Source organism: Streptopelia decaocto (assembly GCF_964273445.1).
Source record: "Streptopelia decaocto genome assembly, chromosome: 3".
NCBI lineage: Eukaryota > Metazoa > Chordata > Aves > Columbiformes > Columbidae > Streptopelia > Streptopelia decaocto.
In genome coordinates this window covers 49,241,519-50,394,951 of record NC_138656.1, presented here as the reverse complement: position 1 = coordinate 50,394,951, position 1,153,433 = coordinate 49,241,519, and the positions used below count along the sequence as shown (strand labels likewise).

Here is a 1,153,433-nt window from a genome sequence, read left to right as displayed (position 1 = left end):
GTCGTGGTTCAGACAGTCAGCTTTGTATTGCTTTCAATTCTGACCCATGTTATTTGAACCTATCCTTAGGAGAGGTCAAAATGTAGAGTACTTGAAGGTAGGTTTCAGAAAGGCAATGAGCACATATATATTTGATACAGCATCTTATTTTACTCACAAATGCACAAAGGCCATGCTGAATAAATCCTAAAACTCTTAGAGAGAGCCTGCATATATTATGGATCTTACAGATAACACGGTTGAGATGACTGGGATTATTAATTTACTTTTTTTTAATCCACCCTCTTATGCTTCTGGGATAATAGGAGTTGTTAGATCACCAAACTTTACCTGCTCACTTAGTCTGCTCAGTACTAAACAGACATAAGCCTCCCTAAACTACCTTAGAGAGACTCGTGGCTAATGAGATGAGCAGGTTGCTGCTTAACATGGCAGGAGAAAAAGTCAGAGGAAAAGGGCTCAGAAACTTGTCTCAAACAAGCAAACCAACAGGCATAATACATTGCCTTACAATTTATCACCTGGGCAACAACCAGTATGTATTTATAATGCACCTGAAGATCCTGGGCATCTCTCATCTCAGTGAAAAGTACTAAGTAGGGCAGCCAAATGCTGTGTGATACCTGAGGATCTGTGGTGCTCTGATTCTTTGCAGAAGAATGTGTGGAACCACATCATACAAAATGGGTAGGGAAAAAAGGCTCTTTAATGTCCTATAGAATATGCAAGTTTTGCTTGGTTAAAGATCTCTAGGGAAGGAAAAGAAAATAAAGAAAAATGAAGGAAGGAGCTGCTAAGCTTTGCTGTCCAGCTTTTCGTAGCTCTTCCAGAGATTCCAGCACTGTACTTTGTGGTTCTCCATTATTTTTGTCTAGGAAGGTTTCAGAAGCAGTGTCATTCATAACTAACATCCATGACTCCTCTTGAACTGCCTCACAGAGGTGCTAAATGCATGGAGGCTACCTCTTCTGTAGTTGCTCAGCAGAGAATGTCACACGGATCTCAGCTCCCTAACATAAGCATCATAAACTGGATTCCTCAGCTGGCTGTAGCAGGAGAGACTGCTGCTGCCGGGAAAGCAGATCAGCTCACATCATTCAACAGCTATTTCAAGTGCTGTGTGCTATGTTTCCTAGCAGGGATGTGTCTTAAAATAAGCATTCATACCTGTGAAGAAGAGAAATCCAAAACAATTAAAGAAATAATGATAGGGGCCAATAAGACTAAAATGAGAACAAAAAACTCTGAATGCATTGAAATACTGTCATGTCACAGGCAATTGTCTATTTAGAGTGTTTTAAACTGTGTAAGAATTTAGAAGGATGAAAATAGTTATGTTCACAATGAGGTAACAGCTTTTTATAAGTAATGAAGTGGACAGAAATGAAGGTGTAAGCTAAAACCTGAAACATTGCAGACTTGGAGACAACTGGGAGTTGTAGAATGAGTTACAATCCTGCTGTCCTCTAGTTAGGAGGGCATTGCGACAAGTGGAGAATATCCTACTTCCTATTGCTGTTCACCAGAACCGAGCCATCAGCAGGATTAGACCACAAAACTCACCTTGCGAAGTTGTGGGTGATAAATTATTCCAGATGATTCAGAGCAGAAGGAGGAAATGGATCCTATAAACATTTTTATAGATGAGTAACTGTTCTCCCAGGGTTGTCCCATTGATGTCAGCATGTCTGTTACATAAGTGAACTGATGTGTAGATAAATGTTTGCAGGAATCAATATTAAATGAAGATAAAAATTTTCTCATGGCTGCTTATACCTCCATACAGCTGATGCAACAGCCAGGAAGCACTGGGGTAAAGGAATACACCAGATACACTGCTTTTCTGTGACTATTCTCACTTCATAGGAAGAGCTGTTGAAAGGAGAAGGGATGGACAGGAGCTGTAGAAGATATCCCTAGGCAGGGAAGTTTGATATAGATCTCACAGCTGTTTTCTGCTGGGATAATGCAGCTGATATAAGGAGAAAGAATCTCAGATGCACAACTAGACATATTAAAATATCTAGTCTGGAATATGTGTTTTGTTTTGTTTTTTTTTTCTTTCTGGGTTGATGGAAATAATTAGTATCACTTTAAAACTTTTAATATGAACAAGCATTGAAACTCGCAAGATGCTTGAGAACAGGCAGAGCTGCATGCAATGGTGCACTAAATTGCACTGTCAGGCACACACAGAAAACAGATGGGTATGCTCTGGCTCTACAAACATGGTTTCAGAGGATGAGCCCAAATACTTCAGTGGAGCTTCTCTGAACATGAAAATATTATATTGAACATAAAGGCAAACAAGTGCTGCAATGATCTTGGTCTTTATAAGTGTCCCACAGCTGGTCACCAAGGATGTCTGTTATACAGTTGAGGAAAGACTTAGCCACCTTCAAGCAAGCTTAATCTGTGTTGATAATCAAGTTCAAGTAACACTAAATTCAGTGCAGCTTATTTTCACTGGTCCAAAGTCAGTTCTTGGGAAGATACAAGCTACTGTGGCCAGACTGTTACAATACATGCGTTGCCTCAGAAACATTTTCAGTCTCTTTATATGTAAGGAGAATCATCACTACATCCAGTGTCCAGGTACCTTTGAGTACCAGCCAGTGATTTTAGCTATACCCAGATTTACAGACGCTAAGCCCAAAGGCCAGCTTTACACAGCAGAAGCATACTGCTTTAAGCACAACTGAGGTTCACACTTCTCTTATGTGGGTCATGCCGTTTTAATAATGCCAAAGGCAGTGTTACATACGGTTGCTTTTTAGGACAGGAAGTACCAAAAAAAAAAAAACCCAGTTGAAGTGACAAGACAATAATACCAGGAATGTTTCTGACCTCATGCTACTCTTGCTAACAAAATACTCTTTTAATAGTGATGAGTTAATGATATCAAGCCGTGTGTGATCTGACATGCAGCATGTGAGATGACAGTGTTCAGACAGAAATACTCTACCTCCATCAAGCTAGCTGGTTCCTATTACAGCACGGGTGTTAAACCATGCTGCTGAACAAGCTTTGGCAGCCAGCATGCCAGCTTCTGAAGTGAATGAATCACAGTGGTAACGGATGGTTGAACACGGGTATATACAGCATGGCTCCTTAATTTCTTTCAGAGGTTCACACTTCAAAGCAGTTGCAGCGAAGCTCAAATCACACGACACTGAAAATTGAGTTCCATTTCAATAAAAAAAAAAACCCAGCCTGATCTTCTGTGAAAGCAACAAAACTGTAGATGGAAGAATCTACACGTTTCCAGGTAGAAATGCATCTTGGTATTCTATTTTTATTATGGAGTAGCTACATAAGAAAGAAATGGTGTCAGATTGTCTTGTAGATATTAACTGCAGGTGTTTTTCATGTTTTATTCTTCATTGCATGGCAGAAGAGCATTTCTAATCTGTGACCAAGAACAAAATGAAAATTCTATCTTCAGCACACCTAAGCAGATCTAGACTAACTATACCTAACAGGCTGCTTTCTAATGTCGACTGTTGAAAGGGGGATTATGTCCAAATTAACTTTGCTTCCACTTTTAAACAGCTTTTAGTGGAATTAAATAATTTATTGGAAGAAAAAACTAAATCTACAAAGCTGTTTTCATCAAGAACTGTCTGATTACTATGTTTCATTAACTGTTGTTAATGCTGTGCTTTTGTCTGCATAACATTCATAAACTGAAATAAAAGTTTGGCCTTGTGACAGGTATTGGGTGAAAAAAAATTGAAAGAGATTCTTGTAACGTATTTAATTACCTACATAGACCCAATCTTTCTTTTTCTTCATTAGCATTTTTTGTATATAGAAAAGAGATGTAGAACTCAGAGATGACAAAAGCACGGCTGCACTTACAATCCTGTCTGATAGTTGTGATAACATGAGGAAAAAGGAATAATAGAATCTATGCACCAGGAATATATGGAAATTTAAGGAGTAGTTGCAGTAGAAATTTTAAAAAGCTGTTTTAAAGACCTATTTTGGTTATAAGGATGCTATTGTCATATCTTCATTTTTTATTGCAAGTTCTAGAACTGCTGGTGTAATAAAAGGCATGCTGCTGGAATAAAAAGCAATTCCTAAGCAATAGCAGTATCTGCTAAAATTATAAACACACATGGTTGCTGAAAAAAGAAAAAAGAAAAAAAATAAAATTAATCCTAAAACTTCAGAAAATAGAAGTTAAACTGAAAGAAGTTTGTCTATTTTGACAGTTGCCTGGTTTTGGTTTTCTTTTTTTAAACCTAGAATTTTGGGAACACGATTTTGTCACATCAGGCAATGAAAACCACTAACATTACTAATATTCTTAATCAATTTTCTGACAGATTAAGACATCATTTATTGTGACATCTGTTTTAATTTTGTGCCTTCTTCTGTTCCAGTAGTGGAACCAGAGGTAACAACTTCATTTATCAATTTCCATGCACTTGTGCAATGTTGCTATGTTTAGACTCACAAACTCGCAGTCAGGGAGTCTTTGAGATAAAAAGACATTACTCAAAGAAGACAAAAATAGTTAAAATAATTTTGTGCATGTCGATTTTTGTAAGACCTCTGTAACTTCTTTAAATTTTGTCTTTGCTAAATATTATCTCTATAAAGGCTCTGACAGTCTTACGTTGTCTGCTGTTTACTGTACTATCAGCTCCATATAGTATCTCTTCTTTCCTTCCAATCCCTCTTTAGGCTATTCACAAACCTCTCACAATTTTTGCCTTGATGCCAGGAGCTATATTGCTTATTATGGCCTATTGCAGACAAAGAAGTGCCATTGTAGCAAACTTACAGCCATGATTTGCTTGGCCAGTTATCTGTAGTTTTAGCATATTCTCTATGGTATGCCACAAGAATGTGTTGCAACCCAGGGTGCTGGGTTGCCCTACAGGGAAAGAGCCATGCAAAGAAGTCTGTTCTGGACCTCCTTGTTTGGGAGGCTGCAGTGAAGCCAAATCTGCAGTGAACCCAAATTTGCTTCAGCATATCATCTTAATATTTACAGAAAGTTAAAGCAGTGGGCAGTCCCCAGTTCCACCTTTTGCTCAGGGCCCTTGGGGTGTCTGTACATCTATATAATCATGCCGTCACTTCTGTGGCAAAAGGCAATATCAGATCTTTTTTTCCTAGTTAATGAAAACTCTGTGCCTCTACCATATCACTACACTGATTGTTTTGATGGAAGAAACAGTGAAGCTGAAAATTTTTGCCATGATTGCTAAAGGCTTTGCTGCCCTGCGAATAGCTGAAGAGATGGTGTCAGATGACGACCTGTAACATAGCTGAAAAGAATGCTAAAAGCCATTGCTATGCAATTATTTCATCAATGACATTGGACCTTTGATATTTGCAACCATACTAAAAAGGTACATACTGTGAAAAGAGCAGCTTTACTTTAGATTTAGAGAATTTATGCTTTTATGGAGATGACAAGTAATTTATTAGGTTAGCACTTCAGAATTTCTCGTGTTGACTTTCTTCATCGATGGTTTCTAACTTTTGTTCACAGTGACAGATTAGTAAGAAAGTATTGTGTATATCTGTCTTTAGAACTGCTTTTTGGGTTTGAGCTCAACTATTTGACCAAAAATCATTAACATGTTAAATACTGTTGTGTTTGGTTTTTTTTTCCATTTTATGAGGTAATCTTAAGTAATAATTCTGCACATAAACACCAAATGTATTGATGTTTAAATGTCATGACTATCAGGGTCATGATGATTCAGGTGTTTTTCTTGACCTATAGAAAACATGAAACTGGCCTCCTGCAAAATGTAATTCATCTGGTCCCACATTTTAATGCACGTATTTATTAAGATGATAAACATATAGTAGAAGTATCTTCTGCATTCTAGCTTTTAAAAAATATCTTATTTCAAAGGGCTTGTTAAAACCAATTTGTAGAAACTTCTTAAACTTGGGTAGCTACATGGACAACTTTATATCATGAACAGCGACATTACAACTCGACCTCAGTGTGAGGCTAGAAATTTGTGTTAATTTCTTGGACAATTAAGTTAATGAAGGAACTGTGCATAAAGCAGAATCCAGCACTGATTCCAGTACTCTTCAGAAATAACATATATTGTTTGTATACCCATTACTGATGCCAGGGTTTGCTGCTGTGCTGCCAGCCCTATAAAACAAAAGATGAGGCTCTCTCTCACCAAATGCAACAATTAAATAACTCATGGCACTTTTCTGCCTTGGAAGGGCGTTAACATTGGTAACCCAGCCAAACTATGGTTCAGGAAATCACATTTTTCCTCCCTGTAGTTCCAAATGGACAACGTGGCTCCGTGTCTCTGTTTGAGGCTGATAACCAGTGCTGCTGGAGGCTTTAGAAAGACCATGTTTATAAAATGAAACAAGTTAGTTCGTAAGCAACAAAATAAATGATGCCCTTTTTTTTTTTTGTTCTCTTTTCTGCAAAGCTATGCACACCCCAATCATTCTGCCATGTAGCCCCTCAAGGGACCTCGAGGGCTTTCCATGCCTTTGAGCTCTCTGGAGAAGGCTGCGGCGGCTCCAGCCCCAGCACGGTGCGCATCTCGCAGTCAGGCTGCAAGGAGCAAGTGCCTGCTGGGGTAAAAACCTCTCGGTAATCGGATTTTTCTTCAACCCCTGGCTGCTAAAGTTGTGGAAAGTTGCAGCTTCTGGGACCCCCGGCACCCCTGAGTGGCAGCCGCCAGCGGCCGCCAGCTGCTGCCCGGGGCGGGGAGGGAGCCAGGCGCCAGCTGGCGGGGCGGCAGCTCCCGCCGCGCTCCAGCACCGCCCGGCGCCGGACCGAACGCGGCTCCTCCCGCAGCACCGCGGGCAGATCCCCTCGCGTTCCCGGGAGGGAAGCGCCGCAGTTCCCCAGCGCGCCCCGTCCCCACCGCCAGCCAGGCGGGGGCAGCGGGCGGGGGGAGCCGTCGCCCGGCCCCCACCGAGCGAGCGCCTCTGGCTCGGCCGGTCCCTCCTCGCGCGCCGTAGCGATGCTCCCGGCTTCGCTGCCCGGGGAGGCTGTTCCCAAGATGGCGGCCGCGCGGGCGGCTCTGCGCGGCCGGGTGTCTGCAGCTGGGTAGAGATTCCACCCCCCCCTTCCCCTCCTCCTCCCCGCTGCACCCCCGGCTCCGCAGCGGGCCGGGCTGGGCCGTGCACTGCGATCCGCCGCCATGCCGCCCTCGGTGCATGCATGAGAGACGTCGCCGTGCTGGTCTCTGTCGCCGCCGCCATGGAGGAGCCGCCGCCGCCGGAGAGGTCAGTACCCAGCGCTGCAAACAGGGAGCTGCGTGCAGAGAGCGGCGCGGGGCGGCCGCTGCCAGCCTGTGCTGTGCAGCCGAGCTGGGGCTGCGAGTGCCGGCCGCCCCTGCTGCACCGCCCGGGGCCGCCGGGGCACGGCGTCGGGAGCGCGGGGGTGCCGGGGGTGCCTGCCGAACCCTCCTGCCCCCCGGCCCCTGCGCCGTGCAAAAGCTCCGGCTGCTGCTGCTACTTCCGCGCTTTTATGAAGCGCCCCCCGAGTGCGAAACTGCTTCGATAATAGATCTCTAGTGGCTGCGGTGGGTAAGGCGATGTTTTGTGGGCGCTTCGCAATTAAAGACAGATCGTTTCCTTCCCCCCTGTTTGAGCAGCCGGAGCAAACGGGGCGGTGTTCAGGGGCACTTTTGCCGGCGGTGGGGGCCAGAGTGCGTGGTTACGAGGGGTGCGGAGAGAGGGGGAGCGGCAGTCAAAGCCCCCGGCAGCGCTGACAAAATGTGACCTATGCTCGTGGACTTGTGAACTGCAGCGATAAAAACACCGCCTTCTAGGAGGGTGTCCCGTGTTTATAGCAGCCGTGATTACGACCGGGTACTTGGGTGCGCACCGATAAAACAGCAGGATCTTGGAGTATCATTCCTGGCAACGTTGCAATCGGTATTTGTCAGAAGGTATAGTTTAAAAAAACAAAATATCTTCCACAAAGAGGACTGGCGCTATAGTGCCTCAAGCTTTTTGCAACTGCTGTTACCTCCTGAATGTGCTGACCTGCAGATTGGCTTTTTGCAAGTCTCCATCTGTGCCCTGTGCCCTGCTGAGAGATGGGGATGCAAATTACTTCATGGTTTAGTGTTTCCAACTGGCTGTAGAAGTGTTGCATAAGTCCAAGTTATTAATTCCCTGGCAATTATTTCTCCTTTTAAAATAACATCCTGTTGATGCACTTTACTTCTCCCTAGGAGACATTCAGGAAACGTTTTTTTTAAGATGCTTGTGTGATCAATTAGTACTGTAAGGCAGTAGTCCGGCACGTTGTATTCCAGGTGTGCTGTGCAAAAAACCTTGATGGTGTCGTGTTCCTGAAATCACTCTTGGAGATTGCAAGCTACTGTTTCATGCTTATGTAATAAAAGGGAAGTGGTGATGCACTCCAGTTTGGATCAGGACTGTGGAGTTGAACAATGTCTCGTTTGAGATTTCATCAATGTATTTTAATGATTTGTTTTTGTTACGTCATGAGAATGCCAAAACCAGACGGTATATCACAGTTAATTAGATTTAACATAAATATTATGAAATACAAATGCTAGTGGGGCAGCTGAATAAATAAACTTCCCAGTTCCTTTTTACAGTATCTTCAAAGAGTAATAGTGCAGGTTAAGCAGAAATTGACTTGAAATACGGTTTGTACAACAGCATGACCCTAGACTTAGGCTGTCCTCATGTAGGAGAGTTATCTGCTGTGCCTGGATGGAAAACACCCAGGCATTTCCTGTCTAGGGCCATTTCTGACCTCTGCTGGATTCTGCTTATTAAAAGACAGTTTATATGAGTCGGATGTGGGTGTGGATAGTGTGGTGGCAACTTTACCCGGCAAATGAAAATTGAATTAGTTACTTCAGAGTGAGCTGGTGGGTGGGAAGGAGATGTCGCAAAACAATTAGGTAGCCCTAATTTGTGTCGGGTAATGCATGTACTCCACTGTGATTCACTTCTGTGTGTACATTGTGTATCTACTTCACATCTGATTTAGAACAGAACTGCTTCTCTGGCTTTACATAGTACTTGCTTTTTCTGAAAAGTAATACAAGGGCAAAGTGTCTGAAGCTTTTTCAACATGATTAAAGCTGATTTAAATTCTGGAGTTATTAGGTGTTCAGTCTTGCGGCTGTGAGGTCAGAATCTTGTTGAAATCAGTAGGACTGTGCAGGCTTGAGAATTTGAAATCCATTTCAAGGCAGAGAGTTTTTAATGCTGTTTGGAGAATATGAATGTGTTCTTATTGATAAAGAGTTCTGGGTAGCTGTGAAGTGCAGTGGTATAATGCATTCTTTTTAAGTTAAATTCAATTACGCTAGAGAAGTACTTGGTCATTCTCATCAGCAGTACACCTACATTAGTTTTAAAAAGAAAGTTTATTGATTTATTGTTGTGAGACTGTGTTATGTGTTGGAAAAATGTGTTTGTGTAAGGATTCTATGTCTTGTCAGAATATAAATACAAGGGTACATTTTGTAAATCTAAGGCAAGCATACAGTATATTCATGGCCTTTTTTGATTTATGCAATCCTTAGTCCAAAGCATTTGATTGAGAATCCCTCTCCAAAAGCAAACTGTTTTTCCCACATCCTCCTTTCTTTCTTGAAACATAAACTTTGTAGTCGGAAGAGAGGGGAGGCAGCTCTAAACTGAAAAATTCTCTGGGAACCTCTGAGCAGATGTTGATTTTGAGATAGGTTTGCACTTGGACATTGGACAGCCTGCAGTGTTTATGGATAAATGAAAAGATAGTACTAAAAAGTCTGGGAAAGAATTCACATTTAAGTATCAATCCTTGTAAAAAAGTATCGGGAAGTCTTCAAGATGAGATATTTCCACTTAGAGAATTTAGAATGCTAATTAAAATGGATACATATTTGGTGCTTCTTCGTTATGGCCTAATGGCTTTAAATTTTCCAACCCCAGTTTTAGGCTTTCCCAAGACTTTTCTGGCACAAAATCCACTATAGAGAAAAATGACTCCTTAAGTTGGGGTGCCAATTTTGGTGGCACTGCAAAGGCATAAAGAGACATAGGGCTACTATGACTTGTGCCTTGGTTGCCTGTAGCCCTCCTTTCTCCTGGCATGCATCCAGTGCAAAGGGTGAAGGAAGGAGCAAGGCTCTGAATAAAGCGGGACGGAATTGTGAATAATGTGGTGGCTTCCTCTGTGCCTGGGAATTTTTCAGTGGTCTGTCTTTCAGATTGGTTGGCTCTGTGATGCCAATGAAGTGGGCTGTCAGTCTACAGCATCTGTTTGGGAAAGCCTGAGGTCACATGCCAAGTTGTGCTCAAACTATTTTTCTGTTTGCCAATCTATCTGTATGACTGATAGTGTATCAGCAGTGGAAGACTTTAAAATTATTTTATTAACTTAGCATCTTAACTTCAGTTGGAAAAATTATCTGAGTGTATAGAGTTTGCCATCCTTTTTTCCCCCCGTGCATTTAAATGAGGTAAAATGTAATCTCTGTTCTTCATGTATTGCATTTTCTTGTTTACATCTGCAAGATTGGGATGAATGATTGCTTCACCTACATGCAAACACACATGAAGTGCTAGTTGAGATGTCTTTGGCATTTGTAGCAGCAAGGATTAGTCTGCCTTGTGTGGCTGCTTGAGTTGTTTTTATATCTGTTAATTAGTGCTGTCTGTGTCAAGGTTGGTTTTACTATTATGTAAGCTGGTGATATTGGCCCTTGTGGAATTTGAATGCAAACTGTGCTGTGATGAAAAACAGATCTACTGAATTTAAAGGAAAGGATAAGAGGGATATGCAGTAATTTTTATTTTAGGGAGCGAACTGGGATTTTTAGAGGCTTATAAAGATTTGGCTTCCATGACAACCACATTTCTTAAATTATATACAAACCATTCTTTTAAACTGCATCTAAAATAGATTTAGAAGACATTTTTTATAGTACCCACTGCTAGTCAAGTATTACAGCATGTTTACCTCTGTCAGCACAGAAGGATACAGGTATCTCAGTTCTTATTTCTTCAGCTGTGTGATTGGATTTGCTGTTGTATATGCAGGGCTATTACTTTCCTTAAGTTTTCCGCTGCTCTCAAGTGATAACTGCATTGATGCTATGTTTGGCCTGAAAACTATTAGCCAAAAAATTTTTCAGTTTTAAAAAATAACTTAGAAACTTGTTCATTTAAAGAGCTGATAATTATCCTGTGCTCATCCGTGGCTGATCACCAACATAGAGCCAAACCAGAGTGTTTGCTTTTAACTCCTGAGTTTGAGTGCTGCTCAAATGTTCACTCATGTCTAGTCCAAGAACCTGGGATGTGAAATCATGTCAGGAACCTTGATCAGGTTTATTCTGGATCCAGACAAGATGGGATATAACTTTATTGCCCTGATGAATATCTCCGGCTCTCAAGGAGTGGAAGGAGGAAATTCATTCTCATCCTTCTGTGTCCTGCTAATGTTTAATGGTATTGACTGTTCTGTGTTGCTTTCTAATGTGATATACAAGTATGATTTATTCTGCCCTTGGCTTACATGTGCTGCTGGTTTACTTGCTGATAGCTTCTCTCAGAGCACTATTTGTAAAAGTTTTTACTACTTTAGCTATGAAACATCCATTCAGTAAGTGATAAGAAGGTCACAGTTCAATACGCCCCTGTGACTCCTCGGCTGTCCCGTAGAACTCCCCTTGGGCATGTCCAGTGAGCATTTGGCCTGCTCCAAGTAGTGCAGAGACTGCAGCTCCATTGCATTGCCTGGCTTTTCCAAAGGTTGCAGACTCGTAGTCCAGCATCCAGTGCTTAGGCACCAGCTTCCACTAAAAACATACTGAACTTCTAATGCTTCACATTCAGGGTTCTTGTAGACTTTGACTTTATCTAAAAGATGAACTGAAACTCTGGGATCAAACCCAATTGGTAGCTTTTTCTTGTCTAGGAATGGAATTTTCTGCCAGAACAGTAAAGTTTGTGCATGGGAGAGTGGAGGAAGAATGGCTGTAACAGATTTTGTTATATTTTGTCCTAGGTCTGTGTCTTTCCCAATTTAGCACTGTTATATATGATATAGTTGAGCCTAGCAGCTTAACGCTTTTTGTCATAGTATCTCTTTTCCCAGTAGTGTGTAACTTTTCCGGATGTGGCTTGAATTTTCCTGAAAATCCATCCAGATTTGTTAGTGTAGATTTTTCATTAGTTCTTAATTAAATATACGTTATTTTTTGAGTGTGTAGCTTGGGTACTTTGAGACATTGGGATTTGATTTGTGCAGGTGCTGAGAACTCAACTGCAGCGCTTACCCTTTGGATTTATACTGTGCTATATAATGCTCAACTGTCTTTAGCGCTGAAAACATGTTTCAGGGCTTCTCATTAAAAAAAATATAAATATAAATATATATAGCTATTATTGGAAATGTCAGTTAATTATTTTTTTTTTCCCCAAAGATGAGTTAGGGTATAGTTAAGTTGAAAAAGTAGCACTAAGGATGAAGCATGGTGACTGAAACCAATTGTTCTGAGGCATTGACAGAAGAGAGCTGGATACTAGCTGAGCTGGGCGAAGCTCTCTTAGCTCCTGCTTCTGTTTGCAGCCTTACCTGGTAGGCTTAAATGTGGATGTGGAAACCTCATAAACCCATCAACATTTACACACTTTTTACACATTATAGAGCAATGTCAGAATTAAATAGGTCTGTTGTTCTTTCTTATTGAAATAACATATGGCATGGTTTTAATCAAATAATCTATTTGTGAATAGGGAAAAAAGCTCCGAGATGAATGTATATGTATATTCTGTAAATGCTGTTATGTCATAATCCAAATTTACGTGAAAACTTAAAATAATCCAAGATGGGATTCCAGAGCACTGGAACAGGCTGCCCAGGGAGGTTGTGGAGTCTCCTTCTCTGGAGACATTAAAAACCCGCCTGGACATGTTCCTGTGCGACCTCACCTAGGCGTTCCTGCTCCAGCAGGGGGATTGGACTAGATGATCTTTTAAGGTCCCTTCCAATCCCAAACATACTGTGATACTGTGATGGGAAAAAATAGTTAACCTGTTTCCAAATTTACTAGTAAAAAAGAACAGGAAGTTGTGATAATTATTTTTTCTGAGATGAAAACATGAAAAACTGCCAAAACTGTTAAAAGAGCTTCATTTAATTTATTTTTTTGTACTTATTTCCAGTTGGTGTAACTTGCAGAAGAAAAATTACTTCCTTAGATCATATAAATAGGTCTCAGTAGCTCTTATCTCTGCTTGCAATAGAAAAATACGATGAATACTAATTTGCATTTTGCTTAATTTATTTTTAACTAATTGTTTGACAATTTCTGTCTTTTTGAAGTTTACCATATTTTTGTACTGAGTCGAAAGGTGCTTCAGGAGTTCTCTGCTGGTTCGATAGCCTTTGGTACATTTTTTTGGTGACTCTTTGTCTGTCTGTCATAAAGATAATAATCAAGCACCCGGAAGCTTCTGCCCATGAATACAAGAGAATTTTGGGAAAAGTGGAAGAGTATTAGTGGTTTACAAAACTGACTGTGGTAGTTCCGAGATACTGAGAAGCAGAAGATTTTGTTTTAATGTCTCTCTTAAAATAAATGTTGCTAGTCAGTGTAGCAGAGCTGTAAGGGACTTTATAATGGGGGGAACTGGCTACAGTCAGGCATGTGCTTGAGGCCTACTGTAGAAGTTAAGTGTGTTCACACTGGCTGGGTCCTGTTGTAATTAAACAGCTTAAATGAGAGTTACAGAGGGGAAAATGTGTTATTGGGAATCAGTTAAAGATTAACGGTTTAGCTCTTAGCTTTACATTAGTGTTTTCCCCAATGAGGTTTTCTTTTTCCTTGTAGGTTTCTGCAGAAATAGTGGTTGTTCTATCACAGTGAAATCTGCTACAAACCATTGCTGATCTTGCAGCAGAAATACTTGCTTTGTACTTCTCTCAGGCCTCAGCTGGTGTGGGATTTACTGCACTCGGTGCTAAACTGTGAGCAGGGCTGTTGTAGCATAAACCCAGAGTTATCAAGCAGGTGGCAAGATGTGGGTCAGGGCTTCATTGCAGCATTGGGTGTTTGCATTGGTGCAGCCATGCTACGAGTTAGCCTTCAAACATGAACAAGTTGTAGACAGTGAGTGAAGCATGGCTATTACAGGGCTACTATTACATCCTGACTATTAACTAATGAAGTTTTAATGTTTCTGTAGTTACTTCTGTGTTGAAGAGCCCTTGTTTGTAGGTTATTTTATAAATGAGCTACTGGAATTACATAATTGAATCAGTGCTTGGTAGCGATACAGGTGTTACCTAAAGCATCTTCCTGCCCAAGTGTTTTGCTTTTATCATTGCTGGAAATAAGTAATTGCCTAAGTTTTACAGTTGACCCAGACTAAAAATTGCTAGTCTCATCTCCTGACATCCTTTCTTCTCCCCCTCAACTTGGAATATCTGCCATATGAAACTTGCTAGCATAACATTAAGTACATTTGGTTGTCTAATCAAAATTGAAGTGGTTTAAGTTGGAAAATGCTGCTAACAAGGACATTCCAGCTAAGCTGGATTGTTTTGGCAGCACTAGTGAACAACCAGAGTTGGTGCTTTCAGTTATACCTGTGCATCTTGGGGGCTGGTCGCTTGTGGCAAAGTGTCAGTGCAAAGCAGAAAAGACAGTAACATTATAAATTGCTCCAGCTGCTGCCAGAATAGAGTGACTGAGGGTGTGATTTCACATGACACACAATGTGTTGGAGCAGCAGGTTGGTTTCTTCCCCTTGGTCTCTGCCCAAGAGGAAGCCAAGCTCCCCCACTGCATTCTTTCTGGATCTAGCAGTCATGTGTCTGTGGAGTTTTCACTTCAGTTTATTGATCTGATGGGTAACTGATGAGCCCCCCAAATAACATGTTTTTTCCCCATCAAATTGGTGACTGAGTTCACATGATTGTTGGCTTCCATGCAGAGGTGCACTGAACAGGTTCTCCTTTTTGTGTCAAATTACTGTGATAATAGTCTTGGTAATTTCTGAGGCTCTTTACTTCATCCTTGTAGAAAATTGTGTTAATAAGCTTCATCACATTTTGTACTTAAGTTTAAAAGTTTTTCGGTATCACATCATGTTTTTTGTGCTTTTGCAAGCTTCTTTGCTGTAAGCTGTTCTAATGAAAACTTAGATCCTGTAAAATCTGCATCTGCAGACTTACTTGCTGAAGGATGCCATTGCTTTTTTTCCGGTTAGTGTCAGCAGTAAACGGTAAAATTACTCTCTCAGTAGTATGTAAATTCTTCCTCACTGCCCAAGTGCTGCCTTTTTTTCCCTAGCACACTGGTTCTTCATTCCTGCACTACAGAGACAACTGATCACATATCCTGCCTTCCCCTGATACCTCTGGGAGGAAAAATGTAGCTATGTACATCTGATGTTGAATTTGAATATTTCTTAAAACTGAAACTATTGTGCTGGTACTGTTTCTTCTTTAAAACCTTATTTTGAAATATTTAGTGAATACAGAAGAGCCCTAGATTTCTGCCTTGGGATGTTGTTTTAAGACAACAACATGACAAAATGTTTTTTCGTTTCCTCAGATTACTTCGAGGTATTATCTGTAGCACCTCTATCTCCTTCAGACTTTCTTCTGATTTTAAGATAAGGTAGTTCTTTGTTTTTTTTTTTCCTCATTAATTTTAGCCTTGACATTGGTGTGCCTTACATAATATCTGCTTTAATGGTTAGAGAGAAATCAATGAGAGGCTGAATGTGACCCTCATAAATATTTATGTCTTAGCTTTCAGAAGAGATGTGAAATGGATGCATTTAACTAGATAAGATGGGTCACCTCCTGTAGAAAGGAAGAATAGCGCAGGTGTAAGGGTGATCACAGGGACAGAGAGATAGAGGTGTGCTTGAAGAACTGGTCCTGAGAAATGAAAGGAGTTAGTTATCTTGTTTTTGCTTACCAACTGAAGGAAGAGTTGCAAGGGCAACAAATGCTTTTGGAGAACAATGTTTTTATTTTGTGCTTCCTCCCTGCCTTTTTTTATACAGGCTCACGCCAGAAGAGATGGTAGTTTGATTTTCCCCTTTTGCACTATGAGATTGCTGTTAGGTGTTTTTTCTGCCAGGCTTTATTGTCAAGTTAAGTTATCCAGATGCCTCTTTTCTAGAGTAAAATAGTATCTACAAGATCCTTGTAAGCTGGAAACTTGGAACACCAAAGCTCTTGTTACTGCTCTCCCATCCAGCTCACAGTTGCTTTCAGTGATTTTTGTTCTACTGATGGGATGGTTCTGTGTGCTCTTGTTCTCTATAAAGTTTGTGAGGGCAGCAGGTAGCAGATATTCCTTCCAATTCCTTACTCAAAAACATGGGCCTACATCTGCCAAGCAGTGATACGTTCCAAAAGTAAAAAAGCTTTTTTTCTCGGGAGGAAGTTGATCCAGACCTTAATAGAGATGTGGTCCTTTTTACAAGTCTAATTGTGTTCATCCTTCATAATTTGAAGATTTTTCTATTCCGATAAGTTTTTTACACTAGAAGAACTTTAAGAAGGACTGTATCTGCAGTTTATCTTCGTGGTAGTGATTCTTATTCAGAAAAACCCTCAAAACTTGTTGTTTCCCTATAGCTTAGCCAAATTCTCTTGAACATAGCAAATTAAAAAGTCAAATTTAATTATATTGTTAAAAATCTTATCAAATTCATTACTAAGTTTGTAACATTAAGTCCTATTAATATGTTGGCAGCAATCACAAGATATTGGTGACTAAGATTTAACATTGAATGCTCAGAAATACTGAGCTCAGGCAGACAAGATTCAAATGTGAGCACAAGGTCAAATATGGTCATTACTGTATGTCAGTATTAGGTTTAAATGTGAACTTTTTTTTTTTTTTTCACAGTCCCTGAAGGTATATTCACAACAGGAATACGTGACATGTACATCATTTAAATGTCCATGCTAGTCACAGAATTTTTGTATCTTGCTAACCAGGCTAGTTTTTTCACCCTCTAAGCACTGTACCAGATTTACACAGGATGTATTTAACAAAATATAAACTTCTATTTTTATAAACTCTGAGCAAATTCCTGCTGCTCTGTAATATAAAATAATGAAAAAACCCAGATTTTTTTTCTTGCTTTTTACTGAAGGCTTCCTTGGAATTGCACTTATAGTGTTTTTTCAAGGTTTTTCATTACTGTTTATTTTGCTGCCCTTAGAGCAGTTTGTAATAACTGTTTTGAATGCAATAGCTGCAAGAACTTACTTTTAGTGTTCACAAATATAGAAGACCTTTAAAAGAAGACCGTGTGCAAAATTAGATTTATAGTCCTTTCTGCTTTCAGCTCAGGAACTTTTCAGGAAGTCCATTTATTTAAGCTAATAGCATCCTTCAGAACAGGGAATTTTTTTAAAGGTGATTCAAAAAATAGGAGTGTGTGATGCTTTCATAATGTTGGAACATAACACTAAGAGTTTACACTGAATAGCAGTCCTGTACTTCAGAAGAACGTCAGTTCATTTAATCTTAACTTTCTTCCCTGATTAGGTTGTCTAATTCTCAGTTTCCCAAAGTGCTACTGGCTGATTAATGAAGCTCTTTCCTTTTACTGTTGGTCTGGGAGTACTGTTACATTCTCTTGTGCTACACAGATAAAATGAAACCCCATACTGCCCCATAGAAGTCAGAGCTGCTGATTCCAGAGTTGTTTTGTGTGCAGTGTTCAGCAGCTCTCACTGCATACCCTTTGGTTTTTCAGCTTGAACAGATGCAGAGATGGTTACCTAAAAATCCTGTTTGCTCTTTGCATCATCAGCAGATGTGGGATGATGACAATTTGCAATTATGTTCTTGTAAGGATATTGTTTATCTTTGATCTGGAGTACTGTGTCCAGTTCTGGGCTCCCCACTTTAAGAAGGACAAGGAAATACTAGAGCGAGCCCAGTGGAGAGCTACAAAGATCATCAGGGGTCTGGTGCATCTTTCTTAGGAGGAGAGACTGATAGAGATATGAGGAAAATATGAGGAGAAACTTTCTACTTTGAGGGTGACAGACACTGGAACAGGCTGCCCAGAGAGTCTGTGGAATCTCCTTCTCTGGAGACATTCAGAACCCGCCTGGACACATTCCTGTGTGATCTGCTCTAGGTGAACCTGCTTTAGCAGGCAATTTGGACTAGATGATCTCCAGAGGTCCCTTCCAACCCCAGCCATTCTGGGCTTCTGGGATTGCAGCTACATTTAGGGAGAGCTACCTTAGCTTTAAAAAGATTTGATTTGCAATGTGTAGTGCCTGTGTGTATTCTCCTGCCTTAGCTAATAGGCAATGCACATTACTAAGAACAGCTTTGTCTTCCTACATACTTAAATTACCAAGCTGAATCCCTGTTAAGGAGTATACATTTGATAAATAGACGCTTTGTTTTTTAAACAAAGACAATGAGTGTCAAGAACTAGCACTTGGTAATTGGCGGTGGACCTTGTACAGATCTTGCAGTTCTGTGTATGGAAGCAGGTGGTGCTGAGACAGAGCTGTACTGACGCGTGCAGGTGCAATGCCTGTGAGGCTGCGAGCAGCAGCAGCCTTGGAGCCTGCAGCTTGGGAGCTGTTGTGGTGGGTGATTATCCTGGCTACAGTGTTGTAATTGCCTCAGTTGAGGTTATCACTATGTGCTTGTAGTGCAGTCAGTTGACCTCTACTGCTCTGATTCTCAAGAAGCTTTTAAGCTGCGTGTGGGATGATAAGTGGTGGCTGAACCTCAGTTATGTAGGTGCCTAATACCTTCAAACTCCTGCTTATGAGGATCAAGGGTAGCTGATATAAAGGGAAGATTAAAAAGAAAAGTTCCCCCCTGTGTAGCTGTCACAGCTTTTAGCATGACCTCTTATTATTGGTTGTTACAAACTTTGGAAGTTTGAGTGATGCTTCAGTAAAGTGCAGAAAGCTTATACTGGTTAAAAATCATACTCTTCAGTGTGACTTTAGCCTACGTAACTTTAACATGTTCTCATGTGATCTTCAGTGTTTTTTTCATTTGTTCATTTATTTTTAATGATAAATTACTGTATTTTTCCAAAGGCTCATGGCATTTATCAACAGCAACGGTTACCAGACATTTTGCTCCTTCTCCTGCTGCTTCAAAATTTATACCTCAGTTTTCCTCCTCTCTTATTTTTGTTTGCAGACCTTTGAAAATCTGGAAGATTTATCTCAGTTTTCAGGATCGAGCTGGAATTGTAAAGACATTGCCAATGCTTTGACTTAGTTAAAAAAAAAAAAAAAAGAGAGAAAAAAAAATCCCATTGTTATCTACCAATGCAAATTGAAGAAATACTGTATTTTGTCTTTTCAGATTCTTGTTGAAATGCACCCCAGTGTAACATACAGTAGTTACTTGTTGGAAGGATTCTTGATTATTGAATCAAGACAAGCTCTTGACATTTCAGAGCTGTCAAGGTGTTTTGTTTGTAGGTTTTTGGTATGTGTGTGTTTGTGGTTTGTGTTGGTTGGGTTTTTTTAACCATACTGCTCTTGCAGCTTTCCCAACATTCCTGATTTATGCATCCAAGATACAGCCTTTTCTATATTCTTAAAGTGATGAGAAGCATTTTGCTCATTAAAATTGAGGCTAGGAGGAGCCCGTAAATAGTCTGATGTGAGAACTATGCACTTCCGATTTTCCTTATAAGCATCGGGTTTAAACTGTCCTTGGCAAAAAGTATCTGCAGTTGTCACACTTCTAGCTTTTCCTTTTTGGGTGTATGCCTAATTAAGATTATGATGGATTTCACTGGCTGTGGGGGAGAAAACCTGTAGTTCTTGGTAGCAAACAAGAAATTATCTGTGATTAATGTTTTCCAACTGTGGTTGCAGCAGTATTTAGGAACCAACAATTCTGTGTAATAACTAATACTATAATCTGATTTAGGTTTCCCAGCAGTGCGTTTTATAGGTTTGCAGATTTTAATTAGTCGTTGGTTAGTTCATAAAAGTAAGTGGCACAGGAACATTACAAATGCTATGTCAGTAATCTGTTAAAATTTTAACAGATTTTAACAGAGGGCTCCTACTGATGATCATGTATGTCTGGTGTTGTCTGGATGAGAAAAATTGATACCAGCATGACTAAGCTGATGTAATTGCTTTAGTTCAGACCCTGTATATTTAGTGCATCGTAGTACAGTAACGCTTTCACTGGTGAAACTGAATCTTTATGTTCACCAGCATTAATTTGTGGTCTGAGCTGAGCTACAGTCTTTGCACACAAACCTTGAACTGAGCATGCTGAATTAAACCTGAGTTGCACCATGTGCCTTCCTCTAAGCAGACCAGCCAGCTCCAGTTAGATAATTTTGTAAGCTGCTGACAGGAGTGGTTCTGTAGGGCATAATTGCTGTTCCGTGATCTGACTTCTAGTGTTTTGTGATAAACCTGCTATGTTTTTTAAGAAATTAAAGAACAGATTACTAAATTACCCAGAAAACAAAATGGCTGAATGTTAAGTAAACCGTACTGGATCCTACTGTATAGGTGTGTATGTAATTCAGGTGTGAGATTGGAGGGTGCTTTGAATACTTTTGGACTTCATGCCCTCTCATCAGACATAGTGAGAAACAAACCAAGGCAGTGACTGGTAAGGAACGAACCAGCTTATGGTTGTTAAAGATCATTTTGTTCATCCTGCTCTTTTATAGCAAGGTAACTAGTTTAGAACTGCCCTGGAGCTGAGACCCAACGCGAGTGCCCTGGGATCTGCTCTGCCAGGCCCTGCAAGAGCCTCAGCACCCCGCCCTGTGCCTTGCCAGGCCAGTGAGATCACTGCAAAAATAAATGATTCCATAAGCCCTGGAACCAATCACTTCTTGTTTCATGTGGTTTTAGTCTCTTGTGGTTGAGTTGTCTTTGGCAAAATCAGAGGGCTGTGCTCTGCCTGCAGTGTTTTCTGCAGTAGGGCTATTTGCAGGAGTTCTCAGGAGTAAAATTTATCTGGCGTCCAAAAAGATGCACACTTGAGTTCTACTTTCCCAGTTCAGCACTTACAAGGTCCTTTTCTGTTACTCATTCATCTGTTTTCACAAGATCTGTAGGAACAAATTAAGACTTTTTTCTTATATTTGGGCTATAGTGGTTAATTGAATTGGGTTGTTGGAAGACACATAAACAGCATGATTTCCCAAGGCAAGAAAACTGGGCTAAAAGCATTCGTGATTGTGTGGTTGTCATTGTAGCCAAATTCACTGTAGAGCTCTCCTTAGACTACAGGTGGTGCTACCGTACCACCTGAGTAATTTTCTTAGGTAACTTCTAAAGTTTGTCTCTAGTAGTTGGTGAACTTGCCTTCTCAAAGTTGTCATGTGAGAAGAGTATTTTACACACTAACTCTTTCAATGGCTTTGTGGAGAACATAACTGTTCTGCATGTTAAGGTATTTATTTCTGTTTATAGCGAAGGGCAAAGAAAAAGTACAGTATCTGATTTCTGATTTATTGCCTCCCTCTCCCCCTCAGTTAGCCTTACTGCTATTCCACTGACTTGCAATATTCTGGCATATTTCTTCCTGCAGAAACTCAGACTTGCTCCACCAGAGCACGAGTAACATTCCTCATCTGCTTCAAAAATAGTAGCAAGTAAAATGTTTGTGATTCAAGTGAAATTGAAGTTACAAGGTACTCACCTTAGTCTTGCACTGTCTGGTTTAGGTCAAATGTTTCTTTACCTCCCTGTCTTTTACCAGAGTCAAGATGGTGTTATTTGCATGCCTGCTTCAGAAATAAAATACGTGAGGCAATAGAGGCAAACTCTCTGTTTTTTTTCCTCCTCGTAGCTAGTCGTGCATGTTCTTCTCTGAGATGTATGTTAAAGCAAGAGAGTTCCACGTGTGATGCCAGTGGGGAGCGGTGGTGATGAGAGGACTGTGAGGGCGTCATGTCACACATATTCCGGGTGAAGGCAGAGGTCTTGGTGTCCATTTGAGCTCCAGCCTATCCATGGGATTCAATAGTTAGGGATTTGTTTTGGCCTTTCCTCCTCCTGCCCTTTTTGTCTCTTCTCTATATTTACCCTGGGTAGGTAAGCATCAGATGGGTATAAAGGATTAGTGAGGTTAAGACCTTGTCCTGCTGCCATCTACTTTCCCCTGAAACCTGAACAGACCAGAGGATTCTCATTATTTTGTGGGGCTCTTTTAACATTGTGAAGAATTCAAATGATATTTTGTTGGTAAGGCAATGATACAGGTCACAGATTGTCCTAAAATAGTTTGTTTCCTTGTTTCTGTGTATGAATTTGAAATTTCCTAACATGTCAGTGAACAGTATAAAATGTACTTAAGTTCAGTTGTTCACAGTCTGAGAGTAATTTTGTTGCTGTGTGTCACTTGATCATGCAGAGGAGATACAGCCATTACTGGTATTGTGCCCAGCTGCCACTGTACGGGAGTGATCTTGTTTGGTGGGACAGAACAAGTGTTCGGGAGGAAGGAAAGAGTACCTGACATGATTATTTATTTTATTTGTAATATTTTATTGTTAAAGCAAGTCCTAATATAAGAGTGCATGTATGCCCCCTATCGTGGTTGGTTTACATCTGACCTCTCCATGTGAGAGAAAGCTGGCACTAGAAGTTGTCTTCGAGCTTGCCTGGAGTTTACATACAAAAACTGATGGCTTTTCTTTTTATTTTTGCCATGTGAGTTTACAAATAGATCAACTCCTAGTATTGGCTTAGTGGGCGATTGTCTGAGTGCCAGAATTGACTCAAAGGAAAGGCTATAGGAGTTTTTTTTTGGCTAGGGAGAAGGGGAGATGAAAATTGTAGCAGTCTGGACTTTGTCTTATTCTGCAATGGAACTGTGCCATTGCTAAGATTAATTGCATGATACCGTGCAGTTGTTTTGTTGTTGTTTTCTTTTTTTCTTTTTCTGAAAAGGCCTGTTCATCACAGAAGGAAAAGAATCTTACTCTACAGTTTTATCTTTAAACTACTTTGATTTAAATTGTTCAGAGTTTCAGAAAATTACAAAGATAAGTCAGCATTTTAAAAATAATGAAATGTTTCGTAATATTGTATGTAATGCTACTCTGCAATATTTGCCAATACTACTAGATGTAAATGCAATGAAAGGTCCTACTTGGGGATGGAAGGCTATGTTGCTGGGCTCTGTACTGACATAGGTACTAATCCTGCAAAGATACACACTTTCTGTTGAATTCAGTGATACAGCGTCCAATTACTAAGCTAACCCTCTGGATTTGGGGTTTGGAGAACGTATATACGTTATCTTAATTTTGTGTTTGCAAGAGCTCTGACTTCTTTTTAAGTATTACCAGTATTTTTTTCCAAAGTGATCGAGGCTAATTACAAATGTTCTATGGAGACCCTGTTATTTTTTGGTTACCAAAAAAAAGTTCTGAGGTTAAACCTACTTAATATTAAAGTCAGTGGAAAATACGTAAAATACTTTAAGGTCTTCTATGGTATATAAAAGTTCTGTGAAGTGTGGAGAGCCTTTTCAGTGAACTTAGAAGTTGCCTTCATGGTATGCACAAGTTAGGGAGTGGAGGATGGAAGGGAAGACCTATGCTGTTGTCTCTGCTGCTGGTTAGATTGGCTGTCCTGCATTATGTTTGTCTATTGGAATCTTTGTTTCATGTACCTCTTTCTTAGGCTTGCCACAAGTTTTCTCAGAAACAAATATATGTATATATATGTTTACACCATATTCTCCTGGTGACACTGGCTATACATCTTCTTTGTTGTATTTTGCCTATACTTTGTTTGATTAGAAAGTTGTCTTTATGGGTGTGAAAAAACTTGGGATAAATATACATGGCTGTGGCAGAAGAATATAGAAGGTTGACTGTGGTTGGGATTTATCGATAGATTAGCTTTCTAAACAGGTATCACAACAGATAACATTGTGGTTTAACTTGTTCTCTACAGGAAAGAGTGCAAATCAGAAGATGCTACTTACAAAATCTCTGAATCTGACCCTGAGGAATTATCAGATGAAGCCAGTGCAGACACCTTCTATGGAACTTCTCCTCCTAGTACACCCCGCCAGATGAAACGTATGTCAACAAAGCATCAGAAAAATAACGTTGGGAGACCTTCTAGCCGCTCCACTTTGAAAGGTAGGTGTGGTGTTTGGTTGTTGGGTTTTTGGTTTGTTTTTTTCCTAAAATAATGACCATAAAGTCATAGTAGTAGCCCTTTATTACCTGATGGAAGAGATGTGCAGAAGGTGGAGCCAGATACTGAGGTGCAGTGAAAGAATAGGAGGCAACTGTCAGATGTTGCAACAAGGGAAAACTCTTCTGGACGGTAAAAGAAAAAATTTTACCATGGAGTGGTCAAACAGTGAACAGTTTGCCAGAGAGGTTGTTGAATCTCCTTCTTTGAAGATTTCCAAAACACAACTGGATAAGATCATGAGCAGCCTTAATTAGTTTTGAAATAAACCCTCCTTTGAGCAGGAGGTTGCAAAAAATGACTGTCAGAGGTACTTTCCAATCAAATTTTTTATGCTATTCTATGGTCTCTAGTAACAGTGTTGTTGCTTCTCTGCCACAATTTCATGTTCTGAAGAACTTCAGGGTCTATTTTATGGAAAAATAGAGTTATCATTGATTATTCTTTAGTGTCACTGAAGCAATTAAAATATAGTTACCATTGGTTACTTCTGTTGACACTCCAGTCATAAAGTCATAACTGGGAAAAAAAAGAAAAGATACTAGATATTTGTCTTTTCCTAATGTTACTAAGTAACATTGTCTAATACAAAATAAGACATTTTTAGGTCAAAATATGAATTCAAAGCTTTTCTTTATTTAATTTTGAGCAGATACAGAATGTGGTAATTGCTGGTTGAAAATATAATTTTAAAAAACATGCAGTAGCTACATCTTTTCAAGCTGCCTTTCTAAGAAGAAAAGAAAAAATGTGACATTTTAGTGGTTTTGCTGAGCTTGTGATGGGTGCAAAAAAATCCAACAAAACCCAGACAACCTATGTCAGACAAGATTATTTGTCAGAGTTGTTACGGCAGCTTGACTGTTGCCAGTTAATATTTTGGAAGCGATCTTTTTAAATTGATTCACATGAAACAGGGAATGTTACCACAGACTGCATTTACATGCAAGGATTACATTTTCAAGGTAAAATGTAGGGGAGAAAGTGGTAAATGGTTTAGTGTGAATAAGGGAATACAGTCGGTTCTTCAATTACATAGAGTTATGGCATGCAAGTTCGTAATAGAAAAAGGGCCAATGCAAACATCTTCCAAAGCTTTCGATTCCATTTCATACAACCTCTGGATAATGTCGCTGTGAAGAGAGCATTCACCAAAAGACCTCTTAACTAAATTGAAGAGAAATTTAGTTATATTTGCCAGTTAGCTGTGCCAGTATTGGAATTACTAAGCTGCTTCTGCTGGCTTTTAATTGTGCCTTTTGTCTAAGTTAAACTCTTCCAATGCAACATTAAGCTAAGGATAGTTTCTAAACATAGAAAATGTGATACTAAAGCATAGTATTTCATAGCAACCCTTTGGTACTTAGCACATATTGAGGACCAATACTTTTGTGAGAAATAGTGAGCTTTTGAGGTTTTGGAGCAAGGCGTCTTGCTTTCTGCTTGTGAGGGTTGTGGTTCTTGCTCCTGGAATAATAATATCCTCTTCTTGGTTACTGTGAATCTATCTTAAAATATGTGTGTTTTTCTTTGTTTCTTTGTTTGGGGGTTTTGTGTGTGTGTGTGTGTGTGTGTGTGTGTTTGTTTTTTTGTTTTGCTTTTATGAATTGGATAGTGTTTTATTGTGTAAATTTTCTGGAAAGTTCATAGTTTATTTTGTTTGTCTATGTGTACCATCTCAGAAAATTTATTCCATATTGAAAAACAAACAAAAACCACAAAGAACCCCCCCCAAACACCCATGGAATTAATGTTTTCTAAGTTAAACACATTTCAGAGTTGCTCCTCAGACATACATGTGTCTCTTGACAGTTTTTTCTGACTTGGAGCGTGTGCAATATCAGTCCAGCGATGCTTGCTTGCCTACTGAAGTGTTAGCTCTTGGGCTATGTAAAAAACAGTGCCCCTGCCTGCTTTTTAGTATGAAACTTAAGCAACTTCATACTTGAAGGGGAACCTCTGTCCACCCCACTTTCTTAACCCCATCAAGTTCCTCAAGCTCATTTTCTCATTTTTGTTTAATGAGCCGTTTAAGATCTCAGACTCTACTGTGTGCCCACTCTCACCTATCGATTGTTGCTTAGTCATGAAACCTACCTGCCCTATGTGGCACTAAAGGTAATTGTCACTCAAAATTTGTTAGTACAGCTGAACTTGTTTTACAAATTTAAGCCTATATTACAAAACTGCAATAAAATTGGAAGTAGGAGCTCATATAGTTACAACATTGATACTCATTTATTGCAGAATTGTCAGGTATATTTGAATGATGGATATTGAAGTATTAGGGCGTTTTGAATGTCTAATAATATTTTTAACTTACCTTTCTTTCATGTGTTTTGGTGGGGTGGGGAGTATTGAAGGAGATTAACATTAAATATACAAACTGAAGGGATTTAGTGAACCTCCTGATAGCTAGAAGGTAAGTTCAGAAAGTGATCCTTAAATGTTCATTTATTTTGCAAGGTCACCAAAATCTTTAACATCAAAGCGCTGTCAAAATTTGATCTGTACATGTTTCATCTCTGCCAGCCTCCTTCATCTTCCTTCTCCTTCCCTGCCCATGCAGAATGTGTCTTTCCACTGCTGGCCTGTCCTGCTGGTTGGGCAGTTGTTGCCCCACAGTAGTGCCAGCTGTGGCAGGGAATTCAAGCTGATTTGCTCCACAGTGCTTTTAGACTTGTGTCCTGTCTGGTGCTGGTTAACCTCATGAGTTAGTAACCAGTGAGGGTGAGGTACCACTGTCTGACAGTAATGTTTCAGTAGATAAATGTAAAATCAATGATAGTGAATTCCACAGCAGGCTTCTTAGAATCACTGGGAGGTTTCCATTTCCAGGAGGAAACCTGTATTTGAGTTAGGTTTCTGTGTCATCTGCTGTTGTACTTGCTAGCTATTCAGAGAAAGATGTATGGATACCTGAAATAAAAGTAGTATAAGAGGCATTAATAAAGTCCATATTTGCAAGAAACTGTTTCTGTGTTGACTTTGTGATTCTTCTTTCTTCCTCATATACTTCAGAATATAATTTCTTTTTTCTTTCCTCAGTGTTAAGTGCCATCGTACACATTGCGACCTGCCCAAAGTGTACATGTTTATGGCAAGGGTTAAATTATAGTTTTTTAGATATGAGGATTGGAAGGTGGCAGTGTGGCATGTCACAGTCTAATTAACTCACTTATTGCTCATTACCAGCTGAAAACAGGGTTCATAATGGAAACAAGCAAAGGAAGGTGCTCTGACCATGTGCCTCTCTCTGCTTTTGTTTCAGACATCTGTGCAACCTTAATACAATACCTTTGTGCACATACATTTGATGGTCTTTGAGCTACGTTACCACACCAGTTCTTTTCCAGAGAACTGCTGTCTTAAATGAGTAGAGATTGTTTGGAATTTTGCGATGAAGGAAACAGATCTCTATATGACTGTACCTTCTTTTGTTGCAGATGCTGGAGGATATGTAGCGAGTGAAACAATGACGGGCCATGTGATAATTAAGTCAGTGAAGTACATAATACAAGAACAGCATTCTGTCATGAAAACTTGTGTGATGTTAGGCAAATAGCACAAATTAAAATCCTCTGTTTGTTTCTTGTTTTCCTAGAAGCAAACCAGAGATTCTGGGATGTGGTTTGTAAATTTTTGAGAATTTAGGTTGCAAGTGGATTGAGAGAGTTTTGAAGATGAAGTCTTCAGTGTTGAGCAATACCTCTTCCAGTTTATGTCACACAAAAAGCATGCTGGCTTGACAGATCTTTCTCCATCATGATTTTTTCATATAGAGAAAGGGAATAATATTAGTCTTCCACTGAGAGGCCCTGTTTTATACATAAGCTTTTTAGTATTCCTGGTATGAAATCGATGTCGTAGTGAGGAGCACAGTAGCAGAGACTCTAAGGAAATTACTACTTCTAGAATGGAGAACGAGCCTTGTGCAGCAGATAATCCTCAGAATCACAGTGAACAGTGAAAAGAAGACGAAGTATTCAGCCCATTGTCCTGAAAGTCTTTTCTGTTCTTGAATAAGCTGAGGCCCTCTGACCATGTAGCTGCCTGTGTTCCAGCTGCTGATCCCTGGAATGCAGCTAGTCTACGTACAGGTGCTTCTCTCCAGCCTGCCACCAGTTCCTTGAGAGAGAGCCACTGTTTTAATACCAAGTAGTTGACTCCTGTCCTGATCTGTAAAGTCTAGACTGAAGCACTTCTGTTAGTGCTGAAGAAGAGTGATGAGGTCTGCTGGTCCTGAGGAAAGAACAGGAAGAGAAGAGGAGATGGCACATTTGGGCTGGAAAAGGCTCTTGTTATATGCTAAGGGAGAAGGCAAGTGCATGTGTGTTAGGGGAGCTGGGAAGTAGGCTCCTGGTGTTAAGGCAGTGGGGTTTTCCAGAATTAAGATCAAGCCCCCCAAGAGGCAGAATCAGATCATTGAAGCTAAATTCAGAATCTGTACATACTCCAGTTTTTATGAAATTGCATGTGCAATGGAGTCTCTTTAATTCTGTTTCACTTGGAAACCTTAATAATGCTCTGTTGCATTTTGAATTTTTGCTTGGGAGATTGTTTGACAAATGTATGAAAATGAACTTGGAAACCTTTCTTTTCCTTTTGATCGTACTGGGTTCTCAGTAGATGGCATACTCTCAGAATAATGAGAGAATTCTCTAAGGTCCTTTCTACAAAAGAGGTAAAAAGGAGGGAAAAAAAGTTTCCTTTGGTGCTACTGTGGAGTTAGCTATCCTAATGGTAATTTCCAAGACCATGTTTTACTTCTACCTATGCCTGTTTTGTTTTATTGGTATTAATGTTTTATGCTCAACCTAAGAAACGTGATCGGGAGCTGGACTGAACAATGCTTTTTCTTGTTGCTGCAGTCACATTCTTTCTTTTTTTTCTTACAGAAAAGATGAGTGTACCAACTCAGTCTGTGCATAAAGACAATGGGAAACCTGTTGAAAATGTGGAGGAGCACAGCTATAAGCAAGGGAAAAAGATCCGAGACACCCTAAGGACAACAGAACGAGATCACAAGAAAAATGTGCAGTGCTCGTTTATGTTAGACTCAGTTGGTGGGTCTCTGCCAAAAAAACCAATTCCAGACGTTGATCTCAATAAGCCTTACCTCAGCCTTGGCTGTAGCAATGCTAAGCTTCCAGTCTCTGTGCCCATGCCAATACCCAGAACTGCACGCCAGACTTCTAGGACTGACTGCCCGGCAGACCGCTTAAAATTCTTTGAAACCCTGCGGCTTTTGTTAAAACTTACCTCAGTCTCAAAGAAAAAGGACAGGGAGCAAAGAGGACAGGAAAACACTTCTTCTGTCTGGCTGAACCGATCCAATGAACTGATCTGGCTGGAGCTGCAAGCTTGGCATGCTGGCCGGACCATTAATGACCAAGACCTCTATCTTTATGCGGCCCGTCAAGCTATCCCTGATATCATCAATGAAATCCTCACCTTCAAAGTGAACTATGGAAGTTTCTCCTGTGTAAAAAATGGAGCCAGTCTCAATGGTACTTCAGGAGAAAGGGTTTGCAAAGCATCACATGGAACTAGTGCTTTGGGTTACTCAAGTTACCATGAACACCTCCATCGCCAGCGGGTCTCATTTGAGCAAGTAAAGCGGATAATGGAGCTGCTAGAGTATATAGAAGCACTTTATCCATCTCTGCAGGCTCTTCAAAAGGACTATGAAAAGTATGCTGCAAAGGACTTCCAAGACAGAGTGCAGGCACTCTGTCTATGGTTAAATATCACAAAAGACTTAAATCAAAAACTAAGGATTATGGGAACTGTATTGGGCATCAAAAATCTTTCTGACATTGGCTGGCCAGTGTTTGAAATTCCTTCTCCTCGATCATCTAAGGACAATGATCCAGAGGATGAAGAAATTGATAGGGAAACAGAACTGAAGGAATCTTCAGGAACATGCACAGAGGAGAGCGATGGGGAAGAACAAATCTCTGAGGAGAATGTTGAGGAACTTAGACAAGCCATTAAGAACAATTTTACTAATAAGCCAAATTTTGACTTTCAAGACCATTTTTCAAGGAGACTCGATAGGCTTGAATCTGAGGATGACTCTGCCTCTTGGGTTGTTCCAGAATGCAGTGCTGAGGCCAGCTGCAGCCAACACTGTTTGACCTCTATTTACAGGCCATTTGTAGATAAAGCACTGAAGCAAATGGGGTTGAGGAAGCTAATTTTAAGACTGCACAAGCTCATGCATGGTTCATTGCAAAGGGCCCGTATGGCGTTGGTAAGGAGTGATCACGAGCTGGAGGTAGGTTGCTACTAGTGTAAATGCGTAACAAGAGTACCTCCACTGCTGTATTGTTTCTAACTGATAATTGGAGATATTGGGATCTTTTGAAAGTTTTTGCTGCTTTCTTGGTTTTTGAAACACAGTGTACATTATGATTAGGAGTCCAGCTGTAATTCCACTGAAATAAGTCTGTCATTTGACCTGAATCAGAATTTGTGTGAAGCACAAGCTAGTTCTCTGTACTTATTAGTAACTGAAATTACATTTTTATGATAGCGTCTTTGCTCATTACATTTTCTAATGCCTAAAGCCATAAGTCAGAAAAATTACAATGGAAAATTAGGCAAAAAAGCTGAATTGTGAGAAAAAATAGCCATGGAAGTGGTCGTTTTCCTCTTCTTGTCTTTGACACTGGATATCTCTCTGCAAGACATCCTTTATGAAAATGTCACTATTTTTGGGGGGTTTTCCTCATCTAAATGAATGAAGTACTGTGGTGGCATGTTATGCTTGAGGCCAGATGGGATAAGTGAATGGACACTATTAACCTTGAAATCTATGAAAGCAAGTCATGTTAGCATGTTTAATTCTTCAGCTGTCTCTTAGTTTATTTTTTTCCTTTGGGTCATTTTATATTCTCAATTATGAATGATCATAAGTTAATTTAAAAATTATAAAATAAGCAGTAAACAAAGGACAGTAGCTGGAGTTTCATATGGTAAGTTGTGGTTACTAGTTCTTTCAAGGCAGAATATTGTTTCCTAATACAAACTGTTCCTTAACTTGTAGGCGTTTTTGTATTAGGAAGAACTGGTAGTACAGACTACTTTGCCTTTCTTGAAAAGTGGTAGTGTCTGTGGGGCCTGGCCATGGCTTCTGGACAAAGGAATTTCTTAGCCAATGTGCCTGTTCTAATATAGATGTCACGTGTGGTCTTTGACATATTGCTCAAGTGTTGACTGTCACATTTGCAAAAGGACAAGAATTGTTTATCTCCCTGAGAGGTTATTTTTTTTAGGACAAATGAGTTTATAACGTTATTTGATTTTGAAAAAGTTTTAATTAATACTGTTGCTAGTGTAGATATTACTGTAGAAAATGAAGTTATTAGTTGAATTTTTATTCTCTAGTGGGTTTTAGCTTGTGTTCTAGAAGTTTTCATTAAGAAAATCTTTTTGTATTTCTAAAGAGTCATGTGCCTAAGCAAGATGTGCAGGTATCTGTTACGGTAACCAAAAGTACCCCCAAACCTTATGTACTTAGATAGAAAGTTCAACTTAATTAATTGGTAGAAATACCTTTAAATCAACAAAGGAAATAAACGTTATTTGAGCTTGTTGAGAACTACTTTGAATATATTTTTGAAATTGCCAAATGCTTCCAATATTTTGACTTCATAAATGGAGTTCTTACAACAAGTTAATGAAATACTAGTAACTAGTGTCTTTGCAGCTTCACAGAATTATACTTATTGGTACTTTAGTGTTGGATGACTTGTGTAAGATTTAAGGCTAATAATCTCTCTCTCCTTCTCTGTCCTTCTGACTTCTTTGAATGTTAATTTTCAGTAACTGCTAGATTTTTTGGGGAATATTGTCCTCTTTTAAGAAATGACTTTATGACCGAAGGTGAATATTACAAAACTGTGAACCTATTTCCTGCGCTAGAATTAAAAGAGATACTGTTTGTCAGAAGTGTGGTACCTACTGCAGCAAAAGATGACATCAGACCAACTTAGAAGAAACTGTTTTGAATTGTTTGGTCTTTGCATATGACAGTACTTTGAATGCAGTGCATTGGGTTGTTCTAGTGCAGTTCAGTTATTTGTATGCAGCCAGAGCTGTTAGTGTTTTGTTCATCTGTGTTACTTCTGTTATTTTGACTTTGTGTTTATGTGTATACATAGTCTTTATGGTCTCTGGGCATACTTTCATTTCTATTGTTACTTAAACACTGTTTTTCATCTAAAATGTGCTTTCTGGATTCTTCCACTTGTGTGCATTTTACTGCTCATTTCATCTTATATGTAAATGTTTATAGAGATAGCTGTGTTTAATGTTTTTTAAAGTACAAGTGTCATTTGTCATAGGCTCTGTTAATTTAACAAGGCTCTATTTGTACAGAACTTGTATGATTTGATTCTTAAAGAAAATGGATGATATTTCTTATTTTAGTGGACAAATCAGAGATTTTATTTTAGGATAGTTTTTAAGCCCATGTACCCTATTTGTTGTTTATTCACCTGGCACTTTTCAATATGGATTTTGTGTGTAATCTCAATAAATGTCTTGGACTTTGCTTTCTTGGGGTTTTTTAAAGAAGTATTTAGTAGTCACTTGAAACATTTCAGATTGGGCCCACTGAAGATTAAGATTAGTTAAATTGGAAAGTAGAAGTTTTGGTGTCTAACACTAAGCCCTTGTGTCATGTTCTCTTACGTTTAATATTAGAAAATTAAGTAACATATTTTTTCAATTTTGTTGTGTTATTTTTGCTCATAGACTAGTTCTTTAATATTTTTATAAGAACTAAATTTTCTAACACTATACTTGCATCGCAATGAGGATTGTATTTTTTAAATGTTTTGTTGTACTGTAGAAGCGTATTTTCATGACCTATTATTAATGAAAACTTGTATAAAAGCCTTTAGCTCTGATGCTATTCTGGTGCTATAAGTTTCTTTAAAAGAGAGTTAGTAAAAAGAAGACATTAATATATACCATCTAAGAAGATAAGTTCTTATACTGTACATTAACTACTGATTAAACTTCAAGTAAAGTAGGTATAAAGGAAATCCCCACTCATGCATGTTTGCTCTTTCTGCATAACGAGCTAGTGGGTTTATAAACCACTTAAGAATCTACAGCACATCATGTTTTGTGCCAGTTTTAGACAGTAATGAATAGGCTATTCCATCACCCATGACAGCTAAGAAACATCACAATATTAAAAAATAAAAACACTAAGAAAACGGACTTTGTCAGTGGCTGTAATTTTGTGTGGCTCTTCTGAGAAAGCAGAGCTTGTACAACAGATCTCAAAAATGTGTGAGTAGGCGTAAAGTACTAAACTTTTTTTTTTTAATCTTGTGCTAGATAGTAAGCTTAAAAGTAGATTGTTTTTTTTAAACTTTCTAGGTAGCACCTTATTATTTGATCTAATTTCTGGTAATATTTTCCTCTCCTTTGAAGTGATGTTATTTAAATCTGGCACTGAAGAAAAACCTAAAAGTTGCTAGTTTTGTGTAATATATGAATGAAGGAGATTCTGTTGTCATAGTTAGCAGCTGTGAAATGACAATTAGAATGGAACAAACTTGATCTGAAACAAAAGTTCTCTTTAGATAATGTACTGTATGTTGTTATTTTTAAGAGCTGCACACATATTGCAGTCCAAAATTTCTTCCTAAATTAAACCCCAGAGTACCTCCATGCACAGCTTTGCTAAGAATGTTATTACAATATACTTTAGATGTCTGAGATGTCTATTTCAGATAGATTCACTTATTTTTTCTAATTAGAAATGTCATTGCATTTATATTAAAAAAACTATTAATTGAAAAGAACAAGCTTGATCTCTTTATATTTTAATGTTCCTTTTTAATTTCAGTTTCAATTCTTGACATCTACCAAGGTTCATAAGTTTTTTTTTTTCAATAGTTTAGTTCCATTTAGCTGGTGATATTTTCTTTACTTTACAGTGTGAAGTTTTATATAACATATGCGTTATGTATTTGAAAAGGAATTAAGTTACTCACCTGGTGTAATCAAGTACAAACTTGTTTCTCTAGATATAGTTGTTAGTGTAAGACATTTGATTTCTTTAATATATTTTGAAATACTCAAGTATTGTGTTTTATAATAACCCGAATATATGTTCCTATATGTTATGTTAAGCTGAACTTGTATATTCATCATAACCACAAACAGCAATTTCTTCCTGTGTAGTGAGGCTTTAATGGATACTTTAATAATTTTAAAACAGAAACATAAAGTAAGAGATTGTTTTGTTCACTCCCAAGGGTCCATAATTGCTTTCTTCATCCTGGTGATCCTCAAATTAAAAAAAAAAAAAAAACTGAACTGAAAAACAAGCAAACCACAATAATAAAACCAAATACAACCAACCAACCAGAAACAGATACCGAAACCTCTGTGGTAGTAGAATCTTACCTTTTACAAACAGACTTCTGCGCATGATACTTTAAACAAATGCTAAATCCTGAAGAATTCGAGTATTCTTTGAATGATACCTGTTTCTTGTTACAGTTTTCAGAATTTCCAGACACCATGTTGTGTTCAGACTATGTGCAGTTATTAAATTCTCCACCTTGCTGTGAGCAAAAATGCAGCACTGTATCATGGGAGGAGCTGAAATCCATGGATTTGCCATCTTTTGAACCTGCATTCTTGGTCCTCTGCCGAGTTCTGCTCAATGTTATCCATGAATGTCTCAAGCTAAGGTTGGAACAAAGACCTGCTGGGGAACCATCTCTTCTGAGTATTAAACAGGTTTGTGTCAACTGTTAGTTTTGTGTTCTTTTTTTGTTTGTTTTTGTTTGTTTGTTTAATGCTTCCTGTTTGAAATTACTTTGTCATTTTGTTATGATGAGGTTTCCAGTTTAAACAGCATTAGTTTAAGAAATGACAGTGTATAGTTCTGTAATAACTTTTATAAATAGACTTGTATTTCGTATGGAGATGTGGTTTTTGCATAGTCTATAACTAGAAGCACAATATCATATTGTATGTTGGTACAGGTGCTGATTTCTTCATTCCGAATTCTGTTATCCACATACCTGTTAACCAGGTAGTATTTGAATATGTTTTAATGACGACAGAAGCAGACAGCTAAAGCATGTATGTTTGGATGGGGAGACCCATATCTGATGATCAACACTCTGTCTAGGTGATCTTAACAGTATGTGGTACCTCCTGGAATTTTGGGGTTAACAGTCATTGTTGTCATGTGGCATCAACTCTGAGGTAGTCTGACCTAGTTGAAAACTCACACCTGCCTGGTTTCTGATAAGTGACTGACACCACTTGGAGCAGGGCCATGATGTACTGACTAGTTACTGTTTTCTGCTTAATCAGGTTTTGTGTATTGCACATAGTTATAGGTCACTTAGGGTAGGTGTGTTGTATATTTTGGAAGTTACTGGAACAGAAAAAATTGAATGTCTGCTGGCAGATTGTTACTTTATAGATCAAACAAATATTGGGGGGATGGGCAAAAACAAACCACCAAAAATCAGAAAACTTAATATAAACTTTCTTGCTCTAAACTACAGTACCCTGGAGGCTGTGTGACCTGCACACCTGCTTTGCAGAAAATAATTTCTTGTACAAACTCCATAAACATAAAGCAAACCATCAAACAAACCAGCAATAGTGATAATATTTTCACTTTAAGATGCACATTCTTTAGTGGGCTCATTATAGACAATACTTTTGTTTGCCTGTTGCCTCGTGAGTTTCAGTTCCAAAAGCTGACACTTAACATTAGCACTACAGGGCTTTTTATAAATCGTGTATTCTGTTATTCAATAGCACTACGCATCACAGTATGGCAGTGTTATTTAAACAACAAAAAAAACCCCTCTTTTTTTAATGTAGTTTTGAGAGTATTTTATTTTTTAATAGACAAATGCTACTTGTTGCAAGTTTCAGAACTGAACTTTACTTGTATCTGTACGATATGCTATACTATATACTAAAGTTTTATGGATAAGTCATTGCAAAATCCCATCTGTGTCTGTGATGGGTAGTTAATTATTGATGAAGTGTAAATTCTTTGAACAAAAATCCCAAACAGGTTAACTGAATGGGATTGAGTGAGTCAAGAATGCACATTCATTTTTAAATATATGATGTGTTAGGGATATAAATGTGTGATTATTAGATTTCCCCTTTATAAAAAGATACGTTTTTTTTCCACTTTTTTACCTAACCATTGGTAAATTTTAAACTACCTAGTTCAGAATGTTACTCCTGGTTTCCCCCTTCACGCGGGAGAGCACAGCATAACACGTTCTCACCTGTAAAAGATTCCAAAGACACTTGTCATATAAATAACACTATTGTATGGTTTGTTTTGCTTTCATACCATTATAATTTCTCATACATTGAGTCCAGTACATACTGTTTTTGCCAGGATAGACATTATAGAAGACTTTAAGAAGCAGATTAATCAACCAAAAATTCCATTCCCTTTGACTCCGCAAATGAATGATTCTTCCTCTCAGACTCTTCATGTAATGAAGTTGTTGCTCAGAAAAGGTCAGAGATTGTCAGACCTAGAGGCCAATAATAATTTCAGAAGAACACACACTTAGCACTGGAAGGACTTCTGAAAGAAACACATTTTGTAGTGCAGGTTTGAAACAGTTCTTGCTGTTTGTGTGCTCCTGTGTCTGTGGTTGTGCATGTTTCTTCAAATAAATAAAACTGTAAGCTTTCAGGGAAGGGTGACAGCTCTGTGGCCAAAAGTGACCACTTACTTCTTACAGTTAAAAAGATAACTTTCCTCAAGTTAGCCTTGCCCAGGGAACCGACAAAAGAAGTGCTGTTTCTAGGTCTGATATGGGTTTTAGAGTTCTGGACACCTGCCCGATAGGTTGACAATGAATTTCCTGTAGTAAAACATTTCTTGTAGGTCTGTAAGCATCTGTCAAACACATTGCATATCATTCCTGACTTGCTTCCATTTAAACTAGTGATCTGATGATTGTGAGCCCTCTTGCCCACTCCTAAACTTCAGAACTAAGTCGTTTGCTGTGGCCTTGTGCAGGGAATGGTCTGAAACATCTGCCTCGATCTCCATGTACGGTTATGTCACAAATGGCATGATGGCAATTAAATAATCCTGGAAAACTGGTCACGTCTTTCCTTGAGATAGGCAGAGCGACAGTACTCATTTCTAAAAACTGTAGAAATTATGTAGTGATAAACTAACATATTTAGACAAACTGGACTGAAAAATTGAACTTTCACTTCCCAGGGAGAATTTAAGTGTAGTGTCTTGACTGATAGCAGTTTTTTGGTTTTTCTCTTGCAGCTGGTGAGAGAGTGTAAAGAGGTTCTGAAGGGTGGCCTGTTAATGAAGCAATATTACCAGTTTATGTTACGGGAGGTGTTAAATGACTTACAAAAGATTGATTACAACATTGATTCTTTTGAAGAGGACCTGCATAAAATGTTAATGGTAAGCTTCAAAAAGGGGAAGATATTTGGAGTTCTAGTAAGTGTTTTAATCTCAATATTGCTACTTGAAATCTATTGTACCTGCTTGGTATAGGTCTTGCTTTTTTTGTTGTTGTTGTTGTTATGCTACTTTAACATAATTGTTCTGATGAACTTGTAAAAGTTACACAGTAGCCATTGCCATTTTATCAATACAGATTTTTGCTTTACTAGACTGTGGTACAGTATACATGTAAATTGCCTGTATTTATAATAAAATGGTTCATAAATAGAATTGTAAATTCCATACACTTAAACTAAACTTTTAATAACCTTTTAGTATTGAATAAAAAAAAAAATGAATGCTCAAGATTGTCAGAAGTTTGGGACAGCTGAGGTGATCTAGACTGAAAACACGGATAGGGAAAGCTTGTAGGAAATCTGAAGGTTAAGGCAGAATTAATGAGGCCTTGGAGGTGGAACTTATTCGTTGTTTTTACCTGTGGACTCCTTGTGTAGGCAGGCAAGGTAGCGAAGAAGTGCTGGAAGAGGAATGAGGCTGACAGTGCAAGACACATGAAATAAAATCAAGAATGAGGCTACAGCCTGAGACTATCAGAACACAGTACCTACCTAACTCAGAGTAGAATTTTAAGGTTTTCCATATCTACTGGGCTCTTTTGAGATACCACTTTGAGAACTATGTTCAGCTCTGGGGCCCCCAGCATAAGAAAGACTGTTGACCTGCTTGAGCAGGTCCAGAGGAGAGACACGACAGTGACTGGGGGGCCTGGAACACCTCCCCTATGAGGACAGGCTGAGAGACCTGGGGTTGTTCAGCCTGGAGAAGAGAAGGCTCTGGGGAGACCTTGTAGCAGTTATCCATTACCTAAAGGGGACCTACAGGAAAGATGGGAAGCCACTTTTAATCAGGGTGTGTAGTGAAACTGAAAGAGGGTAGATTTAGATTAGATATTAGGAAGAAATAATTTGCTGTGAGGGAGGGTGAGGCACTGGGACAGGCTGCCCAGAAAACTTGCAGATGTCCCCTCTCTGGCATTGTTCCAGGCCAGGCTGGATGAGGCTTTGAGCAGCATGGTCTAGTGGAAGGTGTCCCTGCCCATGGCAGGGAGGTTGGAACTAGATGATCTTTTAGGTCCCTTCTAACACAAACCATTCTATGACCTTGGCATTATTACAGTGTGGTCCAAAAATACCTGAAACCAATGGAGAGTGTCCTAACCATTTCTAAGGAGGGACATGGGTTGATGTTATATATTATTGACCTAAAACATGGTAAAATTGCATCTAATTTTTTGCATACTGTATGATCCTGAAGGGCAGATGTTTGAAGAAGAATTTTACTTACCTGGATTTTTGTTTGTTTAAAACAATAATAATTAAATAAAGGTGAGAGATAAGAGTTGATATAAAGGAACACAAGGTATGATGTAGAATCCGAGAAGCCTGTACACTGCACTTAGTCATATGCAGGAGGATATGTTCAGATAAAACCTTTTGCAGTAATCCAGTTAGTAAAGGATTTAGAAACTGTTTTTCAGTAAGTAGTTCAGCTTTAAAAACTCTGGCCACTGTGGATATCCACTGATACAATGGTGAGTAGCAGCACAGCAAGTGAGGTGATGATAGTGTCAATGTTTTCAGAAAAATATCATGAAGACATAGTATTTAATATTTCAGTAGCACTTTGTACTTCCTGAGCCAGAAATTTCACCTTTTGTATGGAAACATGTAGCTCATTTTCTGTCATAGCAAATGCAAAATGTTGTAGAAATGTTTTCTACAAATTGTATAATACTGAGATTGATGATGTAAGAAGTTTTAATCCTTAGTTACATGTTGCGTAACAATTTCTATTAAAATTATCTCTTCCCATATACAGGTTTACTTTGATTATATGCGAAGCTGGATCCAAATGCTACAGCAGTTACCTCAAGCATCCCATAGTTTAAAAAATCTGTTGGAGGAAGAATGGAATTTCACCAAAGAAATAACTCCTTATATAAGAGGAGGTGAAGCTCAAGCTGGAAAACTATTCTGGTAAGTTTTATTTAATTACTCTGCTTATGGCGTTAATTTATGCCAGATACCTATTCAAGTCAGCACTTGTTCATGGTTCCCAGATTGGGCTTCTTGAGGCCTCAGTAGGCAGTTGATAGTCTTTGTGAATTCATCAATTATTACAATGACTGCAGCTATAAGTTGCAGTAGATTGTGATTGCTCTTACTCCAGCTACAGCAAGAATCGCTGCTTCTGCAGAAGGCCCCTGTTAGCCCTGTGCTTGCAAAGTAACTGAGGGCCCCCTGAGATGCTGCTTGTTTCCACAGGCAGACTTGGAAACACAGCTCTCTTGAGTTGGACAGAGTAGCAAGAAGTTTAAGGTGCCATGCTACCTGAATAAGACTCTGAAGTTCCATCATTTCTGTTGCTACAGTGATATTGCAGGAATGCTGCTGAAATCTACAGGAATATTTTTAGATTCTGGACTACAAGACAGTTGTGATGAATTTTGGGCCAGTGCCGATGACAGTACTGCATCAGATGAAATCAGGTATTAAGCCCTTTGGCTTAATCATAAGTACACTTACTCGTGTTTCTATACCCTCACAGGTACATATTGCATTTTATTTCGAAGATTGCAAACATCATAAATGCAAGATTCCAGAGACCTTATTGCTAATATTTTTCTGTGCGGTAGTAATGAACCATCATTTTGTTCTTTGAAGCCTAGTAACCTTCTTTTTAGTTCAGGGTATGAGAAATTGTTTATGCAACGTCTTCAAATTCAGTTTTTATATCCTTATCAAAAATGTGCCTGCACAAGTTCAATTTATTTCAGTCAGCTGCTTGTAAATATTTATCTTGTCTATGCTCTTTCTATATGTAAATAGTTCTTATTTTCTAATGGCTATAAAAATGCAATATGATTTACTGAAACATTGTCACTTCGTTCTTACCAATGTTTCAGGAGGTCTGTTATAGAGACCAGCCGAGCACTCAAAGAACTGTTTCATGAAGCTAGAGAAAGGGCCTCCAAAGCTCTTGGTTTTGCTAAAATGCTGAGGAAGGTAAGTTAACAGTAGGGTCTCATCTTATTTATATGCTTTTAAGAAATTCAGTCTGAAAGCATATTCTTTTGTCATTACTTGCAGGACCTTGAAATAGCAGCAGAATTTGCATTGTCAGCCCCTGTGCGAGATCTTCTGAATGATCTGAAAACAAAAGAGTATGTGAAGGTAAATTCAGTTTAGAGGCATAAAAATTAAAGTGGAGTTGCTAAGTAAAATGTCAAAGCATATTTATTGACATACTTTCAGTTTTTTGATATGACATCTGTATCTTAGCATTTTAAATATCATGTATTTAAAATTGAATTGTGGCAGTCAAATTATTTTCTCTACCTGTGTTTGTGTGATTGAGAATGCTAGTCTGTGTTTTGGGAAATCAGTGTCTTAATTCCTGGTCCTCCCAAAGATTCTCTTTGTGACTTAGGAAAAGCCATTTTGCTTCAATAGTATTTACTCATTTGTGAGAGTAGAATAATAACAATTAGTAGGGAGTGTTATTAAAAATAAATGCTTTATGAGGTAAACAGATACATCTATAAATGGACATGTTTAAGTAGATAATCTCAGACTATGGACCTGTGTTTTGTGTACTTTTATAAAGCAAAAATATTATAGTGGGAGGTCTGCTCTAGTGAGCTTCCTTGAGAGTGCTAAGGATGTCAGCAATACAGGCACTATGTTCTGTTCCAAAATAACCGTTGCTAGAAAACTGTTGTACAGCAATAGCAGGTTAAACTCTTGGTGCCTTATATTTACTGCGCTACGTGTTCCCACTATTATGGTTTTGCACTTGATTTCTTAAAAATATCATGTCTTTTATCATACTTTGAATTTCAGTAAAATTTCTTTTTTTGTCCTTCCGTATATTTAATATGCATGTCATTCCCATTTGGGAAATAATCTATTAACTTTTGCATGACAAAATTCTAGTTAGATTTATATAAGTGATTGGTAAAAGTAGAAATTGGTTCAAAGGGAGACCAAGAAATTCATAGAGAGAAGTTTGTTAAGAGTTGGTTAAATGCAGGGATGAAGCATCTGGCTCAGAAGTACCCTGGTCTGTGAATTGTTTTAAGAGTGGGGCAGTAGTTAGGGAAAACAGTATATGTTTACTTTTTAAAAAAATTTCCCCAGGTATCCCCTCTTGGCTGTTCTTAAGACAGAGTATTAAATTTCAGGTGAAGATACTATCATTGTTCTTATGCACATTTTGAATCTTGAGTTTGAAAAATCTGTGTAAGCACCCGTGTTAAATAATCTAGATAGATTATTTGGATCTCAGGATTTGTCTCTATGTATTGCCTCTCCACTTTTTTTCATCTTTCAAAATAAAATACATTTTGGTTAACACTTCATAAAATCGCCCTCTAACATTATGTAGGGAATTTAAATTTTTAACTGCCTTTTCAATCAAATGCTCATTAGTTTTGGGAAACTATTTTAGCTTTCAGTAACCACCAAGTTTTTACATTTGCCTATATATTATAATGGTTTTAATTACAAAATATGGCTGCCTAATGGTAAAAATGAGTCCAATGTTTTGTCCTAGCTTGATGACATCACACTCTGAAAACAGAGTATTTAACTTGACTGTAAGTCCAGTTACCTCATGTCAAATCACACGTATCAAGTATTTCACTGTTTCCACAGTCTGATTCAGATGCCTGACTTGGTTGAGGTGTTGTTACCAATGTGACAAATATAGTGCAGAAGTAGTTTTTAAGTAGTGTAAGTAGAGCTTTATTAAAAGAGAACACTCTTATCACATATTAAGCTCTTTGACTTAATAATAAGTACACTTACTCATGTTTCTATACCCTGACAGGTACATATTGCATTTTATTTACAAGAATGCAAACGTCATAAATGCAAGATTCTTATTGGACTTAATTAATCTCTCTTTCATGACTAGTAAAAGAGTAACTGTTACTTTTTTAGCCATATTTTTTTTCTTAATCTTACCTTTTGTAGCCATTGAGAAATGTTATGTGGATTCTTAGAGATCCTGAAGGAATTTCTGTTCTTTTAATATTCCAGTCTTAAAAATGTATGCTTCATAAGTGTTTACTTAGTCTTGGCTAATTTGCTTTTAAAAATATGTGTATATATATTTTATACATGGATATACACACATATGTGAAATCAGGTTTTTTTTAATAACAAGATTCCTTTAGAAGAATATGTAGAAGGATCAATTGTGAAGGTGCAAGGAAGGGTGTCACTGAACACTGGTGATCTACCAGATTTCAAGACAAATCTTTTCTTACAATGCATTTTGACTTTTAGTGTAAAAATGGCTGAATGTATTGTTTTAGTATGTATATTGTACAGCTCTTTAAAATGCAAACTCCCTTTTGCTTAAATGAGATGACGTTTATCTATTCTATGTATCATAGAAGACAGTGAGATTCACTCATTCAATATCTATATTTTTTTCTACAGGTACAAATCCCTGGACTCGAGAATTTACAAGTATTCGTACCAAATAGTATTGCAGGGGAAAAATCTGTGATTTTGCAGCTCCTCAATGCAGCTGCTGGAAAGGATTGCACAAAGGATTCAGATGATGTTGCATACGAGGCCTATTTACTTATGACCAAACACAGTGATAAAGACCATGGCTCAGATGACAGCTGGAGTGCATGGGAGGGTCAGCCAGTCAAAGTTGTGCCACAAGTAGAGACTGTTGATACACTGCGAACCATGCAGGTGGGTTTCTCTCTCTTTTTTTGTTTTTTCCCCTTTTTCCCTTTTTTATGTGATCTCCACACTTGTATGAATGCTTGTCCTTTCAGATTACCCACAGTAATTTAAGAGAGGCATATGTCCTTTTATGGGTAATAAAAAGATTGATTCTTTGTTGTGTTAATCCAAGTATTAAATTCAATGGATTTTAGCATTTCTTGAAAGGATTAATCTCTATAATGTGGATTTTACAGAGTTGGATTATTATAATAAAGAGATACTTTCAATATCTAGTTGGGTGTTCAGTATCAGAAGTGTGGATAGGACTTGGGAACTGCGTTTTACTAAGAAGTCACCAGTCTCAAAGAGTATGTGGCAGTTGTGTACTTTCCACACGCTTGAGGCATGAAACAACGAGTTTCTTTTGATCTTGGATGAATTGTGACATTTCGAGTTAAATTTCTGTGGAAGCTACTGGATGTTCAGCAGTTCTGCAGGAAGGAATCTTTCCAGTCATACTTTCCTTCATCCCAAGCCAACAGAGGTTCCCTGCCAGCAGTTCTGCTGCAGCTCCCTGCCCTGCCTGTTCTCATAGCATCATGTTAAGCTAAGTGAATTTTCCTTTTGGTACGTCATGCATTTCCTTGGATCCCTACCATAAATGGGCTCTACTGTCCACGAACAAAGTGACTTTCTGTGTCACTGTGCCTGGCCTCTAGCATTCAGAAGGCTCTAGGAATTACAGGCAGCTGAAAAAGTCAGTCCTGTACGTACTGCTTTTTGTAACATGCGAGCATCTTACCTCTTGCTCGTGTGTTGTCCAGACTGAATGATAGAAAAATAGCCTTTAAGTTCTTAGAATTTCCTTTGATTTCCGTTGTTAGTTTTTCATTCAGAAAATTCAAACAGCAACAGATGGAGTTTGTTTTGCGAATGATGCTCTATCTGATATATCTAAGTGCACATAAAACACCGCTTGTGTATGTGTTTATATGTGTATGTATATAACCTGTATATTAATTTTTAAAAATCCAATATTGAAAAGTTAGGAAGTCAAAAGATTGCTTCCTGTGTTTTTAAACAACATATTTTGATAGAGAAAATGTATTATTTTTTAAAACATTAATTAAGTACAAGAATCCTGTCAACATTTTAAGAATTTTGAGCATGAAAACATTCTTCATGGATGAGGTATTGAAAATCTGGATGAAGTGGGTTTTGTGAGTAACTTTTTGCAGCTGTAGATTGAAATGAGCAGATTCAATCTGTAGATTGAAATGAGCAGAGCTTAATATGTGACTCATAGTGCCACAGTAAAGGCAACACCATATTTGACTGTGTACTTATAGACTTCCACAATATCAGAGCTCTGGTTTCTAAAACATATTCTTGCATTTTAATGACTTTTCAAAATCTGAGCAAACACTGTGTGGTAAATCTATGCCTTTCCCTGTTCAATAGCAGGTTTTTATCCTCAAGTGTATTACATTACTTGGATAAAATGTGCTTATTTACCTGCTTGCCACCTCCGTCTGCTTTGAGAAAATATAATTATTTTGCTTAGATGCTGCATTTGAAAGATAATTTTTAATACAGTGTTTCCCAAACCTCAAGAAGGTAATCACCTTTCCAGAAGTGAATAGTAGTATATTCCCCTTGAAAACTTACTGTGGTGTTTGCCTTAATAGAGCTCTGCTCATAAGATGAGTGTTTATCAAGTTCAGTTGCCAACATGAAGATTTTCTGTGTGAATTAAGGATTTTAATGAATAGCAACCAGAGAGGTAATTCATACTTTAGAATTAAAAAAATAACAAGTTGTAATTTGCCAGTATGGCACATGTTTTTGTAGAGAGGATTTTGTTTGTAACAACTAGTAGTATCTTGTGTTCCTAGGTTGATAACCTCCTCCTCGTAGTCATTCAATCTGCCCACCTTGTGAGTCAGAGAAAGGCTTTCCAGCAGTCTATTGAAGGGCTTGTATCTCTGCACCAGGAACAGACATCCAGCCAACCAGTCATTGCCAAAGCTCTACAGCAGCTAAAGGTAAGAAATTTTCGAGCTTGTCAGTCAAAACTGATCATAGTTTGCTCACTGATAAGTAAAAGTGTGTAGGGAGATTTGATTGCAGTGCTAGCAACATATTCTGCAATTGTAATTTATGCAACCTCAATGGACTTCACTATTCCAGTACAATTTTCATTCTGTTTTTGCGAGGGATTTGTGAGTGTATTTTTTAGCAATATTTGTGTAATCATTTTTGCACTGGGTAGGTGGGAAACAAGTCCATAGTGCAATAGAAATATTAATAGCAACAGAATAAATATTTATACAAGAGCACTATTGAATTGCAAGTGTTTGATTTCATGAAAATAAATTCTATCAAAATCTGTGATCTGCAAGAAGCAACTTTTTCTCTCCATATTCAGAGAAGGTAGTTGCTCTATGATGTGAGAGTGGGTTGGTCTCTCTCTGATTTTTTGCTCTTGTTTTTTTTTGGGGGGGGGGGGGTGGTTGGTTATTCGTATGTGTGGTGGTTTTTTTTTGGTTGGGTGAGGGTTTTCTTTGGTGGGTTTGTTTGTTTTTTGGAGAACCCAGAAAAGCAAAGATTGGTTACACCAAAGTTACAGTATTAGGTCCCTACATTTCCCTCTGAGTTCAATAAAAGCTGTGTCTGCATACCAGGTTGAAAATACAACCAGAGGCTTGGTCATGTTATAGATAGTAAAACCAATTTTCTCTTTACTTGTCCTACTGGTTTTGACTGGGGCTTTTCCTCTTTTTTTCCTTCACTACCTTTGTTTTTAAAGTTAATCTCATGCAAGCAAACAAACTTAATTATAGTACTTCAGCTAATTATAAGACTTGCTTACTGCAAGTGCTGAAAATCTGTTTTTCCAAGACTCAATTAATTGTGATGACATTAAAGTACATTTCCTTTTAAAACCATGTAATTGCAAGATTCATGTTTGCCTTAATCTGCTGAAATGTAGAATTATAAATAATAATTTGATGCCCCCCGTGCCTTTTTGTTGTTGTTTCTCAGAATGAGGCATTACAGCTATGCAATAAGATAAGCAGTGCCATTGATAGAGTTGATCACATGTTCACATCTGAGTTTGATGCTGAAGTTGATGAATCTGAATCTGCCACTTTGCAGCAATACTACCGGGAAGCCATGATTCAGGGTTATAATTTTGGGTTTGAGGTAAGGAAACAAAAACTTAATGACATGTTTGTTTTCTAGTTTTGGTAGGAACCAATTGAATGTTATGGTTTTACATTGGTGCAAATACAGTAACTCTTAACTCTGTGGAAATATGAAGAATTCTAGCAGAATATTACAAAAATATATATTTTAACAGAGAATCTTATGTGACATGATTGAAAAAGAACTGATAGATCTATTAAATGCAGTCTCCCATTAGCAATGCCTGTATCTCTAAAAAGCTTTAAGAGCTTGATGAATTCTGGTGTAGTTGTGTAGGCTCTGCTACTTGGCAGCATTTTGGATTAAATCAGAAATATCCCTTGATATTGAATGTCATTGTGTAACTTGGCTTCTCCCAGTTTTTCAGCCTGGAGTAGTATAATACTGTAATACGAGCCCTTCTTTCAAAGTTAATGGTGGTTCTTTGATGCAGTGAATATAGCTTTTGAATGCCTTCCTTACAGTGTTGATGAGGAAATGTCATGTTCAGATGCTTTTAGTATAATGCTTCACTATTTGATTCCTGTGAGCTTTGTACATTTTTTTTTGACACTGTAGCATACACTAACATACTTCTAAGGATAGTCTTCTAAAAAAACAGGTGGTATTTCTGTTTATTTTTTTAAATGTACATATAGAACTTCTTTTTTTCCCTAATGTTACCTGCAATATAACTAAAAATAAATACTACTTGGCACTTCAATCCCTGATTACAGAACTGAGCATTTATGTAAACTGTTCCTTAGATGATATGTACATTGTTAAATGTCAGTGTATGCCCCTGTACACACAAGAATGCTGTAGGACTCAAGTGCTGCCTCTCACTAGAACGCATTTTGTGTCATATACTTTTTTGTTATTTTTTTTTCCTTATAAATACATAACTACTTACATATAAACATTTTGTCCAAGAATAGGATGTGACTGTTACTGTACTGTAGAGTTTTATTATCCTGCAGGTACTCCAGTGGATATTACAAATGGTACTTTTGTTCTTTTTATTAATACGTGAAAAGTAATCTTTAGTTTCTTTCAGTACCATAAAGAAGTTGTTCGTCTGATGTCTGGAGAATTCAGGCAGAAAATTGGAGACAAGTATATCAGCTTTGCCAGAAAATGGATGAATTATGTGCTAACGAAATGTGAGAGTGGCCGTGGCACTAGACCCAGGTAACAGCCAACTTGTTACTGCCATAGTAGTTTGTATTTAAATACCGTGCAGGACTTTTCACAGTGTTAATAATGCTTTGTTATTTAGAAGTAGTTCTTCTGAACTATTGATCCTTCTGGCTCTTAAATTTTGAAAGTGATTTGAATAGTAAGTGCATAAAGCCAAATAAACATTCCAACTGCTTAGCAGAAGACTTTGTGGAACACTTTGCCTTGTGTTATCTAACAGAAAATGGGAAGAAAAGGGGGAGATTGTTTGACCCAGACAATGAAAATACTTTAGGTTCTAACAGAAGTGCTATGTGATCAGGAGTCAATAAAGATTGCAGACTATGCAACAGTCACTTTTTGGGTATTCTGCAGAGAGAGGAATATTGTTTTGTGCCAGTTGCAGAAAAGATCTACATATAGAAGCTTTAGCCTCCTGTAAAATTCCTTTCTATTAGTCCCTATTGACAGCATCTAAAGTATGGCTCACAGATGAAGAAGAAGTGTTTCCACTCTGGTGAATATTCTTCAGTTTTTCAAATGCAGTATGGATGCATTTGTTGATGGTTTTTGTTGGTGTCTGAAGTACTTTCTGTCTGTTGACAGTGCTGTTGCACCCAGTGGTCTCTCAACTGCGCTTACACTGCGTCCTGTGAAACTCCACTGCTGGGCACTAATGAAAAAATGTTACAAAGTTATGTTGCTTTGAGGATGTGAGCAGAGAAACTGGGAAACTGGTTCAAGCAGAATGATACAATTACTTGATTTATGGAGGTGGTTTTGCAGCATTTTGCAGCTGGTATATCAGAAATTTAATAGAATTCCTTTGCATTAAAATAGGTGTCTTATATTGATCAATGCTAGCAGATTACACATCAGTGACTGTTTTATTTCCTTAAAGTGTAGGGCTGATCAGTCTGTCCTGGAGGTGATTTGTTGTACTTGCTGTAAAAAGAGGAGGGAAGTGTGGGCAGGCTGAACTGCGTATGGATAGGCTAGTTGGCTCAGCGTGCTAACCTTAAAAAAAAAAGGAAACAACAATAAAAAAACAAAACCACTTAAAAGGCTTTTTAAAGTATGTTAACAACAAAAGGAAGGACCTAAGACCACATTGGTCCATTACTTGATGAGGTTGGTCACCTCACAAACAGGGACAAAGGTGAAGCAGAGACATTTAATGCCTTTTGCCCCTGTCTTTAACACAAATAATGGGTTCTGGGACCCCTGCAGACCTGGTTGGGGGGACCATGACAGGGGTAGCCCTAAGGTCCCAGCTGACTTTGAACTTGTACAATATTTGCTGGTGTCATTGAATGCACACAAGTCTGTGGGGCCGGGTGGGATTCACTCCAAGATACTGAAGAAGTTGGCCTCTCTCAGTTATTTTTCAATAGTCTTACGAATCTGGAGAGGTCTCCCTTGTGTGGATGCTAGTAAACCTTATTCCAGTCTTCAAGAAGGGCAAGAAAGAAGACCTTGGTAATTATAGGCCTGTCAGCCTCACTTCGGTTCCTGGTAAAATTACAGAGGTCATTCTGGGAGTTATTGAAAAACACTTCAGAGACAGAGACAGTGTAGTCATTGTTCAAGGTCAACATGGGTTCGTGGAGCACAAGCCGTGCCTTACAACTCAATATCCTTTTATGACAAGGGAGAAGGCAATGGATGCGGCAGGCAGGACCCTGAATCACTCATCCGCGACACGTGGCCTGCTCACTTTATTTGGCAGTGCCCTTGCTATAATCAGACTTTATCTGAATATGAGTCAGCAAATATTACTACAAATTAAATATTTAACCTATTTTTTAATCCATTTTCTTACAAAGATTTTGTCTCATTTTACAGAGGAAAAATTACTAACTGCCATTTACTGTTCTTGGATGTTGTGGAAACTCTTACGATGGCTTTGGCCAAAGAGCAATTAATTTTATGTCATTTCTTTTTCTTTGAGACAGGTGGGCGACTCAAGGTTTTGATTTTCTTCAAGCCATTGAGCCAGCTTTTATTTCATCTCTCCCAGAAGATGACTTCTTGGTATGCAATAAGTTATTCTGCTTGTTTATCTAAATGCTTGTGAAGCTATCGGTATGTTTTCAACGATATGTTTTATAAAACAATGTCTGAAATACAGATGCTGTTCTGAAACAATTGCTGATGTACATAACTGTTGATATCTCTGTAAGATTCTGAATGGAGTATGTTTGTGACTGTTGGCATTAATGTTTTCAAATTGCTGACAAGCTGCTGGTACTGTCTTGGGAGTCTGTCTCCCTTTGTCTCTTGGGAAATTTGACAGCAGCTTTTCTGGATTGTTACAAATTAGAGTTGTTGTAATAAATTTCTGAATGTAAGCTTCTAGGGCTTAGTTAGCACCCAGATTTCATTTAAGGGTGTGAATACAAAATCACAATTGTTTAAAGGGATATCTTCAAATTGTACCAACGTGAAACAGACTTTAAACCATCTTTCGTTTTTACTATGAAAAAAAAATATCAGACTAGAACTGGACTTTTTGTGTGCTCTACCTTCCTCCTTTTCCTCTGGAAATAAAATTCTGAGAATTTTTTTCTCTGATCTTGGTACAGCACTGCAGAGAAGTGAAAGCATAATTGCCCCAAAATAGCAGAAAATGAGTGTCAGCACCTCTGATTTTTATTAATTTCAAGATGTGTTATGAAATGCCAACCACATTAATCTTGCGTAATACAGAAACTACATACTTTAGTCTTTTTCACATATATTTTTATCAAGAGCTCTTAAGTAAGTGGTGTTTTGGTCTCGTGTGTGATGTTATGAAACAGTTGTCGGACTAAATGACAGAGTTAAGCTTTAGCTTTAGGAAGTAGCCCCTTGGCTACATTTGATTTGACACAGTTTCTAAAACAGACTTTGAACAAGTAGGAGAGAAAGGTGGGAACCATGAACTTTCACTTTCTTAAACTGGATTTCAGTTTTGGAGAGCATCACTTGAAGCCACTTTGGTTAGTCTGACCCCTGTATAAGACAGGTCACAGCATTTTGGCTAGAAATGCCTATGTCAATTATTTTTTGTTAGTCTAGCTTCATGTTGCTGGTCTTCACTAAGTTTTTGAATTTCTGGAAGGAAATACGACTAGTCTGAATGACTGGTATATAGAAGTGGCCTTCGTAGCAACTATGTCAAATACCATAATTTAAATTCTTTATTGTAAAGACATTTTCTGTTTCATGGCGTTCTGACAAATAAATTGAACCAGAGGAAGATTTAGAAACTTGCCCGAGGTTACCTACATAGTGAATAGTACACCTAGTAATTAAGCTCGGATAGCCTGAGACCCAGTTCAGTTGTTTAACTATTAAACACCCTTTCATGAAAATTTTGCTAACTTCATGGGTTGATAAGGAAAGTGGATTTCTTTTAATATGCAGTGCTTCGTACTTGTGGTTTTACAGACTTCTGCCTTGTCGTTCAGGCCACCATAATCAAACCCACACTTTGTGTGCTTCTTCTTGGGATGGGAAAGGTTGTTGCAGTTTTTTCCAGCAAACTTGATTTTTAATTATATTAAAAATGGATATTTTTAAGTTCCACTAGCTTTATATTATAAAATGTTCTTTATGATATATCATTGTTCAGTTCTTATGGTTACGTAATTTTAATGAGAGGTCAAAAGGCAAGACAAGACTAAGACTTCCTAGCTTAAAAAAATTAAAAAAAATCAACAAGTCAAATGGCTAACACGGATCCAAAAGTTTAATATAATTGATAGAATGTAGGGGTGCTTACTTGACAGATTACATATTTAACCAGTGTCATTTTATTACTGTGAGCTTTACCATATGACTGTCTACTTTCTTGTAGCATAAAACATCACAACTTTTTCTGTTTGTCTTTTCTAGAGTTTACAAGCTCTGATGAATGAGTGCATTGGCCATGTTATTGGGAAACCTCACAGTCCTGTTACAGGTTTGTACCTTGGTAAGGCAGAAGTTACTGGCATTTGTTCTGGAGCTTTGCTGCTGTTATAGAATTTTCACTGTAAAGTAATTTTTAAATGCTAGAAATACAATAAAAATATTTTTCAGCCCTCCGTGATTGTTGATGTGGAACTATTATTGCCTGACAAAGTGTAAACAGGTAGTAGTTTTACTCAAAAAATTTACAAACTTTACAGATGCTTTCCTCTGATTTTTATACTTAAATTCCCTGAAGTCTTGCAGATCTTCTGGAAGAGGGTTGTGATTTTTAAAGGTTGGGTAAAGAAGTAATTATAACTTCAAGGAGGCAGTTACAGCTCCCTCTCCCAAAATTTCATTGTCGCACTGCAGATATTTACACTTCTGATGGACTTTATATAAAGTATTGAGGTACAGAGGTGTTACACCTGGGGGCTTGATGATAGAGCTGTGGGAAATAGTTCTCCAATATCACAAAATTTGTCTTAGTGTAAAAAATATCTTTGGCCTTAGAATGAAATCAGCATATTTCATTGTTTATCTGGAGAAAAAAAGATGTTTCCTCAGCTGTGTTTCCTTTTTTACATATTTCTTTCTCAGCACTTCCTCCTCCCAGGTCCCATTGACTAGTTTAACTTTCAAACTGCTATGTCATTTCTTTCCTCTAATGTCCACTTCCTGGACAGGGTCGATGGCAGAAAACGTGGAGGGAAGGTAATTTGACTCAGCCAAGAGGAGGTCTTCCAGTATTTCATAAAATTTTCAGTTTTGATATAGTTTTGATGAGAAGCTCATAGCTGAGAAACCTTTCACAATGAAAGTCAGTCCAGTTGTTTGGAAGGAAGCGTAGTCTAAAATAAATTTTAGTCAAGTTCTGTACTGTAATGTAAAACCTGTACGTTTGATACTGTTGTTCAGAGGAAGTCCCATTTTAGGTAAATCGCTAGCATGATGATCCAGAAGTACTGAAACTCTTATAAATGCTGTTTCAGACATAGCAGATCCTACAGAATAAATTGCTTGACAGCTTTTGGCTCAGAGGCACAGGGAGGGGGTAACATAGATGAATGGCTCAGACTTGAACAGCAGGCCGAAACCTTAATACATGTGAAAGAAATATAACTAAATATAAACTGTACCCTGGCTGCAGATATTGCAGGTACCCTTTTCTATCTCATGTTTGGGGAAGAATAAGAATTCCTAGTGCCCTTTGCGTATTGTGTTGAGGGACTTAAACCCACTGTGATCTTTACTCTTTTTTCCCAAAGCTGAGGATCCAGTTGTGTTCATACTGCTGCCTGTAAGCACATAGCTGGGGGTCTCCTGGTGTTTTATCCTGTCTTTTTGCTTTGTGCAACAGCTAATGTCCACCCCAGTGGGTTAGGTTCTGCCTTCTGGGTCTTCTGCTAGTGTTCTTGTGCATTATAACAGAACAACCAACACCTGGTTCTGGCAGCTTTTACTTGTCTTGGTACTGCCAACAAGGCAGAAACTCAGCTCACTGGGATTAACCTAGCCTGGCAGAAGGAACTACTGCCTTGTGTTTTGATGGGCAATCAGCTGTCTTGTGATGTAACTGCCACAGTATTTGTCTGGCTAATTAAGGAGGGGTTAAGGGAAGGGGAAGACGCTGCAGACTGCTCTTCTGGGCACTGAATGGGTGAGGCATGGGGACAATGATGGCTCATGTTGGTTTGACCCTGTCTCTTTGTACCACTTCCTTGTGTCATGTGTGGGGTTTTCCCCAGCTCATTTTGCTTTCTATTATTTTCTGAGAAAAACTAATTCTGATGCAAAAAGAACATAATACTGTTTGCTTTTTATTTATTATTTGGTTTGTTAATACTTATTTCGCAATAAGATAACAAATAATCTTTAATCTGTGAAGTTGAAATAATGAAGATTTAGTTTTAATGAAGTAAGTGTACATCATCTAATTGCTACGTTTTAATTCTCTGGATAATTTTCATTTTTTAAAAGATGAGCTACATGATACAATAGTACAAATAATATTAGTACATACAATTGATTTATTTAAAATTGGAATAATATGGATTTTTCTTAAAGGATAAGAAAATATGTGCCAATTCACACTTAACTCTGTAACATAAACATATTTTAATTTTGTGTTTTGAAATGGCCCTAACGGAGTTTTTCTGTCATTTGAGTAAATGTGCCACCTTCTTTATGTTTGCAGCTATTCATCGAAACAGTCCCCGTCCTGTAAAAGTGCCTCGGTGCCATAGTGATCCACCAAATCCGCATCTTATCATCCCGACACCTGAAGGCTTCAGGTATTTACCGTCAGTACAGAGTTCTAAACTGGTTTATCCTCTCTTGGCTATGCAGTCAGTAAGTGGAACAACCTTTCTTTCCTGTTGAGGACAAAGCAGCGAGAAAAAAGTAGCATGTTAGTGATCCGAATTTTATCCATATGCTTTTAAGGACATAGGTTCTTCCTCTCCCCTCACTCCTGCTTTATTTTACAGTTTTTATTGGTGCATGCTTTCTCACCTTGAAGTCATTCTTATCCCCTTTGTCTTTCCTGAAAACGATGTTTCAATGTAACAAGGTTCAATTCAATGAAAACCGCTCATTAACAAGACCTTTATTTCCTTCCCAACTTTGAATGTCTGTGCACGTGTCCATGATAGTGCTTTTGGTATTTTAGCATAGATAAGACAAAATTTTAGCATTCTGGAATATGGTGGCATTTCTGCATCATTACCAACCTGCTATGAAGAAGCTTAAAGCAATGGATGGTTTTGCTTCCATTTGAAAGAGTTGACATGAGAATTAATGCAAAAATAATTTTTAAAAATTTGAAAATAAAATTTGCCTTGCATATTTTGACACAAACAGAGGGCTTTACTTTTCAAGAAGATCAGCACAGTGTTAGACTCTACATTTGACTTTTTTTGAAAGGTGCTTAGCTGATAGCAAAAAAACAGTGCTACTCTAAAGATGTGGAGATTTTTATTTTGAAGATTATTAATATTGTACATATTAACAGCCTGTGAAGCTTCTGAGACCCAGAATTATTCCACGTAAGAGCCTTTATGTACTTGAAAAACTTTTGAAATCAGGCCTCAGTATGTATAGTTCAAAATTTTACTCTTAAAATAAAATTTCAGCTCCATACACTTGTTATTTTTTTTTTTAAACTGTTTCCTGAAGTTTTTCTTCTTGCCACAGCACACGGAGTGTCCCTTGTGATGCACGGAACCATTGCAGTGTTGCTGCCAGTCGCCCCGCTCCCATCGGTAGCGACTCAGCCCAACCCAAACCTGTCAGCAGTGCAAATGATACCAGGTAGCTCCGCTCCATCATGTAGCAGCCTCATTCTACTCACATCACCCATATAACTGTTCCCACGTACTTGCATCCCAGTAAATCATTTGCACCGTGCTTTTCTGTCCCACCATGTCTCCCACTGGCTCCTTCATTCATGTTTGACTTGAGCAAAATCTCATGTCTTAGAAATAGATGATAAGACCGCTTTCAAATTAAAAATGTCTGAACAAATGGTAGTTAAAGCATGCAGTTCTGACGTAGATTACAAATTTGCTCAGTAAAAAATATCCATGAAATTAACATGCCAATCAGTTCGTTGGTATAACTTTATTAAATAATTAGTATTGATAACTAACACTTTGCACTAAGATGACTGTGACATGCAAATAAGCCCAAGGAGATTTTGGTGTTTTTTTTACATTACCTAACACTTTTGTTATTGTTTTTGTCTGCCATGAATCTTTTGAAATATGATATAGTGGCAAACACAGAATTAAACACATAAGATTTCAAGAGGTTTTTTGAACTTCTTTCTACACTTTTGCCTCCTTAGACTTGTGTAGAATAAACTTCATATGAAAGAAACCATTCCTGTATCAGGATATGCAATAGGCACCACTCCCGTATCATCTGTTTGCAGATGTCATGAGGGATTTTTTTGGCAGAGCTTCTGGCCTCTGATCTGGCTGTTGTATTTCAGACTGTTGGGGTTCCTTCTTGCCATACCACAGTCAGACCATTAACATACCTCCCAGGTTCTTTACATTTACTCTTTTTTTTTTCTTCCCCCCCCGCCCCGCACCCCTGACTGTGAAAATCCTGCTGTTCACACAATGGTATTATCTTAGGGTTTATAAATACCTTTTTGGATTCTTATTTCTACTACAGAGCACCAAAATCTCTCTTGTACAAGAGATTGATATGAATGGAGACACATCATCTGACTGTATCACACAGCTGTAGAGAAAAGAAAGAACAGGTAGTGAAGGAACACCAGATAGGTAGTGACTGAAGTGAACTTAGATATGACTTGATTATGAAATATTTATTTTTAATAAATAATTTTCAGTTGTTAGCCAGCAAACCATCCTGGTTTGTAGGTTTGTTACCAATTGACAGCAGAAGCATGCATGAAGGTGTTTAGAAGGAATTAAATTGGCACTTCTTACATAAAATCTTTCCTGCAAGTCTTTGCAGTTTATCTTTATGATAAGATGTGGCTTGCACACTATAGTAGTATGTATAGCTTGTGAGTTTGGGCCCTTTTTTTTTGTTGAAAATACATCCTGAATTTTTGACATTCAAAATACATGTATTTATTATATATCATTCGTGCTTCTGTTTAAGCCGTAAGGCAGAGTAGGCAGTAGTCTGCCACACTCTGCACTTGAAAAGCCCTTTTCAAGTAAGAAACATCCTGGAGAATTTTCCCTGAGAGGTTCTGGCAGCTTTATAAGCTGACAGGTTGATGGTTAATTAGTATTCATGATTTTGAAAATGCAGTACTTGTTTATTTGATAATTAGTCTTTACACAACATCTGAAGGGGATTTTTTTTTCTCAAATATGTACAGCACTTGCAGCCAAGGCGTATCTTTGAAGTTAGTTAATTTTTTTAAGAGGGAGATAAGAGGCTAGTTTTTAATACTTGTGGGCTTTGTTGTGATTTTTATACCACTCAATGGAACTGTCAAGTTTATCATTTGACACACTTGAATACAGTGGTATATTCTTTTAATGTTTTCTGTGTGTGTGTCCTACACAAATATTGATCAAAGTGTGAAGGTTAGCGTTTTGACAGTTTCTTCTGTTTCAATAAGATAGTCATTACGAAGAAAAGAAATGAGAATTCTACTTCTTAGTTGCAACCAAATGCATAATAATTTCATGGATTGTAACATGGAAGTTGATGTTAATGCAGCATTTTAGTCTGATTGCCTAAGCCTGTTTTTCAAAGACTTGTGTTTTTCTTAGAGCTCTCAGTTTTTACTTTTGATGCTTGTTAATAAAATATCCCATGATTTTAATTTTTTTATGCACTACCTGGATTTTAGATAGCATTGTTTAACCCCCTGTATTACCTAGGAAGAATTTGAAGAAAAAAAAAGTATTAAAGCAGAGATAGAGTTTTGGAGGCCGTTGGGGTTTATGAGGGGTTTTGTTTATCGAGGAAGGCAAATATTATAACATAATACATTTATAGCGAATTTCTGGGTTTAATGTAGTTAAAGTTGCAAAGTTTAACACGTTGTAGTCTTAATTGTGGATTTCAGTTTATTTGTGCTCCGAAAGAGACATGGAATCTGTTGGATCAAGAAAGTGGTTCTGTATGCAACAAGAGTGGGGTTCAGCTGCTGGAACAGCACAGAAGCAGGAACTTCTTATTCTTTCCAGAAACTCTTCGGACATTTATGACATGATTGTAGGCATTAAGTATCTATAAAAAGTTGACTGTAGGAACTTGATAAATCAGTTGTACTAGGCAGTGCGTAGTGCACAAATGCCACCATAGTTCTCTTCAAGTTTTTCTTTAACAAACAAAAAAATCAGTTTAATGTAACTTGAAAGTAAAATCCACAGCAGCAATACCTGGTTGTTTACACTGAGCTTTCTGATGGTTATACGTTTACACTATGTTCATACTGAGGACCTTTATAAGTGTTTAATTTCTGAGCTAGCTGAGGTTTTTATTCATCAGTTTATATTTATCTAAGACTGGAGCAGAAATTTATCAAGTCGCAGAATCATAGTAGTCTTCTCTTTTACTCAGTTTCTTTGCCCAATAACAGGCACACAGTTTGTCTGGGCACAAACAATAAAAGATCTGGGTGACCGAGAGGGGCTCGAAGTGGATTTTAGACACCTGCATTCAAAGCTACGTCCTGTGTTCAGCTACTGCCTCATTTTAGAGGTGTTTTAGCTCAGCTCGTTTTTAAGATCTTCGTGCATCTGGAGTTGTACTGTATGTGCTGAGAATAACCTCAGCCATCTTGCTGATTTAAACCTCAGTTTCCTGAAGAGTTCTGAAGATTGTCACTAGTTCAGTTTCAGTTCCTCTGTAGTTGATCAGTAGCAGGGAATGCAAAGCAAACCTCATATGGAGAACATTCCCTTGGGAAGAGAGTGTCTTGGGTTTTGGCTTCTGTTTTCAAGATTTTAAGGATAGTGTCTTTTTTTTTTTTTTTGTCTTACTATTAGTAGGTAATAATTGGATTCTGAAACAACTTTAGGGCTGTAGGGGAGTCATGTCACAGGTGTGTGCACTTTGTGACGCCAGGTATCTCTCATCATTTTGTAGTTATTAGCTTTCAGTGCAGGCTTGAAAAACATTCTCTGCTTTCCAGTAATGTTTAGCTCATACCTCTAATGCATTATGTTAAAGGAGGCATCAGTCGCAGCTCTTCCACACTATGCTTTAAAAATTGAAAGGGAACCTTGTACAAAAGGGAGTTATCATTGACAGACTTCCATGAGGAATTTATGGCTCTAAAACATGGATGGATTGATCAATATCATGGGCTGGAGAAAGGTGCCTGAAGATTGAAGTATTTAAGACTCATTTCTCTTTGTATGGTTCCCCTTCCTGTTCCTTATGCCTTTTCATCTGGGTCCTGTTCTGAGGTGTCTAATTCTGCTCTGTTCTGTCTGGAGGCACCCGGGCCCCCCAGCAGCCACGCTGCTGTCATTGAACACTGTCCTTCCTGTCAGTGGCCTTGTGGCTCTTCCCACAAGTTCTGACTTCATGACTATGGACTGTGACTGTGTTTGCAGTGCACCAGGAGCATATGAATTCAGTTACCACCCTTCATCTGATAATGTGGCTCACGTTATCACCTAGCCGAATCACTTCTGAGTGTATATCCAAACCTGGCACCAGCTGTGGCTTGCAGCAGCTGTCTTAGTAGTATGTTACAAGTCATTAACACTGATTCTGTTATTACAGGCAAGTAACAGTTTCAAGTGGCTTATGCTTTTGAAGCTTAGGTTTTTTTCATGGAGTGGGATAACTAAATTTATATAAAAAGCCTTCATTTGGGGGAAAAATAGCATAGTCAGGGCTTTCAGTTTACCTCTTAGCATCAGTTTTTCTTTCATGTTACTTTCATGGTTCATATCCTAGGCTTCAGAGTTCTTTCACTTTAAAACTGCAGTTAAATTGTCACAAATATTTATTTAGTGCAAAGCTAAGTTAATTAGTGCAATGGTTCTTTTTGACAGGGGTTCCAGTGTCCCTGAAAATGATCGACTGGCATCAATAGCAGCTGAGTTGCAGTTCAGATCCCTTAGTCGTCACTCCAGTCCCACTGAAGAGCGAGAAGGTGAGTGTCACAGTAGCAGATTGTGATCTGGATGTGCAGATGATTTATGTCATTAACAGATTTTTCTCTGCTCTCAGTTCTTACACTTTCCGAACATTTTTTCACCTTTCCCCATTCAAAAATCTCAGACTTTTAGGCTTGTATCGTCAGAGTAAGTTTGTCTGTTTTCAGACATATCCGCTATTCTCTTGCTTTTCATATTGTTTCTGAATTGTACCTGAAGGAATTTCCTGGTTTCTTACCAAGTTACAGTGTTCAAAACAAAATGTGGTTGCTGAATTCTATATCCCATTCAATAGTAAATTTCTAAATGCTGTTAATGAACTGGACGTATCAGGACAGCTAAGAGATTTCTGTCCAGTTCTTCAGCTACCACTGCAGTGTTCGTCTTACAAATAACCTGCTGTTATTTGAATCCTGGAAGAAGGGACAGGGTGTGTGACTTGATGGTCCTGATCAGGGCTTCTCCTTCAGGTTTCCCCAGCCCCTCTATACATGGTATTTATCACAACAAATACCTTGACACATTGGTTGATAAGATAGCATGTTCTGTGCAAATTAAGATGGAGTACAAAATGCCAAGTGGAGTTCATATGGTGGTCATCCTGCAAAATGAAGCAGATTTCAAAGAAGGAAATGCCTTAAAAAATGATACTAACAGGTGTGGGGGATTTTTGTCATTTGTTTGTTTGTTTTTAAGCAGATGTTGAAAATATTGTCTGCCTCGTGGTTATTCCCTTTTTTATGTGTATATGTGTGAATGGAAAACTGGCAGAGGTTGGAATTGATACAGGTCTTTTTCTAAGCAGCCCTGGAAAACTCTACAGATTTCCTACATATTTGATTTAGAGTTCCCTGACTTGAAATGCTTCCCTCAATTGTGGAAGGAGATCTGTTTCTGTATAAATTAAATGCTATTTCAGAATGACTTTCGTAACTTGTTTTCTAAAGATAAGTCATTTTTGAATTTGAGAGCATACATTGCTATATGTTTGGCTCATATACTTGTCGGGTGTATTAGTCCTGATACGTTAAGATCTCAGCTTCTGCTGAGTACAGTGGCATAATCCTTAATACGAGATAAAGCCACTTCGATGCTCACAGTATTATTTCTCTAGAACCATTGTATCCAAAAGGAGATTCAAGTGGTTCGTACCGGCGGAGTTGGGAGCTCAGAACTTTAATCAACCAGACCAAAGGTAAGTGTTTAGGAGTCACTGTAATGTAGTGTCTGTTAAACGATATTAAAAGGTTGAATCTTAATGCTGATTGTGAAGAGGTTTTTACAGCTTTGTACATAGGAAGGGGAAAACATAAAATCCTGATTGCAGATAGAAGGTACTCCCAACAAAATCAGAAGGTGTACTCTCTGAGGTGGGAGTGATTAAACTTCATAAAAGTTACTTTTGTTCAGTTTCTGAAAGATACCAGCAGTGTTATACAAAATGAGTACATTTATTACCATAGGAATTGTGGAAATTCTCTGTCCCTGTTCACTGCCCAATTATGAATTGCATTGACCATACGAAGCACTTCCTCACTTCCTAAGATCTCTCGTCAGTGTGGGATTTTCTTATTTTGGGTGTCTAAGAGCATGTGATCCTACAGTGTTTGTCAAATTCAAAACTATTATGGGGCCCTTTCCTCTCTGTCCTGCTGCTTATTTTCATGAAACCTAAAGTAAGCTGATTTATTCTGAGACTCCTGTACTGTACAGATATATACATATAGCTTTCTTGTATATGTTCTGGCAGGGTGGAATCTCATGAGACATTAGAAAAATGTTTCCTGTCACATAAAAACTGATCTTTCATTATGTGGCTCAAACAGAGCACAGGAAGAACAGATTTTTTTTCTGAAATCTAGAAGACGTATTTATTGTTTGGAACATAAACACTGAAGGAATTGAATTTGTTTAAACTAGAAACTAAGAATGAGGAAAAACTTGAACATTTCTAGAAGATTGCTGCAATGGGAGCTGGTTTTACTGTCCACTGTAAAGAAGACAAAGATTTTGGTCTAAAACTACAGCAAGGCAGGCTGAGTGTAGATGACGTTGAATTAATTATAGGTGGGCAGTAGAATATATCATTTGGGAGTATCAGTATCTCCATCTTTTGGAGTCTGTTAGAAAAAGGTTAGACTGCTGTCTATCAACAGTGACAGGTGGGTAATTTTTGTGCTTTATAAAGAGGGGATAAACTAATGCTGCCTTGAGATTTCTTCTGGCCTCAGCCACTGGGATTCTGTTTCAGGATAAGGCTTGAAAGCTGGAATTATCTAATACCTTTAAATCTTTGAAATAACAGATGCTATGACTTTTCCAAGAAACCCATCATGTCTCTGTAGAGCAAAGCCTTACCGGTCCTTTTTTTGGTGCTCTTAATGACCCTAACACATTTCCACTCTCTGTTGGTGGCAAGTTACAGGCCAAATGCAAAAGAAGTGCATTGCATTTCATACATTTAATTTCCTTGAATCAAGTAAGAGATTATTAGAAAATTACCAGTACCCTCCTTTTACTTTAGTTTCATATGTGATTGCTAAAATGTTTTGTTCTTTTCCTACATTTTAAATTAGACTCACGAAATAATTGTTTTCTAACTCAGGTCACTTCATCTGATATCAAAAGGTAACAAAATATAAACACAGCGAATCTTTCTCAATCAAGGAAATTGTCCATCACTCTTTTTAGACACTGGTTCCAAGCAAGCACCGATTGAAGCTGTTCAAAAGTCTGTTCAGTTGTTTGAAGAAAGGAGATACAGAGAGATGAGGAGGAAGAACATCATTGGCCAAGTTTGTGACACACCGAAATCTTATGATAACGTCATGCATGTGGGTTTAAGAAAAGTGACTTTCAAGTGGCAGAGGGGAAACAAAATTGGTACGTTCATTATACCTTCATTTATCAGCCTAAAATACAAGCTTACTATTTTTGAAGGAAATGTAAGACTATCTTTTGAAGTCTTTGGTCTCCATGTAGGTAATAGCACCTTTACTGAAATCAGAATGTTAAAATACAAAATACCGTTGCATCTATGATTTCCATTATGTAGAACTTCAATAAAGTTTTCACAGGTCAAATTGCAAGAAACAAAGGAGGAGAAGGATTTGTTTAGGACAATTACATAGATATGATCCTGCGATTCCTGCACATGTTTACCCTGTAAAATGTTTGAATTCTTCTTTTGGAAGAACCAGGAATATGAAAGGAAATGAGCACAAACTTTGGAATTTTTTTAATTCACTGGCATTGTTGTTGTTTCCCCCATATGACCATTGTTTCCTCTCTGTTTTGGGATTTGTGGGGAAAATCTTCATATTAATGAGAATTTTTCTTTCAGGTCAGCCTGTTAATGTAATGTTTTTATTTTTAATCTGCATGAACTCAGGAGTATGGAAGTATTATTAGGTGTTACAGGTTAAAAGGTCCTTGAAAGTTTACATTAAAATAAAGGTAAATTACCTTGCTAAGCTCAGTTTTCAGTGATGCTTTCTTGTAGCAGCTGATGCACATGTTGCTTATTGAATGTAGTGTTATTGAGCTTTTTTCTTATTTTTATTTTAATTCTGCAGGGGAAGGCCAGTATGGGAAGGTCTATACCTGTATCAGCGTTGACACTGGAGAGCTGATGGCTATGAAGGAGGTGAGTACTCTGTATACAAGAATCACTGCTGCCCTTGTTTTTCCAAACCAAACGTGCATGACTTAGGAGGCATTAAAGATTTCTGAACACTGTTGTTAGCTAACTGGGAAAGGATGGGAAGACAAATTGTTTCTTCATGCAGCCACATCTGCTGTTATCACTTGTTCCTTCTTAAGTTGCTTAAACTTCTCAGTTTACAACTTTCAATTTAAATGTATATAAAATGGACGATGTTTTCTTACTAATCTCATAGGGATGTTGTAAACTTAATGAATGCTTGCTTAATGTGTGTGAACACCCATTATGGGATCTTAATTATTTTAGAAAGAGTTTTCTGATAAGTGAAGACCGAACACGAACTTATATTTTACTTTGCAGTATTTATCTCACATTTGATTCCTTTTTTCTTCATTCCTTAGACAAAAAGATAGGAAGTGTCACATCAGATGTTTTTCAGTTTCTCCTAGTTAAAGTGAGCTAGGCTGAGTCACAAAGCTGTTGACTAACCTGGTGGGTACAGAAAATTTGATTTTCAGGGTAGAAGTGAATAAAGCTGTGTAGGCGTAGAGTTCTGTTTTCCCCACAGCACCTTGTTTTTTAAAATACTTGTATTGTTTAGCTTTATTGCATTTCTACATCTTCAGACAAGTGCGAGCATTAGCTGCTTACAGCAGTTGCCATGCCAGACATTTGATGCTGGAGCAGTTACATGTTATGAGCCAGCTCTTCCACACACACAATACATACGTGATCTCAAAGGTGTGGAAAAACGAGACTGGGCTTGCACTTAAGGTCTTGTACCATACTCATTCACTGACTAACTAATACCAACACTTGAAATTTCATTGTTTTTTGTTTTCTCCCAATGAAAGAACATTTCTTCCTGAACCAGTAGCAGATTTCTTTCTGGAATTCGAGGTTGCTTTCTAGATGCAGGTGCTTTTTACAAACTAGCATGTGTGTGCTCTTTAGCAGAAGTTCAAATACGTTAAATGGACCTTGATTGACAAACACTTCTCTAGTAGGCTAAATATACAGTATGCTGCCTTTTCGTGTAGTATTTTTAACGTCCAGAATTATTTCACCAAGAAACATTCCCCAGTGCCTCCCCACTGTGGGCTTAAATGCAAGCTGTTTGCAACTTGCAAATAAAAGGCTTTTCTGGATTTCCTTAAGAGTAGCTTAGGAGAAGATTGATTTACTTATTTTTAAACTGGTTAAAAACATTGCATTCCCTTCACCCCCAAGATTCCTTCAGACTTTACTGTCTTAGCCACAGTGTTGTTAAAATCTCTACAATTATAGTGGACAAGCTTTACTACAAATACATCATATTGCAACTTAGGAAATACATAAAATACTTAAATGTCATTTGTCACCTTTCTGTAATCTTAATATATTTAATCTTACCACTGCTTGAGTACAAGTTGTATCCTGGAATTCCTATGCTGAACAAAACAGTCATAGCGTCCTAGCAACCAAAGGTAAAATATGTGCATTTCTTCCTCTAGCTCTTGTCCTGAACTCAATTAATGAAGTTTCTGCTTTCTACCAGTATGGTAAAAATAGCATTTTCCATAACTTGCTATATGCATTTCACTGATCTTTGCGTGAATAGAAGCTTTAAATTGTTTTTTCGGAAGACTTGATAATTTTTTTCCTCCATGAAAAATCTATCACGGCATATTGTGGGAGAATGAAGACAAACGTGTTTCTTTCATCAAAACCTTTATGATTGTGTTTGTTCCGTGCCACACCTTTTCCTGCCTCATCCTCAATGAAGAAACCCCTCAGAGAAATAAATCCTGTAGAATCTCTGTTGTCTTTCTTGAAGAATAGCTCTCACTGATAGTACTTCAGATTCTCTTGTACCGTGTCTGTCTACCAGGTTTAAGCTAGAAGGCAAGCTTGGAAGAGATATACAGGTGCATACATGTGTGTATTTATACATTTAAGTAACAGCATTTTACTCTTACAAACCTTATTAATCGTTGTATTTGTGTATAATTTTCCCAGAATAGTTTGGGGAATAGTCTTATGGAGCTGGCTTCAGTTTGGAGATAGAGGGTTGATATTTTAGGGTTTTTTGCATGGTGACAGTGCTTAAGAAAAAGAGGTTTGTACCTGTTTTCTTGGTTGGTGTTGGTTTTGGTTTAGGATAGGTTGGTGGTTTTTGTTTTGTTTGGGTTGGGTTTTTTTGTTCCTTAGTAATTGAAAATAGTGGCAAAATAATGAAAAATCTTTCCTGCAGATAAGATTTCAACCTAATGATCACAAAACCATCAAAGAAACAGCTGATGAACTGAAGATTTTTGAAGGCATCAAACACCCTAATCTGGTTCGTTATTTTGGTGTGGAGCTCCATAGGGTAAGAAATTACAAGTTATTGGGGCTTTTTTATAGGTCAAAGAGAAAATTTTAAGCAGCTGTGGATCACTGGTCATTTTACTTGAGAACATTCTAGTTGAGCTTAATTGCCTGGATATCTCTGTGAATTACAGTGTGTCTTTTTCCTCTGAATGTTGAGGTCTCTGAAACATAATTTGGGGAAAATTTTTGGAACTGGTACATAAACAGAGAAGCTTCACACTAAGTGAATAAAGCAAGTAATGCTGGAGGCTATTCTGTGCTGCTACTCTGCTTAACTGCTCTAAAAGCAAACTGTATCATATACGGTATGGTAACTCTTGCATTTACCTAAAGACTAGACAACCTAAAACCCTTCACTGTTAGCAGCAAAGGTTGTACAGGATCTTGTTGATTCCTGGAAAAATTTTGTGGTGGAGTTTAAATCTTGATGCCAGATGAGTATCTTAAGGCAGCAGATCTTTTGGAATTCAGCTAGTGTCTCTTCAGAAAGAAAAACGAGCTTTCTTGTTTGAGCAGCAGAACAAATGAAGCCTGGTTTTCTTATGGAGCTGGCTTCCAGAGTTGCGTGCTGAGATACCCAACATTTTCTTACTCTGCTTCCCACGTGCCCTCCCCACCTCCCCTGTGAATCTCAGATCCTTCCCGTATCTCTACCCGGTGAGGTGGGCAGGGAACAGGACGCCTGGTGTCTGGCTGGAAAGCGGTGTCTGGTTTGGACTGATTTGCTCAGTATGAATGGGTTGATTTGCTGACCCATTCCTGGTTTAGCAGGGGACAGAGGCTGCTCTCTGTCTGCGTTTCTTTACATGGGGACACGACTTAGGGTGTCTGTGCCACTGAGGCATTGGCTTCTTAGGCTAGTTCTAAGAGCTTAGTGTCTTTGCCATCTTCTTGTATTAAGTCTGGCTTAAATTGGCTGGGCTTGGAGACAGAGAAAGGGAACAAGAACTAAACTTTTCCTTAAAGTGAGTTAGAGTTGCCATGTTTGTTCAAGCAACAGAAAACAACAAAAAACTTGCCATCCCCAAGCAATCAACACATGATATTGCAGGAACTGGGAGGGTGAGGGGGAGAACCAAACCAAAAAAACAAGCCCAAAACATAATTTAACCTTTTTTTCTAAGTACACAAAGCATCTTTTTTGTATTTCTGTGTGATATACCTACAAGATTTCCAAAGTCCTTTTTGGTTGATACGAAAGTAATGTATTTTATACCACCAAATAGTATCAGTTACATAGAAATGATGCAGCTAAACCTGTAGCAGAGATTTTCCATAGATATGCAATAGAACATATTGGGTTGAAGCATGCCCAAGAGTATAGAATTCTGAAGAGACGATTTATTAGATATTCCATGGTAAGAGGTACTTCATTAAAACATTACATGGCACTTCCATTACTCTTCTCACAAACAATAAAGGATAGAAGGAAAACTTCATAAAAAATCAACCAAAAAACCCCACAACAATGAAATTTGGTTTGGTTCCCACAACAGGAAGAAATGTACATCTTCATGGAATACTGTGATGAGGGCACTCTGGAAGAGGTATCAAAACTGGGCCTTCAGGAGCATGTCATTAGGCTCTACACAAAGCAAATCACGATTGCAATCAATGTACTACATGAACATGGTATTGTTCATCGAGACATTAAAGGTAATGTTACCCATCAAAGGTAATGTCATCGTTTCAGTGTTGTAGATGGGGAGGGGAGCGATGGGGGACATATTTACAGATTTAGTGCTTGTTATCTGTACAGCCATTAAGTGTATAAAGCCTTCCACTCATTTTTCAATTTATAAGTTATTGGCTAGTCACGTGCTCCTTTTTAAGTACAGAACATAAAAAATGTTCACAGTTGGCATTGCAAACATGTCATAAGTTCTGCCCATGATTTATATAGTTTCTGCAGAGGTTGTTACTGTTGTTGGGGATTCATTTGGTCCTTCTATTTCTAGTACTAATATACTGAGTTATGTAATGCTGGTTTTCTTCTCATCTACACAAGGAACAGTGGTGTGTTCTGGGCGCTGACAAGCAACGTACAGCGCTAGAGTTGTTCATCAGAACTTTTTCCTGTGATTCCCATTTTCCAGTAGAGATCTAGGATTTCAGAAGAATGGTTGGTTAAGCATAGTAATAAAAGCTTTGTTAAAAGGAAGCTAAAGGGATATTGTAAAATTACTCATCTAGTGTTTTTTTTGCCATACATTTATCTACTCATGCCTGGCTCTCAGCTTTTGCTTGCAAAATGAGCAGACTGGAACTACAATAACTGAAGGGAGGTTGGGTTTGGCATTTACTTAGGGTACCCAGTGTGAGTCCACATTTCACATTCATTTTTCTTTTCCTGCGCCTTCCAAGAACATCCTCCATGTCTAGTTATCTTGTTTTTGTTAGTCTGGCATATTTCGCTCACCTATGGCAGAAACTTAACAGAAGGTAGGGGAAAGGATGCACACAATATACCCTGTGAATGCTCATTTTATGACAAGGCAGTGCAACCCAACGATGCTGGGTTTCTATGTCCCTCTTGCTCACAGGGTTTTGAATCACCGCAGCAGTGTAGGAGATTCCCAGTTGCTCTTGGTCCTTTGGCCTCGTGCTTCTCATTTGGGAAAAGAACTATCTACGATCCAGAGGCCTCCCACCCAGGTAGGCCACTCTTGAGTCAGTTTTGGCTTTTTTTCCTAGGAAACACTTTCCCTCACTCCCATTCCCCAGCAATCTTGCCTTTTCTGGTTTTCCTTCCCGACCAAAGGTTTCTCTCCAGTTGTGGATTTCCCTCCATGCTTCTCACAGTGCCCTCCTTGCCCTTTACTTGATCATTCCATACTCAGGTTCTGCTTAACTGGATTATGCTCTCCTGGAAGCTTGTTATCAAAATCTAAGGCTGGCTGACAGGGGTTTCTTTTTTATGCTGTTCTATGTCATTGCTGATTTCTGGATATATTTCCAAATAGGTCTTCCTCTCATCAGGGAGGCTCAGTGACGTGAGAAGAGCTGTTTAACAGAACTGTAATGCTATGTTATCTGAAGGCATTGCTGTTGCAACAGGTTCTTCTTACCAAATGTTGAGGTGTTGCACGAGAATAACAGCAGTGACAAACAGAGGGTCACTGCGGGCACATCTGTGTATAGGCCTTCCCAAAAGTTAATGACAGAATGTGAAGACAGACTACAGAAGGTATTTTTATAAAGGATGCCTGAAGTTACATTGGAAGGCTTTTACTCTCTGCCTCCTTTTATGCTGATGTTGCATCTCCAAGATTTCAGGCAAACAGCAGTAAAGAAAACTCTGGTTTTACTTTCAGCTCTTAGGTACTCTTTTATTTTTCTGGTAGGGAAAAATGATTATGTCATTCCGCCTGTTAAAACTACTTTGCTATGGAAGTGTCACTGTCAGGTCACACTAGATCTCTCATGGCCAGTTTGCTAAACATCACTGTGGATATGTTTCTTTTAAGCTGCAGATACCCATAAACAATTACTCTAAGAATTGGTTATCCCACAGTTGGTGTCCGCAAGTACCTTGTGATCAAAAATTGAGTCCTTTGGTTAGTAGTGTCCCCTTGTGCCACCGTTGTCTTTCAGATGCTGTTATGGCATCCAGTTCTGTGAGTGGCAACGATGAAGCGAGACACAGCTGCCTTGAGGCCTTTTTCAACCTGCAGTTATGGGAATGAACTGAGGGAAGTGTTGGCTGGTTGTTACACTTGGCTGCACTGGTTTCTATTTTGCATCAATGTGTAAAGTAGTTGGTGCTGGTATGCAGCAGGTGATTAAGTTTTCTGGGATACTTTTATAATCTCTATTCTGGGTATGGGATTTTAAACCCTATGGTTAAGCCCAGATTCCTCAGTTAAAATTTCTTCAGTTTTTCCTCAGTTATTGAGAATGATGGAATATTTAATGCTGAAGGGAACCTCTGAACATCTCTGTTTGTGCTCTCTGTTCAAAACAGGGTCAACCTCGATAGCAGATCCAATGTCAAATTAGATCAGGTTGCTCAAGACCTTGTTTAGTTGAGATGCCAACGTGTCTAGAGATGGATATTCACTTTTCTCTGGGCCCAATCCCAATGACTGGCCTATCCCCATTGTGAAGGACTTTTTCCTGATACCTCCCTGGCATTTGCAGAGGTTGCTGTTTGTATCCATTGCCCCATAGTCTTTCAGAGTTTGAGGAAAAAGCCTCTTTCCATCATCTTGATACCTTCCCATTACACAGCTGAAAGCAGCAATACATTCTCCACACACACTCTTCCCTTTGTCAAGCTAAACAAACCCATCTCTCAGCTGCCCGTTGTGTGGACCAACCCTCTGACTGTCTTGATGCCCCTCTGCTGGGTTTGCTCCAGTATGTCAGTGTCTGTCTTGTACTGGGGAGCCCAAAAACAAAACACAGCACTTCAAGTGTGGTCTCACAAGTGCTGAATTGAGAGGAATTAATCACTGAGGTCATGCCTGGTGCTTTCTCTCTGAGAGAGAAGGGCATATTCCTGAAAAGATTGTGTTTTCAGAATGAATACAGAAAATGAAGGGGTTGTATCTGAAGCTTTGGTAAAGTAGAAACCTGTGAGTGAGATGCTCCAGGCCAGAAGTTTTCATCAAAGTGTTAGTGTCCTCTTGTTAACTTTGTTGTTAGCTCAAAATTTCTGCCATTCCTGCTTTCATGTCTTCATGATGAGCACAAGGGAAGGAAGGTCATTCAACAAGAGGTGGAAGGCTGTTCAACAGGAGACTATGGGCATATGTCACCCTATCTGAGAGACTGAGTGAAAGAGGATTTTCTCATCAAAGGGAACGTTTGGCCTACTTGTTTCTTGAATGAATTTGGTTGCTACACACTTGAGTACTGGCTGAGGTGTGTCTGAGCTGCCCATCTTTGTGGAATTATGCCAAAGTCTTTAGCGGGGCTTTTGGTACCGCTCCTCAGGCTTGCAGTACTTACACCAGCGCCTTTGGAATATCACACTAGTGCAGTTTTCACTGCACTTAAAGTGGGGCTGACTTGGCACAGAGATACAGAGCACGAAACTTCAGTTTAAAAGCTTTGGGTTGTAGGTCCTGTTGTCTCTAGCAAAGGTACGGCTTTTCACGCTTGCTCTTAGTTTGCAGTTTGCCCAGAAGGTCTTGTGGTGTAAATGGCAGTAGGGCTGCGCAGAACTGGGCTGCCTCTTGCCTCTGCTAAGTACTTCAGTGAAGATGCTTTTGATAGTGTATGTGTAGGAGGACAGAAGGAACAGAAGGCTGTGTTGCATCTTTTTGCCTGTTTAACCATGGTCTCCAGTTTTATTTTGCTTATTAACCATGCAGATATGGTAGGAATTTTGTGACATTCCCAGTTACATTAACTGTCAAAGGTAAAAAGGATCAATCATCCTCAAAGTGCTGCCCTTGTGTCTCCTGTTCTCTTAGCCAGGTTCTGCTGGATTCTGTGGAGGTTTCATCTAACAAGACAACCATTTTTCAAGACTTCTTATAGAGCTTGGCCAGCTTGGTCTTATTCTGTGAAACAGAGACTTTAACAGCAACGTTTATGCTAAACTGTCATTACTTTTTTTTTTTAAGGGACAAACTTGGGTATGGAAGGCCTTGTAAGTAGGTTCTGAACTTTATTAAACCAAACTATCACAATTATCCCAATAGCTTTAGATTCAGCCAGAAGAGAGATCGTTGCACTTAAGCTTTGCCAGTTTCCACCCGCTGCTGTAGTCAGAAACCACTTTGTAAGCCTTCCATGAAATGCACATGTTGCTGTCTGGAGGAATGGGAACATAGGTTTCCAAAACATCCTTGTAAAAGCATTTGCTAGTGATGGCCATTTTTCCTAAGCTCTTTGTGTGGGCTAAGTGCCCCTACTTCCTATATGACAAATAATTTCTTGAAAATCATTAGAAAAGCTGTGGGAAGTTGTTCGAAGGAGAAAGTTGCTGGTAGAGTAACTGTCACTCTTCTAATGCAGTGCCCATATTTAGCATCTCATTGAGCTGCCTCCTTGTACTGTTTTGGTGCGTTTCTGGATTCTCTTTCATTCAGGGAGCTGAGGGATGGTCCACCCAGCTCCGTTACAGATGCCTGTGATTGCAGGGTGACTGTGGACACGTATGTCCCTGTGACGGCAAACTGCAGAACCCAACCAAAGAATTCTGATCTTTAGTACGTGCGGGCACCCGGAGGCCAACAGTGGAAAACTTAGACACAATGTGCAGAACAGTTGTATTCACTGAAAGTTAATTCTTCTTCAGAACTTGTGAAAGGCTTACAGTAATTAAAGGCTGGAATTTATTTCTCTTAATGATTTCTCTACCCCTTTTATAGTGCTGTTCTGTGCGATGCCTCTTGGACTAAATAAATCTTGCTTTAGTTATCAAGCATTCTTGTAGCAGTTAGAGAAGCCCTTTGAGAAGTGGGCAGGGTTTTAGCATCATTGACCTGCACTGCCTTTTTTTGACTTGAGCGTTTTGGGGTTTCCTTCTATTTTCCATTAATATCTTGGGGATGTGCAGACAAGCTAACTGGGAAAAGCCAGTAACTAAGAGAACACAACACAAAGAAAGAGTAGACAAGAATTTCTGCACTGACCTATGTTCAAGGTGGAACAAAAGTGAGAAACTTTTGAAGGCTGTATTCAGATGAGCCATTTTTTAAAGAATCTTCTGTGTGACACAGGAAAAGGCTGTGTGAAACGAAACCCCCAATTTTGCCTACTTCTCAAGTAGGCATACACTTTGTTCTGTGCAAACCATTTATCTTTCCTCAAGAGAGACCACACCTCAAGCTGTATTTCTGCCAGGTGACTCTTGCAACCTTCTTGTGGTTTCATTGCAATACTTTGCAGAAGCCAGGACTTGGCCTGAAATGTATAGTGAGCTTGTTCTACTCTTCCTCTTTTCTGTTGGCTGTCAACATGTTTTGGCAGGATGTTGAACTAAAGAAGACCTGGTTATCAAAGCCACTTGGCTTATTTTGCAGTGTCATGTAGAGCAAGTGACTTGAAGCCAACTGCACATTCCCCTCAGAGATTTTCAACTCTGCTAAGGAATTTTTTTCTCCTGTGAGCTGGCAGTGTAGCCAACGATTGTAACAGCAGCCCTCCTCCAGAAATTCTTCTGGAAGTAGAGCACAATAGGAGTGGGCATTTGGTAGGACATGTAATAAAACGCTATAAGCTCTGTTTTGGAAGTCTGCTGTGATGACACAGCTGTGTGATGTTACCTGTCTTGGCTCAGCAGAACCGAAAAGATGGCCAGTGGGAGATACGTAGCAATGGCCTCTGCCAGGACAGGACGTTCCCTAAGGACAGGTGTTTTTTTACAGTGCAACATTGACAAGGATAAGCACTGGAATTCATCAATTCCTGGAGGAGTATTTTCTCATAATGAGCATGTATGGAAAGCTGATGGGTTTGCCCACTGTACTGCTTTGTTTTTCTTGTTGTCAACTTTCAGTACATCTAGTGTAGACACAAACCCACCAAAAATCCCATTGGCTACTGGTAATTTGCCCTTTGGGGAACATTGCTAATATTCCATGCTTAACCCACAGGTAAAGATCTAAGTGCAAATTCAGCTGTTATCTACTGTGTAACTTCCAAGAGTATATCAGGAAATCCTCATTCCTCAATTCAGCACTAGTTTAACAAGTGTTACTGTTTTTCATTGTGTTTTCTAGGAGCCAACATCTTTCTCACCTCATCTGGATTGATTAAACTAGGAGACTTTGGCTGCTCAGTGAAACTGAAGAACAACACGCAGACAATGCCTGGGGAAGTGAACAGTACTTTGGGGACCGCAGGTAAGGAACCATGTGCCAGGCAGATACTTGTCTGGTTACCAGAGAAGAAAATTCCTCTGCCAAAGTTTGTGCTGGAGTAAAATGGTATGTTTCAGGGAAACTTGGATTTTACCGTAGCTAGCCAGATGTGCTTTACATCCAGAAGCCAAAACAATCAGTGAATGATGTAACTGGAAAGATGAAATTTTATTTGCCTGGCAACTTTTATGAAGATGCTGCAGCTTGTGTTTTCTGGGGTTGTATCTTTCTTTGCAGCCTTACTGAAACAGTGCTGTTCTTACTAAACAGCTGCTTAAGCTATTTTTCAAAACCAAAGATAACCGAAAGCATGTACATGTACCAGCATTTTCACTGTCGCTTTTCAAACTGAAAGACAGTTACACTGCAAATGTGTCAAAGAACAAGAAGCAAGCAAATGCCGAAACTTAGCAAAAATAGTGGTGATTCACTACAGATGTATTATAAAGCATTTAGTTTGCCTAGCTAATCACTGAATGTATACTGTTCCTCCTGCTGCATGAACTGATGACATTGTATGTGTTGTTTCAAAGCATACATGGCTCCAGAAGTAATTACCAGAGCAAAAGGAGAAGGGCACGGACGTGCAGCAGACATCTGGAGCCTGGGCTGTGTCGTTATAGAGATGGTCACTGGCAAGGTAGGGATGTTCCACATGCTGATTGAATGCAAACTGTTCTTAGCAGTTTCTCTGCAAATTCTGGTCCCACTCCCAGAAATATGTCACACTTAAATCTGCAAGTACTGGGGTAGGTTTTAATTTTTTTGGAGTAGAGAAATATATGCTCTATGGATAGCAAGTTACTCACTCACTAAACCTTGCAACTTAGCAATGCTGTTACCTGTTGCAGAGGCCTTGGCATGAATACGAGCACAACTTCCAGATCATGTATAGAGTGGGGATGGGCCATAAACCTCCTATTCCTGACAAAGTGAGCCCAGAAGGGAAAGACTTCCTTTGTCACTGCCTGGAGAGTGACCCAAAGATGAGGTGGACGGCCAGCCAGCTCCTCGATCATCCTTTTGTCAAGGTTTGTCCCATGGCTTTGGCCACAAAGACTGTAGACAGGAATCAGAAACAGCTACTAGTTGGCTGCATCATTTGCAGCTGTGCCACAGGGCTTTGTGTCACAGTGGGAGGCTGTCCAGGTATCGAGTTGATGCTGTCCAGAAAACAAGGTTTGGCGACTTTTCAGAAGCACATTATGTTGCTGACAAACATTTGACTAAAAGAACCTGGTGCACACCATGCAATAAACTTCCATTGCTGTTTTGGGATGCATTATCTTTATGTTAAAAAGACTTGTTAAGCTTCAACTGAGTGGAAGTTAATTCAATCTGAAGGGCTCTATGCCTGAAACTTTAGGGAGTATGTATGCAGACTTCTATCATCTAGAGATAAGGGTCCCCTCCATAGAAAGTGAAACAAGCACATTCTTGAGAACTCTACCACCCTTCACTGCAAGGGTCTGCTTTTTTTAAGTTCACAGTTAATGTTAAGTTCATATGGAATGTTTATCTGGCAGTTGGCCTAACAGTCTGCAGTTCTTGCATGAACTATAGTTTGATTCTTTTCTTAAGAATAGGCAAATATTCACAGCTACAAACTTAAGTGTAGTAGTAACTACCTTTTTGAAGAAGTAGGTGCACAGTAGGTTATTGAATTGTCCCATTTTCTAGCATAAAGTTGTTCACTTTGGTATTGTGGTTCAGTAACAGTGTGTTTGGGCTCATCATACCCATCCCTGTCATCAGGGCCCCTGCAGCCCAATCCCATCCATCCCAGAGGCAGAATGCTGCTTTAGGCGTGTCAGAGTGGCACAGTGACAGGGCAGAATAAGCTTTTCACATCTAAACACTTGTAATTTGTTACCTGCGTAACAAGGGAGAAAGAAAAAGCCCTCAAAGGTGTTCAGTGAAGGTGCTGAAAGAATTGATCTGTTGTCATCTTCCTGCTGTAATAGGGAGACAAGTGAATTCATTGCCTTTTGTCCCCTTCACAGGTTTGCACAGATGAAGAATGAAGTTATTCAGTCTTTGGCCTTTTTTATTCTGGCAAGATACCTTTTAATCACTACTGTATGTAATATTTACATAAAGACTGTGCTGAGAAACAGTATAAAAGTTGAACTTACGAAGACTGCACAAGTGACGAGCGTCACTTTCTCTGCTGCTCCTGTATGTTGTACTTGGCACATGTTGCTCACGTGACAGTGTCCGCAAGTTGGAAGAAGCTGCATGTTTCAGTGAAAGTGCCATTACTACTGTATATGGACCATACCTTTTTTTGTTCTTTCTCCTGTTTCTCATTTGACTGAGAACTGTAATGTTAATATGTAGTATTTTTGAACTCTTTAGGTTCAGAAAAATGCTGTAGTGTTATCAGCCGTTACGGACCTTGTTTTTTAATCTGTTTGTTGAGTGCACTGACTGTGAACTTTTACTGTTTTTTTTTGTTTATTTGGTTTTTGGCGAGCTTCAGATTTGTTATGCACAAGGCTGATTAATGAAATTTTAAAAAAAGGTTTTTTTCTCAATAAATGGTTTATTTTAGAAGATGTTGGTGAAGGGTTTTTCTTCAAAAAATAAATATATTGGGTTGTGTCACATTTTAAACTTTTTTTCAATGCTTGTTTAACGCTGCTAAGCTAACCTAACTTCTATTGCAGTAGTCTATGTTTTGTCAAGTTCAAGATGTGTAAGAAGCATCTTAAACTGCACAAGTGGTGACAGAATTGAGGTCCCCCCTTCCATCCTCTCCTGAGGAAACATGGGGGCGTGCAGTTCCTGACACTCCCTGGTACAGAAGGGACAGAGTCGTGGTCTGAAATAACCGTCTCCTTGAATGTGAGTGCTGCGAACAGGGAATGGGCCGCGTGGCATCCCTGGGGCCTGGAGGAGAATCAGTTAAGATTATTCTTGTGTTCTGTTTGGCAAAAACAAGAACTTACTGTTAGCTTTTTAAAACTAATTTCTGACTTTGATTTCCCTACCACTCGCCAATTGTCATGAGTCTCAGAAAATGGAGAGTAGAAGTGGTTAGCAATTAGAAGAAACAGTCTGCATCACTTGATCTATTCGGACTATTTTGTTTGGCTTGCTATTACAAGCAGATGATGACTTAAAATTGTTACTTGTAAGCATTACTGCAAGCTTACATATTCTTGTTACAGCTTGAGACCTTAAAATGGGGAACTTTATGTTTCATTTTATTCTAAAGTCCTGTCTCGATCCACAAACCCTTGGTTACAGGTGTGGGCTTTAGCAGCTGGTTAGGTGAGCTCTTGAGAAGGTATCACAAAACCTACTATTTACATCTAGAAAAGCATAAGCCTCATTGTGCAGTGTATCATCTAGGCTCTCAAAAATACGGTGATGACTTCAAATGACAACTTTCCCTTCTCTTCAGGTCTTGATTTTCAGCTACAATAGGAAGGGAAGTATGTTGTCATCCTTAGCAACTGGCTGTGAAAGTACCTGAGGTTCCCCTGCAAGCCTGGCTATAAAGCAGAAGTACCTGAGCAGTTTGTGTCCTCATTTGCCTTGTTTCGGGTGCCCTTGTGCACAAACGGGAACTGCAGACAGCTTTTAGGAGTCAAGATGAAGGTGAAAAGTAAACTGTTGCTAGTTTGATGTTGCCAACTGAAAGAAAACTCGTTCACTGCACATTAGCTTTTTATACTTTTATTTTTATATAAACAAACATTAAGACTACTTTTCTTAAGGCAGTTGTAGAACATACAGTAGTTGCTTGTGGGGATGAGGGGCAAACACTGCTTCCTAATTACATATGTCATTCTTTTAATACAGTGAACTGGACTAGTTTAACTTTAGCAAGTACCATTACACTTTCTCCATTTGCCAGTGAAGGTGGGAAGGGCCCAGTAGTGCAGTCCTTGTGTGCTGGGACATCTAGAAGTGCTCAGGAGGATGGATCCAGGAGTGGTGTGTTTGGCCCTCAGCCTGGTCTAAAGGTTGGTCTCAGGGAAATGAGTATGAAATAGTCTAAACACTCTTTCAGAAATACGTATGTTTGGTATTTTCCTCTAGAAGAACTGGCACTGCATGCAGTTAGAAAGGACTAAGATTCATAAGGAATGTTAAATGTGCCCCTACAGTATATTAAATCAGTGGGTCTTTAAAAAGGCAAAAAAAGCTCACTACATGAATATGTATTTGCTGCTCAGAACCACTCATCTGTGCGTTTAGGTTTTTACCACCCTGAGAAAAGCCCACTGTATCTGCCAGGTTAGGGTTACAGTGCAATGCCAGCTTGGCCTTTCTCTCTCCCACCCCCTACTCATTTTCTAAGTCCTTGTGTACAGTGTCTTCAGGTCTAGCTCATTAACATGCCTGATGCATTACTGTGGGACAGCTGGACCTTCAGACACTACTGCAAGTTTACTACTCAGTTTTCCACTGTTAAGATTGTTTTAGTAAGTCGAGGTGCTGGGCATGTGCTTCATTAAGAGAATAACTTCATAAGGGTGGCAGTATTCTCTGATCTCAGGCTCTGTTTCATGTGTTGAAAAACTACACTACAGCTCATATTTATGTTCTTGACATCATATAAACTATTCCAGAAAGCTAGAGAGCATAGAGAATACATGTGTACACAAAACAGGTCTGGAAAAAAAACCCCAAAAACCCTCATACTTCACAAGGCCTATTCCTTCCTTCATGTTGTATGTTTTACTGCCGCCACTCAAAGTTTACTTATTGCCCCGTGCTAAAAGTACTACTACAACTGCTCTTTAGGTGTTGCATTTTAAAGCGACTTGTTTCTAGATGATCTGATGATGTACTGAACAGCAAATGCATATTTCATGGACTGATTCATATTCTGTTGTATTAGCCCCTGTTTCTTCTGGCTTCAGCTTTATTATAGGAAAAGAGAAATGTTTTTTATACCAGCTGTTATTAATACAACTAAAACTGCTGCTTTTCTTGTCTAGAGGCACAGAGGCTGTTCATTGCTAGACTATGGCAGTTAAGTCCCGTGTGCCATGAAAATGTACCATAATTGGAAGTGCCAATCATAATCCTCACTGCTCAGTACCAGTATGTTTAGACTTTTAAAGCTTGGGGTTTTTTCAATCGTAACTGCTGCGAGCTGGAAATCCCTTTTCCTTTTTTTTTTTTTTCAAGCTCTTTTTAGTAACTTGCATATTCTTAACTCTTTAAGTTTTAAAAACAATAGGTGTTTTCCCTGGAATCAGTACCAGTAACGTCAGAGGAACCGTTTTCCTAAGGAGCTTGACTCCAGTTTTATCTGATTCAGAAGGGTGTAAAAGCAAGTCCAGACAGACGTAAAAAACTCCAAGCCATACGACTGCCCCAGGTCTCTCTGCTACTTCCCCTCTTCTCCCCAGAATAAAAGTAAAAGATAATTTAAGTATTACCTCAGGCTGACTGTTAAGAGGCACCATGTAAACTAATTTATCTGAAAAGACAGACAAGCAGACTAATTGGGATCACAACAGTAGGGGGCTTACCTTTTAATGCACGCTTTGCATTACTTAGTTACAGCATACCCAGTTTTGTTTCCACCATTGTTAGGAAGGCCTAGAATTAAAATCAGTGTTTAAAGCTGAAAGGAACTTACTACCTCAGTTTTTTCAAACTATAAATGGCATTTACTCTCAAAAAAATTACAGGTTTCAGCTATCCCTCTGGTGTATTGCCTCGGGAGAGATGTGGCAGTGGGTAACACAGCTCTGCTCAGGCCACAAGGCCAAATTCCACTCCCAGTTATGCCACTGCAAGGCTCCGACCTAACAAAGCCGGCCCTTAGCCGGGGTCTGGCTGGAGTTTCAAAGGGCCCACGTGGTGCACACTGTGGGATTCAGTTCTAGATGTAATAAAACTCTACTGCAACTCTGCCAGTTCAGGAGAGCTGCTTCAGTCCAATACTGGTATAACCAAGCAGTGCATCTTTACTGCATTTAAACACTGACAGATTATGGTTGTTAAACTGTTAACGTGTAATCTAGACAACTATCAATTTTAATCATCTTGTAACAATCTTTTGACATTTACCCATTCCTTAGAGCAAGTTAAGATAAAGCCTGTACCTCTGATTAGTTTCCAGGTAGAGTCTCATCATACAAGAACACTGGATTTTTTTTTTTCTTCAAAGCTTAAGACATTTTATAGGAAAACCAACCAAACAAATGCAAACCTGCTGTGGAGAGTATACGAAGGAGTGCATCTTTCAAGTGTGTCATCCAGCTCAAACCCCCAGAGAAAAAATAACAGGAGCACAAAATCAGATATGCATGGCGATTGCTCATCCTACCCTTCCTCTGATCTCGCTTGAAGGACCATGATATGCACTTAAGAGTTTTCAGAAGTTGCATTTGTTCCCTTTGGATTGAAGCAGTCTCTGAAGACGCTACTTTCGTTTCTGCTTGTTGTCATTGTTGCCATAGGTGGAGCCCTTGTTAATTTCTGTGACGCCAATCATCCATCTGACACCAACAGAAGCTGCAAAATGCATCAAAATAAAGTTAGAAGCCGCTTGCAGACAAGGACTGAAGATCTGTACAGGTGTAGTGTTTTGAAAGAGACCAGCAGGGCTCTCAGCCTTACAGCAGCACAGCATTAAAGGTACCTACCCAAACTGCATTTAAATTGCCCACGGTATCTCATTAAGGAAGGTCCTGGGTCGCCAGCCTCAGGCCAGACGTCCTTTCCAACCAGCAGGGAAGATGCTTCGGGAACCAACAGAGGCACAGGCACAATATGCCCAGCCCTGTTAACCCTTAGACAAGGCTGGCTGTGAAATGTGGGTGCTGCTGGTGTTACCCGGCTCCCAGGTGCTGAGTGACAAAATACACTGATACGTCTGCTGGTGGGGTGTGACAGGAGAAGGGAATTCTGCCTGCTCTCAACAGCCCCCTTGTCTAGAAGAGCATGAGCCAGTGCAAAGGCACTTTAAATCTTGATTAAAAAAGTAAATCAGTTGTGGATTTTTTTTTTTTTTTAATCTACAGCTCATGAAACAGTCCATTATAAGAGGGCAGGTTAATTTAAAATACTTCAATAGTGGGTTTAGTGGTAATAATTCACCATGCACATGGATTTTTTTTTTAATATAATTTAGTTCTAGTGCCTGAAGTGACTTTAAGTTAAACACAACAACACAACTTAGCCTAAGCCCTCCCCTTGCAGCTTTTTTTTGTAAAGGGGCTCAGCTGCCTAAAATCTATTATTCCCCAAACTTCTGCTCAGCTACTGTACATACCCAGGACTGCAACACATCTTTCAGATCTAAACCTACCGGGGAGTCCCAAACACATGCCCTCTGTGCAGAATGTGTCTTGCTGACTGAGGGTGAAAAGAGCCAGTCCTGTGATGTGCTCCAGAGGTCTCATTCCCATCAGCCTTTACCTGTTTAAGATGACCTGAACAGTTCCTCACCAGCCAAAGGACTCTTTGTTGTCAAGTCAGAGCCCAAGATCATCAAGAGAATCCAGAGGCTTCATACCATGACCAGGTACCAACCACCAAAAAAGCAGGGCTGATGCGACACCCCGTGTCCCGGCATTTGCTGCTCTTTAGCACTGAACAGGAGCGGGCTGTCAGCTGGTGACCAGTGCTGCACTCTGCTTTACCAGTTGCTCGCTTGTCCAGCTGCAAACCTGACATTACCACACCATGCAAAAACACCCCTTTTTAAATAGCTAGTGCTCTCTTCTGCTTCAAGCAACCTGTTCTGTAGTGGAGCACAGACTACTGAACAAATGTTGTAACTGTAAGTAAGGCAAATTGAAAAAGCCGAGTCTTATTTAAGTAAGAAGATAGGGAAGAAAGCAGCTCTGCTGAGAAGAACCTGGGCTTTCTGGTAGATGCCTTCATGGGAAAGAAGGCCAAGGCTGCCCAGGGCTGCATTAGGAGAAGTTTGACATCCCTGGACTAGATAATACCCAGAGGTGCCTTCCCGCCTCAGCTATTTTCTTCTGTCTTATTTGCTTGTATAAATGGCACTGTGTATTTTGTTCATTTAAAATAGCAGCACTTGAAAACAAGCCAGTCAACGACAGACTGTGTTCTGTAGTGCGACAGTAAATTACGTGACAGTTTTTACAAGTCCAAGTGGTAACAGGATACCAGAGATGAGTCACACATGATGTGCCACGGCAACAGCTGAACAGTGGCGCAGTGGGGAAGCTGGGCTGCCCGTGGGGCTGCCCTCAGGTCTCCGGGATGCAAGGACCAGCCCAGAAAGGGACATGGCTCCTAGGGAGCTCACTGACACTGATACTGTTAGTCTGTGACTGGAAATGCACACAACTCGGACAGGTGAAGGATTTCACTCTCACAAATAGAAAAGAATAAAAACATCTCTGAACATTTAAATGGCCCAGAGAAGACTAGAAGAAGATCTAACATGTAGCTTGCAGTGTGGGATCATAACACAATAGTAAGCATGAAATTATTAAGATTTTAACCAGAAAGGATAGAAACAGCATCTGGAGGCGGACACAGAGCATAAATAAGAGCACCTGTTACAGCAACCACAGAGCACAGTGAGGATTTCATCCTGTTTCAAGAATGCCACTGCCTAGACACCAAAAAATACCTAGTTCAACAGTTCAGTGATTTTTTTCTTATTTCTCCTTTGTTCTCTGGCAGAAGCTGCCACTGCCCTTCTGTCCTCAAGTACCCTGGGGAAGCACCCTGGGGAAGGTGAGGTGCAAGGAGAAGTATAAAGTATAAAGAGGATAAAGTATAAAGAGTATAAATCCTCAGTATAAAGAGGAGAAGGGGCTGGTCACATTTGCCAAGCCTGTGGAAGCAAAGTGGAGGTAAGCAATGGAGTGCCTCTGTGCCTGCCTCCTCTCCACAACTCTCCTGGAGCCTCAGCACCTACCGTAGTGACACCGTTATGTTTAAGGATTTATTCCACTGTTGTTTTAAATATAACTAGAGTAAGGGGAACTTAAGAGTTTTTTACTGCAAGGAAGGGGAGAAAAAGTCAAGCAAGAACTGTGCCTAACTTAACCAGCTGCGAGAGTTAAAGCCCACCCTGAGAAGAGCAGGAAAGAGAAGCTGTCAGCTGAGGCACCCCTGCACTGCAAACCACAGAAGGTAACAGAGCTCCTGTCATCTTTCTGCCCACCATTACCCATCAGCCAAAAGATGCGGGAGGTTGCTGAGGACCTGCTCTGCCTGCCAGGGTGCTGGGAGCTGAGGGAGGGCTGAGCTAACACAAATCAAAAGAGTCAATAATGTAATCTCTTTCTTGGAATATTTTTTAGATCCAAGAAAACCACCACCTCCACAAATAAGTACTACATCTTTCAGCTCAGAGTAGAGGATTTCCACCTTTTCTCTCACATCTCAGGTTTTCTTCTCATGTGTTACCTGGGGTTAGTAGCACACAGCAAGCTCTATAAGCAGCACAGCAGGTAGGGGCATAAAAATTTCCCATATATAGTCTGCTGTACACCTGAGTTATATAGGTTATGGATTGAAATGAAGAATTGTACAACTAAAGTTTACATGAATGGTAGAAATTGCCAATAAGGGCCTGTCTTCATAATATAAAGAAGAAGAAACAAGCAAATAACAAAATACGGGTTCTAGGCACTAGGCTGAAAGGCCAGATTGCCTGGCAGCTCCATCAACAGGCACAATCAACACAGGCAGAATCCTGCACATTGTTTGTATCCCTGCTGGCTTGTGCTCTCCTCACCTCCCACTCATCTCAGCCCATGGGCATCAACAGCCTTGCTGCCCAGATCACATCATGCTCCAGCCCTTCAGTCCACACTCTGCACTTGGACACCGTCAAGCCACCAAGGACTCACTCACAGTTTGTACCGTGACCCATGGAAACAGGTTTTCTAATATAATAGCACTGTGCACATATTCTAGAACAGACATACAACAGCTCCTGCAGAATCAAAGCTGGCTTGTTACTACTTATGCTTGGTTCAAATTAAATACTTCTCTCACCTATAACTGATACTTAACTACCAGACCCACATCATAAGCCCAGATGCCATTACGCCTTCAGCATTAGACATGTAAGAGCTACTTCTCCATTTAAGAGCCAAGAGAAGCTCTCCTTTTGCATACACAACCAACATTCCCGTTTTTACTACTGTTGACAGCTCAATAGAGCACAAAGTTGTGCTCTTCAACACAAGTTACCAAAACTTGAAAGGCAACCTAACACCGGGTTCTTTGAAGCCAAATGAGATTGGGAAAACAGGAGAAGGGGAAAAAAAGAAGCTGCTGTCACATACAAATACTGGCATTTGACGGACTCATTCACTGCTTTAACACCAAAATATTAGCCTCAAGTTTTAAATAGCAGTTGTGAGGTGAGTACGTAAATCTCTTGCCATGTGTCCTATGAAACTAAAAGCCAATTTTCAAAAGAATCTTTTGTCCCTCAAACTACTTGTGCATTTAACCTCCGGAGCAGGGACTGCCTTGTGTTGATTCAAGTAGTTTCACAAAGGGCTCCTAGTCCCAGACCAGTAGTTAGATACTAGCACAATGTGATGATTATTAGGAGTATAAACAGCCAAACTGCTGCACAGCAAAGCAAGAGGGGATGGCTCAGCACTCTCAGTATAAAGAGGAGACATCGTTTATTTAGGACTGAAAGTGTTTGAGCTGAACCAGCAGAGCTATGTATACACTGGTCACTGATTCCTTGGATCCGAGACTTAGGGTCTGAGCGATTACAATGCTTTCACCCCAGCCTGACCGCCATGTGGCATTAATCTTATGGCTCTTTCCACCTGAACAGCCAGTTACATACAAGCTCCTAAGTGCTTTACTGGAGACCACTATTAGCAGAGACTGTCCAAAGACAAACGACATTCTGAAAACAAAGCAGAGCGTACAGGTAAAAGGACCTCCTAGTTTCTCCACTCTCTATTATCACAGAAAGTTTACACATACCTTGTGCTATCTGCACCTATGCTAACAAAGGGAATGTTATCAGGTACTGAAATCGGCCCTTTGCAACAGCCATCTACATACAATGGGCTATCAGGGACTGCAATAAGCTTCCTACTTAAGGAGTATCGGTGAGCTGCCAAATTGCCACATAAAAAAACAATGTCTCAAACACTACCTGTGCTGCTTCAGGTAACAACAGCAGGAAAAGGAGCAGCAGCAGGAGCAATATGAAAAGGTGATTTTATCATCCGATCACAATGGTAAATAAATCCCTCTGATTTACAGAAAAAACTTCCTTTTACATTGTTAAGCCATCAGGTACCAATTACTGGAAAAGACCACGAATACAACCCTCCCTGCTTCTGCTATAAAATGGGTCTGCCAGGCAGACAGTTCCAACTGGCACCAAGAGTCTAGGCCTCCAAGGCACATTTGTGTTCATGTACCACTACCTCCCGGCCATTGCAGAATTCACTTCTGAGACCTTGCCTGCAGCTGGAGACAGAACTGCAAAATAAAATACTGTCGGAAGACAACTGCATCACTCTCAGGACATTCATGACAGGGATACCCCTTAGGATACAAAACACAGTTCGGGGAGAACAGCCTTGGTACAGCAACTCAGATATTGGTTACGAAAGTCAACGTTACAGCTTGGGCTAAATTTTTCAGATGCTTCTGCAGAAAGAGACCAATGATTCCCAACTAGCAATAACATTGCTCTCAAAGGGATATAGTAAAACAGATACAGACTATAACATGCTAAGGGAACTGTTCCTCTTTTGGTGAGTAATGACGCATTCAGTTTTAAGTGACCAGGATAAACCAGTTCTGCCGTTTGTTTTTGCTGAAGGCTGAGCTTCTTTCTACTCCCACAGACTCTCGTCCTTCCACAGCTTCACAGAGGCTGCTATCTGCCAATAAGTGACAATTCTTTTTGCCTGCTCATCAGCAAGAAGTGTCTGGCTGACTCTAATCAGGCGACAGCCACTACTAGAGACAATGCAGTGTCTTCTGCTGTGTGCAAATCCTGACCCATTACAAGTGCTGTGATCACACCAGGTAATTAGAGCGACAAGAGAGCTGTTGCTAAGCACAGCGGGTCTGTTGAAGGTTGCAGAGGACTGCAACCTGCAGCACCCCACAAACATGCCGGATAAACACAGGGCAGCAATGCACCTTGCAGAGGGTCGTTAATCTCACCATTATTAATGCGCTCCTCAACTGTGCTTCTGCAGCCTGGGAGCTCACACGTTCATTCTGGCAGCACACTGCTGCTGTAGCTTTCAGTTAGCTCCAGCGTTACAAATAACCTGAGAACCTTTGGATTATCACTGCATTCAAAAGAGGACTCACAGCAGCCTCCTTATTAATCTTTTCTTGTGGCTAGAAGTAGAAAAAAGCTAAGTGGGGAGTAAGCAAGAAAAAAAAAGGTGCTTTTGCTGTCCATTCTTATTAGCATCATCTTTTTGTTTTTTTTCTTTACAGGTTCTTTCCCTGCCTTCCTGATAGTGAGAAGACATGACCTAGTTGTAAAGGCCACTAATGACTCAATATTGCACTTACAGTGGGGGGTGGAGGGGCTGGTCTCACTCAACTAAATTAATAAGGGCTAAATTCAGTACATCACAGATGCCATAATGCCAAGCATTAAAGCATTCAGCCCTGAAGTTAAAATCCAGAGCCCTGAATTATGCAGTGAGGCTCCCTGTGGAGGGTACACAAGTAAGATGGGTGAAAAAAATGCTTCTAAATTGTAGACGCTGCTCCAAGAATTTCTTACATATCTTACATAAAACATTCCCAGTGTAAAAAGCACCAACGATTTCTCCAGGTGAGGACGAGAGCACGGCATTCCCCTCCCTTTCCCTCTACCTTGCCCATATTAACATACCAACTATTACGCTGGACCTTACTCTTGCTCTTGTTTTCTTTCCTCTAGTCCAAAGCGTCATGAAGAAAATTTCTTTCGTGCGTACACACACACAAACTCTTCCTTCTCCAATCACCTTTGTAAGAAGCTTCCACGTTATGCAAAAATAATACAACTATACAAAAATAAATATACAATATACAAAAATAAAGAAAATAATCTATTTGACCTATTCCAGGCTAAAGTGAATATAGTATCAGATGGTCTGTTGAATTCGCAAGTCATGTTTATATTTAATAAGCCTCAATAGATCATGCCTAACAGTTTTAGAAAACTTACCCATTACAATGACAAATGCAAAACTAGCCAGTGTCAGTGATGATCCACTGTTGATCATGTTGATGAGCAGCTTGAATAAAGGATATAGCAGCAATAATGCCCAGAAAAGCCAGTTCAAAAGTGTCCATGGTCGTCGGGGTGGCACTATAGGGACTCCTGGGTAGGTTCCTGTTCGGTAGTACACTTCCTGGAATGCATCCTAGTAGAACAAAGGAGGGCGACAATTAAATCCCCATCTGCCAACAAAACTGGCTATTTCTGACTTTGATGTTCCTCTTTCTGCATGCCTGTAACCATGGGGGAAGGTCAAAGATCAGGTAATGGCTGGAAAGCTTGTACTTTGAAGTCAATGAAGACACAGTAAAAAAAAAAAAAGCACTTAAATTGATGTGTGCATCTTTTCTTTCTCCTACCCATAAAAGCCTGAAAAATGGCATGCTGAGAGAGTATATAACAAGCCCAGTAAAACAAGAAGAGCGAGGGGATGTTCACTCCTGCAGAAATGTAGACATCACTGTTGAACCTTCTGCAAGGGCCACAGCCACTGGAGAAATACTACTGGTAAGCCCGAGAAGAGTTTGGGCTACATGTTGGGCAGTGGATCCTCTGTTCGGTAATGTTTTCTCCAACCACTGCTTCAAACCAGCATCCACAGCCCTGTCAGAAAAGGTGTCCCATACTCCAAAGAACACCACCCTCTCCTGTCTGCTTCATCCCATAGATGCGGTCTTCTTCATCTTGTTCCCATGAGGCTCGCAGAAGGAAGCTTGGGTGCTGAACCTCTCCACAGACAGCTGAGCATGCAAACAGTTTAGAGTCTCTCACTGGTTTTGACCAGAGGACTCTCCCTTTTAGTATAGTATCAGGAAGATAATGGGGCGGGGCTTGGTTTTTTTTTGTTTTATGGTGAGTGTTTCTTAAAGCACAGAAAACATAGAATTCAGTACCTTCCCCTAGAGCCCGTATGGGTGACTGGCACTGCCCTTTAGCGATGTGATCAACCCATGATATCAAAGTGGGTGGGGAAAAAAACCCTTCCTTCTGGTTCAAAAGCAAATATTATCAATCTGTGCTGTCATGCAAAACTGGTTAATTAAGTCAGAATTAGACTCACATAAAAAGGAACCTTAGTTTTGTTAGAATGAAGTGCTAAATTTCTTCAAAGAAATGAATTCTTCATGACTGTTTCCAAAAATTCTGGCAAAGCCAATACTGTCCTAATCAACCACAAGAAGATTATTTCTACTATGTTATGATTTTACATCTACTTACACTCCAGCTGACACAGACAATTCTTTAATTATTTAATGGTAACTTGAGCAATTACAGGCTGCTACCATTTTATCTATTTCAAAGGGAACATTTAGCTTTAAAGAGATTACATAGTAATTAAAGCATTGCGCTCTCTTTATTGAGATTAGAAAAATCATGACTGTTTGGAACATGCAAACTAGATTGTACTGGGATCATTATGGCCAATTAATTAGATGTCTTGAACAAATTACACAGTGTATGAAGTTTTCTTTACAGTGCCTTGAGGATTTCAGCTTGTGACTGGTTTAACACAAGAGCTACTCATCATCAGTAAATTGAATTCTACTATATACAATTAGGTTTCTAAATACGGGTATTACCCAGAAGGTTAAGAATTTCTGACTACTACTGGTATCGCCATTAGGGGGCCGATCACTACAGACAGCGAGACAGACTCACTTAAAGCAAGCACAGCAGTTTTCTCTTTGTCGGCTCTGCACAGCATTAGGGGCAGCAAAACTGTGCACTGCATCTCATCAAGAGGTCTGAGACAGATGGAAGAAATACACCATGGGCAAAATAATGTTCATGCCATCACCTCCACTCCATGTTTTACAGCATTGTGGGGAACAGCTCTTCAATTCAGTTAGGACTCTGCACCCTTCAAAACGTTCACATTCCCTGCAGAAGAGATCTGTGGGTTTATCTGACTTCTAAGCTTTTGCAAGGGTGTTTATGGTACCCATCAGCATCTCAAGTCAGCATTTAAATCCACCACGTACCTCAAAATTTCCCTCACCCACCTCACCTACACTAAGATCCTTTCATTCTGCATACAGAGCTTGTTTTCAGTTTGTAATAAATCCCAACCACACAAGTACCATATTCGGACACAGAAACATGCTCTGTCTAATGCCCCCACCAAATTTGAGTTACTTTAGACAGTGGGGTGCGTAATGCAGTGGGGGCAATCAGGGAACACCCATCACCTTGTGAGGCTCACTGGGTTCTTCCTCCCTGCTCCCACCAGGGAGGTCTGACTGCAGAGGTACGTACGCCACTGCTCTTCCACGAGGAAGCCCACAAAGAATGAGTATCCAAAAATATATCCTTTGTTCCCAAACACTGCCGTTCTGTACACTTCCCCTCTTCAGTTATGCTTTGCTAATTCCCTGGGGCATTCCAGGATATATTTTCATGCCCTGTTTTCCATGGTCTCTTACAAGTGAGAAGAGTTAGAAGCTTGCTTTCTTTTTAATGGAAATTAAGATTCTCAAAGCAGAACCTCTGTTTCAGGCACTGAGGCTGTAAGGAGATGAAAAAAGAAAACAAACATGCAAGGACTAGCAGAGTTGTGACTATTATACTGTACCTCCTCAGACCAGGCACTAAGATGCTCAGCCCGATCCTTGTTACAGTCAAAGGGAATCTTTCTAGCCATGGCAGTTTTAAAAAAAAAAAAAGGAAAAAAAAAGGCAATATGCAACCCAAATTGTACATTTGTAATAATCTGGCATTAACTGAGACAGTGCTGGTCGTCCAAAATTCACACCAGGTGAGGAAGAAGCACGTGGACATGGTGCTTTCTGTCAGCCTGGGAAGTACAGAAGAACACAGTGCCACTGTGGATCTCACAGGGCCCTGCTCATTGCATTTGCAGCAGCGGATAAATGGAGGAATGAAGTGATAAGTAGCAAGAACATAAACATGCTAGATTCCCAGAGAGCAGTCTCTCAGACTGAGGCACATGTAACTGAGATCAGGCAATAAAGCAAAAAACAATGGGAACAAGCTTTTCTCAAAGAATCTCACTCTTTGCAAAAGTCATCTCCTTCATGCCCACTAACTGCTGTTTTCATTACTCAAACAGCTTTGTGTCCCTGATCATGACGAGTACATGGCACTCCAGCCTTGACCTCAGTACCTGTGGCACACCCCACCTACTAAATCACGCTATTAGAGTGTAATTCAGTGCACAGTATGTAAGTCTTGAGAACGTACCACAAAATTATGAAAATCACTGAGAATAAGCAATGGCACATGCAACTAGTCTGCAAAATAAAATAAGGGCTGTTTTTCAGCAGTGTGCATACCTTGTCTTTGAAACAGAAAGTGGAATGCTAAAACCAAGATAGACGAAGCGGGGGATGAATGCATATCTTGCAATGAATTACTTTCTTTTGTTACATTTTATCATAAATAGTTACTGACTCCAAGGACACTAACCTGAAACAGAACTCATTGCTGGAAAAACCACTGAGGTGGCAATACTGTTTGTTATCTAACCTAAAATCCAATTATCTTTTTAAAGATGCATGGCAGAAAGGTGAAACAGAATCACATTTTCACCCTGCAGGTGGGCTTTCATCATCTCAGAACTCTTGAAGAAGTTGTCCCTGCTCTGTATTCTCCCAGTCTGATTTTACAGACACGGGCTTGTGTAAACCTGGAATGACTGCAATGAAATAACAGTTTCACTAATACAAAACAACTAGAGGAAGTGGAACATGTCACCTTCAGAAAACAAAACAAAACCACCACCAAACCTAATAAAAACCCAACCAATCAAAAAATGCCAGACAACCAAAAAGGTTTTAATGGAAAGGAAAACTCAACACACGTTCCTTCCTCCTGTACTTAAATAGGAAACTATGGATTTAACCAACCAACCAACCAAGTTGTTATGAAGAAAGCAGGATAGATGTGAACTCTCTTTGCACTGGAAATAACTGAGTGAGTGTCAGAGGGAACAACAGAAAATACTTGAAGTGATTTACTGAAAACTATGTAATAAGGGCTTCAGAAAAACAATTACCACATTCTCATTTGATTTATGTTCTTGTCTTGCAGATGTCTAAACATTTCTTAGGAATATGAAACAGGGCTGCAGAGAAAGTCACAGTAGCAGAAAGTGGACTTTTACAACGTTCACCAAAAGGACCATTTGCATTTATGTGCCTGCAGAGAGATCACGGGCCCATGGATAACATAACACCTTTCTGCAGAAAGCTGCTCGGGGTCACGTCTGAATTAAGAGATACTGGCACAATTTACAAGAAGGGAGACCAGAGTGAAAGCAAGTAGATCTACAAGCAAGGCCTCAACATACATTTACTTTTCACATTCTCATAAGCAAACTGCTTAGAGGGGTGTGAACTGCACCAGAAACAGTCATGGATTGAAGCTGAGAAAGGCTGGAACACTGTCAATGCAGAAACACCAGTGTGGTGTTCTGGGTGGAGCAAAACCAACGGCACAGCAGAACTCTGCTCCCCAGCGAGAGGAAACCAGAGTGTAGCTATATTCTATCACTTCTAAATCTGAAGAGCTGCTGTATTCCGGTCTGAATACACAACTTAGATCAATTTACTGAAGCAAACTGGGCTGTCAGGCCCTCATGCCTTGCATACTCATGACTCCCACTGACTGAAATGGGAGTGCTGTGTATCCAAAAAGCACGTCCCCCAACCATTATCTCTAACGTTCATAAGAACAAAACCCATGAGAAACAGATTCTGAAAGTCTGAAGGATGCATATGGAAGTATTTGGGGGGAAAAAATCAGTATGCATCTACAAACACACAGTCATTATTCTGCCTCCGTCCTATGTAATTAGGAATCTTAAATGCACGCCTTCTATGCACACAATGTGAAAGCAATTTCTCAGCCTGTCCTGTTAATGTTGGATCTTAGCCTTGGTAAAAAAGACAGGGTAAAACAAGGGACAAAAATTCTAATACACTAAAGCAAAATATACTTCATTCAGCCCATTAATTACTTCTTGATTTAGGAGGTGCCTTTAAGGGGAAAGAGGTCCTTCTACTAACAAGAAGGTATTTGTGCTTTTTATATCCTTATGCAACTTTCTAAAGAAGAGTTTTAAAACTGTGCCATCAAGGTTTGCTTATAGTTTTCGTCCTGTTGCTCTTCAAGTACCAAATAAAGTCAATGACTGACAGCATAAGACCAGTTTGTATCTGGAGAAACAAGAACACTTATCACGGAAACCGAACAAACCAACCAACCAACCCCAAGCCCCAAAGCAGGATGGCTACACATGCACACTGTAAAGCTCTACTAGCACTATAAATAACCAAGCACTAATTGTTCACAAGTGCTGTCTAGACAACAAACCCACCTTTTCTTGATACAGATTGTAGAGCCAGTTAGAACATTCCTGCTCATCTTCTGGGACTTCCTCTAGCGGAATCCGCCTGCCAGTGGTAAACAAGAGAAATTGAAGAATATTAAATAATTCAAGCTCCCATGAACAGCACTCGTATTATACAGACAGGTTATCCATTTGACCTGAGACTCACTACATTTTCCACCTTTCTTTAATTTGTGGTAACAGCTCCCAGATCAGAAAAGTATAGTTTCCTTCTAGAGCAGGTGTATCAAACTCAATATAGTTACATTTATACAGTCCTAAAATTACATTCGGCCCTTTGAAGGCAACCATGAGGCTGACGCTGCCCTGGTGAAAAGCAGTTTGACACCCCTGTTCTAGAGCCACCATCAGTTTTTAGATATATCAGAAATCCAGGTTTCTGAAATAGTAATGAATTACATTTGAGTTCACTACAGCAACTGTCTAGATAAAGGCTTGCCATTTTTTGTTTCCAAACACAGATTTTGGATTAATTAATTTCCTACCCCAACTATGGAGTTCAAGGCTGCATTTAATCAGGAAGGCGTCAGAGAGAAAAACCAAACAATTCTCCTTCCACCTAGGCTAAAGCACGCTAGTATTTCTCAGGTAGCATTTCCAATTCCTATAATTTTTGTTACCTGGAGCTTGGCTGGATAATTTCCAGAAAAGTGGCTTCTATCACTGAAAAACCCTCTATTGACAAACAAAGTTTTCATTACTTTATATGAATTTTGGTCAATAATGCTGTGACAGAAAAAAAATCCCCATCATCTTCATTTAGATATGCTAATAGCAATATTTAACAATTCTACATTTTTCAACATAGCATATATTTTAATTAATATCCTTTAAGAGCAACACCAAACTAACTTCCTTCAGCACAGGAGAGAGCACTTTTCACAGTCAGGACACTTCTGTTTGCAGTTAATAAATTAAGAAGTCTGACACTACTGGTTTGTTCCATTATCTAAGCAAGTCATAAAATGACTAACATTAGAAGTCAATACAATTTAAGCAGAGACAAACAAGGCCATCCAAATTTTGCAAACTTCTACTGAGTACAACACCTGCAGCAGTGCAGTAAGCAACTATGGAGGATTTTGAAGAACATCTGTGACAGTCCCTAATTAATTGCCAAAATAAATTTCACCATGAGGTTCACCCTGTCTGTAAGAAGTGTTCAGGAAGCTCAAGAGGACCGATGGGCAAACAGGTAGCCCGAGTTACAAGAAACCATTTCCATGCTCTGCCAGACTGACTTGCAGCAGGCTGGAAGGGTGTGGAGGGAGACACAGCACAATGCCTGTGGGAGGAACAGCCCGCACAGACAGGACCAGCTGCTCCTCCATGCACACTGGCCAGCCAGGCAACATCCACCAAACACAAGCCCACTAGGCTGAGCCACCCGTGAGAGCCAAGTGGGAATACAAACTCATGTTGCATCTGTGAGGAATCAGGAGAAAGTTTCTTTTGACCCTTGGGCAAAAAGAGTTCTGATGAAAATATTTTTTTTCAAACAGGCAGAAAAGGGGTGGTAAGAAGAAAAGGTCACCCTATTCCATGTCAGTACCCAAGATAAACCAGCTGGAGCAGGCGCTTATACATATAAAGGGGTTATGATGAACTCCTGATCACTTGTGGGATTGCTCCTATGCTCCAACCCTAAACCATCACATAGCCTAAGTGCCTGCAGCAGGCGTGCTGCTGGTAGAACCTGGTCTGGATACCAGGGCCTTGGAACTGGCCCATTCCCATTAAGATTATGGGAAGCCATTGGGGTATTATTCATCACTTACAGAAACATCAATGGTTCAGAATCCAGGTAATTGTTTTTTCACTAAACAACCCTGTTGTGGACTAACCCCAGCTGCCAACTAAGGATCATGCAGCTGCTTGCTCACTCCTTCCCCCACCTCAGTGGGATGGGGAGGAGAGTCAAAAAAAGTAGAATTCATAGGCTGAGATAATAGGACAGCAAAGGAAAATAAGAATAATTATAATAATGATGATGATAATAATAATGGAATATTTGTTAAAAAGGTGATGCACAGTGCAATTGTTCACTAGCCATTGATCAATGCCCAGTCTATCCTTGAGCAGTGATCCCCCAGCTAACTTTTCCCCAGGTTATACACTGAGCTTGATGTCACATAGTGTAGAATACCCCTTTGGCCAATCTGGACCAGCTGTCTTGGCTGTGCCCCTTTCCAGCTCCTTGTGCATCGCCAGCCTCCTCCTGAAAAGTCCTTGACTTAGTGTAAACATCACTCAGTAACAACCACAACCTAGGTGTATTATCAACATTCATTCTCCTACTAAATCAAAACCACAGCACTATGACAGCTAAAGAAAGAAAATTAATTCTATTCCAGGCAAAACCAGGACAAACCCCCTTCTTGGTAGGAAGAGAATAACAGTCAAATCCATCAACAACTACACCAAACAGAACAGTCCTGAGCCTGGCCTCCACCTGAATGGGAACTATTGTGCCAGAGACAGGTATAAAGCCACCCCATCCGAATACTTAGCAGGTGTTTTGTAGTGGCCAAGTGAGTGAAAAGAGGCCCCACTGTTGCTGCTGAGCTGACAAATAGACACACAAATGAATAAAGAAAATAACAAACAAAAGTTCCTGTAGACCTTTAAAGGGTCCTCACATTTATAGTCACAGAACTTTGCAAGAAGCCCTTCCCATCCCATAGGAGTTTTTATCTGCAGTTCTGTGAAGCCAGGTTGGTAGAGATTTGCTATCCATGATCTATGTTAAAACATTTCCTTATTTGTGCAATTATGATTGCAAGTACATACTCCTCTATGCCAAAAAGGAATAAAAATATGGATTACTTGCCTTACGTATAAATCTGCATGATATTTCTTTCCATTTAGAACTCCCAGCAATGTTGGATTCTCATTATTTCTAAAATTGAGGGTAGAATCATAGACTGCAGAAACTGCAAGAAGATAAACAAGTCATGTGGTTACTGTAGTAATAGAATGGAAATAAGTCATTCTTTCTCAGACAAGAAGCATATTTAAATATGAAGTCATCAACAATAGCACCATAGTCTGAGCTGTCACCAAGGTGAAGGTGACAATGGAATATTCAACATTCAGGTTTTAAGAAGCCAAATAATGAGTGACCCTTTCAGGAACTGCACCAGTAGAATGGAAAGGTTTGCTCTTCAGCCTTGTCTCCCTTCTCATCAGGTGCAGAATGTTGGGCATAGGGAACACCGTTACGGTTTCTGGCAGTTAACATACCTGGGACATCCTAGGAGTCAAATGGTTGAAAAATTATTAGCTTTCTCAACTCACTGTGAATGACATAACTCCCCCCAGCATCTGGGTAAATAACAAGGCAGACCCACACTTCATAAACAATGAGCAATGTACACAGTTTGACTAAGAACAGGTAAAGTGTGTGTGAGACACATCCTACAGCAAGATGGTTTAATGCAACTATGAATCACCAGGGTTCAAAACAACCTCTCCTTCATGTCCATTATTTGATAACTGAGGCACTTGCTACAGCATAAAGGCAGAGACAAAAGAACAGACCACGTCCTGTGTGAGCTGGGCTGCTGCTATGAAGACAGGCAGCTGTGAGAAATAAAACATCCAAGTTCCACTGAACAAACCTGCAACCAAACTTTCAGGCTTGGGAAAACACTGTGTTTGCAGTTCAGAACCGCATGGTAACAGTAAAAGTATTTGCGAAGGTTGTTCAAAGTTAAATTGAGACAGCATTAAGAAGCAGTTTCTACAGGAAAAGTGTTCACAGTTTCAAACCACATAGTATATTAAAAGAGTTTCTTTGAACACATCCTTAGAGGCACTATTTTCCTGATGTCACAAAATTACCAGAGCAATTAATTTTTGTGACACTGAATCGAATTGTGCATAGTCATATGAATGCTAAGACCAATACCAGCAACAAAACTATTTTTTTTTTATCACAAAAGTGACTAACTTGCACTTCACATGTAGCTTACTGCATTTTAGGTTTTCTGCTCTAGCATTGAGCAATAACGAACACCATGAGGAAACTTTATGAGAGCTCTCAACCCACCTAAGAAAGATTTTTATTACACAGAACAGATTTGCTTTTATTTTTGAAATCTCTCTAGCTAGGAGAGAGAAATATTGCTTGGTCACAACACTGAGCCCCAGAAACTCACCGCAAGATTTGTTATTACAAAATGGAATTTGTAGCTCAGAACAGAACAGCCTGGCTTCAGCACTGCAAGGAAATCCTGAAAACAGAGGCCAAAACCCTGTCACTGCACACAGACTGTAACCCTCATTAACAACCCTATTCTCTTCCCACTACAGTTGGGTTTTAGCCCAAACTCAAAACATAAGCCAAAATCTACTTCAAGCACACTACTCTCCATGTACAATATGAGTAGGAAATTACTTTTTTTAAAATAAATTATCTACCTCCATTTTAAAGCTTCTTAGTGTAGGAGGATTTTACTAATCTACTCTAATTTACTAATCCAATGTAACTGAAGAAACACAAGAGCTCAATTTGGTTTATACAGGGTAAGTTTCTTACTTTATTCTTTAATAGCATGAAATTTTTTTAACAACAGGTACACAATAAAGGCAAGTATGATGTACACAGCACTTTCATCTTTTAGAAGATGTTTACATTTGAGTTTTGATGTGAATTGGGTGCTTGTTCAGGCATATTGGAAAATGCTTCTCATGTTCCGAAAAAACTACTGCAGAATTGGTCAGGAACATCTTTATGTGCTGATGGCCACACAGAGAGTTTTCCTTTACTCCAGGGAAAAAAAAATTCCAATTCCAGTTTGTTTGACATTCAGTCCAGTCTTTTTTAATATCGCACTGAAATCTTGTGCAAAGCAGAACCAAATCCAAGAACATGGTAGTGTATGCAGGAGTAAACAGACCTCTGTTATATCCAGATGCAAAATAACTGAACACTTAAGATTTTCCATTTTGAAAGTGCAGGAAAAACACAACAATAGAAGTGTCAAAGAAAATGACTGCACGGAATTAAAATTTGTCAGAAAGTTTCCAAAGCCAAAGCAGCATCAGTGTGCTGTGTGACATACTGGAACTGTTTTCCATTAAATGTGTATTTAGTAATTACATAATTAGGACTGGTCACCTCATGACTTTCTCATCCAACAGCTGAAGAGTACAGAACTATCCTGTTCTAAACCAAGTAAAATAAGTAACACCTCAGTATCTTGAAACCATTGCAACTGTTTCACTCTCAGACTAATTTAGGCAGTATTTGAGAAGCTTTGCTTCAATCATAAAATAATACATTTTCTCAAAGAACTTATCTTAAAACATCTTTTTCATGAAAAACAAACACCGTTTAATATTTGGAAGCTTTTTCAAAGGCTCAGAGCAGATCATAACTGAAAAGAAATTTTTTCTGGTTGAATTGCTATTTTCTGATGAAAAAAGTTAGTTTTTTGTTTTGCTTTCTAATCTCTCCCCAGCTTTTTTATATCTTTAACATTTTGTTCCTTGTACAGCATTCTGACAAAGAACTACGTACTTAACTTAATTTCTCAATTTTGATCTAAGAAATCTTTGGATTACATGGATTACGTATCTAGAGAGAGTTTTTCTTACTTCAGCTGTTCTCTTGAATTTCATGCATTATTTTGCGGATGTGGTAGATTACGCCACAATGATCATCTGACAAATCAACCTAAAGGCAACGAGTATGCCTACATGAAGCTTCGTACTAGAACATGATGATCTGACATGAAGACCAGGAAAGGAAGGGGAAGAGACAGTGGAATTCACTGTACTGCTGGTATGATAACTACCTTGACGCAATCCTTTGATTTAATATTCATTGCTCTGGTCATCTTGGTCAAAAAAACACTCATTCTCTCAAACATGGTAGCTTGCTCAGGAGGATGACCAGGAACCTCACTTAACTTTGAAAAAAATCTAGGACTAAATTGTAGCTCATGGGAAAAAAAGCCATTGTATAACCCCCAAACACTGTTATATTGAACTCCATAAGCACATCACCCTGGAATTTAATGTGTTCCCTCTAGGACAGCAGATCTCAGCATGTACAACTGGAGGAAAAGGTTGACAACCTGAAGTTATCTACAATCCATCATGAGGCACATTTTTAAATACAAGTCTTAACTAAATAAAAACAGCCGAAAGGAACTGTCTGATATACAGCCAGGCAATAAAAGTAACTGTTAAATATATCTTTTGCAATATTTATGACATTTGTTTTTACTGTAAGTAATGGATGAGTGTTTTAGAAACAGATCTGTATTTATATTTGCTTCCATGAACAGGATAGTAGCAACTCTACAACCTAACAGCAATTTATTAAGACAGCAAACAGCTTCTGGAAATGAAGTTCCTGGGGACTGCCTCTGTACTATCCAACTGGGAGAGATGGCCATCACTGAAAGCACTCCTTTACGAATCAAACTGCATGAAGAGATCTAAATTTGTGAAAGTAAGTCACTGAAAAGAAAAGAATGCCATTACCACTTTTGAAGGACACGAGTTAGGAAGCAAGGTTCTTTACTTGTTATTTTGTGTGAAAGGTATTGTCCTGGTTTTGTTAAAAACAGGTTTCTCTTTTAGTGAATTTGCCTGTCAGCTAAAGCCTTCTTATTAGCTGCATTTTCCTGAAAAGCTAGATACATGTTTTGGTAGACATAGCAATGGAATGCGAGGTCACTAATAAGGATGGATGTACATCTTGCAAGAGGGACAATGAGAAACAGGCAATCAAAAACTGACCAACTAAGTATAACATCCCATTCATGTGATACTTCATATAAAAGTGGGAGATCACGAGGATTTCATCCCTTTTCCTTACGGCCGACATTAGGAGAGGACCTTGTGAGTCGTCCCTGCGAACTGAGGCCTAGTGACAGACTGAATCCCGCTCCAGTTGGCTGTAGAGTCCAGTCCAGGACTTTGAGTGTCGGCCTTACATCTGCTGGAGCAGTTGCTGAGACTTTCAAGATTGGTTTTGTATATTTTGTATTATTTTCTCTATTTTTATTAGTAGCATTAGTAAAACATTTTTAATTTTTCCAACCCTCTTCTCTCTGTCCTTCTTTCCCTCCAAATCACCTGTCCTTAGTGGGAAGGGGGGAGAGGGAGGGGCTCAAGGGGGAATGGGTGGTAGAGGGGTTTAACAACACATCTGCCGCGGTTTTGTTGTCACCCCGCAATCAAACCTCGACAGGTATTTTTTCCAAATATATCTGCTTATGCTGACAGATATGGCATCCACTGGTATGAAGGCAGTTTCACATGCATAGATGTTAAACTCCTGAAGCTAAGTTTTTCAAAACAGATGGACTTGTCAGATTGATGTCACCAATTCCTGTTTCAAACAGACACAGAACTACTGCATCAGGTGGAATTAAGAGCTGATACCAAGTTTTGAAAAGGACCAAGGTGTGATGACTGCTGTTGCAGGTGAATTACCTCTACAGCCACAGCAACCAGCATCCATCCATCCTATAGCACTGCAGCCTCAGATAGGCCAAATCACACCCCTGCCAGAAAGGAGGAATGAAAACAGAGGAAAAGGAAACGCTGACCTCTGTCACACACAGCTTAGAATGGGATTGAAACATTTGGCTTGCTATGTCATGCTGCAGCTATCTCCCTTAGCAAGGCACTCCAGCCAGGCTCACCACCCCTTGTGGAAGAGCACAAAGTGCAACAGCCCAAGCTGCAGGCCCAGAGCGGGCTCAGGCAGCTCAGCACCCACCTCCCACTTTCAGAGATGTGCAGGGACACCCCACTGCAGATTTGGCCACTGAAATGGATGTGAATTGTACCATGAGAGAGACAGGTCAGCCTGCAAGAGTCATTCTTGTAGAACATTAGAGATGTCACTGAGCTGGAGTTATGAACACCTGCATGCCACCATTGCTGCTTCTGCAGACAGAGCAGCAATTCAGCAGTCACACTGATGCTGTTCAGAACAATTTGTGGCTGTAATAGAGGGATACAGTCACCTGCTGGGCCATAAGAGCATAAGAATGAGACTCAGGTGGTTTATAGTGAACAACTCAAATAATATTATTTACCAATGTAAATATTCAAGAGGAAAAAAAATGCCCAAATTACTACAGCATATAGCCTCTCCATATATTGACACATGCGGCAACATGTTACTACTTATAAGGTGGATACCAATAGTCAGTGCAGGTTAACAAAGATAAGTGGTCAAATCCTATCAGTATTCATGCAATAAAGGAATACCTTCTAGATAGAACTTATATTTCCAGATTATGCACTGTCAAAACATCATGTCTTCTATTAAAAAAAACATGGACTTCCTTGTTATCTGTACATATTAATGTTACAAGGAGCTCTAAAGTAAGATATTGTTTACAAAGGCCTCTCAAATGCTCTTCACCTGTACCCCTTGTCTCTACAAGAGAGAATCACATAGTAAACCAGACAGTAACTCTCATTATCTCCTTCTCATCACAAAAAGTTACAAGGGAAATAAAACAACATAACCAGAAGAATTTACAACACCGATCTGGGGTGATCAGCTGTTTCCCTCAGAGGTTTGTCCGATGGGTTTCAACAAAAACTAACTATAAGAAGTTCTGACACTCTGTGCTCCTCCTTGAACCCTCACAGGGAAATATGGGTTTCTTATTAGCCTTATCCTGTTTGGACTAGCAAGTCACAGCTTTCGGACTGAGATAGTAACATATGGTTCCCTTATTATGTTAGTATCTAGCTATTTCAGCCTTCTTTTTTTGAAAGTAATTCAAATATTTAGGATCCTAAGAAGTGTTACTGTAATGTATTGCATAAATGCCCAAAACTCTTTTAAAAACTCACTCAGGTTCCCTAAAATTGTTTCCTTTTGAAACATTTTCCCACAAAGCAGCTATTTGTTCACAATAATACCATGTTTTGTTGCTTTCCACAGAGTAATGAAAAGAACAAAATCACCACCAAAATAACCTGTCCCTGATTCCCAGATCAGGGCACTTGAGGTCACACAGTTTTGACTCAGCTCTTCTTCAATGTCTCAAGTCTGCCTGCAGCAAAACAGTCATCCTTATTCAAAACGGAAGGTTAAACTGTGCCCTTAAGCTGGATGCAGCACATAACTCACCTCTTCTTCACGTATCAGAAAAGATCCAAGCTATGCTATCCATTTTGAGGGTGGGAAGTTGTGGATGCCTGACAAGCTCCAACAGTGGTATCATCTAACCTGACTTGCAAGAGGATACATAGAAGAAACACGATAGCAAGACAGTTGACTGCAAAGCTTTTTTACAGCAGCTATCCCAGATATGCCACATGAAAACACGTCTTCAAACACGAAAGAAGTTTTGACATTAACTTCAGTGAAGCTAGAACATTTTCTTCTAAACCACTAACCACTTTGGATTTTTTACAGCCTTCTAACAACATACAAAACTAACAAACCCGAAGATACTGTAGCACTAAGGCTACTTAACACTATCTTTCCTTTGCCCATGAAGTCCACGGCAAAGACTTCGATGGATTTTATTAGTCAAAGCAAAATCACTTCAAAGGCATGTGTGCCATATTCTTACTGATGGCGCTTTAAAGTTGGAAAATGCAAGTAAGCAGAAATAACTGGGGAATGGGGAGTTCAGAACAACATTAACAAAGAAAATCTTATGTTCTATAATGTAGAAATAATTTCTTTATAAATTTTGCCCACACATATCTTCAGTTGAGGCCTAGTCTCCTTTCCCAGCTCCACAAAGAACTCTAAAGAGAACATCTATACAGGAATTTAAAGCAGAATTTTTTTTATTTTAAAATGGTGTTATTTGAAGCAGACATTTACCACAAGAAAATATTTAAGACACGCTGCCTCAGATTCAGTAGTGCTGTGTTTGCTTCATTTGGAATAGAATTGCTTAGCAAAGACCACAAAATATTATCCATTGGCAATAGGTGTGAAACGTGCAACTTAAGATCCCCTGATACAGACTCACAGTAACAGAAAACAAAACAAAATTAAAAAACTATAACCAAGTTGCCCCAGGACTTTGTTAGTAAAACTTAATCTTGAATTTTGCAGGCCAGCGGAAGAAAGGTCAGAAAGGGTCCCAGGGCTTTTCAGTTAGCTCATATGCTACAGGGAAAAGAAGAGCATGGCAATGTGACAGCAGTTAGATGAAATAACCATTTAGCATCGTTCCTTGTGACTTTCCTTACCTACATTTCTCAAACACTGCACAGTGACAGCAAATCCTTTTGTTCGTGGCAGCAGGTGATACTTGAGCTTGGGCAGGCCTTTGGCTTCAGCTACCTGCATGCTAATCTGGTGCTTCTGTTCTGTGAACCTTGTGCCCTCGCAGTGAATGAGGAACTAAAATCAAGAGAGAACTACTGTTAGAAAGCAGCTCAGGTCTTCTACGTGTCTGACCAGAGGCCTCTAATTCCCACCAACACAGCCCAAATGAACACTGCTAGCAGGGACAGGTGTAACCACATACACACATAGGTAATTTAATTGCCTTGGAGTTCAAGAAAAAGAAAAGTCAAAACCAAATCCTTCCAATTGCCCTCACCCATCCAACTTGTTATACATTAGTTGGAACTCTAGCCTTTAGGCTTCAACATTTTCTGCTACTTGCTACCAGAATGACTTGATTTCTCTAAATGAGTCACTCAATCTCTAACGAGATGTTAGAAAATACTCAAAACATACCTCCTGTTGCAAATCTCTCACTGACAGTGAGGTATTTGAGTGTCATGGTATCTAATACTTGCTAAGTGTCTAAACCAAACACATTCCTAGGAAATGCTTCAGTGCTCAGCTTGCTTAACCTCACTCCAACCCCCTTCATTTCAGTGTGGCAAGAGGACCACTGACAACTGCAGACAGTAACTTTGGTGCCAGTGACTGAGCTGGTAACAGATGCAAGGCAGTAGATGGACAACTGAAAGCCTTATTCCCTTATGAACTATACAGCAGAAGTGCTCAGACATGAACGATTACAATTTTGCCACTGGCAGGCAGGGGAGAGCAGACAGATCTTTGGAGATTTACCACTTACTCATCTGCTTTCTGCCAAGCCTGAATGCAAACTAACACATCAGAGAGCATTGTCAAATTGCACAAGATAAGTCCTCATAACCCACAGCAATGATTTAGCCAACAAAGACAGAGAAACTGAAGAAAACTAGCCAGGCAGCTCTAGTTCATCTAAGAGCACTTTTACGTGTCACATGCACAATGTTAAACAGCTAGATGAAACATACAGAAGCTGACGGGAAAATCCTTCGGGCCCACTTAGCGTGTTCTGTCTTTCTACCTTCCAAGGTGCCATTGCTAGGCCTTTTGACATTATGTCACCATACCAAGGCAAACTAAAACTCCACACTTTAATAATCCCAGGTATACATCAAAAACTGTCTCGTTCTTACTATGGGTACAGCTCCTTTATGGTACTCACTCTACAGCAGTATACAAAATATGGTGGCAGTTTGCGCTCATCAGTTAGAACTGAACTGCCTAGGTGTACAGAAAGGTGTTCAATACCATTAAAGACTCACAGAGCACAGGCAAATCCCTGGGAGAGAGACTGGAACTAAAAACCAAGAATTGTCCCTTTGTGAGGTAGCCTGGAAGTCATTTAATTGTTATTCAAGCAGAGAGCTTAGTTCTGATAGCTGAGTGCTGAGTGCTCATTTTATCAATGACAATTTAAAAAAAAAAAAAAAAGTTTTGTTTCAGTGAATGAGAGATACAGCATATACATCTTCACTGGGAAACCACTTCTTCAGCAGTAGCTTCCCTTGTGAGGCCACTTCAGGTATCATTTCCTTAAGTGAATCCCTCTCTTGCCATCATGAGCTCACAAGAGCTAGTATTTTTTTCATTTCTGAGAAAAAACTCCCAGGTTTTTCATTCTCAGACTAAGAAATGCCAGGCAGGCTCAATACTAAAAAATCATGGTGACACAAAAAGTAACACTTCCCTGTTACTGAAAGGTGACAACAATCCTCTAACTGTAACACAGATGATGGCCCCAGGGGCCACTTCTCTGGCCAGGTACTCATCTGTGGCTTCCACTTCTCCTGGGCCATGTCTGACCCAGCTCCTTCACAGGAATGGCAGAACCACAGGGAAATGGAATGAGAAAATACTAGTATGAACTTGGCAATCTAAGGTGAAAGGGGAGCTTAGGTAAAGAATACAGCAAATGTGTTTCAATACGACATCGTCAAATGCATCTGTCACACTTCCATGAACCTCTGCATCTACACTTCTCCAGCTCCTGTATTTAGAGGACCAGAAAGTTGACTGAATGGATCACAGGGAATGGATCGCATCACTTTGCACTCCACTTGATAGTCATCACTTACCCAAAAGTTTTCGGGGTAGTCCCGGAGATTCAGCAACTTCTGCACGACGGTTTTCCGATCTTCATCCCACTTACGCTTGCAGAAGACTATCTCTAGAAAATACCACATCCAGCCAATGACAGGCATGTAGGAGAGCTCCTTCTTTGCAAGCACTTTGGCACTCTGTAAGACAGAGTCAAAGCAAGTAAAAGAGTTACAGCACTTAAGAGTTCTCTGTGAGTATCACACATACACAAATAGACACTGATCTGTTGATTCATATTTACCCGTCCCAGTTTTAACACCGGTGCAAACACAAAACAAACAAAAAGTTTTTCTCATATGACAGAACAGTCAAATCTAATGTCAGATATCTGCATGAAAGAAGGCTTCCAGATTTAAATATATATATATAATGCGTGTGTGCGCATGTGTGTCTATCCTACTCAAACCCTGAAATCCAAAACACACACCAAATTCCTTCAGAGGAATCCATGCAAAAGACCCAAACCACATAACACAAAATTATTAATTCATTCAGACCCCTGGCAGTGGAAACTCCAGTTCCTTTAAGACATCTTGCAGCTATATTTCTCCCCAGAGCTGGGCCATCTAACCATGACAAAAAAAAAAAAAAAAACCAAAACAAAAAAAAAAAAAAAAAACAAAAAAAAAAAAAAAAACAAAACCAAACCTATTCTGAATGAGAAGCGAAGTCCCAAAGACACTGCTGTACAACAACATATTGATGCATACACATGGTTTACTAATGGAAGAAATCTGCAACAACACTAGAAATGACAACAGCAATAAAAATACTTCTTTTCTGTTTGGGTTTGCTTATAGAAGCACAGAAATACTTACACTAGTGAATTTCTGTTCAAAACATTTCTGGAGTTAAAAAAAAAAAAGTAGTGTTCCTGTCTCACATGTGTGAAAGACAAGTGCCCTGCTCAGACCCTCTACAAGGAGTCTATGGTTTATCAAGCATTCAGTAAGTTTCAAATCTCAAATCCCACTCTAAACTTAAGTCTGAGATCACCTCAGACTGACATCCCTTTGGGCAGGAGAACTGATTCCATTTGTTCCTTTCCTGTCTTCCAAGCCAACCTGCCTTGGTGAGCTGTTTACATTTCACTTTGTTATTTAATGAATAAAATAGCACACGTGTGTATGTGTGTGTGTATAGAAATTGTTGGTTCAGCATTTCCTGAAAAATAGTGACATTTTCTTAGAGGATACATGGAGCAATTACAGTCCAGCTTCTATCAATGATATCACTATAAGCTACCCCATCAAAGTGCTCTGCAGATGGGTTCCAGGACATCACATTTGACAAGTAGGGATTATTTACTGGTAGAAATTACCATGAACAGAAATTGTTTGCTTTTATTTTTTGGTCACTGTTGTTCATTTTGTTACTAGGGGAAGAGACTTGACCTAATTCTTTATCTCAGCTTGTTTCTCTCATCTGCTCTTCTTCCTTGAGAAGCAAAATACCTTAAATAATTAATCTATCTAAAATTTCATAAGACTAGAAGGCAAGTGCACATCACATAGCTTCACTCGCAACAGTTACACTGAAGCAAAGCAGAAGACAACATGAGAAAACTCCATTTCTAAGAATGCAGGAACCATCTCCATCAAACGACTTAACACTTTGTAATAAACGGCTCTCTCTTGATCACTGGGTCCAGATCAGGACTCCAAGCCCAGCTCTCCCACCAGAGCAGCCATAGGATTCCACACCCTTTTTGCCAGCGCAAATCATGTAGGACATTAGCTCTGACTGTATGGCAGCTGCAACACTGAGCCCAGTCTCCTCTTCAGCTCCCCAAACTGGCCACCAAAAAACAGTCTCTCCTCCCACCGCTTCCTTCCCTCCCCCCCGCAACTGTTTTTCCTTTTCTCAGTTTTTCTTAACAGAAGTAATTTTCTGATTTCCCAAATAAATGTAAATAGTTCTAGCATATAGCTTTAAAAGCCTCCAAATAGCATTTTTTTGTTGTTGTAGGCCATGTACAGTATAGCTTTCATTCAAAGCACACAGACCAGTTCATATACTCTTTCTTCCATTCTTCTCCCCCACAGCATGCCTGAGGAAGACAACTGATCCAAGGCTTTGCCCCAAGAAACCCCAAGAGATGCAAAGTGATTCTAGCTGAGCAGGGAGGGCTGGAACCTTAGGGAACTGCCGCCCACCTCAGCCACAGCCTCGCACGAGCCTCTGCACAATGACGCAAACAGCAACAGTGTCACCCCCAAAAAACTGAAAAAATCCCATGCTCTTAATTTGCAGTAAGTGTTCAGTATCATAAGATCTACTATAAGGAAATGTACATGTGCTTTGCATGGAATGTACAAGGCCTCCAGAACACAGTCAGAGAAGACAACTTAATAGTTCTCCCTCCTGGACTTTAGAACACAGGAATCCCAGTCTGAAAAGCAAGCTAAAGTAACTATTTCACCACAGCTATTTTCTAACGTTTTGCATCTTTTAAAAAGCATATGAGTTAAACAAGGGAGAGAAGTTCCCACCATTTTTTTTCCACCAGTGAAACAAAGAAATGGTGTTGTGAGCAAAGGTGTCACATAGCGCAGATACAACCACAAAAGCAGAACAGGTGTTTGAATTCTTCCCCAGGGCACGTTCTTATTCACTTTCTGTGCCAATGCATCTTTAAAATTTAAAAGTGCTCTTTTAAGCACGTGAGTGTATGACTCCTTAGACGTACATAAAAAGGAACTGAATCACCTTATGCTATTTTGTGCACCCCATCTACCGTAGAAGGAAGGCTAATGACACAGAACTAATTAGAGAAAGGAAACTCTTCAGTGCATCATCCTGGCAAGACTGCTCTCACGTGGGAGGAATACATCAGGCCTCCCCTCAGAAGCCACCATCTCTCTTACAGTAACTAGAGCTACAATCTGTCCTGTTTCAGTCATCTACCCACACACAGCTCCTGTGTAAATACCCGAGAGGAAAAATGCAGGTCTAGTTGACTTCAGCCACTAACTTTTCCTTTACCAAAGTGATCTGGTAAATACGCAACACCCAGCTCTAACATTTAAATTCAGCTTTTTTCAAACAGATTCCATTTAGAAGTGCGGATTTATTCCACATAAGCTGCCCTCTTGAAGGAAGTAAAACATTTTCAGTGCTCAGAACTGTGCAATCCCAACAGATGTTTCATGAAATTACCACTGGATGGGGACAATTTATATACAGGAACATCATTTTAATCCAGGTTAATTTATTTTGGCCAAGTTTGCTCAGATGGAAATGCCTATGAAGTTCTCCTTTTGTGAATGACTGCACTAACATCACATTAAAAAAAATAGCTTTACAAGCTTACTTTAGATGCATTTACACAGTTATGCTGTCACAGAAAGAAAATTTTGATTTATATATCCAGGCTCAGTTATCCAACACCTCTTGATCACAGAATGCAATAAACAGCATGAAATCAACCTGCAAGCTGAGGATGTCCAGTTTCAAAACAAATTCATTGTAGCTGCAAACCACTAACAGCAGCAATTTGCCTGGTAAGTGATTTGCTCTCCAGGCTGCCCTCAGCATTGACATACTTTTGATGATTCTGTTTGCTCTATTTTTTAAATATAGCACTCCTTCCTGTTATACTCTCTGGGACATCAAGATGGTAAGATATTTTGCTTTAGTCCCTCAAAGCCATGATTCCAGAAATTTAGTTAGGCTCCTAATTTCTAATACTTCATATTGAATAAGACTTTTCCATGTTGTTAAGGTAACACAGCAATATTTTCGAGGATGTAAGCCCAAGTATATGCTAAGATGCCGTGTTAAATACAAATAATAATGTAGTTTTGGCTGCCTACATGAACAATTACATAACTTCTATTAATATATTAAAAAGTACAAATGAACTACTGTGTTCACACACCTATCAGTCCCACACAATAACCTTGCAAAAGTCTCTTCTCACACCCATACTTAAGGCCATGCTCAGTTTTTCCAACAGCAAACTTCAACAGAAACAACTCTTAATAAAATTTGGGTTTCCTGGCATACAGAGCAGATAGTTACGGTTAAAAATTATTACAAGTGCTTAGCAATTTTTAATGAAAAACTTAAAGCAAAATAGTTAACAACTAGTTTTTCATAATGGACTTTTGCCTTGTCTACCCTGCCAAGGAATAAAAACCTATGCCCTCTTTTGGAAATGCACTTCTTTTGGTGCCAATATAATGAGCCATTTTGAATATGTTTATGTTTTGCTAAGGTATAAAGACAACCAGCACTAATAACTTGAAACTCCTGACACAAGAATATTAACAGATAAACCAGCAGGTTTAACTTCAAGCACACACAATTTTTGCTAATATAAATGTCTTCATCTCAGAGAAGCTTTTATGAAAATTACTAAAAATATATTTTATCACTGCTTGGTCAGATCAAACAATGAAGCAGAAGGATGCAGTGAAGCTTGGCAGGGAGCATACTAATGTGCTTTTGATGTAAGTCCTGAATAACACCTCCCTCCTCAGCACATGCCTATGTCCCAATTTCAAACTCTGGTGTCCAGCGTTTCCAAAGGGATGCTTAGCACATACCTTGAAGCAACTAAAGGCTACTAAGGTGTTTAAATGCTGACACAGTAGCTAGCCTGTCCACCACTAAGAACGAGCTAAGTTCTACGACTGGAATGTGACAGGTGAGAAAAGGGACAGGCACAGCAGAGTGCAGGGACCTGTCACCAAGACATCTATTCCCACAGCAGAGCAACACACAGATACTGGAGACAGCATCTCCCCCAGCCACTGCACTTGCAAGGTCTGGAAAAGCAAAGCATCCACAACACAACCATCACATTCACCCTGGCTCATAGTAACAGCCCTGCCTTTTATTAGGAAACACTAGTGTGCACAAAGCTCTGTCCTGATGAGGCTATGCTGGTTTTGACTCCAGAGAAAGCCAAGCTGGCAGCACAGCCACCCCTGTGTGGAGGAGTCAGGGCTCAGTCAGCCACACTGCCCACAGCTGACTTGGCATCAAGCCCCCCTGTTCCCTCCCTCCTGCACACACCACTGAGTACTGGCAGCACAAGGAGGTGGGTACATGCAGCTGACGGGTGTCAAGGACTGAAAACAAAACCGGAAGATCCCTTCACAAAAAAACACAGGTGGAATACACATGTAAGTGATTAATAGTTCAGGCTGAACACGGGTTTGCCCAAAACACCTGTCAACTTCTACTTTTTGTGAAGTTTGCTTCCTTCTTCTAATTTCCAACAGCAACTTCATCTGCATAGAGTCAAACTGCAGCTAGCAAGACAATCTTAGTGGCTACGATAACTTCCAAGAGCAAAAGTGAGCACAGAATTGCTGCTTCATGTGGTTTTCTCCTTCTCCACTATAAATGAACAGATCACTGTCTCTCACTCAGCACTGTCAGCCCAGTGCCTCCTAGCATTTTCAATGGGTGCCTCAAAAGTATCAGGTTAAAGAAAAAAATTTAAAAATAAAATAAATGTTAGAATCGTAATTTATTTTGCCCCTCCTCCACACATATGCTCTTCTCAAATTCTTACATCTTCTTTAGTTATTTTTGCTAGATTTTCTTCCACAGCCACTTAAAAACCTTCCTGAAAGCAGAGAACCTCATGCCATTGAAGTATAAGAACTGAGTAATTAGAAGAGGACTCAGGTTCAAAACCCTAATAACAACATGCGAGAGACTACACCACTCCCACAAGAAGCAAAAACAAACCAAACCAAAACACTAAAATCACATTGGCAAAACAAAATCACATAGATGAAAACAAAACCACATTGACAGAGCATTATAAATCTGTTGGGACTACGGCAACTTTGCTATAAGGAGTAACAAGAAGGTCAGCACAGGAGAACAGAGACAAAATAAGGAGCAGAATAATGCAGAGACTGAATGTTCCAACTAAGACCTGGAGAGGCAATTTTCATATCATAATTGAAAACAAAGAGGAAAAGGGAAACATTTTTTTTTATTTTGGGGCCAGAAGGGGCAAGACAGGCTTAAGGAAGTTTAATTTTGTTTTTAAATGAGCAAAACCAAGCAAAAAATTAGAGCATTTAATGGCTTCCTTTAATAAAAGTTCAAGCTGTAAAATACTGAGAGTCTGGATGTGCTTGTGCCACTGTTCAGAGCACAGCTGTTGTCTGCCAGGGCTGCAGGGCACACCTGGGTCGCACAACAACACCGTTCTGTCTGTCTGTCTGTCTGTCTGCTGCAGCCAAGCACAACCAGTCCCAACTCCTTTGGCCTTAGGCTGTCTTCACTTTCTCCTTCTTCACCCTCCTCAGTTATCTCTCCTTTCTTCATTGGATTAGTTAAGGCAGGAGACAGAGGAGGGGTGTCTGAAACATGCCAAACAGGGTCCACAAGCACCTGAGCAGATGCAAGAGGTGGGAGGGTAGGTGCAAGATTGTCTTTTCAGCAGCAGTGGATATGAGATGAGCTTAAGAAGATGTTGGTAGACACCTAAATTTTGCATAGAAACTTCATGGATTATAAAATTAAACAGCATTAAACCCCATTGGCTCACAAAGTCCCCAAGCCACAAAATGCTGAAGTCTGGGACATGACTTAGAAATCTCTCTTGACGCCTGCCTTTTCCTTGTAACTCCTTTTACCAAACATCAGCCCTCAGCATAATGGTTCTTACATTCCTAATCGCACTGCCACACCAAGCCCTGAAACTTCACACACTGCAAACTCATGTAACGCAGCACAAAGTCAAACCAAGCTGTAGTCCTGATCCCTATGCATTCATCCACTGTTGTGCTGCCCCAAGCCAAGTACCAGTACGCCAACACAGACAATCCAATCAGGGAACTGATTGTGTGTCATTTGCAATTTTTTATTTTAACCTGGCTTAAGATGAACCTTCACAGGTTGCTACAACAGTAAAATGCACTGCTTTGCTGTGTAAAGAGACCTACGCAAATGAGAGCACATGGAACTACTTCCTTGAAAAGTTTCTGGGAAGTAAAACCACAGTACATTACTGAATACGGAAATAGCTTTAAAAAAAAATTAAAAATAAATAAAAACTGTATATCAGTTCCTAAAATAATCCTATGATTTTAAAAAATACAAACTGAATAATAACTGTAAGCATCTAAAAAGGAAAAAGTGTTTCCAGTTAGTGCAGTAATTGTTCAACAATTATGCTTCTACCTAGTGGTTTTCTTATGCATAGGGAACAATATAAAAAAATTAAAATGTAATCCTGATTATCTTGGGAAATGATAAAAAAAAAAAAATTAAAGCTAATGAGATTCAATCCAACCACACAGCACCAATGTAAAATGAGATTTTTGACCTTATAGGCCCCTGTCAGTTTCTACAGAAATAATCCTTTATTTTACTACGATGGTGCTTTCTGAAGAAGCACCTGATCCTTTAAAACACAGCTTTATTTAGAGAACTATAGCCATTAGGCTTACAAAATTAGATAGACTATACTAAAGCACTATTGGATAATGAGCACATAGAAGGGAGAATATTTCTGGCATGCACGTCTGCCTGTGAGGAACAGGCTTCCCTACATCTCCTGCTGTCTCATGCTACCCTCCAGCTCTGTGCTCAGGTCTTAGATATGACGGCAGAATTGTTTCTCAGTGATCAGGAGCCAACAGCCATTTTGGAAAGGTATTTATGCTTATTTTCCTTCAGTTTTAAGGCCCCTTTTTATTTTTTTTTAAGCAGACTTTCATTTTTATAATTTGAAAGTAACTGGAATGGTGTCTAAATGTCCAGAAAATGCAAAGAGTCCAAAGGAAAGGTCACAAAACATCATAGCTTCACACAGTCCAAGGTCAGGACTTTTGACAGTAGGCAGTAGCAAAGTTAGAAGATGATGCTACAGAAGACCACCAAAATCAGGTATTAGTCTGCTTTCTTAGGAGGGAGGAACCCTTTATCTAAATCCTTTGTAGGTGCAGGATGCTGTTACCAGAACAGAATTAAGTCAAGCTAGCTTAGCAGGAGGGCTTGAATCATTCCCATATGCTGATGGGGGAAACAAAAAAAACCAACCCTGAAAACAAATGTACATGTACTCCTAGCCTAACGTAAGGGCGTATTCAACTACAGATAACTCATTCCTCCCTATCTGTTACTAGCTATAACCTGGTTAATGTTTTCACTTGAGATAGCATCTTATTCTGAGAGACAAGGACTACATCATTCAAACTCTTGCTGTGTGTATTTCTAAGACTACACCACAGGAAGCAAACAAATTCTACGATTTACTGGGAAAGAATCACAGAAGAGCTCATCTTTCTGCGGCACAATGAACCATAACAGTCACCTAGCAGGCACAGACAGAAACAACTGTAATGACCTCCACAGGTTAAAAAAATACCTCCTTCAACAGCTTTAACTGCAATGCTTTCAGAATTTCTGTGAATGCCCAAGCAATCCTGTCTCAGTATTCCACATATTTGCACTGCATTGCTTTAGGGTCACTTCCTTAAGCCTGGACAGTGGCTGAGTGAAATTTGAGCACAGATCTGTTAACTTTCAAAACCACAATTTGTTTTGGTTTCTGTTGTTCGGGTGTTGTTGTTGTTGGTTTTCTCCCTCACATCCAAAAAGACAAAGTTTATTTTGACTGCTAAACAAAACTCACCCCCAAGACCCCAAATCTTTCACAAAAGTTCCAACCACAGAGAAAGTCGATTTCAAAGTTGTGGTTAAGGATTACGATGGCATTCTCCTTCCCATACTTGTGGTAATTCTCTGGGTCAGTGTAGAGGGTGCAATGGGTGCCTGACCACCATTCCAGCAACATCACCATCTCTGGAATAAAGAACAAGAAATATATAAATGTATGTAGTATATGCAAAGCCACAAAATTAGTAACATGTTATAAAGCATCAGTCACCTCAACAGTGCATGGCACAGAAGGGGCTGTAATGAAGTTGAAACTATGCAGCCACACATCTTGTTACCAGAAGGTAGGGGGACAGGGAAGAAAAGGGAAATAAGGAGACTGCATGGAGAAGGGGAGCAGAAATTTTCCACAGTGATATTGAGAAAAAGGAGTTTCCTTTTTTTGAAAACTGCAAAATCAATGCTACACAGCACATGTAAAATTAGCATGTAACGGTTTAGAATAACACAACAAAATTAAATGAAGAATGGAACAAGCTTGTAGGAGAAACAAACATACTTACTCCTGACACATACATGTCCTCAAGCTCCCCTAAAAACTGCACAATTACGGACCAGAAAGCAGTTTGGACAAGACACCTGTAACTAGGCCTGTTACACGTACACTTATGCATCAACCTGTCAACTTGCCAGAAGTAACAGTCATATGCCCTGCTACATCTGATGCATTCTACATTTGACAGGTGTGTTATCAATCACCCAAAGTAAAGCGAATAACTAAGACTGTATCAAGAACATCCATCCCCAAATGAAAGACAAGGTGGGTGGCTGACATTTAAGCGTGCAGAGCCAAGAATAGTTATTAATAGTGTAACTATCTGCACATCCCTTAGTTGATGAACGGATGAAACAAATGGGGCAGAAGAAGGGTTAGGTTGGGTGGGGAAACAGGGAAATTACTGTTAGAAACCTCAAAAATCACTCTGGATTGGCACCCAGATTTGTTCCCAAAACCTACATGTAAGAAATGATACCAGGATCAGTAGCACAGTGAGGACCATTCAAAACACAGCCATACTTACCTAGCTGAGAGCAGTTTCTCAGCAGTCTCCTAGTGACTATCATACAGCTTTCAGCTTCCTATTTGCTTATTCCATTATCAAGCATAGGCAAGAAGCAGGCATTTTATTTGTTTCGCTTGTAACTATAAGCCTGACCGCAAGACTTGCTTATCAAACCTTTATTTAGCAAAGTCCCTCCAGTCAGGGGCATGGGAAGTTGAAGTGAGTCAATAAAGCCAACAAGCTTGGAGAGCTGTATCTCCATGGAAATGGAAAAAGAAAATCTAAGAGCAGTGGCTCTTCTCAGGCAACCCATGTCCTGAGCTGGGGGACAATAGGACAAATGAGAGCTGTCTGTCAAGACAGAAAAGGAATTAAGGGACACGTTTTCTTCCTGTCAAAGCTCTTACAAAATTCCTGTACCAAAGCAAAGGTCTAATGTGTGGGGTTATCCTTTCCCAAGTGAAACATATCTCCTGCTCAGAGATGTCTGTGCCATATGAATGTCTCTCCTGGAAGGATGAGACATCCAAGATGCTCTCCTGGGTTCAGGAAAACCCAGAAGCATGGCAAATCCTCATTCACCTCAGGGAAGATGAAAACCACGTCAGTCTCCGAGACGCTTCTGAAATCCTTTCAATTTAGGTCCCCCACTGGCCTCAACTAGTGACTGAAAACAGCTAGGAACAAGTCATCTACGTCTTCAATCTTCATTAGCAAAATTAATTGCCTGAAGCTTTGGGATGACGCTGTACTGTACACCGGAGAACAGGTATTAGTGACAGGAACGAATTTTATCTAAGAGTGTTACAACCAGGCTAATAGACAATCTCTACTCAAATAACGTCACCTTAATATGATAAAGCCATGTTTACAGTACAGATAAAGGACTGACTTGCCAGCCCCCCTGCTTATTTCTAATCAGAGCTGGTAACTACTCACTTAGCAGGAGTACATATTATTCAGTGCATGCTATTATGCATCAAAACAATAGTCAGAGATGCAGAGAGAGACCTAAACTGCCATAGATTAACCAAACAATGTTTTCCCTGATTGGAAATTGACTTCCCAACGAAAGCCAACAACGTTCACATCTCAGTGAGAGAGCTATGGCAATACACAAGTGTTTACATGGCTGCACTTCCAGACTTCCCCTGCTAATCTTTCCATTCGATTTGTCTTGGGAATAAAAGCACTACACTCCTCAAAACACAGAAAAAAATTAATAATACCATAATCAAATAATAACCGGGGGGAAAAAAATGACACTGTAATTTACAAAACTTTACAGAATCTACAGTCCCATCCTGGTGCAAATCACAATCACAGAAAAGAAAGGATGTTACTGATGGGATTAGTTTGTCTTTTGCTTAACTAGGAACCCAAGAAGAAGAGATGACTGCCAGGTGGGATTTTCTCTATCTTAATGATGCTGACATTAAACCTTTTGCCTAAAACAAACAAATAGAGATGATGACTGTAAGGCCCTCTTGAAGAAAAAGCCAAGTTTACCTGAGAAAAAAACAGCTTCAAATCCATCCCACTTTAAGTGTCATGAGTTTTTTTTCTTTTTCTAAGAACTTTGAATAAATCTAATAACACATCACAGATCTCATTATATGGGTGTGCCACATGCATAGAGCTCTTCAGTTACGTATTTTCAATCACAAATACATTTCAAAAAAGCATAGACAAAAATATTTCTATACATTGAAATAACTAACTTATGCTTTTTCTATGGATAAACGTTTAATCCAACTCCTTAATTGTATTCCTTAAACATGTGTTCATTAGAGCATAAGCAAAACAGTGCAGGGTGCGCAGGGGATTCGCTCCGCCCAACACGCACACCTTTTAACAATAAGAAGTGTGCTTAAATACAGTAAGGTATTAAATATTCATAATAACCCCAGGAATGCCTATACATATTCATAACCTTTCCCTGTTTCTTATTAAAATGAGTCTCAGATAACCATTTCCATAGTCTTCTCCTTGACCCTCCCCTGTTGCGCCTGCGCAGTGTCACTTGGCGAGGAGGGGTCTTTGAGGGTCTTTGGATGAAGGCTTCAGCTTCATCACAGTGAACTTTTTACCTTTGGCTCATTATGATGAATTGGCTGGAACCCAAGCTGCCAAGTCAACCGAAATCAGACTGGCGCCCCCTTTTTGCTGTAAATCTTGGCCATCTTGTCTCCTCAAGGTTACAGCTGGTGCTGTAAAACTTCTTATCTTGGCATTCAATGAGGTTCTGTTTTTTTTTCTTAACACAATTGGTTACATACAGCTCTAAACTAGATATTCATTATGTGGCTTAAAGTGTTAGTTCATTAGTAGGCCCTTATTATGTGGTTGGTTAACCCTTAAAATGTTAGTTCCCTCTATCAATATAACTTCATAAACAAGTTTCATAACTTTTTACATAGAACTTAACCACCTTTTCCTTTTTCCAGGTTCAGAGCCAGTGCCTCATTTGGTTACATCTGTAACCATTAAACATCTTAGCATGAATCACAACTGCATTTTTCACAACATGGTTAGATTCTTCAGGTTTCACATGAGCAGGATGTTTGTGTGAATAAATGCTGGAGGTCCCTATTCCTCACCTTGCATGCATTTGTCACTGATGTGCTCACACAGATGCTGCAGAAACACAAAGCAGGCACTGAATACCTCTGTATTACATACAATAAATACCATCTGTCGACCTTTAAGTTCTCATTTCTTCCCTAATCTTTCTTCCCCTTCTTCCCAGCCTCCTTTCTCTTTGTAGTTCTCAAGGAATGATTAGTAGTGTCAGTTTGCACTACCCTTGCATCGTGCCACCAGCTTCCACAACCTGCCACAGAAATTTATTACCCAGAAACTTGCTGTGGTGGCTCAGCAGCACAAGGTCACTCATACACACTCCCCCTCCTCCACAGTGTAGACAATCAGTGCAAATTTCCTCCTCTTTGTACACCAGTCAGACTGGATAAGTAATATAAAATCTATAATCTATACACAGGAGGAAAAAAAAACTATCTTGCTCCCAACCTGGGCTGGTCCAAGATTTCTAAAGCTTCTCCCCAGCTCCTTTCATGAGGTTTTGGAGTTTGAACATCACAGCTAAATTGGGAAATTAACATTCACTCGCATCCAGTGATGCTTCCACACAGCTAATGCAAAGGAAGGGGAAAAAACAGAAGTATTTGAAGTCTCTCATCCCTGCTCTGAAGACAGAGTCCTTGCAGTATGTTACAGCTAGCTTCGGGAGAGGCTGATGGTGTGGAGAAAACATGCCTTCAGATGCCTAATATGGATACTCTATCTGCTTAAGAATGTTGAGGTTTTCTGCCTTTCTGGAACTAAAAACTCCTCACTCTGCTACACAGAACGGCCCCTACCTCCTGGCAGAGTAGCCTGCTTCCTAGCTCTTCACATATCTGAACTGCCTCAATGCCTGCAAGAATAGAACAAAAAGAAAACACCCCCAAGGCTGACTTGAATGATAACTAGTTATACGAAAAACATTGAAGGGAAGAAGGAAACACACACAGAGTTTACTGAGACTTGTTATATTTACCTCAAAGTTTTGCAAGAATGAGTCATTAAAACAGTTAACATTGTTCTTCTATAGAATTTGTTAATAACTCCTTTAGCTAACTGTTCTTGGTAAGCCATCAAACATTTGCTTACAAGATTAACCAAAAATGCCTTTTTTAAAATGCAACTAAAAGCATAGTTATGTATTGATTCAGTAAGTACAATAACTTGAATATCTCAAGTAAGAATGTAACCTTTTTTAAAAAGCAACAGAACTGCTTCCTTCTATGACATTCTTAATTTTCTTTAACCTATAAGGTTATAATTAAGGTAGCACCAAGAAAGAGAACTTATGAAATTCTTATGGGAGTATATGGTAAAAGCATAGTAAACTCTCCAATACAAACAAAAAGCAAGACAAATGAACAAGCTGTGACCACCTTTTCAAGGACCAGACAGGGTGAATGTGTGACAAACAAGTACAATGCAGAGAAGACTGGGGAAAGTATTGTGTTCCCTCCTCCACCCCAAAAAAAGGTAAAAATAAGGCTAAAGACAGACTGACAGCATAGTCCAGTCCATGCCTGTCTGTAGAAGAATGACTTAAATAATAACTTAATGCCTTTCCAGATTTTTGGGGCTACATCTATTAGGCACACCTCCTACATATTTTCCATAGAAATAATTAATTCTACACATAACTAAGAAAAGCACATCTATTTCCTTCTCTGAACTACTCAAAAGCCCTCTCTGTACAAAAGACAGGGTTAAAATCCTGAACGATACCTACTATATTAACTGCAAAGCTACCTAGCAGGTTTTCAAGACACTTCTAAGTATTGATGACCCCACAGCCTCCTTACACAGGCTATGCTAGTGTTCAGCATAATCATGCCATCTAACCTGGCCGGTCACTTATTTCTGGTCTCTATTCCCTTCTCTGCAGGAGCTACAAGTAATTATGAGGAAAACCTGAAGGCAGGAGTTCTGCTGTAAACTTGCACTGATTAGGTACATGAAACAATCGGAGCTTAGAGCTGGAACATTACCACATATCTACAAGGAAAAAAATTAAATATGTTATTATTATTATAGAAAAACATATACGTATTTCCTGTGAGGGCAACATAAAGCAAGTTCTTGGGGAAAAAAACTGCAGCTGGAAAGTCAAGCAATGCCTTTCACTTCTCCCCAAGATGAGAGGGAAGACATGAATGGAGCCAGACAGACAAGGCATCAGCTCTCCAGCTTCAGATTCCCTCCCATTCTTTACTCTGAGCAATACACACAGGTGTGCATCTGAGCACCAGTGAGGTGTAATGGAGAAACCTGGGCCACTCCAAGACAGAGGTCCTGGTCTTCAGCCCACGGGAAAATGCATAAGTCAACTGGTTTAAACAGAAGAGAAACCCAAAATCCAGCCGCCCCTTGCCTCAGCACCACCACCCATCACCTACCCCCCCACCCAATTTACCCCCGTTGTTGATTTAATCACTATTATCTTTGGGCTTTTTTCTGCTCCTTTAAAGCTGTTTTGCAGCAAAAGGGAGGAAGCTAAAGGGGGAAAATCGTGCACTCAAGCCAAAAACCTTTCTCTATTGGCTGCCCCAGTCCCCACAGGAGATCCTGTAGGCAACTCCCTTGAATAACGATTCAATGAATCGTGTGTGCTTTTAGGGACAGAAATCACCAACAGAGAGGAAGGCAGAAATGATGACTCTTAATTCCCCACCCATCAAAACTGGATGTGCTTGCAAGGAAAAAGATAAACACAGCCTGGCCCTTTCATATATTCAGGCTCTGAAACCCATTTACTTCAGCATTTGCTTGCAGGAAATTTTTCTAACATACTTCTGTCTACCAGTCTTCTATTCCAACAAAGACAATGTGCTGCTTTTGCCACAAATGATTGAGGTCAGTATAGCATGTGCTGATCAAAGGAGTCAGTGCCAACAAACAGGGAAAGACAACATGCTGCTTGGCAAGTTCCCATGACACCAACATTTGCTTTGTATGAGCATGAAACGAGGCAGTCGCATCTCTTCTGGATGTAGTTTCTTGTTGCCCAAAACATCATCGGCTTTTTCCTACTGTGCACAGGAGCATCACCACAGAGGAACTGCTTAGCAAAAGAAAAAATGGTTACAGTGCATCCACTGCAAGCCACAAATACTGTTAAACACAGGAGCCACTAGATGGGCACAGCCAGTTAAAGAATTTTACCAGTTTTGACTAGGATTTCAGAGATCAGAAGAAACACCTGATATATTAGTAAACTTTTGCTTGGTGCCTAAAGGCTAGGAGAGAGAGAGTGGAAGTGCAAGTCAAGGCTGCAACTTAAGTTTTAAACAAAGTAGATTTTTGCTTCTTGTTTCTCAATAACTGAGGCCATGATATTTCTTTTTGTGAAAAGACAGTATGAGTAAGTCAGCCCACTTCGGATTTAAGTGAATGGGAGAGGAGAGCAATGGATGGATAACCCATCCCACTGGGATAGACCCAGAAGTCTGTTGATGAACCCCATACTTCATTTCATTATGGAGGGAATATATGACTTGAGAGAAACCTATGTTATGGGATAAAACCAGTCAGCAGCTAACCCAAGGAGCTAGGAAAAGCTGTGCTTCTCTACCTAGTATTTCTGAAGCAGCTCACATCCCCTCCTACGTTGCTAATATACTTTCCATTCAGGGGCTGTGGGCCTCATATTCTTATACCACTAGAGGACTGGGATGTTACAACACCCTTCTTGACATATTATTCCTCAAAACTGGATCTCTCATGAATGTGCTTTGACTGTGCTCTGTTTTATGGCAAAATCAGCTTTCAGAAGAATCCAGATTATTCTCTTCCCTGTTTGAAATACCTCCTCACCTGTGTGGCCCTAAAGTGGGTGTGACAAAGGACCTCTGGTGGGTTAATCCTGATCAGCACTTAAATGCCACACAGCCACTCGGCTCACTCCCCCCAGTGCGCAAATATGAAGATCAGAAGCAAGAAATCTCATGGGTTGACATAAAGACAGTTTAATAAGCAAAGGAAAGAGGAAGAAGAAAGAGAGAAAGAAAGAAAAAACAAACAAACAAACAAACAAAATGAGTGACGCAAAAGCAATCACCTCCCATCAGCAGAAAGATGCCCAGCATGTCTCAAATAATGGCTGTCTTCCAAAAAAACACACTCCTTCTCAGTTTTAATTGCTGAACATGATGTTATACGGTATGGGATATGCCCTTGGTCAGTTTGGGTCAGTTATCATGGTTGCATCCCCTCCCATCTTGTTGCACACCCCCAAACTACTTGCTGGGGAGGCAGAAAGAGTGGGAAAAAGAGAAAGCCTTGATGCTGCACAAGCGCTGCTCAGCAACAGCCAAAACAGCCAAAACACTGGCATGTTAATCAACACTGTTTTAGTTACAAATCCAAAGCACAGCACCATACAGGCTATCAAAACAAAACAAAAATCCGTACCAGCTAGACCCAGTAGCACTATAAAGAGTTCACTCTTCATGATCAAATTCTATCTTTGAATGGTGAGCAGACTAATGTCTACAGCTAATGACTAAGACAGTTGTTCAATTATTTCTAGCCAGGATGAGAAAAATTCCTTTAGATAAGCAAGAGTGTCTCAACAACAAAACTAACATTTGTGCCCCAATGAGAAGCAAGAAGGAAGACTCTTGACAAGGAAGCAGTATGAAAATAAAGGTAATGTAAAACTCATAATCTAACAAAGCCGAGCTCACGGAGACACAGATTAACTCCTAGAATACTAAATCAGAGACAAAATTAAGTCTCATCAAAAAAATAGTTTCAGATTGAGCATGGCACCATGTTTTTAAAAACAGAGAAGAGACATATTACTAATACTTAGACTGGTGAGCAGATATATCATCAGAGTAACTACACACAAGTAACCAGGTCTCAGTACTAGATGGGAATGAAAACAAAAACAACAAAAAACAGTTGTTCAGAAGAGATGTCTGCAAGAGTTGGAATTCAGGGAAAAAACCCTCTATAATTTTTCAGGGGCAGGTCTATATGTCATAATCTGCTAACTCTGATTCTATAGACAAAAGAGAGACTTCAAGTCTAACGCACCCAGGCTACACTAAGTAATTAATATGGTACAATAAAAGAAATTGCTATTAAACCAAAGAGAAACTGAAGATTAGTAAACAGTTGTAAAGGAGAACTAAACTAAGAAATCCAGCTATCTATTTTTGGTTTCTTTTGGTCGACCTGGATAAAGAAAGATCTTCTTGAAGTATTCCTGAGGACTAAAACAGACAGCACAAATTAATAAATTTTGTAGATGATACAAAGAAACATTTTAAGAATCAGATGACCTTGAGAGGCAAGGTAACAGAAATGGAATTAATTTTGATAGGAGAGATAACTGTGTGACGCGCTGCAGGACTAATAAAATAGAGTGTCATAATTTGGAAATGACAGAGGAAAGAGATTTCTGGGAACGTTAGCTTGCCACTAAGAGTTGCTGCTCTGTTCGTATTATGCAGCTCTAAGAAGGAAAAAGATGACATTAGGATGTTTGTTCCTGGAGAGAAAGAGAACAACACATTGCCCTACTGAAATAATCTCTGGGCCAGCACATCAGTACCAGACATCCATGCTCAGAAAGGAAAAGCCGAAATGAAGCAGATACAGACCAGGGCTATCAGGATAACCAAGAACTAGAAAAGCTTGGCTCACTCAAGCTATCAAACAAATGCTGAAAGAGGACTGGGTTGCTGCCCACAAATGTGGCTTAAGGACACAGGAGGTTGACAGTGCAGAAAAAGAACAATTTAAGCTAAATAATGCTGGCACAAGAAATAAAGTGACTGAAAATACAGGTATCTGATATTCTGAAGCTTATTCTAATTGCTTTGGCAGATTAAAAGTATGTAACAGCTTTATAAATTGAACGAGATTCATCTTAAAAAGAGTATACTATACTGCTGATAGAAACAGTGTGAATTTATTTCAGTGATATAGGAACTCCTTTCTAGTCCTATTGCTCATCATTAGAAAAAAATTGAAATTTTCTAACCAGACTGTCTTATAGACCAATGTCTCCCCTCTTCCATCACTGCTTGAGAAACACACTGCAGAGCCAGGGTACCACAGGGAAGAAGCTGGTATCTCACAGCAATATGCAAAGGCTTTTGTTTAAGCAGGGCAGCACCAGCCAGAAACCCTTCCCAAAGGAGTTCTCAGCTGAAAATCACTTTCCAGGGGGCCAGGACCTGAAAATTCAAGCATGCACAAAAGCAAACATGAACCAAGTTAATAGATGTGATAGTCTTAACTTGTATATATTCAATCACAATTGACTTCAACACAAGGGAGCATTAGCATTTCCTTAACTGTAGGACTATCAACACTGTCCATATTGAGAACTCACACCTTCACTCAGCAACAGCCCACACATTCATGTGACTTTTTTTTTTTCCATATTCATTGCTTATATGCACTAATTAGACAATCTAAAGATTAGGAAAGTTATTTGACTCTTAAGTCAATCTTCCATGCTTAACCCATATATTTAGGAAGGAAACCTATTTTCACATAATTTCTCTTATCCTAATATGTATTCTTACAAAAGTCTTAATTTCTACATAAAGCAAGTTTATCCTCTATAGTTTCAATGCAAACAAAAATTCTGATTTTTGAAAGAAAGCATTTCAGAACAAAATGGCATACCAAAAGAGAAACGTTTGTTGCTCTAAATCCATGCCTTCAACATGTTTAACCTGCATTTTCAGTTACTCACAGAAAAATGATTGATGATAAAAGAGACTACCAGGTGCCACAGAAAGTAACCTCTAACAGAAATTGGAAAAGAAGTGCATTTGTTTAGAAAACTGAGCAAAGGTTAATTTAAATCCTAAGAAAAACTGCAGTGCTTTTAAATAAAACCTCTAGTTACTGTTTCATAGAGGTGTAAACATAAAAAGAAGGAATTTCTGTCTCTTCAGAACAGCAGAACAAGAAAACTAGGGGTCATGGCATCTAAGGCCTGTACCTTTCCATTAATATTTGTGGTTTGCTTTTGATTTCAGATAACTAGCGCACTCATAAGAAATATCCACATATTACCAGAAATAATATGGTACAAACAATTTATTTTTAGGAGTTAAGGCAGATGATAACTTCTACTCAGTCTTCTTGTGCACAACATATTCTGTCTGAATTTCAGGATGGGAAACAAAAAGCTGACTGAGTACCTGTATTATATCATCAGAGTTAATGGTGAATAGCAATGGAACCTCTGTCACTTTGAGAACACTGTTCAGAACAAAACCATTACTCATTTTCACTTGCATTCCACGAATTCCCTGTCTCTGCCTGTAATCTTAACAGCACCTCACCACGTGACATCTGAGAGACAAGAACTATGTCCCGGTGCTTATTTTAGCTTCTTAATCCCTAACAGTGACTTTTACAAAATGTTCTTTAAAGGGACAATAAGGCAAGAAACTACAAATCAAACAAATGGCTTTCATGAATTAAAAATAAAGTACTACAGTTCAAATATACCTATGAAGTACACATAAAGCTGTGATTTTTGTACTGAGTGTAGCACGTAACCCCTCAAACTGAAGTTATCCAAATACATAAATAAACAAAAATCCCCACTTTTTCTTACAAAAAATATAATATGAATCAGAAATAGTACATTCTGTTAAGAAAGACATACACCTGAAGTACACAACAATATTACACCACAGGTAAGGCCACGAGTGCCTCTCACATCACATTTAGTTTGATTGTGCTTGCATTAATACTTTCTCAAAACTTAAGTGCAGCAAGGAAGTTAGAAAAAGGATCCACAGGTAGAACACTGTGACCTGCTCAGCCAGCCTGCAGCTCATGTGCTCCAGCAGGTGAGGACATGAAGGCACCACTAGCTGGCCTGTTAGCCTCTCACTGCCCAAACTGAAAGGGTGCCCACAAAAAAAAAAAGCGCATTACTGGCTTCCTCCTTTCTAGTCCCAGCAGCTCAGTGTAACACTGCAAAAAGATTGGGCACAGACGTAACGTAACTACCTTCTTGCTTTCACATGTCTCCCACAACACTGTAGTACTCTTAGAATTATTTGCATTGAATAATTTTCCCAGGAAACACAGTTTTAGCTCACATGGTACATAGCAACCTTGCATAATAATCAGGCTCATAGTCTACGCTCTTTCATTCAGTTTCCAAAAAGGCAGCCTCTGACAGTCACAAAAGGCAGGATGTGCCTGTCTGGTAACCAAGACATTTTCCTACTCAAGGCTTTAAAATTATGAAGAGTAGCAGCCAGACATATCATTTCAAATAGGTACAGAAGTAATAGCTATTGTTTCTTTTAAAAGGCACAATCTGACTTGTCACAGCAGTAGCAAAAAAAAAGACCAACTATGCAAACAAGGCGTGTGCATTTCGGGGGTAGAGAGGTATCACAAAATCAGATGCAAATGCACTATTGATATTTCTTTCAACTTCATCACAAGTATTTCTAGCACAACAGAATCACAGTAAAAAACACAGAAAACTTCAAGATTTAAGCGGGGGATGTAATATTACACGAAGTATATCAGGTACCAGAATCTTTTCCCACTAAAAACTGATTAAAAGCATACAGAAATCCCAGAACAAAGAAGGCAGCCTATTGCAAAAGTGGGTGATTTCCTTGAACTTAGCTAGAGAATTCATTTCTAAATTATCTTTACCAAATTTGTTGCCCCAGTTCACTGAAAATTAAAGATGCACAGGACCCATGTGACTCACTGACTTGGATGCAGTGTTTATCTGCTTGCTAGGTGACGGAGACAAAATTATCCTCTTCCCCCCCTTTAGGCCATAGACAATACTGATTTAAAACCGACTGAAATACTCTGCTTTAACTCCGGCAGGCTGACATTTCGTCTTTGCATTAGGAAGACTTACAGCTTTTTAAGATCAACCCTCCCTGATGGCCATCTGGGCTTCTCACAGGACTTCAGCCACTTGAAATTGAGAGAAGCACCAGTTCTGGTTGCTGTATCAGACCTATCAAGGGCAGCCTGTAGAGCTGTGAGGTTGCCAGCTGGCACTGTGCCTGAGGTCTCTGAGGTTCTGTGCAGGCCATATGGATCTTCTCTAAGTCTTGCCTAAAGAGCTGGAAAGCAGAAAACCAGTGCAAATAAGCACTATTTAGCATCTAAATTTACCGACCTTATGTGAAGGCTTAGACAATAACCTCCTGTGTTATCAATACTGCTACTTCAATGTCTTTGGAACAGCTTGCACCACAACAGAACCAAGAAGGGACAGGAAGGACCTAGGGGTACTCCAGTCCTATCTCACTATGGGCCTGTTATTCGAAAACTGTGTAATTCTTACCAGTTCAGATCTTTCTCCAACTGGAATTGGCATGTAGCCTGACAAAGTGGAAGAAGCAATGTCAGCAAGTTCAACTGAAGGACTGAAATCACTCATGACCTAGGTTGCTGCGAGCATCATTCCTTCCTATTTTTTTCTGACTGCCAAGGGTGTGACTGAGAAGCTTGTGAAAAAACAGCACAGGAGCAGAAGACAACAATCCAGACAGATGCCATTCAAAGGCTCCTCCAACAGCCTGGCTCTGTGGGGTGAAGCTTTCAAGGAGGCTCCCATGAGGAAGAAGTCAACCCAGAGTCCTCCAAATCCAGATGTTGCAGCACACATGATCACTCCTTGACACAGTACAGCAGAGGGGCAAGGAAGTAGACCTTAAAGTTCAGCAAGAAAGACTTTGATGTATGAACTTTGTGAACTTTGTACAAGAGTAAGATGCAGAGTAGGGAGAAGAGCTTCATCTACCAGACGGTCCAGATCAAGGGGCTAGCCCCAAACTCGAAGAGGAAGTCTCTCTCTTTTAACTAAGAAAAAATAGCCAAACAGCGCAGGAAAAATAAATCTAAAACAAGATTCAGACCTCTGTTTTAAAACACACTTTGATTTTCAAACCAGAGCTGGCTATTTACTAAAAAAAAAAAAAATTAAAAAAGCCCACACAACTCAACAAGGAATGTGGCCAGGAAGCAGGGTTTCATGTCACATGCCCAGGTTGGGGACACAGAGGGAGCCCCAGGCTGACCACAGAGCCCACGTGCCATTGCTCACCTTATAGACATAGAGAGCCAAAGCATGGCACACAGCCCACAGACACAGTCCCAGGGAGGAAGGTAAGAGAGCAATTCTTTTACAGAGCACAAGGGCACACACAGGCTGCTGAAAGCAGAGCTCACTGATAATTGTTCAAAGGTGTGCTCTATGCAGAGGTAGCCTATGACTGGCAAAGAATATGCTGAAAAGAACACACCTCATAAATGTGCCATTTGGAATCTTAACATATGAACAGAGAAACCACTTGAAAGTGGTAACAAGCACCTCCTTCCAACACTTTCTTATTTGTCTACATATCTTCAAGATAAAAATCACAGGAGAGAGGATTATATACTACATAGTTGAAAACCAAACCAACCAAACAAAAAAAGCCAATCCTACCCCTCCCCCCCAGCTGATTCTGTAAACTATAAGAATTGAATGCAGCTTTAAACTGGAATGTGATTTTTGCATTAGTCATAATTAAACATTAGTTTCTGAAGACTGATGGTACACAGGTTGGGGTTTTTTTCTCCTCCTCCGCCCTCCCCCCCAAAAAATATACACTAACATTTACTTAAGTTAGCCAGATCCTCAACTAGCATGAAAATAATCCTCGATTCCAGTGTAGTCACTGTTACACCATGCTGAGTTATACAAAATAAAGATTAGACTTGTCACATCGATTAGAAAGCTGAAGTTTTATCTGTGGTTTGATCTTCTTGGCAATTTAACCTCAGTGCTTGCAGAGTCATAGAATTAAAACCTGCATGTACACATGCATGAACATATGTTGCTTTATTGTGAAACATATGTTGTTTTATTGAAACATTATGGCTGTAATTTTGAAGGCCAACATTACAGAACAATAATTCTGGTGCCTGCTGTGCCTTAGCTCCGTGAACACAATCCATTCCATTTTCTTACAGAATTAAGACAACAAACACTTTATTGATAAAAAGCATTTCACCCTTTTTGATGGAGTGTCATCAATGTTTTCTCAGATGAAACATACCAAATGAGACAAACTACAGACCATTTAATACAGCCAAGCTTGCGTTTCTGTAACACAGCCAAGCTGTAATTGCTTTGGGAACCAAGATCAGAATCAGATTTAATGTGAGATCTTAAATGCACACGCCTTCAAGGTATCCTGAAAGTCACAGTATTTCAGATCCTCATAGGGCCTATGATAGGAAATGAGAATTTGTGGTTAAAACCTGTACGTGAAGGCATGTCTCCAGTATTTGAGCCGGCTGCTCTGATCTGGGCATAAGACTTGCACAGGATCCTTCCAGTTACTGCAAGTGTACCGGCACATCACCTGATTTCCCAGCTTCCTCCCAGCTCCATTCCCATATTGACTTCCCTCTCAAAATGCACACTGATCACCCAAGCTTGACCAAATAGATTCTCTCTTTCTAATGTAACACCCACAAAATGTAAAACAATGTTCTTCTTCAGATGCAAAAGAAATTTTAGGTCAGCATATGTATTCTTGAAACAAGAGGTTTCAATGGATGCTGTAGCCCTGGACTAGAGGGGTAGAAGAACACGGAAACAAGTTTTGTTCATTTTTTTAGCCACTGTTCCTTTTAAACTACCTCCACGCTGAAAGTTAAAAGCAACCCTCCCTTCAGAAAAAAGCAGCTGCACACTTCAAACATTTCATTTCAGAGCTTTTTTCTGTCTTTTATCCCTACACAATCTGCCTACAAAATAGCTGCTTCTCTCCAAGTTACAGAGCACGTGGAACAAAGCCAGCCTTCCAAGTACAATGGGTTTAACAAACACAGATCTGCAGTAGTCAGTGTTTTGAAATGCTCTTTTCAAACCCTTCATGGAAATTAATTATTTAACAGCCACGTGTCAGGGATATTTGTCTCACATTTGAAGGCTCCTCTTACCATTCCTCCCCAAGGAATTTAGCAATACTCCTATGTTTCAACATACCCGCAGTTCCTGGTGGCAACAGGACCAGTCAGTGCAGGTGACAATCAATCAGACAGGTCCTCCTGCTCCTCTGTACACCAGGACTGTGCCGAAGAGCCAGCACATGACTCCTTGCTGAAGACCTCATGAGTCACCAAAGGCAGCAGCAGGAATGACATTCCAATTGTAATACCAGAATTCAGTAAAAGTGCCCTTCCAGACAGCCAAGTTGGCCCCATGAATTTCTTCTACTAATATGTATTTTTCACATCTCAAGAAAGACATCCTACAAAAGCACTCACAACAGGGACTGTTCATATATGACAGCAGACAACCTTCCTATCCCTTTTTTGATTTTCCCTGTTTAAAAATGTGATCATGATTACACAACTTTTCTACAGCAACAGAGAAATGTCAGAAGCTAGAAATAAAGGACAGACACCAGCATCCCTACTCTTTGTATGAAGGCTAGAGACAGCATGATCATTCCAACCCCATTTGGGACAAAGTACTCAACAGTATTTTCAACCTTCTCATATTGTTCATGGGAGCCACATTTGAAAAGCTGTCCTGAAGGTTACTATGGCACTCCACTATGCTACATAACACAGAAGAACCTAGCATACCACTGCTCTTAATACAGGTCCAATTCCCATCTTTCCAACATATAGAAAGAGCTTTTCAAGGACTTATTTACATGGCACATACACTGAGCAGTAGCACACATCAGGTCCTGTCTTCGTATCGTCTTGTCTTCCTCATTAAGTCATTAAGTCCAATAGCGTAACCCACACAGCTTGGGATGCTCCTGCAACATTGTTTGCCCTTCTGCGCACCTGCACTTGCATAATGGTCTGTTTCTCAACCATCATTTGCTTTCCACATGAGGAAATCTATCACTTGTTATAAGAATAAAACCTGTACTCATGGATCTGGCATTCCAGCCTTTCTAATTCTCACCAGAGGACTGCATACACCTACAGAAAGCTACAAGCTATCACCACACAACTAAGGAAATTGAAATCACCTTTCGGGAAACCTTGAATTTCAAGCATGAATTAATGCAGATTTCTAGCACTGAGTCAGAGCCTATGAAGGCATTAGGAAGACAGACTTCATGGTGAGCTTCAATCCAATTAGACATTTTCTGAACCCTCAGCATTTAAAAAAATACTGAAAACATAATGTCATACTAAAAGGAAGAGGTATGGTGGTGTCAATTCTAAACTCCCTATAAACTAAGAACGCCTGGAAAATAAAGAGGTATGTCAGCTATTTTGCCTGTGTATTTTCCTCCTTCACAAGCACAAAAGGCAATATATGTTCAAATAATAAAATTTTACTTGATATATTTCACTGGGTAGGACAACTCTTATAAAAATTCAGTTGAGATCAGTTTGCATTCAATTTCTGAAAAGATAACCCAATCCAGCCAATGAAAGCATTCTTCCAAATACTGCAAGGTCAAGATCCCGCTCCCTATCTTTTACAAAAAATAGTATCACAAAAGTCTGTCACAAAGGCCCTACAGAGAAACGGTTCGAGTTTGAAGAAAGTAATATATTCTTTAGTTCTCTTTACCTAGCTCATCAGTATGGAGTCCTCAGCAAACTGCAGAGTATTAGCACACTGCACATCTTCAGATAAGACACGATATGAGCTAGGGGAAAAGCCGGGAATATGTCACGGAATTGTATGCATTTGTTTAAAGGAAAAAAAAAAAAATCCAATAAGAGACTCTCTGCAGCATTTGAGGATAGTACAGGAAATGAGCGCCTTTACCGCAGCAGTAAGAGCCCCTGTCAAAAGACTCAGAGCTGCAGATCTCCCATGCTTTCCTGAAAAACAAGGGTAAGCTGCTTTATAAGTGACAGCAAGGAATTAAATCTGTACATCACTCTATTTCCTTACCTAACACAGGCAGCAGAAACATTCATTCATCAAAATCATTAGCAGTGTATAGTTTCCTGGATACTTTTCTTTTAATGAATCCACATAAGTACAAATGAGCAGTAAGAAATGTATGTACAATGGAAAAACACTCATGTATTAGGAAGCTCACTTGTTTTTTAACTTTCAATGAAAACCCCACACTCAGAGATGCAATATACTGGAGATTCAATTTAGAAACACAGCTAAGTGAACTGAAGAATAATCAGACTGAAGCGTACTTCCCACTTCAACACCATGAGAAAGGAAATGTTAGTTATATCCACTCCAGTGCAATTTACTTGAGTACAGAAAAAGCACACAGAGGTAAAATACTAACAGAAGTGGGATAACAGAAGAGCAAAACAATATACTCACAAACAATTGCACTGTAATCTCTTATACCTCTATCCCATTGTGGCTCCTCATTTTGTTTCAAATATTATTTCAGCAAGGACTGAAATGGGTCTGGCAAAAGCATAGCCGCCTCCCCAAAGCCAAGCAGATGAAAGAATTGTTTTGCACACAGTTCCATTTGGTTTCGTGTCGAGAGTTAAAGGATTCCTACTTCTGAACATGGTGTTGGAAGAAACATGTTTCAGCGTAGGCTACGCTAAGATTGATGTAAAAGAAATTCAGCAACATACACTCCAATTGCCCAACAAGATCCTGCTACCTTGCAACAGTCTCCAAAGTGAGAAAAAACCATAATATTCAAATAAGAAATCTTAACCTGAAAGTTGTGAACAAATCACAGGAAATAACCATTGAGCCATGGAGTACCAAGCATGTGCACTCAAGAACCTCTTTTATCTCAAGTGTCACACTGAAAAAACACAAGTACCTGCTGAAAGGAAATATTGCTATCTACTGGTTTGGAAATCCTTCTGTGAAAAGTTAGTCATCTACCAGATACTTTCACTGGACCAGCTGCTGAAATCCTTGCTGCAGGAGGTAGTGTTCTTCCCCAGATAGGGTTGGGTTACTGCTAGTTTGCATTTATAACTGGTGATGATGATCAATGGGCATCTTTTCTGGAGGGTGACATAGGGTCAAGAGACTACCATTCAGATTTAGTACCATTTTAGTAATTAAAATCAGCCCCATAGCTAAAATGAGGTTACTATAAATATACAATGTCTCTTAAGAATTTGATCCTCTAATCGCTATTTTCACCTTCATGAATAAACAACTGTAGTACCAAACTTGTACAACACGAATGTCTTCATATTCTGTGCTAGGACTTGGATCATTAGATATGATGTTCCTGAGTCATGTCATATGGAAGTACTTTCATACACAGTCCAAAAAAAAAAAAAAAAAGGAGGAAAACAAAAGCAAAACAAAACCAAACCACCTCTACAAAGGTTGTGACAGAGAAGATGTTCTTTTCCTTAAAGAACAGGCTAAGTGCCTCTCTAGCTTTTCACCAGACAGAAAGTATCATTATCAAAAGATGCTTTCGCATCTGTTTTCCCAGAAAGCAATCTCTTTCTCCTAAACTAAGAGATGGTCTTAACAGACCATATCCCTTTTAGCTTGAATTAGGAACTCCGCTAAAGGCCATGCGCAGATGATGTTCAGTCACACACCTTCACGTACAGACCAGCTCTGCACTCACACAGCATGCTTGCAATCAGTGTGTATTTATAGTCTTGGTTGATCCACTAAAGCTCACTGTCAATACCTGAACCACTCTGAAAACTGGGTAACTACACTTGCCAGTGGCATAAAATCAGAGGGACTGGAATGTTATTAGTTGATACAGTCAGTCAATGGTAGCAGACAAAATATGGAGGTATGGACTATACACTGCAGAGGGCTTATTCATAGTGATGAATATAACTTCACTGGAAAAAAGGGAGTTCAAGCTGTGGTGAATGCAGAAAACAAAAACATTACCTTACTCTACCAGCAAAATAATGGAGAACCTACTGCAGTGATTTGCTCCTTCAGTCCTTCCAAATTAAAGTAGAGAAGCAAGATTCGGTCTCAGTGGGGAACTGTACAGTATTGCCACGAGTACACAACAGATATAAAGAGGTATTAAGAAACAGGCTGGAGGAAGCCATTAACAAATCAGAGTATATGATACTTCGGAGGAGACAACTTCTACTCTAACAAAATATCAACATTGTCAAAGCAAAGGAAACTAATACTTCTCTGAGGGCAAAACTCATTTCAGGATGATAGAGATCTACCTGGACTCTCTGGAGGCTTCAAAAGGGAAATCAACCATAAGAGCAAATACGATAGAAAGAAACTGTATATGCTCATATGTGGTCATGCACACACAAGCTTGTAGGACAATAATTCAGACAACTCAACAGTGGGATACTGGGGCACATGCCATTATATGACAAGAGAATACTCAGCAACAAAAAGAAAATATTTCAAAAACACATCTGCAAACAAAAATAGTGTGGTCTCCCCGTTACTGCTATTATAGAATGGATCCTGACTGATTTTATGAATGGCATTACACAGCCTTCCACTTGAAGGGTCAAGAGGTTCGTATTTCAGTATTACAGCTTACATCTCTAAGTCTGCTTTCTGGCCCCCTGCCCCTGAAAGAATACTCAGACCCCAGAATCATAGAATCATTTTGGTTGGAAGAGACCTTCAAGATCATCAAGTCCAACCATAACCTAACTCCAGCACTAAACCATATCCCTAAGAATCTCATCTACACACCTTTTAAACACCTCTAGGGATTGTGACTCCATCACTTCCCTGGGCAGCCTGTTCCAATGCCTGATAACCCTTTCCATGAAGAATTTATTCCTAATATCCAATCTAAACCTCCCCTGGTGCAACTTGATGCCATTTCCCCTTGTCCTATCACTTGCTACTTCGGAGAAGAGACGAACACTCTCCATGCTACAACCTCCTTTCAGGTAGTTGTTGACAGTGTTAAGGTCTCCCCTCAGCCTCCTTTTCTCCAGGCTAAACAGCCCCAGCTCCTTGAATGCATGAAGCAAGCAAGAACTGTAAAACACATCAGTACAGGCTGCAGCATACTTCATAGTTTGAAACATTTAATCTACTGATTTCTCAGCATTATTTTGTAAACAAATAGTGATACATGTTATCTGCCAACAGATGTTTTCAGGAGAGGTACAATCAAGAGAGCTCTTTGCAAAATTGTTGACCTTCATATGTTTTGGGAAAACAAAACCAAAAATTTGAAATGATAAAATTTAGATACACAGACTGTTTAAAACAGGAACATAGTCTCACCCCATATTAACGGAATTATTTTTTCTTAACGTGAAAAGGCAATCTAGCTGTAGAAGCTAACAATAACAAAGTTCATAACTTGTCGTGTATTATCTTTAAATGAGAGGAATACCTCCTGCTGCCCCTACTTTGACAGGTTCAGTAAATCAGATACTGCTTTCTCCCATTCTACTGCCCTTGCAAGCAACAAAAGGTGAGATCACGCCTGTCACTTAGCTCATTTTTCACTAGATCTTTTTTATGATGCAGTTACTACATTACTTATAAGGAAGGGAAGAAAAAACTAGTTAGACAATTAAACATTACCGCATAATGACATATATATACACTTTTCTCAGCTCCAAGAATATTTTATATTTAACAAAATCTGTCATACACAATATACCCCCATAAAATCATTTTTTGAGAGCAAAAGATTCCAAAGAGTCAGTGATATCCATCATTCTAACAAAAGTAGATTTTGGAGAAAGCTAATAATCCACCTTATTGTATACAGCTCAACGATCGACATCAATGACTGGAACTTAGAAGCAGGATACTCCCAGTCTGACATGCAAACCCCTACTTCAGATTTGCAGTGAATATGGGAGGACACCTAAAACTACATTACAGAAAAGAGGTATGGCAATGGTTTGTCTGGAGATAATCAAGGTAGCCCAAGTGCTGAGAACAAAGTTGCCACAGTGTCATGGAGCTCAATGTAGGCTACATCAAACAGCTCACCATCTGCGCAGGTACTTTGGTACCTGCCTACTCAGATCTCTGTGCTACCATAACTATCTTGCCCTCAGTAGCAGAGTTTATCTACATTAAAACTAACATGAGCATTTCCTTAGTACACTCTGTTTCTATAACCATTCCCATGGCGTGGCTTAAAGGAAAACAAGAAGGCTAAAGTGATAGTCTAGCTCTCCAAAGGTTCAAATCAACATTTTTCTCTTTGCATGACTATGAAATCTGGCCTCCAATTTTCTTGCAATATTTGTTGTAAACGTTTAATAGCATTTACTAGTGGCTTCATATGGATGTGGTGTGTGGAACAAAGATAACAAAGGTTTATACGGACAAGTAGCAATTGAGAAAAAGTAATTTTGCACACAATACTCAAAGCAATGTTGCAAACAGGCTAAGAAAGCAAACCTAAGTGCCCTGTGAAAGCTCTTTGCTTGATCTACATTAACAAGCATAACTCAGTTTGCTTTATAAATAAAACACTGCAGGATTATATTAAAGACACTGTGACATACCCTGAACAACAGCAGACTACTTCCTCTGTAGTCTAAGATGGTGGTAGAGGGAAGCGCTTCTTCAGGGCCCTCTTGCTTCCCACCCTTTCCCACCTATTTAACTGCACCAGAGGAGAGAATTCTCCTATCTGCCCCAGCATCACCTCAGACTAACAGCAAACGAAATGGCCAAGGGCTCCTCTGAACTCCAAGCGGACAGTGGGTTGTTTGGGGAAACAAAATAATCTTGAGGATTAATATGGCCCTAATACTGCCACAGAGCCTTAGCTGGATACCCAGTTCTCACATTGCAAAGCTCATAGTTCTACATGGAAGGAATTGGCTTTACTGCCACATAACAGCCAGTCAAGATGATGAACTTAAAGCAGTTCTCAATTTCCTCTGGTTTTGTTTCTAGAAAGCTCAGTCACAAGAAGCATCAGTTTCCATCTTGTTTTTGCTGCAGTCATTGAGCAAGCACCAGGGTACCTCTTTCCATGCAAAGGGTCTTTCCCTCAGAGGGACTTACAAACTGCAGTCTACATAGTGTAACTTTACCCAGTGGTGTAATAACACCCCTTTCATCACACAAGAATAGGCATTAGTACTACGATAATTTATTTATGAAGGCAGATTAGAAGCTAAATCAATTGCTTTCAAAACCCTTATGCACCTGTCTACATGACTCTGCTGTTGTTGGCAGATCTTTTGCCTATGCAAAGTTCACCTCATGCAAAGAGTCAGCAGGAGGCCAGTTTGCCACTCACCCTGGAGCAACAAGGTGGATCTCAGCACAAGGAGAAGCTAATTTTCCCCCCACCACATTGGCAGCAAGAAGACAAGTTATCAACCACTGCCCCACTCGCAGGCAAATCCCTTCCTGAGTAAGTACACCCTGCACCACTACAGAAACCATTTGTCCTGGATGTGCAGGTCCCTTTCTCATGGTCTTGGCCCACGGCAGTGTCATGACGCAAACAGCCCGTGGGAGCCCAGCACACCCTGTTTGCCCCTGGGTAGCCCTGCACCAGTCCACCCAGCACAAACTGGTTCAGCAAGTACAAACCACTGCCCCAGCACACTGTGCAGTCCCTGCACATGGCACTCATAGCCCAGACAACATGTTCCCTTTATGTGTCTGGCCAACTTTACAAGCTAGTGCAGAAAAGCCTCATGTACCTTTTGTGGTGGTTTCATGTCCTCAGATAAGGGGGAAGAGGAAGATGTATTCCCACCTCTTCCAATTCAGGCACAAACAGCATCCATGAGAACTGCAATGTATTCCATATTAAGTGCTTCATTCCTTGGCATGTATCTTGGTGCTCAGTCTTTTGGAAAAAGACACTGAGGACAAGATGTCCCCAAATTATTTAAAAAAAAAAATAAGATTGACTGCTTGCCCAACCTTTGTAATGCCATCTTCCAAGTACATTTATTTTTAAGACTTTTTTTTTATTGTTACCTCCATGTTGAGGTTTGTAGTGTTCAATTTCCTTATTAGGGGTGCACTCTGTGGAATCCAGTATTAGTGAGAGTTTATCAGGATTGTAATTTTAAAACAAGAGGATTAACAAGCAGATGAACCAGTCAGTGAATACACAATTTGGAGCCAGAAAATATTTTCTGAAAGTTAGAAGCTCAAAGGCTTTGTTGTTGGTTTGGTTTTTTTTTTGTTTAGGTTTTGTTCCTATGCTTTTATTTATGTCTTTAAACTAAACACGGTGTGTAACCCTTAATAGACTTTTAGCTCATTTCAAGATGAACACAGACAAAAGTCTGTTCTTTTCAAGATGAATGTCCACTCTCTGCAATTAACACTCTTCAGTAAAGGCTGAGATGTACAAAGGAGCACTAGAACTAACCATTACCTTGCAGATATTTGTCAGATGGGATAATGGGATCAAACAGGAAGAGTTTATTCATAGCAAAACAATAAAAGTATCTTGGAGATAAAAAAGCAACACAAACTGCAATCTGATGAATGGATAACACACCTTGTGGGGAGCAGGAAACTTGAGCTGAACAAGGCTTCTAATCTGCAACTAAAGAACATTTACCCAATTCAAATGTCATAAAAAGCCATGGCAGAAAAAATAGCAGTTTATCTGAACCGATTCTTTCATTTGCAACACTGTCAATTAGAAAGTTTTCCCCAGTGCTAATACATAATAAAGCATGTCAGTAGAGAAGCTGAACTCACCCTCCATGATCAACCCAGGATTCACAATTGGTCTGAAGACAACAACTTCTCAACACCCATTATTGAAAGTAATTTGGTGTGTGCTGTTAGACCTGCTCTGTTCCATTAAAAGCAAGCTGTTGCTCTAGTTAATCCTTTCCACTGTAAATTCAAACCAGAAAGCAGGTTTCTACCTCTTCTCTAACTTGCACTGATAAACAGAAGTTCAAAGTCTATGGCTTTAGCCTGCTGGATTGTCAGTAGCTACAGTGAGCAGCTGTAGTGCTGTTGCCATACAGTAAAGAAGTGGCAGCTCACACAGCTCCATGTCCTCAGCTACCAAACCACAGTTACTCTATACCGTCATTTTAGGGTATGAAGCTGGTGAAGGGTCCGGAGCACAAGTCTTATGAGGAGCAGCTGAGAGAACTGGGGCTGTTCAGCCTGGAGAAAAGGAGGCTGACTTACCACCCTCTACAACTACCTGAAAGGAGGTTATAGGTCTCTTCTCCCAAGTAGCAAGTGATAGGACAAGAGGAAATGACCTTAATTTGCACCAGGGGAGGTTTAGGTTGGGTATTAGGAAAAATTTCTTCATGGAAATAGCTGTTGAGCATTGGAACAAGCTGCCAGGGAAGTGGTTGAATCACCATCCCTGGAGGCATTTAAAAGACGTGTAGATGTGGTGCTTAGGGACATGGTTTAGTGGTGGACTTGGCAGGGTTAGGTTAATGGTTGGACTCGATGATCGTAAGGGTCTTTTCCAACCAAAATGATTCTATGAATACTTTTACTTGAGCTAGTGTAGCTGGATTCATGTAAACAGACAAGCACCCCCAACTCATGTTGGACTACTGAACTATGGACAAATCATTAATCACAATAGCAGTTTAGCTTCCTATATGCAGTATGACAGCAGACATTGCATTTGGAGAAGTGAGACTATTATGCTGTTATATTAGAAAGGAGACAGGAAGACACAGGTTGGAAGAAAATTCCACCACTGCTCGAAATACAAAAAAATAACTTTCCCAAAGACCATAGTGTCAAAGATTAAATGCTCTCCCCTGATTTTATAGAATCACTTATCTCTACCTTTGACATCAAATGGAAACTGACTGAACCTGCAAGATCTACAGGCAGCTGCTGCTTTCCTTCCATTCTTAAGCTAAACGATGCCCACTCTGTTTCACTCTTGGTTGACCTGCTGACTCAGGCTGTTCCAGCCACTTGAAAGCAACATGATGCTTCTCACCATTGCAAAGCACACGTCTCTCTACGTTCTCCAAGGCTAAGCTTCATTGTCTCAAACCCTAACCTGTTCCCATGACTTTCACCAGACCCATACAGACTCAAGTTATTTATCATTCAGCATACCAATGGCCCCCAAAAAGCATTATCTTTCATATACACTGCTACAAAAACACATTCCTTTATTTGGTCTATTTTTTTCTTCAGTTCTTCCAAACACTTTTTTAAATTAACTATCATTTTCCCCTTTTCAGATATCATTCAGATAAGGGCAACTCATATCAAATGCTAGCTCACTCTGTTATAAAGCTAAAATAACTTTCTCCAAGAGATAGACTGTTCTGAGCATGGTTGGGCAAAAATCTCACATCACAACCTTTTCCAGTAACATCAACACTGAAGACCAGTTCAGCAACCCTGACTACAAAGCCATCTACCCAACCAAGGACAAGCATGTAGTATTACTCACTCTTACAGTGACCAGCCCCCGGTATAAATGAGAGTAGATTGAGGGCAGCTAAAGGATTCAGTCTGGACACTCTAGCGTAGCTGATGTCTCTGCACTAATTAGCCATAAGGAAGAATGGAGCAGAAGGTATTGCATGAAAAATAATCATACCAGACCTATATATACCTGTATACAGCTGTATGGTATTTTCTACATTCCACGGCTTCAAGCATATACTAAGCTACCATACAAAAGGTAGAAATCTGGCCATAGTCATGCCACTGTTTGTATATACAAATGAACAGTACTTGCAAATTCAGTACTTCGGGGATATACTCACGGACATCAAAAATGAAAGTTTTCAGCAGTAATATGGTCTGCTTATTACAGAAATAATAAAATAGCACCCCTGATTTATTTGGGCCTATACATGCTGATGCAACTTTGAAATTTGAATCAAAAGTATGCTTATAAAAATGCTTTGAGTAGTTGTACATCAGACTCACTGATGAGAAATAAATAATCCCTAGTGGCCTACAATTTGAGACATGTGGCAGATTTCTCTCTCATGCAGTTCATTACAAATACTAACGATGCTTTCCCTTTTCAGATTCCCAGTGGCAGAACAGGTGAGCTGAAGGAAGCTATTTTGCTGCATTTCTGCAACACAATTCTTCAACACTGTGTTGGAGGGCTTTTTTCCCCTGTGTGAAACCATCAATAAGTCACTTGGCATTGACAGTGACATCACACTTGAATAACCTTTAGGGAGCCTCAAAAGGCATGCACTTTGCAACAATTTCATTTTTAGAAAGGACTTCTGAGTTTCAGAAAGGCCCAGTGAAATCTCTCTGGAAGGTGGACATCCTTAACATCCCGCTCCCAGCTACTGAACACAGGCACATTACCCCAATTTTTAACAACTTCTGTGGGGAATGTTTCCTGCTGTGGGAGCAATTATGTGGAACTCAGGAGCTGCAGTGCAATAAATCAGTGCTGAAACTGCAGTCATAGCTCTTTAAAAACAAATATATAAGCAGACTGATAATATCAAGAAAACTACAAATGTTTTGATAATCTACTGTTGACAGGTGGCAACTCTACCAACCTCAGCTAACAAAGAAGAAACAAATGGATACAGGTTTCATTCATTCCACTGGAATTACCTGTTCAGTCAAGCGTCAGTGAATTGTCACATCTCCCAGCAGTTACAAAGGTCTGATCTTTCTACAAGTAATATACTGAGCTTACGCACCCATCTCCCTCAGAAAACAAAAATGACGGCAACTCCTGCTTCTTTCAATGTTTACAGGCTACCTGCTGTATTCTACACTAAAATTATAGTGTGTACTGAATACATACAGGTGCAACTTAAGGTCTGAAATGCCTATTCAAAGAAACAACAGTTCACAACTGGCTTAAGAAAGACGCACATGGAATCAAACATTTTTCCTTTTTCTGCTGTTACTACCCAGTCCTGAACAGTACTCACACATAAAACACTTAAACCAAGATCAAAACCAAAACCATGCATGATAAAAAGATTGAAACGGTTATTGGAAGTGACTTGTTAACACTGTAAGCCTACAGATAACGCATCTCAGCAAGTTCAGCTGTTGTTTGGTCAATATTTCTCATTTGGCTTAATGGAACATGATGGATAGCTAAACAAGAGGCAGTCTTTCTTCAACATCCTGAGTCAAGCACATATCCCAATATAAAAGAGCAAAACATTTCAGCAGGACAGGACATTTCAACAAAGCATACATCTCTTCACACAAATGCAGCTGCTGTCGGAAGCAGTAATGACCTTTAAATAGGTTACTTTGAAATGTTTCAGAACTTTTCTACCAATTGCCTCAAGAGAAAATATTAAAATACTTCAAAAAAAATCAAAATAAAATCTTACGGCTTGAAATGCAGTAAGCCAGCCTGCAGTTGATCCTCCTGAACAGTTGCTTGTTGATTGGCCAAAGTATAAGTGTAAAGAGTTGAATGAAGTTAATGATCAGTCCTGACACTATAAATATGTAGCAGATCACAAGGTGGCAAATGAACTGAGACTTCAGAAACCCAACGATGTCCATGATTTGCTGGGAAAGCAAGAGGGTACCTTCAGACCCAAAATCCAGAAGACAACCTGCAAAACCAAATAGTATCAGCAGTTACAGAGTGCATTTATTTCTATAAACAGACTGCTAAATACAGACTTCTGTTTTACACTTAAATACAAGTTAATTATACTGTAGAAAAAAAGGCCCGATGACAGTATTTGCAAAAGGAAGCATGGAAAGAAAATAACATATTTTTGAATCACTTTACAGTAGGCTTTGGATACAAATTCTCCCATTTCAGTCCTAATTCTGCAAAACCCATGAGCATATGATGCCATTCCAAGGACCACAATATTCCTCTATCAGGCCTTTATTGATAAAATATGAGCAAAATAATCCACTTATATTTTTATTTGAATTGTCTGTACTTCATAAGACACATACTGTGGCCTCTGCTATCTTCAAGAGCAGTTTTCAAGTAAACACTTCAGAGCTTTGTTTTCAGTTGTGCCTTCCTCTACAGGCCATGCCAGCTATGCTGCTCAACCAAGATGTAGCAGCAGCCTCTTAATTCTAGCTTTATTGGCTTTTTCTCTTGTTACATTCAAATAGCAGTTGATTTTGGCAAAAGAATAAAAGCTTGGCTATGCACAATACACACAATTTGTTCAATTATTCCTTGACACTGTAATTCTGTCAGTTATACTCCCTAAGCCCAGAAAGGAAACATCAATAACAGTACTGACCCGTGACCCAGCAGTGTTTCCAGAAAAATCAACTCTTAGGTTACTTAAGAAATGTTTGTATAATTTTGGAAAGGACTTTAGCAGCTGAGCATTCAGAGGAAGCGTCCTCTGACAAGTATTCTGGCCTACCAAATACCATACTGACCCCCCACCACCATCACTACCACCAATGCTAGGCTTATTTGTTAGGAGAAAAAATATGAAGATATGATCTTTCAGCAGACAACACCCCAATATTTTGAATACAGTTAAGTAAGAGGTCCTGTCACCCTGTTCCATTCTCACACTGTTTCTCCCTCTGATGCGTAGAAGAGTTTGCTCAGGGAAAAAGCCCCGAGACAGTATTTCCAAATGTGCCAGTCATAGGCAATAACAAAACTGCAGCTGTCAGCATCCCAGGGAATTAACTGATGAAAAAAAAAAAATCCTTATGCCTATCCTTCTAGTTTATATGAGACGCCATTATGTGAGGCACTGAGTCTAGATCAGTGTCCTGAAACATTTTACTGTCCTTGCTGACTGTGCTAACCACAGCAAAGAGCACACACAAGAACTGCTGCGAAGCGATAGGAAGTTATTTAGCCAGGTTTTCAACCGCAAGAAAGGTGAAGAAAAATTTAAGAAAGAGAATCTGTATTGTTGTATAATTTACATAAAGAGTTTATGGCAATCCCAAGCCTATTATTAGTAGACAAAATGTGCCCTTTGTGTATCACAGACTTTGTTCCCTTTATCTCAATGTACTATTCAGTACCAAAGCAGACACCATCTGTAGTTCAAATAGCAGAACAGGCCTCTGTTCATTGTAGTAACTACTGTCATGGTACTTGCAAAAAGCTTTTCCAGCTTTAACCAACAATTCCATTAAATCTATGTTTCTGAGGGTGCCAGACAATTTATTAGCATGAGCTTTGACCAAAGGCTTTGTTTCTGCTGAAGGCTAAGTAGAATGAGAAATGTTGTCTAGTGGGAACCATTGCAGTGATTCATGACCCAGCCCCTCCATCATGCACTTTGAAGACAAACACTTTAACATCCAAATAACTAAATACATTAAAAAAAAAAAAAGGCAAACTCAGGTTTTTAATAAGTTTCAATAAGTTTACAGTGACAGATACAGATTGTACTTCACCAAGTAGTGGGATTAGATCACTTCTTTTAGAACACTCAGAATGTGGAAGCAACCGGTTCCTTACTAGTGCATGGTTTAAAAGACTCTGCAGTGCCCGAAACCCTAGTGACAAAAGTTTTTGTGCCAGCTGGCCTGTTTAATTCCATTCCACAGAATCTAATGTAATTGCCAGATACCAGTAAGGAACTGGATTTAAAAAAAATTAATTAAATTATAATATTAAAGCACTGTCTACCTACAGTGGGAACCTAAAAATTCACTATTTAATATAATCAACAGAAATCTCCTGTAGTAAGCAGTTGATCAACTCACCAGAATGCCAGTCCACCAGTTGATTTTTTTTCCATTGTAATAGTAGTCAAACTCCATTAAAAAGTTACGTTTATTTGAATAATTTACTTCATACTGGATCATTAAAGCAAAACGTCACAGAAACAAAATAAACAAAGATGAGATGACCCTGATAAAACATAATTACTGTCTTACAATTTTATGAAGTCACAATGGAACGTTAGGAAGTAATTTATTCTTTGCATTTATACCTCAGTCATCAAATTTCACTTCTGTAAAGCTTCTAAGACATGTTTTAAAGGCAAACTAAATCTACTTAAGCAATACCACTGAAATGCATCTAACCTAACCTGCTTGTAAAAGGAAGAAGAAACTAGAGCCACTGCTTACATTTTGCTTTTCTGAAAAGTTGGTAGATTAGAGAGATTAATTTTATCTTCTGATTAAATGCAAGCTGTTTTCCCTACAAAATTTGCAACCCAAACACTGTTTACAGAGTGCTAGCTATGAATTCTGTTTCTCAGACATAAGCTCATTTTTATAAGATGTTTTTAATATGATACTTTTTTTGGAATGTTTTTATTACCCAAACTCCAAGAAATGCAGTTTCGTCTTGGTACAAGCAATAAAAACATAGAAATTTATTTTCAAGATTCAATTCTAAGCTTACAAAAGATGTCTAGAAGCTTGCTTCTGGAAGTTCATAGGAACTTCTTCCGCTTACTAAAGTTCCTCATGGGTAACATCAACGTAACACCAGTTTAAGTGATAAAAGAATCGGCTCTTTAATTCTTAATCCATGAGGCTAGTTTAATAAATTACACTGATCTCCCTATCGATAATGACTGAAAATTACAGCAATGCTTTGAAAACAAAAGGGCCAATCAATGCATTTTCTCAGAAGCTATTAAGATGGGAGAGCTGCCAAGAAGCTCTCTTCTATCAAACACCCCTTAAAATGAATTAGGAGAAAAAGGCCAGCCAGAGCATCAAAAACGGACAGGGACATTCTTTAATACCAGTTTTCCTTTGGATTTAAAACAAAAGACTCAAACCTCAAATGTCTGTCTAGGGAGCAAGTCAAATGCAAGCATCTACACGTGTGACTGAGAGATTGCAGGGTCACGTTTAAAAGCAAACTCCATTACTATTCATCCTACCCTTTCCCCCCCCAGGTTTCATTCTTCAGCAAGATCCTCTGTTTTCTACTTCAACTATTCTCAGCATTTCGTCTGCTGAGAATAACAGACCAGGAGGACAAAGAAGTGATATGGAAGGTGAACACCTCTCTTCCAGCAGAGGCTGCTGCCAATTAACAATGCTATTTCATACTTAAAAGTCTGTAACAGTTTTGAGACTACAACTAGTGATCCCATAAAAACCACAACTGTTTGCACTTCCACAGAAAGCACAAGAATGAAAAAAAGAACTGTCACGCACCTTATCCAAAGCTTATGTAGTAAATAGAGTCCTTGGAGGGTGGAAAGCAATGTCATACCTATCTGACAGCATCTGGACTAAGCTAATATTGTCTACAATTACAAATAGAGGCAAGACAGCACTATACCCAGTTATTTTCTAAATAGTAATGTTTCAAGCCTATGCAAAGGTTTTTACTTGTGTCTACTCTTTGATAAAGTCCTTAAGTGCTTTGCTGCAAGTTAAGAACAACCAAGCAGATGATGATGACAATGCCAATTTTTGCATTTTCTCATCTAAATCAGTGTTGGATGAGTTACAAAGACCAAGACTATGAAACCATGCTTAGGTCAGATTACAGCACTTTCAGTAGTGCCTCTAAGTAAATTTCAGTTGCCATCAGAACAGCACATATAGCAGCACTGTATTTCATTTCAGAGTCCATTCTAACAACGCTTCTGTATATAAATATATATGCAAGGCCTCTTTCGGTCAGCGAGCATCAAAAGTTAACAAAAGTAAGGTTGTACCCATGTATGTATTCACCTTCAAGGAGAATATATCTGTACATATCACACAAAAAAACCCTCTCAAGTCTGAAAGATGAATTATCCATCTATTTGCTTCATGCTTAATTAGGGTTTGCATCACTTCTCACCCTCCCCAAAGGTAACTACTAGAGCACTACCTCCTGTGTTGGGTTTACATGGCAAGGTTTTGGTACTAGGGGGCTTGCAGGGATGGCATCTGTGAGAAGCCACCAGGAGTTCCCCCCCCACCTCAAGACAGAGCCAGTTCCAGCCAGCTCCAGAAGGGACTTGCTGCCAGCCAAGGCTGAACCCATCAGTGACGTTGGTGGCACCTCTGTGATAACATATTTAAGAAACGGGAAAAATGCTGCACAGCAGCTGTGAGTCAGGAGTGACAAAAACGTGAAAGAAACAGCCCTGCAGACATCAAGGTCAGTGAAGAGGAGGAGGATGTGCTCCAGGCACTGGAGCAAATATTCTCTTGCAGTCTGTGGAGAAGACCATCATGACAGAGATATCCACTTTGCAGCTTGTGGAAGACCCTGTGATGTAGCAGGTGCCCTGAGGGAAGTTGCAGCCCACTGAGAAAGCCCACTCAGGAGCAGGTTTTTCTGGCAGAAACCACAGCCCGTGGGGGACTTGAGCTGGAGCAGTCTATTCCTGAAGGACCATACCCTGTGGGAGGGACCCACACTGGAGCAGGGGAACATCATGAGGACAAAGGAGCAGCAGAGAGGAACTGTTATGGACTGACGGCAACCCCTTTCCCCATCCCCCTGCAGCATTCAGGGTGCAGCAGGGGTGAGAGGTAGAAGAGCCTGGAGTCAAGCCTAGGAAGGAGGGGCTTGGGGGAAGGTGGTTTTAGTTTTGTCTGTTTTTACTGCCCTACTCTGTTATCAATTGGCAATAAATTAAATTAATCTTCCCCAAGTGGAGCCTATTTTGGCCATGAGGGTAACTGTCCTTATCTAAATGCACGAGCTTTTCATCTTATTTTCTTTCCCTGTTGTGCTGAGGAAGGGGAGTGAGGGAGCAGTTTGATGTGCACCTGGCAGCAAAAGGTCAACCCACCACACCTCTTCAGAAACGCCCCAAATCAGGGAAGAATTTGAGCATATCTTAAGTCCCTCCCCCAAAGTTAAGGGAATTTAAGAACGTTTCTGTCTTCCTGAGAGTCATGCATTCCTGACTGCGTATTTTCTAACACACACCACTACAAAAGAGAGGTCAGTCAGTCTGGCTGTTTCAAAGAATGAAGAATGAATATAATCTACCAGCAAGTTTCAGGGTTTCCAATTTACAGACTTGCTATAAAACTGAATTTTTATTTATTTCCCATTGAGCACAGAGATAATTAGCATAACAGAGGATAAACTGAAGAAATGAAAGTAACTCAAGAGTTTTTGAAACAGTTATCGTATAATAATACTTTCACCTTCCCCTTTTTTATTTTCTTCCTGCTCCAATGTAATGTAGATCAGAGCAAGACAGCTATGTGAACTCTGTATGCCTGCCAGGATGCAAGTTCTCTGTGTGTGCATACTCTCGGCTGGTAAAATTCACACCACTGCTGCTGTTAGCCCTGACAGCCTCGGTGCTTGTCCCCTAACCGTGTAGAAAGAGAAGTGTTTATACAGCAAGGCAAGGAGGATGATGGCAGCCTAGGAGAGGCAGGCATAGTCTTGGAAGGAATCACAGAAAGTCCTAAATTGGAAGGGACCCACAAGGATCATCGAGTCCAAACCCTGTCCCTGCATATGACAGCCCTACAGTTCACACCATGTATCTGGAGAGGGAAGGATGGAGAGCTGCTGCCCAAGTTCTGGTGAGAAGCAGTTTAGTCTTGCTCCTGGACTCCAGGAGCACAAAATATTCAGGGAAGAAGGAGCTGACAAGGAAGCCAAAGGGAGCTGGGCTTAAACACCCAGCAATATAGAACTGGAGGTGCAGTATTTAGGACTACAGGGCTTGATGCCACGGGAGGTGTTTATTTGATGAGGGTAAACCCTTTGAAATCAAGCACTCTGTTCCAAGAAGGATCTCCTGCAGAGATCCTCAAAAAAATATGTCAGAGAGAAGTACAGCACTTATCTCGGGTAAAGAACATCAAGGTCACAAAAACAGCTGTGGAAGGCAAGTTGCTTCTTTCCAGTATGCCAAGTGTTGCTCTTCAACTGTTTCCCACCCAAGTTTCTGTATTTTAAGGCATTCTAAGATATATATGTATTTCTCCAAAGCACAATTATCTGCATTTGGCTTGGCAAACTAAAAGAAAGAGCTGCATTAAGATATTTAAGACCTGGAGGAGTCTATCAGAGTTCAGCTCTAGAGTTCAGTTCTGGGGACCACAGAGTCCCTCTGTTTCCTCTTTTACTATATCTGGGCCCATTAATCTAACATGTTATTTGTGCTGCCAACAAGGGCAATATAACAAACATAAGTCAAATCCAGGAACTGAGCAAGAGAGCAGGACTAAAAAACACGCAAAAGTTTAAAAGAAAGAATACCTAAACCTAAGCAGGATGTGGGCTATGCTGTCACACAAATACTAGCAACCTGGATAGTTCCTCAAAAAAAAAAAAAAAGTCTAGGACAAGCAACTATTTCTAATGTGCTTATAGACAATTTAATATTTGCTCTCATAAGCAACATTAATGGCTTCATCAAAGGTAACCAGGCCCAAGCATTAACATAATCTGGCACCCTCCTCTATAAAAAACAACCCCTCTAAATAAGTTTCTACATGTCACTTCAGTGGATGATCTAGATTGCTGCAAAAGTACAGGTGGATTACCAAATAACAGGGTCTCAATGTCTGCAACAAATTAAACCTCAAATATAAATACACATACGGATAGATGGATGCTTTTGTGCTTACAATACAGGATTTTGTGTTCAGAACAGTCATGGACGATTTGAAGCAACTGTACATTTGAGGTAGAGAGATCAGAGTCTGTCTAGTTAGACCATTCATCTGTGAGAAATCTCAATAGTGAGATCCACACCATCGCTCCTGCACACGGGAAATTAGCACATGAAAAACTACAGAGGCAGCAGCGTCAGCGCAGCAGGATGCTGCCACCTGCATCATGGTGTTTACCCAGCATCAAGGGCACACAGCACTATGGTTGATCACCTCTGCACTGGGCAGTTCAGGAACAGATCCAACACAGGAGCAGCTACGGAGTTCTCGGTGGCTATTATAAAAATATTTTTTTAAGAAGAGCCCAATGAAGGCGGGGGGGGGGGAGGGCGCGCAGACAAAGGATCATTCCAGAGCTGCTACAAAACTAGGGTTGCTTTTGCCTTTTTTTTTTTTTTAAATTGTGCTGGGACCCCTAACATTCTCTTGATGTTATATAAGCTTTGGAAAGGAGGTCTCTCCTATAAAGACTCATGGTTTATGCTTGCTAAACACTGATCACTCTTATCTTGTTTAAAAGAACAGTAAATTACATTCACACCAACACAAAGGGTCAGCCCAAGGTACAGGAACTACCTATACTCTCAACAATCAAAATACTTCCCCCACATGCAAACCAGCTTTAGGCATGAGGCAACAAAGACACATGGATCACATGTTTAGTTTAAACCTTTAAATATTTTATTCTCACCCACAATGAGTTAGTTACAAATTTAGACTACCAAAGCATCACCTCCTCACTCCAGTTCTGCAACAAACAGCTTTCCACACCAGTAACACATGTAACCAGACATATCCAGGCAGAGAAGTTTCACAGCCACTCAGCAGACTTGGTAGCATGAGCAAGTTCATTTCCACATACAAGATCCTTTATGGATAGGATTAGAAAACAGTGTGGAATTCTGTCAGTTCTTTCCTGGATTTATCCATCCCCTTTCACATGAAAAGCTCTAGCCATTTAGAAGATGCTACTGAAGTAAGTCTGGGAAGATCTGTCTTGCTGCCCCTGTCTTACACAGAAGGAACTCGAAACACCACTGTTAGAGCTTGAGACAGTCACATTGCAAATCCATGGCAGAGCCAACCCCAGAACCACTTGTCAACTCCCCAGGCTCCAACTTTCAACGTAAAAGGGTACTTTTCATCCTCCTTTATTTGACTTCTGGCTCAGGCTCAAGTTTCCCTTGCAACACCTTCTGACAGGCCACATTTAGAGAGAAGAAAACAGATCAGACACATCCCAAAAGGACATTCAGTGGCAGAAGATGATAAAAGAGGTATAAATGCAGGAGACTGTTCAAACCAGGATGTATGTGCTGATCTCGTGAATTCCAGTTTCCCTTCCTTTCTCCATTCCTCAATAAATGAAAACCAAGTATCCAGCAACTTGGATGGTGCTGCACTATAAACTAGAAGTTACAACTTTAGTATCAGAATCAACAGTATTGTGTGCACATGCACACATCTCTTTCATTATTCCTACCTAAGAAGGAATTAAAGGCATTGCTAGATGCTTCAAGGACAACAATCAGAAGATAAGAGTCACCACACTGGGAAAAGGATAATTTTCTTTCCTCGGTATGCTCCCATAAAATGACCTCTCTATATTTTCTGGAATTGTGATTTACATTTTAGTAATTTTGCAGAGCCTCTTTAAGCCTTTTCCTAGAAGTCTAATTCCTAACTTGAGTGGTTTTGTTGGTTTTTGCACTTGCAGATAGAAAGCCTAGAAAGACCTTGGTCTCCCTGATAACAGCTAAGATATCAGTAAGTTCTCACTTTCTTTTCCTACCAAATCCCAAACACGGCAAAGTTACTAGAAGAAAAACATTATCTCAGGGAAGAAGCAGCGTTATCTCATTATTACTTTACCAAACCCAGCCCCAAAAGCATGTGAACTCCAAAAAATAGAAGTTTCTAACTGTATGAATTAAGTGAACTTGATTTCAAACCATCACATCCCCCAAAGAAACAGTGTAAATACTTTTAACATGGTGTCTCTCCCTGAGCAGCTGTATGGCCTGCTAGAGACAACCATGTGTCCCCCCCACAGCTGCTCTGAGCCCTGTTGATGACACTGCCACAGGCACAGTGGGGACATGGGACAGGCCACGGCCACCACTCTCCCCAATCACAGGGGCATTAGGGAGCAGTGCTGACCTCATCTGTGGGGCGATCCCAAAGCTTTCAGTACAAATCACAAGATGTTGTTACCAGTGCTGGAAACTGAAAGTGCCATCCACCTGATTACAACTCCAAGTGAGCTGTCAGTATTTTTGATTTTCTATGACAGTAGACTGCCTCCTTCAGCTAATCCATTTGCATATTTTTAATTAATATGAAATAGCATTCATTAGTATGCTCCTTGAATACTAAGAAAATGTTAAACAGAAAAAGATTTGCATGACTTTTTTTAACCTCCAAGTATTAATTTAATTTGCTGGTATTCTAGCATCTTACACTGTACAGTACAAAGTAGCTGAATTTCTCCTTTTGAAAATCACATCTCAAATTTGGAAATGACAATGCATACAAAAAACGTAGCCACACTAAGGCAGGGATACGCAGGGTATTAACATTTATTAATTATTTTCTAATGCTTCTTTCTGCAGAAAATAGTTTAATTGAAGAATGAATATGGCAGGTAAGCTTCCAGATTTATTATTCAAAGAAAAAGAACTGCCTTACAGAGGTAACACACAATACTTAGAAAAACATACGTTTTACAGCTGAGATGTGGTTGGCATGGTTCCAACAAATAAGATGCCAGCTTCAGTAAAAGGCTCAGATGCATCCACACACAAAACAATCAGACATCCAGGTGTAAGGTAAAAATCCAAATAAACACAGTGACTGCTTTCCCTGCATTTCAGTGGTCCCATTCCACATCAGTTTTCACTTACCTCTGCCTCTAAGACACGAGCGTTCAGAACTGTTTTACTACACCATAAACTCAGAATACTTTCAGCCTCCTCATTCTTTCCTATCACCAGTCACCTAACAGTCTGATTCGACCACTTCAGAAAATAAAAGCCTTTATCACAGACACTGGATTTTTCATTTTGGACCTGTTTTCAACTTGTTGAAACCAAAAGAAATCTCTCAACAAGTTTCAGTAGCCCTTCTTGTTTGGAAAACATTACCCCTCAAAAACAGCCACATGTGATATAACTAATCAAAGAACTTGTATTCCTAGAGACAGTGCTTGATCCCACAACATTTACCTTACTGGATTGCAAGTGTGCAGATATTACAGTTCCTAAATACGCTGGTAAGAATCCAGCAAGATTTTTTTCATAAATTTTGCACTACATTAAGTATCAACACCTACCTGGATGTTCTACAGCATCTCTGCACAACTTCAGGTGCCTAAATCCTTTTGAAAGTCTGGCTTTGAACATTTGTCCTGCTAACTTCAAACAAATTTGAGACAGTTTTACAAGGCTTAAATTCAGAATAAAGCTTTTCTCCATCTCCAGTGAAATGCAATAGTTCTGTACACTCTCAGAAGTACAGGCATAGGCACATAGAAACTGGACAGTGGCACACTGAAAGCTCAATGAATGTAGGAATACCACTTTCCTAGTTATCTTTCTGCTTAATTATAACCCTATTGCCCCTCTACCACTATTGGGCAATAGGAACAGACAGTTTCTTGCAATTACTTCGATCTTCTAACTACTTGTTTTACATTTTAGGGAAGAAATTCATGCTGCCATAGCTCAATTAGAATTGAAGCCAGCCAATACTGTGAAGGACAATAAAAAAGGCTTTTTAAAATACATTAATGGCAAAAGGCAAGCTAGAAATAACATTGGTCCATTAATTGATGAGCATGTTCACCTTATTAACAGAGACACAGACAAAGCTGAGACATTTAATGCTTTCTTTGCCTCAGTCTTCAACACCGATGATGGACTTGGGGGCGCCCGTAACCCTGGGCAGGAAAAGTGTGGCTGCGAGAATAATAAACTCCCAATCAATCCGGAACTCGTACGGGATCTGCTACTCCAGTTAGATGGGATTCATGCAAGGGTGCTTAAAGAGCTGGCTGACATCATAGTGAGACCTCTCTTCATGATTTCTCAATGCTCCTAGGAATCTGGAGAGGTCTCAGATGATTGGAAGCTGGCAAACGTTGTCCCAATCTATAAGAAGGGCAACAGGGATGACCCTGGCAACTACAGGCCTGTAAGTCTCACTTCTGTGCCTGGCAAAATCATGGAGAAGATTGTTCTGGGAGTTATTCAAAAACATCTGAACAACAACGCAGTCATTGGTCCCAGCCAGCATGGGTTCATGAGGGAAAAGTCTTGCCTGACCAACTTAACTTCGTTCTACAAGGTTACCCACCTACCTGACCAAGGGAAGCCTGTCAATGTGATCATTTTGGATTTCAGTAAAGCCTTTGATACTGTTTTTCACAGTATCCTCCTGGACAAGATGTCCAGCACACAGCTGGGTAAACACACAATGCAGTGTGTGAGCAATTGGCTGACAGGCTGGGCTCAAAGGGTTCTAGTAAATGGAGTTATGTTGGGCTGGTGACGAGTCACTAGCGGGGTTCCACAGGGATCCATCTTAGGGCCAGCACTCTTCAATGTCTTTATAAATGACTTAGACTCAGGACTTGAGGGACTGCTTAGCAAGTTTGCTGATGACACAAAATTAGGAGGAGTTGTTGACACTCTCAAGGGCAGAGAGGCCCTGCACAGGGATCTGGACAAACTGGAGAACTGGGCAATCACCAACCACATGAAGTTCAACAAGAGCAAGTGCTAGATTTTGCACCTTGGACATGGCAACCCTGGCTGTACATACAGATGGGAGTAAGATGCTGGAAAGCAACTTCATGGAGAGGGATCTGGGGGTTCTGGTCAAGGGCAAGTTGAACATGAGCCAACAGTGTCCCTGGCAACCGAGAGGGCCAACCGTGTCCTGGGTGCATCAGGCACAGCATTGCCAGCCGAGCGAGGAAGGTGATTGTCCCGCTCTGCTCTGCACTGGTGCGGCTTCACCTGGAGCACTGTGTGCAGGTCTGGATGCCACAGGATAAAAAAGATATTAAGCTACTGGAGAGTGTCCAGAAGAGGGCTATGAAGTTGGTGAAGGGTTTGGAGAGGAAGCCATATGAGGAACAGCTAAAGTCACTTAGTTTGTTCAGCCTGGAGGAGACTGAGGGGAGACCTCATTGCAGCTACAGCTTCCTCACAAGGGCAGGAGGAAGGGCAGGCACCGAACTCTTTAGTGACCAATGACAGAACCCAAGGGAATGGCAGGAAGATGTGCCAGGGGAGGTTTAGGTTGGACATTAGGAAAACGTTCTTCACCCAGAGGGTGGTGGAGCACTGGAACAGGCTCCCCAGGGAGGCGTCACAGCCCCAAGCCTGACAGCGTTCAAGAAGAGACTGGACAACACCCTCAGACACGTGGTGTGAACTGTGGGGTTGTCATATCCAGGGCCAGGACTTGAACTCTATAATCCTTGTGGGTCTCTTCCAACTCAGGACGTTCTATAATTTGTTAATTGTAGGAAGATAGTGGTATCACTCTACCATCTGTACATTTGGTAACACTGATGTTATGGCATTGTTTTATGGTAACTTTCACTAATACCAGATCAAACATAAAGCCAAATAAAATTTAAACAAACAAACAAACCCCATGTAAATGTCTGTGCAAGTTTCCGCACTGTCTGAGGATATCCTCAGAATCATAAAATAAACTAAAGCCTTGTTATTCCTTGACAAAGCACCTATGACTTGAAGGGGGGAAAACCTCATATATTATTCAAGTGCAGGTGTAGGCTGCTGCAGACAGAATGCTTCCAGACCTTCCAGAAGAGCAAAGCAGCATCTATAGTAATGGTATTTTCCAACGTGCTGGAAAACATGGCAAGAAGCAGCAAACTATGCTGTGTGAAGACAAAGATAACATGGAAACAGGGGAAGAAGCAGGACACTGTTTAACTTTTGCACCGCAGTTGTCACTTGAAATGGATTAAAAATCATGCACCATTTCTACACATAGATTTCCCCAATATATGTTCTTCTCCTGTCTTTATGGCAGGTTTTAAATCAGGTCTTCCCCTTTTTCTGACAGGTGAAAAAACTTGCATTATCTGTCAACTGAATGTGCATATGCAAAACTTTTCATTCACCTGGATCCTGCTGGGAAAATGCCACTGAAATTTAACTTTGTTGATCAAATTAAAAGCAAATCTGGTACACATCAGAAATTTTTCAGATGTTAATAAGCAGCCACACATGCACATAAAAATCTCTGTGCTTGTCTGTCTGCAGCTCCTAACCTTCTGGCAAGTAAACCCTCTCTCAGTGACCTTTACCTCTGACTTCTTTCCAGCCTAAAACTGGTTAATTGTCTCTCTCTGTTCCCATTAGTTATGCTATAGCAGAAACCTCAAGTGAGGTCAGCCCTTCTGCAAGCAGCAAGCAGAAAACTACTTCAGTTTTAAGCTCTTTCTGGCAGAATATAACAAGACAGAAGGGCTGAAGGTGAAAATGGATGCATAGAAGTAAAAAGGCTTCATGTTCAGAATGAAGAGCAGATGACTAGCAGGCCCATGACCCAGCATCCCCCAACTGCAGCCTCACTACCGTTAGTAGACTGCTCTGCCCACTTCCGAACACATGGTTTATGTACCTGTTCAGGAAATCCATTACAGGCCATCATCTTTTCCTCACGTTATCAAAGAGGGGTCTTTACAGCATCTGCATCCCTGCCACAACACACAGTTATTCCCATTCATTTCCATTTCCTCTTTCCCTGACCTTACCTTGACCCTACCACATCTCTACAGCCAGGCACTTGAGGAGGACAGGGGAAAAGAACAAAAACTAAGTGAGTCAGCAGTTTCTGAGCAGCACAGGAGCATTAGTCAGAGGTGATGAGGGTGCTCACCACATAGTCAGATATGAATGAGCTTTAGACCATCAAACAACAGACTGGCAGCAAACTTTCCCAAATGCCTGAAACTGAATCACTGGGGAAAGCCACCCCGCAGATAAAGTACTTGGGGAAAAAATACACTCAGCTGTCGCATACCAGCACCGAAAGGCAACAAAGCATAGACGGTACTGCCCTCAGTCACATGTCCAGTTTCCTCACTAAAAGAGTCATTCCACACAGCTAAATCAAACACACCTGAGGGGACAGTTGACTTGACTCATGTAAGGTTTTCTTTAAGGAGGGAGGCTCACAAATGCAAAAACTTTCATTGACTAAAGCACATGCACTGTGCACTACAATGTATTGTTGCCCTCTTGTTCATCTACTCCCTCATCAAGACATCCACAGCAGTACTAGCGATCCAAATACTCAGGGAAGGGTTCTTCAGTGTCACACAGGGGACATTTGACTTTTTAAAATTTAAGACTAAATTACTAATACAAAGTTTTAAGGGCCACAGATGCATGTTTATGACACAGGAATAGTATCTTGCTAACCTCAGCACAGCTATGACAGTTTCGTCCTGTGCTGAAGAGATTTCAAGGGACGTTATTCCCCATCTTTACCCTCCAGCAATAAAATCAGAGTATACAACAAAAAACAATAAGCCACCTCTTTTTAGCAGGGGAGAGCACACTCACAGAATTCTCATCCACCACCTGCAAGAGAACCCTTTTCCTACAGAGCAGCTCTTCTCTGTTAGGATACGGTAAGTACAACACACTGTAAGTGAAGTACAAGCATCACTCCAGGAAGGCATGCCTTACTCCATAAACAGCGCTTCAGGGCCTCTGGATTTTGGCTGGATCAGTGCCTGTGGATTTTGGCTGGACAGAGCAAGACTTACTGAAAAACCAACCACCCCAATAAATTGACACCTACTGGGTTACAAGAAACAAATACCATGCTCTGGGCATAGCATTCTCTGTTCCATGACTCTGGGCAAGCACTGACCTCTCTGTGCAGCTTTTCCACTCCTAAAATATAATACTTACAGCTTCTTGTGAAGCATGTACTAAAATCTGTTATTTAAATGCTTGCCAACAACATAACCAAACTTTGCTTAAGAGCCGCCTTTATCCATCAGCAGCTTACAATACTTCCTCTGTCCATTGAAGGCTTTCTGATATATTCTTCCACATGAATCCTGGCTCTTTGTTCTCCATAAATCACACTTAAAGTTTCATTTTTAGATACTGCTTATTGAGGTATTTTTATGCAAAACATTAATAGGAAAGAGCAAAGCTTTGCATAATATTTACACAAATTCCTAAAATGAATCACAATATATTTTAAATGACAGTATTTGGGAAAACACAGCACTAGACCAGATATAAAAAGCTAGAGAAAGCTGTTGGTCAGGAAATGGCAGAAAACATTTACAGCACACCAACAATTCTAGCAATCCGTGCAGCCTGCCTTTATACAGAGGTAGTCCTGGCATTCTATCAACAGACCTCTGTATGTTTACAGTAATCTTGTCATTCACATAAGAAGTCAGAGAAGAAAAAAGGCTGCAAATTTTCCATTGAAGCTGTTCCACAATAATTTCTCTACTCCACCAGCTTTTCATTCTTTTGCATCTCACTCTTAGCATGAAGTGATTATCCGCACAAGCAGAGGCTACGATCGCCTAGTACAACTTCCTGGGCTGGACCCATCACTGTTTTTAAATAAATGCTTGGGGCTTTGGGGTGGTTTCTTTGAGAGTTTCTTGCATCCTTTCACCTCTTGCAAAGTATTTTCAGTTTTGATGTAGCAGCGAGGTTGCTCTCTCCCACACAAGCACATGCATAAGGTACATCATTCATAGATGTTTGCACATGGTCTTGAAACACAGCCCTTGGAAATGCACAACAAAGATAAGGACCAGAAGTCTTCGTGTGACATTGTTCAAATAGACTCTTTTCTTGGTTGTCTTTTCAGCCACAGAATGAGTGCTCACTTGTTGAAAGAAATGCTACAAGGGATTACTTATTGGTTAAACAATACACCCCTTGGAGTTTTCCCTGCACCACCCGGTATCAGTCAACACACCTTATGCCAGTCTGCGGCCATTAGTTAATTCGGCTTAAATGTCTTTATGAGGAGACCCTGGCAGATGAAAAGCAGAGCTCCTGCAGCACGTGAACGCATCACCAGGGAGGCAGACTTCCCCCTCACCTCCGCCCAGCCACCGCTCACGGACTCGTAGGTACCACGGTAAAAGCAGCCACCGCCGTGCTCTCGCACGTCCCTCTCCGAACCCCCACCCCCGCGACGAAGACAAGCTACACCCCCTCGACATGCAGAAGCGCCTTCGGGGAGGAGGCAGCAAACAGGCGATCGCACCCGCTCGTTTCCACGGCAACCGCCCTGCCCGCCCCCTCCCCCTGCCTCCACCAGCCCCGCCGTTGCCAGAGGGGAAAACCAAAAGTGGACGCCGCCGCCACGACCGCCGGCCCGGCCGGCAGCGACCCGCGCCCGCCGGGGGAGGGGAGCCCAGCGGGGCAAGGCCGCCACAGCTCTGTCGTTTCCACGGAAACCCCGGCGACGGCCGCGCTCGCCACACAAAGGGGGCCCGCGGGCGGGCAGGAAAATTCTCGGCGGCCGCGGGAAAAACGGCGCGACGGGGCCGGGCGGCGGGGAAGACCCGGCGCGGCGGCGAATAAATCAGGGAACTTGTGTCCGCAGCCCGCCTCCCGCCCCGCCGCGCCTCGCCCGCCTACCCCGCCCCGCCAGCGGCAGCTGCCGGCCCCTCTTCTCGCCGCTATGGCACGCCGGGGGGCGGTTATTTTAAGGAGGGGACTGGGGAATGGGGGGTGTTCGGAGGATTTTTTTTTTTTTTTTTCCCAAATGGGGCACCACGCCGGCTGGAGAAGAGCGGCCCCACACCTGAGGAGCTCGCTGGCCGCCAGGGAAAGAGCACGTACCTGGCGCCGCCGGGCCTTGGCATGCGTGCCGCTCTGAGGCGCCGGGAGCGGGCGGGTGGCGGGGCGGCAGCCGAGCCGCACCAACTGCCACTAGTTTGCACGCGTCGGGAGGCGGCCGGCTCGGGCGGGGCCGCCAGGCTCCACCCGCCGGGCGGCTCCGGGAAGAAAAGGGCGCCCCTCGCCTTCCCTCTCCGCCGCCATGTCACTTCCTCCGGGGTGGTGGGAGGGGGCGACCCCTTCCCCGCAGCGGCCTCGCCTGCCCCTCGGGGCGCGCATGGCGGATGCCGGAGGGGGTGGGCTGCGCTGCGCTACGGCCCCCGGCGCCGCGCCGCTGCTGAGGAGGGAGACGGAGCCGGGGGAAGCGGCGGCCCCGGGGAAAGGGGCGCAGGGCAGCCCCGTCCCGTGAGGGCTGCCGGTGTCTGGGCTGACTGCTCGTCATCCCTTAGCGGGGCAAGCCTGGGGTAAAGATGGAGGGGGCAGGCTGGGCTATGGCCGCACGGATGCCGAAAGCTGCCGCGGGGTGAAGGGCACCTGTGAGTATCTGCCACTTCAAGTAGAAATCGGAGAACAGAATACGGGCTTCTCGGCCTGGGTGCTGTGGAGAAAAGCAAATGAAGATGGCAGTCATCCAAGTACCAAGTACCCTGACAATATTCGCTGTATGTGAAAATGCAAACATTTGCTGTCAAGCTCTGACTGTGGAGTGAAAAGCAGCTTGGATGAATAGAGAATAGCAAGAACTGAGTCTGTTAAACACCAGAAGCATCAGGAGGTGATAATGCCTGGGATGACACATCACTGTGACAGCACTGTCAGCTCTGCATGGCTGGAGGGCTCCTGAGGCCAGGGTCTGGTGGGGGAGGCTGGGATGAGCTGAATCCTGTGACAGTCCTGGTCCATTACACCCACATAGTATCAGTGTTTACACTAAATGTAAGTTTTGGTTATTTTCTTAAAGGTACTTGAAGGAAAAGTTGTACTATGCATTAAATAGGGGTAAAAAGAGGACATAACCAAGACTTCCCAAACTAGTTATTAGAGGACATGCTCTAGGGAGCAAGAGGGGACTGTCCTGACTGCAACATTTGGGAAGGACAAGAAGCTACAACTCCCTCAGGGAGCAGCAAGAACACGGCTGCTGCTCAAGGGAGGACAAGCCTGGAGGTTAGGGTGACCATAGCACAGGCTGTATCCTCACCAGCCAGAGCACAGCCCCACTTTACCTGAACAGAGCAGTTATTGCACAGTGCAGGCTCCATGAACAGTCCTCAACAAGGTGAAGCAATGAATCAGATGTGGAGTTTGTACAGGGAATCTAGTCAGGAGCAGCAGGAGATAGGACAACAGCTCAAAATAGGGGTACAATGAAACTCTATCCAGGAAACAAGGCAGCAGATCAAGCTGAAGGCACATCCATCTACCTAATAGCTCAAGTAGGGGCTGAAGGCCCAGACCTGGGCTTAAATGGAGCCCTGGTCCATTGGCAGAGTGTGTGGGTGGGAGTCCCAGGTGAGGCTGGTCAGGACCATTAAGACCTCATGGTGCCATCATTATTAAAAATAATACAAATCCCCAAATATACACACCATACAAAGTACTTGGCCAACAGAGACATTGTAAACTCAAACAGTTGTGCCTTTATTCTGTTCTGACTCTCAAATGTTTGTACTATGATGACATATATCAACTATTTTTAAGACATGATGTATCAGCTGGAGAGAAACTACTTGATGACACTTGATTTTAGTCTGATTTTTAACTGACAGGTTACTGATGGTGGATTATGTGAGTGTACTGTTCAGGAGGTTGAGATTTGGCAAGCTTCCTTCCATTTGGTAATAGAGAAGTTAAATCCAGCTCACTGACAATTTCAGGACGATGGTCTAACTGCCGAACTGGCACATGGATAGAGATTGGTAAAGGGTATTTCTCCAGCCACACTTTAAAAGACTGACCCTATGGCTGCATTTTAAAAAAGGGACACTTCCAGGCAGAGGGAGAAGACTTGAAATCCCTGAACGAGGTATTTAATTCTGCAGAGTGTCTGGATTTGTAGCACAGCTATGTCCTAAGCATCCCCTACTGTCTACTTTAAGCAGCTTTGTGTACTAGACTTACAGATTTTTGGCATATTATTCCAAGGCATCTTGCTCGTTGTCTAGGTGTTATCCTGAGAGCCAAGGGTCCGAAAGTCAGGCACTCCAATGCTGAGTGTGGTAGTGACTGAATATCTTTTACTTATCTGGCCTTGAGACCAAACACTCTGCAGCTGGTTATTTGTATGTTCCCATTTTCTTGGAAGCCATAATAAAAATCTGGCTTCTTGCTTTCATTAGTGATAAGCTGCAGCTGAATATAATAGGATTTATGGATGCTTTACACTTGAGAAAACTCTCCAGTGGAGAGAGAAATCCTAGTTTTGATGCAGTATATCTATTTCTCAAAAGTTTAACCAGAAAATGTGAATAATAAAACCCTCTTATTTAAATTGGGGGTTAAAAGGTAAATATATTAATTTTATGAAGCTATTAGATAGTGTGGTAAAGACTAAGACTGGAAATCCCGTAGCAAAAAAAAATGCTTCTATAGTAAGAACAAGGCTTTTGAGGTCCCTACTGTGTATTTTTTTAGGTGCTATGAACAAAGAGAATAAAAAGGAATCAGATTATCATTCTCTTTCCTTAAACTATCCTCCAGAGCACTCAATAAAGTATGTTAAGATTTGTACAGCTAATTAAAAAACAAACAAACACACACCATATGGCCAAGGACAGCCAAATTACGTTTCTTCAGGTCTCCATTTTGGCATTTTCTTGTTCTGAGTGCTTGAGTTTGCAGCCTCAATAAAGTTCTTTCCTTGCTGCTTGTGGGTGTGCAAATGCTGTATTTCATTGGGCAAGACTCAGGTTAGGAACTTAGACCAGGCAATGACATCTACCAGGTATCCAAGGGCCATTTGTCACTGTGTGTGAAATGGGTGACTTTCAATGTATTTTCCTATAAGAAAAACAAACTCACAACAGCAACACCATCACCACCAAACCTCAGGCTCCTGCTGGATGCTCCAATCAGTATGGAACCCAGGGGTACCTCTCATGGCTGAAGTGAAATTAACTGCTTGCTGATTCTAACAGCTGGACCCCAACCCTGCTCTCCACATGCACTTTTAAGTGCCTTGTGAATTTGATTTCACAAATTTAATTGCAGACAAAAGTTTATATTTTCTGGCAAGTTCTGTGGATCTAGCAACACTGGCCTAGAGAAGGAGGCAGCACCCTTAATGTTGATGCTGCCAGGCTGATACGGTGGATATTACCTAGGGATACACTATGATATGCTGCCATGAGCAGCTGGCCTCAAGAAGCCCAGTTCGTTTGCTCTTGCTGCACGACTTATGGTTGTATTCTCTAATATCTAATAAGGTGCGGATTATAAAAGATACATTTCTTGCTTTTAAAAGCACTCAAAATGTTGTTCTTCTGTGTAGGTTGTGTGTAATAAAGGCTGAACTGCAGGCTCTCCTTCCATGCAGGCAATAAAAGGAAGTCTGTCCTGTACTTGGCTTATCTGTCTTTATGAAATCTGTGGGAAAGTAATTGTGTCTGAGATCTCTGCTGCTCTTTTGGGCTTGATTAAAATCACCTCACAAGTTCAGGAATTTTTTAAAGGATTGATGTGTATAGCATGACAGCACAATTTGTTTCTTTTAGGAAACCAGATGAAAATACATGTCTACAGGTTAATATATGCTAACCATTTAAATATGGAAAACAAGAATGAAAAGTACTAATACAATGCATTGCTGTAATGACAGAAGTCTTAACATGGATGCAGGTTTAGCGGTTTACATATGCAATTGCGGGGCGGGGGGTGGAATCACACACTCATAGCCTGTGTAACTGGCTTTTCTGAGTAGGTTTTTCTAGTGCAGACTAACGCTAACCTGTGACACCTGTCAGCTTCTCCCGTACCTCAGCTATACAGTGGATCCTCTGTTTTCATATAGAAAACCCCACTTCCCTGCACAGAAGACACACAGTACCCACAAATGGAAACATCCTGTTGAAACTAAACCCTGGGGCCACAGTTAATATTAGAATAGACACATTCTTTAATTGAGTACGCATTATCAAAAGAGCTGTGCAAGATGCATTACAGGAATTTAAGCTCCAGACTGTCCAATTTGACCCTTTACGAAGTCTAGTATATACAGAAAGAATACTGGCTGGGATGCAGGAAAAACATATTTCTTTTAACATGTTTCTTCTTTCATCATTTTCTGCAACAAGTCCATAGCTACTAATCAATTATGTTGCTTTTTCCATTTTTAAAGAATACCATTCCTTTAATAAATACCAAGAATCATACCATATATTGTGTTTTCCAAATTACTCTTTGCAGAATTAGACTAAATATTTTCACATCTACTGGTATCCACAAAATACGCACTCCTTACACACGTGCAAATATTATTTCCACAACTGTTTTAAGTATTCAACTTGAGCCTACCTATGAGGAGAAGAGGGGCCTTTGTTTCTCTCTACACACTATATATATACAAAATGCCATAGATTTGATTTCCTTGTTTTCTTAAAGCTTTTTTAAAATGAAGACTTCTGCATGAAACACTTCAGGCCAAACATGGTGGCTCAAGTGACTGGGTTTAGAGATACTTGTACGTGCAAATGACAGAGCAGACATTTTACGCCCATACACCCACTCACCCCCCGTGGCAGGAGGAAATCTTGCAGCCCAAATCAAACATACTTCAGAGAGTTAGAAAACTATGAGGGCATCAATGGCACCTTGGAAAGACAGAGGTGCTGTGTGAGCCGACACAGGAACAACCACAAAACCACAGATTAAATGCAAAGAATACATTTTTTTTTGTTACCTTAGGTTATCTCTGAAGCGGTACCCGGGCAGAGGCACACAGGTTGGAATGCTGGCACGGCAGAACTCTGTCCTTGCAGGCGAGTTACTGAACCTGCTGTTTTCGCCTGTATTTCAGGGATTCACACGGGTGCAGTTTTCCACTGTGCTTTGATCTTTCCAACAGCAGAGCGGGAATCTCAAGCAGCTTTGATAGGGTGTCTCTGAATTTATCGCAGGCTTATGTTATCTAAACACAGAAGTTCTACTTGTCCAACACACAAGACGAAATAAAAATTAGTACGATATATGTGTTTTTCTACACTGCAGCTGTGAATCACTTGAGCATGTTTACAGTCCTCTTCACCAACCCTCCCTTATTTTCCCACAGATGCCGAAATCTGTTACTATCATGGTGTGCGGGGGTATGTGTGTGGGGGTGAAATTCCTCTAAGATCTTAGAGGAAGGATCATTTTGGAGCTGCAAAGGTAAGTGCTGTTTATAGAGTACTCAGGAAACTGGTACTCTTCCAGAAGCAGAGATAAGAAACCGTAGAAGAAAATCTTGGTCTGAATGACTTGGAAGCTGAAGTAGCTCAGACCTTGTAATAACAACCGCTGCTTATGCATAACTCTGTTTACATCAAGTTTACTGGAGAAGAGGCACATTGGCCGCTCTCCAGGTCTTCAAGGGTAATACCTAATCTACATATATAGTTACACAGACATTAACAGTCAGAAACAAATCCACACAACCATTCTTTTTGCATGTACATGTACATTTGCTCACCTAGAAGAGGAAATAATTATTTCAGTATAATGAAGACAACACTGCTTTATGTTGCAATAATGCGTAGAGATGCGCTGTGTGAGCCTGCCATTGTGAACTTTTACAAACTTACAGAAAATGGCAAGAAGCGGTAGGCAAAATACCCGTTCTTACACATTGTTCACCGAAGAACATGTTGCCTGCTGCAGCTCCTCTCACCAACCCTGCACCATGCTGTCCATACTGGAAATATGAGCCAGAACACAACTCTTGTCTTGATCAGCTGTTGCAGTCTCTATCCAGTGTTCTGTTAGTGCTGCTTTTGTAAAGAGTGCTTTATCCAAAGGGGGCATCAAGGAGCTGTCTATTCCCCAAGAAAATTATGGGGTGAACACTGGTTAGGTGGCAGGAAATATCCACTAACAGCAGACTTCATGTGGATGGTGGATATATTTTTAAAAATTTCTGTGCAGTCTGATGAAGAAGAGAATTGTGTCAGATTTTATTCTATATACTTTAGTAGAGCCCACTAATTATTCATAAAGACCACACACTTTAGAGACATTCTGGGAAGTGTTGTTCTTGAAGACTCAAGGGTAGAAATTTAGTAGTACACCTTACAGACCAAGATACACAGCATGAGGAAATTTGACCCCTCGAACATGGAGATAACTGTCATTCTGTACTGTTGCTTTATTTCTTAAAATGAGCCAGTGGCCGATGAAATAGATTTTTAAATAAAAAGGCATTAGCTAAAAGCTAATTGGGTAAAAGTTGAATTCTTATGGTTCTTGTAAATGTCTATTATGCACATTAAGGAATGAAAAAAATTGGGACAACATCTTTGATACTAAATTGCAGAAACAGATTGCGTAAGACATGATAACAGGGAATACAGAGACAAACAGCATTAGAAGCTCAGGACTTAGACAAAAGGAGTGAGAGTCAGATAAGATTTTGAACTGTTTTTGCCTTGGGCTGCCAAATACCTGTGATACCACTGAAAAAAATACAGTACATTGTAGATTTAGACTGCCTTACGCCATTAAATAGAGCAAATCTGTGTCCTGAGTGAAAAGCATACAGGACGCTACTTTTCTTCTAATTTCTTTCAGTTAATCTTTCTCCCCCACTGAAACTGTGGTCTTGGGAACCTATATATTTCCAGTGTCACAGAATACAGGTCTCCTGCCTTGACCCCTTAATTCTTCACTCTCTAGTATTTGTCCTGGTCTTGCTCCCAGTGGCATTTCATTGATTTCAGTGGATGCAGACACAGCTTCAGAACTGGCTATTGCATAAGGATGCTGTATTAAGAAAAATACTGAGATCCAGAGGAAAGAAAAATAATTCCTCAATATAAAGCATGAAAACCTTAAAACAGGAATGTTTTTACATAAAATAGCTGGAAATCTCATTAAGAAATCTGATCATCACTCAGCAACCATTGGTCAAAAAAAAGAAAAGGATCCAGGAAACGAAAAGCAGACTGGACACCTGTGAGAAAAATGACAGAGTAGTTCTCAGAAGCTCAGGCCTCATAGTGCTTAGGCTATTTCAAACAACATAGTGCTCATAAGACAGGCTGTAAAGAAAATAAAACATTCAAAGAGTGATGTTATACTTTATGAAGTTAAAGTGCCTCAGTGTCAAAGATTTTCTGGGTGCCTTGCTGGCATCTACTAATTATTTACCTTTGGATCCTTAACTGGAGTATTTTATACAGGTTTGGTTCTGGTTCTGTACCATGCCCTGCTGTCCTGCAGCCTGTGTATGGGGCAAAGCTTGAAAGGATTTGCCAGAGATGTAAAAAACCCATGTAATCCAGGGATGCCTTTTGACAGGTGCAAACTAAGAAACAATGCCACACCTTTTGCCTTTCCAAAACAGTGCCAGCCAGTGTACCATGGCAGAACCTCTCCATAGCTGCTTCCAGACACAAAATATCAGGCCTTTTCTGTAAGAGCTTGCTTTTGCCTCCAGCTGCTCCCATGTGTTGTCTGTATTCTTGTCCCTCTCAGCCCTAAGGTCTCCAGCAGGAATCACAGCAACGCCCAGCACTGGTTCAGTATAAGGGCCCTGATTCTATTTGTACACCAGAAGTCAGCCCTTCCAGCTTTGTTTCATGGTACCAGCTGCTCCATTGTACCTTCCTCCCTTCTGTTCTTTGATTCCATGAAAAACTTGGGGCCTAGACAATAGCTAGGGGTGTGACAACACGGTATGGAGCTAGTCAGCAGTCTGAATTCAGCAGAGATGGTGGTGAATCAAAGGCTGTTTATTCAGATGACTCCTTTGTGGCCTATGTGAAACTGAAATTGTGAATTTGCAATTGCAATCCACTTCGGTTGGAAACAAAAATCACAGCAATTGGTAGTAATTAGCAACTTCTTACAAACCATTGGCAGGCCGTCCTGAAATCAATCCTCAAGTTCCTTGGGCATTGCATTGCCTGAGACTGCTGGGTCCCTTGTCACCAATTCAATACTGAGGCAAAGGCCCTGCTCCAAATATCTCTCCAGTAGGAAACTGTGCTAAGTGACCTGATGGCTAAATGCCCAAATGGCTCAGCCAGAAGCTGGATAATTCTCCCACTTGGCCCTGGGGAAACAAACCTCCTGGAGATGGCCACCTAAACCTGGTACTAAGGTACTAAAGCAGTGCCTTAGAACAGTTGCTAGGGCAGACCTCCTCAGAGGGCTACCTATTTCACAAATGGGTCTCAAAACACCCGGGACCATATGTCAGACGAGTGTCAAAACCACAAGCTGAGATAATTCCTCGTGAAAACAGTTTCATACAGTACACAGAATGGACTGCTTTCTGAGAAAGAGTGACTCTATAGCCCAGCGTCCAAATTGCTTTGACCGGACATGCATTTGTATTAGATGAAGGCATAAAAATATCAACAATGCAGTTTCATAGAAAAATGCAGTAGGTAATACAGAAGTACCAAACCTAAGTGTTGTATGTCAGATATTTCTTTGTGTGATGTGTTAAAAGCCAATTTGGTCAAAAGACCTGGATTGCTGTTAAGAGACAGCTCATGCTCTCTAGAGAATCCTCAGAGTCATCCTGCTAACTATCAGTCATCATAGGACTTCAGGTGCTGCTGAGCTCAAGCCATAAATGTTAATAAAAAAAAGGCTTGTTGTACACAAACACAGCCTGGTGGGCCCATGTCCTCACCAGCATCTTGAGCTGTGAGTTCAGCCCCAGCTGTTCGATGTAGCTAAAGATTTAGCACAACAATTCTCAGAGTGATTTGACAGTGTTTTATTTGTATGCTCACTTCCATGTTATCAGTATGCTATTAATCCAACAAACCCCACTGATTCATTTTTTTTTTCAATCTGAATAACAGAGCTAATGTCATTTCCTACTCACCAGTTCTCAGATGACTAACAACTGCTAGACCAGGAAACTCTGAGCTCTGGAATCTGTCAATCAGTCACCTGGAAATTTAGTAACAAGGCAGTCTACATAAGCACTCTGAATCTGCGGCTTTTCACACTTTCTTTGAACCACAGGTGTCTCAAGTATTATCAATACTCCCAACAAAGCCTGTTGCCCCCCACCAGGCATGGTAGCCATAATGAATCAGAATTGGCTACACTGACTGCAGTAAATCCACAGCACTGAGCAATCCCATTTCATTAATAGCAGCATCTCATCACCAGCTGCTCCGTGGAGACAGATGGCTGCAGCTGACTCCCACAGCACTGGTTTCTCTTGCCACCCCCAATGAGTTGTAGCATTTGAGACATCAGTGAGTTTGTCTGAGTTTGTTTATATACTGGAAATGTGTCTTCTGTCCTGCTGTCTTCTTTTGCTGTCCCTTTTTCGTCATAAGGAGAATCACAATTAAAAAAAAAAAAAAAAATCAGTGTTTATTTCAATACAGATAATAGAACTGCAAAACCCATGGCTGAAAATTCTCCACCTCACACTAGCACTGTTACAATACCTATATCAGGCAGCCGGAGGGAAAACTTTCTACTTGGCAGATATGAAATGCTATTTTCTCTCTTAATTCAAATACCTAATTTAGGCAAAGAAATGAACTCTGAAAACAAATCCTATGCATTGGCACTGGTCAGACGATTGCAATCCTAATTGGATGATCACTCTTGCACAAAGTTGTGCCAAGGGGACTTTCCAAAAATTCACTCAATAAAGTTTCTACGGAGTCAAGGGGGTTTGGCAGTGCTCAGTTTAGTGCAAAATGAGGATCTTACAGCCAGTGCTACATTCACTTGGACCTTCGAAAAGCAATGCCCTGTGTGTGCAGAAGTCTTCACCATGTGAGAAGACAAGTGAAGTTTGAATAACCCTTTGGTGAAGACTTCTTCAAGGAGTGGTGTGCTCCAGCCAACAGCCAAAAGAGATTCCTGGGCTTCTGTGCTGGATCACCGTATATCACAGCTGGAAGGGTCCAGCTGCCTTTATAGCATTTTGGGGATTTTATCATAAAGTTTCAGTTCTTAATGGCATAGGGCCTTGTGGGAATACAATGGGTCTAACTTGCCCTCTGTTGCCCTGTTCCTAGAGCTCGCGAGAGGGGGTGGGAGGGAGGGAATATCAGCCACCGGGGTCATGTCACCTTAAGGGCATGAACAGTCATCTTTTGCTGAAATGCTAGACAATATGAAGCACAATAAGGCTTCGTAAGAACTGCTAAAATATTACTAGTAATATTCCACAGCTAAATGGAAGCAAGACAGGCTTGGGCATCAGCAGTTGTTTAAATTTATTGATTAATTATTTTATTATAAATATCTTTAGTAATCTAAAAGCCATTTCTGAATTAGGAGATGAAGGCAAATAGACAGTATGCATCTTCCCATAATAAAGTATTTCTGTAAAAACTTTCCCAAAATTTTTTCACTTAAAAGCAATTAGATTTTGTTCCTTTTTCTCTTTTAGCTTCCTGTATCCTAAAATTGTGCCTAGAAGCTGGTTATTAAGGGTGTATTTTTGGAAGCATGGCCTTCAGTACTTTTAAAGTAATTTAGAGTAACATACTTCATACTGGATTCTAGCAGCAAACAGGAGCCAGCAGAGTAATGGCAGGGGCACTGGTTTAGCAGAGAACAAGTGCTTGTGGGGGAAAACTCAGTAAGGTAAAACTCCCCTTACTTCAAATATCAGCACTAATGATCACCTTGCACTATGGTGTCAGGCACTCAAGCTGATAAAAATAGAGTTATTACGAAGACCCTTAAGTGTTTGTGGACCAGCTGATTGCATCGTCTTAATTAGACAAGAGTTTATTTCCGTAATGCTGCATTTGTCTCACTACCTGAGAGACTGCAAATCACTTTGGAGAAGGCTGTAGCAGCCCTGTTTGGGGTGATGTGGGAGCAAGTGGGAGTGGGATGGACCTGCAGTTCCTTAGAGAGGAAGCTGTGCCCTGACCTGACATGCATCTGGTCAGTGTAGATCATGGGGAAACTTGCCTTCTGCTGGCTGAATATCTATCAGGGCATGAGCTATGAACAGGTATAACTGGTTAACTGGTGTAAACCTGTTGTAGCTCCATGAGTTTCCATTACACTAGGTACATGTATACACTAGAGGGGACTGTGGCCCTTTAACTGCCCTTTACCAACATAGCAAAAGGGTTTTTTAGCAGACAGGCTCTGGCAAATCTTACAAGGGCACTTTCAGATGCTATTGATTTCCTAGCTGTCCTTCCTACCCTCTTGGGTTATTGATCCTGTAGAAAACAAAGGAGCAACATGTGCCTGTGTCTTAACTGCACCAAGGCATAGCTCAAGTTTTGAACAAAATCACCCCTGAAGGTGGACTGCTCAGTGCTGACTGTTCATTGTAATAAGGCAAGTAACAGAAGAAGGGCAGGGCACACAGACGGGCACAGTAGTGTCTTCAACCACTGCAGCAGAATTCTTCAGAGGGCATTTGCCAAGGTCCTCAATGACATAGGATCCATGCAGAAAGTTATGGAAGGTACAGTGACTTCCCACAGTTAGCTCTACTAAGGAGAGAGGAGAGGGAACAGATGTGCAAGAGATATTGAAATGAGTCTGAGTAGCAAATTGTGACTACAGCATGAAATTTCAAACTTCGTAGAGTTATATAGGTGTTTTAATGCACTGTTTCAGTTCAGATTTATATGCTACACACACATAAACAGCCAAAGGTATATTGTGAAGTCGACCACTTAAAGATGGAAACACCAAAATAAAAGTGGCCTGGGCAAATTTACTGCCTTCTCTGTCACTCTTCAGATGTTACATAGGTTTCCGTTTACACGGCTGCCCAGTTCTTTTTCCACAGACCCCTTCCCATATGCAAAGAAAGGACCCAGTAGTCTGCATTTAATGAGAAGTTATTCAAAATCGTTTTATCTTCTTTGTTCAATGTGTGTGGCAGCAATGCAAGCTAATATTTATTGCGTGTTGTTTAAACCCTCATGGGCATTTTTAATGGTACTGGCTGTTATAGTGTCCAAGTCTATTTTCACAACTTGTCTGTGAAGTGAGGCCACGGGCATGAGTCTGATCCTGCCATCTTTACCCTAAGTGGTGAGTAACTTCCTTCATGATTACTGGTGCTTCTCTTCAGAAAAAGGAAAGAAAACTCAAGCCTGATTTATAGTCAGCGTATTTGTGCTTCTTCTAAATGCCACCCTTGCACTAGAAAGGTGTGTGGGAACTTGATAGTCATCACCTGGTATGAGTTAGGTTCTCACCTGACAGATGTAGAATGAACTTGATATCAAGTTCAGAGAGAAGGAATCTGAATTGTCAGAGAGAGAGGCACGTATCGTTAAGTCCAAATTTTGTTCTGCAAATGCAGTTTTTCCATTGCCTTATGTAAAGTTTCTAGTCACATAAATCCTCATGTGCAGCCTTTTTCTGTCATAATGCATGACACTCCTGGCTGGCAGAGACTGAAGTGTGCAGAGGCAGCTTGGAACAGTGGCAGAGGAAAAAGAGTGAAATTGTTTAATCATCCTACATAGCAACTTCCTCTGGACTATAATACGTGACATTTGATAACCCAGTCATTTGTGTGTACAGGGTCAAAACATTGTCCCTTAGATATAATAGCTGCTATTGTAATTAATAAAAAACTACAAAGTCAGGATATAAGAGGTTGTAATAGCAAAAGAGAAAAGCATGCCTAATACTGTCCTTTATAGCAAAGCTCTTCCAATGGCATACAACTCTAGAAAATGTTCAACTTTCAAATTGAAATTTCCTACCACTGCTCATTCGTCAAGACTCAGTTCTTGGTGAAATTACAAGTGCTTGCTTTGTTTAAGATAATAAGAAACTAAAGCTGAAGCAAAAGCACCTATTTGGCTTTGCTTTGTTTATTTAGTTTAGTTTTTTTTGGTGTGTGGTTTTTTTTGTTTTTTTTTTTTTTTGCTATTAAATGAGAAATATTGAATAATATTTGGAGCAATTATTGTTCCTCAACAATTTACTACAGAAGGAGATATTTTGTCATGGAATAATTCTGCCATAGAGTTCTGCATGTACACATCAATGCATTTTGGTCAAGGCCAGACAAGTCATCAGAGGTGGGTCAGGATGCATATGCCAGAGTTCCTGATGTGTTTATAATGAAGTTCATTTGTTCATGCAAAGACTACCTTTTTTTTAATGAATCCTGACCAAAGTGTTGCTCCTGTAATTGTGGTAGCTGAGCAGACGTATGGTACTGCTGTCTATGAAGATTTCAATGCAAGACTTGCAGTGTCTGTAATTAAGAAGTAATGAAAGGACAGGTTGTACTAAAAAGCTTGATTTTTCTTTTCTCACTGAAATAGGGCAGAAACGAACTGCACAGGATCTACAGCTATATGAGAAGATTTTAATATTATTATGTTTGCTCTCAGGGTCTCCAGAAACATTAAACCATATTTTGGAGAAATGGTTTCTGACAAGCCATTGCTCTTTGCAGAGGGGGTGCACTAAGGCCACTTACCCTGTGGTGCTGGCATTTGCTGCTGGGTTTTCCACTAAGCAGTTTGCTAAAATGTTATATGTGGTTTTGAATAATTTTCTGACCAGTGAAGTGTGTAATTTTTGTTTTCTTTCTGAAAAAAAAAAATTCCTGTAAAAGAGTTTAGGAGTTTTTTTATTCCTTCCTATGGAACGAAATGAAAGCTCTATCCATGCTAGAGAGTAGTATATGTTCCAAGAAGCATACATAGGAACTAAAATCATACCTGCTATGTGGTATATCTTTTTAATATTCTACTCAATGTCTGTAGAATGCCATTTATTTAGTCCCTATTAGGTGATATAAGACAAAACTAATTTTGCGGAAAATGTTCAAAAGTATATAAATCGCAGAGAAGGCAAAATCCAATTTTAACTTCAGGTTTCTTAGATACTGCAATAAAGACTGAAACAAGCTCTTCAAAAATGTGTCCCATTTACATTTTTTTAAAAAAAGTTGTTATCTAGCAATATAGTTTGTATTCTGCCAGTCACCATGGTACAATGAGTTCAATAAAAAAAGAAGCAAAATGTTATTTTGAAAATCCCCTCTGAGATGTTAAACTAAGTAGGAAAACATAAGGATGTGATTATGTGGCATTATTTCAAACACTGGCACTTACTGATAAAGAGCCATTATAATCCCCTCTGGAAAACTCTTCCCATTCCCTCCTTGCCGATAAACTGGGCCCAGCCTGGAATCTGGCAGACTGAAGACCAAGATCACTGAAAACCACTTTTATGGCTTTCCTTCTCTCAGCTCTCAGTGCTTTGAAGCTGCATGCAGTGAGAAGGTTGGTTCCACACTCCATGTGTCACTGGGCTGCTGTCTCCACAGAAAAAAGTGTGACTGTAACGAGCTGTGGCTGGAATGTCCTCCCTGGTGATCTGGGAGTTGTGTTGCCTGTGTCCTGGTGATCTTTAAATAGTAGCCAAAAGCAGGCTGGCTGCTGCTGGTGTCATCCACCAATTTGAGATATTTAACTGAGATGATAAATTTATAAAAAATAAGCTGCCAGTCAAATACAGAAAACGCGTTGATACTTGTACTGAGAAAAAAGCTTCATCGTTAGTTCAACACTTGTAAGGCATCAGAGCACTTAGGGATGCCAAGACAGGAGGTAATTCATGCTGCCCTGACCACATATGTAGCAGTATCCTAAACCAGCTAGTTTAAAGCGAGGTCTTTGTACTGGGTCTGGCTGGTACAGACTTAATTTTATTCATAGCAGCTTGTATGGTGCTGTGTTTTGGATTTGTGACTAAAACTGTGTTGATAATTTTATCTGTTTTTGAACAGTGCTTGCGCGGCATCAAGGCTTTCTGTTTTTCCCACTCTGCCCCTGCAGTGAGTAGTTCGGGGCAAGAGGCTGGGAGGAGACACAGCAGCTAACCCGAATTGACCAAGCCAGTATTCCATGCCATATAGCATCATGCCCAGCAATAAAAGCTGGAGGCTGTCTTTATAAAATAGCTGTTGCTTGGAGACATCCGTCTGCTTGTGTGAGGTGGTGAGTGATTGCTTTTTTATCACTATTTTTTTTTCTTCAATTAAACTGTCCTTATCCTGACCCATGAGGTGGTTTTTTTTCTTTTGCTCTTCCTAGTCTCTCCCCACCCTGCCGGGTGTGGGAGTGAGCGAGCGTTTGGCAGTGCATCATTTGGAAACAAAGTGAAGAAGGCTTTGGGAAGGGTAGGCCATCGTAGGACAATTATGAATTAACAGCATGATGTGTCTGTGAACAATGTGTTGTGATCTGGCACATGTCAGAAGGGTTTCCAATAGAGACATGGAGGCATGAATGCCACAGAAGGCAGCGGTGCAACCATGCCTGATATCAAATGCAAAAGTCCATCACTCCTACTTGAAAAAAGGTAAAATTGGAATAACTTGATTCTAGGATGTTTAGAGACACATTGATCCAAGCTTTTAAATTTGGCCTATTAAGCCTAGTAAAACAAATGGAGTGGAAATATGATTGCTGTCTACTGCATCCGATCAGGGAACAAAGGGAATAGGAAACATGAATAGGAAAAAAGAAAACCTTATAAATGATATTGGTATAATGATAAATAATTATAATGTGGCCATTAAGACCCTGGAATGGAAAGGCTTCTCATCACTAGCGGCTGGAATCAGGTTCCAGAAGTGCCTTGACATGAAAGCAAATGGAACTTAAGAACTGCTTGCTGCAGCATTCTCTGAATTTATGGGAAGACTTACATAACAAGGTGCTTATGATGGAAGGCTCGACAGAACAAATGAACAAGACCTTTCTACTCCTGAGATCTTAATATCATGAAAGGGAAAGAAAAGATGTGGCATTAAGTATCAGGAAAACCTGCTGGTATGGAGATCTGTACGGTAATGCCATTACCTAGCAAAGGAAGTTGCTGGATCTGACACAATTGCTGCATTATTAAGAAAGTCTTCTGGATCTCTCTCTCTTCCTGCAAGTGATTAAATAATTAGAATCATAGAATGTCCTGAGTTGGAAGAGACCCACAAGGATCATAGAGTCCAAGTCCTGTCCCTGCATATGACAACCCCACAGTTCACACCACGTGTCTGAGGGCATTGTCCAGTCTCTTCTTGAACGCTGTCAGGCTTGGGGCTGTGACGCCTCCCTGGGGAGCCTGTTCCAGTGCTCCACCACCCTCTGGGTGAAGAACGTTTTCCTAATGTCCAACCTAAACCTCCCCTGGCACATCTTCCTGCCATTCCTTTGGGTTCTGTCCTTGGTCACCAGAGAGAAGAGATCAGCACCTGCCCTTCCTCCACCCCTTGTGAGGAAGCTGCTGGCTGTGATGAGTGAATAGTTCTCAAAGCTGGAGTTTTCATTTAGGAGTCGGCCAACACAATGCTGTAGGAACATATATGAAGTGACTTCATAAGATCCTATTATCTCTCAAGGCCTACTGTTTGTAAAAATAGTGCTCTCTTCCATAGTGGGGTGAAGGAAATAAGAAACATCATTTTTCTTTGAACAAAGCAGTGCTGCATAATAATAAGTATACATGATTTATCTGAGACTTGCTAAAGCTCTGCTAAGACCTTTTACAATCTAATACAAATGTTTAAATAAACAAAACTAGCAAAACAGTCTGATGCATATATTGTTTGCTGGAAATGTATTTACATCTGATGGTGACCTTTGACTACCTGGCCTTTTTTGGGTTCCCAAGTGGGAGCTGAGCACTTACAAATATCGGACGGCAAGTAAGAGAACAATCTTTACCTCAGCTCAGGCAGATGATGATACTGTTTATGTGCAAGCAGTGGGGCTGCCCCAGCCATCACTCACATGAGGGATTTATTGGAGTGGGCCCTTCCTGAGGAGGGCAGGGGCTTCTGAATTTTCTGGACTGGCAAAGGTCTTAAAAAATAGTGCCATATAATGGCATAAATAATATATAAATTTGCTGATCTACACCTTATTTTGTATACCACACTGGTCTGCCAAGCTGGGACCCTGTATTGTGTAGGTCTGTGGTATGCCTGTATTGGAACAGCAAGAAAAGTAGGCTTTCTCTTGTGTAGACTTGGCTTTATATTTTTATTTATTCAATTCTACCCTGAAGCTTAGACAATGAAGAGGACTAAAAATGAAATGCCACTGATTGTTTTTAACTTATGCACAGTAAATGTCACACAAGAAGAGATTACTAGTTCGGGAAAAAAATATCCCACCATGCAGGAACTTATTGCTAGTACTGGTTTGAAGGTTATGTTTGCTTTCTGTAAAATTCAACATCATGAGGCAATAGGAATAGCCTTGATCATTGTACTTCTGAAACGAAATAAGGACCTGAGTGATGGCAACTCAGCTAATAAGTACGTTAATAATTGCTAAGCAAAGCCTGTGTAACATTTTGGCATAGCATTAGTTTCATTTATATCACCCCTAAATCTTACAAGCTCAAATAAGAATTGATTTCACCTTCATTAACTGACTGATTTAATGCAAATATCACAGTCATTTTTGCCTTTGAGAAACAGATTAAAAAAAAAATAAAAAAGGCAAACCTGGCATTTGTTGTATCACTGAGCACCTGAAAAATGTCAGCATAGCTTAGTGAGGTAGTTTGTTTCTTCTGTTTTCTACCTCCATCAACTGTGGAACACATGGACTTCAGCTATGCATTAAAAAAATTCAAAGCCTTTTACCATGTTGTGGTCTCTTTACTTTGGAAAAGAACAGTGCAGGGCTTTCCAGGTTTAGCTTCCAGGCATAAATAAACTCAGTTGGCTGAACCTATTCAGGAGCATTTAGTGTCCATTCCAAGAAAAACATTATATTGGCCCCAACAGAAGTAGTGTCTGAATACTATTTCATTTTATTAATCGCTACTTTTCATTTTAGCGCTATCTTTTGATCATTACTTAAGGTCTTCATCCAGCTAGTTTTTGGCCTGGTAACTGGCAGATGAAGTTGGCAGGCTGTCAGGATTAGTGTTTGTGAGGCAGACAATACAATCATGTACCAAGTAAGAATGAGTATACAGTGTGTTGCTTCAGCTGTGCGTAACTGAAGGTTTTTAAAACAACTCTGATGTCAGTGCTTGATGGATTTTAGTTTGCGCTAAAGCAAGGTGGAGAGAGTGGGCATGAATGTGTTTTATAGATCAAATATTCAGCTAACAAAGAGACAAAGAGGAAACTGGGACATCAAGTTCTCTCAGAGACCTCCTATGTACTGCTAAAAAGTCGAACCAAATGGTGTTTTCAAAGTCTCTAAATTAGCCTTCTCCAAGTGAAGCCAGCAGTAGAATTCCCAGTAGTTACAATGGATGTCAGGTTAGGTCACTGTTCTTTAGGCCACTGGAAGTCCTACCTTCTTCTACTTTTTTTTCTTTCTTTTTTTTAAATTATTTCTGTGTGTCCCTAATGTTATACCAGTGGCCTCTGGACCTTAAACTTCAAACTTGCATCCTGCTTCTCTTGTGGTCATCACCGTGCTGGCATGCAGGTGGCCTCCACTTTGGTGTAGCCACAAATTTCCCCAGTTGTGAGGAAAGGGCTTGTGTGCATTTGAGCTGTTGCCTCCATGTAGTCTTGTTGTGCTCTCTGGACTGAATTCCCTCACTGTAAAATACAGATAATGGCACTTCCCTGCCTACATGGATTATGGGGATTCCTTAAACTTTCTAGGGATAAAAGCCAAAAAGTAATGTAACAGGTGATGTCTTGCTGCATATTTTATCTACTGGCATAGAACCATTACTCCATTATTCAAAAAAATGGAGACACAGACAAGAAAAACAAATTAAAAGCGACGAAAAAAGAGCACTATTAATAATAATGAAGAAAACCAAAATGGCATGTGACCTGATTTCTAAAAAAATAAATCGCTGCAGATACACAAACAACTACATTAAATATGATTCCTCATATGATTAAATGAGCTCTCAACTTGCCTACTTTACTGCTTGCTTAAAGCCATTTACATTTTTTCTGGTCTGCACATACCCAGAATATGAGAAGGGACTATTCAGTACATGTACTCTAGTAGTTCCTGGACAATAAATTTGAAAGCTTCTAGAGCAGGGGTGTCAAACTCATTTTCACCGGGGGCGATGTCAGCCTTTGTGGTTGCCTTCAAAGGGCCAAATGGACAGTCCTAAAATTACATTCAGCCCTTTGAAGGCAATGGCGAGGCTGACGTGCCCCCCGGTGAAAATGAGTTTGACACCCCTGTTCTAGAACTTTATCTGAGGATGAGTCACAGCTGGAAATCAGTAGGTGATATACAAAGCGAACCAGATGGGCAAACACATACACAAATAAACCCAATAGGAATCAGTAGACAAAAGTGCTTGAAAAGAAAGGGAGAGGTGTGTTTCTAAATTTGCCAAATAGAGATAGAAATATTTCCTTACAAACTGTAATGTAAAGTAGTAGATGTTTATCTCTTTTTGCTAAAACACTGTCATTGCTGTGCTGCCAGATACATCTGGGTGAAGTTGCTGAAGGGCCATCAGGAACAGTTAGACATGGGGTTTCCTTCTTCTGCCAGCTTTGGTCCAGTGCTGTCTTCTTCAGGCTTTTTTATTGCTTGAGGGGGAACTGAAGGAAGCATGAGAATTTTGCTGCCTGGGAAGAAAATATAGTTGTTAAGAGCTATACTGCAGCTCTCCATTGCCATGTAGGGTTTCTCTAGATCAGCCATCACCATACTAGTCAAATGCTGAATCAGATAAATTAGGTCAGCATGTGACCAACCAACCTTCAGAGTTGATAATACGCTTTATCCTTCCCATCTTGCTGCAAGTGTTGCTTATTGCATTTACTGCACCCAACGATTTATTATACTTCTGTAGTGGTTTGAGCAGCACAGTGAACATGAGGAACATGGCAGTTGTTGCTGTTACCTCAAAGCGGAAGAAAGTTTAGCACAAAGGGCTAAAACTTCCCAGTCTTCCATGGCACCAGAATCTCTTGGAATCTGACCTCTCACCTCCAAGTGCCTCAGGCTTCCCTCCACAAATACAAACTTTACTTCATTTTACATGATCTGCAAGATATGTAGGTGAAAAGCTTTGCTACCATACCATTTTGCACTACAGATGGCACCTTGCAAAAACCAAACTCTAGTGCTTGATGTCCTTTGAGACCATGACTTTTACTTCCCAAAGGTGGCGTATTGTTTCTTCGGGAGTGCCATTTACTATTTTTTTTAAGTGCACATTTTAAAATGAAATTATTTGTCTTACAATTTGTGATAAGGCAGACATATAAATGACATTTTAGTTAGTCATGGCTCCCAAAGTATTATTCATGCTAAGCTTTGAGATAAACTTTTTCCTGAGGGAGCCAAACTGTTATATATTTTCTTCTTAATCTACTCAGTATTCAGATTTCACTGCCAGCTGGAATTAAATATTAGAGATTTTCATTGTTGTCATAGAACTGAATTTTATAGAGATAATTATTATTGAATATTTCAGCATACATCCTGTACTTAATCCACTTAACATACACTAAAAAGAACCCAGATTGCAGTACCAAGAACAAGTCTGTAATTGTTTTAATCTGAAAGACGAAGAAGGTTCAAGGTAAAGAGAGTTCAATTAACAAAGGCAAACCTAGATGTAAAAATAAACAGACTTATTTGTTTTCTTTATATCACCGTAATAAATAATCTTAGAACATTTAGTTAAATTTTAGTGTTTCCAGAGTGTTTTGCTAGTAGAGAACATAAACCTACAAGCTCTTGAAAACTTTGCATCTGCTTATGCCCTCAGGTTGGTTTCCCTCTTGTTTCATGCTTGTGTCCTGTTTCTCTTCGTTACCCCCATGGCTGCGCAGGACTGCTTCCAGAGACGTGCATGGCGACCCAGAGGAAGCATTTGCCAAGGTTGGCATCATGGCCGCTGGCAAGCAACACTGGTTCATAAGTTTTAAAAAAAGCAAGACTCCCATCTCCATGCCAAGAACAGAGCCAAGAGTGTGTGGGAGCTCTGCAGTCCTGCTTGTCCCATCAGGAACTGCACCCTGTCTCTGGCAGGGACATTGCCATCACGCCTCTAGCCGTGACCAATTAATTGTACTTAAAACTCAGCAGGCCCCACCACACACATGCACAACAGGTCTTTGCATGAGCCTCTGAGGCTACTGAACCAACTGGATAGCTAAAGTTGGGTGAGATTAATTGCACTCTGATGTTTCAGATCTGAAATAAGAGGAACAGTCTGAACAGACACTGAAGACTTGGTTTGTTCTGTTTTGTTTTGAATTACAATATCGATTAGATTTAAGTTTTAGTTTGGTTTTGTTGTTGTTTTTTTTAAAGGCATTTTCCATGAAAAAAAAAAAAAAAAAGATTGGTGTAGGAAATTTTAGGTTTAATACACACATCTCTGTAGGAATTCCAACATTCTAACAGTGTCAGCAGAGCATTAATCTTGATTTTTCATGCCCTTTACATTGTGGAAACTATGAGAATCTCACTGTAGAGAGAAATCAGGTTTACAGCCTTACCAACTTTGTGCATGTATGCATACAGAGGTATATGTATTACCACAGAGAAGATTAGGACATGTGCTATTAAAATCTGCAGGATACACATTTTTTTTGGCAGGGTGTAAACCTGGATTCTGTGAAAAAAACCTATGTGACAAGGGCCTATGAAGTCAGTCTCTAAAAGTGGATAATCTTGAGTCAATGCTAGAACTCCGTTCTTTATTCTCTTTTCCTGCCCTTGCTTATGTCTTAGACGAATACTCATCATCCCATCCACTGACAAGTTCTTCCCAAGAAAGAGATGTTTCTATTCTAGTCTTATGACTCATGCCTGCCATGCTCTGTCCAGGCCAGAAAGAAATACAGGAGCTGATCTATAGTCCATTGACTTCAATGGACCTTGATCCAGGGGCATAAATTACATGTTTCTACATGGCAATTAAAACATCAACTTGTTAAGGCAGGCTCTAATTCAGTGAAACTGCCTTACAGTGAACAAGGTTTTCTTCCTCTAGAAGAAAGACACTTAAAAAAAAAAGGAGATTCAGTTTTCTTTTATTCTGAATATTTATGGGTAAGAAATATAGTGATGAGCTCCTATGTAACACACTATCAAAGTGAAACCAGGCATTGTGTGGGAGCTCTGCAGTCCTGCTTGTCCCATCAGGAACTGCACCCTGTCTCTGGCAGGGACATTGCCATCACGCCTCTAGCCGTGACCAATTAATTGTACTTAAAACTCAGCAGGCCCCACCACACACGTGCACAACAGGTACCCTAGCCTGCTGGCAAAAAGCCATATAAATTATAAAAAAGACCCAGGTATAGGAAATCAAATTGTGAAGTAATCAGTTCACAATAAAATATCTGCACTAAGATAATGTACTTAAGTGGGCTACATTGCAGCATTCTCTTGTATCTGTACACTTTAATGTAGCTACTTCTGTGTATATTTTAGTTCACCAGTGCCAAAAGGAAAATGGCTGTTAGGAAATGGCCATTGTCCTCTCATTGCCACTTCCTTTCTCTCTCATTTTTTTGATGCTACTAGTTCATTCTCTCATTTTTGGTACCTCATGCATTCATCCCTTTGTTTCCTCAGACTTGTAATGTCAATTCCAGCTGAGACAGATGAATACTCCACTGCAGCTGGACATTTTTGTAGTGAGCATGAGATTTCTTTATACCTCAAGCTTCTTGCTTTGCACTGATTGATATGTGGCACCCCCATCTTTTCAGAAACCTGTGGTCATGCCATAAAAAATATTAATTCAAACTTGATAAAAGAAGCCCATGGCCCTAGAATTTATTTTGTGCTAATAGTATGTTTTAATCAAAGGGCTAGCCTCTCAGCTGGGAGTTTGAATCAGTCAAGGAAATGCATGACCCATCTGGCATCTTTATACTCAATTTGTGTTCACATGAAAAAAGAAATAAAGTTTATAGTTTTAAACATTTTATTGTGCGTTGTTTCTTTTTTTTTCCAAAACTGAATTGTGCAAATTGTTACATGGTATGTTGGATGTAGACAGTACCCATCTCATTTCAGAATAAGACAGCAATGTAACACACACCAGACAGTAAGATTGTTCAAGTTTGGAAATGCTAGTAAGCTTTACTTACAGTGTTAACATTGTAAAATGAAAGATGTCCTCTGCCCCACACAGTTTGAACTGTGACTATATTTTCAGAAATATACCCATATTCTAATTCAGTTTAGGAGAACGATGATAGAGAAACCCCCTGAGAAGTCTCCTCCTGTCTCCCTTCGCAATGTCCAATGTATTGCTGTAAGCACATGAAAAATTAAGCCCTGTGAGTCTAGCTTGCTCAACACTTAATCTGATCCAGTCACCACTGCAACAAATCACAATTAGAGCTGAAACTGTACCCTTAGTTAATCTTCAAGTGGTAGCAAAGGCTATAACGAGTGTGTAGGCAGGTTTTGTGTTCTTTGTTACAAAGATACAAACACAAATGTGGCATAAAGCTGGATGTTTCTATGAGAATTTGGTTTGCAAGCAAGACCCTTACAGAAAGCCTGTTAGGAAGGAACCCTGAGAAAATACTGAAGAGCCACAGTCTTCCCTCTGCCAAAAAAGCTGTTAAGAAATACTGCCTCAAAATCAAAAATTGCGCTGAATGAGCAAAGGAGTGGTCAAAAATAAAGACAAAACAGCTGATGCAGGGAACAGCCTCCACCCCACTTGACGCTCACGCGCACACACACAGAAGCAGGCTGCTCTCTCTCTCAAGAGCCACAGCTTTCTGACTATAAGTGTGAAGCAAAGTTCCTCATGGTAAGCCTGTCTGCCCTCCTTGCTGACAGACCGCATAAGTTTAGAAAGTTTAAATTTACCCCTTGTTGTACCACGATGAGCAAGTCTGTCCATTAAAACAATTACTCTTTCTACTTAGTGGATTTAAAATCCTTGGCATACCTTCAATGTGATTTTGGTATGATTGCATATGCAAGAAAGCAAAACCCAACAAACTGGGCCAAATTCTGAACTCCATGTCCCTGAAACCACTGGGAGTTTTGTCTAAGCAAGAAGTTCAGAATTTGGCCCTGATAAAAAACAAGCTTTCGCAGCAACACGGTCTGGCCTCAGCATCACTAGTCAAACCAGTGATCTCCCATGCAGGTTCTGTTCCACTCCAGGCCACAGTTCCAGCACCACTCAAATCTGCACTGGGGACGAGGACATTTCATGTGCATGCAGCCACCTGCAAAACAGCAACACAATGGCTTTGGTACTTGGCAAATGCTTAGAGATATTAATCAACAATTAACAGTGAAAAAAACAACTTTCTTAGGCATTCATTTACTATCCAAGTAGAATATTTAATAAAAGAGAAGTACAAACCTGAAGAATATTTTTTCTTGGGCTTTCTAAAACCTGCTACTCCCTTGCTTATTGGGGTGTAATGTGCTGGTCTCCCTTGAGGGACTGCAGGAATAGGAGGAAATTATACGAGACTGTGCTAGGGATAGGGAAAAGAGATGACAGTCTGTGTCCTCTCAAAGCAGCCAGGGAGGTGTCTGCTCAAGGATACTCTAGCCTAGTCCTGCTGTGAGCCAGAAGATGAACAAAATTCAATTTTTAAAAAAATTTGGATTCAACAACTGAGCGACTTGCAATGACAATAAATCAGGAGATAAAGATTTTGGCTGGCTGGCTGCTGTGTATATCAAAATCACATCAGTAATTTAAGTTGATTTGACCTTCTTAGTATCTGAAACAGCCTTTTGATCGCATTTATTTTTACTGTGTGTTGGGTTTCTTACTTGGCCATACTGAGAGAGCAGCTTTAATCTCTCTGCTCACAACCTTGATAAAATGTTTATTTTGTAATATATAAAACATTAACATTGTCAAAGGTCATTACAGAAATACACTTCAAATGGAGATTATGTTTCTTAGCATACAAAAAGATCTCTTGTATAATTCAAACTGAAAGAAAAGCATGCAATATGAAGAAATGCTGAAATGTCATTTTGGTTTGACTCCAGATGGTGATAGGAGGTACAGGGAGTGTGTGTTCCCTACTGTATGACCTGCTACCCTACACCACCTTTTTTATAAATGCCACTCCAGAGTGATTCTCAGAAGGTAAAAACATCAGGAGACACAAGAACGGGTTTGTTAAAATAGGTTGGTCTGCTTGATCTGACACGAGAGAGAAAACTAGCTGTGATGGCAAGGTCTATTCATCAGTTTATATTTTTGTGTAAGAGATATAATTTGCCAGGCATTTTTATCTTATTTAAATGAAAGCATACCAGTGACCAGCCTCCATGTTACACTTTACTTAACATTTAGATCCAATCCTCTCTCATGATTTTTACTAAGCCATCACTGGGTAAAATTAATCTCAGTCCTGGCGCAGGACCCAAACCCCACCAGGCACCCTCTGTCAAATGTGTGCTCTATCTGCTAAGCTACATAAATCATGTTATTCTCTGCTGCATGGCAGCTGCGATCAGCAGTAAGAGTGGAGAGTGCCTCAGGCAACGTGGCCTACAGCTCTGTGAGTGCAGCAGTCCTCCGAGGGACATGGATGTGTGTTTAAACTAACTTAGACTGGGAACTAAGCTGCGGGAAAGTGTTTTGCTCTTTCACTTTGGCTATTACAGAAAAGTTATTGGTGTACAGAAGTATTCTACAATGCCAATAGCTATACAGAGTGTTGTAGAAAAGTTACTGACATAGAGAAATACAGGCTATTACAGAAAAGTTATCAGCATTGTCACTGTCCGTTGTAAAAGACAGTGTCCACGTAAGCATTTGGGGAGGGAAGGCAGATTTATTCTCTAGTGTGGAGTCAGTGTACTCCTCCCAAATGAGGACTGTTGGCAGACTTGGGTGTAGAGCCATCAGCGTCTTGATACCAGCTGTACTTAGGCAGAAGTGAAATGCTCCTTTCAGTTTGCTGTGCATTACCCCATGACCAGAGAAGAAAGCAAGCACTGCATTTATTACATGTCACACCTTAATTTGCAGATCACAGAATCACTGAGGTGGGAAGGTACCTTTAGAGATCATCCAGTCCAAACTCTACTGCTCAAAGCAGAGTCCACTAAAGTATGGTGCTCAGGGTTGTGTCCAATTGGGTGTTGAATGTATCCTAGAATGGAGACACTTTCTGGGCAATCTGTTCTAGTTTTCAACCACCCACGCAGTAAAAAGCATTTTATGTTTAAGTGGACTTCCCTGTGTTTCAGTTTTTGCCCATTGCCTTCTGTGCTTTCAGTGGGCACCACTGAGAAGAGGTCAGCTCTGTCTTCTTTGCTCTGCCCATCAGGTATTTCTTTATACAGTCCTTTTATCGTTTTTGTAGCCCCTCATTGGACTTGCTCCGGTCCATGCCTCTCATGTACAGGGAAGCCCAGGACTGGACCCTCTACTTGATATGTGTCTCATCAGTGCTGAGCAGAGAGGCAGGATCACCTCCCTTGACCTGCTGGTGATGCCGTTCCTAATGCAGCCCGGGATGCTGTTGGCCACCTTTGCTGCAAGGGCATATTGCTGGCTCATGCCCCATTTGTAATCTACTGGGACACTCAGGTCCTTTTCATCAGGTTGGGCCTGCATTTCTCTTTGACAAACTTCATGAGGTTTCTCTCAGCCCATTTTCCAGCCTAAGTCCCTCTGAATGGCAGCACAATCAGCCAATTCCAGTGTGTTTAAACATTTCTGGCCTGCTGCCATTGTTTTGGCATTTTCCTTTATGAGGCACTGTTCTGACATTGGCCAGACTATAAGCAAGGAAAGGTCTTTTCCTGCATATTATCCATTTTCAGTATTTTCTTTCAAAGGTAAAAAGTATAATAGCCTTTATTTCCTTTTTGACTCATTGGGGATTTCTACAAGGAACTTTCCTAAACATTAGTGGGAGTTGTGTAAATGGTGTCAAATAGAGATATCCTGTTTGTGACTAGTGACAACTGCCTGTAATTAACAGTAAAGATTTTGTAACAGCATCTAAGAGAAAGTAAAGGTCCTAGCACTGTTTCAAGCCTGATCAGAAGGTGTTTTTTTTCTATTTTTTTTTTCATTTGGCTAGGCACAAACTGTTAAGTATGAATAGTTACAATTATTATTTGTCTGTTTATAACCCTGTTCAAACTTCTGCTTTCCAGCCTGCTTTACAAGTCTGTAAATAATTTTTTGACTTACCCCTCTGTTATCTCTCTTCTGCTGCCCAAATTGCTCTCCACACTTTGCCAAATCTCGTCTCACCTTCCCACTCTTAAATTCATGCTTTCTTTCATTCTGTTTATTGTGCTTGAAGAAGTCTCCCACTTTCCATCTGCCAACTGCCTTATTTTCTTTCATTAAACCCCAGATTTCAGGATTTTGTCCTATTTCTTCCTCAGTAATATTTCTGTGGCATCACTTCTTGAAGTGTTCGCTCCTTGCAGTTTTCAGTGTCTTATTTTGAATTTTCAGAGTCCCATTTGAATAAGCGATGCCACAAAACTGAGAAGCATCCTCTGTACTTAATATTTGTATAATATTTAGGCAATAATTTTAATATATTTTGATTAATTAACATAAATACAACTAAATCTTGGAACAGCATGAACCTATAGGGTATAGCCTATCTAATGTTCCTGTTCCTCATTTTAACCGCCTCAGTGACAGCAAACTACTTTTCTTCCTACATGGTAAGCACTGATTAGTGCGACCAGTTTGTCAGAACTCACATTTCTTCCTCTGACTTGCTCTTTTGCTGTGGGCATGTCACTGGGTTGCAATGAATCTCATATAAATTCAGCTATATACTGTGTAAGACATCTACAGCAGGATTAATTCTCCACACCCCTCTTTTAGGTGTGATTCTTCTGGCTTACATTAGGTGCATGTTCTATTTCATCATGAGATGAGTTTTGCTCTACAAATGTCTGTTTTTTCCATTGACAATGGAAAATCTAGACAACTAGCTGGACATTCAGTCATATGAATGCTACATCAAGTGTCTTTCTGTGCCTTATTTTCCATATCTATAAAATACCCAGGCATGTTGTGAGGCTTAATTAGTGACTTTAGAACTCAGTGATTTCAGGATAATTTAGATAAAATGACAGAGGGAAGATTCAAACTCTATGTGCTCTCCCACTCTTGGGATAATAGTGTGCATATGTACACATGCACATTCATACATTTATATCGTAAAACGCATTTTAAAAGACAGTTAAGTATGAGATATCTAATAAATTTACCATTTTTTTCTACTGGAATATTGCAGCTGGGGCATGGCTTGGTTGTCTTCTTGATTGTTTCTTTAGATGCCTCTTCCCATCGAGCTTGCATGGCTGCATGTTCATCAACCACATATCCCTGCAAAGAGAGAGAAAAACTACCTGTGGGCACAATACCGAAAGGCCGTGCTGGGACATGATGCCTACACTGAAGTGGTAACTACTCACGAGCAACAGACAGGAGGGACTGCGAGGCCAAGTAGGCTGGGCTTTGTGAGAGATGGAGAATTTTTGCTTCAAAATGCAAACTTATTTTCTCCCAGCGTGCATGAATCGTATATTGAGTTAGCTCTTGGGCTGCAGGGTGGCAGGAGGAGCTGCAGTACTGGAGCCTGTGCCACCCTGGGGGTGCTTCCTACCCCCAGCTGCAGCGCAGGCTGTGTCCTTCCCATTGCTCCCTGGCCCGGGTGGCCGGCAGAGCCCACGCAGGAGGGCACAGCGGGCAGTAAGCCGTGCTGCATATGCACGGACAGGGAAAGCAAAAAGGTGAGGTGAAGCGGGAGTCAGATGACCCTGGCTGAGATGTGACATGTTGGACACCGTAGGTTTGATTCTGCTTCAGGAATTAAAGCCCTTCTTGCAAGAAAAGCAAAAACACCAAGGCAATGCAACGCTTGATAATGCAGAATGGTGGGGTCCCTGGAAGGAAGCTGTTTTTCATAATAAAGTGCATGTCTTTGTTTTAGAGGTCTAGAATTCATTCAAACATACAGCTATATAAATTCAAGAAGCCTTAAGAGGCACAAAGAATAAACGCAAAAATTGTGGAGAAAAAATTTAAAACACACAGGTGGATGACACAGGTGGAAAAAGTCATCATGAAGAGTGTTCTTTTAAAAGGGACTCCTGTGTTTGTCCTATTTATGACTGGAACAAAATTACATAATCTACACAAGTGTCCTACTTAGCAATTTCCTACCTAAAATGATTGTACAAGGACAAAAGAGATGGCAGTGCCTTGAGTCGTTTCTATCACGTAAGGTTGGCAACTATGTGAATAGTCGCTGTAAACAACATATGTAGGCTCCAGCCTTGAAGCTCTGCTTTCTCCATTCACGATGTGGGTTTTTTCAAGCATGTGGGAAAATTATGAGCTTAAATGAAATTATATGATTTGTAAAAAGACCTATAACTTCTTTGTGTATAGCTTCTAAATACTTGTAGGCTGTTATCTGGATAGATTTAACATTTATTTACATGGATAAATTTTTAGATATTTGTTTCTCATAAGACAGAAAAAGGAAATTGGCCCAACTTTTAAACATGCAACACAAGCATAACTGCTCTTGATTTCTGCTCAGTTACCACTGATAAGACCTGTGAGTTTTTGCAGCATAAAACCTAGATATTATTTCTTGGCTGAAGCCACTTGAGCTAAAATAACAAAGCGCAACATCTGCAGAAAGTCATTTGTAGCTCATCTGGTGGCCATTGCAACAAGCATCTTAAAAACAAAACAAAAACCAATCAAACACAGCAACCCACAAAAATACCCCATTCGCCCCCCGCCCCGGCTTTTTAAATCAAAAAACATAAAAAAATGCGTTAATGGTATTATTTCTTTTATTTTACTATCTATATCAGTCTCCTCAGCCCTCTAATTCCTTTTATTGCTCCTCACTTCATATTTTTGATGTAGAAGTGACAAAGGTGAACGAAGTCTTCTCAGCTCTATGCTAGAAGTGACTTTTACTTTTGGCTCTCGGCTTCTGGTCTCAGCCCTGCACCCTCCTGGATTATTCAGCAATTTGGCAAGATGATGACCTCTGTACAACAGGACATTAGTAAATTCTGGGAAACAGAAAAAGTGTCTCAGGCTAATAGCAAAGAACATAATCTAGTATTGATCTCACAACACCTTGATCTTTAAGGAAGGATGACTTCAGCAAGCAACCCGAGCTAACTCAGAGAGGCCTGAACACAAGATGGGAAGAGTGGGGAACACTTGACCTGGGCCTCAGATTGCTCAGTGACAGAGGGAAGATGACATTAATTTTATCTGGTTGTAATGGGAATTAATGACTTAATATGCTTAAAGCTAATTCAAGATGAACATCATACAGCAGTGACAGCTATTGCTTTCAGAATAATAGCTACATGAGAAGACCAGAAGTATTTTTAATTTTTGTAGTCAACCCAGAAGAGCTTCACAGTGGCTCTGTTTTTCCCAAATAGGCCAAATCCAAGCTGTGTGGTTCAGTACTTGGAAACATACTTCTTCTTCATCTTCATGCCTTTGTTTACCCTAATAGGAAATGCCACTGAGGCAAAATTTCACATGCCCAATTTATAATTCGATTTGTATAAAGATATTTGATCTTAGTTCTGGAAAAAACAAAAAAAACCCCAAACAAACAAACAAACAAAAAACAAACAAAAAAATCAAACCAAACGAAACCAAACCAAAAAAATCAAACCAAAACAAAAAAAACCCAAACAAATCAAACCCAAACAAACTCGGGAGAGCTTGGAATAAGTGAAATAAACAACTTAAAACCACACATATGCAATTCACCAAGAAAGACCAAATTGCTGAAAACAGCAGAGTGAATTATTATATTAGTATTTTGCATTGCAAAAATCCTAGCATGAAACAGATGCAGCAGCATGGTATTTTCAGCCCACTAGAGCTGAAACGTCCCTCCTATACCTAGTCTTGCTGAATGCTAAGTAAAATACTTCCTGCTGCAGGAAGCAAATGCAGAGAAATGGTACAGTGACGGAATTCCTCCGATTCAGTGAAGAAATTATACCGTACTGATCTATGACCCCCCAGTGTTCATGTGCTTTATTTAGTGCTCCACATACAATGACTGCAAGCACACATATATTTATTTGCACTTTTTCCTCAAACAATAAAGGGAAGGTGAATGACAGTTCTCCATTACCAGTGTCTATATAAATCATGTTCTTTCATCCTAAGCCAGCACAGCTGATCTCCTTGGCAGTGGCCTAGGCAATAGAGCTGGTCTATCAGGTGGAGGTGACTCTCACTTTATTTGGCCTGCCTGGTCTTGGATGGGAAGGTCAGAGATGCTCCAGGGGTGCATCACATGTCAGTTTGCCGAGGAAAGCAGACTTGGACCCCTTGTGATGCTGACCCCACACAATATGCTCTGGTTCCCCAGTTATTACAAAGTATTTGCCCCAGCACTAGTGAAATCTACTAGATTCCATCCATGCCACTTTATGAATATTTTTTTTGATTCTCAACTGTGCTGCACATTATGATCAGGAATGAATATCCATAAGTAATAGGAAGCTACAGTAAGAGCTGCTGCAAGCATTTTTCAACATCCCTTCTGCAATATCCCTTAGTGACATAGGTGAAAAAGTCTGTATGGTTATCTCTGGGTGACACTGAAGGACGTAGATTTACTTCTATTCTGTTTCTATGCTGAGTTATTTGGAAAAGCTAACAGGGATAAGGAGACTACAGAGACTGCTGAGCCACATATAGGAATACAAGAACATGTACATGAAAAGCTTTTTATGCTGTTAAGCAATATCAGGCAGTACTGGAAAAAGTCCTACAGAGGCAGAAAGCATTTGGAAATAGAAATAAAGTGTCCTTCGTGAAGCAGCATCTCATTCAGGTAATAGGGCACGCATCGACTGGTCTGTAGCACTATGTAAAGTAAACGACGTTTGTGTTCACAGTCAGCAACTAAGCGATACCCTCCAGATTAAAAACGTTTATGGCAAAACCTCCTCTTCAGATACTGGAAGCACTAGATATATAATGTTGAATTCTGACATGCACTGCATTATATACTGTTTATGTAAGCACACTTCTTTTATGATCATGCTTATTTTGCCTAGCATAGACATCATGTGAAAACCAAAGACCCTTGATTCAGACTAGAATATGAAGCTTGATTCAGAATAGAATATAAAGCTGTTAGCACTATGTGGTGCTTAGCTTTAGTGACTGTAATTTCTGGACTCCTGTTTGTTTGCTTTTGGTGTTTAATTCCTTTCTGATAAGCAAAAAAGCCTGTCATGCATAACTTTAAAAACTGTATCCTAGTGCAGCTTCCTTTAAATCAGAAATACCTTTCCTTTTGATCAGAAATGCTTGGGTTTAAATTAATCTTCCTTGGAAAAATATGATTTTTAAAAATAAACAGAAATATGTTAAATTATGACTTTATGTGAAATATAGCATTCTAAAAAAGGCTTAGATGTCTCAAACCAGAAAGTATTACTCATCTTCCAGCACAAATGCGAGAACTATGGATATTTGAAAGCGCTTGAAAGGAAGACAAATAATAATTTATTGTGCACAAAGCAATGTTCAAACCACCATAACATTTAGATTAACACAGCCCACTAATTATTTTGGGCTAGACCTCTAAGCAAAAGCAGCTTCATCTGTTGAAGCTTGATCTACAAGGGATGGTGACAATCCAACTTCAATTTCTTTTGTTTTCTCAGCTTCTAGTGGGCTGTTTTATGAACATGTTCACATGAATTAACATCCTGTTGTGTTTAGTGGTGCCTTTTACTTTAGTTGGGGGCTGGGGAGTGTGAAAACAGCAGATGTCTAAGGCACTAGATAGGCTGGAGAGGCTTTGGAGAAAATACATTATTTGAGTCATTTAAGAGTCAAAATCTCACAAAGAGAGGTGTACATAGCTATGGAACTAGTGTTCTAGCCTAGAGAAAGATTTGGGCTGATCAAAACACTAAAATATGACTACAGATAAGGAACAAGAAAGATATCCTTCAACGGGAATATGTTTCATGCTCAGGAAAAATAGAGGTGTCAGTACCACGCTGATCCAGTTAAATTCACATGAAGCAGCTTTGTGAGCAAATTTGTCTGTTGTGCCTAGGGAATCCTGCTGTAAAAAAAGAGTTCCTTTGTGGTGACAGCAACTAGCTGAAATCAAAGTGATATACACAGGATATTGTGCCTGGTACAAGATGAGAGTGACTTTCACTAAATAAAATCAGAGCGCTCTGGTTTGGTGACTCTGCACATCAAGGTTCTCATTCTGCATGTTGGGGCTGTTCATATCGGCACAAATTAAATTAAGGTAGCTGGTGAATATTGAATTTACACTGCTCTGAAGTAGCAAATTAATCTAATACAGGTCATTCTTGCATAGCTGTTTTCCACGTGTGAAATAAAGAACATGCCTTCTCCCGTAACACAGCTGCAAATGACTCTCAGCTTAACCTCAAAAACAAAAGCAGCCTGTCACATCTTTTTACTTTATTACTACCCAAAATAGGAAAGCTAAAATTCTCTCTATATAGTTCCTATCCATTTCTCACTAGAAAGTTAAGATCTATTCTCAGATTTCCTCCGGTGTATCTTTATTTATAACATAGAAATAAATTTTACAGAACATTTCCTGGTTATAGTTATTTTTTCTTGCTACTTTAATTAGACATCTGTGGGTTGAAATGTCCTGTGCTTGACATTGTGAATATACCAGCTACTAAACCCCTGACCCTCAGTTTCTATTCCATTTATTTAAGATACTTTAGAAATCAAGTTAGGTGTGCCATTTTTTGTACAGCCATGTTTTATTTAACTTTTTAAATTTATCTGATGGAAAAAAAAAAATCAATGGTCTAATAATAGATGTTCCACATTTCATACTGTGACTCAGGAGTCATTGAAAGATGTTATGTATGATGAACCTCTTCAGTAGCTCTTTCAGTAAAATGAAGTATTTTTTTTTTTTTTTTTTGTGGTCAGCATTCACTATTTATCATTTTGATTAGTTTTCCCCTTTTGAGTAGAGAAATAAGTTTCCATAGAAATGCTGTGTGTTTCTCATCTTAACTCCTGCCGGTAGTACACCATTTCAAATAACTTCACCTTCTGTTTTCCACTGTTCTAAAAGCAGTAAGAAAAGTTTGCTGAAATAGTGAAGAAACAATTCTGAAAGTGACATTTGCAATATTTAGAGCATAAACCCAAAACACTGATAACCAAGAACTGATTCAGAAGGTCACATAACTGTGGAGTCCAATAAAATGTATGTGTTTTCCCTAACAACTCACCCTTCACTAAAGGTTCAAGCAAAAAAAGGAGCTTGCTGCTTCCTTCATACAGTAAGTCTGGAGACATATGCCATCCCATAATTTTGTCAGCATTATGTCTTTCTGTTACAATTTAACATGCACATTGCACAGTTTTTCAATTCCACAGCAATATTGTAAGAAGTACATTGCACTGAGCTTGATTGCAATGAAGCACTTGCCAAATATTTCATACCTTTGCATTAAAATAATTCAGCTAAACTTATTTTGAAAGCACCTTTATTTGGGAATTCCACTTTAAAATCAAATTCTGAAATACCTCTTGATCGCAGTGGGCCCATATGCTCTGCTGCATCATTACAGAAAACCACCAACTACAAAGAGACCAGGCTTCACAACCCTGCATCCCTGCTGAGAATGTACAGGCATAAGGAATTCGACAGATGTTTGGTGAATGGGAAGCCTGGCGAGCAATGTCTGTATATTTTATACCACCTACTGGCAATTTTGAGACCTGCATACATGGGAAGAAAAGATGGGCTCTAGGTGAGTGAGCTGGGAGCTTTTCCAGGAACGACATTACAAATGATGTCAGCAGGTGCCAGGTGATGTGACAGGCTTTCCTGGAAGCGCGTGTACACATGGGCGTGCTTTTATGCCACACCTGTGCAGCAAACAGCATTTCTGGGAAGTGATTAAATGGGTTTGGTTCAGAGCTGATCGTTTGCCTGAGAGCTCCTGACTGAGCTCGTTCGAGCCCAGAAGCTGTGGTTAGAGCTGAAGTCAGGGCCAGGTGTCACATGCTGTCAACTAGTACCAGGTTTGCACTGACTCACCTGAGGCACTGCTCTATATTTGGTCTGGTCTGACAGGTGCCTGGGCTGACAGGGGTTCTGGATAAGTTTTATACTGCCAGTGGCAGAAAAGCAAAGTTAGTATCTGTATCCTGCATCAGCAGCCTGAGTATTCTAAGGACTGGGTCCCAAATAACAAGCAGCTGAGGTTTGATTTGAAGGTGGTAGGTCTGGGGATAGGCTACAGCCAGGATAGGCAGCACCTCACAGGTTTGGAGTGGAACTGAAGTTAAGTTTTACAGCACTAGCTATAAACTTACACCAAAATAGGTTTAGAACATGCAGCTTTATGGCTCAGTAAAAACACTGTTGTGGTTTCTTGTAAGAGGCTACAACCTTTGTGCCAAGCCAGCGCCACAGGCCTCAGAAACCCTCAGGCTTTCCCTGGACTTGTTTTGGCCTGCCCAGAAATTTGGTTTAGCAAGTGACAGCAATTATTTAATGACCAGGTGACTATTACCTGTTTTGCTTTTTTTTCTGTATAAATTTGTATAATTGCATGGTTTAATAATGTTACATGCATTTTTTGTATCTAACAGACAGCAGTGACAAGTGTAGGTATTATGGGCAGAATGAACAGTCTCTGACCCTAAACCAAAATGCTACACAGAGGAGTAAAGGCATGGGATGACAGCAGAGGCCTTGAAATCACAGGTGCAGGATGATGTGGGAGGCCCTGGTGCTATAAACAGCTCTCCAGTGGTCAGCTACCCAAACACAGCCTCGAGAGCTGAGTGAAACCAGCCTTGGGGATAACAAAGACATAACCAACTTCAGAAAAACACACCATAGATAGTAAATTTGAATTCAATATCAACCTGCAGACCAGTGAAGGAGTGTGTTAAAAAACATACAAAAGTGCCCCCAAGCAGACCATATGGCGAGGAAGGAAAAAACCCCATCAGTATCAACATCATACTCGTCCTGGTAAAGGAGTCACTATGCCAGCCCATCCCAGATGGAAACCATTGGAGTCCAGGCCCCAGACAGGCAGTGGAAGGTTAAACGTAACACCGGTTAAGTGGGTGTTACCAGAAAGTTTGCACATCTGTTATTTTAACTATATATAATTTGAACTATAAGTCCTAGTGTTATTGCAAATGGACTAAAGATAGTTCTTTGATTAGCTTTCTAAGATTTTGATCAGACTAACAATAAATTTTTACTTTGCATGTACAATGAACCTGGTCTGAAATGAACATCTTTAGGAGGTAATGAGATTTTCAATGTAATAAATTGACAGAAATTTACATACTATATATTCCATAACCTGTGCGCAAGAAACCTTCTTATAATCATACAATAATTGGCTTGGCAGGATAAGATAATCAGCAGCTAAAACCATCTTGGGGAAAGTTTGTCCATAGAACTATCTCTAAAACATACCTTCTTATAACCCATTTCATCCAGTTTCTGTCATTTTTTCCAAACTTTTCTGTTTCTGTGCCACACATGCCATTAACTTATTTACATATGCACCACTTTTACATCAGTGTCATTGCTATTTCTACTACAGTTTACCTTGCAGGTGTCTTATCAGCATGCCAAGTACCAAACCAGTCCTGGGAACTACTCTGTATGTGTTCAAATCTAATATATGGTCATGTTTTATTGTCCAGCTGCTAGTGAGCAAGAAAGTGCATTACTTAACATGGTAAAAAGCAAACTGTCTAGAAAGGTTTTGTGCTAGGAAAGCTAGGCTGATGTTAAGCTGGGGACTCACAGAGGAAGTTGGTTTATGACTAGGTTCCCTATCAGCATAGGCTGTCTATGGGTGAGGTCAAAAAGGGCCAGGAAGCTTGGTTTTGTGGTGTGCATAGTAGGGACTATGTGGTTATTTCCAAACCTAAGTCTGGCTGGAGTCACCTTTACTGTGTCATTGATTCCGTCATGCACACTGTGCCTTTTCATCCATCAAATATGATTACTTCTCTCATCCCAAAATTCAAACAGCTCCAAGAGGCTATAATGGTTTTAAAAGAAAGCTTCTCAACTGAAATTGCCACAGATATTTTATTTTCCCTGAAATTATGTAACTTACACACTAAGATGGGAAATAATCAGCCCTGCACGAGTAAATGCTGAAGATGAGCTTTCAATGTCCTATGAGGGCTAAAAATGGACATTTTGATAGAAAGAGAACATTTTATCCATCCCAATGGACTATGCAATGTCTGTGCAGAGATCTGAAAGATCATGATGTACCAGTATTTAAAGCTAGGCTACTCTCTGCAAGCCAGCTGCTGAGTTTGCCTTTTTTACCCCAAGCAGCAAGCAATGCCCTCTAGTTTTCCACCATTATGAGGTTCAAATCCCCACATTTCAAATAGCCTTAAGCAGCACATGGCACCTGCTTTGTTCCTGTGCTCTGCAGCCATGGTTGCCCTCTTCCTTTCTCCTGCCCACTGACTCCATTCTCCTTCCCTGCTGCCCTCCCTCCTTTCACAGTCTCACCAGCCCCGCTACCCCTCTTGACCTCACGCTTCCTATTTAGTCCATCTGACTTATGGCCAAGCACAGGCCCCTTTCGCCATCGCCATTTCTGCTTCCTGGACCCTTATGTTTGTCCCATGTCACCCCAAGGCTAATTCCCTTTCTTCACTCGTCCTTCTTTCTGGAGCTTGAACTATATCTCTGACAGGTCACAATCCCTCCCATCAGCCCTTGGCTGTCATAGCCACTTCATGGCCACTGTCATGGGCTCCGTATCAGACTCTACCTTTCTTTCTGAGGGATCTCCTTCTCCAAGGCTTCCCAAATCAGTGTCAGGCTCTGAGGGCACCACCAGACCTTGCATTCCCACCCCAGTCCCCTGGGAATCCCCTCACTCTGCTCATGGCCCAGAACCCCATGTCAGCCTCTGGGGCCATGAGCCCCTGCCTCAGTGACACTGCAGCAGGGCCTGTCTCCAGCTCCCCACAGCCCTGCTCAGCCATGAGCCCACCTGTGGGCCCACTTTCCACAATTTTGGCCTACCCCTGTCCTCAGGGGGTTGCCAGGCCCTGCCCTGACAGACCCATGGAGAAGCCCCAGGGAACCGATAGTCCTTGCAGTGCCCTGGCACACAGGCCATCAAATGGGCTGCTTTGAGTGGTACCACAGCTCTTCCTGCTCTACATGTTGCCATCAACTTCTGTCCACCCAGTTTCTTCACAACAACACACGTTTTTGGCTTTTCTTACAGCTCTTTCACACTCCTCATGCTCTACCATATTCATCTCTATCATGCTGACCTAGGCCTAAACCTGCCTGCAGTGCTTCTTCTCATGCTGGGAACGTCAGAGATGTGCAGGAATTTGCAGAAATGTGAAGACAACAGAAGGTCCTTTCCCTACTGTAGCCACTAGAGGCTACAGTAAAACCTGCATTTTTCCTATAGAAAATATTTTCCTGAGACCATGTGTCTTGCACCAGTTCTGGAGAGAAACAATTTGGTGGCATTGTGTCTGGTTTATGCTGAAGTCCAAGCAGCAGGAGCTGTGACAATAAGATCTGTCTCTAAAATAAGTGATATGGAAAGGATCCAGACAGGAGTCAAACTGCGGGACCTGAAGACAACCCTGGAAGTGTGTTATTCCTACTTTGAAACAGATGATAGTCAAAGATAAAATGATCCTTCTCACTGCCTCAACAGCAGTAAAATAATAGCAAATTAACTCTGACACACAGGGTTGTGCACTTAGCAGGGTAGGGCTAAACAGAACAAAAAGGCTGAAAGCACAGGTGGATAAATTAATCTCAGTGTGAGAGGGATTAAAACAGTCCTCCGCACACTTCTCTCCATAAATGCCCCACGAATGTTTTCTATGCATTGTACAGGAGTTTTGTATGCAGGACAGCTTCGTAGTGATGCTGCTCAGATTAAACCAACATCACACCAGCACCTGGGTTTGCCTTGTTCAAGCTACTTTTCAGTTTTCTCTCCTGGTTACAGGAAGTGAAGGAAAACATTTCTTCAGTGGCACATCTCCACCTAGTGGAGAAGTTTAATTAGTGCGACTCTCTTAGTTTCTTAAGAGGAAAAGGCGGCTGACCTGAAACAATTACCTTCAGCTTGGGTTGGAGTCTAAATGAATTTTTGGTAGTCTGTGGGCTTGTCTGTACTGGGGAACTGATTTTCATAGCTGAAAGAGTTATTCTGGTACTATCGTTTAGCTATTCTGGAACAGCTTTTTGAGAGTACAGGCAATTTTTCAGGAACAGCAAAAATGTTCACATTACACTGGAAAAGTAAAAGTAGTCAACTTCCCTAAGTTAACAGGTCTAATTAAGTGCTGTTCATGTGTTGAGATTCTGGACCAGATGGACAAAGTGCTCCTGTTATCATCAGAAGCTAAGGCAATATGCAAATATATAAAATAAACCACTTCTTACGGTATTCTGATTTTTCCTGGCACACCTTTATCTCTGCCCTAGAGCACGGAAATTATACAAACTCTAACTCCCAGAGAGCCAATATTGTTGAACTCATTTGTAAGGTGCCTTGTTGACTTTCAGTACTCTAGGCAAAACTCCAGGCATAAATGGCTTAATGGATATAGGCCTCACTGTTCATGTTCAAATATATTCAAGTTCTATCTCTACTTAATTCAGGTAAGATATTTGGTCTTGGTCTCTTACTTTAGCAAGCTACTGGTGAGTTCAGCTATCTCTCAGTGTCTTTGTTCAAGTTATTTTGTTTTCACATAACTGTGAATGGGAGCTGGAAGACTGTTCAAAGGCTACTGCAAACAAGAAGAGATTGTTCTTCACAGAGGGTCGTTTAGCTGCAAATCTCCTTGTCATGGAGTAGTGTGAATGCTAGAAGTGCATATACATATTTCTCCAAAAAAGGGGTTGCACAAATTCATGGGATGAAAATTTGCTGAGAAGTGCTAAACACAAAATACCACATCCGAATCACAAACCACTAGAGGATGGGAAAGTAAATGGAGTTTGAATCTCATACAGTACCTATGTTCCAGGAGACTGGAGGTAGATGCCCTCGTTATGAGGACACAGGCTGTTTAATTCTGGCTTAATGAGCTTTAGCTCTTTTTATAAAGCAGAAGAACTTTACTAAGAAAAGTTAAAGAGAAGAATGTCTATACAGGTCATAACCTAGTGCAGTGTCTCCAAAGTACAGCAAATGACCTGCCTCAAGGTAGCAGATGGCAAAGGTTCCCAGTAGGCACCCAGCTCCTTCCTGGTCTCTACATTCAAAGAGTGAGATGCCCCAAAAGCCAGGCTCAGGCAGAGCCTGCCTGCAGGCACAGACAGGAGCTGGGCCTGTCTTGCTGAGAGCTGGCCAGACGCAAGTCCCCATCAGTATCTGCCCACAATCCTGCATCTGCCACGTTGGATTGTGTGGGGCTCAGGGTTTAACTTTCCTTTTAGCTTCAAACATGCCAGACATCTGAATATCAGAATATCAGTTTTCTGCTTTTCAGGAGAGCACCCTGAGCATCAAGCTGTGAGATATTTAGGGGGTACCTCTCATCTTCCTTTCACTCTGTCTTTCTTTTGAAAGACTATGAGCTATTTGCCATGGAGAGCAGGAATGCTTGAATCTCAAACAAAGAGAAATGCCGGGAGAGTAAAGCTATTTCTTGTTCAGGTCTATATCTACAACAGCTACAAAAATATAGAGCAGCCTAGAATAATTATAATCTAAAAGCTTCCAGCCTAGGCAATCTATTTTTTATTTCTCTGAGCTAAAACATAAATAATGAACAGCATTTTCTGCAAAAGCTGTATAAAAACCCTGTTATTCTGTCCAAACCTACATGATTTCCTGATTGGTGCACTGAATATAAACATACAAACTGAAAGGCAGCAAGACTACAGAAAGCCTTTCAAAAGTGTTCATACTGAATAGAGACAACCCCAAAAGCCCATTGGGAAGGCCTTTCCTTTATCAGCTGATGGCAGAGTCCTGTGTGTTCCTGACAGAATTCAGCTACTCTATCAATCAAAGCGACCGAAATCCACTGCAAAGCCAATTCGGCCACTCCAGTGGCTGGAGTAATTCAGCATGAACATAATTGCTTTTACTTAGGATTATAATTAGGACCCATTTGACAAATGTCGCTTTAGCTGGGCCAGGGATAATGATCAGGCTGTAATGAGTTATGGGATCCCTACCTTCTGGGCCATGGCTCCCTGTGTGCTGAGGAGAGAGCTGCATTCCCCTTCATGGTATTCTTCTTTACATTCACGGCAGAACACAAACTGGAAAACAAACCAAAGCACAGAAGTCATAAAAACACATTAGGGATATAGACAGCAGGTTACAATCATGAAGAGTCATACAGCAGATGATCTCTTGCCCTTCTCATCCCATTAAATTCCCATAATCCTCCTAATTGTGCATCTTATTATACACTCTGATCATTAACACAATAATTTTCCTGTTATTATTATGCATTTCATTGGTGAAGTAACATAAATGTCATTATTAAAAATGAGATTCTGCTACATGGTCCATTTAGGGACAGAAAGTCATACTAGATACTTCTGGATTTATTTACCCTCCAGTGAAATCTGAATATACAAGAAGGGTGCTGGATAACACAAGCAGTTCTGTTTTATAGTGTTTACTAATGGAAATAGTCTGTTCATAGTTCTGAATCAAATGCATTGTCTATGGAAAAATATTGCTGACTTTAGTAGGGGATGATAACTTTTTATAGATCATGTGAAATACCATTTTCTAGAAAATGATATCCTTGCCATGGACTTTTATAGGATGGTTTAAAAAAACAACATAGAACAGAATGATAGGTTAGTTAACATAGGGTTTAAGGGACTACCTCTATACTCTTATGGCATTTCCAACAATTGTTTTCATTTTATCTTCCTTAAATTACATTGTTCTTTACGTAAGGCTTCATTCAAAAGTAAAGTCTTTTGCAGATGAGTGAGACAGCTGTCCCTATCTCAGTCTAAGCTACCTCTGCCACCTAAACTGGTTCATAAGTATCAAGTCTGATGCCTTTTTTTAAATTCTAAAATGAAGATATCTGTCTTGACATGCATAAAAATCTTTGACCCATCAATGCTGCATTAAATCCCACGTCCTTGCAGGTAAGGGGGAAAGTCAATAATGTAAAATGGGTGTCTCTCATGCTGTTTTAAAGCTATGCTGTCTTGACACAACTCCAAACTCTGAAAGATCTCTCAGGGGTAAGCCATTCTGACTGGCTTTGTAAGCAAGACTGATAACAGCCATGATTTTTAGATACAGAGCTGCATGCACACATCATGAATAAAGGATATCAGGAGGACATGACACTAAAACATTTGTCTGCTACAAATTCCAGCTTTTGCAATTTCATTTTGAAATCTTTCAAGCTGTATTGTCACTTTTCTAAGAAGCACTGAAAATCATATTTCATTGTCATGCTAAAGGAACTGCACTTCTATGAAAAGAAGCATTGTGCAAGTCCAAAAGGTCTGATCCTGTTATTCAGAGAGTCAGGGAAATGTAGAGCAGACGAGTGGAGTGAGTGTTCTAACTTCCAGAGATATCAGACCTAATCACTTTGTTTGCTTTCTTGTCAGCTCTCTCCGCTATTTTGTCAACGATTTCAAATGTTTTATTTTACTGTAACTAACACTGATCTGTTAATTCACTTGTGCCTGTTAGCAAACAGCTTTACAATGGAGGCACTTTGGAAGATATGTTGCATGAGAGGCTGCATTATTGTAATAGAGCATCATTTCAGCACAACAGTTTGCTCTGCATTAGCCGTCAAATGTTTCAGCCGTGTTGAACACTGCTCAAACACATATAAAGGGGTACTCTCTGTCTGGATACTGAATATCTCAAAGACTTGTTATCCCTTAACAATCAAGGTTATGGCCAGGTTTAACTGCATTTCCTACCGTGTCCCCAGTTCTCTTTTTCCTTTGTGAGTTATTTCCTTAGGAACACATCTGGCTGAAAACACTTGTCTGAAAGGGTTTTGTGTACAGTTCCTTTATCACTGCCTTATCACTCAATGCCCCAGATTGCTTTCCTCACTCCAGTCTCTCTCACTTTTCCCATGCTAGTGCAATCTCAAACCTTTCATAAACACTGAAAAGCGGGAAATAAGAAAGAAAGAAAGAAAGAAAGAAGGAAAGGAAGAGAGAAAGAGAGAAAGAGAGAAAGAGAGAAAGAGAGAAAGAGAGAAAGAGAGAAAGAGAGAAAGAAAGAAAGAAAGAAAGAAAGAAAGAAAGAAAGAAAGAAAGAAAGAAAGAACGAACCAACCCAGGGCATATATTTTGAAGACATTCTGTCTTCCTCACAGTATAGTTTATGTGGCATTACTGTTTATTATAATAATAAAATTAATAAACTCATACTGTATTATTTAAAGATGTGAAATGCATTTTCTCATCATCAGAACCAACATTACCAGTGTTTTCCCCATAGGTTTGCTGTACTGGAAACATGCACGAGTGTATAACTGGGCCTTTCACTAACAATTGTATATCCTGCGAGTGAGTCTGTAAGTGAACCTGCCACATCCTTGCAATGAAACAAAGTCTGATTTTTTTTTTTTTTTTTTTTTTTTTTGTGAGACAGGATACTCTTTTCACATCTTATTAGATAATGGATGAGATGTAAAATCCGTTCTGTGGCAAAAGAACACCCTGGAGGCTGATCGGTTTGTCAGAATAAATAGGCATCTCCCAACAGAAATGCATTAAGCACTCCCTTTTTATGGCAAAGCATGCATCATAAAGAAAAGGCATGTCACTTACAACAAAGAGCAGTTTGTGATAGTTTTATTCATTTTTTACATTCAGGCATGAAAAATATAATAAAGTTTCAGTAATAAAATGCAGCAACTGCAAAAATGCTGTCAGTTAACTTGTATTTTGTGGCTTCATTAATATTAATACAGCTATTTTGCCCTTGGAAAGAAAAGGATTTAAGTTGTTCAGTCAGGATTTAATACTTTTGCATAAATTCAACATTAGTAAGTGTTTAAAATTACTATAAGTAGTGTAATTACTAATAATACTCACACTTTCTTCCTCTTTATTTGCCAAAAAAAGACTGGCAGATCACTGTGATAATATAAACAGCATATAAACTTCATATGTCTTTGTGTATTTAGTGCTTACTGTTGTTACCCTTGAAAGATTCTTCAGTTGGAAAACAACCAACACAAAGAATAAATCCCAAAGGTCCCAAACCTACCCTCTAGGTTTATGCATTAAAAAGAGGATTAACAGGGAAATCCATAAAGCAGTTAAGGGATTTAGGCACTGGAAATTAATATAACCTGTGTGTGTGCTATTACAGGGTTTTGAATATCTGTAAAATGTATGAGATAGGCCTAAGCAGAAGCCCTGAATCCCAGTGACCTCAGAATAGGAGGGATTAAAAACCTCAACAGGAATCTAGTTCCTATTTTTACAATCCTCTTGTATTTACGATCATTCAACAAAAGGTAAAAGCAGACCAAACTCTGGTCAGCTTTATGGAATTCAAACCCCACAGCAGAAAACTGCAGTACCAAGAATGGCACTGAATAAAAACCAGGATGGTGAAACAGAGCTGTAGTCTCATTTATTCCTGACTGGGCCATTTATATTGTTTAAAGTGTTTTAAGTTTGGAGGTGGCAGTAGAATGTAGCTCTTTCTTTGGATGAAAGGAAAAGGAATTTGTTATTTATATGCTATGCTGGTTGTTTTTTTTTGGAAACAAGATTTTGCTCTTTCCTATTTTGCAACATTTCGAAGATCTGCTTTCCTTTGGTTTGAGCACCACAGCTCATTCTCTCTCTCTTACCTACTGCAAATGCCTTTTCTTTGGTCTCTAATATCTTCCTATAGTGCCTATAAAATACTACAGTTAAAATTATCTTTCTTCCAACTTCAATGTAATACTCTCATTCTTGAATTCCTACACAAAGCTTCAAGTCTGAACTCCTTAGTGTTGTTTTAAACTCAGATATTCCTTTTCTTTTTCACCCTTACCTCCTAGCCCATGTCCACATAGCTGAATGAATGTGAAGTTGCAGTGAGGTAGTCACAGTCAAGGTTTAATCTGCAGCACCATAGGTGCACTGCTAGGGACTTATGTGTGAGCTAACAACTCAAGCACATACCCAGATTTCTTACCAGGCTTCTGCAATCCATATTGAAATCTGGACTGCCACATCTTTGCTCCTACAGTTATCACTGCCAGCAAGACTGGAGACGAACTATGTACATGGTTTGGCCAAAGTGTATCTTCCAAAACAGACATTCACATCCAGATTAAAGATAGCAGGTGAAGAAAGACGCACTCGTACCTCTGGTACAGTGTTTTAATGGCCCTTCAAAATCACTGCTAAAAATTGCATCTAATGTCTACTTTGATTCTTTCTGGTTTCAGCTTCCAGCTGCTACTTTCTGCTTTGCATTTCTCTGCTAAAATAAGGAGTCTTTCAGTATCCCACATTTTCTTCCTGTGAAGATATTTATGTGCTATAATCAAGATACCTCTGAATCTTCTTTAACCTAAAAGAGAACCTCTTGCATTTCTCACTGCTTAAGATGTTTCTCTCCTTCTCTCTCCCAGCCTCAAATCATATTCATGGCACTTTTCTGGGGACTGTCTTGTTTTTGTCATTAATTATATTTGACTAATCTTTGTATAATTGCTGTGCTGTATCAGCAGAATCTTTATATTTACTTCTGGATCACTGTCAATTACTGAATCAAGACAGGTTTGCTGTCAGTTCCTGTTGAATGCTGCCAGCAATACCCTGCTGTACATGGATTCTTCACAGAAAACACTACTTTCTATAATTTGCCAGTTCTTAAGCCATACAACCACAGCCCACCTGACAGTGAGAAGACGAGGCTGCTGCAAACACCCAAACCATGTCAGTTGGAACTCAGCACCCTAAAGCCTTTTATTGATATATTATGGTGGTGATTTCCTTATCAGAATATTCTATAGTCTGAAATCTTGCAAAAAATGAAATTGGTTTTGTGCAATTACATTTTCTTATCAAACTTGTGATCTTATCATAGAATTAAATCAGCTTCTTCGTGTATGACCTGTTGTCGTTGAGAATATATTGACTTGCAGTATTATCAAAACTGCTTTGTCTTCTCTTTTTTTCTTTGATATTCCTTCATTCAGTGTTGTCTGGACTCTTCACTACAGGCAGGAATCATGAAAATTAAAGCTACTGAATAAAGACATATGACATATGGTATGAACTGTGTGACTGTCATATGCAGGGACAGGAGTTGGACTCGATGATCCTTGTGGGTCCCTTCAAAGTCAGGACATTCTATGATTTTAAGGCAGGATCAACATCTCCACAAGTACTGGAGCTTTCTGCCAGTAGTGCAAAACTATTATGCAAGAGATGCAAAGTTTCCTCAGAACCATGACTATATGAAGAAAGAAAAATCACGGATCTTCTCACCTTCCATTGAAAATGCAGGGCTTACAGGTTTTATCTTTCCTTCTCAGTAAAACAAGTACTTCAAGAGATCAACTTTCAATGCTTCTGTTCACTCTTTCCTCTAAAACCAAGTCCAAAACCAAACCAAAAGAATGCTATATTATGATCATAATTCATGCTAAGGGTGAAATAAACCACGGCTGACAGGTGTTAATTTTATTATTTAATGAGCTGCCAAAAAATGCGCATTAAGTGCTATTGTAACATGAGAAGGCTATAGAATATTCTAAAGAGCATACAAGGGAAACCGAGTATAATCTAAGATGCATGTGGAACTAGATAAAATCATTTTTCTGTCAAAACCAGATGTATATTACGCATCAAAGCAAAATAATGTAGCATTCTAAGATACTTGCATGGCTTTGATCACTTGAGCATCAGAACATCTTGGAATTGTAAGTGAACCTCTCTTACCATATTCCCATGAAGCAGCAAAGTACTACTATTTCTGTTTTAGTGACTGGAGCCTAATTCATAGAAATCCTCGATCACGGTTCTCTAAAATTTGAGGATTTTAATTAAGTTGATGTGGAAACCCAAGTATCATTGAGGATCCACACCAAAGAGACTTGTCTGAGATCACATAGCAGCACTGTAAAGGAGAAGATTTTAATTTTTTAAACAGTGGGCTTCCAACTAATAATTTCGGATCTTTCCTCAAAACCCATCACACCCTGTTTTCACAATGTCAAAACTCAGCCTAATAAGGGTAATCTGTAAAGTATTTTGATGCCTTTTAATTATTATTTTTTTGGTAAATAAAAATATGACGAGGGATACCAAACTGGGAGGAAGGGCTGACACACCAGAGGGCTGTGCTGCCATTCAGCGAGATCTGGAAAGGCTGGAGGACTGAGCAGAGAAGAACCTGATGAAATTCAACGAAGGCAAGTGTGGGGTCCTGCACCTGGGAAGGAATAACCCCAGGCACCAGTACAGGTTAGGGGTGGACCTGCTGGAAAGCAGCACTGCAGAGAAGGACTGGGAGTTCTGGTAGACAACAGGTTGACCATGAGTCAATAAAACACTGGAAAGGCAAAAAAATCCTTCTCTTCAACTGACAACATGATCATCTGGTCAAAAAGAAATACCTTGAAAATGTAAAATATTAAAAGGCGTCAAGTTTCAATCCTAAATGAGCTTTTGTACTCAAACTATAGGCTGCTGATTGGAGGAAGGATTTATCATGAAAATATGAACATCTTAAGGCAAATCAAAGCTATCAGAGAGTGACATATAGAATGGCACTGCTCATTATACCCAAAATAATCTCTGTATAGTATTTCTGTTTAGAAAAATGTAGCTTCCAATTGCACTTTCCAAAGTATAAATTATAATTATAACGTTATAACGAGTGATATATACCTACTTCTTCTTATTTTTTGTTTGTTTATTTGTTTGTTTTTGTTTTGTTTTAAGAAAAGCCCCCAGATCCCAAATTTCACTGGAGAAGGTTTTACCATATAGCATATCTTCTGAGTAAGAGAGTGGTCTGATTCTTGGCTGGAGTTCAAACCTCCATAAACACAGACTAAGCCTTTTAAACTTCAAAACTCTGTACTTTGTTACTTATTTCCAACCAAAGTCAATTAAACTCCCCCCCCGCAACACACCCCAGATGTCACAGCCCTTGTCATGCCACTGCTGTGAACCGCACATCTTAGGTACTGGACTGACTTTGCCTCTGGCACTTTGTTATATCCAGCACCAAGTGGGAGACCGTCAGCCACACTCCCCATCTTGTGGTATTTCTTGTGCTTACAGAAAAAACCTTTAAAAGCAGAATATTTACCATCTGCAGTAACTATGTTTACTTAGGATTTGTGGCTTTGCCAATTGTCAGTTATAGAAAAACCTGCAGATACTACAATGAAGATAAATGCCACAGTAGAAAAAGCATCCATTTTTAATGACACTGATTTTATCAGATACAATGCAATTGCAAAGCATGGTAGCACTTGCAAAGCAATTTTGTTTTTTTTCCTTATAATAAAGCACACACATTTACTATGCATATTTCATCTAAAATCCAGCTTTTGTGAGAAGCACGGCAATCTGTCAAAACATGATGTCAAGAATATAGCTGCAGCCTCTGTGCAGCTTTTGCAATCTAAAGGCAATTTGCCATCAATACTATAAGAGGCAATTTTCTATAAACATTAAAAGCTTTAAGTGTAGGACTGCACCAAAACATCTTAGAGATATCCATGTTTTTCTTTTGAATCTGAAACAGAAAGTCTCCCTCTTGACTTCTGCAAAACAATCCATGGGTTCCTTCCCTAAGGTCTAGATGATGACATGTACATCCCAAGGCCCTTCAGTGAGCGCTGATAAGTTTGTGTGCCGGGCAAACAGACTCGGATGTATCAGTGAAATGGGCAACATAAGCTCAGAGAACCTGTCCCAGACCTTATCAAATCTCATTTGCTGATTTATGTGCATGGGCAACCTTACTTTTTCTTTGCATCCCCCTTCTGCATTGCCTTGTGGGCCAAGTGCTACAAGGGATAGAACAGAAGAAAGAAGCTGAGCAGAACCCAGGTGCTTCTCTCAGATGAAAGGACTTCGGGCCCCTGCAGGAGAAAGGATAATGCTCTTTCAGATTCCTCTACCCTGTACCTACACATAAGAGTATCGCACAATCTTGTTTGTTAGCTGCTGCCACAACTCCAACCCCTCCTTCAGGACCGTCTGTCACAGTCAGGAATGTTCCTCCACTCTTAATTCCTGCATACTCCTCCTCCCTGCTTTCTCAATTCTATGCAGCAGTAGTTTATTCCCTTTCCTCCTTCTGGTGGCAACACTGAATTTTACTTGCAGCTTACACTGCTGAGAACCTTTTGAGGTGTCCCTGCTGGAAGTCCTAGAGCCATGTCAGTAATCTGGAGCTAATGCAGCTCTAGCGTGTTTGGGACCTTGACTAGTGTCTGCAGGATGCTGTGTTCTCCTGGTAGATGTTTCAGCACTGCTGGGAGCTGGCTTGGGGATGCAGAACTACAGACATCCCTTACTTCACTGTGTAGTACAGACATGACAAAGAAATATAATTCAGTATTAGGTTCTTGCTGGCACCACTGGAGAGAAAAAGCAGTTGTATGTTGGCTTAATTTTGTTCCCATTTAAGTAACTCTAGTAAGTGATACAGACACCTAATCACATCTATCTAGTGTATAATTTTGAGCAATTTTATGCCTGGATGACTAACAAAATGCAAAGTGGATGCATGTAAACTTAAGATTTCTAATTGTAATTTCCATAATAAATTACATAGTATTTATATGAGGAAACATTGAAAAAAATTCAATATTATTGCCACCTTATAATTTAATAGAATCTACTAGAAACTAAATGCACAGGATAAGGGGATTAATCATTTATGAATATGAGGAGAGTTTTTAAAGCAGTCAAAGATGTAAAATGTATCTAAACTGTGATTTTTAAAAAGATTTTTGTAATCTGGTGGATCTTAGTCTCTACATTTCGAGTATCTCACAAAAGAACATAGCATTCCAATTAAAACTGATTAAAAAAAAGGAGAACCAAACCTCTAAATACACAATCTGTATAGGCATATATTAAAATATAAACTCTGTCTCTCTACCACTTACAGTAGTAGAAAACCACTGTAACTCCTGTGGAACAATACAGTATTTAAGCTAGAACAGATGAAGTCAGAGCTTGAGTCACGCTGTAAAGAAAAAAAGCTAGCATGTACGTTGTCACCACTAAAATGGATACAAAAAAGAATAAGAAGTAAAATTTTCTATGGAAGGAAGCATTATTTTTAAGGAACTAGGATGCAAAGAGTGAAAATGATAGTTATTTTGAGATGCCTTTAGAAAGTGCGAGACAAAGCACTTTACAAGTATAACAGTGTATCTTTTGAAAATATTCTTCCTGCAGAAGATGCATCACTACATGTGTGACATTAAAAGTTTTTTTTTTTTTTTTTGCAACAAAGTGGTTGGAAGCTACATTAAAATATCACTTCTCACAAGTTTGAAAAAGATGTTTTGCTGCTGAATGCATATATCAGTTCACAAGGAATGTCATGAGGAATTAATTTTACTGCCTGTGGCTTTAGCTCCTGCTCTAGCAGCTTTGGAGTTCAATTAATATGCCCTTAAACAGTATGACAAACCTATTTCCATATGATAATACTTCTGCTATGCATGCATGCCCTGGGCATTTTAGCATCTAGCTGCACATTTATATGTGCAAACAGACCTGCAAATCTGATGGATTCATTAACGTGGTTCTTGAAATGAACTAGTGAACACTCAGGCTGGCAAGCTGATGAGATTTAAGCAATCACCCAGTACCTAATTCATGCTGAATTGCAACAGAAATCAGGCCACTCCTCTGAATGTTTTTGTAGATATCCCTAACAGAACCAAGGCACCCACCATGGAATTTTTTATTCTATGCCATTTGGACTGTGTTCCTGTAACCATGTACAAGCAGCACGCACTTTGCTCATCTCCTGGTTGCTGGAATTCATCTACATTTAAAAAAGCTCACCCAGCAACACTGAAAACTTCCCAGAAGATGGCAGCAGTGACACAGGAATCCATACAAGCAGGCTTTGCGAAGCTTTTGCAATTGAAACAGATTCCAAAAAAATCATAGTCAACAGCTAAGATCCAGTCCGGGGTTACTAACAGCTGATACAGGCAAAATCAGTCCTGACAAGACAGTATCATAAAGAAGAAACAGCATTCAGATGCACTGAAAGACATAAAAAGGAGCAAGAGGTGCTTCTTGTTTCAAGGGCATGGCATCTTACTTCTTTTGAACCTGGTGACAGCTGAAGCCCTGTGAAAAGTACACCCTTCCAAATATGACCACCTAGCAAATAAAAGAGCCTAAATAATGTACCTTGGATAACTGTGGTGCTGTTTTAAGTGTTTTATTTGGTTCATGCTATCTCCTATGCATAGCACTTGCTTTTTATAACTATCAACACACATCTAGTCTATGTGCTAGGGAGAGCACAAAATAATGAGCAGATTTCTGTAAGTCTCCGTCTTTTAAGGAAATGTCTGGCTTCTGCACAAGGGTCCAGTGAACGTGCCTCTCCTCTTAGTGACCAGATTAAGCAAGGCATTTGGACACTTCTCTGCGAGATTTTTTTTTTTGAGGGAGAGGGGGAAGGAACGATCTTAAGCCTCAATTCTGCTTATAGTTTGTTTGTCTTACAAAGAAATGAATCCTTTAAAATTAAGGAGTAACTAATCTACAATTGGCATATCCAATCCATGTTCCCTTCAAAGACCAGCACCATTCATTTCTATAACTGCTTGGTTCGATTTCTGAATGTGACTAGTAATTTACTGCAAAAAAATCCTGCATTAGATGATTCTAATTAGAGGTGTTTCTAAGCCTGAATATTGACACTGAACAACACTGAGATCAACTTTGGGCAAGTTTCAAAAACAGATGAAAACTTGATGTTAAGCCTCAGCCTAAAATTAGATGTAGCCAGACCTCAGAACTCCATCGGCTCCAAGCTCTGAAGAAAGATGCATTTAGACTCGGGATCTGCAATTCCGAGCCATCTGAAAGGGGAATAAACTAAAATAAAAATTGCTTAGAAGAGAAGTGAGAAAGAAATTGTAAGAATTTTTGAAAACCTTCATATCTAGTTCTCCTGAACGGGGCATTATCTTTGCATAATGTTCTATAAACACTGCTGGAGAAAACACTGGAATAATGATGAAAATATCAAGCTTAATCTTTCAAAGAAGAAAAGCGGATGGTTCCTGAGAAACACAGGTCTGCTCAGATATCAATGATAGCTGGGCTGGTTCATGCCAGGAGTACCCTGTCACAACCCACGGCTTCCATTAGGCATCCCTCACTTTCTATACCTTCTTTTCAGTGCAAAGGCTGGTTGTGTGTTTTCAAGTAATTTTCTTCTAAAACAAGCATGTTTTTTTAAGCTTACACAGTTTGTGCTAATTGTTGCACATGAATGGGTACAGAAGGACCACTCCAAGATGGAACTGCTGCACAACATGGGACTAGATCAGACCTCTGTATAAAAAGAATTGGTGCTTGACTAAACCACATCCACGAATCAGTCTTGGTTCAAAAGATCCACTGCAAAAATACAAATCAAACGTAGTTCATCTGAGTACCAGTGCTGGCAGGAGCAAAGGCTGCTTGACATCTCAGAAAAGAATGATCCAGTCCCTCCAAGTACCACTGGGATATCCCTGTGCCTGCCAACATGTCACATTTTCAGAAGAACTCTGAACTAGCACATTCTTTTTAAAGTTTCTGGAATTACTGATTGCAGTGCAAACGATCTGCTTCTTTAGAATAAGCATGCACGCCTGATGAACACATCTTCTATTTACTGCTTCTAAGAAACCAAAGTGGTGTAGCTTATTGCTTGTTTTTAATAAGAAAGGGAGTTCAATAATTCATCTTACGTGATAATCAGGTTGTGTTTCGATGATCTGATTATATGTGAAATTTCTCACAGAAATGGGCAAGACTCCATTTTCTGCAGTGGAGCTACATTAATTTGCATCTGCTCAGGATCAGGGCCTACCTGCCTGTTTCTGACATCTCGAATATTAATTCATATGGCTGTATGGCATCAAGAGTCACCAGACAAGACTGGTACACACTGAAACGTTTGTTATTTGAGACATTCTGCTGCAGTAATGCACCTCCTCCTGGGCCTCCCCACTCTCATTACTCTTCCTATACATTCCATCTCAATTCATTTTTTCTTTCCATTTCTCTGGCTACATTTACATCTTGACTTTCTTCATTGAATTCCTGAAGCAAAATTCAAGCTCCTCTCTAACCTTTTTTTTAAAATATTTTTTTCCCCATGCCTTTAAAAACCTATTGTCTTTAAAAAAAGTGATCAAAATTTATCTCTTTTTCTTCCTCTCTCTGAATACCGTCACTTTCCTTTTGTTCATACCTTCTGTTCATTACTCTTCTCACATTGCTCCTGAACATCGGAAGAGCCTCACAATCACTGTTTGAAATGAATAAAAGCAATAATATGCTTATAACAATGGTAGCAATATCACTATACCAACACTGGTACAAACAATACTACTGTCAAACACCAGGTATATCTTCTCTTCCTCTCATCCCTTTCCCGGTTCACGAAATGCTCGGCAGCAGCTGCAGCTAGAAACCTTCCAGCTACGAACCCACATGACTTTGGAGTGCTCTTGGGGTAGGAACAAAAAGGTACGTGTTTGGAGACATTCACCTTTTCTGCCTCCCAAGGTATCCTTAAAGCATTCTATGCAAATGAGTCAATGGTAAGTAGGGTACCATGATTTAAATTCTGTATTCAGGACCTGCATAAAAAGCAGATAATTAACCAAGGGGAGGCAGGGGGAAGTAAACTTTGCTTTTTTCTATATATTATTCAGCTGAAACCGAGCCTGAGGAAATTACCAGTGTGTGTCTAATCCCCACTACTTGAGCATACATGCCTGTGGTTCTTTTCTGTTGCTAATCAGGATTTTTTGGGGTTTTCTTTTTGCATAAATCAAGGAAGAAAGAAACATACCAATGGTTCACTGATAAACAAAAATGTATAATTTGCCTTGAAATAATTATAATCTGTTGGAAAATGTTGTCTTTTCCCCTCAAAATTCAAATCTCCTTGCTATTGGGAATTTAATGCAAAGAAAAAAGAAAATAACCACTGTTAATGCATGACCCCACTGTATTTTTGTTCTTTGGCTTCAAAGGCAACCTGCCAGCTCACACAGAAAACAAAGAAAGGTTACTTTTGCAAACTGTATTAAAAGCACTCAACAATAATGACCCAAAACCACTACAGCTCCCAGTTGTCTTACTGCAGTATTTGGGGGCTATTACTGTAGCTTTTTCTTAAATAAGGATCATTAGCAAACCTTGTTTTGAGTCTTATGTTCTGTTACCTTTATGTAGTACATTTACTGCAACTGTGTGCCAGAACTGTGCACCACAAGCTCCTTCTGACTTCAATCTGATTTTTGGGTACACAGGTCAGAATTTTTCTATAAGCAGCAAAACAAAAGAGGCAAAGCACACCTGCTTGCACTGAAGTAGTGAAATCATGTTTGTCAAATAGAGATGGACTTTAATTTGCCCTTGTAAGTTGTGATATACATTATTTTCCCACTGGAGAGTCAAGTGTGCATCACTTTTCTCAGCTGCTATATGAGAAAATCGTAGTTCATGAAAACCTGGTAGGTATTAATAGGAAAAGGATACAATTTGACTTACAGTTCAAGTTATCTCTATTTTCCATTAACAGAACGTGTTAGTTTTCAAATTAAAAATGGTCCTAAGCTGCAAAATTCAAGGTTTGTATCAACATTTTGTTCAATCTCATGTTCCAGGAACAAGTTGGAAATCAATCCCACGCTTAGGCTCAACTCATTTTATATTGCCTCTGCTCATGGACTCTAGCGCTTGAGGATTCAGTGTCCAGTTCCAGGAATTTGGTAAATGCTCATCACTTGTTAAGATAAGATTAGAAAGTCAGAATTAATAACTATTTGCTCTAGCTTGTCCACCATCCTGGATGCTGAAGTAACTACCCAGCCATCTGCTCAATACATACACACACACACAAGCAGAATTACATGACAGCACCTTTTCTAGATGAATCAGATGCAAGCTTCCAAAGGGTAATAACTCTACAAAATGCAAAACCACGATTTTCTATATTTATTATAATGTGTATAAATTCTCAATATGTTGGTTTTTTTACACCTGATAATTGACAAGTCAACCTACAGGAAGTCTTTGTAAATCTTGTTTGATTAATGTCTTCTCTACTGAATTTTTCTCTTAAACTAGAAAATAGTTTGAAATATTGGTGGTGTTCTTGGTGTTGCTACTGAGACATCTCAGCCCACTAGCAGCTCTGCACTCAAAATCTGTCCACAGTTCTACAGACTTTCAAAGGAAACTAGTGTTACGCCTGTCCCTTCCTTGACTGTGGTCTAAGTGCCTTCCCATTATGTGCATCTGATACACGATGGATGTTCATCTTAGCACTGAACTGTAGACAATGGGAGAGCTATAAACATATAAAAGTAGCAGTTCTGTTAAGACCCTGACAGTAAGCTTGTCCATCAGCCACATAAAGTGTGAGGCTTAACAAGACGTGTGGTACTCTGAGATAACGCATGCCTTGTGGGTGTTGAGAAGCATGAGGCAGAGGCAAACGCTTTTAGTGACCTGCCAGTGTTATCTTACAGTAACATACACACCTTGGAATATACCATGAAATTATAAAATAGCCCCAAACTCACAGAAAATTAAATATATATTTTTTAATTTAACAACTAAACAAAAGAAATGAGGTGCATAATAATTAAATGGCCAGCAACGAGCAAGTAGATTATGAAATGTTTCATTTCTGGACTGCTCAGGAGAATAATAGGCAGGGTCACAGGTGAATAAAATAAAATGTCACATACATTCTTCATGCTATTCAAGTACAGCAATTTCCCCAAAAGGTTTTTCATTAAAACAAAAATGAAATAATGGAAGAAATAGTTCGGAAAGATTTTTTCTTTTTTCATGAACCTTAATATTTCTCAAGACACGTTCCTGTTTATAATTCTGACTGGCACTTGGAATGCCATAGTTACGCTACTGGATCGTACCACAGCGCTGTATAGACACACATTTTGCAGCTTGCAATTTAATTCATATAGATATCTGTAACCAGAATAATCTAATGTTTCCAATAAACTGTACATCAAACAAAACAGTGGGCTCAAGTTTTCCAGAAAACATGGAATCCTTTTATAAGGGATTCAAACAAACCAATAATCATCACTATTCAATTCTTAAACAACTGTAAGTAATTTATCAATTAGCTCTGAGATCTTGCAACCCTGCATAATGCTTAGCAAGTATCAGGGACTACTCTGGATTTACAGGTATTTGTCTCTGCATTTTAGAAAAAAAGCCTGTTCACTAATATGGGATTAAATAGTAAGAGATATTAAGCCATCAGGTTGCAGGCTCTCTCTTGTAGCAACCTTTCAAAAATGCTGTTAACAAGATTTTTCAAACATATTCTTTGAAAACACAAAATCCTTCCTAATTTTGATGGACAATAAATTACAGATAACATAGGTGGGAAACTTTAGGCCTCTTTGTCCTATTTGTACATAAATATTGATTTTGGCTGGCATAACTGTCCAAACATTGATTGCATCTCAACTTTTAAAAATATCTCACTGGACAATTTGTCTTAATGTCCTTTTGAAGCCGTAGGTTTCACACTAGTGAAGTACTTCACATTAAAGAGAGAGTTTCTCATGTTTTTTTTTCTGTGAGTAATGGTTGTATAAAAGTGTAACAGCAATACTACACATAGTAAGAATTTCTTAAGATCTTATTTTAGCTCTAAAGATACAGTATAAATCCACCCCTAATATTTATGCAGCTATTTCATACGATATTATTTATTTCCTATTATATTTGCTGAAAAGTAGTATCTTGTTCAAGGACACAGGTATCTTGTTCTCTGGAGACAGGTAATATCTTTTACTGGACCAGCTGGTCAGCTAGAATACTGAGCAGGTCTGTGCGATATACACAGTCTTCTTGTGTTTGATCCAACCCCAAAAACTTCTCCCTTTTAGGAGTTCCCCAGAATGAAATAAATTAAAAAAGCTTTTCTATGAGCATTAGCAATCAAGAAGACAGTTTTGCAGACATTTGTATAATGAGTTTGAGAGATGAAATGGATTTTCTGATGTTTAATCAGGCTTGAGCTCATCATGCAATTCAAGACATTTGAAAGGTTTTTCTCTCTCTTTCTCTTCAGTCCCACTACCTAGGCATGAAATTTGTGGAAAGATATCTGGAAACATACAGTTAAAACTGGCCCCACACGTTACCAAGTTACTGCAGGGGTGTGAAAGATCAGCGAAGACACAGAAATGGTGCTACTGCACGAGACTTATTTCCATACAAAATCAGGATTAAAAAAATGTGAGCTCCTCTCACACTCTCTGACAGGCTACGGCTGCTGATAAAGAGGGAACAGGAACGCGGAGCAGATACATAGTGATGAACACAGGGCAAGGACTTCCAGAGCAGAGAATAGAGTGACATGTCTCATTGTTAAATCTGCTTCTCTTTGTGCTCTCTGTATCATTGTATTTCGTGCTCCTGTAACTCTCTATCCTTTTTTTTCTGCTGTATGTTCTGAAAGGCAGAGAGATATCCTTTTAAGGTCCTCAATAGGTTTTTGGTAACCTATTTTATGTGATCATTAGCCTTCATTATGTTTCCATCATCTGATTTTCACATTACTTTGCTTCATTTTTTGCTCTGTGACTGTGAAAAAAGAAATGTACCTACATCCAGGTTAGCTTTTTGTACGCTAAACCCAAAAACCACTTTCAATTACTCTCAAGGTGCTGCTTTTTTTTTTTTCTTCCCCTGGTAAGAAAACCTCCTATCTTCCAACATTTTAGTGCCTAAATAGTTGTAACTTCCTCTCATTTTGGTGGTTCTGCTTTTTTCCATTTTTTTCCAAGAGCAATTACACCCCGAGGCGCAGGCCACAACAGGGGTTATGGCATTTTTGATGTAGTGTAACCGCTATCTTATGTAAGAAGAGCATCCCCTCCCAGGCTTTGCTTCTCTTTGTTTACCCCAGCAATACAATCCAGCATCTGATTTGCTTTCAGCACTGCAGCTGTATTTCAGTCCAAAGGCTTCAGGGACTTTTCTATAAACAACTCCCAAATCTCTCCACCATTAAATAATCCCCAATCTGTTCTGGGAAGGGTTGTGGGTTTTGTTTTGTTTTGTTTTTTTCCTGTGAGTGCTGATGAGTAAGGTAGCTGAGTAGGAGTTATTTAGTTATTTCCTTTCAACCTTCCTACCGACTCGCGGTACGACCACAACGTGGTGCTTATGACACCACAGCTACTTCCAAGAGAGAGAATCTTGATGTCATAAACAAACACTAGCTCATGGACAAAAGCCATCAAGAAAAATCCAGTTATAAAGAAGAAAGCTAAAAATAAGCTCTTCCTCATGCCATTATTAACTAGTGGTAAACCATGAATCATCTGTGTCCATTTCATACTACGGGAGCTCATAACTTACGTAGACTCTCCCCCGGAGATAACAAAACAATAATGTTTTAAAGGTATATGTTTTTTATGGTTTCTTGTCTGATCAGGCTGTGATGTGATATACTACTACAACACTACAGAAGAGGGCATTGGCAAGTGTACATGATATAAGGGCAAAGAGATTGACACATCAAACAGCCCATTTGCCATGCACATAAAAGACATAGTAAATAAATATCTAAGGACAGAGCTTTTGAACCCTTTCCATATTATGTGTGTAACAGAGGTTACAAACATGTACTTCGTTCATAGTTGACTCCTTAGTCACTATAATATTGTGGTTTTGTTAAAAAAGTTTGGAATGGAGAAAAGGAAAGCTACATTTTGCTTTGTCGTGGCTGCTGCCCTCTGGGTCCTGCTGTGCACCCATCAGAGAGCAGACGCTTGCTTGCCACCCTGGCACCTGTGGATGTGGGGGAAGCTGCAGGAGGATGGAGTGGGACAGGGAGTGGGAGGGACCTGGTGGCTAGGACATGAAAATGGGGTGGGACTCCCCCAGGAGGCACAGGGGACTTGCTTGAAGAAGGGACCAAACCTGCAACTAAGTCCTTGTAGAAAGGACATGAGTTCTTAAAAATCTGGGGGACACTCTGAAGAGTTTGTTGCAGCATATGAAGCCACTAATAGTTGATGGGCTGGAAAGAAATATGAAAATAATGGTGCACTTGTAATGACACACTGAAGGATATATCTTTTCCCAGGCATTTTTATTTAGTGTCTTGGCCACCAGCTTTTCTCTGTTTAAAATTATTAATGCACTCTAGTTCAGCACACAGAATATAAATATGTATATGTATACAATGTATAGTTGTGGGTGTACATGTGTGTATACGTATATATAGAGAGAGTATATGTAGTATCTGGTTTGGTATGTTTTTAATAAAATTTACCTCCAGAGATGGAAAATTCTTTCCTGTTTTTTTTAACAGGCTTATTTTTAAGGAAAAGTGGGGCAGTTCAGCTTTATGGCTCCTAGATATTTGGAGGTCCAGCTGTAATATACAGTAAGAATGTGTTACTGTCCCGTTAGGGTAAATGCATATTGGGTTCAAAAGACAAGTCAATTAGGATTTTTTCCTGTAATCATCATTTTATAATGACTAATCTTCACAATGTTTGTCTTTCAATCTCCTTATGAGAACCATGTTTAAGTAAATACATGACTTCTATTGAGACCAAATCTAATCACTGGGGAGAGGTTTTCATATTCCCTGAACAACATGAAACTATTTATTAAAACTAACTTAACCTCTAGGATGATGCAGTTCCTTCTGGTGTGTGTTTGGGAACAGGTTTGTGAAGGGGATCCTGCAGCTTCAAGTGCAGCAAACAGAGCTGAGATCCACCTGCAAAAAACTGAGCGTAAGACTCCCTGCAGCAGGTCTCACCCTGTGTCCAAAGCGTGTCTAGTTCTGTCTCCCACATAAGCTTTCCCATTTCAGTGATAGAGATCCAAAAACTTACTGATGAGAGAGAAGTATGAGAGGAAGACCTGTGAAAAGAAAGGCTTCAGCCTCCTGACTGTGCAGACAACCTCAGCCCAACATTTATCATTCTTTCAGAAGCATAACTGAGTTTTGCAGTATAAGACTGCAAAAAGGTAGTACCTTCAAATGCTTTTCTATTCTACTGTTTTTATACAAAGGAACAGTGTTGGTGTGTACTTCTGGCTAGATCCAACGAAGGGTGTTCAGTGCACAGAAGTTAAATACTGCAGTATTTCATGTCCTAGTACGAAATACAGAAACTTGTGCATGTACAGCAATTTGATTTAGGTGTTTCAGAGCAGCACAGAGCTGCTGGCAGATATATGTGTAGTTAGCTCACAGCGACTGTACAGCGTCCACAAAGGGACCAGGTAGATTGGTTATTAGAGCTTAGGTCTACACAGAAGTGAATAGGTGGTGTCTGGCAGGCAGACACAAAGCAGAGAGTAAACAGCCAGCTTTTGCACTGCAAGCACGATGAGTGGAGTTCCTCAGGGACACATGCTGGGAGCCACCAATCGTGACCCTCAGCCAGGAGTCAGCAGTGAGCTGAGAAAGTTTGCAAATGACACTATGTTGTTTAGAGAAGCAAGGGTGAAGGTTGATTGTGAAGAACTACAGAAGAACCTTACAAGACTGGATGACAAAGTGGTGGGTTAAATTCAGTGTATATTCCGTGGCTGTTTACCTTGATTCAGTGCAAGATTTAGGGGGTATCAAATGAAGAGAGTAAGAATGAAGTTCAAAGCAAGTGATTGGATGGAAGTGGTTCCTTATGCCACGCACAATATGCCTGTGGATCTTATTGCCAAAGGGTGTTAAGCATGATAAAAATCTACACCTTTTCAAGACAGCCTGGTCAAATACATGGAACCAAAATCCAGTGCAAATAATTACAGACACATTCATCTCAGGGTCTCCTCAGCTAACTGGAGTTTGAGAAGGTGTAAAAGACGGTATCACAGTTGCTTATTCTGCTCCTGCTCTTTCCTAGGGGCTTGCACATGGCTATTCCTGGCAGCACCGTACAGGCTTGGTGCAACATGGCAGTGCCCGCCATGGGGGAGCATGTCCTGCCTCTGCCTGAGTACAATGTCCAGGCACATGTCAGTCCTGAGCCTGGGGCAGGGGCCGGAGATGCTGCAGGCTCAGGCGGGGCTCAGCAAAGCTGGAGTTGTTGCGCAGGGTGGCACAGGCAGGAGCACAGTAATACTGGGTGTAATTCCCTGTCACACAGGTTAGAATTGGATATCATTGTGGCACTGGTACCAGAGCAATGGCACTGGCACTGGTGCCACCCACCACGCTCTGGCAGTAAGAACTTGTTGGGGAGTAGAGCCCAAAATGAGGCTCCAGTGCATGCCCTGACGGCTATACCAGCTGAGAGCAGGAGCCAGGGGAAGCTGATCTACCCTGCAGCTTATGAAACCATGTCAAGGGCCATGTCAATGCCAGAAATAACTCCAAATGGAAAATGTTCCTCACTACTTTACAGCTTCATTTGCACCAAACTGCATCTTCCATGATGCTCCCGCTGGAGGAGCCCCACAGGAACTCATGCTTCATATATGAGATGCTGACTATGTAGAAACAGGTCTGGCACAACATTAAGCAATGAAAAACTATATGTGGAAGGAGAATTTAAAACCAAATTTAAAACTAAGGGCTTCAAAACCAATCATTGTCCCCAGTCTGATACAAATTATACAGACTTCAGTGTCAGCTTGAAGAAACAGCAGTTTCTGACAGCAGTTAACCGCTTTTTTCATTACTGGGGCTCTTCCAGTTCCTCCAGATCAATACCACTCCTATGTATCTTTATAAATCTGAGTATAAGATCCATTCTCATAAAGTTGACCTCATCTTGCTTTTCTGCTGAAAAGTGGAATCACAAAGTATTTTAAGGGATATTTGACACAGAGAGATTAAATTATCTCTTAGTTATAAAATGAACAAAAGTCCAAAAAGAATGCTACATACCTTGGTACCTTTTTAACCTTTGACCTTCCTCAAATCATGACTGTTTTAGTCATTTAGTTTCACATTGCTTTTTGCAATTAATGTGAATTGACCAGGTTAAAAGGTGCCCGTATTTCATCACCTCTTAAAAAATTAAACCCCTTTACTTTGTAAAACTGACATTTTTACATTTTCTAGTTTACTTTTAGAAGCAGCCTGAGTAATTAAATGAGGCAATCCATATCTGTTCTTCTTCACAGTAAGTTTCAAATCAAATTTTTATTGAAGGTCTTTTATACCAGCATAGAAGTGTTCCTTCTATTATGTAAGGACTAATGCTGAAAGTAAAGCAAACAAATTTTTCACTGATCAATGCGTATTTTAAAAGAAAAAAAAGCACAAGGGAATGTGTATATTGATTTTAAGTTTCTTTCCAGCTTGATTTTACAACTTTTATAATCTGAGCAAATGTAATCCGAGAATTTAATTTTAAAATTCAGTTATACTTTATATTAGCATTTTCTATGTAGATACTTCTCAAATGGAGGAAACCAGGCTGCTTATATATGTATGCCCTCCCATCTTTCCAAGGGTTTTGTAGAAACTTTGTTGCAATGGATAGAATAATAAAAAGCCTGTTTCCCATCTAGCTAATGGTTGTAATACATCATTAATTATAAATATAGAGAAATGTAATTCAGCTGAATGTAATTTAACTACTCAGATAGTTAAGTAAAAATGCAAATTGCTAGAGATTAATTTACAACTTGGTTACTTGTTAGATGATGACAAGAAAACAAATACAAAACTTTGGTCTCCTTCTACTAGAAATGTTAAAAAAATACCCAGCATGTCTTTCCAAAGACAACTGGGGAGTTTTTGACAAGATGCTGAAGCAGTCAGATGGCATATATAGATTTGCAACTAAATGTGGTTTACTAGAAGGGCTTCTTTTATGTGCAGAAGGCTTTATGATTGCCATGTCCATTTTTGTGGCTATAGGTTCACTTCTGCAAGTAATGCATCCATGGAATTACTATTATTATTATCATTATCACCATCATCATCAAAAAAAAATCTGTTGAAAAAATAATACTCTAGCATCAGTTGTTGAACTGGTACCCTGATAATAATCTCCATTAATCTCCAGTAATCTAAAACACCCATATCATTGCTATCTAATAAGTGAAAACTAGAGGAACACTGACTTCTGATTCCAGTTCTGCTTTTAAATAGGTATGCTATCTCCAAGTCACAACTCTTCAATCTTATCCCCTCCATTAATGAATGACTGCGGGAAGTAAACTTCTGAAACATGCAAACTGAAATCCCTCATGTGGCTTGTCAGAGGATGGATCCCTTTCAGTTCTACCAAGGGGACTGGCACTCAGTTCCCTTTTTCAAGTAATTTCTACCACTCTATCCATAAAAACTTGAATATTCCAGTGAGGGACCCATGTATTGAAGCATTTCCTAACATTTGTGAGACGGAGAAGAGCCCTGCAGATTTTGGGAAGCGCACCTGAGCACCTGCACTCTGATCAGAGTGGAGAGGGCAGAACTGTCCTCCGTATTGCAGAGCTCAGCCATGCTGGAGTTGTTGGGGGCACCCAGAAAACAGACATGCAGACAGACACGTCCTGGTTGAGGTGATGTGGAGGGTGTGATTGCTTACCAGCTTTTATCAGAAAGCTGTAACTGGTGACAAAACTAAGCCAGCTGTAATCCAGGAAACGGCTGTGAAAGAGCCGCAGAGCAAGTGAGCGCAACCACTGGGTGAGTAACATCCACAACATGCATCAACATCTGGAAATGGCCCTGTAAGCTACTGAAAAACCCCTGGCTTCTCACTAAAGGGCTTTTCAAGGGGCTACATAGTACAACTAGGAGCTTAGCCCACAGCTGCTCAGCAGAGAGCAGGGGGTGCTCTGTGTGCAGCAGAAATCAGGGGCTTCACTGTCTTATGAGAGTGTGGCTCCAGACGAAATGTGACAGCAGCTGTAATTCAGGGCCTTGAACGTATTTTCAGCTTACCTATGAGGTTTACAAGCTGTTGTTCAAAATTTATATTACAAAGTATGCACTCCATAAAATTTTAGAAAAAGCCCTTGACCCAGAAAGAACATGTTAAACAAAATAGCTGTAAGAGAAACTATGGTATACGCAGGCTGCATGCAAAGGAAAAACATGTAATACAGTTTGGACACTTGTAAGCAGATTTCCTCACTTTCGGATAGCTTGGGTTTTTTTTGCAACTGTAATTAAGTCTGAATTTCAGAGCTTTAGGATGTTCACTGGGAGCTCCTCCCACCCCCTCAATTTCTGGGTTTGACAGACTCCCCCACCTACTCATATCAGGAGTCCTGTTAACTTCAATAAAAGCTTCAAAAAATAGGAAAGCATTTCCCAGCACTCAGAAGTACTCAGTACCTTTTCAATACAAATATCTCAAAGCCCACGATCAGGGAACCTGTGAATTCTTCAATGTCATCAAGCGATCGTGAACTTACATACTTTTGTCTTGTGCCATCTCCATTCCACAGTTAATCTTTATTTGCCTCCTACAGTTCCTAATCAGCAAAAGCCTTTTGTAAACACAAAATTCTGGCAACTTCACTTGTTCTGAGCAATGCCCTTCACTGCAAATATTCTCTTTGTTTTCAATGGTGTCACTTTCGAAGTAAGATACTGTTGATTGCGACTATTTCTTCTATTCAGCCACCAGGAACAGATCCTGTGATTGCCTATCACACAGTAATACAGTAGAGAACTAGAACCTGTACTTTTGTTTGAAAAGCCATTCCTTTCATACTTTTATCTGTCTCTTTTCCCTTCTTTCCGAAGTGGAAAATACCAGTGTCCTAACTGTACACACATTTGTTTGAAATATATAAACCACAGAAATTTGGAGTTACAATGACTGCAAACAGAAGATCAGGCATCAAATATTTCCTACCAAAAGAAGCATAGGCTTTTATAAGACTCGAAGTAAAAACAAGATAAATTTAGCAAAGTTTGGATCTGGATTTAAACTTCTTTAGGGTTATCACAAAAGCCCCCTGATTTTAATACTTAGCATTTCACTGCAAAGACCTGTCTTTATGCTGAATATTGTTGGGAATACATAGTACATACGAACGTGACACATAAACATTGCAGGGAATAAATGGCTCCGGGATACACAGTACATTTAATTAGTGTACTTACTGAACTTTTTGAACTGTGGTAGGAAAACAGATCAAACAACAGACAAAAGGAGTTGAGTTGTTTAAGACTATTTCCTTAAACAGCTTTCATACTGTAATACAAGAGAAGAGGGAATTGTCTGAATAAGGATTTTATATACATATATAGATAGCATCATGGTAATTTTTTCAGATGAAGCTCAAGGCTACTTATGTATGAAAGGCAAATTATTCTCTCACCCAACAGAGGCTGGTCTCTGCAGATCAGAATATCAACAGAGAACTGTGGTAAATTTCTTTAGTTGTCAAGAACTACATTATACATGGGCTGTAAATGAATGGATTTTGGTTCTAAATACACTCTTCCCATTCACAGAAAATTAAACTTACTCCAAAACTGAGAAATATCAAGGATCCAATTTCTTTCTAAAATTATCTGACAGCTCCACTGTTTAATCACACACAGTCTATCATTCTTCAGAAAATCTGTGAAAGCCACAGCTGCTGTGTAACCTGAATTTTACTAATGCACTGTTCACATAATTAATAAAACCATATGGATGACCAGGCTTTATCAGAAACAACATCAGCATACACAAAACCTCGCATCCTGCTCAATTATACACTGCTGATGACTATGACTAAGAAGACAAGAGTATATATTAGCTATGCCTGTGCAGCTGAGCCAAGGTTGTATATGCTAATATGACATTTTCTTAACTTTTGACTTCCTAGCTCTTCATCCATAATATTTTTGTAACAGATTTTGAAAAGGAACTTATTTATCTACAGAAAAACTAATGTCATTTTGGGCATAATTACCAGTCTTAATTATTATTTCTTACTCTTCTGAGGCTATATAGTATTAAGAGAGCTTAGCTGTAAGTGTTGAGGACAACAGATAAAATAATAAGAAGAAATACTCTCTAAAATGAATTTTCTTGTACATATAAAGGAAATGGTTGTATTGTTCAGTTTATCAAGCTGTATTTGTGACTAGAAGTACCTCAAGGATTCAACACATGGCTCTATTTAAGCATCAGTGCTATGCACTACTTTTGTCATGGGTGTTTTTCACCTATAGTTTGAACAAAGAATTTAAAGAAATGACGTACAAACATGGTCCTTCTCAAAATGCCCATGTCTTTCCAGGGCTGTAGCCAGCTACTGGTTGTACAAAGATTTCCTGTTTCAATCTGAGATCACTTTCCATCTCAAATCAAAATGCTGCCTATTGGTTCCCATGAAAGAAAGAAGAGTGTATCTCTACTAAGATGGAAATTTCATGCTTTGTGTTATAAAATTCACACATATTGTACAATGGATACTTCAGACTGATTGCAACTAAGACGCAAAACCTGACATGCCAGCCACTGGGCAGCAGGGAATGTTCTCACCTTCCAACACACTAAACTTGGATCAGTTTTCATTGGAAAATTCCATTCTCTTAAATGTCTGATTATGCAAAATGCCGATTGAATAAAAAATAATAGCAGCTTATCTGAATCAAGAGGAAGAGATCCTCCTCCATGACACTGATTTCTATTTCTGCTTATTGATTTTTGCCTCTATTCTGAGCAATGTGTTTGTCCATGTGCTGAACTGGCTCTGCAGCACTTCCCACACCAGCTCTGCCCAGGAGGGACAGATCAAGGTGACCCTGACTGGACAGGACTGTTGGGCAGCAGGGAGCTGCTGTCTTCCCACAAGACTTGGTCAAGCTCCCTTACAAGACATTTAATAAGGGAGGGTGAAAGCAGATCACAAGAATTTTTCTTTTTGCTTCTGGCTTTTCTTGGCCTAGGGCAGCCTTTGAATTTACAAGGGCACCAGCTGCTAGAAAGGCTTAAAGAGAGGCAGAGCTGAAGAAAGAAGCTCGCCAGAAGGTGAACACAACCCTGAGCACAGCTGAGGAACAGACAGACAAGTTGCTGAGCATACGTCTAGGTCACAATTTTGAAATACCAGGATTTCAATTTCCTTTGGAGGAACTCTGGACCCAGAGGGAAGGCCTCAGACTGAAATACCAGCTCCCTCTCCCCCAGCAAAAATAAAAAAAAAAGCAATGCTCCCCCTGCAAAAGGCAAGAAAAAGAAAAGAAAAAGATGAGGTTTTCCCTAGTCACTAAAGACTGAGAGTGTAGTCCAGCCCCCGCTCCCAACTAAAGACAATGTCCCAGTATCCCTCACTGGCAGAAGTTACTGGCAGAATGGCCAAATTCAATGTCCTTCTTCACTTTGTAGTACATCATAACCTTCATACACAGGACAATCCTGTGCCCAACACAGCTCCAAGTATGATGAAAGTAAAGAATTCAGTTCTGAAAAGGTTGTGTTGGCTCACAGGATGTCTGCCGAGGCAGTGTGCAATCTGTGTGTCTCTTTTTATACTCTTGACACCAGAGGAGAATGGAATGAGGAAAATTACATCTGAAATAGCAAATGTAGGGGTTTTGAGTCACCACCCGGAAGCATCTTTTTATAGATGAGAAATGCAATCGTTTTGACAAGCAAAGTGTAGTTGGGTATTTTTTTTGTATAATTTGACTTATCTGGGTTTGCTTTTTATAGATCTCTTTCTTATCCACAATGGCAATTTCCTCTTTACTGTGTTTTCCAAGTAAGCCATCATGTGCTTTCATTTGTAATTGACATTAAAAATTACAGCAGTGTTCAGTCATAAAAGCTGAATACTGTTACAAGCTTATTAGTAGAGTTCTTTGGTTCTTACAGACAATGGCGGAGAGAGAGGGAAACGAAAAAGGTTATGTGTTGCATCACAACAAGTATGTTCTCTAGAAGCAGAATAATCACGAATTTCTAAATTCTGACTTTTGTACTAGACACTACTTTCATTTACAATGGAATGGGGATTGTTATTTGGGACTCTCTATTGCTAGAGAGTTTAATGTGTTCTGCAAGTATTTCTGTGAAATATGACACACAATTTGTTTTTGTAAACATTAGCACAAAAAACCCCTTGATGGAATAATATGTTTGCAATTGGAAAGTGAGAAAGCCCAAAATATAGTTGAGATCAAACCACATTGACTGTAAAGCCCAGTTACTTTTCTGAAGAAAAAGCTTTGTATAATATTACAATTTCAATATGATATATCACCTCTACCATAAAAATTTGCCTTCCAAATTGGGCAATAATTAACAAACTCAGCTGTGGAATATTTGCAATATTTTAAATGCTCTAATTTAAGTCAGCATTCATTCACAGAGAATAAGGTAGAAGAAAAAGTAATCAGACAATGCACTGCTTTGCTAAGCTCAGTATACTATGTCTAACACTATTGGTTATGTAAGTGCAATATTTTTACCAACATTTGTGAAAATATTTGATTCAATAATTATGTAAATATAACAACTATGTTTTTGAAAAGCTATAGTGTGAACAAGGTCTTCCAATCTTAGTCCAACTATTATTTCATCTGGCTTTCAGTCACTGGTTTCTGTTAAACTCTTACATTATTACATTTAAAATTCTCCGATGGATTACAATATCAAGTAGCACCTTCTCCAGGAAGGGATCAATCACCTCTCAGTCTCTTCTGTTTACTTAAATGAATTGAACAGTCTCACTTTTTGAGGCATTTTCTCCAGTTCTAGAATAAATTCTGTGGCTCTTATCTGACCCTCCTCAAATTTTCAACTGTTCCCAGTCATGACATCCTTGTTCTCACCTCTAAGGATCAGCTGGTCCTGCAACATCATCCTCGGAGTGCATGGGTACCTTCATGGCCATTATGACCCACAGATCCTTGTCAAGGTCACCACTTTCTTAAATGTAGTTCTATATTTGGGAGCTTGTGGTACAACTGTGCACGTATATTAAAAGGCATTTTCTTTGTGATGTCAGTTGCTGAGAATGACTGCATCTTTGTTTACAGTTCCCACCAGTCTTTGTGTCATTCACAAGTTGGGTCATTTCCATTCACCTCCAGATCATTGATTAAAATGTGGCTTGGTACCAACATCTATGAAAGTCCAATTAATTCACTCCCATTCAGAATAATTTCTTATTGGCAACAGCTTTTTGACATCTGTTCAGTACATTAGAATGTCCTAAGTTATAAAGTCAAACCCCTTACAATAAATCAGAGTGTTTTGTTTCTACAATATTATTTCTACAACATCTTTCTGTCAAGAAAGACACTGAGGTACCAGATAGAGTGCAGAGGAGGAGACAAAGCTGGTGAGGGGCCTGGAGCACAAGTCTGATGAGGAGCAGCTGAGGGAACTGGGGCTGTTTAGCCTGGAGAAAAGGAGGGTGAGGGTAGACCTTGTCGCTGTCTACAACTACCTGAAAGGAGGTTGTAGCATGAAGGGTGTTGGTCTCTTCTCCCGAGTAGCAAGTGATAGGACAAGAGGAAATGGTGTCAAGTTGCACCAGGGGAGGTTTAGATTGGATATTAGGAAAAAAATTTTCATGGAAAGGGTTGTCAAGCATTGGAACAGGCTGCCCGGGGAAGTGATGGAGTCACCATCCCTGGAGGTGTTTAAAAGGCATTTAGACGAGGTTCTTAGGGACCATGGTTTAGTGTTAGAGTTAGGTTATGGTTAGACTCGATGATCCTGAGGGTCTCTTCCAACCAAAATGATTCTATGATTCTACGCAATTATATTCATCAACTAAATACGTAATTACGTCTGAGATTTAAATCAAGTTTGTTGACAAGATCTTCTCTTTATGAAGTCATGCTGTCTGAAATCGATTACCTTCTTGCCCTTTAAGTATTTATTATTTTGATTTCATTGGTGCTTTCTTGTTTTTGTCAGGAACAGGTGTCAGGCATATAGTTACCTGGGACATCTTGCTTGACATTTTTAATAGGGAAAAGATACTATATACTGCAAGAACAGATAGCATTTCATCACTGTTGCTATTTCATTTTACCAGAACCTCCTCTGTTCCAAGATTTATTAGGAAGAGCAGCAGCACACTTTAGATCTCCTTATCTATCTCTTTCAGGACTTCTGAATACATGTTATCGAATCTTCTTGTTTAGAAATATTTATGTCAAGTACATATTTCTACAGTCTTTCCAAGTTAGTAAAAGGCTGGGAAGTCTGCATGTGCAATGAAATGACTTATGCTACTTCCTTCCAAATACAGAGCTAAAGTACTTACTGTTCACTATCAGTAATTTTGCTTACTGGATCTAAAGATAAGACTACCCAACTTAGGCTTTCTTTAACAATAAATATACTAATCTTTGTTATTCTTATCTTCTTTAATTTTTCACACCTGTAGAAGCCATGAATTTAGCTCAATCTTTATTTTATTGATTTTCTATACTTGACAAATTCTAATTGATATTATCACCTATTTTTCCTTCATGCTATTTGTTATATTCTACCTTTTATCTCTGTTTAATGTCCATTTTAGACAAACTTTAAGCCAAAGCTGGCTTCTACCCTGTATCTACTATGGTCAATAAAGAATTTTGTTTCTTGAATAATATACATTAATCTATACATTAATCTATCTCTAAGACTTTCTCTTTAATCTCAAGAATGCAATTTATGTAATATTTATATTCCTATTTGAAAACATGTAGCACCTGTGCTACCAACTTGGCAACCATGTTTTGTAAAAATATTCCTTTGTTATTGTGCTCAAGAGAACACATGATACATTTTGTACCATTTAATGTTTATGTAAGCAGTCATACTTGCAAAATCTTACAGAATGAAGTACCTCAAAAGGCGGGAACAAGCCTGGCGGTTTTGGCATGTGTAGGCCTGTGCAGGCCTGAGCATTTCAATATTATGATCTCTCTATGACTGTTGGCTGTCATTTTCAAAACACTCGTTAACCATCTTCCTTACCAAATCTCTTACAATTCAATTAAAATGGTTTTCTTCTTTATCTTCCCAATTCAGCCTTGTAACTTCCATGAAGAATTTAAGCTGTATAGCAGTTATTGTCAGAAGAACAGGCTGAGACATCTATTTAATACCTTATTTCCTGTTAATTAAAGTAGGTGGAATTTTTTAAAACTACTGAGCATAGAGAAGAAAATGATTTATAAAGAAATTTAACTGTATATTCGCTGGAGATGGTCACGATTTGAGCTAGACCTGCAGCTGGATTTGAACTGAGAGACCGAGAACACTTGAGTTTGGGCTTCCTGAGATTAGACATTGCACACACATAACTTGGTATCTCCAGAACTGAGTTTAAAGCTGATGCTTAGCATAGGGAAACACGGCTGCCATCACTCCTCTCTGCTGAACCTGATCCTCTAGTGAAGAGGACAACTGCAGCTGCATATTTCCTTACACATATATGACTTCTTACATGGCTACAAAATATGATTTCTGGTAAAACACTTCCATTAATTCCATCGATGACAATACGACCAGATAGTGAAGTATTTCCCAATTTCTGCAGGTGGTTTCTGTTGTTAGTAGCATTTGTTCTCTTTGATCATCTTTCCAGATGTCCATGACCCTAAAGAAGTGACAAGATTGCAACTCCCCACCAAAATCGTTGCAGACCCTCAGTGGCGGAGTCCCATTTTTTGAGACTCTTCTTGAACAGACCACAAACAGCTACAAAATAATGTAAGAGTAGCTTCTGAAGCTATTTGAACTGAGCCTGCACAAAGTACAGGGGTCAGTAAGGAGCAGCCTGCACTGGCAGAGAGGTGAATGGATGGTATTTCCCAACTCCGCCATTTCAGAGGTTTTGCCATTCATAAAACAATCAGTGGTTGAAAAAATAAATCAGTGAGTGTAAGAACTAATGATTGCTTACATATACCTAACAGGACTCATCTACCAAGAAATAAGATTTTTGTTTCTTGATTTTGTAAGGTATTTTGATGTGGAAGGTTTATAGTCACACTGACCCATGATCACAAGCCATGAATCTCATAATCAATGCAGCTCCAGAACAATTTTGCTTGCACTTTTGCTGCTTGAGGTATCATGTACAGTGAGGGTAGTCCGTGACAGCAGATTTCAATAAAGTGTCAAAACTGCTATTAGTCTGGGATGGGGCAGCACAGTATAAAATAAATTGTAATTTTAAAATGAAAAAGTGCTTGCCATGGCTCTACCACAGCCCCACACATGAGGGAAGATGCTGAGAATGGGACCGTGTCACTGTACTTCATTAACCTGTCCCACATCTTAATCCAGACTGAACTAAACCCTGCAGCTGATTGCTTTCTACAATCTATGATAATTTCTGTAGCCAGTAATTTGTGTGACTCTCTAGCACAGCTGCTTTAGAAACAGAATGTGATCCAGCAACTCAGGTTTCCTCCTCCCATTGCTATGCAAGGTCCACATAGCAAGAAGAGAATAAAGCAGGGCAGGTTGTTTCTGTTTTAATCAATTGCAATGACACGCAGGACAGACAATAATCCTTCTGCACATTGTGTTTAAAGGAAATTAAAGCTTTCTGAAGGATGAAAAATATATACACTTACCAACTGAATTTCAAGGATTATAATTATCCACAGTTATATGCAAGTGAGATAAAAAAAGAATCTCCCTTTAGTTTTAACAAGATCTAAAGGTGAAAACAATCTGTGATTGAAATTTACTGCATAAAATATGCTCCATCAGTTTCCTTCTGTTTTTCAATTACAGATTGCTTAATAGTACCCTGTATTTCCTAATCAGAGGAGCATAATCTTCAGGCCAAATATTTTTATTTTCCAAGTTATGCCATTGATATTGAAACAGCAGAATGTGAATGCTGCAGTCCAGCGATTGATCTGCTTGGAACTTTAAAATACATCTGAGACCAATAACAATTTGATCAGCATCAAAACCACTAAACAAATGAAAACAAAATAAAGAACATCATTTTGCTTGTTGTTTCACTTTTGAACAAGTTCAAGCTACATGGAAGGCCCCCAAAGTAAGTTCAATTTACAAGCTACTTTCATGTGTAGTATCTGAGTTTCAAAATTCTCAATTTCCAGGTTTGTTCAGATGAGATCATATCTCCAATTAAACTGAAAACACACAGTTGTCACTTAATGAGTGAAAACAATGAAAGAACTTAAAGGTTCTGACTATTTTCCTTGTGAAACAACATTCTTACATAGCCACTTGCTAAGGCTTGCATGTGAGATCCCCGCACTAATGCAACTAGACTTTTGTGCACTATCAATTTGTTCTCCAGAAAAAATCAAAATTTGGAAGGCACAGAACAGACTAATCCTTCCCCCATCTATTTAAACTACTGGATTTTGCCTATGATGCTATTTAAATTTAGCATCTTATTAAATTAAGTCTCAGAGAGATGAAGTGACAGCTAGAAAGTCCTTGATACATCAGAAATAGTGGCATACCAGGAAAAGAGTTGACAGCACTAATGTTCTTGGGAATATAAGAATCTTTAATTTACAGCCATGTTGCATAGGCTTGGTTTGGTTTGATGCTCTCAGCTGAGAAAATACGCTCCCAAAATTGTAATCTCATTTTATTAAAGTCACAGTTTTCTGAGTTCAGTGTCAAGCTGGGATTTTCTTAAGACATTTGAACACTTGTCTAAAGGTATTATCTTAGTCTTCCTGTGCTGTCCTAGACAATAAAATGTTCATACTAAAACTGATACTATATGGTAAGAAAGCTTCTGCTTACATATGTAATAAAGGTAGTTCTCTGTGTCAATCATGAAGAATGTGCAAATTTCTGCTTCAAAGAAATCACATGTAAGTCCAAGATGTGTTCTTTAAAGTTGGTCTGCAGATCTACACAATATTGGAAACAACTTTGGGAAGAGATATTACACTATGAAAATTAATATCTAATTTTTGGTATTATTGCTAAAGTAATTACAATGTTCTGAATCTGAGTTGCTAGCCAAGGATGCCTTTCGGCTATTCTCAAAAGTGTGGTTTTCCCCAGGTTTATCTTCAATCTAATTTTTGTTTTCTTTTCTAATGAGAAAGATAAACGTGTTGTTTTGCAGTTTGTTCTGTTTCCAGTGCCTACCTTCATACAGTCCTAAAATTACATTAATGTAATGTAATATAATGTAATGTTATGTAACTACTCCTACCTTTGTACAGTCCTAAAATTACATTTGGCCCTTTGAAGGCAACTGCAAGGCTGATGTGGACCCCAGTGAAAATGAGTTTGACACCCCTGGTCTACATGCTCCCATATGGTCAAGCTATTTCGTCACTGTTTCTTAATTATAGTAAAAAAGGGATGCACTGAACAAAACTGAAGAGTTTTGGCATAAGCACTGACCCAAGGTGTTTATTTACATGTTCCCAGGAATATGGATTCACATCTGCCACTTCTTCCATAGGAATGTCATTTTGCAGGCTGACAGATTTGCTGATGACACCACTCTGCTGTACAGAAAAAGTTAAAAAAGGCATCCTGCCAAAACACGTAAAAATTTATCCCTGCTCCTTTTCACTTTGCGCATTTGCATCTGTTGGACTTCAGTGACTTCCATTTGGCAGGCATACTGCAAATTTTAAATCTTATAAATGCTGCAAAGATGGCTTCCTCATTTATATAAAGTTTATGTATCCAAATTATTGATTAACTGAAGTCTCAAAATTTCTTGAAGAATTTTTGAAACACTTTCTCTCTAGGGCACTTCTAAGAGAAGGTGACAAACAAATTACTTTCAACTGAGTTTGGGATTTTTGATAGATTTCCAGTTTCATAGAGGCTTTATGGCTCCCAGTGGGTGGCAAAACCCATCCATCATTCTAAAGGGTCACTGCTGGTAGCTCCAAATTCCTCTCTTTCAAATTCAGTGTTTTGACACAGGCTAAAACCATGAGTGATGCTTTGCAATCTTTGCAGTCTTGCATGGTTGAATTAGGCAGCACTTCCTAAGTGTCATGAACCTTGGTCCCAGCACAATAAAGAACAGACACTTTCTTCTTATTACTCCTTTTGAATCAAATATATTAAAAGCAACTAAGACTTTCTCAAAGCAATCTAGCTGTTTTCTTCCCAAATGGTGAACTAAGTTGTTAGCATCTGACATGTCAAGAATGTGAAAAGCATAAAAGCCTGGCACTTTCACCAGCATATCTAAGAAAAGCAGACAGAAAGTATAGCTGGAGGGTTTAGGTGGAGTAGACAGACCCTGTGTGACTCTGGCTGACTTTAATATCTAACAGATGGGGCTCCATATCATTAGATGTTTCTGTTGATCAGCAACAATTCTGAAAGAATATGTTTCTTACTTCAGTCATGAAGGTCTTTAATTTACTGGGGGATTTTTTTAAGTGTGTTGAACTATAGCTGCATTTGATTGTTTAGGGATACTTTTCCGTAAGTCTGAAGGGCTGTCTTTTAATATCCAACGGCTGCTTTTCTAGACACAAGCTCAGCCTGCACTATCAGAAATAATGCTAACAAGAATAATAACAATAATAATAATGCTCTGAAGATGCACCACAACACCCACCTCTCTTTCAGAGACTAAAGAACATCATGAAATTACCATTCATGCTACATTTAGTCATCCAAGTCACTTACCATTAACACAGCCCTTAAAAGGTGAAATCCAAAAAGGGAGCCATTCTGTGGATCTGGCATTCCTACATCACTTAAAGAGATCTCTTACACAATGTAAGGCTCTTGCTTCCCCATAGGAACAAAAGGTGCTGACTGCAGGTTTGTGGGTATCTATTAATCTGAGGGGCACCAACTAGAAATGCTCCTGTTAACACTGATCCAGAATCTGATAATGAACATATAAGAAGTGATTTATCTCTGATCCACGTGTGTGGCAAGCTGGATTCTCAGATCATTGCAATAGTTACATATTTTGCCTTGAAAAATGTATCAGAATATTTCAATTTAAGAAATATTTGACATATCTGCCTTGTCATATACCTTAATATTGCATCCTGGGCATATAAAAAATAAAATCAATGTTTCATCCTAATCTGTCTGAAAACAACAATGTAGAGTTGGATTCTTCCACAAGATAGAAAACCTCATTTTTTTTACAGCATGATTCTTTACCAATGGACTCACTTATTCTCACCCGCTCTATAGGACTGACAGAAACATTCTTCCAGGACACACAGTTGAAAAACATTCTCTTTCATCTTAGTTACATTGCTCCCAATATTCTTTTTAATTTACCCATCTTTTTCATGCTCGATACCTTACCCTGGATATAATTATTCAGCTATTCAGGTTGGTTCTCTGATGGACTAAAGCAAAGCAACATCATTACTTCTACTAAAAGGAAAAAAACCTGTGATTTTGCTTCAGGTGGTTTATCAGAAGCATTTTCATGCTGCTGTGAGCCTCAAAAAAATCCCTTACTAGTCCATTAGAGCTGAAAGTATTTTCTTCCTTGATCGCTGCCAATTGTATGCAGAATATAGTAACTTTGAAGTCATTGTTAAAATAAGTAATCAACAGGATAATGAACTGAGCTCCTGATTTCTTCCCACCAGAGTCAACCTTCCTGACTGTTTTCTTTTTCTGAGGTATAATTGGTGACACAAAGATATTAGCATTCCTGTAGTCTTCTTTCTCAAAGGAATAAGATATATTTCATCCACCAAAGAACCTTTTCCCCTAGAAAGGCTGATGGAAATGGTTTCACTACAACCCTTTTATGTTAAAAGACCTACTCATAAAGTCATTGTCTGTTTTTCTTACTAAAAAATTGCAAAGACTGCAACTGCTACTAGCAGGAGCTGCAGTTTACCTTAAAGAGAACACTTCCCTCATATAAGAACTGTGTGCCTATATAGTTTCAAAAGTGTATCTATAAATTCCTACATATGTTGAGCTGAAACTTGTAACGAGGAGTAAGAAGCTCCTAACCTGCAAAAAGTCTCAGGTTCTGCAGATCCCTTTTTGGGGTTTCCTTAGTGGGAAAGTCTACAGAAAAACCCTATAGGCTTGGAAATGAGCTTGGGAGATCCATGACTAGTATTGTTGACAGATTGACTGAGAATTAATGAAGTTCTTAAGATGCTTAAAAAAGCATTTGAAGCTTAATCTGACCCAATTAAATATGCTTACTATATATACATTATTCTACTTAACTATTTTAAAGCATCATGTCTGAGTCACACATCTATTTTATTTAGATTGTTTTTGAATCCAACCTCTCTGTGGCACTGCAAGCTCAACATAAAACACCCTGAGTGTTTTCTGAGTTGTTTAGAAAGCCTAAGTAGAAAACTGTTTTCTTTGTCTCTTTATCACAATAACATCTTTAAAAAAAAAAAAAAAAAAAAAAGACATGTCTATATAGCTCAGCAAAAGAAGTATTTGGTGAGGGTAGCAGGGACTCAATTGTTATTTGCAGCAAATGCCTCGTCCTGATACAATCCCACCATTTTGATGCGAACAATGTCATTCTATCTCAAATAACCTATTGTGCCCATTGCATTACAGCTGAGAAATTAAACTTTTGCTGCTACTGAAATCTAAACAGATGTGATCTAACTTGTCTAGGTATTACACATAGAAATAAAACAGTATTGTACAACAGCCTATTACAGAGATAAAATGGTGCAATCCTGATAAAGTTATAGGAAAAGTAAAGAAACGCTATTTCACTGTGAGAGTGGTTTGTGGATAACAAGCACTAAAACAACATTTATTATGTGTGTTATAATTAATGGACGTTGCAGACTGCAGTTCGGTATTTCTTAGGTCTATGACATCTCTGTCTTGTTTTTTTACTGTGCAATCAGCTCCTTCCTTGAAATTGTCTTCCTCTTTTATAATTTCTTTTTTTTTTTTTTTTTTTTTTTAACCAAGTTTTGTTTCTACTATATGGTTGACCTCTCCTTTCTTTGGAAACCTATACTGTGATCAGCTCAAATACCATTTTTATGTGGGTTCTGCAGTAATTCTACAGATGGCTACACTGTACAATTACACATCTAACCTGCATGTCAAACAATCCACACTTATTTAGAAGTACTACAACTTGGAAAGGCACCATTAGATAAGCTACATTTTCAGACAAGCTGTAAAAAAAGAGGGGCAGAGAGGGCTCAGTAGAGAAAGAAAGATCTAGGATATCAAGAACTCTGAGGACATGGAAGAAGACAGAGCTCAAGGCTAAACTCCACCTATATTACTTGCATCGCTGATGAATCACAGGCGTTTCTTTCTTTCTTTTTTTTTTTTTTTTTCCTTCTTAGTGCTTGTTTTTGGGGACAGCACAAGGACATTACCTATGAAAATGTAATACTTGGTGGATTTCTGCTGACTGCAATGCTCTAGACTGATTGAAGGATATAATATAAAAATACATTTTAAAATGTGTATTTTGAAGTATTACCTAATGGATTTAGCAAACAGATGTGACTGTGTATACTTCTCTCTTTTGTTTCACGTGGACCAGCTTGTGAAATAGATTGAGAGAGATTTATATATCCAGGTCTGAGGATAAATTCACTACTGCAGGAAAAATTCCAAGTGTCTGAGATATCTTAGGAGTTTAGGTTTCAGGTAAACACAAACAAGACAATAAGAAGAAAACAAATCACATACAAAGAGCTCTGAATATGCCCCGGGAGTGGAAGCCAAATACTTCAGAGTGTGAGGACTAAATGGGAAGGGTGCTCCTTCTTACACTGTGGCAACACTGGCCGCAGCTGAGGAGCTGCATGATCACAGGGTTTCCAGCTGAAAACTGCACATTCACAAAGAGCAATGACAACCCATGGCATTCCTACCTGAATTTTTTCTTCTATATTGCTTATCTAACAGAAGAAAGTGGAGGTGACAGTTTAAGTACAAAACCTGTTAAACTCACTACATTGGACAAGTAATGAAGAATTATTGATACTGCTTATTTAGCACAGCATTAATAGACACATATTTACATTCCTAACCCAAATTGTTGACTACTTGCTGCTCATCTCAAACATTTAGCACTTGTTGATCGTAGTACCTGCATGGCTTTGCAATCTGAATTCTCATCACACCATGTTTCTTCACTCTTAGCCATCCTGCATTTAACACACAAAACCAGCTTTCCCTACCCATACCACAACTGGAATTTACAGCCCAATTTTGATCTATTAATAATATCAGATGTGCTTATAACAGACCTTTGTCATGGATTTAAGGCAATTAGGAAGACTGTTGATAAGTTTTTTCTTCCAGGACAGATTGTGCCCTAAATTCATCTTAATGATACTTGACCTCAGCAGCACATTTTATAATCAGATTGTACTTTTTGCACTAGTGAAACACTACAGTAGTGATGGGTGAATGCTGAATACTTTCTAAACATTCAGAAGTTATCTAATGCTTATGGCTTTGATTTCTTGAGATATCTTTTTCACAGATCCACACGTACCTTCCAGTAAGATTTTAAGATAAGAGAGCCCTTTCATGACTCATGGCATAAATAAGTAGCATTTAAAATAGGTAGCATTTAAAATAGGTAACACTAAAACATTTGAAAATATTTTTTCCGATATCTTATACATGTATTTAAAAGAGCATAGTATGTAAAGATTATAAGAAAAAAGCTCTTCACAAAGTCAGTAGGCCTTACACATATTTTAATCTCTAAGACAGATGAAATGAGGCATAGGTTATCTAAGGCTAAATTTTTAAATGTGGGCACCTGAAACTGAACACCTGTTTCCACAGGTGAATTAATTTCCACAGGTGAATTAATATTTCCCCAAAGATGTCTCTGCAATTAAGTCACTGTTTGGGACACTAAATATCTGCTTTTAGTTTCCATTTCTCTCAGAGAATCTTTTTGCTACGCTACAGCCCACAGAGGTACCGCTTTACTATACTGGTTGGGGACAAGTCATCTAATGTGAAAAATGTATCTATATGCCAATGTGACAAATACCACCAAGAAGCAATTGACACATAGCAACATATTATAATAGTGAATAATAGTCTGTTATTTTTTTTGCCACCATTTGGATTTTAGTGCCTACTTTAGACAGACTGGTGAAAATATGTCTCTTGGCTACTTGTCAGGTTTATACGTTGACTGTAGTAGTAAGATAACCCAAAACCTTTACACCAGAGTCTTTGTCTTGAAAACTAGACCACATATACTCCTTAATAATATTCCTCTTTTGATCAACAAATTCAAAATTTACAAGTTTATATAGGCAGAGAAGGACTAATATGAACTCCTGATTTTAAAATAATAAATTATTCAATCAGTTGCAGTAAAAATATAAAACTAACAATGGCTTAGATAATGTAGCTTATTATTCGTGCATTCTGAAGGAACACGATGGGTATGCAATTTTATTCTTTCTCTGCTGTAGCTGTCAAAATGGACAAAAAATGTATAGCTTTATTCATTCTATCCCCAGGCAGCTTTAACTGCAGTATGAAAAAGAAATCATGTATGGTAATAAGTATAAAAAAATACTACCGTAAAAACCTATCTATTTATATTAAAATATTTTTTGTGACCTGGGAAGGAAATAATGAAAATCGCAGCAAATACAGTTTAGAATCCTATGTGGGGCTTGAAAATATTTGTCATGTAAGCTCAGACACATCTATCATTAGAGGTCAGCAGTGAAAAAGAAAACAGATTCCCAGAAGCCCCAGAGAAAAATGTTCTTGAAACAGCAAGGTCACGCAGCAGTATGTACTGAAGAAACACTAAGGTTGATCATATCAAACAATGGCAATGTGTGTGCTATTGAAACCTGAAGGAGGGTGGTGGTTAGCCTCAGTATTGGAGTGCTGAACTTTTCCATCTAGATACATCTTGACAGCGTTCTCTTTTGGTCATGCATGCTAAGGCCAAATCTAATTCCATTTGTAGTTTGGCTGGTTCAGCTTTATCCTCACAGGAGGCAGTGTAATTCCAGCAGCAAAACAATTTGCCCAGCAAAGCAAAAAAGCCTGCATTTCGAAATGCCAAAAAAAAAAAAAAATCAACAAAATCTAACATATGCTGCTTATGGCGGGGCCAGCACAAGGCCTATGCACCATTTAAGTCCTGCTTAAATCTTTGTGCTAGACCTTCTACTCAGAGGTGAATTGACAAGGAACATATTAATAAAAGCATGAAAAAGCAACTGCATAATTCAGAAGGAAAGTCCAAGAAATCTGGAAATACATTTATTTATTATTCACATTAGTGTAGCATGACTAAATTTAATGATGGGTTTATCTTTGTGTACTTAATGAAAGGCCTCATTCAACTCCCTTCACTGAGAACTGCTGAGCTGCCGCACAGAGACCCACATGGCCCTTCCTAATAACCTTGCCTCAGGTTACTCCTCCTGTGCTTAAACCTACATGTTCACCCTGACAGGGTGAATTCCTCAGCGTCTCTCTGAAGGACTGAGGCTCCTGGTTTATAGGTCATCTCTGTAACAAATCAACAGAAGCTTTTTGGAAAGTTCTAACTCCATTACTTTCTATTAGACACATGAAATGTAAAAAAAGCCTACAGATATTTGCTAAGAAGAGATACCTTCAGTGCAATGGTACTCACTCTTGCATTGCCTTCCTTTAAAGTGGAATGATTCACCTTTTATTAAATAGTCAGGACTTCCTCAATAGAGTCCTGAAGCAAATCATCTCTGTTTTTAGTGGGAAAATGGTCAGAGACATAGAACTGTCTTGGTGCTTTTCTAACCTTTCACTTTTCTGTGGCACAGACTCCTGATCCACTTTGACAGGTTAATACTCATCACTTATAGGCAACGTCACACCTGCTAAGCTAACTGTCTTACACAGAAGCCAACCTATTGCCCTGAATCAATCCTTTTCAGGGACAAAACAACTGAAACCAAAGGCTTGTTCTTATCAATCTTGTGACTGGGCTTCTTGCGGCTCTCACAATTAAAACAGGGAAAATAGATAACAAGGAAGAATACTCCCAGGTTCACGGGAAAAGAAACAATCCTCGGCATCAATCAGAACTCAGAAACTGACTGTAAACAGATTATCCAAGTCAACACCTTTGCCTCAAGCCATGAATTTATTTATTTATTTATTTATTTATTTTTTTTCTGCATGAATTCCAAAATAAATGTCTCCCATTATTTTTTTTTTTGGTCAGATCTTAGTCATGATCAGCCTCTTAAAGATAATTTACTTTTTCATATTGTAATTAAATATTCCTTTACACCTTTATTCTGTGTTACATATTTCTACTGGTACTCGATTTATAGTTACTTATTACTACCACTTTTGCATGTCAAACTGCTTTATTTTGGTGATTCCTACTTTAAGCAGGATAAGGGGTTTGAATCTCTTAGATAACCATCAATAATATAAAATAACTATGGTGTAGACATATGTGAAACTAGTTCTAAATATATTAACATCTGTATTAGCATGGCAGTGCACAAAGCATGACACAGTTATATTACCAAAAGCAGTAAAGAAGATGAATGTGTTTTATCTCTTTATGTCATCACACAGAAAATCACATCTTAATCCTGCTTTCTATGTGTGACAAGAATATTTTGTCAATTATTAATGCTTCTGTTTCTTACACATTTGTTGGATTACTATTAAGATTTTCTCCCAAAGAAAAGCTGTTCTTTCAACTGTCTCTCTTAGTAAAAAATGTAATGTACCTTCCCCTGACTTTCACCATCATACAACTGCATTCTCTTCCCCTGTCAGTCCAAGGTATTTCTCAGCTGTTGTCCTCTTCTGAGCCTTCATTAAATCCTCATCCTAGTCATACTCCTGATTTCTGTCATACTCATTCTTCTCCCCCTTCTCTCTGGCTTTTTCTAGCCTGTGGTGAAAATCAAAATTTCATTTTCATTCCCTTTGGACTGTTTGGACATCAGATTTTGCTCACTCTTCTCACAACCACTGTCTCACTGTCTTCCTTTCCTTCCACAACTCTGTCCTCTCCATGCTCTCAAGAAAAACTCAAGCGACTCCTTCAGCTTGAACAACCTCTTTAGTAACCACTTTGCCCTTTTTTTTTTTTTTTTTGGTGAGTAACAGTCCTAAGGACTTTGTCTTTAACTCCATCTTCTTCTCTTTGTGCAATATATTTTGTGGTGATTTAATCTGTAGGCATACACTTTAACCTGACAATTCATAGACCTACTTCTCTACTCTGAAATTGCCTAATTGCCTCTGCCATCCACACTAAATTTCTCATCTATCTCCAAAGTCTCCTCATGAATTCCTAGACATACTATAAAGTTCAATATGTTGAAATAATAACTCTTAATTTTTCTCCCTACTGTATCTTTTGATTACTGTGGGCAACTTGGTACTTACCTTTCATTTTTTTTCTTTATGATACTTTGAAGTATTTTTCCTGTTCATACACAAATCTGGAAATGTTTGAGGAAAGCTGTGTTGGCTTGTGTTCTGATTAATAAAATATCCTCTTTTCTTGCACTCATTCAGATTGCCGCTGCAGAGATCATCTACCTAACCAGGACCTTTAGTCATGTCAAATCTTTCTCTGCATCCTCCTTCACTTTATTCTTTACCATATTTAGCAAAAGCTACTTGTCATCTCTTTCAAGACCTTTAAAGGACTATTGCTTCTTTACATACCATTTGTCATTCACAAGCACAAAAATATTGATTCCCATTCTTATCAGCCCACTGTGATAATGTCAGCCTCAATCATCAAATTGTGTTATCGCTTTCTACCTTAATGCCCTTCCTGCTCGGGAAAGCTCTCTATAAATAGCCACACAGAATTTCTTTCTCCAGTCTCACATCCATGACAGTACATCTGTTTGCTTTAACATCTGCCTACAAAAACAGTTGAGAACACTTAGGACACTCATCTGTCGAGACTCCTTCTTGTTGACCTGTCATATTATTTCCTGTGTACCCTCACTTCTCTGTCTCCATTTGTTGTCTTGCATCTTATCCTTTTATTTTGGTTACTGTCTTTTTTGATATGTCTCAGAGTGGGATTTATTTCTTGGCTAGTCCATATGAATTGCAGGGCATGAAATAATTGTCTGTGTCTGAATACAGGCATAAGTTGGTAGCAACATCATACTTAAGGTCAGAAGGGGAACAGACATAGGTTAATGAATTTAATAGAGTTTCAAACTCAGTATTATACTTGTGTTTTTATTGATGTTATTTAACATTCAAAGTTCCTTTCAAAATGGTTTAAAACTAAAACCAGTGCAGAAAGACAGGTTTATAACAAAGTGCATGGAAACAAATATTTGCATTCATATAAACTGCATTCAACAAAGTAAAGTTCAGTTTTTGAGAGAGAAATACTCAGCTGATGGGGTAAAAAACAACCAAAACAATTGTCTGTTCCCTTCCCCATCCATTCTTGCAAAAACCTATTGAGGATACAAAGTAAATATCAGCCATTTCCCAAAAAGGAATTATTCCAGTACTACTGCTTTCGCAACTATCACTATCCTTAGTAAACCTATAGGACACATTGTTTAAAATCTATAGCTCTATACTTAGGAAATCAAAAGCTTTCAAAGCACGTTGACACACACCGTTGCTTTACCCTGAACAACAGTGACAAGATGCCCAGGATACTTTCTGACCAGACAACAGAACAAAAAGCACACAGCTCTATAATTAGGTGTAAAACCTTTGGCTGAATGAAGGGCTGTTATTGAGGCTGAAAATGGAGTTTGGAAATCCAGAGCTCTACATGTGCAATGCTACACATTATAACCAAGAGCATTAGGGAGTCTATTACACAGAGGCAACCACACGCCTACACAATAAAAGCAGTGTGCTCATGTTGTCTTTCCTTTGTAAAGCTTTTTGGAAAAAATGATAATAATAAAAACATATAGAGCAATTTTGAGTCAGGATTTCAAAGACTGCAAAATCACTATCTGACGCAGAGAGAACTATCATATGGAAAATGACTACCCTCAGTATTACCTTGAATGCTTGGAATGCTTTATAGAAAAATGAGAAAACTTTTTTTCTTATTACTAAGCTTTCACAAAAATTTTTATATGCGTAGTATCATTCTACTGGAAAGAGCAGTGCTTAGCTCTATGGTGTGCCAGGCACTTAGATACTCAGGTGACAAACAGTATCAACCATCCACAGAAAGTCCTGGTAGTCTACCTGACTGTTGGAAACTTCTGATAATCAGAATTTAGAAATGTCCTTTCATGTTCATAATCTTTCTGAGAAAAGAGGACTGAAATTTTAATTAGTAAGTAAAAAGAAAATTGAAACAACCTTTCAGCACCAAAACACTAGTCAGTAAGACATTATCTAGCTGTGCTTCCTTCAGTCTTTAAGATCACAGAGTCAGATTCACAGAATGTTAGGGATTGGAAGGGACCTCGAAAGATCATCTAGTCCAATCCCCCTGCTGGAGCAGGAACACCTAGATGAGGTTACACAGGAAGGCATCCAGGCAGGTCTTGAATCCTGGCATGTTACTGGGCCAATATGACTCTCATTTACCCCAAAACAGTAGCCTGCCTACCTACTACCCACAGCACTGTCTTAAAAATGAGTAAGGTGCCCTAGCACTTCACAAAGTCTAAATCAGAAGAAATTATTGAAATTATTCATTTTCTTCTCCTGCACGAGAAAATCAGGGTCTTAGACTAGTTATTTGAGTAGATCTTTCAGTTATGACAATAAGACGTTAGTGCAAAAACAAACAAACAAAAAAGGATGAAAGAGATGAAAGAGTAGATGAGTAGCATTCAGGCTGGAGCTGGCAAATGCTCATGACTTCTGATTGTTGGTTTCACAAACAGTTATTGGTGTAAAGTTAAATAAATTTATGTATCACATTTTTCTTAAAGTGGTGGTGTGCCACTTTTCGGTGAGTGAAAAGAAGATGATCTGAGTAAGTGAGTCTTTGGGACACTGCAGCAAGAGAGTCTATCTTTACTGTAACACCCTCTCCCACCCCTTGGAGATACCTGAAGGGTTCAGCCTTCAGTTGGTATTAAGTGAGTTCTCAGAAGCAAATGGTTTTGAGCTTTTTACCACAGAAACCAAGGCCTTTTCTGTTGTTTTGGGAAAATATTAAATGTTTTAAATATTTTTCAGTATGGAGAGCTGCATGGTGCTCAGCAGGTCTAAAATCTCAATGCTGCCTTGCATTTCTGGAGCCAGATCTTCAGCTGGTGTAAACTGATATAGATATTTTGTTTTCAGCGAAGCAAAGCCAATTTACATCAACTGGGAATTGAAACTACAGCTGGTAAAGCATTCTTGGATCTTGGATACATAATTAATAAAAAATAATATTCATTCAGCAAGTAGTTACTGTAGATAATTAATAACTGAAAAATTTACTAATTTTTCATCTGACAAGTGGAGAAGAATCTATTTCAGTTCTATAATGATTATGCAACTAGTTTCAAACAAAAAAATATTTCTTGAATAAATGTCTTCATTTATTTTTCCTAAGGCTCTTTAAAAAAGTATTTTAAAATGCTCTGCTAAACAAGATCTAGGAGGGTAAATTAAAGCATTAAGTAGTGGATAATTTTTAGTATACCTTTTCTTCTTTCTGTTCAGGTGTACCCTTCTATGACTATATGGTGGTTGACATATTCCATGAGATGTACTGAGGTCAGAGTGAGCGCAGCTTTATGCAAGTAAATAGAAAGACCACACACTATCACTTTCTCATACAGCCCACAGGAAAATCCAAGTTGCATAGCAAGCAATGGTAAAAGACAAAATACTAAACCTGAACAGGTTCACAGGCACCAGCAGAATGGGAAGACTGGTTCTGAACACGTGACCAAGATACAAATGGATAAACACTTAAATTCACAGCATTGAAAGACTAAAAGGGTCAGTCTCTGTGAGTTGGCAATGTGTATGGTACTGTGAATAGTGCATTCTCTCTGAATGGATCAAATCATCAGCAAGACTGAACATCTCCACAATTATGTATATATGAACCAAACGGAGACACATGCATTTTTGCTTTATCATAGGTGCTGCAGCTTCACATTAACAGGACGTACACTTCTTTTAGGACGCTCAGTTTTTTCATTCAATTATTTATTCATTTATTTAGCAGTTGCAATGTTACAGTACTTCTTGTCTGATGGTGCATGCACTGGCATGTGCATGTGCTTTCCTATTACTGAACGGTTAATGACCTTCTAAATGAGTTTGAATGCCTAAGGCAAGGAGTGGATGGTTAGTACATTGGACTGGTCATTAAAGTGTCTCTTGCTGGAAAGAAAATCCTCTGAGCCAAAATGAGGCTTGGGTTTTACATTAGCAGGTTATCCAACCCCGACCCCAAAGTTTTTATGCAATAAGTAACATGTGAATAATTTCTAAAAATTGAAGAAGGACATTGGGAATCCTTCTTTGACCATGTTGCAAGCAGGAGCCACATCCTGAAATCCAAACTGTACTCTAAGGACTGCTGTAGGGATGTTTCCAGTAAAAATAGGGGGTAGTCGTGTTTTCTGTAGAGGTAAACCACAGTCACAAAAAAACAAAAAACACATTTTAATTCAACAGGATAAACTCAAAATCATAATGCTTTTTAATTTTTTCTCTGCTTTCAGAGCAGCCTTCTTTGGTAGTGCAACCTAACAGATTTTAAAATTCCAACAGTTGGTACAGGAGAACCAATGTCCATGCTATTAGTGTTTCAGGGCTTTTATTTCAGACCAGCTTTAGCCTGTCATGTGGACTGAGTGCTCATTAGCAGCAGGAATGCATGACATAAGCTCCTGGACCTCACTGTTCAGTTTAATTTATTCAGGAAAAAAGGCCAGTTGATGTGCCCTGAGATCATGCTACTATGTGAATCAAAGTGCAGTGAGTGGGAACAAACAAGAAATTTGCTTCAGTTGTCCTCTTTTGAGATGAAAACTCTAAGGCCAATACACATTCTGATATTCTGAAATGTTATGAACTTTAAACAACATTATTTCTACTCTGAAGTTATGTAATTTTTTAATAGAGATAAGAATTTCCCCGCTTCCCCTATCCCTTATTCCTTCCCACCATTATTCATCCTATCATTTTGTGGAGAGTTTTGAATTGACCAAGTATTTAACTAAATGAAAGAAACTACGTTTTTGTATCAGTGTAGTATTCTAAACAGTACCTTTTCAAATCTTTTTATTATGAAAAAATAGATGGGGACACAGAAAATCATGAAACTGTTTGCATGAAGCACCCTGAACTCTGAAAGGAAAACAGCCTAGTTCTTCTGATTATGGATTAAATCTGGGTGTTCAAATAGTTTATCATCTACATGAGCCAGGGGACCCACATTATGGTGGTTTGGTTCAGCCTGGCTTTGGGCCACCCAATGCTGCCCAAAACACCTGGAGAGCTATGCAGGACTAGCTGGTAGTACATAAACCAGATGAAATTTAGAATTTGAACCCACTCAGATACGTAACTTGCCCATTACTTAATACACGGTGATCAACGATAAAAAAAGATATTGATGCATATATATTGTAATGAGTTCCAACTCAATTTAATGTCATAACTCAGCTGACTAAACTCTACCTAATTTCTGTGCTTAGAGCTTCCAGTTAGCTAGTTCCAGGTCCATTGATTAAGCCTAGATTTAGAGATTAAGGTCCTAATCTTCACTTAATCCCTATCAGTTACATTCAATTTTTTGTTTACCTTCTGTTTTACAGTTCTTATGGGAGAATGTTATTTCCACTGTTCTTCTAAAATGAGAAAGCTGCAAAGGCACCCATATTGTCGTGCAGACATTGTGCCTAGCAAACGTGCAAGGAGGTGTCCATCAATGGTCAACATCAGTGCTTCACAAGAAAGGAAACTTCTCACAATATGTTTTCCTGTGGCTGTGACCTATCTGTGTTCTGCCTGGTGTATTTTGTGTTTTGGCTTTGATCCCATCTTTTAATCTTCAAAATTTTTTCAAAGAAACTGTAGATCAAACTTTCCTGATGCTTGTGTTCTTCAAAGAAAAAGTGAAAAAAGTGAAATCTTTTTGGCACAGAGGCAGATGCCTTGTCCTAGAGTTTGCCACATTACACGGGTAAGCTTCCTACTTTCTCACAATGTGAATATCTCGTCCTGTGTATCTGTACACCAGTAGTGTTTAACTTTTCTCTGCTAACTTCCACCTTCTCAGAATCAGGCACATGACAACTCCTTAAGTTCAGGACAAAGAGCTAGAGCTCTTGGTTGCAGAGCAAAGGCAAATCACCAGGTGTATTCGAAAGTTTTTAATTCTGAAGGGTAAGTGTGAATGTCATGAGCATGGATTTTACTACTGAAATGTTGATCTACCTCATGGTATACCGGAGATGCCTAAAACATCTTTGGACTTTTAAGGCCCGCAAAAAAAGTTTGCTACTCAAGCCCCTAAACTACTTTACAGATTTCATATTTTTAGTAATGGCTTTTAACAGATAACAATGGGGAAATTTCAGCAGAAATCCTCTAAGTCATTCTAGAAAAGAAGGACAAGGGATGATTCTGCTTCCTCAGCTATCTGAAAATGAAAAGGGACCACAGACTGTAATTTTTTCTCCTGACCCACCAAAGCACCAGTTCTGCACCACAGGGTCAGGGTATCTACAACTTTGGAGGGGCTATACTTTGAAAAATAATTCAAGCAGAAACTAGATTATGAATCACATACCATTATAGCTAAAGATTATGTGATACAGGGACAGACAGCTGTTTGGAAACTTCTTTTTGGCTTGAAACTCTATCTACAGTACCACTTGATGCTCCTAGATGTATGATCTCTTGGCTGACTCTGAGCCTGGGTGGAGCTGTGCCATCTGAACACATGTGCCACCTAAATTACTTGGCCAGTATCGCTACAGGTTCAGTGCCAAGTGACTGTAGGTTTAGACATGCAGCATACATAATATTGTAAATGCTGGCTCCTTTGTAAAAAATCCTATCCTCTCTGACAATGTTGAAAAATTGGCTTTACTTGCCATCCAAAATGCGATTGCACCTGTTGGTGCTTAGAGAAATCCTCCTCCCCCAGCTAAATCCTCACAGCAATAAATGACCATTCAAATGCTGTTAGGCAAGGCAAGTCTTCATCTACCTAGGAAATTAAAAATGCTTTATTTAGAAATTTGAAAAATAAATGGGTGTCTTCAAAACTGAAAGGTCTCCTGGGACTCCTCAACACAATCACAATGTCTCTTTCAGTATATTTGACCTCATTGTGACAAGTTCAATTGAATTAATCAGTTATTTCAAAACACCACAGTGTGGTATCAGCACACCATTTAGGGAGCCACACCTAACATGCTGTCTACCTTTGTTTGTATCCATACTTACCAGTAAAATCTGGACAACTATCCCATTATGTTTCATTTGTAGATAAGCTGTCCAGAAGAGATGCAAAATTGCCAACAATTCAGAAAATGTTTGACTGCACAGAGTGCTAATGGGAAGAAATCCTGGCCAAATTGTTTATGCAAGCACTGTTCTGAGAGTTTTTTGTCTTACAGAATAACTAGCTTATTAACTCACTGGAAAGCAATCAGATACCAAACCCTAGCTTCCAGTGAGGACACAACAAAGGTAACTAGTGTGGTTACTATCACTTTGTTACCTGGGTTGTATCTGTCATAGGTGTGTGTAGGTGCAGGTTTGCAGGAAGAAACTTTATGTATGCATGTGTGAGTGTGAGACTGCGTGTGTTATAGGAATAGGTTAAACGTTATACTGCCACTGGTCAAAGGAGTGCCTAATCTTACAATATAGAAAAGAACTGCACTGCTAGAAATCCTTTCCCTTTACCTCCTCATGAAGTCACAGATGCATCCAGCCTTAGGTGATTTACAAACTCAGTCATCTAAGTTGTAGACAACATGGAGCCTTTGAGTTAGTTCTTCTTGGATATGGAATAAAAGTTACTAATTAATGATAAATAAGATGAATATCTGAGGGACATTTCTGGTAGAGGACAACTCTGTATTCAGCAAACAATAGAAAATGGTAGAAAAATCTCTTCAGATAACAGATTTTTTTTTTTTCTTTTTCCTAGGAAACTTACTGAACAAGAAACCAGGAAAGCTCTACGACTTTAAATCCATGGGAAATGAAATGGCTAAAGAGAAATCCCTCTCCCTTTTCACTTTTGAAGGATGTGTTTAAAATAGCTGCAAAAAAAAGAAATGAAAGCATTGCTGTGTGTGAAACTGCTGTGGTCCCTTGCAGGATGTACTGAACTCTGCCACTGACGTGGCACAGCGATCCATTGTGAGAGGGCTAAAGACAAACCAGAAATACTGCAACTTCACCACACTTCATCCTGACTCTTACCAGGACACAACACAATTACAGCAGAATGAACTCGTCCTTCGTGCCTGAGTATTGCCATCTGTCACACACAGACAAAAATCAGATGTCAGCTTACACACTGACTTGTTGACTTAGCATTGTTTACATCCAGAGACACAAAGGCAGTTAAAGGACTGATCATCAGATATTCCATCATCCACTTAAAGTTCACTGGGAGCTTACTTTCTGCTTATTGGCAGAATTTAAATATTACTGCAATTACAGATACTCTTTTTTCAGTGCACAACAATACAGTTTCAAGCAATTCTCTTCCATTTTGCTCAGTTTTTATTCACTGCTCAACACCACAGGCTTTTAGTACCTTTCAGCAATTCAAGGAACAATGCAGGTAACATTTTGTATGTATTTGTTTTCCTGGGGTGTCTCCACAGGGAACTGGGTACATGGTCTTCCAGGAGGAATTTTTGTTTTGCTGTTGACATTAACAGTAATTCATATATGTGCCAGGGGAAACAAGGTCAGAGCACTGTCCCTTTGGAGGAATGGTAGCTGCTTATTCCTGCTAAAACGAGCAGCAGCAAAGGAAGATTTTTGGAAGCGATGAATGGAAAAATATTGTCATCTGTTTACACACACACAGACACATACACACTTTTATGTATGTATGAAAAAAATGCCATCTTTGAAACAGCCACAGTAAAATGATTTCCCAAGATGAGGATTCTTCAAACATCTTCAGCTCATCACCTCAATACTGTAAATTTCTGTTATGTTCTACAGAAAGAAACCTTAATAGGCAAGTAAAGAACCTGCTTTGTTTCTGCCTGGGCTCTGTCTGTTTTGCTCTGAACCAAATAATAACCACCATAAAGACAGACTGACCACCTAGAAAGAGATAATGCAACATGGGGTGGCAGCTACTTTAGCACCCAAATCGTTTAGGAGCACAAGACACATCCAGACTGAAAATAATTTGTGCTCCTAAATCTCTTTGACGCTTTTAAAAATCTCCTGCAGTTTTGGTTTTATTCTCTCAGAGTTACCCAGGTAATTCCACTAACTGCAATGGAATAATTTGTGATTCACAGTGGAGTACATGAGAGGAATATCATGTGCTTCATCTCTACATGACAAAAGAACTTTCCTTTTTCCAAGGCAGAGTTCGTAATTTACATGTTCAGACTTGGAAATAGGAGTATGGGACCCCTGAGGCTTTGGACAATTTGCAATTCCAGGTTCTCCATCTGTTAAAAATGGGGATAATACTTTCTTGTACTGTAACAAATAGACAATAACGAGAGTGCTTGCTGTCTCCTGCCATGGGACAGGTGTCTTAGAGCCTTGGCCAAGAAAACAAAAGAGATTTCTTAACAGTGGTTTTGCTTATAATGCCTACAACACATGCCATTCTTTAATTCAAATATGCAATTCATTCAGAATGTAGGTTGGTTACAAGTCCTGGTTTTGGAGTGTAAACACACTGCATTAACTGGCACTTGATCTTAGTATTATTTTCTGGTTCTAGTAGTGAGATGGACACAGATCTTCTCATATTCATCTCTTAAGGGTTACTTATATTCATACTGAGTCATACCTGGATTTCACAAGTGGGAAATATATTTACTAGCTCCTAACTCAAAGCAGATTCTTGTGTTCCTTGAGATGCTGCAGTAATATAATTGGTCTCACAGTTGATCTCCTATATGACCTTCAGCAAAAAACTGCCTTCTGTATTGTACCCTGTTGGGCATGTGGTGTTGGCTTTTGACCTGTTTGCGTTGCAGCTGTACTGCTCTGCAGCACTGTCTTGTTGATGCATCCCTGGGACAGATTTCTACTTAGACACCATAAATGAAGTGTAACCTCAGATGCAAAATATCACATAAGTGAAAAGAAAGAGACCCATTAGCTCAGTAGTTATTGCCAAGGAGATGGGTATTTGGATCAGCTCTTCCTCATAGCCCTCTTTCTTTTATTTCCAGTGTGGTAAACACAGCTTGCTGCCTCTGACAACGAAATGACTTTCCTGCATGACCTTTGTAACAACATCACCGGAGCAGAAGCCTTGAGTACACTCTGCCATGTGTCTCCCTCCCAGAGCCAGGAGAAACTGTAGGGCAAATACAGTAGCCTTCTAGTATAAAGGAAATTCAGCATTATACAACAGTATTGAATTAAAATCTATAGCAAAGCTGACTGGTAACTGCTGACTGCCTGCAGTGAAACCTCTGGCATACCGGAAAATCTTTGCTGTCATGAAACACATTCATTGACTTTTGTACTAAATACCAAAATGAATTTAACATGCTAGCATTTATATTATTTTTCCCTGTATTTAAGTTGCCAACAAACTCCCAGTAAGAATGAGGGACCTTGCCAAAATGACTGATTTAATTTGTTCTCTGACTGTGTCACACAAAGCTATGACATAAAATAACCACTATCACTTCAATATTTTTCAGTGACTGAACACTTGACAAATAACACCTTCTTACTAGTGCATGTGCAAAGGCTGCTTAAATCCTGATCTCTATCAATTATCTCACAGAGCTTGCAGAAGTTGAAACATTATATCTCAATTATTCACAAACTTTTGCAGACTTCCTACCAAGGCTCAAGAGGACAGAATGGAAGATATTTTGAATGTCAGATGTTTAAAAATCTCATACTCCTGAATTCAAAATTAAAAAAAAAAAGAAAAAAAGCTTCATGTTGTGGTGCAAACGAAGCCATGAAGTAAGAGAAGACTTATCAGCAGGAAATCATTCTATCAGCAGAAGCTGCTGCCTTTTTTTTGAGAACTCTTCTACTGAATCTTATAATTCAATAACTTTCACTACGTCAGTGAATCATCATTCCACTATTTATTGAATTCTTTTGTAGTCACAAAATCCTATCAAGAGTCTCCTTTCATTTTAAATTTATCTGTCAGGCTTCATTCCTAGTCCCTGCAGAACACTTTTCTTATAATAATGCTAAGAAGCCTATGTTAAGTTGGATATAAAGAAAATGGAGAAATCCTTGAAATCAAGCATAGTTCATTTTTGTTGAACTGCAATAACCTACCGTACACTTCAGCTGAACATTGTTTGTAATATCTTCCCTTGAGTACTACAGTACTGTTGGACACTAATACTTGAGCAAATTGAACAGAAAAAAATGTAATATTTCTTTTGGCTCTACCTTCTACTGATATAAGGCAGTCTTGTTTGTCTTTTCAATTTAGCTTTTTAAAAAGAAACAGCACACAAGGAATCTTTGCTGCACTGCCAAATACAGTATATACCCACAGGATGTGACACAGAAATTGCACCTAATTGCTCCTGCACTAGGATAGAAGACCTGCTCTCCTAGGATAGAAGTTCCTGCTCTCCTAGGTATAAGACCTATGGGGTTTTGGGGAGGAGTTGGTCTCCCCCAGGTCTAGCCATGTGCATGTCGGTATGACTAATAATAATCCACAAATACAGGGAAAATTGACAGAGTAGATAAAATATGAAGATGTGCAAGGACAGTGGCTTTTTGGTTTTCTCAGTAATATGGCTTTCAATACTTTTTTGAAAATAAAAAGTTTAAGCTCTACTTTGTTTAACAAAGAAACTAAAATTAAACTGAATTGATTTGTGACCAAAAGCAGATTTTCCAAGAAAATCCAAATAAATTGCTGAACGAACTCTTTATGGTTCAACTAGCAAAACTAGACTCTACCAAGGAATATTTGTGGCTTCTCGAAGACCACGTAGAAGAAACTAATGCCTGTTCTAATCCCTGCATCACTGTGCGGTAAGTGGTGGTCAAAAACATTTTCCTGTAGGCTGATGTACAGGCAAGGGAGAAAATGCCACACTACATGAATCCTCTGGGGAGCTGCAGTAGGTTCTTGTGGGAAATCAAACCAAAACCAGACAGATGAACTTTGACTAAATATGTGTGACTGTTAAATAATGTAAACAGAATGGGATGGCTCGAATGTCTAACGCTGATGGAAGTATGTTTACTTGATAGACCCAAGAGATTTTTTAAGATCATTTATTCTTTGTGAAATTCTTAACTGTTTATGACTGCTAAAAACTACTGCTTTGACTAGAAGAGCCAGCTTTTCAGAGACAAAGCTACATACTTTGCATTCATGGACCTGAAGCCTCACTCATTCAAGCTGTGTCCCATCACTGTAATCACCGTCTACTTGTTTTGCAGTGTACAAATTATCAATCCTTGTTGCAGGTTTTTCTTTGCATACGACAATTTGGTGCAAATAAGCTGCATAAGCAATACTAAATAATTCAAAAGCAGTGCCCACCATGTTTGCACTGTATTTATAGATCAATGACTCCCTGAGGAAGAGTTCTTTGCACAAAGCTCAACTTTAGTATATGCTACAGTTTGACTATGAATAAACAGAAATGGAAGTGAATTCTTGACACTGAATTCTTGAAGCTCTTGTACAGATGATGTCACAGACAAATCTGAATCTACGGAAGAATATAAACATATGAAATGGAGAAGACAAAAATGACAGGATGCATCTACATGAGCACTGTAGCTTGGAGCAAAAATGCACTTTCAAAGCAGAACTCCTACCCACCTTCACCTGTCAGGCTTTGGTTCACACTGTGATATGGTCTGGAGCACAAACTTGACTCATTTCTCATGAAACTGAACTGAAAAGTGTACTTAATGCCAAATGGCACTTAATGCCATATGCCACTAGTGGGCATTAGGTCTATAGGATGGATTAGAGCTAATCTAAGGCAGAATTCTTAAAATTTTAACAGTGTAGTCCCTGTGCCTCTAGCACCAACTATTTCACTTTTCAGATCCATTATTGCAACTCCATTTGCTAATGCAGATGTGGACTATAAAGAAGACAAGTGGGGAATGATGCTCTGCATGTTTTGAAGAGGTACAGATCTCAAATTAGTATGTGTTGCAGTCTGCAGATTAAATTTAAGTTTTGTGTAGAGACAAAAATCTGATTACAGAACCTGTACATTCAAATTACTTCAGATTGAGAGTCACAATGCTGCCACCTGAAGAAGATTAGAGGTGAGCTGGAAGTCTGGATCCACATTTTTGTCTTGGAGTCAATCTTCTCTCTCAAATACTTTCCAGTCCCACAGGAAATTAAGAATAAAATCTTGAGCCCACACAACCTAATGGGAGTTTTGCCACTGACATAGATGTGTCAGGGGTTTCATAAGTAAAATGCATTTCAGTACAACAAATTTAGACCATTTTACAAAGGTCCTATTTGACTTGAATTGAACTAAGTGAAAAAACAACACACAGTCATCTAAGAACACACCAAACATTATTTTTAGGAAATTCTGCTAAATAATAAACTAGCTACCCACTTCATTATGATTTAAGGTTTAAAGTGTCCTCTGATTCGTGAACACTTGAATGGCTAGTACACTGACATGTTGGAACAGACAAACCCCTTACAGAGCTTGTGCACCTCATGTAAGAATATCAGATATATTCAAGAAAGAGTATCAGGCATATTCAAGTAATACTATCAGGCACAATCATATTAGTTTCACATCTGCAAACTTCTGGTCAGCTGCTGATGGTAAAATACATTCAGAATTCACACTGTCTCCCACCAATATACAACTGGACTTTGTAAGAATCACCTAGGCTGTGAACTCTCATTACTTGCATTCATACATATTACTATTCCCACAAGCAAGAAAGCTGAAAAGAATGTTTTAAAAGACCTTTCTCTTATGCTGTGAGATAACATGGTATAATATAATGCCAAGCTGATAAACTGAATATCAATGATGGATTAACCCCCAAACAGTAATAACTATAAGCAATAATAGAATAAGAAAAACTCTTTCATTTTTAAGGGGCTATTAATAATCCAGCAAAAATGAAAGATATTTTCTATATGCTGCATAAATATGCAAAATGACACAGGCTGCAAACAGAAATTTCTGGGGGGTGGGGAAAGAAAGAAGACTCTCCTTCTGTCCTATACCTTGTAACAAAATATACTCTGAATTACAGAAATCTGTGGCCTAGAGGTGTTGGACCTAGATGGTTCAAGGAACCATCCTGTCACCATGAGGTCACTGGTTCAGTTCTAGTCAAACCATTACCATCTGATTTTTGCTCAGTAGCTTGTCTGACATGAGCTGCTACCCTGGTTTATTTTCCAGAGGACAAGAGTTCATATTGCAAGTAACAACTTAGCACACAGCAGAGAGACAAAAAAAAAGCTTTGTGATTCAGCTAATTTTCTTATCCTAGAGATAGTCTTCAGGTCAAAGCACTAGCCTGCTGACATGGGGCAGCCTACTAGGTTGTGCATGACTCATGCTTTCTGTAGCCATCATTTGACTGTGTTCCCAGCAGTTGCAACTAGCTTCTTAGGAAGAGACAAATTTTAAGGGAGAATAACTCACTACCTTTAAACAAGATATTTTAAAAAGGACTAGGACTCACTTGTAATTTATATTTAAAGAAAGACAAATCCCAGTAATGAATCAGCATTTTTCTACTATGTAAAACAAAAAGCTCACTACTAAAAAAAGTACATTTGATTGAAATTCTACTCCTTATTGACTCGGTTATTTATTATGAAGTTTCTTCTAAGGAGCACAAAATTAACCAGATGAAATCATACATGCTAGCATCCACTTTTGTTCTTCATTGTCAACAACTAAATCATCATGAAAAGCAAAGCATACACTTTAGTAATTAAAACCTTGCCCCTATGCAATTTATCATGATTTCTTAACAATCAGCAGCTCAAATTACCTCATGACTTGCATTCTGCTCTTCATTTTTTCCCTTTCCTGAAAGCACAGAATCCACCAGAACACCACTATCAGTAGACCATTTCATAATAAGGAAGCTGAATATTGCTTTCAAGTATGTAGAAGACTGCATAAATACCATGAGTCTCAAAGGTATATTTTATGTTACCAACAAAAGACATTTTCTTTAAATTCATTAATTCAAACGGGTGTGCCCTGAATTTGTCAACAACATTTAATTTAGGATATCTCTTAAGTGACAAACTAGTGAAAAATATTAGTGAAAAAATATTCCAGCTTCTCTTTCAGTGAGAAAACTGCCTTATGAAAAGGGTACTTGTTTTATGACTTAACTAGCTTTCTTCTTCCTTTATGGTAATTACAATTTCAGTCTTATATGTGTATTTTACTTTCTCCATTTTATGTCTGGTTTACTTGTGCTCTGTATATTTAGAAGCTACCTGAAAGCCGTTTTTATTGCTCTACCATGATTTTGTTGTCTTCAGTGCATTACTATGCATCAGAAACACATATTTATTTTTTTACTTTCTTCAGTCTACCTTTAAGAGGAGAGCAACTTGATTTCTTACTCTTTAGCCATAAAAAAGAAGTAGTTCTTGTTTTAAGGGATCAAAGACGTAAGATCAGATTCCACATTCTTGTATAAAAAGATGCATTTGATGAAATTCCATTTTGCTACTGTTCACCTCACTTCCCTTTCACATGCGCCAATGGTGACAGCAGTATTAATCTCTACACACCATCATGTACATTGAAATTCTGCCTAAGCATATCTAATAATATTTTCCTACAGTATTTTTGGTGAGCAAAGGCTTTAACAAATTAATATATATGCATGCTTCTTCATTTCTTTGTCCCTAGCTGTTTGGTGGTTGGCAGAATTTATTTTTAGCTTGTACTTTTGCTTATCCCACATCTCTTTCCATTTTCCTGAAAAGGGTATGGATAAGTGTACCTTCACCCATAGAAACACACAAACTGAGCAACTTGCAGAATTACTATAATTATGCTACCAGTCATTCCTTTTCTGGGCTATAAATATGTCAGGGAAATGTAGATGTGAAAAAGAACAAGGTGGTATGACAAAGCCCTTTTTTAGTGGAAAAGTCAGTAAATCAACACTCATTTAACACAGAAGTACTTTTAAAGCAACTTTTATACTAACAGAAGGAACATATAACCTGTCTTACTCTTCAAGATCATGGGATGTAAAATACCATTAATAATACTCCCTAGACAACTTACTTTTGATTCTCCCTGTTAAAATGTGACAATCATCAAAAAGATGTCCAGTTAATGCTCCAAAATAATAAGCCATGTTTGGATGTGGGTATAAGTGGGAAGATCAGTAGCTCCCTTTTCTTCCCTGTTAAGATTGAAGTCAACTGGCTGAGAGTTTTAATTTTCTCAAATACACTGAAAACTCCAATAAGTAATACTTTATCCTATCAGCTGCTTGATGTATCGCCATGGCATTTCATGCTAGCTTTCAGCAATGTGTTCTCTTCTATTTTACATATTTTGTCTATTACACTGTATGTTTTGGGTTTGTATATTGGATGAATAATAAATCCTTTAACTCTAATCCTCTGCTTGTATTATTTAAAGTGGCTTTCCAAGACAGAGCCATCTCATTCAACTTGTGGGTATTTTGTCATATAAACTGCCTTCAAAGGGGAAAAAACCCAAAAAGAACAACCAACAAAACCAACTGTTGCTTACTGCTCTCAGAGTTTAGTAGACAACATAGCTACTGGTAATAACAGCTATAATAGGTAATAGTTATGGTGATCCTGGTTCTATTTCTCTTGGCTAACCATAAACAAAATTGTCCACTGAATTCTTACCAACTACATCCATAAATTGCATTTGAGGGAATGGTTTGCATGATGCAGCTGCCTGGTCTTTCCAACAGAAACTTCATCATGAGGAGCTGTCCAAGAGTAGCGTGTTAATGTTGACATTTTGACTCCGGGTTGAGTTAGCAACACACGTAGATTCATCATTTCAAGGTGTTTGCTTCACGGACAAGTATCAGTTGCATGGCAGGGGGATGAGCAGTAGCAGTGAGTGGTCAATCTTGCATTCTTACAGATCTTACAGACATGAAATATAAAGGCAGTTCCTCGCTTCAGAAAGCTTAATGCAGTACCAAGCATGGACTACCACAGTGTCATTTTTGCAAATTATATTTTGGATTGTATCTGCACTGTAAGGAACTTTACAGTTAATTCACCTTTAAAAGAGCAGGACATTATGCATGTGTTGTATACACAGGCCCTAAAATCTTGGTGCAGACAAGAAGCAAATTAATTGAATTTTAGTGCCTAAATAGTCATTGACTACAGAACAGGCCAAAAGGCTTGAATAAACCCAATTGCCAAAGAGCTCAGACTGCTTTGCAAGCACAGGTCTTCAACAGATAACAGAAGAGGGATTGTGTGATTGTAACAAGAAGAAAGTGTTCTACTTGGACATTACTCTTGAATTTCCAAAGGGTTTTGCTTTACACTTTGAATAATTTCTGGGACTTTATTCAGGGCTGTCAAATGTATGACTAATCTAGTAATAGTAAGGTTTATCTAAATACTTTAGCACTGGGAGCCACCTGATTAGTTTTGACTTGAATAAAAATATTTCTTTGAAAAGCATGGAAATGTGATTTAACTGCAGCCTAATGGTCCAAAAAGGAGGTTATTACTAAAAGTACCTGATCACTCATTAATAAAAAGCTATCATCAAAGTGGACCATATTCTTTTAGGCTACACAGCAGTATAATGCTAACTTCCTAATTAAAAATAAATTAATTGCTGAAGACTGTCCTAAGTCATATCCGGAATGATAAAACCTTTTTTCAACAGGCAGGAACTTTTTTCAGGTATCTTTAGAAGCTCCTAAAAGAACTGGTGCATGATGAGTGGACAATTATCACTATCACTAAATCTTGAGGAAGCTACTTGCATAATTTCCCCCAGACTCCTGACACTTCTCGTTGATTGAAGTTAATTACTTACATGACCTCCTGTAAGCCAAAAAGCAATTCTATAAAGGGCATTCAATAAACCTGTTCTTTTCCGGACCACAGAAAATAGGATCCGCTTAAGTTGATAAAACAAAACAAAACAAAACAAAATAGATCCCAGAAAGCTTTGTAAAAGGGTTTCTCACATATAAACAATTAAAGCATTAAGGAGTACAATTTCTCATCACTGAAATTTCCTTTCATTTAGTCTTTTAGGAACAGGGAGTATTTCCTTTACAGAAAAGGTTGTAAAAGCTTTCAAAAAACCCAGAATGAATGTTAACTGCCCCTATCCTGCTCTATGGGACCTGTACTACTGTGTGCCAATGGTGACAACTGGAGTGCTTTCCCCTATTCCATAGACAGTGACAATTGCAAGAACCATATATTCAAGGATGTTTAGTGACCTAGTGATTTTATTATCTTGATTTTACGTACAGGTATTCCATGATACAGTGTGTCCCAGCTGGAAGGAAAGATGCAGATCTAAAAGATGAAGTATAAACCCCATAGAGTTAGTTCAGTGGGTATGTAATGTAGAAATATATACCTTTCTAAATTATAGGGGGTTCTGTACATTATTTTCTGACCTATGGCACTGTCCAGAATATCTGTGGCACTGTAGGCTGTGACAGCATGTTTTAGCAAGCTCCTCCTTTCTTATGAGAGCAAAGGGCTTCTTTACAATAGTCTTACATCTGTTCTCTGTATACCTGTACCAGGCTGCTAGCCCGAAAGAATAATGCTTTATTAGTACACAAAGACAGGTCATCTAACAATGGAAAAATAGCCCAAGGATACTCTCTGCAAGGTTCTGATTGACTTAGATTGCACTGAGGTCAAATACCTGCTTTAACCATTAGCAGTTGGAGTTTCATTAATCTTCTTACCTGAGAAACCACAGGCAACTCCCCTGGAATAGAGTAACATTAGCAATTTACCATTCTTTTATCATGGTATAAAGTATTCTGGCTGTGACAGCCATTCTTTATGGCTGATTTGTTTCTGAGTGATGTTACATTAAAGGCTAAAATATATTACTTCAAATTTTTACCTCTTGTGAGGAGGGAACCAGTATGGACATTTTTTTTCTGGATTCCTTAATTAATATCATTACATTATTTCTGTATATTCTTTTATACTCAGAGGCTTTTGCTATTGCTGCAAACTTTCATTTATTTATCTAATAAACTGAGAGCTGTGATTTTCCAACTTGCAAAGTTCTATATGCAGCATTTCTGCAGCTTGTGTGTATAAGCAGCAGAAAATAGTGATGTAATTTTAAATTTGCACAGTTAAAATAGCAAAATCTCTGAAATTCCAAAGTGAGTATCAAATAGCATTGTTAGCTCAGTCAGCTTGTCAAGTTTGTATATTTTACAATGTATACTGCAGATTCAATTATGATAACTAAATTAAACATTCAAAGAAAGACAGTTATAGATAATGCTTTCTACAGATAGCATCACTTATTATCTTGTGGACAGATAGTATTTATTGATAAAGATAGATAAAGATATCTACTTTCCTCCTCCTTGGGTTCTTCACTGCTTCCCCACTCCAATTACTCATCGAGCAGTTTCTGTGAATCATTTATTGGTCTTTTAATTTAATTTCCTATATTAGAATGATGAAGAGAAAACATTTGTAAACCACTCTCCTGAATCTTCTGAGTATCTTCAAGAACTAAATAGGGTTGACCTGACTCAAAATGAACAATAAAAATCTACCAGGGACCATTATGGGAGCAAGAATCAACCAACATGCAGCAGCATGTCAAAGGTCCTCCTCGGGGCACTTCCCAGTTGTTTTACATTGCCCAAGTACTGCAAAGTAGTGAAAATTGGATGATCTGCTTCTTAACTATTAAAAAAATGATCTCCTAAAATATTTCTGTATCTGGGATGGCAGTTAAAACATTTGCCACAGTAAATCCCCCAGGAAACCTATCCTGCACAGTTTAAGTCTTGAAAGAAAGGAAAAGGAAATAAATAAGCAGAAAGCAAACTAACCCAGATAATTGGAATAAGAGGTTACTGTAGCCCTCTTGCTTCCTTCTCCTCACTCCCTCTCTTCTGCTCACCACTTCTTTTCATCATGCCACTTCCAAAGTTTCGGCTCTAAGGCAAGGATTATAACTTTTCCATGGTACTATTGATGCAGAGGCAGCAGGTAAAATGGTGATGATCCCCATGCAGGAAGTATAGAATTGCACGTTGTATTTATTACTGTGCTACCCCAACACCTGCACTGAGACAGAGACCTGATGTTGCTCAATCATGCTCTAAACCACTCTGTCACTCTGTAAACTCAGTTCAGTGCTCATTATGTGCAATGAAACTGAAGCTTCACTCATGAGACATATTTGTACCTATGTAAACATTGGCCAGATTAGATAATAAACTCTTTAACAATAATCTATCACTCCATTCCTTGTGCTTTTATTCAGACTTTTTTTTTCTTTTTGACTGATAAGTGCCGTATAATTCTATTTTAATGAAAGCAGATAGTCTGATGCTACTTGTGATATGAGACCTCTATTTAGATTACATACATTAATTGAACAACAAATTAGGTGGGTAGAACCTAATGTTCCCTTTATCACGCTGTTTTATCTGAATTAGGAAAAGAATTATCACCATATGACACGAATGAGCATGCATTCAGCTACTTCTTCTAAGTGAGGCTGATTAGAAGTTACTGGCAACAAATGTAAACCAACAGCTTCAAATAGTTAAAAGCTTCCTAAGAGTCCTTGAAGTAAACCCCGGGAAAAGTTGACACAAGTAAGCGCTACTGTATAATTATGGCAGCTGTGCTCCCATCTCATCCCCGTTTCTGCCTTTGATGTACACGTTTTTTCAAATGCGACAGAGTGACTGAGGTAAGCAGAAAATTGAAAGAGCAAGAACCGGGAGCACAAACAGTTAACAATGTATGGCACAAACTGTGCAAAACCAGACAGCATTCTGCAAATAACAAGTAAAAATTGCCAGGTACGTTAGACAGACACTGCTCTGCAATTTGGAAGGCTTAACAATTTTTACTATTATAACTTTTCTCTTTGTGGTGTTAAGACAGACTTCAGAAAAAAATATATTTAACTATTTAGGTCTCACAATAAGTTTTATTTCCTTGGCTACTAAATATAAAGTGTAATATTTTAATATATTAACTCACAAATACGTTGAGAGACCGTTATTTCAACACTAGTAGTACCTCAGGATATAACTGAATTTATTCTCCAATAATGGCGATTCTTGTTCAAGTTGTTGTCCTGCGTGAGATTTAGAAAAGAGTTACCTAACGATTTTGTTGCTGTTTCCTGTCTCTAGATTGGTGAACCGTGATATACACTGCAGCCAGGTTAATCGTTGCTCATGAAACATAAGATATGGTGATGTTCAGTTACCTTCACCATTTGGAGATATCAATGAAGTTTTAGCTCTAAAACCTTCAAGTACTTGTCCATTTTTTAGCAAAAGCAATTTCCTAATGAAATAAATAGGAATAACATCTGATTAAAAATTGAGCAATGATTTCTTTTTTAATTTTTGAAGCGTTTACATTTTTCAGGAGAGGGAGGTTTCTACTCTCAGTCAGATATGTCAGTCCAACTTTATCAAAGATAATTTCAAATTTCAAAAATCTTGGCAGTTCTAGAAAAGAGACAGTTTGGGCCACCTTCACATACTAAATAGCATTCTATAACATAAACAGCTCCTGTTCTTGCATGTTACTGATAACACTGAAAAACTTACTGTGGTTATGTCAAGGCACCCCATTCACAAGCAGGTACATGCTGCACCAGACACTGAACACAAAACCTGCCACACATTTAACAGTCATGAGTAAAAAGATGAATCAAGCTGTCATCACTGTAAATAATGGTACCATATTCCAGCTCTTGGGAATATAATGAATCCTTTGAAAACACTCAGCCCAACCATGTCACGTTAATCTCATGTAAAATCTGTCTTGAAGGCCCCCAGGTAAATTATTAGTATGTAAAAACATCTGGAAAACATGGTGTCTCAAACCTTCGAGGTCACAGGCCACCATCAGCCCTCAAAATGTCCTGTATAACCTCCATTTCTAGGGACAAGCACTAAAATGGCATTTCTCGTGACTCCGCAGACCAGCCACTGTAACTGCCAACATCCTTGTGTACCACAGTCCCTTCACTGAACACCAGTGAACTGATGTATCCTAGCTATTCAGTAATACTGACAGTCTACAAACGATTTTTAATAACTTGAGTGATGCTTTTATACCATAGCAAAATCAAATTAAATCATAGCAACTTTTAACCCCCCCTGCTTATTAAAGGGATGATATGGAATTCTACTGTAGAGCTTTTGGGAATTCTGGAAACTAAATAATTTTCTACATAAGGCTTCCTCCCAAGTCCTCAAAATACATTAAAAAATGACTAGATTTCTTTGTCCTTAATGTCTCAATGCCATTTAATTTATCTTTCCCAAGGTTATGCAATTTTAAAAGGTCTTTTACTCACTTCTTCACCTCCATAATATTTTTTTCCTCTTATAGGTTCTCAGTGAATTCAGAAAAGAAGAAAAAAAGGCTGATGTTAACATCTCTTTGACCCAACAATCTGCTAAAAATCAGTTAGTCAACCCATTACACCACACCATATGCTTCACAAAAGTGGGTGTTTAACACTTGTGCCAAATTTCTCCAGAAATATTTAGTATAGTCCCCAGCCAGTTGACTAATGTGAACCAAACAGCTTTTATTTCCTGATCGATTTCATCCAACAATGTGGTAAATACCTCTTCCAACAAAAAAAGCAGAGGCTGCAGTTCCCAGCCTGTGGAGGGCCTTCAAATAATACCAAGATAATTTTTGTTTATAACTCTGTGCCAGACTGGCTTCGTTGATATGTTCCTAGTTATCTTAAGATCCTATTATCTCTTCTCATGCTTATCCTTTCAACAGAGACACTTGCTGAGAACATTATAGTTGGGGGAGAGAATAAGCTATTTTTCTGTTCAAGCCATCTGTCTGTTTCAACAAATTCAGCATGGTCTCTCTCATTTGCTCCTCTTTTAAGTTTCTTAGACACCTTTGGGATACTTACTGGACAGACAGAACTGTCTGAAAGATTTATTTTTGGGATGGGCTTTTTTGCGGGGGATGTGGAGCCTGCTGCAACTACAGAAGAAATAGTTTTCCATTGGATTCTTTTCTATGACATGACAGACACCAAAATCCTTTTCCACATGCTGAATAAGGAAATCAAATTTAGCAGGTATGAGTTTTATTTACTAGAATATTTGATTCAGCCCCATCAATACTTTTTGTGAATTTGGCATGGGCTAGGCAGATAGGTTTGGTGGATTCTCCTTTTTCTGGCTATATTCACAAAATCAAGAAAGCACAGTGGAGATGACAAGGAGCCTTGGGGAGCCTTCTTCTGCCTGGGGAGCCTTGAACCCTCATTTCTCAGAGAAAATGCTGTGAACGCCACTGCATGTTTGGACAAGTCTCCTTGAAAGTACTTCAAAGATCTTCAGATGAACAGTATTAGACAAGTGTTTCCTACCTCCTGGAGAGAACCTGCAGTTCCTCTTCCTCCTTTGCTGATTTGACTTAAATCTAGCCTAGCATTTCTCTTGCTTTGTTTATAACAGAAATATTTCTTGCTACAGAAGTGAAACATACTGTTTTGGGCCAAAGATATATTTTTTTTATATGATACTATGTTGTTTTCCTTTAGCAACTCAAAGTCTCTTTTTCATTAGATGGCTGCACAGAAAGATTGGTAATTGATGTAGTCCCTTCATTGATCAGAAGAATCATCAGTGGAGAAAGAAGTAAGAAATTAATCCAGACCCAGAACACACTGTAGAAAGATGACCCATTCCTGACCACCCTCTGTGAAGGAAGTACGAAACTCCATTGATTAGATTTCTCTCACGCAAACTGACCACCTAGATTAAAAGAGGAAAAGAGCATCTCGTCTGAATAGCAAAGGTAGCAAAGGCAAATAAAGGATAGAGTCTCTATAACTAAAGCAGTCGATTTGTTCTTTTTGTAAACATAAATACATTTTTTCAGAAAGAACTGAGAGACAGTGAAAATCATTCATTGGTATGCATGTTAGAGTAAGAATTATTATCACAAAAATGGAAAATAATCTCCCCTAAATGGGAAACAATATAAATAATCTCAAAAGCAATCCCAGTAATCTCAATCTTTTTAGTTTCAGAGACCCATATTTCACGGAAAAGTAATGGGCCTTTTTGATAACTACCCTGAAAACCTCTGATGTTTATTAGCGTCACCAGTTGTCATACACCCTGCTCTGAAAATAAATATATACAACTATTAATATTTCCTAGATTATGAACTATTTCCTAGATTGTGTTTGCTTACAATACTCTGATTTTATCGCTTAGCTGCAATATCACTAAATCACAAATACTTTTGATCACAGGTCAAGATGAGAAACAACAGTGCAAGCAGTCACTATGTAGTTCAAGCAGCAGATGGGTTGCTTTCCAAAAAAAAAAGCTGCCAACTGGCAGGAGAAATGTTAGACTGAGGAAACAATATCTCAGTTTTGTGGAGACAGCTCCTGCAGTGGCATTCATTTTTATGGAGAGATGGACACTGTCTCACTGTGAGCTTTCAGCTGCAGCACAGGGAAGGATTTTTTAAATTCCCTCTCCCCCACACACAGACCACACACACACGCACATTCTCAATGTCACTACGGAAATTCTCTAACATTAAATCTCATGTTAATATTAATTAGCTCACATACTTTGAGCTTATTAAATCTCCAGGTACCAAAGCTTCAAATAATGGGTTATCAAAGAAGGTTTAACCCTTTAATGACCTGGACACATGCAGTGTCGTAAGTGTTGTCAGTGATGAGATTCTCTGTTCAAAAGTCGACATTTTCAGGAGAGTACTTTACTGTTATTTCAATAAGAATTTACATACAACAATGAATGAGGACAAAATGTTCATACACTGCTACATTTATCGTGGTGGCAATTATTGACTTTCAACAATAATGGTTTACATAAGGAAGTGTCATACAACTCAGACACTGAAATAGCATGTTTCTGCACATCTGTTTATGTCTGGTCCACAGTTTAGACACAGCCCATGCTACTCATTATTATAAAGGAAATTGGAAAGAAAAAAAAAATCTCAAAAAGAAAGATGGGAGAGGAGGTTCACCTGAGAATACTGAGAATACTATTAATACCATATAATATGTTCATAATGAGTGGACACTTTGAAAAAGAGCAGCACTTGAACTCTGAAAAATCAAATGGCTGAATGAAAACACCTTAACAAAGAACAACAACAACAACAATTTCAAATAAAGTGGGTGAGTCAGCAGAATTACCACCATCAGTAGATCTACTGAAATAACACACTAAGCCAGAAAAGAAGCCTTTTACATCCTTCTGTGGAAGGGTACCATTTGCATGCATGCAGATCATTTATCACAACATAGGCAAATTCCTAAATTATTTCTCAAATTTTTCACTTTCAGACTCTAAAATTAGAACTGTATGATGAATGTCTGTATGCTACTTTTCCTCATGTACATTCTTGCATAATTTTAGTTTGGAACCTCAGTTGTTTTTAGATAAACCAGAATTTCCAACTTTCGTTATTCTATATTTCATCACTTCACAAGCAAAATGTCTTAAAGATGACTTAAAGCTTTTCCTGTGTACAATGAATAGTATGTCTATGCCCAGCTATATATTGCCTTCATCTTAAGGATTTCCAAAGAAAACACCAAGAGCAAGCTCCATTGGAGAAGCAATTTAGCAGGCAACATTTTCTTTGTTCTTATCCAGCTTTTAAGCTGGGTTGACATGGCTGAGAACGAGGGGAAAAGGTGACTGCATGTTCCACCAAATCGTGACCCGGTCACTTTCAGGCCAATCTCAGACATATTTAAAGTTGCAGTGAGGCTGCTTTACCCTAAATTGACTTTCTCTAGCACTAATCTGATTAATCCAGTTTTACTGATGTGGATGGATCCATTAGTACAAAGACATCAGCAGGGGAGTTAAGAAGAGGGCCTGGCATATTTCAGATTTTTCTTCTATTCCATTACTTTGTATATGCAACATAAAATCAAGTCATGAGTAGTTTCCATTAAAAGCTATGGAAGTACTCAAAGTCAAAGCATCCATATGCAGTTTCTGAGTTGATTCTTTCTGTCATTATGATTATTTATGTAAATGCTGCATCACAAGTTTGTTCTAAATACAACAGCAAATGAATAAGCGCACATGTGTAGGAAATATCTATAGCCTCATGCATCCAACCCTCACAAGTTATTATCTCCAAGGATTTCCATTTTAGGTTACTGTCAACATGAAACATTTAAATCAATCTAATTGTATTCCTCCATAATAGATTTTTCAATGCCAAGACATTTTTCTAATATTAATGAAAAATGTAAAAAACAGCATAACTATGCAAGGATAAAAGATACAGGAGAAAGTATTTTTTAAATGATGTTACGCTTTTCTCATGGTCATATAGATCATGTTGCATAGAATCAGACATTAGAAAGTCTTCCGTATTTAATAATTGAATAATCTTTACAGTCACATACAAAAATACAAATCTGCGATGTACTGTTGGTGCAGGAACATAAATTATGTAATACAGTAAACGTCATCTGACATGGAACTGGAAACAGAAACATACTGGGTACATATAGTTCTCAGTTTTGTTTCCTCACTTGTGACTATAATATGCACATATACACCTGCAATTCACTATATACCTTGGTTCATGAAAAAAAAAAGAATCACTCATAATATTTCCACTTAATTATTTCTGGCACGTTTTACTTTGTTCATTGAGCTTATAAGTAAAAGCATCTATGCCCTAGTAGGTATAGGCCCCAAATTCCCTCATATTTTTGTCACATTTAAAAAATAACTTATCATTTGGCTTATTTTTTTCTTTAAAGTTTGCTGTTCTATTACTGCATCTACTGGTAAATCATACATGTAAGGGTGAAGTATATGCTTATATGTATTCAATTAGATATTCACATAGATCTATAATTCTTCTTAATTCATTAGGCACAACTCAATGGGTTAGGAACCATAGTGCGCTAGAGCATTATATGAACAAATGACACAAGAAAACTCCTACCTTGAGTAAACAGAAAAAAAATGGTAATGATGGAATTAATTATGTATTGAACAGTATTACATCACAATATCTACGGTTAGCATTTGGAAAAAAATTCCAAGAGGATACCTGTAAACAATAATTTTTAGTTGTCTGTAACTCACCTAAATCTAAAATCAAGCCCTGCTGAAATATTAATCCTAGATCCAGACTATAAAGATGTCAGGATTCCCTCAAGGGACAGCAGGTATATACATTAATGCCCATATCAATAAGTTTCCAAAACAAAGTGTTTTAAAAATATAGCAACCCATGGATTAAATTATATGTTTGGTAATGTTTAGTATTTTTATAATGACCCTACTATGGAAAATATGAGACAAATTTTTCAAAAAAGATATTGCCATGAAAAATGCCTGTGAAAATGAGCTAACAAATCTTATCGTTATGTGATTGAACATTTAAAAATCAAAAATATCACATTAAAAAACATTTTGCTGTACAGAAAATAAATGCTTCTTTATTGTTTCAGAAATTATCCATCACAGTCTTTCATAAGCAACAAATACATTTTATAGATTAAATACCTTATGAGAGTGAAATAGAGGACTCTATAGAGATTACGAGGTGCTTTTTAAATAGTTTATCAATCTAATAGGAATAAATTGTAAAATTAGCTTTTTATTCTTCCTTGCCAAAAGAAAGATCCTTCCTATCTTGCACCACACAAATTATTTTGCTAAACTACAGGCTGAAAGTTTATGACACTTCCATAGTATGATATCAGCTATAACCTAAGTAAGATCAAGCAAACCTTTGTCACGGATACTGGCAAAAAATGGTCTATACGAGCATTTGAATTTTCAATACAGGACATCAGCTCTGTCAGTGAAAACTTTTTCTTTCTTGAACTTTCAACATCAAAAGTCTGTTATAATGTATATTTCCAGAAAGTAATTGAAAATGAAAATAAGTAGAAAGGAAGCATTTATTAGACTCCGTGGTGTATTTTATAATACAGATAGCGTAAGTGTCTGTTTAAAGTAATAAGAAAAATTTAATTGACATATCATGGTCATGTCCTAGTAGGGTTAACTCAGATTAAAATCTGACAATCCATTTTATGTTAAAAACCAATTTTCTCAGAAGTGACCTGAAAAATGATGTAGCTTTTGCAGTTTTAAGAGACATGTGGAACCACTGACAAACAATTAAGTAACCTAAGGTTAGGGTTGTTTCATTTACTGAATTTCACTACATTAAAAGTTCAAACTATTTTGTTGCATCTTAGAAATAAAATGAGTTTAGCTCTAACTGAATATTTACATACGCCTTAATCCAGAATTTTTAGACAGCACTCCTGATTTATATTCTGATGTAAACATCATGGTCTCTAGGAAGGACATTTGTTTCAGTTTAACCTATATAGACAGTGTAATTAAATATGTGGAGCCCTCACAAATTTTTCAAGCAGACCTAATTAAGAAGTATGCTTTAATATGCATGCTCCTTATTTATTAGCAAGTTGTATCACACACCTTATGTTGTATTTATCTGTACACCCTACTTGTACGTTGCTTCCTCTTAAGATCACCAGAAAATGATTTCTGCCATAACCATAGTCTAGCTTCATAAATGTAGGCTCACCCATAATAATACTCTCAAGCAATAGCTAACATACATTACCATTAATAAGCCATTGAATGAGACTCCAGGAACTTAATCTTTCTCCATCATTAGACTTAAAATCTAACTTAGAATCTAAATGGAAAAAAGGCAAACTGATAAAAGATACTCAAGGGGTTAAAAGTACTTTATGGAATGTGTGCAAAAAAAGGAGAAGAGAGACAAAAACAAAACTCAGTTTGCAAAACAGTCTCTCCAAGTGGAGGTTTAAAACCTGATACTTAGCAAAAATGTTCTGAAATGGTGTCTCTGTAGGGCATTTTTTTTTAAATCCATTAATAACATGTTTGCTGTTGTTGAAGTGTCTATTATGAAGCTCAGGCTGTGTGAAAGCCTGTCTTTCCACAAGAGAGTTATGACAGGCTTGTTGGGAGGGATAGGAGATGGCTGAAGATGGATATGTGCTGCCCTGTTGACAAGTGGTGGGGACAGGCAAGGAGATGGATCAGTAAAAATTTCCATTAAATCAAGAAAAACACAACTTGCCCCTAACATCACCTCTGATAGTTTCTTAGACCAGCTGCTTCCCTGACACCCTACTGAGGAACAAATTGCTTTCCTAGCAGGACATTTGGACACTCCTGCATTAATAGATATGGATCCCAGCATGCCAAGCCAAGCAAGAAGGCAATTTAATATGAGCAACACTGTCATCTCAATTTAGGACAACAGTTAGGATGCCCTACAGGGCATTGCAACAGCTTCTAGAAGTACACAGTGTAAGACATTCTTTCTGTCTTAAGGCTACAGAAAGCTGGTATTTCTAGTAAATAGCCAAGCCAAGGAGAATGGAAAATGTAAATGCATAGATGACAACGGCATTGTACTGTCTAGGAGCATCAATTTCAATTCAAAGGCCTTTCATTTCTGTAGAGAACTGCAACAAACTTTGCAGGGAAAGAAAAGAGACAGGAGTAGACAGGACTAACACTGGGTGGTAGGCATTTCAGTTTCAGGTGGAGGGAAATTTCAGAACAAAAATATAGCCAGTTCAGACAGCTGTCTAGCATTACAGCACAACTGTGCTAAGTAACAGAAAGGACACAGATACTTTTAATATTTACTTCCTGATAGTGAATGTTTTTAAAATCTCTAGCTGTTTTCAGTAAATGTGCTTTCATTTTTGCACAAGTGCACTATTTATTGCAATTTCCAGCTAAGTCTAAACAGGAAAATAAAGTGGACATATCATACTTGGAAGGCAGTGGGTAGCGTGGTGGGGCAAAATCTCCATATATATATATAGAGAGAGAAAGGACTGCTTTTTTTCCTGAGTCACCAGCACCTGCACTCCCGCAAGTCTCGAATAGTTTGGTGAGGAAATGTTGTATGAGGTAATGGAAAAGAAGGATGAAGAGTGGAATCATCTGATGAAAGAAATAACAAGACTTTTTCTGAATCTGACTGTCTTTGGGAAGAAAACCATGTCTCTGTCTCAAGAAGATGTTTCAGGATTAAGTAGTGTGGCATGCAGATTGCCTTGGAAGGCAGCTCCAGAAGGAAGCTGAAAACTTAGGGCTATCAGTGGGCACTTATGGGTGGCTGCGAGAGAACCAGAGTGAGCAAACAGGTTTCTTCACTGGAAAATAGAGGTGTTTCCTTTATGCTGTGCACAAAGATCAGATCTACATGGTAGAGAAAGCAAAGCTATGACCCCTTATCTGGAGGTCTTGATCAAGGATGCTTTACTACCTGAACAACTATCGATCCCAGTCCTGCAGAGGCAAACTCCACCTGACTTGATCGGTTGATGAGGACTGGGTTAGGGAGCAGTTAGGCAATCTGGACATCCATAAATCCATGGGTCTGGATGGGATGCACCCACAGGTGCTGAGGGAGCTGGCTGAGGTCATTGCTGGCCTGCTCTCCATCATCTTTGCCAAGTCTTGGGAAACGGGAGAGGTGCCTGAGGACTGGAGGAAAGCAAATGTTACTCCAGTCTTCAAAAAGGGCAAGGTGGAGGACCCAGTCTATAGACCGGTCAGCCTCACCTCCATCCCCAGGAAACTGATGGAACGAATTATCCTTGGTGCCATCTCAAGGCATATTAGGGATAAGAGGGTCATCAGGGGCAGTCAACATGGCTTCACCAAAGGGAAGTCGTGCTTGACCAACCTCATTGACTTTTATGAGGACATAACAAGATGGATGGATGATGGCAGAGCAGTGGACGTGGTCTACCTTGACTTCAGTAAGGCATTTGACACAGTCTCCCACAGCATCCTCACAGCTAAACTGAGGGAGTGCGGTCTGGATGATCAGGTAGTGAGGTGGACTGCACACTGGCTGAAGGGAAGAAGCCAGAGAGTCATGGTCAATGGGGCGGAGTCTAGTTGGAGGCCTGTATCTAGTGGAGTGCCTCAGGGGTCAGTACTCGGGCCTGTATTATTCAATATATTCATCAATTATTTGGATGAGGAAATAGTATATTATCAGCAAGTTCGCTGATGACACAAAGCTGGGAGGAGTGGCTGATATGCCAGAAGGCTGTGCTGCCATCCAGCGAGACCTGGACAGGCTGGAGAGTTGGGCGGGGAAAAATTTAATGAAATATAACAAGGGAAAGTGTAGAGTCTTACATCTGGGTAGGAACAACCCCAGGTTCCAGTATAAGTTGGGGAATGACCTATTAGAGAGCAGTGTAGGGGAAAGGGGCCTGGGGGTCCTGGTGGACAGCAGGATGACCATGAGCCAGCACTGTGCCCTTGTGGTCAGGAAGGCCAATGGCATCCTGGGGTGTATTAGAAGGGGGGTGGTTAGTAGGTCGAGAGAGGTTCTCCTTCCCCTCTACTCTGCCCTGGTGAGACCACACCTGGAATACTGTGTCCAGTTCTGGGCCCCTCAGATCAAGAAGGACAGGGAACTGCTGGAGAGGGTCCAGCGCAGGGCAACCAAGATGATTAAGGGAGTGGAGCATCTCCCTTATGAGGAAAGGCTGAGGGAGTTGGGTCTCTTTAGTTTGGAGAAGAGGAGACTGAGGGGTGACCTCATTAATGTTTACAGATATGTAAAGGGTGAGTGTCAGGAGGATGGAGCCAGGCTCTTCTCGGTGACAACCAATGATAGGACAAGGGGTAATGGGTTCAAACTGGAACACAAGAGGTTCCACTTCAATTTGAGAAGAAACTTCTTCTCAGTGAGGGTAACAGAGCACTGGCACAGGCTGCCCAGGGGGGTTGTGGAGTCTCCTACTCTGGAGGCATTCAAGACCTGCCTGGATGCCTTCCTGTGTAACCTCACCTAGCTGTGCCTGCTCCGGCAGGGGACTGGACTAGATGATCTTTTGAGGTCCATTCCAATCCCTAACATTCTGTGATTCTGTGATCCAGATCCAAGCATGGTTCAAGTACACCGTTATTCAAAATGTTTCCATCAGCAGTGCAGGCCCATCATCCTGTTCGCAGCTCCTGAAGATGTTCACCTGTGCATGACAGTGTGCACCCCTTGGTACAAGTGTGGAATCACAACGTGTCCAGATGTCAGGAAGACATTACAGGGAGATTCGCTTCCCAAAGACATGGCCAATACTGGATATACTACTTCAAATTGTCTAAGCGAGCATGGGGTTTCACAGAAGTGCTGAGGCTAAGTGTTGCCCTCTGTCTTCAGGGGATCTTCTCAAAGGTTCTTCCCATGACTGGTTCTTCTGCAACCACATAAAACCAGTATGAACAGAAAGAGCAGCATCGGTTCATTCGCATTCGGCCACTTCCAGAAACAACTATATGATGTCTGGATAACTACTACTCTGACAAAATCAGCAGCACATTTCAGGAGTGTAAGTGGACAGGGGCTCCTTTTGTATACAATTCTCTATTGTCCTTGCAATTTTCTCATTCAAAATCACAAGGAACTAGAAGGTTGGACGCTCTGGTGGCTTTACATATTGCACAGGGAGCTGTGGCACCCTTTCAGAAGAAAAAGGATGTAAATAATTGTTGGCTGCAATGCCAAAAATGGTATTCCCTGACTTTATTGGTACCTTGGCTGATGGAAGCTGGTTTTGGTCTTACATGTATCACATCGGTCAGTCAGATGATGTCATTCAGCAATCTATAACTTCAAAGTGATCTCGGGTAAAGAATACAGGCCTGTGGAAGTAGTGATCATTTGGAAGTCCCCCCTGAACTCCCAAACATTACTGAGATTATAAGAGTAATAAAAAAGCCATCCAAATATTAGAAGTCACACAGTTAACCACCTGTGAAATTATGCTGTAAAACTTAACAACTACCCTTCTTAGTGGGGAAATGTCTAGATGTTCAGTGTTTGCTTTATCTTCTCTGAGTTCTGCTCAGTTCTCCTTGAAATTGTCTTTTTGTGTAAGAAAACCAATCAGTTGCTTGTTAAAACATTTTAGGATGAGCACCAACTACCCCTTTCCTCAATTTTGACTAATCTTCACATTCCAAATGACACTATATAAGACAGGCAACAACACACAGTTCTCTATGCTGCAGATACTGTCAGGCTTTTTGCCCATTGCTTCAAAGTACATGGAATGAAACAGCTCTCTGAAAAAACAAAATCAGAGAGATACTCACTTACTCAAGATATGTGGCGGAGCAAGTCAAGTCAAGACATCAGAAAAAATCTTCCAAGTTCTCTCACTGACAAACCCAGATTGAAAAATGTAAAACTAGAAACACGGAAGCAACGTTTTCAGAGTATTTCTAATAATGAAAACTGGGAATTGTAAATTTCAGTGATAATATTTTACTGGAATGATCTTGTGCTGTTCTTATCCCTGTAGCTGTTTGCAGAGCTCATTTTAATCTTATTGACAGCTCAGTTAACTGGTCACTACTTTCAATTCTGTGATGCCCAATCTAGTGCTAAACAATGAAGTACAAGTTCTAATGACAAGACGGCTACAGATAGCTGTGTTATATGATGGTACAACTGACCTAATTAACATACCTGCTCAATCTGACTGTACCTATCATGGTCAGAAAGAGTAGCCTTTTTTACTTTTACTTGCATAGCATGCAAAGACGTCCAATCATTATTAAGATCTTAAAACCACTGTGAATTGCTTAGAAGATCAAGCAATCAAAGCAGAGAAAGTAGCCAATTTCAAAAGTGACATTAAAGCAAAAGGAAACTTGCAGTTAACATTCCCTTTAGCTTTTTCTCTCTGCCTCATGATCAAAGTTTGAAATACCAGGCACAACTACATCATCGGAACTAATCATAATGTGACACAATTTTGTTAAATACTAATATAATATTCTTTTCAGAAGCCAGGTTTATATTTCTAGGGATATTGCTTACAAGGCACACAACAATTCTTTGGGAAACAAACCCAAATATTTTCAGATGCTTGAGAAAAATATATGCTTTAAATATGTGGTTTTAGTCATAGTCAAATGCATGAGTCTACACTTCTAGCTTATAAGTAGAGATCAGATGCACTGGTATCACTACGATAAAGGGGTTTTGCTTCTCTTAATATTTCTGTGCAATCTCCATCAAATATTCATAGGTACCTTATGTGCATATGTGCAAAAACACCTCCTTGGCTTACTGAAGAAGCTTTGGGAAAGTAAGTTGTGCCTCCTGGTTGCTGTCACTCCCTGCCTTTGGCAATGGCAAAAACTCCCATAATTTTAATATGAAAAGATATTAAATAAAGAGTGCGACTGAACTTGTTTTTCAAATTTGTTTTATCTGGTTTGGTTGACTATTTCAAACAAGACCCACATGACAAGGAAACCCAGATATGAACCATATTTCACTCCTAGAAACCTAATACTTTTTCTTATTAATCTTCTCAGCTTATTCAAATAGAAAGATTCCACTAAAGAAGTCTGAAAAGCAGGAATACATGAAAAAATAATGACAAAGTGTAATTGCAACTGTATAATGAATCCTAAAATAAAATGAAGGTCTATGATAGGGATTATGCTATTCACAAAATAAAAACATCAGAAGGTAAATTGCCATAGAAAACACAGTTGTACTCCAGGAGTACCTTTAAATGAATATCACTACTCTGCTGCCTGCAGATGTTCCAAAATCCATCCTTTGCTGCATTGTGTATGTGCTTGTATTGTTCTCTGTGTAAAATCACAGGAAAGTCTTAATAAAGAGATAAAATGGAGAAACTGTGAAAAATGTTTTCAACTAATTCATGCAGCAGGCACTAGGTTATTTAAAAATAGAAATACTATTCAATGTAAGTGCTACATTTGAGAGGATTGTACAAGGGGAGAAAATAAACAATACACAAAGAAAGGTAAAATACATACACACAAGAAATAGAAATGCTACATGAATAGCTAAGTGCTGAAGAATCAATATACTACAAATAAAAGGAGGGAATTAAGTGAAACTAGCTGTACTCAGAAGTTTTAGTATAAACATGAAAATTCACCCCCAAAACTGGAAGTCTTTTTCTGTTTTAAAGCAGAGTTAGTTGAAAATACCCGAGAAAGAAAGACTTAAATACTTCTTCTCTTGCTTGATAACAGCTCTGAAGGCTTTACTTCAAATGTGGTCTTCACAGAATTTGGTAAGGAAGGGGTGAGAAGGTGAAACCACAAGACGAATGATAGGATTGAAGTAGTACATAAAGGCACGGAAAACCCACATGCACCTACATAGACATACAGAGCACAGTTATGCATCATTAATTCTGCAAGGAGTAAGTTGGTCCAAAGGACAGAGAAGAAAACAGCCCTGAAGAACTGCTGTGCATACAAAGGTCTCTGGATCTCAGTGATGGTGACTTGCTTCCCCACTTTAATACACATTCAAGGGCAAAAGCAATAAAATAATTGTGAGGTTTATGGGGCATAAAATGTGAGTGATCTTTGCCAAGAGAGAGAAGACGGGTGAAGGACTCAGTGATCAAAAACCTTTCCCAATTCTCTGTTATTCTAATACTAATGCTGCACATGGAGGCAGCTGCACAGTTTCTTTGCTTTTATGCAGTGCTATGCCTCTAATTCCACAGTTTCCATGAAAACTTTCAACCAAATCAATTGCACAATGGGTCTGATTACAGTGTGGGCTTTTCCTATATCCTTTCCAGACTGTACGAAAAGCTGGGAGATGGTGCAAACATTTGGGAGCTCTGAAACCATGGACTGCAGGAACTAGACAGATTTATTTTTTAAAGGTTAACTTGAATGTGTCTTTCCTCATAAAATGTCCACAGTGATTTTATGACACGGTGGCTAGCTTATTCTGTGTTATCATGAAGTATCAGCAGTGTCATTTCATAAGCATCTGGCTATTCGAAGGAAAAAAGATTATCTAATCAAATTCTGGCAGTGGGAACTCACAAGAGAGGAGAAAGAACTAATGCCACTCTGAGCTAGGACTGGCTTTCTGTAAAGCAGTATTTAGAAAACCACTAGGGATATGAACTCTCCTTAGGTTTATGTATGTTAGTCACTGACAGCATATAAGCATTCTGTTATATTGCACTTATTAGATTTTATCTGTTTCAGCTGGCTTTTATTTAGGACTCAGTATTTCTAGAGCAAAGTCTGCTATAGATTGGAATGAGCAGAGAGTCAAGCAGATATAGGGCGAGTTGTTGATGGCACATCTCACCAATTAATTTTCCTCAAAACCAAGTGGACTAGGAAGAGGGTAAAAAAGGGAGTTTTCTTGGATACAAAGCATTATTAAAATGGACATCTTCCTTCTTTAACTGAGTCACAACATCAGAAAGGAAAATAGGGCTATTGATCAGGTTCAGGTTTCCTCACTGTGTATTTAATCTGTTATTTTGCATGAGGAGAAACAATTACTGTGATTTATACACCTCAGTCCAGCATTTGCCTTTTTTACACTACCATATTGTTGACTCCAGATCAGATTGTGATCTATTGCAGTTCCCAGATAATCTTTTGCCATGTTGCTGTCTATCGAAGCATTTATTCTCTCATAATGTATGGCTGCTGCTTGTACTTGTCTAAGTATAGAAACTTTACATATATCCTTACTGAACTGCTATCATGTTCCAAACTTTGCTGCCTTCCCCAGCTATAGATCCTATGCAAATAACCTTACACTAAAATCATTCGAGACATCAGAGAAAATATTTAAACCTGTCAACCTCAGGACACATTTGAAACATCCCTCTGCTTTGATTGTGAAATGCTGATAAATGGTCTATACAGAGCTTTCTAACTAATTACGTATATACCGAATGAAATTACAATCTAAATCTTATATTTCCTAGTTTGCCTATGGAAATTTCATATGCAACAATGTGAGGAGCTTTATTAGATTCAATATACATGATCATCTACTTCTCTTGTACCCACAAGTCCTGTTACTTCACCATAACTAGGTCAGATTGATGTGATAAACTCTTGCTAAGTCCATGCTTCCTGACTTTCTGGTTTTGTCCTCTGGGGAATTACCAGTAGTTGGATTATTTGTTACAGTTTTCCCTCAGAGATTCAAGTTAAACCTACTGGTCTATAAGTCTCAGGTTCCCTTTTTTCCTCTTTTTAGACATACACTTAATGTTTTTGCTTTTTTAACAACTTCCCTACTCATATTCTTAGAAGTGACCATTAATGTTCTGGATTTTCTTCAGCCATTGTCACAGGAGAAACTTCATCAGACCCAGCTGATTCGAAAATGTGTCTCTATCCTGCCTTTTCCCCAATATAGCTGGTATTTTAAATTATCTTTTACTGGTATTAGCTCTGCTAACCATCTAAGCAGGTCTGAGCTTTTAAATTAAGATTGAAACAAAACAAGTAAACACTTTTGCCTTCTTGGAGCTGTTTAATGGTACATTTTCCTCTCCCACGAGAAGCCGAACAACAGCTTCCTTGATATTTCTATTACTTCTTTATGGAAAGCTTTCTGAATATTTTTTGGTAGACTTTATATTAAAAGTATTTTATTTAATGTCTTGTACTTTCTGACTTTGGTCCCTGTGTGTTTTCTGTTTTTCTATCTGTTCCTAGTGATACAACCTGCTTAATTTTTTTATGCAGTTCTTTCTTACTTTTCAGGTCATAAAAAGATTGTTGTTTAAGCAAGTTGGTCTTTCCTTACCCTTCCTAGCTGTCATGGTTTAACCCCAGGTGGAAACTAAGCAACACGCAGCCACTCGCTGACTCTTCCCCAGTGGGATGAGGAGAGAATCAGAAGGGTAGAAGTGGGAAAGTCACGCGTTGGGATAAAAACAGTTTAACAGGTAAAGCAAAAGCTGCATATACAAGCAGAACAAAACAAGGGATTCATTTACTACTTCCCACGGTCAGGCAGGTGTTCAGCCACCCCCAGAACAGCCGGGCTCCATCATGTCTATTGGTCACTTAGACAAATGCCAAACATCAGGCCAAACATCCCCTCATTCCTCCTTCTTCCCCCACCTTTATGTACTGAGTGTGATGTCATATGGTCTGGAATATCCCTTTGCTCAGTTGGGGTCAGCTGTCCTGGCTGTGTCCCCTCCCAGCTTCTTGCTGAAATGCCCCTGAATTGGTATAAACATTGCTTAGCAACAACCAGAACATCAGTATGTTTTCAACATTCTTCTCCCACTAAATTCAAAACATGGCACTACACAAGCTACCAGGAAGAAAATTAGCTCTATCCCAGTTGAAACCAGGCCACTAGTCTTCCTTTAGATTGAGATAATTTACCATTGTGCCCCTAATATGATTTCTTTAATGAATTGTTGCTCCTTTTTTCTGCTTAGATTGAATGTCTTATCAGTTGCTCAAGTTTGCTTATTTCTACTGTTTTCCTCTTACTTCACTTGCAGAAGCACATTTTATCTGGTTGACTTTTCGTCTGCTTTTGTCTAGGTGATTATTCTAAAAAAATCCATCTCTAAAAGAATTAAACTTTTTTATTTCATGAGTTGACCACCGAACATCCATATGAGAGAATTTAAATACTTTTTTTTTTTTTTTTTCCCCTGAAATGTAATGAAGGAGAACATGTTTGCATTACACAGATAACATTTTTGTGACCGTGAAACATTTGCAAATATTATTAGGGCAATGTATTTCTGCCATGTGTCATCTCTTCAGCAGGAATACTCTGCATGGGTTAAATGTTTTTAATGCAGTTTTGAATAGTTATATGTTGCACTCTGAAAATAAACATTGAACTGTTCGTTCTCTATTGACTGAAATAATGTAAGAGATCTTTTGCTAATAATTAATGTCACATCCCACTGGGACAAACACTATTTGCATGGCTTATAATAAAAACAACACAAAAACACTAATGTGTTTTCCTGAGCAGTAAAAGCTTGTGATGCGTATTATGAAAACAGCACTGGTGAGAACCACAGCAGCATATAAAAGCTATTATTGTATTGTACATTTATTGCTAAGTTTATTTTCTCTTTGATTTATTTAACTCACCAATTACCAGTTGTTTTCACTCCTTTGATAGGAGGATACAGTGAGTTACTAGCTCAGAGCAATGCTACTGTTTGGTAGCCACATTTGTTTCCATCTCCATATCTGAAACATTTTCCTGAATAACTGTATGTAATTACTCCACGCCCAGAAAAATCTTTCTGTCCCTGTAAAGCAGGGCTGACAAAATAATTTTCAGCAGGGGCCACATCAGCCTCACTGTTGCCTTCAAAGGGCTGAATTTAATTTTAAGACTGTATAAATGTAACACTTACATGTAACACTAATAAATTAAATTAACATTTAACATGTGTAAATGTAACATTAACTCTGTAATACATTTACACAGCCCTAAAATTACATTCGGCCCTTTGAAGGCAACAGTGAGGATGATGTGGCCTCTGCTGAAAATGATTTTGACAGCCCCAATGTAAAGGATTTTAAAATATGATAACTGTAGATACTTGAAAACACAAAATTTGTTAGGTTCTAATCAATATACATTCACATAAAAACTCCACAATGACCAGGAACTCATGCAAAATATCACAGTCAGGTGGCTGGGCTGTACTTTGTACATCCAACACTTGCACATTTCAAGCTTTCATCCACTTAATAGCCCACTCTCTCTGTACACACTTGTAGTCCTCCCACTGCTCCTGTCACACCCCCACATACCAGTTTCTATCCACAGCTCATGCTATAAGCATCCAAATTCCATCATCATTTATCCACAGATTTGGCAGGCAGTTTCCCACGATTCTGAATATGCACAGCCACGACACACATACTCTAATCTACACTTTTACTACTTTATGACAGGCCCACCCATCAATTGATTTAATAAATTACAGGTTTTCCTACAGAATATGCATTTTCAGAGTCTGCTAGGGATCTCTGGAGAAACCTCCACTTTACTAGCTATTCTTCTCCATGTGCCCAAGCAAGCAACAGAGGTGTGGTACTGCCTCACACAAAGTCACAGTTCTCAGCAAAGGAGGCAAGTTAATGTTCCTGTTGTCTCATTCCAGGTTGTTCCCACAAAATGCACAAGCAGTTCCTCACTCAACTCAAGAGAGGGAGTGCTTTTCTCAGACCTCACCTTAAGGCTGCTTCCTGTTGCCCTCATTTTGCTACTTACTGCTCCTTCTTCTCCAGGGAGGATCTTGTGGATTTCAGTTCTGATCTTCTGGTGTTTTTTAAGATTTTAGTTTTCTGATTTAGGTCAAATGTCACTGAAAGACTACACTAACAACAGGCATATTCAACCATTTTTTCTTTTTCCCAAATATCTGCTCAGCAAGATTCTGACATAAACATCCTCACCATAAACATGAAGAAATTTCAAAAAGCAAATTTAAGTAACATATGAGAAGTTCCCTAGGCAAAATAAATAAATAAAATTTTCAGTCATTTTAGTTTGAAGGGAAAAGTAAGTAGAAAACAAAGTCTTGTCAAGTTTTCTTTAAATACAATAATGTTGTAGAACATGCCCCATGCTTATTTTTTACATGTAGATTATATTTAATATTAAGCACTGGCTTAGAATGGTGGCCTGAATGTCAGCCTTTTTTACTATAAGCATTTCAGGTGTGCATAAGAGACTTATCTTTGTCATTGGTATTACATATGTGAGCATTTTCACTAGCATAAAAGAGAAAATTACAGACATAAGTACAAAACATACTAGTGCTATTTGACATTTCTTAATGGAAACAAAGCCCAGTCTTAACTAGCCTATTTTATAGCTCACTTTGTCTGAACAAGTGAGCCACCAGTACCTTTAAGCCTTACTCTTTATCTCTTCACTTATGTCTTTTAAGTGTCAGTGGAATAGATTTTCAATCATAGTAATGATTGTCACACAATTTAACATGAGAGCTTTTGGAAAAAAAATAATAATTTAGTGGTATGAATTCTTTAATTTTTGAGAAATACAGGGATAAAATGCAGTTAACTGAGACTTGGTTATCCACCCATGATTTTCTGCCCTTACTCAAGGCCTCCTTATCAGAATTTTCCTTTTTTTTCTCCCTCATGATGGTTTTACAAGTACATACTGCATTCTGGTTTTCTATTATTTCCCACTAAATTACAGTTGGCCATTGTTCTCCAAATATATGTCCCTGCTTTTCATTAGGAATATTATTAGTTTACTAAGGGATGTCTTTTACTTAATTTGGTCATTATGTTTTTATTCTATTTTCATAGCTTACCTTTGACTTTGCAACATTTTCTTTACTCCCTCTATTACACTTAGTAACCTTAATATCATTGTTAAGGTTGAGATGCAATTTCTAAACTTACTTTCACAAGCTTATAACTTTTCCCAGATATTCTCTTTCAGGCTGAAGGTTTTTTATGCTTATGCTTTCTTAGAAGTGGATTTTTGTTTGAAGCTTCATAAGCATCATCTATTTGTTTTGAGTTATCCAACATGAAAAGATAGCATTTTCGCAGCAATCAAGACGTTTTCAGATGCTTTTTTTAGACTCTGATAATTGAAAATCAGCTTTGTTTCAGCACTTCAAAATCAGTTTTGATTGTGGAATTGTGGCTTTGCTATCTCTTTGAAATAGTTTTAAAATAATAAAGTTCTGCACGTGACATCATTGTTAAATAAGTTACTGAAGTAGTAGTGACAAGTAATGTTGATCTCAGAATAACTCTGTTCTACTTAATGTTATTTCTTAAAAGCTTAAAAGCCCTGAAAGAATGAACTAAGAGTACGCCTGACCAATGTATTTCAGAGACTCCAGGTCAAGCTGAGAAAGAAACTCTTCAGGCATCTTTTTGATCAGCAAATGGAGAAATATAAAAACTTGTGAACATTTTTAATTGGGGTACTCCTTTCAGTAAAAAAAAAAAGCGTCATTACTTTTAAGTTCCAAACCGACATGAACTGCTGTTTTCCATATTTGTACTTGCACAGACTAGACTTAACCCCCAAATCTCTATTGCACTTTTTTACTATGACATCCAATGGCGTGAAGATTACAAGTGCTACAAAAGCCGTAGAAACTAATACTTTTTTTTTGGATCTACGTGAGCTGCTCACCTTATGAGTCTTGTGATTTACTTTTGAGCTGGGTTATGGGCCAGAACTATACCAGACACATAATGAGGGCATTTTTTATTTAGAATTGAGAACTTCAAATTTTTTCCCTGGCTAAGCTACAAATGCTAGTCAATAGATTCATTCTAATCTAAGATCCTATTGTTCTGGTCCTATCTTTTTACTCCATCATTTCTCATTGATTAAGCAGCTCTTGCATTTTACAATAATGCAATAATACAATCCAAAGTGCCTCAGGAGGCTCTCATATGAAACTCCATCTGAAAGGCAATAAATAAGCTTACTTTGATTCTTATTTATTTTTTCTTTTCATTTATAAGTGATTTTCTGCATTCAGCCCGTGTTTCTCTTTCCTGTTCAAATACAAAAAGTTTTTAGAAAATTGCTTAAATAAGCTTCTTACACAATTAGAATCCTGCCCTCGGTGGCTGTCATTTTAAGCAGCACATCCTCTGCTGATTGCATTATTGTTCCCCCTCCAGTGACTCAGTGATAGATCTGTTTATTCATATCAAATCTTCCATTAACCCCTAGTTCTGCTAATTTACAAATGTATTTGTATGCCTCTTAATTATAAAACTGCAGTCAGTATATAAACTTTATAAGCAGGAAAGCTCAGGCACTTCTTGTGGTCAAGGACAGACTGTTACAACCAGGATTTTTCAATGCATTAACTGAATGAAATATAGGTTGGTTTAAAATGGCTACACTTTCCCGTCCTGTGCAAAGTGTTTCCCTCTGTCATAAAAGGGAGAATAATCTTACCCTGTGTGTGAGTGGAAGATGAAGTCAGAAGACAGAGCTTGGTTTTCCATACATGTAGAATTAACTGGAGATTCCTATAAACAGTTTATTTCTCCTTCTGTCCTATCGTTGTGCTCCATGCCTTTCCTGACGGGCCACATGATAAAACATTGTCCCCTGAGTGTCAGACATATTTCGAGGCACTTTATTGAAGAGGAGAGGAGTGGTAAGAAAAAAGTAGTTCCACGTCTTCTCCAGTCATAAATGTCCTTCATATTTAGAGGCTTGACAGAATTATGAGTTCATCTAATATAATCTCTAGAGCATCATAAGCCATTAACTATCACCCAGATACTGCTACATAGAGCCCAATTATTTTAATTAGACAAGAGCACTTCAGTCGTCAAGAAACTAAACTGTAGTGTGCCACAGGCAAAGACCAAAATAGACAAAGATGTCATCAAAGCCTCAGGCTCTTGCAATAACAATGAATTTCTAGGTGAGAAATGCCCCCAAAATTCCTGGATATGGTATGTATATCATCCAGCAAGTTTGACAAAGAATGTCAAATCACTGCTGATTTTGACTTCTCCTTCAAATTGGGTGATCAATTTAATTCTGACCTGACCATAAGAGTATGATATACTCAGTGGTTACCTAAGAAAAGGAATCACGGTTGAACAGAGAAGGTACCTCTTTGGAACTGTTTTTCCAAATCTATGTGCTAAAATCAATTTACAGTAAACTGTGGATATTTTAAATTGTGCACATTTTTGCATTTCATCTACTGTAAAATGTTGTTCTTCTCCTTCCACATGTGAAGAAATTTGAAGCCCAGGTAGCTTCAGCTCTGGAATATGAATATTGAATGAGTGACAAAGTTGAGTGTTTGGTACCTCTAGTATGAAAATTCCTAGCACCCTTGCGGGGGACTGTTTGATCTAGCAGTTTACAAGGACTAAGTTTTAGCTGATAAATGCTAAAATCAACTACTAATGTGATTTTAAACCTGACTGATATTTTGTCTCAGACCACAATTTAATTCAATTTAATTGTAATTTTAGCTCATTCCTATTTCACACAAATTGTTAAAATTGGGACCATTTATCTTCTGCAAAACACTGCTTTACAAAACACAGTCTGGGCTGGTTTACATTCATAGAGACTAGTTTTATCCTCTCTAGTTCCTAGGTGCCCAGTTGTGACTTATCTTTACAACAAGAACCTGATTTTATCCTAGTTTTCCCTAATGCAATCTCCCTGACTCAAATACAGCATTATTCTGCTATCTATGTTCTCATGCTACATTACAGAGACCAGCAGGCTCCGTCCCTTTATCAGGTAACTGCCTCTTTTCTCTACCTCCTTGCTCCTTCTTTCTCAGAACATGACAGATTTAAATGGTGAACTACTAGCTAAGCCGCAGAATAATAAATCAAGCCGAAACACTGAAGACACTACACATTAAATATAAAATATGCAATGTGCATGTACAGCAGCCATTTTCCAGATGCCTGTGTGATGCAGAAATCAGGAAAAAGCTATACCCTACATAAAGAATTTGGTCACAGAATATGGAACATCCCATAACATTCTGGACATCTAGCAGACAAAACTAGTGAAGTATCAATTCTAACTCAGAGCTTAAGAGACTTGCATGTTGTTTTCTGACATTATTTTACTAGCTAGCTCTCCATAATTTGGGATGTAAAGGAAAAAGCAGTTATTCTTCTATCAATTGAATCAAGTGCAAGAAATTGATTTGTTCTCCTATAAAAAGTATTTGTTTTGCTTTTGCTAGCCCTAAGAACTAATGTGATCCATATTATTAATAATGGAAACATTCTCTAGATTGCTTTATCCACTCATTACTGACATTGAGTTTCATATCAGTCACAAGATCAACGAATTGCAGCACTGCAAGATATGGGCAATGGAAATAATACACCTCAACAGCAATACATAGCTTGTTAATTGAAGCTGTTCTGGGGTAAACGTTTTATTAAAACATCAACATTCCAGCACATGAAACATCACTAGGAAAAAACCTACAAATCCAAAGAATTCTGGTCAGCCTGAGAAAGCCTGTCATATTTCAGTGATGAAACAACTTGCTTAGCTACTGAAGCATAATGTGTCAATAAGATGGAATTCCTCTTTCTAAAGGCTAGAGTGCCCACTCAATACAAGAAAGCAATACATGATTACTGCTTGTGGCACAATGCTAGCAACTCAGCATTTAGCAATAATAGAAAATGTCTGTCTCATTTTCATTCCCCTTGAAAAAAACTCCCTATACAATATTATGAAACACTCCTGCTGTGAGTTGGTTTCTTTATCTCAGCAATATCTTCAGCTATTACCTTATCCATGGTAATACCGTTCTGGTGAATTTTCTGAAAAGCAAAAATTTAATGACATATGGAACAAGGACAGATACCTGAAATGTAATAACAAAGAATAACTCTTCAATTTTACTACAGGTACTAGACAGCAGCTATCTCCTATTTCCATTTTAATGTTTTGCAAATGATATAAAGGTCTCAAGGTCTTTACTTTGCTGAATTATTCCCCTGTTTTTCAAAACCTTAGGCCTTCTTATTTCTGTTCCTGCTTCAAGTTTTGGTCCCATCTTAAAACCGAGACAAAAATTCAGATCATTGTGCACACAGCCCTTCTTCACCCATGGCCTTTTATTAATCTGATTATAAAATTAAAAAAATTTTTCTCAGTGCAAGTATCTTCAAAGATTGTCTTGAATTACCACGGCTCATCCTGACTGTCTTTGTATCCTGAAGTATTTTAAAAGGTGCCTATTTCCTCTTTACATACATTCAAGATTTTCCTGTTTCTGCTAATGAAAAAGCAAAGCACATGTCTTGAACCGAACATTTATATCTACATCTCTGTTCGAAAATAAAGTCTTCTAGGTTAACCAGACTTTCAAACATTTTGATCAGGCAATATATGTGGAATAACGTGCCAAAACCCAACACAAGAGGGACAGAAATTGCACAAAGAAAGTACACGCTGATCGTGACAATGCATTGCATTAGAGCTGAACTTTACAACAAAAGACTTATAACTGCCAGAGGTGGAAACTGCTTTTCAATTCTAGACTGGGGTACTCTTACAAACTATTATGCACTTTCATATATAGGAAATAGTTCTGAAACAGCATTTGTCAGCTAGTTCAGGTTCCAGAGGGAGTATAGGTACACTCACATAGCACTCCAACTGAGATATAAAAACCTAAAATAAACAACCTCACTTCAGAAGTTTCGAAGGACACACTACCAAAATTAACTGAATAGGAACTTGCTGCTTGGAATTTTTATAAATCAGATTTGTCTCCTCAAAACAAAATATTTTTCCCAATTATTTGGGGTTCGCCTACATGCGTATAATTGTGCTTAACAAAGACCTCACTGAAGACGAAATGTATACTAGGAAATGCATGAACAGGAGATACTAAACCACAAAAACCAGCTTTTGCAAACAACAGGAATGTGGACTGCACTTCTCATGTAACTATTTTAGAGTGCCCTCGATTCTATTAAGCTTTCTGAAAAGGCAGACAATTATTAATTCTACAAATACGCTGCAATTGCTTTTGACATGTGCTTCCTTAGCCATGGAAGAAGAATTGAAAAATAAATCAATGGAAAAAAATTGCTGGGAAGAGTAAAATTGCCTTAGGGATTTTGTTCTATGTAATACAATGGCCTAGGAATTCTATTTGTAAAGAGGACATGGCATTTATATCTATTGATTTTTCAGGGACCACTTGCAGTCTGTAGCCTTAAAATTTCACCTGTCCTAGAAGAGAACACATCTTTAGTGAAATCATGATGTTCTTCAACAACATTACGCTCACAGAACAGTACATATTGTGTAAAAGATGTGAAATAACCCCAAGGTTTGTGCTTCGTTCCCTTTGTAAGGCTATAAAACTTCCTTCGTCATTGCACCTTTAATACTAAGGTTGAGTACCTACTTGTGGACTGGAGTTTCACATTAGGAGACCTGAATAAAGTGCCACAAAAAATCAATTATGACAGCTTGTTTCTAAGACCATTTAAATTGTTTCCCAGACTTTAGGATAGTTTAGAATGGTCTCAGGACCTCCATGAGCCTTCAAGAGTTGGGTCTCCTAGCAAGGGATTATCAAGCAACTGAGGATCTCTAGAAATACATTCTTCTTCCTTATGCAGACTCTGACAGGGAAGAGTACACTTAAGGAGAAGAGACCAACAGAGGCTCTGTGTCTCCACTATGCCCAGTCTCCTGTCTTTCCCCATTTCAAGGGACAGGTCAACTGATATTACATGTTGCAAATTGTTTATACTGTTGTGGAGCAAGGGCTGGGAGGCAGTCACACATTACTCAGTAATCATCCCACTGAAAGATACTGACAGGGGATGTTCTGCAAGACAGATGAGCTGTATGTGTAGAAACCAAGGCATAATTTTAATAAACAAGTAGTATAGGCCCTGTTGAAGCTCTGTTCTAACCTACTTTTAACTCCAAACTTTTCTTTAATATGTAGGAAATAATATGCCAGGGTAATATAAAACACAACAAAAATGTTTTATTCATAGAGCTTTTGTATACCTTGATTACCACAGCTTTTCCTGTACCCAAGCCAGCTGGTACAATATGTACTGTCTCCTATGTTTTGTTACTGTTTTCTTGTATTAAATACGTCAAAATTTTATATTTGAGCAATAAAAGTTAGTAATATAGGCCTGATGCATAGTAATGAAGGTAGAACAACAGTGTATTATATTTATGGGTAAAGGCAAAAAATAAGAAAGATTGGGCAAGAGTGAGGTCAGTCAGTGGTACCACAATGTGGCTTTGGGTGAGAACTATTCATAATCATTAAAAAATATCTGCATGCTACTTTTCAAGTAAAAATAAATCTCTCTGGTTCTATTTATTTGCCTGAAAGCCTGAATAGATAGGAGCGCCTGACTGTAAAGGGTAGGTATGAGAATGCTTAAATTTAAACCTCTCTCCTCACCTTTTTGGTACAGTTCTGTCTAGATATTTACCAGGCTGTTTCTGGGCCCCACATAATGCTGTTTCCAATTTTCCTGTGACAAAGCAAAACCACGATCTTTAACTTTCCCAAAGATGCTTTTAGCAAATTGAGAATACTCTCTTGGAGACTGACAGTTAGCTTTGACACCAACAGCAATGACTGCAAAAAGAAATTCTAGTTTCTCATTTCACAGAGAAAGAAACTGAGGAAGGCAAAATGTCTGTATCCCAGCCCAGTGCAGTTCATTTTCAATGCTCATTCAGAATTGGTTGGAGTCCTTAAATGTTTGGGACCACCTCACAGAGTTTTCTCTCTGAATAATGGAATATTTATTTAGCTTTATTTAGCTTCAGCCCCTGGTCTCCATCTTATTCTCTATTTGGTCTGTTCTGCACCTCCTTTTCTAAAATGGCTGCTGCAACCCCTTTTCATTTACTGTCTCAACTTACTCTTGAAAACCTACTCCTCCTCCCTCCCTTGACCCATCTCATCAGTTAATCAAAATCCTCGTCTACTTGACAGTTGTCAGCTACCCTTACACTGCAGTTCAGACCTGGACAATCAGTTTGTTCTGTGCTATAGACAACTATTTTTCTACAAGGGCTTTTGGGTGAATAACAGACCCCTGATGTCAGATTAGCTTCTGCTGTTAGCAATAAGTTATCAACTCTGAACTTTCCCCAAAGACAGGGGGGTTCAAATAACCCCAAAGAGACACAACGTATCTAAAGTATAGCTTAAAGGATGACACAGATATTCATAGAGAATCTCCAGGTTTACATTGTCTTCCCTATTTCTTTGCTTACCAGCTTCAACAAGGAATACATCTCTAATCCAGGCGCTACCTTTTTCTGGATGAACAAAAGGGATGTTCTTTATCTCAGGCCTTTTTTTGAGCTTGTAAATGATTGTGTGCACTCATGAGGGAGTGTGGAGCTTTGAAGTAGACATTCTTGGATTCCATAAAGAAGACTGAAAGGCCTCCACACTAAAAAAGGCCAGGTTTTGTCTGGGAAAACAACCCCAACACAGCTTAACTTTCCGAATAGAAAATACTCAAAGTGACAACAGAAAACAGAGTAGAAATAAATAGCCTTCCTAACTGCCTTGGTGTTAAAGAAAGATTCAAAGACATGCATTTTCACCCTGTTCCATTACAGATTCTGAGGAAAGGCCTTAATGTTACCGAAATCTAGATTACAAAAAGCCTCTTGCTTTTCATTTCAGTCTCGGTGAACTGTACCCCCTAATGTTCAAGATGCCACATAATCCAAAAGAAAAAGTGAGGTTAAACTCAAGGCTGCAGATCTGGTCACAAGAAAGCACAGCACAGAGTCCATGAAAGGAAACAAAGCAGTTTGCTAAACCAGGCAATACATCACTCCTTTATGCCATGTGCACTTTATTTACAGAGCATTTGCACATTCAGAATGATGATGAATGAAGCTGAAAAACACAGTGTGATTTTCATCACTTCAAGGCAGAGAGCAGAGTAAAAATTATTAGTGATTTTATCTTTTTTGAACGGTCCTTAATAGTTAATCCAGAGGCACTTCTTTTTGTTTATTCATTCGTGTTTCTTATTACTTTCCCACCTTCTGCTTTATTTTATAGACCTATGTCTGCTGACTAAGTCTGGGAAGTACTCTGTTTTACATGCACCACTGCATGGAGAGATAGGAAGCCTTACCGAGGTCGACAGATGCTAACCTACTTATAGAAGACAAGTTAATTCCACTTCCTAGTTCAGCAAACTATTATTCTTCCATGGTATCAGTTTGGGCAACCTAAAAACTGCAGTAAAAAGTGCATTTTCCAAAATAAAGACAACAGCAAGAGCATGATAATATTTATAAATATAGGTATTTTTCCCTTCTCTCATAGCTTGCATAGAATTCATTAATAATACCATCCATGGAAAACATCATTTAGTCACTCTGACATAACATTTAATATGTTCTTCTATACACAGATTTCTCTCTACATATTTCTATTTCCCCCCAAAGCTTGGTTCTTGTAAAGTACTTGTTTTTTCTACTACCAAAACAATTGCTGATCCATATTATCTGACCTCTTAGGCAAAACATTTTCAGTGTTATCTGCTTTGTTTTCCAGAAATCCACCATTAATTTTGCATTCCCCCTCCTTAAAAGCAACTTTTATGAGAAAACAAAAAAAATATTTCTATATTTCTTTTCATCATCTATCTTAAAACACATAAGCAATGTCCCTACAGTATCACAGACTGGTCATTCTCCCTCTCCCATTTTTCTAAGACTTACAAAGTTGTTGTTAATGAAATAACAAATGGTTGGCTCAAGATCCTGTTCAATTTTGCTGAGTGCCAGGAGAAGAAAGTCAAAGTGCATCTGGATTTTCATTTGCACAGTTCAATTTCTTACTGTAACTACTCAGCAACTTCTTAAACCAATAAAGTGAAGAATTCTGGAAATGACATAGTCTATATGACAAAATCATCATTCCTCATCCATAGTGCTGTATTTAAATTTTTTGTTGAACTAAAGTATCCCACTCTGGTATGGAGAACAACTCAGAGTCACTGATGGAAAAGGAAAAAACGATTTCCCCTCTTATTCTAACATTGTACAATATCAATTGTTTCCCCACCACTAGGAGGAAAATGTATGTTCTTACCCCACAGCCTATTCCGTTGCCTGGTTCACATACAATTTTCCTCACTCCTGGTTCAGGAAGCAAACCCGCTCCACAGCCAGGAGTGGGACACAGCACTCCTCCCATCTGCAGCACACACTCCTCGGCCCCATAGCGCTGGTAGCGGTTGTACTGCAATACAAAAGACTGGTGTTAAACTTCTAACAGTACACGCACACACACATAAACAACAAAAAAACACCGCAATCACCACCACCAAAAAAAGCCACCAATTTTGAGCTTGAATCTGTCCCACATAATCAAATCGACCCTTCTAAGGTCTCACATGCTAAGTTTGAGTTATTGGTCAGAAGTCTGAAACTTCGCAGTGTCATTAAATCGGGTGTCACTCTGCTATGACTCACATCATACGCATTGTTTTCCAACTCCCAGCTATCATTTTCACCACCAGAAAATTGTGTTGGATATTAAAATAAAGAAAACAGTAGACTGTTTCTGTAAGTAACCTTAAGAAATATTGTATTGCTATAAGAATTATTATAAACGTCATAAATATAGGCCAACAACAGATACTCATCAATGTTGTATACAGATTGAAAAGAAACCCACAAAAGAACCCCAAGGATCTATAGCTAGAAGTACAGTATAATGTTTTAGAGATAAGGGGTTGTAAAAATTGCCCAGCCAAATTTATTTTCAAAATAAAGTTCATGAAACTGATTGGCACAATAATTCTCCAATATAATTATTTTTCAATGTTAGGTGTATTTTTTTCCAGAGTCTTCCAGGAAATGTTAATTGTTTTTGCTATGGAAATGTTTCCTTTTCCATGATAGAGACACTGACACACAGCAGTATTAAATAACATGTTCACTGTATCCTTACTAACAAAAATGCCTACTCTAAAATGACTGATGCCATTGCAATAACATTCCCTGGTCTAACTTAGCTTGCTTTCAGCCAGAGATAAGCTGAGCAATTTATGTTCTGCGTACATGTAAATCACGTCCACTCTCGGGTTCTGCATCGGTACAGTTCCACACCAGTGGCTATATAACCATGGTAAACCAGGCTTCAGTTTCACCTATAAATCTGGTCTACTGTAGAGTGAAATAAGTGAAAGCATTTCGTCCTAACAGCCCCAATGAAAACAGGAAAATCAAGAAGGCCAAAGGGGAAGGGAGTAGGATGAATTTTCTCTATGACTGGAATGACTTTACGGTGTGCTAAAGGAACAAGACAGAGCTTTATGTTATAGCACTCACAACAGTAGTTAGTGCTTCATAAACTTTTATCCCATTACTGCTCATTAAAACCTTTTTCCCCCTTGTTTTTTTGGTTTGCTTGGCCTTCCTTCCTTCCTTCCTTCCTTCCTTCCTTCCTTCCTTCCTTCCTTCCTTCCTTCCTTCCTTCCTTCCTTCCTTCCTTCCTTCCTTCCTTCCTTCCTTCCTTCCTTCCTTCCTTCCTTCCTTCCTTCCTTCCTTCCTTCCTTCCTTCCTTCCTTCCGAAAAATTATTTCTCCAACCTGTACTGCTCTGCAAAAACTCACACAAGGCAAACTGAAGCATTAGGACCAAAACCTCATACACAAAGTATCCAAAGAAGAATTGTGAACTACAAAGACAGTGGTTCCACTGCATATTTTCTTGGTACATTTAAGAAGATTCTTCTGCAAATGTTGTGATAACATGTCTTGTTACACTGAGTTTTTAAAATGAGTATACAAATTCTTAAAACACTGTAATATATAGACAAAAAAGTGTTGTATCACAGACAAAAAAAATTTACCAAATGGAAGGTATCCACCTTTGTCAATTAACAAATGTCCTGGTTTTGTTAAAAACAAGTTTCTCTTTCAGTGAATTTTGCCTGTCAGCTAAAGCCTTCATATTAACTGCATTTTCCTGGAGAACCAGACACATGTTTTGGTAAACATAGCAATGGAATGCAAACTTATTGATAAGCATGGATGGACATCTCGCGAGAGGGGCGACGAGAAACAAGTGACTAAGAAACTGACCAACTGTGTATAACATTCCATTCACGTGAATACTTCATATAAAAGTGGGAGACCACGAGGATCTCTTCCCTTCTGCTTATGGCCGACCTTAGGAGAGGATCTTACTGGCCATCCCTGAGAACTGAGGCCTAGTGACAGACTGAATCCAGCTCTGCTTGGTTGCAGAGTCTAAGCCAGGACTTTGGGTGCCGGCTCTGCAGTTGCTGAGACTTTCAAGATTGGTTTTGTATATTTTGTATTATTTTCTCTATTCTTATTAGTAGCATTAGTAAAACATCTTTAATTTTTCCAACTCTCTTCTCTCTGTTCTTCTTTCCCTCCCGATCGCCTGTCCTGAGTGGGAAGGGGGGAGAGGGAGGGGCAAAAAGGGGGAAGTGGGGGGGGGGAGAGGAGGTTAACAATACATCTGCCAGGGTTTTATTGTCACCCCGCAATCTTAACCCTCGACAACAAAGAATCCAAATAAACTTCCTTTCAAAAGAAAAGCAAGACCTAAAAAGAGAGAAAGCCTTCAAAACATCACTCAGTGTATTAACAGCCAGAAGTCCTGAATTAAGGATCCTGGATCTGGAAAACATCTGGAAATGCACAAGACATATCTGCAACGTCTCCCTGAAAGCAAGGCCTCAACAAGTCAACTGGTGCTTTTCTATGTTATTATCATGCTCGAACACAGACTACTGGCATAAATATTTAACATTGGACTCTGTCTTTCAGCAAAGTTTGTGATCCTTGCACTAAATACATGCTGAACAGAAATCTGAATAACCACAGCTGCAAAACTCTCTGATGACCTTATTTGTCTTCAGGGCAGAGACTGGACCTGAAGGTCTGGATGGTGATTGTCTTATCGTGTTAAAAGGGAACTTTGTGCTGGATGTGGCATTCTTAGTCGCTCCTCATTACAGAGGCAAACACCATTGACACTGTAGTTGAGATTCTGTTGGCATTTCCGTTTTAAATTCTCAGCTGGTAAAAAGGATGTGCTTTCCAGTCATTAACTGTGAAATGACATGGAGAGATTTCTTCCATCTCCTCTCCTTGTTTTTTCCCCTTTTTTCATACACAAAAATGGAAGACAGTTAAGATGGGAATCAACCTGCCTTCTTAGAGAAAATTACAGAAAGGAAATGTCCAGTCTGCTTACTGGCAAGGTGGACAAAGTCGTCACATTCTGACCAACATATTTGATATTTTATGCTGGTTCAGAACAAGACATGCCAGATCAGTATACCACTCTCATCAGTGATTTTCACACTATAAAAATCAAAAAAATAATCATTTTGAAGACAAGAAAGACCAACTAAATGCATTTGCACATCCCGACATCTAGTTACCAGCCTGTTTTCTAACTTCAAAGTCCAAATACATTTATAAGATGTCATTTTCCAATTTATTTTTCCTTGTGCTTGTACACTAGCTCACTTGAAACCCAGCAACCAACTAAAACATGTGATAGCAGAACGTTTACACCACGGGTGTCAAACTCATTTTCACCAGGGGCTACACCAGCCTCGCAGTTGCCTTCCAAGGGCCGAATGTAATTTTAACTGTTAAAATACCCCCGGTGTAAACATTTGCTGCCATAACACAGTCAAACATTACATACATGGATTTATATTCTTTATTCAGTGGCCTGAAATAAAATTACTCACTTTACATTGAGGGTGCATTTATAAGAGCTTTGTAAAGGACCAAAACACTTATTTATGAATTATTAATTCACTATTTGCATATAGTGACAGATTATATCTATTAAAGGCATTTTCTCCTATATACCACAGCTATACATATCACACAGGACTGATGCAATCAACATGCTTAAAGCAAGTCAATGTCTTTGGAGCTCATGATTTATTTTTGATCGAGTCTGGATGAGATACTTAAGGATATTACAGAAGACAGTCACTACTGGTTTACCTCGACTCTTATTCTTAACTGGAGATTTAAAGTAGGATTCCTTTCATTTAGTTTGGATTTCTGCAGTGATGATGCCTATAGTTGCAATGGTTGCTCAGACTCCTTTTATAATTAACACAAGACATAGGATGAAAGTTGTATTTTCTCTTTTAGATTTGTTCATCACCATGAGGAGAACTGAGCCCTGAAGTGACCTGTTCTATTAGTAGTAAAGAGAGATCAGACAATTTGCTAGATATTGACACCTGAAAATAGGTGACTCCCACAACAGCTGCTTCAGTTCCAATGATTCTGATCCTGAGTCACCTGGCCTAAGCTGTTTTTGAAACTAAGGCTTAGGTACCTAAATAGCTTAGACTGTGAACCACCTCACACAATTTTAGCTGTTTAGAAATTAAACATCTAACCTGAACGAGTCATATAGGCTCTAAATATATAGAATGAGAAGAAACAAGATCCTAAGAAAAGTAATTTATCCTGACTTACATGTGATATCTAAGATAGGTAGGATGAATCATTCTGTGGAAGTGCTATAGCTGAAGCTGAGAAACCTAACTTAGGCTAGATATCTAACACATAAAGAGCTGTCATTAAATGATTAATCCAACTCTCTGTACATTCAGAATATTTCACAATATCTATCACTCTATTATCAAAGTGCCTCCTATTTAGACATACACTTATCATGTGTAAAATGGTTCTGCATGCTACAGGGAGGAAAAATATCTCCAATTATTTTTACGAAAAACCTCTTTGAAAGTTTAATATATGGGTAACTTGACTGAACTGGCATTCATGGCACCTGATTTCAATTCCTGGCAGCAGCACAGCCTTCCTGTGGTTTTCAGGTAAGTCACTTAATCTGTGCTTCTCATCAGTTTCCCGTTTCTAAAGAGGCAGAATGATACTTGCTGATTTCACTGTAGTGTTAAGAGGCAAAGTCCATTAATAGTCATGAGGACATCAAATACTATGGTAATGAGGGGCATAAAATTACACAGAAATCACCAGCTGTCTACTGCTGCTAGAAAGCAGCTTTTGAGCGAAGCCTGTGAGGCATTTATATGGCACTGTAATAAGGTCCTCAGAAACACAGGTAGGTAAATAGTTGTGGGATTCACCATAGAACCATGTGTTTCAATGCTTATTTGAAAAAAAAAGACACTTAAAAAATGTGATTTACTCCAAATCAGTGGTGTAGGATGGCTAAAGATATATGAAGAACACTTTCTTCATTGTTTTTTTTTTTCTCAGAAACATGAATCCTGTTGTGAACTTTCCCTTGTTTGTGAATTGTCCCAGTCAACCCAAATCTATACTTTTGTGGAATAACATTTTGAGTGGAAAACATTCCCAGCTCTACTTACCGTATTTCAACCATATTATCATGAAGTTCTTTTCTGCAATCTTTTCTCATAAAGACTTGTCACAGCCTTTAGAAATTATATTTATAAATGACTAAAAAATAGAGTATCACATAGACACAGAGACTAGATAATCGTAACCATTTATTCCCTGCTCCCCACTTTCCAGACTGGAATGGTTACACTTGAGTCTTAGAATGGTACTGGGCTTTCAACCAGTGGACATTCAATCATTTGATGTTGCAAAACAAGGGTTATATAGATAAAATCATTGGGATAGCACAGGAATAAAACAGGCTTAACTATGGATTGCAGTCTTTACATTGAGATTCAGATACTAAGATAAAAGTGAAATGAACCTGGATGCACAAAACTCTCGCAAAATACACTTTTTGAACACAATGATTCTATGCCATGTTATTTAATTTGCAAGTTATGCTTTAATATCATAGAATAGTTTAGGTTGGAAGGGGCCTTAAAAGATCTTCTATTCCAATCCCCCCTGACTTTTGCTATTTTAATTTTGCATTTACATTTTGGATAGAGTTTTGTGTTTTGTTTTGTTTTTTTTCCCCTCACACCTAAAAGTATCTGCCCAGTAGAGGACAAAAGTTTAACAGTAGATGTAAAGCCAAAATTTCTAATCTCTGAAAGGTAATTCAATTTCTTGTTTCTTTTAACTGCTTGTAACCGTCTCAGAGGAAAGAAAATCTACTTTCTGGAGTCAGATTGTTTTTACTGCTGCTATAAATCAAATAACCATCTGCGTGCTTCAAAATTAGATTGTGGAGGCTATTAGTCTGTAATGTAGACTAAGCACTTTATTTATAATACACATACAAAAACCACAAGAATTAGTTCTGTAATGTAATTAGGCAACTTAAAGTACAAACTCCTTAGTACTCATTGGACTAGTAAAAATACTTATGAAAGTGTCATTTAAAATATAGATTAAACAGAGATGGACTGACATGGCTCTCCATGGAGCATCCTTACTTTATTTTTCCTGAGTTACTAGGTTCATCTTCTGGCCATTGGTAGGATAGGAAGAGCAAGTTCAGAGCATCAGCTCCTTCTTATTTCCACAAGAGCATCACATGGGAGATCAGAAAGAGAATTATATTCTAGAGGGCTACAATTTGCCTGACTTTGGAAAGTCATGTAAAATTGAGTAAGGCAGTCTCAAGAAAATATTTAGGTAAGAAACCCCTGATTGGACCAATACAACACAATTCATGGACAAAATCAAACAGGAGCAGAGAGCGGGAAAGGCTGCAGTTTGCAGAATTATATGGAAGAAAGCACAAGGTGAGGAGTATGAAAATAGAAAATAAAGAATATTAAGAAGAGAGGATACTGGAGCAGTTTATATTGGAAATCAAATGGAATATATGAGAGGCAATATGATGCAATGAAGAAAGTGGACTAAGTACAGTGTATGTCTTGGCACTGTATTTACAAATGAAGATTCCCTGAAGTAGATCCTGGCTCCCAGAAATTCCGCTTCTCAGGTCACAAGAGTGAATACATGGATATTCCATGAAAACAGATCAAAGTCATCCAAGAGACAGAAGCAGTCCCATCTTCTGCATCCACCTGAGACCTTGAACACTGGGGTTCAAATTTTCTCTCTGAATTTAATAAAAGCTGGGCAGAAGAGAATTCCTTTGTTTCAAGAAAAAATCAAGTTTTTTATTGGTAGTTTTTACAGACAAGTAAACAAATGAAAATTTGGGTCCAACAAAAAATACTTTTTTTTTTGTTTTGTTTTTGACAGGAGAAGAATATCCTTTAAATTAGTTTTGATCACAAGTACGTTCTCCTTTCCTACTCCCTATTTTTATTTCAGCTGTGGAAAAACAACAACAAAAAAATTACTTGTATTTGGCTAGTGCACAGACAACAACTTAAAAAAGCAGTAAGAAAGCAGAGATTGTCTGCCTATGGCAAAAACTCAAAGAGAATAAAGTTCTGTTAATCCAGGAGAGATGAATCTGAGGAACTCCAACTACCTCTGAAGTCAGGGAATAAGGTGGTTAGGAGACATTAAAAGCAGATATAGCACAGAAAGAAAAGAGAAGCACATCACTGGCCATAGGAAATTGCAAGTCTGTAAAGTTAGTTGTGTAGTTCTAGCTATAAAAAAGCTGGTGTAAAGAGGATTAGGAGTGAAACGAAGTAGCTCAATTTTAGAGAGAGAGAGAGAGAGAGAGGATCACAGAATCACAGGATGGTGATGACAAATTCAAAAGGTGAGCCAAATGAAATGGACAGAAATTAGACATTAGACAGAAAAGTGGAAGAAACTGGGAGATGTATGTAGGTATCACTGACACTGAGTAGCAGCTGAAGCCAGGGGACTGGGTGGGAAAGCACAGAGCTGTAAGGACGTATATGTGTAAAGATACAGATCTGAGAATACTAACAAAGTCACTCTGGTTTAGTAACTATGAACTGGAGAAATTTAGTGAAAATTTATTCTTTCTTTTTTTAACTGCATGTGAATTATCGAGAAGTAACTTACATTTTTTTCCAAGTGTAGTTATCAAAAAATCTTGACCCACAAATACTTCAGAAGCACCTTGTTTATCATATTTGACAATTTCCTGCACTAAACTCAGCTGATTAATTAGAATTGTCACATGACATTACTTCTGCCTGAATGGGTAAATATGTATTAAATAGTTTAAGACTGACTTTAATATTCTATAGCATATACTTAAAAAATTGCTCCAGCAAGTATTGCAAGCAAAAAAAAAAAAAGAATTTCCCCTTGCCACACACACATATAGTATACAAATTCCTTTAAAACCTCAATTAATATTAAAGGATTTCTGTCCACACTGCATTCTTTTAACACTAGGTTTCCATATCTCCTTGTTTCAGCTCACAGAAAAACTTCACATAAGCCCACACTACCTTTGACTAGCGCGGTGAATGTGCACCTGCAGATTTTGAAAATAGCGTATTATTTTGCATAAATTTTCCCCAACTGGCAAGGAAACGTGGAAAAAACAAAGGAGTACCCCAAAAGGGAGCGCCCCCATTCGTGCTTGTTCAGATTCCAGGGATATAAATGCCCACAACATTTCTAAAGAAAAAGTGAGCAGTGATATGAGTTGCAGTAGCAGCTGATAGGAGAGATCTGTTAAAATTGATCATACTGCTGTCAAAACATCAAGAAACTGGCCAATACATTCTGCAAAGTTGTCAGATCAGATGATATAGCAGGGAAGAGTAGCTATACATTACTTGGCAGCTTCTTTTCTTGCCACCAGCATGTCACTGGCTTCATCTGTGGTGTGACCTGTTGGGGGCACTCAGGTACAGCAGCAGATTGCTTGTTCTTGCGTTATTTGCTTTCCCTTCCAGCCTTCAGATGTAGCTGCTATTTTATTCACGAATCACAATATTCCATTTAAACAATTAAACAAGATATTTTTATTACTTTGGGGAGAAGAAGGAAGTTTCTCAGAGAGTCATTAGGGAGACTCCGTAACAGTTCACTGCAAGTCATTTTGCTATGTTGGTATTGTAGTGTTTAGGTCTGAATTAAAGCATTCTCTCTGCTGTCTCTGGCACTGGCTTGTTGAATTACCTGCCTTCCACTGTATTTGGACAGAGCCCATATTTTGTGCATCTTTAACATATGTTTATAAGCAGCTTGTATTATCACCACTTGTAGAACCGTTTGCATTTACTTGCAGAGACAGCCAGCCCGACAGGGCAAATGGCTACTGCAGGAGACTAACTTTCTTATATTGTGCTACTTTTCAATAAATCTTTCATCCCAATCCTGAGTGCATCTCAGGTACCTGTGAACTGAAGCAGTTAGCCAGCAGGTTGGACTGCATCCATTATGCTAGGGGGAAAAGATGGATTATGAACAGTGAGATCAAATTGCAAGAATAAGCTTGACAGAGCTAAAGACAGTTAGAAAGCTTCAGGTTTTCCCCTTCCTGGGGCTGCACGTCCAGGAGAATCTCCTTGCCTTCTAGAGACCTTTGTGCACCAGAAGAGTCTGTGAAAATGAAGTCCAAAACAAACCAGTCAAAGATGTTTTTAGAGACTTGTCTAGGTCAGACTCCCTGGCAGCATCTCAAAGCATCAACTATCAAGTTGGGTAGCAATCTGTTGCTAGATGCATTTGTGTTGCATATTCTGCCAATTACTCTGGAAGTTGTTTTTTTGTGGTAAGTTAGGTATCCACAATGCATATCATGTACCAAGGACGCTTGTACTCTTCTATTTTAGCACAAAGAATATGAGACCTCTTTCCATGAAGTGTAAAAATGATACGCTCTTTAAAAACTATCTTGTTGTGACCAACTAAACCTTAAAAGATAGACTTGCCAGCTGAAATGGAATTTCCCATAATGTACATTCCTGAGGGAACAGAAAACATGGGAGTTTTCCATGTCCAGGAGACTACTGAGAAGTCTGACTGTTTGAAGAACAGTTTTGTTATTCTACAACTCCTTTTAGGAAATATTACATGAATCAGCATCTCTTCACACTTCAAGTTAAACACAAAGTCTTTTTTTCTCGGCATTAGTTTTCTTTCAACACTTAGGTTTAGATAAAGAAACATTTCACTTGGATAGTCAGATAGACAGGCAGACACACCTCCGAGTGCTTTGATCGTGTAAGCCGCACAAAACCTCTCTGAAAAGACATCAACAAAACTGATATCTGGTCAGTATTTACAGGAAACAAATACTTGATGAACAAAAAGTAGAGGCCAGGGTTTTGTATTAGGAATAGTTGCTTGCCAACCAAAATTTGGTTGATAAAGGTAAGAGAGTCGATGAAGCAGACTTCTTTAAGGCACTTGTCTTGCTGCCACCTGGCATTTTGATTAATTGTCTAAAGTGATACAAAATTAACATGCCATATATTAAGAGGATGAAAACTTAGCTATCTGGCATGACTATAAGTAAAATGTAACTGTAAATAGGCAATCATTATTAAGCAGGTGTTTCCAAAAAAGTCCAGAAGACATTGATTCTTGGCCTTATGCCACCTAAAATTTTTATCAATGACTTAGAAGAAAACGAAGAACATAGAACACCAGTGATACAGCTTGTAACAATTTGAGAAGAGGAACTAATGAACATGTAACATTGATGGTTAAGTTTATGCTACCAGGGTATCTGAACAGTTGGTAAACTGAGTTTAAGCAAACAGCTTTTCAGGACAGTCACATATTAAGTTATTTTTCTAGAAACAAACTATTACCCACAACTACAAAACAGGATTTCTGTCTGGGAAACAGTGTGATGGATCATGAGCTGAATCTGAGTTGTGTCCATCCATGCCAAAAAGCATTAAGGCAACACTTTGATGAATAAACAGAAATCTCTAGAAGAAAAATTCTATTCGTTATTGGCCAGCCACTGGTTTAACTGGAACCCACAAGTTCCAGTGGGAATGTCCACTTCAAACAGAAAGGTTCCTTCATTCTGTCTGAAACATATTTACCTGACAGTCTAACTGACAGACTCCCTTTTGCTGTATAAGCATTTTTTCAGTCCTATTTCAGGGATATGGTGGCTTTCCCTGAGTTGCATTCATAGGTTGAAGCCAATCTTTATGATGATGATAACCTATTGCTTTGTAACAGGACAAAGGGAATCGGAAATGTAAAGAACACTGAGGAATGGGAAATATACAATGTAGGGAACATGCTGGTTCTGCTGGAGTGGTAGAAAGAAAAGAGGCTGGGAATTTTTTATCTTTCGCTACTGAGAGGTATAATAGGATCTAATGTCTGCAAGTGATTTGTAAACAAAGAATGGATGTTTTTTGAAGCAATATATTCCAGTTTAAACAAGAATTAATCCAAGAAAGTCATGTAATGTGTATTCTAAAGGAGATCAGAACAGATTATCACAATAGTCCATTCTGCTTTTATACTCTAGCCTTAAGTACATAAGCATTTTAAAAATAAATCAAGATTGGATATGAAGCAGTAGCATGCCCCTATTATTCTTTGACTGTTGCTTGGAATGGAAGAAAATATATGTTGGTTGATAATACTGCAATTTTAAGCAGTCTGAATAAAACAATGTTACGATTAATTTTTTTTTCCTATCTAGCATGCATGTTGACAGAAAAAGAGATACTTTAGATCTTTGCAAAAAAGAAAATATTTAAATAAATAAATATAAGAAATCATTAGATAGCCACGTGAATAACAATTTTGTCTGAATTACTTCATTTTTATGTATTTGATTTTTTTTTTTTTTACCTTGGTTTTACACCAGCTTCTCCTTAACTATCAAAGTGTGTGCCAACTTCAAGCAACAGCTACTGTGGTCATTAGTAGACTCATGATAACAATGTTTTGTAGGGATAGAACATAATATTCTTTATACTTGTATGAGTTTATGGAATAATTCAAGCCTCATGGCAATGTTCACTAATTCAAAGACATTAGTTAAGACCAAGTGATAACCACTGTATCTGAATAACCTGTTAGTGTAGCCAGTTTTGGAGAAAGGAAAATATTTAGAGGTCAGACCTGTCCTGCAAAACAACTTTCCATCTGTATAGCTTTATGCTCCTAATGCATGATGACAAAAAATTTTCATCTCTTTAAGTGTATTCAATACAGAAAGGAGTAATTTCATTATGAAAATCCAAAATAATACCAAAAATATTTGAAGTGGCAAAATACTGTGTTTATTTGATTAAAGAGGCTTTCCTCATCAAACTTTTCTACTCTCTTCAAGACTTCTGTTATCATATGACAGAAATGAATCATCTTGTCTCTTGTGGTTCCTTGTGGTTTACATCACCCCACTTGTGAAGTTTGCATATCATATAATTTAATACTTAGTGCAAAGGTATAAGGGTGAGTGCAATAAAAAAGTAAGTACTACGATTACATAAACAATATTAAATGTAACATTTTCTAATGTCTGAATTCTTCATTTGCACTCTTAGCTTCTTCAGCCTTAATTTTTATTTTTACCACTTTGTTTTCTAAAAAGCAAGCAAACAAACAAACAAACAAAAAGTAGTCCATCAAATTATGTTGTTCTGTTAACAGTCATTAGCAAGGCTGAGGTCTACAAATCCATCCTCAGAGCTCTGCCAGCAAAGCAATCACAATCTGTCTGGTTCAGCCCTCTTCTTCATACTCACAGTCTCTTGGTTTAGCTATTCTTGACTTTTTCTTCAAGTCTCTTCTTTTGTCCCACTCCTCCCACTCTGCTTCGCTTGACCTCCTTGTGAAGCTCCTTAAGTACAGATCTTCCTTTCTTTACCAGTCTCTTTAGCAAATTTCCTTATTGGGTCATTCCCTTCTAGTCCTTGGTCCCAGCTCCTTGTCAGACCCTTATCCCCACCATTCTGGTTTCTACTCCCTCTTCCTTCACCAGCCAGCACCATCTCCCCAGTTTTCCAAACCTTCATCTCACTCTGCCCTCCATTTGTCAGCTGCCTCTAACCTGTCTCTTGGCCCCATCAGTCCTGGTCATAATTTCTTTTATTTCCTCTCTCTAATTGCACAGTCTCACTAGATTACTGCTTCCAGTATCTCCTTTGGCCCATTCTGTTTTCTGTCTTTGTCTTTTGACTTTCTATAACAACTGAAGCGGGGACCTTGTGGACGAAAACTGAAAGTCTAGAAAATGTACCAGCAGCCTTAACTGCAATAAAAAAATGGACAGTGACAGGGAAAGGAGAAGCAACAGGGTGTTCTTGACAATATAATCTGATCTAAAAACTAAGAAACCAGACTTTTAATTAACTTTCCAGGACCTGTTCCTACCTCTGTCACAGCCTTCATAGAACCTTGTGCAAGTCCCTTGGTGCAAGATTAAAAGACACATTAAAAGACACGGATATTCTCATGTACAACACACTAATGCTGAGCTTTCAGGGCTCTCAGTTCCTAGTACCTGCAACTCTGTCTCAGGCAGATAGCCTTTGTAACCAGTATATTAGGAGAGATAGTTCAGAGACAAAGACAGCTTGAATTTCTGTAGCTTTCAGCATTTGAAAACTCAACTTCTCTCTCAAAATTTAAGGCTATTTTCTCAACATGTCTCTACATTAATTTCATTATTGACAAAATAACAACTATGACCATCTTGTGAGTATTGTAAAGCATACTTCACTTCTGCTTTCCTAACATCCCTCTACAGAAATAGTTTTCTGAGTGCAAAGCACAACTATAAGTATGAATGAGAAACACACCTTTAAAGAGAAAAAAGGCCACAAAAAGAGATGAATATCATGAGTAGCTGTAAGTACCAATCCCTTAGTCAGATTGTTTGTCTATCTGCTGTTTTAGAGAGGCTGTTTACTGCTGTAGTCGAAAGCTGAAAAGCTGTGGCAGATAGCAGATGTACCAATTAATAACCTGTCAAGGCTGATGGATAGAATGAAAAAAAAAATCTCACGTATATCTCCTGTGTGGTTTTTTCCCCCACATTTCAGGTCATTGGGGGTCATGAGATATACTCTGCCTCCCTGGAGAGAGACAAAACTGTCTCATTAGTGTCTATCTTTCATGACATTAGGATGCTGCCTTTGAGATGCTAACTCACCTGTTCTTCTCCCAGAATCCTGAAGTGATGAAGCTCTTTAATCAAGGAGTCTGGACAGCCAGCTGTTGGAATGAAACAAAAATAGGCATTTTAGAGCTTCCTGTCAGCTCAGTTTTATCATAAGATACATGGATGCAGAGAGGATAGAATATACAGATTACTTTAGATAAAGAAGATTAGAAAGATTAGCCATGGTTCTGCAGGCACCAGAATGCTGAAAACCATCTATCAAATAATCCTTCCACATTTCCGAGCATGCTACCAAGAATGCTTAGAAAGGTTATATTCCAAATATTTTAGCCCTTTACCCAAAGGACTACAAACAAAAGCAAGATGAAAAGGGCAGCACTATCTGCCAGATACTGTCAGCCCCTTCGTGTAAGCCAAAAAGCCTGTTAAAAGAGGAGCTCACATTAAAACCTTAGAGCTGGCCAAAGCCGAATTCTGATTCACACACCAGATTTGGACTCATTTCTAAGTGTAATACAGGCTTTCCCTGATTCCCTGGAGGATTTCATAGGCTCCGCAGATCACTTTAATTTTGGCTGTCACAAATATAACCCATTTCAGAAATATGTAGGTGTCACTCACAGGTGTAATACACAAATCAACTCTGCAGGTGGGGGCGCGATTTGCCAGAACTCTGCGTTCAACTGCTATAGACTTTCCCATCTGTACCAGCCAGTAAGAAAGAACTTGTCTTGCTAGATGCTGTGCACTTTACTGAACTTTTCAGACTGTGATTACCTTCCCGGTGATGAAATTGAAGGCTGCTACTCACTTTTGTACACTACTGGACTAATTTCTGGCAAGGAATAGATGTGCAGAATTTGAAAGCAACCTGGGCTTTATTCTTCTTACCATAAACAGAAGTATCTGCTTGCAAACAGAGAAAATTCCTTAAAGTGATTTAAGAGCATGGTTCTCCTCAGAACATGGGAGGAATTATGATTTTTATCAACCTGTTTTTCTGCTGATGCAACTACAAATAGTTACCTCTCACTCTTAATGACTGCCATTTAAAGGATGCAAATGAATTGGAGATAGTTGTCAGGAAAACTCCATCAGCACTGTGGCTTCACTGAAAGCCAGAGAGGCGTGGCCTACACTCACAACTTCTGCTGGCATAGATGTCTTAGGCATACAAAGGCAAAAGCCTTTATACTTGGAAGCAACGTAACTAAAAAAGGCAAAACGCCTACTATAGATGCAATTATACTAGTACAAGTCTTCTGCGGGTATAACTTTTTATGTTTAGGGGACTGATTTAAATGAAATTCAAATCAGCTGGTGAATGCTTTATCTCCATTCAGAGGAGGTACAGGTAGAGAATGCATCATTACTGCTAGAGTTAGGTTATGGTTGGATTTGATGATCCTGAGAGTCTCTTCCAACTGAAATGATTCTATGATTCTATAAATGCAACTTCAACACCAAACCCTTTTAAAGGTAGCCAAGGATTAAGGTGGCCAAGTTTTAAGCATATGGCAAGAATTATCTATTAATGGCCTGTCTCTTATTAATAAATAAATAATAAATATTAAGATTAATATTAATATAATAATATTATATAAAAATAAAATAATAAATAACATTAATATTAATATTAATAAATAAAAATTAATAAATATTAATATTTATCCCCATTTAATAAAACCTATGATATTCTTATATGCTTCTTTCCACCCACCTCTTCCCTCCTCTCGCTCACAAGGATATTAACATATTTGAATGTGTGAGTTTTAGCTTCAATTGATTCTTTCTTAATGAGTTTTTATTCTCCTCAACTTCCATGAACAGAACCCCTGTATCACCTTGAGTTTTTCTCTCCTCATTTCTCCCATGCTTAGACTCTCAACTGTTTATTCTGGTTTTTGTTCTAAATGTACTTTAAATTGACCTTACTGCTTCCACCACAGAACCACTGATATGCAGTATTTTTCTGTCCATTTTCACTGGGATTTACATCTCCATCTTCCAGGTCATCCAAACCCTGAGTGTACCAGCTCTCACTGTCTAACTTCTTGACCTGAGGCCTGACTTGTAGTCCAGAACTGTTGACTTCTCTGTGTTTTGCATCAGAACTCACTGCATAAAACACGGTTCCTCTCTCTTACTCACAAGTCCTCATGTAATTATTAATTTTTCTCCACATGTAATTTCCCTTGAAAATATCTGCATTGTTTGTATATTGCTATAGAAATTTCTAAGTGTAGATAATAATTATGATTTCATGTAATACTGCATGTTAATCTTTAACACATGTTTTTTAGCTTTGTAATACCAACTAAACTGCTTTCTGCTTGTCCCTGCTTTTTGCAGTCTTCCCAGCTGCTTCTTCAATGAACTGTTTCTTTCTTCCTTCTTATCCTTTCAATTTATTATTCACTAAATCCCTTAAGATTGGAAAGTTTACTTTTTCTTGCCTAGTAAGAACTTTTTTCCCTTTCCATTCTCCTTGAAATCATATTTCCTGAATGCCTATTTCTCCCAGAAATCCATCCCACTCTTCCCTCATCCATAATTTATACAATCTCCCTTATAGGAACTGCTTACATGCATCCTCTCTTTCTTCCATGCTAGACACTATAGACACTTTGGAACAAAGGATCTTTGTAAAAAATGTGTAAAAGTATGAAGATATATATATATATAGACATATATACACACGTATATGCTTAAGCATTACTTGTTGTCCACTGCTGCATCCTTTTCCCAATACTATATTTTGTATAATCTATTTTTTAGAGGCTCGCCCAATGTAGTTTTTAACCGTTTCATAGTCCTGAATTTCACTAGATCTTGAAATCTGATTATGCAAGAGATCCTGATGTTACTAGCAAAGAAAGAGAAGAGAGAGCTTAAAAGTCATGTCACGGTTGGCATGATGCTTTCCAGCAACAATGAGTTCGGAGAAGTCAAACATGTGCAACATTAAATTATACTGACACACTTAAACAGTTTGCTGTCTGTAAGAAGTCATTTCAGATCTTCACGTTGCAGAAGCACTAATTTGAGGAAACAACTGAAATTATTCTTGTCAAACAATAATTTGACAAAAAAATGGAAATAAAGAAGAAACTTGGAAAACAACAAAAAAATGGAAACTTCTTCCTGTTTTTGGGATATTTCTGGATGTATTTCTGATACTTGCTATTTCTACTATATTTTCTACTATATATATATATTCTATATATATTTCTATATATTTCTCTCTATATATATATTTCTATATATTTCTACTATAATTTATTCTGTTCTGTAAGCAGACCTTTGCAAAACATGCTCGAGCACTGGGACCCATTTTTACCAAGTATATGGAGTTTTGAAAAAGTCTTGGATGATGTTAAATTCTTGTGCTATGACTAGAGACAAAGGTTATAGACAATTAACTGTTCCATAAATAAAAAGAGATTTAAAAATACCTATTCTGCTGAAAAGCATAAAGAACCATTTGTCACCTGACCCACAAAACTACCCATACATTCATCAACATATTAATGTATATGCAAACACACATGGCAACATGAAAATTATTATGAGTACAGCACCCAAATGGTTCCCTGGTAAACTGTGCACAACAATGATTAAAATAAAAATGTATTTTCTAAGTCTCTGATGTGCAGCTAGTGCATGCGACATGAAGTAAATAATCCACGCTTTACAGATTTCTTCTATTTTTGTGTAGAATGCTTTGAGGATCAGTTTTTATGCTCTCTGTAGTACAGAAACCCTTATAATCAATGGTCTCAACAATTATTGAAACTATCCATTTCCTTTTTCCCAATTATTACTTTGAAAAATACAGGCAGACATGAAATTTCCACAGACACAAACCAAACCATCAGAATATTATATAAATCCATAACAATTACACATAAAAGGAAATGATGCAAAAGCATGGACATTTGCCTTTAATCAGAAGCCAAAACTTGGGACTGAGAACATCAGCAGACTGATAAAATGGCAGCTAAATTTTTTATTATTTCTTTCAACTCTTTCAACCAACATTTAAACATGTTCTTGACTATAATGACTGTTACAGGCTTTTGCTAACTGTGAAGGCAGAGCAAAATGTAAGAAATGTCACATTGATGCAAATCTTTAGTATTTTTATACCAATTTCTTCCTCTGACATAGCTCCACTGATCTCAAAGCAATACAACCCATAAAACTAAAGTGTCTTAGGAACGAGCCTGAACCTAAACAGAAAACTAAGTTACGAAGGGATGATACCCAGTTCAAAGCACCAGCAGCTTTATAAACTCACCATATATAACTTCTTTGCTTACATTTAAGCATTTAGTACTTAAATAAAATTGAAGCATACTACTTGTTTGGATTATTTTGTTGTTCCTTGATTCTCATATTGCTTTATTTTTTAATTCCAAATGCTAGACTTATGAATGAAAGGTACATTCAAAGTCATAGGAATTTGCAACTGTAAATTTATAATTTACATTGTGGTATTCTCTTATAAAGATACAAAGACATTTTTAATCTGTTCATAGAAGTATATTTATCTCCAATAGAAGAATAAAGAAGAAAGATTTAGGAAGGACAGTTTAATGTCTCCTAACATAATAAATCCCCTGATTTCAACTGGTCTGAACAACACATTTTTAGCTACACTTGTAATTAAACTACGCTTCTAACTGCTATAAATTTAATTACCCAAGTCTTCACATTTTTTTTTTCAGACAGAATTGGCTTCTGGTTTTGTTTTTGCTTAAAATTATCACTTTGTATGATTTATGTTCTCCAGTGAGAAGGCAAAGGAAAAATTAAATCAATGCTGTAATATTGCATAAACTGGCAAAACGCAAGCAAAAAATGACTGCTGTTACAAATAGAGTTTACTGAGAGCCTACGCAAGTGCCAGAGCTCTGATGGCACCACCAGCCCTGACGGTCCCTGCCCAGCTCCCCAGGACTCCCTACAGCCCAGAACTCCATGTCAGCCCCTGGGGCCATCAGCCCCTGATCCAGTGATGCTCCAGCAGGGCTGGTCTCTAACTCCACACAGCCCTGCCCAGCCATGGGCCCCTCAGAGCCAGGCCCACCCATGGGCCCCTGTCCCAGCCTTGGCCTGTCCCCATCCCCAGAGGGGTGCCCAGTGCCCCAAGCTGTTCTTGGCTGGGTCTGGGACAGGCCCTGGCTGAATTTTAGCCTCAGAGAATCATAGAAAATCATACAACATCTTCATTGACTGCAGTTACAAGCATAGGTGTCTCTACTGTAGGATTGTGTGCTGCATCTTATCTTCTACCATACGCTTGTAGCACTATTTTCTGCTTTGCATTTTAAATTTCATCATTTCCCAAATGGTAAAGTTGGGTGAGATTCAATTCACTGAATTTAAGCATCTAAATATCAGCTACATGAGTCTAATATATTCATTGCACACTTCTTTTTTAGTCAATAGAAGGAAATACACACCTTCATAGGGTAATTCTTGTTGTTTGAGACAGGCCTCCAAAAGGGTATCACTTATCTCCATTAACTGAGGAGACTAAGGTGACTAGGTAAGATGTACACAAGTAACTTTCAGACTTTTAAGGTTAGATGAGCTCAATTTCACACAACAGCTGCAATCCCCGTCATTTCTACACATGCTTAACTTTTAGCATGTAAATTTTCCCATCACATTTAGCTCCATGCAAACTGAGCATGTACGCTATGAAAACAGTGTAATTTCCATTTCTCTCTCTTAAAATGTATGTCTGCATCAACACTTGTTAATTCTGAAAAGTACATATCCTTTGTGAGCTCTGAGTATAACCGCATAAGAGTATCTGTCAGTGTCCTTCAAAGGGTATCCTTCCACAGTGCTAATTGGAAAACGGAGCTTGCAACAGAAAAATGTTTCAAATACATGAGAATAACCACTTCACACTTAGAAAATTAACAGACATGTGTAGTCTTTTTTTTTCTTCTTTTTTTTCTGACAGCTCTACGTAGAATTGTATTTGACTAGAGTACAGATATGAAAAATGTTCCATCTTAAATAATTCTAAAAGTCTGGAAATGCAGCACTCTAAAGGCAGTACTTGCAATATAGCAAAGATTATATATATGTATAGGCAAGTGTACACTGGCCTGCTGAGCATATACAGCGAGGGAAGGTGGCAAGAGAAGCCTGCAGCTCACAAGTGCTTGTTACGGTGAGTATCCATCCAGAGCACAGCCACCCTTCCATCTACTGTGGGACATGGCAGCTTGGACTCCATACACAAAGTACTTGGTACTGCACAGCCTGCCCCAGAAAACTCTGTTGAGTCAGCAGGAACGACAGAAAGCACTGCAATGTGTGTGAAAACACCAGGAATGGTAATGGGCAGCAAGAAGAGGGAGTTGGGCTAGACTTTCATAGAAAATTTAATGGATTTGAAATCCTACAATTAGCGTGCATTTGTTTTTATGTCATTTTCCCAGTCTCTGCCAACCTGTTTAACTAATTGGAATACTGGTGCAAAAAATACACCTTTCTGCTGTCTGTGTCTCTTCCAGTGAAATGCAATCCTGTGCTTGTGACAATGTGGTCACTCTTTTAGGAACTGACAATGATGTCAAAGTATGAAGTGACTTCACTGTGCTTTCATTAATTAAATGTTTTGATGTTTCAGATGACCTTTTCTCATTTTTGATGTTATGTGAACATAAACAAAGACAAAACTAAGGAGAGTGTCTGGAATGCATAAATATGTTACTGAAAAGAGAAAAAGATACTACGAAGAATATCAAGTATGTCATTTGCAGAATATAAGCACATAAGCTCATCTTTGCAATACTGCTTGTGCTTGGGCATTGTGAAAGATGCAGTAATATTTCTCCAAGATCTCACAGAAGGTTATTATTATTATTATATAACCAAACTTAAAGCTTCATTAATTTTTAGACCTACACTATGCTTACAGATATAATCCTTTGTATAAGAAAGATGGAATTTTTAAAGAAAGAAAGGTGATCAAACTATTCTGTGAATAATTTATCATCTCATGTCCTAAGTCTTACATCTGTAGGTCTTACATCTGCAAGGGATTCACAGGGGCACACAACTTTATCTGAAATATCAATTATTGCTAACCACCATTAATCATAGAATCACACATCAGACTCAAAACCCTCTAATGAAATCAGCTTGTAATCACTAGGTTTAGTTATCAATTTATTATTAATAAAAGGCCTCATTCATTTACCTTCTGCATTTGAAATGTTGATCATGCATTTGAGTCACATTTGAAAACTGAAATTCTCTGATCCATTAACTCATACTTCTGCTTCCAATACCTATTTTGATGATCTGTTGTGTTTGGGTAGGTTCAGTCATGGAACATTTTTCCCCAAGAAAGAAAACTATATGACTTTTTATTCAACAGATGCACAGTGGTTATTCCCCTGCCTCACCTGTAAGTATCAGAACTTTTCTCAGCAAGTATAATATGTCTTAGCTATAGAGATACTTCAAAACGCTACAAGCAGCATCCAGTCTGTTGGACACACTAAAACACCTGATGATTGATTTTTTCTAAATGAATGTTGACTGCAGTCAGCAGTATATTTACAAACTGGGAGACAATCTTTTAGTACCCAAATATCTTGTACTGCCCACCTTACAATTGCTGTAAGAAATAACATATTCAGCAAAACAAAAAAGTGAAGTAAAAAAATTACATGGGGTTCTTTAGTTGTACTCATGCCATTTTAATGACATGAGTTTCCAGGTGATGTTTTTCTGTATAGTAATCTAGGTAAGTGGATAGCAAAGTAAAACAAATACATGTTGGAAAAGAGACGTGTTAGAGTGTTTCAATAATACAGATTGCTTTGCAAAAAAACATAAAAGGAGATACTTTCAAAAGCAAGAAGTATTGAATTCTGTCTTTTCAAAGTCAGCAGGCATGTATTTAGATTGCAAAGCTCAGCTCTGCAGTTGGGCAATGCTAAACCAGAGAAGAGGACAAGGGATACTTTCATGTACCCAGAGGCTGACATAGTGAACGTCTTTCCTGTAAGTCTTTAAAAGTGTCTCTAAAACTACAAACGGTATGGCAGTTCTTCAGCTCAAGCAAACTATCACAGCAACAATTAAGTCAATAGTGCTTACACATGTTCATATGCCCCAAAAAACTGGCTATGTACACAAAATGTAATACTTTGTTAAAAAGACTGTGTGCCAATAAAGAATATATTTAAGTGCCCCTTTTTCAAAGCCTTATCTGCAATAAGAAATCTATTTGCCTTTAAAAAAAATCTGAATTTAAATACAATTTTCTCCTTATTAATACCCCTGCCAAATACTCCTGCCAGTATTATGCCATTTTTTTTCTTGATTGAATTCTGACAGCTGAAGTCAGTAAAATGAACTATACAAATTTTTGCTATCTAAAAGGCTGCTGAAGCTAATATTCAAGAAAGTTGCATGAAAGCTTGATTGTCAGGATGCAATCCTTGTCCTGTTCTGACCAGTTACCAGAGATGTTAGTTGCCCAGCTGAATGGGTTACATTTTTGTTTGTATGCCCTTAATTGAAAAATCACTCAAAGACAGAAAAGGTATTTTTGCTCTTGTGAAGTACTTGTGCAAAAATTCTGCAAAGGGACTGCAACGGACTTGGGAAAGGATCACATAAAGTTTGACTGGCAGCAAATAGAGCATCTCAGATTAGAGAAAATTCTGCTGGTCTGGCTTTCTCTCAATGCACACAACTCTGGTCTTCACTGTGCTGCTTCTCACTGTTATTTTAATGATGCTTTAAAGCCAAATGACTATAAGTAATGAGCCACATTAGCCATTTTCTGCTAGGGTCTTTCTTTTAATCTTTGCAACAGAAAATATCAGCACAAAAACTGACCTGCCATTTTAGTTTAGAACCAGCATCCTTGCTTGCTTTTTGCATATTTAAAACAATATTTAAAATAGACTTGAACAAGTACTGTTTACTCACATCACCATTCAAAGCCCAAGTTGTACAGAGCTGCACAATGCCAGCTTGCCATTCCTTGTTATTTTTGGCAGTTTTCAGTATATGCTGCAGCACTATGTGAGGAACTGTTGAAAGAGTCTGTCAGAGGGGGAAATTTTCTGAAAAATAATCAGTATTGCCTAAGAGACTAAGACTTCAGGGCCACCATGTAATAGTGCAAACATATTTGACTAACAGTCTGTACCATCTGGTAGCTTGATAACCCAGTTTAAATTATCGGTGTAAATTCACCCATGCAACTCCCTATAAAGTCAGTGAATACTAAACTCATGCAGCAAAACAAAATCCATTGTATCTGTAAAGAGAAATTGAACTACAACCTTTACTGCTCAAATACAGCAGCTACCGAAGCAGAAATAAAAAGGAGACTCCTTTTTTTTCCAGTACTGACTTTGCCCAATTAAAGTAAATTTTACAGAGGCAATTTTTTTGTTTTTATAAAATGCTTCTCAATTATCAGGAGTTACTCCTACAGTTTCTTCAGAACATCAAAGAGTCAGAAAATCAGCAAGTCTAAGGCATCTACATAACCAGGTGTGTTTTGTTTGTTTTGTTTTGTTTTTAAAGTTAAGACACAACAGAGCTGCTCTAAACTTCTCTTTGGAAGACTCAGTACTTTCCACCATATAAACCTCGGTAGTGAAAATCTCATCGCAGGTATCTGGGCTAAAAGGAGCTTTTCACTTGCAGTGTATACTAGGTTTTTAGCTCAATCAGCTCAATTCATGAAAGGTTTTTCTCATCTTTTATTCAAAAAGTAGTTGAAATCTCTAAAGCGAACTCTGTTCTCTCAAATTCCCACCTTCATGCTGGCACTGGCCTTTGATGATGATCAGTACCTTTGAGAAGGCAAGTGAGAGGTCAGGAGCTTTCAGCATGTGGTGGAGACTCTATAAGAGAGAAGATTGTCTTCACAAGGAAAATCCAACTATCCCTGAATAAAAGTCAACAGAAGGCAAAAATAACTATAAAAGAATTGCATTTGCTAGTTACTGAAGGGCAAGTCATTACAAGATTTTCATTCCTGAATGCCAAAATTAAACAGGTGCAATATAGAGATGCTAAAAGGTTTCCAAGCTGAAATTAGACTAAAGTTCACACAGTTGTTTTCCAGCTGATGGCTTAATAACAGAAGTATATTGTAAAGCCCAAATGCTGAGAATCAGTTTGGAGACTAAATATTTCTTCTTTCCCCTTAAAAGTCAAATTAAGGAAACTGTCCTATAATTTTGGGGATGACAGACAGAAGGAACAGTTTCAGCAATTCATGTTGCAATAAATTTCCATCTCACTTATATTTTACCACGGCTATAAAATGTAGAATAAGCCATTGTACCATCAAGGAAGATGTGGCCAGGTGCCAGAGAACAAACACAGATTTCCGTCTCTTTAATTACAAAACTAGTGTTCAAGGATATTCAAATGCAATTTTTAAAGGTTATTTTCTGTCCACAATACAGGAAAATCAATATGCCAAGCTCAAAAAACATCTGACAAAAAACCCAAGATGCACACATGTAGGTCTTGCTCTCTTACTCACACATGCATAAGCATGCACAAAATTACTACTGGAAAAAGGAAAATGGCAAATAATATTCAGTGACCCAGAAACTGCAATGCTTTTCTTTCTACTTTTGCGTTTCTTTTTTCTTTCCTGGGATATGACGTAATTCTATATAAACAGTATATAAAAATGACTTTCCTTTAATCTGTGCAGCATTTATAGGACTTCAACATGAGCCTTTCACTGAGAGCTTAAACAAATATTGAAATTGCTACATAAATGACTCAGACTACAAGGCAAGCCCAGGCTGCTCTAAAAATAAATGTTCATGGACAATAAACCCATCCAACCAAAAAAGAATTTTAAAAAGCCATGGAATATATTACATAGCGCAGACATATCTGGATGAATAGCTATGATTTTCTCTTTTTCATAGGGATTTTATGACAGAGAACCACTTCCAGAACACTAAAGATTGAAGCAAGTGTCTAAAAGTGACCTACGCTATCATAATGAGTTGAAATCTTAATTGTTACCTAATTCTAACATTTTTCTTCCTCTTTCACAGCACCGATACATGTATATATATCTTATAGCTCTCCATCAGAGAACATAGTTCCACTTGTGAAATGAGGACAGTTTTGCATTTCACCTTAATCAGATCAAATTAGGGCAGGTGGTAACCCTGCAGGCAACATGATTATGAAAAAGGCCTGTGTTCAATACAAACTGTCCTTCCAGTCTTAAGGTCTAATAGGACATCATAGTACAATCTTTTTATATTTGACTGGCAGCACAGAACACAGAAGCCCACAGAGGGGGGAATACATACTGCTCTCATTTTCTGTCTGTGCAAATCCCAACAAATAATACATATGCTCTTCGATATTTACTCTAGCATAAGAGGCAGAGCGTTCCTGGGAGTGCAAAAGCTGGTGTGGGATGAAAACCAAAGTTAAATACAGAAGAAAAAGAAATTAAATCACTCTCTAGTCAGTCTAGTTCTAATACTGTGTGAGACGGGCTAATCCTGCATTACAAACAGTGATTCGTGTTTCTACTATAAAAAACCTGACAGGCAGGCATAAACACAAGAGTTCCTGCTGTCTGTTCAGCTAACAGAAAGGAATTGGAATGACCTGAGAGGTTCCCCAAAGATAGAGAGTTAGGGATTTTTCTGATTTTATACTGATATACTGGCCCTGTTCTTGAACAGACCACTTGCAATAAATAGCTGGCAAAATACTTTTGAAACAAGCTGAAAATTTAATGCAAAGTTCTATTCTGCATTAAAGGGATAATACAGCCAGGTTCATTTGGAATATTGCTCCTCTGAAGACACCCCGAGCACTACAATAACAAATGTTATATCAAAGATGCACTCAGCAACAAATGCAACATGAGCCTCTGTGAGGCGATTTTTCAGTATGTCAGAATTATAATATCACTCCATGGAAACAAATTAAGCAGCACAAGCTCTGCTGTTGGGATCGCTTTATTAGCAATGCGGTATTTTCTCATAAAGAATGCTTTGCTTTGGATCTGTCAATGAACATCAAAGATGGTTTATCTGTTTTTATGGTGCACGACTTGTTCTTTGCTTATGAAATAAACAAAATACTTTAACATCCGTCTCTTTCTGTCAGACTTCAAAAATAATACTGAGAATAACAAAACAATTCCTGATCATTTCTACTGTGCAGCTGAAATCCAGTCCAGTGTGGGGTGTTTTTTTAGTCAATCAGCATAAACGCTTTAATCAGGAGGGATAAAACTGGTACACTAGTACCAGTGAAGGAATACTGAAAAATTTGTACCTGGTGGAGGAATATCTGTTTTAAATACCCACAGATTTCTGCAAAATATTGAAAAATATTCTGCTCTGGTTAGTCATCATATTGGTACACAAATTGACTAAATTTTGTCCTTTGTGCACAAAAGAACACAGTCCTTGCTAGGTGGACAGGCCCTTTCAATGGGTCAGAGAAGGATGCTGCATTTGCACTGTGGCCATAAATTTCCAAGGCTGTTACAATTTACCCCAAGCTTGGTGGCTGCACTGGACTAGGAACGCAGGGGAAAATGGATTTGCTTTCGTCTGTACAGGGCAGGAGAGAACCCCCACAGCTCAGCATTATGCCATCAGACTCATCGGTAGGCTGAAGTGAATTAGTGCAAGCAATTTCATGAGATTACGCTAGCAATTTAGTACAGAACAGCTGCCGCACTGCACAAGAGGATATTCCTTCTAGTCTTTACTTACATGGCCACAAATAATATCCAAGTTAATCCAGATCAACAGCATACATCTTTTATCTTTACCACCTCACACGGAGATATGCTATGCCTTGTAATTAGCTGGTCTTGTCTAACTCACAATAATTCCATTATCACAAGTCCAATATATCTTCAGTAAATTAGACACTCTATATGACACTATTTCTTCTAATATTTGAATTATTTCCCACATCCAGAGCATGCACTTTTTTTCCATCAGCTACACCTTTTTCTGTATTCTTTCCACGGTGTAGTGTTACTAAATTGTGAGTCTGAAGCCAGAATAGAAAGGTACAGGAGCAAATCTCCAACCTTACTAACTGCACATATGAAACCCCACAAAGGTATAGAGACCAACTGCAGAGGGTTTGTGGGGGCTGCATGTGTTCCCCTCCTGCCTCCCCTGACCTTGGGTATGGGTTATTGCTGTATCAATCATTTCCAATCAGGAACACAAAAGTCTTTATGAAAATTTATACCTAGTGCGATCCTAAAGTCACATAGCTTGGTGCTATGAATGCTGATGCAGACACTAGAAATCAGGGCTGGGATGTCTCTGACCTTGATGCTAACACTTAAGCAGGCTGAAAAGCCAAGTCAGAGCTGGTGTCCCCCCAGGATTCCCATCTCCCTCCCACACACACAGTCTCCCTTTTCCCCCGTAACACAGATCCAGAGATCAGGCAAGAGTCTCCTCTGTTTTTTCCTTCCTTTTGCAAAATGGAAAGTCAAGTTATTGAAAATAACCATAAGGTTCAGGGTTTTTTTTCTCATGTCATTAAAATGCTCACTTGACTTTGCTTCATTTCAGTAGACCCCAGAGTTGCAGTTGTAAAAAATAACAATACTAGGTCTCATCGCGTGTACACTTTTGACACCATGTTAAGTACTTTTTCTGTAGAGTACTTCTGAACAGTCATTTATATGTTAAGTACCAAACTCTGTATCACTTCTGCCTTTCAATATTACATTGCTTGCTATGTATTTTCCACTTGTGTCTGTTATGTCATGGATCAGAAATTCATTCCTTCTACTTCTGTCTGGCTCCAGAATACGATCATGCATGAAATTTTAGAGACACCATTTTTTCTGACTAAGAATTATTGGATATACAGCTATAAAAGCATACATAAAAGCTAAAAGCCCTTAGAATTATTTGGAGGGGAAACAAAACATCCCCTAAGCATCAAATTGGTTGGAAATTCTTCATACTGCTCTTCTGTACCAATTCCTGCAGGATTTGCTTTCTATTGTAGCTTAGCTCCTGTCTGCTTCGAGAAAAAGATCGTCAATTATGATAAATGATTCTGTATGTCAGGATTTAGACTCAGGCTCCAGAAAACTATATCTAATGAGATTATCTCTTTCTTTTTTAAGGATCTATGATTTATTTATAGGCAGGAGCCTCAAAGGTTAATTTCTAGTGCTTTACTCACCAAGCTATCCAGCACTCAAATGACTTGTAGGAGACATACAATCAGAACCGGCTAATCCACATCAGCTTGTTTAAAAAAATTGTCAGATTAACAAATCAATGATACTTACACACTACAGAATTGGTTTCCACTTAAAAGCTGACTGGATTTACACAGTTTACATGCAGCATAAATCCTGTTTTCATGTAGTTTAGCAAGGATTCTGAGCAAAGTGATTCTCTCCTCTCTTGTCAACTTACAAGACACAAACTGGCCAGCAGAAATCCTATTGCAGTCTGATGGATGTCTATTGAGGGAAACAGGGGAGGAGAAAAAAAAAAAAAAGAGCAAAGCGGGATTTTTGATGTTTGGCTACAGATTGCTATCACTGATCATTTTCCTATCTCTGCTTCCACAGCTAACTCTCACTTTCAATTCAGAGAGGTTTTTCTCTGCTTTACTGTTTATGCCAAGAAGTCTGCCTTGCCTAACCTGTGACATGTTGATGCTACATTCATGCAGCAACCCATTGTGGGGGTTGCATGACAGTAGAACCAATAGGTTCTATATTCATGGGTTTTTCATCCATTTCCCCATTTTAATTCTGCTCCCACCTGTTCCAGTCATTATAATAGAGTCAACAGCGTGGCTGCTGTTAAGCAGTCTGTGGCATTGAATGCAAAAGTTAACTTTGCTGCAACGAGTTCTTTGGCATATATATGCACATCTCCTTTCCCCCCTCTCTCTTTTCCCCTCTCTATATATGTATTGTTCACCTTTGAAGGTGGTGGAACATTGTCTAGTTTATTTTTATTTTTTGTTACTTTTGGAATTTGATGGAGTGCAGGTCGCAGGAACACAGCACACTTGAGATCATTAGCACTATATCCTCCTTCACTGAGACAATAACAAATCAAGGTAGCAAATAACTGAAAGGCCTGATGATACTTTTTTTGTGCAATGGCCACTGAATTAGAAGAGCTGTGATATAAAACTGATTCAGGTGACAGGTGCTTAATCAACTGAATCTCCAACAACTCTAATAATAGGTTCCTAACTTCTCTCTGTATCTGGAAAACACGATCTACAGAAAAACATAAATATTTGCAATAAAAAAATACACCGGTGTCATTTTGCATTTTTTCAGTCTTGTATCTACAGATCCAACTTAACTGAAGGTTAATGCTAACATTTAAAGACAGGCTGTGCATAACCTAAGAGGACATGTGACATTTTTATGTTTCAGACTAATGCTTTGTGTTTGTGTTGTTCAGGAGAGTCTCATGTATGAAAGTAAGCTAATGTCAATGACTATCTCAATATTAAACAGACAAATAAATAAATAGAGACAAAGGAAAACATAGTGGAAGTGGCTGAAATAAGTGGCACGTACACAGTACAGTAAACAATTCTGCTGAGCAGCGTTCTAATTTGTCCCATCTACCCCAACCAATTACTCCTACCTCAGAGACTCCTTATCTTAGATTTTCCAAGCCACCCAGCCTCTATTTCTTGATAAAAGACACAGCAGTATTTCAGAAAATTGCACATTAGATAAAGAAGAAACACAGTGTTAGAAATAATTGCCAGCATTTTTTCCCCAGCTGAGCCAATCCTCCATCCAAACAGTTGAGAAGCTAACTACTTTTGAAGTTAGGTCTCAGTAATCCATCTGTATTGGCCACAAAATAATAGGCTTGACAGTATTGTAGCACCACTGCTCTTAGCATTACTGTCTGCTAGAAAAAGCTGGGAAAATAATCTTTGAGAGGTCAGCAAGAGCAAAAAAGCACTGGGTTGAATTGTGCCCTCCACAATACCGGCTGGGCATAATACACACTCGTGACACAGATGCAACACTGAGCTCCACAATGTATGAAATGTAGAAATCATCCAGCCCTGTTTCTTCCTCCTTCTTCTCCCTCCTCAGCCTCCTTCTGGGAAAGAAAAGATATCTTTGGTTTGGGAGAAGCTGGAGCTAACAGTAGGTACTGTAGATAAATGTACTGAACAAAAAATCCATCTCTCTCTCTCAGTATCTTGTCTCTGGCACAGGCCAATGAGAGATACTATGAGAAAAGCATAAGAAACAAGAAAAGAGTTAAATATCTCTGTATATCATCCTTGACTGCAGACTGCTGATTAGGGACATTCGGTGATAGAGAACGCAACCAGATCACCCTCTTCCCTTGCCACTCTTGGGATTACTCTGTTGATGTATCTAGTCACTTTGAGAACACTGAACACCTTTGGTCTCTACAATAACCTTAAGCATTAAGTTCCACAATTTGAATTTGCAGAAGGTGAGCTTCCTTTGTTCGCGTTCTACCTGCTGCCTTGTAGTTGCATGGCTATCTGTAGTTCTCACACAATTAGAAGGGGTAAACTCCTGTTAATCTTTTCCATTCCTCTCATGATTTTAGAAAATTCTATAATTGATCCAGATGTCTCTTGCCAGAACAGAAGAGCAAGCCTCTCATCATACACAAACTATTTCATACCTCAGGACAACTTTGCTGCCCTATGTAAACAATAGTTACTACTTCCTTTTTCAGAGGCAATAACCAAAACTACATTTGGTATAAGCAGAACCAAAACTGCACTTGGTATGTGCAGAGCAGGGTGCACTCTTGATTTACCACAGAGAAATAACATTTTGTCATTTTTAATAGTTCCTAAGATGTTAATTGCCCTTTTGACTTCCGCTTAGTGTTCATATTATATTTTCAGTGAGCCATGCAATGAAGATACCAAAAAAATGAGGCAGTAGAAGACAGATCAGTGACACCCTGCCTGTTTTTGCCCTTGTACACTCCAAACAATGACAGCCCACCTCCTTAAGAAGCCTTACTGGAAAGCATGCTCAAAAACAATTGCAGTGTCATGCTGACACTCAGCTCTGTAAACCCAATCAGGCTGTCATTCCATCCTTTCACCTGAGCATCACTGCAGCAGCATTGTGGTCAACTCTGGCGCACAGCCATGTACACCATTAACCTGACTTGCCTTCATGGCTCCACTTCAGCTTGCCCCAGCACTGGGACTTCCCTGGTGATCACAGGGCCATGGCTAAACTGGCACGGTATGTTCCATTGACACGGCATGGCATGGCACGGCACAGCACGGCTGGCCTCACTGCTGCCCAAAGATCACCCACCACTGTGCTTTGCCACGTCCTGCCAGAAAGCAGTCGCTGGACAAGACTGCAAAATTACCTACCTTGTCCCTAAGGAGTTAAGGATGTGGGAGTCAAGCTGTGGTGTGAGGTATGAGGGAAGAAAACAAAATGGACAAAAATCTGATAATCAGAAACTAACACATGAAAATGAACAACTAAAAGCTTTTATCTGAAAGTTGAAACCAAGGAAGGAATGAAAGATCAGGACAGCAAACAAATAGGAAGAAGAAAGAAAACTATCATCAGCCTCTTCCTTTTAATCTTCTAAAGGACAAATATTGCTCAAAGAGCACTATTTTTACTCTGTAATAAGTAGCTTTGTAATTTTAATTATAAAGATCATGCAATAACAAGAAAATTGCAAGGATCATTTTATTTTCTGACAGATGAAATGGCATAGGATTGGAAATTCAACACTAGGCAATGACTGATGTTCAGTGGAATTTCTCCAACATCCCCAAAGCATGTCATTAGGTAATGCAAGAAAAATGTGGTGTAATTAACCCTTAACTACACAAGAGTTGCAAAGACACTGTATTCTGCTATATATTGTGTAAGTTATTGTCAGCTGCTTCTGTTCATCAAACCAAAGAGAAATGGAAAAAGAAAGAAAAAGCACTTTTGCATATGTGCCTTATAGACCTGAATTTGAAAACTATGAAGAATGATTTCTCTAAACCCCAGATGTGAAACTCTGGACTTGCATAAAGAGTACAACGTTCCTTGCAACCTGACCTGTGCACACAGCATGCTGGAGCACTTGATGTTTATGTAGAACCTGTACTGAACTCATGCAGAAAACTCCTGAGGATGAGACAAATTGTCTGGCACCCTCAGTTTTCTTGTCTGTGCTGGGAGAAATGAGGACCTCAAACCTGGCATCTGACTCATAATAAATGGAAAACAAAATCTCCATTTGTAGCTTAATCTTTCATCTGCAGGTCCCTCTACAGGTTTGGTTTTGGGATTATTTCTTCTTCTCTGGTAGCTGTCAGGACAGGCTCCTATGTGACTGAAAACCCTGGTCATATAAAGTATGCTGCATCTAGCTGTGCAAAGGTGATATGACATTTATTTTTATTTATATTACAGTTGAGCTGTTGTGCTAATAACCCCACTGTGCTAAATAGTGGGTAAACCTGTCAAAGAAATTATATTGTCTTCTGTAAGTCTACCAGAGGGTGCCATGTACAAAGGTGATGCAGAATCTATGGCAGATTCCCCAAGGGAGGGGGCTGATGGAGTACAAGAAAATTGCATGTTCTTCTGTGCTATGCATATAATGACCAATGCAAAACTGGGTTTTTAATTGTAACTCTCAGCATCATAAGCTGTGAGTTTGGCCTAACTTAGTGATCTTACATAGAACATCTTACACTGCCAAGGATAATTCCTCAGATACCCTTTACAAATAGAAAACCATGAATCCCATGTCTTGAATTTACAGAATACAAACCAACAATCTGTAGCAGGCTCAAATCTATGTTTGACAATGACAAGGCAATGCTGCCATGCAATTACCTTGGGAACCTCCACTGAAGGCAATGGCAATTGAAAGTTATAACATGTGGCTCTGAATCCACACATAATGACTTTGTGGAGAAACAAGAACAGTCACAGCTGCATGACAAAACATCAGGTTTGTATTTTTTGACTTTTCTCTCAGAGCCTTAACAATATTTAAGTATGGCTCACGTCACATCAATGCATGTATTCTATAAGATTCAAAAATTCAAGATCTGCCTCCCACAAAGTCTTTTATGGAATATATTAATTTACATTTTACTCAAGAGACTGAAGTCTTCTCATCACAGACATTTCAGCCTTCTGCATAAAAGCTTAGACAGGATTCAAAAAAACCCCAAAATAATAAAAAGCTTTTTAGATGCCCAAGAGACCAGAACAGTTGAGATTAGCAATCTCAGTGTGCTAGGTACAGCCTGTTTCTTTTTCCTTTTCTTTAACCTGGCTTATTTACCTGGCTTGCTGGGAAACAAGCTATTAGAGCCCACCCATTACTGGCCGTGAAGCTTGCACAAAAAGCCAGAGGATGACATTTAAGTAACAGCTCTCATATCATTCTTCTGGTTTAGCAACATAACTGTTTTTAAAACAAACTTCAGGGTTCTATCTTTAAAGTAAATTTTGCTAATGAATTGTTTCATTGGCAGGATGCAGTCCGCAGTTTATTCAGTCTGTAATATTCTCATGTGATAGTTATAGTTTGAGTTCAGTGCTCAGAAATGAACTGTCTCCATTTGGAAGGAAGGAGGGCTTAGCTGGGCAGGTCAGATGGAAAAACCAGCAGCCTAAATAATCAGAAAGGGAAACACGGATAGTTGCACTAGGAAATTTGAAGGTGGGTATACAGGAAGGGATTGCAGCAGACAGAAAAAATACAAAACACTCAAGACATGCAGCACCAGCAGAGCTATTTTTCATGTCAGCTTTTCTTTAACCTGCCAGCTCTCATGGCCAGACCCATTAGCACACTGACCACGATCCCTCAACTCAGACACTGGGCTACATTTGCAGACCGTGGCCTATATTTTCCTGACAAATGAGGCCAGGAAAGGGATGGGTTGCACTGAGGGAGCTGCCAGCTGCCAGCATCTCGCTGATACAAGGAGAGGTGCAGAACAAGGGGCCTATGCTGAGACACATCTGCAATCAGAGAGACCAGAGACCTCACTGAAATGATAACGTCCGTATAGTACGTGGGTGACACCCAAGAACAGAAGAGCTGAATGCACATCTTCCAGGAAAAACCGTCTCCTTTGCAGGGAATAATGTGGCTGGTCACTTTGTATGTAGTATTATGCTCCCTAACAGGAAGAGATATGTAGAAGGAACTAGTAACAAAAATCTAACCACGAGCTGGTGACAAGCATGAGAGTGACAAAAGGAACTCCCTGTCAAATATGCTAGACATGCTAATTGATGTGTTGCTTACCAGAAGCCTAAAGCCCCTGAAAAATTGCTAGAGCACATACAAATGAACTCTGTCCTTGTCCATGTTAATCTATAGGGACATGAGCTGTACTGAAAAATGATCTTGGGAAGATCAAAAGGAGCTGGAGGCTCTGTGAGCAGACCTGAAGAGATAGTAGTTCTAGGGCTATTCCCACTAGTCCTTTTGGAAAACTGTCAAAGATCAGATAAAGACAGATATGATCTAGAGGTAAGTATAGGTGATGTTGACAGGAAGATAATTAGTTTTCTCAACCATGGAATAGCATTCCATGAATGCAACTTCCCAGACTTCATCTCAGCTAAAGAAGCGAGTAAAGCAAACTCACAGCTTCTTGCAGTTTCCTTTGAAAACATAGGGAGAATAGGTTTGCTTTAGTAAAAACAGAGAAAAAAGTCTTCACATCCTTGAGTTATAAGAAGTAATAACAAACTTAAATAGCTGAATTGACAGTGTACTCAATGCTGACAGGATCCTTGCCCCTAGAAGAATTTTGGACCAACCTATCACTCAAGATTCTCTGTGAAATTCAACTGACGGTGATAGCCGTAGGGTCTGTGTTCAGTGTTTTTCATTTCTCCATATTTCACATGCAATTTTTCCAACAGTGACATATATTAACATTTGTGCATCACGCAGTGTATAGGAACTCAGGAGGAATCTGAATGAAGAGAGACATGGCATGGAAGAGGTATTAAGAGGTACAGTCCTTGCCACTTCCATCCCTAACTTATAGAGCCAAACAGAGGCTAATTCTTCTTATGGCATGATTAATAGCAGCCTAAGGAGTATTTTAATTTTTGCCAACTGCAGTATTTTAAAGATGTTTTGACACTGAGAGACTTCCAAGTGTGCCTTAAAGAGGCACCCCTTTTATACTCATCCCTCTCTAGAGTCTCTAATGGCAGCTCCACAGCTCTGTGCCACCAGTCAGGAAATAAAACCTCAGCTGCCTACTTGATGTCACCTCCGTTTTGCAGTTTGTTGAGTGCCTGGATGTCCTCCATGACAGCATGTCAACATTTAAAAAGATAAAAACACTGTTGTTATAGAAGAAGGTAAATGGATTTAATCAACTACAAATGTGAGCAACATGGTATTTTTCCATCTCTTATCTATACAAAGCATTCAAGTTTTCCCACCACTGAGAAAACAACTTTGTCAGTCTGCAGAAAAGGGTGTGCAAACATTTCTTTGTAGGTCTAAATTCCCTTTAATGTGATTCCTATATGACTTTTTAGTTGAATCATCTTTGTATCACTATAAAGCAATGCATTAATAAACTCATCTTCTAAAAAAAAATTCTGCGAGGGCATAGCATTGATCTAGAGGTCAATCAGCAATGATAAACTTATAATGGGTTTAAAGTAAATATGTGGTATGAAAACACATAGAACAAAGAGAAAACTGAAGATTGATCCCCTAAACAAGTAATAAAAACAACTCTTTATATACCACAGGGTGAATGTCCCAAGATGTGGACTAAGTAAACCTTAACCCTTAAATCCAGCAGAGTGATTCTAACTAAAAATCCACAGCATATATGTGTAAAAAAGTCCAGGGGGCTGTGGCTGGCTGACAAGAGCTTTGGATGGAAATAAATCAGAACTTTGCCTTATGTGAACTGGGATTTGATATGACCTTCATGCTGCAGACCTGTCAAGCTGTAGCAATGATGAATGCAATCAGACAGCTATTAGACACTGTTCTAATTTAGACACAGCAAAACCTATTGAGTAATGTCAAATGAAACAAAAAAGCCGAACTGGAGTGTGAAAGGGCTTTAGTTCCCTTTAGGTAAAATTCAAAGGACCTTGTAACATCAAGGACTTGCTGAGCTGGGTATGCAAGCCTGGGAAGTGATGAGGCAAGATTATTGACCGAATATGGCAAAGTCCTGTCACAATCCCCAGAGGAAGCTTAAAATTTCTACAGTGATGCTGAGATTTTGCAAAGTTTTGAGCAAGGCATTTAAAATATTTTTGAAAGTTTGCCATTCTTTTGTTATCTTGTGAACAATACCTAGAAGGTTCTTAATGACAAAACACATGAAGGAAAGTATAATTTATTTCAATACTGTTTTATCATGCCCAAAAGAAGATCCAGAATGGAGGAAACAGGAGTTGCAACCCTGTGAGGATTACCTACTGCTGGTTATGACAGTTCATTGGAGTGTGGAGCAGGGCTGTGCTGAGCTGATACAGCTAGTGGGTACATGCTTGAAAAGCAGTTGGGCACCTTCAGCCCTTCAAAGACATCAGGTAATCTAAACCAGGACAAATCAGTCTCCATGGAAGAGACAGTGTTGTGAGTAGGCAGAGAATCCTTTTCATTTGGGCTTGTAACTGCCTGAATGCTCTTTCAGCAACCTGCTAAACATTGTCAAACTAGCCAGAACCCAGGCTTGAATATAGGAAGCATGAGAACCTGGACACAAAAATTTCCTTGCTTTTCTCAGAAATTATACATTGACAAAGGATTAATCTGCCTGTGGACAAGTCTACCCAAGGGAGCTTTAGCAGGTTGAAGAAACTGTTGATGCTAAATCAATATTTTCAGGACTACTAATACAGATAATTTTGCTGTGCAAAAAAAGCCTCAAACAAATCCCTGGGGATGAATGGGTATATTTAAGACACATTCTAGAAGATCAAGAAACAGAAACTGCTTTTCAGCTGTGAAATGGGCTCAGGCCCTCCTATGGCAAACTGGGTGACACATTGGCTACTTCTGTACTCTTAGATAAGTATGGTGATAATTTGTATAGCTGAACTGTAAGAATGGTCCCTGGTGTACTGCTTGCCCATGTGCTGTCCCAAACCACACCTGAGCATAGTTTCAGAGTAATATTCCAGGGGTCATTTTCCAAAGGCTCTCTGCATGCAGATGTCCTGGTTTGGAGGCTAGAAGAGCTCCCTAGCATAGACGGAGGCTGACTTTGTGCCAGGCAGCCTGCAAGTGCCTGGTTACCTTCCTTTTCGCTTCTAGTTCACTGCTCTAGATAACAAGTCCATGGTAACATTTTCCTGCTTCTGTGCAACACCACATATGAAAAGGTCCTGCATGTTCTACTATTTTATTAACCACTAGTGTCATAACAGACCTGGACTAAAAAAAGGTTAGTTATTCCCTCAAATCAATTTAATGTTAATTTACTATTTATTCAACAAAAGCAAAGTTCTCACTGTCCTAAAATGGAAGCACAGTTAGCCCAGAGCGAAGCGGTTTTGAAAAGCCAATACAAATGTGGTGCTTATGGCAAACGGTAAATTCATTTCAAAGAGGTTTCAGTCCAAGCTAAGAGTGGAAATATAATTTGTTATCTGTCAATTCCTATTAGTGAGATTCGGTACAACCCCACTTGGTGGGGTGACAATTTCTGGAATCTAGGTTTTGATTTATAGTATGTCCTGAGGATTAAAATGTTACTTAAGATTTACAGTAATTGCTGGAGCTGCAGGAAAGAGAAGTAACACAGATCATTTGCTATAATAGAACTTCATGTGTACAAGCTGCTGTATTAGCTTATCACTCAATTGTTTTAATATTCTGACTCAAAGGCTCCTATCCAAGAAATTACTAGTCTTAATAGCAGTGTGAATTACCAGCAGTTTACAGATTATTCCTTTCAGTGGCCATAAGTTCTCTCTCCTTTGAGACCTTATGAACTTCAACTGCAGTAGATTTATAGCTCTACTTTGGAAATCATTACTTAAATTCAGTAAGGACTTATTATCTTCCCTTACAAATTGTTAACATTAAGTTGTCTGTAGTGAAAGTTTTTTATTACAGAGAAGAAATGTATAAGTTTAGATTTAATAATGATTTCCTTTCCACCGAAGAGTAAATATGCAGAAGTATCAAGTGTCAGAAGCAGTGTAAATGACTGCCAATTTACTAAAATAGCCTAAAGTTAAACTTCCATTTTTTTATTTTAGAATTTTCTCTTCTGTTCCAGAATGTTTAAATGTATAAACCACACATAATTATCAGTATAAAAGCAGAGTGTGTATACTTCAACTGGTATTCTAGTACTTAGGCAATGGAGGGCTGCAGAAGCTCCAGCACAAAGCTCCACAACTCTCCCCATTACTAGATACAGTCAAGGGGTTCAGCTGTCATTCCCTTCCTAAACAGAAGAAAAGATTCAAAAGGAAAAATGATAACACAAGGAATTAAAGCAAAGGAAATGAGCATAATATGCATAACTGGAAAGCAACAAGGTACTGCTAGCCAAGGGTGCTGCAGAACTATTCGAAGTTAAGCGAGTATGTGGACACTTGTGTTGATACATTTGTAAGGAAAGAGGCAGATTTGGCCACTTGCCAAATGGAACAAGCAATATCGTATGAGAACTGTTCCGTTTCCCAGCAGGTGAACTCATATACCTTTTCCGAAAAGCAAGAGTTCAAGGGGCTGCATATGAACCTGTTTAAAATGTAAATTTTTAAAAACAATGTTTTAAACCAGTTTCTCAGAGATATGACTTTTTGAGTATAATACTTCTGTATTTTGACAACTTCAGTTTTACATCCACAATGACACAACTTTTCTGTGACTGATGTTTTCTATTAAAATCATAGAATCTGCTCTCTTACTCAAGCCTGTTTCGGGTTTTCTGGGGGAAGGGCTGGTGCTGCTTGAATTTGTAGCGTAATTACATAAGACATAGCCAGAGCTGCATGTTTTCAAGGATTATTTTAAATTTTTGAATGGAATGGCCACTGCACTATGACACTAAACTGCATAAAAGTTGCTTCTAGGTGTCTCAGCTTTGTTTCTTGTGTTTTACTTTAAACATAAATTTACTGCTGATTTTTTCTGGTTTACAATGCTTGATTTTGGAAGAAAACACATCATCTCCATAATTCAGGATACTATGAAATAATGATAACAATCCTACTATGAACTCTACTTACACTTAATTCCCCTCTTGGAACACAAAATTTTGTAAACAATTGTTTATGAATATTTCACAACTCTTTTGGAAAGTGCTCTTAGTAGTAAAGAATCTTGCAGAAACAGTTCTTTTAAAATAAATATTTGAGACATGCAGTGAAAAAATGTATTTTTAAATTGTAAGTGTAATCAATTCCATTCAAAAACCTATTGTCAAATTATTGTTATATAATTACATAAAACTTACGTCATGTAAACAATCAAAACACTTCAAACTTGCAATAATAAATACTTCCATGATAGTGCTTATAAGCCATACAAAGACAAAAAAAATCTGAAATCCCGGGTATTCAAAACAGAAATATTATCTGTAGAATCCCACAGAGAAAGTTATGTTTACCAATTAGCTAATAACCTCCACTACCTTACTATTTTTTCAAGCATTAATAAAGACTCCCACATGTGAAAAGAACACTCACTTCAGTAAAACTACCCAAATATTTCAGTTGATGTTTTTATAGAACACTCATTTGTCTTTCCAAAGCTTCCTAATCAAATGTTGGAATGCTACCAAAATAGTTACAAATGTCAATTTTTTCCCCAAATTTTTACATTTATTTCAAAATGGTACTTGACTCATTTTTAAGCTATTTTTAGAGGGAAAGATTTAATCATGTATCATGACCTTAAATTCTTTTTCAACTACCCACAGAAAAACACCAATTCCCTGCTTTAATCATCATATATTAAGTCATGAGATTAAAACCCAGAAATGAATCTTGGAAGAGGTTGAGTCTTTCCCCAGTAGTCACTCTTGCCCGGCTCCACCCTGTTGACAGGACATGCAGTCACGATATCACATACATTAAATATCCTTTTTGTACAATGCTGGATAATATTGCAATCCACCCCGTAAACCTCAGAAAGAGTTCAGATTAGAAAATTGAAGCAGTTTTGCTAATATTTCCAAAACATAATTACCTGTTACTAACGTGAATACTGTGTACAGCTGAAGAGAGCTTGCTTGGCATAGCACACCCCACCTGCATTGTTTTCACTCCCTATTATGATATCAACACAACAATGAAGTATTCTAAAGGCCATTTCAAATAATCCTTGTTTTCTTTTACCATTTTTAAAGTTAACAGCACTCGAAAACCTGGATTCCTCAAACTGGCCATTGGAAAATTTGAGTTTAATGAAGATGATAACTAATAATGAATTTATAATGCAGTTAGGGTTTGGAGGATGTAATTAAGATTGGGTGCCATTAAGTTTGTCATTATCTTGTCAAAATACACAATAAAATGCAATTAAATTCCCCTCCTTCTGGGTATTTTTCTAAAAGACAGGTTTTTAAAGATCATCCAAGATTTAGCAGAAAATTGAATTCCATCATATCCATAATGGTCTAAAGGAGATTTGAGAGATATTTCCCCTTCTTTCCTCCCCTTTATCTTATCTTCACAATAAAGCAAAATGATTGTAGAAATAACTACTTTTTTTTAAAGAGACATTCAAGAAAAAAAATTTGCTTACTTCTGAGGGAGCAACTGATCCTGTACTGGTTTTCCGCCCAAACAAAAGCACAGGTGAGCATATCAAGCAAAGGCAACTACATAAGTATGTGTCTGTGGTGGAGTTTTCCTGGTTACTATTCTGTGAAGGGTTGAGTGTAGAACACAGACCTAGAAAGAGTGAAAAAGCTACCCCACACAGCATCTTTTCATCTGTAGATCTGACTTGAGGAGCTCCATCACTGAACATCTGGCTGAAGTCTCTTGCTGCACCAAAGCTGTGTGAGCACAACTGTTGGGAATCTACACTGTGAGTTCCATAAGGGCACTGTCCACATTAAAGACATTAAAAACAAGACTGCAAACTTCTCACCACAACCCTGTTGTGGTCAACCCAGCTAATTCCTCTGCTTTACATCTCAATGTAGCCACAAAACCTGCATTGGCCTACTTATACAGATGGTAAGGGGTTGGGAACAGGGATCCAGAGGCAGATAGTTCAGGCATACCTGGAAATGGCACTGCTGTCAAAAAACTGGTACGTGGAAGTGTGATGTAAGAGAGAGGCAGTAAGGTAAGTCTAAAGAAAGCAGAGCTTTGAGAAAAGCCTAGAAAGGAATATTTTGGGATGAGTACTCCCTAAAAGGTGGTAGGCACTAGTAAAAAATGCTTTATGTTCTGCTGTGTTCAAATAAACAGGGCTTGCTTTGTCAATTCACGAGGTGTCTCAATGCAGCACCTCCAGCTGTAAGCATTTTTCTTCTATCCAGAAAACTTACAGGAGTAGGCAAAACAAATGGTCACCAACTGGCTTTTCAGTGAAGGGTGATCAAATATTTCCAAGCATAATCCTGAACTATGTAATATTGCAGGGAAGACTACAAAAGAAAATAGAATGACCATGTTGTACAGATGTATCACAGAAAATAAATTAATTATATAGTTGATCATGATAAATAAAATACAATTGATGTGTACAATGCTGTAGCCATAGACTTCTCTAAGGACTGACTACATAAACAAACTGCAGTAACAAGGATACATGAATAGGTTTTTCTGGTCCATTATCCTCTCAGCCATGTCAATCCAACTGCTTGTAAACCTGATTACTGAAAGATCCAGCTCACATATGTTTTATTGCTTTGCTTTTTAAATAAAATGGTGATTTGCTTTAGTTCCTGGGCTCAGAAAGAATTGCATAAACACAACTGAAGAGGCAGTAAAAAAGGTGAAGGGGTAAAAAGGGGCTGACATGAAGAAAAGGGAGAACCTGTGAATTTCTTAAGATGTTTTTGCTGCTGAACACATCATTCCTTCAAAGTACACCCTTAAATTAAGGGGGTCACAAGAGAGGTAAAAGTTAAGGTCTTATGCAAAGGGACTCTATAAAAGCTATTATGGATGAAGAAATGCAGCAGGAGAGCAGAAGAGTGACAGGCAATAAACTGAACCCAGAATGAAAAGATGACTCTTCCCTGCTAGCAGATCTCACTTTTCCTCCCACAAAAGTCCTTCTCACTCCTGCATCTCAAAAGGCATTTTCATATGCATTTAAAATCTAATCACAGAGCATTCTTCATTCCGGATCCAGTGCATTTGAAAACAAACAAAAAAACAAAAAATACTGAAAGAAAGTTTTGGGAAGAAGTAATTAGCAAGAAGCAGTGAAAAGACTTGTCTCTTAAGACAAAAAGAGAGTATTTGAGATAAGCATGTGCAGTATGGAGACCATAAGCCCAAAACATTAACAACACTAAGTTTAAACAGCATTATTTAGGAATCATAACAGGCACACGACTCGGCATGTGCAGGAAACTTCTGCTTGCCTGTCATTTTCTAGCTCATCATTAGAAACCTCCAGTGATTTGGCGGGTGTCATGTCACAAAGGCAGCTGACAAAGACAAGGTTTGTGGAGTCAGGAGGATAAATTTAAAAAAACAAACCATGAGACTTAAGAGATACATGAGCATTCTGACGGTCCCAGTCCTGCACAGAATGAAAGATGCATTTGAGAGGTTAAGAGCGTTAAAAATTATTGTGCTGTTGTAAGGATATCTGCCTTCTTAGTGGGCATTTGGTTTACTTGAAAAGCTCATCAGAATGAACAAAGAAAGTGAATATTTGCCTTTAAATCTGAATAATGTGCAACATACTGTCACACTTAAGCAGGTCATTGTATTGTCATGTCAGCTGTGAAGGAATATTGCAAAATACTCTGACATGTCAGTGCTGCAAAGAAAGCCTTCCATTTCTGCTGTTGTGTTTGTGTGTTCTGCTTTGTTGAGTGGAAAACTGTTAATAACCATTTTGTAAATTAATACTGCTCATATTGCTGTCCATATTTGAGCAAATTACTAAATGTTGTTTGCTTATTAGAACACAGTGTGCAGCAACAGCATTCTATTTTATGTGTTCAACTCATAAACACCTCAGCTTCAGCTGTTTTCTCAAATAGTATAGTGTGCAAAGGCAAATAGTAGGGGAGAAATTCAAATTTAAGAGATGTCATTAAAGCAGTCACAGGATTTGTCAATACTCATGGTGAACTTCTGTCTGAAATGCTGTACCAGGGGAGGCACTGTAGTGGATTGGTAATTCAGGCTACTGGATTAAAATTAGTAGAATTGTATTATTTTTGCTGGACTCCTAGAAATTTCACTGTCTTCACAACTTGATTTTTTTTCTCTGCTCCCTTCCACCAAACAAAAAGCTGCATTAGAGACTTACACTCAACTTTATAGCTTAAGCCTACCTACAAACTGTACATCAATACAAGACTAATTGTGCATAAAATTTAAAATCTGTTGCACTGCTACATAAAAATACAAAATGCTCCAGTGGTATAATGGCTGGTGCTGAGCTCAATCCAATAAGGGTTGCCTCAAGGCAAGTCATACAGATGCAATTATCTCTCACATACTCAAACTGCTTTCTTTCACAACATTACTTTTATTATGCAAATGTATAAATCTAATTTTAATCCGCAAGACCATCTAGAAGATTAAACCAGTACTCGTGTCTTACCTTCACTAAGTGTAATTAAAGATATTTAAAAATTTAGTCTTAGAGGAATGACTCTAATGCAGGAAAGAGCTCAATATTGCCCTCAACCTAAATTATAAAATACAGATAGCAGAAGAAAGAAAATAAATGCTTTGCTCTCTCTCTTTTTCTTCCCCTTCCCTCCTGGAGCAAGGGGTTTTTATTGTCCAAATTAAGGTAACGTGGAAATGGGACAATGGACCAGAAGTCCCCACTTCAATAAGGCAGGCAGAAGTGCTGAATATTCATTGCTCTGCAACCTGTGTAATCATTTAGATGACTGTAGTGGTTGCATTCTGATTAGGCGGCATTTATACTCACTCTGCACAAGTGTAACTGGCGATGGAAAGTGCTGAAACAATGAGTGAGCCAGATGGGCTGTGTCAGCAAGAAACAAGAGCAGAGTGAAAGCCTGTGCAAAAAGGTGCCAGGAGAAAAGGACAAAAGGGAAAGTGCCACTCACAATCAAGTGGGATGTGGAAAGGAAGAGACTACTGCTTTGATCTGGCACCCCCTCTGCAGGATCCCGTGATTCCTCATGACCTGCCTGAGGTGAGGGTTTATTCTGGTGCCAAATGGACCTGTTCCTTCAGCAGCAACAGGGGTTTCAGATTCTCTTCCATCAAGCACGTTGTGGATAAGAATTGCTATCCTGATAATCCCTGTTGAATATTAACAGTTTTTTATGAACCCACGCCAAATGCACTCTGATTCCCTGGCTGTTATTTTGGGTTCTCTGGTTAGGGACTGTTACATATGTAAAAGGAAATAAGTTGTACAATACAAGTCTCAGGAACATCGACAAATGAAAGGATGGAAATTTCGTTCCACTTGTGTTTGAGCTGAAATGCTGGAGAATCCATATTTCAATCATAAGTAGTAAAAAAACTCAAAATCTTCAGGAAAGGCTGTGATAATTCAAGGAAGAATGCCAACACACAAAGTGCTGTGGTCCTCATCCAAGAAATGATCCTTTTTTTTCAGCATGCTCTGAAATATTTTCTGAATTTTAAAAAGGTGTCCAAATCCTTCTGAAGCCAGAAACACACACAAGAATTGGCAAAAGCATTTAGTTAGGTACTTTCTTTAATGTGATCTTGAAATACTATAGACATAGCTAGTTTTTGTCTGGATTAGAATGGCAGATTGAAAATGTCCTCTCCCTATTATCTTCATTCTCCAACCTTGTTGATTAAACTATTTATAATGACTCAAATTCTCACTTTGTTAATCTACCAAGTGATAACTTGGTGCAAATAATGAGGACCCTCCGCAAATCTCAGTATATATAAGAGAGAGTTTGAAGTTTCAGAACATAAACATGAATACTTACACAAAATATACTGTCATTTACCAGTTCAAATGTGGACATATTTAGACTAACAAACAAACCAACCCAACCATAGATAAAAGAGTGAAATACATAGATGGAGAATACATCTTTATTTTTTTCTGATAATTGTTCTATTACCATTGTGAAAAAAAATTACACCGAATTTTTGAATTCCATATTTTTTCCTATAGTTCTCACCATAAATCAATAAAATTTTGATGTATTTTCTGCCCTATAATACTTTTCAGTGGTATTTTTTATTGCTTCAAACAAGTTCAAAAGGAAATATACCTCTTTAGGCTTATTTCTTTCTACCTTACTTGATAGGAAATGTAATAAAATATCAGTCAAACTATACTGACAAAGAGAAAGGGACAAAACCATTTTATAATATATCCTCTATAACACATAGTCCTTCATCCCTAACTCTAACACGGAGGAGCTAGCAAATAAAAGCTGGTACTCCATTCCCATAGTATGCTTTATGTAGAGATGCTCCTTATTCTCTTCCCAACACACATTCTCATGTAGGAAAGAGTATTTCCCAACATGCTATGAAATTCATTAAAACTAGGATTTTTATCCTATCACTTCCCTACTTACGCAGCCATCTCACTCCCTTCCTCTTCACTTGGTTTTTAAAATCTTCCCAACTGCAAGGGCTGCTGTGCTTCTTAACTTCCCCACCCTTCACTAGTGTTATTTTATACTATGTTTATTATTTTATCGTTTTTAGTTATTAACCTTCTTCAGTCAGAGGTGGAATTGGGTAACTGTAAAACAGAGTAAAATCATAAGGTGTTGTAAATGCTTAGAAAGTGAAGACGAGGTAATTTACCCTGTGCTGTGTCATGGCATATCTAATCTCAGGCATAATCCTATACACATTTAATCGAGTCAACTCCAGATATATCATCCCAGTGTCTTAACTGTGAGTATTTTGGCAAATAAAAGATGCCTCTAAGAGAGGTTTTATAGAAATGCATCTTAGATGTAGATTTGGACAGCAAAAAATAGTATGAGGTGAAAGAAACAAGGGCTTTTTAGGAGTTTGAGGGACACTGTGGAGCTTTAGAGGCAGCATGCGTGCTGAAGTATGTAACAGCAGAGTAATAAAATGTGAAAATTTGTTTTTACTACCAGTCCAATAGAAAACAATTAGATGTTGAGAAGATGGTCTCAGCTGTTACTTAATAGCTACCTAACTCTGGTGGTTTTCGAAGTTAATACGATTAAGAGCTTGATAGCTTGGATCTACAACTGTGAGCATCCCTTCTCGTCCAGTACAAAAATTATGTCAGATCCAGCCTGACCTGCTTCTGGCATTACCATTAAACCCCTAAAGAGCCTTTCTTTTCTGTGCAAGAGTTTTTATTATTATTTTGTTATGCCATGGGTCTGAATATGGGTAGTACAAACCAGGCTGTGCTGAAAACTATAGCTGTATGGGTCCGTGTGAAATTCTTGTTTTGGTGAGGCTCTGTAGCGAACCATAATAAATTCTGTGGGTCATCTAATAACAAATATCTCAGAAGGTTGTTCTTTCCCTTTTCCAGCAATGAAAGGTTGTCTGGGCCCAAAGTCACATGATACGGAAAATGCATGTGAACGTGAGCTCTTAGTTGCAGTAAAATGCGCTTTTACGGGTATTTAAATTAATAGGGATAAGGGTAGTAATCCTGGAAAGATCAGTGGTTTCAGCTTTGTATACAGCAGCTACAAAACTAACACTGAAAACCCACATCTGTGTTAGTGTCCCTAGTTTCAAAGGCATATTGAGAAGCTGAAAAGGGTGGAGAAAAGATCCACAAGAATGATTCTGGGCTGAAGAAAACGTTTTACAGTGATGGACTGAAGAGTTAAATCTGTTACATTTATTGAAAAAGAAGATTGAAATTTGACTTGATTACAAAAGATAAGTATCTTCATGAGAAAAAAACAAAACCAAAATCACTGGATAGTACATGGTACTATAATCTAGTGGAGAAATACCTAATGAAAATTATTGGTGGAAGCTGAGGCCAAGCAAATCCAAATGAGGATGAACCAATGAAGCACAATTTCTTTTGTGAGGAGGCAGATGAAACCTCCCAGAACCCACTAGCAAGAAAACTGGCAGTTCTTTTGTGGCTTTCCAATACAAAACCAGTGCCTTTATGAAAGGTGTGCTCTTGCCAAATATTTATGCTTTGCCAAATTATGGTGTTTTAGGAGTGATACGCATGCAAACAAGCAAAATAAAATATGATGCTCTGTGATATACAGGAGATAAGACTAAATCACATAATTATGCACCCTGAACTTTAAATTTGCAAATTGTTGAAATCAGAATACTGATCTTTGTGGCTATAGTTCAAACATTTTGATTCAGAAGATAATGGAGACAGAGGATACTCTAGCAGTGAAGCTGTTGTGACTCAGCTATGTATTACAGAAGAGAAAAACAAGGCTAGAAGTCCATGAAAGATACCTCTGAGCAGCAGTGTGAACATTCAAGTGGTGTTTCTAAAAGTGCTGCATGACTCATCACTACAAACTTCAGGAAGACAGGGATGATACTAATTGCTTAAAGATTCCATTAATACTTATGATAGACTCAAATTTGCCAACTCAACAGTGAACATTTTTGTCCTTTGCCCATCTTCTGTTTGTAAATCTACTTGGAAATTTATACTTTAAACAACTGATATAGAGCAGATCAGGGAAGCAGACAAGGGACCTAAATTAAACACGTGTTTATAATTTGCTGGAATTCTGACATCAAAACCCAAAGCAAATAAAATATAAAACCATTTGCTGAACCGCGTCTCCCTCACCCTCCTCCCCAATAACTAACAAAAGAAAGCAATTTGTCAGAACAAACCTGCTGGTCTCCCTTTATTCTTAGAGCTGAAAACATACTTCATCATATGCAAGAACATGCTGCTGAAGAATTAATATCAAATGGAACCAGAGTGTTAAATCTCCACCTTCTATATTTTAAAGATTTATAAATCAGTATTTCTGCTTCCATGCTTACACACTAAGAACCACTGACCAAGACAAGGTTCCCTCAGGACCTACAGCCTCAGAACCTATTGGTGCAATGAAATAATTTTTTCTTTCCATGACACCGAGGAATAAAGCAGAGCAATTACCCATCCTTCTCATTGTTGATACTTCAGCCTTCAAATTGGGGAAAAAAAAATCCCCTTCTATGCAAGAATTGCTCTGATAAGCACTGATAAAATGATACAGTTGATTATATAAAGGGGTTTTGTACTACAGTAGTATAAGAAGGAGAAAAATAGGACTGACCTATGTTGCTGTTTGGAAATGTTTTGGCTGGTGTGACAGAAATAGGCACGGTTTCCACTTTAAACAACAGAAAACTAAAAAGGTGATAAAACACATTGCCCCATTATTTGCTAATCTGTCAGACTGAAAAGTATTTAAAGGGCTGCAAAATTGTAGTGAAGATTCTTTAACAAGGTATTTGGAGGCTAGGCTGTTCTTACACTAACGGTTTTGTCAAGATATGTGTACAGTCAATGTAAATACGGAGGATTTCAATAAAATATCGCATGAAATAGGTCATTGTGAAATGAAGTTACAGATACAGAAGGGAAGAAAATGTAAATATGTGGCTCTTTAACCAATGAAATAACGCACCCCAAATGTATTTTGAAACATCTCTTATTGAGACAGCTCTGTTTGAGAAAGGGCATGTTTGAAAAATAGCCCTCTGGAGCTCTTAACAAAATTATATTTTTAACAGCTATTGGTCACCTTGTATGCCAGGCCAAGAAAACTATGAAAGGGATAATAAATTAACTCTAATTCCTTATTTCCCCTTGAGTTTGCTTGTGACTTTCTCTATTAACTTTAGCGTGCCTAAGAGGAGTTGAGTCTTACAAAAGTAATAAGTGTGAATCTCAGGATAATCTGATGCCAAGCAGTCTATCCTGCCAACTGGACAAATATGAGCTTTATGCCAGTGATGCTCCTGAACTCTAGCACAGCCAATCTATAGGGGATATTTTGTAACAACTGCTAATAGAGCACCTCTAAAATCTGACATACAAATAAAATGCCTACACATACACATATATCTATGAAGACTAGCAAACAAAAGAAATGAAAAATAAAGATACACACATAACCTTAAAATTAGAGTTTAAATTGCAAAATATGGTGCAGAACTATTCACATAAAATATTCTGAAAAATACAGCAGAGGCCCAACTTTAGTCTATTAAGCACACTTATTATTTTTCTTCTCTTTTAAGAAATACAATTAAAACTTTAAAAGACTTTTTATGCCCCTTTCTTGTTTTTAGTCAAATTTAGCATTTGGTCTTTTTAACGTATTTGCAGTAAAGCAAGTGGGCCCCATAAGGAGCCATTGTCTTAAAACTTACTTGCCACGCTCCAAAATGTCAGTATGTAAAATGAAAGACAAAGGAAGATAAAAGGCAAGAAATATAAAATGCTAAACAATTGTTTCTATTCAAAAACATCTGGGGAAGTTTGTTTGAAGTATCCATAGGAGCTTTCGTGCATACGCAATATCATCCTTGGTTATTCACAGTCTGTGTTTACTTCTTACTGTTTTAAAATCTGCAGCAATTTCTCCCTTGTTTGCATGGTATGTTAAGTGCTAGCCTTCTGGCTTCTTCTATATTGCAGTCTGTACTGCAGTTATGTGTAGGAATGTGTTTCTAAAAATACTTGTTAAAAATTAACAGGAAACTAGTGGAGACCAAGGTTTTATACTATAGAACCTGCAACAATACAACCTCTCTCTCAGTTAGAAAACAAGGTGCAAGAAATAGGTTTTTAGCTCATCATAGATGACTTTGGGCTAATTATCCATGGTGCTATTGCGCAGCATAATCAGAGCAAGACGAATACATTCACCGAGATTAAAAAAAAGCAAACCAAACCAAATCAAACCAGGCATGGAACATATTAAATGTGGTTGGAGAAAAACAGATTTAAATTGAACATTTGCTGTGTTTATTCTAATTTCTACAATGCTCTTGTGTACAATGCCATGTTGTTCCACTGCTGCATGAACTGGAAAGCCATTTTCTTTCCTCATCAATTAGTGTAACACCTGCATATATACTCAAAGCTGATGGCACAGCCATCCATTATTTCCCTAATACTTCAGTAAGTCTATTTGTGTGGAAAGACAAAAAGTTTCACAAATGAAATTATAGAAGACAGCTTGTTAAACATGAAGAAGTGGCATCATTTCTGTACCCAGACAGTTAGCCCTAAAGTTTTCTAGGCAAAACCCAGACTATTTTAGACACTTGGTTACTGCACTTCTCAACCCACTGGAAGAGTAACGTATGTTCCAAATGGGGCTCTTTTCTGTTGTGCTTTATCCCAGTTTTGCTGCTTAGTATGGGTATTGTAGTGAGGACAATTTCCACAGAGAGAAATTGTGTCAAATCTCAATCTGCTACAGTACATTAAACTTGGTAGGTTTAATGCTGAGTCCTGTAGACATTAGCACAATTTTCTTTGACTTGGTATTTAACAGGACATAAAAGTGTTAATATTTTGACTTGATGAATTTGCTTTTTACTTTCAGCAGTAGACAGTTATGAAAAGTTACAGTGGTACATTAGTTACAGTAATTTGATTTTGGGATACAAGCAGAAACAAATAAAACCCATTAACAGAGCCAATAGCTATAACCAAACCTAATAAAAAGGGCTAAAGGCAATTTATAAAAAGGAGTCTTAAAATGTCTACAAAAGAAAGAAAATTTAAAGTGATCCTAAGAGTAACTGAAACAATATGGTTTTTTCAATACTTTAGCTAATGTTCTTCATTTTAAATCATTTAGCAATATACACAAGCAGGGCAATGCACAAATTCCATTTGTTTTCCTTAGTTCCACACATTTTTTTACTTAAAATGTTTATAAGCCTTTTGTTAATAGTTATCAAACATGACAAATACACCAGTCCAGAAACATTAAAATGTGATCTCTCTGTAGTTCTAAGTCTGTATCCAGCTCCAAATTCTCCTTTTCTTTGAAATGGTGGAATAGCCATCAATATGTTATTTTTAAAAAGCAATTCCATGTTGCTGATATGCATGATTTTCAATACCATTTTCTTTTTCTCTCTCAGTCCTCTCCAGACAGAGCTATAACCTTGATATGTCATAAATCTGACCTTAATAATGTCTTTAAATTTTTCTGATATTAGGTACTTTGAATGACATAGCTACTTTACCCAAGGAAAGATGTTCAGGACACCGGTGAGAAAAAGTGAGAGTGTCTGCATATCTTTATGGAGGAAAAGAGGGACTCAGGAAAGGGTGAGGAGGACTACCCATGGATCAGTAGTTATGGCAGTTTAAAACCAGAATGAGAAAACCTCATATACAAAGGCATGTTACACACAAAAGTATTTTCTTGAATCAGAGAAGCAAAATACTATACTGGTCTCACTAGATCTCATGCAAAAACAGCATGAGAGGTGACTGGGAAATGGACTCAGGGACATTGGATGCATATCATTAATGATAAGACATATGGTTTTCCATTCCACACATTACCTAGAATTGATTCAAGACACTATGGGTTACAGAAAGCCCTCTAATGACATGATGTGTGTAGCCACTGGAACCAATCCCATCAGCAAAACCAGCTACCACACAAATTTATGTGCCACTTAAGCTACTGCTTCTTGGCTGTGCGCAGGGTACAGTAAAGGATTTGCTCTCCTGAGGGAAATGAAGAACAGTAACACTTTATTGCTCTGGAGGACTGCAACCTGGCATATAAAAATCAAAAATGGGTATGGCTAGAAGTAGGCTCTGTCTAGTGCAGGTATTCCTTTCCATTAACCAACAGAAACATCAAGTTCTCACCTCTTCATTGTCAGAAAGTTAAAAAAGTTTCTGTGTGCCTGTCTACACAAAGAGGATAAGGCACAGTAAGCTGCTGCATGAAGCTGCAGCAGATCTGTAAATACTCTCAGTCCATTTGGGCCACTAAGTAGCTTACTTCATTGGAAAACTGCAGTAATGAGCCTCATGCAAATATAGTTTTAGGGTACAGGCCAAAAAGTTTCCACAGGAAAAGCTGACAAGGAACATAAAGAGTGATAGCTGTTAGGGAAGTAAGTACCTACTCTGTCTGCTCTTACCTTATGGTAAAGTTAGCTTAACAATTTTTTCCGTGAATATTCATAACATTTCATCATTACAAGCCCAGACATTCCTCATGCTGTACAGTCAAAAGAGCAGATATTCTGCCCTCCAACACAGCTCTCAAAATTGGCAGCCCTTCATTTACATAGTGAGTATGGTACTGAAAGCACACCTGAGTAGGACTCAAATAATGAGCTTTTCAACTTTTAACGACCCAAGAAGAAACTGAAGAGAAACACAGAATGTCACAGTTGGTACCCATCTTCTCTGTTATTTTCACAGTACAAAACTGACTCTCTGCACCAGTCCGTTTCTCTGAAAGGAACACACATTTCTGCAAGAGCAGGAGCTGAACATGACAGCACCACTTAAGACAATAACAGTATTCCTTTACACATATTGCAATGAGTGAAGGCTGTCAGCTTCAGACACTATCTCATCATTTACAACTCTGCCCTTTATATACAGAGAGATATTTGTACTTTATGTGACCATAGCAAGACACAGGCAAAGAAGAAGGAGGAAATCACAAACTTTTAAAATAACATATTTAAGTTAGTCACTAAACTAAAAAAAGCCCATACTTTTATGACGAAAGTAGATGCCGCAGAAAAAAACTGTCATCAGAAGTATTTAGTGGTTTACAGTTTTAATCTATTACTACATGATACCACATCTTTAGCTTACAGATCTAAAACTCAAAGAACTCTATATCTGTGCTCACACTCAGAATTTCAATCACTAGCTTCCAGACTAGCTAATACTTCTGGAGCACCTTACTTTAAAAAAGGTTAGAATGGAAAAAGAAGAAGAAAAAAGGAAAAAGAAAGAAAAGAAAAAAAAAAAAGGAAAAAAAAAAGGAAAAATAAAAAAGGGAAAAGAGAAAAGGAAAAAGAAGAAAGAAAAGAGGAAAAAGAGAAAAAAGAGAAAAAAGAGAAAAGAAAGAGAAAAGAGAAGAGAAAAAAGAAAAAAAGAAAAAAAAAAAGAAAAACACACCCAGGGGAAATATCTATCTATCTATCTATCTATCTATGCATCCATCTATCTATCAATGTCTCTCTCTCTCTCTCTCTTTCTCTCTCTATCTCAATGGTGGAGGTGAAGTGAAGTGAAGTGAAGTGAATTGAAGTGAAGTGAAGTGAAGTGAAGTGAAGTGAAGTGAAGTGAAGTGAAAGTAGATTCCCTAATCAGAGTGTCCTAAGCTGCAGATGGCTGGAAATCCATCTCCCGTCCATAGCTGGGAAGCTGTACAGGAGGAAGCGCTGCCATAGGCCTGCACTTACACTCTGATAGGCTTTTGTCATACTGTCCTCTGAGGGAAAAATATGCTCACTTGTTTAGCAGAATATCATCAGAGACTAGAACTTTGGTTTGAATCAGTAAGTTTTAAAAAAAAAAAAAAAAAGAAAGAAAAGAGAGAGACTCTAGTAATTTTATAGTTTCCACTGTACAGATTGGAAGAACACAGAAATCTTTCCCTTGTGCTTTCTGTCACTAAAAAGGGAAGTATATTAAGTGAGCCTAGAAGCCATACCACGGTTTTGTAGAAGTGAATCTCAAAAGAACTACTACAAAGAATTAGTTACTCTGCTCCAGCAAAGGGGAATTGCTAGTTGTATAAGATGTGTTTTTCAAGATCGAATTATTCTGAAAATCCTGACTCATACCATTAAATTTTCTGCCTCTCAAGGTGTAAAGAGTCAAGCTAGTTTAAGATCTGGCTCATTTGACTAAATGAGCTCTCCAGCTCAAAGGCTGACACAGATTTTGCCTTGGCACTACTGAGGATGCTAGCATCAAATAAATAGAGGTAAGGTGAAAGGTTTCACACTAAAAAATAGGCACATTTGGCAGCATTGTGGGCTCAGAAGAACTCAGAGAAGAACACTGAGATGAATAGAGCAATTCACAGTCATCAGGGTCTTGTTTCAAATATTATTTATCTCCACTAGGTGTTTTTAGCTAGGAAAACCGAGGCATGATTAAGAGGCCATTTCATCTTCCATGCTGCAAACAACAGGTCCAGTTTTGGGGCAGAAAACCAGGTATCTACTCTCCTTCTCTTTGTCCACAGCTGATGTGTGCACTTACCACAGTTTTGCTTGCCTTTGCAAGCTTATTAGAGATGTGGGATAGCAAGAAACTTGGTGGGCATTTTTTGAGTTTTAAAGCAGATTGAAACCATAGAAAAAAGAGGTGTGGAGTGGGGTCCTTCTCTCAGACCCAACCAGCCTACAGGGCCAGCCATCTTTTCTATTTCCCTTTACTCCATTACAACCTTTCCTCATTGCTTTCTTCTGTTTGCAGATACTCAGCCAGTGGATCTTTGACAACTAACTGACCATTTGGTAGAAAAAGGAAGAGACCTTGCAGGTAAGAATGAATTAACCTGCACAGTTCCTTCATTGTTCTGTTCCAAAGAGCTCAGGGAGAGAATCAGGACAAGCTGGGCTGTAGTAAATGTGAAGAAGCCAGGCAATTAGAAATGAGAATGTCCTTTTATAAGGAAATCAACTACATCCATAAATCCAAATGTGAAGAGTTAAAGATACATCTGCAACACATCCTTTTGGATCTGCTTGTTCAGAGCAGTGAAAAAAGAAAAGATTAATTTAAAAGAAACCAAGCTCCAGTCTGTCAGTAGACTGTCAGAAAAAGAATAGAGAGGAAGGATCCCATCCTCATGTTATTTCTCTGGTATAGAAAAAAATAAAATTAAAGGACTGGTCTCACTAGCCTTTCCAAAACAACAAAACCCAAATGTATCTTGGATAACCAGAGAATCAGATAAATGGTTACCAAATTTGGAAGGAGACAGTGTAATAAAGACAGAAGTCAAAGTAAGTAAATGTAGCAGTGCTAAAAAACAAGACAAAGACCAGAGAAAAGCAGAAATGTTGCTTTTGTTTGTCTGCCTCGCTCTTTTAGCATTCCAGGGTTAAAAAAATCCCATCTTATAGCCTTCCCAATACACAGGTGTAATGTGTCTGTTATTGTAAATGGGTGAAATCACACTGCTTACTCATATATTAACAAAACTGTTGTGCTGTTACACAAAAGCTGAAGTATGACTGTTGAATTCATTTGTTCATATATTGGTACTAAGAAGTAATTCACAAAACAGCAAAAAGCAAAAGGGAAGGCCATGGTTTAAATCTAATGTTCGAGTTTACCAATTTATAGATTGATAATTTGGACTGTATTTGTTAGAGTTTTCTCTTAATCATATTAACACAATAATATTTAACATCTTAGGTAGTCTTACACGTTTTATGTACAATTATGTGCTGTATATGGCATTATCTATCATTAAGTCACTGTGCCCAACTTCTTATGCGATAAAAAAAATCTTTGTTGCTTAAATGGAGCATGTTTAATGCATCTGAATTACTTGAAAGGGAAGAGAACTGACGACTGAACAGGCTGCAGTAATTTAATATAGACAGATGATTAGTGAGCACCTCCAAGAAAGCAAAGCAGTAACTTCACATTCTTTTGCTAAACAAGAACTGCTTTCTAGGTTTTTTAAGAAAGTCTCTAGAGTAAAGTTTTTCAATTACAAACAATTACAAAAATCCCATGCTGACATTGCCCTTCTTTAACTAAAAAGGCACCTGAGTTCCAATTGAAGATGATAATATTAAATACTAGAAAACAAGGAAGAGCTGAGGAACTCCTGGGGTCTACAGTAGCATTTGTGTTGTTGCAAATGGCAAAGATGACCTACTTTTCCACATTAGGAAGGGTTATTGTTTTATTATCAATAAATATTTGAATGCATGGTAAATGTGACTAAGAACTTCTTTCTTTTGGTGGAAAGGAAAATCCACCTCCTGACATGGGCAAAGGAGAAAGTCACTGTAACAGCTATCTGTTGATTTACCTTTGCCCTTAGAAATCATTTTGAGACATAACCTTCACTTACCCCTCACAAAGGCCCATAAACAATAGACATGTTTGCCATCAGACTGCTGGTAAATCCCATCTGTGCACTAGTCCTGAAACACTAACCAAAATTTAGCACTGATGAGATATATTTCGTCCTTGAAGAGGTACACACACTGCTTACTACATCAGAACAATAACTTTACACCAGTCTGCTCCAGTTAATCTCCTTCCTCATCACTGAGAAGCATGGAATACAAAGATAGAATTGGGATGAGGGCATACACCAAGTTTCCTGGTGTTTACAAGTTTAATTTTGAATCTTATAACTCTTACTTTTTTTCTGTATTCTACAAGGTCTTCATTTCTGTTTTGAGTATAGATCACACTTTTGGCAGAATTTCAAGATAGCAGTGGTGACCTAAACTCTGAGCAGCTTATCTTGGCAATACCCAAACCTCTTAGTCTCAGGTACAATTCTGGCAACTGTTGACCGCAACAGCTTAGCTGGTAACAATCTTTACCTTTTCCTTTAGAAACAAAAAGTATTCTCAACAGGCTGTCGCAATGAACATTTGATGAATGCTAAAATAAAGCAGACCATGTCTCTATGCAGAAGCACAAGAACTGCTTTATCAATTAAAAGCAATATATGCACCTTCACAATGCCATGACTTACAAGCTGACAGTGAAGAAAGACTGTAAGAAAAAAAACCCCACAACCCAACAGATTCAGTTTAACGATGCTTCTTTATCTTTACACCTACTATTCATTAATATAGATGAGGCTCAATGTTATGAAAGCTGTGGAAGAAGCAAAACTTAATTATGCCAGGACAATATGTTCTGGAAAAGACTGAATATAAGAAGAAATAAAACTAGCTCTTTAACTTTCAGATAAGCATTAGGTGACCAGAAAAACTCTGTAAGGCCTTGTTATGTAGAATTCCTCTACTTCTAATTACTGGATCAATTTGTCAGCTGCTTAGCCCAGAAGCTATACAGGACTTTAGTTTGTTTGGATGGGCAGGTGAGGGCAGGCACAAGTATATGTGACACCGAGAGTCCTCTACGATTTTCTCCAAGGTTATCCTAATTTTCTTCCTCAATCTCCTCCATTGACAAGTGCTAGAACTTAAACTGGTCAAACAGATTTTTGTTTTAAGGGAGTAAGGCAATTCTCTTGCATGAGGATAAAGTCACAGTATCACAGTATCACAGTATCACAGTATGTTTGGGATTGGAAGGGACGTCAAAAGATCATCTAGTCCAATCCCCCTGCTGGAGCAGGAACGCCTAGGTGAGGTCGCACAGGAACATGTCCAGGTGGGTTTTGAATATCTCCAGAGAAGGAGACTTCACAACCCCCCTGGGCAGCCTGTTCCAGTGCTCTGTCACCCTCACTGAGAAGAAGTTTCTTCTCAAATTTAAGTGGAACCTCTTGTGTTCCAGCTTGATCCCATTACCCCTTGTCCTATCATTGTTTGCCACCGAGAAGAGCCTGGCTCCATCCTCATGGCACTCACCCTTTATATATTTATAAACATTAATAAGGTCCCCCCTTAGTCTACTCTTCTCCAAACTAAAGAGACCCAACTCCCTCAGCCTTTCTTCATAAGGCAGGTGCTCCACTCCTTTAATCATCTTCGTTGCCCTACGCTGGACCCTCTCCAGCAGTTCCCTGTCCTTCTTGAACTGAGGGGCCCAGAACTGGACACAATATTCCAGATGTGATCTCACCAGGGCAGAGTAGAGGGGAAGGAGGACCTCTCTCGATCTACTAACCACCCCCCTTCTAATACACCCCAGGATGCCATTGGCCTTCCTGGCCACAAGGGCACAGTGCTGGCTCATGGTCATCCTGTTGTCCACCAGGACCCCCAGGTCCCTTTCCCCTACACTGCTCTCTAATATGTAATCTCCCAACCTATACTGGAACCTGGGGTTGTTCCTTCCCAGATGCAGGACTCTACACTTGCCCTTGTTAAATTTCATTAGGTTATTCCCCGCCCAACTCTCCAGCCTGTCCAGGTCTCGCTGGATGGCAGCACAGCCTTCTGGCGTGTCAGCCACTCTGCCCAGCTTAGTGTCATCAGCAAACTTGCTGATAGTACACTCTATTCCCTCGTCCAAGTCGTTAATGAATATATTGAATAATATTGGCCCCAGTACTGACCCCTGAGGCACTCCACTAGATACTGGCCTCCAACTAGACTCCGCACCATTGACTACCACTCTCTGGCTTCTCTCCCTAAGCCAGTTTGCAACCCACCTCACTACTCTATTGTCTAGACCACACCTCCTCAACTTAGCTGTGAGGATGCTGTGGGAGACTGTGTCAAAGGCTTTACTGAAGTCAAGGTAGACCACATCCACCGCTCTGCCATCATCCATCCACCTTGTTACATTCTCATAAAAGGCTATGAGGTTGGTCAAGCATGACCTACCCTTGGTAAAGCCATGCTGACTGCCCCTAATAACCCTCTTATCCTTGATATGCCTTGAGATGGCACCAAGGATAAGCTGTTCCATTACTTTCCCAGGGACAGAGGTGAGGCTGACCAGTCTATAATTACCCGGGTCCTCCTTCTTGCCCTTTTTGAAGACTGGAGTGACATTTGCTTTCCTCCAATCCTTGGGCACCTCTCCCGTTTCCCAAGACTTGGCAAAGATGATGGAGAGCGGTCCAGCAATGACTTCAGCCAGCTCCCTCAGCACCCGCGGATGCATCCCATCTGGACCCATGGATTTATGAATGTCCAGACTATTTAATTGCTCCCTAACCCAGTCCTCATCGACTAAAGCAAACATTTTTAAAATTAGAAGCCTATAGATGAGCAACATTATTCATGGATTGGCCTGGGTTTTTCATCCTTCATGGAGAGGTCTAATAGTTCAATAGGCTAATGAAAATTAAAATATTTAAAATAAAATTATTTTTACAAACAAATATTTTGATGCAAGATACACAGAATGCATATTGTTTATATTTTATTATCTGTAATAGTTTTGTGAAGACTAGTCACGTGAAAACAGGATATGTTTTTAAAGAGTTCATCTGCTCTGGCCTATTATTAAATACCTGAAATCACAATGATCTACTTATGATATCATAACTATGTCCACAGCAACCAATTTTTTCTATTAATTGCATCTAGTCAAAGAAGAAGATGGATACTTAAAATTCAAACTGACTTTCATGTTAATAACCCTGTCATTAAAAAAAGGAGAAACAAAATTTCAGAAAGCATGTGTTTGTACAATCAGAAAAGTCAGTAAATATAATGAATGTTTTTCTGTGTCTGCCATGAAATGACAGTACATTAAGAAGTGAATAGTCTTTCTGTGTTATAAATGAATACACAGGCTGGGAGAAAGGGTCCTTCCATTTTAACTCCATTCTTCACTAATCAATTGCTGCACTGTACCTTTTCTGTTTAATGGGAAAGAAAACTACAAACTCTGCACTTTTTTGATGTTTCAAAATGAAAAGGGAAGGAGGATTAAAAAAAAATAGGAAAGACCTGGACAATATTTCTTTCACTCTTTCCCTCACGAAAAATAGCTTCTGCACATGTATTTTACTAAAACGTTCTTTGGAGTACAGTTCACAAGTACCTGAGGGACAGGTCTGCTAGGTTGTATTTCTGTCCCTGTATTGATTTAACATGTTATGTGAGGCATCTGGATTAAATCTCAAGATTGCCTTCTTTTACTGTGCTCTGAAAAATGACAAAGCAGCACCTAACCACAGTACAGCCCTCCACACAGACATGTAAGTATGGCACCGTTGTCCGTTATGGAACTCACTTGATTAATAGATGGCACTGTAAAATACATATTTTTTAAAAATTATAGCCTTGCACAAGAAAAAAATGGCTTTGAAAATGCTCTACATTTAGTTTTAAAGTATATTGCTTTCTGTTCAACCTTTGCCATGTTACACTGTGTTTTGACCCAACTCTCCTGCATTTCTTTAAATCCTTGTCAGTCCATATTTGATCACCCTAACTAGTGTGGTGCAAATTGCTTTCTCCTTGATTGATTTTACTACTTTCCAACCCTTCTCAAATTCTTATGTCTCTTTTAAACAACAATACTCTAATCCTGTATGGATACATATTTTTGGCTGATACATTCTTTACATTGCAACTAGAATTGTGATGTTACAGAATGTGAAATGCTTTAATATTTTGCTTTTTAGGGAGCATTCCTGAACTAATATGCTGCTTTTGATACCATTCTCACATTTTCCCTCCAGGAGCTACCAACAATTTCCCACTTGGCAGACCTTGAAAGGTTTTCACTTGAAGCTCTTTAAGGAGAGGTTCTCTGCCACTATCAAAGTGACATTTTCAGGAAGTGATCTAGGCTTCTTAGACCTCCCTTTGAAAGTGCTAAGACACTAAAAATGCTCACACTACAAAACAAATGAGACCCTCTACATATTACTTAAAAGCAAACTATTATTCTCTTAAATAAACCCACAGTAGATAGTTCTTTACTAGAATACCTATAGAATTAAGTTTTAAAATCATTTAGACTATTGTAACCAAAATTCATCTTCTAAAAGACTATTGCAATTCTTCCAATATTCCCCCTAGCAGCATTTTCTATTTTAAACATCTGTTAAAAATCAGTAGCATTAAGTTGATAGGATAATCTGGCTAGGATCTTTTGAAATTAATAAAACAAATTAGCATTATGGACTTTTAACAGAGACTGAAAAGAGCTGATTAGAATACCACGCATTAAAGCAACATGCACATCTGTACTGGGGCACAGAATTCACAGCAGACACGTTTCCATGGTGCAAAGCACATTTAGGGTCATACAGTTGCCACATGTTCATACAGTGATAAAGGAAGATCCTATTCCATCAACTGAGATATGCTTCAAATAAAATAACTGCCAAAATAAAAGCATTTCCTCTCTTCCTGCACCTTCCTGTGTCAATGAGGAAGTCAAATAATTGCGTAATGATAAATGGCTGAGACACATTGTTCCTAGACATTCATAATGGCTAAGTGCTGTACTGATCATATAACACTGTGATGTGCTGCTATATGATTCAGTCAATGGAACGAAACAGCAGGACAGTGTTAGTTCAATCCAGTTGTAGAGAATATCTACCTCTCGTGTTCATCCTTGATTTGAAATAAAAATAAATATATTACAGTTATATTCAATGACTGCTTAGTAATGCAAGTTCTCAAACCACAAAGCTTCAGTTTTGGTATGTAATATTGATAAGAAAAACAATGTCAAGAAGCTTTAAAATGTATCAGCATTCAAAATTCCAGTTTGCCTGCAAATATCTGCAAAATGTGAAATGCAGAAGGCAAAGCTGCCAGTAAGAAGCTTTGTAAGTCTGCTTACGTATTCTCCCACCTCTTCTCCTCCCTCAATTTGGGTCTGTTTTGCTAATCCTGTGTGCTGGTATGGCAAGTTCCAGTTTTCACTGGCTATTGCATGGTACTGGAATAAACATGAATAATGACAATATTTGAAGGAAGATAAGGTTTCTTTTCATTAAAAAATGTTAGAGACTACAATGCGCCACACAACTGAATACTAATCCCCTCACTGAGTGTGCTGGACAGTGATGGCTAAGTGTTTTATGAACAGTCAATCCCAGATAAGAAAGCTTAAAAAGAGGAGAGAATAGTTTGATGAAGATCTGCTGAAAGAATTTCATAAAAGTCAGAGCTATCACTGCTCTTGGCAGGTGCTTCACAGACAAGGTTTTGTCCAAAGTGTCCCCTGATATCTACTAAGAAAGAATATAAAGGAGAAGAGCTGAACGTATCAGGTCAAGAGGATAAAGTACAAAACTGAGCAGAACTATGCAACTTTGTGCCAAGCATTTATACATTTGAATGCCAGACACCAAACCTGACACTGGCCTGTCAGGTTGTCATTAGCAATGCTACCGCTCACAGTGGTACCTGACACCTTCTGCAGATTCTGAAAATCTGAAATGCACCTCAGTGTTTTTGGCTGCACTGATTTGTATTATTATCAGAAAAGTTCTGGTAATGTTGAACATATACAAGTAAAATTCAACAAACAGAAAAAAATTCAAACCATAGGGACACTTAATCAGTGCACTGAACTCTTTAAATATGAAAGTTTGTTTATGATCTTTCTCTGTGATTTTAGATTAAATCACACAGAGAATTAGCAGCCCTTTACAGTATATGTCATATCATCTCACATAAATGTCTTATCTGAAGTAAATAGCAACTGGTGGAGTATGAGATGTCTCGTAAGAGTTAATAGAGCATGACCAAGAACAGGACTTGAAATTTGATTCTAGAATAAATATGAATTCTTGAACAGAAGTAAGAATGAGTTTTACAAACTTGCAACTTCGTGGTGTGTTTTGCTGGTTGATCATTTCTATTTTGTAACTAAACTTTTCCAAGGTAGATCCACGACATTCTTTTTATCTTACCGATATTACTCCCTGCAGTCATCGACTTAAATTTACTACATATAAAAGCAGAAAGCACATTACCTCCAAGAGCTTTGGGAGGTTACATAATCTGAATCACTTTTATTACCATAAATAAATGTCAAATGGCTGAAATATATTTCCTCTGATTAAACTGTCAAGGGCAATAACAGGCAGGAAGAGAATGTCTTTGTTTCTTCTTCTTGCAGTAAAAAAGGGTAGAAAAGAGTGAAGGAAAAAAATTAATATATTTTCAGTGATATTTAAGTAATAAAAATGTGAGGCAATACTTATCAAAGATAAAAAAAAATTATCTAATAGACCACTGAACACCTGGTATACTGAGTAGTTGTAACTTGAATTATACTGCACTGTCTTCAAACCTTTGTCTCAAGTTTTTCTGCCCTCAGCTTATGAAGAAAGAACACGTATGTTTCCATTTTCTGACTATCCAAAATAAAATACAGAGAACTCCAACACTTTCATATTCTTGCTCAGAGAATTCACTCTCTAGAAGTCGAGAAAGTATTTTTAAGAATTAGTTTCATAAAGCATTCCTATTGCTTTAGTACCTGGAAGCCCTAGAAATATCCGGTTTTCACCTTTGATGATAAGGGAGTTTGAAGTGACAGGCTCAGTTGTCAAAAGCTGCTTTTCTTGGCTGAGGTCTCAACCAAAAGACAATCGTTCCTCTGGAAACAGACATTTAGATCTCCAGGTTTAGTAACAAACAGTACCTTTTAAAAACTTGGATTTCAAAACAGACACTTTCAAGGTACTAACTTTTACATATATTAAATAAAGAACTGTAGATGAATGTTAATATTCGTTTTGAGATTTGTTATAGAAATTCAGAGACATCATTTCCAGTAGCAATATAGCACTTGTGACTTAGAATTTTTTATTCTGTACATGTGTATCTTCCCAACTGTTACTCATTCCTGTGGGTTTAGCTCCTAGAAAATACAAGTATTATGAATACTGTTCATTAATGTCAAAACACAAGTGTACTTCAAATATTCTTCTCATGCATTATGTATAAGAAAGAGTGGACTGACAGAATGTCAGAAGTAAATGGATTGAAAATAACAGTTTAGGGTTACCTAAAGGAGATGCAGCCCTTCAAACTCTAAGTATCACTAACTTGTGTTCTCTTAATAAAAGTTGCCTAAAGACATTAAGCCAAAAATTACAAAAATTGGCATTATTTCCAAACTACTGTCTCTGAGCTAAACCTTAATTAAGGTTGTTTTGGAAAACAAACAAAGAAACAAAAAAAAACCCTCTTGGAACCCCCTCAACCCTGTATGTTATGGAGTTACAATGAGGAAAAGGCTTCAAATGTGCAGATTTGGAAGACCAGTGGCCAGCCTTTGATTACCTCCCAGTAGTATTACACTCCATCAACAAGGAGAGAACCAGCAAGCAGTCCCCAGTACAGACAGCAATGGATGGTATAATGCTACACGGGGAATGAAAGACGCAGTTTCTGAATGACAGGAGTGGTAGCTCTCACTCATGATCTTGGCCCCAGGGCAACCCACTGAAGACAGTGAGGAGATTATCAAAGAAGAAACTCCCCAAAGGCTGCTTTTGCAGTTGTGTCACCCATCATCAGGCACCTTTCCTGTCCCAGTGACACAGCTCTCTGATTGTAAAAATTTGGAGTTGGCTCTACTTGATGAGCAAAGTGGCTTTGTCTGACTTTCAACAGGTTAGAGTTAGCTGTGCACCATTCTTGCATAGACTTTGCTTTCAGCTGAGTTTAAAGCATGTTCAATGTAACTGAAGGTGGACTGGGCTTAGTTATTAGACTAATATAGACACTGAATTACTTATGAGTTAGTTCTGTATGACATAGCTGTATTGACTTACAGATGTGTCTTCTAGGTCATTTCCCAGTTTGGGTTTGCAATCTTTATTTCGCTTCCTGTTTTATTATTCATCCTGTGCCTTGCCCCTGCTGTTCACCTCTATCTCTGTTAACAACTGTGTACAATATAAGGCACAATGAGTTTTTAACTATGGCATGAAAAACTGGCCCCATGGAAACTCTTGAATCACCAGGCTAATCTACTATCTGCCTCCAGCAGTGTTCCACATACAACACGGCAAACAATAATGAAAACCAAAAGAAAATCCTCACTGTACTAGGCCTGTCCTATAACATTGGACAAGAGAGGCAAAAGAAAGCTTCCTTCTCTACTTCAGATTGCTGCAATCTGTAAAATCAGAGTATCAATAAAGCAGTTACTGGAGAGGAGAGGAGGGAAAGGGAAGAGAAAGAAGGGGAGGGGAGGGGAGAGGAAGGGGAAGGGGAAGGGAAGAAAGGAAAAGAGAAACAATCTGTGAACTGACAGAGGCATTTGAAAAGAAGTACACATGAACAGGAAAATGTGCAAAGTAAGAGAAAAATGTTTCTTCTCTTACTTTGTCTTCAGAGAAAACTGCAGCTGGGCATTTGCTTGGTATCACTTGGCTGATCTCACCAACTCAGTCTTGCACAATCTTTGTGAGTGACTATCCCTATAACCATAACCATTCTCCCACACTCCATACTGCTGCCTGGGGATGTATGTGGGGGGTAGACAAGTGAAAATGAAGGAGTGAAGGTGAGCATGAGAAAGTGGGGAGGAAAGGTATTTTAATGTTTGTTTTTCACTACCCTAAGCAATTTTAATTGGCAAGAAATTAAATTATATTGCCCAAAGTTGAGTCTGTTTTACCCACAATGGTAACTGGTAAGCAACCTCCTTACATCAACTCATGAGCGTTTCTCATCATATTTTCTCCTTCTGTTCAATGTCGGGGGGAGCAAGCCGTTGGGTGAGAAGCAGTCAAAGCTAACCCCTCACAACAGTTAACAGCCCACTCAAGTGTGGCATTTAATCCAAATTTGAAAGTCCTGCTGGATATTTATTGACTCTGTGAAGAGAAATGTAGATATCTCTGCTGCAGTCTGCAGCTTGTCTTGCTATATATCCCACATTTGGGACACTCTAATTACCTAGTGCCTCAGTTACTAGGAGGTTAACTATACAATGAAGGAAAAAAAAAGATAAATCTACATGCAATTCCAACAAAATATATTTTCCCATTCTTGTAGTATATCCTGAAAAAACAACAGTGTATAAATTATTACAGATTATAACCCACCTTTGCAAAATTATTACAGAATGGGGAATATTATTAGAAAGATTGTTGTGTTCATTTTACAAATACAAACCAAAATGTTGAATTTTCAATAGCACTAAGGAATCTCCTGAAGAAATAACTGAGAACTCTTCCAAAATCCTGATCAAAGCAATAAAATAGTTAGCCATCCTTTCCCTTACCTAATCAACTAACATTACAGTCACTGTTATTGTCATTGACCATTGCTAATGCCCTATTTTGCTAAAACACTTCCATCAAGGCAAGCCCCAAAATAATCCCAGCAAAAAAAATAAAAATCAGTGGTTTCAGTGGTTAAAACTTTAAGGGGATTAGACAACTGAGTTTCAATTTTTAAGACAGAATAAAAAGCACAAATATGTGCCAACTCCAAGGACTGGGATGGAATTTATATACCACTAGTAAGTGCTGTGAACACTTTTGTCTCATGAAAATTAGTTTAAAAATCCTCAGAGCAAGTTATTACACATTCCCTATAGGTATGACAAGTGAAAAATAAGTAGCAAGAATAGATGCTGCACACATCAGACTGCCTCACTTTTTTGTTATTGTCAAGAAATTAACATATAAGGTTGCTAATACGGCTGAAAATGGTGCAACCTATTTAGTTTCTGAAAGCTAATTTCGTAACGCCATAGATATCTGCATAAGCCATACATCAGAGAACTAGGGAAGAAAGAAAAGTAGGTTAAAAAAAAACCCAACTGATTACAAACTACAATGTTCCTGAAAAGATTGATTAAAAAAAAAGAAAATCGGAAAATATGATTCAAGGATAGTTTTTCCAGCCAAGATTTCTGCTTACAAAATCAGTACAATAATAATTCAGTTTTTAAAGTTTTTGGCAATGGAAATATAACAAAGAAAGTAGGAAAAATCCTTGTACTTTGAAGAAGTTACATTTTAACAGCTTTAGCCCATTTTCTGCTTCTCAAAAATATTCAAGAAAAAATCCTCACAAAATTTGAGACAGAAGTCTAAAGGACTTTATGGGGCATTCTAATTGCATATGATTATGAAGGAATATATTCAAATAGCCACAGAGACATTTGCAGATGATGCACAAGTCATTTTATACTCAGCAACACTGAAAAAACAGATGTGTTTATTAGTGCCAATTAGACAATACTGGTTTGAAATGAAAGAGCAAGTGTTTGCCTGTCTAACAATATCACTTTTTTCAGTTGTTGAATAAAAAATACAGATTCTAATGTCTACGTGAATTAAGATTAAATGTTCACCGGCACTTTCAACGGTCTTTGTTTTAAAGAGTATATAAACCCCTGACCTTTTAGCAATACAGCAGCTCTTTTGTGATAGATTAAAATAACTGTCACAATTGTCCAGATTTCTTATCCCCGAGTTCAAAGGAGCCAAATGTTCAGTATTAAGTGACAACTGTACTTTTTGTTTAATAATCTATATTTTCGCAAAGCTCTTCTGTTGGAATATGATATTGATGTGTTATAGCAAGGTAAGATTGCACAAGACCTAATATTTGTGTCTGAGGAAATAATTTATTGCATAAGTACATGTCTATCCCTTTTTTAAATACATATTTGTATTTTTATACAAAGAATAATATGGACTCTGTTATGCGCAGTTCTGTTCTGTTTCAATATGAAGAATATTTTAGGAGACCATGGGAAATTCGTTTTAGAGGGACACATCTATAAGAATTTCAGCTACTAAGGCAGGCATGTAGTCATGAAGTTGTTCTAAACTATACTAGGCTCTGTTTTGGACAAGACTCTTCCAGCCCCTAGGAAATCAGTTCAACGTGAAACTTTGGCTAAAACATCTGACTGTTGAGTGAATTTCTAAGTAGCTCAGGCATAGAGCCTTGAGGCTGAAGAATACCTGAAATTGTTTCATGGAACACAGCATCTTTCTCTCTGGAGACATTCCCTGCAGTGCCATTGCCCAGTGCAAAGGTTTTATATTCTCATGCAGGACCTGAGAATTCAGCCCATTTTGGATGCAACTCCAAGTGACAAAACAATATTCCATGTTCAGTATATTCTGGCACCTACATCATTGCTGCTGCAAGAGCTTTTTAATTGTGTGGCAAAACTCAAACTTACCAGTGTTTCTATACTAACTGAAAGAGAGCAATGACAAGATGCCACAGAATGGAGCTGTGGAGAACCTATGAATATAAACACAATTATTGGACTTGAGGGAAAAGTATGGCTGTGTGCTGAATATCTACTATGATTAGCCAAGCCATATGTTTGCAAAAGATCTCATTGCTCACCCAACACATTTAATGGTCTCCCCTGACAATGCCCTTGTTAGTACTGTCTAGGATACAGACATAAGAAGAGGGATCATGGAAACATGCACTTTATCAATGCGGTAATTAAAGAGAAAGTTATAACCTCAGAGATTTCAAGAAAGTCTGCATCTCCCAGGACAAATGGAGGAAATTAGCAACAGTTTCTGTAGACAATTTTGTTAGGATTAAAGTTGCATTTTGTGTTACATTTTTAAACAATCATTTATCTGCAAGTCTCTTTGACAACATAGGAAAGGCAAATGACAAGAAAAGATTGGCAACTCACAATTGATAGTATTGGACCATGGATAACTTTGTCAAAAAAACTTACATAGAAGATAAGGAATCCCCTACCAGATATAAAAAGACATGTCTAACAACCACAGTAAACAATGACAAATTTATTCCTTAACAAAAACCCTCTGGGAGTAGTTGACAGAAAAACTTTATCCTTACTGAGAATATAAGAAGACATATGGAGGATGTATGTCCACTCTTAGGGTAGATTTTCTGGTAATCAGTGTGTTTGTTGATCAAGACCTTCCCACACTAAAAAGAACCCTGATCTGGTAACAAACCCACTCTGTTTCCAATATTATATATACTCCAGTGTAACAACTTGATAGCATCTTGCAGGTCAAAAGGTGTGATCCTCTCTTCTGGAGCAATGGAATAACACATTGAGGTCATCTTCTGCATGTTAGTTTTCTATAAAGAGCTAATTTTTCAGTATTTAAGACTTTTCTCCACACTCTGTTCTTTTCTGCAACTGGAAATATTCACTGTGGAGCCCTTTCCCCTGAGAAATGAACTCTTACCCATCCTCTTACACTGCAGATGCAAACATGACTGACACTGAGTGGCTACTGAAGAAGAGAAGAAGGTGCAAGAGGTGGCAATGCAAAAAAACCCCAAACTTTGCATCTGTTTCACAGGATAGATAACCTGATTTGTGCGTATCCAACACGACTTCAGAAGGTGTGTCTTTCACTAAGGGCTACATTACTGCTCTATCCATTCCCAATGAGCAGCAGCATCTGGAACAGTTTGTGAATTTTGCAGACTCTTGGTGCCTCAATTGCAAGAAAAAATAATAAAGCAGAAAATTTGGATCTGAAACAAATGGAAAACTGATAGCTAAATCTCCTTTATTTAGCTGTTTTTAAATAGATAATGATGCCTGGAGTGCTCAAAAATCTCCACGTGAATGGAATGCCTCAACATGCAAGAAATGAATAAGTCTTTGCTGTCCAACTAAAAATCTGGAATCAAAGATGATACCTTCTGGAATCCCTCTACATTTGTTACTAGGAATGTCTTCCAAGAACCACAGCTGTGATGACCAAAGATATTTAGGGATCTTGGAAAACAGCTGCAATTGCAACTGTAGAAAAGAATATTGGAATCCTTCCCTAAATTCCTTCTGTAGAAACCACTGAAAAGACAATAAGTGAGCAAGGACTTTATGGAATCACAGTCTAAGAGCACCTCATAAAGTGCAGCTGAAAATTGCAGCACAGCTGCAGAAAATTTCTCCCCCACCCCCCAAAGGAACAAATATCTATTTTAAGTTTCTTCGTTCTTTTCAGCAAACGCAGCAGCTTCCAAAGAGAAAGGACAACAAGAAATTTAATGTCTTATCCTGGAATCCAGGACCTTCTTCCCTCTCACCCACATATTCTTCCCCTGCCCATCTTTCCTCAAAACTGCATTGCGTCAAATTAAATATGCTGAATCTAAAAGCCCAGCACTAGCAGCCAAGAAAAATTTAGAAGCTGAGTAATGGTAGAAGTTCAAGACAATGTGTTATCCAGAGATTATTCAAGGGGAATAGTAGAAAAGGAAGCTAATCTATTTAAAAGCTCCAGGAATGACTAATAGGTATCATATGCCACTATATGAATTACTGCAGTTCCTACTGATAATTAAAGTAGGCTTTCCCGGAAAAAGCTTTGAGGCTAGTGACAATACAGTCAAGAACTCCCTTTTTAGTATTGCTAAAAGGAGGTGCAATGGAGTATGGGAGCCATGGTGTGACAGAAAAGGACTTTTGATCAGAATGAAAACTCATGGGACAATCTGAATAAAACGGGGTCATGGTTCACAATAAAAAGGCATATTTAGAACTTTGTAGTACTACAAAAGATGGGCCACTTTAATGGTCTTGCTGGTCTATGAGGAATACAGATAGGTCCTCAAGGAAGCTATAATAGGGTTTCAACAGCAATGAAAAGTTGAGGGGACTCTGCCTTAGTCAGGCACAGAAGGACTATTTCCTCTCAGGGTAACACTGGAAAAAAGAGAGAGGAAACAGTCAGCCTCATTCCTTTTAAAACTACTGAGAACATGCAGGGGCAAGGGGTGTGGAGCATGATCCTGGTAACGCTGGCTAAAAGTGCTTGCATATGCGAGTTCTGCAGTGGGAATATGCACATAGATAAACACTCAGAGGAACTCTATTGTATTCTCTTTCTCTGCCTTAGAACAACTTTTCTTGCTATGTTTCTAAAGCCAGTAAGTAAATTTAAATATGCTTGAATGTGCCTGCTTAGATGCATCATCTGAAAAGCACAGCACCTGTTGATGTTTTTCATTATTGCCTAAGAGCTTTTAGAAAAGATGAAAAAAGATAATGGGATTTAAGAAAACAAAATCACAAGAATTGTAGAGAATTGTTAAATTTAACAGCTGAGCCCCCAGATTATACTCACTTTTGGCAGACAGACCACAAAGCATTGCATAAAATCTCATGAGGCATGCAGTACACAGTGGAATATCATAGCATTACTAATGTAAATGACAAATACTTATTGAAAATAAATAAAACTGTACTAACTGCATGAAACAATGCAAATTAAAAATACTTTAATCATAACTAACCATGCATTCCTTGCTCAAATGATGTAGATCATATAACATAGATTCACACAAAACCTAAAACATCATTCAAACATCATCTTAGAAAGTCCACTAGAGGAATAAGATCATAACTTTGAAACTGAAAGTTAAGAAATAATTTCAAGGCAGACTAGAGAGCTCATGCTTACTAATTATTTTGGTACTTTGTTGTTTATTTGGAATTGTTTTGATATAAAAGGAATTTACAGAGGTTTAATACTTTCAACTGGTCCATGACTGGGTCACTTGTTAAAACTTTTCTCAGTATTAGGGCCTACAGAATTATTTTTGTATTAGTGAGCATACTGCAGCTAGCTAATGAGAGGTAACTAATAGCTGTTCTCAATTTCTATTTGTTATTGCAAACACAATTTTATCAATTTGTTCTCCAGAGTTTTGCCAATCATCTGTTAGCAGGGAACAAAATCAACAAGTATGTGGAAAGTAAAGAAAGTGAATAGAGATGACAATGAAAGCCAAAAAGACAATTCAGACAATTAAATCCACCCCTCCCTTGAGAATTAAGCACTTCAGCTTATAACACCAAATATGAGTGTGTGAGTAGCATGATAAAAGAAGTGTCAACAGCAAATAGGTTTTTCCTTAAATTAGTATAAATATTGAAGGTTTTTAAATGTTTGAAATGCTGATGCAGGCATCTTTTTTATTGTTTCCAGGAACAGATATTAACTTCTAGATGAGGGGCTCGCTTAAAGCTTTTAATCTTTCAACCTCAGCAAACAAATTGGTTTTATTTATTTGTTTGAGTCTTAAGCACATTTTATCATGGATATGTCTCCTGCAAATTTTGCATATTTTGAACCTATTTTCTGTCTTGTTTCTTGTGCTTTTAGCCTTTTGATACCTTGATACCCTTTTTTTTTTTTTTTTTTTAAGCAGAACTAGCATGCACAAAACATAATTTACTTGAGCAATGAAGATCCTAATATTTTCATGTATCTAAGAAAATTAATATGCTCTGCAGCTCACTGAAAAAAAAATCAATTCAATAAGGTTTTGTTTTCCTCCCTCATTGTTTACTTAAGCTTGTATTACTAGTATGGTGCTCATGATGGGTGAAGAAATGACAGCACAGAATCCTCCAGTCCTCTATATAGGCACCAGCTAGGAATAGTTCAAGTGGAAGCAATGCAAAGTTATTCCACCACTGCAGATCCACTTCACACCTGACCTAACAGTGCCTTCTCTTCTAAAGCAAAACGGCCAGTCAGGTTTCACGTTCACTGATTTTTTTACCCTCATATGGACTTCCAGCTATGCCAAACTGTGCATGATGGTTCTATAATGCTCTTGCCAACACACCAACAACCCATCTTCAGACATTTCAGTAGGATTTGAACAAGAGCTTCCAAACCTGCGCAGCCAGGTACTGGGAATCAATATTTCCAGTACCTCATCAGGGAACGGAGGATTTGAAAATGACCATGAAGAGATACTAAAGGCTTACACAAATGAACAAACATTGGTCTGCATCTGGCAAAGTATAATTTACATTTAAAGCTTTGATTCAGATGTCTACATTAGTTACAAGGCATAAACCTTTATATTTAATTTCAAATCTCTGCCATAGACTCTTTCATCACAGTTTGTATTGCAACATTATGCCCCGAAGCAAAAATCAAAGCTACTGTGCAATATATGACTCTTCAGCAAATTGTCCATAATAGTCAAGAATGTTGATCAGATTCCAGTAATGTGGAAACACATTTAAGAAATAGATTTTCTCTTTTATTTTCCATGAAAAAACAATATGATATGATTTTGCTTATTGTATGCATAGAATACATCAGTAACAGTAATATTAGTAAAAAGAGAGAATGTAAAACTATTCTATAAAGCTACCATTTCATTTCAAAGAAAGAGGTTCTTTTGCCACTGTCGTGTGATCAGATATAGATGCTACAGATGCTTGTACTGGGATTTTTAAGTGTTTGTACTGGGATGTAGATGTTACTTTAAAGTGTCTGGCTGGTATGGAGTTAATTTTCTTCAGAGCAGCCCATATGGTGCTGGAGTTTGGATTTGTCAGTAAAACACACCCGTCATTTGGCTGTTACTGAGTAGTGCTCACATGGCATCAAGGTTTTCTCTTTTTCCCAGCCTACACCCCAGTGAGTAGACTGGGAGGTGGGCAAGAAGATGGAAGGGAACACAACCAGGAGAGCTGACCGGAAATGACCAAAGGAATAATTAATACCATATGATGCCATGCTCAGCAATAAAAGCTCAGGGGAACGGTGGAGAAAGTGGGGATATTAATGGTGTTTCTGTTTTTAAGTAACTGGTTTGGGTGATGAGGCTCTGCTTTCCAGGAAATGGCTAAAAATCTGCCCACTGATGATAGTGAACAAATTCCTTATTTTGTTTTGCTTAAGTGTCTTTATCTCAACTGATGCATTTTCTTGCTTTGGCTTTTCCTATTCTCCTGTTTTGCTGGGGTGGGTGGAGTGAGTGAGCAGCTGGGTGAGTGTGTAGCTGCTGACTGGGGCCAACCCACCACAGTGTCGGTTTAGTCATGAAGTACAGAACAAGCCATGTTTTGTCATTGCTAGTTAGGCAATCAAGAATGGCTGAGACTTCCTAGCACCACATATGGTAATACTCCTATATGTGATATTTTAAAGTTGACTAGGAAATCAATCAGTGTCTGTACTTCTGTATGTAACTTTTTTTTCTTCGCAATACTCTGAACCCAGTTACATTAGCGTCACATATTAGGATGGGTGGACCATGAACATTAACAAAATCAGAATACTTTGAGAAAAGTGAATGTATTATTCAATCACATGACATAGGCAATATTCCATAGTTTCAGTTCACTTATACATGTTGGTTTTATGACATTAGATCGCACATCAACGGAAAGATAAATATTTATGGAGTTTAACATTAAGGCACACCACTGGGTATCTTGGTAATCTGAACCTTATCTGCCATGTGAGTTTATCCATGACGCTGAATCTTTTCCAGATTTGTGCTGAATCCTTGTCAGAGGTAGTTAAAGGGACAAAATGACCAAAAGTTTCTCATTCCTATGCAATAAAATATTACTTGCCCTACAGAGTTCTCTAGAAGATGAGAATAGCGAGGCACCTACTCAGTTCTGTGTAACTAGCACAAGATGGAGAAGATGGGGCAAAAGATCTCACAGGCAAGACACTGAGGGACCTGCTCCTTCCCCTAGTTCTGACTTGCTGAATGACCTTTCATTTTAGCCTCTTGGGATTACAGTCTCCTTAATTGCAAATTGGTGGTGTCAGTATTTATAAGGCACTTCAAAATCTACAAACAAAATAGCCATCCAAAGCCCAAACACATACTAGTGCTATCAAACATGTCCGGTCAGCTACTGTAGCCATAAAATTAAAAGCTGAATATTTTTTCTCTTTGCCAAACATTGACTTATCCTTGCTAACAATTATTTTCAATATTATTGTTATTCAGGGTATTACTACTACCATCAGCAAAACATCTAGCTACAGACCAAGTGATCCATAAAAAACAAAACCACAACAAAACATAACAAACAAATTAAAAAAAAAACCCAACAACCCAAAACAACCGACCAAAAAAACCAAACTAACCAACCAAACAAAAGCCCACAAAAAAAACCCCAAACCACCAAACCACAACACAACAAGAATAACAAGAGAGTAAGGGAATAAACAGTGTCAGAAAGAGAAATTGACTGGCATGATTGCCAATAATCTTACCTAATTTGCAGAACACTTGTATAGACTAGCTAAATAGTGCTACAAGATGCATTCACTTCAAGGACTTGCACTGGTGACATCTTCAATGACATTTTTCTTGGCATTGAAGCTACAGCTGTTTCCTCCTGTTTCCAATTCTGACTGCTCAGAAAATTAAACTACCTGCTTGCCATAACCTATTTCAACTTGTTAAGGATACACCACGTCAAAGGCTATTGAAATGAAAGCAAGAGTAATATTAAGCATATTAATTTTTTCTACATGTAAAAAGGGCCATATATTGATGAGATGTATATATCAGTAACATTGAGAAATTGGCTATATTTATTTATTAAACAGAAACAGGGGAGTTGATGAAAGAACTGCATAAAGACTTATCACCACGAAAACTGAGTTCTAAAACTTACCAAAACCAGCAGAGTGAATAAATCTGACCAGCACCTTTGGCCCTTACTAACAAGGAAGTCAGCCCAGGGGCAAAACTAACACAGAACTAACTTGAGAGTTACAGAAGGACATACTCGTCAACAAGAATAACCTACTTCCCCTTACGAGTCCCCCAAATGAGACCCCTGCTACAGAGATTTTGTGGGTCTTGCCTCTCTATGGGGTTTCTGAGACATGACACTTTTGCTGGAGGTGAGTGAAATGGCTACAGGACTCCTTTTATTCTGCCTGAAGTCCTCTGCAGATACCTATTGCATCTATTACTAAATGTAATGGAAATACTTCATAAAAACTTTATGTAACATGCTAAAAATGATGTTTTCACCGCACTCTTGGTATTAACTCCTCTTCAGAAAGCACTTGCAACCCTGATTCTCTCTAGTCAGTAGTGCATGGCATTGGAATTTTGACAATTATGTGCACAGAAAAGAAGATGCTTGCTGTGTAACACGACTGTGTGAAATGCAGTTGTGAATTTCCTTGAAGCTATTACGCTACGTATTCTTTTTCTGTCTAGATCAATATATCATCTCTGGACTCAATAGGATATGAAAAATAACAGAAGACATGATTTAAAAGAAACTTTTCATTTTTTGATTCTTTCAAACTCTTCGTTACTGCGCAATCAATTTACAAATATGGTAGGCAATATTTCAACTACCAAAATAAGAGAATTGCACTGAATTTTTTTAAAAAATAATTTTCCTGTCCTAAAAATCTCCTTTGGGAGAAAACTGCTCACAACTTGAAACCAGAGAAATAGTAATTTTAAAATAGACTCTATCTGCTTGCATCCATCATCCTTTCTCCTGTTTGTCAAGACTCTATGGCCTTGAGCTTTGCTTTAATTCATAATGGTAAGTTAAGTTCATCCTTTATTTAATGTCAGTTTAATAAATTACTGCTAAATGGTCCTTCTGGTAATTTATTAACACAAAATAATGGCTTTATAGGAGGTCATTTAGAGCTGTTCTGAGCTAGAACAGCTAGTCCACAGCATTATAAGGTTTCCTCTCAGTCAATATGTACCTACCTCTTCTTGAATTTTGGGGGATTTGTTTAACATTTCTATAGGATGATACTTCTCCAGAAATACAATTTTTGATGGTTTCATGAGTAACTTAAAATTTAAGAACAGATATTTAGTATTACTACTGGTCATGTTGATATTCACACGATTCCTAGTTAGTTGGGGCTCGGTAGAAGTGTAATATTAGACAAGAGTCCTAGAATTTCCCTTTCACCCTCTTTGTGTCCTTAAACTGCTCAGAATAAAAGCAGCATTAAACTGGTCTGCTAAAGAATTCTAGACATAACTGAAATGTCAACCTGCAGCTTAATATAAATCAGTCTTGAAAGACAGAGTGGAAACTTGTATTGTAATGCCCAGAAAAAGGGGCTTGCTTTTTATTCATTCAACTAATGGGTGTTCAGAGCTGTTCAAGTTAATCATGTGCAGTATAATATCAGCTAAAAAACTCTTCTATATCAGATTTTGGTCTGGAGGCAGTTGTGGACTATCTGGAGTAATTAGAGTTAAATTGTATTGATGTGCACTTTCTTCCTTGAAGTCATGGTAAATGACAAATGGATAGTACTGATAACCTATGGCATTAACTTTTTCAGAAGAGAGAAGGGATACAGAGTCATAGTCTCCAATTTTCTGAAAAGTATTTGAGTTTTTTGAAGAACATTAGCTCCAGATAGCAGTACATGGATAACAGCAATATATCTGTACCACGGACAAACGAGTCCTCTATCTCCAATGATATTAGCTGAGCCTTGCTACGAAACAGTAAATTCACTTACAAAAAATGTAATAAGATGTAAAGAAATAAAGAGTTAAATCTAAAGCTGGCTGAAATATCCCTGATTTCAGCTAATCATATTAGATTTTCTTTTCTTCATCAGAAAGTCTTGGTAGTTACTGTAACAAAAAAATTTAAAGATCCCCAGCATTCCAAGATAAGACAAGAAGCTTAAATCATGAGAAACACCTTGCGAGTGTGTCAGAACTCCCTCCTGCCCAAATGAAATGTTTTGTTTGGTCAAATGTCTGATTTAAAATGTTAGCTTACGGTCACACTATTTTCTCCTCCCTTCACCTTGAGTCAGTTGGTCTATCATGAAAAAAACGGTATATGCAGAGCTTAGACATATTAGATGGTACAAATTATATTTCTTAAAAACACCCCTCCCTGCTATAATGGGAAATGAAGAAAAAATGACATCAGAATGAATGATGGCCATTATATTAACTGCCAACTTTGACCAGTTACTGTATATTACAACTTCGTATTTAAATGAAAAAGACCCTGTGTTTCATTTTGTTTTATTTTTAAATCTTTGCTTCAACTGAAATTACTACAAACCCCAACCAAGTGGCTTCCAGCGGTGTAACCAAGATAGTATTTTACAATGGAAATTATACTTGAAATGTTAATTGTGGACATGTCCTCAATAACAGCTGGAGAATTTTCTCTATAAAGGAAATTCTAGGAGTTCATGCAGAATTTAGATAAAGGTCAGATTTTTTATTATATTATTTATGCATTTGTACAAATCACAGATGCCCTTTGTTGTTGGAATTAACAAAGACAATAAGCTATGCTCGGTTTTCTGTGTTGTTCTGGACTTCTAATGTTGCTCAGTTTCTGAAATTTAGTAGCAGAGTAAAATCTGATTGACTGACCCAGTTGGTGTGCAATGCATAGCAATGATCACCTCAAAGCTAATCTTTTTGCCAGAGTGTTCTCAGTGTCAACTCTGCAAATGAAACCTAAAGCTTTACTATCTTCTGTCACATGGGCAAAACTCAGAAAGAAGCAGCAACGACTCAACTACCTCTGAAAGTGAAGTGTTCCTAATGTTACAGTATTTGCCAGACATACTGTCCCCTGGTGATAATAAAAAGATTAAGTGGCTAAAAAGCAGCCATCAGCCAAATAAAAAATGAATGGTATACTTTTTAAAGTGGAAAAGGACACAAAACACTGTGATGAAGGACAAACAAAAAACATCAGAAAGACTTCTCCTGAAAACGGACATACAAGAGATGGCATTCTGGCACCTACTAATATAATAGCTTTTCTGATACACACAAGTATCTTATCTGGATGTCCATAAAGTCAAGTCTTTCCTTTCTGGGTGTCATATAATCATGCACTTCTAACTGTCTTAGTGTTTGTAGGAGGGAATGTTTCTCTTGTTCTGTTTGTTTAATTTCTTCCCCACTCTCGGCTTCCATCACCCCACCATCCTCAAAACAACAAAAAAAAATCAACTTGAAAGGGAGTAAAATGGAAAGCAGTGATACATGGTACTTCCTTCTCAGTACCGAGGAAGTCTCTTGTGTTCGAACTGTAAAAAGCCAAGAAGTAGAACAGAGGACACAATCCAAGAGATAACTGCTTTCCATGACCACCTCTGTTTCAATACTTCATGGCAAGACCAGGAAAAGGTAAGTTCAAACAGTCACATATGGGTTTGAAAACCATATCCAACAACTAAACCCATATTACTGTTTAAGTTCTGTGAATTTTCTTCCGATTCCAGTTCACTCAGCTTTCTGTGAATGTGCAGGCAACACAGGCCAGTACACAACTACGAAATACTTACAGTTCACATCAAAATGTTATCAGATTCTTTATGAAGTCTACACAAGGTTTTTCAGCTGCATGTCTACACTAGATATAGGCAAATATTATTAAAATGCTCTATAAATGTCCATTGTACTTTAAAGATGAACATTTACTAGCAATATTTTCCCAGGACATGCAAGACCAAATCGATATCATCCAACGACTTTTATTATCTGGAGCAGTCCCTGTATCTATTTACACTGAAAGGAAAGTAATACTATAGAATGAAGATTTTGTTTCTGTTTTGGTAGATACCATATTCTGGTGGGATATTTCTTTTCCTCTTTTAGTGAAGCCTTTTATCTAACACTCATCCTTTCTGACTTAGGAATGACGACCAGAAATATCAATGAATGCCTGTGCATGCTGCAGAAGCACCTTCTAAATGCAGAGGAGTGGTTATTACAGCTGATGATGGCCATGTTTTCACAGTACTGTGAGAGCAGTACTGCGTAGGTGTAGATGAGATTGCCACATTGTGAATTACTAGAACAACCTACACCACAAAGAGCACCAACAATCAGAGATCACATACTTGCAAAACTGAAATACGTATTTTCAACCCAGCCATTTCCTGGACGAAAAGAAAGAAAAATCAAGGTATTGGATGAAGGTAAATCTTATAATAATATAGCCTAGTGTTGTGGGTGTGGTGAGAAAATTAAATCTACCCCAGACAAACCCAGTACAGCTGGTAAGTACTGAATAAGCAGATGGAAGGAATTTCACTGAAATTCCTTTTTCTATACCTCTCACATGGAAAAGAAAGTTATTCAAAAGCAGAGGATACATATTATATTATATTATGTTTCATGTATTCAAATGAAAGGGGCCTGAACAAATCTTGCTTGGAAATACTGAAAATAGCAGTATGACAAAAGCATGTATTTAGCAGAATGGCCAAAAAAGCTTACAAAAGCTTCTGTGATCTAGTTATAGTCATAAGGAAACCTCCAACAGCCCCATGCTTGGTCAGCAGTGCTCTTGAAGCCATGCAGAGCAGATAAGGACTAACAAGCAAGCTTATGAACTCTCAGCAGCTCAGTCCTTAATGCTGCTGCCCCTGGTTATGAACACATTTCTTGACTCCTTTGAATATCAGTTTCCCTCACTGGAAAAATGGGAAGAAAAGCAGTAGTTTTCCTTGTCAGAAATTTTCATATTTACAAAGCACTCTACAATAATGAAAAAGACAATGCAGTAAGTTCGTAGTATTATTATGTTGCAGTTCACATCCAAGCATTTCAAAGACTGAACAGATCTTGGTGAGTAGAAAGTCATCCTTTCTATGTTTTGTTACAATAGCTTCTTTGTCATAAACTGAGATAACTGATTAGGCTTCACTTGCAAAACTTCAGAAATATGTAATTTTGTCAAAGGTTAAATACTGAAATGACATAAGAAAGTATCAAGTATTGCAACTCAGTTTACTGAGGATACATGATGGATGAAACTGAGATTTTTGTAACTGTGTTGTCATTCTGAGGATGTCTTATATTAATATCGATCTGGTAAGCAAACTAGTAAAAAATATAATAAAAATACTTGAAAAAATATTTTTTCCAGTTATTGATTCTCCTCTAGTTTAGAAAATCCGCTATATTGAATACATGCGTACATACAGAACAAGCTGAATCTTTTAGCATGAGAAAATCTACTATGCTATCAACATTATAGTTGCAGGCAGGTAGTATTTGCAACTTAGCTTGCACGTACATTGTACCTGCTATCAGCACAAAACAGAAAAGATTTTCTATTACCACCTCCAATCATTTATATAGATCACGTCAGTAGGATTAGACCTTAGTTTGATTTTTCAGGTTCAAATCCTTTCCTAAACCTCGTTCTTTCTGAAATACAACATTTGTCTGACAACAAATCTGACTTATAGATCTATATGTTAGCTTGGCAGAATAAAATAATGAGAATATTTTGAAGAAGCATTTAAAAGACTTGTTTCAACCCTCATTGTTATGTCTCAATTCCTGATGTGTTTCCTGAGAAAACATCCTGTAATGAATCTGCTAGCATTTCTTTCTTCAGAAAAAAATGATGGACATGCCTTTCCAGGATGAGTTTTGTAGCAGGACTATAGCACATCCTCAGCCAGAACAAGGAAAGGACATGAAACTGAGTTGGTGCAACCAATTGATACTATGGCACTCAAAGATTTGTGATCATAAAATCTAAACTTCTTATTCACCTAAATAGGTTTGGAATTCTTAAATGGGAATAAACTGGGTAGATAGACATATATACCTAAGCAAGGTATCACACAGATCCAGTGAAGCTTTAAGATGTCTATCTCTTATTTAGTCTCCTAAATAAGCGGGTTGAGGAGGTGATTCTGCCCCTCTACTCTGCTCTGGTGAGACCCCACCTGGAGTCCTGCATCCAGCTCTGGAGCCCTCAGTACAGGAAAGACATGGACCTGTTGGAGAGGGGCCAGAGGAGGCCACAAAAATGATCAGAGGGCTGGAACATCTCTCCTATAAGGACAGGCTGAGAAAGCTGGGGTTGTTCAGCCTGGAGAAGAGAAGGCTCTGGAAGACCTTATTGTGTCATTTCAGTACTTAAACAGGGCCTATACGAAGGACGGCGACAGACTTTTTAGCAGGGCCTGTTACGGCAGGACAAGGGGTAATGATTTTAAACTAAAGGAAGGGAGATTCAGGCTAGACATGAGGAAGAAATTTTTTACAATGAGGGTGGTAAAACACTGGCCCAGGTTGCCCACAGAGGTGGTAGATGCCCCATCCCTGGAAACATTCCAGGCCAGGCTGATGGGGCTCTGAGCAACCTGATCTAGTTGAAGATGCCCCTGCTCATTGCAGGGGGGTTGGACTAGATGGCTTTTGAAGGTCCCTTCCAACCCACACTATTCTATGACTCCGTGATAACCACTGACTTGAATGCACCATTAGGATCCTCAATATTCCTTTGGTTCATGCCAAAGCACTCTAAAATGCCTGTGAAAATTCCAGTCAAGAACAACAAATCTCTCTTACACTGAGACAGCAAACAAATTTGAGAAAGCTATAATCACATCCCTGATTTTTAACTTAAAACCAAATTTACTGTATCAAAATGCAGTGAACTTTACTTTAATGTGCTTATGCATAATATAGTGCCTTCTAAATAGCTTCAGTATTGAGGATACTGATGCTGTTGCTATTGGTGCAATAAAGATGTTGAGAATACAAAAATGAGCTGCATATATGCACATGTATTCCAGTTTAAAAACTGCCAACATTTGTGTTTCAGGAGACCAAAATTATGCATGCAAAAAATTGAGATTTTCATGTAACATTTGACATCAGTTTACTGTCATAGCTGTCAATTTATAAAGTGTTGCTGTCTTTGTCTCTTAAATGATATGTGAGCTGATAAAAATGGAACCTAGGCCATTTTGCAGAAGACAGAGGAAGAGAAATGGGAGGAATAATTCCTAGGCACAGTGTCAAGCCTATACAATGACAAAAGAAATACAGGAGTTTTCAAGGAAGGGAGGAATGATGTTGGCTACTCCAAATGGTTACGCTCTCCCTGCTCTGCAAAATTCTTCCCCCATGGTGTAACTCCTCCAGCCCTTGGTTAAAATAGAACTTTTTGTTGTTCTTACCACTTTGGGTTCAAAAAGTATTGTTCAGACCATTTGTCGCTTTTCAGAGTACTGAGCCTTCTCACAGAAGGCAACCAGGCTATTTATGTACAGTTACCCAAATTGAAAATCTCAGCTGTTAATTTTCTAACCAGTCTCTCTCCTTCTGTTGATGAAGATGAAACAGCAAAAATAGTCAAATGTCTTTCTCTTGGAGTGATCTTCCTACAAATATAAGATTATTCTTAAAACTTGGGTTACTTTCTATGAAATTCTCTTTAAGGCCAAAAATCCAGTCCTATGAATTTTATTAGATTTCACCATGGTACACTTAATAAATCAGTCAGTTTATCAAGGCCAGGTAAAAAAGCTGATGATTACAGCTTGCAGTTCATGGATTACTAACATGAATATAGTAATAACAACGAACACAAAAGCCATACGTATTACCTGTATATGTATCTTTAAATAAACAAGCTGAGAAATTTGTAAAAACAAAGTAGAATTATAATAGACCTCAGGACCTGCATGTTAATATGATATCTTCTTTGGCAAGATGTGATGGCTGAAGGGCTGAGTAATGAGAAGCAGTACTCTTCACCTCCAAATAAAATGACCAAATACACTCTTTGCTGGGAATAAATTAATTTCATCAAAATCTATAAGACATGGACCAACTCTCAGTCCAAATAAAAGGAGACCATTCCCAATCAAATAGCTACCTGCAAAGTGCCTCACACATGATCTCCCTCTGGCACTTTTGAGGAAGGCCAAGGGTTACAAGGTAGTTGCAAGGCCGGTCCCAATCAGAACAGAGGTATCCTGGCCAATGTGGAAAAATCATACAATATGTTCTACAAAACCTGTATGCATTACAATATCAAAAGAGAATTCCAGTGTGTTGTATTTTCAGTGTGTCACACAGGGCACAGTACCTAAGACACAAAGCAACACCCTGGATTTTATTGCCAATGTTATCAGACTGAAAAGTGTTCTTTGTAATACTAACTAAACAGAAACAGAACTGTGGGTGTCAGCATCACTCTTCCAGCTCAGGCTTATTTGTTACAGCAAACAACCAGCCCTCTCCCATTTGTTTTATGGACTATATTGTGCAGTTACTCCAACCACATCTATAACACAGTAAAAAGACCTAGCAGGACCAGAAGTTTAACTTGTTCCTGTATATTACCTACTATTAATGGCAAAACATTTCTGTAGGAATAGACTCAGTCTCTGTAAAATTTCCACACTGCAGATAGATTTTCCTTGTGTTGCTGGCCTGTCTTTACTCACATTCCTATTTTCCAAGATGATAGTTTCATTTCCAAGAAATGAGGGAGTATGTTATTCTAAAAGTTTTAATGATGTGTGAAGTTAAGTCCGCTTTCCTCTTAATCACAGAACTCCGAGGTGACATAAACAGGGTCTACATGAAAGATGAGGAGGGACACTCTGTCAGGGACTGTACTGATGGGATGAAGGGTGATGGTTTTAAACAGAAAGACAGTAGATTTAGATTACAGATTAGGAAGAAACTATTTACTGTAAGGGTGGTGAGACACTAGAATAGAGAAGTAGTGGATGTCTCCTCACCGGCAGTGTTGAAGGCCAGGTTGGATAAGTCTTTGTGCAACCTGGTCTAGTGGAAGATGTCCTTGCCCAAAGCAGGGCAGTTGGAACTAAATGATATTTGAACCCAAAACATTCCATGATTCCATAATAAAAGGAACTCAGAGGGACGGATTATTTTCAGTAACATGGAACCCTGGATTCAGAGGCAGAGACTATAATTTAGAAGGTGTTTCGCTTGTCACCCCTTCCCTTCCAGTGGCAGCCACAGAACCCTTAATTTCACTGCAGAGACTTCCTGAAATTATTCATTATAAAAGACCCAGTGTCAATGTCCAATGAATTATTGGTGTATAGTCTCAGGAGTGCTAGGAGAGATGCCCAGAGAGGGGAAGCATTTGCAGTAGGACAGGAGCTGTGTCAGTGTGGCAGGGCTCAGCATTCTCTCTCATTTTTGGAGAGATATAGAATGCTCTTTGAAGGAAGAAATTCAAAACATTTTCTTTTTGTGGTATTTTCCCTATTTTTGTTTATAAGTTTCAGCCTTACAGACACTATATTTAATTGCATTTACCATAAACTGGCCAGGGCACTTCACTCATCTAAACCTTTCTCGATCGTTCATTATTTGCTTTATCATCAGCTAACTTGCTATCTCCTCTGAAACATGCACATCTATTATCACTTGAGAAGTTCCACCACTGCCCCTAGGGATATAACCTCTCAGCTAATTTCTGGAACCACAAACTGCTGCTTTCTTATTGCTGAAGAAATTTTCACACTGAATCAGTTTTTTAGCATTGGGATTAACTTTTGATATACAACAAGCACCTGTGTACTAGGAACAAGGAAAATAATTTATAAGTTAAAATCATCAGGATGTAGTAACATTGCTTAATTTTCAAGTGACAGTGGGCACAACATTTTATCTGTCTCAGAACAGGCTATTTTAACTATATCAAAAGTAACTAAATAAGATAAAATAATGTGATAAAATAATGTGATAAAATAATATTCATAACTGCACAACTCAGTGAAACATTAAGGGACAATTACATCAAACATCCAATAATATTGACATTAATTATATTTATACCATAATAATTTTTGCATTATATATCAGTAATAACTTTACAACCAATTAGTTGCAGCTTTTCTAATATTCATCCAAGGGGCTAATCAAGGGTAAATCTAATTAAATTTAGGAAGGAAGGCTAAACAATTCAACCTGTAAGTATTCAATACACTGAAGAAGACCTTAGAAAATGTGATCTAAAGAAATTTGCCCCTTGTGCTATTGCATCTGCAGGCAGGATTAATATATTGTGTTGTACTTTGATGTTTAACAGTGAAGGTCTCTTCAAATCATCATTATTTTGAAGAAGTTCTTTGTATCATAAGAACAAAGCTGAATATAAAGTGACCACTTAATACTTAATATTAAAATGAAAGGGGGCTTTGCAGAAAGTACAAACATCTTAAAAGTTAGGCCACTAACATGCAAAGATTGTTTTTTCTAGTTTCTTCAACTTGGAATTTTTATATTCTGTATGTTTTATCTAATACTTTTGGCATAATAAAAAATGAAAACAGCTATTATGTTCTCTAGAATAACATGCAGTAAACAGATTACATAAATGTGACTAACTTTACAGAAAAAAATCTCATTACATTTACAGAAAAAGTGACCGACTTATGAAGACTGTAGTATAAATCTGCTGAGACTATACACCAATTTTGCAAGGATCTGCTGTTAACACTTCAGCCCCTGCACCAGTACTATGTCTGCTACAAGCAGCAACACTGAGGCACATTAGTAAACAGCACATTTCATTTTAGCATTAAAAATGTAGGTCTGTACAGAGAGGTAATGGAACAGAACCTTCATTGTGGTTGGACTTAAGGACGTTATTGCCCCCCAGATAGAAACTAATTCCAATACATATCTCAGGAGTTATATTAAGTTTTCTTTCAAATACTTCCATAATTATCATTTGGAACTGCATCCTAGTTTACCAATTTGGAGATTATTTGTGTTTTCTGGATTCCCAGGTATTTTTTTCCTTTGTCTGAATACCATTCATTCTCACCATATTGGTTAGTTTCTTCCGACTCTTTTCCTCCAACAAAAATATTTTAAAATAATACACTAAATCTTTATATTTTTCAACTATTGAATATCTGTTGCTTTCTGCTGTAAGAAGAATTCCAGAGAATTCAAACCAATGGAGGTCTTTTGCACATATTACATATATTTCTGATTTCAGGGTAGCTAACTCATCAGCCCAACATATTTAGTTAGTCATCTCTCTACTGCAAAACTTATTCTTTCAGTTGAGAATAATATTTTAGTACAGTGAACTCGCACTTGTCATACCACCATACTATTGTGAAGGAAAGATGTTAAATGATGTTCTTGCCTGTGATTTCTAAAAGAATGCATAGAATACTTCTATATTTAAAATCTGAGTTGAAAAAACAGATGAATCTGATATTTTAAGAGACTGAAAGAAGAAACTAATAAAGCTAAAAGAACCAACAATTAGCAAGCAAGTTTATCTAAATATTTTGTTCTAACACAGCTATATATCAGTTTAAAATATCTATACTTGCTACACATTAAGAGCAATGTTAAACATAAAGCTATTCAGAACCCTGCTACTCGTATGATTCAATCTACTTCCAGTATGTGTAACCTTTTATTTGTCATGATGAATTTAATTTACCTCCACAATGCCTAATCCTCCACTCTTATTAGCAGTCAGCAGATTTCCTCATGAATTTTTTTGTCCTGATTTTTTTCATTTGAAATTTTAAATAAACTGAAGCAATTTTCAGAGTATTTGAGTATCCACAGTGCTTCATGAGTTTAGTCATGGAGTTGTAGATGTTCTGCATTTGTGAAGACCAGTTCTAAAAGATCTAACATGATGTTGCACCCAGAAAAAGTTAATATGGAATAAGTATATGTGAGATGTCATGCACAGAGCATGCAAAGGAGTTATTTCAGTCTACCTGGCCTCAAGTAAGACTGCTACAAATTGGCAATCTTCTGTTTTGTGCAATGCAGTCCAAGACAGCAAACTGGGGTAGTGTAGGAAGCAACAAATGGTTATCTGCTTATTTGGGTTTTGCCTGGTTTTGGTTTTGTCTAGATAAGAGAGATTGAAGAAAAGGAAGGCAGGCGCTATCAAGTACAGATAAAGGAACCACAGGGAGACAAGAAGATAATGTTCTCCATGACCACAGCCAACAGAGAAAGAATGCAAATGAATTTCAGCAAAAGAGATTCAGTTCGTGTTCTGGAAAGCTTGTTGATGTAAAGGACAGATGAGCGCTGGAGAAGAGGTGAAACCTTTATCACTGAAATTTCTTGGAGAACAAACCCAATCACTACCTTCTAGGCACAACAGGGTGTTTGAACAATCAGTAGGAGGCCTTAGGTCTTCAAAAACCTCCATATGGAGAAAATGTTCTTTTTGTACCAGATTTTAATTCTTACAATATCATTACATATTCACCTCTTTAGACCAGAAGCATTTGCACTGTAATAAAGAAATTGCTACAAAGAGGGTAAAACATCAACTTTTGCTACCTTGCAAAAAGTTAATCTCATGACAAGGCAGAAGAACTGGTACAAAAGACTACCGATACAGCTAGAAATCCCCTTAACCTTTCTCCTTTCCCTCATCTCCTACTTTTCCCATCTCTCTCCACTTTTTCCACCTGACGTGAACTGTCTTCACTGTGGAAGTAAAATCCATGTACTTGGGATTTTATAATTAATAAGTGGGAAACCAATTAGTATCTAACTGCTTTGGGTTCTGAACTGGCTACCCTGACACTTGAATTTGCAAGCTCCTAAAAGTTTAAGAAGTAGTTTTAAAATACTTCATGTGTTTGTAAGAATTTATCTCTGTATTCTGATGTTTCCACTGCAGCTCAGACCCACACGAGATTAGAGAGTCATACTATTCATATTTAAGAAACAAACTAGAAGAAAAAAAAATAGTGTAGGTGTATTTTAAATGGAAATAATTTTCAAGTAGGAAAACAGTCTTGTGCTTTCTGCTAAGAAAAGAACGATGGAATTAGAATTTTAAAATTATTTCTTAAATAAGGTGTTTCCATCACTCATTTCTCTTGTCATTACTCTGGAAAATAATATCTGCATTGCAAACGTAAACATGCAATATTTTGGACATATTTTGTCTTCCCCTGGAACACCAGTTTTGCCTAAAGGTACTATAACAAACTATCAGAACAGATATTTTTCTCATTTTTATAATTACGATCATATCTTTGTATCCATTGCATTATGCAAATCTCTATAAAATGAGATATAGCACTTTTCTGCTTTTGTTCTGCCACTCTGTTTCTACAGTCAGTCTGTCTTTGATTATAAAGAAAGGAAGTTACAGTTTGGGCCTCTACGAGACCTCAGTTTTAATAAAATTAAAAATATATTTCTAGATCTACATGCAGAACAGTTTTTTGAAAGGCCTTTGTACTAAAATTTAAAAGACTGTCAGAGTGACAGCAGGCTATGTTTGTATGGTTTTCCATTCTCATTATAATTACCATCGTAGGTAGAGATTCCAACTGCAGCATTTCTCTCTCTTGTTGCAATCCAGGGCACAAAAATGAGCTATCAGAATTTTAATGCTTCATATATTCTATAAGTTAAGTACAGTTCTGTATGGCTTTGACCTTTTCAATATTCCATAATTTGACTGACTGGCTACTCTAATTTGTCCCCTGTTTACAGTCTCAGAAACCTGTGGGGAAGAAGCAAAATGCCCAGCCAATCAAAATACTGAACACTGAAAAGTTCAAAGTAGTAAAACATACTACAGTCTTTCGCAGAATATATTACGTATTAAAATTTTCATATCACACTATAAAAAGATAACATTTTCCTCCGCAACTCTAGATATTATAGAAGTTGGGACACTAGTGCAGCAAAGGGTGATTTCACTAAACCAAATAACTCAATTTATACTACTGATATGCTCTTGGTTTAGACTGTTACACATTTCCCCAAGTAACTGCCTTTTTCCTAGCATTGAAATAAAATAAATTCAACTTTAGTTTGATAACTTTAATACAAACTCATGATTTTCCATTATGCGTCCCAGTTTTGGAAACTGCAGGGATAGACGCTTCCTGATCCTGCTGAACACGTACCACAAAACTTCTGTCAACAACAATCAATCAACATTTCTGACTTGGCACTATGTGGAATTTTTCATTTTCATTTTCTTTGTGGTTCATAGACACTGGATGACTCTAGTAACATAGAGGCAATTTTACATGATTTTTGTTTACATGATTCATTTGCACTCCTCCACTAGTAAATAAATAGTAGTAGGAGCAGGTGACAGAAAAAAAATCCATTGTTTTGCCAATGTGGCATCCTACCAAGAAACAATAGAAGTAAGTCATCTTACTGTATCAGACGTTAATGGTATACAACGAACAAAAGAGATTAAAGATCAAATGTAAACAACATCCAGATGATATCATCCAAATACTTTATGGATTAATTTCCATGTAATCATTGCAGCTTAATTAGGTCATAGAACTATAACGTATTACCCTGTTATCACAATGAATGTTTCTTTATCTAGTTGTTGATGAAAGAGACTTAAACAAGATGAAGAGCACTAATATGATTTGATTTGTAATTCTTTCCTTGAAAACTCCCAAAGAACAGGCCTTCTGATCATTGATATTCTTATCAAACAGGGTGTCCTATTCACTGCCTTTTGAATGTAACTTGCTGTTCTGTATCCTCAACAACTTTCCAAAGTAATACACAGTTAATTAGAAGAGTTTGTCCCTACAATGCAGATTTAACAGAATCTCTGTCTCCTCTTTAGCAGCAGGACACATAGCGAGGAGGTTCAAATATCACACACAAGTTGCTCATCCTGCTGGCAAGTCTGCATTTTGTGGTATGATCAGCCAGCAGGCACAGTCACCAAGGAAACAAAGAAAGAAGCTACTTCAACATCAGCCTTCACACTGGAATGACAAATATGTCCTTAAAAGACAATAAGAAGTTATAACATTTGCAAATAGGATAATAATTTATGTTATAAAATTTATAATTCAATAACTCTAGCTGGCACAAAGCAAAGACAAGAGTACCATCTGATTTGTTGCACTGTGCTGGTGAGCACAGTTTACGGGCAACGGTGCGGAGCAGCAAGCGTGAATCTTCCTCAGCTACTACTGACTCGGTTACATGATCTGACGCTGTGTGCTATGCCATTCTGCCTTTCTCCCTTTGTATGTGTTACAGTTATCATCTACCCTGTCCTGTTTATTTTTTCTGTTCTCTATCTCACGACCTGCTTCATGTCTTACTAAAATGGCTCAATACAATTGCAAATGCATCTTCTAAAGGCAAAATCTCTTGAAATTCCTGAGAAAACTGCTATCCTAAAAGTTGTCCTATGTGTGAATTTAGAAAGAAATATCTGTAACAAGAGGTACATTAGGACTCCACCAAATAAGAATAATAAGTTGGGCAGGGCCAAGGAGAAATGACCAAAGTGCTTGTACACAGAGTCCAGGCAAGTAGATAGAAAGATTGGCAACTTGGCAGGATACATAATACGACAGGACACGGGTAGATACCAGGTAGAAAAAAAACATATAGTCAATGTTCATTTTCCTATAAAAACAGTGGATAAAAGCTGGCTATGAATACACTTAGACTGGAAATTGGATGATGGTTTTTAAAAATCAGAGGAACGTATTTTTGTAAAAAGATCCAAACAGTAGCAGTGCAAGAAAAATACCTTTATCTTGAAATACAAAGGAAAAGTACATTGTCAAATGTTTTTATTGCAAAACATTTTTCTGCATCACTTTTTACAGCCTTGGTGAATAGAGGATTTACTTTTGCTGCTGACTTATCATGAAATTGGATAATTATATTTATTTTGTATGTGCATTTGGTAAAGTGTAAGGACTGATCTAGAGAGATGTCTCATTGAGTTAAACGCTGGAAAATAAAGCTCCTGATATTGCATGAGACAAATCCTCTCCAAAGCAATTGTAGTCATCAAGAGGGATATGGACTATAGGAAAGATTATTTCCGATTAGAAAGCACCTGCAATTGTTCAACCGACAATAAAGGGCATATAATTTCTTCTGTCTCAGATGCTGATCAGAAGAAAGGCTAGACTGACTATTGCCAGTCTGCTTGGCAATACACATCTAAAAACCTTGGGAACATCCTAAAAAACACCATGAGAACATTTATGCTCCCCTTTATAAAAATGTCAATAGGAAATTTAGAGTTACTACATTATATGCGCTGTACTTCAGGGAACAGCAGAGGAAAGAAGATGCCCAGTCTCATGCGTTACTGTCTGGCAGACAGCCTAGCAGAAATCAATCCAGTTCTAAAGGAAATTCTCCTCTAGAACAAGTGGAGATTTAGGAAGAGATGGCAAGCAGAAATCATGTTCAGTTCCAAGTAGAATTGTTACTGCAATCAAAAGATATTACTTTCTGTCACTATGCCATAAAAATACTTGTTTGTTTACTCAGATGATAAAGTATCAATTTAGAAAGTGTGAGGACTCAGGTAAGAGAGACCCTTTAACCACTTGCATAACTCAAGTATCCCTTGCAGTTGGGTGGATGGAAACATGGTGACTTCTCTAACTGATCTTGTCTATCAACCAAGACCTAGAGCTATCCCCACAATAGCAAGCTTACAATCTGCTTTTCACAGAATCACAGAATGGCCGGGGTTGGAAGGGACCTCTGGAGATCACCTAGTCCAGTCCACCTGCTAAAGCAGGTTCACCCAGAGCAGATCATCAGGAATGTCTCCAGGCGGGTTTTGAATGTCTCCAGAGATGAGACTCCACAGCCTCTCTGGGCAGCCTGTTCCAGTGCTCTGGCACCCTGAAAGTAAAAAAGTTTCTTTTCATATTCAGATGGAACCTCCTGTGCTTCAGTCTGTGCCTGTTGATATTCTATCACTGGGCACCACTGAAAGCTGTCTGGTCCCATCCTCTTGACATTCACCCTTGAGATATTTATAAACATTGATGAGATCCCCTCTCAGCCTTCTCTTCTTCAGGCTGAACAGGCCTCTCAGTCTTTCTTCATAAGAAAGATGCTCCATACCCCTCATCACCTTCCTAGCCTGCCACTGGATCCCTTCCAGTAATTCCTTGTCCTTCTCAAATTAGGGAGCTCAGAACTGGACACAATGCTCCAGATGTGACCACACCAGGGCAGAGTAGAGGGGGTGGATAAACCTCCTTTGATCTGCTGGTCACATTCTTCTTAATGCACTCCAGGATACTGCTGGCCTCCCTGGCCACAAGGGCACATTGTTGACTCATGGTCAATCTGTTGTTGACCAGGACTCCCAAGTCCTTCTCTGCAGTGCTGTTTTCCAGCAGGTCCACCCCTAACCTGTACTAGTGCCTGGGGTTATTCCTCCCAGGTGCAGGACCCCACACATGCCCTTGTTGAACTTCATCAGGTTCTTCTCTGCCCAGTTCTCCAGCCTGTGCAGGTCTCGCTGGATGGCGGCACAGCCCTCTGGTGTGTCAGCCCTTCCTCCCAGTTTGGTACCGTCAGAAACTTGCTGAGGGTGCACGCATTCTCTTCATCCAGGTCACTGATGAACAGGTTGAACGGGACTGGACTTAACACTGACCCCTGGGAACTCCACTAACCACAGGCCTTCAACCAGACTTTGCAGCACTGATCACAACCCTCTGAGCTCTGCCATCCAGCCAGTTCATGATCCATCTCACTGTGCATTCATCCAGCCTGCTCTTCCTGAGCTTGCCTATGAGGATGGTGTGAGAGACGGTGTCAAAAGCCTTGCTGAAGCCAAGGCAGGCAATGTCCACTGCTTTTCCCTTATCTACCCAGGCAATCATGCCATCAAAGAAGGCTATCATGTTGGTCAAACATAATTTCCCTTTGGTGAATCCATGCTGACTACTTAAATGAATGTGAGAGGGTGTTAACAAATATGTTTATAATTTAATGTGTGCACAAGTTTTTCTAGAAGATTAGTCTCTTTAGTCTTTATTTGTGGTCAACAGTAAGCGGTTTGCTCCTGCAGAGGATATTTCAAAGTACGAGCCTTATTTTGGTGCTCTGTGTCATTTGCTGCAGGACTTGCTGTCCTTGACTATATGGGAAGATAAGGTCACCTGGTTTCACAAACCCAAAACCACCCTTTGTAGGCATCCACTATATTGCTGTGGGAGAATATTTTCACAAATGAAGACTAGGAAAAAAAAACAATGTCAAAGGTAGAGGAAGAAAATTATTATGTTTTTTGTATTAAGACAGAATGCACTGTAAAGCAAGAGTACTAGATTTTTAGCCCACTTTACTCTTAGATCTTATATACAGGGTGTTTTGAAAAGATGGACCCAATTCGTAATCACTACTGCTTTGAAACTGCGTCCATCTTTTTGAAACACTGTGTATATATAAGTTCATTACGGAAAAGTCTTTGGATGCAGAAAATACTAAGAGTGGGGCAAAAAGCCTATAAGAACTCTCTCTTGCATCCTCTGCTTTTACTAAAGGCTTTTACAAAATTTTATGATCCAGCCCCTTTCCATTTTTGGAATTGAAGCCTTAGTGAGGTTTGAAAATGTTCTGAAACATTTTTCATGTGAGAAAGGCTATTTTCATGCTGCTTTGCTCCAGCAATCTGGAGAATTAATGGCTTTCTCTCAAAAGCCTCTAGTAGAGAGATTTCCAATGCCATTTAATAAACTTAAGAGGTCTGAATTTGTTTGCAACCAACTAAGCAGCTTTGGAGCTGAATGCATATTGATGCCACGGGCATCAGGTAGCATTAAATAACGTTGGTGGATTAGTTGACCTGTGTCTTATTGTTAAATACAAATAAGAAAAGTTTTTATAAAGATAAGTTTAGGCACAGAAGGCAGTTTTCTGAAGCTCCTTCTCTAGTCAGTGGAGACAGAAGGTCCTTATCAGAAGTCCCACTCCTGGGTCCCAGGTCTCCTTGAGAGTTCAGGATGACAACTGTTCTGTTGCTGTTGGCCATCTCCTCTGTTTCTGCCATATCTTCAGCAATATATAAGTGGAAGACATATGTAAGGTAAAACTCAAGAAACAAACCAGCATAATTTCAGAGTAAGAACATCAGAGCCAACGATATATGTATCACTAATAACAAATTCCAAAAAATTTACCCACAGTGCGTTTTCCACGTTATTCCAGTGAGGATTCTTTAAGAGTCCATTCCAACCCCAACTATTCTATGATATGTAGGAGCTTTTCAGATGTTTTATAAAATGATGTATCAAAATGAAAGTATACTTGAAAAAAAGCATATTTGAGCATAAAAATATGAAGAATTCAAGGGCACAATGAGTAGGTGGATACAGGTAAAGGAATAGTGTATGTCGGCACTACCAACTAACAAGTATCAACTATGTATCTGGCAGCTGAATCCGTCACTGAAATACTTTTCTTTTTGTGCCTTTTTTTTTTTTTTCCTCTCTAATTTCCATTAAACTATATTTCCTTTTCCTTTTCTCTGACGCAGTAATACTTCTGTCTAAACTTTTCCCTCACCACCTATACCCCAGGATAATGTCTTCCTCCCCTTATGGGGAAAGGGACAGGAAGAAGAGGTAGAACATGAAGAACTCTGCATGAAAAACATCCTGGAAATATATATTTGCTATCTCATAGGAATATGAGAGGTATTAAGAATTCTGTTATATTGAGACATGCAGTGGTGACCTGGAAGTGTTCTGGTACAGTTTTGTCCTAAGCCTTTTTGTATGATATGACAGAATCCTGTTAAAGAGAAATCTTAGATTTAAATTGCTTAACTGGCTTCCACATTATGGCTGTCCAGATTTCATCTGCAATTCCTAGTGAATTCCCATGTACTTCCTATTCTATTTGTTTCGTGGAAGACCTGGTTTAAACATGGTTAATTTTAATCCTGATAATGAGCATACAGTCATGTGATACCAAGCAGTTTAAAATCTCTCTGTAGGAAGTAAGCAAACTCAGCATGAATTTGACCCCACACCTCCTCCACTCTTTCCCTTTAGTCTAATGCAGCATATGCATAAAATAACATAGGTTCAAGGAAACCAATTAAATTCCAACTGCTGGGCATTATAACTGACAATATTATTTATCAGAATCTTAGCATATAAACCATGTTTTCTTGAGAATGATGGTATTACTAGTTGCTGAGAGAGACCATAAAATACATTCTTACACCGATGAGAGTAATTGTAATAGTCAGCAGAAACAGGTGTAAGAAAGAAAAATATTACTTAACTACTACTGAAAAGCTATACAATTGAGACCAAATCTTCTCATTAATTAAGTAAAGCATAATTATTAATAAATAAAATATGTTGAGCAATCTATGAGTAAATGTAAGGGAGTATTATTATAAGGATTTATTTATGTCTCAATATGACAATCAAAATTCATTATGTCCTCAAATTAAATCAGCATATATAGAGTCCCATTTTTAAATGGTATTCCAAAACAAACAAACAACAAACCCCCAAAAAGAAAACAAACAAAAAAACCCAAGCTGCTTTTATACTTACAAATGCAAATTAAAATATTTATATACTAGCTTTGGTTTGTTTTTTATGCTGTTAAATTCAGAACGGATGCAGAATGAAGCTCTGTGTAGGTGGTCCTATGTAAGAAAATGTCATAGTCACATTAACTGTATCAACAAAGAATAGTTATATGTAGGAGTAGGATATCATTACTGAATTTCACAGTAAAACAGCTGGTAACTTCCAAGAGGAACAGAATTACGGTGTAGGATGAATTATTTTAATTGGCTTTACACTTTTGACCTATGCCTGTAAGCATCACACTCCTTCCTAAATTACCTCTACCTCATTTTGTCCTTTCTTCATTCTCTTCCCTTCTTTCCCACAAGACATGGCTATCCCTCAGGGGCTAGAAGGTGAAGGAATGAGATCACAGGGATGTACAAATGCTCTTATGTTCATATGCCTGGGAAGATAATGCAAACCATTTGCCATCTGTTGACTCTGTCTCGCTAAGCAAGGGACCAACCACACTGCTGTCCAAGGGAGGTGGAACACAGCCCTCTATTTTCTGTTTCATTCTAATGACTAAAACTTGTGAAAGCTTAGAGTGGCCCAGGAAAAAGACAGGATATAGGTCCCCCTTACTCTTACATTTTGAAGTTATAGGAAATGCCAACACACTTTAATAATCAGGAAGATCTTTATGGACCTACAATGAAACCACTCCAGTTTCTCCAAGTGCTGGATAAATCGCATGGCTGTAGCTGTCAGACTGCTGATATGCTTAGGTACTCTCAGCAAGTGGCTGTTCTGAAACCTGCCAAAGGAAGCGAAGCCCCTCTCTGACCAAAGATAAGGTTATACTGTGATTAATACTGTGAACACCCTGCAGAATGCACCAGTGTGTATTACAATGGCAAACATGAATTTAAAATTTCAGATGTGGTCAGACTAGAATGCAAAGGTGAGTTGCGTTGCGTCTCTGAGAAAACTCCATCTTGGGGAAACAAAGAGAAGTCATAGTTTCATATATATGTTTAAGTTGACTGTGATTTGCAGAACGAGCAGGGACAAGAATTAGAAGACATGTTTAAATGACAATAGTTCCTTCCTGGTGAAAAAAACAAACAAACAAACAAACAAAAAACACAAAAAACCCAACCCAAACCAAAAAAATTGTATCACCACGTGTTATCCATAGACAGGAAATCTTAGCAGCTTTGGAAAACAGAGAAACAACAAAAGCAGTAGGGAAAAAGTCTTGATGCTCTGGCAAACGGAAAAAATAAAACTGTCATTAATTCAAAACTAAATAGCAAAAATGTAATATTTCCCTTATACAGGACTTTTTTTTTTCTTCTTCTTCTTAAAAAGTGTAATGACTATTATGAGCATCATCTAAATGCCATGGCAGTCAGTCAGGGTATTCCTACTCATTTTAATGAAGTTCAGAGTAGTTCAGTTCCTGTGCCATGTAGGTTTATGTGCACAGAGTCAGGTTAAATGTACTCTAAAATCAGTGCACAATTTACTCAGCTAAAAAGACGATGGAAAAAGCAATGACATCTGTGCTGGGAGGACAGCAGGAGTAGAGAGCCATATCCAACTCATGTTATTTGCTGCAAAACCAGAAGGATCAGGAAGCTGGTTTTGGTTCTCTTTCCTCTGTTGGTTAGGAAACGTGCAGTTATCTATACGTATCTACTGCTGTGTTTGGAGAAATGATTAATGCCAAAAATAATCTGTTGGTGATTATTCATCAAAGAATTCCATAAATACTAATAAAAAGTAGGACCTACCAGAAATAATGAAAAGCCACTGGACAGAAGAAAATGACCATAAGTCATTAAGAGGTTGTGCATATTAAGAAAAAAGAATTCTCTCATTCTGCTACAACTGTAACTCGTGTTGAAATAAGCTGCATGGGAGTGAAATGGACTAAACACCAGGAGTGCTAAAACAACTAATATTCCTCATAAAACTGGAGAGTCAATGCAAGCTTCAGAATTTAGCAAACAGAAATAAATAAAAAAACCCGTATATTCACTAATTCAGATTTCAAAGCAGAGAAACATAAGACCTTTATTAGATGTCCTTAGATTCATCAACTACCAGTAAAATCAGTGGATAATCTGAGAACATAAATAAACCCCTAACTTAAATAAGTTTCCTAATAGCTAGGCTTTGCAATGTGCCAGATATGTAACCAATATTCACCTGTCTTAAGTGATGGGAATACTGAGGTTCAAATCCGAACAACACAGACTCTAGTGATTTGCAATTAATGCTTTCTTTGTAATTCAGATCACTAAATACTTGTAACCTATTTTCAGGATTTGTTGCATTTTCTTGTTGAAAAACACCACAATCACTGAATATTAGGGTTAAAATATTCTAAATAGGCACACTACCATTTTTAACGATCTATCTATCTATCTACTGCCACAGCATTCTGATGCAGGTATAATGCCATATTCTGGCCATGTATAGCATAAAATTTGTATTCCTGCTCTGTCACACATCACTTACTGAAAACATCGTAACAGCCTGTTAATGGCTCAACAGGAAGTAAAATTATAAATATAGGTTTGGAATATGAACAGCTTGAGTTTGTCCCTACTGACATGGCTTTATATGGCACATATTTTTTTACTCTCTTGTGATTCAGTCTCCTTCTCACCCACAGATTTGAAATATATTTGAATATTTTTTCTTTTTGCTTTATGCACTACTAAAAGAAATTCTTATATCTTATTTTATTCCTTTTTATCAATTGTCTATCATGCATACACATTTGGGTGCTGACGAGCAATGAAACAAGAGTCAGGATACTACCCACAGACTTAGTGACACAGTTAATAGGCAAAAAACTAGGACATGAATTTATATTGCAGCAGTGGATGGCCTCAGCTATAGACATTCTTACTGGTGGTTTTGCTATTTGAAGCTTTTGACTGTTTAACTTAGGGCTTTGTGGGCTACCTGAATGAAACTTAAAACTTTAGTAATGCACTGCAAAAAGGATCAAGCCTAAAGCTGAAACATCTGCAGCTCATTTTCAAGAATTAACTAAAGCAAAGATACACTTAGGCTGATACCAGCATAACAGGGCAAGCACGGGTCAACCAGGTAGTAGAAATACATGTACAGAACAATTGAAAACAATTCTTAGTTATTCAGCAAATTTCCGCTGTTGGAAACACAAAAAAATATGTTTTATGCTGTGCCAGCCACCATTATCTACTGAGAAAGAATAAAACATGGGAAAGAGTTCTTTTTGCTTATAGTAAGTATACTTTTTCACTAATTTTGCTCCTGCTCCCTTTCCCAATAAGTTAATGGTAAAACTTCTGCTGATCAGAATATAATCATCAAAACTTTGATATATGAAACTTTACGAGTTTTTGTTGAAAATTACATCTCAACTAGTTCAACACAAGATCTGCTAGAAAAGCAGTGACTTTAAGAATCTGTTTCATTAACATGGAAAATTTAAGGCAATACACTCAAGCCACTAGGTGATTCTAAGAGAGGAAGAGATTAATGAAGTAATTTATCCAAGACGAGTTGACCCAGGAAGCATGTGATAGTGAGTAACAGAGTAAGAAAAAAGCAGGGATCACCATCTAACTGTATTTGGACTTTTAAAAGATTTGGAAGACTACTATATTATGAAGCTACTACTCAGTTGTGTGCAAGTAATTTGGTTTCTTTGCAATGTATTACCCCAGAGATTCCCTTTATCATTCCATAGTACAGCAAAAAAATTCATATTTTGCAATAATTTACAACCATGATTTTCCAGAAAACGCCATCATTTGAAACTTACAAGAAGATAAGACACCAAAATTCTGCGACCTCCCTTTCCCCCTTAACATTTAATTTAACTAAGCTGCTGACTGAACTTATTGAAATCCTGAAAAACATTTAATCATTATGTAAAGCTGTATTTTTGGCCACAGAAGCAATTTTCTTAGCAATCTAAGCCGCAACTGTACAAAATATAACAGACTTCATACCCCCAAAACACGTAGGTCTTTTACAACTAATAGAGAAAAACATTCTCTCTTTCTGAGCAGAGGGGCCATCTATCACATATATAGTGTCTCCATTCAGATGGTTAACAAGTGAGTTAGAAGCCACCATACAATGTAAAACTCCTCACTAGGAATCAGGGCACTCTAAGAAGAATCATTCATTGTTCCCTAAACTTACAGTAACACAGATTCTGAAACAACTGCCTGGCTGATTTGTTCTGTTTTCAAAACCAATTAGACAGATTCATTAAGGTAAACTTTTGCACAAAGACAATTTTATTTTTTTTTAATGTCATATTTGCCTCCATCCACTCTGAGGCTAATTTTTCTTAGCAATTGTTCTGAATGTAGTACTTAATGAAGATTCCCACTTTGGTCATAAGCAGAGTCCAAGGCGCACAAAACACAGAACAAAATTGCCATTATACCACATGGGAAAAAAACTTACTATAGTAATTATCACCAAGGGTAGGCCAAAAAAGTAGACTAACTGTAGAAGATTTCAAAAAATAAGAATAATTAAGTGGTGATGCACAAAAGGCCCTTGATACCCCCAAATACTGCCCAATTTAAATGTCACAAAATGGTGACATGTGCGAGGAAAAAAGCAACACAACCAAGATGCTTCCACTGCTTTCAGGAACGAGGAAACAAAGGCCTAGGCCTGTTTGTCTGTAACCAAGGTTCGCAGACATCCCAAGATGAATTCCTCATTTCTATAGAAAGTAATTTCTGCTTAGAAACATAATTTACAGCTTAGTCTGCTTAGACACAGTAGTTTACACTGCTTCTGGTGCCTACTTTTCAAGAATAGTGGTTGTCTTTGCTTCTGCCTCACCAGAGAGAAGACAATCTGGGTGTTGGATGAAAAGGAAAACTGCGTTTTCACTAAAGCTGTGATGGATAGAGAAACAGTCTCTCAGAAAGCAGGGTATTTTCCCTAGTTATCCCATGTGTTGCAACTGTACAGAAATATCAGATTACAAACAGGAGAGCAAGCTATGTAAAGTGTGCATAGGAGACACCAGAGCTTCAGATAATCCTGGGAGAAAAGCCAAAATAGTATGAATAGACATGTATTTTCATATAGATCAATGGACTAAGCCCCATGTTTAGCTCTAGTTTTCACTGAATCACTGGCTGTAGCATTACAAGTAACAACACCATAATACTGCAGGGAGGTGATGCCAAAGTTTATGTGTTTCTGTGTTTTCTATAACTAACGGCTGCAAGCATTTGGTTCATGCATTAAAACAAAACAAAATAAAACCAGACCCCAGTTTCTAGAAAATGAAAGTTGCAAAACGTAAACCTTGATTTATAACATAGATAAATTGGAAAAGGTATTTGAAAACAAAGGTGATTACTGGAGGGATTTCTGAGTCATTCTCTGATTGCATACATCTGCCTGAAAAATACTATCACGTGTGACACCAGCTACTCCGCTGCAAGAGATGAGATACTTTAAGAAGGGTCCATCCTGATTTATTATAATACTGGTTGATGAATCACAGAAAAATGAAATATCCTACTCTTTAAATATTTATCATATGGTATAAATATTAAAGATCAAACCTTACTTCTTGATTACCAAATCGGTATTATACAAGTTGGAAATTTGTTTGCCGTCTCTTACAATAGGATCACTACCTGTCAATGTCAGATCATATCATTTTCAAGCCTTTGTCTGGTAACAGCCTTCTTGCTGTGAGATGACAAGTATAATTAAAACTTTGGTTTCAGATACATTTGCATTTTATTCCTGGTGAAAACTATGTCTACTTTATGAATCTTCAGATGGCAGGGCTGAGCAAAATATTGACTTTTCTTGTAACTCTGGCTTAGGTTTTGCAGACTGAAGTGAACAATCATTGTTGAAAGTCCCTCAGTATAATTATATTTCTATTTCTTCAGTGACCAATGCAGAAAGAAGTAGTGACTTTATGCCAGGGTACAAAAAGGATGGGAAAAACTTTGTTTCCTCTGAGTGCAGTCATCATATTTCACAAATACTGGGAAACTGAGGAAATTCTTCAAATATCATTTTTTAAATAATGGTAAACATGAAGATGTGTACAAAAAAAAGGTAAAATTAAGTAGTTCAGCATGACTACTAGTCAAGGCAATGAAAAAATCAGACCTCATCTTACCATCAGATTGCAATAAATGATGGACTTTTAAAGATAAGACAGAGAATCAGAAATAGCCTGACCTAGACCTCTAATGCTAAATAAGTAAATGATTACAAAATTTCGTATCTACATCCAAGCTTCATGGCTGGATCTACTGCCAAAACCTACAGATCTACACATTTCTAAATGATGCAGGTGTTTTATCGTGTATCAGAAATACACAGCTCAGCTTATTGTAATGCACAGTGGTTTAGAAAACTCGACACTTCTGAGTTGCTATTAGCAGGTAGGTAAGAGAGGTGCTCTGTTGCTGAGGAGTGATGAAGTGGAGCAGAGAGGTAACTAAGTTAGTATTTAAAAAAGGTAGATTTGAAGTTGCCATTACTTCAGGTACAAAAAGCAGGATATTTTTAGTTAACAGCTTAGTTGAATTCCTGTGCTAAAGAGCTGAATAAAAGTGGGCCTCTATCTAAACTTCCGTATTCTAATCAAAACCTATCACAGAGTTTTTCTTAGCAAATAACTTGAGCTAAATACAAATACAAAATACAGATGACATTTCTAGAAAAAATGACAGATCTTCCATTCTTCTCCCAACCACAAATATACAGGAGCATATTTCCTGTATTTCTGCAAGAGAAACAGATATTACTGCTTGGTCAAGACAAACAATTGTATATATTCTCATACCCAGCAATGCATTACTTTCTTGTGCTCGGGATTTTGCAGTATTATAAGATTTTATGTGATATTTATAATTTAATCACTGAACAGTTTTGATTATAAACATGCATATATATCATAAACATATACTTGATTCTCTGAAAAACACTCTTTTCTACGTAAAATTTCTCACCTAATGATTCTGCCCATTTTTTGTTTACTTTTATTAATTTCTATTTTACTAATAAAAGTTACTTAGGCAGTTTTGATTTAGGAGATGGTTTAGGATGCTGGTTGTCTTGTTTTGTAAATTCCTAACCTATCTGTAATTAAAATAGCCCATAGTTGTGAGAAAAAATTCTTTAACTCTGTATGAATCCCTGAGAATCAGTACTTAGGACTGTTTCTACCCTTTTTTCTCACAATACCTGCAACTTGGGACTCAGAGTTCCAGGATCTTAGAGGAAGACAGGGACAAATGGGGCCACCTTTTCCAAAGGATATTGGTGCTCAGGAAAGCCCAACACTCTATCCTTTCTAAAATGCAAATAGCTATACCATGATCAGACTCTTTTTTTCTTAATTCTTTCCTGAAGCATCAGTGAATGGTGGCTCTTGGAGAGCCTGGCCTTCCACAGCAGGTGAACTTCATGTCTGCTCCACTGTAATGACTTTGTGATCTGTGATGTAGAGTTTTCAGGCTTTGCAGGTGATTTCTAATTACTTCAAGGGAAAACAATAAAGCATCCTGCAACTATGTCACAGAGTACACTTGTGATTTCTGTTATTTTCAGTCAACATATTTTGTCCCATTTTTTTAATTCACAAGCTAAACCAGACATATATACACATTCAGTACCCTTGTTTTCCACAAATTCTTCTGTAACAAATCAAGAAGAAGCTACAAATGAGGTCTCACATACAAAATCAAGATTATTCCTTAACCTTCTTGTCCAAGGAAATGTATGTGTTAAGACATTCCCTGTTTCATGACAGGGAAGTGAAGATGTGGAGGCACTCAAGAAACAAGGTCAGACAAAACTGAGGGAAAGTTTGGTACCACCTTTTGAAATATCTTGATTCTTAGCAATTCTATGAGCTGCAACACTCATCTGAATTACTTTAGACAATAATTTCTAGTGTTAATGAAAAATGCTAAGGTTAATTTATGTAAATAATTAATTTGGATTTACACTCTAAATTATGGGACCCTATAAATTACAGACTCTCTACAGCATTTTCCTCCTCACGTTCCCTTAAACGTTCTCACGCATCCTTATACTAGGGATGCAGAAGAGTACTCAGAATGAAATATTATCGGTCTTCAACCACTCTGTCACTACAGAATCCTGTTTTGGCAGAAGTTGGAGCCCTTTCCAACACTGAAGCCCTTTAAACTGGTCTAAGGAACCAGAGCAAAGGTGAGTCTCTAATCTTTGTCTCACCTGAGCTACGCCATCGGCAGCACATCATGCCTGACACCAGTACACTTTGCATCCCTGCCTCTAAGACAGTGGCACATGGTGACAGAAGATGCTGGTACCTTGTTTATCAACTTGAGGAGAGAGCTGGGTGGCAGTGAGAAGGAAAGCCTCATACTCCAACACAAAAGAGACTTTCAGTTACAAAAGCACAAGAGCAACCCAAACTATATTTTAAATGCATAAACTGTATTGTGGAGTTAGCGGCAAAGAATAAGCACAGAATCACACTACAGCGTTTTTAAAGAGTTGCTTTGGAAAGCTAAGCTGCACTTTAAACAATAACACAAAGAGTGTCTAGACTGTAAAGAGTATTAAAATCAACTGTGGGAGGATAGATCACTCTATCATACACTATCCAAAGACAGTAATTGCAAGTTAGTATTCCATCTACATCTAAGGCTAACAAGATAAAATTGCAAAAAAATTAAGTTATTGTCTGAGATCACTGTACATAATAAATAACATACGTCCTCCATTCCATAGGGGAATTAAAAGGGCGTACATTTATTGTACATATGCCAATTTTATCTCTGATGTAACTCTATGGAATTAGAGAAGGGGTCATTTGGCCAAATAGCACATACAAAAAAAACAGGTCAGATTTTAAGGCCAGTGTGCAAGCAGATCTCAGAATTCAATGGGATTAATTTTTGCCTTCATTTTCCCAACAGCATTTACAGTTTTAATAGTGGCTCCAGTGAAATCACACTAACTCTACACGAACTGAACAATATTTGAACAAACAAATGCTGTATGGTTTTGCTATGTGCTTTCACAATACAATGCTGTCGCAGTAACTAAAGCTAAACTTTCAAATGCCTTTTTTAATATACAATGCCTTACTTGGAGGAATTACCTGTTGAAAAACTCTTTCAAGCACAAACAAAAGGGAAAAACTTTATCACTCTGCAAGAACTTATGCCATACTGATACAGTTTTGAAACAATGTGAATTTAAGGCACTGAGAGCAGGCCCTGCAACAAACAAATGCACCTAATTGCAGCAAGTAACCTGAAGGCCACATCCCCACAGCTCAAAATATCATTAAATGTATAAATGTTAGTACTCCTATTTATTTGTAATGCTCAGAGACCCATGCACCTTCTAAAATTAATAAGCAAAGTACTCCATCTTTCCCAGATTTAATCACCATTAAACCATTTATGATGGTTCCTCCACTAGGGATTTAATATTCTTTGATATTCTTACGTATAATTACTTCTTATAATCGGTGCATAGCTATTAAGTGACGTACTGCTAAACCTCCAGGTTTCAAATGGATAAATATTAGCCTAATGTGCTCAATCAATGAATAGAAATAGCTTTAAGCACTTTTCCTGCAAGGGAAAATATTTACCATATATCATAGTTAGATTAGCTTCAGGCACTAAGCAGCTGATAGAGGAGGATTGAAAGCCTGGAAATCACTTCAAAAGTCCTTGCATTTCTGTGAAGGACATCAACAGAGAGGGAGAAAAGAAGAAGCGAGCTCCGTTACCTTGAGTTTCCTATAAAACTGAGTAGTTAGGATCAGAACCATGTCAGAATATTTCCTTCATGAGACACAAAATATTCCCTTCTACAGAGAAAAATCACTAGAGGATACAAAGTGCTTCTCATCTCTTTAGTTTACTGAATTTTTCAATCTAAATTACAGTTAGCAGCTCTGGAGTAGGTTGTTAATAAATAAACCTCCTCCACTGAAGTTTATACTGTAGCTGGGGTCACGCTTGACAAGTTATACAATGAATACATTAGACCTAATTGCACAACTCTTAAACAACAGGACTTTTAATAATAATAATCAAAGAGTACCTTCAGTGCTTCTCAGTCTGAAGATTCAGGGCAGAGGGAAGAATTTCTATATAACTTAGAGAAACTGCAATGCTGTATTCAAACTGAGCTGTTTGATCTTCTTCATCCTTATTTAGTACAGCAAAAAAAGAGAAAACAAATTGCATTTTGCAAGTGTGAAGTCAGTGGTTTAGGGTTTCTTTCTGCCCAGAGAAAAATTTACTGGCTTCGAGAGTTGTGCTATAATCAAGATAATAAGTTGAGCTAGAACTGCAGGTATATTTAGATAGAAAGTTAGAAAACTGAACAACACTATTTTTTCCCTCCACTGCAAAGAGGTAGTTTCCCTTAGCAAATATATCACATGTAAATGATCATATTTAAATTTTTTGCTACTTTTTGATTAATTGCCAAATTAGTTCTTACTTCCTCAAATGTATTGAATGTGAACTGATTGCTTGGATATGTTAAGTGGGCTGAAGATATAATTTTCCAAATTGCAGGCTGTTTACCATCTGATTTGATTATTGTTCTTCCTTTTGTCATTTACTGTCAAAGCTGAAGATTTTCTTCCATGTGCAAACAAAAATGTTGTATTAATGAATCTAATAAAAATATTCTTAGTAGCATTGTTAAAATGCTTTTGCCATTGCTATTTCTACTCTAGCAGTCTAAACTTCTTTCACACACTCTTTAGCATTTTGAACACTTCTCCATTTGATTTTTTTCTGGTTACATAGCACATAACTGACCATACACAGGTAACACACTAAAATACAAATGAATTTAAAATAAACCACCTATTTTTTGCCGTCCTTTTTAATTAGTTCACGGCAAAACTGTAAGCAATTGAACTTTATAAACTACTCATCTTTCAGTTGCTTGAAAAGAAATTGTATTTTTTGAGTGCATTACAATTGTTCATGAAAGAAAAGTGTATTTTCTTTGAGGATTGGTTTAATTCCCAACAAATTCAATACTATTTTTTCAATAGCAAATAGATTGTACTGAATAACATTAACAAAAATGAGCAATTATTTGAAAGCAGAGTGCAAGAGGGTAAAGTAAAATGATCTCAACCATGGTTTTGAAAATCCGGTTTTTGTAACTTTTGAAAGGTAGCTACACAATGAGAGGACAGAATTATGTTCCTTTTAACTCGAACTCCTGTTTCGTAAATTATTTCTTATTTCACATACAATGGAATTGCTGTCACCTCTAGTAAATCAGGATATTTCTTCCTTTTCTTTAGCAATTTTTCAGTGCTTTTTGATGGATTTGATGGCAGGCTAAACCCAGCAAGGACAGAAACAACACATTTCTTCCATCACAGCAAAGATTGAGGCCAAACAATAACCATGAGAAAGGCTCCTCATATTATTTTATGCCTCAGTCTTAGAAAGCACTGGAAGGAGTAGGAAAAAATCAGAGTTTGGTGCCTTAGTTGCAAACAAAACCGACAAATGCTAATTTAGCCAGTCATCTTTTGCCAAATTCTAATATGCCTGAGCATTCCCTTATTTTTTCAGAGTAAAATGGAATATTTTAAGCCAGAATTTAAAGCACAGATAACAAAATTTCACATCACTGGATCATGAGTGCTGTGTCCACTGTTTTCTGAAGGCATTCTTCATCTTTCATTAGCCAGAAAAATTGCCTCCAACACTGATGGCTGCCAACTCAGTGAAGAAGCCAGCTACTGACTGTAAATAGACTAATTTCTTTTATTGCAGAAGACAGTTCTCTTTCAGAGCTGAAACACTTTGACTGACTGATGTAAGAAATTATTGGGATTCTATGGTCATTACTTCTCTTTTTTGTTAATGGATACGCATCTTCATCCTCAAAATTTTCTCACCCTGTTTTCTAATGCAAGAATTACAGGAGAATTATCTAACTTCACTAACCTACAGCATTGTTGCAAGGTTTTGAAAAGCAGATGATGCACATGGACTGAGCTAAATTATGTATATCTGTAAAAAATCAATAAAAATTACTTAAAATGAGGGATATTTGCACAATTAAAACTTCATTTAAGAGCAGATCTGGCATACATCTGCAAAAGCAGAACAGCATGGGAAACAGCTTCTGGTGAAATAATCTGTTTTCTTCCATTTTCTATGTTAGGCATACTACAGTTATTTCACCTCCTCCTGCCCCATCTTTCTCCAAACAGAAAAGAACAAGGTTATTTTGAAGCTGTAATACTAGGAACACTGTATTTCTAGGATGAAGAGGTTTTACACAGACAAGAGTATAGATTTTTTTTTTGGCAAATATAGTTTCAAATTAGCTGATATGAACAAGAGCCTAGAGTTTCAAAAATGCTCACTACTCATCGACTCACTGTTCTCAGTGGGAATTGCTGGGTGCTGAGCGCATTTGAAAAAAATCTGTCTGCACCAAATGCACTAAATGACTTGGAGCTGTGGAGTTACAAAGTTATTTTTAATGTCTTGCTCAATAATACTTATTACTGTCTTCTAAGGCAGGATGATAAGATCCTTTGTCTAGGACTGTGCACTATATTTTTTTATGCTAATATAAAGAATTAACACAACATGTAGCAAAGACAAAATGTGCATTTGTGAATGTGGTTAACATAACCAATTAACATTATGCAAGTAAATGAGCTATTTGTTTTTAATAGCATTGTAAAAAATATAATATTTGCATGCTCAGTTTACCTCATACAAAAGGTTCTAATCTGTTGATTCCCAAATACATTGTGAAAAGAAATGTGAAATCAATGGCTAATTGCACATGCAAACCCTACACTGTTTTAATTGTAATAGCTCCTCCTGCCATAAAAGTGCACAAATTCAGTTTATGCATTCAAATAATCTAATTTTACCAGGTGTCTATTAAATTGGATTTGCCATTGCAAGATGCACTTGAGGACATTAAAAAAAAACTTGCAAAATGTGATTCTGTAATCCAAAAGCAACTCCATATGAATTTTATACTGCTTCGCAACCAAGTTATTCAGATTCCACTATCTTTATTAGATTTTAGTTCTTAACTTATTGCTGAAGCACAGTTCAAGGATGAATGAACTACCTTATGTTCATTATTTGTTCTCAGAATTATTTAATAAAACCTTGCTACAGGTCTACAGTTGTGTTAGTCACTGATGGAAACAAAGAGGTTTACAGAGTATCACCATACAACAGTAGCTAAAACCTTGATTTCTTTCGTAAGATTATTTGCTTACCTATCCTTAAAAAAAACACCTTTGCAAAATCGAAGAATGTAATGGAGAAAGAGGGTGTTATTATTGAAAATAAACATCTCTTTCTTCTCAGTCTCACAATTTCAACAGTCTTCCTACACATGCTTCTTGATTAGTCTTCAAATAATACTCACAGAAAAAAAAAAAGAGTTATGTATAAACTATGAATTTAATTTTTCTTGCAGTATGATGTATAAATGTCATGACAATGAATCTTCATAGGCAAAAATATAAGGATCAGAAAAGTCTACAAGAGGATTTGTATGGAAGAGGCAAGGAGAAAATGGCACGAGGAGTTTGTAACAGCAGCAACAATAAGCAAAGAGGCATCCAAGCAACCTTTATTTTCACTTTGTAGGCTAACTACTGAATTTTCAGGGTTGACAGAGAAAACACTGTTTTTAGTTGCAGACAAAATATTTAGTAGCATGCAAAATCACAATAAAAACTGTACTGCAGCACCATTGTGTCATTCATTATTCAGAATTAAATCACAGTATATAGGGTGCTGCAGAAACTCCACATTTTTGGTACCTAGTTCAGTATCACACAGGCTACAAACTCCTTAGTGACTCCATGTGAATAAATCATAATACAAACTTTGGAATGAGGCAACTATATCAGTAATTGTGCACCTGGCTCAACACAAGACCTGCATATTGAGGGAACTGGCAGCTTTGTGATTCTTATGCATTACTTCATTATGCAGTGATGAACTAATAGCTGTGTTAGTTGCCACCACCAGCTCCTTGGACAGATGGAGAGCCAGCAGTGTCATAGAATTCACCTATTAAAATCCTCACTGCTGAAAGCAGAAGAGCAAAGACCGATTTGTTTTTCTGATGACTGTCTAGGACATCACCTAGCATATAAAAAGGCCTTTGAAATATCCCATTACATCTGCCCCTGCTAAAAAATCAAAAACTCAGAAATATGAGCCTCGTTGTACACCTTTTGCCTACATCCCTGAAATCAATGTTCTTCTTTATCACTAGGCCAAAATAAAAATATCAAAAAGTACATTTAGATAATCAGAGAAATAATGCCTTTTTCATTTTCACTGGGCCTCTGGACTACTGCAAGTATCCAGGATTCAACTATTACCTTCTTTCCAACCCACCTAATCAGGACTCAACCCATTTTATTCTTCCATTCCACTCTACTCTAGCAATTTCACTGTGGCTGCAAAGAAAACATAAGACTCTAGAGGACTCAGAAATCCCCATTTCTCTGTAGAACTCTGTAAAATCTAGCGTGCTGAAGTACTGAAGAAATGTTTCCAAGGAAACCTCAACGAAAAGAAAACGACTTGATTTTCTTTTTTATATCTGAGTTCAATGAGAGTTGTCCTAAGGCTTGCAAACCTTTTCATCTGAACTTTGGCCAATTCATGACTGCTGAAAATAAAAGAAAACTAATGTGAGACTCTTGTTTGACTGAATTGCATGTGCATTCTACTATTTTTTAGAGAAGAAATAAACCTAACAAGCATATTTAGGAGTCAGGTATTTATGAATGCTTGTGAATTAAAATTAGGCCCAGATCTGCCCTTTTGTGTGCATGCATTTGAACATATTGTTTAATGATGGTAGTGTCAGTGGAGTTGCTTTTGAGTTACTTTTGGAAGATATAACAAAAATGGATCCAACTTCAAACGAACTAGTCACAAACATCTTTGTAATAGATAAATATAATTTTAGTAGCCAAATTCCATAATGCTCCCTTTTCATTGGTCTGGAGCCTTGATGAGCATTAGCATCTGGGGAACCAGCCACTGACTGAGTTTTCACTTGCTCTGATCATTTTTAGCAGATAACTGCAAGCTTAATTTTAAATGCTTTCCCATCTCTTTTCCTTCCATTACTGGCTAGATATTTCAGAATTAAATATGCATTTGAATAAGGCCTAGAATCTGTAAGTCTATCCTCCTGGTCAGATTTAAATTGCTTTTCTAGAGAAAAGGGATTTCAGTTCCCAGGTTAGAGGTGGAAGCCTCTTCTGAATGGGTTTATGAAGCACTTTAGGGTGCCAGATACACAGTTCCTATTAACACTCAGTGGTGTGGGACAATAACTAAGTGAATGTCTGTAATTTCAAACTGAAATACAGTTTTCCATTGTAGGGTCTGTGTGCTCGCAAAGTTTGCTCTTCCTTTCCCCATTTTTTTTTACTGTTCAAACCATAATGTTGTCTACAAGGATAAGGATAATTACATAAACTCAAACAAAATCCACTAAAACACTTTGGTTAGAAACATGGTTCTGAAACAGCAACTGAAGCAGTTAAACACTTTGGCCAATATGAATGCACAGGTAGCTTCTTTGAGACTCACGGAGATTAATATATAGAAATAAAAAGTGTTATAAAATACATAGTTAAATACAATCTAATGGAAAGTGTAAGTTTATAAAGGCTGGAAGAAGCATTGTATGTAAGTTACCATACCAATGTTTTTGTCTTCTTTGGCAGATAAGTATCTTTGCAGGAATACTGCAGCACAAACCAGGAGAGTATGCCTTTCCCAACTAGGACTACTAAGTACACTCCTCATGAAAAAGAACAGATAAATGAATAGACTGGATCAGAAAAAGAAAACAAACAAACAAAAAGAAACAAAAACCCAAACCACCAAACCAACCAACCCACCCCAACCAAAACAAAAAAACAGTCTATTTGAAAGATATTAAGTGGAGAAGAATATTGCTTATATGCTAATAATAATGATAAAAAGGAGAAATGCTGCGGAAAAAGGTGAGGAAAATAAGAACTTTAGTGACAACGTAAGACTGGCCCAAGCTTTGAGATGGTAGCAGAAAGGGAGAGATTCCACAGAGAACATCTGAAGAGGTAAGAATTATCCTTCTGCTTTAACCAAGAAATGCCAAAGTCTGCCTGTAGAGTGAGACTGTAGCCCAGACCTCAGAATAGTTAAGATTCTAAAGATTATATATTATATAGTTTTTACTTTATCTTCTCAATCATTTCTCCCACATTACTTTGTGTGTATATATATTATGAAAAATGAGAGGGTTTCATAAAAGAAAAAAAATGTTTTATGGCAAATATCTCACCCAAAGTGCCCAGAGAAAATGGAAGGTTGGTGGCTTTTGTACAGCATGAAATAAAATAAAATCCTCTCCAAGAAAATAGTTTCTGCTTGTTTTTCTTCCCAAGCAGTATGAATATATTTATGCATTGGGACATCTCTAAGTATCTTCTAAAACATTACTAGTCAATGTTGGGTACACTTAAAGCCCACTTTAAAATAAGTAACTAGAATAATTAGAAAGGAATGTCTGGATAGGCTAAATTTCTATTTCTTTGAAACAAAGAAAGTTCAGAGAAACTGTGATAAACTTATGCCTGTCTAGTGAGAAATATATTAAGGAGCAAAATGATTAGAGACAGTGCTTTTGCTTTTGTGCAAGTACTACTTTGGGGGTTATAAAGAGTGAGGAAGTGCTTCAGGAGTGCTATTTTAGTCTGCATGATTATGACTTGTGCCAAAGGTAGCAAGCACTGAGTGGGATCAATAAAGAGTCCTTGGCAGGTAAATACCATTTCCACAAAGGGTGCGGTTTGCTTTATGAAAGGGTAGAAGTACAGTGAAAGATTGCCAGCATCTTCCAGAAGTCCTCCATGGAAAGCTGGAGGAATACATGAGCAGTACTGCATAAAACCAGTATTTTGGCAATGACATGAAGAAATCAGAAAGGGTAATAAAGACATAGGTGCAGTACTCATCAAATGAGAAATGTGTGACTACACCTGTGTTGCTAAAATATGATAGAGTGATCACACAATTTTCCTTGTACACAGAAGGAGATTTATTCTTACGAACTAAACTACTTCACCAGTCAGTAGCATGCAAGGATAAATGCTTGACCAATTTTAAAAAGTTTCTTGCTTTGGTTTCTATGAATTATACTAATTTCTTGAAGTGGCCCATATATTTTGCTTCTTTATGTTTCTTTTTTATTTCAATTGAGAAGAAAAGGAAAGGAAAGCAAAGCAGAGTTTAACTTGTTCGTCTTGTCCACTATTTTCTGCCACATATTGCATAAAACAGCATGTCTTTATTCAGCTTAACTCCCAAATATGTATACAACTTCCACACAAAGAACTCCTCTTAAAAGAAATATGCTGTCTGAAAATATGTAAATACCTGACTCCTTTAAGGGATACGACTTTCTATAAAAACAGCATGAACTGTCCTCCTTTGGAATCAGAGTGCTGGGACACAGCTGTGGATAGGAAAGTGGCCTGGGAATAAGGGGAGCAATGGGGCAAGTAATTTCACCTCTCATTGCTTAACTGAAAAGTGAGAATAGAAAACACTATTTCAAGAAGAAACAGAAAAAGCATTTTAGAACATTGTGCATAATCTTTCAAAATTATGGTGTTATAAATACACTTCTTGCAGAAAACCTGTAAAGTAGATCACGATGCTAGAAATGTGCAATATTTGAGATTATTCTGGTTAACCAATTGTTATACCTGAAAATGAGAAGGAACTTCTATGTACATGTGGTTTGTTATACCTTCTGAAAAACTTTCCTCAACAAACTCAATTGAAGTCAAACACAATTTTATCCTTTAGGAAGACATTCAGCTTTTGTTTTAAAGATGCCTTTGATGAAGAACCCATTACAATCCTTGATAAGCTGATCCAATGTTAAACTGCCTTCACTGTTAAAAATATTGTATTTGCTGGTCTTCAACACCATTGCCTGACAGAGTGAAACTTCACTACTATCAAAACTGTGTCTCCCAGAGGTGTAATAGTTCTCATTAAGTCATGCTTTAAGATTTTCACTATCAAACTAAGAAGACTTGGCCACTTATTTCTTTGTACTCCACCCAACTTTTTTCCTGTGATATCCGTTTTCACTTCTGTTGTGATTTATGGGAGTCTTTATTGAACCCTCTACAATATTCAACTTCTTCAACCACTGAATTCACAACTCCAGCAGCCCTCTGCAGAAGCTCTCACCACACTGCCAAAAATAAGAGTAATGGCATTTTTTTTTCTTTATTTGCTATTCACCTGATTATACAGGTTCACTTTAGCTCTATATGCCATGGCATAGCACTGAGATCAGAGTCAGATTGATCACTTACTGTGACACATTGAATCTTTTTCAGAATAAAGGCTTTTAAGGGATGGATTCCTTTTTCCTGAAAATATGATTCATGTTCTTTTTTCCAGATATAGTGCCCTAATGAAATGCCCCCTTTTTCATTTCCCAGTTTGTCACTTAGCCAGATTGTTCTGTATCACTGATGTTTTCTATTATTTATCGTTACTCAATCATTATTAGTTCTGTAACTGCTTGTTTCATAAAAGTTAAATACAACCAAGAATATATTTCTCTTACACCTCATGTTTCTACTATAGCCTAGCAGCTTAGTTATGATTCCTCATTTATGATGACATTTGGGATTTTCCACATAACCAAAAAACATGCCACATACTTTGTGCTCCTCCAGTGCATTAAGATCTGATTCCTTACTAAACTGTGATAAAAGGCTTTCAGAAGCCTGTTATTTCAACTTCATTAATTTTCTAACAAAACTGGTAATCTCATGACAATTATAATTATTAGTTTTAAAACATATATTTTCCACAATTAATTTTAGTTGCCTTTTTTTTTTTTTTAAACATTATACTTCTCTATCACTTCATTACTTGAGTCTGAAAGCAAAATGACAGGCCTTCAGTTATCTGAGTTTCCTGGTTTCTCCTTTCTGAAAGATTTTAGCTTCCTTCTCTCTTCAAAACTGGTCTCTAAAACCTGTTGTGTTTCAATATTAAGAGTCTGTGAAGCTTCTCAGATAGCTCCTTTCAAACAAAGCTGTGCAGCAAGGCACTCTGGCTGTAACACCTGGCTTCATTCCAAAAGAATAATGTCAAAAAAGAAGAAAAATATTTTTCTTATTTCGATAAGTGGAGGATATCAGAAAACTTGCAAGTGAACTTAGCATTAGAAAATGAACTAGAACAAGAGCAGAAATGTATTACAACACTTGTCTAGCAGAGTCTGGTTAATCTTGGGAAACTCTCCCTTCAAAAAATATATTCAAAATGCTTGGACAGGGAGTCTTGGCAGGAGACCCAAATGTGCCAGCAAGTCTTTGTTTGTTTACAGGCTTGTCAAGCCACTTCTGCCAGGATTGTCAGCCTCTGCTATGGAGAAACACTGCCTCCTTTCCCCAAAGTCTTCTTGAGTGTTGAAATTCTAGTGGCTTAAGGCAGAGTAGAAGACAAGCCAGTATTTTTGAAGAAAGGCCAGTTGCCACCCTCTCAAAACATATTTCTTGCTCAAAACGAAGGTGTCCCCCCGGAGCAGGAGGTCCTCGGGGAAGCGCTGCAGAAGCAGGAGCAGCATTGAGGTGCTGGGGCAGGCCTGGCGTGGGCCGGGAGACAGGGGGTGGCCACTGTCCTCCAGGAACAGCTGCTGTGGGGCATCTGCCTCCTCAGCAGCATTTTGGGGTCTAGGTCAGCAACAGGCTCTGATACCCCAGGCTCACATATTTGCTAAGCCACTGTTAAACCATTTCACAGTATCACTGAAGTGATGGTGCACACCAGATTTGCATGTGAGCAAACAGCATTCACATCACTATTAAGGTAGTATATGCTAGGGCTGCTGAATCAGATTTAGCATTTATAAAGCTCATTTATGATAAATTTTAACACCATACTCAACCTGTCTGAAAAAAACTTAGGGTCTGTTTATCTTTTAAAAATATTTCAAAAATCTTCCTACCTGTGCTTTGTAAACTTCACTGCAATTACACTCCTGCAGCTGAAAGCTGCATCTATAACTCTCCTTTTTGTTGTGCAGTATCATTTACTTGTGGTTTCCTCATTGGAAATTCTCAGCATAAATCAATAGCATCTGCTATTTTTTTTTTTTCCCCAGCAAATATACAATGACCACGGTAGTTATCAGGCTTCCTTACCTAAACTTAGAGTCATCTTACTGCTATATGTCTGTTGGATTAACATGCTCTGATGTACAATGAATAATTACAGCTCGACTAAAATCACAAAAGAGGGGATATATTCTACACACTCTACATTTCACAAAAATGCCTTTAACTTGGAAATCAAAAAGAAATACTTTGCAATAATATTAACAATTACAGGTTTATTATTAATATAGTTTAAGATGAATAAACAGATTAGAGATGGCATTTTTAGAAGTTTTTTCTCTACATTTTCAAAAGTAACGAAATAAGAAAAAGGTTCTGAGAAAAGAAGTATAACAGATATGTCAAATCAATAGAAAAGATAAGCCCAGGTAGATGAAAACTAACAACCCACTGAAATAACAGGTAGAGAGTATGCCTAGATCAATGGGAGATGTATTGGTGACAAATATTTTTAGATGAAAAATCTGAGACTGATTTCTTAAAGCATTAATATTTAATAAATTTGCATTTGCACTTAGACCACTACTTAAAAATGAAATTGGCTTACAAGTTTTTTATAAGAATCACTGGTCTGCCAGACGCTTAAGTCTACATTTGCAGCACTGTGCCTAGGAATTAACATTAATAGGATTTATGCAACAAAGTCCCCGAACACAACTCTAAATATTTCTTTGCTTAGTTACTAATTCACTATGGTTGCATAAGTGTAAATGAAAGGAGAATTTTTATCTAATAACTGTATAGTATGAACTAAATATGTGTAATAGTTTGATTCTCCCCAGTATAACATAGCATAGTTGCATTAAAGCAGTGATTTGAGAAAATTTTATTCTCATGTGAAGATTTAAGTTGGAAAGCAAATTTCTTTGCAGAGCAATTGAAAATGGTTAAACTCACCAGAATAATAAGATATTTATCAGTACAAAAAAAAAATTACTTCTGGAGCATAGTAGCTCTTAAGAACTGCTACCTAAAAATGAACTGGAAGCACAAAGTTCAGATCATGGACCAAATTTCTTCTATATTCTGAATAATCAGATTGAAATATTTTGGTTTTGTCCCTGTGAGAGTCGGTCCGAAGATGGAGCAGTATTTTCCTGAACATTGCCATCAAGAGCTTAGAGAACTGAAGCTGAGACCGAAAGAACCCATGGACAATGACTTGGAGAGAGGCCCGAAGAGAAGCATTGTGTTGCACTGTTTCTCTGATACAGGGTGGCTCCCGCTAACAATGGCTGTTGTGTGGACTTTGCCTGCTTCTCCAGCCAAACCAGACCCCGCCTCCTGAAAGCTATTGTTATGAGGGTCTCTTTGACCCAGAAACAATAGCCGCCGTCCAGAGGAATGTTTTCTCACCTACAGCCTCAGTTACACGTGTCCCTCACCTGTTCCCTCAAAAATGGCCAACGAAAAGGAGCATGCCCAGAAGCTCGCCAAGGGTCCTGAGGTCACCCAATGGACCAGAGAAAGACCCCCGAATGCTGGACACGTAAGCGTTGGCAAAAGAAAGCTTGAAACTCTTGAGCCTGTGCAGTACGAGCCTGGGTTGCGAAGTCTAGGCGGAGACTGGCCTAAAACAATGGGAACAAGGCGGGGGTGAAGAAGCATAAAAGGTGACTCCAGAATGGACACCACTGAAGATCTTCCCACCAGAGGATCCCGAACGACAGAGGACCGGCCAGATTCCACGGGACCCAGACACCAGAGGAATGCTTCTGGAACTGGACTGGTGATAAACGCAAGCTCATTTATCATCTTTTCCTTTACTTTTCCCCGTTTCTTTCCCCTTCCTCTTTCTTACTGTCTCTCTCTATTGTGTGCCGCTTTACGGACAAATTAATAAAGTAACACTGCTTGATTGAATCATAACCCCTTGGCATTTTGGTCGCCTTAATTTTGCACTCTGAGATCAAAGTAAAAGAACCATCACGAGTCCATCGCCGAACGGACCGTGACAGTCCCATCTTCACTATTATTTTTAAAAGAGAAAATATCATTATCTCAATAAACTACAGGATATTGAAATGGTAGAAGATTGTGTTTATTTGATACCAGCCTATTAATATTGTACTTATATCACATATTTAATTTATGCTTTGATAATATGTTGATATCCTATTTTATTTAAAGGAGGAACCTTATTTACAAACACAGAAAAAAACACTTTAAAGATAACCTCCAGTGAACCCCAGACTTTCAGGAAAACCTACTGCCATGCCTCTTCTAAAGCAAAATTCACAAATCTCAGGGTTGGCTTCCACACATTCTCATCTCTTTTCCCTAAATGTTTTGACTTCATGGAATAAAACCAGAAACTAGAAAAAATAAATATCAATAAATACAAAAGTGAAACTATGCCACAGAAATGCACTTCCTAAGTCACCAAGTATAGATATTTACGTCTACAGGCAGCTACTTCTTATAATCCCTATCCTAAATTTATTGTGCCCTGTCATGAAAGTGTTAAGGCTGCTAACATCCACAAAACTTGTTCTAGAAAAGCAGCTTCCAATGGTTAGAAAAGTTGTATTTTCCATCCTAAACTGGTCTTCGGATGGTTTATGCCCATTTGGTTTTATGTGAACATAGATCTTCAGTTCTTCTCATGCTCCAGTATTTATAATCTCTGCAACAGTTCTAGGCAGCAGTTATACCCATTCTCAGATCTTCATTTTTCTAGGTTAAAGGGACCAAATTCTTTTGGCTTTTCTCCCATTCTTCTTTCATCCTCACAATATGTTATAGGTCCTTCAGTTCAGATCAGATTTCCTGAACTGGCAACCAGGACAACACACGATACAACACGAGCACCCACGTAGAGTACCATGAATAGAAAGATTACACAAAAACTTTAATCAGCTCTTGTATTTCCATATTTACTTACTATCTGGCACTGAAAATGTCCTTTACTGTACAAGGCTTTATATGTATCACAAAGTTAATACCTCTAGACACGCTGCCATAAGCTGTGAGAGCTGAGCTGTGATAACCATCTGCCCATCCAGCCTCGGCAGAGCTGAGCTGCACACACTCGCAGAGCTTAAGCAAAGTGCTGGCACTGCTCTGGGCTGAGAGCACATACAAGGCACCGATCATAACCCAGGTGACGTGCTGCAACTCATGGAACAAAAAGTAAACCTGAAATTCTTCAAATTTTACTATGTTTTATCCCTGTTGTTAATTTCCACTGAATTATTAAGTCACACACACAATAATGTCTGCTGAAATGGTTGGCAACTATCAGCAAGCTCTACTATCAACCACGCAGCTAAAGGCACTTAGAGCTGGGTAAGTCAGCAGAGTCATCGGGCACACGACCAGAATTGGGTTTGAACAGCTTGCTGCTGTCCCACTTCCTGGTAGGTAACAGCACACTGAGAGAAAGCTGGTGCCTCTAGTCCAGTTCTACAGTGGTAAATGAGAGTGAGCAATCCCACAGAAGTTCATGAAACTTTTTTTCCTTAGGTCAGAAGAGAGGTATATACCTAAATAAAGAATTGCACTTTCATCTGTTGCTACCAAGACACTTCAGTAAAGAGTTTGCAATGTTAGAGTTGAAGGACAGATTTCCCTCGCCATCATGCTTGTTTGGGCTGCTGCTGTTGAAACCTTGTAATACCCCACTCAGACATTTTTTTTCTAAGTCTGGCTATGTTTCATCCCTCTTTGATGAGATTTATGTATTCATTATTTCTTTTTTGCGTGTATACTTCACACACCATACATGGAAATGACAAAGGCCAGTGCATATTCTATACATAAATTTAACACATAAAAAAAGGGTTAGCTGGTTTTAAAGAAAAACTTACATAAGTCTCGTAACAGCAGTACTAAGACATGCTTGTATTCTACCTGGTAGCATTCTTGGAAATGCATAAATTCTCTGTGGTAATTATTTACAATGGGAAATTAATAATTCGGGGGCCATAAAATGGTGATTTCAGATTTGGGAATTACAAAAATATTCCTTGGCACCTCTACTCAGCCGTCAGCTTCCTATGGGACCTCGAGCAAACCAAAACTTGATGTTCTCCATCAGTAAAGCAGGAATATTAATAGTTTCCTTCTTAATAAGTGTATTTGGAGAGCAGTAATAGAAGCCATACAAGTACATGGAACAGGCAGAAAATGCACCCAGAAAGAGATACTATTTCCTGTTACCTATTAATAGGTTGAAATAAGCCTATGCTTGTGGCTTATGTATCTTTCACCATTGGATCACATCTATTAAGTAGATACTTGGAGCTTCCTCATATTTGTTATTCAAGTTATGTTGGAGATAGAAGAACATAGATCTTTATTTCTGTGAAGTGTGAGGCAAAAAAGTAGGCATTTCCCCCACTGTTACTTCAAAATGAAGGAACCATTGCTGTGAAAGAAAGCAGCAACTTGTGCCAGATATGAGTTGCACCAAACCTGACATTTTTGGCAGAATTATTTCTGATGGCTATGGGGAGAGACATTATTAGGAAAAAAATACTTCAAATTATATGGAATTGGAGTCTAGTTTTTGACTTAACTTGCCTAAGCAACTGAACTTAGGTAGTATAATAAAACAATAACAATTCCATTTGTGATGTATCTTAGATAAGGACAGACTCACAAGCATATAAATAAAGTGAAGAACCTAAGAAGGGCAATGTGCTTCTAGCTTCTTTGATAACAAAAAGTGTTACAAAAATCCAACAAATCAAAAAGATAGAATTGCTGTACTGATCCACCAGTTAATCTAACCCTTCCCTTTTGACAAAAGACAGATATTTCCAGTCTCTAATTTTAATGCCAGTCTTATTCTACTTTAGTAAATAGAATGGTATCCACTAATTGATTATAGATAAAGCTATATCAACATATTTATAGCATACATGCAGTATATTTTTACTCATGTCATATCCTATAGATGGGGCTGCTTTCGTAGAGGGAGGTGAAGGTACCTTTACATTAATTTCCTTCCACATAAGGGAATATTAATTCATGGTCAGACATTTTCATTGCATAGAATTTTCCTTTTTGCTCTTTTCCAACAAATGGAGTCACAAAAAACATGTTCAAATATGCAGGTCTGTGTACATTGTGGTAAAGACATAATGGAATGGGTTAAGAATCCCTGGGGGAAAATTACAAGGTAATACTCCTCAAACTTGTCACAGGACAAAAAGGTAACCCTGTATCCTTAATGCAGGCATGACTCCACCTCACTGAATGCCTACAGAACACTGTGAAGTACATACAAGTATCCACACCTCATGCAGAACTCCCCACACTACTCACCCTGTCCCAGGAATAATGAATATAAACCAAGACGTGTTAAGCCTGATAGAAGCATATTGCATCGCAAAATAGTAGCGTCATAGTGCTGCCAAGTCTCTAGTGATCATGTGGGGAATACAAATACAGCAGGAGATAGAATATGCATACATAATACACATACAACCTGCACCTAATAACTTATAAAGTCAAGCAGAAGATCTATCAGCATTGTGAAAAGAAACAAATAAACCTCTACTGCATTGAGTGAATGGCTAGCAGAAACAATATAGTAGCTATGTGTGTAAAAATGGAGAGGTGCAGAGGATCTCAAAGTGTAATGTATCCTCCTGTTCAAGAAAATAAAGGACAGTTCTCACCTTTGTCTAAAATTACTAATTTCACTTAGCCAAGTATTTCTTACTGAAACTAAATAGCATCAGCTATACAGAAAAGGAGGAACCTCTCTTAAAATGTACATTATAACAATGCAATTTATGTCAATTAACATTTTAACTACTTATTCTAGAAAAACTTGGACAGAACAATAGATACAAAACCAGAACAAGAGCTGTCTAATGCTGGCTGAGAATTTCAGCAAGAGCATAGACATCACTTACAACAGCTTTTCATTTCTGGATACAATACAACAGAACATGTGCTCATGTGATAGTGAACTCGCCCAAGGACTTCAGAGCCATGCCAGCTGAACACACCTGGCAACGCTCCTTGAGCTTTTCTCTAATTCCAGATACTAAATTCACAGAATTTGGCTTCCCACAAAACTGAGTCTCTGAATGCCAAGGCTGAAACGTTTACTCCTTAAAAATAGCAACCTCTGTCTCCCAGAGCAATTTCTTTTTTTTCATGAAGCCACCTAATAACTGAATCTAGGCAGAAACTAGTACCGCTCCTATGAGCAGTTCTACATCTGCTCACTTCAATGTCATAGTGTATCAATCACAAACACAAACAAAAATTAGACATTTTTTGGGCTTTAATATAAGCTTACATGATTTCTCATGAATGATGCAAGGCTTTGTGCTATACCTACATTCTACACCTGATTTAATCAGCATGAAAACAGCTGTTTTAACAATATTTGTAGTTAGATGATTTTATGAAACGCTCCCCTTCCTCTTCTCAGAATAACTGCCACAAAGCATTAATTTGTTGGGTTGATACCACCAGTGCAGATACTTGATAGATATTAAAACTGCAGCCAAGGTATCAAGTATTTAGCAATACAGAAATCAGATGCCAGGACAATAGAGTGCCAAAAATGTTGGCAAGCTCAGCTTTGAAATACTGACCTGATTTGGGGAAAGTGACAGCAACAATCCAAAATGCATTGGTAATACATTCTTTCAAACACATACTTCATCTAACACTGAAATTGCAAGCATTAATCATTGGGCATTAGTCTGCTCTGTAAATGAGGGAATTCTGTTAATTTAGTGAAGTTTCTAAAAAATAACTGAAAGGTTTTGGACATAGCAAGCAAATCACAAGGAAACAAATTGCTTAACAGCAGGTTTCACTAAACTAAGAGCTACATGCAATGGCACTTTGATATGCTTGGCAACAAGTGGAGCCTTGGTTCCATCAAGCAAACAAACAGAAAAATTACTGAAGGCATTTGAAGTCATGCCACTATGAAGTCAAACTAAATAGTGTGTCAATACCTGAAATGACAGATACACCTGAAGATAGAAAACTGTAGATCTCCTTTAAAAAAAAATACTGCAAGAACTGAATGCAAGTTAGTTCTCAAGGTAAATTGGCTTCCTTTCTCCTGAATTTAAAACTCTGGGTGCAACTCTTGAAAGTAAATATATGGTGTATCCTCCTTAAGAATGATCTTTCTTGGCATCCCTGCTGAAGATGACAAGTAAGGTGGTCAATTAACCACTAGCAGTCTTGCTCAGAATGCTTTTATCCGAGAGCTATAAAAAAAGGAGCACCAAATACAAATTGCTGGCATTCATGCCAGCATGTAATTTCATGCTAGTAACATGGTACTTCATTACACTGTGGAGAACTTCTGCAACAAACCTGGAATGGGAAGACCATTATGGTCAAGAGGACAGTAAGTATACTATGTTCCTCCACACGCTTTAGCACACTGGATTACTAAAAAATATTTTTGAAGTAGCATAGCTCTTCACACCATTTTCATAGCTTTTGAAAAGGTTTCTTGTCTCACAGAATTTACAATTCTATCTTAATAAGCCAGCATGAAAACAAAGAAAGAAAATGTGAAGGTAAAGCAGAGATCGTGCTAAAATCAAAGAAAAGAAGTGACTTATATCACAAGCAAGCAAGATTTAAATGTTAATAACAAGGAATTTATTACAGCATCAGAAAAGAATGGGCATCATAGGAAAGAAGAGCAGAAGGAATAATGAGTCCACAGGCATCAGATTTGGTGCTGTATTTGACAGTAAGAGGTAGAAACAAAAAGAAAGACAGTGGGTATATAGGGACAAGAGAGGAGGTAAGAAGAAATATGAAGGTTTGTGTGGGAGGACACACAAGTTCACATAAAGCAGAGTTCAATGATGCAGCTTTAGGAAGCTGGGACTCATGAAGTCTAAAAGAGGTCAGGTAGCAAGACCTAATATCTCAGGACACTAGTATGCTGACACCAGACTGATATTGCTTGACTGCAGCTGTATAAATGCAGTAAAATCTAAATGGCACCGTCTTGTGCTATGTGGACTTAAAAAAATCTACAACAGTGTCAGTAAGCCTATCTTGTTGCATTCTAGTGTATTGGCTGGCTCAGATGTCCTGCCCTGTGGACGCAGGAGCATTGTCTGCTATAAGAGTCAAAAGGTTTGTTTTAAAAGAAGATAACAGAGTATCTCGGCAATTTTAATGATGTTCAACTTTGTTAAGGGAAAGGCTTGTTTCCTTTACTGCTGCATTTTAAATTATTACATGGCATCTAGGACAGATGTGCTCCTGAGGATAAATAAATGAGTGAATAAATATGCTTTGCCACAACAGAAAGTTTCGTCACTACCCCTAGGTCCACTGAAGTCACATATTCCAGTATAGGGCCAGCATGTGACAGCCAGTTCAGACCCCCTGGATACAAATGCAGGGTGCTGTGGCCAGGATTCTTCCATGACCCATTTTCTTTCAGGAAAACAGATCATTTCCACCTGGGTACACAGAAGGTAGGATTCTGAGAAATGCCAACAAGCATCCAGTAGAGAAGACAGATGTTGCTCAGATTAAAAGACTCATAGAAAGGGCATACACACAAAGATGGTCTTCATGAAGAAACAGCTTTCAGAACCCTGTGTGCATGCTAAAAGATGAGAGGTGCTCTTTTTTTACTCACTCTTTGAGGGAACTGTTTTTTATTACAGCCCCTCCAATAAAGTGAACCTTTTACCTTCGGGAAAACTGGGATCTGCAAGAACACATCCAGGTCAAGCCCCACTACATTCACTTTGGTGTACTTTGCCTAGTAATTTTAAAATTAATTTTTTATTTTCCGGAGAACACAAATTTTCTCTAAATTAAACAAATTAGACATTTGTGCAATGGATACCTCCTTTCTGCAATTTTAGAGATGGGTTATTCCCTTCCTTTCAACAGTAAATTAATATTTGAATATTACAATCACCCCAATTCTTCAGTCCTCTTGCTCATACTAAAAAAAAAAATCTCAATTTTTGCAGTAAGTCACACACAATGTTTATGGATCCCAAACACTTTCACAGGTCTTGAAAATTCATAAGCAAAAAGCTTATGCTCCTTCCCTCTAGATAAGCAGGTGTTATATGGCAGTTGAGAGAAATAACCTAATCTTTTGTCATCAGAGAATCCTTAAAAAAGATTCATGTTGTAATAGCAGGACATTCTTTCTTCGGTTTCTGGCTGATACTGTTATAAATTTGTAGCTAGAAGAGGAGCTCCAGGCACCTAAGGACATGTGGACAGGGAGAAATGTCCATCTGCTGTTGACACAGCCAATTAACAAACTGAACACACTTTGAGAACCCTTGTTTATTTTTCCTTGATGTACTTGTGCTCCTACCTTAAATCCATCAGAATATTCACAAAAAATTTTAAGGAACACATTGACAATTTTACCTAAAATGGAAAAGTAACAAAAAGCTAGAAAGGATGCCCCTTAATAAACGCAAAAAATTCTTAACACAGCTACAATAAATAATCATGTTCAGCCCTCTGTCAAATTTCAAATGCTTATTTTTGATGCATATGCCACTTGTGAAATTTTTCTCAGAAATAACCATACTATGAGAACTGCTATTGTAGCTACAGTTTAAATCCATTCCAACTCAAGAGGTGATAGAAAATTTTGAAGCCCACATTGTAAACAGAGCAAACACAAAAGTAGTGTTACTTAATCAGTAGCTGATGCTTGAGGGTCTCTGGAGACTGTTCCTAGTGCCTTGTGCATCTGGGAGGTTGCCTTATTATATCTGCTAGAGCTGGTATTTACGATGGTGCTTCCAGTCAGTAGAGATTAATGACATTAAATTTTGGCAGAAAACAGAAATAAAATTCTGTTCCAAATCAGTTTGCAGCAGTTGCTAAAATCATATCAAACCTGATTTGAGAAGGGCTGGCAACGTCTATTCCAACGAAGTTCATTCTGTTTTGCAGAAAGAATAAACAAAATCCTATAGGAGCTTGTGGAGGCAGAAAGCTCTATACCAGTCTGTCTGGCAATAACAATTCTAGGATCCAATAGAATTATTCTCTACCTCAAAACAGGATGCTCTTAGAAATATTTGATTCACCTGCAAAACAAAGCCATGTCTTTCTGTACCAGGGAAAACCTAACTAGACAAGCAGCTAGTACAGATTATTACCAATTTCTTCAAAGAAGCCCACTAGAAGCTTTCATTTAAACTTAAAGCTTTATTATCCTATTTCATTAGATTCCCCGAAGTATTCCTGTGGAATACAACAAAACTGTCTTGCAGCATTTATAATTCCTGGAGAAAGTTATTGAGCAAGTAGTGACCATGACAGTAACAACCACATCTGCCAATAACCTGGGTACCTTGCATGGACATGGTATGGAAACACCCAGTGACAGCAATGTTGATCATCGATAAGGAATGAAAAGTGAGGAGAATGGCCAGGACAAAAATATAGCAAAGAAAGCACAAGAATCTGGGACATATATCTGAAATAAAATTATTTTCTGCTCAGCTTTGGGATTTATACCTGCAGAGCAGTAGCTCACACTCTGGATAGAATCTGTGCTAGGAGACATTTAGCATTCCAAGTCAGTGAAGGATACTCAGCACCAGAGTACTTCACATATCTAGTGGCCTGTCTTTTTATGAGTCTTCAAATTTTGCTGTTAAGCAAAGAAGGTTAGCCCTTGATCTGCAGAGAAAGGCCTGCAGAATGGAGATGGAGTGGGATATCAAATGTGTATGCTTTCATCATGAATCTGTCAAAGTTTTAATAACTAGCCACTGAAGATCACACAGCATCACCTGCCACAAAACGAGGAAGGGGCCTTAATTTGATTCATACCAGCTTTAGATTTTGCTGAAATCTCAACTGGAGGTTAAAGGTCATTGCTTTTAGAATAGGGCATCCTGAATTTCCAGGTTCCCCCTCACTTTCCCCTTCAGCCTTAAATGCATACACAGACACACACTTCCTCAATACGCTTATTTCAGAAACTATTAATTATACATAAACATTGATATTGTGTAGCGTATCTGAACAGAGGGAGACAAAACTACAGGCCAAGAAGAGCTCACATTTTGATGCTCAGTTCACTGAAGTCCATATCGATATGTTAGTAACACTATATTATTAAAATACAGAGTGAAGTACCATCAAAGTAAAATCCTGCAGTGTGATAGTCTGTAACATTTCATGCACAATTTGCGGTATTCTTTTACTTAATATGAACTTATACTTAGTAGCAATAAAGAAAGAGAATAAAGGAGAGCATGCTAGCACATGTAATAGAGGGGATGTAGCAAACAATAATGTGATGCAAACCTAGAGAGAAATAATCCCATATATTCCATGCTACAGTGTTACTAAATGGGACTCTCAAACACAGCCGTAAATAATCCCCATTTCTTTCTAGCCTGAAAAAATAGGCTGGTATTCTGTCCTAAATGGAACATTACAATGCCTGTTCTTTGTTCAGCCCTCTGCAGAACACTGTGGTATGTAAAATCTGTCTAAAAAAGCAGTCCCTCTTTCTCTCTCTCTTTTTGTCTTACTGCTACCATGGATATGACATCATTTTTGCCAACCGTTGCTAAGTCATGAACAGAGAGAACATTTCCTTTTCTCACATAGAGGGCAGGGTATGAGCCAGAGCTTCCAAGAGACACAATGTTCTCTTTATCCAGCCAGGGAAAACAGTGAGAGAAGGCTGCCCGTGGTCTGGGAAATGGCGGGCAGCCACCGAGCACACAAAGCTGACAGCACTGCCCGGCCAGCCTCGGTTCCCACTAAATTGGTGGCCTATTTTCTCATCTCAAAGAAAAGAAAGGGGGGGAGAGAGGGGAGCAAAGTAAAAAGCCCCATTTCTTCACCGCCTCACCCTTGCTGAGGCCAATGTGCTGGCTCCTCACCCTTCCCAAGAAGAGCTGGATCCTCTGTTGGAGAACAAGAGAGGAAGTGATCCCTGTGATGGATCCTTGTATCCCAACGTGCTGCTGCTCCCAACCCTGCTGTGCGTGCTGCACCCACCAACCATGGGTTCTACAGCTGGGGGAAAGGGGAGTTTCCAGAATGGAGAGATGTTCAGTCCAAAAAGGACCCAGAAATCAAATATGGCCAAATTAACAACCACTCTAAGACATACGTTTTCAGGATGCCTGTAGACTTAAATGCAGGTCCTGAAATCCCAATTCAATATTTCCTAGGAGGCAAAACTACAGTGAAGATCAGTGTAAATGTCACATGAGAAAGGATTTTCAATACACAAGCTTTGATCATTTCACGCACTTGCATAGCTATAGCAACATTGTAAACTGTAATACTGTAATCTATGTTCAACAAATTAAGCCTTTTGGCAATTGCAAAAAGTTCTACATATTTACCTCTCAGAAAAAGACATTAATGAAGCAGGTTTTTTGCAACACTTAGACAAATCTTATAACTGAAGCAATGTCTAACTTTCCCCCGGGCCTGAAAACTTTCATAGCTCATATTGTGTGACTGAGAGTGAGGAAAGGCAAATGTTCACATTTTCTTCAACAGAACAGATTATTTTTTTTTCCTTATTGTAGCTATTCATCACTTATTAATTTAACTCACAAAAGACAGACTACAGTTACTTTTGCTTACCTCTGTCCTAAAAGAAAAATAGAATTTCCTATATCTCAGATAATGGTACCAACCAGAAAAATCGATTGCCGTTTGTTTTTTGAAGAATCTGAATGGAAGGTAAAGGGGATGAAATTTCCCAAGGCAGGTGAGGGAGAAAGGAAAGGAAAAAAGAACGATGTTGCTTCCATAAGACAGAGGATATATTCAGATGCAATCTAAATACTACTTTTCCATTCCAGTTCAGCCAAGGTTTCCACAAACTGTCATCTCCTACTAGGATAAAAATTTTCCCTAGCTAAGTTACCTCAGGAATAGCTAAAGATTTGAAATATGTGCTCCTATTTTCTCATAATTCTTAATTTTGCTAGAAAACAAGAAGAGAACATAAATACATGTCGACTCAAACCCTGCTTCAGCTGGCTGTTCCTGTAAAACCACCAGTAGGGGACACTAAATGAGTGAAAGATTTTCATACTTATTTACAGATCTGTGAAGTTGCTCTTAACACGTTTAATGGTAGAGGGCAGACACATTAAGAAGCAAAGCCTCTCTCAAGTGAAGCCTCCCTTCAATACTTATCTTTGGCCTTCCTACAGAAGTAATTTTATGTTAGCAAATTTCATCAACACAGGCATCTTTGTGCCACAGGCACAGGTTTCACTCACACATGACACAGTCGACATGTGGTGCAAGACTGTATGAGTTGAAAGATAAATCCTGTGTGTTTGCATTTTTGAATCCAGATGCATGTTTAACCTGTGAAAAGAAGTTTTTAAGTGTGAACTTTCCCAAACAGTAGTTATCAACTTATTAAAAAATGGACATAAGTAGTTTGACAGGATGAGATTAGCATATAGTAAGTACATAGCCTGTGGCATAAAAGAGACTGAACTTCTAGCTCCTGCTCACAGTTAGATGCAGCATCATGAATAAGCAGTGAGCTTCTGTCCTCAGTCATCAAGGGAGGGCTTGATCCTGCCCTCAAATATGAAGGCAGGTGTCTTGTAAAATCAGCTACTATACCAGCACTGCATCTGATATTACAAGATACCAAGAGATGTGTGCTAGCTTACTAAAAAGAAAACTCAAAGCACAGAAAACAACTCTCATCCGACAATCCCTGCCTGTAAGCAAAAAAAGAGATGAGGACTGAAAAAAGGACTAATGGAAAATAATCCCATGCCCCCATCTTCAGTGTAAGAAGGGAAAAAAATGGCACTAGATATACATATAAATTCCCAGAGTTCAACTGAATCACAGCATCAGAAACAAGGAATTTATATTAAGCCTTTTAGAATGCTTTGGACTCTACTGATGGCATTTGAGTTCACTCACGCCTGAATGCCCAGGAAGGAAGCAAAGTGAATGTGCAATGTTGAGCTTGCAGGACATGTTGCTTGATAGGGTGCTGGCATCAGCAGGGTTCATTTTCTTCTCAGACCCCAGAGCTGCACAAGTGTATTACTGTGTGCTTTTGTGCAACAACAGGGAAGCTGGAACAATTCCACAAACTATATGGATGAAAAGACTGAATGCATCATCCCACAAAAATGCACTTCTATTTCCCTCCTCCCCTCCCAAGAGATCACTTAAAAGGGGGAAAATGTGATCTCTTTTGTAAAGCCCTCACAGTCCCTTATTTCGTGTTTGCACTGAGTTTCCTTTAATCAAACATAAAGTTGGAACTCAAATATTATAGTAACATAAGGAAACTGCTCTTGCTGTGAGAGTTCCCAGCACTGAAGATCTATGCTTTGTTACACGTGCAAACTCCATCAAAAATGCCTTACAACTTTGCACAAGAGTTTTAACCCAATCCAGATTTCCGTTGTTTTGTTGGCACTTGCTCACCTCTCATTTGTTCAAAAACTTACATTTCATGCCCCACTCCTCTCTGCCAGACTAAGGCAAGACCAGATTTACATGAATCAACACAAAAACCTGTGGATTAGCAGGAAAAATATCCTAAAACAAATAATTCATCTTTGAGAGTATCTTCTCATCAAAATTCACTATTATGGAAGTCTATTTGCATTAATTATTTAGGACAGTTTACTAAGGAGAACGTGAATAGCATGCCTGCTTCTTTTTTTAGAAGATTAACAACTTTTTGTTAATTAGATACAGAATAACTAGCATCATCAGGAGAGAAATGTGCCGGTAGGGAAAAGAACACTACCAATGTAATGAAACATTAAAAGAGATAATGAACCTAGTCAATAGAAAATTATGTATTTTTGTCAATGAATAGTACTTTTCATATTTGACAAGGTTGAAGCTCATGGAATCTTTGAGAAATTGCTATAAAGCACTGAACCAAAGTAATGGACATAATGGACATGGGCCAAGCTGGTTTATAATGTATTTAAAATAACACAATCAGAACTGTGCTGCTGCTTCTCAGTTTCAACTGACATACATGGTGGCAGGGTGAAAAATGAACAGAAAGAGTTTGATGCATTTGCAGCATGGTTAGAACATATCAGTGGAATGGAAAATATTAAAGCTATTGAATCTTTCCCATTGAACTAAATGGGCACCACGAAATAGTCAATCATTTTCTAAAGTCAGTATATTGCAATATCTGGAGTATTTAAAAGAGTTAGTGATTTTAAAAAGGAAAGAGAAAAACTGATCAGCTCTGTGCTGAAGAAATCTCTACTTCTGGAAAGCACTAGTTAATTTCTCTAGTACTACTAAGAAGTGAAAAATTATTATTGCGGATAAATGCAGTAAATTTGACGTTTAGACTCCTGAGTGTGGTAAATGATGTTAGACAAATATGTAATCATGCTCACTGATGTACCCATGTTGGACACTTCCAGGCTGTCACTACAAAGAACCATTAACCACTAGTGTTAGGTGTTGGATAATTCAAAGATGAAAAATTACAGCAAATAATAAAACTTCAAGGAGTCTTTGAGGCTGATTCTTTTTCAATAAAGCAGTAATTTTAAGGAGAATAGTATGTAGAAAGTGTTCCAGTATTTATTTAGGGTTTTAAAAAGCATTTGGAGTATAAAAACAGTGAATTGGATCTGCCTTACCAGACTTTTCCAGGACAGTGCCCAATCCTCCAAAATTAAATATTAAAAAAAAAAAAACACCACGGTATAATCTAACCTGATGCAATAAGATTTGTTCTATGTATGTCCTAGTACTATTTTATTCACGGAAAATGCATCCTGCTGAAGTCTGAATATAACACATGCATTGAACATTGCATTGGTTGTTTTTTTTAAAGATATTAGGATACTGAAAGGACTGAACAAGTGTCTCTTTTCAAATATTAAAAAGAATATTGCTCTTTTGAAAGTTTAAAATCCATCTTGATATTTTAATAGTGAAAATCTTATATTTAAAAACCCCTAATCTATTAAAGTTGAGAAGTCTTGAGACATTTTAAACATTCTACATGACAGTTAAAAATATACTTACACATGCAATATATTCAATATAGTATACAAATGTATAGATTCAAATCCTTTTCCAATTAGAAGCAGGGTTGCTAATGATCAAAAAGAAGACTGCAAAATCATATTTGCATAAAAAACTGAAATGAATATTACAGAACCATAGGAATACTTTACTATCATGTACTTCTCTTTTATAAAGCCACATTGGGGCTGCACTGAGTGACTCAATTTATTACCCCAAACAAAGTTTCAGGCATCCACTCATTTCCCCTCCAAACAGCAAGGGCTGTTGTGTAGTAGGCTACTTTGCCTGAAGGCTAAATGAAAGTAAATGGAAATCACCTACAGAATAAAAAATTAAATCTTGTAGTATGGCCCATGTATTAGAAAAGACTGAACATAATGAGACATTTCATCAGTGTAAGAGTAAAAGAAGAAGTCATATTAATCTCAACTCCTCTTGGAAAAGGATCCATTATAGCCTTCTGAAGAATTTTGGGAAGAGGCTGCTCCACTAGAACTTCTCAGACATTTTTCATTACAGTGTGCTGACAGGAAGCCCTGAATGACAGCATTTATGAATTATGATGGTGCAGACTTAGAACTGTGGATGCTACTACATCTTAGTTTCTGGTAAGGTGAGGCTTAGCAAACCATATGGTCCAAATCCATACTGGTCCATATTCTCTGAACCTTAAACCAGCATTTCCATTCAAATCATCAAGTTTCTGTTTCGAAAGAAGCACTCAAACATATATTAATAGGAATTCACCCCACAAAACAGGTAGAATTTCAGGTCTAGAGAAACAGGGGTGTTTTCCAGTAACAAACTGTGCAATAATTAAAGTACAAACTGAGATTCTCATCCAGCATAAATGAAACACTGACCTACAAATGTACTTTACTACTTTTTCCTTTCAAATATCTATTTCCTAGCCTTAAACAGAGATGGATAATCAAGTGTTTAGTAAGTAAACACGACCACACTCCAACTGAGACAACAAAAAAAGAGTTTTGAAATCCAGTTTGCAGGACAGTCCAATTTCATTTTGTGTTCTTCCTGAACTGTTCCAAATGGAACTCATTAGTGAACACATACCACATGCAGTCATTTTCAAACTAGCAGAAAGCAGCGTTATTTGTAACTCAGATATTTGATATATATGAAGTTATACAGACACAACATATATGGTTGAAAACAAATGTGGAAATGTTTCCATATAGAAGCATACAGATACCTGTGTGTATCTTGAATATGTAATCACACAAACAGAAAACATAAACAGTTTCTCATGTGTGAATATTGGCCACCCTTTGACAGCACTTGATCAGGAAATACTAAAAAGTCTGCTGGTTTATTTAGGGATTATGTTTGTAAAAGGTAGGAGACATAGGCTCTGCGAATCTGGAAATATCCGTCCATTTTTCTCAAATACCCACCATTCACCTATGAGCTGGTGCCTGGTCACAGCTTGAGACCTCCAGGCTGTTGGGAGTTGTGTGAGCTCAGCCGCCTGACCACAATGCACCTGATAGGTGACCTAAATAGCTGCAACAGATTAAAGTGCTCACGTGGAAAATTCTGATCATCACTGTTAAAAACAGACTACAACAGGAAAAAACAACAACAACCCCAAACAAAAACCACAACTAAACCTGTATCCGTAACTACATTAAGAAAACATTTTATTCAATATATGTCATTTTCTCTTGGGATTTTAGACAACTGTTCTATGTGCTAATTTTACTGAAAACACGGTCTGATTTGTTTTCAAAGAGAAAGGTCTGATTTGTAGCCAGTAAGTAGTATTTTTTAGCACACCACAGTGCACACGGTTCAATAACTAAACATGACACAGAGTTTAGAGCGAAGTTCCATGCCTTCCTTCGTAAAGGTTTACTTGTGTTCACCCTTTACTGCAACCTGAATCCTCTTCTTGATTTGATATGTGATATAATATATGAACCCACAGGCACAGTACTTTGCCCTTGTGCCCTGAGGATTGTGAGTCTCAGAAAGTACAAGAACTCTTATCAGAGAACCTAATAGGGAATCTAATCCTGCAGATAAGAATAATGTGGACTGGGGATATGGAGGAGGGAAGACATGGTGCAGAATCCATTTAATCACTTGAATGATGCTGTAAGCTCTTCAATTTATTGAATTTATCTACTTTCTGCTGCTGGTTTACATGACTGGATAAACATCTTGTTTTGGCATTTTGATGGGATCATAAAAGAGGAGGAACTTTGAAAAAATAAAAATCCTAAAGATCACAATAGTGTTGTACTGAGATTTCCAGTGTCCTTTCCCTTTAACTAAAACCCATAAATAAAGAAACATACTGTGGCATGGATTTATATGCAGCACTCCAAATTGATTTCAGTGGGGTTTGCTTTGAAAAATCAATGGTGTAACACACCACGAAGATAAAGATTAAATTCTTTCCTACTGTAAAACAACAAAATACATTAACTATGCCATATTACAAATTGTTTTTTAACATTCATTTTAGAAATTTGTTGGATTATGACAAGTACTATTTAGAAGTCAAATAAAAATCAAACCAGAGAAAACAGATCCCATTTTTACTTTGCAAGAGCAAAATGGTGTATAAAATACAAGTAATAGAAGAACAAGATGAAAACAAAAGTAGTGAGGACATCAGAGCATTTAGAAGCCCATAGTAGACACAAGTACCACCAATGCATTAAGCAAATAAGTATGAAACAGGAGTTTATATTGGACTATTACATATGAAAAAACCACCACCACCAGACAAAAGAAAAAACACAAACAAAACAACAAGAAAAAGACAAAACAAAGCAAAAAAGACAAAAACAAAACCAAGAGCAAAACAACAAAACCCAACAGCAATAAAAAACACAAACCAAAAGTGCCCCCCACCCCCCCACCAATAGAGCACAAAACCAAACCAAACCAGAAAAAACTCCAAAACAGTGAAGTTATCTACATGCTTACTGTTAGCTATGACAAAACCTCAAGTAATATATTCATTTTCATGAGGAAATATTGAAGGGGATATTTGAGATGCTATATATACACCTTCTGACAACCAGCTACCAAACTCTCCACTTGGATAGTTATCAGAAGATCAACAATAAGCCTCCAGTGTATTTCATGTTACAGTGCAGAGGCATAATTATTAAGAACTTGGTAAGAAATCCCGAACCATAAACATTCAAAGCTGTGACAACTAAATTCATCCAATGGAGACTGATATGATGTGCCAGAATTCTTAGCTTCACAGCAAAACTAAAATTAAAATTATAACCAAGGTAATAATTATAAAAAACTTAAGATATCCACCCCATCCTTTCCTCTTTTTTGTTCTAACTTTAAGGATATAAGCAAGTGCACATACATTCATAGGACACAGAACAGATAATCTTGCTTCCCAAAAGTGCTTCATTATTTTATTTCAAATCTAAAGCAAAAACATTACACCAAATTCAGTTACAACATATATTTCAACAGCTTACTACTCTGAAGCCCTAGGATACTTTATGGGGTTCTCAGTACCTCAGTACTTGTTACACTTACAGACTGTATGCTGATACAAAAAAGGTACCTAGTTAGTACTAGATGAATTTGTTTAGTGATATTAGAACCTACTCTCTTGGAAATAATTGAGAGCAATAACTTAACTTTGCTCTTCACTATTTTGATTCACTGTAACAAAACATAACATCCAGACCTTTCAAAGACTATGGAGACTTTTTTTATCTTGAATATACGATTGCTTATTTCAACTGTGGTTTGGGGAATACATATTTTTTTAAACACTTTCTTCAGCTTATTTAAGGAAACAAAACACTGCATTCTCTTTTTGAGAAAAGCAAATGAACTGAAGACAAAACACCACTATCTACATAGAAATATTTTTCATTTTGTAGGCAACAAAAGTTCTAAAAATAATGTTCTATATAAGCCACAAGAAACTTACAGTAAGTCGTTATGGCAACTCTTTTTTTTAACAAAAGGAAATAACTCAAGTTTGTACTTGGACAGAACTGACAGAACACTATCCTGTTGAGGATCTCAATAAAACACAACCATTTATGTGAAACTGTTGTTATAATTATTTTGTATTAGTGTTACCTGCCTATTGTTTTAGGAAAAGGTACAAGCTCCCTGGGGAGTGCACCAATACGTTTACTTGTTATTGTGACCTCTTTTAGTTTCCTAGCTTTTATTAGTCATAAAGTGAGCTTGCCAAAAGTACTGTGTATAGACAGCTGTCATATTTTAATTTCACATTATCAGAAGCAAAAATGTATTGAGGAGTCACACACACAACTCATCTCTGATGGTTAATGCTTTGCCGAGAGAAGGATCACTGGTGTAATTTGTAACGGTGTCCTGGAAACACCTCCTCATTAGCATCAATAAGGTTTTAAAATTACAGATTTTATGACAATATCAATGGTGCAATACAAATGATAACATGATAACTTGGGTGTTTCCATATAAAAAGGTTTCTGTAACCTTAATGAAAATCATAGTCTCTGGACATCATGTTCCTTATTCATTCTAGCAAAGAAAATGCATCCATTCATATTTCACAGACTAGGGTGGATGTGGGGGGTATGGTAAATAAAAAGGAAAGGCCTTGGTGCCTGTTGCTGATGATCTCCATTTCGCCCACATACAAACCTGGCAAAATCCTACCTACACTTTTTCCTTTCCTCACATCCTCGTCAGTGTCTTCACAATGTCCATTTATTCTTCAGAAAAACAAAAGTCACATGTGGGTCACTTTGCTCCACTCTATTAGTTATTTTTTGTATAGCTTTTTGCAATATAACAGCCAAGAAGCAGGTTTGTTCTGGTGGCCACATACAATTGTGACCATAACGGCATGCTACAGGCAAGTAAATGTGACATTTTCCTCCTGAGGCACAAAGGAACAAGCCCTGAAGAAAAGTAATGATGGAGCAAAAAAACACTGTGAGCCAACTCTGTTTTGATATAGACAAACAAAGAGGAGGAAGAATAAATCACTCAGAGCCTCCATTCCATTGCTATTTCTAAGATGTATTGAGGACTATTTTGTACAAGATTGTGCCCAACAGACAAAGACCCTAGTTGAGGGCAGTGCAAAGACTAACTGGCCAAAGTGAACTCCAGGAGGTACTTTGCCTCAATGCTTCTGTTTTACAGACTCAGGGACAACCTTTTATTCAAGCTATTCAAAAAGCATTAACTCAGAGTCTCACCATCTCATTTGAAAACTATGACATCTTCTTGGAAGTGCAAATTCACAAAAAAAATCTTCCTTTTGGTGTAAGCTTAACAGTGATTTCATTGAGTAACTGCCAATTTTTCTACTACACATTGTTAAAAGTAACAAAGAAGGATGAGGAGGAAAGGAGAAAAGAAAGGAGTTCATTGAGCTCAGTAAACTGTACAAAACTGGGTCTAGAGAGTAGTTCATTTAGCCCTTGCAAAAACATTGGACTGCCTCCAAAACGGAGACTCTACAGACTTTCTTCATAGCAGTGTCAATACATCCAGAGAGGTTTGCCTTCCCTGGGAAGAAACAGGCATTTGTCTACACATTTTCTGCTCCTATGAAGACTACTGTTTAGGCTTATGACCGAGCTGGCATGGGTCATATGTATGGGCTGCCCGGGCCAATCATAATCAGTATGGAATCATTAAAAGGATCAGTAGCGTGTGTCTATTCACCAGCACACAGCCTCCCCCACCTCACCCCCAATTTTAAGAAACAACATGTCCATAGCTTCTGTTTAATGTTAAAAGAGCTCTGAGAAAAACACAAAACGACCCAATTTAAAAGTTAAATGCTGGAGAAGTGAGAACCCACACAAACAGTCAAAACCCTTCTGTGGGCATATGGCATACACTCGTTTCTGCTATGCCAAAAAGCACTACTTTGTTATTTATTTGAAGATTTTAATTCCATGTCACAGGAGAATAAGCTTACGTGTAGAGAAAAACAGCATATATCTTCCATTAAGATCTGCTGGGCGTTTAGAGAATTCTTAGAAACTTTGCACAGCTAGAATCAGATTTTTGTCTTTAAAAGAACTGCCTGGAAAAAGAAATGAATGTCAAACACTGTCTCAGAACAGTTTATCTATAAAGGCTATAAATGACAAATTTTAAAATAAAAGAAGAAAAAAAAAACACAAAAAAAACACCTGATGCAGAAGAACTTATTCAGCAATACAGCAACAGTGACTGTGCCCTTGCTTTAGGCTGTAAAAATCTACAACAGCTGTGTCTAAATTCTACCCCATGGAAACATGTATATTCTGCTTCCTTTGCTGCTGGTATCACTAAATCTGAATTTTACCCACACTGTGTGGCAGCCAGTAAATTTTTCTTTTGGTTCAATAAGAAAGAGAAGCCACAGCCCATTCATTAAGAATAATGATTTATATGGACATTATTCAAATGTTTGTTCACATAGAGGGATTCTTTTGGTGATATATTTTCTCTCTGAGAACATTTAGTACTATCTTTCTGAGACTGCACTGAGAATTTTACATGGTGACTGTCTATTCTCATAGCGAAACTACATATGGTTCTCCTTTTGCACACACCTACTCACCTAAGTACTTGCTGTTTTACCCTCTTAGATACATCAGAGGGAAAGTATACAACCACCTCAAAGCTGTAGAAAGAATGAGAAGTCACATACAGATAAATCTATTTTTCTTACAGTTTTAAGACTGTTATCACATGTTCTCTTTGGAAGCTTTGCAACATAAATTAAATGAAATTCATAACTTGATAATAGATAGAAGGCCATTAAGGAAAGACTATATTGACTAGGACATTCTAAGAAACAACTTGTTCTATTTTAATCAAGTCTAACTTCCAATCTTGGCTGCAAAACAGCAGAGCTGGCAGAATAGGGGCAATTTAAAATATTTTAGGACAGTATGATGCTCTGATTTTAAAATGCATAGCGGTTCAGTGGACTACATTTTAAATTTAATTAAGGTGACTTCCAGATTAAACTCAGTGATTTAATAATCATCTAAACAAATTATTCCTTATTTTTGCTAAAGTTCTTAATTTCAATAATCTGCTCTGAAGCCAAAAGCCACTCACACTGATATAGCAAAACACTGTTTAATCAAAGGTTGCATATGATGATAAATTAGTATGGCATTTTTTCTTCTGCCCTTTTAATGCAAGAAAAAGAAGTGGACTTCTAATCAACCTCTCCAATGCCTCCTTCCAGACCTCTCCTTATTTTACAGGATATTCCAATTAACCAATAATCACACTTATGCAATACAAAAAGCAGAAAACAACATTGAACAAAAATCTGACACATTTTAAGACTTAAACTGTAAGCCTAGATAACTATAAAATGTGATAATTACCTTATTGATAGCAAAGTAATAAAATGTAGTCATTTTACTTGCAATCAATTGCTAAGTAACGCAACAGACTGGTACCTATGATGAAACACACAGATCTCAAAAGCATTAGGTCTTTGTGTTCAAAAGAGAGCGTATACTTGACAGTGTAGAAAGGGCAGCATGAAATGGGAACCAGTGCTGGGCACAAGGCTGAGTGGGGAGTTAGGCGCGTACCCCCACCATGCCGCTCACATGCCCCCTCTCCCTGTTGGCCTTCCTAGGGATGCAGCTTCTGTCCTGCACTGGAATAAGTGGGAGTTTGGGGCCACTCCAAAGCAGTGGAGGATCCCCTAGGAAGCAGCCAAGTGAAGGTGGAGGAGGGTTGCACAAAGGCTGAGAGGAGCAAGAGGCACAGGGGAGGGATGTGTGCTCTTGGGATCAAAGCTGCTTCGTACATCCCTGTGTACTTCAGAAACAATGGAGTAATTCTCTTTCTTGCACAGATTTACACTGTTATAATTCTACAGAAATACCATTGGCCTGACGCTTACTATAAAGGAGCGAAGAATCAGGATCATTATTAAAAATGCTAAGTAGTATATAAACCCAGGGTTTGAAGGACTTCTGTAACTGCCAGTGTGTGCAGTGTGTACAGTGTATGCAGGGCTTGTATGGCTGCAGTGTGTGGAATCCTTAACTCTCAAAGGAAAAAAAAAAAAAGGAGGTAAAAGTGAAGTTGAAGTGAAATCAAGCTACCCAGAAAGGGTAACATCTCAATATCTCCCCCTACCATTTTCTGTCAAAGACTTGTCTATAGAACAGTACATGAGCATACTGACTATGCTTTTTACTCACTCAGTATTCTTCATCTACAACTAGTTGCTGAAACTTCCAAGGAAATAAAAGAATATTTACCCCAATAATATGTTCTTAAAGGGGGGAAGAGGTAAGCTAGGGCATCTCTCCTAGAAGTAATATAAAAATCTGCTTTTGAAATAGCTTAATGCACTATGAATTTCATTTTTTCTAAAGTGTCCTGTATCTTCAAGAGACCACAACTACAACTTATTTGCCTCAAAATTTTCCTGAGAATTGTCTCAGTTTATGAACCTTTATGAATTTCTTCATTGCTGCCAAATATTAATTGAAACAATTAACTGTGAAGAACACGTGGGTGCAAAAATATTAGTACCACATAATCCTTTCTAGTTAAGAGGTCCTTACCGGATTAGTGCAGAAATGCTCTGGAGTTCTAATTACCTATGGAAGTCCCACAAGGTTACTGCAGAACACGGTAATTAGACGACTGTAATATAAGGTGTTAGCAGGGGATTGAGGATTTGTGCTAAGAAGCATGGTGTTTTCATGGTTATTTACTGTGTAGAGTACCAGATTTTAATGGAATTTGGTGGAAATCTCCAGAGATAAATGTAGTTAAAAGGTAGGAGAAATATCTTAATAGAGATTGAGCAGCTGGTGAAGGGAAACCAGTTATACTACATCATGGTCTTTATGTGAACACAAATGACTCATGTAAAGATTTTTACAGAATTTTTACAAGTCTTGATCAAGCATTTAATGCAAAATTCTTTTTAATTTTGTGGACAATGTATTTCATATAAAGAAAAAGTCCATTTGACCATTGCTTTATCTCTGGTAAAAAAAAAAAGTTAGGTGCCTTTTTGTGGTTGATAGCACACAATAAAGGGATGTGGCTGATATTGTGTCCAGAAACCTTTGATTTCCTAGCTTGAATGACAAAGTCCCAAGTTACAGGGTGGTGATAAAGCAAAAGCTCAAGACAAGGCTCAAGCATGTACCCCTGGCTCTGCAGAAAGACGAAATATTTTGTTTCAACATTCCGTGCAGTAGAAGCAATTCCGTATTTCTGGGTTTTAACTTTATCTAAATATATGCACAAAATACAAAGGCAGAATGCTATTTAATTATACTAAGATAAAGGGTAAATTTGGAGTACCTGAAATTGAATTAAGTAGCACTACTGCAAATTGACACCACTGATAAACGGTAAAGAAAACTGTGGTCCCTAGTGTTCCTCTTCTATATGGCTGAGGCATTCTAAACATGATTTTGCAATACTCAAGCCATTCACACACCACTAATGGGGGAGAAGAGGAGTAGGAGGACTTGGCACAAGGCTCCAGCCTCTTTCCATCTTCAGCCCTTTATGACTCTGTGAAGTGGATATACAACACTACAGATGCAAATTACTAAACAAAGTGGAGAGCAGTGGAGAATCCATCTCTAAACATCTTCTTAACATTTCATCTGACAGTTATTATTACTCATTTGTTTACGATGACTAACATTCAATCTGACGAACCAGTCTTCTGCAATGCTGTAGGAATAGGCTTCCACAGGACTCTTTGTATAAAGGTGAAATTCCTCTGTCATAGCTAAGCATATATCAGGGTTAGATATCCTCCATTATCAGAATGATAATATTGCCATTTAATCTTCCTTGTTCTTACCTATCAGTAAAACACACCTTTCAGTTCTGTATGTCAGCCTGAACAATGACAAGTTTGTATAAATCTGAAGAACACCTAATACTTACATTTTTAATTTAAAAAAGCACATTCCTAATTGTCTAGGTATATGTATTTTAAAAACATGTCTTCTATAGCTATTATTATACTTATGCAAATAACCATGGAGATGCACAAACGACATAAGCTTATTTTAAGACACTCATACGAATACATTGAAAAGAAAAAAACATAAAAGAATGCTCTGAATAAAAATTTCACTAATATCTTTCAGCTCCTTCTTTTAATCACAGCAAATGTTTTTATTGTTCTGATTCTGAATATATGACCTTTTAACATATCATCTTGCCTGCCTCTGTATGTCTTTTGATTTGTGACAACAATGTAACAGTTGCTACTTGCACGAGTTCATGATGGTGACTCATGTCTGTGGAAGTTAAATCCTGGCTTTTATGATCCTGGCCCAATTAGAGCAAGTTTATTTTCACATTTTTCACTCAACATTAATTAAGAGCTTGTTACCTTCTGTAGGTCTTTCTAATGAAGCTGGGATGAATACGGATTGCTGTGGAAGTAGAAGCTGCCAAGATATGAAAATCCATGTGTCTGTTTTTCAATGGTCTGAGGAGACAATTCTCTCCCAGACAAAAAAAAAAAGGTGAAATTCATCCTTCCCTTTCTGAAAAGCAAACAACCTTCCAAACATTAAAGCAAGGAATTAAAAGCAAAGAGAGAAACCTGTTACGTTGCCCTCCCTTGCTAAAGGACTTATCCTGAAAAGCTGATATCTTCTCATTTGATATAAAAATAATGCCAAAAGGATGAAAGGAGGGAATGGGGATGAGAGGAGGAAGAAGCCAGAAGGAAAGATGAAACTGCTTGAAAGCAGGCACCAGGTTGAAAGCATGTGCATCTTCTCTAACATATGAACTGTAACAGGAGGATGAGATAGTCAGAAGGTTAATTGCTAACAACCCAGCCTGGCCTGGTTAGGAATCTCAGTTAAACAGGGTTTTTTCTCCTCTCCAGGGAGTAAATATCTCACTTTAACGAGGCTAGAAAATACTAAAATATTCACTGAAAGTCCCTCCTTTCATCCACTCAATATGTGCAAGTAAAAGTTTCACAGTGTTTTAAGTTATCCATCTGTTAAAGGGAACGACAGCCCAGCATACCTCACAGCTTTCCAAAGGACACTGGGAAGTTTTGTTTATTGACTTATTGCAGTGTGTGAAGTGCAAACTGATTTTCTCATTATTATTTAGATGTATCCAAAGCTTTCACATCCAGGGTACTGACAGGATGTAACTGGCTAGCAATTTCACCAAGTAACACATTTACACCTTAGGGAAATATCTTTTCATGGTATATACTAGAAGTGCTAATTGACTTTTATTTTCTAATAACTGTGGATACTAATAAGTCTGGAAAAGCTGGTGATTTCAAAGAACTGTAAATTAGACATTAAGACATTTTTCAGCCTGTCAAGCCCATATGCCAAAGTCTTAAAAAGTCAATATTTAAACCTCTGTCTTGTGGACTGGATTAATGAATTTATCAATAAGTCAATCATAACTGTTATAATGCAGGATGTTGAGAATCTAATAACATATATGTAATTACTACTACCGTAAGTCATCGGGAAGGTAATGTAATTGCCTTTTCTTGCATCAGCAGGATGGCAGTACAGAAAAAACCTGAGCTTCAGCTGAGACACTTAGGACACATTTGACATTATGCCTCAGGAGTTGGACTTTTGGAAAATAATATTACTGTGTGCATCTGACAGTCTCTTCCCTTACTTACCACTCATCCACCCATTTTTTTAACACATCGGCTGATTTTGCAGAGGAGTAAAAATTAAAATTATCACAAATCCTGCAAAAATTAGCAGACAGACAGAGGAAAGGGACCTTGTAAGTGTCTAAGGGAAAGGTGGATATAAGAGCTCATGATGTATTAGATTGCAGAGAATCCACAAAAAATACAGACCTTAAAATATCTCAGATGTGAGAAACTTTTCAGTCACCGCTTGTGTGTTCCTAGATACCACAGTCAATTGACCAGGAATCACAAATCCAAGGGAAACCACTCCTCATGGTTTCTTGCAGTTGAAAGAAAACACTGCAATGCCAAAACAGACAACCTTCTCCTGCAGCTTCAGGAAAAGAAACCATCTTCAAGCGTTTTTTGCCTTAAAGATAGGCAAAATTAAAAAAACCCCAACAAAACAAACAAACAACCAAACCCAAACAACCAAAGCAAAACAACAACAACAACAAAACCCCCAAAACCCCACAAACAAACAAAAATCCCCAAACCAAACCAAAACAACAACAACAAAAAGGAGGTATTAGAAAGAGAATAATGAAATTTAGGAAGGGGAATGAAATAAAAAAAAGAGAAAAACATAAGACTTTCTCTTTACAACCCCCCATCCCCTTCCAAAGAAACCCCAGCCCAAACCCTGAAATGCACAGATGGCAGCGTCCATGCCAAGAACAGTGTAAGGGGCTTCACTCACCCACTAGGCTACTGGAAATAGTGACACCAGGAATATATGATTGGGACCCATACTCTTATAAAAAGAGACAGCTTGACCAAATTAAACTGGGCTGTGTTTCATTCACTCCATAGGTTCTGACTCATTCGAAGGACATTAGCAGTCACAGAGCTGACTGCCAACTGCTTCCCTATTCAGTCTTTATAACTGGAACGAAGGTGGGAGGTGATAAAAGCAGGGAAGAGGCATAAAAAGGCCAAAGCACAGACTGAAAGGTAAAGCTGGCCAATGAAGCTAAAAAGAGGGGATGGCAAGCAAATTAGATACCTCATGCTGCCAAAGCAATAAAACAGTGAGAATCTGGAAAAGAAGAGAGAAAAGAAAATTGGTGAAGTTCAATCAGGAATGGAGGGCAAATGGCCCAGTAAGAAGAAAATGAGTGGCAGATGATATAAAGGAGGATGGGGTGGGGGTCAATCAAAGAAACAGAGAACAGATAAAGAGAGTTACATAGGAGAGAATTAAACAGTGGAAAGACAGTGTCACTGCACAGAGGACATCAGAAGATCTTAGCTGACTAAAGGTGGGAAGTGAAAACACAAAGGAGTGGGAGAGAGATAATGGGGGGAGCAATGATATGTTAAAACCAAAGAATTGAGACAATACCTGCCACTAAGTATTCCAGTAAATCTGAGAAGAAATACTGCAACAGAGCAAACAGGCAAGATCTGGCCACACACAGAAAGGATGCCAAGTAGTGAGACCAAAGGACTTCAGGATGTGGGTACGCTGGCATGACTTGCGAGATGATCTAATCAGTGCTAGATATAGCAGCACAGGCTCCTTTGAGACTGAATAACTATATTAATTTTTATTTTTTGTCCCACAAGCAGATTCCCTGTTAAGAGTTACAATAGCTTTTGATCCAGGATGCTTCTGGTACAGCAACCAACAATACCATTGCTTCTGGAGCTCTGAGCTATTTGCTGCTTTGCAGTTTGGTTTGGAGCTTCCCGGCACGTGCTGACTTCCAGACCTCAATCCACAAATGCATACCATTTGCTCAATCTGGATACTTGAGTTTTAGTACCATATTTCCACTAAGAAACTCTGAATATAAAATCATATCAAAAACCCAAGAAAGTTGCAATTAATATGAAGTACACCACAAATTCTACAGACTGGCCAGACACAATTAAATTTCTGTGGAAAAAATACATCGTAAAGTAACACGTAATCCTATTTTCAGTTTAGGTCTGATCCCACATTTAACAAGTAAATACAAGTTTTAAAATTATTTCAGAGGAAATCTGAAATACATCTACCAGCCACATGCAGGAGAATGACTCAGTCCTGTCAAAGATGAAGACTACTCCTTTGAACTCATGGATGTGTTTGTTGCTTTGATCATTCAGTGAATGCTTTGCATCTGGAGGCAGAAGGCCTTCTGTGATTTTTGTAAGACTCAGGGGATGGTAGGATGGGATCCAAAGGCAGGCTTGACCTCCTTTTTTGGGAGTGACCAAGTTCACTGGAGGCTTCTGCTTTCCTGGCTTGTGCAGTTCCATGCTGGGAAACTTACTACCCAGTGGGTACTTCAGATTCATATAGCCCTCTATTTCATCTGCCAAATCACACGCTATTATTTTATTAATTATCTACATTGTTGGCCTGAAACACATGGGCACACAAAAACAAAATACTCTGGAATCACTTTTAACAGCACTTCTCAAAATCAATATGTCTTTCCCAATGAAGAATTCTTTCAGGACTACACATTTCATTGATGCTTCCATCCATCACTAAAGTTCTTTCTCTCACTAAGACTGCTATTCAGAAGTGTCCTCCTGTTTCATAACTAAGCTAGACATCCAAATTTCTAGCAGAGTTTTTTGCACATGAAATCCAGTTTTAGAGTATTAATAGTTTTCTAAGCATCAGCTTCATTCTGGTTTATCAGGGACTGTACTGCCATACACAACAAAATCTGTTACATCTGTATGATATTTTCTCCTAGAACTGACATTCGAGGTAACAAAAGTCCTTTCCCAGTCACCAAGGATTTTGTAAGCATTATCAGTAATGTGGTTGATTGCATTATTTGCAGAGAACAGTCAGCCATTTACAGTGAAGAAACAGACAGATGTCATGCTGGTCGCTTCAGAGAGCAGCAAAGGACTATTAGAAATGGGGGTTCTAATAGAGCTATTGTGTTCCATTTCACTTCTAATAACTGTGATCTCTTCGTGTCCTTCAGCAGGGTTTCCAAGATGCTAACCACTCAGAGCTTAATAGCCATATAGATTCTCACTAGCCAGCAAAATTAGATGACAGAATAATTTTCTACCAACTTTTTCATGTGCTTATGTTTATCACAAATGTAATTCCCCCAGTACCTAATGGTATTGCAGTTTTGCTTCTGTTTTTTATCTGTGCTGCATGACTCATCCAGAACATCTTTAAGTCTTGCAACACTACGCATTGTTTGATTCACCTCCCTACGCACATTTTAGTATCCTTCTCACTGAATCTCCTGCTTTTATAATGTTCTCTAGAGTCTTCTAAAATGCATCTTTTTTTTTTCCCCCTTAAAACGTTTGTTTAATTGCCTTTTTCATTTCTTGTGAAGAATCAAGCTTACGATACTAAAGCCCAACAAAACTCCTCTTGAGCTAGAATGGCAAACAAACTGTTGCTTAAAGTAAACTACATAAGTTTAAAGTAAACAAGACACATGTGAAGAAATGTTAAATATCACATGGAGTTAGCATATCCCTAGTGTCAAAAATCATTTATTCCTTAAACGTTGTTTTAGGATGTGGGAAAAGTGTCATTAAGAAGTGATAAGACAGAAAGAAGAAAAGTGAATGGCCAAGTAGCCCAGAAGAAAAGGTGAATAAGCAGATTATGGAAAATGAGTAAATGGGCAACTATGGAGTAAAACTAAGTGGAAGGCTTGAGAAAACAGGCATTCAGCACAGGGAAGAGCAGTCACAGCAAAACAACTTCCTGAAAGTCCCCTTCAGTTCCTCAGAGTAGACGCATTGGCTTCAACATCTCTGTAATTTTAACCCTAAAGACCAAAAGGTGGAGAAAAGGAGGCAGCTTTCCCCAGGGTGTGGAAATAATCTCCCCCACACTGTTGTGACCCTCTGAAGAGTATGGAAGAAGGAGATGTTGCCAATGTTGTGCCTTCTCCCTGCAGCCAACAGTCCCTTTTTCACTTATGTAGCTGTTTCTACTGTCTGGAGTCCACTTTCATCTTTCCTTTATGTTTGCTTATATTTCTCTTAATCTCTATTCCCACCTTCATTCCTCTTCCTACACCTACATTAGTTTTACATTATGCTGTATCACATTATGGTAAAAAATATGGATTTTTTTAAAAAAATGAAATGATGAATGAACAACAAACACGAAAAATAACTGAATATTCCACAGAAGCAAAAGAATATAAGAATGCAACACAAAGAAATGGTGAAAAACAGAGGCAGAAATTCCCACCACAACCAATCCACTTGCAAAGTATGCATGCTTCATGTTATGAAATTAATGTTTATAGTTGTTTAATAGTCAGCAGTCCAATTGTTATAACATAAAGTATCATATCCAAATGGCTTCATTTAGAGTTGCAGACAAGTATCTAGAAGGAAAATCTGACTCGAGTAAATTAAGTAGCCAAAGCAGTATGGTAATTTCTGACATTTCTTAACTTCTAACCTGAAAGTTAAACCTTTCTATAAACCTATGTGCATGTGTGAGTGGATAAAAATATATATTGTGTTTGTATATATATGCATACTAGTCACTCACACTTACAAATATTTATGTTTACATAAAATGCATAACAGGAGTTTGTAATGGATAAAATAAACAGTGGCAAAACCACGAGAGAGCTATGCAAGTCATCCTAACTGAGCAACATTAAGCCATAAACCCCCATCATTCATCCAGTATTCTATACATATTTTACAAATGCATTCCTATAAAAATGCTAAAAAGAGTTTTATAAATTTTATTAGGATTACTTTTCATATCCATCTGCTTGTAAAAGCAGGCTCCCTTAGTACTAAGGTTCCAACTGTAGAGGGCCCTGAGGGACAGGAATAGTATAATTTTTTTAAAAACCTCTCAGATTATGCAAAGTAGAGTTTCAACATATAAAAAGTGTCATAATCTTAAAGTCTGCTGTGAGCTAAAAGCATGTGCCAATGGAAATCAAGGGTTCTTCCCTAAGAGCATGAAGTTTCCAACTTCACTCCTTAGATTTGCAAGATGTCTCTAATCAGTGCAACTCTAACACTGAACTGTGCCCAGACCAGCTCTTCAACAAATCCAACTTTTAGCAGTATTTGTGCACATCCTAAGAAGACAAACACATGAAAAAGAAACAATGTTTCTCTTCCAAGCTGTACTAAAATCTGTGCAATTTGGTATTCCTCAGAGCCGCGGAACTGTAAAGGCACTCCATTCAAATCCTGGTGGGCAAGGGTGGGATAGTTGATTAAAGTGGCTGTAACCGCACATAACCACACAGTTTATAAATGATCGCATGAATACCTAATGCATGTGGCTTTCTACAATGTGACACATGAATAAAATAAGTGACCTTTTCAGAAGTCCCACTGGCCGAGCGGGCACACGTGGGGAACTGCAAGGAGCGGTACTTGGGAGAGGCCGCGTAGGAAGCTGACGGCACAGCTGGAGTTTACAGTTGTCCTTTGACATATGTAACAAAACATAAACAAAAGTTAGAGTTTTCGTTTACACACATGGAAAAGGAAACACGTAGTGAATTGGCAGTAAATTTTTCAACTATGGCTTCAACGAAATGAGCTAAAACAGCCAGAGAAGGACAGTTTCTGAGGGTGATTACCTAAAGAAGCCTGGAAGATCTTATTTCTCTATGGGCAAGAGAACAACTCTTCTAAGCCTAATAGGCAAAGTGATATATTTGCATTGCAAAGTTACATTTCTCTAGCCACTTAGAAAGAATAGAGAAGGACTTTTAAAATAAAGGGAAAGCCTCATGTAAAAGAATTTAAGAACCTACAAAATGTGCTAAAGAGAATTGTCTTTCAAGAATAAGTTTAAAGACAGATAACTAAAGTAATAATCCTTTCCTAAAAGCAGTCGCTTCGATTGTAATAATATTTTGTTTTCAGCTATAACTTTATTATAATATAGAGATATTCAATAGATGGTAGGGTGACTAGATTCGAACTACAGCATAAAGCAATTTACTAGTGAATTGAAAAAATCAGGAAAATTGATTGATTTATAGCAAAAGAATGGTCAGAGCTAGATTTAGCCAATCTAATTAAATTTAGCTGATAAATGTAGATAATGTATGTACTTTGATGTAAAATGTAATGTAGAGCTAAATAAAGATGTACTTGTGCATTCGAATTGCATTATCTTCCCAAAATGAATTTTTTATCATTATGACATTAGATGACATAAAGTGAAAGCAACATAAAGATATGTATACCTATCTGTACACATATGAAACTTGATAAACAGGGATTGGAAATGTAACTAGAGTAACCTTAGCCTTTTTAGTTCATTTTATAAAATACTCAAAGGAGCAGAATAGCAAGATGAATCAGGACTACTCTTTGCAGATGCAAATCATTACATTCTGCTAAGGGTCTCTTCCAACTGAAATGATTCTATGATTCACACAAATTTCTCGGTGTAAGTCTATGTCTATATGCTGCCAAATCAGTAGTTTGTAAGTAGGTGGCTGAAGCAAGCCAAGATTTCAGTGTTATCTCTTTCAGATTTTTCTGGTGCATTAGTATACACTTTTTGGCTGCAAACAATAACATACTGTATGTGTCATATTGTTAGTACTATGCCTTAATTTCAGATGTAAAACTGCCTCTCAAAATAGAGCAAAGAGTGAATTAAAAAAGAATATTATCATACCAGAACTGTGAGAAACTAGAAAAGACAGAGGACCATATTTTCAGGTTCCTTGGATATATCACAACATATGGACTAGAGAACATTTTATATTTACAACCTCCCCAAAATATAGAATTGCCATTCATAAGAAGACTCTTGTGCACTTGTGAATTCTGAGGATTAGAGTTTCATCTCATTTTGTCTCTATTGTTGGCATAAATCCACATTTTCCAAAAGTACCTAAGAAAAGACAATTTATCTAAGAAATAGTCTTTATTTTCTGTTCTCTATTTAAATGGCCAGGAAGTTCGCTACATAAACATGGGCCCACCAAATTTTCAGATTTGGAAGTGTTGTCTTACTGGGCTGAAATAATTATAAAGAATTTCAGTGTTACAATTAAAACCAAAGACTTTTCAATTTCTAGATTGGAATGGCTACCCTTTTAAACTTTAGGGGACAAGGATTTTAAAACATGGATAATTTTAGCTTAAATTCTTAGACACCAAGATCCAGGACCATAAAAGTTTACAGTAAAAAGCAGCTGTGACTCTCAGTTGCAACTAAATTTTGCTTTTAAATATTTAACCTATAAGATATTATGAATTACCCAGTACCTTTAATTACCAAAACTAAAGCAGTAATCATCTTCGAGAAAACATCTTGGTCACACATCAGTGCTGATTCCTGACATACCAGAAGTATGAGTACAAATTTCCTTATGTTGCATGTAATATCACTTCAATTATCTTACTTTCCTGTCAATCTGTACAAACTGATTATCAACAGCTTTTGGCTGCTTTGCAAGAGACAGAGAAAGTGACCATAACAGCCACACAGCATCCACAGGAGGATCCCGCCAGAATTAGAAAACTGTCCCAGTGCAAGCTGAGCAGGGGCTGCCCTGAATTTTGTGGTGACAGTCTGTTGAACAACATCCCTTATGCAATTTGTAAGGTATCTGGAGAACAAACCCATCATAGAGCTGGCCCATGCTAGAGAAATACTGTTCTCTTCTCAAATTTAATAATATTTGTTTTGATAAGGCAGATATTCTAAATGCCAATATTATTTTGCATTTTTAGAAGTAAACCTTAATCTAATTTGTAAGAAAATGCAATGTCAAGAAATTGAGTCTTGACATGATTTTTCTTGACTAGATTTATTATTATGAAAATTCTACTTTTCATCAAATGGCATAAATATACCACTTGTCAATACTTGTGTCGTAAGATATTTTCTGACAAAAATTATTTGTAGCTTTTTTCAAAAATAAAAACTAGTTTCTCAGGTGGACTCCTGTAGCACTTAAAATACACAGCAAACCTGGAGTCACACCAAGTAAATTCAGAATAGCTGTCATGACGGTCCATGGAAACTAGTTATAAATTCTTGAATAAAGGAAAAACCCCAGAGTGAAAAAGAAAAAATCAAACCACAAATTGAGAGAGGGAAGAATATATACTAGTATAATAAATAATTCCCAATGGAATGACAGATACACTGTAAAATATTACTTATTTTAATTCTGACAGATATATCTCAGACATTCAGTTCTCCTGCTGGTAACTAATTATGGTCAAAGTATGCAATTCATTATTCATACTATTGTAAGAGAAAACTGTCATATACAATGCAAAGCCGCTATGCAGTTTCTGACCTTAACTGTGTTCTGGCTTTTGGTAACTGCTAACTAGAGTTCGTCTGATTCATTAGTGGTCTCAAAGCTCCCTATTCAGATGTTGTGACATCTACAAATACAGCTGATAGAACTTCACTGCTCATTTTCCCATTCCAAGCAGCAGACAGCTATGTTAAAGCAGAAGAAAGTTTGATGCCTTTATAGAAATACTGGAGCACTGGATAGAAAACTAGACAAACCACTGCATTTGCTAATAACGTATTTTTGTGTTCTCTTGGTTTGGTATTTTGGGGTGTGTGGAGTGCTTTTTCTAAAATTCTGTCATTCTCAAGCAGAACAGGTCTGTATGGAAAGTCATAAAATTCACACTACTCACCTCAGGGGCTAGAATGACTTTCTTCACAAATAAATAATTAGGCAGATTTGCAAAATACACATTATTTTCCCAAGTGACTGGAACGGCTCCAAGCGATTAAATACATAATTAGGTGGTTTTTCTAAAACGCTCATTATTTACCTGAGAGTCTCATCACGGACTCTCTGGTAAATACCATCTCCCTGCTAGCAGTTATTACCAAAAACGCCTCCATAATTTCCAGCCTTCCTCCAGCAGTGATATAAATGGAGGATATTACTTGGGGCAATGGATCATGAAAAACAAAATCTGACTGTGCCAGGCAGCCTATTTAACTGACAAGCTGAGCTTCCTTTGCACCTGGCATTGCACTCTTTCATAATGGAAACACAATAGAAAGCAAACAAAAGGACTTTTCTTGGCACTATAGTTGTGTTTTAACTGGCCAGAAACCTGCTGAAGGCTGTGCCTATGTGTGCTCATGTCCATGCACGGATATGGAAGAAAAGACAGAGAAATGAATCCCAAACTCTTATTCACTCTTATTCTCTTATTCACTGTTTTTTCTACCTGGTCAGGATAATGAAAGAAACATCACGTGTTAGTGACAGAACAAATCAGCAAGCCCTCCAGCCCCACACTCCGTCTGACACAGGATTTTCTTTCCCATGCATCTGTCTTCAACCAAGTTATCATAGGGCACCAGCCTTAATCTGCAAATCCTCCCGTTGCCTCTCTCTGGGGGACACACAGTCCCAGTGTCATGCATGTAACAAGTGAATGTGAATATTCCTGCTCATGATTCACTGGTTGGTGTCTAGGCTGAGCATAGAGAGACAGGAAAGAAAAAGGTCAGGCATTAAGATCAAGTCGGCTCACCTGTGCAGCCAAGGGACAAAACCAAATGCCCATTTCCTAGTGATTGCAGACAATAAAACTGACCCTCAGAAGTGACCCCGTTACATTGCTCCACCTCCAGAGTCAATTTTTCTTACACCTTTATCTGCCCAGAGGCCTCACTGCTTTGTGGTCCTTACAGAAGAGATCAGCAGTGACTGGAATCTCAATTAGAAAACAGAGGGCAGGAGGAGACAGCAAAGCATGACAAGGTGAGGGAGAGCAAAAAAAAATGAAAGGAGAAATGAAGAGCAAGAGTGAAAGAGATGGAAAAGAATCAGAGAGTGACCCAGTAACATTTGGGGATCAGCAAATAAGGCAACAAAGATGGGTCAACAACAAAGAGAATGGCAGCGAAGGACAGACCAGAAAACATCTTGCTTCTCAGAAAGAAAAAAAAAGGAAAAGTAAAAGAAATTGTGAAAAGAAATAATGTAGAACCAGGATATGGTTATTCTCGCGGCAGGGGTTCAGGAAGAGAAAGAAAGACATCAGAACAACTAAGCAGGAGACTTTTACTGTGCATACGGTCCTCACATCCAGAAAGATGTTTAATTTGTCTGTTCTTTAACACCTTCAACTAAGCTGTTCATATAAAATGAATTCACAGTCACAACAAATACCTTAAACAGCGGTGGGAATTTCTTCGGAATTCTAATTTGATGTTTACACAATAAAATTCTGCCTTGGATATTTTTGCCATTTCAGTGAAAGCCGTAAGAGTAAACATGTTTTTGAAGCATTGGTGAGTGTCTCGTGCAGTGTGAGCCACAAAGCTGCAGGTGGAGTAGCTGAGATGTGCACCACATGGTGACAACTGCACACTTTGCCAGATCATTGCTTTTATAGCAGGTGCCTCAATTTTTATGAGGTTTAAAAAGAGACATCTAGGGCAAAGGGGAACAGAGAAGATTAGAAAACAGGTACTGACAGGCAGCTGGTGGGTGCATCTGCAAGCACACTAGGATGCTACTAGATGCTCTCAGTTTCAAATATAATTGTTCCCACAACTTTCTGACCTCTGTTACAAATAAATAGATTATAGGATGCATCAAGGTGTTTCAGTCTATACCTGATTACGCACATAATGCGTAACATCCCGCATGTTATGTAATCTTATGAATGTTGCTGTATTACAGTTTATTATCATATTTACTGTTGAAATTTATCCACGAGCATTTGCAGTAAGCAAAGTATGCAAAGATATCAACAGGGAATGCTTGAACACTGCTTGAACTAAAACTGTTAGAGAAGGATGCAGCTGGCAAGGGTCTGACAAATGTCACTTCCATAAGCATGTCAGTAATGAGAAAGTCTTATAATAAAAGAGCCTCACTCACCCTCATTTTCAAGCCATTTAAACAATGTGTAAGCAAAAGATAAGTTCTACTATCATCCTCCACTAACTGTATCTCTTTTGCCTTTTATCCTCTACCTTGGCTAGAAATCTTGTTGAATGGTATACTAGGAAAGTTCCTTTTTAGGTGTCTCTGATTCTCCCCAGCCATGCTATTCACCTAAACTCTGCAAATTGCAATGTTAGTGTCCTTACACATATTTAAAGGTCAAAACATACAATATTGCAGTAAATATAGGGATTTTAAATTGTTCTGACAGATTCTATTGTCCTGTTACTTTCATTGAAATAACAAGGCTACACTGCTTTTAAAACTGGAAAATGAAACATAAACATTTCTAAACTAGCCCAAACTAGTTGATCAGGCAGCAAAGTAAAACAAGCTAACTGTAAGTCTCTGAATAATTCCCTTACAAGCCCTTATTAAGACTCACCATCTGCTTAAACACATGTATTTTTATCTTAAAGAATCTACACTTATTTTCAAATAAGACTACTCTGTTATCACAGGGTTGGCAAATCTGTATCAGCAATAGCTTGACCGTTTAGTGTCGTCTAATGGAAATAGGCTGTGACCCTGCATTCCAAACTTACTTGGAGCATTATCTCTTCCCAGAATCCTCTCTTCAGTGCCATTTTTCCATCTTCTCTCTCTGTGCAATGGCAGTTCCAAACCATCCAGCGAAAAAACCCCAAACAAATCTTAAGCAGATAGATTGCAATTGCAATATCCAAGGACCAATTCTTGAAATTGTCATATGGCATCAAATTCCAAAGAAAACAGTGAAGTGGGATACTTCAGTCAATACTCAATTTATCACACCAGCTTGGAGTCTGACACAGTGTGATGTGCAGATGTTCAGATTTCATAAACCTTTTATTTTGTAGTTAGTATGAAAGGACCCTGATAAAAGCACTGCAGATTGCATCTCAGTAGCATTTCATCAGTGCAAATGACACCGTGTTATTCCACCCTTGCTTCTGATTTCTACAAAGTGCTCCAACTACAAAGAGGCAGTTTGATTTCCACACGTACATGATCCTTTCCTGCACTCTTAGGGAAGGAAACAAGGCTACCAACCGACAGTAGGTGACATGATGGCTTTTGTAATGTGAACACAGATTCCCCACAGACCAGCATGAGAACACTAAGTTATTGCATACGGATCCATCACCAATCTCAGTCACCACTACACTGGACTGTATTTGACAGATACAGAAAGAAAATCTTTCTTCTAAATCATCCATCTCATCTCCTTTCCCCCATTTCTTTCTTTTCTTGAAATACGTTTCTAGGAAAATAGAATTTATTGAGATGCAGTTAGAACTAGGCTACTTTTTATAACCCTCACTTGCATGTACATTGTGCAATCACTTGACACATCTGCTATATCAAGAATAAATCTGATTTAAGAGTTCTAATAAGAACTTGCATCAATAAATTATAACAGATTGGTGATTAGTAGTATTATTTATATGCAATATTTTTGTGCCCCTTATAATGCTGATGTCTGCTTCACAGGGATTAATTATTTTCATAATTTTGTCTAAGTAGTAATATAGAAAATGTCAAAAAGAAAATTAGATTTTCACTTTCCAGGCACAGAAGTTTAATTAAAGCCAACTCCTTGGTGAAGGGGAATGTCCTTAGCTGGTTCTGTGATGTGGCAGTGGCCCTGCATGCCGCCATGTGGGAGACCAAGGCTCACAAAGTGACTCAGGGAATATTAATCACCAGGCTTCAGAGACTAAACCCATGCTGAATGTGCCACAGTTGGTCCCAGCAGGTTATTTATGGAGTATATAAGGTAGCAGACAGTAATGATTTCATTAAAAAGCTGCTACTTGTACAGCCCAACTCAGAGATGGCGCTATACTGAAAGGGACTCTTTTCTCAGATAAAAACTGATCCATTAGGAAATCTCTAATTATGCAGGCATGAAAGGTCAGCTTCCCCTCATGCTGCTCTAAAAGTCTAAATAAACACCCCAAGTACATCCCAGCTGTAAAAAATCAGCATCTTCTACAGTCCGTTGGACATTTTTAGGACAAGCACTCAGGTGTCTCCAGTCTGTGGAAGAACAGTCAACATATAAACCACTGAACTACTGTCATTGAAAACTGAATTCCCAGCCTCACCAAAATGTAAGGAAAGCTGGAGGCATTATTTTCTTGTTTAACCCACCCTCCCTCTTTAGATCTTTTTTCTTTCATTCCTTAAACAGTCACGAGGACCTCTCATTAATGCACTGCCTCTTTTGCCTCTCAGTTCCTTCCCTTCATTACTCCTCCCTATTCCCTGTATATCATTCCTTCCTTTTATTTATCTCCATTATCCATATCTTTCACCCAGAATCTTCTTCATTAACATTAACTGCCCACACACTAGAATGGGAGCACTAAGCAAGGCCATTCAGAACTTCAAAGCACATCCAGTAACAACAGAATCTAATCCTGGTTCAAAGGGAATTTTCAGCCATGAATGAACGTAGAAGTTTCTCATTCAGAAGCTGATCCTTCTTTCTTAAAAATATGCTTTTCTGGGGAAGACAGACTTCAAGGAGACACAGTCAAAATCATTGTACTTGCTATAACAGCACTTACATGAGATGAATTAGAAAATAGTTTGAATTAAAAACCTATTCAAGCAGTTGAGGGTAAAGTTGCTGACTAACAAGACTCCATTACTTGATTTTATTGTTCATGTAGGTTATGATTTTCCCCAGTCAGATGGCAGCTTAAGAGTGACTTGCCAACCATACACCCACATCAAGTGACTATTATAAGATAAATCAATATGGGCAGAACCACTTTCCGTCAGAAAAAATACCTTTCCAAAGACAAAGTCAGAGCTCTCACTGGCTCCGGCTGAGACAAAATTCACCTCCCCTTCAGCCAGACACACAAATGATGAAAGATGGATAAAACCCCCACAGACACTTCTGCCACTGCTTCAGTATGTCTATTTTACTGTGACCCTGGACATCTCATTTTATAGGGCAAGAAGTCTGTTTTGAAAGTTCATACCTAGTTGCTCTTAAAGCAAATTAATTTCTAAGCAATGTTTTTTCATTATCTCTTGTCCTTCATTATTTTTAACTAGAGCGAGTCTATGTGCACTGTCATCTCCATGCAATTTAAAAATTACATCTATTGCAACAGAAGAACTAGTAAGAGACAAGGGAGAAAAACACCTATGGTAAAGTATCTTGTGCTGAATTTAATTATGGCAAGTCAGATTTTCGTGAGGATCACATGGTATGATTTCCTCGTAGTGGTTCCCAGAGGAGAATCCAATGCCTGTCTCAAATATACCATGGGATCAAGCTCTGCTTGTTCTACAGATTTTGAGTCTGTTTAGATATGGAGCTGGAAATCTGCTGCAATGGAAACAGAGCACAGACTTGAGGAAAGAAACCTCAGTTGTTGCTGCTTCAACTTCAGTCAACACTGAAAAGGAAATGAAGGAGCTGTTACAACTTCTAACCAATGTCCTTTGAGCTGGTCTCATGTGCTTGTGCTAGTAAAGGAACACAAAATCCCACTTGATACACTGTTGGTTCATGTTTATTTTATGCCCATAGTGAGAGGAGAACACAGAAAACCATAAAAAGTTACTCGGGAAACTTCTGCAAATTGAATTAACTCTTCAGAGTAAAAATTTGTTTATATGCTTTTGGTTCCCTTCACTGTGACAGTCTGGTTGGAACAAACTTGCAATTACTTGACTGGGGTCAGGTTTGCTCCACCTGCTAGACCCGGGTATAAAGCAATCTAGCTGTATTATCTGATAAGCTTCCAACAATTTTAAAAAATAATAGGGGAAGTAGATGATCTTTTGTCAAGGAGGCTCTCTCCTCCAGGGTGCTGCACAGAGTTACGGCACTTGTTCAGTGAACATATAGTCTTGGAGAAAAAATTCATTACTCATCTTAGTGTACTGACCAAGAGTTTGTAGAAAGGAAAAAGAAGGGAAATTAGAGGAATCTACTTTTAAAACACTTTAGCAGTGAAAAAGAAGCAATACGCTCATGGGAAAAGCACTGTAATGAGACTGACTGCACCTGGGTTCCAACACAAACTCAGCCAGTGATCTCTTGTGTAACCTCTACGTGACTTGTTGCTTTTGCTTCTCATCCCATGTTTTACCTACTTAAATGATAAGCCCAAAGGGACTGACATTGCCTCTTACTAAGAAATATATACGACTAAGTCAATGGAATATGTTCAAACTACCATAATATGAATAATAAAATAGCTGTAATAGTATGAATATGAAGAAGGAAAATAATCCCTAGTAAATAGTTATTCTGCCCATAACACACAGGAAAGATACAGTCAGAATTAATGAGTAGGCTGAAAATCTGAATTATTCTTATATAGGAAAATGATCACAGAATCACAGAATGTTAGGGATTGGAAGGGACCTCAAAAGATCATCTAGTTCAATCCCTCTGCCAGAGCAAGAACACCTAGATGAGGTTACACAGGAATGTGTCCAGGTGGGTTTTGAATGTCTCCAGAGTAGAAGACTCCACAACCCCCCTGTTCCAGTCTTCTGTCACCCTCACTGAGAAGAAGTTTCTTCTCAAATTTAAGTGGAACCTCTTGTGTTTCAGTTGGAACTCATTACCCCTTGTCCTATCATTAGTTGTCACTGAGAAGAGCCTGGCTCCATCCTTGTGACACTCACCCTTTGTATATTTATAAACATTAATAAGGTCACCCCTCAGTCTCCTCCAAGCTAAAGAGACCCAGCTCCCTCAGCCTTTCCTCATAAGGGAGATGCTCCACTCCCTTCATCATCTTTGTTGCCCTGCGCTGGACTCTCTCCAGCAGTTCCCTGTCCTCCTTCAACTGAAGGGCCCAGCACTGGACACAATATTCCAGATGTGGTCTCACCAGGGCAAAGTAGAGGGGAAAGGAGAACCTCTCTACCCCTACTAACCATCCCCTGGTAATGTAAGGTGATGTAAGGTTCACTGCTCATGAAACCGATACATGTGTATGGTAGTTTGTATAATCTGCTTTTTATGACAAACTTTTTGGAATTGACAGGAAGAAAAGGGTTTCCTTCTCTGTAATGTTCTTAACCAATGCAGTCCTTGAATTCCCTCTGCAGAAGGACTATCCAGCATCTCCTTGGGGAGAATGAAAAGAAGCAGCTTGGTGGATATACAATCTCTCTTTAGAGTAGATAGCAGCCATGGGAAATTAATGATAGAAAGAGTCCGGGAAGAGGGGGAAAAAAGTGTATTATTGCCAAATGCCCTTTCAAAAGATGCTCATGTACCCCTTTAAGAATATGAATAGAAAACATGGTCTCATATCTGCATTTTCCCTGTCACAGGCAATGCTGGAAAAAGAAAAATACAACTAGAACTGACTCCTCAAATGCTCTGAAAACTGTAATTGCTTGTTTATTAATTCTGCAGAGTGGAAAAAATATCTTCTAAAATGTACAATATATAAAAAATAAAAAGGATTTCTCCAGGGTCCTACGTTTGCTTCTGTACACTCAGATTTCATACCAATGAGAAATTACAAAAAATTTATAGTTGTCAAAAATTTAACATTCCCTACATATTAAACTTTAGGAGCACTTTGAAAAACTTCCTAAAGCTGCAAATGTGTGTGCTTTCAACCCCTTTTATTTTATTCCTCTAATAATCACTGCCATTTCCTACATTCTCTGATTTCCTAAGTTACATCAAATATTTGTAAGCAGGGTTATTGAAGAACACAGATTTCAGAAACTGTTAAAATATCGAGGCTTCATACCAGGTAAATCTTAGTTCTTGTACCAACTGGTGCACTCTTCCATTTTAGGCCCCACTAAACTACGCCTGCTTCCTCATCACATTCTTGAGAAGGCTCTCTTCATAGAACACTGACCTTCACTTTAAAACACCTTCCACACACATGCCTCCCTAAATTTAATAGAGATTTCGTCTATAACAAAAAAGATTCAAACACTCTATTTGGAGTGATCAAATAAAATATAGGCTTTGTCCTCCCATTCACTTGCAAACTTGGCTTAGGCTACCTGTTTATTCTCCCCTTTTCCTTTTGGGTACTACGATTTTGAAAGAAGATTCAGAGATTCACCACCACATTGATATCTCCCACATGAAAAATAACATAATGTTATTATACAAATAGCATGTAATGGGGATAAAAAATTTAATCTTAATACATATACCTCCTTAATCTTCCCCCAGAAGCTTTCTTTCAATGGAACATGGCTCCTAAGGCAATTTATTATATTTAAAGCTTTAGTTCTTTTTTATTAGCATTTCCACACACAAACTGTAATTTCACTTATTTGTTTATATATCTGTTTGGCAAAATCAGATTACTTCCAGATTCAATAGTGTTTTACAGTCATCAGAACTGCATCTTTTATCCGGATTCCTTTAAAACACATCATGCATATGATTACTCGTTAGAAATAAAGTAATGCAAAGACATTTTTGCAAAGTGCCTACAGCAGTGTTAAACCTTGCCTTTCCTTGGCCTCACCGACTTTTCTTCTACGAAAGATCTGTGGAAGCTTATTTTACCCTGGGGACCAAGACCCATTAATGTTGTAATGCTATTTTTAAAATGAAAGGGTGTTCATCAGAACAGTATGTGTTTAAATAGGGTAATACTTTGTATATTTGTATACAATTCCTGCTTTGAGGTAATGCTATGAGATTCTTTGTCCTGCACAGTAACTAAATAACTATAAATGATCTTTCATGCATATGCAAATCTATCCCCCTAAGCACCTTATTAATTATTTCAAAGATACTTGGAGGTCACCACTCATGGAAATTTCTATGCATGAAGCCTCATTAATACAAGACACCATACAGAGAGATGGGATAGATTTTTGTCACCATTTAACAAGGGCAGAGAAAATATAATCTGTAATGTTTATTTTTTTATTTTAATGACCAATGAAAACCAGCCAGCTCCTATCTGTAAGTCCTTGCTCTGAGCCGATACAGCGGGTCTGAATCACGGGGCTGCTGCCACACAACTCTGAACAGCTAATCCTATCAATGCACCAGTTACCGTGCTCAGAGCTCTGGTCCTCAGCGCTGGCTGCTCTCAGCTGGAGTAGCACTGCCTGGCACTAGATTAGCACCGAAGCACTAAGGAATTCACTTTGTTCTTCCAAAAATCACAGCAATGACACATTTTGTGTTGGAACAAAGGGAAGCCATGGCATTATCAAGGTGAGATACCATAGCTCGTCAGCTGAGATGATAGCCTTCTTTTGAACACATATTATCTCTGCTTAATGAGGCCATGAAACAGAAATCAAAGAAAAGCAAGAATATAACCACACAAAATACCAGAATGCAATGACAAAATGCATCTTCTGGTATACCTGTGCCAGTAAACAAGAAATTAAACACACTTGAGAAGCATGGTTTATCTGAAGTCCCTAGACCCTTTCCGGCTCAAGTTATCACACACATGTGATAACACTGATCTTGTCTGTCACAGTGACCCTTTGCTGTAGCATCTGCTGTTTATTTTTATTCTGTTGTGTGTGCAGTGCTTTCATCTCTAGATTGATCCAATAAAAGATATAAAAAACTTGCTATGTTGGTACATTCCCTTGATAAAAATCGGGAACAGTGAGTCAAATGTTAATGGAAACTGCAGGCTGTGTTCATTATGTTATCTCTATTTTTGAAAAACACTAGAATGAACAGAGCTAATTGGAAGTGCAAACAATTTAAATAGGCTTAATTACAAAACCAAACCCTCCTGTACAGTTCTAGGGCACTGTGTGCACATATGCCTTGAAGAAATGAGCTATTTTTTAAGTAAATCCATCCTTACATGAGAATGGAAAAGTAAAATAATCTTTACAAAGTCTGAACTCAGAACATCAGTATTTTCTGTTCATGACACCGTAAATACTACTTCAGCATTAGTCTGTGATGTTTCAAAATACATGTATTGATACAGACTGTTTTGATATATCTGTGCAACCTGGTCATCTACCATAGTGAAAGCTGCTGGATTCACACCTATGAAAGACTAAAATCCTTTGTAGCTGAACAATAAGAGAGAGTGGGTTGGCAACTCAGGCATTCTTTTTCTTCACAGTTAAATGCAACTCAGCCTCATGGCTTTCTAAGAGGACAAAAAATAGTCATCAGTTCCTAACTCAAATATAACCTAATTCTAGAAACAAACTAATTTCTCGCATACCAGAAAGTCAGGTTCAGGTAGCTGCAAAATGAAGCAGCAAAGTTACAACAGGACTGATTAGATTCTTCATGTTGCAAAGCAGTCTGACAGATAACGCTAAGGAATACTTTTATTGATACAGAACTAAGAACAAAGCAAACTGATGGAGGTAGCAATCAGTTTAAGGTTTAAATGGAATATTGTTCAAAATTGCTGAATACTCAGAGATTGTGACTGAGAACCTCTCCAGCACAAAACATGGCAGCACAGTATAATGTCAATACTTCTTAGAGACAATCAGGCTGTCTCAGAGTAAGCATGTTGCCTAAGACAGCACCACACACCACTGTGCAGACCTACTAGCACAGGTCCTGAAGCAGTATTCGTCTGGTCAGTCCTCATCAGCCTACCAGAAGTGTCAATAGCCCAGCCTATGTGCTGTACTGACACAACTATAGTTCCCTTCAGCAACATGATTCAGGTCTAGCTCAAGAATCTTGGTACTGTGCAGCACTGCACTGCAGCACAACTAAACCATGCACTGCCCTAGCACAGGGCAGCACCTCTGCAGAAATTTTTCTGAGAAACACTCTTAATAACTGGAGAACAGAGATAAAAGTATTGCAATTGGATGATTATGATGATGATGAAGATGATGATGATAATGATTGTTATTATTATTATGACTACTACTCTTAGTACCACTTTTATGTATAGTATTTTGAAAACAATTTTCTGATCTGGGGAGTTCTGAAACTTTAGATTAGAAGTATTTTAGCATTTCCATATTTAGCTATTTTAACTTAAAGTTAACACTTAAAGTATAACACAGCTGAGGCTAGATTGGCAGCAATAGCTGCTTTTCTATTCCCACAGCCAAATCCTGTCTCACTCGGAACAGTACAAGTACATCAATCCTTTGTGCAGCCTTTATGGTATCCCTTTTTAGGCCAAGCCTATGTCTTCCTCACCTCTCAAACACTGAAATTGCATCCCTGAACATTTCAGCTCTCTCTTCTTGCATTTTCTCTTCAACACATCCCTACTCTGCTCCTACTGCTCAGTTCCCATAGTGTTTGACACACAGCAGAGAGAAAAAGACTGGCTTGTTACTGCCAGCCAGGGCTAAAAACTTCTGAAAACTTAGTCTCCTCTCTGAGAAAAAAAGGACAGATAAAAGTTCTGAACTGAACAACTGGAGCTGCAAGATATGTGGAGAAATCCTAATGCAAGTTTTGTAAAGCACGACTAGCAATGGGTTTACACACACAAGAGGTGGAAGGGCCTTTACTTTAACATAACAGCCTGAACTGGAAAAAGCTCTGTGGCACTGGCCATGGTTATGAGGAGGCCCACAGGAGAGGAGAAAGAGCAGTTGCCTGCTGCACCACTGGGATACCTGATTAAGCTAAGGAGCTAACAGAAGAACAGGGAAGAGAACTGATAAATGGGGGGGGCGGGGAGGCAGGAAGGATGGATTAATCTTGAGTAGCTGATCAACTTGTATGGGAGCAGAAAATGGATTAACTTTTGCAGCAGCAAGTTGGGAAGCTGAGAGTACAGACTGACCACATAGTACTACAGTAACATCAAGGTCAAGGAAAAAGCACTGGGTAGAAAGTTCCTGTCAGGTTCTTCATGACAAGCTTTCTTACACAACATTAAAAAGTGTTTTGTGCAGCATGACATCAGGGTGCAAATGCAGCAACAGAGCAAATTGTCAGGGGAAGGGACGGAAGTAAATCAAGACCTGGCGAGATAGCACATAAACAGCGTTCTAGTAAAATGTGAACTGATGACCATTGCTAGATAGATCCTGAAGCAACTAAAAATAAAAAATTTTAAATGGTTCCTACTACTATACTTTCAATATCTTCAAGGCACATCCTTACATTAAGGAAATGCTGCTATAAGGTAAGAAATGTTGTCAATTTTTCTACCATCTAGTGATTTGAAACTTATTTGTCAGTTGCTCAGGTAACCAGGCAAATCTATTTTCTATGCAGCTTCTAATATGGTGGAAAATTATTCTTATACCACTATACAGTACTTGTGACAAACACATATGCACATATGCAAATTCAGCAACAGAAAAAAAAAAATCCAATATATTTATTCACATCAAACTTTTTGAGAATTTTGCAGTGCATGCGTCCATGTAATTGAATCAATTCTCAAACACATCTTCCAGATTCAGTGTAAGCCTCTGTTTAGTTCAGTCAAGCTTTGTTTCCTACTCAAGTAAAACAGATAATGTATCCATCTTCTCAGGGTGATCAACATTTCATGCAATGAGATGACAAGTAGTAGCAATAACTTCATCAACAGGAAGTCTACTTGAAATTCCTGTTGCAGTCCTTTTTTATTAGTACTTGAAGACAGGCCAAGAAAGTTGGCAATTTACCTAATTCGAAAGTGGAAATGTGGATGTCAAGGTGGCTTTTTTTTAAAACTAGAGTGTAATGCTATCATCTGTTAGCACTTCATGATTATATAATACTAATGTGAAGAAAGTATGCATTTGCTTTTAAAAGAAAAGCCCTTTGGAATCCAGTTAATTCTCCAGTTCACATGCTCAGCAAGAATCACTTTAATATTCAAATATTTTCTCCATGAAATGAAATGACTCCTATAAAAACACTACAATTCCATAGCTATATTCAAACACAGTAGGTCATAAGAAAAAATCTTGCCCTGAAATCAAAATCACATAAATTTTTAAAAAGAAAATCAGCTAAAACATACCTACACAAGGGAGGGAATAGCCAAGCTCCGGGTCATGGATGAACTGACGGTCATTCAGCATAGTCACACAGTACAAATGGAAACAGTCTAAGCAAATGACATGGCGATGCATGCACTGGAACACAAGCACAGGACTCCTGTTAAAAACAGAACAGTGAAAATTCTGAACAAGGACTGGATCAAACTTCGTTTCAACCTTCTAATTTTATATTTTTTCCTTACTAGTACACAAGTTCATTATGTAGCTTATGAGAGAACTTAGCCTGGCATTTTGCAGCACTTTTTGAAAGAGGAGGTTTCTAACATGAATCAGATTCAGGGAAAAGGAAATAAGTTTTTACAGAAAGTGAAATTTTACTGAAAACTGGAACCTAAAGCAAGAAAATTCTTTAGCAACAGAAATCCTTTGTATGAGGTGAGGTAGGTCATATATGGTAAAACATCAAATGGTGGTAGGTAGGATTAAATAGAAATGTGACCAGCTAGGAAAGCTTTGTGAAGACTACCTTGTGCCTTCACCCTCTCAAGGCAGCCCTTGGAACCCTACATAGAGGGCATTTCCTCAGTAATAATGAGCAAAATAATTCACCTTCTGGTCAGAGGTATGAGATTCAATTTGGGAACAAGATACCTAAACTTTAGTGGGAATTTCTCACTTAGCTTGTGGGTAGGTATTTATATATAGTACTATTGTCAAAACGCTCAGTGGAGACTGGAGCTGATCAGCCTCCAGGTACCTGCATTAGGGTGAGCTGAATCACCCACCTGGCTCCATTGTCTGCATGGACTAAAACTCCACAGACCACTACAGGACCACACATGGGGACACCTACATGGGGACAGCTAAATATGGGTATCCCAAGCTTGACAGGATACTTGTGGAGATGAAGAGAGAAAACACTTGAAATAAGAGAGGACAACGAGTTTGACTCCTGGGCTGGCCTTTTGCTCAGAAACATTCCAGCAGAGACCACAGCAAAGAAGGGCAGCAGCTCCCAAAATCCTGCTCAGGACCAGTACACCAGTGGTGAGAGAAAAAATGAGTAATACAGGAAATACTACATACACATGAAATGTGTCTTCACTGCAGGAACACAGTGATAAACCTAATGGGTTTGCTCTAAGTTAACTTCTGCTAACTCCTGACATACATACCTTAACTGTCAATTCCAAAATAATGATTGTGGCCCATCTGATAGAGTTATGTGCTCCGCAAGTGTTACACAATACTGCTTTCTTATCTCTTCTGCTTGAGGAGTATTACCAACCCCAAGCATAAAAATTGGAAAAATAAAGAGAGAGATAAGCTGGAAAGAACAGTGAGTTTCCCATTTAAACACTGAACTACTTTACTCCTTTATTTGTGTGTGGGAAAACACAACTAGAAATGGGTTAAATGCTACATTTTTTTAGTAACTAGGGAGAAAGACAATTGTTTTAAAAAATAAAAGAAGGAATTCTCATATATTCGCTGTAGTCCAGGAGACAGGTATTAAAATACAACATCAAATGCAGTAGGACTTGTGATAAAATCATTAGAGTTAGCAACACCGCTACAGCTTCTACAAAGCCTGCTAGACAGTGCTTTGAAAATCCACTGAAACAGTAAATCACCAATCCCCAAATGGGGGAATACAACTGCAAAATGTAATCAAGAATAATTTCAGATCCTGTATATAAGTATTTAATCTTCCGTGAAAATATGCTTTAGAGTTGCATATACTATAGAGTTCATGGCAGCATGTTGGTATCCCCCAAAACATATACTCTGTGTTTTAGGGATTTTGTTGAATAAAGCAGCTTAAAAATGGAATTAAATAAAACCTCCCCATTACTAATCCTTATTAGTTGCTCACTTGCTGTTCTGAAGGTAACAAATAATAGTTCAAAAAAGACCACTGTAAGGCAAAATGAGAAGTTGATATGTATCATGTTAGGTCTGGAGGTCCCAAAATCATTAAAGAGAGATGGAGGAGCAGTTATCTTGTCCCTATGGTGCAAAAGTCCCCATGGCACAGCAGCCAAATGTAACCTTAAGAAAAATACCCCAAAGATTTCTTCCTGAAATGCATATATAATCAAATTTCCCTATAGCTTGAATGCAAATCTCTCTTGGATCTCTTCCTGGATCTAAATTCACACCTCTCTGACCTTCATTTCAAAGACATATCTCATGTGTGAGGAGAGATCCACAAAAGAAAGCCATCAAAAGTCAAACTTCTTAAAAAACCTCGGCTAGAAATGATAATGGCATTATTAATACTTTCACCTAAACTTAGATGAAACCAAGACTAACAGCACTTGATTATGAACATGAACTACTACAATCAGTTACTGAGGTAAGTAATTTTGTGATAATCAATTTTGCTTCCTAAGATATTACAACTGTTTGAAAGCAAACTATGCCTCCAGAAGGGGCATAGCCATATATGCACACATTTAAACTGCATCTTTAGGAACAACATTAATGTTAAAATGTGTCATCTTTTAACACTGTCAAACTGGCAAGCAATGCATACAATCTAGATATAAATCTGGGTTCTGTGTCACAGAACACAAGCTTAGCTTTCACAGATATTACACTGTTCGCTAATTTTGCAGCCCACAGTATCTGTGTTGTAAGGCTTTGAGAAACCCAATCTATATGCAATGCAGCTTTATCCAAATTCATTCAGCATTGGAACAGTCACTATGTTCCACCATTTGCAGATTTTGTATCAAAAGAAAGCACTTATAGTTTAAAAGAGATATAAAAGTTTTGTTCCTGAGATCAGTAAAGATGAAGATGAAGAGATTATGTTCATGGTGCCTGAGGGAAGCTAGGAAATACTCCTTTAGGATAACCCCAAGAGTTATTAATAGAAGCCTTGCTTGAACCAAACACAATTTAGTTTAGAAAGGAGTATTATGAAAGTTAAAAAAATTGCCATATAGTGTAACAAGGGCCATTGCTCAATCTAACATAACAGTCTAGTAATGTAAATCTGATATATATTTTAGAAGGTATTTCATAGGTTCCATTTACATAATGTGTTTGGCTGAATTAGAGGCTTCATGAGAATAATATATAAGAAAAATGTTTCTCACAGCAAGGGATAAATTGGTCCTTTTTGTTCACCAATTAGGAATGTAACCACTTTCAAAAATTGAAAATCCAACGTTACAATGCATCACAGAAAATTTCCATAATAAGTCACTCGCTCCTGTGCTCTGATTCCTTTTCATTAGAATTTTATCAGCATGCATTTACTTAAATGAAAAAGAAAGGAGAACCTAAATGTTTCTGCTTCATGTTATTACTATTGGATAACTGTGCAGCACAACAACAGCACGGTTGGAAGTACTATCTGGTCTGTGCACTCTTTCCACCTTCTCGTAACTGAGAAGCCGCAAGACACAGATAATTCTCATACAGACTACAACAGTATACTGGCTAAATAAAGGTATGAAGACTTGATCTTGTTTAGATAAGAAGCCCACTGGGAAATAAATTGTTCTAGTATACCCCAAAATCTTGTGATGGTTATTAATGTACTGAGAGGGAGTCCAATGTCTATGAGCGTGAGGGGCTACTCAGCATAAGGAATTATTTGCACATGTAACCATGGATTAACTGATATATCTTTCAATGCCTACTGAAGAAAAATGTTGGGCAATTTGTCCCTCATTTGGCCTTTATCCTTCATATTTTGAAAAAAGCTTGACTGAGTAAAGGTTAAATAGCATACCACATACATTGGTCCATTATTTTTTAGAAAACGTGAGTAGCCACTGTCTGAAGCAACTTGCAGCAAGAAATGTATCTAAGCCTGTAGAGATCTGTGAAAAAACATGTTGGACAAAACTGTGAAACACCCTTGAGGTCATTTTTAGGTGACAGGTGGATTTTTCTCACCTCAGTCTCAAAATCTTCACCCAGCAACAATAAAAAAACATAGCAGATGTCTAGAAGGCTGCCTTGCTGGGATTACAGTCAGTAAAGCAAAAATAGCCATTTGGGATTCATTTCTGTGCAGTAAATAAACCTGAATGCACATAGCTATATCTCAGTCTTTAACCTCAGCTATGAGTGCTATATTTATCATAACACACTTCCGCATTTCTAATACTTTTTGCCCTTTTTGGCAATCATCCTCTACCTCAAAAAGCTTTCTAAATACATACCATGACACCACTTAATTTACAAATGGATCTCTGTGCTATTCCAAAATGAATCTTTGTTAACTTACAGGTCGGATCGATAAGCACCATTCAAGAAACGATGAATCACTGAATAAAATGTGCAAAAAAAATTATGGAAAATATACACTTAGGTGACACAGACACTACAGGCACTATCCTATTTCATAAAAAAAAAAAGTAATTAAGCAGAAATACTGTCCTTGACTAGCACTTGATCAGTTTTGGCTCTACCCTTGTAGCAGAACAAAATTACAATGCCTAAATAAACTAAATTATTAATCCATCATATGACTTCCTCCTAGAACTGTGTGTAGGAAGAGTAGAGTCTTCTAATTCACACAAAGCTGGTGCCACATCTGGTTTTCCTTCCTATTGCATACAGTCCACAGTCCTATTCAAAACTATTTAAAGACCTGACTGCTTATAATGCTTTAAGTGCATGGTTTTCTTACCATGAAAATTCTTCTAAATACTTCCAGTTAGAGTAGATCATCAAAATCTATAGAAACATGTTACTATTTATATAAAATATAAATATAGAAAATACAGAAAATTACCGCAGTGATTTCTGTTTAAGAACTGAGGCAATTTGAAGGAAAAAATAGAAACAAATCCTGTCTTTAAATGAGCAATGCGTTATTAGAGGTAAACAGAAATAGACCCAGAAATTGCAGACAACCTGTAAGTAACAATGCAAGCCTCTAAATATTTAGACAAGGGTTGGCATTTGAAATGGGTATCAAGACCTCATAAGAGAAGAGAAACAACTGTAAAGTACTAAGAAAGAAATCTCCTTGATATGACTTTGCAGACAAGAAACCATCTTTCATGGACTGTTAAGAACACACAAAAAGTACATCCCTGCTTCCCCCTTCCTATTGTGTGAAAATAAATCTTTACATAGGCTGTGCCAATTAAAAAACCCAGTGTATATATAGACATGGTATTCTCAAAAAACGGACATATTAAATCCACTTGAAAACAAAACAAAACACTCCCCCCCCCAACAAAACAACAAACAAACAAACAAACAAAAAAAAATCCCCCACCTCCCCCCCCCAAAAAAACCCAAAACAAACTGGTTTTGTATCTTTGATCACTTGCCACACAATGTGTCAAAGGCCATAAAGTGAAGGTTAGGAACAGCATGAGACATCACTGTGTGAGCTTAAATTTTCTGGCTGTGCTTCTGTGTAAAAATGTATTCTGACCCACAGCCATTCAAGTGACATTGGCAAGTGAAATTTGACCTACTTTATCGTCTCTTATGTTACATGTTTTCCTTTAAAATGTGCTTTCATGTTTCTTATTTCTGTTGGAAAGCAGCACCAAGGGGCCAGAACCCAGGAACAGCCTGACAGTAATAAACCAGAATATCAGAGGGAGGAACAGGCACAGTTAAAATTAGTGCACATGATGGCAAGTGCTCTTTTCAGCAGGGCTCCTGTTAACTCTGCTGTTTTTTCTCATGCTGTGGAAGTGACACACATTATTGCCTGTTAAATCTGTGATCCCCGTGGCAGGCAACACCATCAGCCTCCTGTGGACACAGGTAAGGGAATTCTATGTTACATGAACTGGTACATTCATATTGGTACCCAGTGTTAAATAGTGCTATGCCTGCTTACTTAGACATGCCTTGTCTGAGCTCCATATTCAAACATGATAACCACCCTTAGCACTAACAGATGCATCTTATGATATCAAGGAACAGACAGTGCTTATGTTGGAGAAGAAACTTTTCCTGTAATCTATCAGACTAGCTGTCCACAGAGCTTTTCTGCACAGCAAATAACTGATAAATCAGCCATGCTTTGAAAGGAGATCAGTAGAACCTGCTCGTTTTCTTCCATCTATGCTTTTAAAACCTCACTAATGCTCCACTGGAGAAAAAAGAAGACGACCTTGGTAATGGAAGCAAAAGATGACAAACGTAAACAAAGGCAGCAGCTCATAAACTGCCCTGACCCGAGCCCTGATGCCAGTTGACGGTGGGAATATAAGAACAATCAAGAGGACAGTGTAAGTGCGCAGTAATGTCTTTGTTTTTCACAGGCCATGGAGGACTTTGCAAAGATGTGGTTCTTCAGAGCTTGGGGACCCTTGGATATTGCCCTGCTCTACTCCTCTCGGCAACCTCCTGGGAGCTCAAGAACTGTCCTAAAGCTCACCATGATTTTTTTTATGGCACGGTGCTCAGTAGCACACCAGAAGTAGCACCATAATCATCAGTAGGAACACAGAAGGAATGAAAGAGCAGCCTCCTTAAATATTAACTCAGAACCTTTGTAGTTTACTGTGCAACAGTTCTTCCATACCATCTCCTTTGCATGCAATGACCTCCTAGAGCCAATGCCACTTGTACACTCAGCTTTTGTCACTGAAGGGCAGCAAATGCTTCTTTCAGCCTCCCCTGGATGTAAGTGGGCTCACAGCTGACTCTCCTCTCTCCCATAGCAGCACCCGGCCTTCAGCAGCACAGGCACTGCTGCACATCTGGGGCACTTCACACCAGCCACACACTCCATTTTGCCCAAAGAGCCTCCCTGTCACAGGCTCCTAACTTTCTGGTTAGAGACACTCAGCTCTCACAGAGTAGAGACATACAGTCAGAAATCAGTCTAGTCTGGTTTTCAGAAAAAATAAAAATTATATCAGTGGGGTAACTGATGATGTTGGGAGAAGAACTTGCCAAGCCGCTCTCCATCATCTTCCAACAGTCCTGGCTCACTGGGGAGGTCCCATATGATTGGAAATTGGCCAATGTTACCCCAGTCCACAAAAAGGGCTGCAAAGCTGACCCTGGCAACTACAGGCCTGTCAGCCTGACCTCAGTGCCTGGCAGGGTTATGGAGCAGATCATCCTGAATGCAATCACACAGCACCTTCAGGATGGACAAGGGATCAGACCCAGCCAGCATGGGTTTAGGAGGGGTAGGTCCTGTCTGACCAACCTGATCTCCTTTTATGATCAGGTAACTCACCTGGTGGATGAGGGGAAAGCTGTGGATGTGGTCTATCTGGACTTCAGCAAGGCCTTTGACACTGTCTCCCATAATATACTCCTGCAAAAGCTGGTAGCCCATGGCTTGGACAAGTGTACTCTACGCTGGGTTAAGAACTGGCTGGAGGGCCGGGCCCAGAGAGTGCTGGTGAATGGGGCTGCATCTAGCTGGCGACCAGTCACTAGTGGTGTTCCCCAGGGGTCAGTGTTGGGTCCAGTCCTGTTTAACATCTTTATTGACGATTTAGATGAGGGGATTGAGACCATCATCAGCAAATTTACTGATGACACCAAGTTGGGAGGGAGTGTCGACCTGCTGGAAGGCAGGAGGGCTCTGCAGAGGGATCTGGACAGACTGGAAAAATGGGCTGATTCCAACGGGATGAAGCTTAACAAGGCCAAGTGCCAGGTGCTGCACTTTGGTCACAACAACCCCCTGCAGCGCTACAGGCTGGGCGCAGAGTGGCTGGAGAGCAGTCAGACAGAAAGGGACCTGGGGGTACTAATTGACAGGAAGCTCAACATGAGCCATCAGTGTGCCCAGGTGGCCAAGAAGGCCAATGGTCTCCTGTCCTGTATCAAAAATAGCGTGGTCAGCAGGACAAGGGAAGTGATCCTTCCCCTGTACTCTGCATTGGTGAGGCCACACCTGGAGTACTGTGTTCAGTTCTGGGCCCCTCAGTTCAGGAAAGACATTGAGGTGCTGGAGCGGGTCCAGAGAAGAGCAACACGACTGGTGAAGGGACTTGAACATAAGACCTATGGGGAGAGGCTGAGGGAGCTGGGGTTGTTTAGTCTAGAGAAGAGGAGGCTTAGAGGTGACCTCATCACTCTCTATAACTACCTGAAGGGACGTTATAGCCAGATGGGGATTAGTCTATTCTCCCAGGCAGTTAGCAATAGGACAAGGGGGCATGGGCTTAAACTCTGCCAGGGGAAATTTAGGCTGGATATTAGAAAGAAATTATTTACAGAGAGAGTGGTCAGGCATTGGAATGGCCTGCCCAGGGAGGTGGTGGACTCGCCGTCTCTGGAGGTTTTTAAACTGAGATTGGACATGGCACTTAGTGCCATGATCTAGTAAATGGACTAGAGTTGGACCAAGGGTTGGACTCGATGATCCCTGAGGTCTTTTCCAACCCCGTCGATTCTGTGATTCTGTAATGATGGGATATCATGGCAAGAGGATGAAGGGCTAACTCCACCTGCACAAGTGGCATCATGTGATCCTTCAGTAATTAAAAAGGAATAAAGAAAAAAAAAAAGTCAAAATGCCTTTGTACCCTACTGGCCTCTTATTTCCCTGACTGGTTTTTGAGGATCTCATTGACTTCTTCCATGGATTTAAACTTCATTTAGTCTCACTACCTACATCAGTGCTGATAAAATTGACATTGTCAGCAAAAGTTCTTGTACCACTGGAATGCAACTGTCTATGCTGTTAAATATTAGAAAGGGCCCTGGCATGGTTTTAAGCTTGCCAAATAGCAATGTCCCAAATAGTTTCTGGCATGGTCGAGGGCATGTGTGGTCTCCAACAGGCAACAGCAAACTGCATGTGGCCACTCTGCCTTAAAAATGAAGAGAGTTTAATAGTACAGATTAGTTTTATTCTAGGACCATGCTTTTAATACTGGGGTTACCGAATTATTCTCTTTTGCCTTATTCTTAGACTCACACCTCCATTCCCCAAACCAAACCTATTCAGATAGCCTGTGAATTATGTTGTCTATAAATACGTAACACAGAAGAAAAGTTTTCCAACATGCAAGACAAGACCAAATCGTGACCTCTTTTTGTCTTCTTGTGGATGCTGAAATCCCTGGAAAGACACGGAAGGAAAAGAATATTGGACATCATCTTAAGGGACACTGTCACATTACCCTCTTCATTCCCTGGGACTCCAGGAGGGACTAGGACTGTTGGATACAGCATGTTTCCAGTGTGGAAAATTTCAATTATTCCCTTCCAGTTAACTTTGAAAATACACTCTGGTGTATTAAGACCATGTCTCTTAACAGGTACAGAAGAAAAGAAGACCGGAAAAGAAGGTAAGGTAGAGAAGGGGTGAAGGGGGAGAGGAAAGAAGGATGTAAGAGAGAACAGGAGATAGAATGACATGTTAAATGCGTTTACTCCTAGAGAATTATCTTTTACCACCTTAACATTTTATTTTATGCTTTTTCTCATCTTTATTTTCAAGTATGAATATTCAAATTATATATTCATCCAAACAATAACTTGAGGGCTTCCCATTAAATGAGTCTTCAGTCTCAACCAAAGATATGATTATCTTATACACAAAAACACCCTCGAGTTATTTGTTATAATAAAGAGATTTCTTTATAGAAACCCACTTTTTTGACCTCCTCAACATCATTACAATTTTGAAACAATATTTCATCCTTTCCTCCTCAAGGCAAATACTTTAGCATAAACATAAAGGTGCAGTTATCTGAGAACACCTCCTACATCAACACCCCCACTCAAAGGGAGAAGAATGAGCCTTGGGCTAGCAAGTCTCACTGAATTCATTCCAACTTGGTAGATTGCAAGGGTACAAAGCAGCTAATTCCCCTTAACAGTCTGAAGAAAATAGTTTGCAATATCCACCAGACAATTGTACTAGCAGTGAGAATGGCTTGTTTATGTCATTTTTCCATATTGCTTACAACCACTATCATAAGATATTCATATGGTGATTTTTTTTTTTTTTCTGATCTTGTTATGGCCCTTATCACAAGTGTGGAATTTAGATGCCTAACATGCACACAGCTTTATGTTGAAATTTCTTAATTTGCCTCCTCCATCTTTTTCCCTACACGTCAACTTCTATTACATAGAAGAGTAAATGGAAACAACTTTCTAATAAATAATAAATAATTTTATGTGCCTCTTTTCTGTTTTGTCTCAGCACACATATTCATTATTTTTATACTGCTTAACTGGAGGCTGCCTGGTCCTCTCTGTACCTGTTCTTTGAAGGAATTACCGTATGTATTAGGACTCAGGTAATCTACTGTACAGGCACCCAGGATCTTCTCCCTTTTGCCCACCTGACCTAATAATCTGTGTAACACTTAGGAAAACTGACATTCACCCCCATATTATAATATAACTTTGTATTTCTCTAGGATCCTTCAGTTCCAAATCTTGATACGCAAATGATGCATGGAGTACAGTGAAAGACAATAATAAATAGGCCTGTGTGAAATTTATCGGACTTTTAAATTTACTGAATATTGTAGGAATGGAAGCAAGAGTATTCGCAATATTGCTTTTGAATATCACCTCTGACAATCCTGTGGAAGCTGTGATTCCAACACAAACTGTCTTCTGAAAGAAGACATATTCAAAGAAAAATATCATGGTGGCCATTTTTTCTGTTCTTCAAGCAGATCAGGTTTTTAGTTAATGAAATAGCAACAAAGTATTCACATAAATGTCACAGAACTTATGTGAAGACACTTATTGGAAAAAGAGTGTGCATGAAAGGGTATGTATCTTGGGAACCCTCATTAATACATGTTTTTTGCCCATCTTTCCCAAATTTTGACAGGGCAGTAGATTTCCTACCTCACACTTAGCTAGTTATGTGGTCTGACACATGGGCAGGGAAGGGTGTATGTCTTTCTGATCTTACTCCCTTCCTTGTCCTGGTTGAAGTGCTTGCTCAAAGAGAAGGATACAGCAAGCAAGCTCTAGAGCTTTCTCAATGGGGAAGTAACAGCCATAATTGTCAGCACTAATGAATACTTTTGACTTCTCATATTTATCTACAGCTTTCCCAGAACACATAGATGATTCCCACTGAGATTATTCATATTCACTCTTCTGTTAAACTCTCTCTCTGCAAAAGGAAGTAATCTGGCCTCGGGAAAGAAGGACAGGTTATAGGTGGAAACTTGATATGTAACTGAGTAATTTCTGAGAAAAACTAAGACAAATAAATTAAGAAATATTAACAGGCATTTAGTAAGTTAAGTTTTCCTCTGCCTTCAATTACCTGTTGACAACTCCCTCAACAAACCATACTTACTGTGTATGAGCTAGGGTTCAGATTATAGTCTAGCTAACAGGAAAAAAAAAAAAAAAAGGAAGAGTAAAAAGAATACGGAACTAGAATGGAAAACAATCAAAACAAAATTTTAATGTAATCAATCAAACTCATTTAACAAGTGAAATAATATAAAGTAGATGTCTTGCAATCATTTGGCTAAAATCATCATTTAGCTTAATGGTCCATCTATATTCATCCACTGGCTGATGAAAATATAAACACCACACAGAATTCTTCCATTAAAAATGGTGAATTTCTTCCATTACAATGGTGAAGAGAGTATATTTGTACAGGTGGGCCCAAGATCTGGCTTATCCCTAAGAAAATATACACCACAAAAATGTGTCCAAGGAATATATTCAGGCTTTGTGACAAAACTGTTCCCTCTCCTTCTTTTGCTCAGGGAACAAAAAGAGATACATTATTTCTCAAACCACATTGACAAAACAAACAAACAAACGAGTCTCAGCTAATTGAAAATGTAGGACAAAATAATTAACGTTTCCCAAAATAAATGTTTCTGAAGCTCCTCCATTTTCTTTGTTGCATATTATAGAGCAGCACCTGAAATAAATGGTAACCTCACCTTATTTAAAATGGTATTTACCAACGTTCATTGGAAATTAGATCACTAATCAACCCCTACCTCTTGCTTTTAAGTGAAAAATTCAAGCTATTGTACTTATTCTTGTCAGTTAAAATATTATATATGAAAACTGTATTCCAAGCTATATCTTTTACCCTTAAAATGTAAAGTTTTAAAGTTTCACTCTACACTGCATCACCTTCAGATACAAAAAACCACTTACAGATGCTTTGGAAAAAGATCCTTTTAAGTTAGGGAGTATCAATTCTTTATTCTGTTTAAAAAAAATAAATCTAAAAGGCCACATGGTATAAGATTCCATTCACAGAATAGATGACAAGAACTTACATGGGATATTAACATCCATATCCTAACATACAACTCCTAATGGCTCATGTAAAACATGATTAAATTACGCTGTTTTCAAGTTTACAGGTAACAATGGAAATGTCAATGGATGTTTGATATTTAATTTTTAAATAATTCTAATTCATCTGTTTTCTAGAATACATATGATTTTTCTGCCAAATTCTGGTCTCAGGAACACAGAAACTTTTCTGGTAATAATGAAGAGAGCCTTGAAATTCAGTGATGAGGAATTAAGGGCACATAGAAAATACAACAATTGTGCAATTTACGTTAACAAGTAGGACTAGTAGGAGTACAAACTTGTCCAAAGCCATATATCCTGCTCTCACTATCATTTAATGTCTTTAAAAGTAGTCAATACAAAGGATTTATGCTTTCTTCAAGACAAAGTGCTTTATTGTGCTCAGGCCCACTCACTTCTATACAGGTGAACACAGCACACTTTGATGAAAGCAATGACTGATTCTGGTAGGAATCTGGTGTTCCTTCTCTGAAGACACTACAGAAATGTGTTCGGTTGCAGTCTGCAAATGGGCAACTAATATCACAGCAATGAAAAACCATAGAGGACACTGGCAGGGAAGTGTCAAAATAACTAACAGAAAAGTTATTGGACATCATGGCATTTTTAAGTGAAGAAAGACATAAAGTTCTGCTCCGAAATAAAATTAACTGATAAAAGTTTTACTGGAATTTCCTTGTCTGGCAAAACAGTACCTTTCCCTCTGCACTCCAAATAATATAATCAACAACCTGCTCGTACCACTTATCCAGAAGTATTGTGGACTGGTAACACCAGTGAATCTCACTGCTGTGCTCTGCCTGACCTGATTTAGAGTTCAGAATCAGAGAGAACAAAAGTTCATCAGCCAAGTTAAAGCTGAAAGTGCAATAAGGCATCATTTTTAGGATGCTCATGCTACTAACTAGACCAAGCTTCCTAGCAGTTACATCTTCAGCTTCACAGGTACTGGAGCTGACTTTGCCCCCTTCCTCCTTTGTGGCAACTTCACAACCTCCTGGCAATGTGCAGAGTGGGAAGGAAAAACAAAGCAAAACAAATTCTTTGACGTGACAGCTACTAGGAATACTAGAAATACTCAGCAATCCAAGTATGTGAATGCAATTCAAAGCTCTTCCAGAAGCTGCCAAACCCTGTGAGCATGATTGATCCTCCAAAGAAGGTTCAGTCCAATTCTTATCAAAACTGGCTCACACACTCCCCATTATACAATGTACCAATTATGTTTCCCACTCTCTCTTACATTAGCTAGCCTGACAGTGATCAGTTCAGTCATGCGTGATTCATCAGGTTTGCCTTCTGTTTCCCAACACAAACTATAGAAGAGAGCAGACCTTGAACCCCAGCCTGTTCTGGCAAAGTGTGACAAGTCAATAACATTTCTTTGGCTTGGGGCATCAGAAACCAGGCAGCCTCCTGGGGCTTTGAATCACCAAAGCACACGTGCTCGGATAGTGCTGGAGCCACCCAGGTTTTATAAATAGTGCCTGCAGAGGGTTTCAGTGTACTTGCGTAAAGGACATTTTTATTTGAGGGTTGGCCTCACTACAGACAGCCTTGTTACAAGGGGTGAGGTTTATCGGATTAGAAGCAGCGCTATTAGTATTCAGGACACATTTCCAAGTGCATATGACATGTCAGCTGCTTACATATCTTCCAATTCTGCCTCACATATTCCTTTTAAAGTTAAACATGAAGTGACAGAAGTGTAGAAATATCTGTGTCCTGCACTCTGTGAACATAACAGCTAAAAAAAACACCTTGACTTGTCATCTGACAACAGAAAAAATATCCCTGACCTCTACTGAAGCATTCTCATTTTCCTAACATCAACTACTTGTAACAGAGAGAACTCAAATACATAATCATGAACTCCACAATTAAACATATAAAGCATGGAGGATTTTGTTTGCATGCCCTCAGACACAGTTTCAGTCTTTGCTACTATTTCTGTGTCTGTGCAATTACCTGTTCTACTTTACATCCCTAAAAATAGGCCTGGCTAGTTGTTAATTTAATGTATTAGCAGCTATTTTATTTTAAAAGATATTTTCATGCATCTTCCATTGACACAAACAATGTTTTCAGCAGCTAGTTCTTCCATCAATTGGTGAAATAAACAGAGCACTCTCTGCAGCAACTTCTTTTCTTCCAAAATTAATTCCCTACTACTTAGTTTTTTCTCTGTCCTCAAGATTCTTCCTTCAACACCTCTCTAGTTTTACCTTCAGCTACCATATCCAAATCAAGGCTAGCTTGGTCACCCTGGGTTCCCGTGGGGCCAGGAATTTAGTTCAAAAGAAGAGAGTGACCCTCCAATCTAAGTGATACTACATTACATTTTTCCTCTTAGTCTGATTATACATTCTGTATTTACTGTTCAAACTCAAATTTCTAGAAATATAGGGGCAACAGGTATAGATTCATTTATGATAAAGACAGCACATTGTATGTTGCCAAAGGATTTTTTCTTAGCATTATTCACATCTTAATTTTATGTTTAATTAAGTACCAAGAAACTTTTGACCTTTTAATCTTTGGTATTTGAGCAGTACCTACTAGTTGAATGGCGGGGTTGGTTATGCTTTAAATGCACACTCTCGGGAGCGGGGGGAGGTGAGGAGTGGGGGGGGGAAGCTGCAGCTCTTTAAAAGCCACATGTGCCCACATGACCTTCAACATCCTGCACATGCTATGAATTGCATGGGAGACATTTGTTATGTACCTTGAAAGGTGAAGAGCTTCAGCAACCTTGTCGAAATTCTTATCTGTGCTCAGAGGATGGGGCCTAATTTTAATCTTGCTTAGTTCTGCATTAATCGGAACTGACTACACACTGAGGACAGTAAAACTGGTCACCTGTAAAACTAGTGGGAGATCAAAATTTTGTGGCAAACCAGGCAATCACAACTCTCTAACAGTATTTTTCAGATAATGGGTCACAATCAGAACAATCGTAAAACTGCTGTAAAAATGTCACCTTGATTATCATGCAAAGAAAATCAAATTAATACAAGAGTCTTAAGGAGACCAAAACCTTCAATGTCAGGTGTTACAGGTTACAGCAGTGCACATTTTAAGGGTAAGATGAAAGGAGACCTATTCAAAAATACGTGTCTTCGAATTGGGCAAATAGGCCACCTAAAAATTATGAGAAACTCATCCCTAGCCATTTATACTCATCCCTAGCCTTTTATTACTTGGTATAGTTATTTGTGTAGCCATCTTATATTCTAAAAGGTCATTATCTCTTATATTTCAGAAAAGTCTAGCTGAGATAAAACTAATGAGCCTGTTTCTGGGAAGAAAGTGCCTTCAAGTGTTTTCTGATGGTACTATTAATGCTCCACAGTAGAGGTGATACTTAATCACCCTGGACACCTACCATGTGTAGTGCAATATATAGTTGATAAGTGAAATGTATGAATGTGTAACTTCCTAACCCAAGTATCTGAGGAGCAACAAGGTGAGGTGCTTTGCTGGACCTCATGCTCATAAACAATGAGGGGCTTGTTGGGCTTTTGAGGGCTGAAGGCAGCCTTGGCTGCAGCACCCATGAGATGACCAAATTCTAGAACCTGAGAGGAGGAAGCCAAGCAAAATGCAAGACTGGGTTGCCTGGACTTCAGGAGAGCAGACTTTGGCCTCTTTAAGGATCTGCTTGGAAGAGCCCTATGGGATAAGGCCCTGGAGGGAAGAGGGGGACCAAGAAAGGTAGTTGATATTCAAAGATCACTTTCCACAAGCTCAAGATTTTGCCAAAACTCAGGCAAAAATGCCAGGAGGCCTGCATGGATGAACACGGAGCTCCTAGGAAAACCCAGACATAAAAAGGGAGTATACAGAGGTTGAAATCAGGGTCAGGTAACCTGCAAAGTATATGGAAGCACGGTCCAAGCATACAGGGGCCCAGTTAGGAAAGCCAAAGACAATCTGTAACTGAATCTGTCGAGAGACGTGAAAGGCAACAAGAAAGGCTTGTATAAGTGGCAAACATACAAAGCCCTGCACCTGGGGAGGAATAACGCCAGGAACCAGTATATGATGGGAGATGACCAGCAGGAAAGCACTTTTGCGGAAAAGGGCATCAAGGTCCTGGTGTCCATGAGGGGTTCGGGACCACATATTTTTTAAACAGAAGAAAGTTATGGGAGAGCATAATTTTATTTTGTTGGGATCATATATACTAACTTTAGAAAGCACAGTATCCTTTCCCTCCCGTGAGAAACAAAACTGCTCACAGGGCTCCTCTGTACCCTTGTTTAATCTGTGACACCGCAATTGGAATTTGTCACTCTAGGAGCTACATCTGATGTTACAGCCTGAAGCAGAGCTAAACCAAAATAAACAATCTGCTCCATTCTGCTTAGACTAATACGACAGTGATGTAAGCCCCAGCACAGCGGAAAATGCATAAAGGGGCTGCCAAACAGCACACGCACACACAAAAACAGCAACACAGCTCAGAAGTTTTATTACTGATACACATTGGGTGAAAGAAGCCTTGCTTGGACTTTCCATTATATTTGTTTGTGTGTGCGTGTGTGTATGTGTAAGGTGGAAAATATGCTTGTTACTTCAAAAGGCCTGAGGATTTTTGTGCTGCACTGAGACAACATATTTTCCTAAAAAAAAAGTAAAGTTTTGCCGAGTATTTGCTTCACTACAACTTCTGCAAAGTTATTAGGGTAAGAGAGCTGAACATGATTATTTTAACATAAACACCCCACAGTTACTGTGCAAATATTTGTCCCACTATCTTGTGTTTGAATACAGTATTCATCCCTCTGTCTCTTTCTATCTCTCTGGTTTTTGATTTAGGGTCTCTGGAGCTTTGCCAACGCTAGGCTGTTCGTTCCAGTTGCAAACAGCCACATTGATGCCCTAATCTGGTTATTTCTTCTACTCAGAATCACTTGATCAGGATGAGGATGGGGATAAAAAATGCTGTACATAATTCTGTTAAATTCATCAGCTGTAATGGCTGACCTTAAATCTAGTCTTAAATGCAGTCATTTTTCCTTTTCTCTCTTCCCAAGCTAAGAAAGTCCTGCAAAGGCAACTGACTGAGCAGGTCACATTTCTATAAAGATACAAAGAGGTTATCTTGTTCAAATAATTTTATTTCAGGAAAAAAAGAGGATGGAGTGAGAGGGAAAGAAACAAGGTCACTTCAATAACATAACAAGATATTTTATCTTCTAACTGCTTTACTATTTATATATTTTCAACTTCAAAGATACATTTTCATTTAGAACATTTTTATATTAAAAAGGAGAAAAAAGAAAAACAAACAAAAAAAGCAACAACCCCCACCCCAAACATTTAATGTGCATAAAGCTTGTGAAAGTTAAGGGCCTAAGAGCAAAAAGCCTCCTCTCTCCATATCAGGCACAATTCATATGGCCCCAGTGCAAGCTTTCTGATATTATCCTGTCAGTGACCTCAGCCCTCATCTGTAAAATCATTTTCTCAAAGGAGATGAGGTTATCTAGCCTGGGTGATAGCTCCGCTCCTGTGTTTCTTCTCATCAGAGGCCCCTACATGAGCCCAGCTAAAGCGTAACAGCTGAAATTTAAAACTGATGCTAGGGAGGACAGTTAAAAAGCAGCGGATACCCGTTTGCATTTTGCACAGAAGCAGCCGGCCCTTTACAGGCACCCTGCTCTGCTTTCTCCCTCCCGACTGCCTGTCACCCAAACTGTGAAGCGCCTGACTTGACCCCCTACCCAGCTCCAGTACCGGGGCTGGCCGGGCAGGACAGGCCTCACCGGCCACTCCTGCTGTGCTGTGGGACCACAGCACTGCAAACTTGGCGAGTTTAGAATTCTACTCAATTTTTCGAATTCTTACTTTAAGCGGCTTCTTCTACCACATCCTGCTAATAAAGGCATCACACTTTGCATGTACTTGTTTCTACGTGGATATGGGTATTTCCCAAAGCCTCCCTTCCCCCATCAAGCAGACTCCAGACAGCAGAAATATTCAGATGTACCCCTAGATGGGGCTACCGTCCACAAATCGCTGCACAGGGATTACAAATTCAATTCGCAGAGCACAAGAAACTGAAATTAAGTACTGTCTACATATTAATCTCTGCTCTATTTATTAACCCCCTCATCCTTCATACATTCTTCTCTGGTCTAGGCTGGCAGATGCCAGTGATCATATTAAAACCTTTCACTCTTTCTCATCCTTTTTCTACCCTATAATAAGAGCTTCTTTCAAATCACATAAAACTAGACAGAAAAAAGGAAGAGCTTACTAGTGCTTGGAGAAATCTATGGGTGCTTCCTAGGTTAGCAGCAGCCAGCAAGTGATGTAGGGACAATTCTGTCATGAGATCCTATACTGAAATATTTCAACAAGATATAATAATGTTGTAAACACCTAGGGGATGAATATATTCATTTTTCTCTTTAACTCATATGGCACATAATATCTTTCACATTTATTGTCAAGCAAGTTATCTCCTTTATATTATTTTCTATTTGCAGCTTCACAGTTTTCCTAGCTGGTTGCAACTAAAGAGAGCTATATCGAAAAGCCAAAGCAAATCCTTAAAGAATATGTTTAATACACCAGTAAAATAATTTCATTAATTCTTCACGATCGTAGCAAGACATCAAGAGTGATTCCACATAGCAGAATGAACAGTGATGATATAAAAAAATCAAGCAAAATGCTTTGCATATTTACAGGTCCCTTTCCACGTGGGAAGAGCTTTGGGAATCTGTTCCATGCTGACCTGCACCTCTTAAGGTCACTTCCACTTATACTGAGCACGCAACTCACTGTCACTTGAGTTGGAAATCTTTGTATCCACTATATACAAGTATAAATGGACAAAGACAGGAAGCAAAGTCTCTGCCAAACTGATTATTACATTATTTCTTTCCACTTCAACTTCAAGACAGAGAGATGTTGCTGTTTGTTTTCTAAAACTGCTTCTAGAAAGCTTGAATGTTCACCTCTATGTAAAAGAAATTTATAGAAGAGTTGTTGGCACTGCTGTATGTGAAGATGAAACAAAAAAACAAACAAACAAAAATAAAGAAACCTGAAAGAAAAAATGAAAAGGAATAAAAAACATACATAGTGGAACAAAGCAGACAATCAAATAGAAGAAGACAGAATAATTATAGATGTCTGAATAACACTCCAGATGGCATTTTGGGCATCGCAGTTAATAAGCAGGCTGTTTCAGGGAACCAGCATGTTAGCACATTATTGCAACAACTGGAAACCAGCAGCTGAAGCATGTCTGTCTGATTATCCAGGGAGCAGGCTACATGCAGCAGCCAAAACCAAGAAAAATACAGCATCTGGATGCTTGCTGGTATGACAGGTTCAGGGACCCATTTTTCTTAACAGTAAGGACATGCTTAAAAGAAGTTGCCACAATCGTAGCTACCAGTCATTTCATAAGGAAGTGGCTTTAGGCCAGTTAATCTGTCCTGAATTTTGGGCATCTAAAAAAGGTATCTTTTTGGCATTAATTACCCCATCTCTGTATTTAAATTAAAATTTCTACACTTGTGGTCAGATGAAAATCAAGGTGGTTCCTGTGTTCTTATCCCTCTGTGCAAATTTACTGTAGTAAAAACAACAATAATAGCTGAAAGGGAGTTTACACTAAGATTTCATTTTATTCCCTTTTTCACCATTACAATCTAAAAACTACTTGTGCAATTGTAACTGTTGGAGTTGAATGTTAAATTGTCTCCCAAAATAAGCTTGATATTTGTCAGTTATCTTTTCAAATGAAATAAATCATCTTCAGTACAGTAAAGAGTCCCATTGCTGATATGCAGCCCTCAGGAAATGTATTTCGGGAATGGAAGGTCTGATATTTCTGTCAAGTAGAAGGACCCCTAGCATAACCCATCTCACAGTAAGCCCTGAATTTATTCTAAAACAGCAATTATGTGAAAACGTAATGTATGATATTCTCCTAAATTTCAAAAATAATGTGCCTTCTTACTTTCAATTTCAAATCAAGGTTACACCATAAAGCTCTTACAGATCTGAAATCGGAGACAAACTCCACAGTTTCAGCTCTGGAATTAGATATTTTGGTACTGCGTATCCTCATTCTTTTTCTTTGATTCCTGTCTTTAGGTTTTTCCATTAATGAATCCTCAGGTGTCCTTGTACCTGAACAGATCTACATATAAAAATCTCAACAAAACAAACAAACAAATCTTTAACACTAATCCCTGAGATATAAGCAGAAACAAAAAGAAAATAAAGATATTTGACATTCTCATTTTAGCTCATGGTATATGTTTTAACTGTTTGCATTACAAAAACAGTTCATTACTTCTCTTTGCTTCACAAAAAATCCCCTTATAAATACAGTAGAATGCATTTGTCAATTAAAGCATTTGCAAAGCCTTCCTACCTGCCCACGGTTATTAGTTGCTTGTTCTAAAAACAGAAAATATATATATTACGGTGTCGGGGGGGGGGGGTGTGTGTTTTGTTTTGGTTTTTTTGCCTTGGATTGTTATGCCACTATGTCATAAAATAATAATAATAAAAAAGTTTGGGTTGGAAAAGATAGTAAAAATATGCAGTAGTTTTCTAGCTCACTGTGATATAAAGCATATTTACCTATGTACACACATTTCACCCTTACTGAAGAATTTCCTGTTGTAATACTGAACAATACCAAGCTTGATGTACCTTAAGGCTGGCACACATACCCATTCCTAATATCTTTTATCCTTTAGGAAGAAAGAAAATATCAAATACATCAGAAAAGAAAGCAATTTATGAATAATTCATAGTGACTTCTTTGGTTCTTGTTTTCTTACTTAGTATCTATTTCAGCTTGTCTACATTTATGTTACAAGAAAAGAACTACAAAAAATATCTAGAAAGACTGTCACGAAAAAAGTACAGGTAGGAGCTTCACTTGGAAAATGATCCTGGATAGGATGTGCATCCTAATTTGGCAGGGTACAGTGGTTTGCAAGGTCTTCCCTTTTTCTTTTTTTCTTTTTTTTTTTTTTTTTTCTCTTCTTGATAATGTTTAATGATGTGGCAAAGAAAAACAAACAAAAAGGTCCAAAGCAAAATGTAAGTTGAAATGCTAAGAAATTAAACATAAGGCAGAAAACAGCAAAGGGTACTCATTCCTAAAACATAAACTTACATTACATACTTTAAACGTAATTAATTAAGATGTAAATTCGACAAGGAAAATCAGGGTACTCAGTATTATTTATGTCTAGCTTGATTAAGTAAACTTTGTGGGAGAGGTTTTAGCATTTCTTGGACTAACTCTGAAAGACTGCATGCCAGATAAGCCACAAGGGAAAGAAAAAGCATAAAAAGAGCTGAAAAATTTAAAGGCTGCCAAGTCCCCTATGGTCAGTTCAAGAGATCCCATCCATCCTGTACATGGAAATCTCCTTGAGCAGCATCTAGACCACTGAAGTAAATTATGGTAACTTTAAAGAAACATAAAAGAAATGTAACAAAAGTTTGGTTTGCCAGCATCAGAGCAACATCTCACATACTTGTCCTGGAGGAGACAGTAATAAGAATGCCCACCTCTGCCAGGAAGGATTTAAATGGAGTTCGGATCCTAATATGCTTTGGTATTCCTCTGACCTCCTTTGCCTTATGTACACTGTGTTGCTATTCTCTGCATCTCCCTTTACATGTTGCTAAAACATTTGAGAAAACTTCCAGAGACTTCTGCCATTCTACTATTAACCTAACCATCAGCCAAAAAGGTTTTTCTGTGAATTAAACTAATTTCCTTTTAAAAGATCACTACAGATACATAAAACTCTTACCAAAGACAAAATTCAAAAAATGCAGTCAGAATTACATACTATATCTTGCTCAGATTACCCTTCTATTTTTTCTTTCTTCTGTTACTTATTTTAAATGTCTTTGAGTCCACAACACAATTTTTTGAATAGTGGTCTGTTCAACGTAAACAACATATAACAAAGAGCAGAAAGGAGAAGAAAGGTTGCCCTCATAGAGGGTATTTTCACCTGGACTGAATCAGCAGTAAATTGCCACAATCCTGAAATGGTACATGAAGCCATATCATGGTGTCTAGTTAGGCACAGTCATACAATGTGTTTGCTGCCTTCAGAGGAAGTCTGAGATTAAACTCAGAAATGTGGCTTTGAATCGATTGAGAGCTCTTCAGTGTTAAGGCCACTGAGGAGCCACTACCAAAGATGGCTACTGAGTTCCAAAGTTTTCCAGGACTTTTCCATTCTAATCATGTAAATCCCCTTCATTAAAATAAGATTAATCAAGCTTCCTGTTTACAACAGAAGGAAGATACTCATGAAGCTTCTCTGAATTCTCAGTTCATGAAGACACCACTGATTTACAAGATGCTCAAAGATAAAGGTGATTAATACTCATTATTTGAATTTTAGTCATACCAGAAGACACAAGGAAGATTGATCCCTTCTTGTGCTTGGAACAACAGAAAACACAGAATGAAAGAAAATTCTTGACATAAGAAAGGTAAGAATCTAAATAAACAAAGGAAGTAAAAGGCATGGGGAAATAAAACAACTTGTCTGGAATAACAGGCACTTTTTTACTAGGTGAACAACAGAGACAGCATGTAGGTGTCTTGAAACAGGATGACTGTCTGATGTCTGTGCTTCAGAGCACCACAGTGGGAAGAGAACCAGTGTCTTCCACAAACAATCTCAATCAAAACATTTAACTCAAAGGGAGAAAAATTACCAGAGCCTACAATTACCATGATTGCCACGGTCACTGTGAAAAATTTACTCATTTCTTGGGAAGTCAGACAAAAGGAAAGCTGATTAGGCAGCCAGCTTTATCTGTAGAGAGATCTGCACCAATACCAGACAGTGATGGTGGATGGAGGAAGGCAATCCTGCAGAAGTGTCCTTTGAATGGTTCTTGGGACCAGCAATGAGAGAGCAGAATATCGCAGACCAAAGGGGAACTCAATTCAGACATGACATTTTGAATAAGAGCGATTCACCGAGAAAAGTTGCATTTACTAAATAAACAATCAGATTAATCATCTGTTAAACTAAAACAACAAAAAGAAAGAAGACAGAAGATGGAGTGAAGCCATGATGTTCAACATAATTTTAAACCTTTAAATGGTTTTCAGACAGCAGCTTAGGTCACTAACAAAAAAAAATTAGTTTATTAATGCCTAACCTGCTTCCTTGTGGGGCACAGAAAAAACCCACAAAGTTCATTATGATAAGAGGCGTTTTCTGTTCGTGTTCCATATCGAAGACCTGGATACTGAATATATGGGAAGTTGATCAGGATAAAAGAGCCTGTCAGAGCGCACATGAAAGCTTTCGAATTGCACAACTGCTTTACATCTCACTTTGGGCTCTTACTCACTCATTTTCAACATATTCATATTCTGTCATCAGGATTTTTAACATAATGCTGAAAAAGAGTAAGCCTGTGAAATACGACTGCTAAATCCCAGCTTTATTCTCTAATGACCGCCTATCAAATATGTTCAGATTACCTGTCAAAGTGAAGATGGTTTTAAATTTCTAGTTCTCCAAGCCATGTAGGAACCCCAAAATCCCAGCACTGCTGCCTTTGACAATCACAACAGTAAAAAAAATAAGCAAACAGAACTTGCACCTTTATAGCTATTATGGTTCCTAGACAGGAAAAACCCCACACTTCTCTGTAAAAAAGGTAAATATAAATATGCTAGGGTTACATAGTTGCTGTTTATATAAAGCCTTCTTTTTCTCAAAGGACTGTAAGAACTCAAGAATTTGTAACATGAATTTTCACGAAAGGATTGATGTCCCTGTACCTATGCAGAAGCTTAAGGTTTGGGAGAGGCCTGCTGAGGTTCTTCTGGGCATACACAGAGAGAAGGTCTCTTCTCCACAGGCAGCTCACTAGAGCAGATATTCAGGAACAATTATCCCACAATAAATATCCTGATACAATTACCATGTTTGAAGTGACTATATTGTGCAGATATCGTGTTCCAGAATAATATATTCTTCTTTAGAAATACAGCAAGACATGCAGAGTGCAAGAGTTATTATGAGAATAGCTTTTCCATTTAAATCCCTTGTTGCAAATAAGCCTTTAACAACACTTACATTTTACAGATGAAGAGCTGAAGCAAATAATATTTCCCTACCTCAAAAAAGAGAGTAAATATGTTAAAGAAAGAAAAATCCCAGTTGTGAATGTGTTATAATTCCCTTAGTAATGAACACAATATAAAGTATTTTGAGCAATAAAGTCAATAGTGAAGTAAAGCATGTAATATGTATAACTTATGCTGCTTCCTTTCAACCAATGGAAAGGATAAACAAAACATCTTTCCACACTCTGAAAATAAATTGCTGCTTTAAAGTGTATAAAATATAGCATATTTCATTATATCACTGCAGTATTTGAGAAGCTAAGGACTGAAAACTCCTAGGAGGGTGGGCATTATATCAAACATTTACCAATGAAATTTGCCATAGTAATACAAAGGTGATACTTATGAAACCTAAAAGAACGTCATTGTGACTTGTTTTGTCGAAACTCTTTTACTACCTACTCTTTATGGCATAGATTTCTGTTTGTCTCTATAGGCATCCTTCCTCAGAGGGCATTTTACTGAATATACTTTCTGCTCAGAGATAGAAGCTTCCAGGGCTCTGACATCCGTAGCTGTAATAAACAGCCTGGTAACACTGCCAGATGCAACAGAAATCTGACAGAAGGAGAGGATGGAAAAGGAAGGATTCATTCTAACCAGATCAGACTTCGAAATTTTTTAATGTAGATTATTTTTCAATATTATTATATTTTTACTACAGCCACACAAAATAGACTATATACTTTTGCCAGCATTTTTCATCTTTCCTCTTATATGCCTCAGTTCCATTTCACTGGTTCCTTTGAATTAGACTCTTTATACATGACATTAAATTACAGTCATACAGGTATTCATGGCTGCATTTCAGGTAGCCAAGAATACTGCATCTTTTCAAAGGAAAAAGAACATTTTTCTCTTTTTTTTTTTTTTCTCTCTGTTTTCTTTCTTAAGGGGATTATTTTTGTTTGTTTGTTTTTGAAGTAAAAGCTTCAATTACTTCCTCTGGAATATTAATATACTGAAGAATAATCCAGATAATTTTCCAACACTTGTGCATTTCCAGATGGAATTACAGAAAATTAAAAGGAAAGCTGATAACTGTATTCATAACATTACTCAGGTAGAGCTGAGAGTCTTCCCCAGAAGACAGAAAAAAGAACAGAGTCCTGGGCACTGAGGGGACTCTCTCTGACCTGCAATGCAATTCTGCTCTAGAGTTGAAGCAGTCAGAATGCTTTGAGGGACAGTCCTTAAGTGTGTATTAACTTAAAAACCACTGTAGGGTACCAAGAGTCACTCAAGGACATACAATAAACTGTCTCCATCATGGCAGGCATGCCTTAGCCAAATATTCTTCTATACATGCAATAAAAATTCAAGGAGCACCAGATCTGCAAACACAATAACGATATCCAGTACAGTGCTGAAAATACACTGGAGACTAATGAACACTCCGATGTTCAAGTACATTATACGTGTTACTGAACAGAATGTGAGAGCAAAACTGTATAAGCAGCAGAGATTTTGTCTATATACAAGGCAATACAGATTTCACCCATGGAGGGAATCTTTATCCCTCTTAGATACACGCTGCAAAACTAATGAATTGGGGTAAAACCACACTCAGTGTGCAAACAATTAAACTGTATTAATTATTATGGCTTTTTTCAGTTCTCAAATTTTCAAAAAGCAAAGGAGTTTGAATATAGTCTAAAAATTCGATTGAAAATTTTAACCAAACAAAAAAGTCTGTATCTTCTTCTTTCTTAATCAATATTTCCAATGAAAAGGTGCAAAATATAAATAAATAAATACTTTAGTAATGCAAACCAAATAGTACCTGTTGAGGAGCAGTGATATCCCTTAAACACTCCTCCTGACTGTATTCATGTTCTGTATAATGATTCTGTAATGGTTGTTTTCTAAAAGATACCATATAATATCATATGAAGAACATGCGGATTATATTTGAGTCTGTTTAAACAAAACAAGAACTGGCTTAAAGTTAACTTTACCGTTGTTACAGCATAAAGACAAGCCAGTGACTTTAAACTGTTCACGGTATTATCTGAAAGCTGCTGCAAAACGCATTTTTATAGCCTCAGCACTTGGTAGGCATTAAATAGCTGTCAGAGGAGATTTCAAGAGTAACCTTGTTAGGTTTTAACACAGGTTTCACAGCACAGCCAACCTAACTCACCAAAATTGCCTCACTCAGGTATAAGCAGCTGAATAGCGCAGTCTTACATAAGTTACTGCGTCCTTCCCTGTCTTTACAGGGCAGTAAAAATCTTCTCCCAACCCAGCCCATGTCCCCAGAGGAACACACCTCACTCTTTGTGCTCCAGCACATTGAACTCCCTTTGCACCTCCGTGCAGTGAAGGTCACTGGGGAACCACCAGACCTTGAGTGGTTTGGTTACCACCCTGGTTACAAACTGTGCAGGTCAACACTCCCAGTGAATGAGAAAATATTCATCTGGCCATGCGAGACTACAAGCTGTATCAACTAAAAGCATGATTTAATGGGCAGATTTCAAACATGGGCATGCTATACCTGGGAAAAAGTGAAGTCTAATTCTTCACTTGAGGCATAGCCTAACACTGAAAAAAGAGGATCTATTACCATTATAACTCAGTACTTCAATAATATAAACAGTAGATATAGATAAATTAGAAAAGAAAAAAAAAAAGAGAGAGAGAGTATATGTGCACTTTCCCCCCCCTCTATCAACACCTTTATCTGTTACTGGCATGGAGGAAAATGGAAAAAAAAAGAGTTTGAATCATGAAAATTCCATGTCTAGAATTCCATGTCTAGAGCTAACTGGTTTGCAGTTCACTAAAACTTACTTTGTCTGCTTTTCATGGCCTGTAATTCACTAGTATGAAGGACTTAATTACAACTATCAATGATGCTTTATATGGTAAAATGAAAATTCATAATGATAAATTTAATCAGAATTAAATGAAAGCAAATGCCAAAATTCATACTATTTGGTCTTAACCATATTTGGAGTTTGTAAACATATGGACAAGGTGACTCTGCAGCATGTGCTCATAATTACATCAGTATATTGAGATCTGAAATGAAAACCATTTCCTTTAATCCCAAAATAATAATGTAAAATACTTGATCAAACTCCTTCAAGAACTGCCTAGGTTTCATTTTGAGACCATAAACACATCGCTCAACAGAATGATAGGAGAGAAAGACTACTTATAAGCAATACTTCGGAATTATTTGCTATGAAGAAAGGAATGAGAAAATCAGAGAGAAAGAAATTACAGTTGCTAGCACTGGAAATATTTTCAACATGTCTCTGATTTAGAGAGTAAACAGAAAGGTGCTGACAGATGTTTTTGCTAATGAGGAAGAATGAGAGACAGGACTGGATCTTAATTAGTGTAGTCATTTTAACAGAGAAAAAATACAAATGTTTGGAATTGAGAAAACACTACAAAATTTCAATTTTTGTGTGCAATAGCATATAGACAAAATCCGCAAACCTGAAGTTTTGCCTTTTGAGAAAAGCAGGTCTGTGTAGGTAGAAAGCTGAGTGAGCTGGCTCCACCTCACAAGACCTGGGAGTCAAGTAGACAATGCTCAGTGGGACTGTTCACTGAAATTAATTGGAAAAATAAAGTCATGTGAAATGCTTCATTTGTCACAGTACTGAATTTGCCCACTATACACTGTTTCCTCAGTGAAACTTTTGACAAAAGTGATTTTTACTCGAATTCTGGGCAACTCTCACAGGCTGACTGACCCAGGCCCAGGGTTGGAGTGGAAGCATTGCCAGCAAGACTGGTGAGTAGATACCAGGTGGACAATCTGGAAAGCAAAAATCTGGATTACTTTGGACCCATGAGAAAACAGAAAATTCCAAGTTGAGACAGGGAGGACACTGTGGGCTTCTCCCATGGGGGACAGATTTAGAATGAAGAAGCAGGTATGGGAGTAATTTGCAAAAACTCTCACGGTTGAAAGTAGAAAATGAGGCAACAAAAGTGCTGAAGAGAAAAATCTTACAGCATGCTAAGAAAGAGGACTTGTATGGGAGAAACTTCAAGAACATCCCCTACAGAAATGGGAGGAGTGAGAGCAGAGCCGAGAGAGGGCTCTCATGAGAGCTAGAGGATAAAGGTGCCAAAGAAGAGGAAAGGGAAGTAGCCCAGAACAACAAAGCCAGCCAAAAGTTTGCATGAAGTTAGGATAGTCTGAAACAATGACACTGAGCCAGAAAAATGTAGTTGATGGCTTCACTGTGAGCAGGTTCTCTACAGTGGAAAGTGTGGCATCTGTTGAAAATACATGGGGCAACATGGTCTAATCTGCTCTGCACAGGTACTTACAACATGCTCACCACCGTAATGCGAATGCCCTCCAGCAGTGCATTAAGCTACATGATTAACATCTGCTAGCAGTTATGCTAATTTCCATCATTCTATCAGGTACTGCAAAACCAGTGAGAGTTAAAGAAGCTCTTAAAAACAGGCCTTTTCAAGGCAGGAAGGTGGTTAATGGATATTCAGGTTAATATACATCCCACTGAGTTCTGTCAAGACTGTAAATCACCAACCTAGGATAAATTTATATTTATCCAGAGACTACACTGTTCATTGCAGGTAGCATCATGACATAGTCCTTGAAAGGCCAAGAGTTACAGGAAACAATTTTCCAAGTAGGCTGCCTACAGTTAACAGCAACATTTTTACACAGACCCATTTTAAAGCGACATCCCTGAGGCGTGATTTTTCTTTCATTTACAACCAGTTGATTCTTATGTGATACCCACCACATTCAGCACTTTTTCCTGATTTAATTCTATATAAGAAGAAAAAGATTTTCAAAATTATGGTCAACTTCTTCCAAATTGTTCAAACTCACAAACCATAAGCAGTGATCCATGTATTTTGAACTATATGAAAGAATATTTCCATGAGATCAAGGAACTGAATAATGCAAACTCAAAGTTGTTTTATCAATGCCATGCAGATTGGACCTCTCTAATATGAAATAAGCCTACACTCTGCACTAACATTAAAAGGAGGCACTATGTGCGTTGAGAGCTCTGAAGATGACAGGAGGCACAGCAGTCATGAAGGCTATGCCTGCTTTTTTCGCTACAGTTCTAAAGGAAATATATCTATCTCACACTTGGATTATATCCCTTTAGAACTGACACAGCAAGATTTATGGAGGTACCTGTGGAGATTGCCTACCACCCATGACGCATCTTCCTGTGGTTCAAAAAACTGATTATACCCATTACATTGGGATGGAGGCTCGTATTCCCCTCAAGTTATCATCACTGAAATGAAGATATACTGTGCTTTGACAAGTTTTATTAATTACTCAGCATTACCATCTAAATCAAAATGTTTTCAACAGGTAAGTACTTTCTAAATGCTTTCACTGTGCGGCTTTATGGATGGAAAGATGCCTGTTTTTAAGTCAGAGCACTGACTTCTAAGCCTTCCGATATTTTCACTATCTGATTCCACGTGATTACATTTCACCTGTTAAACCATTGGGCAACAAGACCCCCCCCTAATATTTAGATTCAGTTTAGAACAATAATCTGAATTTAGTAAACACCTCAAACCCCGGATCCCAAACTGTGCTAATTATGCCACTGCTGGTATGTTTGCCCAATGTTCCACCCTTCGACTTCATGATATCTTTTTAAATGGCACCTGAACCAACCAGAAGTCCGGTGGTTACCAAATTAGACATATTTCTGCTTCCCATTTACTCCTATGGTCAGAAGAAATCCCTGTCTCAATCTCCTTGTAGTACATTAGCACAGAAACATACCAGCAGAGTGACCGTCCAGTATAAAAGACAGCTACATCACATCTTGAACAGTTACTTAAACGGTGACGAGAATGAAAGACACTTTCACCATGCACTTTCAGTCTATCAATTAAGTTTAAGTACTGAAAAGAATTAAAAATAACCACTGTAGTTTTCCTACAAGGTGGCTGCCTACTACATAAGATGTAATTGTTTCTACCTAACATCATGATTTAGCTGGTGTTTGTATGATTCAAGGATCTTGACATAAGGTTTTCCTGAGCAGGATTTTATTTTCCTGATGGGGTGAGTACCATAAAGTCACATTAATAAAAGGCCTCTCTTTACTCCTTTCAAAAGAAGAGAGAACAGCATTATGATTGTCTTTGGGATCAGTAAAACGTGTGGGTGGCTGCATGGAAACGGTATTATACAGTGTGGGTAATTGCTTAGTCGTGCCTTTCAGCTAACTAAGCTTAGGCTTGTTTTTTTGTCTTGATTAGCCACACAAGTCAGCTTGAATGTTTCACTTCTGGGATAAATTTCACAAGCACCTCAGTCTTCATTTTATTGTTTGAACAAAAAACTAATACTGATAAAGAACCTTACCCAGATGAAAGAGATTAACTGATGTATCACTGACGAAGAAGCATAGAATTAGAATATCAATAGGTGGTTACTGAAGGAAAATTGTCAAAGATTTATTAATATGTATCCTCCTACCACTGAAGGAAGTTTGTATCTCTCATTCTGGGTTGATAGCCGTTAAAATATTTTTACAGTACACAACTTCACTATAAAGTGTTTTTCAACTGGGGTTACATCCTGAAGAGAAGGAATGTGAACGAAAACATCAGCAGTGTGCACACTGGTCTTTACAATATTGTTGCAAACTAATGGGAGGCAAAAGTCTTTAGGAAAAAAAATATTCTGAGAAATTTTATATACATAAATAAAAATCAGAAGGTTTGACAGTGTTCTATTCCATGGGATGATTGTAACATTTTTGGCACAATATATCCTAAGGGTAAAAAAACCCCAAAACACAACCACAAGCCCACAAAAAAAAAATCTCCAAACAATTTGGTTTCTAAAATCAAACCTGTTTCCAGCATTAAAACTGAGTGTTATTTCCCTGAGGTGTCACCTGTGATAAGGAAGAGAAAGACAAACTTTTTCTTTTCTTCTGAGAGCTGCTATTCCACAAGCCAGCTCTCCTGCCATGGTTTGATACCTCTTTGTAAAACAGGCTGTTCCTCTGCATAGATGTGCCTGACACACTGCAAAGACCAGATGGAAGACAAGCTGCAATGGCAACACAGCCCCAGGAATGATTATATTACTTTAAAAACAAACAGAATAAATCTACCTTCAAAAAATTCATTATAAGTTTTTCTCTAGCTTATAATGAATGTATGAAGGAACATAGAATAGAAGATAGGGGAATTGTTTTGCAGCTGTGAAATGCAACTGTTTCCTAATTTTTTTTGCACCCTTTTTTAAAAAGGTCTTTGTTTTAGGCAACTCCTTGCCACAGATGGGCTTGTCCCTAAACACTCTAAAAGAAGACTTTTCATTCTGTAGAGCTCATACGAAGACTGACAAATTATTTCAAAAAACCTGGAAGTTTGGATTATGTGTGATGATAGACATATTTCCTTAGAAAATTCTGCCCTTGATTCCCGAGCCCAACCCATACCAAGCACAAGAAATAAAGCTGAGAAAAGGTGACTTGCTTTTACGGCACGAGGGATGGTTCAGGTCCACTCTTATAGGCATAGATTAAAGAAGCTGAAAGCTTTTTCGAAGAATGCCAAAAAGCTGAGCGCCTCAGAATACAGCTGGGAACTTCTGGACAGTTCAGCACTTTAGATGTGTTCTGGCCGTATCTCCTCTGATAGCAGCTTGACAAGGGGAGGCTAAAAAGGATTGTTAGCTCTAGGTTGCCCTTGTGTGAAAGAAGAAACCAAAAAGTCTAACTAAACCACTCAGTCACCTGTTTTATGCTACTGAGACAACAAACGCAAATGGCAGAACATAACACAAACTCAGGATAACCTGCGTAATTTTCCTTGCAGAAAACCTTGAAAATGTTTTCTGTGCTGCTTTGTGTCTTTCTCTGGAATGTCAAATGCACTAGAGAACACAACAAAAGGTCAGAAAGAGTTTGGGGCAAAAGTACTGAAGGTTTAATCCTGCCCTGTTAGCCTAGTTTGGCAACACGAAACACTTAAAAAATATAATACATCCTGTGGTGTTCAACATGCCAGTCTGCATTTCTTGCCTCTGGTTAGCAAACAGTGCAATTTAACCACATCTCAATTTATGGCTGTGTGATAGCCAGCTTCAGTTGCTGTCAGTCATCCGTTCCCTAAGGAAATTAATCATAATCATAATTTTGCACAGTGACTCTGCAAAGACTTTGTCATTAAAGAGCTTGATTATCCTTGAGGTTTTTAAACTTTTAGATACAACAGTTTTTTCTCAAAGCTTGGTATTGGGAAATACTGCTAAAGATAACTAGACAAAGTGCTAACTCTCTTTTTTGTTTCCTCTGCTAGAATAGATTCTTGATTCTAATTAATTAAAGTACACTTCATGTCATGTGAGGAGCCATTGCAGCTGCCACAAGGATATTACATATTTTTGAACAGAGGGAAAAGCTCTGAGTCATCTTGACATGAAGAAAGAGTTTTTCTCTTTAGATGTCAGAGCTACACAATCAGTTTCAAGACCCCCTTTTTTACTGTTTGGCATTTAGGATGAAGCGATCTGGAAAGGATAAAGTGATTTATATCCTAAGGTGGCATTACTAGTAAATAGCTCAGACCACATTGTCAGAAAAGTAAGGTTAAAAGGAAAAAGTAGTCAGAGAGCTGACACACTACCTCAAGAGCAATGGAAGAGCCAACAGGATGGCTCGGCTCCAGTCTCAGGCCAGAGTGAGGATGCTGCGGCCCCAGGGTGCAGACAGACCATGGCAGAGGGGGACCGGGCAAAGCAGCCACCAAAATCAGAGTTGCCCAAATGCCTCCCTGGGGTCCTACAGCCCACAAGTAAGGTACAACAAGGTTTGCTCTTCCTTGTTTCCAATGACTATTGAGCTTATCTTTTGACATCTAGGAGTCAACAAAGAGCAAGTAAAATCAGCCTCAAATTTTTCTGATGATGTAATGCAAATGGGGATGAGGGTCTGGAACACAGATATACTGATCCAAACAAGAAAGACGGGATAGCAAGGCAGTCTTGTCAAGCCCCATAATGGAGAAACATTAAATTCAAATGTCCGTCCTTTGATTGTGCATCCTTGTGGCAACTATATTTCTTAATGTATTAGGGTAAACAGATGGAAAAGTGCCAAAATGATAAAAATGAGGCTGTTGTATAGAAAATATTAAGGAAATACTATCTGTGTGCCTCCTTTAAACTTGCGATCCTGTGCAGAGCCATTTTACACTTAAGTGAAACTGTCCCTGATCAGAATTTCCTGCAATACCTTAGGGGAAAACTTGCATGCAAAACCACTTCAACAAATGTTTCTGAATACAAAGGTCAGAGAAGAACCAAACTGTTTTCAAGATTGCATTATCAGGAAAGAGTCCCAGAGTGAGTGAAACATCAATCAAAATAAAAGAGTCCCGAGAACACAAGCTGAAAATTGTTTGCTTGCAATTATTCCATTTATTTCTGTGATGTGCCTTTCTGTTGACACATTTATCCCAAAAGGATACTCAGTTTCCACAGTAGAAATATCATACAAAGAATATGGAAACCTCTTTCAACTAAATGTATGGAAGCACACACTAAAATACAGAGGATAACTTTCTGATGCTGATAACACTGACTCTTTATTTCTTTGGTTATCTCTGCCATTCAATGACCAAACAGCAGAAGGGCTAAGATCCTGGTATTTTGAATAAATAGTGCAATTAGTAACCTAAGCAAGAAGAAACACAAAGTACAGGAGAAAATTTACCTGGGAGGAGGGAACGCATTACGAATTTATTTCAGTTCAGCATTTATTATTTTAATATGCAGGTCTTTTATTTTGCAGTCTGTGCAACTGTCTTCATTAAAAATTCTGAAATATACAAATATATACTCAGGCCTTAGAGACATTTTCCAGAAAACATATTTGTATGTATTTCATGTAAACACTGGCAAGCATTTAGGTTACTATTTAAACAGCCTAGTCCAAATGTGCACACATGTATTCATTTAGGACATGTATGTACACATGCAGATCTGGTAACTCTGTGACCTTTTTGCATATGTAATTACCAAATTTGCTCACCAAAATATGTTTTTTATTTATTTCTGGTGAAATAGATAATACTCCATAATTTAGTTATTTCAGCCTAAACCAAATAGTGCAAACATGAGAACCCATGAATTATTTCAAGCACAAGAGAAGTGCTTCTGAGACAAGTTACTCACACTGTAATGCTTTGACAGGCAAGTCTTTATGCAAGAAAAAATGTGTCTAATCTAAAAAGGCATAGGGCTCAAACCTTTCTCTCACACAATCACACCCAGAATTTTAAAGAAATAAGCTGCCAAACAGTTTCTGAATACTGCATATTAAGGTGATTATTTTATCACTTGTGCAGATTTTTGGACAAGGATAAGAAATCACAGATGAAGAGAGATGCCTGTACTAATATTGAATCTATTAACTGTTTTGATTGCTGACAATTATGAAAAAACTTTTTCAGAAAGCAACTGATTATCTGAATGTCCTAGTTTTGGTAGGATGCAAACTTTTCAAGGATTTTCAAGGCTGAATTAATGGCATTTCTTGCACAAGATCAGTTTCCACTATTTTCTACGGATGCTCATGTCAGTCCCAAATTAAGGAACCCCTTCACCAGCCCCGCATTTCCAAATATAAACTGCATATTGGGAACAAATAGGGCTGCTCTATAAGAGACTCTGATCCTTCTGTACTTAGCAATGCCAAAGAGAACTATCAGTCCTTCCTATGAACATTATTATAAGAAATGCTACAAGATTTCTTCTTTTTCCTTGCTATTGACAAATATCAATGAGTATCTGGGTGCTGAAAGATTAAGTAAGGATATAAAGCTTTTTGTGCTCTCTGCATACTGCTGAAAAGCAGCTGCGTAGCCGCTTTTTCCATCTAACTCAGAAAATGCTGCCAAATACGTTACAGAGCAGCTGGTCAAGACTGAATCATATCACTAAAGACTAGTTGGTAAAACCGAATGTCAGGGAAACGGATGTGATACCAGCAGAGTGGCAGAAGCTATCAGAGTTAATGTCAAGATTACACATGGCCCTTTTTCTGAGACTGTGCCTACTTATTACTCAAATTTGCAACTTGGGAATACTCTGTCTCCTGTTGCTACTAGAGAATGAAACTGCTATGGTGGTGTGTTTTTCACTGCTGCATGACCAGAAGACTGCAACTATCCTATTGCTTCCATCTATTTGTACTGAATTACCATTCCTTTTCATTGTGCTCTCCCGGCCATGAGTTTATATATTCCTTTAACTAGAACATTGTACCTGCCTTAGGTGTCTTTAAGATGCCATATCATGTAAATCCTGAATGATAAATGACTTCCATTAATGAACACTGGATGGCAATTATGACTTCTTATTTGCTTTACAGTTATGCCTAAGTGTTTGTGCTAATATCAAGGCTGAGTTTTCCTAGGTAGTAAAGAGAAACGCTGCAAGACATAATTTGTCCTCCCAAACCCATATAATATAAGATATGGCTTAAAAAAAAAAAAAAAAAAAAAAAAAAGAGTAATTGAGGAACATGACACAGTTTATCAGATAGCATGCAGAAGGGGAATAGCAAGAAGCATTTTAAACGAGTCTTGTTCTCTTGCCTTGTAGACCAATGCTTCATCCACTGGATTATGTTGCATTGCTGTGAACGATTCCCCTCATGCAGTTTGCAAGATATGATTAATTTTGCATAAGCCATTTACAAATACAACCCTAAATCTTATAAAACAGGGACTGCAAGGTAATTGCTTCAATTTGCTTCTTTGAAAGTATATGGATTCTGTATTTAAGAAGAAATCCTGAACTCCATCTATGATTTGTGGAACATGATTATCATATCTAAAATTTGAAAGCACTAAAAGACAGAAAATGAAAGTAGAATATCAATTATCCAGCATCAGTGCCTCATTACAGGGAGAAAAAAAATATTTGGAAAGGAATGGATGATGCCTGAGATTCACACTGATTTAGCCTTTAACAGGCTGGCATGTTGTATTTTATGGTGTAATGTAATCACAGTGGCATTTTTTTATAGTTCTACTCTTTTGTATCCTGTAAATGGCACTAGATAAGTCTATAAATAATAATGTTTTAGCTAATTAGGTCACAGCTGTACTTTTTTACTTCCTTAATGCATTCTGTGCCATAAGAGCAGTGTGAGGCTGGTAACACCAGCAAAAATAAGCATTATTAGCTTTCCCTATATGCAATTGTACATTTCAAGATCTGGCTAAGTGGGTTGGTATCACACTACCACAGGTTCAGAAAAGTCAGACCATTGAATAAAGTCAAAATCAACTATGGAAAAATCTTCATAACACACTATAGCATTTTGCATGCCATACCTATGAGGAGACTTCCAGATGTTTTAGTGGGACAGTTCTCCTTCATTCTTACTCTCTTCTATATGGACAAATAGCTTATGTGCTCAAATTCAACTACAAATGGAGGATGAGAAAAATCATATCAAAGACAGCTAAGAAAAATTTGCAATATCTTTTTAAAATATAACACTACAGAAATATATATGATAAAAAACATGATCTCTCATAGTCTTCCAGGGCAGAAAGTGCTAGTTATGGACACTGTTAGCTAGCATTCCCCTTTTCTAGCCCTGAGTAAAGAAGAGCACCATTTCAGAAGGCATAAGATTAGGTACTGTGGCAGTAAGACCAAATGGCATGTCCTAATTTTAAGAGACATACTAGTAGCTTGAACATATATGGACTACTCCAGAAGTTTTAGAAGGACTCTCATACTAAATACCCAACATATTATTATTTAACCAAAGTTTCTCTCATGCTCTAGCTACAATTTTCTCAATTAGAATATGTAATAGAAATCTCAACCTATTAATGGGTACAGCCTTATAGGTTTATATGGTCTTAGAAGCAGAAATTGTACGGTGACCTTGAAATCACCCTGGTGATCTTCGCCCTTCCTTGCTGATGATTTGTTTCTTGTACAGTATTTTATTCTAACTATTGCTGATAGTTCAATGGAAACTCAGGCCACAATGGTTTTGATATGTTAAAGTATCTTAAATTTTACACATGGATATATTGCACTCATTAAATGAACTTTGTTGTACAATGGTCTTATTTTTCTGGATTAGTCTACCATTTTATCCTCAGATGGACCAGACTCAGTTTACCTGATGAAAAAGCCAACAGTCTGTCCAAAATTTGATAGGAATTGATATCAACTCGAGAACCTTTTCTAAGAAAAAACAACCTAAACCCCAAGGAACAAATCAAACAAGAAAGATCTTCATTTTTGTTTTGTTTTGTTTTCTTCCTCGGTATTTAATCAATTTGATCTGAAAAAAGAACACATGATTTTATAAGTAAGCTCCAAATCTTTTGGTGGATATCATCAACAGGCTGTCATTATCAAACAAAACAGGTTTTCTACTTCATATACTTTTTCTTGCACAGTTAGACAAAGAAGGAATCTTAGCATCCTCAGTGGGCTTGTAACGAATATGAATCTCCAAGGGTACATTAAACACAGAATACTAGGACAGAGCCAGAACCAGGGGAAGCTGACAAGCCATCTAAACAATGCAGTGTTTCCCTGGTCTCATCTGGGATGGAATCTCAACATTCATTCTTTCAACTCTTACTCCTGTGATTTATTTTCTTTCCTGCACATAAATGATGTGGATGTTTTTTCTTTGTTTTGTATTTAGCTGGGAAGTCACATGCTCCTTAGCCATGGTAGCCTTCTAGTATTTCATACAGTTTAAAAATTAAGCTTAAAACTGCCAGAAAATCAAGCCTGTTGGATTCACAACCTAGTTTGGGCAGATTATATATGAGGTCTTTTCTTGATAGTGTCCTCTACCACAGTCTCACAAGCAAGCTGGGAAAACACAGTTTAGGTAAGATTTCTGTCGTGATACATATACACCAATTAATGCTTGTGCCTAGAGAAATTATCACTATCAAGCCTTGAAACTTCATCTATTCAAAGTTTTCAATAACATCTTGTAGAACTGAGTAGAGAACACACCTTTCACCTCTAGCACTAGCCTTGGAAAAATTACAAATGTCAAAGGGACAGGATCAGAGTTGAAGAAAGAGCTCCCAAATTAACCAGATAAAGGAAAAAGAGCAGTTTTAGAAAATCAAATGGGGATTGAAAATGCAGGATAAGTCACTATGCAGCAGAAAGACATAAATGAGTACCTCCTTAAATAAATACAAACTAACCATGAGTTATTCAGAGCAATGTGATCATGTTGCGACATACTTCACTATGGCACAGATATATGATATATGTAATATACTGAGGGCAATTATTGTGCTCTATCTGCTGCTGAAGAACACTCAGCTGGAACACTCCACCTAGTTTTGAGCATCACAATTTAAGGAATATACGGATATACTTGGGCCATTCCAAGCAAAACAACAGAACGTTAAGTCTTTTATTAAACATGAATTATACAAAGAGACTGAAGGAATTAGCTTTGTTCAGCTTAAAAGAGATAAAGGAGGTAGATATCATGGAGGGTTTCCAATAGGCAAACAGCCAGAGGAACACAGGGACCCTCTGCTCTTAATGTCCTCAGAAGAAAAGACTTAAAAACATCAGCCTGCCTACCAGAGCAGAAGACACAGACATCCTTTTTTATAGTGAAGAACAGACACTCCATGGAACAGACTGCTTGGAGGGTACAATATTTCCATCCTCAGAGGTTTTTAGGAGCAAACTAGACAAGTATCAGTCTGGATAAATTTCAGCGTATTTGATCCTGCCATGGATGAGACATTGGATTAGGTGGCCTCATGAGGTATATCTACTTCTACATTTCTATGACAGTTTTCATTCTGACTTTTCTTAATCAAATGAAGTCTTAAGCTTTCCAGTTATTTATCTCCCTGCAGACTTGCCCAAGTTTTACTCTATTTTTCCCTTTCTAACAGTAATTTGTTAAAATCCCCTGTGCTTATCACCAGTTAAACATCATCTCTGGCACTCTCAGGTAATTTGGCCATCGATCTAGTTCTCTCTGAGTGTGGAAGTAAATAACACAGTTTTTGGAAAATGTAAAATAAACCAATGTAATGTACAGATGACATCTACTGAAACACATAATTCACCAAAAAAGAAAAATTATAAACAACAATACAAACTCTATACCAATGGGAAGGAAAGGTTTATATTACTTCACATTGAAATCATGTTCCAGAAACTTGAAATTTTGACTTCTGAAATATTAGACTTCTTAAGCCAGAGACAGAAAATTAGATGAAGTTGCCTATGAAGAGATCCTTCTTATAGCTAGTTAACTATTTTGAATATTATTTCACTTGTTTCATCACATATGCCTCATTTTTCACATGAACTTGCAAACCCATTAATATTGATGCAATTTGGAGGTAAACACTAGATAACTAGTTAAACAGAAATTGAACTAGAAGCTCTATGTTGTTTGCTTGTTTTTTAATCAAAGATTCTGTTCTAATAGTACTTTATATCAAAAGTTTGATTATCATCATTTGTTTCTCTGTAATGCAGAGTTCTTCATTATATGATATTAATCTTCTCTATACTGTAAACAGTGTAGAACATTAACTGCAAGTGGAAACTTTAGCAACTAATGAAAAAGCAATAAAATTATTTTTTTCAAAGCTGACCTCAATAATTTTCTCCAATTTCAATAATTAAGAAGACTTAAATCTATTTCAATAAAGCATAATGCTTGTCAGCTACATTAAAAAAAAGGTACTGAATAATTGGTATGAATAAGAATTGGTCTGTCTGAAACAAGACACACGTACCCTGTAACTCCTAGTAAATTTGACCATGAAAACTTTTACAAGGATAATTAGAACCAAAACAAATATAGGAGAAATAATATCAAAGAGAAATGATAACAACAGAAGTTTATCTAACTTTTTCAGCTATAAATTTTGTTTGGATTAAGTTTGTAATCAGTATATTTTGGTTCTGTGTTTGCTCAGGCTTTGGCAAATTGTCAATACTTTGTTAAAGCAGACAAATCTGTGCTTGTGACATTTTGATACTAGAACAAAAACGGAGAAAAGACAAGACTTTTTAATGTTACTAAACTATGATGTTTTGAGTATATTATCAAAGTTGTATATAACATTTAATACATAGTCAAATAATTATTTAAATTACTTTTATTTGTAAAGTTTAATTAGAACACTGACACGTTCAAATGACTGACTCAAAACTCCACTCCACTATTTTCTAGCTTAAAACTGATTCCTGGTCAGGAATTTTATTTCTGCTGATCAATAACATTTTAGATATTTTTCTTCAGAGTTTTTTCATTTCCCAGAATCAATTTTGATAAAAATAATATACTGTAATATGATTCCAATGGAACACTGATTCTCGAAGAAATCTTGACGTTCTAATTTACAGTAATTGCAAACAAGTCATAGAAAACCAAGGAGAATGTCCACAGCAGACAAGTTGTGCATCTGTCATGAATGGTCCCAGAGTAACTGAGGAAGCCCCTGTTGAAGTTTGTGTCTAAGACAGACTGAGGGAGTTACTAGCAAATATACTATACGTGTTTGTAACAAGGGCTAAATAACACACTGAGGATACCGTTGCCATTTAAAGCAACTCCTGGGGCTGCCTGAAGTTGAAGTGTGTTCATTTTTGCCCCCCATCAGAATCTGCCACAAGTGTAGTAAAAAAGAGTAGCACAAGTGATACAGATATCAATGTGTTAATATGACTGGTGAGAGGATTAATGTGGAGGATTAATCTGGATATTAAGTAGGCATTACTTCACACTATCATACGTGACTGAGCAGGAAAAAAATGCTGCTAGCAAGCTAAAGACTATTTTTAAAATGAAACTTAAAAAGGGATGGAAGTGGAATATAAAATGCAACATCTCTTCAAAGTTTATTAGGATGGCTATGCCTCTGGCTTATACCGGCCCACAGATGTAATGATGACACCAGGTGTATCAGGATTTAATATCCTTGTAAGTGCCCCAGAAACTGGTAAAGGGGATTTCAATACTGCTTCTAAAGTGATAAAGTAGCAGAGGTAAACAATTCAAGGCTGGGATTTGAAATTCAGTGCAAGTAAAAGGGAGTTCGGACAAGGTGTCCTGGTCCAGATTTACATCTGATTAAAAGATCACTGGATATATCCATGGTGCATGGATATAGACAGAATACACAGACCCACATGTAAGATAACCAGAAACAAGAATATTCATAGTTCTTATTAAGTACACTCAGCTGCTTGCTTGAACAGGGCTCAAGAGAAGTACTGTCTGAGTAATATTGTGACAAACTGAAGGAGGAGTGTAGGAGTGATAGGATAGCTTCCTTGGCAAGATAACTTGCTCTTATCAAACACTTTTGCTTGCTTATTTACTGCCAAGGGTGCCTGAAAGTATTTTGTTATGAATGAAGTACGGAAATCTGGGAAAGCAAGAAGAATCAGGAAAGATATAATAAAACATTAAACGATTCCCTAAATTTTAATTGTGCTGTTGACTCCTGTGAATTGGTAACCTTTTAAATAGGGCACCAAAAAATGGGCAACTATCGTATCAAATGCTCTGCAGACGTATCCACAGAGGCAGAAACAGCTGTGCAGAGCTGGCACAGATGTTTTAGTTTTATTTTTGTTAGTTCTCTGTCAGATTTTAGGGGGAGATTACTCACAGCTGTTGCACACAGAAAAATAATGCACTGTCACTAATCCTCATCTACAACAGAACTCATAGTACCAGTACTAGATGTAGGCTTACTTGCTGCTCCAGGCAAAGAGGTGAATGCCCATTTCTCCTGGCCTTCAGTCTTTCAGACAATAGTCATTAAATTTTGTAGCCCTAGGTGAATGTTTGCACAGTGCTACACGCGTCCCTAGGAGGTACTGCTACGACACTTCAGATGAGTAAGAACAGCATCTGCAGTCACATTCAAGGGGATGAAAATTATAAGTCAGAAAGAAATTTCTCCCTGTGGTACAGTATTACACAACTAAGTGCCTTATAGGTTTTTACAGCTTTCTATCAAACATCTTCCACTGCTCATTTTTGAAAAATAATATTACAACGAATGTAAGAATTGTCACATACAATGAAACCTACATTTGTATGGTCTTTTCAGTACTCATATCTTGTTTTAGCTTGAATTAATATCAGGTCATGAAATGTCTCAAAAATTAAAAACGATAAGTTGTGGTGGATTAAATTAAATTAGCATACATAACCTTATGTATGTTTCTCCCTTGTGTTTAGGACAGGCTATATTTCCTTGTCCATGTTGTTTGCTGAATGAAAAAAAAAAAAAATATGATAATGCATTATCACATGTTCAGAGTTAAGACCACAATTTTATTTTTAAATTTAAAGCAAAACCAAGTAAAAAAATGTTCTCAAATAAGAATAACTGGTATCACTGCCTGCACGAAAACTTGTCATGCAATATCTACTATTTTGTATGTTTGGGCAGAGTTCTTCATATGTACCATTATGATCCTTAAATCATTGTATTTCCTTTAACACTTTAGTGGAAACTGAACTCCAAAGGAGACATAAAATGTACAGCTCCTGAACTCACAGGTGCAAACAAAAATACAATATTAAGGTTTTGTCTTTACTTTGTTATTTTCTCAAGTCTATCCTCTATCACTTCACTTGAAAGGAGATACCCCCATAGTTTCTTCAGTCACCTCAGTGGCTAGTAAAAGATCTTTTGGACTTAGCTACTCTATTGTCAGATTCAGTGGTTATCTACATAAGAAGGCATATTTGAGATCCCTTCCAATCCCTAACATTCTGTGATTCTGTGATGAAAATAATTCCTAAAGATCAGATTACTGAAATCTATCTAAAGGACATTCTGCTTTCCTAAGACACTCTTTCCAGTAAGGCATCATTAAGTCCCTCTTCATTTTCCAAACCCCTGAATTTCTGTTGAATAGTACAAATTTAATAGTATTTTAGGATTCAAAAATAAGTAACAAGGCAGCTGTGAGGTCATAGTCACCAGAAGTTCTGCAAGGATTAAACCGTTCCTGGGTGCTATCCATTTGTCACCTGCTCTGAAGTATCTCTCTAGAAAAATCAGCTCATCCACTCAAGCAAAGGAAACAAAATGTAAGCAGGCCAAAGGGAATAGTCAGGGTCAGTGGATCTGCAAGCATGCTGAGCAACTCAGATCAGTTTGGTGTAGACACCTGGATCAGTCCATGTTCACACTGAGTATTTTTATGGAATTTGAGAAATGCTTACATATGCTTCAGACACAGACCAGAGTCCTAAAGATATGACAGGAAATATAACCCAGCAGGTACTTCACTTCCCACGCTGAGATAGGATCCCAATGACAAAGCTGGATCAGAAATACGCACCTGAAATGATGCTTATATTGCATATGCTTCATATAAAAAGAAATACATTTTAAATTTTCATGGCTGTTACTGTTACATGAGAATGAAGCTCACCTCCATTTTAGAGAAATATTGCCACTCTAAGAATTTTAAATGGAAGAATTTTTGGGGGACGATCGATATTTTTATAATGCAAAATAAGCACTGCTGTTGGTTGGCCAAAAGGGTCTGAATTAAATCTCTGACAGTAATGAAATGCTTTTCATTTATCTGTTGAACAGTGTACCACAAAGGGCATCTGAATATGACTGGGCCTTCCTTATTTTATGTAAAACAGACTTCATTCATATCTAACATCTCACAGATCTCTCACAATTCAACATTATGAGAGGTCATTCAGGGATGACTAGGATTTTTAACATAGATCTATTACGACAAGGCAGATTTTAGGTGAACGCAGTTCAAAAGAAGGAAACGTATTGTGGGCAGTAATCACAATGGAAAGGCTTTATCTGAGGTATCTAATATTGAGCACATCAGTCAGGTGAAAGATTTAGTGATGTGAGATATATTGAACAGATAAAACCTGTATGGCAATAGTAAACTGTTAAAAAGACCTAGTGATACTTGACTAAAATATTTCACAATCTTTGTTGAGAAAACTACTTAATTTGTACAGAATAGTCACACTAAGACAGTAGATACACATAGATACTCTAACGGAAGTGGAATAGGCTGCATACTTGTCCCAGATGACTTGCTATGAGTAATCTACATGTAGATTAAGGAAAATCTTTGAAGATACTTCAAAACATTTGAAACTAGACACACACAAACTAGATTAACCTCTCTAGAAGTTCCTGTAATATAATGTAATATTGCACACATATGCAAGGGTAAGGTAAAGTTTCATCTCACAAATTGTTTTTCTTAGTTACAATCTATTTTCAATTTTCTTTTTTTCACATTTTGAAATTCACTGTGAGTTCATTGAGGCAAGCATAAAGTGTCCAGTTTGCATTAGTAACTCCACATCTCTTAAAATGCATGCAAAATCGAAAGTGTAACTATTGTCATTATGTTGTGCAGCTAACCAGCTGTTCACTTTTTCTCCTACACTGACTTTTCCATTTCTAGGAGAGCGCCAAATGCCATTGCAAAGGTTCTTGAAAGACAGAGGTTTGTTTGTTGTTTCTTTACTGGAGATAGCATTTTTGCTTTCTCTTTTTGTTTTTCAGTATTTTTCTGAATTTTTGTAAGATAAATGCCACTCAGAACACAAATACATACTTGCTTTTACTATTTAAAAAACAAATTTTAAACATTAAAGCTAGTACCTGCAATACTGGGTCTTATGCTTACAAATGAACCCAGTAAAACTGCCCTAATCCCTACTGTTTAAGAAGTAAAATAACAGAGGCAGCAAAACGTTACTTCCCGTAGAGCTCAGAGAGAAGTCCAGGTGTCAATAAAGCAACAGTAAAGTCTAATACTTTCATCCAGACCACACATGCCAAACACATCTGCTTGATTACACCATAAAAAAAGAGTTTTGCTACTGCAACACATTCAACTGTTTTGGTCCAGAAAAGCATTCACTAGCTTCATGATTACACTGATTCTTCCATGACGGACTGCAGCCCCTTGTCCTAGTGATAGAAAATGTGAAAGACAGTACTAAAGCAATAGAAAACAATGAGGATATTAGATAAAGAAACTTCCTGCTCCCACAAGGCATTACATCAGCATTTCTTAATATATTAAAAAAAAAAAAAAAACAGATATTTTGGATCCTTCATTTTTAATGAGACAAGAAATGTACAGATAATGGCTGCTTTAATCTTAAAAATCCGTATTATTTTTGAGACGGTTTTGGTGGAAGAAAAATGTGGTCAGCCTGCATTCAGTTTTGGTATTTTCCAGTTTTGGAGTGCTTGACTTTTCTAGCTTCATAGTCTTTTGATGAAAACAAAACCATATAACCTGTACAGTACCTCTTATAAATGGTGTGATATCTCAGTTTATTCTCTGTGAGAAAGGGTTCAACTACAGTAATCCGTATACAAACGTGAACATGTGATTCACCTCCTTAATTATCTGGAATTATACACATATGTATTTTTATATATAATATATAAGTTATATATATAATATTATAGTTCAATGAAATTATAAAACTTTCATAAAACAATGATTTTACATTATATATATATATAAATAACTTTAAATCACACACACACACATATATATATATGTATATTTAATACTTAAATTCAGTGTCCTATAAAAAAGTTGTAGAATTTAACAGCTCCAGCCAGGCACTAAAACCCAGCAAACCAGCTAACTTTTGCACTCAGTGAAGCTGCTGATTATTTTTTAAACACCCTGAAATCTGCAGCTGTTGAAGTGATACTTGAGGTAAGTCTCCTTCCAAGATAGATGGCAGGTGAGAAAGATCTGGAAGATTACAATAACTGCCAAGGTCAGTCCTCACATACCAATATGAAGAGAAGTATCAAGTAGCAAAGGTACCTCTGCTTGCAAAAGCAGTCACCCAGAATGGCCGCTATAGCTTCTACAGCTGGGTGCAAATTTGGGAAATTAACAGAGCTGGAGCAGCCAGTGCTACTGCTGGCACCGTCCTGGGAATGCAACAGTGACCCAGAAGCAAGGGCAGAGTTGGCAAGTACTAAAATAACTTACTTCTTGACATTGAACCTCTGCAGCCTGCCATAACAGAATACATCTCCCCATCCTTGTTTTTTAACAACTTCAGCCCATTCATCCTGCCTTCTGAATATATGTATGCATTTATTTTTATTTCTCCACATGAATCCTATCACTGTTTCTGAAAATTTACCCTCTGTTTTCTGCCAACTCTCAGGGTAAGCTAATTGCTACATGTGACGACAAGAAAAATATTTGGCTGCAGTGGCAGGTAAATATGCTTTATCTGAAAAGCAGCTCTATGAAGAATCATTGTGACAGATTCTTGCCTTTGTTGGTTAAATATTTTAATTGGCAATAAATTAAGCTAATTTCGCCCAAATTCTCTCCATTTTGCCACGACAATAATTGGTAAGGGAATCTTCCTGTCTTTATCTTGACCCATGAGCTTTCTTCCTCCCATTTTACCTATTTTCTCCCCCATCCTGCTGGGGAAGGGGGGACTAAGCCAGCAGCTGGGCAGGAGTCTGTCTGTTAGCCACGTCTAACCCACCACAGGGGGATGGCTACAGGGAAGACTTCAACACTGCTCTCTTATATCCTGGGTATATCACAGGGACCACAGCAAAAACCAAAGCACAACAAGAGCTGCAGCTGAGGGAAGTTACAGAAGTATGTTTTATACTAGACCACACAAACAGAGTTACTCATTCTTTATGGACTTGGGAGAACTTCACAGAATAATTATCTAGTACCACTTGTTTTGAACATATCTCTTTCTTTATGTTCTCTCTATTATTGTAACCATCTTTGTGTTTCTCTGAAGACCACAACATACGGAAAGCTGATTATCTGTATCTTTTTTTCCCCCCGAACTGAAATTAAACCTAACCTTTCTCCTTGGCCTCTGTTGCCACATCTTAAGTTCATTCACTACCTTATGACCACAAGATTGGCCAAGATATCAAAGCAGCAGGTCAGCTTGACCACATGTCAGAAAATAAAAGTGAAATCATTTTCTGGAACTGAAATCTCATTATACTTCCCAGCCCAAACTCACTTGGTCTCTAGGGAGCTCACAGTTTAACACTAATAACAAATAAATCTCCATTGGTTTATTTTTAAGTGATGCTGGTTTTTAAAGGGATAACAAGGGAGTTTCATGGCTACCCTACACTCAAAAAGCACAGAATTCACTGCTGAGAAAAGGCAGCAGCTGCTGCTCCAGTGCTGTATCAGTCCAAGCACAGATGAGCAAGAGCATGGCATTCACTTTGCTCTGCTATTCTTCCTTTGTTGACAATATCACAGCTGTGTTCCTGGAACCCTAAGGGACTACTAGGAGCTGCTTCAGTTGCTCAAAAGCATAATATGAAAGTCTTTCCCCCCTCCCCCTTCTTTTTTTTATTTATTGAAAGACAGTTTATTTGTGTTAAAGCAGCTAGGCACAAAGGGACCAGGTTGCATTGCCAACCATTCTTTACTCCCACCTATCTCCCATCACTCAGTGTGTATAGTCCCCAAAAACAATCTTTGAAGAGCCAAGGATGACAAGGATGATAGCAGACATCAAAATGCCAGAAAAGATCTTCCCACACAGACTGAAATAGATGCTAAATACCCCTGGTAAAAGAAAGGTCCAGAAAGTCTCAGTTGGTCTTTTTTGTACCCTAACCTTAACTTCTACCAGCCACGCACCACTTCAGAGTGGCACCCTGCGATCAAATACCATGTCCAAGATGTCACATTGCTGTCCCACACTGTCATGACTGCGATGCAGTTACCGTAAGATCTATACATACAAAAAGTATATATACTTTGCAATGTAGACTAATATAAAAACATGTTTTTCCAGTGCTTGAACAATAATAATACACTAATATCTTTGAAGAAAAATTCTATAATATGGATCTATATTTTTCAATGTAGGTTGCAATATCAGCCTCTCATATTAGTGCCAGTTTATTTACTTAAGTAAATAGTTAATATGTAATTGATGACTGCTCTAATTTAAAAGTTTAGTTTTCAAGAATTTTCTTTTTTAGTTGCTCTGACAGATAATTTGGAAGTCATTTAATACACTTAAATCACATTAACATGCAATCTGATTTTTAACAGAGCAGAAGACAAAAATATTTATTCTTCTGCAGTTTCATAATTTTTATTTTCTTCTTTTAGAAAACTATACACCAGTTATAGAAATCATTATATTTTGCAGTAGTAAAGCTGCAGTGTTTTTATATTTCTATACACAGTGATAAGTTCTGTTTTCAATAAAACTGTATTTTGATTATTTTTCCCCCCAGGTGATCTTGATCACAAACATTTCTGCAATTCACAGTTGTCTGCAAATAAAGGCTCAAAAGATTTTCCTGTATATATAGACACAATAACACGTAGATATTGTTTTGAGGAAAATCTAAGGATTAACACATTGCAGGAAATAAACCAGTGAATGCAAAAAGTTACAAATCTCCCTTCCTAATCTGCTACCGATTTTGTTTAGGATATATGATTGGAGCATTTCTTGGAAACAAAATCAGAAAAGAGAACTTCTAGCTGAGCCTTGCCTGACACAAGTTGTAAATAATTAAACTCAATCCGCTCTTTGCACATTGCTGTTGAAGAAGTTGAACAGATGTTTTGCTGCAACACACAAAATATGCACAGTGCAGATTCGCCTAATGCTTTTTGGGAAACTGGCTTCAAACTCATTGTGCCAGAAAGCATATAAAATTGGCTCTTCCTGCAAAGTTTGATCTAATTACAAGAAGAATGGAGGGCCAATTTACCACAAAGCACAAGATTACAAAAAAAAAAAAATGTACAGAAGAATATATTTTTTAAAATACAATTTTAAAAAAACCCTATATTCAACTGATACATTCCCTTGAAGAACATAAAATAAGTCCTAAGTGTCCACCAGGGGATATAACATTTTTTCTGTGGAAGAATCCAATTTCTTCACTGAAGGTCTTTGCATGAATACCTACCATTTTGTCATGGTAAAAAAAAAAAAAAATAAAATAGTGAATCAATTTTCAAATTACCTTTTTTTCAGTGCCATTCAATGCATATGGAAAAAAAGCCTGTAAAAATTTGAGAATGATCTCTTGCTTTTGCTATGCATCTTGAAACACTAGCAAACATTCACAGTTGTGAAGCAGACCCTTACAAAGCCTTTCCAACTGACAGTTTTGGGTTTTGTTGTGGTTTTGGGGTGTTTTTTTGTTTAACTATTCTGTCTACTCATATGTCATTATAGAATTAACATAGAGAACACATGCTTGCCTAGCCCTGACTTCTATGAGAAATGTCTTCTCAAAATTTGTACGGCATCTACCTTTGCAACACTGTTACAGACTAGCATGACCATTCTGCTCATGGGGACCTCAGCCTTAGACAAGACTATGCAACTTTTTAAAGGTCACAGAGCAAGTCTGTATCAGAAAAGTAATGTGACTATAGGTTTTTCTTGATTTAGACTAGTCACTTAGGCATCCCTTTTCTCTTACCTCTCCTTGCTGACATTGTTTAGAACACCTGTGGCAAGAGGCCACACATGGGCTCTAGGTTATACAGACATTTGTAATAAAGAGAGGGGCTGAAGTTACAGATCTGTATTTCCAGACTGAGTCATATTTTCTCAGTAAATGTAAAGAAACATAAATAAATCTGTAAATGACTTGGAGATAGAATGCACATAAAATAAGAAAAAAGGAGATAAATCATTCCTACTTTGCCATTGATAAGGGATTACAGTGTCTCCAAAGTCTATTTGGTTTTATCCACTTTCTTTCTCTTGGTTTTTGTGCTTTGTCCCTGTCCTTAACCTAAGGCCCAGAGAAAGAATAAACAGCTGCTAACAGTGCCAGTAACATTCAATAGTTCACGTTCCCTTACTCTTTACCCAGGCTGAAATAACTACATTTAGTATGCATTCCCCTCTGCAGCATCCTGGAAACCTGCAGTTTGAACCCGTTTTTCAATTTAGCGGCAATGCACTCTGAACAGCAATATGTTACACAGCCAGCTGGTCTTCCTTAGCCTTTTAACCTCATAATCTTTTAGTGTTCTACGGCCACCCTCATCTACTCTCGGCTGCTGTAGCCTTCAAACATGTATCATATTTGTTGTATTCTTTTACATCGCCTTAACCTTCTTGTTGTAAAGGGTGAAGGCACTGTGATTGGCATTAGAAAACAAAGTAATCTAATATTCCGATTAATTCAGAGTTTGGAAGGAAATCTGCAGGTAAAAGAATGTGAACCATATTTGGTGTGTATTTAAAAACAAAACAAGAACAAATATGAAGAAATCTAGCTAATTTAAGTTTATAGCTCCTTATTACAGAATATAATTCTTAAGTCTATATCATAGAATGTCCCAAGTTGGAAGGGCCCACATGGATCATCGAGTCCAACTCCTGTCCCTGCACATGACAACCCCAGAGTTCACACTATGTGTCGGAGGGTGTTGTCCAGTCTTGAACACTGTGAGGCTTGGGGCCAAGACTGCCTCCTTGGGGAGACTGTTCCAGTGAGAAATAAAAAAGGAAAAATAAAATTTACAGTTCCTGAACTCACAGGTGCAAACAAAAATACACCACGAAGGTTTTGTCTTTACTTTGTTATTTTCTCAAGTCTATCCTCTATAAGTTCACTTGGAAGGAGTTACACTATAGTTTCTCCAGTCACCTCATTGGCCTATGTTATTTCTGGCTTGCCTTTTGCCATTAACATATTTTTAAAAGCCCTTTTTATTGTCTCTCACAGTACTGGCCAGCTTCAACTCTAACTGAGCTTTGAATTTCCTCCATGCATACGTGTACATACAAGTATATACATCTATATATCCATGCACCTGCACAGGTATGTAGATGTACTTGCACATGTACCTGCACATGTACTGCACATACCTGCACAGACGTACTCATACATTGTGTTTGCATAGGCAGTCACAGAAGAACAAAATGTGTGGTTTTTACACAATGATTTGGCTAGGATGATGATCATAGCAAGAAATGAAGGTAAAAACAGAGAGGGAAGAAAAGACTCTATTTAGAAGTTTAGTCAAACTGTCCTCAAATTATAGAAATAAAAAAGGCTGACTTTGCAGTTAATTAATGGAATTAAGAGAAAAATACATAAAGTGTTTAAACTAGACATGCATTAAAAATCTCAAGCTTGTCAGGTCTTGAGATACAAAACATATTCAAGCCTTATTCTATAAAGTATTTTCTGTTCTTTTGGTCTAGTGAAGATGGAGAATTGTATGGATTTCTCTATACACATTAAGAACTTCAGCAGTATAGGATGTGATATTAGCAGTGGTCATATCTGGGCTTTACTTAGTAAGGTAGTTCTAACTGAGTTCTTGTTACTCTTCTGTTCCCAGTGATACATCCAAAGGAAAGAGTTTCCAACTAAAGAAGTACTTCTACTGTTGTACTGAACAAAGAATATTAATTACACCATAAGGTAGTCTAATATGGTTGGACTGCAGCAAAGAAGAAATAAATTTAATTTCATGTAAGTTTGGTTTTGATTCACTGCAGAAAGAATAAGTTTTAAATAAACAAAAATGTTTGCTTTTTAAAGTTTGATTCTTTTAGAGGGCAGTAAGAATCATCAGTACTTGGCAAATATAATTTACATTTTAAAAATTCAGAGAGTGATCCTTTTTCTTCTAAGGATTAAAATTATCAAAACTTTTTTGCAGCTTTTACATTACTACAGTTGGAAGCTACTTGTGAGAGCACAAGAAGCATAATGAGAATATAGAAAATCAAGTGAATGTGTGTCTCTTCAGCATCTGCTTAACTAGTAAAAGAAGTGACCAGAACTTCACCTATTAATCAAGAATCAGGTGACACTGTTCAAGTTCTAGCATTGTGAATTTATAATCTTAGACAAAGTTCTCAACTCTTCTGTATTACAGCACAAACATGATCATGAGTACATGCAATATAGAATAGTTTTCAGACTGAAAATCTTAAGTATAAAATTTAAAATTCTAACTTACACTCTGGAATCTCAGAGATAAGCATACATATGGTATTTTGAATTAAATGTTAGCAGTAAAAAAGAAGCAATTGGTGTCCTAATAATGTCTGTATCTATTTCTTATTTTAGCTTGACATCTGGTATCACAGCAGATTTCTGCCACCTGCAAGGTCAGGAAAACACAGACATCCCAACACTTACTGGCTATAGCGAGCATTACTGCGAAGATTTTTGTATGGTTTGGATGGCTTCTATTTCTTCCCAGGGGTCTCACATATATAGAATAATAACTACAAAAAAGGCAATCTTAAAAAGGTATGAAACTGAAAATCAGCATTAAAATGATCCTCCTGGCTAATGACAGAAACAATTATGGCACACAACTCTCTAAATGCAACTAAGTCAGAAAGCCATCAAAAAGTCAGACATAATGGCTTCATAGTTTGTTATTCTGCCATGGCATATATTAGCCTATACCTGTAGAGGATGCTGTGTGCCAAGTATAGCTGTAGTAGCTCAGCAGTGTATTGTACACAACCACTGCATTATGCACACATCCCATCAGCCTAAAGGTTCACATGCGGATTCACCTCCCCAGCTCCTAATGACACACAACATCATTGTGCTACATAGTATCTCAAAAAAACCAACAAACTCCCACACTTCTTGAGCAAATAAGCTTCTGAGTTCATTAAGCTTAAGAAGCCAATTGTTTCCCTTACCATCTGCTAACTTGTTACATCCCAAAGACTTGCCTCAATCTCACACACCATGGAATTGTCATCTATCTGCCTGCAATACGATTGGCTGGAATATTTTTAGACGCTAATAAGAGAAGTCTTTTGTCCTTGTGCTGATGTTTACAATTCTACAGCTATGGACAACTCTTCAGCTGTGGACTACCAGAGAACTCAGCCCCACTGAAGCAGCTGAGACAGGAACAACCATGATAATGGGGTGGGTAGCCAAGCCTAACCTGGCACATTAACTGATGAATCAGACCATACACTGCAGTCACATGAGACTTCTCTGCAGAATATTGCTTTATTTCCTGTTAAGAAGGTGAACTCCCTGACCTCCACTTCAGGATGATGTGTAGCACTTTCAAAGAATATAAGCAACAGAAATAATTATTCTTGTTCTTTTAAAAATATGTTTGTCTTCTCAACAATATTTAATAAACATATACTGTAAAGCTGTATTAAAAAGCCCCTTTCCAGTATCAAATGAAGTACTTTTTCAACTGGTATAGACACTTTTTCTGTTTCCTCACAGAAAACTGACATCTAGCTCATACAGACTCAATGGGCCAAATTATTTTTTTTGGCTAATCACTGGAGCTTGGCAAAATTACACCAGGCAAGAATTTGGACCAAACATTTTGAAGATACACCAACAAGAAAATGCCCAAACAATTTAATCTATCCCATATTTTGCAGTTAAGCTGAAATACCAAAAAACTTTCTACACAACCAGCTGGACTCTAAATATATATAAGCCAGTAACAATTATGAAAACAGTATTACCTTCTGGAAAGCAAGCAATTTTTGATACTACTGGAGTGAAAGGCACTGAAGAGTATGTGCCCAATATCCAGCCTGGCCAAAGTGTGACAAAGGTAATTCAGTCACAGAAAATACACCTGAAGTAAACATAGTTTAATTTGTGGAGATATTATGAGTTGCAGTTTTTCCATTTGCTGTTCTTCCAGCTGCTTCATATTTAGCTGTAGACAGAACTTCTGTACATCCAGATGGACTAAACAGCCTTCATTTTTTTTTTTTTTTAAGTTCACGTTACTCCTTGCTTGGTCACAAGAGATGTATAAGAAAACCATAGCAGACCTTCTACATTAATATCATTTGTTATTCATATTATAGTAACCAGATGCCTCAGTCAGGGAGGTACACTGCTTTTTCAGATAAAATCAAAGACAGAGGCACAGATGATATTTCTCTCGAGGAGCTGAAGAACCAAACTAAAGCAGGATGACAGAAATGAGCATCCTGAGGTCCGCCCAGAGCTCAGGCTGGATGACTTTGCCATCTGGTGCCTGCAGGAGCTGCCTGGCAACTGCCTGCCAGCCCAGTGCCCCAGCAGCACCAGGGCAGGAGACACTCCTGAATCCCACTGGCAGCAGAAGGAGCAGCACAGAGAAGACTTTTGTCCCTACTCTGCAATTCACTGCATCAGTTGGAGAAGTTCTCTAGACTAGTAGTTTTAAACATGAATTTCTGAGGATTACCATTGTGTTAGCTTGACAAATAATCTGACTGAAAGAGGTTGCAAAGACATCCCTTGAGAGTAAACGAGATCCTCAAGTGTTCAGCAGATATCACACGCTGCTTACTTCAGCATTCCCTTGCAAGCCCATGCCTTTGGATGTGTTGGTTCTGGCTCCTCTGTTTCACAATTATTTCACCTACAAAACGGACGCATTAAACACTAAGCTGACATTGTAGGGTTTTTTGCATCAATTATCACAAAGCATCTGAAAAAACTAAAGGCAGCACAACACAACATAGCATACTCTTTAAATATTAACTCTTGCCATCATTTACTTAGCAGGTAGGTAAAGTAATCACGCCTTCCACATCTAAAATACAAGGAGGGACATGCAACTGAGCATGGTTACAGCTATTCTGAAAAAGCTAACAATTCATCAGAGGCTGGATCTGGAAAAATATCTACAGAGGACATGATTCTGCACCTTACTATGGCAGAAATAAGCAGTTAGCCAGTTAAAGCCACTGGAGACTACTTGCACCAATGTTGCTAACATACGCTTGCAGAAGCAGGATCTAATTTCTCACAGTATCAATGTTCCAGTAACTTAGAATTCTACTCTGTGGCAACATGATTGTTTTGGGCAGGACTTCCCCTTGGGGTGTGTGTCCTTAATTTATTGCTGCAGGGTTGAGTAATGTACCCATCACAGAGCCATTCATGTTTTATTAAAATTAATTTCAAGGGAATCTTGTTTTCGTGAACTGTGTATAGGACTATTTAAATGCTTTGGCAAAAGAATACCAGCAATAAGGAACAATGAAAATGTTTCCTTTTTTTTTTTTTTTTTTTCTTTTTCCATTCCTTTAATCTTAAAACAAACAAGTTCTAGCCTCAGCGTATGCTAAGGAAAAATACAATGGGAAACTCCTGCAATTTTGTTCCAGTTGCTCTAATTTCTCCAGTTTGACTGTCTTACATTGCATCTCCTGGAAGGAGTTTCCCCTTGCTAACACAGATATTTAGGATCTTTCTGCAGATCTGGTTCAGCAAAATCAAGTTGTTTGTGAGACATGGCTCTCCATACCCAATATAGATGTTTTTTCTCTAACCTCATCATTGATCTTCACATGAATATGTGCCTGTTTTCAGATCTTTGCTAGGTGTGTCAGAACAGCAGAAAATAATTGCTCTGTCTGGTAGATCATTTATTGTTTGAGAAACCATTTTAATGTGAAGAGATGCCACCTGCTATGAAGTTGTCTCATTGTCCTGTCCCAACAGATGGGATGAGGGATGAGTTAACTCTGAACGCAACACAGACCTTGACTCAACAGATGAGATCAGGCGTGAGTTAACCCTGGGTTAATTCTGCATGGTTATGTGAAGTGAATGACAGATAATCACTCCCAGGGTCTAATTCAATTATGAGTTTTACCAAAAGTATGTGTTGGAATACTAGTTACAGTGAATAGTGGCTTGGCAAAAGTATAACAGAAAGAGTCCTTCTACAAGCAATGTATTGGCCACCATTAGTAGTTATAATACAAAACTTAACAAGAATCTAACAGCAGAGCTTAAGATAATGTTACTCTTATATGTTCAAAAGAAAAAGAGAGAGTGATAGAGGGGGAAGGAAAACTAAGGTATAAGAGAGAGAGAAAGATATAAAGAAATAGGAGTAGAGAAAAAAAAAAAAGAGAGAAAAGCAGAGAGAAAGAAAGAAAGAAAAGAGTGAGGGATCCAGCCACTCTTACGGCTCCGCAGAGTGGATGACAAGACTTGTATGGTTATGTATGGCCTCTGGTGTCCTGTGGTGAGGGTGCTGGGTTTTGCAGTTCAGGAGCACAGTGTCTGGTCCAGTTCCCCTGCCGAGGCTGGTGGGCAGAGCGTCCTCAGGGTGGTGGGTTCCCTACCAGTGCTGTTTTAGGTCGAGCTTTTTTTATAGCTCTCCAAGTAGAGGAAAGTCTGGGGGAAAGGGGTGATTGTGAAAGATCTACAAGTCTTGGGCCATGTTGAAGGGTCTCCACTTTTCCCCTTCGTGTGCCAAGCTGGGCATATGAGAAGATGGACCTATGTGCCCTACAGCTCACCCCCCACCTCCGGTGTCAGCCAGCCGGCCTGGGCTGTGGCTTGTTAGCTTGTCGTTGATATGTAAATCGCAGTTCGCCCTACACTGAATGTGTCATCTCCCGCTACAATGTTTGAGGCATGATTCGTTTTAGCCTTTGACAATCCTGGGGCTGGAGGAACTAGTTTTGTGCCAATATTTCAGCCACGATCATTATCAATGGAAATGGCAAGAAAGAAATGCTGATAGTTTATTGGACCATTTCAGCCACTTCAAAGTAAGACCAACCCAGAAATTCCCATCTTACAAGGGAGAGAAAAGAGGAGGTGGGGGAGAGAGAGTGTGCATGTGTGTGTGCCACTGGCTGTGGATATACTCAGAGAAATACTGAGAAATACGATGGTGACCATGACTACAGGCACAAAGGTCTAACAATTTGTATGACAGGAAGCACACACACGAAAGAGCAGTCCTATCACAATAACTAGAAAAGATCAAGTGCTTTCTGTTACACAAATTGCACTGTTTCAGATATACACAACAAAACAGAGTTCATACATCACCATGTACAAGTGCACACCGCTGCCGTGGGTACTTCACATATGCGCCAGATGTACTGTCAAGCTGGTCTATATAGAAGAATCTTTTATTTGTCAATGCAGCATTTTCTGAAAACAATATTTAGTGTGGTCAATAGCTTCTGTTATAAGGAGAGCAGAACAGTTAATTTTGCTATTGTGTCACAATGCTGAGAAAAAGAAATAAAATTAAAGTACAAAATGACCTATCAAGTTTGCTTGACAGGTACTAATTCACTTTGATCTATCCCTCACCATAATTTCATTGGCAAGGAAACCATACATATTTATAAAAGTGGGAGCAGGCTGCTGTTGTTCTGTTTGTAATTTACAGCAACAAAGAATTCATTTAGATTACCATACTTGAAGTCTCAAGGTGACTCTGCCGCGGTTACAGGCCCCCTGCTATGCAGGATACCTAACATAATAAAAAACAAAGCAAAACAATGTTACACCGAGACCAGGGCTCCTGGGTAATCAATTCAGGTATTTACAGCTGAAACAATAGCTCTGTGCAAATCAGCATCATTACTACAATTTGCTGATAGAAACCCCAGGGAACTCAGGAAGTGTCTGCCTGCAAAGCAGCTGATTAATCTCAGTTACTTGTTTTGTTAAAGCCTTATTGTTTCCCATCATAATTAACAGTAAATGATTGTTCAAGAAAAGGGCAAGGGAAGCACAACCGAATGCGCAAGATACGCATCTCTTCTACCATTTCAGCATTCCACATTGCTCAGCAAACATATCTGTCACAAATAGGAAGTAGGCCAGTTTCAACCCTGCATACTGTGAAGTACCATTACCACTCACCTGATTTATTTATTTTAAAATGCTTCCTTCTAATCTTACAGAGTTTTGAAAAGAATGCAAGTGTGGACTCATGGAGAGCCAATTTAATCAATCTGTGCTTTTTCTCTTTTTGGCACATATATAGGGCTTGCTGTCTCCCCATTTTGCTTTTCCTATCGGAAAAGCAAAGTGAAAGAAATTTCCTTGGCACTGCCTCTCCTCCAGTGCTTTGTCTGATGAAGGCACGGTGTCGCACAGGACCACATCTCTCATACATAGTGGAAGAGACTCTAATTCTGCCTATTCATATAATTCCTCAATGTTCCACTAATGTAAGGAAAATGGCATTTAGGCACACTTCAGAATGTTCCTGCCTAGAATTAGCAATTCATCTTTAAGAAAGGATGAGGCAGACTCACTTGCCTTGTCTCTCCATGAAAACCCCCGCCATGACACGGAGGTGTATGACTGTTCACATCAAATTTGAAATGTGCCTTAAATTTGCAAGCTGCTTAGAAAAAATTTGAAGCAGAAATTACTTCTTAGGTGAAGGATGTTTTCAACATTTCCCAAAATAAAATCCTACACAAGTTTGTTTTAAGAACATTTCTACCTGTAAAAAAAAAAAAAAAATTAGATGGTCTAGTTGATACACCATCACCTGTAGCACCAGAGTAATAGTTGTTTAAACCTGCTTTTGCCTCAGCAAATGAAGTCACTATTCCAACTGTTCCTATGCCTGCTGTAGGCGGCTCCTAAAACACATACCCAAAGAGCAGAGTTGTACAATGTGCAAAAGTTTCTGAATTTCACGTTAGCTATGACTAAATTGCCTTTTAAACTGAAACATGTCCTATACCTCAGTCACTAGTTTGTTTTCATAATGAATATGTGAGCTGCTTCTGCCACTCTTATATTTTACAAAAGCATCTATTTCATGTTAATTTGTTGAGTGATAAGGAATATGAGACCAAAACAACAGAGAAAACCATATTCTGAGCATAAACTGAAATTCCTAGAGCATTTTCAGTATGGATCCGTTCCCTTGCAGCAAGCAGGACTCTAAGGCAAGGGAAGTCTAGAAATGTCCTTGCAAACTAGGGAGTTCTGCCTTCTTTCAAAATGTTGCCAGATCCAACTTATATGGACTTGGGATCTGAGGAATCTCTAGATACTGGATGGAGCTGAAGAACACTGCAAAGTTCATTGGGAGCCTCTTCACATCTGAGTAGTGAGGTTCCTCTGTGAAAAGCTAAAACATTTTTCCTTGAAATTGGAAAAGTATATGCTGAAATTCTTACTGCTGTGTTTACATGATGCCCATATGCACATTTACAACAAAATCGGCACCATGCAGAGTAACACAGAAATTGTTTTTCTTCAGACACTACCATCAGCAGCAAAGGTCCTTAGTCAATGACACTGTCACTGCACTTAACGGGATTTTGACATATCATGGACTGATAATGAACTGAATCGTGATTATAGGTTTCTGTGATAACACACATCTGAAAAGTATTTTTAGAAAAGAACAATAAGAAGACATCCCTAACAATATAAGAAACAAAATAAGATTATTATTATTTTTTTTTTTAATAAGCCTAACAATAACATGACAAAAAAAACAATGACTGAAGCAAGGTAATAGGAGTAACATTTTGGGGGGATACAACTAATGTTTGAAGCCAAACTTTGAATGGCATTGCAAATTAAGTTTTGTGCCGATTTCCAAGTATATATTCAGGGTAAAAATAAATAAATAAATAAATAAAAATTCTACCATTTGTAGAAAGGGCAAGAAATATTTAGTTTGTTCCTCCTATATATGGGTTAACCTCAGCCAAAGGGTTATTCAGGCCACGGCAAAGCTTTTTTCACTGTGTTATTTGTTTATGCTTTTAATAGCTTTTCTGATATGTTCCCGTGTGACAGATTATCCATCCAAAGCAACTACCCTTCTCCCAAGAGATACAGATAACTCAATTATACCCCTCATGATTCAACCTGCATTTTCTGTTTCCTACTTTAACTCACTGTGCATAGTACTTTCTCACAGAACAACAGAGACAAAAGCTCCTTCCATTCCCTGCTCAAGCACAAAAGTATGCTGTCTCGTTTGGTCACACTTCTAATACAAAATTGTAATTGAACTGAGCTTTCAGAAATGCCATCCAAGACTTAGAAATATCAACCATTTAGAGAAACAGATTCCTGTAGAAATTTGGAATCAGTAAAGAACAGAATCCTGCTCAGTTCAGACAGGACATATGGTAATCTTAATTTTGTTAGTAAGTTAGTTTTTCAAATGAATGGTCAGTCTCTACAATGAATTTCAAGTGAATGTGGGGCAACAGAAACCTGTGAAAGAAGGAAAAGGAAAGAAAGATGGAACAAAGTATAAGAAAAGTGAGTATAAGCCAGATTGTGTACAATCTCCAAAAAGGTATTTACTGGAAAGAAGTAAACCATTTTTGTGGATCTAACAAACGAAATATAAACAATTTTTTTGTCAAAACTTGTTACCTTGCAGTTGGTCAAATTTAGCCCCAAACCCAAATGCTACGTGCCAAAGCAGATTCATGTGGAAATAATTTTCATGCACTCAGGGCAAATAGAGCTACAGGCAGCAAATAAAACACAGCTGGGATTCAATTCTAGGTTCAAAGCATTATGCTTTTAGTTCAAATGACTTCAAACAACATAATTCTCACACACACGCAAAAGAGAAACATGAGAAAAAATGAAAGAAAATAAACAGAGAAAACAAGTCTAGGATGACAATGAATAAAAAGAGGTCAATCCAGCCCAGAAAAGCAGAGTAAATGAGACAGAAAGGATGAGAACCTAAGATTTTACTTTAAAAAGAAAGCATGCCTATTATTTGGAAAAATGGGACTGAGAATCAACAACTGTAAAATATATTCTTCTGCAGCTAAGTGATATTAGGAAACATTTAAATTGGATACTGTTTTCCTTCCCGCTCCCCCTCCCTGAATATGTTTACCTCAGCTAGATATGGCCCATAAAAAACAATGAAGTCCAACTGCTGTCTCATACCCCAATATTTAATGAATTCAGAAGTAGTGAAATATCACCACCTCCAGTGCTGGGCTTCACACTTGTTCCCTGCTTGATGTGACATTGCAACATCAAGTACTGAGCAGAAAGATTAGAGTGTTTTCAGAATACTGAAGGTTTAAAGCACATAAGAATAAGAACAGTCAAAGAGTACATAATAACTAAGAAACAGGTAAAATTGAGTACATGCAAGTTTATCATAAACTATGAAAAAAATCCCTCGAGATGAAACTTATGAAGATGGGAAAGGATATTTTGCAAGTCCTGTTCTTTCAAGTCATTTAATCTTAACAAAACCTCACAGGCTTTCTTACAATACAATCTTACACTGGAAAGACAGTCTTGATAACCTTAAGGTTTTTGTTTGTTTGTTTGTTTTGTTTTATGTTTGTTTGGGTTTTTTGCTTATTTGTTTGGGTTTGCTGTGGTTTTTGTTTGGTTTGGTGGTTTGGGTTTTTTTTTGGAAACATCACATTTAAGATATAAAAATGGCCACAAAGTAAGCAGCATAATCCTGTAATTGGCACCAACTTGGCTGTAATTATTGTCAGGAGAATGATCCATCAGGATAAAATGTAAAGTATAAAAATGGTTGCAGGGGATCAATCTACTTCAGTTTTGCTTTTGGGGGGTACCTTGACAAGCATTACCCACGCTACTTAGCAGCATCCAAGAACTATAAGAATATCAGCTTTATATTTGACTCATCTGTGAAGAATTTAATTCTAGAAGCCTTTCCATTCCAAGGTAAATATCTCTCTATTTTTGTATTTGGTTAAGATATACTTTGTGAATTATTTATTTTACGCTCTTGAAAGGCAAAAGTATTTCAATAGTCATGAAACATCCTCGATTGTCAAATTATACATGTAGGTCACAAAGTAAGCAAAGTTTAAGCCACAAAGCTGTGTCTTCCAATGAAATTATCTCCTTACCTAGAAGGCATCATTAGAAGAGATTTAGAAAAATTAAAATAAAAAAAATTCTGAAGGCAGGAGTTGAGTTTTTAATAACTCACCCAGCACAGAAAATGCATGTCACTGCCATTTCAAATCATGACAATAAAGCTATACTCATAAAATCAGCACATAAAATATTTCACTCTATAAACCTAATTGCATTTAAAAACCAAAACAAAACCAGAAACAAACAAACAATGCTGAAGGTTGCCAATCAAATACAAATAAGCTAGAGTTCTGAAATATAAAGAAAAACTTGCAGACCTCAAGACATTAAGTCAGGACTTTTGGGGTAGAATGAGTTGGAGAGGTACTTGGTACAGAAAGAGTGAACATACTATGGCAACAAAGCATCAAGAATTTGAAAACAGTGAATCAAACTGATGAAAATAATATAATTTGAACCAAAACTGTTATGAAGGTCTGAAATTGTCTCATGAAAAGAGTATAACAACACAGGGACAAAGACAACACTATGGTTCCATGGACAGACAACTGTTATTCTGCTATTTTTTTTCAAGGTAATAACCTCAAACTTCAAACTATTCACTTTAAAAAAAGGAAAAATACACATGAGGGAAATGCTAGAACTACAACTCAAATTTTAACAGAAATAAATAGGAACAGGTGGAAAACGTACATTCATATGGAAGAACTGAACTAGTTCAGTTGCAATTTTACTTTGATCGAGGTGGCTTCCATAAAGGTTTCTATGGAGGTGTTTTAGAAGACATAGCTGGTGGCACAGCTTGCTGTCACCTCAAACCCAGCCATGTCTTTTGGAAGCTTATATACCAAAACTACATTAATAGATATGCTTTATTTTTTGCACATTCCATAGATGACAAAACTGAAGGCCAAGGTCAGAACATACACTTGCTCCTGGAAACAAAAAAAATACACAAGATTGATTCTAAATTAACAGAAATATAAACCAGGTTTTCTGAAGGGCAATGTTAGGTTCTCATGCAATACCCTTCGTTTCTACACGAGTCATGTGAGACAGAACAAATCGTGAGCAAATCTGCAGGTGACTGGGCTGATAACCTCCCCAGCATTCAACCAGAATGTGAGAGTAACACCGGTCAACATCAAAAGATAATAGGATTTTGTCCACCACCTCATATAATTGGTCTAATTCTAGAAAAGCATTTGTTTGGGTACAAACTGTACCACTGCCATGCAGAAACCACTTGTAAATTCCCTGCAATAGGGAAGGGGAAGAAAATTAATGGTGTCCAAAGAGCAGCTATGAGATTATCAACAATTTTGGACAGGAAGAACATTTTCAAAGGTAGCATTGATAGAACAGCCTAATAAGAGACACTACTGACATGCTGTAGTTTTAAGCTTCAAAGGTAATATAAGTCTCAATTATTCCGAAAGTAGGTATTAGGCTTTCCACTTCCCATTCTAAATTATAGCCGCATGAATATGTTCTGTGTTCTATCCAGAGAACAAGTACACTAGCACATCTTAAAGGTCTGCAGGGGCAAAATGGAAATACATTTACACAGAACTAAACAATCACTTGAAACTTCTCATCAAGATTAAGCATATCTCCCCAAAGCTCGAGGTCACATAAGACAATTGCCCCTCCACATTCTAAACTAATAAGAGAAGGATTATTTATTAAAAAAAAAACCAAACATTTTTTTAGTTGCTCAGCAAATCAAATAAATTTATTCATTAGATACTGCCATCCTGTTACCAGTGAGAATGGATTTTGACTACTGATGTGTGTTCAAAATCGATTTCATAACTGAATAACATTTATTTTTCTTTAGGTTGCTCAACATTGAATCTGTGAAGTGTCAGTTGTGTATAAAAATATAATTAAAACCAAATATTTCCACTGTGTTTAAAGTCCTTTGTCTTAGCATGCACAAGGATGTTAGTCATCATTTTTTTTAATCTCTGTCTGAATTGTAAGCATTTTTGTCTAAGCATCCACAGTTTTTCTGACAAATATTTTCTGAATACTTCCTATAAAAGTGTATCAAAATACCAAATGGATCAATCTCCTTTACAGACAAAATAATATACAAACACTTTCACTGGATCTCAGAGCTAGAATAAAAATCTTACCCACGGCAGCAGTTAACACCCTCACCTGAAACTGGTGTTTAATCCCCAGTCTCACGGCGGGAGACACCCTTAGATCTTTTAAAGCCAGGAAGAAAACCACTTTTATTTGCAACCTGTTCCATGGACGCTTTGTTTGATTTAATGACTTGTGACCAGAGATTCCTTTTCCCTATGAAGTCATTCTAATTGTGACAATTCTTATTTGAAAAAGCTACAGTTTATCTGGAACCAGAAGATATAACAGTATTGCTGGTCACACCATAGGGCTTGCTGGTTGTCTGCCTTTTCCAACAACAATTTGCAAGCAGTAAGGCAGCTTTGTTAGCTGATTCAGTGCAGTCATGCCAATTCTATGCTAGCCTCGCTAGCAGCTGAGCAAAACTGCAAGGTTGTTTACATAAAGTATAAAGTTCTCTAGTTCCACTTACATCTACAAAGCCTTTTAAAAGCTGACCTTTGCGGGGAATATTATCATTTACCAAGGACCTGCAGTTAAGAAAGAGTAGGCTTCTTCATTTTCCTTGGTTGCAGGTCACACCTGCAAGAAGGCAAGCAAGCAAATCTCCCAGTATTTATTCCAGCATATGAAGGAAGTAGCTGGCGTAATCACACCCAAACTGGAAAGTATCACATTCCTCAATTGGAAAATCAGGATATTTAGATTGCCAGAGTCAAATCATAGTGTATGGCAATCGGTACAAAATGCTCAATCGACTAATTCAATCTTGCAGTATTCAGCAAGATGTAACCACTGAATGGTTCAGTTTTAAGAAGAGGTGTCAAAATCTCTGGACCAAGCCCATGCAGGCATAGTGACTCCAACAAGCACTGAACACTCAAACTAAGAAAATTATAGTATAGGTCTGGATCTGCAAAGTCTTTATTTATTTTACTTTGAAGAGGCAACTATTGGAATTCCGGTTACACAAATGGTGCTTCAGAAATCCAGGGCAAAAAAGTGGACTGTTTGTCAATCCTCATAAAGTATTTAACCTACAGGTACCTGAGCCCGGCCCAAGCTGTTACTGCTCTAGTTTCTGCTGTCAGTTACCTGACCATACCCTTTTACAAATCATTGACTTCATGCTTACTGTACTATCTGGCATTGTTACCCCAAACTCATTAAACTTAAGAAAAATATACTTCCATGAAAGTAGCAAAGAAGGTTTAAATATCCAAGAAGCATGACACTGTATGGAGACCAAGAGTTATTTTTAAAAAAAGAAACAATGAAAACAGTGTCCCAACAAGGAAGGAAGGTTCCAGCCTTTAGTTCCTAAAATAATTTTGCCTTTTAAGCTTCCTATTCCCACTAACAAAGGAATTATTGATTGTTCTCCTGCCCCAGGTCCTGAAATCCAACCATCAGGAGACTGGTAGTTAGCCCCACCGAGAGGTTGCAAGTACCTGCTTCCGTAGTGTCTGTTCACCTTTGTTCCTGGCTCTCAAAATCTACATATTCTGATCTAACCTTGACGAGGCAAGCCACTAGAGAAGAAAAAGATTAGTAAGGAGCAACCAAAAAAAAGTTAATGTGAATAAGCCTTTGTTCTTCTACTGGTGTATTTAGCCACTACTCACATGTTAAAAGTTAAACATATGTTTAAATGACATCCTATGCTAGCACTTGAGTACACAGAGCTTTACCGAATCAGTTTTCCCATGGCATCTGATTATGTGTGTGGTAAGAAAAGGCAGGCTAAAATAACTGAAAAATGCCATGTTAAAAATGCAACTTTGAAAAGCAACTGAAAATAGATCATTTTACCTGTGTGTTTTTGACTCTTGCATACAGAAAACAATAAGACAGATGTCAGTAAATGCCAAGTGGAAATTTTTCTTTTCAGATTACTATTTTTATGGAATGTTCTGCCCAAGTGACAAAAACTACTGTTCAACATTAGAATTTAAAATTGAGGAAAATACAATATTGACAATAAAGGAAATAAATAAAGGAAATAAAGATGCTTTTTGTATCAAAAATGTCCTCCTGCACATTCTTGACAGATCTAATGTAATGCCTTATTTCTTTTTGTTCCCTCCCCTTTCGGTTTTGATTTAAAAAAAAATATAATAATAATAATAATAATAATAATAATACTAATAATAATAATAATAATAATAATAATAATAATAATAATAATAATAATAATAATATCTTTACAGAATCTAATAAGCATAGCAGGGAGAGGGAGAGGCACATGGGAATAAAGGACATCACAGAATATTCTCCTGGCTTCCCTAGGAGCTTAATCCAATCTTATGAATCTTGTGGAAAAGGAAGAAATAACATTCTTACATTTGGAAAAGAACAAACAAACTAGAAAAAGGAAAGGAACATGAACACAGAGCAACAGTACCCTATTTCCTGATCAGGAACTGCAATCTGAAGGAATGCTCACTTTTTTGTAACACATTTGGAAATGCCAAAAATATTGTCTATGATGCTGGGAAAAATATTCATTTTCATGAGAAATATTTTTAATGTGTTTTAATACTAGGGTAAATACTCTAACCCTTAGATAAATACCATCTGAATTGTAAATATATATAGTGTATTTTTTGTTCATACCGTGTCAGAGCTTCCAGTTTCCAAAAATAACTATCTGAAAACAAGGGGTCATTACAAGGTATCAGGATAAACAGCAAAGTGAAGGATAAAGCATACATAATGCATCTTTTTGTGTAGATACAGATTAGAAGAGATCACTAGAAAAGATCGCAAACGGTACAGGAATAAGCCCTCCCCAGTGATACCCTGATTCTCCTGACTCCAGACATTTCCAGGAAAAACTGTCTTATTCTCACCAGGAAAAAAAAAAAAAAAAATCTGAATTGTCACTATTAGGTCTGCTTCCTGTGACAAAAACCATTTTACATCCCACCACCCAAAGACAGACTCATTAAAGATAGTCCATGACTACTTTTTGGATGTGAAGATAGCATTCAGAAAAAGAAGAAGGATTAGACTGGATGAGTCTAGGCCCTGACTGAGCAAAGCACATATACCTGGATTTAAATCCAGTTTACTTTGATGGGATTATTTAGATAAAGTAAAACTAAATGCAGGTTCAACTGCTTGCTGAGCTGAGGCCACAATTCAGGTCTGAATGGTCTGCAGAACCTCAAACAATCATAAAAACACTATCAGCATAATAAGGACACCTCTACAGAAATATTTCATCCCTGATTTACAAGTAATATTAAACAATGTATTAAATTGAAGACATGAGAGAAAAGAAAATTTTTTCTTTTTTTTCCTGGGGTAGGGAAATACATTAATACCAGAGCAGGAGTTGCCAAGTGGCCACATTGCCACAGTGGCACATGAAGCAATCGCCTCTCAGAGGTGCACAGCCCCTCTAACACACTAAAATAATTTCTATATTTTCTCCTAATTCTTTCTATCTCCAGGAACACTGGAATACCTTAACTTTGACAGACAAAAATAACCTACAAAAATGCCTGAGTTTTTGGTACTTGAGCTTTTTAACGACAGAGAATACAAAAGCAGCGATGGGGGAACTGCTTCCTTTAACACTTCCTGTACCTTGGCACATGATGCTGTCTTCAAGACAGACTACTATTGAACCTTGCCTTCTGTTTTCATTGTGTCATTTAAACAAAAAGTGCTTCGATGTCCTTAGCTATTCTAATGATTTCTTAAAATAATAGCTTGCTTCTCTGTCCGTGTAATAGGAATTTGACTTCAAAGACACCAAAATTGGCAACAAGATTGAGAAAGATGTTTACAATGCTTTAAGTTATTTTATATTGCTCACAGGTAGTGTTTCATTAACTAAAGCATAATTCAAATACAGATATAGAGAATCAGATAGTCAAAGAAACAATAATTTATGAGCCTCTAAATAATAAAAGTTAATTTTGGAAAAAGATTTTCACAGCTTGCCAATATTACTAAATAACAATAAAGGTACTACCCTTTTGCATGTAGCTAATGATGTATTTTCAAATAGTACTCCTTTTTGTGTGAAATAAATGAGTCTTAAAACCAAAATAAGACACACTGTTAAAACAGCTATTCTGATAATTTAGCTAACTGAATATAGCTATGTGGTTGCTATTCATGTCTTAAATAACTTTCTTCGAACCCCTAAATGTTTTGAAATAAATATTAACATTTGTGGCCATACAGTGAAAGTCCTGAAAAGAAAGTCCTTAAGTGAGACTATTCTCAGAGTTTCTTAAAAGTATAGGCTATGAATGAGAATTTGTAGTACAAAACAAAGGTGCAACCGTACAATAAAGCAGAAAGCAGAACAAGTACTGTCCATAGATTACCCTTACTAAGACTTGAAGTATCAAATTACTTGAGGGGAATTTGAATGTATATATTTCTATGCCTAAATAATACACAGGTAGTTGATGAAATTTATAGAAAACTACCAGAAGTCAATAGATTACAAACTCCCACCAAGTTCCATTGAACATTAAGAGCATATACTACTTAAGGAGCAATAAGTAGGTGCTCCATTCTGCATCTGTGGCCTCCTCAGAATCTCTATAGATAGAGCAATCCACATTTGGCTACATTGTATGACAATTCAATATACCTTAACAGAATAAAGCACATATACAAAACCACAAGCCTATGCAGGTAATCATAGTTCTCTTTAAATTTTCTTACTACTTTACTATGTGTTCCTGAAATAAATGAAATATCTTTGAATAACATTTCTCAATACAAAAAAAAAAAATTCTAAGGCATATTTAACAAACTGCATATGACTTGCATAATAGCTATGTGACATGAGTTTAGTCAAATTCAATTTATATGTTGCTTATTATAAGTTTAAAATAATATATTTAAATCTTCTCTTTCAACTTTTGCCTCTATAATAAGGTAAGGAAAAAAAAAGAGCAGACACTAATAGTAATTCAATTATGAATCCTGCCTCTTAGATCATTAAATCTTTCTTGGCCAGACTTTCTAATATGACTTCATATTTGAATGGTTCATACTTCATTAAGGAATGGTCAATAGATGTTCCAGTTACACTGGAGATGTGCAATGAATAGTATGGAGATCACAGACTTACAGAAAGTAGGTATTATTCCACCTGCTGACTTGTTGGACCCTGGTTCAGACTTTCATACTAATATTTATTCAAAGTATACTGAATATTTATCAGTTCTCTCGGTACTTTTTATGAATTGAAATTTAAAATAAAAGTATGAGCCTTTTATTTTGAGCATCAAATACCTTAAAGAATGCAAAGGAAAGAATAAAGCATTATCCAGTTTACTCTAAAGAAAATTATTATAGACTAGCATCAAAGATGAAATATCACTTACAGAGTACTCACATGTCCTTCACTGACATTTAAGTCTGTAAGGGTCAAAAAGATGAGCAAGACTTTGAGAGGGGTTCTGTTCAGGTATGAGTGAGTGGGTCATTGAGTCAGCAATGATATTGTATTGCTGAAGTGTCAGGGGAAAACCCACTCCCTGCTAGAGCAGGGAGGCTGGACCACATGACATCCAGAGATTTCTTCCAACCTCAACCAACCAGCAATTTTGCAATTCTGTGAAATACAGGTACATACAGGAAAATTCATCCCACATCAAAGACAATACTAGTAGCTCAAACTGTTGAGACCAGTCAACTTGTAAGGTGGATGGCACTGATTTAATTTCAGATATACACTTTTTTTTTTAATTAATAAACTCAGAGAATCAGCATTTCTCTGGTTTTGTTACAAGATATTTTAGCAGCAAATAGAGAGCTCTAACTCTTTTGCTCTCCACAAATATTTTCTGGATTATCATTAATGACCAGCAGTTCATAGAATGTCCTGAGTTCGAAGAGACCCACAAGGATCATCAAGTCCAACTCCTGCCCCTGCATATGACAACCCACAGGTCACACCATGTGTCTGAGAGTGTTGTCCAGTCTCTTCTTGAAGACTGTCAGGCCCGGGGCCGTGACATGGCCCTGGGGACCCTGTTCCAGTGCTCCAGCACCCTCTGGGTGAAGAACCTTTTCCTAATGTCCAACCTAAACCTCCCCTCGCACATCTTCCTGACATTCCTTCGGGTTCTGTCATTGTCACTAAAGAGAAGAGTTCAGTGCCTCCCCTGCCTCCTCCCCTTGTGAGGAAGTTGTAGACCGTGATGAGGTCTCCTCTTAATCTCGTCTTCTCCAGGCTGAGCAAACCAAGTGACTTTAGCTGCTCCTCATACAGCTTCCTCTCTAAACTCTTTCAACAACTTTGTTTACTTCCCTACTTAAAAAAAAAAAAATAATATAAGGAAATAATAACTGTATTTACATGAAATATTGGAAGGAAAAGCATAAAATACTAAAAAAAAAAAAAATCCAGTGTCATGAAGGTCATGTTCTTGAATTCAGAGACCCAGACTCTGTGGCAAGTTTTTTGAACACAGACACTCTTGTAAACTGGAGACACAGCCATAATGAAATATCTAAATTCAGAAACAATAAATAAACTATTCTCCCTCTGACCAAGGAACTCCTTGAGGCCTGTCAGAGGACAATAGCAGAAGGTCACGTATTTTATTGCTTAAATAGGCCAATCTGAACATCTCATACAGGGAGGGAGACTATTAACGTGCTGCCTGACTCATGTATAGCAGCACACTGGGAGAAAATTCCTGTGCCTGTATTACCAAGCAGGTACACTATAGTCTTGATTTTCTTCTCATTTGCACCTGTGAAAAAATTCAGGCTTTTGCAGTATTTTAATTTTCATCAAAAGCTACGAAAATGATGCCTAGAATATTTCCCAATAATTTTTTTAAATTTATTTTTAGTATTAGATGTAGCGCCTTAAAGTTATTGCATTGAAACAGAAGAAATGTCAATGAGCTGACTGTAGAGTGTTTTTCCCTTTAGTATTCTCTACTCAAAGCACTCTGCATGCTTGTCACAAGTACTACTTAGTTTTCAAGTTTAACTAATCATAACTGTCCTTAACTTTTGATCTTCTTACTGTGCCAAAGTTTATGATTTTGTAAAACTAATAAAACAAACCAAAATACCTGAATAGCTGGAGAAGTGTATCAGACATATAAAGCACTTGAAGCACATGAAAGAGGGGTTCTAATAGGATAATTCATAAAATCTGTAGCAGAGAAATTAAATAAAGAGAAAAGTACTAAAGATTGCTATAAGCCAGAATCACCTAATAGCATTAAAGAGAAAGGAATGACCATTAGAGTCTATGAGATACTCTAAGTACCCCTCAAGGGCCTGTACATGCTTCACTGCTTTATGTGAAGCCTTGCATCCTTCAGAGTGCAATCTTGTTAATCAGCTCTCAAGGTCACAGCTGAATGCAAAAGAGCCAAGCTGCGCATCTGTGAGAGATACTTATTTCTGGAAAAAATTATAGTTCTATTTATGTGTAAACGATATGCAGTTATGCAGTACGTAAGTCCAAACCTGCAAACACTTATCCTCATTGACATCACCAAAAAAACCCCACATTACACTACCACACCAATCCAAACCCTCAAAACTGTTTGCAGAATCAAAGTCTGAAGTGTCAAATGAGAGTTGCTCAAGGTGCCTGCACACCCATCACAGGGTTTCCAGATTACAAGAGAAAACGCTGAAGGTGAAAGTGTGTGCCTCAACCACAGTAATATGTCATTCTCATTCAAATCTGGGTAACTATGGGATAGGCAAGATGGCATGAATGGTAGCAGTTCAGCTTTGTTCTCTTCTTCCTCTCTTGAGTTGCCCAGTGCAGCTTCATCTTCCACTAAAGGAGGAGGTGGGAAGAAAACAGAAAGACTGGCCAAGAGGGTAGAGCAGGAACCAAATTGCAGCTCTGATCAGCCCTTCTGTTTCTCCACTGAGCCCAAGACAGCACAATTATACAGAGTGTTTGAGTAGACTTGTATTTTGCTAAGTGAACCATAACAAATTATTGGGTATCAATATGTTGCCAGACAGTACTAAAACTTGATTTCTGAAAGTAAAGTTTCGATAAGACAATACAGGCACAATAAAAACTGTGGAGTAATTATAAGCCAATAAAAGAGTGGACAAAATACCCTATATCCAAGGAAAACAAAACAACAACAAAAACTAAAAGAAAATCCAAACAGCTTTTCTGGCTTTGTTTAAATAAATCTGCCAGCCAAAGAAACACAAGCAGCTGAAATAAAAATGGATCACATAGTTAAGCTGCTAAAGAAAGAAGGGGACAAACTTACCTTAGTTTGGCATTACTCAAACACCATTTGTCTTCCAAGAGAGATTCAACTTCTGAAATCTCACTGATGGAAAAGAGCTGTAAATGGCTCTTAATACCATCCCAACCTGTAATTCCTAAGAATGACCAAAGAATTTCTACTGGAGGATGGTTTAAGGGAGCAACAGTCCAAAGGTTTAAGCAGACTCAAAAAGAGAGATTAATGGTTCTGATGCAAGATGGAAATCACCAGAGTGATCGAGGCATAAGAAGGTAATCACTTCTCCCTGAGAAGCAGCTTAACGACCTTACCATTCACACCTGTAGGACCTCATAGGGACCAGTTTATACAGCTGCATTATTGTGACCATTCTTCACTTAGCACAAAAACCATGCGTATTTAGAGTCAGAATGCTTACTTGAAGGTTCCTCTACTACGGACCATTATACTTTGAAATATGGTGAAGAAACAAAAGCTTTTAAGAAGAATCAGTTTGATTTAATACCTACTGCAGGATTTTTATTTCTTTTTAAAATGAGTCTTTTTAAACACAATTACTTTACCTGATACACACAAAAAATATGCCCCCACAAAGCTATAACTATTTTGGCTGAAATTACGGAGATAGATAGATAGATATACACAAGACAGAAAAAGAGCTACCTCTTGAAAACTCAGTCACAGAAATCTTTAAAATGCCTTTTCTCTCTTCTTACTTTGGTCTTTTAAACACAAGATTAAACTACAAATGCATCGAAATAAACAAATGACTTTCTGAAGCTGTTTTATTTTTATGTAACCAGAATGAACCACATTGCAGCTTCACCCTCTCCACATGCTTCCTTATCAGAATGAGGTCTGATTCCTTTTCAAGTATATATACCAAAAGTGAATAAATACAACTTCCTTTGCCAGAAAATCTAATACAAGTCAGCCAGTTTGGAGGTTCTGTAGGGAGCAAAGGCACAGTCTTGCTCATGAATATAGTTCAAGATTGACATCAGCAACTTCAACCTGTCTGTGAAAACAGGCTGGCCAGATTCAAAGAGGTCACATCTCTGGGTGCTGTGAGCTTTGCTGTACTGAGTATCTCAAGAGGCTGGTCCTGGGTTTCTTGGCAGCTGTTTGTGTGATACTGGCTCTAGTGTTCACAGAGAATTTACCTTGTGGGAAGAGGTTTGTCTGTTCTTTTTGTTGCAGTGAACAAAACAAGAAGAAAGAGGAAATGAATTTGCAATTTGAAAAATGCAAATGGCATTCTCATGCCAGAAGAGCACTGTCCCTGGTTCCTACTTTTACCAGAAATATGGGTGGATTTGTCTCTTGTGCAAAAGTGAGATAAAAATAGTGTAATTAGTAGGAGGAAAATCATTTAAGTTTAAAAACATAATGCACTTCAAAAAACTAAAGAATATATATATATATATATATTCTCTTATAGACAAGACAGCAAGACAAATGAAAAATATACCTGTATATACACGTATGTGCATATATGTATACACATGTATTATATACAAGCATATATTAAGAAATTAATCAAAGCTCCATTTTGCTTAATAAACACATAGGAACACATAGCCTTGAAGAGCCACAGAACTGAAACTGACTCCAGAAAGTTTTGTTAAGGTTTATAACTGTAGAAAAACTCTGATGAGGCTCTGAAATTTTTGCACACAGCAGCAGCATTTGTGCTAACTCACGTATCCAGCAGAGTAGGCATAATCTTTCTCTTGCTATCTAACAATGTGTGCTCTCCCAACTAGTTTAATCACTGTTCACTAACCCTAAACTCTTCCATTAGCATTTCTAACCGCAGTCACAGTTGATCTCCAGAGACCAACTGTAATACAGGTCTTATCTGCAGGAGCTGGTTCTATTAGTGTAATTGGAGAGTTGATACTAAAAAAAAGATTGAAAACCATCTGATGGACAATTGTGTCTGTTTTCATCCTGCTTAATCCATTTCAGTGTACGCTGATAACGAATTAGTTTAAAATAAACATCTCAAGTGAAAATAGAAGACTTAGCATAGGAGTTTGTACCAATATAAAAATGTGTTTTATAGTTGGTGCCATTCTTCTTGTAGTATGCTTACATTCATCTGCCAGTACAAGTATCACAACCATTTACAAACTTGTACTGGGGAAAACGATCGTTCCTTTGATGGTCTCCATTTTCATCAGTCTTCAGATGTCTGCAGGCAGCTTCCTTACTGTGCCACAGACATTGCTGTACTTAACTAGAAGACCCCTATAATTTATTTCTTGTCATTTTCCAACCACGTTGCATACTTTTTTTTACCAAATTTGTAACAGTTACTTATAAATAATTCTAATTTGACTCCGCCTATGTTTAAAGTTCCACCAGGGGACTGAGTTAGTTTTCATTGTCCCTGCCTGACCTTGCTCTGGATTTTTCCTTTCTAAGGAAAATATAGTTGTGTTGATATTTTAGTTGGTAACAAACTTAGTCTGTCACATCACAATTTACACTAAAATGTTTACTATTATTTATTGTTATACAATTATACTGTTATTACAATAATTTAATAGTTCAAAATTGCTAAGTAGTAAACATGTATTTAAGTTTATTAAATGAAACTTTATGCAAGGAATTTCTCCACAGAAGATCTATGAAAGATCCCTACTGGTTTCTCTTATAGAAGAAAATAAATAACATACTCTTTGCAAGACTGGCTTCAGAAATGGTCTCATCTTCGAAATAAAGCTTTAGCAGCATTCAAAAAATGAGGAAAAGGAAGAAAGAGCTATAACTGATCGTTAACTACTAAGTGGAAAAAAAAAAAAAGTATTCCTAGCTAGTAAATTCCATTAAAGTTCCATCAATTGATTTCAGATGATTACATGATTGTAATTCACCGAGACCTTTGCACACTCAGATGTTTATAACTGTTGATGGAAAAATGTGTGAACTATTTTCCTTACACTGAAGTGAACTCAGTACAGCGCTATGCCAGTATATTCCACACCATGGTTTATGGAGAAATAAAATGTGCCAATTTATTATAGATGTATAAATGAACATATTTCTCAACCCCTCGTTGTTTTTCTGGACAAAATTTTAGACCCATATGCCCCAGAAATTGATACATATCAAAAATATGAATATAGAATTTGAGATTACTATATTGCCCTTGACACCCATGGAAAGCATTATGTATACACTTTCCATCAAATTCCATACATGTTATTTTCCCAAAATGTTTACTTAAATTAGGCATTTATGAAATCTGAGAACAATCCCAACTGAGCTATTGCCCTGAGGAATTCAACAGCTATTAAAGACATGACCTAGGACAATAGTTACTGTTCCATATTAGATCATTAAATGACTCTATGAAGTGGCAAGCAATATTTAATAAAGTACCCTGTATAACAGGTTCTTTGTCTTATGAACAGTCCTTCACAAGCTTGATTTCAGAAATTACAACCTGGTACTTTTGCCTGATACAGCTATTTTCAATTTTTCAGAAACTTCTCCAAATCAACATCATTCTCCTGTGTGCATACTTAATCTTTTTCTGTCAGGTTGCTTCATTCTTTCTCTAATACTTTCACTCTTGTTTCTCTATGCTGTACGTCTGCCACATCTTGCACAAGTACTTTTTTTTCCTTTCCAATTCTTGATAAACTACAATAATAAGAGTTTGACAGTACTGCTATAGCAGATGTCAATGATCTTGCTATGATTTTATGATTCAAAAATAACCTAGGAAAAATGAACCACAGTGGAAAGCAAATGTTCGCATAACTTTTTTCTCTGTAGAACTTTATAAAGCTAAATATACAGAATATTTATTCTGTATATCTAAAGCACAGTTCAATTCATTCTTGTCGATCTTACCCAAGACGTAGCAGCCTAAAAGGTTTATTCAATTATCAATGCAAATCCTAACAAATGACTAACTCTTTATGACTTTGTCAGAAATAAATTTATTAGGTCTGTTTCTTCCACATTAAACAACTGTCTTACAAAGTCATCTTCCAAAAATTAGGCTTTAATGGATTTAGTATTCATCATTTTTCAATGCCTTTTATAAGAGTGTTTAGGAATTTACTTATTTTTGACTTCTGCCGCAATAATAGCCTCCACTCTTTACATATTTTTCAGTTCACTGAGTAGTACTAGTGGAATTCACTTATTTCCTAATCAACAATTGATGATAATGAACTAAAAATTAATTTCTCAAAACTAATTTCAATTAAATAGATACTCAGTAGTAGCAATCAAAATTATTTTCAGTGTCCTAGAGAGAAAGACTATATGTAGAACAGAAATTAAGAATAAAACAAAAATGAGAGTGGATAAAACTGAAATTGTGAAAACAAAATTGAGATGTTCTGTATCTCATATGAAGTTAGACATGTATGTTACATAAATCAATTCACAATAGAAGTAAAATTCAGTTGTGATTGTTTCAAATCCTTCCTGCCTTTGATAAGCTCTTTCAGTGAACCAGAAAGTTAAGGTAGTTTTCTGCCTTTCCTACTTCTGCTGATGTTCAGTTAATCGGGATAGAGTAGTTCTACCCCCAAAGTAGCCATAGGGTGGCTGTGAAGGAGTCATGGCTGGGAAAGCTCGAAAGATCTAACAAAAAACACACACCTCATTTGATACCATGGACTGTCTCTCAGGGATGTGTTAGATTTCAAGTCTGCCTCAATCCAGTTGAAACAATACATAACTGTGAGTAAAATGGATGTAGAGCAACATTCTTCACAAAATCAGCTTCTCAGAGAAATGAAATTATTTAAGTTTTAAAGACATGTTAGCTTTTTTAAGACATGCTATCGATTCATGTATATATATATATTTTATATATATATATATACACAATTAAAATACAATGCTTTACCTGAACTATCTTTGAAAACAACTTTCACACAATACTTTATTTCTCCACACTTGGTTTCCAAAGAACACTTATCTTTCTACCACCTTCCATCAATAATTCATTGAATGTTAGTTACTAAATGTCAATTCATTAAATACATTAAAGTAGTGAGTTTTTTTAATAAGGCAGACTTCTCATCATTGCACTTGATTTTGTAAATTTTTTTTCAGCTGTCACATAGTCACATTCAATTATAACTACCTAATTTTAAAATATTTAAAAGAAAGTCAGAGTCAGATGGTCCGAGCAGCTCCCATGTTACTGAAGTGCAAGATTAGGCAAATGGGCAGCTGCTCAGCAGTCAGCAACACTGAAAGATCCTCCACAAGACCTTATCCTGATACTTCAGTTGAGACCTGAACGGAACATCTCTCTGCAATTTGTTCACCTTGTTCCTTCAGACCCCGGGTCTCTGCTGAGATTATAAGGTTTGCTAAACAGTATCACCTGTGATGGTGAGTTTTGAAATATGGAACACTCCCCAGAGACAACTGGATTGTGGCCTCCAATAACATTTCTCTAGGTCACTATACTACTATCAGATAGTGATAATCAGCTATTACTAACCTTCCCCTAGAGCAAAACCAACCAGAGATGAAAACTCCTTATCTTCTGTGTAAAATAATTAATATGGAATAGAAAGTCACAAACACCTGAACCTGCAAACATTTTCGACAAAAGAGGCATTTTGTGGGCTTACAAGTTTCTGAAATTTCTCTTTGAATAACACTTCACAAACATCTGCTACTCTGCTTTTCTTAGACATTGCAAATGAATTCTAACTTTCATATTTAAACTTAAAGCACTTTCACAAAAAAATGTTCATTAGCTAACATTTTTCATTGATTACTGATATGCAAGTAGGCAAGTTCACCAAATTTTGCATGTGGGATATCTGGTTACCTGACACATTTCAATTTTAAAACTATTAATTCATTCAAATACATTTAAAATATTAAGTCATTGTGTCTTGCAACATGCATTAAAATACATAAGTGGGGGGAAAAAAAAAAGAAAAAACAGCTCACTGTATTAATAATGCCATAAATAAAAATGGCAAAGAAGATACAACATCTAATACAGAGTCTACTGATAATATTGTGCAATCTGTAGGCCTCAGGTGAAACTTAAAATGAAAAATGAAATTGATGATATGTATTGCATCTCATATGAAGCTGTAGACACAATTTACTGGAATAAATTCAAATTAGAAATAAAATTGACTCGTGACTACCTTAAAAACTCTTAGCAGTGGCTGTTTCAAAACCATGTAAACATATCACAAATCATATGCCTGTATATTCACTACTATATGGCTAAGTGTAAAAAAAAAAATCTATAAATATATATCAGTCAGTACTGAAAACATTCCCTTCCATTTGTCCTTCCCATCAACTGTACACTAAAACATATGCCAAGCAAACAAAGGATTAAGGTAAAAAAACTTCTGCACCATAAAGAAAGGAAAGTAGGCAAGTTTTGTTCTCCCAGATGCAGAGAAAAGAAGTTCATGCTTTATGTTTAGCAGAGACAAGTGCGGTTGCATAAAACCCTCCTCACTTGTCCCCTGCCAGCAAAGGACAGGTACAATATGACAGTACATTAACTTTGCCAATCTCTTCTTTTCTTCATAAATCTGGAGGAGCTGGAAGCTGTCTCACTCAGACAGATCTTAATAGATTCAGAGTCAAAACAGTAAAAATGGCAATGCTGTCCTGTCATTGCCATGGCGGGGCTGGCACATACTAGTGGTTACAATTAAATGGCAAGGCTTATCTTCTAGAAGCCCCTGGTATAAAAGTTTGAGTATAAAACCCATAGTGTGTGCAACTAAATAAATGAAGGTCACTTACTGGCATTATTAGATTTTGTTCACATTTCAAGATACCAACAAAAGTGCCAACAAAATGTTTTCTCTGTACAGTTTTGCTTGGATCAGAAATGAAATAATACAGCTGTAATATTCAGGCTACCTTAGGGGAAAAGAAAAAAAGGTCTAAACCAATTAGTAACAGTTCTTAGTTTGATATTTGATTAATTTCTTACTTTAAATAAGTGATTCTTAAGAAATCCTATTAATTTCAGGAGCATTAAGAGAGAAAGCAGTAGACATTGTCCCTAATGGTCATAGTACTTAGACAAAGTAGATTTAATTCTTAACATAATCTTTTCCCACTCCTCTTTGAATTACTCAAGGTATATAAAAGACAACAGGATGTAATAGGCAGAGAAATCTGGAGCAGAGACAACATTATCAAAATACATCACAGAGAGGGAAAACATACTTTAAAAAAGATGAGTTAAATACAGATTTAATGATTGTTTGGCACATAATGGTCTAAGGGGTAATTTTAAGATCCTTTAACCCCAGAAGTGAAGAGAAATAGCAATTGTAAGTCTAGAATAAGGTGCTACTTACTCTTGTCTTTTAATGGACACAGTTTCCATTTTGATCTCGGAAGGGAACAGCAGGTACTTGGTAAAACCCTCTTCAAATAACAGCAAAATTGACCTGAATCAGATTTGTAGGACAGCTTCTTCACTTTGAAAATGCTTACAGTTTGGATGTGGATCTTTATCAGAAGCTGAATTTTGCAAATTGTTGCTTCAGCTGTAACATTTGATTCAAACAATGAAACTAAAGATTCTGGAATTATTTGTATTTTTCAGGTTTTGAACACCATGGTAGACCGGCTGCCTCATATACTTTGTGTAAAATTCACTGCTATATTCCTCCTCTGATTTTTTTTCCCATTTTTTTAAAAATCCAGACTGCATTAAGACCATCTATTTACAGAAAGAAATAAAGATAAGGCAAATTATTTCAGACTTTTCTAAACAATCTTTTAGACTGTAATAAAAGAAATATTTTACTTCAAAGCAATACACAATGTTAATGTGCAATATGGGACGGCAAGTAGCGGTTAATAAGGAACTCGGAACACTTTCTATATCAACAATAATGCAATCGAAATCAAAATCAAAAATATTACATTACAAAAATCCTAATCCCCATAAAAACATGGAAGTGTCAGTCTTCCCTTGGCAGGGAAAATCCACAGGGAAATCCACAACTGAAAATGATTCACATATATATTTACTGAGAAGCAAATGATTCAACCCCGTACCAATTTGAAAATACCACACCATAAAAATGAAGCTCACGAGTCTCAGTCCTGCCTCTACAGTAATGGAAATGAGTGAGTAAGAGTGATAGAGGGATGGCACAAAGTGCTGCTAGGGGCAAAATTCTGTAAATTTTACTTCTATTTTGTTTTCTTCAGGAAAAAAAGATTAAAAAACCAAAACAAAACAAAAACAAAAACAAAGGCTGAATAAAAGCTAGTGAAAAGCTTAGGAGGCTCAAAGTAGTCCCACCAGAACCAGATTAACCCACAGCGATCCCTAATGACACACGGTCATTCATTCTTTATTGACTGAAGGAGAAATGAACTTCTAACAGGACTTCCTATAGTACATTCCCTTGGAGTTTTCCCTCCAAGTACTGACCTTCTCCAATATTCTCCTGCCCCTGGAGTCTAATGTGATCACAGTTTGAATTGATTTGGCTAAAAAGAGTCATGATGAAGACCTTATATTGCAGTTACCCTTGAAGAACAGTCAGTGTATGCACATCTAACTCTCACCACTAGCAAAACGAAGCTCTCGCTTCAACTCCAGTATTAGGAAGTCTGAAGAGCAGAAAAACAAGATTCCATTGTCTAAAGAAAACAATACATTTTGTGTACAAGATCATGGAGTGGGGATTTATTTGCTAAAAAATTCTGATGATACAACATTAAATACTTCTCCTTTTGGAGAAGTATTTCTACCTATTTAGTGACAGCAAGCCCTATATATCATTTACACTTATGTGTATCTGTTGGAAGCTAAAAATAATGGTGCCTTTAGGAATTGTACCCTACCTAGTTTGTGAAAGATGATGTGAGGCACTTCTATTCTGCAGATTTTATTTTCACACTGTTTAACACTGCTGCTATTCCTGAGCCTGACTTATGGGTACCCTGGGGTACTCCTAACCCCCTTTGATGTTATTTCTACTCGAAACAGTTGACAAAAGCAGATCTCCCCTTGAGGATTGCAGAGTTTTAGTATTTGTTTCAACTTTCAGCCATTTGCTCAACCTATTAAGAGCTTCCTCAAAGACATAAAACAGCAACCCATCACCTTGAATGCTACAAAAAAAAAAAAAAAAAAAAGCATAAAGGCTGCAAATTAACTCTGCTGTAGATAAGCAGAATACATTGGACGGCATTACACTACATGGAATACTGCCTATGGATTTAGCATAACCCTGCCTATGGGTATTTGGCTCTGAACTATTTCTCTCTGTCGGTCAGAGCTGCATGAAAATATTCATATCAAATACAAACCCAAGGCAAACAGAAGGTGTGCCTAATGTAAACTTGAGAATAAAAACTGGCAATAGGCTTAAACATTACTTCCATTTTGTACTTTTTCTATATACATTGGAGTATACTACTGCTTGAAATATGATTTTTATGAGCTCTGCACACCAAACCCGTGTCGTGCCTAGAATCTTGGAGCTTAACTGCTCTGTCTGTGGGGGACTAACTGTCCATGATAAATGCATGGAAACAGCTGGAGAAATGGTATATCTTGCTGCAAACAATATTTTTAAAGAAACACATAAATAGTACCTGGTTGTCATCTTTTCCTGGTTAAGTTTTTTCAGCAAAAAGGAAGAAAAATGTATTTTGAAGAATAGATTCTTTTTAACTATACTGAAGCTAATACAAAGTAATAGTTAATGTATCAAATATAGTTATTCCTCTTTTCCACCTGAATGCTACAGAATTATGAAAGTAGGTTTCACAAAATACTAAAAACTGCAGAGTACCCTGGATGCTACTTTTCAGCCACATAGGAATATTAGAAAGTAATCGCTAGCACAAACATGCAGTCACCTAAATCTTTAACTAAAGTAAAATGGTTATAAGTATTTGTGTAATTTCTTTGAGTTATATGCAAATATTCCAAGAACACTAAGCTGGAGAACAGAAATAGAAACTCCAAAAACTTAGCAGAGATTCATAAGCAGCTTAAGAATTTGCAAAGACCTTTGTGCAGCACTGATAATTGATTTCAATGTCCAATCTCTTGATGTTTGCAAAATGAGCTTACCTTTGACAATATTTGCAACTGGAAAAAAAAAAGTAAATCAGAAACAGAAACTAAAATAATTTCTTTCACAGCTTTAACTGGAGAATTATTTCATTCACTCAAAGATACACGTGAAATTATATTTTAACAACTCACAAGATTTGCCATACAAAAAAATGAAATACAGCAAGGTCTTCCTGGTACCTCTGTCCATGGTGTCACCTACACAAGTTTAATATTACAAAAAAATGAATAATATACTTTTATGACTTTAAAAATTAAACTTTTTAAAGATAATCAGCATTTAATGTATGGACACATTCTCAAACTTTAGAGTTATCACAGAAATGTGTATCAATATTTTGACATAATGAGACAGAACAATTTATTTTCTTCCATTTTATTTCTGCTAGCATTGCTTAGAGAAGGGGTTTTTAGAATTTTTTTTTTTTTTACGTAGGTAAAATTAACAAACACAGAGTAAGTTGCCAGGAACAGACAACTTTTACTGCGGTCTAGAAATAGCTACTGTTTATTCCACAAATCTCAGTTGTTAGTTCAGCAATTTTACCCCTTCATTGTACTTGATGGTGTTCAGTGACCTCTTTTCACGCTTCCCAAGCCCTACATAGGGAATACTTGGACACCAATAACCCTTTTCCATGCCATCTTACTGCTCCGGTAAAAAGTACACTTTCACTGCAGATCTAGTTTCACCAACGAGCCTTGCTACCTACGACAGTACTGTGTAGGATACCTGTCAGTCATTGCCAGTTGGCTTGGGATCAGGGATCAGCCACTGGCCCTCTTTCATTCAGCAGTGCAAACACACACCAGGGCTCTGCACTGCAGGAGGCCACATCGCTCCTCTCACCCAGTTAATTGTTAGAAGGGACAAGAGAACTACTCTTAAGTAGTTTGTCTGCAGCCTTGCTGCAAAATGCTGAGGTACCAATTTGACAGAGGCTGGTATTTGGCCTTTAACCTGTACCTAGGAGCCAGTTCTGTAAATATACCACAGAAGATGCTGTCAAAATCAGGTCTTCCTAGAAGATACACCATATGAATTCAGTATAGATTTGAAGCATCCCTTACAACTTTTCTCTTTTGACCGACAACTATAATTTCACAATTCAACTTGGTATACGTTTTCATGTAAGGAACAGTGCGTTTCAAGAATATGAACCAAATTTGCACTGCGCAACAATTATGGATTGGGTCCATCTTTTTGAAACACCCTGTAGTTTCATGTTAGCTAACCATCAGAGACAAGAAAGTGAAATAATATTGCCCACTTCCCACTCATTTAATCTTGTGCAGTTCTTACAGCCGGTACAAAAGCCCTGCTCATGGGTGGGAGGAGATTAGGAGGTGTGCAGGAGAACAGAGGTCACTCACAAAAATCTTACGAAGTATAAAAAAGGCAAAAGACAGAATATACTCTTCATCATTTCACTGCATCCCTTGAGGTACAAGAGATGAAACCCATATCTACAGCTCCAGGACATATGAGAAGTCAGATTCTGGCTACATAAATGTATTCATGCTTTTACAATCTTTAAAACTGCAAGAAGGCTGCTGGAGTACTCTCCTGCTCACTTTTGGGATAACTGATTTCGCTGCCTTCTGACAAACACTTAATTCCACAGCCTACAAGACATACTGGGTCCCAAGAGTATTCCCCTGAGAATGAAGGGGATAGAACTGCTGTGTAGACTGTTTTTATAATGTCTGCAATCTAATCCTCTTCCCATGCCACAGGCTTCAGAGTTCTTGACATGATCAAATAAAATCTGTCAGCTGCTCAGGAAACAAAACTGAACTTCCATTATCTAAAAAGTATCTCTGTGCTTCATAAGGGAAGACAAACCTATTTATGAACAACTGAATCTGCTACACAAAATAAAGACTGAAAGACGTATGTGTATGAGTAACTTCAAAGAGCCTGTTTTTCCCCTCATGGATGGCATAACTAGGAATTGTTAGTGCTTTGTCAGATGCTCAGGCACACAAATCCTACCCTGTTTCTTAGAGTACTCAGTAAGAACTCCTACAAACTTTTAGAAATAAAATACTTAAAGATCACCTAACAGCATCTCAGAAGGTCCTGAAAGCCATAAAAATTCTGAACAGCATGAGACCAACAGGAAGACACATCTTCTCTCCCTATTTAGTGTATAAATTCAATAAGCTTATTCATAAATAACTTTGCCAGCTTGTGTGCTGAGCCAAAGGACTACTGAAACTTAGGTCTCCCATAGTTATTTGATGACTTAATTTAAATTAACAAGGATTCATATGCTTTTCTGATGTGTCAATAAACAGTCCCACTAAATTTACTAGTAAAGTTCTGGAAGACAACAGTTAGTCCTGGAAACAGTTTAGCTAAGCAAATCCAGAAAACTAAATCTCTCTTTCCTTCACGATTTTGCCAAAAAACAGATGAAAAAATTACAGCTTCATGAATATGAGTAAATAGGTCTGTTCTGAACATACCAGATTCAGGAAAATGTCAACATATTTATTTAAAATTTGATTTAAATAATTATAACTAGTTGTCAAGCCTAAGCATGTCTGATATTCTTCCCTCTTGTTCTTGGGAAAAAGAAAAAGCTGGGCTCAGAATGGAAAATTCATAGTGTCCTTAATCACAGAGAAGTTAATACTGCTGCATACCTAACTAGGGACAGCCTAAGTAATTCGGCAGTTACTGCCTGCATAGTCTCTGAAAGAAACACATGGCAACACTGTAATGGTGTGCACATGGGAAATGATGGACACCATACTCTTCTTCAATGCACAATTATCTTTTAATCTCTAAGACTCATTTTCTTGAGCCAAATTGTGTCAGCAGCCAATCAGCTGCAATCGATGCAGCAGCATGGAAGCACAACACAATATAATTGCACTGGTTCTGGGATAAAATCAGAACAAGCATCTATTATTTCCAATAGGAAGTTCACTTCCCGGAATCCAGCTTTTCTTCCCCAAAAAGATATCTCCTAACAGTTTCAGTCAAGCTTACTGCTAACCTGTAAGATTTTTCTAAATTCTTTCTTCTATTGCAAAATGCAGACCAATCGATAGCAATGCTTACACTGTATAACATAGTGTTATTAGTTCTGAGGTTCCACCTCAAAACATCTCCTAAGCAGTAAAAAATGTGTTTCGGGTAATTCTTCACAACACTGGTAACTGTCTTTCTTGGGCAACTGGTTTTTAACTCATGCATTTGTGAGTAATTGCATTCTTGAATGTAGATGCCCTAATACCATACAGTAAAAAGGATTACAGTATTTAAAACTGCAATAAACAAGAACAAAAGATCAGACGCATAATAAAAAATTTTGGTTTGATTTATAAAAGAAACACCAAAAAGTTTCTTTCTGCAGAAACAGTCTGTCCCCCTCAAAGCTGTGCTTTCATTCAGTGGCTCTTAAATATGGATTAGCATATGTACACACTCCTGCCACTATCTTGAGCACTTAATGTTATAGTTAGAACTTATGCAGTCAATTTTCCACCTGCAGCTCAAAGGCAGAAGAATATAAATTTTATTTGTACCAGCAAAACAAAGAACACACCTGAAAATGTGTCCCATTTTCCACCATGATACCAGGGAAAAAAATGCTTAAAAGGAAAACCAGCAGGAAAAAAGCTCTTTGAAAGTGATAAGTACTCTGCAGTACTGAGACTGTCCATCTCTGACACTTTTCATTGTACTTACCTAATATCTGTGCATGTTATACATGTGATACAGCGAGTGTTTGTTGTAACGAGGTTCAAAGCCACAGATGTTTCACTGTCAGTGGTTGGGTGTGCTCCACATTTAAAATAAAACTCCTGAAATATTGAAGGAGAGATAAAAAGAAGATTACATAGCTGCGGCTCACGTCCTCTCTTTATCTTACGCTAACTGACACTTGAGACAACAGACAAATCACCACTGCCAACAGAAAAAGAGAATCATTAGGAAAGGTTTACAAGGAATCCCTTGCAAAAATACCAGTCCAGGTGTGTATTTTGTTCAGTGATTTCTCTAGCAAAGAAGATACCTACTTGCGTAATAATGTGCTACCAGTATATGACACATTTTGTGATTTTCTGGATTTATAGAAAACAAATTACTTCACCTTGAGTTGATCTAAGTATAGTTATCAAAGACAGAATACTAAGCATTGTCACTAAGCTTTAATATTTCCAGTTTTTTTGTTGTTGCTGTTACAGATGTTACTATTTTCTCAACTCTAGGATACAGAATTTTAGCTCTAAATTATTAAATGTGGCCTTACTTTTGCTGGAAATGTATGATACAATTTTGCCATCATATTAAAAGGAAGCTTTAGCTCTCTTGGGACACATTACATTTTCAACTTTATATTATATTGTGTTTCAGTTAAGTTGCTTTAGTCCATACTGCTCTATATAGCCTATTAGACTGCTTTCATTAGCTTAATACTTTTTACAAAATTGTGTAGTTTGTTCTCTTTTCCACTGCACCCCAGGGAAAGCCACAGCCGTCATGTTGTGCTTTGATAAGGTTTTGTTCTAAGAGATTGTTTTAAATGTCCAAATCGCTCTATGCTTGTGTAAACAAAAGCAGTCTGAAAACATGTACTTTGCAACAGAAGCCACGGATGACAGTTTGCCATTTCTTTGTTCCTCTGAGACATTTTTGCCCATATCAAATTGTGGAAGCTTGTAATGAAAACAATGAAAGTGGCACAAACAAATTCTGAATTGGAATGGCATAAAAGTATCAGAAGTTATGAGAAGAAAGCATAAAAGAATGACAGGAGTTCATGGCACCAAGATATTAAGATCACAGATGATTCTCAAGACACCTAGACTGAGGAAAAAAATCCTAAAAAATATATAAAAAGGAAGGGATGGGAAGAACGAACTGCAGCAAGAGAAAAAGACACAGTGAATAATCACCAGCATTTCCAAATGACTCACAGTGGTGGGACAGAATGAAAGAAAAAAAAAGTTACAGTCACTGTGAACTTATTTAGGGCGCAAAAGTCACATCCAAACCCAACATTAATAACCCAAAAGCCATGAAAAATCTTGCTGCATGGTGTTTCCTAGTGTCACTGCAAGTTCCTAGCTAGACTACCTGGACACATGCTTTAGTGCTTGCTAATATATAAATACAAGAGAATAAGCGTGGTTGACTGATTATCAGTTTTGTTTAATACAAACTCACCTTTCCCTCTACACAGCCTTGATCTGAGATTTGCTACAACACTGCACTAAAATCAATTCAGAAAAAGCTCTTACTTTCTCACTGCCTTGAGCTTTGCAGTAGGGAGCTCTTCGTCTGAGAAAGAGCTGTCAATTACTTTTTTTTCTCAGAGGTGATAATTTAGATACATTGTGTATTTCTACATGAGATAAATACAGCACTATGTAGCAATACATCTCAGGTGTAATCTGGTAACTGGGATACAAGAAGTATTAACACAATCTTCCTCCTAGTTTAGTCAATTCTGCTTCTCAGAGAATCGCTGGTATATGCAATAGAATCACCACAAATAAAATACTCAAACAGCACTATAAGTTAAGGACTCATTGTCTGAAGCATGTGTTAGTAGTAGTTTAAGGGAACTAAGGGGTAAGAGGATAGCTTAAAGCAAGCCTATTTTCAAAACCAAATAATTGTTTACGGAACTTCTGAAGTAGTCACCTATATATATTTACACAGAGCTAACTTTTTTAATAACAATATCATCTGTCTGTTCTGTTTCATAACATCAGGAAGTAGTCCCAAGTAAAAAAATGTGCTTCAAGTCAGCCTTAGATGAGACCTTAGACTTCCCATGTTTCTCTTGTTCAAGACCCAGTTACACACAGAGCTTTTAAATATCAGCTCAACTTGGAGCACATCAGCAGTTGAGAAAGAGACAAGGGAACTACACATTCATCTGGGGATCTGGGGTACATGAAAACCTTACACAATCTGTAACTTTAATTTATTTTCAACCTTTAAAAATGTATCCATTAATCTTTGTATTATTTGCTAATGGGTTTTGGAACTTGGGTATTCTTTGCCCTTTACTTTTGTTTGAATTAAATGGTAAGAAGTATTTATTTCAACTCAGGAGGAGTCTTGAAAATCTCTTTGCTTCAGTACACCTTCTGCATACAACTAAGAGAATATTGACAATCCACTATTCCAGAACGCAAACTATTGGCAAGGAAACATATAAAAGGAAAATAATTTTTGGTAAAACTACTTACTACTTGAACTGGGTCACAAACAAAAACAAAAAGAGTAATAAAGTAAGCTCTAAAACACTTGAAAAAGCTTTAGACTTTTTTTTTTTTTTAAAAGAGTGTGTGTTTGATAATTTTAATTGCTTTTCTTAATACCTCACAATGACAAATTTTCCTCTCATGAAAATTTTTTAATGAAGATGGAAGGGAAATAAAGCAATACATTTCTTATTCAGAAAGACAAAGAGAGACTGAAATCTGAAAAGCTTTGTATGCTGAGTGCCTGGCAGTTCTGGCACAGTGTGGATTGCACTTCCACCTTTTTTTTTTTTTTTTAAATCATAGTAATACACATTTTAATTGCTTGAAGGCTTTTAAAAGTCATAACATCAATTAGGTTTCTTGTTGCAAATAAAAACATATATGGCATCATTTTACACACTGCATGAATAAACAACACACAAGTATTTGTTACATCTACCAGATTTCCCAGAGACATAACATACTTTTTGTGATACAAGCATAATAATTTTTTGCCAGGGCACATGTGCATAAAGTTACGAAAAAAGATAACCCATCAGCACAAGTTGCTTCTCAACTGACTCCAGCAATGAAATTCCTGAGAGAAAAATATAAGAATGAAGAATTTAGCCACTTCTCACTCTCCAGTTTGCATGTCAGCAGGCATGTAAATGTAGGTATTCTTTTATTTACTCTCTCATTCAGTGTATGATTGCCCAAGGAGGGAAATTTCCTGGATTGTTTCATTTAAATAATTTATGTTCCAGTGTTAATCTCCAAACAGGTGTAGAGACCTTGGAACCACCTGGTTTAGGACTATCCCTCTAATTTGGCCACAGACTGTCACACTCAACATGTTGCTCCAGACTTAAGTTATGTTATACTATAGGAGACAATGCTTTCAGAATTTTAACGTTATAATAAAAACCCCTTACATAATAACATAAATGGGATAGGCAAATTCACATGCAGTCTTCATCGCTACCCAACCATTTCTATAATATTTTAAAATAGAAGAAATCACAGTATTTCCCCTTTCTGCACTTTTGGTCTCATTTGGTACAAAAATTCCTGATGAATGCTGCTTTTTTGTTTTAGTATTTCTGTCCAACAATGAGTAATGATGTAAAGAAATTACTGTGAAAACAGAGATAAAAATCTAGTGCTTTTTTTAGTTCTGAAAGTGTGTAGTTTTATGCTCACCTTTTACTGCAGTGAATACCTGTAGATCATTTTATTGCCTTAAGGCATAGGTCCCATGAAATTGTGAACATTCAATTTAACGCTACAAATGTCTTTCTTTTAACAGTGTATCTGATATCTTGTTATTCAGAGAAGGGAGAAGGCATTGCTCTTACATACTTTGACATATTCTTCACTCATGTTATCACTTGTGTGCCATACAACATCATAAAAAGTGGAAGAGGGAAGAAAAGGTTCAAAGACACATGGTCAGCATTAGCCACTTCTAATGAAACTCAAGAAAATGCTCAAATTTATAAAAACAATAAATTCCTTTGATATTTTACCAAAAATATCTCTCCCTAAATTCTGTCTTTTCAAACAAAGCAGGGATTTGCATACCCCTAACTGCTGATGATAAGCAAACTGTCTTCTCTGGGGTCAAGTATGGCAAGTCTGATGAGGAGCAGTTGAGGGAACTGGGGCTGTTTAGCCTGGAGAAAAGGAGGCTGAGGGGAGACCTTAACACTGTCTGTAACTACCTGAAAGGAGGTTGTAACATGGAGGGTGTTGGTCTCTTCTCCCAAGTAGCAAGTGACAAGACAAGAAGAAATGGCCTCAAGTTGTGCCAGGGGAGGTTTAGATTGGATATGAGGAAAAAATGCTTCATGGAAAGGGTTGTCAGGCATTGGAACAGGCTGCCCAGGGAAGTAGTGGAGTCACCATCCCTGGAGGGGTTTAAAAGATGCATAGATGAGGTTCTTTGGGACTTGTTTTGGTGCCAGTGTCAGGTTAATGGTTGGTCTCAAGGACCTTGAGGGTCTCTTCCAACCAAAATGATTGGATATATAAATCAACCACTGAACACCAAAACAAAATACAAATAAACAAACAAAAAACCCCACAAAACAAAATCCCTCACAAACACAACAGGATAATGCATGTGATTCATTGCTCAGTCTTCATTAAGACTAAGGAGGGCAACAATTAAGGTTATTAAATAACAGTGGATTTGAAGGCATACATTTTAGCATAGATTTTAGGAATCCTGCAATGCAAAAATTAAAGATGTCGGTCACTTTAACCATTCACATACCAATACTCAATACAACATTTCTTTGCCATTAGAAAAAATCTCAAAGTATTTTTTCTATTTGAAAGAATAGATCCTGTGAAAAACTCAGCACTTGATCTCAGACCTACATATTCAGAATGGAATCAGAATAATCAGCAAGAATGAAAATGAAAGGATGCCACCAAAACCAGCACATTCGATATATATTTCTACACAAATTTCTCCCACCTTTCCACTTTAAAATCCACAGAATCCCTACCATAGAACATACAGCAGAAGGACAGCACACAGCTCATGGACTCTGTAAGAGCATGAACTTGGAAAGAAATGCCTTTATGGGATGCAAGGAGAAAAAACAGTATCCCAGAAGAGATCAAATATTATATAGTAAGTTTTCTTAATATACTGCTGATAATTATGCTTACCTCAAAGATAAGTCAAAACATCTTTTGATGTGAAGAATGACAATAAAGTGCTGGTATATTAAATTTCCAAGTCTACAAGAAGCATGTATTTATTTAATTTGGCAAGAGACAAAAGAAGCATAAAAACCCAGAAGAAATACAAGCATCTCACTAGTATCTGCTTTCCGATTGAACCCCATTGCCCTTCTCAAAATGCCTCTGGCTAAGAAGAAAAAAGATCTGTTACTGATGATAAAAGCTCTTTAGGAGGAGTATCCTCTGCCAACTGTTCACTGAGGCTGTCTAAGTATGTATGGTCTCAGTGAATACATCAACTTTGACCTGCGCAAAGGGTTGGGGAGGGAGGAAGTTAACTTTAAAATTATTCTATTTTTGAGGCAAGTACCAGTTTGGGGCAGAAAAGTTACCCACCTGTATTTTTCCAAACTTTCTTTTCTAGTCAGCAGTAACATTTGCAATATAAATGTGTCCAAGTGACTAAAAGACACATTATATTTCAGAGAAAGAAGTGTCAATACATGTTTACAATAGATCTTTTTTATTCTTGGTCAACTTCAAATAAGTTCAGTTAAGGAAAACATCGAAAACACACCGTTTCCATTTCTTTGTCCCAGAATCAAACATATTCACTGTACCTTTTTGTTCAGTTGAGGATATTTAAAATGATTTGTTGCATATCAAACATTTGAACACATAGCTTATGATACGGAAAATATTTTGAGTGTTATTGGATAGGAAATGTACATGCTGTTCAACATTATTTACAAAACCTAATGTTATTGTCCTGACCAAGTCACTTAAAGCCAAATTTTATGCATATAAAAATGTATCTAAAAACTCAACATAGGTAATTTTTTGAGACATTTTCAATGGCTACAAAACAGCACAGCCTCTACTCTTATCATTCTTATCTATTCTTATCAGATCCCACTTTCAACCACATTCTTAAAAAAGTCCCAAACACACAAATGACAAACAAATATTTTTTTTATTTATGTATTTACACCCCTTGCAAAGAAAACAACATTTCTATCTTTCATTTTTCAATAATTCACTGGGAGAACAACAGAGGTATTGTTCAAAAATTAGTAACAGGACAGCTATAGCTACCATTCAATTTTAATCAGCAGTCTAAAGTGATATAACCAAGATTATTAATGACACAAACAAAAATCTTACTAGTAATTTCTGAGGGAGCCTTCACTTATTACATGTCAAATCGTATGTGATTTTCAGTGATAAAAAAAACCAACAAGGTTTTTGTACAATGGTGCATACAGCTTGCATATCTATTGTCTGCACTACAAAAAAACCTCCCACAAAACAGTTATTACCTTTCAGTTAATAATTTGTATTAAAATCTTAAAGGAGAAGATGCATATAATTAAGATTCCAATAACTGGCATGATGGGTTATTAACTATACAAGGTTTTAATGACATCTGGCCTCTGGAGATACTGTGCAACTGTAGTTTTTAGGACTTCAGGGCATAAGAAAAGCAACAAAAAGTGCAGTACCTATCATTTATTATTCTTTCCTTGTGTACTAGAAAAGACAGTAGAAATAAAGAGCACAAATGCCTTGGGAATCCCCTGGCTGCTGCTGTCCAGACAATGCTATTTCAACCACCCAGGAAAGTCCTCTGTGTGAAAGTGAGTTCTCTCCTTTTTAGCAGCAGCATTTCTCATTTGCTTTGTTTTTCTATAGGTAGCCACACACTGTATTTGCTTCATTTCTCTGCAAGCAGTGGCTCAGGCTCAAACAATCCCATCACTGATTCTGCTGTTATTCCTTCAAGTAGCAATATTTCCATGATACAAAGACACAATGAGCAGGCCTCTTCAGCATGACCCAGGCTGTTCTATCAACCATTTTCTCACAGTATAGACAAAGAAATGAAGCCTGCAGGGCATTGTGTCTCCTTATAAAACTGATAATTGCCTGTAATCTTACCTCACAGTGGAATCAAAGACCCCATAGACATTTAGCCAGTCACCAGAAATGCATAATTAACCTATTGCAGGTACTGTAATGCAAAGATACAGTAAGACATAATAGTTTAAGTAAACAACTTTTCAATGAGAATGGCTATGCTTTCATATAAAACAATGTGAAACATTTACACCTTCCTTCCCTTCTCTGCTCTGGACTTCTTTCATACATGTTTCCTTTAGAAATACAATCTCTGTTCAACACTAATTTCTGGGCAGAACCGAGACTGCAGCTGTCAGGAAGACTAACTTACCTGGCCCAGCCTCCAGAGCCCAACTCAAATTGTTCTGTTGAATTTGTTCACTGGGCTTCAGCATGTATGAAAGAGTTTATTTTGGAAAACCTCGTTTGAATTATTTGAGCCACAGAGGAAGTCTCCGTTTCAGAGTAGCTACTTAGAATGCATTATAATCATAATATCCTGAATATTAGTGCTGATTTCTAGGACTTAAACTTTCCCATCAGCCTCTTTTAAAGTAGAATCCAACTGTTTAAATCTGTTATCAAGTGTTTCCTGTAGAGAATCATTCCTTTACTTTGAGCTTAATTTCCTCTGGCAATCAGATTTGAATCTCTATGTGAATATAAGCCACAAAAAGGGCTCAGGGAGGGAAGAAACTCAAATACTATACGATATCAGATCCTTAGGCTGCGTTTCTTATGGCACAAAAAGTTGTTTGCAGTTACAGGTTTGAGTGATTTGTTTCTTTTTCAACAATGCTAACACACAGTTCGGGTAAAGATAGTGAGATCAAAAATTCAGAATGATTCCAGAATCCTAAAACATATAAGAGACAGGATTCCCATAACTGTAAACATTGCACAGGTGACATTATGTTGTAAGGTTTCCCAAAGAATCTAATTTTGAGCTCTGAAGAAAAGCCTGCAGAGTTAACAAGCCACCAATGTCTAAGAAAACTACATCATTTCTTTAACTAGCTGTTGCCTTTCATGAGTATTCTATACAATTCCACAGTATAGTCTGTAAATATTGCTGTGTTTCTACAATATATGCAGTAGATTCCTATCTATCTGATTATATTACAACTGAAACATTTACATTTTGTCCATCCCTTGCTATCAAAGGAAGTGGTCAGCTTCAAAGCTTAGGAAAAAAAAAAAAAAAGTAATTTTAACTCAACAGCCATCTTAAAAAAATGACTGTTATTTTTGGTTTTAGGTTTTCAGCCTTCAGCTAATATAACCAATGTCCTGGAGCCTCACATCCATCCATTAACCATATAGATGATCTACAAGTCTGTAACATAGCTGAAAGGCAGTACTAAGATACCTTTCATTTAGCACTAAGGCTGCCTCTGGGGGAACATCAGTATTTATGTAAGGACTCTGGGCAGACAGAATTGAGCTGTAATACTACAAGAATGGCTCTTTGCCTCATTTCTGCATCTCAGTTTAGAAAAACTGGATGGTTTGTTCTGTCATCGTTCCAATGCCTGCCATAGATCAGGATATGAATGAGAACAAACTTGCCAAGACGCTGCCCTGTCACATTGGGAACAGTGAGAGAAGGAATGGAAGGAAATGGCAGAAATGTTTTTCTCTCCCCCTGTATGAGATATGCTTACCTTTTGCTCTGAAGGCTCAAAAATGTACTAATGAATGTTTGGCACCTTCTGAGTATTCATTGAATAGGCAATAGGTTTTTTGAAGTCTATTTGCCACCCAGCAGCTTGTTGTTTTTCTTTTGAAGCACATTCTTTGCCAGGACCCTGTTAGCACACTGACAGCGATGCTGTTCTTAAGTCTAAATAGAGTTCTACTGAATCACTGGTGTTTGTGCTCCTAATATTCTCCTTTCTACAAAGGTGCTAAAGAGCAGGTCTTGTGTTCCACCTACACACACAGAAGTAATCTCTAAGCCATATAGAGCAAGACACAGGAAACCCCAAAGATTCAGGGAAATTCTGCAAAATTTTTCCAAAAGTAGTTTTTCAGAGTTGTTTAGTTGCTAGAGTTGAAGGAATTGGAAGTAAATTTAGATGTGTTTGTTTTGTTTTTTTCTCTCAATTGAATCTCTGGTTTAGATCTTTCACTTCTATATGGACTGAGCAGTCAGGTAGAATATTTGTGCTGCATCACATAAACGGAGGCTTTAATTAAAAAAAAAAACAAAACAGCCAAAGTATCCTGCATGATGCCCAGAACTTATGATAAACAGAAAAGGAGGAATGACGTTAAATACAGTCACACAAATACACAAAAACAAATAGTTGATTCATACTGCCATCATCCAAGGAGGAAAGAGGGCTATGTATGTGTCAGGTAAGTATAATCTGTACATAACTCCTAATACAAGGAATGTTCCAATTGTTCGTTCCACTTCCTTTAAATTAGACAAAGATGTTTCATTGGCAAGATAAGCATTTTAGATAATGTTTTAAAAAGCAAAATTTGAAGTATGATGTCTAGTAAAAACATCTCACAATCCTGTTATAATTTTTAACACATAAATGCATGATTTGTTACTTCAAACTTATGAAATACAAATAAATGTCCAGTGCTTTACATGACTCATAAGCTAAAAAAAAAAAAAGAAAAGGATACAGCATTGTTATGGAATTGAATATACCACTACCTAATAAAATGGCATTAGAGGCTGAAGTCTTGCAAAAGCACACCCTGGAGGTTCATACAAGTTACTAGATATTCTTGAAAGTTACAGAGGGCTGCAGTAAATGAAGAGGGTTGAGGGGACAAAACAAACACCACCAAAACCAACCAACAAAAAAAAAAAGCCCACCACACACCACAAAACCAAACCCACACAACAAAAACACACAAAACCCACCACACAAACAAATCACACCAAAAAACTTCTTGGCTAATCTTGTACTGCCAAGATCATTAAAATCTTAGCAGTAAACTGTCTTTTAAAATATATATATTCTTAAAATATATAATACATACACATGAGCTAAATGCAACATATATGCAAGATAAGCTAGAAAACATAAGTCACAGAGGGAAATAATTATCTCCTCTATCATCTTGTTAGGGAAAAAAGAAATCTATGTTTGCATTGCACTCCTACCTATAGCTTCTAGTATAAGGAATCTGAAAAATGCAGCAAATACGTTAAACGATCTTTTAGCACAACAAACATATTTCACGTGCATACCAGTAGAGAAGAAGCCAACATTTATCAGTAGTTGACAGTACAGTATCTGATTTGAAAAGGGATTTTCTATTATTAAAAACAGAAAACTGTGGACATTTTTCCTTCGAGACAATTTAATACATAGACATATGTAGTGTAGATGGCTATTTGCATGGCTTTAATATAATGCTGATGGTGTCTTGATAGTCTGTTTTCCCTAAAGTGATTTAATTTGGTTTTCCCAGCCAACCTTTTGTCTATTTACACTGCCTTCATTGTAAAAACAGCAGAAAACAAAAAAAAACAACAAACAAAAACACAAAAAACCAAAACCAAACCAAAAACAAAACCGAAAAGAAGTTTTTTCCTAACATAAAAAAATTGTATCCAGGGGAAGAAGGCTACATGCACATTTGCACACAGCTTATTGTTAAAGAACATCCAAGAGCATTTCTGGGTGACTGCACACAGTCATCCATACAGCTGCAGGGTCAGCAAGGTCCCTGCCGTGGCTGAGCTGGTGCCAGCAGCATCTCTCACCAGAGGAGTTCAGGAGTGGGCGCACCAGGCGCAGCCCTTGGTACGTGGTTTGCATCCCCGGTCTAGGGACTGAGCAAGCTGTGCTGTGCCATTTGCCCTGCAGGTATGAGGAATTTTACCAGCGACATTTGACCCTGTGGTCCTCTTATGAACAGTAAGTGCGGCATGGTTTGCACCTCCCTATATTTCTGGAAACACATTTTCTTCCTAACTGCTACTATTGCCTGGTCCAATTTCCTCTGGTCTTCTGACCAGGCCAGCAACCAGGGGCAGGACTCTTCTACCCATTGCAAACTCTTTCTGATCCCCAATTTTCCTAAGTAGGTTTCTACCAGCAGAAATAGCTGTAAATTCATCCTTCATTTAGTCAAAAGAATTTGCATAAACAGAAATTCATACCCTCAGTTCAAAAAAGGAATTTTGTTTTAAAATGCACTAAAAAGGGATTTAGATGACAGAAGAATTCTTTAAATTAGAGCATGAACAACATATGAGCAGTATAATGTGTTTTGCAAAACCAACACACAATGCTACATTGTCCTCTTGACATTTCAAAAATTATTTTTCTTACAAAACAACTAAAATGACGAACGTTTGAACTTGCAAATTACCTTAAAAATGCATTTCTGGGGAAAAAAAAAAAAAAAAAAGGTCTTCATAACTACACTATTTTACTTCAACTTTATGTAAGGTAAACCAATAATTTAAAAGATGCAAATGCATGGCCAAAATCATTGTCTTGTAATGGGCTACCAGAAAAAGAATGGAAAACCAGAAAGACAGATGTTACCACAGATATTTTAAAACAACTGTCCAGAGGTATTATCTTATTCACAAAATCTCAAACACATCATGCTGCCCCTGACTGACAGGTACGTGGCAGCAAAGCCAAATACAGAGATACTGATCTGTTTGGCTCGAGCTCCTGTGTAGAATGTACCGTTTGCAGAGGGAACTGAGCCAACGAGATGAATTTGGCCTCGCAAATGTTGTGTTCACACAAACATAACAGGTCTATTACAGCATTTGTTGTGACAAATCTTTTTTCAGGCTCCAAAATTCTCCCATAGACGCCATAAGCAATTAAATGGCTAGTATTTGCCATATCCTGCCATGCACTTACCATGGCCTTTGTAGCTTCCTGACTGCTACGTTTTCTGCACAGGCATTATCTCATTTAAGAGCAGCAATGTTCACTTGGAAAGCCCACACCAACTTGAAAATAAACTTTCCATCACAGAGCCTACATCTTAAAGAATATCTAATGCATATGTTGGAAGACCATGGATAAGAACATTGCTTAAAATAATCCCTTCAGTGTAACTAGAAGTTAAAAATACATTTGTCTGTACAACATACACACTTCATTTAAAGGTACAGGCCTGTAACATTATAAAAATACACCCTTCCATTTTCAGACAGAAATTACAGCTGAATATTGAATATGGTTTTGCTTTGCTTTTCCCCCTTCACATGTTTACAGTTTGAACTTATCATTTAACTATAATATATCACACCATGACCTACTCCTGGGGAATCCAAACCCATCACTTCTAAAACACTACTTACTACAGTAAAGGAATCCAGCCTTTAATATGAAAAGTAACCTTGTTGGTCACTTTTTCCAGATCCATAACAGGACTTTCCTCAGCAACACCTTGGAAAACATACACATTTGTACAAGAAGGAGAAAACCTCAATTCAGCTCCTAGAACAGTGAGCATGCAATTACATTCCTACAGACATGAATACATAGTTCATGTGCTCCATATTTTCACCAGCCCATTATACAAAATGCTTAATTAGTGTGGAGGGCAGTGACTAAAGCTCAGGACAGTACAGCCTAGGGACAAAACTTAACTACACTCAAGATTAGCATCTGTCAAACAAACCCACAACCCATGCCCTTTCTCAAACAAAGGTCCCCTGAGTACTGCTGCACAGAAACTGCAACAACTGCCAGTCACAAGCCCAGTGGGGCTGGTGGTGTTCTTCTGCAGTAACAGAGCAGGTAAAGCACCCTTTCCTCCACAGACTAGATGAAATAGCAGCAACCATTTTACTTATAGGAAAAGACAGTCCTCAATGGAAATGAATTCCAGAGAAGTGCTTGCTCCCCCACACCTGATGGTTATAAGGAAGCAGGGCCAGGAACAAGCTGTGGGCTGCACCCATACAACTTGCTGAAGGCTGGTAGACCAGTCACACCACAAGTTTCTCCCATGTGCAATTCGCTTGTTCTTGAGGAACAGAAGCAGGGAGAACAGAAATTAATGGACAGTAGAATGTTCCAGATATAACACACCAATGTTTTCACGAAATTTAAAGGCAGTTCCAACTGTGTCACTGTCATTCATCTAGAGACGTGAATCTGGCTCTAACTCGAATTCCTGAGATACTCTGAAACTCTGCGCCCAAAGCTGGATGTGTAGCAAGTCTATCCTAATGTTACTAAGAACAATCCAGCCTTCCTACAAGTGTGAAAAATAAGTACAAAATTAACACAGAACACCACTTCATGCAAGAATGAGCTTTTTATTTTTCCTAAGACAATCTTTTTGCTACAGTATGCCATCTCCTAGGTAACCCACACTGTTTATGCAGAGCCTTTCCCAGTCACAGGAGCTTTCTAAATACTAAAATGAGATACAGGCCCTCAAGAAGCATGGTCCAAAACACTACTCACACATATTCAAGATGAACTCAGTATCTGAGACACATTTTTCAGTCTTCAAAATAAAAACAAAACATACGTGGTAACCGGAAAAACTATGAGTTTAAATGTAGCAGCAAACATGCTAACGCATTTGGGCTATTTGTTTTTTAGGAGGTTCTAACATTCTAATTTCTGCTACTTTTTGTGTGGGGAGGGTGGGGTTGTCTTGCTGTTTGTTGGGGTGTGGTGTGTGGTGTTCTTGTTTGTTTTTGGTTTTGGTTTTGGTTTGTTTTGTTTTTGGTAGCGTGGTGGAGGGCAGTAATATAGACCAAATGTTTTCCAGTATGGTTCTCTTGTTCATGTACTTTGCATATTTATATCTAGATTTTTTCAAAGATGAGTTATGACTTTGACTTTTACAGTTACTTAGAAAACTAAATATTTTAAATTAATGTTTATTTAAACTGCGCAAGTTTTTTAGGTCACACTTCTCCAAGCTAGAAAAATCAGTTGAAGGAGATTCTCACAGAATTCCAGCTTTACAAAACTGTGAATTACAAGAATTAAGTTATCACAGCAAATCCTTATCGGCAGGTTAGCAATCTTGCAAGCAAGGCACTATTGCCTACCAGTGTTTACGACAAAGCTTCCAGAAATCAATCCGTTCGTGGGTGCCACCTGTAACACACTTGAAAGTCATAGCACCTTTAATGGATATCTACAGAGTTAATTTTTTTAGCATTCCCTTTACAAGCTCAAATCCATATGGGCCTGATATTTTTGTTTGGAAAGAGATAAGCCCAGTTACAGCTTCTCCTAATGACATGTAACAGTGGTGTTTAGGGAGAAGTTATTTCTTAGTAATTACCACACAGGCAACAGAAGTACATGGCTTTTCTTTAAAGCAGAAGACAACAAAACCCACTGACGCAACTTGAGTACTCCTGTCTCAGTTCTGGTGTTGCAATGTTGGGCGGCAGCAGGAGTGTGAGACAGCTGTATGCATCAAAAGGACAAAATCCACTTTTCCCTAGAACACACTTTCCTCATCTCCTGGCAGCTGTTTAAGCATGTGCAGCTTTTAAGAACTACTCATAACCACAGTTACTTTGCCCACATACAATGAAGTACCACAGTGGAAAAACTCAAACATTTGGTTTCAGAATGCCCCAAACATTTCCAGAGGTCCCAAAGAGCTGCTACGATATACTGTACAACTGATCAGCAAATGTCTTACTCAGACACATGAGATTTCACAAAGATTTGAAAAAGAACCATTGCAATACATAATGTCAAAACCAGCCTGTGGATAACATGCTCTTCACAAGGTATGGTTTGTGTTTGGTTTGCTGAAGCAAGGGAAATACTTTACTTTCAAGCATTCTCCCAGCAAACAGGCTAGGAGGACTTAGAAATTAGTATTTCTAATGACACTATTAAGAGCTTCACTAAGCCATTTATATGTATTTATACAGTTTATGTAGTCAAGATATTGTTCTGTTGCAGGTGCGTAAAGCATAGAGCAGTGTTAACTTCAACAGACTATTTGTTTATTTGAAGCTGGGTATGTACTTCAGGTATCTTCCTGAGTTGGGTCAGTAAGGAAGAAAATAGAGTCAGCAAGATATTAATTTTTGCTATTCAAACTTTCTAGACTCAAAACAATGGAAGTTTTCCTTATACCTGACTTCTCTGAGCTAGAAATACATGTTGTATACCAAAGACAACTACATTTGCCTGGACCCATACAGATATACTGCTATGAGAATCCAGGCATTTCTGACAGTAGTTATTCAAGAACTACTCACTGTATTAGTGTGAACCCTGAGAGATAGAGCTCATAACTTGTAGCAGCATTTCCAACATGAACTGCCTTGCAGCTCAGAGGTGATTTCATTGACTACATTATCTCACACCACCACATCCTTAAAACAGCACATGCTTTTTAAATATTTAGTTCCAATTTGTAAAAATGAGCTTATTTCATAAGCTGCATGCACAGAAGTAGAGGACACAAATGAAAGAGTTTACAGACTGATCCCAAATCAGTTACAGTCGCAATCTCTTACAAATATCTAGACCAAAAACATAGTAGACAATTGTTAATCAAAACCTAATGCCTTCACATTTTAGAATTTCAAATCAGAACAAGAAGCATGGGAACTATAGGTGGGAAATGGATTTTTTGCAAAGGGAAATTTTATAGCAGCTTTTAGATCTAAAATAACATATCACATAGTGCATCAGTGTGCAAAACAACACAGTTGTTAAACACTTAATTACAGTACTTGCAGGATTGGAAGGAAGAAATTGTGCTCTTCCACATAAACGCTGACATTTCAGGAGAAAAACCTATATAACCATATTGTACTCTAACAAAATCACCTTCATCTGGTTTGATTGCTGATAGACGATTACAAGAACATGTTGCATGCTTGAGTGGAAATCCAAGGTTTCCATCATCAGTAACAAATTTGCAAAAGCTGCAGACAGTAGCATATTGTTTATATGTCATGTGCAGTGAGCAACAAACGATTCAGTCAAAGTGTTACTGAAATTCACTGAATTACAAAAAGGTATCCCTGAATGTATTAGGCATGTTGCCAAAGCACATGCAGAAATACATATAAACAACCTGCATTAAAAAAAAAGTCTGATCTGTGAAACAAGTGACAAGTGGAGTGTATTCTACAGTATATTCTTGAGTTTGTTTCTCTGTTTTTAATATAATAGCAGTTCATTCATAGGTTTCAATTACTGCTTTCCAATTTGTTTAGGTCCACAAATGTCTGCAAGTTTTCCAAAACTCTAATAGGTCAAATGCAAATAATATGCGTAAATGACTCATGGAGCAACATACAACATAGAGTAACTGTAATGCTGCTCTCACTACCAGGCTTAGGACTATATTATGGGAATAACACATGCCAGTGGTAGTCAGTATACAATATACTGAATTTGGAGTCCACTTCCTCTTAGTATTCATGCTAGGTGTAACTAAGACTCAAGAAATGCATGCACATGTACACACACAGTGTAAACTTAAAAAAAAATAAAAAAAAAAAAATTGAGCATTTATGTAGATCGGGATAAAAATACTGGTCACATCCTTTATCTTCGTCTTATAACATCTGTCTTCTCTAAGAATCTGTTCTGGTAACATCTGGTTGTTTCAGGAATGGCTGCACATAGTTCATGTAGCCCAACATCTTATCTCTAATAGGAAGTTCACAGTAGATGACTAGAATGCATGTTAAAAAAAACAACACAAAACAAACAAAACCACACTGGACAAAACTAAAGAGAGATTTGCCTACAGTATGTTCCCAAGCTCCAGCAATTTGTGGCTCAGAGACTTCCTATAACAGAAGGAGTATCTTCACTTTAAGTTGTTCTCAATGGCTTTTTCTTCCATTGGTTTGTCACTTTTTTAACCCATTGTCACTTCCACAATATATCATGGCAAAGAGTTGTGCGGTTTAATTACATACCGTGCAAAGAAGAATCTCCCTGTGGTTGTTCTGAGCATCACAATAACTGGATAAGAATACTGTATCAGGCCAAACCAGCACGGATACAAAACAAGTTCCTGGCTGCAGTGCATCATCAACATATTTTTCAGACACATCTAAGAGTAAAATCCCTCAAAAATATTACAGGTGCATTTACATTCAGTTTTGGTTTGTGAATTCTATTTACCTTTCAGCACAGTCAATAGGGTTACAGGGGCTGTGAGTGAGCTAGGATTTGGTCAGATGAACACAAGCTGCGCCCTGCTCACTTTCCATAACACTGAACCCTTGATCGTGACAGTCTCATGGAAGATATAAAAATTATCATTTATAAAACATTAACTCCTTTTGCAGTGAAGCCAGGAGCATCACAAAATTTGAAAAAAAGCTGTGTTAATCTAAGGTATCAGTCTTGCCAAAATTCTCACCAATTCCTGTTACGGGACAAATCTATACTACACTATCTGAAGAATTTCCCAAGGACTCCATCACTGAAGGAGATGTGAATTTTTGTTCAAAACAACAGCTTATTTTTAAAAGGCAATTCTGAAGGACCAGCAAAACCTAGTAGCTAAGCACAATCATGTAAAGCAATTGTTCATATAAGACAATAAAACACTGGAAAAAAAAAATCATTGAAAGTATGCTTAATGCTCCTGTTCTCAGATAAGATTTTCTGGAACTGAACCAGAGATGCATAAAATTATGAGCAACAAAGGACTTTTTTTTAAAAAAAATTATTTCAGTGGCAGTGTTAAGAACCTAAAAGAACATCAAAGAGCAGAGGATTTGTTTGAAGAAAGCATTATAATCTTCAGCATATTTTGTTAGATCTTAAACAAAATTGTGACATTTCCTCACATGTGAATAGAAATGGTGGTAGCAATACACACAAGATGAGCTACACTTCCTGAGGCCGTTCCACACAGAGTACAAACAAGAGTTCCCCTTGGTTTGTGAGAACATCCATGTAATTCCAGCTCACAAAAAAAGCTATTAGCAACTCTTCACTCTTCTGGTGAAATGAGAAAACTGAGGAACAGATCCAAAGACCTGGCTTGTTCTCAGCTTTAGGATTTTTATAGTGTCAAAAATAATGCATTGTTTAAACAAAATCTTCTTAAACAGTCAAAAGAAAAAAAATCATTTAATATATAATAGGTGTGATTTAGATCAGCTGGTTACATTTGCTGGTGGTGGGTTTTGATGCAGACACCATTTGTGGCCCATAAAAAAATGTCCAACATACTGCTCAAATATCGCATTTCCACGCAGGGAAAGAGTGAATATGTATTCACTCCACATCCCTCCCCCCCATGAGGATAGGTCTTAATTTTAAAAGCTTTAACTTTTCTTTCCAACATAAATAATTTAGCTTTTTCATCCTTGTATAGCATGAACTCTATTTTATAATTCTCTTTTTACCTATTATTGATTTTTCTGCACTAAGTGGAATAACATAATTTTGTTATAAAGGAAAAATTGATCTACTCCTGAATGAGGTTACTTTGAGACTTTCTTTAAAGAAAAAATAAATCTAATTGTAGTTTATTAAAGAGATAACTGAGAAGAAAGAGTTGAAATAATTTGTAACTCCAATGCATAAACTCAAAAACATATAAAAACATATCAAATATATTTAAATACTAAGAAAGGTCAACTGTCTTGTTTCTTTCTTCACTACTTGTGTGTTTGTATTAAGCATTTTTAATCTTTAATTGATATTAAGGACACCAATTTAAAGACTTAGCAAAAATTATCATAATATAATCACAGCACCTTTGTAGGTTATTCCAGAGTCCTATAGGTGCTGTTTTCAGTGTTGTTGCCCCTTTTGTGCTCCTCAGAAAATGCACCGGTGGCAAAATAAAAGCATCCACATTCACAGATAATTTAAAATAGAGACCTTCACAGGACCACATCATGCCACAGTTTAGGGCAGCTTTATATGAGGCAATCTAGGTAATTATAGGCATGTAAGCCTGACACCAGCCCTGGAGAGAATAAACAGCCAATATGGTACTTGATTAATAAAAGAAGGATGTGTAATTAATGTCAATCAACAAGGATTTATGGTAACTAGACCCTATCAAACTAACCTGACATTTTTATGAGATTATGAATTTAGTGGAACAACATAATAGCGATGTTGCCACTTACCCAGATTGGTGTGTGGCATTTGATACAACACTGACATTTTGATTAAGAAACTAGAACACTACAAGATCAATTTAGATGGATTTAACTGATGTATTTCAAAATGCATTCCCACAGTGATTCATCAAAAGTCTGTTTTTCAAGGTGGTCTTGCAGTGATCACTTCCTAGCCCCACGCTACTTAAAACAATTGTTAATGATGTGGAAGAAAAAGTAATTACACATTTTTCAGATGGCACAAAATCCGGGGGAGTGAAAAATAATGAAAGTAAAACTCAGTGACAAAGCCACACTAACAGCTCACTCAGCTGAAATCAAATGGATAATATGCATTTTAGAACAGCCAAACATGAACTCACATTTTCAGAGTTAAGGACCACGCATGCAGGACGATGGAATCTGCCCAGTAAGGCAGCAATTTGAAATGACTGAGGTTTTTGGTGGATGATCAGCTGAATTGGAACCCTCACAACGGCATTAGGGTTAAATTGTCTAATAAAACTGCTGGATATCAACATAAGCAAGCAGACTATATCATCCCTGTAGCTGGCACTGATGGCATCTCTGCTATAACTGTGCCTGGTTCTGATGTGTGAAATTTATGAAAAAATGTTGAAGACTGGTGAGCATGCAAGAGACAACTAAGCAAAGGATTAAGAACTGGAAAATGAGGTTTTATTGCTTATCTCCCAGAACATTCAAGGAAATGCTAAGGTATATGTGAACTTCAGCCTATGGAAATCCACATGTAGAAACAGAGGGCTCTTGATAATAAAGGGCAGTACATAGAAACTGAAACTGGCCAGAAAATTTATACTAGAAATAGTGCACATTTTAAACAGGTAAGGTAATTAATTAACCACATAAATCAAGGGGGTTTTTATTTGTTTAATTCACCACTGGCTTAAGTCAAGGATATACGTTTTCCTGAATTAAATATTCACATCCAAAAACCTATTATTTCAGGAAAGGATCACAACTTCTGTTAGACAGGAGGTTAGGTGAAATGATAAGAATGTTCCTTCTGCTCTTATATATAGGGATCACTTATTTCCTACCCAGACATGCCAATTAAATAATTCAAAGTGTCTGTGGTGCAAAGGATTCCCTTAGTCTGTGTTTCAGGCTTTACATTTTGTATCTCAGCAGTTCCGGATTCTCATGCAGTTCCATGGTACCAGAGAGGATCCTGAAATGTTAGCACACGTACCAGATTGTCCTAACAAGTTACGCTTTGGGACACAACTGTTCATCATTGAAATAAAGGAAAAAAAATGAAACAAAACAGAAATTGGAATATATGTAAGGAAGGCAAAAAAAGTGCTAACATGTCTACGAAAGTTTTTGAAGGATCAAAGCAAATACATCCTAAGAAGGGCTTGTATAGTTCACATAATTTAAAAACAAAGTAGTTCAAAGCAATTTGGTACAGGCTTGCATTTGTATCACTACAGATGTGATAGGAGAATGATACATATGCTATTGTGATTGATTAGAAGGCTTGCAAACATCTTGCAGATGACATTTAACAAGACCAGGAGTTTTGTCTTAACACACTGTAAGGCGTCAACTGCTGTAGTCCCTCATGTGAATTCATATGTTTTTCTACAGAAATGAGGGTCAAGTAATGGACTTGATTCACTTATGATAAAAATGAATTATTAAGTTGTTACTATGTCTGCTCTATAGTTATTGTTGTGAAGAACTGTATGTACATTAACTGTAGTTATAAACTTCAAAGTCAGATCAACTTTGGCTATTGTTCTGCTTAACTAACTGGGCCTTTAAAGACACTCCTCACAAACAATACAGAAGTTTCTTACTTTATGGAAGAGAAACTTGGGGGTGTCCAAATTGATTCTCAGCTCCACCACAGAAGCATAAATCAAGCCAAACCATGAGAAAGGTTTAACAGGACAACTTAGTAACTAAAACAGAGTCATTTAAATCTTTAATGTGGTGAACGGATATGTTTCTGAAGATAAGTGAGTTTAAATAAGAAAATTTTCTGAAATTGTTCGCCCATTTGTTAGATACGTCCAGAATAGGAAAGACAAAGTAAAACTACAATGATAGATCTGGTTTGCTTGTTACTTAACCTGCATTTGTGCTTTATTCTGTTTACTTGCACTAGATTTACTTACCATACCATTTAGCGTAAAATGATATAACAGTTCCTAAACAGTAAAAGCAATGGTCTCAGAGGCCTCTGGTAAATGAAAAATACTCTGGAACTTGTCTTGTATGAAATCTGAATAATTCTCAAGTCTGTATAAAGAAGCTGACAAAATCTTACTTCACTGATATTAGGTTGTGTTACAAGAATTCTTATCTGTATTTTAATTACACTCCTGTTCCATCAAACTCACTGTGAAATTTTTTTTAAAGCATAATGCAAACTAACATGGACATCAATGAAATTAAGGAAATATGAAGTCAAGAGGTTTCTTGGTATCAAGAAACACGTCAGAATTTTAAAAATTACTCAATAATATTGTGACATTGAAAATATTCTAATGTCTCCAAGGACAGACAGACATAGTTCCTTCTATAAACAACTACCTACCTCCCTGTAAACAAAAAATAATTAATAAATAATATAGCAATGTATCAGAGCCTTCCTGTAATGCGATGACAGTGCTTTAGTTTACTTGTTCACATTTTGATAATATCAACTTTACTCTTGATACTTTAACTACTACAGAATTTATTTCTGTTCTCAGCTGAAACTGAGGTCTGAGCTGATCAAAGCAAAATAGGATGAAAAAAAATGAAGCATGTTTCATCTGAACAGTGAGGTTTGAGAAGAATAGCTTTGGATGCTTGAAATAAAAAACATCTGGTAAACTGCATATTTAAAGCATCCAAGCTGAATGCTATTCCCTTGTTTTCTCAGTCCAGCCCGTTTCAGATGAGCACCAACTCCCTGTGGAACAGACCAGCTATGAAAAGATTACATAATATCGATGTCCTCAGTGCTAAACCTAATCACAGTAAACATGCAGGAGAAGGACAAATATTCATGAAACATCTTCAAAAAAGTCAATATAATTGCAAGATTCAAATCACACAGCCATGTCTTTCAGAGACTGATGCATGTTCACTTGAGCACGGGACTGATGTGGAGCCGATTCCTGTGAAATCATCACTTAAACATTTTACAGTGATGTAACAGCTCTGGCTTTGCCTATGTATGAAGAAAGTCATTATTTCTGTGGCTCTTTATGAGCTTTGACTAACATAAGCCTATGAAAAAAGTAAAATGGAATAGCATTTTTATACACAGGAGTATAAAAATCCTCCTCTTCACAATCAGAAATTCACTTCATTGGATGGGAAACAAAGTATTCTGTACACATTTCAAAGAACTGCAGAAGTTTGAGCCTAATAAGAACACTTCTTCAGGAATATTTTATTTGAATAAGAAAAGGCATATACTGACTAAATAAAGAGAGCCCCAACAGGACAGAAGATGAAATTTCATTTGAGGTACAGTATCTATAATTTTGTTAAACTACGTGCAACAGCTGTATTTATTCAGCAGAAAGCATATGCTCCAATTATTAGCATTACACTGAAAACAAAACCCAGCCCCAAGATAGCTCCAATAGCACTCACTGAAGCTCGCAATCAGATGAGAAATAACTTGTTTCTGTCCATTTCCCACAATTACTGGAACTGATTATTTATAATGCTCTGAGAAAAGCAGCTCTTTAATTTTAACTCTGTGGTATGGTACATTCTACTTAACACAAGTTCTACATCACTGATACTATGCTTTGTATGTCGCAATTGTGATATTTACCTTTTATTTCTCTTCTTTTGCTCATAATTATGGACTATAACAATAAAGCATCACAAAATAATTTGTTTTTCACTTCAAGCTCAAAATAAGTTGGAATTACAAAGCACACAGAGTGTATCATATGAAAATTTAAGTTCAGCTAGTTTATATTGAGCAAACCCACAAAAATTAATTGAATACATTTCCTATTTGTAAGCACATTGGAAAACATATTGTATGCCAGTGCATTTATCATTAAGATATTCATTATAACTTTTGGCAATAATTTATACATTTTACTTAACTAAATTGAAATTTGATTTCTACTGCTGTGTAACATTGTAAATTACTCTATTTTCATATTTGCAACCAAAATAATTGAAGCCTGTAATTTCTGGCAAGAGACTAATTTTATAATCAAATAAATGTATTTATAAATATATACAAATTAGTATTTCAGGAAAAAAAAAACATTGCCTCTCGAAGGTATGTTACAAACTGGTGTTTATGAGAAGTGGAAACCAATAAAAGTAATTTTTAAGCAAAACTTTTCTGTCTTTGGAGAGAAATAATGGAGGAATCTTTTCTTTTTTATTTTCTTGAACAGCAGTATGTCCTGTTTGCTGCCATTATAACTGACAACTAACAGTCTCAAAGTTTATTGTTACCCACCACTGTCAAGAGGCGTGTATAGTGTGGAACTATTTAAAACAAAATATAATTGTACAAATTTTATCATGAAAATGCAAAAATGAACACTTAAGCCTAAAATTTGACTTAATCTCTCAAATACTGTAACAGTAAAGAAAAGCCTGAAGGTTTTCACTTGTGAATTAGTCAAGGTTATTTTTTCTCTTTTCCAAGGACGTATGATACATTCATGAAAGTCACACAGGCATGAAGTTCATCATTCATTCAAAAAGAAAAAAAAATACAACCCAAAAACAAGCACACACACTTACAAAAAAAATCAAGAAAACAAACAAACAAACAAACAAAACCCCACCACAAATCAAAACCTACCAACCAACCAAAAACACAGACAGAAAAAAAGCCAGATTTCACATGTACTGGAAAGGAAGTTCAGCCAGTTCTTGGGCCCATTTCCAGAGGAAAGATCAAACTAGTCCCTAACTTCTGCAGACAATTAATTCTTCCTCCAGATGATAGTACAGAGACAACATTGACAAAGAGATGCATTTGGCATAGCCCAGGTGAGTTATTATAGCTACTGTCCTCATTTGCTTTTGTGGTGAGGTTTAACTATCTGGTTGCAGGTCACCTCAGAAATCAGCAAGAGGTTTTATATTTGTGGTACATATGGGATTTGGGAACAAATGGATGACATCAAGTCATTATGACTTCAGGTAGGAAAAGCTCTGGGAATAGGCACAGTACAGGTAATTATACTGTTTTACCAGAGCAGGAGAGAGTGATAAATCCCTGGCAGGATTCCTCCTAGCAGAAGCCTGAAAGTAAGACCTCAGTTTCTGTTGGCTGTGCATGGAGACAGGCATAAATCACATGCTGCAACCATTTGTTGTCTCAAGTTACATAAAAACATTTCCTGACAGGCTGTGGCCAAGCAGAAGACACCTATGGAACCACATGGATGTGCCACTTCACAACTGCCTTGCTGGGGAAGACAAAGAGAAGACTACAGCACAGGAGGGGAGCACCCCTGAAGAAACGCACTTCTGTTGCCCCTGTCTGCTGGTCTCTGATGAACAGAATCCTTTCACACGTACAAAGTTTTGTGTTTGTCTCAAAAAGCTGTGCCCATCAGGAACACCTCAAATTAACCTTTTTGCTGAGAAGGAAATACCTCTAAGACCTCTCTAAATACTACTGAGTAATATCTAACACATAAAATATATAAGTATGCATAAGTAATGTTTTGAAAAATCTTCATTTTTAAGGATTTGAGATGTCTATGCTGCTTCTTACTCAGGCTTTTCATTGATGTCACTTTGAGAAACACTTTAAAGTAAACAACAGTATTGAGCATGTGGGAGAACAGATTGTAAAGTAATCAATAGTGTGAAGAATCCGCTCTGTGGACAAAGACTGAAAATCTGATATGAAAGATCTGATATGCAAGATGACACAAATTTGAAGCTTTCAATGCACTGATACATACACAATAATTATAAAATAAGCATTGACATATAAATGTAAGTATTACATTCTGCTTTTAACAAATGGATACTTGAATATCTAAGAGTTCTACTTCAGTAAAAACAGATGATACAAGATCATTTCCTCATTCATTCCAAGCAGCAACAGCCCAAGTTCCTCCCTTGCGTTAAACATTGGAGACATAGTATCTGATGCTGAACAGCTATTCAGAAGTGTACCATACACGGCAACTTACATTCATTTCTACAATTCTACTATGGTTAGAATTGCTACAAACAGTTATTCTTATAAGTGGCACAGTACTTGGAGAAACAAGACAAAATCTTACCGCAATGTTTCCATCACACCTTTGGGCCTGGCAAACACCTCTGATTCTGTTGGGAATCAGCACATCATCCCAGCAAGATGGGCCCTTCAAAATAAAACCAAAACATAAAAACTTTTAAATCTACTTAATAAGTAAATATACAAAAGTTGGTTTTGTTGCCCCCCTTTCTATCCCTGTTTCTTTTAAGATTTTAGCTAGAGTTTTATGATGTTTATGCTGAATAAGTTTATCCAGATTATATGACAATATTAATCAATAAAGCTCCATCAGTGAGACAGACAGTCGCTCCATCCTGAGGTCAGTGTTGTGAACACAAGTCAAAAAGTAGTTACATTTTCCCAGCTTGAGGCAGGGACTGACTTCATTATGATTAAAAAGCTACAAAGGCTCATCTTCAACACTGTACACCCTGGCCTGCAGCAGACTAAGTGGAAAAAAGGGAAAAAAACCCCACAGTAGTTGGAAGTAGCACACAGAAAGATTAAGCATAACACAAAGACTAGGTCAAGTAGCCTTTCTGTATTTTGTTGTTTAAGTATCAAATGGCTCTAACTTTACTGAAATGTGTTTCTGTTTTCGTGGGCTACTGTGTGAATTTTGATAATGTTTGCTGTAAACAAAATAGACTTCTTGTCACCAGATAAAGCCTTTACCTAAGCATAATACAATGTAACAAAAAAGTGAAGTGAGGACTGTTAGTAGATTCCTGAATGTTTATATTAGGTTCAAGATTAATAAATACAATAAAAATAACACATAATTTTTAAAAAAATCCTAACATGAAAACCCAGAAAGAAAATAGAAAATCCTTAGAAAACATTTCTATGACTTTTTGAATACAAATAGTTCATTTATGAGTGTACTACAAAACACAGAGTAAATTTAAATACTAAAAATCAGCATTGTTAATATTTCACAGCTACAAAATAGTGTGGTTAATAGGATGATCTATCAATGAAGAATATTCATATATATGGCTTCATATATAGGAACATTCATAAAAGTATTTCCCAGCACATAAAAATTAAGTGACATTAGTGCAAATCTTCTCTTTTCATATTAATCTCACACTAATTAATATTGAATTTGTAGACAATAAAAATTAATCTGAGAAACATATACGAAGTTTACAGGTATCCATAGACATAGCAGAAACAAACTCAGAAGGCATCAATAATTAAAATATTTTCTACTTGGGATTACTTAGTGTTTGGGATAGTGTCACTACTCAGTAATAGCAGAAAAACTTGACCCAGAGTAGAAATTATGGCAGTGAAGATGTTTAACTGCATTAGTGAAATTAGTGCCTATTTACATCTCTGTTGGATTACAAAGTAATCCAGTACCACATCTAAATCCATCTCCTATTAAATTCTGTATGAAGTATTTCCTCTGCACAGTGCAGCCACAGCTCAGACAGCTTTGAACTAACTCAGTAGTAGGAACTTTGCTACAAAAGGTTGATCCAGCCTATCTGAAAAGTTAAGTAAAACAGCCCAGTCTGTGCTGAGCTCTGCTCTTTACTATCATAGCTGAAGTGGTGGCACTTGAGATACGTAAAAGAGCCTGAACTTGTGGAAGCTGTATTGCATGCCGGGATGGCTACTGGTAGATTTGACACTTCACAAGAAAAGCAGCTGCAGGATACTGTAGTTAGTATAAAGTAATACTTCACTTGAAATTGTGGGAGAACACCACCCTTGAATTCATATTTTAAAATGATTTTTAAAATCAAGTTTGCCATTACTCATTCCAGTGAAATTTTGACCTCCTTTGAAGTTTAAGCATTCTTGAGATTTTGCAGGATTAAAAGCAGAGCCTCTCTGCATAAAGAACCATCTCCTTTTAATTGTGTTCGACTTAGTAGCTGAAGGTTTCATTCAATGCTCCTCCATATATTTGTTTTTCTTCATGCTACCAAAGACTGCGCAGATCTCTAGCACATCTCTCACATTAGCTTAATTTCCAGGAAGAAAAGTCATCTACCTTGCCATTCCTCATATAGATGCTGTTACTTACCTTTAATCAGCTTCTCACTCTCTCAGTAGCTGTTCCAGTTCTACTCTATCTTGTTAGAATATGAGAAACATCACACAGGGTACAAGACTTACATACATGCTGGACTAGCGAATGGGAAGACGGTGTCTCTGAATTTTAATAATTATTTATAAAAAAGAACAAAAGTATTTTAATATGCTGATGGTTACTAAGCACCAAGGCAGCATTTTGGTGGAATTCTCTATCATAGCTCCTAGGTCTCATTCCTGAATGTAACAGTTATTCCAAAATCCATCCCATATGGATAAAACATCTATGTAGAATTCCCAGTCCATATCACTTAATATTAACATATATCGAATTCCATCTGCCATTTTACCAGCAGATCGGGTGTGCATCCTAAGGTCTGCAGAGGGACTTCTAGTAGGCACTGCCCAGGTTGCTCCATACTGAATCCATCAGTTTGTTCCCAAGGATGCACCAGCTGTGTATCTCATCCTCTCCAGTGTTTTTGTGATACAACAATCACCTAGTGACTCTGGTACAATTTCCATGTCTCCTCCAAATCAGAGAAGACCATTTACCTCTTTATAGCTGCCCCTTCTAGCTTCTTCTCAACAAGCACCCTCACTTTTATGTAGCTTCTCTTTTTTAAAATTAAGCACAATATTTGCGTCTTTCTCTGATTTGGGGAAGTTGCATGATATATTACATTCATGTTAAAGAATAGGTCTTTGTTACTAACATTATAAACCAGGCCCTCTGCATTACCTTCTCTTGCAGGTTCTTTGATCAATTTTCTGTAATACAACCTGACAACATTTAAAAGTTGAACATGGTTTGAGATGGTACTTACCTAATTTACATGAAAGCAATTTAAATATCCCACTATAATGCTTTTCCCTACACTTTCAATATTTATATTTTCCCCATGATGTCAGACCTGCTATCATCATCTGGGTAAGTGGCTGTTAATGAGAGTATCTTTTTTTTTGTTTCCCCCTCTTTTTGGGTCTAGAATTTCACTCCATAAGGATACTGCCTAATGCACTGACTTGTTAAAGACAAATACGACTAACAAGTTAACATTTCCCTAACACCTATCCCTCTTCATTTATATTCAAATTTGTTACTATACATTTATCAGAATTTTTATTTTTCCAGTTTAGAGGAATTCAGCAGGTTTGTATACCTTTGGATAATCCTTACATAATTTACACTTGGGAAGAGGATAATAGAAAGAAAGGGTGCAAAATAAGAAGCATGCTTTATAAAATTTGGGGGTGGGAAGGGGACAGGAGTTAACACTCATTAAAAAAAACAAAACCAAACAAAAACAAAACAAACAAACCAAAAACCAAACAAAACAAACACATACACACACAAAAAAAACCAAAAAAAAAAACAAAAACAAAAACAAGGTAAAAAACCCCCAAACATGCCAAATAAAATTCGCACAAATCCCAAGCACCACCACTTTTTCCTGGTCCTGATAATAAACATCAACAGAAAATCTTCCTTATACTTCATCCCTGTGTGATTAATGAAACTCTCAAAGTTAATAATGCAATACCAGTATACACACAAAAATAGCATCACCAGATTACTACACAATAAGTTATTTTAAAACAGTCTCACAGAAACAGTTCCACAGGTATGTGTTATGAACTTTGGTACTATCTTGATTTCATAAGAAGAAAATATTTCAAGCTAAACTTTCTAGAGGAATTAATCCTTTAACTTCACTGAAGTTATTTCAGGACAAAACTTTTCAACTATTCAGTATTTTACAGGTCTAGGTCCATAATCACATGAACCAGATCCAGCTTTAAGTCAACAGCATTTTTCCTTTGTTCTAGCAAAACTAGATCAGGTTCTTAAGGGACAAAACAATCAAGCAGGATTAAGTCCAAAATGAACTAGCAGAATATCTTGAGTTTGTGTCTGTCTGGCAGTGAGAGGTGGGGTGCTGGGGGGAGGTGAAATAACAAAAAATAAAACCCAGCCAAAAAGAATACCTGCCCCCCCCGCCCAGTTCTACGTCTCACTTTCAGAATTTGTGACAAGGGGAACATCTCTTTTCCCACATCTGTGCTTGGCATTCTTCAGGGTCCTATTTTATTATTAATGATAACATAATATGCTTATAAAAGATTTACTGTGCTTGCAAATTTTAGTTTTCCACATTCAAAGAAAAAAAGCAAAAAAAGACATTTGTCCTTGAAAAACACCGTGTATTCAAAATGTTAATGTTTCTTTAGCAACAGCACTACTAAATGTCATTGCTATAATTGCATCAAAATAAAATTAGGAATTCTGGTAAGATAAACAGTTTGGAATGCAATTTCTGTATCATTCTTTCTTGAGTCTAAGAAAAGCCTGTCAAACTGCAGGCCAGCCAATCACTTGTGGTGTCGTAACACTGCACACTGTAGCGTTTGTAATTATTAGTTTGCACTAATCAAGAACACACTATGAGATGAACAAAGCCTCCTGATTGTGAGATTACAGGAACCGCCCCTCTTGTACACAGCCAAATGGCTCACAGATAAAGCTATGCATTAAAATGGATGTATCAGAGAAGGTTTTTCTGTTGTATAAATGGGAAAAAGACAGAATTTAAAAATAAATAAATAAATAAATTTAAAAACAAAACAACAAAAAAGTACACACACAGAAAGAGCGCCAGTATATTCCTGAATAGAAAAAGTAATATAAGACATAGTTGAGTATTTTCCAAACAACCAGGCATGTAAATTTTCATACTTCGGGTGTATGACAGTTGTTCCTTCCTTTGAGGGGGAAGACAGGAAAAACGTTGGCAAACAGTGTATTAAATTTGAACTGAAGCTCCTATGCAACATACGAAGAACAGAGAGGACTGAGGTGTTTCTTGAATGTACAAGAGAAATACTGGAAACTTGTATACATTCCACCAGTGTATGGTACTGGTGCCCAGTACAGCAGACAGTACACTCTACTCTCATTGTACTTTCCATCCAGTAGCCAAGATTTGATTTTTCTATTGTAGAACTCCAACTTAATTTTGGTCAAGAACCACTTGAAAAAAAAAAACAAACCAAACCAACCAACCAACCAAAACAAACAACCAAACCAAACAACTCTGAAACCAGAAATAGTATCTAGAGATCTCAGATGACAAATTATTAAAAATGCAGTTGCTGGCAGAACTGTTGACCTGTGAAGTCAGAGACAAGTCAGAAACAGAGGTCAGCAATAGAAACCAGTGATTCATCAAAGACTTTGAATCATTTAAAAGGCTAGAAACTATCCATGTATTCAATGCTTTGCAATTTTCTTCCTTTATATTCTCCCTCAGTGAACAATATGCAGCAGAATGTAATTAAAACACATCTTTGTACCTGCTAATATCTACGTGAGAGACAGAAATCATTAAAATGTTGAGCAAATGACCAAACCAAGGGACAAGTATTAATGCAGAAGGATTTTTAAAATAATGTAAGAAATAATTTCAGGTACTTCAGAGGGTTTAAAAATCAGCATACAAGCCACTGAAAAAGTGCTAAATTTGATGCAAATTGTGTGAGTACTCAGACTCCCCTGCAAAATGATGGCTGTTGACCTGTCTACATGAGAGTATTTGAAGAGCCAATCATTGTATGGTGACTCCTCGGCAAGATTTTACTACCTTGAGGCAATCAGATTAAAAAAACAAACAAACAAACAAACCCAAAAAACCAGCAGCTCCCCAAAATGCTAGGATCACTTAATAAAAACTGTTTTCCTTTTTGTCACTCTGTAAGAGGTGTATCTATACCAAGCTATCACAATTCACTGCTTTCAGTGCCAGCATAGATGGACAAGTGCGTTCCCTAAACAAGAGGTATTCTGATGGTAAACATACACATGAAAACACAGCTTAACACAGGCAAAGGATATTACATGAGCAGGAACAGATCACACCTATTGTCACAAACCTAACCCATCATAGCAGAGATGATACAATCTTTTTGCTGTTGTTTTCTTCTAGTCTTTTCAGTGTAAGTTTGAGCTCACTTTCACAATATGAACACTTCAGCCTAGAAAAATAATTTTACAAGGGAATGAACATTTTCCTACAACAGCATAGACATTTTTACTAAATAATCAGAGCTGCTTCCCTCAGCACCACCTGACTAAAGCTTGTCTGCTTCTCTAAAATCTAGCATCTCCTCTCTAATATTTCAGAGCAAGTGACTTTCAAGACGACTCCAATAGTCGGATCCTGGAGGCTTGCAAATATCTCAGAACAAATGGAGAAGGCTAGAGAAGGGTCAGCAGGTGCTAGATCCCCAAGGAACTTGGCAAAGTTAAGAGTCTATGAAAAGGAAGAAAGAACAGGGTTTTTTCTTGGAGAGACAAACTGGTATTGATTTTGCCTGATGTTACTATTGGTAAACCAGTGCATTCACTCTTTTTCTCAGCACCCCTTACTCAGAACATTATTTGCTCTTCACGTTCCACACTTGTCATTAGAGTTGCACTGCTGAATTCTAGATTATTTCTTCTGAGCATAGTAGGGATATAATGCATTCAAATAATAGCTTTCATCCTGTTTCATTAGTGCAGTAATGGAGATGAAAAATTAAGACTTTTAGATACACTGATCCACATTTTGCAAGTACTTAACAGGCTTAATTTAGGAGAGCAATCTGATCATCTTTTGAAGCACTTACTAGGAAAAATCTAGCTGTTACATGAGCAATACTCAATTAGACTCCGCAGAAAAGATTTGTATGGCACATTTCTAATAGCGAAGACATTGGAGAACTCATTTCCGTTTCGAAGAAATAAATTATTTGAATCATAATGTTCTTGTAAAGCTCCATATTTATTTCAGCATTCTTTATCTTGACAATTATGAAAAAACTAATAAAGATACTTGCTAGATTTCTACTGAAGGTGCAGATACCATATAGACATTATTATTTTCTTCCCAACTAAAACTCCACAAACAGTAGTATCTGGTTAACCACAAAATGCATTTCTCCAAATTCCCAAAGTACAGCCTAAAGCATCCACCACCAAAGACAAAGTCAAGTTCCTAAAAGAGATTACTTCTGATTTAGCCAGGAAGGGCTTGCTAGCTTTTTAGAGTTCTGTTTAAAATACTTGAAAATTTATTATGTTAGATAATATACTGGAAGTAAAACACGCCAGATTGCAACCTTTATAACGAGAATTCTCTGCTTTGCTACAAAGCTTTTCACAAAGGCAGAGGTAATTAAAGCTCAGACATAGTTCACACAGACCTTCGAAGGCCACTTCTAGCACTGAGAGAGTAGTTTTTCTTTCAAAACTCTTTTTTGTCATTTTTGCCAAGACTGATATAAATAACTAGGACACGGATGCTAGGACATATGATGTAAGAGGTAACCCATAATTTGTTCAATAACACAGTGGAGTTCTTCTCACCTACATCCCATATTTTAATAAATGCTACTGTGAATGATGTGACTTTGCCTGTCACACCAGAGGAGCTGAGAGCGCCTCTCCCACTGCACACTTCACTGCAGGTAAAACTAACCAATTTGCCACGAACCAACTTTGACATGTCATCTCGCACAGCAGGGAGCACAGTATAGAAAAGCCTACTATTAATAAATTAGTCTTGGGGCTAGTTTTAAAGTGGTTTGTAGAATAGGGAAGGGAGGACTGAAGTTAACTACTTAGTCTACACAGCAGTAGAATCCATCAGAATATATCTTTTTATTATTATTGACCTCAGTCATTAAAGCAATTAATAAAGCATGTGGATAGCTTTATTCATATGAGAAATAATACTGAGGTAGAGTTAATCACACGTTCTAAGCCTTTGTGAGATTGAACCTACTGGTTTGATTTATAGTGGTATCTTAGAGAGGAAATTTTCCTTTCACAGTGCCAGACTAATTAGTGGATTGACAGTTTTCCATCCATAGTTATAACTCTTCCAAAATGAAGTAGCTGACAATTTGCTAAACTGCTCGCAGTTGTGAAATTAGGAAGACTTCCTGCATGCTAGTTATTTCAAATCAAAGATCAGAAAAATCACATCTTTAGCTGAAAATGCAGGTAAGTGTAGTAAATATAATTTCCATTGTTATTTCATCGACATTATTTTTTCTTTCTTATCACAGGTATCTGTGTTAACAAAAAAAACCCCAAACCTGTTAACAAGATGTTTTTAATAAGTTCTCGTCTTTTCTTTCATATTTTATTATATGACATGGATTTGCAAGAGTAATACCATTGATCTCAACTAAGTAATGAAGGCTCATATGAAGACACGCAAGATAAAAGTCTCCAGAGTCACTTCTTCATCATTAGTATTATATTTTACAATGTATACCGTGTTGCCAGTGCAAACAATTTTTATATAATAAGCAAAAAATAGATTTATAATGTGCTTTTGGACAACTATTTTGGTGAGCCCTCCCCACCAAATATAACAACTGCAGCTGAGAAACTGAACTGGAAAAGGTGCTGCTGTTGCTTGACTGCTTGAGAGGGATGTGGTTAAACTTCAGTCTTGAGAGAGAGAGATAACTACAAAAGAAGTGGATGTAGAATCTCCTAAAGCAAGAGAACCAGATGATCTGTCAGACTAATGATTTCTACTCTACAGATACAAAATACATTACTCTTTGTCTGGATGCCATTAAATACTTTTTCAAGATTGAAAGAAGAAAATAGAACTGGAGAAAATACCTGTAATTCTCTGAACATGCCACGTTTCTACAATGTCAGTATATCCAGGAGGTCAGTATATCCAGGACCAGAACTAAAAATACCACACAACACAGAAAACATACACCACACACAACCCATATACCAAACAAGAAGCTCACAGGCAAGAGAAATCAAAACCTCCAACATGTATCCTCCTTCTGGGCTGAGGCAGCAGTGACAACACTCATGTTTTTATGAGCTACAATCTTCCATGTTAAAAATATTCATCCTTATTTTAAGGGCTTTTGGCTGAAATCAGAAAGCACAAACACTATTTTCAAAGTCCACCCAAAATACTGCCTCTGTTCTTATCCTTTCCACCTCCAAGTCACAGTTACAAGCCATAAACTAAGCATGAATTAAAACTTAATTTGTATCCCAGCTTTTTCTAAAACAGCAGTTGTCTGCTGCCTATGGATTTTGTCCCCCAGGACTTTCTGGGCTGTGAGGAGCAGGCCCAGGGGAGCCCCAGGCCCCACCAGAGCCCAGGCTGGTGGAGCAGCTCTGTGTCGGGTGAAAGGGGCTGCGGGGCAGGGCTGCTCGGGCCTGGTCTGTGCCCTCAGGGCCCTGCCAGGCTTCATTAAACATATTTGAAATTCAGTATGAATATGTGCTGGTAATACTACAACTAATAATAAATAGAAGTTACACTGAAGTTTTCCTTCCTTAGGGGGAACCTTTCAGAACAGAATAGGTAGAAAATACATTGTCTCTGTGAAGGTATTTTTTTCCCCAATTACAATTTCCCCAACTACAATATTATGTGATAATTGCATGTCACATCACTCGATTTTAAATATTTTTCCTTGGCAAGAATTTTTTGAATTTTTTTTTTTTTTGACATCTCTTGACTGAGAGATAAAGAGTATTCCTGTTACAGACAATACCTGGAGAAGCCATCAACTCATTGATTCACTTTCATGGGTCATCATCAGACAACACGTCCAGAGACAACACTCAGATCAACTACTCAGGCTGTGCGAGACCTGTAAGAAGATATTGCCCTCAGCCACATGTTCCTGCCATTCCCTCTCTGTGCTATCGTTGATTGTGCCCCTATTTCCCCTGCTTTTACTTTGTCTGAAGGGTCTCCTTCCCATTCTTGTGGAAAAATCCACACTCTGGGGATCCTAGACACATTCATTTAAAAAAAAAAAAAAAAAAAAGGTTAAAAAATAGCCAAAACACTGATATGTTCTAAGAACAAATTTCTTAGCTAATCAACACTAAGGTCTAAAGCAGAAGAGCTGCTAGCAAGTCTAACTCCATAAGGTGTTCAAGCAATTTTTTTCAGTTACAGCAGTTATATGAAACTGTAAAAATCAAGATTACACACCACAGTACCTGTAGAAAATAGATTGCTAATCCATTTTTGATTTTACACATAATCCAAAATGCTGAAAGACAAAACCATACCAATTTCAGCAACAATATTCCTATGTTCCAAAGAAAAGGTAATAGGATATCAAAGGCTAGAGAAGATGGCAATGTTATTTGCTGTTTTTTGGGTTTTTTTGTTCTTTTTTAACCCCCAAGTGCTAGAATTGTTGTAAACTTTACATGCCCACCAGAGCATTCACATATGAATGCATCTTCATTTTAAGTATTCAGAAATACAGGAAACCCTGCATCAGGTGCATCAGGTGGATTATTCAGATTTATTTGAGATTCATTTAAAGTTATGCTACAAGTATGGTGGGTTTTCACTGTTGTTTTTAGGGTTTTGTTTGCCTTTTTTTTTTTTAGCCCAAACATGATCCTGCTAATAATCATAAAAGAAACTAAAAGATTACTAGTGCTAAAGAACTGAGGCTGTGCTACACAGGTTAGTGAAAGCTTTATGAGAGATCTCATCCATCACACAGAACCCCCGGCTGGCAGGCAGACATCTGAGAGTGCAAACACCAATGAGAGCAGTTAGTGTGACAGCCCAGAAAAATTAAGAAGAAAAAGGAAAAGGGACACGAAAACTAAACAAAAATAAGCAGGGAAAAAGACAAGTGAGCATCCAACCCAAAACTGCTGCTCTGGTTTATACATGACAGTACAGGACCTCTTATCACAATAGAAAATCCCTCAGCTAAGAACATGGTTTGGATTACGATACCTGAATTTTATCTGAATCTGGTCTGCTATGCTAAATCCCTTGAAGTATACAACGTTAATTAAAAAACAGTCTTCAGATTATCTCCAGTAAATTAAGAGGTCTGACCTCTAGAAATCAGACATAAGAGCAAAGTTCAGGTTCCTGTCTTTGCCATAAAGGTACTGCATATACGGGGTGGAGTTAGACTTGATACAAAACAGCCACTGAATAACTCTAAAGGAAAATCTCAGTGTTATTAGATAATGTAATATCCAAATCTCAGACTACTTCTTCTCCTGAAGCAGTGCTTTAAGGACTGCAGCTCAGCTTCTTTTTCATCTCTCTCTCTCTCTCTCCTCCTCTGGCTGCAGGCATTTTGGACTTCTTAAATTATTCTTATTTTCTGCATACTGGCACAACTGAAAAACGACACAAGTCAATATTTATGTTTTTCACCTAAATGACAGAAAAGGTGAACCAACTCAGGCTAAAGGGGCAATTGAACCCAACCTGCCTACTTTCTGACAGAAGCTCTTGAGGAGTCCCTGCATAAAGGTAAGTTGTGCCCCTACCACTTGAACTTTGTAAAAACTCCATCTTGTTTGTGCATACAAGGTGATCTCTGTAAATGTCTTACTAGATCAGATTTTGAAGATTAAATTAGTGGAAACGCCTCGTTTCTTTATACCTACTCTGAATTGTTCATTTAATCCTAGGAGCAGATTTGCCTAAATATGAGGAATTTTAGACATATGCATTTAATTCCCTGTGCTCTGGCTTTCTGAAAAGACAAGACATGTGCAAGTTTAAAAAGGCAACTGAGCAAGGCATCGTTTGGATAACTCCACTCTGCAACCACCCTCTTTCAGGCTCATCAGTGTTTTCCTAGATTTAGCTTTTGGGTTCCTTCCTTTGCAGAGTGAGATACTCTGGTATAAAATGAATAACTCTGAAGTCACAGATAGTATATCTGAAGTCCCCTTCAAACAGTAGAATGTATAGAAATAAGTAAAGGTGACTGCTAACGAGATATTTTGAAATCCATAAGCCAGGATAGATCATATAGAAGCTACATAAAATAACATTTAATTTCACGATAAACTACACATTTCCACTGAATTCTGAAAAGTGCAAGTGAAAGAGTTTAGTTTTGTAGCATGATATCTGTATTTCTTTTATGGAGGTTATGACTTGCATTCAAATTACGGAATCCATTTCAGGCTAAGACTACTTGTAAAACAAGTACACTAATAATTTTTTAGTTTTAGAAATGAGCAGGTCCTCAGACATAAAAATCAAGGTACTTCTACATTGGCTTGACTAATGTGCATTTCCATAGACTTTAATACATTTTATTCTGAAGATACAGTTTCTTTTTCTCTTATCTCAGTCTCTTTTAGTATCTATTTCTTTTGTCACAGAGACAGAGATATTATTTAAATGTTTAGCATTTTATCATGCAAGACTAACATTCTAACCATCACTGTGATTTTGTTTTCCTTACTTATGGCTCAGTGTAAACCGTGACAACAAATAAAACTCAGGTGATTAAATAGAATTAATATTATGACTAATTCATAACTCAGTGCTTACGGCAGTGGCTTAATCAGTACTTTTTATTCATTTATCATCATCAGGCTTAGCTATAACAAATGTAGTTATAATATAAAAAGGATCTAGAACTGGCACTTTAATCAGAACATAAATGTGCAATACAACACACTATATATTAATAAACAACAATGTGTAGAACTTCCTTGAACACATGCACTAGCCCAGCTGTTCCACTCTACACACCTGCTGCTTATAATGTGTTCCACCATCCCGGGTCTTACACATTTCTCCAAGACTGTTTCTCTATTAGGTACAAGTCATTATTCTTTGTTATTTTATGCTATGTATTTAAAGTTTGGGTCTGCTATAGTCTGAATAGACACTATATCTGTAGTGCAGCTAACAGCCCACAACTGCAACAAGATAATTATAATTTGAGGTAATGGCTCCTCTTCAAAGATAAAGAATACATAGTCCTATCACCTCTATAGAGTGCAGACTGTAGACAAGAAAACGTAGTGAAGTATCTCCTTGTCACAAAAAAATGAACACCTCTGATGAAAACCAAAAGGTTTGAATACACTGAATCCTTCCTGGATGAGAGGAAAGCAAGTAACAAATCACATTTATACTTTTCACCCTATCTCTTAATTTGTCAGTAGATTGTTACATTATAAATACACAGAAATCCAATATACACTAATAAGGGTACTATTTTATACATCAGTGTTACATTACTTTCCTTTTAAATTTATACCAATATCCATTAATACCACTTGAACAATTTCTGAATTGTCAATGCAAGGTTGTAAGTCTCATGCAGTTTCTACAAGTTTGCACAGTGCTGGAACATCAAACAAATATTCTCAGACCACTGTGTACTTTGAAAATACATTTAGATCTAGAAAAAAAAACAAACAAACAAAACAAAACACACAAAAAAACCAAAACCACAACACACACACACCTTAAAAATTTTAAAAAAGAACATATTCATGGTCTCTGATTCTTGATCTCTGATCCACTACCTTACCACAAGCTTTCTCAGGTGGAAAGATACTTTTTAAAATAAGACATATTCTCTATAGATTTGCTGCTACCACCACATAGACTATAGATATATATTGATGCATGATAATTATTCATAAGCACTTAATCACACTGTTCAAATATCCATGCACTGCATTGAACAAACTCCCATTAGGTATAACTCCTTTGAGATAAGAGTCACACAAGCACAGAACACAATCTTATTACAAACAGGAAGGAGAAGATTGCAGTTTTGTAATAATCAATTTACTGTATTAGAGCAAGGTCTTCTAGGCCAATATCTAATAGGAATAGCACCGGACTGGGATTTGAAAAAACAGACTTCTGTTCAGAACTCTCACTTGCCTACTGAGTGGCTTTGGCAATGACACTTTCTTTTCCCACCAGTTTCGAACTCCATAATATACTGATTTCCCTCATATTTCCTCACAGTTATTGAGAAGTCCTCACTTTTAAATTTAGCATAACACATAATACAGTATACATTTAACAGTATTAATAACAACATTGATTTTAAAAAAATATAAAGAAATAAAAAATTGAAGTAGTCCTACTGCCTCTTGTTATATAATTGTTTTCCTTTGAAATCAGAAGGATCTCTTCTCTACTCAGATCTTAAAAAAAAAAAGAAAAAAAATCCCTGAACCAGTATTGTCTGTCAGTATTACAAACAAACAACATAAAAATACCACCAGCTCTATACTTCAATTTTATTTCTCTTCAGCAGACTTAGAGACTGTATTTCCTATTACATTAGCAGAAACCACCTGATTTTAAGCTCAGAAAAACAAATTGTTGTCTTTTACAATCACGGTTTGCAATTAACTTATCAGTCTTAATATAACTACAGAATCAGTCTATCAACTCATGCATTGTCACTTTTTTCTAATTATACTATATGATCACAGAAACACATTACATTATGGAAGAAAAGCACGTGTTGGCAGGTCTCCATACATTCACTATTTTAAAACATTTCCTTGGAAAGCTAACTCAAGGGGGAAACTGGAAAAAGCAAACAGACAAATAAACAAGTAAAAAACAACAACAACAAACCAACCAAAAACCCCCGACAAAATAAAAAAACACACCAAAAATCCCACTACACATCTAGAAGCCCAACCCTCACCAGCTCCTTTATAGCTGTTTTATGTTTTTCATGATAGCAACCCCTGTTATCTCAAATTGATATGCACATGCCAGCTATATGCAGCCTTGCCTCATTTGTTGTAAAAGCAATGACCTTTCAAATACTTTCCTAGTCTTCTTTTAAAAGAAATAATCACAAACAAACATGTGAGTGCCAGTGAAGTGGAAAATTAGCCTTTTGAAACAAGTAAACCATCCTCCCCATCACGTTAAGAAAACCCTCAGACTGAACAACAACAAGAAAAGCAGCATGCTGAACCATGTAAGGCTGATTTTACTGTGCATGCTCCAAAGAAGTCCTTGACATTGCTAATGTTTGTCTTGCGTACAGGTCCCAGAGCCAAGCCTCCATCTGGAAAAGATTTGAACTACCATCCAGAGGCATTGCAGGGTATCAGAACCAAAAGGTTTACAGCATTACAATCCAGTTAATTCTATTGCTTCTAATTCCAGCTGGACTTAAAGTCTTATCTCTGCAGTCCAGGCCTTCAGATACAGCCTATCATGGTAACACCAATTCCCAGAGAATTCAACTCCATGACCCAAGTGAGATTAAATCCCTCCAGATAGCTCAAGTAAATGGCTCATAACTCGTTTCTGCCACTTTCACTAATGCCTTTGTACCGTGAAAGAAACCAGCAAAGGTGTAAATATCTACAAATTATTAACTGCACTTTTTCCCTTGACTCCTATCAGCGATTCCAGTTGTCTGGTTCCTGCTGAGAACATCACAGATATTTACTGGCTGAACTTTCTCTCTAAATACTGTGCTAATCAGCTACCGAATATTTGTTCTCTATCAACCTGAGTGCTGTTACTTTTGGTGAAACACACAAACAGAGACAGAGATATAAATAAACAGAAATACTGAAGGGAAGAGGAGAAACATATATGATATCAGTTGTACTTAAACTCCCTCAAGTCAGGAAATTCCACTGCACATCTCATGTTAAGTAGTTTCACCCAAAATAAAGTGGACATAAGCTGAAAGGGAGTATTTCAAATGTACTCAACATAACACATTTAGTTTCCACTCATTGGGAAACAGTTATTTTAATGAACCGTAGAAGATTCCCAAATATTCATTGGGGACAAATGGAAGAAAAAATAAACACCTCCTTAAAATACTATCGATTAATAATGAAAGATGTTTGTGCAAATCAAAGCTCCAAAATTATAGCGCAGTCTTGGGAACTACTCTTAGAGATAGCTGCTGTTAAACAAAGATAGAGGGCTTTTAATTTTTACTTCGGGTTTTTCATCTGTTTAGTTTTGTTTTCCCAGGGAAGGAAGGAGCTTGAAGGGGAACAAGAAGAAGGGAAGAAGAAAGGGTCTAAGTAAACTGAATGATTACCTAAAGTAGTCTCCAGCATTGGAAGGCGTTTTGTTTTACAGAAAAATTTTAAAGATATAAGTAGGGAAAAAAAAAAAAAAAAAAAAAAAAAAAAAAAAAAAAAGAAGAAACATTTAAGTGCTTTAGACTTTATAATTCCAGTCTGCTGGAGTTCTCTCTATCCAGAGCACTGTAGAGGGACGGGTAAACAAACAAAATCACCTACCTGAAACTTGCCTCTTTTCCTTCCAGCATAAGAAATGGACCCTAAAAAGCCTTTGAGGGTGACAGACATCAAACAAACACTGTCATTGCACAACAGCAATAAAGTTCTCCCTCGGTGCTTCTATCAGGAGTTTTCCTGAGAGACTGTGGCTGGACAAAGGGTGAGGAACAACATGTACACAGGTGAGTGGGATCATCACTGACAAACCACTCACTGACACATCACTCACAAATTAGGCAGAAGAGATGGCCTAGGCTAATCCAGGGAAAGAGTGAGGCAATCCAGAGCTGGGAATAGGAGCTCTGGTCTCCACAAATGCCAGCGGCCATACTTAGGTCACATCCTTTCGGGTAGAGAATAGGGAACATGGGCAACAGACTGAAGTTAGTCACATCTCTGTGTTGTAACCTGATACTGTGGGGTGCTAACATTATTAACGGGAAGATGCACAGACACATGCTTTTCTGGTAGTACGTCCAGATAATACTATACCCTTAAGTGCTCTCAGGGTCTTCCCACCTGAATGGGCTAAAGTTATCTGAAAATTACTCAGAATTTTAAAAATGCCAAGGAAGCACTTTCTGTTAACAGTTAAAATAATCACAGAAGCTGAAACTGAGTTCATGCCTCATTTAGGGACCTGCAAGTAGAAAAGGACATTGTGCCTGTGCAGCCCCAATGAAGTTCGATCAGCAGGGGCAGACAGTAAAAGGGAAATTACTCAGTGTCAGTGAGGCAGGTGACTTGTACTTGGTTTTAATACAAATAAAAGATGAGAAAACCTAGGCAGCGCAGATCAATTAGTTTACTACAGAATATAGATCCAAAGAAAACTCTGTACATCCAATAGCATCCCACATATTTAGTTTTACTTGAAGTAAGTTTTATAACTCTGAACAAGGTAAATTACATGTCTTAACCAGCTGCGGGTGAGTGTTTATTCGACTTCATTAATACTTATGCAAATTACCACCTTGGTTTATTGGTATTTATCCAAAATACTGAAACTACGAAGCACATTTTATTTCTACTCTCTGTTTGCCCTTTTCAAGTGCCACACTTTTAACCAATAAGCAAGCCAATACTTTTTCCTATATTAACACTGACTGTCTATCTTGAGGGAAAGGTTCAGATTTTTAAGGTTTTATAGACACTGCACCACTCAGTTTTGGAAGGGTTATGCAACTAAGATGGCAAAGATCCACTGTGGAAATACTGAGGCACCGGTAAATCACAGTTCCACTGACAGGTTCATATCCACCTATGATACTGTTAAATATGAGTTACATGAGTCACATGAACATCTCAATGCTGAGCATATGAGCAACATAATATCGGAGAAAGTCTTGTCAGAGACACCTACAGTGGTATATATTTAAACAAATATAGATATTTATGACTGAGCAAGAGTTCCTAAATTCTCTTTATGATAGAGAAAAATCCTTAGTTTCACAGTTGGATTCATCTTCTTCTCAACTAGGTGTCTAGAACAGGTCAGATGAATTGTCTCCTGAAATTGTCTGTTCCTTTTTGCCAATACAGAGAATGCAGAGTTAACTCAAACATGGGTATCTATGTGATAAACGTTAAGCCTAGGTGAGGTGAATCTATTCCTTACTGATATTCAAATGGAAGAAAACTGTTTTTTCTGCTGGTTTTGATATAAAAATTATTGAAGCATTCTTTTTCATTGAAACAACTGCTGGTATTAATTATTTGTACCCTTTGGCTTATATGAGGACAAAGAAAATCTGATTCATAATAAAAGGGGCTTACGGTGTTGACATGTCTTTAGCACATGGTCATGGAGTAAATAAGCAAACAATAAGTATTTGAATAATAATAAACACATTAAATAAGGCATAATAAAAGGAGTAATGGGAATGGAGTGGCATTATCCACATACAGGTACATGGCTGATGGGAAGAATTACTGTTTCTAGACAAATTCCCTTGGCCACAATGCAAAATACAGAAATTAGGTCCACAATATGTATCTGACGGAAGTACACAGGAACGGGCAAGAAATTTTGAAATAGAAATATTTTCAAAACCAATAAAGAGTACACTTGTGCAGGCCAGAATTAGAAGTTTACTTGTCAGTTAATGTTCAACTTAAAAAATAACCAGTACTTAGGATCTTCTCTTGCATAAGGATGAATAAGCAAAACTGCAGGCTAAAAGAGAAGTTTGGTTCCTAGTTTTGCTCTTCTGGAGAATGCTGGGAATACTAATCTGAAATCAGATTTATCAGTTCATTACAACTGTATTACTGAACATCTAGTTAAGGCTGAAAGAACCTTTATTTCATAATGTCTCAGATGTTGTATCTTAAAAAGAACCCTGAAATGTTATTACCTATGAATGTTTTCCATTCTTACTTTGCTATCTAGCTTACATCCTCATTTGAAGATGCCTGTCTTTTTATTAAAGATAACAAAACTCTAGCCTTTTAATTCATGACAATAGTTTGAACAAAATTAAAAAAGGATGTAATGTTTGGGCTTTCTTGCATGCGATTGCATGCCAAAATACTATAGGTCAGATTGATAATTACACCAAACGCGAGAGTAGCACTATCATCTATCTGAAGATGGCCAATACACGTATATTAGTTAATAGTATAATGCATGTAGAACAATAATGAAATAAGCAACAAGCAGACCCTAGTATGCCTTGGACAACAAGAACGGTCTTGAGCAAAGCTGTGTTTCCCTCTTTCATCTAGATCTATATGGCTTCTCATGTGGGAAGGCAGGGGAACATGATGAATTTGGTTTTTTGTTAATAACTATGATGCAGAATACAAATATACATCCTATTTCTCTTGACCCTTAAGTTACACCTCCATAATGCCAGAAGAATACCTCTTTATTTGAGCGGGCGTATATATTTAATATCAATAGCGAAATGGCGGAAGAATTCCTGTGAGAGGTCAGACTGGCTCAAGAACCTGCTGTCACAGCAGTCCAGCTGCTTAACCAAGTCAGAACATATTGCTGTTCCATGGCAGGGAAGGAATTAAGCTTTTAGAGAAGAAGAGGAAAGCTGAGTTCAGCCCCATTAGACTTTATCTCAAGTAGGAAGCAAAGAAATAGAGGGCCTTCATGGAAGGATGACTAAGGTATCCTAGCAAAAAGCTTCTGATGAGAAAAATTAAATTTGGAGATTTGTATTTTTTGTCTCTTGCTTTTAGCGAAGCTGGTGGTGATTCTATCTATGCCAGAGGCTTAAGATTACACCCTATCAAAAAAAAGTACAGTGAGTTTATTTTTACTCATTTGTAGTTGCATATTAGTTTCTATGGCTGTTATTAAAAAAACCAAGCAAACAAACAAAAAACCCCAAAAAAACACACACACAAAGAAAAACAAAACAAAACAAAACAAAACAAAACAAACAAACAACCAAACATAAAAAACCCACAACCCCAACAAAACAACAAACCAAACAACAAAAAAAAGGATGTGTGCTGTCTTTGACAGCACAGATAGTAGCATCAATTTTCACCTTCAAAAGAGCTTGCCATTTCAACAGCAGAACATATTTTATGCCAAAGTATTTTTGTCTAGAAATGAAGCTGGTATAATGCTAATGTATCCTACAAAACAGCTCATATATGGTTAATATGCTTCTTGTTAATTTAGTGTTATTAAGATCTTTTTCTAGTGAAACATTTTGTGTTCTTCTGTCATCCCTGGCTCCAGGCTGCAACATCTCCTTAATCACTAATACAATACATTACAATTTGACATGAACAAAATAAAAATCACAGTTATGCACAAAGCTCAGAATAAATGTTAAAATGTACTGCCAGTCCACAGGCTGGATATGAATTGTGCCTTTGCACAGCTTTTTATTTCAAAGCCCTGTATAAAATGCAATTCTGAGACCTTGGTGAGTGCAGATCACATTTTTAGATACCTACCTTAAAAGAGGACTTAAAGGTCATCAAGCCTGATTACATTCTGTTCAACACAATAAAGTGCAGCCATGTGTAAATTATTATTGAGCAAATTATGAATGATTCATGACAGATTTTTCATTAGAATGTAATGTCTCCTTTGCTGTAAAGTCAACATTATGATCTACAGTTATTTCTTAGCACTCTTTCTATTAAACTGAACAGGAGAGATGCTTTTATTTGTACCATTTATGTCTGCATACAGTACAAAAAATAGTGAAGTTACATTCATACTGCTCATCCCTCTTCTATTTCAAAGCTCTCAATCACAAATTTAACAGTAGGAGTTCTTTCACACAATACCTAAAATCTTTGGTACTATCCTTAGTATTTGTTTTGTCAAGGTAGGATTATCATAAATAAATACAATTTCTTATAACTTGCTTAAGCATTACTTTCTGTCAATCTGCAGCTACGTTTTTCACTCTATGCATGATCATCACCCCCCTCTATCTACTTCTTAAAGGTTACAGAAAAATATCCTTGCCTGCTCTTTAGAAGATAGCCACTTCAAAGACTCTTTTGAGAATCAACAGCCTTTAACAATGTTTGATACAAAGCCAGAAAAGGGCATGGGCTAAGTAACAGGAGAGGGAATGCTTAAGTTAGTGTTGTCAGAAATAAATGCCAAAAATTCAGTTTATCATACAAATGAAATTCTCTTTTCCCCAAAAAACTCAGTCCTTCACACATGCCTATCGCCAACACCCTTCAGTGCTGATACCCATAAACATTCATCCGCAAGACCATATTCTCAACATACCTTGCTTCAGTACTCAGACTTTGTAATGTTTGGTGCCAGATGTGGACTTAAGCTCATGATGAGCTTCTGGATCTGAGTTTTGGCATTGTGAGTGGCTGGTGTTTGGTTTACAGTTTTAAAAGAGCAAGTGATGCTTCTGTTCAAAAGAGAGGAAGTGCTGCACCCAGCCAGCTTCTCTTGGTTTAGGAGCAGACCAGAAGGTAGCATTATGTTTCCCAATATGTTTTTCAAAAGACCAACATTAACAGCAGAGATAAAATTATTAAAGATCATTGCTGTACAATTACCAAACAAACAAGCTTTTAAAGAGAATAAAGCATTATAATAGAATGAAATGGTTTGGGGGTACTTTATAATTTTAAAAGATCACAAATTTTTATTTCAAGAGTAACATAAATCCAAATTATATATACAAAAAGAGTTACAATTAAGTGATTCCTGCAAAGAATTTCATACCAGATAGTTAACTGGAGGATATAATTATAAATTACAAAATAAAATATTTCAAGGGTTTCAAGAGATAATTTTGGCTTTGTTTGCATGCTGGAGGGAATGGTGACAATAGCAAACTGTGTCTAAAAACATTTATGTCACACATTGTCATACTAGAGGAGAATGTGAGATGACTAGAGTAAGAATCCCAAATGGAATGTTTCTGGTCCTTGCTGGTCCCATTATGGAGCAATGGACATGACTGTAAGGCAAAACTTCTAATTTCTATACCCAGCTTTAGAGCTAAGGTTCTTTTCGATACTTGGAAAATTTCATAGTCTGAAACTCATTTTCAGAATGTTGACTTTCAGGGTTGCTTTATACTACAAAATAAGCTAATTAGATAGATATTTTATAATAATCGTGATTACCTGGCTCTAGAAAACAGACTTTGGATATTGAACGCTAAGAATCTACATATATATTTAATTATCTTACTAAAAAGGATCTGATTTTGCAGAACGTAAATCAATGCATGAGTAGATACTTTTCAAAATAATCTCATTTTCCATTTGTTTACATATCTAGAAATTTAGTGGCCATGTGCCAACTTTTGCCTTCCCTCTCCCACATGAATATTCCTTAAGACTATAAATAATATTAATTGCTACTAATAAGTGGGAGAGATTTTATCAATTCATGTTTCCTCTATGTTTTAAGTTACTTGAATGGAAGAAATATAGTCCATCTGCAAAGAATTATTACTATAAGAACTATCGTGCAAGTAAGGTGGAATAAAACCATTTCACAGTCACATGTGCCCTGAAAATGGCCCTGATTCAGCAAGGTATTCAAGTGAATGCTAGTCCCGTTGATTAGGGCAACTACATGCTGAAAATTGAATATAATTTAAAATGGATATATGTAAAGAAAAAATCCAATCACTGTTTGTAGCTGCATTTCCCCAGTCTCATTCGTATTTAACTTCTGACTTACACTGTAACATAAAAAAAAGTAATGCAGAATCCAGAGACTTAGCTTCTGGAAATAAGCAAACAATATTTTATAAACCTCTGTTTCATAAGACTGAAATGTCAATTATTCACTGTGGCTTTTAGTAATACATTCCAAAAATTAATCTGTTAAATCTACTTCTATCTAGTTTTTCTAATGAAAAAAATAATTAGACAAACGAAGAAGCAAACATATTAGATTAAAAAGATGAAGCTCATATAGTCTTGAGAATAAGGTTTGTGATCATATTACTGCTTCTCAGTTTTCCCTCTCCTGCATTGCCAACCTCCATTTTATTTAATAGAAGTTTCAGTTTTAGTTGTCCACGGGCATTTATAATCACTAAAATATTCCCAATGATAATTTTTTACAAAACAGAAAACCAAAACAAGCCTCAATAGACTAATATGAAAAGTAATACCTACAAAACTCACACTGAACCTTTTAACCACCGACAGATTCTCACACGATCTCACCACTGATGCAGGAGGTACCTGGGGACCAGGTCAATAGGTAGTGAAGGCTCACGGAGAAACTCCTGACAGTCTTCAAGAAAAACAAATTACTACATTTGGCAAGGAATGGTCTTAACATTTTAAATGTAATGGCTTCGGCAGTGTTACAGTGTATTTACAGATATATAGTTAAGACCAGAATCCTGTTCTTGGTTAATGATCTGTCATCTGTCACAAAGTAAGATTTTGCAGACATTGAAAATGGAAATCCGTCCTTTCTTAACAAGACATATATAACCTGGGGATGCTAAAATTGACCGTAAGTTTAAGAAGACATCTTTAACACTACTAAAATGGGTAATATGTCAAAATCATGAGTTACTGTGTATCAAAGATAAACATATATTTCATTTTGGTTTTTCAAGAAGGTAGTTAGTTTAGATCTGTAATTGCAGAGTTCTCCAAATAATAATATACAAAACCATTGATAATCATTTGCTCTGTCAACCAATATATTAATGCTAATGCAAGTCATTCTTTATATAACCAGTACGTCTTCAAAAGCCTTAACCCAAACAACTCAAGCACAGGGTTTATTTTCAAACAAAAAACACTCTCCATTAAAATAATGAGCCTTGCTGTACCTGGGCTTGAGCTAATTATTTTTCGTGAGTCTTATTCACATTCCTGAACTTATATAGTTGTTGCACATTTCAATGTATCACTGATAGAAGATAAATGCACAATAAGTCATGTTGTGCATCCTAACATCCTCAGCACTGTGCTTTCAACCATTTATCTGAACCTGTGAGGGATGCTAGCTCCCTGAAGGTCATGAGAAGTCCATATATCTAAAATATGAGATGAACTTTTGGTATATTTAACAAAGCAAAAATAATCTGAAGTAAAACAATGAGTTATGATGCATTATAAAGCAGTGCCACTGTGAACAGAATCTGATCTGCAATGAGCTATTTGTGAAAAGATCAAAATCTGACCCAACAAATTCATTCTGCATTCATACAGCTTACTGTTTCTGGTTTTCTCCCCTAGTAAGTTCTTTTGCTTTATTTACAACAGTTTGTCTCAGAATGCTTTCATTAAACCCTTAATATTTATGTTTTCTATTGATAATAACTGAGAGTCATAGCAGAGGCTAAGCCAAAATAAATTCAATGTTTATGTTTGTTTTATCTGTAATTGCATTGTAATAGCCTTTCACTTGGCCATAAGAGTAATTAAAATAAGTATGAAGCATCATATAGCATAGGGACTTCCACCTAAACAGTATTTTTAGTTAAAATATTTGTGTAGCTTCTCAGATACTGTGGTAAGGAATGTCAAGAATAAAACAAAGAGAGACTTAAACTAAGCAAGTAATTAAAACAAGCATGTTGATAACCAATGTTGCTGAGATCTCAGGGTAAGAAACATGGTTTAATGGAGACAGTTTAAAATCCACAGAAGAAATATATCACCACACTCAGTGTTATTTGCCTATTACACAGATTAAATGTGTTTCAAAAAACGTCCACATGTGACCATACATTTCTGTTTTTTCCTCATAAATCACAAGGATACCTTCCTATCTATTTCCTTTAAATTATCTCCTTGCTGAAATAAAACCATAGCACACCCTTGAGACCAAATTAATTACAAAGTCAGTTCTCTACAACTGCAAAGCACCATAAAAAGTTGTCAAATTCAAAAGTGTCTATGAAGTATTTACTTTACACACTATTGGATGATGACCACAAACTATCTTTTATGCCTTAAATCAAACTTAAGATCTGCAATTAAAAACACACACACAAAACCAACCAACAAACCAACCAAAAAACCAAACCAAACAAAAAATGACCAAAACCCACAACCAAACACTACAACTGTATTGTTACACAGAGGTTGGCAATTAGTTTAACCCTAAGCACATGAGTGGGATATATCACACAGGCAAAGTGAGAGGTTTCATTATAACAAAAAGCAATGGCATACATTTTTATCCAGCTGTGCCTTTTTTCCATTACTTCTGAAGAGAAGGAAAAACTCAACCCCAACAATTCAGGCCAAATTATGTGCCTGGGTACTGAAGTAATCTCCCAGGCCTCTCCAGATTATTAGCAGAAACCCTGAAAACATTGTATTAACAAAAACCAATGTGGTGGATTGACCCTGTGTCACAGAAGAGTGATTTAGGGTCCTGCTTGCTGCAGAGGAATGTTTAGATCACTTAAGGAAAAGTGCAACTTAACAGACTTTGATGGCAAGGTTCACTCTGTTACTTACTGCATAGTGGAAATATGCCAAGGAGAATTGGGTGAGAGTTGTTTTAGAGTGATTTATACCTCAAGAGAAGACAAGAAAGGGTAGAGAGAGGCCCTCACAAGTCACAAGGTTCAGAATGGACCCCCTTGCTTTCTAAACTCCTTCTGAGAGAGGAGTCTAGGTGCAGTGAGATCCAAACTTAGTCTCAGCCTTCATCAATGGTTTGTGTCTAAGAGACATAAAGGGTAAAGAAAAACAAGTAAGGGATTATATGTATTTATGGCCAAAGGATTATGTGTGCATACCCGATAGTTCATATAGTGTTGTTTTTTTTTTTTTTTACCGTGCCCTGCTTTTCTCACAGTTTGCTATTTGCTTATCCCACTTCAGTGTGACTATACCCTCACTGCCTGCCCTTCTTCCCTTCCTTGCCCAACAGCCTTTGTTCCACAGTCTACCAGTTTCCCCCACCAACCTGTACTTCTTTTCCTCCTCTTCTCTCTGGGGTGGTCCAGGAGCTACTTTCCCTGTCACTGTCCTCTCATCACTTTCTCCCTGCAAATGCATTCTCCCCCAAGAACAGTTCAGCAGCCTCTTCTGGACTGCCAATAACTTCCTCTCCCGAATTTCTATTAATGCTCTCATTTTACTTCCCTCAGCTGAGAATATTATTTGCCACAGCTCCACAAGCTCTCATCAATCCTTTTTAGAGACAAAACAGAGAAACAGCAGAAACTGCATGTCAGAAATCTCTCTGTGGTAATGAGCTTTGTCATGATTAAGACTCACTTGCTGGAGGAGGCAAAACAAATCTATAAAATAACCCCATGCTTATCTCCCACAGAAAAACAGGGCTTCCCCTCCAAAGAGGATTTGCAGGGTTTTATTGGCAGGTGAGCAGCAAGGGGTCCACAGGGCTCCTCGGTTGTGGCAGCAGAGCAGTGAGAATGTGGCAGCCGGCTCCTTGCGCTGCACAGAACTTGACTGTTTTTCAACTCCCTTTCCGCATTTTATCAGAAGATGTATTAGAGACTGTGGAACAGGATACAGATGATTCTTAGACATATTTTTTGCTGAACTTCAAGTGAAGAGAAGAAATGGTCTGATACAAGGGCTAGCTCTTGCTGCGTACCACAGAAGCTGCTTCCATACACATTTATGGGCTACCTAAGGAGCTCTGAGAGGAAAGGCTTAAGGAGGGTCAAAACACTCAGGTAAAAGCTCACATAGCCTTTTAGGAAACTATTAGCAAAACCAGAAAAACAATAAGAATTAGAGAGTAAATTACACCCAAATAGCAGAGAATGACCCTATAAATAATTTCCTACCCTACGTAACAGTGTGCTTTATGACCTCAAAATAATTGCATTGCATAACGGTACAACAAATTTAATAAAAACACATGTTAAATGGAAAAGTCGTGGAAAACCATGTTACCTAGAAACACTTTAAATCAACTTTTCCTCACTCATATTCATTTTTTAACACTTGAAACTTCATCAGGAATGTTGCAGCCCATTAAACTTCTAAGGTAAAGTGTGTTCCATGCAATTTGCTACACGAAGCACCTCTCAGTTAAATATTAAAAGCTAGTAATGATCAAGAGCACCGAGCACCAGAAATTCTTATACACTTAAAAGGAATTGTACTTGCTCAGCACCTTTGAAAATATGAGTTAGTCCAGTTTTGCATTAGCGTGCACACCAAGGCAGCACTGCAAAATTTGCATGTGCATCATTATTACCTTATGCCTTTATAAAAGACAGTCAGTAATGTGGCATTTAGGAGCATTCAGCATGCCTTAAATTTTATAATTAACACTTTTTTTTTTTTTAAAAAAAGCAATAAAATGCAGTTGCATCAGTATCTCTATGTAATTGTTCCTCTGTCCCCACTGTAGTAATGAGTTTCATGCACCATTTCTCTTTGTGCTTGCAGCTCTCTGAGCTACGAAGCAGGCACTTCTCTATGATGGGAAATGTCATGCCTGACAGTTCTCGACAGTAAAGGCTCTTTATTTCTCTGCACCTTAGTTTAACTATCTGCAAAAAATACAGGATAACAATTTCTATTTCCCAGCATCATCACAAGAGTACATAATTTGAGTTAAATACTGAGCAACGATTAAAAAAAGTCATAATATCTGAGAAGCTATTCGAGGTATTTGAAAGAAAGATGCAAAGGTCACCATAGTGCATTAAAAGAAAAAAAAGTGTATGTCAAAGAATCACATTTAATTTCTGTACACCCTTCTGGTCAAGAAAATTTCAGACATAAAGAAAAAATATATAAAAATAAAAAAATACATATAGAGAAAAAAAAAAGAGAAAATCCAGGGGTTTTTTTTAAATAAAAAAAATGTGCGTAAGCACATTTAGTTTTTTCCTTATTCTGCCTGTCTGCACAACCTATTCCTGATCTTGGTTTTTATCTGTGGAGTGTGGGATAGATGTCATCATTTGGACATGATCCACAGAGATAAAACAACTTCCTGAAACTGTGATATTCTTGAACATAGTTTATAACAAATTGGAAACAGAAACTTTCCAATGAAATATTCTGGTTCATTTAATGGTGTAATTCATATTCTGTTTTGTACCAAAATGCTCTGATTTTAAATTAGATGTGTTGTTCTCCAATTTTTTTGTATTTTTAAAGTTCTTTCAATGGATTCTGAAATGCATAAACTATATGCAACTTCCCAAATTCATTAATAAACAATTTAGTAAAGTACAATGGTTCATAATTGCCAAACATGTTCTTGTAAAAATCCCAATGGAATTTGTGCACAATTAAAAATCAGGCTATTGTCTTACTGACAGATGAGTATAACATGCAATGCTTCTGAATAGAAGCTTCTCCTCACAGACAATTCCTGAACTGTCCACACAGAAGTACAGTATGCACATTGAATACCTAAACAGGACAGAATATATGCCTCATGAACATACAAATCAATCATCCTTCCTGTGCTGCTCCCCAGTGATTGACACAAACATTCCCACTGATTTAAATGGACTTTGGATAAGATCCGAAATACTCTTGTGTCTTTTTTTCAACACACTGCAGCAATTAGGAGTTAGATGGAAACAATCGTCTTTTTTCTCTTCAACTGAAGCCCAAAGACTGCAGGCATAATTCTCGATTCTCTGGCATGCACCCGCAGTCCATGAATTCTCCCTCAGCACTAGGATGGGGGGCAGGGGCAGGGACACAGAGAGAAGAAAATCTGCATTTGATCCTCAGTCTTTAAGGAGCACCTGTCAGAATTTTGTTCCTTTTAGAGATGCAATACAAAGACTTCTCAGGGCTGGAGCTGAAAGTGAATCACTGTACAGTTATGGCTAGTTGCTCAAGTCATGTTTATGCAAGAATCACTTCTCTTAAAAATGCCACATGCTCATTGTTATGAGAGAAATAGTATGGAGAACATTCTTGTGTGACTAAAAAATGGAAAAAAAATCAACATAAATGACAGCACAAGAAATTATCTGACTCTCTTGAGGGATTTTTGGTGTTGAAAAGGTGAAAAAAGGACAGTGAATGAGAAAACTAGGGAATGACAATGAGACGGAATAGAGTAGAGGTTTATTATTTCTCCCACTTATCTGTGGCACAGCTAAGTCAGCCCCTCGCTGACTCTGGCAGCTTTATACAGATGATGCTTTTTAAGCATCAACTGTTCTCAAGCAGTGTCTCCAATTCATTAGACACACATACATGTCACTATAACATCAAGCATTAGTTTCTTGTTTTTCCACCTTTCCCCCCCCACCAGCTGCTGCAGAGCAAGTGGCAGTTTTTACTGACCTTTTACATCAGTAGCTTTCTCCTTGGGGGATTGAAATTGATGTTTCAGAGCATTGTCCTTGCTATGTTATTTAAGAATATGAAGTGCCATGACTGTAGAAGATGCTGAGGCTACAGCTTGCTACACATGGTAACCTTAAAACAGTCAATGTGGGCAAAGCATTGCAAGGTGGTTTTTCGATCACTGATTTGCCATTTGTATTTTTCAAAACCGTAGCCGTATCTATTAACAATCAGCCACTTGTTTCCATACTATGTTGTTATTTTACAGTGAGGATTAACAGAAAGGCAGGTAAATTTGTATATCTGAGATAAAGTGTTTACTGGCAGCTAAGGCTAAGAGGATGTACCAGGAATAGTTCATACCTATGAATATGTTAAAGAAATGTCACAGTTATCCCAAACTGGACATGGGAAATTCAGAATTACAGTTGTATTTAAGATTTCACTTAGGCTATGTCAATCTAAAATTACAAACACTACGTATTGCAGTACTGTTTTATAGCAGAATCATAATATTATGGTTACAGCATGCTCATCTTTGTGGGCCCAGTGTTTTAAAACACATTTTAGATTTGGAGGATCTACTTAGGTGTACTATTTGAACATAATGTGAGCTAGGAAGATAAAGTCGTTTGTAGCTGTCACCCAAATTCAAAGGTCAAAGGAATGCTATGATCACCCATTGCTGCTACCTTAACTATCTGACAAATATGGAAACAAAAGACTTTATATTCCCTAAAATTTTGTCTCATGCTAAGTAAATAAGAAGCTAGCATGTCTTCCTCCTGACAGAGAGAGAACTATCACATCACTTGCTGTGAACTCACTTCTTTTGTCCCTATTGTGGTTTAACTTCTACGTGCATTTTTTATGCAAACATTTTAAGATTGCAGAGTCAGACAATAAGCATGGTGGCAGAGCAGAGGTCTCACCACAGCTCCCAGGCTTCCCTCAGACTTTAGCTGAAATTTGCTAAAACACTGAAGGCCAACAGCATCCTGGCTTGTATCAAGAATAGTGTGGTCAGCCAGACAAGGAAAGCGATTGTGCCCATCTACTCAGTGCTTGAACACTCACACCTTGAACACTGTGTTTGGTTTTGGGCCCCTCCCTACACAAAAGACACTGAGGTGCTGGAGGGAGTGCAGAGAAGGGCAATGAAGCTGGTGAGGAGTTTGGAGAACAAGTCATCACCCCTGGAGGTATGTAAAAGACATGTAGGTGTGATGCTTAGGGACATGGTTTAGAGGTGGACTTGGCAGTGCTAGCTTAATGGTTGGACCTGATGATTTTAAACATCTTGGAGTCTCCTTCTCTGGAGACATTCAAAACCCGCCTAGACATGTTCCTGTGCGACCTCACCTAGGCGTTCCTGCTCCAGCAGGGGGATTGGACTAGATGATCTTTTGAGGTCCCTTCCAATCCCAAACATACTGTGATATTGCGATACTGTGATCTTTTCCAACCAAAATGATTCTATGATTCCATGAATACAACTTTTTTATCAGTTACAGAAACTAGCTCACTCTAAGAACACGGGCCTGATGGATGACCAAGTCTGAGAGATCTTTGCTTTTCTTTTTGCCTTTTCATTTTGACTAAGTTGCACATCATCACTCCTCACCATAACTAACAATTATACATGCAATAGTTTAATGAAACTCTGCCCTTTCCGTCTTTGTGCTATTTTAACATATAAGGTAAGACAACCCTGAAACATCTGGAATTTGCCTATAATGTTTTTAAAATGTTATATGATTTACTTATTTATTTGATCATTATAGTGGTGTTTGCTATGCAATTGCAAGGAGTTAAATCAAACACGAGCCAATTGATAGCAGACAGGAGAGCAGATAAATACTTCTGAAAATCCCATTTCTCACCCTAAGTAAACTGTGCAGATCCTATTTATTCAGGTCATGTAGAGATCAATATTGCAATTGTGCAAGACAGGGAGAAGTCTTGTAGGACATTACAGGAAAACAAACAAACAACAACAACAAAGCAAAGAAACCAGAGTTCCTGAGAATGGCAAGAATGGAGAGAAGGAGAGGAAATCAAAGGCTGCCTGGAAGCTGACTGAAGCCCACTTAACAGAAGTGGATTAAGACTGACAAGTATGGGTGCCTGTCTGTGTCAAAATTACCTTATCTTGTTATATGCTGTTCCTACTATTGAATTAAACAATAGTTTGTTTCAAATAAGCTGGTTTGGGTCACAACATTCATTTTTTCCCAAAAGAAACTGCAGAGACAACTCTAATTCAATCAGACCTTCCTGACAATTACAACTGGTAGCAAGGCTGAAGTACATTGGTGTGGAAGTCACAAAAGTTGGGGCACAGAGTATTAGATTGAAGAGTGCCATGAAATGTCTTTAAGAAATACATGTAATGACACAAACAAATATATAAAAACACCTTTGTGCAGTGGAAAACTGAAGTTTCAGTTTCTATCTGAAATGTAGCCATAATTTGTAAAGCCTAAAATTAACTAGTGTTACATTTCTACTTTTTATGTTGAGAAGGTAGCGCAATAAAGATAAGGGAATCCAATGTGAGGCTGCTTGGCTAACCTTGTCTTTCAAAAATGTCTCTTTCCACAAGCATGTGAGATAAACAGGTAAAAAGCAGAAACAACTTATTCCTGAAAGTATCTCAGCTTCCAGACTTTCAAAGTATAAACAGACACATGACACAGACCTGACACATTTACCAAAAAAAAAAAAAAAGGTAGAATAGGAAGATGAAAGAAATTCAGCAAAAATCTGGAAATGGAAGTGCTGTTTGCAAATAACTAGAGTCATAAGCTCTAGTCCTAGTTACAGATGAAAAACTGATCACTCCTTTGCAGCAGGCCCACTTGAACATCCTGAGCTGAAAGGAAAAAGGACGGCAAGTCACACAAGTGTTGCCTGCCCTCACCACCACGCTTCCCAGGTTCATGACCAATGGAGGTGAATGGCTGTCAGTCTCACCTGTAAGGGCTGGCCTTTGCCAGAAGCTATAAGAAGGGCAGATAACCTTATGAATCAATCTAGCTTTTAAAAAGCCTTTTTTTTCCAGCCTTTTATTTTGGAAACACAGACTCTCTGCTGCAGCACACCATTCCCACAGCTCAACTGATGAGCTTTGCAAAGCTTCATTATATGTCTCCTACATCTCACTCCACACAGCATTCCATATAGGAGTAATTAATTTCATTATATAATTTCTAAAGCTGTTAAATCTAACAAATACAAGAGAAGCTCCTCAAAATAATTAGTAAGCTATACGATACGGATCTATTTCTGAAAAAAAAAAAATCTACTCTTTCACATTGAAGGTGGGATGCAGTGAGAATTATGGAGATTATTTTAACTAATAAGCCTAAAGGAAATGGGGTGACGAAAATCCTGTGCAGTGAGCTTCACAGCCAAGCAAGGACACTTGGGTTGTCAAGTGGATATTTTGGAAACAAAGAGTAAAGACACAAAAGCTGTCTGCAATGGCTATATTATTACTGACTTTTTCAAATCCATCTCTGTGCAGTATTCTCCAGTCGTACAACAAAAATAATTCATGAGGGTCTCATTTACAAGATGTAACACTGAAACAATTTTTATATATATTATCTATATAGATGTATACATACATATTTTCCTATTATTGGAGGGGAAATACCATAAAGATATTTTCATTATTGCTCTGAACTTCATTCATCCATCCATCCATCCATTCATTCATTCATTTTCTAGGTTTTTTCCTGCTTTTTTCTTTTAACCTTACTTTCTCTTCTTCCCCTATCTATCCCTACATCTCTTCATGATATAAATACAATTTATGCCACTTTTCTTACTGCTAAAATGTAATTGTTTTTTCTTTCAAATTGGTTATCTCTTGATTAACTTTGATATCTATGCTGTAAGAGATGATGACTATTAACACATTAATCTTCCTCTCGCAAGAATCACAGTACAGTGAGAAAGTAACTAAGCTCCAGTGACGAGACAGCTATGAAATGACACCAGTTATCCATCCAAATAGCACAGCATACATAAGGCCAGCTGGACTCAGCATCATCTAGGATGACTAAGTTCATTTTACTTTTTCTGGGGATAAAATGTGTCACCACAGGGGATCACATAAAATAAAATATTTTCCAAAATAATTTTTCTAAAGTTTTTTCCTATCTTTACAAAATCCTGTTGTTTAATATCTTGCTGGTAGTACTATAAATCACACTCAGAAAAGCTACTGAAAAAGTGAAAACAGAGTACTGCTACTGTTCTCTCAATTCTTTCATTTCTTGTGTTTCTGCAATGTTAAATTGTTCATCTAATTTTGTATTGAAGCCATTTCATAGACAATAGAACAATATTCCTGGTTGTACTGAATATGATGCAGCTAGCACTAATAAAATTGATTTTCCAGTTTCTCTCCCCCACAACAGTTGGCAAAGTCAGATGCAAATTGCATCCACCTGTACCAAGGAGATATTGACTTCCAGGAGAACACAGAAAAAGTTACTCACAGGAGAAATGTCTTAGTGTCAAGGAGAGTCTGGAGGATGTACAGATTTTACAAAAACCTATCACCCTCAAGTCATTGTATGTTCTTAGGAGAATTGTCTGAAGATGATGTAAGTGTTGAGTTTTGGGTTTACATCTGATGTTGCGACATTTCTGACAACAGACTTACCACCATCAGACACAGTGCAGCACAGGTTCCTCAGCATTAATTGCTCACTGCATTTCAAAAGAAAACACTCAGCAGAATTACAAAATGTATCACTGAACAATTTCAGTCTAATCCTTTTTTCTGCAAACTATTTTCAACAAAGCTTTAAATGTCTCACTTAAACCAAAATAAAACTAACATTATTTCCCTCTTGTTTAGACTTATTCTTAGAGAGTGCAATGGAAAACAGTTCCTGTTACTAAAATTCTTCCATCTTTTGTTGTCCATGAAACTTTCAGAAATTGGTCTAAGCAAAATTACGAACCCAAGGCATCTTGTAATAAGTACCTGTTAGAGTTCATGCAATATAAGGCTCTATAATGACAATTATGGATTTTCTTGATTTTCTCTACCCAAGCCTTCACAGTCATTTTCAGATAGGCAAAGTTCATTTATACTAAGGAAAGACAGAAGATCTTTACTCAAAGTTGTGTGATATTTTTCATGGTGTTTGATGTGCACATGTTATCTGGAATTAAATTATGATGTCAGCTATTTTTTCTAGTCTAGAAGAGAGCAGCTAAACTTCTCCTCTTCCTTGGCATCAAATCGTACACTTAAAGACCAGGCCACCTCGCTTTCTTTTCTAGTCCAGCATTTCCAAAAAAAAAAAAAAAAAGGTCAGAGAAACATCTTATGACAGGTAATCATTTGCAAACATACAACTCTTTCAACATCTGCCATGTTCAGCTTCATTTTATAGCATCTGTCTTGGCAATATAAATTGTGCTTGGCTTCAGAGGTGCTCTGTGCCACATAGTGAAGAAAAACAATCATGACAACTGAAATATAAAGCACAGTAGGGGAGCAGGGAGAGAGAGAGGAGAATGTAAAACCTGTTCACTTTTCTAGTTTTATTGTAAAAGAAAAGGAGTGTTATGTTAGCTTTCCTGTATTCTTTAAGCAGCATAGTTTTGCCAATGGAAGAAAAGGGACAACTATTGCACTTATGAAAGGTGCCAAACAACCTCAAGCATTTTGAAAAGAATCCCCTGGAACAGCTGCACAAAAAAGAAAGCAATTTAGTCCAGCAGACGCAGATGAATTATGTCAGTAGAAATTTACTTCTACAAGAAGTTTGGGTTTTTTTCTACACTCAGAAGATCTATTATAAACATTGCAAGAAAAGCAGCAACTGGGAAATATGAATTTCACAAGAAAACTATGGGGGAGAGAAGGTAACTTTGTGTGGAATACCACACCATCATCACAAGTTACCTCATAATTAAAAGTGTTGTCTTCATTTTCTTTTTAAAATCTGTGTTATACTTAGAAGTTCATTGTTAAGAATTAAAATACATTAAAAATAAGCTTGACAATATACCAAATACCACAAACTATATACAAAAACTTTGTAACCTGCCTCTTTTACTCCATTTTCCGTAAATTAATAGACTACATATATACATGTTAACAATGTTAACATGTATAGCGTCAATGTGTGTGTAAGTATGAGAGTCTATGTGCTTTTCTGCTATTGAAAACAGGTTAATCAAGGAATGAAATAATAAAATTATTCTAAGTTCTCATACAATACAACACTGTGGAATACAAAATACTTGAAGCATTGGCTGTAAGCACCAATGAGCAATAAATCTTGGACACAAAAAATAGTTGACATTCTTCAGTGGTGATTTGGGAAGCATTTAAAACACAATGTGAAAGCAAACCTTTCCTCACTATTTGAAAAGACAAAAAACTTTTCCAAAAGCTCAATAAAAAAAAGTCAGACAAATTTTTCCTTTTGTTTCAATGATGAAGAAGAAGAAACAAAAAAAGACACTGTTTCAGAAGCATACTACCAAAGACAATGTTAAAGCACATATGCAAAGTTTAGTTTGTGCTTGAACCCAGTCTTTTCAATAATATATTTGAATGTTTGCTTATGTCCCAGAGGATTTACTTAGATGTCAATCATCAAAGACAATAATTTACAAATCTTACTACCAAACATCTTTAAAATATCTACATATTTTCATCCAATATTCCATTTGATCATGTTAAGCAAAAATTTTATTTCTATCTATGTCACATATCATGATAAACAGCCTTATGAAAATCACTAAGTCATTCTCATTTTTCCCCCCATAATTTTCTTTCCCTAAGGCAAGAGTTTAATGGTTAATATAATTCAAGTAAAAAGGAAAAGATGGTTTTCCAGGGGATAGGTTGCAATCTTGGCACCACTACACCTTGTTGCCGAATTTTCATCCCTTATACAACTTCCTGCCTGTTTGGATCTGTAGGGATCTGTAAGGATCTAGGAAGATGTCCAACAACACCTGTGTTAAAATGAAGCAGCTTCTTTCCTTACTTCATTGAGTTGACTTCCTCTGTCATCTACTAAGGAACATCCTAACTTCACTCTAAAAGACTAAGAATGCCCCTTGTACCTCCCTGGTATTGCTGGATAAATGAAAAGTCTCAAAAAGTCTGTTTCTACTTTTGTAGCAGATCATGTGCTGTGGGTCTATTAGACGCATGAAACAGAGTGTGTTTCCTTCTGACTGAGCTGCTGGAGGCCACCACAGAGGTAGCGTCTCCAACAGAGCCCTACACATGCTTGGGAGTCTGTCCCAACATTGGCTTGCAGGGGCTGGGGAAGGTAGGAAGGCAGAAGCAGTCCAGAAAACACACTGCAAACAGCCTATTTTTGAGCCTATGAGCTAAATTCATGCCCATAAATAAAGTATAAATTACTGAACTCAGAAACAGATGGATATTAAGAAAATAACCGAAGCATGCTGGAAATGAAAATACTCATCCAAGTTATAACTCAAGTGTGTAATCTCTAATATACACATTTATCTTAGAAGGACACTGTCAAGCTGTTTCTCATAACTTAGTAGTATTTGTTACCAGGTTGCAAGCTTGTAGAAACTTCTGGATTGACAGTTAGAGACTGAGTTATTGACAAGCCAGAGGCAGGACTGTGAGTGTCAGGGTGAGCTTTGCCCAGCTGGACCGACGCTATGGCTCAACCCTGCAACGCTGGGGTCTGAACATTTTCACTTGCTTCCTGGTTTTGCTGGCTTCTTCACAGAGTTGCAATCATAGAACAAAATGAAACAATGTGATATAACTCTTCACCCTTCTATTCATGCTTTGTCAATTCTTGAAGGATGTCAATTAAAATATTTTTCCCTAACAGGCAAAAAAAGTCCCAAACAAGCTTGGCTATTTGCTTAAGAATACCAGGAAGACATTAATAAACTTCAGGGAGGGTGGGGAAAAAAAAGAAAAAGAAAAAAACAGAGATAAAACCACTGTTCGTTTGCATGTAAATTAAAATGCAAACAAAGAATTAAAGGCTTTTGAAAACATAAAACCGTCACTGAAATACTTCCTACACTTTACTATGACAATATCTTACCAAAATAAGTGCTTGTTACTCTAGCAATACAGCCATGTTTTTGCAACACATCTAACTGTGTTCTAATAAACCTGGTTCAACTGGGCTTACTGAACAGCCTTCTCCCTAGCAAACTAAGCCATTGCTATTCTTCCAAAATTTCTTATTAATTGTGTGTATAGAGGGATTTAAAATATTTTATGACTCAACAGGAGACTGAGTCCAGGGGAAATGCACACAGAATGGCAGTAGATTAATGTAGTGCCAACGTATTCTGGTTGGCTTTTTAATTAGAGAGTAAATAGGAAAGCAAATAATGTGCACAAGCAGGAAAAATAACTACATAAATTCAGATGACAAATTTTGTTTCCAATACCAACAAACCATTGTTGCTTGCCAAGGTTATTAATATAGTTTAATTATGTCACAGGTAAGATTTGTGTATTAATCATATTTAGGGCATCTTACACCAAAGAGTAAAAAAATTCATTAAAATGTATTTCGACAGACAGTTAATCATCTTTCAGAGAGCAATTATTTTTGGAAACTCAAAGAAACACACCTCTGTCTCCAAAGTGTCTCCAAATTAGAAATGGGTACCTAATTTTTAAATCTTTTGTCCTTCTAGAATTAAAGAAATCACTTCCTCTATAGAACTGGAAGGAGAGAAAAAAAATAATGCTTGGGTATTTTGAATAACTAACTAGGTATTCACAGTCTTCTGCTATAATCAAGATGAATGAGCCAGAGGGGAGAGAGACGGGATGAACAAGCCAGAGGAGAAAAACAGATTACTGATTTTTACCATCAGACAGACATCAAACTGTGGCAGTCACGCATAATAAGCAACATATGATTCAAATTTCCCTTTAATTTCATGGATGCTCTGCCTAAGAGGGCTCATTGGATTTGATTGTTTGTTTTTATTCAGGATGATTTGACAAAATTAGCTTTCACTGTTCCTTCCTTTATTGTTGATGTTGTTATTTTGCAAAGCATTTTAGCGAGAAAATGGACTGGTAAATGCTACTGATCTCAACGAAGTCAAAGATATCCAAATCTTAAAATCAAATTGCTAGGAAGACAAACATGACATCCTAAGTTAGGATTTCCACTGTCTGTCCAAGCATGCTGAAACAAAGTGATGAGACTAAAAAATGTTTTCTACTTAATTTCTCTTGTAATTTATATATGTATACTTGCCTTCTGTTTCACATAATAATTGTAACTTGTTCAATAGCCACACAAAGGAAACAAATGCTGGGTTGTTCTCTTCAAGTAGACTTTATGTGAGGAACTTTTATGTGAGGAACTAGAAGGCACTTGATGTTGTGACTCCTCTGGCATCACATCAGCCCACTGCATAACACAGGAAAGTATACTTTAGACATACAAGCTATATAAATGTGAACTGATCTGAGACCTCTGCATAGTATCATTGCTGCGAATTTTGTCTGTCACTATAAATGACAATACTGAACCTGGAACCTACGAATCTCTCCATATGATTTTAACATGTCATCTAGAGAAGAATGAGCTTCAGTTTTAAAATAAGAATATACATGTAGAGCAACTTTTCATACACCTCTTATAATAGTTTCCATTTTACATTCCCTGTAAAAGTACCTCAGACTATTTGTTGGAAGGTACATTTTAGTTACTGTCTAATATCAACTAGAATAAAAATAGATATAATAGTATAATCATATGCTTTAAGTCTCACAAAAGTTCATACTAAAGTGCACACTACTAAGAGGAGTAACAATCTAAAAGGATTAAAACAACACAATATTCAGAGAAAGATCTGACGAATCTACAAACCTATAGACATTAATTTTGGCTAGGTCTGACACTAGTAGATAATATTTCAGGAACAAACATGCAACAAAAGAAACTTTGTTATGTATGATATTTCCTCTTACAGGTAGTTCAGTAACTACTGAAAGCAATGCAGATGCATTTAGCAACTTAAAATTCTACTCTCTGAATATGGCTAGGAAAGAAGAATCTGAAGAGCACCAAATTTCTTAACCTTCCAGCCTAGTTTGCTTTAATTTTTAAATGGACTTGCTTTCAGACTTCCATGAAATACACTCTGTGCTCAAGAAAAGGAGTTATTTTTGGAGATAATTATTCCAAAACAGATGATGAAAAATGAAATTTCTTAATTACAAAACTGTTGTGAAACCTTAATAACAATGAAAAAGAACCCTTAAGAAAATCTAGTGGATAGCCCTGCGGCTGGCATGACTGAAGTAGTGCTTCCAGTTTCAAGCGGAGCAGAGAACATGATTTGCTTTCAGGACAGTCACGGCCCATTGTTAAGACCTGATTCAAACCCACTGAAGTCAAACGGCAGCATCACTGCTTATCAATCAACAGATTAAAACATCAAACGTAAGCAATAACACCATCTTGAAGAATGTTGCCTCTGAATGATAGTAGGTCCAGAAATTATGTCGGGAATGTAAAAAGAAGGAATGTCATTGTCAAGTGATTATAGCAAGTTATATGATTGAAATTTGCAGTATATTCTCACTGGTGATTCAATACTGAAGTTTTAATAGCAAAATCCCCATTCCTATATTATTTGGAAAGAGTTTTAGAGAAGGCAGATCCCACCATGAAAGAAACAATATATTTGTGATCTCACCGTATTTAAGAAAGGGAAGGGAGAACTATTATTACCATTATTACATGAAGGGAAAGTATAAACATAATCATTTAAGTCTATGACACATGGAAATGAACGAAGATCTGATTCGCACTTCTCTACTACTATGTCAGGACGGTGCTGTCATACTGCAATATGTACATATTGTGGTATAGATACAAAGTAGCACAAATATTTAGTTAACTTGGGTGAAACAAAACCATTCCCAAAGTCCTTTTTTAAAAATTTTAAATATAATACAAAGACTTTATCTTAGCAGCTTTTATAAGGATTATCTTTAGATGTCACAGTGCAAACAGCTTCAAATGTTGTTATCTGTGACACCCTGAAATGAACTTTGGCTGGCCTAATTTTAGCCAACAGGCTTTCTTTACAGTTGGCTTTCTTTTTCTGGAATTTTAACTTGGAAGCTACAATTTATTATTTTAATGCTTCATCAGTTGCCTGCCTCCGAACTGTGTTGTAATTCTTTCATTAAGTATAATAAACTTACTTTCCTACCTGCAACACACCATAACACAGAGAGGTGCAACTTAGATGACTAACACGATGCATTATTGAACAGCCCAAATTAAAAGGAAATAAAATTAAGGCTGCAATCTGTCTGGATGATGGATGTTCTTTGCTTTTCACTTTTAAAATCAGGAATCTAGTTTTCTGTCTCAACAGTTCAGCTGGTAATTCTTCCACAAAAGATTTTTACCATGCTGTGTTTCCAGGGAAGTGGCAACTCCCTCCATCCCAATGACCTCTGATATTTGACATCCTGGCCCCTACACCAGTTTCCTCTGATTACATATAAGGAAAGGTCAGATTTTGTATTTCAGATATCAGTGTGGTCATGGGAGCTGACAATCAAAAAAAACTTTAGTATGGATGAAAATAAACAAATGTGACCTCCCTACCCTCATTCTCACAGCTCTTTGGGATCTCTCTTTCTCATACTAAAATCCCTCAAAATAGAGGAATGAAAATGAAGTCCTAAACTGGGAAGGCTTTAGCTTTCCTAAAAGCCTGCTGTGACAGCAGGAAAATCAGGAAGTAGACCAAGAGGGAGCCATACAGAAACAGATAAAGCTTGCAATTAAGTTTGCTCATAACCTGATAAGCAAGAGAAATGCAAATTATTGAAAAAAAAAACAATCCCTGAAAATTTATTTAAAAGTTATATTCTTGTTATTATAAAATATGTACATTGAATAAGTATTAATACATTAATCCTTAAATACCCTAGTGAAATACGTATGTACTGCTTCTCTTTTTTTATTTGAGAGTATACATATCGGGTTCCAGTTCAGTGAAGTATTTACCGAAATATTAAGCTTAAGCACTTGACTAATTTCCGTTTTCTGACTGAACTACAAATATCTTACTCATTCAAGACTGGATCCCTTAAATATCCAGGCTCAGGAGTCAAATGCTAGGAGAGCCAAAATTTGAAGTTCTCTGAGGTTCTAATCTGGTGCCTTAGCTAAGAGCTGATATTTAATCACCTATTCATTAAGCTCCCAAAAAGAGCAGCAGAAGCCAAAGGCACTCATAAACATAAGCAGGAGATTAGCAACACTGGTAAACACTGAATATTGAGCCAGCAAGTACTAGTATCTTGTGTTATTCAGTACATTCAGAATGACATCTCTAGTATTAAACATAGATCCCGATAACATGTTTAACCTGCATGCATGGATCTGAATTTACTAGGCATGCTGTAATATTTTCATTTTGTTCTTGTCTGTTATGTACTCAATAATTCAAAACAACAAGCTCAGTAAAGAGCAGCATTGAATACCAAGTTCCCCATATTATTATTCAGTAAGAAAAAAACCCCAACTTATTTAGAAGAACTGAACAATTGTATATTTAAAACACTGAAATTCAACCACCATCTGTTAGCCTCTAAGGCAGCTTTCATTAAGGCCATCACCTCTTCATAAGTCACTACAGGGAGCTATCATTAACATTAGCTATGATTAATGAGGATGTTGCCAATTGCAATTATTCCACTGCAAAGCTTAGTAACACTGACAGTGTCACATAGCTTAACTACCACCTCCATCCTCTCAGTCGCCTCATTAAAAAAATCCCTTTTGCAGTTTACATTATAAAGCAAAACCCTAGTAATTCTGGGAGGTTCTCCTTGGTTACAGAGACTGGCTGGTCCTTTCAGGCTTCCTCTGGGAAGTACTAAGATGCAATCACTGAAAGAAGAGCCTGCATCCACTATCACGCAAGGGTTTTAAAAAATTAGGGTAAAAGGCGAAGTAAACATTTACCTCATCATGTTGAAAGCTGACACATCACGGGTCTCGTTCAGTGCTGAGGTGTAACAATTATTTTTCCCAAGCTACATTCTTTTACTTGTGAACTTCATACACAGAAAAGACAAATTATCTGAATTGCTAAGCCTAATTCAATCACAAGGCAAAGAAGCCAAAATGTTGGTCTAGGCTCTAACACTCAATCTAATGGAACTTAATCCTAATCAGTGTGGTTCAGTATGCTGCTGTTAATAATGCTATTATCAAACACTATTAGAAAGAAGAAAAACTTGGAGAACCTTCTTTTCCCTATCCTCTGAATGCAGCTGAGGTTTTGTTTTGTTTTGTTATGTTTTTTTATTGAAGGTAAATTGTGTGTTGTTTTATGTTTGAATCCCTCGAATGGATTTAAATGGGAAAAACTGTGTCTTTTCTGTTTGGTTCTTCCACCCAAAATCTGTCTTCTGTCAAATGGGAAAAGTACAGAACAGTTCAACCAGAAGTAAGTAAAACAATCAATAAACTCCTTTTCTCAGGAACAGCAGCGTTATCCTGCTTTAGTTCACCGAATTATACTGACCATATTTCCACTTTACAGCCAGCTCCACATTTGGGCTCCATCAGATACGTGCAGCTCGGCACTGCAGTAAAATGAGGGACTATCTTAATCACACAAAATGTATCTTAGGTAAAGAAAATCACTTCTGCTTGATGTGTGGTTAACATAAATTCAGAAGGGTGTACAAGCAGCCATGAAGGAACTGAAGGCCTCAACAACAACAAAGTAAAGAAAAGCATGTGACCTGGACCTAATGAATTCTTTAAAGAAAAAGCACTTCCGTTATATTAAAATATATGTTAATATGGTTACAGAATAGAACAGCATGTTGACATAAAAAACTACTGTGTGAAAAATTAAAGAGTAGGTGAACTATTTTATCAAATACACCAGAAAGGGTTCTTTTGAGGTAGCCAAATGTCTCTGCAAAAGCAACAAAAGAACAGTTAAAATCATTTTTAAATGTCTATTTGCTTAGCCAGCTCTGCTCTGAGGCTCTCCAAAAATAGATTTATAGCCACTATGCTAAAAGCAGTCTTTTATTTCCTGGTACTTTAAATGCAAAAGAAAAACAAAACAAGCAAACAAAAAAAAACTCCTAAAACATCTTTCAAGCTGAAGCTTAACCTCACAAAGAAACCCCATATCGTTAAATCCGTGATACTCCCCTGCTGAAGGACTTTCTAACAGCAGTGGTTTGTCTTTGTGCTTGCTCCTTTCTCTCATGGCTGCACTTTCTTGGGTTGCTTGGAAAGTTCTGTGCCACTAGAACATACTGCTTCTAATGGGTTTGATGGTGCTGCTTCTCTAAAAAGAGACGGTTCCTCACTGCTGAGTAACAAGACATTTAAAACACAGTGAGCAGACTAATGCGTAGTCCAGCTTCACAGCCTCCTGCTTATTTTTATTTTTTGGTCAGCTTAAATACTCCCAGGAAAAACTAATTTTTGTAAATTTATTCCCTAATTTTGAAAGGGCACTGTGAAACCCTTGCTATCTATAAAGATTGTAACACAAATATAATTTACCATTTCTGTTACTTGTTTATATCCTTTACTTTGTTTACCTAAAACAATTAAGCTAGGCTGGTTGGTTGCATAAACTAATATAATGCCAGACTTTCAGAAAATCCTATTTCTACTAAAATAGGAAAAAAAATCACATTCATAATGCTAGTGATGTTACATTTTGAAGTATTTTTAAGAACTCTTTTTAGAAATTAGAAAATGTAACTGAGAAATCAATTCTCCACTTTAGAATCTTCTGTGTTAGTATAAACCACAAAAGAACCTTCTCACCATTTTTATTTACCAACAAACATCAGAGTTTACTGTGGTAATGTTGAAAATACTTACCTTGTTCAAGCAGGAATCTCCCTCCTTATAGGCTAAACCATACTTTAGATTGAATCTCCAAAGAACTTAATTTTTTGCTGTCTGGGTAGCTGAATGTACTGTGAAAAATCAATCATAACATCTTTGCTGAAGGTTTTCATGGGAAGACAAATTGTCTGATACCTAACTATTCATCTTTCAGAGTCCCCATTTCTGTTGCACTAAACAATTGCAAAACCAGAAAAATAAATAGATCTAGAGATAGAGATAGAGATATGGCTATCTTTCGTTTCCGTCTGTGATTAGGAGAAGATGTTTTGATTTGTTTCTAGCCTTGTTTGAATTAATATGAGAAAAAGAGGTAACAAGCAATTTATTGGAAGAGTTTGTTTAAGAAATTTATATTGCATTTAATTCTGAAATGGTCTCACATGCTAGCTTCCACTAAAATTGTGTTTCATCCCTTACCTCTGTTACAGCATCCGCCTATAAGGACAGCTTAAACGGCTCTGGATTTTTCCGAAGGGATGCACTACACTTTGCATCATTATAAAGGGGTCCTTAGCCCACTGAAAGCTTGGATTCCACAGCTAATCTGAACTTTTGGGAGTACAGACCCCGCATGAAACACACAGGACTGGCATGCAAGGAACAGCCAGAAGGACAAAGATGTCAAGACACAAGGCTGAAGGAATGTCTGTGGTTTCGTGAATCTCAAAGTCTTCCATCAAAGCTATTTTGTCCAAACAAATATAAAGATTACTCCTTCATTCCTTCTGGTCTATTACTAGCTTTACACCTACCTATCAGTAACTATTTTCTACCTATCTAGCTAGTCGAAGTGGAGCCTAAAAATATAAAGGTTCATCTCCTTCCAGAATCTTGTCAGGTGCAAGCACACAGAATTCTTCACAATAAACAACATGATTTTTTGTGACTCATAGTACATTGCTACACAAAATTGCTGTGGGGTGACAAAGCAAAATAAGGTGACTGCTAAGAAATTTCTTGGAGTGTCTACTGGAAGCAAACTGTGCAATATCTTCATCTCTTAAAATCCAGTATAAAAATAATCTAACACAGGGAACAAGGAACATAAAAGATTTCACTTGAAGTTTAAAAAGTCATCAGAATAAATTGGTTTAGGTGTCTAGGAAACCTAACAGTATAACAGACCACTTGATTCTTCATGGAGAATGAGGTTGTCAGCTAACTAGGCTTGGTAGGGGACTGTGTGTGTTAAGTAGACGCAGAGTTATTACTAGAACTAGAAAATACACTGCTGTGTACCAGCTGGCTTATGGCAAGATAAACTATACCATGGGTTTGCGTATTTCAAGCATTCTTGAAAAGTAAAGTGAAGGTCTGCATGGTACGTTCACGTGTATGGGACTTCAGTGCTTTTATGAAAGGTGAAATCACAAGTTTCTTAGGTAAAGATTAGTTAATTAGAGACTATCTATTAGAGACTTGAACATGACTATATGGTCAAAGTCAATGTGAAAAAGCAGAGTACCAATTCTATGTGTTCAAAGGTGCCTTCAGTTCCAGAGCTGGGTGTATTGCACCTGCCATTTCCCACCTCCAGGAAGCTCAAATGTTAAACTGTTTTTTTGTGGGTAATGATAGTGAAGAAAACTGTACCTATTGCATGCTAGTAGTAGCGGGGGGAAAGGCAAAGATCCAAACATGTACTAAAGGCAGCAACAGTGGCACAGACAATTAGGAAATGCACAGAGGCACACAAAAGCAAAGAAGCTTGTGTTTAGGTATATTTACCGATGAAAGTTATTTGAATGTTCTCCAGTTTTAAAAAGCCTCCTTTTTCTTTACAGGGAGTAAAACATTGCTGAAAACCTTCTGCAGTAAATGTTACTCACTTCTTCTCCTTAACCAAACTCAGTGTTTAAAACTGTCACAAGCCACTACAACATTTTCCGAATGACTATCACTATTGACTATATATCCTATCATTTTTCTGTAGCCTCAAGAAATCTTAAAATTCATCACCACTAGCAGATCATCACTTAAAATCCATCACCACTATCAGATACACACACAAGTTAAATGACAGAGCTCCAAGCTGACAGAAGTGAGGTGGAAGGAAAACATCAAAGTGGTTATCTTCTGCAGTTGAAGACTGACAAAATCCTGAAGTCATGCTTCAGTTGACTATATAAATAGGCTAGGAAAAATTCCAATGGTTTTAAATCAGATAATAACCCAGAAAATGAAAACAGTACACTGTGCAGTTCTAAGCAGCTCCATAAAACAGTGTGATACTTCCAAAGAACACATTTAGTCCAATAGGGCTGTCACCATAGAGCCCTCTGTGAATGAGAGGCAGAGCACCACTAAACAACATCGCTTCTACTTATTCCTGTCACCCACGGTGAGCTACTGATCTTACCAACCAGCAAATACATCTGGCTAACTATTAACATAGGCACACACTTAAACATTTTCAAAGCTAATTGTGTAGAAAATGAGCAGACAACATGTGCACAAGTGAATGGGAATGTGCGTGCACAAAGGAAAGTACCAGCCAAAGGTCATCTATATGCATGCAATGACGTGTTGCCCTGGTAGAGTCCATGCTGACAGCATGCCTAATTTCACGTTTGGCTAAAAAAACACATAGGAGTCCCCAAAACATTTTTAAAAGCACATTTTTGATGGTGCATGCATTCATATTCTGACTTAACACTGAACAACATATGAGGAGAGTAAGCTTCATTTCACAGTCCTCTTTAGATCCCAAACAAATAGAAGAGACTTGTGTTACTCAGCAGAAGTTTTTTCAGCTGGATAATTGTTTCTATAAGCAGTGACATCCAGGCCTCTCCTGAGAAACCTGACAGTCAACAGATGTATTGTGAGGATTGGGCAGAAAATGTGAGGCTTGCAATCAGAGATGGTTTTCTGCAACATTTCTGAAATTGCTAAGAGAAGACTCAACTAGTGTCACCTTATCATTGGAAGTTCCCCAGAAGGATGTCTAAATTGAATTAGATTCTGCTTAGAATAGCCTTAAGAAAAGCTCTAGTATGCTGAGAAGATGAAGACAACACCTTTAGACGAACAATGATTTATTTTATTCACGGGTATTTAATGCTAAATAATAACATAAGAATCTGCTGAGTGGATCTGGAGTGGAGCTGTAGCAGTGGCTTTTCTGGTTGGAAATGCCTACACAAAGAATTTTTGATATGGAGGTTTGTGCCTCTGTTTCTGTACTAGAAGAATCTTCTATGAAACTTACGCTGAGAAGGAACACATTTATTTGTCATGCTGCCAGCTGGAGCCGCTGTGCCCTAGGCCTCAGGAAACTGAACACGTTCTTCAATGTTAATGATTTCACAGAGAGAGATTTTTTTTTTTTTATATCTTTGTAAAGCAATGCCAGATGTTAAGCAGTGAAATATACAAGATGCGTGACACCCAGTACGGATCACAGGAAAAAGTATTCTAATGAGTGACTTCATTTCAATATAAAAATAGAGTTTTAACAAGATTCTTTATGGGATACCTTACTTGTAGTGAAGTAAGAGACCCTCACTCCTTTCACTTGTGTTGTGTAAGATTCAAAGTATCAGTGATACAAAAGCTGAATCAGTAACAACTATGTTCAGGTTCTCTGGTGACCCTGAATACCTTTTGAATAAAACAACTAAAACATTTAAAACTAAAACAATTTTTTTTTTAAAGTTTAAAGCGATAATGGGCATCTACTCTAGAGGAAGTGCATGTCTACAGCTTTCAGGCAATACTAGCAATGATTTTTGCTCAGATTTTATATGACCTTCTAATATTTGAGATGCTTTGAAGACTTTGTATGCTTTTTTGTGATAATTCTTTGGTGAGTTCTCCAGTTTCATGGATCTTCCACCAGGTATTTATGTTTTAAGTTCTCAACAACCTTGCCTTGCACCTGGGGGGATACCAAAAGCAGCTTTGCACAAAAGGTGGTCCTGGTGGACAATGAGCAAGCAATGTGCCCTGTGGCAAAAAAATGGGTTGCCCGAAGAAGTTGTGGATTCTCCATCCTAGGAGATATTCACAGCCTAACCAGACATGGCCCCAGGCAACCTTCTCTCCCCACCTCAGTTTTTCTGTAATCTGTTTGAGGCTAAATTTCCTTTCCCTTGAGCTCCTGCAGAGTCTGGACAGAAAGAAGAATCTGGATCCTCGAGTATGACCCTTTCATTATTATCATTTGCATTGTCATTTAGGAAAGGGGTTTTTTTTGTTTATTTCAAAGATGTCAGTGGAGACTGGAACAGACTCAACAACTTGATAGCAGTCAGAGTGTGGTCTCAACTTTATATGCTGGATTTCAGTACACAACAGAGAATGTCAGGATCTTAAAATGGATGAGATGCTCTGGTAGGTGATTTGAGCTGGAAATCTGAAAGGCTGACATCCATGGATTCTATACCTCACCAGGAGCTGGCATAAGGATTCATCAGGGCATTACCTCAGATACAGCAAAACATCAGAGAACAATATATATTTCAAGTGCAACAGTTAGAATTAATACCTCACAGTTTTACATGTCTCTAAGCACCACGTCTACACATCTTTAAAACACCTCCAGGGATGGTGACTCCACCACATCCTTGGGCAGCCTGTTCCAATGCCTGACAACCCTTTCCAGGAAGAATTTTTTCCTAACATCCAATCTAAACTTCCCCTGGTGAAAGGTATGGTATGATATAATAATACTTCAAAATCTAAGGCCTGCTCTCTGGAGTACTTGATTTATATGCCTCACTCTTGACTTGGAGATTTAAAAGTTTCTTTGGGCTCCTTTATTATCCCAATAATCCAATAACCTTGAAAAAACCACACAAATGTGCATTTTATAAAATATACAATCCACATTTGAGGAGTTTAAAATCATTCAAAAGGTCAAATCCTGTGATGGTTAGTCAAAACTTACACAGGCATCAACAGAAAAGTTTTCCATTTGAAAAGACAGATAGAATCTGCCAGATTTGGACCACAGAGATTTTCAATATATGAGCAAACCTCTCTAAGTACATATTTACACAAATGATCAGAGTATGGCCTTTTGGGTAAATGATGTTTAATTATAAACACTCTGAGGGGATCATTCAATTTCTTATATTCTGCCCTCGACATTAAGTACAGCTGAATACATGGAGCCAAGACATTTGTCAGGAGAACCACAATGGCAGTCAGATTTTTTTTCCCCTATGTATTTTATTGGCTCAGTGTACTGTCTTTACTTGAAAATTCATGGGAAAAACACAGTCAGTGCTGTGTCACAGCAATGACAACAGAGCACAGATTATTTTGGTGTCCTGTTTTTTCAAATTTCATTGCTATGGTTAAGAAACATTGTTAGAATCTTAAACAGTTTCAGAAATCAGATGTGACATCACAGTTTAAATGAAAAGACCTAAATCAAACGCTCTGCACTCTACACGCTACAGTCAAGTGCCATCACAGGCCCATGGTACTCCAAAAGGCTGCTTTTTCCACACTTTTCAAGTTGCCTTATTCGAATCAAAGAGAGACTGAAAAATATTTTTGTAACTAATAATTTGACTTATTTTTGAAGTAAAATCAACATTACACTGATGATTTTTTGTCCAAAGTCACCTGTATTCTGGGATTCAATATAAAATATCAAACTAAGGTTTTTTTTACTTATGACTCCATTCTATATTAAAAACAAACAAAACAAAACAAACAAAAAAAACCCCAACTTTTTACTTCTATACAAAATCTTAACGCTTTTAGCAATATTTTAAGTATATTTTTATTTTTGTAAACCTTTTAATTCTCAATGCTCTACTCTGTTTTCAATAGAATAGTTATGATTATCTTTGGAAATCCAGCTGGGTGAACAGGAAAACTAACGTAGTCATTCAAAAGCATAATAAGATTTTCCAAAACAGTTTCTGAGCAAACAGTTGTCGTCCCACCCCCGCTTCTGTTTTCTTGTACCCAGAAGTTTGAGGTGACTTCAACCAACTGTTTGTAACGCACTGACTGCTTTATTTTAGGTCAATGGTTTTGCCAACAGCTGCTCCACTGTAAAACTTCCCATTTACTGGGGAGTACACGGGGAAAAATTATACTAAAGAAGGTGAGAATGACACTCTGGTACCTGAGAGCAGTTAAATGCAATGGCAAGGAACCCAGCAGTTTCCCAGGGAAAGCAAATGATTTAACTGTGTGGCTGCCTACCTCATTACACAGAGAAATATACTCTTGCAAGACTTGCCTTCATCCTGTGCTTTGTGGAATAGCAAATCCCTGCATTTCATAGAACAGCTGTTACAGTGAATTTATGAAGTATGTATTCTTCATTTTCCTCTGTACCCTCCTGTCTTTTTTTTTTTCCCCTTAATCAGCCATCAGCAAAGTAGGCACGATTGAATCTGTTTTCTAGCTTTTTCATCACTTACTTATGTATGTCTGCTCTGAGGCTACACAAGACGGTGGGAGATGTGGGAGAAATTTTGCACATCACTATTTCAAGATAGTACTAGTATAAATGGCACCAATATAGCAAAGTATCTTCCCACAGGCACTAATTAAAAAGCTATAAGCTCACTTGAGAAGTGTTTGCTTCCATTTCTTTCTTTAGTACTCAATGCACCAAAGTTTTCCTCCTTTCCTCCCTGATTACAACTACACATTAAAATCTAAGACAAAATAAAGGTAGGTGAGAGAAATTTTAGCGCAACCCAGAAAACAAATCTTTTTTGTTGCTCTCTTGTGCACGCTTTTGTATAATGAGTTATAGCCAAAATGTTCTGACTAGACAGCCTTATTTTTAGAAATCTGGCTGTGCAAGAGCTGGTTATTGACAGAATCCTGGGTTCTGAAAACAGACTACTGACTTGACTGCCAGTTTGTTTGTGATTAAATATAAATATTTTGGATATTTTCTGTAATATGTCAACTTCTTTAATAGTTATCATGTGCCCATCACTGTCAGGGACCAGTATTACAACATGTGTGTAAATTGCATATTCCTATGTGAACACACAAGGTTAACCAGATTATATTCTGACAGCAGACCAAGAGAAAAAATGGTGCAAGTAAATGACGATGGTTCACTTTACCTGTAAATAAGATGCAGATGGCTGACAGAGTACAGTACAGACAGAGTACAGATTAGCAGCAAACAAATGAGACCTCAGAAGTCACCACTGGGGAGAGAAAGGAATGGAGGAAGGAAAGGAAAAGACAAAGCATTTCTTTTTAATTTACACCAATCAACGGCTATTCCTTTACTTCCTGTAATTCCATTTTGCTGCTAGGTAACGATATCAAATACAGACACTTCAGTTCTGAGGTAAATTCCTCAATACCTAATAAAGAAGGAAAACAAGTTTTACTACTGAGGAATCAAGGACCCGCTCCTTGCTTTTCTGCTGAAGGAGATGAGTGAAGAGTCTAAGCTTAAGGACTGAGCCATGTACTATACCTCTACTTCTTAGAAGTCTGTAAGTCTTCTTGGTCTCCAGCTCTCAGAGGTAATGTAACTAAATTCAATAAAGTGCATTTAATTAATTGATTAACTTTAATAGAGACTTTAAACAGGAAAGAACTGCCTGCTTATCCTACGTAACAGGATATTCAGGATCTTCCTTTGTTTTTCATTAAAAATAGGCTTTATTCTTTTGAGTAGGCCTGTAGATGTAGGAATGCCAGACCTTTAAAAGGGTTGTGTCAGGTACTGGTAGAAGTTCAGCTGGAGCAAGTTGGAGCTCAACAGAGACTAAAACATGTCAGAGAAGTGGGGTCAGCTGGCCAATACTGAGTTCCAGACCTTCTGCTTCTGGGGTGCAAGTTAGCAAATTTAAAGCCCAATCTGGTACATCTACACTACATTGCCGTCTGCAGTGAAGAGGTATATAGAGCCTGGTTAAGATTTCTCTCCCTTATCTCACAATGGATTTCAATATTTGAATGTATAAGTCTTTTCCCATGTGTGCTTATTATATTCACACAGACACCCAGAGTATAAAACATTTTCTTTTCCTTCAGAAAGAAAAATACCATGTAAATGTTAGGACTAGGTAAATTACTCATCAAGAATGTCACTGTTATCTCACAGAGAAGAAAGAAGAATCTTCTTGGATAAACAAATTCCTTAAATCCTTAAATCATGAACAGAGGAAATACAAGTTCCTGATGGGCTGAACAGCAGAACTGGTAATACAGAAGGAACAGAAGTAACTTTGGCATTATGGCAGATTATCTGTTGAGGGAAACCATATGTTCTGAAAGTGATATGCCTTTTCCAGAGGAGGAAGAAAATAGATGACAACTACAATACCTTTAACAGATAGACTTCACTGTGGGATTTACAGCATCTTTAGAAAGTGTTTTATAGCTGACCCTTCAGCACCAAGGTTAAAAGCAATGCTGGCATGTTTCACTGGGGTTAGGAAGCTCAGCTACAACCACCAATGTGGGATGAAGTTCTGCTTCATTCTGTAATCCATAAAGACCATTTCACTGGCAAACAACAGGCTGGTAAATTAAAATGAATTCCCAAATCCAAGTGCAGACAGGTGGCAACTCTAAATCTAGGAAGCTAAATTACCACTTCTGTAAATCTCTTGGCATAGTTAATGCCAGATTTACTTTTTTTCACATGAAAAATTTTCAACTCCATCCTTGCTACTGGCACCTGAACTGAAAACACATGTGTAGCAAACAGGTCAAGTTAATCAACGGGGTCTGCTCTTTAACTGTTCCACATCAGATTTTCTGATACAGAAGTCTCAGAAGTAGTGGGCTGTAGTTTGTGACTTTGTTATGGTGCCCAGTAGCTGCTGCAGCAAATACTATTATTTTCTAAACCCTATTACAAATATTTTAAAATATAGTGAAAAGTTTCTACTGCAATATGAAGGCAGGAAAGAGGTCTTTCAGACAAAATAGTTTCCAAAGGTGATGAAGAGGAGTGTAAAACTTTTGAAGATTAATTTTTCATGGAGGATAAATTTTCCTTTCACTTTTATGTGTGAGGATGCGGTATAGCTTCACTCAAGTCAATTATTACAGACCTAGAAGTTTTACTGTAATGTAGAATGGGCATATGTGATAGACAATAAGGCCTTCTCTCTTCCATGCACTTTCAATCTCTCTATATACATTTATTCATTTACTAAAGGCTAGAATTAATGTATTATTCTAATATTTTTGTAGTACATCATTAACTACACATGAAGGAATACTGTATATTGACACACATAAAAAGAGCCTGTGCACAGTAACACTATGATTTTCGAACCATGAACAGACATAGCTTATGGGAGTAGGCTCTCCCACTGTAAGAGATTATCAGGTTTGTGATCACCTGAGAAACCTGAATATACATAAGTCTATGGGACCTGACAAGATGCATCTCAGAGTCCTGATGTAGTTGCCAAGCCACTCTCCCTAACATTTGAGAAGTCATGGCAGCCAGGTGAAGACCCTGGTGACTGGAAAAAGGGAAACATCGCACCCATTTTTAAAAAAAAGGTGTAAAGCAGGACCCCAGGAACTACTGACCTCTCGGCCTCACTTCTGTGCCTGGGACGATAATGGAAAAGATCCTCCTAGAAGCTATGCTGAGACACATGGAGGACAGGGAGGTGATTTGAAACAGCCAGCACGGCTTCATCAATGGCAAATACTGCCTGACCAACCTAGTGGCCTTCTATGATGGAGTGACTACAGATGTCATCTGTATGGACTTCTGTAAAGCCTTTGACATGGTCCCTCACAACATTCTTCTCACTAAATTGGCAAGACATGGATTTGATGGGTGGATTCAGTGAATAAGGAATTGGCTGGATGGTCACATCCAGAGAGTAGTGGTCAACAGCGCAATGTTCAGATGGAGATAGTTGACAAAGGTTGTCCCTCAGAAGTGTGTACTGGGACCAGTACTGTTTAACATCTACATCAGTTACACAGATAACACTATCAAGTGCATTGTCAGCATCTTTGCAGAGGACACCAAGCTGAGTGGTGTGGTTTACACACCTAAGGGATGGGATGCCATCCAGAGGGACCTGGACAAGGTTGAGGAGTGGGCCCATGTGAACCTCATGGGGTTCAACAAGGCCAAGTGCAAGGTCCTGCACATGGGTCAGGGCAACCCGCAGTATCAATACAGGCTGAGGGATAAAGGGATTGAAAGCAGCCCTGTGGAGAAGGACTGGTGGATGAAAAACGGGATATTAGCTGGCACTGTGCGCTCTCAGCTGAGAAAGCCAACAATATATAGGGCTCATCAAAAGAAGTCTGACCAGCAGGTTGAAGCAGGTGATTCTGCCCCTCTGCTCTGGTGAGACCCCCACCAGGAGTCCTGTGTCCAGTTCTGGAGCCCTCAGTAGAAGAAAGACATGGACCTGTTGGGGAGGGTTCAGAGGACGTGACAAAAACTATGAGAGGGCTGGAACACCTCTGCTGTGAGGACAGGCTGAGAGAGTTGGGGTTGTTCAGCCTGGAGAAGAGAGGGCTCTGAGGAGACCTTATTGCAGCCATTCAGTACTTAAAAGGGCCTATAAAAAAGACGGGTACAGACTTTTTAATAGGGCCTATAGTGACAGAACAAGGGGTAATGGTTTTAAACTAAAAAAGGGTAGATTCAGACTAGGTATAAGGAAGAAATTTTTCACAATGAGGGTGGTGAAACACTGGAATAGGTTGTCCAGAGGGGTGGTAGATGCTCCATCCCTGGAAACATTCACAGTTAGGCTGGACAGAGCTCCGAGAACTTCTGATTTAGTTGATGTCCCTTTAAAGGTTCCTTCCAAAATAAGCTGTTCTATGATTCTATGATATTGTGATAAAAATAATGAGCAAACAATGTTCTTGTTTATTATACAATATCCCTGTAAACAGATTGTAAGTCTCTCAATATCAGTGTTCCCGAGCATCACACATGAGACTGGTGCCTGAGGAGAGCCATAGCCAGTGGGACTTCCTGCAGATACAAGTCACACTGCACAGATCTGGTGGTTTACATGATTCTACACTCTACTAAAACTAGACTGTAACTGTAAAAGAACATATTTGAAGTCAAGTAAATTGCTCTTTTAAATTTGATTTGCTTATCTGTTGATATTGCCCCAAAAGATAACATCCTGACATGATTCTCTACAAATACTCCCAAGCTGAAATTGTATTCACAGTATCACAGTATGTTTGGGATTGGAAGGGACCTCAAAAGATCATCTAGTCCAATCCACCTGCTGGAGCAGGAACGCCTAGGTGAGGTCGCACAGGAACACGTCCAGGCGGGTTTTGAATGTCTCCAGAGAAGGAGACTCCACAACCTCCCTGGGCAGCCTGTTCCAGTGCTCTGGCACCCTCACTGAGAAGAAGTTTTTTCTCAAATTTAAGTGGAACCTCTTGTGTTCCAGCTTCATCCCATTACCCCTTGTCCTATCATTGTTTGCCACTGAGAAGAGCCTGGCTCCATCCTCATGGCACTCACCCTTTATATATTTATAAACATTAATAAGGTCACCCCTCAGTCTCCTCTTCTCCAAGCTAAAGAGACCCAGCTCCCTCAGCCTTTCTTCATAGGGGAGATGCTCCACTCCCTTAATCATCTTCGTTGCCCTACGCTGGACCCTCTCCAGCAGTTCCCTGTCTTTCTTGAACTGAGGGGCCCAGAACTGGACACAATATTCCAGATGTGGTCTCACCAGGGCGGAGTAGTGGGGAAGGAGGACCTCTCTCGATCTACTAACCACCCCCCTTGTAATACACCCCAGGACACCATTGGCCTTCCTGGCCACAAGGGCACAGTGCTGGCTCATGGTCATCCTGCTGTCCACCAGGACCCCCAGGCCCCTTTCCCCTACACTGCTCTCTAATATGTAATTTCCCAACCTATACTGGAACCTGGGGTTGTTTCTGCCCAGATGCAGGACTCTACACTTTCCCTTGTTAAATTTCATTAGGTTATTCCCTGCCCAACTCTCCAGCCTGTCCACGTCCCGCTGGATGGCAGCACAGCCTTCTGGCGTGTCAGCCACTCCTCCCAGCTTAGTGTCATCAGCAAACTTGCTGATAGTGCACTCTATTCCCTCGTCCAAATCGTTAATGAATATATTGAATAATATTGGCCCCAGTACTGACCCCTGAGGCACTCCACTAGATACTGGCCTCCAACTAGACTCCGCACCATTGACTACCACTCTCTGGTTTCTCTCCTTAAGCCTGTTTGCAACCCACCTCACTACTCTATTGTCTAGACCACACCTCGTCAACTTAGCGGTGAGGATGCTGTGGGAGACTGTGTCAAAGGCTTTACTGAAGTCAAGGTAGACCACATCCACCGCTCGGCCATCATCCATCCACCTTGTTACATTCTCATAAAAGGCTATGAGGTTGGTCAAGCACGACTTACCCTTGGTAAAGCCATGCTGACTGCCCCTAATAACCCTCTTATCCTTGATATGCCTTGAGATGGCACCAAGGATAAGCTGTTCCATTACTTTCCCAGGGACAGAGGTGAGGCGATGTATTCTGATGTAGACATGGTGCTGGTGGTGACAGACCGAGAGACTTCTTCCCTTATGTTCCCTTTTTGAAAGGGATTTTACATGTGCACTAAACTTCCCCATGACAAAAAAAATAAAATAAAAAAAGGCCTCCTCTGTGTCTGCATTATCCCTCCTCTCTTGAGTTTTCTTTGCATAGAGCAAGGGGATAGACAAGGAGTTGCTAGATGGCCATGTGCTTTCTTGTTTCATGTGGAGACTGATTACCAGTAAATTCATCAAAAGTTTAGCAGGATAGCTGCGGTTTACATGAGGTTGTAACAGACCATAACCTTTTTGTTTCCACCTGTGTGCTTCCAATTTCTTCAGAAATATGAGATACCCTGTTAATAGGTGTGTTGCATTCTGCTGAGTTTTAGCTGTGTATAGAGTATACCTATAAGAGTGCTGGAACTAGCTAAAAAAATCCTTTTGGGGGCATACTTAGAGATTTCATCCCTCATATTTCACGGACAAAGAGAGTAACTGAGTCAAATACAGAGAGATAGATATAGATTCCATAAAATATCAAAACCACTGAAAATAAAACATATTAAAGTGCATAACAAGAATGAATAAAATAAAACTTCTCTTTTTTCCACTTTATTCTGCTACATTTTGTTTTCAGGAGGAGAACTAGGGCTTTTATATCATTTCACTAGATTTTGCAGCCATATGGTCAAACAGAGAACACAGTGACTAAGTGATAGACTTCTAGCCTCAACAATCTGCATTTGAAAATGAGTGAATCTATATGTTTTTCTCCTTCACTTTCTCCTTTTTTCTTTTTTTTTTTTTGGTGGTGGTGGGGTCCTATACCACTTGCTACAATACTTGTCTTTTTTGCATAGGACCTCGCATTTAGGGAAACACTCTGTACACAGAAACCGTCTGCCTTTTTGACAGTACAGGAAGCTTAGAGTCTACTTATTAAAAAGAGCCTGTCCCAGAAGTTAATCTACTGTCTTAGCTTTCACCGGTAGGTTTTGGATCTATGCACACTACAAAATTGGAGAACATCTATGTTTAATTAAAGTATATACAGACAGGTAAATCTAATACAAACTGTTTTTCTAAGTCAGATGCATCTATTTACAGTAAGGTAGTGCCAAGATTGCTGCAGTCTAATTCTTTAGAGGTCTCGTTTCTGAAATTGCTCGCTACACATTGCTGAGGCCCATTAAAATTCAGCATCAGTGGCACAGAGGTTTGTGATCTTTTCTTTATCTTTAACCTCTACGTCACTTAAGATACTGACATAGACAAGGTTCTGGATCAGCTGTTTTCACCGATCAGGTAAAATCTTCTTTCTTCAGTTGAAAGAGTAAGAAATACAGGATCTACTGTTTTACAGGTGCTAGTCATTTTATGCATATATGATTCTTATGCACTTCGTACAGAAAATCCTTCTGCAAAGTAAAAATACCAGACAAGAGGTGAGGCTGTTCATGCAATATGCTCTTACAAATGAACTGCATCAGTCTTAATGTGCTTGATCACATCCAGCTTTAAAAGTTTGGCATAATCAGTATTTTACTCTTTGGAGGAAAATGTATAAAGAGGAGGGAACAGAGAGTACTCAGTTACATTCATACTCATTTGTATATTGTTTATGAGTCTCACATAAGCTTATTACTGTAAAGGGAATAAAATCAGGTGCTGATTTGGCTCACTTGCTACAGTAGACCTTCTTTTTTTGAGAGAAGCCTTCAATTCAATTTCTCGCTGGAATGGATTTCTCGCAAATAAGGATAATCCTTCATTTAGTGTTTACACACTTGGTTACCTCTTAGCATTCTTCCCTGTCATATCAGGTTTTAAAATTTTATTTAAAATTGCCAGAATTCATTTATGCATTAGCTAGTTTTATTATAGTTATGGACGAGCTGGCATTCAACAAATTTAGCATTAGGAAAGAATAGTCATGATTTTATCAGAATATAACAGGATCCATACCCAATTTTACCTCCATTTTCCTGTGACGTGTTACTGTTGATGCAGAAACATAGCCAGCCAGCACAAAATGAGTATCTGTACTAGCAAAAAATAAACTATTTCTTTTTTACTCTTCCACCTCATCTTCCCCCTTCTCACCTCAGCTAGACACAAATATTCAGGCCCCTTAACTCAGTTTATCAGAGAACAAAGGAAAAAATAGATTATAGATAACTATGCAGCCTTCCTGAAGTATACAGGAAGATTCTGCTCACTGCACAAACTTAAGATTCAAATTTATCAGTTATATTTTAAATAAGAAAGCTAAAAAATGTCAATTCTCTTTAATGGAATTTACAAATTGAGATACGCTAGAAAGAGGTAAAAGCAGAAGAGAAACTGAAGAGTCAAACTAAAGGAAAAAAATTCTAGCATAGTATAAATATATTAAACAAAACTACACAATTTGTAGAGACAAAAGAAATTCAGAGGTTAAAAGAACCTTAATCTAGCTATTTAATTCTAGTTGAAGTAAATAAAGCCTATAGATTCTGATTTCCTCTTTAAATTACTGTTTTGCCAAAAATGCCAAAGTCAGCCATCTTAGCCCTCATCACTGGCTCTGAATTTCAGGAAACCTTTTTCCATTAGCAAAAACGCAGCACTGAGGTAGAAGGTGACAGCAAAATCAAAGAGGTGACCTGCTGGCTCCTCTTTCTGATCACAGTTTAGAACCTGAACAGCCTCGTCCTGCGTTCTTCTTAATTGGGTTAGCAACAGGGAGAAGGTGAAACCAGGTGTAACGTACTAGAACATCAACACAATAACTATGAATGCACGTTAAAGAATTGTTATCGTGGGGTCAAGACCTGCAGACAAATTAAGAGAAAAATGAAAAAAAAAAGGAAAAAGAAGGTCTCTTCACACTATTCCAAAAGCCTGAGAGTGAGGAACATCAGTTTATTTTTAAAATCCACCTGCAATAAATGATCTTGTACATCACCATCAAGAATTGATGGGATTTTCTGACATTTTTTTCTGAAAAAACAACAACAACACAAAACAAAAACAAATAAACCAAAACAAAAACAAATAAACAAAAACAAAAACAAAAAACAGCAAGGAACACCAGGCATGAGGGAAAAATGCACAGATTTGGAGGGATTTCTTCTACAATGAGGTAGAATAGAGACCTGTTTAGAGACCCTTTTAGAGGTAAACAGTTACTTTAATATGTTTTTAATTAATCACCTTAAATAGCAATAATTAATATCAAAATATAATAATAATAATAATACTATAGAAATTACATCAGCTTCTTAACTGAGATAAGGTACATTTTTAAGAAAATAGTTTGGCATTTGCTACTTCTGCTACTACAATACACTGAGTAAATATAGGGTTTTTTTCCTCCTTAGCCAGCTGGTGCATCGGTTATTCCAGCACCTTAAAAATTAGGAAAAAATTACTGACTCTTTAGAATTGTTTAATATTCATCATTATGAAAAATGTTGAAATAATGTAGTGCAAGCATGGTCTCTCTGTACCCACAGCTATCTAAGGAATATTACTGGGAAGACAGAAGTTTGGCTGTACTTTAATAAAGAAAGCAAATTAGAAGAGTTCTGCACTGGGACATCTGAATCTCAGTGGCAGCTGCCATATTAAAATAAAAAAACCCAGTGTCACAGTCCAAGATTTGTTTGTACTGTAATACATTTCAGCATCCATCCACAGCACATTATGGTCTTACTGAGTAGAAAAAGGGATCCAAAAGGTAAATATATGGGGAGGGGTCACCAAAAAGGGTTTACCTACGCATCCAGCTTAAGATGTCAACCGAGTAGATATGGCTCTAACATTTAAAATGCTGACAAACACTCATTGTCTCTCCTTTCACCATAAAAGGTGAAGAAACTTTAGAGAGGGCCTTTCTGAGGGGAGGAATACTGCATGGAGACAGACCGAGCTGCCAACAATCAATGTGCCAAAAGATGTAACCCAAAGATATGCTTCCTTTTCATGTCTCTGGCCAGCATAGCACCCTTTTGTGGTCCTATGGTCTGCACGTATACCAGCAGAGAGAAAGAGTGATCCCTCTCCAGTTACAGCCCAAACTAAAGCTGAATAAAGCTGTTTACCTATCACATCACCCCAGAAAGGTTCATGCATCTAAACAAAAACCTATAAAAAACATGAATAGAAATAGCCCAAGACCTATAAAAGCATGAAACGGATAAAGTCCATGATCTGGTCTACATGTATATGTGATCCCATGCCACCCAATGGTAAGTGGTCCAAATTTCTAAGGATTTCAGGAGAAGGAGGTGTTATGAAATACAGGATCTATTTATCAAAGGATCCTTGATTATGTTTCAGAGAATGTGCAATGTTACACAAAAGCAATTCAAATGCATCTCATATTTTGGACAAAACAAGTGTTACTCTGAGCACAGTAGCCAGTCCCAGGCTCTCAGTGATTTACTGAAATATACATTAGGGGTGATTTCATGACTGCATATAAATATCTGAAGGGAGGATGTACTAGAGACAGAGCCAGGCTCTTTTCAGAGGTGCCTTGTGACAGGACCAGAGGCAATGGGCACAAACTGAAACACGGGAGGTGCTGTCTGAACATCAGGAGAAACCTTTTTGCTGCGAGGGTGACTGAGTGCTGGCACAGGTTGTGCAGAGAGGCTGTGGAGGCTCCATCCCCAGAGATATTCAGAAGGACACGGTCCTGGGCAACTGGCTCCAAGTGGCCCTGCTTGAGCAGGAAGGCTGAACCAGATGGCTTCCAGAGGTCGCTTCCAACCTCAACCAGTTTGTGAGTCTGTCCTTCTGTGACACCACAGCAACCACCAGAACAGGATACACTGAGCACCACCTGTATTCCTAGGGACACATCTATCTTCTCTAGCAAAAAGGGTTCATGAGACATTTGATTCAGGTAAAAGTCTAACCTGAAAGTAAAATTGGTAATTGTTTGCCTTTTCATCTATGACTGTTGTCATCCAGGCGGGAGAAACCTACTTTAGGCTTCACATTAATGGGCAGTTTTATTTCACAGCTTGACTTGAAGTGGTACATAACAATGAAGTAATTTTCCCTCTTTCCAGTAATTGGTGTTTTTTTTCTAGCTTTTAAGACATTTTATAACGTGCCATCTCACTGAAAACACATACTGAAATAAATATTATAAATCATGCATAGAAATCTCAGAGCTTCTAATAAAATTAGGAGTTAAAATATACTTTCTTCTCCTATTAAAATGAAAGAAAAACCTATATGTTATTTTTTTCAACACAGAGGCAAAACTGTTTTCTTTGCATAGTTTATTTTGCATGAAAGAATTGCTGTTCCTGTCTTCTGGAATGGATAGAATAATTTTCTTCATAAATCAAGTATGTATTGTTTTCATTTAGAGTATATAGATAAATTAAACAATTTATGTCCAATGTACTGAAATTTGTCTTAAGGGATATTGGAAAAAGAAATAAAAGAGGTAGCCGTAAGCCTGTATAAAACTATATCAAGTCTTCTGGTTTCTCCCAGCTGTTCTCTTCAGGTGGAGCTTGGCACTTTGGAGGCCAGCCGCAATGGCAGTGTCATGGTGTAACGCAGGCGAAAGAGTGAGGTTGTCCTTTACGAGGTCCAGTGGGAAGTGAGACTCAGAGCCAAAGGAAGAAGTGGAGAATACAGAATAAAATAGTTATAAAATAATTTTGAGGTCACCCAGTGTTGAGCTTTCTTACTCCTATAAGAACCATAGTATCTTAAACAGGTATTGGAGCAGCCTCCCCACGGTGTGGCTGGATTGGGCACAATCTAGCATATCATCAAAGAAAACAGACCTTTTAAGATAGAAATGTGGGCATTGTGTTTTGTTTGGTTGGTTGTTTTTTCTTCTGATATTCATATTACTAAAAGCAATGAAGACACTGGCTGAGTGATGGCAGAATCAGACCTGCAGACTCCATGTGATCCTTCTTATGAAAGTTCCACCAGTAATTCTGGGTCAGCTCAGCACTAAATTTATGTAATGCTCATGCCCTGCTCCAAGTCACTGCAAACAATAGGAGAGCAATACGGAAGCCTAGATGACAGAAATTCCTTACATGCATGACATCTATGGAACTACAGTAAAAGTACTAAAAATAGCAGCTTCCTTGGTCAGGCCAATTAGTGATAGTTTCTCCTTTGCTATGATGGCAAAAGATCGTCTTCTGCAATTCTGTGAGACAGATTTTGTTATTGGAAACTGTTCAAACTATTTAACATGTATGACCGGTAAAGGTTTTGTATCTACTTTAGCATGGAATTGTGCAGGAACTACAAATGCCACTAGGAGACAGGACTTACTATCACAATATGGTCCCGCACGAGGCGTCTCAGCAGTTCATATTTAGCAGGCCTGTCACTGTCAGATCAGATCAGGAGAGAAGTAATTGCACAAAATAGTACATTTGCCTGTGGAGCAGGTAGGGAAAAGATCAGAATACGCCTGATTTCTCACTGGGATCTGGGCACATCTGGGCTTGTGCTATACAACAGAATAATATACTTGTACCTTGAGATGTTCCCTCACTCTCAAAAAGTACTGGTTCACTACAAAAAAAATAAGCTTATGATTAAGTGTGATGACTTTATATTACTAATGCAGAAGGATTTCCTGACTCTGTGGAAACCATGAGAAAAAAGAGTTCTGAGACCTCTTTTTCTCTGCACTGGTCTTCTCAAAACAGCATTAACATCGGTGACCAGTGGTGGTAATTTAGATGTCAGAATTGAGACATTTTTCATTATTTATGTGGAAAGAAGCACATATATTGAATACCTGTAATTTCCTGTAAGTACTACTTTTATCAGCCAAATGCAGGGAAATCAAGCTATCTTTGTACTAACAAATTCATTAGCAGGAACCCAACAATGAAAGGTTGCTTTGCCTTCGTTAGTTCTACCAAGGAGCACACATTACAATGGTAACTTTCCTGTGTATAGTATTCAATATAAGTATTTTAACACATAGCGTTTGTCGTGTGTTAGCTAAAAGGTATCAAAAACATTTTTATTCTCACAGCAAACACGTCATCTAGGAGGGACAAATACCTACATCATCCAGTCTCAATAATTCAATCACATTTTTAATATCTCCCTGGCCTGTGAATGAGATCACTCTGTATCACGTTGCAGTCCACTGGGTGAAGTTTGTTTTGCAGTTTAGCTTCAAAGGACAAATTGATTTTCTGTAACCTGTTTGCAATATCACCCCAGCAGTGGTAACCAGCAGAGGGGAGAAGCTGACTCAGCAGTGGTAAGGGCTCGACAGCTGTGGAGGTGCCACTTGTCCCTTTCTCTTTCAGTGAGCCTTGCTCCCATGCAGTGAGCGGTGCTCTTTTCTTTCTCTGTCACCAAGCCAGGATGTAAGTAATGAATTCCAGGAATAATGTGTAATCTGAAATGAGCAGTGGTGTGAGGTGGTGCGCTGTGGAATGGAGCTTCACAATGACATATTAAAAAAAGGGAGATCAAAAGTAAGGTGCTTTTTTTACTTGATATTACTGAAAATCTCTGCTAAGTTTGTATTCATTAAAAAGAAAGCACTTTATTTGAATAATTCTATTAAAATTCAGTTAGGACATAAGAACTCTAAGAACACGACTATTAAAGATCTTTCTTCCTACGAAATATGAAAGTATCAATTCAACATACTACAGTGTCATCTATTAGGAAGACCACTTAAACGATCTATGACCTGTTATTTGTCAGTCACTGGGAAGCACTCGGAGGACACCAGCACTTTTCCCTTGCAGAACTGTGATGTACCACACAGCCTGCGCTAACTGACAAGCTACCTAAGTGACAAGCTTTTCATGCTGCCAGAGAAACAAAATTCATCAGATGCCCATGTCTTTGCTAGTTTTAAGATGAAAGGCAATAGATGAAAGCAATATCCCTAATATGACAAATGATGAAAGAGCAATTCTGCGGCAGAGACAGTCTAACAAAACACATGAATTCCTCCGGAATGCGCAGGGCAGGGACAGCAACAGGACTGTGTGCACCAGCTGCTGGATGAAATCCAGGTGTGCTGTCAGTGACAGAAACTAAGTTTCATCTCAGCTGCAGGGAGGTAAATCGGATCCATATATAACTCCCCACATCTGAAAAGATCTGAAATAATAACGCGAGCCATAAGGAACACTTGAAAACTATAGAAGCAGTTGTGCAAAACACCTTTGGTGCTTGTAATAGGGACATACTGAAAGCTCAGCCAGTACTACCAACGACAGAATGTGAAGAATTACCAAACAGTAATGAATCATGAGTGCCTGCCACAGAAATGTCCTCACCACAGCAACTGGGGCCGAGTAGGGAGACCTAAAGTCAATTTACCATGCTTCAACCCAGATTCTTACTCCGGTTGAATTTTGTGTTATGACAAACAGATATCAAGTCAAATGTTACTGACCTGTATATCAGGACTATGTGACAGAGTCAGTTATGTTGAAAAGGTGTGGTTTGTGTGTAGAGCTTGGTGCATGCCAGTTGGCAGAATCAGGCCTTCCATTCGCAGATATGCATTTTCCTTTCCACTATGGAGTTAATGTGAATGTTACCACTGCTACAGCTTCAAAAAAAGAACTGCAAGGGTGGGGGCGGTTGGTTTGTTTGTTTTCTGGAAAGAGGAATACTCTAATTAGCTGAATCATGGCCATTGAAACAAATTCCAGCATTGTCTGTATATGAAATAAATATTTTTAAAAGCTTAAAAGCAACAGAATATGTAAACCAGGGTGAAAGTAATGGGTAAAATCTTCAAGCTATTTCAAGAAAGTTGCTGGCAGGCTTGTAGGTGGTCTACATAAGACTCCCACACTCCCGTCTTTCCAGACATGGATTTGTGCTTGATTAATTAGATAAACTAGGGAGAGGTGATACTTTTGCAGTGACTGGTGTTTTCTGGTAATTAAATCAATCTAGTAAATATCTTTTAAAAAGCATTAGGTCATGAAATGTTCATAAAACACCGACTTAAGTGTCAACTGGAAAATTACAGATTTAATACTTAGATGGATGTCTTTGATAAAAATCAAAACAGTGCGCTCTATAATTTCATAGACATAGTATCATCAATTTAGTCTGAGCATCGTATAAGAAAATATGCTATGCAAATAGGCATGGCAGTTAAATAAGATTTTAGAATAAGACTGTTTAAATGAATAAGTAATATTTTAAAATGTCAGTCAACACACCATGAAAAAATAAAGCTCAATTTAATTAGGTTGGTCATTTGTGGCTTAGGTAGGAAAAGGATTAGCATGTAGAGTAAGTTAAGGCTGTCCAAAGCTTTGTGTGGGTTTTACACAGGTATTCACTTTCATCTCAGTAAAAGAATTAGTGTAACAAATGCTGGCTTACATGGTGCTTTGCTGCTTATGGCACAAGAGAGCTTCTCAAGAAACTTGCCATGTAAAGGTCAGGCACAGTTTACAGAGAATAAGAAAAAATAATCAAGGTATTTTTAAAAATGGCTTTGCTGAAAAATCCATAGTATGGTGGCTTTTTTAGAGTTTGCTTATGTCAACTGTATTTTGACTCATTTCTCTATAAGAGAAAAATAATTGTAGTACCAGTAGAGAAGATGTCTACCAGCAATCGCTGGCATAGTCCAGTGGGATTGGAGGGACGAGATAGAGGGTTTGGGGTAATGTATTAACTTACATGATTTTTTTTTTAATGTGCACAGAAGTCAAGTGATTGATAGCAACATTTTCAGTCTGACATAACTTCCGTACTGTAGATGGCAATGTATTGAAGAAAGCAGAGTAGATACAATCCACTCGCTCGGAGGACCACACTTTTGCCTGGCATTAATGCAGGGACGCTTCTGCAGAGTACTGAAAAATAAATGGGGTGTAGTACATACTTCAGCCTTCCCCAGGTGAAATTATTTTCTGTCTCCTTGGAAGATGGACCAGAAAATGAGAAGAAGAGAGGTCACAAGGGCCAGGCACATGTCAAATCTGCACCTAATCTTCATAACCTCAGGACTGAGGTGATAGTACTTATTTATAAAACAAAATGACTGTTGTACAGCACATTCATGGTGATAAGTGTGGCCATATTGCACTTTGGAAGTCCTCAGGACTGCTAGTCCAAACTGCTGGAAAAGCACACTCACGGTTCTCAATTACTGTGCAATGGTCAAACAAGAGATGAAAAACAAAATAAAATATTTTCTTTGTTTTGGGGAAAAAGTAACAAAAACCGTAAGTGCAAATTATTTTCATAGTCAAGTATTACTTAAAAACAAAACAGATAAAAATTATTATTTTATCATGGAGTTATGGAGTATTCTTGGAACACGATAAGACTTATTTTATTTTTTAAGTCTCCAAAATGAAGAACACTATTTAGCAGAATCTGTAAAAACTGAAAAGTTATTAAATTTAAGTCTACTTAATACAAGGTACATAATGATTCCAAACAAAACAGCACAGGTATGAAAGGCACCATTTCCAAAACTGGGCATACTGAAGGAAGCCACTGGGTCTAGCAGAGGACACATGTTCTGAGCTGTCATTGCAATGTACAAGGTTCAAACTCATGTAGTGACAACAGAAATGTCTTTCAGCAGCACTGACTGCTTGTATTCAACCTGAATACAATATTGTCTGTGTTTTTATCCATCCTGAATATTATGCCATTGGAAAGGTACATTAATGGCAAGTTCTCCTGTATCTTGATTTTATGTGATTTAAGCCTATATTAATCACCAATATTTAAATGTAGCTTTTGAGGAAAAACAAATCCCCTTAGATGTGTTCACTCACAACATCACAAAACCCAGCACTGCTAAGTCTCTGAAGTAAATCAGAGATAGTCCAGTAATTCAGGAATTGCAGACAGAGCTTGAGGGGGTTTGCTGTTGTAGCTTTTTGAATTAGATGTGTATAAGCCTTGCTACAGTTTATTTTTTTCAATAAGAATATAGGAGCTGAGCTTTAAAGGGTCTCACTATGCTATTACATGCAAAGACATGGAAGCATTGGGCTAAATCAAGAACATGAAAGGGGAAATAACCACTTTAAACCACAGCAAAAGAAAAGCTTAACCATTTAAATATGTGTCAAATACCACAGAAAGCCCCCCCAAAATCTGCAGCATGGTAAGGCTCAATCTTCTGCAAAACACAGGCCTCTCACATAAAAAGCCTGGTGACAAACACTGTGATTTATGAGAGAAGGACTCTGAGTGCCCAGTAGCACAACCACTGAAATACCTGCCAAAGCTTCATACTACTGCACATTCAAGTCAAACAAAACTCTCTTGTTTTAGGATGCAAACCAAGCCTGACAGATTTCCTCTAACTTTTTGTCCTGGCACAATAATTTTCCCTTGACTTCATGTGGCGTCTAGGCTAGAGAGATTAATATTCTCAACCACACAGACATTCAATCCCTCCTTGTCTCATTCCTTAATCAAGGACATTAAGTCTCTCTGTGGCCTCAAAACTGCTCCAGGCTTTGTTTAAGCTTCTGTAATTTCAACCCTTTAGCACACATGAAGTTCTATAGATTGTGTCTACTACCAGGTTAATCATTAATCCTTAAAATATAAAGTTAAGAACATCATTACAAGATTTGAGCTCTAGTCTGCTATGTTTTCCTCGTGTTCTGCAAATAATGGAGATAAGTCAATGAAGGTTTCACAAACCTTTGAGTTACTCTTCTCATTTATAAACAGCAAGAAAATATTTAAGTAGAAATACATATATACATAGCCACATGTATGTAAACATAGATAAAATTAGATTTATCATTTCCATATACTTCAAAACCTTGAAACAAGCAAGCAGAAAAGCTTACCCTTGTCAACGTCAGTGTTCCTTGTTTACACACATTGCAGCGGACCCTCAGTTTCCCAGGTTTCACAGCTTGGCAGAAATATTTGCAAAAAACATAAAAACTGTTGTAACTAGCTGCACCTGTCAGGAAGAAAAAAAAATGCTATATACTGGAAGTCAGTAACAAACTGTAATGAAATGTTTCTATTTGGCTTTATAAGTAATAAGTAAAAAAAAAAAAAATAGGTTGATTAATTTTAAAGCCTGAAGAGAGCATTGTGATCATATTACTTTGCCTGGTCTAGTTCTTAACACCTTTCAGTAACTTCTGCTTCTTGATCAATAGTTATTAGGTGAACTACACTGTAACCCCCAGAAAATGCATCCTGTCTTGAGTTTGAGCTTATCACTGATGAGCACCAAATGTAATCTTTGGCAAGTGATGTATGAGATTAATTACCACAGCTCTCCATAATTTGCATTTTACTTCCTGTCTATATTTGTCTAGCTGCAAGTTTTAGTGAGTTCAAATTGCATGAAAATTTCCTTGGATGAAGTCTGAAAGATTAGTGAGACTGATTTCACAGCAAGAAAACAAATATTTAATTTAGCAAATTTAGTTTCATTCATGGAAGACTGGGAACAGTTCCTTTATTCTTGCTGGCAGCAGTATAAGATAGCAAAGTTTGTAAACTGCTGCCAAGATATTAGGCCAAGTAAATTTTTCAAGGAAAATGAAATGAAACACATTCTGTTCTGTGCAACTATGGAAAAGAAGATGATATGCAGAGAATTGTGTAACCCTGGGGCAATGCTAATGAATTTGATTTCATATGCAATCCTGATCCCTGTTTTGATTAAACGACTTTTTAGGAAGGCTATTGCTATTCCTCAGAAAATGATGGAATATTCATATCATGGGTTTAATCTAGACTAGCCATCTCCAAGTTCAGAGACTCAAGCTTATTATCAGAAGTTGAACTGTGACCAGAATATTGTTTTTACCAGATTTTGTCCCAATATCAAGAGGAATGGTTGTGGAGGTGTGACTCACTAGCAGTGGTGAACTTTAGAATCAACAGCAGTCCTTTAGAGATCAGAAATTTTTTACTGTCTTCTTCCCCATTCTTCTATTTTGCCTGCATTTATCAACAATACACTTTCTAAATATATTTGATTCCTAACATGCTACCACAGTAAATATGAACTGGAATAAAATTTTTAAATGTGACTGACTTGCTTTATTTTTACATGTTCTTCACATGATAAGGGTAAGACCTTGTGTTCTAACAATGAAAATGTTAACCAATTTCATGGTGCACCTATTCATACGTGTCCTAACACACATGTGCAATTAGTTTCCAAAACTCAACTTCAGAGAACTATGCTGTCCAAAAAGCTTTTTTTCTAAGAAAAAAAGATGTAGATGTCTTCAAAGATGTATAAAGAAAGAAAAAAAAGAAAGAAAAAAAACCTGTAACACATGGAAAGGATAAGCATATCAAACTTTTTCAAGTTTTCATAAACATAAGCTACATAAGAGTACATCAGTGATGTCTCTAATATCAGTTTTAGTCAACCAATCGATCACCTATTTTCATTGTGCTTCCCTGGGGAACAGTAAACACCATAGAACATAAATCATAACAGAACATAACAGATTGGTTTTTTAAATTAACACACATTCATACATTCGCACACATACAGACTCTTTATAAAAGTGAAACTCAGAAGGTTGAGAGCACACTTCTCAAACCAGTCTCTAACAGCTGTGAGATGAAAACAGTTCCACTAAAGAAAAAAAGGCATGCACTGAATTATTTAATATATGGTGCAATGTTGAGAGGTGATTCCCAATTTTGCTTGAGCTTCCTAACACTAGAACAGAGAACACATCTGGATTTTACTCCATTTGAGCTAGAATCCACAACAAAAATATAAACTACGGTATAGCAGCTGAGGAGGAGTACACTTGTAAATTACTGAATTTTACTTTTGGCAGTTCCTCTATGCAGGATCAGCAGGTCAATCAATAAAACAAAAAGATAACACCTTTGGCACAACTGAAAGGAAATACTACACAATGTAAGTAAGCAAGAATGCTATTACTAATAGAAGTCCACAATAAACGAGATTATTTCAGCCCCTTATTCCTGACTCAATCTCAAGTGCAGGAAGTGAGACCAGAGCCCTTCACCTGTTTTGGTATCACTCGTCCTCTCCCATTGCTCTGATTTCTTATATGGGTGGTCTAATGAGACTAGGAGACTGCTGCTTCTGTTCCTAGTACTTACTGTCCTAATTTGGTCCTACTCTCCAGGATTCCTGCCATCACACTAATGAAACCCTTCCAGTCAAACAGAACCATCTTAATGAGTACGTAAGCCCTTAGAGAATACAATATTTTGTTAATTGGGCTGATGCCTTTCCTGATCCAGTCTTCCACCCCCTAATGTCTTTGTGTCCTTGTCTCACATTTTATACCAAGTTTATTTCAAAAAGTAAACTGCTTGTGTCAGGAATCATGCTTTCTGCCTGCTTTGTGTTCTTAGCTCATTCCATCTGGACCAAAGATAAAATTACATTATTGGATAATACTCTGCAAAAGATTCACAGGATAGCATGGCATAAATCAGCATGACTGAATACTGCAGTAAAAAACAGAAGTCACAGGAGAGGCCTAAAATGAAACATATTGTTGATTTACTACAGAGGATAAATCTTATGCATTAGCTTGATATTTACTCCATGCAAAAATAGACTACGTTAACTCAATATTCATTTTTCTTAGCACTTTCCATTTTTTTCCTTTTTCATGAATATAAAAAGTACCCCTAAACACATCCCCTATGTACAAATTTGAAATATAAGAAACAAATGTATAATATAATGTGTCTGCAGCAGTTAAGCAGCACAGATCTATTCAGAGACCCAGAATAACTTTGGAAATGTCTGCTATGGCAATGCTGCTGGAGAGACACAACGTAACAAGAGGAATGTTCTGATTTTAGGAGGAAAGTGTAAATGGAGATTTTCAGCAATCCATTCACCATTTTATGCAGATGTGCTCATCTCATTCTCACAAAGTGCAGTTACTTCCTTAGGTGTATGGCCTGAGCAGCATCACCAGGAGCAAAGAATGAATTAAAAATGCAGATACTAAAAGTCGGCATACAGTACAATACTGATGGCCAGCATCTTTTCTGACTTGTTAATGTCATTGTGTATTTTAGCATGGCCCTTGGCTGAGACTTGATCCCATTGAATCTATTTTCAGAGGGGAACTGAAAGCAACAGGAAAAAAGAAATCTGCTTTTTACACCAGCTTTGACATAGCAATATTAACAAGAAATGTAATTATGGAACCCTGCCAGTAATCACTAAAATACCTGCAGCACCAACCTTAGAACCTCAACTTTTCTCGCTCAGTCATGGTCTATAAGCTTTCATAAAGCTTCACATTAATATTTTATAGTACTGGCAAGTACTGGCATTCAGGAAGAATGTGCAGATGCAGCAAATTACAAGTTAAAAAAAAAAGGAAGTCCCTTTGCATATGCTGATTCTGATACTGAACATGAGTGTTAACACCATAAATAAATAAATAAAATAATAACTACCAGTCCTCCTTGCAGTTACATACATTGGTGGGTGAAGGAAAACTGAGGGAAAACCAAAGGTGTTGTATCTGAAATCTCACTTTTGAGGTCCATATGCTAAATATCTATTTGTGGGGCAAGGGTCCCATAATAGTCACTTTTGACCATCAATGATTCATCCGGTGGTCTGAACACTCTCTTCTAGCTTTCCCACACCAGCTGGTACATCAGCATGTCTTTTGAGAAGCCATTTACTTTGCGTCTCTTATCCTTAAAGATAATGCAATAAGGATCTGTCATTATGTTTACAAATATTTAACTTTCATTTACTGTAAGTTTACTTCTGCAGTCATAAAGAATCCATAAGCTCCTTCCCCTGGTCTTCTGTTCTAGTAATTCAATATCTTTATCTTTAAAAATACATACCTTATTTTTACATTTAATTTTCTGTGCTGAAATTTAACAATTATATCCTCTTCTTTCCACCAAAGATATGGAAACCAATTTATTTTCTTTTTATTTGCAGAAGGTTTTTGTATTGGTTTTCTATTTCATGGGCTAGTCAAACCCAAGATGGTCATTCCTTTCTTATATGTTATACTCTCTAGAGCTCAAAACATTTCTCCTGGATTTTTCTTTACATAGTGTGAGGTGCAGCTTCCTAACCTTGTCATAACTTTCCAGCTGAAGTCTTTCTAATTCTGAGCACAATAGGGTTCTTTCTTTTTCTTTAAGACATCTTGAAGGTTATACTTCTGCTTATCTGTTCCTATATAATAGCTTGCTTAACATTATGGGCATAACTGAATTGGTTCCTTTGGTTTCTGTTCAGTCTATGATCTAAAATGAACCTCCAAACCCTTGTCTACTTTATCTGTTGTAACCCATTCTGTATTTGTGCTGCTGAACACTGTCAGCCAAGTGCAATACCCTGTGCTGGCCCCTACTGAGCAGCATGGTGGTTTTCTCCAGACAGTATTTCCAATTTGTCATGATAATCTTATATTCTCAGGCTGTCCTCCAGCTTATCCACAGTCCCTCCTAGCTTGGTGATGTCTACAGCTTTAATAAGTAATGTGTCTATTTCATTGTCCAGATCATTAATGAGAATATTGATTAATATCAGATGTAGGGCAGACCTATTCAATATATCCCTCCATTTTGATGATGAACTACTAACAACTATTCTCCACCTATTAGGAGACAAGTTGACAGCAACCCTACTGTATTTTTATCTAAGTCCAGACCCCTAATTTGCTAATGACAGTATCATGCTAAATTGTCTGAAACCTTACACTGGTGAATATGTGTTATCTGTTCACTTCTTCTCCCCACAGATCTGGGTTTTTTTGGTAAATTTGTGCTGGTTTTTACTCTTGTTCTTGGATTCTTTCAGGTATTCCAAGTGTTACATTTTGCCTCGAAGCATTTTCAAGAACTTCAAGTAATCTTCTAGTTTAAAATTCCTAGTCTTTCCCATTACTTTTTAAAAATGTCACCAGGTGCCCCCTCCATTCTTCCTATATATTATTTATTTCTTGTGAGTTCTAGATGTTATTCCAAGAGTGCTGAGATTCCATTGAATAAGGAAGACATTTACTTTGAAAGAATATAAATTATTACATACTAATGTCTCATAAAGCAGCCAATTTAGAATTATCCAGGTAGGAGCAAGCACAAAATAAGTCTGAGGTGTTCAAGGTTTTTTCTTGTTTTGTTTTTGTTTCTGTTTTTCAACTACAAGCAAAAGATTTCCTAACAAAAATTGTAGTAAAACCTAAAGCAAGAAACTAACTGATCAAGAACAGCTACTGACGTTCCAAGACCTTCCAGAATTCAAAGCAGAAGTATGCATAGGCTAATCTACCAAGATAGCTTTGGTAATAAGTTATAGCCTCAGGTCAACCTACAGTGGTAGAAATAAATTATTTCAATTTTTATTATCTTTCTATATTAACCATCAAATAACATTACAGAAGAGATAAAGTAACATATTAACCTAAATTGATCACATCTCCTTTCTAATATCCAGAAATAATGTCTCACAAAAACTGAGTTTAAGCCCTATGTAAACTGAATTGCACAAACTAACTTATCGGAGATGGGGTTAAGGATCAATTTTGGAAGTTTAATATCCTTCCGACCTGGGGGGGATACAATCCCTGTCATTCAGGAATGGATAATAGGTCAAGAAAAGAAACAACAATAATTATTCTCTAGTATATTTTACATTGAATGCACCTCTATTAGATGTTAATTAGCTCCTTCAAGAGATGAGAAATAATTCCAAGCTAGAATCACAATGAATATTATGTAATTAACATGGTGCTGTGTTGCTGATTGCCAGTTTTTCTATCAATGTTTTCATCCAAGTGAAGCGTGCAACTCTTAGAGAAACTTAATGACTTCGTACTTGGAAATAGCTAAAGTGTCTGAGGGCAATATTACAGTAGGGAGATGAAAGCTCAAGAGAAAAGTATTGTCACAAGACAGAAATATCCTGAGTATTGTAACCCCCTCTCCATAGGCTTCTCTGCAAGCATTTTTCCCTGTCACCTCCACTTCTGGCTTAGTTATCTGTGTTCAGGGGTGTCTAAGGTCTAGGGTCCATCATCCTAACCTTGGCTCAGCCTTCTAAGGAAATGACCAAGTTGTGAAAAAGTTTGTAGAAGGATCAAAGTAAAATGGGAGAAAGAAAGGGTTGTGGAGATGGAGTCACTAGGCCAAGGATTCAAGGGGAAAAGTACCAACATGGGTAGCTATAAAATCTCAAAGGAAAAATTGAGGGGGTTACTTGATTTAACACCACATGTTGCAAGCTTAGAGTTTAATGATCCAAGATCCACAGATGACAGGTTTCCTGTATTCTCATTGGTCTCCACTAAAATCTTTCTCAATGCCTCTGCTATTAATTCAGATTCTGCTTTTCTTTCTAGTGTAGTTTCTATATTAGCTTTTTCTTGATGCAGATCTTCAAATTAGCCATGTAAAAGAAATGACAAAGGTTTGAATAAGCCACACTGCAGGTTGTATAAGATCAGACCAACTGCTTCCTCCTGTTAGGTTTTAGAGAAATACACAATAAACCTGAATATCAGAAGTCTGAGATAAAATTTTCCCAGTTAAAAAGCAGTAGCGGGTCTGATAGACAAAATCTGTTGTTCCACTTTCAAAAGCAATTTATTGATCATTTATGCTTCCAACATTACTGGTAGCTTTTAAACAATGTACATTTAACAGGGATCAGGCTTATATGCATGGCTAATGTGTACAAATATATATTTACTTGTACATATGTGAATTATACATATATATACAATGTAAATGTATGAGGCACACACTTTGCTGGTGTGTAACTTTAAAAAGTTTAGTAGGAATTCAGAAAACAATCCTTATTTTGCAGTTTTTACTTCCAAATATCATCAGGTAAAGCCATTTATTACAGGCTAGTTTTAGTAAAATGCTTGGTGTTTTTCTCTGTCAAGTTCATTAAGTTCCTTCTACTGGCCAAAAAAAATACAAATGCCAAAGGCTGCTCATTTATGATCCATGTCAGGACTTGTCTTCTTATCCCAGTGAGACACCCTCTCTCTTTTCTACCTCTTCAAAGCTAATTTCCTCACAAATATCCCGTCACAAAAAAATATTAAAACTGTTCTCTCCCTTTAGTGTTTTACATAAAAAGAGAAAGTAGCTTTCTCTGATGTGTAACCCAGTGTTTTGTACTGTCTCCCCATTTAGATTTTTAAGCTCCTTAGGAACTGAATCGCTGTTTTTTTCTGTGTTGTTAATGATGAACATGCCTCAGGAGCTTTATACATGTTAGTGATAGCACAGACCAATTATTCTGATATGCATGACTAGTTAATCAGAAAACATAGTCATAATGACTATAGACCTGATCCTGAAATCTCTAATCAGTCAAAACACCCATTATCATCCCTATGACTGTTTAAGTGAATAAAATCTGAATAGGGATATTAGGAGCTAACCCACTGTTCTCATTTAAACTGCATTTTCATAGAGATGATAATGATTACCAAGTCTTTCCTTTAACTCAGCTATTTAAAAGAGGACACAGCTACAGGAAGTCTTTCAGCAGGCTGAAAATTACATAAAGCCAACATTGTTTCAGATTCCATCATATTTACATCTAGACTAGTTGTGATTTGTGAAATGTAGACTGACTGTCAGAGACGTCTCAGACCATTTCAGCAATTTGCACCCACATTATGAAAAACATATAGTTAGAAGTGAACAAACAAAAGTATTTTTCCAACTGTCTTCAATTTAAGGACTTCGCTTGATTCAGCACAGTAGGAAGAAAAACATCTGCAGTATAAGCCCAGTAGTCTCAAAGCAGTGAAAACTTCCACATAAAGATAATTTTTTTTTTAAAGTGTGGAGGATGCACTTTCTGCATCTAGAAAGGAGACATGACTTAAAAGATCCCATTCACTTTCCAAAAACACAGCTGATAGGTTCTGCCTTTAATTTTTGCTTTTTTAAATCTTTACCTGCAAAGATTTCACAGAGCACAAACACATATACATAGATGGGCATATAAATGGGCATACTTATAAAACTTTTCTACCTGTTGATGATGATGCTTATTCTTTATGACACCTATCTAATTTAGACCATGAGAATGGCATTTATTTGACAGCTAGATTCATCTAAACTGGTTGTGCTATATTCTAGTGAGAAAAAAAAAGGGGACTTTTATGGTTTGATGCTATCCATCTTAAACTAGATATAAAAAAAAAAGATATAAATATGTCAGACAAATTGTGCCTAAAAGGGTCTTTTGCTCTCTGTTGTGGGGATTTGGGACTACTAGGTCTGGTAGAGACATCTACATTGCAAACCTCTAAAATCAGGTGAGATGAATCCCACTTTGTGATGCTCTGAACACAAACTCATGAGGAAAAGCCAAGGTATTTTGCAGTACAGATAACACTATCAAGTAGACTAAACCTTAAAAAAAACCCACCACAATTCATTTTCTTGAGACTGAAATATGATTTGCAGAATGTCTATGGAACTCAGGTAATTAAAGTATATTGAAGAGACAGCTATATAGAAAAAATACAAATGGACTTATCACTGTAAAAGGACTACAAGTAAAAGTAAGGGAGGATACTGAGAAGAGTTAGAATTTGACTGAAAAGGGTGCAATGCCTGCATAAGAGGTGGAATATCAGAAGTACTTGACAAAGACAATATGGGGGACATTTATCTTTTTAACTTTTACCTTCTTGGTGAAAAAAAAATGTATGCAAAAAATAACAGGAGGCTTCTCTTCTTGGGAAGAGAAGCTGCTCCAGAAAACCAAGCATGGGTGGCACAGATCCTGCAGCGTATGAGCAGCAGATTCACTTGAGCACAATTTCATAAGTCTGAATATAGGTAAGCTAATAGATCAGTAGCAATTACCAGTAACTATGAAAAGCTCATAACAAGCAGCAACAACAGTATTGCTGTTAGTTTTGTTACAAAGTCTGTTACCCTATTACAATATACTCCGGAAAAGTTTCTTCTTCAGAGCATACAAGGAACAAATAGTGAGCTAGCAAAGTTTATGGAAGATAATTAAGTTATTCAAAGTACTAAAACATTACAAAACCTTCCTCAGCAGTTTTTTAATAGAAATTACCCTTCTACTGAATAAAAATGAAAATTCCCTTGTGGCCAAATAACTAGTTAAATCACTGGAAACAAAGGTCAGGAAAAAATTATATTTTTCTCAGTGCAGTCCCAAAAGGAAAATGGGCTAGGACTGGAGTATTCACTATCAGAAAAAGACAAATGAACAGTGAAATGACAAAGTTTGCTGGTAATATGATTTTATTCAGGGTAGCAAAAATGAAGGCCAACTGGAAAAAAAACACTGAAGAATGCAGGATACTGAGTGTCTGATAATAGAATGAAAAATGAAATTCATTGTAGATAAATGTAAGGTAATGTACATGGGAAAAATAATTTTACGCAAACAGTGATGGTCTTGACTAGTTATTACTATGCAGAAACAAGATCTTGGGGTTATAATAGATAGTTCAAGGAAAATGTCAGCTCAATGTTCAGTAGCAATTGAAAAAGTAAATTGGATGCTAGGAATTATTAAAGGACGAATAGAGAAGAAAAAAAAAAAGAAAAAAAGAAAGGAAAAAAACAGAAAACAGTGCTGTACGAACACTGTAAAAATCTATGGTGTGCTCCATTTTCAACAACATGTGCAATTCTACCCTTTCCATCTCAGAGTATGATATGTTACAACTACAAACACACAAAAAAGAGGGAATGGGTAATCAATGGCATCCATGCCACAATCACTTGAATACACTATGACTTCGCAGCCCAAAAAGTCATCAGTTGAACAGGAATATCATAGAGGTCTACAAAATCATAAGATCCATAGAGAAAGTGACCTAGAGTGGGACAGCATCCCAGAAAATATTACCAGACTGATGTATATAAGCTCCTGGGAGAATCTATGGACTGCCCATAGGGTACTATGCTAAAGGAATATTTGATTGTATTTCATGTGAGAAAGAGATGGAAGTAATCTGTTACGGCATTTCACTGTGTGCTGGGTCCCTTCAGAACAACTGTGGCTTGTGTCCACAATCACAGATCCAGTGGTCCAACCTATTCCAAGCTCCGGGCTGCAACAGGAAAGACATGGGACCGTCCCTCTGTGCAACCGTGACCATGTCCTCTGCTGGGACATTCCATGTTCCTGCCCATCAAATAATCCTGACCCATGAGTCTTTACCAAATAACTTCCAAATTTGTTTTTTCAAGCACAGGTATTTATGCTCTTGGTTTTATCCATCAGAATCCCAAAATAGTGAAGATATTTGGCTCTGTTGTAGCAGACACTTTAGCGATTAAACGACAACAGGCTTTTGCACAAGTCTTAAGAGTTTAAACTACTAGATTATAAATATTTATGCCTTTTCTTTTAGCTCCCTTGCCTGTTTTTGAATTTCAAGTTGTCACCTCAAGCCTTAAAAGCTGATTGTGTTCTGCACTACACCTTAATTTTCTGAAGAATATTTCTCCCACAGTAGTATAAAGTATTTAGTGTCTCCATGTTGATTACAAAATGATCATAACTTGTATGTCAATGTTGTTTAAAAAATGTTCTTCATTTTCTTTTGCTAATGGTTTCAGTCTTTTTATGAATTCTGATCCCTTGTGCATTCAAAAGAGTAATGTCCAACTATTTTTTTTTGTTTTACTTTTCTAAAGACTACTTTTATAATGAAATATTATTCTTTTGAATACTTTTTTGATATTCAGAGGCATTTTCAAAGAGACTCTACTCAACATACAGAAACATATATGAAATCACTGGTAGTAATGGCCAATTTCAGTGGTTGAACATACAGAACGCCAGTAATTTTGCAACAGCTGAATATTCGACATGCACCTTCTCAGGTTCAAAAGCATCAGTGAAAAATGTTAGATGCTACAGCAATAGTTAGAAAAGATGGGAATGAACACTTTAAGTTTCATACATTTATACGAATTGATGATTCCACTGTTCTATGTCTATTCTCAGCAGAAATGAGAAAAACTTCGGAACTCTGGGAAGATTTGAGAAATCCCTGTCTCATCCACAGTTCTACAGACCCCGCACAGGTAGGAAAATGTAGAGACCCCATGGTCTCTACATGGGGTCAGCTGGTACAGACTGTGGGCCAATCAGGTCCAGGGCAGTTAAACACTGATGTTCATTAGCTATACTAAATTTTTCATTACTGTAGATTCCCTTTCAGATTTGCAATAAGTTAATTCAAATGAACATTCAGTTTTCACTCATTTTCTGCAAATTTTTAAAATGACAGTAGGGAAATGGCAACAGCAGGAGAAAGGGAAACAGAAGACACAGAACTGAGCCCTAGTGGCGAAAAAACGTTGCACAGGTAAAACATGCAGATAAAAATCTTTTAAAAATAATTATATTAACTGAACCAAATTAAAATATTGAAGTCACACATATGAAGAGATACTGCCAGGTAAGACAGAGGGCAGAAAATGTCAGAGATGGGTATGGATGTAGGAGAAATTTAGGGACAGTAGCAGTAGCAGGAGTAGAATGAACATAGGTAGTTGCCAGTCAAACTAGCTCCTTCCATAACATAGAAAACGAATCAGACAGCAGCACTGTGCTTTCCTGATTTTGAACAAGATGATGGAGTAACAGGCATACTATCAAAGACATATTTTGCATAAGCAGAGAAGCTGAGTGTTGGAGATGAGAGCCAGAGACTTGATCAAAGAGTTATAAAAATACTAGAGGAAATTAACAATGAAGAAATCACTTATGTTTTAACTCTGAAGAAAAGGCACACAATAAAGAAAGAATGATGAGGGAAAGGAATATTCTACCTAACAGGATACATAAAACTAAATTGCTCTATTATATCAGTGAAGAACTACAAAAAAATAAGAAAAATAAGAGTCTAGAACAGAGAGCAGACAGAAGTATTGGCAATTTTCAATGAGGATGCCACAATATATTGTTTAAAAAGTGTAAGAAAGTGTTTGTGATTTCACACGGGCTGCTGCATACTAGATGACAGTAGTGTCAGGGCTTGAATAGACAGACCATGACAAACGATGTTACAAATTCACCTGTCTTTGATGAACTAAAAATGAAATCAAAGAGCTAGACCTTTTTGAGCCAGAAATGCTTTTGTCTTAATCATCCATCTCATTCATAAGTGTATATATATTTAGTTAGAATGATGGTAGATCTTATTATGGTGAAAGCTAAGAAGCATGTCATTCTATGTAGGGACTATATGGATAGCTGCACTCCTAAGAAGCTCCAATTGTGAATGCAATCAGCTTACTTTCACATAATTTTTTTACTACAAGGCAAATAAGGTAAAGTGAGATTATACCTAGCATCAAGCCATAGAATATTTCAGCATAATTAAAGAACTTTATTTGGGAGTGGCCTTACCAAAAGTTCATGTTAGCAATATGACTCTTCAACACAAATGTTATAACAAAAATAATGGAAAGTAAATTCAACCCAAGTTACTTCTCACAAAAACCCGTCCACTTTAAGAAATCAGCATCTGTAAAACACTTTGGCTAACTGTAAAAATTGGTGGTCACAGAGACTACAAAGATCTCTGAGATTTGCAAATCTCAAAATAATCCAAACTCCCAGCCTCTACATTTAGCAAGAATCTGGATTTGTCAAACCAGATTATTTGTAAAGAACAGATGTTTGTCATAGATAAAAAAGTATACAATGTACACATGGAATTTGTTAATGAAAAGATTTGCATAGTCATGATTGCAAGCAAAATGTCTTGTTTATATTTAGAGACAGAGAATGTATTATAAAACTGATCAAATGGACATTTCTGTAAACGGAAATAAATGAAATTTATGTTTTGAGGTTATATTACAAGCCGGAATTCAGATGAACTTCTCTTTTTCCTCTTCACCAACCTCTTGCATGAGAGACTAAGTGACAACCATCAGAAAAAGCAGACAGCAGATGTATGCACAAATGAAAAGCAGATTAAAGATACTCTGGTTAGACACATACGCACACATGAATTTACACTCAAATAAACTGAGGTGTTCAAAATTTAACACAAAGCTTTAAAAAATACTAAATAAATGTTTATAAAGTGACATTTATCAACTATTGCAAAAGGAAGATCATTGTATAAATTATACATTATAAATCAAATTATTCAAAACTTAAAAATAAAGCTATAAAATGAATTGGAATGCAACTTGATTTTTATTTTTTTTTTTAAATGAGTTCTTCCAATGTTGTTTCTGTTCCTTAAAACTATGTTATAAGTTCCCTAGTCCTGCAGGCCACACTATTCCTGATACAAGCCAGGATGCTGTTGGCCTTTTTGGCCACCTGGGCACACTGCTGGCTTATGTTCAGCTGTCTGTCAATCAACATCCCCAGATCCCTCTCTGCCAGGCAGCTTTCCCGCCATTCTTCCTATAGCGCTGCCTGGGGTTGTTGTGACCCAAGTGCAGGACTCGGCACTTGGCCTTGTTGAACCTCATCCAGTTGTCCTCCACCCATTGATCCAGCTGGTCCAGATCCCTCTGTATGGCCCTCCTACCCTCCAGCAGACCAACACTCCCACCCAGTTTGGTGGCATCTGCAAAATTACCAAGGGTACACTCAATCTCCTCATCCAGATCATTGATAAAGAGATTAAACAGAACTGGCGCCACTACTGAGCCCTGGAGAACACCACTCGTGACTGGCTGCCAACTGGATTTGGCTCCGTTCACCACAACTCTTTGGGTCCGGCCCTCCAGCCAGTTCTTTATCCATTGCAGAGTACACCCACCCAGGCCATGAGCTGCCAGTTTCTCCAGGAGAATGGTGTCAAACGCTTTAATGAAATCTAAGTACACAACATCCACAGCCTTTCCCTCATCCACTAAGCAGGCCACCTTGTCATAGAAGGAGATCAGGTTGGTCTAGCAGGAACTGCCTTTCATACACCCATGATAAATGGGCCTGATTGCTTGATTGTCTAGTATGTGTCATGTGATGGCAGTCAGGATGATCAGTTCCATAACCTTCCCCAGCACCAAGGTCAGATTGACAGGTCTGTAATTCCCCAGATCATCCTTCTGGCCCCTCTTGTAGATGGGCATCACCTCTGGCAAATTGCAGCCAACTGGGACCTCCCCAGTTATCCAGGATTGCTGATAAATGATTGAAAGTGGCTTCATGATCACCTTGGCCAGCTCCTTCAGTACACTTGGATGGATCCCATCTGGCCCCATAGACTTGTGGGTGTCCAAGTGGTGTAGCAGGTCACTAAACATTTCCCCTTGGATTATTTGGGCTTCATTCTGCTCCCCATCCCTGTCTTCTGGCTCAGGGGGCTGTGTACCTGGAGCACAACTGGTCTTACTATTAAAGATTGAGGCAGAGAAGGCATTCAGCACCTCAGCCTTTCCCTCATACCCTGTCACTATGCTTCCCCCGCATCCACCAGAGGGTGAAGATTCTCCTTAACTCCTCCTGTTTGTTGCCCATGCTGAGTGAATTCATATAGATGCACTTCAGCTGGCCTATTGATCCTGACACCTACCAAAACATTAACATGGTATTTCTGTTTGTAACTGGTGCTTTACTTAAGGCAAGAGAGCTCTCCAAGTCAAAGATATTCTTTTTTAGTTATTCTGTATATAACCATTGTGCATTTAAATTAAAAAAATGACAAGTAACTGCTTATCTGACTCATGACTACAGCTAACCCTGCACGTTCTTCCCTCTTCCTTAACAAGCACTACATCATTATTCTAGCAGAAAAATAAATGACTAGTTGAAAACAGGACTGTCCATTAATGCACTAAATAACTTGCCAGTGTTTTTATTCTAACGAATATTTTAGTGTGGTACAAAATGTTGCACAATAACAGTTTACCACAGGAGCTGCCTTTTTGATTGATCTGTGGTATGCCTTTTCATTCTCAATGCCCTGCATATCAGGTTCTTCACTCTGAAACCCCCACAGAACTCAAATCTTAAAGACGATTTACTTCTCTTAGAAACAACAGGGAGGAAGAAAACAGCTTGGGAAAGATGTATCTATAACATAGTTCATACAACATTTTTCACTTCAGAAAACACCAGTACCAACACTTCAAATGTGAACTATTTCGTTTCCAAAACTCACTATTTAATGATATAGGTAACTTATTATTTCATTAAAAGTAGTATTTTGGGGAAGATCCCTAACTACCCCTAAAGAAATGACAAGATTTATCTTAGTTGATAACCTCACTCTTCAAGACTTGTCTAGAGAAATGGAAATCATTGTGTAAAAACGGCACTTTACCATGCTCTGTTTCCACGATATAATAGTGTGGTCATTGCATCACTTTTCATATAATGCAGTACCAGGACAACGTTGTGAAGAGTGGGAATGGATTTTAAGTCAACTTAGAATTTCACATACTGTGTTCATATATGCTCTAATGTGAAATGCTGGATATGTGGCAACACCCTTTGGCTTTTAGAAGACAGTTTTGAAAATATAAACCTAAGTCAAGAGGTGTCTTTATCTCTTTAAACCATCTGGCAAAAAGGTTTGGGAAGAAGGGATACAGGCCTTCCAGGCTATTTGAACCAGGCCAAAGTATTTAAGCAATGGGCAGTAAACAGCACCTATTTAAAGTAACATGTAGTAGAGTGTTCACTTTTTATACACACAAAGACCAAACTTCCTCCTATGGTGGAAGGAAAATGCAAACCAAAGTATTTCAGGAAAAGAAGGAAAGGCATGCAGATAAAGAGAGACAGAGTGCACTTCTAATTGAGCCCTAAGACCCTGAACCTAAAAACCCCTCTAGCCCTGCATTAACTAACAGAATTCCCGGTCCACAGGTTTGCTGAGAGGCAGCAAGATTCATTGCATTAAAGTTAAATGCACAAAAAACGGAATCATAGTAATTCTCACTGACACATTTACATGTACAGCCTGCTGAGCATCTATGTCTGTTATTTGATAAGAAGCATGGAAATAATAATTGTGGCCCCTGAAACAGTGACACAGACTAGTCCTACCCTTGTAACTCTTAGAGTTGTCTCAGCACATTTGAAAATTTACCACAGTAAGGTGATAGTACCTACCATCTAGTGAGCTCCCTTGCTTTGCCAAGGTGAATGATTCTGCCTATGAGACCTTTGAGCTTCAGCTCATAATCATTCCACACTGCCCTTTGGGCAGACCCTTTGGGGGGTCTCCAGGCAGAAAACCTGTTGCCTTGATCATCTGCATAAACAACAGGAAAATATACTTTATTGTTCAGAAAGAATAGGCTTATCTATCAGAAAAAATTTAAGCTAATGTTTAAATACTTAGCTCAAGATGAAGTTTGTATAGATAGATAGACTGTCAAAACTAAATCTGAAGCATTCATCTGCAAATACTGGTTATGGCAGAAGATGGATATAACTGCTAAATCAGAAGCTGACATGTTCTCAAGGTCAAAGACCCCGTGCGGATGCCAACAGTACAGATAAGCTTGTAAGATACAGTTTCAGGTGTATCAGTGAATACAAATATACATGGGTTTTTGAACTAGCATTCAAAAATGATTGTTTTGAATTTTGAGCTTAACCATTAAATAGGAACTTCCAGACCCTTGATACTTCACTAAAGAAAATGTGACTCCGACACAGTAGTCATACAAAAAATGATGCTGCAGCTCAAAAATATTCCAGACAGCTTCACTTGGAGGTCACTGTATCATTCTGTCTCGTAAGTTAAAGGCAGATCAAGGAAGACATTTTTCTTTTTCCTGTCAGTTTCATAATTTGATCACAAATGCTGTTATCCTAAATTCAGCTTTCTGCCCAGTGCTAACAGATCCCACAGAGCATTGTCATTCCAGAAGCCTATAGCAAATATTTAATAATTGCATAGGCAAATGATGGTTTGCACAGAGTGCATCTGTATTCTGTTCCAACTGGAAAAAAAAATCTTAGTTGCTGGGCATAATGTAGGTGGTTTTGCCTCATGAAGGATGAGCAGGTTTTAAGCAAAAGGTTCAATGTACCTCAGAATAGGGAAAAAAAAAATCTACACTGAAGGATTTTTGGAAATACACATAAAGTTGATATAGGATCTCAGTTCCCATGGTTGGATATTCTCTAAAAGAAATAAAGAAACAAACAGAAAGACAAAAAACAGAGGCACAAAAGATGAAGAAAACAGCTTGAAATCCCTGTTGGCAGCCTCTGAAGAGAAGCCTGAATGGATATAAAGGCCACTACCTTGGCATCTCGAACAACAGTCACCCAGGTAGCTGTGGAAATGTGAAACATTCACTGAAACAGAGCTGATGGCAAAATTCTAAAGACTTTTTGGCAGAGCAATGCAAGAGCATGCACTGACTTTAATTTTGCTTTTCTGTTAATATGAATTACATCTTTCAAACTGAGTATCCATTTTCCTATCACAAACCTTATTTTCTTAAAAAAAAAAAACAAACATCAGAGAATCTGTCTTCCCTTGCCAAATGCAATGATCTCTACCTTTCATAGAAGTTCAAATTCAGTCCCATTAAACCTATTTGTCTTTATAGGGAGCAGGATGTGTTTTGTATGGCTATTTTTTATCTTCTAATATCAACTGAATTTATTATCTGTTGCGTGTAATTATTTTCTGTACATCAAGTCTTTCTAATAGGTCTGTTCTCCCAATGTCCTTGTTGTGTGCACAGAACTCCCAATGACATTCATGAATCTCGAGCATGTGATTTGAGTAAAGACAATTTCTCTGATTTCTAGTGGTAAGAGTTCATAGAAGAGGCCACGTAGTGCAAGCACTAAGCTGCACACTACCAGGCACTACTGTTTTTTAATGAACTTTAAACAAAGCCGCTTTCTTGTTTGTGCCCCATAACTGGACTCTTTCTGTTAAAAAAAGTATCACCTTATCATCTCTTTGATTATGTTTCTATATACAAGCGGTGTTTCCTAAGTGTTACTTTCCTCTTTTTCCCTGTGGCATCAGTAATTAATTCATGCCAACAATTATTTTGGAAAATCTAACATGTACAGATTTGTTTAATCAACACAGAACATTTTCCACCTACAAATGCCACCTCCACTTGGTGGCATAAAGATGGAAGAGATGCATTAGCAGAAGAAAGCCTGTCCATGCTGTCACCCATGAACAATCAAAATACATTCCAAGGACACAACAGTGTTCCCACCCCACCCCTTGACACAGGAGAGTCAGCAACGGTTACCGGCTTCAAATAACAGGAAAGGGCCTTTAAAAACAATAAAGTAATTAGAAACGGTCATGAGAGATAATTATGTCATATAAAGACGAGCATTCCCAGAAGTGCTTTTGGCTCTATTAGAAAAGAACATTTCTCCTTTCAAATGAATTTCACAGACATGCAAGGTGTGGGGAAATGGCACCATTCTGATCAGTGTTAAAAGCATATGATACGAATGAGGTCTCTAGCATGGCACCGACTGCAATAAATTACCAAGTGTGTGCTCTGTTTTCTGGAATGGGCTCAATTTATCATTTTATTGAAAAGGTTCCATTATGCTAATGTCTTATAAAATCACTTTTTGCTGTTGCTGGAAGGTGAAGAGGGGATATCAATTTTTATATATAGAACTTGGAAGCATTGCAGCAGTAAGTTACCAAGGGTTAATAACCCTAACAGAAGATACAATATACATAAGAGCAAACTTCCAAGGACATTGTAATGACAAATTTTCAGAACCCTACTGGAAGCAGAGTAACCAGAATATTTTTCTTAAGTTTAACCATTTCAAAAGAAATTTTGACAGAATTAGAAACAGTTAATTGGTGGGCTGAAAACTTTCCCTCTCTTTTCTAATTAATCCTTGAATTGACATGAGAGACTGTTTAGGAAGTGTGATTTCAATGTAGGTCAGATTACAGAATGCCATTGTCGTTCTTGTCAACTTACCCAGATAGCAGACGTCAAGGATAATCAGACAGAGGTGATTACTTCCAAAAAAAGAATACTCCTTCCCAAAATATAGCATTATATAATAAGAATGTTTTCTTTCTTTTGAAGTATTGGATACAGAACAGGTAAGTATTAAAAGAAGAGGAGAAATAGATTTAGATAGATAATTGGTTTGATCTTGTATAATAGCTCTTTTGCGACTTAGATGTGACTTGTATCCAGAAAACCCCTTTTATGCTGTGCATCAAAAACCAAGAGTCTTGTTTCAGAAACATTATCATATTATGAATAACTTTCAATGGGAAGCTTTGTTTCACGGACACGCCTTCCCCTACCTCCAAACACACGTATACAGCATAATCCAAGAAGCTCCAGCAACTAATCAAGAGAGATAATTTAACGCATACTGACACAATTGCAATGTACTTTAGAAGTTGAAAAAAAGTAAGTGGAGCTAGAGCACTGTGACCGTTATCTCAATGGGTCATCAGTACCCTCCTCGATCTCAGAGCTTCAAACCTGGATCACAGTTTGAGAACAACTGTAATACAAAATTTACTAATAAGCTTGAAAACTCATTCAAAACTTTAAGGAAGTTCTCATTCAACAAATAGGAAATACTCAGCAGGATTGATTTCAAATTAAAGGTAATCTCACTGTACCATATACAAATGCTATGGTCACAATCTTCTCTTAGTACACACCTTGATTTTCAGACCTCTGATGAGAATACTTAGAATATGGTTATGTCTGAAAAGCATATTGTAACACTGCAATGACCTAGTTGGGCACAATGCGTAAGCACCTTCCATTAAGTGTGTGAGCAATGCGACCACACCAAAGAGACAAAGATGTGTGGAGTTGCACACAGGAGGCATTCAGGTGAGAAAAGATTGTAAAACAAAAGTAAACAACCACAAGGGACTGCAAATATGTAGAACACCTTGCAGGTATGGAATACCCATGAAAGGCAGCTGGCAAAATGAAAATCAAGGTAAGCAGTAAGGGGCATCCCTTTTTGGGATGGGGCCAAGTAGTATAAAAATATCAAACGAGCAAAGGAAAGATGGAGTGGAAGGAAGACAAGTCTGCCTTTGTTCCAATTTCTCTTGTCAAAGAGCTCTCAGGTCTTATCAGCTTGATTTCTGTGACTGTAAGGCACCAGTGTAACATACATGGCATCAGCTCTGTGGTACTCTTCTAGGTGACAACCAACGGTAGGACAAGGGGTAATGGGTTCAAAATGGAACACAAGAGGTCCCACTTAAATTTGAGAAGAAACTTCTTCTCAGTAAGGGTAACAGAACACTGGAACAGGCTGCCCATGGGGGTTGTGGAGTCTCCTACTCTGGACACATTCAAAACCTGCCTGGACACATTCCTGTGTAACCTCATCTAGGTGTTCCTGCTCCGGCAGGGGGATTGGACTAGATGATTTTTTGAGGTCCCTTCAAACCCCTAACATTCTGTGATTCTGTGATACTGTAAACTCACAGAAAAATTAGGATAAAAGGTCTAACAGCTAAAGACTAACAGCTTTGTTTAAATAATGAATGTAGAGTGATAATGATTAGGAATGTTCAGGAACTAGCCATCAGTACAAGGTGAGTTGTTCATGCAGGAATTTTGCAGGTTTTTTTAAAATTTAAAACAAAATTGTATATACAGTACACTTACAGTGCACTGCACAGAAAAGTGCAACCAGGCTTCCCAGAAAGTATTTGCCAAAATCAGGACCAGTATATTATTGCTGAGTTGGTACTTTGTTATCTTTTTCTAAAAAGATTAATTAGTTCTTTCCTTTTTCTGGATGTAGATTGATCCTCAAATTGATTTTGCATTTCATATTTAAAAGTTCATAAAGTTCATAAAATAATGCATTTTAAACACTCTAAATCAAATGTAGACTAAATGAAACTGTGCTACATAATGCATTCACATTTACATTAAAAGCGGTTTAATCCTAACACAAAAGTAAATTGTCAGTTCACCAAATCCAAAAATACCATAGTAACCTAACTAGTTACTTGAATGTGTCTACTGAAAAAATACATTGGTTGCATATTAAGTAACTTATTATTTTTTCTTGTACAGCAATATGAATCTTATTCAAATTAATGTCTGTCAAAAGAACTACCATCAGAACCATGTAACCACCATTAAATGTTGTATTAATATTTCAGAAAATTTAACAAAGGTCAGTGTAAGCACTCTGATCATTTGTTGTTAGAACAAAATTTTGATAATTCTGGGAAGAAAGGACCTAATTACTAAACACAAATTATACAGAATACTGATTTCCCTTCCACAGAATATTGATTTACAATACAGTGGACCTAAAGTACATTTCATTAATTAATTAATGTTTTAATTCATCCACAAATGATTCATACAGATGCTAAGGGAAAAAAAATCTTTATACTGATTAATTTCCCATGTAAAAATGCAGCTAAATGTCAGGAGAGAAATTTTAAACCTCCTTTTCCCTTTTCTAAGGGAAGAGTAAATTCTTAGATATTTAGTTTTGTGACACAGTGAAGCAAAATTGGGCCATGAGAAAATAAGTTCATTGTTGTGTTAGTTGTGTCTGATGCAGTTGCTGAACACTTACAGAGCTTCATGTCTCAGAGTATCAGTAGAGATGTTCTTGCAGTGCTGGAGGCCATTTTGGATGAATCAGTGCTCATGTTTTGATCGCATTCTCAAAAAGGGATAAGAAAAAGCTGAAGCTGGACTCAGTTTGGTACTGGATAGGAGTACCACCATATTAAGATCTGGAGGTAGAGATTGACACCATACCATTGCTCTATTTGGAACTAATTTGACATAGTAAGTTTTATAAAACTGTGAAGTAATTTTAAAACACCTCTATACTGATTACAACACAAAAATTCTTATCCTTTTAGGCTATTTAATTAAAAGAATCATAATAAAATGTAACATCAATTACAGAGCACGGGAAATTTTTAACACACTATCAAGAGAATACCATTCAAAAAGTATTCATACCATGTGTGTACACATACACAGGCACATCGCAAGAAGAGCCAGAGGCCACGGATGCATTTGCAAAGAGCAAGTTTTATTTTAGTTACCTCTCTACTGGCGGATCTCTGAAGTAGCACCTGAGCTCCCAGGCAGAGGTGACACCAGCAGGGACGCAGGTGCTGGTCAGTTTGGCCCTGCTGGAAGATCCCTGGGCCTGCTGAGCTCGCCCGTATTTCAAGGCTTCAGGCAGGCGCAGCCTCTCGCTCTTTCTCACAACAAAGCAGGAATCTCAGACACAGTGATAAGGTGCCTGGAGTTTCTCACAGGCCTATGTTATCTAACACAGAGGTTCTACTCATCAAGCACACAAGGTCAGTAAAACAATTAGTGTGATATATGTGCTTTTTCTACAGACAGGTGCAAGTCACTTGAGTGTATTTACATTTAACTAACCTCCTCACCAAATCTTCCGCTATATCCCCATACACCATGTCAGCAATAACCCCAATAAAACTGTTTTTGGTTTTGTTTTTTTTTTTATCAGAGCTTCCCTTGGATGTCTGCACAGTTCTGACTACCCAAACCCTTAAAATGCGACTTTCCCTTCTAAAAGTTTTTGCCTGTGTCATTCACATATCAGACTTACACAGACTGGGAACTAGCTCATCACATCATGCTTTTCAGCACTGGCAATACTGAGGTTTTTGCTAATGACAGCTTTTCCTGCCCTAACGCGTATTTGTGTTATATGTAAGGACAAGAGGTTTTAACGTGCATTAAGTTTTGGTACAGCATTTCCTAAGTAGGTGAAAAAGAATCAGTGTCTATTTTTGCTAGAATTTACAGTTTGGCACACCTAAGTCAATACATACCAGCAACTTATTTACTCTTCTGTGAAAAGAGGAACATGGAAAGACAAGAAAACAGAGACAACTTGCACGCAAGCACTTTTAAAAGGCTAGCTAAAGAACACCAGGATATTCTAGGGAACAGACCACATAAGCACTATTTAAAAGTCAAAAAGACCTAAATAATGATGACCATATCTAATCATAGAATCATCTAGGTTGGAAAAGACCTTTAAGATCATCAAGTCCAGCTGTTAACCTAGCACTGCCAAGTCCACCACTAAACCATGTCCTTAAGAACCTCATCCATACGCCTTTTAAACACCTCCATGGTAGGTGGCTCAACCACTTCCCTGGGCAGCCTGATCCAATGCCTGACAACACCTTCTGTGAAGAATTTTTTCGTAATACCCAATCTAAATCTCCCCTGGCACAACAGGAGACCATTCCCTCTCATCCTATCACTTGCTACTTGGGAGGAGAGACCAACACCCTCCATGCTACAACCTCCTTACAGGTAGTTGTAGACAGCAGCAACGTCTCCCTTCAGCCTCCTTTTCTCCAGACTAAACAGCCCCAGTTCCCTCAGCCGCTGCTCATCAGACTTGTGCTACCGGCGCCTCACAGCTTTGTTGCCCTTCTCTGAACTCTCTACAGCACCTCAATGACTTTCTCATAGTGAGGGGCTCAAAACTGAACGCAGGATTCAAGGTGCAGCCTCAGCAGCACTGATTACAGGGGAACGATCACTTCAGACAAATCATTTCAAACAATTGATGATGGATTAAACAGGGACTTAAATAGATAATAGCATTAATGTCAGCTTACAGAAAACAGAGGCTGTCAAACTAACTTGGTATTTTTTTGAAATTACAAATTTGCTTGACATGAAGAGCTGATATTAATAAATACATTTAGAGAGGGAAGCAACGTGATTCTATACTCTGACCTCCTGCCTGGCACAGTCCGTATTACTTCTAGGTTCAAGTCCAATCCCTGCTGCTGGACATACGTTTCAGAAACAAAAAGTCCTACAGTGAATATCCTAATATTCAAATTGCCAAATACAGAAAATTCATTATAAGCCAGGATAACTTGTGTCAGTGGTTGATTTCCTAGCAAGTTAAAATACGTGTGGTATTTATATTTGCTGGCTTTCACTTTCTAGATAATGAAAGCTTAAATCCCCAAATAGCTTGTGAGACCTAAGACTCCCCTGTTATCAAATTTCCACTCCCCTGGATGCCACAAGATTATACTAACATATATAAGCTGCGCTTTTGTAGGATTCTTTTTGACTCTTCTCCTGAACCTTCTAATATTTTCAGCTGCTTTCCTGAAGTTTCAACATCAAAAAGTGTGTTACATTCCAGTTTTAGTTATGGAAGTGTCAAAAGCAGAGAACAACCATACTCTCTATTCCACTCAGTGTTTTCTGTTTTTACTTCCAAAGATCATATTAGCTTTCTTGGACCTGGCATCATGACACATTCTCATTCTCATTCAGCTGATGAGCCATACAAACTCTTATGTTTTCCAGATTCACTGTTTCTTAGGCCAAAATGCCTTCACCCTATATTTACTGATATGCAGCCAATGTGGAACATAGTTTATTTGCTTACACCTTGGTTATCAACGCACTTTGTCCCAGACATTGGACAGGAGTAGGTGGGGGGTAAGGTAGGATGACAGTCCTCTGCTGAGATTTTTTCACATGTTCATTAGAAATCACACAAGGTGTTACTTGTAGACAGAAAACAACAACAACAACAAAAAGGACATTTCTATTACTTTTGTCTGCAAAGACAGTAAACATGGAAATCTTTGATGCAGAGATTATTTAGATCAGTTTTCATACTTTTTTCAGCACGTTAATGACTTTCAAACCTCTGATTTTCTCATGGACAAACACATATTGTACATCAAAACCAGAATATAAGTAACAATTGTCATTGTGCAATGAAAATATTTGCTGCAACAGAAGATACTTTTTGGTTTGTTCTTAGCTTCAAAGAGTTTGCCATCTGAGGAAAAACACACCACTTGACAAATTTCAGAAAGCCTTACACATGTATAAACTACTCTGTAAAGTTAATCACAACTATTAAAGCCCTGTACATACTATGTACAGTAACGAAAAAATAAATACGGAGTAGGATTAAAAAGTTCACACCATTGCCTTGCTTCTGAGAGTAAGCCTGAAACCCTGTCCATAGCTCACCAGATTTAAATCTGAATGCACCCCTCTTATCTCATTATTCATTCAGATTGGGAGATGTGGATCATTAAGCTGGGTCCTAATTTGTTCCTAAACTGCACTCATTCATCATTAGCTGGCAGTAAGAGGTTGATCAAGTCAGTTGTGGAACACTTCTGTGACCCTCCCATGAATTGTGTATTTTCTGCATGAATTACTTAGGAAATTCTCCAGAAGTTATTTTAATAGTTTTAGTAGCCATTATGTTAAGCATGATGATTTCTGTGGTCAGGTTACTCACAGAGCTATCTCTGTCATAGTCACAAAGTATATTGTGTACTCTGGACCTATCTGTTTGGTATTGTCTTCTGTATTGTATTTTAAAGGCTATTTGTGTACTGTTCTTTCTAAAAAGAAATCTCTGATGGACTATTAAAACAAATCACAACTCAGACTCTGTTGCTGCACAGAGTGATGTCTCTTTACAGGATGTATCTTTTCATGAAGAAGAGAAGATGTTCTCAGTAATAATTTGGTGCATGAAGAGCTACTAAAATCCATCATAAGAATTATCATATTTTGTGTCAGCTATGTTCTTATAAATAATAAGTCTATTGTATAGAAATGTGTTTTATAAAATGTATGGATATGAAAAAATTACAACATATTGGGATTGGGCACATTTCCAATGCATAAGCTGCCTAACATTCTAGTTAAGGAAACTTCTGTTATGAAAATTTTACAGAGACTATTTTTTGCCTTCTCACAGACCTTTGGGGTTTTTGCCAGCTTATAATAATTTGTGAAAATATTAGCATAATAGAAGTTAGAGACAGGAACAACACAAGAAATCACTGTTTATCCACTAAGCAGAATTATTTTGCTAGAAGACACATCAGATGCTTATCACCTCTCAATATAGTTGTATTTTTGTTTAATAACTAAAATAAACCATGTGGTGATTTTGTGTTTGTTTTATTTTTGTTTGTTTGTTTGCTTTTCCTGTGGTAGAGAACTGTTCATCCTGAGAAAAATAACAGGCAAATGTTCAGATCTGTGTATTAAAATGTACCAAATACCTGATTTACCTGATTTTTCAGAGGGATGAGAAATGCCAGGGTTTGTAGTATCAAGAATAACAGCCAGCCCTGCAGAGAGTGATGGGAGGATGCTGGTGCCGAGATCTACACGGGTTAGACTTTCAGGTTGTCTTTCCAAAGCTTTTAGAACACCTCCAGCATGGTAATCTTCTGTCTCATCCTTATTCTGAGTGTTCTTCTGTGGACTCTGAACAACATGAACAATACTTTGCTGGGCCAGGTCACAATTCTGCAACACAAAATAAAAATCTCAATAAATAATTAATTGTGACATGAGGGACAAAATCCCTCTATCTCCAATTTGTTATTTGTTAAATGGTCTCCAAGCCATTTTGTGTAGAAATTCAGTGTGTGGTAATGGAGTTTAAAGCAAAGTGACAAGTGTAAATTGCTGGAATTAGGACTACTTGCATTGGCAAAAGGGTCAAAACACTTACAAATTCTAAATACTTAACAAGGAAATGGTGGATCAGAGCCAACAGCTCTAAATAAGTCTAGTTTACTGCACAAAGGAAAAGCTCCAGAAGGAGCACTATTAAATCAAGTGCTAAGAAGATTCAGTACATAAAATGCTTTTGTACAGATAATGCTGATGGTACATAGTCTTCATGTAGCAAATTAGAGTAATATTTGACAATCACAGAGAGTTCATGACCAAGCTACTTGAAAGTATCTTTGCAAAAAGAAACAGGCAAGACGATGCTACTGATGAAGACTGATACTTATTTCTTGTCCCTAATGTAATTTTAAATCTAAAGCTGGCTTTAGATGCAGGCTCCGTATGCATTTCTCATTCTTTCAAAAGATGACATGAAACTGTTGTGTTCAGAATTAGAGAAAGCTTGTGGAAGATCTTTCCTGGTAAAACAAAAGGATTGCTATCCATTAGGCCAAGAGGTCTCACATATATGTAGGTATTTCCTCTTTCTCAGTTCTCACCAAAGGTGATTCTTAGACAGTCTTTCCAGATCTTATATCAAAGAAAAATGCAGGCTGAATAAGGATCTTATGAAAGCTTTATCCATGACAAATCAGGACAGAATTCGTGTTTTTTCAGCATTTTACAAATGCAGAATAGGAAAACAAAATATTATCTTATAATTAGAAATCATTGAGCTTTTAGATGAATTATCAATAATGAAAGAAAGACTTGTATTAATCTTTCCACATCACATCTTGCAAGTAAAAATGTTCTTTTTGGGGCAATAAATCCAGGAGATCTACACCTCGTTTTCCAGTGTAATGAATGAACCACAGATAAACATCAACCTACACACAAAATTGTTTGAATTTCCCTCAAGAAAATTATTTTCTAACTCTTTGCAACATCATTAGGTTGGTCATGTCTGCACTGAAATGTCTGTAATCACCAATAGACGGGTGATTATATTTGGGAAGAACAGAAAGTGAATTCAGAATAATTTGTCTCATTATCCACATAAGACTTTACATTTTTAGTTTGCATTTGAAATTATTACATGCATTTTTAATTGCAAAAGATTCCTTTACAGATACTTTAGTGCTGTTCATATTCTTGTTATTATCTCACTTTCTCTTCTCCCACTTTTTCTCCTCCAATCTAATTTCTGTTTAGTGGGTTTCCTTCATTCTCTTGCGTCATTTCTCAGTATTTCCCCCTCCACCCTTTCTTTCTTATGTAATGCACTTCTAAAAGACAAAAATCTGTGTGTTTTTTTTTTTAAAGGAACTTTTAATAATGCACTCTCTCCACATTGAAGAAGTAATCAGCCAGCAGAGATTTTTCAGAACAAAGACACTGCAGTAATAATAGTCACACAAAGCAGTTATTAGAATTCAACTTTAAAATATTATGTTGACATTAAAGTTCTCTTTTTTTTTTTTGTCCAACTTGTTGCTCATAATGTTTTCACAAGACACATTTAAATAGCTTAATAATTTCCTTCATTAACACTCAATCAGTCAATCCATATTTTAACGAGCCTCTCTACTGGCAGTTTTGCTTGCCTAAGCAAACACTGTCCTGTCTTTATTTTCTTCTCAGCATCTACTATCCTTCTCAGTTTGCTTCTTTTGAAAATTTGCATCAGTTCCCTGATCCAGTTCACAGCTTGGTGCTACACCGCAGTCTCACCTGGGAGATGGCACAGTAGAGAGAATGAGAAGGATGGCAAAGGCTGCTTAAATCAAACAAAATGCCCCCACAAAAACACAACCTTTTTCAACCACTCTGTATTGAGCTGGCCTGCATGGTTTGAATTCATTGATCTTTAAAAAAGTATAGGCTCCTTTCCAGTTCTTTGTGAAGACTGGAGGGTATGGGGTTAGCCTAGAAACAAAGTAAGGGCTGGCAAAATAGAGACCAATCTTATGTACTGTTCTCTCTCCAAAAATGTCAGGAACGGTGTACTTAAAAAAAAAAAAAAAAAGATGTAAAATTTGCACTTTGGGCAATTACACATCCATATGACCACAGCAATAGCATATTCCTGGATTTCACTTAATAAAGGTTTTCATTTTAAAAGGGCAGGTGAATACACTGTATCTTAGCTTTCTTACATCTCTTTATCAAAAACAAGAACAAACTTTGGAACATTGAGATCACTACTGATGATGATAATATAGGTTATAGAAACAGGAAAACTTAACTAGCAGACCCCAGGATAAACTGTGAAAGATAGCAGCTAGGAAAAACAAACAACATCCTTTGATTTGTTGACACTGAGTATATTTGATATGCAAGTCACAGAAATAAACATGGAATCCCAAATCATCATATTTTTAATGTTTCTGACTACACTTGAATTGAATTTGGCTTGTGTTTAAAGAAAGAAAGTAATTCTCAATCTTAACAAGAAACAGAGAAGACAGTACAAGAAAAAAAAAATGGTGTGTGATCAATTGTGAAGAAACCTCAGTGAGAATATCACCAAGAGGTTCCCAGAGTGAGGGTGATAAATGCTTTATTGCAGACTACATTTTGTAGGCAGCAGATAGGCTGGGTCTGCAGCATTTTCTCTGGCAAAACAGGTAAAATTCAAATAATTTTTGTAAATGTTTAGTTTTGCCTCAGGTTACGATTCTAACACAAATCTAAAATACAATTGTTTATGTCAATGTCACTTTCATTGTCTTCATGTGTTTGTTTTATGCCTCAGGAAACATTTATTTTGAGAATACTACTATTAATGATTCTAGCGATATTGTCTTGTCTTATCTGTTGATCCAAATTAATGCCTGTGATCCATATTCCAAAGGGAAATACTGCAAGTGTATATATTGTAGATTATGAAGTATCTCCTTACACTAAAGCAAAAGGGAGCTGAGAAGATCCAGAACTGATGAAATCCAGTATGAAGGACTGGTTCTTTACAGATAATGGGGTTTGGTCAACTTGGGAAAATTAGTTCATAGAAGATGAAATTAAAACTTTTTTTTTCATTCAAATGTTTTGCTTTCAGATTTTTTTCTGAATTCTCAAGTTGAATTTGACAACATCATCTGTTGCTGTCAGCTGCGGGCTAACTAGAAGGTCACTTTGGGAGACTGAGCTAAATTATGAAGAGCAGAAAGATGACCATTTCAGTAACTCTGAAATCCTCTTGTTCTGTCAGGTTTCTGCTCGATATCTTTTTGACAACATATTTTTATAGTAACATCAATACCGAAAGAAGTGTTCTCCATCTAACAAATATATTGCCCACTAGAGAAGTCGTGTTTTCTGAAGTGCAATACACTTTATTTTGAAAAGTTTTATTTAGAGAAAGACTAGAGCAGAGAATAGTCTGAATTTGAAGCTTTGGATTTGAAGGTAAAAAAAGATAATTTCTTGTGGTGTTTTGTCTTGAAAAAGAATTAGAAATATTTTTATTTCATGTGAACCACTAGTTGTTTTTTTTTAGGTGTTTGGGGTTTTTTATTGCCTATCGAAGTCAAAAAGCAGTTGTTCACGATCCACTACCTAAGATCCAGTTCATACTTTTGCTATTATTTGAAGAGCCACATTTTTGCGCATGAGCCCCTGGGGCCTATACAGTATAAACAATAACAGTTTGCCTAATTGCTGCCTAGTTAGATTAAGCAGATAATAGGCTGCCTGATACCACTCAGTAAGAGATTTACACAAGGTAAATGCTCAAGAAAAAAGTATTTTAATCTTCTAGGAGTGATCAACAAGAATCAAAATATTGGTTTTCTAGTTAGGCTTTGTTTTAACTGTGTTGCATTTCAATATCAGATGGGAAAATACAGGGAACATTTTTGTCTCATTAATCTGCAGAATGAATGAAATAACAAAAAAAGCTCTCTGAAATACCTATAGCACAATACACCTCTTTAAACCAGTAGGACGCATGTAAAAGTGCAGGTGACATACCTTTATTGGAAAAATCTTTTCCCATGGACAGTATAAAGGGACATTAAAGGGGACTTTCTAAAGATGAAAAAAAGTATAAGGAAGCTCCCATAAGAGAGAAAAATAAGCCCACCAAGCCTCACTCTACTATTGCTCTAACCCTCTCACAAAACAAGGACAAAGACCAAGTCTCAGAAGCAGCAGACAGAGAAAGGAAATCAATGGGAAGAACAACAATACCATTTTCATTCCATGATCACAGAAAAATGACTCAAAAAAGCAAAAAGAAAGCAACAACAACAAAAAACCACTTTTATGAGCAAAAGCTGAAATAAATGAATCTGAAAGTAGAGATTATCTAAAATAACAAATTCAAACATAGTATTCACATTATGTTGAGCCATCATGGGACAGAAATGGGAAGCAAGATTTTCAAGAAGATTTAATACCTTTTATATAACTATCTGATACAGAAAGAAAGAAAAAAATGTGGTTTTGGGCTCAGAGACTCTGCTGCAGGTCATGGTAAGTGGAAATAAGAAGGGAAAATTAACCACTGTCAGAATAATGAATGAAATCAGCACCTTGATCTGATATCACCTTCCATTTGTGTGAATTCTGTCTGCTGAGTCGCAGCAAATGAAATATTGCTCCACATGGGGCAAGGGAAAAAAGCCACTGCACCACTGGGCCTAAATTACACAGATCACTCAGCAGTTAAATTCCAGCAATCAGAAACCACTTGCTATTTTATGATGCTATGGAATACATCTATATTTGACTTCACCTCTTCAACATTTCAGAGTTATACAATACTGTATTTGTTTAGTATTCAGAAGATGTGAGTGCCAAGCAACACCTAGAAGGAAAAACAGATGTATTATTGAAATTATTTATTCAAATAAACATGATAAAAAAGCAGAAAACCCTTCACTTGTCAGAATATTTGTAACCTATTTTTTATAATCTATTCCTATTCAGTGCTTGGAGTAGTTTAAATATTGCCCATGCCAAAGAAATAAAATAAAAGGAAAGATATTAAAAAAATTGCTATGAAAAAGCATTCATTGCTTTGTAAATCAAAAAACTAGTATCATATTAAGGACTACTATTAGAGTTCCAAAGACAGACTTCTGCAACAAATGAAGGAAGGAGTATATGGGAGGTTCCAGTTCAGCAGGTAACAGTGACACTGAGAGTAACTAGACGCAGTATCAATTAAAACCTTGCCTTCTTTGAGACATAAGGTAATAAGCTGTTTCTTGCCAAGTTTTTCTACAATCTCACATTGAATACAAAATATTTTTGACTCATTTTAGGGGGGACTGACAAAGGACTCACACTGATGAAGTATAATGCCAGCAAATTCTTGCTCATTGACACTCTAAAGACTCTCAAACTTTCATCCAAAAACACAACAGCATTACAAAAAATCTTTTAATATAAAAAACCTAATCTAATGTTAATGTTCTGTAAGTACAATATAGAGTTTGCCTCCTACTTTTTGAGAATGGTAGAGCAAAAAACAAAATAATTACTTCTACATAGACAAATGAAGTTTAGTGGAACCAGGAAAGGTTCCTGAGTAACACAACAGGGCCACTCTACAACCTCCCCTAGAGAAAGAGTTGTGTTCTGTGAAGTTGTCGCAGTTCTGTGTGAAGTTGTCGCAGTTCTGATTCTGTTTGCCAATTGATAAGTCAGGATTAGAGCAAACAGAAAGCATACGAGTAATATTGGTATATATAGTTATATGATTTCTATTCCTGTGAGACTGAACCTTCTGAAGACCTCTGTAAAGACTCTTCCCCATATGCAAGTGTCAGGTGGGAGGTAGAAAATTCATGTGCATTTGTAAGGAAAGATAATCCTAAGAGTCTTGTGACATTTACTTAAAACTATAAATCTCACCATTGGTTTGACTTTCTATATGGAACATGATTTACTCACTACAAGAAGAAGTGCTTGCTACTTAGCTTCTATCAGGTACCTTTTTATGTAATGCCATACAAAAAAGGGTTAATCCATACACATTCAAAGTAAGATCACATTATTTTTTAACAAAGAGAACAATGGAAGTTGGACAAGAGGAAACAGGTAGAGACTGTGTGATTTACAACAGCTCCTCCAGCTAATGGTCCCACGGTCTAGCAGAAAGTCGTGACCAACCTTTACAAAAATAAAATCATCTGATTTACAACATAACACTATAGGTCATATATTGCAAAGGTTCTGCTTTCAATGATACTATTTAAAGAGAAGTACAAGACGTATGATTTTATACTGACTAGCCCCTTAATGAACTAATAATTTGCTGGAAATGTATTCAACCAATAGCATTTAAACATGCTCACAATAAATTTAAACTAAATCAGAATTCCCCCTCTTCCTTCACTTACAAATCACTTTATGCTTCATTTCCATCTTTTTCACATTATGAGACACAAGGCTTTAATGTTAATTTCTAGTTCAGTGGAGAGAATACAGACATAATTCTTAGCTACGAACTTTGCAGGGTTATTATTTTTTGTACACAACATAAGACCTTAGCAGTGCTATATGCATATTTCCAAATGGCATTACTAATACCATGACATTATTAATATAACTTTTTTTGAATGTAGGCCTTTTAGCACAAATTCACAAAAGATAAATTAATCCTTAAACTAAATAAAAATGCTTTATTGGCAGCATATAAGACAGTTCGCAACATTAGAATACCTGCTTAGGTTATTGTTATTCCCTTAACAACTCTACATAATGATCTGCAAAAGACATAGAAGGCAGCCAAACTTTTTGATACTATGTTTACCAAGCTATTAGTGTCTCAACAGTGACATTAAGTACATATCATACTGATGTAAAATGGAAGGGAAATACAGTCAAAATACACTAAATTGTCATGATTTTTTTTCTCCTCAGTAAATGAACAATCTTTTCCTTCTTGTAATTTCATTTACTATGCACTAAGAACAGCCTATGAAATCACAATTTATTGTAATATCTGTATAGAAAGTAACAGACCAATGAAAAGTTTATAATACTAAATTAAAAATGAATACAGTTAAGTTTTTCTGATGTTTGGTTGCTTCCTAAATGCAGTTGAGTGCACCTCATTATGATTCCATCTTCTGCACTGAATTACCTGATAGAACCTACACTCTCTAAACATGTTATCTCCGGCTCTAAACATAAAATAAGAAAGCTTTTATTTATGAGATATGGATGGTATTTTCCATTGCTCTGATTTCTTCTGAAGCTACACAAAAAAAAAGAACATGTAACAAGTGTCTCCTGTAAAGCGCTTGAATGAATTACATGGTGATAAAAGGTACCAAGCTCAGAAAAGGTCTCATAAAACAGCACTGTTAGCAGTCTACAGCATAGCCTCTTGACCACCTGTTGTTTGATTAACATAAGATTTAATTTTCAATTCCTCTTCCCTTTAAATTATTCTTTATTTTTTCTCAGCCTGGTAGAATCTGCCAGTCTGGTCACACTTCTCTGTGTTCACTTAGGATGTACATTAAGCATTAGTGAACATGTGAGGAAAAAGCACAAAAGTGATCTCACACTGACACCTAACAGGTGTCAGGTTATAAATGAGAGAAAAATTATATTTGAAAATGTGGGGAGTCACTTACTACACAGAACTCTGAAAATATCCTAAAGACTTCAGTGGTCACTTGTGCTCATGTGGGGACTATGGTGGCAGCTGTAGGCTTGCAGAAAGGAATTTGGGAAATTCCCTTCTCCAAACAGTTCTGAAAGAATTCCTATGTTAAGAATTAATATGTTAAGAATTCCTATTCCTATGTTAAGACTCCACTGTGGAAAGTGAATTTTCATATGAATTTATTGCCTAGTGCACCAAAAGTTTAACAGCTACGAATATTTATATCAATTACTTCAACTAGTCATTCACAGATGTCTTTTTCCTGCTTTATGTCGAGCGCCTGGTATACATCCCAACCAAAGATCATTTTGGTCTTCCACTTATCACAGTATATGCATCTATATATCAGTTTAAGCAGCTGCTATGAAAGCAGCCATCAATAAAGCCCAGGGAGCACCCTGTGTATGCTTACCTGGCAACTTGTTAATCCACTAGTATGAATGTGGAAGAGAAATCGAATATTTTCCAGAGCTTCCCCTGATTTTACCTGAAGGTTTGCTTTTAAACTACTAACAGGTGAAAATGATCTTCAATTTAATTTTTTTTATACACCTACCAAAAATATCCCAGCAGCATAAACAAACCTACTGAGCATTGCTGGAAAATCTATGCAGTGCAATATCACTCAGTACAGCTACATATTTAACTGGATCTTACTTTGGGGTAGAATAGGCTGGGAAGGGTTTGCTAGAGGTACAGTTAGGTATGTTACAAAGTAGTTAGACAGTTTAAGGATTATACACAATCCTTAATTGCAAGACATATGCCATATCAGAAAGCATTCATATAGTAACTTAATTCCTACATTCAGTACATGTGGGCATAGTTTCCCACCTCTTTCACAGAATCATAGAGTGTTAGGGATTGGAAGGGACCTCAAAAGATCGTCTAGTCCAATCCCCCTGCTGGAGCAGGAACGCCTAGGTGAGGCTACACAGGAAGGTGTCCAGGCAGGTCTGGAATGCCTCCAGAGTAGGAGACACCACAACCAACCTGGGCAGCCTGTTCCAGTGCTCTGTCACCCTCACTGAGAAGAAGTTTCTTCTCAAATTTAAGTGGAACCTTTTGTGTTCCAGTTTGAACCCATTACCCCTTGTCCTGTCATTGGTTGTCACCGAGAAGAGCCTGGCACTTGTGACACTCATCCTTTATATATCTGTAAACATTAATGAGGTCACCCCTCAGTCTCCTCTTCTCCAAGCTAAAGAGACGCAGGTCCCTCAGCCTTTCCTCATAAGGGAAATGCTCTTTCCTTCACACCCCATATGCAATCACATCTTATCTTAAAAGGAAGAACACAAACTAACACAAACAAGATAATGCTATGATATAACATAAAGAATTAAAAATTGCTATTGAAATGAAAAGATCCTTTGTTTTACTTTTAAGTAATCTGTGTGATTTTTCAAAAAAATGCCTAGCATAAATAGAAAACATGACATAAATGTGAATCCAGACTCATTCTGCTAAATAACCAACCTGTATATTAAATGTACTACTATAAAAGGGAGGTGAGAAAGCCTTGTTGAGACACAGATGAAAGGGGTTTTTGAACATCAGAACAAGAGAATAACAACCCATAAAAAGAAAAAGATAAAGGAAACCTGCTTTAAGAGTGTGCTTTTATCCTTACTTGCAAAAAATCTTCAATTTCACTCTGAGACCATTCAATTTTATGATAGAAATCTCCAATGATACAGCATCAAGCTATGATAGGGAAGGTCAGTATTCAGATTTAGTTAGGAAAGCATAGATTATTAAGACAAACATCGTTCCTGAAAATTAATTTGAAGATTTGTATAGGTGTGCCACAGATAAGTTCTAACTCTGAACATCAAAAAAGTCTGGAATATTCACATCTTTTCATGTAGATGAGAGATCGTGTCATTTGGATTCAGATCAAGATTCAGATTCTGAAAATGCATGTACAAAGAAGAGGAATCTAAGAACATTCCTGGGGAAGGGACACGTGCTATGAAATTCAGTGGTGCCACAGCTGTAAAGTTTTCCTGAGATGGAGGTTTCTTCAGGTCTGTCAGGCTACATCTGTGTTAGCAACTGGCCAAGCAAGCAACCTAACTTGCATTACCCAGTAATGCAGATCAACAAAAGCAGCTCTCCACAGCAAAACAGGTGATACTGTGGACCTGACATCCATAGCAGAGTTCGGGGGCTGAGGTTTTTGGGGATGGTGGAGGGCAGAGTTGATTTTAGTTTGCCTCTAGTCTTGCCTTAATGACTCCATGCCCTTTTGGAACTGGGGTGCAGTAGGTGAAGTCCTGAAACTCATCTCCTTGTTTAGTTTCATTCAAAAGGCTCTACTCTCTTTGCTCTGAGGCTGCTCCATCATGAAAACCAAAACATGGTAAATGGGGATGATCAGGAGATCATATTTCAAGCTAAGACACCAGTGCAGGCACTAATAGTCTAATTCTGAGCTCCTGTCAAAGGTGTCCGCAGACACATGTGTGTTAATCTTGGGGAAGGGGCAAGGGGGAGGACAGGGTACTACTGTTATTTAAAGGTGATAGTTTTATTAAAATGGATGCCTACAACTGGCTAGTCACAGACTTTTGTGTAGTGATTTGCTGGAAGTTAAATTTATCGAGCTTTCCAGAGACTGAAGGAAACAGATAAAGGTACCATAGAATGACTAAATGAAGATTAGTAAATGTGTGCTGCCTTCTGTTCAGAACTAAATCTTTCTGTCTAAAAGATTAATTGACCATTTTTGTTACAGGGTGGAGATTCAGCAGGTTTTACAACAATTTTTAACTATTTCTTGCTACTGATGATTTAGTAAAACCACCATAATGGTTTCTTTGGAGGATCAGACATGCTTTGCTTGGCTAGCTCCACTAAAAATCAGTTTTAAAAATCTATTATTTGAAAAACAATTGCCTTGTTAACAGCTGTGCCAAGAAAGCATACAAACTCCTATGAACTTTCCTTAGCATTGGAAATTAAGCTTTTTAAGCCTGGACTTGGAAACTGTCTTAGAGCTGAACAAACAGTACAGTACAGACACATTTTAAAGCTGGAAAACGGTTAATTCAATCATACAATAAAGAGAGGAATTAAAAAAAACAATAAAAAAGACAAAGCCAACGACACTTCAATAAGAAAAAGCAGAGAGACTACCAACACAGCTTCTAGCTCTTTGGGACCGACACTGTCACGTCAGAACACAGCAGGCATCATTCCTGTCTTTACCATGCTTTTTATTGGAATGGATGGGTACCTGATGGGTAAGATGCATCCCTAACACTCATGGTGCCTCTTGGTGTTAATTATTATTTCATGGTGTGAGAAAACTTTCTGACTTCAGCTGGGGACTGGCTTTAACAGTCCTGGAATTTTCATCTTACTGACAACTAAGAGTCGACATTGCTCTTATCCCTACAAGGGTCAGATGCTACAAATTCAGCTTCCTAAAGCTCTTTGATCTGTCCAGTCTCTACTTCGGTCCCTCTCAAAAAACTGACTGAGAACATTCATGCCAATGACAAGCACAAAGTCACATTTATTTATTTATGTTTTTCTTTTGTATTTATTCTCTTTGCCTTGAAGAGAAAAGCTCCGAAGTTAATTCAATGACAGTATGTGCACATTTAGAAGCAAATAGTTACGACTGAAGCAGAGCTTATTTTCTTGTGCTTTTATCAATGTTCACACAAATGATGCTAGAACTGGCTGGCTGCGATTAACAGGATGTAAAACTGAAACTCTTACAAGTATAGCATAAATTATCATCCTTTCTTCAAACAAATTACTACTGGAACTGAGAACAGTAAAGATGCAGGCAAAACATGGACAGGCTGCTTTGAGTTGATAGGGAGGGCCATGGATCAGGGAACTTCCCAGTGTTTCTACCAAGGGAAGGGATTTCCCTTATTCAACACTGAGATGTTTGTGTAAATTAAACGCAAGGAACAGCGGCTAGATCTTTTCTAATGTGCAAATTTCTATAAATTATTGTATTTTTAATCTCTAAAATGTGTGGAAATGTTTTGTTAATGAGTACTGAAACTCACTTTACTTGGGTTCTAGTACCAGTTGTACTTCATAGCGTCCAAGCCTTTCACGTTAAATTTGCACCAGGAGGAATTCCAATACTTCATTTATTTATTTTTCTTAAGTACGAGAATTAAATTTATACAAGTATTTTAACTTAGCAAACACAGGAAGAAGATCAGATTTTCAACACTACTAGATTGATGAGAAATTACCAATTAATGCTTTCACTTGTCCTGTGACTGAGGAGGCAGAGGGAACAACAAATAAGGCCAAAAGTTGCAACGTTATTGGCAAATAATTAAGATCTTTCCTCAGTCTTTGGACGCTGTTTGTGCACAGGGCACTGAGAGTTTATAGTCTATAGTTTAATATGGTTTCTAGATATGGCAGGATGCATCTTTTACAGGAAACAAGCAAGATGAGAGTTCTACTGAGCTCAAGTTGCATAGCTTTAGATTTTAGTGCTCATTTAGCTGGTCTGGAGAGGCAGCACTCAAGCTGAGTGTTCAAGTTTCAACAAACTGCACACCCACCCCTGTGAATGCAATGTGCCTCAGTGTACTCGTACCTTTGGAAAGGCGTTGAAAGCCTCTGTGTGGCCACAGCTAATAGATCTAAGGGGACCTAGGGGCCTCAAGGTACAGCTTATCTGGAAAACAGCTCAGTCACTGTAGAAGCTGACTATAGCATCCTGTGAAAAATCGTAAGATTTAAACTACTGGGACATGATGATGGTTTTCAGCATAGAACCCTTGAGACTGTAATTCATTCACTTTTCTGGTAAGAAAGGTTCCAAGTTGTTTTTCCTCTAAAGCGTGATGAAAAGACAAAAGCTTTCCTCAACCTTTTGGAGCTGGAAAAGAAGTTGTATTTTATGTTGTTTCTTCAAACTTTAGAAGCACTTTTTAAATGTTATTATTTTTACATTTTCTGCTACTAGTATGATTTAACCTGGAACTCATTTGCTAATGTGTACACATACGAATTTTGCACTAGATCCTGTTTTGTGGCAGTTCAGGAGGGTTATGAGCTCAGTTAGTGGGGTTTATGTGGAAGATGATACAAACATGGTGGACAGTGAGAAACATAAGACCAGGATCCAAGTATGGGTCTGAGAAGGAGCACCAATGTGCAAAATATAATAGAATAAAGTTAATATGTGGAGCCAAACAGCTGCTCTTGCTATCTATGACTGCTGTTGTTTGATATAAGTGACTTGTAGAAATAGAGGAAATAAACTGTTCTCATGGTAATCGTAAAGTATCAGGCCAAAGCACTAACTGGTAATCTTGTTACTAGTCTTAGTACACAGACTCACATTAAATTGATGTAAGCTAAACCATGGTCATTTCTAAATATAAACACCAGAAATTAAATTAAAAACACATAAGCAACCTAGCAAGCTTGAACACCACCTCTTTTGTCATTCAGATACATCAAGCACTTCACTGTCCTGTCTTGACAATGCACAAAACTCAAACTTTCGTTTAAGGGACAGAATGAGGTATTTTCATATATAGAAATGGAATCACCACTTTTGCCACGGCTTTCTTTACTATAAAACAACAAGTTGATTTTGTAAGCATAGACTAAATGGATAAGCTGTCATTATGATGCCGCTTAATTCTGGAAGGATCTACTCAATATCAGGGTATGATTGCAAACAGTAGAGATGCCAGAGCTCCAGCAGTTGCTAAAGGAGCACTCACCCACAGTACTTGCAGTACAGACCCGAGGATATGTCACGTATAGTACCTGTTTGTGCAAACCCAGTTTATGACTTTTTTTTTTCTAAATGCTCCTTATCTGCCAGTAGCAAAGAGATCGGAACTGGTTTGGGTTCCAGGCAGCCATGTCCTCTGTCACAGTAAACTAGAAGCACTTCCAGTCTCTTGCCTGGCCAACAGGTCACATGGTGGGGTTTTGAACAATCTATCTTCTAATGTGATCAGCATCCCTGACCACAGCTGCACTTGGACCACAGGCACAAACCTGATCACATGGTAGCAGATGTTTGCCAGCATGGGGCTCTCTCCACACAAAATTATGCACTCCCACTACCACCTCCACCCCCACCAAGAGTTTGGACATCTCTGCCTTAAATTATCCAGGAGAGTTAAACTGCCAAGTGTTAGTTCATAAGGAGAATGAGCAAGAGACATGAACACAGCTTAATGGTCATCTGTGAACTTGGACATTCAACTGTCTGTGATCACCTGTGCATGTAATATATTAACACAACTCTTTAAAAGGAACACATAGAAATAACTGCAAAATTAAGACAACTGTTGAGGCAATTATACATATTAATTAAGTATAACCACACTAATTGTATCAGATTTTCTTTTCTGTATTAATTAGCAATAGTTTATGTTTCTGTTGGAACTTTTTTATATACCAAATTGTTGTTTATTCACTTTTAAAGACACAGCCACAAAGTACTCACAGAAATTGCAGAATTTTGCTCTATAAACTTTATGTATAAAAACTTTTCCAAAAAATCCTTACAAATCATACAGATACTAGTACAAGGGCTCAATGTTCTTACAGATGGGTCTACTATACTTGTAAACCTGTGCTGTCATTTAGAACTTATGTTCTAAACCCTTTTAAAAACTTCCATTCTATGATTGTGTCAATCATAACACATCAGTACTTCAGGAGCTGTGGCACAACAGAGACCCTGTGGTATGAGGAATCCCCAGTCAGTCCTCGCCACCCAGGACAGGATGTGTGCAGAACAAAAATGCACATAGAACAGATTGATCTCAGCTTGGCTCAGTACAAACACTGATGCATCACTTATGCACACAGTGTTGATATATCCTCGCAAAGACAAAATTATGCAATTCAGTATGAGAAGCTGTCTTCTCATAATAATAAAAAAAAGAGCTAATTTTAATCTGTGCTCCACAAGTTGCACAAATCAGTGAGTGATAAAGATGAAAACACAGTTATACATATTTAAGTTACACTTCAAGGTTTCTCTAAATGAACATATGCAAATGCTTGAAGCCCAGCGGCAGCTCTTTCTTGCACTCAGGACATTTACGTAGCTTCCCAAGCTAATATTGAATCTAGTATTCTGTAAAATATCACTAATTACTTTCATAAATTCCTAACATCCTGTGAGATGTCTTTTCCCTCTAAGCTGCAAAAAGGAATCTTCAAACACTTTCCCCATCAAAATAAGTGCAATGATTTTCACTCTGCAGTGCCTTTAATGGTAAGAAACGATCATTTTCAGTTTTCATCTTATTGCTTAATGCCATTTTTCATAATTTTAAAGAATACTAAAATATTACACTTCATCAGGAAGAATTTTGGGGCATCAGGGAATAGGACAATTATGACAGAAAGTTCAGTTGAAGAACTGGTGTGCTTTATGACAGTAACTCAATGGCAAGAGAGGAATCACCCATAAGGGTCTACCTCGATCACTTTCAATTGCTTCAAGGGAAAATTATAAGAAATTCTGCAGAAGGCTGTTACAGCAAAAACTACCCATAGAAGACTTTTTTACCTAACAGCTGTAGTATTAGTAGGAAGATCCATTCATTTCCTAGTCTTTCTAGGTATTTTTATTATTGGTACACAATTGTATAGTTTTATAACTATAAAATGGAACACCTCTGGAAACCTACTGCCTTTGTTTCCAGTGGGCCTGCCAACGTGGTAGCTGTAATGACATTTTTCCTCAAACTACAGCACTCACACTATAATCTCTCACTACATCATGCATACAAAACAGCTGAATTCTAATTCTATATTTCTAATATATAGTTACTTTATAGCTGTTGTTTTATATATGTTTATCATGTTCCTTTGCTGATTTTCTCTCCCACATAAACAGTTCAAGTCTTTTCAGTTTCTCCTCTTACAGAAGTTTTCTGTGGTATTAGTGAATGTACATGTCTCTCTCAATTCCCACCACAGCTGGTATTCTGATCTGACCGCAAGTATTTGATTACTGTAGTAGCTCTGCAATGTGTCCTGAAAAAAGCTAAGAAGTGTGGCAGCAGCATCCGGACTGCTAACATCTAGACTGAACAGTAACACAGCGTGGTGCAATTTTAATGGATGATGCACCTCTGCTTCATGGAACTCTCTTCTTCCCCTGCTCTTGCATTTCATATTTATTTTCCTGCTCGTTTAAAGTAGACATAAGAATCAAGTCCCATATGATACAAGAATTCTACAAGAATATTGCGGAATACCTACATAAGTAATTTCTTTTATTGATTTAAACCCTTAGGGTCTATTCCATGGATTTTAAGAAAACTAAATAGGGCAGACTGCCCTGGCCCCAGTCAATGTAATTTAACACAAATCCATAGAAGAGGATTGATCTTACTGAGCTTATCTCTAATACGGTTTGCAAATACTGACTCTCAGTGTGTTAACTTAGGCCTTCTTTGCTCAGAGAGATATATTTATGCCTACTCTCATACCAGATGGGCACCAAAGTATTTCAGAAAAGATGACAGAAAAATTACATTATATAAAGTCAGGAAGAGGCAGACTAATACCAAAACAGGAAAAAAAAAAAAGAAAAAGAGGACAAAATTAATGAATTTGCCTGAACCAATCTTGCATTTCATGACCTCATCACGCAGAAGCTGTCTATCTATTTTGCAACAAGTGATAAATATTAAAATTATTTTTTTTGCATGTGCTATCAAAAGCTTCCAATATCAATTGTTTTCACAAATGTTTTCTCCTGTAAGCAGTGAATGTCTCTTCATCAATCTTTTATCAAAAGCAATCTTGTACTGATTTCAGTCTTACCAGAAAAGCTTCTCTCTTTCATTTGTTGTTCTTTCTCCCCCCCCTGCCCCTTTCTTGGCAGAAGATACATGCATATCATTTTACATTTGACTGTGGCTGCATCTCCATCAATCAGAAAATAAAAAGTAAGTTGAAGGATATGTCATGACCCTGCAGAGCTCCAAACAAGAGAAACATATGTAATGATTACACTGTGCCCAACAGTGACAAAGAAGCATGTGTGCATGCCTACATTAATGTGTTAATATTCCATTTTCCAAGGAATGCTTCCATTGCAAAATATTTCTAAGAATAGAAAATGAAGATTTAACAAAGAACTTGATTTCCAGATACCTTTCTGCCATGTCCACCAATCTTGAAAGAGAATATGCATTTATCAAAACATCAATACAGCACAGAGCTCAGGCTTTCAGCCTTACTTGTTTTGTGCGACATACATGGCAGGGTTTCGGTAGCAGGGCCTGTGGTGGGGACCTGTGCAGGAAAAGGTCACGGGCTGCTCTGTGCAGTGTCACAACTGAGCCCAGCCACTTGTGGAACCAGTGGCAGCAACACATGGTGTGCCAAACACTGAAGCCGGGCAGGTTAGCCTGTGGCATCCCAGCTCCAACTTATTTGTGAAAACCTGCAGCCACCAGGGTGAGGAAGATGCTCAGGGAGACAGATGGCTGGAGGCAGGTGGCTGAGGTGACAACTGGAGATGTGCTGCTGAAGGTGCTGTGGTGGAAACATGGCCAGAGGGACTCTTTGAAGGAAGGTCCCCATGCCAAAAGGGGGTATTCGTAGGGGACTTCAGCCCATGGCAAGCCACGCCAGGCTGGGGAGACCCTTGAGTCATTCCAGCCCATCAGTACCCCACATCGGGGAAGGACAACTCTGAGGGACCGAAGACCATAGGTGACCCATGCCAGGCAGGGACACTAACAATGAAGGAGAGGCAAAGGAAAACCAGCAAGGACTGCCAGAAATCATGATGTACCTGACTCCAACCACCTGCACTGCCCATCACCTCCCCAAAGAGACCAGGAGGGACTGAGCATAACCTGCAGTGAAAATGAGGGGACTTCAGACTAGCAAGGGCGAGGCAAGGTTTTTACTTAAGTGTTTATTTGTTTATGTTTTCTTTCTTTACTAAATACCCAACTCAGTGATCAGAAGTTTGTTTATTGACAATAAGTTATATTTACTAAAAATTCAGAGTCCAGAATGTTTTGCCTGTAAGACTTGCGTGACCTCCTTGAACCCATAATGTGTGGAGAACCATTCAGTCTGAAGGCTCATTTCAAACGTCACCTAGGACTGTAGGGAAAAAAAACCCAACACATCCTGAACAAATATCATATGTATTCTGCTGCTAAACCTGTACAGCAACCAAGGTTTTAATATATCTGGACAAGATTCTCAGTTCGCACAAAAAACGTCATTGCAAAAGTCTCATAGCACACCAAGGCCAATGCTCAGTGATAGAGCTCCAGAACAGAGTGAGCTGCTGCAGTGACAAGAGTTTTAATATACAATGATTTCCACGGTAGAGAGGAAGAGGCTGCAAAATTCTGCGTTTCTGACTCCTGAGAGAAAACAAACAAACAAACAGAAACAACAAACACAAACAAAAACCCCACCAAAAATTACCATAAATAAAACTGCCCTAAGAGAAAAGGGAGAAATGTTACAAATGAAATTAAATTCATGGGCAAATGACTAGAGGCTTGTGCTCCCCACACAAGTGCTACATAGGTTTTTGCTTCATAAGTTTGCATGTGCATCGGCTTGCTCCTGCCCCTCACAGACAGAATCTTGTCTTGAATATCCCAGACAGAGGACGACTAAGAAGTGTTTCCTCAAGATGAATCCATAAATGAAATTTATAGATGTAGAGACAGACTGGACCTAAGCTGCTCCAAAAAGATTTTCATTTCCCGGGCTGCTAAGGAATAAAGTTTCATGGTAGGAAAGCATTTAGCAGAATTACAAGAGAAAGAATCCCAGTGACAGGATCATCACAGACCTCCACCTTGTCATGTTGTCTCCTCACATGGGCAGTACATATGTGAGCACAGATGAAGACAGGCAGGAAGACTTGGTCATTAGGCACATAAACTGCTGGGTTTTAGGAATATGTTTTGACTTGATCCCACTCCGCACAAAAGTGGCAGACTTGTAGCGGCGGGTCAAGAGAGTGATGGAGAAAAGCTGATGATTCATCAGTGTCGATTCTGTGGTAAAAGATTCCAGAGAGAGCAAAAGGGCTAAATAGATGTGAGTGACACACAGAAGGTGATGAAAGAATGATTATTCACTCTTAGTGAGGAAACATTTGATGAAAATGCCATGTATAACATAAGATAAAGGTTGTAATTTTTCATACAAAATTTTACATTTTGTCTGTAGCTGCTTTGTCTCAAGGTGAGGGAAGGTTAGGGGGGATGTTTGAGGGCTAGAAGGTCACCAGCAGAGAGGAAAGTAGATCGTTTATCTCTTAAAACCAGCACTGTGTGAGGACTCTTTCTTGTTATGCTATTTATATTTATCCCTGGTGTTTTGGTTTGGGTTTTTTTAAACTATTTCTATATCTGACAGGATGCCTACAGGATAGGTTGGTAGGTTCTGCAAAGACTTTTCTTTCTAGGTGAGGTGTTTGTAATGTAAAAGAAGAAAAACTTCTCTTTGTAGAGAAAGCTTAAATATGCCAAATGCAAACATTTACCATTTTAACCACGTTCCTGATGAAAAGAGGAAAAAAATTTGCTAACTAAAGACTGAAGACAAAGTACATATGATGATTTCTCATCTGGATGTTACCAGTAGCTCTCAGGTTAAGGTTCAAGCTGAAGTTTTCCACCATTTCTTCCTATCATATCTCTCAAAATACCTTTTATTTTGATTTTCTCATGTAACAGGAACTCAGCAGCAGATTTTGCAATCAGTGAAGGTGTTTTCCAAGATTTGAGCAACAAAAGCAAATATGTTAATTTTTTAAGAAACTGTCTATGCAGATAACATTAAGAGAAACAGATTAGTCACTAAAACACTATTTTTTGCTGAAAGTAAATGAAAGAAAACCTATTTCTTACAATATTTCTTTTCAAATCACAATATTAGAGAATATAGAAGATACATTCTTATAATTATGCTTAAATTAGTGCAAGATCCAAAACTGTAATACCTTGCTCTTAAGAATGCTTTATTGTTTTAAACTAGTACTAGAAAGATAATCTGTTGTTTTATACAGAATAGACAGAATGGTACAGCCTACTGATATTATCTTGAGGTTTATATAAGAGAATTGTCATGGTAAATACACTTCTCAATACCGAAAGGTACAATGATGTATTTTTTTTAAGGAGGGAGAAAATTTGCTAAATTCCTGACATTTTTGAATATTAATGCATGGATATGCAGAGGATACTAATTGCTGTAGCGGGCATGTCAGTCTGAAAGAAAGATATCTCTTGAGAATTTTTTTGTCTTGTTTTGTTTGAAGACAAGTTTTTCAAATAATCTTGAGGTACCAGATACGAATGCATACAAAGTCCTACAGAACATACACTACAAATGTGCATCATAGAAACATGTCATTAATACAATTTGCAATTATAATTACTGAACCTGGGGAGAAACAAAGAACAAGAAGTTTCTTGTTATCTGTTTTGAATATTCAAGAAGCTAATTTCTATTACACATTAATTCACATTTAGGTTTGTTTGTTTGTTTGTTTTTTTGTGGGTTTTTTGTTTTGTTTTGCTTTTCCCTACAGGGATGAGATAATAAACATACAACAGCACTTAATGAAAATGTCCTGTAGGCTGACAGTTTATTGTTGAAGTTCCTCACACCAGTCATCATTATGCTCTGTTTTTTCACAATATAATGCCACATTGTAAGTATAAGAAATAATTTATTTTCGTGCAGAATTCTGCCTGAGAACAAATTTTCAGGGAAAAATCTCAGCTTAAAGAATTCAGATACTTGTAGAAACAAGAGTAAAGAAAAATACTGTGTTTTTATCTTTTTAGAAAAAGTTCTGACGATAATGAATTGGTGGTGATGGTGCAAAACCTCAGTAACTGGCATGCGGTATTTGACTATGAATGTGAGAAAAGGCCTGAAAGCCTAATGATACATGAAGTTCCATAAAGAATTTGTTAGACAAGGACAATGGTATTTGAAGGAAAAGCTTGGGCAGGTGACCAAAGGGGGAGAATCCATGAGCAAACAGAGACTTAATTCCACATGAGAGAAAAGGGAGAACCACACCAAGGTCAGGCTGGAAAGGGAGCAACACAAAGAGTCATGATCAAAGAAAATAAAAAAGTCAAAGGTCACTGGAATATGTTTCTTTCTTTAAATTGGAATGGAACCTGGAAACTACAAACTCTCTTGTTAGAAAATAAAAATGAAACTGCGGTCAAAGTATGCCACTTCCTTCACAAGTTAGACCAGGGATGATTTTAACCCACCACCGACATTGGTTACTCTGTTGCTTCACTTGGCAAAGGTCTGTGAGGTCTGTAAGTGCAAGAGTAGGTCTGAAGATGGAGCAGTATTTGCCTGAAACATAGTCATCAGAAACTGAGAAAACTGAGGCCCTGACAGAAAAAACAGATGGACAATGACTTGGAGAGAGGCCTGAGGAGAAGAATTGTGTTGCACAGGTGCCTCTGACCCAGGGGGCTACTGCTAACAATGGCTCTGTATGGACTTCGCCTGCTGCCTCAGCCAAGCTAGCCCCCGCCTCCTAAAAGGGATTGTTATGCGGGTCTCTCTGACCAGGGACAATAGCTGACGTCCAGAAGATGGATTCTCACCTGCAGCCTCAGTCACACCTTGTCCCCCACCTCCTCCCTCAAACAAAGGCCAACGAAGAAGAGCATGCCCAGAAGCTCGCCAAGGGTCCTGAGGTCACCCAATGGACCAGAAAGGAACCCCTGAACACGAGGCAATGTAAGCCTGGGCTGTGAAACAAAGGCAGAGTCTGGCCTCAAACAATGGGAGCAAGGAGGGGTAAAGAAGCACAAAAGATAGTTGCTGACTGGACATAGTTAAGATCTTCCCACCAGAGGATCCCAAACCATGACAGAGGACCGGCAGGACTCTACGGGACCAGAGACCAGAGGGACACCTTTGGAAGTCATCTGGTGGTAAACCAATCCTCATTCTCACCTTTTTCTTTTCTTTCCCTGTTCCTTTTTCCTTTCCCTTTTTCTTACTCTCTCGCTATCACGTGCTGCTTTATGGGCAAAATAATAAAGTAACACTGTTTGATTGAATTCTAACCCCTTGGCATTTTGGTTGCCTTAATTTTGCACTCCAAGATCAAGGTAAACAAACTATCATGAGTTCATCACCGAATGGGCTGTGACAATAAGTGATTCTAAATCTGCTGCTTATTTTCAAGATTTTTTTTTTAATCCTCAAGTCTGGTAAAGGCTTTAATTATTGACGTACATAACTTTTTTTTTTCTTTTTTTTTTTTTTACAGGATGTCTGCTTCATTCAGTGACAGAATCACCTGCAAGATTGTGAAGAATGCTCTTATTCAAAAGCTGAAAGAACTATCTTTCATTTCTATAAACAGAAGGGGATTGAATGAACAAGTGTATGAACTTCCAAAGTGCTTAAAAAAAAAAAAAAAACAACAACCAAAAAAAACCCCAAACAAACCTAAATAAAGCTCCCTTAAAAAAGACATGTTATGGTAAGCAAGTTTACTTACATTTCAGAGGTGTTCTTTAATAAGCTGTTCCAAATTTTCTATATGTTTATTTTGAGACTTAAATACTGTGTAATATATTAGTCTTGCAAGACAAATTATTTTTCAGCAAGTTGGAAAAAAAAAGAGAACTCTACCTTTACAAAAACTATTCTGTAGAAGACAGCAGTCTGGCTGTGTCATTAAAGGTTTTTATCACAAACCATGTGGACCATCTACAAGGAGATTTAAAATCTAATTTTCCTCTAATCCTTACCAGGTTATAGCACATTCTTCTGTTCCTTCTTTATTCCAAAACAAGTGCATCTTGACAGAATTGTCTTCTTCTCGTTCTACATTACTTGGCTGTCCCTTACTGAGAACAGACAGGCTAGAGTATTTTTAACGCTTGTATGAAGGATGGCAAAAAATAGTTTATTTACATGAAAGGCTATGATGGACACTTTGTGTTTGAAACTGATGAAGACAACGGTAATTTCAAGTTCATCTGTTTTACTAAGGATATTGAAGAGGTCTGAAGAAGAGATCATTTCAAAAACTTTGCCAGACATAAGAAAGAGCTGTTTGATTTTTCCTGCATCATAGTTATCTGAGATTTATTGTTTATGCTATTTTATTAGCTAGATGATCATATTTAAAATTATGTTATTTTTCCAGGGTTTCAGCTGTTACCAGATTGATATGGAATTGGATGTAGATGAACATACAAATCATCATCACAAAATTCATTAGCAGCAAAGAAGGTCATGTCTCCATATATACAGAGTAGCTGGCTAAACTAAATCCATCATGAAAACCTTCAGAATGTTACAAAAATAAAATCTAATTTTGAACTACAGCTCTAACACTTTACATAGCATTTATTATTTTGGTCTCTGAAATCTTTTTCAGAGCTTTAATCATAAAGGAACTGCTAAACCTATTTTTTTTCTTTTTTTTTCTCTCTTTTTTTTTCTTTTGCTACAATAAGCCCAACAAGTAAATCAACCTGTGCCATGAAGAAAAAAAATTACTAAAACCTTGTTTCCTAAGGATTTTGCTTGCATATTGCACAGGTCCTACTTAACAACTACGATTTCCCTGTGCATTCCTGTGAAGGCTTTCTCCACTTGTCTGCCACATTGCCAGCTCGTCACCACAGCCACAGATCTTGCTGCCTTTCCCTGAGCTCCCTCACGCATCCTCTGACCCCACCAGCTGGCAGAACGCACTGTGGCTGCCCCGGAGCTGCACAGGCTGAGCAGCTGCTCCTGCTGCCACAAGGAGCTGGGGGCAGCTGGGGTCTGCCCAGCCGCTCGTCAGTGGGGATCCTTCCTTGCTTGTTTCTCCTCTACTAAAAAACTGATTTTCACATCTTTTTTCTTTCAAAATCCCTGAGATTCTTACCTTCCTGACAAGTTTGGCTGATATTGCCCATCAGTTTAGCAAGTTAATACGAGAGCACAGACAGGCAGTTGAACAAGTAGATGTGTACACAAAGGCAATGCGAAAACCAATAAACTGTACTTCCTTTAAAAACAAGCCTAAAAATTAAAGTCCAATGACAGCAAAGCTGTAATTTATCTTCAACAGCAGCTGAAGAGGAAACAAGAGGGTCTACTGCTTTTTTGAAAGCTGTTTCTAGGGATACTAGTGACTGATTTCACTTTGCTTTGTAACAGCTGGGTCTTAATTTGTTACATCAAGTGTTTGTTAGTTCTCTAATTATGACACCATGCTCCACAATGTGATGATTTCATATATTTTTTATATGTCATACAATGTAACACTGCATTTTCTTATGCTCCCTGTGACTTTCCCAAAACTGCTATGACATCTTATAGAGTAATATATAGTCAGTCAATGAACACTCAATAAACAAAACAAACTTAGAAGATTAAAGCATGCTAGGCCTCCTGCTTTTAAAAAAGCAACAATCTAGTCCTTGTGCTGGTGCATAATGTATACAGTTCAAAAAATACAGAATGAAGTCTGGTAAATCCCTGAGCTACTAGACACTGCTTGATGTTTGGGGGATTTATGCAAACACCATATCACAGAATCACAGAATCACAGAATGTTTGGGATTGGAAGGGACCTCAAAAGATCATGTAATCCAATTCCCCCGCTGCAGCAGGAACATTTAGATGAGGTTACACCAGAAGGCGTCCAGGCAGGTTTTGAATGTTTCCAGAGGAGACTCCACAACCTCCCTGGGCAGCCTGTGCCAGTGCTCTGTCACCCTCACCATGAATAAGTTTCTTCTCAAATTTAAATGGAACCTACTGTGTTCCAGTTTGTACCCATTACCCCTTGTCTTATCATTGGTTGTCACCGAGAAGAGCCTGGCTTCATCCTCGTGACATTCACCCTTCACATATTTATAAACATTAATGAGGTCACCCCTCAGTCTCCTCTTCTCCAGCTTCCTCAACCCTTCCTCATAAGGGAGATGTTCCACTCCCTTCATCATGGATGGAGATGGGAACTGAAAAGAGGTGGGATACAGGAGAGGGTATGGCAGAAGTTCCTAATATTCTGTAAGGGAATGTCAGCTTTAATGCTTTTACCTTGAAGCTGTAAGGGACTGTTTTGAACGTCATACCTGGGTACAAGCCCTTCCTCTAGCCTAAACATTATTATGTCCATGGTATGTGAACACAGCCTTGTGTTGAGTATAGAGGACTTTAGCCCATGGGTAAGCTGATGTGTTCTGTATGTCTGTCTGTATATATGTTGTCAGGCAGCTCAAGGGCAACTAAAGTTACCACACAGATGTATAGCACCATAAATTACATTTGCTTTTACAGTAACATCAGCTGACTTTGCTGTACTTCCTACATGCATGCCTCTAGGGAGTCTGAAGTCATCTAAGAACAAAGTCCCAGTACTGCCTGGAGCTGAACAACATGTGTCCTTTACCCAGGTCATACAGAAAAGTGAAACAAGGTAAAGCAGCAGACTAGCTGTAGCCAGCATACATCCACCCAGCTACCGACACACAGGATAAAGATCACCCAGCATCTCCTGACCATTTTCTAGGAAGCACAATCCAATCTGGGGACACGAATGTTGGGTCTGTCGGACTGGTGTTTGCAGACACTATTTCCTCCTGTTCCAGCCCTCTCTTACACAGGCTTTTTTCTATTACCTGCCGAATGCTAGTATTATTTCAGATTGGAATCAAGTCACTTCACTATAAGGGATCCTATCTGTTTTCTTCATTTCTTGGTTTACATCATTGTAGTTAGTAACATTTATTTTCGTTTTTGTTCTCCTTGATGCAGTTTATTGGTTCTCTATTTCAAGAACAAACTCAGCAAAACTAGTTATTTTCATATTTAAAAACGTAATACTCTAGCTAGCAAGATCTAATAAAAAGAGAGTTCTTAGATCAAGATGTGACCACTTCTTTCAGCAAAAGTAAAAAAAAAAAGAATTTATCTGAATGTTGCATTAGTAGCTTTCAGTAATAACAAAGTAGTTCATGGCTGATTTGATATACAGACGTGGGGAGAAAGATGGGAGAATCCTGAATAACATTTTAGAGGAGGCTTTTCATTATAATCTAAGCTGGAAAAAATGTGGGAAGGTTGTTAGAGGCATTTCCATCGGCTGACTTATCTCTTAGATTTTATCATGACCCTGGTGAGGTCTTTAGTTATTGGAGTGAGCAGTTATCTAGTTTTTACACACAAGCACAGTAGATTTTTGTCTCAGTAAAGACAGATGCACAACTGGATAAACACATATTTATGTACTTTTCAGATCTTCTTAAAATAGCTTCACTGTCTTCCTGTTCATACAATTCTGTTTATTGACTTCGATGTATTATATAGAAAATACAAAATCTAAGCAGTGAAAAAGTCATTCTGGATCACTTTCTTACTACCAAAGAAAGTGATGGCATTGAAGACATAATTCAATTCAATGGTCCATTTTGATGCTCAATATGTCAGTACTTGAATCCGAGGAATAGATTTGTTGAGAGAACATTGAATTCCTTTAAACAAGTAAAGTTTAAAGAATTATGAATGCCGGTGTATAGACAAAAAGAGGATGTAATATTAAAAAATAGTAAAGGCCACCCCACATATCATAAATAGATGTCACAAGAAAAAAAAAAAAAAAAGGAAAACTCACAAAGATCAGTTTCATAAGAAAATGCAGTAAGAGATAAGACATAAAAGCTTTATAAGTCTGCAGTGCACATGGGAAATAAGGTGACAAAGTAGAAAGAAACGTGACTAAATGTAAGCCTAGAAAGTCCATAGGCATTGTGCTACAAAATCACTACTTTGGAAGGTCATGACAAAGCCTGTTATTTATTACAGGTACTCTGAAGTAACAAGCTGCCAAAAAATGATGATGATGGCACAGAGACAGAGGGCGGAAGCCAAGTCCCAGCAGGTGGTCAGCTGGAGTGGGGTACAATGTGCAAGCACTCAGGATTCTTCCACAGCTCCCCAGCATCATGGGGCTAAGCCAACCTACAGCAACTGAGCCTGGACTCAACACCTTCTCCTCTGTATTACCCAGTCCGATCTTTATTGAAACACATAAAAAGTTCTGCTTCCCCTCTTTAGAACCCTCTTTAGAAATGGCATTCCCATTCCTCCTGAATGCACGGATGTCTTTTGCCAGTATTCTTTCCTTTTGTCGTCCTCCTGAATTCACAGATGTCTTTTGTCAGTATTCTTTCCTTTTGTTGATGGCTTCATATTTTTTCTGTTCACTGTTGAAGACCTGAGTTTTGCCATCTTGCTTCATTCCTGCAGTTCTAATATATGGCATTGCATAAAGTTTTCATAACTCACTGACCTTCTTAGAATTTATTCAGTGGGGATTTGGATCTGTATTTTAGGCATCCTGAAGTTTGATGACATTCATATTTAAAGGATTTGTGTACAAGTAGCATTAGTCAAGTCATCCTCTTCATCTCGACTTCTCTCTTTTTTGAAGAAGTGTTCTTCTTGATTAGCGTTCTTAGTTTTCCTTACACTTCACGACTGATTGTCTTCTGCTCTGCATGTTCCAATAGAACAGCGGTGTCAAACTCATTTTTACCAGGGGCCACATCAGCCTTGCGGTTGCCTTCAAAGGGCCAAATGGAATTTTAGGACCATATAAATGTAGGAGTAGCAGTTAATAGTTGAAAAAAAAAAATGTGTATAATTGTATGTAGAGATATAGACACCCAAGAGCTCTATGAACTTTCCCAGTCTCTGATGTATTCTCTGAATATGAGGAGAAACTTCTTTACTCTGAGGGTGTCGGAGCACTGGAACAGGCTGCCCAGAGAGAGGTTGTGGAGTCTCCTCTGGAGACATTCAGAACCCACCTGGACACATTCCTGTGCGATCTGCTCTAGGTGAACCTGCTTTAGCAGGTGGGTTGGACTAGATGATCTCCAGAGGTCCCTTCCAACCCCAACCATTCTGGGATTCTGTGATTCTGTAAATCAAATACCTAAACATTTAATTGAGTGCTCAAGAAAAAACAAGTACATTTATAGTACCAACAGAGGAATTTTCAATTCCCAGACCAATTAATATGTTTCTTTCAGCTACATCCAAGATCATTTTAGTGACATATAGCATTTCTAATTTTAACATATTCTTTCTCTCATTTATATTCAGACTAAATATAACTGAATACAACATGAAGAAACTAGATCAAAATGTACTCCCCCTTAATAAATTTTTACTACAAACGGGGCTGGCAAGGACATAAGAAAGGGAATTCCTGAAATGGAGTATTGAAAATTATTGGCCAATGTAGCCTGCTTCTCAGTCAAATCTGCTCTGAGACTGATATAATCATGAAGAGGATATGAGAAATGAGGAAATATTTCAACACCTGTTCTCTAGCCTAGAATAATAATTTGATGGAATAATTAATGCATTTTAAACCATTTGTAAGCTAATTAGTATATTATTCATACACATTTTGCATGTTTTGTGCATGTAAGTATAATTTATAGAGGCATGATGCTACCTCCACAATTTAGTCACTGAGGGTGTATTCACTAAAAAATGACCTTGATGCCTCTTCTGATTTCTTATTGAATATATCTGAAAGCCCCTCTGTCCAAAGGTAAGTAGGAAGGGATTTTCAGTTGCAAACACTGCAAAGTTAATTAGTAAATATTATCAAATGAATGTATCTGTCGTGCAGTAGCAAACTAGTATGGATTTCAGCTGATTTGCATGTTTTGCAAAAGCTTTACCAGCAGTATTCCTTCAACAAAAGTTTATCAGAGGATTCCACAGTCAAGAGGAATAATCACTTTGTCTAAAATATACTCCCTTGTTCAGTGGTGAAATGACAACACGACTTGAGAAAGAAGTGGGCAAAAAATTAAACAAATAGCACTTAATATTGATATGAACAGTAACAAGAGATGCCAAAGATATAAAATGAAATTAATTACAAATTCATTAATTACAAATATTTTGTAATGCTGAACACGAGTAAGCAAGATAACCTGCTTGCTCCACTATAAGACAGGTAGCTGGATGTCAATATGGGTAAAAACAAATTCAAAAGTTTACAAAGGATGTACTTCAATTTGAAGCTCTAAGAACATACATACTATTAATTTGGGTCAACAAGGCTTTACAGAAAAGTAGGTCTTGCCAAACAAAACGTTTCATTTTTTAAGACGGAAATGAGCAGCTTGGCTGAGAAAGATAACTTCCTTTGCCAGGAACGCAAACTGAAGGAGTTGCCTCTCCTCCTCACCCTCAGCCACATCCCAGCTGCTGTTCCAGCACAGCCAACAGGATGAGAGACTTAATCTACATTTGAAATAACACTTTCCCCCTCATTTTTAAAATCTTCCACACTCCTTAATGAAAGGCATGGAGCTGCAAGGCAAAGGTAGGAGTGAAAGGTCAAAGGTGAAAATGTATATTCTTATGTGCTAAAATTGCCACCAAAGCCTCCATTTCATGGAGTCACCACCTAGCTGATGTACGGCAACAAAATATTGTCATGAGGATTAATTATGAGGCTCTTATAAGAATTTTTCCATAGTTATTGGCACTAAGCCTGATGCTTTGCAACATGTTTTAATCAATAGTACTTGAATAAATACACAATCATATCTGATGTGTACAGCTTTAATCCCAATTATATTTATGATATTGAAATATAGGAAGGATGTAAGAGAGAGGTATAAAAAAGATTCAACTGGTGGAAACCTGTTGAACTCTTCAAAGTAAAACTGATATATGACTTGATCACATACAACAGAAATATCAAATGCAGAATATGTTGAGAAGTCATTCAAGCCATCTTAATCTTACTCACATTAGATTTATGCTAGTATCTGCTTCAGTGACTTTTATGGAATTGTCAACACAGGTGAACACCTGATAATCCAAATCTTCAAAAACAGGTCTATAGAAATTCTTGCTATGCTGTTAAGGAGAAAAGATACAAATGCCATCATAATTTGATGAACTCTTTTTATTTTAAAGGAAAGATAGCTAATATTTTATAAACTCCCATAATGCTAGTAATTAACACACAAAAAAAAAAAAAAAGATGGATGTGTCTACAAAATTGCCAGTTTGAAGTTTTATTTAGTCAGTGCTGCATAACAGTGCTTTTCTAACTTCCTGATTGACAGCAATTACCATGCTATCAAACAAAATCTCATGAGTGGCAGCCCTATTTTTCTGAATGATCAGCCCAACATAATTGCAGGAGAAATCCTGATCAGCAGATACCTCTCTGGGTCCTCTCAGCCCATTTGCACCTATAAAGAAGAAACCAGCAGAAAATGAACCTGACAATAAAAGATGTCGGTTTTGCCGGATTAGGGTGTTTCACTAGATTACAGAGGAGTTCCCCTTGCTCAGGAGGTAAGTGGTGGAAGCATATGGCTATGAACAGCGGAAACAGTGGGGGAAACAGGCTGACGGGAATCGGATATGTCCCAGCTGGTCACAAAGAGCTAGAATGGCTCATCCAAGCCATTTAACCACTGTTTCTCACACACGTGCTGTACAGCTCTCTCTTTCTCCCTCTCATGCCGCCTGCCAAACACCCTCTCTCGAGTCTGTCAGTAGGCAACTTCTTGATCTGTCTGGTTAGCTTCTGATCAGGTCAGCCGTGGTTGTGTGGTCACTGCACTGCACAGGAATCTTTTACCAGCCTCACCACAGAAAAAAGCCTTATGTAGCTTCTTCCATGAAACTGAATAATGGTGCATAATACTTATATGTCCTTTACCTAGATTTACAAGTTTATAAAGATCAGACAGCAATCTAATGGTAACAATTACACTATTGCTTGTCTAAGCCTTTTCAACCAGCATATATTGTCCACTGCTCTCTGAAGAAACAGGCAGAAATGGAATTTCTCCTATTTGAGATAAGTTTGAGATATTTGTTAGTTGTATTTAAATCACAGAATTTAAAAAAATACAGCCATAAAATCACTGGATTTTTCAATTATAATATGATGTGCAATTATCTTAAATTGGAGGTAAAAGCTGGGATATGATTACAAATTATAAGAACCATAAGATATCAGCAACATCCAGCTGGTATCAAACTAAAGAAACAAGAAGAATATAATTCTAAAACCTAATTTTTTTATAACTCGAGTCTCTCCCCATATGAGAAACCATAGTAATATTTTTGTCCCTGCCAAAAATTGACTGATTGGACAGGACCCATATCTTTATTATCTATCTCCTGAACCATTCAGTATCACCCATCCGTCTACCTAATATTTGTAACTGTTTTCTTAGAATTAAATGAGTTGTATATTTTGTGTAAGAGCAACACACAAATAGATCTTTGTAAATGAAAAACACTTCCACACTCCTGGTGTAATCCCATGACATTTGCACTCAGCATGATTCAGCAGCAGGAGACAACGCTGACACTCAACTCGCTCCCTGTATACATAATTATACAAACACATAGTGATATAACACACTGAGACAAAATGATCCCAAAGGTTTTCTCTAGCTGCACATCTCCTTGTTCCTGCAAAAGAGCAGAAGGTTCTGACTCTATAGCATGTGTTTTTATTTACAGTATATGTTCCTACTGATGTCCTTAGAAGCAAGGTAGTCCCCTTACTAAGCTCCATTCATGCTGTCACAGCTATACTAGTAGTCCCACCTGGAATAACTGAAAGCTAGTGCAGAAAGCAAGCTTCCTGGCTAACCTGCAACAATTTCTAACATCTGTGGACACAATTGAATTAGGAATCCACAGGCTGTTCTACTCATTCCCTATCATGGCAGGATCCTCTTGTTTACAACTACCAGTAGTATCAAGCAGAAACAATTTAGTCACCATGGTGGGGCAGCTACACTTCCCCCTACCATCCCCCCAGACCAAACAGGCACATACACACCCCGATGTGGGGACGGGAAAGGCAAGACCCCCTGATCAGCCAACAGGGCCTTTGGTCAGTGAAGTGCCTTGGTTGAAAGAAGCTGCTGGATCAATGACCACAAATCAGACTTTGACCTAAGTCTATAAACGGAGCCCACCAAAGACTCCATTTTGAGTTAGTCTTCTTGGAGCAGTTGGCGACGTTTCCCTTAGAACCACGACACCATCTAAAGAAACCCCTTAAGATTTAGTGCCCTCACTTTTTGGTGAGCAATTATATCTTCCGGACTGTCCTTCAGTGTTCTTGCCCTATTGGCACACGATTCTGGATATCCTTGAGAGTCGTCCCTTGTGAGTGGGTTAGTGCGTGCTTTGAATCGTCATATCTAAGCTTTGGGAATTCCATATGTCCTGTGTGTGTTGTTTGTGTACCAATTAGTTCCCAACTGGTATTTGGAACGTGTGATTATAATGTTATTGGAGCACTGAGTGATTTTGAAAAACCTTGTTTCTAGCTTAGCTTTCTGCTGAACTGTTTAGTTAGAATGAAGTTTGCTTTGAGTTTGTTATGTGTCTGGTCTGGTTTGGTGTGCCTCCGTGACATATGGCTCCTCCCGATCCATGCTGGGTGAAAGATAAATGACAGGGTAACATGGGAAAGAACACTAGTGGCATGTGAATTACCTCACCTCCTGGCTTTGAGTCTCTGTTCCACACTTTCTTCTTCCTTTTCATAATGTTGTGGTGGAAAATATCTTACAAATATCATTTGTAGGTTGCAGTGCCATTACCACAACAGTAACCTGAACAGTGCTTATTAAAAACACATACATCTACAGATATCTATATATTAGTAGATTACTATTCACATATTGTAAATATTATATATCATCTGTAGGAATTCAGGAGATGTCCAACAGAAGAGAAAAGCCAAAGAGCAGTCTGAGAGGCTCTCGGAGATGATTATGAGTCACAGACTGACAAGAGACAGACATCTGTGTGTGGTCTCACTGGGAGACTTGCCTGGGTATCTAAAGTCAGAATATACGTACACTTTATGTATGATTCACTTCTTTTCACCATCAAAATACTGTGAAATCTGGACTGTAATCTGGCAACTGCTGTGACAGACTCAGCAGGCTGGGGAAAAAAAAAAAAAAAGAAGACAAAACCTAATCCATCTACAACCACGGAAAACTCTACTTAGAATTGAATCAGGATGAGGAAACAGGTTCTCAAATATGTTAAAAAACACTTAATCATGGCAACTTTCAGGTCTCCTCTTTTCTGCCTGCTCTACAGATTAGTGGCAATAGTTTGAATCCAAAGGTGACATTGTTTGAAGACTGAATCACAACTACCTAAATAAAGATTATAACATACATTAAAATAAAGCAAAACTCTCCTTCCCTCCAATATTCAGTCCAATCTTTGATCAAGATCTGGGGTAGCAATTAAGATATTTATGTTCTCATTTCCATGACATACTAAAGTGAACCTTAAATTACTTATTCTTGTTTCTGTAATTGTGTATTTCCTCAGCATTAGCATGAAACATAATTTACAATTTTAGTATGCCATATTCCATACATTTTAGCCTATTTCACAGCACGTCTATGCAAGGCAGGAATACTTTGAAACCATAGAATAATTTTGGTTGGAAAAGACCCCCAAGATCATTGAGTCCAACCATAACCTAACTCCAGCACTAAACCCTGCCCCTAAGAATCTCATCTAAACGCCTTTTAAACACCTCCAGGGATATTGACTCCAACACTTCCCTGGGCAGCCTGTTCTAGCGCCTGACAACCCTTTCCAGTAAGAATTTTTTCCTAATATCCAATCTAAACCTCTCCTGGCACAACTTGAAATCACAATGTTTAATTTCACAATGATCATGCATTATCATTTCAACCATGCTGCCACAAAAAATTCAAGTCTATGCATAAAAATAGAATCATCCGACTTTTATCATACCAACTGATGTAGATGAAATAATATTCCACTCATCCTTCAACTCTCTCCTTGTTTCCCCACAGAAAACCAAATGTCCTCACACCTCCCATTTGCCCAGTCAGATGTGTGAGCAGATTTACAAGTCTTTAGGAATGTTATGGCCATTGACATTTGATTTAAGAAACTAAGTTTGAGCTTTCTTTAATTTCACTTCTAAAACAACAATGAAATAGAAATTGGTGGAAACCAATTTCCGTGTGGAAACCACACGGAAACCACTATCTGGAGCTCACTGAGATACAATGAGATAGAGACTCCTTTCATCAAGAGTCATACTGAAGGTCACAGTGAAGTGCTACCAATAATCTGTTGCTTCAGAGGCTGCCTCCAAATTTATAGACTTTACAAGAGAAAAATAAAGATTTCTATATTATCTGCCTGGTGATACAGAATATGAGAAGAACTATTTATTATAAGTCCTTTATGGAAGTATTAGCCTTGCCACTAATATCTATTTAGATGGTTTGATAATTCCTTTCAAGAAATGAAAAAAAAAACAACTGGGAAATATAAGTCAAATATAATGAAACTAATAATATTTTGATATGTTGCTGTGATAAAAGATATCACCCAAAGGCAAATTCTAAAGTTGTCCTTTTATTAATTGCCTAGAGACTCAAAAACATTAATGATACTTACAATGATGTACACCTTTTACATTATGCAAATCTTAGACCTCAGCTCTAATCTCCTACTTAACAGTGAGAATTGTTCTTGCCTGAGGTCCCCTACTACTCAGACTTCAAGAGATTATAAATAGCTCTCCAAACCATATAACTTTTCTTTGATATAAAACAACCTCAGCCTTTATGAAAAGGAAAAGTGGCAGTAAGCAACTTGAATAGCAATGATGTTCCTCTGTAAAACAAAGGCCATCATTTGAGACATCAGCCGTTCACACAGTATCACAGTATCACAGTATGTTTGGGATTGGAAGGGACCTCAAAAGATCATCTAGTCCAATCCCCCTGCTGGAGCAGGAACGCCTAGGTGAGGTCGCTCTCTATGACACTAGATTTAGAAACCGTGACTGTGGAACTCGGCTGAAGCACTGTGGTCTGTCAGGCGAGTACTTTTATGGACATAGGCACATTTGTAAGACAGAAAAGTAAGCACCCTATTTCACAGAAAACGGATAAGTTTCTTTTAAGCAATGCAAAGCAATATTTCTGCTTTCTCCAAGACCCGTATTACACAAAAGGTGTATGGGATAACACAGGGCAGATCCTTCGTACTTTGGCAGGCTGTCCTTAAGTTGGAAGATGCTACCTTCAGCTACTGTTTAAGAGACTAAGAAAAGTCTTGTTGAGAAAGGTGATGGGGAGGTTGAGCAAGGTTACTGTGTAAGAAACGTTATTTCCTCTGGAGATGCAGGATGTTAAAAGGAAGATATTCCATAAATTCAGCCCCACAAATCAGTGTGATTTTTGCAGTATGTTTACCAAAAATGAACTCTCTGTTTGCCATGAATTATATTCTACATAGATCAGCATAATGTGCACTTAAAAATACATAAATGTTGGTCATAACTTATTAGAAACTTGATTAAAAATGATGAGGATCTGATCAAAAATAGCCAGGAATCATTTACAGTTTTTATTAATTTTGGAATGTGCCTGTATACTGATTTTTTTTTCAGCATGAACTAGAGTAGAACTTAAATCTTCACTAAAGTATCTTCAGGATACTCTAGAGGACATCTACTGTGGTTCAGTCAAGTAAATATAATTAAAATTAAACTAACTTGTCAAAATGAACAACAAAGTACATTTTGTGATATAGTATATTTAATTTAATATTAAAAGACTGCATATTCCACAGTGGGTTTCCAATTCATAATTAGTGATCTTTACTGAATTTATTTTTACAAATATTTTGTTTTAAACAAAACCCAAGAGCATTAATTTGCATTTTGCTTAGATTTTTTCCATTGCCATGAAAAACCATTCAGTACTTGGTTCTGATAATCATTCAAATAATGTACTATAACTTTTGAATTATACTTGGTGCCTATTTATGCTATTTGAGAATTAATTTAGTCTTAGTTATCGTATCAATCAACAGGGTAAAAAATACATGCAGGTAAGCTTCATTAAAAAAATGAGAAAAATACCTGAAATGTTACTTATATCCTCAGTCTGACTATTCTGGAAAACTTGAAAAAAAAATTTGCCATGGCTGGCATATTTTTCCACATTTATTTTCTATATGTAGATTAAGTTATGATTTCATTTTGACATATTTGTTGTTTTCTATGACACATTTGTATTGAGTAGACAAATTAATTGAGTATGCATGTGTTTGATCTATAAATATTTTATACATTTCTTCACTGAACCTTAACTTTTCCAGATGAAATAAATAAAGATAGACTCGGCTTCCCTGGCCTTTTTGGATTAGGCATTGTCTTCCAAGGAGTAGGAATTTTACATGAGAAATTTTTGTAAAATGTTACACAAATATCTTTTTCTTGATATCTGATCATTTGATTTGAACCTGGGGCTTAGAGGGGGAAAAAGAAGCAGGAAAAAGGGGAGGTCTATGAATCTTGCTTGCCTTCAGGTGACTCTATAGCTCTCCTTTATTTTTGTACTGACCTTCATGAGGATAACTATTTTAAAATATTTTAGCACAGATTATTAGGTATTTGAATGAGAAGTACTTATTTACTTCAAAAGTAAGTTTTTTACTTACTTTAAAGTACTTACTTTAAAAACTCCTAGTGTCTAAAAATTTACTCTTCAAGATGCTTGAGTACTTACTAAATGAATATATGAACCTCAGTACCACACAGAGCAAACTTGCACCCAAACTACCAAGCTGACATCGACTACTCTACTATCAAAGCTGCACTGTTATACATAGAGTCTTCCAAACAGCCTTGATCCATAATTACCACACAGTGGAATGACAGAAAGGCTACACAGTCATGGCAATCATCTTCTATTCCTCCTTAAACACCTTTTCATGCAAACTATTTAGAAATGATGATTTCTTTAAATTCCAAGATGCATGTTAACATAAAATACACAAATAAACATATATGCAATAGACTGGTACTTCACAAATCCATTAATAATTCCTTTACACTGTGTTCAAAATTGTGTTAAAAAGCTGAATATACTTATTCTCTACAAAGAAGGAAAAGAATCAGTTGAATCACAGTAAAAACCCCATTATTTGGTCTTCAAATAACAAAAAAGTTTGCGTGCCATAGTTCATGCTTCTACAGTTTCTGAGAAAAATATTCACATCACCAAAATACATCTACATTCAATTTTACTGAAAATCTTAAAAAAAAAAATAAAATTATAGATACAAAGACTAAAGATGACAAAAATAATCACAAAAGTTTCCCTGATAGATTTACACTTATGATTCTCATCATCTTAAGAGAATTTAAACTGCAGATATGTTGTTAAGTTATCAGTGGACAAAATAAGATGGTGAGAATATTTCCAGTGGAAAACCAAGATGTGCTAAAAGAATCAAAGATGACAAGCTCACAAGCTGCAAAAAAGCATAACTCGTACTGTGAATATTATTCATCAGGTTGAAGTCTTTTTAAAAATGCCAAGGGATAGTACAAGGTTGACAACTGCTCTCTGGGAAGTTCTGTTTTGTCAAGAATTTCACAGATGTGATTATGCTGTGTAATTTCAATATATTTTACCAGACTCCTTCACGCATGGTTAGCAGTCTACTGAAAAATATATCAACAAAATTTGTGAAGTATTTCAACATATTCAGTGTCACTTAGATTAGGCTAACTGAATAGTTGCAAGAGATTTAAAACCTCCTACTGAGTTATTTGGCATTATTTTGTTATTTGTTCTTCGACACTACCTGATTATTAAACACAATCCCTCGCCATAACAGACTACCATATAATAAGTATTTATCCAGAAGGGCATACAAGAAAAAGCATTCTTTGCCCTTGACATTCAACAAGTGAGAACTCTTCCTGCATTATTCCACAAAAAAACTTGAAGCATATGTACCAAAATTCATAAATTAAAAAAAAAAAGTCAACAACAACAACAACAAAAAAGAGTGAGTGTCAAGAAATAATGGAAAATACACTTCTATGTTTCCAATGGAAGGGAATTTAAGAAAGCTAAGTAATTCAATGAAAATAATTAAACAATGCTACAAATAAAGACTAGAAATCTCTTCAGTCTATTTTAAGCTAAGGTGTCTTCAGTCTATTTTAAGCTTCTTCATCTTAGTCATCTCTTTGAAGCACCTAACAAGACACACCATACAAGCACTTCCCCTGACAGGTTTCCAAGGACCACTAAGGCTTCCTTGACCATCACTGTCTGTGGCCAAAAGAAAATGAAAAACACCCAGTATCTCTATCATAATAAAAAAGAAACACATTTTTTCCTCTTCTCTGCAGTAGACCAATAAAAACCTTGAACCATGAGATTATTTAAATGAAATACAAATACACAAGCACAGTGATTAATATTTTCTTTAGTTATGTCTAAGGAATATCAGCAAATTCATCAGCGCAGATGCATATCTAATGCTTATATCTCTAAATTCAGGACTGCACCTATCCTGTCATATAAACCTTTCAATTTGTTTTTCATGTTCCATAATGAAATAATTTTCCTTTCTTGCTTCTACAACTCTTCAAAAGCACTTTCCACAACCTTATTCTGTTTTTAAAAATCCTCTCTATAATTACATGACAGATAGTGTTACGTTCCTCCTTTGTGGATTTTCAGTACTTGAGTGATCACAGAAAGAAAAAAAAACATGATCACAAACTCCTGCAACACTATGGAAGGAAGAATTTATAATTATAATAGCTTTTACATTTGCAATAAATAGATATACAGTTCATAAAGTGTGAAAATCCACAGAGAGCAACCTGCATTACAATAATAGATAAAATCAAGGGAGCTCTACATAAATTTCTTGAAGATAAATAGCTTTGCCCTCAGATCAGAGCTTTTTAAATACTACATTCCAGGCTCTGTCTCTTGTAGTATTCATTATATTGCAAAAGCTCAATATATGTAAAAACACTACCTCATCAAAGTCAAAAAGTGTTTTGACATTCATTTCAACATGGGCTAGACCTACCTAAGATCAAAAGATACAAACATGTTGAAAAAGAAAGGAAAAGCACACATAAAAAAAACAGTGATCTTTTTGAATGTATGGTCTTTCCTTTTATAGAAAAACAGCTTCAGGATTAAACCAAACTGTCATTGCCATAGGGATAGACGTATGAAACATAACATGTTGCCAGATCTCAAACACTTAACTACAGTTTTGGTTGTGTGTGTATGTTTTGATGCATTCCTTTATTTTCGTCTCAAGTCCTTTTATAGTTCAAGTCCTGTGATGTTTCAGTGGTGCGTTCGTGAAATGCAGGGCAGTTTATCCAAATAGCCATTCCTGTTCTAAAAGTTAAAACCACCCATCTGGCATATAGCTTGATGCCAACCGTTAAGCACTGAACTGATAGAGGCTCATGACAAAATTCTAATTATCTTCATGTTTTGCATGAGAACAGTAGAATTAATATGGAGGCTATTTAAATGTGAAAATGATTGATGTGTGCCTCAGCAACAGCATCTCCTAACCTTAACCACAGTCAATGATTCAAAAAATGCCAAGGCACCATTTTGAGGAGATGTGTAAGGAATTTGGCAGCTGCTTCAGGTTTCTGGCTCGTTTTAAGAGTGTTTCCACAAAACCCAAGTCAAATCATCCTCTCCTTCAATGACTGCTCTCTGAAATAATACCCAGCTGGTGTTAAAAAAAAAGTACTGAAACTTGTTCCTGGTTTCGTAGTGGCAAATTCAACTAAGTGCAAAGGGAAACTGCTTATTTGAATCTCCAGAACTGAATCTTATGATATGAGTTAAGACACATTTTAGGGGCCTTTCTGAGCATTTTAAATTAATTAATTAAATTTATAACTCTGCCTATTGGAGTAAGGGCCCTGATGGTACCACCAGCCCTGACTGTCCCTGCCCAGCTCCCCAGGAGTCCCCACAGCCCAGAACCCCATGTCAGCCCCCAGGGCCATCAGCCCCTGCCCCAGTGATGCTGCAGCAGGGCCGGTCTCCATCTCCCCACAGCCCTGCCCAGCCATGGGCCCTGTTGAGCCTGGCCTACCCACAGGCCCATGTCTCAGCCTCTCTTCAGCCTGTTTTCAGAGAGCTGCCCAATGCCTGGGGTTGCCCTGGTGCCCCTGACCGCCTGCTCCTGGCTGGGATGAGACAGGCCCTGGCTGCCAGGCCCTGCCTGGCCACTCCACCATGGGCAGCCCCTGACAACCCAGCTCTCAGAGAGCCCTGACACGGAGTGCCACATTTTTTAACCAGTTATTTCGTCTGTCTTACTGATTAAGATAATTAAATAGCACATAAAAACTGTTTCTATTATAAACTGCTCTTATTATTAATGCTTTCTATTGAGTACTTTCTTTGGTCAATCCAGCAAAAGGTTGAATACCAGAATATAACAGTAGGATACATGAATATTTAACAACAATTCTAGAAAGCTGTTTTCATTTGCCTTGATCTTCATATAATGGAGATACAAAATCTTACTCTCAGTGAAGTGCTTTGAGATTGTCAGGTTTGAAAAAGAACAGAGGTCTAAGTTCAAAAGACATGAAGAATACTGGAGGGCCCTCAGGAGGAAGGTTACAGGTGCAGAAGATTCATTGCTGCTCTTGCTCCCTCCTCTTGTACCATACAAAAAATTATTATTCATCGTTTGGTATAAGTCACGGTGTGATGTTTTTTCTCATCACAGTCTCAATCTGACGAAAACGCTGGTATGTTATTTTCAGAAAACAATATTTAATGTCAAAAACAATTAGAATTTTCCAGCTGCAGATCAGTGAATGGTCTGCATGTTTTATTTTTATCTTACAAATATGCTGGGCTAGTGCTTAATATAAGCATTAAGAACCAGACTCAAAAGACAGTCCTTAAAATTGATAATATATTAGCTCAAAGAAAACTGCTGGCTGTTTTTAAAGGATACCAGAGCTCAAGCTATGCATAGTTAAAATCTGGAAATAATAAAAAATTAACTCTCAGGATAAAGCCTGATAATTCAACAGGATACTGAGGAATTCCACTGCAGAGAATGGCAGAAAAAAAATTCTACCCTCCATTTATGAAAAATTTGATTAGATACAGAGGTCTTCGTACAAGAACCCAGCCAAAACTATACTGCTACCAAAGCCATTGCTTAGGCCTCCTCGATACAATCAAAGCTCAGCGCTACGGAGTATGTATTCACACATACTTTTTTCCAAAGTTCACATGTCATTACAATGCCCTAAATTCTGCTTCTGTTTCATTAGCTCCAGTTGTTGATTCTGCTATCATACAACTATGGATGAGAAAACAGCATGAGTTTCAAGAATAATAATTTTCTTCCAGATCTAAATCTTTGTTTCCATCTCTATCCAATTTTAGGATGACACAAGGTCAATAATCCAAACCAAAAGATTCCATTAAATTTCAATACTATTTCTTAACGTAATTAAAGAGATGACATACTATTAAATACATATTTCAGAATACCCAAGTGGAAACCAAAAATGTTACTAAAACTGTCTGGAATAAGGCTCAGTGGCTCTGCACATGTCAATCGCTGAAAACTCTGATTGCTACTAAGAGTTTATGAGAGTCATTGAAATTCCACAATGCTACTGAGTCCTGCCAGCATGAACTGAGTCTCAAGTTCTGCAACTTATGTGACTAAGTGAATAATTGTTATTTTTCTTAATCCAATAAAGATGACAGTATAAGAAACACAGATTTTAAGTTGTCAAATACCTAATGAGAAAACTGAAGATTAAAAAAAAATAAATCGTAAACCATTATAACAAACGTTTCTAAAAGTGTTCATTTTTGGTTGTACAGTATGTGAAACCTCTGTGTTACAGAGTTGCTAGATGAATAATATATATAATGCATATTTAAAGCATGGATTTTTTTGGTATCTAAATTTGATATCTAAATTAAATACAGATGAGATTATTATTATTATTCATAACCAAATCTGTTAAGATAATATTCATAGTCAAATACAGTCTTAAAACAAAGAAATTGCTACTCTGTCTCCATAATATCTCTCTCCTCATCACTGGCAGCTGGAAGATCAGCAGGTTTTCATCTATTGTCGTTAGTTACTGGGCTTGATGATGATTACTATGCCACTTGAGTCTGGGATCAAATCATTAGTACTTGTAACTGAGAATGTGAGCCTTATCACAGCTGCTGCCACTCTCATGGTAATTGCAATGTAAAGATAAAAACGCGTCCTACATTACTGTGTTTAGTCTGAAGTTTGTATTGAAAGTCCTGATAGAAAACCTTGACAAGATCCCTGAAATGTTAGTCAGACATTCCTAAAAGTCGTCAGTTATTAAAATGAGTCTTTTAGTAAAAAGCATTATGCACCTTATGTCAAACCATCCAAACCTACATAGACACAACGTTTATCTGGCATTGTATCATCTCTAACAGATTCATAAATATAAGTTCTTTATAGTGTGTGCTATCATCTCCAGAACATCAGCATGGACTCCACCTTACAGTCACCTGCAGAAGGACATAGGGAATACCTGCCAAGATCCCATCAGTGCTGCTTCAGCCGCACTGCACTGAGCAGGTGTCCTCCACGGCCGGCTGAGATTCTGCCTTGGAAATGCACAGAGGGAGAAGACCCAGAGTGAAACCTACACTAAATGTCTCGCAGAGAGTTTGCCTACTGCTCTTACTCCATGTGTTGCCTCTTATATTGTTTCTACGTGCTCATGGATGTCTACAAATTGTATGAGATTATAACAATTACTCAGAAAACTCCAAATTATGGGATGATAGAAGAAGTAAATTTCTTCCAGAAAACTAATACAGCATGCAAGGAAGAAATACAGCAACAACTATGGGCAGTATGAATACTTTAAAAGAAAAGCTATTTTTAAAAATTCTGTCACTATTCCTTAGAAGAAGAAAATGCTGATTTAAAACTCTGAAGAAAAAACTGTTTCTGTAGCGTTTACAATGAACAAACTTTTTCAGTATAATTTGAGAAATTTCTTTCATGTTTTAAAAATTAAAATAGGTATATCTTATCATATATGTTATTATTTTTAGAATATTTTTATCAAACTTCTAGTACTCTATGACCAAGCAGGCATTTCTTTAAATTAAGAAGGACAAATTTGCCAAGGCCAGGCTGGATGGGGCTCTCAGCAACCTGATTTAGTTGAAGATGTCCCTGCTCATTGCAGGGGGGTTGGACTAGATGACGTTTGAAGGTCACTTCCAACCCAAACTATTCTATGATTCTACGAAATTTCAGCAAACTTTAAAATACTAATAATTTCAACTGTGATTCTGGGCACAAGCTTAAAGTGCCTTTTAATAACTGCCATAAAACAATTATTGTTTGGTTTATACAGTGTAGTCCAGTATTTATCACATCTAAATCTAATAACTTTATTTCCTACATAGAAAAATTTGTGAACTGTGGCCACTTCTATTTTATAAATTGGAACACAGACAGAGTGTCACAGTTCTGAGAGTTACGTTATGGAAAGTGATAAACACTGAATGGTACAGTTCTGGTAAGAATATTATATTTAAATACATAATCCACTGGACTATGACATTTTCATATGGTTATCATATTTATGGCTCCAAATTTTCAGGAAAGAGGAGGAAAAAGAAAAAATGTATTTGGAATTTTTTTCATTTCAAAATGACAACTTCTTATTTGGGTCAGACATGAGTAAGAATTTTTTCTTATGACAGAATCGTATTGTTAAAATATGTGTAAATAAAATAAGTAAAATTTTGCCTTGGGTTAGGAAATGCATTCCTGCAGCCCAAAAAGAGGAGAGAAAATGTTGAATACAGAATAGTAAATGGTTTATCCGCGAGGGAATCAAGGAAATTATAATAATCATTTTGGTGACCATCATAACATGACAACCAACCTACATGTTTTTTTATTTAAGATGGAGGTTGAGTTTATACACTATCAGAGGACAGAAGACCATACATTATATTTTTACAGTTGAACAAAAAGAAGTTTAATACTCTAAAAACTTAGAAGCTGGAAGAGGACACAAACTGAGCATGACTCTCTTGAACTGAGCCAAGAGTTGCTATTAGAGCACACATTAAAATTACAGAAGACTGATTCTGGCACCACATCAAATGCTACAAAGATGTAAAACTGTCTCTCAAACACTGTCCTGTTTTTTTTCATTAAAATGTTTGAATGTTATCAGACCTGAAACGGAATCAGATGTCTAAACCTCTATATTTTTTGCAAAATGGAACCTCTAGTTTTTGGCTGGTACTACTGATTGCATGGTTTCCATTGACAATTTTGACAGAATAGGCAGTATTGAGAAACACTTCTATTGTGTAAAATAAGCATTTTCCAAGGGAAAATTGTTCCACCAGATATTATTAATTTGCTTTAACATTATTCTCATACATTCTAGTTTCTTTTTAACAATAAAGCACAAGATACCTAATTCTGTTATTAGAAGCTGCAGTAATTTCATTTCAAAGCAAAGATTGATGTATTTAAATTTCTGCACAATTCATCCTAAACTAACAATATTTATCTTGGCAAAGCTACCTCCTAAAGAAAGGCACATTGTAATTTAACTGCCTCAGATTAAATTAAGCTAGTGACAACACCACTCTCATTATAGTACGTTCCCATCTTCTCTTAATCTGTTTTTAAGTAGTGACAAATTTATTAATCTCATCTAAATATTTCTCACTTCCAAGATACGACCATGCCTTAGTGTCAAATATGAATGAAGCCAAATCTCCAAGCTTAAACCAAAGCTGTTGAAGTATCATACAACAGCATATATGCAGGTGCAGATTTGACACAGAATCCCATTGGCCACAGTTTTCTTAAACATAACACTTAGCACTCAAGAGCTGCAAATTTGGATCATCCTCTAGTAGATTTTTTGTTCTTAATTCCTTGGCATATTACAAAATATTGTGAATTTAAATACATTTGTATAGAGACATTCAGGTCATGTCAGTTTTAATCACCACTATTTCTAGTTACTATTAAAATCTCTACTATATCTGTATTTTTGTTATTATTGGTATTTCAAGTTAAAAGCAATTTACACTTGATTATTCTTACATTCCTCAGGGCATATTAGGAAAAATTAGCACTCTAGATAAATGTTTTGTATGCATAATATATAACTGAAGTAAAATATCTAATTTCATAGCAAGTCATTGAATAGCTCATAATACAGGCCTTTGACAACAGGGTCTTTACTTCCAGGTTATTAGTTCAAATTCAACATGGGGCAGAAAAGATAAAGATATCACGAGGTGCTAAAATGTCCATGACTTGTATTAAATGAAGTTTACAGCTTTTAGAGTCAGTGGGGACTATTATGATTCTCAGGTCTGTCTCCAGATTCAGCACAGGCCAGAAAGCTTTACAAAGTGATTTCTGCATGAGAACTGTGAACTCTATGAGTAAAGAATTTATTTTGGAAAGGCATTCTTCTTGGTTTACACTTCATCTGATGAAGAACCTACCCTGTTGCAACATCCCCTTCATTATCAAAAATGTGTTAGTGCTCATTTAGGTAAAAAATGTTACAAAACACATAAAAACCCAAACCAACAAACAGCAACAACAGCAAAACCAAAAAACCCACCACCACCACCAAAAAAACCCCTCAAAAAACCACCACATCAAAGCTTTGCAGTGGAGATGGCAACATGGCAACGGAATGTACTTGTCCCATGTGGATGGAGTAGTTCTCTCAGAAAAAACAAACAAACAAACTACTATTTGCGACTAAAACAAAAATAGAAAAATACATATGACAGAGGGGAAGGAGTCTGAAAGCAAGTAAGTTGCAGAGAAACAGCTTCCTGGGTTTTATACACTTGTTTTAGACCTACCTCTTCCTCTCAGATCTTATTAAAGAGAATATATTTATTTTGCTTTTTTGTTCAGTGTCGTTGATTTTCTTTTCTTGTTACAGACAAACCACTGCATTTTTTTAAAAGAACTATATTTCAAGTTGTACAGTTGAATCCCAGCCTATTAATCAACAATGTAGAATGCTATCTTTTGACTGCAAAATAGACCATAAACTGAAGTGTTTCATTTTAATGGTCTATAAGTAGCACCTAATACTTCAGCTATATAAAATGAGTTATTGATATTTCAGTGCATTCCTATTTGGAGTACAGAAAGCTTCAAATTTTTTCATTTGTTTAGAATTAGGTTCTAAATTTTAACTATTCGCACTACAAAGAAGGTAGAAAGTAGAGATATAAACTTTCTCCTGTATCCTTGTCACTTAAGTACCATAATTTCACAGTCTAAAGTACAAAGCTTTTCTCAATCACTAATGAATGAGGTTCTTGTCCAATTGAATGCACGGGTATGACTGAAGAGCAGTTACTTGTGCACCATTTAAAAATACGGGTGGAAAACAAAATATGTGAGCTTTACAGCATAGGCAACACTAGTGAGCAGTATATTTAGAATACCTTTCCTCTCAGGATCAAAAGATTTAAAAAAAAAAAAAGTTTTACTCAGTAGATTTTACATTTGCCTACATCTGTGAGACTTGTTCATCTTACTGAATAAAGTTATAAAGTGCTTTTCTAGGTTTTCAGAGTTTTTGAAGTGCTTCATTCCAGCACACGTAGAAGACAGTAAAAAAGATTCCATCCTTCTTTGTGCACCATGATTTTGATTGATCACTTGCTAGTAAATTAACACTACACAAACCAGTAGACAGCAAAGGAATTGCATATATGGCATTGAGTGTACACTTTGAAAATGGTATTTTTCCTCTCCCCAGCATTCTGAATGCTAATATATACAAAATAAAATCCTCAGCTTAAAACTCCAGCCTCAGGCTGCGTCTTCAGAGACAGCAATTACTATCTCCATGTAAACTGAAAAATTTCAAATACAATTTTGGAGGACAGAGTGAATGCAGAAGCACAGTTTAAAGTTTCAATGAATTTCTTGTTCAGTTAACTTACTCTTAACATATTTATTACTTTGGGGAGGAATTTATTTGTTGGATTTCAAATTTGCAAGCATGATTTCCTACCTTCCTATATGACATCCATTTTTTCTCTCCTTCTAGGGGATTAAAATAAATCACTGCAGGGCTTTTTTTTGTGGCGTTTTTCTTTTCCAATGGATTTTAGACTTAACTGTATTGCAAACAAATGTTACCAGATTTCCTCTCTATACAGCTGGTTGGTTTTCTTCTTCTAGGTTCCTAATACACAGTCTCACAGACAAAAGACCAACATCTTCACTTGCTGTGCCCTAACTCTTACTACATGCCACTTATGCAGCTGAATGAAAATATTTCACTGTACAAAAAATGTGGTTTTGATATGCCAACAGCAACTTTTTAAAAAATTATAAATTCTCAGAGAACACATTTAACCCATGCTTTGGATTTCAAAAAATTGAAAAAGGTCTCATCTGATGAGGTATCCTTTTTAAGATGACAACTCATGTATCAAATCAGTTTTCATAAACTTGAAAAAATAAATCACCTCTTTGCTGAAAATAAACATGATAGACTTCAGTTAAAAGAATTTTTCAGAAAGCCATGTGTGTCTGTAAAGGGATGCTTATAATAGAAGTGCCTCTCAGCTACAGTGGTATTGGGTACTTAAGCACATCTACTTTATTTGATTTGCAGCCAATATCCTGATACAAAACCAATTGTCCTTCTATGTTTTTCTTCCACTAGCTGTTGTTTGTTGTGATGACACTGAGTAGTAGTGCCCAGGACAGGGCTGATAAGGAATCCAAATTTATGCCAGCCTGTGTCTACATCCTGTTCACATAACCCCCTGTTAACTCCTGCAGAAGGTGACACAGCTGCAAGAAAGACACTATATAGTCCATTATGTCTTAAAAGAGCTTGTCTGACTAGATCAGTTCATCCTGGACATACTTCAGAAAAACAGCTTTATGGATAAGGACTTCAAAGGCAAGTTCTCATTAACGTTCTTAATTCAGGAACCTTAATGAAGCATCACAACTACAGCACTTTGCATGTTTCTGTTCTATAATTTCGTTTTCCCATACTTCATGACTGACCACTTGAACAACCACAGTGCATTTAAAATTCATAAATGCATTTTAACATCATACTAACAATGAAGTTCTTTTGCATGACATTGAAGGCAGAAGACAGGAGCTGAAAAAGGCTTTGCAGTTTCAGCAGGGACAAGATTTGGATTAGAAGTAACTCAAAAGCAAGATGTGCTATTAACTCTTGAAGGACGACTTTTGTGAATTTCCCACGTTGTCACTTCTGAAACACTCTCTAAATTATGAGCACACACATGGTTTTCTATTCCCATCTGCTATTACCCACTGATACCAGAACCTGAGCACGTCTGACACTTTTAACACTAACAGAAGGGATCACCTCATTGCATTTTCTCTAACCTTAATTTTCTTTGTTTAACTTCAGTGTTAGTTATTAATTTTGCTTTGGTATTATTATTTCTGCTTTTTTGTTGTCTTGTATACCACCTATTTTAACTTTGAATTCCCCCAAGGAGTGGATTAGCAGTGTGCAATTTAATGAGGAAAATGACTACTTTCTTGCCTTGCAAGATTTAGAAATGACAATTATAAAAATTCACATCCCAGCTTTTGCCCTGAAGGCAAGTCTTCAAAACAACACTCATACTATCTTCAGCAGTATATTTTTGTGAGCCATCCAGCAAGCCATTTGTTATAAAATTCACAGTGAGGCTGACATTTTTTGCTTTGCATCCCTACAGGGACACAAATTTGCTTCTATTCTCTCAAAAATTCCATGTCTTTACAGAGTTTAGACTAATTTCAGGCTGCCTGGCTGCAACAGTTTGTGTGCTGCCTGATCAGTTACATTTGCTGTGAAATCCACTGTTCAACTATGCTTACACATCTCTGTAGCATTCATCAGGACACATTGCAAAGCATGAGAAATTGTATTCACTGCATTACCACAAGCTAATGGAGAAAAGTAGATTAATGTCCTGTGTATACCATACAGCCACTGGACATAAAAGCCCCACAGACAGACTAAATAACTTCCAAATAAATTCCTGATACTTTTAAGATTGACACTGGTCTAGAGAAGGAAAAGTGTAAATAAAATGGGGTAGAGACTAATCTCTGGTTCTGAGGCTGGCAACACAGCAGTTTTTATTCGCTTACCAGAATTATTTTTATCCTTAATAGTACAGTAGCATCATAAGTGCCTGTTGAGAACAGATCCTAGCATAAGCTGTTGACTCAAGCCACTCCTGAGAACCGTTTGGGAGATTGCTGGGTTGGAGCAGATCCAAACTACGCCAGAAAGTATGTTAGCAATAAAAATGCATGGATGACTGCTGAGCAGTGCTTGAACCCTCGCCATTGCCCTCTTTCATTCACTTGTAAATACACAAGCCAGGTGCCCAGTACTGATGCAGGGAAGCTGTCTTACTGAAACCAGCAGAGCCAAAACTGTCACTGCTTTTCTAACATACAGCGTGATCTTTGTAGCACCTGCTACGATGCACATGCTTATACAAGACTCAGCAGGACTCGGCTGCAGTAAAGACTGAAGAGTCTTTAGAAAAGTATTACTTGGCATAAATTTCACATCTTTTTATAGAAGCACCAGCTCAGGTCCCAGTTTTCACATGTCAAGATAAGTGATACTTTTCATATGAGGATTTAAGTCATGCAACCTTATGCACATCTGGCACAGAAACCATAAATGTAAAGACAAGAGAACTGATGAAGCTGAGACTGAGCAGGAACGTCCCAGCCAGGACATTATCCATGGAACTGCTGAAGCTGGATTTGAAGCTGATCTCAGTATATAAACCCACAAATACCCCCAAGAAAACAGACTGGAAACAAGCTTTCCTAATCTTCTAATCTATCTTAAAGAGCTTTACTGTTAAAACATTAACTAAGGATGTGGAATTGCATCAGATTAAAAGATACTTAGCTAGTTTACATAAAGACATCAACTAATTCTACCTCAAACATCTAATCTGACTTAATTTAATATTGTAAACTCATTAAACTGAAAACCTGAATTTCAAATCACATGTCAAAATTTATTAAAATGAAATTACAGCATTTCTCATATTTAGTTTTGCCATTTCTACACAAGTATCCTCTTTAATCAATGCAACAATTTCACCTTGGCCTGTTTCAGTAATAACAAGGTTTTTACTCTTCAGAAACTTCTTTGCCATACTGAGTACCTGTATTCTAACTCGTACCATGTCTGCCCTTTGGAAATTTTTGTGGTGTCTAATTTTCTTGACTTCCCTGCAAATAAGGTATTGCTTGTGTTTCTCCAATTTTTATAACAAGATAGTGAGAATTAACAAGTGATACTGGGAAGGCTATTTTAACACGAGTTTGCCATGAAAAGAAAACAATGCATGTGCTGGAAAAATTGGTCAAATTGTGTACAAAAAGAGTGAGAATGGGTCGATGTATGCTGGATGAGAAACCTGACTTTATTACATTAGGAGTATTGTAAACATCATAGAAATAGCATGAGACAGGAGTACAATTAAGTGAAAATCCTACCATACGTAAAGTTTCTAAATCACAGGAAAGTCTGTGAAAGCCATTGAATAAGCCCTGCAATCTCTATATAAGACAGTTTCTTCTTACTTTTATGACTCATACTGCCGAAGCATAAAATGACTCAAAAATTGTTTTACAACCAGAAATCTAACTGGGTAACAAGTTACTGAATGTGAAACACATCTAACAAAACTGAATCAAATGACAAAATGTGAAAGAGACTGTGGCATTAATAACAAGATTCACAGCTTTATTTCAATAGCCTGTGAAGCCAACCACTAAATCCATATGAAGGAAAGGAGATTTTCAAGACTACAACATGCAAAACAAAGATTCATTTGTACAAATTATATTGTTTATATTTCTCAGCATCACTCTCCTCCAATTTTTCAACAATAACTGAGAAAAAATGGAAAGAAAAATATTGTCACAGATTGAATGCTTTTTTCAGAGTTCATAAAGTAAAAAAACCATTTATGGCAATTATCAGGGCTGCTAAGTATAATTACAATAGTGAAAGCCATCAACAGTCATTTCGTATTTTACTCCTTTTGCCTTGTCTTAGAATGAGCACACAGTCATCTTATTGCTGCAGATCAGATTGTTGTGTTGGGCCTTCATCTCTAATTTCATAGAAACAGGGTACCCTCGTTTTTGATGTAATAACTCAAAGATTGCTGCTTGCATTAAATTCTATTGCTTTTTTTCTGACTAAAGTTGTTACATTTTACCAAATGATATTAAGTTATTCCAGAAGACATTGAGCTGACATCAAAATGCTCTGATTAGAAATGCCTATTATAAAATTAAAAAACCACTAAGGATTACCAGTTGTTTGGTTACATATGCTGAAAGTAGTCCTAATCCTCTACTCAAAACTGAATTGACTATTTACAAAAGAAGAGGGGAAACTTGCTGTTCAAAGAAAGTTATAAAACTCAGTAAGATTTTCATGCTCAATTATAGAAAGACACATTCTTTTATATTTTATCTGGCTAAAAGATGGATCTTCAATCATTCAGGCTCTCACAGTTATCTTCTATACTAACAGCAAGTACATGAATACTATCAAATGGACAAAGAATAACTGGATATATAGAGTTACATAAGATAAAAGAAAGCAACAAAACACATGAGAAAGAAATCTCATAAATACAGCAGAATTTGTTGGCTTAACTAGAAGAAAATTAGCCTTTTATTAATATTAAAAATTTTTTTGCTTAGTTTTCTGGCTAGATAGCAGTTTTGGCATGAAGCTAGAGGTCAGAATTTCCAGATCACACTTTCTGGGTGAAGAATCAACTAGCATAGAATACTCCTTGCTACAATCATTCTGAATTATTTTACAATTTTGCTTCTATTTAATGATTAAGATGCATTACATTATTTGTTTTCAATTTGCCCATGTTTTCATTATTTGTATTTTCTATGAAGTGGCAAAACAATGAAATATTTTCCGTTCATAGCATGCATGAGTATTCAACTCACAGAACTCTGCTAAAATCTTTCAAAGTGATTAACAAGTACAATGGACGAGTAGGTAAAATGCTCTACACAAAAGAATACAAATACAGAAAAAAAGGCAATATATTATCTATACATAAAGAACTAATCTGTTTTAAATGCCAAAGGAACCATCATAGCAATTATCAAAGACATTTGCCAACTGGAACATTAAATCAATGCCTTAAACATTACTTATAAAGAACTACAGATCAGATCAGCCCCTATCCTCCTTTAATTCAATGGCAAAATAACTTTTCTTAGTTCTCTGTGTTCATCTGAATATCCAAAAGCATGTTTCAAAGTTGTTCTTATAGATCTGTTTATGCTTCATTTTCTTTTATCTTTCTTTTTGTGTAGACCTATAGAAAATGCAGTTTGGTTTCAACTTTTAAATACCTGCTGTTTCTTAATGCATTTTGGAATTTTAAAAAAGGTGTTATTTTCACAATCTGTTCTTATATACAAATGGAAAAGGAATTTTAGTCAAAACATTTATAACCAAGGTATTTTCTGAAGTTTTTAAGGAGCAATTCCTAAAATAAAACCTGCTGAAAGAACAAAATCATGCTCTGGGCCGTAGCAAAGCTTTCCTAAAGTGCTCAATACCTAATTCTAGCACCTGACCACTGGGTAATGCCTCCTCATGTTCTGCAAAGATGTTCAATAGTGAGGTACCTGGACACTGTCATCACTTAAAGTTTCATCAAATTTCCCAGAACGAGACAAATGGAAACATTCTGGTTTTGCTTGATTCCGTAGTACAGCACATAAATCTAGTTGGTGAAAAGCCACTTCAGAGTTGTGTCACCATATGCTTCCCAGCAGGAGAGGCTGGATAAATGAACTCACATTTGAAAAGATTCAAGCCTTCTGTTTAACTTAAGGGTTCATTTTCTGAAAAAGGGTGGTGTTTTTGGCAATGATACTTTGAAGACTTTCTGTGTGTACAATGTTTAAGGCACCAGCCAAAAAAGGCATCATCAAACATGGTATCTATTAAACAGAAAACAAAAGCATAACACTTTTTAAAGATATCTTTAACTAATTTTGCTGTTTGCTGTCAGCATATAATAGTTGTCATCATGATACCTGCAACTCATCAACATATCAGGAAAAGTTATGTGGGTGATACACGGTCTTTTTGTGTGGACTTTCTATGCAAAATGCTAAAACTCAAACAGTGTTCCACACAGAAAAAAGATGCTTCCAGCTATCCAACTTCAAGTATACTATTGTCGTGGTGATCAAGAGTGAGATATGCCTGAGAGAGAGACCGCCAGGTCCTGACGCTCCTTAAATACGGAGCATGATGCTAATGGCATGGAATGCTCTTATTGATCAGCCTGGATGTCAGTCAAGCTCTGCCTCATCCCTGCCTCCCTTCCTCAATGCCTCACACCTGTGGGCAGAGCACTCAGAACATCCTTGGCTCTCAGAGCAGAGCAATTAAAAACATTAATTCTGTGCTGGCATGTTATCTCTTGTTCTCAAACTAAGACCAAAAAATGAGCATGCTAGCTATGAAAAAGAAAGGTTTCTAACTCCATGAAGAAAATTAACTCATTTTCAATCAAACCAGCACGACTATGAAAATAAGGATTATGAAAGTTATGTGAAAATGAGTAATACAAGCACTTCAGGATACCTTCTGTTATTCATTTAGATAGGTAACTAATTGAATTTCATGCTGCCACAAATTTTCAAAAGGTCACAGACTGAAAAATGCAAACCTTTGAATAACTGTAGAAATTGTCAGGTTTGAAGCTGGAGATTTTGGCAGCCAGGATGGGTGCAGCTGGAGCTCTGGCTACCTAACAAGTTGTGATAAATAGCTTAGACACTTAAGAGACCAAGTCTTTAAGGAGGAAGTGGCTTTTTTTCTTTCCAATATGAACTTGGAAAAGGGTGCTCTGGATGGGAGCCATCTCTACTGTATTATTCTGAAAAATCCACCAGTCCACCAAACCACATTTTTGCCTAATCAATACAATTTGGTTTAAATTATTGTTGTTCATAGCTCAGCAATGCCTGAAGCTCTCAGATGAAAGCGGGGCTACTTTTTACCAGACTCTGCTCAGAGGAAAAAAAAAGAAAAAAGATACAAAGAGCTTGCAACAGATGAGACTGACAAATATAAGGCACAGAGAAAACTCACTGAAAGGCAAATGGCAGCTGTCCCGAATAACATTACCATTCTTATGCCCATGATACTTCTTCCATTTTAAAAGGATAATGTTAGTATTTGAAAGTTAATAATTTGGATTCATAGTTCATGTACCTTCATATAAATGAAGAATTTCCCTCCTTCTGTCCCTCCAAAAAATATTTCAAGCAGGCTGAATGATTAGAAGGAGAGCAGTACATGATCATATCTTCTACTTACATTCTTGCCACAGTTTGGAAAGTTATCTTTGGAACAGTAGGTAATTTTGAAATGAATGCTTAGAGCCTACTGCACCCTGCTATGACAGGTGATCACTGTGGCAGATCTGCAGCTTCTCAGTTACATACTGTGTGCTCAGAGAGATGCATGTATCTTTTTAAAATAAAGAACAGAATCAATGTCCTTAGTGAACAAGGCTGCAAATAGGTCTACAGAATGTCACATACACAGAGCAGCCAGCCAGGCAAAACACAGTGGAAAAAAAGAAGCAGTATTTTTGAACGAGGTATCATATCCATAGGGTCACATTCAGCAAAGGGTTTGAGTGACCACAACAAAATTGTTAGTTAAAAAAAACCAAACCAAAACAGAAAAACTCCCACAATTGGAAGAGACATCACTCCTAGTAATAATATTTTTAGCATGCTGTGTACAGAAAGAGGATATATAGTTGTATAGTTTTGTTAAGTTTATCACGGCAACGTATTAATTTCCCCAGGTTTTTGACAATTTTATTTACAATGACTACCATAACCTTTTCCAAAAGTATTATTTGAGACTTTATGAGAAAATTTCCTGAAATTACCAGCAGCTGTGCTTATATATCAAAAGCAAAAGGCAAAAAAAAAAAAACAAAAAACTGTAGCTTTCCCTATAAGATTACAGGAAGACTCATAGGAGCATAATAAAATACTGTTTTATAATACTCCAGTTATAACTAACTTTTTCATAATCCCAGGCTAGTACATGATACTAACATTCATCTGCAGAAAGAAGGATGTAATTCATTTTCTCCCTATAATTATCTGACATTTTGTAAATCAACAAACTTCAAATGTCAACATCCATTTGGATCAGTGAGAAAGCTGTGATGCCATGAAAATTAAAAGGGATCTCAGGAGGCACTAGAGTAAAACACACTGCAGGAAAAGGAATCAAACCATGAAAATCTAAAATATTTTTTTTAACTGTCCAACTGTTTTTTTTTGTTTTTAACCTTTGCTTATGAGAAATAATCAAAGGTAACTGGCAAAGTATAAAATGAGTCTGGTAGGACAGGTATCCTGATTCTAATCATTAATGGGACATTCATCCTTCCACTTTGCACTCACAAGCCATTCCACTGATTTTTAAAAAAACTTTGTCTCATGAATGGAAGTTGATCTCTATGAGAAAGTAGATAAACGGTGACTTTTAGAATGAAATATTTTGACAGCTTTGAGCTCTAGTGAAAATTAGAAGGGCAAAAGAAAGTCCAGCATTTTAAAAGAACCTTTCATCACAACTGAAATATTTTCATCAGAAACTTTGGCATCTCATCCAGTACCTTTGAAGCTGGCTGTAAAACAAGACAATCAATCTTATTAGCTGGGTAGAAATGCCCTTCAAAGAGTGGTGCAACTATTGCTTGTAAACATCAGTCAATTTGTAATGCCTGCGTTTTTACAATGTTGGCTTTGTACTTACTACTCCTAAGATGAAAAAAGTACGCTTAACTTGCTTAGAGACGTTAAAGAACATTCTTTCTTTAATGCCAGAGCTAACCTTTTTAGCCAGTTGTGATGAAGTGATGACATACAATGACAGAGTATTTGTGGAGCAATCAGTCAAAAGTCTCCTATTAAATTCTGGACGAAATGTATATAGATTAATACTATTATACCCAAATCTATTCTTTTCTTCTGGTGTTCTTGTCCATGTGAGCAGTTAAGGTTAAATATCAAAGTCACACTTTCAAGTCAAACAGAAAGTAAGTACGTAAAAAATAGTTAAAATTAGAACTAATAGAAAATTGGGGTTCAATACCCTTTGTATACAGAAAAGATATTACTAAATGAATTTATGAAATCACATCTAGAGCTTATATTAAACATTCTGTGAAAACATAAAGGCTCAGAAAAAAAATCAAAATAAAACATTAAGTGTTCCAGAGAAGATTATTAAAAGTTATGTTTTTCTTAAAAATTAGCTTTTTAAGATAATTTATTATTTCTTAAAATACATACCTGTAATTTTATATCTTAAACAGGAATATGTAACTCAATGGGACTGCATTCCATGAGAATATCAGTACTAGTCAATGCCACTCTTATTTTTTACAGGCAATCTTTTAAATTTGTTCAAAAACATTTTATATTATTTCAGTTCTTGTATGTGCACTTTTAAACTACATTAAAATCTTGTTCCCTCTTGCAGTATTTGAATACATTTCTTACAAGAAGATTGTGATGCAACCACTGAACAGGTTTTAGTTCAGTATTGACAAAATTATTTATACAGTTTATTAATGAGAGACTCAGGCATTACTGAAGTTACCACAATTCAAGAGAAATGGGGCCTTTTAGTAACTGGGATGCAGTTGGGAAGATATTTAAATATTGATTGTAGAACAAAGCATTCCCTTTTTTATTTTGTTTTCCTGGAACACTGACTAAGCAATAATGAGCAAAAAACCTGGGCACTCAGATCCAGAAAACATGCAGGAAGAAAATTTTCACTTACAACCAAATTCTAATTTTTACAGTATTTCAGCAGTGTCAACAGTAAGGCAAATGAGGAATCTGATCTTGCACATCCTTATTCACCTGAAAGTCCATTTAGCAGGAATATTTACAGTGCCAGGTGCTCCAAAAGAGAGAAAATAATATTTGCATACATCCTCTGAAAGCAATATTGAATTGCATGTGCATTTAGTGATTGTAGAATAGAGTAGAAGTTGGTAGACAAAGAGCACCTTAATCAACTTCAAAATGTATGCATAGAATTGTGGAGTTATCCACGGTGTGGCAGGTGATTTGCTGTCCACAGCTCTTTATAGACATTCCAGACTGGTTTTTGACCAGGGAATTGATGTCAAAATCAATTTGATAAGCAAAGTTTCTCTTTCTTCCACTATTAAGTGATGGCTAATGAAAAGATAGGTAGGGACCACATATAGAATACATAGGGAAATGTGCCAAAGAGTTAAGAGGTACCATCTTTGAGGATGAATAGATACAGTGACAATTGCCTGTAAATTAAAATAGGAAACGAGACACAAAGAAATACACTTAAAATCAAAGAGTTCTTTCCTTCAAAATCTCCGATGTCCATAAATTAAATACAAAGTAAGAAAAAATCAGCTGTTCAAATAAATTACAGGTCAACACAATGTAATCAAGTCCAGCCATAGCACACTCTGGCTGTCTGCAGACACCAAGTCTCAAGGGGAATTTTTTGTCAGCTGGTAAAATTAGTCCTTGTTGCTCCTGTTTTGAGAATTTTGTGTCTCTGGAGACATGGTGGTGGATCTGACATCACCATTTCCAGCAGTCTCTTCTTTTACCATACTAATACCTCATTAATAGCCACGTGAAGACATTTTGAAAGCTCTTTATTTAAATGAAGTAAACTCAGTTGAGTTAGAGTAAGATCCTTGAGCTAACTTGTTGCAGCCTTGAAGGTAACTAAAGGTTCTTTGTCTGAGATTGTTTCCTTTGTTGACAAAGTCTTCAACTACAAAAAACATTTTGGATCACTAACATAATCCAACATCTTAATAGTATATAGTAAATATATGTTTCACTTATGCATATGCTTGTAGGTCTGTCTGTCTGAACACCTGTTTCCTTTTGAAACAACACAGCATTGGTGGTCAGCCACTGATTCACCAGAACACCCTGCCAAATAACTTTTTAATCCTCTATCAAAATTATTATATCAGAGAACGGACAATACATAGTCCTGTTTTCCTTTTTTCTGTGAGTTTCTGGGAGTAATGCTGAAGTTATATGGGATTCCTTCATTGTTAATTTTATTTTCCTCCTCAAGCTCCTACAGCTTTAATGAGGTTTCTCTTCTGTTGCAGAACCACTTATTAGCAGGCGCAAAAATAAGTGTAAGGAATTTTTCTTCATAATTCCCAGCTAAGGAATGAGCTCTGAAGGGAGGGTGGAAAGCCTGGGTAGCTCAGGGGATGAGAAAAAGCACAGAGAGCAGTTCAGCTCCAGCAGTGGTCCAAGGCACAGTGCACTGACAGGGGGCAACAGATGTAATTACCAGCCCAGATGTCTGGTAGTTTGTATGAAATGTATGTAGGAGTTCTCATGCGAAGTGTTCATGGCGCTTCAGGTGAGTCTGTGGGCAGGCCCAGCAGGGAGTTGTGAAGCTGGCTTCCGCCTCCAGGAGCAGTCCTTCCACCCAAAGAGCAACATGCAGAGGCGACATAAAAGGCACAAGGACAACCTCAGAGATCTGACTCTTGGAATGTAAAGAACAGACTGTTTTGAAGGCTGACCAGAGCTGCCTTTCCCCCTTTTTTAAACTAACTCTTTAGAAATAAATTTCTAAAAAAGTTACAAATACATGTTGTGAGATAAAAAAGCAGTACAAAGCTTTGCAAGACTGCTTGTAGCAAAAGAACTCAAAACTGTCCTTTAACACTCCCAGTTAAAGAAACAAACTGCTTTCGAGCAGCTAATTTATGACAATTTATGTAAAAAAGTACCAACAGAAAATGAAAATATGAGATTGCTTTTCACTTATGAAATGAGAAACCAACATAATTCCTGTTCTTTAACCTTACTCGTTTCAGAAAGTAATGTCACAAAGCCAAATCCACACCTTTATTGGCTTACCGTCTTAAGTGCTATGGGAGTATGTAAATCCCAACAAAGCCATGTAACTCCATTGGCCTCATAGCAAACATAAAGAGCAGCCATCCACTTGTCAGACAAACAACTGGATCTGAACCATTCAAAGCAATTAACTTTCCTCTCAGATTTTAAGCTAATGTCTGACCAAGAGACAGCAAGCTTAGGAGGTTTCTTCCATTGCTTCCGTAATTAACACAAGGTCATAAGTTACCAGCTACGTGTTATTAGGTCAGCTTTGGCAAATGGGGGAGCAGCTGGCAAAGGAATTGCAAACTTCAAAGAAAGCTCTCAAATATCCGACCGCATAATAAAAAATACTCACTCTTAGTACCTTATCTTGGAAGCTCACATTGGTTAGACTGTGACCTTTACAGGATTACCTTAATATGGAGGGAAATCAGCTCCTCTCTGAAGTATTCTCAAATTTGTGATAGAAAATGGATGCATGACTGACGTTTATGTTGGAAAAAAGGAAGGAAAAGAAAAAGGCTTAAATATCTCCCAACATAAGCTGAATCTCCGATTTAAAGCCATTTGACTTTCAAAGGAACAATGATAGCAGTCTGCCAATTTACAGTATGCAACACAACACGCTTACTCCATCAACTAGGGCAGAATGCAGCTTCCAGCTCCTTAATCTTCCTTTTTTTTTTTTTTTCCCCCATGAATTTTCTCATTTTAGTGATATAAACAGGCAGATTCTTTCAAATATTTTCTTTGTTCCCTTCCTCCCCCAAATGCCCTGTTCTGTCTGGCAACAAAAACTTGAGAGAAAATTACAAAGATTTAAAAGATACATTTAAAAGCAATAACCGTTGTTATCCTCTATTTATCAGGCACAGGTGGGGAGTGTAGACCAGATCCGTCAGCCAGTTTTTCTGTCTTTTCACAGGACTAAAACATTTCTTATGCTGAAAACATCTAGCTATCAGCCATTTATGTATTATTCTGCTTACTGAATTCTCAACAGATGTGGAAAATTTTCAGCTGTTCTAGAGAATTTAGAAAAAAAAATAAAAACCAACATCTTCTATTTTAGGATATTAAAGGTGTACTATCTCAATGTCAACTTCTGTTCCTGTTATTCCAAAGCCCAATTTCTCCTCTTACCGCCAATATACTGCTTTTTGCTGTTCCATCACCATGGCCTAGAATACCAGATTCGCTTTAGATTGCCACACAGTCCATATACAGAGCACCTATCTGTAATGCTATAAAATCAGAATAACTGATAGAAGGGAAAAAAAAGCTTGAATAGTATGTCAGCAGATCTATCTTTTTACTAAAATCTTTTAATTAAAGCAAGCAGCCACCCCAGTTGTTTCCAGTTCCCCCTGAATACTGAGCACAGAACTAAAAAAAAATGTTAAAACATGCATTAATTACATCCCAAAAATCAAAATCAGAATTGGGTTTGAATAGTATGTTATTTGAAAGCAATCTCACAATTTCTGTCACTAATGCAGTGCTATCATTAATCACAGGTCTTATGTTATAGACAATGAGACTTACTAGTTTTCAAACATTTAGATACACAGAATATACATACAGTATTTACATCAGCATTTTGGCTCAGACTACTAAAGTAGTTTTGAAAAGAATCAGCCCACTTCTCCATTTTTCAGTACACAGGTCAAGTTTCCAGAGCAGTTTTGGTGCACGTTAACTAGAGTCCTTGTGAAGAAACTGAACCAGCTGTGCACAAAATGCACTTCAGTCCCCAAGGAGAAGCAGTCCCTTGGACACCTCTGAATCACATCTGTGGTATAGACCAGCTCAGTCCAGGGACCAGAATAAATCCAGCCCAAAGTAAAATCCCTGAACCTCCTGTGCTAAAGATGTTGGTACCTCAAGACAAAATGCTTGATCTCCTGATCCCTTCCTACCCTAGGCAATTATTTAGCAATGTGGACAACAGCTTTGAGAGACTGCAGAAAACTCACAAGCATGTCGCTAAACATGGACTGAAATCAAACCTCACACAAACAATTCTGAACTAAGGATGTTCTGAACATTGTTAGTCAAGCCACAGTAGCACTCAAACATATCGTACCATTTCCATTCCCCTTCTTAGAATTGTTTCACTCATATATTTAACATAAAAATCCCTATGCAGTATTTTGCATTTTCAGCTATCTAAAATTTAGGTAGCTTTTCAGAATATACAGCAGATGCCTATAAAATATTCTTGTATTACCTCTACTAGCAGCAAGGGTGACATTTATTTACTACATTTCATCACTGTTCAAAATAACTAGATGTATCAGGCCTATTTATGTTTGACTGATGAAAAATAAACAAAGCTCCTGGGATGTTGTGGCACTTCAGGGCCAATTTGCAGCAAGGATCAGAAAATTCTGCAACTCATCTATGACAGTGAGAGCTTGAAGATGTGGAGACAGCACAGGCACACATGGGGAAGCCGGGCAAAAACATCATGCTCTCTTCAATCTTTATTGCTAGTACAGTGAAAATTTTATATCCCCTTCTGCTAACACAGCTCTTCCTGTGAGGCTGCAATCATAGCTCCTCACAGCTGAGAAATCACTGGGCAGTATGAAGGACCCTGGAAGGCCAGACAGTGCAGCGTACCAGTGGACCAGCCTGCTGGGATGGGGCTGTGAGCAGCAGGGCCAGCCCCTTGCTGGGAGCTGCCCTTCACCCGTGCCCAAGGGGCTGCAGCCGTGCTTGTGCCTGGCCATGCATCTCCTGGACCCCAACTTGAGACCTGGATCCACCTCAACCTGCCCCACCACTAGAACTCACCCAGTATGGCTTGACCCTGGCTGCTGGCTCACCTGACTATTAGCTGTTGCGTGTTAACTACCTAATACAAACACACAGTGCAAAAAATACTGAGATAGAGAGTGAATTAATAAAATCTCACCTAAATAAAGGCTAAACCATCAGAGGTATAAATCTCACCCTGTGAAGTCTCAGGCTAAAGACTCCTGAGATTAAAAAGCCTGAAATTACTAAACTCATTAAGATTGAGTGTTTTCAAAGAAGTGATAAGGTGGAAGGCAGCTTGAGCAGAGTGCAGAAGTCAGCTATGGGTACGGGTGGCACACACGGAATTCCCGTGGCTACAAATGGGGATCCCCAGTGCAGCTGAAGCTCGGTGCAATTTGCTCTCAGAGCGGCGCAAGGCGCCGAGGCCTCCGTCCTGCCATACCCTGCTCTCACAGCTGGACACAGCCTGAGAGGCACTGAGAGGAAAACCAGGATGTATTGGTTTGGCCTTCATCTGTGCAGGTAGGGAAAGGCGAGCAGTACTATAATCTTTATGAATATCCATAACAAGACAACTAGCTAGAAATAAGAAACTATTCCCCTTGTGGCATCAAGGACACAAAAGGCATAAAAACACAAATAAGCTGTTTCTGCTGAAAAAAAGCAGCAAGGTGGAATTGTTTTCTAAAACATTTAACATTTCTAAAGCATTTAAAACAAGGCGTCTCTCTTTCCACTCCCTGGAAGATGTGGATCTAGGGTAGAAACCAGAAGGATTCAGCAGTTCCACTACGCATCTCATTTATTACTGGATTTCTTTTCCTCTTGTATTATTTTTTTCTCTTTGCGAAAGTATTTTCAATTCACCTGAAGTAACTGTCAGGAGAATTCTTTCATTCCTTGTCTTTTACTGTTCCTACCTTCATCCTATAAAGTGTTGATGCTCGGATGTACCGTGCTTTATTTCCATTAACATTTTTCTCCTTGCACTTACTGTTTTTCAACCAGTAGTTATTTGAGTAACACAAAGGGAAAAAGGCATCTCCTACTTTGCTTTGCTACTGTCACTATACACACCAGCTTGTTACCTTCTTGTACAATTACAGGTACTGTTTCAATGCCTGCTGTGCTCTTTAGCCCATTCATAGAGTCTGCTTTCCACATCTATATCCTTCTTGAAGACTTCTGCCAAAGAGGGAATTCCACTGACTTTATTTTTTTTTAAATGCTTATTTCTTGGCTATATTTCTCCAGCTGTTGGCATAGTACTCAGTCTTTACTCACTCAAGTGCCTTTGGGAATTTCAAATTTACATCCAGAAAAGTGCAACCCACGTAGGCACACCGCAAACTTATTTTAATGGTATCTACCTCGGGTAGCAATCACAAATGCAGAGGCACATGATGTTGTACAGCCTGTGTGCTGAGACAAGCTTCTTCAGTCCACACTGAAGTCTCTGCCCATATAGAACTGACATTGCAACTATCACCTGTCCCAGCCAGACACAGAGTATGGCTCCAGAGATTATTAGTATAGTAACCCAAATAATGTGCAAACATACCCTTCATTTCTTTATAATGGAGCTTCAAAAAAGCTACAAAAATAAAGTTGTTAGCTAATGTAATGCATTTCCAACTCAATAAACCATCCAAGTAGTGTGCCATTGGAAGCTGACATGTCTAATTTGAAACGCCAGGTCAATTAAACGTTTCATGAAGGGATCAATGAACCCATACAGTTTGGTGATGTTTGGGGGTATATTTTCAGTTCAGTAGCTGTAATATTATTTTGACTGAATTATCAACTAGGTGATTAAACAGTGTAGGACTATGACAATCTATGAAAGATGAGCAAAATAAATACAAAATACTAAAAGCCAACTATGCTAGATGAAATTATGATTTCAGATATCAGTTCAAATGATACACAGAATGCACATTCAGTGATTATGATTATCAACTGAAATCCATCTCTAAAATTATATGCACCAGGCAAAAACTATGAATGCAAAATTTTATGCAAAATCATAGAAATAAACAAATCGTGAATCAGAAATATACTGGAAAGATGGTACCAGCAGAGTATGGTGGCAACAGTTATTCACATACTAATCAATCCAAAGTAAAGTAAAAAAATAACATACAACACTAGAAAACACTATGAAGAGTGGAAAAAAAAAAGGTTAATATGCGAAAAGGATCAAAAGACTAGATAAAATCTATTAACCTAGCCCAGTACACTGAGTTGACCCTAATTTTGTCAGTGTTTACTCACAAAAATAATCTGATGCATGGTCCTTTAGAAAGTATACACTATAAGGAGCTAAAATAAAGTAATTCTCAGAACATGTACAGAATGATTAAATCACAAAGAGAGTTTCAGAAAAATGATGCATTTTTTGCCTTTTCTGTTTACATTTTAAAGAGTTGAAGTTCATATATATTTATACATTTTATTCAATAGATGACAAACTAGAAAAATCCGTTGCGATCTAATGTGAAATTTCATGAAAGCATCTCAGTTCAGTCTAACAACACTTCAAAGAGAGATTTAGTTAAATCCGATAAGTAGGATTACATGCAGATGTCAATCAATAGGTGCTCCATATCTATCTGTATTTAAAAAAAAATTGAAATGTCATGCTTAATAATTACTTTTTCAATGTCTTTCTTATCTAACATAGCTTGAATAAAATTGTGCAGAAACATGTTACGGTGTGCCTGTGCTTTGCAGCTTCAGAGCAGCATTAAGACATCACCTTCATTTTCACAGTGCATTCATGTTTGTTAATGAAAACAATTTTTTGCCTTGAAATTCTGGGTATCTTGTATAAAGATAAATACAAAAGGTGCAAAGAAAAAAGCACCCATGCAGATCTAGGTGTAAAAAAAACACAAACAAACAAACAAAAACCAACCAAAACCACCCCCCACACTATAGAGCAATTAAATATTATAGATTATAAATTATAGAATTATTTGTTAATAACATTGCCCTTTCAAAGATCTCTACCAGAACAGAATTTACTTCTCACTGGACATGAAAAGATTCAAATGAAAGGTTAAAAAGCAATTCAAAGTTTATAGTTAGAAGTATTTTTGAGAGTTGGTGCGTGATACTGTTATCTGGTATTTGAAGTCAATTCTGTCATTCTTCTACAAATATTGGCATACTCAGAAAGAAAAAAATCTCGTGCTATCCAACAAGCTTAGGTGTTTCAGGAGCCTACACTGAATTACATCACTCTACTGGTAAATAAGCAAGCAAGCAAATGGAAACTACTCATTTCTGCCTCCTGCTTATATAATGCTGCCACCGCCGCCTTTGTGCAAACCAATTAAACTGAGTGATCAGTAAATCCTTCCAGGGCAAGTATTTCTCTTAACCAGTCACAGGGTCAAACTAGGAGGCTTCTGGCCAACTTTTGGTGTTGCTGACTTGCTTCTTGCTGTGGCTATTTGTCAGCGATAAATGTCAGAGACAGCTTGCTCCTGGGATTTGACTGCAAAGGTACGGCTGTGTATCAGGGACTCACCCTCCAGGTGTAATGGGAAAGCCTGCAAAGTGACAAATTTGCAGCTTTGCCCTTCTGTTTTTCTCCAGGACATAATTCAGCTAAATACAAAATTCAGCCCTTACAAAATTCAGCAAGGGGCTATTACGGGCTGCATACGCTCTTTCATGGCTACCAATGTGCAGCACAAACTGAAAGTTGAAAACAAAATCCTAAATAATAAAAAAAAAAAAAAAGGAAAGTAGTATCATGCATGCCACTTGTAAAATCATGATGCTATGGGATATTTAGCTATACTAATGAAAGGAAGGGGAGTTAGTACACAAGGCTTGAATTTTCCTTTGCAGTTGTCAGGTAGTCATCTCTCCTGTATCTTCCTGCTCAATATCTGAGAGAAGCAGCACCAGGGAGAAGAAACCAAACAGGAAAGGAGTCGATGGTGCAGAGACCCAACAAGGCCTGTGACACGATCACGGTGCACAAGTTCCCTTGAGTACCACAGCCACAGGCGAATTGCTTTAAAGCCATGGAATATCTCCCTCTGACAGACTGGCTGAACAAACAGATGCTTCTATAACAGTGCAAACAGCAAGGGGAAAAAGGACTGAAGACTCAGCCAGATAAGCAGCATTTCTTGGAGCCCCTTCTTATCTTACTCATCTGCCCTTCCCAGGAAGCTTGTCGCCTAGTCAGCCCCAGCTCTCTCTCTCTCATACGACAGCCAGCCAGACAAGCACTCACTTAACATTTGTTCAAATTAATGAAATACAGAAAGCTATTTTAAGCCTATCAAACACCGACAGTAGGACTTTCCACTGCCCAGGTGACAGCAGAACTTGAGTATAAGTAAGGAAACACACCAGCCCTGCTTCATCTACACATATAACTTTTAGGGTATGGGTGTATAATAATGATTTAGTCTAGGGAAATTACAAAAAAATTCCAACAAGGCTGGTATGAGGTGAGCAGAGCCACATAACCTATAGTAGAGCCAGAACTGTGTTTTAATAAGCCTTACTTTCAACTAAGGTTACTGAGGGGATGGTCGGGAGCCTTTAGGATTCTTTCATTTGGAAGAAATGTAACTGCTACCTGTGGACCACCAGGAGTATTTGAACTTCCTAGTCACTACCTGCAGCTGTAATTACTGTAGTTATAATTGAATTGAATGTTTCTTTTTTCTATTCAAAATCTTGCATCTCTATGTGTCAAAATTTCGAGGCATACAATTTTGCAAGGCCACATGGGTAAAAGCAGAATTAAATTCTGTAAGACAGTGTCCTAGATACTAATTTGGGGGCCAAAGTATTGGAATTATTTTGTATAATGTGGTAGTGTCATCCAGCACCAGAGGTATTTAATTAACATCTATTTTATTCTATTACATCTTACTTGAAGCTGAAAATCATGCATGAAGAATTTTTCTCGAATCCTCTTAGTTTAAGCTAATCAAGTGTCTAATGCTTGATAGCTGGAAAAAATTAAATTGCAAATGTGTTCTTAAAAAAAACCCAAAAAACTAATTCATTTATAATGAAAATCACTGTAAGAAAATTAAAAAAAAAACCAACACAGATACAGTAAACATATTTTTAATCTCAGTTTTATTTTTCAGGGTTCACATTAACAATGGCTACTGATGCTACCATAACCAAATGACTATTTTTTTCAGAGATGGAATAAAAAGCAAGATTTACCATCTCTTATTAATATGCCGATAGTGAATAACAACATCCAACATCGCTAAATACTTTGATTGGTTAAAGACTACACATAAAAGAGTGTAAGTTACACAACTAGAACATAATATCAAGTAGCCATTGTCTGCCGAACAAGAACACAGGGTGAACACAGGGTGAACACAGGGTGAACACAGGGTCTACACAGGGCTTCCCAGACATTTTTCAGCTTCACATTTATGATGTGAATTTGTTAAAACTGAAACTGTATAAGCATACTAGTTTCAATTACTTGTTTGTAGGGAAAGGATTCTTCAGTAAAGAATGAAACTTCTGGCATAAGTTAAATCCATCCATGGGCCTACCCTGGAAGTCCAAGCTCTCCCATCGCCACCTGGATCAGAGCCTGTGCCCGGGTGTAGGTCCCAGCCAGCTGCCCAGTGCTGCACTGGGGCAACTTACATTTGAGTGTTTAATGGTATGTCTGTGTGGAGATGGAAAATACTTCGTGGAATTTATACTGTAAAAAGAGGAGGTTTCTCTCATGTTTGCTCTTGAATGTTCAGAATTTCTGTCAGAAGTTTGTTGGGCAGACCTCTAGAAGACAGAAGAGACAACTTTTGTGTTTGTCAAAACCGATAAGTCTTTGCAGAGTTCTAGCAAACACACAGAAGTGTCTTATGGTGGTGAAATAACTCCTGATGATATAGCATTGCAACAATGCTCTGAACAGAGTATCAGAAAAAGAACAATTTTCTCTTTTGCCACAAGACCCGTGTCTGCACCAGGACTTTACCAGCACTGCTGAATCACTTGTGTTTTTATCCACTTCTTAACCTCCATAGTTATCCCTGGAACTGCCTAAAAGCAGAGCAAGCCTCAGTGCACGTGTAGTGGCCAATTATTCTGTGCATTAGTTATGGCTTAAAAAAATACAAAATGGGAACCAAATTTAAAAAGAGAATTCAGAAGAAAATACTGGGCCAAGTGAAGACAGAATGAGGATTTGTAAGGAAAAATGACAGCAGAGGTAGTTATTCCAAAATCTTTTTGAACCACTGCCACTCAGCCTCCTTAGATACCTGGACCATTCAACACTCCCAGGTGTTTCCCTGGTGTACATGAAGCACGTATCTTTCTGTTTTCTTCTAAGACTGAAAGAAGTATTTCCACTTTCTATATGAATGTAAATGTGTCGACAGCTAGTACTGATACACAACTTATACGTTCCTTCAGCGACACAATTTCTGGTAACTCTGAATTAATTTATTATTTTAAACTTCAGAAAATAGGTAATCGCAATAACAGCAAATTACCACGCGAAAGTAGCACTACTGACGTGTTTGTTATTATGCAGGTGGAAATTAGTGCCCTTTGGTACTTTCTCTTACCTATAAACCAGCAATTAAGCCTTCTTCACACAATGAAGCTTATTAAAATTGTATCATTAAATCCATAATATACAAGAAGTGAATGAGCTTTTCAGATTATGTGTTAAGTATTAGAGGGGACATGAAACTTAAATGAACTTTGGGAAGAACTAACTTGCACACCAAAAACTCAGTGTCACTATATATTCTTTACATACCTCTTTTTTACTTCAGCTGGGCGCAGTGTGTTTTTTGATTTAGTGCCTAAAACTACATTTAAACTCCCTGTACACTGATCGACAGACTCTGATTTCTATGGGTTTTGCATTTATGCATTAAAAATATTCCTACCACGTATTATCTAAGTGGAGATACTATCTAATTAAGCCTGCCAGTTAGATGATCCCATTTTCACTTGATTATAACCCAGCACTTACTCCAGCCCTCCAACACAGCAGAAATCCATTTCTTTGGACACACGACCAGAGTCTGATTAGTCAATAAGAAATCTTTATCAATATACTCTCTCCCCCTTTGGCATTAGCGCAAACTAATACACTGAGAGCCTGGTAGCTCCAGGGCCAGCTGTTTAGTTTGACAATTCAAGCCTCCAACATCCCTGCAAGATGAGGGGTCTGCAGTAGCTCAGCCTATCCCATGCTCCTGCTTTTGTCTTTTAAACGAAATAAGAAATTGTCTGCCATAGCATATTTTATAAGCACACTAAGATTGCAAAGTCAAGCACTTGCAAGTAGGGAAATGCCAGACTTCTACCCAGTTGCCTGTGTAATTTTATTTCTCCCCTTGCTACATTCATATCTATGCCGTGTGATATAAATTTTAATTACCCCATTGGATACTATTTTTTCCACAGGACGCCACTCAGCCCACCAGATGAATGCAGAAGGGGGCTGAATTAACATTACATTGACAGTCATAAAAATGCCATTTTCAATTTGCAAGTGCTTGACTTTGCAACCAAAGTTACATTCTTTTGACACAAATCTGAATAAAATTTGAATTTTATAAACATACATATATTTGAAGGAATAATGCAGCAAGAGGGAGATGAATTATTTATATATGACTGTCATCAACTCAATTAATAAGAATAGCAAGAGGTGTTAATATCTACATGGTTGAATATACTTTGCTAACACAAAGTCATCATCATAATTTACCTATTTCAAAACATTTCACAAACCCACAGCATTATTACTTGTGACCTTAACCCTTCCAAGGTAATCTCCAGAAACTGATAATGATAATGACGACCAAAAATGAAAATTGGTAGGCACTAAAATGTGCTGTTTATTCTTCAAGTTTAGCATATTCTGAGATGGAAAAATATCTATCCTTTTGTAAAAGGTGAGTGGATGTCTTTCTAAGATGCAATGGGGTTACACTGGCATTGGTTCTGCAAAAATATCTGTATATTAAAGTTAAAACTGAAAAAGAACTAGAAACTGACCCAAGAGATGCACTAATGTCAAAAGCTCCAGCCCTATGGCATAATCCGTCATCCGAAAAATTAAGGCTATATTTAGTTTGCAAGTTCATGTTTTTATTAGCAAAAATCAGCTGTGGCTAAAACAATCACTATCAGGCTAAAATTGTTATTTCAGATTAAATGAGCTTTTCAAATGGTATTTGCTTGTTTATGCACACAAGTGACTCTAATGTTTTCCCCAATTTACAAAGCTTGTCCAAATTCAAAGCCATTTAACTGATGTCACATCAAAGGTGTAGCTCCTTTTGTCCCACCACTTTTTGCTATGATGCATCATGTTGTGATTAACTGCACTACCATACAAGAACACTGTGGAAATGTAAATAAACAGGCTCTCATTTGGAAAACAGATCCCCACTGTTGTTCTGCTGTTTTATATACAGTGGTGAATTCTGCTTCAAACAGTTCCCTTCAAACAGAGAACACATCTCAGCAACCAAGTTTTGTTTTTTTCTTTTTCTCTTACCATGGATACTTTTAATCTCAGAAGTTCTACTACATACAAAAATTGATTAAGAAGTAACAGTAATCAAGTAATCAAGCAGACAGCTAAAGATATAATCACAGGAAAGAAGAGCTCAGTTCTTTCCTTCTTTAGTAACACTGAACTGGTTATTTCTTTTCTTTCTGGTTAGCTGCTCTGAAGGAAGTTCTCTAACAGTCTCTACAAAGCCAGCAGGAATTTCTGAACAAGCAGCTGTTTTTTTTCTTATTAGAAATAGATCTAAATTATAGAGAAAGTCTTATTCACAGACATTCTACTTGTTGTTGTTGTTTTTTTTTTTTTTAAATAAACTGTCCCATCTTCCAAGCTTCATTAAAAAAAAAAAAATCAATCCAAAGCACTGGAGACTGGATTCAGTCTTCATTAATTGCTTCCATGCTCTGCTGCTCCCTGGATTCACAAATTTGCCCTGTCAGCACCAAATCTAGACTATTTCTCCTCGGCCAACCTCGACATTTCAGCTGAAGATTGCTACACGTTGAAATTTCCAAACAAATGAGCAGAGCATTTGCTCTAGTGTGTCTGCTTCTATGCTCTCCTGAGTGAGCCAGAAGCAGCTCTGGGCAGCACTGCCCCATCCTTGCGTAGCAGCGGAGTCTTCTGGCTGGGACATTCCTGGCACACGTCCCACCCCCAGCCTGCTGAGGAGCGGTTTGATCAGCACTTGGACGTGTGAGATGTCAAGTGAAACACAGAATGCAGAAGCTACTGCTAATGCAGGTAGGGACTGAAAAGAGGAACCTTTACTACATTGCACACGTTGTTACAGGAACCTCTTTATTTGAAGGAATCAGGTGGCATGATTCTAATAAATTATGTTGCTTTCTGTGAGCATTTCAGTCCTGGAACGCACCTGCTTTCAGTGTCTTCACACCAAGAACAGCAGGTGAAATCCATTATCTAGAGCAGTGATTTCTGAAGCTCTTGCAACTTTCTACAGCACAAATCCACAGCACAAAATACTTCCCTGCCTTTCAGGTCCAAAGTAATTTGCTGTAATACTAAATGAGAACAATAATTTAAAAAATAGAACAAACTGTGTCTTAAAAAAAAAAAATAAATAAATTACGGGTGGGTTTTGAAAAGTGACTTCTAAACATCCTCCCTAAGATTATAATCCAGTTTTTGCATGGCAGTTTTACTTTGGTTTATAGGAATTAACAAACTGCAGCTGAAACTCTTCTAAAAGCAGTAACAAGAGTTTGAAACAGATTAACCAAAAAAACTCTAGATAAATGTAAGGAATCCATACTATGGGATCTCCATCAATCTTACACAGGCCACAGAATCTGGGAGTCAGACAAGCACTGTTTTAGACAGCAAAATACTTTGTCATTGCCTTATTCCCGTGTTCCACTGTAGTTGTAAGGTTCTTTCTTTTGTGCTTACTATATCCCTCCTCTGCCCTTCCTGGCATGTGCCAGCCAGAAACCACTTCAAACCAGGATCCAATGCAGAACATGTTTTGTCTCAAGATGAAAGAGTTCCATGGATGAACAAGTGACTTATGAGCCTCCACATGACAATGCAACATCTATACACAAAATATGACTCAGTAGCAAATACTTGTTTGCAGAAAAAGGCTAAGAAAGGAGCACCAGAGGCATAAGGAAAGATAAGATAGAGAAGCTGTAATTTATAGGCCTGAAGACCAGAGTTAAAGCAACATCTCAAAGGCAATCTGCACTTAAAAAAAATCTTAGCAATTTCATTTAACATATAATTTCAAATGACTGAATAGAAAAGATCTGTAAAGTCTTGCAAACAGCCTTGAAGAAGTCTGAACATGTACTTGGCTCTATTGAGACAAGTCTGACATGTAATCTTAAAACTCAGGCCCATGCTCTTGCAGATGCAGCTGTAGCATCCCAGCAGTTCACAAGTGAACACAGGAATACAGGATTTCTTGCTATTAGACACTTACAGTTTCACTGTTGTCAAATGTATACCTAATTGTTTCACTTCTGCTAAGTCTATTACATTGTCTACTTCAGAGTATCACTAAAAGTTACTCCAATCAATGATTTTTTTCAAGCAATAATCCAATAAAAACATGTATTTTACATTTAGCAGTATAAGGATATTCCAAAACTAATCCATCCAGTGTGAAGTCAAGGATTTCATGTATGCAGTTCAGTTCTGGGAGAGTAAGAAAGCACAGCTGAATTTTCTTTTTAAGAGGTGTATATATTTATGCCATAATAAAAAAAAAAAAAAATTAAAAACTAATTTTATTTTCACAACTGAAAACAAGTTCTCCATTGACCAACTTTCATTAGGCCAGCATACCTAACAAAACACATTGTCAATTGAAGTAGGATTACCACATAAAACAGCCTTATTTTTCCTGATCTACTCTAACATCCCTTATTTTACAGCTGTGTGAGTACATACTTCTCATGAGAGAAAAAATTCCCACTCTTTTTTTGCTGCTACAGAGATGACCTGCAAAAAGAATAAATACTTGTTGGGTTGTTTTTATTTCTGATAGAGATGGCTTAGTTTTGGAGGCTTATTTAGTGTATTCTTATGTACTCTGTACATCTTTTTCTTCAACAATACTTGCTGGGTCTTCACTCTTTGTGTAGTTTTCATTGTAATAAAAAGGCTAGTGTATGCTGCAACGTTTCTCTGCTTTAGACTTTCCTGAGGCAAAGAATCCAGTACCAGCTCTAAAGCTCTCAGGGAAAGTGATATTCTGTAAAAAACAGTCAGCTGCTTGCTTGAACTCCATGAAAAGTGGTCCGGTACCTACAAGCAGAATGACCTCCGTAGCTTCCCAACTATTTTTCAGACACTTAGACAGGGAGCTATTACCTGTGGTGGAAGTACTTATTTTCTAGATCTTTTGATTATAGATGTGAACAGCAAAAGAGTCTTCCAGAAGGGATTCTTCTGTCAATGTAAGAAAAGAGAGCTTTCCTGGTAGCTTAAATGTGAGGAGACACCTTGGTTCTGCAAGAGTACAGCTCAGCAAAAAAAGTTGGCAGTTGATTTCCAGACTTACCTGAAATTGAAACAACACTCTGAGGCTCTAAAGGCGATTGTCAAAGAGACCCTGTCCTGAAAATTAAAATGGTAGACTGAGGATGGAAAGTACATGGAATATCGCCTGGGAGGAACAGCTTTCTTCTACCATCATGCTGGAAGTCATGACCATAGATTCAAAGGGATGGTGCAGTAATGATCTAAGGACTAGATTAATGTCCCACAGCAGAACTGCGTCTTTTATGATCAGTGACAAGGAAGAAATGTACAAAAGAGGAGCCTCCAAAAAAAAGTCCTTAAGGGATCTAAGGGTGGAAAAAGAATAAATTCTCCATGTATAGGAGGTACCTAGATAGAGCTGCTAATATACTTTGTAAGAAGTGGTGGAGAAGCTGCCACCATGATAATCAATGCAGAATAGTAAAGCTGTATGAAACGGGGAGACAGATGGAGACATGCACTACACTGGAAATCTGAATTTACCTAGTGGAAACATCCATGCTCTTATCATGTCTTTCCTGACTGGGGACTGGCAAGAGTAGCCAATCTGTAAAGCCTCCCAGCTCCTGCACTGTAAAAGGCAAAGAGAGGCTCAGTGAAGAGGTGGCCTTTTAGCCTTCTAAAAAAAAGAGGCAAGGATCTAGATACCAAAAATGTCTTGGTCAGCTGGCAGCAGCATGATCACTCAAACTGCATCTTTCTTTACACTGTGTAGAGCACTAATAGAGTTGGCACCTGAGAAACAGATGTATCGAAATCTCTAGAGAACTAGAAGATTATTTAACACAAAAACTGAAACAGAAAACTGACTCTTCTTGTTGGTGTAAAGGCCAAGTGGCAGACGTGAGTCCTGGAACATGACTCTTACAGTGACGTCCCAACCTGCCATTAATGATCCAGTAGTTCAAAATAACTCAGGCTAAACAGTAAAGGTAAATCTATACCAATTAACAAATCTCGTGTTCAAATCATCACTTTGACAGAGTAGTCAAAGGGAGGTCTAATGAATTCCACATCTTCAGCATACACTAAATAGACATGGAGGTTTAGGTTGGACATCAGGAAAACGTTCTTCACCCAGAGGGTGGTGGAGCACTGGAACAGGCTCCCTAGGGAGGTGTCACAGCCTCAAGCCTGACAGTGTTCGTGACTGGACAATACCCTCAGACACATGGTGTGACCTGTGGCACTGTCATATGCAGGGACAGGAGATGGACTCAGTGATGCTTGTGGGTCTCTTCCAGTTCAGGACATTCTATGATTCTATGCCATCTGGGCCAGAAGTGAGCCTTTAACAGATTCAGAGCACAAACCAAGATTTCTTCTCAGGCAGGGGTCTTCTGGATGCACAGGGTCACCATCAGTAAACTTACAAACTTCCACAAAATGACAGTCATTTTATTAAATGGGGCTCTAATCACCTTTCCTTCTCTCAACATCAGGTGTTCTGTAGCACCTCTGTAGCAGCTACTCAGAAGAGGACCTGCCAATGATCCAGGCTCTCATGAGAAAGATTCTTGGAAAGAGACTAGGGAAGGGGATGGCTGATGAATGAAAGCTGGGCAGAGTAATCGTATTGAGGCCTATTTAATTGGATGATTGTTGTTTTAGATCACAATTCAAGAGTCGATCCCCAAAAAATTTTTGGTTTGAAGAATGTGTTAATGAAGAAAAGGGAGTTAAATTGTGTGTTGAAATTGTTTGTAAAGCCTGCATGGACAGTGCAGGAAAGTGCTAGTGCTGAGAGTTTCAAAAACAATTTATGTCTGAAATGTCAGAAAACAGATGATGGGGCCAGCTAATTTGCATGGGAAGGAATAGCAGTAAAGACAGAAAAGGGATTCCTCATTAATAAAGGAGGACAACAGTCCCAGGAGGCTTGCCATCACTCTGCAATCTCTAGCCATATGAAAGGCTTTCATATGGAAGGTCTGGAGAGACCTTTCATTATATTAATAGACTGCTTTTACTCATTTAATTCCTGAACAAACTTTCTTCCTTGAAAATGGTGAATATGAGTTCTCATTTCTAAGAATTTGTTAATGTGACGTCCTAAGAGGCTACAGCATCAGTGGGGAGTGAGGAAAAGGTTTTCTCTCTTTTGCTTCTCACCACTGTTAAGGTTACTAATTGTGCAGGGCTCCACGGATTTAGAACTTCAGGGAACAAGACAAGAATAAGAATCTGATTCATGTCTTGCTTGTAATAACAAAAAGCAGTAATCACAAGCAATAGATCATGGAATTCATAGACAATTGAACTGACAATAGATAATCGTGATAGAGAATGGAATTTGGGCTGTGTTCTAGAACAACTTGGAAGCACATTAAAAATTGTATGATTATCTTAATGAAAGAACAAGTAAAAGTAAACTACTGGGAATTTAAGCACTCAGTAAAGCAAAGCAAAATATCACCTCCATAATTCATAAAATCATACAATAATATTCTAAAATAAAGAAATAGGGCTTAGAGAAGAAATATTAATGTAATAAAACAAATACTGTAGATTTGAGAAAAAACTTCATTTGACCTAGATAATGCTGTCAAATAAGTGGCTCAGCAAGTGGCTTGAATATCATCCCATCTCTCAGCATAACTCTCATGGAAAAAAAAAATATCATGGATAATTTTTTATAACAGTTTTGCAGGCAATGAATTTTAGTTTTCAAGATTAAATTCATGTGAGACCACTGGGAAAGAAGAAACAAAACATTGCATTACTAATGCCTGTACTTAAAATCCAGGTAAGACTCTTGCAACTCACAAACTTGATCATGTGCAACTTGGCTTTCTTTGGCTCAAGGAAAGAGATGGATTCTAGGTGGAATACTCTGAACTACAGAATAAAGGTGAGGACAAAACCAGGACAGTTTAGTTTAGAACAGTCAGGAAAAGTAGACTGTGGCAATTTTCCAGTGGCTGTTTCTTCCTCTCATTTCTGAAGCTGAATGGTTATTGATTGGCAGCATTCCCACAGCTCATACCTGTAGCACCCTGGTCACAGGACACAGTCATCTTTTTCCTCTCACCTAGCACAGGATACTAAGCTCATTAAGCTGTTTGTTTGCTGAGAAGGTCCTAACTGATCTGGAGAAATCAGGATGCTGCTCTGTGTTCTCAACATGTGCAGATGTCAAGTGACAGACATTGCATATTGGAGCCATACTGTGAGCAAGGAGTGCTGGTCCTTGAAATCAGCAACATACATATGTGTGTGCTGGCCTGCAAGATAATAACTCTGCTAAACTGTAAAATTTGATATGTAATGCCAGAATCTTCCAGGAAAGGAGAAAATCATTATGAAAATAAGCAGATACACCATCAAAAGGCTTTTTGCTTAAAATATATTCCAAAATTGTAAATGTTTTGTCATACTACTATTTCTGTATTCATTACAATTTGCTTTACTGGAGAACACTAAGGAATACATTTCTACTCCCTGACATTTGCTAATAACTAAGAAGTAATTGATAGTAATCAGTGTTCATGCCTGCTGTTAGAAATCACAGACTAAATATCAGCATTACGCCATGACAATAGCCAACACTGATAGAGAAAGACATTTAGCCTGTAGAAAAAAATACGTTATTAATGTATACTTTCTAATGATTTTCTAATGGGGGATAGTTTATGCTGAATCAGAAGGTACGTAACTTCATAATTACATAATATGAACACATTTATTTTGACAAAGTGGAAAAATATTTTCCAGAAGTCCACATACTGTAGGGACCACGGGAATGGTGAGGGCATAAGAAACAGCAAGTAAGTGTTTTAGGACTGGCCAGATTGAAGTAGGAAGAGGGACAGGAGAGAATGAAACCATCTGCCAAGGCAAGCCTGGGGAATGAGGGCCCAGAAAAAGAAGTGACTTGAGCTCCAGAGAGCAGAGCTTAGTGGAGGAATTTCCAAGAGCTAATTCTACCTAAGTGGGCAAAAATGCCTCCAGTATAGTCCTAGTAAAGTCATCTTAATCTCTTTTTAGCTCTTGCATTACATTATCTATTTAAAAGAACAAAACCACCTGTTAACTTACTAAAAACTTAACTCTTGTTCTACTTTGATGGGCCTGGGCTTTGAAGGCTGAAGAATATTTCTTTTCAGGAAAGCAGGGTGCATGCACATGTTTGTTTTGAAAGAAAATTCAGTGTTTGGAGAGGGAAAAACTACCCTGTTCCTTTTTTGATTGCTGTGTTCCTTCTTTTACTTGAAAAGGGAACAAGCACCAAAGAGAAGATATTTAGGAGGTTAGATTTCAAGGCTGTAGAAAAAGAACAATGCTCTCTGTAAATGAATATCCAAACAAAATCCTTCTCCAGCTATTTTTAATCAGCAGAGGTCACATATGTGTCTGATACAAGCAGACATCTACTTTGGCCTTCTTAAGAAATGCTGCAGCGTGGGATTTCTTTTTTTGCCTGGTTTTAACAAAGAAAGAGAGCCTGAATGGATCACAGAATGAAGCATAAATTTCAGTTATCTTCCATCTTCCCTATCGCTTTCTATTCAAGGCTTAGTTTGGTCTTTCCACTAGATCCTGAGCTTTGGTATTTTGCTCTAAGGATTTGAATTTTGATAATACTGACTGAGCATTTATCTACCTAGAAAAATTCTACCAAATAAGGTCATGGCAAGCCAAATTCCCACAAGGATCTTTTTATTCTAGTTCTTAGGGTTTTACAGTTCAGTTTCAACTACCTTAAAAGAGAGGCAAGCAAAACCAAAAAAACACTTCCTCATACTGGAAAAAGACTATCCAACTAGCATTTGGCAGTAACGGGTATGCTACCTGTTAAATTCTATTGATTTAAAATCACATCCAAGTATAAATTAATATCTAAGTATATAGCTCTTTCCTTGATATGCTTAACTGCCCAAGTGTGGCAGCAGGATTGAAAAAATATGACATTTTTTCTTTCTGCAGAGAAATACCCAATGGAGACAATACCAGATGTGTTCAATGACTGGGTCATATTTTATTAAAAAAAAAAAAAACAAACAACAACAACCTTTTGAGAAGGAATGAGCAGGACTTTTCAGCTGTTTCCAAAAAGGCATGTTAATATTTGACATGAAGGTTCGCGTTTCCTAACCTGAAGAGAAATAGTGAAGTTGTCACAAGGAATGACAAACCTCTATCTGAAAAAATGACATCCAGCTAAAACCTATGCTATGAATATTGCCTCAGAACATAAAACTACGATAGCACTCGCAGTTACACAGGTAATTTTATACGTTGTTCAAAGTCTTCCTAAAGTCTACATGTCCTTCATATTTGCTCCTGCCAATGAACTGAGGTAAAAAAGTAACCCAACACTTCCAACATAGCATCTCCAGAAGCTGAAGAAGTAAACTAAAAAGTATAAACTATGCAAATATTCTGCCAACCGGGAGCTGAGATAATATTTGTCTGAAATTAACAATTTCAATGAACTAGTAAGTAACTGAAAAGTAATACATCATATACTGAAAATGAAGACAGGAAGTAGCATGAGCAATTGAAGAGTTTCTTCGTGTGGAGGGTGACTGGATTTTGGAACAAGTGACTCAGGCCAGCAATTTAACTGACATTTGTTAGTTCAGGAAAGAGTTAGCAATAAACACGCAGCAACAAATAATGTTTTTGTTTGTTTGTAATAGAGACACACACAGATCTCATTTATATTTCATACATTTCAGTATTTTCTGAACAAGTCTTTTCCTGGCATTTACCAAGTCTGTGTTATTATGCATTAGAAATTTGCAGCAAAACATGTTAAAATATTATTAGCTTGTAGTACCCTGAAATTGGCTAAAGGAACATTTTGTACATCCAGAAACTGTCAACTGATTTGGATTCTTATTTGGCAAAAAATTACCTTTCAAGCTAAATATGCACACATTTTTTGTCTGATTAATTATATTTAATTAAATTAAAATTTATTTAGAATCTTCTTCGTAGTTCGGAGGCAAAACATAGTATCAGCTATCACATACTTCACGTTGCAAAGGCAATGCGCTCTATCATCAAGAATGGGATAAATCAGGACAGGGTTTGAGGTTTTTTCTCTCTGCACCTCCAGCAGCAATTATCTCCACAAGGTACATCTGTTAGAGGCTCCCAGGCTTTCCAGACAAGAGAAGGAGATGCCAGTGTACCAGGATGAGTTTCTGCTGCTGCTCTGGTATGACAGAAGCATGAGCTGCCTGATGGTTCAGGTGTTAAGCACTTAGAATTCCAGATATCCACAAATTATTCTGTGTCTGTGTACGTTTCTTTTGAACAATTGCTCTGTTCTGGTAAAACCATACATCAAATAAATATCTGAGCAAATATAGCTGTTCCTCGATAATTCCATGTTACTTAGGAGAATACAGAGATTTCATTCATTTGGTGCTCAGCTATTTGAAAAACCTTAGAGTAAGACAGGGTATTATACTCTAAAGCTTGATTCCATATCTTCTCATCTTGAAAGCTGTTAGCAATTGAAAATCAGCATAAAAGGGAAGGATGGGGAAATGTTTGCTTCCAATTTCAAGCAAAGTAACTCCTACCCAAAAGCTTTGTTTTTTCTGCTCATCTAAAATTTGAACACCATTAATTTCTGAAATGTGAATCCGAATTGAAACAGCTAAGCTTGATTTTAGTAGAACCAGTAATACATAAGAAGCCTTAAAACTGACACTTGTTATTAATAATAATAATAAATGTCCTAGTTTGTTTATTTGTTATGTTTATACTTCTATTAAGACCACAGGAAAACAGTTATATCTTAAAGAATGCTGATTGAAAACAGTTCTTAATTAATATTAATTAATAATGTGCAAAGGCGTCTCACACATCAGACTTGCCAATAAACTTAGAATATTAACTTTTTTTACATTTTTGCTTAAACTTGTTAATTATTATTGTTTACTCCTTCCTTCAAAGCCTGCAAGCAGAGTACATTCATAAACAAGGCAGCAATTGTATTCTGTTTTTCTATAGTTAATGTATTTCCAAGTGTTCAACACAAGTCATACACTTGCCTACCCAGTCTCTTTTTCAGTTGTAGGGGAACACCCTAGCAAAAATAGAAGCACATGTTCAGCCATTTTGGAAAGCGTTTTGACAATACTGATACGGATTGCCAAATTACTCAAAATTTGAAAAATATGTATGAGATGTAGTTAAGATAATTACTTACTGTAAATAAAAACACCAGTAAAAAATTATTAACTTGCAATGAAAGTTCCCTCCCAAATTTTCCCAATACCTACAACAGGCCAAATAAAACAGTGGTGTTGGGGCTAACTTTCTGCTGGGAGCTAGAAAGAATAGAAAGGCATCTATATATTGTACATTCAATAGGTGCAGGCTATATGAGATGTAAAAATTGCTCATGGTTCTGAAACTTGCTAAATTGCCTTAAAAGCCCAAACGCAAATGAATTACACACTACAGTGCTCAGAAAAGTAGGTTCTATATACTTCGTGTACACAGACATACATCATTTTGAAAGCATGGCATCCCCTACAGAAAACTATAAAAAGTTACTACTTGTAATAATGATATGAAACTGAAACCAACTACATCTGCCGTTGCAATTAATTCACTATCATACAATATTACATTGATATTATTTTCTGCAACACTTAGTAATACTATATCTGGAGATAGTTTCTTATTGAACAAGTAACAAACCAACAGTATATTCTGCTAATTTAGTGGAGTATTTTGGCTCACAAACTCACAGAGTATGAACTAGATCTCTGTGCTCTCTTTCCTCATTGTCATGAGCTACTGTGTTCTGCATCAGTAGGACAGCCATGAGAGACAGCAGGAAAACAGCCGTGGTCCCCTCTTTAGTGCAGAGTAACTAGAGATGCAAATGAAATTTTTGGTACAGTGGCTGACTGCTCTATACCAAACTGAATCAGAAGGTCCTATGAGTTTGAGCTTCTTTTTCATGAATTTCAATTAATTCTGTGTGATCTATTTCTTTCAGCCTCAAAAACATCCTAATCATACAGATTAATCAAAATTAAGTTGTCAGAGGACTTTGGTAATTAGCTCTGTAGCAAGTAAGAAAGTCAAGGGCACATAAAGATTCAACCTTTGGCAGTATTACCTGTACGCCTTTACTGCCTAAAGCGGCCATCTTAATGTACATGGTCATCTTTAACATATGCTTTTGCTTTCCAGCTGCTCTTATATTATTTCAAAATTAACAGCTGAAAATAAACTGAGAGTAAGCTTTAGTTACCACCCACTGACATAACGCGTTCTAAAATACACATCTTCCCACTGAACTAAAAAGGAAGGCTGCTATAGGCAGGAGGGAAGAACATCATAGCACTTCAGTTCTTCCACAGAACACTCAATTTAAAACATAAACACTGCTTTACTTGTAGCATTTGACCTATCTTACACAGAAGTGTAATATATCACAGGAGAGGTAAAGTATAGAATGAACAAAAGCATCAAAGCCCACAATTGTAAATGGAAGTTTGGTAAAAAAGAATGCAAGCTTGAGTCATGCTCATTCAGCTCCAGCTTAGGAAGTCTCCAAAAGGCTGGTCCATGAGACCTCAGATCATCAACCTGAACTCTGCATCGGATGAAATCTTGACTACCGCAAGCACGTTTGAGACCAACAACGACAAAAGGGAATAAGAACTGTGTCCAGAAAGCATTTTTTCTTACAGAGTCAATGCATCGTGACTACACAAGAAAGAACCCCTAACATAATCTACACAACAGTAGAGTACAATACAAAAGAAGCAATATCGGCAGATTGCATCGTCATTATTTGACCTCATAAGAGTAGGTTGTAGTGCCTCTTGCAGTTCAAACCCTGCAGTTCACATTCCAGGATGAAAGGCTGGAAATGAATTAATGCATCCTGATACAAACAAATCACATAGATGGAACTTACTATTACAACGAAAAAAAAGGATAAAAATTAATAGGCATAAATAAATTATTAACAGAATCACACAGAACCCCAGAATGGTTGGGGTTGGAAGGGACCTCTGGAGATCATACAGTCCAACCCACCTGCTAAAGCAGATTCACCTAGAGCAGATCACACAGGAATGTGTCCAGGCAGGTTCTGAATGTCTCCAGAGAAGGAGACTCCACAGCCTCTCTGGGCAGCCTGTTCCAGCGCACTGATACCCTCACAGTAAAGAAGTTTCTCCTCATATTCAGATGGACACTCCTGTTCTTCGGCCTTTGCCCACTGCCCCTCATCCTATCGCTGGGTACCACTGGAAGGAGTCTAGTCCCGTCCTTCTTGACACCCATCCTTGAGATATTTATAAACATTAATGAGATCCCCTCTCAGCCTTCTCTTCTCCAGGCTGAACACACCCAGCTCTCTCAATCTCTCCTCATAAGAAAGGTTCTCCAGACCCCTGATCAAGTTTACAGCTCTCTCCTGGAGTCTCCAGGAATTCCCTGACCTTCTTAAACTGGGGAGCCCAAAACTGGATGCAGTACTGCAGATGCAGCCCCACCAGGGCAGAGTAGAGGGGGAGGATAAACCTGCTGGTCATGCTCTTCTTAATGCACCCCATTATACCGTTGACCTACTTGGCCACAAAGGCACATTGTTGACTCACGGTCAGCCTGCTGTCGACAAGAACTCCCAAGTCCTTCTCTGCAGTGCTGCTTTCCAGCAGGTCCACCCCTAACCTGTACTGGTGCCCCGGGTTATTCCTGCCCAGGTGCAGGACGCCACACTTGCCTTTGTTGAATTTCATCAGGTTCTTCTCTGCCCAGTTCTCCAGCCTGTCCAGGTCTCGCTGGATGGCAGCACAGCCCTCTGGTGTGTCAGCCCTTCCTCCCTGTTTGGTATAATCAGCAGACTTGCTGAGGGTGCACTCAGTCTCTTCATCCAGGTCACTGATGAACAGGATGAACAAGACTGGACACAGTACTGACCCCTGGGGAACCCCACTAACTACAGTGCATGTCACAAGCTTTTCCTGACTTACATGGGAAACTCAGCAGCCTGACATAGCCAAATAAGTCATTTCTTTAAATGCCATTTTAGTCAATAAATGGAAGAAGTCTTCTTCAAAACAATATAAAGCTAAAGAACTATGGGGAATATTGAGTTATAGCGACGTTAAAATACAGACTTCAGTCTCCTTCCTGTAGTGTAATGAAGTCAGGACATGACACACAATTCTTCAGCAACAGGACCTCGCACGCCGTTCCTGGAGTGCACCTTTGAAATGTCAGCATGCCAATGCCATTTCACAAAGGACTGAATGAAGCTACTACAAAGAGATTTCAAAGTTGACGACGACAAAACAAGCCCCAACAGCAAACTTCATCCTTCTCTCATTTTAAGAAAGGTTATTTCTCTCTTGAAGCCTCTGTTTGCTAAACTAATGCAACTTCTCTCACGTAAGCAGCACTAGAAACCCCGCTGTTGACTGATAAGCCTCCTGTACAGTCCAAGTTTCAAACTCTGGATGCTGGCCTCACTGTGAGCCAGCGTATATCCTGTGGGGATATTACTGTTCTCTGCTGCTAGAAAAGTTCAATTTTTAGCTTTAACTATAAATACACAATACATGACACAAAATTACCTTACAATGGAAGGAGTATGTCTCCTAATGCAGTGAAACAATAGAACATATGAAAGTTTCCATAAATGTGAACAAAGTGAACTCTCTCTCCAGTCCTATATTTTATTTATTTATCAATAGCAATTTTTTCAATATTTTCTATAGCCCACAGGGGCCTCACAAAGTCAATCTTTCTTTTTAATAGAAAAATAACATTTCTGAGAGATTTGAATTATGTCAGGAGATAAGTAATTCACAGACTACTTTATGACTGACACATTTACACCCAGAGACGCAAGGAGGTTAAATCCTGTGGCTATTTGAGGTATGAACCCATTCTGTGTCAATCTTCCTCCATTTGTTTCTGGAGACTGACATTGTGCAGTGCTCACCAGTCAGAAATACATCAATCCTTCAGAGAAACAGGAGAGGGAACTTTCATTTGCATTCTCTTAAACAGATGAGATCAGCAATGAATTCTATTGGAAATGAACACTTCTGGGGATGCTGCTTTTATTACCTCTGCAGTGATAAAGGATGGCATTTACAGAATGGTCCTCTGAAAAGCAAGTGCACAAATCATTGCAGGCATATAGTGTAGGTACCAATACAGTTAAGTGTCAAGGCATCCAGCCTCTCCACTCTTCTGAAATCAGAAATAGAACTCAGAGCTCTAATTTATAATAAGGTGAAGTGCTTACCTGGCTGAATAGTGCTTACATGGCCAGCATTTCTTGTTAAAAATCTATCCCACCAAATCAACAGTTACCGGTTCAACCTCTCCAAATCTTGTTTCCTATAATGTATTTAGAATTGCATGTAATTCTACACTGCATAATTCTTCAGTTGCCATGTGGGTTTATAGGATAACAATTCCCAGTATCTGCCTTCATCATAAATTGTAATATTGAGTAAGCTGAGGAAGTTTAAGTTTAATATTTTCTTTCAATTTATTGTTGTAAGTAACGCATTCACAGCCTAGTCTGGTAAACGAGCTGGAGTATTTCCTAAATCAGTTTCCCAGACAACAGATTTCCATGGATTACTGCTCTTCAGTTTGGATTTCTTTTTCTCTTCTTTAAAATTGTACTGAGTAAAGTTCCAGTTTTTTAATTAAAACACACACACACACACAAATAATCATTTTGCAAGGTATGGGTCTTTAATGTTATTTCATGATATGCTAAAGAAATCACTTGGGTCTGGTGACTCACTAAGTGGGTCTACCGCCAAAGTAGATTTCTGCATACAATGAGACCTCCTTTGAAAGAGATATCATGTTCATCTCTGCTATTTTAGGTGTCAGGCTTTGAATGTAGTTTTTATATTGTCCCCAAGTAGCCTTACATTGCAAACTATATTAACACATGGAAAGTTTCCAATTCTAATAGTTACTGGAATTTTTAAAAGTGTTGGCTTGCCAGTGGCTGCTGTCAAATAATATACTTTTGCCATTCAGATCTTTGGGTTTCCTTGCTTTTGCAGTCATCTCTAATAGATCTTAACCTTCACTTTGCCTCTTGCTTTCCTGTTAGGTAGGACAACCTCATCTCCTTCATATATATAATAGATTTTTATTCAGTTGCTCATTTGATCTTCCTCACATTAAGTAAATGCCATATAATTAAGCATAAACCTCTCTGTCAGACCTTTCCAGTCTACCTGACTCCTTCTTATCTGAAATTCCCACAATCCTTCTAGCCTTCTGATACTCTGTCTTGAAATGTTTCCATCAGCATGGAACATGTACATGTATCCTTTCTTCCCCTTCTTATTCTGCTACTCTGTTGCACCACTTCCCCTCTTCCTGTGTTTTGATAGTGGAATATATTTAAAATCTTCCTATCATAGCACAAAAATTTGCAAAATGGTTTTGAGAAATCTAACAGAAGTTTACACTACTACTTGTTGCCCAGAAACAAAAATTACATAAAATGTTACATAAAAGTTCCAGTATTAAAAAGCTGAGCATCTTAGTACATTCAGGCACTGCAGTTTTCACTACTAATAAAGAAAAAGGGAATACTTTCACAAAGCATAAGGTTTCCAAATACATATATCTGATGGGTCATTTTCAATTCATTCATTGTCATCTACTGTCATTGAGACAGTTTTGCTATAAAATTCTGAGACTAGAAACATTAAGATGTTTTAAAATTGCATTGATTCTTCCTTTCCTGAGGCTCAGACAATTTAAATTACGTGTCCTTAAGCTGTAGTAATAAACATGCTACTATAAGATTAATAGTAAACAAAGACCCCAAATCACTGTCTAGGGTAATGAAAATAATGCAAGAATAAAGGTTATATGTTGTTGCTTAAAGAGGAAAGTAGCTATTATTTTCTGTACTTAAACATACTTGTATACATTTGTCTGTTTTGTACTTACAATATGCTGCATACTGTGAAAGATACAAATGAATAGATGGATATGTTAAAGATGCTAAGGTAGTACAGTAAAAATATTTTATAGGATAATTTGGGATGAGCTTCACAAGAAACAAATCATGAAGTCAGAGCTCTGGTATATCACGCATACCCAATACACAACAATAAAACTTTTATATGTTTCCATCATGCTGTTTTATGTCAAATAGTTAATAAGGAAAAACTGTATTAGAAATGTTTTTGAAGTTTAAAGATGTTTCATTATTCGTATCTTTTTTTTATATTAATTCTGTCATAAAACTAGCAACTGTGGTGTCATGCACATGTCCCTTCATGAGAAGTGTAACCTTAGCAACCAAAAAATTGCCAACATTTACATACCTTTTCAAAATTACCTAGAATAAGGTTATAACCTTTTATACATTATCACACATATATAGACAAACTGATATGAAGATACACAATGAAGTCCAATATCTCGCCAGAGGGTCTAGCTGTTTTCCTGGCAGGAACACAAGTGTCTGAGATGAGACAACTCTCCCAGATCTCCCACAAGGTCCCCTCCACTACCTGCAGATTATCCTGTAGCTCTATAGCTTCTTGCAGATATCTCGGTTTCTTGGTTAGATGCAAGAAGATCAGAAAACAAGGAAGTCAACAGTTAGTACAGAAACACATCATCCAATGAGAGAAGAAACCATAAGTAGAAGAAGATGTTCGTTCACTGGCAGGTAGAGCGGATCTGCAAGCCAACATCATTTTCTCCCTTGCTCTCCGCCTTTATTTCATAGGCTGGGAAAGGGAAAGATCAGAAAGAACAATTTGCTTCTGAAGTTGGTTTAACACTGCAATGGGCAACAGATATGGGATGGAAACAGGATTTCAAAGAACTGGAATTGATTGGGTGTCAAGGTTTAAGGCAAGGCGGCAATAAACCGTGGCAGACGCTCCCTGTTATCTCCTCAGTTCCCACCACCCCTTTCCTTTAGATCGGAAAGATGATAAGGAAGACAAGGGGAAAGAAAGAGAGACTTAGACTTCAAGTTGGAGCCTTTTAAAGGGTTTTACTAATGCTACTAATAAATAGAGAATATATACAAACTATACAAAACCACTCGAGTGCTCGATGTGGAGTTGGCATCACTCCAGCAGCAAAGCTGAGTGTGCAGAGCTGGCGGCTCCAGCAGGTGCAGCTCAGGCCCCCGGAAGTCATGGGCAGGACTTCGCAGCAAACCAGAACCTGGTTGCAGGGATGCAGGGCCTGAGGCCTGTAGATCACAGGCAGACAGACACGGTCCTCTCTAGATGCCGGCCATGGTCCAAGAGAGAGTGACCCTCATGATCACCCTCTTATAAAGGGGGTATGACAATTATGGGATGGAATACTTCTGTTGGTCATTTTAGTCACCTGTTCCATCCACTCCTCCTCAAAAATGCCCCTCTCACAACGGAACGTGGGAAGACTTATCAGTCTTTCTTAGCTACCATAGTAATAAATCTAAACATGAGCTTCTTCAGCATTCCGTTGGTCTCTTAAGAGCACTGAGTACAGCATCCTAGGAAAAATATGCAGGCTAAAACTCAGAAAAGTACAGCCACCTGGAAGAACTTAGCTGAAAGAAAAATCACTACAGGAGAACTGGTCTTGTTTTTAACAAAACCAGGACATTGGGAGAGGTAGAAACGGAAGTAGGAAAAGTTTTTTGAACTGTGGGAAACCAATAATAAGAAAAGCAGGAAAAGTGAAGAAAACACTGATCAATTCATTCAGGAACAGCATTGGAAACTGGACTGAGCAGGAGAGGAAGTAACATCCATACTTCACGGATGGAAGGTACAGCATTTCACACCAGCCGAGGAGGTTCCCCAGGACAGTAAGGACGGTGTGTGTGTGTGAAAGAGAGAAAGGGAGAGAGGAAAGAAAGAGAGAGAATGAGTGAGAGAGCAAATGAGAGGGAGAGAGAATGAGAGGCACAGTGCTGGCTCATGGAAACTCAATGGCATCACTTTCACTAAATCACTGAAGCCAATGTTTTACCTGAAAAAAAATGAAATAACAACCTGCTCTGGATATGAAGAAAATGAAAATTGTGTCATTTGTGGGCCAGATATTTTTGCCACCTTACTTAGTCTAAATGAAGAGAGAAAATTATATTGCTCTGGTTTATTACTTGTTACTGTTTTGTTTTGTTTGGTTTTTTTTAACATTTCATCTTCATTTTTTCAACAGGCTTTTCGAGTTCATAAGAAAGCTTCTAGAAATTGTAAATTTATCAAGGGTTGCTCCAATAAAATGACATATAATGAATTACATAACTACTTTTGCCTCAGTAACTCCTAAATTAATTGTCTTCTTTCTCTTTAAGCTTGTATTGGAGTTATATTTTTTAGGATGATCGATGTGATTTTTCTGTCATGGGGCCTTTGTTGTCATAATCCAACAACTCTGTTCTTTTGAGTTCTTCTTTCACTCCCCACTCCCTCCATCAAAGCTATTCCTAACAGTAATAATTCTGCATCTCCTACAGTATGGAGGCTCATCTGTGATGAAAACTCTGTAATTAGATATGAAGCATTTAAGTTTAGCCCCCACATTTTCAATTAAAATGAGTGAGAAAGCTTGAAAAACAAAAATAAAATTAGAAGGAAACTAAATAGCTGGGTCACCTTGATAATTCCAAATATGAATGCATTACAGATGACATTTAAGACAATCAGAACTGTAAAAAATTAAGTAAAATGAAGACTGAAGCAAAGAAATTATAATAGCAAGGGATTACATTCTACCATTCTATTGAGGAGATAGATTTGATATGCTGCTTGTTATTTTGAAATATTTTTCCAACACTGAAGTTTCCATCTTTTCCTCTACGATTTTGTTTCCCAGACATTAAATTCTCTATGATAAATAATAATCCACACAATCTGTCATAATTTCCTATTTCTTAATCCAGTATTTTCACTATGTAAAGTCTTCAATAAACCATATTTTTGTTTGGTTTTAATGCAATACAAATATTGGACAATTATTGTTCTATTTAGGTTATGAATTAGAACATATACAGTGTCTATGGATCCTTCCTTACAAATGTAGCCTACCAGAACAGTTAATACTATGTTTTTCTTTTGGGGAAATCAGAGAAAGAAGGGAGGAAATCTCCCTCTTACCCTTGAACTTCTGCTAACTCAACTATAGTTTTTGGTAATGGTGTGCAAAATACTTAACACGTTTTCACCGGCACAATTTACAAAGGTGATGAGTGAAAGACATGGGCTGACCTTTCTTTCACTATCATGATTTACAAACTCCTAAAAGTTCTTACTCACAGCCACCACTTCAACAACTACAGGTTTTTGAAGTTTTGTTTCTTATGTGTTTCCCTCCTGCACCTTAGAGCAGGATCTGAATAAAAAAAATGGACAGCACTGTAAACATATTAATTGTATTATACACATGACAAGGGAGAAAGATTCAGCAAGTGCCTGTACAATGCAAGTATTCAGGGAGAAAACTAAAGGACATCTAATATTAGTGCAGTTTTCAAGATAATTACACTCTGAAACACTGTACATGTTTTCAGAAGAACTACAGTGGTTTGCCAGAGGAGTTCCTTATCAATATAATGTATTTCACACAAATAGTATTGCAGTTTCTCTATCAGTCCCACACAAAACAACCACTCTTTAAGAAATGGATTTCATAAAATTCACTTAATGGTCTCAGTGTAGTGAATTTTAGCCGCCTAAAGGAAACAAACAAACAAACAAACAAATTTTTTAAAAAAATCTGCTGCCTGAACATGTTGTCACATATAGGAAAGTACTAACAACCATAGATGGAATGGAAATTAATTCAAAAGACTCCCAACTTACTGAAACTGTCAGCAAAATGGAAAAAAAAAAGAAACTCACTTTTAGAAATTTGGAAATTATTCTACAAGAGCAACACATGTCAGTCAGAAATATGATTAGTCAATAAGACTCCTATAAGAATACTGGCACCAGCAACCCTATTTCAGGGAACCATGAACCAGATTTAGCAGAAAACACAGATTCATCTCAGTACTGAAACACAATTCTAGAAATTGTATAGAAACTAGTAGAGAGTGCACACAGCAGAAATTTTACAACGAAAACCCTGTCCCACTTCGTCCTGAACCATCAGCAGACCAAATAGAACATATAAAAAATGTCAGAAGAATCCAGAAGGTACCAGCAAAGCTCAAGGCCATTCTGATGCTGCAGCCCCTTCAGACCTGGTGTATTCACTTTCTGGAGTTAGCAAACTGCCTGAAGATAATTTATCCCTTATTTGTCTATAGTTAAATCTTTTTCATAGTCTCCTACTTCATATTGCATAAAAAGAATAGAACAGTAATGCATTGAAAGCAGTGTTACTGGGCTTGAAGGTCTAATTTATTAATGAATTTAGATCTCGATCTGCCATAACAATTAACAAGCGATGTATCCTCTTAAACAGATATGGAAAATCTGTAGATCTGATCAGGACCTGACTTAATTTCATACTAAATATGGCTACACAGTACTTTTCATATTCATTATAAGCATACAAGACCATGAGGCCCATCACAAGTCTTGGAAAAACCTACTCAACACACAGTGTCTGTTGTCACATACAGTGAGTCTGCAGCCATCAAAAGAAGCAAGAGTGAGTAACACTGTTATCCACTCATTTAGCCAAGTCCATATCACCTGGCAACACAGACAGCATCTCTAGATCTCCTTTATTACTATAATATACCTAAGTATTCTTCATCTAGCTTTTTCTGGTTTGAAGAACTACAGTATACATCTCTTCCAGGTTTACAAGTAAGAAGAGATCCACAGGTCAATTAAATATTGACCCAAAATACTGGTTCGAACACACATACATAAAGTAATTTTCTCTCTTTGAATTTCACAAAGGGTGATTGATTCAGTCAGGATGTCTGTGAGCAAATCTCTCCCAACAGTGTTTACATATGCAAATGTTGGCTCGACTGTATTCTGTAGCCCACAAAACTGCTGAATATCAAAGATGTTCCTGTGAGTGATTTGGTATCCTACATACAAACCAGTAGTTTGTAACAAAAGGTACTACTTGTTGTGCATGTCAAAAGACTCATTCTAATCTAAGTGTTCATGGTTTTTGTCCTGGTTTTGGCTGGGATACAATTTATTTTCTTCCTAGTAGCTGGTATAGTGTTGCATTTTGGATTTAGTATAAGAATAATGTTGATAACAGACTGATGTTTTAGTTGTTGTTAAGCAGTCAAGGACTTTTCAGCTTCTCAGAGCTAAATTCCTGTGAAGTGTATGCTCCAAGCCTCGAGCTTGTGTTCCAGTCAAACAAAAGCTAACTCTGATTTAGAAGCTATCTCAGTGGAGCACTGTTCTAAACTTAACAAGTCCTTCTACTAGTCATATCCTTTGTCTTTTTGTGTTTCGAGGAACTGTATTTTCTACATTTACCTCATAGAGGAAACACTGTCAAAAAGAAATGGTACTGGACTGGGAAACAGAAGACTTAATTCTGTCCCTGTTTTGCTGCTGAGTGTGAACAAGCCAGGCTACTGATTCCCTTCACATCATTTGTCTGTCTTACTCATTTATACTATAAGCCCTGCAAGGCAGGGAATATCTCTTACAAAATGTTTGCAAAGAGCTTCTTCACACAAGGGGATTTTGAGTTCTCCAAGAAAGGGCAAGCCTGTATTACTGTTTCTATTACCAGTAGTAAATTTTAAATTGTTTGCATTGAGGAAAATTGTGTAACAATAAATATTACATATTTTACTTCCAGAAGGTTTGTTAACTAATTTTGCTGTTCTTGGAGGCAAGGGCAATATTGTTGTAAACAGTCATCTCCCATTACAACACTTCAGTGTTCCAGATAGGTAGCTATGTCCTGTTTATTCCTTTTGGTGACCCTGTTACAGTCCTGTTCTTCTTTTGCCCTTGTGATTGCACTGAGATCTTACCACTGTTCTCATGTACTCATGACAGCCTTCTGAAAGAATTCCTGTGTTGGATATATATTAATTAATTCTATTCATTTCAAAGTGTATTGTAATCAACAGGGATTACATTAATCAATCATTCTTCGGAATATTTAGCACCCTTAAACTGTCACCATTTGCTGTGCTTTTAGGAAGCAGCTTATTGCTCTAGTTCCTTCTTATGACATCCAAATTTTGCAGGTCTCATTCTTCATCCAGTCACTACCAATCTTTCCTTACCATGGCTCTAATTTCACTACTTGCCCCTTAGTCACTAGCTAAGATACTGATCTCCCCTGTGCACAGTTGAATCAGTATCTAATCTTCCTCTATTTTTTCAAGGACAAAACACTTATCTGAGGTACCAAATTAAATGTCTCCACACATATTTCACTTGTATCCTTCGTACATTTTTTCTACTGTTGTTGTTGATAACAAGTTACTTATTTAAGATCTCAACTTGGCATGGTCTTTCTTACAATAATTTCTCTTTAATGTTTGTCCATTCCGGCTTCATTTCTTATTTACAGGTTTCAGCTACCATGAAAGATTTTTCCTTCTCTCCAAACAGGAAAATAAACATAGCTTTCACATTCTCAGTGATGTTTTGTATCAGCTGCCTGAGATCCTAAAGTAGCTGTCAAGAGAAATCAAGTTGTCTCATAAGCTGTGAAACCAATAAAGTGTGCTATCCTGGAGTATTTCCTATATCCCTGCCCCACACTCCTGTAATTATCACAGGTTTTCCCATGTCCTCTGTAATCTCATTATCTCTAATACTATCAGTTCTCCTTCCTGACCTCTAGATTCTCCAACAGTATCTTGGCCAAATAAGCTCAAAAGTAATTTATGAAAAATAGAGGGACAAAGTGGTCTTACTAGAAATTCTACATCACTATAAAGTAAAATAACTTAAAAGCGTCAGCCGAGTACAAATCTATGTTGTCTTTTTCTTGTTCTGCATGCAAATCTCTAGGTCTAGGAAACAAGAGATAGTTTATTTGCCTGTATGTGATATTAACTCTGAAATTACAGATGCAACATAAATGCCAGCAGTTAGTATTTCACTAGCACTCAAATTTTACTACCATCCAGTTTCTTATGCAAAGAGCTCCAAACAGCTTACCACAGGAAGTCAAAGACCTCAACTGTTCTTGTGCTGACAAATTTCCACAATAAATAAAAACACATACACAACTATATGACAGAAAAAACTGCAAACACAGAAGTAAAATACACTCCATTAAATATCATAATATAAAAATGCAGTTGATACATTACTGATTATATTAATCACTGCAATATTTAAGACACTTAAATACAGAATATGGATTATAGGATCTGAAACACCTTTTGAACTTCCTATCTGCTTTAGAAGCCAAGGGTCAAAGCAATGAGTCTAGGTCCAATTTACCAAATCATAAAAAGTCTTGACTACACATGGTAATTCTGACATTCCAATGAAATGAATTAAGTCACCAGAAGCCCTGTATATTTGGAAAGCAATTTTTAATTTAGCCTAGCAACAGATAGCATGTTCTATCCGACAACAGACTTGGTTGCAAGAGTAAAACTGGGCCCAAAATCTGTGTTTCTTACTGACATAAAAAGCCAGTAACACCAATATCTACAGCTTCTCAGGAAGTGTTAAGTGGTTCAGAATCTTCTGACAGAACAACACAGACACCCAAATCTAGCAACAGGCAACTGGCAACTCCTACAATTCACATATCTTTTTTATTATTATTCTTACATTTTCATGTATATGGTTTCCCATATAAATCAGAGTAGCACATTGCCATTTATCCTATTAATACATGAATCAACACTATCTACAGGTGATGCATTGGAGATAGACAACAATTCATATTTCTATACCTTCCTTTGTGTGCTGAAACTTCCTGAAACTCTTTGCAAAGCAATAAATACCATACTCAAGGAGGAATAGTGATAGGTCACCAATACAACAGTGACTTTCTGTGCCCAGGCTTAGCAGCCATTCTAAATACAGCAATATTTCTGAAGTGTGAGGGCAAATTAATCTGAAATAGTTCTGCTTGCGAGAGATCTTTTATATAACCAGCTGCACTAGTGCAGATTGCATCTGCAATTCTTTGGTATCACACAGAAGGGCAGCAGTTTCATTAAATCTGTATTTGCGCTCTGTTGAAAGGCCAGTAGGTTTCCCCAAGTTGCCCAAATATCTCGAATGTGTGACCTTATGCTAAGCCCTAGGTGTCTGAGTGAACTGCCAAATCCACATACAGGATAAACAGAAATATTTATAAAGCAACTGCAGCAGGACTGGTAATGGTATTAAAGACAAGAAAGAAGTGGAACCTACCTTTCCAAGCTTACTATTGCTCACCACAGATGAACACCCGTCTGCATTTATTGAAGAGAACAGTTAGCTAACCTTCAGGAGCAGAAATTCAGATACCTACTTATAGCCACTCTTCCATGCTCCTGCCACTCACTTAGCTTCACGCATTTATGAGCTCAGCAGTCCGGAGTACACTTCTGTGGGCTTTCTGATCTGGAACCATCCCTCCAGCAGTGCATGCACCTGCACGCATGTGCAGCAGTGCTCAGAGCAGCAGCAGCAGCCCTGTAGCTATCCTCCAGGGGTCACAATTGGGTTACAAATTCTATCAAATGTGATGACTGTGCAACCTGATTTAGAGCAATTTATTCACATCCTTCTTCATTAAGATTCAAATGGAATAAGTAAGATAGAAATTGAACAGATACAGAAATTGTGCATGGCTTGCTTCTGTAGTCAGTAAACATTTATTCACTACGCACAGCTCTCTCTCGTGCTCTCTCTCTCATATTCTCTCTCTTCCCCTATCCTTCCTGCTTGCTGCTTTAATGCATAATTAAGAAGGTCAGAATTAATGAAGCAGTGTGGAGTAAAGTTCAAGGAATCCCCAGGCACTATTTATTCTATTAGATCTCAGGCATGAATGTCAGATTGGCAGCATTAGAGGCAGAGGCAGCGTAGCTGGCAACAGTCCAGAAGCAAAGCTACTGAGGGAGACTTACCTGCAGTGTCAAGTCATTGCTGAGCTCCCTCCCTGCAAAAATCACCCGCAGCTGGTCAGCTGGAACTCCCTGTCGCTGGGCAACTGCCTCCTTCAGCTGGAGGATGCTGGCATCCGCACCAACCTCCACTGGGAAGCCGTGGCTGGAGTTGAACCTGACAAACACTGAACAAGAGCAAAACACCTGTTAAAGCGAGCTTTTCTCACAAGGTGTTTTTACTTGTGTGATGAGAGAGTCTTAGTCTGCAATTTCAGAGAGCGTGTACTATTTTCAGAAAAAGCTATTAATACTCAGTGTACTATTTTGAAACCCATCACAGAATAGTTAGTGACCAATAAACAAAACCCGTGTGTTTCCCCTTGATAATGTTTGAAATTACAGAAAACAGTCAGAATCAAAAGAGACTCAGGTAGGCAGCTGTCTCAGTAGTTGCTAACTGGCACAACAGATTTTCAGTTGAGTCCTAACCTTAGCAGGCATGGGGCACACACACTTTCTGTGCTTTTTCCCACTGCATATAATAAATAAACGCAGAAAATTGAGGTATGCTTTACAGCACAAACGCATTAAATAATACAAGGGAAGACAATTCCTTGTTACACAGTACAGCACAGTCATATAAACTGGTTTCCCACAGATATAATTCTACAGAAGATAATGATAGAAAGAAAATAACAGGCTAGCAGAAATGTTTGGGAGTGTTGTATTGAGCGTGGTCTTTTCAGAGTTCACTAAAATATCTGCAGTACATAACTCCTGCTGGCATTCACCTTCGGTGCAGAAAATCACTACTGCACCAGTCATATAATTTTTAGAGCTGCAGAAACTGGTTTTTACATCCAGAGAAGTCTGATAAATAAACTCATAAGCTTCCTGCCATTCAGCTGGAAGAGCTGTTTTTCATAAGGAGTCTGAACGTGCTCATTGAGTCCATGGTCAGGGGAATGACTACAAGAACTATGAAACAGGAAAAAACTTCATTATATCCGTATCAGTCACAGAGACTGTACGAATGGTAGATATACAGTGAAACACTTCAAACAATGGCTCTGAAGCAAAGGAATTAGCAAAACCCAATATAAAACATAAAATCATTTAGATCAATTAGATAGTGGGTACCTGTCACCTAAACTGCTTGGGTATTGATTGAAACAACCAGTTTTCTTAAAGATTTATTTCCAATTCCCACTGCAATGTTTTAGCTGAAGATTTTATTCCTTTTTTGATGACTGACAGAAGCATAAGATCAAAAGTATCTATATAGTTTAAAGAAATAACTATTTTTAAAACTGAAAATCGGATCTTTATGATTTTTCAAACACATAAAGTCTACCTGACCACTTCGAAGTTGTCAGATACATTAAAAGCAATTGAATATGGCTGAGAACAGTGATATTGTTTTGCTGAGCAATGAACGTTGTCAATATTTGCATTTTCACATCCTTGCTTCAGATTTGGCTAATCTTTAAGGGACACGGCTATATACCAATAAAATTTTACACAACACTTTAAAGTATCCTCTTAATGTAGAGGAATGCAGGGTAGCACTGCAGAAGGCTGCAGGATGCAGTACATATGCCCTGCAGTCTGTTACACAGTCTCCAGCTAATCCCAGCTAATGGGAACTGAACATTTCCTGTCTTTCCAGAACACTCATGATGCTCAACTGTAAATAACTTTATCTGGGCCAGTAGCAAAATAGACAGTTAAATAAATGGGGAATAGACTTTTTTATTATACTGAGTTCTATCTGACTATGTACATGTATTTTTATACATTTATGTAGGTATGCTTGCATATACGTATATAAAATGCAGACATGTAGATCTCCAAAGATTTCTTGCTAACTAATAAATAATCCTCTTTATCTTTAGATTTACAAAAGCCAGTGCTATTGGTTTTGGAAATGAAAAAAACTTAGCAAGCGCATTGACTCTGCAAATTAAATGTGCTAGTAAGAGGAAAGAGCTTGATAAAATAAGCATAAACAAGCAGAGTGTCATTTAAATTAATTATAAAGCAGTACTCATTTTTAAAGACTGTATAAATCCAACACACTTACTACAAGTATAATTGATGTTTATCATCACCAGTCCCCACCCCTTCCTTCAAATATGTTCATTTTTGTTCACTTCCAACAAGTATAGTTTTCTTCTCCCAATGCGTATGAGGTAGTGCAAGTTTCAATCTCATAATTGTAACCACAAGCAAATATGGGAAATGGTGTGTGAGTGTGACATTTTGCACTCCTATTCCCATACAAGCCTGAAGAACTAACTCAGAAAAGTGCTAGAATGCCAAACTTTTCTTGCTGGAGGGCTCTAATCCACAAATATTTTGCCCTTAACACGTTTATTCTCTTATCAAGTCTGCAATCCATCAACTCTTTTTAATGTAAAAGAACAGAAGGGACCTTTGCTTACTGGCACAGAGCATAAAAAGATTAAATACAAAACTTCAGTCTGTGGAATAAAACCAGAATTTCATCAATATATTATTTCGAGCTGTCTTCTTAGGAAAAAGAAACTTTTTCTTTTCTTTTCGACATTTCAACTCCATAATTAAATCATCACTATCAGGTTGACACTCTTAACAGCACACGTTATTCACAAGATCACAGATGACATTCTGCAGACTTTTGAGACCTCTTCCAAAGGACACATACTTTGAAAGTACTTAGAATGTAAAGTTTGTCTACTGGAAGATAAATAAATATTGGCTTAACAGAAGATCAGAGAATTTACCTGAGGCCTAAAGTGCTGATGGATATCCAAAATAAATAAATCAAGTTACTAAAGCTAAGAAGGAGCCAAACTGAACTGAGAAAAGGAGGTTCCATTTGGATCAACTCTCCTGCTCCCACATGTGTAAAAGGTGACAAACAGTAACATTTGTCTGAGAAAAGGACACTTTGTGAGACTTGGCTGTCCTATCAAAAGCTGGTATCTGTAAATGTCAGAGGATCCGATTCCCAGAGATCAAGACGTGTCTAGGTGCCTTTGTAAAGCTCTCTTGGTATCTATCTGAACCTCTACATACCTTTAAAATCTTACTTTTAAGTCCACACATTTTAAGTACAGTCCTGAACAGAGGAAAGTGGTATAATTGAAAGATTAATAAAAAAGTATATAAATATTTCACTACATCTTTCAGATATCTAAGCTGTACACCTTCATGCAATAATTTCAATTTTACATTTAATGACTTGGATAGTATTAATCTCTTGTTTGGAAGGATCAGCAAGTGCTACCTCAGGGAATAGTTGTATTAAATAACTTTCACATATTTCCAGCAGAATTTTCCATGTTTCCTATAAAAATACCCATTTTTTCAAGCATGCACCTACACAGCAAGAATTTTTTTGGTCCAGCATAATGACTTAAGTGGTGGAAAACTGGCTTCTTCAAAGACCATGCTCCTTTAGCATGCCACTTCTGCGAGCGTGGCAGAGGGAAAGTTCTCAGTTCCGAGTGTAAGGGCAGGAATTGCATTTGTACTGAGCAACACATTTCCCCCTAGAAACTGATACTACAAAAGAATACACAGAGTTGCAGCGTATGTGAAATACATTCAGGTGCAAAGATGATATAAGAGACTTCATGTACAGAAATGACAGTCTCTCATGCAGCAGTAGATTAAAGATGGCCAAGCAGAATGTACCGAGTCTTCACAAAGGAGAGTAATTTAGGGAAACTGAAGTGAGAATTAAAAATGCGCCCCTCCACCTCTCCTTGTCACTCCAACTGGACCACAGAGCGAAGGCAAACACAGAAGTAAATACCGAGTGGAATTAAAATCCTCATTCCCAGTTGTGGGAAGTTTCACTCTTTTGACATTGGTTTTCATATCAATTCCATCAGAAACTCAATGTATTGACTTTCTATGTTTTTTTTTTTTTTTTTTTTTTTAACAAGAAGCACCATCTACGTGTTAAAATCTTTTCATTTTGCAGCGCTTCATGGAAATAAGTACTTCTTTATTCTTCCAGTCCTGTTGACTGGATTCCTCTGTTTGGATTCTCTATCTCAGAATGAAGCACCAACAAAAATCCCAGAAAAAAGTGGGGGCTGTGCTCATGAGGAAACACCAGTCTATCACAACAGAGACAGCCCAGCATTTATTTTGATTAAAAGTTCCCAAGGAACTCAATGTCATGACTTTTAGCTGATTTGTATTCAAATTACTGTAATAAAATTAAGAAGTTATCACCGCTGAAAGTGACTCCTATTAATAAATTCATGTACGATGAACCACTTCTTTCATATGAATACAATAAAGAAATGAACCAGTTCTCAAATAAATATTGCTATCCTGAAGATTTAGTGTTTCACAAAGAATATGATACATCATTGGATCTACTATCAAAATGGAGTCAGCAGCACAAAGCAGTCGCATACGATACCATATGACAATTAACTTTTTCCCCGTAAAGTAATACAAGAATTGTTAGTGAAGGGAATATAAGTGAAGAAAATTGTGACTAAAACCTTGGGTGGTTTAAGACAGTACTGCTCCTGGCTAGCCTGTCTGTCTAGCCCTTACGCTGGAGGTTGCTACACATACAACTGGGATACTGGAGGAAATGTGTATCTGCATCTCAGCTATGCCTGTTTACAATTCAGCATGTTAGTACAAACTCAATTGGAAATTAAACCAAATGCAGATGCAAACTGGTTAGACTCAGACAGAAGTACATGGGGCAGATGTGATGGGGATGTACAGAATTCCACGTGAGGCTGGAAGAAAGCTGGTGGGCAGACACCCCTGCAGGATCTCAACAGGCCATTTCTCAGGACCATGGGATTCAGCTGTCTTTCTTCTTTGGCAAGTCATACCAAAAATGTTCAAGCTTTAACTCCCATTGTCATCAATCACACACGATTTCCAGTTCTGAACTTAAAAGATAGATAATGCATGTTGGAGAAGCTTAGGCCCTGCTTGTGAAGAAACTGTGAAGGCACAGTCCTGATATATGAAATAAAAAAGACTGAACTGTGCCAAGAAAGAAAAAAAGTTGTAGATGTTTTTTACAATTCTACATGCAAAACGCAAATTTCCTTTTTAGTTTTGACATTTAAAAGCCAGTTCTTTTCCTTCCTAAAGTAGTGAGTCACATAATCCTGCTTCGCTGCACACCAAACAAAAGCTGCAACCTACAATATATGATCTGTGCAACAGAATGCACACATTTAAACTTTAAGAACTTATTGTTGAGCAATTGTGTCACGTTCATGATAACTATGACAGGTTCAAGTACTCTTCATTCCACGTTATTCCCAGGGACAAAAATAATATAACCAAGACTTAACCCAAGGAGAGTGTGAAATATGTGAAGCCCTTTCCCCACTGAGGTCAGATGACAAGACATTTGAAATATATTTTCCTAGGACTGGGAAAAAAGTCTTGTGACAGTATCTGTCTGTGGTGATCTGTTCCTCTCTGGCTTAGCACATGACTGGAGAATACAGCCCTTCTTAGCTCAAAACCCTACAGCTAGACTATTTCACACTAGAAAGTATCATCCCTTTCTTTTCAGTAGGAAAATTTTCTCATAAATGTGATTAATAATTTATCCAGTGCAACTAACCAGTTTAGTGCAGATTAAAATCAGGAAGATGGACAGAAAAAATAAGTAAAGGAAGAAAAGGTAGATATTGAGATAATGTAAGATTCTTGCCACCTGCTAGAGTAGTGTGGAAATGTTCTGTTAAGTTCCCCTCTTACAGCACAACTCACAGCACCTCTCAAGGCACAGGCTGAAGGCAGCTGTTCTAAGCATGGGTTTTAGGTCAATAAATAAAATAAAACCATATTTTTCAGATGCTCAGAGCTCTTGCATCCTCAATCATACAGCAATATGCTATTCTATTTATTTAATATTTATATTTAATGTAAATAAGATACATTTGTAGGCACTTTATAAACCCCGAGTGAATGTCAGTTGCTGCCTGGAATTTCTGTAACGAAAATTGTAGAAATACAACTGTGGAATATATGTAGTGTGAGAAACTAAGAGCAAAACGATATAATGTGACAGCAGTAAACCTTGTTCTACAACTTTTTATTGTTATTTCCTGGTTTTCAGTGTGTCAATGGAATTGCAAAAAAAAAGGGGAAGAAGTCAAGCAAAAGATTAAAGAGAAACAAACAATGGAAAACAAAAGACAAGTTGGCGAGACTGTTCAAGCTGAGGTCAGGACTGTAAAGGAATCACTCAGAGCTGTGGCAGGCTTTGATTAAACAGCCAGTCAGCACATGTTACTGAAAGTCCAACCAAACGGTTAAACAACTTTGTGCAAAGTTATTTGAAGTCTATTTCCACAGTAACTACAGCAGCCTGGAACTGGTTGCTCTCCTTATCTTCACAGATTTGTGTGTCTAGGTTCCACATTAGACTAGGGGACCTTCCCAAGGCTTTTTTCTCCCAGGAGCACTGGAGAGCAGGATCGTTCAGCCAGCTCCATTTTAATTTCTGTCCTACTTCCACTACATCAAGTCCTGCTTTGGAGGCTGCTGTCACTGTCACAAAGCTCTGGTCAACTGGCATGCCTGATTTCTTTCTTGAAATATATGTGCTCTAAAATAAAATCTCATCAGCATTAGAACAACCATCCTGTAGGAATTCACATAGCCCTTCCATCGGTTAGCACAAACATCCTCAGCTCTCTCCAAGAAAACCCTCAAACAGATGTCTTTTCATCAAAAAGTTGCCAAATTCTGACAAATTGGAACCAAGTTGAGGCAGCAATATCCTGAGTCTCAATGCCCTTGCACTGAACAACCTGCCGACAACTCCCTTCTTCTGTAGAGCGGGGAATCTGACTACAGAACCTCTGCTGCCTTCAAAAGAGTGAGATAGTGAGATAATGGTTTGACACATTTCAGTATGCATGGTTGAAAATCAAAACCTTAAAAACTACTCTGAGATGAGCAGGTTGCTGCTGCAGCTATCGATGCATTGGTGTGATGTTTTCCTGGCAAAATGCCCTGATGTATATTTTGTGCCAGGTCCAGACTGACAGGTATATGCAACAAAGTTAACCATGACTTAATGAGTTATCACTTGTTGCTGAGCCATGAGAGCCACCAGCATTAGGCCTCCTCAATCATTGCATTTGTGAAATAAAATTAATGCACATTAATGTAAGCCAACTTCACAGCCGCAGCAGAAAAAAAAGCCTACACAGGCAATAAGTGGCAACTCATTAAGCTAGAGTAATTTGGTTGCTTCTGATCATTTGTAAATTACCTTCACCTAGCAAATGATTTTATGATGTAGTCACACATAGAGAGCAATGTAGTAAACTAACATAAACAATATCTATAAAATCCCATCATTGGTGAGGTTATTTCTCTGCCTAGTGAGGAATAAAGCCTCTCACAGCAACATCTTTAGTTCTAACACTAAATGAATATAACAAAAAATGTTCCATGACTATTAACTCAAATTTTAAGATTGAGATTTCTGATTCTTTTAAAAATAAAAATCATTATCAACTTTTACTCAAACAACTGTTTCGAGAAAGCAGCTACATTTATACTTGGACAGTTTTCTACAAAGTTAGGAGCAGCATGGAAAGGGTGAGTAGGGACCAGGCACTCACTCCCATTGCAAGATTTAGGGAGCATCATATTAGGCTTGCAGGAGCTGGCTTCAAACAGACAAAAATGAGATGTTAGCTTATGTCACTCACAACAGATCTTCTGGAAAACTCTGCCAGAGAAGTGGTAGATGCAGGATGTAAAATTTCAGCTCAGGGGGAGAAAAGAAACTGGCAGTTACTGCCTAGGCAGCTCAGTGATCTCTCTAGTGAAAAGGTGAGGATAATATATAATAGCATGAAATAAAGAGTTTATATGTAGGTTTTGAGCTTAGAAGGGCTATGTCTTCCAGTCATGTCCTGAGCCAAAGAGGAACTTATCACTGCAAGGACAGTAAAAGGTAATAGATACTGTCACTAGATTTTTTTTTTTTTCCCCTTTTTTAGGAAAATACATTTTAGAGCTCCTGTAATTTGATTTAAAAATAGCTGTGAGAACATCAGGGACAAAAATCATCCATGCTTGCCCTATTGTCTGTCTTCAGGAGGGTCTCTCTGCTTATGGTCACTACTGGAGACAATAATACATGGGGTTAAACAGACTGTTGTTCCGAACAACTATGACAGCTGTAAATGTCCTGGGTTTGTATTTCCATACATGTACTCCATAGAATGTAACACAGAGTAAAATCTAACAAGTAGGCAGGTTAACCGTTTCCTCGCAACTCTTTAATGCTACCAAAGTAACCCACACCAAGAATAGAGGCAAATAAAAAAGACAAGAGCTCAGCACTACTCTTTCCTCCAGAAGTATGCATGCACATACCACTGCTTTGTTGTATTGAAGTGAGGCAAATTTTAAACTCAGCAATTCTCACAGTAATCTAATTTTGTTCTAGGAAGTATGCCTCTTAATCCAAGAGACAAGCTAAATTTGTCCAGTGCAATATTTCCTGTGAATAATTCACTCAGTTTTACCATACCCAAATGCTCTTTAAAGTTGAAGGAATGCATAGCTAGCTAACCTGACACTACAATTATGTTAGCATTTCCTTAAAAAGTCTCTTAAAAATGCTATTTTCCAAGCTATTTTTGTCCTGATTTACTGGATGCTTATGTCAGCACAAAGCTGCCATGAACTTTCTTGATACAGAATCAAGCTAAATTCATGTTTCATTTTAAATAGACACATACTGTACTTTAATGTGCTTGGATATGGATAAGAGTCTTTAAACTCTACATATTTCCAGCTATATGCTACAGTTTTCTGTATTAATAAGAAGTATTAAATTTAAAAATAAAATGTATACTCTTGCAGCTTTTAAATTAACCCAGTCCTGTGGAAGAATGGGCCAGTAATTTTGCAAAGACTGCATGAATTAAATGAAATCCATAAGAGGGTCAGAAAATCTCAAGTAGGACTACTGCAATAGCTTTAAGGCTGTAAAGGGGACTGCAAGGTGAGGACTGCAACAGTGAGATTCCACTAACTACAGTTATGCTCATTTGCAGTTCCTCAGGAAATTTAACACATTTTTCTATGGTGTTTCTATTCTGCTAAATGTTAGGAGCATTGGTGGACAGCTAAAGATCCACTCAAACAAATATATGATAAAGATGGCAGCTGTCACACTTAAGGAAGGAGTTTTCTAACTTCATGAAGTTTGTTAGTTGTTCAGTGTAGGAAAAATTAGTACAAAAATTCATACAATCTATATTATAATATGGATTAAAATCTTACATGTATCCCTGGAATGGCTATGTAGAAACAGATTAGTTCCACATATAAAATATTCAGAAGTTCCAGTGAAAACAAACCTACCTACCCACCTACTGACACAGCAATCTTTATATTCACTTTGTTTAATTTCTACAGGAGCTACTACAAACGAAAGCAAGCCAAAACTCAACACAATAAAACTTTGTTATAGCCCAGGACAGTGTCAGTCCAGTATGTGGTTGTATGCAGTATAGCCGTGTGCATTGCTCAAAGGGAGAGGATGAAGCCGGCTGCTATGAAGAACAGAAACATGGTAGGGCTTATTTCCTTGATGTTTACAGGTCTAATGTTAGTTTTTTAATCTTTTGGTTTTACTCATCCTATTTGTGGGGATCCCAGTATCATTACAATCACTTCCTGATTTGCTTTAAAACACATGATGCACAGATGGAATTATATTTCATCACCGAGCACTCAATTTTAAGGTTACATGCTGCAGTCTCTTTTTCTTGAGCATCTTTCCAATTTACCTCTTCTACCTGTTCTCTACTGGCAGAAAAATAAGCTTTGATGTTCTGGCACAATCATATCTCTGCCATTCACTTTTTAAACACTAACCTCACTCTGCTTCCTGATTCTTTGCTTTTCTTTCAAACAGTAGGCGTGATCTCTTCTCCTGAGACCAGTTTTCTCAATGGTAAAATTACTACAAGAGCAGAGCAGACTTAGGAAGATGACTGCTCTGCAGAATGGTCTGAAGAGACACTATCAGGGCACTAGGGGCACCTCCAGCCCTGACCATCCATGCTTGGCTTCCCCTGGTGCCCCCCAAGGCCCAGGGCCTCATGTCAGCCACCAGGTCTGTCAGCCCCTGCCCCAGTGACGCCACAGCAGGGCCCAGACCAGCCTGTCTGGGCTTCTCACATGGATGAGACCTGACTTGCCACCTTCCACTGACCTGGCAGCACATCCCAGCTCTGTCCTTTGACACACGCCCAGCACTGACCACCTGGCTGCCAGGCTGCACTTGGGCTCGCCAGGCCACGCCACTGCTCTGCCCTGGTGGCACCAACCTGCCCTTGCTGGAGGAAACACAATATCTCTTCATCCACGGCATATCTGAGAGTCTCGAAACAGGCTCTAAAATCACACACATCTGTGTGTGTGTGGCAGAGAGCTGGGCTCCTATTCCTCAATCAGGACGTAATTTAGCTCAGGTGGGAGCGAGCAGGCAGGGCTGTGCAAGGGACACTGTACTCTGCCCTGCTAGTGCCAGCGTGGCTGCCTCCTCCACCTCCTGCTGCCTCACCAACAAAAATCTGGTCAAATGCAGGCACTCAGGCCCTGCTGGGCACTCCACCTCTGTGTGGGACCCGCTCTCCAGCTCCACAGCCCTCAGCTTTGCACCAGCGCAGGGGCTGGCGAGACATGGTGCCTCCTGCCACAAGTCCCTGGCCTGCAGGACCACAACTGCCTGCCCGCCTTTCACAGCCCGAGCTTACAGAAAGCTCACGGTAGCACCAAAGTTTTCAGAAAGCCATGCTGTTGGTAGTTTTAAAACCATTTTAGAACCTCATTGTGTTTTAACATTTGAAAAATACGTTCTGTTCCAAAACACAGAGCACTTCTGTAGCAACTTGGAATTCACCCTGACAGGCCCAAGTTAAATTCTTTTGGTGAAATTACATCTCTTGAAGATGTAAAGATTAGTTAAAGATACTGAGTAATTACACCACCTTTAGTAAAACTATCTCAGCTGTTTGCGTCTCTGACAGTGAAAGTTAAACTCTTAAACCAGAACTATAAAATGATGGGTTGCGAAAGAAATTTTCAATTGTGTAACAGAAATGTGTACCAAACTTTTCTTCTGAATTAGTTAAAAAAATAAATTCCTGTAGCTAAGCATGAAGATTTATAATATTTCAAAGATAATTTTCTCTCTTGAGTTTTTCTCATTTTTTTTGAGTTTTCCTCCCTTTGTTTTTTGTTCGTTTGTGTGCTGTTGTTTGGTTGGTTCGGTTTTTACCATCTACTTCTGCTATCTGTCCCATGCCCAAATAACAAACACTCCTGCATGAAATACCTTTCAGTCCTTGACACAAGAAAATACCCAGCAGCCACTCTTGCCAGGCAAAAACGTATGGGCTGAACTGACTGCCAAAAATATTCTATTATTCTATTATTCCTATTATAAAACTGCCAGTTAGCTGGAAAAAAGAAACACAGTTTCAAATATCCCCATTTCACACCAGAATTCTATTAATTCAGTATATTCTCGGAACACACAGAAATTAATTTTACCTATTTAAAATACATACAATACAGTCATTTGTAATCACCCCTTAATTATATTAAATGTATAAAAATGGGTGTGTACTTAGATATATATATATATATGTATAAAATCCCCAACTCAGAATGTTGTTATTTCACTACACAGTAAAATCCTTATTCATGGAGAAGACATAAGCATGAAGTTGCTGAGTAGGATGAGAGTAGGGACTCCACAAAACATGCTTAATGGGCACATGACTCAAACATTATTGTAAATACGAAAAATTTAAAACTCCAAATCATAATGAAATACCAAAATACAGCAGGAGCCCTCAGATTGATAAATGGTGATGTATATAGCACATCAGCTGAATACAAAGGGATAAAAGTTGTGAAACCTTTCAGATACTGTACCTGCAACTTCTGTTTTGTTGTTTAGATCAACATTAAGCAGAGCTAAAGTTTGTGTATGCTATACAGATGCACACCAAATAGTGAAGACTGTGTGGAGCTCCGCTGTGCCACAAATTTACTGTGTATGTTTCTTGCCACTTTACCAATTCTCTGCCAATTTGTTCTGCTGGATTTACCTTTACTGTTGCATACATCAGCAGCTTTGAGGAAGATGACATAACAATTTCTGTCTTTCTCTATTAGATCTAGGTCCATAGCTGATATGAAGTCAGATATTTCACAGCCTGCAAGCCTACAATTTCAAGATATAGTTCACTAGAGAGCTAAGAAACTACACTTTTTTTTTTTTTTTTAAAGACTAAGAAGGATATATAATTTCACCATTAAAAAAGGAGGCCCGGTAAGTTTTAGCCTATCACCTTGATACATCATAGTATCTCAGGTATCAGCATTAGAAGACTTTATCTAGTTCAGGTCATAGTTATCTGCTAGATCATATTTATTTGCTGGGAAAGTAGCACTGTGAGCTGTAGACAATCCAGGAGACTCCTGGAATGCACCAAGGATAACTTCTTAAGTCAGGTGATAGAGAGTCCTACCAGGGGGATGCAATACTGGACCTGATGGTTATCAACACAAATGTGCTAATCAGTGACATCAAGACTGCAGGCAGCCTGGGCTGCGGGGAACATGTGCTGCTGGAATTTGCAGTCCTGAGAGATGTGGGTCAGGCTAAGAGTAATGTCAGGACCCTGGATTTTAGGAAAGCCAACTTCCAGCTGTTCAAGTAATTAATCAAGAAGACCCTCTGGGAAACTGCCCTCAGATGCCAGACCTTTAAGGAGGCTTTCCATAAAGTGAAAGAGCACTCAGTCCCTGAGGATGTGAAATCAGGAAAGGAAGGCAAGAGACCAGCATGGCTGAGTTGAGACCTGCTGGTCAAACTAAAGGGTAGGAAGGAAACACACAGGCAGTACCAGCAGGGACAGGGATTCTGGGAAGTGTGTAGGGACACTGCCCCGTTGTGCAGAGATGGAGTCAGGTAGGCCAGGGCATGGCTGAAGCCGAACTTGGCAAAGGATGACAAGAATAACAGGAAGGGCTTCTACAGGTACATCAACTAGAAAAGGAAGGTCAAAGAAAGTGCACTCTCCCCTGATAAGCAAGCCTGGTAAATTGGTGACAACAGGCAAGGAGAAGGCTGAGGTACTCACAAGAAGTGAAAAGTACTGAAAGAACAGGCAGTGTTTTTCACTGAAACAAACCAAGTTCTTCATTCTCAAAACAAAAATTCCCAGAAGATCCATCTCAGTTTCATGAACACCTCAGTACTTCTCAAGATTTATTTTCTTTCTGTCTTTCTGACAAAACAGGCAGACAGCTGCAGCTCATCACTCCCTGTGCCAGTGCATTTGTCAATTAGTTCGAAAGAAATCACCCAGCACACTAGGCTGAGCTTATGATCAGACGGGAAATTATGGTCTATTATGCAATTTTATTCTTGTCTGTGATTGACTTCACATCAAAGGGCCACTCAGTGGCAGACACTAATACTTGTTAAGGTAAAAATAATTTTGTAGAAACAGATGGTGGAACCAAGACACCAGTAGATCAACAATACTGAATCTGAGCATAGTATAGTTACATGAGGCTTTTAGAAATAAAATAGAAGGATTTTAACACGTGGCATTCCTTTGTGGTATATTGATATGAGGAGCGGCTGAGGGAACTGGGGCTGTTTAGCCTGGAGAAAAGGAGGCTGAGGGGAGACATTATTGCTGTCTACAACTACCTGAAAGGAGGTTGTAGCATGGGGGGTGTTGGTCTCTCCTCCCAAGTAGCAAGTGATAGGACAAGAGGAAATGGCCTCAAGTTGTGCCAGGAGAGGTTTAGATTGGATTCTGAATAAAAATTGCTGTTTTAAACTGGGTACATCAAGTATTACGTCCAAACAGGTGACAATGTTCTTGGAATCCTTGTTTTAGAGAAATAAAATATACACATATTTCTTCTTACAAATTATTATGCTACACAAAAAAAAAAGTGTTTTCTTTAGTTTTTTTTCTCCAAAGAATTAATCACAAATGATACAAGTAGATCACAAATGAATAGTTAGTAATTCTCAAATAAAATAATAATAATAATAATAATCATCATCATCATCATCATCATCATTATGGAGAAAGGAAGTTACACTAGTAACAAAAGTATGTACAAAAGTCTTTGAGCCATTATGTATTTGTGATACCATATATGGTGGTAATTGCAAAACAGCAAATATTTGTCATCATATTGATGAAATCATTATTTTATTTCCTGAAAAAAAATCCAGAGGACCTAGCACATCTCTTGGTTTCCAGAGAATTAACAAAGGTCACTTTAATATGGAGGTTTCTTCAAATTTGCCAAAAGACATCCTTATTTAGCTTATTAATGTATCCTATGCAAGACTTTTTTTGCGTGATTAATGCAAGTGAAACAGCAACAGCAATTAACAGTTATACTATGTTAGTGAAACTGTTTCATTGCCGTGACAAACAACTTCTATAATGATATTACATACTAGCAGAGAAGCCAAAAAGCATATTTTGTTAGACTAAAAAGGGAATGTTACCTTCCCCGAAATCCAGCTTTTCGGAAGCCAGCATTTTTATGTGCTTGTCACTCCAAAGCCTCATTGGCCTTGTAAGAGGTAGGAAGAATTTCTAGAATCCTAAAAGTTTCTGGCTTTCCCAAGTTGTAGGAGCCTGGAGTGCAAGGTAATTCTGGGCAATCTTGGGCTACCCTTGATCTTCAATAGTTGTGAGCTGGCCTGTCCATGAAATACTGTTAAGCCCTTTCATTGCAAAAATAATCAGGATCGATGCAGAAATAGCTGCCTTGTAGAACAGAAGGAAGCAAACCAAATACCATGACTTAAAGTGATAATCATAAGCCTTAGGTTGAAATGCCAGGAAGACCCAGGAGACCTCAGAAGCCTGAGGCCTGTGTCCAGACAACACTCACCAGATATTTATTCTGAGTGACTCATAAAAGATTACTTGAAAAATACAGTAAATAAATCTCAGTATATAATGGAGCATTGCAAAAGGGAGAAGAAGGGAATAATGAAACTAAGAGAGGAAAGACTGGAAATGGAAAATAAATAGATCAGAGGAGGAAAAAAGGCTTCTCCAGGATCTGGGGGGACCTACTGTCAGTGCCATGACTTGAGGGATAAAACAAAGTGGTCTCAGTTTCACTTGTGTAATAAAGTTAACTTAAGAATCAGTATAAAATAAGTCCTTCCTCCAAGCTATGCCTTTCAGGAAACAGATAAAAACAGAAGCTAGTAAAGACCCTCTAACTCACATTAAGGGTAAGGATGAAGAACGGACATCTGTAGGAAAGAGTACATCTCAACATTTTTCTTTTTAACTTTTTTTTTTCCTAACTATTCCATGAAGAATGTGGGGTTTTTGTTTTGCTTTGATTTGGGATTTTTTTAAGAACAAAGTAGAAGAAAAATAAAGAATAGTGCAGGTAAGGAAATGCATTCACAAGGGAAGAAAACATGAAAAACTAAGTCCATCTTTCAGTGTGTACCTGCCAAAACATTTCCATCTCCTGCTAGGAGTCATACATTTCACAATGTTAAATATTTATATTGATTTTTCATACAAAAGTGCCACAGGGAATAATCGGTCCTAAATTCACAATATGCAGATACTCATTTCATAAAGGAATTTCACAAAGTCATTCAATACAAGTTGTTTAAAAGTACAAAGCATAAATATGTGTTTCTTCAAAATAAGCCTGTGTTATTGATCAAAGCACTCAACAGAAAATGAAAGTCTCTGAAAACTTCCAAGAATCCTAAATTAAAACAAAGACAAGAGGACACTGATAGAAATACTGGTTTGAAATACCTGTTTTTTTCTGAAATTAGTATAACTGAAGTTTGTATAACTTAAAATTATTTAGCACTTTTCTTCAGTATGTTCTGCCTTTGAATAGTTCAGTGCAATTCCAGGTCTTCTTGCCACCTAGATGAACCATGAATTCTGCAGTACATCTGCTTCAATACCTTTTCAAGGACAAAAAAAAAAAAAAAAAAAGAAAAAAGAAAAAAAAGGGATCCTTACATAGTATCTCATACTCCAGTAGAAGAGAACGCTCCTCCTCCTCTTTATTGCTCCCTTGTAGATGCCATTAAGAGAATGTAGGGCCAATATAAGAAGTCTAATTTGGCTTTACATAAATGTAACAGCATTTTGCTGAAATGTTCCTTCGATACATTTGCATTGATGCAAAATTAGATTCAATACTGTTATTGCAATGATTTTGTGAAGGTCATAACAAGAGAAGACTCAGAAGATTGCATTAAAAAATGAAAACTAACCCCAAGAAGCTTCTTTTGAAAAACACAGTCGCTATATCTTTAATGACCACACAGGCTCTGGGTTCCCACTCAGCACCTGTGCCCGTGCAGGCTTTGGGACAGCCAAGAAATGGTCCAGGCCCAGGAGCAGAACTGACCACGTTATGCTCACTGCTCCCTGGCAACTTCAACACTGCTTGAACAGCCCTCCCGAAAATGCATTAGCTTCTGTGAAACACATTAGAAATGCTGAAATACTGTGGAAAGATTATCTGGTAGTTCCTTTAGGAATCATTAATCATATATATACTACCTATATGCATGCACTAACTTTATATATACACGTATTACATAGAGATACACACACTGTACATATATGCATATGCTAGTAACTAACGGGAACATTTCAAGAGTCTATATTATAATGACAAAGACTAACAGCTGAAATTAAACTTATTTTCTGGATTTAGAAAACTTTCCATATGTAATTCAGCTACAAAGCTCACCATACCAAGTAGGTGGACTGGCTTCCTCATTCTGCACTGATGGTAACTGGAGCGGACCTGGGCACCCAGATTTGGCATTGCTCACCCTGACATCATTGAACTAGCCCTAACTGTTAAAGGATTATTGCACTACTCTTCACTGTTGTGAGAAACACAAGCACCTCTGCAGAGCAAGTTGGAACACACAATGCTAAAATTCAAATGCTAACCTTTCCTGAAGGCTTCTGGGTGACACAGAGAGGAACCAGATTAGTCTAGCCTTGTATGCAGTTCAGTAAATCACCACCACTAAATGTTTCTCTGTCACTAATATAAAGAAGAAAAAGGTTTTGATCATTTTGACATTTCCATTAAATCCCTGTGTATTTAACCACACAGTTTAAGGACCAGTGCATCACAGAAAAATAATGTGAGAAAGCATTATTTCTAAACTGGAACCAAAAGCAGCTGATATAGTACCAACAGTCCTGACCCCATGAACCATGCTGCAAAAATATCAGATGATCAGGAGCCACAAGATTCATGCCACACATGCTGGAGAGACATAGACAAAGGCTGCTCTAGGTATGCTGTAGTCCACAGGCAGGACATTCGAGGGGTTTTCCAGGGATCCCTCCCTCTCCACTGAAGGACAGGATGGAGCAGGATGTATAAATGGATCCCTACATACTTATGGCCAGCCTCTCCAGTTCTTACCTGCTCATTTTCCACAGCAAGGGACTATCCAGGAGCCCCTGCGCAACTACACGTCTGCAATCTGTCCTGTGCCACAGACCTGCTACAAACGTCACCTTTGCCTTCCGAGCTGCCTCTGGCTCAAGCGCCTCAAGTCAGCCATGCCTGGACTGTCACGACTAATGAATAAGGCACATGGGAACAGAGCCTGGTCCCACGGCAGCAACAAAGCCATATTCTCCACCCACAGCAGGGCCAAGATTTCACTCCAGCGGTCCAAAACTGTAAATGATTCTTCTCCATGGAAGAATAGTAGAATAGTATATAGTGTAGTAGAAGAATAGAAGGTTTTAATTTGAAGTCAAATGAAGAATGCATGAAGATTAATTAACTGAAGGGAGTATTTTTGTATTCACTATAAAACTGTGTTGCACATTATACCCCTAAAATATATTTTTAAAGTATAAAATGCTACAGGTATATTATTGCCATCTGCTTGATAGTACAGAATATTTTAGATTTTATTATATAAATATTCAGCTCACAGATTATAAATAATTACAAGCATGAATTCATAACTTTGTTATGAATTAACATATCATTAAGTTCATTAAGTTATTAAAAATTATCACATCTAGGTATTTTTGATATAATTTTCTGATATTTATCTTTTCCCAAGTCTGTGAGCAACTACATGTTTATATGTATTCATGAAAATGTCAGCATATTGAAACAGATTTTATTATACGATGGCTTTGATAAAGACATATATTTCTTTAAAGTACATCCCAATAGGTACTTGTTAGAAGTATACTCTGAATATGAAACCCTACATAATATTATTGATACTGTCATTCTTACGAATATCAGATACAGTAAATACTCAATCCAAATAATGAAATAATATTTAATATACAGATTGAAAACATATTATGGAACTGGCAAAACAACTACCACTCTGACAAACTAATTAATTTTCCCATTAAAATATTTTAGCAAACTTCCATGGATTCAGACTTGATAAATATTCAATTTCAGGAATACTAGGATGGAGCATTCTGTTTTTTTCCAAGAATGTTCTTTTATTCTTTCAAAATAAATCTACCTTCCAAATTTTAATACAAGAATTCAAAACATTGGCTTTGCATCCCAATCTAGGATGCATTCCTTCCAGCCTGTAATTATGATCTATTTTTTTTTTCCTTTTCAAGATGGAAAACACATTTTCTGAGTAGGTACAATACATTCATATTTTCTTGCATTACATGAAAAATAAACCCCAAAGCCTTCACTTGGAAACTCGAAAATGGTCTAGAGTAAGGGAACTGCATGTGACCACAATTTTGTTGCACTTCAAGTACTTTGCTTCTCTCCTGCTGCTGTTTATAAAAGCAAAGCAATGAAAGCAAAATGATAGATTTAGGTACTATTTTTAAAAATGGGGGAAGGAGGCTGCTTGTCAGTGCTTAGGTAGGATATTACTCAAAGATGTGAGAAAACACAGATTTCAGGACTGTTAAGGAGTGTTATTCATCATTCTGTTGAGTTTTCCAGAAGGGTTACACTCTAGCTCACTGGTGAATTTTGCCATTTGTTGAGCCAAAATTTCAAACAGCTCATGTTTAACTGTTGTCTGGGTATTTGTAATATTAGCCTGGGATACATGAAAACCTTTTCCGGGTTCTGGTCCAATAAATATTAAAATATGTTATAAGAAACAAGTCCAAACATGCTAATCTTTTTTCCTTACTGTCAACCAAAACTGTGATGAAACAAGGATGAAAATCTAAACTAACCTATACAACTTCACATAGGAGGTGTTAATCCAAATATGGACCAATCAAATAATAAATTCAGGCAAGTGGAAATATACACTGGACTCTTCTGTATTTTGAGTAAGCTCTGTACCTCTCTGTTTTTAGATACACAGAAGACAGGGACCTCCTTGCTGATATTATGAATCTTGCAGGAAAACCTTCTGACAAAACAATTTGGCAGACTGAGTTGAATTCAAGAACAGCTTCGGAATAACTGCTGCATGTCTCTTTATTCAGTTATTATTATATTGATCTATTTATTTCCTTGAATATAATGTTTACTCAAAAACTCACCCTCTACACTCAACATCAGCATCCACTGTGATTGCTGTCATTCTGACAATTAGGACCAGCTTGTCTGAAGAGTTTTTAACTTAGTGAACTATCACTATGATTCACCACATGAGACACTGTTGTGTTCATGCCTGCAAAAGAACCATCAGATGCACTAAGGATACAGCTTGACTTACTTGCAGATGGAAGGATTTCTTGCAAAGGTGCCACTCAGACTTTCCTGTGGTGGTAGACAGATATTAAATTACAATTGTGTATAATTTTGAGGAATTGTGATCCGTCAGTGAACCTCTGCAATGGAAGAGGCTCGGAGAAGATAGCCAAGAGCAATGTGCTCCTGAGGCTCACGAAGGATGCAGGGAGTGACTGGCAACAGCTGCTGCAAAGAGAGCTGAGCTTGGCTCCACACAAAGAGGCCCAGAGGGTTGCTGTGGTCTGCACAAGTGGCTGCATCAGCTGGGTGGGTCAGCAGCTGCAATCACTTTAGGGGATCAACTGGTTATGTCAATTGAGTGAATGAACCAGCTGTGTAACTGTTCATCCCTGAGTTAACAAAAGAGAGCAAATGTCTTCCTGCACGTGCCAGACTAGCATAGGGGGGTATGTAAGTACCTCCGCCAAATATAGAGTATAAAATAATAGAGCAATGAATAAAAAGAGCTTTGGATGTAGCAACAGGCTCAAGCTGACTTCTCACTCCATGTATTCTTTCCTGGCCACTGGGGATGCCCAGCGTCACAACAGTGAGCGTATTATACAGACTGGTAACAAGAATCACATTCACATTGTGATTCAACTGTAAATTAAAATTGCTCTACTCTGGAAAGTGTAATTACTCTTGGCATTGTGATTGACAGGTATTGTTGTACAGCTCTGCTAACTCGAACTATAACAACATATAACTTCAAATAAGTAAATTTGTTATTAAACATTAAATCTTCCACATGTGGAATACCTAAAAGAAGATGATCAGAGAGTACCAAGCTACAACAGGAACAAATAGTCTCTTACGCTTGACATAAAATACCTACGTATTTACTCATACCAAATCAACTTTGAAGATCGAGGTGGCTTCCTTCCAGCAGGGAAAGACAAACAATAACAAATTGAGTCTAAAGGATCATTTTTAATACAGCAAATAAGATACAAGAGGTGCTTATTTCTAGCCTTACTGTGCTTTTCCAGTACTGTGAACTAACAAAACCTTTGCTAATCAATATATCAAACATACTAAATAACGAAGTCAGAAGTTCATAGACTAAAAGAACACAAGTGAAAACAAGCTCAATATTGAAATATGACCCTATGACCTTTGTTTGGTTCTGCAGCAGTGTTGTGAGGGGGATTTCACTCTACCCTGTCTCCTCATTGAATAGGTGATACTACGATGGGTCATATTCAATAAATTCTTCTTAGTATTAGAATTCATTGGGTTAACTGCAGTGCTAACTGCAACAGGACTTGTTCTCTAAGTAGTGTTACTTTGTTGAATATATAATCATAGAATAGTCTGGGTTGGAAGGGACCTTCGAAGCTCATCTGGCCCAACTGCCATCTGGCCCCTGCAATGACAGGGGGGCTGCAACTAGATCAGGTTGCTCAGAGGCCTTGAATGTTTCCAGGGGTGGGGCACCGAACCTACTCAGAAAGTGAAGCTCTTACCAGATAAGTTAGAGCTGCTTGAGGAAGAGATCCTGGAAATTAAGATTTATGGATTACAGACAACATAAATAGAGACATTCTGATAATTCTTGGGAGCAATGTTTTACACAGATCCTGGATGTGACCCATAATTGAACCCCAATGATGGAACATGTCTCTAAGGAGACAGGCAGGGGCAGCATGCTTACGAAGCTCAGGGAAGAATGCATGCTGTGACTGACCACAGCTGTTGCACAGAAAGCTGAATTTTCCTTGACACAAAGAGGACTGGAGGGGGGCCTTTGTTCTACAGAAATGGCTACATCAGCTGCATGAATCAACCAGCTGTAGCACTGCTCATCCCTGACTTAATCAAATGAGCACAAATGTCTTGATGTGTTAGCCAGAGGAGGATGTGGGTAGTACAGTCAGGAAACCTTTGAAATAGTTCTAAACTATACATTTCTGGGATTTCTATCAATACTCTTCCTTGTCCCACACCTGAGCTGGCTTCAAACCATGTATTACTTCCCTGCAGCAGAGGATGCCCACCATCATGATGGAGAGCATATCATAGAGACCCACAAGGAGAAACACATTTGTGTTATTATTCATCTGTCTACTGCAATTGCTATAATCTGCTAAGTGTAATTTGTATTTGTATTGTGATTTACATTCATTGCTGTGCTATTCTGCTAAATCAAAATCCCGTGCAACACCAAATAATTTCAGGTGAGTAAATCTTCCCTCCCACCCTCCCTGAAAAACATCTCATTAGAAAGTACGGGACTCTGACATTGGGTCAGATGTGCTAAGTGGGATCCAGGACAGCTCAAGCAATGGCTACCGCTTAGTCGAAATCCAAGAAGATCTGGTTGAAGATGTCCCTGCTCACCACAGGAGGGGTGGACCAGATGACCCCCAAAAGCCCTCTCCGACCCAAACTAATCTGTGACTCCATCATTCCATGATCTACTGGAAGGACAATGTCATATCAGAGTAAGTTAAAGCCCTGTAAGTAGGTTTTTATGCTGAGGCAAAGCATACATTAAAATGATGAATTGATGGGAATCCTGATCAGAGTGAGGTAAATTTGTATTTCTTGCTTGAATAAATTTTACTGTCTTACATTTGCTTTGTAGATTTTTGAAGCATGCCTTTGGTGACAAAAGAGGCCTATTCAAGCAGGTGGATGCTTAACCAGCTCTCAATCATTGTCACAACTCGGGGAGTAACTGCGTTTTTTTCAAGCAACAATTGTTTGCAGAAATAAATCATAGCAATACAAAAATAACATAGGGGAAATGACATGCTATCTTTTTTGTTAATTTTATCTGCATTTGACATCTTAAAAATTAATTATTCTAATAGCCCCTTCTAGCTGTGGAATAAGTCATCTCATTATCTGCTGGCCTCTGGCACTAATATCCAGCTTCTTTAACAAAACCTTATAAGTCCTACTGTGAAGAAACTAAATATAATAAATAATTAGCTACTACAGAATTCTTCAAGAATAGATTTATTTTGTGTTGGGAATATCTGAAGATAATTATAATCAGAAATATCAAATTAACTTTAAAAATACTAAATAAATTAGGTTGTCAGAATGGATTACAGATGTTTTCTTCAGCTGTCATACCAAATCATTCCAAGCATTCGGATTATGTAAGGACTACTGTGTATCCTTGGGAAGTGGAATTGAGTATCACATAAAAACCAACCAACCATACATTAAAAAAATCCTGCTCTAGAATCTTCCTCAAATAAAAGTATGTGTTGTCCCTATGATAATAACCTACAGTAATGGTAGCTTCTATAGGTACATCAACCAGAAAAGGAAGGTTAAGGAAAGTGTACCCCCTCAATAACAAGGCTGGTAAACTGGTAACAACGGGTGAGAAGGCTGAGGTACTCAACAACTTCTCTGCCTCAATCTTCACTGGCAAACTCTCTTCCCGTACCTCTCAAGTGGATGGAATGAAGGACAGGGACTGGAGGAGCGAAGTCCCTTCCACTGTAAGGGAAGATCAGGTTTGTGACCACTTGAGGAACCTGAACGTACCTAAGTCTATGGGACATGATGAGATGCATCCCAGAGTCCTGAGGGAACTGGCTGTTGTAGTTGCCAAACCACTCTCCATGATATTCGAAAAGTCATGGCAGTCAGGTTAAGTCCCTGGTGACTGGAAAAAGGGAAACATTGCACCCATTTTTTTAAAAGGGTAGAAAGGATGACCCCAGGAACTACCCACCTGCCAGCCTCACCTCTATGCCTGGGAATATAATGGAAAAGATCCTCCTAGAAGCTATGCTAAGGTACATAGGGGACAAGGAGGTGATTTGAGACAGCCAGCGCGGCTTCACCAAGGGCAAGTCCTGCCTGATCAACCTAGTGGCCTTCTATGATGGAGTAACTACATCAGTGGACAAGGGAAGAGCTACGGATGGACATGGACCTGTTGGAGAGGGTCCAGAGGAGGGTCACCAAGATAATCAGAGGCCTGGAATACCTCTCCTGTGAGGATCGGCTGAGAGAGTTGGGATTGTTCAGCTTGGAGAAGGCTCTGGGGAGACTTTATTACGGCCTTTCAGTACTTAAAAGGGGCCTACAAGAAAGATGGGGACAGTGTTTTTAGTAGGGCCTGTTGTGATAGGACAAGAGGCAATGATTTTAAAGGAGGGGAGATTCAGGCTGTATATGAGTAAGAAACTTTTTACAGTGAGGGTGGTGAAATACTGGAACAGGTTACCCAGAGAGGTGGTAGATGCCCCATTCCAGGCCAGGCTGGAGGGGGCTCTGAGCAACCTGATCTAGTTGGAGATGTCCCTGCTCATCGCAGGTGGGTTGGACTAGATGACCTTTGAAGGTCCCTTCCGACCTAAACTATTCTATGATTTCAACACCAGATCCTGCTTGAAGGCCACCCCTAATATTTATTTTCTGTAGTCTTTCTCTGAAAATATATCCACACACTGGCCTCTGAGTAAGTTCAATCTGAAGAAATACAGTATCTAGCAACATACTTTGTCTACAACTTTAATTCCTATGTTTTGAAATGTATGTACTAATGCCAAGCATGAAAGAAGTGAGGCAAGTATGTACAAGGTAAAAGGAGAAGCTTCAGGAATTCCACTGAGACATCAAGAGCATGGCTAAGGGCAGAATCGATCTTTATGTTAACAGAAATGTTGGGGCAGCAATTGCCTCTGTCAGAAGGATCATTCTCTCAGATAACAACAGGCTGACAGCAATCACTGTTAGTTTTTCCTTAGGCAATCTGCATAAATGGGCAGAGAACTTGTTCAGGCCTCACTCCTCACTTTGTGCTGACTCCTCCTAGGGAGCAGCTCAGCTGCCATAGTGCAAGCCAGGGAAAGCCACAACCTTGAAAGCAAGATACCTCTTCTCAAAGCAGATATTTTTTAAAAATAGAAACTAAAATCTGTCCAATCTGGAAAAAAAAAATATATTGCATATTCATTGCATTAAATAAATCAGTAATTGGATTTTCCAGTCATTTAATGTAAACTTTCATCAATAGGTGCAAGGCAGAACAAAGAATGCATAACGAAGAAGTAAAAATAAAACCCAAAAGCTTACATACTGTTGAGCTTCATCAAAATTATCATATCAAAGAATCTAACTTGAGTCACAAATTTCATAGCTTCATTAATCAGCAGTTCAAGTACATAAATCTGCATCTTGGGAGGTATAATTCAAGATGAAACTTTTTCAGAAGTTTGAAATTTAACATCCGAATTTGTCACAAAAATAACATCAGGAAAAACAGGGAGAATGAGGGAGTATTGCCTTCACACAGTTTCACAACATGTGTCAATCAAAAATTCTTTAATATTTAAACTAATGTAGAATCATATAATTGTTTTGGTAGGAAAAGAAGTGTAAGATTATGAAGTCCAACCATTAACCCAACACTGTGAAGTCCACCTCTGACCCATGTCACACAGATCTTTACAATGGAGGAAACATGATTGAACACCCTAGAAAACAACACGCATAGACTTTTAGCACTACACTTACAGCTGACAAAAGGGATACTCACAAAAAGCTCTTGAGCCATAATCTGTAAACAAAGAAAGAACAACTAAGGACACCATAATGACTTTTAGGGTCCATTAGAAGATAAATTGCCTTTCTAATTAACACTGTTCACAAATAGATCTCAAAAATATTGTGCATACTTCTGTGAAAAGGATTATGTAAATAACATGTATTTGCAAAATTGTTGACTGTGCCAAGATTTATATTTATTCAATGGAGCAGTCCACCAGGTCTATCCAGTAAATAATGTAGGTTTTAAAAATTATAATGCATGTGACAATATAGATTTACCCAATAGCCAAGCTCTTAAGTTTTTTTCTTATAAATAATGCATACACTTAAAAAAAAGAATATGTGTAACTAACATCTGACCAGAGAAACAATATGTATTTTCAGATGACTAATGTGTACATACAGGATGTAGCTGATTTTTTTTTTTTTTTTTAATATGAGGTGACTTGCAGGTAAACACTGCATATTTTAGGAGTTTAAATTAGTGGAGTGACACCACACAAACTGAGATGAGCTTCTAATTTAACACACTTTTTTTTGAGCACTCTGGAAGATAATATGCATGCTTATATTGTCTTTAAAATTACGACCCTTGAATGATGTAGAAACTAAGTTTAGTACCAAAATGTATAGTATTTTATTACCAATTTTTACCACTTTACCTATATAAAACATCTAACCTAAATTAGTTCTCTTAGATTCCCTCTCAGATCAACAGAGAGTTTAGCACCTGCAGATCAGCCATCCCCCTACTTATAGAAGGTGCCAGGATGAATAGTTTGGCTTTCTTTAACAGCAATGGTGTTGTACTGAGGTAGCCTAAAGATGTGACAGTTTTAAGTAGACAGGCTGCCTATAGGCTGCTATAGACACATAAAGAGGAGACAGGCTTGAAGGCACAGAAGTGATTTCTTAGGTCTGAAAAAAACCCTGCAGTCTTGGAAGTTTCATGGAAGTTGACAATGATGAATCTATGTTGATGGCCTTGGACCACCTAAAAGGGGTAGGTGTACATCACAGCAAATTATACTAGCAGAGGAAAGGTTATTGGCAAAAGTGACAGCTGATGAGGTCCTAAGTAGTTGATTAGTTTTAGCCATGTAAAACTTCAATCATTTATCCATGAGCGTGCTTGATGTATTTAAACTATTACAGACACAACAGGCCACATAACAGTCACCCGGGCTATATCTGTAGTCAATGGAGATTAACTGATAGTATAAATGACTCTTTCAAAGTGACTCAGTTTTTTCAATTTGAAAAACTGGTTTTAGATCAATCCCACCCTTGGTGTTTCCCAGAATACTGCATACTATTTCCCCATCTGATTCATCTCTAAGTCTGGCCACAGATATATCACATAGATCCTCTACAAATGGAAGTGATATTTGAAAAAATAAAAAAGTTAGGCATTATTTATACAAAGCATCTTGAGATTATGTGACACATCAGAACAATTATCTTTGTGAAAACTGCAACAGAGTCTCATTCGTCTTAATGCCCCAGTATATAAAGCACAATGTTTGGGGGTTAATGGCACCTCACTGAATGCGTCGTATGCACGTGATAACCAACGTGGGCTTGGATCTGCTGCGTATATCAGTTTCTATCTCCCGTCAACTTAGAGACATATTGTCCCCAGCCTGAAAACCAATATCAATAATCAAAATGTCTAAATTAATTTGATGCTACTTTCTTACCATTTAATATAAGTTATAAGACACTAAGCATATGGTTCACTAGAAAGATAATCCTCTAGTAAGCTTCAGTTACCAGCACATCAATAAAATAAGTTGATGACAGTTGCTGGCCTTCATGAAAAGACCTCCAATGTTAATGTAAGCATTTTACTATTAGATGGGATATACTACATTGTATTCCAACAACAAATTAAATGTGTAGGGTTATATTTTTCCTAATAATATCCTTCACTGTCTCATTCCAGCGGAGTCAGCTTTTTAAGCATAGCGCTTAGTTATCAGCAGTCTTTATTCCCATTAAACTACAATTATTTTCTCGTAGTATGAATGCCAGCTCCATGCAGCAGAGAAAGAATGGAAGCATAGGATGAATTCCATGAGTCATAAACGGTCCTTCAGGAAGCCTGAAATCAGTGTGAACACAGAACTTGTGGTATCAAATTAAGGTCTGTTACACGCTCAAGAATGACCATGCAGTGGAACTCTAGAGGGTGACACTGCATTGACGGTGCAGCCCTTGTTCAGCTTCAGCATAGCTGTCCCATGATAAGCCAGGCTCACACAAGCGCACAGCTGCTCTCCGGAGAACACAGACCAGAGTACAGGCTACTCCCACTGGCATTCAACCCCAACATACAAAGCAGGCATCATCTTGTCATCAAAAAGGAATAGGGGGCTTCTACAGCATTGATGTGAAAAACATCAGATCAACAGGATTAGGAAATACTAATGTTTTCTGGCATATTTTTCAAAGACAGATCCTACTCACCTAAACTACTTCTTTATCTGTTTGGTTTTGCTGCTCACTTCATGGATAACTAGAATTCAATGCTGGCTTAAACACTTTTTAAAAAAAATTATCAACAATTAGTTCTGTCTCTTAGTAAGTTTATTAAATCATTCTGGGTTTTATTTAGATGAAGTGTGTGAAATAAATATAAATTAACCATTACTAAACCAGTGGTGGTGTTTGCGGCAAACAAATTAGAAAAATTCTAACTGGAAAGAAGCAATCTGCCTCTATGCACAATTAAAATCAATTCCTCCAATGCATTCCTCTGCTCTTCTTCCTCTGAAGTTCCTTAACAAATGGTTATAAGAAGAACTTCATTTAAAGATATAAATTCTTTCATGTCTTTAAAGGTCTGACTTTGACCTAAAGGATTTCAAATTAACAGATATGTAAATGTACCTATTGATCTGTTCTCCAGGATTGGACTAAGTCAAATGATGTTAAATGACCAAATCTGAAGCATGGTTCCAAATATTCTTTGTGCTTCCAGTGGTTTTGAGCCTGCACTTTCTTCTATGGGCAAAGTTATCTGGGCATTTCAGTACTTTCAATGTGCTAGAAATACTATGTTTTTGTTTAAAGCACTATTTTTTTTTCCTACAGTATTCTTGCTAAAAAGAAAATCATAATATATCCTTCCAATCATATAATAGTTGGAGAACTTATAGAATACAAAGAGCAGGTATGGAAAGTATAGACTCCAGCTGAACCAAAAAGGAACCTGACTCATTGGCACTCAAGTACCCGAGAAGAGAGAAGAATGATGTAAAGAAAGTGGAACAAAGACTGGTACAGAAGAGCCAAGTTTGGAATGACACATCTTTCAGGTCAGAGGACAATAATACATCTTCAAGAAAAGAGAAGACAGAAAAGTTAACACCATTCAGGAGTTAAATAGTGAAGAGCAATCTCGCCAACCAAAGTTCATTTTAAACACCAATTAAAACATCTGAGCAGACCAAGATCAAAAATCAATGTGTTTCTACTCATACACCAAAAATAAAATTGAATGCTTGGCACTAATTAAAGTGGTTTTTTTAAAGGAAATTAAAAGGAGAAGCTAAAAGGGTGAAGAAGAGGCATCAGTGGAGTGTTTAAAGAGTCAAGCTCAGAATAAATATATGCCAGTTCTCACAAGAAAAAAAAAAATTAATCATTAAGAGTCAAAAAGTTAAATGGAAAAATAGAAGGTTATTTGAATTAAAAACATGACTTTAAAACATAGATGTTTGTTCCCATGATGAAAACATAAGTTGTATCTAAAGCTACAAATGCAGCCCAACTGGATCTTGAGAAATTACTTGCAAAAGAGATAAAATTTATTAAAAATTTATTTCAAATACATCTTAGGCAAGAAACCTGCTATAAAGTTTGTACAGTCATAGGATAGTAAAAGCATAACAGAATCTCTCAGTAAAGATACAGCTTTACAAAAGAAAGCCCAGGTCTTAAGGTAATTTGCACGCCATGTTCATTATGCAAAAGCTTATATAGGTCTTTGGAAAAAAGAAATCCTAGGAACTTCATGAAACTGAAGTATCAATGGAAAATATGAGTGAGAAAGTACTAAGACATAAGCATAACTGGAAGCATTTGTCCAAGTTTCTGAAGAAGTTTAAAAATATAATTGGAAACCTAACAACCACCAGATAAAAGTCAAAAATTAAGGCAGGCTCAGGCCAAATGTATCCATGGACTTCTATCAGCGGCAGAATATGAAGGGACAGAACAGAAGGGAATTGCAGGTCTCCTTGTACACTGAATAAGCATCTATACAGTTTTGGTGGAAGGAAGCAATACAAAGATATCCTTCACTGATAGAAAGGATGACCATAAGAAACAAGAGTAATATGGTCCAAAATATGCATTTGGACCAAGAGACTCCTAAATAAACTAAACATATGATAAAGAGAAATGCTCTTTCATGGATTATTGATTGATTTAAAAACAAGAACAAAGGACATGAATAATCAGTTGTCATAATGCATGGAGATTACTGGTAGAATCCCACAGAAGTTTGTGCTGGACCCCCTGTTATTCATGATAATCATAAATGAACAGGAAAAGACTTGAAAGGTAAGATGGCAAAGATTGTTTATGACATAAAATTGTCTGATATAAAACTAAAACTAGTTTACCAAAATCACAACGTTGAAAGATTTGTTGATAAAATCCTAATAAAGCATGTAACATACCTGGAAAATATGTTTATAAATGTGAATGATGAGTTCTAAAGTAGATGTTACCCCTGAGGACAGAGATCATATGTAGTTATTTGGAAACATCAAATTAATGGTAGTTAAAAAGACAAATTAAATGTAAGTTTTATTAAAAAAGGCATAAATAACAAACCAAACAACTTCATTTTGCTACTGTATCATTATAGAATTCTTTCATAATTTGAAAAGCTGGATAAAATCTCAATTTCTCCATTTTATTAAGTAAAATAAGAAAAGCCACTGAAAATTGTGATAAAACTAATCAGAGATTTAGTTTGGCATCTATAGAGGTAGAAATGACTGTAACTTTTCACACTGTAAGAGACAAGTTCAGAGCTGCGGGGCTACCTTCCATCTCATGGAAGTCTGTAAATAGAGGACTGCGGCAACAAGGGAGGGCAAATCAGCAGAAGTATCATTCTGCACTTTTATTTTATAGTCTTTTCCTTATTATCTGCTACAAGCTACTACTAGAAATAAGAATCAGACAGAGACTGACCTTGTTGTGATCCAGGATAATCAGGTCTGACATTTTTATCATTTCCTTTGTACCTTATGACTTGAAAAAGTTTCAAATTCAGCCACATACACATACTGACAAAAAAAGAAACGTTCACAAGCTGCCTAAAACCAGCACAATTTGAGAACGTAATAGAGGCAAACAGATGAGGGTAAAATGGCAGACTTAACAGCAAGCAGGAAGTTGGCATTTGAAATCAGAAATGGCTATGTTCATCAAAACACGAAGTGCAAATAGAAGAAAGAAGCACTGATAGACTCTTATATGACCAGAAATGGAAGTGAGAATATAAAGCAAACTAGCAAAGAAGTGATTGCAAGAGAAACAGAAGGAATCAGACGCCTTAAAGCTAATGCACAATAAGATTTTTCATCGGGCTAATGTGATCAACAAAATCTAAACCAGATGTAGGGTAAGGAAAATTATTTGGAGGCTCTCAGAAATGACCAAGACCATCTCTTTTGAGATTCTAGCATTGTATTGTGCACAGGAAGCTGGAAAGAGCAAACGTCAGACTGAGGGTGGCATAGCTGCAGTGGGAAAACAGGAAATCAAACACTTGTTCAGGGTGACAACTAACAAAATGTGATGAAAGAGATGGAGAACTAATTCACAGATACTGAAAAGAAGGATATGTAGGGTTAATGGGAACCACAGAAAGAGGAGGGCAAAACGACAGTCGTGAGAAGGAGGAAAGAAGAAATACAAAAAATGCACTGTAAAGAATGACAGGTGAGTTATGATTGGTCACACTGACAAGTAATCAATTATCTTGAAAGCAATTACTGTGGAATTGCTTGATGGTGCAACGATTCAATTAAGCTGTGAAATAATTATATGATGAATCAAGTACTGTATGAAGTAAATATGGAGAGAAATAAAGTATTATGAATCAATAACATAGATGATCAGTAATGGAGTGAACCAGTTATGTCAATAAGTACCTATGGAATTAATCAACTTGGAATTAATTATTGGGAAAATAAAAATAGTGAAAATTAATGAGTCTAATATGTAAAGAATATACCTACTAAAAAAGCATGTTGAAAATATTAGTCTGATTTTCCCTTTCACACTTTCCTTCTCCATACATAAGAAGTGTATTTAACCCTGTCCTTCCCTCCTTTTTGCTCTTTAGACAGCTTATATCTTATAGCTATGGTACACTTTGTTCAGTCCTCAGCAATACCTAGGGAAGCTTAAGCAGTAACCTAACTTCTGCTATCACATGTCACAGCTGACATTGAGCACATACACTACACTTTTGGAGACCTTTAAAGAACAGAGATGATAAGCCACAAAGTCTGTGGTATCATGGCATGTGCTCCAACATACAGTAATTTTATTCATTGAAATATCCTTCCTTTCCTTCAGAGTAGGTACCCTGTGTCATTTGAGATGCACCATAATATCCAAGACTTGCATGTGGGGCTGGCAGATTGTCGTATTAAGATAATTATTTTAGCAGAAGGTAAGCCCCGTGCAAGGCAGCTAGGTTGAACTCCTCAGTGATGCAAATAACCTCAAGTCAGCACTGTAAGTCTAATCGTGCTCAATGGCCAGTCTGATGCAGAGATGCACAGTGTAATATATACTATAAGTCTGGGTGCATTAATGTTGAATTCACACAATTAGATTCACAAATATTGCAGGCCAGCCATGATCATTGAATCTTTGCACTGCACAGACTCATGAATAGTATAATATCTACACGCTGCACAGACCCACAAATAGGATAATATATACTATAGGTCCCAAAAGTCCTGTTATGCTGTTACCTTGGCTTCTTAGTGATGGTGTCTTACCCTACCCTTCCTCTATTGTTAGGATATTTTATGCTATTTTCTACATTTAGGTGGAGCTTGAGTGACTCTAGTCATACACACCTTTGTTATCGATTGGTTTAGGAACTCTCACTTCAATTTTTAAGGTAAAAACCTCACTACACATGATTGAAGCTTGGCTGAAGACGGGTATCTTTTGAGATGGAGGTGTGTCTTGGTATTATAATGAGATTATAATGAGCAAAGTCCATCCATTGGACAAATTTCTGGCCCAGTAACTAGCATTTAAGACAGAAATGCACATTTATCCTTTTTAAGTGGCAAAAGCTATACCTTATCTTCAAAACTGACAGCAGCTATACCATCTGGTTATTGTACCTGTGCCTTGTTAGCAGGGCCTGGCCATGATACCTTCATATCACTCTGCTCCCCACATCTTTTAATTGATACTACACTGAGCTTCCTCAGACACTATCAATTAAGAATGCAGGCCAGGTGTGTGGGGTGAAGTCATACAGAGCAGATTTCTTCCCCTCTGTGCAGCTGCCTTACATGCTGAAAATGTGGATATAACTTTATTCTCAGTAAGTGTATACTTGGTATTTAGTATCAATAATTTGCCCTCTCAGTAATTATTCCACACAGATAAAGCACAAACGACATGGGAGACCACTGATGTCACCAGATGGTGACAACTCCAGGCCAGGTGAGTAACAGGAGAGGATCTTGAATGGCACAACATTACAGTGTGTAGGAAACAGAATCATCTCCTGGGTGCCCGCTTTTGGGTTAAAGACACTATCTCCACTTTGCTCCTCTCAACACCACACTGTCTGAACACTGGATGTCTGGTGATACGGACGAGAGCACAGATAGCCAAGCACTCCCACAGATGCCCAAATTAATGCATCTTAATTTAGGTATTTGAGTCTTCTCAAAGATGCCAGAGAGTCAAACTGTCTGCTTCAGTCTGCTGCTAACAAGCAGCCCAGAAATGCCAAAAAGGCTTTTCTTTTTTGTGTCATTTTCCATCAGACTTCCTTGAGTATGAATGATCAGAAAGATACCTGTATACTAGGTGAGTATTTACCAGCACTCTTTATAATGAACAGGCCTTTTCTTTGGTGTTCTGATTTATATTGTCCGATACGTCAGTAAAAATAATAAGCAAAAACATACAAGCAAACACAGAAGGCTAATGGGAATGAGTGTATAGAATACAACATATCAGCATGAAACACCATTCAGTATCCCAGTATGACTGGATCATCTCCAAGCTCTGAAAAACTAGAACATGAAAACATAAATCCAAGAACAAGTATTCCTAATAAATCTTACAAAACCAGGAAAACAGCATATAACTGGAGAGTAGCAAGTGCCACATGTATATTTAAGAAACTGATAAAAGTGATCTTGACAATTACAAGCTCATTAATCTTACCTTAATAGCCAAAAGGCTTTAGAAGAAATTTTGAAGGCAAATATAATTAAACCCACAAAGGTAAATAAAAAATGTCATAAAAGGCAATTTAAGTTTACAACATTGTAAAGCTCTGTGCCAAGCTAAATAAGTATCTTTCTATGAAACAGTTTTTATTTGTTTGTTTTTTCTTTTAACGTTGGAAAATGAGGACGTAATTGGTCTGGAGTTCAGTGGAGCTAACACGTGGCAATGAAAGTGTAGAACTTGTATTACTCTCTCTAATGTAAAAATCTTAAAAGCTAAAAAGGAGAAAACAATGAGTTATGATAGAATAATTTTATTATTAGTGTTCCATAAGGACTGGTTCTCTAATTCTTTGACTTTGGCTTTATAGATATTTAAATTTGTTAATTTGTACTTTCTGGAGTTGGAAGGCATCATCACTACAACATAGGATTAAAGAAGAGCTGGATGATCTGGAAATTTGAAAAAAAAACAGAAGGTGAAATTTTACAGTATTTAAGCATAGTAGATTATGCTATAAAGCAGTGGTTTATTATGCAGGTACAGCCAGAATTCATGCAGTAATCAGTCACAAAAAGCCAACGAGATCCTACAAGTATCCTAGAAGTATTATGTGTTGCCTCCTTTTGTGTAACATAAGCAATGCAATTTTACCAAATTATTTCTATACAGTCCTAATAACTTTAGATTGAGACATAATATATACAAAAGAAAGACAGCCGATTTCTCTATAATTGAGAACTCATCATACCTCTAAAGGAGCTGCAAATGGCATTTGATAACTTAATTATAAAAATATGCACCTTAGTTTTAGCCTAACTTTGTCTCGTTTGAATCTGTCTAGCCTTGGTGTCCATGCATTCCAACTTGTATGCCTGTTAGATTTAGAAACCCTCTATAATAAGGTAACTTCTTTCCATGTTGAAGACTATATCCGAGTAACTTTGCAACTGTGCCTTTGATTAAACAATCTGATTTGTTGTCTTCAGTCTGCCACCATAGGACAGGTTTCCCAGATTTTATACAGCTCTTGAATTTCTTTCCAAACTATCAACTTTCTTGTCAAAATATGGACATCAGAAATTAACATAGTGTTCCAGTAATGCTCTCATAAATGTCATATATACGATTACAATTACAACTGGTGGTCTGCTGCTTGTGTACAGGAATTACATTTGCCCTATTAGCCACCATATCACACTGCAGCTCATCTTCAGTTGAACAACATCCTTTTTGACCCTTATGTTTTTTGACTGTTATCCTCCAAAAGTGTCACAATCATTGTTTCATAGGCATATGACCTTGTATTAATTTTTATTTAAACTGATCATAGTCAGATTAGCCAATATTAATGTACCATCCAGATCATCTTGCAGAATTGATCTACTATAGCAATGTAACTAGTATACTTTCTTTCTCACCCAAGTCAGCGTTTGAAAGATTTTATAAACTGTGGTTTTATCTCTCTTCATCGCATGATCTAGTGTGCTCCAGAGTGCTACCAATAGCTTTACGGTGGAACTGAAAGCACCTTTAACTCCTGCCAGAATTTCAAAGGGATCATTCATTTGTTCAATGGAATACGTATTCATAATTAAGTCATTAACATACGAGTCACTGGCATAAAAAGTCACACAACTGAAGAACGATTCCCACGCTGCCACCAGTATTCTTGCACCGGGAACAGGGTAACATTACTACTGAGTGGACTGTGGGGTTAGTTGTGAGTTAACATGCTGCAGATCCCTGAAGACTAATTTTTCTGGAATCGTCCTTCCTTGAAATGAGGATTCTTAGGTTGAGGCCAAATTCCTTGTACATACGTGAGCATGTAGACTAGTCAGCTCAAAGCTATAGATTTAATTCAAAATCATGTCCTTAAACCGTGCAAACTCCGTACTATCTTTGGCACCATTAGCTTAGAATTCAGTCATTTCTTTTATCCACAGTGTTTGCTGACATAACTTTTTTAAAAGCACTATTTCTAGAAAATTACTTCTTTCTACCTTTTACCACTCAGATTTTTAAATAAAAAATATCTAATGCTCTTAAAGGGAGATTAAGGATGTCAAAATCACCCTGATCCAATGGTTTGAAGCCAAGAAAATCTTTTTATACTGCTAAAATACCAGAGGCATTGCACAAATGAGCATGAAAATGTTTAATCTAAATTGCTCTTAAATTCCGACTACTTAGCAAACTATTTTCAGCTTATAAGGTAACCATTCAATGACACACTGGTAGAAAATCTAGGGCAAATCTTTCTTTTATTTTAAACTGGTTATTAAAGGTCATGATGCTGTGAGACTGTTAAAAACTTCAGCACTGTCATCTTTGTGACCCCCTATCCTGTGAGAATTTTATTTCTCTTAACTTTGTTTCTCTTTTTTTAGCCATATTTATATTTAAAGAAAACAATAAACACTTTTAATAGAATCTTTCATAAACATTAGTGGCTTGTGCTTAAAAGGGGGGATTTATTTGTGTCACCATTGCCATCTGCAGCAAAATGACCACTGACTTTAATAAATACGGGGCTTAAGAGGATTTCAGTTGAACTCCATTAATTTTGTTGCATGAAAAGGGACCTGTTGCGTTTAACATTAAACAAACACAAATGTAAGGGACAGTTGCTATGCAGAAGAACCTGCAGTCTAATTATCCATTCATCACCTATTACAAGTCCTTCCCTACAAAGTAACACAGAACTTTTTCCTTCCTAGATTTAAATTGCTACTAGCATTGAACTGCCGGATGGGGAATTAAACTATTGATACCCTCATACTAATTAGTTCTGTATATATAAATTCAGTGTATTGGGACAAGCCATAAAAGCTGCACCAAGGAAAGCACTGGAACACAATGGCCATAGCTACATGACTTCAAGTCCGAGAACTCTGAGATTAAAAAGTGTCTCAGGACAGCTTCACATAAAAAATATCAAATCTCGGGAAAAAAAAAAATACCAGGGATTAGAAGTGGAAGAAAATTTCCCAGACTGCAGCACTTCTGCTTTGATTCAGAATTGCATCACATGATGATGATTTTTTTTTTCAGTGAGTTGTAGGATTTACCTATGATATCCTGTTTATTTGCTCACAGCCACTGTCAGGTTAAACAAGCAAAAGCTGCAAAGAAATGTCCTGATATTTGCTCTATGCCCAAGTTTGTTGAAAACTCTATACACGGATACAGTTTTCTATTTTCTTAAAACAAAGTTTCTACTGTTTTACACAAGAGGGACATTCACAGTTCTTATGGGGGAAATCTATTTTCTATGGATTTTTTTTACAATACTATTTCTGAAGCAAGGTTCAAGAATTATTTTTTTATTAAATGTGCCACGCATTTTGAGTACAAAACTGAAATAGTGACATTTGGAAAACCAGTGTTACACATGTAGAATACTCTATGCACTGACCTAATAAATTATTTCTATATGACATGGAGAAAGACATGAGTATATAGTTTTATTTGGTCTTTTTGCTTGCAGTAGGATCTCTGCTATTGAAAAGAGCTACTACTATTTTGTATTTTTATATAGACAAGAGATAAAAAACGTCAACCACCTTCATAATAAGCATGTTTACACTTACATCAAGACCAGTAGATCTTCCTAGCACTAGTGAAAACGTGGCATATGGAGATCCCAAAGATTCTATAGGTTTGGAGCTGAGCTTCCTTGTCCTGTAATGTGATTATTTAGAACAGGCATGAAGAGCATTTGAAGGACAGCCTTGAGGAGGCTTTTCTGCTGCCCAAACTATTGAAAGACAGAGAATTCAACCTGACTGAACTAATTTTGGAGAATATGCTTTTAACTAATTTACCTCTTACTGTCTACATATACATACTGTAGCTCAAATGAAAATACAGAATTATCTTTTAGAATGCATGAATGACCAGGATACATATTCTTCTTAAATATATATATATATATATATATATGTATAAACTGAGCATCTCCATTCTTGCTGTGTTACATAGGACTTAACTGACTATCATCATGTGGAACTTCAAACACCAGGAGAGACAGACCTTGAACCCACCTTTTTATCAACAAATAAGGTCTTACTACGCACATTATTCCCATTGTCTATCTCTAATACAGGATATCTAAAAAATATTGAACCAGCTGTAGTTTCATTCAGAAAAATGAATGATGAAGATATGATGATGGCACCAGATATTTACTTTTAAATGTATGGTGTTAATATCCTAAATTATAAATTACAATGAAGATTGCAGTGATATTAGAGAGTACTGTATTTACTAATGCAGAATTTCAGATGTAAATCTGAAATTGTGCTGAGGTTTATGTTTTTTTCTTTTTCGACTTCTTTTCAGGTGTTCCTGGATGCCTGACTGCCATGAGGAAAGCAAAAAAAAAAAAGGAGCAAATAATTGTATTCATTCCTGTGCTACAACTGCATGAGTGAAGTTTTGAGAAAGCAGAAATAAGGATATCAGTATTTTATATACATTTTATTCTGCCTTTCTCAACCATTTTCTCAGTCTAATGAAAATCTGAAGCAATTGATTCTTAAAATATAAGTCAATAAGGGAGGACTTTTGTGAGATTACTTATAAAGATTTCTGGCCCACATTCTTGTAATCCAAGGTTATTGCCTGTATCATCATACTGACAGGTTTATCTTAATAAGAAATGTTTTGTGCTGGGAGAATTTATGTTTTTATGCCCAATTACAGTTTTATGTTGGAGGTATTAGGTAGGCAATAAAAAGGGCCTACCTCACATCTATTATTCATTTTTCAAGTTCACAGTTGTGAAGGTAAGATATGCTTGGAAAAGTATTTTTCTTGTCTTTATTAAGCAAACAATTTGTAGTAATTCTGCTTATCTCAAACCTTACCATTTTCAGATGGCAAAATGGTATGTCATAAATTACATAACCCTTCAAGAATGGTATTTTCCAAAATGCCTCCAGTTAGAACTGGATTCCCATTATGTGAGGCTCTGTATAAACATAAAAGGAAATGGACAGTCTCTGCCGTAAAGAGTTCACAAACTAAAGTCATCAGAACATAAAACAGGAAAACTGAAAATCCAAAACTCTTTGCAGGCCAGCAGATCTTATTTGAAAAAAAGCACAATTTTCTTTCTAAGCAAAATGAAGAGTATAGCATCCAACCATAATATACTAATTATAAATTTAAGAAATAATACAAAAATAAAAATAAGCATCTGAAAGGTCCCTGTATCTGAATTTGAAAAAAGTGACTACACATTTTTCTTTCCGCACCCCTGCCAAAATAGTACTGTACATGCTACTAATACAGATGAAAAATGTGAGAGAAAGCTCAATGATCACAGTTTGCTACAGGTTAAAAAAAAAAGCCACAATAATTATGTTCATCACCATGACGGGTTACTTAGAGTTCAGCAAAAGCTCTAAATGCCCTTTGTGATTTCAATTAAGTCAATACTAAGAAGGATCCCTCAGGAGAAATTCCAATGTTACCTTTTACTTTGGCACAGCACACTGAAATACTCAGATGCAAAAACTGCATAGCTCCCTGTTCCTTTTTTTAAGTGTTGCTCTCTGCATTAACTATGCCCTAATTATTTAACTTACTGGGATAACCTATAGGAATCACAGGAGAGAACCTCCTACTGATTGTTAGGTAGGTTGTAATTTTACTAACTTTGGGTTTTTTTTCCAAAGTATTCATTAAGAGGCAACACAGAATCTTTCAGCAGTGCGGTGATACACCTGGTCACTAAGTCTTGACAAGACAGCACACTGAAACCTGAAGCCTGAAATGGGAACATTTAGTGGGATACAGTAACTCAACCATTCATAACTCATCAGTAAATTATACTGCTTAGATTCCTTAAAGATGTAGCCAGTAACCAGGCTTGGTTAATGTATCAGGAAAGAAAAATATACTCAGTAAAATCTGTTAATTTGAATGCTCACAGTGCTATAGCCTCATAATTGTTATATGTTCTCATTCATCATGGGACATTCTTGCATGAGGAACTATAAGATATATTGTCATGGCTACAATCACATACTGTGCAAGAGAAAATTCAGCATTCCAAAATACCAAAATCCAAAAGCTCACTAAATCAAACATGCATCAGGCTGAAGATGTATTCAGTTATAGATGTACTTTGAAAACATCGTAAGGTATTAATTAACAAACCCATTGTAGAAAGTATTATATTCCAAGAGGCCAGTATTTAAATCTGAGAATGATTATTGTATGTCTTTTAATCCATATTTGCCATTCCTGTATTTATATAGTGATTATTTGGCAATCGTATGATTCTAAGCTTTTCCCCAGATTTGGTATGTGAAATAAGGCCCAGTTTTGCACCAGCAATTTTAGGAAATTGTATGGGGTAATCTGTACAGTCTGCTCTTGTAAACATGACCTGGATAACTGCAGGTGATGTGAGAAGAATGCAAGTGTAGCCAGTGTATGTGAACAGATTCTGTCAAAACTGTCTCTGCTGGGAGGGTGTTTGCCCCAAACCTGATAATGCAAAGAGGAAACTAAGAGTGACATTTTGCTTAAGGTGACCGGCAGCTGGATTAAACAGTAGCCAACACTTACCAGAGATGGAAGGATGGAGCACAAAAATTTCTGACGGGGTAGAGATCTTGATATCAGCAGCTGCCAAACAGGGTTTGGTATCCCCAGAAGCTCCCTCTCTGCTGGCATTGCAACACCCACCTTGGCCTGGCAGAGCATTGTCCCCATCACACGCCATCCACATCCTGCCCTGCAGCCAGAGGGCTGACAGTGCAAGATGCAACAAGTTGGGACGCCGGGAGCGGAACTTCACCAGCCTAGTGAGTTGTAGGGAGCAGTGTGAGCACACACAGGGTGTCTGTGAATACAGTAACAGGCACTCACGAAAAAAGGGGTGCTGGTAACCCCCACAGCTATGTCTGCAGGTTGAGTGCATCCAGCTGTGTGAAGGGTTCGTGTGGGGTGAAATGAGAAGAGAGGAGTACAAAAGGGTGTTCAGCAAATTGTAAGAATGTGTTTATGGTCTCTAGGTGTCTCATACTGTGGTTTATCTTTTGCAGTGCTGACATTGATCCTGCAAGTGTAGTTCACTGACTACCAGTTAATTACATGTTGTTAATAAATCAATAAACCTCTTCAATCCTGATTCGATTTAAAACATTATGTTCAGCAGTTGTTCCCTGCAACGAGGCTATTTCATTTTGCTATAATTTCTAAGAAAGCAGACATAATCTGCTCTAAGAAAGTCGAGCACCTGCTTTTCTCACTAAATCATAGCTCACTTCTGAAATGGACCTGAGCATCAGGGCCAGGCAGTGTAATGTATCACCATCTACATGGTGGCAGATCACCGAGAAATGGGGGGAGGTATTGTGGGAAGTTTTCTGAAGGTGAAAAAAACAATCCTCTCTAGCCTGTATGCCTGAAGTTAGAAATAAATCATTGTTTGTGCCCAATAACAATGTGTTCTGCAGAAAATACTGCCCATGTAACATAGCTAGGGTCACTGCTAGCTTTGTTTAGCGGCACGGTGGTGGTCAAGAAAATGTTATCTGGGGTATGCTGTTCACTTGACTTGAATTAACCTTCAAAGTTGCAACTCATAAAGGAAGCATTACAAAGAATTTTATCAGTTTGGACACATTTTCCTCATGTCAAACGCTTCTTTTCTCTATATTACTGTTCTTCTGGACTACACACTTGTTTAGGACAGGTATTGATTACATATAAATAGAGTGTGCAAAGTGGGAATTAATTGTGTATGAATTATATAGAATTGGAAACACCTAACTGTAATATTCCATGCAGTCAGCATGGCTTTACCAAGGGTAAGTCATGCTTGACCAACCTCATAGCCTTTTATGAGAATGTAACAAGGTGGATGATGGCAGAGCAGTGGATGTGGTCTACCTTGACTTCAGCAAAGCGTTTGACACAGTCTCCCATAGCATCCTAGTTGCTAAGTTGAGGAGGTGTGGTCTGGACAATAGAGTAGTGAGGCGGATTGCAAACTGGCTTAAGGAGAGAACCCAGAGAGTGGCAGTCAATGGTGCGGAGTCTAGTTGGAGGCCAGTATCTAGTGGAGGGCCTCAGGGGTCAGTACTGGGGACAATATTATTCAACATATTAATTAACGATTTAGACAAGGGAATAGAGTGTACTATCAGCAAGTTTGCTGATGACACTAAGCTGGGAGGAGTGGCTGACACGCCAGAAGGCTGTGCTGCCATCCAGTGAGACCTGGACAGGCTGGAGAGTTCGGCGGGGAATTACCTGATGAAATTTAACAAGGGTAAGTGTAGAGTCCTACATCTGGGCAGGAACAACCCCAGGTACCAGTATAGGCTGGGGAATGACCTATTAGAAAGCAGTGTAGGGGAAAGGGACCTGGGGGTCCTGGTAGACAACAGGATGACCATGAGCCAGCACTGTGCCCTTGTGGCCAGGAAGGCCAATGGCATCCTGGGCTGTATTAGAAGGGGGGTGGTTAGTAGATTGAGAGAGGTCCTCCTTCCCCTCTACTCCGCCCTGGTGAGACCCCATCTGGAGTATTGTGTCCAGTTCTGGGCCCCTCAGTTTAAGAAGGACAGGGAACTGGTGGAGAGGGTCCAGCGTAGGGCAACAAAGATGATGAAGGGAGTGGAGCATCTCCCTTCTGAAGAAAGGCTGAGGGAGCTGGGTCTCTTTAGTTTGGAGAAGAGAAGACTAAGGGGGGACCTTATTAATGTCTATAAGTGTATAAAAGGTGAGTGCCATGAGGATGGAGCCAGGCTCTTCTCGGTGGCAAACAATGATAGGACAAGGCGTAATGGGATCAAGCTGGAACACAAGAGGTTCCACTTAAATTTGAGCAGAGACTTCTTCTCAGTGAGGGTGACAGAGCACTGGAACAGGCTGCCCAGGGAGGTTGTGGAGTCTCCTGCCCTGGAGACATTCAAAACCCACCTGGACATGTTCCTGTGTGACCTCATCTAGGCCTTCCTGCTGTGGCAGGGGGACTGGACTAGATGATCTTCTGAGGTCCCTTCCAATCCCAAACATACTGTGATACTGTGATTTTCTAAGAGAGATCTGGTTCAGAAGCCTCTGCTACCTTGGAGCTCCTCAAGGAAACAGTAGAAGAAACTTCAGCAGAGACTCCTCCAAGCAGTTATGATAAGAAGCCTCAGCAGGTGCTCCACATCTCTTCTCAAAGTTGCTTTTAAGCTGAGGGTCTCAGGTCCAGCCCCTGCCTAAGCTATACTGCTCCAGAGTTGCAGTCAAGTCTCTCCTTTGGTCATGCACTGTAGATCTGTATTCTGACCCACCAACTGAAATTCTTGGCTTGAGCTTGGACTTTCCTCATCACTGTGAGCTTCTCTGGTGATCCGGTCTGCTGAGTGAGCCCTGGTTACTGTCACTGGACCTGTTCTACCCCTCCTGTTTGGGTGGCACTACTCCCTGCCAGTGAGGCCACATCTTCTGCATGCCAGGTTATCATGCTCAGCTCCCATTTTTTGTTGCCTTGGGAAGCCACGTGTCCTTGCTGTTCCCTCACCAGATGTACTCACAGCATGCTTATTAGGTTGGGTTTTTCAGGGGCCATCTAATAGTTCATGAATCCCAAAACGTCTGGGAGGAAAAAGTTACAAAAGAACCTCCTGAAGCTCCCAAAGGAGTAGCTCATCTGGGTCTGTGCAGAGGGAAAAATGCTAGTATATGTGAAGGTTTAACAGCAAAAAGCTAGGTGTCATTGATGCTGAAGGTTTTCATTAATTGTTCTTTTTAAATTAAGCACTCAAATATTTCCTTTAACAAACCTTCAGAAACCACATCTCTCCCTAAGTTTAGAACAACATGGTTTATCCAAAACCACATAAGAAAAGAACTGAATCTGGGCATCCCAGTAACTCAGTCAGCATCTTCATTTTTAAACTATAATTCTTAGCTATATATTTTATGGTGGGTGAGAGTGACAGTACAAAAACTAATTGAGGCAGCAAGACTCATGAGTGGAAAACTGGAAAACATAAATGATAGCAGGTCGTTCCTTGTTTTCAGCAGGAGATGGGTTAAGTCTATGTACCGGTAAACTAGACTGAAAGAATCTACCTCTGAGGAATCTTTTCCTTTACTTCTCAGGCAAGATCTGCTTCACAGCAGAAAGAGAGAGAGCCCTTGAGCCTCTGTTCACTGGAGAGCCCAGAAAAGAGTTTGGCAGCTCATGAAAAGCTGTTGCAAAGACAGAGGACTAATTTCTTCTCCATATCAATAAGGTATAAAACAAGGTACAAAGGAGCATAATTGCAACAAGAAAGATTCAGGTGAGACATTAGGGAAAACTAAAAGAAATGGCAATGGTAGAAGAGCATCACTGGAATAGTTAATCTCAGGTGATTGTGGAATCTCAATTGAGAGGTTAAAGAACATCAATGAAGAAACATTTGTAGATTTAAATGAAGAGAGACAGATCAGGAAAAAGGTCATTAGGTGACATATTGAAGTCACTTTCAGTTCTGTTTTTTATGATTCATGATCTCTTGATTCTTACTTTGGAACAGAGAATGTTTAGGTGATGAGCAATCACATTGTCTAGGTTTCCTTTGGGAAAAAAAAAGAAATTCTGGTGATAGAAACTTGCTGTTAAAGCATCCAGCTAAGGAGTTTTTATTTAAATAGTCATAAAAAGATTCACATTCATGTGTAACAGCAACATATATAATGCTCTGTGTACATAAATGCATTCAAATGAGAACCAAACAGGAAAATCTCATGCTTCCTTACTAGTAATCAGAGTAACTGGCCAGTAATCAAACAAAACAGGAAGGGTGGATAGAGGGAAAGACAACTCCCCTCCAAGAGATACACTGGCAGAAAACTGCATTTTGAGATGTTGTTGACATAGCAATAAGGAGAATATAAAAACAACTCCTACTGATAAACTCTGTGTACCTAAAATCCCTGGTTCAGCCTTGCAAGCATGCTGAAAGATTGGCTGTTGGCTACACAAGGGTGCCACGGTGAAATGAAAGCACTTATCATTTGTTCTGAAAGTGTTGAGTTTAACAACTGTTTTTAACATTAGAATTACTAGAAACAGGTTCAACTGTCCAAAGTATGTTAATAATGCATTATTTCCCTAGTTCACCTGCTAGAAACAAAGGTATACATAAGGCACATAAAAGAAATGCAGATGTTCTAAATGGAAGAATTGAATTTTACATCAAAATAGGAAATGTTGTCAGGGAGAAGATCAAACAGAGCACATCTGGACCTTTCCTTCATAATATATCTAGACCTCTGCCCGTGTTCCCTCAGAGGTCTGTTGGCCTTGCCTGAGCTCTGCCATAGCCAAGGCTGTGTGGGGCACTCGACTGTCTCCATCCTCACCGCTCTTCCCAGCTCCACCTCGACCTTTTTTTTTAATTCTCTTTTTATTTCACTCGCTATGATAGTTGTCATGATAACTTTTCTAGCCCTTTAAAAACTGAAAGTTTTTGTTAATGGCACAGAGTACACATTCAGCGTGACCAGTCACTCCCACCTTCCTTCCTTATGTGCAGATAGCACTAAGAGCCAGCTTTACTGACCCAATTTTTATAACAGAATTCCAACCATCTGACTCTCTGGTTGTTTTAAATGCCTTTATAGACAAACTACATTAAATTAAGAAACTACCAGCTCAGCAGCTTTGAACATACAGGTAGGTTCAAGTGAAAACAGCAAAAAGGCCTAATCTTTATTGCAGAATGCATATGGGACCCTCTGCTACAAAGTGGTTTTATTCATGTGAGCACTCACGTTATTTCATGCATTCATGGACACCCAGGAGATTTTTTTTCCCCACTATATTTAATCCATCTGTAAAGCCATTAACAGTTAGGACAGGTGATATAGGCACTTCTTTATTCCCACTTCTGACAGCTACAACTTCAAAACCTACTACATCACAGGGAAAATCTGGGGGGAGGTTATTTAAAATACAGGGTTGTTCAATACATATTTCTATATATTTTCAGGGGTATACAGTTTTTCTAAAGACACAAACATTTCACCTTTAGTCAGGACAGAAAAAATGTCATTTAGGTTTTTTATACCTAACAGATCTTTCAAAAAAAGGAATTATTTTAAAGTAAGCATAAATATATATTCATTTTCAAAGTTGCTAGTAGCTCTTTTAGGAATTAGAATGTAAATAATATATTGGTTTTGCAGTACTTAGGTGAGTTTCCTGATAAGGGACATTTTCTTCTCGCTTGGGAGAGATGGAAATGTAATTTGCAGCATCTTGTAATCTAGACAGGCTCTTCTTAGACCCACTTTAAACAAGCCAGAGGACTCTATTGTCAACATCAGTTCCCACCCTTTCACAAGCTAAGTAACATTTTCTGGTCACAGGTATTAAACAGACATAATGACATGCTTCTAACCTACCATATGAAGGATATTTAAGAGCATCCTCCAGTACTGCTATTCTTGCAATAAGAATATGCTACTCATTCAATGCTACTCTATATAGGAGCAGCATTTAAATACAGTTAAGTCAATGTGCTTTAGATTTCATATCCTTGATAGCTCTGTTATTAATACCAAAGGACATTTCTGTCCTTGCTGTCAATTATTTTTATGTCCTAATTGTACCTCAGAATAAGAAACCAAAACATGCAAGCCCACCGCTGTTAAACAAAATATATTTCTTTTATCTAGGTTTTACAATGAAGGCTTATTTTGATTAAAGTACTATTCTTTGTACAAATCACATTGAAAGTAGGCCTTTTTCCTCTGAAGTGCTAGGTTAAAAAAAAATAAATAATTCATACATGCCTTTTGAAACCTGATTTCCTTTACAGGTTATGACATCAGACACAAATCCAAAAAAGAGTGGAAATATGACCTGCTATAATAATTCACAATGGAAAACACATTTGATGTGATACAAGAGGAGCAGCTCTAGCTAAAAAGCTTCTGAAATATTTTTGTAATTTTTACTATAAATTATGTGTTTCTTCAGGGCAAAGAAAGACGTACAATAGTGTGTAACATCATCATTTTTTTCCATAGTATAGTAAATACAATCATCCACACAGAAGGCACTCAAGAAAAATCTCACATCATAATGCACTCAGTAATCATCTGAGCTGAATGCCTGGAAAGTAACCTTGCAATTTTTGAAATGCTATTTTCTCAGAGTAATACAGTTTTTCAAATTAAATATTAAGGATTTGATAAATGATGACAAACCTTGAACAGATTAACAAATCAATTTGTCTTTCTGTTTTTCCTTAAAAGAAAATTACATAAACCCAAGAAATAGACTCAAATATTTTCATTCAAAACCAGATAGAAATTATTTCTGAGTAAAGCTAAAATTTTTGCCTTTATGATTGCAAGTTGAGAGAATAATTACATAAAAGCTTTTATCTTTGAGAAATATAAGATTTTAATCCATGGCCTCCAACAACAGACAATACTACAAAAAGCACTGTATAGATACCAGCAGTATTCAAATTAAGTAGTGTATAACTTGTGATCAATACATAAGAAATAAACGCATTAAGAGTTATTTTCTGTGGGTGGTTCTTGTGCTCTGTTTCTTCTAGTAATTTGAAACTACCATACAAAAGAGTAGCAGAAGAGTTGAATGCAAAAGTTCCCCAGGGGACTTAGGAACTACCAGTAGTAGTGACTGCTGCTATGGAAGCAAGGCCTTTATTCGTGATAATATGGGCTGTACAGCTCAGACATTTGCCTAACCATACATATCATCATTATATCTATCCTGTGTAATAACCTAAAATGCCAAGAAGATAATACAGTATTTTACAAAATCTCTACTAAGTAATGTCTTAGAGATATGACACTTACAGAATTTTAATTATTCTTGGGTGCCTTAGAAAAAATTATACAAGTGTAAATTTACAAAAATAAACTGAAGGTCTCTTGTCCTCTTACTACCAAACAACGTGTTTGAATTTAGCTGAATTTCTATATATTCGAATTATACAAATTCTAACGAATGGCATATCTCAGTCCACATTGCTGAATCAAACTTGCAGGACACTGCAAAATTCATATTTATAGGCTGTTTTGATGATCAGGCAGAAGTGAATCTGCTTTTAGGCAAAGGAATGTAGTTGATTACATTCTGGTGTTTGCTCCAGACCTCTTTTATGTAGCAACACAGGGCATTTAAATCACATATTTAGAACCCACTTCACCTCACCTGTGAGACGAAGTGGACAGAAGATAGTAAGGGAAAAATACTACTTGATTAGTCTCAGAAAAAACTTTAATTACCTAATTAATGAAGAAGTTCTGACTAAATGGAAGTATATCCTGGTTACTGGTTTCCCTCTGGAAAGGGAAGCTGATATTTGTCCAATAGCTTGGTAATACTGAGAAAATAATTCCATCAGGCACCCCCTAAAAGTAGAGAATCCTGCCTCCTACTGGAGACTGATTCTGTCCTCTTTTGGTCACTGATAACTTTGGTAGGGTTTTCAGGAACCAAGATACACATCAGGTGAACTTGACAGCTCACATGCTGCAACACCAGTATCTGAACAATGGGATGGACTGCAAGAATAAATTCTGTAATTCATTGATATTAATTTATAACTCAGACTTGTCTTAGAGTGTAAAGCAACCACATTTTAATGGGAGAAAACCCAAATGTGGGTAAACTAAAAAAGCTAATAGCCATCCTTTTAGCATTACAAGCACTTGTTCAGCAAACAGTTCTCTCTTATTCTTAATGACTGTAAGGTTGAAGACTTAAACTTTAATACAATTCAAATCATATCCAGCCTTAGACTGGGAAACAACTTCTCTATCCCAAAGTCTTGAAAACATCTATGATTCGGTCTTCCCTCTCCTTATTCAATAATTTTATGAACTTCTCATTCCTGATTCTACAAGGTCAAAACGTTCATAACTTCTAAGCTCAGATACAACAATCTTTTGGTATTTTCATTTAAAGACCAACAAACCTAGACCACACAAGAGAATGAAGAAATGGCATTTCCTAGAAAAAAAATCCAACAGATGCAGAATACACCATCCCAATTTCTTAGCAATACAGTCACTGTCAATGTGTCTCATTTTCTTCCTATTTCCTACAGTCCAGCTTTTTATAGAAGTTCTTTCTCAATAGAAAAATAGCACATTATGTCCTCATATATTCAAAATTCTCAGGGCAACCTCCCTGGGTGTCTAAAATACCTCTGAGAAGGGTCATGGCCCACAGCAGACGTATCCAGCAGAACCCCCATAACAAAAGACTCACATGCATGAGTACAGAAGACAGAACCATCAGAGAGTGATCAATCTGCAGATTTGCAATATAAAGAAACCATTCTTAATAAAGTTTTGAGCCCAGCCTTCAGGATAAAGATGCTACAAATTTAAGGTTAAGTTTTAATATAGCATTTAGGTTTAAAACTATACCTCAGAACAAAAAGTAGCTTTAAGGCACTGTAACAAAAACCTAGTAAATTCAGTTGCCCCCTCTGACTCCTATGGGTTCAGAAGGCTTTTTTTAAATGCCATGAAGGATGGGATTCATTTCATATTTTACTCCTGACCAACTGAAATCTTCCATATTCAGTGAAAAATGCATTTTCATGATGCATTGTTTTCTGGAATATACTTATTTATACTACTGCAATGACTTATTTCTGTTTGTTTGTGGTTTTGGTTTGGTTTGGTTTGTGTTTTTTCTTTGTTTTTGTTGGTTTGGTTTTTTTAAAGATGCTGATAAGATGTTTTCACATGCAATCGTGTAACAACTGTTTTGCCTTTTTTTTTATTTTTTTGCAGTACTAATTCCCAAACAGCGTTGATGAAGTTCAGTTTGAACAGATCTTCTATAAGATCTTTGTGCATACAGTGATTCCATTTATCCTGATGTTGTTAGCAGAGGAGATTTTGTTGCTTATTGACAGCAGATTATTCATTAGCAAAACAATTATTTCCTTAAACATAATTGAAAACAGTATCCATGCAATCCAAATAGTTTGTTCTCTCTGAGGCAAACTGCAACTGGATGCAACTTGAACAGACCACAATATTAGCTTTACCACTACTAATAGATCAATCATTTACCCATGCACAGATACACTTCCCAAAACTATTGATGTTTTTCAGTGATTGCATCTGCATTACAGTGTGGAACATAAAATAAAAATCTGCAATGTTTTATATAGGGAAATAGCCTCTATGTGTAAAGCCATTCTCCTCAGCTTGTTAGTCAGTATAACACACACGACTTCCTCTAAAGGGAAACTTAGCAGATGTCTTCAAGCTTTAGTTTCTTTTTTTTTTTTTTTCCTCAGAATCACTTTCAAGGTTTGCACTCTTACAGTAGAGCTGATGAAAACATGATTGCTTTTCATGACTTCTCCTCTGCTGCTGGGTAGGTACATTAAAAAGACATAGCTGTCTATCTCAATGTACACATGCCATAGCAAAATGTGTGTTATTTACTGATAAAAACCACATGACAGCAGTTTATAAACAGGATTTATTCTGTCAGTCAAATTAGGGAGGCAGAATATCCTCTATGCCAAGTGATTACTGTCTGGGTCTAAGTGTGGCAAACTGCCAGATCAATTATAATGGTAGAGAAGAGGAATATGAAGATAGATTGGCTCAATTCTAAGCAGAAGCATCACTAAAACAGAAACCCAGGGACACTTTAATGCAACATTCAATTAATTAAAAGTGCATCATTGGCCTAAGCTGCAGTTTTTGTTATATGGTTTCTTCCTACATAGAGTATAAACAAGGAAATCATCATAAAGTTGGACAAATCAGGAGTCAATAAAAAACACATTGATTCCACTGATGTAACCTGTATATTGATGCTTCTGAGATGTAAATTTTTGAACATCAGATTTTAAAACAAATCCTAGGAATATAATGGGACAACAAACTCAGGAGATATCGGATAAAATTTCAGATGTGATCACATTAATAAACTACCATTTTCCTTCTTTGACCTGTAATTGATTTCAAGGAGAGAAAAAATAAAACACTCATTTGCCCTTCATACCCAAGGTTTTTCTCTGGTATTCATTGTTTTACAGATAATTTACCTTTCCCAGTCTTGGAGGAAGAAGGAGAGTAGTGGGGCTGGTAGATTAAAGCCACTTAAAACATATTGACAGTGTTAAGTCTCTTATCATAAGTAATTAAAAAAAAAAAAAAAAGAGGCAGATAAGCATGTTCTGTAAGTCTTTTCATACTTTTATTTTTATTAACAATGGGATTCTGTTACCCAAAGCAGTACCCAGGCAGAGGCACACAGGTGGGAACATGACACCACAGAGTTCAGTCCTTGCAGGCGAGTTACTGAACCTGCTGTTTTCGCCTGTATTTCAGGGATTCACACGGGTGCAGTTTTCCACTGTGCTTTGATCTTTCCAACAGCAGGGCGGGAATCTCAAGCAGCTTTGATAAGGTGCCTCTATCGCAGGCCTATGTTATCTAAACACAGAGGTTCTACTTGTCCAATACATAGGGGCAAACAACAATTAGTGTGATATATGTGTTCTTCAACACCACAGTTGTAAGTCATTTGAGCGTGTTTACAATCCTCCTCACCAATCTTCCCCTGTTTTCTCACAATAAATTTCCATGAAGAAGACATAAAAGTATAGTATTTTGGAGGATAAATTAATCAGCCTTGTACAGTGCGGTCTGATCGGTCTTCAGATGAAGTGTGAAAGAAATTGACCCAGTTCTGCTAAAAGTTAAAGGTGATGCTCCACAAGTGGTGCAAAATCAGTGTCTGCTCATGATCATTTCTACTCTGCCCTGGTGAGGCCACATCCGGAGTACTGTGTCCAATTCTGGGCTACTCAGTTTAAGAACAAGGAATTACTGGAAGGAGTCCAGCAGCAGGCTATGAAGATGGTTAGGGGCCTGGAGCATCTTTTTTATGGAGAGAGACTGAGAGAGCTGGGCCTGTTCAGCCTGGAGAAGGCTGAGACGGGATCTCATCAATGTTTATAAATATCTCAAGGGTGGGTGTCAAGAGGATGGGACCAGACTCCTTTCAGTGGTGCAGACTCCTTTCAGTAGATGAGGGACAACGGGCACAGACTGAAGCACAGGAGGTTCCAGCTGAATATGAGGAGAAACTTCTTTACTTTGAGGGTGTCAGAACACTGGAACAGGCTGCCCAGAGAGGCTGTGGAGCCCCCTTCTCTGGAGACATTCAAAACCTGCCTGGACACATTCCTGTGTGATCTGCTCTAGGTGAACCTGCTTTAGCAGGTGGGTTGGACTATACTATTTCCAGAGGTCAATTTGAACCTAAACCATTCTGTGATTCTGTGATTTCTATTTTACAAAACTTTGGAATTAATTAAAATTCAGGGAAGTGCAGAAATGTGAAACTATTAAGTTAAAAAAATTTGCATCAGAGCAAAAGGAAAATTAGACACATTATTTTGCAGCCTGCTGCATGACAACTACTAAGAAGATGCACAATATGATAGCTCTTTGCTAAAATTGAAGAAGATGTATGACAAAAAAAGGAATAAAACAAGTTTTCTGCCGAGGCCCAGAAATGGTAAAAGGGCAAAAAAGATAACAGAATGAGAGCCTTAACATTTTTTATTCATTAGGGAGGATGGTTCATCTTCAACAGAACAGAGATTTAAAATGAGTAATATTGCTATAAATATCTGAAAATAAGCACAGGAGAATTTAATGCTAAGCACTGTCAGTTGGTACTCCATTTTCCATTTTTTAAACACGCCATTATGAAAATATATTTATCCTACATAAATCTATCTTAACAACACAAAATATTCAAAAGAAAACTACAATTTTATTTTATTTTATATATATATATATATATATATATTTGAGTGGTTAACTGATGGCTTCAAATCAGGAATCATCATACCCCAAAGTATTCTCTCTTAGGGGGCCATTTATTATTACAAAAGAAACAGGAGGCAAAATACCAACCAATTCAGTGTAGCTCAGAGTAATTGTTCAGTTTCAAGCCAGTCTGTCAATGTGGGGAATTAATATTTCTATCTTGAATATATAAGCGGTCTAATATAACTCCCTCTATTTCCACTTTATAACTGCAGTGTATAAAATAAGAAACATCAATGTTGGGATGCCATAATTATTTCTGCTGTCATTGCTTTAAAAAGGATGCTAAAAAAAGATGGGGAGAATGAGCTGTGTGAATGATTAAAAATTAGAAATAACATCCATTATAATTAGACAACGAAACTGAGATCTATTCTTTTTCACCCATGAAGAGGTTAAAATCGACTTAACTGGCAATAAACAGAGACTAGAACTAAGACATATATCTATAGATATAGACTTCTAAGAGTTGTTCCTGGCTAGAGGGAGAAAGAAAAAACAAAAACAAAAAACCAACCAACCAAACAAAAACAAAAACAAAAAACCCTAACAACAACAACAAAAACCCCACACAAAAACTTTGAAGGAAAGAAGTGTATACTAAAGAATCAAGTCCCCTTCGACAAGCCAAAATACCAATAATTCTGCTATTGACTTTTCACTGGCTGTTGGTGTTGAAATAAGAGACCAAGTGGCATATTCTCACTTATCACCTATATGTATGTGTCTTTTTCTCCATGTATAGGTTCCACATTGAAATGATAAATACTCTCCTTGTTCCGATGACTCTCACCTTCAGTATTACTATTTCAAAAATCCTAGATCAAAAGACCTCAGGGTATAACCAAAACTCACAATGGGTGACAGGGCAAGTCAGTAGCTCTGCAAAGAAACTTCCTTTGAACAGCAGATTCAGAAATGCAAATTGATTGATCATAATATAGTCCTGTGAATTTTAGTATCATAGTCCCATGAATTATAGAGCACAAAAATAATAGAAACTTCTAGTCATTTATTTGGAACTAGTCAGTTCTTAATTTAGTTCAGGGGTTTAGAGATATTTTTTTTCTCCCTCAAACTGAAGACAGCAGAACATATCATGAATAGATTTCCTCTTCAGTAATATTATTATTATTCCACTTGCTCACTACTAATCTGTCCATGAGCAGGAATCCAGTTTCCCCAGTCCTGGCCACTCAGGTCTTTTAATGCTCCCCATTTGCCTTTCAAGTTCCATGAAGGAAAATCAGCCTCTTCTAACTACTTATTATAGTGACTCATAGAACAATGTAGTCTGAACGTGACCTCCAGATGTCATGCAGTAAAACCCCTGCCTCAAAGGAGGGCTGACTTCAAAGTCTGAGCTGGTTGTTGAGGGCTTTGTTCATGGATGGAGATTCCACAGCCTCTTTGAGCAACCTGATCCAGAGCCTTGGCGCCCACGCTAGAGATTTATACCCTCCATAGCTAACATAACTGGTTTCTGTGTTCTCACATAGCATAAAGTGTCCCAGCAAAGGCAATAATTCATTTTCCTGTGTGTACTGAAGAAATAATTGTTCCCAGTCCATTCCTAGGGGTTCCACTGCTCTGCCTGTCAGAGGGGACATCCTGACTGTCCTGTCTGATCTCTGGGCATTTCATCACTTATTTCAGTCAAGATCAAATGGTTTAGGAAAAGCAGCTATAAAACTGCTTATGCAACTCATACCATTGTCTTTTTTTTGTTTGTTTTGTTTTGTTTGTTTGTTTCAGACCTTTTGTCATAAAATATGAATGCAGTTTTCCTTCACTGTGGTTTCACATTGACTTTTTAAATAGAATTTTTTCTGTATAATTTCCAGAGTTTGAATATTTTCATGGGCTACACAGTGCTTGGCCACATGGCCAGTTCATTCAGCCTGTTTTCCAAAGAAAGTGTAGTTGGATAATGTAATTTTTTACCAGTGCTTTGATTGTTTAACCATGTCACCTGGAATATCTACAGAAAAGTGTCACCATGCTAATTCCTTAGCAGATAAACAAATCAATATTCTTGAAAAGTACATCACTTCACTCTGAGTTATGATTTATTCCAGTTCCAGGAACAGCTGCTCTTCCTTGTGGCACTACCTTGTATTCTGTACATTTCCATTATAGTGACCCTTCTTGAGGCAAAAATGTACCTCCTACTTTACCAGCTGTTTTCCAAAAGGATAGACTACTTCTCAAGCTGTGCAGCAATCCAAAAAGAATTTCACTAAAGGCCCAGTTATTATAAGAGGAACATGAACTTACTAGTACTGTAAAATGACTGCTTCCATGACTGCTAGCATTAGAATGAAGTGACATCTGGCCAAATTGTCCTCAATGCACACAGATACACAGACATGCTGGTCATGGTGCAAAGCAAGATATTTGGGGGACTGCCAGCAAGTGTTAAGGACACAAACTCACTAAAGGTGGCATGCTGTTCCAAAGATTACTTACTAGGGCACAAAATAACACTGTTTCTAAAAAGATGTGAATAGTTGCCAGGTAAAAGAAGTTGAATACATTAAAGTTACTCTGAAGTAATATTCTCATGCAAACAAGTTTTCAGGGAGTCATTTGGAAAAACTTATTGTAGGTATAATGAGTGCATACTATGTGTATGATTCCAGGTAATGACATCGAACTCTGTTCCACTAGTGCCAAAATTAATCTTCTTGCTGTTATTCAGAATACAAAATAATACTTCCTTTGAAAAAAATGTTTTCCAAGAAACAAAACTACCTTCTTGAAGAGACAACTTAGAAGTTAACCTTTAGTGGTATTGAGAACTCTTGTGTTTTCCATAAAGCTGTGTTTGGGTGCCATCATAAAGAGAAACACTGAGGTCAGTACAAATACCCCAGAAAATTAAACACAAAGAGAAATTCCACTAAAATCAATAGATTTGCAGGAATTTCTGTCAAATAACATAGTGGTCAAGCATATGGAATCCTTGAGCACCAGTAAAGCAGAATCTGACTTTCTGCATTGCTTGTGAGTATCAAGGGAGAAGTATGAAGGACTATATAAGGGACGCAAATACATTACTTGGTGTCTTTTTCAAATACTGTCATGCAGTATTTGAAACGACTTGGTTCAACTACTTCACTCTCCCATTTACCAGCCTGGAAGCATTAAAATAGCTTTCTATTTGAAATCCAACTGCAGTAATTGAACTAATTCATCAGTCCTAACAAAGCCAATAGCTTTGTCCTCCAATCTCCTTCCCTGCAAACCTGTCAACCATGCTAATATAAGATAACATAGATCAGTAATCATGGAACTCTGTACATTTTTTTTTTTCTTATTGTGTAATTGTCATATCTTCTTTTCCACCTCTCTCTTTTTTTTTTTTTTTTTAACTTTATATCCTGAGTATCATTTTACAGTTGCTAATGACTACAGAGTGAAGCCTGGACTTCACAAAGCACAAACTTCATTGCCAGTGTCAACAATTATTTCAAAGATTGATATGTCGATTCAGTAATTCTCTGTCACCCAAAATCCCTCTATTTATTGCCTCCCTCTCTACATGGAAAACATTCTTAAGTAATATCCTTCAATTCATCTGTCAAGATCTATGAACTCAGTGAGAAAAATTCCATTATTTACGTCAAAGCAGATATCAATTATGCAAACAATCCTCTAAAATTAAGAAAGGAAACTATAAAACCCTCAAATTATTACAGTTTGCTACTTTGCTGCCTGACTGAGTAGGTAGCATTTCTATTCATAAATCTTCTGAAGAATGGTTTTCACCTTCCTCTATTTGCCACATTGATCATTTCTCCATTCTGGAGCTTTGGGTGACCAGATTGTTCACCTTTACAGGGGTGACATTCTTTTACATTCATCTTTCTTCCTTAACTTGCTCCACGAGGAATTTTCCAGTTGCACCCAGAAATTGTTGAAAAGTAAAAATAAAAGAAAGAAGTCTACATCACTGAGAGCAGGATGGAGCTGCGCATTATTTTATACAGAGAAAATTCTTTAAATTCTTTAGCTGCTTTTGAACTTCAGCAGTTTACCTGAAGTTTTAACATACTAAATGTAGCCTTTTTATCAGAGGAGATGACACAAACAAAGTTGTACCACTCCTCTACAAATGGTTAATTTAGGTATTTTGTCCAATGTTCAGGAACAGAGCTGGTCTGGAGTTGCAGATTCAATATCTTAACAGATCGATTAAAATAAAAAATAGCTTGTTTTTTTTTTCTTGGAGATTTTAGAAATCATATGAAAAAATGACAAAACCGGTATTGGCCACTGATACTATGGTTACCCTTGTATTAGTGATATCAACCAGGAAATACAGACTGTGAAAGCAAATTAGGCACTGCAAATACGAAGTGAATAATTCAAGGACATCTAAAATGTGACTTTAGTTTGATTTCGTAGGAAAACAAACTAAAACAACTTTTTCCCTTTCTTCTGTGTAATAACTTCTGAGTTCTTTGATTTTCAAACAAATTCCAAAAGGGAAGTAGAAATACCAAAGCATATAATTACTAAGTTCAGTGAACCTGAAAAACATGTAGATCAGAAGGCATTCAATCATTACTTTCTGAGGAAAAAGCCAAGCAGAAGGTGGATGTTATGCTGAAGCCTACTTGTACAAGCAGTTCGTCAAGACTACCTGGATAAAACATGACAAGAGGTGTCACAAACATGGTAAAACTAAAACAATCTGCCTTTCTTCCCAGTTGCCAGAAGAAAAACAAAAACAACCCACAAAAAACACAAAACAATGACACAAAAACAGAAGAAAAAACAAACAAAACAAACAAAAACAACAAACACACAAAACCAGTAAATAGAAGACCTTAATTAAGTCATCTGATGGTAGGTTCCATACTGTCATCTGTGGCTGAGTCTCAACTTCAACAATCAAGTGACATTGGCACAGCTCCTTTCCCTTTTCCCATCCTCATTCATGCCTACAAGTCCTCTTCAAGAAGGTAGTCACAGCTACCAACCACACAAAACTCTGAACAAAAAGACTATATAAAAAGCTGCTTAGATTACCTCTTAATAATTATGACTGAATGCAGATGCATTTCATTTTAAGTTAGCCAGGTTAACTGTAGCATCTTTGAAAGTGCTTTAAGGTCTCCATTGCAATCAATAACTTCAGCTGACATATGGTAAATAACACCCCTTGGCTCCGGCCCCAGACAGTTCCTACACAGCTGCACTCATCAAAGCATTGCCTGATGTATCACAAAATTTTCTGGGAAAATTACTAGTGTATGAGCTTTTCCATTGGCAATTCTGATCCAAAAACTTTTGACATAAACGGCACACTTCAGACATTACAATATGAAACAATTTGGCCCAGGTTAGTTCTTGCACTGTGTGCACAGGACACAACCATGGCCCAAGAGCAACTTGCAGAACTGAAGACGTAATATAAACATGAGGCTGTTTCTGAATGATCCTGAGCAGCTGACCCTCATCTCATTTCCATGTTGGCTTTTCTGTTTGATCCTAGGTCATCATGCTACAAAATGGCATCATCCTTTGCTTTGCAGGGGTTTGAGAGGTGACTGAGTGTGGCAATACAGTAATTAAATACTGGAACTACATATTAGTTCTGGTGATCTCCCCTTGCATTATATGAGGCATAGAAACAAATGAAAATAGTTAGTAACAGTACATTGGCAGTTAATGTATTAAGGTGATTTTGATGCGATTCAAATTTCAACATGACTGCTACTTATATATCCATCTACAAATGTCTTATCATGCAAATTATAGTTTCTAACATTAAAAGGAATACTTTTTAAAATGAGAAAAGGAATCCCTGTTAAATATAGAATACGTAAAGATATGCTGGATGCAAAATATATCTATACATCTGTCATATTACAGAAACAAAGAGTTGATAGTTATAAGAGATGGTTACAGAAATGAAATTTTAAATTGGGCAAAATCATTGACTTACCAATGTCCTCATTCATTTTTTGTTCTCTTCTTAGGGACATGGTTTAGTGACAGTTTAACAGTTGGACTCCATGATCTTGAAGGTCTTTTCCGACCAAAATGATTCTATGAGTCCATGATTTAATCTGCATTCATCTGAATTGGGCTCAGGCCTATGCTCATCTGCTTAGCAATGTTCACATGGATCTCTATTTTACAGCTGAATTACAGAAGCTTAAATAAATAAAATCATAACATACATATATATAAATATATATAATTTAAATTTAATCATAATAGAAAGAAGTACTTTATGTGCTCTGACAAACTGCACATTTAATCCAGCATCTGAGAATGTGATGAGTGCAATAAGCACTGATCAGGTCCTGGATCAGCAATATATATCAAACACTGGCTTTTCCTGGCTTTTTATTAAGTACCTACATTTATGTAGTAGAGCTATTCCTTTCAGAAGGCTATTCTACAGCTCAGATATTAAGTGCCTACTCTTAATAACTCACCTAAACTTTCACTTCTTAGCTTCAGGCTTGACTTTAAAAAATGAATAATTATCTTTTTAGATGTTTATATGCTTAACTCTATGCTAGAGTATTTTAATTTAGCTTCTTTGGTCCCACATGTGCCTTCTTTCAAAAAGCTTGTATAATTTTGTTTCCTTTCTTCGTATTTTCTTCAGTTTTCTTTTATCCTTTCTAAACTATGGATACCATGTAATCAATATAATGAAATTAATATGCAGTTTGTTATCTGTTTTATGTCGTCATCTGACTCCTTGTGTTCTTCATTGCCTTTTATACCTCATTTCATAACAATGGAATTTCTTCTGAGATGTAAGAATTGCACTTCATTAATCAGAATGGAAACCACTCTGTAGCTTACTCTGAAATGTAACAATTTTCTCTTTAAAGAACGAAGACAGCCTTTAAATAGCATAAAGGAACATTACCACATAGCATTTCATGTCAAGCAGACACTATCCTACTCAACTTCTAGAAAGTTTGCTTAAATTAATTTGCATTGGGGAAGTCCATATGGCAAAGGCAATATATTTTTATTGAGATGTCTGTCATTACAATGCAAAGCATCTCTTTTTAGGCAGCTTATTGTTACTCAAACTCCTAAAGAATATAAAAAGGACATAATTTAAATACTGGCAACAACAATGAATGCTACCTCCCTATGAGATTTCTGAATATCAAAAATAGCAAGAAATGTGGCCTTTTATGTCAAACATTAATTTTCTTCGATCCAGTTATTTTAAGCCTTCTATAGGGCAATCAGTACCAGAAAGAAAATTACTGTTAGTTTTTTCAAAGGTTATTGCCATCTCATGCAAAGCAGGTACTTTCTTAGTCTGTTCCCTTGCAAGTCCAGCTCATTTTCTTTTATGAAATGTCCTTAACTCATGATTTACAATGAGATAAAGACGAAGAACAAACAAAAATCAAGAAAAATACTTGTTTCAATTTTGTATTAATGATAGTGTCTGCATGGTTACCACTCTGTTTACTGGGAAAACGGTCTATGGAAAATTTAAAGACCTGTGACTAACAAAATCAATTTTCAAAGCATGTGCTGATCTTGCTGACAGTCTTTCCACTCTTAATTTCTATCTACACTTAGTTGGTCCAAAATCAAGTCCTTTTCTTTGGTTTAGGCACTGTATAAATAAATATTTTCCAAATAAGCTATCAGGTCAGATCCTGCAAGTGTTCTATTTGCAGAACTAACAGGGGCTTTATCAAAAATTGCAGGATTACACTGAAATCTATACTGAACTGGAAATGCAAGCAGATAGGAAACACAAGATTTTTGGAACACTAGAATTTCTTTGTGATGACATTTCAAAACTAATTAAAAAAACTTATCAAGGACAAACAGAATGTCTTTTTAATGTAAAGATCAAATCACGTTAATGCTAAGCAATGAAACTCCCTCAATGTCAAGAACCATAAGAAAAATACCAAGTCTTTCAAAGACAAACACATTATCAATTGTGAATCAGGGAAATTAAATACAGTAAAATACAACAAATAATTTTTAGTGGTGTTACAAAGTAGGTAAAATAACATAATCTACAAATTTTCATTTCAACATAGCAGGACATTCATCTGTTGGGTAGGAAAATTAAAAAAAAAACAAACAAAACAAACAAACAAAACAAAAACCACAAAAAAAACCACAAAAACAAACAAACAAACAAAAAACAACAACCCTGCAAAAACTTATTGCTTATTTCCACATCATGTCTTTTGGGAAGTACATTTTTTACAATCTTTCATCTCATGTACACTCTGCACTGATTTTTCCACATGAAGCAATAGCAATTTGGCACTTAAATACATACTTAAAACATAACTTTTCATTGCTGCAAGAAGTTCTATTCACAAAGTAAATTCACATATTCCCCGCTTCCTCTAAGGAGAAGTTTTCATTTGAAAAGACTTCCTAGTATAAGATGAAAGAGATTAGTATATATTCATTATGATATAGTAATAAACTGCATGCTTAAATGCTGCTTTTCAAATAATGCCATTTTTTTCCTGCTATGACTTATTTATATATCCAGCAAGTCATTACTTCTATGTATAATGCACATAATAAATACCAATTTTAGATCAGATTTTTAAAAGCTCCTTGAATTCAAAAGTCATGTCCAATGTTCAAACAAAGACATATGTCATCTAGGTGTATAATTGAAAAGGCCAGACTTCCAGAAATATGGAATGTATCATCAACAGGCTTTCCAACACAGTTCTCTATTGAGATCACAAATGATGCTGCCAGGGAAGTGGTGGAGTCACCACCCCCAGATGTGTTTAAAAGGCATTTAGACGAGGTTCTTAGGGACTTGGTTTAGTCCTACGGTTAGGTTATGGTTGGACTCAAAGATCCTGGGGGTCTCTTCCAACCAAAACAATTATATGATTCGATGATTTTGCAAAGACTAGTTACATGTAGGTTTGCCCATTTTACTGATGCAGAAGCAGAGAGTAGTTACATAGACTACAAGACGTAAGTCAGCATCATAGACAAGAAAAGGCAACAAAACTCCTGACTTCCAATCATTCAGAATTGTTTTTCTCCACACCATGCTCAGTCACAAAGGACAGCAGCCTGCTATTCAATATTGCTGCAAATGTAAGCATTTAAAAATTATTTTGGCTACTTTGTTTTTGTATTTCCTAAATTATAGACAATAAACCAGGTTCTATATAACATAATGTGGGAGGTATTTCAGTAAGAAAATGAAACACATTAAATTTTAAAATCTTTTCATTGTAAACTATTTTAGCTTTCTGGGACTAGGAACCTTTGCAAGCATAAATTAAACCTTAATTAAATTAATTTAATAGGAATTCTGAGTGTTATGCATGCATAGTTTAGAATTGTAACAATTTTATTACAAGAGTGAAGTGATCAAATGGCTTGACTTTAATGGTTACCATCACATTAAGCAGATTTCTAATTATGCTATGGGTTTCAGAGAGAACACCACAATTAAAGAACATATGACCCAGAGACTTTCAAATCTACTGAACTGTGGGAAGTTTGACACATAACATGCCAAATGCTGGTGGGACAGTGAAAGAGAAGGGTGGAGAGCATAGTGAATTCATGTTGAATTTTACTTAAGCTGTTAATTCAGCCCCAGCATGGCTCAATAGTGAGAAAACAAAGTTATTATATCTACAACTGTCATAGGGTTTGCTCAATGCTTTCCTTTTTACTGTCCTGTTTTCTTCCTATAGCTTTGCTAAACTTCTAAATCTGTAGGCTTACATACTCCGTACCTAATATCTGCTTCAGACTGAATTGTTCTAGAGCTGTGTGCTCTAGATGCTCTTTGACAACACTTCATGAGGTAGTCTGCAATTGTGTATTACTCTGGTTTTTAGTTCTCAATTTAGATCAAAAGATGGCCTACTTTCACAGACCACTTCAATATATCACCTAATTGTCTACATCCAGAGGATGCTGAAGTACATTTAAAAAAAAAATATAATATCCAGACAAAATTACACGCCCTAAGGACAGAGGAACACAATATAGAAGAGGATACTCTCTAATTGTTCTCTGAAAGAAGTAGTATTCTACAAATAAAGCAGGAAACACAATATAAAATAAGGTAATAAGACTGTTTACCCCTGTTTATCACTAAGAAAATTAAGGGGGAACAAATGAAAAATAAAACAAAAAAAGTGAATGAGATGTACATCACTAGAGCTTTAGGTTTCTAAAACCCCAAGTATTAGATTTAGCAGAAGTAAAACTGACTCCTTTGTAATCTGTGGTTATTTTTCCTTAAGTTTCTATTTTCCACTTGAGAAGATCCTAAGGCATGATTTCTTTCCTCTTGGGGATAACAGACTCTTATCTTCAGTATCGTGATATTACGAAATACATGCAACGTCAAAAGAAAAGCTTTGTGCCTTTGATCTCAGAATCAGAGTAGACATGCTGACTATAATACTAATACATGCTCCTTTTTCGTTTTATGTTCAGAGTAGACTTGCCTGGCTAGACAGTTATGGTCTCATGAGCTGCCTGTTTTGACCAAGAGATCCAATGCAGTTATACAGCTTTAAAGAACAGAGCCCTGAGTATAAGAAACCGGCAGGCTACCGAGTTCTCTCTAGCTGTACAGTCTTTTCAGAGAAAGGTGGGAATAGATAAGTATTGTCTGAAAGGAGGAAGTTCACAAGACTCTGCAACATGATTAGTTAGTGAGATTCACTACATGGAAAAAGATGGACTTCTCTTATTGCAAACAAGCACAGAGCTGAACTCACTGGGATAAAGCAAGGGCTTCTGCAAATTTACTAGAATTTCTGGTTTGTCCTCAGTAATGATATTATATGAAAGTCTGCAAAAAATAAATGGATAAAGAAAACATGAGAACTCAAGAAAATGTAAAAGTAATGTTTGCAAAGCCTTTTAAACTGGAATTTCTATTACAAAAACTGATGTATTACAGCTGTGACAGGAAATACTCTTTGGTCACTATGGATGGGTTAGGAGACAGACTGTCACAATTTTTTCAGTATTTTAAGGAGTAAACACATACGTTTATGTGAGTCAAAGAATTAACATATATCCTTGTTCACAGGTACTTTTCATAATTTGCTGTCAATAAGAAATATTTAATAAGAGTTATTCTCCCAACTTTTTCTGTTCTGTTGCACCTTCATCCTTTCAAGGCCTCAGATTTGTAGCAAAATAAACCTGAATAACAGCTTTCCTTCTATGATGAATTTTTAGAGAAGCCACCTAGTGTGTCATAAATGCTGAAATCATTAAGAGCCTGTGACCAAAACAGAGTACTTTTAAAAAACTACAGAAATAAAGCAGCTTTGGTTCATCCATCCATGACAAAGGGGGGCCACTGAAAATACCCAGTAGGTACTTTAGACTACATTCCCAACAAACGTATTTGTAAATGAAGAAAGGCTTTGACATCCAAGCCATAACTATAAGAGTTGGGGAAGAGAAATATAGTTGGCAATCCTGATAATTGCTTGTTGCTCTCGTTCTTCCTTTTCCTGTTCAGCTCTTGTTGCAAACACTAACAGGCTGAGGTAGTTACAGTGGGTAAAAAGAAACTGGATTCTATAGTTGCAGTGGATAAACGCTACAAACATCTGAGCCTGAGTGAAGATCCAATTCTCACTGTCAACACTGCCTTGTAAGCCTTCAGATATCTAAGGTCAGATAGAAGTCTGAGCTGTAAATCAAACCAGGAGGTGGATATGATCTTATTAGTGGTGCAGTTATGGAAATGAGAATTACAGGTGAGAGAGGAAAAGATGCTAACAGGATTTACTTCATACGGTGCCTTGAATATTCCAGGCCTCATTCTGTTTCGTCCTTCTGTAATCCGTTTCTAGTATCAATGGCCACTTCTACTCATGGTGGCCAGCAAGACAAAGAACATCTTTCTGGCTTACTGTAAGAAATGAACTATCTAGAAGCAGCTAAAGAACAAGCAGCTTTTCACAAGTGTTGCTCAGTGACTCAGTGACTGCAATGTAAATACTTGGTACTGCCATTAGCAGAACAATAGCTATTAAAACTGTGATGGTGCTTTAGGATTCCTTAGGGCTCTCAGCCCTCCTGAATTGGGTGCTGAAGAAGTGAATAACCAACATATACGATTCTTGCCCTAAATGGCTTAGAAGCAATGTAGACAAAACAATAAAACAGATTCATATGAAAATTGTCAGGCAGACAAGTTGGCAAATACAGTAATAAGGCAGATGTATCCCACTGTTCATTTACTAAGTGCACAGATTGGTTGAAACCAATGGCAGAGAATACGAAGAACAGAATATACAGGCTCCCCAGTGGAACAGCCGCACGTGTGAGAGTACAAGTACACTTGACCTTCTGAGTTTGTGCAATCAAATGAAAATATTAAACTTATTGAAAGATTTTATGAGAAATATACTCCCTTTTCAGTCCAAAAACTGGGACCAGAACCTCCATCTTACACAAAGAACTGAGTGATTGCAGAGAAAAGGATTTCTAAAAATACATCTGTGCTGCCAGAGACAGCCAGTAATCCCTGCAATGTATTGTGCTTCTTGGAGCATATATTTTGTTGGATGAGCTTGTAGCTGCCCCTCTTATCTAAGGAAGAGACCTGCCTGCACCTGAACCATACAGTTGCTCCAGTCCTACAAAAGCAGAGATAAAATGTAAGTGCTGAGATCCTGGCCACCAGGTAATTGTTCCAAACTTTATTGAAACACAGATCAGTTTAAGACATGGGACAGATAACTGAACTTATATCCATCATGATTTTGATATAATTTCCCTTTTAAATATCAATATTTACGAGTGTGAAAATAATGCAGACTCATTAAATTTAATGCCAAGTATATTTTGAAAATATTCTTGCTCTTCATTAGGTGTTTGGAGCAGCTAGGAGGAGGAGGATACTTTTGATTTTCCATCTGAGCTTATCCTTATGGCAAAGATGGCACTCTGAATATACTCTGGATATCTTGTTCAAACATAGATATCTTAGTTTGCATATGAAGCCTAACCTGTAGAAAGACAAATACTGTCCTTGACTAAAAAATAATATTTTACATATATATATAAAAAAAAAATATATATATATATAAAAACCCCTATGGAATACAGATAATATCTCCCTTCAGTTGGACTTAAAGACAATTGGGAGTCTGGGATTGCCAGACTCCACCTAGAAATGGAGACATTCATCTCCAGAAGTCAGCATGCCTGTGAGTGGGGCTGACCTGGACTGCAGCTGTAGCATAGCTACCTGAAGATGTTGTTGGGAAACATCACAGGCAGGCATCTCATTCATTCCTTGACAATCTAGCTGCATTTAGTTACTCAAGAATGGCAACATCTCTTGACACAGTGGATGAATCTTCCCTTCACAATGGCTTTGTGACCACTCTGCCACGCTGCCTGTTGAACAGCACAAGGCATCTCATAGCGTGTTTAATCAAGAAGCTCCAGCAGCGGCCGTGGGCAGGCACAAAGCACCTTCTTCTGTCTGCAAGGCACTGATCTACCTGCCAGGCACCTGGTGCATCTGGCACAGGAGATGTAACAGGTTTGCCGTATCTATTGTGCCAGTGAACACCATACAGGGCACAGAGGGGCACACCATGCTTCACAGAGCTTTAAAGATGCTTCAGTGGTACAGACACAAAGCAGTGCTTGGTCCAAATAACAAAAACATTATAAAGATGCCAGAGTTGTCAGTTCTACCAGAAAGCATAACTGAAATTCTGTGTTAAATTCTGTGGGGCAAAATGTATGAGCTGCTGTTTTTTCATTCCAGCTTTGGTGAGCTTTTAACTTAGAGCCTAGTTAACTATTTTCTGCATTGAGCACTGTCTGCTATTTTTTTTTTCTCCACTATATAAAAGGATATTTTTCAGTTAAACTATAATTCACAGTGATATAACAATGACAAAACTTTAACAAAAATAAAAAATAATGGAAAAAAAAAAATTGTTGTCCTTAATTTTGAATTAAGTCACAGCAGCACAGATTTTATTCTCAATGCAGTTCCAAACCACAGGCTGAGAAATGCTGCACTTTATTTTTTCTTTCCTTAAATTTTTATGTACCAGTAAGTATGTTAAATACAGTTTTCATCTCAGCACCATTCCATCAACTCCAGATTAATATATCTTTACCAAAACAACATGAAGCAACTCATCAATATTAAGTGACCATACCGGCTCTCTGAAGAGTATCTGGACTGAAATGTAAATAAATATTAGACTTCAGAACTACAAGCTGTCCAGCCAAGTTCTCCATTTTCTAACAACAGTGATAAAGGAAGTAAACCTCTATTTCAGATCATGTATTTTGTACAGCTGTATCACAAATTGCTATAGTTGTTTACTATTAACAATCAAGCTAAGCTATGTAATTGCATGCCTATTCTGCATTATCTACCACGCTGTGTAAGGAAAATAGGAAAGTTGCCAAGTTAACTTATTTAAATAAATATAAACAATGACCAAAATCTTCAGAGATTATACAAGAGTTTGCCACAAGAATTTAACAGCCAATCAGGATTACAGAACCTGGAGCTTGATGTAGACCTATTCCAGCTCCCCTCAGACTCAAAGAACCCGGTGCACACATGTACAGACATACAAACGCACACACAGAGGAGCAGAGCTGGTGGGTAACTTCCAGTCACATTCATTTGCTAGTGAGCGCAGTAGGAAATCATAAATGTTACCGTCAGAAAATTCTAATTTTGATGGAAAAATGTGATTTTTCCATTTGGAAGGTCAAAATGAAATCTTTGGTTTGATGTCAGCTTCATCCAAATGAAGGATTTTGTTTCAGTTGACTAAGCTGAAACATTATATAAGGGAGTATATTGCATTCCATTATTTGCAAACAGATTTACAGACACGGAGCTTGCTGAAAGACCACATTTACATGGTACATGATCTTACATGATTTTTTTCTGATCCGGATCTGTTTGTTGATCCATCTAGTTGTGTAATTCTGAGTAATTAAAGGGAAATACATTCTAGCCAGGGAAGCTCACACTAAAGAGGAAACTGGGGTCAACAGACTCTCAAACAAGAATTCCCAGGAGGTAAAGCACAGCTGTGGAAACAAAGATTTCTCCAAACTGACTTGAAGAACATGTTTGGGGTCAAATCAATAAGCTAAAATAAAATTATTATTTCTTTTGTGAATATCCAGTGGTAGTTACACAGACCAATCATAAGAAGCTATTCTAGAACATTAATGGTATGACTGTTAAAGATGCATTAAACTTTATTAATATATGTTAGATTAAAATTATTGTTTCAACCTACTGTGTCCTACTTTGAATAAGGTGCTCTTCTAAAAGTTATTTTTGGTTGAAAGAAAAAGAATATTATATGCAACAGCAAGAATAAGAGCAGAGTCAGACACAGCCTTTTACACTACATCTCATATTACAGAACAGGAGGAGATAATGCTGTAAATTGTACAATATGTTGCTAGGTCTTGCAAAAATGTGTTTAAGTGTATTAGGTCTAAATGAAAACCTACTTGCACCTGTTGATAGCTGCGGTCCTAAGATCTGCTGTAGTAAAATAGTAAGCCATATGAAGTGCAAAATCAATCTTGGCATATTCGTAAGTTGTGAAACCTGTCCAGGAGGCCAGCTGCCAACATAGGAAAAAAATCAATGATATTTCTGAGTAACATCAAGTGCACACGTTTTTTTTTTGCTCCTTTCTTGCTAAACTTATTGCTATCATATCCAGACCAAAGACAGTTGGGAAACCGACAGTAATTGAAACTGTGAAGCTAGAGTTTTCACCTAACTTATGCAAATCCAAAACTGCCTGGAAGTTTATAAACATCTACTCAATATAGTGAACACACATGAAAAATCTTTCATGTTTATCTTATTCATAATTTGCAATATTGCCAAATGTTACACTACTATCTGGGTAACTTGATAGTTGGTTTAACTTGGCAGTCATGTGGGCTGGGTCCAAGTGCTGCAAGTCCCCAGAAGAACCCGCAGTGGCAGTTGCAAGTCGCGTGTTATGATACAGCAGCAGCTACAAACTCTGATCCAGCAATATGTAAAAGGAACTGGTCTGAACTTCTCAAGTACAGAACAAAGGCAGTGGAAATAGATAAGTACGCTGTGAGCTTATTCCAACAAGTCATGACCTGTACTCTACTGACTTAAGAAAATGAAGTAGGATGGGCAATAAAATAGTTTCACAGGTCTTTTTTATGGGCTATGTCCCTTTTTTCCTCTGTTTTCTCAATATTTTATTATTGGAAATCATCCTTTTTATCCAGATGAGTTATAAGGTAAAGAGGTCAGACTGTGATGGCCACAGTTATTCCCATACTCAGAAGACGCAACACATCTGCTAAAATAGCCATAACAACCTGCCACGAAAGCTCAGTTCATTCAAGCATAGAATTAATTAGATTGGAAGAGACTCCTCTAAGCCATCCAGTCCAACCCCACATAGATACATAGTCTTTTCAGGATACATCTTTTCCTCCGCCACTTGGGCGGCTTGTTAGACATGAAGAGAGGGAATATAGATCTTCCAGAAAAGCTGAAAGACCTTCCAGGGTTTGAAGCCACTGCTCAGAGAACACGTGACACTGCAGTGTTACATGGCACAGGAAAGGTCACAAAAACATCATTGCCCTGCCTAGCCAGAGTCACAATTTATCCTAGAATATAAATGAACTTCATTAATACAGATATAGTTTGAATTTGACAAGTTTTTCAGAGGTTAAAGCCCTCGTTTAAAAAAGTGATGGGTTCTTGAATGCCTAGCACTGGTTAGTGCTTTTCATTTTGCTTCTCTTCTTAAAGACAATTCTGCCAAACATTCCGTTTTCTACTAGCAAGCTACCAAAGGAGTGATTCCACAGTTGACTCAGAATAAATAATTTTATCAGCAGACTAGGTTAAGCCTCTTCATTTACATTTACATGATTGCTGCAGAAAGGCTCCACTTGGGATTAGATTCATGTAATTCTGGCTGTTGCACAATACAGTTCTGCCTAAGACTCACAGCAAAATAACTGTTAAAGAATGAGTCAAAACACTATTGTCTCAAATGTATTCAGTTATGTAGCCAAATGAACTTAGAAATATTCAGTTTGAGGGCCAAAGATGAAGATGAACCTTTATAATTTTAAAGGCTCCAAAGACTGTCAGCTTCCTACTTCAAAACATCTTTATGATAGCATACCTTTGAAGCAGAAAATATACAGTTCAATTGTAAATTAACTTACAGATACAATGAGCACCTGTGCAAGCACTGTATAAAGCATGTGAATTCTGCTTAGCTAATCTGCCTCCAATATGCTTTATAAAAGCCTTAAGGCAAAGAGGATGTACTGGAGAGTCCACTCATTCTCCTCTTGCAAAGCAACTGAACACAATGAAGCAACTTGTGAACAATGGAGGCATTTGTTGCACCCTCTGTAATGCATCCTTCTTAAAGTCTCCTAGAGGCACTGTGAAATACTCATAGAGGTGTCCAGGAGAGTTCAGGTGAGTGACTTCTCAGCACTCGTACATTGTTCTACCTTAAATCACTATTCTGGTCTTATCTTATTATGTCTTTATTAAATATTCATATCTAAATTTGATTTCAATTTCACCTCCATTGTTCACTGTCACTCACTGAGATCTTCATCAAGCAAATAGCAAAGATTCAGATGGATCAACAATGCAACATTAATGTTCATGAAAATATGATAAGTAACAAGTAAATTTCATTGTACTTCCGAATTAATGACCTTGTAAGGCACATTTTTTTATCTCTCTTCCAATTGTTATTATTCTTGTTTCCTCACTTATGCATTCACTCCACCATAATGCCTCTTTTTTTTTTTTCCCCCATCTCCTAAACATTATTATAATGCAGGCACTAAATTAGTTAGGTGACAGTCCCCAAAAAGCTTTTTTTTAATATGAAATAAGAGACTGATATTTATTATATTCAGAAACAGTTCCCTTCATATAGGGGAATTAAGGAATAATGAAATAAGTTCCTTCACAGAAGCAAAGAAAAATTTCTAAAAATCTGAAAAAGTACAAGTAAATTCCTCTATATAAGCCCTAAAGTTCAATTGTTAGCAGAAGGCCTACCAGAATTGATATTCATGCTTTGAAGTGCTGATATAATTTGTATTGATTCAGCAAATAAAATAAATTAATGGAATTGAAGGTTCACATGACTTATTATTAATAAATCAATAAAACCAGCAATATTAATCCAGAGTTGCATCAGTATCTAAAAACCAATATAATCATCCAAGTCCAGAGATAAGTTAAGCAGCTAATAAAATGCATTTTTGCCCACACTACTCCTAGATGATTTGAACTACAATTATCTTCGCTTTCATTTGTGTGCTTTTTCACTGTTATAGTCAAGTAAACTGAAAATCAAAAGCCGAATAGCTTCTCATTAATTAATATTTGTAACAATAAAATTATTTTCAGTATACTTCACTTTGAAAGTAACTATTGAAGTTAGATTATTTTATTTATGCCAATGTACTTTTTTTTAATCTTTGCATAGAGTCTTATGTGTGATTAGTAAAATTTTGCACTTATGAACGTCTTCATTTGCCAATAAAAGTTCATTGTAATGAACTACCTGCCCTGACTACATACATTTTAATGGCATTTGCTGAGTCTGAAAAAAATTAAATTGTTGGTATGCAGAGACATAATATTTCAAAATCTTGGGAAACTTTAGATAAACTACGAGTGAAACTACCAAGCCAGATGTCCCTGAATTCTCATCTCAGCTAACCAGTCCATGATGACATTAAGTTCAAACAGGATCTGAAGACTGCAGTAGGGATACACTGTACCACAAGGAAACATTTGCTCTGCCTGTTGGAAGTGTAATTCACTTGAGTCTCACTTAGAAATGCCCTTGTGTTTCAACCAAGTATGATGATGTGTCAAAGTAATGATGGTAAGGGCTTAGACAGAATGGAGTGTGTTAACTTACTTTAGCTATGGCCTATGGCATAGGATGAGCTTTCCATCTTTTGACGGGACAGTAAAAATCTTTTCTTTCTTTCCTCTAGCATATATTAGCTAGAAAGCTAAAACTATTTGTTTCTGATTCCCAGAAGTTCTTAGACACTGCATTAAACACATTCCACCTCCAAACATTAACATATATTCTCGCAGGTACCTTTTGTAATCCTTATTTGTTGTGGAGCATTTGTAGAATAAAAGCCTTCCAAGTTGAACAGCTGAGTCTACATCCACAGCTGCTTCTTCCCCTCCCGGTGCCCTACATGACCAAGCTAGCATGAAGTACAGAATATCGATTAGAAGTGTACTATGGATTCCTTGTGCCATGAGTTAAATTACCGTATACTGTATATTTTTAATTTCCCACATATAACAATAAACATGATTGATTCTTCAATTTCAAAGCATCGTTTTGGCAATTAAGAAAATAAATATCCTTTCTGTCTACAGCTCGCTTTTTTCCTAAGTAAATGTCTGCAGCGTATTAGCTCATGTGTGACAGACAAAATACCATCCCTCTCCCTGTAGGCCTCATTCTGTTTTCTATTTATTTTTTTTTATTTATTTAGAACCTGCCATTCATTTTCACACCTGACAGTAAAAACCTCAGGACGTGGTTGTTGTGAAGAAGATTATCTTTCAGATCAATGCTAAAATTGATTCCAAACCATGCTATTTATCAGCCAGCAGCTAAAGCACTATGAGTCAAGAAATATTTCCTCTCCTTCAAATCCATTCTTAATTCTGCTGTTGAAAAAGCACAATAGTACAGTCTCCATTAATACACACTTCTATTCCTTGCCTATGTGGAACAGTAATGTCAAACCAACAATGCAGTTAGCTGCATTACCAAATTTGCTTCAAAAAGAAACAGTAAGAAAACAGCAGTGTAATTAATTTTTTGCTCTACTGCTGAATAGTTGCTGTTGCTAACTAGGATATATAGCCTTATTATGATGTCTGATGTTTCTGAAACTCTTCTGTATTTTACATAAAATACATTATCTATCTTTATCAGTATCATAACACAAGAAATACACAGTCTCCTTTCAAAGACACAACTATACACTTGCTTTTTATTGCTTGTAGACTGAACGAAAAAAATAAAAAAAAGAAAAAGGCCCACTGCATTGCTATGACTATGTATGCAAACTACAAAAAATAAAACCAAGCGATTTATCAAACTATCTAGGCATGATACAACAGTCATTCGGGTATGCAAGATCAAATCAGTTAAACCCTACCCTGCTTTTGTGATTAGCGAACATCATGATGAATAATGAGGGAAAATGTGATGAATGGTGAAAGGTAATGAGAGTCTTTCAATTTATTTCAGGAACTATATTAAGTCTTTATTTTTTTGAGACTATGGTGACACTGTTAGCTCATTATGACATGACTTAAATTGTAGTTTAATACTGCCTGAATTTACAGAAGAAAACCTGTGATGAAGCTTAAACTAATGTAGTACATAAGCTCCAAGTAAATAAAAATGACATAGTGTAATCTACAATATGTAAAGGCACATAAAGTGTAGGGAAATTTAATGTCAAATATTGTTAATATATGGTGAACATAAAGATGATAATAACTAGTTAGATTAAACAACACTGGTTTCTTCTCACTTTGTTTCTCTTATAAGAAAAATCCTGCAGTTTGTGACTAGAGTTTTAGAGTTTCATCAGCTTTGCCAAGCCCTTGATGGCAGAATGGGGATGTTTTGAATTCCACTAAAGCTTGAAACTCAAAATTGTTAAAATAAGATTTAATTAATGAAATCTTAATATCAAATAAATCGAGCTATGCTTAAAGTGGATACTAAATGCATATGTCTCAAATTCAGACAGCCAATTAAATATCTATTGCCAAGACCTAGGAGGTCTTTATAGGAGCCTAGTGTTTAATTCTTTCTGAGAACAAACACGTGACTAAATATTTTATTGAAATAATGAAAGAAAAACAATCGCTAATGTTGATCATTCAAGATATAGTATTTAACATTTACATGAGAGATTTAATATTTGAATTTGGTTTAATAAATATATCTTCTAATTAATCTTCAAGGGATATGCAAGTTATTTTCACCAGTTACCAGATTATTATAGATGTGCTTTGATAACAAAAGATATTAATAAACCACCCTTAGAAAGGGTAACTGGGCAAATTAGTCCCCTACCTTCTTGCTTGAACTTTAATACTTATTAGAAGATGTAATTTAGAAAATGGACCTCTAATGGAGCAGCATGACCACTGTGGTTATCCTCTAACGCTAGACGTGAACCTTGTGCTTTATATCACTGCTATGCATTCGTCATAGTTTTATAAAAAAAAAGAATGTACCACTTACACAAAAAGAGGCAAATTTACAACAGTTACTGACACTCCTAGAAGAAATGACCTGCAAGGACACAAATATAATCTGTGCATGTACTTTTTACAATCTTCTCTAAAGTTTGAGGCTTAACTTGGGAAAACAGGCAAAACTTTACATAATAAATTTTGATCTAGTTAGCAATCAAATCATGGGTACACTAAAGAAATATGACATTTCTTACTATTAGTTAACTGGTGAATTTCTCAGCATGATCACATTTTTCTTTCTATTACCATTATTTTTTTTCATCTTCTTAATTTAAATTACTCCAAACTTCAAAAACATATGTAGAATAGTGAATCTGGCAAAACAAGTCCTTTAGCTTTGGCTTTCCACCTTCCATTTCAGTTTCTCATATGCAATATTAATCTCAAAACAGAAGGAAAAAAGAAGCCATACTGTTAACAAAATTATATTTTTCCAGAAACACATGAAGCACATGCAGCCTGGAGCATCTACTCACATTTAGAACAGCAAAGCATTCAGAAAGATGGAAGATCACAGTTTTTTCTGACCTGTGTGCAATGCACACACCCTTATTTTAAGTTTGATCAATAGAAACCAATATTCCTAATAACACTTTGTGTTTTTCATTAATTATGTTGACTTTTTCATAGTGAAATGAAAAGAACAATGCTTTCAGAGTTCACAGAAATTAATTTATATCAATGAAAAGAAAATAATATTTAATGGGGTCTTGTTTCTAGGAGAAGTGAAAAATTCTACACCAGATCTACTAATAGGAAATAAACTAAGTCTTATCACACTTATATACAAAATTATTGAAAATTCATATTGAGCATTGTAGCATTTCATTTCTAAGACAATACTCTGAAAGCAGCTCACAACAGTTGATCAAACCACTAAAAGTACACTATTATTTATGTTACAAATAAAAAATACGTATTTTCTACAGCTGGGTTTGCTTTGGAAATTGCATTTTACCTATCTTAACAGTGTCCTGAGCATATCAGTAAAGAGCTGTCACTGAAACACTCTGGTTAGTGGAAAAATGTTGGATGAAATAGCATTATTATTATTATATAGTAGATTCTTAGTAGCAAACCTCTTAGGAAATGATTCTACTGACACAGCTATGACTAGTGTGCCAGTCTTTTACTTTGGGCATAATAGGCTACTGTTGATTACTTTTTATCACATTAGGCAATTATTTCCCACTATAATTCTTGACTCATTGGTCTGTCCACTTATTTCTAATACAGATATAAGGAAACATTACCCAGATAAATGTGATCTTACAGCTACATATCACATTTAATAAAATCCCATTAGCCAAGGAAAATGAGTGAGTTAAGAAATTATCAAAGACCCACGATGTCTCTGTTAGTCTGTAGCTTAATTTAAGTTAGGGTTGATCCCTTCTTCAGGTTTTCAGGGGACAGCTGAGGGCTAAAGCTGATTCTTGTTACTTAAATGTTGAGTAAAAAATTGTCTTCAGTGTTCACAGATATTTCTTGTATCTGTGCCTACAGGCAGATATATTTTCAAATTATGATGCAATGTACTGATCAAGAGCCTGGGCTTGATTTAGGGTATTTGGACTCTAAACTTGGCCACAGTCCTGCTTTGTGATCTTTGAGCAATGTTTCACCTCTTCCCCATTTATTTTGTCTCATTTCTCTATTTATACTTTTAGTCTGATCCCGCTAGATGTGGCGACATAGAATATCATCACATCTAATTATAAGGCACCTGATCCCAACTTGGAATTTATAATCTAGGGTAGGCATGCAAATAAACTATATAAGGAGAGCTTAGTGCCTGAAAACAGGATCCACAACCAGGATACAAAGCAGAAATCCACCTGAGCTAGGCACTAAGAGTAAGTAGGGCTTGTATAATGCAATGCCATGTAGAGGCAGGAGCTACAAATGAATGGAAGGTTTCCAGCCTTGAAACCAAAAGAAGACATGTCAGCATATCGGCTCACCAGAACTAAAGAGTTCTCCAAAGTGAAGGGTTAATTGGCCTAAGCATTGAGCTGAGTCACCAAAGGCATGAAATTGCCAAAATATGAGCTAGAACACCTGTGTTCAGAGCTGCACTGAAGCATGTGGAATATCTTTACATAGTGCTGCACTGCAGGACATAGCCAGGTCTAGCAACAGTGAGAGAGGGTGCTCTTCAGAGTCAAGGTTTCTATAAGAGAGCTGCAGGCAACAAAAGAGATTTGATTTCTTACCCTCCGTTTATTTCAGGAACTGAAAATGTATCCCTCTACATGTGGACAACCAGCTTAGCCTGCTTTGCAGCTGAATATGGAAAATTTATGCAGTTAATATCTTGGAACACTCATCAATGATCCAGGCTACTATGATTAGGGCTCCATCGACTCAATTTAAATGTATGTTTCCTATAACCCACAGTCCCTTAATCATTTCATGCTTGGTTCGTTAATCACCAAGCAAAAAGCTCACACCATTCTTAGTCTGTTTACTTCAGGTATGCCCCCATGAGTGAAGAGATCAAGGTTTACAGAGATAAGGAAACAGAGATTATAATTTAACGTGTGAATGAATGAGGACACTCACCTGAGAACACAGGTGAAAGGAAGACAGCATTACTGCACAGCTGAGCTTTTTCATTTAGCAGTCTTTACATAAATACAGAAATAGCACTGAGAACAGGCAACAGAAGTCAGGACTACTGCTTAATGAATACTAAAGCTAGGTCTCTCACAAAGTGGATGACATTGCTTCCAGCTCCACAGATCTGCTGTTTCTTCTTGCTCATGAGATCGGATGGAACACAAGTCTCTGCCATGACAGTCTTATTTCTGCTCCAGTGTCCAATCCGGTAAAAGAGCTTCCACTGCAACAGACTGAAGCATGTTTTCAACCATGGTTAATGATTAAATGCTCTAAACCCCATGATAATATATAAATGGTGGACAAAAGAGTTACTGTGACTGACATGCTCAAATCTGTTCTGTATATGCATTAGGCATGGCCCAAGTACTTCTGCTGCTCTGGAGTATAATATATGGTTTATAAACTCTGAAACAGGTTTAGGTATGTGGTGGGGGCATACAGGTGGTGACCCTACTGCATACCTAGATGGGGAGTACTTTGGGTAGGTTCAGTTGCAGATGTGTAAACATGTAAACAGCTTAACTGTCAAAAACCAAGATACCAAACCACATTTGATGGATCACATACTTAGATTTGACATACGAGTTTCTCCTCTGTTCCAGGACAGGATCTAATACTAGGTCCTGCTACTCATGGGTGGTATGATTTCAATTTTTTATTACAGTGATTAGATAGATACATAGATACAGATCTTGACAGCACTTTCAGCTCAGCCCAGCTCCTCTCTCACTTTCCTGTGGTACACCCTTCACAGCAAAAACTCCTTTTCTGCCAGTGTTTAGGGACCCTAATTCTGCTCCAGTTCTCTGGAAACAAAAACTTTTCCTTGAATGCTGCCCTCCCTCTTATACTGTTGTATTCCTGAAGTGTCTTTATTTTTTTAAAGCATATGATAAGACAGTGTCTTTTATAAGTGTCCTGGTTTTGTCAAAAACAAGTCCAGTTCTCTTTTAGTGATTTTTCTTTCAGCTAAGTTCTTCCAGGTGGCTGTACTTTTCTGAGTTTTAGCCTGCATATTTTTCCTAGGATGCTGTACTCGGTGCTCATAAGAGACCAACGGAATGCTGAAGAAGCTCATGTTTAGATTTATTACTATGGTAGCTAAGAAAGACTGATAAGTCTTCCCACGTTCCGTTGTGAGAGGGGCATTTTTGAGGAGGAGTGGATGGAACAGGTGACTAAAATGACCAACAGAAGTATTCCATCCCATAATTGTCATACCCCCTATATAAGAGGGTGATCACGAGGGTCACTCTCTCTTGGACCATGGCCGGCATCTAGAGAGGACCGTGTCTGTCTGCCTGTGATCTACAGGCCTCAGGCCCTGCATCCCTGCAACCAGGTTCCGGTTTGCTGTGAAGTCCCGCCCGTGACTTCCGGGGGCCTGAGCTGCACCTGCTGGAGCCGCCAGCTCCATTGTTTAACCCATGACTGTACATTCTGTCCTCACCACAGTGAAAAAGTCATAGATTTTGACACTTACTATTTCATACTGCCTCTCTCTTTTCTTTTACTTCCTCAGTTTTGTGCTTTGTATTTTTTGTTCCACTGGTTTTCTTTCATGTCATCACTTCTCTTTAGAACATTTTTCTTGGGTCTTAAATGAACACAATCTTCTCACATATATCTTCTAGAAATATTTCCATACCTGTCTTCTGAGATCTGCCAGATTACTTTTTAAAAATGGTTATCCATACATCTACAAAGACTAAATCTTTATTCAGTGAATGCTAGGCAATTCAATTAAAAGCCAAGCTTAGACCAAATGCTGAAATTGTATTAAGCTTGTTTATTTCTCAAACCGAGTGTGTCAGGTACAGTGCTGATCACACAGAAAATTCTCAGAGTATAATTCACTGCCCTGAAACACTTTCCCTAGTGCAGGCACTTCTCAATAAGCAAAACATAGTTAAGAGATCCTTTTCACCTGTCTGTGTCTTTCAATTGCTTTTTGGTGGAGTTACACTGAAGCAAAGCAGTGCTCAGTCAACCCTAATATATGCCCCTGATAGCTTTTTGTTTTATTCCAGTCCATTAACAGGCTTTCTGGTATGACAGTGCAAGGAGATCATTATGTCTTAATGAGGTGATTAAAAACAAAAAATGTGCAGTTGTTGCAAAATATTAGAATGGACTCAAGGAAACACTAGCATTATTTAATGTACTATTTTAATAATTTGTTGCTCACTATAAAGCCTTCAAACTTAATTATGTAGTTGTAAATTATCTAAGATATCTGTATTTCTCATGTTAAAGCACTCATTGATATTTTTAACTGTTGGACTAACTTCGATTTGCAGGTGTTGTTCTGGTATTAATTTTATGGTATATTGCTACATATTATTTTATTAATCTGTGCTTCCCAATGTTTAGCAATTAAAGGAAGCACTATAAATAAGGTTATGCTCAAATTTGAACTTTTTATAATTTTTCAACTGGTAACAGAGATTTCAAAAAATGTTTCTAAACCAGTAATTACACTAACACAACTTCTGAAAATCTTAAGCTTGAAGGACTGCATATCCAAAGTTACTCAGGTACCTATCTGAGTCGGGCAAATGCCTAATGGTACTTCCAAGACCACCTGTCTCCCTGCTCCCTAGAATTTTATAGATTCAGGTTAATTCTGCTTCATTCAATTTTACCAACCTAAGAACTTTGTGCAGTGTTAATTTTAGTGTCCTTATAGTCTTCCTAAAGAAAACAAATGATAGCCCTCAAGACCTTAAATAACTATTATTTTATACATGGGTACCATTTAACCAAGGAAAAATGTATCAAACTTAATACAAACTCCATAGGCAATTGACATAAGTTTAAAAGAGTAAATAGTGGAAAATATACGCTATTAAAATCCTCATCTTTTAATAATTTGTCTACAAAAGGCAAAGCTGTATTTGAACTAATGCTATCTAAATATATAGCAGAACTGACAAAAATCACTCGAGTTGAGCAAATTTGGGAATGAATAGAAACTCCATTTGCCCTTTAACTAAGTACTTTAAAAAATATCTGCAAGACTTGTTTATGTCTTCAACTAAATATTTAAATACCCATTCTCCATAGCCCTAAATCTACTGCTTTATGATATTTTAGTTATTTCAAAAAATGAGCAATAATCTCAGTGGCGTGAGTCTATAATTGTTACTAAATTATTTAGAACCACTGTTTACACAAAGGAGAAGAGTACTTAGACACTGTGACAATGTCTTTAATTTGTCTTCAAATCTGTAGTAGAAAATATGAAAGTGAAAAAGGCAGCTCTATCCAGAGGATCTGTACTGAAGCAAAGTAAGAAACAAGTGAGCAAGCAATGTAACTTGAAAGTAGAAAATTAAACACTGAATGAACCTGTGTGTTATTGACACTTGGATAAACTGGGAAAAACTATCCCAGATAGAGAAAGAACTTTGCAACCAGTCTCAAGAACTGGGTTTAGTTCATGCACATGCTTCTCACTGCTCCACATCATATGAAGGGGGACCAGTCCATTCACACAATACAAAGCTCTTCTGCACATGTACGAATGGCATCCACAGGCTCATTTGAACTCCAGATAGCAATGAGAAAAAAAAAAAATGCCACCGATCTTACGGAAGCACTTCACATTGTCCTTTCTAAATAGAGCAGAGACTAGCACATATTCAAAAACAGATGACATGATTACGTTCTTCATATTATAATTTTCAGGTTTTCTCCTTAGGTTTTGAGAACCACACTACTAAATCATAATTAAACTACAAGGTTTTAGAAAAATGAGTGGCTAAAATAGACAAACTTCAAAAGCCTGGAGCTGTTGAGTAAAGACTAACCAATTAAAATTAGTTAACCCACTGCATCTAAGTAAAGAGCCTGTTTTGTAACTTGTTTTATATATTATATTCCTTAGCCAGAAGAAGTTTCAATACATAAAAAGCTTTTAGCTTGTTTATAAGCTACGCAGATGTGCCACTATTGCAGGCAAAATAATCTACAACATGTCTAATCCACACAGGACTGCAGTTATAAAACAAGCAAAAAACAAATGTACAAAAGTTTGGTTGCAAAAGCTCAGTTTCCATAACTAAAAACTAGTTTCATTTTATGTCAGCTAGATATCACAGTCTGATGATGTATGTATATGGTACAAAGAAAAGGGTTCAATTTCTATTCAGAATGACCCACAAAAATTTGTATATTTTTTTTTCATTTGACCTATCTTGTCTGCCTTTCCACTGCAACTTATTGACATTTGAATGGACTTCTGTCTCCTCATACAAAACACTTTTAAGTTACAACAGTGCATTTGCCTGCCAATAATGGAAAAATTGTAGTCTCCTTAGGTTTTTTCATATTAAATAATCTCTACTGTTTAATTTTTCCACTATGCCCATGCTGTCTAAAGTCATAAACATCAGAAAAATTATAATAGTAGGTGACGCTTCTATGAAAACATTGCTGTCCCCTGCAGATTCAGAAGCAGTTCTTAGATTGATTTATTTATTCCATAAGGAAGTGCATGAAAACTATTAAACTGAAATGCAGTGCTTTATAGAGTTAGACATTACATGCAAGAATATATAATAAATAAATGAGAAAAGCTTGTGGCAGAAAGAAACTTATAGAAGGTACTTTCTGACTCTTGGTAAAGTAACTGACATTCTGCATATTGAAAACTGTGTGTGTACATATAGGTGTATTATACCCCTATATGCACATTCTACATTCTGCTTACTTTCAAATGCAGATTGTCCTTACAAAATACTGTAAGGAGGTCCTGTATGACCCATTTTTGCAACATCTTGGGATAGAGTCCATCTAGTTCCCTGGACTTGTATGGGCCAATTTCTCACAAGTAATCATTGACTTGATCCACATCCAGTGCTGGTAGTTCTCCTCAAATCGAGTCACTAAGCACACAAGCTTGGGAGACCTTGTTGGTGAAGATCACGGCAAAGAAAGCATGGCATAGCTTGGCCTTATCTCTGCAGGGATAGGAGGGACCATGTTTTTTCCTGAAGGATGCTGTCCTTGAAGACCTGACAGACCTGCTTCACACAGGATCCCAACTACAGTTTCCTAAATAAGGTGAAGTCTGCTTGCTTGTACACCAGGATCTGCACCCTAGTGCTCTCCTTCCTCACTCCCCTCAGGATCTTGAACTCTATTTCATGGTCATTACATCCAAGGCTGTCACCAATTACCACATTCTACCACAACCATTTCTTTCCTTATAAGTGAATAGCAGGATGCAGCTGTGCATCACTCCTGTGAGACACAGCTAGTACCATATCAAGAATTTATCCTCAAAACCTTTCAGAAACCTTCAAAGCCTTCATATTCCAAACCTATCAGGAAGTGAAGAGACAGAGAGGAAAGAGGGAAGACTGACAAATGGACCGATGGTGATATTGAAGAAGCCTCAGTTTCCCAGAAAACTGGTTTAATTAGCCATACAGAGAAATTTTACTTAGTATTTCCAATGGAAGAGTAAAGCACACAACCTCTATTAAATGTATCAGGTACCCTGTAGATTCAAATGTGAGACATACAACATACTGTATGCTTACACACAATTGCAACATTAAATGGCAACTCAGCAACACTAAACCACAAATGAAAGGGACATAAAATATAAAGTGGGTCTTTCAAAATGGAGTTCAACAGGCAGGCTATCAAACTGACAATTTTTATGACCACATGCAGCCCATAACCCAATATTTTAGTGTACAAATTCACAATTCATGACACTCTTCTGGATATGACCTTAGAAACTATTCTACAGATATACTGGGTAAATATATTCCCTAAATTAAAAAACAAACAAACAAAACAAAACACCCAAAAACCTGTAATTATCCAGGATCCAGTGGTGCAGACAAAATTTTTGCCTCCTGCTCTCAGTTTTATATATTAAATACTTACTGCTCCCTCTCCTTTACCTCTGCAGCATTTGCATTTGAACAGTCAAGTGTTCACATACTGAACACTCTGCCTATGTGATGATAATTAAGATATGCTACACAAACATGAAATATATTTTGAATAAGATACAAGAAATGAAAATTAGTTCTCCTATATTACATAAATGTTCTCCTAGAGTTAGGTATCTAAATCAAAACAAATCATACTGGGGTGAATTTTTATTGCATATTTATATAACCATTAGTTTTATTACAAAAGTGCTGACATGTATCTTTGGCATCAGAAATGCAAGGATGCATTGTTTGTCTATCATTTTTTAAAATGATATGTATTTCCAAAATCTTGACAGATGCATTTTACTGCTCAAAGATAAATTAGTTACTTGTCTATCAATAAGATATGTATCTTATTTTTATGTTCTGTGACTACTGTATTCTAAAATGTAAAAAACTATAGAATGATAAACAACCGATGTTCACTTAAAGCAACAGTCCAATAGTGTCTTTAAAATACTTGAAAGTGATCTGAATTAACTTGGTAGAAGTCTCAATGTGATAAAGACAGACTGATACTAGGAAATGGTTAAGATTATTAGTTGGTCTAGAATGTAATATACCACGAGATTAGGTGACCTAGAAAACGTGTGTATTTATTTTTCATCAGGTAAGCTTAACAGCATACAGACCAGGCCAGCTGGTGTGAGCAATGCTGGATCTGGATAGCCATGTGAAAATAAGTAGTTCTTCAGGAAAAACTGTGCTTGCAGCTGTATTATATGTGCCCTGAAACTCTCACTGGAGCATCCCCACTGATTTCAGCTAAAGACTTCCAGCAGAAGATGGAATCTTGTCAATCTGAAAAGTCCAAGGCCATTCCATTTTGTAAATAAAACCATGAAGTCCAGTCAAAAAGCTAAATCAGCAAATACTAAGAACACATGGTAACTATAGTATCTTCATCAAATTATTACATTCTGTATTGAGCATAACTTAGGACAAGTGCTCAGTACAAATTTAAAGACACGTGGGTCTGCATTTAAATGCAAGGCCTGCAATATGCTGATTTAATACCTCTTCCTTTCTACTACTATTTGGCTACTGTTTTAACCAGCTGTTAAACCAGCTTTGTGACAGCTCAGGTTCTATGTATGGGGAGAAAAAGAGCAGTTGACAGTAAGTAGGTGCAAAATAGCCTTTGAAAAGCTCCCTCAGTGTTAGAGATGTGTCCTTACAGACAGACTTGGTTTGCCCAACTGAAAATTTAAAATGAGTCACCTGGAAAGTCATGTTTTCATCCATGCCTCAGTGATGCCCTGGCACTGAAAATGTATGTACCTGAATCTGCACCCAATGAGACAGAAAAAATACTGTTATTTCTTTTTTATTTTTCCTGTGACTTAAGAAATCACATATATACTCCCTAACTAGTCTAACATTGTAACAAGTCTTTGCTATTGACAAATGGTGCAGTCTCCTCAAGCCATCAAACTGATTTAAACCAGCTGAGAACAAGCTGTTTCTGGTAAAGATATGTCTTTCATCAGTAAAAGGTTATCAATTTTCTCAGCTCTTTATATCTAATTTAAACATAAGCAAGCATCATCTATGCCTAATGCTTCCATGTTTATTTTTTTCCAGAAAACACTGCTGATGTCTTAACAGCTATAATGATGTATGCTTGCATAAGTAACACAGTAACAGATCTGAGAAAACATATTATCTAAAATTTTTGGACCACAAATACGAATTCCCTATGAGCTTGTAAACTTAATGAATGCTAAGTCAGGCTTAAAAGAAAAATAGCACATGAAAAATTAAATAAAGGCTGTTTTATTATTATTTTAAAAGGCTACAGTAATTTATTAACCACAGTGCATTCATCAGAACTAGAATTTGACAGACCCATAGACATTTTCCTCCCTAACAGATCAAAGTAATCATAAAACACATACTATTTTCTGCCTAACTCGCTTCTGTTAATGCACTTGTTAGTATTAAATCCTAAACACCAATGCTAATTCTAAGCATGTAAGACCCATAAAAAATTATTTACATGACCTGGCATCCTTGCTTACTTTATTTTTCTGTTTTGCTTAATTACAAAGTATATATTTATGGGAAAAAAAAATCCAAGGCAGTGACAATTTTAGACAAATTACTGAAAATGATGAGCAATTTAATACTTAACTACATCATAGAAATAAATGGAATAAGTATCAAGAGCAAATAAGAGTTGCTAAATTTCTTTTAACTGATTCAGGACAAACACTGGTAAACTAGACAGTCTGACTGCCATTATCTTTAAATATGTGAACTTATTTGCAGTGTAAGTAAACGTAGATGAAAGAAATAATGTAATGTGCTGGTATTTCTAAATTCACATTTCAGGATACTAAATTTAAAAGCAAAAAGGCTTCACTGAAATCTGAAGAGCCCACATTTTCTATAGGTTTCATGGGCAACGTAAGTTGATCCACAGAAAAATAAAGTCCCTTTTTTCCACTCTTTTGCAAGATTAGCCTTAAAGTAGCATGAATCACTGATGGACAACAAGGAAAGGAAACAGACAAGGCGTTACAGAGCACTCCACCGTCATTTTCATTGGCATCAAGGTCTTACACCAACTTCGATCAAATATGGCTCCTAGTATAAGAGGAGAGAGAAAAGCTGAACAGATCCAAGATAAGCCTGTTTTTGGATTCTATTAACCATTTTAAATTTGTATGCAGTTCAACTGCATTAATTTATTCTATGTCTGTTTATTGTTCCTCTTCATTTCTTTGCACTCAAATAGGTCTAGTTAAATCTTCATTGGACTGTGTTGCATGACAAAATCTGGTTGAATGATCTTCATTTATCAGCCTCTGTTCTCAGTCAGAACACAGAACAAGATAAAACCACTTAAATTTGCTTACATTAAAGTACAGGTCTTGATATTTTTTACTTGATATATAGCAAAATCACAGCTTGGTATGAGAGGCCTCTTGAACTGACACACTGGTTTATATATGAAATAAATAAGTACGCACCTGGATGGAGGCAAAATCTTTTGGAAACATGAACAGAAATACAGAATACAGATTCTATTTGTGGGAAAACAGATGGAGGTTTTCCAAAGATTTTACAGGAAGAATAACAACAGTGAACTTTTCTCCTTTTAAGAAAAGGGGAAGCAGCATAGGGTTGAAATTCACGCTTTATTCTACACCCAACCTGCTAGCATCCTTTTTATGAGGATGAATGAAAAATCAGAATTGTTAAAATTTCATCTTGAGCAGGACAAAAATTAACATTTTGAAAGAAAAAACAAATGAAGAAAATATTTTAGCTTCTACTCCCTTTGAAGCCATATGCACAAACAATTTCATTGAAGAATTCATGTTATCATAAATTCACAGAAATGCTGACATTAGCCAAGTATTCAGAATGTAAAAGAACATTCCTTCAAATATCTAGTAAGAAATGAATGCTAGCATTCATCATTAAAAAAGTCATTCCTTTACTGGAAATAGTCTTCTGTCAAATGAAGAAAATTGAAAATTACTATCACAGTAAAAAGACTGATCTGAAAAATCAGCTGATCACAATGAACTGTGATGAATATTATTTAATATTTGACATCTGCAGTTTAGATAAGAAACTGTTTTCAGTACATAGTCACTAGGAGTATTAAAAAGCATATTTCAAAAAGAACATACTTCTTGAGTGAAATCCTTCATGTTTATTTTTATGATTCTTTAATGTCAAGCAACCTTTCAAACTGCAAACAGCAACATAGTGATGATTATATCTGCCTAGTATTAAGCCTTTGAGAAAGATATATTGGGAAAAATAGGTAAATTTTGAATTCCAAATAACAACTTGACAAAACAGCCTAAGAAAAAAAGCACTGCATGCCAGTATATTTATAAACCGAGTAGAGTTTTGCTATGTTTTATTTTTGTTGGTGCTTTTCTGTATGATCTCTTTGTTGCCTTAAGTCATTCAGACATATTTTCCCTTTTTACAGCCGGAACACAGTTGCTGTGAAAGTAGTAATACATTGCTCCCTGAGCGGCACGGTACTTTAAATATCTTTGTGGCTATGATCTACTAAATTAAAAGTAAAAATTACTAACAGATGATTTTTTTTTTCTTACTGTGGCATATGAAAGATACCAAATTAAAACCAAAATATGGAAACTCAACTCGTCCATGTCTGTGAATGGTTGCATTCAGAACTGGCAGTACAGACCACTTTATACCAGTCTACCACCTGCAATTCTGAAGGACATCTTACAGTAGTTCATAGCCCACTGTTTCTCATATTGCTTTATTTTCTGTTCAGGCTGCCACCAAGGCAGTGTTATCTGTAAAGAATGTTAATTTTTTTCTTAAATTAGAAACCCTAAGAGTCTGCTATACCCAGACACAACAAATGCTAAGTGCTATTGGATGAAACTTTAGACCCTCATCTATCTGGATTAACTCTGAAATGACAGGAAAGGCTATTCTTGCTTTCATCAATCTACTCCGAGACCTGTAATGATCTATTTCCTGTGCAACTCCATTTTAGTTCTTCAGTCACAAAATGATCATCTAAAACCTGTATAAATGAACATAACTTCAGTTAAGCCAGTCAAGCAACAGTGCTATAAACCAGCTTAGGACTCAACTTAGTGAACACTTGCCAGGACATAAAAACATATTCATGCTTGTAAAAGATGCTGGTAAGTCCACCATGTAAGAAAGGCCAGGTCTCCATGGTTGAAGAATCTTCTCCTTTTATCCATCCAATCAATAAGGCGTAACTTTCAAATCAAATTTCCTTACACTATTATGTTCATAAGTATAACTGCTTCTGTTCTAAGCCAGCAATCTACAGAAGAAGCCACAAAGTATGTTGTCCTTAGAAGCCAACAAAGATCACAGCTAGTGCGGAAAAATATTTAGAGCAGGAAATAAAGCACAAGACAAGAGCTTGGCACTCAGATGTAGTCTGATTGCCTCATTGACTCAAAACTTCCTCACAGAAAGGGTTGTCAGGCATTGGAACAGGCTGCCCATGGAAGTGGTTGAGTCTCCATCCCTGGAGGTGTTGAAAACACACATAGATGAGGTTCTTAGGGACATGGTTTAGTGGTGGATTTGACAGTGCCAAGTTAACAGTCCCAATGATCTTAAGGGTCTTTTCCAACCAAACAATTCTATGATTCTGTCATGTATTTATGAGATTTTTTGAAAAAGCTAGTCAAAGGTGACTCTCATATTGCACCACCTACTAATCCCTGCTGAGTGTTAATATAAAGAATGAGAAAAATAAAAGCCTAAAGAACATCTGAATGCATCTGTTGTAGCACTAAACTGAGAGGCAGAAGTGATCACTTTGGGATCAGGGCTGTACTAACATTATGAATTTTGGTCTATAGTTTATTCATCTCCCACAGCTGGAGCTAGTTTGAAGCAAGTCCCTATCTGTCTTAAACAGTCTGTATAAATTCTTCTAAATCTTCCTCAAAATGCAGCTGCTAGCTCATGAAAAGGTGACTGTCTCAATTTGAATTCTTTTACTATTCTATTGGCCTTGCCAACAGGATGACAGCTGTGTTTTTTCACCTTTATTTCTTCAATAAAGGAAGATATTTACTAAAGGTCTGCATCACTTAAACTATTGATGCTTTGGTACTAGTGTCGCTGAGCAGAATGAAGCCCTTAGATCAGAGATTCATTTAGTGGTTTGCAACTTTGGCTACTCCTAATCTATACCAAGCTAGAAGTAATAGACTTAAAGTGAAAACTATTGCCTGTCTGTACCTTGACAAGTTTTAAGAAAGTTTAAGAAGAAACGAAGTGGGAGCACCAATGCAGTAGTGGCTTTTCCACTTTTATACTCATTTCAATTATCTGCTCCTCTGAGTAGAAAACCTGTCTCTGGCCACAATTCAGTGTATTTGATTTCACAGCCTCAGCATGCATTTTCGCTTGATAGTGATGCAAGTTTTAAATGAGAGCGTTTCAACATTCAGACAAAGACAAGCAAGAAGGCATTTTTGCATTTTCAATGCTTTTTGTATTCTGAGAATACATGTCTACTTTTAGACCCTTTCAAAGCAATTCAAACAATTGATTAGATTTGAAGGAGAAAGGAGTACTATAAAAACATGCTTTCAAAATAATGAAGTACGCCACTTCTGAGATATTTCAATACTTATAAAACATAAAGAGCACCGATTTACTGTTTTGGCAGTTCCAATACATTGGCTGTCATATTCAGATCAATGGTCTTTGACAATGCTATATTGGAAATTTAGTTTAGCCTTTCCTATTAATGACTGCAAACATCAAAAGCAGGAAAATATTCTGAAGAACAGAGAAAGTAGTGTTTATATATAACTAAAGGAACTTGAATTTAACAGATTTTTGTTTTATTGTTATTAAATTAATAGACTGCTTGTATCCAGAAGTCCATAAATCTCAAACTAAAAAAAAAAAAAAAAAAAAAAAGGTTTATGTTGAAGACTGTCAGTAAGAACATGGCATACTGGTCAACACTTCACTGTGATGCCATTACGTTTGATTCCTCTGCACTGTCTATTTGTGGAAAGTATTTCTGATGTAGTATCATCCATACCAATTCCATAAGGCATTAAATAAAATCATAAAATCAAATCTATTTTATTTGGACTGTCAAATTGTTGTGATTGCCTCCTGTACCCATTTTTATTTTTAAGAAAGTCACCTCTGGCTTAAAAAATTCAATGAAAACTTAAGCATTATCTTCAGGCAAGGACAAAGGATTCCACAATATATTTCAAAAGAAACATTTGTAATTATAAAGAACATATTTTTATAAGGTAGAATTTTATGCAAATTTATTTCTCATAGCTAAAGTAAACTCATAGCCATATAATTGTACTATTACCTTAAATACATTAGTCATAGCCATAAAACTATGTTTTAATTTATGTACTTTTGAGACACTAAAGAACTCATTGTATCTTTTATCTACACACATTTATACAGTTAATATCACTTTGTAGAAAGCTAAGTCTCAATTTCAACATAATTCTCCATATAGCACCCGCTATTTCCTGCTCCGTGTTATTTTTAAGAGTATGATTTGATAATAAAAAAATTATCGTATCAGCTTTCATCAGTACAACAGTGCAAACATATTTGCTATGTGAACTGCAACTATTCACTTTCTCTCATTTGTAGGTAAAAAAAACCCAAAGACAGCATTAATAATTTTCTCATGGTGTATGTGTTGCTCTATGATGATATCAAAGTTTTTGAAATTATTTAAATAAAAGCAAATTGTAATTAAGTACTGCCCTTTCTTGTGATCTCTGATTAATGAAGGGGAACAGATGGTGCCTCCAGAGACCCAAAAGTAGATGCTGCAATTGTGTTATAACTTGCTCTAGATAAAGTTTATTTATAGTTTTTCTTATAGTTCTTATATTTCCTTACAGATTATATTTTGTTACAAAGAATCCTAAGTATTTCCTTAAAATCAAATTGCAACTGCTTATCAAAATATTAAATTTACCTCTTTGTGTTATGCCTAGTATATAATGTACATCTCTTAAATACTGTAACACTTTTTCACTTTTTTTTCCAATGTGAAGCATTTTCCCGTCTCTGAGGTTAGAACACTGATTAGCAAATGTACCTATAGTGATTTTCAAATTTTTATCACTCTAGGACAGCATTGCGAAACATTACATTTTTGCCTATGGCTCAAACTTGAAGAAATATTCATGCACTATACAAAATATATTAATTAAAACCAATGTGATCTGAATTCTTTGTTCTGTATGACTAGGAAGCTCATCTTACTCTCTCAGAACTGAACATTCATTTCTATAACTACTGTTGTAACATTGAGTCCTAACCTATAATTTGCACTCTTTTTTAAGTAAGAATGAACAGGGTCTATCTTCAGGATCGAAAGATTTTAGGTAACATTAGGATAATTTTCTGCAGTTTTGTTTGAATAAAAGTATATTAAAACCTTGTTGGCATCTAGCTCTATAACCTATAGCTCAGAGTATTCTTACTTGTCTCTCTACATGTAATCTGTAATCATAGTTGACATACAAAAACATGCTATCAAGAGCTTTAAATAAAACAGATTTAATTATGCATGGAAACTCAGTGAAAAAATACTTGCTATGGATATCTCAGATGTGGACACCTCATCTGAATGTGATAAATGGACAACTTCTGTTGGGCCAGATTTTTTTATTTATAATTGAATTTATAGTGTTAAAATAACATCAGTGTATTTTCTCTCAGATTTTAGACTGCGCAAAGAGAAGAAGTAAAGGCAGTTGTAGCTATAGCCAAAGCTTATGAACAGGTCTGTTGCCTGCACTGAAGTGCTTCACAAGTAAGTCTTTCAGACTCGAAACTTGGACAGCAATGCAGAGTTAGGCCATTCGGTACCATCCTTGCTCAAGGTGTTACTTCTGTCTGCCACGAGGCTACAACAACAGGATGTTTATACAAGTAAGAAGAGTTTACAGACATTCTTAGAAATGCAACATATTCCCTTGACTTCTAATGCAGGGAAAACGACGGGGTCTTCTCCAAGAAAATTACATCTCATTGCAAAAATTACAGCCTTAACTATATTGGAATTATAACTAGTTTATCTATTACAAAGAACTTGATTTCCTGATTAGAACATTGAAAAGAGGTCAGTATAATGTTAAATGACCTCTTAGTCTATTTTTACTTCTTATCTAAGAGAAAAAAATGAATTTCTGGGTGTATTCGCTTTTTTATATTCATCATTTTGAATAATAATTTATTCAGAGCATAAAGTCATCCTCACAATGTGTCTAAAGCCTACAAATTGTTTGCTACTAGGCTGGCTGGTTCTGAACTAAATCTCACAATTTTTAGGGAAAAGGTAGATAACATAAAATTGATGGATAGCATAACATATCACGTTACCCTATTTCAAGTATTTAGATTGTTTTACGACTACTGTGTCAAGTCAGAAATACTCGGGGTCTTGATGGATCGAAACACTATGCAAAGCTGATCACAGAGGTGATAGGCAAAGCAATTTACAGGATGAAGTGTGCTAAAAATGCACAAGACATATTTATATCTAAACATCAGAAGACCTGTGTGGTTAAACAAGGAGCTGCTGGGTAAGCTCAAGTGGAAGACGATAGTTTATAGATCATGGAAGGAGGGGCTGGCCACTTGGGAAGAATATAAGGCTGTTGTCAGAGGGTATAGGGAGGCAACTAGGAAAGCTAAGGCCTCCTTAGAATTAAACCTGGCAAGAGGGGTCAAGGACAACAGAAAGAGCTTTTTCAAATACATGGCAGATAAAACTAACATCAAAGGCAATGTAGGCCCACTGATGAACAAGGCGGGTGCCCTGGTGACAGAAGATACGGAGAAGGCAGAGTTACTGAATGCCTTCTTTGTCTCTATTTACTCTGCCAGAGGCTGTCCTGAGGAGCCCCGTACCCCTGAGGCCCCAAAGGAAATCAGGACAATGGAGGAGTTTGCATTGGTTGATGAGGACTGGGTTAGGGAGCAATTAGGCAATTTGGACATCCATAAATCCATGGGTCCGGATGGGATGCACCCACTGGTGCTGAGGGAGCTGGCTGAGATCATTGCTAGATCACTCTTCATAAGCTTTGCCAAATCTTGGGAAACAGGAGAGGTGCCTGAGGACACTCCAGTCTTCAAAAAGGGCAAGAAGGAGGACCCAGGTAACTATAGACTGGTCAGCCTCACCTCCATCCCTGGGAAACTAATGGAACAACTTATTCTTGTTGCCATCTCAAGGCATATCAAGGATAAGAGGGTCATTAGGGGCAGTCAACATGGCTTCACCAAGGGGAAGTCGTGCTTGACCAACCTCATTGACTTTTATGAGGAAATAATGAGGTGGACAATTGATGGCAGAGCGGTGGATGTGGTCTACCTTGACTTCAGTAAAGCATTTGACACAGTCTCCCACAGCATTCTTACAGCTAAACTGAGGGAGTGCGGTCTGAATGATCGGGTAGTGAGGTGGACTGCGAACTGGCTGAAGGGAAGAAGCCAGAGAGTCGTGGTCAAAGGGGCAGAGTCCAGTTGGAGTCCTGTATCCAGTGGAGTCCCTCAAGGGTCAGTACTGGGCCCTGTATTATTCAATATATTCATCAATTATTTGGATGAAGGAATAGAGTGTACTATCAGCAAGTTTGCCAATGACACCAAGCTAGGAGGAGTGGTTGACATGCCAGAAGGCTGTTCTGCCATCCAGCAAGACCTAGACAGGCTGGAGAGTTGGACAGGGAAAAATTTAATGAAATATAACAAGGGCAAGTGTAGAGTCTTGCATCTGGGTAGGCACAACCCCAGCTTCCATTATAAATTGGGGAATGACCTATTAGAGTGCAGCATAGAGGAAAGGGACCTGGGGGTCCTGGTGGACAACAGGATGACCACGAGCCAGCACTGTGCCCTTGTGGCCAGGAAGGCCAATGGCATCCTGGGGTGTATTAGAAGGGGGGTGGTTAGTAGGTCGAGAGAGGTTCTCCTTCCCCTCTACTCCGCCCTGGTGAGACCACACCTGGAATATTGTATCCAGTTCTGGGCACCTCAGTTCAAGAAGGACAGGGAACTGCTGGAGAGAGTCCAGCGCAGGGCAACAAAGATAATTAAGGGAGTGAAGCATCTCCCTTATGAGGAAAGGCTGAGGGAGCTGGGTCTCTTTAGTTTGGAGAAGAGGAGACTGAGGGGTGACCTCATTAACATTTATAAATATATAAAGTGTGAGTGTCAGGAGATTGGAGCCAGGCTCTTCTCGGTGACAACCAACGGTAGGCAAGGAGTAATGGGTTCAAATAGGAACACAAGAAGTTCCATTTAAATTTGAGAAGAAACTTCTTCTCAGTAAGCGTAACAGAGCACTGTAACAGGCTGCCCCTGGGCAGCCTGGAGTCTCCTTCTCTGGAGACATTCAAGACCCACCTGGACACATTCTTGTGTAGCCTCATCTAAGTGTTCCTGCTCTGGTAGGGGGATCGGACTAGATGATCTCTTGAGGTCCCTTCCAATCCCTAACATTTTGTGATTCTGTGATCTAAATATAGCTAAGATATCTGTAGCTAATGAGTCCATTCTCATTTTAAGACTTTCCTTACTCAATCCATCTCTAAAAGGTCACCAACACATACCTTCACTCTGCCACCCATAGCAGCTCTGAACACCCGCTCCTTCCTGCCACTGTCAGCCTTTCTCCCATGCACGGAAAAATACTCACTGAAAACCAGAGAGCCTCATGTGATGTTAAATTTCCCTTTAAACCATAACTTCACTGCAATCCCTTACATGGGACTGTTGCCTGTCCTTGGCTGAATAAGCACTGAGGTGAAAGGAGGATACTCTGTTTTACCTTGAATGCATTCCCATTTGCTTATCCTGCAGTTCTTCTGCACCTCACTTCTACCTATTGTGTCCTTCTGACCTGCAGATGGCAAACAGTACATATAGGAGAGCTCACGTGCTCTTTCACTCACACTTTCTCGTCACAGCTTACTGACAGTCAGACACAAAATTGATTCCAGCTTGGTTCACATGTTCTCTCTAAAGCAAATAAATGTATTATTAGCAGGAGTAGCAGTAGCAACAATGGTAATGGAAAAAGCAAATACACAGGAACTTAAGTCAGCTGACAAGAGTAAAATGTTTTTATCAAAAAAGCAATTCTTCCTCAAATGGAACTTAAATATGAGGCACAAAATTAATGTACTTTCCTCAGCCATAATCCCAGAACTAGCTAAAAATAAATAAATAAATAACCTTTTAGTTTTCTTCAGACATATTCTCATGTTTCTCAGTCTTGGCTCCTTCCCTTCTTGAGTATGCAATCTCTCTCGGGAATAGAAAAATAGTGCATTTTTTCATGCATTTTTTCTCTAGCAGACATTTTGTTTAAATACCTCCGATCTTTTTGGAACAGGGCATTAATTCTTTGTCACTCATCATGATCTATTAATTCATTCTCTCCATCACCACATACTTTAATATATGTACACGTGTAAACACTACAAGTATGCAGCTACTTGTAAAGCAAAGAAACATTTAGGATCAAAAACCTTTCTATCAGTATGGTCACTGCTTTGCTATTAATAAAAAAGTCATAGAAATTAATTAATTCCATACACAAAAAAGTGCTTCTTGTTTCTTCTTTCAGAATAAAAAGGTTTAACTGAAAGCAAACAGAATATAAACTTTTAAATCAATGGTTCAAGCCAGTATCAAGTGTATATACTGATGTGTTTGAAATTGTATCAGATGGTAGGTACTGCTAAAACACTGCAACTTAATTTCAGTGTTGCTCCATATGTTTTGTGGGCATTTTCTTGCCCAGGAAACAGAGGGTTCATGGTACATGTTTGTAACTACACAGTAACTCTTATCAAGTAAAGTGTAAACTTTTCCTAATGTCTAAGAAACGCTATTTATAATAAATGCTTATAATAAATGATCGTGTGGTTTCTAAATTAGGACATCCTGCTTTTAAACAGAACTATTTTAAACAAAACTGTTTAGTAGATTAATTTTGAAACATTATATATTTCATTTCATGTCTACAGGTTTCTATTTTATTACATTTTTCATCCATAGTCGAGTAGCAAACCCTTCAGACCTCCACCTGCATCTAATGACCATTTGGAAACTCTGCATAACAGAACTTCAAAAAAACTGCTCAGGTCCTGTCTCGGCAAAGTACAAAGATTTCTCTCAGTAAGTACTTCTATCATGACAGATGTTTTTAATTCCTTTTCAGTCAATTACATCAATGTTTCTGCAGGTATAAGATTGTCAAAGCAGAAGAGTAGCTTCCATTAAGTATTACAGTATCTTTTAAACGATACTAGTATGTGAATTCTGTCAGCGCAAGCAACTCTATGTGAATTCTGTCAATGCAAGTGACTCTTACATGTTTGAAGTACCTGAATTCACATATGTCAAACACAACTCTTCGAAGCTTAATAACATGGAGATCCAAGCTGGACATCTGCTGATGCTGAAGATCTAGAAGGCCTTGATGGTTGCGACTAGCTAAATGAAAGCGGCAACATGATGGATGCCCAGGTGTTGAAAATGAATAGGTGCCTGTCAATTGAGCTAGGAATTAAGAAAGAGAATAACATTTATAACATGTATATTCTGAAAAAATACTGAATTTCAAGACTAGTATAAGGAAGCTACTTTAGCTGAAAAAATATATTTTCTTTGAAGGTTGTATTTAAACTCCTATTCTCTCTTTAATTTCTTCTGTTTCTTCTTTCTTCTTCCTCCAATCCACACCTCGTTTCTTCTTTCCTCTTTTGCTGGCAGTCTCACGTAAACTCTTTTTCATTATATTCCATGCCTTTATTTGTCCCTCATGCTACTCATTACATTCATTCATCCTTGCTCTCATCTCTGTAAAGCATTTCAGGACAATGTTCAGAAAGCATTTTAATTCCAACTAAATCTAGTCATAGATAATATGTGACATTGGAACAGTAACTAGACCTAGTGATGCCTCATTTCAGCAAAGCTGAACATTGTCTTGTGTCTTCAACTCCCTTTGTGAATTTTTAAGAACAGGATCCCTTCCTGTGCTCACTACAAATCCTGCCCAACAACTGCTCTTGATCTGGGAGAGCTGAACATAAGCGAAAGCTGTACTATGTATTTGTTTACTACTGGAGAGGAATGGTAATGGGTAGCCAGTCAACTCTTGCAATATGCCTGGACTTATCCCACTGCACCGCACAACAGAACAGACAGGAAGCCCAAACTAGCTCCAAAACATGGAACAGTACAGTCCTGTCAACATGATGTTGGCATCTATATTAATTTATAAATTACATTTTTTATACCAAATATAGTGCATAAATAAAATAATAATATTAAGTTAATTAGATGAAAGACCAGCCTGTAGCAATTCTTGCAGAAAGGTAAGTAATGCATAATGCCTGACCATATGGTCTTTTTGTCCTGTTGGCTAATTACCTACAAATTGCTGTACCAGTTTTACTGCTGCTGGGTATTATTAACCAGAGTTTGTTTCCTCCTGAGTATTGTTCCTCTCTTTCGCATCTTTTCAACTTCACTAGAGAAAATGTATTTAGTATTCACAAGGTTTAATGGACTGAATTGCAAAGGATACCATATAAAATTTGATTCTGTAAAGAGACACCTCCCAAACAAAAAGCTGACTGAACAAAAGCTGCAGCCATAAACATTTTACTGCTTTAAAACAGGAAGTTGAAAATATTGAGAACAGTCATATTTTCATCAGAACTTTCGTTGGCTGTGTAAAAACAACGTAGCCTTGGGCATACGCTCTGACAAGCATTAAAATGATGCAATAATGATTTTTGATGGAGAAAGCAATTAGCATTTTTTAATGATCCATTCTGTAGAAGCCACATCTAATTTAGGGCATCTGCTTCTAACAATACTTCACCATCCATGTATTAGAATTTAAATCTTAATTATTGCTTTTGCAATAGAAGAACTAACATAACTATCAATTATGGAAACTACCATCACTCACAGAACCCAGCTGAGACATTCTTGCCAACTAGACAAAACTAAAGAATAAGTAAAATCCTTGAAGCTCCACTCTGTGATTAACAACTAATCATGCAAATTCAGATCTACAATTCCAATAGCAAAGAATAAATGACTTTGCCTAGCTTATTTATATTATTCATATACATTATTTTCCCCTTCATATGTTTCTATAGTTCAAGAAAGAAATCAGTTTTCCAAGATCAATAACTATTCAGATATTCCTCTAGTAGCACTGTTGTAAACATCATCACAGTAAAAAACAACATCACCACTTCAATATACTGTTAAACAAATATTCACCAGCTGGAATTTCAGGTTTAACTTGCCAGTATTTCTACCTAAACCAAGATGCTTAAAGTTCGCTTTAAATCATTTTCAAACTGGAACATCTCTATACTCTGTACGAAACTGCACAGGTCTATAGAGATAAATGCATCAGTCTTTAGGTATGTGTATGCATCAAAATGTTTCTTTACTGTAAAGTACCTAATATTTAACAGTATACCTAATCCATCTTTATTATAAACATCCTTAGCTTCCAGAAAAAAATACATAATAATCTAAATTAACTTTTCCCACTTTTCATAAACTGTATTAATTGGAAACTTTCAAATAAATTAAAAAGCCAGTCATATTTTTTACACTATTTCTTTTTCTTTTGTTTAGTCATTTCAAGCTACCAGTGCACTGATACATCCGTTGTCCCATACTAACTACTAGATTCAAAATTCTTTGTTCTTTTTATTTCTAGTAAGGAACCTACAAACACTACGGTTAAGTGAGGAATGCAAATTCTACCTACTCATCACAGTGAGTGATGGACTTTATGGTTTCTTCTCTATTATACCTTCAGTATGAAGATACTTCAGTCAAGTATCTTACTTAAGGCTTTCAACACTGCCTCCCATAAAATCCTCACAGACAAGGTGACAAGTATGGGCTGGATGAGCAGATCACAGAATCACAATGTTAGGGATTGGAAGGGACCTCAAGAGAACATCTAGTCCAATCCCCCTGCCAGAAGAGGAACACCTAGATGAGGTTACACAGGAATGTGTCCAGGCGGGTTTTGAATGTCTCCAGAGAAGAAGACTCCAGAACCTCTCTGGGCAGCCTGTTCCAGAGCTCCGTCACCCTCACTATGAAGAAGTTTCTTCTCAAATTTAAATGTAACCTCCTGTGCTCAGGCTTATACCCATTGCCCCTTATCATTGGTTGTCACCAAGAAGAGCCTGGCTCCATCCTCATGACACATTTCCTTTATAAATATTAATGAGGTCGTCCCTCAGTCTCCTCTTCTCCAAGCTGAAGAGCCTCAGCTCCCTCAGCCTTTCCTCATACGGGAGATGCTCCACTCCCTTAATCATCTTTGTGTCTCTGCGCTGGACTCTCTCAAGCAGTTCCCTGTTGGTGACGTGGACTGAAAACTGGCTAAAGGGCCGGGCCCAGAGGGTGGTGACAGTGACAGAGCACTTGCATAGGTTGCCCAGAACAGTTGTGGAGTTTCCATCCTTGGAGGTATTCGACAGCCATCTGGACATGGTCCTGGGTAGCCTGGCCTAGGTGGCCTTGCTTGAGCACAGGAAGTTGAGCATCACCTCCACCTATGATGGAAGTGTTATTCAAATTCAACTGGCAAATCACTTCTGACAAAAAGACATCTGCTCAGAAGGTTCCCAACCAGCTGTTCTCTAATATTTTATTCTACCATATTACAGCTTCCTAAGCCAGTGTTCTGCTCCCTGTTCTAAATATTCCCTTTCCCCAGCAATTCTGAATGTCAGTGAAGGGGAGATTTTATTCCAGCTGTTTTTTCACAGCAATCTGACAAAGTGTGCTTATAAACTTAGAACACCTTCTTGACACCTATTTCATTTCAGGTATTTACATGCTTCCCACTGCCAAAACACTGAGCACCGAAGTATTAGAAATCTATTCTCCACCACCTTTTCCTGGGGTGACAGGAAAATCCTTCAAAAAAACCAAACATGTTTAAGATGCAGGTAAAGACTTCAACAAATCCAATCCAAAGCCTTGTATCTGTGGTTGAGCAAAGAATTCAGAAGGGCAGCTACAGCTTTCTTGTTTACTCACTTTTTCAACTGACTTTCCATGACTTAGAAGGGTTCAGCGGTGCCAGTCTGAAACAGTCAAGACCGACTTCATTGCAGCAAGGCCTTCTGTGGCATGAACCATTTAATGAGGAAGCGTTATCTTTCTCCTATCTGCTTTACTTCTTTCCCACAGCATGACCAAAATTAGGTTAATTAGCAGTGTGCTGTGGGAAATAAAATCAGTTTATTTAGATGAACAGTTTTGGGCTGCTCTCATTATGGAGTATGGGACTATTAATAAAAAGTAAAAAGTGGAATCACAATCCTGATTAAAGTTTTCAAATGAATTCCCTGTCAAAGAGTTAGCAGACTTAAACTAGTTTGAGTCTTTTTCTATGAAAAAAATACATAAATTAAAAGATGGTAATGTAGATAAAATACATGAATAAGTTTTTTTGGTTGAAAGAGACATATTTGTACAGAATATAGATGTATTTTATTAAAATTTACATGCATGATAAAAGGTGTTTAAAAAGTGAAAGAAAAGGAAGATCTACCACCCATGTGGGAAGCTGAAAACATTGCATGAATAGATTAAAAAAGATTAAGCATGCAGTTTCACTACAGCTGGCTAAAATAATTTCCATAAGAGTTATCACTGCCTGACTTAACCTAGCTCAGGACAGAGCAGTCACAGTGAAGTAACACACAGCACAAACTGATTGCATTAGCAGCACTAAGAAGCTATTGTGTTCCTTTCTCTATCAACACTACTCAAACTCAAATTCAAAGAGTTGCTAATCCTGAGCAACACATTTTGGGTTTTGGGGGAAAAAAAAAAAAAAAAGAAAAAAAATCAGATGAATGTAATTGCTGAATTACACCATCAGTTAATAACATAGTGAATACCAGCCTTAGAAATGAAACCATAATTTTTTAAGTGCCGCAAAACAGCAGAATTCTGTTCCTGTCAGCATTGCTATGTCACTTCACAGCACTTGAGGACCTACCTCAAATAAATAAATAGCTCAGATCAAGCTGCAGAGAGAGTCAATACACTGCATGGCCAGCCTGGAGAATCAGCTGGAGAACTGGTCTGAAAACCACACCAAGTTCAGCAAAGGTAAACAAGTCCTGCATCTGGGACAGAATAACCCAGTTACAGTATAGGCTGTGAGCAAGCTCAGATTCCCAGTACGCAGTGAATTGAACATGAGTCAGCAATGTGCTCTTGCAGCCCAGAAACCCACTGGCCTAGCAGGCTACGTTAGCAACAGTCCAGCTAGAAGACTGAAAAGTGATTATTCCCCTCTCTTCAGTACTTGTGAGAATGTATCTGGAGTCCTGTAGCCAGTGTTGGGCTTTCTAGTGATGGAAAAATCTTGACATAAAGGAGCAAGTCCAGCAGAAGACACTACATAAAGCTGAGAGCACTTGCTCCATTGAGCTTTAGAGGAGACCAAGGAGAGATCTTTCTGTTGTGTTCATTGGCACCCAGGGATGGGACAAGAGGCAACAAGTTGGAAGACAAAGTCCTAAATAGGTAAAAGGGAAAAAATTTTACACCATGATGGTGGTCAAACACTGGAACAAGGCTGCCAAGAGGGGTCATGATGTTTCTACCATCAGAGCAATTTACAGCTTCGAGCAACCTCATTGACTCTGGTTTAAGCAGCAAATTGGACCAAATGATCTCCAAAGGCTTTAACTTAAAACAGGAGGTAATATTTGTTTCATTGAGTAGCCTACAAATTTACAATGAAATAAAGCTTTTATTAAATAGTTTTGTTGCTTACTCCCTCCTTTCTTCTAATTTTCTTATTTTGTGAGGAGGAAAACAGGACTTCATAAGACTCCAAGTCTAGCAATTTTGGCCCTCTAGGGATAAACCCATCAATACAATTACAAATGATTTTCTTGAAAGAAGTATTCATGTGGCTATAGGAGTAAAATTGTGAGTTTATGGACCATTCTTGTCCAGCAGCAATGTCATTTTAATGCTATATTTCAAATGCATTCTGAAACTACAGCTTTCTATCACGCTTTGATTTTACTATTAATGTTTCTCTATTTTACTTAACAAAATACTCCTTGTTATCATTACTTTTCTGTGGAAATGTTTCGTTCCGGTTTGGTTGACACTCAGTGCATTCTCATGTCTTTGTGATTTATGAGTTTGATGATTCTCAGTTGTACTAACAACAACAACAAAAAAATCCTTGACAAGAAGAAGAAATTTGGAATTCCTTAATATGCCCCAATGAATGCGCTAATTATTTCAGAGAAGCAGATAAGTGGTCACCTTTCATTGTTGAAAGCAACACACTAATAGCAGGCTTCAATGCTATAGAAATAAACACTGTAGCTGTTTAATATATGAAAATGTTATTGGCCATGCATAATGAGTACTTTAAATTTGTTCACCATCCAATGAATTTGCACCAGTCTTTTCCATGATTTATAGCATGGACTGTCTTATGGCTTGTAATTTGTCATACTCCAAATGGTCTAGGTATACAATTTTAAGAGAAGTAATTTATTAAAGTTCCTCTTTATTGTAAAATGCTAGAAAACACATACTCATTGCATCCTGTCAGAGGCCTGGAGCCCTACAATCAGATTTCAAGGGATGAAGTAAATAATAGTGGTTCCTGAGCATAAAAGGCAAAACTTTAGGGAAACTCAGAGCCTAAGAAAAAAATAAGTAAAAACTGCTTTATCTTATTTAAAAACACTGCACACAACACTTTGAGAGCTAGGATAAAAATAGTCTTTTTTTTTTTTTCTTTCAAATGTTGGGGCATATTGCCCTTACATTATTACTGTAAATACATTAATTCAGAGGACTGGATGTAGAGCACAGTATTTTAGCTGTTGATAACACTTGCATCTGTATCTTACAAAGCATAATATATTCTGGGCAGCAGCTTTCTCTGTCAGCCAGACAAGTAAGTCTGTTTTCTGAATGTTTTCAAAGTAAAGTTCAATTAACCCATAATCATACATTACATATTGATAGGCAAGTGCCTAAAATACATTTTTTGTCCTTGTTTCCTTGAGTTCTTTTAGAGGAATAAAATATAAATCCTTTTCATTGCTAAAATACAATCACTTTTCGTTGGCATCTTAGCAGTCTTAATTTATGCCTGCAGACTTATGTATGATGTTTGCAGCTCTATTTCTGCTTGGCACATGCCCACCCAAAAACAAAGCTGTTTCTAATGAAAGACAGATACATGTTCTACCATATTAGTTAAGTAATGGTTATATAATCTGTTAAGTGCATCTCCATTTGGATGCTAGGTTTTAAGGTTTAGACTCTATTTGGTCTCTGTATTTGCAGAATTTTTAGGAGCATTAATGTGACAATTTTTCACATTTATATATAAGTTAAAAATGCAGTGTACCTCTACTAAAAAAAAAACCAAAACAAAACAAAAAAGAAAAATCAATTACTGATTAATTCAGAAACTCTGGTGGCATGTTAGAAATCCATTTCAGCTCAATTTTTAGTATAGTTTACACTTACTACACTCAAAAATATGGCACTTCTAGATCCAGCCAAGCATTTCACAAACATCTAACCTGAAATACATTGCCTGTACATTTTATTTAATAAGAACATCTCTACTCAGGACATGATGTAAACATACACTTAAATATTCTCCTGATATTATGTAGTTTTTGTGAAGTAAGAATCTCAGTAACTCTGAGAAAAAGAGCAAGGACATGTAAGTCTGAAACACTTATCCATAAATCCATGGTTTGAGATATGTGTCCTGCAGATATACCGGACAAAGCTTTAGGGTGCTGCATTATTCTGTCTGAAGCTTTCAGAGTTAACTTTCAAGAGTTCCTTGGAGTTGTACTTCCAAATAATTGAAACTCATGTTCACTGTAAATGTTGTAAGACATTTGGTACTTGAAGGGTCTCTCAAATACAGCTCCTGCCCATCTCACTAGGAAAGCAGAAGTTGGGCCATTCTTCCTGATCTCCAAATGTACTGAGAAGCATCTCTGAGGAAATGCTCTGAACTCCCTCCCCTCCCCTTTTTTCCTTCATAGCACAATCTGTGCCTCTGTGTCTAGAGAAGTAGCATAGTAACATTTTGAGGAGATATGCAACAAATTAAATAATTAAGTTTGGTTTTATTGTATTTAGTATTTATTACCTCAAATGCAGAGAATCATTTGAAAGAAATAAACACAAACAACTGAGAACTGCAGATTTGGAAAAAAAATCTGTACCAATGTAATATGAATTACTTCATATTTCAGTGTGTCCATCTGAGCTCGGTAACTTGAAGATTCCTCCTCTGTACATGCTAATTTTAAATATAGATCTTTATGCACAGTTTCACTATTTTATATTTTATGTGTGGCTCAAGAATAACTCAAGAATAAATTTTCAGCAACCACCATTCCAAATATTTCTTTGCCTATCGGTAATGTAGGTGGTTCCCCCCACACCTTTCAACTGTTTTCAGGCCAGAAAGACATGAAAACAAGGATACTGCAACATTGAAGACAGGTATTAAAATATGTTACCTGCAACTAACTTCTGCATCACAAGTTACAGTTCCATCACTTCCTTTATTCTCTAGTTCAAAGGAGAAAAAAAAAAAAAAAAAAGCTTTGATGATTATATGGAAGAAAATTTTACAAAGCATTTTCTGACAAATTGGGAGTCAGAAATGAAATTGGGTTCTTTGCTGTCTCTTCAGATAACAAATCTGGATACAAAGTGAAGACATTGTTATATATAAGTCTTGCACAAATACTTAAATGTATTAGCTCTACCAAATCAAAAGGAATTAAATTAGATGGAGAAAAGAAATGTTTTTTTGTTCAGTACTATTTTTTTTTCAGTAGCAAGGGGTAACTGTAGGTTACTGTTCACAAAATACTTTTTGCAGAGACTTATTAGATCGCCAAACTACTTTCTAAGTAAGTGGCTGAAAACCCTTAACAGTAGATATAAAAACCTAAAAATATTTTATTGGAATATAGCATGGAAAAACAGATTAAAAGATGTTTTCTACAGCATTATTTTTCTATCCAACAAATAAGGTAAAGAACAAGGTAAAGTTGAAAGAGGTGTTTTCCCCTAGTATATATGGCTTTGTTTCTTAAGTCTGTTTAATTATCGGTCTCCTGACTAGTTTCTAGACATAGACATTGCTTCCATGAAAGATGATAAAAATTTTATGTTTGCCCTCATTTCATGCCATAATTTTTTTACAGGTCCATGAATATTCATTTTTTGTTGTTGTTGTAAAAGATATTTAAAGACAAAGGTGTTTCCAGGGTTTTGTTGAATGTCACTATTCTGCAGTCTGTTTTGTTTCATTTCAATTACTTTGTATTATTGTAGTTAATTGGTTCCCATGCACACAGGAGTCACATATACACTGAAATGGCAGATTTTTCTTTTCTTGGCAACAATTCACCATATACATGGAAAAAAAATATCTCAGAATACTAACTGACCTTGCAGCCTGCAAGCCAGCCTTCTCATCAATGTTTGCAGCAGTCAAGTCTACTAACATGCTGGTCTCACCACAGAAGTTATTTCATTTTGTAAACGACCACTGAAAAGTTTGGATTAAGGGACCAAACAAAATAGCAGTAGTTTGCCAATTTCACCCCTGAAAACTTAACAGTCATTGATTCAAAAAAGAATAGTACATCATCTTACTATTTACCAACAGTCATTATTTTTAGCAAATAAGATGACCTACTGACTTAATAGTGTTTATATCTGGAAGCCAAATTCTCTGTAGGGATGGAAGCAGAGAAACATTTTTTGAACAGCTGCTGCCAGGAGGTTACAAGCATATTGTGTTCCTACTTTGCTCCTCATACAGCACACACACACACACACCAGCTACTGTTCGAAGTCATCACCCTTCTTGGAGAATGCTTTCATACCTAACTTATGAAACCTGTATTTATGAAGACTGTATTCATAAAAACCCAATCTTGCAAACATTTTCTAAAGAGTACAGTGCTCAAGAGCATGAGTAGCCTTTTGACTTTAAAGAAATTAATACGTCAAAGCACTCCAAGCCAAGTGTTTTCCTGTTGTAGTTAAGTATTTGAAAACTATCATTATAAGCACCAAGTCCCAATGGCTTTCGAGAATGGGATGATTAGAGCTTCTGTGGTGCAAGAGCTATTTCTTTGTTTTGTTCTTTCCCCACCTCTAGCCTTTCTAGGCATAAAATATAAACTTTTTCGGTTTAATCAATTTAGAAACCAATGGAAGGCAGCATCACTGAATTAATTAAGAAGTTTTCTAAAATCATCTACCTAATATTGATGCAACTTTCACCTGTAGACATTGTCTTAGAGACTTGTTACTGTTACTAAAATCAGGTGATTTTAGTTTCACAAAGGCAAACAAAACAGAAGGGTCCTGGAGTGCATTGTTTGCCTTCCGAGTGTGTCAGCTTTGATACAAGGCTGCCCCTCTCCCAGCTCAGCAGTGATCAACCTCTTCCAAAGCCTAAAGGTGACTCTGCTGTACACCATTAGCTAAGCCCACACACCTGGCTGCACTCACGGTCTGATTACAAATACCATGTGTTAGGATGGATCCACACTGGCAGAACCAAGACCCAGCTCCCACACACCATTCAGCTTCTTCATCTGAGTGTGTTGAACCAGGGAATTGGCTTCAGTGTTGGCTACAAGTTTTCGTCTTAAAGAATGCTGCCTGAGTAGACACCTTGACAACGATAGCTATCCTCTAACTATACCAAGTGAGGCCACTTATAAAATGCACCCTTCATTTTGCTTTTTTCCATAGCAGCCTTGCAGCACATGCTTCTCCAGAAAACACACTTATTAGACATCTGGCTGATACACAAAGCCCAGAATATATTATGCTTTCTAAGATATGGATGCAAGTGTTAGCAACAACTAAAATAGTGTGTTTTATATGCCTGGTCCTCTGAAACAGATTTGTCCATCAATAGGAAGACTGAACTACCAGATAGCCATATTTCCATTAAATTTCCAGTTCCTTTCCATATGAATTTTAGGTATGAACTGACAGATTAGTCCTGCCACTTCCTGTACTATTCTCTCTAAGCCAGCTTTCTGAAAACTTTTTGTGCACATGGCAGAAACACTTAAATGCTTAATTGCATTTCAAGAAGCTGCACTTCAAACTAGGAGGAATAGAAATCTACAGTTGTTAAGGTATGATATCTGCTCATCGTGCCCTCCCCTCCTCCGACGTGCACGCACGCACACGCACAAACACACACACACACAATATCACAGAATTACTTTAATTCTTTAATTTGAAGTCTAATAGCAAAGATTGCCATTGATTCAGGTAATAAGGTTTCAAGGCTGAGCAGATCAGGGCAGGTCAGAAATGAAATATTTATCATGCTTTCTTCAAGTATTAAATCCATAAATTTGTTGCAAGAACAGCTGTATGTTGGTCTGTGGCAGCCATAGGCCTGTCACTCATCGGCAGTAAAAGAGTGTCTCATGCCCTGTGGTTTCTTCTGAGTACAGTTTCCACAGAAAGAACTTTACTGAGTAACAGACTGTGTTAGCTGTACTTAAAAAAACAACCAAACGAAAAAACACCAACTAACCAACAAAACAACAACAAAATCTCCAAACAAACAAACAAAAAAGTAAACACATATGTATAAACCTGAAATTTTCTGTATTCATTCATGTCACCATTCTATGTCATAGTTGTTTCCTAAGTGGACTGGATCTATAGAGTATTAGTAAAAATCTGAACATTTTCAGGTAACACAGATACATTTCCTCCTCCATTACTCTAACACCACAGGATCTAGTACAATGGGATTTTCATGCCAGTATGTCTCCAGTTTTAGACAATGGATAAGCTATCAGGATTTTAGTACTCTATTTCTGTGAAATGCCCATGACGAACACCTTTTAGTTTAACACCCCAAAAGAAAAGCTGATTCTCCTTTCTTTCAAATATTCTTTCATTGTTCTCTAGCACCAATAAATGAGATCTTTCTATCAGATTTGTTTCCATCAAATGAGCCCTCACCTTGACTTGCGCTCAGCAGGTATTATTGCAGTGCAGCACAGTTACCCAAGGTACCTGTGTCCCTTGGGACAAGTAGTCCCAAAGACTACTCACTGAAAAACTCAGAAAATGTGGGCTCTTTTCCCACTTCAGACAGACAGTGTTAGACTACATTAACTTTAAAAGCTGATTCAGAGAACACATTTTCAATTCAGAACTGAGCTGACTTTCAGGTAAAAAAACCAAAGAGCCTTACGAGTCTTAAAAGGCAAAACAGTTGGATTTTCCTATATAAATTTTTAGGAATGTTAAACAAGATCACATTTTAAGAAATACAAGTATACAGAGTACTGTCAACAATTCTTCCTGTAGCTTGAACTGTAGCTATTTTGTTTTGTTGTGGACTTGTTGTTTTTGTTTAGTTGTTTGGGTTTTGGTTTTGCTTTTGTTTTAAATGGCAAGCTCACAAATTCGTTCCTTGCCTACAGCTTTATAAGAGTTGTTTTTTTTTATCAGATGCAATTAGTAAAGTGAAGCTAAATCTCTTTTCTTCCCAGTTAGAAGGCTTTCATATTTAATTTCCGTCTAAGAAATTTTGCTAACATAGAGGCACTGGGATAAAAAAATTAATTTTACAGTTATAATAGAAACAGGGGAATTGAAACAGCTCCTTTGGAGTTCAGTCACAATAAGGAAAAATTCAATTGCTTTGAAAATCTTTAGAACCACAAGAAAGAAATATTGGAAATGATCAGCCAGACTGGGGGTCATCATCAATTGTAATCCCAAATGGCATTTATTCCTTGGCTTGTCTTATTTTTCATTTAGAAACATAATGAACTGCAAGCCACTAAAAACATGAGATAACTGCACTTCAGGAAAGAAGGCTCTCTCATAATTATTCATTAATCGAATAAAAGCAAATGGTAACCAGAGTAATATTTTCATGATCTGCCTAGTGGTCAGGGACAAAACTGAACTTGTAGGAAAATTATAGTTTCTGAATATGTCTATTTATGTAAGATCCCTAGTGGCAATGTATTATTATAGGGCATATATGCAAATTAGAGTGCTTAAAATACATTCTAATCCCATAAAGATTAATAAGTATATAGTAAAATACTGTGATGATAATCTATTTAAAGTTAGCTGCATTTTGATAGCATGAACCTTACACCATTTTACACCACTACTGTTCTATTAATTTTTGTCATTTACTCCTTACATATACTATTCAAATATGAGCCACATGAAGTTATTTATGTGCATATTTCTCCAAAATATATATCTAGTACCAGAATGAAAAACAAAAATGAATTACTAACAGGCAGCGCGTTCTTTCAAATATTTATGTGAATTACTGCTCTCATACAAACCAATGAAAGTCTGACAAAATTAATTAGAAACGTTTTGAAAACAATCTTGTAAAACAGACTGATTCATTTGAAGTGATTTGTAGCTGGATATTCAACCTACGTTGAAATCTAAATCAATTTATCACTTTGGGAGACTTCGGAAATCAAGATTATTATCTTTAACATTGCTTTGAATAAGACTTGTATATAAATTACAACACTAATTGCTGGAACACCTGATTATCTGTTTATTGTTGAAATACATTTGGCATTTAAAAAAAGTCTCTTTCTCTGTGCTTTATGTGGGTTTTGTTGTTGTTTTTTTGTTTGCTTTTTAAAGTTCAAGTCTCCACTATCCTAAATGACCTATTATTTATTTTCATGATCTTCCTAGTTATATCCAAACTAATAATTCTGCTTTCGTACTTTTTCAGATCCTTAAGTATGTGATTACAAGCTGTGAAATAGCCCGAGTCACTTGAGGCCATAATTATGTCTGACTAGTGTAATATTGCAAGATGTCCACACGTGTTATTTAGCATGCAATATATTAATACACTAAGATAAAAGACTTTTAACTACCTGTGCAATTATAAATATGATTTGATGTGAAATGATGTCTGAAAATTTATCGGATAAGAACAATGTTGACATTCAGAACCCGCCTGGACATGTTCCTGTGCGACCTCACCTAGGCGTTCCTGCTCCAGCAGGGGGATTGGACTAGATGATCTTTTGAGGTCCCTTCCAATCCCAAACATACTGTGATACTGTGATTTCATTTCTATGTTCTACTGTTTAATGCTTGTAACCATTTTATCTTGAGATTCATTGACCAATAAGCTATCAGTAAAACTGGGTTCTGCTTCTCTCTGAAGCAGTTGTCTATTTCAAATACATAGAAAAAAAGGAACAATGACACAAAGAACATCACAGTGCTGTCAATTAATGCATCGTATTATAGAAATCATTTAAGGAATTGCTCTAGGCTATTTAATTAATCCATTAACAAATAGTGATGTATCTGTTATAAGTTGATTTTTCTCCTACACACTTAAACAATCTTTCCATCGATCTGTTATTCTGCCCAAAATGATTTCAAATTAAGTTCTTCATTGCACACCACTGCTCAGTACTACTAATAGCGAATTTCAAGACCCCTAACCCAACAAAAGTGTCCTAAAGATTGACTAGACATAAACTTCTGTATGAAAGAATGCTAGTAAACTAGAAAATAATATGTAAGGCAAAATATTTGATGCCATGCCATGCTCTCTTCCTCTGGTAAGTGTTTTTAAAAATTTTAATAAAATAGCAGGACTTTTAAATTTTATAGAATTCCATGTGCTGAGTTAACTGAGGTGGCTGTAATTTCTTGCTCTACTTACAAGGGCCCAGTAGTAAGAACGTGTTGGGTGGCAAACGCTACATACTTTCACTGAGCGGGCAAAACAGATTAATACCACCTCTTTTTTTTTGGTCCTTAACACTTAATAGGAGCTGTCAGAACAACTGAATAGGATTTCAGTTCTGTAAAGCACTGAATTATACCTCTGAGTTGCTGGGCACTCTCAGAAGCCATGTATTCAAAGGGAACTGTTGATGTTGCATATTTTATATGGCATAACCCCATTGTATCTACCTGCAGAAGCTAAAGAGGAAAGAACTTAAGTTTTGCAAGTTCAGTTTAAGTTAAACTGGAAAAAAAAAATGCAGTTATACACTGTTCTTTCCACAAACTGATGCAAATCAAATAAATCTTCCCAATGTTAATTGCTAATAGACACTCATAAGACATTATTTCACTTTTCCCTATATTCATTAGGTTGAGGAGGACTAGTTTAATAGGTTTAATTCCATTATTATTTTACTAAGTTTCACCTGTTTCTATTATCATCCCTATTTACAAAACAGCTGTCACCTTGCCTTCATAATTATATAAATAATGTAAAACTATATAAATTACCTTCATTGTTATGTAGTACATCAGTAGTTCCCACTCTTTCCAACATTACACACTCCAGCTTCACAGAAAAATAGTTAAGGATACGTACACTCATAGCAGAAAATTGATTTTAACTTACTGGATGTGCTGGTGATCAGAACTAGAACCAATGAAAACCTGGTTATGCATTAACCTTGATTGATTCATACAACATGGCCAAATTTCCAAAGATTTCTGTATGGAGCTCAGAAGTATCAACTACAAAATGCTACATGTTTTTCTTAGTAATTTATAGCAAACATTCATTTTGTTAGAAATAAACTGTTAGGTTGGTAAATATTATCAGTTTCTTGCTTTGACATTTCCATTTGAAGTTTTCACGTCCTTCCTTAAAACCTCTCCAAATTTTTTTTTTTTTTTTTTTTTTTTTTCCCCTGGACATCATGCTTTCCTTAGCTGTGCTTTGCTGCCACTAGTTAGTTAAACAGAACAGTCTCCTCCTCATGTTTCCAATGACTACAGTCTCTCCCGATTAATTAATTCTTTCCTTACCTATACATGGGTTCAAAAGAAAATTATATAAGTACAAGAACAAAACTATCAATGTCTAGTAAACAGAAGTGCAGCTTCAAACTCTGGCTCAGAGAAATCAAGCTACAGCTACAAGACTGAGGAATAATATAACTGAATGCCTGCCTTGTTCTTTATCCTTCCAAAATGATATCAAGCTGCAGTCTGTCTTGAAAACAGAAAACTCTCTTCTAAGGGGCAAGGGACAAAACTGACAACATAACCATAGTGGATTAAGAGACTAAAGAAAGGAGACTAGAAGGAGACATTGGGAAGAATACCCTCAAAGTGCTCACTCACTTCTGAAAATACTATCAAACTTTACTAGACACAGAACACTGGCAAATTTGGGCTGGTGTTCTGTTCCCAAGATACTTTCCATTAGCTCTTTTAAGACAGACAAACAAGGAAGAAAGTATGAATATACTTCTTTTATCAAGACATTACATAGATGGTTGTCGTGGTTTAGCTCCAGCTGGCAACTGAGTAGGACACTGCCACTCACTCACTCCTCCCTACCCCCCAGTGGGACGGGGAGAATAACTGGGGCAGAAAAAAAGGTAAAACTCATGGGTTGGGATAAAAGTAGTTTAATGGGACAGCAAAGGAATAGTTAGCAACAACAGTAATAACAATAAAAGAATACACAAGGCAAGATAGACAAAATGTAATTGCTTAGCACCCAGAAAAACTATGCCCAGCACTCTCCCAAGATAAGTCACAGGTATGTCTTATTCTTTACATTCATAGACAATTTTAAATATATTAATTTTAAATTACTTATATATATATATATTATAAATGTAAATAATTCCCAAGAAAAAGGTCTGACATTACATTATTTTTGAGACCACAAGTAAAAAATTTCCAAGTCCCTTGAATCTGATGTCATACACATATGCTTAAAAAAAATTTAAATCCAAAAAACTAGAAAAAGCCAATACATACTTACTCTCTTTAGTTGAATAAAGCATTACAAATCTAAACCAGCAAACTCAAAATCCACTTATTAGGGGATACATCAAATGACTTTTTGGACTTTCAAACATGAAATACCTTTAGACATTCTTTCAAGGGTTAAGTTGAAAAAAAAAAAAAAAATTCTGACTTTGCCACTTACTTTAAGGTTGAAAACCAAAGACAATAAATTAAGTAAGAGTGAAAAGGGGAAAAAAAAAAAAAAAAAAACAAACCACAAACAAACAAACAAAACACACACCACAAACACACACACAAAACCACACATGCCCCAGGACACAGCAACAAAGCAACAAAATTATCCTGTTGAACACCTTGTTACTCTACAGTAAAACACTCCTTAAGAACAGACAAAGGTGCTAACGCTGTTTTAGCAGATGTACCCTACTGAAATTGAGCATGGAATTCACTATGACAATGCAGTGTCCAATTCTGCAGGTCAGGAATCTTATTAAACTCCTTTAGTGGCAATTTCTTCACCCATCTCACACCAAAACTCCAGACTACAGATACAACACTCTTTCAAGAAAAGCAGAGGATATTTCTCTAAATTCTCTAGATCTCCAAAGGATTTTAAGTCATTTTATTAATACACAGAAAATTCAAAGAAAATGACCACTATAATTAAAAAAAAATTACTGTGAGTTTCCATCAGGCAGTGTAATTTTCTGCATTTTTTTATCATACGAAGTATTTCAATTTGTAAATACAAAGGCAAAGTAAGCAACAAGTAATATTTTTGAGAAGGACTGCAATATGCTGGAATCCTTAAAAAAACACAAACAAAAAAACCCACAACCAAACACCAAACCGCACCAAAGTGACTTTAAAAGTCTTAATATCACATTTAAGAAGACGACTACAATATCATTCAAATAGCTCTTTGCCAAAGGATGTGATAGAAGAATGAAATTTCATCCACCCTACAACAGAATTTGGCCAGTATCTTCTTAGAACACATTTTAGCTGTGCTTAACAATCTGCCTTGAACTGCAAGGAATTAAACAATGTACAAAGATGAGCAGGGGGATGTTCTAAGCAAAAGCCTCCTAAGCCACTGCATCAAAGACTGTTTCAGTGGAAAGATTTCCCGAAGCTCTTCCAAAACCTTTATCAATTCCCATAAGTAGCCTATCAGTCTTCTACTGCCCATACTGTAACCAATGACTTTGAATTTCTCAGTTGCCTGTATCAGTGAGCAACAGTAAAACTAACCACTTTCATTGACAGTGTTGTCAAAGAGCTATAGACAATTACTAAGAATAAACCTTTCATTGGAAGTCCTCATTTAAACTGTACTATAAATTATTTTGTATCTGAAAGCATCTGAATAACTCTCAATTCAATGCCTGTGATATGTATCTACACTATAAAAACAACCACAAACCTGGGTCAAATGTTACACTCATAATGTAGTTTTCTGAAGACAACTCTACAGGTGTAACTCAGGTCTACAAAGGAGCTAAAATTGTTAGCACCAGCTGGGACAACAACTGCAGAAGCACAGAAGTAAATCCCCACAGAAGCAGGAAGAAGATCATAGAAGACTAGAGAGGGGGGATCCAGGGAAAACAGCAATACAGGTTCATGAAATATGGCAAAAATTTAAAAGTAAAGACAGAAAATAGGTCTAACAGGAAGACTAAAAAGTCATCTGTCAATTGAAAACATCATCATGGGGAGGGGGAAAAGAGATACTAGAAAACATTCAAGAAATAGGGAGTAGAGAAGAAAACCTAAGGGACAAAGAACTGCTTAAGAAAGATTAGAGGGAATACACTGACATAAAAAGAAGAGCAAGAAACATACTACCTACTGATGTCTAAGGGCATTAAGAGCTACAGTTAGATAGCTTTAAACATTTCTCTGCTTACTCTGAATATGGGTGGAAGGCTGTCCCAGAAGAAGTTCTCATCTGCTGCAACAGGAGTGTTTCTGTCCTACAGCACAATCAATGCAAATCAATTAGCTGATAATTGCTTTGCATCAAATTAAATTATGGATGACTACATGGCTCAGAGAGTTGGAAATGAGATGTGGAGCCTTTCACCTCTAGGTCACTGCTACAAACAATGCAAGTCAATAATGACTAAGAGTTGTTACTGTTGTGTTAGTCAAAAAAACTGATTTTAAGTTCTACTAAAACACACCTTTACTGCTTTATAACCTCAGAACTTTGTTTTGCCAACCCCTGAACGAAGCTCAATGAAGCTCCCAATACTTCTCTCATGTGACCTTTGTGTGGCCTGTGATTATAATCTATGTAATTCTTTTTCAAGAATATTGTTCTTATGCTTTCAACAGGTTACAACCCAAACAGTGAGGTTACTTGTGAAACCAGTTGCAAAAATTAAAGTCTGTACATAAGATCTAAAGTATATATCAATACCACAAAAGTAGGTACAGTACTACTTTTAGGCCAGATCATAAATATTCAAAAATATGGAAATTTTGAGCATTTCCTTTGATTTTCACAAAAACAAACAAAAACAAACAAACAAACAAAAACAAACAAACAAACAAAAACAAACAAACAAACAAAAACAAACAAACAAACACAAACAAACAAACAAACACAAACAAACAAACAAAAACAAACAAACAAACAAAAACAAACAAACAAACAAAAACAAACAAACAAACAAAAACAAACAAACAAACAAAAACAAACAAACAAACACAAACAAACAAAAACAAACAAACAAACACAAACAAACAAACAAAAACAAACAAACAAAAACAAACAAACAAACACAAACAAACAAACAAACACAAACAAACAAACAAAAACAAACAAACAAACACAAACAAACAAACAAACACAAACAAACAAACAAACACAAACAAACAAACAAAAACAAACAAACAAACAAAAACAAACAAACAAAAACAAACAAACAAACAAAAACAAACAAACAAACAAAAACAAACAAACAAAAAAACCCACCCACAACCCAAAACACAACAAAGTTGTGCTTCCCTGTCTACCCATAAAATCTAAAGGGAGATAATACAACTTTTTGAAAACACTAGCTGATGCTAAGTTCAGGGGTTTTTATGCATATGTTCCTGTTTGCTAGTTTGGTCATGGTTTGAACAGACCTTCTGACTGAATTACAATACTAGTTGTAAACAAAAATACATCTGGATAGGGGTCAGTGGTAGACTAACCTTTGCTGTCCAATAATGTGGTACTTTGTAGGTCAAGAAAGTTTAAGACCACATGGTCCCATGCATTATATACTACTGTCACTGCAAAGCTATTATTGACATTCTTTCAGCTGATGGGGGCTACAGACAAAAACTGTTTTAAGTTTAACCCAAGTAGGCACCCAAACACCACACAGTACCCTATTGACCCCCAGCAGGATGTGGAAGAGAATCAGAAGAGCAAAATTTAGAAAACTCACGGGTTGAGATAAAGACAGTTTGATAGTAATATATCCAAAACTCAAAGAAAAAAACAAAACCAAGTGATGCAAAAAAATCCCATCCCAAATGCTCACCACCAGCCAATCTATAGACAGCGAGTCCCTGAGCAATGGCAACCCTGGCCTAAAATAATCATAATACTAGCATGAGTCAGTAACCTCCAATATAGAAGTAATTAGAAAAAAAAACAGATTCTTATCTCCATAGAGCAAAACAGATATTGATGGAGGCAACCAGAATAAAGGCTATTATTAATTTTCTCTTCAACTTGTTATCCTCTAGGCCACAGCAGAAAATCGTTTAAGTACAAAAACTTATGTTTTCTCCCCTCTCACTATTCAGATGAGTGAGACATTGCTCACAACCCCAGAGATTTCTAGACCTCTACAACAAATCCTCAGAGCCTGCACCAAAGGGCCACACACACTGCCTTGGACCTATAGCATAACATTTCCTGAGAAATGTGAGAGGCATTACTTTAGGCACTTTTACATCTTTGAAGATTCCAATTGAAAAAGTAAACTGTGAACTCTGCTTTTGCCAGATAAATAATAACTGGTTTTGATTGTGAAAGTAAGGTCTGGATAATATCTCTGATACTGCTGCCATCTAAACTTTCATACATGTACATACTTGAAGCCACTTATCTGGCAGTGGCACTTGACTTCTCTTACTAAAATGCACTCTGTTCTCCAAGACCTGTTTTGTTTCCAAGTATATCCAAGAAACTACTATTTTATTTTTATTTATTTATAGAGTTTAACACTTCAGATTCAAATTCATTTCTAATTCAAGCTTCAGCAGCCAAAGGCTTTTAGTCTGTTACAATAAGCTCCTCAATATTCTTAAGTATCACTAGCATACCCAGCAAATTGACATGGATAGCCACATGCAGATGGATCTGCTGCAGGAACTACAACACTAGGCCATGGATTTGCATGTTCAGAAGATCCAAAGAGAACATGATTTTTTGGGGAGATTACTTTTTAAATAATGGAACTTAAATTCTCCAGCCTGAAACTCTAAACTCAGGAAGAGCTCTAATTTCTATAACAGAGCAGTTATTGGTCTCTTGCTTCAGAGACGTGGGCTGAATAAGCAGATGTTCTCCAACTCTGTTGAGTAATCTCTGTCTTTGACAATTATGACATTGTCATAGCCTCTTCACTCTTGAGGAACCCACCTCTCCATACAGACTCCAATGCTGGCATTAAAACTAGTTCATAACAGGCTATGAAAATTAATGTACTAAATGATTAATTAACTGATTAACAAACCTAAGAGGTTGCTTATAAGCTCTATCACAGTGTATTCAGATGATTACAGAACATCTACAAGTCCTGTTACTGGTGCCTTTAACATGCCTAGGACATCTACTACTCCTGAACTCTTCTTAAACTCCTGTATTTATAAACATTCCCCTAATTCAGAGTTTGATTCATTTCGTCAGTAATATTAGAATTTCCGCTCCACAGCCCTCCTCCTGGAATCTTCCTTTTTACAATTTATTATTCTAAGAATTGCACAGTAATTCAATACCTTTAGAATGGCCATGGCTAAATATAGTGGGTGCGAGGGAAGGTTCCATTTGCAACAAGAACAAAACCTGAGTTATTCATTTCTATTTCCCTTTTCATTCCTATATCCTGGCAGCAAAGAATGTACACCCCCTTTTCTGGACAGTCAGGCACGTCAATAGAAAACCAAAAAAACACAGCAGTGTTTGGTCCATCCTTCAGTACACTTTATTTAAGTATACCAAATACATGTTGTCTACAAAGCAGATCAGCATGCTTATAGTTTTTAGTGTTATAGACAACACATAAAGGGCCTCATTATAAAAAGCAGTCCATTTGTAGTTTCTTGCAATAAACACTCTGATTAATATACCACATTATGAAGTTGCCACTCTCCCCACTAACTGCAGCAGATTGTCTTCTTGATTATGACATGAGGAATTAATAAAAACAAAAAAAAAAAAAAACACCCACCAAAACAAAAAACAAAACTCTTATCAAACAACTTTTTCTCAAAAACATTACCAGTTTCTCAGTGCAGTATATACAGCAAAGTCCCAAAACCCTTAAAACAGAGAGAGCACATGGGGGTAACAAGTAGCACAAATAACAATAGCAGTATCTTCAGCAGGTATCTCCCATCATGAATCACAGCCCAAGGAGCTTCACCCTGCATTCAAGAAGGAACAATCCTCATAGCTCAGTAAAATATTGTAAGCAATACCAAGCACAAAAGTACTCTATAATTTTAAAACAACCATGCAAAACCCATCCTAGATGCACACTGATACTGACTTTATTTCTGTTAGAGTCCTCCATTTATACAATAGCACAGTGATTAGAGCACTCATCTGAAAGCAAGTGCTGACTTCCAGGCCACCCTCACCCTGAAGCCACAACTTCTTTCTAGGAATAAGCTCCATACTGTAGGAGGACGAGGAGGAGAGGTTCTTCCACTCCCACCACAGCATCTCGGTCATTGTGCACACAAAGGGATCACAGCTGACAAATCACACCAGCCTCAACACTTACAGAAGCCATCTCTATTGCCTGGTGAATATAGTAATGCTACAAAAGGTGCCAGCTTAAACTGCCACAATGGCCAGCCTCTGTGTCACAGCTTGGCTAGGAGGTTCGAATACATTGATGGAAGCAGAGAATTGTATATGCAGACAGGTTCTCTATCTATGGCTTCCTGTTGGTGCTCGCTAATCACTCACTGCGTGTGTAAAAGGTTGGTACCACAAGGTGTGTTTTGAATTGAAATGAATGTTATTTAAGTGAATTAGTTGTGCTCAGACCCTGCTCAAGAAGCCTGATTATTCCAGGAACTTAGGTTGAGGTACCTTCCAAAATGTATCCAAGTTATGAGATACCTCCTCCATGAAGAAAAACTAAGATTTCTCACCAATAGTAAGGGGCTGTGTGTCTCGGAAAATAACGATTACTAGTGAGCAGTTTCTATTAAGACTTTTTCATTGCCACAAATAACAATGCAATAGGTCTATAATACAGATTCATCATAGATATCTCCAAATTAATGCAGGAAATAAGTATTGCTTTATGAAACTTGACCTGGAAACCTGAAAGATGTTGCAACTTAGTACGTAAATATTGGTCTAATTCCTCACTATAGTTGAAAGCTAAATCTTTTACACTTATTTACTACATATTTCTTCCTCTAGGAGAATAAATACTGAAATCATTTTTCAGCAATCTTGGAAACAGTTTGTCATGATTTTTTAAACATCTTTTTATTGGCATAAACCAGTTTGATTTCAGCTTGATTTATAATTTAGGTTTCATTCTGTGTTGTTTTTCCACAGCAGCTCTTAAAAAGACATTTCCATTCACAGAAACATCACAAAGAACAAAAAACTCATACATAAAAAGTAATGTGCACTGTAATTTTAAAATATTGATGTCATTCACATCCCCTTGCTTCCACTAAAAGATTTATAACATGTCTGGAACAGGAATTGATGAATTCATCAGCGTCTGGGACATTTTTATCATAATCAATAACATAATTTTACCCTTTAAATAGGATTTCAATTAAACTACATTTTTTAAAAGTAATTTTATTTTTATCATAAAAGTAGTTTCTGTGCAGACCAAAAGCATTAACTTACTTGATAGCAGATGCTATGTTGTAAGGGATAATACCTACACAGCCAAACAATGATAATACTGTCCTTAATGGAAGATACATAAAATTCATTGTACTGTTTCATAGGCTAAATATTAAAAAGTAAAACTTTATGCTTATACTTATTTATTTAAGCAAAGATCAAACAACATTACACAATTTTAGAAGTCCATTATCCAAAAATGAAGAATCTAAGGACAGAAACAGAATATCAATGTAAGAAAGGACAGGCTTGCCTGGCTGATACAAGCTCCCTTTTGAGGTTTGTGATAGCTCTCAAGAAAACACAGGGCAAGACATTCCAGTAGCTTCCACAGAAAGTTAATTGTAAAAAATTATTGGATGGAAGAATCTACCAGGAGCAGAAGAAAGGTAGCAGACAGACCATCACCAGTCTCTCATGAGATGATATTAAATGACACCATCAGAACTTATTTTGAGTTTTATCTGTCTGGAAGCTGGTGCTTACTAGGCTAGGGAGTTGCTGTAGGGAGTTGAAATAGGGAATGTTTTAAAAGGGAAATTATTTTTAATCCCATACAGCAAGAAATTTTAGATATAAGAAATAGAAAGAAAACGCAATAGTCTGGAATAAGATGAATGAACAAGTATATATGAAGCCACACTAAACCTGAGGGTTTTGTGGTCCATTGAACAAATACTCTCGCTGTACAAAGTAAATTAAATCAAGCAGTGTGATCTTATTATCTTCAAGGATTATTTGTCATGGGCAAACTACTGGTTCAGGTAGGAACACACTGTTACCCTTCAACTAAGTGGCAGTTATTGATCTTTGCTGGCATGGCCTCATTGTTACATGGTTTCACTGTTACAGAGAGGCTGCTGGCTTAATGTCTGTCAGTCTGGAAAATAAAGGTAGCCCTTACTGAGGAAAGATAAAGAGAGGTAATTTCAGGGTCTTTCATCTTTCCCAGAGCTGTACTGCTCAGAAGTCAGAAAACGTATTTTCTTTGTCTACAGCAATTAAGTAAATTTTGAACATCACACATTTTTTATGGATAGATATTATGTATACTTAGAAAAAATCGGGCACTACTGGTATCAACGAAAATACCACTTCCTCCAGAATCATCATCCTACACCAGACACAGCCTTCAGAGCTAGGAAAGGAGAGGAGAGAGGTGGGCCAAAGGGAAGACTACAGGTAACTATTTGAAGCCATTACAATTTTGGTGTCACCTCTGAGAACTTTCTTAACTGAATGGAGAAACAATTGCAGAGAATTTGAATAGAAAAAAATAGGTTTTTGTAGCTTTAAGAACAGACAAAAGCCTAGTGATCTTGCCCAGAAAACTGCTTTATATAAATTTTCAGTCTCCAAGAGGCCGTATGCAGGACAAAAATCACAATAATTATAGCTATTTCTTAAGCACAAGTACCCAACTTGTTTTGAGGCAAGTCTCCAGACAAATACATCAAAACTACAAACCAGAGAACTCTATTAGATGCAAAAACAGGACTACAGAAGCCCAAGTGCATTATGCCACCACTTCTCACTTTTGTAAAAAAAAATATATTTGTAAGTTTCACAGTTCTCCACATCATGTGAAAATTGAAAGTTACAACTTGGTAGTGTGTTGCAAATTTCACTCAGTTCAGCTTGGCAGTGGAAGGAAGCTCTAGCTCCCCCTACATTTTTTTCAGCTGAAGAATCAATGTTTGTATACAATTGGAAGCTGGTCCTGAGGAGCTTCATCATACAGGAAAATCCCCTTTCCATGGCAAGCAGCCAAACAGATATGAATCCAGTCCTGAATAATCATTGCAGAATGGTAAACACAAAAATGTAGATCAACTGAAACAGAGGGAAATCTTGTTTTGATATAAGGCCCCTTAGTGGAGAAGATTAATTCCTGCAATACATCGTTCTGAATAGCTTCCATCATTATTTTACACATCCACCTAGGCTCTTTGGTGCTGTGAATTTAAGTCCCAGACGAAAGATCCAAATGCATAATGACATTCTAGTAAGTTTCTGAGGCTCAGTAAATCTGGCAGGGGAGCCGGGCTCCTCGGAAAGGAAGGAGAGCAGATGCCCCTCAGGGGAGCTACAAACCCTGCGTCACCCCAGACTGCCACCCCAGGCACCGGCTGTGGGCTTCGGGGAAGGAGCTGACTGACAGGAAGCAGCCAGGGTTCCAGATGTTCTGTTTCCATCTCTCCCAGCAGGTGTCACTGCAATGTAGTGTTGCTACAAAACCTCGTGGTAACAGAAAAGCAACAGGGTTCTTTTCCCCAAAAATGACAAAAAAAAAAAAACCAACAACCCTGTGAACTAATTATGTCAAACCTGAATAATCTGCAGCAATCAGCTTTGTGAGGAGAGGCTGGGGAAAACCGTTACTTGCACATCATTTCCACTTTCATACAGATAATTTCTTCTCATAAATTGTTACACCTCTAGAAGAGAGGTCTTCAAAAAATGGTTAATTTCATGCAAAGACTCAGCATTCCCTTCTTAACAATAATGGCTATATACCAAACACCATCTACTTCAAATTGTTATAAAATGGCTGTTGAATTCTGTTCTTTGAGATGTAAAATACATTTATGATACATATGACACCCACAACAAAGTTTTCCAGCAACTGATTCTGAAAATAAAAAAACCCAAAGAAATAGTGGAAAAAAAAAAAAGGGGGGGGCGGACGGGGGGCGGACAGAATACCCCACAAACACCACACCACAACAAGAAAATTAATTTTCATTTCTAAAGCAGTCTCCATGCAGACTCTGACTATCCTACCACCAAGCTATTCTGCAGGCATTCAAGACACTTCACTGTAACGTCTCAAAAATCAATAGCAATTTATTCTCTCTTTGGACCCCAAGCAACAAAGGTAAATAATACTGTCACCTCCAGTCTGCCTTCAGAACATGGTCACAAAACAGTCTTGCTACGATACTACAGCCCTACAGAGCTCTTTATCTATACCAGCTTTGCAGACTGTATTGGCTTTGATAGTGGAAAAAACACACAAGATGGCAACACAAAGAGGTCAAGCTCCTGTACTCAACCAGGTGGACCACTGAGTCAGAATTAAGAGAAAGACTTGGTGTCTGTTTTACTTCAGTTTCACCCATATGATTTTATGAGGGGGTGGGGGGGGAGGTTATATTAGAATTTTGTTTTCCCATACACTAAAAAGGAAATCCAGGAGGAAAAAAGTTGAAAGGTTGGAACTTCCGACCTTTGCAATATGTAAAGGTTATTTCTTAAATCCATTTCCTAAATATAGGAGGCTTTAAGATTCACATTCATTACAATGCTACTGAACATAGGCTAGAATAGTCAAAATAATGCAAGATATTGAGACAGATTTTCTTTAAATCATCATAAACTTTGTAACCAATATTAAGAAATTAATTCCCATCTCATTATAGGCCAGTTACTCTTTTTCACCTGCTCATAGCATAAGGCATAATATCCTCACAGGGACTTTTACGAAGTTTCAAGCACATTCGAATTTTTAGATACGAAGATATGTTTGGCTAACCACTGGTGACCCTGTACACGTGTGTAAAACAGAGTCTTCCCTTTTCAGGGAGTAGCATTTAAATATACTTGTATCTTTGTATATTTGTCTTCACTAGTGGACACTGTATAAGTCTCTACAGCAGAGAAATTCTCACCACCACCACCCCCCTACCCAACACCAATTCTGTTTCTTTTTAGAAATATTGGTTTCATAGATTCATATATAACAAATCCAGGATGCATCACTAGCTCATACAGTCATCAAGTCCCCAATTTAATGGAGTCCACCGTTTCTTCTGTGGCAGTTTCTGTCAATGAGCACAAAGTCATGGCATAAGCTGAAGCAGGGTCTATATGGTTAAGAAAATTTACCTTTATTCCTCCAGTTTTCAACTCTGACAGTAACTCCATGAAGTAATTTCCAATTCTAACATGATAAATTGCTGAAACTTAAAAGCACAATAAAAATCTCTAAATTTAGTGGATCTCACAAGAATTTTCATTACCAGCTAGATCAGAATTGTGGGTTTTTTTGTGGTGGTTGCTTTTTTTTTGTTTGTTTGTTTTCCCCAATAAGGGTTAACTACTAATGAAAATGTGAGACATTAAAAGATTTTAGAATTATTTTAGAATTCAGGTGAAAAAAAAACAGAAAACCCAATAAGCATAAACGTGAAAGAAAAGCAACAAAATAAACTGCATTTTATATTGAGTCAAAGTGAATGAAAAGGGAAGAAGGCTACAGAGATTTAATTCATGTATGATAGTCACATAATACACAAGGCATTTTGTGTAAGAGATGTGTAGAAAGAAGGCAGAAATGGAGATGGAAATGAAGCCACAGGGTTTCCTTTTACTGTAAAATGATTAATGGGATATCTGCTACTGTGAGAACCAACAGTCAGGGTAGAGCAAAGATAGCCTAAACAGTAGATTATTTGTTACCTATTTAATTAAAATTTTTAAAATCAGTAGGGCTTTTAAATGAATATTTACTAAGCACATAGGAATCTGAAATCAGACTGCTGGCATTCAACTGTTTTGTCAGAACCTATACTGGACACTCAATCTTGTGCAGTCTCTTACTAGTCCCTTACAAAAAAATCTCACAAGATAAAATACAATTAAAAATTTCATGAGAAGTTTGACAATGCATGAATCAACAATGGAACAGTAAAAAACAAACAAACCAACCAGTATTCTCTGCTGTTCCATTTGTATGTATTTCATTTAAATTACTACTTACTCATTTCACATCTTCTATTAGGTGTAGGTGTCAGTGAACGCAGTGCTTACTACATCTAGTGCTGGGAACACAAAGCAGAAATTTTTGAGATGGGTTTAAATCATTCCAGAAATTCTTCTGTGGCTTTAAAGTATCTCCCAGTAAAGCTCTGACAAGCAAGATAAAGCTTTAACACTTTCAAGTCCTATTGTGTTTAAAGGAATGAGTCTATGGAAATGCTCTGAAGCTCTCAGATTCAATAGGTCTTTAGGTAACAGAGGCCAGAGAGCAGTGAACATCAGATCAAGGAGTACTACAGCATCTAGATAATATTGTTAGTCTCATACCAGCAAAACACTAAGAACTGAAGCCAATATCTCACACAGCATTTACGCACAAAGTCTTTTTCTGGACAAACTTTACAAGACATCTGAAATCCAAATCTGCTGCTGTATTGATCACAGGCATGTCCAGCAGTGATAACTCCACACCATGACTGAAGGACTCTCAGATCCTTGAGAAGTCAGCTGGAATTGTGTCACTGTGATCTGATGATGCTCATTGAAGCCAAAGTAGACATGATGAGTTAATTTCATATACAAACAGGAATAACCTAATATGGCTTAAGACAGCTGTGTTAACATGTAAGGCTTTTAAAAATTGCTAAGCAAGCTTCCAAGTACTTATGCAAGTGAAGGAGCTCTAAGTGTCTAAAACAGACCCTCAAAAAGTCACTCCAACCACATGCCTATGGCAACCAGCTTAATATTAATTTAAAATTCTTGTACACATGCCAAGTATCTACAGAAAGTAAAATCCAGCCACAACCCTGAATAATGTGCACTATTTGTAGCCCTTACTGGCACACACAAGCCACAGTTTGAGTTGCTCTCAGGGGTATCTTTCTTCTGCACTTGCTTCACTTTGCTTGCACCCACCTCCTGGTACTCTTCTCATCCTGCTGGAAGCCCGTTCCAGAAGCTAAACCAGCCAAAACTAGCACAAAGAGGGAAACAGGAACACTTACTCTCAGTTTAACTCTCTGAATCAGCTTGGCACTGAAGGAGGCAAGTAAGAGTACTGGCACATGAACGATTTGGAAGAGATGATTTAGCTTTTTTGGTTTTGCCTGTCCAGTTTAACAAATAAGCTATAATGGGAAAATGCAACCTGACTACAGAGAGTACAAAAACAACTAATAAGAATGCTCAGTCATCCTAATAGATGAGCTACTGACACTGCTAAATGAAATCAGATGTTTCATTGTCTTTATTAAGAAAAGGTTATGTTAACATGTAAACTAGCTTATAATTAAAAACTGGAGGGATATATTAAAATTTTGCCAAACAATATCATGGTGAAACCAACACATTAGCCATCACATATTATAAATTGTTAGCTAATTTATATTTTTCACATCAAAAATCAGAGAAAAAGAGCATAAATATATTTAAAGGACCTTTGCATTGATAAACTAGTTTAAAGTAGCTTTGCATAAATAAGGGTTAGGAACAAATTGTTTTGGTGCTTGTATTATTTTCATATATTACAAAATGCAGTAAAAGCCCAAATCCAAGTGCTACTTCCTACACTTACTGAAGTATATAAACATGCAATGTATGAATGTTACTAACTTAACCAAATCTTCTCTTTATAAAAGTCTTAAAATCATTACTGAGTACATTTCAGTTCACCTGCCTGTCCAGTAAAAGATTTGTTATATTAAATAATTTATTCAGCCATTTCCTGATCAATCATAAATTGGAAATGTAGGTAGAAATTAGCACCTGATGTTTGGAATAAGTGTGACTGAGAATCTTGGCTTAATATTTTGCCATATTTATTTTATCTGCTGGATATTTCCTCTCATTGTTGTAGATTCATAGTAAGTGGAAGAACAAGTGTGGAAGAGAGATCAAGGAAAAACAAGAGGGGAAAAAAAAAAGTCTGTATTTTCAGTTTTTACATGACAACTCTACCACTTCATATATTTTCTTCAAGAAGAAAACAGAAGACTGAGAATTCAAATAACCTGCTGTACCTCAACACTGCCATTATGAAGAGACTAGACCTGTCACTAGAACTTCCAAAATCAAGTCCCCATATTAGTTAATTTACTAAAAATATTTCATTGCGTTTTTGTCTGTCTTCTGATAGTTAAGCTTTTCATAAAGTCTTGTCTACTCCAGTATATAATATATATACATATACACATGTATGTGTTTATTTCTAAAACTTGTTACCCTTTGTCCAAAATTCTTTGAAAAATCATAGTTTGGGGCCTTTGCTGACATGAGTTCTCTTTTCATACTTGTTCAGACAGGAATTTCTGTCGTCATAAGGCTGGGTGAGCTGTAGCCTAGAGCCTACCGTTTATAACTAACTAATGAGAGTTAACAAGAATATTTACTTAGTTTATAATGAATCAAACACTTCCCTTCTAACCAAATCACCACTAATTGCTTCAGCTACTAATAGCTACCCCAAACAAACTAGGAATTAAGAAGGTGATTCATTCTAATCACCACTTCCCCAATACTGCCAATAAGGTTACTACTAGGATGCTAATGAGGCCATTTTTCTTTAGGATGTAAATAGAAATTGTTAACTTACTTTACATCTCTTAGACAACTAGTTCTAATTGCTAATCAGTTTAGGTCAGATTAATATTAGCAATCTAAAACAAAAAAAAAAAATTAAAAGACACTACTTCATACTATAAGTAAAAGTGAAACTGAGTGGATGGGACTGCTTCCAGTCTTTCCTGACTCTTTTCTTGAAATCTTGGTATATGAACTTGCTTCCAAACATGATCTTATCAGAACAGAGAAGAGAGAATATGAGAGAATATTACATAATGGGAGAGTCTGAAAATACAGGATAAAGTTATCAAGGGAAGTCAGCATTTTATCACAAATTTGAGCATGCAATATGTTTAAAAATGCAAAACATTTTAAAAGCTCTAAATTTTTATAATACTGGAATATGTTAACTAGAGCAACTTGTAACAAGTTTGGGAATACATTAGTTTGGAAGCTAATATTCCAAAACCAACAGGCTCAGCTGACCAACTGAGGTCCCCTCAACTAGCTGCAGATGTATACAGAGAAACCAAAAGCCTCTATCTGTATTTTTAAATCAGTTCACATACTTCTGAACAGCGCTTCAGACTTCAAGTACACTCCTAATAGTTTAAAACTATTTTTCTCCTGAAGTTTGAGACAGAACTCCATAAAAGTTCCAGTAACAAAACAATACTTCACAGCCAGAATAATTACATTAAAAAAAAAAAAAAATTCTTTCTTTAGTGCTGTAAGTTGAAAAAACAATAAAAGGTACTGTCAAACACAACTCTCATGCATCTTTTTGCAAAAGCTAGAAGGACGCTTTCAGAACAGATTTGTGGCTTATGGCTGAGTATAAGCAAACACTGCATATTATAAGTAAGCTGTAGAGCATAGTTCATTGTTTGGATTGCCTGTTGTTTCCTATTGAAAAGGCCTTGATTCAATTAATTGTTTCTTTACTGAGTTCTAAATATTCAGAAAGATTTTCCATTAAAGATATAACTCCCGACCCCACTCCCTACCCCAACAACAAAGAAATAAACAAACAAACAAACCTAAAAAAACCCCAACAAACATACAACCTGTTTAGAGGAGCAATGGAATGCACTAGGGAGACATTCCAATACCATTATTCTTATCATAAAAGGTAAGATCATATATCCAGATCTCAAATCAGATTTAAATAGGATACAACAAATGAGGCACAGCCTGACTGTTACATGCAGTAACCTCTGAAGTGCCACAGTAATGTTGGCCAGATCTCTTCTGTCAGAGCCTGAAGGGGAATCTAAAACACCAGCTGGAAAAAAACTGCACATTTATTTTGCACTGAAATGGACAGGCATGTATTTACCTACAATTAGACAAATAAACAGTAATGAAAGCAGCTATGGAGTTTTCAGCACTACAGCTATTTCATAAGTTCTAGTATAATTCCTCTGTTATTACACAGCTTTGTAAGAATTTACTCAAATAATAAATTCAAACTAAGCCAGATAACAACTTATAAAAAAGAACAAATGTACACATTGAAAATACAAAAGTGGGATTGTACAGTAATATTACCTATATCACTTTACTGAAAGAAAATTTTAGTACAGTGAAAAGCCTAAAGAGTACTCAAGATGGAAACACTAAGGTGACCCACTAATACATAAATGGAAACTTCCTTTCCTCTGTTTGAACTACTGCTGATTTATGTTTTAGAAGAGAAGTTTCAGCATGTTTGTGAATAGAGGAATAATTTGGACTGAACAGAAAATTAACACAGTTTTTCAGATCCAGAAGCAGTATTATAATATAAAACCAGACAGAACAGAAATCACAGCAAGGCTGATGAAATAACTGCTCACTCTGAAAAGATGTATAAACTACTCCATCTTAAATTATCAAAATTTAAATAGCTTAAGAAGAGAGCCGCTTCAGTAAAATCAATTTAATTCCCAGCATAACTGTAAGAATGATTATTTACAGTCAACAACCAATTCAAGTAACATTACCTAATGCACATAAAGTGAAACATTCTGCTTCTTATAAGGAAACTAAACAGATTTTGTACAAAATTCCACTGCTAGGATAATTATTGCCCAGTACCATTTCCACTGCAGGTGAGGCTGTATATGCTAAAAGAAGGATAGTACTGAATACAGAAAGTCTTCAGTTATACTTTTTGGTGACCAGTGGTAAACTAGTCAAATTCAGGTTGGATATTAAAGACCATTATGCTTTTAAATTAAGTAATTGAGTGACAAATGAAAAAAAATAAACATAATTGTGAAAGATGGACATATTGCCAAATATTAAAGATATTATTAATCTCATTTTGAACAGTCATTTCAAAGGCAATATTCTAGAAACAAACACTCATTGATAGCTCTTTAAAAAGTGAGTAACAAATTCTCAATGTACTTACAAAACAATTTTAGCTTAGTGATCTATCGTTAAGACAATAATGTTTTTTTTTACCATAATTGGTTTTTTTCTTACCTACTATGTTGCTACAGAGAATATTTTTAACTTGCAGCATATTATCAGCATAAACACTAGATGCAATATCACAAACTTCTCATTTTCTTTTTCAGTAAAATAGAAATGAAGACAAAGATTAACTTCACAGAAAAGTATTACCCAACAGCATTAAAGCACAAAGACAGAAGACAGTTATTTATGGAACACTGTTCACCATTATCCTTTTCAAATTCTACAAGAAGGCTAAATATTGATGCATTCCCAAGTCACCTTTTCCCCCCTTTAGTGTTAACAAGAAGGAGTATGTTTTTGATGCTTTCAATTTGTCAGGATCAGGTGAACTGAATGGTTTTACAAAGTACACTATTCCAACTCCTTCAGGGGCTATAAAAACCACACTAAACTCAGCTTGTTATTAATAATTCATGGCAACTTCCTTAGTTCACTACAGGGGCATCACTCTTAGGGCATCGTTCTTATTGAAACAACTTAACAGGGAAAGTCAGATAAACAGTGTTACCATCAAAATGAGAAGAAGCCTACCATGAACCCAGGGACACTGGAAATCCTAAGGAATTTCAATTCTTATAATTTTCAGGCTAAATCTAGCATTCTATACTGCTTTCTAAAAGTGGATAGTAGTTTAATAGATCAGTAAAAACAAGAAAATCCTTTCTGTGTACTGAAATTCAGCCTATCTGCAAATTTCCATGCATTTAGCTCTACTGCAAAGGTCTTTATGCTCTCATTACTCTGAAATAGACACCTTTAACAAGAATATTTTACTGCAATTAAGGATTAAACAAAGTATATCACATTAAACATATCTACAATAAAAAAATACTATGACTTGGAATTGGAATACTACTTAGTATAGTAAATAATACCTCCTAATAGAGCAGTTGCAATCAACAACAATTACTATACATAAATAAAGAACACAAGGCTTCATTCTTCATGCTCATGGAATAGATGGCTCATACAGAATCATCTCATATATTACTAACATATGTGACAATTAACTAGATGCACAGATTCAGAAAAAAAAAAAAAGGCATTCAGTATAAGCACATTAAGGTGGGGATTAGACACCCAAATGACATTTTTGTAATTTACTCAACAAAGCAAAATTAGCATTTATGCATCAGTAAAATACCATTGAAAAAAACCCCAGATTTATACTTGCAGAATTAGTTAATTCCACTACAGAAGGAAAGCAAGTCCATTTTAAAAGCTCAGTCTGCTCTCTTTGTAAAATTTCCTATGCACTAAAAACTTTTAGTAATACAAAACTGAGAAACCCATCCTTGATTCTTTCAAATCACAAGAGAAAACACTGTTAGTGTTTTAACTGCCTTTTCCCCTCACAAACACATTTTTTAATCTGCTACTACACTAACACTGGATTTAACTTGTATAAGCAATAATGTTACTTAATATAGGCTTTATGCCATCTTTTACACACATGTTAAGAAGGAAATGAAGAAAGATTCCCTTGGACCTGGTTGGCTGGGACAAAAACCTAATCCAAAGTATCACAGAATCACAGAATGTTAAGGATTGGGAGGGACCTTGAAAGATCATCTAGCCCAATCCCTCTGCCAGGGCAGGAAAATAACTGCCTATATGTATGATCAGCTTTATGACAATACACATCTATCTGTGCTCATATTTATGGGGGGGAAGGGAAAAGAGTTTAATACAAATACTTGTCATGTAGATTTGATTTTGTTATTGGGTTCTTCTGGTACAAAGCTTATGTCCTGGCTTTGAAGGCAAACACCTAGAATAGTCAATATTCTCCTATCTTGCCCAAACCTGTAAATAGGAATGAAAAAAAAAATAGGGAAAAGGATATTCTGCTTGAAGGACTGAGAAGACAAACCAATATCCCCTGTCATTTCTCAAGAGTGATGTACTTGCACACATTTGGACAATTTAGTTCCCTAAGGAAGGGTAAAACATAAAAAAAGCCTTAATTTAAAGACGAAATTGGAAGTATATACTTTTTAACTTCTAACTAATAACTTAAAGAACTTCAAAAGCACATATTACTGAAATACTTATTGAGAAATCTTTACCTAGGACAGTTTGAGAAACAAACAAAAATCCCAAGTACATGTAATCAGAACTGTACGTCCTTCATACAGCATAAGAGATTGTACCTTCCTGGTCATCTGTATGAGTTCCAGAAATACTTTAAAATTCTTTAACATCAGATGTTTAGGAAAAAAAAAAAAAAAAATGGGTTTCACAGATAGCAAGCTGTAGAAGACCAAATGACTTTGGGTGAAAAAAAAAAACCCGAGACCTGTCCGCTACGCACAAATTATAACTGATTAATATCTTCAGATGAGGCTACTCTCATAAAAAGCTATACTATGTTGCCACAAAAGGATGGCAACATTGCTTATATAAAAATCTGGTAAATACATACAGAAATTTGAGAATTCAAAATACTCAACAGTGCTAATCTTAAGTAAAATATCAGATCCTGGTAAGTTTCCACATGAAGCTCAAACTCACCCCTACCACCACCACTTCATGTATAGAATCACAGAATCATAGAATGCTAGGGACTGGAAGGGACCTCAGAAGATCATCTAGTCCAATCCCCCTGCCGGAGCACGAACACCTAGATGAGGCTACACAGGAACATGTCCAGGCGGGTTTTGATTGTTTCCAGAGAAGGAGACTCCACAACCTCCCTGGGCAGCCTGTGCCAGTGCTCTGTTACCCTCACTGAGAAGAAGTTTTTTCTCAAGTTTAAGTGGAACCTCTTATATTCCAGCTTAAGCCCATTACCCCTTGTCCTACCATTGTTTGCCACCAAGAAGAGCCTGGCTCCATCCTCGTGACATGCACCCTTTGTCTATTTATAAACATTAATAAGGTCACCCCTCAGTCTCCTCTTCTCCAAACTAAAGAGACCCAGCTCCCTCAGCCTTTCTTCATAAGGGAGGTGCTCCACTCCCTTAATCATCTTGGTTGCCCTACACTGGACTCTCTCCAGCCGTTCCCTGTCCTTCTTGAACTGAGGACCCCAGAACTGGACACAATATTCCAGGTGTGGTCTCACCAGGGCAGAGTAGAGAGGAAGGAGAACCTCTCTTGACCTACTAACCACCTCCCTTCTAATACACCCCAGGATGCCACTGGCCCACGTGGCCAAGAAGGCACTCGTGGCCACAAGGGCACATGGCCTGTGGGCACACAGCCACAATGGCCACACGGGCTGTGGAAGGGTGCTGGAGACAGGAAAAAAGCAGGAAAGAGAAAGTTCTTTTTCTAAATAATATCACTACCACAGTGGTATATGAATGGTTGTGAGTGAAGGAAAAGCTGGAAAGCATCAAGAAGGAAAACAGGTTACCACCTCCAGCCAAGAAGATACAGGGTAGAACTCTCCTTCCCAAATTCTCTGTACTCCATCACAAAGAAGTACAGATTGGGAGAACTCCACATCTTTAGCGGCAGCACTTAGAGAACAGAAAGTCTTCCTTCCTGCTTTTCACCTCCAGCAAGCAGTTTCAACTCATCCCTACCTCTGGGCTTAAATAGTCTTTAGTCTGGCCTTCCTCATCTATTATCAGAATTTTCAAACGCTTGGGTCCAACTTCTTGCAGAAGTTCAGTATTTGACAATGTGGTATTAAGAAATAAAGTATTCATGAGTGGCCTGCTGTAACTTGCATTTGGTGTCCAGCACAGACGAAGGCCAAAAGTGCAAAGCCTTAGAAGTACATGGGACTGTTTTACTGCTATGCTTTCAACATAAGAAAGGAGAAGACTCTCTTTAATGCCTGTATCAACATTCCACAGTCACATTATCTATCTACTTGTAAAGGCAAATTTTAGATTAATTGGTTCTGATTATGTTGGAGAAAACAAGGAGGGTCAGGCTTTTGGGCACTGATTCTGTATCATCTACACAATACCTATTCCCTGGTGTCTATTGTTCACTCCCTGTTCAGTAATGTATTAGCCCAGGAAGGTTGTTTTTCCTGATGTAAACCCCAAAGACAAGCGGAATTTCACTACTGCCTTACGATCAAAACAGTTGGCAAGGTTTCTCAAAAAGTCACTTATTTCTCCTGATATCTAAATCCAGCTGGGAACCAATAAAAGTGAACCAAACTTTCCTTCTGAAGAAATCTGCATTGTCTTATTTGACTACGCCAATACTGTTGAATTAACAAAGTCTAATTCTTTAGTAAAGACACATAGCAAGTAGATATGCACAACATTTTCACATAGATAAAATGAACAAAGAAAACACGCATTTATTGATTTTGTACCTTAACCCTCCTTTTGTACAAGTGGCAAAGTAAATCTAAATTCTCCCTGTGCACACAATCCTTTGTCCTCAAAGGGCTGCCTAATCATATTCACGTCTCAAAATAAAATTTCAAAAGCTGTATTCACCTGAAAACAACTACCTGACTTGTGTGTGTGTGTGGCAACTGCCTCCTAAATTGGTTTACAGCTGGCTGTCTGTTTTGTCTTAGTTCAGGAAACTTATTATAGGAACACTTCTAAAATAATACTTTTGAAATGAAATGCAAATTTACCCTGAATATTCATTCCACATAGTGATACACAAGGACATCTTAGCTCCTTACCAGAAATATATCAATAGTTCCTCTATTACCCATGAAGAGTGCTTATTTTTTTCAGCTTTACTTATACTAAAGAGAAATGCTGATTTCTTAGTATTGAAAAAATCAGGAATGGAAAACACATGTTGGAGATATTGTCACTGTCAGACAAAAGTAGGGAAATGTCAGGCTTTCAGAAGTAGAGTGCACCATGAGAAACATTGTCACTGAAAACAAATAATATCATAAACAAGCATTATTTACTAGTATTTGAGTATTACTCAACATTTTTTTAATATAAAACCCTACACAAGTGAGAAGAAAAAAAAAAATCAAACCTTAAATGTATTAATGACATGCTTTCACAAAGCTAGTGTCACAAAATGGCCTGCTCACTTTACAAGTTTCATGTCCTTCAGTCAAGTTACTACCTGGCTAAGAACCCAAATTCTCTGCAAAAGAAGTAAGTATGCAAACATACAGCAGGTGTTCACTGATTTGATACAATGCTATATTAACTGTATGGTGTATCTTTAAAGTATGTGATGTATACTTTTAAATGTGCAATTATCTTTAATTTCCTATTAATAACAAAAAGCAGTAATTAATCTCAAGATTAATTCAGAGGTGCAGTTTCATAATACCCAGGCAAAGCTACATGCACACCACAGTAGAATCAGCTTGTGTTAATGTATATGTAACTGTCAATAATTCTCAGGTACAAATGAGAGAAAGTTACAGATTGAAGCAGTTACCTGAATTCAGACAGCACAGGTAAACTTTCAGAGCAATGTTGGGATCAGCTGTGTGACTCCAATTGATATTAGTACAGGTTATACAAGTCTTGTATTTAACCCCAAAACACCTAAGGCAACAGAAACGGCCCCTCAAGTGCCTCCCCTAAGCTTCAGATGTTTGATGAGACTGATGTGGCCAAAGGACTGCACTGTACTTTAAAAATTTGAGTTTTAATGTTACTTCAGAGCAGCACTTGGTACTTTTATAGGGCTGTAATGCATTTTCATTTTACCTGTATTGAAAAAAAAGAATGAGAACAGCAGGAAAGCAGCTATTCTAAGAATGCAAGGCATAAAACGTAAACATAATGCAACAAAGAAGCAAATGAAGAAACTCTTCTTTTCCTTTATTAGAAATATGGGAAACAGATTGTGCTCATCTTGCTTAGGGCCAAGAGCCTCATTGTGTGGAATTCAGCCAGGCTCCGCCACACAGCTCACTAAGGAGTTTTGCTGTGTTAAAGAGTAAACCAGATGGGATATTTGCTTCCAACAAGATAATTCTAATGGAAGTTGTTAAAAGTACTGTAAAAGAAACTTTTCAGCTTCTCCTGCTATTTTATTGTTTACAATGAAGGCAAGCAGAATGAAAAGTAGACTACAAAAAAAAAATTACATCTCAAAACATTAATCATTAACCAATTTTAGAATTCATCTGCCTCAGAACTCTCTCTCTTTACGTAAAGCACACACCAGGTTAAAGGTAGATCTCACATAATAGCAGAGGTGGTACCAAGAAAGTACCTTAAAATTATGTAGTCAAAATACTCAACTTGAAGGTCAGCCTGGAGCTTCATACAGCTTAAAGAAAAAATATGTAACATGTCAGACTGCTACACCCAGGGCTTGGTAAGATCATACCAAACCTGGCCTGTTTGTTCAAGACCATTAAGACAACAGCTTAGATACATATTGAGCCTACTATTTCTAAGAAAGATGGTCGATCACCATACAGAAGCAAGCTTGTGCATCAGTTATCCCCAGCCAGTTTGGCAACAACTAAAAATTTACCCTTTACCATTAGAATGGGCAATAAATATTTATCTATATTTATATTTAAGGGTTTTTTAATCTTATCCTCTCAGACTTAAAACTGCTCTAAGTCTCTTTTTCTTCTTCGGGAACCAGACTTACACATTCTAAAAAGTCTTGACTTTGTCCTTCCATGTTTCTTCAATCAGTCAGAGAGCAGCTTGGAATGAAATTGATATGATTGGATAAAAGAAAATCAAATTTTTTCAACATTGAGTCTCAGTAATCTGATTATGAAGCTTTTAGTAATAGTGTAATTACTTTGAAGTTCTGAACATATGTTTCCACTGAGAGTATTCCACAGAGGACACTGTATCAGAAAAGGGAAGAAATGCAAACATAAATGTAACCAAAACATTTCAGCTCATCAAAAAAATTAAAACTGAAAGGAGAACCATATGCCAGAGATGCAACATGATGTCCAATAAGAATTACTTTTGCCTCCATCATTCGCCATCTCTTTATTTAACACCAATGAAGAAAATACAAAATACTTTTTCTATGACCTCAAAGCATACCACCAGAAACTTACAGGTTTGGTGTATCTAGAAAAGGAAAAAAAACCCACAGAAAATTACTAAGACAGAAAGTAGCTGAACACTGTTCCTTGAATTTTGAAGGAATTGCTAACCATTGCTAATGTTTCCACTGATGGAAAGGGTGTCTTAGAGAAACAGCTTGCATAATAGCCTTGAAAAGCACCACCATTTCAGTTTCTTATGATACTTACTCTTCTGAAGTTAACTAAATATCCTTAGCTCTATACATTGAAAGTTATTAAATCTGATATATTAGTTCTGACACAAGACAGTTCTATTGACTAAATTTACTAGAAAAAAAAAATCAGTGAACTAAGAGCAGAAATTCACTAAGCAAAACATTTAGAAATGCTAAACAAAAGAGAAAGAAAACTGCAGCATAAACAATATGAAAATATTGGAAAAACAAAGAAAAGGAACTAGTGGAACTATGTCATCATGCAGAAAAGCTTTACACTTTCAACAAAACAGCCATGCTGATCATCAAAACAGTGATGAAAAAAGCCAAGCGTTATCTTGTTTCTGGAGAGACAAGTTCACTTTGTTTGTGGGTTTTATATACCATAAACAATTTACAAATGTAAATGAATTTGCTTCAGTGCTCATCTATGTCATCATAAGCAAGCTTAGTATGCAAGCCTACTGTTTTATATAGTATACCAAAAAATTTCAGACATTTGTAATCACATGAATAAGCTTTCACAGACAAACTAAAGCAAATGAGGAAGTCTGACTCTAGTGAAAACAAATGTATTGTTCATACCACCTTCACAAATAACACAGCACAAACAACATGTTTTAATGGCAACTCCTCTCTAAAAAGCTGTCCTTTCATTTCCTACACATTAATATATTATAAACTTGCTGTCCGTTAAAATGCCACAGACAAGCTCTTTCCTCAATTATTATCTTTATTCATCTTTACCAGCTTGTGAAGCTCTTAATAAATCAAACCAACTTCTTTTCTTTCATATACTCACATCAGGATTGCGTATACTCCCAGTAGAAGGGTTTAGTCTTAGAGCTTGGAGACAGAGTGTGACCTCAAATCATAAGAGAATATCAATTCCCAAACACATGGAATACAAAGCACGTAAAAATATTTCTGTTGTTTTCTTAGCAAAAGATCTATGTTACAGGGACAAGTAACACACGAAAGAACTTCTGATATATATAGAAAATAAACACAAAATCTCATTGGTCAGATTTCAACAAACAGGGTTAAAAAGGAAGACATTAATGGCAAGGCACTCTGACAATGTTCATCTGATAACCAGCTTCCTTTCATCATTTCAACTTAGTTCAAACCAGCTGAGTATAGAACGTCAGTGTTCCTTAGCAAACATAACTGGAATAATGCTGAGAGGTGGGGGTTAAAAACTGTATGCAGGATCCAGGTAATTTATTTTGGAGATGTTTAATGGGCAATGGCCCATCATTACTCTTAGATGTGTGTGTCTCATCATCGTTTCCCCCCCTCCAAAGATAAATGGAGAAGAAGATAATGGCATATAATATCACAATGTCAGAGGTCATCAGAGGGAATGAAAGCTTTAAAATAGTTTGAGAGTCAGAGTTTAAAAATATTCCTCCCTTGAGATTGTTAGCATGAATAGAGGTATTAATTTCCGCAGACAGCCTCAAATGGTTCCAAAGTCCAAGAGAATGCTTTTGCTGTAAAAATTTAATTGCTTAGAGGTAACAAAGCAGGAAAACAGTTAACATGGTTAATTTCTCTGAAGCATATAATTTACAATGCCACTTCTTTTGGATGAAGAAATCGCTAAATATTTTATGGCTCACCCATGATAGGCATGTAGCCTCTATAAAAAAAGACATCACTGAAATGTCCTACATAAAGCTACTGTGTACTTAATGCATCATAATTGTGACAAGTTATTTACTGAACTCTTTGGACTGAATTCATGAGAATTCATTAATCAGACTGTTTTCTTCAGAAAATAAGCATATTTACCAGCACAAATACCAGCTACCACTGTACAAACTTCTCAAGGGCATGAAATAAAAGCCAGTCTCACAATTACCTGTTCATTAATTTCTACCCTTAGGATTGCTGAACTCAAATTTAATATTTGACTAATGGCTGAAGAACTTAAGTGTTTCTTCTTGTCTCTTGTCATTTTAACAGAGATTTTGTAATAATGTGGCAAATATCTCACAGGTATTTTCATATCCCTCAAAGAAAAACTTTTGTGCTACAATTTCTCCTGGGTTAAACATTAACAATACTAATGTAGACCTGAACATGCTTATTGAGAAAAGTGATTCGACACAAGAGTTACTGCTTAAAAGCCCGTTTAGTATTATCAGGCAGACTTCAGTCTGCCTCAGAAAGTGCACAGCAATGAACTAATTCTTTCTCCATCTTGTCCAGCTGCAGGAATAACAGAGGGTACTAATGGCTTTTTCTACAACAGATAAATCTGATGGATTTTTATCCTTATTTTTTAAAGCCATCACCTTTCTTCTCCATTTGCACTGATCAAAATACAAAGGGACAGGGAGAGGCCCAAGATACAACATTAGGAATCTGAAATATAGATACTAAAGAAAATAATTTACTGTATTAAAATTTAGTTACTTAATGATTAAGTTGTCATAAAACAAACATTTGCAAGATGCCACACACTGTAATTCAGAAATCATGTATTGTGCAATAATTGACAATTACATAATTAAAGCTTGCCTGCTAATTATCTCCAAACCAACCTTTGTAGTGGCATTTTGTGAATTCTGGGTATATAGCCGCATATTTCTAACACTTCCATTTTTCCTTCTTTTAATGGAAAACTTCACACATCACCGGCTGCATTTTGTGTTACAAATTGTTTTTCAGTCCAATGATATTTATGTACACTGCATCATAAAAAAATCATTCAATAATGAAAATTATTGAAAAGAATGAACTGTATCTCTTTTACATACACCTGTTTGGCAAAGTAACAAGATTTCCACTAATAGTTTTACTCTCCCTTGGGCTTCTACTAAATACTGTAACTTGGAAAAAACTGCACCATTCTCAGTATCATTTGCTTCTGCGGCCTGACAACTAACACAGTAGGCAGTTACATGTATGCTAGCCCAATTAATTTATTTCAGTAAATGGGGATATATATGTTCATAACTAAGAAAGCTACTCCACCTCTTGAGGCAATGTTATCAAAACATAATCCAATAATGACTTTGGCTTTCAATGTATCTACAAAAGACACATACTTTACTTGGGCAGGGACTCCTAACCAGTAGCATTTGCTATTATGAATTCCAAAATATTCTTTAAATTTCCATATTTGTTAGCATAAGCCTTTTCCTAATTGTTCCTGTAAGTGCAATTTGAAATTCTTAATTTTATTCTCATCACACAGATAAACTGGACCAAATGTTTTGGCAACCGATACTATATTTACACATTATGTATGCAAGAATTTATCTTTCCTACTACAAAAGCTGTAATCAGTTTATCTTTCTTTATCACTCAGAAAAAGAAGATAGGAATTTAAATATAATCTTCTCCTTTATAATATCTTTTGTCCAAAATGGACAGAAAGGACTTTGCCAGCTCTAGATATGTTCCCAACGTCAGCAGGAGCTGAGTGCACTCTGCAACAACAGAGGGTGAAGATGCATAAGAAGAACTAAATACAAGGATGACTAAACAGATCAAGAAGCACCCAGCTAAAACTATTTAGTGACATTTTTGCTATCTCCTTCTGCATTGTCTGTTTATCTTGAGCGGATGTGTTCACTAAGCCCTTCTTTGAGCATGATACCCAGCAAAAAACAGCCAGTTTTTTTTCTGCAAGAGCAAGTTGAATTAGTTCGACAGTAAAACTAGTAATATGGTCACAGTGAGAGGAATGAGGCAGGATGCAGAGATGGCAGCAGAGAATGGAAGGGAGGAGTAACAGAAAAACAAACGGTAGAAAAACCTTTTCATGACTGAATCAGCTAAATCAGAAGTCACACAACTCAAACCTGTCACAACAATAGTTATGCACAACACAGAGTCAGATCTTAAATTAACATACATTCATTCGCCATTCTATTAACAGATATACCACTAGGTAACCACATAACACAGAAAATGATGGGGATTTTAGCAATGGGAGATAATTTTAAGAAACTACCAGATCATTATTCTATCTGTAGGCCCCTATCTGAAAGGCTCAAAAAACTGCATCAGAACATACTAGGCCACTGATTAATTAGCCCCCAATGTGTCTTAATGTTACAATACTGTTATTTTGTGGCCATTTAAAAACAAGGAAACAAACAAAAAAAAACTGTCCCCCCTCCCCCAACAAACACACATTTTCCTCCCCCCTTGCTGCTTTTCTTTCGAAAATAAATCCAAGCTGAAAGTCTTCACATCCTTCTTCAAGGAAACAAAGAAATGCAGAATGCTCATGTATATCTACCAGAAATCAGATGTCTTTTGAAGATAACTTATTTCATATGATACTAACTTTCTAAAAGCCTGCTGAGAAAATAATTTAAAAAAGGAATTTGGATGAAAATAATCAATAAAATATAAATCCAGTGAAACACACATTTCATGATGCTGTTCTGTACAGGCAGTACAATACAGTTACCCTAGCAGAAGACAAAAAGGCTCAATGCAACCCCAGCAAAATCAGTCATGCACATGTGAGTAGTCTTCAATATTATGAGATTTAGGTTTTGTTTAATCAAGTTAACCATTGGAAAGATTATTCCACATGTTCATAAAGTAAGTGTAATAATGATCTACAACTCAAACCACTATTCCAGTGAAAATTATGTATTGTAGTGGAGCTACACATAGCATTACACAAACCAACACAGAACACGAAGATTACAACAACAAAAGAAAGCAAGCCAAATTATAGCATGAGATCATTAAAGTACCTAAATAGACAATCCCCAAAATACTCTTCCTTTGGTTGCTAAGCTGGCACCATTATTTTCTAGTCCAAATTCATTCAGGGAAATTCTCAAAGAGTTTATTGTCATTTTGCTTGCTCGAGGTTATTTTCATAACAATGAGAAACAGAAATGTTTATGCAGAAAGATTACCAACACACTGATAAAGAGTGCAACACAGGAGTTATCGGTCATCCAGACAGCCAACACTTTTACCCATGCTCCCATCCTCCCTTAACTTGATTACTGCTGTATGAATCGTATTTCACTGTTAAAGCCCTTCACAACATGACTCTGCTACCACCTTCATCTCTCATTCACTACAGAAATGCTGACCTGCCCGTCTTCTACATTTTTAAAACAGTTCAGGGCCTTCCCCCCTGCTTTTTGTTCAAGAGATATTCCTGAAAAAATCCATGAAGCTGATCCAATATTTTCCTTCAAATTCAGTTTTAATCTTTTTTCTCCTGTAATAGCTACTAAACACTCAATAACATGTTTTCAGGAAGGTAATATTATTGCCAATATTGACTAAGAAATAGCTCAGCCAATCCAATTGTGGATTGTCACTTCCCTTGCACCAACACTGTTTCTCAGCTGAACCAATGGTAAGCAAAACAACCTACCACACAGAAAACCCAAAACAAACAAAAAAAACCAGCAACAAAACAAAAAACCACAACCAAACAAAAAACCCCACACAAAACACACAAACTACAGAAACTAAAAACCTCCCATGCCCCTTTGGAGGGTTTTTGACAACCCAGGTCACTCAAACAGCTCACTCTGAAGTCAAATGTATATCTGTACCAGCTCAAGGAATACCCTGCCGTTTAGTAAGGGGGAAGGGAGGGCATCAAAACATTCTCCTTTAGGTGGCAATCAGCTCCACCACACACCACAGTTTGTTACTCAGCAATTTAATGGGTCAAGCAATGAAATAGGGCTAAGGGATGTCCCTTTAGTCACACCTACATAATGTTCATGTCACCATGCTGGGAATGAACTCAGTGAATTGACCCAGACTACAAAGAAACTATTTCTTCTGGATCATTTTTTGACTTCACAGTATGCCTGAAAAGTAGGTTACTCTGCTGCAAAGGACAGATTAGTTTGCTGGTGTAAGGGCAGGAATCAGTAGTGTCCAGCAAGAGAAGCAGCAATACCTAAAGACATCATTGTTGTAGCATAATTTTTAATACAAAAAACAAAGCCTCTATGTTTTAAGTATACATATTAATTTTCATTCATCTCCTGTGTTATACCTACAATATTTAACACAGGTATTGGGGGGTTCTTTTATGTATTTATAAAACTCTCAGGTACTGTGGTGCTCAAATAAAATGTTTAAATGCCTGGAATAATTGCTTATTAAAATAGCATATTCATATGGTGAATCTACAACTTGGATTTTTTTGATTGTTTGGTGGCAGTTTTGTTTGTGGGTTTTGTTGTGTGGTGGGTACCCGCCCCCCCCCCCTTTTTTTTTTGTTTGTTGTGGTTTGTTTGCTTCCTCTAACACATAAAATAGAAGCATTTCAAGGAATTGTTTATCAATTGTGTATATTGCTGAGCAATGTTGATGGGTTTTTTTACCTTGTTTGAAAATATATTCCCATAGTCTAATTTTAAAATTGTTGGATTTTTGGAGGAGGAATAGTTTGAGAAACAACTATATACCGAATTTAGACATTTATTTTGCCTTTTAATTAAATATTTCAGAAGCCTACTTAATCCTGCCATCTAAAAACAAAACAAAGAAAAAGAAAAAACACACACACACACAAAAAAAATGGAAAGCTATTAAAGTTACAGAACTGCTAGCTTCCTATAGCAATAAACTAGTAAGAATAATATAAAATCTTAAATAGCATTAGACCATGTTAGCCTTGCCTCTTCTTGGCTTAACACACAGTGAAACAGATTTAATTTTTATAAATAAAAGGGCAACATTATTGGGACAAGGTACCAACATTAAAGCTATATGCTGTTAGACAGCTGCACAAAGGGTTACTTGCTGTCTCTGACTAGCTCTTGAAGTCACATTCCCTGTTACAATGTTAAACGTCTTGACCACAGGACAGAAATTACCAACACTGCATCAAATTATAGAGCTATAAACTTTTGCTGCTGAAAAATTTGTCTTACCAAATTAACTTAGGTACACAAGCCTCTAGGAAGTTTTTGTCCAGCTCTTGTCAATGCACAAAGACTATCTTGTATCATCTTCAAAATACCACCCACGTATTACACATTCTGACCAATCTGTCTTCCTGATGCTGATACCAATATAGAAGAAGTGTGAATGGGAAACCAGAATGCTATGAGGTCAACTGATGTCTTTCAAGTGCTTACTTAAAAATAAGCCCTCAGCTTGATTAAATCCCCATATTTAGGTGACCACCTTTATTTTATACTTTAAAGCAAATAAACCACAACAAAACCAAGCAGACCACAAGCTCTTATTATTACCTATATGTTTTCTTTCCAAAGTAAGTTACCTCTAATGATTTTCTGCAATTGTTAATTAAAAAACTTTAGTGAAAATTAACAGCTTAAGTTAACCAAAAAGTATTTTGTGAAAAAGATTTTACGTATGAAATGCACTATCAATTCCATGCTCCATTTCTAAACATATATTTAAATATAAATGCCAACATTTCCTTATGTCTTTTACTTCATGACTATATCATTAGTTAACATTGATTTCTATCTCGTCTTTTGGTGGTAGAAGACTATTGTCTCTAAAGTTATCATCAATAACCATCCTAAAATAACAAGAAGCTGTAGGTAAGCTATCTGTGGAATACATTTCAGAAACACTTCAGGCCCTGTTCTGTATTTTTCATGGGTCCTCACAAAAGCTCTCCAACATGTCAACAGAGCACAACGAAGACCTCCTTCCAAAGTAGCAGAACTATGACACCAGTGAGAGCAAACAAGCACAGCGCAATGCATCTGCATCAATGTTGTACTGAGTTTATCTATCAGACTTTACAGTGTTCAGCAAGTTTAAAAAGAAGTAAATAAAAGACTAAAATTACGTAACACTGTCATACATTGTCATACACATAAGCCTGTGTTTATAACAAAAATTAAAATACAAATGACCTAATGTTGAGATCTTAAGTATAAACACTTTTTCTGCTCTGACCAAGGCAGAAAAATGCAATCTAGTATTTTAATAATGTCACCTGTATAAAATAATAAGAAAATGTCATCTTTCAAATATTGAAATAGATTAAAAAGTTTTAAGAATCTGTGAAACAAATTCCTGAAAATGTCTAGACAAATGGCTAAACTAATGATCACTTTTTTCCAACAGAGCTTAATTTTCAGCTTTTTCCCAAATCTAAATGTCAAATTTTAAGCATATTAATACTGCAAGTACCAGTCTTAACCTTCAGCTCATGATCTAAACACAGGTCTTTCACTCTACTGTAAAGCTAGTGCAGCTTAAAAATTGTGCCCTCTATGCACAACTCCAGTGAGTTTCTGCTGCTATCCGAAAATCTAAGCATAAACTGCCTGGGGCTACTCTCTGTACTTTAAATCCAAAATATAACAGTTAAGCTGTTTGAGAACCTACAGGCATGTCAGTATCATCAAAAACAGTACATTAAAACAGTTGTAACATTATGCAAAGTGTGCAAGTTTTCGTACCTTATCAGTTCTGGCACAGGTACCTCAGAGACACTATGAGGACAGAATTTACAATAAGTAATCAAATATTATTTTCTGCCAAAACTTCAGGTTTGGTTAAGATTTCATCCAAGATTTTTGCTTTGTTCTTGACCACAACAGAGTAAGCTCTGCATATCAACACAGCTAGCATTATTTAGGGCACCCAACTGCTGGAGGCTGCAAAACAACCCTAGAAGATTATCTTAATCACGGCTTTGTGTCAAAGCAACAGTCTTGTTCAGGTAAAAAAGGCACTGCGAGGAGTTACCAGCAGACCCTACCAGCCACAAACGCTGAAAATGTGCTCTCAAGCCACCTAACCAGCCCGGCATCACAAGAGATGGAGAAAGCAGGTGGTGACAACTCCAGCCAGTGCTCATCAGCCTCTAGGTTGATCACTTTTCTCTCTATTAGACGTGAGTTACCATTAACGTCATGCTTCCTAAGTTTTCTTACCTGCACTGCTGAAAAGCTTTGAATTAGCTGCAACAGGCATTTCCACTGACGCACAACAAAGCTACTAGGAAACTATATGTAAATTCAGAAAAAAAATGGGGGATAGGAAGCAAAGTGACAAAGAAAGACAAATCTGGAAACAGGACATGAAGTCTTTAAGTTTCAGGTAAATGGTAGTACAGAAGTTATCCACAGAAATTCACAGTAAACTTCATTGAAGACTGGCTGACAAAAGATAATGAGGTATGACACAGGTCCTTCAAGCAGTGGCTATTCAGTTCATTTAACTTTCATCACTGTTACAAAGATGGAAAGCAACATGAATTTGACTCCCCAGTGGCAAGTAATTTACGCAAGGATTTCTGTCTTGCATCAATCAGAATACACACATACAGTATTTTCTGGCCCAAATAAAAAAAACACTATCTTAAACATTCCTTCATTTATATAATTGTCTTTTTCATTATTAAATTAAAATTAAATAATTTTATATAGAAGAGTTTCCCGAAATGCTTAAGTAAGCCCTTGAGTAAGCAGTGTAAATAAACTGTAACTTTAAAAAAAAAAAAAAAGCAATATATGCATAACTGAAAGGACCACTAAGGAATCATTCTGGCAACTCAAAAGCAAAGCACATTACAGAACAATCTTCTAAAAGCATTCATAAAAGCAAGAGCCACCATTTACCTTGATAAATACTTTTAAAGGTTTACCCTAAAATTAGAATTCCAGAAGCATTCATGAATTTCGTGTAATGCAATGCACGTGTCAGCTGCCATGCACTTTCCAGATATATTTGTCCACAGAATTTCTACACAAATGAACCGTTACATAATTAACTTGCTGTTATGATATTCTAAAAGCAGATGTCACACAGATGAAAATAAACACAGTTACATATTTTGAAGGCTTCCCACAGGGAATAACCTCCTAATGAAAATAAGCATATATGATTTTTTTTTCCCCGAGGTAACACATTAGCACTCAGAAATCCATTTATAAGCAAATCTTTCTCCACAAATTTCTGTTCAGAAAATAAAAACCAACGAAGAAGGAGAATGTAGTAAGAAACAGGACAGGAAATTATATGAAGACTATTAAAAGCCAGCTATACAGGTCAATTATCTAAGCTCTTCTGGAACAACAGGTGTTATGGAAAGAAGTCTTCCTCAGCAAACTATCTTTAAAAAATTCATGGGAGAAAGGGGAAATAAAAAGTTCAAAGAAACACAAGCGTGGTCAAACACTTGGAAGAAGATGGAGTCAAAAGGTTTTTCACTGGACAAAAAGAGTAAAACCAGAGAAGAACATGAAAAAAAATATTAATACTAACATGTTTATCAAGTTTGTTCTCCCTATTTCACAGCACGAGAACAAAAGGACCTAAAAAGAAAGTACAAAATAGGAAACTAAAAATCAGAGGAATTGTCATGTGTTGCACAACTATATGGTCGAATCCTTTGCCACAAGAACACATGAGGAGATAAGGTACTTCCAGAGATATGAAACTGCAAAACATTTTGGAAAATATACCATATACTTCACAGGATAACTCTTTCTGGCCAAAAAATTGGGTACAGATCACACAAATTATTTCATCCTTGCCTTCCTGCTCCCAATTTTGCTATGGTATTCCCAGTTCATAAGTGTTTAGAGAAGACTTTTCAGAAAGCAGGAAATCAGACTAGGTCTCGACATCATACACTTTCAAGACAGTTATTTTCTTTTCAGCACTTTTTTTCACTAAAATAAAAGGTTGCTGTTTAAATTATTTAAGGTGGGAAATCCTGTAAAGCTGTGCTTCTGAATTTGCAACTAATTGGTATATTTAATAATCAATATTCACAAATATTTTCATCTGCCACAGTGAAAATAAAATCACAGTTCCTCCATCATATAAATATTAATGTACAGTGAGTAAACATATAGATTTCAGTATGAGGACCAGAGGCATTAACTCTCTAACCACATGGGTAGTGGTTATGCACACTAAACTTTTCTAAAGCATTCAAAAGCAAACACAGATTGCAGCTCTGTAAACATAATGTATTTTATATAGTATAGCAAGACATCGAATCCACAGAGGAGGTAACATTGAAAATGAAAGATATATCTGACCCTCTGTGCTTTCCTTAAGCCAAGCCTTTAATTCAAGATCTCTGCTACATAAGAAAAAAAAAAAAAAAATAGTCCAAATGACAAGAAAACCCAGTAAGGTCCCTCAACTCAGAAGACAGGATTTACATAAACATTTATACAGAAAATAATTCTTAAATAACTACTTTTAACTTTCTTTTTAGCTTTTGCAAAGCTGAAATAAAAGGAACGCTACCCAAATATTTGAGTTCATATACCACTAAGAAAAAAGCATGCCTAGTTGAAAGACCCATAGGATTCTTGGATAGTTTTGAAATTTTTAATTTAAAACCAATAAATATTTTGACAACAAACTACAAGCTATCCGATTTGATCAGGTCTTACACAGACAACAACTTTGATACCTACACTGAAGATGAAACAAACAGCAAGCCTGAGCAAGGCAAGGAATTGCCATAAGAGCATCTACTACATTTTATAGCTTTTACTTAAAATTATTTACAAAATTTAGAAAGTGAAAACAAGCTGAAATGTGTAATGAGAAACAACGACTACAAAACAGACTCTGTAACTTTCGGATTATCCAGGCATGGATTCATCTCACACACACAAAAAAATCAACCAAAACCAAACCACACACAGAAAAAAAAACACCACTGAAACAAGTGATTGACATGTCGTACCATCACTGTTCCACGGGTACAGAAAGCAACTCAAGGACGAAACGGCCAAACTGTCAAGGTGATTAGGCCCAAGGTGCTGCTTTTTCAGATCACTGCGAGTACCATGCCAGACCAATGACACAGATACATACTAGGCAAGGCCACAAAGGTTCACAAGTCACAGAAACCTTGCCCGACAGTATTTACAATCGATACACTGAGGGGCAATAGAACGTAATTCAAAAGTGACCTCAAATACAAGCCCCGGGCTGGCCGGTGGTGGGTCACCTCCCGTTAGAGGGGTAAAAGAGAGAGCATTGACCCCTGAGCACTTCGACCCCAAGTCCTCTGCACGGCCCCGCCAAAAACACGAAGGGCTTTAACCAGAGGCGCGCTAACGAAGGCGAGGACACAGCCCAGCCGGCTCACCCCGCTCCGGACCGGCGCCCCTGGGGCCGCGGCCACCGGGCGCCGCGCAGTGCCGGCTCATCACGACGGCGACCCCCCGGGGCGGTGACCGCGGTCACCCACCACCACCCGCAGCGGAGTCCGAGGCGCCCCACTCCGCCGAGGCACTAGGGGAAGCGCCGCGGGCGGCCGGGCTAGGGGGAACTGAGGAACAACTGAGAGGGAACCAAGCTAGCCCACGCCGCCCCCCGTGGCCGTCGCATCAGTGGCTGCCGCGCTAAGGAAGAGCGGGGGGGGCAGGAAAGGGCGGAACTGCATCCGGGCTCGCTTACTCACCTATCATGGCGGCGACGCGGGAGAAGGAGAAGGGCGGCGCGCGCACGCACCGGTGCCGGCCGCACCCGCCTCTCGAGCGCTTCGCTGCAGTCCTCAGCGCCGAGCGGCTGGGCTGGCTGGCGGCGTTACTCCGCATGCGCCCCAAGGAGCGCGGTGTCCTCTGGGTAACGTAGTTCTCGCCTCACACCGCCCAGCTCTCCCCACGTGATTGCCTTTCCCCTTCTCCGCCCCCGCGTTAATTGATCCCCGTTAATTGATGCCGCGGGACGGGGTGCCTGCCCGCTTTTCGGCGCACCTGCGTGCGGGCTGCACGTGGCAGCGGTTTGGCGCCGGTGTCTCGTCGGTTAAGCGCGTGCTTCCTCCGCACACCCAGTCCCCGCCGGCACAGCGCCCGGCTGTTGACGCGTTGCCTAGTGACGGGCGCGAGGCCGGGGACGCGTGCTAGCGCCGGCAGCCGCCAGTGCTGCTCCGCCCGTAACGACCCCGCCGAGGGGCCCCGGCGGGTGGCGCAGGGGGTGAGGCGAGAGGGGCGGGTGCGGGACACGGGCAGGTGGAGTGGCAAAGGGTCCCATAGCGGGCCAAGAAGTGCAGGAGCTGATGAAGGGCTGGGAACCGAGGAGCGGGAGCGGTGAGGAGAAGCGGGACCAGCTGTGATGCTGAAGGGGGAGAGCGAGGGAGAAGGAACGAGGCGGAGACGAGGAGGCCTGTCAGGGACAGGGAAGGTGCGGGAGGGGTGTGTGGGTGTCCCTGGTTGGGAAGGGAACAGAGGTAGACCTACTGTGTTTTCCAGCTTATTGGGGCGGTGCATTGACGTACGTTTGTTTGTTTTTCCAGTCTGTATTTTGCCTCTTGCCGGTCGCGGCCGCTGGTGGGGAGATGGTAGTGGAGAAAGAGGGCGCAAGCCCCTCCAAGTCCGTAGGTGACAGGTGCCCCCAGCAGCAGGAGCCATCGGGGCAAGAGAAGAAAAACAAGCAGCTGGTTGCCGAGGGATTCACTATTAAAGCCATGATGAAAAACGCTGTGGTATGTTTGCTGTTAGTATAGAAGTGATGTAAATTAGTTTACTTTCACGTGTCCAGGAAGCATAGTGAGTTAGAGCTGGGGATAAAGCATGTCAGGAAGGTGCGTGAGTTGCTTAAGCTTTATCTGGAGTTTGCTGGTTGCTGAAATTGCCTTCAGGCTTTACAGAAGTTTTATCATAAGGTAAATGCCAGTGCCTGTGGAGATTGTGATGCTTTGCCTTGAAGAGTATTGCTTTGGTACCACAATTTTTCTGTATTGTTTTGTACTGGCAATGCACATTCTATTAAACTGTCAGTTTATAGAATTGTGCGCAAGGCTTCCTACCTTGCATTTAGCAAAATGCTGTCAAATGATACTGTAGTATTATTTGAAAGTGTTTTCATATAGTGGCACAGTGTGGTATAAATTTGATGTGAATATCACATGGGATGGCAAAGATCTGGAAAATAGGTTCATTTTAAAAATAAGCTTAAAAAAGAATAAAACGCTTCCACATGGTACAGGCAAACACTGAATGGGAAACAAACATTAGTTCCCCATCTCATAGTTCAAAGACAAAGAGGATCCAGCAAGCTTCACTTTCAGTAATAGTCCTAATTTCTAATGAATTTAGAGACTGGAAGTACTAGGCCTTTCAAATTGCTTTAAATTGTTTTATTTGTCTACTTTAGTCCAATTTTAAACATAAAAAAGCTTCAGCTTTTCATTCAACATGTAAGTATATGAGCTACTATGAGCACACATCTCTGCTTAAACTCCTTAATTGTATTTTTTTTTATTTGGACACAATTCAAGGTGTTAGCAAAGTCTTGTTTTCTCAAGGTTTTTATAATTTCATATATTCTTCTGAGCACAGTTATGAAATACATTATTTCCCTTGTTCTGCTGAAACAGTCTTCCTGTTGCAGTCTTTCTGGACTTGTGATCTGTAAGAGCATCCTCTTAAAAACACAAACAAATCCATCTTTAAACAAATCTTAAAGGGAGTAGAAATTGTCTACATTAAAAACTTTATCCATTCTAGTAAAACTTTGTTTTAAAGCTTGTTTGGTTTGTTTGTTTTTAGTTCCAGAGATATGTGGAATAGACTATAACACTTCAGTGAGTTTAAGGACTGATTTTTAAGAGACTTTTCTCTGGAAAAAAAAATCAAGTAATTGATATTTGCATGTATTTGTTTACACCTTATATGTAAAAGATGCTTGATCTTGTCTAGAAGAATCAGCAGTTTCAGTGGAGTTTGATAAATATATATTTAATTTTAAAAAGCATTGAATTCTGAACATAACCAGCTATGAGTTTAATCAAAATTTAGGTTTTATTTTAAATATTATAGAGTTTTAACTTCTATGGCTGCAATTTTAACTTCCTAAACTTTAGCAGAATGTTAAATTGTGGTACAGTCATTAAGCAACAGCAGACAGGTAAATCTGCTGCCTTTGGAGCTACTAATTGAATCACAGAATGATGGTTTTGTGGCATGGACACCAGGAGATCATCTGACCCAACTTCCTATTTGAAGTGGGCCTGTCACTAGCAATAGATCAGGTCAATCATGGGTTTCCCTGGCTAAGCTGTGAAACCCTCCAACATCATCACAGATTCCTTCTCCTCTCTGGGCAACCTGTTCTGTGGCTGCCCTGCCTTCCCGCCCCTCTCCATGCTCCCTCAGTGTCCTGTCGAATGTAGGGTTTACAGTGTTCTGACCTGCTCTACAGATTCTGCTCATAACTGGGTTAGATGCCCTGAAACTCTTAGAGGTCCTGCAAGATTCGTAATGCCAGGGCTGTATTTTGCAAAAGCTCTGAGTGAGGACAGGCAGCCACTGGAATAATTTTCCAAGGGTCAGTGTGCAAAAAAAAACAGGATAGAGTAAGGAATATCTCACTGCCACTCTGTCTCTGCAGAAGCAGGTGTCTCTTTTTGCTTTTCCAACAACTGGTTAAATGGTGCTTCAGATTTATTAAGTACTCACTTGTCAGAGTTTGACATCATTGACGAAGTTCTCACAGAAGGCTTTGGAGTTGAGTGGAGGGTTGAAAGCACAGCAGGCAAATGTAGTTAAGACATGATAATTCTTTTTGTTAACAGCATGACAAGGCACAGGGTTGTCAGCAGCATGTTCAGCATCTCCAGGTCAAATAATTAGATACAGATTAATTGCTTTGGTGCAAGCATGCAGTGAGTCTTAAACTGAGCAGAGTCTAACATATTACCATTATGCATATATGGCTGCAAATAGTAAAGGTTCCAGAATTCTTCGATGTTGGTTGTGCCAAGAGTGTTTTACTAAGCCATTTTTCAGGAAAGCTGTTAGATGAAGTTTTCTTCCCAAGTCTGCTTTCATAGCCAATATTAATTATAGAAATTAAGTACACACAATATTCAAGATTTCTCTCAGCTGTGGCTAAATCTAACATTTACTTACCGAAATACATCGCTTAACAAATATTCACCAAAACAAAATTGTTCCTGAACTGAACAAAGTGTTTTGCTCTATGTTATTCCAAAACTGTAAATTCATGCAGCAGTTCAGATTAAGAGCAAGATTTGATAAAGGTCTTCTACACTAACGAGCTAGATACTGTGACATTTACATTTTAATTGTTTTGTCCTCCAAGTGGAATCAAGAATGCCATGTTATATGTTCATAATTCATAAATACTGTGTGAGTAGAAATAGGAATATAATTAAAAATTCATATACAGACTAGCAAGTAGAAAAGTGTCTGTACATGCATGTGGACAGCAGGAAGATACCTCTATTCGCTTCTGATCCTCTCCAAATGGTTGTTTTTCCTATTTTCTGCTGTACATGAGTGAATACAGTGTTAGTGCCCCCCTTTTCTGTAATAAACTAGAGGTAAAAGCACTTTTTCAAGGAGAAGATTAATTTTATTGTTTAAAGGGAACTCTAGAAAGAGAATTCCAGTCTATCTCCCAACTTTTAAAAGATTATTGCTGGCGAGAGAGGTCAAGGACAGCAAAAAGAACTTTTTCAAATACATACCAGATAAAACTAATACCAGAGGCAATGTAGGCCCACTGATGAATGGGGTGGGTCCCCTGGTGGCAGAAGATACAGAGAAGGCAGAATTACTGAATGCCTTCTTTGTCTCTGTCTACTCTGCCGGAGGCTGTCCTGGGAGCCCTGTACCCCTGAGACCCCGGATGAAGCCAGGTCAATGGAGGAGTTTGCTTTAGTCGATGAGGACTGGGTTAGGGAGCAATTAAATAGTCTGGACATCCACAAATCCATGGGTCCAGATGGGATGCATCCGCAGGTGCTGAGGGAGCTGGCTGAAGTCCCTGGCTGGACTGCTTTCCATCATCTTTGCCAAGTCTTGGGAAATGGGAGAGGTGCCCGAGGATTGGAGGAAAGCAAATGTCACTCCAGTCTTCAAAAAGGGCAAAGAAGGAGGACCCGGATAATTATAGACCGGTCAGCCTCACCTCCATCCCTGGGAAAGTAATGGAACAGCTTATCCTTGGTGCCATCTCAAGGCATATCAAGGATAAGAGGGTTATTAGGGGCAGTCAGCATGGCTTTACCAAGGGTAGGTCATGCTTGACCAACCTCATAGCCTTTTATGAGAATGTAACAAGGTGGATGGATGATGGCAGAGCGGTGGTGTGGTCTACCTTGACTTCAGTAAAGCCTTTGACACAGTCTCCCACAGCATCCTCACAGCTAAGCTGAGGAGGTGTGGTCTAGACAATAGAGTGGTGAGGTGGGTTGCAAACTGGCTTAAGGAGAGAAGCTAGAGAGTGGTAGTCAATGGTGCGGAGTCTAGTTGGAGGCCAGTATCTAGTGGAGTGCCTCAGGGGTCAGTGCTGGGGCCAATATTATTCAATATATTCATTAACGATTTGGATGAGGGAATTGAGTGTACTATCAGCAAGTTTGCTGATGACACTAAGCTGGGAGGAGTGGCTGACACGCCAGAAGGCTGTGCTGCCATCCAGCGGGACCTGGACAGGCTGGAGAGCTGGGCGGGGAAAAACTTGATGAAATTTAACAAGGGAAAGTGTAGAGTCTGGCATCTGGGCAGGAACAACCCCAGGTTCCAGTATAGGTTGGGAGATTACATATTAGAGAGCAGTGTAGGGGAAAGGGACCTGGGCGTCCTGGTGGACAACAGGATGACCATGAGCCAGCACTGTGCCCTTGTGGCCAGGAAGGCCAATGGCATCCTGGGGTGTATTACAAGGGGGGTGGTTAGTAGATCGAGAGAGGTCCTCCTTCCCCTCTACTCCTGCCCTGGTGAGACCCCATCTAGAATATTGTGTCCAGTTCTGGGCCCCTCAGTTCAAGAAGGACAGGGAACTGCTGGAGGGGGTCCAGCATAGGGCAACAAAGATGATTAAGGGAGTGGAGCACCTCCCTTATGAAGAAAGGCTGAGGGAGCTGGGTCACTTTAGTTTGGAGAAGAAGAGACTGAGGGGTGACCTTACTAATGTTTATAAATATATAAAGGGTGAGTGTCACAAGGATGGAGCCAGGCTCTTCTCGGTGGTAAACAATGATAGGACAAGGGGTAATGGGATCAAGCTGGAACACAAGAGGTTCCACTTAAATTTGAGAAGAAATTTCTTCTCAGTGAGGGTGCCAGAGCACTGGAACAGGCTGCCCAGGGAGGTTGTGGAGTCTCCTTCTCTGGAGACATTCGAAACCCACCTGGACATGTTCCTGTGCGACCTCACCTAGGCATTCCTGCTCCAGCAGGGGGATTGGACTAGATGATCTTTTGAGGTCCCTTCCAATCCCAAACATACTGTGATACTGTGATACTGTTATTAAACTAGTTACAAGATTACTGAGGTGAAAAAGACCACAGAGGGAAAAGTGTCTACATGTTCTTTCAAAGTGCTGTTACTGCGCTGCAAAGAGTTAGGATTCATATGGCTTGAAAGTGGCAAGATGTAAAACACACTAAATTATGTATTTTAATGCACACATCATTCATGCAGGAGATTTGGAAGCTTTGTTTTATGGTATTTTATGTCCATTATTGCTTGCTAGTATGGATCTAATGTTTTTTGGAGTAGAATTGGACCTTAAGACATCATTACCTGAGTGCTTACCCAATAAAGCTATCAAAGGATGTTCTGTTTTTTTTCCCCCCTCCTGAACCTTGTATTCCTTACTTCAAAACAGCAACACTTGGTTAGGGAAGCAGAAGGTCCTCCTTTAGTAACGCTATTGCTAGGGAAGTTGAAGGATCCTTCTGCAGAATATGAATTTGAACTCCTTGGGCCAGAGTACTAAATTAGGATTTTCTTCCCGGCTTAGTGTGTAAACCAGTAGGTTTTTATATAGAGAATACCACTGTTACATCCATCTGTATCCATGAAAGCAGTAAGAAACTGCTGCTAGCAATGGGCCACATGCAGCCTGTGTGTAAGGGATAAAGGGAGAATATCTACTAGATGGTCTTAGAAGGGGAGTGATGCCAAGAATTGTTTTGTTCCTGGATTTTGAAAACCAAAGGAGAGCTATTGAATGTGGGGCGTCTTAGCTATGATGGGAAGCATGAAGCACTGCTCCTGTCTCCTAAAAGAAGTGTAATTGCTTATAAGCAGAAAAAAGTATTATTGAGATTGCAGTTCTGGATTTTCATCCCTCTGTTCCTCATTTAGGAGTCTGCAGCTTGTATTGGAATGAATTCTCAGTCTTTGTTTTTTGAACTGCTCTTTCCAGCCATTATCAGTAATGTGTGTTGTGAAGGACTTTCTTGCTCTTTACCCTTTGATAATAATGCATAGCAAGCGTTTTATTTTAACCATAATGTGATTTGTTTACAATCCGAAAATTGTGATTTGATACTCTATTTATATTCATCCACATAGTGTAACTAAAACTACTTTCATTATTTATCTTGTAGCAGTAACAGTTTCTGATCTGATTGTAAGGCTATGGGAAAGCATTGTTTTACCTTTTTAAAAAATATTATTTTACCTTTCTATTTTACCTTTCTATTATAATAGCTAATTTATTGGAAAAGACATTACATTTTGAGGCAAGTAGATGTCAAGTTAAAGGAATGTTTTGATAAATGTTTATTGGCTGTCCATCTTGGCAGAACTGCTCCAGTTTAACAACAGCAATTTTGTACAATCTAAGAGTACACTTCAGTGAACTCTGTGAGTCAATTTAAACTGTCAGTGCTCTGGAAGGAAGTCCTATCTTCTTCCTCTTTCAGGCTGTTTATTACTGCTGCCCCTTATTTTGCCCACATTTGTACAATGTTGGCTGACAGGGCACTTATCCTGCTGAAAAATACTCCAGCCTGTTTCAGCTAACAGTGTCAAAGTGCAGTCTCTGGGGTTGAGGTAAGTGAAGCTCCTGCTATCACCGGGCTCCCCTGACCTGCCCTCTTTCCTCTCCTGACTGCTTGCCCCGCTCTCCCCTTTTGCATTTACATTGGTGTTTCTTGCAACTACACAGGCAGTTGGATCAGCTCTAACAGCTGTTAACATACGCACGAGGAGGGGAAACAGGAATAGGTTGTCAGCATAAGATGTGTGGGTGAGAGTGTCCCTCTTGGCAACATCACAGTCTTCATTCATTTAAAAACATTTATGAATCTGAGTTCTAGCAGAGTAATTCCACAAGCATCTAGAGCAGCATAAACTTGCACCATAATTGAAAGGTGTGGTTTTCATCCCTGGATGTTTTTTTCTTTGCACTTATATAAACTTTTGCATGGCCATGCAGTGAACAAGACTGGGTTTGTTGTTCAACCTTGATTAAAAGCAGCTCAACACTTTTTTCACATCAGCGCAGACTTGACATACGGGTTGGTAACAGTGTAAGCTGACAAAAGTTGTGGCCGCTGCAGCCATGCCTGCTTCTGCTGCATATGTGTACCTCCTCCTTTGTGCCCACACACATAGTACTGCCACTAAATTGATGAGGCACTTCAGTTGCATCAGATCCAAACATGAAAAGCTTCAATGCAAGAAGGTTTTTATTTCCCCTCATAAAGTTATGTTCTTTTCCAATTCCATGCTTGTTTTTGCTGTAATGACCACATTGATAGTATAAAGTAAAAGCAGATTATACAGTAAAAATACTAAAGGTTAAGACCATAATGTCATCTAAAAGCTTGTATTTTATAATATGTTTTCCAGCTATCACTTACATGGCTTAATCATATTGCTCTTGTTATTTCAAAAGACTTTAAAACCAGCCCTTAATTTTTGCAAATTTGGGGAAGGTGATTCATATATACAGTGCAAAGATGATAAAGTTTGTTTAATATCCTCAAGCATGAAGAAATCATGCTATTTCATTTATGAAAGTCTTACAGACTTGAATATCCAGTAAAACTTTTCTTTGTAATTCAGTCATATAACTTAAAACAGATAATGAGTAAATTACCAGACACCATTTCTTGGTTTTAATTTACATTTCTTGTTGTCTTAAATCACTTAATTTGATTAATGATATTTTACATAGAAAAAGACCTTGGAAGGCTTTACATTTCATACCTACAGGAGGTAAATCCAAACATTATGACAGTGATATTTCAAGACTCCTCTACTAATCAGTTTATGAACTAATGAAGAAAATATTCTAACTGTAGACAATTACAGAGATAATTGTAAAATTCTGTCAGTTCTGGCATTGGAATGAAACTATTTTAGACTTTGCAAACTAGAGCTGAAATAGAAGAGCAAGTGTTAGGCTATTTTTTTTTTTATGCATATGAAAGAAAAGTTCTTACTTGTTTACAGTTTTCAGACAAGTTAAAATCCTGTATTGGTCTGAGTTTGTGGGTATCTTTTTCTGGTGTTTCACTTAAGTGGGCATTTTTCAGTTTTCAGAGGTTTGACTGCAAGAGTCGGAATTCAGAACAAAGTGTCAGAAAATAGTTAATAACAATATGCTCATAACCAAGATTTTAAGATTTCAACTTGCTGAGTAGTGAATTACTCATATGCAGCTCATATGAATTTCTCATATGCAGCTCAGCATGCCTCAAGAGCTAGCCAATAGAAAATGTGGGAGGGATTAGTTAGAAAGCAGCTGCCATACACCTTTCTCAGCACCCAGATTCCAAAAGAGTTTCCAAAGAACATATGTACCTCATCTTTCTTTCAACTTGATATCATTCATTACTGTAAGAAAAATCCTGGCCTCTATGTAGGCTTCAGCCTTCATCTTAGTCTTCTCCCTGTTAGTTGACTGGGGATGCTATAGGATACCTGGAGTGAGTTCAGTGAAGAGCCATCAAGACAGGGTTCTGGAGCACATGTTCCATGAGGAGAGGCTGAAGGAACTGTATTTTTTTCAGCCTGGAGAAAAGAAGGGTACCCAATGGTATTAGGTCCTAACAGATCTAATGGCCCAGTAGCTATGAGAAGGCTGTCAGGAAGAGACACAATCTGTTCACTCTAGTGAATGATGGGAGGACAGAAGATGTGAGTTAAAACAAGGTATTCGGGATGGTGAAAAGCTTTTTCGCCATGAGGACAGTCAAGCAGTGCATCAGGATTCCCAGAGTTGTGCAGTCTTCTTGGAGGTTTTCACGATCCAAAAAAAAAAAGCCCTGAATGACTGCTCTGATCCCAGATATAATTCTGCTTGGAGAAGGAGGTTGGTCTGGAGACTTCCTGAGGCCATTTCCAACCTGAGTTTCCCCATTATTCTACCTCTTCTTCCATGAGAGGGTAGTTTCTGGCCATTCCATGGCACTGACACTGTTAAGGTCAGACAAGTTAGTGGTGATTAAGTGACTCTCAAACTGGGGGAAGAAAAAAGACATTTGAGAGTTTTTGCTATGGTAGTTTTGCTGCTTTTCTGAAGATGTGATGTGAAGGGGGTAATAAATACTACAACTGAGAAGATAGTGTATTTTTCTGATAAGACGATCTCCCTTCTGACCCTCAGAAAAACCACAGAACACCATATTGTTCTAGTTACAATGGTGAACTGCATCATAAATGTAAGGTTGACTTTATAAATACAATTGAGTAAGCCTGCGTCAGTGCTTATCAGCTGAGATTCCTACTGCAGCTAATTCTTCTTATACAGTCTGCTCTAGCAAGTATGCAGCAACTACTCCTGCCAAGTAATGCAATGGAATTGAAGCAGCAAGGAATTGAAGCAGCAGGCCATGTCTGTAGCTGTCAACCTCTGGATGCTGCCCTTGTCTCATAGTCTCCTCTTGTCACTGCTATAACTTAAATTACATTGGAAGCTTTTAGTGGGTGAAGGAGACAGGAGAGGTAGTATAGTGGTATGTGTGCTAGAGAAAGTAGTGCGAGAACACTGGGGGAACAGGAGAGGAACTCCCCAAAGTTGGAACTTGAGTGGTCACTAACTGAATATGATTTGTGATACGGCTGTGCTTCCCAAACTTACACTAACTCCCTGCAGGGGAGTTAGGTTGCAAGAACCTGCCAAAGGCTGGGAGTGTGCAAGGGCTTGTGCAAGGCTGTGCGTGCAAGACTGGTGCATGTCCCCATACACACTCTCACTCTATGTGCACCCTAGAGTGCGGTGACCACAGCCCCCTTTTTATAATAGCTTAGAGGTGTTCTAAAAAATCCAAAAGCTTTGAATAAGTTTCATTGTAAGTCTTGTTGAATAAAATTAGGGGAGATATTTTATGATCCAAGTTTTCTGTTTCAAGACTAATTATGTTATACTTAGTGAGAAAAGACTGGTGGTCTACCCTTAAATCTTAAAAAAAAATATGCCCTGGCTTTCCTAAGTGTCCTGTTGCTAATGATTTAACATGACATTAGTGTTTTGTATTGGATATCTTCTCAGATGAAACTATTTGGACAAAGGTGCATGCACAGTTTACTGACATTGGCAGACAGAATTTGATAAACCTTTTTGTTTCCACAGAAGTTGAAAACATACATTCTTACGTACATTCTTCCTTATCTACTGCTCCATGCTCACTTTTTCTCTATCTTTTTTACTTGTCCTACGGATATGTTGTTTTTTCATATCAGTGGATTTCTCTTGCAATGATGTTCAACAGGTGTCTTTTTGGGGGGGCAGGGCAGTTCCACGTGGCTAGAAACCTTGTAAGAATATATTTACAAAGCTTCTACCCAGACCTTATTAGAATACCCTAGTTAATAATTTTTACAGTAAAAAAAACAAAAGTCAAATGAATTAGCTCATTATACTTTTAAATTGCAGCTTTGTAAGGTATGACTGAGAAAATATTTTTCACAGGAAGTATATTAACTGATTACTTACATCTTTTATACAGTGTTTTACTAACTCATCTCATGCCTATCTAATTTGCGTGCCCTTCATTTATTTTGTCAGGTTTTAGATTAATAGTTTAAGCTCAGAGCAACAAAAACTTGATTTGATCTCCTGCATAATATAGTCCATCAAATTCAGAAAGCGATTTCTGCATGTAATGTGTAACTTCTCATTGAGCTAGAAGATATGCTTTTTTTTTGGAAAGTAATACAATCCAAAGGTAGTGGTGATGTCAGAGAGTCCATTATATCTGTAGATTATGTCAATGCTTAAATTAACCAATGCAGGACCATTAGAATTTGTGGTCCAGACCTACATATAATTACACAAAATAGTCAGATTTCACTGAGTAAATAATTTAGAGTTAGACAGCCACTTACAGAGAGATACTATCTTTAAAAATCCACAACAGTAAAGTTTTAGCATGCTTCAGACTTAAAACTTGTATTTGATGAGCATCTAGTATGCCTTTGGACATATTTAACATGTATTACAATATTATTATTCAGAACAACAATCAAGTTGCTCCAGGTGAGACGTGCATGTGACCTATTTCTGCTTCAAGTCAGAAGTTAGAGTTCTGACTTTAGAGAGGTTAAATAGACATCAGCTGGCTCCTGACTGATTGTAGTTCCCAGTAGACTGGAGGTTGAATCCCTTGTGTTAGTAGTTCTTCTAAAGCTTTATCTCTTGTGTGGCCTACTGAGCAATGATAGTTTCGCAGCTGAATTGCCAGGATATGCTGCTGGGAAGCGAAAGTTGAAGACGTGAAATTTTGTGAATGGGAAAGAGAAATGAAAGGAGACACCACCTTCTGAGCTTATATTCTGGCTTTTAAACAAATATGAAAAAGATGGAAATATTATTTAAGGGGACATCACTGAAAGGAGGTTTTAGTCTTCAGAAAAGGATTTCATGGTCTGCATTTTTGGTAGGCAAATCACTTTTATAATCTTGATTCAAGTGACTGAACTCTGAAGAGCAATTGAAATTCTCATACATTCCTGTATTCAGCATCCAGCAGGAGGTTTCCCTCCCAGCACTACATCTTTTTGAGTTGCTGAAGTCCCTCATTCTGCAACAGTTGAAGGAGCCTGGGTTCAGAGTCTAATTTAGGCTTTTTTGAATTGTCCTCAGGTTGGGGGCTTGTGTTCAGCTGTTAGACCGTATTTTTCTCTTTGGGTTTGTATCATGCGTGACTCAATGAGATAGCAGTCTTTGATTAAGTATCTAAAATATTATAATGTAAACATTGGTTATTGACTAACTGCATTAGATGTATGCTGACTTGACTTCAGGGTCCCATAGACCCACTCTCAGAGACAGAGTAGTACACAAGGTGTCCATTGAAGGAGCTATTGTGGTATCTTCTTTTCTTGAAAGTTACAAACTGCTTGATTAAAGTGATCCTTTTGAATTATGCTTTTCCAAGAAAGGAAAGGGAGAACTTCATCAATATTATCATGGTTCTTGTGTTTTTAAAAGGACTCTCTCAAGCTGTGTAACATTTGCAGCCTAACCACTGGAAGATTATGCTATGAAATGAAAAAACACAAAGTGAAAATAAAACATTGCAACAAGTACTTCAGTGAGCATCCAAAGTAACAAAGCCTCATATCCTGCAGTTTTTGTTTCCTGGTTGATTAGGCTCAAAAATAAGCTTTTCCTGCTGATATTGAATACCGTATGTGGTATCTAATAATGTGAGAGATGAGCATCTTGATTGGAGCACTCTTCTCTCTTTGCCAGTGTCTCTATAAAACACGAAGGCAACTGATTATGCTTGAAATATGCCTTTTTCTCAAATTCAATTGGAAGTGACTGATGCATACACACTCCTTAGGAATGAAGGCAGGCAACTGTACACACAGCATGGATGGATAAACCTTGTCTCCTTATGAAGGTGTTTTAGAAAGGGTACCCCTGTGCATTAATTCCATTTGCCAGAAATAAAATGAGAGAACAAAGGAACTAAATAAAGTTGAACTATTGCAATCACACAAGTGAATTATAGAAGCAGGAAAAAGATTGAGTTCCTTTCAATCAGAAGCCATTGCTTAAAGATGGACCAAAATGTCTGAACATATAACAACTGATCCACATAATTTTATTGTGAAAATAAACTGCCTGTCAGAGCATAGTCCTCAGTTCTGGAAATGCAAGAATGTTAATGGCTTCAGTGGTTTTCCAGTGAAGTGGCTGGTAGTATCACCAAAGTTGTCAGCAAGGTACATGAGCAGCACAATACAGAACTTCTTTTAGAAACAGAATATCTGAAGCAGATAATTTTTGTCACTTCATTAGAAGGTAGAAGTTCTTTTCCTATAGCGACAGAGGAGAAACCTCTGACTACCCTTCTGGCTTCTGTATTTAAGTCTGTAGGTGTTATTCCACGTGACTAAAGGTTAAAGGATCTCTTACTAAGTTTTGTAATTAACCAGTAAGTATATCATTGTGTACTGTATCCTGTTGTTTAACCTCCGGATTCTAATGTACTTGAAACATTAATTGGATGGAAAGGTATGACTTATTTAAGAAACATTCCTCAAACTTTACTAAATGCCATCTGATAACATACATTTGTAAACACAGGAAGATAGTAATAGTGGTAACAGTTTTAGTTTACAAAGGCATGGTCAAGGACTGCATCTGCAAAGGTACCAGTAAGACTAAACATTCTAATGTATAATGAAACAATTGCTTTGTATGTAAACCAAATGTCTGTGTTCACACCTGACTGAGACTAAGACAAAAAAGAGTTTTATCAATGTTCATTCATATAAAATATGGGTTTGTAATTTATGTAATCTGTATGCATAAACCTCTGAGATTAAAGTGGTTTTGCTACTTATGTAAGTGAAGGACGATTTATAACATGGAAGTATCACTTAATTTCCCAGCTCTAATGTACAATACCGTATCTTGGGAAGAGTAATAAAAGGAATTCTTCCAATAATAGGCATGTTATGGAAAATTACCACTAGAAAACCTACTTTGTTTTAGAGATAAAATGGTATGAATGATAAAGGTAAGATGGTATTATGAGATAATAAATTCCTACCAAATTGATAAAAATACATTTTGCATTTCTTAAAAAAATATTCAATAGACTTACAGAACATAAATATTTAGTTACAACATTAATTTATGGTATGGAACCAGATGAAATGTCTCAGTGAAAGTTGTGGTAAGTTTAATAGTTTTCAAGAAGCCAGAATTTTAGTCCTGCCATAGGAATTTGCATTGGTTACTTAATTTAATTTTCTTAAAGCATATAATTATTTTTATTTAGTGTTCTAGATAGATTCACATCCTACATTAAAACATTGCTTTTTAATGACAAGATGTGTGCTACCAAAAATAGAAACGAAACTGATAGCTGAGGACTTGGACCATAAAGAGTATAGAATATGGAACAAGTATCAATAAGTCTTTTTTTTTCTTCTTCTTCCTGCTATGAACCCTGTATTTATGCTGTTTATTTTCTCAGGACAGTATGATTTACTGTATCTGTGCTGCAGCCAAAATTCAGCTATCAAATTATAACTTTTTAATCTGAAAAAAAAATCATGCTTTTGTTAAAGACTTGAGTAGGAGAAGTTTTGATATTTTCAGAATTTGCAAACAAAAACCTTAATGGAATGTAAAAAAAAGAACACCTTCCCATTTTCACTTAAGTGGGCTTTTTAGGATTTGAATAAACGTGCTACACAGAACTCTAGGTGCTTAGTATGGAAGGCCTTAGTTGTCTAAAACTACAATATGCAATCTTATCCTTTAATTTCGTAATTTTTAAAGTATGATAAAAAGAGCTTGAGAATGTTAGACCAAACTGAATTAGTGAGTCATTCGTGTCATCCTGAGCTGCAGTGTTCACAATATTCCAGATTGAAAGTGAACATGTAGATAATAACACAAATGTGCAACTGGAAAATATGAAAGTGAAGATGGCAATGGTGTGTATGTATGTATGGCTGGTGGCACTGTTCATGGATTGATGCTCAGTGAAGAATCCAGAGAGCCTAAGTAACTTAGTTTTGGCCAGTTCTTCAGTCTTGCTCATGGCTTTCAGAGCGTACTAGTGTTCCTGATAAATCATCTCCTTCCACAGCCACAAGGAAGGTATACGTGTACCTCATCAAACCTCTCAGCAGTGTTTGGCCCTGAGTGCCTTCTCATTGTATTTTTTTTTCCCAGTTCCACACCTTTCTTTCTCTCATTCCAGACATTTTTAAACAATACATGCAGGTTTTTCACAAGGGCCTTAGGTCTGCCGTCCATCTGTGTTTGCAGGAATGGAATAAAGTAAGGAATGTGCGACTTTCTGTTGCTACTGAAAAAGTGTGTTGTCTTGAGGTCTCTCCAAGTTTTGCGTTAAACAAAATGCGGTAGGACCAGTCCTTGTAGCATCACATAAATAAAGGCTTTCAAGACTGGAAAGAAACCACTCATCAGAGTTGTCTTGAAGCTGACTGATAGGAATTGACCTATCCAGTTCAGGGTGACTGATTCATTTCTGCCAGTCTTCCAGGCAAGTCAGCAGCACATGCTGATTTTCAGTGTCAAACACTGCTGATAGGTTTAATGAAGTAAGCATGGATATCTTCCTCTTAGCTGTGCCAGAGAGGAAAAATTCACAAGCAAGACTAATGCACTCTGAAAGCTGTTACCAAGTCTGAAAGCCTGACTGCCCAGATTTAGGTCATTCTACAGAATTGAAATTCTTTTGTGGAAGAGTATATTGGTTTGTTTTATTTTAAATTATTTTAATGATAATTTTTCCCAAGAATTAAAAGCTTTATTCTGCAGTAGCTGGACAGAACATTTGGACTAAAAAGAGGTTTTCAGCCTGGGCATTGACACTTTATTTTTCATGTTCATTTAAAAAATGCGATTTCAATTCAGATTATGTTCAGATTACGTTAGGCTGCTCAAGGCTTTGTCCAGCTGGGCTTTGATGTCTTCAAAGATGGAGATTTTACATCATCTTTGGAGAACCTGTTTCAATGACTGCCTTCATTGTGAAAACAGTTTTTCTACTTTCTGGTTAGTATTTTATTGCAGTTTGTGACCGTTGATTGCCTCTTCTCTTGTCATTGTGCATCTCTGGGAAGCGCCCAACTCATCACTACTGTGTCCTCATGTTGGGTAACTGAAGACAGTGATAACGTTCCCATTAGGCCTCCTCTTCTTAAAGCTAAACAAAATGTTTCTCTCAGCCTCTCCTCATGTGTCACTACCCCAGCCCTCTCTTTAAACTGTTGGCCTTCCACCAGCCTTGCTCTAGTTCACCACTCTCTTTCTGTACTGGGGAATCTGATATGTGATCTTCTCTTCTAAATACAGCTTCAAATAAGCTTTGATAAAGGGGGATTCTGCATTCCCTCAACACTCTTGATATAGCCCAGAATGCAGTCTCCTCATCTCTGCCACAAGGGTACACAACTGTTCAACTTGCTCCTCACAGGGAGCCCCAAGACGTTCCCTGCTAAGCTGCCTTCTAGCCAGTCAGTGCCTGGCCCGAACAGTTCCAGTGCAGAACTTTACATTTACTATTGCTGAACTTTGTGAAATTCCTCTCAACCCATTTTACCAGCCTATCAAAATACTTTTGAATGTCCGTCTCCAAATTTTATGTAATTCACAAAGCTCCTCCGGTTACATTCTGTCCCTTAGTCCTACTTATTAATGAGATGTTAAATAGCTCAGTATTGAGCCCTGAATGTATGCTTCATGTAACCACCTACCAGTTGGTCAGCTAACCGCTGTCCTTTTGGCGCAACAGACCAGCAGTTTCCACCCTTTTTGTGGCCAGTTCCTCATGGAACTCACTTGAAGTGAACGAGATGTAGACTGCCAAATGGCATTAGATGCCACACTATGGAGTTGTTAATGTCTCTGTCTCATTAAGATGCTAGGTCCATGTATGAACTAATTTCTACATTTAGGTCCCTGCTCCTTGAGAATAAGAATCAACTGACATATTTGTTTTATACTATAATTTAAAAATCTCATTCTCCACCATTTCCTAAAGAGATGAATTGCATGACTTATCCCAGTGTAATGAATATGAAGACTAATAGAAATCTAATATTTATATCACTATTATTGCTCTATAATCATTTTATCTTATATTTATTATTCCTCATGGAAGTGTGCAGGCCTTTATATATATATATATATCTTTACTATATAACATTTCCATTTAAAAAATATTCTGTTGTATTGGTAGGTTAGAACAAAGCTAGGTGAGTAAATGAACCAACATCATTCAAAGATTAAGTTTTTAGACATCAGGTAAACAAGATTTACTTTGTTAAAGTCCATAGAAGGAAGATAACTCTAAAAGTGGCTCTTGTGTCTCCCTCATTCTTCTTAATGAAAGCAAGCTTACTGTTTTATACATGTAACCTTTCAAGCTTCCTGTACTATTGTATATCTTTGCATCTGTTGATTTTATTCTTTTGGAAGTCGGCCTTTTTGTCATCTTTCTGAACATGATTTCGTTAGTGTTTTATAAAATCTGTCAGGTATAGGAACATAAGTAGAGAAAAAATGTTGAAAAGGTTTATAACCAGTATTTATTCTCTAAGTAGCCAAGGTGAACACTTACTCTTTCTTTACTTTTTTCCATCATACAGTCTGACTTTTTGTTAAAGTCTTGTTGTGATAGTATGACTTGATGAGGTCTAAAGGGTAGCAGTATTCTTCTGCGTAGTAGTACTGTATAATCATATTAGCCATCTTTCTTTACTATTTCAGTGGTTACAGTAAGATGGTGGCTGTGTATAGGTGTCAAAACTAACTTCTCTGTCTTCTGTAGCTTAGTTTTCAGGTAGTCAGTCTGCAAGGTCAGTAGACATTTGGCTTGCTTCTGACCAAAAAGACCACAGTTACAAGTGAGCAGGGGTATAATTGAGCAACAAATTACAGTGAATGTGAATTAAATAAAGCATCCCTAGAGCTACATGGCAGAAGTCAAGTGTTACTAATTCTCCGAGTTATTACCTCATAATAACTAGCATCCTGAAGATGTTGTTCTGTTATTAAATTCTTGCAGAGTGTGTTCTATCAAATACAGAATAACAATTTTCACAGTGTGTGATTCATGTTGGGTACTTTATCTCTGGTAATCAAATCTAAGTGTGTATGTGGTTGAATCAAGCAGAATTTTGAGGAAAATAATATTTTAATTTCACTTGAAATAATATTTAGAAGAACAATGGAATCATCAAGAAACTTTTCAGCATGTGTTTAATGGATCACGTCTTAGACTTCTAGAGTTGCATGGTTGTCAGAAAGTCAGTTAGTAAAAGTAAAGGACCGTGATGAATCATTTTCAGTTTTACCATTTCTCCAAAACACTGTTTTTTTCTAAAAAAAGTGTATTTTTTGTGCTCAAATTTCTAATGCAATTTGAAATATCTGCAAAACAGTAACATAATAATAATGATTAAAAACTATAGTTTGTAGTTTGTATTATAAAATATGGTTGTATTTAGTCAGGCGTATAGCTAGCAATCCGTTGCATGGTGTTATAGGCTGATTTAGAATATTTAACTCTAAAAACCTGAAAATATTTAAGGGAAATCAAAAGCTTTCAAACATTGTAGATTGATTGAACTGAGGCCTTTTATTTGTCCTTGAAATTCATTGTACTTTACAGAATCACAGAATCGACTGGGTTGGAAAAGACCTCAGAGATCATCGAGTCCAACCCTTGGTCCAACTCTAGTCCATTTATTAGATCATGGCACTAAGTGCCATGTCCAATCTCAGTTTAAAAACCTCCGGGGACGGCGAGTCCACCACCTCCCTGGGCAGGCCATTCCAATGCCTGACCACTCTCTCTGTAAAGAATTTCTTTCTAATATCCAGCCTAAATTTCCCCTGGCAGAGTTTAGGAGTCTCTTCTTGCCTTTGTCTCTCTGTGTCTCTAAAGGACATGTTTTTTCAAAATAATCTAGATAAAGTAAACCACATTACATCAATTAGAAACTTATGCTTTTGGGAAGACGCAAAGCTATCTATATCTCTCAGAATGCTTTTATACTTTAATATCACTTTTTTTATTGAGCTACATGTACACAAATTCCTGACCTCAAGCATATTTTCATTTTCTTGTAGAAGTCAAATGAGCTGTATATAAGCATAGGTGGTCATTTGAACCCAGATCATCAGAGATCTTGGTATAAATTAAAAATTATTTACAACATTTAGGGTTTGTCTGTAATCAATAATAAATGTCTGTAATCGTAATAAATTACTCTGTATTCTTGTATTTGCACACAGAGATAGTTATATTCACAGTTGAAGTTACTTTGATCCCTTTATCAAATTCTGTTGTCATACCATTTGGATGTGAGATAATTTAAAAAGCAAACTAAGGCATTTTCAGATATGTGAATAAGAAAATGTGTATGCAGTCTTAAAGCAAATATATAGTTATTTGTTACTGTGCTCGCATAACTTATTAGGTTACACAGGCATGCAGACATCATAATTAAGAATTTTTAAAGAGCTTAACCTTTTAGCATAGGATTAGTAAGAGAAAATTTAGCCCAAAGATTACTTTTTCTAGTTAAAAATTTTGGAAAGTAAGAATTCATAATGGCAGTATTTCTTGTGCTCCTTCCTCTTACAGCTTTCATAGCATAGCTTGGTAGCTAATAGGGGCGGTGCTCGCAACCCTAATACTTAGATGGCGTAACCTTTTCCATTTTAATAGATTCTCACATTCTTTGCTTTGAGAAGCTGTCACATTTACAGTGTTTGCAGCAGATCTTTGGTGTAAATAAACCCTTCAGGTTATGGTGTGTTTTTGTAACATACTCTCTTCAGGTTTTGCTTATATAGAAACTTGAATGTTGAGATTTCAGTTCTTGCTTGCAGAAGAACTGTGGCCAACTACCAGAATTCTGCTTCATCAAAATTTGCAGGCAGACACGCGTCTCTGCGTTTGACAGCTCTCTGAGCTGCTTTATATTGGAAGGGGTGAGACAGGAGCCAAAACAAACCACAATGTCACATCTAACTGGGCTTTATCCTGTCCCTGACAAAACTGCCTGCAGAAGAAATAAAGCTCAGTTCCCACTCCCAGCAGATTTTCCCCCATGTCCAAGGCATTTTGTTCCTGCGTATAGTTCCCTTCCTTTTTCCTCCTCCTCTGGCTCTGACAAAAGCACCATATGATTACGAAGGTATCTTAATATTCAAACAAAAACAATGAGTGATAGAGGAGGAGGAGAGTGAGTGGTTTCATTTGCCAAAGCTAGAACTGTTTGCTTGTTTGCTTTTTCCTTTAAAAGAGCACATAGGAGGGATTATATAGGAGCAAATATTGTATTAGTTGTAAAGCACACCACATTTAGGAAATGCCAGATTCCAGATTGCCAATGATAACTTAATTGCAACTTCCTTCTGTGTTTATAGTATGCTGTAATTTTTAATAGTGTTAGAGTATACTAACTTGTGTTATTTAGTCCTCAGGATAAACTCAGAAGGGTCAGAAATGAGATTGCATGCACAACATTAAATCTGCTGGGTTTAGATTACTGCTTTATCTTGCGATGTTAAAATCTTTTGCTTAGTTACTATATGTAGACAAATGAGGCAAAATCTAATAAGCAAGTATCTGGGAAGTAAATATTTTAGAAATGTGTGTATGTCAGATGTATTTTATTTCAATTATTTGGGAAAATAATTGATCAGGAATGCTAAAATTTATTTGGTCATAAAATACTGATGATGGTAGTGATTAGCAACTGAAGTTAGAAATATACTTTACTATTGTTGTGTCCATTCATCCAATAAAGACAGGAATTTCTACTTGTAGAATTCAAAGCTGCTATGTGTTATGAACAAAACAAATTTTAGAAAATGTTTTGGAGTTCCTTTTATATAAAATGATGTAACTCAAACTCATGGTGATGACTACCTTTATATTTGCGTCCTTTACTGTATGCAGATTAGAGTTAGATTTATGAGATTATAAAAGTTAAAAATTTTAACACATTTACTCCATTGAAGCTTCCAGACTTCTTCATGGCAAAAAGACTTTTTTTCATTTTGTCTGATTATCTTTGTGATTCATGCTATTTACATTCTGTAAATTCTGGCTAGTTCTGTTCACAGATCTTGTTCCATTTTTGTTTGATAGTTCTCAAGAGGCAAATTAAGAAGTAGGAGAAAAGCTTCTGTGAATTACTTGTCCTTTCTTATGACTCAGGCCCTTCTGACAGTTTTTAATAGTGTAGCATTTTCCTTCTGCCCATACAACTCACAGGGTGTTTGACTTCCATTTTATTCTTCATCTGCCTGCAGAAGGGGCTACCTTCAGCATATACTTGAAGAACATGCCACGTGTATGCTCTCTAAAATAGTTTTCCAGCTGATTTATTTGTTGATCCACCCTTCTTTCCACATAATTCTTTTCTGTGTTTCTAAATCTAGTTTCCAAAGGGGGAGAGATAAAGCTAGAGTTACTGTGAACAATAAGACATGTTAAAGGAGCTGGGGTTATTGTGTTGAGTACTATGGAGGAGAGTACAAAACAGTAGGAAATTCCAGTTTGGAATTCTCCCTATTCTTAGAACAATTTGTTATTCTGTATTGCCACAGCAGAAGTGTTTAAATTTCACCTTAAAGAACTATTTAACATTCCAAAGATAAAACTAAACAGGAAAACTTGAGTGCTGCTGCTTCTTCTGGAGCCCAGGGGTTAAAATACAGAGTTGTATGATTTTGTTAAGGCCGAAGTACATTTAGTTGTTTTCAAATATGTATGTTGTTTTTTGAAGATATACACACAAAGATTTCACACAAGGTACTGCATAGATATTTGCTGCTTTTCTAGTTATTGAGAGGCAGTAAGTAATTATTGTTAAAATCAACAGTTTTTCTTCTGTTGCTTCTCTGTAAATGGAAAGCCATTTGATGTATATTTATATTACATTTTGGGTGAAAAAAAAAGCAGTTGTTAAAATCTTCACTTATAAAGTTAAATTATACGCATTTTGTAAATTTTGATTTTTTTTTAAAGCCTGATCTGCAGTTTATATGCCAAGAATATATTACTCTCTAAAATGGATTTTATGGGGTCTTAAAAATAGTTAAGAAAAATTCTTACATAAACTTTTGATTGACTGAATTGCTAACTAAATGATTAAATAGACTTTCTCTAAAAATAATAATTCTAAATAGAGGCAACTGAAATTAAGAGTAAACAGTAGCATTTCTTCTTAGAAAACATATATTTTTGAAAACTGAACTTTGACTGATCTCTCATTAGTTATATCTTTAGCCTCCAACTGTAAATTATTTCAGTGTTGGATCGACTTATTCTGAGAATTCCAACTCCAACTTTTATTTTTGCCCCTCATCATGCATGTTGTAATTTTTTATTAGAAAAAAAAATGTTGCTGTCTTGAGCTAATGTTCTAAGATTAGTTAATAGCTCTGAATAGTTGAGCTTATAAATTTGTTTTATTTACATGTCTATGTGTGTGTGTACTTAAGGAGGATTATTGATATGATAATAAGAAAAATCTCACATGAACCCCAATGTTAGATTTATTGCCACTGTACAGAATTGACCAGAACTGAAAGGTTTCAAAACTAGCTGTCACGTGAAGAAGCAATAAACTGGTTCATATGTACCTGGAAATAAGGTGGGGGGTTTTTGTCTGAACCATGCTATCTCAATTTCTGCACTCATTTCTTAATTCTATATTATATTTCTTCATTTATACCCAATTTTTGAGTAATTTCTTTAAGTTAGGGTATTACCACATAAATTTATGTCATAAACAAGTATAATTTAGCTGAACAAATATTGGCATTTCTGTACTTTTCAAGTTCTAGTTGATGAATCTGTAGCTGGACTACCAATTAAGTATCTATACTTGATTTTCCCAGAAGGAATGCATGCGCAGCTCTTTGAAGATGTTCTATTGCCTTAATTTATAAAGGTTACAAGAGTCAAAAACATAGAAAATAACAACTGTGCATACTCAAGGACTGACTCTCATGGCTGGCTCTGATTTCAAATCATTGGCGTGAATAAATATTATTTTAAAAATAAATGTTTTTCTGCCATTCCACTGTCTCTAAACCATTCACAATAAATCTGCTTGCAAACATCTTTAAACATTATTCACATTTATGGACACTTGGTATTTTGAGGGTGCTAAACAATTGACTGTCTAAATAGCTTTTTTCCTTTGGTATGACATTCCTAGGTCATCAGTCAGGAAAAAAAAGAGATTATTCCATTCATTGTGTATTCTGCTACTTCTAGTATCTCGATGTAGTGATCTTTAATAAGCTATTCACTTAGCTGTCTATGGGAAATAATGAACTTCAGTTACCCTGTAGATCTAATTTCTACTTGCTGTTTTATAGCATTTCCTCAAATAGTAGTCATCCAGACAAATCTATTTTTGAAAGCTTCTTGAAGGCTAATTACATATCCTATACTGAGATGCATACTATCTTAACGAGTAAATCGTAAATCAGGACATAATTATGAAGTTTAGTATAGCTAGAAAAGCAAGAAAAGGAAAGTTGAGAAGGATATTTTTCTTACCGCAGTTGCCATTCTACTTAAAGTTCCATGATTAACATAACTGGAATAACGCTGGTAGAGATTTATGCAAACCTATAAAAGATAAATGCTGATTCCTAAAGATTTTTGTATTGGAAAGCTGCCATAAAATACGCAGTTCACTAAAACATTTCCTGTTAATTTGGTGTGGCATAACATGACTTACTCTCAAATATAAAATGTCATTGTAATCATACGTTACTGGAGTTTCTTTTTCCTCATCCAGTCACAAGAGAACTATAACTGATTGGTACTTTGCCAACAATAAGTCCTTGTCTTGAGTCTGGTTTACTCTGTGATGGTGATTGTATAACATTTATCCTTGAAAAACCCTTGGGTTTGCATTGCCTCTTGAACCAGGTACTAGCTGTTTGATTAGGCATTGTAATCATCAAGAAGCTCGGCAAATCCCAATAATGGATGTAGAATGCAATCCTAAATTTTAGACTTTTGATCCCTAAGGAGGAATATGGAATCTGCGGCTTAGTCACTAAGCTCCCTATATAGCATCTTGAGGGTAAGTGCCATAAAAAGATTGTCCACGAAGCTTCTGTTCTGAAGAGGTGTCTCCTGTGTCTATTCCACAGGAAATATGAAACATAAGGTGTCATGCAGTATCACATCAACTTAGATTCATCGTCTCTGGCTTAGAGGTGCAGGGAGGTACCCTTATTCACTTGAACTCAAAAGACTGGAGAGTTTTTCAGAGAATAAACAGCTACCACTATCCAGTATTCTTTGAACAAATGAAGTCAGGTTCTGCTCTCTATGCCACAGCTACAGTTGCTATTCTATATATAATAAACTAATGTTTAGAGATTTTGGCTAACAAACAAGAGGTCTAGATTTGATTCCCTTAGACTGAAGAGATTCAGGTCCACTTCTAACAAAAACATCCATATATACATACATATCCTTAACCTTTCCTGATGCTTTCTGATATTCATGTCAAACAGGAAAGAAGCCAGAATGAAAAGGTTTCAGCTTTTACATTTGGCAGGAGTTGTTTTAGCATGCTGAATTGGCAGAAAAGTAATCCCTCTTTTCCCTAAAAATGAATATAGTTTTTTGATTACTTAGTGCATGGAAATGGCTTAGCATAACCAGGTCTAATGCAAGAGAGAAAAAGGAAGCATTGCACCAAGTATAAGGTTGTTGTGGAACAGCACCTTTGGACACATTTAAAAGAAATTTTAATTAGATGAGTGAACATATTTACCTCTGTCTTTGCACTATTCCCCAGCCTTTTATAAAGGTGTTCATGTCTTAATTTTCAGAAATAACTGACATCTTTTTAAGGGCTAAGTAAAATATCATTATTAATTACTGTGATCACACTTTAAGAAAAGCAAGTGAAAATACTATACATAATTAAAGAATGATTTGGGAAACATGATTATCTTAAAAATAGTAATAGAAAAAGTGACTGGAGAAGTAAATTGCTGCAGTATGAATGTTTGATTCCCAGTGTCAGCACATGTTACTCCTTTTTCATTCTAGAGACATCCTGGAGTGGATACTGGCAAGTTTACTTAATATATTACTTGATTCATCATCAAGATTCTAGCTAATTTCAAAGGAAGTTTCCTTTATCTCATCTCAAAATAGTGTGGTATTCATCTACCATTCAGTGAAATGCAAACTAACGATAGCTGGTTGAACAAGAGAGCCAAATTGATAGAACAGGTTTACTACAGTATTTTCAGCACCAAAGAAAAATATTTTGTCATGCTCCCTTTGTTAGATAGTTAACAGTGCAAGACAAAATGTCAAAATATCATTTGAGTACAGTATCCATTTTTGTTGTTTTTAACTTGAAAATATACTGATAAATAATTTTCATGGCACAATTACTTGTGAATACTACATTTTGTATTGTTTGCCAACAGAAATGTAATTGAGAACATATGGTAGAGCTTTGTTGAAAGAGCCACTTCTGTAGTGCATTTGCCATGTCATTTATTTTTATGAATTTCAAGTACATATTTGAAACTACTTTTAAAAAGTAGAAACAGTAGAAACTTGAAGAAATGCTAAAAAATTCATAATCCTTTTTTTGATATGTAGTAATACCAACAAAACAGTCTTTCTACAATGTAACAAGATTTTAAAATAATTTTAATTTTGTTTAAAAAAATGTTATCATTGGACTTGGAGTAATCGGCATAGCAAAAAAAAATGAATATGTATGGTGAGGTGTTTTGGCAGGCCAGCTCTTGTTGAACAAAGATAGGAGTTCAGGGTGTTCCGGTACTTAGTCACAACTGATGTTGCCATTAACTGTTTATCTTATGAGCTTTGATTTTCATTATTTTATTGAAATTTCATATCCAAGCTAAAAGGAATGTCTTAAGCTCCATGTTTGTGCTAAGATGCTGTCTTCATGCAATTCTTTAAAAATGTGTGGAATCAAAGAAATCATTCACTAAAAACAAGTGTGGTGTAATTTTTGTTTCAGTTATCAGTAACACTGAGAGATAACCCATTTCTCCTGAATTTTGATGTTTGTCCTAGAGGCAATAGAAAAATCAAATGCATTTTAATTTGTATTATCTACACAAATCTTAAATTCCCTTGATTAATAAAAATAGATGTGACAGCAAAGGATAGCTTTACTTTTTATCTATTATAAGGACCATAAAAACAGTGAATATTATGTCTCTAAGATGTTTCCTGGGGGACCAAAGAATCTTCTGCACTTTTTTAAGATTGACCTATCACCTTGAAAAGCAGTCATGAAGGAGAGCTGCAAATGGAAGACCACTGTCAGGTCAGCTTGTCGTGGTGCTGACAGGTCTCTGATATAAAACCCAATTTACTGTTTAAGAAGCACATCCATTATCCTTCTGATTTTAAAATAGAACATACATCAGCAAAATGATAAAAGAAAGTGCTTAAGAATTATGAAAGTCAAGGACTATTTCATATCAGAAAGTCACAACCTTTTTTGCATATTACTGATTAAAATTACAGTGAATGTTAATATTCATCTGTGTCTTTTTTCCTTCAAGAAAGTTAAGAGTTTACATCAATTGGACTTCAATCATTGTAATTCTGCTTCTATTATATTGTTATTTGGATTAGTCAGCCATTACATTACTCTTTATAGAAGTTGAAGAGGTTTTTGGAAGTGTGGGTAATTTTAGGCGAGGTGATGTGTCAGTTTTTTGGGAAAAAGATCTGTCTTTTTGATCCTGAAGAAAAAAACCTACCGCCACCAAGCCATTTTTTTTTCCTATCATTAGTTTTAAGCTTCATCTCCATTTGCAATTTGGAATAGAGTAAAATTCTTAAGTTTCCTGTGTAAAGCGGATCTCTAAACTCTTCTATAATATTTAATGCAGTTTCAGTTCTTGAAAATGGAAAGTTTAAGCATTATTGAATGGGCAGCAAAAAGCAAAAGCATATAAATTTTTTTTACTTCTTTATTTTAATGGATTTAGGTGTTAAGTTGGATGTCCTAAAATAGTAGGAACAAAGCACCAATTATATTATTGAAATGTGGATTTTTAGTATCACAGCAGCACTTTCACCTTTTAGAATAGTTACTAGTGTCATCTTACTTATGAGATTTTAAAATAGCTCTTTTAGCTTGTGCCTGTATTTGATAATACATTTCTTCCTGTCCTTTTTTTTTAACTTTTATTGCTAGAGTTAGGGGTTAGCTACATAACATTTTTGTGTGTTCTTTTGATTTTTTTAAGAGTTTGTCTAGACTGCTTGTAAAAGCATTTCTTTACACCAGTAGGCCTTTAAATTCCAGAATGGCTCTAAAATCTTATCTGCATTTTATTTTAGTTTAACTTCTGCTGGTAAATATTTTAAAATCATTAATCTGTGCTGTGACCAGTGTAGCTATGTTGCTTTTGTCTTGAGACTCCAGATAAGATGAGAGGCAATAACCAGTTTTCAAAGTTCAAATATATTTAATTAATATTTCTAAAGTCTCAGGAGATCCTTATGTGAAGTAATTTTTAAAGGCACTAAATAATTGTAATTTCAGCCAACTGGCTCAAAATCTGTTTTGTTCACTTGTTATGTGTGTGCTACTATAGTCTGTAAAACACTTAGCAATTCCTTGTTTCTTGAAGACAGTGTGATATTATCTAATTTATTTTATTGTTCTTTAATTTATAATACATATTATTACTGTATAAGTCTTCATAAGGGCATCACAAGCAATTGTTATGTAGACTTATTTACAATATGTATATCTTCAGGTTTATTGTTTTCATTGAAAGACAACTGCTTTCTTGGAACATAAGTAAAGCTGCTCTAAAAAGTGAAAGGAGCCTTGTACCTGCACCTGAATTTTACTCTCAGGAAGCTGACCTACCATCGTCGTAATCAGTCTGATGATGAAAGGAGGTTATCTACTACAGATAGCCTTTAAACTGAGTTTTACTAAAAGGTACCAGATAGCCAATCTTTTTCAAAACATTTTTCTGGTTGGGTTTTTTGTTGTTGCTTTTTTGGTTTGGTTTTGGTTTTGTGGGGGTTAGGTGTAGTAGAGTTTTTTTTTTTAATTACTGTAAAAAAAATTCAAGTCTAGTAATAAAAGTTGAATTTTGTGCACTTTTAATTTCATAGAAAGTTTGAAGAGGCTGTACTATGCTTCTAATGATTGACTGAGGGATAAAAATCTTAGAGTGAATACTATAGTTCTTAAAAATTCTAATGTCAAAATAATTTGAATAGTAAAAAATAAAGTTTGTTTTGAAATTTCCAAAACGTAACTCTGTTCCTGTAAAGCAAATTTTGTAATTTTCGGCAAGATACATTCTAGTCCCTGTTGACTGAGTTGCTTAGTTGTGTGATTTCCTGAGGCTTCCCTACATGGCTTGTTTGAGCTACTACAAGTGTTTCGACAAAACGTATTTTAAACAGTTCAGTGTGAGGTTATACAATCTGCAAGCAGGAAATGCAGCACAAATGTGCAGAGTAGGGTCTATATTCAGAAAAGCAGGGATTAAAAAGTCTATTCTATCATGAATGTAATAACAGATAAGCATCAGTGGACTGTGGTCTTGTATATAATGGGCTGATATGAAAACAAAGTTTATAAATAGAGACTGCATGAAAATTAGTTTGCTCATATATATAGCATCAACAATTGGGGATAGGTCATGAGGATGTTTTATTGAATGACATGTAACTCCATTATACTGCAAGACATATTGTAAAGGGAGTATTTACCCTTTTATTGTGTGCATTTTAGATTTTTCCAAAGTATAATTATTCTAGAATAATTATATGCATACTTTCCTCCTAGGTGTGTTTCCATATGGAGTTGAGGAGAAAGAGCTTCTAAGAAATAACTGTTCTAGACTGATTAGTGCATATTAAATATTTTGGAAAATTTCCAACTATATATGAGTGTTAATGATGTACCCTGCAGTCTTCATCCAGAGCCCGCTGGATTTAATTCCCCTTCAATGAAATTTTTTCAGAATTATTGAGCCAGCTTTTAATATTTACTAGAGTAGATAGAATTAAGGGAATCTGCAGTGTTGAATAGGGTTTAGTGGAGTATTCGGTTGATTTATCGAACTCTGAAAAGTGCTACATTGATTGAATTTCTTTGTAGTTGTCTTACTCCAGGGTGAAAGGAGACATCCTTACACTCATTAGCATGGGTGCGCATTGCAGCAAACATTTCCACCAACTTCCTCCAAAAACAGCAGTAAATCCTCCTTTCTGCAGGTATGATTCAATGAGCAGGTGAGCTCACAGGACACTTTGCTTCTGCCCAGAAGAAATCTTCACTATTTCACAGTTTTTTCTCCCCTGCTCCTCATTGTGCAGCTTGTTTTCTTGTACCATCTCTCCTGGTCATTTGACACTAGCATAAGCTGGTTTGGCCTGCTAACCCAGCAGAAAATCTTTTTTCTCCTTCATTACTTTTATGCCATGTTATTGTGACAAATCAACTCAACCAGTAAAAATCAGATGTTGGGAGTTTGTATCTAGTAGCAGGGAGTGGAGAAAAGGGAAACTTCACCTTTAAGCAGTGGTGAGATATTAGATGAGGTCACCTCTTTGTGTGGAAATGTTAAACAGCAAAGCAACTACTGAAGTTTGGCATGACAGGGCTCAGAGAATGCTGACAGACGTGATTTCCTACTTCAAGCAATGGAGTTAAGGCACAGTGGGGGCTTTTCTATAGTCACATCTAAATATTAAAAAAAAAAAAAAAAGGTCTGTTAAGATTAGTTATTTGTTAAACCCATGATATTTATCAAGAATTGTTCCTTTATCTTCTAGACTATTATTGATTCTTTTTTCTTCTTTTTAATACACTCAGATTTTACCGGATATTCTATTCAGGTGTATTGGACAAAAATGTTCAGGCTGTGTGTGCATGCACTCTGTCCCCTTCCCTCTCCTTCTCACACACACACACAATTCTACATTAATCATAGTTCTTTGATTTGGTGATATAGTTTACGATATAACATATCCCATATATAATATATCTATACTCTATTATTTACTCTCTGTAGTTTTGATTATCTAGTTAAATACTTTCTCATTTTCCCACTCCTAATTCACTGGAGTACATAAACCAGTGGATTGGACACCATTAATTATTTTCAGTGTCATTAACTAGAAGCAGAAAAATTTATTACATTGACATGAATTTAATTTGTTTTGTACCTCTTTCCCATATTCACTTTTTTTTTTTGTGGATAAATTATTAAAACTTATTTTAGCTTTTTTATTAGCAAATCATCTCTTTCTCAGTAAGTTAGCATTCCCAATATTTTCTCTGATATTGCTATCATTTTAGTTAAGTTTCTTGCCTTTTCTCTAAAAATAATTTTATCAGAGGAATTTTAATCTGTTTATTTTGTTAGTTCTTACTTTTATATCCTAATGCTGATTGGATTTTTGGGAACATCCCCAGGCTAGCTATTCTTGTTTTCAAGCATAATAGTATTCTCATCCTTTTCTTGAGCTGTTTTTGAAAAATCACCCTGAACATTTCTAGTTATTTTATTTTTCCAGTAAACTGTAATTTATAAAACATTCATTATTATGCCTCTAAGTTTTTTAATAATTTTCCAGGTTCATATTGCAATAGCATTGGAATATTCTATGCTCCCTTCCTCCCAAAGAGTGTACAGAAAGTTTCCTGAAAATAATGAATCAATGAAGATGGAGGAGAAGACAAGGCACAAACCAGTCATACCACAGTTCTTCAACCTTGTTTCAGGCAGCTTCATTCGTATGCTGTCCCATTGGTTACAACAGGCAGTACTTAACTGTGACACTGCTGTTTCAGAAACAATCATAGCTTTCTCAATGTTAGAGGCAGGTTTTGTTCAATTTCGTTGCAATTTTCAACTGCATTTTTATTGGAGCAAAGATTTGTTGTTGTCATGGTTTAACCCCAGCAAGCAACTAAGCATCCCACAGGTGCTCATTCACTCCCCACCAGTGGGGTGGGGAGAGAATCAGGAGAGTACAAGTGAGAAAACTCATGGGTTGAGTTAAAAGCAGTTTAACAGGTAAAGCAAAAGCTGCGCGTGTAAGCAAAGCACAAGGGATTCACTCATTAATTTCTCCAGGCTGAACCAACCAAGTGACTTTAGCCTCTTGTCATACAGCTTCCCACCTAAACCCTTCATCAACTTCATGGCCCTCCTCTGGACGCTCTCCAGTAGCTTTATATCCTTTTTATACTGTGGTGCCAAAAACTGTACACAGTGCTCTAAGTGAGGCCACATCAATGCAGAGTAGAGGAAAAAACAGTGCAGAGTATTGAGGAATAATTTCTTTGTACATCACTTTTAAGCAAGCTGAATCTTTATTTGACCAAAACTTAAGCTATTTTGTCACTGAGCTATAGTTATTGTTAAGATTTTCTTAGCATTTTTATCAATTAATTATTTGTTCTAAGATCATACCATTTTTCATCTCTCTGTCTTTTCTAGTGTTGATAGTACCTGGGTTGTTTGGGTGTGTGCACTGTTCTGTCTGAATAAGAAAACTGAAAGAAGATTGCTAGCCACCAGTTTAAGGTCTATTTTTGTGTAAGGCATCAGCTTTTCCAAATGTATGTTTAAATTAATCTGCTGCTAGTCTTATATGCAAGGAATTGATGTTGCACCCTAATTACAAAAGCATCTGCCAAAATTCTTGAAGACTGAGATTTGAGAATCTTAGATTTAGCTACCAGATCCTCCAGATTCATCACTGATTTTGGAAACTAAATTCTATATTTCACCTTGTATTCAACTTCATTGTAGTTAATGTAACACTATACAATTTGTTCTTCTTTGTCAGAGATTTGTGGTGTTACAAATTATTTTGGCTTGTTAGAAGACATCTCCCTAAGATATAGATACCTTCTGACTTCTAAGCATTTTATGCCCTATGCCCTAACATGGCAAAATTGCATTTGTTTAATGATGTTTCGCTTTTTCAAGACACATGCTCCTGTGATGACATCTTTCCAAGTTAGTGTTCTTGTTTACTTTAAACAGATCCTTTCTTAAAATGGGATATGCAAACTGTCAGAAATATTGAAAGAAGTAGTCAGACAGATGGAATTCTTGTGAGGAGAGTTTTTCTTTCCACTTATTGATTTACATATATCATGAAAATTGACTCTTATTTGGTGAGAGAGGGAAGGTGACTTTTTTGTTTTCTTTAATTTTGGGGGTTTATTTCCATTTTGAGATTATTTGTCAGAGTTTTTACATAATTATAATTATTACATAATAGAGTGTTACTTATTGCTAAACAGTAGGTGGAGAGTTAAGTCAGCACTCCATGGAAGCTGACTTCTGAAAAGTGTATCATTTTATAGCATGTTCAGTTCCTGTACTATTGTTTTGCGCATGTTACATAAAAGATATCTTTTAAAAGTTTAATCTTCAAAAAATAATGGAGAATTAGCTCTAGTTTATCTAACCTGCTAAAAAAGTTTGAGTGATAGTACTGTTCCTATGGAAGTATTGAAAATTAATTTCTATGTGTGAAAAATGAACATAAATATTTGGAGACATTCAGTACATATGTTCACATATTGCACAAAGGACTAATTGTTGAAATTGCTAGGCTTTTAAAATACTGGTCTTTATTATGAATACACATTATTCTGTTTATTTTTTGAGAGATTAGGACTCGGTATTTCCAAGGACGACACATCTAAAAGTTATAAAATATGGCTTCTAATATCTAATTTGTGTCAATATCAGTTGTTATTAGTCTCATAATCTTGTATATCCTCTTTAATCCTCTCTAAATCCCTTTATTATTGCAAACTCCAGTCTCTGACATCAATGTTTTCATTATGCCAGTTACAATCTGTATTAATTTAGGAAATCTGTTTTTCTAACTGATTGCATGCTCTGCCTGTGCCTCTTTGCAGTTTCTTTTTGTAGCAACACTGTGGTAGTCAATGGTGCGGAGTCTAGTTGGAGGCCAGTATCTAGTGGAGTGCCTCAGGGGTCAGTACTGGGGCCAATATTATTCAATATATTCATTAATGATTTAGACGAGGGAATAGAGTGTACTATCAGCAAGTTCGCTGATGACAGTAAGCTGGGAGGAGTGGCTGACACGCCAGAAGGCTGTGCTGCCATCCAGCGAGACCTGAACAGGCTGGAGAGTTGGGCATGGAATACCCTAATGAAATTTAACAAGGGAAAGTGTAGAGTCCTGCATCTGGGCAGGAACAACCCCAGGTTCCAGTATAGATTGGGAAATTACATATTAGAGAGCAGTGTAGGGGAAAGGGACCTGGGCGTCCTGGTGGACAACAGGATGACCATGAGCCAGCACTGTGCCCTTGTGGCCAGGAAGGCCAATGGCATCCTGGGGTGTATTACAAGGGGGGTGGTTAGTAGATCGAGAGAGGTCCTCCTTCCCCTCTACTCCGCCTTGATGAGACCACATCTGGAATATTGTGTCCAGTTCTGGGCTCCTCAGTTCAAGAAGGACAGGGAACTGGTGGAGAGGGTCCAGCGCAGGGCAACAAAGATGATTAAGGGAGTGGAGCACCTCCTTTATGAAGAAAGGCTGAGGGAGCTGGGTCTCTTTAGTTTGGAGAAGAGGAGACTGAGGGGTGACCTTAGTAATGTTTATAAATATATAACTGCCATGAGGACAGAGCCAGGCTCTTCTTGGTGGCAAACAACGATAGGACAAGGGGTAATGGGATCAAGCTGGAACACAAGAGGTTCCACTTAAATTTGAGAAAAAACTTCTTCTCAGTGAGGGTGCCAGAGCACTGGAACAGGCTGCCCAGGGAGGTTGTGGAGTCTCCTTCTCTGGAGACATTCAAAACCCGCCTGGACATGTTCCTGTGTGACCTCATCTAGGCGTTCCTGCTGTGGCAGGGGGATTGGACTAGATGATCTTTTGAGGTCCCTTCCAATCCCAGACATACTGTGATACTGTGATACTGTGATAATTCCTCTGAAGCATCTTTTGCTGAGATTTTTAAAAGTTGTGATCTCACCAGAAACTGTAAGATTAGTTTCTTCCTTGTGTTATTACTAGCTGGAAGTATTTTTGATTGATACATATAAACCAAAAGGTGACTGATTACATAAACCTGAGATTTTAGAGCCTCATTTTTTCAGTAGTAAAGGAAATAATTCATATCAAGTAATTCACTCAATGAGTTTAAATGAGTTTACTTCTACTATTCCAAAAGTGTTTATTACAATATCTGAATTCCCTCAATCTTATTTATTGCATTGATTTGTTATGTAAATATTTTCAGCAACTTGGCAATGAATTTTTATGAGAATATTTGGTTTTATACTATACTAAAACATGATTTCAATTAGGCGAGTCTTCTAAATAGGGAGAAATTGTTCAATTCATCTTAGTCAACACAGTGACTGCCTAGCAAAAGACCATCATTTCTTCTGAAAAAGAAAACCCAGTGCAGAGTAGAAACTTCAAAGATGAATTTAAGACTATGACTTTTCCATGCTGGACAATAAAATGTGAGATTGCAAGAATACAAGGCTCCAGGCAGACCTTATAGCAGCCTTCTAGTACCTGAAGGGAATTACAAGAAAGCTGGAGAGGGACTTTTTATAAGGGTGTGTAGTGATAGGACCAGGGCTGATGACTTTAAACTGAAAGAGAGTAAATTTAGGTCAAATAAAAGGAAGAAATTTTTCACCATGAGGCACTGAAACAGGTTGCCCAGAGAAGCTGTGGATGCCCCATCCCTAAAAGTGTCCAAGGCCAGGCTGGATGGAGCTTTGAGCAACCTGGTCTAGTAGAAGGTGTCCCTGCACATGGCAGGGGGGTTGGAACTAGATGATCTCTAAGGTCCCTTCCAACACAAACCATTCTGTGATTGTATAATTCTATGATTCTATAGTAAGTACTTTTGCACATAAAATGCAAAATGTAATATTTGATCAGCTGAATATTTTAATTCTTTTCAATAATCACATAAATTCACCAAGAGGTCTGTTACCAGTCAGCTGTGATGCAAGTAATTGTTCGTTGGACTAGAATTCTTTTTTACAGACAGAAACTGTCCTGGAAACGTAGATGTTGTCTTTACACCTTCTTATTAGAAACTATTTCCATATTAAGTTTCTAGAGAAGTCAATATGACAATAAGCATAGAAAGTTTGAGCTAGATGTTTGTAATCAATAAAATTAAAAATCAGCAACAGGTAAATGTATTCTTCACAGTAAGAACAGCATTAAAATTAAAATTCTTATGAAAATACTTGGTTGTATTGAATATATTATGAAATTTCGAAATTCCCATCAAAGTTTCTGTTGCTTCTGTATCTGTCCACATCTGAGGAAATTTATTTGGTGAAAGACAGTACTGAAGTGTTCTGCTTGTTTCCTTTAGAAGTTCCATCCTTCTGAAAAAAATGCCTCAGCTGGTAGGGAAAACTTTCATTTAGTGGCACCCATTTTAGTTTGTCCTGAATTAGTATCATTTTTTAAAAAAGCAAAATCACTATTTTTGAAATCTGTTTCAGCTCTACTCAAATGATAAACACAGACATATATTTTTACCATTAAAATGCTGCATATTCAGAAGAAAAATAATGTGTGATCTGCCCTTAGCTTTTGCCTGATATCAGAAGAAATAATTGATAGAAATAATTGATACTAGTTTAGTAATATTTTGTGTAGCTTGTATGGATTTTTTTTTCTGACCTTGTCAGTCTTAAAAATCATTCATTTTACCAAGGCTGGCGATGCACTTGGAGCTTTACTACCTGTTTGAGCTACAAAATATTGAAACTCTTCAATAACAAACACTCCACCTTTCAGCAAATTTCCTAGATTGATACATGCTGTTTGATTGCTAGTCCTACTGCACTGCTTATATAGTTCCAAGGCACTAATTTTTGCAAGACCTTGAAATAAACTAGTAAAGGCATTATAAATATATCCTTTTTCTTTTTTAGTTTAGTCATATGACTTCCTTCTGTGCTATGATTAGCTGCAGTACTTTACTTTATTCTGCCTTCCATCAGCGTTATTCTTAGCAGCTCTCAGTTGACAGCTGAGCTGTCAAATTTTGTATTCCTGAAAATTAATTCCTTCTTAAAATGTTACTAGGTCTGATAACTAAATAGTTACTGCTCACTCACCTTCCACATCTTTACTTCACAATTACCCAACTATCTTTTCTTTCCGAGGTGGTCTAACTGATATACATAAACTAAATTATTAGCAATTGTTCTCAGTTTCTGTTTAACTTTGAAATTGCAGCTTCTATTACAGACCTGAAGGAGGACTTGTGTCTTGATTTTGGCAGTTACACCAATTCATCTAATAAAATATATTCACCCTATCTGCAAACCTTATTGCTAGATTATTTGTACACCTTAAGTCTTTATATGTTTTGCTTGGATATGTCAAAGAAGGTAGACCTCACTAAAATTTAAATCATTGTAATGGGTTAGAAACAAAGTAGTTTACTACATAAGTATCTTTACAACCATTATTTAATGCATAATCTTCAATTTCTTGGTTTTGATTTTTTGAAATCTTTATCAAAATGAGTCATTAGATTTTGAAAATTATCAGGAATGAAGAGATGGAAAGGTTTTACATGACTGAGTTGTTCACCTTTGGCAACAATAAATTTTTTTTGTTGATCCTCAGTTAAGCAAAGAATTCATACTTGTGCTTACCTTGTATTAAGCTGAGTGAGTTAAGAAGAAAAAAATGGATGAAACGATGAAGCCTGACATTTTACTACTAGTTTCCAGTTGTCACTCCTCTGTGGTTTCAAATATATTTTTTACTCTTCACTGGGTTTACATCTTCTTTAGGTCTAAGGGAAAATAGATAGTCTTTTTCTGAGAAGAGAGAGGCCACAGCTATGGGCACCAAGCTGCTGGATGTGAAGCCAGGCCAGCTGTCTGTACTGGGCAGCAAGGTCGCCAGCAGTCCACTCCCACTCTAGTGTTTTAAAGGTTCTAGTGCACTGAGATACTGTAGAGATATGGACTTTTCACTCTTCCCTTCAGAGGAATTCCATGATTGCCTTTATTATTGCGCTAACTGCCTCTTTGGACAGCGAAGTGTGTAAGAACCTGCAAAATTACAGTCACCTGCATTCATTGCAAGTTTCACCAGAACTAAAGTCACTCTGATGGCATGGTTGCAAAATGTCTCTATTGCTGAGATTATCAGAGTTTTACCCTGAAAATTTATTCATATGTTACCAAGCACTGCCCAAGCCTCCAGGCATGAATTTGGATTTGAAAGACGTGCTCTCATCGCCATAAACAGCAAGGAATTCTGGAACTGTCCTGCAGCAAAATAGTGACTCATGTGGAGTACAAATTGAAACCTGACATTTAAGAAAGCAGACAAAAAACTGCTGTTACTTGTAACTGCTGTTCTTTGAAATATGGCTCTATAGGTGTTATTCACAGACCCTTTTCTCTCAAATCTGATAGAATCTCAAAATTTGAGGCTTGAGAAGAATTGAAAAAAGCACATGCTGCATCACTGATAGACATGCATTTTAAAAAAGCTAGAACTCAGTGCAGACAAACTTCAGAGACAAAAAATTATCTGGATTTCACTGCTCAGTCTTACAGACACCTACAACATACATATCAGCAAATCACCACAAAGAAAATCCATTACAGGAAAATAAGTTTTTCATTCATCACCTAACCTCATCTGCTTCATGGTGTGTTTATTCATATAAATTGCTATTAGTGCTCGTAATTTGGCCCAATACCCTTGTGTTTGATATCCTGTGTTGACAGAAGAAAAGGGAGCATTAGTCCAAAGGGGTTATTCTGACATGATTAGATATCACAGTTCAGACAAATATGCTGTTTGGCTAGTTTCTAGTTGAGATATTTTTAGCATACACTTTTCCCTTACTCTGTATGGATAGTTGCTGAAAGACTCAATCTGTAAAATCTTCTAGGAGGAATATGATTGTAGTGATGCTGGAGTAGGGAAAATTTAACATACATGGTGCAGTATGGAATATAGAATTATTGAATCCTTGAAGTTGGAAGGAATCTCAAGAGGTCCCTGGTTCAACTTCCTGCTTAAAACAGAATCAGCTATGAGATCAGACCAGGTTGCCAGCGGCTATACCTGGTCAGGTCTTGAAAATCTCCAAGGATGGAATCTGGACAACCTCTCAAGAAAACCTGGTAGAAACTGTCTTGTTTCAGTTCATGTCTTGTCCTCGTTTCATGATACATTGTGAAGAAGTCTGGTTTGGACAAAAGAGGCAGTGAACGGAGGGAAATTATGACCAAGAAAAGATGAGCTTAGTGGTACTGGCAAAAGCCAATTTCTCAAAAGGCTTGCTTGAAAAGGTTGGGTCACAGCACAGATCCAACAAAATAATACCAGTGGGCATTGCCAGAGACAAGCATGAGTGCAATGACTTTTAAGAGCGTTAGAAGAATTGAAACAAATTGAGAGAGAATAAAAACTTTACAGGATGAGTTTGGCTTATTTATTTAGGGGAGGCATGGACATCTAAACAAGAAATATAGCAAAATCATAGCATGATTTAATTTGTAAGGAACTTCTGGAGATCCGTTGGTACATCTCACTGCTCAAAGCAGGGCCAGCCTCAAATTTAAATCTAACTTAAAAGGTCTAGTAGGTTGCTCATGGCCCTGTCCCCAGTCAAGTTTTAAGTATCTCCAGGGGAGGGAGAGTCCACAAGTTCTCTGGTCAACCTGTTTTGATGTTTAACCATCATAATAATGAAAACTTTTTTCCTTGTACTTGATCAGAATTTATCAGAATTTCTCAGAATTTCTGATGTCAATGTGTGTATTGCTGTAGTTATTTTTAGTGCCATCAATAGTGGCATGACTATGACTGGCCTTAGTCTGGGAATTGCTGGCTGCAGCACTGTGCAGGACTGAAGAGTCACTGACCCGCCTGGACATGTTCCTGTGCGACCTCACCTAGGTGTTCCTGCTCCAGCAGGGGGATTGGACTAGATGATCTTTTGAGGTCCCTTCCAATCCCAAACATACTGTGATACTGTGACTTGCTAACGCAAAAGGCTGGTGGCAGAACTGGTAATATTTTGTATCTCCTTGGATCTCACCCGTAAAACAGCAATATCTGTCTTTCTTTAAAATAGTCTGAGCTCTGTTGAAAAAAGATCTGTGTATGTGGATATTATATGTTTCCCAGAGAAGAGAAATTGAGAGTGCAAAACCCATCTTACTTAGTGCACAGTACTAAAAGTGGGATAGAAGAATAGCAAAAGATATTTTCAGATTATGTTCTTTACATGGAATCGACGGGAGATGGCCTAGACATGCCAGCTAGAAAAAAAAAAAAAAAAAAAGTAGAGGAAATGTCACACACTGGCTGTTGGACCTGAAAGCAAATAGGATGTTAAAACTTTCAAGGGTGGTGCAAAAAGAAAAGGTTGTTAGTTTGGTAAGAAATTAAGTTTGTGTTGTTGATTTGGCTTTCTTGAATGAATGAGGGTAAAACATTCAAAGTTGTAAGGTTCTGAGGGAAGAGAATGCCAGATGCTAAATAATTGGATACAAACTACCAGGGAGCCTTCAGACATTCTTATTTTTCTTACTAGCAATCTAGGACATACCAATTCATTTTAAAAGGAAATCTTTTTCTTCCATTACATAACGCATGCATATATATTGTTGTTTGATCACAAATATCTGCTTCAGTTGCTTTTTTAATTTTTTGGTTTTGCATGGTTTGGAAAGAAATCACCTTTTCTAAAATATTTCTAAACATTTACTTGTAGTATTTATAGAGAGGTGTATTCTATTTTTTCTTAAGCTATAGTAGAAGCTCGGGTCTCCTGATTATGGAAGCCAATATGAGCTCTACCTGAAAACAGAAAGATATAATTTACATCAGAACTGTAGCAATTTTTTTTCCCACCATGTCATTCCTCTTTTGTATGCTAGAATACTATTTCTGTGATTTCAGTGGAAGTACATATGAACTCTCTCTAGTTTACAAATGAATGCAAGCCACAATTAATGCCATAGATTGTGAAAACTGTGTCTGTAAATCTTATTTCCTTAATATTTTAACTTCATTATGGTTTTTATTAGTTATTGCAAGACATTGTTACTTAATTTGGATATATACATATCCTAATGACTAGTTAACAGTAGGCAGATGTTATTTTTACCTTATCAGAGAGAATAGTCAGCATTAGTTAATGTAATTAGTTAATGCCTACACTATTCTAGCAATGGAATTGTATAACTTATGTGATTTAGATAAATAGTTTTAAATTTAAATGATCTACCAGATAAAAGTATTATATTACAGTGCCTTCCATTTTTACTTTTGGTCCCCTGATGTTTGAATTCTTGATCGCCACTGATTTACACTTTCATGTCCTCTTCAATGTGCATGTGCTGCATATTCTTGAGATGATAGTTCTGAAGCAGTAGGAAGGTAGAGGAAAGAATAGAAATGTTAATACAGTCCACAGAATTTGTTATGATTTAACTTCTGTCTCCATGGAGGATATTTGCCTGTGTCAATGTGATACATCCTGAAAACCAAAGAGATGAAAGTTGTTGATTTTCAATATCAAAATATCCGTGGAGTTAAAGTATAGTGAACTCAAAAGAAGAGGTTTTAGATTACATTGTTCAAAGTAATTGTAGCAGTTTGCTGTTCATGGTACTAGATTTTCTGATGCACTCTCTTCTAGTATCTGTATTAAGGAGCTAGGACTCAATAAATAAAAAATACCCACTGAACATTTCCAGTTACTAATTATCAACATTAATAATCAACCTATTTATCACCCTAGTCTATAAGGTATGCTTTTCAACCCTTAGTGCAGATAGTTTATTTGGTTTTGGGACAATTACTTTTGACTAACATATATTGCCAGTAATCTTTCATTTTGATTTATCTGTACAGTTTTGAGACTATTTTCCCATTTGGGAGTTTTATTAATAGTTTTATTATTAGCAGTCTTCTCTAGATACTATGTGGAGCAGTTTCTTCATAGTTCCAGCTTAATTTATTTTCTTTTTTTAGTTCACTGACAAATTTCAGGAATACCTTTTTTAATAAATACTGTTTTGTGCTGGTATCCAGAAGGTCAAGCCACTAGTCTGTGACACAGAAACCCTAGATTTTTGCAGAGTTGTAGCCCTGGGATAGATGCATTTGGGGTATGACTTAATCCTTATTTAATCAATTAAATAAATATTGTCAAGAGTTCTAGAACCACAGTATGTTGTAGTAGATGTTGAAAGATTTTAAATTCATAGGAACTACTTGTATACAAATACGCAAATAAAAGATAAAAATAACTAGACTAGGGCACTCCTTGTTGGAACTAGATACCTTGATACCTTGAACACAAGATACCTTGAACACAAGAGGTTCCACTTAAATTTGAGACGAAACTTCTTCTCAGTGAGGGTAACAGAGCACTGGCACAGGCTGCCCAGGGAGGTTGTGGAGTCTCCTTCTCTGGAGACATTCAAAACCCACCTCGACACATTCCTGTGTAGCCTCATCTAAGTGTTCCTGTGCCGTCAGGGGGATTGGACTAGATGATCTTTCAAGGTCCCTTCCAATCCCTAACATTATGTGATTCCAGTCCCTGCACAGAATAGCGTATGTAACACATAAAACTGGTACAGCTACATCAGAAGTTTCTAGGATAAAAGCATCCTAATACCATGTAGTTCCATGCCTAGGGTATTCTCCCTTTCTGCCAGAACCAGCCCTTTTGTTTTGCAAGGAGTCTGAACACAGTAAATTGGAGGTGTCAGTTTAAACTGAAATGAGTATAAATGTGAATGCTACAATGCAAGAAAGTGTGATGTATTAGACAATTTGGCTGAGAAACAGCATAATATTTAAAATATCTAGTTTTATTCTGGAAAGCTTAGGCACATTGTGCATACCTTTATGCCATTGTGCATACCCTTGAGTTTTTCCTAAGTAGAAAAGTCCTTGTTAGTTTTTGAGAATCTTCAAATCACTAAGAAAATTATCCTTAAGGTATATGCATTCACTGTGTAGGTAGTTATGGCTAGTTTGATAATAAAATATACTGAAGATACTCTGTTTCTCTTCTTTTACTTCACCTGTGAGTATCTTAATGCTTCTGTTAAGCTTAAAACAGGAGGAGGTTAATATTCTGCTCCCATCAGCACCCTAGCAAATCAGCTCCTCAGATGATGAGGACTATGAGAGGAAATAATCATGATGAGGAAAAGAAAATACACAGTTGGTCACACTTGCTGGAAGATAAAGAAAAAAGCTTTACATCTGTCATGGGGATTCTTGAAGTGCAAGGAATGAAATGAGCCCCAAAAATCTGTAAAAACTGTGTTCTGACTAGAAGATGTGCTCCTATGCAAAAATAAACCCCAAGACGATTTTTGTGAACTATAGAAAAACTTAGGTCTATCTCCTGTGTTATTTCAAGTCTAGATGGAATAAAAGATGTATGCAATAATTTAAAAAGTATGTATCTAGCTGAATCTATAACACATAAATGTATAGGACAGGAAGGCTAACAAGCTGCTGAAGTGACATTTTAAGTTCTAATTATTTTATGCAGAAAGAAACCAAGGAAATTGCAACTGAAGCAGTTGGACAGCTTATGTCAGTGAATGATGATGATGCTAAAAAGAATCTGGGTCTCAGACTTCTTTTCAAAATGACAAAAAAAAAGCCCAGACAACCCTGTCAGTACTGTACAGTCTAAAACTAAACAGCTTCCTGAAAAGGAACATTTTTGGTAACATGACAGAAATAACGGACCACAAAAACAATAGCAAGATTCTCAAATAAAAGAAAAAGGGCTTTGACACTCAGTAAGAAAAGTTAATCTAGTTCTACTTCATGACATACCTGAGACATCATGATGACCAAACAGTTGATATCAACTCTTGACCAAATGGTCTTTTATAAAATGGTGGTAGAACTCACAGCTTGTTAACTTTAGATGCTTATAAAGAAAGGTACTTCTAAAGAAAATTCAGCAATTTCAGCAAAGGAAGAGAAGGCTTCAGAAAAGGCAAAGAGTTTTGATTTAAAGTAATTGATTTAAAGTAATTTCCTAAGTCACAGCACACATAAATAGAGGAATTATTAAAGAAGAACATTGGATTTGATAAGGGAAAGATTTTAAACTTGTCCCTGAAGATTAACAAAGATCAACATATGATTGCCACACTAAGGAGTATAAAGATGATAACTTCACTTTAATGGGTTTTTTTTAAGTTAGCAAAAGGCTCCCCTCTATCTTCCAGACCTCAAAGACACTGCAAAATTCTCCCTGCCCTGAATATGGGACAGATTGATTTAGCCCAGAGTAATAATGCTGTATGGATTAAAGATGCTACATTAGAGCTTCAGTATCAGAAATAGCTATATTCAATAAATAGAAATGGTAATAGGAGCCCACAGAGTAGAAATGTTGAAGTTTTTTGTTTAAATATTTCATATGTACTGGACAAGATTAATATATTTCCATGCAGACTTAGTAGACATCAGTACAGACAGTACATCTTGCAGCTCTGCTGAAATTATTAACATCAACATAATCAAATTTTATCAACACCTTTTTAGAGATGAAAAATTATTTTTCAAGGAAAAAGAATGCAAACAAACAGTAAGTCTAGGTGGTTATGGAGACTGCAACAAAACATTTGGAGAATACAGATGATTACAAAAAGTTGTTTATGAATCCTGAATTTTCAAATTTGAAAAGCATTTCAAATAACAAAATCTATGAGAATAATAGCATTATGAGCTATGAAAAACATGCCTGTCCCTCCACAGTCACAACCTGGCCACTGTCAGTGTCTGTGAAGACATATTTTGTGAGAGTTCCTTTTCACTTGCATCTCACTATTCTGAATTCTGATATGAGACAGAATTTCCTCTTTTTCACCAAGGGAAATTTTGCCTCTTCTAGGAGTTTGTTGTTTTGGTTTTTACCTATATGCAAAGCATAAAAATGGAGGATGCTAAAACCTTTTCAACTCCATACAATTTGAATTAAACAACTATTCTTTTCCTACTAGGGTTCCTCTTTTGAGGCAATGATTTGAGTTTAACATCAGGGAAAGCCATGGATCTGTTGTCCTTGCAAAAAGGAAAGATACCTTAGCAGGTTAATACATACCTTCATCAATAACATTAGCACTGAGAGAAAGGAGAAAACAAACAACTGCCATAGAATTGAATGGATATTGCATCATGTCCTAAATTCTAATCTCAGTACCAACAACTTTTTTTGCTACAATTTTGTACCAATCATATTTTACATTATCACTTGCAATAGATATGAATCTGAAAGAACTAAGGCAGTTGGATAAGTAGAAAAAATATTCACACAGATGAAACTTTACACCCCAAACCAGATCTTGTCAAGCTATATGTAAATGCATAGAAGAAAGGAACAGAAGTGAAGGATCTGTGTGTGCAGGGTTTCTGCATTTGTTTCTAATAATAACTAAGAAACAAATAAGTTCAAGTGCTAGACTGGCTTTCAGTTAACTAGACAAAGATAAAGAAATATGAAGATGACTGAAGTATTATGGAGTATTCTGGTGGACAGAAGGATGACCATGAGCCAGCACTGTGCCCTTGTGGCCAGGAAGGCCAATGGTGTCCTCGGGTGTATTAGAAGTGGGGTGGTTAGTAGGTCAAGAGAGGTTCTCCTTCCCCTCTACTCTGCCCTGGTGAGACCCCATCTGGAATATTGTGTCCAGTTCTGGGCCCCTCAGTTCAAGAAGGACAGGGAACTGCTGGAGAGAGTCCAGCGCAGGGCAACAAAGATGATTAAGGGAGTGAAGCATCTCCCTTATGAGGAAAGGCTGAGGGAGCTGGGTCTCTTTAGTTTGGAGGAGACTGAGGGGTGACCTTATTAATGTTTATAAATATATAAAGGGTGAGTGTCACAAGGATGGAGCCAGGCTCTTCTCGGTGGCAAACAATGGTAAGACAAGGGGTAATGGGTTCAAACTGGAACACAAGAGGTTCCACTTAAATTTGAGAAGAAACTTCTTCTCAGTGAGGGTAATAGAACACTGGAACAGGCTGCCCAGGGAGGTTGTGGAGTCTCCTTCTCTGGAGACATTCAAAACCCACCTCGACACATTCCTGTGTAGCCTCATCTGGGTGTTCCTGCTCCAGCAGGGGGATTGGACTAGATGATCTTTTGAGGTCCCTTCCAATCCCTAACATTCTGTGATTTCGTGATTATATGGGGATAAATTTTAACAGATGGAGGCAAAACCCCTCCCATGTAGAGCATGTGTGTATAGCTTTAAGAATGGGGATTCTTCTAGGATTTTTAGATTATCTTAAAAGCCTTAGAACAACCCACTAAGTCAACTGAGAACCCCCCTCTGATATACAAAAAGGCTTTTCACATGTGCTTTCTGGTACACCATTTTTTGAAAGCTGTTTAAACTACAGGTAAATGTGGTGACAAATCAACTACACCATACCTATTCTCTCTATTGTCACTGGCAGTTTAAGAGTTGTATAAGGTGTTTGTAAAAGGCACAGATGGTCAAGTGGTAAACGGCTGACTCCAAGTGCTTGTTGAAAGGCTCTCTGAAGGTGGCATCAGTTCATGTGACGATTTCTACTGTTAATAATGTTCATAATAGTATAAGAAGCTGCTTTCCTTCATGTGAAAATCAGAAAAAATATTATCACGTCATATTAAATTTACTGTGAATTGTGGCTATAAGTATATATTGATTTCAGAGGAAATAATCAGATGCTTATGGTCAGGCATATTCTTCTGAATTATGCTAAAGCAGTGGTATTTTCTTTCTGGCATAGTATTTTATTCATAAAGGAATCTGAGAAAAGAAAAATATGTAACATGTTAAGATTGTTTTTTTTGGAAATTCTAAAAATTCATCCTGTTATTGATAAATACTGGGTTTTTTTCAAGATTATTACAAAAATGCAAGTTTTCACAATTTATTGCTACAGCCAGACCAAACATGCATATAACTCTCATGCAATAAAGGCCTTCACTTCTCTGGCTTAAGATCTCAAAAAGTAAAGTATGAAACTGTTTTCTGAGTTTTGCTCGTCAAGAAAGACTGCCAATTTGCTTAATAAGCGCAGCCTACTAACGCCTCCATGGAGAGTAAACTGAGACCTGCAATCCACTTAATGGTCAAAGTTCCAAGAGAAATGTAGTGGCTTGAATGTGAAGCCAAAAAAAAATTGAAAATAAATTGAAATACACTTTGGGGTAGTAGGATTTAGTCATATTCTTGTATTGGTTGAAATAACATCTTTATTTTTCCTTTAAAAGCATCAAGTTTCATAAAAGGTTTCCTATTTCTGCAAACAGTGTTTGAAATACTATTATAGCTGAATTTCATGGTTATAGCACACCAGGAATTATTTTCCACAAATGGAATTGCTATCTGTTTAAGGCAGACAAGGAAAAGTTCCTAAATAAGCGATTACTAAATGCTTTATAAATATTTCAGCAGTAATTCTCCAACTGAACAGCAGTGGGTAAACTTTATCAAGTCATGCAAAAGAAGCTGACAATTAAAACCAGCTTCTTTCCTTTAAGTTTAGAAAGAGGTGAAGTTGGGGGCGATAATTTTACATCTAGCTGTGTCATCTTGCTTTCAGATCCAGCATTCTTCTGTTTTTTTGGAAGCGTGTCACCCGTGAAGCTGGAAAGCAAATGGAACTGCTTTGGCTGTTTAGATAGAAAATTTTTGTTTGTTTTAAGCGAAGGTTATCTCTGTTGTGTTTAATAAATAAGTAGTTGATAAAGTTAATAAAATATGTAGCAGCTTTTTAAGCAATTTCTTAATCTATTTCAGGGGCTTCTGATTTCACAATTTTTTTATTTAATAGATGGGCAAACATATGCAGGACCGTAACACATATAGGGCCTGGACAAAGAATTGTGCTGTTTACTCAAAACAATCCAAATAAGTAAAGGTAACGTGGGTAATGAGGAATCTACCATTCCTGTCCTCTTTAGGTATTGTTTATTAGTGTTCCTATTCCATCTTTACAGATGCAGTCAAGTAATTTGCTATTGAAGATAGTCATAGGATGGGATTTTGTGCATTTTTTTTAATTGTGGGAGGGTGATGAGGGCCATGTAATAACTGCTTTGCTAGCTGAAGCCTCTAGTCATGGGAATAGAGAGCTGAAGCATGACTTTATGAAGGGTGGTAGACTTGTTGCAAACCTATTTGACTTTCTGGATTTTTATAAAGTTGGTAAGTAATTCTAGTCCAGTTCTTAAATGGGAAATCAGTGCCAAAATGTTGTTTCACCAAAACCATGGATGGACTCTGTCAAATCAGAATAAGAATGCAGTGATTTTTATCTCCTCTGTCCAGTGTTTAATCCTTTAAACAATGTTTTGTCATGACCCAAGCAAGTTTCTTGCTAGCTCACAGCTCAACCCAGCCTTTCAGAGTAAATGTTTTCAAGTAAGTGATTCACCTGGATTGTTGTAGGGCTAATAACCGAATGATTCAAAAGCTCACTGACCCAATGGGGACCTGTTCTCTTTTGTGAAAAACCTAGATGTTTTTATACACTGTTCCCAGTTGGAGCAAAGAAAATTTCTGTGTTTTTAATTTTTCCATGGTATGGAGATAAGGTTATTTGCACAGTTCTAATAAGGATTAGAACAGTGTTATTTCAATATATTCTGAAAGTTGCTGTCATAGGTTCCTTATTGTCATCTCACCTATTATTCCATCTATCTAATACTTATTTTCCACCAAAACAAAAGTAATATTTAAATAATTTGAAATACTTTTTTGTTATGCTTTTCAAATTAAGCTTTCCAATGGAAAACATTAGATCTACACATGATGTCAGCATTAGATAACGTACTTACCAAAACACATAATAAGGCTTATTTACAACCTCCTAGGTGTGAAATAACTGCCAAATAAAAAAAATAACCTCCTATCAGATTTGGTTCTATGGCAGCTTCAGTTAATTTACTTCTAGTAATGACATAGACATGTCATTCCCTTACCTTCACTTTCATCAAGTGTGGTGGCATTCCAGCTCTGTTGAACTATCTCAGTACGTTCTCCAGCAAAAAAATATTTTAACAAAATAATGTGAGCAGTTTCCTGGCAGATCAGAGCATTGAAAAGGCTCAGAGCAGGATCAAGCAGACACCAAAATGAGTGCAAGAGCAGAGACAGTATAGATCCAACTGGAAGGGAGGGCAGGACTTTGGCAATTTGGAATAACAAGAAGCAGGATGGCTATATTATGGGCTTGTTTTTATTCTCTTCCCTAGATATCCTCTGTCAGAGTCACAATAAGAAGTTAGGATGTTAGGTGTATCCAGCATGGACCTTCATACACATGTGCGATGCAAGTGCAGGATAAGCTGAGAATAACTTTCGTAATACTTCACAGTTTTACCTACTGTTCTTTGAAATACACACAGATATGCCATGATAATGTATAAGACCATCAAAAAAAACTAAAGGTTTCAGAAATCAGAAAAAAAATGTATCTATTATTAAAAAAAATAAAGCCACATGTTTAATTTTGTTTCCTAGCCAGCAACATTCTTATAACTTGCTGTATCTAGATTTGGCATCCAAAAATACATATGCAGCCATAAAGAATATTGTGGTTACTTCTTCATCAGGGAATAGTGCAGGCCAATAGGAGAGGATCACCAAAGGAAAAGAGCTGATGCTGAGGATATGATGTTTTACATGCCTCGGGGATCTTTGTCCTTCAGACTGACTGTTGTCCGAAAGGACTCTAGTTTATTCGTTTAGAAACTGCTTAATGATGCGAGCTGTTACTGGATGCCTCTTCAGAAGCACATTTGTGATCCCAGTTGAAACATGAATGCAAAAGTTTCAGCAAAAATATAGGTGGTTATCAGATTTAGTGGAATTGATCCATGGGAAAGCCTCTCTCCAGCAGAGAATAAGAGATGGAGGACCTTCTGAGAACAAAGTGCTGTAGAGCACTTTAAAACATAGGCACATCTGCTGTATCGAAACAGCTTATCTTTTCCCCAATCAAAACTAACATTTCTAAGGTGAAGAAATAGAGTAATTCTGTATGCGGCTTGTGACTTTCAGTATTGTCCCAAGGCAATAATGAGATACGGTATCTTTGTACAAAATCACGTCTGATTTTTCTTTCAAGTTCTGGTGCTTTAGAAGCATTTGTAATGTTCACTGACCTTCTATCAGTAGTTTCATTTTGGGATCTTAAAATTGATTTCTCTCATTTTTACTTTTGAAGCTATGAGATGGGCTTTGATCTGTTGTCCAGACTCATGCAGTAGCCCCAGAAGCAGCATTTAAGCATTAGATGTGGCACCATTTAAATCATATCAAGAGTGACACATGTGAAGAAACATCTCCCTGTTTCTTTTTGGATATAAAAAGCTTTTGTCTGATACATGTTGATGTTCTTTTGATATTGAATGCTTGTGATATTAAATAAAAAGAATTAATGTGGAACTCAAGAGTGACTATTGGGACATCTTACTGTGCCCCTCCTATCAGTTTCTCGTTCAATTTTTGGTATGTCTGTGTAGCAAAATCAAAACATGATTATAGAATGCCTTCAGCACCTATGCTAGTTTAATCAAATTAGGATCAGTAAATGAAGAAAGAGCAATATAGGCTTTGTTACTTATTGCAAATCAGAGTAGACACTCTTGGGGATGCCCGGTGCAGATTCTAAGTGTTAACACTCGCTCAGATTTATGTTTCCAAGTCTTTACCACTACTATTACTAATGTTTATTAAAAATCTATGAGTATGTCACCAAATACTATTATCATGCTATTGTTTTGTTGTGTTAGTAGGTAACTGCCAAAATCTTGAAGTCTTCTCAAACGTGATTGGTTTTCTTGATGATGGGCTTGCCCGTGTTACAACTATAGAAATGCATAAGGTACCTATGTGCATACTGACTCCAGAACCACAAACTGGGGATCATGGCTTTTGCACCGAGGCTTGCTGTCTGGACATGAGCTGTAAATCAGTGACATTGTGCCAATGCCTGATCAGCCAAGAGTTCTATCAGAGTATAAGGATGAGGACATTGCAGTTGGTGGTTATAGTAAAGCTTTGTATGTCAATGAATGGTGATGTTTCCTGTGGGGAAAACAGTGGGTTGCCAGTAGGACTATGATGCATTAGCCAAGCAAAGTGTTAGTTTAACATATATACAAGAGGAGGATGAGATAAAGACCCTGTTAGTGGTTGCACAAACATTTCCTTCATGTCATCACCTTCACATCTCTCCTGAGACAGTAGCATGGACTAGTAGACTCCATTCTGTGGATGCAGTGCAATTTTATACAAATCTGTTTTTCAGTTTGAATACAAAGAAATAAAACTCATCATTTCTGAAAACGTCACTCTTCAAGATGATAATATGGTGTTATATTTTCAAGGAAGACTGCATTTTTTAGGTAAGACAGTTGAGCAGTCATGTAACTTTTGATCCCTATAGCTTCAAAAATAAGTTTAATGAAATAGTTTTGTGGGTTAAAATCCACAAAAAGATCTGGTTAAATTCCAGTTTTCCTGTAAAAAACAGACAAAATATTGAAGTGTTTTTATTCTTCCCAGTTGTTATCTAAATGCATTACCCTGGATTATTCAAATAAAGACATGTCTCTAACCATTAAATTTTATTATGTCAGCACTCATTGAAGAAGTAGCCACCTATTTCTTCCTGTCCCAGTCCATGCCGCTCCCTCTCTTGTGCCAGCTTAAGTGTTCAGTCATCTTTGCATTAAACCATCTTAAGGATCTAATAATTCACAAATCGACCTAACAAAAAAAACCCCCAACCAACAACACACACACAAAATCGAATCCCTTTTTTCCTGATCTGCTCCTATGAATACCTACATGAAAGCTTCTGTCATTAATGGAGGGCAGTACCTTGTGGTAGCATCCAGGCACATGAGGTGGGAAAGACCACTTATCTCCCTGTCAGTGGCAATTTTTTTCTGGTTTAAACTGCTCATGAAACTAGTGTCAGTTTTCACGAAAATCACCAATTGTTGTATGCAGATACGTGTTTAGGTCCCTGAGTATGCATACACTCTGACACTCAGGTGATGTGGCAAAATCAGTCTTCAGACAATTAATCGCTGTTTAAGTCCAGCTTCAAATAATTTTTCTTAGTCATTTTCCTAATGTGCCGTCACTAAAAAGTCTACAAATGCAACCTGATACAATGGTTTTAAATGGCCACAAGTCAATGAAAGAAATATGGTCTTTCTCCTTTTGTTTTGTTTGGTGTTTTGGTTTGGTTTTTTTTTTTTTTTGTTTTTTTGTTTTTTTGTTTTTCCTCAATGGCTTGTATCTTTTATGTTGTCACGTAGTTCAACGGCATAGAATTACAATAAATTAGTTTTGCAATTATCAAACTCTTCAACTTCTCTTTGGCATTTAACGAACCTCAGAAGCAGTTTATTGCTTCATATACTTTGCCATCATGAATATTAGCCTTTAATTAACTGGAACTTCAATCTTAAACTTTCTAGCTATGTTGCAATGAAATATTGTAGTGAGGTTGAAGAAGATAGTATTTTTACAGTTTTTCCAATGAGTGGAATACTTTCAGGATGACCTTTTGAGTCAGTAATTATAACAATAAAAAATGTAAGACAAAACTTTTTATCACAAGGAAAAGCATTGTATGCTTTCTTTTTGTGTATTTTACTTAGTCGCATAAAATCACAGAGAAGCCTCAGCTGAGAGGGACCTCAGAAGATCACCTCGTCCAGCCTTCTATTGAAAGATGGGTCTTGGATTTGTTTTTTTCAGGTCTCTGCCAAGCCAAATCTTGAATATTTTCAGGGAGATTCCACCTCTTCTCTAGTCAACCTATTCCAGTGTTTAATGTTTCTGACACTGAAGAGCTGTATTGTATCCAGACACAATTTCCCTTGAAGAAATTTGCACCTGTTGCCTCTCGCCCTGTGCATCCTTCTGAAGAGAATACCTTCATCTTCTCTATAACTCTCTGTTGGGGATTGGGAAACTGTGATTAGATCCTCCCTTGAGCCTTCTCTTCTCTGGGCTGAAGAAATCAAGTTTCTTGAACCTTCTGTCAGGATCTCCAGACCTCTGATGGTCTTCATGATCATCTACTAGACTCTCTCTCAGTTTTTCAGTTTTTGTCATGAAGTGGGAAGACCAGAACTGGACACAGTATTCCAGGTGTGTCCTAGCAAATGTCAAGTGGAATTCTTTGATCTGCTGACTCTATCCTCACCGATGCAACCCAGGGCTCATCCTGCCTTCATGGCTACAAAGGCACTTCTCACTCAAGTTTAGGGTTGTCCATGAGAATTCCCAGGTCCTTCTCAGCAAAGCTACACCCCAGCTAGTCAGATCCCACCCAGCTTGTACTGCTGCTTGGGATTATTCTATCTCATGTGCAAGGCATTACACTTATGCAGTCCTTGTTTGGCCCTGTCTTAGTTTGTGAAGGCCTCTCTGCACGGTGGCTATTCCTTTTGGTGTATAGTGCCTCTCCTCCCTGTTTGGTGTGATCCACAAACCTGATAGGCAAGCATTCAGTTCTGCCATCCACATCCTTTATAAAGATGTTGAATCATATCAAACCCAATACCAGCCTCTAGGAAGTACCTTTGTGATCAGCTGCCAATGAGCCAATAAAAGCATGTTAGTCTTACCCTAAAAGTTCAAGCCATAACATTTCTGTAAGATTTTGAGAAGTGTAGTTTATGCTAGCAGCTTGGTAAATAAAATACTTTCAACTGTCACCAGGATCAGGTACTACCTCTGTGATTTCTGCATTTTTTCCTTAAAATTATGGACCAGTTGTGTCTTCAGAATCAATCCCATTGCAGCTGGGAAGGTCTTAATGAGTTGTACATAGAGAAATGCTAAATCTGCATGAGGAAAAGAGCTATTGAGGATGGTAATTCAGCTGTTAGGAAAGACCGTTCAATAGTTTCTATTGTGAGAAACATATCTTTGGTAGGAAAAGCAAAAAAGAGGTAAAGTTGACTTTGTCTCCTGGAGAACTTGACTGACCTAAAGATTTTGAGACAGCTTCTTACTGTAAAAATTCTGTTCCAGAATTTAACCATTGCTCTTTTATTTCTTTTTTGTAGCAATTAATCTGAGTCCATGACTGGCATTCCAGCATTGTGATAGTCTGCAAATAGAAAATTAAAAGAAGTCTGGTTTCAAAAATTGCTACTTGAAAGCATATAAAATTATATTTTAAAAAAGTATAAAAAAAGAAATACATAAAGCAAAATAGGTCAGGAATTATAAAAAGTGAAAGAATAAATTATACACATATGCTTTTCCTCAGGTAGACTGTTGAAGATGCGTGACTGGAATGGCCCAAAGAGAGATCTGCATAAGAGAACAACATGCAGAATACCAAATATGATGTTGATGGTGCCCCTAGTAATAAAGACAGGAAGAAAAGGAAACTATTTGCAAAAGGCAAACAGTATTAGCTTAATGCAGCCACTCTAGAGAACACCTCATAATCTACATTTATCAGAGGCAAACAGAAAGAACAAGTTGCCTCCATGTAATAAACTTAAAAGTAAAGGAACAGTACTCCTCAGTTATGCACAGTACCACTTCTTCAATGCAGGGACAGTTGCACCCTTCCTGCTGGCTGGTTGGTGATATTTCTTTGTTCTCGGCAGATCTTAGGCTCATTCCTTTGGAGCTGGTTGCTCTTCCTGGTAGTTAAAAGGTCTCTATGCCTATTAGAGTCCAAACTGACAATAAAAATATCTTTAAGACAAAGGAAGAAAACAACAGCTCTTGCTAGACTATTTTAATGGTATGCTGCTGCTTCTTTAGCTATATACACTACTTTGCTGGTTATACAGTACAAGAATTATGAGATACATAAGATGGGTAATAAACTGCATATTGAAATGGAGACAATAATGATATGTAATGTTGAAATGAGAGATATGATAATAGATGAAAGTTATTAATGGAACTTCTTAAGAAGTGGTTTTAAGGCTAATCTTATTTAATATTTTCATTAGTGACCTTGACAAAAAAGAAATTAGGATTGTATAATGAAATTTATAGTTGACATAATGTTTGGAGTTGTTATTAAAACAGATGAAGATCATGGTGTCACACACATGGAAGTAGAAGACCTTGAGAACTGGTGTAAGAGAAATGGAATGAAATATAATAGTACAAAGTACAGGATAATGCACTTACAACTAATGACAAGAAATTCTGTTATTAACATATAGCTCATCAAATGGATAAGATAGTTGCTGTGACAGTTGATCAAAGGCTAACTGTAAGATGTTAGTGTGATGTCACCATGAGAGACTAAATATAATACTAGATGACCTACTATGCTGTATCATGTGAAAAAGGATAATATTCATTGTGTTTCTGACCAGTGGTAATGTTGATTTAGTAAACCTGAATGCATTTCACTTTCATCAGCTTTCCCAGTCACAGCTTGAATGTACAGAAACTTGTAGGGTTCCCAACACTGACTTTTGGCAAGGAATTCTATAAATGCATTAGTTGTTCCATGAATACAAAACTACTTTTGTTTGTTCCAAACTTGTCGCTTACTAGATTTTTTTAATGCCCTGTACTTTCACTGGAGGAGACAGCGGAAGATCTGTCATTCATCCTCTCCCTGAAGTAATGGTTTTGGATCCTTATTCCTCCCTAGTCATCATTTTTCCAGTTTGTTTTTTTCTTATGAAGGCCTCTCCATAGCCTCAGTGATAATCCTCCTCTGAACCTTTTCTAATTCTACCATATCTTTTTTGGAGGTGGCAGTTCAGAGTAGGCATATGATTTAAGATATGGTATGTGGTTTCTAGCCACTGAAGTACGATAATGCTAAACAGCCTTTCAACAGGCAAGGGACAAATGGACAGATTTGTAGTTAATTTTTGAAAGACTTTGGAGATATAGTATAGTAATATTAGAGGAATAAGAGAGGAATGGATTTGATAACCAAGATCTGTTTAGTCTTTCTAGTTTCTTTGTTCCCCAATAAAGAATAGGAAGAGGTTAAATAACACAAACATATTTTCTAGAAAATTTCTGAAAGTGCATCAGATAAAGGCTGAGTGTATTTACTAACTTGAGTTCAGAAGAAGAAAGTGGTTTCAGATAGGATGCAGTTTGGGAGTACATTATGATAGTCCGCAAGAAATAATTAAAATTATACCTCATGTAATCAAGACAACATATACTTTATCAATAATTTCAGTCAAAAATTAATAAACAGTGACTCCTAATATTTTAGAGAAAATAATGTTTCAAGCATGTGTGAAGGTCCTGTGTGTGAAAAATATGCAAAAAAAGAGAACATAGATGCTTTTCTAGTGGCCTCAAATGAGTAGTGACTCATAGACTTGCCTGAAATACAAAAAAAGAAAAAAAAAGACACCAAGTGAAAGTACTTATACTAGTGGCATAGAACAAATTGTTCCTCTACAGAAAAATAAGTGTAGATTTATTTACATTGGTTTAAATGCGCTTTTTTGGAGTACTACTCTCAAGGCTGCAGATCTGTTTACTACGCAGAGTTACAGCTATGCATATCATATCTGTTTTCACTAGACATGATCTATCTGTGACAGCAATATGCAACAACAGGTCACAGTTTAGTAGCCCTAGTTCAAGTAATTTGAAGTACAGTGTAGGCATATCACTAGTGGCCCCTTCTAGCAAATCTAGCATCTAGCAAATTATGTCAAAATACTTCGGAGGAAGAAAGTGCCAAGTCAGATTTAGATCTGTAGTTAGCACAATTAAATTAGAGAATAGCACAAATGAAGCAAATTATGTCACATATTTGCATTTTGTTCACTGGAAAGCTGAGTGTCCAATGCTAAAAACTAAGGATCACTGAAGACACAGAGACAAATAGAACAACACAAAATACCGGATATATGATTCTTGAAGATCTCACCTTCTTTTGAAAATGGCACTTTCTGTGTTTTAAAAGGTAGCAAGTCTTAAGGGCATTTTTGGAAAAAAAAAAAAAAAAAGAGATGCATAGAGAATTGTAGGAAGTTTTTACCCCAGATTTATGGCTAGGAAAAAAAAAAAAAAGCAAGAGTTTCTCAGGGAAGAATCAGTTGTCAAGGACATTTGGGATTAGTTTAGCATTCTCAGTCTCTTTCAGCATTTGAGATTAGCTTTGTTAATTAGCTTAAGCAATAGATTTCTTATAAGTACTTGAAATTCTATTATCTTAGTGCCAATTGGTAGTTGCTGTTACTACTATATTTGGTTGAGGAAAAAGTTCCACTGTGAGTATTTTGGAATTGGACCATCATTCAGGTGCTCAGGCCATGCAGTATACTGACCAGCAATAACTCAGATAAGGAACTACGCAGAGCTGAATCAAATGTCATTCTCCAAAAGCAACAGAAGCAGAGAGGAGAGGTCTGAGAGAGAGTTTCCTTCATTTCTTCCAGTGCTTCAGCCATCAATACTGAAGGGCTGGAAATCCTATGAAGGCCAGATCCATGACATTCAAGGAAGGGATATGATGAAAGAGATTAGGTAATGGCCAGAGAAGGAAAATGGAAAGTGAGGATAGTTATATCAGATGGAAACTAAGTCAAATGTTTTCTATAAAGAAACAAATAGAAAAATATTTCTCAAGGAGAAATGCTTAATTTTCTAAGAACTTCTACTATATAATGTGAGTATGTTTTTGCTATTTTATTCTAGCTTAAAAATACTGGGGTAATGGAGGTAGCTGCTTTGAAATATAACAGTTTTTATGGGACAATCTGAAAGTAGTAACAAAAAAAGCAGCTAACAAAACCTGTAGATTATTGCCAAAGAGTAGTTTCAAAGAAGTGAAATATAGCATGTAAAGAAGAAAGTGAATTAGAATTTGAGAGATCAATGTTAGTCTTCTTGCTCATCTGTTTCTATACTGAGCCATATAAATTTGGCTTTTTCTAAGAAAATATTACCACTGAAATGTGGGGATTTTTTGTTTTTGTTTTTTTAAGGTTAGAGGGCCCCCACTTGCAGGAGCATTTAAAGAAAGACCAACAAAACCCACAGCATTTCGCAAGTTTTATGAGCGAGGAGATTTCCCATTTGCCCTTGAGCACAATGCTAGAGGACACAGAATCGCCTGGAAGGTAAGTCATGGCACAGCTGTGACAGCCAGCTGAGCTTATTAAAGTGACATCTCTCGTTGTCAAACAATGTTGGCTTATAAGTAAATAAGCTGAAATAATTTCTTAGCAAATGGAAGATGGTGGGGAAGCTGTTAGAGAAAGGCCTCTGAGTCAGCTGTCTGCCTTGACTAACAATCAAATTATATGCTGCAAAAAGGAAGATGACAGAGTTGCTTTGCCTTAGTGAATTGTCTCCTGCCCAATTCATCTCTATTTTTATGAGGACCTGGCAATGCAGCCTGTTTCAGACAGTCCATCAATTGATGGAAGTGGCTGGATACAGCAAGCAACAGCCATTTATCTCTCCCAGATTTCACCTTCCTGCAGGACACTTCCAAATAGAAGCTTTAATTACCTAAATGGATAGGTCAAGATTGCCTGCTCCCTGAAAATGCAGAGCAGAATACAAACGAAGGCAGATTCTCATTCCACAGCTGTACTCTCGGTCTACAGCATATGTCAGACAGCGTAATCACTGTCATACGTGCCCCTGTTAGAGGCTGACCTCCACTGCTGAAACCATTACAGCTCCGACATTTCTCTGACAAAAGGTTAATTGGCTTCAAAATAAATGTATTGCCTAATGACACCATTCTAATGCGGCTGTGTTTCTCTCTAAAATGCTCGGTATTGTTATTTGTAAAACTTGCCAATCTTATAAGTAACTACCGCAGACTTTTAAATTTAATTTGGAAAATGAATGCTGATCTTTAACCTGCTCCTACTATTTAATTATTTTGGTTATCATGAATTACTTTATTGTTTTGTGTTATTTATTGGACTGGAATAAGATTTTGCTGGAAGCACTGATAGTTACAGAAAATGAACATGGTATGCATGAGCAAAATATGTCAGATTTGTAGAGTGTTTTAAATTGTCCGTGTCAAGAACATGATACAAATTTTAAATTTATAGCTATGTTAATTCAACACAAAAAGGAGCGATTTTGCAATCTTATAGCTGACTCTACTCCTAATGAAGCCAACAGGATTAGACCTAGTGTGGTAAAGTCATACTATGTAATTTGTTAGTAACTAGATTTTAAGGTAGCTTTTCTGCTTATTGAAGTATAGAAGAGAGAATTGTGCTGTGTTCAATCAGCATACGGAAGAATTAATAGTTCTTGCAGCAAAGGGAATCTCTATCCAACAAGACTTTACCCATTATCAGAATGCGATTCCAGTCCAACTGGTCTTTAGGTGACCCACAGGCTTACAATATAAGTCTGCACCCTAATCTTTCATCACCAGGTAAGACCCAAAGGTGATTTACAAGCAGCTTCCAAAATCTGCAGAATCTTGTTTTTGTCTTGAGGCTTTAAACTTTCTAATTTCACAAAATCAGACTGAGACGTACAGACAATTTACCTCCATTTAAATGCTATTTGATCCATATACTTCAATCATAAGGACTGGTATTCCACTAGATGATGCTAGTGACCACTTAGTTGACTTAGGACACAAGGAAGTGGACATTAGGAAAAAGTTCTTCACTGGGAGGGTGGTCAGTCAATGGAAGAGGCTCCCCAAAGAAGTAGTTGCAGCATCAAGCCTGTCAGAGCTCAAGAAGCATCTGGGACAACACTGACAGTCATATGATTTAGTTTTAGATAGTCTTGTGAGAGGCAGTGATCCTTATGGGTCCCTTCCAGCTTGAGATACTCTCTGATTCTGTGACCTCTTGCTATCTAAAAGCCTTCCAACCACAGCTGGATGTCTAGTGTGTTTGCTCCCTGTATCTCACAGTTTGAATTGTTTGAAAACTTACTGTCTTAAGACAGTCACAATAGCAGAGTTTCTCGTGAAAGATCCAGCACATAATTTTTTGTTAACACAATTTGCAATCTGCTAGCCCAGCATGTTGCTAGTACAATGTAGGACTGAGATGTCATGCAACAGTTGCTTTTGCTATTGCTGTTTATCCTTTCTTTCAAAACAAATGATCGCTACTTCAGCATGCATGCAAGAAGACAGCAGAGTAGCTGACTATTCCATTCCTACCTTAGCATATTGCAGGGTCCAACCTTATTTCCCTTATTCCCCTTATTCCATGCTGCTTGATTTAGTCACAAATCAATCCAGACCCAGTTCTGTGTCAGGCACTCAAGAAAACAATACTGAGGTAGCAGAATTACTTGAGGCTGTTGTTTAATTTGGCATGCAACCATCATTGATTATTGTGCAATTTAAATAGGTGAAGCAGGCAAATAGGAGTTCTTTAGTTCAAAATTTACATTAGATAGGTTCTAAAGTCTTAGAGGATGCCCACTACTACAGATGTGTGAGAATGTTGTTCATCGTTAGCTAATATTTACAGATGCAGATAAAGTAAGGTCTGTATTTTTCACTTGTTTTAAGGACATGTGAGTAGTCAAAATATCCAACATACATCTAATAATAATTTTCATCAGTTTGTAGTATTTTTTGTAAATCTGATTAAGTAATCTTTTTAGAAATATATTTTACTCAATAATGCTTAAATTCATTAAAATGAAAACATATTTTAATAATGAAATGTGTCTAAGCAAAATGTTCTATAAAAGCTTGGCTGAACTATATTTATTTGCATGAATCATGATTCTAGTGGAATGGTAAAGAGGAGAAATAAATGGTAACAGTGGTATTTTAATCCTGCTATAATAGCACAATATCAATGTTTTACTGTGAAAGGGTTTTTTCCTCTGTTTAGATGTAATGTGTATCATGGTTCATTTCACTCATGTTAGTTTGTTTACCAAGTGGTGCATGAGAGAAAATTCAGGGGGGTCTCAGAAACATGATTTGTTGTGACAAAAGAAAATACTACAGGATTTTGTTTTTTCCTGCGAAATACACAGTTGGGTTGGGTTTTGTTTTGTTTCTTTATTTGTTTGTTTTTGTAATTACTGAAACAAAATAATCATAATTGTCAGACATTAAGTATTTTTTTGAACACACTTTGAACTCTTGTTCCCTATCTTGTAATTCTGTGGACAGAATTCAGTCATTTTCAGCTAGAAATGAACAATCTGAAATGTTTTAATACCCATGAATTTTGTTAACATATACAAAAAAAAAAATCAACAAATGAGCCTTGAATTTGTAACAATTCTGCTTATCCCTATTTTAAGGCCATGATTAATTGCCTTTAAGGGCTGGCTACATAAAACTAGGGTTATAGGCGGGGATGAGATCTAAATTTAAAGTTCAGGAACTATTCAGAACTATTTCTGAAAAACTGCCTGCGTTGGATCCTTAATTCTGAAATAATAGTATATTGTTGTTGTTGTTTAGCTTAAATATTTCCAAAATGCACTAAATTCAGAAAGAGTCATTCTTACTCCAAATTGATCCTAAGTATACACAAGATTAAACTGTGTGGATAAACTGTGGTGTTTATCTTCATGCCTTTTCTTGAAAAAGGAACCAAACTAAATGATATCTCACTACAAGATCATTATAGCAAGATGTGTCTTTCAGTCTTTAAGTTTAGAAAGGCATGTCTTTGAATACTCCTGTAATATTGGCGTTCTGGTTGGTTAGTTTTACTACTGTTGCAAGTTCAAATAAACCTGTTTCAACCTAATGAAACAAAACAGATGAACAGATAAAATTTGTTTATAACATATACATTACTATGTACAAGAACAGGAAATGGAACTTGGTTTGAAGGATTATCATAGTGGGGGGGGAAGATTTAAAAAAACATCTGATAATAGCAAACTAAAATAATTTGGTGTTAGAGGATGTAATCAAGTTTCTGAAAGAAGACAACGTGACAACATGATGTTCCTAATCTTTGTTTTCAAAACTGGAGAAAAGTTGTCCTTTTCTCATTTTCAAAGGTAAAAGGAAACCCACTTTCTTTCTAACACACTACATAGTGAAAATGAAAGAATCCATACAAAATTAATTCAAGAATTTTCATCCTCATTGAGGGGGTCTACTAGCAGTCAGTAAATTCTTTACTGAATGGCATACACCCAGTATAATATTTTAATATCTAATTTAAGTCCTTTGTTTGTTTTCATGCTTCCTCAGTGATCATTAAATAGAACTGTATAGATGTCAGTGCCTTAAAATTGCTGCAAATACATATTACTCATATTTTTGATAAAGTAGAACCTTTTCAGATCTAGAAATAAACAACTTATTTGGTTGAATTACTCAAAAAATGATCGAGAGTCTTTCCAAATTTGAAGCATTTGGTTTTGCCCACTAACAGGTAATGAATAATAATGGTATGGTTTGAAAATGTGTTTCTGATGTGTATCAAGCATAAAAGTTTGAAACATGAATTGTTGTTAATTTACAGATAGCTAATAGTAGAAAGTGATGTTTCTAGAAAAAGAATGTGTTAAAATATTTAAAAGCCTGTTGGCTGCTTCCGTGGGATCCTGCAATTCTCTTTCAGCTTGTGTAGATCACAATTTCATTTTTAAATGTAGTAATATATTCTTCTACGCAATCCCCTTCCAAGATACAAATAATAAAAGCTCATAGTCCAGATTGGAAAAAAACTTCCATTTTAAAATACACATTACCAAATTAAAAAAAGGTCAGAATGCAATTAAACCTTTGACTAAGAAAGTTGATAAAACCCAGAAAGTATTTCTGAATTATTAAGAATGTGTTTGAAATGCAGTCTCTCTGTATCATACCAAAAGTCATCAGAACGTTTGAAAATATTTTTTTTTTTTACAAAGTGGGGTTAATTATGAAAGTCATTATGCAGGGGTAAAAAAAAAGTTTCTATTCTTCAAAGAATTTTTACAATTTCAAAGAAATGAAAACCAAATTCAAAAATGTAAATGTCTCAAGTGAAACGTCAAAATGAACATGATTTCCACCTTTTGGGGTTTGTGTTTTTTTCCCAGAGTAGCTGTGTTCACTAAGGATGTGACTTTTACCATTTTAATTTCTCTTTATCCTCTCTTTTCTATGTAGCTTGTTTTTTTCAGGGGCTAGTGTAAAGCTATAGTTGAAAATTTACTTCTTGGTGATAGAAACGAGATGCAGTGATAGAAACGAGATAAAATAATGTGTTCTGCCCATAACATCATGAATTTGGATTGTGCATACACTTTTGCCTTGTGCAGACTATCAAAGGTTGCTTTTGGTAATAGGGACTACAAATAATTTGAACACGCCACAAACCTGCAGGTTTTATTAGCATCTTTCAGTATTCATTTGGTTTTATCAGCATATTTTATATTAGTTTATGTAAAATTCTGAGCTGCTATGATTAAGCTGGTATCCGTACCTGGCACCAAGAAAAATTTTGTTGTTGTTGTTTTGGTTTGGTCTGGGTTTTTTAGTTTTGGTCTTGCGTTTGGTTTTGGGGCTTCCTTTTCCTGGAAGTGTAACCTTTTTGGATTGCTTGAGGTACAAGTTTTAAGTGAGAGAATTGTTTTTTTAAAATATCAATTGATATAGCTGGAAGGCAGACAAGTTTTCAGTTGCAGAGCTCTGAAGTAATGTATCTCAGTATTTTTCATTTTTGTGTCATTGTCTTGTCATTAAACCACATGAATAAACACTGTATGTTATTCCCTGCCTAGTATTAAGTAAACTTCGGTAACACTTCCCAAAGTTCAAATCCCAAAACAAATTAAAAATAGTTGTAGGGATCTCATTTACACTACAGAATGATCCCATTATTATACTAATGTCTTGCAATTTATAGAGGTGAGGTGTAATTCTAGACGTTGTGGAGTTTTAATAACTTATTGCCATCAGAAAGGGAGTGTCCAGCTTTCCTTTATGTCTTCTGCTCTCTGTTTCTGAGGCACACTGGGCACTGGCACTGCTGCTGATCAGAGTCTTCTGGGAGTACATTTCTCTCCCTAACTCAGGGAAAATCAGTAACAAGTTCACAGCCCTGTGAACTTCGATTGCAAAAGGGTCCATAAGTGCTAAAGCTGTGTGTTGGTGAAGGAGAAAGAAACAATAGTGAAGTCCAGTGAAGAATGGGAGAGAGTCAAAGGATCTAAAAACTTTTTTTTTTCTTTGGACAGCAATGAACCTCTAGATTAGTTTTGCTGCTCATGGAATTGCAGCCTTAGGTATCTGAAAGCAAAGAGAACAAACTGACTATGAAAATAATACTTTTCTTTTGGATTTATTTTCATATATAAGGATTTCTTTACTGATTCCATTCTTTCATAAACTATGTTTAATATCTTGTTAATAAAATATCTTGAGAGGACACTATCATCTTAAAGAAAACTTGTAAATCCCCGACGAGTGTTGTCATGCAGAATGAAAGCTTTTTGCAAGATGATGTACAAAGAGGAGTGGCCATGGATCATGCTTAGGCAGAGTGAGTATGGCACAGAGTGGTCTTAGTTTCTGTTTTATTTAATGTCTTCATTAATGTTTTAAGAACTAGTTCAGAGTTTTCTTCTGCAATCAACTTCTGTTTATCTTCCCCAGAGGGCTCCTTTTTTTTTAACCATTTCAGTGATCCTTTTTAAGCATGTCTCCAATACAATTGTGTTAGTATAACAGAAAACTGCAGTGTGGATTCAAGAGAAGGCAACTGAAAGCAACAATTTCTTAAGCCAGAAATAATACATAATAATTTAGAGAGACTAGAAATACGAGTTGAGGTAAAAAAAAAAAGTCTCAGAGAAACAAATTTTAAATGCTGCCTCTGGGAAAAAAAAATAATTATATTAATGGATTTAGTGTAAAGTAATCGTTTGGAAAATAATGATTTTCTTTTTTAAAGGACAGTAAAAACCTCCGTTTTCTGTGAAGACAGTAATAAGCAAACTTGGTATGTGGCATGGTAGCAAGAAGGAATTATTCCGGTTTAAACTAAAAATGCAGCAATAGCTCCATTGCATCACCTTGAATCGGAAATTGTTAGTAATAATAACTAAAAATTAGTATCAAAAGTTCTGTCTTCGCTGATGTGCATGTGACTTTTTATTAGAGATCATTAAAAACTATAATCACAAGTCTGTTCTAGTTTCCTTTTTTAAATGCATAATTCTAAAAACTAGCCACATCTTAATGACTATGATGCAATTTTCATTTAAATGAAAACTCCTTTAAATCTCTTAACCAATATTGTATATGTACTACATTTTTACCCATTCTGTGACCTTAAATCATACAAAAGAGCTACAGAATAAATGCAATATCTTTTCTAGCAAATAAAACAACAAAATTCCTGTTAACTACATTAGAAAGGGATCCTTATTCCCATAGATAAATATTACCCATTATCTCATGCCTTTTTCAACCTATGATTGTATACATTTTCCTACTGATCTATTAGGTTTTTAGTCCTTGATAACGCTCACATGCATCCATTTCTTATAAGCTAGAAATTATAATGTCCCGAGTTATCAAAGTTGCAGAAGATATGATCATCCTTTTGATAACAGCAGACTTAAATCTCTCTCTTACATCAAGAAGTGTTAGTTTGTATCTAATTACATTTATTTTTAATAATAAGTTAATTTTATATTCAACAGGTATGTAGGGTTTTTCTTCTTCAAAAGTCACTGTTTATATTGACTCTAGCATTTTATATGAGTTAGCTAAGATTAATTATATTTTGTTTACAGACTAAAATAGGGTACCAAGCTGATGTACTTCAGTTAAGGCAACATTTTAAAAATTGTTGAGTAACTGAGTGCTTCCAGTTTCCATTTCATGATACATACAGTCACAAAAAGTATTGGAATGACAGGCTTCTCAAGACTGAAACTTCTACATTGATTTGATCCCACCACTAGGTAACATTAATTCCAAATAAATTTAGTCTGTTCAAATCTTGCTTTTCAAAAGTGCTATACTAGAATTGATCTTAATTTGAAAAACACTTCTTCATAATAGTGCATCAATTAAATGTAAGCTTAAAACAATCATTAAAAATTTAGATAGCAAATGGCTCTGTAATATGCATTTTTCTCTTGGCTCACTGCTTCTTAATACTAATCTACAAATCAGTCATGACTTTACTCTTTTCTGTTCAAATCTTTTTTGTGTCTGAAAAGGAGATGTCTTTGCAGATCTTAGAAGAAATTTGTGATGATGGACATTGAAAAGGAATCTTATCAAATGCTATTTCAAAACACTAACAAAATGCTATGTTTTTATCAAATCCCATAAAATCCAAATTAACTATTTCAATACTTATCAACATTCTCATCAGTTGTTTTCAGTTTGTACATTTAAACTAATATTTCTGGTGAAACACTGAATTATGTCACATTACATATTAGAGGCTACCAGTACAATCTCTTCTTTCTTACCACTTCTAGCTCACAGACATGTAATTCTTTCTAGAGTTAAGTTTTTTCCAGTCTTCTGTTGGTTTTTTTTTTCAATTTCTTTCATGTTTATAATTTAATAATCTAATGAAATGTTTTCTCCATGCTCAGATAAAGTACCATATTTATTAAAAATATGATATGTACCTTTGCTTAACAGCTGAATAATATGTCTCCCTTAAAAAGTAAAAAAATTATTTCCTGGAAATGACAGAGCTTTCCTTTCTTTTAACAACATCGATGCTGAATCTGGGGACTAGTATTCAGCTGGCATCTAAAACAGGCCTTGCAAAGAGTAGTGACAGTTCACCTGCTTCCTACAGTACAGAGCTGCCATAGTTCAATTATTAATTCCTCTGTGGCTCATTAATAGTCACAACTTATCCCATGACTCTAGAAAAATGATGGCAGTTAATTTACTGTTTCTTTTTCCCTGTGTACACAATTAAAGGCATTCCTTTACGTGAAGTTGTCATCTCTTGAAAGTGTATGGAATAAAAACCCAGCCATGTATCAGAAATAACTTTAATTTAAATTTGCTAAATGACCTCTGAAAGTGAGATGAAAGATTTTCTGCTGAATGGGCTGGTGCTCCCTGCCTGTATAATTTATGTGAGAAATTAGTGTGAATGGTTCACTTTTATGGAGCAGTGCTGCTTGTAGCAAGCCTGCAGAAACAATTTTCCCCCAAGCCTCCATCTGTTCTTCAAACCAGGGCATATGCCATCTCATCGAGCTTGAAAGTCAACTGATTTATAACTCCTGAAAACTGCATAGATTGAAAAGAAAGGTCGACTGCTGCTATGTGACAATGATTTGCTAGGCACTTGGATAAAGACAATTCAAATTATTATGGACCCTAGAGGACACAAGTGCTGTTGTAAGCTTCAGAAATTGGTACATTGACATATAGAACAAAAACAAATTGCTCCTCCTCCTTCAGTTAAACAGCTATCTCTGTTCTTAAAGGGAGAAACTTTTTACAAGGGAAATACGTAATATAGCCAAGACATCTTGTTAGACTGTGTTTCAGGCAGAATAAGCTTCTCCTAGCTACACAGGTTGCTGTCTAGAAGTGTGAGGACTTGTTCCACTTTAATCTGCAAGCAGAAACATCTGTCTTTAAAAGTGCTTCTTGTTGTTTGTCAGAAAGTTTTGTTCACCACCACAAATACAGCATTGATGAATTTTCTGTGTCTACTCTGAAGGTGATTTCTGAGCCTTATCCCAATTAATGGATGGCTTGTTCTCTGTCCATTAGTTATCAGCCTTCCTCCTTTTACCCAAATATTGCCAAGCTCTCTGGCAAGTGACAGAACAAATGGAATTGACAACATAAAAATCAATGTGTGTTTGATGTTTTCATTTCTGATAGTCAGATATTATGACTGTTCTATTCTGAGGCTCAGAGACTGAATTTCTTCAACTACTTTGTCTTATCAAGTCTGATATTATTATTATTAGTAGTAGTAGTAGTAGTAGTATTTCAGGTAAAAAATGCCACATAGGTGCATTTTTCATTTAAGAAATGTAATGCAGAAATGATGCAATCGGAGTCTTTTAATGTGAAAATGTGGGGGCAGATTTTGCCTTGAAAAAACACGGAGGTGCACTATAAAAAGTGTGTGTGAATAGCAGGAAGAATCATCCTCTACAAGTATGAGTTTATTGCTTGTTGAGGTGATCAGTAGCATCTGTAAGATAAAAATGTCTTTGTAGCTTTCCACAATCATCTGATGTTATGTAAAAACATATTCAACAAATATCTGTACTTTACAAATGTATCATAGTGGATGGCTGTTCCCATCAGTTTTATGATAAACACTGTATTTCTGTGACCCTTTCACTGTTGCACTTTTGTTCTCCACTGTATGTTAGGCATGTGCATGGGGCAAATTTATCTCCTTTAGTTCCATTTCATTTCCTATACTGTTTCCAAAGCATAAATTAGTTCATCATCATTTCAGTGTAATTTTCTCATCACTAGCCTCTATGAACAATTCACATCAAATTCCTATTCACATCTACTATGCTGGCATAGTTCTGATCTGGACTCAGCACTGCTCTCATTCCTTACATTGTTATTCTGCTAATTAATAGTATCTGTTTGTTTAACACCCAGTTTTATTGTCCTTTTCCTTTCTCCCCTGTTTGTTCTTTCATCTGTATCTCCTTTTCTTTATTTGTGAAGAGTTTGTCTTCATATGAAGTTACTCATGAGGACAGCTCAGCAGGAACTGATTTACATAAAGAATGCTTTTTACATGTTTTATTATGGTGTAAATTTGTCCTTGAATAGAAATAATTCTGATTAAGATTCATGAAAACTTCCTAAAACAGCAAGATCTAAATTTTAACCTTTTAATTTTATTTTTTTTTTTTGCTTTGCAACGTGTTGGCAACTCAGTTCAATAAAATAGCTATCAATGTGGCATGAAAGAACTCTGTTCCTGTGGAGATTTAAGCATATGTTAATGCCTTGTGATCAAACCCACTGAAGTGATACTTTTGCTTATACTATGTAGCAGTGATGCTAGTGAGATGATGCACTTACCTCTAAAATGAGAAAAAGATACTTACATTTGTTTGTTTTCAATCATAATAATGTAACTTTCTTCATAAGTTCTAGTTTCAAACTAGTGTTACTGCATTTTTAAGACATTAGTGGCCAAGACCTTTAAAATTCATCTCATTTCAATGTGTCTGATAGAAACTCAGTTGAGGTGGCTGATTTGTGCTTTTTTATGTGGAAATTGAGGACTGAGTGTATATTTACATTTCAAATAGCAATCTTGAGGTTTGATAGTAGTAGTAGCATGTGGTAGGTTATCAGGGCTAAAATAAATTATCTTAAATATCTCTGTCTCATTAAGAGATAGTTCCCCTTGGCTTTCAGCTTTTGCACATTAATGGTCAGGAAACAGGCAATTGTAGGGAATTATAAATACTGCAGTTTTAGTACTAAGTGGCAGAATCTGTGGGTTGCTAGTTTTCTTTCAGTGACTCCCTTCAATATCACATCAAAAAATGTATCCTACTCTGGTTTTAAAGGAATATCAGCTAAATAGTCTTGTATAATGAAGCAATCCAAGTGCTGTAGGACATTTTGGAAGCCTATATTTATAATATAGGAGTTAAAACCCCAAAGACCTAACTGGCACATTATACTTAAAAATAATTAAGTAAAGTCTTATGCATTGGAACTGATTTTCTGTGTTTTAAAGTTAATGTTATGTTCATATGTGCAGGCAAATCCATGCCTTATTTAAAGAACTATTACAAAAAGGTAGCCAAATAATACCTTAGAAGATCACCAGTAGTGATCTTTAAAGAGATATGAATATTCAGATGAAAATTTCCTGAGGCTAGAATGAGGCTAAAAAAGCGTGCTGCTTCTGGTGTAATCTAAACTTCAGTCTAAATATGCATCTCTTTAGGAAAATGACTTGTATCGTCATGTAGTGAACCTCATAATGATGACTCAATGCACTGAAGTACACTTCTGCTCTGAAAAAGTCACGCAATCAATGTTGGTGTGTTCGTATCCAAAGAAATTCTACTGGGGTCAGAAATCAATGGCCATACACTTAAGAAATCATAAATACCTAAATGAACCTGCACAGTTAGTGGTGTTCCTGCTCCATGCTTCTCATCTTGTGTTTCAGACCCTCAAAAGGGCCAGTTCAGATGGGAGACCCCTATTTTGCCTTGCCATTTATGAACAACACTAGAACCTTGCTGTTCTTGTAATTCCTAGGCTGGTAGACTGGGCACCCAGATAGAGCCTGTGTCTGAGGCAGAATCATCACTGTAGCAAAGCCCGAGCTGGAGTGTCCATTTCACATTTGAACTCCGTTCAGTTGAATCTCAGTTTCCTTTGAGTTATTACTTATCTTGTGCTTCCACAATGTGAAAGACAATATGCATTATTAGCTGATCTTAATATGGTCTTTTTGCTTAATATAGTTCATATGCTTGCTGAAAAACAACCCCACACATTAACCAGGTAAAAATAGTCTAAACTACAGTCCTTTTTGTGTCTGTGCCGAAGTGTAACCTCCTGTTCTTGTGCAGCAGTCTAGATGGAAACATGAGCAGCTGTAAATTGATACAAAGGATACATAAGTGTAGGAATTAGGGTGTCACAGCTATTAAGATACTCCACTCCTTTCAGAGTTAAACTTGCCTGTTCAAAATCCTCACCCTCATACAGTTTTCAGGTGTTGATTCAGTCTGAGCTCAAACAATAGTTGGCAATTTTGTGATGTAGCTGGACATTTCTAGTTTAAACTAAAGATTAGGAAAGCTACATTCCATTTTTTTCTTGTAGAATTAAACCTATATTTTATTTATTGTATCTGCTTTATATGTTTGATGCTTTTCTGAAGAGATGAGGAAAACAGCTGTCAAAAACTCTTCAGTAACATTACTGAATTTGCCCTATTCTTTCTTGACAAACTATAAGCCGTGTATAGGCACAGTCATGATACTACAAACCCTTCCCAAAATGAGAAAATAATACTTTTTTGTAGATAAGGAAAACCCTTGATCTTTATTGAAATTATGCATGGATATTTATTTATTTATTTTTAAACTTGCATGTATTCAAATCATATACTCACAAATTAGATCAGAAATGCATAGCAAAATATTTGTGATATGTTTATCATTGGCTGTGATAAATTATTTCTGTGAGATAATAAACGAAGGCCATAAAATTCAGTGCAGCCACAACAGAAGTCCTCACACTATGTCTAACAAGTATGAAAAGATGAAGTGAACACAACTTCCTGTTCACATAGCTCTTGCCATCAGTTTGTCAGAGATCTCGTGTCCAGACATTTCTGATTACAGACAAGGTAATATTTATTCTTTCTTGTGTACAGAGTAGCAGATAATTAGGACAATAAATCTGTTTGTTCTCAAGGGTGTGGAAAGACAAACCTTTCTGGATTTAACACCTCAAAAGGTGATTTTGCATTAAGTTGATTTGGAATGTTCATGCATAAGAATAGACAAGACTAGACTAGGAGTATTTCAGTTGGAAGGGACCTACAATGATAATCTAGTCCAACTGCCTGACCACTTCCTGATGCATTAGTTAGACACAGCTAGTAACCATCACAGAGAGCAGAGAGCAGGAACTTCAGCCCCATACCTTTTCCCCAGGTAATTGTTTATTTATGCATTCATGATATTAAATCATTAATATAGGAGTTTTTTTTAACATAAGCTAATGTGGTAATAGTACTTAATATCGTGACTATCAGGTTAGAATAATCCTCCAAAAAGTGGATTAATTTTTAGATATGCACCAGTTGTGGTTCGAATTCCAGTTGTTGGTTAGCATTGGGTTATTTGATGAAAATTTAAAGGTAGTGAATACATGTTTGGATTGCTAGAATTGTGCTGTTCCTCTTAATCTTTTATTTTATCAAAGATGTTTGCTGATAAACCTTAGAATGTAAAAGTGAGTTCTGTCTAAGAGTGAAGCATGTTTCCTCTGCTTTAATAATTAACTCTGTACCCATGTATATTTCATTATAAAGTGGCAGCCTTTTACACTGCTCTTACTTCTGTAAGGAAGCCAAAACTACTCCCCAGTCCTTATGCAGGATAGGTGATAATGTGCACAAGCACACTGAAATGCTTCTGTAAGTTTTTATTTTGAAAATTTTTTTGAAAATATTTTTTAAATCAGTTCAGAAATCACTTATATGCGCATTCTCACCTGCAGATAGTGAAAATGGAATGAGAGGATAAGCCTCTACAGTATTATTCTTTATAGTCATTCAATGTAGTGGCCGATTCCTGTTGTTTGGTCAATATTTGTTGCACTATACTTTGAAATACTTGGTAAAGTCGGGTTCTTTGTTCACAAACTCCTATTGAAGTCAATCTATCTAAATCATAGATTTAGTGGGTGAAATATGTTCTACTAACTATGCTGACTCTTTATTCCTATTTATTTTTAACTTTAAACCTGTTTTGTTTGTTGTTGTTGTTGTTGTTTTTCTCATAGAGATGTATAACCTATTCTCCAATAAATGCTACTTTTTATGAAGAATCATGATGAAGCCATTTTAATGACTTTCTAAAGAAAGACCTTCTAATTAGAATGCAGTTTATATTGTTTCTCAGTTACCTACAACATTATTGGTCTTCCAAGAATTATAAAAAGTTCAAAATATTCATTCCTCCTTAGCAAAAAGTGTGATATCTATATCATATAAAATGTTCATCTGTGTATTTATTATTGTATTTTTTGTAAGTTACAATATTTTTACCAACTAGGGATGTAATAACTATTACTCTATAGTTTCTGGAAGGCTATTATATTTCCTGGTCATCAGATCTGTGGCCCAGTTGTTGCTATTAATCAGAGTGTGAATGGTTTCTAGTCTATTAACCATACTGCACTCCTTTCAAACTCCTACCATCAGGTTTAGTCTGTGAGTTTATTCCAGAATCTTCTCTTATTTTTTGCCACATCCTTTACTGCTGTTGGTACTTAATTTTACTGCCATAAAAGTCCTTGGGTTTATATCTTGCTTTTATGTATTAATAACTGTAACAAACACGGTGTTTACTTTCTCATTAAAGTCCTTGCCTGTCTAAATTACAATATGAGATACCAGAAAATTTTGGTTTTCCACCAATATTTGGTCCTGGCATTTTATCGTATTTCTCACTGTTTGTCTTTGTACATGTATTAGTTCTTATTTTGGTTGGTTGTTTTGGGGTTTTTTACATGTATCTTACTATAGTTTGTACTTATCGATTCCAAGAGAGTTTGATTTTCGAAGTGCAAAATTTGACTTATTTTTTCTGCTTAAATTAAGTGAAATGAAATGTTGAGGAATGACCGACCAGATAGTAGCACTTACACAGACCTGTGGGTCCTGGTGGACAGCAAGGTCATCACAACTCAGCTGTGCACCCTTGCAGCAATGAAGGTTAACCACATGTTCTGTGCATTAGCAATATAAAGTCACGGAGCTCAGGGAAAGGATTATTCCCTTTTACTTAGCAGTCACAAGGCTGCATCTGGAATGCAGTGTCTGGTTTTGGGCCCACAGAAATAGAAGACAGATATCAGCTGGAGAGGGCCCAGCAGGGAGGCCACCAAGATGGCCAAGGGGCTGCAGTACCTGACATATGAAGGGACACTGAAAGAACTGGGTTGGTTTAGACTGGGCAAGTGAAGGCTAAGGGAGATGTAATGGCAGTCTTCCAGTGCCTGAAGGGGAGTTACAGAGGAGACGGAGCCAGACACTTCTTAGTGATGCACAATAAACAGGCAGCAGTCACAATTTGCAATAGGGAAATTCCAGCTGGATAGCAGAAAAAGTTTTCCATGTTTGGGGCAGGGGGCTGAGTGAGATGATCTCCAGGGGTCTCCTCCAAAGTAACTTATCCCATGATTCTATGAATTTAGATGGATGAGCCTGTCATTTTGTATTTCTGCTTTACCTCTCTCTTGAAATTGTCAAAACATACTACTGCTTAATGAGTAAGACTGAAACATAGATGTTTTACAGGTAAAGAAACTGAGGCACAGAAATAATGGTACAACTTTAATTTCTGTTAATGGACTTTTTTTTTTTTTTACATTATATTAACATTCCTTTCCTTAAACCCTTAAACTTAAACCCACATTTTTCTCCATGTGTGGTATTTATACATAAATATATATTTATTCAGTACATAATTGTTATCACTTTCTAGACATATCAGGTAAATTTATAATTGCATTCATGAGAGTTCTGAGATTTGTATTCATGTTCAGTTTACCATAACTAAATGCTAAATGCAAAAAAGTCCTTCAGCTTTAGATCCTACAGTCAAAACACTGTAGCAGCTCTCTAAACTTGTGTCAGTCTGAGTCTTCTTGAAGAGTTTGAAATTGATGTAGCTTACTAGGGAAAATCCTTTCTCGATACAGGAAAGCCAGGAACATTTAAAATGACTATGATTAGTCTATTGACATTGTACAAAGTGCTTTGGGCCTCTAGATTTCATGTGATTTAAATGAAAGCAGAATAATTTTAACAGTACCTGTCATGTAGTATTAGAATATAAAAGTGACTCAAGTAGAGAGGCTTATCTGTTTTCTTTTTAAGTTAAAAAAAAAAAAAGGGCGGGAGGAAAAAATATACAATACCTCACAAATCTCTTACAGAGCTATTGAATACCAGAGCCTAGATGCAATATATGGAATAACAATTAATTTATCTGGTAACCGTCTTGGTAACCATCAACTGAGTAATTTCTCCAGTTCTTCAAATATTTCTTACCGTGTGTCAAGGAAACATGAGATAGTATTCTACATCTAGCCTCACCCTTGCCTATTAAAGGAGAATATTAACTTTACCTGCTGGCCACATTGTTGTTAATACAGCCCAGGATGCGATTTGCTTTCTTTGTGACAGGAGCACCACTGGCTGTTACTCAACATGGCCATCACCATAACCCCCAAGGGAGCAGGGCTGCTACCCAGCCAGTCTGTTCCCAAACTGTCCTGGTGGTAGGGGGTTGGTCTATCCCAGATGGAGGGCTTTACACTTCTCCTCGTGAGTGTCTCAGTGTTTCTGTTTGCCTAGTCTTCAAGTTTCTAAATGTCCCTCTAAACATAATGTATATATTTATATACAACACATGTACGTATACAAATAGATATGCATTCTGGAATTTTTTTGTGCTATTGCAGTAATGAGGGGTCAATATGGCAGTTCAAAAACTTTTTGGATAGTGAGCATCAGAAGGCAAAAGATGTGAAATATCCTTCTGTAGTAAAAGTAAAAAACACAGGAGAAAATATTCCAAGCAAGTACATTAACTACTAATTTAGGGTTTAAAAATGTTTCAAATAAATGAGAAGAACTTGAGGCAAACAGAAAGAAGCTATTTTTAAAATAAGTTTGAATGTAGAAAACTGAAATTCTGAAATTCCAGATTTTAACTTTCTTTCATATAAAAGTGGGGGAAATTGAAGGGTGGCTCATGGGGGATCTGCTGCAGAGAAGTTGGGTGTACATGGATAATTTTACTCATATGAAGATTCCAATAATATCAGAATGGCAATATAGCATTTTGTAGTTGAAGAAACAAAAGTTTAATTCTGTGAACCTCCCATTTCTCCATTTGTATCTCTTTACTGTTATACTGTCTTCAAGCACTTAAATATGTGTATGTTCTTTCCTCCTATTAACATTTGGTTCATTTGGGCAATTTTGAAGGATCAATGTAAAAATAAGTTTTTAAGCATGAACTGTAGAAACTACACAACTATAGAAATGTCTGGAAAGCCTCAAAGATGTGGTGTTGGACAAGCAGACAGTATCTAACCCATGGGGTCCAAAAATCCTTCCAGGGTCTTGGATCTGGCTGTACTCTTTTGGCTGTGGTTTGTTCCTTTACTTACGCTAGACCAAAGTAAGCAGTATAAACCCAATTGCCCTTTAAGGATGATGCCTGGGCATGGTTATACAGTCTGGTAACATTTTGGCCCCTTTTACTTACTTGTAGTGTTGTTTGCAAGAATAACTTGTGTTTTTGAACACAGTCTTCTTCAAATAGAGATACAGGGCTAGAAAGACTAGGAGAAAGCTATGGTGGTGGTCAGGATTTTTGAGTCTCTGTGTTCTGATAATATCACTGGATTTCTGGTAAAAATTCTGTGTTTGGATACCGTTCTATTCTTCCATAGCCAAGGATGATGACCAACAGCATATACTTATTAATGTGAAAATAGTCACAGTTTTGAATTACATGTTCTGTCCCTGCTGATAAATCTTTATGGTGTTGGTATGATGCCGCATAAATCTTGAATTTTCATTAGCTTTTTAAACTAACTAGGAAACTCCATGCATCACAATCAACAAAAACTATATTTTGATTCATTATTATGCTCTTTAACTACAGAAACATATTCCCTTGGTGTCCCACTTCATCTAATATGCAGTGTGGATAGTTCACTTGGGATAGAGCTACATGAACACTTGCTGTTGCATCAGAACCAGATTAAAAAGTTCCATCTGTTTGTTCATGTCCTGTGTCACAGTTCAATGCTCCCTCAGCTGCACTTAGGTTTCATTCTATTAATCGGATCACTAAAATGGTATATTAAAACCACTAAAAAATATTTTTGTGAGTTTTGTTTGTTTTGTTTGGGGTTTTTTGTAGGTTGGTTTGACTTGGGTTTTTTTCTTTTAATTTTATTTTTAATTAGGTCATTACAATAACCTGAGTGCAACCACATAGACATTTGCACCGATGAAACTGAGAGGAGCATGAGCCATGGCAGTAGAATAGGAAGAAGCAGCAGAAGGAGGGAAGAAATCTTAAATCCATTTCACACATGGATAAAATTTTAAAATATAAAAGACCAAATCAGTGGTCTCTAGGAACACTGCAAGAAGAATATGTTGTTTTATATCTTTATAATCTGTACTTTTTTAAAGTGTTCTCAGTGTAATATCAGATAACCTCATAAATGTTCACTGATTTATTTTACAATAAATAGAGTTTATTTAAATAAACTTTATTAAATAAAGTTTACAATAAAGTTTACAATATTAAACTTGTCTTTCAGATAAAGGTCACAGAGTGAGACTTTGTACTAGATTTCTAACTCTAACCTAACCCTGATAATTATTTAAATAATTTAATGATTAATCAGAAGCGAGTAATTTTATTCTAAGACCTGACTGTTAAGATTACTTAATTTTATTTATTTTATCTGTTCAAAATGGAGCTCATGCTGACCTATGCAATTTTTATGAAGGCTCGAATTGAAAAACTTTCAAAACTATTCTTCAAATTTTTAAATTAAATAATTTAATTTTTAAATTAAATAATTAAAATTGCTTAGATTCGAAGTATATGATTTTAGTAAAATGAAACAAATGTTTCAGTGAAAAACATAGAAAATGTACTTTCCAGCCACACCTGAAACAAACTTTTCTTTTTGAAACCAAAACGAACCCAACCCAACCCTGTTTATTTTCCAGCTTGGTATTTCTGCGAATCAGATCCAGAACTCTGAAGTATGATCCCTGGAAAACAAGGAGTGGACATTTAAGTGGGTGTATTAAAATTTTAAAGTAAAATACTTTGTGGCCTTAGACGTTAGCTTTTTGTCAGAGGCAGAAAGGGGGCACTCAGGGCCCTCCCAGTGCACTTTTCAATTGCACCAGTTCATTCTTTTCCTGAAGTTCTTCTTTCTTAGAAAGAAGATGCATTTCAGCTTCTTTAGCCAAAGAAATCAAAGGTTTTGCAGACACCAGGCTGCTATTAAAGTTACACCATGTTTCTTCTCTGAGTAGAATCCTTCTAGAGAATACGTAAATCCATCCTATTGACAGGAGGAAGGTTGAGTCTATAGTTAAAAACTTTAGGACATTATTGTAAAAAACAAAGATCACGTTTTAGATTGTGCAGCAAGTGTAACAATTACATTTCCTAAGATGACAGTGCTCAATGTTGTAACTTCAGAACTGTCCTGTAATTTTGACTACAATATTTGTCTACCTATTCTACTTGTATTTATCCTATCATTATCCTAAACATAAATATTTAATATGTTTCTATCCTACACTGTGCAGAGTAGACACATACTGAAAGTATCCTAGACTAAAGGTTTAAACCAGTTTCTATTGTAATGCCATATTTTACCTATTTGTAACCTAATTCTAACATGCTGAATTTGCTAGTTTTATTTTGAAGGAAGAAAAAAAATATATTTCTGCATAGACGAATACAGGGCTATCTTATTTATGAAAAAAAAATATGAAACCCTACCTCTTTTATAAGAAAAAACTCAAAAACCAAAATAGAACATTTCAATCTCTCTACTAAAATACTAGTTGATATATCTTAAACTTTTCTTAGAGCTATGAAACCTCATGCATCAGTAATATGAATTGAAGAAAATATCTTTCAATAAGCAGCTATTATCCTTGCCTTTTAATAGTTTGAAGCCTAATCTGACTCCCATGATATCAGTAGGAATGTTCTGCCTTTTTATTTCAATAGAATCAAGAACTGATATATTTGTTCATGACTGATTATTCTCAATTGGATGCATTTTAGTAAGAAAAGGAAATATGTATGTGACTCCTATCTTCAACCATGCTGGAAGCGGCCAACTTAAAAGCAAATGTTCAGATCTAACTGTACCTCTATGTGACACCGGGCTAAGCTAAATCACTATTCCTTGTCTACAGTGGGCAGTGAAGTCCATTGCCATATTGAAACCTGATGGAAATTGAGCTAGTTAAAGTTTGATATTAGTATACAACAAAAACTAAATTGGTACAAAATCTCATATTTACGGAACCCAGAGTACAAAATGAACTGTGCAGCACTGTGTTTATGCAACCAGAGGGCTAATCAAAGGTTTAGGTCATACATATAATCCCGTGGAATCTGTGCTTTGGGAGAACAGTTTGTCTGTAATAATTACAACTGAGAAGAGTCTCAAATAATTAAACATATGCTTATGTAAATATATATACTTTAAAAAATCTATATTTATTTTATAGGTAGCTCAAAATATCATATCTATTCTGTTTTCCAGATAAGTGTGCATACTCTCAGTTGCCTGGACTTATATAACAAATATAACAGATAAATAAAGCAAAGTTATCTAAATTCCACTTTAATTAGTCTTTGTCAATAAATTTTCAGAAAAGCTTTCAGTAGCAACAAATTGCAGTTCACAAATTTTCAGTAGCCACAGAGTGCTGGGAAAAACAGCAGCAGACTAAAAGCAAATCTAACCTGCATATCATGGAAAAATATACTGAGACAGCAGAAACTGTTTCTTAACAAGCTGACATCCATTGCAGCAGCATCTCAATATTTAGGCAGGTGATGTAGAACATCGCTCATAACAAGTATTTCATCCTTCTGAGGAAAGTTAGGCATAGGGCATAAGAAGAATCCTTTAACTTCTCCACAGAAAAAGGAATAACTTTAAAATACTCTTCCAGTGAGTTCCCAAGATTTTTCCTTTCAATGGTTACTGTAATCTTGAATGGAATATGCAAATCCCACCCCACACACTTTTTATTTAGATTGCATGGGAGTGGTGAACTTCATTCTTCATATTTTGATGACTTCTGATGCATAGAAGTGTTGAAATATTTTGATGAAATATTGTAACGATAGACGCATATGGAACAGGTTATAACAAAATGATGATTTATTAATAGTTTGCATTTTATTCCACATTTCTGTAATTTAACCAATTATATTTTATTTAATGAGTGAAAAGATTTTCTTCCACTTATTACTTTTCACTTTCAGTGGAGTATGTTCTTGTACATACTGGTATAAAGAATTGAAAATGTTTTTCATCTAGTGATTACCCCAAACTTCAATCAATACAGAGGAGGAAGTCTTAACTTTTAAATTAAATAGTAAAGAGTGACATAAATCTCACTGAACTGAGAAGAGTGTTGTTCACCTCTTTACTAAAAGTTACTGAAGGAGCATGCTGTAGAAGTGACAGAAACTCTCTTGTTTGCTTCAACTGACCAACAAAACTGAACCCAGAGAAAGTAGCAACACGTCTCTGAATAACCCATCTCTGTTGCGAAATGTTTTGTGTATTAAGGTAAAGGGATTATTCAGCATGCTTGTCTAATGAAGGGCAGGAGGTGATCTTGCTATCTTGTTAGGTTTCTCATTATGACTTCAGAATAAAAATGCCCTTATAGAGTGTTGGTAGCAACAGGCAACATATCAAGATGTACCCAAAGGGAATAAACAGGAGCACAACTGCAACAGCAACAGCTACCGTCATAAACTTTTAAGTATGTCCTATTTGCTTCCCTGATTTCTGTTTGTTCTCAGGTAATGGAGAAGACTGAGGACAGAAACAAATATGTTACCAGGTGCTTTTGTGTGGCAGCTTGCTGAACATTGTTACTTTAAAAGTATTTGCTATTCTAATTAATACAGAACTGTTTTTTTCAGCATCTGCTTGTGAAGGTTGACTGGGAAATGGTTGCTATGGAACTATTTTCTGAGCTAGTATGGCAGAGCAACATTTAGCAGGATTTAATTTGCATCTCTGCCATGCTGCAATTTCTTCCTGATGGTGTGGCCGCAGATTTCACTGGTCTCCCAGAAATCACAGCTCAGCACTGGAATTAATTGATTCCTCAGAAACAGTATAAGGGTCAACGCTCCCACCCCAACATTTAGCAAGGTTTCTAAAAGTAGTGAAGATCAATCTACAGAATTGTTTAATATGTAATCTAGCAGTTAGCACTTTTATTAGTTGCAATAAATCCTGAACTTTCTATTTTTTATCATGAACTTTTATCACAGACTTGGTTTTATAAGGGAAAAAAGGTGTTATGTTAATTACAACAATTAACAATCACTGACTCAAGATTGTAAGTGGGAAAGACTTGGACCTTCCATTTCTGCTATATAGGTAGAAAGACCTATAGATAAGGTATCTTTTATCTTTGTCTTCCACTGAAATTATGTTTAATACTGTGAGTTTAGTTTCATGCTCATTTGAAGGGACATTCTACTTAAATTTTTACTTAATCTATAGCTTATCAATATAATTAATATTATTTATTAATAATGCTGTCGAATAAAATATTTGTGTGAATAAAATATCATCGCATGGCTGTGCTATTAAGTTGGAGGATCTGGAAATAATATATTGTAGCAAGAAAATAAACTGATTTACCGTATTACATTAAATAGAAGTAATACAATTTCAATTCTCAAAACTGCAAGTCAAATGGTAAGATATCCCAAGCTGTATTTACATACTATTATTTCCTCAGTAAACAATCAATTAATATTCATTATCGAAGAAAGGCTGGTTTTGGGATCACCCAAGTCACAATTTCACTTCAGCCCAGAGTTTTGCGGCAACTGAACTAATAATTCTTTCTATTTGACATTTAATGCGCCTCTGAGACTTCTTACCGAAATATTGCTAAACATGTTAAAATTGACTAGATCCTCGTGCCAGAGCTGCGGTCCTCAAAATTCCTGTTTCCTCACCTAATTCCGTGCTTTGGCAGAGAGTCCCTTTGGCGGGCGCCCAGCGGCGTTTGCAGGGCTGTCTCCCGGAGGAGCTCTGGGCCGGCGCTGCCGAAGAGCAGCCGGGCTCCCACCGTCAGGGGGCTCGCTGCGAACGCGGCTGTGCCGAGCGGGCCGGGCCCAGCCGGGCCGCTCCTCTCGTCGCCGCGCCGCCGCCGGGGCTGTGCCTGTCGCCGTGGGGCTTTCTGCAGTGTGTGAGTCATTTACAGGAATGAGGAGAAAAAGACCCTGTCTTTGAGTTCCAGAACAGCCGAGACCTGGGTCTTGTTGGGAGGAAAGTGCTCACAAACTGCAGTGTAAGAAGAGCTCTATGTGCCTCGCGTTCCTGCCTGCCCCTTTGTTCCTGTGTCCTTGGCAGGGGCTGAAAGAGCTGGGCTTGTAATACTTGGGCCCTGCTGTGCCACTTAAAGAAATAATAAGCCATTGTCTTCATTAAGCAAGCCTTGTTTTAGCAAACAGAATTCAGATACTAAAACGGGAACATTTTTAAGGGGGGAGAAGGAGAGACAGGGGTGCTTTACAAAATTCCCTAGAGAAACTGCTTTGTTTCCACTATTTTATTGCTACTTACTGAGAAGATTCATATTCAAATAGGTTGGGGTTGTGAATCGGTCGTTTGCACATTCTCATGCACCCAGGAAGGCTATGATTATGGCTAATTACAATGACGAATGAAATCCTAACAAGAGTGCTCAATCAGATTGCTGTTCATGCATGAAGCAACTAAGGCTAACCAATGGAGGTGTGATTTTGGTAATTACAAACAATGGGGCTAAGTTGAAAAAAGCTTAGTAAATCTGCTCGAGACAAAATAAGGTCTAATTAATCACTTTAAGTTCTGAATTCTCCACATGATCTGTATGCTCTGTTTTCTTTAGCATTCCTTTAATAGACTTAGTCTAAGGAGTAAGACTGCTTCCTTTTTGCTCACACTTTCACTGGATAAAATGCAACTGTTTCAAACTATTTTGACTTTCCCTTTGTGACAATCGTTTTGCAACCTGTTTTTCAGGCAAGTGGATGGAACGTTAGAAAAATAAACATGGTGTTATTTGCCTTGCTAGTAGAGCCATTATCTATGTTGAGGAAAGCAATAAAGTTTCTTTCAGTTGTCACAGTATTATTGACCTCATTCCCAAACCTTATTTTATTGAAGTAAATGGGAATTTTGACATTGCCTTCAAAGAGTGCAGATTTTAAATCTCTCTTAAAAGACAGTTTTACTCAGGCTAATGTAAATAAATTACTAAACAGTCATATATTTTCTTATTACTTTTGTTACCTTACATTTCAATTAAGAAATATTAGCAGCATTTATATAAAGTCAAATGAAGTCTAATCTTTTGGCAATGGAAATTTGAGGTCATGACAGTTTTTCTTTGATGTATAAATACTCATACCAAATTTTATTTAAAATATTCGATTACATGAGCCAATATTTTCATATCAAAAATCCTGAGATTAGTTTGTCCATAAATAAGCACTATACTTTGATCCAAAGCTCTTCTTTGGATTTAGAGTGAGAATAATGTTGATAACATGCTGACATTTTAGTTGCTGCCAAGTAGTCAAGGACTTTTCAGGTTCTTACACTGACCTGCCAACCAGATGGCAGGGAGTGTACAAGGAGCTGGGAGGGGGCACAACCAGGACAGCTGACCCCAACTGGCCAAAGGGATATTCTGTACCCTATGACGTCATGCTCAGTAAATAAACCTGGAGGAAGCTGGCCAGGGGATATCGCTGCTTGGGAACGGGCTGGGCATTGGAGGTGAGGAGTGAGAGAGCAGCTGTGTGGTGCTTGGTTGCCGGCTGGGATTAAACCACAACAATCAGTTTGCTCTCTTCGCTACTCCTACCTGTTTCAGTGACACTCAGGGCAGGAGGAATTAGGGACTCTCATATTTGTGTAGGTTAGCATGTTTTATTCATATATAATGCAGCATATGAAAGATACTCTAGTGCTAAAAAATAATTATATCTTTGATGTTACCAACCATTTCCTTTATAATTATCTTCTCACTATTACAATAACATTATTTTTACTCTTCATTTCAGTCTAATCACAATAGCAATGCGACCTTTTTTTTTTTTTTTTTTTTTGCTGGGACCTATTATACTTTTTTGTTTTTTACTTTTTCTTGAGGTCTTTGTAAGCCTTAGTGAGTGTAATAGTAAGACAAAGTTTGAAGATGTTACTAATGCAGAGAGGGACCGTAAATAAAAGTTAGAGAAGTTTTGTCAGCTGGAGTGCTAGAAATGGGTTGAAACTTAATACCAAGAAGTTATGTGTATGGAGAGTAATAGTAAGAGTTACTCATAGTAATATTAACCTGATTCTTAGGGATTTTTTTTCTCAGTTATGTGAGAGTTAGTGCGTCACTTACATGTAATAAAACAGAAGATAAAAAGTCCTGACAGTGTCATTTGACTGGAAGATGGCTGTGGGACACTGGTATGATGCAACTCTAATGCAATTTTGCAATGCATTAGTGCATTGAGAGACAGAAAATACAGCATTGTGCTAGACATTGATAAGACCTCATTTCGAATATTCTGTAGTTCCAGTCACCTGTGTTCAGGAAAGATTAACTTAAGCAGGTGTAGAGAGCTCCCAGGATGGCTAGGAGAATGAAATATCAGTTTGACAGGGAGATATATAAGAAGAGTGACATATTTAGCTGAGCCAAACAAAACTTGAGAAGGAAATATCGCTATTCAGAATAGCTATAAATTGTGACTAGAAATTGAGTTAGGAGTGAAAATCTGGCATAGTCTTCCAAATTACATGGCAGCAGCCACTTGAAAGGCTTATGGAAGAGTTATATGTTGAAATTGTAAATCCTGAAGACAATAAATTCTTGTAGATAATAAATTATTTTGTGTGTGGCCCCATAAGTATGGTTGTCTCAAATGGTTTTGCAAATAAAAAGATCTCTTATTTTTTGCACTACATTCAGTTCTTCAGGGTTTCTTTTGGTTGCCAGTAGTAGTGCAAAACACAATGCTTTTTACTAGGAGTACATAATTTTTCTGTTGGTTTATTTATTCAATTGTTTTGATTTTGGGGCGTGGGGGAATGGAGGTGTTTTTATTTGTGTGTTTTTGTTTGTTTGTTCATTTTTTTGTTTAGCTTTGGAGCACTCAGCATTTCTATAATTAACAGAGGTTGTCAGGACAATTTCTCTCCAGAAGTTTAGCCTGTGCTTGTAACACAAAAAATTACTTCTTGTTGCTGTGAGGGGATTCTGCCATCAGGCAGCAAGCTAAAACAGGACAGATACTTGGAATTGGGGTCAATGGTTTAATTGATTAGATTTATTCAGAATGAGAATTGTTTGTATGATTTCTAATTTTACTCAGTGGTCTAGAAGGTGTGGCAAATTTACGGGGTCTTTAGCAATATTCTTGAAACAAATTTAAGTAATAATAAAATAATATTATGGTGGCTGTAGAGAATGGTCATATCATGACTCATCATTCTATTGACATATTTTTTTTAAATTGCACAGCAGTCAGATAAAGTATTCGGTACTTAGTAGATCTAAACTTCCATTTTTGTGTGTGTGCATGACAATATGCATACATTATAAATTACAATTTCCAGAAGATTCCAAGACTGACATATATCAGTAACTATTTATTGATATAAAAAGTATTGCATTTGATAGCAAGCTCAGACTCATTAATTATAGAATAATATTAGTAATTTAAAAAAAAGTCTGATCTTCCCCACAGTTTTGTTTTAGAAAAATATTTATTGCTTAACTAAGCAAAGTAAGAATGGGAGAAGTTAGGTTTTATTGAAGAGGTGAGAGCTACAACATGGAATGTCACTTATTTATATTTAATTTTATTTTGGAGTTATGAACATTTTTTAAATTTAGCAGCCTATCAGTTATATCTCTGCAAAAACTGGAGTTAGGACAGGAGCAAAGTAGGAAAACATAAGTTCTCCAAATATTTGACAAGTGATTGTTAGATTATCTTTTCAATACTAAAACTTGATGCATGTTCCATTAATTTGTAATAAAATATATCTTAGAATGCAATAAACAATTTGATTTAGTGTATAAAATTATCAGAACAGATAAAGCTGTATCCTTTTCCTAAAAAAAAGCACTTTGTTTATCCTTTATGTAGTCATACTGCATGAAACTATTTGAAGGTTTTTAATGACATATACTGTGGGGGCTTTTATAGAAAACATTGTTGCAGTCTTCAGGCAAAAAAGATTGAAGTATTTGTTTGTAATTAGACACAATCTTTTTAGAACTTTGTGTGTAGTGTCTGTAGGTTCTGCATTATGACTACAGAACAGCAGCATTCCCTTCAGAAGAGTTTAAAAGAAGGGAAGGCAAATAACTGGTTTCTAGCTCTTGAAAAAGGACCAGACAGGAATTGATATGAACTGGTTGCTGGGTAACCTACAGCTGCGCCAGTAAGCATATTTTATGGCAAACATTCCTCTGGGCCGTGATATCTAGGACTGTGTCAGGAATTAGAAGAAATGCTATCTAAACATAAGTACTGAAAAAGGTACCTTATTTTTGCTGGAAGTTTTACAGGACATATTAACGATTCCTTGGATTTTGTTATTAATTTTATATTAATACTATTTAGTTGAACTGAAATAAGACATATGCGTCACCAAGTCATGCCAAATCAGTTGCCAGAAAAAATACTGCCATCTGAAAGCACACAGGTATGGCTTAGTTAACCTCTTTATTATAGTTTTTGAATATTTTTAGTGATTAGCTAGACCTGTCATATGACAATAAATACTATCTTAGTAATTACTACTATACAGTTTAGAAGTGATACATTACAATCAAAACCAGAGCTCTATATCACTTTGGTAAGAACATTTTAACAAATTAATTTTAAATCACAAAATTATTTTTGTACTTAATTTATTATTTTTTTCTCTATCCTGCTCAATATCTCTTCCTGAAACTTCTGAGAAAATCCTGCCATAAGAATTAACTTTTTAGATGACAACTGGTTTCTGATTGGTGAGTGAAAAGAAGGAAGCAGACCTATACTAGGTTGCATTTCATCTTTAAAATAGTAACTTCCCAGAAGTAGCTATCAGTTTCTTCAGTACAAAACACTTCCCATGCAGTTTGGAAAAAGTTTATAGTAAAAATCAATTAGTCTATTCAGACATTAAACCTGTGGATTTAAGATATATTTGAATAATAGTGGTCATAACATAGAGAATGATACAATTCTAAAAGCAGGCTTAAAGAGAGATGCCTCAAAATCATGTGTATATAATTAATTTTATGATATTTATATAATTATTTTTATAATGTCTGTTGTTTAATGAAAACCCGGGAGGCCAGAATGCTTTTAATGAGTTTTAAAACAGTCTGACAGGAGACAGCATTTTAAAAAGTACTGGGCTCTGGAAATGAGTAGTTGGAGGAAGGCAGCATTGCCTACTATTCATAATACACAAACCAAATTTCCTTCCTTTAGAAAGTTACAAAGTAGCAAAAAAAGTTCTTGAAATGAGAATATGCATTGTAGGGATGCTTCCAATCCTTTCTGTGATAGATAGAGCTGTGTAAAATGTGACTTATTTTTTGTTGCAGAAAGTGAACACATAGTGAACACCATGTAACAGTGAATGTAAAATTTCAGTGCGAAGTGAAAGATTTTAGTGGCATACCTAATTTTTTTACTTAAGCAATGTCATGTTGTTTTTCTAAAATGTCTTATTTTTGCAAAATAGGCTTTATTTATCTTAAAGCAGGGTATTCTTAATGGTTAAGATAGTTGCCAAAAATACTTCTACGTCTAAAATAATTCTGACAAGCTTTTTTATGGAAATGGAAAAAACCCCATGTATTTAATATTGCTGTTAATGAATTTTGCAGTGAATGCAGTCCTCTACTATCATTCATTTCACCATTATGCTGTCCATCATTTCTTCTCCAGTATTTTCCCTTCATTTTGTGATTAGTTTCTGTGCATTGTTACGAAGTGATGTTGGTATTTTCTGTTAGAGAGAAAGGTAAATAAGATTCCTTGGTAGTCTGTTTCTACATTCATTTTTTGGTATTTCTTTAAAGTTCCTCTGACATGTAAATAGATATCATTTGCCTAGTTGCAGGAATAGTACCTGTTTTATTTCTACTACTAAATTACATGGAGAAAGAACTGACCTTCTCTTTAATTTTTCATATTCAGCTCGTATATTTGACTGACAATTATACATGTCACTTCAAACTGAATTTCAGGCCTGTTACTGAGGTTGATAAAAAGCCTCCCATTCATTTTAATAAGCCCTGAATGAGAGCAAAAAAGATTACACTTGAATTCAGTGAATATTAAAACTGTAGATTCATTGTTTTCACCCTAATTAGATTTCAAATTGCAATGGTCATATTCTTTTTCAATTCAGAGCTCAAGAAAACTTTTTTCTTATTGTTCATAAGAACTAGACATTACCATACTCATTCAAAGGTCTGTTTGTCTCATTTCTAACAGTGGTTGGGATTGCACAGTTAGAGAAAGTATCATCATAAAGGTAAATATTTCTTCTATATTGCCCAGTATAACCTCTCAGTTTCCAGCTACCAGTGGCTTAGCAGCTTGCTAATTGGGATTTTTAATCCAAATTTTTGCATTTAGGAGTACTGGATGAACCTTTCTTCATACTTTTAAATATTTTTGTTAATCAATCTCCACAATATACTTTGTCAATAAACTCTGCAATTTCATTATGCATTGTGTGAAAAAATGCTTTCTTTGATTTTAAATTGATGCCTGATTGTTTATTTTCTCTTGTATTGTTATTGATTCACTCCACCTATACTGTACATGATTTCTGATGTATTCTGCTCAGTCATCATTTTTTTCTAAACAGAACAGTTCTAGCCTACTTAGGTCTTTCCATTATGAAAAAAAAATATTCTGTACCACTGATAATCTGTCCTGCCCTTTTCTTTATCTTCTCAACTTCTTTTGCACACTCTTTCAAGTCATATGACTACAAAATTTTGCAGCAACCAAGTATTATGGATTTCCCATCTGACATAATGAAGTTTTATGGTGAGTACTTAATGTTTAGTAATAGTTGCAACCATTTTATTGCCTTTCTGACTGTCACCAAACACTGTGCCTACATTTTCAGATAACTCTCTGGAGGGGCTTCAAGATCTCTTTCCACAGTAGTACATTGGTAAAACTAGGATTGTTTGATTGTTTTCCCCTATATGTTTTACTCTGTATTTACCAATAATGAGTTTAATCTGTTATGCTATCACCCTTTTCTAGTTAATTTTTAAATATAACAAACAGCATGGGCCAGCACATATCCCTTTGGAATCTTACCAGTAATTTCTCCACATTTTGGAAACTGACTTCTCAGTTCTGTGACTCATTGCTTTGCTTCAACAAGTTGCCAGTTTATGAAAGGATTTTCCTTGTTATCTTGTGACTCTATTTTCCATAAGAATCTTGTGGACTCTATGCACATGTGCAATTTCAGACACCTGACAGCCAAATATCCTTTGAAGACATCTTCTGTGTAAAATGGAGAAAGAGGAGACTTTCTCAGGGACAAATTCAAGCTTCCACTGCCTTAGCAAACAATATGGTTCCATAGAAACAAGTCTGTAAAACAGTTGGTAACGATAACTCTGCATCCATACTGTATGTGTTATGGTTGCTGTGGTTTGATTTTGTGGATTGGAATAGACTAAGTATATTATTGGAGCACATCTTTTGTCTTAGCTTTATCTAAAAGGAATCAAATTCAAGCACTCCAAGACCACTTTATGATATGAGAATGATCAGGAGAGTTCCTTCAAAAGCATCCTTCTCCCCCTAATTAATGCACTAATACAGACATTTCTCACATGGAATAAGCTACACTCCTATCCAGAATCACCCCCAGAAAGAACTTCTGTTTTTCTTCACTATCTATAGTGAACTCCACAGATACACTAGGGTCTCACAGATATAAATACACCATTTTATTGAAGGTTTCTAGAAATATCAATATAAAGACAGAATCATCCTGTTTGTGTACTTAATGGCTGTTGTATGGTTTGGCTGTTGTATGGATTTTGAGTTTTCTTTGAATCCTTCCAAATAAATGCATGCATATATCCATTCATTTTATGATCCGTTTTACCAGTTCCAGTGCTGTCACATCTGTCATGTTCTGTTCTGCTGCTACTGGTATCTACTTAAGTGATAGGATGCACCTTAGTGAAGGTGATGCAAAAATTTCATTGTTTTTTGTTCCTTTAAGTTGAATTGTTATGAGTAGCTTTGATACAAATTCCTGTTAAATGTAGCATTTAAATCTATAGAGCTTCTGGTATATCTTCTTATAGTTAATATTTATTTCGTGTTATTTACTTCCTTTAACATATAACAGCAGCCCTCTGAAAGCAGGACTCAGTTATAATTTGTACCTTGATAATACCTCTCACTGATTTTCTTCCTTACACCACATTTCCAAGGTATCTATTTTTCAGTCTCCCACTCATCCCATCCGTTACTTCAAAAAGAAGAAAGTATCAAGCTGAGACAAATATTTCCAAGTTAAATATTTATAATCAGTAGTATTTCTCAAGAGCATACCCTAGCAAAATAAAAAAATAAACAAACCAAACCAAAACGTTGCTCTATTTTTCCATTCTGCTTTATTCCTTTGAATAAGCACATTTTTTTTTAATGTACAGGAGCTTTTTAAGCTCATAAATAGCTTTTGGCTCTCCTACTGCATCCCCTATGTTGTCCAAAGTTCTAGAATAATTTTATCTCTGTTTGTGATTTCAAACATGCCTTTACATACAGAGGAGTATACGATCTCATGAAAACCAAATAAAACAAAACAAAACAAACAAGAACAACAACAAAAACCCAACACAAACGTAGTATTTTGAGCTTAAATATTAGGGCTTGTACCATAATGATGAAACACATATTCTATTTCCTTAGATGTAAAAATAGCATGTCTTCAATGCTTACAAAAAGATTCAAGTAAATAGAATATAATTGTCTGGCATTTTTGGTTGGAATGTGATTTTTATTCTGGCTTTATGTCACCATTACAAGGAGACTTAGCAATTAAAAACTTCTGAAAAAGATGGCTTCCAAACAATGCATGAAAGTTAAAAGTTTTGAGAAGAAAATCGTTTATCATTTCTGTCATAAATTTGTGGCAAACTTTTGGAAGAAGAAAATGGTTCAAAATTTGAATTAGAATTTACTATACTACCCATAATGACACGCTTAAGGAAAAAAAATGATATTAAGTATGGCTTTATGTTTTACAAGAACAGTTTTATAACTATTTCTCACTGGGATATTGGGAGCAAAGTAGGAGGCAACTCTGTATTCTGTGGGGAGGTAAGCGCTAGAAAGGGTAGCTGAGATAAGTATAGTTTAATAAATAAACTTACATTACACGTACTGGGTTGCTATAAAAATAAATCATGCTTTATGATTGGAATGGACCTCTAAAGGTCATCTGCTCAAAACCCCCATGAAGGAAAAACTTGAGTCAGTTTTCCCAGAGCTGTGCCCAAGTGAGTTTTTTTAACTTCTCACATATGGAGGTTCTATAACCTCCATGGGCAACCTATTCCAATATTTGACCATCATGACAGTAATTTTTTTTTTTTTTCCTTGTATCCAGTTCACATGACTCATGCCCATTGTCCCTTGTCCTATTGCAATGCACCTGTGAGAAAAGTCTGGCTCCTTCTTCTCTTGCATTGTGTAACTCAGGACATCAGCAAGATTCCCCCTTAACTTTCTCTTCCTAAGGGTGAACAGACATTCTCTGAGCTTCTTGTCATATGTCACATGTCTCAGTCCCCTGACCATCTTGGTGGCCTTCTGCTGGATATAAATGTCTTTCTTGTAGGGAATCCCAAAAATGGACACAGTAGTCTAGATGTGGTCTCTGAAATACAGAATAGAGGGGAGGAATTACTTCTTTGACCTGCTGGCTACACTATGTCCTTTGTCACTCATTTCCTTGTCCTACTGAAACTTGGGCCCACCTTTTCCTGAGTTTTCTTTTTTCTGCTAGCATGCTTGCTCAAGCCCTTCTTGTTATCCTTCAAATTATTCACTAGTTTCAATTCCAGGTGAGCTTCAGTTTTCCTAACTACAACTCTGTACAGTCTATATTCATCATGGGTAGTCATCATGAGTCTTTACCTCACCATAGGTAGTCCACCTTTGCTTCCATCTACTGTGTACTTTCTTTTGATGTCTGAGCTCAGACAGGAATTTTGCATTCATCTCTGCTGTCCTTCTGCCATGCTTGCTTGACTTGGAAGAGATGGATGCGCTTTGAAGAGGATGTCCTGCTCTTTTGGCCTGCATTGTTGTGCAGGACAGTTTTCCATTCTACTGTATTCTTATTAAAATTTTTGATCCATCTGTGATGGCACACAGATTCTTTAGAAGTACCTTGGCACATCTTATCAGAAAGAATATGCCAGCAACGTTAGCTGCCAGCTTGTACAGGAGAAATATATTGTATGCAAAATTGTAGTTTGCTAGTCCCAAAACTCTAAAAGTTAATCTAAATTTTGAGGAGAAAATGGAAAATTAAAAAGAGATATTAACTCTAAAATTATTCAGAATCACACAGGCTAATGAGAAGTGTGTTCTTTTCATATAGTAGATGAGAGCCCTGTGAGAATCACACTTTCTGAAAGCTACTGATAGTTCTGACTATGCTGACAGAATGAAAGGATGAGTGTGGTACATAGGCTAAAATATGTGTTGCTAATTAGTACCTTCAGTTAGTGTTAAGATGTAGCAGTCCATCTCTCCGCAAATTGTGTTCAGCAGATGATAATAGAACAAAAAAAGTTAAACCAGACCATTTCTATCACTGACTACCAGGCAGCAGAAATCTAATTTAGGAAATTTCTTAATTTTAATGTTTACACTTTAAATCGTTTTACAATTGTCATGAAGGTATTTTTTAACATTGAGTTTGTTCTTTCACAGTTCTAAATATCACATCTTTTAAGAATAGTGATTTTCTTGTATGCATTCCGTATTTTCTCTAGTAATGGATAGTTCATATTGAGTAGTTGTGTAACATATAAACCTTCCCACTTCTTTGAGTTCAGCTGTTGATGGGTACTGTATATTTCAAATGACTGAGATATTCTACTTTTATACATTTCAGGTCTATGCTGTAAAGTGGGTAAACTCGGAATGTTTTTTCCTGGGAAGACATAATTGATAATTTCACATACTCAAAGAAAAATATTACTCTTTAGCAGCACAAGATGGTGTATAAGTCAGAATCGCTAAAGTTCATTCCCCAAAAATGATTGGCTTTTTGTTTCCTTTTTTTCCTGTTGAACACGTATTTTGCTTCCTGCTAGTAACTGTTGATGTTATTAATCATTGTATTGCATTTTAAAATGAAAAGTTACAATGTTCTAGGTGACAACCATCTGCAGTTTGTATAACTCTTCAGGTCAGCTTTTTTTTCTTCTAAATGCTTTGAAGAATACATGAAAACAAAGACTCAGTATTACTTCACCTGAAGCATTGTTTCTTTGTCAGATTCCTCACCCATACTATAGAGTTAATTCTGCACCACAACTACTAAGCACTGAAATCATTCTCATAGATGAAAGGCCAGGCCAGACCTGTTATGTTGTGGGTTCTGGTTCAGCCAGAACTTACAGAAATTAAGGGAAGCCCTGCAGCAGAAATGTAGAATTATCTGAAAATTTATTTTTGTAGTTGCAAATTGACCAAAACTCTGAAGCACAGGGTATCCCACACTCCTAAATTTCAAAAATACTTTTTAAAGGATTGGCTCTTGTGGTGTTTTGTTATATTATTGTGTTGTACTATTGCATTAATTATTTGATATGTTTCCAATAAGACAGTCCAATTTTTATTCAGTCATTTGAGTCTCCCTTTTTTTTTTTTTAAACAACATTATATGATGAGTTCCAGGCATTAATTATGCACCTTATAAGTATTTACTGCGTTTTTGGTTTGTTTTGTTTGGTTGGTTGGGTTTTTTTCCTTTCTTAATGTGCCTGCCCCACTGTACGTTGCAGCAGTTTCTTTTGAAGGGATCACTACTTCCTACAATATTCCAGATAAGGAACATTATGATTTTTTTTCTGTATTTCTTTATATTCCATATTTTCGAAATTCCAACTTTTCCTTAACTGCTTAGACTCAGTTCCCCATTGAGCACAGTCTGTCTTATTTATTTGTGAATGACTGATGCCTTGGCCTTTTTCTTGTGGTCATTTAGCCAATTGCTGGACTCTTTTTTTTCACCTGTATTGGTTCCTTTGCATTTAGTAACACTCATTACATTTCAGGTCATGTGTTCATTTAGTTGCTTTGATAACAAGCAGGATGCAGGTTATTGTTAACATTTTATCCTGTCCATTTTGTAGAATATTTGAGGAATACAGTAGAAGAGGGTTGTCCCTTTTTCTGAAAATTATGTGGAAATCCATTATGAGTTAAGCAGATTAGACTGCTGGAGCTCCTGCATCTTAAAGTCCATTTACATGCAAATTGAAATAGCACTTTACCCTACAGAGAAAAGCAGTTTGGACTGGAAAACAGGTCTTTATACAAGTCGTACCATAATTTTCAGTTTGATATAGATTTCTGTAATCCTTCTAAAGTAGCAATTTTTTTTAGCACCTATTTTTATTATGTCTTTTTATTATCCATAGAATAATTATCCAAGTATGTCTAGAATCTTTTTTCTTTTGGAAAAAAAAAACAGCATATGTTTTAGGGTATTTGAATCTTGAGTTTGTTTTCCTGAGAAAGACCTGGAACATGCCAATAGTAAAACTATAAGTTTTTAAGCTCGTATTATTCTCAGCTGCTGCATTAAGCAATAAAAAAGTGATTTATTAGTTTTTAACCCATTTCTCATATATATATTTCGTGCAGTAATGAATGTAGACAATTGTTTACTATCTCAAATCAGCCTTGTCAGAGAAAAACTCTCCAATAATATTTTTAAGTCAAAATAAACTGATAAATTCTTTTGTGGTCTGTGATCAAACAGTCATGGGTTGCTGTTTTCTTTCTTATAGATGCATATTGAATTTGAATAAGACACAAAGCTATCTAGGCTGAAGTACCTTTTTTATTAAAAATGTATATTTGATGTGCAGTTGCTGCTTAAATCAGTATCTACCTAATAAACTGATAGGACTTTTATATTATGATTACTTTCTATTTAAAAGTTCCTTTTATGATGTTTGGAGTTTGTGTTTCTGTTTATTATATCAAATATTAAACCTAACCTTATCTGTAAAATATTGGAAAGCACCAGAAATGCTAATGTGATTTTGCATATTTTGTTCAAGAGATCAGGCTACAGCAATAAACAACAGTGTCATGGAACTTTATGGCCTCAAAATAAGAAACAAAACCTCTTGAGGAGGCCTGAATAAATATTTGAAAATTAGCAGACATTTAGGAAAGATATTACTAGACACTCAGATACCTAACTAAATTAGAAGATTGAAATGTATTTTACTATGGGGAAGAATTGTCATAAACTCCCAACATGAGAATTCAGTAGAAAACAGAGGGGTTTTTACTATTATTATTTTATTTTTTTAAAACCTAGATGTCTGGTGTTTCTTAATTCTGTATCCAAATCTGATATACTGAACTTACAGTTGTCATTCTCTTCAGTGATATATATACTCTGTGGGGCTTTTTGACAAAATATTTAGACTTAACTCATGAGTTCCTAAAGAATAACAGTGTTCACTGAAGTCAGTAAGATTTCAGCGTGTACCTCACAGCACAGTGTTCCACTGGATACACTAGATAGAAGAGTTAGGTCACTGAAGATGTCTGACAGAGTATGTGCATTACTTCACATTGCCAGACTATTGAAAGGCACAAGAGAGTTTCTTTTAAGTACATTCACTGAGAAAATGCAGTTATGGTAGGTCAGCAGAAATTGGATCATCTCAGTTTTAAAAGGCAAACAAAGGTAAACTAAAAAGCACCAAAACAGGTCTCCTGGTTTTGGCTTTTGACTCTAAAGCATTTATCCTTCTCGAAATCTTATTTTTCCCTTGAAAATCAACCACTATTAAATTAATATGGAACCAGTTGGACACCCGAATAAAGGATGCAATTGTTTCCATCTCACATATTTAATGTGATATAGCATATGAACAGCCTATTGAACATCCAACTGATGGGTTTTCTGGGGATAACCTTAAAAAATATTTTGGTAGTGACATTTGTGTATCATACATCAATCGTGAAAGGTGCAAAGCTCAGCTCTAATTGCTATACTGACATAGGTAGAAAAAAAAAGTTTGTACAATAATTTCTGAAAGGAGAAAAAGTATCAAATAGATTTGAATACAAGTGAAAGAGTAATGGGTAGCAGAGTAATGGGTAAAAAAATTCATTAAAGTACTTGTTTCTTTAGAATGATTTGAGTGAGGTACATTAATTAATTGGAAGAGTTGAAGGTGAAACAGAGTTACAGGCCTAAGATTAAGAAAGTATTATGGTTTATAAGGCAAGGAGTGATATGACAATGCTTATTGTTTTATATTTCTATATCCCAGTTTTTCAGTCTTTGAGAAAGCTGATGTAATTTCTATGGATAAAGTAAAAGTGGATGAGGCAAACATTTAGAGAGGAGAGGAGTTCAGAAAAGTAGTACAGAAGAGAGCAGGGATAGTAAAAATGGCTAAGCAAAACTCAAGGTCTGTAGAAAACAGGAGATTTAAAACTGAATTTTAAAAAGCAATGGAGAAAGAGAAAGAAGAAATAGATTCCCAGCCAAAGCCCACTCAGGAGGAAGGGACTGAGGATGGATGTTATCTGGGGTTTTCTAAGTGCAGGTATAGGGATGACCTCAGTTCTTGTCTTGTACCTGTAAATCTTTTATGCTAGTACTTAAGTGGAATAGACATTGGTTTAATACAGAGAAGCGGAAAAAATCAGATAAACTGTTCCTCAATGAGTTATTCCTCTCAAGAGTTTACTGGTTTTATCTCAGCCAGTGTAAATGCATGTATGTTAATTATATTCTGATTGCTGTGTCATGTTACTCATAACATTAGAATGTTCAGTGAAAGAAACTCCATCTTTACATTTCAATCTCATTCAGTTTCTCAAATAAATGCTAAAAATATTTGTTTGAAGCAGCAAAAAGTCTTTATTTATCAAAATCTAATGATAGTGGGTTTATTTTTGCAGGAATCTTGGAAATGGTTGAGAAATAGAGAGGACACATATATTTACATAAGGCTAGTGACTAGTGAGAAAATGGCCTACTCATCTGAGACATTATCTTTGCCAAAGAAAGACGACTTACTTTTATACACATACATATGTATGTGTCTAATAAATCTCTGCATGAGTATATGTAGAAATATAAATATATTTTGTTTAATCATTTTCCAATTCAGTATCTAGGCTATGTATTTCTCCTGTCTCAAAACATCTTTCATATAAATTAGAAATACCTCCTGACAGCATCAAAATAAACATCTGCTTTGAGAAGTGATTATATAAAAATGTCAACTCCTTATTTGGTAGATCTATTTCTATTGTGGTATTTGAGTCATATCTGACACGAGTGACAAAAATATTTTTAATTTGGTTATCTAGCTTCAGTTACAGCAACAGGGATCCCGCAAAGAAAAAGAGATTGAATAACTTCAGTCACCATATGTCTTGAAAAGTCTGTATTTTTGGGGGGTGGTGTTTCATGAGGTATGAAAACAGATGAAATTCAGACTCCATATCACATTTTTTTCTCTAGTTAATCTTATGATCTGAGAAACAAAGAAATAATTACCCAAGAAGCATATGACATTTTTTACGATACTTTCATTTAAATTTCTACATTATTTTTTATTTCTTTAATCCACTTTCTGAATACTATCTCCAATCTAGATTAAAATTTCCAATTCATGGCAGAAAATGGAACACATTTCTACATCAGAAGTAAGACAGCAAAGGTCATCAACAACAGAGCATCATTAACCAAATTGTATTTTTGGGTAACAGTTGCAATATCTTGTTGAGGTTCACAGGATGGACCATAAAGTCTGAACATCCTCTGAAAGCAGCCTCACTTGAACACAGTGAGCATGAAGAATCCCACCATGAAAATAACGGGAAGTACCAGGTCCTTCTTTTAGAGCTACTGGGTGCTCTGTCAGGTCAGGGAGAGGCAGACACTTGACCTGGGTGAGTGTAGGGCACCAGTGGGAGGGGATGTTTCAAAGATTTTGCAGGTGCTGAGGACTGTGCTGCTTGAGGTCTGCTTTAATCTGGCTATTCCATTCTGTCTGTACATAGCCGTGCTATACATGGCTTTCACAAGAGAGGGAAAATATTTGGTGTTAGAGGTCACAGAATCACACAGAATCACAGAATCGACTGGGTTGGAAAAGACCTCAGAGATCATCGAGTCCAACCCTTGGTCCAACTCTAGTCCGTTTATTAGATCATGGCACTAAGTGCCATGTCCAATCTCAGTTTAAAAACCTCCAGGGACGGCGAGTCCACCACCTCCCTGGGCAGGCCATTCCAATGCCTGACCACTCTCTCTGTAAAGAATTTCTTTCTAATATCCAGCCTAAATTTCCCCTGGCAGAGTTTAAGCCCATGCCCCCTTGTCCTATTGCTAACTGCCTGGGAGAAGAGACCAATCCCCACCTGGCTATAACTTCCCTTCAGGTAGTTCTAGAGAGTGATGAGGTCACCTCTAAGCCTCCTCTTCTCTAGACTAAACAACCCCAGCTCCCTCAGCCTCTCCCCATAGGTCTTATGCTCAAGTCCCTTCACCAGTCTTGTTGCTCTTCTCTGGACTCGCTCCAGCACTTCAATGTCTTTCCTGAACTGAGGGGCCCAGAACTGAACACAATACTCCAGGTGTGGCCTCACCAATGCAGAGTACAGGGGAAGGATCACTTCCCTTGTCCTGCTGACCACGCTATTTTTGATACAGGACAGGATACCATTGGCCTTCTTGGCCACCTGGGCACACTGATGGCTCATGTTGAGCTTCCTGTCAATTAGTACCCCCAGGTCCCTTTCTGTCTGACTGCTCTCCAGCCACTCTGCGCCCAGCCTGTAGCGCTGCAGGGGGTTGTTGTGACCAAAGTGCAGCACCCGGCACTTGGCCTTGTTGAACTTCATCCCATTGGAATCAGCCCATTTTTCCAGTCTATCCAGATCCCTCTGCAGAGCCCTCCTGCCTTCCAGCAGGTCGACACTCCCTCCCAACTTGGTGTCATCAGCAAATTTGCTGATGATGGTCTCAATCCCTTCATCTAAATCGTCAATAAAGATGTTAAATAGGACTGGACCCAACACCGACCCCTGGGGAACACCACTAGTGACTGGCCGCCAGCTAGATGCAGCCCCATTCACCAGCACTCTCTGGGCCCGGCCCTCCAGCCAGTTCTTAACCCAGAGTAGAGTACACTTGTCCAAGCCATGGGCTACCAGCTTTTGCAGGAGTATATTATGGGAGACAGTGTCAAAGGCCTTGCTGAAGTCCAGATAGACCACATCCACAGCTTTCCCCTCATCCACCAGGTGAGTCACCTGATCATAAAAGGAGATCAGGTTGGTCAGAGAGGACCTGCCCCTCCTAAACCCATGCTGGCTGGGTCTGATCCCTTGTCCATCCTGAAGGTGCTGTGTGATTCCATTCAGGATGATCTGCTCCATAACCCTGCCAGGCACTGAGGTCAGGCTGACAGGCCTGTAGTTGCCAGGGTCAGCTTTGCAGCCCTTTTTGTGGACTGGGGTAACATTGGCCAATTTCCAATCATATGGGACCTCCCCAGTGAGCCAGGACTGTTGGAAGATGATGGAGAGCGGCTTGGCAAGTTCTTCTGCTAGCTCCCTCATCACCCTAGGATGGATCCCATCTGGTCCCATTGACTTGTGAGGATCCAGATGGCTCAGTAAATCACCAACTATTTCCTCCTGGAATACAAGGGCCCTATTTGGGTTCCTATCTCTGTCAACCACCTCCAGACATGAGTTGTCCTGAGGGCCACCTGTCTTACTGGTAAAAACTGAGGCAAAGTAGGTATTAAGTACCTCAGCTTTCTCCTCATCTTTGTTAACTATATTTCCCTCAGAGTCCAACAGAGAATGGAGATTTTCCTTGCCCCTCCTTTTGTTGTTAACATATTTGAAGAAGGACTTTTTATTTTCCCTGACAGAATTGGCCAAATTAACTTCAAATTGCACTTTTGTTTCCCTGATTTTTTTTCTGCATGATCTAGCTATTTCCATAAATTCTTCATAAGTAGCCAGCCCTTTTTTCCACAGTCGGTAAAGTCTCTTTTTATTTCTGATTTCATTCAGAATCTCCCTGTTTAGCCAAGCCGGTTGTCTTCCCCGCCGGCTAGCCTTTCGGCACACTGGTATAGCCTGTTCCTGCGCACTCAAAACCTCCTGCTTGAAGCATGTCCAACCCTCCTGGGCCCCCTTGTTTTTAAGCATTGTTTCCCAGGGTATGCTCTGAACTAGACTTCTGAATAGGCAAAAATCTGCCCTCCGGAAGTCCAGCATAGAGGTTTTGTTAATGGTTTTCCTTGCATCTCTGAGTATTGAGAATTCTATTATTTCATGGTCACTATGCCCCAGGCGGCCTCCAACCACTACATCTCCCACCAGCCCTTCTCTGTTTGTAAACAGTAGGTCTAGCGGGGTCTTGCCTCTGGTAGGCTCATTTACCAGCTGATGAAGGAAATTGTCCTCTATACACTCTAGGAACTTCCTAGACTGCCTCTTCTGTGCAGTATTGAGCTCCCAGCAGATATCCGGCAGGTTAAAGTCCCCCACAAGAACAAGGGCCGTCGATTTTGAGACATCTGCCAGCTGCTTGTAGAATAATTCATCTCCTTCATCATCCTGGTTGGGCGGTCTATAACAGACACCCACGAGGATGTCAGCCTTGTTGGGTCCTTTGCATATGCAACTTATTTGCATATGGACTGGAGCTATTCTTCTGGGAGACTGGAAAGGTGAATAGCTATGCCCCATGTGATGTTCTTAAAGGGCAGATCTGATTCTATTGGAACTTTATTCCATTATGCAGGACCTCTGATACTGCCAGGATTGTCTGAGGGCTCGTGTATGGCATTTTATAGTTAAAATTTTATGATCTCGTGTTTTAAAAGGGTCTTTCATTAGGAAGGCGGTAATATGCATATGGATATTTCTTGTTTTGCCTTGGTCTGTGCAGTCTTCATTAAGAAGTAGTGCTCATAAAATTCTTTGATTAAGACTATGTATTTTTTTTCTAAAAAGACTGGATGAGTGATGAGTAGACACAAAACTGGATTTTTGGAAGATAACATTCAAGGTGCTCAACACAATACTGGTTTTTACCTTTGCAGGGGTGAAACACTGTTTCCAGTATATAAACAGCTGGACATTAGAATCCCTTAAGTTAGAAGATCAGACCAAAGGTTTGCACTTTGAAAGTGCTCCCAAATAATCCAATTCTCAGAGCACTAATCAGTCATAACTCAAATTCAAGAAGTTTATCACCTCTGGGGTGCCAAAGTATTTGAAATAGATTTTTTTAGAGCATGATAACGGTCTAGATAGGAGTACTTGTCAGTAAACCTATTAATTGTCTCAAAATGATGTGGAAACATTTTTTAAACAATATAATGATAAAAAAGTAGTGCTACCATATGAGTTAGTAACCATAGTTTACTAATTATCAGCAGTCCAGTATATATTAAACAAATCTTTTAAATACAAAGATGACTTCTTAGGTGTTTTTTTCCAGAGTTGTTATTGTATAATCTGTAATTTTTTATTCTCTTTGTTGTGGAATTTTGCCCTGTAGTTAAGTGTAAAAACAATATTATAACCTAAAAGGAGTTTTTTGGTAGCAATGGAATAAAGCATTTCACTAACAGGACATCTCCTACAGATACTATATTTACAGAAGCACTGTGTGATCCCAAAAGCAGGACCAGAGGGAAAACATTTAAAATACAAAGTTAACTGAGTTTACAACTAAGCACAAAGTTTGGCTAGAGAAAGAGCTTTCACATAGAAGCCTTAAAGGAGAGCAACCTCTCAGTGTGTCTCCTTTTTTCAGTCTGCATTGTATTTGATCAGCCTAATTTAGTGTATTATTGTGGTGTAATAACACTTTATTACCCTGTATAAAGATTTAACTATATATTTGAAGTTTAGCTTTTGACGATTCAGATTTGCAAAAGGTATTTCAAAATAAAATTGGCAGAAGTTTTCTAAAAAATTAATTTTGCCTGAAAAATACTCTGGTTTTACTCAAAAGTACTTTGTGGAAGCATTGTCAAAATGAAATTTCTAATCTCAGCAAAGACACACTGTAAATCTATACAGCTCCAGTTTCCATATCTCTAACACACCTATGTCGTCTGGACTGTGTTACAAAATGTTCAAGGACAATTGAAACAGTACCACGGGAGTCATTGCTTCAGGAGTGGGGACTTGAAGCTTCCGAAGTCCACAGTTACTTGTTGGCAATATTGTTTTTGGTTTTGTTTTAGTTAGCAACTAGGAAAATTGTTGTTGTTACAGTAAAGCAACATTTACCTGGGTGAACAAGGTATTTTTGCTTCACAGAAAAAATTGGTATTTCCCACAAACCAGAAATTCTGAGAAAATAAGTGTTAATTCCATCAAAGCTCCCATTTCAGTCTCCTCAAGCTCCTCACACTGGGATCCTTCTCCAATGCAAATTTTCTTAAATCCTCTCCCATTGTTTTTGTCAAACTTTCTTTTATTCTGACACCTCATGTAAGACATGTGAGGAAATGCCCTCCATTCCTGATGAAACTTGAAATGACTTCTGTCTTTCTTACCTTTGGTAAAAAAAAAAACTCATAGCAGAGTGAATTGGTGGCAGCAACTGCCCAATGTTTACAGAAAAGTTTGGTGACGTTTGTATGGTTCATTTCATTCCCTAACAGGCAATGAGTTCCACACTTTCTTTGGCTTTTCATGAGAGAAAAGATTATGGCATTTAAACTTTAATTTTCATGTAATTTTGTCTCAAGTGAAGAAATTATTTTAATGATCTGCCATTACTCTACTTTTCCTGAATCTATTTGCATTTTAAGGGGTAGTGTGATTGCCTGTTCATACTTTGTTTTTAGATTTTTCATCATGCGGTTAGAGTTCCTTTATAATGAATCAAAACCCCAATGCATGTGAATAGACAGATGCCACAGAACACTTTTCCAGCTCTGAAATGTGATTGGTGATGATGAAAGCTGTAGGAAATTTATCTGATATATCCTTCAGCAAGTGCAATGGATTTATACCAGTATTACAGATCATTATATTCACTTGTGTTTATAACAATTTCTTTTTATTATCAAAACAATTAAAAACAGGGACTAAGTTATTTTAAGCAAAAAAATTCATTTTAAATTCATCTGATTCTGTTTGTAATAGCTGCACGATAATGTGATCAAGCAAATAAAAGCTGCCTCATGTTTTATGGATGGCAGAACTTTACAATCCAGGTATATTTACCATTATACCTTTGATGTGTCGTGAAAGTAGAAAGGAAGTTTCAGAGCTAAAGTTTAAAACTTTCAGTTAGTTTTTACAACTGAAACTTCATTTATATTTAAGAGGAGTCTATCTAGACCTTTCACTGAATTCATTTTTCTGCTTCTGTCTATCTTGAGGTATACTTATTTGAAATCCTGGAGTGTGATATTGTGGTATTTTTTGGTACATAGCTCCATAAAGACTAATTAAGAGTCAGATGCCTATATCCTGTACCAAAGACCTTCTGGTGTATGTAACAGATCCACAGCCTTTGGCTTCCATTTCCTTGCTTCATTTGGCCAGATGATCATATAAGTATTAGAGGATTGAGAGGTAACATTTGTCTTCTCACTAGATAAGAGAATAAATATAGCCAAATAATCTAAAAAGAAGTTCCAAGTTAAGTTTTATAGTAAAGAGAAAAAATAATGTCTTCATTTAGAAACTCAAGTCTTATTTTCACTAGCAATTAATTGTTATGTTTGGTATATTTTATAATTACTTTATTACAAAACCTATGCAAAGAAAAACCTAAACCAAAAGAAATGTTTGGTATGTTGCCTACATTATAGGCAGGTATGCTGAAGAACTCATTTTAAACCTTTCCGGAGAGTGGTTTGTGTGAAATCATCTCAATCCCTGGAAACATTCTTTATTTAAAAGGATAAAATTGAAGTTTTGTAAACAGTGGAAATGATGATGCTTCAGTAGACAGAAATGGAGGCTGATGAAAGAGATGAAAGATAACAGGTATGGCGAGACAGCCACCATCATTTAAAAAAATAAAAGGATTTAAATTCATTTATAAGTGGCCAGCTTTAAGGAATATTGCTAGATCTTGGTAAAAAAAAAAAGTTTTGGAAAAAAGTGTCAACACAATTTGTCTCAAAGCAGTGTCATAGAACTAGTTTTAATTTCACTTTATGAATAACCAAAACTGTTTCATTCTTCCTAGTACTATTAAGAATTACCTATCACCATTTTTTTTTTTCTTTGGGAAACACTGTGATTTAGAAGTTTTTTTTTCTTCATTCCCATCTTTTCTCCTACTGCAAACCTTCAAATAGTTCTTCAGTCTTGTATCGGTTAAGACAATAAATACCTGATGCCAGTGTTAACACCTGTTACATATTAGGTAGGTGATACTGAGTAACACTTCCTTTTTTCCAGCTCAGCTATTGAAGGTAAAAATAAAATGATGTCACCTATCTGTGCATTAAAATTACAGTGCTTTCCCCTAATGCTGCGTTCCTGCACCATTTCAAATACTGACTTCAAATACTGACCTCAGTGTGGGAATTTGTGTCCCTTCCCAAAGAAGATCAACATAGAAATGTTTTAAAATCTCTTTGCTCTCACATTTAGTAAAATTCTTTTATGCTGCAAAGTGCTTTTAGCACTTTGTGGCAGCTTTAGCCCTGACTTAGAAGGTACATTTTCAGCTAGTTTTGCAATTCACTAAAATTTGTTTGTACATTGCCAATAAGAGAAAACTTCAGTTTTGTGTCGCGAAGAAAAAGTACTTTCCCAACCTGAGTGGATTCCCTTGATAAATACATTCAGTGTTATTTCCTGCCTGTATGGTCTCTCAGACACCATTGTGTTAAGTGTTATGAAGCAGGAAAATGTTAGTCGATTACTATTCATCAGTGTCCATGTTCATTAGAGGTCAGAGATGTGTTTCCTGAATAAATCAGCTTTGCAAAATGATATTTATAGAAAACTTCAGTAGATCTTCAGGAATCCTACTTGCAGAAGTGTCTAAACAGGTCAGTTGATATCCTCATCATATAACTCAGCTTCAAGAAGAAGGCTATTGCTGATCTAGGACCAATTTAGAACCTGTTATCACTAAAGACAGGCAAATACTACAGATTATACTCTCTCTGTATACAGCTATACATATATATATATAATTACCACTAATATTTGTTTACTGATTAAATAATTATAGCTCTACTTGCAGTAATAATTTTGGAATGCTGAAGCTGTGTATATTTTCAGATGCTATTATCCATCATATTCTTCATCTTGTAAACAGGAGATTTGCAATTCAGTCTACGGAAAGGAAAAGGATGTCAGAAGTGGCAGAGAAGTTTCCTATAGGGATGAAAACTACAACAGACCTTCCATTTTCTAATTCTAATGAATACACACTTCTAATCTGTTACTCATATTTGTTCTTTGAACTATCCCTTTCAAAGTTGATGCAGGGCTAAACTAAGAACACAATGATTAGCCACATTATATCACAGTATCACAGTATCACAATGTGTTTGGGATTGGAAGGGACCTCAGAAGATCATCTAGTCCAATCCCCCTGCCAGAGCAGGAACGCCTAGGTGAGGTCGCACAGGAACATGTCCAGGTGGGTTTTGAACGTCTCCAGGAAAGGAGACTCCACAACCTCCCTGTTCCAGTGCTCTGTCACCCTCACTGAGAAGAAGTTTCTTCTCAAATTTCAGTGGAACCTCTGGTGTTCCAGCTTGATCCCATTACCCCTTGTCCTATCATTGTTTGCCACTGAGAAGAGCCTGGCTCCATCCTCATGGCACTCACCTTTTATATACTTATAGACATTAATAAGGTCCCCCCGTAGTTTCCTCTTCTCCAAACTAAGGAGACCCAGCTCCCTCAGCCTTTCTTCATAGGGGAGATGCTCCACTCCCTTAATCATATTTGTTGCCCTACGCTGGACTCTCTCCAGCAGTTCCCTGTCCTTCTTGAACTGAGGGTTCCAGAACTGGACACAATACTCCAGATGGGGTCTCACCAGGGCAGAGTAGAGGGGAAGGAGGACCTCCCTCGACCTACTAACCACCCCCCTTCTAATACACCCCAGGATGCCATTGGCCTTCCTGGCCACAAGGGCACAGTGCTGGCTCATGGCCATCCTGTTGTCCACCAGGACCCCCAGGTTCCTTTTCCCTACACTGCTTTCTAATAGGTTATTCCCCAGCCTATACTGGAACTTGGGGTTGTTCCTGCCCAGATGCCAGACTCTACACTTTCCCTTGTTAAATTTCATCAGGTTATTCCCCACCCAACTCTCCAGCCTGTCTAGGTCCCGCTGAATGGCAGCACAGACTCTGGTGTGTCAGCCACTCCTCCCAACTTAGTGTCATCAGCAAACTTGCTGATAGTACACTCTATTTCCTCGTCTAAATCGTTAATGAGTATATTGAATAATATTGGCCCCACTACTGACCCCTGAGGCCCTCCACTAGATACTGGCCTCCAACTGGACTCTGCACCATTGACTACCACTCTCTGGCTTCTCTCCTTAAGCCAGTTTGCAATCCGCCTCACTACTCTATTGTCCAGACCACACCTCCTCAACTTAGCTGTGAGGATGCTGTGGGAGACTGTGTCAAATGCTTTGCTGAAGTCAAGGTAGACCACATCTACCGCTCTGCCATCATACATCCACCTTGTTACTTTTATATGGCTAAAATCACACTACGAAGCCAAACTAAAATCCTGGAAAGTGACTGATTCAGTAAAGCAGGGATTTTTTTCAGAAGTTAGACACTAACCTTAAATCAGTTTGACAATATCATGGAAGAAAACAGAGAAGGTGATAACATAAAGCATGCTTTGATAAAAAATAGATCATGTTAGACTTAACGGCATTTTTTCTTAATTGAAAAACTTCTGGCTTAAGTGTAACGCAATTAAACTAATTTGTCTAAACTGAAGCTTTTGATATACTCTTGTTTTAAAAAAAAATTTGCATTTGCTTATTTTATATATATATTTATATAATGTAGCAATAAGGATTAATACAAGAATCTCAAAGTTGAGAAAGAGGTGGGTAAAATGGAGAATGGTAAATCGAATATTATTGTGATAAAAATACATTTCCTTGGGAAAATATAGACACTATCTCATAAAACAATGGGAAATTAAAATCAATGCAATTTTTAGATATTATAGGGAAAGCTTGATGGCCTGTGAATTTGACATGCCTCTGAAGAAACATGACCATATTTTATGCTTAGAGAGACAAAAGATGAATTGGCTATATAAGCCTAGAACTTTCACTTCTATTTATCTTTATGTTTTCCCAGCTTGTTAATATGGTATGCTAGTTAGTCCTGTGCTCTGTAGTCTGTTTAGTGTAAAGCTTGCTTTCTTTAACATATCTTGCGGATTTTTTTCACTCTTAGCTGCTATGATTAAGATAAAATAACCCCCATTACGCTGTCCAAGTGGTGTTAATGGAAAAATCGAAGATCTTTTATATGCTCAAATACCAAATATATTTGTATTTTTAACCATATTTTTTCATCACATACTGACATTTTTTTGACCCAAAACCTTAGTAAAGAACCAAAAATAAAACTGTATTCAATGCATTGTTTTCTGCAGGAGTAAAATAGAGGGATGACAAAATGAGGTCACCTTACTTTCTTGTCTGTTCAAACTCCTTGCTTGAATTCCAGAGAAACAATTTGCAAAATCTTTTTTATGGCCTTTTTGGTAGAGATTGCTCCATATGAGAACAGTTTTGGAAATTATGTTCTAATGTGTGTGATGGAAAACATATTATATTTCTAGCAGTATCTGTTCTTGTCTATGTAATAAATCGTAGTATGTGTTCAGTAGTCAGATCCCCACTGTAAATTTATTTTGTTTGGAAAATAAATATATTGCTTTTCTAAGTATTCAGATAAACTGTAATGGTGTCACATTTTCCATTAAACTTGTTAGTAGTTTATATGAAGACTAATAAACATTTGTATCTTCTTTTAGTAGCTGCTTGCTTTTTCACAAAGAATTATTTTGATTCTGTAGCAAGCTCGGTAGCCCTCATGATCTACATGCCCACGTCCTGTTCGCTCTCAGTGAATGAATTGGATGCCTGTGTATTCTGAGAGTATTTGCTGATATCTGGATATACCCAGGGGGCAAACCTCCATTGGTCCTCTTCTAGTCACCCTCTTTTCTTACCTTGGCTTTCTAGATTTTGGGTGTATGCTGGTTCACTCCAGTTGCTGTCTGGCCACAAAACAAACGAACGAACATTCAGACAACACCCACCCACCGCCCTACTCTCTCCATACCAGAATTTAGCCCTACATCTAGATAAATCTGCATTGGCAGATCGTTTTTGTAGAATGACTGAAGCTGGCCACTCCAACTGTCTGGAATAAACTTGCGATTTCTGTCCATCTTTTCCAGCTGTTCTGTGGTATTACAGTGATCCAAATCAACCTGTGGTGGTGTTTTCTTTTCAGTTACTGAGTAAGGTTTTGCATTATACAAGCCTGAGAAATGTAAATTTGAAAAAAAAAAAAAAAAAAAGGTTGAAGTCTTCACTAGAGTGATGGGACAAGGAAAACATTAACTATACAGAGAAAAGCTGACTTAAAATGAGAAATGGTGCATAATATAAAGAACATTTTGTATCTTCTTACTTAAAGATTTATTGTATCTATTCAGCTTGAGTTTATATGAATCCTTTGATAAGTATATTGCATAACAGTAGAGTGTTATATGAATGTGAAAATAACCACTGGTCTTTTTCATTTGCTTATGAGTATCCATACTGTGTTCCTCTTCAAGTATATTTACATGTCATGTATAAAAACATTCTCTTTCAGTTAGGCACATTAGTCGCTTGTTTTACCTTCTGACCAAAGTGTTTAACTAGAATTAAAGGTTTTGCATGTCTTTCCAGCTAGAAGGAAAGCAATAGTTAGAAAAGCTGTTACTTCCACAGAGATCATACCATTTCTTAGAAGAAAATAGCTTAAAAATAATGCTTGAGATAACCTATTACCTCATGGTTAACTTTACTGTGAGTAAACAAAAATTACTAAAACTATCAAACATAATAGCAACTGAAGAAAACAACATGTGGATATGTGTAGATATGTGTTTTTTTCGTGATTATTTTAAGCCCTTTAGGACTTATTGTAGTACACAGTGTAACTGCAGGTATAGAATATTACAACTGCAAAAGTTATTCTTACCTTTCAATAGATTTTTTCTCAGACCTCTATAACAGAAGATCATATTATACAAATTCCTTTTTTTTTATCAGTCAGTATCCCATTAAATTACTGGAATATGGATTCTCCCGTGAATAAAGAAGTGTCTTTCAAGTGTTGTTAATGCTAATTAAAAGAAAACACTTGTTTTTTTTTAAACTATTGTGACCCTTAAACGCTTACTGTCAAATGCCTATTGAAGTTACAGAAATCTTATGCTATGCTGAAGCCTTTTTTAACAACATCAACAATGTTGTTCATTTGATATGAGAATCACATTTACAAAGCTGTTTATTTCAGCTGTTCAGATATTCAGATTAATTTCAGGCATTGAAGTTTCAAATATATGAAAGTATTAATTTCACAATTTAATTTTTGAATTGTCATGTTCACTGTCTGCACACTTGTAGTTTTAGAAGAAATTCATAAAGAGGCTGTAAAAGCACAAACAGAAGTGAATTAAAGGAAAAATTAGATGAGATTCAAAAAGTATGAAATCAGTTGTGCAGAGTTCTACTGATAGCATTGAAGCAGGCACCTTTCTCTAAAACCTCTTGAATTTTAAATCATGAAAAATAATGCTGACACTCAGAAGGCACGAACAATCAGGTGCCTGTCATCTAATTTTTGCATTCACTTTGTGTGGAATGTAATTTGTTAAATTAATCTGTTCCTGAAAAATCAGGATTTTTTAAAATGGTTTGGTCAGCTAGATGAGTACTACCAGATCTCAATCTTTCTTCCATCAGTTAATCATAGAACCATAGAATAATTTCAGTTGGAGGAGACCCTCAGGATCAGCAAGTCCAACCATAACCCAACTCTAGCACTAAACGATGTCCCTAAGAACCTCATCTAAATGCCTTTTAAACACCTCTGGGGATGGTGACTCCATCACTTCCCTGGGCAGCCTGTTCCAATGCCCGATAACCCTTTCCATGAAGAATTTTTTCCTAATATCCAATCTAAACCTCCCCTGGCACAACTTGAGGCCATTTCCTCTCGTCCTATTACTTGCTACTTGGGAGAAGAAACCAACACCCTCCATGTTACAACCTCCTATAAATGGTTGGCCTTGCTGTCCTTAAGCATCTTTTCCAGCCTAAATGGTGATTTCATGTGGGCACAGATAAATCTTTTGGACATGGTGGGTGGTTGGGGCAGGCTGAACAAAACTAGAGGATCTTTTGGGGGGCATTTCTAGAACTGTGCCATGTCTAATGAATATTTTCTGGAGATTGCAGGGCTGAGAATGTGACACTCTCTTCTTCAACAAATCAGGTGTTTTCTTCCACTTTGCTCATGTCAGTGGTTTCCTACTCTCTCTGCCATTTGGAGAAAATTTGATACCGTTATTCAAAATCTTGGTGCAACTCCTGTCCTTGCCTTCTTCTTTTGTGCACTGTTGAAAAAAAGGTACATCAACATATATAGACTTATACACACAGGCTTTTATGGGCTCTGCAGTGTAATGTCCTTTGTGTAGTTTGGAATGTACCATAATTAGCACTCAAAAGTCACATTGCTCTTGGACTTACGAGACATTTTGTCCATTGTCCTATGCTTTATTCTCTTTTCTCCATATGAACAGAGAAGAAAAGTAAAGCAATATTTTGCATATTCAGGTAAATGTAAAAGCTACAAAAATTAGGTAAAGCGGAACTTCCACATTCCACCTACAAGTGAAAATATTTAAACACAAATATATCACAGTCTGGACTTCTGAAGTGTTCTGCAAGAAATACTTAAGTAATTTCAGCCTTCATGGCCTGAATTTCTGTTGAGACAATGTGTTCAGGAAGCTGTCAATGCAAATACGTTTACAAAGCAGATGTGAATGCAGATAGTAGTATTATGTCACATGAAAGAGCTGGAAAGTGAAAGCTTAGTCCAAGATAATTTCCTAACTGTTTTCAAAATGTCATGTTTAAACGTGGAAATGTGAAATCACAATTCAGTTAGAAAGGTTTGAAGTTTTGAATCGTATATTTGAATCATCTTTAATATATTCCCATGGTGGTTTTTATATTAAAAAAAAAACCAAAAACACACCAAAAAACCAGGTTGTGGTGACTGAAGTGATTTGTCTGTCTATGATGTTTTTCACGTTATAAACTTAACATGTTGTGAAGATCTGAAATGGAGTAGTTAACTGATCAGACACATGTGATTCCTTTGATTTACACTGTTAGAAAGCAGTTTTCATGACATGCTGGTTTGATTCAGCTCTCACAACATCTTGTAAGAGATAAGGAGGTTGTCAGAGAGATATTATTGGATGTCAGGGACTGCTTTTGAAGTTACTCTAAGCTGACAACTAATGAGAAGGTTTTTTTGATAACTTACCCTTTAGTGTAGATAGATGTTATAGTTATTTTTTGTTTTGTTTGCGAGCTGATGGATTAAGTATGGCTTTGTTTGCTGCCTGGCTGTAATATAAAATCTGTCCCTCCACCAGACAGGTAGTTTGTTAATTCCTCTTCTCTGGTTTGTGTGGGGTTTTTTGTTGTTTGTTTGTGTCTTTTTGTTTGTTTTTGGTTTTGTTGTTGTTGTTTTTGTTGTTGTTGTTTTTGTTTGTTTGTTTGTTTTTGTTTTTGTTTCTGGTGAGTATCTTCTTTACTGTGTGTTAGAGCTGAACAGCAATATTTTGGCATATTGAAGATGACAGGAAGTCTGTATTCAAAACTGAAGTGTTAGTGTGATTGCACTGAATAAGTTTAGTGTGACAGCAAGAAATACTTTTTTCCCAAAATGGTAAATACATTTTGTAAGATAAACATACTCTTGTATGTGAAGAGCCTATAAGGTTAAGAACAGAGTAGTTGTGTTTCTCTTGACAGAGCTTACTTGAGATGTATTTGACCAAAGTTACATGAAGTGGCAGCTGGTTTTACCTCCAGATGTACTTTCTAGTAATCCTTGACTTTTTTTTTTTTTCTCTTTTTTACCTCCTAAACATGATACTTAAGATATTTTTAATATTAATGATAGAATGACAAAATAATACTGTTGGGAGCTGAAGGCATGTGACGTGGAAAAAAGCTATTTTTAAATATTTAGAATTGTCATTCTGAGAATATATAGGAGATGAGGAAGTCAAGGAAACTGTAAGTGAAGGAAACATGGATGATCCAAAAAGCTTCCGTTTCAATGTTCTCACCAGTTACCTTCAAAAGGATTCGTTCTTCAAGAATTTTCTCTTCTCATGCAAATGAGTAAATGTTTTTATTAATGCGGTATCAAGCATGTAGGGTTTAATTTAAAAATGGGCTATAAACTTTGTATCTAAACCTTAGAACTGGCTAAAGGATTCCAGACAACTAGTTCTGATAGAGCCAGTCCTGCTCAGGCAGTTTTGCCCCAGAGGAAGTTGGAATGTGAGTTCTTGTTGTTCTGGTCTCACAGTGAGTGTGAGCGCTCTCAAAATGAAATTTATTAGATACCCTATCCATTTTCAGTAAAAGATCCTGAACTGAACTATGAGTGAGCTAGTACTCATGTAAAATTGTCTCCTTTGTACCATGACACTGGTATATCAGGATTTTTAATCAGTTTGGTAATACATAATACATTATTTCAAAATAAACAGAGCTAATGAGCCTTGGGAACAAGCTGAAGACTTAGGTTCTGACCCATCAACAGGGATTTGCATAGACTTCACTGGTTGCTGGACCAAACTGTCACAAATATAATGGTACAATCTTAGGTTATTTCTGAACTGTGAAATAGGTGTTTGCCACTGTATATCCTGGGACACTGAGGGACCTGGCCTTACAGGGAATGCTTTCCAGCCTTCTGGTTTAGGTGCCTTTCCCTTTGAAGGAGGATGGAACTTGAGAGAGGAAATAGCACGTGTCCTCACTAACATGGTATCTGGAAGTTGCTAAGAAGAGCTGGAAGCTATTCTTGTTTCACATGCATTTTAAACCACAACTTGGTCACAGCCTCAGTGTGGTTACTGGACAGGCCTCAAAACTTAAGTCTGGTGATCAGAAATTGAAGTGTTATTGGGTATTATCATCACAGGCCTGTAGTTTTATTTGAGGGCATACTCCACCAGCAGACAAAATACTTAAATAGTGATGAGAGAAACTACAATGCTTACAAGTTTGAAATTAAGAAAAGATTGAATGTTGATTATACAATGCACAAGAAATCCTTATGCAATGAAAAGTATCTTTACAGAAAACCACTGAGGCTAAAAAATTATTTGTATCAAGAATCAGAACTTTAATTGTTGGTTAAATAAAATTTTGAAAGTTTGAAAGATATACACATCCTGCTTATAAGCTTCATTTATCAGTGTTGGAGATAAACATGCTTTTAACAGGCATTTCTTGCGTATTCTTCTGAAGTATCACTATTAGCCAGTATGAGACATGAGATAGTGTGCTGCTCCAACTCAGAATGGCAGATTTACATTTCTCTTTTTCAAACCTGCTAGCTAGTCTCACTTTCTCTTTTTCCATTTTTTTCCCACTGTCTCCTTCCTCTTTGCAGAGCTCATGCATAAATAACAGTCTTTGGGGTTACTGTGTGTGCCAAACTCCTTAACCATTCTGTCTCTATCTGAAATGAAGACATGGCCTCTGCTTTTAGAGAGTAAATTCATTCTCTGAAACCATAGGTCAATAGTTATCATCCTTTGACTGTCAGATAAGTTCACTTTACTTGTGAAGTCGAACTAGGAACGTCAATTGAATTTGCATAGATGACTACTGAAGCTTGAACTAGAGGCTCAGTTATGAAAAAACAAGTGCCTGTCTAGAGTTCCCATAGAGAATTGCCCTAACATCAAGTCCCCTAGTTCTCCATTAAAATTCCAGACCTTGCATATGATATAATTTTCAGTTATTAAAATGGAATAGAATGTGGTTTTACACTGGAAACTGTTGGTATCTAAATATTAAAAACCTTATTTTGGTCTCTTTAGGTATTCTCAAGAGAACTTCTTTTGTTATAATAATAATAATGCCATGGAAGATAAAAACAGAAACATCAATCTTAACAGAGTATTAAGTCTGAAATTTGATTATGATCACTTAAATCTCAATATGTTTAATTATTTTTAGTGCTCGTTATTCTGTGTGAATATCCATCTTGAATGCTTGTCTGGTGTGATTAGATGAAGTTGTTATATCATAAGGTTTAATTGATCTTTCTGAATTTCATATTATAGGAACAAAGCTGTAAGTAGTGTAGCAGCCACTGAATGGTCTATCTAAAGTAATTTGGATTATTCAAATAATGAAAACATTTGTTACTCTCTTTAAAAATTGATTAAATGAATTTTGAGTAATTACCAGCTTAAAACTTTGTTGGATTCCTGCAGAAATCTGCATAATTGTGTGGCTCTTGAGGTATTGTTAGGCATAACTGATACATAGTGATGGTAAGGGAAATAATAAAAAAGAATGTTGACATAGGTTTTCTATAGTGTTCCAGCAATGTGTGTGCACCCTGTTTTCAAGTTTACTTTCCATAGTTCATTTGACAGCTATTAATATAAATCTTTATCAGATTCCATTTTCCTTCTTTATTATTCTACTTTGGGGATTTATACTCCATTTCCTGTAAGTATATGTTCATATTAGCCTTTGTAGTACATTTCAATCCCAACCGAGCTTACAAGCAGCCTGGAAGCTTATTGCAGTGGGATGGCAAGTAAGACTTCACTGACACATAAAACATACTCCCGAAAAAGAAAATCTATGAAAAAAAAGTAGTGACAATCTTTTGATTTTAGTTTGTTACACAGCAAAATTAGTTTTCTGCCCCAATGTTGACACAATACAGACAGTGCTAATGTACTGGCTTGGGCAAATGCCTCAGCTCGGTTCAAAGAGAGATTAATGTAGAAATATCTGTCACTAACACACCCACATATTCCACTGCATCTTCCAGACAGCAAATTAAGTTACTAACGTGACATTACAACCATATAAAAATTGATATAGCTATGCAAAAATTTTAGTCACTTTTAAATAACATTCACCAATATTGAAAATATTTGTATAAAGGTTAAAAAATATATCATAATTTGCATTTTTCTGCATTACATAGCACAATTTTGGTAGTTAACCAGACAGTGGGATAGTTTGGGTGATTAAAGCCCAAATGTAGTGCTACTGCTTTGGAACTCCATGGGAACCTGTCTGCTTTTTAATTTTTTCTTCTCTAAAATGAGTGCAGCATTCCTAGGAAGATTGCTAAGGCTACACTGTGCTGAATGGGAAACATACCATGTTCTAGTGATTGATAAGGAAATAAGTTTGTGGAAGAAAAAGCACAAGAAATTCTTCATTGCGTGATCACTGTCTCCTGAGGATTCTAAAATCTTGATATTCCCCTTGTATTAGTGAAGTCTCTTTATACTTTAGCAGTGTGTCTTATCAAGCTCTACTGTACAAAAACACTCTGTCATATATTAGCTTAGCTGATCAGTATATCTACAAATTCAGTCAACTCAAATTGATTAGTGATAGTTAATTTAGTCTCCTATGAATTGCCTTTGAACTATTTTTTCTAAAAAACAATTAACACAGTTCTTCCCAGTCTGACTGTACTGCAACTTATTCGGACTATCGTTTGTTTAGGAGATATTCATAAAACTAGTGTCTGTAAAACTTCTGCACTTGATGCTGTTAGGAGTGCCTGAATTTAGAACAACTCTATCAACAAATTCTCTTTCATTTTCATCAATTTTTGAGAAGTTCAGCTCTCACATTAATTTCCTGTATCAAAACCTGTATAGGATATCCTAGTATTCAAATAAAAATTCTAATTTCTAAGGTATCTTTGGTTGCTAACTTCCATCCTGAGACCTTTTTTTATCTGTCCATTAGAATCTGTACCATAGCAGTGAGCTTTTCTACTGGTTGCAATGATCCTGCCTTGCTAGTCAGAGGTCTTCACCATCATCATTAACTTTATTTTGAAGATTACTTTAAATAAAGAACACTCTCCATTTGCTTTGCATGGATTTGCAGAATTTATATTGTTAGGCTTTAATGACTTCTTGATATTTGTATTTGGGAAAATTTAATTAAATGGATGATGACCAGATCTTAATTGTTGGTCTCTACTTGTCCAAGTTAATTTCTCTTCCCTTTAGAGACTGCATAACAATGATTGCATTAATAGGGCTACCCCAAACTCTACAACCCTATTAACTAACAAAAATACATAGGCCCTGAGAACATGACTATAAATTTGGCATAAAACCATATGTCCACATGAAACAACCGTGAGTACTGACATGACAAACTAGTTCCATATAGGACTTACACACAAAACAATGTAAACCAAAGCAAAGGCTGTCGCTTATTTACCTACATTAACTTCCTTTCCCCTCCTGTTATATACTTTTATTTCATATGACCTGGGAACCAAGTAGGGGTTGTTTGATCTTGTAATCATCTTAGCTTTATATTTGACATTCCTTTTAGTCCATTCAATTTTTATGTCCAGCTTACTGATATGACTTATTTATCTATGCTACTTAACTATGAATGAATATAGCTAGGGCCAACAAAGTGTTTGAAAAGGAAAAAAAATCATATGTATAAGCATGATTTCTGAAGACTTCTGTGCAAACGTATTGCTATTTATTCTTCTGGTCAATGTGAAAACCGAAGAGCATTCCTAGTCAATCTGGGAACTCTCTTAAACACAAAACTCTTAGAACTATCAATGAAAAATCTTATTAAGTAAATGTATAAGGATACATATGTAGAAAGCATATCAATACTATTAACTCACAGACAGATACAACATGAGGCGTTGACCTCCTCAGTATATTTTTTCCAAGGACAGTTTACAAATCCAATGACTTGATCTCATTTCATCCAGTAAAACCTGTATTATAAAAACCTGTTTGTTTCAAATTCGGTTTGAAACACACTGGAAGTTGTGGTTCATTTTTCACTGATAAATTGAATAGAAAAGACAAAGAAGTGGGCAATGATCCTGTGAAATACACTCTGACTTGCTGTACTGTATGATACTGGATTTTGTATAATGTAATTCTTGAGGTTTGCAGAGATAATAAAGCATAGTGCTAGCAACTGTTTTGCTGTTAGTTATTTTGCTTAAGTTCAGTTTACTTTCCACGAATTTGTCTTTGGTTTACACTTTTTATTACTTTCAAAGAAAATAAAAAAACCCCAGAATTATCATTGCTACAGTCTACTGTAGTTACTTATCTAAGCCTCTGTGGTAGTTTTTGCTTTCCCATAATTTTCAGAAGAGATTAATCTAACCTGAAATACATTCTTGAGTCAGTATGCTGGGTTGTTCAAATTTAAAATATTGCTGTGGCATATTGGTAGCACACTGAACAACCTTGTAAACATTATCCCCATTTTTTTTTTTTTGTGGAGAGTAGTCTAATTTTGAGCTAAAAATAAAGGATTTAGCTGTTTTCTTAATGGTTTCTGCATTTGAGAGGAGTTGATAGGACAGTTTTCAAGTTTGCTGTACAAATTCAAAATATTGTTATAATCTTCTATTCATGTCTGTATGTTAGGATTTTGTATTGACAACCACTGCCACAATATATGGAATATGTTCAGACCTTAAGTATACATATTTTTAAAATAATATTTTACTGATTTCCATAAAGACTATAGATATGACTACAAAGTAAATCTGGAAAATGTAAGGAGAATTGTGGGATCTTTGGAAAACACTTTGGAATTGTTTCTTTGTTGTTTTGAGTATTAAAGAGCACAATTTAATTAGAGAAAAGCGCTAAAACAATATAAACAAAGCTATTGCATTTCATAGTGGCAATTTGGTTGTGTACATCAGTTACACAGAAAAGAGAATGTAAAATGGCATACCTAACAATATTTTGTACTTTCTAAATACAAACATAGCTTACTTTCTGTTAAAAAACATAAACTTTAATTTTCCTTCTTAAATTTATCTAGACTCTCAACAATATGGACTCTTTTAACACAAAATTAAAAACCTTTACAACTATACATTTTCAGTGTTACAGGGCATGTGAATATAAATTTTCAAGATAAATTTAGCATTGAAATGAAAGAAATATAGTTAAGTAACATAAAATGTTTTATTCCAAAGAGAGAAAGACCCATACTCTGACATTTAAACTAGGGTTGCTGGTCATGGTTTCAAATAGAAAATAATCCTTTAACAGCTCATTCATTTGTTAAATAAGAGTAACACATTTTACTACAAGAAATTTTACTTGAACTTTGGCAAATGACCACATTACAGAAGCTTTTTTGTATTTTAAATTTCAAAGACAATATTGTTTGTTACTTTTCTAACCCAACAAAATTGCAGCACATTTTAATATTTTCCTTCCTGATTTCACCAAAATGGCTCCTTCCTTCCAGGGAATTTTTCTGTCTTGCTGAAATGAATACAATTTGGAAAAAGGTTTCCTTGCAAGAGCAGATGAATGCCTAATAAAGCAACTAGAACTGTATGTGGAAAGATTTGTAAATTCAATATCTTAAGTCAGTGTTTTATCCACAACCAGCCTCTTTGAAGTGCCATATTTTTATATACCTGAGTAGATTTTTTACAGTTACCAAATTCAGAAAGATCTGTTGAATTATCTGATTGGTATGAGTGTACTCAGTTATCATAGAACTAATATTGTATCCAATATCTGAAGAAAACTTCTGTTTGGTCTGGCATGGCATTTTGCACAGAAATACAAATTACTATCGCTAGATAAATTATCACAGGTAAATGAATGTATCACAAAGAAGCAAATGAATAATTTCAAAATATAAATTTCTGATGAATTTGTTGGCAACATATTATCTCAATAAATCAGCAAAGGTCATATGGATGTATTAACTGAAAGTCATCTGAAGACTTCTTTCCAACTGTGAAATGTCATTTTCAGTGACACCATCAATGTAACAGTTGTGTTCAGTGACTCATTTCACAGACACCCATGTCAGACGCCACAAGCGACTGTAATCTCTTCCTAAAGCAGAGTTTATTTTTAAATTTTTGAGAATAATATGGTCTAATCAGTTCAGCTTGGTTGATAGTCTTGAGTGATACGTCTGCACCAAATTGTTGTTCACACTTGTTTTGATATATTTAATATAATATTAAAGAATTATGCAAGCAGACTTCTATTGATTTATTTTTTGCAAACATACTTGTGTTCTTCACTCCACCTCAGTTTGCATAAGTCATGCCAACCTCCACATTTCTACTAGAAAACTAACAGGGTCATAGTATGGCTTTGAGCATTGACACAGCTCTGTTAGTACACAGGTAGCACAGTCCCTGGTATGATTTTTTTCTGGGGCTTATTTGCCTAGATAGTGCTCATATGTGATTCTGGGTAAGCAACTACCTGGACTTTAAAAACACAATTTAAAGGCAACCACTCTGTTTTGTACAAAACAAAGCATTTAGCTGTACAGAAATGATCTCTTCTACTCTACAGTGTTTTGGGCTCAGAGAATGACTCCTGCCCTGTTTTGGTTTTAAGTAGAGATACAGTTCATACAAACATCTCTTAGTCATGCTGTAGATTATCAGTTCTGAAAATTATGTGCTAGTATTGACTTACTTGGAATAACATTGATTTTCATAAGGGAGGATTTTAACTTTTCTGTGGTAGCCCAATCTGTTTGTTCCAGAATCTGACCTTGACATTTACAATACTATCCTGGATATCTTGTTTCATAGTTCAATCTTGAAACAGAGAGGACACCACCTTCCCAGTGTTTGGTGTCAGCCAGCAGATGGTGCAGTGTTCCCTTCCATTTCTGAGGCTCTGTGTCTGGAGTTGTTTTTTAGTATTTGATGCACCTGTCTGCAGTTCACCTTTGGGGATCTTTCAGCATTGCTAGCTCATTATCTCAAGTATTTCATTCCACCAGACAATGACTGAAAAGTGTGAAGTAACTTCAGAGCCATCTTCCAAGACTTTGTAGGCCATGGAACAAAGAATTTCTGGTGGTTATCCTCTTCATCTTAGAACATCCTTTGCTCCAAAATTGCTCTTGGTCCATACTCCTTCTCAGGCACGCTTACATGCAGTGAGAACGTTTTTGTTTGCCTCTGTATTATTTGTAGTGAAGGTTCACATATTATAGCCCTGCTTTCTCCACCTTGTTTCAGGAAGATCTGATTTGTTGGTAAGATGCAAGAGTTCTTGGCCAAGATATACAGCATTCATGGTAACTGTCCAAATACATCAATAAGGGTTTAAGCAAAGTTTCCCTTTTTAAGAGATCCTGTTGATCAGTACAGATCTTAATCTAGTTCCTGTGGCTCTGAAGAAGCCACAAGGTAGGTCACTTTTTATGTATGCTTGACTTCACCTTGCTGTAAATGTGTTTTTTTTTCTAGTGTCTGTGTTCTAGGGGAGTGAAGAATTCAGGTGTTAAAAAGCCATATACATCTTAAAATATTCCAGTTACCTGAATAACTTTATCCATCCTCATGAAAAACAAGTGCTTTTATGTATTTCACCATTTATAATATCCTAAGTAGTATTAAATATTACTTTGATGCCTTTTTTGCATGAAATACCAGTAAAATACATATATGAAGAGAAATGTCCTGAGTGCAAACTAAACGTTCCTTCAACTTGGTTGAAATTTGGTGTGTTACTTATTTATATTAGCTTTATCTATAAATATAGAATTAGAAATCCTGAGTAACTGGATCACTTTTACACATATCTGTTCTTTAATTATGCCTAATCAGTATGATTGGTTAGAAGCCCTACCCTACAGCTTCTAGGAAGTGGAGGAATGTCCAGTTGTTTGTGTTTCTTACTTATATTTATGAATTGATTTTTAAAATGGAACAGTTTAAGTCTGGCAAGAGATTTACTATATCTTGATGTTTTTATTTTTAAACTGATACTGTTGTGTTGGTTTCCTTTTAGAATTAAGTTCAGCAAATGTGCTGACAGTAATGACTTGCTTTGCCGTGTTTTATGTAACACAATTTGCTGTGACAAATTGTTCCCTCATCTGAACCAATACTATAAATCATTTAGATTTTACTATATGCATTTAAAATGTTGTAGATCTCAGCTTCTGTGTGTCCATTGGAGTAATCATGGAAGGGGTATAACCAGAAGAAGCAAACTTAAATTCATTCAAAATTAGGTGAAGTTGTGCACCACCCTTCTGTGAGGTTCATTCATCTTTGCGACAGCTCAGATAATTCTATTCAGTTAGCAGAAACTTTTATTTACCTCCAGTCAGAAACTCCTAAGTAGGCCAGTGTGGCACATTGCAGCGCCAATGTGGCATTAGTAGAACCAGAATGAGTCACTAGAGGATTTGACCTTCTGTGGCAAACATCTTCCTCCTGGAATACTCCCCCCAGACAGGAGAATATACAAGGTAGGAATCATTCCACTGACAGAGCAAGCAGGAAACAAGTCTCGTAAGGGGAGCTGCAGGCCTAGAGACACAGAATTCTATTCACTGTTCTCACTTTTCTCCCAAATAAGCTTCATTTTTTATATGAGCTTAATGAACTTCTCCCCTGAAGCTCTTGGAGAAGATTGTGTAACTAGAGTCCATAAAAATCTTTATCATCAAACCTTGGCTGTCAGTGTATGTATCACTTTAAGTCTTCCTACAAAATGATATACTCTACAATTCAGGATGTTTTATGGCTTCCAGAAAGTTCAAGTTGATGGCAGTTAGAAAGGAGTATCACAAAAATTAAGTTTTAGAAAGTGTTCTTTTTTTTTTTTCATGGCTTTAAAAACTTTTATTCAAGAAAGTACCCACATTAGAAAGTAATATTTCTTAATACTGCCTGTGTTGTTGACCTTTGCCTCAGGTTGGGCTTTTTACAGATCAGACCAGACTGTTAACTGCAAGTCTTTGAAACAAAAACTGCCTTTCCTACATATTTGCATAGTTATCAACATGATTTGGCCTTAATATTAATAAATGCAATTATCAGAAGCTGCAGCACTGTAAGTTGCAAAAGTAATTTATAGTTTTTACTTTTTTATCTTGCATTCTATCTCTGCCGTGTCAGTAAATCATTTCATTTTGTCAGCCAATTTCAATTCTTTGCGATGTTCCATAATTTCTGTAATTCTGAGTAATACTTTTAAATTGTTGGGGCCTGTGATAATATACTAAACAGCATCATTTCTGCTAATCCTCAGGGCACTCCACTATTAGCCTTTCCACTTCTACTGTAACCAGCTTTTAATTCATGAAAGGACTTCATTTTGCCTCCTGTGGCTACTAACTTAATAATCTCCTGAAAAGGACTCTATTGAAAGCTTTTCGAAATCCTAATTTAATATCTACAGAGCCAGATATCCTTTATCTATTATTTTGTTAACTCTTAAAACTGTGCCTTAGATTCCTTTCAACAAGGTGAATCTGCAGAGTAGTCTACAGATTTCTGCTCCATGTCTAGCAAGCCTGTTTCATAAGAGCAAGAGACATACAAAACATTTAATTTAGTGTTGTAAACCAGCTTCTCAGTTATTGCTAAACTTATGAGACAATCAGTTAGTTCACTGGGCTCTCGTGCTTGTAGGATTCTGATTATACTTCGGAGAGGTATAGATTATTTTTAAAAAATCAACCTGAAAAATAGGTTGTTCTCCTTAAGAGAATTATCTGAATGCTGTTTGAAATCAATAAGATTAACTGTATAATAAAAAATGAGAGAATTGACTGTGGACCGTGTCTTCCTTCCTGTTTTGTGGAGTTTTCCTTGCTTAATATTAATGTTATCTACAAATACACAATTACATATTCAGAGATAAATAAAATGTGATGGAACAATTTTTCCAGTCTTGCTGGTATAGGAATACAACCTAAAAACTTGCAGATGGGAACAGGTGTATGATTGGCATGATACTTTTTCTCTGACAATGTTTGGAAGTCCCCCTTAGCAACACATTTTTGGAATTTGTGAGTGAGAGTATAACATGTCTATTCCTGTAGGGAACCATCAGTAACCCCTTTACTTTTCTCAGAATAATGAGAAAGGCTTAAAAAAAGAAATAGTTTAGACACATTTCTATGCAGAAACACGAGCACATTTGCCTTTGTTGCAAAATGCAGCTATTCCACATTTGGCTCAACTCTTAAGTTGCAGAATGTCTCCAAAGTAAGATATTAATGTAGAATCACCTTAAAACATTTGAAGAAACATGTCTTCTTCTTTTCTGTTGGAAACAGTGAACATAGTACCACTATTTGATTGTATTTGTTATGGCCATTCTGCCCACTTTCCTGCCTAGAGATAAATGTGAATAGTGAGAAGGTGATAGGAACAGTCTCAAAAAATTCTCTTAATGTAAAAAAATGACTATTATAATTTGCCACCGGACCATTTGGTTTTGTTACTTTTATTATATGTTAAAAAAATATTGTGTGTAAAAATGCAAATGATAATGTTTAATGAGATGTTTTATAAGCTCCCACAATTTCTAAAGCCATAAAGCTGCCATTTTTTCACTATATGTATGCCCACAACTGATAACCAAATTGGATGGATGGACAATTCTAGTTGTGCATTTCCTTGTAGATGGTTTGCTGCTATTTTATGCTGTGGTTTAATTATAAAAAAAATCTTCAGATAGTTGTTTTTAACTTTTCCCACAGACACTTTTTTCTATGAGCTTTTGTCCCAATGTTCCTGTTTGTCTCTAATTTTCCTGGTTTGTGTTATTTTTATTAAAACCAAAGCATTTCAGGTTAATTTGATGGCCAGCTTTGCATGAGTAATTGACAAAGAGAAAGGAAATGAATGCCAAAGAATAAGACAACAATTAGTTGGCCATCAGCTTTCCAAATGGGATAGAATCAGTTGACCTTCTCCCCTGATTTACCTTCACAATTAATTCTTGAAAAATAAAATAAGAGTGTTAGGTTTCATCTTATTAAAATGGTACCAAACATTCTGTGAGCAAAGGATTAGGGTTTTTTTTACAAAAAGTCAATTTTAAATTAGATCTATACTGACATACTGAGTTGGATGTGTTTTGTTGGGATGGACAGACTGGTCCACTCTTCTTCCAATAAAGTTTAAAATGAACTCCATATTGAACAAAGGAAATAAACAAAGATCAATATGTCTTCCTCAAAAAGGTAGTGGGAGAGTCTTGCAGCCACCTGGTTATTGTCCTTCTGCCTTCAAACTCTGCCTTGGAGATCGATGGGGTTTAATCTCTACCGAGCCTCCTCCCCTTGCCTATGACTGAGACAGTATTATCCTCTTTGCTGCCCTTTTCAGAGAGGTGTCCACTGGTGTCCAACTAAGTGTCTGCAAAATTTAAAGTTTCTTGTTCACAATTATAATACTTTGTGTGTTCTATAGTGAAGGAACAGAGTTTGTCCTCTGCTTCCTGCTGGTGCTGAAGTGCAGCTGTGGGGTATTTCTCAGATCACAGAATCACAGAATGTTAGGGATTGGATGTTGCAGCTGAGGGTGGAACTTAATTTATTACCAGGCTATGGCACCTGAGGAGTCATTAGTTCCCATATATCTCTGAAAGTAGGTGTATGTGATACATATAGTATTGCATGGCTATTATAAGTGCAAATTATCATTACGCATCATGTAATGCTCAGATTAGGCAATTGCAAATAAGATACATTAGCAAAAGGTAGAGAAATAATGCCTCTCTACCTTAGTCTAAAGTTGCACTTTTACTGTACTTGCGGAACTCTTACAACATTAATAAATCATGTAAGAAAAAAATGCAACAACTGGGTGTGTCTAACAAGGTGTTAGCAAGTCTTTGAGCAATAGAAGAATGTAACTAGATAAGCATATATTCTGAAGTATTGGAGATACTTTTGTCTGACACTGAGGTTATCATGGGTTCTGTTATTTGTTTCACACAAACAGTTCTTGAGAATGTTTCACATTAGTCAGTCGTTTACAGAGCACTTTTCTCAGGGTGTCTTCAGCTTCTATTTACAATCCTTCAACTAAAATAAATCAATCCTTTAAGCATAGTCTACAGCTATTTGCTGTATTAGAAAAATAGCATATTTTACATGCTTTCTTAGAAATCCCTCGACTCAGATAATCTAATGTGATCAGAATCCAAATAAATAAGAACAAGTTAATAAACACCTAATTTCCTTTACTTTTTTTCATTTTGAGGTATTCCTAATTATCAGTTTGTCCGTTATTTCCAATGAAGAATTAATGGGAGTAAAATCTGGATGTTTTATATTAGGGCAAACTGATCATAACAATAGGTAAGCTCTCATGACTGCCTTGTGTAGTAGCATTAATGCTTTTCTATCTGTACTGGAAATATCTCATACATTTTAAATAATATTTGCCCTTTTCATATCTGCATCATAGTGGTGGCTCATAATGGTTAATTAGTCTGCTAAATTCTTTTTCCTGTCTTACAATACCACACTGATGAACTGCTATACTGTAGCAGAAATCCTTGACGTTAGTTTGTCTCTTTAACATTGCACGTCATAGTATAAGACCTGTATCTCATAATGTATTATTTTGTCATCCTGTTTTTCCTGTATGATACACTGACCCTCCTCTATATTGGCAAGAGCTGCCTGATCTGTATTACTAGCAAAGTGTATATTTATGAAGTCTAAATCCAGTCAGTACAATTAGAAAATATTTATAAAAATGCAAGGATAGAATCTGCACTGCCCCCCGCCTCCTGAAATGTCCTAGATTATCTTTTGGCTGGCATAGCTCAGAGACTGTTAGAGATTCACACATGTAGATGAGAATCCATTTCTTAAATAAAAAATAATTCTTAGGTTGCATTTATAGGAAGAGATTTCAGGTTGGGTTTATACCCTCTGTCTAGCCAGGCAAGAGTTTACACAAATTGATGTCTTCCCTTTCCTGTCTTTTCCTGCATTTCTCATCCTATGTTTTTTTAGGGAATAATATGACACCCTCTTGACTATTAATTTTCTTCACATTCTCAGTAGCCCCAGATTGTCACCTTCAGGTGTGGCAATTGAAAAGAAAATGTTATGGTTATCATACGTGGGACCATCATCATTGCTAGTAGCAATTATTCTCCAAATAATATGTGTGGAGTCTGTCTGCTGTAATGACAGAAATTTAAGTATTTGATTTTCAGTAACATTACAGAGGCCTTGATCATATCCAGTTCTAGCCATTGTTGCTTGCAGTAGATTATGAATAGACTGATTTTTTCATATTGTCAAATAATTTTTATCAAACCATTTCTGTTTCAATCATGCTTCTTATTCATACATTTCAAGCGTGAGCCAAAAGTAAGTGGATGAATTTATTATGAGTGTTTCCCCATAATTTGAAAAGAATCCACATGGATTAGGCAGCAGTGACAGCTGAGAGAAAGCAGTGGAAAAATAAGGGAGAGAGGCAAAAGAGGCAATTAGTCTGCAGGATAGAGTCGTATTGCTTCTATTTGGAGCTATAGGTAGAAGGAACATCATTATGCAGATAGGAGTCATAGCTAGAAAATAATTATCAATTATGTGCCCCTAAAATGAGAAAGAGAAAAGGGTTAAGAACTGCATTTACTTTAAGGTACACATCATATTCAGGAACCTTTTCATATCACACTCCAGCGTTCTCATACTTAAATGTTACTGTGTTCCAACTTCCTTTTAAAGAGCAATAGGACATCAAGATACAGAGAATACTATGGAAAACTTAATTATATCTTGCTATATAAAATATAATAGAACAAATATCTCCCTAGCTTTTTTCAACTATTTTTATTTATAACAGCATTACTCTTGTAACTAACATGGAGACAACAAGTAATGCAGTATATTCAAAATTATTATCTATGTAATATTTCTGCATTTTGATTTTGGTTGTTTCTTGGTTTGTTTGTTTGTTTGTTTTTTTCTGTTGGTTTTGGTATTTTACATGAAGTGGTATTTCAGAGCTGAATTCAGACAGACAGTACAGTAACACTCCAAAAACATTTCTTATTATAGCTTCTTTTAATTTATCCATGGAAGACAAAAATTCATTGTTGTTATTCCACTTCTTGTGGGAAGCTAAATATCTACAGAGTGTGTTAAAAAGGCTCTAAATTCAGTTTCACTGATTTCTGTTGGGATGTTTATCTAGTTTATCCATTTTCTTAGCATTATCTGTTTCTCTTCAAATTTTATAATCTTCTGCTTAAGGTAAGTATTTTATCATTTCAAAATATAGCTGCATTTTTTTAAAAAAGGACGTGAGAACAGAGAATCTTTGTAACCTATGCAACATGTATTGAAAGGTACAATGCAGCAGACTAAAAAGAGAATACATTTTTGCTGGAAAACTTGTAGTGACTAAATGCAACAGCAGAATTGAGCTTTGAACCATAAGTACCATAAGCAAAGTTACCATCTTAAACCCAGCATCTAATCAAGTCTAGAAAATACTAGTGAGCATTACTTGCTCCATAATTAAGACTAAAACTAACATCCCATTATAAATTAAGAGACAAATATAGCAAAAAGCCAAGCACTGTGAAATGCACAGGCTTCATCCTGACTATGGGTAGAGGATACTGGAAGAAAAAAAGAAACCTTGAAAGAAGATTGAAAGAAATTTTGGAAGGAAAATCAGAAAGGAAGTCCAAAACTCAGACTACACAAGAATGTTTCTGCTTTTCTCTTTCCATTAACCTAGAAAATAGAGATTAAATAGCTGTTATAGAATGGAAAACAAACCTTAAAAGGAACTATTGTTTTACCAAAGAATCCTTACAAAATCTTTACAATCCTTACAAAAACTCCTGTTTGTCCTTATCAAACCAAAATTCCAGAGTTTCTTTTACTATGCCCAATATTAATGCCTTGGATAAAGACATTAAATGAGTAGATAAATAGTTAGATATAATGTTTCTAGAAGATCAAATCCAATTTTTGCATAATCATGTCAAAGACATACAGTAGTATGTAATCAGTTGTGTGAAATGAGATGGAAAATTAAGCTGTTTATGTGTCTTAAACACTACATTCTAAAACCAGGTTTGCCTTGTAGATTACCAGATCATTTTAAATATGATTATTTAAGAAAGGCCAATAACATAGTTTTTGTCAAACTTCTGTACCTGAAGTTCTTTCAAATAGCTTGCTTTCTTCATCCAGCAGGCAGATTAGCCACAAAGCTTATTTTTACTGTTTACAACCTCGACTCTTTACCTGGCTTTTCATTGTCTCAGCAGACTTGTCTCTCACTATGAGCTGCTTCATGGGAACAGATTTACTGCTGGGCAAATTAACTGTGATACTGCCATTAGTTTCCTCCCATCTTGTGAGCTGGTTATACATATTGATAAAATAACAATTAAAACCTGCACATTGTTTCTTTTTCACCTAGGGAACTTGTAGAATATGTAAGTAACATGGAAGTTTAATGAAACAGAAGATTTTATTGGTTATAATACAGTTGGTTTTGTGGTATGATAATATTTTTTAGTAATATATTTTTTTATTAGTTGACCTATTTGCTAAAAATTCAGAGGCTGGATTCTCACAACTTACAAAGCACTAGTACAGAAGTTCATAATAATTATTGTGAGATTTCTTCTTAAAATCCATAGTTGCAGCATTATTGTCAGATGTGGACAAGTTTTGCCAAGAATTTGAGCTTTAATCAGCATTTTTTGTGGGTGGATGTGAAAAACAAAAGTATTTTGTGGGTGTAAACAGAAAAAGTACATTTTTCTCTGAACAGCTGTATAATAGCGACTTTTAAAAACTAAATGGTAAACACAGAAGGAAGAGGTTTCACACCATCGAATGTAAGGCAAAATATTTCTGGCTTCCATATTGTGGGAGTTATTATAGAGCACAAAATGCTAAGTAAAAATTGGCTGTGTGCTTGGGCAGCTGACACTTCAAGAAATGAGTTAGAAATCGGAGTCCGTTTCAGAGCCATGCCATTTGCCCACCACTTACGGCTTTGGAACTAATTGAGAAGTGAGGAGTACACACAACTGCTTTATGATCTACAGCTTGTCATACCTGTATTTTGTAGAGATTTTTTCTCATAATAAAGCTTTTATGTCATGTGTAAAAATCAGTTTCATTTTTAAATCCAGAAATCATATTCACCTTAAAGTTAATATATCATTCCTATGTATATGTAATGTACAACTGTAAGACAGAGTTGATAAAGGTAGTATCTTTTATTAGACAGTTATTATCATTGAAAAACATTGAAAAGGTTTTGAACACATAGCTTTTTCTTCATATCTGAAGCAGAAAAGGACGTTGCAAGGGCAAAGAACAGCTGAAAAAAAATTCTCAGCATATCAGAAATATCACATCTTTAGAAGAAAGATAACTGGTAGATACAGTTAGAGGAAATATTATTGAAGAGTGGGAGAAATGAAATGAGAGATTCTACTATATGTGTTTTGAGCAAAGTAGTTGCAAATACTGATTCAGTGGTCTAACATGGATGTGTATGCGTCAACGATATTTTTCTGTGGAAATAGTTTAAAATTTTGAAAGAGTTGTCAAAAGCCTAATAAGGAATGGACTCAAACCAAAAGACAAACTACCAAAAACATAGTCTGATAAAGATGGTTTTCCCTGTGAAACAAACACCCCTTGGTTTAAAAAGAAGCCCACACATTACTAATCGTATCTCTCTTTTTCATATCTAAAGCTTTCCACAGACACAAGTAGCTGTTGTAAGTTTCATTTTCAAATTTCTTTAACTGGAACATTCAATAACAAAAAATGATATCTAATTATTTTATAAGCTACAAATTAAAAGTTAAAAAGAAAAAAAATATTGAAGGACGTCTTATTTTCCTTTTGACAGAGAACAGGAAAAATTTGCTTCTTCTTAGTCCTGCTTTTTGGTCGAAGAATTTTGACCACCTGGCCATTTCTTCCCTGATACAGGTTTCTTGCTGCAATGAACAATTTAACCTCTCACGTAGACTCGTTACCAGAAGTTTGTAGTTGCTTTATCATCTTCTGTTCTCGGGGACTTTGGGGGCAGACTTATTTTAACGTCTTGCAAGTATTGTCCGTAGCATACCAAATGTCCTCAGGAAATACGAAACCCATCAGTTTAGGAATTTAAATATATCATGATTCTTGTTTTGCAAAGTTCTTCATACATGGTTGCTTGGTATAGTTATTTTTGGAATTTCTCATTAGTTGACCCTGGGATATTGACCCTAAAACCCTAAAGTCATCTGATAAAGTTGTTTTTCCTTGTGAAACAAAAAGCTGATGAGCAAAAATTACAGAAATGCCATCACATACGGTGTTGTGAAAATAGGAAATGTAGGTTTTGTTTGTTCCTTCTTCCATGTGGTTCATTACAGGGACTTGATTTCATTCATGTAGGTGACTAGATATTATGTAATTGTTATTTTTAGTCTCCTATAAGAAATTATCAATAAGTGCACCTGAGACTATGTAAGTGTTTAATTTGCACTACATCTGCCAATAGTGAGACACCCACAGCAAATGTAGAGGACTTACTTTCAAGTCCTTACTTCCAATTTGTTTGCTTTTATTGTGGATGGAGCAGTTTCAATATGAAAGACTGAGGCAGTCAGGTCAGTAGCTAAGATGTGCCACACCAAGATTCAGATCTGCTCAGGGTCAAGCAAGGAGGACAATGGGTCATGGTTGCAAAGAGAACCTACATCTGCTATTTGCTGACAATGGGATTTACCCAAGAAGTGTGAAACCCAAATTCAGTCCTTGGCTGCTTAATTTCAGACTTTTCTTCCACAAGTTCAGTAAGCATGTGGTTATTGCCCCCAAATTAAGGGCTGGGTATTTGTTTGCTTAACCTGGCAATTATTTTTTTTTAGGGTATAACGCTTGTTAGGTATGGAGGAGGAAGCATCTACCCGATGCCAAAATATAATCACAAGAAAAATAGGTTAGTAGCTAAGAAGTGTTTTGAAGATGGAAGTGGTTACAGGATTCTTTCTCTTATTTTTTCTTTTGAGTGTCCAAGTGAAGAGGTAAAGATCAGATTTTTTCTGGAATAAACAGCATGTTATTCTTAAAATGGCTATTTTGATTCCTATGGGTAACTTACAAAGTAAGGTGTATAAGCAAGAATATCAGAATCTAGTACTGACTTATCAAAAAGTGAAAATAGAAAGAAGCATATTATTTTTTGTTCTTTTCTTTAGGTCTAATATTTCTGGATTTCAATATCTGGCCATAAACCGTATTTAAAACTTAATGATATTCTGCAGTGATACAAATTGAATGATTATTTACTAAACATACTTGTGTAGATGGCATGAATTATCTGTTGGTCTGATCACATTGTATTAGTATTGAAAGATTACATTTCTTGGTTTATTTATTTTGTATTTTCAGGTAGAGCTTGAAAAGCTGGACTATCATTACTGGCTGCCTTTGTTTTTTGATGGGCTTTGTGAAACATCATTTCCGTGTGAGTTTTTTGCTCGTCAAGGAATCCATGACATGCTGGAACATGGTGGAAACAAGATTCTTCCTGTCATTCCTCAGCTCATTATCCCAATAAAAAGTAGGTGAAAATGTGGGGGGAAAAAAAATCCCTAAAATTGCATATATATTCTGTAGATTTTTGACAAGTTACTAATTAAGCAATAAACCATGCCAGACTGTAAATTTCATGGATATTATTACAAATGTGAGTAAATTGTAAGGCATAACGCCAGAAGGCTTATGTCTACAGTCGCCTGGTACTGGCAGTAATGCCGAACAATCAGCTGTCTGATTAGTGTTTTCCTGTTGCAATGTAGCTTTTGGTCTTTGGAAATGTGAAGTGACATTTTCTTACTGGTTTTTGTATATTTATTGTGTAAATCCATTACTGTATAAACCAGTTCATCTAAAATGACAGGAGAAATCAGCAGATGAAACTTATGGAATTATGTTTCTTTTTGTCCTTTCATTTATTCTACAGTTATATTTATTCACTATCTCTTCTAGCATCATTTGCATTACTTTGAGTATACATATATCTAAATTGGGAGTTCTATCTGACTGATTAATGTTGTATGTAAAATGTTAGCATTTTTTTAAAGTATTAATTTTGAAGTTTTTATATATTCAAAAATATTTTGGTAGAAAAGTTATGTGAAAGGTAGTAAATTATTTTAAAATAAGTGTAATAAACCTAAAACTCCAAGTGTAATACCACTAAAACTAAAACTTATTTTCTTGAAACACCTACTCTTTCAGATATATTGTTTTGTCCTTTCCTGTTTCTTTAGATCAGTACCTTAAGGAAATAATATTCTGAACCATCATCCTTCTTTAGTCAGGATTATTTTTAAGTCTTTGTGCTACACCTGTACTAATAGATGCTCATATTTCTTAAGCTTGCTTCTGCTTTATCATTGATCTGTAATGGTATTGCCATCCTTGTCCTTTTTTCCTGAGATAATTCAACATCCATGCTAATACAGAACAAAACAGACTCATTGTATTTGTGATACAGAATGAATAGAGTCAAATACGGTTTTGTTGAAGGGGAAAGGGAATGTAGTTTAGAGCCTGATAATGCTGAAATAATACTATTGAAAGGGTCAGAATTGTGAGTTTGTTTTGTTTTGTTTTTCTTTCATTCAATTTATTCTCCATTTGAAAAGATTCATTATGGATGTTGTTATCTTACTGTAGATTTTGGAAATGTCAGAAGGAATATATAATATTCAGAATGGTTACTCTGTGATACTTGTAAAAGGTTATGAATACAATGTTACAATTTTTTCTCTCTAAAAGGTAAACACATAGAGAGGAATCATGTCACTTCTTTAAATCTGTATTGTCAGCACCACTCAAATATATTTATAGTAGGTTTTTTTTTTTTTAAAGCTGAAATCATTTATATACTGCAAGTTTATGACAGCAGCTACTCAGGATTTAAATGTCTTGCAGAGACCAGAATCTAGCTAAGAAATAATTACCTGGAAGCCTTAGCTGTTACGCAGCTTCTAGCATTAGAAAGAGATTGTTAAGTAGAGGATATTTATATGGGTTTGATATATAATCTTTTAAATCAAGTAATAATTTCTGATGCTGGAACACATTCAAGAATCTGCTAGCTAAATTTAGTTGTTGGTTCTGCTTTATTTTATTGTACAGTGCTTCTTTTTCATTAAAAAAAAAAAAAAAAAAAGGCCTCCGTATTGGCTCAAATGTGTGAAGAGTCTAAGTATTATCAATGATAAAGGCTTCTTCCTAATTAAAGCCATATTAATATAAAAAAAGACACTGCCATCTCAGGGAATGTGAAAGTGTGTGCTTCTAGGAATTTTAAATTTTGCTGTGACTGTGTAATACAGCAGCATAGCCAGAGCTAAACATTTCTGTGACTCAGCTGCATCCACAATAAACTCAGCTATGTTTTACACATATTACTGTCTCTAAAGTGTCCCACTGGGTGAGTTATATCCGATTAACCAGTCTTCTTCTAGACCACTACCATATTTCTACTACAAAAGAGTAAATTGATTGTTAGGCAAGGTAATACACATGATAGTGGGAAAAGGGGTAAAAGAAAAGACAGAAAAATAACTTTACAGATAGAATGCTTTTAAAAGCACTTTTCTCTCCTGCATGTTTATCAAAGGAAAATGTAAGTAAAGAGCTGCTCTTTAAAAACATTTTAAATTAAATATCGGAATTCTGTATTGTATTCGCTGATGAAGAAAATAATGTGAAATTAAATACTTAAGGATCACTCACCAGAATCTTTCCTATTCTGTGCTCTGAATTGTAAAATGGACATGTAGGCAATCTGAATTTAGGCCCATAAGCCAATAAAGCTCACGTCTTTAAATTGTAACTTACATGAAAGTATTGTTTTTATACAGTTGCAGTCAGCTGACCAGCACTTCTGAGAGAGTCCAAAAGGGATAATCTTCATCCTAAGGAACACTGAAGTTTCCTTTTCGAGGCTTTTTCCATGTTGTTAAAAATATCTTCTGTGACACAGTAGATCAAGGATACCCTAAACTTTGTTGAAAATGTTTCATTAAAGGAAACAGATTTTTTTTTTTACTCTGACAGGGAAAGGCACAGAGCAGTCCTCTCTCATTGCCACCTACAGAGTCTTTTTTAATGTTTAATACATTTCTAAATTAACCTGATTTCTGTTTTCTTATTCTCCACATTCTATTTGCATGTAAAATGCGGATTGCTGTCTTGGACAACAGTGTAGTTAATTCCCATTTAATGTCAAATCAGTGTCACTGTTGTATTTAGATAGTAAAGTTGAACCTGTTGCTAGCAGTTGTTCTAAGCACATTAATATTTCTCCTCATATATCTTCACTGCATTTAATAGTATTTAAGAGTCATAAATACTTCCTTATTTCACAGAATGATGAAATATTTTTGTGGAAAAAATATGGTTTTCTGGGCTGTATTCTTTTTCTTTCTGCAAATCATGTAAGTTGGTTTATGTCATCTACAGAAAAGAAATTAAAGCTTCAATTGAATTGTTATGTTCCTCCTGGCTGACTGTTGCTCTTGAGAAGCAGTTCTGGTTGTTAAGATCACAGACTGAAAATGAACTCTAAAAACGCTCAATTTTCTAGACTTAAAATGCTTTTAAAGAAAGCAAATGTCTCTAAAAGAATTGTGTTTATCCTTAAATACCAAAGCATTTCTCCCCTGTAAGCTCTGTCAACCTGTAGAACCAATCTGTCCAATTCTGTAAGATCTGTCAACCAGTTAGAAAGTTTGTGTTAGATTCTTCTGCTCAAAACTGGTCATTTCAGGTAATTTCAAATGATGCAGAAACTAGATTCTTTATTACTCTTCTTTATTCCTGTCTCTAAGGAGAAACCGTGTTTTTAATTTAATAAAGATATAGCTCATCCATGTTTGGAAAGTGAAATCTGCAATTAACATCTCTTACTTTTGCAGTTGGTGTTAGAGCTATTCTCTCCTGAATTTATTAATATTTAACATTTATTCAGACTGAATTGCATCTTCCATTTTGCCACCCATTCATTCTGCACTGTAAAGTCCTTCTGCAGTTCTTCGAAGTCAGCCATTATTTTTGGCATCTGAATAATTTGTAATCATCAGAAAACTTTGTTAGCCATTAGTAAACATCTCTTCCAAATCACCTATGACTCTACTGAAAAACATGAACTTCAGCAGATATTCCTGCAAGGCTCTACTATTTATACTCCTCTTTTGTGGCCATTTATAGTTGCCTTCATTTCCTATCGGCCATGGCAGTTAAGTGTTTCAAAAGCCTTCGGTAAGAAACCTTATCAAATACCTTTCAGAAGTCTAAGAAACTGTATTATCAGGCTTTTCTTGTCCACATTCCTCTTCAAGGACCTACAATACATTTAGAACACTATATTAATTTGTGCAGTACAGATGCCAGTATTACTGGTCTTTGGTTATCCAGATCTTTCCTGAAATCTTTTTACAAAATGTTATCACATTTCTTTCATAAGAAAGCTGCTTTCATTGAGAGGGTGGGTACTCAGCACAGTTTAGTAGCTTGAGGCAGCACAGGAATGGACATCTAGGAGTGGATGGAAACTCTGTAAACCGGCATAGCCACAGAGGAGGTTTTTGGGACTCTATTTTCAGTGTATTCTTTATACTAGTTAATTAAAACAGTCCTTAATAGGATTCCAGTTTTACAGGTGTTGATTTAGTATAGCATTACAACTGCAAGCACAGCTAAAGCTCAAAAAAAGCCACTGATGTTCTCTTCAGTATTCTGCTACATGATGCTTCTTGCAGGTATCCATGATTCAGTTACGGATCTTTGTCTTTTCTGTGCCTCAGCCTTTGGCTTTTTAGGACAAAGTTTTTTATGACAAAATTGGCCTAAAGTTTTCGTGCCTTGCCCCCTGTTCCTCCTTCCCATCACCTCACTGCAACACATTACCCCTTCAGTTGTACTGGAAGAAATATCTGTACATCTGTATTGTAAATCAGATCAGGATCTTACCCAAATTAAAAAAAATACTGAACACAAGGTTGTTATTCTGTGTTCTATTCACTCTTGATTGAAACACTGTGTTTTGTAACAGCCTTCATTACTGTTCTGTAAAATTAGCATATTGTAATACTTAAATCAGTTCAGGTGGTTAAGTATTATGCATTTTGAAAGTTTTGGACAAAATTCTCTGTAAGATAAGTATGTATCACTTTAATCAATTGCACTTTAAGAACACTTCATGTTAGCAGTTCTTTAAAGCTGACTCTGTGAATTTAAGAAAAGAAGCCCTTGATCAACAAGATTAAGTAGATCACAACAATCGAAGCATCTTTATCCTGAGTGCTTGTTGCCCTGCAGGAGACCTCCTCTCTTGTTCTGCTTCAGGCAAAGAATTTTCTAGAACAGACGCCTCATTAACCAACCAGGGGGTCAGAGATCAATGCAAAATAAATTGATTTGTGAGACCTAAATAGAAAATGGAAACTGTCAGTGCATTTCTAAACATAGATTCACAGGTGTATTTGAAAAAGAGATTAAATAAAATTAAAAGTAAGTGCAAATTAAAAAGAACTAAATTATTAACATAACGTTGAATATAAATAGCAAAACCTAAACTTTAACATTTAGAAAAAAGATGAAGGTTTGGGGAATCTGATTTGAACGTGTAAAGTTTTGCTATCTGTGTGCTATCTGGGGAAGAATGTTCTGATTTGATCTCTTCTGTGTAAATACATTATGTCGTGGAGAAGATCCACTGTATACTGGGAGAAATGATGTCGTGTTTCCTGGTTTATGAAATGTATTAGTCGGAAAGATGAGAACTGTGACTTCTGTTACAGGCAACATCTGGGACTGAGACAGGGTTTTCCAAACTGCTACATAAAAATAAAACATAAAAATAAAAAATATCAGCTTATATAGCTTCTTAGTCTTTTACTTTGAGCTGTTAGAAGCGTTACCCAAGGAAAAAACTTGAATGTTTTAAAATAATAACTTATATTGCTTCATATGTAAGCTGCTTCTATCTAAATGGAGAAGCAAAGAAGTGGCATATATCTTAAGAAAAGTCTTTACTCTTAATGGAAATTTAAAAAAGAAAATTCTAAATTTACATAAATTCCTAATGAAATTTAATGAAAAGAAAAATGCCCTGAAGCTGTCAGTGAATTGGTATTCTATGTCAGCTCATTGCTAACAAGCTTAAATAAACAGCACTGTGAAAAACCTCCATCCCCAAAACGTTCATTGTTTCAAATACGCTTTCAAATTTCATAATTATCTATTACTTTGGCTTTGAATGGCAGAAACACAGAGCTGACTCAGATACTGAGCTTTTACACCAGATATTTAACCAACTAACATTTTAAAAGTCTCATTTAAGAAAGTCATGATGATCTTCAGGAAACACTTGTTTGGAAAAAGAGTAGCAGTACAAAATAAAATGTGCTTGAAATAAATACTTCATGATATGCTTGCATTGAGCAATTATTTAAACTGGAGTGTCTCCTGGAAAAGTGTATATCCACATCACAAGCGAATCTGTCAAACTTATATACCATTAAAGGAGAAAATATTGCAACTACTAAGCAACGGAGTCAATTTGTTGGGTTGGGGTCTCTTTTTTTTTGAAGTTGCTGCCTTAGAGAGTTGTATAATGCACAGCATGTACACTAGATGACCAAAAGGGAAACATATACCATCAAGGGAGAGGAGTCCACTAAAAACACATTAGGGAGAGGAAAGGTACCGTTGAGAAGGGAAGCAGTCATTCACTTTGCTGTTACTGTGAAGATCCACAGCAAACTTTTAGGTCAAGAGGCAACAGCCTAGCACGCTTTCAGATTGGAATATATATACATGTTTCCTTCTTTTGGCATATGTAGCTGTACTGCACTAAGAGTTTTAAATGGTCTGCTTTATCCCTGTGAAAGGATATTAGTACTTTCTTCCACTTCTGTTAACCTCTGTATAATATATCACTGACATTTTTCAAAATTTTGAAATGTACTTATTTCATATACAGCATTAAAATTTTCCTCCTTTGATTCATGTGGGAAAATGGTCTGCAGTGATTGTAGTACACAGAAAATAATTACCAGATTTTTAAAAGATAAGCATATGTTTGAAATTGATGTATCCTTGGGGCAGGGACTGTCTCTAATTAAATGTTTATACAATGCCTAATATAATCAAGCCAGGAGCTGGTTGACTGCTATGCATGCCACAGTCCAAATATTTAATAATAATAACTCCAGTTCTGCAGTCAATTTGATCTTACTTCTGATATTTACAAATGTTTTCCTAACACACACTGCAGATTTCTGCAATTAGAAGGGCTTCAGGCTCAAATTCTGCATTCTCTTTGATTCTACCATATCCATCATTTTAGCACTCAAAATCTTGATCCAAAGTCTGTCTTTTGTGTGTCAAATGGAGGACAGGGTATCCTTGTTCTGATGGAGGTGGGACAACTATCCAGTTGATTTTCTAGCATGCAGATGAAACAAATGCTACGATTACTGTTTAAAATTCCAGCAAACACCCCAACAGTGCAACTCAGATGTCAGGAAACTTGCATGACAGGTTCTGTGATGAGTTCTTCTTTGAAAATGTTCTTCTGGATTCAGGATGTATTTAGCTTGCTGCACTCATTGGGACACCTTCTCAGTCATGAGGCTGAATTTACACTATCAAATGATTAAGAAATTAATCTCTACCAGGACAGTCTTGGCTTCCACGCAAACCAGGGTTTTCTTTGCACAAGACAGAACTCTAAAAACAGGAAAATCTGCAAACCATCTGCAGAAAAAAGTTCCTCCTAGGGGTGGTTGGACAGCCATTTCCACTGACATGACACCCTCTGCATGTCTCATCCTCTAGACCTGCCTCTACAGTCAGGAAAAAATATTCCTGGAAGTGGGTACGATTTGTTGGTTAAGGATTAAGAAGTTATGGTTTCTGTCATTGATAAATTTTTATGTCCCTTAAGTTAATTATTACTGTTTGTATAAATAATTAATGTCATTAATTTTATTCATGTTTATAGAAATTCATTCCTACAAATGAATACAAATATTCATTCATGTTTGTATGAATAACTATTAATTATTTTACTGAAAATTACAAGTGTTAATGATAAATTCCCTATTAATTCGGTTAGCTACTACTTCTGTGTATGACAATTTAGTCATGAGTAAACCTATATGTCAGAACCTAAGAGCTTCCTCTTCCAATCACTCCTTTAAGAAAATGAATCATGCCTGTTCTTCTGTAAGAGAATACTTTCCTGGCTGGAATTTGGACCTAATCTTTCAAATTGTATCTGGGGGTCTCTCTTTGTCTCTCTTTGGAACATCTATCTACCCATGAGAACATAATTTGGAATAGCCACCCTCTTTGCTGGAACTTGATGTGAGCCTGTTGCATTGGTGGGCTTCCTGTCCACACATTAATATGCTCAGAGACAATATGAAGTTAGCTGTAGCTTGGTTACTACAGTCAGGACTGGCAAATAAGAAGTATAGAATTTAGTCTCTGTTTTCATTTACCAACGCTTCTTTAAGTTGGAATCACCCTATGATGCAATGCAATTTCTTCATACCTTAGGCTCTCTGTTGTATAACAGTAGTTTTAGTGTGCTATTCAAAAGCATGCAAGGAGGCAGGAAGGGAAGATACTTACTAGTTGATTTTTAAGAGTTGTCTCTACCTATTCACACAACCAGTCTGCCTTGCCATTGCTTTGGAGCTCTAGCTCTGATTTTTCACTCCTGTCAGGCATGCAATAAGAAGTGAGTGAGGCACAGTGCATTTGTTTAAAGAGATGGAAAACCTGACATTTCTCCTGTGTGAGAAATCTACTTCATTCTCTATGAAACAGCATTCCTGTGCACTGACGAAACTTAGTGCCAGAAATACTGAATCCCAATGCTTCAGTGTGAAGAGGCAATTCTTGACAAAGTTAGTAACTCATTTTCAAATTTTGGTGTGTTCTTCACTACACATATATTTATATATGTGGGAGGGAGTGTCGACCTGCTGGAAGGCAGGAGGGCTCTGCAGAGGGATCTGGACAGACTGGAAAAATGGGCTGATTCCAATGGGATGAAGTTCAATAAGGCCAAGTGCCGGGTGCTGCACTTTGGTCACAACAACCCCCTGCAGCGCTACAGGCTGGGCGCAGAGTGGCTGGAGAGCAGTCAGACAGAAAGGGACCTGGGGGTACTAATTGACAGGAAGCTCAACATGAGCCATCAGTGTGCCCAGGTGGCCAAGAAGGCCAATGGTATCCTGTCCTGTATCAAAAATAGCGTGGTCAGCAGGACAAGGGAAGTGATCCTTCCCCTGTACTCTGCATTGGTGAGGCCACACCTGGAGTATTGTGTTCAGTTCTGGGCCCCTCAGTTCAGGAAAGACATTGAAGTGCTGGAGCGAGTCCAGAGAAGAGCAACAAGACTGGTGAAGGGACTTGAGCATAAGACCTATGGGGAGAGGCTGAGGGAGCTGGGGTTGTTTAGTCTAGAGAAGAGGAGGCTTAGAGGTGAGCTCAGCACTCTCTATAAGTACCTGAAGGGAAGTTATAGCCAGGTGGGGATTGGTCTCTTCTCCCAGGCAGTTAGCAATAGGACAAGGGGGCATGGGCTTAAACTCTGCCAGGGGAAATTTAGGCTGGATATTAGAAAGAAATTCTTTACAGAGAGAGTGGTCAGGCATTGGAATGGCCTGCCCAGGGAGGTGGTGGACTCGCCGTCCCTGGAGGTTTTTAAACTGAGATTGGACATGGCACTTAGTGCCATGATCTAATAAACGGACTAGAGTTGGACCAAGGGTTGGACTCGATGATCTCTGAGGTCTTTTCCAACCCAGTCGATTCTGTGATTCTGTGATTCTGTGATATCTATATATATATATACACGTTATGTTGAATCACATATTTATATACTTCCTTGGTCATAAAACATACAGCATTGAATATGAGCTTATCTTTTGCAGTTTTTGCTTTCTCAGTGCAAAGATGTAAATATCTATGTAACTGAGCAGAACATTGGAGAATTAGACCGATATATAATAGTATACCAAATATGACAACTGTTTCCAGCTTCATTTCAGAGGAGATTTTATAACTTGAGGGATTTTGCAAGGAAGAAAAATATATTTCAAGCATGACTCATTTTTAATTGCAAAAGAGAATGCAAAGTACTTGCTTTTTGTAAAATCAAAAGAGAAGAGAAACAAAAAGTATTTATGAAATGTCTTAGTGTCATAAGATTAGAAGCATGACACTGAAAGCTGAGAGAAAAATCTAAGTAGGCAAGACAAAATCTTTTTTTTTCTAGAATGTTTGTCTTTTAAAAAAAGCTTACAAGGTTTTTTTGTGGTGTGTTCTGTTTTTTTTTTTTTTTTCCTATAAACATTTGCTTCATTGTACTGCTTCTCAGAATAGTAGGAATTGTTAGTTGAATGAATAAAATGATCGTGAAATAAATGAGTACAAATGCACAAACACTAATTGTTGCACTAGAATGTATCTGTTGTCAACCTTTGCAGGTTGTCTTGCAGTTGTACAGTTCCATTGGCCCCAAATGGTACTTACTGAACATTTATTTTTTATTTGTTTGAACCACGCCAGTATTACACAGGCAGCATGAGGGAATAATGAGCTGCATTCTTTGAGTTACTGAAGAGTCAGCACAAATTGTGGGAACAAATAACAATCAGACAAGGCAGTGTTTTATAACATCAGGACTGCAATCCATCTTTGGGATCTTTCAAAGCTGGGCTAATAAAGGCCCGCTTACAATCCCCAGAAGAGTACAGTTTAATTAAATTTGTCCATTAGGGGACTCCTCCCCCTCCCTCTACATTTCAGAAATTAATTCTGCTTTCTGCCTGTCCTTTTTTCTACATCACAGATGCACTGAGCCTTCGTAACCGGCAGATCCTCTGCATCACGCTGAAAGTCCTCCAGCACCTGGTGGTGTCAGCTGACATGGTCGGGGAGGCCTTGGTGCCCTATTATCGGCAACTCCTCCCAGTCCTAAACATCTTTAAGAATATGAATGGTGAGTTATCCTAACAGACACTGTGTCTTTCAACCCCTAAGGTAAAAGGGGCTTGATGCAGGGTTAATTAACAATGTGGTTAAGATTTATTACTGTATATAAACTCAAATCCATTTGGAGCTCTAAATAATGTAAACCCCCCTCTTACTATTCCCTGAGGATGCACTGAAATTAACAATTTCATTTATTACTCCTTGCACATACGGTTTATTTAACAGAGTACAGAAGCACTGAAGCAGTTCTATAATCTTCCAATAATTAAATGGTAAAGTTTTTTAACAGTCTCTTGAATGCATTAATAAATTGCAAAGGTTTTTTCCTCTCTCCAACACATTACTTCAGTCCAGCCTTTTTGTTCCATTCTGTGCTCTTCACAAGCAATTCACTGCTACCAGCAGGCTTAGGAAAGAAGAAAAATAAAAAGTAGCAATCAAACAAATTAATTTTAGGGTCAAGAGAACTCCTTATTGTAGAAAAAATTCAAGTTACATAATGTCTAGCAAAACAGTGAAATTTGAAGTTATTACTGCTCACTTAACTGCTTTTATTATACAGAAATGTAGAACTAATTTGTATCTGTGTTATCTTCTTGGTAGTGCAAACCTCTGTTGCCAGTTTCAGTCTTTAATAACTGTGATACTGTCAGTACTATGAGTACTGTATATTGTGAATGCATTTACACCACAGTTACCAGATGAAATCAACATGATGTATCTTTATTTAAAATATTTTTCTGTAGTAAGTCTGTCTGTACTTATCTGTTCAATTATCTACCAACTTTCTGACTTTAAAGTTTCTGTTATTGGCATGCAGCCTATAGATCAAAATAAGTTAATTCCTCACAATCTTGCAAAAGAAGTACTGACAGTTCTTTTCATGAAGTTCATGGCATTTAATGCTTATCTACAGGACTGCTTCCTATTATACTTTCTGTTTGCGTTGCTATGGAAAGTATTATCTTATGCTCACTCTTTAAGACCTCAGACTGAAAAATGCCTGTCCAAAGACTGACTTGGAGACTAAAATGAGATTAAGATTTTAGATCCTTTTAAACATATATATGTCTGTGGCTCTATTTTACTTAGTGAGAAACTTGCAGTAACATGAAATTCCACAAATGCAACGTGGTTCATATGACACCTGTGGCTTGCTAGAAGTTGTGGAATGAAAGCTTATTAATAAAATCCATACGGTGAAATGAAGTAATTTCAGTAGGGTTCCTTGTAAATTAGAAGATTCCCCCTTAATATATCCAATTTCAGTATCTGGCACAAAACAATACTGTAAAAAGAAGGACTCTAATTGATTACTGAATGTACAATACATGCTTTTTTTCCAGATTTCAGCCTGAAGTAGCCCATAAATTCTCTTGACTAGGCTTTTCTGCAGTGATTTCAGATGAATAATAGGGAAAGCTCATGTCTAACCAGGTACATAGTTTTACAAGACATGAAACATGTCCTGAATATATCCTAAGTTTTGGATATATTGTGAGCAAAACATATTTTCAACATATTTGCATAACATCTGTGCTATGTGAATTTGTGCCTATATCAAACTACAATAAATCTCAATATTTGCCATTTAATAACTAAAAACCAAAAAGAAATGAAAAGTAGTGGTTCAAAATGATTAGATTTTAGGAATGATTATATTTTAGGAATAAAGCTTTTGAAAGTTCAGTATTACCAGCAATAAAATGGATACTATTTGCAAGGCCTACCATACAAAACTTATTCAACTTATTCAGTACCTGCATGCTGGTGATAGGCAAAGATTCTTCCTCTGTCTCCCCCAGCCTCAAAAAGCTGATACTTACTTTCTCCTTCACTGGTGGTTGGCAGAAAATGTATGCTACCTTCCTTCTCCTTTTTGTCCCCTATATGGTTAATAAGCAACTACGGTCCAGGTCTTTGGTACCTGTAGAGACTGATTCAGGCTATTTGCTCCACTGCTTGTTCATACAGGTTTTCATGATGAGAGAGTGAGCACTCTTTTTGCTTCTTTTGTGTATAGTTTGAGAAAAGGGGAGCTGCGGTACCACTGCCAAGAGTTGGGTGATTTGCAGTCTGCTAAGTCTGACACTGTGGAAGTTTGTCCCAGATTAGGGTAGATGGAAGGAGCCCTGTTTTAATAATTGCTACCTTGCTAGATCAGTATCTATCTGCTGAAAGGAACTCTTTCCCAAATTCAGCATCTCTGAATGCCACTCTCACACTAAACTAGTTTATAGGCAAGAGACATTAAACAAACAAAGAAATAAAAAAAGTATTAAGACATTAAGGTCAACTTACCTTAAGGTCAAGTTTCCTGGTGACCAGTTCAGAATAAACCAAGTGAAGTGATTCCTCATGCAGTGTGTGTGACGTGAAGCTCTGGAACTCTTAATGCCTAATTCTTTGGATACCAAAAGGTTACACGTGTTCAGTGGCAGCTGCAAAATGTCATAAAAAAGAAGCTATTGCTTATTTAGTAAAACACACTGATCACCTCTGGCTTGTGGCATTCCTAAATCACACCGTGGTGGAAGATGAGAAAGTATTAGGTGAAGTACCATAAATGCTTGTCCTACATTCACATTGCCTCATCATCTCCTTTTAAGAGACACACTTCTGGAGTAGATAGGCATTTGCTATTATCTAAAGCATCCATCCTTACATTCTTCCTACACTGGTTCCTAGCAGACTTGCAGAAAATACTCAATTCCTGTTCTAGAATATAGATTCTTCAGGAATTTTTTTCACAGTGCATACCTCTGATTTGTCTGAATCATGATTCATCTCACAATATTAGAGAGGCTTATAAATAAAACAGTAAAAAAACTTGCATTGGTAGGATCTTAAGGTTAGGATATCTGTGTATACATACGCAGGCACATCGCAAGAAGAGCCAGAGGCCTCGAATGCATTGCAAAGAGCAAGTTTTATTTTAGTTACCTCTCTACTGGCGGATCTCTGAAGTAGCACCTGAGCTCCCAGGCAGAGGTGACACCAGCAGGGACGCAGGCGCTGGTCAGTTCAGCCCTGCTGGAAGATCCCTGGGCCTGCTGAGCTCGCCCGTATTTCAAGGCTTCAGGCAGATGCAGCCTCCCGCTCTTTCTCACAACAAAGCAGGAATCTCAGACACAGTGATAAGGTGCCTGGAGTTTCTCACAGGCCTATGTTATCTAACACAGAGGTTCTACTCATCAAGCACACAAGGTCAGTAAAACAGTGAGATCTATGTGCTTTTTCTACAGACAGGTGCAAGTCACTTGAGCGTATTTATATTTAACTAACCTCCTCGCCAAATCTTCCGCTATATTCCCATACAATATCAGAAACAGGTATCTAGTAAAAAAAATATAGAACATTGTCTTAGCTTCAGCTTATCATGTGCTTATCTCTTGAGTTGTTCTTCAGCCAACGAAACTGGTAAATCAGTGTTACTTGAGCTCAGAATATGATAGCCTGAGAAGCTGTGAGTTCTGTCCCACTTAAATCTAAGCAATACTTTCCAAATTCCCATCCATTTCCAAACACTGAGGCTACAGTCCCACAGTCAGCAACAGTGTTGTTGAGTTGCCATTGCCTTCAAGGGGCACGCTATGTTAAAAAAGGAGACAGCCTCTTCCTGTAGGCAGCCGTTTGATACAGCAGACTGTGATTCCAACTGCAGATTTTTGCTGGATTAGCCAGGGAGGCTCTGAACTATGTAAATCCTCTTTTCTGGGATCTGATGTCTTTGGTGCTTAAAGATGATATCTCCTTGCTCCTATTCAGCTTGCTGGCAAACTACTTCTTAACCATCCACAAATGTTCCCTTAGGCAGAATTATTAATTCATTCTTTTTAATTGTATCCAGAATATTGATTATTCACAGAAACACAGTTTCTCATATGTTCCTTTGCTTTTCCTTTGTACTTTTGACATTTCCACTTTTTACTACTTCCATCTGCTACCTCCAAATCACCTCATCATTATTTTGTAAAATTGCCCTTTTTTAAAATTCATCAGATTCTGACACAGATGTATTTTCCTATGTTATGGTATCTCCCAACCATGCTTGTCTCTAAAATGAGTATTTTTATAATAATTATGTGGTTTTGAAAGCTATATAATACCAGCAAAAATCGTAAAGGACTGCTGACCTTTTGGAACAGAAGATAATCTAGATATTTAATTTTCAAATTTTAGCACCCATAATAGAATTATTTATTAAAATTTTTTTTTTCAATATTTCACAGTGTCTATTGACATCTTCCGTGTAATGCCTTTTAATGAAGTACATTCTTCTTGTAGTTTCATGTATCAAATAATTTTGATTTTGTTTTCTGAATTCTCTGTGATTTTATGGCACTCTGTGAGAACATACAGTGTGAATGCAATTGAATTGATCAACAAATTAAGGTATGCCAAGTATATTTTATCATAAGAGTTTGTGGGCCACAAAACAGACATAGTTCAGATAAGTGATTGCCAGGCAGATGTTCTGTAGTTTGGATCTTTGAAATTATAGAATTGAAAAGAAGGTCTATTGGATGGATATGGGGAAATTCTGCCATTTCCTGCCCATTCATACAGGGAAGTTTACTTTTGTTAATTTTTGTAAATTAAAAAAAAAAAAAAGTATTGATGACAAATGAATTAGGAGTTTTAGCTATTGAAAACATCAAAAACATGCTCACCCATCTGAGCTGTAAGACACAAGTAAAAATAAATCAATAGAACCTAAATTACAAATGCCAGGGGAAAGATCCAAGCCTCCTAAAACAGTCTGGAAGCCAGAGGAGAGAGCTCAATGAACTCTGAAGAGTCTTGGTGGTGAGCAAGAGGCTTTTTGGTGCACAAGCATACTTCATGTGTCTGAATTCTGAATTTGAACCCTCTCTGGAACTTAAGCCTCTGACTTCCAGTAGACATTTCTTTCCACTTGGGTTCCTGAGTGCTCTGTTGCAGAGCATTATTAAGACATAAAAGAGCAAAGTTCTGTTGTTAGTGATGCTACCACTAGTATCTGTTTATTGGTGGAGACAGTGAGAGCATCCTCACCAGTTGGCTGTGGTGTACTCTGAAAAACAATTGAAGCTTTCTGCCAGTCATAGGGCTGACAGGTGAGCAAGCAGAAGGGAATATGAACTCATCCCAGTTAGTAGGGAATACTCCTGAGATGTAGGAGCTGTTTGTCTAATCTCTGCAGACTGAGAGGGGACTAGCAGTCACTAAGCAAGATCCCCAGCCTATGGACTATTATGCAAATGTGCTACTATACAATATAAGAAACAAAAGAGTAATGATAATGCCTGCTAAGTCTATTATGAACCCTGTAGTGCCACTGTAGATTTCATTTAAATGTGTAAGGTAAATGTACTCTTACGGAACGCATTTTAGTCTTGTGAAGAGGGAAAAAAAATGCACATAAAATGGAAATATTTTAGTTTTGCATCACAAAACCTTTTCTTTTTGGGCATCTTATTTTCTAAGCTGCATTTTAGAAATCTGTCAGTTATATGAGGTAAACATAATTTAAGAACAAATAGAATAAACTTGTTCTTTTACGAAAGCAGGCAGAAGATAAAAATGAAAGGGAAAAAAAGAGGAGTTTTTCAGAGTCTGGAATATGCTATTAGGGTGTATGTATACCAGAATACTGTCTGAAACAGAAACCTGTTTATTCAAAAGATTAGACAGTGATGAAGAGCAAATTTCTCTTGTTTAATTTACCTGACTGCTAAATGAAAATTGCATTGATTTAGTTTAACAACTGTTTTATGCTGTCAGATCTAAGCAATCTTAACAGCTGTACTACATCAATCCATGTACACATATGTATTTTTGTGTCATCGATTTATATTATTCAGAAGTGATCAAGCTTTGCAGATGAAGTAATGTAGAACAGATGAAAACAAAATATGATCAGGATTTACATGCCTCAGAGAGACAAGTGTGGGGTGGCCCTGCGCCGTGGAAGGTACCTCCCCAAAACGGTAGTTCTGTCTTTGACTTGTTTCAGTCACTATAATGCAAGCAGTGGTAACAGGGCAGACCGAAGCCCAACTTTCTTTTGGCTTCCATAAAAATGCTTTGACACTACCAGTAACTTGAAGCTAACATAAACTTCTGATTGTTTCTACCTATCCAGTCATTCTTTTAAAATAAAATTTTAGAGATAAGACTAAGAATACCTGATGTAGCTGAATCATAGCATTCGATGAAGAATGAAACCACAAAGCAGAATTATACTGCACCTGAACTTCACTTGGGAAAAAACATTCTCTTGTCTCAAAGGCACTTCACATACTTTGGAGAACTCTGTTTTCCAAAATACAATAGTACTACATAGACTCTAAAGGAAAAAGCAGATCTTAAGTGTTTGATTGCAGAAGCAAGAAACACTAACTACAGGTAAAAGTGTTCCATGTATTGGAAATGGAGTATTTTCAGAACTGCTTCTGTGTTCCTGAGGCAACAATGCTCCTCAGAGTGGTTCATGGTTATTAGTAATAAGCAGCAATTACCTTTAGCAGGATTGCATATGCCTCAAAGAAAATCTCTTGTCCAGAACATTTCAAATGTTTACTTCTGCTGAGAAATCTGAAAGTGCTTTCACAAAGAATGTCAATCCATTTCTAAAATACTTTACAGTTTGCCAACTCTGTGTTCAGAAATCATGTTTCAGATTTTTTTAAAAAAAAAAGGATAACTTGATGTCACCATTTGATTGCAGGGTGACAATAAACCATGTCAGATGCTTTGTTAACCCTCTCCCCTTTCTCCTCTTTCTTCCCCTTTCAGCCCCCTCCCACTAAGGAAAGGCAATAGGAGGCCAAAGAGACGCAAAGAGAGAGAGAAGACTTGCAAGTTGGAAAAAATTAAAAATGTTTTACTAATGTTACTAATAAAATAGAGAAAATAATATAAAATATACAAAACCAATCTCGAAATTGCAGGACAGGCACCCAGAAGTCCTGAGTTGGACTCTGCAGCAGATTGAAACTGGATTTAAGGGTTCAGGATCTGTCACTAGGCCTCAGATCACAGGGACAGCAGACAGGGTCCTCCCCAGATGCCAGCCATAGTCGAAGAGAGAATGAGACCCTCGTGATCGCCCACTTTTATATGGTGTTATGACATGGATGAGTTGGAATACTCAGTTGGTCAGTTTTAGTCACCTTTTCAGTTCGCCCCTCCTTGCTTACAGGCACGTGAATCAGCGACCTTGCATTCCATTGATATATCTACCAAAACAGGTATCCAACTTCAGAAAACTGCAGTTGCTAAGGAGAACTGAGCTGAAAGAAAATGTCACTAAAAGAGAAACTGGTCTTGTTTTTAGCAAAACCAGGACACTTGAACATCAGGTTTTACAAAGCAATGTATTTGAAGTTCTCTTTATTTCTCCTCTCAACTCTGAGATTTCAGATTATTCTCAGGTACCTTTTCTCAGGGTTCCCCTGCTACTACAAAGATTAGATGTTTATAATTTCTCTTTTTAAGAGAAAATGGAGATTCCCACAAAATTAATTGATTCATAGTTGAGATTTGGATAAAAACTACCTAATTCAACCAGGATATCAATAAAATAAGGCATTAGTGTACTAGTTGTATCAGAGCAATACCACAAACTGCATTCTAAATCCAGTTTTTGAGTTGTTCTGCTTCATTGTGACACCTATTTTTCATGTCCCTGTGCATACTTTGCAAGCATTTTCCTTATTTCCAAGCTTTCTTTGAATTCTGTTTTCTGAAATCCATTATGTTTTCAGAAATTTATAAACAAAGATTCTGAAATGGCTTTAGGGATATGAACTTCAGAGGAATAAGACCACCATGACAACACAGATCTGAGTGAACAACATTTTTTTATATATTTTCTGCATTTTGGTATACCCCTTCAGCATGAGAGATTCAGAATTTTCTGATTCATCAATATTTAGTGAAAAATATTGTGGTTTTCCCAAAACAGCATTTCATTGCCAGTAAATTGCCGTTCTAAGCAGATAAGGATAAATTGATTGCAATCAAAAAGGTTATTGTCATACTGATGAGAAGCAAAATATATTTTTGTCATTCCCAAGTGTAGTTAACAATATTATTTCAACAGGCTTCCTATGAATTACAGTTCTAAGAATATTTACTTTAAAATATATTTGAATATTTTTAAGAATACCAAAACATTTTTCTTCTATGAGATCAACTGAGGGTCTTTTGAAAGATGTTTTTCAAAACTGTCTTGATTTTCTGTCAAAAAACCCATCCTGAAAGCAAACCTCTTCCTTTGTATAATAATTGAATATGGACTAGTTATGGATATTTGACAGCTGGTGTCTCACGTATTTTGTTGCACACTGGCCAATCCCGACCTGTTTTGATGACTGTTCTTGCATATGGAGTTACAAAAAGCCACTGGAACTCTGAAGTACAGAAATTTGAAGTTACCAAAACCCACCTGTTTCAGAGCATTTGTTGCTTTAATATCTTTGATACAAAGCATCTGATTTTAAGCTGATGATATAGTAAACTTTTAATGTGTAATAAAAACCCTGTCAGGTACTTTGTAACACATTTAGAGAATTATCACACTTAGATCATAATTGCTGGGTAATTTCTAATTACTATCTGATTTCTTAGCTGAAAATACAGCATCACTCTGTGTAAAATAAAACTGACTCAGCAGTGATTAAATTGATGTTGTTAACACTTAGCACTTACTTTTAATGTTTTAATAGCCTAATTAATTCAGCATCTGGAATTCTTGATAAAAGAAAAATTAAAAGCTTCCCATGTCAGAGGGTGTACGTTGCATCCAATAGTTTCTTTTTTCTTTTTCCATTTTTATTTTTTTGAGTATGTTGACCCAAGGAAAGGAGGGCTGTCTCTTGAATGCCACAAGAGGTGAGAGTTAGGACCTCTAAATTCACAGGAAATTCATGAACAAGTAAAATAGTGCAAACATAAGATTCTTCTTGTGCTTCAGTGTAAACATCTGTAAAATGGCTACGATCTCAAAGTGCTGCTAGGCATCGATCAACATTTTGTTTGGCAATCAGTCAGAACTTTTACAGAGTTCCAGGAGTGTATGTATGTCAGTGAAACACCATTTTCATAAAGTTAAGAGTTCATATCATGCTTTGCTTTAATAGTATACCAAGATTTGTTTTCCTATGGGAAATAATTACTTTTGGAAATCCCATGTTTGAGGAAGAATTGGACATTCTGGACTGGACTTCTGCAGAATTACAATAGTATCTGTAAGTCTTACAGTTCTGCATAGTCATACTTGCCTTAATATCAGCAATTAAGTATCTGGTCTCCAAATGAGACAAAGGAGGTGCTTAAGTTACCTGAGAAGCCTGTCTTGTAGGCATGCTTTGAGCAAATCTAATGCCTAGCTGCAACGTTAACATAAAAACACAGCAGGCATAGTCATTTTAATTTGTTTTGCTTGCAGCTTTATTTCTGGCTTGTTTGGTGTTGGCTTGGCCAAGAAGGCCGACAGCATCCTGGCTTGTATGAGAAACAGTGTGGCCAGCAGGATGAGGGGGGTGATTGTGCCACTGTACTTGCCGCTGCTGAGGCCACGCCTTGAGTCCTGAGTTCAGTTTTAGGCCACTCACTACGAGAAAGACATTGAGGTGCTGGAGAGAGTTCAGAGAAGGACAACAAAGCTGCTGAGGGGCCTGCAGCACAAGTCTGATGAGCAGCGGCTGAGGGAACTGGGGCTGTTTAGCCTGGAGAAAAGGAGGCTGAGGGGAGACCTTGTCGCTGTCTACAACTACCTGAAAGGAGGTTGTAGCATGGAGGGTGTTGGTCTCTTCTCCCAAGTAGCAAGTGACAGGACAAGAGGAAAGGGCCTCAAGTTGTGCCAGGGGAGGTTTAGATTGGTTATTAGGAAAAAATTCTTCATGGAAAAGGTTGTCAGGCATTGGAACAGGCTGCCCGGGGAAGTGGTTGAGCCACCATCCCTGAAGGTATGTAAAAGATGTGTAGATGTGTTGCTTAGGGACATGGTTTAGTGATGGACTTGGCAGTGCTAGGTTCATGGTTGGACTTAATGATCTTGAAGGTATTTTTTGACCTAAATGATTCTATGGTTTTGTTTTGTTTTCTTTTGGGGGGTCTTTGTTTGTTTATATTTGGGTTTTTTTGTTTTGTTTTGGTTTGGGGTTTTTGTTTGGTTGGGTGTTTTTTTTGTTTTGGTTTGGGATTTTTGTTGTTGTATTGTTTTTTGTTTTGATGTTGTTGTTTTAAATAAAATGCATGTACAGTTGTGCAAGCTAGAGCTAGAACCCATAGTTCTTAATTGCTATTTGACTGTGTAACTGCTAGGCACAGACTCTTGCTTAATCTATTATTTCTGCTTTGGGGAAGAGTTCCGAATTCTTTGCTGAACCTAACCAAGCTACAGCATGAAGGATGGTGTATACAGGCATAGATTTATCTAGTAAAGTACTACCCACAGAAATCAGCTAGTTCAGCACGTGCCCCAGTTGGTGGGATTACTTCTCCATAGGTTCACAATTCCCCAGATGTCTCTGATAAATGAGAAGTGCACCTTCCATTCTCCAGTTCTGATTAAAGCCCACAAGCTTTGGAAGAGTAGAAATTCAGATGTGCACCTACGCTTCTCATTTATTTGCTGTAGGCAGCTCCCTGTGGACTTCTTTGTCACCCTTCTGAGGCTCCTGATTAAATTTGCAAAGAGCCGGGACAGCTACATTTCCTCTCTAGATGTTAAGGTTTTCTTTGAATCTGCCTCTTACAAGTAATCTAGATGGCTAAAAATTTGACTGCTACCCTTCCAGTTAGGAGTTATTCCTTTCTTGTTGGTAATTCTTTCCTATGGTTTTCACATAGTTGGTTTCCAAATATAGAGGGAGTGAGAAGTGATTTTTTCAGTTGGACTGGCACTGCTGCTTAATTTATAACTACTTTCAGAGTACACATTAAATAATTCTGAGAAAATATTTGTTTTCTACATAATTCTTCTCTTTTAATGTATGTTTGCAAACAAATGTGCCAAAGTTTGAGGGTACATATGGCTTCAACTCATCACATTTGTTAAGGTAGCATATTTTTTTATTTGAAATATACGCCAAAAGTATGTGTTCATTTAATAATTCTAAATGGATTATGTTTGTTTATTGCAGATATTTTAAATTTGTGTGCTCAATTAGGATTTCTGTTCTAAGAAGGCTATTTCTGCAAAAGTCAGTGTGAAGTTGCCAAAATTGCAGAAATTGGCTCTGCCCCTCACTTTCTGGTTTTCTATCAAATAAATAAATAAACCCAAATAAATAGGCAAACAGGTAATGGGGAGAGAGGATCTTGGGAAAGAGAGGGGCCACTTCTTGTCTGAATGGCATTTTTCCTTCTGGCATCTCTCTCCTGCCCTTAAGGAAAACAGATTAAAGCCTCATATAATGGAATGATACCAATGGGAACATAAATATTGCACTGTGATTAAACCACCAAAATACTCAGGTGATTAAAGTGCTTCAGGTTCTTCAGTTATTATTCTATTATATAATTTCATCTCATTTCAAGACATTGCTTTTCTCATAGTTTTTGAAGAATACTCTAGGCTACAAAGTTGATTTTGTGAGGCACATAGTTTTGGACTATTGATTCCTTTTTCTATATTGCACATCCATCATCCTCCTTTTTAGACACACCACCAACAATATGTATTCCTGTTGTAATATCATCTGGCTATCCCAATGCTGATGCAATTAGCACATTAATATCTCAGCTTCTTTGACAAGACTGTACTGAGAGCTACCCTTTTGCCTTTTCTTATTTGGGAATTTGGTGAACTGGATTAGACACTTAGGCTCAGAGTATTTGAATACTAGTATCTGCATCAAATGCAGAAACTTCTGTTTCAGCTAGGAGTTATATTAAAAAAAAATCCTTCATATTACAACACATATAATTCATTACTTTATATAGTAATTTTATAAATATTTTACAGTAAATACTAAATTAACTTAGTTGAAGATTATGTTTAAAACATACTACTGGAACTAGTTCAACCAACTTTTGTATTTGCACTTGTTTATAAAAATGTATTTGGACAGGCACAGAACTACTTACAGTTTTTGTTTTTTTGTTTTTTTTTAAGTACCTGTTTTTCCCTACAATTAGTCTTTCACAATACTTATTGTTAGAGTTTTGATTTAGTTCACCAAAGTCAATGTCTCATCTGTCTCAATTAATGTGAATAACACATACCAGTTTCCCTGGCTGAGGAACACATGACAATTAAAGTGTTACCAGTTGATACTGTCTGCCTTTGATTCTCCATTTCAGTTATCAGAAACTCATTTACAGCTGGATTACGCAGGAAAGGCCTGTGGCCAATATATGGAGCAAAGGTTGTCAAATGGTATAGTAACTCATGTGCCACTGCAAAGTGCCTTTTTTACTTTCATAATGCTGGACATAACGTTCACGTTCTCTGAGGCAGAAGCAGATGCATTTCTGTTGTATTTGTATGGTGCTATCAATGATGAAGGTCCCTGACTAGGATTCTTAAATATCAGTTCTTAAAATATCAATTATGTGGCATTGAACTGAGCTAGGGTTTGTGACTTGGAATTAAATGTAAATGTAGTTTTGTATTATATAATACCCCATATGTTTCTATTCGTATATTAAAATATAGGGTAGTACAAACAATGATGATCAATTTATTTCTTGATGTACTTTAAGTGAACAGAAATTCTAACTACACATACATATTCAGATTTTTTCTAGAAAACAATTAGAACACACATTCTAACAGATAACCAAGGAATGAAACTGCATCCATAAAATGGAAATTTTTATTCAAAGAGTTTTGTCCTTCAGCAAACCTCACCTTTGTATCTGTTTTTCAACCCTCTTTTTTTTAAATGCTAGCATTTTTCCCCATGTTTCATTCATTTCCCAATCCCATTGTGCTTTATGTCAGCCTTATAGAAGACTTGACTGCTGTTTTGATTTCTTGAGCCAAGTCTGAGGATAAAAAATTATTTCAGTTTTCCTGTTTTACTATTATTGTCAGTGTATGTGTGTAAGAAAGAAGATTCCTTCAGCAAATGTCACCAAAAGAAGTTAAATATATTTTAAGAATTTACTTTTCCTCGTCAACCAAAGCAAACTGGGGGGGAAGGGCAATTACAGAGAAGAGAAAGTTTTTTCAGATCTCTATCCAGTACAGCATAGTCTTAAGCTACATTTAATAAATCTAACCTTCACACTCTGGGAAGTGTTATGCAAGAAAGGAGTAGAAATCTCTTTTGAAACTAAGAAAGAAGATTACCTAGCCTTTTAATTGTAGAGGAACTTCTTGAAATTACTGTAATTAAGCAATATTTCTATAGTTTCTTCTGAGGATGGTTTTCTCCTACAGTTGTGTTTGTGTTGCAGTGTGTCCCTCTTGTTATCAGTTTGGTACTCAGAAAAGTCCATCTCTTCATTGTCATTTTCTCAGAAGCTGTCCATCTATGTGTGCTGTGATTTGATAAGCAAAGCAAATATACTTTTCAGTCCTGTTAGCCTGAGTGAGTGAGCACCACAGGAATGAAAAGAACCAAGACGTATGCAAACACACCTGAACGTCTTTATGTGTCTGTATTTTGGATTAATGAGAACTGTACACTAACAAAAAGCTACACTGACAAACACAGGACTGCAATGTTGAATGCTGATCTGTACTTTAAACTGTAGATTTTATATTGTATTCCTGACTAGCAATGGAAAGAAACAGAAGGTATTCAGAAAGGCTGGATACATGAAACTAAGTTTCATCTTTGGAGGAACCTATCTGTCTCCACTGACTGCAGTGAGAGCATGCAGAGGTTAAACTTACTAGGAGCAAAGTTAGCTTTGGTGAATAAACTGTCCTTGTATTAGATTTCAGAGATAAGAAGATTGTCCCAGTAGATTCCTCTGTTGTCACAAGGCTGCCAGTTGCAAATTAAGGCCAAATATTGGAATGGTCATAACGAGCAAATCCTCATAGGTGTTCAGGATTACATACTAAGGAAAAGAAATACAAGACAAAATGATAGCTTGAGTTGCAGGCTTTGTAATAAAAACATTGTGTGGTATGTTAAGTGAGCAGCAGCACAAATAATTACAGTAGTCATTATGAAAAGGCAGTTTCCTGGAGGCAGTAGGGACATGCTCCTTGGCCCCCAGAATCTGTTCTTGAAAGATCTTAAATGGGTTGTGTTCTTTTTCTGTAAAACAAACTCCCCCACACCTTATTTATCCACCTACTAGTAATGCAAGCACTTTGATGAAACCAAATCTGAATGTGAATGATTTTGCTGCTTTGGAATACTTTTTCTAATGTTCTTTGAATTGGTGTAAACATTTGTTATAGGGAGACTACGGTGTCACAGACCCCCCCAAGGAAGAGGCACATGTCCAGCAAACTTAAACGATCAGAAGTGACTGGCATGCACACACTTTATTGTGAAAAGGAAAACTGAGGACCTACCATCTGGAATATTGCACATGTAGGGCTGGAACCATAAAACAGGGTATTTTGGTTTTGGTTTTGCTTTTTAATGAAGGCAAATTTACCTTTTAAATATGTCCTGTGATGAAATGTAATATAGTTCTCTTGCTCAGATTTTATTCAACAAAAATCATGCCACTTTACGTGTTAATTTTGGGGGTTTGTTTACTTACTAACCCTATAATACTCACTAGAGAGTTTTGAATTGGGAGTGAACCGACCAAGTTCTAACTTTTGTAGATTTTTATTTCTTAGGCCTGAATGTATGCTGCTTGACCATGCACAAAATTAGTGTAAGTGATCACTTACCATGTTAGTTTACGTTATTTATCATTTATGGTTAAAGTTCCTTTCTGTTTTGCTCTTATTCATTATAACTGTGTCTGTTCTTGTATCTTGTCTCAAATATTATTACAATTTTTATCTTATTTTTTTCATTACAAATATATATTTTAAATCTATCAGTTTACATAAGCATTTCATACATTGCAAAATACTGAACATAAGTTATGTGAACAATCAGTAACCTCTTAATTTTAAACACTCCAAAATGGTATGTTTCTTTGTGAATATTTTCAAGTGACACTTTTAACACTAACAAGATTCAGGAGAACTAAAAATGTGAACATCTACATTGCTGACATCATGATGGCTGTGTAATGTTAGTGTGTGCTGATGTGCAAATCTAGTGGGATAGAAATACCCTAAACTAAGCACTGGTTTTGTGCCACTGCAGGTCACTTATTGTATGAACCTAGATCTGGTAAATCTATATTGCAATACAGACAGCAAAACATGTCAATACTGCATAATATCACGTATTATTTTATTTTATGTGAAGTATTCAAAACAAAGTTTGCCTAGAACAGAGTTGCTCTGAAATATATACATCTATCCCATCATCTCTAGAGGGATTTGGGTTTTTGCAAGAATGATTTTGAGTTTCCCTAGAGAATATTTTTTGTAAAATTATTAGTGAAAATCTGTCGCTCTAAGATCTTGGTATTAGAATCATGTTTTAGCAACCTGGGGATGAGAAAATACTTAAAAGTCCAATGAATTCAAATGAGTGAGTTAGAACAGAGATTATTCTGCCTTCACTTAATAGAGAACTGATACAGCTTTACAAAGACAGATTTAGGCTGCTATCACTACCATTGTCTCATGTGCTTATGAAAGCAATAATAGAGACATTGTTGTTGCCAAAGAAGGATACATTAAATGCCTGTATTTAGGACAGGATTTTTTTAGGCAGCAATACAATGTTTATTGATATACACGATTTGATAAATAACAGTGAACTTAAATAACAATTCAGAGTATGAAACTGTATTTCTTGGGATTCTGTTTTTTAGATTTGAAGTGCTGATAGTTGAGAGAGACTTGCTAGACCTCTTCTTCCTGTTTTAATTTGTTTTAATGATTAGGAGGAGAATCTGAGATGGCTTCATGCTTTGCAAGTATTAACACACTGCCTAGCCGGCATGCTACTTCAGTTCTGTCCCTGAGGGACTAGTATCTGACACATCACACCCTTGCTTTGTCCCTTCCCTACAAATGAAACAATTCTGCAACCTCCTTCTACCAAAGCCAGATATGGTGGGGTATGGTTGGATAGAGTGGAAATGTAGGTTAAAATTGGTACAGATGGTTCCTTGGTTATTTCTGCCACCTTCACGCTGGTGGGTATTCCTGGCACTCATAGGGGTTCTCCAGGGGTAACAGCCAGGTCATTTTGCCGTTGATTTGCAAATCCCACAGTGCAACAGACTGGTAAAAGAAATCAAGACTCCCTGTCAATCTTAGTTGTTAAACAAACAATGGTCCTCAAATATCATCCTATCTTTTAAATATCTGCATTCTCTTTGGCAATTTAAAATGTTTGTTAAATGGCTGGAATATATGCAGATTCTTCATTGATTTGTTCTTTTTATGTGTTTGCATTAATTAGATACAGAAATTCAGACTTAGCAAATATGATAAAAAAGTTACATTTCAAAATGTTTGAGGATTTTTTTTTACTAGTAAAGCCAACTCTATTTCAGTTGAGAATCTGGATACTGCAATAAAAATTTACATCAAACCTTTTGTAATAGTTAATTTTGAAAAACAGTGGTCAGTTAACTTGCTGTGCTCTATGTTTATTTTTATATTTTTGTTATTTTTCTTTTGATCTAACAAAAGGATTTCTCTTTACTGCAGAGAGAAATACATTTGTTTTGCTTGCATGAGTTCCGTCAGAGATATATAATACATTATTCAAGGGCAGGATTCTGCACACATTTACTCTCCCACAGTTAACATTTAGCAAGTTTTGTACAGTTCAATTGTTCGCCAACATTATGAGAAAAAGGTCTCTTTTGCTGCATTATTTTGTGTAATTAGAATGGCATGTGATATGTTGTTTATGTAAAGGAGCCATTTAGAGGCCATGGGTTCAGTTCTTGTACTGTCATTGACACTGAAGCAATACTTTCTATAGTTATTGATCCCAAAGAAACAAATTGCCTGGGGGAGTCAGAGGATTTCATGAAGTGAAGGCCTCCTCAAAATCTTAATGAGAACAGAATCTGGTACAAATCAAAGCAGATGTGTTTAAATGCAGAAGCCCATATTATCAGATGCAGTGACAGTTACTTTACCATAAATTAATTTATCTGAACACTAATTATATTAGATATGCATATATTAATTATACATTATGTTTATAATTCTATTATGCTGTATATATATTAATTATATATTATGTTTCCTTTTACATAACATTATCTTAATGTTGGAAAGTGGTTGTGAGTATACAACATTAATTCCTATCAATTAGACTTCTGTGTAATGTCTGTCCCTGACCAGGCCAGGAACAGACTGTACCTTTTCAACTGTACTTTGCTGGGCAGCAAATCTATTTAGCTGCTGCTATATCATCATTATATCAGTAAACTATGATTGTTTCTTTTTCACAGTAGGACTGCATGCGTTTTGAATACGTACAAAAGTAGTTTTGTGAATTCTTGCAAAATGGCAGGCAAGTTCTTCAATGGTTTCAGCTCTCTTTCTAGGTAACTTTCTGGTCTCAGGAAATTTTATATAATTTACCACTGGATCACTTAATTGCCCTTCTTTCAAGATGAGAGTTCCCTTGGAAGTAATCTCTTCCACAAATTTGTTTTCACTGTGGGTTGTGGAAGTTTCAAATACTACCAGAGACTGGGAATTCTCTTAAAATCTGTCAGATATTGGGGATTGAGATGCAATCTTTAGCAGCTGAGTGACTATATATGTGATGAAACACCATTATAAAAATCAAGAGTTCCTTGCAGAACATGTATGAAGTGTACAAATTCCAAATATTAAATACTATAAATTACAGGAAAAACTACAGTGATCCTTATTGATCCATAGCACAACAGTTATTGTTAAGCATAATTTAGCCTTCAGAGAGGTCGTAATTTAATTTCAATACCTTAATCAGTATGGAATTTATTTTAATTTTTAAAAATGGCATAAATGGCAGCATTATTGAAGGGAAAATATTTGTAAGGGACTGTTGTATTAGACAAAAATGACCTTTAAGTTGCTGTGCAGAAAATAAAAACTATTTTCAATAGTAGAGTCTTCCATTTCAAAAGTAACAGTCTCATTTCATGTCCATCTCTTTTCAGATTTTTTTAAACTTTTTTCTAATACATTACACTGGTCTCAAGAAAAGAACAGAGATTGATTGCAATGGAGAATGACATTTCATTTTTTCTTTGCTTAGATATAATGTAGGTCTCACCTACTTCTAGAAGCATAACTAGAAACATATTTTTTGTGCCAAAATTGTGTGTGTGATATGGAAGTGTGTAAATTTAGTTTAACTTAGATATTTTCTATTCTTCCACTTTGTTTTCATCAGTATTTTTTCTCTTTCACTCCTGAGGACTTGCAGCTAAATACTCAAGTTGTAGTTAATTGCAGACTTTTTCTCCTTCCTTCTATGAGGAAAACATTATAAAATCCAGATTTTCTTCTTTAGATATGAGAACACATAAAATACCTGAGACATTTTATAAATCTTCGTTAAAACTCAAAAAATCATTACTCTTTATGTTGTTTCTATAAGCAATGTAGTTTTGTAAACATTATGGAATTTCACTTACTGAAAAATTTTAGTTGAAAGGCCTCTGGTTCAGTTTAAATAGCAGCTTTGTTCCAGAGTAGAATAATACATTAAGTTTAGGGGATTTTTTTCTTTTTAATTCACAACTGTTTGAGTCACTGTTTAAGCTCTAGTGCTGCTTGCAATGTCATCCAGGAAACAATGTGACAAACAATTCCCTACTGTTCTGTAATAAACTTAGTTTCTTATTTATACATCCTTAGTACTGTTTGATTTTGCTTTATATGTTTGCCATTTTATTAGGAAATGTTTATGTAGCAATCAAAAAAAATGTAGTAAATTGCTATTTATGTTGGGCAAAAACGTATGTTTAAGAATATTTCTAATTTGTATACTTTTATATATTTATTTCTTTATTTACAGAAACATCTAAACACATGTAAACCAATCCTAAAAATATTATCTACATGTCTGTATTCTTTAGCTATTGTTAATTTATCTTTTTCCAATGCTTTTAATTGTGATGTGTGAAATTTAAAAATATGCTGCAGCAACACTGAAAGATGAATTATAATGGTACTTTGGCCTTCAGTAAAGAAATATTTTTGTGTGTTTTTTCTAACATTTATTTGAGATTTTAAATGTTTAGTCAAATGACAAACTGTTTCCACCACTTTACATACCTGTACTTTCTTCTGTACATGATTAACAGCACAGTGTTTAAGCACTGCCCTACTAGTTGTGAGTGGCTGACAGTAGGAAAAGATCCAAAACTGGTTTTGTGGACATCATTTGTATGTATGTATACGTGTGTGTATATCCACGTACACACACATATATTAATGCAGATGTAAACATGCTATCCTACTCTTCTGGAAGAAATTTCTTACTTTTAGCTTGTAAAAGTATTGTAAAACTTGCTTATTTGGAGTCTGTGCCATATCTATTTTGAAAATAACATGTTGATGCCACTTGAGGAGCAGAAAAGGTGGTACTACAGTGTTGCTTCTGGGCTAGGGAGAGTTTTCCACATGCTGGAGCTGATGGGGTCAAAAACACTGGGACAAAAACAAACATCTGTAATTCCTTGTGTTCATATAGCCATCTCCTGCTGTAAACAGATCACAAAAATGAGAATAAATTTATATATGATAACGTATTTATTACATGAGAATCTCTCTATCTTATAGATCATTGACAGCAGTGGAGCATGTTGTGCATCTTAAAGACCAGATACTTGAGTCTTCAAGGTGACTGTTTTTTCAAAGTGCTATTTTTTCATCATATACTTCATATTTGAACAGAAGAATGATACCTTTCAAGAACAATATCCCCCATAACACACCTACCCTCAAATCTAGCTGTTACACATTAGTATTTCTGGGTTTCTGCATTTCTTATGTGTGTTTTGTTTTCTTACTTTGGTAAATTATATCTTTATAAATTCATATCTACCGGTAGTTTCAGATTTTAGCAGAGAATTCTAGGATTACCTACTGCAGAGATTATTAAAAGTTTTATACATAAAGGGAAATTGCCACAGAAACCAGTTTTTCAGTCTTACAGTGTCTTTCAGACATCCAAAGCCATTATTAATTGACCTTGGTAGCTTCATTAAAAAGAGACAGAACAACTTTCATGTGTGTGTCAGTACAGATGGTGATAGCCCCAGAACTGTTGCTTCAAGCCAGAGATCACAAGCTATTTGAAAATGAGTGTATCTCTCTATATACTTCCTACTGATCATGGTCCATTAACAGCAGTAAGTTCCAGTGGGAGAGAGGGCTAGTCAAGAACTCTGCTTGGCTGCTTTAGGGCAGAGCCTGTGTTATGCAGTTTAGTCCACTAATTATACACTCTTGATGAGCTCATTAGAGGACAATAAAGGAAAATGAAAACAGTTTGCAATATGTGTGGTCAAATTAGCCACACAGAGAAATGCTGTTATATGCTGTTTAGAAAGTGTCCATTAAAAAAAATGTAGACACTCATGTATGTACACTGCAATGATGCCTAAACAAATTTTCTTTAATGTGTTTATTTTTTAAATTGGGAGTTGGACCGTGTTTCTATCTGATTAGAATGAAAAGGAAAGATTGAAACGAGTCGGGCAATGGGATCCCTACTGCCATATACTTCATGGAAGCTGTTAATCATGCATATCGGAGTTGGTGGTCCATTCGCAACATTTTCGTTTTTAACAAAAGTTAAGGCTGAAATGGTATCTCCATTGAAGAAAGAGACTATTCTTAAATCGATAGACTCCACTTAAGACTACCCATGTAAGACTATCCTATATGCACTTAAGTGAAAAAAACCTGCACTTAACTGCAGTTTTGAATCAACTTGAACTGATTAATGGTAATTTGAAGGAAAAACATTTTAAGTATTTCTTTAATGAACATTATGTGTATGAATATATGCACAATTTCATATACAAAATACTAGCATGGACAGAAGCTGACAGTGGTATGTAAGTTTGTAGATTTTATTGACCTTGAAATTGCAAAGGCTTTTTCTTCTCTGCATATTTACAAAAGTTACTGCAATTTACAAATGGGGAAAATGCAATAGAGATAGAGCTGTTTTATTGGCTGCAGACAAATCATCAAGATGATGTTACAGAAGACAAATGAAGGACCTTCTCCCAGTCTGCTTAGAAGTTGTGTGTAGTTGCACGTCATTGTTCCTCACCCTGAGTCAGCCAAATAACTCAACGTTTACAAGTCTTTAAGTTAACCTGGTTCATTCTAATGGAATTTCATTAGGAAGTGATTCCGTGTGCATCATACTGGTAGACTTGATGGAGGGAATTACTTTCAGTGAGGGGTGGGTGTATAGTGGATCTAATGGACAACTGAAGGCTGGCAGCCTATCCGTCAGGCTCAGTTTAACCAAAATGGAGTGTGCCATTCATGCATTAATTGCTCAGGATTACACTGTCACTGGCAAAACAGATTCATGGTCCTTTGACCAACCAAATTAATTTCATATAACAGTTTGCAGCAAAAATTTCTAAATGAGCCTAGATCTGCCTTGACCATTGATGTTATAATCACTGTTTTCCTGAAACTTCCATTTTGTTTATTATAGCTTTTTCTCACTAAAATAGTTTTCTCTCTCTTCTGTTTGGTCTGCTGTAATGAAACTCTTTGAGCATGAGATCAAAGCATAAGCTCAAAGCACAAGCTCAAATATCATATACCTATAGAGTCAATAGCAGGTTTTAAGTTTGGTATGTTTATTGATACAGGCCTGTTTCATTGAAGAAGTAACCTGGTAGTCCCCAGAAATGCTTTTTTTCTGCTAGTCTTTCTAAAACAATACAGTAATGTGAAAATTTGGTATTAACTTGTATCAAGAAATCTCATTCATCTTTTAGATTTGATCATTTTCTGACCACTTACTGTATTTGTAGCCATAACATTGACACTAGACTAATGCTTATAAAAACTACTTTTCAGTTTTCATGTAAGCTCTCTCTCTTGGTTTCTTCTTAGGACTGAAATTGGACCAACTGCCATTCTAGGAGAGATAATTCATTCAATTAAATGTAAAGAAGTACTGTTTATCATTTGTAAGTTGCCCAACTGTAAAACAGAAACCTCAGTAGGTGCTTTGGGGACTATAATTTGTTTTCATAACTTAAATCTATATTGAACAATAGATCTTGAAATAAGTAAGATATTACACTGTTCTATTGTCATGAACACAGAATTATGTCAGTGGGAGAACACTGAATTACATGCAGGATGAAAACTGGTTGGATGCTTTAACCATTATTTAACCAGAAGCTGGGCTTGGTTTTGGAGGTTTTTTGCTGGTGGTGGGTTTTTTTGTTCCCCAAATTAAGACTGATTCAAACTAATTGTCTTTATTATTACTTCTAATGCCAAAAATTTCTCCAAAGCAAAAATAAACAGACAGAAAAAAAAAATGGAAAAATAATTAGAAGTGAAGCAATGGGGCATGTAGCCACAGCTAGATGAGTGTAGTGGGAATTAGGGCTCCTAGTTTGCACAAACCAGGTACGTATATCCATCAGTCTTAAAGTTCAGCCAAGCAGGTGAATGAACTGTTGCCCTCCTATAAGGTGTGAACTCTCTCTTTCTGATCAATGCTATATAACAGTAACTCTGTTTATACAAACAAAAACAAAATATAAAGCAACATACACAGATTGTATATTGTCAGAAGTATCACCATTTTGTATATTACATATACATTTTTATATACAATATCTAGATATCATCAGAACTTCTCTTATATTCCATGGTGTTCTAAGAATTACTAAAACATAAATAGTGTAAAATTATTTTTAAATGGCTTGTGGATGCAAGTGATATAACTCATTGGTAAGTTCTAAATTTTTTTTTAATATAATGCATAGATATGATATTACATACTTCAACAAAATTTAACATAATTTAATTTTAATTGCAACTATTATTACCATAAATTTAGCAAATATTGAATTCAAAGCAATAGGCATTCTAGGGTATGCACTATTGTACAGTGTCAGGATGCACTGCAACAATTGGTGGAATAGTTAATCAGTCTGACCCAGTTCTCAATAAGGAAGGATTCCCACTGAATCTAACTTAAATGGGGATTGGATTGGCCCATAAATGAAGAAGTTGTATTTCCTTTTAATTAACTAAAGTGGTTGAGTTAGTCATCACAACAGAATCACAGGACTATGCATACAATTGGTGGTTCAGCTCTTCCTAACTGAAGGTCTACATGTGCTATTACAGGATATAATTCAACTTATCAGAGTGTAATCTGAACTATTCTCCAAATCAATAATAATTTTAAAAGAAAGAAGAATCCTTTTTGCCAGATTGCAGAGAACAACAGGTTCAATAATGAGATTATTAACTTTGCACTTCTTCCAAGAAAAAGAAGTTTGCTCTGTACTTGGACAAAACATTAAAGACTGGAGTTGTATTTATTCCAGATGAAAACTGAAGATTCCATGAACCTGAATAAAAAATAAATCTTGATTTGATACTGTGGCCAAGGCCTTTCCATCTGTGCTGGAGCATAAGTGTCTGAAGCTGTTGTCTATCTGGCTGCTACATTTTACAGTCCAGTTTTTGCATTCTAAGAACTACACCGTCTATCTTAAGTTTTGAAATTCTTTGTGGGTTTTTTGAGACTGAGTCCACCAGTTCAAAGTATGCTAGAATTATAAATTACATTAGATGAGAAAAATAACGGTTTTCATTCTTAGCCATTAAATTAGACTGCTCTGTAATTATTTTGATAACTAGAATAATGTTAGTAATACTAAATCAATTATTATTAAATTATTTTAAACTACTTATATAAATTAATTGTTAGTGTTACTTTCAGTTTCTATTTCCACATAGTCTTGCCTCCTGAGTTGCAGTCAGAGTTTTGAATGCAAACAGGTCTCAGCAAGTACCTAAAGTGAGATCATCAGCCTTTCCTCATCTGGAGTTAAAGACAGTACAGAAATCTTTTGAGGTTTATGTAGGTTTCATGGTGACCTGCAAAGTACCTGAGGTGCTTTGTAATGAATAAAAAATAAAGTGAATAAATAACTCTAGCCAATCCCTGAGTTTTACTTGATCCAGATTCTAAATTCTGCTTTAGGTGACATAATGTAAACAGATGATTATGTACTAAGTGCTGTAATTTTTTAACACAAGCAGAAATCAATATTTTATATCAACTGAAATCATTGACTTCCATTGGAATGGAACTGAGCCTGGAGCATAAAAGATGGTATGAAAAAATATATCATATTAAGTGCGGTTAATCTTATCAGACAAAGTGGTTAATGTACTCTGAACATTTAAAAAGTCAGTGCTTTCGTCACTTGTGAACTATTTGCAAAAAAAATAGAAAAGTAGAACACCAGAAAAGAATTCATAACTAAGGGGTCTAATTATAAAATCAGCAGGGAGCTGATCCTTCTTAACCTGAAAGTCTACTTGGTAAAGCACCCACCAAAAGCTGGCAGGTGTGGATTCTAATTTCTCCCTGCACACAGAAAATAGATGTGAACTGTAATATGCTGTGTATATTCTGGCAATGTTTTTTCAGGTTTTTTTTCCTCTGTTATCCCACTAATTACAACATACTTAAATATTTCTTAGTGCAAGGACTTGAGTTTCAATATTTTTTGTTTTTTATTTAGACATTAGTAACCTATGTCTTATCTGCATTTAAATAGCTGATTTTAACAGATTTAACAGGAGTGGCTGAGAAAACACAAATTGAAGCATAAAACACAGGCTAATCCATAATATGATGATCAGAGCAGTTTCAGTTGGAAGTAGGAAATGCAGATATAGGTCCTGTCAATCTGAGAAGAAAACCCAAATGTGTCAGTATGTTTGGTGATTGTCTATCCTTTTTCTAGGTACAGGAGAAGCTGCCACCATCTCTTACCAATTTGTGAAGTTGAAGGTCTAGGCCTTAGTTCCATCTTTTTCCTATAATTTAAAATGTTTAAGATGAAAATAATTTTCCCAATTTTTATTGCAATGACATTTTTTAAGAAGATCCAGGTATGGTTTTTAGCAAAATACAAGGTAAAAGGGAAGGTGATCTTTAATTTTTTTTTTTTTTGGCAAGAAGGAGAATCAAAAGACCCAGTTTTCCTTTAGCTTTAAGGCAATTTTAAGTCTTATGTAACTTAGGTTTTGTTTTACTTTGCAACATTGTCTAACCTTACTAATGTATATTTTATAATATATATGGCTATGAACATAAAAATAAATTGCTTTCTTTTTGCTGGTAAGTAAAAAATCTACAGGTTAAAAAGTTTGTTATTAATACTGGTCATGCCAGGTAGAGATCCTGAGCTGTGTATCAGGGGGGGCTTGAAGCCAAATTTGTGCTGAACTTCTTATGATCTATTTCAGGAGGCAGGTAGACCTCCTTGCATATGGTCACAGTAACTTGTCTGACCTTCTATACGAATTTCAGTATTATGTACTAAAATGCCATTTCTTCCATATATATGTGGTTCACCTCCAGGCCCTGGGTTGACTGAAGAGGACCTCAGGAAATAGGCCACAGACCTTATTTCTCCAGGAGTTGCTTCTTATCTCTCACAATCAATTTCTATTTTCATTTACTGAAATGTGGGCTAGGATACCTGACTCTAGATCCCCAAAGTCTAGCAACTTTGGCCAGAAAGTCAAAGCATTTGTGTGAAATTCTGTCATCCCATTTTAACTTTATGACATCTACAAGTTCTATTTTGCTCATAAAAGAAAAAAGGAATAAATATTAGAACTGAGAAGTTCCATTTTTTTTCATGTTCTAAGGCTATCACTTAAAACCAAGTGAGGGATTAATGAATTCAAAATTCTCACAATTCTAGCAAAGTCAGATTTCTCAGGAACTCTAGCAAAGGTATCCCTACCTTTATTATTTTAGAATATGTGGTAAAGCACAAATAGTAACAAGAGGTAAAATGCCATTCAAGGCTGAATCATGGTATTCTAGCAAGACTCCATCCTATGCCTTTCTGACATCTTGAGCTATTTTGTCAAGTGTATTCTACAGTAAATATATTAATTTTATAAGAACATTAACTACTACCTGTAGTATGCGTAGATGGCTTCTCATGGAGAAGGTGCAGGTAAACAAAATGGTTTAAAACTTTACCTGTATAGGAGCCCTTATTTTGCTTTCTCATATGTAGTATAGATTTTAAAAACACACTCTCTATTGGCTTCCTTTACTTGGACACAAAGTCCAAGTAGTAAACTCGTATTTCTTTTACACCAGTCTGACCGTGTCCTGTCATTAGTTTTTTGTTGCTCGCATAACATAGGATGGCGTTAGTCATCATACTCGTACATGTTAATATAATGGTAGCACGCATTCCAAACACAACAATCTAAAGGTGATCGTAAAACTGAGACAAAGTGTACTAAATCTCCTAACCCATCCCCAGCTACTCTACAGTACGCTAGAGGCATAATCAAGAATAGTAATAAAATATTAACAGCTTTGGTTTTCATTTCTGAAATATAACATAGACTATGCAATGTTACTAGATATTAAATTTTCCCATGTGTTTTGTTTCTTAAAGTAAATAATTAATTTAGAGGTAGATAGGGCTTGCAAGGAAGAAGAACAACTGCAGAGGTCTAGCTTAAAATGTGAAGACTTCCATGACTATAAAGTAATTATAATGTCAGGAAATAAAAATGCTACTGCTATTTTTTCTTATTGGACCAAAATAAATTTGAGAAATTATGTAGCTATTACTTGAGGTCAGACAAGCAGATTTAATTTTTTTTTTATAGTGCTCCCTCAGTATATTAGCTAATGTAAAGTTCAAAAGCTTTGAAAAAAGTAATACAAGTAGTTTTTGAAGTGATCGTACTTAATATCATCTGGTCGAAAATATTTAAGCAGAAAAGACATTACAGCATCTGAGTCATAGACTATGCAGAAAATGCATGCTTGAGCAACTCAAGAGGTTGAAAATGCTTAAAGAATTTCTACATTTATTGGAAACCTAAATTACATTGGCATATATATTATTTATAACAACACTGCTACTGTATCGTCTATAGTTATACAATGCAGCTGAGCATTTTGTTATTTGTGTAAACATGAACAATGAAGAGATTGTTTATTCCCAGAATGGGAGAGAAAAGTATTCTAATTACAGTTTGCATTGTTTTGCCTGTGGGCTCCCCAAGAGCCAGTCCCTGATGGGAAGCTGCTGCCTCACATTCAGTGATGCATGAACTCAGGCTCTTTGTTCTGCAACAGGAAAAAAAAGTATCTGTGCAGTGCCATTTCTTGACTAATGCATGTAAAAGGTTATTGTACTTGATTCCTCTACATCTGCACAGAGCTGACACAGAATCTGTCCTTTTTTCTTTCCACTTCTGCATGTAACTATTGTTAGTTTCTTTCATCGCAAAAGACATAGTGAAAACAGGGTAGAATCATTCTTTTATTTCTGTGGCAAAGAAAGAATTATTTTGTAAATGTATATGTTCATATCTGAATAATTGCTTATATGTAAACTATGCAGAATACATAGATGAAGAGGGAAGTAAGCTCATAATCACCTGTTCCTGTGAGCAAAATACATAAGCTAAACCAATGGCAACAAAATGTTATGTTATTTACATGTCATGCAAATCTGTTTTCTAAAACATATTTGACAAAGTATTGAATTCATTTATGAGTATATAATAGATCACACTCATACTGAAGCGTTCTTTTTTACTATTCTCTAAATAATTAAATCATATGGAAAAACGTCAGAAGGCAAACTAAAGTTTATTACAGGCATATCTTCCCACAGAATGACATGTCATCTGAAAACAACACTAAGCACTTTATGCCATCTGTGTTGGCTGGGCATACATTCACAATGCATGTCAATGTGGAATATTCATTTTTAAGTTACACACAGTCAGCTTGTAGCAATAAGCACCTAAATAGAGTGATCTACGAAAACAGACAGCCAGCGATACTTGGTTCACTTTCATCCATTCCTTGAGCTTTGTTTTATCTTTGGGAGATGGAGCTTGTTCATCACACTGTCATTCACAGCTTTATACAAATAAAATGTTACTACAAAGCTTTGTTTCTGTACAGTAGTGAATAGATTTTTTTGAGATAAATTCTGAATACTAAATATTAACAACACTTAAGTAAAATATTATTCTTCTTTAGAAGAGATGGTTTGTTATGCATTTTTAAATGTTTGGTTTTGAAAATATTAAGAGAATGTTCAGAAAGATACCATCATTTCTCAGGGACTGTACCTAAAGCATTTTGTAAATATAGGAAGTATTAGCTTCTAGTTGTGCATAACTGATAATCTTTGTATACCAGATCTCCATGAGTGGTTTATAGAATCAAAGAATATATTGTTTCATTCTGCACGTGTGCAAATTGCATCTCTCAAGTCACTCTCTCAAACAAGGCTACTGTGTAATCAACTCTTGTTACCTGCGATTACTACCAATGAAATTACAATAATTTGACGTTTAAATTTTTTTTTCTTAGCTTCACAACAAAGAAAACTGCAGATCAAAACAGTCTCGATTCTCCATTTTGTCCAAATAGAGCTTTGACACTTGTGACAAAGGACCTGCTAAGAGGTAGTTTGAAGCTTCCTCACTCAGAAAGGTCCATCTTCAGCATAATGTAGAGAGCTGAAGAGGACAGAATATGATTCTGCTTAAGAGAGTTGCTTTTTGTCATCCTAAATCTGGAGTCCCAGCATGAGCTGGGACTACTGTCCCCTTACAGGCTGGGGATTCTTCTCTCACCCACCCTCTTTATTGTGCAATAATTTTCATTTATTAATTAGTTCAATTTTATTTTTCACTTAATCTTTGTTAAGCATTATTAGATTTTTAGTCACAATACATGGCTTGTGTAAAGTTCGCTGCATAATTTCACAGTAATGATGCAATAATTTCCATAGAACAATAGGAAAGGGTCAGAAAGCTACTGTGTATCACAGGAAAAGGGTATGCATTTTGATTATTAAGAAATGCTGTTTTCTTGTTATGGCATTAATCACTTATCTCCTGTTCCAAAATGCCAATAATCAATGCCAATGCACCTTAAAGGATGTTCAACTTTGAAACATTTAGGAAGCAGAATCTTGGATACTCAGAAGTATTCAGTCTCCTGAGGAAAAAACCAAAAAACCCACACCACAAAATCCACCACACACCAGGATATATTGATTACAACTAATTTCTACTGTAATTGAATTCATAACAAAAATTTGGTCTTCCCTCCTTTTCTTTAGTTAAATCTATCTAGGAAAAAGTCCTCTGTGCTTAGTAGATCTGTTATTTTTTCTCAGTGATGGACTCTCAGCATATACATACTGTGTATAATGTATGTGCTGATGTCTGAACAAGAACATTTAAAAATGTATTATGAACAGTTCCATCTGGTGGAATGAGCTGTCAAAATGACTTTTTCTTTTAATTAGAGTTGAGTGAAATTGTAAGAAATTATGATAGGCATTGTTTGTAGAGAAATATCTCTTTTATTAAAGGAGCTGATACAATTGGAGAAAATATTTTCTGACATTCAAACTCCAGGTTCACTTGAGACTGTAATACATTCTAAAATTTTTGAAAATATTTCTTGTTCTAAACTGATTTGCTAAATTGTACCTGGCTTGAAGTTTCAGAGTTGATTTCCCAATAACTATATTTCATAAAGACTGGTCATTAGAATCCCATGAAATGTTTCTTCTTCCCAAGAAATACTCTTGTACATGCAGTTTTGCAACACATTTTCTGAGTAAACAGTTTTTGCATGTAGCCAGTCTGCCCTCAGCAATAGCCTTAAAATCTGCCATTTAGACCTTTGTACCTATTTCAAGAAAATAAGTCATGAGTTTCTTCCGTCTGTGCCCTGCTATGAGCAAAATCACCAGCCTGCTAGATTCCAGGTGGAGACAGAGCTATGCTACTGTTCTCTGTTGCTTGCAGATTGTTCAATAGAATAGAGTATATTCCAGACAGATTTAATCTCAAAATATGCAGTTATAATTGTGAAAAAGGCAAAAGGAAGATAAAATCAGTGTCAACATGATAAACTCCTGGTAGATCTCGGTCAGCAGTTTTCTTTGAAGCAGGATGCAAATGAACAGTCAGCTTTGTAAATTTGGTAAAAAAAGAAAATGTACATCATATATCAAAACAAGAGAAATATTGACCAAAGTGCATTTTGATCTGAAATAACATTACACAATTACTTTGTGCTGCTTTATTTAGCAGTTGTAGTAATGACCTCTGAAGATAAAACTCGCTCTGCTCGTGTTGGAGAAAATAAATCTAACTGATGATAGGTAACAGATTAGACAATTGAAAGTAATGTAGGCTAGGTCCAAAAAGATATACCTGTTTAGTTCAACTAGTTACTAGTTGTAGAAGACCTTCATTGCTTCAGTCTCTAGTTAAATACTGTCCATATCCATACAGCTAGTGGAAAACAGGTTGGTCCTGCTCTTAGCTCTGTAATAGCATGAAGAAGACTGTTTACAGCAATACAAATCACATACAGCAGAAGTAACTAACAGAAATATACTTAATCAGAAGCATTTATGCCTTTTTTTTTTTTTTTTTCCATTATGTACTGCTGATTAGGCTCAGGAAGATAAATTAATCTTCAGCCTTATAGAGCAAGTCCTGTATTCTTTAGTAACATCTGTCTTTCTCCCACATTAGTGTTTTTTAGATTGAAGGAAGCATTTGCACTTCTGAGTCACCAGTCAGTGGTGACAGTTTGCTCATGCCTCAGGATATTGAGTCCAATGGTTTCACGCGTATTAGTCATCTCATTTGCAAGATTCTGAACATATCCTCTTCAGGCTTACCTTCCTGCACAGATTTTTTACAGAAACTGTGTAACGAAAGGATAAATGAGATGCTATGGGAACCTATACTTGACAGCATATGAAAAGGAGTTAAAAAAATCTCATTTTCATTTGCAGATTTTGAGAGCAGTCCTTTTTTATTTCCTTGAAAAATCAGCTTGTTTGGTTTCAGTTTAAATTATACATGCTTATTCACTTTTATTTAAACACCCAATAAAAACTCCAGAGTATTCATATTATCAGAGATTTTGCTATCGACTTCAATAACACTCAGTTTTCTCCCTACATGTCCCTGTGCCAAATGTTGTTTGTGATGCAGACAGTTGACATTTGCTATTGTTAGGATCTTGCCTTCTGCAACTAGTGTATTGTCTTTAATTATTTATTTATTATCTTCTTTGTTATTGAATTGCATGTAAAGCAAAAACATTTCACATTTTCATGTGAACAAAACATGTGGGTAGAGTATGGATTTACTATCTTCCCCTATAAGGAATTTTTTAACACTTTTTAACATGACGTGCAACTAAAGAGTGTGTATATATATATATATATACATATCTGTGTGAAAATTATGGCATAGTATAAAGGCTGATAAATATATTTTTCAGCTTGTTTAAATAGCTTGCCTTTTGCAGAGTTTGGTTCAGTGGCAAAAGAAGTTATAAATAAAATAATTAGGGAACAAAATTCTACTACTCTTACAAAAACAAAACAGCCAAAACAACAACACACAACTTAGTAGGGAAAATGAGATGTTCTGATTTGGCTCTTAGAGCTGATAAACCAGTTCTACCTGCTGAATTACAGGTTTAAAAACCTTGTGTTAGCTGATATACCTTCAGGGCTCCCTGGCCACTTAAGACAATTCACAAAAATCTTGCACTGAAAAGAATGCTGCAATATCAAATAAAAACATCATTCCGTCAAAGAACACAGTATGTCACAACACTTGCTCTTAATTTTCATTCCACACAGTTTTCAGATGAATCACTCAGAACAGAAGTGCAGGGAAACACATGCTGTTCATTATTGATTTAGGTATGAAATGTTTCAAGTGTGTGTTCTTAAATCAGCACCAAATAGATGACAATGTCTTCATTTAAATTAAAATATAACAAATCCCATGTACTCTGATAATTCTTCAATATTATGGGGGCTTAATTCTCTATAACATTGCTTTGACTGTATTAAAACATAATGAAAAAGTGAGACTTTACCAGAAATTTCACTGTGAAAAGTTGGCTGTAACAATGTTTTATTATATTCTTATTGAACTTCAGCCACTAGAAAATAGAATCTTCTCTCCATCCTTTGAAATTAACTACAAACATTAAGCAAAAGAAAAAAATCAATGACCAATTTGCATTGCAGTTTCTTTCATGATTGCTACAACTACAGAAGATGTTCTAATATGTTGTTACGGTTGCTGAGACCAATTTCTAAATACAAACATTAAAACCCCAGAGCATCATGTGCTCTGATTTAGAAATGATTAACTTTTAACACATTTGCATATGTAAGTTCAAGTAAGCAATCCAAATTTATAGAACAATCTTTATTCTGATTGCATGTATATGTATGCATGGGTGTTTATTAGTATGCATGGTCGTATATGTATCTCTCTCTATATACATATCTCCTATCATATGGCACTTTAGAGCATCAGAGACCAGACTAACGGCAAGTGAAATATCTGACAAGTAGCAAAGTGGGCTGGAATATCTGACACTAGTGGGAGTAAGGGTATAGCATGGATTTGGCTGTAAATGCAAGATATTTCTGTAAATGATTATTCCATCACAAGTTTTAAGATAAGTATAAAAATAAAGATAAAAGGTATAGAAATACTTTGTGTTTTTAATCAAACACACTAAAATCTGGGAAATTTTAGTCAGTATTTACGTCTATTGTAAATAACACATTTAGGAAGTTTTAAGTACCTGAAACTAAAGAAACCCAAAGTAACATATTATGCCACTGTTTTGCTCTGTGCTATTTTAATGAGAATTTTTTTAAAATCTTCTAACTTCAAATCTTTCATTTGAATCACAGAAAATGTTCACAATTATTTGCTATAATAATAATTGACCTGAGTTAGAGAAGAATATATTCTTTTTTTTTACCTATTAAAAAAATCAGCAAAAATAATTTGACCACATTTTCAGTTCACCTGTAACTATGGATTTACAACTAGCATATCCAGAAAAATACTAATTAGTCTAATTCAATGGAGAGATGACTTTGGCAAATCAAAAATAGAATAAACAGAAGAGGTAAACTCTGCCAATTAATCTAAGTTTGTTAAATTGATGTTAAATATCAACAGCATTTCTTTTGCGAACAGGCCATTTAACGATGCATGCCGATGCAGCATACATGGATCTTTCAATTGATTTGTTTTGGTGATGTATGACACTTTCGTTAGAAGTGTAATATATGGAATTAATCAGATATACTAGTGTATGAAGGACTGGCTTACAAGCAGATGTCAAAATGCAGCCATTTGTGGGAAGATACCAAGGGCCACAGGCAAAGACATCTCTCAGAGGGAATTATTTCTTGACTGGATGTACATCCGTGTTTTGATTGATCATACAAGTAAGATACAAAACCTTTGCAGACAACGTCTAGTAAGTTATGAAAACAGTAAGACAAATCAAAAGTTACTTTAATTACCAGATAGTCGCAAAATAAATTTGTTTTACTATAGCTAGGTGCAAAGTAGTAAACTCAGAAATGAAGTCCACAGCTTGTACTTATGTAATAGAGCTTGTATTTGAAAATGATGACTCAGGAAAGAACATAAGGTCATTGAAGATCAGTTCCTCAACAGGAATTCTCAGTGCAGTGCTATGGTTAAACGGGATAACACCATGTTTATAGGAGAACTATCAAGTAGAAGGTGTCTGTGCACATTTCATTATAAATTATTGTGACAGTGCTGTCTTCAAAGTGGATAATCACACTTCAAGAAGAATATGAAATATTGGAAAGATTTCAGAGTGTTCTAGAATGAGGAAAGACGCCCTGAAACATTAAATTCACAGGCTTCAGTTTAGTCCTTTATCCACTACAGAAACTGTTGAGAGAGGACTTCGTCATTTGACATAGCTACTCATCACAAGAACGGGTAGAAGCTCTTGGTAGCACTCAATTTTGCCAACAGAGAATAAAACAATTTCCAGAGACTAAAAGTTGTTAGCTTCAGACTCAACTTACATTGAATTCTAGTTTCAAGTGTAATTATTATGCCCTGGAATAATTTGTGTATCATATTGAGGACTCTACAATGGCCTTTAAGATAGGACTGGATAGATTTATTAAAGAGATATTTTAATCCAGTTCTTAAAGGAAGTAATTGCCTTGTGTGTATAGCCTTAGATTCTATGGCTATGACTGTACTAGCAAATAAAATATCCTGAGTATCCTGAGCCTGTTCTGTAGTGGCTCAGCATTTATGCCTGGGTGCCTGCTAACAGTTAAAACATAGGTGTTAAACCAGTTACAGACAGTACTGGAGTAGTGCTTGGTCCTGTTAGTTTCATTAATACAGTTGCAGTCTATATATATATATATTTTTTTTTTTTTTTTTCAGAGGGGGAGATGCACCAAATGTCCTGAAAACATCTAGACTAATATGTCTTGGCTTTCTTGAACTGCACCACAGAATTTGTAGTTAGTATATTCATTGAGATGATTTCATGAAAGAGCCTAATTTTGCTAATGATCCTGGTCCCCACAACCTTAACAAGCAACAAACTTCATAAACTAAGACTTCATAAGTTCTGTAGTTAGTAAGTGATATGAGGTAGGTAATCTTTCTACTTTGCCACAGATCTGGAAGCAGGTTTTGAGACTTTGAGACTCTTTGAGAAGAGTTAATATTTTAAGTCAGTATTTTAAAAGAATGTTCTATATTAAACAGCCAGCCACTGCACAGTAACTGTGGAATCAGGAGAAGAATGAACAGGCAAGATCGGTAAAACTGAGGCCACTGAGTTGCTGAATGTCATTAGATTCATAGATTTCAAAGCCAAAGAGATAAGCAGACCATCAACTTTGATGTTGATGCGTGATAAATTGTGTTTGAATACACCATGCCTCTAATTGGAAAAGGGGGAGCGTAAAGTCTGACAGAATTTTAGCTTCCATAAAGGCATCCACACCCTATTTGAAGACCTTGTTTGCTTTGCATTTCTTCTAGTGACCAGATGATCTTACAGTTGAAATTGCATGCCTAATCTGCATTGAATTTTCAATTTGCATTTGAATTTTACTTCAGTACTCAGCTTTTGATTCTACCCCTCTTCCTAAGATCAAAGAGCTTTTTAGCAGATAGTGTTTTCTTCACATGAAGATACTTATGTCCTGTAGTCAAGTTACTTTTCAGTCTTCTTTCTAAATAGTTAAAACACATTGCACTTCTGGAGTTTCACATTGTATGGTGTTTTCTCAGGCCTTGTGGATCTTTGCTGTACCTCTGCCAATTTTTCACCTTTTTTTTTTCTAGCAAGACACAGGATCAATACAAGTATTTAAGAATTAGCCTCACCAAAACTATAAAAATTCTTTCTGCTTCTCTCACTGCGCCTTTTTAATACGCCGTGAATAAGTACGGGCTTCTTTACAGTGGGCATCTACAACACCCATAAAGCCACAGGTGCAAGGCTTCACATTCAACTTATTTTTAAGTAATATTTAAAGAAGGAGAAATGCATATAGAAGAATGAGTGAAAGAAAGACACAGAGCAGATATGAGAATAGGAAAAAAGTATGGTTGAAACTGAAAGAAATATGAGATAAAACAGAAAAGGGCTGGAATGAAGAGTAGATCAGAAGGGACCATGTCAGGTTGATTAAAACAGTAGCAAAAAATCTGATGTCATCAGTGGCTGGAGATCCTTCTCCATGCTGATTTGGTTTAGTCATGGTTGACTCCTTCCTGAAGAATGTTTCAAGCCTGGGGCAAAGAAGAAAGTGCCATATATAGGACATACAGCCCATGAAGTCAAGTGTTCTCCCTTGTAGAGTTCTAGATCCCTGGACTCCTTTGTCCCCACAGTGCAAAGATGCTACAAAGGGACACTCCCTGCCCAAAAGCCCTCACAGTCTACAGTGCAACTCTGCCATTAGAAGGTAGAAGAAAAAAGACAGACAGAGGCAGCACAAACCAACAAAATGGCTCTGTTCAGTGTGAAAACAGTGGTCAGGAAAACAGCCATCTAGAAGTTGTGTAGTCAAGGGTTTTGTTGTGGTTGTTTTTATCATCATGGCAAAGAAGGATTTTAAATAGGGATTTGAAGGTGGACAGTGAACATGGCTGTGTGCGCATTTACAGAGTGCTCCTATTTTTTATCAGGTCTAAATATAGCACATTTTTGTACATGTTCTCACAATTTATGTCAATTGTTAGCTATTATAGCCTTGCATTTGTACCTTTTTATTAAAATCTACAGTTTATTACTGAAGGAATAGTTCTTGGAATCACTTTCAATTTTATATTAATCAGGGCATGCAAGATCAATAAGACTCGTATTGAAAGGCTTGGGTTTTTTGTACAAAGTCAGTGTTCTGCATTGGCCCAAAGCTAATCTGTGTCCTATTTCCATCTTTCTTGGCCACCAGCAGTTGTATATTCCTGACCATTCTCTTGGTCCAGGACCAGTACTCACCTTACTCTGCTATTTTTTCTACTAGTAAATATGATCCAGCAAAAATAAGATTATAAATTGCTATCAAGCTAGCATGGCAAAATGGCCTAAAACAGTATGAGATGATCAAATCAGAGTTGGTAAAATGAAGACAGTGGAAATACAGATGAAGTCAGAGATAACAAGATGTGAAGAGACATTATCAAAATAGCAGTCTGCTGGTATGGGCTAGGAACCGCAGCCTGAATGACCAACAAGAAAGCCCAGAAACTGGAGAAGTTTCACTGGCCAATGGGGAAAATCCCTTCACTGAATCAGGAACAAAACAATATTCCCCAATAATACTGAGGGCAGCCTGTGCTTCTGAGTGCTGCTCAAGAGCAGCTGTGCTTACCTCTAGAAGTTCGTAGCAGAAATTGTCCAGCTCAAATGCTTAGCCAGATTTTTGTTCTGAAGATGCTAGTGTTAGTAAAGGTTATTCACAGCCTTTATTGTATTTTTCAATAATACGTATCAGAGCTGTTTTATCACATTTTACTGTGATCTTGTGATGATTGTGGTATAATCCTCTTGCATTATTGTGGTATTCCACTGGATGATCTGTAAGTGTTTTTAAAAGGTGATATTGACCTACTTATATATGTGTACAAAGAGAAATTGAGTCTCTGAGATAAATATACCCAGCTATTGACTGTGCCAAGAACACATCTCTTATTGTGTACTCCAACCACTAAATTACTCTGTTGCTATTACACCTACCACCCTTAATTTCTCCTAAAGTGCAACAGGTACAATGTAGAGTAATTTTCTTTCCTAATATTCTAAAATAGTACATCCTGTGCTTTTGGGTGGTTTCTGCAATTTACGCCAGAAACATCTTTTCTATAGTCTTGCAATTACCTGCAATGACATTGTCTAGTAAGATAAATAGGACGACAATGTTTGACAGATCGACATACTAATTTTTCTTTTCATTTATCTTTTAAAACTTAATTTAGCTAAATATTTTATCTAAAAACTTAAGTAAACTTCATTTTGTTTTTTCTTACAGGATTTATACCCCAGCATAAATGGAAGCCACATAGTTTAGAAAGGTGGATTTTTTTTTTTAATAAAAATCAATTGATTGAATTACGATGTTACCCCAGTTTAATCAAAATACATATTAACGATTCTATTGATTTCCTATTTTTCTGCAATGTTGTATAGCTAAAACCCACTAAATGTAATGTCAGACTAATTTTGATGGGGTACACAACACAGTAAGATAATTACTTCACTTTGCTTAATGTAAAATAAATCCATAAATAGACATTTGTTTTATGTATAAAAAGTACACTGCCTGGTAGAGAACACAAACAAATAATAAACAAGGAATGCTCAGTGACAAATGCAGACTAGAGTATAAAAGTTGACTCATTCAGAAATTTTATGAGCTGATTATTCATTATACTTTGGTGCCATGTACTGCACCAGAATTTCTTTTCATTTGGTTTCCAGTTCTAAATCAGAGTTTCAGAACATTGTTCCCTCCTGGTTTTATTTTTCACATAAAATGCAGCACTGTATGCTAAGATTTTTTGCAAGAAAATGTTTTTTTTTGTTATTCTGTTACTACAGAAATGCTATTTCTGTAGTATCAAACAAAACTAACAGAACTGAGTTTAGAGGCTCAAATTTTAGTGTTTACATCATCAGCATCTATAGAAAAGATGTTTCTGGAGTAAATTATAGAAACCACCCAAAGTATATATTTCTTCCAGTGCTAAACGCAGCTAGTAGTATGTACAAAAGGTAGTACACGTTGTCATTCTAAGATACTAAACATAACTTGACTGGCCGCTCACTAATTGTACCTTGCCATGTCAAGTACTCACTTCTAGAGCCAAATCTTGCCAGCAGTAGAACATCTGAAAATTTGAAGCAATACTACTTTTTGTCCTGCAAAGTTGGTACCTGTTCATCAGGAAATTCTGTGAATGTCCTGAAGACAGATAACATGAAATGTGACTTTCTGTAGGGCTTAAATAACTCCCAGAGCTCCCAGTGACTTAGTGTGTATTTCTTAGCATTTCTGAGGTAAAGACAAAAGGAAGAAGCCAACAGATGCTTATAGTTACAGAGCAGCACAGTAGGATGTGGGAAATGGACAGAAGGGATCCCTGTAAGAGTATTCTTAGGCCATTATCAACCAAATTGACTTGCCATCAAATATTCTTCCAATTTTTGTCCTGCCATTTCTTTCCCTCTTCGTGCATCAGTCCACTTTTACAACTGGAAAGCATAAGATGTCTATAGCAACTTTAAACTGATAAGTTGCTTAAACTATACATTTTTGTGGTATATTAATCACTTACTTAAGCATAATAATGGTATATTCAGGCAGAGAAGGGCCAAATATACCTTTATAGAGTTATCCTGCTAGGACACCAGTGTATTCACAAAACTTGAAGTAGTTCTGAAGATTTTTTTTCAAACAGGGGGTCTAATCCTTCCATATTTCAATTAAAGGTAACTGGATTCAAAATGTGAACAATTTCTCCCCCAAAAAGAAAGCTGTAAGCAGACTTTTTAACTTGAACCTAAAAGTTTAGCTGCCATGAGCTGGTTTTGTAAAGTATGAGAATCATTTTGTTGTGGGAAAATGTACTTGACTACTAGATTGAGTACAGTATTTACACCAAGAAAACATCAGGAACTTTTTACTAATTTTAAAATTATAATTTCTAAAAGTCAAGCACTGAAAAATTTACCCCTAAATTTAAGATCCTGCATCAGTATTCCCTGTGTGACAGATTTCCTCTCTTTACATAACTGATCAGGTGTAGGTTAACCTGGCTGCCTGATGATACTCCTCTCATTCCCCATTTATAACAGTTTCCAATGAGGAAATTTGTCTATTGAATACTGCTTTTATGCTGGTCCAAAGTAGCTTCATTCTCTTTATATTTTACAATATCCTGCAAAAATGCCTTTTGGGATAAATCTGTGTGCCAATGGGATTAATTTATACTGGAAATATGTGGTAGCAGTAAAGACTTGACAATATTTGTCTTCTCAAAAGTAACTGGAGTAGGCTTGGGAATCTGAGGTACAGAAAACCTGATGGTTTCATTGTATAATTTACTTTCTCTAGGATACTGAGATACTGACAGTTTAAACATAAATCAGATCCAGTCTGGTACTTTGGATAGGTATACCCTTTGCCTAGAAGTTTTGACATCTGGAAGAAATATATTTTAAAAATAAAAGATGAGTAACAAGATAAAAGGATAAAGTACCAAACACACTAGCAAATAAACATTTCTTCATCATATGACCCGCTCTCTTTCAACAACAAAAAACCCCTTTCCTTATATTTCATCTAAATTTCTGAAGTTTTCAAGTTCTATTGCAGTGTATATTGATTATCAAAAGTTTACCTTGCCTTTCAATGCTTCTCTTAACCAACCTGAATAACTGAAAACAGGTTCTTTGAAAAGACTTCCAGAAAGAAGTTAAGTCCTCTAAAATCAGGATTTTTCTATGGTATGTTGACAATCCCAGAAAATGTCGAAGGCAAAAAAAAGTATATTCAGTTTAAGTCAAGCTTTGGACAATATTCACTTTGGATCATATTTTAATTTGGAAATTTTACTTGTTCCTACCTTTTCTGTTCTAAGCAATTGTTTTCCCCTCTCAACCTGTCTGTAAGCTGAACAGAACTTACCAGAGTAGCCAGAGACATTCAGGCCCAAGACACAAAAATGCTTATCCTGTGTTTTTCTTCTCTGAAACTGCACCTGTTTTGTAGAACAAGAAAAATATTTGTGATGATGAAACGTACTCTAAGGAAATCTTTTCTGTTGTTGCTAAACATTTGATCATCTTCAAAAGCCATCTAGTATTTAACACACTTTGGCTGAACTTTATCCATTCCTTCTAATAACAGTTTCAGGTTTCCAGAAAGAAGCAAAACATAGTACATGTTCACAATTTAATTCAGTAGCCATCTCATACATATAATGATGCCAGTGACTTGACAGGAGAATTTCAGGGCAAGGTTGCTGGACTAGGATTGCTGTACAGTTTTTGCATTATGGGCAGCAGGAGAAATTGTTACTTGGAGTGTTATATGCAGTCCGATTGCCTGTTGGCGCTAGTGGCAGAGGTCAGAAGCTTGCCTTCTTGGTCAGAGAGCACAGCAATTGCAGCTGTCTGAAAGAAAGTGCTGCGGGTTAGAACATGTAAAAATAGTGAGGGTACTGTTTGTCAGACCAGGTGCAAGAACAGAAAAAAATCCATGCTTTGCCAGAAAGAGGAGGACAGATAGAAAAAGCACACAGAAAAGAACAAAAGCATTCCTTCTGCTAAATACTAAACTATAGTCATTGGAAAGAATACAAGAGGTTATTCCAGCTCCCTTGTTGACTAAATTGTATGTTCTTCCTACAGAGAGTTCCTAAAAAAGAACTGTTCTTTGTTTTCCTGCGTACAGACACAGTATCTGTTGTTTATGGCTATAATCATAGCATGCATAGTTTAAAATGTGGGACTATGAGATAGGCTGTGTTTCCCTCTCTGGTTTGTCAGACACTAAAACCCACATTCCTTATTTATTACAGCTTCTTTGTGATTTACTAACAAAATTTCTGTCTTTAAGCTAATTTCTTGTACATTGTTCTAGTACCCCGATCTGTTTCAAAAACATTGGACTATATTTTTTCATGCCTTATATTTAGGCCAGATATATTTTGTCCACCATCTTTTTTTTTTTTCACATACAGAAAAAAAATCTCCTAAAATTTATGGAGGCAGAATATCTCTAAGTTTTCAGGGTCTGTTTTGTTGAAACACTTTGTCAAGCTTTGGACAGGTGCAGACATCTGCAGCTTTATAAAGCTCATGGTTGTCACAGGATTAGCTGTTGTGGAGAGGATCTCAAACTTTGTTACCTCCTGGGGCCTCAATTTACTGATTCTGGTAGAGTAACCAATACCGTCTAGCTCAAGTACGTCTACAGAAATCCAAGACATGAATGCAAAGTTAGTTATAAGATGAAGGCAGTTGAAGACTCACTTATGAAAAAATAATTCTGACTCATTTGGCAAAGCTCAGAATGGTAATATGTAATGTAGCATTCACGTTTGCCTTTCCTGATATTTTGTTTAATGGCCACTATACGTCAATGGCCCTCTACTTCCATATTTACTAGTGTTTTAATGCAGAAACACACTGAAATAATATATGCAGTGTCTGATTATCAGAGAAAGCTCTACTTAGCTTTAAGCATATTCATAAATGTTAAAGCATTTTGTTGCAGATTTGAAGACTACATTCTGACTTTATTAATGCCTTGAAAAAAAAAAAAACACCGTGATTTTTATTGTTCTGTATGTCAACAATCCTCATGTTTGCTGAGTCCATTTGTAGGTTTGTGGCCAGGTTACTAGTTATTACAGCACTGGGTTTTGTTCCTTTCTTTTGTAGTCATCTACAAAAACTCTTGTCAAGTTTTTGGAAAATTGTCAGCTAAGCAATTTCGCTTGTGCATTGTCAGAAAGTGAGTGTGTGGCAGAGCTCTTCTTGACAACTGATTAGATATTGGCCAATAGCCTCAGCAGTTTATACCTCTGCATGTTTTTGAGTTCATTTGAATGAAGGGAAATAGAATCATAGACATGATTATTCTTGTGTGTTTTTTTTTTTTAAATTTACCTATCTTTGGACATTGTTATTTAGAACATAACTTTCACAAGTTAAGAGCTTTCACAAAATGACATCAAAAGAACAGATAACTAATTCTGTGATACTGCAGCTAGAAATACAGTGTTATACCTGCTTCACATAAAGCAAGACAGAAATTTTAGTCAAAATATTTCAGAATAGATGAGAACTCAGGTCATCCTTTCAAGTAGCTGCTCTTAAGTACACTGGAGGAGACAAGCTTTAAAGAGTATGACTGGTCTTTCAGCTTAAATCAGTTGGCCAGGCCCACAGACACAGTTTTGTAGCCTACTTTCTATTAAGAAAATATGTTGTGTGGTAAGTGTGATCTCTTTTCAGGAATTTCTCAGAATTAGGAAACCAGGTCTAACTGTTCATTAGCGTAATGAAAATTATTTTGTTGTATTAATAGACCTATTTACTCTCTTACAACTAAAAAGGCTAAAAATGTTATTACCAGAAAAGTGCCCTGAGCTTTAACTGGCATTTTGGTTTTGATTCAAAAGGGAGCAAGAGCAAGTCTGAATCAGCTGTGTAGCAGACAAGAATGCATAAATACAGGAGAGTACAGTGGACTAAGGGAAAAAAGAGCAGAGTGTGAAAGGAGGCAGGGCAAGAATACAGGCTTGTTATAACTTTCTGTGAGGTCTGGTTTCTAGACATCAGACTAGACAGATTTGAAGACAGTCTGTACCTATGAAATGCAACACAGCTTTCAATGATTTCTCATATGAAGCTCATACCTACTACATCATAACAGCAAATTGATGCTCAGTTCCATTATGCATTATGAGCTTCAAAATAAAAAGGTATTAACCTTGAACTCCAGATGGCAAGATCACAAGCTAAACTGTGTTCACGCGTCAAATGCTTGTGAACTCATGCATGCTCGCATAACGGAATGTCCACGTCTCGTACCAAAGAAACGCATTCCATGTATACTGTTCGAGTTCCAGTGATAAGAACCATGGCTCAGCAGCAAGTGTCAATCACTAGTGTAGACTTCTCAAGGGAAAAAAAAAAAGTGGTTTTGATCTGAATTTTGATAACATAATGGGCACTGTAACATAAATGCATTAAATATGAATGTATGTCCATATTTTTCTTTAAAGCTCATCCTTTTAGTTTGTTTCCCTTTTCTTTGTTTTCTTGACATTTGTCTTTTTCCCTTATGTTTCTCTAGGACCATAAAGAAACTTTGGCAAGTCTTACAACACTGATTATTTTTCTATCTTAAAGGCAATAGCTTACTGTAAGTCCATAGATCATACTGAGCAGGCAGTGTTCCTTGTAAACCAAGATATTTTACAATATACAGGATAAACAGAGATGAAAAAGTCTTGAAAAATTAAGTAATATTAAATATGCGGACGTGAGCAAAGTTTTTAGTGGCATAAGCACCCCATTACACTAAAACAAGTTTTGACCACCAGAAACTAAATTGTTTACACAAACACAAAGCCAAATACAGAATTGGTCAACAGGATTTAGATAAAATAAATAGGTCATGTAACAAACTTGAAGATATTAACATCTGGACTATTTCATTTATTAATAATTTCAAACCCCAATTTTGTCTAAAAATGCCCTAATGATAGATCTGTATTTAATATATAACATTACAGTAAAGAAAATGCTACTTCCCTTGGCTGCCTCAAACACATTTTATTAGTTCAAAGCATTGGATGTTTCTCTAAGTATTATTGCGTATTTGAATTCCCTGCCATCCTAGTACTTGGTTTGGGACAACTACGACATGTTTTTTATGCTTGCATTTGAGAAACATACTCTCAGCTTTATCTCCACTCATTATAGATTTTCTACCTGGGAATTAAGATAGTTACTGCAAGGATTTTATTGGTGGGAAAGAAAAAAGGATTTCATGTTTGTAACTTCATTCTTTCAGAGCACTTGCTAACAAGGGATGTGGTACTGCTACCCTGATGGAAAGAGAAGATTAGTAATTGATTTGCAACATCAGTATTAAGGATTTAGATGACATATTTGTAAGCTACTGTTAGCCATAAACATGTATTTTTCTGTTTTGAATATCAGCAGTTTGGTTTTTTTCTTATACCATGAGTGAAATATTATTTTCAGTTATTATGTTGCAATATATATTAGCTTTTTTACTTCCATAAATCTCTCTCTTTGCTAGTCCTGGTATCCAATGAAAGTGGTAAAATTTGTCAATTTTTTTTTTGAGACTGCCAAGTAATGTTTGGTCTTTGAAACCAAGACTTCATTGAGCAAGTGAGGGTGCAAATTTGTCTAGTTAAACAACTACAGTTGTAGCTAGACACCTATCTCAGTCTGATTCTCAGAAGTGATGCATTCAGGGAGATAAATCAGGATTTAAGTGTCATTTTAAAAACCCAGCAGTCAGTTTTATAGATGCTTTTATATAATGATTTAACACTGAATGTGTATTGTTTTCTTTACTATATAAAACATAGTCAATAAAGGCTCCTAAAATACAGTCATCAGGGAATACAGTCAGTTCTCCAACTGAAATCTGTTCAGTGGAATAATTTGCACCATATTGACAAAGAGGAAATATAATGGTGTAAAATTAAAAATCTCCAGTTGTGTTTACAATGTGAACAAAGAAAATCATAAGAAACTATGATACAGATACAGGTACTTTGAACATTTTCATTTAGAAATTATTTGATTTTTAAGTGTAATAGGCATCCTTCATAATCATTAGACATGGCACGCACATATTAAAACACTTGGCAGGTGTCTCGCTTTCCAGCAGCTGACAAACAATAAGGACATGTGTTACACTAAGCAGTAAGAGAAGCAATCTCTGAGCAACCTAGTTCAGATACTGGGACCAATGCAGCCAAGTAAGCTTGCTCCAGGAAGTTAACCCTGCAGGAGAATGAGACAGAATCTTAGGCCAAATGCCATCGTAATTTGTAGAGTTCAGGTGTCTCCACACAGGAGATCAGTGTGCTGTGTAGTTATTGCCATAAATGCTAAGTACTAGAAAAAAGCAGGTGTTATTGACAAAGCAGTTAGAGAATCAAAGCAGAAAATTTGTGTACAGAAAATGTGTGTACTTTAACAGTAGCAGTATGTTCCTTTGTGTACAAAAATAGTCAGTTTTGCCATTCAGTCAGTAGGTACTCTGAAATGAACTACAAAATTATTTTCATCTGCTATTGCTTGATTCTCCAGTGAAAATGCAGCTGTTGCTTTAATTTTCAAGTCTTCCCAATAACTTGTAAATGATCATAAAAATCCTGAGGTAGCCTCAAAAGCCTGTCTATACTCTCTGAATTCTTGCCATATTTATAGTCTCTCGACGTTCACTGCTATCACAGGGTGCTGCTCCAGCAATGCGAGCGATGAAGAGAATGCTTGCATAGGCTGGCTCTCAGCATTCCTGCTGCCCTGATGTCTCCAGCTTCTGAGACCAAAGCCAGCTGAGATGCATGACAAAACATCTTGTGACCTCTCTGCCCTGAACTTCCCACCACTATGTGACACTGAAAGATCAACAGTGTCAGATCTTATGAAAGAGCTATGTAGTCAAGGTTTGAATCCTCTGTTATCAGGGAATTCAAACCTTGTTAGGTGTTTAGTGTTTAAAGTCAAGCTGGGTGGAGCTGGGGTATGACAAACACTCCACCATCCAGGTATTTTGCAAGTGAATACTTTCTAGCTCTTTGGTGTTTTTTTTTTTTGTTTGTTTTGGTGGTTTTCTTGGTTTTGTTTGGTGTTTTTTTTAGGTTTTTGTACTACTGAATATAGTCCATAAAAGATGCTCTGAGCAAGTATCTTTTACTCAAGAAGTCTGTGCACCCGGGTAAAAAACAATGTATCATATTAGCATACCTGACAACAGAGCTGCTTAGGATGAGAGACAGAAGACTCACTCTGGCTCAAGTGCAGGTTTAACTAGTGGGCTGGCTTCTCCACTCGACTCATCTGCAACCTGGAAGGGTATCAGTTCTGCTGGTCATGGTGGTACTTGCTGCTTTTGGATCTACATCTCTGTCAGGGAGCGGCACAGCTCCATGAACAGGGACAAGCCAGTAGCCAGGGGTGATCCCAGCAGAAGCTGGGGAGCCTCACCAGAGGGGCTCAGTCTCACACAGTATCCAAATGAAGCAGACAGAGCTGGTAACAGGGTCTGCCAACAGCTGCACACAGCTGTGACCCAGGGCCGGTCCATCAGCCCCAGCCAGAGCTGGGGCTCCACACAGCCATACCCACTGCCCAGCCCAGGAGAAAAGCAAAGGCACTGTCCTGAGCTTAAATAGGGCCCATTGGCAGGTGCGGTTGGAGGCCCCAAGTGAGGTTGCTCAGAGCATCTAGAGCCCTGATGATCTCATTCATTGTTAAGGTGAGTTATGTACATCATAAAATAGAGAGCGTGAAGGATATTTTACTTTTTAAAATCCTGTTGTCTTTGCTGTTGTACATTCATATTTGTCACTACTGGCATACTCTTTTGGTTACCTTCATTAGCCTAATTTAATTTAAAGTGGAAATTCTAGAAATTTCACTTCTGTAGTGGAAGTTGGGACAATTAAGTTAAGATGATGGGCCACATAATAGGTACAGCCTGTTGCCTTTTGTTTACTCTTCTTTAATATCTATTTGTTCCCTATACCATTTTATGATATCAAATAAACTCTTCACCTTAAATATAAAGGGCACAAATAAGAAATCTTGAATTAAATATTGGATGTGCAGCAACTTCTTCTGTATGTGATCCTGTTTTGATACATATTCAGTCTCATATTTAAACCCTGTGTTAAAATGTTCTGTAGCTTTTCCTTAGTCTTTCTTCACTCTCCCAGCTCCCTGTTTTTTACCCTGACTTTCTGTTTCAAAATGCAGTAGGCATGCATGGGGAAGAAGCAACATCTCTGACTTTTTTCTACTTATTGTCCACACCTAATATGTCATATACAGATCTACAGATTAATTAAGCCAGAAACAATGATTATGACTGTCTAGTATGCCTTGCATATGATTTTATTCATGCACCTTGGTTATAAGAATTGACTATATCATAATGTCCCTGTTATCTTCATGGCAGGGCATCAAGGGCATTTCATCACTCACAGTGTGGGAAAAAGATATGCCATTACTGTCAGTGATTGGACTACTGAGTTGTTCTGAAAATACTGTGTGGTTTAGATTCAGTGAAATTCCCTGTGCCATGGGCACCTTCATAGTTTCAAATCTCTTCTTATGAAGCAGAAGGGCCATTGCCAGACTTGAAGAATCACTAACTGGAGTTCTTAAAATGATCAAGAAATGACAAGATCTATGAGAAGCATAAAGGAAGCAGAACAGTTTTCTGAAGATATTCCTGAAGTTGTTGTGACAATGCTTTGTGTACACACACACACACACACACACAAAATCAAACCAAAACAACAACAACAAAGTCCCAAGGAGAGTACAATAGAAAAACAGAAATTAAAATTACAACATTCCTAGTAGTTAACAAGTAGAAAATTCAAGTTAGCTTGAGAAAATTTGAGACAGGTAATTTCTGACATAAACTCCTATATAAAGCCATCCTTGGGTCAGCCAAGCACTGGAGCACACTGCCCAGAGAGGCTGTGCAGTGTCCATTCTTGGAGGTTTTCAAGTCCTAACTGGACCTGAGCAGCATGATGTGATCTCATAGCTGACCTGCTTTGAGCAGGAGGGTGAGCGAGAAACCTCCTCATGCCATTTCCAACTTGAATCACCCTACGATTCCATAAATCTATGAGGTTTGTGACTGAGACAGTTTTCTTTATACCAGGAACAAAGTCCACCACAACATAATTAAGACCAAATGTAAATCTGGGTTTCATGTAGACTGATACTCCATAACATTTTTATTTTGGAATAAAATATCAAATAGAATTGACAGTTGCCTGATAAATGCAGAAAATCAGATCACAGCTTTTACTGAAGGCTAATTTCAAAGCTCTACATTCCATATGGATTTCACTGAAAGGAATTGTGATTTCATCAAAACAGCTGCTAGCTTTGTAATGACATATGGGAGTAACTTTTTTTTTTTTAATGAACATTCTTACAGCAATGTTTCCTTTGCCTTCTGCATCCTTTTTCCTGACATTGTGACTTCAAATATGAGCACAATTTAAAAGGCAGTAGTAATTCCTGACAAACTCTTAATATTGTCTCAAATCTACTATTTCTTTAAGATCCAGAAATAAGTTTAATTCATTCTGTAATTGTGAGATAAAGATTTTGGTCTAGAATCTTTTGTCTTGTACAGCTGAATGTGAATTTGGACTTTCATACACACACAGATGCGTGAAAGCCTTTCTGGATTCCACTTCTATAGGGTAAATTAGGGAAGAAAAGTAGTTATTGTAAAATAATAATGTCAAGGATCTAGCAAGGATAACAGGGATTTATTAAACGTTATTTCATATAAAAGATTAGTATACCAAATCAATAAATATGATGAGAAAGACATAATAACAGCATAATAACTTTCTATATGCTATGGTATATTTAATGTCATCTTGAGCTATGTATGTGCTCCCTGAACAAATCTGTACAGAGACAAATTTGCAAAAAGGCAAAAGACCTCTGTACAAAGGTAGTGAATCTCTGATTTATGAGGAACAAATCTAGTATTTCAAATATTGTTTCGAAGAATATGGGGAAATATAGTTTGGGTTTTTTTATTTCAGTGGTCAACTCGATGTCAAACCACTTGAATTATGATCTTCCAATAATTATTTTATGCTGCAAGAGGATAAAAAAGAGAGAGATCTTACCTTTCTAATTTAAAGAAGTATAATTTTCATGAGAGGGTTTAAAGTATACACAAACAACCTATATTAGTCGACATAAGACTTTTTGTTGAGAAGCAGAGGTGAAAGGCAGGCTCACTTTCATACAGCTAATAAAAGCAAGAGTCTTAATCCATACACAAACATTTTTTAAGTTCAGTTACTATTATAGATAGGGCAGTGGGGTAAATATTGCCTACATTTTCTGATATCCTTCCCTTATGACTACAGTCTTGGTGAATTTAATGAAAGTAGTAAATAATTAAATATGACTTTAATACTAACATTACAATTTGAACTAGAAGTAGAAAAATAGCTCTCCTTGGGAAAGTTAATTAATGTAAGACTATTACATGCTTTTAAAATTCAAATATTTTATTAAATACTTGCACTTATAATTACACCTTTATAGTACGCATTTTATTTGTAAGTAGTTTTTGCTTTGATAAATGAATGGTGTGAAAGGACATGTTTATGTTATGCTGAGATCTACCCTAAATCTTGATAAATTATGAAAACTCCATCCATTCAGTTATCTTCCATAACTGAAGGTGAACCAGTAACTATCTAATCACTACTCTAATAAGACAGGATATTTGTAGCATTTTTTCATTTCTTATTATTTGCTGTATTCATATGTCAGCAACTAAACGTGTCTCAGGGGCTGTGTTGACTATTTCCTGGCCAAAGGGCAAAACCACCTAATGTTAGCAGTTGGAGTGAAAAGAGTGAGGGAATGCATTTCAAAAGCCACAGATGAGAAGGTGCTGAGATATGCAATGAACAACATAGATAAAAGGTGTAAACTGACATAATAAATGAATAAAATATATACTATATCAATAAGCATAAATTTTAAAATTGATATTTATCTGTGAATTTGAAAAGTCCAGTTCTAACTTTTGGGAGGTAATGGGGATGGAGGAAAGTAGTGCTGTATTAAACTTAAATATAAAGCATTTACTTGAAAAATGACTAGATATATATTGTAAACTCAAGCAAAACCTTTATGTTACTATGAAATTTCACAACGGATGTGAAAAAAGTTTCAATTCAAATAAAATATGCATTAAAAGAAGTGGAAATCTTACTCCAGAAGACGAATCAAATGCTGACAAAAATTCAGCTTAAATATTCAGTCCATATCAAGGAAGAGGTTAATTTCATTCCTTTCTCAGGACTTTCCTTCTTAATTCCCTGTAACCTGAACACTTGCACTGCGTGCATCAGTCACTAAGACAATAAAAAGTCTGACTTTTTTCTTTGCCCCCTTTCTCCCTTATGATGCACAGAGGAACAGTAATTTATCCATGTAAAATGGCTCTTCTCTATTTTTTTTTAATTGGACTGAGTCAGAACAAGTCTTCAGAAGGTTCCAGTAGCATGATACACTAACAAATGCATTTTGAACAGTTCAGCAAATGTTGCATAACATCCCAAATTAATTAATTTTGAGCACTACTTTAGTTGAGCAGTAGCCTTCACTGACTAATTGAACAGCCATGTAGTTTGCCCTTGCTATCTGTAGTCACTGTTAACCTCCTACAGTGTTTTTATTTAAATTGGCCATTCTGAATGACACTGCCATATCTTCCCTTCACTGGTGGTAAAAGAGACTTGTAAGCTCACCTTTCTCTGCAGCAGTTTCTTCATCAGTTTCTTTGTGGAAGTATCTTTATCCCCAGTTGACATCTGTTAGAGCATTACGTGAGAAGGAGTCAAAGATGGCCTCCGGGGAACTGGAATTGAGGTTGAAGGTCTCACATTAAAAAAGTCATTTACTGCTGGTTTAGTTTTGCTCTTAGGCATATTTCACAGCTTTGCTCTGTCTTCAAACAAAAGGAGCAGTGGCCTCACTAAAAGAAAAAGTCTGAAGCTATTGTATGTGCTTAGAGTTAGCAAATATTAACTTGGGCTTTCAGGAGTCAATCCACAGTATGTCTTTAAAGCAAGAGAACCTCCACCTTTCATTTCTATTTTCTTATTGTTGCTGTGCTATTTTTGTTTCTTTCTTACAAGACAAGATATTTCTAATAATGCTTTTTGACAGCATATGGTTTTGTGTGTCACTGGAGTAAAATTCTTCTTCCTCAGTTGATTATTGTTGTGACAAGTTATTTTCTTGTTGGTACTAAAATAATATATGAATATTTAGAATGAAATGCAGAAAAATATTTGTTTCAATACTTTGTAGTTCTGGGCTAGACATGTGAAGCTTCAGTACGTATTTTAACATATCTGCTGCTGACTGCAAAAATGTTCCAGAATAGGTTTGCAATAATCACACACTCAAGCTTTGATTGGTCTCACAGGAATGTCTTATTGTATGCTTTTGATTATACGAATGTCAGTGTATTTGCTTTATCATCTTCACATTAGAGGATTTTTTTTCACTTAGGTATTTTCATGTATTATTTCTGGATTTTTTACTTCTCAAGTAACATAAAGTTGAATTTATTTAAGTAAGGCTTACTTTGCAAGTAAGTAGGACAAGGTATATTCCTCATTGACAAAAGTGTTCTGATAAGAGGGGTAAATTTATATCTAAAGGAGCACACAATACTTACTGATTTCAAATGGAGTTGTTTCCTTTCATTCTGAAGTAACTTTGACCCAAATAATTTAATCTGTCAAGATAGCCAAGAGTTAAAGTGAACATAGCTTACACACTGTGACATTTTTGTCATTGTTTTTCACTTTCAATTAAACAAAGGACTGATGAATATTTTAAAAGAACAAATTTAGCAATTTCGTAAGCAACTCTAATTCAGAATAAAATAGTGTTCCTGACTTTATCTCAGCAGGCATTTATGCCTTAAAATAATCTCAACACAGTGTTATCAACCTCTCTCTTTATAAGGTGTGCATAAATGTGTGCAGATATGAATGAGAGAATAACTCAGACACTTATAGATTAATGTTTGCTGGTCATGGTCGCTACAGTCCCTACCAGAATCACAGCTACTGGCTTAAAAGTTCCACACTGTCATGTGATGAATCATTGGGAAGTGTCGGTGCTGCAGCAACACATGGAGACATCTGAGCTATGGCCAAGTGAGCAGGAAGGGCAACATAGTTCAGGGACAAGCAAAGGCAGCAACTTGGATCAAGATGAATATCGATGAATCACTGCATGCTGACCTGAGGGTCTCTCAGCAGGGTTCCACTGCCCTGTGTGGTCATAACCAAGGGATTTTATCTGCTACTGTAGATATTACTAATGACTTCCTCTAAAATTGTCCCCCTTACGTGGCCTTACATGGTTACATATGTGACTGAGTTCATATTAAAGCATATTTCACTGTGGACAGATACAAGATTTGCTGTGCAAGCTTAAGTGTTCATGTGCTTGCAGGGTCAGTGTTTAAGTGTCTGTGCAATTTAAGAAAAAAAAAGAGCCGAGGGGGGCGGGGGGGAGCATTTTTACCAAATTAGCTCTGCCATATTGGAGGCTTCTGCTTTATAATATCTTCGATTGTATCTCTGCACTTGAGCATCTTGTTTCTGGGAAAAGGAAAAGAAATGAAAACAAAACCCAGCAACTCACATTCTTTCTCATATTTTCTTAGTGGTTTTTTTTCATATTTTGAAAAGTGGTCAGCCTAGACTGTGTTTATCCAGAGGGTTAGCCAAAGCATTGCATGCACCTTTCTGCTGTGCTTGTCAGGAAAGGATATTTTTAAAAAAGAAATCTAAAATAGATTTTAATAGCGAAGAGAAGTTTTTACAAATATCTTTCCCTTTTACTCCTTCAGTAAAGCAAAGAACTCTCAAATTATAGCCTCTCCTATTATTTTCAGAAGTTTCAATATTATGGGATAACCTGGTATTATACTATCTTTTGTCAAAGCACCAGAAAAAGCCTTGAAAAACATTAGCCTCAGTTTGAATTCCTTCTCATTGACACTTGCAGTTTTAATATCACTGTAAAGTACTACAATTTTTCCTTATAAAAGGCTCAGAAAGTCAAACTTTTGATCTGTTTCTTCCTCTGGTAATCCCGTAAGGTCACGTGTTTTTTAATGAACACAGCCAACAAATCTGTGCTGTTCACAGGAGTGACCAGTTCAGCTCCAGAAGGATTTTATAGGCTAGCTTTGTACATTGTATAAACAGGCTTGTGGTTACCCAATAGTTAATGTCCAGCATAAATATGGGCTGCTTCCAAAAAGGGACGTCCTTTACCACCACCTGCCCTCTGTCCCAGACACCAGCTATTCATTCCAACCACATTCCCAGTGCCAGCTCAGCAAACCATGCAGGGAGCCGGATCAAAGCAATGGCTGGGATTATCACTGACAGTTCTCTTGGTTTATGTTTCATGTACTGATGGGAAATATCAGGATTTCTTCCTTGTGTGTATGTTCTTTTTTTCATGTACTGATAGGTTATATTTCTATGAATATTCTTTATCATAAAATCTCCAAGTTCTTTAGCTCAAAACAGGAAAAAATTTAAGCCATTTGACTTGGACAATTATATTTACAAGAGGTACATTTACATGCACTTTCTATACTACAGTAGGAGCTTTCTCTGAGGAGGGAAATAGTCCTTTGCTTCCCCAGAGAAAAAAATCAAATTCTATAATTTGGAATGAAATTATTTGCAAAGATAAGTAATCCTAGTAATAATCTCTCATATGATCAGTCATAAACATAATAGCTAATGAGATTAGTATTTACTTTTATTAGGAATTTTTGTACTGATTAGCCAATAAATGATGTTGGGCTAGATCTGACACAACTACAGCAGTCATTACTAAAGAAGTACAAAAAATCATTTTTGACTTACTAAATACATGAAAAAAAGATGGAAGTAAAAGTATTTGAGAATTAATTAGATACTGGTTTAATCAGGTCAACAAGTTTAAGTTTAGTGTCCCATAGTATGAACAAAGTAATGGAAGCTATGGACTTTTCCTAAGCATCCTTGCCAGACAGGGGGCACAAGGAATTTACATCATTACCAAACTGTTTTCTAACAGTTGCTGCTCATTATGGCATGGAAACTTGCGTTCAGATCTCTCCATTATTCTCAGCCAGTACATCACATGGAAAACGAAGGCAATCTGAGCTTGATTACACTGAAGAGTATGTTGCTCTCCGTCTATTCTGCAATCTCTCTGTTGATGTGTTAGTAGCAAATCCAGCCAAATTAGCTAAATACGAGATCTGGAGCTTCTCCTACTCAAAAGTAACTCTTCTGAAAGGTGGTCTGTGTAAAGTGACAGATGGTTCAGTGACAGTTCGTTGAGAACTGAAAGTGGTCTTCAATGTCTGTGAGAAGAATACCCTAGCTACTGAGCTAGTTTGAAAAGACATCACTTTTGCTCTGCTGTTATACTATACCAAAATGTTTCACCTGAATCTGTTAACTGAATTCACTATAAATATATAGCTTGTTTCTGAATGACCAAAACTGAGTTTTTGAGTCCAACATATTGTCAAAAACAGAAAGTAGCTTGTCTTTGTCACCCCATTCTGCTAATGAAGTTATTACAATGTTGGGAAATGAAAGTTGCGGTTAGCCAACTCTAATTGCTGGTTTTGAAATAGTGTTATTCTATTATTCATAATTAAATGATCTGTTTAGAAACTACAGTTTTGCTAACTTCAGTATCTGTGAACTATTCTAAAATATTTTTATAGTTTCCCTTATCTGTTACATTTTCTCTCCCCATCTTTGATCTGTGCTTCTCATACAGTTTCTTGGCACTGTCTTATGTTGATGAAGCTACAATCCTTCAGTGTGTAGCACTGATTATTTTATGTTTCTCCTTTTAAAGATGCCTCACATTAAAATTAACATCTTGATGTTTTACTGGAAGCAAGGCCATGTCATTCTCTAGGGCAAAAAGTACAACTACATTGTCCAATTTGATTTCTGTTCATAGCTAAATACCATATTCTACATAGTCCTATGAAACACATAGAAGATCAGATGCAGAGCTAGTTCTCTGGATATGTGATCTCCATTTCTGCCTCCCGAGTTTTGTTGACGACTAATTCTGACAGAAGTACAATAGACCTGAGTCAATAATCTTTTTCTACATTGGTGATCATGTGTCACAAAAATTAGTCCTTTAAAAGCAGTCACTTAGGATTGAAGAGAAATATCACTTACTCAATCCTGGGTGGTAGCTAATGTGAAATTTAGGTTGTGGGATACTCATTTTCAGTTAAAGCTTGCAGTGTGTGTTGGGCCAAGTTACCCCAACCAGCACAGAGTGCAAATTTTTATTTGCTGCACTGCCAGCAATCACTGTACCATGGGAGCAGTAAGAAGGTGACATTTCAGAGAAAGAGCAGTTGCCATGTCTGCTGTTATGTGCCTGCACACGTTAATTAGAGCTTAATCGGACTGACTGATAGAAGCAGCTATGGAAATCCACTGAAGTAACACATCTTCTGGTACTCTGTTCACACATAGTCCCAGAGTGGTATTATTAATTTTTCAGGTGTAGTAGCACCCTCCAGACTTGATAACAGAAGGAAAGTTTTTGCAGTTTTAGGTGTTTTTATTTCTATCCAGTTGCCTTTCCACAATTAGTGACAGTGGGGAATAGTCTAAAACCCAGCAATGATTAAAACAAACTGGGGTGATGGTGGACAATAAATTAGTTTTCAATGTATTGTAGAAGACAAAAATTGTTCATCCAACTTGCAGAGAAAAGGCTCTAAAGAGCTAATAAAGTTGTAGTCCCTCATATATGCATCTGGTGTCACTATTTGTGGAATATTTCTCAACTTCAGGTTACCAGGAAAAAACAAAACAAAACAAACAAAAACAAACCCACTTTTTTGAATGCAGACCACCTAAAGAAAGCAAAGAAAATTCTTAGAAGCTGAAGGGACTAATAAGTGAAGAAAGGCTATATGAATACTTTTGAAAATACAAGAATTGAGCTTAAAAATATTTGAATTCTATACACATCAAGGAAAGAGAAAAATGTAGATTGATACCATGGGGCTATAATGATGAGCGAAAGGATCACATTTTTAAAAGAATGCGTCAGACTGAAATTAGGGAAATACTCTCTGATGTCCTGATATTTCAGTTTGCAGAAAAATATCTTGAAGGAACAGTCACCTAGGACTTCCAGAACTAGAGGAGAGAAACTTTTGAAAATCTAGCAGAGGACCAGTTATGCCACTGAGGAGATCTGAACAAGTGAACAGCCCCTTCTCTATCCTTACTTCCATTATATAATTTCTCTATAAAATTGCTTATTTAGATGCTAAATGGGGATGTTTTCACATCTAATAAGCCAATATGATATTTAAAAAATCTATTATTATAAAATAAACTGTTTTAGCAGGGAACATAGCAGCAACAAGTATGTTTTAAATGGAAGTTTAAATGTTTATCTGATGACTGTTTATGTTACCAGAAAATCATCAAGAAGGGATAATGTTTGAAGCCTACACCTGTGAAAGGAGCAGAACTTATTCTGAGGAGTGCTTCATCTTATAATGTCTAGTCAAAACTCAAGAACCTTAAGCATCAGGATCCTAGAACATGATATCATGTCCAAACATTTGGTCAAGGCCACCTCCACCAAAAGCTGGCTCCAGAAACTAATACGTGCAATTTCTCTGTTGAGGTAGTAGTGGGTTTTTTTCAAGAAAATGAAAAATTATAATATGTTGATAAAATTACAACTTCATGCGAGAGCAAAACCAAGAAGTTCTGGTGTCATGCCAAACAGGAGAGAATACTCTATATTATTGTCGCAGTTGCTGCATTTATTCCTCAAAATGATACTATTATTTTCAATATATAAGTAAATAAAGCACTGTAAATTGAACTAATGGAAGGCCACAAATACTCCATGATATAGTCTGCTGTGTCTTGAAAATCAAGTCCCTATAGAAATCATGGCATAAAATTGATACTGTTACATTGAATAGGTTCTTAGTGAGTTTTGTTCTGTGTGCTAGCCGTTCAGTTAACAGAAACTAACTAGTGCCAGCAACTATTATCCTCTCTGGTATCTTTTGTTTTGTATTCCTTGAGATTTTATTTATTTCTTCTATAAAGCAAACAGATTTTATGTTTAATTACATGTCTTTTTCACTCCAAGAGATCAACATGGTGAAAAAAATATCCTAAATGTTTTAGAACTGTAAAAGGTAGCGTTTACACACATTTTATGTTAGATTTTAATAAAATTTCTCTGTTGGTTGATGATATAAAGATAATTTCTGTTAACATTGCAGGCTGGTAGTAGCAGTTTGGTTTTGTACTACCAAGAAATGTATTTGAACTTCATGCATCTTATAACAAAACCACAATTTTCATTTTAATCTTCTTCATAGAGGTTAGCTCTGTAATTACTGAAGACTGTCATTGCAGTAACATCTGAGACTGCAGAGATTTTCAAAGGTTTTCTCCTCCCTCAGGCTCTGGCTATATTTGTCAACCCAATGAAGACTGTAGGGTGAAACCTGAGGAGTGCTGATCCCACGTGTCTCATGCTGACATCAGTAGGAGCTTAGCACCTATCACCATCAAACAGTTTTGTTATTGTAGCTGACTCAAAAAATGCAAAACAATTAAAAATAGTAGCAAATTGAACAAAACCCAAGTGATCCAATAGATTCTGGGAAAGGTTTTGGGGATATTCTAAAAATTTAGAATTGCCTTAGTTTTACAATTCAGCATTTCAGCCATGACCAGACTGTATCAGCAAAACATGATACAGAATTAAATTCAGATTCAAAGCTGAATTAAATTCTACAATGATTAAATTTTGAAAAGACTCACTGTGATCTATACAAAAACTAGCACAAAGTCAATCTAAAGTAACACTGTGATAGGAATCAGCATTGTCTCTGCTGTCAGAAGTTACTTTCACATTTAATTGACATGTGCATCCATGGTGAACATTTAGCCTTTTACTTTCTGTCACTGCCCTACCTGTTTTGCTCTTTGACACAGGAATTATTTTTTTACCTGTGCCTCTAGCACTTTACACATGGAGATTCTGAACCATAACTGAAGCTCCAGTACAACACATAAAGAATAACAAGAAGTAGCATGGCTTACACTATTGAGACTTTAGTCCCCAAATATGGTTTTCCAAGGACTCTAGCAAGAGGTTCGTGACTGTGGTCTGCTGTGTTTATTATCTTTATCTGAGTGATCTGGATTTACTTGGGATGAAGCTGTTTGAATGTCACCCTCCTTTTTTTAAAGTTGGCAGCAAGGCTTGGCACATTTGCACTTGTTTGTGCCTGGAGTTGGTGTAGCTAGGACTTTGTTCTAGTCCTGTACTATGCTTTGATATCTTTTCAGCTGGACCTATGCAGAAGTCCTAAATGTATTTGTCCTTTCAGAAGAGTCAAGAGTCCAAAAGCCCTGCAGATAAGAAATCACAACAGAGACATTTTCTACTCATGATAAAGGCATAGCTAACCCTGATTATAACTGGAATCGCAGTTGCAATACCACATTAAAAGCAAAGTATGAAAATGAATCACAGGAAGACCAAGAACAAAGATCAGACCTTTAAACTATGAAGGAATAAACAGGATTTTGCCACAGGGCATAAGCATCAACCTGCACTTTTCTTCGAAAGCTACTGCAGAGATTAAGAAAAGCACAGACTCCAGTAGTACAATGATTCAGTAGTAGAAAAGGCTTTTTGAATGTACAGTATCCTATGTATAAAATCAGGCAAGGTCCCTCTTAAGTGGACTGTGTCTCATCTTTACTGCCAGCTAGCCTTTCACTCTTTAAAATGTTCAGAGTGCATTGCCATGGAGAAAATCACTGAAGCACGAGCTGCCATATGAGCTTTTAAAGTTCTGTTCATTATTTCCCAGTCCTGGCCACCATTTTTCCTTTTCAGAAAGGCAATCTATGTTCTCTGTCAATGTCTTGTAATAGTCAGCCTTCCATGCCCTTTTCTTCTTTATTTTCCTCTTTCCTCCCACTTTCTTTACTGTCTTTAGAGACATCTTCAAACACAAGGCGATATGTTCAAATAACAGCTGTGCCAAAAGTTGCAGAGAAGTACACTGGCTTGCAGATGTGCAGCTTCATAGTGAAGTATCAGGGTTACTGCAACATCCACCTAACTGGACATTCATAATTGCCAACTTTGTAGTATGCACTACTGTTTTGTTTATGTACCTTTCAAACGTAAGAAGTTGAACTGAAAGACAATTCATTGCGTTTTTTGAAATATAATCATGTTATGGAATTGCAATGACACTCAGCTATTTTTCATAAAGTTTCCATCTTATACTGCACAATCCCTCCCAGAGGCACCAGTGATACAAAAGGACATGAGCTATATCCCAATTTATAGTGAACATATAGAATCATAGAATAGAAGAATACAGTCCTGAGAAAGTTCCTCTATGCCTGCAAGAAATTACTCATCATGAGTTAAAATGTACTGTTCATTTTCATGTAGCTGCTATGTGCCATCAACTGTCTCGCACTACATGGCTGACTAAAGCCTACCCATGTAGATAAGTGATTGATAGCGTCACCTTCCTGGGAAGAGTCATGCTGGCTCGTGTAGGTATCTGTGATATTGGCCTATGTGAAAAAGATTTTTTTTATACCATTATGTTGGGCCAAGAACTCAAGTAATTTGATTTCTTTTCTTTTTCAGTCTTGTTGTTAATTTTTAGCATATAAGCCATTTCTTCATAGTTTCTGATTATTGGCAGAATACTCTGAAACTGTATTATTGTGCCGCTTGGATCTGTTTTCATGTCTGTAGCCAAGGGACACAACAAAAATGCATGGTTCCTTACAGGATATATTAGTGCAAACATAGATTCAGCTCTGCTAAATTCCTCAGAATGACTAATCATTAATTTTCTGGTTCATTAATCAAATACATTTTCTTTCTTTAAAACCTCTTTCTTCAATCATTACCTGCTTTAATAAGATATATAGTGACAATCCTGAAATTTCCGCAGTCCCAAGAGAACCTTGCACAGTTTAGGAAAACTTTTCAGGTCAGTGGGATTCCAACAAGACTCAGAGTCTTTCCATGAGTGTAAGTAAATTTCAGCCCAAAATAATACTGCTATAAATAGTTAAAAGCATTTGTGATAACCTCACTTTTGAGATGGACAGAGAGATTATTTGCCAAAGGTGTTAACCATCAAATCTGTATTGCTGAGATATGATTTTAAATTAATGTATGTAATATACAGTGTAATATAGAGTGCAATTTGTTGCACTGTTTCTTGCATTTTTTGTGAAATAACATTTTTCAGCATGTTTTCAAATCAGAGGAAAGTCTTTACATTCCATCTAAATGTCATTACCTCTGAGATAGATACATAATAAAGGATGATGTTGAACCAGAAAGAACAGTATCAGTTAAAGTTAAATGTATGAGAAATCATACATCATCAGAGAAAAATAAGCAGGTAGATTACATAGATGTGTTGTGTGGTTCTAGTAGCAATTTTTGTCAGTTCTGAATTAGGCCAAAAATTGAAGGCAATCCGAAGGAATGCAGTTCAGTTAGTTATATCAGAAAGATCCTAAGTGCACATTAATTTAAACTGAGCCTAATTGTATTTACCACAGTTTCACAGTAGTTGCACAGATAAGACCTAAATAATTTTTAAATTCTTAGTTCACAAATAGGTAGCAGTTTCAAAGTTATGTTCCAAAATTTGTGAGGTCATTTTTCATATAAAGTAGCTGGACATACACAAAAGAGTTTAATAATCCAAGCTGTTCTACCCTACAGATGACAGGAGCCAAGGTCTCCTTTTCCTATTCTCGATGGGCTGCTCAGGTAAATGATAAAGATCTAATGAATTAGAGTAAAGACTAATAGCTAACAGATGCACAGACACTATCCACTCTATTAATTAATGCTGCTGTACATTATGTGGAACTAACGCAAATTACCATATGTGGAATGTTTACAGATTGGAATTGTGCTTAGAAACTCAGTGAGCACCTCAGTGGAAGTATTTCCAATATATTAGGAAAAGTGCTGTGAAGGAACTACTACAGTCACAGTGGCATTTATTCATGACCTTCAGGTTCTAATTAGCTCTTCTTGCTGAAGAAATTTTTATTCAGTTTGAGTCAGTTAAGGCTGAAGTTTATCTTGACTTTTAAAAAGGTAAGATAATACTGAATTTTCCTACAGTTAAAAAATGATAAACACAGAAAATTAGTATGGCTGTTGAAATGGTCTTCTGTCTCAAAAGACCTATTTAATTAAGTATATCGAAAGAAAGACCTATAAACTGCGGCACTTTTAAAATTCGTACTCTGGTGCCAACATGTCATTCCTTATATGTCAGGTTTTTCAGGCTCCTAATTTTTTTTTTCTTTCACTCCTCAGAATAGGTGATTTTCTCCAAATATTACTGGGAATTGTTTCCTTTGATATTCAAATTATTTCAGACCCAAACTAACACTTAAAGGAAAGTCAATGATGAATTGCATATTGCAACATGAAATGAGTCTTGTACGGTTCATAGTTTAGTAACAACCATTTGTCTCTTTCACATAAATACAATACATACATATTTTCCTTTTTTTTTTTTTTTTTTGTAATACAAAAATATGTTTGAATTAATTAATTGTTGACTTTGGCCAGTGTTTAACAATTGCCTGTATCCAGCTCAAACACTTGAGCTGATTCTTAAGATGAAGACAAATATCAGCAGTTAAAAGAGGAACAGTGAGAAAAACAAGTGCACTCCACCTGAAGCACAGAAGTTAGGTATGATATGTACAAGGCAGTGAGAAATGATAGAATCAATAGCAAAAATCAATACAAATTTGGTGTAAACTTGCATTTATACCACACACATGGTATCACTAGAACAGGTGTCAGGATATTTAGACAGCACTGCTATTTATAATGTCCTTAGTAAAAAAGATGTTCACATTGAATAACCAAGGCCAGCAAGCTGAGCTGGATTATTGTTATTATTTTTATTAATATTACTATACTTATTGGAAGACTCTTTGCTTACCTGCTATTTAAGGGAATTAAAGTCTGTTTTTATATGCTTTTAAGTGTGAAATTTATTTATTTCATTCTCAGCATAACAGAGGTGTAGCTGCCCAAAAGTATTCCTGAGCAACTTGTAAGCAGTAAAAAAAAAAAAAAGAAAAAGCAGCTTTCGTATTTTACAATAAGGTCTTTATTCCATTTTACATATCAGTTATGGAGTCAAGTTTGATCATGAAAACTACCACTCAGTCATTTGTATTAAATACAGTATTTTAATAACAATTTTTTTTGGTCTTGAAAAAGCCAGTTAATTTGAGACTTCCAGTCTGAATGCAGGGTTTGACAAAAATTTTGAGGTCCTATAAACTAAAAAAAAAAAAAAAAATAGAGCAAAAAACCCCCCGGGTCATGATCTGCTACAATGTCATACCTGCTGCAGTGTTTATAACTCCACCTGATCTCTGGTAAGCAGTGTGTTAAATTTTTATTTAACATAATCAGGAACTCTTGAAGCCTTTGCCAGGATTGTAGATGGGAACAACCACTTGAGGTTTGGGCTGCCTGCAATCAAGTCATTAGCTTAACTGAATAGCAGAAGTTCGGGATGAGATTATTTATGAACCTAATTGACAGCCTGTACTGGTTTACCATAGGAACAGGAAAGAGATAATCTAACAGGGGAAAAGGCTACCCTGAAAATTGAACTATTAGAGCAATGAAATTACTTGGTTTGCATATTTTCAATCTTCTTGAATTTCTGGTTGCCTTGCTGGGAGAAATTTAACCGTTGTCTGCTGAGAAAACGTTGTTTTGTTTTTAAGATTCTGTTGTGTCAGCATCCAATATTTCCTCGTAGTACATTGTTTAACATCTCTACATTCTTTTTTTAAACATGATAAGCTACCTTTCATATCTGACCTATCAGTTGTCCTGATGCAAATTCCATTTCACCTCAAATGTCTGTCAGTATGTTTGGCAGATTTCAAAATGCCTGTAATTAAGGTCAGTTCAGGGCCCTAAATGGGTTTTAACTTTGCTCCACAAGAGCTTTTTTTGCTCTGGCTTCTTGTCCACAAAAAGAAACTAGTGACACATTTTTTCCTGTCAGGGCAGTTCTGAAAATAAATGAACATACTCTATGAACATTCAACATAAAAAGATTTTTGCATTAGCTGGGTAAGTCTTCTATTTATCTTGCATTTATAATAACTAACTACTTCTTAGGCTCTTGGAGAGACTTGGATGAAGACACTTATTAATTGGTCTTATTTGCAGGTTTTTTTCTGTTATTCTTATGTAGATATTTTCACCAACTCAGATATGGTATAAAGCCTTGCATCCTTAACATACATTGTCATTTGATTTCCTTGATTGTAAAGATCATCATCAGCATAAACTAAACCATAAGTACTAAGATTTAAAGCTGAGTAAGTAGAATCTGTTGATAGTTAAAAGCTTAAGTAGCCTGACGTAGTTTCTGGTAGCTATGTAACTAGCATACACAGAATTTCCTTTGCTCTGCTCCTGAGTTGAACCCTTTTATTTTTTTTTTTTGATGCATCATTTGATTAAAAAATCAGCAGTTAAAATTACAGTAAGTTTTCAAAAGAGGACTGTAACTGTGTGAGAAATCAGCATTTGAGCTTTAACTGTTTTAAAGTATTTCAGTCAGACTCTCAAAACTGCTAGATTTAATAAACAATAAAAATAACTTTTCCTTTTGACATTTCTCTTAATGTCCATTTACTAAGGAGGTTAATGTTTACCTATAGTAGGACAGAAATTGCTTTCCTATCAGTTCCACACTCCCCTCCATAGTCTTCCCCTTTGTCCCAAATAAAGTGTGGAGCTGCAAGGTTTCTTTATTCAAACCCATAACTTTCACATAGTTGAGCAACTGTTTCTGCATTGCAGAACTCTCCCAGAACTTGTATGTAGTTATAGAGCCATTCACACAGCTTTTTGAGCAGTAACTGCACCTGGAGAAATAGGCACATCCTTCTTTTATAGAAAGGTGAACGTTCAGTTCTCTGTGGGTTTGAAGTCTTCTGTGCTACTCCATGCTCTTTTTCTCCAGAGTTCCTCTAGTCTGTTCATTAATGGTAGTGGGGTAGATAGGGCTATAAAGGGATATAGATGTTGGCAGGACAGAAGGAAACAACATAAATTATAGCAATTTAATCCAATGATCACAGAACCTTCTGAAGAAACTGGTGATCTACTCTGTAACTGCTAGTGTAGGTTCTTCTGAGCTCTCCCCTGCCCCATCTTTAATGGAAGTGAGGGACTCCCTTTCCTGCCTCTTAGATGGGTATAAATAAGGCACCTCTTAGGACCCTTCTGGCTCACGTGAGCAAAACTGGGAGGGCAGAAGATGGATTTGCATGTGTATCTTCCACTAACTCATTCATTTTGAAAAATTTTAGCTGCTGCTCCTTGTCAAAACACCTTACTGCACCAAGATGGATTTATCTATTTAGTCAAAACTCTTTGGCCAAGACTTTCACAGATTGTTAAAGAGAGCTGACACACATCAGTACTTTCTACAGTTAGTTTAGCAGCTGCTGTAGATAAACTGAACAGCCAGATCTGGTACAGGTATTGATAAGACATTTTTTTCCAAGTCTTACTGCAGAGGATTTTGAGCACTCCCTCTCTGTCACCTCTCAGTTTCCTCTTCCTATTAAAGAATTCTGATTATATGTTCCCTTTGATACAAAGCTGGTTGCAAGGAACAATCAATAAAACATGTTCAAGGCTAGTTGACAGGGTGAGTAGTATGGAAATTACAGTAGGCTGGTAAGTGGTGAGGGGGTGAGTAGAAGAGGGTGTGATAGTTTTGGAACCAGAATTCTGAGTCTGATACAGTGGGAAATAGTACACCACAAAGGTGTCCAAAGAGGCTTTGATTATTGACATCAGAGCTCCAGGCTGGGAAGCTGACAGCAGCTGTGTTTTGCGTTGGGTTGAAGAAGGAACAATTTCTGTTAAGGAGACTAGAACTGAAATGGTAATTGTCAAGATGGAAGTTTATAATGAGCTTGATATGTTGCAATTCTGTTAGTCAATAAGATGAAAACCACACAATTTTAATAAGCTTGGCAACAGTGAGATTTGGTTTGCTTTCTCCCTTTCAAAATTTTATTTTCTACAATGTGTCCACTCTCTTCTTTACTGACTCTGTGTATCTTCCAATTATTTTTTTCTTGTGGTTGCTTTTAATATACAGCAGAATATTCAGTCAATGTAGTAAATCCATTTTCTTATGTGTTTAGAAACAATGCACATTATTTATTTTCCAAACTATATAATAGTTTATGAAATGAGGACCTTCTACTGTGATCACTGCTTTTCCTGCTCTATTAACCTGCAAAAAAGATGAATTTCTAACCAAATCTAAAGCCATTCCCAAACCAATGTAATCTCTAATATTAATTCATTTTTCTAATGCTCTTAAATAAGGAATGATGTATGATCTTTTTGTTGAGTATATGCATGATTTCTATGGAAGAAGACTGTAATATGTTTCTAGGAAATTATTGGGAGGGGTTGTTTCTGGTGGTGTTTGGTGTTTCTTTGTTTTTGTTTTTGTTTTTATCAAGGATCTCTAATCAGTTCCATTCATCTTCACCTGTAGGTGGACACATACTTTCATAAAGTAATATACCTGGTTTATTTTTTACTCTTCAAACCATTTATGTTTCATATCGCTCTACTCTTCTGTCAGATGTGGTTTGTTGGAGTTTTTTTTTGGTTTGTCATCACGCATTTAACTTATGAATGAGCTATATTTTTGAAGAAGATTCATTGTCCTCTTGGCTGTACTGCAGAGAAATATTAACTCCTAGGCTGATGTTAACTTGTGTGCTGAAATTGCTATCTGTTCAGTGAATGTATGGTGCAGACTTATCCAGATGTTTTGAGTAAACGTTGGCTCAACCAATTTTCCATTCTTTCATGTGCAGAATTCCAATATGAAGTTCATGAGAGACTGAGATTTCTTGTGTGGAATTTTCAAAGGAGTACTTTTACGCTAATATTTTTATTATCAGTATCATCTGTGTGACGATACAACATGCGCATTTTCTTAATAACTATCCTTTGCTCTCTTGGAAATATGATATGTTTGAGTGGCGTCAGCATCAAAGGCTGCATGTAAAGCTACAGATATTAATAAACTCCAAATGCAGAATTTTATTCATTATTTTTTTTTTTCGAAAGCAAATTAAAATGGAAAGTGAAGTAATATTAGAATAACTTCTTTCTGGTCTTATATCCATACTATTCTTAAAGGTATATTCACTACCAGGCAGATTATATATATATATATACATATATATATATATATTTTTTTTTATTATCTCAAAAGGGAAGTAAAGTTAGTTTGCTAGTATGAGACAAGTTAGCCTTACAAATGCCAATCATATGAAGCTGTCTTTGCTTCCTCATATGCAATTTCTACCACAGGAAATAAATTACTAGCACGCCACCCCCACCATCATAACAATGCATCACCCAAGACCATTATTTTTCAAACATTAGTGGCATCCCTCCAACGGGCCACAAGGTTGCAGATGGATTTTTTAATCATTACTTTGCCCATTACAGGAAGCCGAAGTCACACCATTTAATGCGTGCTCAGGATAACTTTCCCTTCTTGTATAATAAAATGGAAGCTAATGAGGAACAACACAATTGCAGTAGAACAAGGCAGAATACTCACTTATTGACATTACCAAACCTATCTTAAATGCATTGGCTTTTAAACCAACTCATATTCAACTACTAAAAAGGGGCCAGGGGACCATACTGTAGGCTTCATAAGGAACAAGATTGTAACAGTTCATTAGTTGTTAATTAGTTGACAGTCATATTGCTTAATGCCTTTACATTTAATGAATACTTCTGTACCCCGTGACTTACTTCTATCCATTTTATTTTTCATCAACATGTAAATATGACATTTTATTTCTTCTGTCCACACATTTGAAAAGGGTTAAATGGTCATGGTTTAGCAATTTGTATCAAGATATTTCTAATATCAATTAAGATATTCACAACATAAATTGGTTTTGGAATTAGTAATTTTTTTTTTTTTTTTTAATGCAGTTACACATAGAGTAAAATGCATCTCTGGGTTTTTTTTGCTATAGATGAAATTTATGTGTTTTCTTATCTTAACCAAACTACAGGTTTCCTGAATAGAAACTTGCAGGGAAGTGTGGTGGGGGGACAGACCCCACAAGGAAGACAAAAGACTGTGAGGAAAGTGCCCAGAATAGAATGAGTTTGATAAGAATGATTAAGAGACAAAACTGTTTATTCTTCCATAAATTATTGCTTTACTGTAATTTTTGCTCACAGCAATTAGAAGTACATATTTTTTGCTGCTGTTTTATACCCCATCCTTCCAATTCATAAGCAACATGCTTATTGCTCTTATAGTATCTTGAAACAAGGAAGGCTGAAAAGCATATATATTCAGGAATATAATGCCTTGCTTACATGCATTAATCTCATTAGCAGAACACGTATTGATTTTTATTAAGGCAGATTTTTGGGGAGGTGCAAGAAAGACTATAGCCACTCCTATACGTGTCCTCAAGGCAATGTGACCCAGCAACAAGTAAGACTGTTGTATGCATACTGCAGATATACTTCTTACTTTTTGTTACTAATAGATTTTTTTCAAGATCCACTAATACTATGGACTGCTATGAACAGAAGTAGAATTATCCTGCATTGGAGCCCATATTTGTTAATTCACATAGGCTCAGGTCAGTCCTGATGCCAGTATCTAAGATGACTGGGACAGAGGAAGAAAAGGAACAGGTTGAAGTTGGGGTTACCAGTGATTCAATATATTTTATAAAATAGTATTTTGCTTAAAAAACAAAACCAAACAAAACACCACACTCATTATGTTAATGACTGTAGGTACTGTCAAAAAATTTGTGATGTGCTATCAGAATCATTACCAACTTTCAGCACATAACTATAATTTGCCTTAAGTATCCAGAACCAAAAATATTTCAGATCACTAGCTTCTCTCAAGAAAGGTTTTCTTCATTACATTTTACTCTTGCTTACCTTACCAAACTTGTATATGGGGTGGTCAAAGGAAATAATAGAGAACCTGAGAGGATAGATGGAGCAACGATGAGTCTCCAGGGTTGGTAACTTCACATGGTAACTTCTTAACCAAAGTTACAGGGTCTGTTCCAGCAGCTGGAATAGATTCTCTATCTGCAATCATGGAGTGACTGTAGTATTTTGCCACTGCTGAAAAAAGCAGTCACTTTCTTACCATTAACAAAACCTCTACGCTGGACTTCCAGAGGGCAGATTTTTGCCTATTCAGAAGTCTAGTTCAGAGCATACCCTGGGAAACAATGCTTAAAAACAAGGGGGCCCAGAAGAGTTGGACATGCTTCAAGCAGGAGGTTTTGAGTGCACAGGAACAGGCTGTACCAGTGTGCCGAAAGGCTAGCCGGCGGGGAAGACAACCAGCTTGGCTAAACAGGGAGATTCTGAATGAAATCAGAAATAAAAAGAGACTTTACCGACTGTGGAAAAAAGGGCTGGCTACTTATGAAGAATTTATGGAAATAGCTAGATCATGCAGGAAAATAATCAGGGAAACAAAAGTGCAATTTGAAGTTAATTTGGCCAATTCTGTCAGGGATAATAAAAAGTCCTTCTTCAAATATGTTAACAACAAAAGGAGGGGCAAGGAAAACCTCCATTCTCTGTTGGACTTTGAGGGAAATATAGTTAACAAATATGAGGAGAAAGCTGAGGTACTTAATACCTACTTTGCCTCAGTTTTTACCAGTAAGACAGGTGGCCCTCAGGACAACTCATGTCTGGAGGTGGTTGACAGAGATAGGAAGCCAAATAGGCCCCTTGTATTCCAGGAGGAAATAGTTGGTGATTTACTGAGCCATCTGGATCCTCACAAGTCTATGGGACCAGATGGGATCCATCCTAGGGTGATGAGGGAGCTAGCAGAAGAACTTGCCAAGCCGCTCTCCATCATCTTCCAACAGTCCTGGCTCACTGGGGAGGTCCCATATGATTGGAAATTGGCCAATGTTACCCCAGTCCACAAAAAGGGCTGCAAAGCTGACCCTGGCAACTACAGGCCTGTCAGCCTGACCTCAGTGCCTGGCAGGGTTATGGAGCAGATCATCCTGAATGGAATCACACAGCACCTTCAGGATGGACAAGGGATCAGACCCAGCCAGCATGGGTTTAGGAGAGGCAGGTCCTGTCTGACCAACCTGATCTCCTTTTATGATCAGGTAACTCACCTGGTGGATGAGGGGAAAACTGTGGATGTGGTCTATCTGGACTTCAGCAAGGCCTTTGATACTGTCTCCCATAACATACTCCTGCAAAAGCTGGTAGCCCATGGCTTGGACAAGTGTACTCTACGCTGGGTTAAGAACTGGCTGGAGGGCCGGGCCCAGAGAGTGCTGGTGAATGGGGCTCCATCTAGCTGGCGGCCAGTCACTAGTGGTGTTCCCCAGGGGTCAGTGTTGGGTCCAGTCCTGTTTAACATCTTCATTGACGATTTAGATGAGGGGATTGAGACCATCATCAGCAAATTTGCTGATGACACCAAGTTGGGAGGGAGTGTCGACCTGCTGGAAGGCAGGAGGGCTCTGCAGAGGGATCTGGACAGACTGGAAAAATGGGCTGATTCCAATGGGATGAAGTTCAATAAGGCCAAGTGCCGGGTGCTGCACTTTGGTCACAACAACCCCCTGCAGCGCTACAGGCTGGGCGCAGAGTGGCTGGAGAGCAGTCAGACAGAAAGGGACCTGGGGGTACTAATTGACAGGAAGCTCAACATGAGCCATCAGTGTGCCCAGGTGGCCAAGAAGGCCAATGGTATCTTGTCCTGTATCAAAAATAGCGTGGTCAGCAGGACAAGGGAAGTGATCCTTCCCCTGTACTCTGCATTGGTGAGGCCACACCTGGAGTATTGTGTTCAGTTCTGGGCCCCTCAGTTCAGGAAAGACATTGAAGTGCTGGAGCGGGTCCAGAGAAGAGCAACAAGACTGGTGAAGGGACTTGAACATAAGACCTATGGGGAGAGGCTGAGGGAGCTGGGGTTGTTTAGTCTAGAGAAGAGGAGGCTTAGAGGTGAGCTCAGCACTCTCTATAACTACCTGAAGGGAAGTTATAGCCAGGTGGGGATTGGTCTCTTCTCCCAGGCAGTTAGCAATAGGACAAGGGGGCATGGGCTTAAACTCTGCCAGGGGAAATTTAGGCTGGATATTAGAAAGAAATTCTTTACAGAGAGAGTGGTCAGGCATTGGAATGGCCTGCCCAGGGAGGTGGTGGACTCGCCGTCCCTGAAGGTTTTTAAACTCAGATTGGACACGGCACTTAGTGCCATCGTCTAATAAACGGACTAGAGTTGGACCAAGGGTTGGATTCGATGATCTCTGAGGTCTTTTCCAACCCCGTCGATTCTGTGATTCTGTGATTCTCTCCTGCCCAAGGGGTCCTGCTGCTTCACTCAGCTCGCCCTTAAGAGAGCTGATTCAATTAAGTATTTTGGCAGAAAATTAATCTAGTAACAAAAAAGAATGCTTGGTATTTCTGTGGGGTTTATGACCTGAATCACCCTAAGAACATCTGAGATGTGTAGAGAAGGTCACAAGAAGAAATTCTTCTGGGACTCATGGAAGAAAACCACCGCATGTTCAGCTGAATCTAGGGCCCCAAAATATAAAATAATTAAGTACAAGAAAGATTGGTGGGTTTAGAATTGTGCATATACAAAAAAAAAGGGAATCCTGCCTAACATGAAATTAAAATGCATCCACAATAAGAGATGGTTTTAACAATGAAAAGAGAAGGAAGAAGAATCATAAAGTGTGAAAAGGTTAGCAATTAGGCTAAGGAGGGTTATTTCCACAGGATTTCTTTCTACTCATTTGTGAGAAGAAAGCTTTCCTAGAAATCAGTTCCAAAGAAGAACCTAATTTTACATATTTTGATCCACCACAGGAGGAATTTAATCTCTTTGTGTACTATAAAAGTTGAGGACACTAATGGACCAACCTTAGGCTAATGTTAGCCTTTGTGATTGCCTTCCAGTGACCTCAACAATGTGCAAATTAAATTCTAACGAGTGAAAATGCTAATAATAAATATAATTTGGTACAAAATTCAGCTTGGGTCATTCTAAGGAGACTCTGGATTTCAGAAAATGATTCAGAAACCTAAGAATAGTGTAGAAAAGACTTGTATGTGCTAGAGGAAACTTGTATTTGTTGGTATTGATTTCCCTCCCCCCCAGTACACACACATTTCCCTGAAGGACAACTTGGGAATGTTTATAACAAGGCAAAAAGTTATCAGCAACTGGAAGACAGAAGACGTAATTTCAGCCAGTAGACACTGAATTGTCTGATATTACATCTGTTTGGTTTTGGGCTGGATTTGACCTAAAAAATCCTAAATTCTAGAAGGACTGTTTTTTCATCTAATATTCTAGTTTCCTAAAATTTACTGGTTTTCTCACATGAGATTATGTGGATCACTAATATACCTCCTGTGCATTAGTACAACTCCTGTGTCTTTTTCTACTTTACCGACATTTTGCTTACATTACCATACAACAGGCCTTTGCGCTGTGATACTATGTCTCCTGATAATTCATTGATTCTGTTTGTATAGCAATTCAGCATGATACCATTTTGTGAAAAATTAAGGAGCTTATGTACAAACTATTACCCCAAATCAAAAACAAATTCAGAATTGACATATCAGCTCTTTGCACTTTTTGCAAATGTGAGAGATTTCATTATAGAATTCAGATCTGGGTGAGTTTTAAAGATTTTTCCTCAAAAAGTGAGTATGCAGATCTATCTAGCTCAAAATAAGTATCACACTCTATTATCTATAACCTGTAAACATCTCAAGAGTTCCTAGCATCAGTATTGGTTAGATTACTAAGTCGGATTTTAGTTTTCTTTTTTTTTTATTTAGAAAACTCTACTGTGTGAATGTATTTTTTAACTATGACAGAACAAAAAACTTCAGCGCATGCTTCAAATAAGTAAATTAATACTTAATTCTAAAGCTAGAACTCTAGAATAGAACATTCAAAACCACATTTTCCACAAAAGTTTCAGGATGAGTTTATATGCTAGTATGTTACAAACAAATATTTTTAGGGGAGTTTGGCAGATAGAAGGAAATCCACTACTATTTCTGACAATACAGAAATGAGAATAAGACAAAACAGCAAAACGTTAAATGTATCTTTGAAGGTAAGGCTAAAGTCTTTTTCCTCTTCCCTTATGAATTATAAAGAAATAAAAATGGGAGTAATGTGTTCTGCTGTGGTTCAGGAATCTGTAGCTTATACTATGTCAACTCGGATTTAGCTTTCCCTATCTTTTTTGTAACAGCCTACTCATGAGGAAGAGATAGTATCTTTTTGCTTCCTCAAAAGAGGGAAAACTTTCAGGCAGCTGGGATTTGTCTGCTTTACACGCTTCATAGCATGTCTACTGTAGTTCAAGCCATGCCCTACATTAACATTTTAACAATTATATTTTTATACCTGCATTACTTTATTATCACTGTATGACCAGGTTCTAAAGTAACTCCTTGGGTCTGCAAACACATATGCTCGTATGCAAAAGTTTACCCTTGTGAGTAGCTTCCTGCCTATCGGATGAACTCTTTGTGTGAGTAAGCTTTTGTGTATATATGCAAATATTTGAAAACCAGAGCTTAGAAATGTGCTCAGCATTAGGCTTGAACAAAAAATGAATTTTTTAACCTAAATAATATCTTCTGAAGAAAGCTCTTTCATAGTTATTTAAACTTTTCTAACTTTTTTTAGTTTGGCATGTTTGATTGGAAAAAAGTTATAAAGGATTGATTCACTATCATGGTTACGTGTGCAGTAAAAATGATCTGAACAATCAATATTTTTGAAATTTCCATTCAGTTTCTATTTTAAAACTGAAAAAGACATGATTTATTTTTAAAATCCATCTAAGTCTGTTTCAATATGAACTTTTTCAGCCATAGCAAACATTTCAGTCAAAAAAATAGTTTTCATAACATCTGAATATTTGATTCTTTCTTTCTGAGAGCCAAATCTTCCTATGTAAACTGACATCATTCCACTGATGCTAAATTGGCATAATTCCACTGTATCAAGTAAAGATCAAAAATGCTATATAGCCCTGGCAAAAATGTCATTCTCCATATTATATGATTTCTTAAAAAATAACTTTGAAATAAGCTTTTTAATTTTTTAGGAGTCTTAAGATTTTTTAAGAAGCCATAAAATAGCAAGATAATAGGATAATAGACACTTTCTAAACTTTGATTATAGAATCCCCTTGCAATAATTTTTATAGAGGACTTGAAACTGTAACTTGAACACCAGAATTTTAAGTGCCATGTTTATTTAGTATCCTCAGTTTTCCTTACATTTCCTTTATTTACAGAGTATCTTCTATAAATATGAAACAACCTGTTTCCTTGGCTCAGTATCAGGAAAGTAATGAATAATTTCTTATAGTGATGTGCTGAAGGTGGTATGAATATTTAAAATGTCAATATACAATCTAAGTCTAAATAGAATATCTATGCCTGGAATTCCAAAAGCGGTTAGAGATTCTTGAGCTTTTACAAAAATGAAAACATCTAAGTTGTGAACTGAAAGTGAGGACTTGAAAGGACTGAGAGGTAAATTCTCCCTGTCCATTGCTGTGAATTGTTCCTTCTTGTTTTCACGTAAGTTTTGTGTCACAACTTTGTTTCAAATTTTAAATCATAACTTATTTTCACTTGTCAGAGGAATATTAAATTATAAATGTCTACGATAATTAATTCACACATCTCTGTGTGTGTAAACTTGATTATTCAAAATTTGCTGCACCTCAAATCTATGTTCACTTTTGTTTAAATGAAATTCTGTGATTTCATCTTGTCTGCCTTAGGCTAGAGCACTGTCTTGTACAAAATTAGCACATCTAATTGCATAAATATTTATTCATAGATGTTATTCCATCTGTGTCAGTAGAATCACTTATTTTGTAAAGTGTTGTGGAGTCACTCTTGGGTCTGTCCTTACTAGTAAAAATATAAATCCGTTTTAAAGAACGACTTACAAGGAGTTAAATTCTTTCCAGCCAGACAGAAGAGCCAAAGTGTCTGTTTTCTTATTTAGTATTGTTTTCATATCTTTAATATTGCTTCTCAATTCAAGAATCAATTTAGAATTAAACGCTGCTAATACAAAAATCTCTTTCCAACTTCCCTGTGTATCACTGAGCATGAGCAGTAGGCAGGATGTGACTTTAAATTTCTTCAGTTTCCTTTTGCAGACAAGAATGGGAAAGGCTGCTCAGATTTCCGTTTTCCTTGTTTAAATCAGGAATGAATCCACAATTTGGGGTAACAGTATTTTCCAAGATTTTTATTGAGTTAACGTGGATCTTCCAGGTAATGCACAAATGTTTCAGAGACCTCACATTAAAAGGGGAAATACAGGGGTGAAGCAGCCTTTAGCGCTTATGTTTCTGCTCGCTAGGAGACCAGAGATGTAGTTCATCCCAAAAAATACTGAATAATCAGCCTAAACACTCTCTCCCAGAAGATACATTCAGAGAAAGGATCATGCAACTTTACCGTTGCAAGCCATGTTTGCTGTGACCTAGTCAGGTTACAAGCCAGAGCAGGAAGGAATGCGACACTGTGGCACGAGAAGAATGTGGCACATGATCCATGTGCGATAACCCAGCCCAGCGTCCTCCCTGCCTGTTGGACATGTGGCCGGCCTGTTTACAAAACGAACCTAAAGACGCTACAGCATCTTTATTTACCTTGCTATTATTCACACAATTTCATTACATTTGATACAATTCACCCTATTAGACCACCATGAATGAACATATTTACTTGTATATAATTAGAAAATAAGTATTAAAATCCTGTACATTTACTTTTCAATCCGGAAACATATTTCTGAGGTTTGTATAATGACTGTTCCAGCAGCAACTTGGGAAACTGTTTCTTCTGGTAATGAATTTAGACACATGCTTATAATAATTTGAAGTAAACATTGCATAATGAGCATAAGCATTGGCTTGTAGTTAAGCACATAATCAACTATATTTCCTAAAGTAGGATGGATTTAAACATGTTAACAGATTTCCTGAGGTAAGTATTTTGATTGCTTTCTGTTTTGACTCCTGGACTTTAATTTGAATTCAAAGATTTAAGTAGGCATGAGTATGTTATCTCAGCACAAAATCACTCTCTTATCATTCCAATTGTCTTCATGTGGGAGAACAACAATGGTGCATCTTATTGATGCATTGTTTCAGATTTAATTGATTTTACTGTCGTCTGATGAAAATATTTGCTATCAAAGTTACTCTTTAGCTGCATTTTGTTGACTAAAGACTGAAAAACTTTGTGGACAAGAATGACCAGCACTTGCAGTGGCAGCCTGTGAACTTTAAGAAGTTTGAAATTTTGGTATAGCCAATAGGAAAGCAAGTGAGTCTTTTTAGACTTTTTAGAATGAGAAATGGCCCTGTAATTTGACCAAGTAGAAAGGGGTTCAAATAAAGCTTCAGACAGATAAACAAGTGGAGAATGGATAGAAAAGCCAACAGAAAAGCCTTTCTGCATTAAGTGCCAGACAGGAAGACACCAGGAATGGAAAGATTGCAAGTATATCTCACTTGGAAAATGTGGAATTTGTGTTGTCCCTGGTAATTAAGAGCTTATCTTTCCTACCTCATTTTACATTTCTTCAGCCTTTTTTGTGGGAAGAAGGCTCAGGCAGTGGAATTTTTTTCCTAAACTACAAATGGATATGCACCTTGTACAATTCTTCCTGTGGACAGGATTAATTCTGGAAACTGAGTCAGTGTTGTCAGAAACTAATGCGTTTGTATTCTGCAATATCAGCCACCAAAACTTAATTTCTGTCTGCCCAGATCCTTAAGTTTATTTGCATAAACCTGGGATTACTGGTTTTCTGCAAGAAATAAATGGAGGGCGAAGTTAGTAGTAGCAGAAGGCCACTGCAGGCAGCAAAAGAAGATATTTATCTCCTGACATCATAATAATCATCTTAATTAGCTGAAATTTAAATCAGTTGTTTTGAAATGAAATCTGATTTTTTTCCCTCTTAAATTTACATAATCTTCATGCTCCCTGAAAACTTCCAGAAGACTTGTCTCACATAATTTCCTTCCAATTCTCTTTCTGTTCTTTCATTTTACTGTTATTTTGGGGGAAGGAGGGACTTTTTCTCCTTGTTACTTACATGTTTTGTTTCATGTGCGATTTCAGTTCTTAGAAAAATAATGCACTGTTTACCATGGAGGTAAATGTAGAAGTATCATGAACTCTTACGTTTCTACATGAATGTTGTGTCGCGCTCTCATTTTACACAACTTCTAGTACAGTTCCAGACTATTTGAATACAGCTGCCAACTAATCAGAGAAAATTACAAGATGATTTTGTACAGTGAACAAATGGACAAGAATGACACCAGAAAACACTTTTCTTTTATACTTTGACTTTGACTTCCAACTCTCATCTCTTGGGGTGAAAAGCCAGTAAGTGTGTCTACTGAACATGTTGCCTGTATTTCTTCTGTTATCTTTGGCATACCAATTTAAGCCTAAAAGTTCCTTGATAATACTGTTGAAACATTCTCTTCCTTCATCCAGAAGCTGATTTAACTTTTTGTACAGGCCACTGATTTCATCACGTGGGTGACTGTGGTTTCAGAATAAGCTTAGATGATCTTTATCTTACGTCTTTTGGAACACTTCAGGGTTAGTTGAGCAATCTTACTACTGACTCAATTTTATATGTTTTATTAACTTCCAGATCTTGCGTGGAAAGAGAAAAAATACTTAAAGGTTATTTTTTCTTGGGTTGACTGTTTTTAGAGAAAATCCTGTGCCTTGTTTGCATTCTTGTTCGAGGTGTTTTTTTTCTGCACCTTGTTTATTTGTATGCTATTGCTGATAATCCTAAAAGCATTATATACAGGTAAAAGCCTGGTATTAAAATTACTAAGGACTGTAAAAGTTAATATGTCTATCAAGATCTATAGCCCAACTGATCAGCTTCTAAACAGTAAAGTGAAAACATTTTCTCAATGAATAACACCATGTACTGTAACCATGCCCACTTTTCTTATATGTTAATTACTAGGTTGTCATTGCAAAACATATTTCAAACTGTATTTCCAAGGTAGTGTAGCTCACTGAAAAACTTATGTACATGCTATCTGAGACATAAATGGGAACCTGCTACCATAGCTAGCAAGCCATAAAATAACCACTGACATAAATATCAACTTACATTAACTAGACATCTGAAAGAGAGAAGAAAAGAAAGAATACTATGGGGTTCTATTTATAAAATTGAGGTACTTTAATGCTAGTCAGTATATTTATCAGAAAGAGTCCCAGCTGGATTCAGGCTTTTACTGGAGCCCATTTTAGAATGGAGGTAGGCAACCAATGTTCACAGATGTTCAGGGCCTTTTATACCTGGGTTTATGTTTTGGTTTTCATCCTTTCTGTGTTTGTCTTTGGTCAATTGTTTGGGGCCAACAAACATGTATTTTGTTTGTTCAAATCTATATTCCAATCAATCATGGGATTCAGAAGTATGGAAGTTATGAAGTAATATGTTAACAAGATAGCATTCATCAGAAGAACATTTTCAAAACGTTGGAGGATATGGTATAATGATGAAATCAGAAGTAGAAGTAGTTATTGAGTTGTAAGGGTACAAAATCCAAACATTGTGTGGCAGTCAGCCTCTACTTAATGCAACCTGTGATCTATAAATTTAGAAAAAGAAATGACATTTCTTTTCTAGCATACATGCTAAATTCAATTACATCTAAGAAACATGCTGACAGCATACTTTTCATTTCCTCAATCACAGAGACAATGTGTTTAACCAGTTTCATTGTTGAACGTGAATCAATGATGGGTACCAAACTAAAAAAACCACAACCATCCAAATTTTCATGAACATTTAAAATACATGTGGTAGTTGATAACATTTTTTGCATAGTATAATAGTTTAGAATGCTTTTTTCTTTTTTTGTTACTTGTAAGAAAATATTTCTCTGAAAAAAATACAAAGATCATTGGTGTATTTGAATAAATTACGTATGACTAATAAATGCTGTTAAAATTATGCAAAAGGATGGTCACAATGTATAGCTGGAGTACAAATGGTTATTTTGCATTCAAATAACTATATTTTCTATTTAGATCCAAATTTGTAAACTCCACTAAGGTCAGTTTACTAGGTATTTAGCATTACATACATTACATTAATATTACTGTTGTTTAAAATTGTTGATGCCTTATCTTAGATTCTGTTTGTAGACCTATTTGCACCGCCATTAATTACAATAGAAGACATGCATATATTCATGAAGTCAATTTGACCTTAGATAGTAGGACTAGGAAACACCTCTCCGTAGTCATTTACTTAATCTTCTTGAACAGAAGCAGATTCATCATTGTATTATTTATAGACATCCCTAAAGACCATGGTCTTGCCATTTCCTTGTTCACGTGGGCTGTGGTGAATCATGTCTAATGGCAATATTATAAATGAAACAGCTCCAGGGAATGATTTCCAGCACTGAAAGCTCATGGTATCAAATGGTGGGCTCTGTCTCACACTACTCATTGAGGTAATGATCCAGAGGTCTAAAAAGTTCATTTTTTCCCTCACTCTATTACTCTTGTTCTTCTTCCTGAAACCAGACCAAATACTATGTGCTAGCAACTTTAATATTCAAACAACACTTATTTCCTGCTAGGTCAATAAACCTTGAGTGAATACTGGACTTTTAATGCCACTTTATAAATTATTCTTCAGGGTTTTTATTCATAGAATCATCGAATGTCCCAAGTTGGAAGGGACCCACAAGGATCATCGAGTCCATCTCCAGTCCCTGCATATGATAAACCCACAGGTCACACCATGTGTCTGAGGGCATTGTCCAGTCTCTTCTTGAAGACTGTCAGGCTTGGGGCTGTGACACCTCCCTGGGGAGCCTGTTCCAGTGGGTGAAGAACCTTTTCCTAATATCCAACCTAAACCTCCTCTGGCACGTCTTCCTGCCATTCCCTTGGGTTCTGTCCTTGGTCACTAAAGAGAAGAGTTCGGTGCCTGCCCTTCCTCCTGCCCTTGTGAGGAAGCTGTAGCTGCAATGAGGTCTCCCCGTAGTGTCCTCCAGGCTGAACGAATCAAGTGACTTTAGCCATTCCTCATATGGCTTCCTCTCCAAACCCTTCACCAACTTCATAGCCCTCTTCTGGACACTCTCCAGTAGCTTAATATCTTTTTTATCCCGTGGCACCCAGACCTGCACACAGTGCTCCAGGTGAAGCCGCACCAGTGCAGAGCAGAGTGGAACAATCACCTTCCTCGCCCAGCTGGCAATGCTGTGCCTGATGCACCCAGGACACGGTTGGCCCTCTCGGCTGCCAGGGACACTGTTGGCTCATGTTCAACTTGCCATTGACCAGAACCCCCAGATCCCTCTCCATGGAGTTGCTTTCCATCATCTTGTCCCCCATCTGTATGAACAGCCAGGGTTGCCATGTCCCAGGTGCAAAATCCGGCACTTGCTCTTGTTGAACTTCATGTGGGTGGTGATTGCCCAGTTCTCCAGTTTGTCCAGATCTCTCTGCAGGGCCTCTCTGCCCTCAAGAGCATCAACAACTCCTCCCAATTTTGTGTCATCAGCAAACTTACTAAGCAGTCCCTCAGGTCCTGAGTCAAAGTCATTTATAAAGACATTGAAGAGCACTGACCCTAAGATGGATCCCTGTGGCACCCCGCTAGTGACTCGTCACCAGCCCAACATAACTCCATTTACTAGAACCCTTTAAGCCCATCCTGTCAGCCAATTGCTCACACACTGCATTGTGTGTTTACCCAGCTGTGTGCTGGACATCTTGTCCAGGAGGATACTGCGAGAGACAGTATCAAAGGCTTTACTGAAATCCAAAATGATCACATTGACAGGCTTCCCTTGGTCAGGTAGGTGGGTAACCTTGTCATAGAATGAAATTAAGTTTGTTAAGCAGGACTTTCCCCTCATGAACCCATGCTGGCTTGGACCAATGGCTGTGTTGTCGTTCAGATGATTTCTGATAACTCCCAGAACAATCTTCTCCATTATTTTGCCAGGAACAAAAGTGATGGACCCCAACACCTTCAAAACCTTCTTCCCAGGGAATCTTACTAAGTGGTTCCCTGAGCAGCCCAAAGTCCGCTCTCCTCATATCTAGTGTTAAGGTCTTGCTGACAGTTTTTTTCCTATTAGCAAATATTTTGAACCTGACTGCTATATTTTAATTTCAAACACTCCAAGTATATTTTGCTAGGTGTTTTTAAGATGGTAACATGATTTTGTTGTTGTTGTTTCAGAAACCAATTAATTAATTCATCTTTGGGAAAAACTCGGGATCATTTGTAGTTAGATAGAATTGGCCAGATCTTCAGGTCACATAAATGCATTTCACTGCAAAGAAGTTAACTTATGCTAGTTGTATTTTAATTTTATGAAAAAATAATCTAAAAGTTTGTCCTAATATTGTCAAAGATTCTGTTTGGTTCAAAAGATGGAAACAAAATGTGCATAACTCAAGATAAGAGCTCTGAGGAACAGATAAGCATGTTGATTACAGATTTGCTCTTCAACTTACAGTTCTCCACCCTCAGTGATATAGTTCAAGAATGATCTGATATGCCCACAGAAATGCACCGAAATGCAACAGTTCAGTACATGGGCATCTTTACTTAATTTCAAGCTTTTTAATTGAATGTCAGTCAATTACACAGTTATAATCCATATCTTATTACAAAGTACTATACACATGCATTTTAAATAACTTAACTTAAATCATTTTCCTTTTTAGCAACTACTGCAACTAAGCAATCAACTGTGATGGCAACAGCCACAAAACATTTATTACTTAATGTGATTATTTAATTGTAATTTTTTTTTTAAACTCTCCTATCTTATTTGCTATTAAATCAACATTTCCCAACTTTAAATACTTTTCCAGAGTAAAGTATTTCTCACCATCTTATATAAAGAAGGTTTTTTAATGTTATCTGTCATAGGATTTTAGTATTCTCCAAAACCTGATTAGACTCACAATAGCTGAGCAATCTCATTTACTCTTTATCTCACCTTTTCCACCTTTACTCATGTAATATTTTCTTCTTCTGTGGTGCTTTGTGTAGTGACTATGAGGATAATAATTTGAAGTGAGTTTTCAGCTTTGTTCTGAAAGCTGCGAGAATTGTGGTCAATCTAATATCCTCTGACAGGGAATTTGAAATCTTTTGTTCTGTTTATTGAATTAGCCTGTATTCTGCTCCCATGAGCTTTGTTTTTCAGATTGATAGGTTCATGATTAATATGAAAGAGAGCAGCTGAGGATGACAGTCTCTTCATAGAGAAATATACTCTGCGGTATGTGGGAAAAACCACAACACAAAACACCGCAACTTTGGCCTGGCAATTTTAAAAGAAACCAGTAATCAGAATTTGTTTTACTTATACAAATTAATATGTTTCAGTAATTATTTCAGGCAGTTTTCAACGAAAAAGCCAGACCCTAATCATAATACAGCAGGCTAGGGTACGGCTTTATAGTCAGTCTCAGGTGGAAAAAGGCCTTTTTCAAAATTTTGAACTATTCAGTCATGCTATGACATTCTGTGACTGAATACCAAGTGATCCAAATGGGGTGATTTGATGGTCTGGTTAGCTTGAGAATCCCTCAGTGTAAACTGATAGGTCAGAAGATGATAGCTTTAGCAAAATTTAACAGAATAGTCTTTTCTTCTCATGTAATTTTCTGTCTTGATGGACTCTGAATTCACAACTACTCTATCCTAAGAGCTGATACCTGTGAGACACTGGGAATGGTGAAAGCTGAGAACATTACACACATGTAAGATAAATAAACGGCATGATGGAACTATTGACATCAGAGATTATGGACTCTCACAGTTATTGCTCAATGAGAATATTCCTGCTGTTACAGGTATTTATATTAAGAATGTTTATCAAAAGAATGTTTGAGAAAGTCCTAAGAACAGCAGAATTAAAAGGAAAAAAGAAATTATGTAGATGTTACATGTGTTCCTTAAATTGTCCTTGTATTCATGGACTAATTAATGAATGGGGGATTATGGTTCTCTTAGAAAATCAAATACAAAATTCTATTGATGTCTTTTACTATTGAATAGGCACTCTGAAGCACTAAGGAATTGATGCCCATATTACATTTTTAATCTGCTTTATGGAATAGTTGAGATGTGTGTACAGCATCTCACTATTTGTTTGTAGTAGTCAGTTTAAACTGTTTCAGGGAACATGCGCTTTATATATGAAATACTTAAAGTTCCAGCTGACTAAACACTCCAATTTCCTATCAGCTTCAAAGGTCTACAAACAAACTTTGTGCAGAAGTGAAGAATTTGTATTACATGCATCTGACCTTTTTCATTTAAAATGCTACTCTGCCTTATCTAGATTATAGATGTTTTGGATCTTTCTGTATTAAATAATTATAGGTGGAGGGATTAAGATCTTCATACATAATATTTCTCCACAATATATATTTATGGGTAGTCAGACAACTTTCATTACTGACGCTTATTGTACCAAGTGTGAGTTCATGTGTTATGAACCCAGAGCGTTTCAGAATATATGGCTTATAAAGCTGTTGTGAATGCCCATTAATACTTTTGGAGGAGGAGTGAAATATTGCAATACCTAGATGTTCTAGGGGAGAAATACAGAGTTTAATATCAGGGTAGGCATAATTGGGGGGGATAAATTCTAATTATATTTTTAAATAATTTTTTAAAAAGTATAATGTTTTTATCAACAAGAGCTGAAATGTTGTTTTAAGTTATTAAACAAAAAACTAAAGCTGTTAAATGAAAGCACATTCACTTGCTGCAAGTACTCATTTAGAAACGTACCAGCAAGAATTAAAACCATGTAAGTAAGAAATGGTTGTCTGACAAAGGAAACTGTTAAAATGAAGTTCTGGTGGATATTGCTGATGATGCTGAAGTCAAAAGAATGAGTTTTTTTCTTTGTCAAAGGAACGTGATTTCCTTCAAAATAAACTGCATGGTGCTAATCCTTCCAAAAGTAAATGGGCAGATTTTAGAAGTATACTCTCAGAGAGAAGAATAATTGTATTCTGTTTTACATTAATATAAAAACAATTTCACAACATGAGAAAAAAGTTAATCCACACTCCTATGAACACCTGACCCATGAAAATCAAATCATTGCATTTGATCTTGCTCTCACTGAATTCAGTGTGTTCAATTTAATAGAAAGACAACCTCATCACAGCTAAGTCCAGCATTGGCCCTGCTGCTCTAATTAGTCTTTAACAATATTAGTTTCTTTTTTCCCCTCATCTTTTTACTTCATTCCCCTTGACTGGAGTGCAATTTCACCAAAATGTAGTAGACTAATCATTAACTGGCAGCAACATATAGTCTGAAACTTTAAATTGACAATCACAGCAGTAGAATACCAGAAATTTATAGAAGCATAACCGTTTCTTCTGCTGGGTGTGTGATAATTGTTTTTCTGCTCATTTACATCCAAAAGTAATTAAACTCTACAACAGAACTATGTACTGTAGTGTTGATGCAAAGTCTGCTGTTTGGAGGTTATGCAAAGATTCCATGAAAATATCTCTGTGGGAACTATCGTTCATTTGCGTTGTCACTTCCTAAAAATTTGCAGAAACATACCCTTGAAAGAATTAGGTCACACAAAATGTGGCCTAAGGGCTTCTCCTTTCTGTTTTCCCCAGTGCAGTTCTGCAGCTGATACGATAAAAACTGTTGTATATCAATAATATTTTGAGTTTACGTTTCCTGAAAAATGTATTTGACTTATGGAAATAAACCATCTTTAGCTTTCAGAGGGAAAATTTCCTTGTCTCTCCTTCCAGTTCTGTTTTCTCATTACAAACACAGTGGTGTTACAGTGCACACCAAGGTGTAGAATAAATGTTGGCAACTGTAATGATCTTCTGAATCTTCTTCAGATGGTTGTAGTTAAAGCTGTGCATTAAAAATGCATGTTGCAGTAATGTAAGGAAATGATTACAGAAAACTTTGCTTTCCCTGGATATTACAGCTTATACATAAATACAACTTCAAAGCTGAGAAGTTTTCTTTCTCATGACACTTCTTACCAAAGTCTCACAGTGTTTCATGGTCATGTGCGCCTTTTCCTGCTAGAGGGGTAATGGGTAGCTGTTGTTTTCTTGTACTTTTGGTACTGTGAAAAAAGTTATAACAACATAGCTAGTACTTTTTGGATTGAAAATAAGCTAATTAATCACTGCAGTGGGCAGGGAAAAGCTAACTCTCTCTCTCATTTAGTCTCCTGAAACTCATTGATTTACATGGTGAGGCATGAATATGGCCGACAGCAGTATTAGGCCCTTCATTTCTTAATACTTTGTACATGCTTGCCTTGGTTACTTGCTGCTTTAGTTAGGAAATGCTTTGATATAAATAAGCATGCTTTGGTCCTGATTTTGCAATCACTTACACACTTGCATGACAGCTTCAGACCTATATCTGCTTTTGATACCATGAACTGCATCTTGTATAGCATACAGTTTATCTTATTGAGAAACTTTGCATGAATTTTGTTGCATTCAATTTTCTGAAGCTTCTGATACATGTATTTAAGTATTTTATTTATCTGCCTTTATTTTCTCCTAATTGTTTTCTGATTTTGGGGGGGGTTGTTTTTTAGCAATATTTTGCTTAAGCTTACAATGGTACAGACGATGCTAACATCTAATTTATGTTTGTTCACTTTGCCTTGTGATCATGGCTATTTTTCTTGAATATTTGGAAGGACCTCTTGTGCATAAAATACAGAAAGACCATATTTATGTAATTTCTGTAGATAGTGCAGCAAATAATATCTCTGTTATTGCAATATAAATAAATAAAAGGACAAAGAATAAGCTTGTATCACTTTTAGATCAGTTATTACATCTGTAAAAACATAAACAGCCATAAATAAATGAAGATAGATGCAGAATAACCATCTGTTAGGAAGTTAGTTCAATTCAAAACACTTAAAACTTGGCACTGTAGATGTATTCATGTAAATCTGTATTTAGGCATTTAACTATCCAGCCTCATGTACAGATGTTCTGATTCACTGCAGCCTTCACTTGGGAACTGGTGAGGGCTCAGGACCTGCCCACTCAGGTCACTGCTGAAGATTGGATTCAGGTGCTAAACTTTGGGTCTCTCTGAAAACATTGGCACAAGTTCATAGTCTAACAAAAGGTCTGTCTTACAGCTTCTTCCTTGCCAAATCATAAGCGCAGAGGTCAAAAGAGCCTTTCTCCATGAGTAACTGATTTGATAATTAGATAAAATCTCCACAATCATGAAAGATGTAGATTTGAAACCACATAGGTTGAATGATGCTGGACTTGTTTTCTGCTTCCTAGGAGGATGCTTCATCTCTAGGTTTTCAAACAAGAAAAACAAAGGCAGCCATTTCTGCTCTTGATCTATTTTTTTTTTTTTTGCCTGCCTTTCTGAAAATACAAGGTTTAATGAGTCACAAGGTTATTCTGTTCTATAAGTCTTCCCCCTGCCGCCAACTCCCATAACTTTTAAACTCATTCTCCAGGTTCAACGAAACTAGAAAAGTGGTAGAGTTTCTGGAAAAATAAGCATCTGGGTAGCGGGGAGAGAGTCAAATTCATGCCCCTGGTGAGAGAAATGTTCGTAGGGTACGCAACACACATAGACCTTAGCTTACACTATCTTTGAGCTGTTAGAACTTGTGGGAAACAAATTATTATCATAAAGAGGTGTAGCACAAAACCATAGGAAGCAGTTATCTTTACTGTCTTGTGGCACTGCTTGCTTTTAAAGAAACCGTTCAGTCTCACCAAAAAGGAATGGCAACAAATATTCACCCTCAGGAAAACTCCTGAGCTGTAGCTTCAGGGTGCATGCAAACATTTAAGTCTGAGAGAAAAGCAGGATTTTAGACACCATTCTGCTTGCTTTTCCCAGCTGGCTATCTCTTTGAGACCCGCTGATCAGCGCATTCACTTGGACACTGTTCTTGGGAACATAGCTCCTACTTTATGCCATGAGGTAAGTCTAGTGTGGCCCTACCAATTCTCCTGCAGAGCCAACATGACAGATATTAAGTATTGCAATTCCTAACTTGGTCTGAAATTTCCATTCCAACCATAATAGATTCATACCATGAAGTTATTTCCTGCTCTATGTCTCTAATTCTGCCTGACTGTTGTCACAGTTGTCTTCTGTGGATGTGTGAAGTCACTCTGTTAGCTGAAACCTGGGAGTGCTACGGTTCACCTAGAAAATCAAGCTCTTGTCTTATTGTACCATTTCCCCTACAGAGATAGAACCGTAACCCCCGTTTCAGCTAATCTGAGCTGCAAGATACGAATACAATAGTGAGCATATGTAAATAAACTGATATTAGCCTGACTTCTTCCATGACTTCTGAGATTTCAGTGACAGTGGTTATAATCTCTGCCAGACAACTCTCCACAGTTTCAGGACCTGTTGAGGCAAATGACTGAGGCACTAGATCTGATAACATGCATGCCTAAAATGACTTATTGACTCTTCAGCACTTTTAATATTAAGTATAGAGGAAAGCGTATGCCTTTCGAAAATGAGGATACTGCCAAAACAGCAAGAGATGTCTGGATTACTGTTTTTTTATCTGTACAATTAAAAGGAAGGAAGGGGAGAAGCTATTGGTACCTCATCTCTCATGGACTAGTAACAGCTTCAGTTCACCTCCTCCATCTTAAAAAGTCAACACTTAAGCTGATAGTACACATTCCTGTAGGAGCCCTATGCTTGCATTAATAAGGTTGACATTCCCTTCTAATCATTTCCCAAAGTAAACTTGTAAGTAGGTGAGATTCTTACTCAGAACTGTAAAGCAAAGATATTGGGTCCTAGCTACATAGGTACAGAGAATTTTATCTACCTTTTCACCATGTTTTGCTACAAAATGACAGTGACAACTCAACAGGCTCAGATATAACATATTGATTGGCATCCAGTGGGATATTTTAAATTACACTATGGAATAACTATGCTTATCCATAATGCACATATTCATATAAATTAGAACCTTGAAGGAGCATAATTAAGAAAATTAACTAGTCAAATGAGTGTACTTGGCTTCCCTTCCTCTGCTTTCAGCCTTTGTTTTTCTTTGTCTTCTAGTCCTCCCTTGTCCACATTCTTGTCCCTAGGACAAGAATTGTCTGTTTTACTTATCAGTCAAGTGCCCAATACAATTTGGCTGTGCTAGGACAAGTAATTCAGGTAGACCTTTCCAGATATCACTACTCAGTGACGAAATTTCTTGGTGACTCATCAAGAATTTTGCTTGCATGAATTTATGGCAACTAGTATATGTTCTTATTTTCCCTTGAAATAATAACCCATAGTTTCCTTCAAAAGTCATCATTTGGCACTAGCTGCTGTTGTCCAAAAATGTTCAGTAATATTTTTCTGAAGCAGAGTTTTCTGTTTCTCTTGAGGTAGTGCTTCCACAGGTACCAATTCAGCACTGCAGCTGTAGAGTTGGATCAGAGACCTGCAGCCATCAGCATTAAACAACATAGGAGGTGAAACAGCCATCTGTGGCCTGCTGGAGAGAGGAGATAAAGGAATTTCGTGAGGTGTTACTTCTCCCTTTCTCCTGGAGGCTGACCCTATCCACTGAGCAATATGCATTCCAGGAAAACTACAAGGGAATGTTAATCCTGAAAGATGTCCCACTTAGATATTAGTCATGCTGTCTTCCACTTTGTCTTTTCAATGTGTCCCAAATTTACCTGTAAATAACCCTCAAGACTTTCCTTCATAGGAATGGCTGTTTGTTGTTATTAATGTAAAGCTAGTTATAACGTGTGCATGTGCTCTCAGATCATCCAAGTGTGAGAAAGCATATTTAAGTTGCCAGGGAAGAATTTTCTTGACAGCTTTTTACTTTTGTTCATTATAATACATGAAAATGCAAATTTAGAAATATTCAAGCACATTGTGCTCTGGCATGCTATTTAACTGTTTTCTTGGCTGTTAGTTATAAACCTCTAGGCTGTCTGAGTTGACCAAGAGCATTCAGCTGTATCATTTCTTCTCTTGCCTCTTCTTTCTTGTCCTGACATGCACGCGTGTGTGTGTCTGTATGAGCTGTTTTCCTTCTGAGGCTTTGTCAGGCACCAGGGCTGGAAGGGCTGTAAAATGAGTGACTGATGAATAAAAAACTAAGAGTGCGATTACAAAATGTAGCATGCTTTAGCTACATGTTGCAGAAAATAAATGGTCATATTTCCCAGGATTGTCTGGAGAGTAAAAAATTACAACATTTCTAATCCTGTGCCTTGAGGCTCTGGCACAGCAACATGTCAGGGCAGCAAACACTGAAATGACCACTGCAAGGGAGATTAACTTACTGTAACTAGTGTATTGCCATCAGCCTGTAGATACAGATATCTGCAGCAGTTTAGGACAAGCAAACACAAATTCACCTGAGATGCAAAGATTCCTTTTCAAGCTTTCGTGTTCAGGTTCACTGCTTTTGTAATGAAGTGAAAGGCTATTAAGAAAAATATTACAAACTCAACTAGAAGGGCTGCATTGTTATCTGTTGGATGTTTTCTACATGATGGCACCTGTACAGGTATCATAAAGTGTTAACCAGGGTCCAGTTTACACTGCTGAGCATGTCATGTATCCTGTTTGCACACAGAAAAGCCATTTTTACTTCTATGCTTAGTCCTAGAATAGATGAGTTTGAAGGTCTTTTTCAGTAAATGCATAAAAACAAGCATGGCCTTATGAGATTATGTGCTTATGGATGATGGCAGTTCTTCAGGTGTAAGCAATGTAAGAAATAGCAGCATTTTTCTTCCTGTGCTCATGCCGACAGTAAAACTGTATCACAGACAATGTAAATCAGAAAAATATCTTCTTAATTCTTTTTTCTGTAGCTAGAACCTATGGTTGCTTTTTATTTTTTCAGAAAAATACTATTCGGAATGGGAAAAAAAGATCCTGTATGAACAATTTTTACTGGAACAACACCATTTACTTAAAATAATGAACACAGTAATAAAGTGTAATAAAATATTTATTTTTATATATCAAAAATCATTTTCTTTTAAAATGTTGTAATATATATGCTTGTGTTTTAAGAAATAAACACTGTGAAAAAGGTTGGAGTGTATTTTAAAAAACACAGTCCAGAGTCTATGTTACCTATAGTGTCATAGTAAATAATGATTTTATATTCTATAGTAAATGAAGTGATCATATAAAAGTTGCATAAGTGGCAAAACAAAAGGTTTTGCTGTGTATTGCAAGAGTGTGGCAGTCTGCTCAGTCTAAGTGGGTGGTCTAAGTATGGGTCAAGTTACTGGGAAAACATGTAAATATCTTCTGTCTCTGTACATACCTACTGATGTCATCAGTAGCATAGTTACTGTTAACTGCCATTGCGGTCCAGTTTCTTTCTGGTTTTGGCGGGGGGGTCTGGTGGTTTGTTTTGTTCATTGTTGGGGGGAGGGGTCGTTTGGTTTGTTTTTGGTTGTTTGGTTTGGTTTGGTTTGGTTTTTTTCCAATTCAGCAAAGTGCTTCTTCTTAGACAAATGAAAACAGGAGGTAATTCAGGAGCTCACAGTATCAGCATGCTCCACTATTTAAGTCCCGGCAGTCTTGATGGCAAGCTGGACAAATAAGCAGCCATACCTGAGATGGTTGACTTTTAGTAATGATGAAGATGGGTTATGCATTTTCACAACATGCCACCAACCAACCTGCCTTCCACTGATTTATCTCAGAAAAAATGTTCAGGGAAATATAGGGTTCCTCAGTTCACTGAATATCAGTGAAAAGTGCTAAAGGTTTCTCTGAAGGTAGATATTTAAATGCCAATATTTAAAATAACATTTTAAAAATTAGCTTAGGTAAGAACAAGATTTGACGACCTCAGTAAGCTATACTGGAGACCTCTCATATCCCCATTCCTCAAATTGCTCTTCTTTCAGCTTACTTAATAATTTCAAATGACACAAAAAGATGCAAAGGTTAAGTATTTGGGATGACCATCTGCTGTACTTCATTTTAGTTCAGCTGTAGTCTCATGGTAGTGGTAGCATGTCCTCACTAAACTGTGTGCCAGAAAACAGAGGAGTGCCTTATTGGCATATCAACATACAGTCTCTTCAAGCATCATTTCAGAAGACTGAAGTGATATACAAGAGTAGGTTTCTATAACCTGAGGTATTAGCTTTTCTGCACATAACTTTATCTCCCCCATCTACAAGAAGGGCCAGAAGGAGGATCTGGGGAACTGCAGGCCTGCCAGTCTGACCTTGGTGCCAGGGAAGGTTACAGAGCAGATAATTTGAGCACCATTACATGGCACATGCAGGACAACCAGATGATCAGGCCCATGGGTTTATGAAAGGCAGGTCCCTCTTCACTAGCCTGATCTCCTTCTATGGCAAGGTGACCTCACGAAATAGTTCTTACTCACTTATATTTCTTCACACTTAATGCAGGGAAAATGTTGAAAAAGACAAATAAGTTTCATGAAAGATTCCCAAAGCTTAAAAACAAATCAGTTCTGCATGCAGTGTATGTGCAGTTCCTATATGGCTTTCAAAAGGCTTCAACTTTCACAATTCAAAAGCAGTGAACCTGCAGAAACACCACACCTAGGGGACACAATTTCCTTTCTTTTTTGTCTGTTTTACATTCTTGTATCTGAAGACTACAAATTATAATTCATTTTTGTTGTATAAAAAATGGCTTTTTTCTGTTTGCTTGAAAAGCTGTTATAAATTCAAATGTATGCTTTTCTTAATGTAAAATGAATAGCTGTTAACTAGCTTTTGATAAGTATTTTTATGTCCTTGCTGTTCTTCATAAAAGGAATGTAGATTCACATCTTGGGAAGGTAATTTTTTTTTTTTTAACCTACCATATGCATTGATCCAAGTGGAAAAACTCAGAAAGAAACAGATCACTCAATTTACTTTTAGAAATATATATTACAAAAAGTTAAAGAGACATCTGAAGATGATATCCTGATCCTTATAGTACAGATATCTGGGGGATCAGGGTGTCCCTTTCTGTCAGGCTTGGGGATAAAATAGCACATTCCCATTTCAGTGCTAGCTGTCCTTTCAGCTGCATAAATTCTGTCCTTGTCCCATAGCAATGAAAGAAATCTTGGCAAATCTACACAGTCATTCATAGCTTTCATCTCCTTGTCCTTTCTCAAATCACTGCTAAAACATCCTCAGTTGACTTTGGGTCTTTGCTTATTTCACTTAATTAGGGAACAGAAAAACTAGAAAACTGGCAACTTCATGCATATCCTGTAACTTATAGGCATATCTAAGAACAATCTAACACAATTTTGATGTGAAATTTTAATATATTGACCTATTTTTTATATGGTTGTATTCTGATAACAATAAAGGGTTCACCCTTCTGTCACAAAGTTATGAAAGCAGTTGTTGAAGTCATTAGTTGTCAATGAAATTTTTGATGGGCAAGCTATATCAATAGGGTCCTTAAATGGTAATGATTTGGAACAGCGAATTTAGACACAACAAATTCCACTGGTATGTGACAGATGTACAAAAACATCAACAGTTACTAACATGAAGTATTGAATTACTGAGCTTTTTGCTTGTAGAGAAAAACCTAAGGCTTTCCCTCAAAAGCACTTTGGTTCCATTAATAAAAATCTTCCAATGTGGGAAGGAGGATGGATTGTCAAGCATCTTGAGTTTAAGTGTGAATAAACTCAATGTTAAAAATTGGCTGTTGTAGGATTACGTTTCATACTGAAATCGTCAATCTTTAAAGTATTTTAGGACTTTCATCTTTGTCACTTTGAATTACATTTCAAAATTAATTCTGTTTATTCCACACACATACAATGATTTGTTTTTCCATGGTTTTAATTCCTTTTGCATTAATTATGCTATATTTGGACGAGAAATTAATGTGATGAACAAATGTATTTCAGATCAGTCCAGCAAAGCTATGCAAATTTTGCACACACAAACATGATTTCCAGCTAAAAAAGAACAGTATTTACTTTGTACTTGCTTATATACATCCAAAACAACTAAACAACTGGAAGAACATCAGATTCACATAAGTGGTGCAACTCTTGTTGCACTTTAAGCATGATTTGTGACCCAATGTATTATTTTGCAACAGTAAACAGTGTACCAAGGCCACCGAGATCTCAGCCTCCAGTTTCTGTTCCCCTGTTCAGCATGCTGTTTATCTAAGATAATTAATACTACTTTGTTTGATATTGATCAATAGCACAAACACAGGCAAATTTCAAGGTCTAAATTCATTGGAGAAATTCAAGTACTTACAGAGAAAAAACCCCACAATAATATTCTCTTATTTTTTTATCTCATCGGTCAAATATGTTTGCTAATATAATTTGTTACAAAAGCTGTGATTTCTTTTTCATCTTTGCACTTCTGTTAAAAAAAAAAAAAAAATAAAATAAAAATAAAAAATCTGGGCTTAGAAAGGATTACATCTGATGTTGCTAACATTTCCTGGAAACGGAAAACTGTGATAACAGCTGCTGTGTTGGCTCGTTTTCAGTTGGGTTTTTTGGTCTGTTGGTTTCGATTTTTTTTTATACTGCAGCAATTTACAAGTAGTTACAGCTTTCTCTAGTAGGCTTACATCATTAGCAAAACATCGTAAGTCAGTCAAATGTCTCCTTCCCAATCAGAGCACTTCCTCCACTCTACTGAATTGTTGACTTTCTGAATAGTACTTATAATAACAGCAGTTACATTTTAAACTAAACACTAATTTATGAAATAACTAAAATCTAGCTGCATATGGAAGATAACTATAGAAAGAAACTATATTTTATGCTGAAGCAAAATGCCTTCAATGAGAATTAAGCAAATCTTGGAAGCATCTAATTTAGACAGATGATGCCTAGCTGATTTATATCAGAAGTATAAAATTGTTTTTTTTTAAGATCTATGATGAGCAGAAATGTCTCTGTATTAGTATTCTTTTTAAATTCCAAGCATACAAGCCTTTCTTCTTCTATTGAAACATTTTTCTGCCATCTCTGCAGTACTGTAGCATTGTAAAGTGATAGACACTCAACACTGGAGATGAACAATAGGAGGAAGAGCCAAGTATAGCAACAGACAGGGAACTCTGAGTGTTGATAGTGTCAAAAAACAGACCTGTGCATATGCAAAGATTTGGCCTCCTTAAGGTTTACTAGTACTTTCACCTTTAATGTTTTAAAGGGCTTTGAAAGATACTTTTTTTTTTTTAAAAAATTATTTTTTCATAGTTTCAAGTCAGGGTGTTGATGAAAACCTGCTAATTTTTCAGCCAAATCTGTGCCTCTTTCTTCAGTATATGATTGAGCTTCCAAAAGCGATGTTATATAAGTGGGTTAGAATCTGCTACTGTGTCAAAAGTTTAGGTTTGTTTTGTATCAAAAGAGAGAATAATTATCCCTATGAAGTTTGTAACTTCAGCAAATCCTTCTTCGCCAAATAGTTTTTAATAATTAAGGAGTAGCACTTCCCTTCATCACATTCGAAATGGCTGGTGAAAAGCTCTGCCAGCTCAAGGGGATCTCTACACCATTTCTCCTTCTGGCATTACTCAGTGCTGAGCAACTGCAGATATTTCAGCCTGAGCAACCTGACCTAACTTTGAAAATGGAGCTGACTTTGAGCAAGGCATTTGGACCAGATAGCTCCAGAGGTTCCTTCCAACAGAAATTACTTTATGAGCTCATCTTTCCAACGCTCAAGCTTTGTGCGCATAATCTAGATGTGTCCTAAGAAACATTTAAAACTGGTATTCACGTTGGTCTGAGCCTTCAGGAATAGAACACAGAGTTTTCTGTCTGGGTTAGTAACAACCAGAAGTCGTAACCTCCTGGTGGCTCTTCCTTCACCTGAGTGAAATGAACTAGCACTGTCCCTCTGTTTCTTGGCAGACAACAGGGTTTCAGAGTCTTGCCCTGTGACTTTTCACAGACTTTCAATTAAATGAGCAGGGCGACCGAACTACCTCATCCTTCCTGGAGCTGACAATTCAAAGCACCGTTCTGCGTCACGGCGAGAGGAGCGGTGCAGAGGAGCCCTCCTCCCTCCTGCCGCACTGACTCACCGGGGGCTTTCATTTTCCACTCTGGTCAGGAGGCCAACATCTTTTATGGCAATTAAACTAATCCTAACAAGAGGACTTTTAAAACTTAATTAAGCTCTGAACTGTACCTGAACAGTGAACTTACGCAATGTGAACCCTGGCATAGATGCTTGTCAGCCTAGAGCTGAAATCAGCTTCCATTTATTTCTTGATCTTGATGCTGACTCCTAGAAGGAAAAAAGTCTTGAAATCTTCCACAAAATATTTTCATGGTAGTTTTTTTACTGCTATACTGTATATTGTTCTGGGGCAGGCTTTTCTGTAGAAATACAATTCCATACTGAGAAATATATCTGCACTTTACCATCACTGTCCTTTTTTTGAAGTAAAAATCTTATTCACTTAAGCGGTCAGGATGTTTGATTACTGTAATCATTGTAATTGCTGAAAATACCTATTGCTTTGACTAGGATGTACTGAGAAGCTTAAAAAATATTTTTACTGTACTTACATTTTACCATCAATAGTACTTTCATAATCTACAATAAAATGTCAAAAAGTATGATTTTTGACTGATCCCTTCCATGACTTGGAACAAGTCATTTTACCTTCCAGTATTTGTGTTTCTCAAGATTCAAAAAGGAGGAATGATGCCTATCTTTCCAAGCAGTTTTATTGATTTGTGTGCAAAAAAATCCAAAACCATGATAGAATAGCTCTCTGTTAACTAGTAGCATAAAAATTCCTGTTAGGACCCACTTGTTCCAAGACAACAAGTTGAAATATATGTATGTGTATAAATGCACTTGAAAGTTCATCAATAAAGAATAGAAGTATGGCCTTTGAGTTACAATTTGATTAAAAACATTGCTTAAGTTGGGGACATGTGGCTTCCTTCAGCCTCTTCAGAAATCTCTTTTAAGTATTATTGCGTCCTCCAACACTAAGCATTCCTCAGATATTTAACATTTGGGGAAGTTCTAATATCCCAAGATCTACGACATCCCTCCAACAATGGTGTATGAAAACTCTGGTTTTAATTTGTACTTCCTGTGAAGCAGAACCTTGGGAAAGGCCACCACCAGGTGTGCGCTCTGGTACCTGTGAGACACTTACAGAGAGGTACTTTGACATAGCAGGGGATTAAAAACACCTCTTTTTGAGGTCCGACCTCCCTCAAAGTGAAATCTAATAAACTGAAAGAGTATCTCAGGCACTCTCAGATGCTTACAAATGTCCACAGATAAGAATAGACCTGACTGAGTTTTAAGGGTTGGTTTACCTTTCCCATCCGCTCCAAGGCTTGGAAACTGCTACATCAAGCTCTTAATGGATTGAGAGAAATTTGCTTGTCTTTCTTTAATGCAATACAATTTTATACTTGTAGCATTACTCAAGTGAAATTTTTACATGAAATGAGACGGAATACAAACACTAGAATTTCCTTAATATCATGTATCACAAAGAGAAGCATGTTTACACTCAAATACAAAGCACGTTTTAAAGCAAAATTTAAATCCTCCTCCATTCCCTGGCAAACTCTGCGCTCAGTCCCTGGGGTGTGAGCCGGGTCTCCTGGCTGCAGCAGCGGGCCCGACAGCCGGCGGGGCAGGAGTGCTGCTCCCGGCCTTGGCGTGCTGGGTGATCTCACCAGCCAGCACAGGTCCTGACAGGTGCAAAGCCCTTCACTTTACTTTACAGACCATAGAGTCCTTGGTGCACCATTTAGGAGACTGGGATCTAGCTTTTTGATTCAGGAAGAGAAAATGAGACCTTTTCGTGATTGTATTTGTCTAGATCTGTTAGTATTCCTTCAGTGCGTTTCTTCTAAACACAGAAATAGTATTTGCTCTGAAAAGAGTTCTTGATGCATGCTGAATTTGCCAGACATTTCACTTTGAGACAAAGATATGACAAATGTGCTTCCCAGCATTTTCTTGTTGATTTATTCTCCCTCACAAAGGACAACTTCATAAAGAGCTTGAATCAGATCCATGTTCACACTTTACATATGCAACATTTTTGTGGCTGACAAAGTTGGCTTCTCATGCAAACTAATTTGGAAATAGAGTCAGACCAGGGAAGGGCATGCCGAGATCACTATACTTCAGTAGCTATTTTTTTACAACTAATCATCATTATTATTATGACTAGCTATTTACCCTCAGGTGCATTGGGCAAATCATTCTGACTCATCCGTGTAGTGGATGTCGCCCCGTTGGGTAAATGATTATCTTTTTTGTCTGAAAGATTTGTTAATTCCCATAACTGGATAGGATAGCTATTTTAGTACTTACTAGGTGACCTCAATGCTGACATAACCCTTCTGGTATTGTTGGTTGTAGCTTGTATCATGACATTAATGTGAATTATGGCTGTCTTGAGGATACAACCCTTCATATAGCACAGATGGTCTGAAGGAAAAAAAAATTGTAATGATGGTCTGCACATCACACATTCAGTCTTCCCTTGCAGACTATTGCTTTTATCATTGCTTCATTCTCCGAGGCACTTCTTAGTTAAGCATCTAAGGCATAATTTATTGTATAGATCACACTTTTTAATAAGGACTGTAACATGGGATTCTGGAAAATACCTCTGCTGCCAGCATTATCACAGCATCTTGTTGGCCTCCCCCAAACTTGCTTAGCAATGTATCACCATTACTTCCAGAGAGCTGATTTTTTTACTACTTCTTTGAAAAAACTATGAAAGCTGTGTAAGCTCATTAGCAGAGCATGTGTGTAGGCTTAAAATTACAGATAATAGACAAGTGGCTGGAAAGTTAGTAATTCCTTTACGTATTTGCCAAGACTTAGGTCAAGGTTCAGACTTTCCTTTGCTCAAACCAGTGAAATCAGAAATAGCTCCAGGTGTTCTGGGGAATGCTGGCAGAGTACATGCAACACAGGTGATGAGGCACAGTTGATCTCAGTTGTTTTCTGTAAGAACCTTGTTTAGTCTAAATTGTACCCAATAGTGATGTGCTTTTGTTACTGTATTAGTATTTTTTATAAGCCAATCCCTTTACTTAATAGCTCTTGGTGGTTTTGTGAACTGTTACAATCTGTTATTTCTAACATTACAGTAAATTTGTTGTAGTAAATTTTGATGTCACAACCCTAGGTTCTCATGTGAGCAAACATGAACCTGAATAGTTAACATGTCAGTTAACAGATAGGGAAGCATTCATGTGCTTAGGAGTAATCATTACAAAAAAACTACTGCCTTTCCCTTCAGAAGCCCAGTCCTTGCATGTCACATCTGCATTTGTGTAAATATTTTACAAAAAGCAAAGTAACACAAATGTGTGTATCACGTTTGAAAAACTGATATACATATAATTAAGTTGGAGGGTAATCAGATATTTTACAGGAAAATTCAGCAGAAGGATGATCTTCACCCATGTTCATCAGATCTTTCTTCATGAGCATGATTATTCAGTTTTTACTGGTAACAAAGTCACAAACTTTAGATCCAGATCCTTGGGCTTCAGTCCAGGTGAGGATGTGAGAATGGGTGCAGTTGTACATCTGCACCCCAACAGCCCACGGATGCGGAGGCAGCAGTGGGAGCAAAACTGAACCTCGCCCTTGCGTGTGCTGTGTTTCTAATGTGCAAGTCAGGCACTGACCGGGAAGCTGGTTGTGTTGTCTTGACAAGTGTGTCCTTTGCCGACTGGCTGAGCGTGTCACTAAGCAAGCAGCGTTATTTGAGATGATAAATGTATGACATGGGCACATTGCCACCGCTGCCCAGAGTGAGACCACTGACTGATTGCGTGTGGCCAGCAGTGTGACAGCTGCTCCACCTGGCCACTGTGCTGCACCTGATCCGAGCACCTTATGCTCCTACCAAATCATTTTTTGATATATGTCTCGTAATATACCCATACTAAGATAGTTTTCAGAAAATATTTTAAAACAATATTAAATGTATTTTCCCACTTTAAATCTCTCAGCATCATTGCAGGTGGAGTTATTTTTTATTCTTGTATTTTTTGTTGTCATAATTGTTAACAATGACTTTTTTAAAGCATTGAGCTGCATGTGAATGTGTGTCATCCTTGCTAGCCAGTGTTAGAGAAAACAGCAGTAAATGTTACTGCATCTAGGGGCTACAATAATTTGTCGTTTTGACATTGGCTTAATTTTACACATCTTTTAGGAAGCAGAAATGGAATGAGTGCTATGTTATACTCCAAATATCTCTTATAGGCCACATGGCATCCCCTCCATCAGAAACAACATAAGTGTGTGAATATTATGTGTAACGTGGAACAATCACAAAACAATGCCTATTTAAGATTTCGAACCCTAACAAGTCTAGCTTAAGTCACATTTTGTAGATAAGCATTTACTCATCTGGCAAAATTTTGTCCTAAATAAGCAATGTTAGAAATAAAGAAGTAATCGTCTTAAGAGATTTAACTGTGTAAGAGAGAGTCCACCTTTATCTTATAAAAGAATGTGTTTTCTTTATTTTTATTAGGATTTTAGCTTAGATAGTGAAGTAATGCATACATAAACAAATTTTGAAGCCATATGAAGTCAGAGCCTGAGCAGAGCCTTCAAAAGATTTGGAAACCATCCTGTTTTCAAATTCAGCTGTTTTGTGTCACAGAGCAAAGTTTCTAACAGAGGCACAGTGACTGAGCAGCGATTGCAATTTCCTATGTCATTATTTCAAAGCATAACAGTAAATTTAATATAATTCTTTTTTTGGTTTTGTTTTCTTGACCAGTTAATTCAGGCGATGGAATAGACTACAGCCAGCAGAAGCGTGAAAATGTTGGAGATCTGATTAGAGAGACACTGGAAACCTTTGAACGCCACGGTGGAGAAGCTGCTTATATAAACATCAAATACATGATCCCTACTTACAAGTCGTGCATGCAAAACTGAGTTGTACCAAATGGGATGATTCCATTTGTGGTCTAAAAAAACTGTATCTGACTCTCTATGGTATCTTGTTAGTCATGCTTTTTTTCTCTACAGCTGCTAAAATAGTGGCTTCTGTGGCATTAGAGTGTTAGCACTATTGTGAACAAGGCTTTCCAATACATAAATAGTGCCTGTTCCTCTGATTACAATGGTGTACTGTGCTTATTTGTTCCCTGAAAGAATCACTCCTTTATAACAGCGCTGACTCGAGCAGGAATTGGAGTTAAACCTTCACTTGTATAGACAATAAAACTATAATTTTCATACGCAATTCAGCAATTGCTGTTCTGTGTCCGCTTGCCCTGAGGGTGATGTCAGAGGCTGTAACAAGAAGAGTTTATGCTGACTGCTTAATAGGTGTTTGTCATGGAAGAGAAACACCAGTTCAGCAATGCCTCTCTAGCAGCTGTGCCGAATAATGTGCACTGACATACAATAAAACTGTTCAATGTATATACCAATTACAGGAGGAATATTTATATGGTCCACTATAAAGCACTGTCATTAAATTAATTCATGTTTCTTACACACTCCTGCTCTCAGATTCCAGGTGTTTACTTTTTCATGGCACTTGAGTTTCTCTTGGCGAAAATCGGGCATAACCAGAGTTTTGAAGAAAAGAAGCCCAGACAAAAGTTCAATAAATCAAATGGAAGATGTAGCATACATAATGCATCAGTCCCTAATGACACTGTTAATCTGGGTAAACACAAAACATACACATATAATATTAAGTGATACAGGGTATTTTTTTGTAACTGCAAGGTTGCTATTGCTTTTCTGTTATTATTATGGTATATATGTGTAAAAACAATGTAATTATTGTTACAAGAATCCCTTACAATTTCCTACTCAGTTATTTTCTCCCTGCATATCCACAACACAGAACTGATCTAGTAATGGATTTAAGCAAGGCTACTGAGATTGACTTTATTGCTTTTTAAGCATTTCTATGGAATAAACCTACAAAAAATAGAACAAGTTCTACAATTCTCAAGGGCAACCATCTAAAATATCGAGTCAGCTCAAAACAAATAAGGAGATACAAGCTTTGTCTAAAAAGCATGAGATTTTTAAAAGTATAGACTTTAGGCTCATTTTGCTTTTATTCTGGTTTCTGGAAGCTCTTAAAATATATGCAATTTGCACTTTTATTGTTTCTCTGTAGCTGTTAGAGCTCGAAATGCACTCTTTGGTGTTAGATGCATAAGAATTTTTCCAAGTGCGTATCCACATCCACATTCGCACCCTGCAAGGCTTCCCTGTGTGAGAGACACAGCCTCTGCATGGCCCTGCTCCCTTGGCGCACACTGGAAGCGCGGGGAGCACCTTCCCACCCACTGCAACTCTGAGCTGGATCTGTCATTAAACTGAGACTTGCCTTTTTCTGTTCTGTGGGATCTTCTGTCTGAGGATTTATTTTTCTTTTACTTTCTTCTCTTTCCTGCTGTTGAAAAAAGTTGAGGAATATTTTTCCTCTTCCTGCCACTTTGAGGAACTGCAGCATCAAGTGATGCCACCAGTCCCCAATTTAGGCATGGCTGCTGCAGGTGTGCCTTTTCCAGGCTCTGGAGACCTTTCTTTTCTATTTTGTTTTTGGTTCTTTCTGCGTTTTCATTTACACATTGCCAGGACTTTCCTCAAGTCCCCAGAGTTTAGGCAGTGTCTGTCCTGTGACTAACACACCCCTGTGATGGATGAGCACATCCAACACGCTGCCTCATATCTGCAGTGTCTGTAAATCTTTCACCTCCTGGTCAGAAAGGAAGGTGAGGCCTGGCTGTATGCCCATGTCTTGGGAAACTCAAGACTTTGCTTTCAAGACTTGCAGCACAGAGTCTAGCAGGATACCTCACGGGGGGTAAGGCCACATGTCCTCTTCCAAAAATGCCTTTCTACACAGCCAGACTGGCACTATCAGCTCAGCCTTTGCTTATGGTTTCTCCCTCTGTTTCCCTTCAGCAGCCCCCTGTCCTGTATTGTCCCTGGCACCAAGAAAACATACTTTTAGTGGCACCAGTGGGTTTGGTTACTGCAGCATTGCAGGTTTCCTGTGAGTACAAAGTGTGCTGGAGCACTGCCGCTCAGAGGGAGCTGAGTTATTCAGCTCAGAAACAAATCAAGCCCTTCATAAAAGAAATAATCCCAGGCCACCTTTCACTCCTTAGCTATTTGTATTCTGCCCTTAGGAGAAAGCCCAGTACTGCTCTTTGCCTGAGTTCAAAGAACTCCTCAATAGCTGGCTTCAGTTCCCCGCTGCTGGGCTCCAGCCATGGAGCTGCTTGCAGAAGGGACAGACTGGGAAAGGGCTCTCGTCCCTGGGATTTCCCCATCGTATCATCCCTCTGCATCCCAGCAGAGCTGCTGAGGACGAGATAAAGTTGCAGGCTCCTCACCAGCCTCACCAGCTTTGTAACTCTATTCCCTAACTCATTCTTTTTGTATTCCCCGCCCCTCCTCCCCTCCCCCCACCTTAGCTCAACTAGGACAAGACTAGTGAGTGACAAAGCGACACTGTGGAAAATGGGTACATCGTGCAGCTTCAGACTTGCCCAGACCTGATCCCCTCAGCCCTGTGCTCTTTCTTGACAATTTCTTTCACGAGACATTGCTTCAACAAGGGGTGACCTTATTGCAAACCATAAGGGCAATAGAGGTCATGCCCTTTCACATCAGGAAAAATACATTTTACAGCAAAGTGCTTTTACTTGTGTTCGGGATGGGAACATTAGCCTCTGCCATACTATTTCTATGACTGGGCCATTGCTTTAAAAGTGAACATTCTCCCATAACCTTATTAATCCTAGGAACTAGAGTGATAAGAAGAAGCATGATAAAACCCACAGGCTGGTAATTTGGGAACACTGAGAATAAAACTATTTTAAGATGTCATTTCACTAAGTCAAACTGTGGGCCTGTCAACCTTGACAGTGTCCCTTTAAGCATGATCAGCAGCATATTTATAGGCAATTACAGCACAGCTCAGAGCGCTTTAGAAAGCACAAGATCAAGGACCCAGGTGCTTAAGCATGTGAGTAATACTATGTCATTCAATACGCTGCTTAGCCATTTGACTATGCTCAAAAAATGAAATTGTGGTTAAAAAATAATAACTGCCTCTCTTTTCACCAGATCATGTAATTGTGGTCACTGACACGAGGGGCAAGCCAATCAACAGGTTCTAATTGTATGCATCTAAAAGGGACTCTGGGCTAGGTGTTTCAAGGGGTATAAATTAAGCATTGCACCATTAAAGGGAACTTGGCTTTCCAGAACTGATGTGGTTCATGCCTTGTTCTGGGGTCTGCTGCTCTTTTCTGGCTCTCTAGCCACACCAAGGTAAATTGCATCAGTAAAGGACCCTGGTTAAATAAGTCGTAAGTGCTTTTCTTCTGAGTCTAAATAAGATATCTCCAGGATTTGTTTATAAACATGTTTGATATGTTGGCTGGTACTTGTTTAGCTTGAGAGTGAAAAGCATATGCTAACATTAAGAAAAAAAAATGTCTAACTGTGGCCTTATTGTCATGTATAATCATCAACACAGGAGTCAAATGAGATCTTTTTAATGATCCCATTCCAAAGCTGCGTAAGGAAACTCTGTAACAGGTATCTTGACTTTTGGGAGCTCTGGCATTTTGTGAATGCTATGGGTGCTATGAAGCAGTTGCTGTGTGCGCTGCTGAGCCACTGAACAGTACAACTTGTCTGTGCAAAGCCAAGCAGGGGCAGAGGTGGCTGCAGCTCCTGCCTGGGCCAGGGCTGCCCGTGGGCTCCTGTGGAGGGGCAGAGGATGGGGCAGTGGGACACGCTGCTGCTGGCCCTGGCGGTGGGGAGCCAGAGCCGGGCTTCTTGCTGGTAGCTTTACAGTGTTTCAAAGAGATGGAGCTAACAAAAGGAGTTTGAAAAAGTCCTCCGGGAGTGAAATACAAAAGGGCTATGGGAAGCTGCAAGGGGGAGGGAATGTACGGGACCCTGGCTGGGGTGAGTGTTGTGTGTGGGGTGCAGGGAGGTGTAGCTGCAGCCAAGCAGGGCAAAAATAAAAAGCTAAAGTAGACACTATGTGCTTTCCTAATCCTGTCTGGAGACCCTCTGACTTCCAGAAAAGCATTCTCCAGTCTGAGGGGCACTGCAGGCAGTGGGGCAGTTCACATTTTTCCACTCATCTGTAACATCCTGTGTTTTCTGCTTTAAATAAAAGCAGCAATGTTTGCAGGAACTCTGTACAAAGCCTGTCTCCTTGCAACCGCTCGGAGCTGCTTTGTGCCTCCTGGAGACCGGGAGAGGAAGGTTCATGCCCTGGCAGGACAAGAAGTTTCTCGCACTGGCCCCATAATCTTTCCGGTGTGGGAGGGGAGGGCAGGGAGCGTGTGTGGTGGGGCACATCGTAGCTGTGCTTGTTCTTGCCTGGGGAACACAGCCTGGGTAGGTCTGTGGGGTTGCTGGTTGAGAACTCTCAGCTCCTTAGGACAGCGTGTCCAGAGCGAGGAATGGGTCATCCAGCACCTCTGGGGCACTGGGTGCCCCCCACTGTGGCTTCTGGTGAGGTGGGTGGGGTCTGCCTGAGGTGAGGGGCACAACTTGCAGACTTGGGCAGGAAAGTGTTTCTTGCAAAGCTGGGAGTGGGCTGACTGTCCCTCTGTTGATGCCAGTTTGGGTATTTATTCCACAAATAAACAAATACTTAAATTTTAGAAGCACAGGAATGAGCCAGGCAGCTAAGAAGCTGCCGGTTGGTAACCCCCGTGCTCTCTGTTCCATGGGGGCCGCTTGTGCAGCCGGGTGGCGGGCAGCACTCAGGCTCAGCGCGCCCTGGCAATCGCCCCACTCCAGTAGCGGAGGCACCGCCGGTGGGTGCGCGCCTGGAGTTCCCTTCCTACAGCAGAAAGGAAGGGCGAAGGGGACGACTGCTTGGACTTCCTGCCAACAGGGTCCCTCACATTGAACAAAAGCCTCAAGCTATGGAAGAACAGGCACCTTCATGGGGGAGGAAGCGCAGAGCACAGCCTTGCTGGTGCGGCCATGGCCAGGGGTATTTTTGGGACCGCCCTTCCTGCTGCCACTGGCCCTGTGGGTGCCTGGTGCACAGCAGTCCTGCAGCCCTGCATCTGCCATGCTCTGCTGACCTGCTGCTGAGGGGCGGGAGGGGGTAGAAGGGAACTAGTCCTGTGCTTTACAAATGCTGAAAGAGAAGTTAAATCCCAGTTTCTGCACTCTGCTGTGGTGAGGTGGGGTTAAATGCATTGAGGGAACAGGAAGAAGGTGGGCATCTAGAGTATCATAACATTGGCCCTTGTATGCCAGGCTCAAAAGATGACTACGATGCACCTTTAGTTTACTGAATAATCTAGACAATTGAAACTTCCTGTGTTCATTGGCATCAGCATAATTTTTTTTTTAAGAGGTTAAGGCTGTTAGAGGGCAGAAGAGGAGCAGCTACAAGCCAACCTGCTGCAGCCTGCTCCACTCTGGTACAGCAGAACCATGTTGGTCTTGGGTCTCATCACTGCATGTCTTTCATCTCTGTGGCCATATGATACACAACTTGGTAGAGATGAATTGACACTACCATACTTACTGTGATTACAGATAAGGGCACATGTTCTTTTGGTGGCACACAGCATATTCATGTGCAGATATAAGTGTTGCAGCTGCTAGCATCCATAACCACTGTAGCTCTGTGCCTTCTATGGAGCTTTGCATGAAGTCATGTTGCCCTCTGATGTGGGTAAAATGATCAAAGCAAGCTTGTGGACAAACTCCTGAAAAACATTAGGAAGCCTGAAGAGGTCTCTGCGTTGCAAGTGTATCTTGTCCACAATGTGTACAGCAGTGCTGGATGCTGAGGCTCATTGGATATAGGCCAGACAAAATTAATGTCTGATGTAAAGCACCTACCTCATGTTGTACACTATTGCATTAATCATGGGGTGGGGAGTGCTGTCTTTAACTGTGTGGTCCATCCACCTCTGTATTAGATTTCAGTTTTTGTTTTCTGGGTGTAATTCCTAAGACCTTCCCTGAGGAGCAATTACCAAAAAGCAAGCTCGGTTTACCTAACTCCGGCACTAGAAGAAGGGAATTATATCCCTGCATTTGGCCATCTCGTGCATTAGTCCCATTACTTCATTTTTGCTTGTTCTCACTTCCTGCTTCTCCCAGTCCCTGTGGTGCTGTGCTGAGCTGGAAGAGACACTGAGAGAGCTGGGTGGGTAGAGGGGCAGCTGCTGAGAAGAGAGCAGGAGGGACCAGCTATTCCGGCAAAGGCTTTTTCCTTTGTAG

The 1,153,433-nt window shown here is 37.4% G+C and overlaps 4 protein-coding genes across 10 annotated transcripts; 2 read left to right on the top strand and 2 right to left on the bottom strand.

The window, feature by feature from the left end:
• Positions 1-6,643: 6,643 nt before the first annotated feature.
• MAP3K4 (mitogen-activated protein kinase kinase kinase 4) lies at positions 6,644-75,759 on the top strand. 5 transcript variants are annotated; one of them, XM_082048587.1, is made up of 27 exons: positions 6,653-7,245; positions 23,921-24,111; positions 29,068-30,449; positions 34,700-34,942; positions 37,491-37,637; positions 39,519-39,676; positions 40,072-40,188; positions 40,606-40,705; positions 40,790-40,873; positions 43,148-43,414; positions 45,286-45,435; positions 46,436-46,597; positions 47,637-47,770; positions 49,714-49,792; positions 51,638-51,704; positions 53,892-53,988; positions 54,890-55,006; positions 59,206-59,306; positions 60,425-60,505; positions 62,002-62,193; positions 62,886-62,956; positions 65,208-65,324; positions 66,823-66,982; positions 73,003-73,125; positions 73,677-73,783; positions 73,995-74,174; positions 75,147-75,759. In XM_082048587.1, the coding sequence occupies exons 1-27, from the start codon at positions 7,181-7,183 to the stop codon at positions 75,165-75,167; spliced, it is 4,713 nt and encodes a 1,570-aa protein (XP_081904713.1). In that variant the 5' UTR covers positions 6,653-7,180; the 3' UTR covers positions 75,168-75,759. The 5 variants fall into 5 exon arrangements, 4 of the variants coding, with proteins under 4 accessions (XP_081904713.1, XP_081904712.1, XP_081904715.1 ...); XM_082048586.1 differs by having other exon boundaries at positions 51,638-51,716; XM_082048589.1 differs by lacking the exon at positions 54,890-55,006 and having other exon boundaries at positions 6,654-7,245.
• Positions 75,760-76,819: 1,060 nt separating this feature from the next.
• Positions 76,820-157,664, bottom strand: AGPAT4 (1-acylglycerol-3-phosphate O-acyltransferase 4). The gene is made up of 9 exons (XM_082048879.1): positions 157,557-157,664; positions 140,490-140,720; positions 112,694-112,863; positions 104,058-104,219; positions 101,901-102,054; positions 94,534-94,636; positions 91,671-91,746; positions 86,279-86,477; positions 76,820-79,629 (listed from the first exon to the last, which is right to left on the bottom strand). Exons 2-9 carry the CDS (start codon positions 140,665-140,667, stop codon positions 79,538-79,540), a joined length of 1,134 nt encoding a protein of 377 aa, XP_081905005.1. The 5' UTR covers positions 140,668-140,720; positions 157,557-157,664; the 3' UTR covers positions 76,820-79,537.
• A 22,920-nt stretch (positions 157,665-180,584) lies between these two features.
• PRKN (parkin RBR E3 ubiquitin protein ligase) lies at positions 180,585-906,502 on the bottom strand. 3 transcript variants are annotated; one of them, XM_082048435.1, is made up of 13 exons: positions 906,396-906,474; positions 861,675-861,726; positions 757,939-758,102; positions 662,607-662,847; positions 636,420-636,538; positions 568,347-568,430; positions 542,926-543,041; positions 456,754-456,890; positions 305,485-305,546; positions 291,644-291,793; positions 198,880-198,966; positions 185,864-185,981; positions 180,585-181,863 (listed from the first exon to the last, which is right to left on the bottom strand). In XM_082048435.1, exons 2-13 carry the CDS (start codon positions 861,691-861,693, stop codon positions 181,754-181,756), a joined length of 1,407 nt encoding a protein of 468 aa, XP_081904561.1. In that variant the 5' UTR covers positions 861,694-861,726; positions 906,396-906,474; the 3' UTR covers positions 180,585-181,753. The 3 variants fall into 3 exon arrangements, with proteins under 3 accessions (XP_081904561.1, XP_081904563.1, XP_081904562.1); XM_082048437.1 differs by lacking the exons at positions 861,675-861,726; positions 906,396-906,474 and adding exons at positions 871,881-871,946; positions 874,978-875,007; XM_082048436.1 differs by lacking the exon at positions 861,675-861,726 and having other exon boundaries at positions 906,396-906,502.
• Positions 906,503-906,819: 317 nt separating this feature from the next.
• Positions 906,820-1,147,348, top strand: PACRG (parkin coregulated). Its single transcript, XM_082048438.1, has 6 exons — positions 906,820-906,910; positions 907,230-907,418; positions 963,749-963,883; positions 1,037,155-1,037,326; positions 1,047,656-1,047,805; positions 1,146,952-1,147,348. Exons 2-6 carry the CDS (start codon positions 907,272-907,274, stop codon positions 1,147,110-1,147,112), a joined length of 765 nt encoding a protein of 254 aa, XP_081904564.1. The 5' UTR covers positions 906,820-906,910; positions 907,230-907,271; the 3' UTR covers positions 1,147,113-1,147,348.
• The last annotated feature ends 6,085 nt before the right edge of the window (positions 1,147,349-1,153,433 follow it).

Coding starts and splice junctions, on each gene's coding strand:
- MAP3K4 (XM_082048586.1), top strand. CDS start 7,181: ATGAGAGACGTCGCCGTGCTGGTCTCTGTCGCCGCCGCCATGGAGGAG. Junction 7,246..23,920: donor GAGCCGCCGCCGCCGGAGAG/GTCAGTACCCAG, acceptor TGTTCTCTACAG/GAAAGAGTGCAAATCAGAAG. Junction 62,194..62,885: donor GCAGAGGGGAAACAAAATTG/GTACGTTCATTA, acceptor TTAATTCTGCAG/GGGAAGGCCAGTATGGGAAG.
- AGPAT4 (XM_082048879.1), bottom strand. CDS start 140,667: ATGGACATCGTTGGGTTTCTGAAGTCTCAGTTCATTTGCCACCTTGTG. Junction 104,220..112,693: donor AAAGATTTGGGGTCTTGGGG/GTGAGTTTTGTT, acceptor TCTGTCTTACAG/AGTGCCAAAGTGCTTGCAAA. Junction 94,637..101,900: donor GCAGTGTTTGAGAAATGTAG/GTAAGGAAAGTC, acceptor ATCTTCTTGCAG/TTTCTGCAGTCTATGATTCT.
- PRKN (XM_082048435.1), bottom strand. Junction 305,547..456,753: donor CTATTCCCTCCCTTGTGTAG/GTATGTTTTAGC, acceptor TCATTCCAACAG/CTGGCTGTCCAGACTCCTTG. Junction 181,864..185,863: donor TATTCCAGTAGAAAAAAATG/GTAAATTTATTA, acceptor GCTGTTTTGCAG/GTGGCTGCATGCACATGAAA.
- PACRG (XM_082048438.1), top strand. CDS start 907,272: ATGGTAGTGGAGAAAGAGGGCGCAAGCCCCTCCAAGTCCGTAGGTGAC. Junction 963,884..1,037,154: donor GACACAGAATCGCCTGGAAG/GTAAGTCATGGC, acceptor TTGTATTTTCAG/GTAGAGCTTGAAAAGCTGGA. Junction 1,047,806..1,146,951: donor CATCTTTAAGAATATGAATG/GTGAGTTATCCT, acceptor TTTCTTGACCAG/TTAATTCAGGCGATGGAATA.